At 37.1% G+C, this 1,153,433-nt stretch overlaps 1 protein-coding gene, 1 long non-coding RNA gene and 1 other non-coding gene across 3 annotated transcripts in view; 2 read left to right on the forward strand and 1 right to left on the reverse strand.

Annotated features, from left to right (window-relative positions):
- Positions 1–142,008: 142,008 nt before the first annotated feature.
- On the reverse strand, positions 142,009–144,390 carry LINC02876 (long intergenic non-protein coding RNA 2876). The gene is made up of 4 exons (XR_012088973.1): positions 144,014–144,390; positions 143,213–143,299; positions 142,952–143,100; positions 142,009–142,482 (listed from the first exon to the last, which is right to left on the reverse strand). It is a non-coding gene; the product is annotated as a long intergenic non-protein coding RNA 2876 (transcript).
- A 188,321-nt stretch (positions 144,391–332,711) lies between these two features.
- LOC140708656 (uncharacterized) lies at positions 332,712–814,946 on the forward strand. Its single transcript, XR_012088814.1, has 3 exons — positions 332,712–333,174; positions 581,887–581,981; positions 811,530–814,946. It is a non-coding gene; the product is annotated as an uncharacterized lncRNA (long non-coding RNA).
- Positions 814,947–1,021,617: 206,671 nt separating this feature from the next.
- CA10 (carbonic anhydrase 10) overlaps positions 1,021,618–1,153,433 on the forward strand; it is a 556,758-nt gene continuing 424,942 nt past the window's right edge. The window contains exons 1-2 of the mRNA XM_008011426.3: positions 1,021,618–1,022,704; positions 1,110,133–1,110,207. Of these exons, the coding sequence (XP_008009617.1) occupies positions 1,022,644–1,022,704; positions 1,110,133–1,110,207 (136 nt within the window). The 5' untranslated portion in view covers positions 1,021,618–1,022,643. The remainder of the gene's footprint in view (positions 1,022,705–1,110,132; positions 1,110,208–1,153,433) is intronic.

Raw genomic sequence — 1,153,433 nt, forward strand, 5'->3', positions numbered from 1 at the left:
TAAAAACAGTATGTAACAAAAACCTAACTTCACAATTTTTCAGTCAATGCAAAGCAAAAAGCATAAAAACAGGAATGAAAATAAGAAAAAACCTACTTAAAGAGAGAATAGGTGAAAATATTCTTGTAATTTAGGAAGAAATTATTCTTCAGAGAATAACACCTTTGGCATACTGAGAAATTTTAATATAGTATCATCAAAATCTGAGAACAAAAACATTTTTAAACAAAGGGAATCATGACAATCTAAGAAGAACTAAACAAAACAAAAATAGCACCTAGTTTTCCACCATAATGGTAAAATAATAAAAAAAATTAAAACAAAATATAGAGAAGTTAATCTTATTAATTATTAATGGTAAGGAGGATACTTAGCTTACAGGATAGAAAAAAATTGAAAAATGACAGGGAGTGCATTGTGTTACAAGCTTAGACTGCACTCAGAGAAGTAACAAAAAGTAAAAATAGTGAATTCATTGAGGCTATAGGGTAAAGACTCCACTCTAAATACAAAACTAGGATTTTGTTCTTTACTGAGTAAGCAGTGAAGAATCATTAAAAGTATTAAATGGAGGTTCATGATCCATACCAGATAACAAAGTATTTTAGAATTAAATTATTTCTGGTCATAGTTAAAAGGGACAAATCAAAGCCATTTGTTTATTTATACTTTCTCATGAAGTACAACCAAAATGCCAAAAATCAAGCAAAACATTTTATCTCTACAAAAACAAGAAGAATGAGAGAAGAGGCAATAATGAGCTAAAGAGATCAATTCATTTTTTAATTAAAATTTTATTTGGTGATAACTGTAAATTTATATGCAGTTGTAAGAAATACCACAGAGAGATTCTTTATACAGCACGTCCTTTACCCAGTTTTCCCAGATATTAACATCTTGCAAGACTATGATATAATATCACAACCAAGATATTGACATAGATAGTCAGGGTACAGCACAAGTCCATCACCAGAAATATCTCTCACCTCTCCCTCTTAGTCACAACCACTACTCTCCCTCCATCCCCCACTTGTTAACACCTGACAACTAATATTCTATTCTTCATTCCTTTTTTTTTAAACTATATTTTATCATTTCACAAATGTTATTTATATGGAATCATACAGAATGTAGCATTGTGGGATTAACTTTTCTTTCACTAAGCACAATTTTCTAGAGATTCACCTAGGTTTTTGTGTTTATCAAAAGTTTGTCCATTTTTATTGATGAGTATTTTTCTATGATATGACTATTCCACTGGTGGTTTAAACATTCACCTATAGAAGGATATGCAGTTGTTTGCAGTTATTGGCTCCTATAAATAAAACAGCTGTAAGCATTTGTGTACTCATTATGAGTGTGAAACTAAACCTAATTAAATAAATTTACCTGAGACAAAAGCTGAGAATGCAGTTACCTGGCGTGTGATAGTTGCATGTTTAATTTTTTTTTTAAGAAACTGCCAAAACTATTCTCCCGAATGCCATGATCACTATGTGGTAGTTGCAGTTTCTTTACATTTTCACCAACATTTGATGTTGTCACTATTTTTTAATTTTGTAGTTCTGATAGGTGTGTAGTAATATCCCATGGTGGTTTTAATCTGCATTCCATAATAGCTAATGATATCAAATATCTTTTCATAATACATATTATATATATATTATATTATATATATAAATGTATATGTATTTACTTTCTGTATATTCTCTAGAGTGAAATGTCTGTTCATGTATTTTGTCCATATTCAGTTTGGATTGTTAGTTTTTCAACAAAGTTTTCAAATGTATAAATATAGAATTATCTGCACTATTCCCTTATTATTCACTTGTTATACTTAGGATCCATATGTAGTAATTCTTCCTCTTTTATTCCTGATATTGGTTATATGTATCTTGATTTCTTTTGTCAATCTTGCCAGTGGTTTGTCAAATATATTGCTCTTTTCAAAGAAGTAGCTTTTTTATTTCATTAGTTTTCTAATGTTTTTCCCTTTTCAATTGTATTGAATTATGACCTTATCTTTTTTATTTCTTTCTGTCTGCTTGTTCTGTGTCTCATTTGCTCTTCTTTTTCTAGATTTTCCAGGTGGGAGCTTTGATTACTGAGATTTTTCTTCTTTTCTAATATATGCAATGAATGCCATTTACTTCCCTCATAGAACTGCTTTAACTATGTCCCACAAATTTTTATAAGTTGTAGTTTTATTTACTTTGACTTTTCATTTCCCTTAAGACTTTTGATTCATGGATTATTTAGAATCGTGTTGCTTTTTTTTTCCTAATGTTGGGAAATTTTCTTGTTACCATTCTGTTATTGGTTTCCAATTAGATTAGTGGGTAGGAAGAACAGACTGACAACAAAGGGGCACAAGAAAACTATCTGAAATGATGGCAATATTCTGTCTTTTGATGAGGTACTGGTTACACAATTGAATTATTTCTCTAAACTCACTGAATGCTGCACATGCAATGTAAATTACAATGAATATAATTTATAACTTAATGAGTGTAACTTAAAAATAGTAAATCAGCTCAGGTCTATAATCCCAGCACTTTGGGAGGCCAGATTGGGAGGATTGTTTGAGTCTAGGAGTTTAAGATCAGCCTGGGCAACATAAGAAGACCTCATCTCTACTGAAAAAAAGAAAAAGAGGTTGGAAATGGAAAATCAAATCTTTAATAGAAAATTGGCAAGATAATAAAGAAATAAAAGGTGAAGACAAGTCAATGAGACAGTTGATAGAAGAAACAAAAAAATTAAGAATCAACAGAGTTCAAAACTCACTGAAAATTAATTTCAGAAAAAAATTGAAAGGGTTAAACAAAGAGAGCAAACTTAAGAAAGAAATAATATAAGCATATTTTCCAAAACTGAAAGACCCGAGTTTCTATATTGAAAGATCAACAGCAAGACATGCCATAGTGACATTTTAGAACAAAGGGAAGAAAGAGATGATCTAAAGTCTTTCATGTGAAAAAATTTAAAAGAAAAAGATAAGAAAACAAAGCTTGGAACATATAAATAAATCCCTACAAAAACTGTACTGATCCTCCTAATGGCAGTATGCAACCTCATAATAAATCAATCATGCCTTGGGATTTCTGAAAAAGAAAAAAAAAGTTTGCTGACTTAAGATTCTGTATCCAGATAAATTATCAATCAAGGTAAACATTTTCATCATGTAAAACTTGGGGCAAAAGAAAGGTTTTCTTCTGAATATAGAGGTATTTATCCTACAAGTATTCAGCAAACAAGAACTCTGGTAGGTGGGAGATGTATAGAGAATTCCAAGTATAATTATAGAGAAGAATATCATGCTGCACTGAGACTATGTATTTAGCAAGCAACCAACTGAGTTTGCAGCAGAAGAATGAAGAACTCTAGAGGGGAAATTTCAAGGTAAAATCTTTTGGAATAATTGCATTAACTGATACATTTCACCATTTAAAAAAGAATATTGGAATTTTATTAGAGAGATTGGAAAAATTTTCTGATGGCTACATAGAAAGATGGTGAATAATATATTAAAATTACTTATTTCTTAAACATACATGGTATCAATATAATATTAATTTTAAATTTTTAGTATTAGTTTTTATGCATGTGATTATATTTAATTATCTTCTTTTTCTCAAAACCAGTTTCTTACATGCCCAGAAGACTCATGAAAAACATTTTAAACTGGAAAAGTTTGAGCTGAGGTATTCAACTTTTACAACAAAGTGGAGACTTTAGTTAGTAATTAAGCAATAATAATCAAGGCAGAGTAATGCTTGTCTCAGAAAGTTCACTGTTGTGGGCCATTAATTCTAGCAGAGCAATAATTTTCAAGGAAATTGTCTATGTTTAAGAGGCCATTTCTATAGTTAGAAATTATCAGAAATCATACCAAACTGCTTATTGTCAAAAGTAATCATGCCATTTTTAATCCTGTGGTAGTTAACTTTATGTGCCAACTTGACTGGGCTATGGGGTGCCCAGATATTTGGTCAAGCATTATTCTGGGTGTGTTTTATAAAGGTGTTTTGGTGGACAAATACTTAAAATAAATAATTCTCTCTCTCTCCCTCTTCTTCCCCCACCCCCGCCCCTCTACACAAACATATACACAAACAAACCTACATATCTCCTAAAAGTTATGTTTTTCTGGAAAATCCTAATTAACAAAAGTCCCTCTCTTTGTATATGTATAAAGGAAAATATTGAAATAAAGTACTCTCAAAAAATTATCTGACAATTTCTTAAGTTCATGAATTTCACTTAAGTTTTCTTACAGCTTAAAATCCTTTTCAAATAAGGATGAAACTAATATTTATTCAGAATGAAGTATGTGACAGGTGCTTTACATATATTGTTACAGTTATTACTCAAGACACATGATAAGATATTAAATAAAGCACATCTTAAATATGTGGATAAATGAGGCTCAAAGTGTTCTATCAGTTTTCTCACATATATACATCAAGTGACACCTAAGGGGCTCTGACTCCAGGTTTCCTGGCTTCAAGACCCATGACTTTTCCATGGTACTATTTCTGGAGATTGTTTTAGATTAGCATATGACAAGGCATTCTTGTCAGAAGCTATAAAAAGATGCTTTTTGTAATGGCTAAACAGACACCATACTAACATACATGAAGAATTTAAAGAATCAAACATATTTATAGTTAAGTTAAATAGTAATTAATATGGCAAGAGTATGCATGATATCTTTTTAGAGGAAATTATTACCATCTGAAGTTTTATATATTACAAATATATCAAACTTATAATGCAAATAAATATATTAATATGCTTCTTGAGAAGTAATTTCTAGCCATGGCAATAAAATAGGAAAAAAATGTATAATTCTTTCCAGGGAAAGGAATTACGGATTAATTTTGTGTGCTTGAACATTTGTATGTATTTCTTGTTTTTGTAAAGTGTATATATTACTACAATTATACAAAAGGCAACTAGAAAATGGTTTAAAATTAGGTATATGTAAGACTCACCTTAAACAAATGTTTGCATCAGAAGTCTAAGGAGAAACCATAATATTTGTTAATAGATCAATGTATTGCATGGCTCCTCCTTAGGAAACATACTAATTAATCCAATATTAATTAATTTGCAAAGAGACAGAAATAAAAGGTTAGAAATTACCACTACAGGTCAGGGATATAGTAACATTCCTGAGGGATATGGAGACATTTAGATATGATTATGACTGGAGTGATACTGTGGATAAGTATGGGTATTGAGCTAAGAGTATTAACAAATAAGTAATCTATATATCTTTAACTTTTAAAAATATTAAAAACTGCCTGTCTTATTTGTTTTCTTTTCTTCACTTTGTCAAGCTCACTTTCCTTTCACATGAAAAGCAGTGTGTTTTTTGTAGCTGCAAACTGAATTTGCTGGAGGGATATTGGCAGAGACAGAAACCAAGGGGGAAAGGAACGCTTTTCACAGAAACTAAGTGCTTGTTAATTGATTCTCATTTTATTGCTCAGTCACGCATACGACTCATGAGGGATATTGTTTGAGAAATGAGAAATGCCTTAATACAAAAATTTATTCCATCTAATGTTTGTTTTATTTGTATATTATTTCTGTTTCATCTTACATTTTTATTTTTTAAGATATTGTGGTTTAGATGCTAAAAATCTGTGAATTATAGTTAATATATAATAAAATTAGATTATTGGAAAAGAAATGGACTTTAAAATAGATTCATCTTACATAGAAAATATGGATGATAGCATTCATCCGCTAGCCTCAAAGGAGCATCCCCTTTCCTTGCTACTGTACCTCAAAATGTTAATCCTCAGGCCACCTTTATGATTATCTACATTCAATAGCTTATAATTTTCTCACTTTTTCAAAATGTGATGCCTTCTTATCTATATCTCTACCTTAAACACAATATGACCCTTACCATGATGGTAGACTCTCCATCCAGCAACATGAAAATGTATGAGCTGATCCAGCATTCAAGTACGGACTTAAACATAATTAGTAATTATTAACTGTACTTCTATTGCTTAATTCTATGTCATATTATTACATTTTATTCTCGCAATAACTCTGCAAACACTGTTAATCCTATTTTATAGATAAGGTGTCTAAGTATCAAAGATTAAAGTGGCTTACACTTAGGTTAATGAATATGCTTTTTAGGTTAAAAACATAATACTTGTCCATGAATTAAATCACAGGCCCCAGCAATGATGACCTGAGTGTAAAAATTACCATTTAAAAAGTAATACACACAAGCTAGTTTATAATATATGAAAATGTGTAAGAATCATAGATGCCTTGCATTCTAGCTTTAGTAGTTTAGATGTTAACTTCATTCCTTTCTATCTGTTATTTTTTCTTTCCATCTTTCTTTCTTTCTATCTTTCTTTCTTTCTTTCCATCTTTCTTTCTTTCTTTCCATCTTTCTTTCTTTCTTTCTTTCTTTCTTTCTTTCTTTCTTTCTTTCCATCTTTCTTCCTGTCTCTCTTTCTTTCTTCTTTCTTTCCTTTCTTTCTTTTCTTCTTTCTTTCTTTTTCTTCTTTCTTCCTTTGTCTCCTTTTTTTATATCTTTATTTTTTTGCATATATTCCTTCTATATATGAGCCAATGTTTCCTCAATTTCATAATAATTCTACAAAATACTTCTGTTTTAGATGGAGCTAAACCGAATCCTCATCTGTGTCCCACTGTGGCAGCCTGAATACTCTGAATCTTACTTTTGTCTAAAGAGAGTAATAGTTCAGGGATGACCATAAGTTAGCATCTTCCTCAGGACTTTTATGAATATTAGTGGGAAAGCCACTCTACTTTTGCTGAGAGTTTAAGCCTTAGAAAAAAAATATAAGCAGGGATCTACTGATGGCAATCACTCCCACCACTTATCAAAAAAATACTCCCGGGAAATGAAACTAATTCTGCGAAAAAGCAAACTGCATTGATGAAATTGACAGAGCCTTGATCCTGCTATGCCTGAAGAAAATCTGTCTCAGGATCTATCAATTACAAAGCTCAAGGAAGTTCTACTTTATTTAAGCTACATTGAGTTGATTTCTATAAATTGCAATTTAAAATCTTCAGATTAATTGAACAATTAGTATCTGGAAATCTTATGTCTACAATAATAGTTCTAGAAATGAAAGTGGCTAAACTGAGAAAGGATAGTTCTGTGAGTCCTTCGTCCAGATTAAGAAGATGTTATTGTACTTGAGGAAAAGCAGATGGTTTAACTGTCACCTGCTATTTTTGTGAAATCAGATCATGTGTCCATCAAAACTGAGGAGTTAAGGTTTGGTAAAATGTTTCAGAAGGTGGGTGTCTTTCTGTAATATCTTTTTATAGAATACTACCAATAAGGGAGAGAGTTACAGTCTAAGGTAATCTGTTAGGAATCAAAAAGGTGAACACACTGTGAGTTACTATGAATATTCCTTCAATTTGCAGTTAACATTGAGTAAGTGATAAAATCTTGCAGACTCTTTGATTGTAAAACAACTAAACAAAAACAACAAACTCTGTTTCCAAGCTAAAGTAAGTTAAAAAAAATGAAATTTAGGAAACAGAAGACAAGAAAGAAACCCGGGGTTTTCTAGAAACCATCTTGCTAGTTACATCTTGCTATTTAAAGTTAACCATTATCCAAGTGTAAAGGAAACTCTATTTGAAGTAGCCCTGGTTTAAGGAGCACATGGGGACTGCTGTATTGGGCAATATATACCCAAGCCTGTTGTTTCAAAAGCAGATACCAAGATGGACCAGTTAAGTTTTAAATTCTGAGAATCCTGGGCTGAGCACTGTAGCCCATTGCAAAGCAACATAAATCGAAATAGAAAAATCTATTTTCAAATACTGTTGTCTTATATTTGAGGCAGTACTTTTTGATTTAATTATTGGCCCGTGTATTAGAGTTCTGCAGAATATCTTGATAGATAGATAGATAGATAGATAGATAGATAGATAGATAGATAGATTTATTATGGGAGTTGGTTCACACAGTTATAGAGGTCAGAAGGTCCTATAGTATGTTTTCTATGAACCATAAAACCAGTGATGTACTTCAGGCTGATTTCAAAGTCTTGAGAAACAAGAGAGCTGAGGGTCTTCATCATGAGAACAGGGTGGAGTAAGTGGGGTTTGTATTGGTATTCAACTCGCACCACCAGAAATCCCTGGTCCTCAGGTCTCAGAAGGTGACCCCTAGACCAGGGCAAGGCTTCATACACAAGCTCAAGGTTATGGCTGCTGCTTCCTCCTGACATCCTTGAAAAAGGACCCAGTAGAGGGAGATGTTGCAGCTCAAGCTTCATTAAACTTCTACCTAGGGAATCCTCCCTAAATAATTCCATAAAGCCCATGTCACCCTAATAGCAAAATCAGGGAAAGACATAACAAAAAAAGAAAACTAGAGACCAATATCCCTGATGAACATAAATACAAAAATCCTCAACAAAATACTAGCAAACCAAATCCAACAACATATCCAACAGATAATCCACCATGACCAAGTGGGTTTCATACAAGGGATGCAGAGATGGTTTAACATATATGTAAGTCAATTAATTGATACATCACATAAACAGAATTAAAACCAAAAGTCACATGATCATCTCAATAGATGCAAAAAAGCATTTGACAAAATCCAGCATCACATTATGATTATAACTCTCAGCAAAATCAGCACAGAAGGGCCATATCTTAAGGTAATAAAAGTCATCTATGACAAACTCACAGCCAACGTTAAACTGAATGGGAAAAAGTTGAAAGCATTCCTCCTAAGAACTGGAACAAGACAAAGATGCCCCACTTTCACCACTTCTATTCAACAAAGTACTGGAAGTCCTAGCCAGAGCAATCAGACAAGAGAAAGAAATAAAGGGCATCCAAATCAGGATAGAGGAAGTCAAACTGCTGGTGTTTGCTGATGATATGATTGTATACCTAGAAAACCCTAAAGAATCATCCAAAAAGCACCTAGAACCAGTAAATGAATTCAGGAAGAATTTTAGGATACAAAATTAATGTACACAAATCAGTAGCTCTACTATACACCAACAACAACAAAGCTAAGAATCAGATCAAGCACTCAACCCCTTTTCACAATAGCTGCAAAATTAAAAAAAAAAAAACTGAAATATACCTAACAAAGGATATGAAAGACCTCTACACGGAGAATTAGAAAACACTGCTGAAAGAAATCATAGACGGGGCTGGGCGTGGTGGCTCATGCCTGTGATCCCAGCACTTTGGGAGGCCAAGGCAGGTGGATCACAAGGTCAGGAGATTGAGACTATCCTGGCTAACATGGTGAAACTCCATCTCTACTAAAAATACAAAAAATTAGCCAGGCCTGGTGGCAGGCACCTGTAGGTCCCAGCTACTCAGGAGGCTAAGGCAGGAGAATGGCATGAACCCGGAAGGCGGGGCTTACAGTGAGCCGAGATTATACCACTGCACTCCAGCCTGGGTGATAGAGTGAGACTCCATCTAAAAAAAAACACAAACCAACAACAACAACAAAAGAAATCATAGACAACACAAACAAATGGAAACACATTCCATACTCATGGATCAGTAGAATCAATATTGTGAAAATGACCACATGCAATTACCATTAAAATGCCACTACTATTCTTCACAGAACCAGAAAAAATATCCTAAAATTCATATAGAACCACAAAAGAGTTCACATAGCCAAAGCAAGACTAAGCAAAAAGAACAAATCTGAAGGCATCACATTACCTGAATTTAAACTATACTATAAGGCCATAGTCACCAAAACAGCATGGTACTAGTATAAAAATAGGTACATAGACCAGTGGAACAGAATAGAGAACCCAGAAATAAATCCAAATACTTAGAGCCAACTGGTCTTCAACAAAGCAAACAAAGACAGAAAGTGGGGAAAGGACACCTTTTTCAATAAATGCCAGAATAATTGGCAAGACACATGTAGGAGAATGAAATCAGATCCTCATCTCTCATCTTATACAAAAATCATCTCAAAATGAACCAAGGACTTAAATCAAAGACCTGAAACTATAAAACTTTAGAAGATAACAGTGGAAAAACCCTTCTAGACATTGGCTTAGGCAAGGATTTCATGACCAAAAACCCAAAAGCAAATGCAATAAAAATAAAGATAAATAGCTGGGACTTAATTACACTGAAGAGCTTTTGCACAGCAAATGGAATAGTCAACAGAGTAAACAGAGAACCCAGGGAGTGGAAGAAAATCTTCATAATCTATACATTTGACAAAGGACTAATTGTCAAAAACCTACAACAAACTCAAACAAATTAGCAAGGAATAAACAAACAACCTCATCAAAAAGTGGGCTAAGGACATGAATAGACAATTCGCAAAAGAAGATATACAAATGGCCAAAAAACACGAAAAAATGCTCAACATCACTAATGAACAGGGAAATGCAAACCAAAACACAGTGAAATGCCACCCTACTTCTGCAAGAATGGCCATAATTAAAACTTAAAAAAAAAATAGATGCTGGAGTGGATGCAGTGAAAAGGGAGCATTTCTACACTGCAGGTGGGAATGTAAACTAGTACAACCACTACGGAAAACAGTGTGGAGATTCCATAAAGTACTAAAAGTATAACTAACATTAGATCCAGCAATTTCAATACTGGGTATCTACACACAGGAAAATAAGTCATTTTACAAAAATGATACTTGCTCACATATATTTGTAGTAGCACAACTCGCAATTGCAAAAATGTGGAACCAACCCAAATGCTCATCAATCAAGGAGTTGATAAAGTGAATGCAGTACCATGGAATACTATTCAGCCATAAAAAGGATGAAATAATGGTATTCACAGCAACCTGGATGGAACTGGAGACTATTATTTTAGGTAAAGTAATTTAGGAATGGATACCAAGCATCACATGTTCTCACTCATATATGGGAGCTGACCTATAATGATGCAAAGGCATAACAGTGATCCATTGAACTTTGGGGACTCAGGGGAAAGGGTGGGGAATAGTGAGGGAAAAGAGACTACACGCTGGGTACAGTGTACACTGCTCAAGTGATGGGTGCACCAAAATCTCAGAAATCACTACTAAGGAACTTCTTCATGTAACCAAACAACACCTGTTCCCCAAAATCTATTGAAATAATAATGAAAAAAAATTTTAATTAAAAATAAATAGAAATAAAAATAAAAGTTGAAAATAGGATGGTTTAATTTGTTTTGTTGCAATATTTAAAACATTTTAGCAACAGAAAAAATATGCCTTGGATTTTGACGTATATACTCAAGACACAAGCATAGATGAAAAAGTATTACATTTCTTAGACAAAGCAATTGCTTTTTACAAGGTAAAATGACTCAAATCATCACAATCAGAATTTGAGCTTTTTTTTTCTATAGCGAAAAAGGAAAGATGTCTTTTTCCTTTCAGTCTATATGCTAGAAGACCTGATCTAATATTTAAGGACTTAGGCATAGCCATGTCTAAAACTGGATCTACAACACTTCTTCTTTTAATTAACTCAATACACTCTTTTTTTCCACCAATCATTTGACTTAAATTCTGATCATTTATACCAATAAATATATATCAAATAAACACTATTAAATATATGTAATATATTTAATACAAATATATTTAAAATAGCCAAAGAAGCGGATTTCCTTGAGGCTCAGAATGAGGTCCACAAGGCTAAGATGGCATTCTAAATTAAATGTATATAAAGAATGGTTTTTTAAAAACATCATACTTTGTTCCACTTTACTGATATGAAGAGTGTAGTAAGAAAATACTTGGCAGCTTACTCTCACTCATATTTACTACTTACTACTTACTACTACAACCTGAATCACAGAGTTCGCTCTTCTGTACAAAATGAATCCAATGAAAATTTTTGTACATTTGCTAAATAGCAACTGCTTAGATATAAAATAAATATACTGCCACTGGGATTGGAGTAAAGAATAATCTACTTTAGTCTAGCAAAGTTCTGTTCACTTTCCTATATAGTGTGACCTCATACTAACATGCTTTGAGATAAAATGAATATGGAAATATGTGATGAGCTCCTGTCCTCTACAGAGGATTCACCCCAGTCATCTCATTAGCCTTTAATAATGTGAACTCACATTTTATGAAATTGATTTCTGAGCTCCTATACTGTTGTGGTGGGTATTACTAGGTTTTAATGCCCCTAATAATTACCTAAAATTAGGAAGATGAATTAAAAACATGTAATACTTGTTTTGGTAATAATGATTATACTGTACAAAGTTTAAAGAGCACAGCTTGTGCTACATTCTTTTGGTGATCCAAAGTGACAGCCAAGGAGTACTGACATGCCACAGGACTCTCACTGAAGCTGTCTTTCTGATCCCAACTTTGTAAGGTAAAGCTCTTTTCACACTAGAACAAAACCATAAGCTCCAAAGTAACATATTAGAAGGTGACCCCTTTTTCTGTTATTGTATCTACAGAGCTCATTTAACACCCATTATGATTTGGAATCTACTATGTGCACAATGATAGTGATAATGTTACCAACGAAGCTGGTTCCCCCAAAGATGGGGTCTTTCCCTTTTCAGTGTCATGAAGCCAGCACATGAAACTGAAAGTGAGTGTCAAGCAGTGCAAGCTTTACTTGATTGCCATGGAATTGAAAATGGGAGAATGGCTTACAAATCGATTTCTCAACAAATGAAAAATGAGAGGATTGAAATATAGAGTGCCTCTAAAGAAAAGGCTGAACACTGAAAGCAAGGGAAGGCATAATCATGGCTTTTCTGGAAATGGGCAGTGAACTTCCCAGAACCAGAGTGCTGCCTTCCTTTTTGTCTGGCTCCTTCCAGTCATTATTATGCCAATTGTTAACTGTCCTGGGGCGGGTAGGAGTGTAATTTAACACGGAAATTAGATTATAATGAAGCCTGAGGTCCATTTGAAGTCAACGGTTGGCTATCTTGGTTCTAACTAGTCTCAGTTGGCCTGGTTACAAAGGAAACTTTTTATCACAGAAGCCCTGTTTCTTAAAGATAAGCAGAGTTTGGACAGGGTAGAAATTCAGGTATGTCACATAGGCATTACACCTAGTAACAACAAAAGAAAAGAAAATGAACTATCCCTATCCTTAACTATCTTACAACTTATGGGGAGACAAGCTATTAAACAGACAATTACAAGACAACATGTGGAATGCTACAATGAAGATAAGCAGTGAAACAGCTGCATTCTAATTAGATACACTACTGTCCTGGTCAATTGGGTCTTTGGGGGAATTTTTAAAATATCTGATTTGTGTAGTGCTTGTTAATTTCCACACTGTAAACATATCCACCATGGCTGATTTCAAACCACCAGTAATTTGACACCTGTTCACAAGGTTCTTGAATATTTAACTTTGTGAACCAACACAAATGTGCTCTGCCCCACTATTGAGGGAAATAACACAGTCATGGTGGCCAAGTAAACTGTCCAGAAGAGTGATATCTAACTGAGGTATGAATAAAGAATAGTAGATAGTGGAGCAAAGAGAGGTAGAGAAAGATCTGCAGGCAGATGCATCAGCACAGACAAATATTTAAAGGTGAGAGAAAACATATTTGGGGAAACTGCAAGGAATTCATTCTGACTTGCTAATAGTTTTATACATAAAGCAGATAAAAACAAAACTGAAGAAGTAAATATGTTTTAGGTGGAACATGCTCTTTCTAGCCACAGTAAGCCACTTGAACACTTTCCGCTTGAAAGGCAACGGAAGATCACCACAAAATTTGGGGGTTATAACATGGATACAATCAGATGTATACTTTAGGAAGATCACTTTGGTTGTTTTATGAAATATCCTAAGAATATCCTTCTTAGGAGATTGGGGAAGGTATGTCTAAGAGCAGAGAATCCAGCTTTTAGAATATTACTAATTCAGGAAACATTGTCAGCACTTGGTGCTAAAGCTATCGCAGTGGGGATGCACAGACCTTGAGTCTGGAGATCTAAGGACACATGAAGGGTGACAGTTTGGCAAGGAGGAGGGTGTGGTGAGGACATAGAAGTGTGAAGGATGACTTTGAAGTTTCTAAGTAAATTGAGAGGATGCTGTTGCTGCTTATTAAAAAGTGGATATAGAGGCCAGGCGTAGTGACTCATGCCTGTAATCCCAGCATTTTAGGAGGCCAAGGTGGGTGGATCACTTAAGGTCAGGAGTTTGAGACTAGCCTGGCCAAAACGTTGAAGCCCCATCTCTACTAAAAATACAAAAAATTAGGCCAGGTGCAGTGGCTCACACCTGTAATTGTAGCACTTTGGGAGGCTGAGGCAGGTGGATTATCTGAGGTCAGGAGTTCAAGACCAGCCTGGCCAACATGGTGAAACCCTGTCTCTACTAAAACACAAAAATTAGCCGGGGATGATGGCAGGTACCTGTAATCCCAGCTATTCAGGAGGCTGAGACAGGAGAATCGCTTGTACCTAGGAGGCAGAGTTTGCAGTGAGCAGAGATCATACCATTGCACTCCAGCCTGGGCAACAGAATGAGTCATCTCAAAAAAAAAAAAAAAAAAAAAAAAAAAAAAAAAAAAAAAAAAAATTAAAAACAGAAAGGAAAGAAAAGAAAAAGGGATACAGAAATAGAATACTGTTTCCTTAGGAAAGGATATCTCAATTTTGTACAAGTTGTGTTAGAGGTGTCTATTGAACATACACATGTAGATGTTTATATGCAGGTGTGAAGGTCAAGATCTGGCCAAAATAAAGCTATAGTTTGATTAATTTTTGAATAATCAGGATAAAATTGTCATTGAGATATATTTCCCAATCACAGGGTTCTGTGGCCTCATGAAATATACAAGCAAATAACCCAATGATTCATTTAAGCACAGTGTGAAAAGTATTTCATTCTGTGGAATACACAAGATGCTTTTGTAACATGTAATTTAGACTTAATGGAATGAAGTGTTTTATAAAGTTAAGGGGAAGTTAAATGGTAGAAAAGGAAGTAAAGAATATTCTTCATAGAGGGAATAAAATGCATAAAGATACAATGACATAAAGCAACATATGTTTGAAATGAAGCCTGCAAGAAAAATAAGTGGAAGGGATGAAGTTAGAGATAATGGTAAGAACTTCATTATTAATGGATTTTTGTGCTAAGGTGAGGAACTTCCACCAATACTCTTGAAACAATAATAGACATAGACACATTTAAGGTCATGGCCAGATAGGCATTTCAGAATGATAACTTGAGCAGCAATACAAGTTGCTGGTGGGATTTGAGGAAATAGGAATAGAATAAGTTGGCCAACCTTTTTAGGTTTCATCATAATTATGGAAAAATTTCCAGTGCATAAATTATAAATCCATCCTGCCCAATTAGAAATTCTAGAAGATCTACAGAGAGAGAGAGAGAGAAGAGAGCGCAAGCAAAGAGGGAAGTGCCACACAATTTTAAACAACCAGATCTCCTGAGAACTCACCCACAACCACAAGAACAGCTAAGGAGAAATCCACCAGCATGATCCACTCACGTCTCATCAGGTCTCTCCTCCAACATTGGGAATTAACTTAGATATGCCATTTGTTTGCGGACAAAGCCAAACCAAAAGTTTAAAAGTTAAAACACTTTTATTTAAGATTCAAAGGTGCATGTGCGGGTTTGTTATACAAGTACTTGTGTCACGGGAGTTTGTGGTACAGATTATTTCATCACCCAGGTACTAAGCCTAGAAGGCAATAGTTTTGTTGTTTTTTCTGAACCTCTCCCTTCTGCCAGTCTTCATCATCCAGTAGGCCCCAGTATCTGTGGTTCCCCATTTTGTGTCCATGTGTTTTCATCATTTAGCTTCAACTTATAAGTGAGAACGTGTGGTATTTGTTTTTTTGTTCCTGTGTAACTTTGCTAAGGATAATGACTTCTAGTTCCATTCATATTCTTGCAAAGAATATGATCTTGTTCTTTTTTATGGCTTCACAGTATTCCATGGTGTATATGTACCACATTTTCTTTATCCAATCTGCCATTGGTGGACATATAGGTGCACTTCACATCTTTCATATTGTGAATGGTGCTTCAATGAACATATACATACATGTATCTTTATTGCAGAACAATTTATATTTCTTTGGGTATATGCCCACTAATGGGATTGCTGGGTCAAATGGCAGTTCTATTTTTAGGTCTCTGAGAAATTGCTAAACTGCTTTCCACAATGATTGAACTAATTTACACTCCCACCAAGCATTACCTTTCCCTACAACCTTGTCACCATCTGTTATTTTTTGAATGTTTAGTAATAGCCTTTCTGACTGATGTGAGATGGTATCTCATTGTGGTTTTGATTTGCATTTCTCTAATGATTGGTGATGTTGAGCTTTTTTTTAATATGTTTGTTGGCTGCATGTATGTCTTCTCTTGAGATGTGTCTGTTCATATCCTTTGCCCACTTTTTAATGGGGTTGCTTGTTTTTTTTTTCTTTTTTTCTTTTTTCTTTTTTTTTTGTAAATTTGTTTAAGTTCCTTATAGATGTTGGATATTAGACCTTTGTCAGATGTATCATTTTCAAACATTTTCTCCCATTCTATAGATTGTCTATTTATTCTGTTGGTGGTTTCTTTTGCTGTACACAAATTCCTTAGTTTAATTAGATCCAATTTGTCATTTTTTGCTTTTGTTGCAACTTCTTGTGCCATCTTCATCATTAAAATTTTGCCCGTTCCTATGTCCAGAAGGGTTGCAAAGATCCATGGAAGAAGCATGGATCCCTGGGGTTGCTCACTCACTTACCACTTCTCTGGATGAAGGAGGCTCCCTGGTTCCATGTTATTCCTGGGTGGGATGTCATCCTGCCTTGCTTTTCTCTGTTCTCTGTGAGTTGAGTTGTTTTCTTGATGAATCCCCATGCGTGTATCTGGATGTTTCACTTGAAGGTGCTATATTTACTCACCCTGTCTATTTCTCTTCATGAAAGCAGTACACACTAGCCAGTTGGCCATCTTGGTCAGCCTGAGAATTCTATTTCATACTGGTATGATTAAAGTTTTAGAAAAGCTTCAAGAGATTCCCTGGGAAGGCCTTCAGTGGCAGGTGTTCAATAATTAACTTTAATACTTGTGACTAACTTTATTGTTACTCTCTTAACTAATAAGGAAATTGATATTCAAATAGTAGTGGCTGACTACTCTAGCTACATCTGAAATGTGTTCTTTTATCAATAAATTTTACTTCCACAATTTTGAGTTAATGTATAATCTAGCAGGGAAGGGGACTCTACTATTTAGGTTGAAATTCAAAGGTAGTCCTTAAGGCATTCTTGTGTGTCAGTGATGTGATAAAAAAAAAATATCAGATCAAGTTGAGAGTAACAGAGGGAGATAAAAATACACATATGGCTTATAATAAAGACAAACAAAATAACGATTTCTTAGAGTCCCTATGTGTGAAGTTGCTTCACTATTAGCCCACCAAACCATTAGTTGAAAATAGACTGTGTTTTGGCATGATATTTATTACTACTCCAGATATCTTTTAGGTATTCCAACTGAGGCAGCATACTAATAATTCTTATTTCCAAGTAGCGTCAGTTCATCTTTTATCCTTTACCCCTCTTCTGTAATAATTTACTATATTTTTGCTTACAGTATAAAATATGGTTCGGTAACCCTCGTAAGGTATTGATAGTAGAGGTATTGTGTATCTCCTCTGAATAACCCTATTAATAGTAATAACACTTAATTTATAGAAATTACTTTGAGGCTGGGTGCGGTGGCTCATGCCTGTAATCCCAGCACTTTAGGAGGCCAAGGTGGGTGGATCACAAGGTCAGGAGAACAAGACCATCCTAGCCAACATGGTGAACCCCGTCTCTACTAAAATACAAAAAATTAGCTGGGCATGGTGGCGCACACCTGTAGTCCCAGCTACTCTGGAGGCTGAGGCAGGGGAATCGCTTGAACCCAGGAGGCGGAGATTGCCGTGAGCTGAGATTGCGCCACTGCACCCCAGCCTGGCAACAGAGCAAGACTCCGCCTAAAAACAAAAAAATTACTTTGAAAATATCTTTTGAAAAGCCAAATTATACCTGAGAAAAATAATACATCAAAGAGTGGTCCCCCATGGAGATAGACCCCATGGAGATAAAGTTCAAAGACCCCATGGAGATAAGGTCTTTGGGGATGGAAGCATTCCACCGTGGCTTCTGTCTTGTTCAGTGGTATAAAACACAATAAGAATATGACATTCGTATTATGATGCTAAAGGAGATGCCTATAAAAATAGAAATGGTGCTATGTCTATATAAAGGGTTTACTTAAACATATAGGAGCCGGAGAAGAAAATAAATTTTTTTATCTCTATTATTAGTAGATACCCTAGCTATTGAATCTCAACAATAGGTTACAAGGATTCAGCATCACGTAATGTGCAGTGTTTAAAGACTAAAACAAGCCAAGCCACCTTAGCTCAGTCTTCTCATTTTACAAATTGGAATTAAAATACCCAAAGAGATTACTTGACATCTCTATAATTATTTATATAGTTACTCTCAAAGTCTAGAAAAGTATTCAGATCTAACTTCAAATCATTGTTTACAAGTGAATACTCACACACATTAAAATGTGTGATTTTTGTCATGAGACTTAAATGTTATCCTAGAGAAAACAATGTTCACAGAATATGTGTAATCAAAGAAAGTGTTAATATATAAGTTTACAGAAGGTCTTTGATTACAGTGACTAGAATTTAGTCCTCAGCTATGGTGACTAATGGGAATCAAGTTCTTGCTTTGCTGTTTATGAGGGTGAGGGCATACACTATTGGTCTTAAAACTCAGAAATTGAATTTTCTCATTTGTAAAATAGAAAAAATAATTGCTTACTTTTATTTGTTGTATAAAAGAAACAAAATACATTTTGAGACTGTACTTTCATGTAATATCAGTATTTTACATGTGATGTTGCTTTTAACCTTCTCCTTTTACTTGTGTAATCGTTGGAATGATCAATAAATGAAATATCTGAAAATGATTAGCTTTAGGTGCTCTGCCTTTCTAAGATGTATAGACTCCTCAAAAACATGGAGACAGATTTTTTACTTAGGTCAGAAGGAGATAGAAACAAAGCACCCCTTTGTGAAAAATGTGATGTGGCATATGGCAAGTAGAGCATCCCATGGAGATAAGGTCTTTGGGGATGGAAGCATTCCACCGTGGCTTCTGTCTTGTTCAGTGGCATAAAACTAAGCTGTTCAGCTGAAATACCAACTTGAGATTTTTAATTAAAAACCTAGACTGTTGCCTGAGATATTGTTACAAAAGTAAGGGAAGTTAAAAATAAATCCCTGTTGGGTGAACATAACAAAACAAAACAAACGACAAATCCAAGTTCCTCAAGGAAGAATTTAGATTTGACCTGCAAATCTCACTAGGACTGCCTTGTACATATTCATCCCACACATTTGAGTGAGTTTGTAAAGCTCTGGCAAGGGGGCTGAGTCAGTTTTCATTTCTCTCTCTAGCTCTATGGCAGCACATTTCCAGAAAAAAAAGAAAATGTCCAAATCCATCCAATCATCCAGTTTATTTCCGTGTTTCTCTGTGTGTGTTTCTTTGTGGAGGTACACAATACTTTCCCCTAATATATTATTACCATAAAAATCCTGATTATTTCTTCAATCCCTCTCTGCTAGTTTTGATATTTTACATCAATTGCTCATTATCTTAATGAACAGCTTGGATTGTTATTTCATATATATCCAGGCTATTACGTATTTTCCTACATATCCAGATTTAACTTTACTGTGAGATGTTGAAAGGTAAGTGAGAATTAACATGTGTTAGTGTGTACTCTCAGCTATTGTGCTAGAATCTTTCATAAGCATTCGTTTAGGTAATCCTCTCAGCAGTTCAATGAGAGAATTATTATCCTTCTTATTTTGTGGGTGAGAAACCTGAATGAGTCTCAGCTCATTGTACTTTATGTATCCTAAGCTTATAGAGTAAATGTATGACAGATTTGAGGTGATGACTCAGGTGTATCTGGCTTCAAAGGTTGTGTTCTTCTTGCATTTATTGTACTATAATAAAGACCCTTATCTGGACAGTGTTCAAGGGCCTGCTTTCAGCCACAGAGTCTAAAATATGGAAAAAGTCATATCCAAGAAGAAATCAGGGAGGGCTTTCTTTATCCACAATATCCTTTCATCTCCCTGTATTTGTTCATTTTATATGACTACTGTATGAAATTACTATAAACTTAATGATTTAAAACAACATTTTATTATCTTACAGTCCTGAAAGCCAGAAGTCTGAAATAGGTCTCTCTGGGTTAGAATGAACATGTTAGCAGGGTTGCACAATCTGATTTCCCTGCCTTTTCCAGCTTCTAAAGGCTGTGCACATTCCTGGACTAGTAGCCCTCTTCCTCCACCATCAAAGCCAGCAATAGCAAATTAAGTCTTCTTCACATTGCATCCGCCAGCAATAGTATATTAAGCCTTCTTCACATCGTAACAGTCTAGCTTCCTTTTCTATAGTCAAACCTCTCTTGTCTCCCTCTTCTGCCTCCTTATTCCACATTTTAGGACCTGTGAATATATTAGAGCCACCCAGATAATTCAAAATTATGTTCTGATTTCAAAATCCTCCAGTTAATCACCTTTGCAAAGTCCTTTTGCCATGTAAGGTAACACATTCATAGTTTCTGAGAATTAGGATGAACATCTTTTGAGGAGAAGCCATTATTCTATCTATCACAAGATCTTTCTAAACCATCAGTTTTTCCAAAATATCCCCACACTCTGAAACTATCATTAACTGGAGAATATGGTCCAGACAGTACAAATAGGCATGACTCTTCTTATGTCTACCCTTTTCATTCTATTTAACGCAGTGTTTCTACCTCACCCAAAATGTCTATATTTAACATATTAATGTCTTTATATGGTCTTTCACGTATCTATGACTTGAGATGCCAGTTTCACTGCCTTAATGGCTTTTTGTTTCTTCTCTTTGTGGACAATGCCTACTTATCCTTCAATTCAGTTCAGGCGTTTTCTCCTCTGCAAAGTATTTCTAGACTCACCCAGATAGAGTCAGTTCTTTCCTCTGTAGACTCACAACACTTAGGGCAAACTTTTGTTTAAGTACTTCCCATACTGTGTGATGTTTATCATTTAAGTAGCTCTCTTTCCTACATTTACTGTAAACTCTTGGAAATCACATGTAGTCTTATTCATCTTTTTATTTCCAGTGCCAAGCACAAAAGCTAACACTTAAAAATTTGCTTTAGAGGAACAGGAAAATGAGCTAGTTATAAACGTTATTAGAATAAATTCCTTCAGACAGCAGGTTGATACAACCCACATGACATTCTTCTTGATCTTACATAAGTCTTTTGTTGAAGCCAATGCTCTGTCCCATTTCATGCTTCCTTTGCCTGAGCTGTTTTACATTTTCCTTGATCCTGGGCTTGTTAGGGCCACGACTAACACATGGCATGTATAAAATGTTCAGATACTTAGAACAGTTAAGATATTAAATGTTTTTGTCATTATTCATCTGTTTTACCATATTGAGGGCATTTCTCTGAGGACCAAATATGTTTAACAACTTTACATTTGTTTATTGACATTTGTATATGCTTTTTTGGGAAGTGTATGCTTAAATCTTTCCCCCCTTTTTAAATTGGATCTGTAATTTATTTACTTATTTATTTTTATTGCTAGGATTTCTTTCTATTAACTGAACACAAGTCTTTGCCCAGATATGTGTATTTTGGATGTTGCTTCCAAGTTTATACCTTGCCCATTCAAAATATGTATACAGATACATACACACATAAAAGAATACACATAAAATTACATAAATTAAAATTATAGGCAAAATAATTATGTGATTCAATAATGTTTTACTTTATGTAAAAGGAGAAATAGACAGGATAGGTGAGGGCATGAAATATTTTTAAAGGATTTCGGTTTCACTCTAGACGCAACTAAAACTGTTGAAATGGGCAAATGGTGGTCATGATTGGATTTATGTTATTACATAATCATTCTGGTTACTCCTTAGTAACTGTTTATAGCGGAGAAAGGGGAAAACAGAAACTGGTGTGGAGGCATTGCAGTTTTCTAGGCAAAGTATAATGATTACTTGCACTAGGTTAGTGGAGTTGGATGTGGTAGCAAGAAGGACCTATCTTGCAGAAAGAACTGACATGACTTTGTATTACCTTGATACATATTACCCTTGATAGGATGGATTGAATCATTTCCCAAACCAGTCACTACATTCACTTTGCTGAACTTTCACTTGTGGTAAACTACTGCCATGTGGACCCTGTGCACACCGCACTTTATATTCAGTGGTAGATCAACAATCTTACTCCGTTGAAGCTTTTCTCTTCCGATATGCCTGACCTTTTCAGGCCAGGCATATAGCCAGAAGAACTAGGGTAGGCTTTTTAGAAGATCTGGGCACTTCTCTTCCCAGTGTGTTGTGAAGCCAGCAGTAGCTCAGGAAGCATATGGTGGGCTCATTCAAACATATTTGTTCTCTGAAGTCTTTTAATCCCTGTCTCTGTTTTGGGTAAGGATGATCTGATCAATCAATAACACATGGAACAATCAAGCATGATGTTCATGTTTGCATTAGCAAACTTTTTAAAGGGTTACAAACACAGTATAGTTGTTAAATGTAAGACATTAAATGCAGTCATTATCTATGTTCCATCCTCCTGGTTAAGATACTTCAAAATATCTAAGCACTGATTCTAACTTCCCACCCACTCTGCTACCAGTTTTATGATATTCCTTGGTAAACTGCAAATGTAAACACTTTGATCATTATTCTGACACTGCTCATTATATTTCCAGAGAAAGCAATTTTGAAAATAATCTCTTAGCAAATGACAATGAGGAGTGAGGCATCAGTTGATTTGGTAGTTCCTTCAATAAGAGTGCTTCAAGTTAAAGTACTTTTTTTTTTTTTGAGCCTGTGTCTCTCTCTGTCACCCAGTCTGGAGTACAGCGGCGCGATCTCGGCTCACTGCAATCTCTGCCTCCTGGGTCCAAAGGAGTCTCCTGCGTCAGCCTCCCGAGTAGCTAGGATTACAGGCACATGCCACTACGCCTGGTTAATTTTTTGTATTTTTAGTAGAGACGGGGTTTTGCAATGTTGGCCAGGCTGGTCTCGAACTCCTGACCTCAGGTGATCTACCCGCCTTGGCCTCCCGAAGTGCTGGGATTACAGGCCTGAGTGACTGTGCCCAGCCTGTTAAAATACTTAAGATATATATGTGGGGAGGTAGACAGCAGGACTGCTGATACGGTCTTTGAGTGCATCTCAAAAATTCTTCATCTAATCTTCAAAAGTCTAATTCTATTTGACCAATAATACAATATATGTTTTCTAACTATGGATAGTTCATTTATTAAGCTAAAGCAATCAAATAAACTAAATGAATACATTTCTGTGTTTCGTTTTCAAGGATCATAGCCTAACTGCTAGAAAAAGCAATAGAACATTGGTTCAGCAGTCATTTTATACAATGCAATCAGGATTGGATCAACCATCCAATCCCACAAGAATGGCATTTCTCTCTCCAAGGGGATCAACGCTCTTAGAGTTTTATCCCTTGGTAATAACTGTAATGAACTCTTTCTAGGTTGTTAGCTTTCTTCCAGTTACATGGAAGATAGTCTTGTGACCTTTCACATAATCATCACCATTCTAAATAACCTACATTTCACTGAAGGTCTGTTTCTACAACATACTCTTCCATACATATTTAAAAGTCAGTTAATATTCATTTCGAGCACCTGCATTTTTTTCTAGCTTAATACAAAATAAAAGGAGGGGGGAAAACATGCATATGGATGGGGTAGGATAATTGTGATGTATTACAAGATCAGAGACAAAGCATCAGGATGGGAAGGGACTAGACCAGTTCTGGGAGACTCAGCAGCAAGACCTAATACTTCTCCCTGGAGGGTCTTCATGTAAAGTGACTCAGACAGAGAACCTCCCAAGCTTTGTGCTCTCTATTCTCAGTTCCAGTTTCTTAGAGAGAGAATCTGCCTGGCCCGGATCTAAGTCAGATAAATTAACTATACCCAGAGCAAGATCAGATGGCACTGAAGTAGCTACTCAAAGTTCTGTTCTGCGTCTTCAAAGCCGATCCCACAAAAGAGAACAGCTGTGGTGTACGGCTGTTTAAAGAGGTGTCTCACAGCTAAGTAGTGTTCTAGGAGCTTCACATACATTATACCATTTGATCTTCACTTCCAAATTATTTCACGATTGAGGAAACTGGACTACAAAAGATTCAACAACCCACCCAGAAAAAATGACAAAGCTACTACTTAAACCCCACTCCATTAGACTCCAAAAACAGTCAAAACAGATTTTTAAAATAATTCTAAGTGCACAGAAGTATTTTAAGATCAGTGAAGTAATATTGGTACTCAGGCTGACTGTATTACTGTATCTTGAACTGTGTAAGAAAGAACTTACTCAGTGCCAGATATTTTGATATGGAAAACAGATAATTTTTGTAGGAAATTTTAAAAAAACGGAAAGAGGGGACTGTCATATCAAAAAATTTGTCCAAATTTCTTTAAATGAGCTTTAAAAATTCGATTGTATTTTAGTAAAAAAAGACAAAGATTTAAAAAAGAAATTAAATCATCAAAATTAAAACAGTGGTTTATTATTGGCAATCATAAAGAACCTAATGTTGATTAAAATTATAAACTGTGTATCTCTGGCTATCTTACACACAGAAGTCACTGTGTTAGAACTGTTATTAAATATGTGTTTTACTGATTATAGAGATTATTTACTCGTTGTTGTTTACTGGCATTTTTTTTTCCCCTCTGCATTCTCGTAATTACTTCATATCTGTGAAAGGAAAAAAAAGAGAGAGAGATAGGCTGTTAAGGGTAAAAAAGTAGTAAGGAAAGAAACAGAGAGAGAAAGAGAGGAGAGAGAGAAGAAAGAAAGGAAGAAAGGGAGAAGAAAAGAAAAGAAAGAAAGAGAAAGAAAGAAAGAGAAAGAAGAAAGAAAGGGAAAGAAGAAAGAGAGAGAGAGAAAGAAGAAAGAGAAAGAAGAAAGAAAGAAAGAAAGAAAAGAAAGAAAGAAAGAAAGAAAGAAGAAAAGAAAGAAAGAAAGAAAGAAAGAAAGAAAGAAAGAAAGAAAGAAAGAAAGAAAGAAAGAAAGAGAGAAAGAAAAAGACTTTTCTGTATTTTTTAATATTAGCTCTGTTGTTTTATTTTAGAATTCATCCTGGCCACTTTTAAGAACTTAAATTTGGTTCCTCTTAGTAGTTCAGCCCAACTGTTCCCATGAGGGTAAACTGAATTTCAGTTAACTTGAATTTCTTTCTCAGGTTGGGATTACAGTGTGCTTGTAACATATCTCTGAGGTCCAGTTGGAATTCCATTTCTATGGAGATTAGACTGGAACCTGAAACCAGGAATGATAAAGTGAAATACTAATGTATTTTTTTCTTTCAAGGGCTGTTACAGGGCATTTTTTTCCTCTTGCTATGAAGTGTTATTTCAGGAACTTTTGTGTTTACTGTGTTTTGCATGACAACACTTTGAGAACAAACTATTTATTTGATTCACTGTTATCATTAGTGCCCCAATAATTAAAAACTGCTGTTTGCTTTTTCCATGAGTTTATTTTTTTCCTTCCTCCATTTTTTTATTTGTTAGTTTTTTCTATATTCATGAATTGTTTTGGCCATTACTAGTGATTTGTGCAAATCTGGGCCAAACGCCAAATGAGAATATGAGAAGTAGAACGGAACAACTGGTAACTACATTTTTTTTGATGATTGCCTCCCGGAGAGAAATTTTTTTTGCTACCTAGTCACCCTCATGCCTCCTTTGAATTTTGGTGTTAAATCAAATTTCAAATAAATGGGGAAGTGATTGAGATGGCATTGTTCTACAACTGTAATTGTATTTAGCTGTTTTACATTGATGGAGAATTTTTTAATGAAAATGCTTCTGGTTACTGTGATATATGGACCTCTATAGAAAAATTTGGTACTATTTTGCTAAGTAATTTGTCTGAATTTAAAAAAAAAAAAAAAGCTCTCTTTTGTTTTCTTCCTAGTTCTCTATCCCCAGCCCTTTAATATAAAAATTAGTTTTAAAAGCTTCTGGACATATCTATTAAATTTCTCCTAGGACTTTGTGGTGTTATCTCTATCATTCTGTTCTCTACTTCTCTGAATTCAACTCCTTCAACTTCCACATATAAATACAACAATCAGGCATTTGTCTTTCTGTGTCTGACTTATTTCACTTACCATAGGTTCACTCATGTTGTAGTGTATGACGGAATTTCCTTTTTTTAATGCTGAATAGTATTCCATTGTGTATATATACCGTATTTTCTTTGTCCATTCATTGTTGATGGACACTTAGGGGTGATAAGCTCAAGAAATCCATTCTACAACATCATGACTATAGTTAATAATATATTGTAATCTTGAAAAAGGCTAAGGCAATAGAGTTTAAACGTTTTCACCACAACAATTATAACTATGTGAAGAAATAGATATGTTAATTAGCCCAATTTAGCCATTTCATAATGTGTATATATATTTCAAAAAATGTTGTATGTGATAAATACATACAATTTTATTTGTTAATCAAAAAATAAAGTAAAACATTCAAAAAAGTCATTTGCTACTTAAACGAAACTTGGAAGAACTCTTGTTTATACAAGAATGTTCATATATACTTCTATGTTCATATGCATTTTTCTATGAAAAACAAGTCTTAGTCCTCTACCTCTGGCACAATTTCACATCCACTTTCTGCTAAAACTACTAGAGATTCATTGCTTTATCACCTGTGAACTCATATCTAAGCTAATGTTTGCACATATAATTTTATATATGCCGATCTGCATTAGCTAAAAATAGCAAATCTAGCTGAGTATTGTATTTTTTTTTCTCTGTGTTACTTATTATATAGCATGCTTCTACATCCTCTCCTGTACTTGGAAATAATAGTCTTTTAATTGTTAGCTCTTTTCATGGATGTGTAGTGCAATCTCTGTGAGATTTTAATATGAATTGTCACAGTGAATAATGTTGGTCATCACTTCCACATACTTACTGCTTATATATGATCCTTTGTATAGTTTTTGTTTAATTTTTGCCCATTTTATTATATGCCATCTTCTTACAAGTACGTTGAAAAATGTCTTATATAATCTGGTTAGAAATTCTTTGTTAGATATATGTATTGCAAATATTCCCTCCCCCACCTTGCCTAGGTGGAATTGGTGTATTAGTCTGTTTTCAAGCTGCTAATAAACACGTATCCAAGACTGAGTAATTTACAAAGGAAAGAGGTTAAATTGACTCACAGTTCAGCATGGCTGGGGAGGCCTGACAATCATGGCAGGAGGCAAAGGAAGAGCAAAGTTATGTCTTACATGGTGGCAGGCAAGAGAGTTTGTATAGGGGAATTCTCCTTTATAAAACCATCAGATCTCATGAGACTTATTCGCTATCACAAGAACAGCATGGGAAAGACCTGCCCTTATGATTTAATTACTTCCCATCAGATCCCTTTCATGACATGTGGCAATTATGGGAGCTACAATTCAAGGTGAGACTTGAGTGGGGACTCAGCCAAACTGTATCATTTAACCCCAGGCTCTTCCCAAATCTCATGTCCTCACATTTCAAAACCAATCATGCCTTCCTAACAGTCCCACAAAGTCTTAATTCATTTCAGCATTAACTCAAAAGTCCACAGTCCAAAGTCTCATCTGAGACAAGGCAAGTCTCTTCTGGCTGAGCCTGTAAGATCAAAAGCAAGTTAGTTACTTCCGGGATACAAAGGAGGTACAGGTATTGGGTAAATAAACCTGTTGCAAATAGGAGAAACTAGCCAAAATGAAGGCTCTACAGGCCCCATGCAAGTCTGAAATCTGGTGGGGCCATTAAATCTTACAGTGCCCAAATGATCTCCTTTGACTCCGTGTCTCACATCCAGGTCACACTGATGCAAGAGGTGGGCTCCTGTGACCTTGGGCAGCTCCACCTCTGTTGCTTTGCAGGGTACAGCCCTCTCCTGGCTGCTTTCACAGACTGGCATTGAGTGTCTATGGCTTTTCCAGGCACACAGTGCAAGCTGTAGGTGAATCTACCATTCTGGGATCTGGAGGATGGTGGTCCTCTTTTCTCAGCTCCACTACTCAGTATTCCAGTGGTGACTCTGTGTGTGGACTTCTACCCTACATACCTCTTCCTCACTATCCTGGAAGAGGTTCTTCATGAGGGCTCTGTTCCTGCAGCAATCTTTTGCTTGGACATCCAGGCATTTCCATCCATTCACTGAAATCTAGGTGGAGTTTCCCAAACCTCAATTCTTAACTTCTGTGCATCCATAGGCTAAATGCCACGTGGAAGCTACCAAGAATTGGGGCTTTTATACTCTAAAGCCACAGCCCAAGCTGTACCTTGGCCCCTTGTAGTCACAGCTGGAGCAGCTGGGATGCAAGGTACCAAATCTCTAGGCTGCACACAGCATGGGGTCCCTGGGCTCCACCCAGGAAACCATCTTTTCCTCCTAGGACTCTGGACCTGTGATGGGTGGGGCTGCCACAAAGGTCTTTGATATGCCTTGGAGACATTTTCCCCATTGTCTTGAAGATTAACATTCAACTCCCGGTTACTCAGGCAAATTTCTGCAACACGCTTGAATTTCTCCTTAGAAAATGGGTTTTTCTTTTCTATTGCATCACCAGGCTGCAAATTTTCCAAACTTCTAATGTCTGCTTCCCTCTTAAGTATAAGTTCCAATTCCAAATTTTATCTTTGTGAATACATGAAACTGAATGCTTTTAACAGCACCCAAAGCACCTTTTGAATGCTTTGCTGCTTAGAAATTTCTTCTGCCAGATACCCTAAATCACTTTCTCAAGTTCCAAGTTCCACAGATCTCTAGGGCAGGGCCAAAACGTCACCAGACTCTTTGCTAAGGCATAACAAGAGTCACCTTTGCTCCACTTCCCAACAAATTTCTCATGTCCCCCTGAGACCACCTCAGCCTGGACTTTATTGTCCATATCACAATCAGCATTTTGGTTAAAACCATTCAACAAGCCTCTAGGAAGTTCCAAACTTTCCCACATTTCCTGTCTTCTTTTGAGCCCTCCAAACTATTACAACCTCTGCCTACTACCCAGTTCCAAAGTCATTTCCACATTTTGAGGTATCTTTACAGCAGCATCCCACTCTTACAAGTACAAATTTACTGTATGGGTCTGTTCTCATGTGCTAATAAAGACATACCTGACACTGGATAATTTATAATGGAAAGAGGTTTAATTGACTCGCAATTCCACTGGGCTGTGGAGGTTTCACAATCATGACAGAAGGCAAAGGAATAGCAAAGTCACACTGTACATGGCAGCAGGTAAGAGAGCTTGTGTAGGGGAACTCCCTTTTATAAAACCATCAGATCTTGTGTGACCTATTTACTATCATGAGAACAACTCTGGAAAGACCTGCCCCCATGACATATGGGAGTTATGGGAGCTACAAATCAAGATGAGATTTGGGTGGGGACACAGCCAAACCATATCAGTTGGACATTTTTTTCTTCCTCTTTCTCCTCCTCCTCCTCCTACTCCTCCTCTTTTTCTTCCCTTCTTCCTTCATCTTTCTTCTTCTTCTTTCTCCTATTTACTTTATATTTTAATACCTACGCAAGTTATCAAGTTTTATTTTATGGTCTGTGGTTTGTATATCTTAGGTGTTAAATATTTGCCTAGCCAAGGTTCCAAAACTTTTTTTTCTCTTGGTGTATTATAGTGTTAGCTTTTACATTTTGACCTAATTCTTTTTACGGTGCAAGAAAGAACTCAAGTTAACTAAAGTTAATTTTTTCACATGGACATCCAGTTGTTGCTGCACTATTTGTTGAAAAGACTTTCATTTCTTTGTTGAATTTCATCAGCACTTTTGTTGAAAGTCAATTGACTATATATTTGTGGGAGTATTTCTTGATTCTAAATTATTTTTCATAATCCCTCTTTTCACTAATACCTCAAGTGATATAATTTTTTGGTAACTCATGAAATCAGTATTCTAATTTCATTCTTCTTTGTCAAAATTTGCTTTGGCCAGTCCTTGGTCATTTGATTTTTTTCTATATTTATTTTCCTTTTCTAAAAATTATTTTGGATCCATGATAGTTATATATATTTATGGGGGCACATGTGATGTTTTAATATAAGCATCCAATGCATAATGATCAAATCAGGGTAATTGAGATATCCATCACCTCATGCATTTATCATTTCTGTTTTAGAAGATTCTATTCCCACTCTTAGTTATTTTTAAATTTACTATTAGTTACCTTACTGTGTTACCAAATACTAGATCTTAATCATGCTAACTGTATTTTTGTACTCATTAATCTGGAAGAGTTTTGAATAAATTTTATAAATATCTTCTCAATTTCCTTAAAAAAGACTTCTCTGCTAAGATTTTATTTGGAAATACATCAAATCTAATCACAAAAAATAGAAATAATAGATAAATAAGCTATTAATTAAATCATTATGAATCTTACAAACATGTTGCTGAGTGGAAGAAGCCAAATTCAAGAAAAATTATGCCCTTTGTAGAAAGCTCAAAAATAAGCCAAACTCATGTATGGATGCTAGAAATCAGGAAGATAGTCCCTTTGGAGAGGAAAAGGACTTAGTAATTTGGAGAGCATTAGAGAGAGGGATTTTTACATACAAGTACAACTCTATTCCTTTATCTGGGTGTTATTTATGCATGTGTGTTCACTTTATAAAAATATATCAAACTAAACAATTTTCATTATTTCTACATTTTTGTAAATAGATTATGTTTCAAAATCATTTTTCAAAGAAATTAAGCATACACTTAATTTTGTGAGAAAGTGTAGATGTGATTACAAATAATAAATTGTATCAAATGTGTGTGGGGGGGTATGCATGTAGTCAGTTTCAGAAGTAGCTGTTAAAACTCATGTTAAAGGAGTTATTGAAAACCAATAATCCCTGAAGTCCTTCTAAAAGCTTTGCCTTTCTTTCTGTCTCCGTTTTCCCAACTGTTTTCTAATTCTTCTCTCTTTCTTGTCCCTTTTCTCATAGGCTGCAACACTAATCTCCTGCCATATCCCCAAAGATTTGGACTCTGATCTAGCTGTCATACTTCTCCAAAATACTAGTTGATAAGAACTCGTGGTGTCACGTCCCTGAGGGGTATATTCAGTTTAACATAAATCATGAAGATCAATGACCCTATAAGACAACTGAATGTGTCAGCAATGTTGAAATTTCAGACTCCATGAACAAAGAGAATGAGTAATTCTTTTGCTCAGGAACTCTAGCTGTTTCCTGAAATTACGTTTGCAAATTTTGTATATAGAATTTCCCTTTCAAGCCAGCTCTAATGAGTGGGCTCACTTTCATTAACCCATTCAAGTTTCCCTAAACTATCTTCAGTGAAGATTTTTAAAGTCTCTTGTATTTTACCTTCTGTTGTAAGCTTTACAAAACTTCATGTTAAGACATTTAACACTACTCATTATCATAGAGTCTCATGGTTGAAGGGAGAACCTAAAGTTATGTTAACACAACCAATGCATTGTTTGTAGAATCCTTCCATATTATTATGAAACATTTGTTGTCCCTTTTCTTGGACATCTGTAAGGCAGTTACCACCTCCTAGGAAACTACATTTTATTTCAGATATCTCTAATCATACATTACTCTGTTCAGTCATCTTGACGCATAAAAATATACCTCTTTTACTTCTTCAAAATGCCTGTAGACATACATGGATCTTCTCACAGCCTTCTTTATGCACCACATCTTATTTTTCTTCAAATGTATCACATATTTAGTAGTTTGGACTTTGTTCATTATACTGGTCTTTCATCATTGATAAGGTTTTACTTTATCAATATTTCCCTTTAGGTTTTATACATAGAACTTACATAAACCACAATGTACCTTGGTTTACCAGACTCTTTTTCAGGACTGAAATAAATATTAACTGGTTGACACTACTTTGTAGGTATCACTGTAGAGCGAACTGACTAAAATGCACCTGTCTCTTGAAGACCTGTGAATACTGAGGACATTAGTAAGAATTCCTTATATAAAATTTGGAATTAGAGGAATTGTATTTAAACCTTGGTTCGCCTATGCATTGTCTAGGTTACCGTTAGCAACTTCTTTCTTTCTCCAAGCCTTACTTTGTTGATCTAATAAGATTAAAATAGGGTTTGTGGAAGATATTTGTTAAGGTAACGTACGTGAAAGCCCCTGGAAGAATATTTGACACATAGTTATAGCTCAATAAATATTACCTGACTCCAAAGTACAAGAGAAACTTAACTCAATATTTTGGTCATGGTGACCTTTCAACACCTTCCAAAATTATGCCAGATGGCAGCTGCTACCTTCCAATTACAAGACTGGTCATAAATAGAGGATGTGTTATTCATGCTTTGTCTGACTTCACCACCTGCTAAAGCTTGGCATGAAATGTAAGCTTGAGAAATAGGAATTTTCCCTTTTGGGTGTAATTTATACTGATTTTCACTCTCTCACCAAGTTCTAGGTTTAAAGAGACTGTCTTCTTACCACTAGCACTATGATTCTGGAAAGGCTAACTAAACACTTAAATATTCAGTTACCATTAAAGTCTAATAAAAGTAAAATCCACATTAACAATTAAGCCATTATGATTAGTGCTGTACAAAGAACACTTCATCATTTTGCATACCTTAATACACTTTTATCTATGAGACAACTGAGCTCATTTAAAACTGCTGTTTGCTGAACAAATCATAAGAACTTTATGATGCAGAGTGACCGACATCATTAAACTCATCCTAAAGATTTTCAAACACAGAAAACTCCACCAATAGAGGGTTACTGTAGGGAAAGGCCACATTTGAAAATAATTTTTATTTGGGTCAAAATTGTGAGGACTTATATGTGAGTCAATATGATATGAAAAATGCATCCCAAAGGAGCGATTGCCAAAAGCTCAAAATTACTCAACAAACTGTTCCCAGTCTTACTGGTGATACATTGATATTGACATTTTAAAAACCAATATTTTATTATCCAGACACAGAAGAATCAATGTTACAGTTTTTGGAATCTTTAAGCAGATACGTTTCCATTTTGGAAGAATGCAAACCTCAGACCTCTGCTTCAATCCCAACTCCAGGCTCATGAGTTATGAAATTTCAGATTTGTGACTTTGACTATGTGACTTTAATGTAATTATCCATCAAAATGTGCATAATAATACATACATGTTGAACAGACCAGAGACTAGGGATGAGTTAAGAAGACAATTACTATTAAATACTCAGTAAATTATAGTATTAGTTGCTGTTTGCTTATAGAATTAGTGTTAATAGATGAAATGGTCTCTAAAGTTGTTCAGTTCTAAGAGTAAGTTTTCCATTCTATAAAATCCTTTTATATCAGTCCCCCTTACCAACCGCTATTGTACAATTTGTTCACTTGGTGTAATAGGTATTCTTTTTCCCATCCCAGAGAAAAAGGAAAGAGAGACCAGAGGAGAGTGATTGTTAGTTATCTGCACCAAAACAGTAATTAATATATTAGGTTATTTACTCCCAAGAGCTTTCTGATTGTTGAGTAATGAGACAATGGAAATTAAGACAGAGTATCATTTTAGCATCCAGACCAGTCTGTGCTCACCCTGGATATCACCTATCTTGGGTATGCCTCATATGTTTAAGCAGGGGAGGCTGTGCCAGATCTGAAATCTGCATTCACTTGAAACTTGACAAGTTAACCTTGGAGAAAACCAACTGGTTTCTATGGTTTTTCGACTTTTGATGTTGCTCCACTTCCTGACTGCCTGAACGAGCTAAATTCTCCCATATTTAGAAATATAGTATGTTTTCCCAATTCTGTACCAATTTAGTATAATGGAATATTAAAGCATTACTACTATTTTTAGATTTTAATTTTGATTGTCTTATAGTAACTTCACAGTAACATCTCCATTTATATGCTCTTCAAAATGTGACCAGAAAAGTAACTTAGAATAAAAGTATACTAGAAATTATATAATCTTGAAATCATTTTCACATTCTATATTTTTTTGTTTAAAAGCTCTCTGTGAACAGTTATTTTGATTATTTTCATTTGGCATTTTAGGTATCTGAGACTCAGAAAGATACAGCCTCTTTTTCTATCAAAAAATTAGTTTGCAACAGCACTACAATTTCTTAAGCGTACTTATTACATATTTATCTTGTTCACTCTGTCTTTGCCACTATTCCAGCGAATAAGACAGAAAAGAGACTTACTCTGATGTAGCTCAGGTACTAGGATGGAAAGACTGGTAAGCAAATGTAAATTAAAAGTTGTTTGAGCTATTTAAAAAGTAAAATAATATAGTAATTGATATAATAATGGCAAACTACTTTTGATGAAAGAGAGAGACCCATAGTATTTAGATTAGCTTTCCTGTGAAAAGGGAATGATGAGGAATATTTGAATATTTGATTCGATAAATAGGAGGTGGCCAGGCATCGTTTTGCTGACAGATTGAGCACTTTGGTAGTTTAATTTGCTTTGATTCCTGTGCAAGATGAATTGGGCATCAGAAGTTAGGCATGTAGGCTCAGCACCATAGACCAAGAGAGATTAGTTTGTGATTGTGAAAGATAAAAGAAGGGAACCATAGTGTTAGAGTTCTCAAGACAGAAGCACATTCTTATGGACAAGGCTAAGGTAGCAACAATCAGGAGAAAACTACAATGTGAAGGCAGATTCCTTTTCTGTCTCATTTGCTGGAAAAGTAAGAGACAGAGTGGGCACTCAACAAATATTTGTTGATTAAAGTGAAGAAGTCTTAGCACTGTGCTATTTGAAAAAGCAAGTCACTTTATCTTTCTGACCCTCAGGTAAGGCTAAATAGAAAATAATAAAAATACTGTGTATAGTGAAGTTATATGGAGGAAATAAAATACATGAAAGTGATCTGAAAATGATAAGTCTACAAAGGCTCATTTCAGGCACACAGATTACCAGGCCAAATGACTCCAAGACTATTTTGAGACACCCATGAATATGGGAACTGAGACTGAATATCCACTTCACATTAGAGTCAGGACCACTCTGGGCTCAAGTCTCAGCAATCAGTAGGTATCAATGACTTTTTCTAAGATGAATTAATAATAAGGGTCTGGAAGGGAACCACTGTGTACTAGAGAGGGTTATTAAATTAAATAAGAAAAAGCCTTGAAGATAATGGAGGAAATTTAACTGGAATCGTACCCTTATATATCACAAAATTAAAAAATAAAAATGAATTTATCAAATGCAAAAATATAGCAAGAAGAAAAGACTAATTGGCCTTAAGCCATCAATGAAAATTAATATTTAAAAATGAGAAAAGCCAAAGGAACCAAAGAAAATTTCTCTTTTTCTATATTTTCTTTAACCATGTATAATACCTCCAAGCAATAAAAAGTAGTAAGATGTGACTTACGACACTCTAAGCCTTTAAAATGTTAAATAAAGGTAAGAGTTGTACAGACACATGAAGAAACACTATTTTTTATTGGCATAACATTTACATTCAGTTCCATGAGTCAAGGAACTAATTGTCCATACCTATGTAATCGCCACCTCAATTAAGATGTAAAATATCACCATTACTCCAACTAATTCTCATGAGCCTCTTTCCATCAATTCCTTTACATCCCAAAGGTAACAGAGATTTTTATTTGAAGCATCAGTGTTTAATCTTGCCTGTTCTCAAATTTTATATTAATGTAATTATATAGTATATATTTTTCCTGCCTGGCTTATTCCTTTCAGCATATGTTTGAGATTCATCAGTTTGTTATGCATGTTTCACTTGATAAATCTATTTTATTGCAGTGTAGTAGCCCATTGTTTGATTATACCACAGTAGTCTATTTATTTCCTGGTTGATGGACATATTTTCATTGTGTAGTTGACCATTTTCAATGTGGAATTATATGATTAAAGCTGCAAAGTATAGTCTTGTCCTTTTATGGGCATATGCTTTAGCTTCTTTTGGGTAAACACTTGGTAGTGGAATTTCTATGCCAAGATGTGAGTGTATGTTTAACTAATTAAGAAACTGTTAAACTGTTTGGCAAAGTTGTTTTACAATTTTATGCTTTGAACAGCAATAGCTTTATCTTTTCCTCACTAACATTTGGCACCAACAGCATTTTAAAATTGTAAGCATTTCTCATGCGTATAGTGTTATCTCATCTTTTAAACTTGTATTTCTTTGATGACTAATGACAGTGAACAACTTTTCAAGAGTTTATTTGCCTTTTGCCTATCTTCTATTGTGAAGAATCTGTTCAAGTCTTTTATCCTTTTTATTGGAATACTAGTCATTGTATTTTTCTATTAAAAGAAAATTTATATATTATATAAAAATTATTTCTATATTATTACACTGTATAATGCCTATTATATAATAGATACCGATTATATATAGATACCTAGGTATCTATTATACTTATTATAGATACCTATTATAATAGATACCTGGGTATCTATTATAACTATTATATATAATCGGCATTATATTATATATATCTATTAATTATAGATATATACCTATAACAGGTATATATACATATAATAGGCATATATATACCTATAACAGGTATATATACATATAATACATATAATAGGTATATATAGATATATATGTAATACCTATTATATATTATTATAATACATTATTATTGTATTATTATAATACATAAATAATAGATATTACATATGTAATAGGTATATATAGATAATAGGTTATATATAAATATATATAATAAGTGTCTTATATATGAACATAAAATGAAATTATCTGTCAGAGATATCTATTTTAAATATTTTCTGCCTGTCTGTGACTTTATGTTTAATTTACTTAATGAGGTCTTAGTATGTACAGAAGTTTAAATTCTGATAAAGTCTTTTTGCATACTAAGAAATCTTTTCCTAAGCTGAGGTCATTTTTTTCCTAAAAGTTTTATGGTTTTATCTTTTAGGTTTGTGTCCATGATCCAAATAAAAGTAATTTTGTATATGGCATGAGGTAGGGACTGGGGGTAGTTTTTGCAAGAGAGTAGGCAATTGATCTAACACCATTTGTTGTAAAGACCTTTTTTTCTCATTGTGTTAACTTGGTGACTAAAGTGGTTACTCTGCAGTATAGATGATTATACCTGTATTTTGTTCAATTTAAAATTTTTTCTTTGTTTATATGCATGTCTGATACATTTTTTTTTTTTTTTTTTTGAGACGAAGTCTCGCTCTGTCGCCCAGGCTGGAGTGCAGTGGCCGGATCTCAGCTCACTGCAAGCTCCGCCTCCGGGGTTTATGCCATTCTCCTGCCTCAGCCTCCTGAGTAGCTGGGACTACAGGCGCCCGCCATCTCGCCTGGCTAGTTTTTTGTATTTTTAGTAGAGACGGGTTTCACCGTGTTAGCCAGGATGGTCTCTATCTCCTGACCTCGTGATCCGCCAGTCTCGGCCTCCCAAAGTGCTGGGATTACAGGCTTGAGCCACCACGTCTGGCCATGTCTGATACATTTTTGTTGATAACTGGACAGGATAACTAATACATGATAGTGGTTCTTGATTTCATGAATTATTGGTTTTGTAATAGTAGAGAGCTAACATACCTGAAAATCAAACCGCAAGCAATCTTTTCCTTGATAGGCAGCTGCTGATACATTTTTTCTCTTCCTGTGCCTTCTAGATGGTGTTTTTTTCTTGGCTCCCTAGGAGACTTCCCTATGCCAAAGATTTGAGCAGAGATGGGGCTCTGCCTCACTGTGGTTCTTTGCTTATGTGAATTTCTCCTTAAATTCTAGCTGCTCTGCCAGCTATGTACTCTATTCTCTCATGCCAAGCTGCCTAAACTGAGCATGGTTGAAGAACACGCTCAGATAAGAAAAGCATCACACTCACATATCTGGCTGCATATATCCAATGTGAGTAAGAACTATAATATAAATACAGCTAAGTATAAAACATTGGAAATTATGCAAATTGAAAGACACCTTTAAAAAAGAATAGAATAATTTAAAATATACCCAAAGAATTTCCAGAAATTAAAAAAAAAATTGGTTAGTGAAGTTAAAATGGACAAATTAGTAGTAATTCAACTTCCTTTTTCCTCAATAACATCTCAGCATTTTTAGGAAAAGTCTTTTAACATCTGTATATACGATTGTACATTCATAGTATTTTCCTTAGCACTTTAATATTATTATTCAGATATTCTATTTTCTTGTCATGAGAAGATTTACCTCTGGTCTTTACCTGCTTTTCTGCTATGCCTCTGGATTTTCCTTGTACTTATATTTTTTAAATGTATTTCATTTTATTTATTTTTTACCTGTCAGTTAGGAGTTTTAGCAGTTTATCCTAAAATTTGAGTCTCACTCCTGAGATAATTGTATTAGCAAGATTTCTCTTATCTATTCCCAGCTTTTTCTCATCTCTGAATTTCTGACTTCAAATATTTCTAGCCAAATCAGCTGCCAGTGTATCCTCTCATAATGTTTGCAGATTATTGCCATGAGGGTTATGTCAGTGAGCCACAAAGTTCTTACCTCCTTGTAATTGTAGTTTTTTGAAACTAAACTCGTCTCCAGATTCTGTCAGTAGTTGAAGCATTTCATTTTTTGAAAGAGTTTTTTTTTTAATTTTTTTACTTTTTATATTTGTTGTTTGCCAGAATTTTGTGTAAGAGAACATTTCTTCTTTCTTATGTCTCTTTTACAAATGTATATGTCTGTGTTTCCTGCCAATTACTAAATAAAATGTGCTAAAATTCATTCGTTTCTCCTTGTAATTCTCTTAGGTGTTGCTTTGAGTATTACAGTATTTTGTTAGGTATTTATAGTCTAAAAATTGGTACGTAATTTTGGTGAAATTGTATTATTTTTAGTTATGATATGAATTAGCTTGCTTTGTAGTGTACATATTGCAAATATCAAAATGCATTTTATATAGTTGTCCACACACAACAATTTTTTGTATCCAAATCAATCCATCTACACTTGGCCTGACCCATCTTCCCCATTTTATGCCAATTTTCTGAATTTTAATCTTTTTAATTAGATGGTAATCTTTTGTAGATGGCATCTGTCTTTGGCTCCCTCGCTTTCTTTACCACTGCTCTTGTCAGTGTAATCCATCTCATCTGTTTGACTTTGGTGGCTACAAAAGTCTTTCACTTCATTTTACTTTATTGACTCACTTTCATTTGTCGTTGTGATTATGAATTAAATTATGACATCAGATTTCTCAAACATCTCCCTCTGTGATCATCTTCTTCCTTTAGTATTCTCCAGTAATTCGTGAGAATAAAGGTAAAGCAGCCTCCAATCCACGGAACTGGCTACATTTTCATTATCAATCAACTACTATGTGTTCTTATTTTCATGTTTACTCTGCCAAATTTCCATTGTTCATCACTGTAATGTTTCCCATTACAATTGAGCAACCTTGTCTCTTTTTTTGGACCACTAAACAAAATTCTAAGCTTGGTTAAAATCAACTATCTGCTTCCTTTGTACTTTAAGGGATAAAGACTGCAGTGTTATTTGAGAATGCTGGGTGTTGAAGTAAGACTGTGATTCACTTACATTTCTCTATTTCTGTATGGAATTATGTGCAAAACCTGAGTTAACTAATCCTGTGAGTCTTATCTAATGCCATAATTTTACATTTTAAAAATCGTGAATAGTTTTAATATATTGATCCTCTAGGCAACCACCTAGTTGACCCATCCATTAATCGGACTCTGTTTTGGGAGCCCATAATAATATACAAATAGGACTGAGTGGAATAAATAGAAAAGTGATCTATTGAGACTTCATAAGCAAGAGTTCTTAAGCAAAATTTTGTCTGAACAAGTAAAGATTCAATTTTTTACCAATACATCCATCGTTGCTCAACTAAAGGGTTCATTTCTATCTAGCATAAGCCATGATATTAATTAGTTCCTTTAGTATATTTGAGAAAATGTTAAATCCATTTTTTACCTGGGGTTACAGTTGATTAATGATATTGAAAGTATTATGACTTTAACATAAGGCAGACTTTCAATAACTGTGGTCTGTAACAATTGGTTACTATTTACAAAATCAAATTTGTGAAATACAGAAAATTATCTTTCTCGCTCCAAAATAAATTTTGTTTGGAAAAATGTTATAAAGGTAAGAATATTTCTCAAATTATTTACAGAGAAGCATCATAGTTTTATTAATGATATAGCACATATGGAAGTATTTAAGCTTACTGTTATCTGAAGTGACCAGGGATTGCAGTGTTTCAGTTAATCAAATAATATAATTAATAGAGTTGACAAACATATCCAAAGGGATTACCAATTCTTAAAGAATGTCTCTACCATTAAACAACAGTCATTCTGAATGTATACTAAATATAATTTAACCTTCAGTAGGTGGTTTATTTATCAGTCCTCTGAAGTTTCTAAGAAGGAGAATGAATCTCAATTTGATTTTCATGTGATTCTGACCCACTGTGTCAGAATCTTTTAATTTTTCCCTATTATTGGAAAAGTAATGGAAAAAATAAAATATTTTGACAGTATAGACAGTCTTTCAAGACACTGATGCTAGAAACCATCATAAAGAAGAGAAATTTATTTGTATTCAACGGGAAATTGTACATAAGACAGATTTTTAAAGACTCGAATTCTGTTTTATCCACCATTGCATTCCCAACACCCAAATCAATGGTTCTCAAACTGAATGCAGAAAAAAAAATTAGATGGGAGTAGTTTTGTTTCAATGTGGAATCAAAGCCCCACTGCAAAACTATCAAAACAGACCTCCTGAGTGCAGGGTCTCAGAATTTGTATTCTACCAAGGTTCTGATGTACATGGCTCTCATATTCCACTTTGAGAATAAATTGAACCCTGCTTGTGCTTCTGAAGATTTAATGTGCATATTAATCACCTAAAGATCATCTTAAAATACTGGTTCTAGTTTAGAACGGCTGAGGTTGGACCTGAGATTTTGTATTTTTTAAACTATTTTAGGGATAGTCAATGCTGCAAATGTGTGGACTGCATTGTGAGTAGCCAGAACCTAGCAACTATCCCTCATTTATAATAGAGCTCAATAAGTTTGTATTGATTGAAGGAGCATTCATATCACTGTGCCTATACTAGCCTTAAGGTGTTTACGACCTTTTACGTTACACAAATCTCTTATGCATGCTAAATTTTCTTATACAACACTATCTTGCATAAAAGAAAGGATCTTATTCTATATTTTTTATTGTCCACAAACCATCTAGAATAATATCTTAGAAATGAAATATTATTAGTGAATTTCTCCCGAATGAATGTATAAATCAGAAAAGAACTAAACTATTCAACAAATCAACTAACCAGAGAGTACAAACTGAATTAGTTAGTATAGGATTTTGGGGCACATACTCCTAAATGATGACTAACAAATATAAATTATGCTCATATTGTCTGTCTCCAACTACAAAAGCACCATCACACTATTATTAATTTTCTCTGTCAGATTTTACAAAGAAGTTGGTGATCACTCTTTCTGCTTCTCATCAGTCTTTTACCCTTCAACACAATTCAACCTAGCAATTGCACACTAAAAAGTGCCCTTGCTGAGGTAACTAATGACCCTCTAAATTCTAAGACTACTAAAGAATTTTCAACTCTGACCTTAGTACATCTTTTTGCTGCATCTGATATTGTCTTGAAAATCTACTCTGTCTCCTCTTTCATGAAGAAGTGTAGGTTTTCTTCATCTTTTTGCTTCTTCTTTCATTCCATACTTTTCTAGTTTTTACTAAATTTCTTTAGCATTCTTTCTGGACAGTTCCATTGGCTGGTTTTCCTCTACTCATCTCTGAAATGCTCATAGTGTGCAGATTTCCCTTATTAATCCTCTACCTTTCTCATCCCACATACTCTACCTAAAGAATACTTTACATTTTAATGTTTTAAAGCCTCCTCAAGACACTGATGACTCTGAAATCTCCACCTTCAAATTGTACATCTTTTCCATAGTATTGATATTTTATGCCAACTTGCAAATTATTGAATTTTTGTATTCACTTACTTGCTGACCATCAACATTCAAATTTATACCACAGGTACCTCAAACTAAATATGCACATTTGGGATGCATTATTTTTTCCCTTCAAGAAACTCATTTTTTTCTTCCTCTAATTCTAATAATATCACCATTAGCAGATTTTCCCCCACTAGGACCCTGAGAACAATCCTTTATGTCTTCTTTGTCGTTCACTCTCATCTCCAATTAGTCAACTCATGTTGATTTATTCTCCTAAGTAGTTACTTAATCCAGTGCTTCTCAACATTTATTAAGTATCATAATTACATAGGAAGCTTAGAAAAGACGCCTGTACCTAATTCAGATGAATCGGTGTAGAGCTGCTGTTAATTAGCCTAAGTAATGGAATATTTTCCCATGGATCTCTTTTTATGTGTATCTGATGCAATGTTTCCTACTCTCCCATTGTTTTCTAATAATCATTTCTTATCCCTCAATTACTATACTAGCATACTCACTATACCTTGCCTCCTCTTCCATTTGCCCCAATACCTTCCTTCTCACAGCAACCAGTGAGATCTACCTAAAATATCCCTTGAAAAGATATTTAGTTTATATATTAGTCTGTAAAAGCACAGTTCTCCCTTAGTCATAAGGGATACAGTCCAAGAACCCCAGTGGATTATTGAAAGCCATGTGTAATACTGAACACTATATATACTGTGTTTTTCCTACACATAGATACTATGATTAAGCTTAATTTATAAATCAGGCACACTAAAAGTTTAGTAACACAAAGTAATAATTCATAGAACCACTAAGGACATCAAATATGTGGTCCCTGCCCTTCTCTCCTGCTTCATCATTGTTGACTGAGATTTTTCATACTCAGCAAGGTATTTCTTATTTTTATGCCTTTATTTATTTTCCTTGTTTTTTTCTTTCCTTTTTTTTAAAAAATAGTTCTCTAACACCTCCCTGTCAGCATTATTTGGTTTTATAATCTTACCAACGAGCCAAGTTTCAATCAGCCCATCCCCTCTGAAAGGCCTCTGTAGGTAACCTTTCTTCTATACTTGGTAAGGTTTCTTCCATTAGGCCTACTTCTATAATTAAACTTTCCTCAACATATTGTAAATGTTCATATACATGTTCGTTTCTTCCACCACAACTACTTGGGACCAGGGATTGAAGACATATTATTTTGTGAATCTCCAGCACCTACAATAGTGCTGTAGCCTCTATAATATGTGAAAGACAGAATGAATTCCTTAGTCGATGAATGCACTGGATTAGATGCCTATGGCTGTCAGTGGATAGATTAATATGTCCTCTAGGGTTCCCATTCCCCAGGCCCTTCACATATTACAAGTTCATTGTTTTAAATCTTATTTCGCAAAATATTTTCTTATTACTACATATATTTAATAATCTATATTATCTTTAAATTTATACATGATTTATGTAAATATTTAATTTAAATATACCATTTTAATGCTTTAACTAAAAAAAAAAATTACCATCATTATCACCATCAGTGAAATCTATTTCTGAAATTGAGAACAATCTTGTCAGACAGTTGAGTGTAATATGACTTATATTTTCATCACTTTACTGCAAAGGTCATTGTATAGTGATATAAAAAAATTTACATTTATATATAAAATGGAATTAGACTAGAGGCTTGGGTAAACATTTTCTGAAAATCCAGCAGGCCATTCAAAAGTCAGGAAAAGAATAGGCAACTCTTTGTTCCATTTGACAGCCCATATAGGAAGACACTTAGTATTCCTGTCCCGTCCATTAAATGATATTACTGATACACAATCATTGGACAATAAAATTTACGCACAGCCCCTAAATTTTCTAATTTTTCCCTTGGCAATGATATGTTTACTGTCTATATTATTACATGCCCCTTGCCAACACACTATGGTCTCCTGCCTTTACTTAGTTCCCCATCTCATTTCATTTCATCCTCATTCTTTCTACATTTGATAAACCTATGCTAAGTTGTGGCTCATTAATAATGGTCCAGGCTGGAAATGTCAAACTCTACGGAAGGCAAGAGAGGGAGGCAGTTTTATATTGGTAGTAAGAGGGCAGAAGGGGACATGTGGGTGGTTTTTTTGTTCCACACTTTACAGCATATAGCCATAATTAAGAAAGGTCTGAGCACTACGAAGTCTACTTAAAGCTTTGAGTTGTACTGATTAGGGGATGGGAATGAATTTGTAAGTTTCAACCCCCACTTTTGCCAACAATCTAATACAGGGTCATCAGCAATTAAGAGTTTTAAATGGCAAATAATTGCAAAGATAAGCATGTGCAGAGCAAACAAATATGAAAATTATAATCCCATAGTAACCATGTATGATCAAGAAATGGCATATTAAATGCTTGTTGTATTTTTTAGGTGGAGTTAATGCCAGAGCTTGATTTAGCCAAGAGTGCTTCTGAGCCCATATAAGAATAAATAAAGAATGTTGCAAATCTGTGGAATTAATTTTGACCTCTATCTAGAGCTTTGTAGTAGAGTTCTTTGGAGGGGTTAACGGTAATTAATACTATTTTCTTGCTGTGACCCATTTTCAACTGAAAACTAGTCTTTCCTAGGCTTACCTGAGAAATATAAGCCTAGAAGCTTTCCAAATCTCAGCTAAAACCCTACACATTTCTCAGTAGTGACATTTAAGAATGCCCTCCTTCCGAAAATCCAAAGTTTCATTTATCTCATGTAATAATTTAATCACTCCTCTTGTAATAAAGACCATTTTAAGCTGTTTTAAGGTATTCTACACGTTCTCTCAGAAGGTTTTTTTGTTGCTGTTGTTTCTGTTTCTTTTTGTGTGATCATGGTCAATCAGCCTTACATTCCACCAGAGCCCTTCAATATTTCGCAAAGCATTTACCCACTTCTGATTCTTCATCTAAACAAGGCTCCTGGAAAACTGCATTTCTGTAGACAAAGGGTGTAAAGGGCAGGGAATGATGGTAGAAGGTGTAATAAACAGAACAGTGAATGACAAAAAGTAGAGTGCTCAAACACCTTTATAGCTTTATTCGTGGCAAATACGATTGAAAATAATTAATCAAGGTCCCTACCATCTAAAACCCTGTGACAGTCAACAAGATGAGGATTGATTTAAAGATTTAAATGCAAACCATTATTTTTGTTGGTGCTTCAAGAAGAGCTGTTCAAACCATAACACAATCTTTGATAGTTTGATCAATACTAGTTTAAGCAAAGATAAAACTAGCTGCACAAAATGTCGATTTGGTACACAAAGAGGTCAATTCAGAGGCTTCTAAAAATTTTTTTTCTGCAACCAAAGTATTTCACTCTGCCACTTCAGGGAAGATCAATGTGCAGACACATGCCATCTGTTTTGCTGAAGCCTCAACCAAAAGAAAATATATCTACTATAGGGTTTAAACCAAGATAAAATACAATCACAAACACTGGCAAGTATTAAATATCAGTCACTTGGAAAAATACATTGATTGCATGCCTCCTGTTAACAGGTGCCTGACCAAAGCAATCTGGATATGTAAAGGAACTGAAAGACACAGAAACTGGCTTTGGGAAGTGCATAACAGAATGCAGAAGATACAGGAAAATATTGGCTGATGGGAAAATTGGGAAAGTGCACATTTAAACAGCTCAACAGATAATGAAATTGTTAGGGGTGCCATAAATGTGAAGTAAATTACAATTAAATTGAATGAGAGGCCACTAATCATGTAAACAATCTTGGGCAATATAGGGTATGAACGAGCTTTCAAAGAACATGTCACACAGAAATGATTGTACATTCAATACATGTACTTAGCATAGAATGGTTAAGAAAATACTGAACTTTTACTGGGTATGAGATGTTCTAGAGGCAATGGACATACAGAGATGAGTAAGGACTGGTCACTCTCAGAAAGCTCTAGTCTATTCTGGGAGGCAAAAAGAAATGGAGACAAGATTTCTCAAAGCTCCATTTTGCTCTTCATAAATCAGTAAATATTAGGGAATGCAGGTTGTGAAACACTGATCTACAAATCCTTCAGCCTCACAGTTCTCCAAGCTGTGCAAAAATTTCCAAAAACTATTGTTTAATTATAATATTCATTCATATCAATGTCTCTGCCTTCTAACCCCTCCTTGACTTCTCCCAGTAGAAACCAATGTGTAATTTTATTAACTGGAATACTTCAGGAAATGAAACTACATGCATTTATCTGTATGCTTTTATTTTTTTTTCCCTAAGATATACATTTGATAGTCAACTACATGGACAAATTTTTAGCTTCAAAAGTATAGTTTAAAAATTATTTTCAGTGTTCTATGATAAAAGAAATATGGAGAAGGAGCAGTACTTACACAAAAAATTCTTTTAAAAATAATAATTGGTAAAAGTAACAAATTCATTCTTAAAGGTTGTTTTAAAATGTAGATATATATGTAGAACCAATAGTGTTTATTCATGAAGAAATTTGATGCTCTTGTTCTTTTTTCAACATTCCCAATTAGGTCTACAAAAAAAATTCACCGTGGAGTTTAGGTGATAGTAGGGTTTCATGCTTTTGTTTTGTCCAGAAATATTTTTGTATTAGCATGTTTAGCTCTGTGAAAATCATTGTCACATTAATTATCCTTAGCATTGTAAGACATGCATGATTGCTTTCAACCTGATAGTGATGAAAGAGAATTGTGGGGTGTAGTTCTTAAATGGCATGTCAAAGTACCGAATTCAGATCCTCTCACTTTTTAAATTCTAAATTGATTCCACCCCCTTATGATTTCCACAGTTTTTCACAGATGTTTTTGAGAAAAAAGGCAAGTAATGAAACAAAACCGCTTTGGGTTCTCATGGAATCAATAGACTACAGAGGTATAAAATATATAATGCCAAGCTAACCGTCTTTGAAATGAATACAATCTATTTAGTTTAGGTGTCTGGTGGGAATTATGTTACCTGAACTAGTTAAGTTATTTTTATGCTTATCTTAGTCAGAACTATCAGAAATGATAACTGATTTTAATCAAATAAATTGAGCTATCAATTCTGATGATCATATATATATTGTTTTGTATATTATTTTAGTTGACATAATACAGTTACATTTTATTGAAATATTTATATTAACATGTAAATGGTTTATAGTTTAAATAGATCAAGTGTTCCATTCTTAGTTTTATTTCTAATATGGAAAATATGAACAAATAAGTACTACATACACAAACTTTAGGATCTTCAATATTTCTGAAGACAGTAAAAGGGTTCTGAGACCAAAATGTTTGAAAACTGCAACTCTAGAACTATTCTTATTGCTAAGTTTTCACAGCTAAAGTGTGAAGATGGTCTTGCACAGTTGGCAAATAGTTTGGTCTCAGGCTTAGGAAACTTGGGACCAGTTCCCCAGCACCAAGATAATTTGTCCCCCACCTTAAGCTATAAGAAGTTGAAAACATGCACTGTTTCTTCCACCCTCCACCCAAGTGAGAAAAGCGAAGACTGAGTTTGGAAGAAGGTGAGCATGGAGAAGATGAGCCATCAGTGCCACATAGTTATTTCTCTGGTGTCAAAGGAGGAACTTCCAAAGTCACTCATTGAACCATCCTGTTTCTATCTGATGGAAAGTATACTTCATTTTATATAAAAATTTTTATATAAAATTTTAATGTTTGTATTTCTTTACACAATGCTTTGTTGCTATTTATCGCTTCCCCAAGCTGAATTAATTACAATTTTCTTATGCTTTTGTATGTATGCTGAGGTACTTGCTGGTCATCCAGGAATTATATATCCTATATCTAATATTTCTTGTGGTTATAATTTATAGAGTTTTTGAAAAGGTATAGAAATGACAAACTAGAAAATCTTGAAAACATTGATAAATTCTTGGACACCTACACCCTCCCAAGACTGAGCCAGCAAGAAGTTGATTCCCTGAACAGACAAATAACAAGGTCTGAAATTTAATCAGTAATAAATAGCCAATTAACAATAAAAGCAACAACAAAAACCCAGAACCAGACGAATTCACAGCTGAATTCTACAAGATGAACAAAGAAGAACTGGAACCATTTATACAGAAGCTATTCAAAAAAACTGAGAAGGGTGTCCTCACCAATTCTTTATAAGACCAACATCAACCTGATAACAAAACCTAACAGAGATACAACAACAAAGGAAAACTTCAAGCCAATATCCTCGATGATCATTGATGCAAAAATACTTAAGAAAATACTAGCAAATCAAATCCAGCAGCACATCAAAAAAACTAATCCACCACGATGAAGCAGGCTTTATCCCAGGGATGCAAGGTTGGTTCAATAATACGAAAATCAATAAATGTGATACATCACATAAACAGAACTAAAGACAAAAACCAGATGATTTTCTCAATAGATGCTGAAAAGCCTTTTGATAAAATTCAACCTCTCTTCATGTTAAAAACTCTTGATAAACTAGGTATTAAAAGAACACTTCTCAAAATAATAAGAGCCATCTATGACAAACACACAGCCAACATCATAATGAATGGGCAAAAGCTGAAAACATTCCCCTTGAAAACTGACGGAAGACAAGAATGTCCTCTCTCACCACTTCTATTCAACATAGTATTAAACGTCCTAGCAATCAGGCAAGAGAAAGATTTAAAGGACACTGAAATAGGAAGAGAAGAAGTCAAATTATCCCTGTTTACAGAAGACATGATTTTACATCAAGAAAACCCCATAGTCTAAGCAGAAATGCTCCTTCAACTGATAAACAACTTTAGCAGTTTCAGAATAAAAAAATCAATATAAAAACTATTTCTGTACACCAACAACAGCCAAGTTGAGAGGCAAATTGGAAACACAATCTTGTTCACAATTGCCACAGAAAGAATAAAATACCTAAAAACACAGTTAACTAGGGAGATGAAATATTTTTACAATGAAAACTACAAAACACTGCTCAAAGAAATCAGATTGACATAAGCAAATGGAAAACATACCATGTTCATGGATAGGAAGAATCAACATTGTTAAAATGGCCATGCTGCCTAAAGCAATTTACACATTCAATGTTATTTCTATCATATTAGTTCTAGTTCTTCACAGAACCAGAAAAAAACTACTTTAAAATTTAAAATTCATATGGAACCAAAATAGTTGAAATAGTAGTAGGCAATCCTAACCAAAAAGAACAAAGCTGGAGGCATCACACGACCCAACTATACTACAGGGCTACAGTAACAAAAACAGCATGGTACTGGTACAAAAACAGATGCATAATCTAATGAAACAGAATAAAGAGCCCAGAAATAAAACTGCACACCTACAACCATCTGACCTTCAAAAAAATGACAAAAACAAACAATATTCAATAAATGGTGCAAATATATCTGGCTAGTCATATGCAGGAGATTGAAACTGGATTCCTTCCTTGTACTATATACAAAAGTCAACTCACAATGGATTAAAGACTTAAATGTAAAACCCAAAACTTGAAAAGCCCTGGAAGGCAACCTAGGCAATACCATTCTGGGCATAGACTTGGGCAAACATTTCATGACAAAAATATCAAAGCAATCACGACAAAAGTAAACACTGACAAAAGGAATCTGATTAAGCTATAGAGCTTGTGTACAGCAAAATAAACCATCAGCAGGGTAAACAGACAACCTATAAAATGGGAAAAAATATTTACAAACTGTGTATCTGACAAAGGTCTAATATTCAGCATCTATAAGGAACTCAGACAAATTTACAAGAAAAAAAAAACATTAAAAAGTGGGAAACGGATATTAGCAGACAAAAGAAGACATACAGGCAGCCAACAAGCCTATGAAAAAAAGCTCAACATCACTGATCATTAGAAAAATCCAAATAAAAACCACAATGAGATACTATCTCACATCAGTCAGAATGGCTGTTATTGAAAAGTCAAAAACAACAGATGTTCGCGAGGTTGAGGAGAAAAGGTAACACTTATACACTGTTGGTGGAAATGTAAATTAGTTCAGCCATTGTAGAAAGCAGTGTGGGTATTTCTCAAAGACCTGAAATCAGAACTACCATTTGACCCAGCAATCCCATTACAGGGTATATACCCAAAAGAATATAAATCATTCTGTCATAAGGACACATGCACATGTATGTTCATCATGGCACTATTTAGCAAAGTCATGGAATCATCCTAAATGCCCATAAATGGTAGGATGGATATAGAAAATGTGGTACATATATACCGTGTAATATTATAGTATTCAACCATAAAAGAGAATGAGCATTCGTCCTTTGCGGCAACATGGTTGGAGCTAGAGGCCATTATCCATAGCAAACTGAAACAGGAACAGAAAACCAAATCCTGCATGTTTTCACTTATAAGTGGGAACTAAATTATGACACGGACACATAGAGGAGAACAACAGACACTGGGGTCTTCTTGAGGATGGAGGCTGGCAGGAGGGAGATGATTAAAAAAATAACTATTGGGTATTAGGCCAAGTACCTGGATGAAACCCCCCATGACACAAGTTTACCAATATAACAAACCTTCACATGCGCCCCTGAACCTAAAATAAAAGTTAAAAAGATGAATATTAAAAAGTAGGCCCAGGCATGGTGGCTCATGCCTACAATCCCAGCACTTTGGCAGGTCGAGGCAGGCAGATTGTTTGAGTGCAAGAGTTTGAGACCAGGTTGGGCAACATGGGAAACCCCATCTCTACAAAAAATACAAAAATTAGCTGGGTGCAGTGGCAAGTGGCTATAGTCCTAGCTACTTGGGAGGCTGAGGTGGGAGGATCACTTGAGCCCAGGAAGCTGAGGTTATAGTGAGCAGATATTGTGGCATTGAAATTCAGCCTGGGCAACAGAGTGAAATCCTGTCTCAATAAAACTAAATAAAAATAAAAAATAAATCAATAAACCAATAAAAAAGAAAAAGATCTAGAAATGAAATAACATATAGTTTCAATAATTGCTTCCCAAATAGCACAAGATACTTTGAACATTTTTACTTGCTCACTTCCTCCTCCAAACTGCTATTTTGATGAGGCCTTCTTGAGTGTAATTGTCAGATTATTTTACATTTTGCCTTTTTCTTACAAATCACTTTTGACAATTACACTAATTTTCATGACTGTCTTATTGATAATTATTTCTACCTACCTATAGTTTTACTGCTTTTCTATTCGGCACACTTATCTCCATGTTAATTTTTCCAAAGTTTTAGAATTATTTTTCCCTAAAGAATATTTCTAAGTTATGCTTTCAGGCAGAGTTCATGGATGATAACATTTTGAAGAGTTTCTATATCAAAACTATATTTCTTCTGTCCTGCACACTAGAATGATAGGCCTAAAGGGAAGATAGTAGATATTTGTTTGGGATGGTGGTAGTACATTTCCATATATTCTGTCATGTTCAATATACTTTTTCCCTAGATTATAAATACACATTAACTTGAAACACTACCATCTTGTCTACACTGTTGCAACTCTAGCTCCTTCTTATGATAGCCTAGTTTTTATACAGAAAAACAAACAGACATGCAAATAAACAAAAGCAACTATACTCTTCTGTTTAGCATGAAGGCCGATATCAGAAGTAGCTGCTCTGAGTTGGAGGAGCTAGTTTTCCTGTGTTGCAAGCCCATCACTTACTGTATTTCATGGAACACAGAACTTAAGACATCAGCAGTTATGAAGTATATCAATTTCCCGTCACTACAAAGAAAAATTGCTGACAGTTAAAGTATGATATTGCATGACTTTAAGACACATCAGAGACACATGCAGGGGGGCGGAGCAAGATGGCCGAATAGGAACAGCTCCAGTCTCCAACTCCCAGCGTGAGCGACACAGAAGACCGGTGACTTCTGCATTTTCAACTGAGGTACTGGGTTCATCTCACTGGGGAGTGCCAGACGATCGGTGCTGGTCAGCTGCTGCAGCCCGACCAGCAAGAGCTGAAGCAGGGCGAGGCATTGCCTCACCTGGAAAGCGCAAGGGGGAAGGGAATCCCTTTTCCTAGCCAGGAGAACTGAGACACACAACATCTGGAAAATCGGGTAACTCCCACCCCAATACTGCGCTTTAAGCAAACAGGCACACCAGGAGATCATATCCCACACCTGGCCGGGAGGGTCCCACACCCACGAAGCCTCCCTCATTGCTAGCACAGCAGTCTGTGATCTACCAGCAAGGCAGCAGCGAGGCTGGGGGAGGGGCGCCCGCCATTGCTGAGGCTTAAGTAGGTAAACAAAGCTGCTGGGAAGCTCGAACTGGGTGGAGCTCACAGCAGCTCAAGGAAACCTGCCTGTCTCTGTAGACTCCACCTCTGGGGACAGGGCACAGTAAACAATAACAACAGAAAGCTCTGCAGACGCAAACGACTCTGTCTGACAGCTTTGAAGAGAGCAGTGGATCTCCCAACACGGAGGTTGAGATCTGAGAAGGGACAGACTCCCTGCTCAAGTGGGTCCCTGACCCCTGAGTAGCTTAACTGGGAGACATCCCCAACTAGGGGCAGTCTGACACCCCACACCTCACAGGGTGGAGTACACCCCTGAGAGGAAGCTTCCAAAGCAAGAATCAGACAGGTACACTCGCTGTTCAGAAATATTCTATCTTCTGCAGCCTCTGCTGCTGATACCCAGGCAAACAGGGTCTGGAGTGGACCTCAAGCAATCTCCAACAGACCTACAGCTGAGGGTCCTGACTGTTAAAAGGAAAACTATCAAACAGGAAGGACACCTACACCAAAACCCCATCAGTACATCACCATCATCAAAGACCAGAGGCAGATAAAACCACAAAGATGGGGAAAAAGCAGGGCAGAAAAGCTGGAAATTCAAAAAATAACAGCGCATCTCCCCCGGCAAAGGAGCGGAGCTCATCGCCAGCAACGGATCAAAGCTGGACGGAGAATGACTTCGACGAGATGAGAGAAGAAGGCTTCAGTCCATCAAATTTCTCAGAGCTAAAGGAAGAATTACGTACCCAGCACAAAGAAACTAAAAATCTTGAAAAAAAAGTGGAAGAATTGATGGCTAGAGTAATTAATGCAGAGAAGCTCATAAACGAAATGAAAGAGACGAAAACCATGACACGAGAAATACGTGGCAAATGCACAAGCTTCAGTAACCAACTCGATCAACTGGAAGAAAGAATGTCAGCGATGGAGGATCAAATGAATGAAATGAAGCGAGAAGAGAAACCAAAAGAAAAAAGAAGAAAAAGAAATGAACAAAGCCTGCAAGAAGTAGGGGATTATGTAAAAAGACCAAATCTACATCTGATTGGGGTGCCTGAAAGTGAGGGGGAAAATGGAACCAAGTTGGAAAACACTCTTCAGGATATCATCCAGGAGAACTTCCCCAACCTAGTAGGGCAGGCCAACATTCAGATCCAGGAAATACAGAGAATGCCACAAAGATACTCCTCGAGAAGAGCAACTCCAAGACACATAATTGCCAGATTCACCAAAGTTGAAATGAAGGAAAAAATCTTAAGGGCAGCCAGAGAGAAAGGGCGGGTTACCCACAAAGGGAAGCCCATCAGACTAACAGCAGATCTCTCGGCAGAAACTCTTCAAGCCAGAAGAGAGTGGGGGCCAATATTCAACATTCTTAAAGAAAAGAATTTTAAACCCAGAATTTTATATCCAGCCAAACTAAGTTTCATAAGTGAAGGAGAAATAAAATCCTTTACAGATAAGCAAATGCTTAGAGATTTTGTCACCACTAGGCCTGCCTTACAAGAGACCCTGAAGGAAGCACTAAACATGGAAAGGAACAACCGGTACCAGCCATTGCAAAAACATGCCAAAATGTAAAGACCATCAAGGCTAGGAAGAAACTGCATCAACTAACGAGCAAAATAACCAGTTAATATCATAATGGCAGGATCAAGTTCACACATAACAATCTTAACCTTAAATGTAAATGGACTAAATGCTCCAATTAAAAGACACAGACTGGCAAACTGGATAAAGAGTCAAGACCCATCAGTCTGCTGTATCCAGGAGACCCATCTCACACGCAGGGACATACATAGGCTCAAAATAAAGGGATGGAGGAAGATTTACCAAGCAAATGGAGAACAAAAAAAAGCGGGGCTTGCAATACTAGTCTCTGATAAAGCAGACTTTAAACCATCAAAGATCAAAAGAGACAAAGAAGGCCATTACATAATGGTAAAGGGATCAATTCAACAGGAAGAGCTAACTATCCTAAATATATTTGCACCCAATACAGGAGCACCCAGATTCATAAAGCAAGTCCTTAGAGACTTACAAAGAGACTTAGACCCCATACAATAATAATGGGAGACTTCAACACTCCACTGTCAATATTAGACAGATCAACGAGACAGAAAGTTAACAAGGATATCCAGGAATTGAACTCATCTCTGCAGCAAGCAGACCTAATAGACATCTATAGAACTCTCCACCCCAAATCAACAGAATATACATTCTTCTCAGCACCACATCGTACTTACTCCAAAATTGACCACGTAATTGGAAGTAAAGCACTCCTCAGCAAATGTACAAGAACAGAAATTATAACAAACTGTCTCTCAGACCACAGTGCAATCAAACTAGAACTCAGGACTAAGAAACTCAATCAAAACCGCTCAACTACATGGAAACTGAACAACCTGCTCCTGAATGACTACTGGGTACATAACGAAATGAAGGCAGAAATAAAGATGTTCTTTGAAACCAATGAGAACAAAGATACAACATACCAGAATCTCTGGGACACATTTAAAGCAGTGTGTAGAGGGAAATTTATAGCACTAAATGCCCACAAGAGAAAGCTGGGAAGATCTAAAATTGACACTCTAACATCGCAATTAAAAGAACTAGAGAAGCAAGAACAAACACATTCGAAAGCTAGCAGAAGGCAAGAAATAACTAAGATCAGAGCAGAACTGAAGGAGATAGAGACACAAAAAATCCTCCAAAAAATCAATGAATCCAGGAGTTGGTTTTTTGAAAAGATCAACAAAATTGACAGACCACTAGCGAGACTAATAAAGAAGAAAAGAGAGAAGAATCAAATCGATGCAATTAAAAATGATAAAGGGGATATCACCAACGACCCCACAGAAATACAAACTACCATCAGAGAATACTATAAACACCTCTATGTAAATAAACTGGAAAATCTAGAAGAAATGGATAATTTCCTGGACACTTACACTCTTCCAAGACTAAACCAGGAAGAAGTTGAATCCCTGACTAGACCAATAGCAGGCTCTGAAATTGAGGCAATAATTAATAGCCTACCAACCAAAAAAAATCCAGGACCAGATGGATTCACAGCTGAATTCTACCAGAGGTACAAGGAGGAGTTGGTACCATTCCTTCTGAAACTATTCCAATCAATAGAAAAAGAGGGAATCCTCCCTAACTCATTTTATGAGGCCAACATCATCCTCATACCAAAGCCTGGCAGAGACATAACAAAAAAAGAGAATTTTAGACCAATATCCCTGATGAACATCGATGCAAAAATCCTCAATAAAATACTGGCAAACCGGATTCAGCAACACATCAAAAAGCTTATCCACCATGATCAAGTGGGCTTCATCCCTGGGATGCAAGGCTGGTTCAACATTCGCAAATCAATAAACATAATCCAGCATATAAACAGAACCAAAGACAAGAACCACATCATTATCTCAATAGATGCAGAAAAGGCTTTTGACAAAATTCAACAGCCCTTCATGCTAAAAACGCTCAATAAATTCGGTATTGATGGAACGTACCTCAAAATCATAAGAGCTATTTATGACAAACCCACAGCCAATATCATACTGAATGGGCAAAAACTGGAAAAATTCCCTTTGAAAACTGGCACAAGACAGGGATGCCCTCTCTCACCACTCCTATTCAACATAGTGTTGGAAGTTCTGGCTAGGGCAATCAGGCAAGAGAAAGAAATCAAGGGTATTCAGTTAGGAAAAGAAGAAGTCAAATTGTCCCTGTTTGCAGATGACATGATTGTATATTTAGAAAACCCCATTGTCTCAGCCCAAAATCTCCTTAAGCTGATAAGCAACTTCAGCAAAGTCTCAGGATACAAAATTAATGTGCAAAAATCACAAGCATTCTTATACACCAGTAACAGTCAAACAGAGAGCCAAATCAGGAATGAACTCCCATTCACAACTGCTTCAAAGAGAATAAAATACCTAGGAATCCAACTTCCAAGGGATGTAAGGGACCTCTTCAAGGAGAACTACAAACCACTGCTCAGTGAAATCAAAGAGGACACAAACAAATGGAAGAACATACCATGCTCATGGATAGGAAGAATCAATATCGTGAAAATGGCCATACTGCCCAAGGTAATTTATAGATTCAATGCCATCCCCATCAAGCTACCAATGAGCTTCTTCACAGAATTGGAAAAAACTGCTTTAAAGTTCATATGGAACCAAAAAAGAGCCCGCATCTCCAAGACAATCCTAAGTCAAAAGAACAAAGCTGGAGGCATCACGCTACCTGACTTCAAACTATACTACAAGGCTACAGTAACCAAAACAGCATGGTACTGGTACCAAAACAGAGATATAGACCAATGGAACAGAACAGAGTCCTCAGAAATAATACCACACATCTACAGCCATCTGATCTTTGACAAACCTGAGAGAAACAAGAAATGGGGAAAGGATTCCCTATTTAATAAATGGTGCTGGGAAAATTGGCTAGCCATAAGTAGAAAGCTGAAACTGGATCCTTTCCTTACTCCTTATACGAAAATTAATTCAAGATGGATTAGAGACTTAAATGTTAGACCTAATACCATAAAAATCCTAGAGGAAAACCTAGGTAGTACCATTCAGGACATAGGCATGGGCAAAGACTTCATGTCTAAAACACCAAAAGCAACGGCAGCAAAAGCCAAAATTGACAAATGGGATCTCATTAAACTAAAGAGCTTCTGCACAGCAAAAGAAACTACCATCAGAGTGAACAGGCAACCTACAGAATGGGAGAAAATTTTTGCAATCTACTCATCTGACAAAGGGCTAATATCCAGAACCTACAAAGAACTCAAACAAATTTACAAGAAAAAAACAAACAACCCCATCAAAAAGTGGGCAAAGGATATGAACAGACATTTCTCAAAAGAAGACATTCATACAGCCAACAGACACATGAAAAAATGCTCATCATCACTGGCCATCAAAGAAATGCAAATCAAAACCACAATGAGATACCATCTCACACCAGTTAGAATGGCGATCATTCAAAAGTCAGGAAACAACAGGTGCTGGAGAGGATGTGGAGAAATAGGAACACTTTTACACTGTTGGTGGGATTGTAAACTCGTTCAACCATTATGGAAAACAGTATGGCGATTCCTCAAGGATCTAGAACTAGATGTACCATATGACCCAGCCATCCCATTACTGGGTATATACCCAAAGGATTATAAATTATTCTGCTCTAAAGACACATGCACACGTATGTTTATTGCAGCACTATTCACAATAGCAAAGACTTGGAATCAACCCAAATGTCCATCAGTGACAGATTGGATTAAGAAAATGTGGCACATATACACCATGGAATACTATGCAGCCATAAAAAAGGATGAGTTTGTGTCCTTTGTAGGGACATGGATGCAGCTGGAAACCATCATTCTTAGCAAACTATTACAAGAACAGAAAACCAAACACCGCATGTTCTCACTCATAGGTGGGAACTGAACAATGAGATCACTTGGACCCGGGAAGGGGAACAGCACACACCAGGGCCTATCATGGGGAGGGGGGAGGGGGGAGGGATTGCATTGGGAGTTATACCTGATGTAAATGACGAGTTGATGGGTACAGCACACCAACATGGCACAAGTATACATATGTAACAAACCTGCACGTTGTGCACATGTACCCTACAACTTAAAGTATAATAATAATAAATAAATTAAAAAAAAAAAGACACATCAGAATTGTTAAATAAATGTTAAAATGTGAAAGTTTGCAAAGCTAAAAACCAATGATATGTGGTAACTGTTTGACTGCTCATAGCCCTCTCCACTTTATCCTCAGATTTTGCTACAATATAGTTTGGAAGATCTATTCCTGAAAATTTCTGGGGAAAGAACCTTTTCTTTAAAGTCCTCCTTCTCTGTCTCCTTTCCTAATCCTGTTGGATTGAGCTCTCAGTCTGATTCTGTTTGCTCTGTGACTTCCAAAAATTCCTAATTGACATCCCTTTGGCAACACTTCTAATCCAGTAGTGCTGCTGTGTATTTGTTTTATACGTGCCTTGTCATTTCAATTGGCATAATTTTTATTGACTCATCTTGAACAACAAACAGGTTTTTTCAATATATTGTCTCTGAAAATCCTCATTTCAATTGTGCTCCTTTCCCCATCCACACCCTTTTTCTGTAAAGGACACTAGGCAACAAACCAACAGTAATTTTCAACTCAGGGAGATGAGGTTTTATTCCTTTAAGGCAAATTTTTCTTTTAAATTCAAGGCAGTCAATTTCCTCAGCCAGGAGCGAAGGTTTTCATAATTGACACTAAAACACAGACATTCATTAATTCAAAACTTCCATGGTATCAACAGCCAAGCAAGATAGTGTGTCCAGACTTTTGTCCTCACAAATGTTGTAGCAACAACAATACTCATATCTGTACAATCCAGGATACAAATTATATGAACAACTGAAATATGTTTTAAAATATTTTTTCTTTTTTTTAAAAATATGTTGCTTTATTGGAACTATTATTTCAGAACCCTTGGGGTGCATCATACTCAACTATGCATCTTCAAAATCTCATATGATATCTAAATCTGTCCTCATGAATGATTTACAAAGATCCTACTACTCCAAGCAGATGGTCTTTTCTTTGAAAATAGTTTCAAACACATACACCATTCCAAATATTTTAATGGTTATCTGCAGTATGTCCGCTTTTACTTATTTATTTATATTTATCATTATTTTCTAAAAAGTTACCATAGACAAATTTATACAATAAAAATAAATATTTAAGGAAAATTTGTTAATAGAAGGACAGGAATATAGATAGCAAAATTTAAAAAGGTTTTTAGTACTAAATTATTTTTTGAAGGGTTAAAAATAGATCACAAATATGGAGGCTCAACTAGTTGATAGTATTACACTTGTCTATTAATAGCTCCCTTTATATAGTAATTTTTGAAAAGATGATTTCAAATGAATGAAGTGGTGTTGGACACGCTATGTTAGAATCCCTGTTCTTCCATTTACAACCTAAAGCCTTGGACATATTAACCTGCTCAAGCCATGGTTTTCTTATTATAAATTGCTGAAAATAATAACATGTTCATAGATTTGTGATAGTTTAAATGAAATAATACATAATACATAGCTTTTGATTGTTCTGGACACATAAAGTTCCATAAATATTAGTTATTATCAATATCACTGTGTTTGAAATACAGATGTTGAGATCAGTGGCAGTTAAAATGCCAGACACATTTTGTTTAATACTTTTTTAAAGAAGGATAGGCTCATTTTAGGGCAGAGATGTTGCTTAATACTTAAGCTTTAAGTATAATCTGTTGTTATGAATTTGGCAAAGTATTCCAATACTGTAGAATATTTTAACTCAAAGTGTAAACTAATTTGAATCCACAATGTCAAAGAATGCAACACCTTTGAAATAAATCCATGGGAAGAACACAATAGAAACAAATCCACAATTTGCCTTATATTGCCTGATCTCCTTTGATAAAATTCAAAGAAAAACAATATTGAGGTTAGCCAGCTTCCACTTAAGAGGATGTTTATACATATCATTGTAATTTTGGATCTCTCTGTAAAATAGTGTTGTTTTATGAATTCTGTGAAATATATAATGAATTTTTATACATTTAACTTCAAGTTCAAGGTGAAATAAATGACTTGAATTCGTGTAGTGGAGGGACATGAAAGGGAGTGTAAAGCGAGATCTAAGAGAAATGGAAGGTTTCCATTAACAAAGTCAGTAGATTGTAGAGAATAAATAGAAAATATAGGTGCATGATGGAGGCATCACTGAAGCATCTGAAAATGGCCCTGAAGTTCTTGTCAACAGGCAGTTGCCTGATTTGGAAAGTATTTCTTATCTAGATTACAGGACTCTCCCGATACTCAATTAGAGATCTTTTCTCTTTTCTTTTCTTTCTCTTTTCTTTTTCTTTCTCTTTCTCTTTTTCTTTTCTTTCTTTCTTTCCTTCCTTCCTTCCTTCCTTCCTTCCTTCCTTCCTTCCTTCCTTCCTTCCTTCCTTCCTTTCTCTCTTTCTTTTTTTCTCTTTCCCTCTCTCCCTCCTTCCCTCCCTCCCTCCCTTCCTTCCTTCCTTCCTTTCCCTCCTCCTCCTCCTCCTCCTCCTTCTTTCTTCTTCCTTCTCCCTTCTCCCTTCTTCTTTCTTCATTAGAACTGGGAGAATTCATGTATTGATGAAAACCAGTTTGACTGGTAGCAAAATAGTTCTTAATAGAAGTCATATTAGTAAGACATACCCTCACTATGGGACCATTAAAATTTGATAAAACTTTCCTTATTATTTTGAATATATGGTTTATAAATTTGTTCTGGCTTAGGACATTAACGATATTCTCATAGGCTTTATTTTCTGCTATAATTCCATTTAATTCAGCATTCTTTATTCTTTTATTTTTTTATTTTTTTATTTTTTTTAATTTATTTATTATTATTAAACTTCAAGTTGTAGGGTACATGTGCACAACGTGCAGGTTTGCTACATATGTATACTTGTGCCATGTTGGTGTGCTGCACCCATCAACTCGTCATTTACATCAGGTATAACTCCCAATGCAATCCCTCCCCCCTCCCCCCTCCCCATGATAGGCCCTGGTGTGTGCTGTTCCCCTTCCCGAGTCCACGTTATCTCATTGTTCAGTTCCCGCCTATGAGTGAGAACATGCGGTGTTTGGTTTTCTGTTCTTGTGATAGTTTGCTGAGAATGATGGTTTCCAGCTGCATCCATGTCCCTACAAAGGACACAAACTCATCCTTTTTTATGGCTGCATAGTATTCCATGGTGTATATGTGCCACATTTTCTTAATCCAGTCTGTCACTGATGGACATTTGGGTTGATTCCAAGTCTTTGCTATTGTGAATAGTGCTGCATTTATTTAATGTTCTATATTATATAGATGCTGGTGAGCAGTATTCATTGATTCCACCTTTGGTCATATAGTTAAATGCAGGTGTACATACATGAGAAATCAGGCCACATACTAGAGATTTTAGGTTAATAAATGAATCATACTAAGTCACTGTTAGCTCAGATTTAAGAATAATCTCAATCTTAGACCAGCATTATTTTATGTGATAATACTAGCACATTCACATTTAATATTATAAACATTATCTAACTCTGACTTGCATTTAAGACTGATAGACACACTTTAACATTTAGTATTGTAGTTGCTTTACCGAATTCTGGAAAGAAACCAAAGATTAACAAGAACTGGCCCTTATTCTGGAGAAGTTCACATCTTTTACAGCCATAAGGTAAGTCCTCCATCTAAGAGCCCTGTCCCCACACCTTTGCAGTGTGCATTTGTGCTGCCTCTCAAGCCACTCCCCTTCCACACTCCCCACCCCCAAAAATGGTTCTGGTACACAGCCTAACAAAGTACTGGGAAGTATATTCACAAATAATAAACTACAATAATGCATTGCTTTTTTCATATATCAGTTTCTTTGTAAATTCGACACAATAAGATCAACTGGTGCTTGTTTGGCAAGACAGTATGTTAATGGAAATACCAATTGCATAACTGATTTTACTGTTTTCTCTCTGCCTGCTAGGTATGGGAAAAGAAATGCTTCTCATGCTTAGACTGACAGAAAAAAACAATATCTAGGGTTTATTCCGCATTCGAATAGTCCAATTTGGCCACAATTTTAATCTGGTCCAAGCAAAGAAACTGTACAAGTGTGTGTGTCAGAGACTACAGAAGGAAAATGGCATGTGACTACCAGAGCTCCATCTTCTGAGACTCCCTTCTTGGCTTGATTCTGGTGAAAAATGCAAGATTATAGTGGCTGCTCAACACTGGCAAGAAGAAGGCGAACAAGATAAAACACTGATAAATCTTCTGAAGCTTCCACTAGATAGGACCTATCATTCCTGACTAGTATGATAATACTATGGGTGGATGAGTGGATGGATGGATGGATGGATGGATGGATGGATGGATGGATAGATAGATAGATAGATAGATAGATAGAGGCTTTTTCCTGATTATAATTAATGTACATTTTTTTCTTGTTTAAGCTGGACCTGCTCCTTTTAATTTTGTAATCCTATAGGAACACAGGACCTGAAAGTTTTAGTGAACATAAAAATCACTGAGAGGATTTGTGGAAAAGGCCTATGCATGGGTCCTACACACTGAGTTTATAATTAGTAAATTTGGTCTAAGTCCATGTCTCTCATGCAGGTATACGGAGTTTGACATTTTACGGAAAACATGAATACATTTTAAATAGAAATGATATAGACTACTAGAAAGGAATAGCTTAGATACTATGATCTGAACTTACAGCTTTGCTGCTGCTTCACATGTAGTTATAATAGGTAGCTAGTGGCCGGGCACAGTGGCTCATGCCTGTAATCCTACCACTTTGGGAGGCCGAAGTGGGTGGATCACGAGCTCAGGAATTCCAGACAAGCCTGACCAACATGGTGAAACCCTGTCTCTACTAAAAATGCAAAAATGCAAAAAAAATGGATGTGGTGGCACATGCCTGTAATCCCAGCTACTCAGGAGGCTGAGACAGAAGAATTGCTTGAACCTATGTGTATCTCATTATTAAATAATTCCTACAATCTTATTTATCAGGCAGGCTTCCATAACATAAAAGGAGAGTTAAGAGTGACTCATATAATGTGGTTGTTGATAAAGATTTAAAAACAATGCTGGCAGTCATTATAGGATTAAGAATAGACTGCAGTTGGACCAGTGGATATCAAATTTAGCTCATCGTTGGAATCATCTAGAAAAAAATGATTTATAAATTATACCCCCTCACCCAGAGATTCTGATTTTATTGGTCTAGGGTGTAGGTTGGTAATCAAATTTTTTAAATTGTCTCAGGTGACTCTAACACATGACCAGATTTGGGGACCACTGCATGGAACCAATGCCTTACCCCAACCAAAACGGATTACCAACAATAGACAGTAGTCTTATTTCTTCACTGAATGCTTACAATTGTTTTATCTTTTTAACTACTTTAAAACATATTACAAAAGTATGTGTTTCTTTGTTTTGTTTGGAATCAATCCATTGTTATAAATTCAGCTAAGTTTTTTTGTTTTTGTTTTTTTCATGTTTTTGACGTCTAGTAAGAGTGAAATAAGGTTGAAAAGACCAGCCCTGATGAAGGACCAAGGACTAGAACACTGACTCTTTCAAGTAGACCAGTAATTCTCAATTTCTGGGTTTTTCAATAAGATATTTTGAATAGAGAGAAGGAAAATGACATTTTATATTTACACTTCTTGCTTCTTTCAGTTACACCGACTTCCTAAATGTGGTGATAAGGAGATAACTATCTTAGCAATTTTTGAAAACTCAGGCAAAAATTTTTTTTGCATATCATAAAATAAATTATAAAGAAGAGGGTGAATTTTTAAATTAAAAATCTCCTTTCGGGATTTTTGTGATATCTTGTTGAAAACGATACTTTTCAGGAAACAGATTTTTCTAAACCCATTTTATTTTGTCATCATGTCTATTCATATTTCAATTCTTGGTTGTACTATCAATTTTTGTTTTCTAACATTTTATGGAAATTCTTTCAAACAAATTTTACATAAAGATATGTAAAATACACAACTTAATACTTCCAAAATTTTACATGTCTTCAGTTATTGAAAATGTAATTAACTTGAGAGGTGTTTTAGAAATGAATTCCTAACACAGAGGAAGATACATGTGAAATCGACATTGGCAACTTTTAATCTGTCCAAAGTTCTGTTTCTAATTTTAAATAAATAGTTTTTCTAAATAATTACACTTGAACTTCAACATTTAGATAATTACTTTACCTCTTTGTGTCTCAGTTGTTTCAATAATTGTTTCAGGATAATGATAGATTTGTAGTGAGTGTTAATTGAGCTAATATGAAAGATACCTTGTGATTTATTATGTATAGTCTTTTTTTTATTATACTTGGGTGATACAAGTGCAGTTCTGTTACATGGATATATTGTACAGTGGTGAAGTCTAGACTTTTAGTGAAGCTATCACCTGAAAAGAATATACGTTGTATGCATTAGTTAATTTCTCACCCCTCCTCACTTCCTCTCACTCTATTGATTCTTCAGTGTTTATTATTCCACTTTCTATGTCCATGTGAACACATTATTGCACTCTCACTTACAAGTGAGAACATGCTCTTACCAATATTCTTTTAACCTGCCCACCACATTGGTCTTTAGAGGTATTAGGAAAGAAAGCTCTTGCTCTATAAATGATTCATAAGAAATCTAGGAAAAAGGGAATCCAGGCTTCATGTCTATCTGACAACAGACAAATATTGGTTGTAGATGACTAAATACCTTTATCTTGCAGAATATTTGCCCTATAGGAATCCAATTAAAATTCAAAAGAGGCTAGAAGACTTTCATTTGGAAAATTTGAAAGGTAGCATTCTTTTTTACTCCTACAGAGGGATATGTACAATGGCCAGGACCTAGCAATACTTTAAACTTTTCACTCATTTTCTGTAGATAAATGTACTATCAAAGGTGGTCAATTCATGAGTCAAGCTTGTCCCATCAACCAACGACACTGAATTTAGGGAAGGTCTCTTCACCTGACATTGCCCAGATGGTGATTTCATTTAATGTGAATTTTTTTGGAGCTAAATTCTTTTATAAATCAATTGATATATTTCTTAATATAGGTGAGAAAATGTGTCGTTAAATCTAAATGTGTTATTTAATATAAAAACACACAAATTAATAATTACTTATTTACTCAATATTTAATGTATAAAGATGTGTAAGACAATGTGAGTTTTATCCTAATACAGGAAACACAGTAACAAACATATAAAAAAACCATAATGTAATATTCTAAATACTACATTTGAGATGAGCTCAAGGTTTATTAGTAATTCAGAAGAAAAAAAATATTTAGTACTCAGTAGGTAGGAGAAGCACGAATAATTTATTTATTTGGTAATATGGGAGACTAGAAAAGACCTCTCTACCCTGAGATTGCTTTTATCTCTTAAAAAAAAAAAAAAAAAAGGCAGTGTTTGAGATCTTAAAGTCTTAGACCGTAAGTGACTATGACGAGCAGAGCTCCCTTGCTTCCAAAACATTTTTGAACCCCTAAGAATATAAGATTGTTTATTACTGCAGCATTGCTTAGCCCAAAGCGTCTCAAACTTTTGTGTATATATGAATCACCTGGGGACTTTGTAAATATACAGACCTCAACTCAGTAAATCTGAGTAAAACTTCTACATTTCCAGCCAGCTCCCAGGTGATTCTGATGCTGCAGATTCAAGAACCACATCTAGAGTAGCAATGGCTAGCCTAACTGGCTGTTACGGTGACAGTAATGGCATTGTATGTTTAGGGCTGATTTCCCAGATGTCATCACTGAATTGCATTGATGTTTGAACTACAGGTAGCAATCTCCAAGTGTGTAACAAAATCACGTCAAAATCAATAAAATCATAACCAACAGTTAAAAAGAGAAATCAGAAAAATTACAAGAATAAAATAGAATTAAGCAGAATATGAAGCTGTCAGGTTGCATACAGGCAGTAAGAGTAAATATTGTTTTGGGAAAATTCACGAGCTATATATTCTTGAGTGCTTTGTAAAATATAGGACAGTTGAAATGTTTTAAATCCAATGATTTATTAATTAATACCCAAAAATGGTTAAAAATGTTAAAATAATCCTTGGGTAATTGTTCTTGGGCACACAGCTGAACACATTCCATAACCTTCCTTGCAGTCAGGTATGGCAATGTGATAAGGTTTTAGCCACTGGGCTGGGTCATGAACTGTTATATGATATTTTTATTCTTGATTCACTGATACTTCCACAAGAGATCTTTCAGTCCTTTGCTTCTCTTCCAATTGTAGGATAAAACCTAGGTGATTTTGGAAGACACATTTTGATAATGACAGAGTCCCTGCAAACCTGAATCTCACCAACATGGAGACACTTGGAGCTTTACACTGGAGCAAAACATAAGCTATTACTGGGGGCCTACTTGGTACAGCAATTAAAGTAGCTTAAACAACTCATAAAAACATACTGAAATAAAACTCTGTAATAGTATCACTACTCTCAGCTCTATCAACATTTCTCATTGTTTTGGCATAAAAAACAAAGTACTTACCCTAGATGACAATAGACTGAGTGACGTGGCCTCTAACTAGGGCACAGACCTCATTTTATACCGCTCCAAATTCTCCTCAGCTGGATTCCAGTCACACTAACTGCCTTGCTATTCGTTAATGGACTCCCTTCCAAGGACTTTTGCACATTACCTTTTATCTGCCTGGAAAACTATTTCACCGAATATTTGCATTATACCTCTACATGTTTACAGCCCAGATGTTTCTCACATGCTATGAATGCTTCTGTAATAAATTTTTTCTTATTTTTAGAAAATATATAGCCCTTTTTGTAGATAGCGTGCCTTCATCATTGACTTTGGTGGTGTGTAGTAATACTGCAATCTGGATGTGGAAATATTTATTTATTTTGATTGATTGGTATATACGAGAATTCTTGAACCTACATATTTATGTGTATCATCAATTGTGGTAAATAATCACCAAATATCTCTTCAAGTGCTGTGCCTTTCCTTTCTCTCATCTGGAAACCCAATTTGAATTGTCATATATTTTTATTCTACCATTTAGAACTTGTTATTTCTCTTTAATATTTAAAATTGCATTTCTCTTTTCTGCATTCAGAATTAGCTTTTTTCTATATATACTGGTTTACTAATTATTTTTGACTTTGTCAGACTTCCTCTTTAATACTTCAGCTGAGTTCCTGAATTCTATTATAGTTTGTCTTCATTTCTAGAAGGTTAATTTGTTTTTTTTCTAAGTCTGTAGACTTTTTGAAATCATTTATTTCTTATACATATTTTTAAGTACTCTTTTATTTATTTGGACATATCAAACATTTAATATTTTCTTTCACAAAATTTTAATATCTACACAAGTCTCATTCTGCCGTTATATTTGATGACTCTTAGTCACATTGGCTAGTTTGCTTGTGTGTTTTGTGATTTTGGATAGCAAGCTCAAAACCTATTAAATTTATCTGTGCAAAATATTTTAGCCCAATTAAAAAGTATTCGATGGGCCGGGCGCGGTGGCTCACACCTGTAATCCCAGCAACCTGGGAGGCCGAGGCGGGTGGACCACAAGGTCAGGAGATCGAGACCATCCTGGCTAACATGGTGAAACCCCGTCTCTACTAAAAATACAAAAAATTAGCTGGGCGTGGTGGCAGGTGCCTGTAGTCCCAGCTACTCGGGAGGCTGAGGCAGGAGAATGACTTGAACCTGGGAGGCAGAGGTTGCAGTGAGCCAAGATCGCACCACTGCACTCCAGCCTGGGTGACAGAGTAAAACTCTGACACACACACACACACACACACAAATGTATATTAGATGTACATCTTTGGGGGTAAATAAAATGAATGAATGCATTAATATAATCAAATTAGGGTACTTGGGATACTCATCGCTTTAACTACTTTTCTTTATGCTAGGAACATTTGAATTATTTTCTTCTAGATATTTTGAAATGTGCAATAGATTAATGTTAACTGTAGTCACCCTAGTGATATAGAGAACAGCAGGTATTATTTATCCTAACTTTATATTTCTACCCATTGATCAAATTCTCTTCATTCTCCCCTCCCACCTCCACCTGCTGTCATCTAGTACCTACCAATCTACTCTGTGTTAATGAGATTCATGTCTTTAGCATCTACATATGAGTGAAAACATATGACTTTTTTCTTCTGTTCTTGGTTTATTTTGCTTAACGTAATGACCTCTCATTCCATCCATCCATCATCACCCCATGATTAAATGACATCATTTCAATTTTTGCAGCTGGGTAAGAATAGTGTGTGTGTGTGTGTGTGTGTGTGTGTGTGTGTGTGTGTGTATCACAAGCTTGTCCAACCCAAAGCCCACAGGCTTCATGTGGCCAAGGATGGCTTTGCATGCAGCTCAACACAAATTTGAGCTTTCTTAAAACACCATGATTTTTTTTCAAAACTTTTTAGCTCGTCATCTATTGTTAGTGTCAGTGTATATTACATGCGGCCCAAGACAATTTTTCTTCCAATGTGGCCCATGAAAGCCAAAAGATTGGACTCCCCTGGTATATCACATATATGTATCTGTGTGTGTGTGTGTGTATGTGTTTGTGTGTGTAGAAATGTGGAATATATATGTGTGTGTGTATGCATATATAAGTATTAGTTCATTCTCACACCTCTGATAAAGACATACTCAATGCTATTTATAAAGGAAAGAGGTTTAATCGACTCACAGTTCAGCATGGATGGGGAGGCTTCAGCAAACTTATAATCATAGTGGAAGGGGAAGCAAACATGCCCTTTTTCACATGGTGGCGGGAAGGAGAAGTGCCAAGCCAAAGGGGAAAAAGCCCCTTATGAAACCATCAGAACTCACGAGAACTCATTCACTATCACAAGAACAGCGTGAAGGTAATTGACCCCATGACTAAATTACTTCACAACAGGTCCCTCCACAACACATGGGGATTACATGACATATACAATTCAAGGTGGCATTTGGGTGGGGACACAGAGTCAAACCATAGCACTTCAACCAGCTCCTCCCAAATCTCATGTTCTCACATTTCAAAACACAGTAATACTCTTCCAACAGTCCCCCAAAGTCTTAACTGATTTCAGCATTAACTCAAAATTCCAAGTTAACTCAAAATTCCAAATTAACTCAAAAGTCCAAGTTTAAAGTCTCATCTGAGACAAGGCAAGTCCCTTTGCCTATCAGCCTGTAAAATCTAAAGGAAGTTAGTTACTTCCTCAGTACAATGGGGATACAGGCATTGGGGAAATACACCTGTTCCAAATGGGGGACATTGGCCAAAACAAAGGGGCTACAGGCCCCATGCAAGCCTGAAATCCAATAGGGTAGTCACCAACCCTAAAGTTACAAAACGATCTCCTTTGACTCTAAATCTCACAGCCAGGGCATGCTGATGCAAGAGGTGGGTTCCCAAAGCCTTGGGCAGCTCTGCTCCTGTGCCTTTACAGTGTACAGCCTCCAATCAGCTGCTTTCATGGGCTGGCATTGAGAGTCTGTGGCTTTTTCAGGTGCACAGTGCAAGCTGTCAATCGATCTATTGTTCTAGGGCCTGGAGGACAGTGGCTCCCTTCTCATAGCTCCACTAGGCAGTGCCCCAGTGGGGATTCTGTATGGGGGCTCCAACTGCACATTTCATTTCTGCACTGCCCTAGCAGATGTCCTCCAGGAAGGCTCTGCCCCTGCAGCAAACTTCTGCTTGGGCATCCAGGCATTTCCGTACATCCTCTGAAATCTAGTGGAGGTTCTCAAACATCAATTCTTGACTTTTGTGCACCTGCAAGCCCAACACTGCATGTAAGCCACCAAGGCTTAGGACTTGCACCCTCTGAAGCAACATTCTGAGTGATATGTTGGCCCCTTTAAGCCACCTCTGGAGCTGGAGCAGCTGGTATGAAGGGCACCATGTCCCAAGGCTGCATAAAGCAGAGGGATCCTGGGCCCGGCCCATGAAACCATTTTTTCCCTCCTATACCTCCAGACCTGTGATGGGAGGGGCTGCCATGCTGTGGTGTGAGGGACCTGTGATGAGAGGGGATGCACAGGTGATTAACATTCCACTCCACATTACCTATGCAAATTTCTGCAGCTGGTGTGAATTTCTCCTCAGAATATAAAGTTTTCTTTTTTATTACATCATCAGGCTGCAAGTTTTCCAAAATTTTATGCTCTACTGCATCTTGAACACTTTGCTGCTTAGAAATTTCTTCTGCCAGGCAGGCCACTACAGGCCTGTAATCCTAGCACTTTGGGACACCGAGGCAGGCAGATCACTTGAGGTAAAGAGTTTCGAGACCAGCCTGGCCAGAGTGGTGAAACTCTGTCTCTAGAAAAAATAGAAAAATCAGCTGGGCATGGTGGCTTGCACCTGTGGTCCCAGCTTCTTGGGAGGCTGAGGCAGAAGAATCAATTGAACCCGGGAGGTGGAGGTGCAGTGAGCCAAGATTGTACCACTGCACTCTAACCTGGGTGACAGAGTCAGACTGTCTAAAAAGAAAAAAAAAAAAGAGAATTTTTTTCTGCCAGATACCCTAAATCATCTCTCTCAAGCTCAAAGTTCCACAGATCTCTAGGGCAGGAGCAAAATACCACCACTCTCTTTGCGAAAGCATTAACAAGAGTTACCTTTGCTCCAGTTCCCAACAAGTTCCTCAACTCCATCTGAGACCACCTCAGCCTGAACTTTATTGTCCATATCACTATCAGCATTTTGGTCAAAGCTTTTTACAAGTCTCCAGGAAGTTCCAAACATTCCCACATCTTCCTATCTTCTGAGCCCTCCAAGCCTCTAGGAAGTTCCAAACTTTCCCACATTTTCCTGTCTTCTGAGCCCACCAAACTGTTCCAACCTCTGCCTGTTACTCAGTTCCAAAGTCACTTCCACATTTTTGGGTATCTTTACAGCAGCACCCCACTACCTGGTACCAATTTACTGTATTAGTCCATTCTTACACTGCTAATAAAGACATATCTGAGACTGTGTAATTTTTATAGGAAAGAGGTTTAACTGACTCACCCAGTTCATCATGGCTGCGGAGGCCTCAGGAAACTTACAATCACGGTGGAAAGGGAAGCAAACATGTCCTTCTTCACATGGTGGGAGCAAGGAAAAGTGTCAAGCAAAACAGGGAAAATAACCTATGAAACCATCAGTCAGGGATCCGTCCTGCAGACCCTGACCCAACCACAGATGAATAATGTACACTGACACAGATATTCTGCCTGTCAGTCCGGCTAAGAGTTCAGGCCCCTGACAGACACCAAGGAAGGTGCTGTAAAGAGTAGCAGTTGAGGCCCTGACTAGCTGAACCTGCAGGCATTTATTCAGCACACTTTAAATGGCAAAGGCTTTGAGTCAGCACACCTGTGGGTAACTAATTTGGTTGCCCTCCACCTGAGAGAGCCATCCTGCCCATGAATGATCAAAGGTTAGTCTTAGGGCCACATGAGTAAGCAAGCTATTTAGATAAATTCCCTTACATTCCTTTGTATCTGCCTTAAACTGTTTACTCAAGTTATAGATAAGGCTGCCTTCAGTCAGATCTATTACTGGAGCTTATGTAAACCCTCTGGCCTTCCAAGAAGGTTTGTGTCTATTTCCATAACTATCTTTAAAATGTTTCCCACCAGACTGACTGAACTCCCACACATCAGATCTCATGCGATCTCACTCACTATCACAAGAACAGCATGAGGGTAACCAACCCCATGATTAAATTACCTCCCACCAGGTCATTCCCATGACACGTGGGAATTATGGAAACTACAATTCAAGGTGAGATTTAGGTGGGGACAAAGAGCCAATTCATATCAGTATGTAATTGTGGAATATGTATATTAACGAATATAAATATTTCATAGATATGTATGAATAAATGTGATATGTATATGTACACAAACAAATACATATATCACTTTTTTATTTATTCATCTATTCATGGGCATTTAGGTTGATTTCATATTTTTGCTACTGTGAATAAAGTTGAAATACACATAGGAGGACAGATATCTCTTTAATATTGATTTTATTTTGAATAGATCCAGCAATGGGATTGCTGATCTTATGGCAGTTCTATTTTTAGTTTTTGGAAGAACTTCTGTACTGTTTTCCATAGTGGCTGTACTAATTTAGATATCTTCTAAGAGTGTATGAGAATTTCCCTTTCTCTGCATCCTTACCAGTATTCATTAATTTGTTTGTATTTTGGATAAAACCTACTCTAACTAGCATGAAATAATATCTTATTGTTATTTTGATTTGCATTTCTCAAATTATTGATGATGTTGAGTATTTCTTTCATATATCTGTTGACCACTTATATGGGAAATGTCTATTCACATTTTTTGCCCATTTTAATCAGACTATATTTTGCTATTAAGTTGTATGAGCTTCTTATATATTCCCCTTATTAATCCCTTGTCAGATAGATATGTTGAAACTATTTTCTCCAATTCTGTGAATAGCTGTTTCACTTTCTTAATTGTTTCCTTTGTTTTGCAGCAACTTTTTATTTTGATGTGACCATATTTGTCTATTTTTGCTTTTGTGTCTGTGTTTTGAGGTTCTAAAAATAATTATTTCCCAAAATCAATGTCCTGGAATGTCCCCAATGTTCTCTTCTAGTAGCTACATAGTTTCAAGTCTTATACTTCAGTATATAATCCATTTTTATTTGATTTTTGTATATCGTGAGATGTAGGGGTCTGCTGCTATAGTTATTCAGTTTTCATAGTACTATTTATTCAAGAGTGTGTCCCTTGCCCAACATATGTTCATGGCACTTTTGTCAAAAATGAGTTGACTATAAATGTGTGAATTTATATCTTGGTTCTCTATTCTGTTATATTAACTTATATGTCCATTTTTATGCCAGGGACACACTGATTTGGTTACTATAGCTTTGTAGTATATTTTGAAGTCAAGTAATGTAATGTTTCCAGTTCTATTTGTTTGGTTCCAGATTGCTTTTGCTGTTCCAGGTCTTTAGTGGTTCCATAAAAATTTTAGAATTTTTTCAATTTTTCTGAAAAATGTTATTAGTATTTTGATAGATATTGCATTAAATCTACAAATTGTTTTGGTAGTATTATCAGTTCCATGATATTAATTTTTCCAATCCACGAGCATGAATCATTTTTTTCCCCTGTCTTTTCAAGTGTGTTTTGTAATTTTATTTTTAGAGATGTTTTACATTTTGGTTAAATTTATTTTAGGGTATTTTATATTCCCTGTAGCTTTTATAAATGGGATTGCTTTCTTGATTTTTTTTTTTTTTTTTTTTTGTGGGGAGGATCACTGGCTATTGGTGTATATAAATGCTACTGATTGTTGTATGTTAGGTTTGTGTCCTGTCACTTTACTGAACTCATTTCAGTTCTCACCATTTTTTGGTGGAGTCTTTATGCGTTTCTAAATGTAAGATTATGTCATCTCTAAACAAAACTAATTTGACTTCTTTGCAATTTGCATGCCTTTTATTTATTTCTCTTTCCTCATTGCTCTGGCCACAACATCCAGTACTTTGTTGAATTAAAGTGATAAAACTGGGCATCCCGTCTCATTCCAGATTGTAGAGAAAATTATTTTTTGCCCATTCAGTATTATATTTGGTGTGAGTCTGACATAGGCAGTCTTCATTATTTTGCTGTATGTTTATTCTATATTCAGATTATAGAGGATTTTTGTCATAAAGAGATGTTAAATTTTATTAAATACTTATTTCATCATCTATTAACATGATCATATGGTTTTTGTTCCATATATTTGTTCATATATTTGGTTCTCCATTTTGTTTTGTTCTGTTAGTGTCATATATCACTTTGATTGATTTGTTTACATTGAACCATTCTTGCATCCCAGGGATAAACTCCACTTCATCATGGTAAATGATCTTTTGATCTTTTTAACATGTCTTGAGTTCAGTTTGAGGATCATTTGTTGAGGATTTTTGCATCTATGTCCATTAGGGACATTGGCTGTAGTTTTTGTGTATATGTTATATCCTTATCTGATTTTGGTACCAGGGCAATGTGGGCCTCACAGGATAGATTTGACAGTGCTCTCACCTCCTGATTTTTTTTAAGAATTAGAGAAGAATTGGTATCAGTTCTTTAAATGTTTGGTAGAATTTAGCAGTAAAACCTTCAGGTCCTAGAATTTTCTTTGACAGGAGTGTATGTGTCCAGAAATTTATCCATTCCTTCTAGGTTTTCCAATTTGTTGTCATACTGTTAATTATAGTCTCCAGTGATTCTTTGTACTTCTCAGTTGTTATGTCTCTTCTCTCATTTCTGATTTTATTTATTTGAGTTTCCCCTTTTTTTCTTAGTCTAGCTTTCATTTTCATTGTATGTGTGTCCTTAAAGCTAAAGTAGGTCTCTTTTAGTCAGCATATAGTTGGATGTTTTAAAAAAGAATTCATTCTCCTCTTGTATGTCTTTTGATTGGAGAAGTTAGTAAATAATATTTGAAGTAATTGTTAGTATACTTAAAGTAATTAAAGTAAAAGTAATTATTATTAAGACTACTGCCATTTGACTAATTCTTTTTTTTTTTGAAACGGAGTCTCGCTCTGTTGCCCAGGCTGGAGTGCAGTGGCTGGATCTCAGCTCACTGCAAGCTCTGCCTCTCGGGTTTATGCCATTCTCCTGCCTGAGCCTCCCAAGTAGCTAGGACTACAGGTGCCCGCCACCTCGCCCAGCTAGTTTTTTGTATTTTTTAGTAGAGACAGGGTTTCAGCATGTTAGCCAGGATGGTCTCGATCTCCTGACCTCGTGATCCATCCGTCTCGGCCTCCCAAAGTGCTAGGATTCCAGGCTTGAGCCACCGCACCCAGCCTTGACTAATTATTTTACATCTATTTTGTAGTCCCTTTTTTTCTTTCTCATTTACTATCTTGCTTTGTAATTGGATGGTCTTTCATAGCGATATGCTTTGGATTTTTGTTATTTGTTTGTCTTTTATTATTACTAGTTTTTTTGAGAGAGAGTCTCGTTCAGTCTCCCACACATGAGTATGCTGCAGCATCCACCTCCCAGGTTCATGAGATTCCCATGCCTCAGCCTCCAGAGTAACTGGAACTACAGGCATGTGCCATCACGCCTAGCTAATTTTTTTGTATTTTTAGTAGAGATGGGGTTTTGGCATCTTGCCCAGGCTGGTTTCAAATTCCTGAGCTCAAGCAATCCATCTGCCTTGGCCTCCCAAAGTGCTAGGATTACACATGTGAGCCACCATGCTGGGCCAGTTTTTCATAGTAAGATGCTTTGATTCATTACTCTTTATCTTTTGTTTGTCTACTGTAGGTTTTTTTCTTTGGAATTATCTTGGGGCCATATGCAATATTGTACAGATATAACAGTTTATTGTAAACTCATTGACACTTAAATTTAATTACATAAAAAATTATATTATTTAAGTTAGCCCCCTCCACAATTGGTTTTTGAAGTACTATTGAGTATTCCTATAAAGATTTTTGTAGTTATAGCTATGTTTATTTTTTTCTTTTAACCTTTTATACTAGAGTTATAAATTGTTTGTACACCATGATTACCATATTGGAGTATTCCAAATTTGATTATATACTAGCTTTTACCAGTGAGTTTCAGTTTCATATATTTTCATGTTATTAATTAGTAACCTTTAAACCATTTTTTCTGGTTACCAGTTGTTGTTATTGTTTCCTTTAGCACTAACATATTGTCCTATTCTCTCATGGTCTGCAAGGTTTCTGCTGACAAATCTCTTAATAGCCTATTTAGATTTACCCCATACGTGACAAGTTCCTTTTCTCTTGTTGCATTCGAAAATCTTCTATTTCTTCTGATTTTTGCAGTTTGATGATAGTGTGAAACAGTAAAATCCTCTTCAGTTTCAAACTTTTTGAGAACCTTTGATCCACTTCTTCCAAGATGTTGATATCTTTCCCGGGATTTAAGTAGTTTTCTACCACTATTTCTTTAAATATGCTTTCTATCTCTTTCTCTCTTCTCTTTCTGATACTTCCAAATCCTTATGTTATTTTTCATAATATAATATCCTCAATCCTGCAATCTTTCTTCACCCATTCCTTTTTCTCCTCTGAATGGATAATTTTAAGTGATCTATCTTTGAGTTCATAAATACTTTTGTTCTATTTTATCAACTCTGCTTTTGAAGTTCTCTATTGCAATTTTTGTTTCATTTATTTTATTATTCAATTTTAACATTCTGCTTCATTCTACTTTTTATGATTTATCTATGATGAACTTCTCAATTGCTTGTATACTATTTTCCTGATTTCAATGAGTTGTCTATGTTCTCAGGCAGCTCACTGAACTTTCTTAAGGCAATTATTTCAACTTTTGGTCAGGCAATTGGTAAATTTCCATTTTTGGGAGATCAGTTACTAAAAAAAATTGTGCTCCTTTGCTTTTCTCATGTTTTCTTCATCATTTGGGGAAATTTTTTCTTTTTTTCTTTTCTTTTAATTTTATTTGTATGTGTGTTGTTTGAAGTCTTACATAGGCATCTTTACATTTGAAGAAAGAGTCATCTTCTCCAGTCTTTACAGACCGACTTACTCAATGCATCAATTCTTGGATATTTTTTGCTCTAATTGTGTGCTGGAAAATTTTCACTGAATTCCCAGACTCACACATAAATACTCTTACCCATGGGTGGTTGTCAAAATTGATGCACGATGGTCAGATGATCATAGAAAATTTTATTTCTGCCATCTGAGGTCACTACGATTAAAAAATTATTATATAGTAATTATAACATTCTTACCATTTTCAGTTGAAATGCTTCTTACTCAAAACTCCTTTATTTTAGAAGTATCTTGGCATGGTAGAAGGTGCGGCAGCATGTTGTTTATTTTTCTATAAACATCTTATGGTGAAATATATAACAATAATTCATAGGAATGGTGTTTATTGTGATTAATGATATAATCATATATACTGTTTTACCATCCAACAAATCATTTGGTAATTTACATTTATCTTAAACCATTTTATTTCAATCAGCCAAGTTTACTTGCTGTATTAGTTCATTTTCAGCTGCAGATAAAGATATACCCAAGACTGGGCAATTTACAAAAGAAAGAGGTTTCGTGAACTTACAGTTTCACGTGGCTGGGGAGGCCTCACAATCATGGGGGAATGCAAGAAGAAGGAAGTCACATCTTACGTGGATGGCAGCAGGCAAAGAGAGCTTCTGCAGAGAAACTCCCCTTTTTAAAACCATCAGATCTCATGAGACTTACTCACTATCACAAGAACAGCAAGGGAAAAACTCACCCCCATGATTCAGTTACTTTCCACTTCATTGCTCCCATGACACGCAGGAATTGTGGGATTCAAGATGAGATTTAGTTGGGGACACAGCCAAACCATATCACTTGCTTTTTCAAGAAAAGAGAGAATAAAATTCTTAGATATCACTGGAGTCAAAATAATGGCATAAAACCTGTGGGTATTTATGTCTTACATTACTAGATATTTTCTATGTAGGACTTTAGAAAACAGGTTTTTGTCAGTGTTTCTTGTACAACCCTCTCTGATTATATATTTGTGCTTCTATCCATAAAATGCAATTAAAAGAAATTTTTAAAAATTTTTAAAGAAATTATCTTCAGTATATCTGTATGTTTTTCTACATGTTTTTGTTAAACTATCTATTACATGCTGAATAATACCCTTGAATAAATCAGTATTAAAGGAGTCAGGAATATGCACCTAATTTTTTCTAAACATACAAAAGCAAAGACTGTTTGTTTTTCTAGGTTTATAAGTCAAAGATTAGGCAGTTTCACTGTTTAATTTGGCAAGTTGAACATCTGGCTTTAGGACATTTCAATATATCTACTGAAGTAAATTAGTCAAGGATGCTAGGATAACTACTTCATCTAGTTACTATAATAGCATCTTGTTGCCTTCAAAAAATGCATTACTGTGTCCTCAGGAATACATATCTGGACAGATGTGGGGAGAATGTCTCATTGCAGTAGCTATAGACCTAATTGAGCTGAAGGATTTCCAACTTTCATTTACCCTTGTTCATATATGGAAAGAAGTATGTTCCACTAAATAACTGATATTTGAGGATTTTATTATCTTCATTTGCGAAGAACATAACATTATTTTCCCTCCACAATGTAGTTTAAAGTAAACAACAAAAGCCATTTGAATGAAAACATCACAGAGCTCTTCTATATTTTTGGTTTTAGTGGACAGATTCAATTTTATATTATGATCTTCCTTGCCTTTCAGAACCGCATTATTTCCAAGTCTTAGTGGTTGAAAGGAATCCAGCTTTCTGTTTCATTTTTGATAGTTTCCCAAATGTAATCTCAGAAATGTTTTCACTTTATAGATGACAAAATAGAAATCTAAATTGATTCATTGATTCTTTCGACAAATACTTATTTAGTGCTTAATGTTTGCCAGTACTGCCACTAGGTCTACAGCATTGAGAATAAAACATCCATCTGTTTACATGGAATTTTCATTCCTGGGAAGCAGAGGTTTCAGTGAGCTGAAAATGCACCATTGCACTCCAGCCTGGAAACAGAGCAAGACTCTGTCTCAACAACCACCACCACCACAACAACGAAGAAGAAGGAGGAGAAGAAATAGACAAGAAAGGCTACTTTGAACAGGGGATGTTTGAGCTCCAATCAGAAAGACCAATAGAAATCAGTAAATAGAGGAAAAGCTTGAGAATTTACAAACAGAATGGATTTGCCATTAAAGAGATAGAGGATACAACAAAAAATAAAATAAAACAAGCAATAACATAAAATAAAAAAGCAAAGATGTAAACAGGCATAAGTAGTGGTTTTTGCCTACATTTTTCTACTCTCCATCTCAATACATCCTTGTTGCAAAAGCTTAAAAAGATGAATGGAAAATGCCCTACTTTAAGCCCTCCATACCTCTACTTTTTCCCCAAATTAACTGCTACTAATAGAATTTTTTGAGCATTTGTCAAAAAATTTTCTGCGAATGTGTACACACACACAAACACATACACACATTTCTAAATGTATTCAACAAACTGGATCAAATTCTATATTCTGTTCTGGAATTTTCCTTTTTCTGCTAAAGTGCCCTTAAGGCTTAGTGACTAATGTATATCAGAAGATCTTAGCCTATACTAGTCCTCTTAATAATTACATAATATTTTACAGTCTGAGTATATTATTACACTTAAATATCCTTCTACTGATTAGCATTCAAGTGGTTTCGAATGTTAACTATTTAAAGTTATGCTGCAATTGATTTTCCTGAATGTATATCTTTATTCCCATTTGCAAGCATTCCTTAAGAATGGAGTAATCGACATAGGATTTTTGAATTAGAGTACATGTAAAATTTTGATTTGGGTATAGATATTGTCAGTTTTCTATCAGTAAAAACCCACAATTTTAATATTTAACTATCTTGGGGAAAAAATGTCAGTCTCTCCACAGCCTTTCCATGACTGTTATCAATTATATATGTTTGACCCAATTGAAAGCTAACACATAGTAAATCGTTTTTATTAGCATTTTCCCAGTACAGTTGAGCCTCTTTTTGTGCATTGATGATGTTTTATATATATATTGTCCTCTGTTAATTATGCATTTGTTTTATTTTTTATTTGTTCATTTGAAAATAAGATTTTTATTTATTTATAAAAAAATTAAAACTATATGGCACTTTATATCAGTCTACTATTAACAAGAATGTACGGTTTACATGTACAAGTATCCAAACTTAAACATTTACTAATTTTTCTTGTTCACAATTATATCTTATGGCTTTACCTTTCCTCTTTATTGTGGAATCATAATGTATCTTTTGAAAATGTACCTCAAATAATTCCTCCAGAAATGTGTCTGTGGTCATAAACCTTCTGAGTCTTTACATGTGAATATATAATTTTACTCTCCCTTTTGAATGGCATTATTGCCTAGTATAGAATTCTATGCTTAAAAGCATTTTTCTGTAGAACTTAGCAAATATTTTTTCCACTGTTTTCCAGTATTCGATGTTATTTTGTTGTTCATTCTTTTGTAGATAACTTGGGTTCTTTTTCTTTCTGGATATGTTTTGGGTGCCGTTACTGTTGGCATAATGAAATTTTATCACAATGTATATAACTAGATGTTAAGAAACTAGTTTAGAAGTAGATATTTTTATTTAAGTCTGTGGTCATTATTTGGGCTCTTATGGTATGAACACTCATGTGTTTCTTCAGCTATCTGAAGTCTTTTATTAAGTATTTGATCTTTCTTTACCCTATTTTTTATACTGTCTTCTTTAACAAATTCTATAAGATCCTGGAGGATACACTCTCTCAAAATTACCTTTGAACTTTATTCTCATATCTTACATGGTTTTGATTTTTTTGTGATCAATGCTTGGTCTTGGCTTAATTATTTAGCAGACAAATTTGTGGTTTAAAATAGTTTCTTTCATGTTATTCTTTCCCGATTTTTTAAATTTTTATTTCAAATGTAAGGGGTACATGTGCAGGCTTATTATCTAGATATATTGTGTGATGCTGAGGTTTGGAGTACAAATAATCCCATCACCAGGGTACTGAGTATAGTACCCAATAGGTAGTTTCTCAATCTTTGCACTTCCCTTTCTACTCTAGTAGTCCCCAGTTTCCATTGTTGCCATCTTTATGTCCATGAGTATCCAATATTAGCTCCCACTTACAAGTGAGAATATTCAGAATCTTGGTTTTATTTTCCTGCATTAATTCACTTAAAGTGATGGCCTCCAGGTGCATCCATGTTGCTGCAAAGGATATTACTTCATATCTTTTTTTTTTTTTTTTTTTTTTTCTGAGACGGAGTCTTGCTCGTCGCCAAAGCTGGGGTGCAGTGGCATGATCTCGGCTCACTGCAAGCTCCACCTCTGGGGTTCACGCCATTCTCCTGCCTCAGCCTCCCGAGTAGCTAGGACTACAGGCGCCCGCCACCCGGCTAATTTTTTGTATTTTTTTAGTTGAGATGGGATTTCACTGTGTTAGCCAGGATGGTCTCGATCTCCTGACCTCATGATCCGCCCGCCTCAGCCTCCCAAAGTGCTGGGATTACAGGCATGAGCCACTGCACTATGTCTATTTGGGCTCCTTTTTCGTTCCATATGAATTTTTAAACAGATTTTTTTCTGTTAATAGTTCTGTGGAAATTGATGTTGGTGTTGTGAGAGGAATAGGCTTGAATTTGTAGATTACTATCAGCTGTATGTCAATTTTAACAACATTGATTCTTCTAATCTGTGAACACACAATGTTTTTCTAATTGTTTGTATTATCTATGATTTATTTTAGCAGTGTTTTTTTGTTTTACATGTAGAAATCATTCAGTTCTTGGATTAGCTGTATTCCTAGGTGTTAAAGAGGAGGAAGGGGAGAAGGAATGGAATAGAGGATGCTCTGTGGCAACCCAGGTTTATTGAGCAAAGACCTGCAGAAGGGGACACCAGCCAGCACCAGAGCTCACCCCTTCTTACCAATGGAATAGTTATAGGCACAGGGAGGGAGTCCTGGCATTGTTACACAGCGGGCTGGGGCAGTGTGGTTAGCTGCTAAGGAAGGAATTTTCTGTGGTCAAGCGGCTAGGCCTGGGATTTCTCCGACAGGATGTTTCTTATGGCCCGAGCCCTAGTGGAATTTTTCACTCTGACCAGGGTTTGCAAAATGATGAGGATTTACAAAATAGTGCAGCTTGAGGTAACGCTAGTTATTTGTTTTGTTTGTGTGGCTATTGTGAATGGGATTGCATTTTTGATTTGGTTTTTAGCTTGGACATCGTTGGTGTATAGAAATGTTACTAATTTGTGTACAATGATTTGGTATCTTGAAACTTTACTGAAGTTTTTTTTTTTTAATTATTTTAATAAGTTCCAGGAGCCTGTTGGCAGGAAGTTTAGGGTTTTCTAGGTTTAGAATCATATCTGTGAAGAGAAATAGTTTGATGTCTTATTTTCCTATTTGGATGCCTTTCACGTCTTCCTCTTGACTGACTGTTCTCACTAGCACTTCCAGTACTATGTTGAATAGTAGTGGTGAGAGTGGGCATCCTTGTCTAGTTCCAGTGTTCAAGGGGAATGTTTCCAGTTTTTGCATGATACGGTTTGGCTGTGTCACCATTGAAATCTCATCTTGAAATGTAGTTCCCATAATCCCCACGTGTCATGGGGTGGACCTGGTGGGAGGTAATTGAATAATGGGGACTGTTACCTCCATGCTGTTCTCACTATAGTGAATGAATTCTCATGAGATCTGATGATTTGATAAAGGGCTTTTCCCCACTTCACTCTGCATTTATCCTGGCTACTGCCATGTGAAGAAGGATGTGTTTGTTTCTCTTCTGCCATGGTTATAAGTTTCCTGAGGTCTTTTGACTTTGCTTCTGTAGCCCTGTGCACTTCTGTTGGCAAGTTTTATATCAGGCTGTACTGTAAGATCTATCAGCCAGTGGATGGCAGTTATAATTAAGAGATGGCTGAAACCCACATGGCTGAGTATACACTTTATTCTTGTTTACTGAGAGAAGCTCTCTGTTGCCTCAGGCAGTGGGCTGATTTGTGGAATGCACAGTGGCTTTAGCTCCCTCCTCAGGGAAGCTGGGGTTATCCTGGCAAGAGCTAGATCAAGCAAATCTATCTACAGGTCCCCCATTGGCAGACATAAACACCAGCAGCTAAGAAGAATCCAGTGGGTAGCCATCAGGTGCCCGGATCATTGCCTGGGCATGCAGCTTAGAAACCTCCTTAGCCCCAGGTTCTCTGCACAGGGATAGGAGAGCAGCCTAAACTCCTTATCAGGAGAGTGAGCGTTCCAGATGCCTGGAGATCTACCTGCATGTGGAGCAATAAGGGTTCCCTGCTCCACACACACACACAGGAGGGGTGGAGTTACTCAGACTGCTGACCCAAGTCAGCTGGTGCTATGAATCCCTGGTGATCTGCCTGGGCATGAAGCAGAGAAGGCCTTCCTGCACCAGAATCTCTACACAAGAACTATGTGGCATATCAGGCTCCTGATTCAGGCGAGTGGATGCTCCAAATGCCTGGAAATCTGCCTGGGGGTGGAGCAGAGAGGGCCCTGCCGTAGCAGGATCTCAGCAGTAAGGCTACGGCACACTGTAGTGGTACACATAGACGGGTTATAGGTCACCGAGCTGGCCCTGGCTGCAAGTCTTCCAGCCCAGGAGAAATTGCCACTGTAGCAGCTCTTCTCCCACCCTACACTTGCAAAGAGCACAAATCCAGCATCTACTTCTGAGGTGCTTTCCACAGTTCCCATTGTGGAGGCCTCTACTCCACTCCAGAGTAGGTGCTCCAGTATTTGACCCAAGACTGAAATGCCTGAGCAGCCACAGTGCTGGGTCGCCAAAGAAGGGCTGCCTTTGTATGTGCCCAAATTAAAAATGGCATCCTACTCTTAGTCGCGGATCAGGGAAAACGTCTGCAAATTTTTCCTGGTGCCTTTCCCTCATAGCATCTTCAAGCCTCTTACCATATTAGTTCTAGGTCTTGGGAGAAACAAAGTGCTCTCCCTTGGCGTGGGTTGTTTGGATCCACAGTGGAAAGGTGAGTCACGGTGGGGGAATCTCTGCCCCTCTCAGGTACTGGGGCTTCACTCACTTTTATCAGCTAGACAATGTCACAGGGGCTGTTTGCCAGCATTCTGCTCCCTGGGGTCTGGCATATACTTCCTAATTCCAGTGGATTCCTAATTTTCTTTTTGAATTCAATTTCACAGAGTTGATTTTTATGCACTATCTTGCCATTTCCAAGTGGCTGAAGCATGCTGAAAACCTCTAACCCACCATCTCGGAGGAAAAAATGCTGGATTTGTTATTATCATTGTAGTTGTTTGTTGTCCTCAAATTTTTGATAATTATACATTTTGTAATATTTTTGTTCATAAATCCTATTTACCTCCATATTTTCTCTGTGACTTACAAAAGCTTATGACTTAAAAAGAACTTATGGTGATTTTAGAGGGAAAGGTAAATATTGTGTTGGTAGCTTTTCATCTAGATATCAAAAACTATACTCCCTTCTCAAGGTCAGTAGATAGACTTCATCTCCAATGTCAACACTATTTTAGCCTGGTGACAAACAGCACTCCTTAATACAATTGGTGGTGGCGGAAAAGGAAGGAGAATAGGCTTAGCTGTTGCATCTTAATATGTTAAAGTAGGTAATCATTTTAATGAGTTAATTAGTGAAATATAGACTTTAAACTCCTGTGAATCTTTTTTTTTTTTTTTTTTTTTTTTGAGTTGGAGTTTCTCTCTGTCGCCCAGGCTGGAGTGCAGTGGTGCGATCTCAGCTCACTGCAACCTCCGTCTCCCGGTGTCAACCATATCTTTAGTCATTCATTCACAGTTGTTATTTATTTATTTATTTTTGGCTTATTTTATTCATACATCTGATCCTGTTTGATTTCTGTTGTTCAAAGACTCCTTAATATTTCCGATCCATTGATGTAATTATTCCTACTTCTTCTAGAATTTTATAGGTTTTTTAACTGGCTTCTTACTGAAGTTCAGAAATGAGAGCATATAGACATAAAAGCTCACTTTATTATAGGATCCATTTTTCCTCAAAGGATCATTTTACTGAATAAAAGCATACACACAGAAATGTATGTCATAGGTAAACATTATAATAAATATTCATGACATGAAACTGCTTGGTCAGCAACACCTCAATTAAAAGTGGAACATTAACAGTATTTCAGAAGTCTCCCTGTGCCTTTTCTCATTGATTATCCTTCTCAATGTAAATAGTCTCCTGACTTATAATATGACAGAAAAGTTCTGATATATGTGACTTTTGTATAAATGAAATCATCTACTATAAAATGTTCTATTTTCTTGGCGTCTTTTGCTCAACACTATGCTGTGAGATTAATTTATGCTGTTTGTTGTATCAATAATTAATTCTCATTGCAAAATATACATTTATTCATAAACACATATAATCCATAAACATATTGCATGTTGAAGTCCTATACTTTATTTTTAATGGCCATTTGGATTTATCCTGTTTGGACTTATATCATTAATACAATCATGCACATCCTTGTACATGTCTTCATAGAGAATGTACATTTGTTTCTCTTAGTTATATATATAAGAGTGAATTTGCTTCTATGTAATCTTATGTTCAGCTTTAGTAAATACTCCCAGTCTTCTAAAATATCTACCACGTTAAATCACTCCATCAATATATGAAATTGCAAATATTCTATATCCTAGTATTTTCTATCTTATTTTAAAATTTATCCATTTTTTTCTGAAGAAGTAGTGGCATTGAATTGTTTTTAGCTTTTTACATGTAATGCAATTTGTCTTAAATAAATACAATGGCACCACCAGTAAGATTTATCTTACACTCAGAATGGTAACCCTATCATTGTTTCGTTTTTCTTGATAATTAATATAGGTGAACATTTTTGTGTTTGTTCTCTTTAGATATTGTCTTTTTTTTAAAGTATCACATACTTTTTTTATGCATTTGATCTTTTTATTTTAAATGATTATGAATACATAGTTGTGCATATTTATGGAGCACATGTGCTCCATAAAATAAAAAAAATAAATAAAATTAATAAATAAAAACAAAATATCATTTCATTAATGATATTTATTATACATATAAATATTATTCCATTAATTCATTTTATTAAAATTTTATTTATTGTGCCACAGTGGTTAGCAAATATTTTGCAAAAATTCAATTCAGGAAAAATATGTACTGTTGTTATAAAACACTCATCATGTAAAAAATTATACTTCTTCCATTACTGAAATAAATATTTACGAGCACATTTAAGTATTATTTTATCTGATTAAAGATGGGTTTTATTTTGTGCTACAACTGGAGAAACTACATAACTTGTGCTTACTACAGTGGCATATAATTCCAATGACAGCCCTTAGCTGAGTTTTCTGAGTAGTGTTTCTTTGAAGCTTCTTATTCAGAGACTACTATCTGTCTTTAATTGACTGATATTATGAACTAGTAAATTGTTAAATACGGTTTGTCTCATACAGCCTCAAAAATTTTATATAACGAACTTTTTTCACTTCAAATGAATTAAACTAATGGACACTATACAGAGAAATAATCCTCAGCTTATTTAAAATAAAACATAAATATTTTGTTACCTGTTTTTTTTTTAATGTAGCTTAAATTTTGCTTTGAAAATTATTACCTCAACTGATGAGAAAAATGAATCTCCAATGTGTTAATCTATGAGTCATCTTTTCAATCAAGTTTCTGGGTTACTTGGATATCCCAATGGGAAAAGAATGACTCATGAAATTCTGTAAATAAAAATCATTCTACAAACAAAAATCAATTTTGAATGGACCATAAAATTAAGTGTAAAAAGTTAAACACACACATACACATCACGTACAGAGTAATATTCTGAGAAAAAAAAAAAAAAACAAAACACTGGAAAGCATCTTCATGATCTTCTATATAAAAGTACTGCCCATCAAAAATACTTGATATATAATACTGCATGAAAATCCAGATCCCTGTCTATCAAAAATACATTAAACAGTATAAAAGCAAGTGATAAAGTGGGTAGAAAAATTGACATCATTTATGAAGTAACATATCCAGACTATAATAATAACTTCTTCAATTTAAGTTTTAAAAATATACAACTCAATACAAAAGAAGGCAAAAGTGATGAGACAGGATAAAAAGGGGATAGATAATAGGCACAAACCTACAATTTGAGAGAGAGAATAAGATGTAGTGTTCAGTAGCACAATGGGACAACTCTACTTAAAAATAATGTATTGTATATTTCAAAATAATTTAAAAAGTGGAAGCAATCCTGAGAAAAATGAACAAAGCTAGAGGCATCACATTACCTGACTTCAAATTATACTACAAGACTATAGTAACCAAAACGCATGGTGGTGGTATAAAACTAGAACATAGATCAATGGAACAGAACAGAGAACCCAGAAATAATGCCACATGGTTACAGTCAACCTATATTTGTCAAAGAGCACATGGTTACAGTCAGCCTATATTTGTCAAAGCTGATGAAACACACACTGAGGAAAGGACACTCTGTTCAATATATCGACTTGAAAAAATTGGATTGCCATATGCAGAAGAATGAAGCTGGACCTATATTTCTCACCATATACAAAAATAAACTCAAGATGGATTAAAGATTTAACTGTACAACATGAAACTATATACTAGAAGAATATCTGAGAAAAATTCCTCTGGACACTGGCCTAGGCAAAGAATTCATGACTAAGACCTCAAAAGCACAAATAACAAAAACAAAAATTGACAAACATAACTTAATTAAACTGAAAAGCTCCTGCACAAAGGAACCATCCAAAGAATGAACAGATAGTCTTTAGAATAGAAGAAAATAATTGCAAACTATGCACGCCACAAGGGACTAATATCCAGATTCTACAAGAAACTCACAGAATTCAACAACAAAAATACAATCCCATTAAAAAGTGGGCAAAGGATATGAACAGACATTTTCAAAAGAAGACATACAAATGGTCAATAAAAATGTGAAAAATATTTAACCTCACTAATCAGAAAAAATGCAAATAAAACAACGACATACCATCTTACACAGTAAGAATGGCTGTTATTATAGAGTTAAAAAAACAGATGTTGGCAAGGATAAGGAGAAAAGGGAATGCATATAGTTTGTTGGTGGAAATGTAAATTAGTGAAATATCAATAGAAAACAATATGGAGATTTCTCAAAGAACTAAAAATAAAGCTACCATTCAATCCAGCAATTCCACAACTGAATATCTACCCAAAAAGAAAAGAAATTATTTCATAAAGTGGATACCTGCATTCATATGTTTGTTTATAGCAGCACTATTCACAACAGCAAAGATATAAAATCAAACTCGTGCTCATCAATGGATGACTGCATAAAGAAAATGTGATATATATCTATAGATAGATACAGATACATATATCTATATCTAGATATTGATGTATATATATCTATATCTAGATAGACATATCTATATATATATATCTCATATATATATCTAGATTTAGATATATGTATATCTCCCATTTTCTTCATGTAGTCATCCCTAAACATACAGCTAGGATATATGTATTAATTAACATATATATGTATCTATTTATCTATCATATTATTTTTTAAGGCTGAGTAATAGTCCATTGTGGTGTATATACAGCCATTAAAAGGAATGTCATAAAAAAGAATGAAATCTGGTCTTCTGCAGTAACATGCATGGAATTTGAGGCACGCTCTTAAGTGAAGTAACACAGAAAATTATAGTCTGGAGGTCATTAACTTAAGTGAAGTAGCTCAGAAAATGAAAGTTAAACACCACATGTTCTTACTTGTAAGTTGGAACTAAATAATGTACACATAGACATAGAGTGATACAGTGTAGAATAATAGACACTGGATACTTGGAGACTTGGAGGCAGCCGGGTAAGGGAGGGTAAGGGAGGAGAAATTACTTAACAGGTACAATGTACAATGCTTGGTTAGGGTTACACTAAAACCACAAACTTCACCACTACGCAATATATCCATGAACAAAATTGCACTTATACACCTAAATTTATACAAATCATTTTTTTAAAGCATATAATTGGAACATTCATAATGCAAAGAAATGATAAATGCTTGAGGTGATAGATACTCCAATTTTACTGGTTTGATCATTATACATTGTAAGCTTGTATCAAAACATCACATGTGCTCCACAAACATGCACAACTATGTACTCACAATAACTTAAAATAAAAAGATTAAATGTAAAAAGCTGTATGTGATACTTTACAAAAGGCAATATCCAAAGGCAACAAACACAAAAATGTTCACCTATATTAATTACTAAGAAAAACAAATTAAATCCAGGAAGACACAGGGATAGACTTTAATTCTCATCTGTAATTCCCTCCTTCTAAACATTCTGTTCATGTTGTATGTACTCGATGGTATCTTCTCCCAAGTTATCCTGACATGGGATGTTACTTTCTCACAACAAGACACTTATTAATGGCTACACATGGTTTTTGGTTTTCATGTGTAGATGTCCAATTTTATTCCTCACTATGAATTTGTTTCTCTATCATGTACTTCAAATATACAACTTCCTGATTTTGTCACTATGGGACTGGTCAGGAGATGTTAGTGCCCTCTGACTCTTTGTCTAGTTGACTCTGTGTCAGTATTACTGCAGTTTTGATTAACAATCTACAATAATAGGCATAGGTAATACTTTGGAGAAAAAATTATTTCCTTCTGAGGCCCCAAATAATAACCCAGAACATTGAGGAATTCCAGCTTATGTGGCATTATTGAATATGTTTTTCAATATTGTATTGATGCTCTAGGCATCTAGTAGAATTTCACATTTTAAATTGAGTAAAAGTTTAATTGTTTCTGCTTTGGTCTATAAATTAGTACCAAGTCAATTGGTGAAATATGCCTCAATATTCTTTAATTCGACAAATATGATCGAGTACCTAGGTTTATATAGCCCTTTATAGAAAGAATTATCTCGATATCATTATTGAATAGACTTCTGCTATCAATATTTATTTCTTCTCTTATATCTGAAATGAATTATGTGGTTGAATGAATCTGAACTTTGAAATCAGACAGACATGACTGTCATTCTTAACTTCATCCAAAAACTGAGTGATTTTGACTATGTAATAACCCTAAATCTTTCTGGTCTTTATTATCCTTAAAACCATCTGACATACATACCCTTCGATTTTAAGTGAATGTTAAGGGAGATCATATATACACTAATTAGCAGAGTATATAAAATGGGAGTGAATGTACTAGATATTTTTAAAAAAAAACTTTTTTATTCTCAAGTAAACATTTTAGTGTTAGAATGTTGAAAGGATCCGGTGAGGTTTGAGGATTAAGCAAATGTTCCTGATTTCCTTTTCTCACTCTCAGTTAAGACAAATAATATGGAAGGGTCTCCCAAGGAGGTACAAGTTGTGACAAAGTGTGGATGATGTTATATCAGGTTCACTAGAAATTCATGTCATGAAGGTTTACTGATTGCCCCTTTTGCTAGATACAGAAAATCTTCATGAAGACCAGCTAGATGAGAGCTGCAGGTGTCCGTAGTCTTTATATAGGTAGTAAATTATTACTCTAAAAATAATTCAGAATTTCTCTGAGACAAAATCACAAATTGAACACATTTTAAACTATCAATACATGAGAAATAAAGAAATAATGTTAAAAGATTAATAATATAAAAGCTTAATCTAATTTTTTTCTTACATTCAAAATACTAAAGAGATAAAGGAAGAAATCACATCTAGGATGAGGTTTTGTACTTTACATTGTTAATATAATGCATTGCACTGAGAGATGTACTAATATTAACTATCTTCCTTCATCCAATTTGTTGTGTGGTATTATTTATTTCAATACACTCTTGGATTTTAATTGTGCATAATATTGTTGTGTTCATATTTATTAGCAAAATTAACCTATACTTTTCTTTTTTGGAGTTGTGTTTGTTCACTTAAGTTTTCAAAGTATTGTAATAGTATGTTTTCTGGATACAAGAGCAATATCTAAAATAAATAGCATTTATTTCAACCAGAAATCAATTATTTATTCTTAATATGTTAGGACTAAAACTAGGCAGATATATGTAAAATTTGGTAGAGCTAATTATCAAACTGCATTTATAAAAAAAGAGATATAGAAAAGGACATAATAGAGAACCATGCCAACTTCACATTTGGGATTGTTCAACATTACAGGGATGCATTACATAATTTCTCCATAAATTAATCTGCAGGTTTTAGGAATGTTCATTTAAAATGCCTAAAATTGTTGGAGAGTGCTATTAAAAATGATTATAAAAATACATGTAGAAGAGTAAAGCTAAGGCCATATTGAAAAAATAAAACAAAAAAAGGGAGGTTTTTTTAATCTTGTGATAGCCACATTTACTGTAACATTATATTAATTTAAACTATGTGATATGACTATAGAAAAAGGCAACGAAACAGAATAGAGAAACCAAAAATGTGTTTGTAAGATAGAACAAGTTTTCTTGAAGAAGAAAACATCCACACAAAGGAAAGAGGTAAATTGGACTAAATAAAAATAAAGCTTGTGTTCAACAAAAGACAATATAATTAAAAATGCAAATAAGGAAGGAGTGTTGTATATAATCTCTGAAGGATTAGCATTTCATCACATCAGCAAGAAAGTAACAAGCTTGGCCAGGCATGGAGGCTCACACTGGTAATCCCAACGCTTTGGGAGACCAAGGTGGGCGGATCACCTGAGGTCAGGAGTTTGATACCAGCCTGGCCAACATGGCAAAACCCCATCTCCTCTAAAAGTACAAAAATTAGCCGGGCATTCTGGTGCATGCTTGTAATCCCAGCTACTCGGGAGACTGAGCAAGAGAATCGCTTGAACCCGGAAGACAGAGGTTGCAGTGAGCCAAGATCCTGCCATTGCACTCTAGCCAGGGGGACAAGAGCGAGAAACTGTATTAAAAAAAAAAAAGAAAAAGAAAGTGACAAACTCTCTAATAGAAAAATAGGCTAACGATATAGACAAGTTGTAGACTTTTAAAATAAACAATGAAAATTTATTTCTGACAGTTTTGGAGGCTGAAAGTACAAGCTTAGGGGTCTAGCATGATTGGATATTCATTTGCCTGTTTCCTTCCTAACATGCTGCAGTTAGCAGTTGCTGTGTTTCTTCACCTAAAGCCCAGTGCCTACAGAGTAGTGGATTTCACATGCCTACAATTTTTCCTTTTTCAGTTGAAAGGTGGTAATTGGCAATGCTTCTCCATTATTTTTATTATTCTCTTTTCATTGAGCTTTCTTCATCCTCTGCATTGAGTGAATTCTGAGTTTCCTGTTGGCATCCTGAATGAAACAACCAATAATGATCATATTCTAGATACAGAAAATTGTGCCAGGTATATTTTTATCTCATTTAATTACTTTAGCAACAATTTGGAGCATGCAGCCATATATCTATTACAGAGGTTGCAAAACGAACAAACAAACAACTCAGATCCTACATCTAGGGATTTGAGTTTTAACCCAGTTTAAATTGTCACTAAATCTTTCCACTAAACCAAACTACTTATTAAGTAAAACTGGCATATATGGATTTGGAATAGATACGACTAACTCTTGGTAAACAGGCACCTTAATATACATTTTCCCAAAGCATCACAGTCTTTGGTCCTCTACTCCAAGCCTGCTCTGCAGATACATTTAATTTTTTCTTTACTCCCAGCAATGGGAAAGTTTTTGTCATTCCATTTTATTCTTTCAGAACTTTTAGAAATTATGATCCTACCTCTCTACTAACTATATTTTCACCAAGTGCTTTTTAATCTAACTGTTCTCTGACAATATTTTCTACCATGCATCTTCTTGGCTAATTTCTACTTCTCTTTTGTTCACTTATTCTTCCTCTCTGTCCGGTATATTGTGGTATAAATCTAATCTAACTTGTATGGGAGTGAGGCTTCTCTTGAACGGGAGATCATTCACTTATGATTGGTGATGGTGTGTCATGAAGGATATTCAGGCTGATGTGCCGTGACCTTCCTTTGATTATCCAGGGCTACTTCTATAATAATTCCATCAAGACATGTCAGAATGCACTGCAGATACAGGCATTTAATCTCCTGTACCATGTCTCTATCCTATGTTGAACAGAAATTCCCCATTTTAATTAATTGCCCGTACAGGCCATGGAGGCATTTGATCAGAACACCCATAGTCACTGTCACAGTATCGTATTGCAGATAATGTTTTTTCGTCCCTTTAAATCCTTCTGGAACCTGAAGAAAGATGAACTTGAACTTACTGGGGAAGTTGCTGAACCAAATATATTTTCTCAAATAGTTTCATATAGAAATATACCATTTTTATATGACTGCTCAGATTTTACTAGCTATGGATTATGAGGTAAGGTAGCTTTTATATAGTGAAAGAAAACCAATCTTCAAATAAAAAGACCAAGGACTCAAGTTTGGTTAAGTCATTTGTATATATTTATAAAACTCCTTGAACTGAAGTTTATTCACCTATAAAACTGTTCTGGAAATTATATTCACCCAATATTCAATGAGTATCTACTATTAACCATACCCAGCATTAACGCTGATAATAAAGCAACAAAAGATTTTCAATAAAGGGCCCTGACTTTAGAGGAAAATAGACAATAAAGAAAAAGTATTTCTAGAACATGTGGTGGAAGCAGTCCTCTGAAGAAATATTAAATGGGTTGTAGAGTGGATAGTTAGTGCTGCGTGGAGGGGGGAGGAATGTACTCATATAGAGCATTAAGAACCTCTTTGCTGCAGTCACATTTGACTGTATGTTAGTTTCCTATTGGTGCTGTAACAACTTGACACAAAATCTATAGCTTTAAAAAACACAAGTGCATTATTTTCCACTTTCTCAGGTGATCAGAAGTTCTAAAATGGGTCAGCAGGCTCTAGGAGAAAATCCGTTTCCTTATATTTTCTACCTTCTAAAGGCCACCTGCATCCCTTTGCTTGCAGACCCAACTTCATTTTCCAAAGCCAACAATGGCATCTTGCAGTCTCCCTCTCTATCTTTCTGCTTCAGTAGTCACATAGCCTTATGTGACCTTCCCGTCTCCCTCTAATAAGAACCTTGTCATTACCACTGAGCTTACCTTGGTAATCCTGAATAATCTCCCCTTCTCAAAACCCTTAATTTATTCACATCTGCAGAGCCATGTTTAGCGTATAAATTATATGCAAGTTCTGGGGATTAGTACTGGACATTTTCGTGGGGATGATGGGGGTTATTTATCCTGCCTTAAATGATAACCTAAAAAAAATAAGTTAACATACCTAGCAATATCTGAGGAAAAGCATTTCAATCAGAGTAAACAATAAAACAGACTTAAAAGTCAGCTCACACTTGGGAATCTGAGCAATAAATAGACACTAGTGCATCTGGAAAAGAACAAGTGAAGAAGAGGTGGATAAGAGACATGTTTGGGAGGGCAGGGAGGTGGATAGGATGGAAAATAATGTAGGGACTTAGAGAAATTTGCTCTGAGATATATGATATGGTTTTGAACAGAGGAAGACTGTGTTTTGACATATTTAACAATGATGTCTTATTTCGTGATGGAAAAATAGAGGGCAAGAATAGAAAAGGGGAGATTAGTTAGAAGTCTTTCTCAATAGTCCAGGGAAAATATGATGGTGGCTTGTATCATTGAGGGATTGTCACAGTGAGGGTGACATAAAATGTTCACATGCTAAAAATATTTTGAAGATAGAGACCAAAGAGGTGGTGATAGATTAAAATACACTAGAACAGAATAGAATAGAATAGAATAGAATAGAATAGAATAGAATAGAATAGAATAACTTTAGATCATTACAATGTCAAACTTAAAATTCTGAGCAATAGGAAAGTCATGTGTAATATAATAACCATTAAAGGAAAATTTACATTAATATTTTCAGGACATCTTTTAATTTATTCCTATGAAATAGGCTTGCTGAATTCTTACAATTGACAGAATAGTCTTTACAACTAAATTTTCTTTTCCATCAATGAAGCTGTATGTTTGTCAAGAGTCAGTTTGGGTTATTCTTACATCTGTATGTATGAGTTTTGTTTAATATAATGAAATATGAGTGCAAAAGAAAATTACTTTATATACATAATTAAATTCAGTGACTTATACAAAAAAGTAACTATATGAAACTTTAAAAAATGACAATATAAAATACTAAGATATGTGTATTTTAAAGCCTTAGAAATCTATACTTGATTACTTCACAATTTTCATTAAATTCCTTTCCCTCTATCAAGAACGCAAGTGTGCAAATTAAAAAGGATACATTTTGGGTGTGGTTTATGCAAGAAAGACAATAGGGAACCCCAAACAATGGACTCAGACTCAAAGCAAAGATATTAACTCCAGTACAAAAGTTTTGCAAATAAACATGCAATTATATGTTATAAATTAAAATATTTATAGACTTGGTTTTTATCACAGACTCGGTTGATATCCAATCTTGCTAATGTCTAATTTGAGCACTTCCATTCTGCTTTTTCAGTTTATTGAAAAGAAAAGTAATATTATTCCAAGAAAGATCTGACAAAATATGTCTAAAATGGCTTTAGCTACATAAAATTTATATATTTTTATTAAAAATAAATACATGCCAGGAAAATTGTTTTTCAAAAAATATCAAAAGTGCTTAGTCCTCTTTCTTTAGAAAGATTTACTGATACATAAGAAAATTCTATCACTCAGTAGTCAAATAGGTAAAGCAAACACAGAGGAAATGCCAATTTATATATATATATATATATGAAAATTTCACCTTCACTAGTAATCAACAAAATGCAAATTAAAACAATAAGATTAAATTTTAACTATGATATCAGCAAAACCTAGCCAAATTATATTATGGAAATTGATTGCAAGTAGATAAAAATAAAATTCTTGTAATGCTGGTAGGGATGCTATGTTTTCTAGCCTTTCCAAAATACTACATAAAATATTCATACCATTTCACATAATTTATCACTCTGTGACATCCATCTTAAGGGGATATTCATAAAATTACAATAATATTTATACACAATAATGTTTGTTGCATCATTTTATATAAATAAAAAATGTTGGAAACAATGTGACAGTTCAAAATTAGAATTATTGAATAAATCATATCAAATACATATGGCTTATTGTCCAGGAACTAAAAATGGAAGATGCAAATAATTTTAAGTGAAAAAAAAAATTGGAGACAGGGCAGAGCAAGACGACTGAAAAATTCTATAGTGAGTGCCCATCTCCCCGCCATAGGAACCCCAAATTGAATAACAATTCACACATAAAAGCATCTTCAGTAGAACCAAAAATCGGTTTGAGCATCAGCTCAGCCACAGTAGGGGAGAGCACCAAGCATGCTCTTGGAGTCCTCAATTCCAGGCTTTAGTTCCTGCATAAAATTTTGTGACCTGCCCTTGGCCAGAAGAGAGCCCACTACCCTTAAGGGAGAGATTCAGGAATGATGGCATGTACCACAAGCTGACTGAAGAGCCCGTGGACCTTGAGTAAACACTGGTGGTGGCCAACCAGTATTCACAGTGGGCCAGGGGCTGTAGTGGCCATGGGGAGAAACCTCATTGCTTAAATAAATGGGAGATAAGAGTGGGAAAGACTTTGTCTTGTGGCTTTTGTGCCAGTTCTGCTACAGTATAATAGAGTGCCAGGTAGATTCCTAAACTTCCCATTTCTAGGCCCTGGCTTTTGGATAGTGTCTCTAGACACACTTGGGACCACAGGAAACTTGCTATCCAAAAGGGAAAGACACTAAGCTGCCTGGATTTGCCACCTGCTGATTGTAGGCCCCTTGTGTCTTGAGTAAACATAGGTGGTGGCCGGCAGTGTTCACTGTGGGCCTTCGGGGAGACCAAATGCTGAGCTGGCTTTAGCTCTGACCCAGAACAATACCAGTGGTGGTGGCCACAGGGATGCTTGTGTCATCCCTCCCCCAGCTCCAGGCAGCTCAGCACAGAGAGAGAGACTCCATTTGTTTGAGGGAAAGAAAGGGAAGAGAACAAGACTCTCTGCCTGATAATCCAGGGAATTCTGGATCTTAACCAAGACCACTTAAGGCAATACTTCTATGAGTGGCCAAAAGCCACAACATTACTGGGCTTGGAGTGCCATCTAAAGGTGATATAGTGGCAGTGGCCAAAGACTTAGATCACAACACCTAAGTTCCTTCGAATACATGGAGTCTTCCCAAGAAGGATAAGTACAAACAAGTGCAGACATTATAACTAAAATAAATACCTAATTCTTCAATGCCCAGACACAGAAGAACATCAACAAGTATTAAGACATTCCAGGGAAAAAATGACCTCTCAAAATGAACTAAAGAATTAGGTACAAGGGACCAATCCTGGAGAAATAGACATATGTGATTTTCAGGGAGATAATTCAAAATAACTGTTTTGAGGAAGCTCAAAGAAATTCAAGGAAACACAAAGAAGAAATTCAGAATTCTATCACATAATTTTAATAGAGAGATTGAAATAAACAGAATTTAGCAGGAATTCTGGAGCTGAAAATGCTATTGACAAAATGAAGAATGTTTCAGAGTCTCTTGGCAGACATGATTGAGTGGAAGAAATAACTAGTGAGCTTGAAGACAGGCTATTTAAAGATACAAAGTGAGAGGAGACAAAAAAGAATAGAAAAAATGAAGCACAGCTATACAACTAGAACTGAGTAGTGTTGTATAGTCCTATCAACAACTAGAGTTGTATAGTGTTGTATAGTCCTCAAAAAGGCAAATCTAAGAGTTATTGGCCTTTAAGAGGACATAGAGACCGGGTTAAAAAAATTATTCAAATGCTACAACAGAGAATTTTCTAAACCTAGAAAACGATATCAATATTTAAACACAAGAAGATTACAGACCTCCAAGCAGATTTAACCCAAATAAGACCACCTCAAGGAATTTAATAATCGCGTTCCCAAAGATCAAGGACAAAGAAAGGATCCTAAAAGCAGCAATAGAAAATAAAGGTTTTGGTTGTTGTTGCTTTCTTTTGTTTTGTTTTGTTTTGTTTTTTTGAGATGGAGTTTCACTCTTGTTGCCCATGCTGCAGTGTAATGGCGCCATCTTGGCTCACTGCAACCTCTGCCTCCTGGGTTCAAGCGATTCTTCTGCCTCAACCTCCCGAGTAGCTGGGATTACAGGCACGCACCACCACGTCCAGCTAATTTTGTATTTTTAGTACGGATGGGGTTTCTCCATATTGGTCAGGCTGGTCTTGAACCCCTGATGTCAGGTGATCTGCCCACCTCAGTCTCCCAAAGTGCTGGGATTGAGATATAAGATTTTACTTGTGATATAAGCCTCATGGTAACTTCAGATAAAAAAACCTCAAGAGATACACAAAAAGTAAACACACACACACACACACACACACACAATAAATTAAAGCAGACCACCAGAAAAAAATCAACTTCACAAAAAGGAAGACAGAAAGGAAGAAAAGACTACATTATGACCAGAAAACAAATAACAAAATGGCAACAGTAATTCCTTACTTATCAATAATAAGGTTGAATGTAAATGAACTAAAATCTCCAATCAAAAGACAGAGAGTGGTTGTTGAATGGATTACAAAAAAAGACTCAATGATCTGTTACCTACAAGAAACACACTTCACCCATAAGCATATATATAGACTGAAAATAAATATATGTAAAGAGATATTCCATGCAAATGGAAACTAATAAAAGGTAGGAGTAGCTTCTACTATAATTAGTATACGTCTTATAGAAAAAATAGATTTTAACACAAAAACTATAAAAAGCAACAAAGAAGGTCATTGTATAAAGAGTCAACTCAGTAAGAGGACATGATAATTGGAAATATATATGCACCCAATACTGGACTCCCCAGATATATGAAGCAAATATTTTTAGAGCAAAAGAGAGAGTTATACTCCAATACAATAATAACTGAAGACTTCTATACTCCACTTTCTGCATTGAACAGGACATTCAGACAGAAAATCAGCAAAGAAACATCAGACTTAATCTGCACTATAGACTAAATGGACCTCATAGATATTTACAGAACACTTCATCCCAGAGCTGCAGAGCACACATTCTTCTCCTCAACACATGGATCATTCTAAAGAATAGACCATATATTAAGCCACAAAACACATCTTTAAAAAATTCAAAAAATGAAATAATATGAACTATCTTCTCTGGCCACAGTATAATAAAACTAGAAATCAATAACAAGAGGAGTTTTGGAAACTATATAAACATGGAAATTAAACAATGTGCTTCTGATTGACCAACAGATCAAAGAAAAAGTTAAGAAGAAAATTTAAAAATTTCCTGAAACAAGTAAAAATGGAAACACCAATATATCAAAAACTTATGGAATAGAACAAAGCAGTGTTAAGAAGAAAGTTTATAGCAATAAGCAATTACATCACAAAAAGTAGAAAATCTTCAAGTAAATAGTCTAACAATTCATCTTAAAGAACTGGAAGATCAAGAGTTAATCAAACCTCAGATTCTTAGAAAAAAAATATTAAAGCAGACATAAATGAAACTGAAAAAGTACAAAACATCAATAAAACAAAAAGTTTGCATTTTGAAATGATAAACAAGCTCAACAAAACTTTAGCCTGACTGAGAAAAAAACAAAGAAGACCCAAATAAATAAAATCAGAGATGAAAAGAAGACATTTCAACTAACATTGCAGAAACTCAAAGGAACATTAGAGGCTATTGTGAGCAACTATTTGCTCATAAACTGGAAAACCTAGAAGAAATGAATAAATTCCTAGGCCATACAACCTACAAAGATTGAACCATGAAGAAATCCAAATCCTGAACAGACCACTAGGAAGTAATGAGATTGAAGCTGAAAGAAAAAAAAAACAACTTCCCAGCAAATAAAACCCAAGGACCCCAATGACTTCACCACTGAACTTTACCAAACATTTAAAGAAAGAATACCAATCCTACTGAAACCATTCTGAAAAATAGAGATGGAGGATATACTGTGAAATTCATTCTACATGGCCAGGAGATACCAAAACTAGTCAAAGACACATAAAATAAAGAATACTGCAGGCCAATATCCCTGATTAACACTGTTGCAAAAATTCTCAAACCAAACAAACTTCAACAATACTTTAAGAAATCATTTATCTTGACCAAGTGAGATTTATCCCAGGAATGCAAGTATGGTTTGACATATGCAAATCAATAAATGTGATACATCATCCCAACAGAATGAAGGACAAAATCTTATGATCATTTCAATTGATGTTGAAAAAGCACTTGATAACATTCAACATAACTTTATGATAAAATCCCTCAAGAAATTGGTTATAGAAGGAACATGGCTCAACAGAGTTTTCAGGAAAAACTGAAAAGCTTTCCTCTATGACCTGGAATAAGGATAACTACTTTCAGCACTGTTATGCAACACTGAACTGAATGTCATAACTATAGCACTCAGACAAGAGAAATAACTAAAGGACATCCAGATTGAAAATGAAGAAAAATTATCCTTCTTTGTAGATGATAAGATCTTATATCTGGAAAACCCTAAAGTCTTCATGAAAAAACTATTAGAACTGATAAATTCAGTTTATTTGCAGGATACAAAATCAACCTACAAAAATTAGTAGCATTTCTATATGCAAACAGTGAACAATCTGAAAAAGAAATCAAGAAACTAATTCCATTTACAATAGCTATGAATAGAATAAAATTACTTAGAAATATACTTAACCAAATAAGTGAAAGATCTCTACAATGAAAACTACAAAATATTGATGCCAGAAATTGAAAAGGACACAACAAATTGAAAGATATTTCATGTTCATGAATTGGAAGAATCAATATTACTAAAATATTTCTAAAAATTGAAAGATATTTTAGGTTCATGAATTGGAAGAATCAGTATTGCTAAAATTTTATGCAATCTACAGATTCAATGTAATTCCTATCAAAACACCATACACATTCTTCACAGTAATGAGAAAAATAATTCTAAAGTTTATAAAGAACCACAAAAGACCCAGAATAGCAAAAGCTATCTTGAACAAAAAACACAAATTGGTAATCATGTTACCCAAACTGAAATACTACTACTATAGTAACCAAAGCAGCATGTTACTTACATAAAAACCGACACATAGACAAATGGAATGAAATAGAGCTCCCAAAAACAAATACACACAACCTACAGTGAATTAATTTTTGAAGAGAGGTGCCAAAAACATACATTGGAAAAAAGAACAGTCTCATCAATAAATTGTGTTGGGAAAACTGGATATCTGTAAGCCGAAAAATGAAACCAGATCTTTATATCTTGCCATATACAAAAATCAAATCAAAATATGTTTGATTTAAATCTAAGACCTAAAACTATGAAAATTCTAAAAGAAAATATCAGGGATACTGTCTAGCACATTTGACTGGGCAAAGATTTCTTGAGTGATACCCCATAAGCACAGGCAACCAGAGCATAAATGGACAAATGGGATCACATAACATTAAAAAGCTTCTGCACAGGAAAAAAAAAAAAAACAATCAGCTAAATGAAGAGACAACCCACAGAATGGGAGAAAATATTTGTAAACTATCTGATAAGGAATTGATAATCAAAATATATAATAAATTCAAACAACTCATAGGAAAAAAAATCTAGTAATTTGATTTTAAAACATGCAAAAGATCTGAATAGATATTTCTCAAAAGAAGACATACAGATGGCAAACAGGTATACAAAAAGATGCTCAATGTCATTGGTCATCAGAGAAATGCATATCAAAACTACAATGAGATATCATCTTACCCCAGTAAAAATAGCTGTTATCCAAATGACACGTAATAACTAATGCTGGTGAGGATGTGAAGAGAAGAGAACTTTCATACAGTGTTGGAGGGAATGGAAGTAAGTACAATCACTGTGGAGAAATTTGGCAGTTCCTCAAAAAACTAAAGAACTACCATATGACCCAGCAATCCCACTGCTGGGTATATACCCAAAAGAAAGGAAATTAGTATATCAAAGAGATTTCTGCCCTCCCATGTTTATTGCAGTCCTATTCAACAATAGCCGAGATTTGGAAGCAACCTAAGTGTCCATCAACAGATGAATGGATAGAACATGTGGCACATATATACACAATGATGTATAAGTTAGTCATGAAAAGAATGAGATCCTGTCATTTCGAACACTGGTGGAACTTAAGGTCATGATGTTAAACGAAATTTGCCAAAGACAAACTTTGGACATTCTTACTTATTTGTGGGAGCTAAGAAAATTAAAACAACTGAACTCATGGAGATAGAAAGTGGAATAATGGTCACCAAAGCTTGGGAAGCACAGTGGTAGGTAGTGGTGTGAGAAGGGGAAGTGGGAATGGTTAATGGATACAAATATATACTGAGATAGAATGAGTAAGATTTAGTATTTGATAGCACAACAGGGCGACTACAGTAAATAATATTTGTTGTACATTTAAAAACAACTAAAAGAGTATAATTGGATTGTTTGCAACACAAAAAAAGATAAGTGATTGAGGTGATGAATACCCCATTGATTCTTACGCATTGTATATATGTATCAAAATATCTCATGTAACCCATAAATATATATACCTACTATATAGCCACACAAATTAGAAATTAAAAAAAGAGAAAAAGAACATGCATATAAAAGATGGAGCCGGGCGCGGTGGCTCAAGCCTGTAATCCCAGCACTTTGGGAGGCGGAGACGGGCGGATCACGAGGTCAGGAGATCGAGACCATCCTGGCTAACACGGTGAAACCCCGTCTCTACTAAAAATACAAAAAACTAGCCGGGCGAGGTGGCTGGCGCCTGTAGTCCCAGCTACTCAGGAGGCTGAGGCAGGAGAATGGCGTAAACCCGGGAGGCGGAGCTTGCAGTGAGCTTGCAGTGAGCTGAGATCCGGCCACTGCAGTCCAGCCCGGGTTACAGAGCAAGACTCCGTCTCAAAAAAAAAAAAAAAAAAAAAAAAAAAAAAAAAAAAAAAAAGATGGAAAGACATATTCCAGCACTTTGTCTTAGATGCAAATATTTGACATTTTAATTCCTTCTTTAATATTTACTAAGCTCCAAATTTTCAAAAATGATCATATATGAGTTGATGTCAGAATAAAAGCAAAAACAATAACGCATCTAGATAATGTTTTCCCATCTGACCTCTGCACTTGTTATGAAGATTAACTGTAGAAATAAGTTGCAAACATATTGACCTATATAAAATTTTATAAAGTATTTTATAAGCATAAATTATTTACAACACTTACATAATATGATTTACTAAATACATGTTGGCATCTCATTAACCAGCTTGCCTACAGGGACATGGTTTGTCACTGTTAACCTTTTCTTCCTTTTTTTTTTTCTTTTTTTTTTAAGGAATAAAAGCACTGAAGGCCTTGGTAAAATGTGAAAATGGTATTGTAAAGGGAAGCCTGTTAATTTGGTCAGACCTTAATGTCTCACAGTGGATTATTATATATGAATAACTATAATAATTTTTTAAAGCCCTGAGTTAACTATTTGGAAAAATTAGGAAAATATTGAGACATGAATATACCAATGCATGCATTCATTCAACATATATTTATTGATATTTTGCTGCTAATTATATGTTCAAAGGTTAAAAAAAACTTTATGTGTCCAATCCATTAATTATTCTCATTCAGATAGAATATTACCTGTCCCATAATGGACACTTTAAAAATATGTGTGAAATGAATAAATTATTGTCTGTTATAAGTGAGATCCTGTGTTAAAGCATAGTATCATTGAAGTAAAACAATTATATTATTACTTTTAAATTATTTTTAATCTAAACATAAGACAAATAATTTCAAAGCCAAATTAAATATTGCCAAAGATATGTTGATTTACTAAACAAATGAAACTCATGGGGAGAAACACCTACATTTGCTTTGAGGGTGACAGAAAAGCCTTGCAAATGAAATGATACTAGTGTCTTCTGAATGAAGGATAGATATCTGCCAGTGGAAAAAATATAGAAAGAGGCAGAGAGGCCAAGGATACCTGAATAGGAAGTTTCAAGCATTCTATCCTTCTGGAACATGTAAATATCTATTTGTTCTCTAACTCCACTAAATGCTTCTTCCTAAATACTTTAAATTGGTTTAATGCGTGTTGAAATTCAACCAATGTAAAAAATATCTGTTCATTGCAAACTATGCAGTTAATAATAATGTTATCTGTTTTAGTTATCTATTGCTCTACAACAAATTACCCTGATTTTTAATGGCTTAAAACAATTTATTATCTCGTAACTTCTCTGTATTAGGAAGCTGAGTACAACTTAAATGGGTGCCTCTGTGTAAAAGTCTAACAAGCTGTAGTCAATGCTACAGTCTCATCTAAATGCTCAGTTGCTACGGGCTCCACCTCCAAGTCCACTCTTGTAGTTTTTAGTCCTTGCCATGTTAAGCTGTCCACAGGGTTTCCTTAAGGCATGGCAGACAGCTTCTCCTATGGTGAGTGATGTAGGAGAGTGAGAGAGAAGAGAGAACCCTGAGGACAGAAGCCTTAAGCTTTTGTATAAGCTACTCTTGGAAGTAAAATCCCAGCATTGCTGCTTTATGCTATTCGTTAGAAGAGAATGAATGAGTTCACCCACATTCAAGGAGAAGGGAGCTGGTACACAATTCTCACATTTCTGTTTGTTCTAGGTGATCGTTTCAAACATGTTTATATAGCAAACAGCGTTGGAAGACAGAGACAGTGTCTCTCTCTAGAGCAAAGGATAGGTGTGTTCACTGTCTAATATATTAAAAATGATGTTACCCTCAGGGTCAAAGTTTCAGCAGGCTTACTGCCAATTTTTAAAGGATCTAATTTTCTTGAGGTCGGGGTTCCTCTTTTTTAACAAAGTCTATTGTGTATGCAGGTATTGCCCTGGAAAAAAATGGATCTTAGGGAATAAGTGCAAAAATGCTCTGCCTAATACTCTTACTGTAAGTAAGAAACTGTGCTTTGTCTCTGACATTGGAGTCTCATGTCATCTCCAAGAATCCATGAGACTGTGACAAGCTAACTTGCAAGTAGGGTGAAAATCTCAGACCATTCAAATTCTTAGCACAAAGGTTACACAAAGACATGACTACCTGGAGTGTGGGATCACTTGCGAAGATCTTAAGGGTTGCCTACCACAGTAGCCATCTCTTTATTTTCTTACAATGGAAAAAGAGAAGGCCAGAAGAAAGAGAAGAAATGAGGGGAAAAATAAATCATTTATTGAGTTTATTTCATGCTCCAGAAATTTAAACACAAATTAATTTCCTTGTTGCTTAGCAGAGCAACAAGAGTACAATGAGACACAAAAAAAAAAAAAGAAAGAAAAAGAAAAAAAGAAAAGAAGGAAAGAAAGAGGAAGGAGGGAAGGAAGGAAGGAAGGAAGGAAGGAAGGAAGGAAGGAAGGAAGGAAGGAAGGAAAATTTATACACTTCCCAAAGGTCACTCAGTTGGTTGATGAAAGACTTACACTCAAAAGGAGGTGTTCTGGGTCAAGATGACAATGTTTGTGTCAGGCCTCTGAGCCCAAGCCAAGCCATCGCATGCCCTGTGACTTGCACGTATACGCCCAGATGGCCTGAAGTCACTGAAGAATCACAAAAGAAGTGCAAATGCCCTGCCTCACCTTAACTGATGACATTCCACCACAAAAGAAGTGAAAATGGCTGGTCCTTGCCTTAAGCAATGATATTATCTTATGAAATTCCTTTTCCTGGCTTATCCTGGCTCAGAAAGCTCCCCCACTGAGCACCTTGTGACCCCCATTCCTGCCTGCCGGAGAACAACTCCCCTTTGACTGTAATTTTCCTTTACCTACCCAAATCCTATAAAACGGCCCCACCCTTATCTCCCTTCGCTGACTCTCTTTTTGGACTCAGCTCGCCTGCACCCAGGTGAAATAAACAGCCATGTTGCTCACACAAAGTTTGTTTGGTGGTCTCTTCACATGGACGCACATGACTGTTTGTTTGTTTGTTTTTAATACAAGACACATAAATTTTCAAAAGTTTATATTGCTGGTATCTGATCACTACTGGTATTAGGAAATCACAACAGTGCATTTTTTTTTTTCTAGAATGTTATAGGTATGGATCATGTAATCTTATTTGAATATTCCAGTAAGAGAGTAAAGATAATCATTGAAATGACTGCTCCTGATAGATCTTTGTCTCATATAGTTAACTCTAAGAAAAAGCCCAAAAATCTTTATCAAAGTTTTACATGCCTGTCTATTACTTTGGTATTGAAATCTTCTTTCTAATGGAATATTTAAGTGAAACACAAAGCTAAATTTCAGGACTTTTATTAACTTCTAGTATAAAATAATATTATATAAAATGAACTGTACACTTCACAGATAATTTATATTTTAGAGGATTTCTCAGCCTATCAAGTTTGTTATCAAGGAAATTACATTTTTATTTTTGAAATTGTTATTCAGTGCTTTGCTGTCTCCAGTACTTGGATTTGACTACAGTCAATGAAGTTTAGACATTTTTCTGTTTTATCCTATCTTTTTAAAAGTGTTAAACACACAGTCTGATCTGTTGTGTCATCCAAGCATTACTTATTCAATTCTGTTGGGATTAAGTGGATCTTTATATTTTAAATCTATTAAGTTTAATTCAAACAAACTTTTATTGCTACAAGTTCTATCCTTCATAATGAAATGAGCTGTCACACTGTGTACAATTTTTAGAAGGTTGTTATATTTAGCTTAGTGAACCATCCTGGTTTCTACTGATTGACTTATACTTAAATTTTAAAGAACCAGTCATAATGATAGATTTTAAAACTCTGTTCCCTATTAAGTCCAGTTCCTTTTCCATACTCTAAGTTCATTTTCCATACCCATGGGCTCTGTCTTTTATCCACATTTTACGTTTGAGATCCTTATGTTTTATTTTTTAAATGTTTGAATTCTTGCCGTTGTATTCTTAAAACACCTCTTGAATTTTAGTGATCATTTCACATTCTTTGGATTCCTTGTGATTTAGTGTGCGCAGAACACTTGACAAACTCTTTTAATGTAACAAGGTGCTGTCTTATCATTTCTTCTAAGTTTCAGTTTAAGTTTCATTATTCCAAATGTTTATTTTACCCTCTTAATAAGATAATTATTCTCCTTGACAGTAAAGTCAGAAGTAAACGGGGAGCTAAATAACTGTGTATTCTCGCCTACATTTAACATCACACCATCTGTTCAAATCAGCCCAACTATGTCTTTCTTGCTTTTTGTTTTATTTTTTAGCGTAACTTTTATGAATAAAAATTCAAGTATGGCTTTGTTTATAATTGTTCCCACTCATTTGAAGCTTATATAGTTCCATTTAGCCATATTAATATTCATCAAATGTAATTTTTCTCCATCATATTTTCATTCATCTTTGAAATGACACAACTAATCTAATTATTCTAATTTCTCATAAAATTGCTAATACTGGAGAACATATACTATGAACAAAAACTACTTTCACTTGATTCATCTCCGACTTCAGTCCTTTCCTTAAGGTAACCTAGGCGACAGCTTATTACCTATTTTTTCAGACCCTTCTCTTTGTGTATTTTATATATTATACACGCACACACACATAATTGCACACATGTGTAGACATGTCTATATATTTTATGTACACATATTACATATTGTTCAGCAATCCAGCTTTATTACTTGACAATATATTACAAATTTCTTTCCATTTTAATAATAATAATTCTTATTTTGTTTTAGAGTTATTATCTCTATAATCAATGTACCATAATTTATTTAACTATTTTCTACCAATTTAGTACCAATTTTTAGTTTTTTAAGATAATAACTATTAGCTATTCTTGGGCATGAAGGAGTTGGGTCAGTGGAAATCTCAGAGTCGGGGAGAGAACTGAGAGAAACCCATGAACACCTCAGCATTCACACTGAAGACCAGACAATGGAGAGGGGATGGGCAGGAAACTTAAAGGAGACCTCCAGAGGTACAGATACTTAGGGCCTGCTGATGTCTGAGGGCAGAAAAAGAGAACTAAGAGAAATGCCACTAGTGTTTAGAACTCATATCAAGTACCAGACATCTAAAGATGGAGCGAGAAACTTGAGAGAAACACCCATGAGGCACCAGGGAATTGGGTGGGCTGATGTCTGACATCAGGGCTGATCACAGATTAAGCCTTGTTAAAGAGAAAATATTGAGCCTATCCTCAATTAATATGGAATCTGCAGTGAATATAAGAGAAGGACCAATAAATCCTAAGCCCCATTCAGTCACATACTACATTGAAACATCTCTGTACATTCACTTCTTGCCAGAAGAAGGGGTATATTCTTTTTAGGGTATAAATAATATTTACAATAGTCTCTACTGTCTTTTATAGACAATGGCTGATATTCAATCAAAGACTATGAAGTATTAATAAAAGAAAATGTGACTCACAACCACTAAACCATCAATAGAACCAAATTCAGAAATGGCCCAGATATTTAAATTATTAGTAAGAATATTTATAACAGCTAAAATAAACAGATAAAAGGATCTACCATATGATCAAGTAATTCTACTCCCTTTCACTCAAGATAAATAAAAGTACATGTGTACAAAAAGGAATTATATGTGAATGTTCACAGTAGCTCTGAAAAAAACCCAAATACTCATTTCTTTAGGTACAACCCAAATCCAGAGAAACAGATTTACAAATTGTCATAAGTATGTATTGGAATGTTTCTCTGCAGTAAAAATGAAAAAGGTATTGATAATCATTAGCCATAAGGGAAATGGAAATTAAAACTACAGGGAGATACTACTACACATTCATTGTAATAGCCACAATCAAAAAAATGTTGAGGACGCCAAATGTTGGGAAGGTTGTGGAACACCCAGAACACTGTTCTGAAAAAAGTGTAAAATGGTACAACTACTTGGGAAAACTGTTTGGTAGTTTCTTTCTTTCTTTCTTTCTTTTTTTTTTTTGAGACGGAGTCTTGCTCTGTCACCTAGGCTGGAGTGCAGTGGCACAATCTCGGCTCACTGCAGCCTCTGCCTCCCAGGTTCATGCCTCAGCCTCCTGAGTAGCTGGGACTACAGGCGCCCACCACAATGCCTGGGTAATTTTTTGTATTTTTAGTAGAGACGGGGTTTAACCGTGTTAGCCAGGGTGGTCTCGATCTCCTGACGTTGTGATTTGCCCACTTCGGCCTCCCAAAGTGTTGGGATTACAGGCATGAGCCACCATGCCTGGCCTGGTAGCTTCTTTTTTTAAAAAAAGTACATGCATCTTCTGTATGACCCAGAAATTCCATTCCTAGGTATTCAACCAGATAAAGGAAAACACGTTCACAAAAGCCTGGAAACAAATGTCCGTAGCAGCTTTATTTATAAGTGCCAAAGACTGAAAAAGTTACCATCAGTCCAGTAACAAGAGAATGGTTAAGCACACAACAGTAGTCGGTAATAAAAAGGAAAGAAAACAATTGTTTATACACATCTAGCAAGCGGGAATCTCAAAAACATCATTTTGGATTAAGTTATACACACACAAAATAATTTGCATTTACATGACTTTTAGAATAGGAAAAACAAATTTTTGGTGATAGAACTGAGATAAGTGTTTACTTCAAAAATTGGGGAAAAGGATTGTCAGAAGGCATAAATAATAGTAGAATTATTTTATTCCTGATTGTAGTAGTACAGGATAAATGTTGCATGGATTTGTGAAACTGATGAGACAGTACCCTTAATTTCTATGTAGTTCACTATATGTAAGTTCTATTTCAAATTTTAGCAATATTTTAGGCCAAATATAAGTGTTTAGGTAATTGTTTCAGGTGTTAAACTGTCTCTGAAATTTGAAAGATTAACTTGTGTTTTATACTTCATTTGTCTTAAGTGTGTATTTTTGGCTTCTGTATCATGATGTATTTTTAAGACATGATTCCTCAAATTAAACTCTCTTGTTTTACACAGTTCATAGAATCTGATTCATAAATTATCACTTAAGTTTCAATGTCATAGCCTCTTCATTTAATATGACTTGATACAGACTACTCATTATGAATTACATCCAAATACTGATAAATTATCTGATAGGTTCACATTCACCATAGCATGAACATAAATAGACACACTTGTTCTTCATTTAATAAAACAAAAATAAAAAGTAAAAATTCAGAGTTCATACTCTTAGAAAAAAAATACTAGGTGATAGAAACAAAGGTGATTTTTTTCTTATTTTTTTATCTGAATATTTTGGTTTTTTTCAATGAATATGCATAAGTTATGTAGCAAAATATTCACAATATGTTTTAATCATTTAAAATAGCTCAACAAATTATAAAATTGGTCAAGACATGGGGAAATTCTAGATGCATAGGAGAATCTACTTAGGTGAGCTCTTACTGCAGATCCAAGCAAAATAACTATGGAGAGCATAGCACATGCTCCCACCAGTACTCCCCCAACTATTCATCTTCAAACCTGCTAAGCAAGAATCTTAGAATAACCAACATGAAAACACATTGCACCAAAGAACACCTTCTGTGCAATTATATTAACTGTTGCAAAGAGCTAGAATCTCCACATCCAAGACTTAACTCTTCTTGGACCTACCCTTGAAATACTATGACAGGAAATTACACAAACAACATTACTCATATGGTTTGGCTGTGTCCGCATTCAAATCTCAACTGAATTGTATCTCCCAGAATTCTCACATGTTGTTGGAGGGACCTAGGAGAAGATAATTGAATCATAGGGACTGGTCTTTCCCATGCTATTCTCACGATAGTGAATAACTCTTGTGAGATCTGATGGGTTTATCAGGGGTTTCCACTTTTGCTTCTTCCTCATTTTCTCTTGCCGCCACCATGTAAGAAGCGCCTTTCACCTCCCACCATGATTCTGAGGCCTTCCACAGCCATGTGGAACTTTAAGTCCAATTAAGCCTTCTTCTCTTCCCAGTCTCTGGTATGTCTTTATCAGCAGCATGAAAATGGACTAATAAAAAAAATTAGTACCAGTAGAGTGGGGCATTGCTGAAAAGATACCTGAAAATGCAGAAGCAACTTTGGAACTGGCTACCACACAGAGGTTAGAACAGTTTGGAGGGCTCAGAAGAAGACAGGAAAATGTGGGAAGTTTGGAATCTACTAAAGATTTGTTGAATGGCTTTGACAACAATGCTGATAGTGATATGAACAATAAATCTGTGCTGAAGTGGTCCAGACTCTATGACCAGGTTGAAGTGGTCTCAAATGGAGATGAGGAACTCGTTGGGAACTGGAGCAAAAGTGACTCTCATTGTGTTTTAGCAAAAAGAGTGGCAGCATTTTGCCCCTGCCCTAGAGATTTGTGGAACTTTGAACTTGAGAGAGATGATTTCAGGTATCTGGTGGAAGAAACTTCTAAGCAGGAAAGTATTCAAGAGGCAACTTGGGTACTGTTGAAAGCATTCCATTTTAAAAGGGAAGCAGAGAATGAAAGTTTGGAAAAATTGCAGCCTGATGACGCAGTAGAAAAGAAACACCAATTTTTTTTAGGAGAAATTCAAGCCGGCTGCACTAATTTGCAGAAGTTGTAAGAAGCCTAATGTTAATCCCCAAGACTATGGAGAAAATGTCTCCAGGCCATGTCAGAGACCTTCATGGTAGCCCCTCCCATCACAGGCCCAAAGGCCCAGGAGGAAAACGTGGTTTCATGGGCTGGGCCCAGGGTCCCTGTGCTATGTGCAGCATAAGAACTTGTCCCAGTTATTCCAGCTGTGGTTGAAAGAGGCCAACATACAGCTCAGACTTTGGCTTTAGGGTGTAGAAGCCTCAAGCCTTGGCAGCTTCCACAAGGTGTTGAGCCTGTGGGTGCACAGAAGTCAAGAATTGAGGTTTGGGAACGTCTGCCTAGATTTCAGAAGATGTATGGAAATGCCTGGATGCCCAGACAGAAGTTTGCTTCAGGGACAGGATACCCATGGAGAACCTCTGCTAGGGCAGTGTGGAAGGGAAATGTGGGGTTGGAGCCCCCACACAGAGTCCCTACGGGGCACTGCCTAGTGCAGTTGTGAGTAGAGGGCCACCATCCTCCAGACCCAAGAATGATAGATCCACCAACAGCTTACACTGTTTACTTGGAAAAGCCCTAGACACTCAATGCCAGCCCCTGAAAGCAGCTGAGAGGGAGTTTGTACCCTTCAAAGCCACAGAGGCTGAGCTGCCCAAGACCATGGGAAAATACCTACCTCTTCCGTCAGTGTGACCTGGATGTGAGACCTGGAGTCAAAGGAGATCATTTTGGAGCTTTAAAATTTCACTGATCTGCTGGATTTTGGACTTTCATGGGTCCTATCACCCCTTTGTTTTGGCCAATTTCTCCCATTTGGAATGGCTATATTTACCCAATACCTGTACCCCCATTGTATCTAGGAAGTAACTAGTTTGGGTTTTTATTATTATTATTATTTTACAGGCTTATAGGTAGGAGGGACTTGCCTTGTCTCAGACGAGACTTTGGACTGTGGACTTTTGGATTAATTCTGAAATGAGTTAAGACTTTGGGGGACTGTTGGGAAGGCATGATTGGTTTTGAAATGTGAGGACATGAGATGTGGAGGAGCGAGGAGCAGAATGATATGGTTTGGCTGTGTGTCCATTCAAATCTCAACTGAATTGTATCCCCCAGAATTCTCACGTGTTGTGGGAAGGACGTGGTGCGGGGGGCGGTAATTGAATTATGGGAGCCAGTCTTTCCCGTGCTATTCTTGTGATAGTTAATAAGTCTCACAAGATCTGATGAGTTTATCATGGCTTTCCGCTTTTGCTTCTTCCTTATTTTCTCTTCCTGTGCCATGTAAGAAATGCCTTTCACCTCCCGCCATGATTCTGAGGCCTTCCCCAGCCATGTGAAACTGTAAGTCCAATTAACCCTCTTTTTCTTCCCAGTCTGGGGTATGTCTTTATCAGCAGCGTGAAAACAGAGTAATACAATTACCATGCAATGTCATGTTTTCTTCCTAGTATATATATGATTAATCTGATCGGGTATTAGGAAGTTATAAGAAATCATTTTCCTTACACAAGAGGAAAGTCTTCTACAGATAAATACGTTTTTTCAAAAAAAGTAGAATTAGCAGGCTCCTCAGTCTCATTCCCTCAAACTAGCAACCTAATCTTTTCTTCTTGAATTTTTCCACTTCAGTGATTAAAAGAGGTGGCTATGAAAAATGAATTCAAGAAAGAAAATTAATTTTTCCTAATGCCTATAGCAGTTTCCCATGCCTGGCCTTCCAGGGCACAGTCATTTTCCATATGGAAAAAAAAAAATCTCAGACTCATTTTCCTATACCAGAAACAAGAAAAGGTAATTGCTGTCAAAGGGAGAAAAATTCAAAATGACTAATTCCCTATAACAACTTTCACTTTGTACTTTTATATTTTTGAAAACGCCGTATTATAGCACTGTACTTTGTGACCTAATAAATGCATTGTTCTTAATTCTGACACAATCTTGGGAGAAATGCAAGGGTTAAAGGGAGGCTTTCATCTATTCTGGACCTTTTTTTGGCCTGAGGGAACCAGTGTACTGTCAGTGTAAAACATGGCTCAAAACTACTGCCACAGGCAACTAGGTCAAAATTCCGCAGCATTGGTATCATAAGCTGCTCTAACCACTTCTTCAAATGAGCAGGATACATGTTACAGTTTGAGGACTATTACGAATAGATCTTAAAATGTGTAAGAAAACAGGAGAATGGAAGAGAAACTCTTATTTATTGGATATCTTCCCTATTCTAGCGTCTATACTAAGTGACTTAGGCTCATTATATTATTTGTTACTAACTATCAGTTCTGGGGAGTGCTTGGTTTGTTTCCTCCCTCTCCATGTCAAAATATAATGACTTCTTGTCACCAGGTGAGAAAATCCTTGAGATATGTGTTGGGCTGCAGGACAAGTTTAATGACACCACCATACTAGCACTTTTAATTTGCCCGTGGTGCTAAGTCACAGGTATGTGATAGAGATGAACGACAAATTCTACATTCTCTGAGTAAACAACCCAGGACCACAAACTATAAAGAAATTATATATTAAGAATATTTATTTGTTTTGGTAATAAACATTTAGCACCAGGTAAATTTCCGGATCCAGATAACTGTCCTAGTGTCAGGAAATAAAATGTGCTTTTTTTTTTTTTTTTTTTTCTTTTTAGCAGGAATGAGGTTAGGAAGAGATGGTTATTACTTTACCAAGTACCGATGGTAGTCGTGGCACCCAACTACCTTTACTGTTTCTGAGGAAAGTGATTAGTATTGTATTAAATCCTCAAAACTCATAATATTCAAAATCGTAAACTTCAAACCAGTGTTTTTCACAGACTCTAATTCCTGTTTTGAATGCAAAGCTTGTATTACTTTATGTATTTACTTTATATATTTCTTCTTGAAATTTTTATTAAAAACATATGTTATTTTTATCATTAGAGAAAATTAACACTTTTGAGTTACTATAGTCTAATGAGGGAATAGACACATAAATACATTTAGTTTATTGCTATGTTTTATTCTGGTGAATTCCTTCTATTGACAGAGAAGTCACTAAGGTTAATGGGCTTTCTATAACACAAAGTAGAATAGCACATTAAAATTGTCAATAAGCTTTATGAAAGTATCATAGACTTTCATGAATACATATTTTATGCTTGTTATTTTGCTTAGAAAATTACAGAGAGAAAGTTGAAAACAAATATGAAGTCCCAGCCTTCTGTTTGATGATATAGCTCTAAATGCCAGGCCTTCTAGTCTCAAGATATAAATGTTTGACTTTATGAAGTGACATCTGTAGAATGTGTGATGTTAAAATTCTGATGAAAGATTCTTCTGTAATATATGCATTGTCTCCTGTCCAATAAAATCAAACATCACATTATACTATCAAATGTACTTAGCATTAAGGCACACACAGTTGCTCCTTTTTTACCATAAATTTACTTCCTTGTTTTATGCTCACATGATGTGCATGAACTGTATGGATAATTTATTCTCAATTTACTGTGAGGCACAGCATTCCTGGGCTGAATCTTTGCTTGAATATTCTACGGTGTGTAAAATGTTGATGTGAATATATTTTAAATGAGATGTGGATTTAGAGGGGAGAGGGGATATTCTTCTAAATGGAGTTGAGGTAATAAAGAAACCAGGTTACAAAGTGAATATCTTAAGTAACCCTTAGGCAAAATGACAAGATTGTAAAACCATGGAAGTTTTATGTGGGTCTGTGTCATTGCAAAGGTTACTGCAATATACACACACATCATACACACATATGCACACACATATATACCCAGGTGTGCCCATATTCACATACATGTAGGTAGATATAAATTTAATTTACAGAATCTTTTGGAAGTTTACATAACTTTTCTCACTTATTCCCTCAATTCTAGGTTCCGGTGTGTTTAGTTTTTTTTTGTTTGGTTTGGTTTGGTTTTTATTTTTGTTTTTGTTTTTAATGTACTCTAGTAAATATGGGCCTTTTGTTAGGATTTAGTAAAAGTCTACTGCTAATGATTCTGATTAATTGGTTAACTGAAAACCTATTCTTTTTTATTTTAATTTTTAAGTTTTGGGGTACATGTGCAGGATGTGCAGGTTTGTTATATAGGTAAATGTGTGCCATGGTGGTTTACTGCCCTTATCCACCCATCAAATGGGTATTAAGCCCAGCATGCATTAGCTATTTTTTATAATGCTCTCCCTTGCCCCACCCCACCCCCTAACAGGCCCCAGTGTGTGTTGTTCCCCTCCCTGTGTCCATGTGTTCTCATCGTTCAGCTCCCACCGAAAACCCATCCTTTAATTCAGCTTAGTTAATTTTTTAAAAAGTGTAAAGCAAGTTTCATGTCACTGAGCACCTTCTCTGAAACTGGGAATCGCTCTGCCCATAAAGAAGAAAGTGAACGTGTCAAACACTATGTATATGTTTCACACCCACAGTGGCGTTGACCTATGGTCAATTATTTCATAATTAATTTGCTACATTGGAGCAGCTATTGATAAATTCATAAGGGTAGTGCTTTCTGTTTGCAAAAGTATTCCTCACAACTGCTGCTTTCCTCTTAGTCTACCTTTTACCTGTAATCTCATCTAAAATAGCCTCTACCCACCATGTCTACTCTCTCTTTCTAATACTGTCTGAAAATTTACTTTGTCTTTAAAGAAAATGATTTTATTCCCTAATCTGTTTACTGAACAAAGTTTTACTTTGAATTGAAAATATTTCAATTTACAAAACATCAATCCTGAAAATAAATTTAGTGTTTTAAAAGACTTTTAAATCATTGTTTTCCAAGTTGCTTCTCTAAATCTGTTACAAAATCTTTAGTAGAAAAGACTGAACTCTTTTTGTGTAAATTTTCTTAACAAACATAGGAACCTACGAAGAGTTAAGACTCAGTAGATTTTATTAAGAAATGAAGAAAAATGAAGAAACTAAAGTGCTAAGCAATGGGATTTAAGAGAAATAACAATGAATGTTTATGAATGTTTATTACATATGAAGTACTGTTTCAAATATTTTAAAAGAATGAGTTTATTCAGTCTTCACAACAAACTTTTGAGTTAATTTCTGCTATTATCCCCATTTTAGAAATGTGGTCCAGGAGACATAAACAGGTTAAATAACTCGCTTTCAGGACTAGCAAGAGGTAGAGCTGGGATCTGAACCTAGATAGGTTGATTCTCTAGTAAATGTGTCATGAATAATGATCTTCTTCCTTTCCCATGCTAAGAATCATGGATTCATGGCAACATGCCTTTCACATGTTATGATTGATCTAGTGTTAGGAACCTGAACTATGTAGTTAGGAGAAGTGAATTCCAATTCTCTTCTCACCACACACTCACTTTCTCCCATCAATCCTCCATATCTGCCCCTGTAAAATCAGGTATTGGTATTACATGGTTTTTAAAGATCCTTCCTGTTCTAACATTTTTTTCATATAACAGAAATCATAATGAATGATACTAACCGTGAAAGCAAACACTATTACCACTTATTCATTTCTGTTGGAGCTAGGCACTATGCTAGCTAGTTTTTTGCATCTATTGTTTTTAACCTATAAATGAAACTTTCTTTTAAATATGATTTTCACCCTTTGTTTCAGAGGAGAAAACTGAAGCTCCAAAAATATAAGTAACTTGCCTAAGGTCATAGGACTTTCTAATGGCTGAACTGAAACTGAAAACCATGTCTAACTATCTGTTCTTATTCTAAAACGCCATTCTGTCTCTCAGGTGAAAACATATACTGCATTTTTTCTTCATTATCTCCATGCAGATTTACTGAGTACCGGAACTTCTATATGAGCAAATCAATCTTTATTAAAAATGTTCTTCCTTGAAATGAATATATATTACTGTTTAAAGTGAATACATGCTATGATTTTTTTCTAAGTATATATTGTCCAGAATAGCAAGCTACACTGATTATGTTAATTAACCATAGTGAATCCATTTTAAAGACCAGGAATTCTCTTTTTTGTCCTCCTCTTTTCTTTATCGTTTTAAGATTGTCCTGAGATTAAAACAGAACAAGATGACTCCTAAATTACCTAGACTTGCTTTTTGTCCCTATGTATCTCAGATCGTAAGAAAATACCTGATTCCACTAAACTGGCATACTGTGTAAGAATACAGGTTATAATTCTTAATATGTATATATAATTAAATGTAATTATATGTGTATAATTTCTAAAGGAATAAACACAAAAACAAAGAGAATTGTACAACATTGGAATACCTCTTTCTACTGTAAATGTTCACTGGTAAAATAGGCAACTGTCAAGAAATGTTGAAATCAAGTTTTAAACCTAGGTCCTTCTGCTTTCAGTAACTCATCTTAAATTAGTCTTTGGATTCTAGCTCTTATTTTCTCCCTGTTGGGAGCTTACTCCAACACTTCCCTATCCTTATCCTGGTGGCAGAGTCATGCACATTATTTACTGTATTTACATGCTGCATTTGTTATAAGGCCAAAAGTAACCCATGAAGTTTTGTGAACTGACTAGTCTGAACACTGGAATTAGTTTGGAAATAGTGACATGAGAATTAGTTTTTGGAAAAGGTGGACCCAAACTATCTTTCTGACCTCTTCAGTAGTGATTCTCTCTGGTCATTTTAGAAAGATCTAGCCTGCCTATCAAAAGTTCTCAGAAGTAGTCGTGGAGCAGAGTCAGTTCACAGTTTTTTGTCCTACCACAGGCCTGTTCCAAGCTGTGTCAGCCAGGCATCTTGCCTTCCAGTACAAAAGCCAAGTACAGTCTTTTATGGGCTGCACTTCACTAAATTCAAAAAGACTGTCTAAATCATGCTTTTATAGTTAAAAATAACACAGAGTTCAACCCCCTTTTAAAGCACACTTAAGCAAAGGGAGAATTGGATTATTTGTTATAAAAAGACCATTTGGGTGTGGAAAATATTTAGGAGTTAGAAGACTGGGAAATAGAGAACCATAGGGGTCAATATTAAATCCAATTTTTTTCCACTTTATATGTTAATGATCTGAAAGCAGGAACAGGCTGCAAAGTGGTAAGAATTGCTGAGAGGGCAAAACAGGGGTGAGAGGTGTTGAAGACAGAAAGCAAATAACAATATAGAGAGAGGTAATTCAGTATGGAATGAGCTAGACATAAAGTCCCTGCTTTAGCAGTTTAACATAAAGGACTGCGAGGTAATGAGGCCAGAGACAAAAACAAGGCAAGTTAATAAAAAGCTTAATGGAGGCATGCTACATCCATACCAGTGAGTGAAAACAAAGAGAAGGCTGATCTGGGTATACATTCAAACTCAGAATTCAGGGTTAAAATAAAATTAACAGGAATCTGAAATGGTATCTGGGGAGAGCCCTGGATGTAAAGCGGCAAGTGACATGGCTAATTCATCAAAGTGTAAATGCTGGGCTCCAAAGTTAGACAGAGGCGAGCGAAGCCAGCTGCTCCAGGATGAAATGAATTGGAAATATACTATTCACAGTAATTCCTGTGCTTGGTCTTTCTTGATAGGAAAGAAGACAAATCACCTGCCACATAAGACAGTAGATTCCAGTCCTGTTTATATTTTTTTCTAATTACTGAAGATTAGAAAATAACAGTAAAATGAGATGACTTTCTTACATTCAGAAAAGAGGGACAAGTGGCTGACAATAGGAGTTCTCAATATTTATCATGTATATAAATTCTGTATCTTAATAAACAGCATTTTCTCATCCAGTTAGGGAAGTTTCTCATCCTGGAGTTAGGGAAGATGCTAAAATTCTGTATTTCAGATATCTTGCACATGACTGTTAGTCCAAGAACCATGATTCAACTAGCACAGTATTAATTCCCTGAAAATTTTCAAGGCTCCTAAATTTTTATTTTTCCTTATCACCACATTCCCAAGAAAATCTGAATAGAAAAGTCCATATTATCTACTACTTTAAAAATACTAAAATATGCTATTTCTTTTTTTCTTTCCTATTGAGTCACATACATAAATTTAGGATTTATAGAATTGTAATATATATATGTATCTGATGGGTAATTTGTAGACTTATAATATATGTATGTAGGTAAATGGTATGGCAGGTTTTTCTACAAATTTCCTGAGTAATATATGTTTAACATTTCAACTATCTGAAAATGGTTATAATGTAAGATCATTTCTTCTATATGTCATAGCTGAATTCTTTTTGGTGCATTTTTTCTTAAGAATTCATTAGCTCTTTGGATCACTACAATACTTATTTAAATAAAATTCAGTAACAGTAGTTTAATATACGATAAATCATAATTTTATCATTCACATTTAGTTTAAAGTAATTGAGCAATTAAAAGGAAACTGACGCTTTCCAAGGGTTTCATAGAACTAAATTTAACTCTCTTTAACAGTTGCTAAGAGAATATTATATGCTGCACAGTATATATAAAATCCTCAACATTATTATCTATCAAAGAAAGGCAAATTAAAACTACAATCAATACTACTACACAGATAATAAAATGGCTAAAATTATAAAGAAAGGAAATATCAATGATTGGCAAGGATGTGGAGTAACTGAAAATCTTATACACAGATGGTAGGAATGTGAGCTGGTACATTCACTTTGGAAAATGACTTGGCAGTTTCATAAAAAGCTATACATACATCTACATATGATCTATATTTACCCAAGAAAAATAAGAACATAAGTTCATATGAAGACTTATACAAAAATGTCACAACAGTTTTATTTCTAATATCCACAAACAACAAACAATCCCAAATACCATCAACGTATCAACAAAATGTGGTATACATTCCATTCAGTGATAAAAATAATTAATTATAGAGACATATGATAGCATGAATAAACATTAGAATTATTCTGCAGAGTGAAAGAAGCCAGACACAAAAAGCACACATTGTTTGTTTCTAGTTATATAAATTTCTAGAAAGTACAAACCAATTCATAATGACAAAAGACACTAGTTGACACCAAGTGATGTGAGTAGAGTAAGGATGAATAACAAAGGAGCAAAAGGAAATATTTGTGGATGATGAAAATGTTTAGTGTCTTTTTTTTTCTCCCTGGTTCAAGCAATTCTCCTGCCTCAGCCTCCCGAGTAGCTGGGACTACAGGCGTGCACCACCACGCCCAGCTAATTTTTGTATTTTTAGTAGAGACAGGGTTTCACCATGTTGGCCAGGATGGTCTCGATCTCAACCTCACGATCTACCTGCCTCAGCCTCCCAAAATGTTGGAATTACAGGCATGAGCCACCGTGCCCACCCGAAAATGTTTTGTGCCTTGACTGTGGTGGTGACTTCATAAGTTTTACAATTGCACACTTTACATATGTACAGTTTATTGTACATAAAGTATAAACCAATAAAGTTGTATTTTTTTCTGTGTTATGATAATAACAAAACGATAAAGAATTGCATCACAGAAATAAAAAACTTGCCATTAAATGAAGGATCAGAGAGTAACTCACAGGGTAGTGTAGGCAGGGAATTAGGATGAGTTACTTTTTTCTGGTGAATTGAACCTATTGTTGTTATTAAAGCTAATAAGCATTGGCCTACTCAAAGACATCTAAAAAGTGTACCAAAGACATATACAAAGTACACATAAATCAAACTTAGAGCTACAGCACTGCATCTTTTTACTTTGGACTATAAAATTTCATCCCTCTTGACTTTTAAATGATGCTGAAATATTTTACAATGAGTTGATTTGTGAACTAAATAAGAGTAGAATTATGTTTGTGAGGTACTAAGCTCAATGTAGTATGGGTAAACTTCCCAGCATATTCAGCAATAGAATCCATTTCTTTAATGACCTATCCCTCTCCAAAATGCTTTTTGTAGTTCTTTCCTTTTTCTTTTTTTCCCCTAGATTGACTAAGGAGTAGCTGTGCTTTTATTCTTATTTAATTCTCACCATCACACAAAGGGTTTTACTGATGAAGGATTTTACTGAAGTGACTTGTCCAAGATAACATCCTTAATGATAGATAAACATGTGCTTTAAAATTAGGCTGTGTGAACCATTATATTGTAATGATAATAAAACTGAAGTCCAGAAATGACAACTTTTTCTAGCCCTTGCAACATTAAGTGGTAGAATAGAGAGAATTAACACTAGGTTTATTGAGCTCCAAAATCCATTCTTCACAAAATACTGGCCAATAAATGCATGTGAGATGATACATTTCAAAATATATTCATTTGCCAGAATCTTATAATTGAGTTTAGTAGATTGCTCACAACTGTAGGACCAAAGATATTGGTTCGATGGACAAGTATCTTTCCTCCTCATCAGTTAAATCATAAACGGGCAACAGAAACAGGAAGTTTGAGTCACAACATCAACTTTTAACTTTAAAAATAGTATGCGTTTTTGGTATAATAAACAAGAAATTATTTTTGCTACACAGCATAACATTGTAAATAGTGACATACTTTACTTTCTCAAAATACTTTACCAATTCAAGACCTTGTCCAGAAGTATCTTGCCTCTTCTAACAATGCCTGCTTATTCCTATGTGAGCAGGGGGCTATAAATTGCATTCTAAATTTCAGGTTAGTATTAAGAAATTTTAAATATGTAGATTTTGATTAAACCTGAACTTTTTCATTCCTTGATATACTGTGGCAGATACTGATACAGCTCAAGAAGTGTTGATGTAATCCGTCACAATGTGGTTCATTTGGGTTATGTGACTGGATTCTAGCCCAAGGGATGTTCCTGGCAGTAATGTAAATCTTTTCTAGGCTTAGGCATTTGAATCACTCCACAGGGTCCTCTATTCCTTTCAACTCCTGAAACAATTATATTAAATTCCAAGAGTTACAGATATTAACGATACAGATATTAAAGATGGAGGACAACCACTTTTACCCATTATATCTTGTGTGATCAGAAACAAACTTGTATGAAATTGAGCATAGTCTGAACTATACTGGGGTGTTGTGATATGGTTTGGCTATGTCCCCACCCAAATCTCATCTTGAATTGTAGTTCTCATAATCTCCACATGTCATGAGAAGGACCCAGTGGGAGGTAATTTAATGTTGGTAACTGTTACCTCCAGACTGTTCTCATGATAGTAAGTAAGTTCTCATGATATCTGATGGCTTTATAAGGGGCTTCCACCCATCCTTCACTCTGCCACCTTGTAAAGAAGGACGTGTTTGCTTCCCCCTCATAATGATTGTAAGTATCCTAAGGCCTCCCCCGCCATGCTGAACTGTGAGTCAATTAAACCTCTTTCCTTTATAAATTATGCCGTCTTGGGTGTGTCTTTATTAGCAGCATGAAAATGGACTAATATTCAGTGTGTGTGTGTGCGTGCATGCACGCACATTTGTGTATATGTATGTGTGTATTTGTCTTATAAAGCCTCTGCCATTTTTAGAGTAACTTCTGCTATTCCAACAAAGAAACATAGAAAACATTCTTTGAAGTAATGAAGTCTCTATTGCATTGTTGTTTCTTTTATTTCAAACTAGTGTAGTAGATAATTACCAAATAATGTAGTAGATAACTGCAAGAAAATAATCTTGAATAATATTGAATAATAATGTCTAATAAGAACTTATATTTATTAAGAATATCCTGCATGCAGATACCCATAGAAGCATTTTATATCTTTTGACTCAACAGTACTTTGAATGATTTAAGCATTACAACAAATTGATTTAATGCATGAATTTTCCAATGTATGAACACCTGGCCACAATGATAAAAAGGAAACATTTTAAAGTCAAACCAACATAAGTTTGCATCCCAGTTCAACCACTTACTAGTTGTGTAGATTTGCACAGTAATGACTCCCAATGACTCATGCCTATCTGCATCCTTGTCCTTTCATAGTGCCCTCTCACATTGACTCTGGGACTGGTTATGAGACTTGCTTTAATCAACTGGACTTAGTACAAGGAGACTCTAAGCCTGTGGGAAACAAATGGCCTCACCTACTGTCATCACCAACTGCTAGACATATGGATGAGGCCATCTCAGACCATCCTGCCCCATTAGATGACAATAACCACATGATCAGTCAAAGGGACACAAGGTGAAAAAACAAGACTGAACATCCAAAAACATCCTTCTCAATGTGAAGGATGTAAACCTTCCATACAATCATGAGGGAGGAAAGGAAAATAGTTGTTTTAAGTCACTAATTTTTGTGATAGCTAGCCATTCAGAGCTAGATAACTGATTATCTAGCTTAAGTAACTTAAACTTTGTTACTTTACCTACCTTTACAAAGGAGATATAATGTTTATATCATTGAGCTTTTGCAAGGATTACAAGCAATAATATAGGTAAATATATGAATCACACTGTCTGGCACATGTAATTAATTGCTGAAATTGACTTTTTGCTTTATACCTTCCCCATGCCGGTCTTCAACAGAAGAGCTTGTTTTTCACCATATAGAAAAGTAATTTTCATAAAAGTGTTGATGCAATTTGCCTAGTATGATGTGATTCCCTGTTGGCTGGAATGGGAGAAGCTGCAGCATAGGGAAGTAGTTGTAATTACCCTGGTCAACTAGGAGATCACTTGCTCCAAGATTTACAACTCTATAAAGCCTGTCATTTCTAGTACTCTAAATAAGTGAACTAAAGCAAAACTGGTAATGTTCAAGGTTGTTTAAGGAGTTGTAGTCCAAACAGTCATGAAGGAATAAAAAGAAGGAAGTTAATTAGAAAACTATTATCATCAACAACCTAAGTGTTATGCAAAAGCGTGGATTAACTCCCAATACCTTTCTTTCCTTAATGACAACTGACACTATAGCAGTACTTTTGGCAGAAGTGTGTTTCCCAACTCATTATATTCTATATTTCCCTACTTTTTGGCATATTTTGAGCTGTAGCTAGTGGTGCATTTCTTGTTGTTGTTGTTGTTGTTATTGTTTCTGCAAGACACTCAGCATTTCTGGGGGCCTCCATATAAACCTCTGCCCATTTCAGAAACTCAAATGAGAATAAAAAAAGACCACCATTTCTTTGCTCTTTCAAAATGGGTGTCCTTTATGTGTCAGACACTGTGCTATCTGGTTTGGGACACAGATGTAAATAAAACAAGAGTCTCACTCTTGATTATTTCTAGTGAGTGTAACATCCATAAGAATAATTACAATGATATGCTATCATGACAAGTTTGAAGTTTGCACATCTTGTAATGGGAATATAAAGAAGGAATACCCAGCACAGCAGGTAAATGCAGAGAGGTTCTCAGGGAGAACTGAAACAGAGGCTTACAATATAGACAAGTTAGACAACCTACCCAAAGAAAGGGAAAGATATCATTCCAGGCAGAAGGTACTAGGTGAGCCCAGAAACAGAATGGTGTTTATGGGGAAGCAGGAGAAGATAGTTACTAATACCTAAAATGCAAGTGGCCAGTTTACGTAATTATGTTAAAACAGAAAGTAAAACGATTTGAAGGCTTGTGTAATAGTTTGCAAAGTTCCATGACAATTTAAGTAGCACTGGGCGGTGGTCTACGTGACATGAGAGTGAACTGGCTGGCATGGAGAGGACAGATATAAGAGGACAGTTAGGAGTCTATTGCCTTCCGTCATAGGGTTTCAAATTTGTGGATTTCTCTGATTTCCTTTTCTCTTTTTTTGACAGAGGGAAAACTTTCAAAAAAAAAAAAAAGCTCTATCCTGCAGGTTCCAAGCCTGCCTCATTCTTAAACATTTGTTTGTTTTTGTAACTTCTTTGGAGAAGGAAGAAAATTATAGTTCTTTTTCCAAACACAGCCATACATCCATCTCCCTTCTCCCTTCCAGCTCCAGTGTTCAATCTGTTTCCATAACACTTCTTCACAACAAAATTTAATAGAGGACACCCTCTCTTAAATTGGGCTCTGCTAAATTGTTTCATTCAAGAACATCTAATGTGGATCTTTAAGTGTAACTCAAACATTGGACTATTTTAGAAATGAGTCTTTTATTCTTGAAATTTCATTCATGATCTTAGAATTATTAAATGATAATCAACAATGACTTGCATTTGGCAAACATTACTTATTGTTTAAAAACCTTTACATGTCTTCAATATTTAGTTTTTAATTTCATTTATTGGTATTTCCAAAACCAGCCTTGCTATTCCCCCTCAGACTTCTCAGTAGCAGCTGGATAGTACCCATTTCGGAGGCCCAAGTAGCATTTTCATAAGGCTACTTGTGCTTCTCAACTCTACATGGCCTCATCTCCTAGCTTCTAGGTTCTTATAATACCCAGTGCTTTTCTTTATTTTATCTAACATGGAAAAGTTAGGTAGTGGGGCAGGATGTAGTTGCCTAACATAAACAGCTGTTACTATTTATAATAGTCTTTACTTTTTACTTTTCCAATTTCTATCACTCATTTACCAATCTCTTGTATTAAATTATCTATGCTGAAATACCTAATTTTTCTGTTTTTCTTTATGAACTCTAATATACTACATTATTTAGCCTAATCCCATAGTTTTTTTCTTATTCAAGTGTCATGGAGACAACCATGCAGTCTTTCAAATTTGAAATTCAGAAAAAGAATCATAGCTGAAAATTCATAGCTTCATTGAAACTCTGTTAGGTTGCAGGACTCCTGTAAATAGCACATTAATTCTTGATCCTATCATATATATCTTACTATGTGTTGGCCACTGTTCTAATACTTCATATATATGATTAGTTTATTTAATTTTTGCAGTAAACCTATCTTTTTGATATTGTTTTTATCCTCATTTCATAGATGAAGAAACTGAGGAACAAATAAAATAAATATCTTAGGTTATCCATTAGAGCTGGGATTTGAATCCATCCAGATTGACTGTTAAACTCACCTAACACCAAAGATTGCCACAGTTTTTCTGTAAGGAACCATATCATAAGTATTTTTGGTTTTATGTGCCATACAGTCTCTGCTGTGGCTACTAGACTCTGCTTTTGTAGCAGAAAGATAGCCATAGACAAAATATAAAAGAATTGGCATAATTAGGTTCCAATGAAACTTTACTAAAACAGGTGGCAGCTAGGATTTGTTCTACAGATCATAGTTTTCTACCCTAATCTAATTACTATGTTATATTAAGCGATAGAAATTTCCAGAATATCATTTGACACAGCTGATTATTACACTAGCAGTCCAGTAAGGTAAGGTTATATTCCCTTTGATTGGTAAGTTTTTCTATCTTTTTCCTATAATTACTTTATATCTGTTAGGATTCCTTTTTCTCCGTACATATAAACATCCAGAAATATCCCAGATATATCTTGGGTGTTGCTGCCAATGTTTGCATTTTAAAAACCTATGTCTTATTAAATGTATCTAGAAATGATATTTTCAGAGATAATTTGTTTTTGTTTTTAATTTATCCTCTGAAGCATTTATCCTTTGAGTTACAAATAATCCAATTATACTCTTTATGTTATTTTAAAATGTACAATTAAGTTGTATTGACTATGGTCACCTATTGTGTTATTAAATAGTAGGTCTTATTCATTCTTTCTACTTTTTGGGACCCAGTAAGCATACTCACCTCCATGTCAGACACCCCACTACCCTTGACAACCTCTGGTAACCATCCTTCTACTCCCTGTGTTAATGAGTTCAATTGTTTTGATTTTTAGATCTCCAAAATAAGTGAGAACATGTGATGCTCATCTTTCTGTGCCTAGCTTATTTCACTTAAGATAATGATCTCCAGTTTCATCCATGTTGTTGCAAATGACTGGATCTCATTCTTTTTTATGTCTGAATAGAAATATGTATACGTACCACATTTTCTGTATTTATTCATCTGTTGGTGGACACTTAGGCTGCTTCCAAATTGTGGTTATTGTAAACAGTGCTGCAAAAAACATAGGAGTGCAAATATTTCTTTGATATATTGATTTCCTTCCTATTTGGTATATATCCAGAAGTGGGATTGCTAGATCATAAGGTACCTCAATTTTTAAGTTTTTAAGGAACCTCCAAGCTGTTTGCCATACTGGTTGTACTAATTTACATTCCCACCAATAATGTACAAGGAGTTCCCTTCTGCATACCCTCGCCAGCATTTGTGATAGCCTGTCTTTTGGATATAAGACATTTCAACTGGGATGAGATGATATCTCATTGTAGTTTATATTTACACCTCTCTGATGATCCATCGTGTTGAGCACATTTTCATATGCCTGTTTGCCATTTGTACATCTTCTTTTGAGAAATGTCTATGGAAATATTTTGCCAATTTTTGGATTGGATTATTACATTATTTTTCCTATAGATTGTTTGAACTCTTTATATATTGTGGTTATTAATCCTGTGTCAGATGGATAGCTTGCAAATATTTTCACCCATTCTGTGGGCTATCTCTTCACTTTTGATTGTATCCCAGTGTGCAGAAGTTCTTTAACTTAATGTTAAAAACAGCTATATGCCCATTCTTTTTTCACTTGATGTGATCCCATTGGTCCATGTTAGCTTTGGTTGCCTGTGCTTGTGGATTATTGCTTAAGAAATCTTTGCCCAGACCAATGTCCTGAAGATTTTGTCCAAACGATTTCCTGTAGTAGTTTCATAGTTAGACCTCTTAGATTTACGACTTTAATCCATTTTTATTTGATTTTTGTATATGATGAGCAATAGGGGTCCAGTTTCATTCTGCTACATGTACATCCAGTTTCCCCCGCACTATTTATTGAAGAGACTGTCTTTTCCCCAGGGTATGTTCTTGGCACTTTGTCAAAAACGAATTTACTGTGGGTATATGGATTTGTTTCTGAGTTCTCTATTCTGTTTCATTGATCTGTGTGTCTTTTTTTTGCTGGCATAATGCTGTTTTGGTTACAATAGCTCTGTAGTATAATTTGAAGTCAGGTAAAATGATTCCTCCAGTTTTGTTATTTTGCTTAGTATAACTTTGGCTATTCTGGGTATTTTGTAGTTCCATATCAATTTTAGAATTTTTTTTTCTATTTCTGTAAAGAATATCATTGCTATTTTGGTAGGGGTTGCTTTGTATCTGTAGATTTGTTTGGGTGGTGGGGCCATTTTACCAATATTAATGCTTCTAGTATGTGAACATGAAATACTTTTTCATTTTTGGGGTGTCCTCTTCGATTTCTTTTATCGGTGTTTTATAAGTTTTATTATAGAGACCTGTTACTTATTTGGTTAATTCCCAGATACATTTTTTTTATTTGTAGATACTTTAAATGGGGTTATTTTCTTGCTTTATTTTTCAGCTTGTTAACTGCTCGCATATATAAATGCTACTGATTTTTGTATGTTGATTTGTGTTCTGCAACTTTACTGAATTTTTAAAATCAGTTTCAAAAGTTTTATTGTGGAGACTTCAGGTTTTTCCAAATATAAGATCTTATCATCTGCAAACAAGGGTAGTTTGACTTTTCCTTTCTAATTTGAATGCCTATTATATCATTCTCTTTTCTGATTGCTCTAGCTAGAATTTCCAATACTATATTGAATAACAATGGTGTCAGTGGGCATCCCTGTTGTGTTCCAGATCTTAGGGGAAAGGCTTTTAATTTTTCCCATTCAGTATGATACCAGCTGTGGGTCTGTCATATATGGATTGTATTGTGTTGAGGTATATTCCTTCTATCCCAAGTTTTTGAGGGTTTTTATCATGAAGGGATGTTGGATTTTATCAAATGCTTGTTCAGCATCAATTGAAATTATTAAATGACTTTTATCCTTCATTCTGTTGATATGTTGTATCACATTGACTGATTTCCATGTGTTGAACCATTGTTGCATCCCAGGGATAAATCCCACTTGGTCATGATGAGTTATCTTTCTAATGTATTACTAAATTTGGTTTGTTGATATTTTGTTGAAAATTTTTACATCAATATTCATCAGAGACATTGGCATGTAGTTTTTGTTTTGTTTTGATGGGACTTTGTCTGGTTTTGGTATCAGGTTAATACTTGCCTCATAGAATGAGTTTGGAAGTGAAATATTTCCTCCATGACTATTTTTCAGAATAGTTTGAATAAGATTAATATTATTTCTGTAAATATTGGGTAGAATTCAGCAGTGAAACCATTAGGTCCTGGGCCTTTTTTACTGGGAGGCTTTTTTTTTTTAAATCACTTTGATCTCATTACTTGTTATCAGTCTGTTCAGGTTTTTGAATTTCTTCCTGGTATGATCTTAATATGTTGTATATATCTTGGAATTTGTTTATTCCAGATTTTCCAATTTATTGGCATATAGTTGTTCATAGTAGCCACTCATGATCCTTTGGTTTTCTGCAGTATCAGCTGTAATGTATCCCTTTTCATTTCTGGTTTTATTCATTTAGATCATCTCTCTTTTTTTCTGTTAGTCTGGCTAAGGGTTTGTCAGTTTTGTTTATCTTTTCAAAACAGCCAATTTTTTATTTCATTAATCTTTTGTGCTTTCTTTTCATTTCAATTTCATTTATATTTACTCTGATATTTATTTTTCCTTTCTTCTACTAATTTGAGGTTTCATTTGTTCTTGCTTTTCTAGTTCTTTAACCTGCATCATTAGATTGTTCATTTGAAGTTTTTCGTTTCTTGATGTAGGCACTTATAGCCAACACTTACAAACTTCCCTGTTAGTGCCACTTTTGCTGTATCCCACAGGTTTGGTATGCTGTGCTTCCATTTGTTCCAAGAAATTTTTCAAATTCACTATTAATTTCTTCAGGTCTTGACCCACTGGTCTTTTAGTAAGAGAGTGTTTAATTTCCATGTATTTGTATAGTTTCCAAAATTCCTCTTGTTATTAATTTCTAGTTTTAATTGTAGTCAAAGAAGATGCTTGATATTATTTCAATATTTTTGGAATGTTTAAAGACATATTTTGTGACCTAACATATGGTCTACCCTTGAGACTAATTCATGTACTGAGGATAAGAATGTGTATTTTTCAGCTCTTGGATAAAATGTCCTGTAAATACCCATTAGACTCATTTGTTCTATAGCTCAAATTAAGTCTGTTGTTTCTTTGTTAATTTTCTGTCTGGAAGATTGGTCCGTTGCTAAAAGTGGGGTGTTGAAGTCACCAGCTATTATTGTTTTGGGGCCTGTCAGCTCTAGTAATATTTATTTTAAATTTCTGGGTCCTCCAGTGTTGGGTGCATGTATATTTAGAATTGTTAGATCTTCTTGTTGAATTCATCCCTTTATCATTATACAGTGATCTTCTTTGTCTCTCCTTACAGTTTTTGTCTCGAAAACTATTTTGCTTGATATAAGTACAGCAATTCCTGCTCTTTTTTGGTTTCCGTTAGCATGGAATATCTTCTTTCATTCTTTTATTTTCAGTTTATATGTGTCTTTATAGGTGAAGTGTGTTTCTTGTATGCAACAAATCAATGGGTCTCATTTTTTCATTCATTAGGAGAGTCTATGACTTTTGGTTGGAGAGTTTAGTTCATTTACCTTCAATGTTATTACTGATAAGTAAGGAATTACTCCTGCCTTTTTGTCATTTGTTTTGTGGTTGTTTTATGGTCTTCTTTCTTTCTTGGTTTTTTTGGTTTGCATGAGGCTTGCAAACACTGTCTTATAACCCATTATTTCAACCAGATAACAACTTAACACTTAACACTTTTTGCAGAGACAAACACACAAGCAAAAAGAAAATGAATAAAAACTATATTCCTTAATATTGTCCCACCACTATTTAACTTTTTGTGGTTTCTATTTATGTTTTATTGTACTATTTATGTCTTGAAAAGTTGTTGTACTTATTATTTTTGATTGGTTCATATTTTAGTCTTTCTACTTAAGCATAGTTTAAATACCATGATATGGTTTCGCTGCATCCCCTCCCAAATCTCATCTTAAACTGTAGTTCCCATAATCTCCATGTGTCCTGGGAGGGACCCAGTGAGAGTTAATTGAATCATAGAGGCATTTACCCACATGCTGTTCTCATGATAGTGAGTGACTTCTCATGAGATTTGATGGTCTTCTCAAGGGATTTCCTTCCTTTATTTGTCACTTCTCCTTCCTGCCACACTGTAAAGAAGATGCCTTTCTTCTCCTTTGCCTTCTGCCATGATTGTAAGTTTCCTGAGGACTTTTCCAGCCATTCAGAACTGTGAGTCAATTAAACCTCCTTTCCTTATAGTCAGTCTTGAGTATTCCTTCATAGCAGCATGAGAATGGACGAATACACACCACAAATATATTGTTATAACATTCTGTGATTTTCTGTGACTTACTATTACCAGTGAGTTCTCTATAATCAGATGATTTTTTGCTGCTTATTAATGTCTTTTTCTTTCTGATGGAAGAACTCCATTTAGGATTTTTTTTATAGAATGGGTCTAGTGTTGGTGAATTCTCTCAAATTTTGCTTCTCTGAGAAAGTCTGTATTTCCTTTTTATGTTTGAAGAATATTTTTGCTGAATACATTATTCTAGAATATAAGGTTTTTGTCTCTTTTTTTCCCCTTCAGCACTTTAAGTATGTCATGTTACTCTCTCCTGGCCTGTAAGGTTTCCAGTGAAATGTCTGCTCCCAGATGTATTGGATCTCCATTGTATGTTATGTTTTTATTTTCTCTGGGTGCTTTTAGAAGCCTTTCTTTATCCTTGACCTTTGGAAGTTTGATTATTAAATGCCTTGAGGTAGTAGTCTTTGGATTAAATCTGCTTGGTGTTCTATACTTGTACTTAGTTGTTGATCTTTTCTTAAGTTTGGGAAGTTCTTGTCTACTACCTTTCTGAATAAACTTTCTACTCCTATTTCTTATTCTACAACTTCTTTAAGGACAATTGTTGGGAACAAGCCCCCCCAAATCTGGCCATAAACTGGCCCTAAAACTGGCCATAAACAAAATCTCTCCAGCACTGTAACATGTTCATGATGGCCACAATGCCCACACTGGAAGGTTGTGGGTTTACCAGAATGAGGGCAAGGAACACCTGGCCCACCCTGGGTGGAAAACTGCTTAAAGTCATTCTTAAGCCACAAACAATAGCATGAGTGATCTGTGCCTTAAGGACATGCTCCTGCTGCAGTTAACTAGCCCAACCTATTCCTTTAATTTGGCCCATCCCTTCATTTCCCATAAGGGATACTTTTAGTTAATCGAATATCTATAGAAACAATGCTAATGACTGGCTTGCTATTAATAAGTATGTGGGTAAATCTCTGTTCGGGGCTCTCAGATCTGAGGGCTGTGAGACCCCTGATTTCCCACTTCACACCTCTGTATTTCTCTGTGTGTGTCTTTAATTCCTCTAGAGCTGCTGGGTCAGGGTCTCCCCAACTGAGCTGGTCTCAGCAAGCAGCGCCCATACATGGGGGCTCAAATCCAGGTTGAAGGGTCACTGGAGTGACGGTTGGAGAACATGGAACTAGCTGGTGGACACCCAAGTACTCTTAAAGCAATCCCTGTGATAAGAAGGGGAGCTTGGAAGCATCAGGGTAACAATGGGACAAGTGTGTGCTGTGGTTCGTTCTACCTTGGAACTTTTTCACACTGATGATGGGGAGGAAGGAGAGTATAGCAAAGTAACAGAAGAGGTTACAGAGCATGTTTATTTACCAGCTAAAGCAAAAGTGACAAAGGAAGGAGAGGTTCATCCCTACCCTTCTGTACCCCATCCTTATTATTTTGAAGAAAAAGACCCTCCAGATCTTTCTTTTCTGGAGGACACTGGGTGAAAAGTAGTTGCCCCAGTGACTGCTTGAGCAGCACCTCGAGCAACCAGTCTTAGCTCTATTCAGGCAGGAATTCAGCAAGCTAGATGAGAGGGTGATTTAGAGGCTTGGCAGTTCCCTGTTAGAACATACCCCCCAGATCAACAAAGAAATATGATAGCTACATTTGAGCCTTTTCCTTTTAAATTCGAGAAAGCATATTTAGTTGATTATATCAAGGCCTGTGATGGTATCAGAGGTAATCTGTGTAAAGCTACTTTGTTGGCACAGGCAATGGCAGGACTGAGAGTGGATAAAGGAAATACTCCATTTCCTGGAGCTTGTTTTAACTGTGGGAAGCATGGTCATATTAAAAAAGAATGTAGAAAAAAATCAGCGAGTCAGGCTGCCAGATAGGGGAAAAAAGAAAACTGCTGAGCCTGAAATATGTCTAACATGTAAAAAATGAAAACACTGGGCTAATCAGTGTCACTCTAAGTTTGATAAAGAAGGGAACCCGATTTTGGGAAACGCCATGAGGGGCCCATCCCGGGCCCCGTTCTAAACTGGGGCATTTCCAGTTCAGGCCATTCCCTCACCCCCATACAATGTCTGTCCCCCGCCACAGCTGGTAGTGCCACAGATTTATGCTGCACAAAAGCTGTGAGCCTTCTGCTTGGGAAACCCCAACAAAAGGTCCCAACAGGAGTCTGTGGACCCTTGCCAGTGGGGACAATAGGATTACTTTTATGAGGGTCTAGTTTAAGTTTAAAAGGGGTGCAAATACATATAGGAGTCATTGATTCTGATTATAATGGGGAAATTCAAATTGTTACATCTACTTCTGTTCCCTGGAAAGCAGAGCCAGGAGAGCGCATAGCACAGCTCCTGATTGTGCCGTATGTGGGAATGGGAAAAAGTGAAACTAAACGAACAGGAGGCTTTGGAAACACAAATAAACAAGGCAAAGCAGCTTACTGGGTCAATCAAATTACTGATTAACATCCTGCCTGTGTGTAACTATTCAAGGAAATAAATGTAAAGGTTTGGTAGATACAGGAGCAGACATTTCAATCATTTCCCTACAACCTTCCAGCATGGGCGTTATGGCCATCATGAACGTGTCACAGTGCTGCAGAGATTTTGTTTATGGCCAGTTTTGGGGCCAGTTTATAGCCAGATTTTGGGGTGCCTGTTCCCAACAGATAATAACTCTTAGATTTGCCCTTTTGTGGCCATTTTCTGGATCCTGTAGACATGTTTCATTTTTTTTTGTTGTTATTTATTTTTTTTGTCTCCTTTGACTGTGTCTTTTCAAATAGTCTTCAAATTTGCTAATTCTTCTGTTTGACCAATTCTGCTGTTAAAGAACTCTGATGCATTCTTCAGTATGTCAATTTCATTTTTCAACTCTAGAATTTCTGCTTAATTTTTTTAACTATTTCAATGTCTTTGTTAAATATACCTGATAGAATGCTGCATTCCTTCTCTTTGTTCCCTTAAATTTCACTGAGTTTCCTCAACACAGCTATTTTGAATTCACTGTCTATGAAAGGTCAAATATCTCTGTTGCTTCAGGATTTGTCCCTAGTGCCTTACTTAGTTCTTTGGCAAGGTCATGTTTTCCTGGGTGGTATTGATGGTACTAGATGTTTTTCAGTGTCTGGGCATTGAAGTGTTAGCCATGTATTGTAGTCTTCACTATCTTGGCTTATTCATAGTCATACTCCTTGAGAAGGCTTTCTAGATATGTCAAAGGACTTGGGTTTTGTGATCTAAGCTGTTTCTGCTTTAGAGAGAACTCCAAACACAGTAGCACTGTGTTTTTTACAGACTCATAGACGTACTGCCTTGATGGTCTTGGACAAGATCAAGGATAATTCTCTGGATTACCAGGCAGAGACCCTTGTTCCCTTCCCTTACTTTCTCCCAAGCACACAGTCTCTCTCTCTGTTCTGAACCACCTAAACCTGGGTATGGAGTGATACAAGCACCCCTGTGACCACCACCACTATGACTGCATTGGTTCATACTTGAGCAAGCACAGAGCTGAGTTTCGCCCAAGGCCTGCTGTAACCTCTCCCTGGCTACTGCCTATGTTTGCTCAAGTCTCTGGAGCTCTACAATTATTAGTTGGCAAAGCCAGCCAGGCCTGTGTAACTCTCTTCAGAGCAGCAAAATTCCCCAAGCTCCAGATGGGTACAGAAGTGTCATATGGGAGTCAAGGACTAGAGTAAAAATCCATAGAATTCTATCTGGTGTTCTATTGCATTGCAGCTGAGCTGCCACTCAAACCACAAGACACAGTTATCTCCCATTTCCAAAAGCAGAGAAGCCTCACCCTGTAGCCACCACCACCCAAGGCTGCAAGGAGTACTGCCAGACTACCACTGATATTCCCTTAAGGACCAAGGTCTCTTAAGTCAGCATGTCATGCCTGGGACTCACGCTTCAGGGCAGTGAGCTTCCTTCTAGCCCAGGGTAGCTCCAGAAATGCTGGCCAAGAGTCTAGTTCTGGAATCATAGACCCCAAGAGCCTGTTTGGTGCTCTACCCCACTGTGGTTGTGCTGGCACCTAAGGTGCAAGACAAAGTCCACTTTACTTTTCCCTCTGCTTTTCTCAAGCAGAAGGAGTTGTGCCCGGCTGGTAATGTGCTGAGTCTCACCTGAAGCCAGCATTTCTCAGAGGCTCACCCAAGACTCTCCATGTAGTTCCTGGGTATTGCTGCTGGGTATTCAGAGCCCAAAGACTCTGTGGTTAGCAAGTTATGTACGCTGGCAGAACTGGGTTCCTTCTTTCAAGGCATGGGGTTCTCTTCTGGCCTAGGGTGTGTCTAGAAATGTCATCTGGGAGCTAGGGCCTGGAATGGGGGCCTCATAAATCTGACCAGTGCCTTATCCTCCTGTGGCTGAGCTTGTATCCTAAATGCAAAACAAAGTCATCCTCCCCATTCTTCCCTCTTCACTCCTCAAGTGGATAGAACAGGTCTCTTTTGAAACTGGAGCTAGGATTAGGGAGGGGTGATGCCTGAACTGCCTTGGCTTCCCCAACTAGTGTCTCAGTATGTTGCATGCCCCCCAAACCATGGTCTCTAGGCTTAGTGTCAGCACTCAAACTCACCTAAGAGCTGCAGTCCTTATAGCCTTGATTGCCTTTCAAGTTTACCTGAAGATACAGAGTGCTGTAGCCCTGGGTGACGAGGTTTGCAGACACTCAACTTCTGATCACTGGGATAGGTGATCCCCCTTTGGACAGGGCTGGTTTAAAAGATCCCTCCATGGGTGGGTGTCAGTTGAGTATTGTCCAGTTTTCCTTTCTGCTCTAATAGGATGGCACTGATCTCCCTCCCCCAGAGTCCAGAAATGCATTCCACACCAGATCTCCATTCCAGGGGATGGTGTAAGTGGGGGCTTTGGTGATTCAGAACTGTTTCTATCTCTTCACTGCCTCTTTCATCAATATGAAGTTAAAACCTGGTATTATGAGTGCTCATCTTATTTTAAGTTCTTATGAAGGTGTTTTTTTGTCTGTGTAGATAGTTGCTAACTTGGTGTCTTTGTGTGGGGCGGCGATCAGTAAAGTTTTCTATTTGGCCATCATGCTTCACCTCCTCCTCCCATAGATAACTTATCTACCTATTAGTAACATAGCTTTATATTGGCTACAGACATCTAATGGCTATCTATAAATCTATGCTTGCATGTTTGTGTAGATCCCATGCTATGTTTAATTTGTATATGCATGGCATTGTCTAAATCTCAAGCCATTTAGGTCATGAAAGGTTTTTTGTTTGAAATCCCTAACCCAAGTGTCACTTTCCACAATGACAGGAGAATTTTCCCTAGACTCTGAAGGGAGCAGATATTAGTATTCTCTCTATAAATAATGATGATTTTTTTCTTTTTTCTATTTTACCTATTTTTTTCCACTGGACTTAAGGAACCGTGCTTTTTGTTTGTTTGTTTCTGCATTTTTTAAAAAAACAAATTATGCACTAAAGTAGGAACCTATTATCTTCTTTTTCAGTAAAATACATCTACCACATATTTAATCTTCAAAAGCCTGTATTTATAATTCCAGGCAAGCTAGCTTTTCTCTGTAGTTGTTGGTTATGTGACTGAAGGGAAGTTGCAAGTGGTGCAATTTAGGATGATCTGTTTTTATTCATTACTGCATAATAGATGGCAGTTGGAGATTTCATATGGCCAACTCTGTTTTTGCATCCTAATCGTGCTAGACATTTGGTCTTCAAAGGCTAAAACAGAACCCATCACCAGAACTTTCCCTTCTGGATTACATAAGAATGTAGACATCTCTGGTAATAAATTTATGCTGACAGCTGCTAAAAAATTTACAAAGCTTGACAACATACTCTGAAAGCAAAGGAGAAAATAGAGACCTTGGTTGATTATTTACCTAAAACATGTATCTTTTGGGGAAACACACACACAGAGAGAGAGAGAGAGAGCATTTAAGTACGTGTATAAGAAGGCATTAAGATACTACTTTTTTCTCCCACTTTGTGGCCTGTCTTTTAAGGTTCGTTATAGGAGACATCTCATTTTTCATGAGGAAAAGTAAAAATGACTTAGAAAAGCATGGTCTGCCTTTGGATTGTAATGCAAAGTCAATCCCTGCTCATTTTCGTTAGGGAAAAATTTAAGTTTTTCCATAGAGACAGACAAAGCCGAAGCAACCCCTTTGGCAATGACGTTTGCAGTCAATCTGGAGAGGCAAATGCATCACTGAAAGTGAATTTCTAAGCATCTCTCTAGTGTTACAAACAGATTAGCTCTCACAGTTACCTAGGCAGATGTGAATCTGTCCCACTTGTGGTCTTAATGCTTCCCTGTTGCTAATGATGTTCCAAGGATATCAGAAAATGGAAATAAATGGCTGGCGTGGTAGCTGCCTGGAGTTGCCTTAAGTGCCAGCCCTGCTGGGTATCAATTGTTTGTTTGGTGGCTTTCAAAGTAAAGTGGAACATTGATTTGTTTAAACACTGCAATGCATTTGTATTTCTTATCCCCTCCCAAGCCATCATTTTCATCTCATTTAGAAGATGAGATCACACTGTATTTCATAGAGAACAGGTGCCATTCAGTGACTTGAAATATGACAGACTGATCTGTAACATTTTCTACCAACTTATCTCTGAGGAGCACTTTTACACTGATACTGTGGAGCCCCTGACTATAAGGGAAGGGGATACGAAGATGAGATTCAGGAAAACATGGAGTACTTAGACAGATATATTGGCTAATTTTCTGATTCTTTCAGTAATAACTTTTCCAAATTGGTAGCCCTGGGAAATTGTTATTTTTTTTCTGCTGATTTCTTCCTTTCCTTTATTCTTTCTCTTCCACCCTTTCTCCTTGTCTCCTAATCCTCTCTTTCCTCTTCTTCCTCTAATATGGTTTGGGTATTTGTCCTCTCTAATTTGTCTTGGGTATTTGAAATGTGATCTCCAGTGTTGGAGGTGGGATCTCATGGAAAGTGTTTGTGTCTTGGGGGCAGATCTTTCATGATTGGCTTGGTGCCCTCACCTCAATAATGAGTAAGTTCTAGCTCTATTAGTTTACATAGAGAACTGGTTGATTTAAAAGAATGTGTCACCTCCCCCTTGACTCTCTTGTTGCCTCTCTCACCATGTGGCATGCCTCAGTTCCCCTTGCCTTCCCCCTAAGTAAAAGCTTCCTGACGTCCTGCCAGAAATGGATGCTGGCACCATGCTTCTTGTACAGTCTGCAGAGTTGTGAGTCAAATGGACCTCTTTTCTTTATAAATTACCCAGCTTCAAGTATTCCTTTATAGTCGTGCAAAATAGACTAACACATCCTCCATTTTTCTCTTAATATTTCTCTTCAGCTAATCTAGTATCCAATTGCTCACAACATACTCATAATGAAGTACTCTAGAACAATAAACTCAGTCAGAACTTCGACTCCATACTTACGAATATACCTAACCAAGGAGTTGAAAGACCTCTGAAAGGTCCATTTACCAAAATATGATGCAAAAGAAAGATCTCTAAAGAGTTTTCTTTTTTCTTTCTGTTATGTTTTCAAATTTTCTACACAAAAAATGACCAACTCCCACAGTATCTGTTTTACTAGGCACAGCGGGCTGTCCCCAAACCCAGAGTACATATGTTCTCCTTCTGCAGGGGATTCATATGAAGCTGTTGTGGAAAAAAATCTCATAATCTTTCAAGCAAGCTACAAACTCCCAAAGACAGACTCACGTTTTGGGGCAGAAGGTAATAAATACATTTATTCAAATTAATTGCCCTGGCAGTCTAAATGTGTAGAATCTGAAATAGAGAATGTTGTTAAGGACAGGCTATCTTAGTAGTCTCTTGTACATAGAGTCCAAATTAATGGCAAACACAAGGTTACCCAGAAAGATACAGAAGAGTAATAATAAATAGATAAGGAGACTTTCTAATCCAACATTAGCTGACTCAAATTATGGGCCATTGACTAAATTGGTTTTTTTTTTTTGTTTTTTTTTTTTTTTTTTTGAGACAGAGTCTCACTCTGTTGCCCAGGCTGGAGTGTAGTGGGGCGATCTTGACTCACTGCAACCTCTGGCCTCCGAATTCAAGAAATTCTCCTGCTTCAGCCTCCCAAGTAGGTGGGACCACAGGCACGAGCCAACATGCCTCGCTGATTTTTGTATTTTTAGTAGAAACAGTGTTTCCCCATGTTGGCCAGGCTGTTCTGGAACTCCTGGTCTCAGGTGATCCGCCCACCTCAGCCTCCCAAAGGGCTGGGATTATAGGCGTCAGTCACCGCGCCTGGCCTAAAATTCTTAACTAAAGTGTGTTTCCTTAAAGCAAAAGTCCTTTCACATAGTTTAATAGATACCATTAACGTTAGACTTTGAATGAAAAAGATAATGTTTTAAATTCCCATAAGGTCACAAATGATCAAAACATTCTGGGAAAGTTTTCCTGAGCTTATTTTCCTAACTTAGTGTCTACCCTGTCACCTGGCATAGAATGTGTTTAATATTTTTTACATCCTTCTCTTTATATTACCTATTTACTACCTTAAATGCCTGGGATTGAGTGACATTTTCTGAGGAAATGCCCTTAGGAAGCTTACAAATAGATGTATGAAGTAATACTTAAATTCATAAAATAAGCAAACTTGATTTATAAGCATAATAATTGTAATTAATTAATATATAATTTTTAGTAAGTTATATTTTAAAAAATAATAATACCTAAAATAAAACTAAATGATGGTAAGCTCTGGATAAGAATCCGGGGAACTTTCAGAGGGGAGGTTAATTGAAACAAAACTTTGTGGTGAGTGTGGGCTTTGGTTCTGTGCAGTACCTATGATAGAGGAAGTTTAAAGGACTGATTGCATAAATCATATAGCAATGAGTGAGAAAATTATGAAAAAGTGAATAAACTCCATCTGGCGGAAGATACTAAGAATCATGGAGAAAAGGTTGCATAAGGCTGGCAGTGATTGTTGGAAGAGAATCTGGAGTATGAAGGTGAATAGTATAATTATGAATAGAAGTTCTAAAGGCTTTACACTAATTGGAGTGTTTGCCCAATCCAGGATCCCTTCTCTGGGGGAACTGGCCCCATCCGTCCATCAATCATTGGTATGAAACCATGGAAATTGTATTTATAAGATATGACTTTGAACACCATTTCCCAATTTCCTTCTTCCCCTTTCTTTTGGTAGAATATGGGAAATGAATACCTCATCTAAAATGGGCAGGCATAAGTTGGATGTCAGATCTCAACAATTCTAGAAAGAAAAAAAAGGAAGTTAGGAGTATTCTAAATGGTTTGTTAGGCAACTAAACTGAGACCATGGAAAGTCCATGTTTAAAGTTATAGTTTGAGTCATATGCACTTGTAAAAAGGATGAATATTATTGGGAGGGAAGGCAAACTGGAGAAAGGAGAAAACATAATCCTTTTTTTAAAAAAGAAAAGATATTATGAAGCATACACAGAGAGATAAAAGATGAAAAATCATGGTTTTCTGGAAAAAACAGGAAAATAGATTCAGTTTCTGCCATATATCTGATCCCTGATCCAAGTTTTTTCCTAAACATTTCTCCTGATTTCGTCCTTTGGTTACTTTATTATACTTTATTATAACTTTGCATTCTTATATTGCATTTTTTTTCCTTTTTGTTTATTTTACTCGAAACAAGATTTTGTTATCTGAAACCAAGAGTTTGGACTGAGGTAGAAGTAACAGGAGTATGTAGACTGTATAAAAATAAGGTTGGCCAAGGAAAAGTAAAACCAATAGGAAAACATTTGAGAGGGAAGAAATGAGGGAGTCAGGAAGATACCTGAACTAGAAAGTAAGGGATCAATTCAAAAAACACTATAAAGAAATGTTCAGCAATAATAAGTCAGTGATTATATGTGAAACTTCATAAAGACAAGTTGAAATTCACAAATGTGATTAAACAAGGACATATTCAGTCTACACTATGTACAATACCATAATATTGAATAATTAGATTAACCAATATAGGGAAGCCAGGATATTGTCTGAGTGATTTGATTTTGCAGGAATAATAAAGAATTTATTGGTGTTTTTATTAAATGTAAACTCAGTGAAGGTGGGGTTATGTTTGTTTTATTCATCACTATATAGTGGTATTATAAGACTTACTTCTTAGTTCAGCTAAAAGTTGGGTTCTTGTCACACAACCGTGAAAGATTAGGCTTGCAGACACTTTGAAGGGTGAAAAGGGCAGGGTTTATTGGGTGAAAAGGAAACAAAAGGAAACAGGGACTCTCAGTAAAGAAATAGTCCTGCTAATATGCTTCCCACCTCACAGGTTGAATCTCAGGTTACCACCCCAGATCAGGAGAGGCCAGGCTCCTCCCCACTGCAAACAGCATGAAATTCCTGAGGCTCCACTCCAGTGTACACTCCTCTAAGTGCGCAGGCTGGTCAGAGGTTCTTTGGGGACCTCTTTATGCTTGGCTGTCTCACTGGAGCTTAGAAAAATGCGTAGTGGTTTATATTTGCTCAGCAAATATTTTTAAATAATTTAAAGTGTGCGTTTTTTATATGATAGCAGAATATTCACAATGACACAATGTGCAGGAAAAAAAATAGATTATTTCATCCTCATTACTATATGAGCATTATGTTGGTGCCAGAAAAAAATAAAATCAATGAAACACGGTAAACCCTGACAGAGGACTTTGCAGTCCTGGGGGGAAAAAAAAGGCAAAACTGAATGTACAGATACAAGGCTTATTGGCTCTTAAAACTTGAGAGTGGGAGGTTTTGGCAGAGGGTAACAGTTTAACTTCATGGGAATTTTTGCTTTTAATATATACTCTGTTAGCTTGCTCTACGTCATCTAAACAGGTATCAACTGTACTTGTATTTTGTAGTTTGATATCTAATGCATAAGTCTGATATGAGCACCTTTTCCCATTTGTAGGATTCAGGCTCAGTACTCATTCCTCATCAAGGTGCATCACCACCATCTGTAGAGCTGGCAATATTAAGTATCTCTGGTAATTTCCAGGAGCTCCTCTCAAAGGTGTAGCTCACCTTGCAAAATATCTAAAACATAAACAATAAGACACTGAGAAAAAAAGGATGGTGGATCCAGTTCCAGTGAGGAGGCCATCTGTCATGGAAAGTGATAAGAGTCATAATTGAGGGGAGCCCATGTCGTCAGTGGGAGAATCATATTAAACAGCAAGAATAAAGGGAAAAGGACAAAATGAAAGAGGAGAATGAGCTGAGAGGATTCTAGTCATGATGGTATCACAGTTAGAGAAGAGTAGGTTATAAAGATGAATTCAGATAAAAAATATTCAATGGTGAAGTCATACTTGCACTCAGCATGAATGCAGTGCTGTTTGCTGTGTAGATACAGCATAATGGAGCTCTGTATGATGAAACATACGATGTTATCCATAAAAATTGACCAGGTTACTCTACAGGTATGTCTATATTCATGTATTCAATAATTATTCATCAAATGCATAATATATGCAAGACATTTTTTCTGAGAGATGTGGAGAATTATCAGTCTAACAAAACTCTGCCTTTGAAGTAGAAATTATCAAAGTTTATAAAAGAGACGCACTCACTTTAGTTTGACATTTCCAGAATAAATTTCTTTTGTACTCTGGGAAGATCTTACCTAAAACAAATTCATGTCTAAAGAATGGAGAAGCTTCTATTCTACCATTGTCAAGGAAAACTCCAGTTAGTATGAACGAAGGCTCCAATCTCATATCTGTGCACAAGAAAGAAAAAAGGAAAGAATGGAGAGGAGGTCAGAAAACAGTGGGGTGGAAATTAAAATCCTCATTTAAAAAATCTAAGAAAAACATGAGAGAAGCAATTACTCTGCATGTTTCCCAGCTGATTCACAGGAGATTCATGATTAGAGTTGGCCAGAGGAGGTGAAGGCATGGACTCTGCCGTGCCCCTTCCTGGAATTAGATGATATGGATGAGTAGTTCTCCCTTTGATGGAGTCCACATCATTTCCCCTGCTGTCCCTCTTGCTGGAAATGTCCCCCAGCTAACACAGGGCTTCCTCTGCTGTGACTACAAAGCTGAGCTGCTGGCAGGGGGCAGATTGCTTTCCACAGAGGAGACCAGATATGGTTTCTTTGCTGCTATGGTAGCTACTCGGGCAGCATCTCCTTTGGAAGAGATTCCACCCTAAACCCTTTAAGGCTGGGCAAAAGATAAATGCTGCAGCTTAAAGTCAAAGAAATTCCAAGCTCCTTGCTCCAGAGAAGATTAAGTCAGTAGGAAATCCAAATAATGAGAGCCCCGAGGAACTATTCTGAAAATCAGAGGAAACTGAAAGAAAAACTTAAAATAACATCTCTTTTAAAGGAAAAGAAAAACAACAGGAGGTTTAATAAATTTATATGGCCTCTCACTGGATTGTAAACATTTGAGAAGATAAGTAAACAGAAGAGGGAATGGTGCAAAGGAGGAAAAATATAGATGGTTCTTTCAACTCTGCAGCATCTACCAACACAAATTACAGTGCAGACCAGACTGGTGAATTTCTCTGGGGACTTCCCAGAGTGTAAAAGAAGGGAAATGAGGAAGGAATAAGACCTGAGTTTCAAGGGAAAGAAAGAAAAAAATTAAATCTTTGAAAGTTTGCTTTTCTAGTCCCTGAATTACCATCAGAAAATGCTACAACATTGCATTTAAGGGAAGTAAGTATGTATGCTAGAGATGCCATTGAAGAAGGGATGAAGCAGTGCTTGACTATCTGAAGCTAAGGAGTTCTGAAGATCTTTACCCAACCTCAAACTTGCTGGTGCTCATGTCTCTGTGGTTCTGAAGTAGAACTAGACTTCAATCTCAGTGTCATGTCTTTATTCATTTAGGCCTGGAGGGAGGACAGAGGAAGAACCTTGCCTCTGTAATTTGGACTTCTGCTATTCTGTCACAATTGCTGCCTTGTTGTTTTGTGGGTTTTTTCTTTTTTTTAATCATTTTTTTTTCTGGCAGTTGCATAAGAATGTCCAGGAACCATATGGCAGAATGAGTTTTCATTTCTGTGTTCTTTAATCCAAGTTCAAGATGCTGCTCGTGAAACCTAATCATAGATCTTAAAAACCCTCCTTGTCTCTCTCATTTCTCCCTCTTGCCTAGGGATTTGGCTCAAGGAAACCTTGGTTAACAGTCAACTGAAAGTTGACTCTCAAATGGAAAGGCTGGGAAATACCAAAGACCTGCAAATGTTAGTTTGATTCACTTCAAGGTGATCACATCAACCAACATTTTATCAGCATCTGCAATTTCTAGATGTTTTGTAAAGTGTTGTGGGAATACAAAGATGATTAAAATACAGACAGTTGCTCAACCAGGTGTAGTGGAAAGAGCAAAGACTGAAACGAGAGGAGAGTTGACCTGACTCTACTGCTATAATTGTGACTGTTTTTCCTCTAAATTCCCTTCTCTTAAAATACGGCCCCACTAGCAGTCCAGGGCTGCATGAGGGGCTCATATGAACGGGCTTTTATTCTGTGATACTGCCATATTCACTGACTCAGCAACACAGGTTCTCAGCTCAAGGATGAGGTTGGGCAACGGTGACCATATTCTATCTCTATACTGTAAATTTAGGCTTGGCTTGGCCTTTAATCCATGCACTTTGGGAGGCTGAGGCAGGAAGATTGCTTGAGCCTAGGAGTTCAAGGCTGCAGTGAGCTATGACACAATCATCCAACCTGGATGACAGAGAGAAAATCTATCTCAAAATAGTAAATAAATAAATTATAAGCTTAGAATGTTAGGCTTTAGAATGTTAGATTTAGCACCAGAATCTCCTATGCTGAAGCAAAACTAATAGAAAGCTAAGATTGAGAAGAATAAAAAATAAAACTACTGTAGAGATAGCCAGTGTACACAGAAATGAATACAGCAAATATGCAGAGAGAAGCAAAAATATGTGACAATGATTGAGAGGGAATAAAACAAAGGGTCAGAGGGGGCAGAAGGCAGGGAGAGAACAAGAGAGAAAAGTTACTAATGACTGACCAACATGAGACATTATTGTATTTCTTGTAAAGTATCTTATGACATTTCTCATATTCTTCTAATGACCCTTGTTTTTAACTTTAGCTTATGTATTTTTTGTCCTTTGAAACCAAATTAACATTAATTATAACAGATGTTGACTGGTGTGGTCTAGAACAGATCACACTATCTCTAAGTTATAATTTGGTTAACTTTTAGGATACTGATATATTGTTTCTTAATCCCAGAGTCAACGATGATACCTGAGACAATGTTGTGATGTTTGGAATTTATCTGCTCAGTACATGGTCTCTGAATGGTAATCTCCAGCCAAGGCATTAGTGATGGAGAGTATGGAGGTATCTAATCATGAAGACAGTGAAGGCTCCAGGAACTCTGCGAAAGATAAAATGGCAATGGCTATGGTGGAGAAGCAGGGTAGGGAAGAAGCTTGGTGTGGCACAGTTTAACTGGAGTGAGGGACTAAAGATGGAAAACAATAACAGACTACGGTTGGTGATTTTATGACCATGTTTAGGGATTTGAATTTCAAGTTAGTTTTGGTTTCAATATCTTTAAGGCATATCCAGTTGATAAGGTATGTGTAGGGGTGGGAAGGTAGAAGGTATGATTGAGTAACACAAAGCCCCTCAATCTTTTACATTCATGTCAACCCAGTTCAAAATCTGCAGCGTTTTACTCTCTACAATTTGCATTTTAAAAAGATTGGGATTTTTTTTCAAATATAAATTTATATTATACCTTCCAATCTATTTTTAAATATTATCTTCATCAATTAAGTTAAGTCTAGTGAATTCTCCTGCCCCATAATCCTTCTCCTTATTTAAGGACAAGCACATTTGGAATGCTAGCCTTGTAGACCATGTTTACCCTACTCACTGTCTAAAGCAAGATGATTCTGAGATTTGTTGGAGTACAGTGTATTGTATATGTGTTATGTATGGTGCCAGGCATGTAATAAGGGCTCAATAAATACTTATTGAAAAAATTAATCAATAACATTCCTTTTTAGTTTCCCATGATGATTAATAAGTTTCATTTGTTCCATCATTCCAGGCATTCTGATTCTAAACAGAAGAATGAGGAAGAGGAGTAAGGGGAAGAGAACAAAAAGCAATTTTTATGTTTTTTTTAAGAGAAAACTGGAAAACATTGCAATAATAGAAAAATACTGCCATTTGTGTATAATCAACATGCCCCTACATTTTTAATCTCCACCTTCTTATGATCTGCAGCCCTGTCCATGACCTTTTGATATAGAGGATGCTGACCCTAATGAAAGAAACATTATCATTACTTCATTGAAGCTTAGGAGAGAAAAATAGATGACAAATTAGAAGACAAGCTAAAAGCTTAAATCTAGTTATAACAATGATATATGATCAGTTTAGATAAAGCAGAAAGTCCAGATATAAAGAGATATACATTTAAATCATTAATTAATAAACAGGGAAAGCAAGGCAAGAATAAAGTATATTCTACATTGGCACTATGATGGTAACACAGTTTGTAAGAAGAAAAACAAATGAAAATATTTGCAGATAGTATGGAGGGACACTACCTAGGCCACTGATTTTGCCACCCTAGGATCCGTTATGGTTTATTGTTGTTTTTAATTAAGTAGGGGTGCTGAGAGAATGTATGTACCTTGCTCATGACTGTGGTTTAAATTAGTAAAAGTTTTGATTGGTGCTGTCATCATCAGCCTATTCCTTGGGGCTTCTCACTCACCATCCCCATCAAAAATGAAACTGATTAGAAACTCTTGTCTTTCCTGGAGTCTCCTTTAATTTTTCTTCCTCAAGATAAATGCATCAGCCAATTTCCGTTCAGTGTTTGAATCAGAAACACTGAGAAAATAAGTAAGCTGTGAAAATAAATAAGATGACCAAAATAACATTCATGGAAAAAGTTTAAGACTCACCAAGTTTATATGCTAGTGATCTGTGGGGTTTCCAGTAGATTTGACTCCTGAATACCTTCTAATATAAAGAAGATGTCTGTGTAGGCGATTGCTCTTCATTACTTTTTTTTTTCTAAAACTAGGTATAGCAGTTCCCTCCTTCGGATATTTTCTTAGTAAAGGCATTCCCTAAAGTAGGTTTCAAAGCACACTGGGTGTTTTCACACACAAAAAAGGGAAAGGAATAAATTGCTTTCTGCAATTACAACAGGCTGGTCTATTGACACACAAGTGAATGAAATGTTTATACCCTGAGAGGGAGCCCCTCCATCACTCTCAAAATTACAGGCCCTCAGATCACCATTGAATGTCTAGCCCTAGAAAATTTGCAGAGATAGACGAAGAATAAGGGAAAGAGAACATAGCAGGCAGCAGTAAATAGCTGTATTTATAGCATTGTGTCCTAATGGAAACATCAATCCTGTTTTCTGAGGAAACTACTGAAAATCCTAACCATAATATTGTCCTCTACTTGACTGTCAGACTGGCTTATAACTTATTCCTTCAAAAAGCTAGAAGCTAAATTCTCCGTGCCATACAGAGTACAACCTGAAGATGAAATTGTAAACCATTTCAAAGACTCATTTAACATAGAAACAGGTATTTTCAGACATCTAACCATCAATTTCAATGCTGGTTTCTGAGCAGTTCTCAGGTGTGATGAATAGGTGAGGTGGAGGTGTACCCCAGCATCTATCTTTGTATTGGGAACATGATAAACAATTATAATATTTATTATTCAAGCATTTAACCAGTGGGATATCACAGTTAATACAGAATATACCAATTTGTGCAACAAAAGTTTCTTGAGCAAAAACAACCTTTAGGAGAATATTTTCCTATGTAAGGTGTATGAAAAAATAATTTGGAATAAACTCTAGTGCTGTTTATGTTTAGAAATATAATCCTTTCCAACCATAAATTTTTAGTCTAATAATCAGACCAATAACTAGCTCTACCTTGTGAGGTTGACAGCTCATAAGGGGCGAAGAAGAAGAAGAAGGAGAAGGAGAAGGAGAAGGAGAAGGAGAAGAAGAAGAAGAAGAAGAAGAAGAAGAAGAAGAAGAAGAAGAAGAAGAAGAAGCAGAAGAAGAAGAAGAAGAAGAAGAGGAAGAAGAGGAGGAAGGTGGAGGAGGAGGAGGAGGAGAAGGAGGAGAGGAGGAGGAAGAGGAGGAGGAGGAGGAAGGTGGAGGAGGGGAAGGAGGAGGAGGAAGGTGGAGGAGGGGAAGGAGGAGAAGGAGGAGGAGGAAGGGGGAGGAGGAGGGGAAGAGGAGGAGGCGAGGAGGAAGAGGAGGGGAGGGGGAGGGGGAGGAAGGGGAGAAGGAGGAAGTGGGAGGAGGGGCAGGAGGGGCAGGAGGGGGAGGAGGGGAAGGAGGAGGAGGAGAGGGAGGAGGAGGGGAAGTAGGAGGGGGAGGAGAAGGGGAAGGAGGAGGGGAAGGAGGAGAAGAAGAAGAAAAGAAAGAAGAGGAAGAAGAAGAAGAAGAGGAAGAAGAAGACTGATGACTTCATCTAAGTATCCGGCTTTTAAAAATCTCTAATAGATTGCTTCTTTTTAACACAGGATCTCTGTCTCCATAATTTCAACTTCCACACAGTAGATGGCTCCAGCTCGGGCTTTTTTCCTGAATTCTAGATTGCACATACATCAGCATTATAGCTCATGATGCACATTTCAGCATTATAGCTTATCTCATCTTCCTCCTTTACGTTCACACCCAAATCTGCATTTACTTTATTCTCTATAAAAAATTCAACAAATAGGAGTTAATTTAGCACCCCACCACAAATTAGAAAGATTCAGGCACTTAAGTTAGAAGTATAAAATTCATATTTGTTTAATGTAGTCCAATTCTATTAGACCCCGTGTATTAAAAAAAAAAAAAAAATCTATCCTCTAAACACCTTTGTTTTATTATCTTCTTTCTACACCTTCTATGACTTCTTTAATTTGGTTCCAGGCTGCTTTAATATCAGTTCACCGTTTGTCATTCTTCATGGTCCATCTGTTAAAATGCCACAGTTTGTGTTCTGATATGTGCATCTGATCATGCCACTACCCAACTTAATAAAACCTCAATAGTGTATAATGTTCAGTCTAATGAATGTAAAACTTCTTACAATAGCATTCAAGTTCCTTCACAGAAAAAAAATCAGTGTAAGGCTCCTAGACTCTCTGTTCAATGAAGCTGTGTATTTTCTGTTTTGTTCACTGTTGTATTTACACTGCCTAGGAACAGTGTCCAGCACATAGCGCGGAGTCTCATGCTCAATAGCTATTTGCTACATGAATACATATATTTACCCTTATCTTTCCTCCTCTTTTCCTAGGCTCATGATGTTGAATGTTTCTGACATGTCCTACTCCTACCCACCAACCTGTGCTCCCTGAGATATCCAGCTCACGCTGAAATCCCAGATTTAAATGTTAACAATTTATGTGGAATTTCTCCACCTTTTCAATAAACATTTACAAAAACTTTTTTGCTCCCAATATATTCTGTTTAGATATCTAGTATCCCAGGTGATACATTTTACTACAAATATCTGTGTATATCTTCAGAGGCTGTTTTGCATCTCTATCCACTCCTAAATGCTAGTCAAAAGCTGAGTATACAAACATTATTCAGTAGATATTTGATAAATGAAAGAAGAAACATTCATGATTTTAGAGGTCTATGAAAAACATGTATTTTTAAAACCCCCCAATTCTTTGAACCTAAGCATAAAAAGGTAGATGTCGTTCTTTATTTAAACACAAAATATGGTTAAAAGGCATTTAAAAATAGGTACACAAATTTTCAAAGAAATATTTACATATTTTAACTACTGGGTACTCTATGATAAGTCTGGGCATAGGTAGCATGCAGTGTTGACATTTAAGATAAATGCCAGAGAAATAAGAGTAATTCTAAATAAACTTTATTACAAAAGTTACTTTGTAAATGATTTATGTAGTTTTTGAAAAGTATTTCTTAAACGAAAGAAGTAAAGAAATATGAAAGGAAGGAAGAAGTACAGAAAGAGAAATAATGCTAATATTCTCAGATCATTCTATTCAATTTAGTTCAATCTAAACTATACCAGAAATGACACATATGGTACTGATAAAAAATAAAATTTAGCAGCATGTATTCCTCTGACCAGCTGTAAATTACCTTCTAACTTGAATAATGGTTCTCTAGCACAAGTTGTACATTGTTGTAAACGACACTTAATAGATCTAGCTTTGCTCTGAAATGCAGGGTAAATGGAAGGAAAAAATACTAACAAACATAAGTGTCCAAAAAAGAATTGGGGCCCAACAGACTCTTGAATTCCCATCCACATGTGTAAACATTTACCTGCATGGGGCTCAGAATGCATCAGGCAACTCTACCATCTTTTCAGTCAATGAAAATCACTGATAGGATAAAAAGTCTTAGTGTTCCTCCTTCTTTTTAAAAAGAAAACAAATAGAGAAACATATTCCAACCCATTTCTATAATTCTCTTTCCTAATAGATTTTGCTGGATACATTAAATAGATGTCATGAGGCTTCGTTAGCTGACTTGGGATTGTTGATTAATTGTGACCAACTAACTGGGAATTGATTATGCTTGGGTACTGGTATGGTAATGAGGATCACTCATTGAAAAACTATGTATTTGTTTTATCTTTGCGTGCAGAACTGGAATATCCCATTACAAAGAGAATTTTCATGCTGTCTCCAAATAAGAATTTCTAATCAAGAGATACTTAATATCAAATTTATATTATTTCTTCATTCTGTCTTCTCTTTCCACTTCTTTCTTGTGCCTTTTCCTGTTTTATGGGCTAATGATTATTTGGACTCTTCTTGCCTCATTTAAGAGACAGCACCTGTGGTATTTATTTACTCTGTCTCTCTCTGTAAGATTCAAAATTAATTACTATACCTTTTGCAGTTGTTTTCCCCTGCTGTTTAGACCACTTTGCCAATAGAGATAAGCATGAGAAAATGGAGAGCAACAATATCTCGTAGAGCTCTGGGAAAAAAGATGATCTTAGATTGCTTAATGACTACCACACTTCTCCTTTCTTCTACCATGGAGTTTTTACCTCTTTAAATGGTTTTTTTTTTTCTTTTGTCTTTTTCCTTCTTAGGAATACCCCCTACAGATGGGTGATAAGCTGCCAGCCAATTTAAATTAATTTTGCTAAATTGAGGAGAAGTTAATGTCCCTTTTTGAGACAACAGAATTTCTCCTCCAGATCCCCCAAAATAACTTAGAAGAATGATTAGCACTGCAGTAGGTTCCCATGGTATGTGCCAGTCAGACTGTCACAGATGTTTGCTACTAATAGGATTTTGTGTTCCATGCCAAAATTTTTATGTGACTGTTATTTATTTTAATCATAAAATTATGACTAACCTATTTGGCTTGTATTTTTTAAGAAATTAATTTCCTCCCAAAGGAGAACCTTGGGGAAAATATTCTGGTAAATAAAATAATTCATTTCTTAAATGTCTCATTACATTGTTTTAAAAAATGATGCCACTATATTCAACTTGTAAATAAAATAACTCATTATCAACAAAAAGAATAATTTAAGTTAGAAAGAGGTTTAAATATTGAAAGAAAAAGTATTGGTGCCATTATTAAATGTCTTCTAATGACTTCACGAATTAGGTACTCTGACGTTATATAGTAGGTAAAAAATAGAGTGAGAAAGTCACCAGGCAAAAACCTGGATTTGAAGGTGCTAGAATGTTTTGTAAAATAATCAGCACTAGTCTATGGAATTGCTTACAATTTCAGAGCTGCATACATTTAAGGAATTAATATACACTTCAGGACAGTTGTTATTCTTCCAAATCCTTTTTAACTTAGAATAGTTAGATCATCTTCCCTTGCTCAGTAAAAATGAAATAGTCTTTTATTTTCTCCCATTTAATGCTATTGTAAAACTTTAAAGGGGAAAAAGTCATTAGGAATAATCAGTTCTAGCTTCTTTCTGTTGGAACATGTAATCAAAGACTAAACAAAAGTTTACTTTTGCCCTATAATAGTAACTTTCATTTATTAGCACTTTATAGCTTACAAAGAAATTTTATGTGGATTATCTTCTTTATTTCTTAAACAGCTTTAGAGAGTTGGTGGTCTTGATACTATTTTACAAAATGAGAAATAAAGCACTACATGAGAACATAGAGCTACAGTGTTCAGCATGATATCTAGACAATTTAAATAATGCACATGTACACACCATGAAAATTCACTCATACTGTTCAAGTCTGCTGTAATCTACTCAAGAAAGTAAGTTTTATAAAGTTGTATGCTAATTTTTATGTGAAAACCGACGCTGCTGATTTCAGGTGTTGGCCAAAACAGAGTAATTGATACTGAACTTGATTTCCTACTAAAAACAGCTATAAAATTGAACAAAATATATAAAGCAACAGTATGCAGATACTTTGAAAAAGTAACACAAGTCTGCGACCCTTGAAAGAAGAAGAGTAAGGTGAGTGTATCAATCATATTAAAATTGCCTTGGCTTTTTCTTTGAACCCTTTTTCTAAAGTCAAGCAGGAAAGTGGACTAAAAGTGGAGGAGTTTTTGTGAGCTAACGTAGCTGAGGCAAGAGTTCCCGGCTACTGAGGCAAGGCAGCTAGAATTTGTGACAGAGTATCCAAAAAGTTGGAATCTGTGTAAGAAGGCAACTCCACAAATACGTATGGGCATTCACATAGTGAGATTATAAAAGACCTAGCAGATAACACCTGCCCAAGAACTGACAGCTGAATAGTATTATCACTGACTTACTAGTAATACAATATGTTAATATTTCATCTCAGTCAAGGTGTGGAGACCTCACTGAAGACATCACAAACTCAGTTAGCAGAAAATTCACAACTGAGGAATAAAAATGATGCAGTGGAGGAAGAGCATGTCCTAGAACTCTGTTCACAAATAAAAAAGATCTCAATCGAAAATTAAACCAATTTTGATAGAAACAAAATAATGTTAATAATTTAATAACATCACAATCAACACCCTATATATCTTTTACCTGCAATGTCCAGAAAACAACTATACATAATTAGACATTTAAATAGACAGGAAATGAAAAATAGTCGGAATTCAGAGAGTTGGATTTGTACACAGATCTTTGATACAGCTATTTTAAATGTATTCAAGAACTTCAAAACACAATTAAAATGAAACCATATATGAGAATATCAGCAACAGAAATTTGATAATTGAATTAAAACACCAAAGACACTAAAAGAAAACTGCAGGCCAATAACTCTCATGAACATAAATGCAAAAATCCTCAATAAAACATTAGAAAATTAATCCAACAATGTACATAAAACAGTATATACCACTACTAAGTGAGATTTATTACAAATATGTAAGACTGACCAACATTTAAAAATCAATTAATGCATTCATCACATCAATGGGCTAAAAAGGAAAAATTACACGATCTTAACAATACATGCAGAAAAAGCATTTGACAAAATCGAACACCCATTCATGATAAAATATCTTAGTAAACTAGGAATAGAGAGGATCTTCTTCAACGTGATAAAGAATATTTACAAAAAATCCCATAGCTAACATAAAAAGTAATGGTGATAAATGTGAAGCTTTCTCACTAAGATTAGTAAAAAGGCAAGGGTGTCTCATATTATTTCTTTTCAACATCACACAACAAGCACTAGCTGATGCAATAAGACAAAAATTGGATAAAATATAAACAGATAGAAAGGAAGAAATACAGTTGTCTTTGTTCACAGTTAATTGTCTATGCAGATAATCTTAAAAATTTAAGAAAAATCTTCTGTAGCTAACAAGCAGGTATAGTAAGGTTACAGAATTGAAGATTAATAAAAGAAAGTAAATTGCTTTCCTATATATTAGCAATAAAAATGTATAACTTTATTAAAAACAAAATTCCATTTACGTTAGCACCCCGTAAAATTAAATACTTATAGTCTTAAAAAATATGAGATCTATATGAGGAAACTATAAAAATCTGATTAAAGATTTAAAAGAATAACCAAATAAATGGGGAAATACTCCAGGTTCATGGAAAAACAATCTTGATACTGTCAAGATGTCAGTTCTTCCTCATTTTATCTAGAGATTCAATGCAATGTCAATCAAAATCCCAGCAAGTTATTTTGTGGATATTTGCAAACCGAATCCAAAGTTTATGTGGAGAAATAAAAGACTCAGAATAGCCATCACAATATTGAAAGACAAGAACAAAATGGAGGAATAACACTACTGGACTACAAAACTTACTATAAAGCTACAGTAAAGAAGACAATGTTGTATTGGTGAAAGATTAGACGAACAGACCAAAAGAACAGAATAGAGTTCGGAAATAGACTCACATGAATATAATCAACTAATGCGTGATAAAGGTGCAAAGATAGTCTTGTCAATGAATACTGCTGGAACAACTGGGCATCTACATGCAAAAAGAATGAATGAAGACATAGATGTTATATCCCTTAGAAAAATTAACTGAAAATGGACCATAGATCTAAATGTAAAATGAAAAACTATAAAAGCACTGGAAGATAACATAGAAGAAAACTTAGATAACCTTAAATATGGTGATGATTTTTTAGGTACAGCTCAAAGGCATAACCCATGAAAACATTTTGTCAAACAAAATTTCATAAAAGTTAAAAACTTTGGCCGGGCGCAGTGGCTCACGCCTGTAATCCCAGCACTTTGGGAGGCCGAGGCGGGCGGATCAAGAGGTCAGGAGATCAAGACCATCCTGGCTAACACGGTGAAACCCTGTCTCTACTAAAAACACAAAAAAATTAGCCAGGTGTGGTGGTGGGCTCCTGTAGTCTCAGCTACTTTGGAGGCTGAGGCAGGAGAATGGCATGAACCTGGGCGGCGGAGCTTGCAGTGAGCCAAGATCGCGCCACTGCACTCCAGCCTGGGTGACAGAGCGAGACTCCGTCTCAAAAAAAAAAAAAAAAAAAAAAAAAAAAAAAGGTTAAAAACTTCAGCTCTGCAAAATATATTGTTAAGAGAATGAGAAGATGAACCACAGGCAGAAGAAACATATTTGCTGAAAACACACCTGAAAAAAATCTGCTACCTAAAATGGACAGATAACTCCTGAAGCTCAACAATAAGATAATACATAATCCAATTTAAAAATGGTCCAAAGATTTTAACAGGCAGCTCACTGAAAAATGCTACATAGATAACAAATAAGCATATGAAAAGATGCTCCACATGATACATCATCAGGTAACTGCAAGTTAAGACAATGAGTTACCGCTGTATACCTATTAGAATGGCCAAAACATGGTACCCTGGACTGACCACACAAGATATCAGCGAAGATGTGGAGCAGTAGGAACTCTCATTTATTGCTGATGAGAATGCAAAATGTCACGGCAACTTTGAAGGTATTTTGGTGTCTTGCAAAACTAAATATACTCTTACTATATGATCCAGCAATCACGTTCCTTTATATTTACCCAAAGGAATTGAAAATGTATGTCCACACAAGAATCTGCACAAGGATGTTCATAGTAGTTTTATTCATTCAATTACAAAATCTTACAAGCAACTGAAATGCCTTTCAATATGTGAATAGATGCAGCGTGATACATCCAGATAATGGAATATTATTTAACACTAAAAAGAAATGAGCAGAGAAGAGGTCAGGAAGATGGCAGCATAGGAAGCTCCCCACTTGACCTCCTCCCAAAGATGTGCAAGTAAAGAGCTGCACACAGGTCCATTTCCTCTTAGAAAAACTCAGGAACTAGTTCAGTGACTCCTACACACTGCAACTAAAATGGGTAGGAAAAGCTGAGACATGCTTATGCCACAAAAATCTACCCTGGTCACAGCACCCTAAAATTGGAGGGAATCCCAAACTCCAAACCTTTCACTGCAGAGAGAAGGGTTTAGACCACACATATAGCACCCTGACTTTTACAGCTCTCACTTAAGAGAAAGACTCCTAAATCACCCTAGGAGTGAATGTGGCTCAGCATCCATGAGTTTTTTCTAGAACAAGGAGAACAAAGTGGTTGCCTTAAACAGGTATGTAAGCACTCTCTACTAAATTCCTCTGGGCTCAGTGTAGAACAAGCAGGCAACAACGCCCACATCCTAGTTTCTCCCTGGAAGGAATCTGACTGTACACTTCCTCAGCTGATGTCTCAGAATATGCCTTCTTACTAGCTGGGATCTGAGAATTGATATGACAGGTAATTAGTAAGAACTCTCCTACTCTCCACTGCCTGGAGCCTGAACATGCATGAGGCACTTCCTGGGCCTTTTCCCCACTGCTCACACTAGAGATAAAACAAAATCTCCAGCCTCTTCCTTGAAAGAGTTTGTCCACACATTGAGCACTCCAACTTTTATAGTTGCCACCAAATGGACTGGTTCTTAAATCAGCTACTTTTGAGAGCCAACTAGGTTCAGAATTTACAAGTCCCCCGTGACCAAATAAAAGAAAGAGGTGGTTTCAAACAGGCACGATTTTCCCTAACTCAGTGCAGAGTAAGCAGGTCAAAATGCCCATTTTCCAGTATCTCCCAAGAAGGAGTGTGACTGCATATCTGATGGTTAATATTAAGTATCAATTAGATTGGGTTGAAGGATGGAAAGTATTGTTTCTGGCTGTATCTGCATGTTTCTGAGTGTTGCCAGAAGAGATTAACATTTGAGTCAGTGAAATTGGAGAAGACGACCCACCCTCAGGATGATCCACCCACACTGTGGGTGGGCACCATCCAATTGGTTGCCAGCATGGCTGGAAAAAGCAGGCAGAGTAAGGTAGAAGTTGACTTGCTGAATCTTTCAGCCTTCGTCTTTATCCCATACTGGATGCTTCCTGCCTTTGAACATCAGACTCCAAGTTCTTCAGCTTTTGGACTCTTGGACACAGTCAAACTCATTTTATTTGAGACAACATGGATGAAACTGGAGGGAATTATGTTAAGTAAAATAAGCCATGCTCAGAAAGGCAAGTACTGCATAATCCCACTTACATAGGGAGAGTAAAAAATTTGAACTTATGGAAGTACAGAGGAGAATGGTGGTTATCAAAGCTGGGTTAGGGAGACAGAGAGTGGGGAGATTTTGGTAAAAAAGAGAAAAACTTCATTTAGATAAGAGGAGCAAATTCAATCTATTGTACAACATAATGCCGAGAGTTAAAAACAATGCATTGTATTCTTGAAACTTGCTAAAAGAACAGATTTTAAGTATTCTCACCACAAAAATAAGTGTGTGGGATGATGTATGTGTTAATTAGCTCAATTCAGCTATTTCTCATGAAGAACTGGAATGTTCATGAATATCAAATAGAATGGGAGTTAACTGAAGTAACTGAACCAACAGAAAACAGAAGTAATTTTTTTAACTTTGTTTAAAATGCTGCTGATCCTTTGTTTTATTTTTCAGAGTCAAGGACACTTTTCTTTTGAGCTATATACAGCTTTTAGTAATTGAGTAAAGTATACTCCTGTGAACAAAATTTGGAGCATATTTGATTCTACCTGTTTTCTCCAAAATTGGAAACTGTGAGTATTCTTAATTTATGGCAATATAGTTACTTGCATAAGTGCAATAAGAACCTCTTTTCTTTCGTAACAGGATGCTATTGGAGAAATTGATGATTTTACCAAGGCTTTAACTGGAATGGTGTGCTTTCCTTTAAGGAATCAAACTTGACTTGTAAAGCCAGTAAAAGCTCCATGAAGAATTGGCCTCATACCTTGTCTGCAACAGTCCCTGTACAGGGTTTCTGACTTGGGGTAAGTAAAGAATGTCACTTTCTGACAGGTCCAGGAGCCCCAAGTAATCTTGGGACCCCAAGAGAAGAGGAATTTACTCAACTCATAGGTATTTGAGGATACAAACCCATGGCTGAGCTTGGCTTTAAAAAGTCTTATCTAAGATTCCTTCTATGGAACAGAGTTCCATCAAAGCCAATTTAAAAAGAGCCTCTGTGAAAAATAATTATTCTTGCTGCACTTTATACAAATAATCAGGCCAAGTATAATAAAGGAAATAACTCTTACCATGATTCGTCTTTAGTAAAAATGAGAAACTGGAGACAGAAATATTATTTTTCAAGAACTATAGCAAACTTGTTGTTAAATTATAGTCTCATTAGTTGTTTTTAAGCTTTTTTCTACAATTTAGGCTACCCCTGCTTATTCCTGTGAACCCACCACTGATCTCTGACTGCTGCTTATGAGAAACAAGAGGGATATCACATTTGTCAAAACTTAAGAGTTATGAGTGGACCTCACCATACTGATGCTTTCTGACTGAGCCCCTCTCTACCCTGAATGCAAGAGACTCTCATAGTTAGGCTGGAATATCATCACCCCTATTCAGCCTGAATAAGTTACAGAAGATGGATCTTTGTCCCTCTGCAACCCTTAGAATTAAGGGTGGGGGGAAATGTCAGAGGCATGTGAACCAAAGCAACTCCATCTTAAACAGGAGCTGGGTAAAATGAGGCTGAAACTTACTGGGCTGCATTCCCAGAGGGTTAAAGCATTCTAAGTCACAGGATGAGGTAGGAGGTCACCACAAATATAGGCCACAAAGACCTTGCTGATAAAACAGGTTGCAGTAAAGGAGCTGGCCAAAACCCACCAAAACCAAAATGGTGACCAGAGTGACCTCTGGTTGTCCTCACTGCTACACTCCCATCAGCGTCATGGTGGTTTACAAATGCCATGGCAACATCAGGAAGTTACCCTATATGTTCTAAAAATGGGAGGCATGAATAATCCACCCCTTGTTTAGCATATCATCAAGAAATAGCCATAAAAATGGGCAACCAGCAGCACTCAGGGCTGCTCTGTCTATGGAGTAGCCATTCTTTTATTCCTTTACTTTCTTAATAAACTCGCTTTCAGTTTACATTGCAGACTCACCCTGAATTATTCCTTGCATGAGATCCAAGAACCCTCGCTTGGGGTCTGGATGAGGCCCCCTTTCCTGTAACATGGGTATTCACTTATCCAAAACTTATGGAGTTTATGGGTATTTACTTATTTAAATTTGAAATGGATGTTCACAATGTTGAAAACGTATTTAACTGTACATTTAAAATATATGAATTGCACTGTGTATAAATTTTATCTCAAATTGAAAAACATATTTAAAAACATTGAAATTACATACTTCACTTTTCACAGTGGTGTGTGCTAGCAATTCTGTAATTAATCTCTGAGTATTGAATACAATATTCTAGACTTCAGTTTAAAAGATTGAGGCTAATGACAGCCCATTGGGAAAAAAAAAACTTAAGTGAGGAAATTAAATTATAGCCTGTGGCACAGAAATACTTTTATATTAAATTTGTAACTGATTCTAGCTTTGTTTGCTTAGCAGACCTAGAAACATTGAAACACAAGGAACAATGATTGCTCCTAACATCCAAATTTTGTTTTCTAAATACCATTCTCCATTAAAAGAAACCAAAGCTCCATTATAATTCTATCTTGGAGTGTCTTGTTGCACCATAATGTTTTTAAGTAAGTCTTAATTTATATAAGGGATAGATAGGAAAATAAAGTTTTTCTTCAGCTATTTCAGGTATATATTCAGATTTCTTTTCATTTTTAAATTGAATTAATTGGTTTATTTGTTATTATTTGAGTTAAATATTCTGCCTATTAATTTCTTGTCACTTGAATAGTTGCAAATATTTTCTTCATTCTGTGGGGCATCTCTTCAACTTGTTGATTGCTCCCTTTGCAGTACAGAAGCTTTTCAGCTGCGTGTAATCCTATTTGTCTATATGTGCTTTGGTTGCATGTGCTTTTGAGTTCTTTCACAAGAAGTCTTTGCCCAGAGCAATATCCTGAAGCATTTCCTCAAAATTTTCTTCCAATAGTTTTATAGTTTCAGACTTAGGTGTAAGTTGTTAATCCATTTTGATTCAACTTTGGATGTGGTGACGGATAGGGATCCTGTTTCATTTATCTTTGTATGGATATCCAGTTTATCCCAGCACCATTTGTTGAAGAAACTATCCTTTTCCCAAAGTATGTTCTTGGCTTCTTTGCCAAAGATGAGTTAACTCTAAATGTGGAGATTTATATCTGGGTTCTCTATTCTGTTCAACTCATCTATGTATCTATTTTTATGCCAGTACCATGCTGTTTGGTTACTATATCCTTGTAGCATAATTTAAAGCCTCCAGCTTTGTTCTTTTTGTTTATGATGGCTATAGCTATTCAGTGTATTTTTTAGTCCCATATAAATTTTAGAATAATTTTTCCATTTCTGTGAAGAATTCCATTGGTATTTTGATAGGGATTGCTTTAAATCTGTAGAACACTTTGAGTGAAATATTGAATATACATTATTTTAAAATGTCTGAACATTTAAACAATATTGATTCTTCCAATCCATGAATATGAGATATCTTTCTGTTTTTAGTGGGTCCTCCTTTATTTCTTTAGTCAATGTTCCCTAGCTTTTGTTGCAGAAATCTTTCATCTCATTAAGTTTATTCCTAGATATTTCATTTTATTTATAGTTATTGAAAATAAGATTACTTTATTTCTTTTTCAGAGTGTCTGCTGTTGGAAGATAGAAATACCACTGACTTTTTTTTATGCTGATTTTCTATCTTGAAACTTCACTGAATTCATTTATTCAATCTAATAGTTTTTTGATAGAGTCTTCAGTTTTTCTAAATATAAGATCATATTGTCTGCAAACAATGACCATTTGACTTCATATTCAATTCATATGTTCCTTATATCTTTCTCTTCCATAATTGTTCTGGCTAGGACTTTCAGTACTATGTGAAGTAACAGTATTGAAAGGCAGCTTACTCCTGATCTTGTCTTAATCTAGATCTTAGAGAATAGCCTTTCTGTTTTGCTCTGTTCAGTATAATATTAACTGTGGGTTTGTCATATGTGGTCTTTATCAGATGGTCAACAGGTATATGAAAAACTGCTCAACATCACTAATCATCAGAAAAATGTAAATCAAAACAATGAGATATTATCTCACCCTAGTTAAGATGGCTTTTATACAAAAGAAAAAATATCAAATCCTGGCAAAGATGCAGAGAAAGGGGAACTCTCATATGCTGTTAATACATATCTAAATAAGCACAGCCACTACAGAAAGCAATACGGAAGTTTCTTAAAAAACTAAATAGAACTACTGTATGATCCAGCAGTCCTACTGTTTGGTATATATCCAAAGAAAAGAAAATCTATACTGAAGAGATATCTGCTCTCCCATGTTTACTGCAACCAAAATATGAAATCAACATAAGTGTCCATCAATGGATGAATGAAAACAGAAAATGTGTTACATATGCAGAGTGAAATAGTATTTGGCCATAAAATATGGATGGAACTGGATGAAATAAATACTATTTGGCCGTAAAATACAGATGGAACCGTAACAACACTGATGGAACTGGAGGACATTATGTAAGTGAAATAAATTAGGCACAGAAAGGCAAATATCACATCTTCTTACAATTTTGTGAGAGTTAAAAATTGATCTCATGGTGGTAGAGTTTAGAATGATGATAGTCAGAAACTGGGAAGGATAGTGCAGATGAAAGGATAAAGTGGAATTTGTTAATCTCTAAAAAATACAGCTAGATAGTAGAAATAAGATCCAGTGATTTGTAGCACAATAAGGTAGTTATAGTTAGCAATAATTTATTGTATATTTTAAAATATTTAGAGAAGTACATTCAGAAATTTTCCAACACAAAAAATTATAAATGTTTGAGGTAATAGATATCCCAATTACCCCGATTTGATCACTACATATTGTATGCTTCTATCATATCATCACATTTATTCCATAGATATGCACAACTGTTATATACACACACATTTATTCCATAAATATGCACAACACAGAAATTAATTAAAAATACTAATCCCAGCAGAATAAGAAAGAAAAGTTTAAGCTGATACTGTGATATCTCCTTGCAACAAAAAGTAAGAAAGGGCTGAAAAAAATGGAAACCATATCAAAAGAATAAAATAGGCAGCTTGAAAAAACTCCAACTGGTAAACTCTAGGATAATTTGAGCTTCAAAATAAATATAGTAACAAATTTTAAGTAATTTAATAAAAGGAGAATTCACAGAAGCCCATACTTACATAAATAAATGGATTGATAAGTAATTGGAGAAGAGAAATTTCTTCTTACAGTGAAATACCAATGATAGAGAATAGATGAAGAACTTAGAAAAGTATCAATGTGTGGTAAAACTACTTAGTAAAAGCTTAATAAGGAACAGGATAGTTACCATTTCAAATTATTGTCTCATAAATTACTCATTAATTAAAAAGGAAAATGGTAACTTGACATTGAAGAAGCCTGGTAGACACTGCTTGAATCAAGTGATCAAAACTGACATCACCAATTTTGACAAACCAACATAAATTTTTTTCCCATATGGTACACTCAGAAGGATATACAATCACTTGTATCCCTGAGAAAAACAAATTACTTAAATAAGATCATGAAGAAACATCAGATAAGATCAAATTGAGAGACAATTTACAAAATATCTGGCCAGCACTCATCAAATAAATATGTCAAAGATAAGAGAAACAAAGGCTAAAGAAATGTTTCCATTTACAGACTAAAGAAACATAATACATTAATCCAAAGCATGAATCTGTATTAGATCCTGGCCCAGGAAAAACTAGTTGTAAAAAATATTATTGGGACAACTAAAAAAAATCTGAATAAGGGCTATAAATTACATAGGATTGTATAAATATAAAACTTTCACATTTTAGTAAGAGTATTGTGGTAATATAGAAAATGTGACCTAAAGTATTTTGATATAAAGGGGCACTATATCTCCAACTTGCTGTCAAATGCTCATACATAATTTAAATACATATTTATAAAAAAAAGATAAAGGAAATAGGAAAAATATAAACTAATACTGAATCTGAATAAATATTGAATATCAGAGCTCCCTGTACTATTCTTGACGTTTCAATAAATTTGAAATAAGAAAAATTGCAAGGAAAATATATATGCGGCTAATTAAAGATAATTATCTTATGTGTTAAAGGGCAAGATTTTCTACCTATTGATCTCAATATACACTACTGAGTATGCATATACAAATAATTTTAAAATGGATTTTTATAATATAGACTTTTGACTCACATGGTTATATATCTCAATAAATATGGCTAAATTACTGTGAATTAATTTATTTGGAATCTACCTATATAGTTTCTAACCAGGATGCTTTCAAGATATATTTTTTCTAACTAAATTGTGCCTTTTGTGATTAAAATCTAAAGATTCAAGGAATTTAAGAGATTGGCATTTAATTAAGCTTTCTAAATTAAAAAGAAAAATATCTTCCAACTTTACTAAATAAATAGATAATTTAAGATTTTTTCCAGAGGTAGAAGTGTGTGAATGAAAAGTCCTCACTGTATATTGAAATGGTGTATTTTAAAATGCATACTTTACATTGTGAAATAAAGTTTAACAAGTTCTCTTGGGAGTATTGTGCTTGGAAAAGGAAATGCAGCAGTTCTGACTTAATCCCCTTCAGTAAACATAACTTTAAAACACTTTTTTTTTCCCCTTGAAATGTGACAGTTATACTGGAATTTTAATTTAGTAACAGGGTGTGCTCTATCAATGATAGAATGATGCAAAATTTATTAAAAAACATGATTTAATTTCAAATGCAAACTTTGATGAGGGTTCTATTGATTATTTGAGCTCAAGCCTGAAATTCAAGTACTACATGTATATAGAAATATAATTGACACATTCTAAATTGTTCTTATTAGATTTCTTCTGACATAGTTACTTGTTTACATAAGAATTCCTATCTCGTTTTTTGGGAGTTATTGTATATTTAGCCATGTAATCATGATCAACATTAAAAGTTTCAGAAAGGAATAGAGAACAGCGAAAGCAAAAATAGGGGTTCATACAACAGACTTCTCTTCTTGAGTTGTCTAACTTATGTTTGATGGTTAAAGCAAACACTGAAAGAATCCCTGATTTGGGTCTGAATGTGTGTAGGGGAATATCAAAGACGCTTATAAATATTGTGAGTATGGAACTGTAAAAACAAGTAAAGTGTCTATAGTATACATAATGGCATTCACAGCAACCTGGATGGAGTTGGAGGCCATTATTCTAAGTGAAGTAACTCGAGGGTGGAAAACCAAACATCATATGTTCTCACTGATAAATGGGAGTGAAGTTATGATGATGCAGAGGCTTAAGAATGACATAATGGGCACCCAAATGTGATCATTCTTATTTTTAAAATTCTAACATAAGTGGCATGTTTTAGAACAAACATGCTGTGCTGGTATGATATTTGTTCAAATGCTCATATATATAGTTTGTTGAATGGCTGTAAATGTGTTTTGGTGCATTGGGTGCTGTTTATATGCTTATATTTCTGTACTTAGGAAATAAAAATATACCACATTATTTAAAAAATGGTACTAGGATAACTGGCTAACCATATGCAGAAGATTGAAACTGGATCCTTTCCTTACCCTATATACAAAAACTAACTAAGATGGATTAAAGACTTAAATATAAAACCCAAAACTGTAAAAGCCCTAGAAGACAACATAGGCAATAGGCACAGTCAAAGGTTTCATGGCAAAGACATCAAAAGCAATTGCAAAAAAACGCAACAGTTGACAAATGAGATCTAATTAAAGAAGTTCTGCACAGCAAAAGAAACTCAACAGAGTAAACAGACAACATACAGAATGGGAGAAAATTTTTACAAACTATGCATCTGACAAAGGTCTAATATCCAGCATTGATAATGAACTTAAATTTACAAGATAAAACAAGCCTATTAAAAAGTAGGAAAAGGACATGAACAGACACTTTTCAAAAGAAGGGACACATGCAGCCAACAATCATATGAAAAAAAGTTCAACATCACTGATCATTAGACAAAGGCTAATGAAAACCACAATGAGATACCATCTCACACAGGTCAGAATGGCTATTAATGGAAAGTCAAAAATAACAGATGCTGGCAGGGTTGTGGAGAAAAAGGAACATCTATCTATACACTGTTATAAGGAGTATAAATTAGTTCAACTATTGTGGAGGACAGTGTGGCAATTCCTTGAAAACCTAAAGACAAAAATATCATTCGACCAAAAATCCCATTACCAGGTATACATCCAAAGGAATATAAATTATTCTATTATAAAGACACATGCAGCACCATTCACAATAGCGGAGACATGAAATTATCCTAAATGCCCATCAGTGAAAGACTGGATAAATAAAATGTGGTACATCTATACCATGGAATACTATGCAGCCATACAAAAAGAACAAGATTATGTGCTTTGCAGGGATGTGGATGAAGCTGGAGGCCATTATCTTTAGCAAACTAACAAAGGAACAGAAAACCAAATATTGCATGTTCTCACTTGTAAGTGGGAACTAAATAATGAGAACACATGGACACACAGGGTAACAATACACACTGGGGCCTATCGGAGAGTGGAGGCTGGGAGGAGGAAGAGATTCAGAAGAAATATCTAATGGGTCCTAGGCTTAATACCTGGATAATGAAATAATCTGTACAATAAACCCTCATGATAAAAGTTTACCTATGTAACCTACACATGTACCATTGAACTTAAAATAATTTTTCTAAAAAGAAAGATAGCTGCAGACCAATATCTCAGGAATGGATATGCAAACATCCTTAAAGAATATTAATAAATAGAATTTAGCAACATATAGAAAGAATTGTATATCCTTACAAAGTAGATTTTTTCCAGGGATACAAAGCTGGTAAACATTTTACAAAATTAATGCAATCTACATAGTAAAAGCTAACAAGAAAAAAAAAAACATATGATTACATCAATCTATACAGAAATGCCATTTGAGAAAATTCAACATCCACTCATGATGAAAACTCTTAGAAATACAATACTAAGGAGGACTTCCTGAATTTGATAAAGATCATTGACAAAAAGTGAAGAAACAAAAAGACTAAAAAATTCTATAATAATATTATTCTTAATTATCTAAGACTGAATGCTTTCCCAGTAAGATTAGAGCCAAAGCAAGTTTGTCTTCTCCAAACACTGTTACCCAGTGTAGTACTAGAAGTTATAGCTAGTGTATGTAAACAAAAGAAAATAAAAATCTTATGGATCAGTTACGAAGAAATGAACCTCTCCCTGTTTGCAGATAGCATAATTATCTAGCAGAAAACTCCAAGATATTTGCAAAATACACACATTTTTAAAACCCTAGAACTAAAATGTTAGTTTAGCAAAATGGCATGATACAGGTAAATATACAAATATACTTTATATATATATATGATATTGATGAGCACATGAGCAACAAAATCAAAAATACATTGCTACTTATATTGCTCAAAAAATTAAATACTAAGATGTAAATCAAACAAAATATACGTAGTACCTGAATGCTAAAATCTATACAACCTTGATAAAAGTAAATAAAGATCTAAATAAACAGAGATGCATACAATATGTCCTCATAAATGTTGTCTATAGGTTCTTGAAAACTGTGACTTTAAATGAACGAACATATAATAAAACCAATTTTCCCATAGGCTAACTGATACAAACAAAACAAGTTCCTGTGGCACATTTCAAGTCACAAGAAACATCACCAAACTTTTAAATAAAGATCAAAACACCTCTGATATTAAACATTGAAATAAATGTGAGTTATAGAAACATTTAAGAAAGATTAACAAAAACAAGTCAAAAAATACTTATTATTCAATTGTTCCAGGTCAGGGCTACAGGTCCCTGGAGCCTATACCAGCAGCTTGGGACACAAAGTAGGAACCAACCCTGAACTGTCTGGTCACAGGATGCACACACACACACACACACACACACTCTCTCTCTCTCTCTCTGTCTCTTTCTCTCTCTCTCTCCAACCAGGACAATTTAGACATTGCATTTTAACATGCACATCGTTGAAATGTGAGAGATAACGAGAATACCCAGACATGGGGAGAATGTACAAACTCCACGCAGACAATAGCCCTGACTGAGAATTGATTTTTTTTCTCATCAACATTATAACAAAACAATGCTCAAAGACATGTTATTCAAGGACCTTCTGTATAATGTTCTTAAATTTAATGACTCAATATTCTACAGATTAATGTAATTTCTATCAAAATCAAAACAAGATATTTTGTAGCTATAGATAATAATAACACTTATATGGAAAAGACAAAGAACTAGAATAGCAAAAATAAACTTTGAAAAATGAATAATATGAGATTAATCAGTCTAACTTATTTAAGAACTCATTATGTAGCTAGAGTAACCAAGACTTTGTTGTATTGATGAAGGGATAGACACACAAATCAATAAAACAGGAGAGAGAATCAATAAAGAAGGTCACAAAAATGTGCCTAATTTTTGAAAAAAGGTAGAGAGCTAGCCATCTACAGGGAAAAAAGGAAACAGCAATGGCTTAAGTCCTCACACTTTATACAAATGTTATTTCAATATGGATCACAGGTAAATTTATCAGCTAAACTATAAAACTTTTAGAAAAAACAGAAATTATTGTGTTCTGGGGCTGGGCAAATGTATCTTAGACTTGACACCAAATGATAATCCACAAAAGGAAATTTTAATACATTGGTCTTGATCAAATTAAAAAGCAAGACAAAACTTATGCTCTGTGAAATACCCTGATACAGTTAACGAAAAGTAAAGTTACTTCCTGGGAAATAACATATCCAACATAGCATTAGTATCTAAGATATATAAAGACCACTCAAAATGTAACAATAAAAACAAAACTAAATTCAATTAGAAAATGGGGGGCCGGGCACGGTGGCTCAAGCCTGTAATCCCAGCACTTTGGGAGGCCGAGACGGGCGGATCATGAGGTCAGGAGATCGAGACCATCCTGGCTAACACAGTGAAACCCCGTCTCTACTAAAAAATACAAAAACTAGCCGGGCGAGGTGGTGGGCGCCTGTAGTCCCAGCTACTCGGGAGGCTGAGGCAGGAGAATGGCGTGAACCCGGGAGGCGGAGCTTGCAGTGAGCTGAGATCCAGCCACTGCACTCCAGCCCGGGCAACAGAGCCAGACTCCGTCTCAAAAAAAAAAAAAAAAAAAAAAAGAAAATGGGGAAAACTATTGTGAATAGTGCTGCAATAAACATATGTGTGAATGTGTCTTTATAGTACAATTACTTGTAATCCTTTGGGTATATATACCCCGTAATGGGATTGTCACGTCAAATGGTATTTCTGGTTCTAGATCCTTAAGGAATCGCCACACTGTTTTCCACAGTGGTTGAACTAATTTACATTCCCATCAACAGTGTAAAAATGATCTTCTTTCTCCACATCCTGTCCAGCATCTGTTGTTTCCTGATTTTTTAATGATGGCCATTCTAACTGGCGTGAGATGGTATCTCATTGTGGTTTTGATTTGCATTTCTCTAATGACTAGTGATAATGAGCTTTTTTTCATATGTTTGTTGACCGCCTAAATGTCTTCTTTTGAAAAGAGTCTGTCCTTCGCCCACTTTTTGAAGGGGTTGTTTCTTTTTTTCTTATAAATTTAAGTTCCTTATAGATTCTAGATATTAGCCTTTTGTCAGATGGATAGATTGCAAAAATCTTCTCCCATTCTGTAATTTGCCTGTTCATTCTGATGATAGTTTCTTTTGATGTGCAGAAGCTCTTTAGTTTAATTAGATCCCATTTGTCAATTTTGACTTTTGTTGCCATTGCTTTTGGTGTTTCAGTCATGAAGTCTTTGCCTATGCCTATGTCCTGAATGGTATTGCCTAGGTTTTCTTCTAGGGTGTTTATGGTTTGGGGTTTTATGTTTAAGTCTTTAATCCATCTTGAGTTAATTTTGTATAAGGTGTAAGGAAGGGGTCCAGTTCCAGTTTTCTGCATCTGGCTAGCCAGCTTTCCCAACAACATTTATTAGTTGAACAATGAGAACACATGGACACAGGGAGGGGAATATCACACATCGTGGCCTGTCAGGGAGTGGGGGACTAGGGGAGGGATAGCATTAGGAGAAATACCTAATGTAGATGATGGGTTGATGGGTGCAGCAAACCACCATGGCACGTGTATACCTATGTAACAAACCTGCATGTTCTGCACATGTATCTCAGAACTTAAAGTATAATTTAAAAAAAGAAAGAAAGGAAGAAAATTAGCAAAGCACAGGAAGGGACATTTCACTGAAGAAGATACACATAGGGCAAATAAGCACATGAAAAGATGTTCAGCAACAATGTCATTAGTAATGTGCAACTACCATAAAACCAAGCAAATGCACTATTGGACATTTATCAATGATTAAAGACATATTCACACAAGAATCTGAACATAAATATTTTTAGTTACTTTGTCTATAAGAGTCAAAAGCAGAAAACAATCACAATGTTCTTCAATGAATAAATGGTTGTCTTAGTCAGTTTGGGCTGCTATAACAAAGCACCTTAGACTAGGTAATTTATAATCAACAAAATATATTTCTGACAGTTCTGGAGGCTGGGAAGTCCAAGAGCAAGGCAGTAGCAGATTTGTTGTCTGATGAAGGCCTGTCCCTCATAGATGACACCTTCTGTGCCCTCACATGGCAGCAGGCCAAGGCAGCTCACTTCAACATCTTTTAAAAGGGCACTAATCCCATTCATGTGGGTCAAGGCTTCAGAATCTAATCACTTCCCAAAGGATCCACCTCTTGATACTATGAAACTGGTGATTAGATATCAACATATGAATTTTCAGGAACACAAACATTCAGACCATAGCAATGGTTAAAAAAAAAATCTGTAGTGCATCCTGTATTAATCAGAAACAGAACTATATACAGATAAAGATATAGATATAGATATATCTCTCTGTGTATATAGAGATATATACATAGATATACATAGAGAGATATATACATAGAGAGATATATCTATATATCTATACTATATCTATATATATAGTACAGAGGAAGAGACTTTCTGGGTCGCCAGATGAGTTGTTCTCCCCTGTGTGAGACACCCATGGGGAGCCATGGGCGGCCTCTGAGGAGAAAAGTCTCCTTATTGCCTTCATGTTGTTATGCCCGAGAGCATAACCACTCTGTGGCATTCCACAGGTTGCTCAGGGAGATAACACTCCCTTGAAGCAGTGGAGTATAATCAAACATCTTGGCTCCTTCTGAAACCCACTCCCACCCATTTCAATCCTGGTAAGTTAAAGATCTTAAGTAGTTTAGACACATGCCTTTGCTCAAGGAAATTCACAGAAACCGCCATGCTATACATCTTATTGAATGACTCACGAGTTCTCCTTCACTGATTAATCCTTTTCCTCATCCCTGTCTATCCCTCTCATCTGCCCTAAGAACAAAGAGCTTGTAAAACAATAAATTGGGTGGAGCCGAAGAGCTGTGGGCCGTGAGCAAGCCTCTGATGCTCCGGTCCCCTGGACCCGCCTTTTAAACACTTATTCTGTCTCTAATTCCTTTATCTCCGCTGGACTCGGGGTACTCGCAGGGTGGTGTGGGGCTGGTTTCCCCAACATATATAGTCACACACACACATACATATGTGTATATGTACATATATATGTATACATATATGTATACATATATAAACATATATCTATATATGTGTTTCTGGGAGAGAGAGAGAGAAAAGGAGATCTATTATGAGAATTGACTGACGTAATTATGGAGGTGAAGAAGTCCCGTGGTTTTCTGTCTGCAAGCTAGAGAAACAGGAGAGACGGTGGCATAATTCGGTATGAGTCTGAAGGCCCAAGAACCTGTGAGGGGCCACTAGTGTAAGTCCCAAAGTCTGAAGACCCAAAAATCTGGAGTTGCGATGTCAGAGGGCAGAATAAGATGGTTGTCTCCGTTCCAGAAAAGAAAGCAAATTCACCCTCATTCTGCCTTTTTTAAAAAAAAATTTGGCCACCAATGGATTGGTGAGGGTGATCTTTATTCAGTCTACTGATTCAAATGCTAGTGTTTATCAGAGCACCCTTACAGGCCTACACAGAAATAATGGGTTTTTGTTTGTTTGTTTGTTTTTACCAGTGATCTAAATATGCTTTAACACAGTTGATGTAAATTGACATCTAAAATATTAACCATTACACACCTATACCAAAAAATACTACTCATCAATATAAAGGAATTAAATATTAATACACACAACACCCTGGTTGAATCTCCAGAGAATTTTGCAGAGTGAAAATAATGTCATATCAAAATATAAAATACTGTATTATTTCATCTACATAATATTCTTGTGACAAAATTATAAAACTAGAAAACAGATGATTGGTTGCCAGGGGTTAAAGAGGGAGTGAGTGAGTGGGAAATGGATGTGATTATAAAAGGGCCACATGAGAGATCCTGCTGGTGATGGAAATGGTCTGCATTTTCATTGTATCAAAGTCAGTTTCCTGGTTTTGCTATTTTACTCTAGTTTTGCAAGATTTTGAAAAATGAATAAGTGATATACATGATCTTTCTGTATTATTCCTTATAATTGTAGATGATTCTGTAATTATCTCCATATAAAAAGTTTGCTTTAAAAAAACAAGACCACCAGAAAATCAAATATCTATGTTTGAATAAAAACACATTCAGTAAACTAAAAAGCAAAATTAAGTGAAAACTGAAGTTCACTTCATGAATTTGGTAATTGAGCTTTTTTGCTTGACCTTAGCTTTTGTGTTTGTTTTCAAGTCAGATGTAAGGTCATACCTTGGGCAGACACAAATGCACACATACCACGTATGTTAACTTAAAAATAAGCAGCAGTACTTTTGTATTTTTACTAAAAGACAGGGATTCTGTGAGGTATTTCTTTGTAACTGTGTTCCAAGCACAGAGCCTGACATGAAAAAGGTGATATTCTGTAAGCATCAGTCATATTGACTGATAAATCAATAACTGTCAACACATGTTTTCCTACACAAAGAAATTCTAACCCAAATATCCCGACATTGTGGCAGGAAACATGCTGATAAAGATAGGTGGGACAATGATGTTGACATTTTTTTTTTTTTCGAGACGGGGTCTTGCTCTGTCACCCAGGCTGGAGTACAGTGGTGCGGTCTCAGCTCACTGCAACCTCCGCCTCCCGGGTTCAAGTGATTCTGCTGCCTCAGCCTCCCAAGTAGCCGGGATTACAGGTGCCTGCCACCATGCCCAGCTAATTTTTGTATTTTTAGTACAGACAGAGTTTCACCATGTTGGCCAGGCTGGTCACGAACTCCTAACCTCAGGTGATCCACTACCTCGGCCTCCCAATATGCTGGGATTACAGGTGTGAGCCACCATTCCCAGCTGATGTTGACATTCTTTTATAAATCTGAAATGATGAGGAGGAATCTCAATAAAATCCCATTTGTAGAGTCTAGACTTTAAAGCAGAAGTTAGCATGTGGCAGTACTTTCTCTCTTTAGCCACCAAATCGTTTCAAGATTTGTTTATACCTCTTGACCATAAATTATAAGCAAGATGATAAGACTTTTATGTGGTAGGATAGTTTGAATTTAGAGAAAAATGCTATATTTAAATTATAATTAGCTTTAGTGATATTATTTGAAAAAAACTCACTGGATTAATTTTATTTAGTTGATATGACAATGAAAACCTGGCTGAGTCATTAATGGGAGTCATAAATGAGAAGCCTCTGATGCCTTTTTCAGTATTAACCTGAAATAATGGGATAAAAAAATCTGATACTGTTTAATCTGCCAAAATCCACTGACTGACTTACTTTCCTTGGATACATAAAGATTTAGACTTCATGTTCCTTGGAGACAAGCAGACTTTCAAGTACTTTGCCACCCAGTGCCATCGACATTGTGGGCAATGTAATCTGCTAGCAGAAATAACCTGCTTAAGTTTGAGAACTTTTTATTTTTCCCCATTGGGTCTAGGAAACAGTACGGGACAGCATTAAAACTGGGATGTGTTTTACTCATATCTAGCTTCTCTTTGCTTTGGATGTCAGATTCCACAGAGTCAAATATAAATAAATTAAAAATAGACTTACTTTTTAGGCTTTAAAAGTGAAAAAAATGTGTGCCAATTTATGTTGACCATTTACACTACTTGAATGGACTATTAAGTGTGTTTTTATAGCTCATGACTTGATAGAACAAAGCAAAAAGCAAAAGAAGAAGAAGAAGAAGAAGAAGAAGAAGAAGAAGAAGAAGAAGAAGAAGAAGAAGAAGAAGAAGAAGAAGAAGAAGAAGAAGAAGAAGAAGAAGAGGAAGAAGAAGAAAACTAAAAGATGAGTGGCATTTTATGGGGCAGTGTTTTCAGACAGGTAAAGGAAAAGGACCCTTAGACATGGTCTACATTTTCCCTGACTTCATTTACAAGCTAGATGAAGTTGAGGCCTAAATGGAGGAGCACACCATTCATTCCAGCCCTGTCTATCCCCAAGTTCTTCAGCTCTCTAGGAGCTATTCTCTAGAGAGAATTAGTACAGTTTTGCCCATTCTCGTAGGCATTAGATGCCAGGCCACTGCTGAAGTTGAGCTCAAAGATAAACCATAAAATACCTGAAATTGCAGCCAACTTCCTCTAGCTTAAATGTAACAAGAATAACATGGTAGCTAAAATATTGATGGTCGGTGATAGGGCTAAAGACAGATAAAGTTAATCTAATTAAATTGTGACTAAGCCATGGTTCAACTTAGCAACAAGAGAAATCTGAATAATTAGCCCCTGTTACAAACACCAGATAAAAGATAGGCCCTGCACACTGTTGTAAAGAGATAAAACCAAATATTATTATATTATTATAATTCTGTCTCCACTGTAATTTTATTATCAATATTTGTAATATAATAAAAAAAGTATGAGTCAAGCAAAGAAGCAGAAAAATATGAACCATAATTAAGAAAAAGGATAGTCAATAAATGATGCCCTGTAGATGACCTAGTATTTAGAATGATCAGACAAAGCCTGTAAAGTAATAATTAAAAATATGCTAAAGAATGGATGAAATAAATGTGAAGCTGAAAATTTTGGGTGAAGGGAAAACAAACATGATTTGAAATTAACACAAGAAAGAAGACAGCAAGCTCATTCCTCCTCCTAGACACAAAGGAATAGAAGAAAAAAAAATCATCTGTGGAGAATTAGAAGCAACTTATGTGGAAACAGGAGGTGGCAGATAGACTATCTGTCCAAAAAAGAACAGGACTATCAAAGAGTTCAACTTAAGTAAAACGTATCCGGCACTTAATACAAAATATTAGGCAACATATTGTGTTTTTATATATGCTCTCAATTAATCTATACCATAATGTAATCAAGCACATATAATTCAGAATTATGCAGATAAGAACACTGAAATACTGTGAAATTAAATAATTATGCTGAATGTCTGATATAGATATATCGTTTATATATATAATATATAGTAGAATATATGCAGGTGTAAAAGTCTACCATTGTTACCATAAACAACACTGCCAGTTAAATGGCTAATATTAACAGAGGAGAAAGAGGGATGTAGAATATATGTCATAGATGATAATGTCAAATGGAAATGATATTTCAATGATGAGAAAGTGTATTTTTATATTTGTTTATTTTTATTCTTAGCTATGAGCAGCACCTTAAAAAGACAAGCCATTTTCAAAACTTCTCCCAATACAAAATTATTCAAACATCTTGATTTATAAATTTTGTAAAATGTACTCCAGCTGCGATATATTTAAATATCCCTGTAGTGCAGTGGTCCCCAAGGGCAGAAATTTGTTCTGTAGGGTACATTTGATGATCTCTGAGGATATTCTTAACTGTCACAACTGTAAGGGTGCTACTGGCATCTGGAGAGTAGAGGGTTGGGGTGCTGCTAGACATCTTACAATGCATGAACAGTTCCATGCTACAAAATATCAACAGTGTAGAGGTCACCATAGTGGGAAATACTTGACTCAGGGCAAAAACTGTCCCAAATTAAATGTACTGATAAGCAGTCATCTCTGAAAAAGATGTTGCTTTGCCTTAAAGAACCCAGGTCCCTTTATTTAACATGTATACATGTTCAGTGAAAAGTTAAAAATACTTCCATCATTTGAATGAATTAACTTGTGATATCTTTTGGGTTCTCATCCTTCACCATGTTTATTATGTTTTCTTCATAAGAAAGTCCAGCATGGAGATGTCAAAACAAAGACAAGGGCAAAGAACAGGCTACAGTTGCCTGTCATTGAGAAGCATGGGCAGGAGAAATAGGTACTCCTGGAAATTCCATCTAGGTTTTACTCAATAGTTTTATGTCATTGTAGGAAGAAGGAAATGTTCACATCACTGTTTGTGTAGGCTACATAATCAATTTATCAGGATTTATAATTTGCAAGATTAGTCTTCTGTTATTAGTTTTTTTTTTTTAAAGAAGAGATACTTAGCATTAGAATTATTCTTTGTCTCAATTTCTTTCCACAAACCTAAATATGAATAAATCTGAATCTAGTTGTTCTTAGTTTTAAATTAAATTCCACTAGCTAAATAAAGTCTGAACAAATGTATTAAGCTTTCTTGCTCACTCATCTTGCTCACTCGTAAAACAGACATGATAACAAAATAATACCTTAAGACTTGCAAACGAAACAATAATTCATAAAGCATCTAACATAGTAAGTAGTCAGAGAGTAGGTACTCAGATATTTTACTTTCCTCTTCCTAACATCTCACTAATGCAAACAGAATCTTTTGGGTCCATCTCCTGATTGTTGACTAGTTTGAGAGACACTGAGTTAACAAAACACAAGTGTATAGAATATATACACTGGACCCAGTTTGTAGTCTTTTATTCTTCACCCCTTCCCACCCTTTCCCTCTGAGTCCCCAAAGTCCACTGTGTCATTCTTATGCCTTTGCATCCTGCATCCTGCTCGGGAGATGGGTGCACCAAAGTCTCACAGATCACCACTAAAGAACTTACTCATGTAACCAAATACCACCTGTTCCCTCAAAACCTATGGAAATAAACTTTTCTTTAATTTTAAAACTAAAATAAAAAAAAATCTCACTGCCAAAAATTATATAACATGGAAACAATGTATTATTAAATATAAATGAAATCAAGGATTATCCTGTCACATCTTCCCTGGTACATCTTTGTGGTAACACAATTTAAAGAGCAAGGTTGAAAGGAAATAGAATCCATTTGAATTTTTGTATCCACTTGACCTTCATATTTGTCATTTACTTGTTCAATTATAATTAATATTTTCGCAAAACTTTACTTTGAATAACTACTTGTCTTTAGTTTTAAAATACAATCTTCAAAGAAAACACAGGTTTCTTCAGAAATACATGCAAATGATTTCTGAAACTGCATTAAGGACTTAATGTGATAGCATTATGTATGCCTTCTTGTAGGATCAAGAAGGATGTGGAACTGGAATAACTTTCTATAAATTATTATGGTGGCAGTGCCAAGAAAATAATCCCAGTAAGCCTCTAACTCTTTTCTAGGTTTTCATATATGCTTTATTTGATGCGTCATATAAGTGTTTCTAAAAATAAATACATCTGGAAGCTTTGAAACTTAGCTTAGCCTTAACCATTAAGAGCAATTACAAACTGTATATCGTATTTAGAAAACTGTTACAAGGCTGCGCGGTGCTCACATCTGTAATCCCAGCACTTTGGGAGCCCGAGGAGGCTGGATCATGAGGTCAGGAATTCAAGACCAGCCTTAACAGCATGGCAAAACCCCATCTCTACTACAAATACAAAAATTAGCCGGAGGTGGTGGTGCATGCCTGTAATCCCAGCTACTCAGGAGACTGAGGCAGGAGAATCGCTTGAACCCCAGAGGCAGAGGTTGCAGTGAGCCGAGATCGTGCCACTGCATTTCAGCCTGGACAACAGAGCAAGACTCCATGTCAGAAAGAAAGAGAGAAACAGAGAAAGAGAGGAAAGAGAGGAAAGGAACGAACGAACGAAAGAAAAAGAAAGAAAGAAAGAAAGAAAGAAAGAAAGAAAGAAAGAAAGAAAGAAAGAAAGAAAGAAAGAAAAAGAAAGAAAGAAAGGAAGAAAGAAAGAAGAAAGAAAGAAAGAAAACTGCTACAGTAATTTAAAAAATATATATATATATAAAATATATCTCTGGAGATTAAAAGGATATTAGAGACTGTCTAATCCAACCCCATTCAGTACAGAGATGAGAAAACTGAAGTCTAAGTACTTTAAGATACATGTTGGACTACACAGTTCTAGTGTAGTAAAGATTAAACTGATACACTAATGTCCTGATACTAAGTTCAGAGTTATTTGCACAGCCTTTGCTATGTTCATAAAATTTTGAGGTATGATTATGAAGATAGGCTTTCATAATTTATCATTGTTTCTATTAATTTCTTCTGCATGTTAAATACACAGTGATCCAAATATACTAATGACTATTAGTTGTTGTTTTTTAAGTGAAGCTAAATCATTAATACAAAAGTAAACACTTCTGTAGAATCCATAATTGGTGAACATCTGTTTGAAGAGAGGTGTATGTTATTTGATCTTAAAAAGTAAACTTCTTTTACCACCTATAAAAATAAATCTGATTATGCATGGGGGATAAAAGAATAAAAATTGCAGAAAATAGAGAGAGCATTTTTTTAACAAAGTAGATAAAAGCAGAAGCATTTAGTATTGTTGGAAATTTCACTAGATTAATCAATAAACAAAATCAGAAAGTATTAGACCTATTGGTCTTAACATTTTTCAGCCTCAATTCAGCTGAAGGATAAGCCACATTCCATCAGGAACAAGGACTATTTTTATCTCAATGTTAGCAGGGAATTGGAGAAAGACTTGGTAAAAGTAGGTAAATGCCTTGAAATATTTTTAAATACTCTCTCTGACAGATAATTTTATACACTATATGTGATATACAACTTACTTTGTAAGCTTCTTTTGTAGTTTGAGAGACAGATTTTGAGTAATTGGTAGATGATAAACCTAACAAGTTACTAACTTCTAAACCCTGATTGTCTTCCTGTACTTCCACAATTTATTGCTTTAAGATTATGTGAAGGTGGGAAATTTGAACTGGATTGATATTCATCCATCACCACATTCACCATCTTCATCATAGACTGACATTTAAAATTTTTAAGATAAATTAAATCACAATGGGGCTAATAATGAAATAATAGTAAACATGGATTAATTCACATAACCTAGTTTTTAAATGAGTATAGACTTATTTGTGTTCATTTTAGTATATTGGTCTTTATTTCTGCAAGAATTCTTCCTGTATTGGTCAATTGGTGGTTTAAGAATACCTGTACAGAAATTAAAATTTCACTAGCAAGATATTAATTAAAATGAATTACATTTTTGCTTAAGAATCAGAAAGAATATTAAAAATATATGATTCTGAACATCATCAGTATATCTGTCCCCCACAATTAATTTACGTCACACAATTTCAGAAGAGTTTATTTGAGAAACATTCCACAATACTGTCTTTTTTGTTGCTGCTGTTTGTTTGTTTTTATTTCAATAGCTTTAGGAATACAAGTAGTTTCGGGTTACATGGATAAATTGTATAGTGGTGAAGTCTGGACTTTTAGTGCAGCAACAACACTGTTTTTGCATAACTTTCTCTTACCTCTATCTTCCTTACCTCCATTTCTTCCCCTGATCAAGTCCTTTTCTATTATGCAAACTCTATACACAGCTAATTTCCATGCACAGGAAGGTCCCAGTAAAGTATCCTTTCTTTTTGGCTCTCACTGCTTTTCTACAGTGATCTTTTGTATTCTCTACCTCCATTCTACTCTCTCTCCTCTTCATTGCTGCTGATGAATAGGCTGTGCATTATATGCCATCATAAAGTGTTCCAAGTCCCCAAACATGGGAAAACTAAATAAAAAGTTAAATAATTATAGTAATGGATTGTAATGCATTGAGTAAAAGAAGTATCAATTAGGCCATACTAATATAAACAAGAGTAGAATAAATAAATGGAGCAGATAGCTCTTTGTTACATAATCTGCCAATTAAATATAAAAGAAATTATGAGAACAGAAAAATACCCTTTGGCAAATATCACAGTAATATTTATATATCAATAGATGCTAAAAACAATGGGCAAAAGTTCAAGAAAAAGCAGGACATTTAAATAGTCCTTGGGTATTTTCCCATAAACTTACCACCAATTACAAAGAAAAAACAGTAATTTTACAGTGGAGTCACCTGGAAGATACCATTTTAAAAGACAACATTGCCCATAATGAAATAAGTTGATATTCAGGTAAGAAAGAGAGAGTTTGTTTATTTTTTTTTCTTTTTTCTAATCAGTCTCTGCTTATCCATGTTTTGGTTTACTGTAGTTTGCTTAGCCTCTTGTTTGTTGGGTGGTTTTCATTTCAAGTGTGCTCAGTTAGGAGAAAAGAAACAAATGTACATTAGTAACAAAAACGTTTATTATATGCTAGAGTCAGTAAACTCAGCCAAAGTAAAAAGGGAATTATTTTTCTTAATTTGAGATTTTACTGTCTGGCCTAGGAGAAAATAATTAATGGTTACTTTACTGGAAGAGATAATTTATTTAATAACAGACAAGAAAGATAGAATTGGAGTTGGATCATCCACAATTAGCCTCAAAAGAGTGGACTCAGCTCTATGACTTTCTCATGCTCCTGGGAATACTCTTCCATGCATATCCAAGGAACACTTAAGAACTTGCAATGCTCCAAATTTTTAGAAAAAAAGAAGTATTTTCTTAAAAAAAAAAAAAATGCAGCTACAGATTTGACAGCCTTGAAGAGAGGAATTGAAAAAGAGAAGAGGAGCCTGAACTAAGAGAGGTTGAAGTAGAAAAGAACGAGACTTTCCTCTAAGAATCAGATTTCTGCAAAAGCCTAGTCTTGTGAGCTGCAGAGAATCATGTAAAATATTATTCTGAAATGTATACCTTCACAATCTATTTGCACCCTAAAATCTCCCTGCCTTTTAGTGAGAGACATTGTGTTCCTATATTATAGTTCTATGTTTTATGTAGAATAAGCTGATAATGCATAGAAATCTGATCAAAAAGAAAGAAAATGCAAAGATGTTCAGACTGGGTAACAGCAGTAAGCTATTTACAGGCAACACAGCAGAAATGTAAGGATACGTGAAGTTTAAAAAGGCGAGGAGGAAAATTTATATACAGTCAAATTCAACTAAAAACAAAGCTGGTGCTATTATACTAATGACAGAAGTAGTATTTAAGGCAATTTAAAGCATATTACTAGGTTGGTGCAAAAGGGTAATTGCAATTTTTCCTATTACTTTTAATGGCAAAAACCACAATGACTTTTGCACCAACCTAATAGCTAGCGAAAATCCTCACGTCACATTACTCTGACTCCTTCTTCCACTTTTAAGGACCCTTTTGATTACATTGGGACTAGTCAAGATAAGTCTATTGGAAAAATATTCTCTATTGATGGAGATAAACAGTATCATTTCATGAAAATAAATATTCATGAAGACATAACAATTTTAAGCTGGTATGCACTGAATAATATAACTTCAATACATGAAGTAAAAAATGCAGATACTAAAATAAAGTAATCAAATACCCAAGTATAATAAAATGTTTTAAAAAGACATTATTTTTCATCAATTGGTAGAACAACAAAAAGATTCAGAATATTTGAACGACATGATTAAATAGCTTTCCACAATGGACATACATAAACACCATACAAAATAAGTTCAAAATATCTAGTATTTTCTAGCAACTTGAAACACTTTCCAATGATTGCATTATCATGTTTTCTTATCACCATGAACTAATAGCAATTACAAAAAGGAAACCAGCAAAATGCTCCACATTTATAAATCAAGAAATACATGTCTATGTAATCCGTGAGTTAGAGGAAAAAAAGAAAAATTCGGTCTGAATTATAACATATTCTAAATAAAAGAGGATTGAACTCATGTAGTACTTAAAGAAAGATTATAAATTTAATGGCATTTTCAGATTCTGTGAAGCACTGAAAGCTAATGAGTTAAACCTTTATCTCAAACAGATAGTAAAAGAAGAAAAAAATAACACCAAATAAGTAGGTGGCATGCAGAATTATGGCTCCCCAAAGAAATCCATCTTAATCACCAGAACCTGTGAATGCATTAATTTACATGGCAATAGAGAATGACGATTGCAGATGGAGTTAAGATGCTAAGAAGCTGATCTTAAAATAGGGAAATTATGTGGTATTGTCTGAGCAGGTTGAATGTAATCACAAGGTTCCTTTACCAGTGGAAGCGGGAGGCAGAAACTCAAATTACAAACATGCGATATAAGGATTTGACCTGCCATTGCTGATTTCGACAATAAAGTAAGGATGCCACAGATCTTCCAGAAGCTGGAAAGGAGAAGGAAAGATTTTTCCCTAGAACTTCCAAAAGGATGAAATCCCTGCTGACACCTTGCTTTTTGCCTAATGGGACCTGTATTAGTTTTCTAACCTCCAGACTGTAAGATAATAAATTTGTGTTACTTTAAGCTACTAAATTTGTAGTAACTTATTATAGTAATACTAGAAAACTACTAATATGTATAAGAAAGAGGATGATCAAGAATAGAAAATAATCAGCAAAGTAACAGCAATAAAGTTAATTGACAAATTTAGTTCTGGGAAAAGACTAATAAAAAAGATAAACGTTTTTGGAGACTGATGAAAAAAATAAAGGTGAAATGATACATATAAATAAAGAACGAAAAAGAGAACATCATAACCAATGATGCGCACATTAAAAGTAGTGAGGAGAGGGTGCAGCAAACCACCATGGCACATATCTACCTATCTAACAAACCTGCACCTTCAGCACATGTATCCCAGAATTTAAAATATAATTAAAAAATTAAAAATTTTTTTAAAGTAGTGAGGAGAGTAAAAACAACTTTGGAAAATGTAAATTAAGTGAATAAGTTCTTAGAAAAACATAACAAAATAAATTCAATACAGAGTAAAAAATTTGAATAATCCCTTAATTACTAAACAAAACCAATCAGCAGTGAAAATATCTTCCCTTAAAGAAATCCGCCAGTATAAAGCCAACCAACTTGTGTACCACATTCCAGGGCCAACATCGATGTATTTGTGGTGAGAGGCAAATAATCTAAATTAATTCAATCAACGTGTAAATCAGCAGGTCTGTTTGATGTTTGAGAAATGAGACGCTATTTTATTGAACTTGAACTCAGCTCCTGAAGCTGAAGTAGCCTTCTCTGTAACCTCAAGAAGAATTTAAGATACTGATAATTCCAGGGAAGACAGGGGAAATGAAAGAGAAAATACCATCAAATACAACGGTGACAGCCCTGAGCTACTGGTATAAAACAAACCTTAAGTATGTCCTACCTCTGAACTTTCAACGTTTTAATATAATAATATGTTTTCTTTCATAATGTAGGTGGTGTAGCTTTTCTAATTTTGAAACCTAAGAAAACTGCAGATTATGTGATTCTTGAATGAATGAGTGAATGAATGAATGGTTATACAGGTAAATTGCTCACTCTGTTAGTGAATGAAAACTAATCACAATTGGTAAAGATGGATCACAGTGTGAACACTTACAGAAACTTGGTAATAAAGTATAGTGATTAATGAATTTCAACTATGAAATTGGTTTTCCCTTATATAAGGCCAAAATAAAAACAAGATCTACATAAACAAAAACAAATGCATGCTTTACTTTCACCATTAGCAGCAACTGTCTTCGAGATGATAAAAATATTAAAATTTTAACATTTAATTATGCTGAAATATGAACAAATTCTAAAATATTTCCTGCAATGCTATTTCTTCATTAGGCATAAAAGTTTGATATTAGCAGAAACAAAAAGCTTTCATGATGACTTAAATAAATGTCTGAACTTTGAAATCAGTAAAGAGATCCCTTCTCAGAGAAAACATAGTAAAAATATGCTTCCACACAAGGTCAATAATGCTCTCTAAAAATATTATTCTTAACCCTAAACAATTTAGAGTTTTTAGGTGGGTAAGGAAATTGTGCAATGAAGTGAAATACATATCAGTTGGTTCATCATTCCCAGCCCAGCAATTTAATGATCATCAGCTACTTAAGTGTCCATTAGAAGCCTAGCATTATGGTGTAATGGGTCATATCATATTCATTAGCTATAGACTGGGCTGTAACATTTAAAAGTAAATGTTACCATATCTAACTGCAGTGAGATCACCGACTGTTGATGTTTCTTGACAGTGGTGGTGGTTTCAACAGGTAGAGCACGTAGAGCCAACGGGGTTTTCCAGTCTATTGAAGTTCTATGACAAGTGCCATTTTTCACCTATTTGCTCATTGCCTACTCACCTGGCTGAGGCTAGAGGCTTATTTGGTATTATACAACAGAGCAAACTCAGCTAGTCCCCAGGGAACAGAAATTTTCAGTGGGATTGTATTTGAACTAGCACCTGAGTCACTGAGTTCAACAAGGCACTACAGTCCCAGTTAAACCTTTCAACAACTACAGTTCCGATCAACATCTTGACTCTAATCTGATGAGATACAGCCATATCTGCTCACCTAAGCTTCTTTCAAACACTGGACTAACAAAAGCTGTGAAAAAAATAAATATTATTATCATTTTAAGCTGTAAGCTATTGTTATAAGCTAATCTGGGTATAATATTTTACCCAGTGATATATAACTATTGTGTCCATCCTAGAAGCACTCCACTAAAGGGAATTTCAATCTGTTTAATTTAGTTAAACATTAAGTGTCCTCACTTAATGTTGAGGAAACTGAGGCCTAAAGATCAGGGACATATAGTTCTCTAAAATCTCAGTGAAGTGCATATTATCTCTCTAACCGTGAAGAAAAATCAATGTGATAATGTAAAACAAGGATAAACATGAGCAAGAATGGCATTAACACACTGGCTCATGTAGACTTTTTTGTTCTCAATCTACCTAATAATGCATTTAATAGTCTTCCCTGGAAGTTCTTATCCATCAAAATGGCACTTTTAAATACAAACCATTAAGAGAAAAAAATAAAGGTATATTGTTGCTCCCTTTTCTTGGTTCAAATAAAACTTGCTAGAAAACAATGGTTCCTGTTCCTTCTGACAATTTACAGAAATATAAACTCATCTACAAAATAATAGAGTCAAGAACCTAGATTTAAAATGATAAATGGCAAGGAAAAAGAAATTCAGATATTAAAGTCAAGCTTTCAACCTGGTGTCGGAAATGCTGGGTGGGAATCAGGCATGGAGGGAGGGGTGAACATCACTTCAGTGAGGTTTCCAGAAATTGGGTCCTTCCTTGATAGAATAAAAAATGTCACATCTCTTTATTATATCAATATACTATAAAGATTATTATAGCCTTAAAAAACTGCTTTGTAATATAGGTAGCCCATAAAATTGATGTTTCTAGCATTACTCCAACAATAAAGACAGTTTTCAATGAAATTCAGAAACTGAATTTTCACAAATAGTGTTAAAATATTCTCCCATCTTTCTTGGTAATTATTTAATTTTGTCTTAAATATTGATGAAAGTATTTATACAGTTACTGTGTACTATTTTTACTTGCTATCATGGTATCTTATTACCCTATTTTTATTTCTGGATAGAAAATATTAGAGTAGAATTGTATTCACATACATCCAGAAATACAGACTCCTTTACCCTTGTCCTGTTTCGTAGATTGGTAAGACCAGCCCAACTAAACTATATCACATCCAATAAAATTTTGTTATGATGTAGCTTTGCAGCCACCAGTAGAATTAAAACATTTTTCTGTAAACTAGTTGAAATTAAAAGATTGTTCATGACTTACAGGCACTTATACTCCTAGGTATCACATGTGATATAGTTTATTTTTACACGGACACTTTTCAATAAAGATGATAAGTAGCCTTAAAGAAAGATGACAGATTTTTAATGTTTTTAATGTTCTCATTGGAGAACATTATCTTATGGAGGTTTTTGTGTGTTTTTCTGTTTTGTTTTGTTTTAAGGCATGGGAAAAGTGTGCACTTTGCCAGATTAGGATGCTGGAGTTCCTACATAACTGGAACACTGCTCTCTGTGTTGGAAAACATTAGTGTGAAAAATGAGATCAAAATGCTTTTGGTTTCAGAAAACATAAATGAGCAAACAGCTGTAAAATCTTAGGACTGCATGAGAAACCAATTTGAAATTGAACAACAGAGAGGACATCCATTATTCAAATTGTTATCACTAGACAAGTATAAAATTTATTTGATGTAAACATAATTTCTGAAAGGTAGCTAAGAATTTCTCTCTTCAAATAAAAAATGAAATTCTATCCCTAGAGCTTTTGCATACGGCAGTCTAATATTATAGCATTATCTGTGCATTCCAAGTCTTGGATATCAGTTGATATGATGGAAATGAATATAAAGATATTTTTTCCTGGCAAGACTATATTTAATAGTGATTTTATGCATAAGATTTCTACTGACAATAATGAAGGTTCTGATTCAAAGCAACAAATTCCCAACACCTGAGATATTCTGAAAGTATCTTTGTTCTTTGCTGAAAGAACCTAAATCAAATATGTAATTAATATATAATTTAACACTCTTCACCAAGTTATTGATGCAGCATTCAAAAGAATCTGAAACATTAAAAAAGGGAGGAAAAAGAGGAAAGAAATCTAGTGTCAAGCCAAATAATAAAGTTGAGATAAGGCATGGAGGTTCATGAGTATAAGGCGCAAAAGTTGATGAGGAAATTAACCCAGAAACCCATGCATTAAATGACAGACCATGTTCTCCAAAAAAAGAAATCACAATTCAACTGGTAAAACTTACTTAGAAGGAAAAAAAATCCAATAATTTAAACTCTGTGGAAATTTTTCCAAGGTCATACAATAAATGAGAAAACAATCATTCAAGAAAATCTACTAAATCTCAGTAAGAACAATGATAATTTGTGTCATTCAAGACATGAACCACTCACTTCTCCCTAAATCATGGGTAGGTGTTATGGAAACTGTAGCCTGGATGGTCTACTCTAGCAAGATACAGCCAAGAAAAGAGATTCCTTTACCCCCTCTCCTAGATTCCAGTCTAAGGCTATGGTTTCACTCTGAGAGGACATGACTGACACGAGCATTTTTCAACCCCCATCCCCATCTGCAGAAGCTCCACTCCAGGCAGGTACAGCAAAAGGATCAAGGACAACAGGCAAAGAATACTGGGATCCTGTTTGTCCCTGCCCCTGCTTGCTTGTGAAACAGGAGAGTTCCTTGATCCCCCTTCCAGGACATGGGACATGGGTGTGGCTTACCTGTTCAGTCAGTTGCCACCACTGCCCAAACCCCTGAGGGGAGGGAGAGCATGCAGAGGGACAGGTTCATGAGCCCAAGTGGGTGTGCGTTCCAGCGTGTCCTTAGCCCTGCTTTTCACAAACAGCTTAAGTGTTAACCAGCTCAGTGGACTCTTTGCCTTTCTGCAAGGGCAGAGGGCCAGTGTGACAGCTTTCTGTATCTCAAGCTCTTGTCCAGCCTCCCTGAAGAATCGAGTCACACAGGGGCTCAAAGGATTAATGCAGAGGTTTTATTGAGTAGTGGAGGTGGCTCTCGGAAGGATGGATAGGAAACCGGAATGGGAGAAGGAGTGGGAATGTTAGAGGCATGTGAACCAGAGCAACTCCATCTTAAATAGGAGCTGGGTAAAATGAGGCTGAAACCTACTGGGCTGCATTCCTGGATGGTTAAGGCATTCTAAGTCACAGGATGAGATAGGAGGAGGTCAGCACAAAACACAGGTCATAAAGTCCTTGCTGATAAAACAGTTTGCAGTAAAGGAGCAGGCCAAAATCTACCAAAACCAAGATGGCCACGAGAGTGACCTCTAGTCATCCTCACTACTACACTCCCACCAGCATCACTACAATTTACAAATACCATGGCAATGTTAGGAAATTACCTTATATGGTCTAAAGAGGGGAGGCATGAATAATCTACCCCTTATTTAGCATATCACCAAGAAATAACCATAAAAATGGGCAACCAGCAGCCCTCGGGGCTGCTCTATCTATAGAATAGCCATTCTTTTATTGATTTACTTTCTTAATAAACTTGCTTTCACCTTACACTGTGGACTTGCCCTGCATTCTTTCTTGCACAAGATCCAAGAAGGACACCTTTCCTGTAACATATTTCTGGTTACCACAGAAGGGACTGTAGTGCAAAAACCCTCACCCAACGGCTACCTTTGGATAAATGCTGGAGAAGCAGATGATCAGACAGGGAGACAACCCCCTGGGTTGGGGGTTGTCACTATCATAAGCTGCCACAACGTATGATCTAAAATGTCCAGTTTTTAACAAATATAATAAATAAATATGAGACCTGCAAAGAAACAGGAAACCATAACATATGCAGGGTCAAATTTAGGCAATAGAAACAGCCATTTAAGAGTTCTAGAGGGTAGACTTAAAGATTTCAAAGACTTAAAGATTTTTTTAAAAATAGCCATATATATAAATATCCATATATATAAATATCCATATGTATAAAGAACTAAAGAAAGCCATGATGAAAGAATTATGGGTAGGTCTAATGACAGTATCTCATTAAATATTGAGTATCAACAAAGAGATGAAAATTATACTAAAGACCAAGTGAAAATTCTGTATATTAAAAGTACAATAAGCAGAATGAGAAATTGACTGGAAAATTGTACTGGATACTTGAGCTGACAGAGGGACAAATCAGTGAACTTGAAGCTAGATCAATAGAGGTTCTGGAATCTGAAAAACAGAAAGAAAAATGAAGAATAAACATAGCCTCAGAGAAATATGAGACACCACTAAGCATTTCAACATATGTGTAATGGGTACAAGAAGGAGAGAAGAGAAAGAAAGAAACAGAAACAATATTCTAATAAGTCATGACTCGTAGCATTTTAAATTTAATGAAAAATAGTAACATACATATTCAAAAAGCACAGTGAACTCTAATTCTCATTAATAAAAAGAGGTTCACACCCAGTCGCATCAGAATCAAAACATGGAATGACATGATAAATTCAAAATATTGAAAGCAGTAAGGCAAAAATGATGTGCTACATTCAACAGAACTCCAATAAGATTGATAGCTGGCTTCAAATCAAAAACAATAGTAGCTAAAAAGTAGTGTAATTTACATATTCAAAGTGCAGTTAGCAGAAACAGACAAACAAAATATTATTAAACTATAATACTATTAAACAATAGTATTATATTGAGCAAAACATTTTTTTAAAAAGGTAAATTTTAAATCCCCAGATTTTAAACAAACAAACATGCAACAATTGAGAAGTCCTATTTCTAGCAGAAATGCCTCATAAAAAGTACAAAACATTTCTTCAGAATAAAAGTAATTCAAATTTTCATGGAAAACAAAGAGTTCCAATAAACATAAGTATCTAACTAATTACAAAACACAGTATAATTCCATATTTCCTAAAAAACAATTGCATAAAAGATGTATATAATCTTCATATATGGGTGTATACATAAGATATAGAACTACATTCTTATAAGTGTATCTCATTGTGATTATAATTTGAATTTTGCTTATAACTATTGATGATGAACACCATTCAAGTGTTTATTTTTCTACTTTGATGTCTCCTTTTGCCTTTTTACTATTTTCAAATTGGATTATTTGTCTAATTTTTACTTTTGAGGTTTAAATAGCCTTAAGTTAGTCTAGATGCTGGTCCTTTATTGAACATGTGGCTTGCAAATATCTATAAGCTTTATATGTATTGGTCTTGAGTTTCATTTTTTTTTTGGTACTGTCCTTCTCTGATTTGAATTAGGGTAAAATTAGATTCACAAAATGAATTAAGAAGTGAAAATTTTTCTATATTCTCAAAAAAATATGTAGTATTGGTCTAAATTATTTCTTAAACATTTGGTAAAATTATCCAGCAAAATATGTGGGCTTGAAGATTTTTGTGGGTAGAAAACTCTTTAATAAAATTTAATTTTCTTATAGGAAAATTCCTATTTCAGTTACATGCATTATTTGACTTCCTTGAGATGTCCTCTTTGAATCAACAATTATTTAAAAGTATGCAGTTTCATTCCTAAGTATATGGAGATTTCCCTTTTATCTTTATAAGACTGATTTCTCATGAGCAGATAAACACTGTATAATTTAATTTTTAAAACATTTGTTGAGGTTTGTTTTATGTCACAGACTATGATCTGTCTTCATAGAGGCAAGCACATACATTTCTACCCTGCTGTTGGTTGGAGTGTTTCATATATGTCAATTTGACACTGTAGGTTAATGGGTTGTTAAGATCTTCTAATCTTATGACTAGTTATTCTGTCAATGGTTAATAGAGAGGTGTTGAGGTTTCCATATTCAAGTTTGAATTTGATTATATTGAAGCAGAAGATGCAAGAAGAAAAACAAACTTTCTTTCCTTTGGTATGAGCAGCTTCCCCTTGAATATTTCCCCCTCCATATGATTGTACCTTGCTCTTCAAGTCTTTATGTGTTTATAGATCCCTATTTTCTGTAACTAGTGTCTGTAAGTCTCTGTTTTTCATCTGAGTAGCACCGCAGAGGTCATGAGACATGCTTAAGCAAGCTTAGATTGCAGCCACCTGGGCGCCATAGTGAATGACATGAGATAAGATTGTGCAGGCATATTGAGCAAGCCTAGATAACAGCCACCTGGCCCACACAGCAGGAGTCACATGTAAGCCTGAGTTATGAGCCTGTTACTGATTGATAAACTGCCTTTGTTCTGCTTCTGTAAACCTGTGCCACTGTGCCACTGTGTGTCGCACCACAGATGCCTGTATAAAAGTCAAGCCTTGTCATTGTTTGGGGCTCAGTCTTTTATATGTGAATCTGCTGAGCCGGTGCACCTAAATAAAATCCTCCTGTTCCACCTATTGGTCTCTCTGGTCTCTTGATTCCCACAACAATATAAGCTTTTGCTTTACATATTTGAATCTCTTGTTTGGTAAACATACCTTTAGAATTGTACCTCTTCTTTGTAGGTTGACCATTTTACCATTATAAAGTGTTCCTCCATTATTATTATACCAACTGTAATGTCTATCTTATCTGATATTAATATAATCATTTTTACTTTCCTTTGACTAATGTTTTCATGTTATAATTTTCTCCATAATTGTACTTCAAACTGACCAACATCATCATATTTGAAGTGAATTTCTTCTAGACAGAATATCATTGTGTCACATTTTTAAATTCACTCTGCCAGTCCTTGTCTTTTAATTGTCATGTTTATTCCCTTTACATTTAATATACTTATTGATCTCTTAGGACTTAAGTGTGCCATCTAAGTTTTTTTTTTTTTTTTTTTAATTTCCAATTTCTGTTTCTCTTCTTCATTTCTGTCTTTCTGTTGGCTACTTGAACTTTCTTTAGACATCTATTTTAATTTTTCTATAGTGTTTTTTATGCAGCTATAACCACCCAATGCATTCACCTTGCCTGGTGCCTAGACAGAGCCAATTAATAAATATATTTATTTATTTGTTTGTTTGTTTGTTTATATATTTATTTTTGAGATACAGTCTTGCTCTGTCACCCAGGCTTGAGTGCAATGGCTGGTCTCAGCTCACTGCAACCTCCACCTCTTGGATTCAAGTGATTCTCCTGCCCTAGCCTCCAGAATAGCTAGGATTAGAGGTGCCCGTCACCACGCTCACTAATTTTTGTATTTTTATTAGAGTCAGAGTTTCACCATGTTGGTCAGGCTGGTCTTGAACTCCTGAACTCAGGTAATCCACCAACCATGGCCTTCCAAAGTGCTGGGATTACAGGTTTGAGCCACCGTGCCCAGCCAACACAGCCAATTTATAAAGATAGGGGAATTGCAATGCAGAAAGAGTAATTCATGGAAAGCTGAATGTGTGGGAGACTGGAGTTTGATTATTACTCAAATTAGGCACCCTGAGCATTTGGGAATCAGAATAGTTTTTGTTGTTGTTGTTGTTGTTGTTGTTGTTTTTGAGACAGAGTCTTGCTGTGTCGCCCAGGCTGGAGTGCAGTGGTGCAATCTCAGCTCACTGCAAGTTCTGCCTCCCGGGTTCACTCCATTCTCCTGCCTCAGCCTCCCTAGTAGCTGGGACTACAGGCACCCACCACCACTCCTGGGTAATTTTTTGTATTTTTTAGTAGAGACAGGATTTCACCGTGTTAGGCAGGATGGTCTCAATCTCCTGACCTTGTGATCTGCCTGCCTCAGCCTCCCAGAGTGTTGGGATTACAGGCGTGAGCCAACGTGCCTGGCCTTGGGGATCAGGGTTTTTAAAGATAATTTGGCAGGTAGAGGCTTGGCAAGTGGGGAGTGCTGAATGGTGAGGTAGGAGATGGACTCATAGGGGGTCGAATGGAGGTTTTCTTACTGTCTTCTGTTCCTGTGGGGGATGGCAGAACTGGTTAAACCAGATTAGCAGCCTAGTGGTGTCAGCTAATCCATCAAGTGCAGGGTCTGCATAATATCTGAAGCACTGATCTTAAGTTTTACAGTATTGTTGTTATATACAGGAGCAATCTGGGGAGGTTTAGACTCTTGGAGCCAGAGGCTGCTTAACCCTTAAACCATTAATTTCTAACCTTGGTAGTCCTTCTAAGGCAGACTAGTCCCCAGGGACGAAGAGGATCTTTTTGAGAAAGGGCTATTATCAATTTTGTTTCAGAGTCAAACCATGAACTGAATTCCTTCCCAGTTAGTTCAGCCTATGTCCAGGAATGAACAAGGACAGCTTAAAGGTTAGACACAAGATGGAGTCAATTAGGCCTAATCTCTTTCACTGTCATAATTTCCTCAGTTATAATTTTTGCAAATGTGGTTTCATGTCTTTTTGCATAACTTGTTTAGTAGTTATTCTACATATTATAACATGCTTATAACTTATCACTGTTTATTAAAATATTGTCATTTCACAAGTTCTAACAAATTGTGGAAGCATTACATCCCTTTACATTCCCTTAGTCTCTCCATTTCATAATATAAATATTATAAATATATAAAATATATTAATAACTACCTTACATTATTTTTTATTCAACCACCAACAAAAATTTAGAAAGCTGAAAAGAAAAAGAAAATCTTACCTCACCTCACTTAAAAATATTTTTGTTTACCATGTTTTTTCTTCTATTTTGATATTCTGATTCCTTTTTTTCTCTTTTTAATGTTGAAAGAACTTTCAGTCATTCTTTTTGAAGAGGTCTGATGACAAAAAAAAAATTACTCATGGGGCCGGGCACGGTGGCTCACGCCTGTAATCCCAGCACTTTGGGAGGCCGAGGCGGGTGGATCACAAGGTCAGGAATTCAAGACCAGCCTGGCCAATATGGTGAAACTCCATCTCTACTAAAAATACAAAAATTAGCTGAGCATGGTGGCATGTGCCTGTAGTCCCAGCTACTTGGAGGCTGAGGCAGGAGAATCTCTTGAACCCGGGAGGCAGAGGTTGCAGTGAGCCGAGATCATGCCAGTGCACTCCAGCCTGGGTGACAGAGCAAGACTGTCTCCAAAAAACTAAATAAATAAAATAAAATACTCATGGTTTTTCTTTATCTAAGAAAGTTTTCATTTTTCCTTCATTTCTCAAAAATGGTCTTTCCAGATTTAGAATTTGGGGTTGAGTATTCTTTCTTTCAGCACTTTTTGAGCTCTGACATTTCCTTCTGGCCTGCATGGTTCCTGATGAGAACTTTGCTTTTACTCAAATTGTTTCTCCAAATTAGGTAGTGTGCTGTATCTCCCTCACTGCTTTCAGCTTTGTTTGTTTCAGTTTTCAAAAGTTTAAGTGTAATTTGTTTGTTGCACGAGCTACTTTTAGTTTACCTTGTGTGAGGTTTGTGGAGCTTCTTGAATCTGTAAATTTTTGTATTCTCCAAATTTGGAATGTTTTTAGGCAATTTTTTTGATAATTTTTTAACCCCATTTCCTTTCTCTTCCCCTTCTCAGACTCTGATGCCACGAGTGTACAATCTTTGGTTCTAGTCCCACAGGACCCTGATGCTCTGTTCTTTTTTTTCCCCCATTATTCTATTTTTTTCTATTTGCACATACCTACTGAGTAATTTCTGTTATTTTAACTTTCATTTCACTCATTCTTTGTTTCTTTCATTCTACTATTGAGTCAAACCACTCTCTCTCTGTGTGTGTGTGTGTGTGTGTGCGTGCTTTTAAATTTCAACTTTTATATTTTTATTTATAATTTTTTTTAGATTTAAAATATCTTCCATTTATTTGCTGAGGCTTTTTAATTTTGCATTTGTTTTAAGCATTTTTGGAGTTGCTTATTGAAACATTTTTTATTATGGCTGCTTTAAAATCTTTGTCAAATAACTCTAAAATCTCTGTCATTCCAGTGTTGGGATCTGTTCAGTACCTTTTTCCACTCAGTTTGAGACCTTCCTGGCTCTTCATATAACAAATGATTTTTATTGCCACCTAGACATTTTTGTAGCATAATATGAGACTAGATTTTATTTAAATCTTCTGTTTTAGCTGCTTTCTCTGACACTACTATTATAGGAGAAGGAGGGCACTGTCTTATTATGCCAGGTAGGAGTAGAAGTAGGAGTCTGTGTTCCCCCATGGGGCCACCATTGATACCCAAGAGATTTGGGCTCATCACTACTGCTAAGAAAGGGTGGGAGTTTTAGCATCTCATGTGGTCTCCACTGACGACATGGTGGGGTAGCCTTGTTACTGCTGGCTCTTACAAAACTCCTAACTACTCTGATACCACCCCAGTGAGGAAAGAGAGGAGGGAGTCCTTGTTATTTTCAGGCAAAGGTGGAAATCTTGACTTCTCATGTGGTCTTCACTGACACTCCTCATGGGTCTTATGGGTTAGGGGAGGTCTCATTACCAGCTGGCAGAGGTAATGTAGAATAATACATTTATTTAATCTTACAGGAAGTAAAATCCTAATTTTATTAAATTGTACTTTTAAAGTCATCCATCTTTTTATTTCATTATGTTTGTTTTTATGGTCAAGGTCTATATTAACATGCAGTACAGTTTTATCATAGTTGTATAATGTTTCTGTAAGAACAATGTAAATGTGCCACTCTGATCTCTTAATATGGGAAAGTATAATTAGAGGCATAATTAACTCACAAGGCTACCTGTCTCTGCTTGATCTACCACTGAGTTCAACCCAAGTCACACTTCCAGTGGGTCATTCACAACCAGTAACTAGTATGCTGAGGTATTAGTACGTGCTTATTTCTGCAAGCTGCAGAAGTCTTCCAAAACAGTGACTTGGCTCAACAACACTTGATTGACCTGGTCAAACCTCTCTTGGAACTGTGTTATACTATGACACTCTTCCTTTAACTTCTCCTTTCTTCCCCTTTCACAGGTGACAGACCTGCATCACGGTCTAAAGGCTCCCTTGGCTTTCTCTGTTTCCCTTCATTTTAACCTTGAAAAGGTTTCCACACATGTCTCTCGGACAGCTAATTCTGTTTTGGCGTCCACTTTTTAAAGGAAATAAGCTAATACAAATCCCTATTAAAATAATTGTATTCATGTAAAAATAAATCTGTTGACTATAAAACACTAAATAGTAAGAATGCAAGTAGTTAGACATTTAGAAAACCATTACGAACATTGTGAATGGTGTTTTAGCATTAAGGAATATTTCTTTAGAGGGTCCAGAAATACTGGAATAATATACCTTGCTATATTTGCTTCAGTTATATTCATATCAATGAAAAAATATTCAGATATGTGTGTGGTCTTAAGTATGTCTAAAATTATTTGAACACCTCTCATCAAAAGGTAAAGTTTAATTTTTTATTTCTCTTGAATATGGGAGGCTTCAGAGACATTTTTTAAATAAAGAGAATGAGATAGAAGTGCCAATGGGTGACTTTTGAAGTTAGGCAATGAAGAGCAATACTTTCTGGTTTCTTCCTGGTTCTTTCTCTCTTGAGAGATGGGCCTTGGAAGTCCTGAGACTACATAGAAGAAATCCAGCTATCCTGAAGCCACTATCTTGGAGAAATCATGTGGGGAGATCATGTGGGGAGATCGCATAGAGATATATAGAGAAATCCGAGATGTCATGACTCTCTTACACCCAGATGTTTGAGTTATTTCAGTCCAGGCACCAGATATTTGAGGAGTGACCTTTCAGATGATTCCAACTTCTAGCTTACAGCCACCCTAGTCAATGTGAAGTATGTGAAACAAGCAGGTTCCACCAAGACTGCCCAGATTCTTAAACAAAGTAAATGTTGTTGCCTTAAACCACTAAGATTTAGGGTCATTTGTTATGCAACAGTAGACTTCTGGATGTGTTAGATTTCTGGATCTTGTTCATTTGTAGTCTAGTGTTAAAAATCTGACTCTGTTACTGATTTGAGTATGGTTTGTCCCATCTGAAACTCATGGTGGCATTTGATTGTCGTTGTAGTGCACTTGGGAAATGAGGACTAATGGGAAATGCTGGGTCATCGGGATGGATCCCTCCTGAAATAAATTAATGTCTTCTCTTGGAAGTGATTGAGTTCTTGCTCTTGTGGGAGTGCGTTAGTTCCCAAAAGAGCATGTTGCAATAAAGGATCCCAGCTTGTACTGCATGTCTGTTTGCATACTCTCCCTTGACTTTCTGCTTCTTCTTCAAGTCTTGACACAGCGCACGGCTATCACCAGAAGCCACACAGATGCCAATGCCATGCTCTCAGACTTTCCAGCCACCAAAACTGTGAGGTAAATGAACCTCTTTTTTTTTTTTTTTTAAATAAATTAGTCAGTCTCAGTTATTCTGTTACAGCAATACCAAACAGACCAAAAAAGCTCTCCTCTCAACCAGTAGATACTTTATTTATTTTATCTTTGGAATTATTTTAGTGTAAAGTCCTGAGACTTTACACTATGGGATAACTTTATTGAAATTTTGGAAGCAAATAAATGCATATAATCAAACTCCCAGATCCTCAGAATAGAATTTTATAAATGTATTTCTTCATGTCAAATTCAAGTACTATAAATGAAAATAGTAAGAGAGATAATAAATGTAGCATGGAAAATAGACTTAACAAATTTACCAATTTGTAGAAACATATAACCCAGGACCCAGTTTCATTTCATATAATATTCAAAAGGCAGGATCCAGAACTATAGTGAGCTCTTTAAACATATGGCAATCAATAAGACTTGAATGATGGTATTATCTCAGTAGGAGACTGTAAGGCTTTAATGTAAAAAAAAAAAAAAAAAGCCACACTGTATCTTCCACACAATTATCAACCCTTTACAAACCTGTCATCAGAACACTTGTCTTTTCCAGCTTTTTGAGCAAAAAAATGATTAAAAGCAAACAAAGAAGAAAAATGTTAATAATGCCACACTCTAGGCAGTTTCAAATATATTCAATGTTCATTTCTCCCTTTGTGAAACTGGCATCTACTATGTTTAATCAGGCCAAGAACTTAACAAATGTCAGCCTAACTAATTAAGTTTTTATTCAACACATTTGAAACATTATTTTACCTCCTCAAATAAAAAATTAGTTATACATATCTTCTAATATAATTATTGATTATTGAAAATAATATAATGACACTAGAAAAGTGCAACTAAAATGTAATTTGCTGACCTGTAATATTCTCATAAAATGAGATGAATATAGGTGCAATAAACTTAAATTTTAAAAAGTGCTTCATTTTCTGAGTGCTCTTTAGGGACAGAAGCTAAATTAAATAAAAATATTAATGTTCTCAACCCAGAAAAACAGGATCATAAATTTCATTGCATAGCCTATCCAAGTATTATAAGTGATGTCTTGAAAGCCAGCCTACTTAAACAACACAGCAAGAATTAATATATGGAGTAGTATGCACATTGGAAACACGCAATAGTGAAAATGCCAAATTAATTTGGAAATTAAAACCTTAGTACATTTGAACATGCCTTAATGCACATTTAACTCAGGCTTTAAGAATCACGTAACATCATTTTCATTTTTTCTTATACATAAGTTTGAAGTGACAGACTAATAATGAGACTCAGATATTATTGTTGATAGGGATATTTTAATTTCTGGAATCTGTAAAAAGTGTCTTTTTCCTCGTACTCTTTTTTCTCTTTTCTTTTTCTTCCTTGTGTAATTGCTTAGTTTGTTTTGTGCACCTTCTTTTCTTCTCTTACGGTTGAAAAGCTATGAGATATAGCCTACTCTCAAGGAAATACCAAGGTAGAGATATAGTTGATAAGTAAATAGACATATTATAAATATAAATATAAGTATGAGAAGAAATCAGAGAAAATAAATCAAGTGAGGGTAGAATCAAAGAATATTTAATGGAGGAAGTGGACAATAGTTCAGGCTCTGTAGTCAAAATAGAATAATACAAAAGAACCAGAGGAGAAAACACATCAGTTCGATGCTGAAGCAGTGGAGAGGGAGAATTACAGAGGCATTACTTAGAAAACAATCCAGCTCCATGGAAGGAAACTTCATGGAAGACATGAGACTTGAGTGGGACCTTAAACGACAGCTATGCAATTGATTAGCAAAGAGAAACTCATATTCAAATTTTATGGAACATCCATTCAAAATAATGTTTGTTGCCGTGAAATTGGATTGCATTAGGGAAAGAAGATATTGTAAGAATGAAAATATGGGCAACATTCCCAAAGACAATGGGGTGAGAGGACCAACAAACTGAGTGAGTCAGCCTGGGAAAGAACACAAAAAACTTGACAGTCACACCAAAATATGTGCAGTTGAGGTAGCTGATAATGAGGAGACATTATTGACATGCACAGGTATCAATATGATTTCTGTGTGATGGATATTTCTTAATCTCAAAGACAGAAAATGATAGGAAAAAAAATGGTGATTATTTAAATAGAGCTTCCCCCCAGAGCAACTTCACCCGTTTGGATCATCACGTTGAGACGTGTGTGAGGTATCAGGGAGCTGGAGTCAGATCCTACAAGACATGGTACAAGTATGCTCATTAGCGATGCCATTTCTCTTATCATAAAGTACAGAGAAGGTGTCAGCTAGGAATTAAATGATGTATTCCCAAAGGGAAACGTTTTTTAAGAGCTACGTTGTTCATGGGTTAAATGGTTGTGTCCTCTGAGATCTGGCTGGTAATTAAAATGAAAGCTTTGCTACAATATGTCAACCTCTTGGCTATGCAAGAGTAGGAATCTTACAAAGAAGTTACCCAAGCTATTTTATTTGACAGTATCCCAAGTATGCCATCCTTTGAAATATCAACTGTCCTCTATTACTCAAAGTAGATGTATTTCTTAGCTTTTATATAGTAGGTAGATGCTTTCTCAGCACTGTTCTAGTTTGTAGGTGAAACATGAAGCTGTGACATACTACTTTAGCTTTGTCAGAACAACTCAGGTGGCACTTAGCTGACATCTATTGGAACAGTCATGAAACTATTCATGCCTCTATGGCCTAAGGAGCAGTTTGCTAAAAATTTGGCACCAATTCTATTCCATTTGTTTATTTGTTTTCCCTAGCAGGACTTACTTTTTTTTTTTTTTTTAAATCTTTCACAGTCCTGTGTCTCTTTAAGCTTTATGATGGGCCACGGATTTGCATTGGTTGACCTATAATCAATAGGTTAACCTATGTTTAATTACACAGAGTAGCCATGTAAGTGTTAGAAAAAAAAAAAAAATGTTTATGTAAGATATCAGCTTACTCTGGCAGGTAAATTTACTCCCTTTGCACCTGCTGAGACTTTTAGTTACACATTAAAAGTTCACCCTAAGGTATGAACATTTCAGGAGGGTTTGGTCAGCATTTCTGTGGAGATAAGCAATCAAGGCTACCAAAACAATAGAATTCACTCATTCATTCATTTAATCATTTGCTTTATAACCATGTAGATCAGAGTTCAAAAACTAGTGGCCACTGAGATACATTCAGATCCCAAACATATTATTGTATACCTATGTGAATGCTAAATATCTGAGACAGGTCACAGTCAATTTAGGAAGTTCATTTTTCCAAAGTTAAGGATGTGTACCCATGATACTGTCTGCGCAGGTCCTGATGACTTGTGCCCAAGGTGGTCGATGAACAGCTTGGTTTTATACATTTTTGTTGTTGTTGTGGAGATGGAGTCTCACTCTGTCACTTTGGCTGGAGCGCAGTGGCATGATCTTGGCTCACTGCAACCTCCACCTCCCGGGTTCAAGTGATTCTCCTGTCTCAGCCTCCCAAGTAGCTGGGACTACAGGCACCTGCCACCACACCCATCTAGTTTTTGTATTTTTAGTAGAGACGGGGTTTTGCCATCTTGGCCAGGCTGGTCTCAAACTTCTGACCTCAGGTGATCCACTCACCTTGGCCTCCCAAAGTACTGGGATTATAGGCATGAGCCACTGCACACGGCCCAGTTTTATACATTTTAGGGAGACAAGAGACATCAATCAATATATGTAAGATGACGATTGGTTTGTTTCAGAAAGGTGTCTGCAGGTTCTAGGTAGATAAGAGACAAATGGTTGCATTATTTTGAGTTTCTGATTAACGTTTCCAAAGGAGGCAATCAGATATGCATTTATCTCAGTAAGCAGAGGGATGACTTTGAATAGAATAGGAGGCAGGTTTGCCCTAAGCAGCTCCCAGCTTGACTTTCATTTTAGCTTAGTGATTTGGGGGCTCTAACATTTATTTTCATTTCACACCTAATTACTTTTAGTTGAATGATTCCCTATCATTTTTAAATAGAAAAATTCAATGTAAGGATCTGAATCCAGGAGTCTCCAGAAAAATTGGAAGATCTGGTGACACAGTTTGCATTCCTGGAGGACAATAACTGACTAGAGCTCAGGACAGGCTATCTCCTACCTGCAGGTCCCTTTGAGCTCCCATGTTTACCCCATCCTCCCTCTCCTCCTAATTGCTCATATGATTTATATCAGGCATTCTTCAGCTAGGTCCTCAACTACATTATGTGTCTGACCTTTGAGTGTGTAGGCTTTAGAGCTTTGCTGGAAAAGGATACATCTTTTAATATGGGAAAATTAATCCTCTTTGTTGTAGAAGAAGTAGTGTTTTACTCTATATGCCCAGGGTGTGGGTGATAGTTAATGAGTACACTAGGTTTCTGCCAAAGGTTCCAATTTATTTTTGATGCAGAGGAGGGAAGAGTTTGCCCAGTTTCTGTTAAACACTTTTAATGGATTTCTGATTCACAGGGCTAGCTCCTCGTAGTCAGAATTATACTTTGTCACTCAGTTCTCATTGAATACCCAAGGAAACAGATACCAACTCAAGACAGGCTAACGAGATTCTCTCTCCCAGACATTTGTACATGGATTTTATAGCTCTTCAGTGTCTGCATGTTGACATGGACAGGAGACAGGGAAATGCTGTGTAGAAGAGGGCAGTTCCTCAGAAAAGCACTACCCTCAAGCCTGAAAATCTGTGGCCTGAACTGAGAAGAGGCATTTCTGTTTTTACGTCCAAAAGTTGCATTTTGACCCACACTCCCCCTTATCCTGTACCCATATAAACCCCAGACCCCAAGCTCCAGAAGCAGATAAGGAGATTAATACAAAAGCAGAAGAATGGCAGAACAGCATGGCAGAGAAGGAGAAAAGAGAAGGAGTGGCTGAACACCAAGAGGAGTTTGGCTGGGGACGATCGGAGAGGAGATCGGCTGCTTAATGGTCAAACTCCAGGTGAAGATCATCTTTCCACTCCATCCACCTTCCAGCTCCCCATCCATCCCACTGAGAGTTACCTCCACCACTCAGTAAAACCATTACTTTCATCCTTTAAATCCATTTGTAACCCAATTCTTCTTTGACACTGGACAAGGACCCCGCTACAAAGAAGGCACTGAACTGTTTAACACTTAAGCCGTCTGAGGAAAGTAAGGCTAAAAGAGCACACTGTAACACATGCCTACATGGGCTTTGGGGGTCATGGGCTCCCACTCCTGGATACTGCCACAGGGCTGGAACCCAGGGGCACTGGGGCACTTTCCCCAGCTCCTGCACATTACCCATTTCTGAGCTCCCCCTCTTGTAAGGGGTCTGAGTGCGCATGGAGGCTGAACAGGTGAACCACATCCCTGTCACATGTTCTGCAAGGGGGGTGGTCAGGAAAACCTCTCATCTCAATATGACAAGAAGTATATGAGGAAGTCATATTTTTACAAAATAAATGCGAGAGTCAGTTTTCAGAGAACAGTGACAGCAATGACAGTGACAAATGAAACAAATTCTCAGAGGAATATATAATTGAAGAATAAAATTCTGAAGACTTTTCAGTTGCTGTTTTCTTGTCTTCCCTTCTCTTTGGAGTTAACAAGATATTATATTCATGTATATTTAAAATGAATGCTCTCCTTTGGCTTACTTAGTTTAATTCCCATTACTTGAAACCAATGCGATCTAAACCAGCAGCCCGCAGACTTTTTGGCACCAGGGACCGGTTTTGTGGATGACAATTTTTCCACAGACTGGGCGCAGTGGGGGAATGGTTTTGGGATAATTCAAGTGAATTACATTTATTATACACTTTATTTCTATTATTATTGCATTATAATATATAATGAAATAATTATACAACTCACCATAATGTAGAATTGTTGGGAGCCCTGAGCTTGTTTTTCTGCAACTGCACAGTTCCATCTGGGGATGATGGGAGACAGTGACGACAGATCACTAGGCATTAGATTCTCAAAAGGAGCATGCAACCTAGATCCCTTGCAAGTGTGGTTCACAATAGGGTTTACATTTCTATGAGAATCTAATGCAGCTGATGTGACAGAAGGTGGAGCTCAGGTGGTAATGAGAGCGATGGGGAGTGGCTGTAAATACAGATGAATCTCCCTTTAATCACCTGCCATTCATCTCCTGCTGCAGCTGAGTTCTTAACAGGTCACATATCAGTACTGGTCTGTGGCTGGGGGTTGTGGACCCCTGATCTAAACTGTTACAATGGAAAAAGGGAAAAATCTGTTAAGCTGAGGCTCTAACAGATAACAGACAATAATGATATTCTTCACCACCCATCAAACTTAAAAAGTAAGGAGAATAATACAAATTCATCATCTCAGCTTAATTCTGTTGTCTAAAATCTCCTTGGTTTTCTAAAATCAAGCCACATCCTGTACTATTCATATTTCCAATTTTAAGCATGCACAATTTTAAATCATTATGTTTTTATTATCACTGCCATTCTGTTTTATTGTTTGTTTCTCCTAATCTGAATGCTATCTCTTCTAAATTTAAATGCAGCAAGTTGGATCCATAAATTAATATTTATTTTATTAGAATTCTAACAGTAAATACAAGGACATTGAATATTTCCAAGTTGTTTTATAAAACCTCCTTCTGAGCAAGTAGCTTGAGATAGTCTCTTTTCATAATAAAGAAGAAAAATAAAACACCATCTCATTAATGAATTATTTTGCATATGAAATCCATGCAGTCCTGGTATGGGAACCATAAAGATTATTGAGATAGGAATAATGCAGTAAGCCAAAGTGATATTCAGCTCCAGTGACTATTTATTTAAACCAACCTTCAAATGCTTTAGTATAATGTAACAAGTGGGACCATGCCTTAAACTTAATGGTGTCTTTTTTTTTTTCTTATCTCAGAGATATCTTACCTTCTAGCAACTCATTGTATAAATGGAAAAGGTGACAGCAAATTCACATGTGTTTCGAAAATGCAATGTATGTACATAGCAAAAGTACTTTATTTCACAATGTTTTACTGAAAGATATTTTTATAACAGGCCAGTACTCACTATGCCTAGAGATAGGGAACCTACCTACTTTGGACAGCAGGCTGCTAGGTCATATTAAAATGAGGATAACAGTTGAGTCATTGTTCTTTTTATGCAGGAACCACTAATGTTTTTAACCTGCTTTTTTTCATAGTGAGAAAAGGTATTATCTTTATCTCTGTTCAGTCACTATCTCTAAGGATGATAACAATTGCAGCTAATAATTAGTCCTTTTTACGGCACTATATACTTTACATTTGTTGTTCCCTATTCCTCACAAGATCCCTATTAACTATATTTCACGAAAAGGGAAACTGTATCTTACGGAAGTTAAGCAATTTGTTTAAAATCACACAGCTAAGAAGTGACAGAGCAAAAAATTCAGACTACCCTCCAGAATGTGGAGGTAGATGAATCTACCTCTGCTGTGTCTGTAGATGAGTCACTGCACTACAGTTTGTACATGTTTAATGGTTTAAAATTGGTAAACTCCTTTGACCATCACAAAAACAAGATGATAAAAGACAAATGCTATTATTAAAACAACTTCATAGGTGAGTATCTCAAGGAAGTTTGTCTTATAGAAGCAATCAGTATTCCAGTCATAACCCGAATCAGACATTCCAATTCTGTGCTCATTTTGGCACTATCTAAGTGAGAATTCTTGGCAACAGAAATTCATTTCAAACTAGCTTAAGCACATAAAGGAAATTTATTTAAGTTATTCATGTGTTCTCATTGAACATAAGGGCAGATGTGTGTTCAGACTAATGAGCAAATGAGACCAAGTTCTCAATACTTTAGTAACTTTGTCTTCATACTTTGTGCACGTAAGTTTCATTCTTCTTGCTCTCTCCATAGCCAAGTTGTCCCATTTCCCTCACCTATTTTTAAAACTGGATCTTTCTGCTTTCTTTTCTCAATCTAGTCCAGAGGTTGGCAAAGTGTTTCTGGAGAGAGATAGTAATTATTTATGGTTTTGCTAGCCAAGGGGTTTCTGTAGCAGCTACTCAACTCTGCCCTGCAATGTGGAAAAAATCACAGACAATACCTAAGTAAATAAATTCAACAATGTTCCAATTAAGCTTGATTTACAAAAACAGACAGTGGGTTGGATTTTGCCCATGAGGAGAGCTGTAGTGTGCAGACCCCTAGTATAGTCCATAAAAATTGATAACAAATTCTAAAATCAGTTCAGGCACAGTGGCTCAAGCCTGTAATCCCAGCACTTTGGGATGCTGAGGCTGGTGGATCATCTGAGATAATGAGTTCAAGACCAGCCTGACTAACATGGAGAAACACCATCTCTATTAAAAATACAAAAATTAGCTTGGTGTGGTGGTGGGCATGTACTTATATATGTATTGTGTGTGATGCCTGTAAAAGAGCTCTAATTAATTAGCCTAAAGGAAGATAAGTGCTTGGATCAAATTTTTTTAAAGGGAAGATAAAAAGCTATGGTACCTTTCATATGACTTTAATCTTTGAGAAATAAAAACAGCCTAAAAAATTACTGGTAAAAAGCAGATGTTGTCAATATAGATAGGTAGACTAAATTATACAGGTCAGACGCTAGGTTTGCTAAATGTTTTAAGGTTATATATTGCTTTCTGGGTTTTGAGAACTATTTTACTTGCCTGCTCTACAACTGATAAGGCCTGGGGACATATAGTACTAACCATGCCCCAATTTTGCTGAAAGGGGTAAAATCTTGGCTGCACCTAGCACATAATTAAAATAACTTACCAGGTTTTACATTAAAGTTAAAAATTGCTAGGCGTTACCATTGTAGCATGTAATTGAAACTACTGGAAACAGATTTACATGCAAGGTGTATAAGAACAATAAAATGTGTTTTTAGTAAAATATTACAAAAAAGCATAAAAATGTAAATTGTCACCTAGGGTTAAAAAAATTTTTAAGGTATATAAGATACAGCTAAAAGATCAAACAAGAGGTGGAAGGATTATAAAGATTAGTCTTGCAAAAACTGTGTGTGAACATACTGACTACATTCAAAGGGTATTATATGGTTTTTCTATAAAGTGAATATTAAAATAAAAGCACAACAAGGGACTCTTAAGGCACTAATATGCTCAGGATTATAAAGGGTTTTTTGCATTTTAAATATCTGAGCCATCATTTTGGAAAACTAAATAACTTACGGTAATCTGGAATTCTATTTTGTAACATCAAGTGTTTTAAACCCCTAAAATATTTAATAGGCTTCCCAAAATCAAACTTCAGTTTCAAAATGATTTTTCCTTATACCTGACTGTTGGATGCTTCAGAGGGCCCTTGGAGTTTCCAAAAGGGAAGTAAACAGGATTATTAGACATGTTTAATTACATGAGATTGCCAAAATGGTGTTCAATCTTCTTTAGGTTATATTTCGGTCAATAATATTTTGGTCAACTAATATACGTTCCAAAATTGTATGGGATTTCCAAAAGTCTAATGTCTTGAGTATACATTATCAATCATAATTAAGGATGTTATGTTAAGTTATTATAAACCACAGAGTTAACCAAACTTCTTTGTCAATTGTGCTTCCAACTGTAACTACCCTGGACATTTTATTATTCACAGACAATTGTTGTCTTGTTTTAATCATTTTCTTTTTTTTTTTTTTTTTTTTTTTAATTTATTTATTATTATTAAACTTCAAGTTGTAGGGTACATGTGCACAATGTGCAGGTTTGCTACATATGTATACTTGTGTCATGTTGGTGTGCTGCACCCATCAACTCGTCATTTACATCAGGTATAACTCCCAATGCAATCCCTCCCCCCTCCCCCCTCCCCATGATAGGCCCCGGTGTGTGATGTTCCCCTTCCCGAGTCCAAGTGATCTCATTGTTCAGTTCCCACCTACGAGTGAGAACATGCGGTGTTTGGTTTTCTGTTCTTGTGATAGTTTGCTAAGAATAATGGTTTCCAGCTGCATCCATGTCCCTACAAAGGACACAAACTCATCCTTTTTTATGGCTGCATAGTATTCCATGGTGTATATGTGCCACATTTTCTTAATCCAATCTGTCACTGATGGACATTTGGGTTGATTCCAAGTCTTTGCTATTGTGAATAGTGCTGCAATAAACATACGTGTGCATGTGTCCTTATAGCAGCATAATTTATAATCCTTTGGGTATATACCCAGTAATGGGATGGCTGGGTCATATGGTACATCTAGTTCTAGATCCTTGAGGAATCGCCATACTGTTTTCCATAATGGTTGAACTAGTTTACAATCCCACCAACAGTGTAAAAGTGTTCCTATTTCTCCGCATCCTCTCCAGCACCTGTTGTTTCCTGACTTTTTAATGATCGCCATTCTAACTGGTGTGAGATGGTATCTCATTGTGGTTTTGATTTGCATTTCTCTGATGGCCAGTGATGATGAGCATTTTTTCATGTGTCTGTTGGCTGTATGAATGTCTTCTTTTGAGAAATGTCTGTTCATATCCTTTGCCCACTTTTGGATGGGGTTGTTTGTTTTTTTCTTGTAAATTTGTTTGAGTTCTTTGTAGGTTCTGGATATTAGCCCTTTGTCAGATGAGTAGATTGCAAAAATTTTCTCCCATTCTGTAGGTTGCCTGCTCACTCTGATGGTAGTTTCTTTTGCTGTGCAGAAGCTCTTTAGTTTGATGAGATCCCATTTGTCAATTTTGGCTTTTGCTGCTGTTGCTTTTGGTGTTTTAGACATGAAGTCTTTGCCCATGCCTATGTCCTGAATGGTTCTACCTAGGTTTTCCTCTAGGATTTTTATGGTATTAGGTCTAACATTTAAGTCTCTAATCCATCTTGAATTAATTTTCGTATAAGGAGTAAGGAAAGGATCCAGTTTCAGCTTTCTACTTATGGCTAGCCAGTTTTCCCAGCACCATTTATTAAATAGGGAATCCTTTCCCCATTTCTTGTTTCTCTCAGGTTTGTCAAAGATCAGATGGCTGTAGATGTGTGGTATTATTTCTGAGGACTCTGTTCTGTTCCATTGGTCTATATCTCTGTTTTGGTACCAGTACCATGCTGTTTTGGTTACTGTAGCCTTGTAGTAGAGTTTGAAGTCAGGTAGCGTGATGCCTCCAGCTTTGTTCTTTTGACTTAGGATTGTCTTGGAGATGCGGGCTCTTTTTTGGTTCCATATGAACTTTAAAGCAGTTTTTTCCAATTCTGTGAAGAAGCTCATTGGTAGCTTGATGGGGATGGCATTGAATCTATAAATTACCTTGGGCAGTATGTCCATTTTCACGATATTGATTCTTCCTATCCATGAGCATGGTATGTTCTTCCATTTGTTTGTGTCCTCTTTGATTTCACTGAGCAGTGGTTTGTAGTTCTCCTTGAAGAGGTCCTTTACATCCCTTGTAAGTTGGATTCCTAGGTATTTTATTCTCTTTGAAGCAATTGTGAATGGAAGTTCATTCCTGATTTGGCTCTCTGTTTGACTGTCACTGGTGTATAAGAATGCTTGTGATTTTTGCACATTAATTTTGTATCCTGAGACTTTGCTGAAGTTGCTTATCAGCTTAAGGAGATTTTGGGCTGAGACAATGGGGTTTTCTAAATATACAATCATGTCGTCTGCAAACAGGGACAATTTGACTTCTTCTTTTCCTAACTGAATCCCCTTGATTTCTTTCTCTTGCCTGATTGCCCTAGCCAGAACTTCCAACACTATGTTGAATAGGAGTGGTGAGAGAGGGCATCCCTGTCTTGTGCCAGTTTTCAAAGGGAATTTTTCCAGTTTTTGCCCATTCATTATGATATTGGCTGTGGGTTTGTCATAAATAGCTCTTATTATTTTGAGGTACGTTCCATCAATACCGAATTTATTGAGCGTTTTTAGCATGAAGGGCTGTTGAATTTTGTCAAAAGCCTTTTCTGCATCTATTGAGATAATGATGTGGTTCTTGTCTTTGGTTCTGTTTATATGCTGGATTATGTTTATTGATTTGCGAATGTTGAACCAGCCTTGCATCCCAGGGATGAAGCCCACTTGATCATGGTGGATAAGCTTTTTGATGTGCTGCTGAATCCGGTTTGCCAGTATTTTATTGAGGATTTTTGCATCGATGTTCATCAGGGATATTGGTCTAAAATTCTCTTTTTTTGTTGTGTCTCTGCCAGGCTTTGGTATCAGGATGATGTTGGCCTCATAAAATGAGTTAGGGAGGATTCCCTCTTTTTCTATTGATTGGAATAGTTTCAGAAGGAATGGTACCAGCTCCTCCTTGTACCTCTGGTAGAATTCAGCTGTGAATCCATCTGGTCCTGGACTTTTTTTGGTTGGTAGGCTATTAATTATTGCCTCAATTTCAGAGCCTACTATTGGTCTATTCAGGGATTCAACTTCTTCCTGGTTTAGTCTTGGAAGAGTGTAAGTGTCCAGGAAATTATCCATTTCTTCTAGATTTTCCAGTTTATTTGCATAGAGGTGTTTATAGTATTCTCTGATGGTAGTTTGTATTTCTGTGGGGTCGGTGGTGATATCCCCTTTATCATTTTTAATTGCGTCGATTTGATTCTTCTCTCTTTTCTTCTTTATTAGTCTTGCTAGTGGTCTGTCAATTTTGTTGATCTTTTCAAAAAACCAACTCCTGGATTCATTGATTTTTTGGAGGGTTTTTTGTGTCTCTATCTCCTTCAGTTCTGCTCTGATCTTAGTTATTTCTTGCCTTCTGCTAGCTTTCGAATGTGTTTGCTCTTGCTTCTCTAGTTCTTTTAATTGCGATGTTAGAGTGTCAATTTTAGATCTTTCCTGCTTTCTCTTGTGGGCATTTAGTGCTATAAATTTCCCTCTACACACTGCTTTAAATGTGTCCCAGAGATTCTGGTATGTTGTATCTTTGTTTTAATCATTTTCAAAAGATGGCTTATAATAAGCTATAGAACTTTGACATAAGACATCCTTTTCTCTCCCTTGTTGGAGGAGGACTCAATTCTACAGCTTCATCTTAGCATCTGGCTTATGATAAGGAGTCTGTGCAGCCCCGCAGACATTCTTTTTCCCAAACTCAATTCCAAGTTTGGGTCAAAGCCCTAGGAAAATAAACCATGTCTGAGTGATCCAAAGGTAGATAATAATGGAAGTTAAAAGGCACAATGCAGGTGAGTAGGACTGATTCCTTCTGATTAAGCCAAGCTTACCCCTTCCGAATGCATCCTGAACCCCTAGGACTCCGTGTAAAAACGACTTCTTTTTCTTTTTCTTCCTCTGTCCTTTCTTCACTGACAGGTAATTGTGTCTCTGTAATATGGGATGCTCTACTCACATGCATCCTCCAAACTGGGAAGAGTTAATTTACCAAACCTTAAACTGGTTGGCTTAGGACTTGGCTCAGGGGAAGGGAACCCAGAAGCCTACCATGCAGGCAAAAGGGTAAACATTTTTTTTTTACCAGTCAGTCTTTTGGCCCGCCTCTCCCTGCACAAACTGGTAAAAGTTTTCAGGATTCTTGAGCTGTCCTCCTCCCACTTTGTGTTGTTTTGATACATGTTTTCTAATAACCTGGTTTGTTTCTTCTCACCTTCAAGCCATCAAACTCTAAACAGTCACGCAACTGGAGCCTCATGATGGCCCCTTCTGCTGGGAAACCTTAAATAGACCTCTGATGGAGCTCTGACTGCCGTTTTCCCAAAAGAGCACCCCCTGTCAGCAATAAGCAATTAACATCACTCTTCATCCTATGCTTACCCTTATTCTAAAAGCAGTTAGATGTACTTCTTTAGACGGGTGAATGACAAAGACAGGAGGCAGTCAAGGGTTTCCCGGCAGAACCCCACCTTCAGTCTTAAAACAGCCTAGAGGCTGAAAAAGCAGTCTGACATTCCTGGATGAAACCCACCCTTTTCCAACTGATTCTTTCTGAATAATGTCCACCTGCGCACTGGGAGGATGGGGTGAGGCCTTGGGAAGTTTGTGCCATTTGCAGGGGGTAGGAGCCTGGCCTCTCCTGTTCCTGAGTGGTGACTTGGGATTCAATCTGTGAGATGAGGGCCTGTTAACAGGAACCTCTTTTGCTTTACAGAGATTCTTTTCCCCTTTTTTTGACAATAAATTCCATTCTCCCTCACCCTTCAATATGTCTGCGTGCCTAACTTTTCCTGGTTGTGTGACAAGAATCTGCTTTTTTCTACAACAGTATCATGTTTTAAATTGACCAATTTTATGTTTTTGGTCTGTTATTCATAGCACTCTGCTCTTGGTTACAATTTCCATTCTAGTTAGGGTGTTTTGGATCACAAGAGCCAAAAAGCTTGAGTTAAAATTATGTAGACACAGGAAGACATTGTAAAAAGAGTAGTATGTTTTGTGGAATCTAAATACACAAAAGCTTTTAGGTGAAAGGCACGACTGGAAACTGCCATTCCCATGAGGTAAGGACTACCTCTTTTTCCTTTCTTGCATCTGCTTCATAGGCCTCTTTACAAAGATGCCTTCCCCAAATTTCTAGCTCACTTAGCATCAAATTTACTCTTTAATTGTTTTGGGGCTTTATATCTGGTCATCCAAAGGGACCTAGGATTTTCTTTCTCAATTCCAGCTTTAAAATGCCTGAGGAAGAAATCTGACTGGGCTAGTCTGGAATGGAGGTTCACGCTCAAGTCATTCAGGTGTGCTCAGAGGATTGGGTTGGATCAGAAAATGACTGTGTCTGCTGTAAGGTTTGATGAGGAAGCACAGGGTAACTTCTAGACAGCCAAGCTGAGCTAAAAAAGAAATGTATGGATGTCTACAATGGGTACACTCACAATTTAAAAAATAAAACATAACAAATATCTCATATTTGACATGTCATCAATGCTAAAATGTTCTTATTCAAACATTTTTAAATGCCCATTCATATTTCTAATTTCATCTATCAAAGGAAGAGTTACTGAGCTCTTAAAAAGCACTGGGTGAACCCCAGAAATGAATCCCAGAAAACTTAGGCTAGAATATTTTATAATTTAAGGAACAAGTACATATATGAGAGCAATAGACCCTTGAACAGCACAGGTTTAAATTGCACGGACCCACTTATATGCTGATTTTCTTTTGCCTCTGCCACCCTTGTGACAGTAAAACAAACACCTCCTCTTTCTCCTCCTTCTTAGCCAACTCAATGTAAAGATGACAAGGATAAAGACCTTTATGATGATGCATTTCAATTTAAATACATTTATATATATTTTAAATATGTTGTCTCATGGTTTTCTGAATAACGCCTTTTCTCTGGTTTACTTCATTCTAAAAATACAGTACATGATACATATACAAAATGTGGGTTCACAGACTGTTTTAAGTCATTGGTAAGGCTTCCAGTCAGCAGCAGGCTATTCATAGTTAAGTTTTGTGGAAGTCAAAAGTTATATGTGGATTTTTAACTGTGCTGTGGGTTTGCACCCCTCACTCTTGCGTTGTTCAAGGGTCAATTATAAAAGTTTTCCCCCATTGTAAAAAAAAAAAGACAACCCCACAGTATCTTAAAAATATAAGAGAATTTTATTTATTTATTTATTTATTTTTATAAAAAATCCCAAAGGTAAGCTGTTAGGGAGTCCAGAACAATTCCACAATATCAACTGGGATCCAGGCTCCTCCTGTTTTACCTCTCAGTCATCCTTACTTAACATGTGCTTATCATGTCCTGGTCGCAAGTGAGATGACTCACAGGAAGCACTGAATTGGTATTTCAGGAAGACAAAGAACGAATGGCTCACACCAGCTGATGCTACACATGATCTTAGCTAAAAACCTAAGAAGCAATTGAACAGCTGAAACAATTCACTTCTTAGGGTGCATTCTTAGAAGTCCCACACAGTAATGTCTGCATAAATCTTGTATGTCAGAAATTAGTTATATGGGAAACAGAAAATATATTTTATGGAAGCATACTGTAGATGTTAATTAGGAAGAAGGAGAAGAATGTAAATTAATTAAGCAATTAGCCATCTCTGCATTCTTAGATATTCACATAAATAAATATACTTTTAGATAAATTTACAGATATTCAGAAGATACAGAGAGTAATTCTGTAGTGGATGATTATGGAACATTTTATTATATCAGATTTTAAACTGTTAAAGGTATAATAGGAACATATGTTAATAGAGTAGGGGTGAAGAGAAATTGATGCTAGTTATTAGAAATAGAGAGGAGGAGGAAAACTGTAGGGCAGGCACCAAGAAAACCAACTGTGTGGTTATGGCACAGAGACTGTGAAAGGAGGCATGGGATGCAATATTAGAAAATCTTGGCCAGGTGTGGTGGCTCATGCCTGTAATCCCAGCACTTTGGGAGACTGAAGTGGGCGGATCACCTGAGATTGGGAATTCGAGACCAGCCTGACCAATATGATGAAACCCCATCTCTACTAAAAATACAAAATTAGCCAGGTGTGGTAGCACATGCCTGTAATCCCAGCTACTTGGGAGGCTGAGGCAGGAGAATTGCTTGAACCTGGGAGGTGGAGGTCGTGGTGAGCCTAGATTGCGCCATTGCTCTCTAGCCTAGGCGACAAGAGTGAAACTCTGTCTCAAAAAAAAAAAAAAAAAAAAAAAAGAATCTTGAATCCTAGTTAGATGAAAGATTTAGAAAGGCCATTTGAAAGCTAAAGAGTTAGTTCTAACTAAATAGGAGATATTTTTCCTTGAAAGGATTTGAAGGAGGGAAATGCCTTGAATAAACCTCTGTTTCAACATTTCTTCACTATGGGGCAAAATACATATGGCCCCAGAGGCAAATTATAAAATAATTGGCCACAGGCACATTTCTCTTCAAGGTGCAGTCCACTATTTTAAAAAGTATAAAAAGATTTTACAACTACATTGACTTAAAATGAAACATATCAGCAGTATATGTGGAAATGCTTTCTCTGACTTAATCATTTTGTAAGTTCTAATTTTAAAAGAAATTAAAATATTTTCATGATTCCCTAAGAGGATCACAGGTCCTAAGCATGGTGACTATTTTGCTAAATAGATTAGCTGTCCCTGACTTGCCCATAGAGAAACCACACCATTTATAATACTGTATCCCCAACATAACAGGGAAAATGTTTCCAGGGCATGTCAGAGATCTTCAGGGTAGCCTCTCCCAAAACAGGCCTGGAGGCCAAGGAGGAAAAAAGTGGTTTCCCGGGCAGGGCCCATGGCCCCTGTGCTGTGTGCAGCCTAGGAACTTGGTGACCTGCATCCCAGCCACTCCAGCCATGGCTGAAAGGGCCATATGACAGAGGGCAGTGAGGCAAAGGGAAGAGATTTAAAAGCCAACGTTCAATAGAAATTAACATTTTAAGGGTATTAGTTGGAAATAAAAGTGGAAGAGCCAGAGATAATGTTTTGGGTTTCCTCAACTAATCCTAAGGAACACTGTTGAATAGATGAGGTTCCCTGTTCATTTTGTTGCTCTTCCCTTTCTCCTGGGAACAAACTTCCAATATCTAATGTTGTTAGGCTGATCCTTCTGCTCTTCTCCCATATCATCATCTCTACTGACCTATCATTATACTTGATATAGTTCATTATTCTTTCTGCCTTGATACATCCCTTCTTTGGTGCATCCAGAACATCTACTTGCCCAGGTTTTAGCAGTATTTCTGGTAAATTCTCTGACTTTTATGCTGATTCTCCCTCATGTCCCTGACTTTTAATATTGAACCTCTTTTCTTTTCTACATGTATATTCGTTATCTGTGGTATTTCTTTGTATACAGTTCTACGCCATGGCTTTAAATTTTATACATGACACATTTATATATCCAGGTTGGATTACTGCCTTGAAATTTACAACTATATACCCAACTTCTCACTTGACATATGGATTTGGAAATTGAATAGGTGTCTCAAGCTTACCTTGTCCAGGACTTAACTCAGCATATTTGTATTAATCCATTTTCATGCTGCTGATAAGGACATACCTGATCCTGGGAAGGAAAACAGGTTTAATGGACTTACACTTCCACATGGCTGGGGTGACCTCACAATCATAACAGAAGGCAAGGAAGAGCGTCACATCTTACATGGATGCTGGCTGGCAAAGAGAGACAGCTTGTGCAGGAAAACTCCCCCTTTTACAATCATCAGATCTCATGAGACTTATTCACTATGATGAGAACAGCTTAAGAAAGACTTGTCCCCATGAATCGATTACTTCTCACTTGGTCCCTCCCACAACATGTGGGAATTTGAGATGAGATTTAGGTGGGGACACAGCCAAACCATATCAATATTATACCACAAACTCTACCTGAAGTCTTCCTCATATCACTTATGGCCAACTCCATTCTTCATTTTATCCACTGCTCAAGCAAAAATCTTGGTGTCGTCTTTGACTGCTCTCTCACACTCATTTGTAGCTATTTAATAATCCTATTAGCTCTACCTTGAAATTACAGTCAGAAGATGACCACTTCGTTAACATCTTCTATAGCATGGATTATGTTATTAACTTGTTAAACATTTTTCTTCCTTTCCCCTTGACCCCTGCAATCTATTATTAAAACAGTAGAGTGATCATCTTAATATATAAATAAGATCATGATACTCCTATGCAGAAGACACTCCAATAGCTATCTATCGAAGTCAAAGTAAAATTACTTATTATGACAGAAAATTCTGCATGATCAGACCCTCATCACCCTCTAACTTCATCTCCTACTGCTTTATTTCTCATCTCTTATCAAGTCATTCGGGGATCTTTGTTGTTTCTTGAACATATCAGCCATACCCCTGCCTCAGTGCCTTTGCACTTGCTATTTCCTTTCCCTAGAGGGCACAACCTTCTAGGTATCTGCATAGCCGAGCACCCTGATTTTATTCAAAACATTTTCTTCTCTGGGAGTATTTCCATAATCAATCTCCAACTGGCAAAAAATTATAACCCTACTTCTTCATATCCTAATTCCTGTTTACGGTTTATTTTCAGCTCCTAGAGAACAGGGGTTGGGTCTTTCTTTTTTATTAATATAACCCTAGTGGCTAAAACACAGTGGACTGACACATAATATATGTTTATGAATTAATATATAAGTGGTTTTCCCATTCACTTTGCTTCTCTTACTGAAACTTTGATTCACCAATGAACTCTCTGGCATCACTAAATGTGTTTGCTTTTTCAATCTTATTTTCTCTCAATTCTGTCAGAAAACTAAGTCTGATAAATCAGTTTAACCAAAATCATTTAATACCTGTATCTACTATGACTTTCAAAATGTTTTATTTTAATTTTAAATGGGAGGACTTTATGAATAATCAATTTGTGAGTTTCTGAGATATGGCAACTTCAGCTAAAGAAACAATATGGTAGAGAACACATCACTTCTCAAAACATAGTGCATTGACAGTTACCTATGTAACTGAGAGAAAATGCCTCTGATGCTTTCTTCGATTTATCGAGCATAACCAACTAGAAAATAGAATTACTTCCTTGGAACTCTATATGATATGAGACAACTACAAATATCTGATTTCTCAAGTGTACTAAATTCTAACAACTACCTGTTTCTAAGTAAAAATGTATTGAATATATGACTATTCTAATATTGGATCTGTTGTGTTCTTGGGAGCTGCATTTTATTTGGAAGCCAATATTTCACTCATGTTTAACATAGTAGCAAAATAAAAGGACTTTAATAGACATTAAAAAAAAATTCTATTACAGGTGAGAAGCCCCTTTTCTGGTTTGTTTATTTATTTATTTGAAGGATGTTAAAAGGAGATTTCAATCACATTTTTTTCTGTGTAAAGCAATTGTGTAACCACCCAACATACTGTCGCCGGCTGCCCAGATAGAGCTGATTTATCAAGTCAGGGGAATTGTGACAGAGAAAGAGTTTAATTCACACAGAGCTGGCGGAACAGAAGACTGGAGTTTTATTACTCAAATCAGCCTTCCAGAAAATTAGGAGACTGGGTTTTTTGTTGTTGTTGTTGTTTTTTGTTTTTGAGACGGAGTCTCGCTCTGTCGCCCAGACTGGAGTGCAGTAGCCGGATCTCCGCTCACTGCAAGCTCCGCCTCCCGGGTTTACGCCATTCTCCTGCCTCAGCCTCCCGAGTAGCTGGGACTACAGGCGCCACCTCGCCCCGCTAGTTTTTTGTATTTTTTTAGTAGAGACGGGGTTTCACCATGTTAGCCAGGATGGTCTCGATCTCCTGACCTCGTGATCCGCCCGTCTCGGCCTCCCAAAGTGCTGGGATTACAGGCTTGAGCCACCGCGCCCGGCGGAGACTGGGGGTTTTTAAGGATAATTGGCTGGTAGCAGGCAGGGACTGGGAAGTGTTGATTGGTCAGGTCAGAGATGAAATCATATAGCATTGAAGTGGGTTCTTTTTGCTGTCTTCTGTTCCTGGGTGGGTTCATAGAACTGGTTGAATCAGATTACCAGGCTGGATAGTGCCAGCTAGTGTATCAGAATGCAGGATCTGAAAAATGTCTTGAGCACCAATCTTGGTTTCAAAATAGTGATGTTATTTCCAGGAGCAATTTGGAAGGTTAGGGATCTTGTAGTCTCTGGCTGCATGGCTCCTAAACCATACTTTTTAATCTTGTGGCTAATTTGTTAGTCTAACGAAGGTAATTTGATCTCCATGCAAAGAAGTGGTTTGTTTTAGGAAATGTCTGTTGTCATCTTTGTTTCAAATTTAAATTTTAAACTAAGTTCCTCTCAAAGTTAGTGGGGCCTATGCTCAGGAATAAAGGAGGGCAGCTTGGAGGTTAGAAACAAGATGGAATCAGTAGTTCAGATCTCTGTCATTTTCATAATTTTTTATTGTTATAATTTTTGCAAAGGCAGCTTCAACTGATTGTGCAAAATGTGTATGTGTGCATGTATATATAGCAGGGGTTGACAACAAGGTTTCATTTGCCTCAATTTACATACCAGAATAATGAAGCAAAACAAGCTCTCAATAGAATTTGATTGCATTAAATTAAATTGTATTTCTCTATATGCATTTATGTCTTAACATTTATACATATATTCACATTAATATACACAAGTTTGAAAGTAAGCAATATATAAATAAAAGATAATTGTCTCTGTAAACATATTAGGAGAGTACTTGGCCTCATCAGGCTATGGGGATAGACAAGAATAACTATTCTTAAAGAAAAACACCTCAAGAAATTTAATAATCAAACTCCCAAAGATCTAGGATAAAAAGAGAATCCTAAAAGGAGCAAGAGAAAAGAAAAAAACATGAAATAGAGCTCCAATATGTATCGCAGCAGACATTTCACTGGTAACCTTACAGACAGGGAGAGAGTGGCAAGACATGTTTAAAATGCTGAAGGAAAAAAACAAAGCTTTCATCTTAGGACAGTATATTCAATATATAGCCTTCAAACATAAAGGATAAATAAAGATTTTCCAAGACAAACAAAAGTTGAGGAATTTCATCAATACCAGGGCTGTCTTACAAGAAATGCTGAAGGAAGTACTTCAATCAGAAAGAATAGAACACTAATGAGCAATAAATAATCACCTGAAGGTACAAAATTCTCTGGTAGTAGTAGGTACACACAAAAACACAGAATATTATGACACTGTAACTGCAGTGTATAAACTACTCTTATCCTAAGTAGAGAGATAACAAAGAAACTTCCGACTTATTCTTCATTACAGATTGCATGGATCTAACTAATATTTACAGAACATTTCATCCAGAACATTTTCCCCAGTACGTGGATCATTTTAAAGAATAGAACATATATTAGGTCACAAAACAAGTCTTAACACATTCACAAAAACTGAAAAAATATCAAGAATCTTCTTCAACTACAATGGAAAAAAACTAGAAATCATTCACAAGAGAAATTTTGGAAAATGTACAAACGCACGGAAATTAAACAATATGCTCATGGATGACCAATGAGTCAATGAAGAAATTAAGAAGGACATAGAACAATTTCTTGAAACAAATGATATTAATACCAAAACCTATAGAATATAGTTAAAGCAGTACTAAGAAGACGGTTTATACCTATAAATGCCTATGTGCAAAAAGAACAAAAAACTTCAAATAAATAACCTAACAATTCATCTTAAAGTGCTAGAAAAGCAAGAGCAAACTAAACTCAAAGTTAGTTGAAGAAAGGAAATGAAAAAAATCCGAGCAGAAATATTTGAAATTAAAATGAAGAAAACAATATAAAATATCAACAAAGTGAAAAGTTGCTTTTTTTGACAAGACAAACAAAACTGATAAAACTTTTAGCCAGACTAACTTAGAAAAAAATAGAAAAAAAAAAAGTAAATGAAATCAGAGATGAAAAAGGAGACATTGGCACCGATAGTACAGAAATTCAAAGTATCTTTAGTTGCTACTATGAGCAACTGTATGCCAGTCAGTAACTATAGAACTAACGGATAAATTCCTAGACATGTACAACCCGCCATAATCAAACCATGAAGAAATCAAAAGCCTGAACAGACCATTAACGAGTAATGAAATTGAAGCCATAAGAAAAATTTTCCCAGCAAAGGAAAGCCTGGGACTTGATGGCTTCACGGCTGAATTTTACCAAACATTTAAAGAGAAACTAATACCAATCCTACTTAAACAGTTCCTAAAAATACAAGTGACTCATTCTAAAAATAGAGGAGACTCATAAACTCATTTCTGTGAAGCTAGTATTATCCTAATACCAAACCAAAGACACATTAAAAAAACCAAAAACCTGTAGGCCAATATCTCTGAGGAGTATTGATGAAAAAATTCTCGGCAAAATACTAGCAAACCAAATTCAGCAGCACATTGAAAAGAATATTAACCATGACAGAGTGGGATTTATCCTAGGGATGTAAGGATGGTTCAACATATGCAAATCAATGTGATACATCATATCAACAGAATGAAGGGAAAAATCCATATGATTATTTCAATTTGTGCTGAAAAATCATTTGATAAAATTCAACATTCATTCATGATAAAAACCCTAAAAAAATGTATATAGAAGGAACATACCACAATATAATGAAAGCCATATATGACAGACCCATAGCTAGTACCATACTGAATGAGAAAAAATTGAAAGCCTTTTCTTTAAGATCTGGAACAAGAGCAGGATATCCACTTTTACCACTGTTATTCAACATACTACTTGAAGTTTTAGATAAAGAAATCAGACAAGATAAAGATATAAAGGGCTTACAAACAAAAGGAAGAAGTCAAATTATACTTGTTTGCAGAAAATATAACTTTACATTTGGAAAAACCTAAAGACTCCACCAGAAAAACTAGTAGAACTACTAAATAAATTTAGTAAAGTAGCATAATATACCATCAATATACAAAAATCAGTAGCATTTCTATATGCCAACAGTGAGAAATCAGAAAAACAAACCAAAAAACTAATTTCATTTACAACAGCTACAAATAAAATAATATGTCTAGGAGTAAACTTAACTAAAGGAGCTATAGATCTCTATAATGAAGACTACAAAATATTGATGCAAGAAATTGAAGAGGATACAAAACAACGGAAAGATATTACACGTTCATGGATGGAAATAGAAGGAAAAATATTGTTTAAATGTTCATCCTATCCAAAGCAATCTACAGATTCAGTGCCATCCCTATCAAATTATCAATGTCATTCTTCACAGAAATAGAAAAAGCAATTTTTAAAAAGTATATAGAATAACAAAAGATCTAGACTAGCCAAAGCTATCCTGAGCAAAAAGAACAAACTGGAGAAATCACATTACCCTACTTCAAATTAAACTACAGAGTTACAGTAATCAAAATAGCAGGGTACTGGAATAAAAACAGACATGTAGGGCAATGAAACAGAACAGAGAACCCCAAACAATTCTATATATCTACAGTTAACTCATTTTGGACAAAGTTGCCACAAACGTATATTGGAGAAAAGACAGTCTTTTTTCAACAAATGGTGCTCAGAAAACTGGATATCCATATGTAGAAGAATGAAACTAGATCCCCACATCTTGCCATACACAAAAATTAATTAAAAATTGATTAAAGACTACATCTAAGAATTCAAAGTATGCAACTATTAAAAGAAAACACTGGTGTAACTCTCCAAGGCATTGGTATGAGCAAAGATTTCTTGAGTAATACTCTACGAGCACAGGCAAGCAAAGCAAAAATGGACAAATACAATCACATTAAGTTAAAAAGCTTCTGCACAAAAAAGGAAGCCATCAACCAAGTGATGTGACAATCTATACAATGGGATAAAATATTTGCAAATTACCTATCTGACAAGTGATTAGTAATCAAAATATCTAAGAAGCTTAGATTAGTCTATAGGAAAAAAATCTAATAATTTGATGAAAACATAGGTAAACTATCTCAATAGTCATTTCTCAAAAGAAGACATACAAATTTCAAACAGATATATGAAAAGGTGATCAATATCTTTTATCATTAGAAAAATACTAATCAAAACTATAGTAAAAATTTTCCCTTGCCACAGTTAAAATTTCTTTTATCCAAAGACAGGCAACAACAAATGCTGGTAAGGATATGGGAAAAAGGGAATTCTATTACTCTGATGGTGGGAATGTAAATTAGTACAACCACTATGGAAAACAAATTGGAAGTTCCTCAAAAAACTAAAAATGGAGCAAACCTGCAGTCCAGCATTCCTACTGCCAGGGGTATACCCAGAATAAGGAAATCTGTATATTGAGGTGATATTTGCATTAATATATTTACTACAGCACTATTCCCAATAGCCAAGACTTGGAAGCAACTTAAGTGTCCATCAACAGATGAATGAATAAAGGAAAAGTGGAAATGTGGTACATATACTCAATGGAGTACTGTTTAGCCATTTTAAAAAAATGTGATCCTGACATTTGCAACAACATGGATGAAATTAGTGGCGGTCATTATGTTAAGTGAAATATGCCAGGCACAGAAAAACAAACCTTACCTGTTTTCTCTTATTTGTGGGCACTAAAAATTAAAACTATTTAAGCCATGGAAATAGAGAATAGAAGGATGGTTACCAGAGGCTTGGAAGGTTAGTGGACAGGTAAGTAGAAGTGAAGATGGTTAATGGATACCAAAAAATGTTAGAAAGAATAAATAAGACCTGATATTTTACACCACAACAGGATGACTATAATCACTGTTAATTTATTGTACATATTAAAATAACCAAGAGTCTAATTGAATTGTGTGTAAAGCAAAGGATAAATATTTGGGTTGATGTATACTCCATTTACTCTGATGTGATTATTATGCATTGTATGCCTGTTTCAAAATCTCTTATGTACCCCATAAATATATGCACCTTTTATGTACCCAAATTTTTAAAAATGAAAAGGAAGGTCAATATTTGCTATGACTAAAACACTCACAAAGAGAACCCTAACAATTCTTATGAATCAATCACACAAATAAGGATGAGAAAGGAATCAAATGTAAACACAACAGAATTTCATCAAACCACAAAGAAAACAGAGAAAGGAACAAAGAACATCTAGAACAACTTGAAAACAATGATGTGACAGTAACAAAACCTCACACATCAATATTAACACTCAATGTAAATAGATTAAATGTTCCACCTAAAAGACTGAAGAATGGATAAAAAGACATTATCCAACTCTATACTACCTATAATAAATTTGCCTTTGCTGTAGACACATATAGACTGTAAATCAAGAGGTGGAAAAAATATTCCATGCAAATGGAAACCAAAAACAGGCAACAGTAGATATACTTATATCAGATAAAATAGTATTTAAATCAAATAAAGTAAAAAAGACAGGAAAAGATCATTATATAATGATAAAAGGATCAAGTCAACAGGAGGATTATAGCAATCTTAAATATGTATGCACCCAACACCAGAGCACTCAAGTTCACAAGACAAATTTTACTGGACATAAAGAAGGAGATAAACAGCAACACGATAATAGTGGGGGACAATCTTAAAATTTCAGAATTGAAAAAAAAAAATCTTAAAAACCTTATGGAGACCAAAATAGCTTGAACAGTCAAGGCAATCCTAGCAAAACAAACAAAGCGGTAGGCATCACATTACTTGACTTCAAATAATACTACATGGCTATAGTCACCAAACAGCACTGTACTGGTACAAAAATAGGCATGTAGATTAATGGAATAGAATAGAGAACCTAGAAATAAATCCACATACCAAAAACCAACTGATCTTTGACAAAGTCAACAAAAATATACACCAGAGAAGACACACCATTTTCTTTTTCTTTTTTTTTTTTTTTTTTTTTTGAGATGGAGTCTGGCTCTGTCGCCCAGACTGGAGTGCAGTGGCCGGATCTCAGCTCACTGCAAGCTCCGCCTCCCGGGTTTACGCCATTCTCCTGCCTCAGCCTCCCGAGTAGCTGGGACTACAGGCGCCCGCCACTTCGCCCGGCTAGTTTTTTTGTATTTTTTTTAGTAGAGACGGGGTTTCACCGTGTTTGCCAGCATGGTCTCGATCTCCTGACCTCGTGATCCGCCCGTCTCGGCCTCCCAAAGTGCTGGGATTACAGGCTTGAGTCACCGCGCCCCGCCGACACACCATTTTCAAAACATGGTGCTGGAAATATTGGAGAGTCATACATAGAAGAATGAAACTGGACCCATACCTCTCATCATATACAAAAATTAACTCAAGAAGGATTAAAGACCTATATGTAAGATATGGACCTATAAACATTCTACAAGAAAACCTAGGAATAATTATTATGGACATCTAGGTAAAGAATTTACAACCAAATCCTTAAAAGCTAATGCAACAAAAACAAAAACAAAAAAACACAGATGGACTTAAATTAAACTAAAAAGCTTCTGCACAGCCAAAGGAATAATCAAAAGAGGGAACAGACAACCTATACCCTGGGAGAAAATATTTACAAACTATACATCTGACAAAGAGCTAATATCCAGAATCTACAAGAAACTCAACAGGAAGAAAAACAAATAAACCCATTAAAAAGTGGGCAAAGGACATAAACAGACATTTTTCAAAAGAAGATCTACAAGCAGCCAACAAACATATAAACAAAATGCTAAATGTCATCACGGAAGTGTGAATGGAAACCACAAAGAGATACCACCTTATAGCAGTCAGACTGACTTACTAAAAATTTAAGAAACAACATATTTTGGCAAGGACGCAGAGAAAAGGGAATTCTGTTCCCTTTTCAGATTGTTTTCCAGTCCTGTTGGTGGGAATATAAATTAGTACAACCACTATGCAAAAAAAAAATAGAGGTTTCTTAAAGAACTAAAAATAGAATACCATGCAATCTGGCAATCCTACTCCTTCTAACCAAAGGGAAATACATAATTTTTATCAAAAAGATACCAGCACTCATATGTTCATTGCTTCACTAGTTATAATAACAAAGACACAGAATAAACTTACATGTCCATCATGGGGGCACTGGGTAAAAAAACAGGATACATACACACACACACACACCCCTTGGAATATTAATTAGTTATAAAAAGTGATTTAAACTATGTATTTTGCAGCAACAGGGATGGAACTGGAGGCCATTATGCTAAGTGAAACAAATTAGAAATAGAAAGTAAAATATAGCACATTCCTCATTATAAGAGGGAGCTAAACAGTGGGTACATATGGACATACAGAGTGAAATAGTAGACATTGGTGACTACAAAAGGTGGGAGGGTAGTGAGGGTTAGAAAATTACCTATTGGGTACAATGTTCACTGTTCAGGTGATGAAGCCCAAACTTCATACCTGTACAATGTATGCAGGTAAGAAATATGCACTCATACCCCCTAAATATATAAAAACTACAAAAAAATTAAGGAAGTCTTTCTTTCTGTATTTTTGTATATTTTATGTGCAGTGTAGAGTAACTACAAGATTTTTGCATGACATTATCTCAATCACTTAATAAATACTTACATTATATTTATAAAATATAATTGCCTAATATGTGCAAGGTTCTGTGCTAGACTCTGGTATTAAGATTTTAAAAGTTAAAAACTGACACTTCCCTCATTGAGATAGAATCTAATGGAGAAGGCCGACATTGAATAGGTGATCACAAGCGGAAGGGTAACTAACAATATGGAGGCTTAATGCCTTTCATTATATGGCCTAAATTCTTCATATATACACATTTCTTTCTACATCTCTTCTTAATTCATATAAGCCACAATAGATGATTTACCTTTCCCTGAAAACGCCTAATTATTTCTTTGCTTACACTTTTACCACCATCAGAAATGCTATTCCTCTATTTCACCCATTTCAGATCCCACTTATCTTTCAAGACTGAATTCAAAAGTCTTCCTTTATCCACTAAGTCAGAATTGATTGCTCCATCTTCTACACTCCTACAGCATATCGAATTTCAATTTGTATAGTGACTTACTTATCAGTCACTCCCACTACATGTATCCTATGGGAGAGCAGAAGCTGTGCCTGCCATTACCGGCACAGCATCTTGTGTCAAACATAAATTTAAATCATGTTTGTTGAGAAGATGAAAATGTAATTTAAACATATTTGGTTTTGCTTTGCAGACAAAATAGCAGTTGGTAATTTTTGTTTGTCTGTTTTGTTGTTTCTTAACCCATTGTTGTCATGGTTTACAAGCAAAAGTAAATCTTCTTCCCAAATCAAATTACAGTGAAGAAGTAAAGTCTCAAAATATATTTTTTCTACATTCTACATTAATCAAAAATAATCAGAATCACAAGGCATAGCTACTTCTGATTTTTCGGGTAATTGTAGGTATGGCACTTCTTTAGTGAATTTGAATTAAATTTAAAATTATCTATTAATAGATCATGTCTGCAACTGAGCTGGGTTTTGTTATTCTGTAATACTTCAGTCACATAGGCTCAAACTTTCAGGATCATAACTAATGACTCAATGTTCTATCATTTTACAAGAAACCCAAGAGCTTTGTCAATCAAACTTCTGTACTTAAAAATCAATGGAAGGGAATTACAAATTGTGAAGAAGAATGCTAATAGAAAAAGCCTTATGGTTTTACAATATGACAACAAATTAGCTAAATCAGCGGCTTAATCTATTCTATTAAAGGAAATAGTGCAATTAGAAAATCCATTAGTGTACAGAACATGATAATTCTAGTTCCTGCCATGACCATAGTGGTTTCTAGGTAAAATGATCTTCTTCACAACTCTTCATTAAGAAGCACTGCTGGGCATTTATGTTATGTGTTTTTAACCCCACTTAATTGCAGCTGATTGGAGCAGAAAACATATCTTATTGTGAAGCAAAATCCTCTAAACAAATAGGAAGAAACAGTTATTTACTGAATCGATCAGGAGTCTGAAGTAAGTGTCAAAAGTTAACCTGAAAGTTATCTTCAAGACAAAGAAAATAGTTGAAGCATGTTAATAGTAAAACAGAAGAACAAAAATCAAAGAACTCCTGCTGCTGGAAATTTTTTTTTTCTTTTGTATCACGGTCGACTTTGACTTAACAAAGTTAAAACACATAGTACAACAATTGTGTATCAAATAGAATTCTTCACGCCACATTTTATCACATTTTCCATTCTATCATACACTGGAAATTCTTCAAGTATCGCCTCTGTGTTTTCTCTTCCCTATCTCTCTTCTGAGCTTCCAGACTTAAAGTTTCTAGTACTGGATAAATGTGTCCACAAAGATATTTCTCCAGCATCCCCAAACCCAAAGGTCCCAAAACCAACAAATCCTTTGCCCACAAATTTCTTTTTCTTCCCATATTTAGTAGCTGCCAGATTTTTAAACGTGTTTTACTTTTTAATTAAAAACTGTCAAGTCTAATGTACATTTACTTTTCATTTTCTATTTTTAAATTTTTTTTGTCTCAACATTTTTTAACTTTTACTTTAGGTTTGGGAGTACATGAGAAAGTTTGTTACATAGGTAAACACATGTCACAGGGGTTTGTTGTACATATTATTTCATCACCCAGGTATTAAGTCCAGTACCCAATAGTTATTTTTTCTGCTCCTCTCCCTCCTCCCACCTTCCCAACTCAAGTAGACCCCAGTGCCTATTGTTTCCTTCTTTGTGTTCACATGTTCTTACCATTTAGCTCCCACTAAGAAGTTAGAACATGCAGTATTTGGTTGTTTTTAAAGACAGACCTGTTGAGGTATAACTTATATGTGGTAAAATTCATTCTTCTTATGTGTACAGCTCTATGAGTTTTGACAGATGCATATTATAGCATTTCCACCATCACAATTGGGGCATAGAATATTTCCATCACCACCAGAAATTTCCTTGTTCAATTCCTAGCTCTATTAATCTTCCTGAGAATCCTTCATTCCCATAAGGTCTGGACGAAATGAGTCAAAGCCAGAACCAAAAGAGTATTGATATGGTTTGTCTCTGTGTCCCCACCCAAATCTCCCCTTAAGTTGTAATAATTTCCATGTGTCAAGGGCGGGACAGGTGGAAATAATCGAATCAAGGGGCTGTTTCCTCCATACTGTTCTCGTAATAGTAGAGTGAGTACTCAAGAGATCTGATGGCTTCATAAGGGGTTTCCCTCTTCGCTTGGCTCTCATTCTCTCTTGCCTGCTGCCAAGTAAGACATGCCTTTCCTCCTCTTTGTCTTACATCATAATTGTGACACCTCCCCAGCCATGTGGAGCTGTGAGTTCATTAAACTTGTTTTTCTTTACAAATTACCCAGTCTCGGGTATGTCTTTATTAGTGGCATGAAAATGAACCATTACAAGTACACACTGTATGATCTAATTTATCAATATTTAATCTACCATTTATTATATTTATCTTTATTCATCAATTCATCTATGATGTTAGAAAACAGGATAATTTTTACCTCTGGGGGCATGGGATACAGCTAATGACTGGAATCAAACCTGTGTGGAGCTTATGGGATGTTGATAATATTCTGTTTCTATATGGGTATGAGTCAAACAGGAATATTTAGTATAGGAACATTGATAAATTTCTATGATTATGACTTTTGAAATTTTCTGTATGTGTTATACATTAAAAAAAAATTACCCCTTTCCCAGAATAAGTTAAAATATGTTACAATGACCATGAGTAAAAGCCAAAATCCTTAAAACAATTTAAAAGATTGTACATAATTTCCCCCTTTTCTTTCTTTCTTTATCCATTTTTTCCAGCAATATTGCTGCTCCAAGCAATATTATGCTTCTCCACAATAAATATGCTTCTCCTTCAGACCTTTGCAATAATTGTGGTATTGTTTGAAACACTTTTTTTGCTGTAAGTATAATGAAGTCCCTCATATTCTTCAAATCTTTGCTCAAATGTAATATCAATAAATTCTATCCTGACCACCCTGTTTTATACATAAAGTGCTCATCACTGCACTACTGAAAGGAAAGGAGCCACAGGTTGAGCAGAATCATGGGAAGTCATACTTTGCATTTTTAACATAATTTTATTTTTTGTTAGTCATCAAGTAGAGACCTCGAGCAATCAGTTGTGTTTGCAAATCTGGAGTTCAAGGGACAGTAATCAGAATGCACAAATTTGGGAGTTGTGGGCCTAGAGAAATATTTGAAATATTGGGTTCATAAAGTCACCAAAAAGTAGTGTATACATAGGAAAATAAATATCCAAGAACTGAACACTGAAGCCAATAAACTTCAGGAGACTAAGGAGAAAGAGGAAAATCAATAAAGGAGAATGAAAAGGATAAACTAGTGAAGTCAGATAATATATGGAGAAGGGAGTTATAAGCTATGTCAAGTCCTAATCAAAGTTAGCAGACTGTATAATTTGTTACCCAAACACTTTTGAAAGTTAAAACAATCCCCATCTTAGACAACAGTTTTAAAACAGAACTGTCTTGGGAAACCAAAACTGTCTATATGAATTAAGTTAGGTGAGGACTTAAAATTGACCATGAAATTTAGCAATGTGAAAGTTATTGTGCAAATGCAAACAAGTGCAACTAGGAGAGCTGGGGAAGTCTAGAGGGTTGGAGAGTGTCCACCTCCAAATTCATGTCTACTTCATTTAGAAATGGGTCTTTGAAAATATGATCAATCAAGAATCAAGATAAAATTATACTGGATTAGAGTGAGCTTTAAGTTCTAAGAGAGTGTCATTATAGGAAGAGAACAGGACACAGACATACTCAACAAATAAAGCCACGTGAATTAGTCTGTTCTCACACTGCTAATAAAGACATACCTGGGACTAGGTAATTTATAAATGAAGGAGATTTAATTGACTCACAGTTCCACATGGCCAGGGAGGTCTCACAATCATGGTGGAAGAAGGAGGAGGAAAGTCATGTCTTACATGGTGGTAGGCAAGAGAGAGAGCATGTGCAGGGGAACTGCACTTTATAAAACCATAAGATCTCATTAGACTTATTCACTAACATGAGAACAGCATAGGAAAATCCTGCTCCCATGATTCAATTACCTCCCACCAGGTCCCTCCCACAACACATGGGTATTATTACAATTCAAGGTGAAATGTGGGTGGAGACACAGAGCCAAACCATATCAATCTGCCCCTCTCCCCTTCCAAATATCGTGTTCTCACATTTTAAAACCAATCATGCCTTCCCAACTGTCCCCCAAAGTCTTAACTCATTTCAGCATCAACTCAAAAGTCCACAGTCCTAATTCTCATTTGAGACAACGCAAGTCTCTTTCACCTACGGACCTATAAAATCTAAAGTAAGTTAGTTACTTCCTAGATACAATAGGGATAGAGGCATTGGGTAAATACAGCCATTCCAAATGGGAGAAATTGCCCAAAACAAAGGGGCTACAGGACCCATACAAGTCCAAAATCCAGCAGGGCAGTCAAATCTTAAAGCTCCAAAATGATCTCCTTTGACTCCATGTCTCACATTCAGGTCATGCTGCAAGAGGTTGGCTTCAGTGGCTTCAGGCAGCTCTTCCCCTGTGGCTTTGCTGGGTACAGCCCTCCTCTCAGCTGCTTTTACGGTCCAGGGTTAAGTTTTTGCAGATTTTCTAGGTGCATGATGCAAGCTGTCAGTGGACCTACCATTCTGAAGTCTGGAGATGGTGGCCCTCTTCTCAGCTCCACTAGGCAGTGCTCCAGTGGGGATTCTGTGTGGGGGCTCCAATCCCACATTTCCCTTCTGTACTGCCCTCCAGAGGTTATCTACAAGGGCCTTGTGCTTATAGAAAACTTCTGCCTGGACATCCAGGAGTTTCTATACATTCTCTGAAATCTAGGTGGAGGTTCCCAAACCAGAATTTTTTACTTCTGTGCATCCACAGGCTCAACACCATGTGGAAGCCGTCAAGGCTTAGGGCTTGCACTCCCTGAAGCCATGGCCCAAGTTGTACCATGGCCCATTTTAGCCACAGCTTGGGCACAGGGCACCAAGACCTGAGACTGCACAAAGCAGTAAGACCTCAGGCCCAGTCCAGGAAACCATATTTTCCTCCTAGACTTCTGGCCCTGTGATGGGAGGGACTACCACAAAGACCTCCGACATGCCCTGGAGACATTTTCCCTTGTCTTGTTGATTAACATTTAGCTCCTCATTACTTATGCAAACTTTAGCAGCTGGCTTGAAAATGGGTTTTTATTTTCTACCACATTGTCAAGTTGCAAATTTTCTGAACTTTTATGCTCTGCTTCTCTTTTAAACATAAGTTCCAATTCCAACCCATATCTTCATGAATGAATAAAACTGAATGCTTTTAACAGTACCCAAGTTACCTCTTGAATGCTTTGCTGCTTAGAAATTTCTTCCACCAGAAATTTCTAAATCATCTTTCTCAAGTTCAAAGTTCCACAGATCTCTAGAGCAGGGGCACAATGTCATCAGTCTCTTTGCTAAAATGTAGCAGGAGTCATTTTTATTCCAGTTCCCAACAAGTTTCTTATCTACATCTGAGATGAGCAGCATTTGGTCAAAGTCACTCAGGTCTCTAGGAAGTTCCAAACTTTCCCACATTTTCTTGTCTTCTTCTGAGCCCTCCAAACTGTTCCAAACTCTGCCTGTTACCCAGTTCCAAAGTTGCTTCCACATTTTTGGGTATCCTTATAGCAGTGCCCCACTACCAGTATCAATTTACTGTATTAGTCCATTCTCACACTGTTAATAAAGACATACCCAAGAGTGGGTAATTTATACAGTATAGAAGTTTTTGTTTGTTTGTTTGTTTTGTTTTTTTGATACAGAGTCTCTCTCTGTTGCCCAGGCTGGTGTGCAGTGGTGTGATCTCAGTTCATTGCAACCTCTGCCTCCCTGGTTCAAGTGATTCTTCCGCCTCAGCCTCCTAAGTAGCTGGGATTACAGGTGTATGCCACTGCATCCAGCTAATGTTTGTATTTTTAGTAGAGACAGGGTTTCACCATGTTGGTCAGGCTGGTCTCGAACTCCTCATCTCGTGATCCACCCGCCTCAGCCTCCTAAAGTGCTGGGATTACAGACGCGAGCCACCGTGCCCAGCCTAAAGTATAGAGGTTTAATTGACTCACATCACAGTTCCACATGGTTGGCAAGGCCTCACAATCATGGTAGAAGGTGAAGAAGAAGCAAAGTCATGTCTTATATAGTGGCAAGCAACAGAAAGGGCATGTGCAGGAAAACTACACTTTATGAAACCATCAGATTTCATGAGACTTAGTCACTATTGTGAGAACAGCACAGAAAAAACCCGCCCTCATGTTTCCATTACCTCACACTGGGTCTCTCCCATGACACGTGAATATTATTACTATTAAAGGTAAGAATTGGGTGGTGACACAGAGCCAAACCATATCACCACGTAATGATGAAGGCAGACATTGGAGTTATGATAACAAAAGTCAAGTAAAAGCTGGGGTCACCAAAAACCTAGAAGAAGTAAGGAAGGATTCTCTCCTGGATCCTTCAAAGGAAGCATGGCCCTAGTAATGCTTTAATTTCAGACTTCCAGGCTCAAGAACTGTGAAAAACCATTGTTTTAAGCTACTCAGCATTTTAATACTTTGTTATGGCAGCCCTAGGAAGCTGATACAAAAAGCACACTAGAAAAAGGCTTAATAGAGAGTAAGAGCAGACAAATTACAGTTGGATAGTATAAAAGAATGCAACTCAAACTACCTTCTAAAGAAAGCTTGAGGACAAGCTTTTAATTTTCTGATCTTTTGCAGAACAATATTTCTGTAAAATACAATAAAAAATGAATTACTGGGAAACAAATGAAATAACAAATACATAGAAAATACAAGCCCCATTTTTACTTGATTCAACTGAAATATAAAATTATCCAACAAATAGTTGTTGTAATTATTTTAAATGCTTACTCTCAATTGTTGTTCACTACATAGAATGGTGCTCACAGTTCAAGAACTGGAACTGGTTCACAGGCCACACACTGAGAGTATGGCTGGTCCAGACAATGCTTTTAAGGGGATCTTAGAGAAAATCAAGTTCAATTATTCAATTTAATAGATGAGAATTACTTTACTGGAATGTTTAATTTATATGTGTTCCTAGAAATTTGGGGGATAATTATATATGACATTAATATGTATGACTAGGGTGGGAAGAGTTTGCCTTTGACAAAAATAGGGTCACCCACAGCAAATGTGCAGTGGGTAATGTCGGTCCTCTGCTCAGTTGCTCTTGGATCTTTCTTGCTATTTCTTTGAGCTTTGCCTTCAGCTTCAGTGTAAATTTGCTTCTAAAGACCTATAATACAACCCTTCTTTATGATACTGACCTTTGATTACTGGAACTATTCTTTTTTCCAAAAAGGGCTTGGAAATTTACTTTATCTTAGTTCACAGGCTCAAAAGTATGAAAGCTTAGCTAAATTGCATCCAGTAGGACTAGTCTGTGGGACAATTTACACTCCAAACTGCTCCCTAGGAAGATACTGAGACTGGGAGTTTGAAAACTGACACTGATTTGGCTTTTTTTTTGCCCTTCTTGCAGTGCTATATCTATTTACTTTGTGGTTTGTCATGGAAGTGTTTCTACAATAAGCACTTGCATATGAATCCTTATGTCTGTGTCTGCTTTTAAGGAATCTGATTTAAGGCAAAATATAAGCACTTGCAACTAAAAAAATGATTCACAAAATAGTTTTCTATTACTAATGTGTGGCAGTATTTATTTATTAGAATAAGTAAGTTACTATTACTTGATTGCAGGGCTAATAGAGAAAACAGTTCATCAAACTTTGAATTTTTTCTGTAAAATGTGAAACGCATAGATGCAAGAGAACTTTTATTTATTAATATACTTTGGGAGTGTTATATAAGGTACAATTTCTCTCAGGAGTAAAAGTTAGTTTTAGAAGTATAATATGGTATATAATGAATATATTTTCATTTTTTTTTTGCTGTGCTGTGGGTATTTTAATTGGCATTTCACTGTTTTATACTCTAGCTAGCATTCTTATATACAAATATTTACATTTCATAATATGCATATATAAATCATTTGTATACCATAAATTTAATAAAGTGTATGTATTATATAAACACAATCAAATATAGCTTAAATATATATTGGGGTGAAAGGGTAATAATAAAATACTCTTTCCCTTGGAATTTTACAAAGTAGATTCTAGTAGAGTATTGAGAAAAATTGAGTATAATTTACTTGATCTGCAACCAGTTTACTTTTTATATAATAAGCTCAAATTTCAAACTGTGAATGTCTTATTCTTTTCATGTAACGTAGCCTTAATAACATGAATTACTTCTGTCTCATTCTTAAATATGCTTATTTAGAAGCAAAAAGGTTATATACTGCTGCATTGATGGCTAATCTAAGGCTCTAGACTGTTGTAAAACATTTGGATAGGAACTAAAATTATGAGAACCTGTTATGTTGACATTGTATTTCATTATAAATTAAAGCTTTGTACAAATGTACTGGACATTAAAGATGTTCTTAGATGCATCTCTTATTTAAGAAAAAGTTGCAGTTATTGAAAGAGATTTTTAAGGTTATAATACATTATTAAATCTACCTCCACTACCTCCTAGTAAATGTCCTGTCAATCTCCCCTACTCTGGCATCTGTCACATGCCTTTTGAAGAAAGCCCTATGAACTAGGTCCAAAGGTCAGATGCAGACTGTTTCTTGCATACTGTGGTAGCTTTTCAGTGAAAATATTCGCTGAATATTTTCATCTTTATATACTGCAAAAGAAAGTTTGAATGACGTAAAGGGATGCGTACTGAAAAAAAGAGAAAAATGTCTTTGATAAAAATGTTATAATGTATGTAAAACCATTTTTTCATGGCTTTGTTGAATTTTTATGGGAAATTCTCATGATCGTGCATAGTTGACGATAGAATGCTAGGGCTGGGTGGAACCCAAAAAAAGCAATTTAAACAGATCCATTTGCTTTAGGTCATGCAGATTCTAAGAGAGATCACTGTTATATTCTTTGCAGGCTATGGAAAGTCAATTGAACAGGAGGAAAAAAAAAAAGCAATTCTGAGATAAGTCCATACAAAATGCATTGGCATAATGTTAGTAAAGATTATTTTAAAAGAATAAAAAATACTTTGTTTGAACTAAATTTGACTTTGACAGGTAGGTTATAAAATGTGCAAGCATTTCATCAACAATATTATAGCCAAGACCTGGAGAAAAACAACCCTAATTTTTATGAACTTATCATCATTTGCTTCCCAAACTTAACTTGACACAAGAGAAATGAACAGTTAATGGGAATATCAATGTTAAAATCTAGAAATCTGGCATTTGGACATTCTGAAATAATCAGGTTGATTTTCATATGCATAGAATGTGTAGAGAGTTAGAAATACTGTTAAGTAGAAATTCTACAATTTGTGTAAACATCTTAACAGGAAGGTTATAAGTGGATCTGGGCTCTTAAAATGCCAATGATTATTAGACAAATGTCACAATTACATTGAAAGACATAAGTGATAGTTCTGTTGTTACTACTGGAATTATTTGCCTCTGCCTTTGTTTTATACTGAAGTGATCAAACAAAAGACTCAAACTGTTAGGAGTCATCTTAGCTCCCTGATCTCTGCAGACCCTCATCAGTGTAAGGAACAGGAGTGGCATTGTGCCAAGCCTGAGGAGCATTTCTTTGGCCATTTGCATCGAGTTGCTATAGCCTTTTGGTTTCTCTGACTGTTCTTGATAACTCTTGAAACTTGTCTGTTTGACATCAGTTGCAGGTGTGCACCCTGAGAAATCACTACTGGGCTCGGTAAGTCAAAGCCCAGACATCCCCAGGTATTTTACCAGAATTAGCCTTGAGGCTGCTCTGGGATTCTGTGTATCCCTTTATCAATGGGAGTCTGATAATAAATTTGGTCTAAGGACCAACATTACAATTTTCTTTTTTCTTCCCCAGAACTGTAAAGTTACAACTATTTATTGAGAACCTAACTCTAGGTGAGGAAGACATAGTTCTTTCTACCCGAGCCAGGAATCACAGTTTCTGTCTGACATGTCCTAAGGTAAGTGTGGTAATTTGTCCACTTCCTGAAGGAAGGTGAAACTCTTTTAAAGTTGGGAAAACTTACCAAGCAATTGTTTAAAGACCAAGTCTTACATGTACAAATAACTCAAAATAAAAATGCCAAAACTAAGTACCACACCTACCCTGATAATAAATCTCTTTTTATTTTATTATATATATATTTTTGAGATGGAGTCTTGCTCTGTCACCCAATCTGGAGTGCAGCAGCACTATCTCAGCTCACTGCAACCTCCGCCTCCCAGGTTCAAGCAAGTCTCGTGCCTCAGCCTCCCGAGTGGCTGGGATTACAGTCATGCACCACCACACCCAGCTAATTTTTGTATTTTTGGTAGAGACGGGGTTTCACCATGTTGGCCAGGCTGGTCTCGAACTCCTGACCTCAGGTGATCCACCTGCCTCAGCCTCCCAAAGTGCTGGGATTACAGGCAAGAGCCACCTCGCCAAGCCTAAATCTCTTTTTTAAAATGGTGGTAGTGATGGAGAGGAATGATTGATTAGAGAATCTCCCACACAGCAGTGGGGCAAGTCATATGATGAAAAACATTAATCTACATTACTACAAAGATAGTAATGTACCTCAGTGCCACAGAGCAGTGAGTAACTCAGGAGTCTGCTTGTTCTTTAGAAAAATGGGACTAGCCCTGGCTACTTGTGGGGAGACAGACTTTTTCAAAGTTGTTTTAGTTTTCCAAGCAAGTGCATGCCTTTCCCTTCCAGACTTAACCTACTGCCTATGGTGTTTTTATTTTTATGTTAACACAAAAGAGGTACAGTCCATTAACAGATCCAATGTATGTTTTAAAGTGTGGGATGAAAACATTAGGTAAAAAGACCCTAATTCAGTGTCTCAGCTGCACTAGTTTGGGTTTTGAATGTAGATTTCTATATCGATTACACTGTTAATCTTTGATATGTGCTGCATTTGTTTTTCATAATTTTCATATTTGTTCTAATATGCTCATTGTATTAGGGTTCTCTAGAAGGACAGAACTAATGGATTATATATACATATATATTATATATATTTATATATATAAATGGAGTGGGTATATATCATATATATATCATATAAATTTTTATGAACTTACCATCATTTGCTTCCCAACCTTAACTTGACACAAGAGAAATGAACAGCTAATGGGAATATCAATGTTAAAATCTAGAAATCTGACATTTAGATATTCTGAAATCATCAGGCTGATTTTTATATGCATAGAACGTGTAGAGAGTTAGAAATACTGATATATATGATATATATAGGAGTTTATTAAGTATTAACTCACACGATCACTAGGTCCCACAAGAGACCACCTGCAGGCTGAGGGAAAAAGAAGAACCAGTCCGAGTTCCAAAACTGAAGAACTTGGAGTCTGATGTTCCAGGGCAGGAAGCATCCAGCATGGGAGAAAGGTGTAGGCTGGGAGGCTAGGCCTGTCTCTCTTTTCACATTTTTCTGCCTGCTTCTACTCTAGCGACACTGGCAGCTGATTTGATTGTGGCCACCCAGATTAAGGGTGGGTCTGCCTGTCCGAGCCCACCAGTTCAAATGTTAATCTCCTTTGGCAACAACCTCACAGACACACCCAGGATCAATACTTTGCATCTTTCCATCCAATCAAGTTGTCACTCAGTATTAACTATCATACTCATTTTCTCTCTTTTTCTAGGCTTTGTGGTTTCAACTTGGTGAAATATAGTATTGTAACATTAAAACTATTTTTTACATATGGACCTTATAGAAGCAAGGTGTGGGCCAGTGCTGTGGTTAGTGCAAGTCTATCTTTTTTCCTAAGAATATTTTACTGGGACTTTTACTTTACTCTACGTAACGAAAGATTTTGGTCTATGCAACATTCTGTGGTATTTCCCACAAAGCTATTTTAACATTCATACGTCTTTAAGACGAACATTTAGAAGGTCACATCAAGGTAAACCAAAAGATATGCGACACTTTTAGTGGGACTGACTAGGAAGGGAATGGGAAAGATCCAGAACTGAGGCTAGAGAAAATTAGCTATATAGGCCTTGGTGCTGAAGAAAAAAATTCAATAACACAAATTAAGATGAGATCGGGTACATCCAGGGTGGTATGGCCACAGACCAATAACATGAATTAAAATATCCAGAGGGCAAACTTAAGTTCTACTTGAACCAATATTGGTATTTAATATTATTGGCTGCATGAAGTTGTAGCTTCCAGACAGATGGAACTTGAAGTAAACACAATGGCAATATCTTGTTCACTTAGCTCCTCCTCTTCGGCTCTGGTTAGTAGCCTAGCAAACAAGTTACTATTGAGATGAAGCTTGTTACAAGTGACACGGTATTTACAAGACCTAGGCAGCTTTTAATTTCCAAATTTTATTTAAGTATTAGTTTGGTGCACAAGTAATTGTGCATTATTAATTGTAATTAAAGACAAAAACACAATTAGTTTTGTACAAATCTAATAGGTTAAGAATCAAGTCAGGGATTCTTATGTCTCTATTGCACCTACAACTCTGAAAAAACAATGAGAGAGCGGCATGTAAGTTCTTTGGCAGAGACAGCTGTGTCAGACTCAGGAGGACTATTTACATAAAGCTGTTAATAGTAATTATAAGATAACGGATAAGTTTGAGTCAAAATTGATAGACAAAGCTAAGAGAAGAAATGGGAGAAGAGTATCATGGTATAAAACCACGGTACAAACTTACAGTATAAAACCACGGTACAAACTTACGGTAAAGTGACAAATCAAGCAGTAAGAGTATTTTGAGCAGATTGAAAAATCAGGTGTAGAGGGGACTAAAACAAAATAGCTCAAGATATACAGCACCACTAAATGGGAAACATTGTTTGAGATAGAGAGTTTGGCTTAAAGGCTCATTCCTGGACTGAAGATGAACCTGGATAGCGACGGAGAAAAAATTTGACTGCTATTCTGTGAGTAAAAATGAAATCTAGTGCTACAGTCTACATAGTACTACTACTGCTATTCTATGAGTGAAAATGAAATCGAGTACTACAATCTACTGTGAGAAGTTAAGGGAAAATGATTTTTGGTGAAGAGGTAGCAGCTAGAATTTATACAAGCAGCAATGGGTGGAGTCTTTCCAAGGTTATTTCCAGCCCCATCCAGCTTGGAGGTGAGTGGAGATTGAAACAGGGCTAAAGTCAGAGGTGAGAGAGGTGTACATCATCAGCTGATAAGACTGACAACTACATAAATGACGAAATATTAGCCAGCTACTTTCCCATATAGATCTTGCAGTTTAAAATATCCACTAAGCCATCTATGTAGTTACTGAAACCATCTTTCCAGCTTCACCCACATCAAATTCACAAGCTGTTCCAATTTGTCACCTGAATTATGACAGAAAGCTGCCCACTTTCTTCAGCTATACTCCGACCATACTTGAACATTCTGTCCTTGACTTTGATAGTTGTTTCCTAAACAGTTTATTGCTTTCATTCTTGTTAAGAACCTCACCCACACTAAACCATTTCCCTCACAAGAGTCAGAAAGATTTTAATGTATTTCAATCCAGCTATATCACCTTCTTGTATAAAATCTTCCTATTGGTTTCTTGTGCACTCAGCAAAAAAACTGAGGGTCTTATTCTGGCACATGATGCCTTACCCGTTCTAGCATCTGTCCCCCTCCCCAGTCCTATTCCCACCACTCTCTTTCTGGATTAACATCCTTTAGCCAAATAACACTTCCTATTTCTACAAAAGGCCAAAGGTCCATCTATATGGAGTTCTCTTCCTCCAGCTCTTAGCATGGCTCAGCCATTTACCTTTAGGTTTCAGCTCAAATGCAAATTCCCATAGACCCCTGTTAACCTTCTTCCAGTTTAGTTATTCTCTATCATATCAACCTAGTATTTCATCCATATATCACAATCAAATGCATTTATTTATCCATTTGCTCTGTTTTCTGTCACTACACTACAATATCAATATTATCTCTCATCTTATTACCCTATATTTTCCAGAGTAAAAAAAGGAATGAATAAAATGAATGAATGAAAAGACTACCAGTCTCACTTTGTTTAAATGAGGTGATTTATCTTGATATTCATTCATTCTTAAGTTTCCACTATTTTATGCAAGCAGCTAATCTAGTTTGACATATTCATCCTGGATCCAATGTAGTATAAATTAATGCCTACCAAATGGTAATAATAGATATCATATCTATAGCAAATGCTATATGTCAGGCACTGCCTGTTCACTTTATACATACTAATTATTTAATTGTCATTGTAACCTTTTAAGGTTGGTGCCACTACTATACCAATATTGTAGATAAGATAATTGAAACACACCTGGGTTAATGTAGGTGGTGTCACCATAGGTGTTCACAGCTAGGAAATTTCGCTTCATAGTATGTATAATTTTTGGATTGAATGTCTCTTTTTCACCAGAAAATTTATAGAAATTGCATTTACTAAACCATTTACATACAAATTATTTAAGAAAATCCAGATCGTATGGAAGAAGTAACAAATAGAATCTGGGGTATATATATGCGATGCAGTGATTTTTTTCTTTTTAGTATTCATGAAAGGTACACTCAGATCTCACTTTTGTGATACCTAGAGCTACTTGACAGATTTAATAAAAATACGGTTTCATGTCAGGCAATGGGATGTAGTTTATTTTGTTCTTCTGAAATTACAATACTATAGATAGCGTAAAATAAAAATTGGTGGGAAAAGGCAAGATTCTACAGAGGACCATAAATACAAATATATGTCATGGTTGTAGAAGGCACCAGACTTCTTTTCATGTCCAGTGATATTACAATTTCTCATGGGGTCACTGATATCCAGGTCGTTTGCAGGAGTTTGAGGTCATCAGTTCAGCAATAATTCACATCATTACAATGAAAAGCTGAGAAGAACAAAGAGATAGATAGGAGCACATAGACCCATTTCTGGTCTTTATTTTACTATTTTTAGACTTTTTGTCTGTAACATTATAAAAAGGAGTTTGAGATGAAGTCTTGAATTCAACCATGAACTACAGTCATTGAAGCCTGAGGAATAAAAGAGCTAAAAAATGACACAGAATCTGTCAGTGATTTTTTTAAACCCTGAAAGTGTAGTTGACTCCTATATGCTTCATTTTCCCCTTAGGAAGAGAAAATGAGGTTGATGTAGTAGGGTACCAGTTAAATCGCCAGGATGGGTAGTGGGTTCAGAGTGGTAAGAAGTCCTAATCCAAGAGCTGACGGAAGAATCCAAGTTGATTTGTGTAGAAGAAGGATGAGGTCTGTATCAGGGAGATTATGTATGCATAAGGTTCAAGTAATATAGTAGGGGTATCTACAGTCAATACTACAGGGAGGTTTACTAGCTATCCAGCTTTACAAGCAGGAGTATAAAGTCACTGGATGTTTCTAACTGGTTCTGGTCTACAGTATACTTGTATCCCTGTTTTTTTTAGGTACCTCATAATTTCTGGTTTTTTAGCCAAGAATAGAGACATTTAATAATAAAGTACAGTGCACTTTTCTTAGAAGGCGTTCAATAATAAATATAGATAGATAGATAATAGATAATAGATAGTAGGTAGAAAGATGATAGATAGCTAATAGATAACAGATATATAGTAGGTAGGTAGGTAGATAGATAGATAGATAGATAGATAGATAGATAGATAGATAATAGTTCATTTGACTGTCTTCTATTTAGTGCATAACTGTTAATCTTTGACATTGGGTAAAGGACTATGGACCCAAGTATCACTTGTGATCCTAAGCTGCAGGGAGTCTCAGAATGGTTTTCAGTGGGCACTGACAAATGTTGAGTATTAGACCTCCTCAGGTTTCCAAAATAAGAAAATATATAGAATAATTACATTTACACTCATAACAAAATAAAAAAGAGAATGTGGGCAAAATTCACATTTCCATCTTTCATTTCTGATAATGCCACTATAAAAGACTCTGGGGTATGAGTTGTTACAGTGATGTTCATTGGCAACAGAATAAAGAAGACTTTGGGGGAATGTGCAATGAAGAAATTGTAGCTCATGTAATTCATCACTGAAACATACTCCTTCATTGCATCATTATCCTGGCTCCAGCTTCATTACACTAACCTACCGCTGACCTAGCGAGCTGGTAGCATACACCATGCTAGGAAGTGGCAGAGGTGAGAATTGCAATTTTGATAACACAATCATGAGTTTTCAGATAAACACCACTGGCTTTAAAATGAAAGAAGACAACCATCCAGATGTTGTTTAAAATTTTAACGTCAAGAAATTTGCAAATATCTGGATAAAAGAGTAGATATTTTTTAATGTCAAGAAATCATTGGTTTTGAATAGGGTTAATGGGAAGCGAGCTATGTAATAAGAAAAATGATGTCTTGGCCTCTGAAAGTTCTGCTTGGTGAACTGGAATAATGGGAATGCCCAACACTCTATGAATGTGATACAATAATTTAATTGACTTAATTTACCAGAGCTGCTCAAGTTTCTTTACTGAATTTGGTAGATTCCATTTGCAATGATTTAACAAGGGGAATAGGACCTTCATGAGCAGGCCCCGACCTATTTTCAAAAACAACATTGGTTCACTCTAACAACATGGTAAAATGAAGATGATAGCAGTGCCATGAACAATGGGGATACTAACAGTGAAAACTCCATTAGGTTGTTAGGTGGGCTAACTTTGTTACTGCATATAAAACATTTAGAACAGATCTTGGTCTATAATAAGTGCTATGTATGCATTAACTATCAATATTATTTTATTGTAGTATCTCAAATATTTACACAAAAAATAGGCCTAAAATCCTTACTAGTAACTTATTATACTTCTGCCAAGACTGTGAGTGTTTGGACAAGGGGAAAGGCAAGCGATCCAAGAAACTTCATTATTTACATAATGGCAAAACATAACACAGATAAAAGTAGGGTGATTAGAAATCTTGCATAGTATACAATCTATGGGACATGCCAAGATTTATTTATTTTCAAAAATTTCTGAAAGCCAGACAATGGATAATTATGCAAAGGCAGCATGAAAAACTCAGAACATTTTAATGTATAGCATCTTTCTCAAGGAGATTTCTCAATTTGTCCCCACTGTTGCAACTAGTCTTGATATCAGCTCAGGGAAAAATAAGTTCATAGTATTTTGAATTGATTGGTCAAAGACATACAGAAGCTAGCCAGAGACTGTAGAGTTTTATCTTCCAAATGTTTTACAACTGAAGAACAATGCTTTATCCTCCAAATGTCTCCTTCTAAGCCCAGGAGCACTGAGAAAGTAGTAATAAGATACAGACCAGTGCCACTGCCAACATTTGCTATTTTTTTTTTTTTTAACCTAGAACAAGGAAACTTTAATTCAAAGGCACCCCAAGCCACTTTAACAATACCTTGCAAATAGTTTTGAAAACAACGAAATTTGCACTAAGAAGTTATGACCTCAAATTTTACCTCTAGAACTTTAATAAAATATGTAAAGATGTGTCCTATCCATACATTGAATTACAATAAAGAGAGGCACCAGGTCCTCTAGTAATTGTTAAAATGTGATCCCTGAATTGTCACTGATCCACTAACGTTATAGAGCTGGGACTAGATAATTACATAAATTAAGACAGCACATAAAAACCTGTATAGCAATCTGACACTACCATCACATCTAAGTGTATAATCATTTTTCCTTCTCATTTCTTTTTATTTCATTTTGTCATAGTATCAGATAATAATTGATTTGAAAATTTAAAAATGTTTCAGTAGTGGAAATATAATAAAAGGAGACTGGAAATTATAAGTGAAGAGCATGGAAGGGTCTCAGCTAAGTCTCTGGGTGCTAACTAGGGTCCATAATTCATCTTTAGGAGAAGACATGGGAATGACCATGAGCAAGTGCGGGTCCTAAACATCCAAATATGGTGTACTCACAGCTGTTCCTTGCTGTAAAATTTATACGGAATTATGGAAATATTGGCAGTATTATGGACCCTTTAAATTGTCCATCCATCTTAAGCATTCATAATTTTGTATTTGACAGTGTCTGGTGCCGGAGATTTTAAGAGCACCATAGCCTCCTTTGCTAATGACCTCAGAGCCCTTGTTTTCCTAGTTTCCTGGTTAGTCTGTGAACTCAAGTGGCTGTCAGAGAACTCAGCAAAGTGACATATAGCATTGACTACTTAGATTGACCACTTTGTCAATGTCTTGCTTTTTTTTTTTTTTTTTGCTTTACTTATTTTCCCCCTCCCCTTTGGAGACCTCTAGTTCTATTTTCCACATTTTTCTAGCTTTCACCTGTTACTTTCAGTAATCTGACTTTGATTTATTTTTTCTTCTTCTTAAGTTTTTCAAAACCAGAGGCCAGTGATTTTCTTTGATTTTATTGCCACATACTCATACATGGACCCTAGTGAAGTGTAACTCCACCTCCAATCTTCAATTAGGCAACATCAAGGCTTCCACATCTCAGTCCCTACAATTCTGCAGAGATGCCCAATTTTCTGATCCAGATTGTCCTTCAAAGGAGATGTCTAATGATATTAATGTGGTTTTCATGCCTGTTAACACATCCATTCTGCATCCCATGGATCAAAAATGATTGTGACTTTCAAGTCTTATTGTTTAATAAGTATGTTTTATAAAGCTATAGCAGCCATAGACAGTTATTCCTGTGGTGGATTTGGGCAAAGTAAATAGAAAACCTTCTGGAAAAAAATTGCCATTCTAGATGCCATTAAGAACATTATTGTTTCATGGAAGGATGTCAAAAAATCAACATTAACAGAGGTTTGGAAGAAGTTGATTGCAACTATCATGGATGAAAGGTTTCCATCCATGAAGATTGGAATCAATTTTGAAAGGTTTGAAACATTTCAAGACTTCAGTGAAGGAAGTAACTGCAGATGTGGTGGAAATTGCAAGAGTAGTACCACTACTCCTAGTGAAGATGCTGTGAACACTGTTGAAATAAAAACAAGCGATTCCAAATATTTCATAACTTTAGTTGATGAAGCAGAGGCAGGGTTTGTGATGATTAACTAATTTAGCAAGAAGAAATACTGTGGGTAAAATGCAATCAAACAGTAACAGATGCTACAGAGAAATTTTTTGTGAAAGGAAGAATTATTCTGTGCATCAAACTTCACTGTTATCTTATTTTAAGAAATTGCTGGGCTGGCTCGGTGGCTCATGCCTGTACATCCCAGCACTTTGGAAGGCCGAGGTGCGCAGATAACGAGGTCTGGAGTTTGAGACCATCCTGGCCAACATGGTCAAACCCCCTCTCTACTAAAAATACAAAAAATGAGCCGGGCGTGGTGGCACGTGCCTGTAATCCCAGCTACTCAGGAGGCTGAGGCAGGAGAATCGCTTGAACCGGGAGACGGAGGTTGCAGTGAGCCCAGATTGTGCCACTGCCCTCCAGCTTGGTGACAGAGTGAGACTCCATCTAAAAAAAAATTGCCCCAGCTGCTACAACCTTCATCAACCACCACCCTTATCAGCCCACAGCTATCAACGATGAGGCAAGATCCTTCACTACAAAAGATGACAACTTGCTGAAGGTTCGGGTGATTATTAACATTTATCAGCAATAACGTATTTTTAAATTAAAGTACATACATTGTTTTAAGATGTAATGTGATTGTACATTTAGCACACTGCAGTATAGTGTCAACATGACATTTATATGAAGTAGGAAACCAAAAAGTACATGAGATTCACTTTATTGTGATATTTACTATACTGCGGTTGTCTGGAAAAGAACTCATAATATCTCTAAGGTATGCCTGTACATATTTCCTAAGATTGTCTTGAGGCCCAACTGGGATAAAGTTATGTAATAATTTGTCTTATGAATATTAGTTGTTTTTTTTCAAGACAGGGTCTACCTCTGTCAACCAGGCTGGAGTGCAGTGGTGCAGTCTGAGCTCACTGCAACCTCTGGGTTCAAACAATCCTCCTGTCTCAGCCTCCTAAATAGCTGAGACTACAGGTACGTGCCACCACTCCCGTTAATTTTTGTAATTAGTTGATATTTTTATCCACAACTAATACCCAAATCATGGAATTAATCTTTACTGAAATACACATTAGCCAGTATAAACTGAAATATAACTTACTGAATAAATATATATGGCTCCTAAATGTATGATTGAATAACGCTTCGGCAATGCATAGTAATAGTTGAGACAAAGAAAGAGAAGTCTGTTCATGAAGGCTGGAGTTCAGAGATAAATGTTTATTCTCAAGGACACATAGGAATAACATATTTACAGAGACAAAATGTCCAAAGGAAAGTAAAAGTGACAACAAAAATTTTATTTCTGGTTAATTACCAAGTGCCCTCAAGAAGAACATTGTTAATAGGATAGCTTCCTCAACAATATATTCCCTTGTTACTATTAACCTTAATTTGTAAACAGCATCATAATGATTTTACTCCAGAATTCATTTAAAAAAAAAAACTCTCTAAATCACCATCATAAAATACTGCACAAATCCCATACCTTGTCGACCTGATTAGTGAGATAGGATCACTTTAAGTGAAGTGAAACTGACAAAGTAAAATACCATTTGTAGTAAAGCCTCCTATTTCCAGTGTTTGCTAGTGTGAAACAACTAGTTAAAAAGTATCACATATTTACAAAAAAGATTAGTGGATCTATCCAAACATTTGCATTGAAAACACAGTTTCGTGCCAATTGTTTCTTGGTTAAAAATGGCTAGGTGGTGTAAAATAAGCGTATGCACTTTTTCACAGTTCCACCTATAACTTTTTTCATGAAATGCATGACTACACATTATTAACTGTCCCTTTATTTTATTGTCTTGAGCCACGATAGTAGATAATCAGTTTTCCCTGTAATGAGCAAAGGTACTAATCAATAATTAGCTACCTGCATACAAAGTTAGCAATCTTCAAAATTATTTCCATGTACTTGAACATTGAGACCCAGAGGCAAATATTGCATTATGTCTACTGTTGAAAGATGCTCATAAAAACAGAAAGGTGAGATAAATTTTCATTTTATTGTTCTTTAGTTATTATATTTAATATCTGTATACCAGTTTCCAAGTTCATTGAATTATTTTAGAGTATGTACAGTATATAAATTTGGAGATAGAAAATCTATTTTAGTAAAATCTATTTTCCTGTAAATAACTGCCCTTGGTGATGACACTCTTCATTTATGTGTTATGATAACTCAGATACAAATAGTTTTCATAAAGTCGATCAAACTTTTTCTTCCTTAGACTAAACGGGAGAACTTTTTATAATTTGAGTACATCTGTAAAATTTAAAGAAAGAGACTAGATTATTAATTTAGTAAGAGTCACATACAGCTTTTTACAAACTTTGTTCTTTTCCATCTTGTCATTTTAAGCATTTTGATGTCACTAAACACATATGTAAGTACAGAAATTGAAGAATAAATTTCAGGGAAATATTAAACAGTTATGTCATATCAGGAATATTTTCTTAAGGTAATTTCCTTGCAAATTTTAGTTTATGGATGTTCAAATCTACTGAAAAGTGTAAAGAATTGTAAAATGAAGACTTGTAACATGGGCATTTCACCTATATTCACTAATAATTAATGTTTTATTACATTCGTATTCTATCTCTCCCTCCACACACACACACACACACACAGATTTAGATATAAATATATGATTTATATATAATTTACAGTTTTGCTTTTGCTGAGTCATTTAAAAGTAAGTTTTAGATAGTATGACACTTCGTCCTCAGATAATTCAGCAATACATTTTAAAGCTAAAGTCATTCTCCTGTACAACCAGAATACCATTATCACAGTAAGAAAATGAATTTAACATATTACCATGTAACATAGAGTACATATTAAATATACTGGATTGTCCCCAAATGTTTTTTAAAATTGTTGTGTGTGTGTGTGTGTGTGTGTGTGTGTGTGTATGTGTGAATTTGTTTGCTTGCTTTGTTATGTTTTATAATTGGGATTCAATCAACATTTCCTTATTAACAGGAGAGTTCCTGGTTCTGCATTGAATATAATACAATACCCTCTGTGCTTTGATAGCCTGTGTTTTCAAACACAGTATCATATTTATGACCAAAACAAATGGCTAAGTAAAGAGTAACTAAGTTAATTCATTCATCTATTTAGCAAATATTTATTGAGGGCTTATTGTGTGCCATGTACTGTTCTAGGCTTGAGGATACAGTGGTGAACAATATAGAAAATCCCTTGTCTTCATGGACCTTGGGTTTGGGTGAAGATAGTTATGTAGAGATATAGCCACCTAAATACATAAAAATATATTTGGATAATAAGGACCATAAGTGAATAAAGCTGGATACTATAATAAAACATAGTTTTGCTCTCTGCTTCCAGTTAACAGGTTGAGAGTTACCTTGAGAAAGTGTTAATCATGCGAGACTGTCAAGTCACTTGAAGTGCTGGGAGAAGAGTCTTTTCAACAGAGAGCAGTGGGCAACAAAGCCCTAAGGCATAAATGTTCTTAACAGATGTGTTAACAAAGGTACTATGTTTATACGACATAATCTTTTGGGCAGGCCTGTTAGAGATGTTTCATTATCTGAAGTTTATATCATGATGTGGCTTCCTCCAGAGTTCCAAAAATTTTTCTGAACAATTTATTACTTCAAGGCTTAATAACCAATACACTTGAGTTTTACTTTTGTCTGTATTACTTATTAATTGTGGAATATTTGCCAAGTGGCATGACTGCATAGACTTAATTCCTTATACATAATTACGAATCTGGATAATTATTAAAAGAACTGTTAAAATAATAAAAGAGACCTCCACAGATTTCTTAAGAGAATAAAATGTGACAGCTCTTATAAAGTGCTTAGCAATGTGCCTGGCTGGGGTTGTCACGTGAGCCTCATACTTACCTGTATATTGTATTTACCCTTCTTAAACAAATGTTCAGTTCAACTCAGGCATTTTTTAAAAAATTTACTTTAAGTTCTGGGAATATATGTGCAGAATGTGCAGGTTTGTTACATAGGTGTACATGTGTCATGATGTTTTGCTCCACCTATCAACCCGTCATCTAGATATTAAGCTCTGCATGCATTAGGTGTTTGTCCTAATGCTCTCATTTTAGAGAATTGCAATGTTATGGCAATATTTGAAAGTATAATCCTCATTATTTCACTTGAAACTATCTTTTGAATAGAAAAAAGGGAATGATTTATTTTGTATAAACATATGGAATTTCTAAATTTATAGAGAAAGATGTTGACATTAAAGTCATAAATTCTTGTAATATTTTATGTGGAAATTCTAGGCTAAAACAATCAAACGTGGAAAAATTAGCAGTTATTTCTAGAATACTCCTTTACACTAATATTAGAAAGAAACATCTTTTGCCAATCCCATAGAAATACAAGCTACCATCAGAGAATACTATAAACACCTCTATGCAAATAAACTAGAAAACCTAGAAGAAATGGATAATTTCCTGAACACTTACACTCTCCCAAGACTAAACCAGGAAGAAGTTGAATCCCTGAATAGACCAATAGCAGGTTCTGAAATTGAGGCAATAATTAATAGCCTATCAACCAAAAAAAGTCCAGGACCAGACCGATTCACAGCTGAATTCTACCAGAGGTACAAGGAGGAGCTGGTACCATTCCTTTTGAAACTATTCCAATCAATAGAAAAAGAGGGAATCCTCCCTAACTCATTTTATGAGGCCAACATCATCCTCATACCAAAGCCTGGCAGAGACACAACAAAAAAAGAGAATTTTAGACCAATATCCCTGATGAACATCGAAGCAAAAATCCTCAATAAAATACTGGCAAACCGAATCCAGCAGCACATCAAAAAGCTTATCCACCATGATCAAGTGGGCTTCATCCCTGGGATGCAAGGCTGGTTCAACATATGCAAATCAATAAACATAATCCAGCATATAAACAGAACCAAAGACAAAAACCACATGATTATCTCAATAGATGCAGAAAAGGCCTTTGACAAAATTCAACAGCCCTTCACCCTAAAAACTCTTAATACATTTGGTATTGATGGAACATATCTCAAAATAATAAGAGCTATTCATGACAAACCCACAGCCAATATCATACTGAATGGGCAAAAACTGGAAACATTCCCTTTGAAAACTGGCACAAGAGAGGGATGCCCTCGCTCACCACTCCTATTCAACATAGTGTTGGAAGTTCTGGCTAGGGCAATTAGGCAAGAGAAAGAAATCAAGGGTATTTAGTCAGGAAAAGAAGAAGTCAAATTGTCCCTGTTTGCAGATGACATGACTGTATATTAGAAAACTCCATTGTCTCAACCCCAAATCTCCCTAAGCTGATAAGCAAATTCAGCAAAGTCTCGGGATACAAAATCAATATGCAAAAATCACAAGCATTCTTATACACCAGTAACAGACAGAGAGCCAAATCATGAATGAACTTCTATTCACAATAGCTTCAAAGAGAATAAAATACCTAGGAATCCAACTTTCAAGGGATGTAAAGGACCTCTTCAAGGAGAACTACAAACCACTGCTCAGTGAAATAAAAGAGGACACAAACAAATGGAAGAACATACCATGCTCATAGATAGGAAGAATCAATACCATGATAATGGCCATACTGCCCAAGGTAATTCATAGATTCAATGCCATCCCCATCAAGCTACAAATGACTTTCTTCACAGAATTGGAAAAAATTGCTTTAACGTTCATATGGAACCAAAAAGATCCTGCATTGCCAAGTCAATCCTAAGTCAAAAGAACAAAGCTGGAGGCATCACACTACCTGACTTCAAACTATACTACAAGGCTACAGTAACCAAAACAGCACGGTAGTAGTACCAAACAGAGATATACACCAATGGAACGGAACAGAGCCCTCAGAAATAATACCACACATCTACAGCCATCTGATCTTTGACAAACCTGACAAAAACAAGAAATGGGGAAAGGATTCCCTATTTAATAAATGGTGCTGGGAAAATTGGCTAGCCATAAGTAGAAAGCTGAAACTGGATTCTTTCCTTACTCCTTATACGAAAATTAATTCAAGATGGATTAGAGACTTAAATGTTAGACGTGAAACCATAAAAACCCTAGAAGAAAATCTAGATAATACCATTCAGGACATAGGCATGAGCAAGGACTTCATGTCTAAAACACCAAAAGCAACAGCAACAAAAGCCAAATTTGGCAAATGGGATCTCATTAAACTAAAGAGCTTCTGCACAGCAAAAGAAACTACCATCAGAGTGAACAGGCAACCTACAGAATAGGAGAAAAATTTTGCAACCTACTCATCAGACAAAGGGCTAATATCCAGAACCTACAAAGAACTCAAACAAATTTACAAGAGAAAAACAAACAACTCCATCAAAAAGTGGGCAAAGGATATGAACAGACATTTCTCAAAAGAAGACATTCATACAGCCAACAGACACATGAAAAAATGCTCATTATCACTGGCCATCAGAGAAATGCAAATCAAAACCACAATGAGATACCATCTCACACCAGTTAGAATGGTGATCATTAAAAAGTCAGGAAACAACAGGTGCTGGAGAGGATGTGGAGAAATAGGAACAATTTTACACTGTTGGTGGGATGGTAAACTATTTCATCCATTGTGGAAAACAGTATGGAGATTCCTCAAGGATCTAGAACTAGAAATACCATATGACCCAGCCATCCCATTACTGGGTATCCCAAAGGATTATAAATCATGCTGCTACAAAGACACATGCACACGTATGTTTATTGTGGCACTATTCACAATAGCAAAGACTTGGAATCAACCCAAATGTCCATCAGTGACAGACTGGATTAAGAAAATGTGGCACATCTACACCATGGAATACTATGCAGCCATAAAAAAAGATGAGTTTGTGTCCTTTGTAGGGACATGGATGCAGCTGGAAACCATCATTCTCAGCAAACTATCGCAAGAATAGAAAACCAAACACTGCATGTTCTCACTCATAGGTGGGAACTGAACAATGAGATCACTTGGACACGGGAAGGGGAACATCATACACCGGGGCCTATTGTGCGGAGGGGGGAGCGGGGAGGGATGGTATTAAGAGTTATACCTGATGTAAATGACGAGGTGATGGGTGCTGACGAGTTGATGGGTGCAGCACACCAACATGGCACTTGTATACATATGTAACAAACCTGCACGTTGTGCACATGTACCCTAGAACTTAAAGTATAATTTAAAAAAAAAAGAAAAGAAAGAAACATCTTCCACTTAAAGAGATTTTGGAGTGATCTGGGATGGAATCACCTGAATGAAATTGCTCAAATATAAAAGTATTAATAGTAATAGTGTGTGGGAGTAAAAAGTGGCCTGGCTTTTTTTTTTTAGTCTTAATTCCACCATATTCCTCACTGGCTGACCCTGGAGTTCAGCTGATGTCCAGTGTGACACTGACAAGTCATCTACCTCTCTTAATGTGTTTTGTCATTGGTCAAACATCAAGGTTAATCTAGCGAAGATCACAGGTGAACGGTCCAAGCGCCAAATCCAGTTGGGATATATGCTTGTTATGGCTGTGTGTTTTTGAAGTTTTAAAAGCAAGCAATTTAAAATTGGCACATTTCACATGAAAATGTGAATATCTGCCTGGTTTTGAAAAATGGAATGAACTAACAAATTCAGGTCTGCATTTCTATTCACCAACAATTTGTTCGAACTAAGTAGCTGCTCCCTTTTCTAAGATAGGGACTGTGCACTCCAGTTCCCATCACTCACAAAACATATGCAATGCACTTTCTACTCCCACCCCACTGGAGCCAATTATGTTACCTGCCTGGCCTACCAGAATCTGAAATTGGACCCTAATCTAAAGGATTTCTCAGGATTTTTTTTTTTTTCAATTATGATACACAGATTTTGTGAATGTGAATGGAAAGTGTACTAACCTTTGTGTGGCTGAAAGATCAGACTATCAAGCCATGAGAAAGAGGATTCTCATTTTGGATCTATGACTTTAATAAGAGCCAACAACATATATTGAGTATATTGTCTAGAGCTAGAAACCTTGTTAAGCATTTTACATGCAACATCTCATCTGGTTTACAAATTAACATCCTTGTGTTTTTGACTTGAAGAATGAGGCTTTGAGAGGTAAATAACTTGCCAAGGTCATACCAGATTGTAAGAGTGCAGTTAGCACTAGGATTCTGGTGTCTCTCAGTTTACTACAGAAATTGGGCTCCTCATCAATATGATGTAGTGTTGCCCATATGCTGCACGTGAAACCTTGGAAAACTTTATCTCTGCAATTCTATTTTTTCACTTTTAGTTGGGTTTAACATTATTTATCACACAGGTTGTTTGTGATGATTAAATGAAAATACATGGAAATATCTAGATATAGAAATTGGTATATAATAGGGACTCAACAAATATCTGTACCTAGGCACATACATAGTTATCATGTTATATAGAGCTTCTTTGGATGGCAAAGCAGCTAATTACTACCTAAAAATTGCTTTATGTTTCCACTGCCATTATACCAAATAATTATTTACAGACATTAGAAAGATAGCATCAGGGGATCTGTCTAGAATAGAATAAATATAGACATTGCCATCAAGTGTTCACTGTGAGGAAGCAGTTGTTTTGAATAGGGACCAGGTGGACAAACAGCATGCATAAATCTGCCATTGAACCGCAGACTTTATCAACTCAAAACTAGAGTCTGGAAAGAGGTACAATACAGTATGATTCAGCTAGTGTATGATAAGGTGTAAACGCTATGGCACCAGCCAAAGCAAACAAACAAATCTGTGAATATTGTAAATGAAATGGTTGTCACGTTATACTGAGATTTATCCTGTGTTCAGCCCATGCAAATGGTTAAAGTCACAGTTTATTCCTAACTCTTCTGCAAAGAAACATGTACAGAAATGTCTGCTGCTTAAGCAGGCTCTATAAACCAAGTGTGAGATGCAAAGGCCTAAAGGGACATTTTCTAATTTAATAAAAAGGTTATATTAAACCTTTATATTATTATTAATATAAATATATAAGCCTTGTATATTAATATATATATAATTTTTGAAAGACTTCTTCACCATTACAAAAGTCTATAATAATAATTTAATATGCTTTGTTTTTGTTTTGTCTTAAGACACAAAATAATATATTTCTACTTTAAGAAAAAATAATATTAATTACTCAATAGGCACAACTAATATAACGTACACTTTAGTTCAGGGGTTGGCAAATTATGCCCTGCTGGTCAAATCCTTCCTGTTGCCTTGTTTCGTAAATATATTGGGACACAGATAGCTCTTTTTTAAAAAAATTTTCTACAGCTTCTTTCATTCTATTATGCAGTTGAGTAGTTGCCACAGAGACCATATGCATATTTCTTCTTTAGCCTGTTACATGAAATGTTTATATAGCCCTTCATTTGGTTCAGTAACACAGTCTTTTCTTTTTAATATCACTTCTTCACCTTCTTATTGGAAAAAGAGAGAATTCTAGAAGTTACTTGAAGAGAAAACCTTCATGATCAATAGAGAAAGGAGAGATATTCATGGACAAAGAGGGAGAGAAATAAATAATCTAGACACCAGCTTCTTCTCAGAATTGTATGGCCTTTAAAAATCGTTTGCAGGAAACCTACTGTTTAAAATCAACCTGGAGATGAATTTAGTCTTAGAAACCTACTGTTTCTTAGAAACTTTAGAAACCTACTGTTTACAATCAATGTGGAGATGAAATTAGTAGAAATAATGAAAAGAGGACATCTCTGAAGAGGATATCAGGATTGGGGTCAGTCTGTTTAACTTTCAGACAAACACAGTTCAATTGGTTCAACTGACCAACAAGCAGAAGTACAGGCTGAAAAATAACAGTGTTATAATGCTAGCATAGATTAGACAAAATTAAGGCAAAGGCTTATCCAGGTTTCCAAGATCAAACATCCCTGCCTCAACTCTACTGTTATGTATGATTTTAACAAGGATAGATTAGTTGTTTGTTTGCTTTTAATGCAAGCAATACTTGGAGTTATTTTAAACCTATTCACAAAAAGATAATTTTATTGAACGTTATTAGTTCCTCTCTACCAAAATCCCATGGAGGGAATTGATAAATCTGAAGACTGAAAATAATCTAGAGACTAAGCCACTATAAGCCCCTGCCTTCAGCCAAGAGACCATCATGCATGTTCCTGCATTATGCCATGACATTTTGCTTTGTCCAGAGTATTTGGCAATGCCACCACTCCTTCTTTTTTTCTTTTCTCTCCCTCTCTCTTTTTTGGTGGAGTTTTGCTCTTGTTGCTCAGGCTGGAGTGCAATGGCGTGATCTCAGCTCACTGCAAGCTCCACCTCCTAGGTTCAAGCGATTCTACTGACTCATCCTCCCGAGTAGCTGGAATTACAGATGCCCACTACCACACCTGGCTAATTTTTTGTATTTTTAGTAGAGACGGAGTTTCGCCATGTTGGCCAGGCTTGTCTTGAACTCTTGACCTCAAGTGATCTGCCCACCTTGGCCTCCTAAAGTGCTGGGATTACAGGCGTGAGCCATTGAGCCCAGCCTCCTTCTTGTTTTCAATATTGAACATCTAAACTGGACCTAAGCTATTTTCGTCTACAAAAATTTTAAAAGTTTATATCAAGAAACTGAAGTTTAATCTTAATAGAAGGGTTCTTGAAAAAAAAAAAAAAAGAAAAAAAAGGAGAAGAAAAGCTTAAGATCGAGGGTCAGTAGATGTGGGCCCACTGGCCAAATTTAAGCACTACCTTGTTCTAAAAGTCTTACAAACCATAAACGACTTTTAAATAATTCGGAAAAAATTAAGAAACACAATATTTCATGACACACTAACATTTTATATATTCCAATTTCAGACTCCATAAATAAAATTTTATTGGAACAGAGTTATACCCATTTATTTAGGTATCTGCGGCTGTTTTGGAGCAACCATAGTGGAGTTGAGTAGATGTGGCAGAACCATATGGACCACAATTCTGAAAACATTTATTATCTGGTCTTTTATAGAAAGCAGTTGCTAACCTTTGGCATACAGCTTTATCTTATTTATGGTAAATCTTTCAGGTCTAGCATCTAAAACAACTTCAACGGTTATTTTATGTTTTTATTTTTGCTCAGTAAGTGTCGTTTACTTCTTAGGGAGCATGCACTAGAGCACATTATTTTTTCAGGAACTACATTTAAAAATCTATTTTCAATTATTTAGCAAACACGCATTCATTCATTCAGAAAACTTTTGTGGAATACTTAAACTAAACTACTTATACTAGCAATAAAATCCAGTGACCCTGAGTTACTAAAACCACACAATTGTGTATGTTTGTGTATATTTTTCTTTACCTGTGTTGCCAAATATGGTGCCTGGCAAGTGTTAAGTGCTTAATAAATGTTTATGTGACTAAATAACCATGTGGCTTCTATTCCAGAAAAACACATAGTCCAGTAAAAGAGACAAACTGGTAAAAAACACACTTGCCCTATGGACTATGAAAAAGATGTAAATGACTGCTCTACGATAACAGAGGATGGAGATTTCACAAAAGTGGCAGATGAGAGGAACCTTACAGAGCAATTTATATATATGGACCCGCTAATTCTTAGCACTATGTAGGAGATGATATAATAACTGGCTTGGCATTAGTCAAAGTGCTGGGATGTCGAAACTAGAAAGACTTAACAGGAAAGAAGACTGGAAACCATATACGGGAGCAAAGAAATTAACTGTCAGAAATAGGTGATTTGTGTTGGTGAGGAGATTGTGGCAAGCAAAGACTCATCAGGCCTACTGGACTTGGGATGTTCCAAGTAACCAAGAAATCTAGCAGCAGCAAAGCAAGTGACAGGGTATCAGCAAAGGAGCCTGAATTCCTGAAACAGGTCTCCCCCATCCAGCCAATAAACCAGAACTTGGCGTCTGGCAATGATGATGAAGTGAGAGATGGCAGTGTAAGCAGGCAGGAGATATCTGGGAAAGTCAGGGGACATAATCAGCAAGTGCAGGGAGCATGATAATGAGGACTTTTGGGGTAGATAAGCCTGGAATCAGGGAGACAGGCAGCTGGAAGGTAGAAAGACTCAGAAAAGTTCATCCACAGGAAATGAGGTTCTTGTCATCCGATTGTGACTCAGGCAGTATTTTAGCCCCTGAAAGACTCAGGAGATTAAGACACCATATCCAACTAAGAGGAATGTGTCATTTATTATAAGTAGATTACCAAGGTAAGGAATTATACTAATTATATGCTCTCTCTCTCTCTGTCTCTCTCTGTCTCCTCTCTCTGTCTCTCTCTCTCTCTCTCTCTTTCTCTCTCTCTCTCTCTCACACACACACACACACACACATACAGATACACAACTTAGATGTTGGAACTAAAGCAGTTGGCAGGTGTTTGTCCAACGAATCAAGGCAAATGCATGATTAGAGGCATATTATAAGTCATTATTATATAGCTGAGGGGCAAAAGTAGTCCGAGTGCTGCAGGAGAAAATCTGATGTGACACTAATTAATGAGTTATTGCCCAGTCTTTGAATGCGCTTGATCATGAATAGTGTAGATTCCTACCATTGGGCTTAGACCACATTTAAAATGCAAGTGCTTTGATTGAGAAGACTGGTAGAAAATTGACACAAAAAACCAAGGCAGATTTCAGAACAGACAAACCAAAAGAAGAAAACAACATTCAATAAATATTGACAAACACTGAATCACAGCAAAAGCCTGTATCAGACCACAAAGTAGAATCTGTGCAGTGTGATGCGGTGATCAACCAACACCACTATGAGCTGGTTTACCAAATGAAGCTTTGCCATAATTACTTATTTCTCTTTCAAATTATTTAGTAAATTGACAAATACTAGTAAAAGAGACATGATATCTTTGAAATTGGAAAAGAAATCCTTGTAATAAATAATGAAAGGGTGGCTAATGGTTCAGTTAGGTGCTTTTGTGCCCAGTGAAAATAATTTACTGAAAGTTAAAAGGCAAAAGAAAATGGATATTCAAAACACTGTTTCAGAAGTTTTCCCTTGATCCTCTCAAATTCCAACAAGTTTACCAATAACCTGGATAAAGAACTAGAACATATGGATATTTATGATTTTAATAAACTCAAAAGCTGAATGAGAATGTTGACATGAAAAAAGAAAGAGTTAAGATAAAAATAATAACAATATATGGTATTGAATAATGGGCTCGAATCAAGCTCAAAAGAAAATGATTCTCAACATTAGTGTATGTGGAAAAGATTCGGGACTTTTAGGCAACCATAAGTTTAATACAAGTTGATAATATGATGTGGCAGCTCAAAAATTTAATACAGTTTTAGCCTGTAGAAATAAGAATGTGGGGTCCTTATTACTGAAGGCAATAAGCTCACTGTAGTGCTAGGCATCTTAGTCTAAGAAGAAACGACTCAAAACTAGAGCTGTGTATAACAGAGCAATAAGAGGAGGGAATAGTTTTAAAACATGCATATGGAATATAAGTTGTTCATATGCCTGGTGTTCCACCCTTCATGGGAGACCTCTTTCCCAATTCCACGTGTTAATGGGACTATCAATTATACAGTCTCACACCCATGCTCACAAGTTCTTCCTTATTGATTTATTCACTTTTACTCTTGGATACTAAAAGAGATAAGACCTATTTTTTCCCCTTTGGATTTCACTAAAGGTATTGTTGGGTGAGTGTTAGACAGCAGGCTTCTCCTTTTTGGTAGTAAATGTGCTCCAGAAAGTAGACAGGAATGTTTAAGCAACACACTGCTTCCCTCCTGACATTTGTTTTATGCAGTCAGATCTACTTTGGACTTCAGATCTTTGGATTTCAGATCTACTTTGTAATCTAATTATTTGGCTAACTTATGTGAGCCAGTATGTTTTAAATTGTTTTACCATCACCTGTTTTGAAAGCTTTGCCAAAATATACCATCCTTTCATGATGAATTTTGAGAAAAGAAGGTAGGAATAAGAAGGGGTATAGAAAAGAAGCTCACTTGTCTTGAAGTAGCTTGAACCGACACAAGTTCAGCACTATCTTTTTTTTCCTTAATTGAAAGGATTTACTTGATATTGATGGTGATATCAAAGAAGAGGTATTTATCTTTGCATAATTGATACAAATCTTGATCTTTTCAGTTTTTTTCAGGGTCCACTTCATGATGTTTTACTAGGATAGAAATATCTAATTGTTTCCAATTCTGAGAAATAATGTCCTCCATTTGGTAAGGGTTGGATGATCTTTATTCTTAAGCTATTTAAAATGGGTTAATATAGCTGGCACTTTAAAATGTCCTGGCTCATATACATAATAGATCATATGAGAAGCCATGCAAGAAGTGATAAGAGGTTCACAAAGAGAAAACAATTATTTTATACATATGTGTGAAGGGTTGAGGTCTTGATGAGAGAATGGATTTGTACTGTGCAGCTACTGTGCAGCTATATCATGTGGCTAGAATTCTAAAGATATGCCAAGTCAAGCAGACAAATTGATTCTCAAGGTGGCTGGTGATAGGAATCCAGCAAGTATTTTTGAACAAATGAGTGACAATAGGGAAGTTAAGTTTAAACGAAAGGTAGGTTCAGAGAGCCCCAGTAGGAAAGTATGCCAGCAGGTTCACTGAGGTAATAAGACATTTTCCCACAGTAGTGGAAATGAATGGGAACATTTTTTAAGTTAACAGAAGGTGGTGGCTAAATATATAGATAATGATAATCAATTACCATGTTACCTAGGAGAAACGGTATTATTAACAGAAATAGTAAAGTTGGAAGGGGTGGCTACTTTTCTCCTGTTAATGTTAAGCATGGATATTAACATGTAGAATATGATATAATTAAAGAACATCCAAACAGAAACGTCCAGGAGTGAGTTAGAGCTGAAATACTAGATGCAGCACAATTTTAACAGAGAAAGCCTGGAAGTCTTGCAAATAAAAATAATAGAAATCTTTGCACTCTGTGGAAGTGAAGAATAGAGGGAAAGAAACAATCCAGGCATCTCTGTTAGATTCTTGAAATCAAATATTCTCAATATAGGGGAGAAGCAGCAAGAAAAAAATGTAGTGGGGAGAGGAGCGTTTGCTGAGCCATGTTTCCTATTTATTTCCAAACTATATACTAGTCAAATAGCTCAATCAAAAACCATTACCATGAAAGCTGTAAGATCCTAAAACATCTTGAGAAACGCTAAACTGCCTGAGGAAGGCAAGCTATGATTCTCATAGGAGAAAGTATAGTTTCAGAGGCAGAAGTAGGGAAAAGTGTCAAACTTCAAGAACATAAAGAAAAATTGAGAACGAGTTTCTTCTGTTACTTTCTGATTTAAGAAAATAATTCTGTGAAAGCTAGAATGATCCAGCCCTGCTATGTTTTAAATGCACCAAATGTACAGCACTGGTGCTGGCTTTAACTGAGAACCTCCTCTGAGATGCAAAGATTTTTCCTTTCATTCAGCTTCTTAAAAAAATAAATACGTAAATAAATAAAGTAGTCCCTCCACTACCAGCTTGAATCCTGTTCACAACATTGCTATCAAAATTCACCTAAACTGGAGACATGCAAATGAGAACACAAGGCAGGTGAAAATTTTATCTGAGACTGGGCAACATTTATGTAAGATGCTTATAATCAACACTTATCTTTCATCTTTTGGATAAAAGCCAATCTAATAAGTGTAAGGTGATATCTCATTGTGATTTTAATGTGCATTTCTCTAATTATTAGAGATGTTGAGCATTTTTCTCATATATCTATTGGTCGTTTGTATGTGTTCTTCTGAGAAATGTCTATTCAAGTACTTTGTCCATTTTTTTAAAGAGAATTATTTGTTTTCTTGTTATTGAGCAGTATGTGACTCTTGTATATTTTAGATATTAGCTCCTTTTCTGGTGTATGTTTTTGCAAATATTTTCTCCAATCTATATGTTGCCTCTTCACGCTATTACTCCCTTTACGGTACAAAAGCTTTCTAGTTTGATATAATTCATTGTCTAATTTTGCTTTTGTTGCCTGTGCTTTTGGAGTCATAACACCACCAATTTCTGAAATATAGCAAGCCCTTTTCTTGTCGGCAATTATTCAAAGCTCATTTGCTTCCAAACAAATTGCTGAATCCATAAGGGGAAACAAAGCATGGCTTTTAATTCAAATAAAGTGAAACATTTTTAGAAAATATAAAAAACTCCTAAATATTCTAAGTGTTATAAACACTTGTATTTAAACAAGTCTTATAAACTAACCTACATAATATTAGGTGGAAACTAACAGAAAGGGTGATATCAACTCATGACTGGAAACAAGCAGTGTTTCTAAATTGGAGGGAGTAACTCAACTATTAGTCGATATTCTATAGTTGATAGCTTTAGTGTTAGGAGTATTGACTTAAATTCGTTTTTTAAACCTTAAACCAAAGCATCTCCTTATAGTTCTAATGAAAATTAGTGACATCATACTAAAATGTGAAATGCATGAAGTCAGAAAATCCTATTTTTATTGACTAGACTTACTAATAGTAAATACAATTTTACTATTTTTAAATTTTTGTTTACTTTGTGTAAAAATAAAATATTTATAGAATGAATGCATGAATTAAAAACTGAATAATAAGGAAAACAAAATCCTGTGGTAGCTATAATTAGCCTCAAATTCAGGAATATCATATACTGCATTTGCTAATTAATTAGTTTGCTAAAGTAGACTATAAAAATTCTGATTATTGACTTCACACTTTATTTCAAATAATTTAAAGATAACATCAACAAATAAAGTGTCTGTAAATTTATTCTGGAGAATTAGCTGAGCAAATTTCAGTATTAGTTTTGTGAAATTCACTCACCAGAAGAATAAAAACTTGAAAATAAGACCTTTGCTTTCTTTTATCTTCGTACTATTAAGAAACTTGAATATCTCTTAGATATTTTTTTCTTCTTTTAACTAGGTAATAAAATTAAACATACAGTCAAACATATTATTTGTCAAATATATATTTTTTAAAAATTAGCACTCTCTCTGTAAAATTAAATGTTTATTCTTTCTCTTATTATTTTTTCCCCATCTCTGTAGTCTTCTCTCTTTTGCTTTTCCTTTGTTCTCTTGAATTTCCCCTATTTCTTTTTTTCTCTAACTCTCCTGTATAAAATTCTAAAATAGATTTTCTTTGCAATTTCCAGTTTTCTTTATCAAAGTTACAGGGAAGGAATATAAGCTCATGTCCAGAATTTTTCATCAGCTTCCCCAAAGAAAAGAAAATGTATTATTTGTGAGTGATTTTAGTATACAGTAGCAAAATGACTTTTCTTCAAGTTTTCTCTCTTTAGAGGCCTCTAGAAGAATCAACTTATCCATAAACATTTTAGAGAACAAGGATTAGATTTGTTACCTGTAAATTATTCCCCTTAGAGCCCAGTTGAATCTCAGCTGAATAACTGTTGATTGTTGTTTAACAGCTTCCCTGGCCAGTTGGTTCAGCTGCCTTACTATTTGTGTAGTAATAATTTTTCCCTTAGATTTATCTTCCACTTCTGTTTTACCTGAAACCCAGAATAGCCTGGTCTTCTAAGAAAGAAGGCACATATTCTGAAGTTCAAAATAAGACTCCTGAACAGTAACTTTTTCAGACTTAATTTTATGAATTTAGATGCATCAGTTGTTTCAACTTCCAACAATTAGGGTCTTCCTAGCATCAATCTCTAGACACATGAGTAAAATGACTCCAGCTCCCAGCTTTTCAGTTCTTCCAACAAATGCCAGTTGGGAAGAAAACAACTTTCCCACCATCTTTGGTCTGAATTCCTTACACACAGAATCAGTAACTAAATTAATGGTAATTTCACCATTGTAAATGTTGAGACAAGTTCTACACAGCACAGTAAATGAACCACTAAATTTTTAACAAATTTACTAATCTTTCCTATGGACAAATGTATGGGTTTTAAAAAATGTGATTGTGTGCTGCTATTTTTATATTATTGATTTCTTCTATTAGTTTTTCCTGCCCTCTAGTTAGGATTTAATTTTCTCTTTTTTTTTTTCTGTTTTTTAAAATGTAAAAATATATATATTTTTCTTTTCTAACATAGGCACTTAAAGCAATAAATTTCCCTCAAGGCACTACCTTAACTGTACTCCACAGATTCTAATATGTTGTGCTTTAACATCCATTTAGTTCAAAATATTTTCTGGTTTTAGGGTAAAATGTTTAGAAAAATGCTTAATTGATTACTTAGTTTGCCAGTGATATTCAAGTCACATGGACCTTTTTCTCTACATGCTTTAGTGATTATTGAGTGATATTTTTTAATGTTTGAACAGATTTGCCTTTTTCGCTTTTTTTTTTTCAGAGAAAAAAATGCATTAAAAGCTTTTTAGGTGCATACACACTTCAGATTATTATTTATTCTTAATAGACCATTTACCATTTGGAAAAGACCTTCTTTATCATTAGTAAAATACTCATCTTGAATACTTTTCTGATGTTAATATACTCTTTCTGACTCTATTAGGACTATATTCATTCTTCAATTATAGAACACAATCTAGTAATGTTTGCTTTATTACCTATGCTGTATTTTCTTTTTTAGTGGAGGAATTTCTATTACACACATGTTGGAAAATATTATTCCCTCCTCCATGATTGTATTCATTTTTAAATACTCTGAATGTTTAATTTCTCTATGCTAAATATTGAACAATTTCCTTTTTATGTCTTTCAAACCACCGATTTTCTTAAGTAATACCTAACTGCTTGTTTATACTCTTCTAATTTTTATTTAAATGTATTTAAGTGACTATATATATATATGTATATACTGCAACCTCTGCCTCCTGGGTTCAAGCAATTCTCCTGCCTCAGTCTCCCAAGTAGCTGGGACTATAGGCATGTGCCACCTTGCCCAGCTAATTTTTGTATTTTTAGTAGAGACGGGGTTTCACCATATTGGCCAGGATGGTCTCGATCTCTTGATCTTGTGATCTGCCCACTTCAGCCTCCCAAAGTGCTGGGATTACCAGTATATATATATACACACACATATATATATACACACATATATGTGTGTGTGTGTGTATTTATATATACTGACACATTTCTTTTTCTAAATAAGCCTATTTTTGGTCATAGTCTTGGGTGCTGATGTTTTGTAGTTTATCTGTTTACTTATTTTATTAATGATTTCTTTTATATGTGTTATCTATCTCAAATGCTTGGGAACAATAATACTCTTCATTGTGTCATCTACTGAGTCTACCTCTTGAAGTATTTCCATAGTGTATCATGATTTTTCATGTGGAATACGTTTTAGTAGAGCTTTTTCCACACTTTAAAATTCCAAATTCCAGTGCTGTTTAAGAGATTTTTTTTTTTTTCAGAACTATGGTGTATTTACTTCCAATAAGACTCCAGCTATAACACCAAACAATAAGCAATATTTACAATACTTACTTTTGGAATACTCACACTATGTAGGAGGTGTATTTTCTAGATCAACTTTATTGAGGTATAATTTGTAAACAATAAACTAAAACTATTTTAATGTATTTTAAAGGTATGGTTAAATGAGTTTTACCAATGTATTTAACCATGCAACCAACACTAGAATCAAGATATAGGGTATTCTGTAATCCAACAAGTTTTCTTATTCCATTTTGTATTCAGTTTCCCCAAATTATTCAATACCAATATATGTTTTTATAATTATAATTTAAATTCACCGTACCGAGAGTTTCAAATAAATAGAGATAGAATTTGAAATAAAAAGTGCACAATACTTTTGTGGCTAACTTATTTTGCTCAGTATAATGGTTTGAGAGTCGTCAATGCTGTTGTTATCAGTAGTTTGTAGTTTATATTCCTCACGAGTATTGCATTTAATAACTATATTTCAATTTGATTATCCGTTCACCCATTGATAGGCATTGGCATTGTTTCACTTTGGGGCTATAATAAATAAAGCTTCTATGAAGGTTGTTATTCAAGTCGTTATATATATATATATGTATATACACACACACATATGCTTTCATTTATCTTGGATAAATAGCTAGGATTGAAAATTCTAGGCTATATGGTAACTATCTTTAACTGTTTTTTGTTGCCAGGATGGAGTGCAGTAGTGCGATCTCATCTCACTGCAACCTCTGCCTCCTGGGTTCAAGCAATTCTCCTGCCTCAGCCTCCCAAGTAACTGGGACTATAGGCATGCACCACCCTGCCCAGCTAATTTTTGTATTTTTAGTAGAGACGGAGTTTCACCATGTTGGCCAGGATGGTCTCGATCTCTTGACCTCGTGATCTGCCCACTTCGGCCTCCCAAAGTGCTGGGATTACTAGCCTAAGCCACAGCCCCCAGCCTTTAACTCTTTTTATAAGAAACTGCTAAACTCTTTTTCCAATATAGTTGTGTCATTTTACTTTACCAATAGAAATGTCTATGACTTCTACTTGTTCTACATCTTCAGTAACGCTCAGCGCTGGTGGTCATTTTAATTTTAGCCATCTCAACGGCTGTACAGCAGTATTGTGTTATGAAAAATTTTTAAATGAAGGTAACATTTACATACAGAAGAGTCCACTCTTAATGTTCAGTTCTGTGAGTTTTGATAAACACATGTAGTCCTTTCACCAGTACAATCAAGATACAGAGTAGTTTTATTCCCCCCAAAATTTACCTGTGATCTTTTTAAAGATCATACTGTTGCTCCCACCTCCTACCCCTGCAACAACTGATCTATTTTCTGCCTCTATAGTTTTGTCTTTTCCAAAACATGATATAAACAGGGTCATATATTAGGTTGCATTTCTAGTTTGGCTTCTTTTTCATAGCATAATACAATTGAGATTTAGTGACAGTACTGCACTTGTGTTGCACATATGAGGTTTTGGCAATTATGAATGCATTACGCGCTTATTTATTACCCATTGAATTCTCAGGCTCACCAGCTCACTCATGTTAAAGTTACACCATTGATCAGGAAGGAGACCTTGAAACGTGAAATAGAGTCGTCTGGCTGGACGCAGGCAAAGCTGAGATTCTCAACCCATTGAGCCCCTCTTGCCAATGGAAACAGTTTTCTCCATTATGTGTGAGGAGACTTAAAAATCTGTTCCTAAGTAGCACATTACCAACGTCTTTAAATTACATTATATAGATATTGTTTTTCAAATTAACAAAATGAGAGGGTATACAAAGATTCTTCATGGTTGGCTATGGTCTCTTGTTAAACCCTAATTCTAGATTGGAAAATCCAAAATAGAAAGGTGTTAAGACCACAGTATGATTGGAAATACTCTGAAATGTGTCATATTTGAGCAGTTTAAGCATTATTCTCTATCTTGGTTTTTTTAATAGATTACTGGCATAGCATTTGGGAAAGGAATCATAGCTTTTAGGTAGTAAAAGGGTCATGACGGCTAAAATTCCTCTTATTACTGTCTCATCACATACTCCAACCACATAATTTTCTTGACTAGTTGTTCTATTTTGTGCTAAATCACTAAATCTAGGGCATCGTTGTCTCAGGTGTGCAGCTGCAGTTCATTTATCTGGGTCTGCTGCAGTAGAATACATAATATTCCTTTCTGTTTTCTTCTTGCCCCTTCTTCAATGAAGACCCTAAAGAGAATCTCTAGATTTCCAAAACAAAGTTTCTTTTTATTTAATATTCTTTAGATAACTGGAGAAAATGCAAAGAGAATAGCAATCAGGCTCAAGAGATCAATATTTAAAATTTAGCTTTACCCCCACTTTGGGCAACAAACAAAGTTTCAACAAAGTTTTTAAATAAATATTATAGTAGCTGGCATACACTGCTATTTTATATAGTAAATTGTATACCATATATACCAATATCTAGCCCAAACTCTGACACTTAGTAAATGCTGATGGATGACTTATTATTAAAACTATGCTCACTGAGAAAAAATGAGACATAAATCTGGGTTTGCCTATGTATATTTTGTTCTTTGACACAATCATTCATATTTGAAATTATCATTTATTTTTATGATAAAAAATTAACCCTTATCATTTATCAGACTGTATATGGGTTTACCATTGTGGACAAAATGCTGTGACTATCCCTGAGATGTTCATTCTAAAATAAACTAGTGGAGAATCTACAGAGCATGTATGTTCACAATACTGTAGGGCAGCTTAACATTTATTATAACAATTAACATTTATTCAGTGCACTTTCTTGCCTGACATACTTGATTTGAAGAATAGTTATGTGAATAGGGGCAGAAGTATGTTAGCAGAGGTGATTCTGACATGTGATTTCAAGCATCTTATAGTCCTTCATCTTTAGTGTGGGTGTGCCTTTTCATTTCAGGTATAGGCTTTGCCAAAGAAGGTAAAGCAACTAAATCATGTGTGATACATATTAGGATTTCAAAATATATTCTACCAAAGAATTAATGACTCTAGAGAAATAAAATATATTTTCTTTGGTTTGAAGTCAGCTCAGAAAAAAACTCAACTTTTATCAAAATGTAATAGAGGGGAGAAGGTAAAGCAATCTTTGAAATTATATAGGGGGTGGTTGTTTAGGGAGATTTAGTGCATTAGTAGGAAAATTGAGCATTCTTAAGTGAAAGACAGTAAATGCCTAACACACTGAGAAATGAGGTAAAAAGACCAACCCCAGAGTATTCAAGTTAAAATGCCCAAGATGCACTGGGAGCCTAAGAACCTTATCTGCCATAGCCTATCAGTCAAAACACACCTGTGTTACCTGTGTTTATTCTGTGCTGGAAGATATATTAGTTAAGAATGAATTAAAGGTTAGTATATGCAAGTATTTCTTTACAGAAATACTAAATGAATTTCAAATTTGAGAAAGCCTACACAGCAACAGTAGATATTAATACCAAATTCATAAATTAATACATTTTAGCAAATATAGTTAAGATATCATATTCTAAAAAAGAGTTTTTAAAAAACCATATGATATTATTATGCTAGTAAAATCTTGATGTTCCTCCAAAACAACGTTTAGGCTTATTGTTCCAAGTGGTCAGTACTCTGGGTAAACTAAGAGGAAAATTTAATTTTGAGGAATTTCATGCAGATACCTTTTCCAGTATTTTATCTTCCCTCCTTACCAGTGAATCCACGTTGGAGCAAACATTTCTTTACATCTTTCTGTAGTTACATATTTTTCTATAGTTGTATTGGGAAAATAAAATTCTTTTTCTGAATCTTGGAATCTATATGTAAGGTCACCAAACATGAGGAATTTAAGACAAGCATCATGATTATCTATGGTGGACTTCCTTGAAAATTTATACTTCTTGAAATATAAGAAAATTACTTAAAATAAAATGTATTTCTTTGAAATACATTTCTAGATTTCTTGGGAAAAGAACTGATTAATAACATATTGATAAAATGGTAGGCAAGGGACTGAGGTTAGAATGGAACAGCTCAATTTATAAACTTATTAGAGGTGGAACCATGGGGAACTTGCTTCAGCTCTCTGGGTCTCAGTTTTCTCATTTGTAGAATGAAAGTGATAATAGTACTTATACCATAGAATTGTTATCAGAAATAAATGAGTTAATAACTATAAAGCACTTAAAAGAGTGCTTCACACATAGTGAACTTTGCATTTGTGTTAAATAAAAACATAAAGATTCCAATATTAGAAAATTAAAAATAGGATGGAGATCATCTTAGTATGTTTAGAGATTATGATACCACAGAGCACTGGCTCAACAATACATGATCTACAATGAAATATCACTATGGAATCTCTCAGTATTAATAGCCAGATGAGTCTTCTAATTACCCCCAGCTAATTAAACTGATGAGAGGAAATAAGAAAAAGAAGTGACTCAACAAAGTGAGATACAAGGACTAAATTGCCCAAGACTGATCCCTGTAGCTTGAACTCCTGGGAAGCAAGTTTGTATCCTGCAGAGCACAGTATTTTAGGAAACGAGACCCACTCAATGGAAAGCAGATACATCAAAGCACATAAGGCAGTCAATCCTGGTAGGATGCTGAGGTTGTGGGGCTAGAAGCTACATTATGAAGCCACATCATGTAGCCACTTTGCATGTCCTAGAGTTTTGATGGTGCCAGGGAAAGGACTGGTGCTCCGAGTGAGGGCAAGAGGATGCAGTTTTGCTACATCCCACTGCTGTAACACAAGACTTGTGGTCAAGCTACTGAGTATGCTGAATAGGGTGGGGCTTGTGTTTTCCTAATCAAGTATATTAAATGCTTCACAATTCAAGAGCCAACGTTCCTGTCCAAAACTCTGACATTTCTTCTTGCTCAATTCCTCTGTGCTGTCTGAGAACGAAAGAGGCTGTGGAGGAATCGTGTGTCAGCTATAGCTCTAGTGACTGAATTTTCACCTCCTATGGTTGCTGTCTGATGATTTGCCCTCATGTGCTTGACAGAAGTCTTAAGCAAAACTTAAGCTTGGTCCACTGTCTTCATTCACAGTTTCAAAAGTATTGATGAAACGTGTGGGATACAATCTTTCTCACAGTGGTGAGGTAGCAGCATTTTAGGCTACAACCCATGTTCATGCTACACTAACAGCTCAGAGTGCCACTGTGCTACATACAGAGAAACAACATTCCTTAGAAGGTGGACTTAGTGAGCTGGACCACAGAATCTCAAGAGTTTTATAGTCCATAGTGAATGATTAGAATTGAAGGGAAAAAAGGATGAAAAGTACAATAGAAGGAAGAGAAGAAGGAAGGAGGAAAATAAGAAGGAAGAAAAATGAAGGAAGCCAATTGGTATCCTGAGCATAGGAGAGATGTTTGATTAAAATGAGACTGTGAGGCCAGGCGCAGTGGTCCAAGCCTGTTATCCGAGCACTTTGGAAGGCCAAAGCAGGTGGATCACTTGAGCTCAGGAGTTCAAGACCAGTGTGAGAAACATGACGAAACCCCATCTCTACAAAAAATACAAAAATTAGCCTGGCATGGTGCTGCATGCCTGTAGTCCCAGCTACTCAGGAGGCAGAGGTGAGACGATCACTTGAACCTGGGGAGGTTGAAGCTGCAGTGAGCCATGATCGTGCCATTGCACTGCAGCCTGGGTGACAGAGAGAGACCCTGTCTCACAAAGATAAATAAATAAAAAAGAACTGTTAAAGGAATTATATCCCTGGTACCCTTGCAACTTTAGTCTTTACCATAACTGGTATAAATGTAAGGCACTGCAATACAAACGACTGCAGAAATTTCTTGAGAATGAAGTTCTGATCCATCTACTCTGTAAGAGTTTATCTAATCATTTATTCATTGAAGAAATAATTTTGAAACACTTAAAATGTTCTTGATGCTCTTCTAGGTACTGGTGAATGAAACAAAATAAAAAAGTCCTCCCTTATATAATCTGCATTTTAGCGAGAATATGCAAATAATGTTTATATGTGTATGTATATGTGGTGTGCTCACTTATCAACTATGCAATATCAGATGATAATTAATAAACAGAATCAAAAGAAAGTTGGGTAAGGGATAGAGAGGGTCATGATATTTTAACTTCAGATAATGTTATCTGAGGAGTCCCCTCTGAAAAATGTGAATGTTGAGCAAAGATCTGTAAGAAGAGTGGGAATTAATTATTTGCTACTAGGGGGAGAGTGACCTAGGTAGGGAAAACAGGTACAAAGACCCTGATATGAAAGTCAAAGCTGCAATGAATGCAAAGCAAAAAAAGCAAAATGGGGGCAGGAGAATGTTAGGAGGTGGGGAATTTAGCTAGAAGCTCAGTAATGGAGGACCCTATGTGCCATGCAGAGGAATTTTCAACAGAGAATTCATGTGACTGTAATCTCTTTTTTTTTTTTTTTTAAATTTCAACTTTTATTTCAGATTCAAGGGTACATGTGCAGGTTTGTTACATAGCGTATAGCCTGATGCTGAGGTTTGGGGTACCTACCCATGATCCCATCACCGAGGTAGTGAGCCTAGTACCCAACAGGTAGTTTTTTAGTCCATGCCTTCCTTTCTTCTTTCCCTCTCTATTAATCCTCAGGGTCTAGTGTTTGCATCTTTACGTCTATGTGTACTCAATGTTTACCTCCCATTTATAGGTAGAAACATGTGGTATTTGGTTTTCTGTTCCTGACTGTGATCTTAATAAACTGCATTTTTTTTCGAGACAGAGTCTTGCTCTGTTGCTCAGGCTTGAGTGCAGTGGTGCGATCTCGGCTTACTGCAACCTCTGCCTCCCGGGTTCAAGTGATTCTCCTGCCTCAGCCTCCTGAGTAGCTGGGATTACAGACTCCCACCACCGCACCCAGATAATTTTTGTATTTTTAGTAGAAACGGGGTTTCACCATCTTGGCCAGGCTGGTCTCGAACTCCTGACCTCGTGATCCACCTGCCTCGGCCCCCCAAAGTGCTGGGATTGTAGGTGTAAGCCACTGCGCCTGGCCTGAACTGCATTTTTAAAGGAGGACTTAGTCTGTAGAAAGAACAGACAGAATGAGACTTGAAATAGTCCTGATGTTGATGGCCTCAACCACAAGGAGGAGCACTGAAGACTGTGAGCAGTAGTTGATCCTGATTATGTTTCTAAGGCACAGCTAATAGGATTTGTTGCTAGATTGACAGGTCATGCAAAAATGTTTGTAAATACTGAGAGTTTAGGATACTTTCCTGTCACATTTTCATAAATGAGATTGGCATTTAATCTTCAAAGAGAAGATACAAATTAATTATGTTTAATATGATATTACATATGAGATCATCTGTGGCAAGAGTGCTTAGTCCAAGTTTTAGAAATTCCCTAGAATGTTAACATAGTACAATACAAAAATGCACATAACTTGATAGGAGGAATAAGAAAAGGAAAAACACAACGTATTCCTTCACACCTCTCAACAGGCTAAAATCTCGTTTTTAAAAGAAATGTACAAAAGGAAATATATTTGAAATTAGTAAGTCTTAGGAAAAATTGGATTTTTAATAACATTACTGTTTTGATAAATGATAAATAGGTAAACCAATTCAAGGAGGATGGATCCTTATGACTTGGAATGAGCAACCATCTTAGAAAAACCTTTTAAGTGTGGATTTTTTACAGTGAATAACTGTGCCTCGAAAACTGAAGAAATTGGCTCTCCTATCCTTTGATGACAGACAGACCACTGCAATAGGCTGGGCTGATTTGTCAATTTTCAGCAAATGTCTTTCAGGTACATAAAAGTGAATATGTGCTGAGATCCCCCTTCTTTTGTGGAAAGACTGAACTAAATGTGGTCAGCTCTGAAAATTTACAGATTGATAACTTTACAGTCAATTGAGCAGAATGTGGCCAAAAAATGATCCAATAATGAAATGCTAATGTTCACCCACAGATACTACTTTCTGAAGGATTCATCTAGAAGTAGATGGGGACCTGTTCTCTGAGTGAGGATGTGTTCTCTTACCCGGGCAAAACATATAGTTTTGAACGTGTCTATAGAATATCAATGGCCGACATACAGAGCTGACTAAGACAAAATGTCTGCACAGGAGGAGTAAATAATTCATCACAATTCAACATGAGAAGTGTATGGACTGTAGTAGTCTTTAGGGCTGTTTACATATTTCATACAAAGCTGTTCTCACCATTTAGTCATCTCGCAGGGCTTGAATTTTTTCATTTCCTTTGAAGTTAGCAGAGGTCATTTGAGTTACTTCATTAAAAAAAAAAAGTGAATGAAAATGATTTTGGTCACTTCCGGGTAGGGGCTCTAAGAAAGAGATCATGATTCACCATCCCCCTTTCTTCCTGCCACAGTGATTGTGTAGGCACAGTTCCTGTTGTAGCCTCCATCACCTGGGATCCTGAGTGGCTAATGAGAAGCAGAGCCCCCTTGCCAACCTCCACTGGCTATATCATGTCAGCAGAGTTCACAGGTATTGTTTCAGAGCTGCCACAAAAGTAGAAATGGTGTCATGAGATATTAGAACATAATGGCCAAACTAAAGATTTCAAAAAAGAGTCCTGGAGTTTGAGAGCTCGGAGCTGAGCCTTAACAAGTTAGTAGGAGTAAGGTGAATGGAAAGTTCTTATAGTATAAAACCAGCTGTACAGAAAAGAGAGAGAATGATGCGTTAGGAAAACTGTGCACCATGGTTCATCATGACTGGAGATCAATAAAGTGTCCATAAGCAATATTGGAAAAGTATGTAACAATCAATTCAGAGTGGACTTTTTTGACAGGCTTATTTATAGTTATTTACTTTTGTAGAGATGATTTAAGTTTTTATTAAGTGCTTGAAGCATACAAAAACATCTAAAACATAATATGATAAATACTATGTAACTGACAAATAGCTTAAAAATAAATTAAAAATATACTTAAAGCTCCCGGTATGTAAAATTATTAATTCACCTTCTTTTCATCACCACAGGGAATCATTATCCCAAATATTACTCTATGAGCAATGTAATCCTAAACAATATATATTATTATTTTATTTACTTGTAGATGATATATATCATACTGTATTGTATTATTTTTGAAATTATTCTACTTTTAAAATTAGTCTGTATTCTGACATAAGCATAAGATGCTCATTTAAAATGCTGTATAAAAATGTGGTATATATCCACTCTGGAATACTATTCAGCCTTACAAAACATGGAAACCCTGTCACTTGCAACTACATGGATGAACCTTGAAGATATTATGCTAAGTGACAAATACTACATGATCTTATTTATATGTGGAATCTAAAAACATCAAGTCATTGACACAGAGTGTGGAATAGTGATTACCAGAGGATGGGGAGGTGGAAGGGATTGGGGTGAAGTTGGGCTAAGCATACAAAATTTCACTTAGCCAGGCAGAAATAAGTTCAAGAGATGTATTGTACAATGTAGTGACTATAGTTAAAAACAATGTATTGTACACTTGAAAATTGCTACCAGAGTAGATTTTAAGTGTACGCACCACAAATGTATGAGATAATGCATATTAATTAGCTTGGTACAGACATTCTGCAATGTACACATATTTTAAAACAACATGTTGTACACCATAAATATATATAATTTTCATTTGTCAACTAAGAAATAAAAATGAGATTCTAGGGGGGGCGGAGCAAGATGGCCGAATAGGAACAGCTCCAGTCTCCAACTCCCAGCGCAAGCGACACAGAAGACCGGCGATTTCTGCATTTTCAACTGAGGTACTGGGTTCATCTCACTGGGGAGTGCCAGACGATCAGTGCTGGTCAGCTGCTGCAGCCCGACCAGCGAGAGCTGAAGCAGGGCGAGGCATTGCCTCACCTGGAAAGCGCAAGGGGGAAGGGAATCCCTTTTCCTAGCCAGGGGAACTGAGACACACAACACCTGGAAAATCGGGTAACTCCCACCCCAATACTGCGCTTTAAGCAGACAGGCACACCAGGAGATCATATCCCACACCTGGCCGGGAGTGTCCCACACCCACGGAGCCTCCCTCATTGCTAGCACAGCAGTCTGTGATCTACCGGCAAGGCAGCAGCGAGGCTGGGGGAGGGGCGCCCGCCATTGCTGAGGCTTAAGTAGGTAAACAAAGCTGCTGGGAAGCTCGAACTGGGTGGAGCTCACAGCAGCTCAAGGAAACCTGCCTGTCTCTGTAGACTCCACCTCTGGGGACAGGGCACAGTAAATAATAACAAACACAGCAGCTCTGCAGATGCAAACGACTCTGTCTGACAGCTTTGAAGAGAGCAGTGGATCTCCCAACACGGAGGTTGAGATCTGAGAAGGGACAGACTCCCTGCTCAAGTGGGTCCCTGACCCCTGAGTAGCCTAACTGGGAGACATCCCCCACTAGGGGCAGTCTGACACCCCACACCTCACAGGGTGGAGTACACCCCTGAGAGGAAGCTTCCAAAGCAAGAATCAGACAGGTACACTCGCTGTTCAGAAATATTCTATCTTCTGCAGCCTCTGCTGCTGATACCCAGGCAAACAGGGTCTGGAGTGGACCTCAAGCAATCTCCTACAGCTACAACCTACAGCTGAGGATCCTGACTGTTAGAAGGAAAACTATCAAACAGGAAGGACACCTACACCAAAACCCCATCAGTACATCACCATCATCAAAGACCAGAGGCAGATAAAACCACAAAGATGGGGAAAAAGCAGGGCAGAAAAGCTGGAAATTCAAAAAATAAGAGCGCTTCTCCCCCGGCAAAGGAGCGCAGCTCATCGCCAGCAACGGATCAAAGCTGGACGGAGAATGACTTCGACGAGATGAGAGAAGAAGGCTTCAGTCCATCAAATTTCTCAGAGCTAAAGGAGGAATTACGTACCCAGCGCAAAGAAACTAAAAATCTTGAAAAAAAAGTGGAAGAATTGATGGCTAGAGTAATTAATGCAGAGAAGCTCACAAACGAAATGAAAGAGACGAAAACCATGGCACGAGAAATACGTGACAAATGCACAAGCTTCAGTAACCGTCTCGATCAACTGGAAGAAAGAATGTCAGCGATGGAGGATCAAATGAATGAAATGAAGCGAGAAGAGAAACCAAAAGAAAAAAGAAGAAAAAGAAATGAACAAAGCCTGCAAGAAGTATGGGATTATGTAAAAAGACCAAATCTACGTCTGATTGGGGTGCCTGAAAGTGAGGGGGAAAATGGAACCAAGTTGGAAAACACTCTTCAGGATATCATCCAGGAGAACTTCCCCAACCTAGTAGGGCAGGCCAACATTCAAATCCAGGAAATACAGAGAACGCCACAAAGATACTCCTCGAGAAGAGCAACTCCAAGACACATAATTGCCAGATTCACCAAAGTTGAAATGAAGGAAAAAATCTTAAGGGCAGCCAGAGAGAAAGGTCGGGTTACCCACAAAGGGAAGCCCATCAGACTAACAGCAGATCTCTCGGCAGAAACTCTTCAAGCCAGAAGAGAGTGGGGGCCAATATTCAACATTCTTAAAGAAAAGAATTTTAAACCCAGAATTTTATATCCAGCCAAACTAAGTTTCATAAGTGAAGGAGAAATAAAATCCTTTACAGATAAGCAAATGCTTAGACATTTTGTCACCACTAGGCCTGCCTTACAAGAGACCCTGAAGGAAGCACTAAACATGGAAAGGAACAACCGGTACCAGCCATTGCAAAAACATGCCAAAATGTAAAGACCATCAAGGCTAGGAAGAAACTGCATCAACTAACGAGCAAAATAACCAGTTAATATCATAATGGCAGGATCAAGTTCACACATAACAATCTTAACCTTAAATGTAAATGGACTAAATGCTCCAATTAAAAGACACAGACTGGCAAACTGGATAAAGAGTCAAGACCCATCAGTCTGCTGTATTCAGGAGACCCATCTCACACGCAGAGACATACATAGGCTCAAAATAAAGGGATGGAGGAAGATTTACCAAGCAAATGGAGAACACAAAAAAGCGGGGGTTGCAATACTAGTCTCTGATAAAACAGACTTTAAACCATCAAAGATCAAAAGAGACAAAGAAGGCCATTACATAATGGTAAAGGGATCAATTCAACAGGAAGAGCTAACTATCCTAAATATATATGCACCCAATACAGGAGCACCCAGATTCATAAAGCAAGTCCTTAGAGACTTACAAAGAGACTTAGACTCCCATACAATAATAATGGGAGACTTCAACACTCCACTGTCAACATTAGACAGATCAACGAGACAGAAAGTTAACAAGGATATCCAGGAATTGAACTCATCTCTGCAGCAAGCAGACCTAATAGACATCTATAGAACTCTCCACCCCAAATCAACAGAATATACATTCTTCTCAGCACCACATCGTACTTACTCCAAAATTGACCACGTAATCGGAAGTAAAGCACTCCTCAGCAAATGTACAAGAACAGAAATTATAACAAACTGTCTCTCAGACCACAGTGCAATCAAATTAGAACTCAGGACTAAGAAACTCAATCAAAACCGCTCAACTACATGGAAACTGAACAACCTGCTCCTGAATGACTACTGGGTACATAACGAAATGAAGGCAGAAATAAAGATGTTCTTTGAAACCAATGAGAACAAAGATACAACATACCAGAATCTCTGGGACACATTTAAAGCAGTGTGTAGAGGGAAATTTATAGCACTAAATGCCCACAAGAGAAAGCAGGAAAGATCTAAAATTGACACTCTAACATCGCAATTAAAAGAACTAGAGAAGCAAGAGCAAACACATTCGAAAGCTAGCAGAAGGCAAGAAATAACTAAGATCAGAGCAGAACTGAAGGAGATAGAGACACAAAAAACCCTCCAAAAAATCAATGAATCCAGGAGTTGGTTTTTTGAAAAGATCAACAAAATTGACAGACCACTAGCAAGACTAATAAAGAAGAAAAGAGAGAAGAATCAAATCGACGCAATTAAAAATGATAAAGGGGATATCACCACCGACCCCACAGAAATACAAACTACCATCAGAGAATACTATAAACACCTCTACGCAAATAAACTGGAAAATCTAGAAGAAATGGATAATTTCCTGGACACTTACACTCTTCCAAGACTAAACCAGGAAGAAGTTGAATCCCTGAATAGACCAATAGTAGGCTCTGAAATTGAGGCAATAATTAATAGCCTACCAACCAAAAAAAGTCCAGGACCAGATGGATTCACAGCTGAATTCTACCAGAGGTACAAGGAGGAGCTGGTACCATTCCTTCTGAAACTATTCCAATCAATAGAAAAAGAGGGAATCCTCCCTAACTCATTTTATGAGGCCAACATCATCCTGATACCAAAGCCTGGCAGAGACACAACAAAAAAAGAGAATTTTAGACCAATATCCCTGATGAACATCGATGCAAAAATCCTCAATAAAATACTGGCAAACCGGATTCAGCAGCACATCAAAAAGCTTATCCACCATGATCAAGTGGGCTTCATCCCTGGGATGCAAGGCTGGTTCAACATTCGCAAATCAATAAACATAATCCAGCATATAAACAGAACCAAAGACAAGAACCACATCATTATCTCAATAGATGCAGAAAAGGCTTTTGACAAAATTCAACAGCCCTTCATGCTAAAAACGCTCAATAAATTCGGTATTGATGGAACGTACCTCAAAATCATAAGAGCTATTTATGACAAACCCACAGCCAATATCATAATGAATGGGCAAAAACTGGAAAAATTCCCTTTGAAAACTGGCACAAGACAGGGATGCCCTCTCTCACCACTCCTATTCAACATAGTGTTGGAAGTTCTGGCTAGGGCAATCAGGCAAGAGAAAGAAATCAAGGGGATTCAGTTAGGAAAAGAAGAAGTCAAATTGTCCCTGTTTGCAGACGACATGATTGTATATTTAGAAAACCCCATTGTCTCAGCCCAAAATCTCCTTAAGCTGATCAGCAACTTCAGCAAAGTCTCAGGATACAAAATTAATGTGCAAAAATCGCAAGCATTCTTATACACCAGTGACAGTCAAACAGAGAGCCAAATCAGGAATGAACTTCCATTCACAATTGCTTCAAAGAGAATAAAATACCTAGGAATCCAACTTCCAAGGGATGTAAAGGACCTCTTCAAGGAGAACTACAAACCACTGCTCAGTGAAATCAAAGAGGACACAAACAAATGGAAGAACATACCATGCTCATGGATAGGAAGAATCAATATCGTGAAAATGGACATACTGCCCAAGGTAATTTATAGATTCAATGCCATCCCCATCAAGCTACCAATGAGCTTCTTCACAGAATTGGAAAAAACTGCTTTAAAGTTCATATGGAACCAAAAAAGAGCCCGCATCTCCAAGACAATCCTAAGTCAAAAGAACAAAGCTGGAGGCATCACGCTACCTGACTTCAAACTATACTACAAGGCTACAGTAACCAAAACAGCATGGTACTGGTACCAAAACAGAGATATAGACCAATGGAACAGAACAGAGTCCTCAGAAATAATACCACACATCTACAGCCATCTGATCTTTGACAAACCTGAGAGAAACAAGAAATGGGGAAAGGATTCCCTATTTAATAAATGGTGCTGGGAAAACTGGCTAGCCATAAGTAGAAAGCTGAAACTGGATCCTTTCCTTACTCCTTATACGAAAATTAATTCAAGATGGATTAGAGACTTAAATGTTAGACCTAATACCATAAAAATCCTAGAGGAAAACCTAGGTAGTACCATTCAGGACATAGGCATGGGCAAAGACTTCATGTCTAAAACACCAAAAGCAACGGCAGCAAAAGCCAAAATTGACAAATGGGATCTCATCAAACTAAAGAGCTTCTGCACAGCAAAAGAAACTACCATCAGAGTGAGCAGGCAACCTACAGAATGGGAGAAAATTTTTGCAATCTACTCATCTGACAAAGGGCTAATATCCAGAACCTACAAAGAACTCAAACAAATTTACAAGAAAAAAACAAACAACCCCATCCAAAAGTGGGCAAAGGATATGAACAGACATTTCTCAAAAGAAGACATTCATACAGCCAACAGACACATGAAAAAATGCTCATCATCACTGGCCATCAGAGAAATGCAAATCAAAACCACAATGAGATACCATCTCACACCAGTTAGAATGGCGATCATTCAAAAGTCAGGAAACAACAGGTGCTGGAGAGGATGTGGAGAAATAGGAACACTTTTACACTGTTGGTGGGATTGTAAACTAGTTCAACCATTATGGAAAACAGTATGGCGATTCCTCAAGGATCTAGAACTAGATGTACCATATGACCCAGCCATCCCATTACTGGGTATATACCCAAAGGATTATAAATTATGCTGCTATAAGGACACATGCACACGTATGTTTATTGCAGCACTATTCACAATAGCAAAGACTTGGAATCAACCCAAATGTCCATCAGTGACAGATTGGATTAAGAAAATGTGGCACATATACACCATGGAATACTATGCAGCCATAAAAAAGGATGAGTTTGTGTCCTTTGTAGGGACATGGATGCAGCTGGAAACCATCATTCTTAGCAAACTATCACAAGAACAGAAAACCAAACACTGCATGTTCTCACTCGTAGGTGGGAACTGAACAATGAGATCACTTGGACTCGAGAAGGGGAACATCACACACCGGGGCCTATCATGGGGAGGGGGGGAGGGGGGAGGGATTGCATTGGGAGTTATACCTGATGTAAATGACGAGTTGATGGGTGCAGCACACCAACATTGCACAAGTATACATATGTAGCAAACCTGCACGTTGTGCACATGTACCCTACAACTTGAAGTTTAATAATAATAAATAAATTAAAAAAAAAAAAAAAGAAATAAAAATGAAATACTGTATAGTACTCCATTATTTGAATACAATAATTTTTCTCTTTATTGTCCCACAATATGGCATTTAGATCATACACTATTACAAACTCTGGTACACCAAACATTTTGTAAGTATCTCCTACACATATGCAAGACATTATCTAGAATGTATACCTGCACGTGAAATCACTGATTCTAAGGGTATGCAAATCTTGAATTTAACTAGATACTACTAAATGAAGAGAAGAATTTAGACTTATCCCAGAAGCCAAAGGAAACTCTTGAAGTATATTTAAGCAAGGCCATCAACATGATCAGATTTTGTTTTAGAAATTTGTAGCAGAATATGCAGACTTAATTAGGCTTGGGCAAAAATTTATGAAGATGTGAACTAAGGCAAGGTTCAAAGCAGTAGAAAAAAATAGGAAAATCACAAGACATTAGGTAGCTAAATGAGGAAGAGAGAAATAGTACATTCGGTTTTTATTAGCAGGCCTGTACTCTGTTCCTGCTCCTGTTTCTGAGTTTCTTCATGCACTTAGGTAAATTATTATTTATCTTTCTTCATATTTTTTTTTAGTGAAAGGCAGAGAGCTATTTTGTTTGGCCAACCCACTGCACGTAAGACATCTTTTTAGGGTATTTGTGAAAGCATATTATAATGTTGGAGTTACTCTTTTAAAGTCAGATTCTTCTCCTTCTCCTTCTCCTTCTCCTTCTTCTTACTACTATTAGTGAGATAGGGTCTCATTCTGTCACCCAGGCTGTAATACAGCAGCACAATCTTGGCTCACTGCAATCTCCACATCCCCAGGCTTAAGTGATCCTCCCACCTCAGCCTCCCAAGTAGCTGGAATTACAGGTACATACCACCGCACCTGGCTATTTTTTTGTTTTCGTTTTTGGGATTTTTAGTAGAGACGGGGGTTCACCATGTTGCCCAGGCTGGTCTCCAGTTTCCAAGCTCAACAGACTTGCCTGCTCTGGGATTATAGGCATGCGCCCTAAATTTAAATCTATGTGTGACCTCTCCTTCCTCTGTTTCTTTTTCTATTTAACAGAGATAATAATAATATTCACTTCACTGGATTGTCATTAATATTAATATAATATTTAGAGAACATATAGAAGTTACTGACAAGGATTAGCTATTTTTATTATTTTAATTCCTGAATCAAACTTGAAAGTAGATGATAGCATCCCCTAGTAAGAATACTGAGATCTAGAAAATTTGATTAAACTACCCAGAAGTTCAACTAGAAATCAGGAGATTTAGGATTTGAAAATGATGTTGTTTCCACTAAGGTACATTCCCCATAGCTTCTTCCCTATTTATCAGGTCCCTATTCCATTTTTTTTCCCCCCACAGGAATCAAGTAGATTGATTACACTGGACAATTTTTCTTTAAGTTTAATGGATTGCTCTTATTTTCCTCTTTGTTCTACCATTGCTCTATAGTTTATTAATTAATTATTCCTCCAAATATAATTTATACTTTTTTCACTTTTGAAGAAGGCAATTTAGATTTTATAGCTTTTATATGAAGTTCTTAGGATAAAGTCTGACTTGCGTGGATTTTCAAACTTTAACCCTTACCTCCTGCCAGATGAGGGAAAACAATGTTATTGTTTACCATTGCGTAAATGGGAGAGTTAGAGGGCATAGAAGTTGTGCACTAATACAAACTTATACTCTGTAACAATCAATTTGAATATGAAAATATAGAATGTGCTTAGTTAGCAAAAGATTTACAAAGAAAAACATACATGTTTTTGGTTATGCTAACAAGGTAGTAAAGTTAATCGTGCCAGTGACTCAGAAGAATGGGTAGAAATAAGGATTAATTGAACACTTTTACTGATGAGCAAAAAAGCCCAAAATATACACCCATATATTTATGATTTTTTTTTTCTGTCTAATGTACGTTAGGGGATCGCCAGTAATTTTATTTGCAACTGTTTACTTTAAAAATTTAAAAATTTGTGGTAAAACACATGGTAGGTTACTTCATGTGGGTGCAGCTTTCAAGTAAAAGGATGTCTTTATATTAGCTAATATTGGTGGCAATACTGGGCAATATCTGGAGACATTTTGATTGCCACAATTATAAGAGAGTGCTACTGGCATCCAGTGAATAGAGACCAAAGATGCTGCTAAACATCATAGAATAGACATGAAACTCCTCCCAGCAAAGAATTATCCATGCCAATGTTTCAATGATGTGGAGATTAAGAAAACCTGTCCTGTATTTATGGCAGGTCGAAATTTCATATCACCCTAACTTTTGATCACAAAGCTGTTTATCGTGGAATTATCTTGAATTTTTGGCCTTTCAACGTCAGCCTGATCCCAAAGCAGAACACATTAACAGGACAATTTTAGGATGCCAGGTGTTAAAATCATACAGTTTAAAAATAACAGTAATAAACAGGGGTACCGCTACTCAGTTACAATCAGAACATTGATAAATACTCATTGCTCATAATGTCCCATTGGCATTAAAGCATGATATGATAAATGATCACATAGTTAATTACTTTGCTACAGCTTCAACGTTTAAATATACAGTTTTGGAAGCAATTAATCCAAAGTGGATTCGTGTTTAGGCAGGCTTGTGATAAATAAAATGTCAACAATGGCATAGAAATCTAGCTGCTCTCAGCATAGGTAGTTTATCCTACACATGAATATACTGTGTTCTTTACATTTCTCATTTTTGTCATTGTCACCAACATTATAAAGAACAATGAGCATTGTTTAGACAAAAAATAAATCTACCTTGTTTTCCCTAACCCACCTAACTGAAATTGATTTCTCTTGTATTTCCAAAGTAATGTTTTTATGACTCCATATCAAAGAGGCTAATAGCTGGATCATGATATGTATGTCTACATCATACGTATCATGAAGTATATCTCATTTATTCCTCACCATTTCTCACTGCATTATTGCATTTGATCTGTCCTCCCTCCAACACATTGTGCACATCATCAGTTATCATAAATACAAACGCAGAGCTCTCAGCATGTTAGTCACATATGTTAAAACTACAAATTTCATCCCCTTGTCAATAGAATGTTTAGTGAGGCACGAAAAAATTATTTTCTTTTGGGTAACAACCTAACTATCCAGCTTTATCCCGAAATAGTTTCCTTCCCTCTCCTTTACCTTTTAAATTGATTTAAGAGTTTTCATTTTTGGACAAATCAGCCTATTATTTTTTCATGTACATACTATTTTCTCTCACTCGATGGCTTCTTTTGCACTCGCTCTCTAAGTAATTTACTTTTCAAGGCCCAGCTCAAATAACATCTTCTTTGGGTATCCTGCCTCTACTTCACACTGTGGCTACATCCTGTTCCCTTTTGTTTCATAAGTTCATAGCCATTTTGTTACTTATAGTTAGTCTTCTTCATTTTTCTCTGTTTCTGTAGTCTATGGTTTTCTATGTTTGGGGATCAGTTAATAAAAACTTCTAAGTCATTTATTTCATCCTTTTCTATGATTAACTTTCATCAAAGCATCTACCATTTGGGAAAAAACAATGTCACACTATTTGTTGTTGTGACATTCCTGTGGTCATCAAAAGATAAAGGATTCAAGTAACACAGGACAGATTATACTCCTACTGGTCCCTGGCTCACCAACTGGGTACTATAGGATAGAAATAATATCCAATCACAAAGTCACAATTTTAATTTGTGGAGGAGACAGTCACAATTTTTCTTCTCAGTATATGTTGTACAATAATGTTGATGAATTAACATTGCATTTGATGAATTTTCAGCTAATTGTAAGGGGTATTATAAAAACGATTTTGAATGGAAGGTGGTTATTATTACTTCAAAAGTGTTTCAGAAAGCATTAACATTAAGTGCATATTGATAGAAAGGGAACATGCATTTTAGTCACTTAATATATTTCTAATACCAACTAGAAGTGGCATAAAATAAGCTATCAATATTGAATAAATGCTCTAGCAACATAAATTATAAATTTTAAGTGACTGGCATAAAATATGCATAAAACATGGTGCTTATTAGTAGTCTTACACAGTTTCCTTTCTAAGAAACCATTAATACTGCGATGACCTTAGGTATACAGTAATAAGCTTTAGAGAGAGCCATCCATTAAGCCATTCTAAATTTAACTAACATAGAGTAAATTCCACAATTAGAGATGTTCCTGCACACACAAACTTGGCCTGAAGAAATTTTAGGTGAAAAAATATTCTGTGAAATCGAGGGGAACCTCAACGTGATGTAAGAAAACCCTTTAGTTCCTTCTGCTCTGTCTCCTGATTTATCACTATCATTTGCTCAATATCTAAAGTTAATGAAATAATCTATACAACAAACCCCCAAGTCACAGGTTTACCTACATAACAAATCTGCACACGTAGCCCTGAACTTAAAGTTAAAATAAAAAAACTAAACTTTTCTCCTTTTTCTTTTCCTTTTTTCCTATTCTGTTCTATACAAAATGATTTTTTTCACTGACGTCACAGAGGAAATTCTCTGAGAATTACAGTTAACCAGACATAAGTTTAGAATTCCAGCTCCCCCAAATCTTGCTAGGGGTGTGATCCCAGTAAATTACAAAACCTTACTAAAACCCAGTATCCCTAGCTATAAAATGGGAATACAACAGAAACTGCACCATGGGATTGCCATAAGCATGGAATGGAATGTGCCTAGAATTCCCTTATACAGTCATGGTTCAATAAACAAATGAGTGTTATTGTCTTGTTTTCTCTTCCTTCTTGTTTTTTGTAGTTTAGACTCAAGGCAAGTAGTATTTTCAAACTAAGCACAATTTTATGGTTGATGTTTTCTCTGTTATAACAAGTTGAGATGAATTTATAATTCTAGTATTTTATTTATATGTAAGATACAGATTGTTTAAGCAATATTACTTAATAACTACTCTGTAGAGTAGTTATTAACTACTCTAGCACTGTCTAATACATTAGCTACTAGGCACAGGTGGTAACTGAGCATACAAAATGCAGGTAGTCTAAATTGAGACGTGCTGTGAGTGCACAAGATGCATCAGATCTTAAAGACTTATGAAAAATATAAAATATCTCATTTCTTAATTACATGGTAAAATAATTTGTATATATTGAGTTAAATAAAATATATTATTAAAATTAATTTAGTCAGCATCACTTACCTGTTTAAGTCATGTTTTCTAGAAAACAAAAACTGCATATGTGTCTTGCATTACATTTCTTTTGGGCTGCTTTAGGAAACTGTGATATAACAATACTCTCTGAAAGACAGATTAGAAGATATAATGCCATTATACCTTTGGTTGGAAGGGATCTAAAAGCTCATCCACTCCAACGACCCATTTTTTAGTAACAGGAAGTTAAATATAAAGACTTAATTAGATTTAGATTCATTGTTTTCCTTTGGCCTGAGTACATAGTCTGTGTATCCTCATAGTAACTTATGTCAGGAGATGTGTAATGTTTACTGTTTCATTTGGCTTAATGTAAAAATGAGCAAAGGGTTCAGGTTTGGGCTGCCTGATTTTTTCAGAGAAAATGCCCTAACATCTCTACGTTTACTAATGTTTACCTTCTGGCTCAATCAGAATCCAGCCAAAAAACTGAGCCACTCTATTGTGGTAGTAAAGGATTTATTAGGATGTGACCTGTATAAACGAGGGAGGAACCGGAAAGGCAAAATCTGGAGGGATGGTGGCAGTACTAAAACAACAGCCAGTAACTAGTCACCTGGAAATGCTATGGCAAGGATACCACAGAAGTCAAGAGTGGCTAGACGATGAGGTTAAATAAAAAGAGGGCTTAGAGAAAGGTCATAGAGAATCTGAGAACCCCATGCCTTTGTGTCCGGAATTGGTTCCTTCCGGTGGGTTTTTGGTCTCACTGACTTCAAGAATGAAGCTGCTGACCCTCGCAGTGAGTGTTACAGTTCTTACAGATGATGTGCCTGGAGTTTGTTCCTTCAGACGTTCAGATGTGTCCAGTGTTTCTTCCTTCTGGTGGGTTCGTGCTCTTGCTGACTTCAGGAGTGAAGCCACAGACCTTCCCAGTGAGTGTTACAGCTCATAAAGGTAGTACAGACCCAAAGAGTGAGGAGCAGCAAGATTTACTGTGAAGAGCGAAAGAATAAAGCTTCCACAGCATGGAAAAGGACCCAAGCAGGTTGCCACTGCTGGCTCCAGTAGCCAGCTTTTATTCCCTTAATTGGCCCCACCCACATCCTGCTGACTGGTCCATTTTTACAGAGCACTGATTGGTCCGTTTTACAGAGTGCCAATTGGTCTGTTTTTACAGAGTGCTGATTGGTGCGTTTACAAAACTTTAGCTAGACACAGAGTGCGACTGGTGCATTTACAATCCTTTACCTAGACAGAAAAGTTCTCCAAGTCCCCACCTGACCCAGGAAGTCCAGCTGGCTTCACCTCTCAATCCCCCCTCCAAACAGGACACCCCAACTGCTGTTGGGAATTGGCCGATGACCACTCCAGCTACTTCCTGCTGGGTAGGGGCGAAGAAGGGGCCCTGCAGTTGTAGTGTCCTCCAGAGGGGAACTCCTTAGGCCAGTGAAAGGGCCAGTGGGTTGGTCCAGGGGTCCTCTGTAGAAGTTGTTAGTTTAGCTCATTTGAGGTTTCATTTGTAAGACCATCTGTAGCTTGACGGCCTCATTTCTAGAGGAAACAAATTTGACAAGGAGGTTAAAAATACAGGGCCTGAAGGCCAGTAATAGCAAGATGTCTGCCACAGGACCTAGAAAGGGGAGAAGCCATGTTGCCCAACTCCAGAGGATGGTATAAGAGTTTGAAAGGCATTGTCTGATTTCAGAAGACTTTTCCTTTAAATGCTAGGTGGCATCTTGTACTATCCCTGATTGGTTAGTGTAAAAACAACACTCTTCCCCTAAGAAGCTGCAGAGTCCTCCTTTCTCAGCAGTGAGGAGGTCTAGGCCTCAGCGGTTTTGGAGAGTCACTGCTGCCAAAGAGTCTATTTGGGATTGCAGTTACTATCCTTACTGGATAGATTTTGTTATTTCTTGCAAACTGTCTGAGAAATCCTTTGAGAGTGTGTGGTAGTAGGATAATGAAGTACATAAACTGGTTATTCCAGTTCCTGTAGTGGTGGCCATTTCTAACCCTATAAGCAGGGGTATTAGTTGTATGACTCTGCGCTGATGGACTTGAGCTTTGAGGGGCACTGATAGGGTCTGATTTCCATAAGATTAGAAGTTAGGATAATATAGGTTACACTGTTAACTTTTAGCAAACTTTACTGTTGTTGAAAACCTTGTCAGTTTGGGATTTCAATTATTCTTTGCTATTAGTAAGACCTTGTTTAGTCCATATTAACTTCAAATTGGTATAGATGGCTCCTTCCTGATTCTGTAGGTACTTTAAGGTTTGGCTGAGTGCAAACAGCTTGCATGTTTGAGCAGACCAATTATTAGGCAATTTTCCTAACTCTGCTTCTATAAGAGTTTCCTTATCACTTACTGAACACCCATTGTGTCTTTTTCCTTAATCACCCAGGGGAACCATCTATCATCCTGTCCTAAAGGGAGTTCCTCCTATATCTGGTCGGTCCTTCAGATTTAGATTCCCTCTTAGGAAACCTGCTGGGTTAAGGATTTTTGATAGGAAGGCTACGGGTTGTCAGTGGCCTCAGTGCTTTTGGGCTATCCCCTTGTTTACACTGACAACAAGGTGGTATTGAAGTGTTATAGGGTTACAGAGAAGACCTTCAATTATCAATTATAGGTTTTAAATTTACCCTGGCTCTTAAAGGAATAGGGTACACTATTTATTCTTTACTACTTCTATCGCTTTCTCTCTCTTTGACTCCTTTGTCTCTTCCTCTCTTTCCTTCTCTCTTTGACTTTTTGTCTCATCCACTCAGTCTCTCTCTTTGACTTTCTGCCTCTCTCTTCCTCTCTGTCTCCTTCTCTTTGACTTCCTATCTCTCTCTCTCTCTGTCTGTCTCTTTTTGACTTTCTGTCTCTCTCTTCCTCTCTTTCCTTCTGACTTTGACTTTCTCTCTTTCTCTCTGTTGGTCTTTCCCTGCCTCTGCCAGCCACTTATGCTGCGGTTCTCCCCTCTCCTTCCCCTTTGTGATGGCTTCAGCAGTATAAGGCTTCCTCCTCCTTAAGTTTTTGCACTGAGTGCAATAACTCCATGATTTCCTTGTGGTATTTAATGGGGATTTCCCCAGAGGTTAGGAACTCCCTTTCTTTCCATGGAAATGAAGGATTAGATAAGCATACTTGCTATCTGTATACACGTTTATTCTTTTTCCCTTTCCCAGTTCTAAGGCTCGGGTAAATGCCACTAGTTCTGCTAACTGGGCGCTGGTCCCTGGGGGAAGAGGCTTACTTTTAAGTACGGTTACATCACTAACTATGGCATAACCTGCCCTTCATATCCCATTCTCCACAAATGAACTTCCATCGGTATACAGGTTAAGGTCAGGATTAGCTAAGGGGACTTCTAAGAGATCCTCTCGGGCAGTGTAAGTCTGGACTATAATTTGTTGGCCGTCATGCTCCATTGGTTCCCCATCCTCTGGGAGAAAAGTGGCAGGGTTGAGGGCCATGCATGTACGTATTTGAAGCACTGGTCCCACAAGGAGTAGTGCCTGGTATCTAAATAGATGGTTATCTGATAGCCATAAACTTCCTTTGGCACCTAGTAAGCCATTTACATCATGAGTAGTCCAGACAGTGCGATCCTTTCCTTGTATTATTTTGATAACCTCTGACACTAACACAGCCGCCGCCGCAACTACTCTTGAAGAGTGAGGCCAGCCTTTTGCTACTCCATCAATTTCCTTACTTAGGTATGCCACTGGTTGTGGGGTTATCTCACGAGTCTGAGTAAGGACTCCAAGAGCTATCCCTGCTCTCTCTGTGACGTATAAAGAGAAGTTTTGTCCTGTGCGAAGGCTTAAAGCTGGAGCTTGTACTAGGGCCTTCTTTAAGGTTTTGAAGGCTGTTTCTGCCCCTGTTTCCCATTCTACTAAATGAGTATTTGCTCTCTGGGTCTCCTTCATTAGAGTACATAGGGGCCTGGCTATCTCGCTGTATCTGGGGATCCATGGCTGGCAAATGTCGGTGATTCCAAGGAACCCCCACAACTCTTTTAATGTCTTAGGGTGAGGATAAGCCAGTATAGGCTGTATAGCCAGTATAGGCTGTATTTGTTCCTTGCTGAGGGCCCTGGTCCTTCTGGCTATTTAACCTGCTATAAGCAAATTATTAGGCAATTTTCTTTGACCTAAACACCTTGTACCCTTGATTAGCTAGAAAGTTCAAGAGATCTAGAGTAGCATGCTGGCTGAGGCTTCCAAACTGGTAGCCAAGAGTAAATCACCCACATACTGAAGGATCAGAGTGCCTGGACTTGAGAAGTGGCCTAGACCTTGGGCCAGTGCCTGACCAAACAGATGAGGGCTATCCCTAAACCCTTGAGGCAAGACGGTCCACATAAGTTGAGACATGTGGTCTGTGGGATCCTCAAAAGCAAAGAAAAACTGGGAGTCAGAGTGCAGTGAAATACAGAAGAAGGCATCCTTGAGGTGCAGAACAATGAACCATTCTGCTTCCTCTGGTATTTGAGAGAGCAGGGTATAGGGGTTGGGTACAACTGGATATAGAGGAATTACTGCCTCACTGATGAGTCTAAGATCTTGCACTAGTCTCCACTGACCATTCGCTTTTTTGTACTCCTAAAATTGGGGTGTTGCAGGGACTGCTGCATTTCCTTACTAAGCCTTGAGCTTTTAAATGTTTAATAATATCCGTAATCCTTTATGAATGTCAGGCCTTAAGGGATATTGCCTTTGATAAGGAAAAGTGGTGGGATGTTTTAGTCTGATTTGGACTGGGTGGGCATTTTTGCCCTTCCAAATTGTCCTTCCAATGCCCAGACTTCAGGGCTGATTCCCTCCTCAAGTAGGAGACAAGAAATGGGTAACTTGTTCCCCATATTCACGTAGATAATAGCTCCAGTTTTGGCTAATATATCCCTCCCTAATAAGGGTGTGGGACTTTCAGGCATGACAAGAAAGGCATGTGGAAAGAGCAAAGTCTCCAATTACAACTGAGGACGTGGGAGAAATACCTGGTTACAGGCTGTCCCAGGATGCCTCGGATGTTAATGGACCTTGAGGACAGTTGTCCAGGACAAGAGATTAACACTGAGAAGGCCATGTCAGTGTGCAGGAGGAAGTCAATCTCCTGGCCCTCAACGGTTAAACATACCCGGGACTCAGTGAGGGTGATGACATGAGCTGATGCTTGTCCCAGGCACCCTCAGTCCTGTTGTTGGATCATCTGGTTGGGGGCTTCTGGCCCAGAGAACTTTTGTCCTCTGGGGCAGCGTGCCTTCCAGATTGCCTTGTAATAGTGGACATGGGTGAGGAGGCAGCTTCTCGTTGGACAATCTTTTTTAAAGTGTCCTTGTAAGCCACACTGATAACCAGCCCTACCGGGTGATTGGCCTGCTCCATTTCTGTCCTCTGAACCACCAAGGTTTGTTTGTCTGAGAGCCCCGACTAAGGTTGCAGCCTTTCTCTGGTCTCGCTTTTCCCATTGGGCCTGTTCTTCTTTGTCCCTATTATAGAACATCGAGGTTGCTAGGTTTAAAAGTGCCTCCAGATTTTGTTCAGGGCCAAAGGCTTGCTTTTGAAGCCTTCTCCTGATATCTGTGGCTGATTGGGTAATAAACTTACCTATTAGAATCAATTGACCCTCTAGTGAGTCGGGTGACAGGGGAATGTATTTTCTTAAGGCCTCCCATAACAGCTCGAGGAAGGCAGAAGGATTTTCTTCCTTTCCCTGAGTTATGGTGGACACCACTGAATAATTCATGGGCTTTTTCCTAATTCTCCTTAGTCTGTCTAGAACACAGGTCAATAGATGTTTACAACTCCAGTCCCCATGATCTGAACTGAGGTCCCAGTGGGGATCCATACTGGGGATGGCTTGCTGGCCGGTAGGGAATTTGTTCCTTTCTTTGGCTGTCATTCTATCATTTACTTGACTAAGATACCAGCTATCTCCAAACTCTTGGGCTGCAACTAAAGCTGCATTCTTTTCATTAAAGGCCAGGGTTTGATCTACCAATAGCATGACATCTCTCCAAGTGAGATTGAAGGTTTGCCCTAGACCCTGTAGGACATCTACGTACCTATTGGGATCATCTGAAAACTTCCCCAGGTCTGCCTTGATCTGCTTTTAATCAGAGAGGGAGAAGGGGACATGTACCCGGGTTGGGCCAAATTATCATCCCCCTACAGCTTGAAGGGGACATAACCAATAGCCCAGGTTTTTTTTTTTTTTTTTTTTTTTTGGTCTTTTAGAGGTTTCTTTGCTTATTTCCTTCTGGGCAGGGGAGATTAGAGGAAGTTTATCATTAATAGGAAGGGGAGCCATAGGGAAGCTAGGATATGGGGGTAAGCTGAAAGGTCCTCCTGTGGGATGTAAATTGCAAGCTTTGCATAGTTTTGTATTCTCCTTCAATGAAAAGAAAGCTTGGACATAAGGTATTTTACTCCATTTGCCTTCCCTCTTACAGAAAAGGTCAAGGGGCAGAATAGTATTGTAATTTATACTTCCCTCAGGTGACCATTTTTCCCCATCAGAGAGAGAATATTGGGGCCAGGCCATAGTACAGAAAAAATGAGCCACCTCTTTTTCAGAGTATGCATGTCAAATTCGTCCCAGTGGCTTAGGATGCATTTCAAGGGTGAGCCTGTTGATGCCTCAGTGTTTCCCATCTGAAAGACAAAACCAACAATGGTTTTGATTTGTTTTGTTTCTCCCCCTGCCCAAGAACCTGCAATGATACCTGGATCCTGCTAATCGGAATAGCTGCACTCACTGACACAGCAGTAGAAACACTCCATGCCCAAGAACCCGCAATGGTCCCTGGACCCTATTGATCAGAATAGTTGCGCTCACTGACACAGCAGCAGAAAAACCCCCTGCCCAAGAACCCACAATGGTCCTTGGACACTGTTGATCAGAACAGTTGCGCTCACTGACACAGCAGCAGAAACACTAGTTTTCCCCCAGACCACAAGGAGGACTGAAAAAGGTCAGATTTAGTGGCCCTTACCAACACATTCTCAAAAACCTGTTAGAGTCCTAAGTGTTCTCCTGTTAGTATTGGGACTTCACCCCTGTCCTATAAAGATGTTATGCCCCAAAAATGAAGTGAAGGGCCATACCCTGAGGGAGGGAAGGGATCTCCAGGGTTGGAAGAGTGACACCTTTTGTCTTCACTTATAGGATACAATTTCTGAGGCTCCCCATATCCTAGCTTCAGGAATAGTTTTTGTTATGCCTGCTTGTCTGAGGAGGAATCCTAAAATTTCAGACAGTCCCCCCTATGACAGGGCTTTGGGCAAAAATTATGTCTTTCTGACTGGTGAGCCCAGGTCCCTAAAGAAGGTAACAAAGTCCTGAAGTTGATACTAGAAATCATTCTTATAAGAGAAACAAAAAAGTACCAGAGACAGGGAGTGGTTTTTAGAAGCAGGACTAGCCTCGGAGAAGAGAGGCAAGAGAAAGTTTGTCTGACAAGCATTAGGACCCAGGAGGCAAGGGTCAGGATAGATAGGATAGATGGGCGAGTCTCATTTGGGCGACATGACTTTGAGAGTTCCGCTCATGGCCGCAGGGTCAACCAACTTGTTGTAGGGACCCCGGAGCTGAATGGCGTTCCTGTCCGACCCTCGGCTCAGCCCAGAAGTACAGGAAAAGTGGAAGCTGGTTCCAGGCAAACTAATGCTCCCAACTCTGAAGAGTCAGGAGCTGTTAGAGAGCACTCTCCCAGAAAGCCTGACACCCATGTCTTTAGTCTAGTGGTCGCGCTAGTTACTTTTAACTGGTCGACAGGTGCCGAGTATTTAGCCCCTGAATTCTAAGGAAAAATATGACAGAATAGCAAGTGAAAGGGGTCCGATGGTACTCACCGCTTGGCGATAGTCACTTGTCCCTTTGTGGTCGCCAAAATGTGTCTGGAATTGGTTCCTTCCCATGAGTTCTTGGTCTTACTGACTTCAAGAATGAAGCTGTGGGCCATCATGGTGACTGTTACAGTTCTTAAAGATGGTGTGTCCTGGAGTTTGTCCCTTCAGATGTTCAGATGTGTCCGGAGTGTCTTCTTTCTGGTGGGTTTGTGGTCTTGCTGACTTCAAGAGTGAAGCCGCAGACCTTCACAGTGAGTGTTACAGCTCATAAAAGTAGTGCAGACCCAAAGAGTGAGCAGCAGCAAGATTTCTTGTGAAGAATGAAAGAACAAAGCTTCCACAGCATGGAAGGGGACCCGAGTGGGTTGCTGCTGCTGGCTTGGGTGGCCAGTTTTATTCCCTTATTTGGCCCTGTCCACATCCTGCTGATTGGTCCATTTTACAGAGTGCTGATTGGCCCACTTTACAGAGTGTGGATTGGTTCATTTTACAGAGTGCTGATTGTTCTGTTTTTACAGAGTGCTGATTGGTGCTTTTACAAACGTTTAGCTAGACACAGAGCACTGATTGGCGCATTTACAATCCTTTAGCTAGAAAGAAAATTTCTCCAAGTCCCCACCCGACCCAGGAAGTCCAGCTGGCTTCACCTCTCACCTTTGGTGACTTTGGGGCCACTGTTGAGTGCCAGGTTAGCAATTAGAAAGATGAGCTGAATACAAAACAGAGGAGAAGTAGGACATGCATGGTTTTCCAGCCATCATGCATCTGTCAAACTGTCTAACCACAGTACCCCTCTAAAATTAGTAGTTTTTATGTCACTTTTCCTTCTTAATTTTGCACAAATATTCAACTGTAGCGTGGTCCCATACAAAGAAGGGAATTCTAGCAAGCAAAATTTTTAACCTTAGCAATGTTGACATAACACAACCTAGTACATCATCTATTGATTGTATTCAGTTAAGGATTGTAAAATTGTGAGCTTTTAATTCTGTAATTCTGTATTTCAATTCAGTATTCCCTTGTGGATTTATTACCTAAAATACTCTGCTGTTAATAGACTAACTTTCTGCATTTGCTAGACCTATTTTGTTATCCAGAGATATCTGTCTAATTCCCATTAGCTATAAATTTTCAGGGTAATAAATGGTTGTCTTAACAACATTCAGTGGTGTCTGATGAGTGATGCTTTGTTCTTCTCTCATGTTTTTATCTCTTCTGTTGCCTCCTTTTTCTCCTTGTCTGAGAATGAAAGCTACCATTTGAGCTCCTGGCTATTTTTATATTTCCTTTTTAAATAAATTACAATCTTTTTGAAAATAATGTCTAGATTGTCCCATATTTGTCCGGTAATTCATATTCACTATTTTGTACTTCATCTGCAACTTGTGCTTTCTGCTAGTTGTTCTCAAGTTTGTCCTCTTGGATTACCACTCTGCTTGTGCTTTTTTTTTTTCCCACATAGGAGTGACTGGTTGTTGGCTTATAATGCCATCCTTTTCTTACTTCCTTTACTTTGACCCTGCTATTACATAGTTGCTGGTATTGTGCAGAGCCTGTTGCTATTTTGGCTTATCTACCTTTTTCTGAGATTCTTGGTATTTTTTTATCAGATTTTCTTGAAAATATCATTCATGTTTATTTTTAAATATTTTACTTGTTCTGTTTGTTTTATAAGGATATTTTATAAAAGTCTACACTGCCATCATATTCTTTCTGTTGGAATTTCCACTACAATTTTTGAAGAACTTTAACTATAAGGAATTTCTTTATTAAATTTACCATAAATCTATGCCTTTGAAGCTTTTACTGAAGATGGTCAGCCTTGATTCTCTACTTGTGTACCCTTAATAAAATAATGTTTAATTCCTTTTGTGGAAGGCACATCTTAAAAGTTCACCCCAAAGAATAACCATGTCCCTACTGAGTCTTTTCTTCAGTTTAGACATTCTCTCATTTCCTCTACACATCCTTTACATATCCAACAAAAGAGTTATGTCCTAATCTGCATGTCTACATTTGGAGCTCTCCAAGAACAAGGCTGGCATGGAGAATTTATTTTTTATCAAAATGTGCAATTCTCACAGGAAAAAAAAAAAATACAGATGGGCAGATGTGTTTGCTCGGAAATTTCCAGTAAACAAACTTGGGAAAAAAAGAGAGGGGTGAGACACAGATGATGCACCAATATCTAGGGCTTAAGGGAGTTTCCTGAGAAGGAACTCATCTTTATGTAAGGGTAAGATAGAGATGAGTGTTTTACCTTCATTCATTTGGTGAATGGGTAATGAGTCAGGCACTTGCCTAAACATTTTAGGCATTAATCTGAGCACCAACTAAGTTGATAAGAAAGGTATTTCATCTAGACTTGGTAAAGTTGTTCTTATGTTCTTGGGGGTTATTCTATGTTTTGTTTTTTTTTTTTTTTTATGAGTACGTATTCTACATTTTTCAAAGGAGGATAACAAAAATGTAAAGAAGGGAATAATATTTTGGAAGACTAAAGATACATAATCAATGGTTAGAAATGCTTCTACTTTGAAGATTCTTGATCAGCCAAGAAATTGACAAGAAACTTCTCAGGAGCTGGCCAAAACAGATAAAGAAAAATTTGCAACAAAGGATTTATTAGAAATGGTAAAAATAGGAAAATTAATCACCATCAACATAATAATATTGGAAAGGGAAATGTTGAGTGATTACCACAAGGATGGCAGAAAATTAGATCTGCGATCCAGCAAATTGACATGGCTATTAAGAAATACATAATATTAGGGGCCCCAATCACTTTACAGATTTGAAAAACACCTATGATTTTGTGAGTACAGTTCTGTCACCCATGACCATTTTTATTTCCAAGCTAGCATGTTGTTTCCTCTCCATTGTTCTCCCACTAGTCCCTATCTTTTCAAGTTAAGCATTAACTTATGTATATAACTGATTTCAGTACTGTAGTTGTGACCAGATGAGTGTAGATTTCTTTGGGATAAAAACATTGTTGCCAACAGCCTTACTGATGAACTGCTAAGTTTTGGAGGTAAGGTATTTTTTGTTATTTTTCGTTTCTTTGAGTCACTTTCCCTGTAACACGATACCATCTATTCTTCCAGTTATGAGAAATAAAGGCAATTGTTCTACATAGATATTCAGATATTTACTATGGAACTCTATAACTCTAATTTTATTTTATGTATGTATGTATGTATTGAGATGGAGTTTTGCTCTTGTATCCCAGGTTGGGGTACAAATGGCACGATCTCAGCTCATGGCAACCTCTGCCTCCTGGGTTCAAGCAATTCTCTTGTCTCAGCCTTCTGTGTATCTGTAATTATAGGCACGTACCACCACTCCCAGGTAATTTTTGCATTTTCAGTAGAGAGGGGGGTTTCACCATGTTGGCCAGGCTGGTCTTGAACTCCTGACCTCAGGTAATCCACCTGGCTCAGCCTCGCAAAGTGTTAGGATTATAGGCATGAGCCACTGTGCCTGGCCTATAACTCTAATTTTAAATAATGCATAGGAATCATCTTGCGAACTGACAAAATTAAGTATTTATGTATAAAAGTTACTACTACTCCTTAAATTTTTAGTAATAATTCTTAGTAATGTGTTTATTCTATCTAGCTTTATTGGATTGAAATCCTAGTTACATAAGGTTGGATGATGCTGTTGCTATTGGTTTAAACCTCAGTAATGAACAGTAATTGATTAAAAATAATTCAAAAAGATTTTAGTTAACCTCTGTTTTAAAAAGTAACCATAATTTAAACCTCTGAAGTTTAGAAAGATACATCAACAAAGTTGTGTGTGTTTGTGTGTGTGTGTGTGTGTAGTGTGTGCATTTGTGTCTGAGTGGGTAACTTGTGAATTTACAACATTGGTACTAAAGATATATAAAAAGCAATCGTTCGTTTATGTGCTTAACATCTCATTTATACTGAGAAGAATCACATTTTATGTAAATTTAAGACTTCAGTATTAGTGGTCATCGTTGACAATAATGGTAATCATCAATATCAGCACTTTTAATTAGAATTTATGAACTATGGTTAACAAAAAGTTTTGCTTTTTTGAGTGTCAATATCCTGGACATTGAAGGTGTCTATTTCCTACTGCCTACTTAGGCATACCTATTAGGTATGGCAAAATCCCAAACAAGACTAAAGGTTTGGAAAATGTAAGGAGTTCAACATAATGAGATACAATTTAAAAATTAACAATAAATATGGAAAAACTATGTTAAATACAAATGGTTTTATAGGAGATGAATAATTCAGAAAAATATCTTTTGTAGTGTACTGTTTACTTCTTTTGTTCCTTCTTTAAATATTAAATAGATATTGATTACTGTGGAGACAAATATCAAACTCTATTAAATGAGTAGGTAAATATTGACTAATATGAAGTGGAGACCAATACTTGCTAAAGGGGACAATAATGATTGATATTCATTAGGAATAAGTTTAGTGTGTGGCCATATAATCTCAGCAAAATATCGCACCAAAATAACTGCAACATTTCTCCTTTAGTGCCTTTAAATGTTATAACGTATAAATCTTATTTTATTCAAAATCATTTTGGAACAAAAAATAGTTTTGGGCTAGATGCCAGTTGAGTGTTTCCTTTTTTCTTCTAGCTATAACAAATAAACAAATATTTAGGTATTTTAGATACAAATTTTAATATGAAAGTTTTAATGATCTTAAACCAAGCAATTAGGGCATCTCATTTTCAGAAAAAAGTGATACAGGTTTATAATCTCTTACCCAAATTCCTTGGGAATAGGTGGTCTTGAGAATTCAGACTATTATAAATTTTTATAAAATATGAGTGCATATACCAAATATTAGGCAATGCCCCTACTGCAGTTAGAGTAGCACCCCATACTAAAATTATTTAGTATTTGTGCAGTAAGGAGCATTAATACTTACATTAAGCAAAATAAATTAAAAAAAATAAAGTCTCATTTTAATGTAGGCCATGTTTACTGAAAAATAAATTTTCATTAATGTATGCTACTAAACAAAAATTATACGAGGCTATAGTTTTAGAATGAGCTTCTAGGCCCAAACAGACCAGACCAAGCCAAAATGCAGTCACTCATGCTGAATGCCACGTAGTCAAACTAAAAATGTAAGGAAGCAGATAGATCCGCAAACAGAACAGTTTTCCTGAAAACAGGAGATTCCAATCTACCTGAGTCAGTGTAATAAGAAGTCCCCTCTGCTTTACTCTTAAAAAAAGTAACATGAAGTAACTTGATATTAACCAGTCAGCTTCTTTTTTCTATTGATTTGTTTCCTTATTCCTACCATAAGAAAACCCATTGTTCTGCTATTGTTCAGTGAGAACTTTCATTCTATTTTGCAGAATCGAGAGTGCCAGATTCATGAACTGGGAATAAAATCCAATTATTTCTATAACTAAATTTGTTGTAATTTTGTTTCTTGACAGAAGACGGAAAAAAAGAAGCACGTTGTTTTGGAGCGTTAAATTGTTTAGACCTGTTTTTAAGTTACTTCAGGCAGGGCACAGAGGCTCACACCTGTAATCCCAGCACTTTGGGAGGCCAAGGCAGGTGACTTCCTTGAGCCCAGGAGTCCCAGACAAGCCTGGGTAACATAGTGAAAACCTGTCTCTACAAAACATGGAGAAATTACCTGAGTGTGGTGGTGTGCACCTGTAGTCCCAGCTACTAGAAAACCTGAAGTGGGAGGATGGCTTGAGCCCAGGAGGTTGAGGCTGCAGTGAGCTGTGAGTGTGCCACTGTGTCCTGCCTGGGAAACAGAGCAAGATCCAGTCTTAGACAAACAAAAAAAAGGACAAAATGTTTGCATTATTAGCAGTCACATTTTTTTAACATAGTATTCTGGAGAAGGATTTGTTTTTCTTCTCTATCCCTTAAATGTATATTTTTATGACATCTTAATAAGAATTATCTCACCTACTTAATTATATCTAGTGATGAGTAATTCATTAGTCATTTCTAGGAAAACCTTCTAGTTATGTTGAAAGCAGAAAAGGAGGTTTGCATTGTACACACAGAGAAAGTATCCATGGGTGGTTCACATGACATCTTTTGAATATCCTTGGATTCATCAATTGCTTCCTGCTGCCCCTACCATCTAGATCCTTTCTACTCCAAGTGTGGCCTCAAGCTCAGCAACATTTGCAGCACCTGGGAACTTAACAGAAATGCAGAATCTCAGTTCCCATACCATCTCAAAAAAGCCAGAATCTGCATTTTTAAAAAAAATTCCAGGGATTTTAGGAACATTTCATATTGATTGAAAATGTTCCACCAGGTCATTGGGGAATCAGTCACATTTGCTTCCAAATAGTCTTTACAAATTCTTATCATCATTTTTGAAATAGCTATGTTAATTCACTCACTTTGCTTAACATTTGCATTTTAGGAAAACTTTCATTCAAATAATAAAATATTTCCTTAGGTATGATAAAGCCTTAAATTCTCAGCATTCACATAGACTTCTGGGTGGATTTTCTTCAATAAAGACTCATGGCTGGTAAGTGCACAGAGAGAGAGAGTGTGTCTAGATGGTCCATGACTTAGGTTTTAGGGTTATTACAGAGAATGAATACAAAGAAAGCCTTAATAAAGAAAGTCCATAGAAGGTGAAAAGATGAGTAGGTACTGTTCTTTGGTGGACAAAACTGGCTAGAGGAAATCCATCTGCACATACAGCTACTATCTCAGAAAGGCCTCTGGATGTAAGAGTTGTGATACTTTATAAGATGCTGAAGCCTGGGCGTAGTGGCTCACACCTGTAATCCCAGCACTTTGGGAGGCCAAGGCAGGCAGATCGCGTGAGGTCAGGAATTCGAGACCAGCCTGGTCAATATGGTGAAACCCCGTCTCTAATAAAAATACAAAAATTAGCCGGGCATGGTGGCAGGCGCCTGTAATCCCAGCTACTCAGGAGGCTGAGGCAGGACAACTGCTTGAACCCGGGAGGCAGAGGTTGCAGTGAGGCGAGATTGTGCCATTGCACTCCAGCCTGGGGGATGAGAGCAAGACTTCATCTCAAAAAAAAAAAAAAAAAAAAAAAGAAAAAAAAAAAGAAAAATTGTTTCTGTTATTCCTTAGATGTATTCCTCATCTTTCCTTTCATTTGCAAAGTGACATTTGGGTTTGTCTTCAGAGACGGTAAAGAAAATAGGATCTAGGGATACTGCATGTAGTTTCAGAGCCAGTTTTGAAGAAATAGAATCATAGGAGCCACAGATCAAGGGGTAAGCAATTGAGAGTCCTTGCTACCTGCAGCAAGAGAATAAAACAAACTTGATAAATAACCCTGAGTCTTAATGACACAACAGTATGTGATTCCCAGAGACATACATTTTGGCTCTAAATACAGTTTCAATTACTATTTTTGAAGAAAGTTTGCTGCACTGTCTGATACACTACATTGTGTTTGACTTGCTTAATGCCAACTGAATGAGAAAGTAGGTGATGATGTAGAAGGTTGCCTAGGGGAAAGCAGCTTAATAAGGCTAGTCTTGATCAATTGAAGAGAAAATAAATGAAAGAGATTCAGGGTCAGGTTATGATGAATTTTATCTCTCGCAATAAGAATTATCTACAAAACCCTTTGACAATTTTGGGAATCAATTCACCTGAATCCTAATACACTATAGACAATACATTCAAATTTATACAATTTTTGGACTTCACAGCTTATTTAAAATAAATAATAATTGCTTTTAATGACAAAATGCATTTCATTGATAGATAATACATTTTATATTAAAGAAGAGGAATAAGTCTAATATTTTTTTGCATCTTCTTGAACATACAAGAACCATATAATTTTCCACACTTGTTTTTGTGCAGAAAGCCCTGCAGAAGTGTTCTCTCAAAGCAACAGGAAAAATAAAATAATTTAAAAGTGTTTCTTCACAATTTTGAAGAGGGTACAACCCAGAATTGCTATTTAAAATTAACTTTATTGTTAGAGGTCTGCTAATATAACTTAAAAGAATTCAATTAAACTCAATAATCTGGTTTGCTAATAAATAGAATAATGCTGCCAAGCCCTCTTTTCATAGAATTTTCTTACTTATCCTACATAAAGTTCACAGAGTTTTTAGATCGTAGCATGTTCTACTTTATATAAATAAAATTTCATCTTCTGTATGTTTTTCTTAGCTTTATGTGTAATTTCAGTGTAAGATAACAAAGAGAAAATATGAAACAACTGAAAACTGGAATCTTCAGAAACCTTGGTTCATCATTCCCGTTTCTCAACAATTGAAATGTAATTCCCTTTAACTGAGGTTTATTTTTATTTTTATTTTTTATTTTACTGTGTTCTTTCTCTCTCATGCACTGAGTTTAGTGCTTTATTACATGGTGGATCTCAATGTTTCCAGTTTAGAGTGTGTGTAAGGGAGGGACAATAAAACTGAGCAGCCAAACAGATAATGCTAACTAGGCATGGATAAATATATGATCACATGAACTATTCATTACTGATAATGACTATACTACCCAGTGGACAACCAGTACTACTGTGGATAACAGCAGACACGTTGTGAAAGTTTACCAGTATAAACATCATGCTAGGCATTCTATATATATATATATATAGAGAGAGAGAGAGAGAGAGAGAGAGAGAGACATTTCTTTTATTTGCACAAAAAAATCACACTTAAACTAGCATACACAAAATATATTGAATCATAACTAGTAAACAAGATTAAATCTTGAGACAATCAAGGATAAAATTTCACCAGAATCTCTCCCATAGCTGTTATTATACTTCTTGTCTTTCTCTGTGACTAAGGATGGATTTTTCTCTAAGAGGATTAAGGATAAAACTGCCAGGTTTTCGAGGTTTGCACATCCCACAGCTTTGTCACTAAAGGAAAAAAAAAAATTTCCACACTCCGACTCCAAAGAAGTGGAAAAATTCTTAAGAAAAATCCCCATGTGTTTTGTCCTAGACCAATTGTGAAGACAATGTCAGAATGCTTACGTAACAGCCTAGAATGGATTGAGTAATTTAGAACAATTACCATAACCAGGGAAGTAGCACAGTTCCTTATACATTTTAAATACATTGTATATATTACACACACACACACACACACACACACACACACACCACAAAATATCGTAGGCACTGGGAACCAAAGCAATGATCTTAATTGTTTTCAATTGTATTTATATTCTCAGAAGAACTATTTAAGCTACACATAGAATTGTATTTTATAGAGAGGGGACTTTTCATTCACATAGTAGTAAATTGTAGGTCTGAGATCTGAATATAGATTTCTCTACTCTTGTCAACAGAACCATCTTTAGAACAGGGCACACATGGCTTGCCTCAGTCCACCCCTACAGGAATCCCTACATTTCCTTTGTACTCACACCTTGGAATCCAGTATTCATATTGTCTTCCCTCAAAATATCAAAGTCCCCCTTTGGGTCCGGGGATTAGCTGGTGGCTGATAGTGCCATCCTAGAGGGCTAAGTACCTCCAGCTCCTCTATAGATTTGATGCCATATGTTTGTCATTTCTTTGGGATGACCATGCCTTTCTTTTGAGGATTTTCTAGACTGTTGCTCCACAATACCAAGGGTATCTTCTGATGTTTTCTCCTACTTTAGATCAGTATGGTGACTATATGTTCTCATTCTTTCTTGAGCTGTGCTAGACCAAGAATAGGAATTCCTTGTGCAAGTAGGACCAACTCTTCTCATTCTACCCATAGGCTCATAGTCTGTCCTATCTGCTGGTACAGGTATGTGGAAGGCAAGACTGTTTTTATATTGAAAGACATATTCTAAGAATGCTGTAAATACAGCCTAAGGAGTTTAAGAAGACATATTTAGAAGATGTTCTATATTTACAGAGGGTTAAATTCACATGACAGAAATGAAATTATTGCTCACATGTTCCTGAATAGTCTGAGTAAGACGCACCTTTGTGGTCATCATGAACAAAATAGAATATCAACTATTTTTCTGAGACAGGGTCTCACTCTGTCACCCAGGCTGGAGTGCAGTGGCACAATTATGGCTCACTGCAAACTCAGGCTCCTGGGATTATGTAATCCTCCCACCTTAGCCTTCCTAGTAGCACTTAGTAGCTACTTAGCTCCTTCCCAATGCACAGGTGTGCACTGCCTCGCCTGGCTAATTTAAAAAAAAATTTTTTGAGACAGAGTCTCTCTGTGTCTCCCAGGCTGGTATCAGACTCCTGAGCCCAAGTGATCCTCCTGCTTTGGCCTCCCACAGTGCTGAGACTACAGGTATGAGCCACCACACCTGGCCAGTAACAACTTTTCAGAGTCTGGAAACCTTCACAGGACTCCCAAAGAATGATGCAATGTCATGAGTAATATTGTGATTGACTTGAAATAAGTGGTATTAGGGAGCTGCAGAGGCAAGAAGGTCAATATTCTTTCAATATTAACACTTACAAAGAGCCATGGAATTATAAGTAATAACAAAATTGCAACCTCTTTCTAGAGAGGTAGAAAACATGAAATTAGCCAAGAACAGCATATTTGGCAATAAAAATAAAACATGAAGAGTTGGTTCTTGAACTGAAATAGGAAGAGAGGGTACCTGGAGTCTAGGAAAAACCTCTACAACTCTTAATGGGACAATAAACAAATATATATCTACTTTTTCTCTGCCTATGATTCTAAATATGTACCAACAATCAGTACACTTCACATGGGTCTATTATTTTATAACATATTTTTAAATCAAATGGTTTATATAATCAAGCTCTCTGCAAAAAAATAACCTGCCTGGAGACAAGCATGCTTTACTGACCTGGTGGCAGCCCTGGTCTTTAACATACATCAAATGGATAAACGAAATAGCTATAATCCAATGTGTTATGTGATATAGCCCTCCGTAAGTATTGTAGAAAAAGTGCATAAATTGCTATGGAAAACTGAGAAATTTGGCTGTAGGGTCAGAGAGAGTGGGAAAAAAAGAGATGATGTTTGAGTGAATTTTCAAAATATTCATTGATATGATATAATTTATTAAATAATATTTATTAATGGATTCTTGAAGTTTGAAAGAATGACAAAGGTGTGATGAAAAGGTGAAACTGGTATTTTCTTTGCAGAATATTGTCAAGATATTTATTACATTGAAAATAAAAGAAATAACTGGGCTTAATATGGTTGGAATATTTTGATCCAAACTATACTGTGCATCAAAGGCAAAAATAAGTTGTGCTGGTCAAAACAAACTCAAAATAAGACAGTTCTGAATGTTTAAATGTATCTCCCTAAAGAAGATTAGTTGACCAAAAATAAATTAATTATCACTCTTTAAGAGGTGGCTTGGAATAAATAATCCATTGAGAGGGGAAAACAGTATCCTTTTGAGTTCATGACGTAAAAGGAAGATAAACCTTATTCATGGCTCTAAATGGCATAGCATCAGCTTTTTAAAGCAAAGTTCCAAAGTACCCCGTGGTAAAGAACAAAACTACTGCCTGGTAGCTAACAACTCTGAGTTTCAGTCCATATCATACAATCACATCTCAGTTTTCACACATATCAGATGTGAGACTATTGAAAATTACTTAATCACTCAATGCCTTATCTGTAAAATGGATATAGTAGTACCTATCTCAAATAATTGTTAAAAAATAAATTGATTCGTGTCTGTAAATTGTTTGGATCACTTTCTAACATATATACATGAATCATAAATGTCATTTATAATTTATCTTATTAACTCTGAAAACTCTGATCATCAAGCAAATTTGCTGGGTTGTAAAAGACCAGAAGTCATTAATACTATAGTTAATGTAAGCTGTTTAAGCCACATCCTTCATGTGGGGATGAATTCCAAGACTTCCATTATCTTCTGCAGCTGGGTCCCCTCTAGCTGGTGGTAGAGTGGAGGGACTAAGCATGCATGGGAAATTGTGTCATTACAATTTTGTCTTTTTATAGAGATTTCTCTTCTGTTAAAAATCCTCACACCATAAACAAAATCAATTTTAACTTCCAAAAATAAAATTCCACATGGATTTCAAGCTTAAATATAACAAGTTTCAAGAAGAAAATATGGTGAAATATCTAAATGAAAACATTGACACAATGAAGAAAGTGAAAATGGAAGTCACAGTGTGGGAGCACATATGTCCATACATGGACAAGTGATTGATTCATGTTCAGAATAAATAATTCCTACTGATCAAAAAGAAGAGGCAGAAAATCAATATGTATACACATACACACACATGCAATACGTATATATATGTGCACACACATACATACATGTATGTGTGTATATATATGTGGACAGGATCTTGCTCTGTCACCTAGGCTGTAGTGCTGTGCCTTGAACATGGCTTACTGCAGCCTTGACCTCCTGGGCTCCCACCTCAGCCTACTGAGTAGCTGGTACTACAGGCACATGCCACAACCCCTGACTAATGTTTTATAGAGATGGGGTTTCACCATGTCCGGGCTAAAAACAAATATTAATCAACAATATGACACTGAAAAATAATCCAGAAACAAAAGCACATGTTATGAGATTTTACTTATAAAAACTTCAAAAAGCAAAAGAAAAAATAAAAGTGGAAAGCAAAGACAATCTAAGGTCTTTTGATGTAGGATAATGGTTACTGTTGTGGAAAGTATTCATCTGGCATGAGCATACCTGGAAAAGTCTCAGGTGTTGGTAATGGTCTATTATTTGGTTGATTACACAGCTTTGTCAACTCTGAACATTCATTTGACTCTATATATTTGATTTTTGTAGTTTTTTGTAGTAGGTTATAAATCAATAAAACATTAATTTCTTCTTTTAATTTTTGGTGTTGAAAAGGGCTTTATTTGGTGGAACATCATGGATTGGATAGAGATAACAGGCAGAGACTGAAAATTACCAAATAGTATTTTGCAAGGCAGGGCAAGCACTGGACATTTCAACAGATGAAGCATCAAGAGCTAAATATGATGGTGGAAATGGTGAGCTCTGGGTGTAGCAGAGGTCCTGGAAAAAACGGAGACTCAAGAAAAGTTTTGAATGAATTAGTGAATGTCTAGAGGTGAGAAAAAGCATGATGTTTCCAAGAAGAACAAGTAGTTGTATGTACTGAACTACTGAAAAGCGAGTAATTGTTTAATTATTACTTAAAACTAACTTATTCTAGAAATAACAAACAGATACTTTTTGTTACTGAAAAGCTGAAATGTAGAAATTCAATGGTTATAAAGGAATAAGCTATGATTTATAGTGTGATAACTTAAATTTTGAGCCAAAACTCAATCTTACCTTTGGAAGAGCCTAATCCAGAAAATTATTTTATATAAGAAAATCATATGTAAAAATTCAAAATTAAATTTTTTTTTACAAACTTACTGTACCTAGGAAATCATCTCTGAAATATATTCTCAATTAACCCTAATAATAATCTGTGGTGACAGCTAATAGTTAATCTAACTTTAGAGGTCTCAATTTATTTTGGCAGTATGTTCAGGCTCACAGAACTGGTTGATAGCAGATACAGGAATGAAATTTAGATATAATATCCTCTTTATGCTCTTCCCAATAAGTTAATGGTATAAAATAAGAGGCCAAGTATTCATAAAATCAAGTTTTGTACATGAGTGGTTTTTCATAATCAAGGATTGAGGTGGCTTTAGTAACTATGACACAAAATTGAAAAGCCAAAAGAAAACAGAATACAATATATTGTTAATTACTATGGTCATTATGTTGTACTTGAAAAATGCTAAAACAGTGGATGTTAAGTGTTCCCACCAGAAAAACATTAACTATATGTATTAACTAACTATATATTGTATATACAAGTTAGCTAGATTTAGCCATTACACAATGTATATATATTTCAAAACATCATGTATGTGACAAATACATATACATTTATTTATTAATTACAAAATAACTAAAAAGAAAACAGCCATAGACATTTAATTGTATAAAAGCAAAAAAAGAAACTGCACAGCAGAAACATCAGAAGCAAGTTAAAACAGCAAACTGCTGAAAATACTTGTGTATATTACAAATAATATTTACAAAATTCTAATAGCTTTTAAAAATAGAAGGGAAAACTATCAACTACCTTAGAGAGAATGTGCTGGGAGTCTTAATAAAACCTTCACAGAAGAAATGCAAATAGAACTTAAACATATAAAATATGCAAAACCTCACTTATAATAAGATAGATGCAAATTAATGCTTCACTGAGATAGATTTCTCCCATCTCAGATTAGCAAAAACTCAAAAGTTTGATAACTGACTTAGTTTACAAAGCTTAAGAAAATGAATTCTCTGATATTGCTGCTAGGAATGTAAGATGTTACTAGTTTTATGGAGGGGAATTGGCCATATATTAAACAATTATATAGGCAAACTTATGCAAAGGCAATTTAATAAACCAATAGTTATAGTAACAAAATATTCAAAACATCCCAAATGCCCACCTATAGGGGACTCATTGAATAAACTATGAAATATCCATGAAATGCAATTACGAGAAAATGAATCTAGAAAAATTAAATGAGATATCTCTGTGTACACTAAAGTAAATGATATTTACCATGTAAGGCTAAGTGAAAAAGTGAGATTGAGGCAAGTGTATGTAATGTTTCATCATTAAAAAATATAATGTAGACATATATATGTTTGTGCTGTATGTTTGTGTGTGTATAAAGAGATGATAGAGATATTTATGTAAAACATTAAAAAATAGTAAAGTTAAATATAATACTAAAACAAACTTTTTATGTATAAGGTAAAAAAGGCAATAGGGCAACCAGAACAGCTGTAGAAACCAAACTTCTTTCAACATGTATGTTGTTATATAGATCTGATTTGAAACTAGGTACATTTTACATAATTTCAAAACAGAATTAGCTTTTCACAAAATCCTAAAAAAAAAGAAGCAAAATAAAAAAGGTGAATGAATTGTGGAATAAGTTGATGTCATAATCATTATAGAGGAACAATTCCAAATGCTCATAAAACTCCATAATTTGACTGTATATATCAAATGAGGTATTTTATAAGTGGTATATGCTGATAAGGACAAAAACAAGTGCAAGAAGTATTTTAAATTCTCAGGCATATTGCTGTGAGTGGTGTAATTTTTATTTTGAGACAATAGTGTGTAGCTTATGGCTAAAAGAAATGAGTAATTCTTCTGGCATTTTTAACAACTGTGATTTGGGGATGGAAGAAAGGAAATAAAGATGGAAGAGGTTAAGTAATAACCTTGGTAAAGAATTTGAATGAGAAGTATCAATATAAATTTACGAAGCCTTTAACTGGAAATAAAAATGCATGTAACCTATCTTTATCCACTGAAAAGTCATAGGAACGATGACTGACCCAGTGGCAATATTTAACCATATTTTTGTCTCCAACTTTTATTTAATGATAAAAGGAACCAGGAAAGCTTGCAAATATTTAACATTAGGTCTAAGGCAGAAAATGCAGGAGATGCACATGGAATATCTTTTGTCATATAGAAGGCAAGAAACCTTTCAAGTACTATTTTCTGTAAAGTTAAAAGTATACAGGAGTAAATTACAGCTCCACTTGGCCAAAGTTGAGTCATTTCAATCATTGAAATTGATAATAACTGCACTAAACTGAAATATATAAACTGTGTTTAAATTCTTGAGTAAACAATGATAGAAATAAAAGAAAAAATCTAAAAGGCACGTCTTTGGAGGATTCTAGGAAAGCGACTTATATAGATTGGATTAAGAAAATGTGGCACATATACACCATGGAATACTATGCAGCCATAAAAAAGGATGAGTTTGTGTCCTTCGTAGGGACATGGATGCAGCTGGAAACCATCATTCTTAGCAAACTATCACAAGAACAGAAAACCAAACACCGCATGTTCTCACTCATAGGTGGGAACTGAACAATGAGATCACTTGGACTCGGGAAGGGGAACATCACACACCGGGGCCTATCATGGGGAGGGGGGAGGGGGGAGGGATTGCATTGGGAGTTATACCTGATGTAAATGACGAGTTGATGGGTGCAGCACACCAACATGGCACAAGTATGCATATGTAACAAACCTGCACGTTGTGCACATGTACCCTACAACTTAAAGTATAATAATAATAAATAAATTTAAATAAATAAATAAATAAATAAATGAAAAAAAAAAAAAAGAAAATCAGTAAATAAAAGTAAAAAAATAAAACCAAAAAGAAACTGTTTACCTTGATTTTCTATAAAATCCATAAGTGAGGTACCCATGATGTTGAAGAGTGGGGGGTTTTCTCAGAGAACTATTTGACTTAATGGATCATGAAAGCATGATTGTATCAGACAAGCACAATTTTTCCTAGTGGAAAAGTAGAGCTAGGCAATGAACACCAATGGCTGCTTGTATCAAACAGAGAAGGGCCAGACATCATGTCCCTCCTAACGGAAATATTTTTGAAAGAGAGAGAGAGAAAAAAGAGTTAACCCAGAGTCAACCCAAAATCCGATCAAGCCTTAAGTCTCAGGATCTAAATACCAACTTACAGGAAATGTAGAGAACAAATAAAAACATTAATTGACATCACAGTAACGCAATCAGCACAATCCAGTTTATGGAAAACTGTGGAACAAACTCTGTTTCATCAATAAATCAATTACAAATAAGATAAAAAGTTATGGAGGATGAACTCATAAATTAGAAGACACTTGAGAAATCTCAACTAATCATTATAAATAGATCTTCCTGAATTGTGTTTAAAATAAAGGGGGTGTGTGTGTGTGTGTGTGTGTGTGTGTGACAATTTAAAAATTTTGAATACTGACTGAGTCCTTGATGATATTAAGTTATGCTTATGTTAATGACAATAAGTATGTTATCTACAGCAAGTTTTGTGATTATATTAATGAGAACCCTCACCTTTGAAAAATATCTACAAATATATTTATGAGTGAAATTGATGTCTGTAAGTTGATGTTTCTGGATAAACATGATGTCTTGGGTTTGTCTAAAATATCTGGGATCAGAAGTGAATGGGAGTAGATACGTAACAGAGCATGAGTTAAAGTTACATAAGGGTTCACTGTACTAGTGCCTATCTTTTCATAAATATTTAAAATTTTCTACAATAAAAAGTTAAAATACATATATAGTTTTATTCTGATAATATCTATAAATATTCAGTGGCATTTTCAGAGCACTGGTGTTTAAAGAGTCATATCCTATAGAATGTAAATCAATCACTCCTCCATGAGATCTCTTGCAAAGTGACAGTGTATGGTTTCCAAGTTTCTTTCCATTTTTCCAAAATCATTTGCAGAAACGAAATAAGAGCTGTCTCAACCATTCTTCAACTTAATTTTACTATCATTGTCTTCCCAACTTTATTTTTGTTGATCTGACAAATTCTGTTTTATAAGGTAGGAGAATAATCTAAGGATCAAGCAGGAGCCAATGTGAGTGTCCATGATCTCAAATTAGAATAATGTACCTGTTTTTCCATCATGAAAAAAATAATAGATCAATACCAACATGAAAAATTTGTCTAAGTCAGTCCTGGCCTAGCCATGCCTTTTCTCTGTTAAGAAGTTTCTTTATGGATGATTCTTTAGGATAAAGCTGTGAGTCTGTAATAAGGATTAAATGAGTCAGTCACACATAAAAATTCCCTCTATCAGATTATCTAGTAAACTCTAGCCTCAAATATGTCTTCTCTTACAAGAATTAAAGACTAGAGAGTTTGACATTTATTACTAGAATGATTGATTCTTTTGTGGAGATTTAAAAACACGATTCTTGCTCGGCTTTTTACTAATTTGAAAAGCTATAGAGCTTCAGATATTGGGCCTTAAATCCAACATTTCAATACATAAGAAGTTACATTTAAAGAGACAGAACCATTATGGAAAATTAATTTTTGCTGGGCTGGGTGTCTCACGTCTGTAATTCCAACACTTTGGGAGGCTGAAGCAAGTGGATGACCTGAGGTCAGTAGTTCAAGACCAGTCTGGTCAATATGGTGAAACCCCATCTCTACTAAAAATACAAAAATTAGCTGGTGTGGTGGTGCACATCTACAGTCCTAGCTACTCAGGAGGCTGAGGCAGGAGAATTGCTTGAACCCGGGAGGCTGAGGCTGCAGTGAGCTGAGATCGAGCCACTGCACTTCAGTCTGGGCAACAGAGCAAGACTCCGTCTCAAACACACACACACACACACACACACACACACACACACACACGAAAATAAGAAAGTAAATTTCTTACCAAAAGTAGCCCATTGATTTTTAACACATTTTGGCTTTAAGGGAAACAGAAAAGCATCTTATGGGCCTTCCTTATTCATGCTGAGATTATCTGGAGGAATTAAATATACAAGAAAATCTCCCTTCTTACAAAATTTGAGGGCTTTGGGGAAATCTCAAAAATCCCCCAAATTTTGAGAAGGACATATATGCAAAATAAAGAATGAAGTAACTTACCAAAGAACTATTACTTTGTTAACTGGAAACAATAAGATCAAGTTTTGAGCTGCAATGTTTTCTTCACCATTTTACCAAATTTATTTCCCTATTTAGTTAAGGATTATATATATGTCACTCTTGTTTATAATTTTCTTTAAAAATATCAAAGTTTTACTTTGACCATTCATTTAGAGCTAACTTGCTTTTCTTCTGTAAACATTTTCCAACATATTTGTACACGTATTAGGGTATATATAAAAATGAAAAAGAAATACAGTTATCCATCAGAATCTATAGGGAATTTGTTCCAGGATCACTCCCCATACCAAAATCTGAAGATTTTCAGGTCTCTTATATGAAATGGCATAGTATTTGCAGATAACCTACACATCTTCTTTAAGTCACGTTTAGATTAATTTGTAATACCTAATGCAATGCCTACACATTACTTCATTCACAAGGATTCAACAGCAAATTCAAGTTTTGTTTCTTGGAAATTGGACTTTCTTTTCCTCCCAAATAGTTTCTATCTCTGGTTGTTGAATCCAAGGATACGGAATCCACAGATATGGAGGGCAGACTGTGTATCTCCACTGACATAACATAAGAAGTAGATAGAGTGATCTACCTCTATGAATTGAGTAATGCAAACATGATTTTCAAAATGTAAGTAGAGCTTATAACACTGGTGGTTACAAAGTTTAAAATCAAAATGGAAATAGCCTATCATGACTGTAGTCTTCAAAGTAAGAGTATATATGTGCGTGTAGAATTGCTTCTGCCTAATGTGAGTAAATTTGTCCTAATGTAGATAGGTAATCATGTGAATTACCAATTGATAATTCTCCAGAATTTGGGCATTCTATAAATTAGTTAAAAGTAATAAGATCATTAATTTTGACTTTAGTAGATCAAGGGAAAAAAAGGCCATGAAATGTTATTTTCTCATGTTTCTCAGCCTTTCAAAATTATCAGACCTAGGTTCTCAAAAAAAGAATTTCACAGGCCGGGAGTGGTGGCTCATGCCTGTAATCCCAGCACTTTGGGAGTCCAAGGCGGGCAGATCAGGAGTTCGAGACCAGCCTGGCCAACACGGTGAAACTCCATCTCTACTAAAAATACAAAAATTGGCTGGGTGTGACGGCAGGTGCCTGTAATCCCAGCCACTCAGGAGGCTGAGGCAGGAGAATCGCTTGAACCCGGGAGGTGGAGGTTGTAGTGAGCCAAGATCACGCCATTGCACTCCAGCCTGGGGGACAAGAGTGGAAAAAAAAAAAACAAAAAGAATTTCACAAGTGAAACTCAGTTGTGTAGTAAGAGATATTTACATTTCAATTATTAGATATGTCACTTACAAAGTGAATGGGATTTTAGATCATTAATCCCATTCATTACCACTCTGCATCTCAGCCTTTTTTTTTGAGGTGGAATGTCAATCTCTTGCCCAGGCTGGAGTGCAATGGCGTGATCGAGGCTCACTGCAACCTTAGCCTCCCGGGTTCAAGCGATTCTCCTATATCAGCCTCCCAAGTAGCTGGGATTACAGGCGCATGCTACCATGCCCAGCTAATTTTTGTATTTTTAGTAGAGAGAGGTTTCACCATGTTGGCCAGGCTGGTCTTGAACTCCTGACCTCAGGTGATCCTCCTACCTCTGCCTCCCAAAGTGCTGGAATTACAGGCGTGAACCACTATGCCCGGCCCTGTCTCTGCCTTTTTTGATACACTTTGCAGTTCCTCTCACTAGAGGCAGAGATTACATCTCTGCTCACCAATGTTGAATCAGTTGTGAGTAGAAGTGACAGTGGGCTAGCTTGGGTCCAAATTCCATAATTCATTGCAGGTGTGTACTCACCCCCTTTCCACTTCTTCTGTGCATGTAAGAACATGCACTAAATAATCTACAGGCCCCAAAGAATGAGAGACACAAGAAGCTCCTGCAAAGCTATTCTTGGCTTGCAGCTAAACTCAGCCAACTCCAATCAGTTCAGATGCACTAAAGCCAAGTCTCAGTTGCATAAATAAAACAAAAACAAAATATAAGTATTATTTGAGATTTTTTTGTTATGCAGCATTACAGCGGCAAATGCTGACTAATCCAGGCATTGGTTACAGAATTAAGACACTGGTTTTTTGTGTGTTTTTTTTTGTTTTTTTGAGATGGAGTCTCGCTTTGTCGCCCAGGCTGGAGTGCAGTGGCCGGATCTCGGCTCACTGCAAGCTCCGTCTCCCAGGTTTACGCCATTCTCTTGCCTCAGCCTCCCAAGTAGCTGGGACTACAGGCGCCCGCCACCTCACCCAGCTAGTTTTTTTGTATTCTTTAGTAGAGACAGGGTTTCACCGTGTTAGCCAGGATGGTCTTGATCTCCTGACCTCGTGATCCGCCCGTCTCGGCCTCCCAAAGTGCTGGGATTACAGGCTTGAGCCACCGTGCCTGGCCTCTAAGACACTGTTATGAGATAAACCTGAAATATGTTACAGTGGCTGAGGACAGAGCAGGAGAGGAGAGAAACCACTATCTGATGCTGGGAAACACATTATCTATAAGTCTTGATTTCCCCTTTGGCAAAACTGGAAAAAATATAACTATTTCATAGATACAGTATAAATATTTAACTGGATAATGTATGTCAGCTGCTTAGCCAGTGTCTGGCACATACAAATTATACTCAACAAACTCTAGTTTTAGACATTTTTATAATTGCTCTATGCAACATTCACAGACCTCTTTAGTTTGCATTCCAGGAATGACTTTAAACATCCTAAAAGCCATTAAACAAAATGTAAAAAAGAAAGTAAGTAGCACTTTGCTCATCAACATATCATATCTTATCAAATTATTCAGCTCAGATCTTCTCCTAATCTATTCATTTCCTTGACAACAATGCAAAAGGTTCTCTTAAGCTAACAACTTAGAAATTTTAAACTCAAGCCAGTAAACATGCTGAAAGAGTATTAATATGAACCCACAGTAATCTTATCAAGCAGGCATGATATTTTATTTCTATTTTGATTATTCTTCCCAGTTGATGGGTGAGGAAACCAAGACACAGAAAGCAAGGTAACTTCTTCATAGTTAACGCTCCAGTAGGGGAAATGACTGCAATTTGAAGACAGGATCATCTGGTTACACAGCCCTTGCTCTTGTCCATTATGCTTTGCGGAAGCTTCCTGGAGCACAGAGGCTCTATCTGATAGCACAACTGGTTATTACGGTCAGCAATAATTTAGTGTACATTTTTAAATAACTCAAAGAGTGGAATCAGAATGTTCCTAACACAAAAAGATATGATAAATACTTGAGATGATGGATACCCCAATTCCTCCAATGTGATTTTTACACATCGTATGCCTGCATCACAACATCACATACACCCCATGAATATATACACGTTATGTACCTCTAATAATTAAAAATACTAAAAATAAATAATCTGAGGCAAGGCATGGTGGCTCACACCTGTAATCGCAGCACTTTGGGAGGCCGAAGTGGGCAAATCACGAGGCCAGGAGTTCGAGACTAACCTGGCCAACATTTCACATGGTGAAACCCTGTCTCTACTAAAAATACAAAAAATTAACTGGGCATGCCGGCAGGCGCCTGTAATCCCAGCTACTTGGGAGGCTGAGGCAGGAGAATCACTTGAACCCGGGAGGCAGAGGTTGCAGTGAGCCAAGATGATGCCACTGCAATCTAGCCCAGACAACAATGCGAGGCTCCATCACAAATAAATAAATAAATAAAAATAATAACCAAATAAGTAAATAAAATAATCTGGTTACATCTAGAAACTAACTGCAGAGCTTTGGAAATATGCCCATACCTGGCCTACCCTCCATAGATTCTGACTTCATTGATGTGAATCGGGACCAGAGATGTGTACTTTAAAAAAATAAAAGAAAAAATCCAGGTCACTCTGGAACATAGCTGTGATTGAAACATCCCACCTACAGGGATGAGACAGTGCCATATAGTGGGTAAGAGCTTGACTACAGCATTCACACTCCACAGATTTGAATCCCAGCTCTGCTACCTGGACATATTTTCTTCCTCATTTTCCACAACTGTAAAATGGAGATTATGACTGTATCTACCTCAGATAACTTAATATTTCTTAAGTGTTTGGAACAGAATCTGGATATAGTAACTGCTACATTGATGATTGTTAAATAAAAAGAGCAGGCAATGGAAACAGAAATAACTCGATTTAAACGGACATAACTCCAGTTGTTGCTCTATGCCATATACTTCTCACCTCTAAAATGACACTCATTGAGGGTCTTCTTTATCTCTCTCTTCCTCCTTTTTTATTTATTTTGTGTGGGTTTAATGTAATTTAATTTTAGCTACAGTTTTCTAACAAAAATGTGTAACACTAGTAGTGAGTCCTTTTCTAATATTTAAAATATACTGGAAAATTTGAATGCTGACCTTTGAAGACTGAAAGAGCTCCTAGAAGTTTTAACTTGTAGAGTCATTCGTAAGTGGCTCACTTCATTCTCACCATTCAAAGACTAGGAATGCAGTACAAATCAAACATTTTTTAGGGGGTTAGTTAACTCACACATGACTTTGTAAACACAAGAGACCAATATAGGGAGGATGTAGAACTTAAGATCCCTTGAATTTTAATCAACTCATTTCTAATCAACTCATTCAGAAAACAGCACAAAAACAGACTGTCACTGAAATACAATAATTCTGTTCTTCAGGGAAGGTTTGTATTGAGCTATATAGTTTTTGTTCTTAATAAAGGAAAATACAAGAACTAATATTATTCAGGTCTGGGAAACTTCCTAGCAAAAGTTGCTGAGACAGGATAATCTGTGATGGCTTTCATTTCTGTGGAGGTAGACAATTTCAGTTTTGAAAGTATCTGCAAATATAAAGGGGAGCACATTATTTCCTAATTCGATTTGGAAGACTAAAAACTTTCTGACTCCATGCTCAGTGCTTTTCCCAGACAACCTATTTGGAAGGGTCCAATACAAATAAAGGTAATCAGTTAAGTCTTGTGTTTTACTGTATTTTTTTTTTTCAGGCATTATTTCCACAAGCTTTCAACATATTGTTTTGTTGTGGCCCAATTTCCTATTCTGCATCAGGTTGTTTTTATAAATATTTATTCAGATTTTGTTTTCCCCAAGAAAGTACAACATTCTTTAGGTTTATGTCTGTGTCTTTTTTAGATATAAACGAATGCATATGTAAGCTTCTGTGCTGTGTGGTGAGATAGCATATTTTTTCTTCATAAAGATAAATTATTGTTAGGTAAAGCTTGAAGGTGGCTGAGAAGGGAATAGGCAAATGTCATGAGGAAATCAAGGGAAGAAGAATACAAACTCTTATCTGTTTTACCAGCAAGACTTTCTAAATGGACTCAGGTTTCTCTAACCAAGATCCATATGCAAAGTCAGGGTAAACAACACTTCTGAGATAAATAATACTGCATGCTTGGAAGAGTTAGGGCTGTCAGGGCAGTCCATGCACTGAGATAAGTTGTTGATACAGAAGTAAATTTGAGAGAGCTACATTGAGGAGGCAGCAGATGCTGAACCCTCTGCTGCTCAACCAACTGGGATCCCTAGGGAACTGAGTGCATATAAAGAAACATGATACCCCCCGATCCCCTCAAAACCAATCTGGAATAAACCATTCTTAATCAAGTATAACACCAAGGAAGGTGTCATCCTGTCTTTCCCTTGAAGAACTACAGGGGAAAGACAATTGTCTCCACTAATGGCAGTGAGAAGAAGAGTATGACCAAGTTTGGCCACAACATGTGATAGGAGGCTCTTATGTATTTGTGATCTGGTAAGTGCAGAAGATGTGAACAGTGACAATGCTTTGGTGTGCAGGGTTTAGCCATGACACCAGGCTTTTGCACTACAGATTAGAAAGGGAAGAATTCTGGAGCAGCCAGAATGTAGTAGTAAAAGTAGAGATCTTTTATAGTCCCATTTTCAAGGCACTGGTATTTTGGTTTTTTGTTATTTTTTATTTGTTTGTTTTTGTTTTTTGTTTTGTTTTGCTTTGAGATGGAGTCTTATTCTGTTGCTAGGCTGAAGTGCAGTGGTACGATCTGAGCTCACTGCAACCTCCGCCTCCTGGGTTCAAACGATTTTCCTGCGTTAGCCTCCAGAGTAGCTGGTATTACAGGTGCCCACCACCATGCCCGGCTAATTTTTGTCTTTCTAGTAGAGACACACGTTGGCCAGGCTGGTCTCGAACTCCTAACCTCAGGGGATCTGCCCAACTCGGCCTCTCAAACTCTTGGGATTACAAGCATGAGCCACTGCACCCGGCTGGCATTGTTATTTTGGACAAAATTAAGTATTTCAGTGTTACATTGCTGTAGATGCAAATAAAGAGGTGTTTTTTTGTTTTGTTTCTGTTGTCTCTTTTGCTTGTTTGTTTTTATTTCCAAGCTTCCCTGGTGTCCCTGGCAGTACCAGTCTTCTTATCTTGGCAAAAACAGTATTCATGGATTCTGTAGAGAGCCCACTATAAGATGTAAGCTGCTAAGTCCATAGATATCAAGGGATATATCTGAGCTCCAGATGTATTGGCAATGAGACAGAATTCCTGAGCATCACGAAAAGATTCAATAGATATACTGACTCCCTACATACTCATACTTCTGGAGATACAAGTTGAATATTTTATGTAGGAAAAACTTGGCAATACCTTGCTTACTTTAAAATACTTAGTTGCTTAATGATCCTTTTAGTTCTGTGAATCAGATATTCATGTAGAACATGGCAGGACCACTCAGGATCTTCTGCCTGACCCGGTTAGCACCTCCATGCTAATCTTAGTTCTCTCCATTTTTCTAGCTAGTCCAAATCCCTGAATTCATTGTCTTGGACGTCTTTATCTTTCCAAATAATCCACTGATATCTAAATTCATTCCTCTTCTCTTTTTTTTCCCTATTGTTTTTACTACTGTAAGACATCATTTTCAGATTAAATAACTAATTTTCCTAATATAAATAGGAAATTTGAGCTAATTATCTATCTTCAATCCAAAACGTTACATGTGTTAATTCTGTTTTTGAGTAAATCCTTCTCTGGCTCTTCCACAAAAATTCAGCACACTTTTTTGTTGTTTTATTAATGACTTTAGCTTTTAGAACAGGTTTAGGTTCACAAAAAAACTGAGAGAAAGGTACAGAGATAGCCTACATATACTTTTCCTCTCACATGCATAGCCTCTCCCTTTATCAAATCTCCCACCAGAGTGGTACATTTGTTACAATCGATGAAGCTACATTGACATACCATTATTGCCCCAAGTCCATAGCTTACATTAGCATTCACTTTTATACATTCTATGGGTCTGAAAAGTAGAAAATGACATACATCTATTATTGTAATATTACACGGAGTATTTTCACTGCCCTGGAAATTCTCAAGCATATATTTTTTTTCTTTAATATTCTCATTACTCCTTGTATATATTGTAATAATAGTACTTATGATATTATATTGTAATGCATATTTGTTTCCTATTAAACATTTCTTAAAAGTACAAACTGTGTTTTTAATTTCAGTACTGACTGCATTTAACAAAGACAATCTATAGTGAAATTTTAATGAGTAGTCATTGAATAGTTATATTATTTAGAGTTTGTGGATACACTGTCATTCATCAATAATAGCTTCCCTTTCATATCATACTGACAATGTTAGCATCCTAGAAGAGACGGCTAATGTTTTGAAGGTTAGTCAATAAAACTCTTCAAATTCCATAAACTGCCTTAGAGATTACCCAGATTATATGATATCTGATTCAAGGTACCTCCAGGTATTGGAGGATCACAAACATATATTTAATATAATCAAGGGGACCTTCCTTAAGAAAAAAAATTAATGCAAATTTGGTGCAGAGTCTTTGAAGGAGCCCACGCCTATTCTTCATAGTCAATTTATTCTTTCTGGTATGTGTATAATTATCTTTAGTGAAAAAGACTGAAATGTATTTCCACAGATTTTACTGAGTTTCAGTATAAAAAATAGTCATATATGGAATGAAGGAGTATTTTGTTTTGAAGGCAAGGAGGAGTAAAACTACTACAAATATTATCCACTAGTTTTATCTAAACTCCCTTATATGAAGACCTACTAGGAATTTTATTTTTCCTCAGAGCTCAGCCCAAGATACAGCCTGATTTTCATTTATAAACTCATCTGCCTCTTGCTAATCAAAACTGAGAACTTTATGACCCACTAAGTTTCTTCAGTTTTTAGCTATTAAGGAACTAGGACACACATAATAGATTTAACTGTCATAATTCTTAATAGCCTTGGTTTTCTGAATTTTATTTTTCTTCTCCTTCTTCCATTTTGATTACTTGGATTTTCATCTTTTATTCTTTTTTTACCAAAGTTTTTCCATCTTACTGCATCTATATTTATGTGTAAGATACCTCCGATCACCTGGTATAAATAAATAAGTAAAGCCTGAATTATTCACCTAGGAACCTAGCAGCTGAAGAAGAGAACAGGTAGAGATGAAAAAGACAGGACTCTCTAGTGATGATAAATAAGGACAGAGCTATTGAACTTTCACACTTCCATTCCCTATCTGTATTCACTCAGCAAAAATCAGAAATACTTTTTTCTCCCTCTTGTAATGGGGAGACCTAGGGTCAGTGTGAGAGGCAAGGGGTAAGGTTAGCCTACCTGGTGTGATTCTTGCAAGGTCAAGGCTAGCAGCAAAATGTATCTTAACAGGAGTTGCAAAGGAGCTGAAACTGCGTACACAGGAGGCTGAGAGTCCAAATGGGTTAGGAAGGGTTGGAGAGGTCACTTAGACAGAGAAGAATGTCCCAAGACAAAATAGAAGTCAGAAATGGGTATCTGAAACCAAAGATGTCAGAAGGAAAAAGTGAAAAGGAAAGAGTGAGGAACAGAGGAAGAGACGGTCTTGAACTGGCTGTAGTCAATGACACACACTCACTTTCTCATCTGTCTCCTGTGATACAGGGACAGCTTGACAATCTTTCCAGGACTAGTTTAAGGGCAGACTCAGGAGACAGTGTCCACATGGTTTTCAGAGTCTATAGTGGCATTGTGCCTAAGAGAAATTAATTTCAGTATTTACACAAACTCAGAAAAGCTTTGAGAATTAGTAATGGTTTAGGTCGTCAGAACATTATGTTGTTCAACTTCATCTGCTTCAGATGGCTTCTTTGATAAATTCAATTTATCTTCCTGGGCTGCATCAAGCTTACCTGGGATTCTTATGCATTAGGGAAATTATATTTCTAGTAATTTCATACTTACCTTGCTGCTGCAATCATTTGGTCAGTATCCTCACCACAGAAACCGTGCCTAATCTTTAGTATTGTGTCTAATTATTAGGTAAAATTCCTATATGCCCAACATTTTATTTGTTGTATTTTATATAGTGGTTTAAGAGACCACATTGACATTTTCATTAATGACATGCAAGAACTCTGAAATAGAACTATCATATAGTACCCCCACTCCATTTTTTAAGATGAATAGTCTGAGACAGAGAGAGATTAAGTGACTCATCTCTAGACATATAGCCTACAGATTCAGGACAAAGACTCTAGTTTTCTTATTATAAGTGAAAGTTCTTTGTTTTATGTCACAGACGTTTCAATAAAGTTGTTTTGACTGGAATACCTTAAAGTTCTGACCTTACCCACTGTGATGGTTAATAATGTCAACTTTCTTGGATTGAAGGATGCAAAGTATTGTTCCTGGGTGTGTCTGGGAGGGTGTTGCCAAAGGAGATTAACATTTGAGTCAGTGGACTGGGAGAGGCAGACTCACCATCAATCTGGGTGGGCACAATCGAATCAGTTGCCAGCACCCCTAGAATAAAAGCAGGCAGAAGAACATGGAAGGACTAGACTGGCTGCGTCTCCTGGCGTCATCTTTGTCCTGAGCTGAATGCTTCCTGCCCTCAAACACACGACTCCAAGTTCTTCAGCTTTCGGACTCTTGGACTCACACCACTGATTTTCCAGAGGTTCTTGGCCTTTCAGCTACAGACTGAAGGCTGCACTGTCGGCTTCCCTACTTCTGAAGTTTTGGGAGTCGGACTGGCTTCCCTGCTCCTCAGCTTTCAGACGGCCTATTGTGGGACTTAACCTTGTGATTATGTGAGTCAATTCTCCTAATATACTCCCCTTCACATATTCATTTATCCTATTAGATCTGTCATGTTAGAGAACCCTGACTAATACATCCACTGCGAGCAAACAAAGCCCACTTGGGGATCCAGTGACATTACCCAATCATCTGTTCATTCACTCTATCAGTCAAAATTAATTGAGCAATCTCTGTGTGCCAAGTAGAGTATTAGATGCTAAAGGCTGGACTTACCTGCTAATTAGATGTCATGTCTGAAACAAGAGTGTAACTTATTGCCTTTAGGATAATGGCAGAAAAAGTCAAGTGGAAAAATCCAACCTTTGCATTCAAAATTCTACATAAAATCAAAGCATATGATATGGTTGGTTCAGATATTAATGCCACTACATTAACCCAGGCACCAAGTGAACAACGCTTGAATGCACATGGCCAGGTCTGGAATCCCCCTGATGCCAGCAACATGGAAAAGAGAATTGGCTCAGAAGCCACAGGCATCTCCCCAACATCACTGTAGCTTCTGTGAGCCTTGGAGGTGGTGCCAATTCCAACTAGTCCCACAGCTGCCTCCGCCGGCTGTGCTTGTTTAAATGCTCACAGCTTTTGCTTTTGGAGAGGGTTTAGTAACAGGTGGAATTTAGGGATACCCAAAAGTTAAGTGGAGTATATCCAAATCCTTGACAGACTTAGTACATCTGATGCTAATCAGCAGACTGTTCATAAAACAATGATGAGAGTGGGTGACTTTGTCCTCTCTTCTCCTAGAGAGACTTCATGTTTTAGGGAAAATGGAATGGGGTGTGAAACAAGGGGGAGTCAGATCCATGATCTGACTTTGCCACTACTCTGTGGCTTTGGGCATGATTTCTGAAATCTGATCTTAATGTTCTTATTTGGGTAAATAATTATAAGCGCACATACACAAGTTTGTGTTAAATGTTAAATTCATATGCATGTGCATGATGTATAACTAAGTGGAATAAAAAAGTGAGTTGCTGATGAGTATGTATAAAATTTTTAAACTGGGGGGTATTGTGGGAATATGAGGAGATTGAGATAGAAGGTAATAGTGTGCTCTATATAACGGCATTAGGAAAAGTCTGGAAGCCTCCAGACCAAAGTAGGAGTGGTGTGGGATCAAAGGGACCATAGGCAGGGATTTTTGCTTTGTAATTTATAAGTATTTTGAATCATGATGGGATTGTAACTGGAGTTTTATTTTACTCTGTATGTATATGTATGTGTGTGTTTTACGCAAAGAGAAGTAACAAATCCTACGCAGATAGCCTTTGTGAAGAGCCCAGATCACACTACATATTCTCTATGGATAACTTTATTTTTTCCTTTTCTTAAAGTTTTTTTTTTTTAAATGATGAAATTGACATTTCTGCTTATTAATATCCTCTAAAAGAGATACCAAAAAACTATTGAGCAACATTTGGAGTAGACAATATGTAGGACCCAGGATTTTGAGGAACCAGAACACACTCCTAGGAAAGGTATTGGAGTTATTACCATTGTTTAAAATAATCCTTTCCTGGTTGTGCACTGAGGGAGCCTATTCACTTGTTCTCCCAGGACGTCTCAGAGGAAAATGGAAAGAAGAAACAATTTGGAATCAAAATAGCTATGTTCTGGCCCTGGCTCTTCAATTGAACATTTGCAAGTCATAGAACCTATGCATCCTAATATGCCTAATCAGAACAGTTGTTTGGTTTTTGTTTTTTTCTATGTTGTTATGTAAAATTAATAATGAAATTCATAAAATTTAAATATTGCAAATGTAATTTGCTCTCTAACTTTATGTGGAAAGCTTTGCATACAGCAATAATATTGTTTTGTAATATTCTCTCTTCCACATCTATTTTTTGTTAATTTATAAGTTTCATACGTATAAGGTAGATAGATATGTTTATGAGGTACATGAGATACTTTGATACAGGAATGCAATGTGTAATACTCACATCAGAGTAAATGGAGTATCCATCACCTCAAGCATTTATCATTTCTTTGTACTACAAAGATTCCAATTATATTCTTGTAGTTATTTTTAAATGTACAATAAATTATTTTGACTGTAATTACCCTGTTGTGCTATCAAATATTAGATCTTATTCAATCTAACTACATTTTTGAAACCATTAACCATTCCCACTTCCCCATGCCCAACTAACCTTCCCAGACTCTGGTAACCATCATTCTACTCTTCATGTCCATGAATTAAACTGTTTTGAATTTTAGCTTTTACAAATGAGTAAGAACATGCAAAGTTTTTCTTCTGTGCCTAGCTTATTTCAGTTAATATAATGTCCTCCTGTTCTATGTGTGCTGTTGCAAATGACAGGATCTAATTATTTTAATGGCTGAATGGTACTCCATTGTGTACATGTGCCACATCTTCTTTATTCATTCATCTGTTGATGAACACACAAGTTGATTCTAAATCCTGGCTATTGTGAATAGTGCTGAAACAAGCATTGGAGCACAGATATCTCTTCAATCACCGATTTCCTCTCTTTTGGGTGAATGACCAGCAGTGGGATTATTAGATCATGTTGTAGTTCCATTGTTAATTTTCTGAGGAACATTCATACTGTTCTCCATAGTGGCTGTATTAATTTACATTCCCACCAACAGTGTATGAGGACTTATGAGGGCTCTATTTTCTCCACATCCTTGCCAGCATTTGTTTTTGCCTGTCTTTTGTATAAAAGCCATTTTAACTCAAGTGAGGTGACACCTCACTGTAGTTTTGATTTGCATTTCTCTGATGATCCATTATCTTGAGTACCTTTTCAAATATCTGTTTTCTATTTGTATATCTGTTGAACAATGTCTTTTCAGATATTCTGTGCATTTTTAATTGGATTTTTAGATTTTTTTCATATTGAACATGAACCTCAATATATTCTTGTTACTAACACTTTGTGAGAGAGATAGTTTGCAAATATTGTTTGCAAATATTTTCTCCTTTTTGTGGGTTGTCACTTTACTCTGTTAATTGTTTTATTTGCTGAGTGGAAGCTTTTTAACTTGATGTAACACCATTTGTCTACTTTAGCTCTGATTGTCTGTGCTTGTGGGGTATTCCTATAAAAATATTTGCCCTGTCAAATGTCCTGGAGAGTATCCCCAATGTTTTTCTGTAGTAGTTTCATAATTTCTGGTCTTAGATTTAAGTTTTTAACTCATTTTGATTTGATTTTTGCATATGGTGAAAGATAGAGGTCTAGATTCATTCTTCTGCATGTGGATCTTCAGTTTTCTTAGCACCATTTATTGAAGAAACTATCCTTTCCCAGAAGTTTGTTCCTGTCACTTTTGTCAAAAATAACTTTATTGTCGATGTATGAATTTATTTCTTGGTTCTCTATTCTGTTCCATTGGTCTATGTGTCTGTTCTTATGCCATTACATGCTGTTTTGTTTACTGTAGCTCTGAAGTATAATTTGAAAGTAAAGGAATGTGATGCCTCCAGTTTTTTCTTTTTTTTTTTCTCAGAATGGCTTTTGTTCTTCTGGGTCTTTTGTGATTTTATATAAATTTTAGAATTACTTTTTAATTTCTTTAAGGAATGTCATTGATATTTTGATAGGGATTGCACTGAATCTATAGATTGCTCTGGGTAGTATGGCCATTTTAAACAATATTGATTATTCCAATCCATAAACATAAAATATTTTTCCATTATTTTGTATCATCTTCAATTTCTTGTATCAGTATTTCATAGTTTTTATTGTAGAGATCTCTCACTTTTTGTAGTACGTTTTTTCCTAGGTATATTATTTGTAGGTATTGTAAAAAGGATTATGTTCTTGATTTCTTTTTTGGATTATTCACTGTTGGTTACTGATTTTTGTATGTTAACATTTTATCCTATAATTTTACTGAATTTGTTTCTTATTTCTAATAGTTTTTGAGTGGAGTCCCTAGATTTTTCCAGATATAAGACCATATCATCCACAAACAAACATAATTTGACTTCTTCCTATACAATTTGGAGTCCCTTTATTTCTTTCTCTTGTCTGACTGATCCAGGTAGAACCGCCAGTACTGTGTTCAGTAACAATGGTGAAAGTGGGCATCCTTATCGTGTTCCAGATCTTAGAGGAAAGGCTTTCAGTTTTTGTTTTTGTTTTTTTTTTGAAAAGGAGTCTCACTCTGTCGCTGAGGCTGGAGTGCAGTGGCTTGATCTCGGCTCACTGCAAGCTCCTCCTCCCAGGTTCACGCCATTCTCCTGCCTCAGCCTCCCAAGTAGCTGGGACTACAGGCGCCCACCACCATGCCCGGCTAACTTTTTATTTTTTTTGGTAAAAGAGACGGGGTTTCACCGTGTTAGCCGGGATGGTCTGGATGTCCTGACCTCCTGATCTGCCCATCTCGGCCTCCCAAAGTGTTGGGATTACAGGTATGAGCCACCGCGCCTGGCTGGCTTTCAGTTTTTTTTTTTTTTTTTTTTTTTTTTTTGTTGTTGTTGTTGTTTTTTGAGGCGGAGTCTCGCTCTGTGGCCCAGGCTGGAGCACAGTGGCCAGATCTCAGCTCACTGCAAGCTCCGCCTCCCGGATTTACGCCATTCTCCTGCCTCAGCCTCCCGAGTAGCTGGGACTACAGGCGCCCGCCACCTCGCCCGGCTAGTTTTTTGTATTTTTTAGTAGAGACGGGGGGTTTCACTGTGTTAGCCGGGATGGTCTCGATCTCCTGACCTCGTGATCTGCCCGTCTCGGCCTCCCAAAGTGCTGGGATTACAGGCTTGAGCCACCGCGCCCGGCCGGTTTTCAGTTTTTTTAACACTTAATATAATACTAGCTGTGGGTCTGTTGTATACGGCTTTTATTATGTTGAGGTATGTTTCCTATATAACCACTATTTTTAAGGTTTTTTTTTTTTTTTTTTTTATCACAAAGGGATGTTGAATTTATCAAATGCTTTTTAGCATCAACTGAAACGATCACATAATTTTATACTTCATTCTACTGCTATGATGTATCACATTAATCAATTTGCATATGTTGACCTATACTTGCATTCGTGGGATAAATCTCACTTGGTCATGATAAGTGATCTTTTAAATGTGTGGTTGAGTTCAGTTTGCCGGCATTTTGCTAAGGATTTTTGTATCAATGTCCATCAGGTTTAGTGACCTGTTTGATGTGCCTTTTTCTGGTTTTGATACAGAATAACACTGGCCTCCTACAAAAAGTTCTAATGTATTTCCTCCTCCTCCATTTTTCAGAATAGTATGGGTAGGATTGATATTCGTTACTCTTTCAAAGTTTGGTAAAATTCAGCAGCAAAGTAATCTGGCCCCTTGCTTTTCTTGGCTGGGAGACTTTTTGTTACAACTTTGACCTCATTAGTCGCTCTTAGATTATTCAGGTTTTGTAGTTTTGTCATGGCTCAACCTTGGTAGTTTGTATGTGTCTAGAAACGTATCCATTTATTCTACATTTTCAAATTTATTTGCCTATAGTTGATCAGAGTAATTTTCAATGATCCTCTGAATTTCTGCTGTATCAGTCGTAATGTTTTCTTTTTCGTCTCTGATTTTATTAGTTAGAGTCTTCTCTCTATTTTACATAGTCTGGCTAAAGTTTTGTCAATTTTGTTTATCTTTTCAAAAAAAACAACTTTTCATTTTGTTGACTTCTTGTATTTTGTTAATTTAAAGTTTATGTATTTATGCTCTGACTTTCATTATTTATTTTCTTTTACTAATTTTCAGTTTGGTTTGCTTTTGCATTTCCAGTTCTTTAAGATGTGTCATTAGGTTATACTAATTTGAACTTTTTCTATGTTTTAGATGTAGGTGCTTTTTGTCATACACTTTCCTCTTAGTACTGTTTTTGCTGTATTCCATAGGTTTTGGTATGTTGTGTTTCCAATATCATTTGTTTCAAAGATTTTAAAATATTTCTTAATTTCCGTAGTGACCTACTGGTCATTCAGGAGCATATCGTTAAATTTGTGTGGGTTTGTATAGTTTTCAAATTCCTCTTGTTATTGATTTCTAGTTTTATCCCATTGTGGTCAGAGAAGATATTTGATATAATTTTAATGTTTTGAATTGCTTTAAGACTTGTTTTGTGGCCTAAAATAAGGATATCCTTGAGGATGGTCCATGTGCTGAGGAGAAGAATGTGCATTCTGCAGCCCTTGGTTGAAATGTTCTGTAAATATCTTCTAGGTTGATTTGGTATGTAGTGCAGACTAAGACAGATATGTCTTTTGATTTTCTCTCTGAATTATCTTTCCAGTGATGAATGTAGGGTGCTGAAGGCTCCAGCTATCATTTTATCAAGGTCAAACTCTCTCTTCATCTTTAATAATATTTGCTTTATATATCTGAGTAATCCAGTGTTGGTTGCATATATAATTGTGATTGTTGTATCCTCTAGCTGAATTGATCCCTTTGTCATTATATAATGACCTTTTTATCTCTTTTAATATTTTTTCTTAAAATCTATTTTGTCTGATAGAAGTATATCTACCTCTGCCCTTTTCTGGTTTCCATTTGCTTGGAATATCTTCTTCCATCCTTTATTTTTAGTCTATATGTGTCTTTGTGTGTTTCTTAAAGGCAATAGATTATTGGACCTTATTGTTTTATCTGTTGAGCCACTTTGTGTCTTTTAACTGGAGAGATTAATCCATTTACATTCAAACTTATTGCTCATAAAAAGGACTTACTCCCGCCATTTTTATGTGTTTTCTGGTAGTTTTGTGGTCTTCTCTTCCTTCCCTCTTTCCTTGCTTTCTTTTTTTTTTTTTTCAAAGTGATTTTCTCTGGTGGTATGTTTTAATATCTCACTTATAGATTTTTGTGTCTCTATTGTAGTTTTTTTTATTTGAGGTTACTATAAGACTTGCAAACAATATCATATAACCCATTATTTTAAACTGATGACAACACTAATTGCAGAAAAAAACTGACAAAGAAGCAGAGAAAACTCATATCTCTACACTCTAACTTCATCCTCCCACTTTTTAACTATTTGTTATTTCTATTTTTATCTTATTATAAAGTTTATGTCTTAAAAAGTTGGTGTAATTATAGTTTTTGATAGGTTCACAATTTAGTCTTTCTACTTAAGACATGAGTAGTTTATAAATTACAATTGCAGTTTTATAATATTCTGTTTTTCTGTGTACTTACTTTATCATTGAGCTTTGTTCCTTCACTTGATTTCTTATTGCTCGTTTATATATATATATATATTTTTTTTCTGATAAGAATTCCCTATAGCATTTCTTGTAGAACAGGTCTGGTGTTGATGAAATCCCTCAGCTTTTGTTTGTCTGGGAAAATGTTTATTTCTCCTTCATGTTTTAGGGGCATTTTCACAGGATACACTATCGTCAGATAAAATGTTTTTTTTCTCTTCACATTTAAATATTTTATGCCACTCTCTCCAGGCCTGTAACATTTCCACTGAGAAGTCTGCTGCCAAATGTATTAAGCTCCTTTGTATGTTGTTTCTTTTCTGTTGCCGTTTTTAGTATTTTTATTGTTGTTGTTCTTGATCCTTGGAAGTTGATCATTATGTTTTTAGTCTTATTTATGTTAAATGTGGTTGGAGTTCTACAACCTTCTTGTACTTAATCATTAATATTTTTCTCCAGATTTGGAAAGTTCTTCAATATTATCCCTTTGAATAAATTTTCTACCCAAATATCTCTCTCTACCTCCTCTGTAAGGTCAATAACTCTTACATTAGCCCTTTTGAGTCACTCTGTAGATCTTGTAGGTGTGCTTCTTTCTTTTCTATTCTTTTTGCTTTTGTCTTTTCTACCTGTTTCAGAGCTTGTCTTCAATCTAACTTTTCCACTTCAGTCATATCCTGAAGTCAGCAATCTTAGGAATCTATTTGATGCTTTATTCCACTGTGGCTGAGCTGGCATCCAAGCCACAAGACAAAGTCTCTCCCACACATTCCTCTTCTTTTTTCAAGCAGGAGGAATCTGCTTGTTTCCTCCTAATCATGGCCACCACCACCCAGGGCCCAGGGGACATATGGCCTGACTTCTGCTGATGTTCATTCAAAGCCCAGCAGCTCTAAAGTCAGCTTATGATGAATGCTGCCAGACTTGGAACATCCCCTTCAGGTAAGTTGGTTATCTTCTTTACTAACATAAGTCCAGAAATTCTTTGTAGGAGCCAAATCCTATAAAGGGGGCCAAATCCGAATCGGGGACCACAGGAGCTTGCTTGGTGCTCTACCTTACTGTGGCTGAGCTGGTACCCAAGCTGCAGCACAAAGTCCCCTTTACCTTTCTTTCTTCTTTCTTCTTTTCTCAAGCAGAAGGAGGCTCTCCCCATGGCCACCATAGCTGGGAATGTGCTCTGCCATATCCCCAGTAATGAAACAGTGGTTGCCACCTATTGTAGACACGCAGCCCAGAAAGATGTATGTATGGATGGAAAATTGTACATATCCAGGACATTTCTAGAAGGGAGATAGTCCTAAAAAAAACAGTAAGGTATTGGGCCTGGAGCTCCATATATCTATGTCTACTTTTCCTAAGTCTGGAGTCAGTGAAGGTAGAAGGACTTTATTATTTCGGCAACAGTTCCACAAATATTATACATCTGCTGTATTGTAGACATTGTCTGCCACTTTCCTACTATGCTATGGTACTTTGTCAAAAATGTTTAATCTTGGTGGTATTTATTTTAAGTACCATTATCAGATTCCCCCATGGAAGAATGTTGTTACTAATTTTGTTGTACTAACCATGGCAATAAAGAGAATGCATTTAAACATGAGAAGTTTCTTATACAATTTGATGGGAAGAACTTTGAATTGTAGAATTTAATTTAGTCTCCTTAAGGTTTCTTTTCTTCCTAACCCTTAGAATGCGCAGACATTTTCCACATGTAGGCTAGGATGAGGTCCAAAGTTTTAAAGAAGTGATTTGTGCCAGAATAGAGGAAGCTCTGACTTAAGTCATTATATAACTGATAATCAGTCCTGGTTGATGCTTGCAATTCCTCAGTCACTAACTAAAACATGTGAGTAGTCAGACTCCTGGAAAACTCTTTATAATTTAGGGCATCTATTGTAATGGTTCTTCTTGTAGCTACTGAAGGCACTAAAAGGCTTTCAACATCAGCCTGACAAATAAAATTTGTGTTTAAGTTGATATTATAAAGAATGATATCATGTATGGTTTACCAGGGACAGTTAGGAGTTGATGTAAAATATGACACTAATGCCTTAAGTGACTATGGAGCTCCTTTGCAAAATTTTGTCATCTTTCATCCATGGAAATCAACTTAGTAGCCTGTATACATGTATCAAAGCTCGCATTTCCTCAACCCTCACTTACAGGAAAGTTGAAACTCAGTGAAATGCAGCTTTTAGTCAAACTGGCTATCCAAGGAATCATACAATTTCTTTTAAATTATCTCAGAGGAAATAAAATAGAGCTAGTTTAAATCCTGGCTCTGGGTTGCACAAATGTGCAACATGGGGCATGTGACTTCCACTTGCTACCTCAGTTTCCACATTTGTCATGAGAGTTTTATTGTGAAAGAATGAAGTGTATGGGCTCTGCTATGAGAATTCTAGTGTTTGAATCCTAGCTTTTCTGCATTCTGTGTAGCTATCAATATGCAACTCCTGTTCGGTCACCTATTGTATTTGCTTGCCAGGGCTGTTGTAACGAAATACCAGAGAGTGGGTGTGTAGTGAATTATTTTACAGCCAGGTCCAACTTATGATGGTTTGACTTATAATTTCTTTACCTTACAATGGTGTAAAATGAAAACGCATTCAGTAGAGTCCTGGACTTATGATGGGGTTATTTCCCAATAAATCCATTGTATGTTGAAAATGTAATATAGCCCCATCCTAAATTGAGGAGCATCTATTATTTTATGTTACCTTGGAATCTATTTTAAACATGTTTAATGTTCTGATACCTGAAGCAGAGTTCAGTCGCCCTTTACACTGTTTCTAATTCTACACCTTCTCCCAGTTTCTTAATGTGCTGGGTCCAAATAAACCTACCGGTTTGTGCCCAAATGAACATTTTGCATAGATTTCTAATCACCCTCTCCAATTGCTTTTTGTAACTTTTACTACTGTAAAAGTTACCATTGTCTTATTATAATCATGTGATTACCTTTTAACTTCTCCCAGTAGGCTATGAGCTTCTGAAACCAAGGTTCTGTTTCTCATTTATTTTTAAATCTATTTGCTAGTCAACAAATGTTTGGTTAGTGAGTGGACGAACAACAATTGAAACCAAGACTGTGCATTAAGGCCTCTTAATCCTTGTTTTGAATTTGAGAGATGGCTACATATGGGGTGATTAACAACTATGCAGAGCCTCACCTCTGCCCAATATTTCTAGTGATTCTATTTAAACTATGATGGCAATAACAGGTTTATGTGGAGTTTGATGTGCAGCAAGAAAGAAAGTAGGAATGTTTTCCTTCGTATTCAATCATTCTTCAATGTGAATCTGCCTAAATTACTGCATACTAGATATATCGTACTTTCAGATCAATTATAGTTTACTGTCTAAACCTTTGGCCAGAAACTCAAGAGTTCATAGCAGGTTTGTCTTGTTTTTCTGAGTCTACTTTATAACAGCCATTGAGAAACAGAGAACTGGTATTATTTTCATGAATTCTGGGAAAGACAATACCATTTTGCAGTTTTCCACCTAAAATAATTTATTACAATACGAATTGGTAATATTCGTATTTGAAATATCTGTTAAGGTGTCAGTCTATCCCCACTAGTAGTGGAGAGTGAATTACAATGAAAACTTATAAGAAATGGAAAATTGTCTTTAGTAAATGTATTCTATGTAGTTATCCAGACAGTTCTGAGAAAACAGAACATCAATGGTTCAAAACAAATATATGGTACCTAAAATGTTGGAAAATCTGTAAAGTTTTGGTCAGATGCAGCTAACAGTGTGGTAGCTGCTCTACAAGGAATGACCAAATTGGTCTATAGCATACCGGTAAATAATATAGGAAGAATAAAGACTTTAGTGAACTTGAATCACTCATTTGAACAACAGATCCTAGACTGTACAGATAAAGATGATAAATACATCCTTGTAGTGGTTTTAACACTAACATCTCCTTAAGAAGATCTAAGGGCATTCCTCTCAGAAGATATTGTTAACTCAAAACCCTCAAGCTTTCATGTAATCAGAATTGAGTTATTATTGTGGTTGCCTCTCTATGTCATTGGGTTTTTTTGTTTTTGAAATTTCATAAATAGTGAAAGGGATTTCTCATCCTGCTATGGTTTGGATGTATGTGCTCCTGTAAAATTTATATGTTGAAACTTAAGCCCTAAGGTGATAGAGGGTAGACACTTTGGGAGGTGATTAGGTGATGAGGGCTCTGCTCTCATTAATGGGACTAATGCCCTTATAAAAGGGGACTTGGAGACTTGCCAAATCTTCCAACTCCTTCTCCCAAGTGAGAATATCAATATGGAACTATCTACGAGAAATGAACCTCACCAGACACCAAATTTGTCAGCACCTTAATCTGCGACTTCTGTTTCCAGAATTGTGAAAAATAATTTTTTATTGTTTATATATTACTCATTATATGGTATTTTATTATAGCAGTATCCCCCAAAAAGCTCCCAAATCACAGGTATTAATAGTTCCCTGTGGAATTTTAGACCATTCTCTCCCTTGATCAATAATAGAATGATGTGACAGGCAAAAATGAGAATATAGTGCTGTTCATTTTGTAGTAAGACCTATATTGCCACTCCATGCTGGTTTTATACGTTTTTTTTGCTATGTTTTTGGTAAGAAAAAAGTTATCTATTAGCTTTTGGAAGAAACAGTTTTAAAATCCTTATAAGCATCAATTTCTTCCTAGCTTGGAACTTTCCTTTAATTGTTAACAAAACTCATAGGTGTATTCTAATCAGGAGCTCAGCTATAAAGCTTTTATAGTATCTCATCTTTACAACCTATTTAAAAAGATTAAATCAAATGATTATTTTTATTATTAAAATACTTTTCATAGAAAAAAATAATTGACCAGAATATATATTGATGAGTACTGTGAAGAAGTTTGCTTAAAAATAGTTTCAGGTTTGAAAAGATTTAAATATTGGATCACTAAATATTGGTTACTAGGTTACTATAGGCAAGTCTTCATGTAAACAGTAGGTGATCAAAGGAGAACTAGAGGCTAGCCTTTGGGTTCGTTCCCCTCAATGCCTTCTCTCTCCCTTTTACCTCTATATCTAATATGGACAACAATCAAGACACTCCATGGGGGTTGAAATATCACCCCCATACATTTCTGTTAAAATATATACACAATACCTGTTACGGTAAGGATATTGTTTACCTCATTTATTGCTAGTAATAGGAGTTATTTTGTTTTATTACTTACGTTTATACTTGAAAGCAATGGTAAGCAGTGGTAGTAAATAATCCTGATAGATCGAAAGTAATGTGGAAAAAAATGAAGCCTGGAGCATTTTTGAGACAGCCAGAGGGAAGGTGGTCCTCAGAGAAATCCAGTCAGCCTGCTCACTGTGGTGGAGCCTCAGGAAGTTCCTGCCATTTGCAGCAGGGAGGAGCCTGGCCCCTCCTCTTCCTGTGTGGAACCTGGGATTCGATTGGCCTGGCGGGAAGCACTTTAGCTCTCTGGCTTTGGATGAGTCCCTGTTTCCCCCCTTTTTCCCCTTTCCCCCCCCTTTTTTTCCCTCTTTTCACCCATTAAAACCCTGCTTTACTCACCCCACATCTGCGAGTCTAAATTTTCGTGGCCGTGGGACGGACGAGAACCCGGTCTTTAGCTGAACTACGGAAAAGTCCTGAAACATTTTTGGCACGCAACTTGGGAGCTCCAGAAGTGGTGAGTGCGACGCGAACCAATTCTTTTTCCATCTTCCGTCTGAACCTTTCCATCCTCATGGCCTTTTACTTCCTTTTTCAGGAGGGACTGGCGAGCAGTCCCAGGCCGCTCCGGCTCCGCACAGGCGCTGGGACGCATGGCCCAAGGGTTCTAGCCACCGAGTGCTGCTGCTGGAGCCTTCCCCTTTTCCAGCCGAGAGTTTCGGTTCCGTAGGATAGCAATTAAACTTTCTCCCTGGTGGAGGAACCACTTGCATAAGAATAAGCGGTTCTTCCTCAGGCATTTTTAAACTGTAATTTTTTCCTTCCCCTTCACCCCGTCGGCAGTTAATCTTTAAAGATTTTTTCTTCTTTTTTTTGATACAGAGTCTCACTCTATCGCCCAGGCTGAAGTGCAGTGGCACTGTGTGGGTTCACTGCAACCTCCTCCTGAGTCCAAGCAATTCTCCTGCCTCAGCCTCTGGAGTAGCTGGGATTACAGGTGTGCACCACCACACCCAGCTAATTTTTTTTATATTTTTAGTAGACACGGGGTTTCACCATGTTGGCCAGGCTGATCTCGAACTCCTGACCTCAGGAGATGCACGTGCCTCGGCCTCCCAAAGTGTTGGGATTACAGGCATGAGCCACCATGCTTGGCGGTTTTTTTTTCTTCTTTCATAAGAGTTTTACTAGGTTAGCCCCCGCCTGCCCGTCCCCCCCTCCAAATATCACTGTATTCTCTGCCAAGTTTTGGTTGTGAATTCAGACTTCCATCTTGTTTTACATCCTGGGGACTTGGCCAGTAACTACTTGGCAAGGCTTTGTTTAGCAACCTCTACCTTAGGGGATGAGCCCTCTCAGGTTAGATATCTGCACGATTTCCTAACCCTGTCTCTTAAAGGGCCCCACACAGCGACTGGGTTTTCTTCTGCTTGTCTGTGTGTGTTGTGTGTAATGTCTGTAAAAAGAGCTCTAATTAATTTGGTTTAAAGAAAGGCAATTGCTTGGATCTAATATATTTCAAAGGGAAGATAAAGGCTGTGGTACCTTTCAATTCACATGACTTTAATCTTTGACAATATAAGCAGCCCTAAAGACTGTTGGTAAAATGCAGGTCAGATGCAAGGTTTGCTATGTGTTTTGAGGTTACAAAAGGCTCTTTTGGGTTTTGAGAACTATTTGAGTTGCCAGCTTCACTCTCCCTAAGGCTAGGGGACCTATGGAACTAACCATGGCCTTGACTAAGAAGGCACTCCTTGGCTGCAGTTAGGAGACAATTAAAGCAATTTACCAAGATTTACCTTAAAGTTAAAATTGCTAGGAGTTAATTGAAACTACTAGAAATAGATTTACATGCAAGGAGTGTAAGAACAGTAAAGTGTGTGTGTGTGTATTTTGTAAAAAGTTATAAGAAGGCATGGAAATGTAAACTTTGCCTAGGATTGTTTTGAGTTAAATTAGGAAAAAGATGAAATTTTAGAGAAGTGGTGGAATAATTGTGGAAATTAATTTTGCAGAAGAGGTTCTCTATGTGAACATAACTAAATTCAAAAAGGAGTGTTAGTTTTTTTTCTGTAAATTGAGCATTGAAATAAAAGCATAGCAAGGTGTTCCTAAGGTGCTAACCTGCTCTCTGGCAAAATTTGTAAACGGTTATAGAAGGTTTTTGCTTCTTTAGAATTTCTGAGTTATCATTTTGGCAAAAAAAATAACTGGTGGTAGTCTGGAATTCTATTTTGTAATACCAAGCGTTTTAAACCTTGAACATTTAAACAGCCTTCCCCAAATCAAAATTGTCTTCCCTGGCACCCGGCTTTTGGAATACTTCAGTGGGCCCCTGAAGTGTCCAGAAATAATAGGTAAACAGGATTAGTTGACATGTTTAGGTACATGGGATTGCCAAGATGATGCTCAATCTTATTTAGATTATATTTTGGTGAATAATGCTAATATATGTTCCAAAATTGTATGGGGCGTCTAAAATTCTAATGTCTGAGTATATGCTATGAATCATAATTAAGGTTTTTATGTTAAGTTATTGTAAACCACAGAGATAACCAAACTTCTTTATCAATTGCGTTTCTAACTGTAACTACCCTGGACATTTTGCTATTCACAGACAATTGTTGTCTTATTTAATCCTTTTCAAAGGATGGTTTATAATGAGCTATATAACTTTAACAGGTGCTCTCAAATACAACCTTTTAACAACTTTAGAGATTGTAACATTGGAATAAAGGAAAATGTACAGGACTCAGAGAGCTGAAATGTTCACGAATGTCAAGCAAAATGAGTTAACTAAATGGACTGAACTCAGGAAGCTGAAGCAAATCTTTTTGGCTTTTGCTTGGAATATTGCTGATCCTTGTTTTGTTGTTCAGAGTCAAGGAAACTTATTTTGAGCTATTTACGGCCTTTAATAATTGAGTAAGTTATGCCCCCTCTGATCAAAATTTGAAGCATGCTTGTTTCTCTCTGCCTCGTTCCCCTAAAATTTGGAAACTATCTGTGAGTATTCTCCTGGGAATATAGTTGTTTGCATCAGTACAATAAGAATCCGTTTTTCTTTTGCAACAGAACACAATTGGAGAAAGTGATTATTTTACCAAGGCTTTGACTAGAAGGGTATGCTTCCCTTTAAGGAGTCAATCTTGACTTGCAGAGCCTATAAATGCCCCATGGGGGAAACTGGCCTCATACACTCATCTACGCAGTCCCTGTACAGGGCTCCTGACGTGTGGTCTGTTAAAAAAAGTCACTTTTTAACAAGTCTTGGAGCTCCCAGTTTTATTTTGGGACCTTAAGAGGAGAAAATCACTCAACTCACAGGTGTCTGAGGATACAAACCCATGGTTGGGCTCAGCTTTTAAAGGTCTTATCTGGCTGGGTGAGGTGGCTCGTGTCTGTAATCGCAGCACTTTGGGAGGCCGAGGCGGGTGGTCAGGAGATACAGACGATCCTGGCCAACATGGTGAAACCTCATCTCTACTAAAAATACCAAAAAAAAATAATAATAATAATTAGCTGGGCGTGGTGGCGCCTGCCTATATAATTCCAGTGACCTGGGAGGCTGAGGCAGGGGAATAGCTTAAACCAGGGAGTCGGAGGTTGCAGTGAGCTGAGATTGTGCCACTGGACTCCAGCCTGGCAATAGAGCGAGATCCATCTCAAAAAAAAAAAGGGTCTTATCTGAGATTCCTTGTGAAACAGCCTTCCATCAAAGTCAATCCAAAAGGCCTGTGTAGAAATAGTTATTCTTGCTTCACTTTATGCAGATAATCAGGCCAAGTATAAGACTGAAGTCTATTTTGCAAACCACTCGGAACTTATCATAATTTTTTTTTAACAAAAATGGGGACTGGAGAGAGAGAAATTATGTTCCAAAACTTACCATACATTTGTCATTAAATCCTAAACTCATTAGTTGTTTTTAAATTTTTGCCTACATTTTAGACTAACCTTACTTGCTCCTTTGAACCAACCATCAATCCCTGGCTGCAACTCAGAAAGAACAAGAGGGATGGGTAATGTAGAAATCTGGATTAATATTCTAGTTCCAAGCAATCATCCTGCAAATCCTGCCAGGCGATGGAATAAATAGAGAATACATAGGGTGCCTGTTGCCCGGAGGTTTCCTTTTTGGGAAAGTAAGACCAAGGGAACCAACCAAAGCCAGCATCATGCAGCCAAATCCTAGCAACCATAACTGTTGCTACCAGTTATCTGGGTGTGTGACAATGAGAGCCAGGTGGGAGGGCCTCCCTGGAAAAACCCCAAATGGCCTGTGCACTGGGGTGGAGCCACAGAAGTTCATGCCCTTTGCAGTGGGGAAAAGTCGGGCTCCTCCTCTTCCTGTATGGAACCTAGGATTCAAGCTGTGGGTGGGACACACTCTAGCAGAGACTTTGGCCTTGGGAGAGTCCCTGGTTCCCCCTTTTCTTCCTTTTCACCCAATAAAACCCTGTTTTATCATTCACATTGTTCGTGAGCCTGAATTTTCATGGCTGTGCGACAAAGAACCCCGTCTTTAGCTGAACTAAGGAAAAGTCCTGCAACATTTTGTGTATATGTAAGATGGCAGGGGATGATATTGCTGCTTGGGAGAGGGTCGTTGTCTGAAAGTGAGAGCTCAAACTAGATGGTAGGTTGGAAATAAATGTGTTCTTTGTAAATGTATCTGCAGCTGTTTTGAAACCTCATAAGCTAGCGTATTAGGTATTTTTATAGCAGAGAACTTAAAGATAGTATAATGTGCTCCCAGCTTAATAAGATTCCAGCACTGTTGTTTGAATATATGATATCATCATGTTTAAAATGTAATATTCATTCCATTTATGCAATCTCTTTCCCCTGGTTGTTTGTGCTTTCCAAGATAATATAATAAGAAAATAAACAGCTCAAATGGTTTTTCCTTCACACTTTTATCAGTTTAGAGAAATAGGGTGACAATAAATGAAAAAAAATCTAACATTTATAAAGGGCTAAACAGGGGCTGGGTAATTCAGATATATATATATATAATCTTGTTGCAACTCACAACTCTCCTTCAAGGTCAATATAATTATCTCCATCTTATAGATAAGAAAATGGAAACTTTGAGATGTTAAGTAAGTTTCTTGAAGTCATATAGCTTATAAGGGTAATATGAGATTGCCCAATTTCATAATCATGCTCTTTACCCTACACTGCATTTGGAGAACTTTAAAAATGTAGGGTCCTAAGAAGTCATTGACCTTAAGTTATTTTCCCCAAGCAAATTTCTTAAATATCCAATGCCTGACAAATTACCCAAAGGATGTCTTTTTTACTCAGACAACAAAAGTGAAACAAAATGGTATCTCCTGCCACCACCACCTTTATTAAAAGTTTTAGCATATGCCATTCCCATAACATGACCTAGTTAATATGCTGTCTATGGTGAATTCACAAGAACGTGAAACAAACAATTGGAATCAGTTCGTTAACTGCCCCCATGAGAGTGAAAGTTTGGAAGAGGAACTGCAGTCTATGCTAGATAGAATAAAGGTCAGACCTACTTGGCAATCACCAAAACAGAATATTGGCAATAAGCCATTGCTTTTCAGAGACAGAAGCTGTCATTGTGAAAGATTTCTTTGCTTTATTGGGAAACTTGAGTCACTTCCTGTTCAAACAACTGTACTATGTTGGTCTGGCTTGGATCCTCTGCAAGGGTATTATGAAAACTTGCAACTCTTAAAATATGATCTGAGAGTGCATTGTATAAATTATCCCATTATAACAGTGCTTCTGAAAGTCTACTGCATATAGGAATCACTTGGGCATCTTGTTCAATTGATATTTTGCAGTCTTAAAAGGCTCCCAAGAGATGCCAATGATGCTAGATCCCATTTTGAGTATGATAAATCAAGACTATTCTGCATACTTACCTGTGGTGGTTGCTTTAAAGTACTTGCAGAAATCTTCAAATAAAGCCAACCGATTTAGCATCAGTTTTTAAAAACAAAAGTATTTTTCCAAAGCTATTTTAAAAGTACCCTTGCCCACTCCTGAGCCGCCTGGTTTTTGTTCCTTATGACCTAATTCAACTTACCTTAGCTTAACCCAGCGTGCTTCCAATACTTCCATTTGTAGTCAATGTGTGCCTTTATTCTTTTTTGATAAGTTGCACTCTTGAGATATCACATACATATCGCCTGGCCATTAGTCTATAATCACTACTGCCATATCTTTCTCTAGAAAGGAGCCCATTCAGAAACTTACCTCTCTTATTTTTCTGGTCCATAGAAAGGATCTTTTCCCTGATTTCTCAGAGAACACAAAAAGAGTTAACAACAAAACAACAAAAACTTTATCTTTGTCTAAACACAAATTTATCTGTGTCTAAACTTCCAAAAATTGTATAAGAAGCTATTGAAAAATATGGGCAGCTGTCATAGTAGACTTAGAATGTAAGTAGGTTGCTATGCTTTAATATAAAACATACTGGATACAAAAAGTGAATCTTGTCTACAATACCTGTCTATCTCTTCTGCTTAGACCATAAGCAGCCTGGAAGAAGAGACTGCATCATCTTCATCTTAATCTCTAACACAGAATCTGACAGATAGAAGAATGAAGGTAGTTAGTATCCTCTTTTTTTTTTTTTTTTTTTGACTGAAAGATAAATAGACAGCATCCTACTCTTAAATTTTGACTCACTGTCCTCATCTACAAAAGGAGCAATGTTAATCTGCACAAGCGCAATAGAGTTCTTACACAGTGTAGGAAAGATAATAGCTATTATAGTACTTCAAAAATTTAAAAGACTATACATATACAAGTCAGTTTTAATTAGATTTCTTACTGTCTCACTAGTTTCCTAAAAGATGAAGAGCTGAAGATAGAAAATAGATATATTGTTTTAGTTTAGGGAAGATCTCCCTTAGTGGGTAAAATCCTGTGAATTCAGCTTGTTATTTGAAATTAAAAATTTACAAATTATTGTTTTTTAAATTTAAGCCTTCACTCAATGAAACTTTCGTTTTTCTTAGAGGAAAGCTTCACATTGTGTTTTATCAGGAGAATGACCATATGCCACTTTTTCATGGATAGTGTCACTTTATGCCTTTTGTCCTGGTATCTCATTTGGTTTATGTCCCCACTTAATCTCAAAAGGGCTCTTATTTCGATGATAAATTATATAATCATGCTAATCATTAGAGATATTTGTAACTTGGTGTGCAATAACTAGTGCTATCTTTTGCCTGGGCATGCAACTTCTGAATGAAGGATTAGAAGCAAGGTAGAAAAGGATATTGCAATGGGTCCAGTGTAATGGGGTAGAAAGTGTGAGGTTTGTGTAAGCTAAAAAAAAACATGAAGGAAATATAGGAATAGAAAGAAGAAAAAATGCTTTTAGCAAGGGAAGTTTTGGATGAGTGAACAGTGTCGTGGCTTTCTTCAATTCTTAGCTAAGAGACCACTTTGTTGTTAAGTGTTTGGGGCAGAAGGTGGCTATTTACTTGAGATTGGTGAGTGGGGGTATTTATTTAGAAAGGTCGTGAAATCAATATGTCTTTGAGGTTTGCCATCAGAGTCATTCAATTACTAACATACATAATTGCAGAATTAATATGCTTCTGCAATTTGGAGAAGAGTCTAAACACAGAATGATTGATTTTAAAGAAATATAAAGTCAAAAGCATATGTCATTTATTCTTCCAGTAAATGAACCTCTAGTGTAAAAATCCAGGGCCTGTTTATCCCAGCAAAGTGTAATGAAATACCTAAATGTACCCTTATGTATTTTTTTGAAGATGCTCTGCGTTTTGGAAGGAACAGAATACAAAATACTACATCATCACAAGTCTTCTACCTTAATGGAAATCAGACTTTTGTTGGTATTGGATAGATGGTGGGATCAGATTTTATATAGAAGTTTGACAGCCTGCCTCATTTGTATTGCAGTCGGCTACAGGATATGTCACAAGAATTTATGAAAGTTTTCTGCCCTTTGAGAAAGTCTTTCTCTCTCTTTCTCTCTCTCTCTCTTTTTTTTTTTTTTTTGAGACAGAGTTTCACTATTGTCACCCAGATTGGCATGCAATGGTGCCATCTTGGCTCACTACAACCTCTGCCCCCACCGGGTTCAACTCCTGCCTTAGCCTCCCAAGTAGCTGGGAATACAGGCATGTGCCAGTAGGCCCAGCTATTTTTTGTATTTTTATTAGAGATGGGTTTTCACCATGTTGGCCAGGCTGGTCTAAAACTCCTGACCTCAGGTGATCTACCTGCCTTGGCCTCTCAAAGTGCTAGGATTACAAATGTGAGCCACCATGCTCAGCTTATTTCTCATATTTTAAATTTAATTTCAGTTTAATTTATCCAACCTAATATGCCATTGGTTGCCTAAATTCAAGTTCTGATTAAAACACTAGTCAGGTAATGAGGTTCTTCCAGTAAGTGATGACTCTTGACAATTGAGTCAACTAAGGGTCGTTCCCTTCAGGAAAAAACATCCAGAATACAACAGATTCTCTTTGGGTTCAGAATATATCACTTTTTCTCCAAGGATATGGTGTCCTAGTTCTTGAAAGCAGGTCTAGCATAGCCTAGTGAGGGTCTATTAATATGAGATTTTTGAATTAGAGAAGGAGCTTAATATTTTGTTTACAAAAACATATTTAAAATATTTTTAGGTTTAGAGGAGAGTTGTAAAGATAATTAGTAACATTCTGTTTCCCCTAATTTTTACATAATATAAAATCATGGTATATTGATACTAAAAAATTAATGTAGATAGAATACCAATATCTACATGGAATTATTTATTTGAATTTTACCAGTTTTTTCACCATGCATTTTTTTCTGTTCTATAATTTGATGTAGGATACCACACTGTATTTAGTTCCCATGGCTCCTCAGTCTCCTATAGTCTGTGACAGTTTCTTAGTCTTTCTTTTCTTGTCATGACCTTAATTCCTTTAAGAGTACTGGTCAGTTATTTTGCAAAGTGACCCTCAATTTGGATTTGTTTAATGCTTTCTTGTGTCTACACTGGGTTTATTGCTTTTGGGGAAGAATACCATGGAGGTCAAGAGCCCTTTCATCACATTATGAATCTGGTGTTAACAGGACTTTAGAGTTGCGAGTTTTCTTCTCCTACTTCATTTGTTACAAATGAGTCACCAAATCTAGCTCACACCTTCATAAGTGGTTTTTGAACAAAAGATAGAGTTATCATGTTTAGTTTGTGAGACAGTCACTGCCAAGGATGCCAAAGCTGTGGGACAGACTGGAATCTCTTTGAAAGAAAGATTAAAGATATTTTATTACTATTTTTTTTGACCCAATCCCCATCTCACAAGTGTCTTGAGTCATATAAAGGTAAGGAAAACTACAAGCAAAAATTTAACAGTGTGTTCCTTCCTATGACTGTTATAAGACACTAGAGAATAAGCAGTTCTGTCTTGGTGGTAAGATTTTTAAGTATAATACAAAATAAAACACACATACACACACACACATACACACAGACAAGAAAAAACTTTTTTTTCTATTTTACAGCAAATCTGTGCACAAACCAAAAAATCTAGCACATCAATGCAGGCAGGAGGAACTTGCTGCATGTTAAGCACACTCCATGACCAGTGAGAGAGGCAGAAGTGCACGCTGGGTACACAGCTTTCAAAGAAGGTCCACTAGGTTGACATCATGATGGGAAGGAAAGTGAAAGGAATGAAAGAAAATAAACCCGTAGGAATCATTACTTGGGAGGAAAAAGAAAGGAATGGAATAGAGGAAGTTAATTACTTAGAGGTTGGGGCTAAAACTTGCAGGCCCCTTAGGGTAACTGTTTGAAACCTTTTAGATGGTTCCAATAATACTGAGAAGAAACAAGTAAGGGAAGAGGGAGGTGGGTATGGCAGTAGCTGAAGTTCTGCATAGGGACAAGAGACTCTAAATAAATTAATTATCCAATAAATGTGAGAAAAAATCATTTTTTTATGTATTTTATTGTGTTCTTGTTAAAAACCAAGTTTATGACTTTGTCACACCTCTTTTTTTTTTTTTTTTCATTAGGAAATCGTGACCTTCAAACTAGACATGTAGTCGTAGGCTCAAGAAAGTTCAGAATTATCCTGGCAGTGAGCTTTTCTTTTTTTTTTTCTCTCTTCCTGAGGGAATTTTAAAGCTCAAAACCTATTTTAAAACAAAAGTTGAAACTCTACCAGAATAATAATGCAAAGCTATTTAATTAGAGACACATTTGGATGGGTTTTACTTTTCATTCAATAAGTCCAATAGCTCTTCAAATTTCACAATAGAAATGTAAAATGCCCTTCCTAAAAGCTTTGAATATTCATCCAAGATATTAGAATAATATCTCTGGATACCCAACACAAGAAGAGCAGAAAGAGTCTTTATATTGTATAATACATAAATAATAAGCCACTTAAAACAAGGTGTATATTTTGGTTTGCTTACCTAGAAATAGAGAGAGATAGTTTTTCATCATCTACACTTCTATACCTTATGCCCATTACTGCTTATAACTAAATTATTTCTACTTCAAACCAATGATTAGACTCAGGTGACATGGCCAACTCTGCTCACATAGTTAACTAAAAGCACACAGAAATGATGCTTGATAACATTTAAAATGCACAACTGAGGCAGATGAAAGAAAGATAAATCCCTCAGGTACTTGAAATAAATAAAATCAGAATGATAGATAGGCTGATAAATTGATGACTTATGAGATATTTAGACAAAGAAGAGATTCTAAGGATATAACTATGGATGAAATTTAGACAGGAAACTAGAACTTTTCTCCCTGCCTAAACCTGAAGCCCCACAATCTGTCTATCCTTAGGAACTAAAAATCTCATCCAATATCTCAGCAAAGGAAACAATTACAGAGCTTTTCTTTTGTGCGGACTTTGGGCAGGAAAATAAATATGAAAAGCCCAGGCATTCAATGTATGTAGGTATGGAGTCTTAATTTATACTATCTACAAGGTTTAAGAGCCCCAAACTAAAACATAAAATTTGGTAGTGCATTGAAATTCCTGAGATCGCTAATGAAAACCATTCTGTTTAAATGCTTTGGTAATTCAGGAAATATGGAACTCATGGAGAATGAAAAGCCAAGTTGAACAAGGGTACACACACACAAATGGTTATAAACAAACTTGTGAGAAGCTGTCCACATATAAACAGAAAAAGCACGGAAACTGAGGGTAACTCAAAAAACTGAAAGTGGGACTTTCTGGCAAGATGGCCAAATAGGAACAGCTCCCATCTGCAGCTCCCAGCAAGATCGACATAGAAGGCGGGTAATTTTCTGCATTTCCCACTGAGGTAACTGGTTTATCTCATTGGGACTGGTTGGACAGTGAGTTCAGCCCATGGAGGGTGAGCCAAAGCGGGATGGGGCGTTGCCTCACCCAGGAACACAAGGACTAGGGGGATTTTCCTTTCCTAGCCAAGGGTAGCTGTGAGACACTGTACCAGGAGGAACGGTACACTCCTGCCCAGATACTGTGCTTTTCCCATGGTCTTTGCAATCGGCAGTCCAGGAGATTCCCTCCGGTGCCTGGACTCGGTGGGTCCCACAACCACAGAGCCCAGCAAGCTAAGATCCATTGGCTTGAAATTCTCGCTGCTAGTGCAGCAGTCTCAGATCAACCTGGGATGCTCAAGTTTGGTTGGGGGAGGGGTGTCCGCTCTTGCTGAGGCTTGAGTAGGTGGTTCTATGCTCACAGTGTAAACAGAGCAGCTGGGAAGTTCGAACTGGGTGGAACCCACCACAGCTCAACAAGGCTGACTGCCTCTCTAGGTTCCACCTCTGTGGGCAGGGCATCTCTGAACAAAAGGCAGCAGCCCCAGTCAGGGACTTTTAGATAAAACCCCCATCTCCCTGAGACAGAGCACCTGGGGGAAGGGACAGCTGTGGAAACAGCTTCAGCAGACTTAAATGTCCCTGCCTGACAGCTCTGAAGACAGCAGTGGTTCTTCCAGCACAGTGTTTGAGCTCTGATAATGGACAGACTGCCTCCTGAAGTGGGTCCCTGACTCCCGTGTAGCCTGACTGGGAGACACCTCCCAGTAGGGGCTGACAGACACCTCATACTGGAGAGCTCTGGCTGGCATCTGGTGGGAGTCCCTCTGGGATGAAGCTTCCAGAGGAAGGATCAGGCAGCAATGTTTGCTGTTCTGCAGTGTCCGCTGGTGATACCCTGGCAAACAGGGTCTAGAGTGGACCTCCAGCAAACTCCAACAGACCTGCAGCTGAGGGTCCTGACTGTTAGAAGAAAAACTAACAAACAGAAAGGAATAGCATCAACATCTACAAAAAGGATGTCCACACCAACACCCCATCCATAGGTCTCCAACATCAAAGACCAAAGGTAGATAAACACCACAAAGATGGGGAGAAACCAGTGCAGAAAGGCTGAAAATTCCAAATACCAGAATGCCTCTTCTCAAAGGATCACAACTCTTCACCAGCAAGGAAAAAACTGGACGGAGAATGAGTTTGATGAATTGACAGAAGGAGGCTTCAGAAGGTGGGTAATAACAAACTCTTAGCTAAAGGAGCATATTCTAACCCATTGCAAGGAAGTTAAGAACCTTGAAAAAAGGTTAGACAAATTGCTAACTAGAATAACCAGTGTAGAGAAGAACATAAATGACCTGATGAATCTGAAAAACACATCATGAGAACTTCGTGAAGCATAAACAAGTTTCAGTAGCTGAATCATCAAGCGGAAGAAAGTATATCCGTGATTGGAGATCAACTTAATGAAATAAAGCAAGAAGACAAGGTTAGAGAAAAAAGAGTGAAAAGAAATGAACAAATCCTCCAAGAAACATGGGACTATGTGAAAAGACCAAATCTACATTTGATTAGTGTACCTGAACACAATGGGGAGAATGGAACCAAGTTGGAAAACACTCTTCAAGGTACTATCCAAGGGAACTTCCCCAACCTAGCAAGGCAGGCCAACATTCAAATTCCGGAAATACAGAGAACACCACAAAGATATCACTCAAGAACAGCAACCCCAAGACACATATTCATCAGATTCACACAGGTTGAAATGAATGAAAATATGTTAAGGGCAGCCAGAGAGAAAGGTTGGGTAACCCACAGGGGGAAGCACATCAGACTAATAGCGGATCTCTTGGCAGAAACCCTACAAGCCTGAAGAGAGTGGGGACCAATATTCAACATTCTTAAAGAAAAGAATTTTCAATCCATAATTTCATATCCAGCCAAACTAAGCTTCATAAGTGAAGGATAAATAAAATCCTGTACAGGCAAGCAAATGCTAGAGATTTTGTTACCACCATGCCTGCCTTACAAGAGCTCCTGAAGGAAGCACTAAACATTGAAAGGAACAACCAGTACCAATCACTGCAAAAACGCCAAACTGTAAAGACCATTGACACTATGGAGAAACCGCATCAACTAACAGGCCAAAAAAAAAACAGTTAGTATCATAATGACAGGATCAAATTCATGCATTACAATATTAATCTTAAATGTAAACGGGCTGAATGCCCCAATTAAAAGACACCAACTGGCAAATTGGATAAAGAGTCAAGACCCATCAGTGTGCTGTATTCAGGAGACCCATCTCATGTACAAAGACACACATAGCCTCAAAATAAAGGGATGGAGGAAGATTTACCAAGTAAATGGAAAGCAAAAAAAAAAAAAAAAAAAAAAACAGGATTGAAATCCTAGTCTCTGATAAAACAGACTTTAAACAAACAAAGATCAAAAGAGACAAAGGAAAGCATTACACAATAGTAAAGGGATCAATGCAACAAGAAGAGCTAACTATCCTAAATATATATGTACCCAATACAGGAGCATCCAGATTCATAAAGCAAGTTCTTAGAGACCTACAAAGAGACTCAGACTCATGCACTATAATAGTGGGAGACTTTAACACCCCACTGTCAGTATTAGACAGATCAACGAGACAGAAAATTAATAAAGCTATTCAGGACTTGAACTCAGGTCTGGACCAAGCAGACCTAATGGACATCTACAGAACTCTCCACTCCAGATCAGTAGAATATACAGTCTTCTCAGCACCACATCACACTTACTCTAAAACTGACCACATAATTGGAAGTAAAACACTCCTCGGCAAATGTAAAAGAACAGAAATCACAACAAACTGTCTCTCAGACCACAGTGCAATCAAATTAGAACTCAGGATTAAGAAACTCACTCAAAACTGCACAACTACAAAGAAAGTGAACAACCTGCTCCTGAATAACTACTGGGTAAATAACAAAGTGAAGACAGAAATGAAGATGTTCTTTGAAACCAATGAGAACAAAGACACAATGTACCAGAATCTCTGGAACACATTTAAAGCAGTGTATAGAGGATTAGAAAGCAAATCAAAAGAATGGAGGGATATCTGCACCCCCATGTTTATTGCAACATTATTCATAATTGCTAACATATGGAATCAACCTATGTCTATTGATGGATGAATGAGTAAAGAAATTGTAATGTGTATAATGGGACAGTATTAAGCCTTACAAAAGAAAATTCTGCCGTTCGAAACAATACGAATGATCCTAGGGGATATGATGTTAGGTGAAATAAGCCAAACACAGAAATACTGCATGATCACAGTTACATGTGAAAGCTTGAAAAGCTAAACTCCTCTGGGTGTGGTGGCTCATGCCTGTAATCCCAGTGCTTTGGGAAGCCTAAGCTAGAGGATCACTTGTGGCCAGGAGTCCAAGACCAGCCTGGACAACATAATGAGACCCCTGTCTCTGAAAAAAATTAACTTGGTTGGGAGTGGTGGTGCATGCCTATAGACCCTGCTTCTCAGGGGCTGATGTGGGAGGACTGCTTGAGCCCAGGGGTTCAAGGCTGCAGTGAGCAATGGTTGCGCCACTGCTCTCCAACCTGCAGCCTGGATGACAATGTGAGACCCTTACTCAAGAAAAAGAGAAGTTGAATTCAGAAGCAGAGAGTACAATGGTGGGTGCCAAGAGCTGGTAGGATGGGAGGGAGAAATGTAGAAATGTTGATGAAAGAGTACAAAATTTCAGTTAGACAGAATTTCTAACTTATATAATTTCTGGAGATCTGTGGTACTTGGTACCTAGAGTAAGTAATTATGTTTATTTGAAAACTTATGAAAGTAGATCTTGAATGTTCTCAAGACAGAAAAAATAATAATTATGTGAGGTGTGAATATGTCAATTAGTTTGAGTCATTTTACAATGTACACGTATATCAAAACATCACAGTCTACACCTTAAATATGTACAATTGTCAATTATACCATAATTAAACTGAAGAAAAAAGAATAGGATACTATGAAATAAGTGTACACAGATTTTAAACAGGAAAACACTGAATTTCTATACATAAGAACATAATCATTGAAATTTTTAAAAAATCGATAAGCAGATTAAACTGAGCTGAACACCCACTTAGTGAATAATAGATTGAAATGAGAAAATTAGGAGAATAATACAAAAGTAAATATATAATAGATACAAAAACAAAAAAAAATTAAGGAACTTGGAAGATAGTAAATAATGCAACATAATTTGAATTGAGTGTTATAAGAAAAAAATGTACATAGTTTTGGCAGGAGATGTTATTTGAAGAGAAATTGTTTATGAATTTTCATCAAATGTAGAAAGACACCAATTTCTAAGCAACATAAATTATACTAAACCCACACCTGCAAACATTATATAGCAATTGCAGTGTCCCAGACCAAAAAAAAACCCACTTAATTGATTATGAAAGCTCAAAGCAAAAATATTTTTAAACATAATATATCTTAAAATACCAGAAAAACATAAACTAGGTTCAAATATATCGTTAAAGCACATGCTTGAGATTAAGAGTATCTGCTTTAATTTTACAGCAAAATGAAATGAAATGTCCCTGTGACTCTTAGTTGATTAAAAGTTTGTCTCTGCCAGGCGCAGTGGCGCACGTCTGTAATCCCACACTTTGGGAGGCCAAGGTGGACGGATCACCTGTGGTCAGGAGTTCGAGACCAGCCTGAGCACTATGATGAAACCCCATCTCTACTGAAAATACAAAAATTAGCCAGGCATGGTGACATGTGCCTGTAATCCCAGCTACTCGGGAGACTGAGACAGGAGAACTGGTTGAACCCCGGAGACAGAGGTTGCAGGGAACTGAGATCATACCATTGCGCTGCAGCCTGGGCAACAAAAGTGAAACTCTGTCTCAAAAAAAAGAAGAAAAAACAAAAAAACAAAAAAAACGTTTATCTTCACCAAGGTAATGATTCAGAGCCTCTGTTGAAAGTATGGAAGTCCTGCCTGCCCCATAGTGTTTCCTCAAACCAACAAGGCATGGAAAGGCCTAATTAGGCAGGACTCTGACCCTCTCTCGTACCCATTTCAATTTAAGAAAGTGTTTAGTTATCAGTCTTATGTATTTTCTCTGCAGATTTTTCTTGGAAGAAAGTTTTAGGAAATTTTAAAAAAGTCTTTATAATGATGTTTTGTGCTGTTTCTCCATGTGAATGTTTTGTCCTCTCTTTCATTTAGTCAGACTGATATTTGCTTGATACGAATAGAAAATGATCAAAAATAACCATGGAAACAGCTACCAACATTTACATTTCTTTCTGTTGAATCTTTGTAATAATATAGGTAAGAATTGTGTGTGTGTAAATGGATTAGCAAAATTTGGGTCAGAGAACTTGTGAAGTTCTCATCAATAGTAAGTGGTAGAGACAGATGGTGATACACTTTTGGACATCCGGCTGCGTTAAATGGCAGTGTGTAAATCTCATAGGCCAACTGTCCAGCAATGTTTTACACTTTACAAACTGGTAAAATAGTTGAATTTCTAGACTGAGTATACACTTGGCTAGATCAAGTCTTCCTCTTCAGTAAGTGGTGCTAACTTTCTATTTACGTATCCTATTACCTACTCTAATAAGGAGCAGCTCATATATCTTTTAGCTATTTAGCTTTATTATGGATCTTTTCCTATAGATCCTCTATACACTTATGAGAAAGACCTTCTTATAAGGTAAAATGGTCTAGAGTTATGATTAATATGTCCTATTGATGAACATTATTTTCTGAAGGGCTTGGAGAACATGTTCCTTGAAATCTAATTTCAGAGAAATACATGTGCTGCTGCTGAAACATCTGGGCCTGAAGCAAACTGGGCAAAAATTTGTGGAAAAGGAGGTTTTCTGCAGGAGATGCTAGTGAAACCCTTCCAATTTACAAGAGTATCATAACTATCATATGTTGAATGCTAGCCCTAGACCAAACACTCTTCTGAGCATTTTGAATGCAGCATCACATTTAATGTTGTATCACTTTGATGTCTTATGAATTGTTAAGCCTGTTTTTCATCTCTATGTATTCTACTTACATTCTTTATCTAAGTGTTCTGGCCTTCCCTTTATCTCAAGTGCTCATTCTTCTCCTACTTCTGGATTTTAAAAGCAGCATGCATGCTTGCCTTCTGGGGCACTTGTCACATTGTAGTATATTCAGCTGGGCAGAATGTGTTGCATTTCTTCCTCCCTAGTCCGTATGTTCACTGGAGGACATCATCACATTTGGTTGATGATATTTTGGAATAATTAAAGGAGAACAAGTTGTAAGTGGCAATATGCGACATAACTTTTGTTTGTTTCATTTCTACAATATCTTTCCAGGCACTGTGTGTTCCCTCCTTTGTTTCTGAGAATATAAGTAAAAAGACCCTCATGTTACTGATTAAGATGTTGAGGCCTAGAGAAATTAAACTACTTGTCTCAGTTTACTTAAATATACTCTCTCTGAATCAAAGTCTGTCTGAATCCTAAATCTTTCTTTATTCCACATTTCATGCTACTTAAATATTTCTTAATGAATTACATTTTGATTCACAAAGTTATTAGGACTTTAATTCCAGTGTTTATTTTGTTGTATCAGGTTTCCTTGTACTTGTGTGTTGATTATTTATAGCACAAGGTGGGATATACGTATTAAGTAACCTTTGTAGACTAAAGAGGTGCACTAAAATACAAGTTATTGCTCCAGAAATCTTGTTTGGTAATTATGGCATCTATAGTAATGATCTGTTTTTTTCATATATTCCCCGATATTCTTTAGCTTCCTCTCATTACCTCTGGTCAATTGCTGTGAGTGGAAGTAAAGTATGTCCCATCTGTGTCAAACAACATTAAAGCAGTATGAGAATTCCACGTATGATCTCTCTTCCTTTGTCAATCAACAACATTCCTCTTGGTGAAGCATCCATCAGCTCAGGTCCCTAAGGGACTATGTGGAGTAAGCACTCTGCAGATTGAGTCACGTGTACAGCGTGAATCAGAAATAAAGTTCACGTATGAAGTCACTGATATTTCAGGATTAATTGGTACTGCCAAACAAACTAGATTACTTATGGCTAAGACACTAGCAATTGTCAAATGGCAATTTGAAACCTTTAAAAAGTGTAACAGTGTAAATATGTGTGAAACTATTTTATGTCTCTTTCTAAAGAGTAAGACATTTTAGGCATCTACCTTTCTGCTTGCTTTATGCAATGAGTTTGGGCCATAACAGGTAACTGTGCCTTATTTTGCTTTCTGAACAGTTTAAACTAAAAGAATTAGTCAATGCATAGTGCCTTTTGTTACTCAGATTAATGAAGAGAAGTTTTAACTATTAACGGTTTCAGGCCTCAAGCAAATTTTTCCCAGAGGAACATGGTTCAAAGATAATTTTGGCAAAGAGTTGCTGTTGATTCTGGAAGTCAGGGTCCAAGTTATGACTGCTGATGTCTATTAAGCAATAGATATATGGACCTTGGTAGTATTTGAATATTTAATGGATTTGTACTGAATTTATCCAAATATAAATTTCAATAATATTTGTAACAGCCAATGGTATTTCTTTTCCTGTGATACATTATATTTTTATTAGTTCAGTTTAACTCAATAAATAATATTAAATGAGCATCTGCTATATATTGGGAATGTCACTATGGATTACATATAGTAAATTAATAATCCTCTGTTGCCATCTAAGAGTTTATAATCCAAAAGTGCAGTGATATATATTAGAAAATAATTTCTAAACAATATGATATGCTTCACATGGAATATACATGAAAAAAACATTATTTAGACAATGTGAGGAGAGGGATAATATAAAGCTTTCTTAGAAAAATAGCACTTATGCTGTAACAGATCAATAGGAATTAGAAAATATGTCAGGAAGAAAAGGAATTTTAAATAGAACAGCACAAACAATAGCAGAGATATTCAACATAATGTCCTATTCTGAATCTAAGAAATTCAATACTGTTGCAATATGACATTGAAGGCACGGATGTCAGAAGACAGGATTATAGAGGTCCCTTGTCATCCTGTAATCATAGGAAGCCCCTAAAAGATTTTATGAAGTAGTAACATAATCAAATTTATAGATTAGGTAGATCAAACTGGTGGCATGATGGAATAAAATGTGCCTTCATTGGAGAAACTTTTTTCTTTTTCTACTTAAGAATGTTCTTAAGAATATAGTTTTGGGTGGGAAAAAAACCTTCATGAAACACTAAAAAGTTTTATTGATTTATTTATAACACCTTGAAGTTTGTTTCATGATTTACTGAAACCATGTGTTGTTCTCAGAATAGATTCACTAAGCAGATATTATAATAATAACCAACCCAACTTATCTCAATTATTTTAAATTCTAATAACCTGTAGTCTTTTTGAATACACATGCAAATATTTGATGAGCCAAAATAGATGAGGGGGTTAGACAATGTCAACATAGGAGAAGTGCAATAATAAAAGCTGTGAATCAGATCATTGTAGAAACCAAGATGAATAATTCAGTGTCTTACCATAGTGTTTCCCTAGTCTTTTCTTAAAGCTTGAATTATTAATCATCTCTGCTTTTCTAGCTGGATAACACCATATGGATATAAGTGGCTACATATAAAAATATTTTTCTGAATGAATAACTCATATAAAACAACACAGTACACAATCCAATCATTAAAATAACTTAGCTAGCGATTAGTAGGTGACTGCTCTGAAGCCAGAAACATATAACATGATATGAAAGACTTAAAAGAGATAATGCATATGTTAATTAGCTTGATTTAGCTATTACACAATCTATGCATATTTCTAAACATTATGCACAGTAAATATATACTTTTTATCAGTTAAAAATAAAAATAAAAAGAAAATAAAAAATATACAAATTTATTGAGGAACTTGCTCTCTTTCTTCTGAAGTATTTTCCTTAGTAGGAAATACTATGTCTGGAAGGGGAACATCACACACCGGGGCCTGTTGTGGGGTCAGCAGAGGGGGGAAGGATAGCATTAGGAGATATACCTAATGTAAATGACAAGTTAATGGCTGCAGCACACCAACATGACACATGTATACATATGTAACAAACCTGCACGTTGTGCACATGTACCCTAGAACATAAAGTATAATAATAAATAAATAAATAAATATACTATCATACCAAAAAAAGAAAAAAGAAAAAAGGAAATACGGTGTCTATATATAGTACCCAAATACCAGGGGATGAAAATATAGTGTATGTTAAGATTCAGAAAGAAATTATGATCTGAAAATGTATGTAGAATGGATGATTTAGCAGAGTCAAGTGTCTAGACCTCTCTCTTGTCATTGTGGCAGAGACTGTCCAGTTGTTGCCCAAAACATTCCCCTTCCCTCCTTGGTATAAACTAAATGACAATTTTCAGAATTTGTGCAGTTTTGACTAATTTAGTGTAGATGAAGTTGATATCTCTTACTTCCATTCTTGGTCTGTTAACAGATTCTCCCTTGTTCTCGTATCCGTTGTCTTCCAGACTAGTTCAGATATATATATATATATATATATATATATATATATATATAGAGAGAGAGAGAGAGAGAGAGAGAGAGAGAGAGAGAGATTATCCTGATGCTCTACAATTATTTATATTCAGTGGTTGACATTCTACAAAAATCGCCAGACATGCTGAGAAAGGATGAAAAGATGAAAACCCTTCCCAAGTGAAATAAGATAATAAGTAATCTGTAAATTGGAGATTAGAAAGGAGTTTAAAAATATTTCAGGAAATAGAGAAAATATGAATAATTTTATTGGAGAACAAGAAACTATATATACAACAAATAAAATATTTAAATTATGTATAATAACATTTGGAAAGTAGATTTTCAATAGCAGAAAAGTGAATCATTTAACTGGAAGATTTTCAATAGCAGAAAAGTGAATCAGAGAAGAGAATAGAAAAAAGAGACTTTAGGACAAGATTAAAAGGTTAATATATATGTACCTGGGGCCTCACATGAAGAGGAAAAAGTGAAACAGTTGTAATATTTGAAGAATATTGGCTGATGATTTTTCACATATGACCACAGACATCACTCCACAGATTTAAGAAGCTCCACAAATACTGTATCAGGCAAAATGCAAAGAAAATCACACCTAGGCACATCATGTATTTGCTCTCAAGAAATTAGAAAGTGCAAGAACAGGCTACACTAATGGTGTAGTGATAGAAATCAGAACAGCAGTTACCTTTATGGATAAAGGTACTAACTGGAGCATAAAGGGAGCTTCTGGCATTATGGCATCCTGATATTTCTTGATCTGGATAATTATTAAATGAAAACATTCACCAAGAACAAATGATTAAAAAGTACCTAATTAGATACTTTGTTCATATCAGTTATATATGAATATATCATATTTCAATGAAAAGTTTAAAATGAAGGCCATGAGCTTTTCAGTTTGAAAACAGGCAATATGATTTTTTTCTTCATATATTTAAAAAAATATTGTGGTAAGAACACTTAATATGAGCTTTACCCTTGTAACAATTTTAAATGTTACAATACAGCACTGTTTACTATAGATATCAAATATGTAGCAGATCTCGAGAGATTATCTTGCTTGACTGAAACTTTATGCCTATTGATTAGTATGTCCCCATTTCCCTTCCCTCCAGGCTCTGACAACTACCATTGCCCTCTGATTCTATGAATTTGATGATTTCAAAACCAGCCTAATTTTCCCATGGAACTTACATTTATGGTTTCTTTTGAATAAACTTAGAAACGGACTCTCCCAGTGTTAAAACTCGAGAAAGTTACATTTGTCTTATCTGAGTTCCTGTCTCAGAAAACCAACCATCAGGCCTCCCAGATAGTATAAAGGAACTGAAACTTGCCAGTTCATTGCCTCTGGACAATGAGATGCCATATTCCTCACCCGTGTTGACTGCCTAAGCTATCACCTGCTTCCCATTGACCAACTCCTCTTCCTTCCTCCTTACTAATTCCTGTCTTCATTCACGGAGTCACGTTTCTTCCCTGCTATATAAACCACTGATTTTAGGTGGTCAGGGAGATAGATTTGAGACTGATCTCCCATTCCATTGGCTGCAGCACCGAGTTAAAGCCTTCTTCCCTGGCAGTATTCACAGAGTTAATAATGGGCTTTCTGTGCAGTGAGTAGCAGAACCTAGACCGAACCCCTGGTGTTTTGGTAACAATTTTAAATAACTCATATAAGTGGAATAATGCACTATTTGTCTTTCTGTGTCTCGTGTGTTTCCCTTAATATACTGTCCTCAAGGTTCATCTTTTTTCTCATTGTGCAATTAGCTTTCTTTCTAAACACTTAATATTTTGTATTATGTGTATTCTACATTTTAAAAAATCTATTCATCTGTTGATGAACATTTAGGTTGTTTTTTCACACTGGCTATTGTGAATAGCGCTGCATTGAACATAAGAGTGCTAATATCTCTCTGAGGTCCTGATTTCAATGCTTTTAGATAAATACACAGAAATGGGATTGCTTTGGAAGTAATGGTAATTATTTTTTGAGGAACTTTGACAGTATTTTCCAGAGGGACTGCGCCATTTTGCATTACCACCAACAGTTTTCAAGAGCTTCAGTTTCTCTATATCCTTACCAACACAACTTAAAAAAAAAAAACAAAAAAATAGACATTCTAGCACATATGATGTTGTATGTCTTTATGATTTTCATTTGCATTTTTCTGATGATTAGTGATATTGAGCATTTTTACACTTACCAGTTAGTCATTCATATGCCTTCTTTGGAGAAATGTCTGTTGAAATCCTTCAACAGTTTTTTAAATTGGGTGGTTAGTTTTTTGGTTGTTTGTTGTTTTAACTGTTGAGTTGTATGAGTTAGTTGTATATTCTGAAGAGTAACCACTTGTCAAATATTGGTTGCAAATGTTTTCTCCCATACTAGAGATTACCTATTCACTTTTTTAATTGTTTCCTTTGCTACATAGAAGCTTTTTAGTTTCATATAGTCCTAGTTGTTATTCTTTTGTTGCCTATGCTTTTTATCCATGAAATCTTGCCAAGACTGATGTCATAAAGATTTTTCTCTATGTTTTCTTCTAGGAGTTTTACAGTTTGGAATCTTACACATTTTATGTGTAATGCCTTTAATGCATTTTAAGTTGCTTTTTATGCATGTCATTTTTCTGCGTTTGGATATACAGTTTGCCCAATACCATTTCTTGAAAACAATATCCTTTCCTCATTAAGTGTTCTTGGTGCTCTTGTAGAAGATCAGTTAATTTTATATATGATTTTTTATTTCTTTGGTATCAGTTGTGATATCTCTTCTTTTATTTTTGTATCTGCATGGGTGTATTTCTGGGCTATTTTATTCCATTCGTCTATAGGTCAATATGCCAGTATCATATTGCTTTGATGACTTTTTATAGCTTTGTAATATATTTTGAAATTAGGAAATGTGATGCCTCTAGCTATATTATTTTTTCTGAAGATTAATTTGGCTACTCGCAGTCTTTTGTGGTTTCATATAAATTAATTTTTTTTCATTTATTTAAAAAATGCCATAGGGATATTGATAGTGATTACATTGAACCTATAGATCATTTTATAGAGTATGGATTTTTAACAGTATTAAGTCTTCCAATCCATGAACATAGGTTGTCTATTTGTATGTTTTATTTAATTTCTGTCGTCAATGTTTTGTAGTTTTCACTATATACAGGTTTTACCTCTTTAGTTAAGTTTATTTAGTTATTTTATTTTATTTATCCAGTTATTGTTTTTCTGATTTTCTTTTTGGATAGTTCTTAGTGTATAAAATATTAACTAGTTTTTGTACATTCATCTTATGTCCTGCAACTTTACTGCATTTACTGAATAAGCTTTTTATAATGAAGCCTTTAGGGTTTCTATATATATGTATATCATGTAATCTGCAAACAGGCACGATTTTTCTTTCTCTTTAATATGTGAGCTTTTGATTTTTTTTCTTTTGCCTAATTGCTCTAAGACTTATAGTATAATGTTGAATAGAAATGGTAAGAGTGAACATCCTCACCTTGTTCTTGATCATAAAAAGGTTTAGGGTTTTCATCTTTGAGATTTAGCTGTAGGCTTTTCATATATAGCCTTTAAAATGCTCAGGTAATTTCTTTTTATTCCCAGTTTGTTTGGAGTTTTTATCATAAGAATATGTTAAATTTTCTCAAACACATTTTCTGCATCCACTAAGGTCATATAATTTTTATCTATTCTGTTAATGTGATGTATCACATGTTAATTTTTATTTATTGAACCATCCTTGAATCCCATTGATAAATCTCACTTGATCATGCTTTATGACTTTTTTCTTTTTATGGTGACATGGCGTTCAGTTTCTTAGCATTTTGTTGAGCATTTCTGCAGGTAAATTCATCAGGGAAGTTGATCTGTAGATTTTTCTTTTTTTCTTGTGTTGTCCTTGTCTGGCTTTGGTATCAGAATAATGCTGGCCTTGTAAAATAAATTTCGAAATGTTAATTCCTTTTAAATTTTACAATAGCAAAGACATGAAATCAACCTAAATATCCATCAATGATAGATGGTATAAAAAAAAAGTGGTACATATACACCGTGGAATATTACGCACCCATAAAAAGGAATGTGCTTATGTCTTTTGCAGAGACATGGATGGAGCTGGAGGCCATTATCCTTAGCAAACTATGCAGGAACAGAAAACCAAATGCTACATGTTCTCACTTACAAGTGGTAACTAAATGATGCGAATACATGGACACATAAATGGGAACAACACATACTGAGGCCTATTGAAGGGTTGAAGGTGGGAAGAGGGAGAGGATCAAGAAAGAAAACTAATGGGTACTAGGCTTAATACCTGGGTGATAAATTAATATGTACAACAAACCCCCATGACACAAGTTTACTTGGGTAACAAACCTGTACCTGTACCCCGAACTTAAATTTTCATTTAAAATCATATTTCAGCAAGAATTGGCATTAATTCTTTGTTTGATTTTTTTTAACTTTCCAGATCTTTATTAGTACATATAATAATATCAACACATATACAGTGAAAAATCATATAATCCTGAATTATATAATGACCTCCACAGATGGTGAACAGGAATTTGACAAAATTCAACAACTACTTATGATAAAAAAATTAATTAAATAGAAATACATTGATACTTATTTACAATTATGCTTGGTAGGATTAACCCATGAGGTACCTGGTTCTGGGTTTTTCTTTGTTGAGAGGTTTTAATTATTGACTCAGTTTTCATACTAGTTATTGATCTGTTCAAACTTTCTATTTTTTATGATTTAGTCTTGTTAGGTCATGTGTTTCTAGGAATTTACATATTTCTACTAGGTTATGCAGTTTGTTGATTTATGATTGTTCATAGTAGTCCTTTATGATCTTTCTTATTGCTGGGGTGTCAGTTGTAATATCTCTTCTCTCATTTCTGAATTTATTTGTTTGGGTCTTCTCTCTTTTTTTCTTACTCTAGCTAAGGGTTTGCCAATTTTCTTTATCTTTTCAAAACACCAACTCTTAATTTCATTGATATTTTCTGCATATTATTTTTCTGGTTTTGATTTCATTTGTATCTGCTCTGATCTTTGTGTTTTTCTTCTTCTGCTAGCTTTGGACATTATTTTCATTTTTCTAGCTACGTGAGGTATAAATGTAGGTTGCTTATTTGAGATTTGTTTTCTATCGTTGGTGTTTATCACTATCAATTCTCTGACTACTGCTTTTGCTGAATCCTTTAGGTTTTGATATATTGGGTTTTTTTGTTAGTTTGTTTTAATTTGTCTCCAGGTAACACTTCATTTCCGTTTTGATCTATTTTTTTGGTCCAGTTGTCGCTCAAGAATGTGTTGTTCAGTTTCGATATGCTTGTCAATTTTCCAGTTTTCCTTCTGGTATTGATTTCCAGTTTCACTAAATTGTGGTTAGAAAAGATTCTTCCATAATTTCAATCTTCTTAAATATGTCAAGGAGTGGGCAGAGCAAGATGGTAAATAGAAGCTTATACAGTTTGTACTCCCTGCAGGAACACCAAATTTCAACAACTATTTGCAAATGGAAAACCACCATCACAAAAAACAAAAATCAGGTGAGCGATCATAGTGCCTGGTTTTAGCTTCATATCATGGAAAGAGGCATCATGGAGGGCAGGAGAGACAGTCTTAAATTGCCAATGCCACACCTCCCCTAAACCCTTGCAGCATGGAGAGAGAAACTGTGCACTTTGCAAAGGGAGTGCACAACAACTGAAGGACTTTATGTTGAACTCAGTGCTGCCCTGCCACAGTGAAGAGAGATAGGAAGGCTATGTTGGGTTCAGTCACCACCCATGCCGGGAGAGAGCATTTAGATCAGACCTAGCCACAGGGGTACTGCCCATCCCAGTGATAGGAACTTGAATTGCTATATAAGCCTCACCACTAAAGTGCTCTGGGGTCCTAGGTAAACTCAAAAGGCAATCTAAGGACACAAGGGCTGCAATTTCTAGGCAACTCCTAATGCTCGGCTATGCTTACAACAGAGAGCTAGGGTGCACATGACAGGGAGACACCAGCTGGCACATAGCTGATAGATAGGTTTCACCATCCCTCTCCTAACCTCAGGCAGTGCAGCTTGTAGCAGTGTAAATTACTCTTTCCTTCTCCTAAGGGAGAGCAGAGCAAAAAGTAAAGAGGACTTTGTCTTGCATCTTGGATACAAGCTCAGACATAGTAGGATAGGGCAGCAGGTAGAATTCTGAGGTCCCCATTCTAGGACCTAGCTTCTGGAAGAGATTTCTAGGTACACACTGGGCCAAAAGGGAACCTGCTGCCTTGAATGGAAAAATGCGGTCTAGACAAGATTTATCACCTGTTGATTAAAGAGACCTTGGTCGCTGAATAATGACCAACAATAAGCAGGGAGTATGCTTTGGACCTTGGATTCTCAGATGTCCTGGCTTCAGGGGAGACCCTGAAAATTCCCAGCTGTGGTGGATATGGTGAAAGATTCCCTCTGTTTTTAAAAAAAAAAAAAAAGTAAAAAGGACTATGTCTTATATACCATAGGTAACACTTGACTACAATGAGACAGAGAAACAAACAGGCTTTTTGGGGTCCTCCAGTTCAGGCGTAGACTCTTAGACAGCATTTCTAGACCTGCCCTGGGCCAGTGGGGAGCCCACTGACTTGAAGGGTGAGTCCCAGGCTTGGCAGCATTCACCACAAGCTGACAAATAGCCCTTGGGCTTTAAGCAAACATTGGTGGTGGCCTGTAAGAAATCCCCATGGACTGGTGGTAGTGGTGGCCACAATGAGAGCCTCCTATGCTGTAGAAAGGGGAGGGAAAATAGGAAGAATATCGTATGGTGGGTTGAGTGCCAACTTACCTACAGTAGAGTAGAACATCAGGTAAATTGCTAAGGTTCTTGACTCCAATCTCTGGTCCTCAGACAGCAACTCTGGACATGTTTGGAGGCTGGGGGAATTTGCCACCCTGTAAGGAAGGAACTTTGGTAAAGCCCAGTTTTGTCCTGGTTTCAGGTCTGCCCCAGAACAGTCTCAGAGATGATAGCCATATAATTGCATTAACAAATCTCCAGTTTCAGGTGACTCTGCACGGAGAGAAACTTCGTGTTTGGGAGAGAGTAGGGGGAAAGAGCAAGAGTCTTTGCTTGGTTATCCAGAGAATTCTTCTAGATCTTACCCAAGACCACCAAGGTGGTATTTCTATGAGTCTGCAAAAGCCACAACATTATTGTGCTTGGGGCCTAAGTCCTTTTAAATACCTGGAATGTCTTCCCAAGAAAGACACAAATAAGCCCAGACTATGAAGACTACAATAATTCCCTAACTCTTCAATGCCCGACACTGAGGAACATCTACAAGCATCAACATCATCGAGGAAAACATGATATAACAAAATGAACTAAACAGGGCACCAGGGGCCAATACTGGTGAAACAGATTTAAGATCTTTCAGATGGAGAATTCAAAATAGGTGTTTTGAAGAAACTCAGTGAAATTCAAGATAACACAGAGAAGGAATTCAGAATTCTATCAGAGAAGTTTAACAAAGAGATTAAAATAATTAAAAAGAATCAAACAAATATTAGAGTTGATAAATGCAGTGGGCATGCTGAAGAATGCATCAGAGTCTCTTAATTGCAGAATTGATCAAACAGAAGAAAGAATTAGTGAGTCTGATGACAGGCTATTTGAAAATACACAGTCAAAGAAGACAGAAGAAAAAAGAATAGAAAACAATAAAGCACACCTAGAAAATGTAGAAAATATCTTCAAAATAAGAGCGAATTTAAGAGTCATTGGCCTTAAAGAGAAGGTAAAGGAAGAGATAAGGGTAGAATATTTACTCAAAGGGATAATAAGAGAAATTCCCAAACTTAGAGAAAGATACTAGTATTCAAGTACTAGAGGGTTACAGAACACAAAGCAGATTTAAACCAAAGAAGACTACTCCAAGACATTTAATAATCAAGCTCCTAAATGTCAAGGATAAAGAAAGGATCCTAGAAGCAACAAGAAAAAAGAAACAAATAACATACAATGAAACTGTTGCCATGTAGGAAGCTGGCATCCCCTTTGCCTTCTATCATGACTAGAAGCTTCCTGAGTCCTCCCCAGAAGCAGAAGCCACAGTACTTCCTGTACAACCTGCAAAATCATGAAACAATTAAAACTCATTTCTTTATAAATTACCTAGTTTCAGATCTGTCTTTATAGCAAAGCAAGAATGGACTAATAAACTACCCAAAGCAATTTACAGGTTCAGTGCTATTCCTATCAAACCACCAATGACATTCGTACAGAACTAGGAATAAAAAAAAAAAAAACAAAACAGAAAACAAAAAACAAACAACCAACAACAAAAAACTACATTACAATTCACATGGAATAACAACAACAAAAAGAGCTGGAATAGCCAAGGCAATCCTAAGCAAAAAGAACAAAGCTGGAGGCATATGGTAATCAATTTCAAACTATGCTACCGGGCTACAGTAACCGAAACAGCATGGTACTGGTACCAAAAAACAAAACAAATAAAACAACAACAACTGCAAAAACCACGTAGACCAAGGAAACAGAATAGAGAGCTCATAAATAAGTGCTGCATACCCACAACCATCTGATCTTCAATAAAGCTGACAAAAAAAAAAGCCAAGGAGAAAGGAATTCTATTCAATAAATGGTGCTGGGCTGTCTGACTAGCCATATGCAGAAGATCGAAACTGGACTCCTTCTTTATACCATTTACAAAAATCAACTCAAGATAGATTTAAAAGACTTAAATGTAAAACCCAAAACTAAAAATTCTGCAAGACACCCTAACCCAGGCAATACCATTCTGGCATAGGAATGGGCAAAGATTTCATGACAAAGGTGCCAAAAGCAATCACACCAAAAGTGAAAATTGACAAATGGGGCCTAATTAAACTTAAAAGCTTCTGCACAGCAAATAAACTATCAACAGAGTAAATAAACAGCCTAAAGATTGAGAGAAAATATTTGCAAACTATGCACCTGACAAAGGCCTAATATCCAGCATCTGTAAGGAACTTTAACAAATTTACAAGAATAAAACCAAATAACCTCATTAAAATGTGGGAAAAAGACATGAACAGATACTTTTCCAAAGAAGACATACTGTAGTCAAAAAACTCATGAGAAAAAAAAGCTTAACATCATTGATCATTAGAGAAATGTAAATCAAAACCACAGATACCCTCTCAAACCAGTCTGAAGGGCTATTACTAAAATGTCAGAAAATATCAGATGCTGATGATATTGCAGAGAAAGAGAATGCTTATACACTGTTTGTGGGAGTGTAAATTAGTTCAGCCATTGTAGAAAGGAGCATGGTGATTTCTCAAAGAGCTAAAAACAGAGCTACCTTTCAACCCAGCAGTCCCATTACTGGGTATATACTCAAAGGAATAGAATACATTCTACTGTGAAGACACATGCACACATATGTTCACTGCAACACTGTTCACAATAGCAAAGACAGAGAAACAACCTGAATGCCCAGCAGTAGCAGATTGGATTAAAACTGTGGTGCATATATACCATGGAATACTATGTAGCCGTAAAAATGAGTGGGATAATGCCCTTTACAGGAACATTGATGGAACTGGAGGCCATTATCCTTAGCAAACTATAACAGGAAAAGAAAACTAAATACCCCATGCTATCACTTATAAGTGGGAGATAAATGATGAGAACACATGGACACAAAGAGGGCAATGACAGACACTTGGGCCTCTTAAGAGTGGTTGGTGAGAGAAGGGAGAGAATCAGAGAAAAATAACTATTGGGTACTAGGCTTAGTACCTGGGTGACAAAATAATCTGTACCACAAACCCCTTTGACATGAGTTTACCTATAAAACAAACCTGCACATGTATCCCTGAACCTAAAATAAACGTTTTTAAAATTGGACAAAAGATTTAGATAGACATTTTTCAAAAGAAGACACACAAATGACCAACAGTCATATGAAAAAGTGCCCAACATCATTGGTCATCAGACAAATGGAGATCAAAACTACAGTGTGGTATCATCTAACCCCAGTTAAAATGGCTTTTCTCCAAAAGTCAGGCATTACAAATGCTGATGAGAATGTGGAAAAAAGGAAACTCTTGTACACTATTGATGGAAATACAAGTTAGTACAATCACTATAGAGAACAGTTTGGAGGTTGCTCAAAAAACTAAAAGTCAAGCTACCATAGGATCCAGTAATCCTACTTCTGGGTTAATACCGAAAAGAAAGGAAATCAGTATATCAAAGAGATATCTATACTCCCAAGTTTGTGGCAGCACAGTTCCCAATAGCCAAAATTTGGGAGCAACCTAAGTGTTCATCAGCAGATAAATGGGTAAAGAAAATATTGTAATGTTGTACATATACACAATGAAGTACTAGTCAGCCATAAAAAAGAATGAGATCATGTCCTTTGCAATAATATGGATGGGACTGGAGGTCATTATGTTAAATAAAATAATCCAGGCACAGAAAAAGAAACATTGCATGTTCTCACCTATCTGTGAGATCTGAAAATCACAGCAATTAAGACCATGGAAATTGAGAATAGAAGGATGGTTACTAGAAACTGGGATGAGTAGTGGGGGTGGTGGAAGTGGGGATGATTAATGGGTACAAAAAAAATAAAATGAATAAGACCTAGTATTTGAAAACACAATGGGACAATAGTCAATAATACTTTAATTGTACATTTAAAAATTATTTAGAAAGTATAATTGGATTTCTGTAGTGCAAATGATAAATGCTTGAGGGGATGGATACCCAATTTTCTAAGATGTGATACCTCACGTACCCCATAAATATAGACACTTATCTACCCACACAAATTAAAAATAAATTAAGACTCTTGTGAGCAACTACATGATCTATCTTTGAGAAAGATTTGTGTACTCTTATTAAAAATGTGTACTCTGCCACTTTTTGGTGAAATATTCTGCATGTGTTTAAGTCTACATGGTTGAAAGTGTTATTCAAGTCTTCTGTTTCCTCATTGATCTTCTGTCTTGATGTTCTGTCCATTATGAAAGTGGAGTATTAAAGTATCCTACTATTATTGTATTGCTGTCTATTTTTCCCTTCAGTTTGCCAACATCTGTTTTATGTACTTAGATGTTTTGATGTTGAGTGCTTACATGACTGTAATTGTTGTATCTTCCAGGTACGCTGAACCTTTTATCATATAATGTGCTTCTTTGTCTCCTGTAATAGTTTTTAGGGACAATTTTTTTCTTATTTAAATATGACCACTCCTGCTGTCCTTTGTTTACCATTTGTATGGCATATATCTTCCATTTATTGACTTTCAGCTTATTTTTCCTTAAATTTAACATGAATTCTTTGTACACAGTATATAATTGGGACCTGTTTGTTTGCTTTTTGTTCATTCAGCCATTCTATTGATTTGAGAGTTTCATCTATTTATATGAAGTAATCATTGATAGTGAAGTATTTACCACTGCCACTTTGATAATTGTTTTCTGTTACTCTTGTATTTCTTTTATTCTTTTTACTGCCTTCTTTTATGTTTCCTTGATATTTTCTATCACACTTTAATTCCTTTCTTTTTTATCTTTTTGTAACTACTATAGTTTTCTGGTATGTGGTTAACTTCGTACTTATATAAGGTATGTAGTAGCTATGATAGCCTGTTTTAAGCTGATAGTAGCTTAAGTTCAATTGCATATAATACTCTACATTTTAACTTCTCCCCTGCCACACATACTTTATGTTAGTGTTGTCACAATTTGTATCTATTTCATATTGTGCACCTTTAACATGTTTTTAGTTATAGTAATTTTTAAATATATTTGTCTTTTACACTAGAATGAAAATTACCCACCGCCATTTCAATAATACCATATTCTATACTTGTCTGTATATTTACTTTCATCAGTGAGTTTCATACTTTCTTATCCTATTTTGTTACTGGTTTGCATCCTTTGTTTCCACTCAAAGAATTCTCTTTAGCATTTCTTGTAAGGTGGTTCTAGGCATAATTAAATCCTTCAGCTTTTATATGAAAAAGTTGCTGTTATCTCTCTTTAATTTTTGAAGGAGAAGTGTTGCTGGGTGCTATATTGGTTTTACTGAATGTGCTACTCCTGGTTGGTAGTTTTACCAACACTTTGAATATACCATCCTACTCCTTACTGGCTTGCAATGTTTCTGCTGAAAAGTCCACTTATAGTCTAATGGGAGTCCCTTTATATGCGACAAGTTAACTTTTTCTTGGTGCTGTCAAAATTCTCTTTTTGTTTTGAATTTTTGATAATTTGATTATAATGTATCTCTGTGTATTCTTTAGGTTCATCTTATTTGTTGTTCTTTGGGCTTCTGGATTTGGGGTGGACATTTTCTGCACCAGATTTAGGAAGTTTTCAGCTATTATGGAATAAGCTTTCTGGTTCACTCCCGCTCCATTCTTTTTCAGAAACTTCCATAACCTTCATTTTGGTCTGCTTGATGGTGTTCTATACCTCCCTTAAGCTTTCTTCACTCTTTGTCATTCCTTTTATTTCCTTTTGGATCCTCAAATTGAATTATTTACAATGATTTATCTGAGTTTGCTGATCTTTTCTTCTCTTTGATCTAGCCTGCTACTAAATTCTTCTAGTGAATTTTTCAGGTCAGTTTTTTTTTTCTTTTGCTGAATGATTCTTTTTAGTTATTAAAAAATAATAATTCTCTTTCTTGAAATTCTCCCTTTCTACACACATTGTTCTCTTGACCTCAGTAAGCATCTTTATTTAAGAGTTATTTTTAATTCTCTGTCAGGTAAATCATATATCTTCACTTTATTAGTGTCAGTTTCTGGAGAGCTGTTGTTTCCTTTGTTTGCAATATGTCTGCCTGAATCTTCATTTTCCTTGACTTTCTGTTCTAGTGTTTGCACATTAGACAAAGTAGGTACTTCTCTCAGTCTTCATAGACTGGATTTGTATAGGAGGAAACTCCCACTAATTATTCTAACCAGAGATTCTGGGGCTTCTCCCAATTCTTTTCCTCCCCAGGGAGAAGCAGGTACTTGTGTTTTATGTTCATTTCCTCTGTACTAAGCAGGTGAGGGAGTGGGGTTTGGACTGTGGCATCTATCAGCCTAAGTTATGTTCTCTATTCAGGTAGCTCGATTATGTGAGACTCATCAGAGCTTTAAAACTGATAAACATAGTCTAGCTACTTTTGGGAAGCCCTGGAGAAGTTATGATGCTGGATGCATGGGTCAAATTCTTCCCCACCTCAGGGGGAAGCTGAGAACTACGATTATTTATCTGGTTACTCTATGTTGGCAGAGAAGAGGATGAGGGCATCTATCAAGCTGTTCTCCCCAGGATGTGTAGACCATACTGATTATATCAGAGCTCCAAGAAAAAAGTCAGTCCTCTGTGGAGGTCCGTTGGAAAAGTTGAATGCATTTTCCCATTCCCCTCCCCTCACCTCCAGTGAAACTGGCCCGTTGGGACATCTCTTCCTAATCATATGGCACTGATCCAGGAGCAAGTCGTGAATCTTCCTACTAGCTTTGTTGAGTTTACTTTCACATTCTCCTCAGGTGAAGCAGTGTTTTGATTGATTTCTCATTTCTGTAATGTAAATTTTTGCATGAATTGTTGCTGATGGGATGTGTCTGTAGGGAGAAGAAGGGCACAGAGCTTCCTTCTCTGCCATCTTATTCATGGCTCATTTTATGACAAGATGATTTAAAAATTTATAGAAACCAAAATAGTTAAAGGTAGTTAAAATACATCAGAATAAAGAACAAGGTGGAAAAATTGGCTCTACCAGGTATCAAGGCTATTATAAAATTGCAGCTATTAGTAGCAATAAGGCATTATTCAGAATTAAAGTACATAAATTTACCAATATTATGTTAAGTGAAAATAAGATAATAAATGACCCAAAATTAAGGCTCATGCACATATAGGCACTTGATATACAGCAAAAGTCATGGAGATAGTTGTGAAGGTCAGTCTTTAAAAAAAAAATGCTACTGAACAATAAAGTATATAAGAAAAAAATAAATTTGACCCATACCTCACACCACATCTAAAATTCAGACTATAGCAAATCAAATTGTGAAAGGATAAAAATTAAGCATCCAGAAGTTAATATAAAAGAATATCTAATACCTTAGATTGAGAGGATACTATTAAATAGGATTAGAAAATAACCATATCAAAAGTAAAATATTGGTCAACTTGATTGTATTAAAAATGTTAAGTTTTAATTTTGAAAAAAAGTTGCCACTAGAAGACATAGCTGATATTCCACAGAGTAATGGAAGCTATTTGTGCTAATATATCCACAAAAATTTGTTTCCAAGAATATGAAAGGATTCTTTGCTGATAATAAGGAAAAATACAACCTCATGGTTAAATAACTACATATTTGAAAAAGTCTTTCATAGAAGAGGGTAAATGGCCAGTGAATATAACATTTCAAATTCCTCAGGATTGAGAATATTAGAAACAAAAGGCACAATGAAATATCACCATATACTTATCAGAAAAACTAAAAGTAAGAAGAAAATAGCAGGTGTTGGTGAACATATGGAGCAATGACAACCCCCTTACGATCCTGGGAGGAAAGTATATCTATATATATATAGTTTTCTTTTTGAGACTGAGTTTCGCTCTATGGCCCAGGCTGGAGTGCAGTGGCACAATCTCCGCTCACTGCAACCTCCGCCTCCTGGGTTCAAGCAATTCTCCTGCCTCAGCCTCCCTAGTAGCTGGGATTATAGGTGCCCACCACCACACCCAGCTAACTTTTGTATTTTTAGTAGAGACAAGGTTTTGCCATGTTGTCCAGGCTAGTCTCTAACTTCTGACCTCAGATGATCTGTCCACTTCAGCCTCCCAAAGTGCTGGGATTACAGGTGTGAGCCACCGTGCTTGGCAAGAGTATATTTATACCGTTTATTTGGAAAATCATTGTATACTCTTTGCTAGTGTTGAATAAATACAAACCCACGGATCCAAAAGTCTCAATAAATTATTTAGTATCTACCTAATGAAAATGCATAACTAGGTGTACCACAAAACATGGATATAAGTATTTATGGGAGCATTGTGCATAATATCTCCAAACTGGGATAACCCACATATTTTTCCACAATAGACTGTATATAAATTGTTCTATATTCATGTAACTGAATGCATATAGCAGTGCAAATGAACACAATGCAAGAATTTCGCCAGAATTATGTAGGTAAAGAAGCCAGGCACAAAAGACTGTTGTAAAATGTAATGTACATAAAACATAAAAACAGGCATAATAATAATGTTTAGAGAACCATACTTATGTGGTAAAACCAAATAAATGCAAGGAAACAATTAACGTAAAAATCAGGCCCGGGGCTTCCTTTACAGGAAAGGTAAGGTTTAATGACAGGAGCATGAGAAAAGCTCCTGGGTCCTCGCAACATGCTGTATGATGGTAGACTTTGTGATAAATCACTGAAGTGCGTGTGTGTGTGTGTGTGTGTGTGTGTGTGTAATGAGGGGAAAAGTTTTAAAAAGACTGAGAAAATTACTGTAACTAAATATTAAATATTCTGTTCCCATGCTGTGTTATACTTTGTAAGAAAATGTTTCCAAAAGTTTTCATGTAATTTCTAATTATACTGACAAAGCTTAAAAATCAGTTATATGAGAAACCTGATTTATTTCTACCGCTTAAGTTAGAGTACAAGGGCTAATGCATCAGGAAGTAGTAACTGGTTTATATTCCAAGGTGTTGTCCCTGATTATTTTTATATCATTGAGCAAATTATCACCTTCCTGAGCCTCACTTTTCTCTTTGGTCAAATGAAGTTGTATGGCAGGATTACCACTTAAGTTCTTCTTGTCCCTAATAATCTATAAGTTGATGGGTATATATCAAGGGTCAGCAGACAGAGTTCCAAGAAAATCAGAATTTTGGGTTTTCCTGACCATATTGTCTCTGTGTCATCTACTCAACTCAGCCATTGTACAATGAAAGCTGCTACAGACAGTTCATCAACTAATGAACATGGCTGTGCTCCAATAATATTTATTACCAAAACAAGCTATGCTCTGGATTTGGCCCTTGGGCAGTAGTTGGCCAATTCCTGGAATGTACTGACATTATTATTGGTCTTCTGTGAAGATTTGGGTCAAAATTGGGTACAGACATAAACTTGAATAAAGTGAGCAATTAAAATGCATTCACAAATGATGCTAACTCTTGTGCTTATTAAGAACCTGGATTGGCCAGGTGCGGTGGCTCACACCTCTAATCCTAGTACCCTGGGAGACTGAGGCAGGCATATCACTTGAGGTCAGGCGTTCAAAATTAGCCTGGCCAACATGATGAAACCCTGTCTCTACTAAAAATAAAAAAATAAAAATTTTTAAAAATAGCTGGGCGTGGTGGTGGGTGCCTGTAATCCCAACTACTTGGGAGGCTGGGGAAGGAGACTTGTTTGAACCCAGGAAGTGGAGGTTGCAGTGAGCTGAGATCGGGTTGCTGCACTCAGCTTAGGTGACAGAGCAAGACTCCGTCTCAATTAAAAAAAAAAAAACAAAAAAAAAACAGAACGTGGATTGTCAGGCACAGCAGCTCAAGCCTGTATGTAATCCCAGCACTTTGGGAGGCCAAAGCGGGTGGATCACTTGAGCCCAGGAGTTTGAGACCAGCCTGGGCAACATGGTGAAACCCCATCTCTACAAAAAATATAAAAAGCTAGCCGGGCATGGAGGTGCATGCTTGTAGTCCCAGCTACTTTGGAGGCTGAGGTGTGAGGGTCACCTGAACCTACGAGTTTGAGGCTTTACTTACTTGTCATGCCACTGCACTTCAGCCTGGGCAACAGAGTGACACTGTTACCCCCTCAAAAAGAAAAGAAAAGAAAAGAACATGGATTTATTTTACTTGCCCATTTATGCCAAAATCTTTTGTCATTAGCCTTGCTGTTGAGGTTTTTGGGCTCTTATTTTGATTCATTTGATTGAGATTATGTTAACATATAGGGAAGTGATGGCATAGAGCATAGAGAAATTGGAAACACGGTCTTTATTTTATGCTATACATTCAGTTACATACATATAATGTGTACATTTAAGCATCCAAAGTCAAATAAAAGTTGAATAATCATCTGTAAAAATCAAATCAGTGTATGCAACCCACAGGGATGAATCAGATTTCTCAAATTAGTTTCCCTCAAAAACAAGTTTTATGTTTTGACAATTTGAAATTGATTATGGAAGGTACTTCAATTTAAGGACATTATGTCATTTTGGTTTTTATTTTCTTGCCTTTTCTACACCTATTTCTTTCTGGCTTTTGCATTACAGACTATCTAAGAAACTACCATAACTAAGTGGTTTTAGAGTAGTCTGTGAGAATTTTCCACATAAGGAAACTGAACAGAGGTACTAACATTTCTGCTTAGAGCTTATAATTTCTCAGGACTCAATATTAAATATAGAGGAAACATAAACACATACTATATAGGCATAACCGAACACCAGTCTATAGCATTACTTCCTATATTATTCATTATTTAATTATAATGTTAATCTTTATATTTCTTTGGGTATTCAAACAAGCCACTGTACATCAAGGTTGTAGGAAACAATTAGTAATCTTTATTCAGTAATTTGGATCTAAGCATTAAAAGAAAAATATAGTATAATCTCAATGGTAAAAGTCAGTATAGATATTTCAAGTAGTGAATGAGATATAAATTCTCATTGAGACATCTACAGTTTATCCAATTGTTTTACACTTTACAAATCCAATTCTGATTAAAAGTATGTTACAGATTATGTACATAAGGATATTTAGATTACAATTACTAAACAATTTTCACACACATCACCACTGGCATTTGAAAAATTTCTCCCAAAATCTAGGATGATTATTTTGAAAGACTTACTTTTTAGGTAATGCAGCCCTCCTTGTAAAGATTCAGGATGTTTAGTTTTATGGCATTCAGTAAGCAGGCCCATTAGTCTATGTGCTTCCCTGCAATACTCACTTATTCTGTCATACATAATTTATACTGTTGTTAAGTATTTATTGACTGATATTCCTTCTTGCTATTGAAGATTTATAGCACTAACACTCAGGAGTTGAGCATCCTCAGAGTAATAGTAAAGAATAAAGTTAATGCACTAGAAAATTTTACAAGAAATATACATCATTTCTGCACGATCAGTGTTTGGGGGATTCTTCTTTTATGAAGTCTCATCTTATAAGATTCTCTTTGAAGACAGTTTCACACAAAGACTCATTTTCAGAAGTTATGTTTTTGATAAAAGATGAGATACTATACATGTTACTCACCTCCCTTATCTTTGCTTTCCTTTGATTAGATTTTTATTTCCTTGTGACCATATTTATCCAGACTTTGTAAGTCCTCACTCCTCAGTCGTGGCCCAAAGGGCTTATAGTTAGCTTTGCTAAATATTTTGGTGGAGCCCTATCACAAAGGAAATTGGGAACAAGTGCAAAACAAAGTGTGTGTATCACAAGGAGACATTGTTTTGCTATACCATGTATGGACCTGGAAACTGTGACTTTAAGTTAAACAATGTGTGACAAAACCAAGTTTATAATAAGCTCATTGATATAAACAAGAACTAAGGTCCTATGGCATATATTTAAGATGGACAAAAGATTAATTAGAACAAGTAAGATAATTATTTACCCAGTTATTTAAGTTAAAGACCACGAGTATCCAGAACATATTCCAGCAGCTCAGGGTTTAAGGCGGGAACTTATCCTGTGGAGTTCCAAGTGGAGTGAGAGGGATAACACAAATGTATTGGAAGAAAAAATAGAAATACATAAATATATACATATATATACACACATGTGAATATATATGTCTATATATGTGTTTATATTTCATTCCATAATATGTACTATTTGTACATTTTATAATACACCTAGTTTGGTAGATTAATAATGTATCTATATCATTTATAAATATATGCATATATATGTTAGAGATGCCTGCTGAAAAAAAATGTAATAATATTAATGTGTCCAAAAGACTTTGCGATTGCTGCTATGGATGTTACTCTGTTCCACCCCCAAGTTGCCTCCATGGTCACAAATACACTGAACAATTTGGAATTTTGTCAGTCATTTTACGAAGGCTTATTTCATAAACATTTGTAAAACGTTTCCTTACAAAGAATATGTTTTACTGGTTCCACAGTATGGACGTCAGGATGTGTTCTCATGTGCACTCGCGTGTTTTTTCTCAAACTCCCTCTCCAATGTACTTCACGCGCCTTAGTGGTACCCATGATAGCATCACATCATGAGGCATCAGCTTACTCTGGCAGGTCACTTTACTTTGATTCTCTCAGGAATTCCAGCTTATCTCTTATTTTCTCCCACACTCAATCAACCTAGTGTTTTCTTCATTACTGACTTAGGAACAGAGTTGTAAGACCTTTCTTCTGCCCAAACTTATATCACACACATACCACCATCCCTGTTATGTTTCTTTGCTTCCTAACACTGAGCATCCTCTTATTCTAATTGTTATCACTACACTTAAAGTAATATTTATATGTGTCCACGGTTCAGGGGACACAGTTAATGTCCTATATTTTCCAGTGTTTCCCACAGAGCCTTATCACTTTCCAGCAGAGAAGACAACGGACCATGGATAGGATAATTGCAAAAATTACTGAGGAAAAAAAGGAAGCCAGGGAAGTGCAATAATAAAAATCATAGTACAGGCCCAAATAGAAAGCCCAGTGGAAAACACAGGCAGTAACGTAACTGATTTCTCAGCTTGTGCGTAATGGATGCTTCAGATAATAATTAAAAAAAAGATGTTAGAATCCCTCACTTCTACTTGACAATTGTCCTATTAACTGCTACAGGGAAGAAGGATATGGGTGGCGTAGATATACAGCAATATAAGAATGTCACGCAAGCTGTAGTCTGTTAATGTGCCTGTGACTGAGAGGTCTTCTCTATGACAGCAGTGTTGCCACCACCCTTCCAAACAAAGACTGTCCCCTGGGAACTCCCATCAACTCCTAGTGCTCTGATGCTGAGGCCCGCCAGAGGGCTGACTTGCCTCCAGTCAGCTTGGCCACTGTTGACTTGGTGACATCATGTACAGATTTCTGAGGAGAGGGGTTAAAATGGGGTTCTGTTCTGTATTATGTTGGGAATGGTAGCTGTTCCCAGCTGCTCTTCCTCTCAAAGAATAGGAAAGCAGAATCCACTTGATAAAGAGAATAGTTTTCTGCTTTGCCTCTAAACAGACCAGATACAACTCAGGGCTCTTCGTCATGGGTTCTTCATTTGCCACCATTATTCATGAACAAATTCTAATTTAGAAGTATACAACCACCTAAGGTTATATTTAAATTTTAGTTACATAATAGGTGAGTGGTTTCCCATGAAATTTCTATCAACATATATTGGGTTTATGGTGACGGAAAGTTTTCCCAGCAGTAGAAACAAAAGTCACACAAAGTTCATGAGCTGTATAAACACATGCAGGCACATACTCATTACACATACAATGTAGACAGCAGCTATTTCAAAGAATAAGTCGCTAGGAATAAATACATATGTAGAATTGGTATCACTCATACTTTACCAACAAATTCATTCATGAAAGATTTTGAAAGTATTTGAATGGAAAAGAAAAGAAAACACAGGTTAGAAACGGGGAACATCAAGGCTTTGGCCCTTCTCCCAGTGACAGAATTTGGATGAATCAGTTATCTTCATGTGACTCATTGTCTTACCAAAAAAAAAAAAAAAAAAAAAAAAAAAAAAAGGCTAACAGTGCCTGCCTGAAAGTACATTATAAGTCCATAAAAAATTAAGTCTTTTACTTGTGTTAATGAATGTAAAAGGTAACATGATGTGAAAGTGCTTTTCCTGTTATTTCAGAGTTTTCTCCGAAGCCCCGAAAGCTAAAAACAATGAATGACGAATAGTTCCCTCCCAATTATAAATAAGTGTGCTAGACACATTTAGGTGAGATTTACAGAAAAGAATAAAAGCAGCCCTGCAACCACTGGTCACATCATTTATCCAGAATATAAAATAATAAAAAACAGTATTTCAGGGATAGTTCATTCAAGCAGGAGAATTTCTAGGAAGTGAGAGTTTCTTATTTTCCCTCCAGTACCCATAGGAAGCAAGGTGTTTCCTACTACCACCTTTAGCCAGATGACAGGGTTCCCAAATAAAATTCATAGAGATGAGAGAATATTATATAGGAAACAAAGGTCATCATCTTATTCCACACCCATAGCGCTGTGTGCCCCTGTGACACTAAGGGAATGAAGCACAGCTTAGTGAGCAACATCCTAGAAGAGAGTAACATGTGTCTTCCAGGTGTGGAGCAATATGGGGTCATAGAGGTAGGTTAGGTGGCTGCTTCTCCCCAAGAGAAGCCTGAGGCCAGATGACTAACTGGAGTAGACACATGGCAGAGTAAGGCAAGGAGAGAGGACAACAGTGGAAGCAAGCAACCAAGACCTATTGTCAGGGCAGAGATGTACAATGTTTCCCACAGACCGAGGAGACACTGAGAAAGTAGATGTGTGAGATCCCTTAAAGAGTACATACAGAGAGTTGCTTGCCAGAGTAAAGGAACACTAGCAGAGAGAAGCAAGAGAGGGGAGGCCCAGTGTGTGAGAGCGGAGGGTGTTGAGTTGAGGGATAAAAGGGATCAAGTGGAGAGTGTGCCACTCATCAAGGAATGATGCAGTATGAGTGGGCATGGAATCTCTAAAGGATCTTCCAAGCCCTTACGAAGAGTCAACGATGAGACTAACAGAAGGTGTGTTGGCCAAGTAACATCTGCCAACTAAGAAGTGGGTTTGCTTCTCTTTTTTCAGTTACCTCTGCTTATCTCTCCAACTCTACTGGAACCTAAGCAGGAGGTGAGAACTAGTGGGCTAAGAGTTAAGAATAAATCTTAGCTCTTTTTCTTACTGCAGGCACCCAAGCTAAGGATGAGGCCTGAGTTTAGGGATGTAAAAATCACTATAATAGATGAAAAGTAGAGTGGTGATTTCATGTAGTTTAGATTGGAGTTTAAAATGTAAAATTGAGACTATTACTACATTCAAAAAGGACTGGAGTAATGAGATCCTCCCAAAATGTTGAGAGACAGGATAAATAAATTCAACAGTTCATATGTGAAGGAAATGGTAGGAAAAAAAAAAACCTGTATACTGATTTAAGAAGTTTAGTCCAATCACTCTGTATACAAATATATTTTGTATCATCTATTTAAACACCTATTTGTCTAGAGAAAAAGAATAATAAAGATATAGATACAGAGAGTGTGAACATATAGTGTCCTAAATACTTTTAATATTTTAGCATGCTCCTTCATTCACTAATGCTTTTTTCTAGTAGCATCTTAAGTTTCATGGGAAGCAATACTTACCTCCTCTTCGTTCATATCGTTTACATAGGTTGAATGTCTTCAAACTTCAAGGTTGGACAGTGTCCCAAATCTGTCCATTCAGTATATTCCCTAGAATCGTGTTCATAGTAATTATTTAGCAATTGGCATGTGATACAAGCAAAAACAATCAGATCCAATAAGATTGAGTTCCAAGAATTTAGAAAAATAAGCTTTGGTCCACTGGACTTGAAGCAAATTGAATGTTAACATGGAGATGCTGTGGACTAATTTGTGACCATATGAAGGTAGTATGTGTACAGATGCAGCAAAAACTTAGAAATGCAAAATTAGCAAAAGAATATGTTTTTGATTACTGATGGATTGTTGAGCTCCTGGATTCATTCAGTTGTGCCTAGAATCAAACTAATTCTGTAATTTTATCACATATAAGCTAAGCTAATAACATTCTGTGTGTGTGTGTGTGTGTGTGTGTGTGTGTGTGTGTGTTTAAGCCAGTTTCAGGGGTTTCTTCCCACTTAAAATAATTCTTAAGAATATCCTCCCTAAAAATTGAGGACTTTTAGGTGAACATGATTGATGGTTGTAAAGAAATAATATTAAGTAATGGAAATAAAAGTGAAGTAGAGGAAGTGCTTAATCAGTAAGAGTTCATTCCAGTTAAATGGACACCCTATCGAAGGTATTTGAAAGAATATCTTTTGTTTTTCACAATAAGCAGTTCCTTTGTGACTATATCTAAGTTTCACAATCTTCTGGTCTATTCATTAAAATATACATCTTGTTTTAGGATTTTTAGGCAAGATATACTTTTGGATTATAGTGCTTTTTATTACATATGTTGCTTTTAGAATTATTAAATATTCTACACATTGTGGTGTGAAAACACACTGAACCTAAGCAATTTGAACTTAATTTTCCTACTTTTTCAAGGTTGTTTTGATGTTTGTAAACCAGGAAAATCAATAATTGGCATAGCCCAATCTATAAAAGTGTGATTCCATTTTGCCTGGTAATATAGCAATTGCTGGTGGAGAAAGTAAGCACATCACCTGCGTAGAGAAAGGGAGCATTCAGCAATCTGTCAAGTTGAGCATAAAATTTGTAAATCCTCTTTCCATTGGAGCTAAATTTGGAAAATGAAATTCTGTAGCTATTCCCTCACACCCACTGATTTGAAAATAGAAAATAAATGCGAGAATTTTTGACAAGTGAGTCTCTGCTGGTTATTTATTTTTGTGATTCCATTATAAAAACATGACTAGTTAAAATATTTAAAAGTACAATGTACAAATGTAGATAATCCGTTATCCATTTTATAGCTAGTATTTAAAGAATGCTTAATTTGTTTTGGACAGTATTCTAAATGTTTTGTATGTGTTAATTCATTTATGAAAACAATAATCCTAAAATTGATATTACCCCCATTTTACAAAGTTGAGAAAGCTGAGGAAAAGTGACTTCATGTACCTTACTCAAGTATCAACACTATGAGTCAGAGATTAGATATATTGACTCATTTAGATTCCATTTCCCATTCCATAACTATATTTTGCTTCCTATCCTTCCATCCTCCTTCAAAGATATGTATTATTAATATGTTGACTTGGTAGATCTTTCTTATCAGCATTTTCTTATTATAAATTATAATTCACTATAGATAATCCTTTTAAACTTTATTTTGTAAGTGTTCTCAAAGTTACTACATGGCTTTTGTAAATATTTCAATTATTGTATTATACTCAAATGACTGGACGAGTCAATGAATTTAACTATTGTCATTTCTTGGAAGAAAGAGTTGTCTTTGAGCTTTTACAATTAAAAAAAATAATGTTGCTACAATAAGCATAATGTTTGGCATAAATATTTTTCTTCTTTTCCATTTATTTCATCAGGAAACATTCTCAGACTGAGAATTGCCAGATCAAAGTATGAATATTTGTTTCAATTACATGCTGCCAAAATGTTTATTTCAAAGTAGTTGTCCTAATTTATACTTTCACAATCTGTTGAAATTTTCTTTTATTACTGTTATTATTGTATATCAAGGAAAATATACACTGTTCCATACAATGTCTTTAATAATTATTGAGGGTAACGCTGATTATTATTCAAAAGACTAGAGATGGCTAGGCTTTCTGTGAATGTCTTTTGAAATTTTTCATACTCCTGAATGATCGACATGATGCTAAATAAAAAGTAGCTGTGCAGCTTGAATATCTCCATCCTAAACTCTTCAAATATTTTTATCGTCAAGTATCCCCCTATGACTTTACTTAATGAAGGGTTGCCTTAAAATAAAACACAAAACAAATAAATTATACATTCTACTTTTTAACGATTTGACTGTTTATTAATTATTTTTCCTAAAAGCAAGCCTTCACAATTTTTACAGAATTGTGTTCTTATTTTTTAAATTGCCCTCAGTGCAACTGGTTCCTTTTTGAGTATTACATCACATATATTATTGACCCACTGATACTTTTCCAATGTTTCCTCTTTCCAGATATTCATTAGTCCTTATGGAATTTGATATGTGACTAGATGTCTTTACCAAAGGAAAGTTTTGATCTCTAATATTAAATTACTTGAAACATGCATCACAGCAGAACATATATTAGAGAAGAAAAGGCTAAAAAGATATGTTTACCTCCAGAGGAACCCTCCTAAGTGTTCACTTGGGTACTGATCAGTGCATGCATCTGAGGAAACTTCTTAAGACATGGGAAATAACTACTTGAAAAGATTAGAGGAAACAGTGTCTAAAGCTCACATAGAGCTCAACTAGTGCCCATTTCCAATGAGCAGAGTGGAAACCTCATAATTCACTGGACACAAGTTAGAGTATTAAGAAAGGCCTTTCTCCTGTTCTGGGATAAAATTAATCCTCCACTAAATAGGGCTCTGGCCCCATTTAGCAAAGCTTAAGAAGAAAGGAAAGGATTAAACTACTTTCAAGAATATTTTTAGGAACATACAAATATGCAACAGCTGATTATGTAAAATATAGTGTCTGCCATATGATTAAAAAAATGAACAAACACATGCAATGAAGCAGTAAAACAGAACCTATAAGGAGAATTAGCCATTCACTACTGACAAATGACAGAATTAAAAGACATGAATATTTATAGTTTTTTTTAGCAATATGTAATATGCCCAAAAAGCTAGAAGAAGAAAGACTAAAAAAATTTTAGTAGAAATATAGAAGATATGAAAAAGACCCCAAGCAAAATGATAGAGACAAAATCAAGAATCTCTGAGATAAAAAAAATACTGTGTATGAAATCAATGACAGATCAGACATTGCAGAAGAAAAGATTAGTGAACTTGAAGACATACCAACAGACGCTATCCAAAATTAAACAGCAAGAGAAAAACATTTTGAAAACAGAGAACATCTTTGAATGGTAAGCCAAATTCAAAAAGCCAAATGTATATGAAATTTCCATCTGGCATTATATTTCTTCTCTTTGCGGAAGTTCCTGAATATACTTTGCAGAGAATTTCTGTTGATAACAGTTTACCTTTGTATATACAAAAGCATCACTATTTTGTCTTTTAAAATAAATATAGTTTTAAAAATGTTCTATTTTCTTTTATCATGCATTATTTCTTCTTTATTGAATTATGTGTCATCATACTTATTTTGTTACTCTGTAGGTAATGTGTTTTTTTCTTTCTGGCTACTTTTAAGATTTTCCCTTTTATCAGCTTTTAATCAATTTTAATATGATGTGAATTGCATCATTTTTATCATGTTTCTTTCTCTTGGTCTTTCTCTTGCTTCTTCAATTTGGAGTTTCATAGTTTTATAAAATTTAAGATATTTTTAGATAACTTTGTAAAATATATTACCAGATCTCCCTCTGATGCTTCTTTTTGGGAACTGCAATTAAGCACATACTTGGCTTGTGGATGTTGGTCCATATCAACAATCATAGTAAATACAAATGATTTCAATTTTCCAGCTAAAAGGGATCATCAGATAGGATTTTACAAAAAAGCAAGACCCAACTATATAATGCTTAATAAACAGTTTATATGTAAAAACATTGGTTTGTTTTAAAAAATGAAAAAAATGAGCCGGTGTGGTGGCTCACATCTGTAATCCCAGAACTTTGGGAGGCCGAGGTGGGCGGATCACAAGGTCAGGAGATTGAGACCATCCTGGTTAACATGGTGAAACCCCACCCCTACTAAAAATACAAGAAATTAGCCACATGTGGTGGCGGGGACCTGTAATCCCAGCTACTAGGGAGGCTGAGGCAGGAGAATGGCGGGAACCCGGGAGGCGGAGCTTGCAGTGAGCCGAGGTCGTGCCACTGCACTCCAGCTTGGGTGACAGAGTGAGACTCCGTCTCAAAAAAAAAAAAAAAAGAAAAACATGTATGCTAAGATTAATCAATAAAAACTGAAGTAGCTATATTGATATTAGACAAAGCATACTTCAGTACCAGAAATGTTATTAGAGATAAAAAGGTTAGTTAATAAAGAATAAAGTGCTCAATGCATCAAGAGGACACAATCATCGTAAACACTAATGCAGTTAATTATTGAACTTCAGACTATTTGAAGCAAAAAAATGAGAAAGTTGCAAGGGGAAATAAAATTAAAAATTATTATCAGATATTTTAACATTGCTTTCTCAATAATTGATAAATAAGCAAGAGAAAATAGTAAGGGTAAGAAAGAACTGAACCACACTATCAACACCAAGTTGACTTCAGAGACTTAATGGACCACTCTATCCCAAACATAAAAATACACATTTAATTGTACCTGTAATATTTACCAAGGACAGATGTTAGCAAGCTTTTTCTGCAAAAAGCAATTAGTGTTTTAAGCTTTTCAGGCCTTTGTAGTTTCTGTCACATGTTGTTTGTTTGTTTTTGCAATCCTTTAAAAATGTAAAAATCACTCTTAGCTTATCAGCCACACAAAAAGAAGCCCAAGGCCATATTTGCCCTTCAGGTCATAGTTTGCCAACCTGTGTTCTGTGACATCAAATGCATCTTAAAAAATATAAAAAACATTCAGCTTACAAAGTGTGATCTCTGACATTGTAGAATTTAATTTGAAATCACAAGCAAAAAGATATTTTGAAAACACCCAAATAATTGGAAACCAAAAAAAAAAAAAAAAAAAAAAAAGAAAAAAAACTTTCAAAAGACTTATGAGTCAAGAAACTACACAAAGGGGAAATTAGAACATATTCTGAACTGAAGAAAAACGGAGAAAAAAGCCCATATTTTCAAAATCTATGGGATGTAACTATAGCCATGTTTATTAGACAATTTATAAACATAAATGCCTCATAAAAAAAGGAGGTCTGAAATTAATGACTTCAGTTTTTTCTCCTTAACAACTAGAAAGTGAGAATAAATACAAGACCAAAAGAAACATAAGAATTTGGGGCAAAAGCTTGCCGTGGAAACAAATGAAACAGAAAAGAGAAAAAAGAAAAAAAAAAAAAAATCAATGACTCAAAGTTAATTATTTGATGATATCAACAAAATTGGCAAAATTCCAGAGCCAGACCTATCAGAAAAAAATAAGAAAGAAACTATAAGTTAGCTACTGTAGGAACTTGAAATGAGACATTATAAAGACATTAATAGGATAACAATATGAATAATGTGCTAATAAAATTGACAATTTAGGCAAAATGAGCATGCATTGCAGTGCATAAACTACCAAAGTAAATGATACTTTGCTCAAATAGAATTAGATAGCTTTAATAACCCTGTGTCTGTTAAATAAGTTACTTTTGTAGTGAAAAAAATAAAAAAAAAATCTAATAACAAAATAAAACACCAGACCAAGATGACTCCAATGGTGAATTCTACCAAACATTTCAGGAAAATACTATACGAATTTTAAACAAACTCTTCCAGAAAATGTGTGATTAAAGAATATTTGCAAACTAATGTTATCAGGATAGTTTTACACTATTAGAAAAATTGGACAAAGACATGTTATGAAAAGAAAACTATAAATGACTATCTTCATGAACACATACAGAAATTCTTAAGAAAATTTTAGCAAAGTGAATCCAACGATATATGAAAGAATAGAATACCAGGACCAAGTGGAATTTATTGAAGGAATGATGTATAACTTAGTTTATTATTTGAAAATTAATCCATAATATTGGCCATATTAACAAACTAAATGAAATAGACACATGATAATCTCAATAGATGCAGAAAATATATTTGACAAATTCTAACATCCATTCCTGACAAAAATTCTTAGAAAACTAGAAATAGAATGATATTTTACAACTTACAAAAAACATTCAAAGAAAGCCTGTAGGTAACATCATGTTTAATAATGAAAGCCACTTTTAAATGATAATTATTTTCCCCCTTAAATCAAGAACAAGGCAAAGATGTCCACTCTCACCAACTCTATTCAATAGTGTATTACAAGTGCTAGCCAGTGCAATCAGGCATGAAAACAAAATTAACTGCATCCATATTGAAAAGAAATAATTAAAAGAATAAATAATTTGGTCTCTATTCACAGGTACATGATGATTTATACAGAAAATTCAGTGGAATCTACAGAAAAGCTGGTAATGAAAGTTTAGCAGAATTTCAGAATACAAGGTCAATATGTAAAATCAATTATGCTTCTATATACTAATAGTGGGCAATCAGACATTGATATGTAATTGATATTCATTAAAAGAATTAAAATATATGAAATATTTGAGTTAAATCTGGCAAAACAAAACTTTTAGATGGAAAAACGATAAAACATTGCTGAGGGAAATTTTTACAAAATAGTAAAGACAGACATATAATTTTCATCAGTCAGATAATTCAGTATTATTCAGGTATCTTTGATATGACTCCAAAGCATGATCTACTAAATAAAGTATTGGTAAATCAGACTTCATCAAAATTAATAACTTTTGGTATTTCAAAGACACTCTTAAGAGAATGGAAATAAATGCAAGCCCTAGACTTGGAGAAAATATTTGTTAATCACATATTTGATAATGGATATGTATTATGAATATATAATACACTCTCAAAATTTACAATAATAAGAAAACCGACAACCAATACCCAGGAAGATATATGGATGGCAAATAAGCACATGAAAATATTCTTAACATTATTAATTATAAGTGACATGCAAATTAAAACTATGATGAGATATTATCACTGATCTATAAAAATAGCAATAATTTAAATATGTGACCATACCAACTATTAACGAGGATGTAGAGTAACTGGAACTCTTCATGCATTGGTGCTGAGAATGTGAAAAAATCAACAACTTTGGAAAATAATGTGGCAGTTTTCTAAAAAGTTAAATATAAACCTACCATAAGATCCAACTATTCTACTGCTTGGTGTTAGTACCAAGTAAAATGAAAGTATGTGCTTATAAACAGACTCATACACAAATGTGTTCAGAACTTTTACTTGTGATAGCAAAAATTGAAAACAAAACTTTTCATCAACAGATAAATTTGAAAACACATTATGATATATGCATACAATAAATTCCACTCTACAATAAAAAAGAATACATTTGGTACATTCTACTACACGAATGAGTCTCGAAAGAATTATTCTGAGAAAATATTTCAGATTTAAAAAATAGTATCACATTACATGAACAATTTCATGTATTTAAATTCTACAAGGAGACACAAAGCAGTAGCGTGATTGTTGGGAGAAGAGGGAGGTATCACAAAGGGACACGTGAAAACTTTTTGGAGTGGTGCATATATATAATGTATTGATTATGGTGATTATGATGAGTATATATGCACATTGAAACTTACCAAAGTATATATTTTCAGTGTGCAGTTTATTGTATGTCAATTATACCTCAACAAAACTGTTAAAGTTATTTTGTATTGTGACAACTATTAAACATTAATTATGGCATTCCCTTAACCTCTCGCTAAATTTTAATGGCTTTAGGTAATAATAGTACACACTTTTCAGTTGCATATATATCGTTAAAGAAGAAAACAAATGAGTATAAAACAAATTAATGTATCTTTTGACCCAGAAAGTTTAGAAACCTGATAGAAATCAAGGCAAGGTTTTTTTTTTTTTTTCTAACTTTTAATTTACGTTTTGGGGGTACCTGTGAAGGTTTGTTACATAGGTAAACATGTGTCATGGGGTTTTTTTGTACATGTTATTTCATCACTCAGGTGTTAAGCCCAGTACCTGATAATTATCTTTTCTGCTTTTTTTCCTCCTCCCACACTCCACCCTCAAGTACACCCCAGTGTCTGTTGTTTCCTTCTTTGTGTTAATAAGTTCTTATTATTTAACTCCCACTTATAAGTGAGAACATGTGGTATTTGGTTTTCTGTCCTGTGTTAGTTTGCTAAGGATAACAGCTTCTAGTTCCATCCATGTTCTCACAAAAGATGTGATCTTGTTCTTGTTTATGGCTGCCTGGTACTCCGTGGTGTATATGTACCACATTTTCTTTATCCAATCTGTCATTGACAGGCAACAAATGGATGTAGATTGAATTATTTTGGTGAGTAAACTAGGAAATACCATAACAACTAGTTTTCTGCACATGCCAACATCTTAACATCTCTATTTGAAAGGAAGAAGCAAAGATTAAACTGATTCCTTAACATCAATGTATAATCCTAATGAGAAAGACATGCATATTTTGTACATCACATAGAAGGAGTTGAGTGGGAGACTAAGAAATAGATTCAATAAAGATCATAGCCCAAACTACATTTAAGTCATCAGAAAATATGTTTACATATTTTTGCCAGTTTCATTTCTTCTGCACTTTTCACAAGTACAGACCAGTACATGTTCATAAACAGGAAGTGCAACTATCAGATTCATTTATGTATATCTTATTTAATGTTCGCGTCAAGAATAATCATGTCAGGAAGGACTCTTGATTTCATCAAACAGTAAATATTTCAATATTATATGTTAATAAGTAAGGCCTTGAGCTAAGTATGTGGGGGATAAATAAAAGGGTATCACCTCTGCCTTCCTGGAACTTACAATCTAATTGAGAGGATGAGAATAATTATAGTGCAGTAAATTATTAGTGTTCAAGAGTGAAGAAAAGTTCTAGAAATGGGTAAAATGACAAAAGTTAATATGCCCTCATTTAGAACTTGGGTAATCAGATAGTGGAAGAAAGCATTGTGAGTTTCATTTTTACTTTATATACTTGTTCATAATTAACACAGAGCACACTTGTATATTTATAAGTTATCTTGGAAAAACAGAATCCATTCCCTCTGATATTAGAATAAATATCAAAACCCTTAGAATTGCTTTCAGGCCCTTTGCAATCTGACCTCTGCCTTCCTTTCAGTCCTGATTTCCCTGAGGGTTCTTCCTTGTCTTATCACAGCACTCTGTTATTTCCTTTGTAGCAATTATTAAAACCTAGAGTGACTTTAAATCTATCTATCTATCAATGTATGAATATTCCCCATTATTCTTTGGTCATCATTTGTTTTGCAAGTACTTATCACGGTGCAGGGAATCGACAAATACTTGTTTAATGAATGAGTGGCTAGCCACAAAACTGTTAAATTCCTATAGATAAACTTCACAGAAATGTCTGTTAATTCTGAAAATATCTATAAAATTGTTTCAAGGGACATAAATAATATTTTCATAAATAGGCATTCTATAATATTGGATAGAAAGATGCAGTATTTTAAAGATGGCATATCTCTTCAAATAAATGGACAATTCGAATAAAATCACAATCAACATCCCAAGTGGACCTTTAAACCTCAGATTTAGTTTTTATGTAGTTGATTTGGATGAACTAACTGGTGAAAATTATTAAATCCTTTGATACAGAGAAATTATAAGGTAGGGGGAGCAGTTGCTTCCTTTTTAAGATACTTGGTCATATTACAAAAAAAAATCAAAAGTAAAATTTAGGTGTTAGAAAAATAGAGTGATGAATGTACCAGAAAAAGAAAAAAAAAAAAACTTCAAATTTTACCTAATAATAGTAACATTTCGTAGCTACCATATGTATTATGCATTTTCTCAGTTACAAATATGAAAATATGTGATATAACAATTTCCATCTCACACATGTTATTTCTGACTGAATTTCAAAATAATTATTAATTATAAAATATTTATAAATTGGGCACTAACATATTTCAGTGCATTTCTGCTTATCTGAGTATTGTTCATGTGTGTATGTGTATAATAGTAAAGAAGAGTTTTTAAAATTTGAAGCAAAGGAGAAAACGATATATTAGTACATAAAAAATTATGTCGTCAAAAGCCAAAAAAAAAAAGGAAAAAAAAAGATGGAAAAAATACTTGCAGTATAATGGTCATCAGGAAGCATTAATCCTATATGACAGAGTTCCTGAAACCAACATAAACAATTAAACATACCGATTAGAAAAAAATATAAAAATGAAAGGAAATTTTCAAAAAAGAAGTAAAAAATGGCCCACAAAATACATGAGTATACACAGAAATATATATATATATATATGAATCAAACTCAATGTCAAGTAAATATAAAGTGTTACAACATTAGGTAGTATTTCTCAGCTGTTGCCTTTTCAAAAGTGATATATTTTTAATGAAAATAACTAAGGCTGGTTAGGAAATTTCAGCTGGCCAGGAAGGCATTATGAATCTGATAACAAGAGTCGCAATTTTACACTGTCGGTCCTCCGTATCTGCCGGTTTGGCATCATTTGATTCAACCAACTGCAGATCAAAAATTTTCCTTAAAAAAACACATACACACACACACACACAATAAGGCTATAGGAACAAAAAATACAAACAAAAATACAGTATAACAATGACTTATATAGTATTTACATTGTATTAAGTATTATAAGTAATCTAGAGATAGTTTAAAGTATACGGAGGATGTAAATAAATTATATGCAAATAAACCATTTTATATAAGGGACTAAAGCATCCATGGAATTTTGTATCCCAGGGTCACTCCTGGAGCTAATACTCCACCTACGCCCAAGGATTGCACTTACACCGTTTTGAAGAATAATTTCTCTTCTAACATTCTTATAGAAAGTTATTTATCACAGTATTAATTTAATACAACATTGAAAACCACCAAGTGACTAACAATAAAGAATTGGTTAAGTTGCATTACTCATATAATATATTCATAGTCAGATGTTAGAAATAACTCTTTAGATGAATATGTAATAAAAGGAAAAATTCTCAATTGTTACCGATTTAACAAACTACAAAGTGGCATAGAATATACTCTCAGGTTTTTGAAAAATTATTTGAAGACATTATAAAAATTAAAACAATGCCTATTTCCAGCTAGTGTTTTGGGTGAACTTCATGCAATTTTGTGTTTTTTCTTTATTATGCAAATTTATACAATAAACTTTTATTAATTTTATGAACATTATAGAACCCATAAAAGCTATTTTCTCAATAAAAATATTTGCATAGCATTTTTCTTGCTTGCTTTTTGTTTGTTTACCGGGGGATTGTAGTAGATGGTGTGTTTTTAATTTTATGTAATAAAATTCACATGCCCTAGGGTATTTCATTTTATGATTTTCACCCATGGGGCCATTATTTCCTTGTTAAGTGTCTTCACATAGAAAAACAGTCAGCATATATACTGAGAAATGCCTTCCCTAAATAAACAGAATAACATTGAAAGTAGCTACTGGGCAGAAAGTCTCTCTTCGGGAATTCTGCTGTTAGGTCTCTAGGTTCCCATTCAAAGATGTGGTGTAACAATTTCACAGTTGGAATCCAAATAGTATTAATAGGCATTCTGTGTTTCCCCAAAGGGGCCAGCATAACTTCTTTTCACGGTAAGGTCTGTGTGGCATAGGAACAAAAGTATGAAAAAAAAAGAAGAATCCACGATTACTGTGCCTGGCTGCCGCTTGACTGCTGGCTATGCTAATGAGCAACCTGCCACCGCAGGCAAGCCGATGGAACTCTCTCAATCCGTTTTCTCCTCTGAAAATATATGAGCATACTGATTCTTAATTTGCATAATTTTGTGAGGATTAAAATTAAAATGTTGAAAGCACCAGGCTTCCTATTATGTTTTATCATAGTGGGGTCTTATGATATGGGGTCGTTCAGCAAGGCTGAAACTGTATAAAACTATGTATTGTTTCTAGCAATGGCACAGCAAAGTACTGTGGTCCAGCAACATACTAAATATGGGTATGTAAATTCACAAGACTGTTTTCCTCTTGTGCCATATGGATACAATCTCATGACATTAAAGCCATTTGCAGATGACATTAAAGATGAGACTATGATTTTACTTTACAGTTTAATATATCTCCTGAGATTCTTCTCAATTAGCCATCACATTAGTAGTTTAGACATTTGTAAATATGTTTACTAAACAAATTAGAGAGTGGCATAAAATAGCATTGCCCCAGGCAAAACCTCTGATTGATATTACCATCATGCTGATTTTCTCTTATTTAACTCAATAGCTTTTGGTTTGTATAGTGTTAGTCTTTGTGATGGGAAATGAAATTTTAAAAACATGGTGACAAACCTGTCAGGAAACAAATATCTGTATCTATCTATCTAGTTCTTTTGTTTCTTTTTAGATGGAGTTTCGCCCTTGTCACCTAGGCTGGAGTGCAGTGGCATGATCTCGGCTCACTGCAACCTCCGCCTCCCAGGTTTAAGCTATTCTCCTGTCTCAAGCCTCCCGAGTAGCTACAATTATAGGCGTGTGCCACCATGCCTGGCTAATTTTTTTTTATATCTTTAGTAGAGACAGGATTTCACCATGTTGGCCAGGCTGGTCTCAAACTCCTGACCTCATGATCCACCTGCTTCAGCCTCCCAAAGTGTAGGGATTACAGGCATGAGCCACCACGCCCAGCCCTATCTGTCTGTCTGCTTACCTACCTACCTACCTACCTACCTACCTACCAGTCATCTATTCGCAAATGAATAGATTGGCATAAAATTTCAACAAAATATACATTAGTTTCTGCATATTCCATCTACTGTCAATTCTGAGCTTAGCAGTCTGCATAGTCGACAAAAGTGTATTACCACTTATAGACCATAAGCTATCAAACACACAGCTCTTCTTGAAGTTAGTGAGTGTGAGTTTCTTTGATATGGCCTTATAGAAATGTTCATACTGTTCTGCTTGCAGTTAGAATATGCATAAGTATGGCAGCCAACTAGTCCATGAACATTGACAGGAAGGGCTACATATCAGTGCTCACCATCAGAAGTGGGAAACAAAATGTCCTTATATGTTTATGTATGCAAAGCAATCTATGACTCTATGACAGACGCCTGGATCCAATCATTCTTATGAACAGACACTTCTCAAAAGAAGACATTTATGCAACCAACAGACACATGAAAAAATGCTCATCATCCCTCGTCATCAGAGAAATCCAAATCAAAACCACAATGAGATACCATCTCACACTAGTTAGAATGGTGATCATTAAGAAGGCAGGAAACAAAAGATACTGGACAGGATGTGGAGACATAGGAACACTTTTACACTGTTGGTGGGACTGTAAACTAGTTCAACCATTGTAGAAGACGTGTGGCAATTCCTCAAGGATCTAGAACTAGAAATACCATTTGACCCAGTGATCCCCTTACTGGGTATATACCCAAAGGGTTATAAATCATGCTACTATAAAGACACATGCACACGTATGTTTACTGCAGCACTATTCACAATAGCAAAGACTTGGAACCAACCGAAATGTCCATCAATGATAGACTGGATTAAGAAACTGTGGCACATATATACCATGGAATACTATGCAGCCATAAAAAAGGATGAGTCCATGTCCTTTGCAAGGACATGGATGAAGCTGGAAACCATCATTCTGAGGAAACTATCACAAGGACAGAAAACCAAACACTACATGTTCTCACTCATAGGTGGGAATTGAACAATGAGAACACTGGGTCATAGGGTGGGGAACATCACACACTGCGGCCTGTCGGGCAGTGGGGGACTGGAGGAGGGATAGCATTAGGAGAAATACCTAATGTAAATGACAAGTTAATGGGTTCGGCGAACCAACATGACATATGTATACCTATGTAACAAACCTGCACGTTGTGCACATGTACCCTAGAACTTAAAGTATATATAAGAAAAAAGATCACTTTTAGTCATTCGCTTATTTCATTCACTTATTTATTCATTCCTTCACAATGATTATCTCCTATTAAATGCAAGACACTGGTGCTTTCTTTGTAACATAGCATAAGGAATTAACTACCCTTTCTAAAACACAACTGTGTCTTTGTTTACTTAAGCTTGTGCCTAATGACCCCAGCATTTTGTGAAATGGATTTTTGTTTACCCTAATCACAATTGTATTTGCTTGGATGAGAAGAAAAAGGCAAGAAAGAGCATGTTAAGAAAATATAAACAATTTCCTGTAATTCTTCTACCCAAGGGTCGTGTGCATACAGACATGCACACACACACACACACACACACACACACACACGCACATACATATTTCTAATATCAGTAAAGTTTTTAGTACTTTTTATCAGCTATTTGGTACTAAACCTGAATAAAGATGCCATGAGAACAGTTTTCATGATCTTGGCTATAGTTACTCTTTCTAAGGAATCCCCTCAAACTCTTCGTGCTCCCTCTGGTCTGAAGGACAGCTGATTCAGACCTATCACACAAGCTGCAACACTGTTAGGAGGTATTCAGAATGGCTAAGATTGAAAAAAATCTGGTGCGTGAATATGTGAACAAGGGTGACCTACACTGGCATATCTTGCAAACCTGGAACTGGTTTTCTTCCTTGTGAATTTTTCAATCCTTTTTCCTTTTCCTCAAGGTTATTTAGGGTAAAAACAAGAGACTATATTATGGATCTCAATACTGAGAAATGGAAGATAATGAAGGCAAGGAAAGAATCAATGATTATCAGGGCTGCCAGCTGACATCCTTGTCACCTGTAAATGAATCTGATCCCGTCCCTTGTGTCTGTTCAAAGCCTTGCATCATTTGAAGGATCACAGAGTCTCCGTTACACTTTTAGCTGCCATTGTGTTTTTGATATAGGTAAAACTGATTACTAAGTCACATGCTTTTCTTTTTCACCATCATTCACAATTTTAGCAGCTAACATGAAATGCCAAACCTCCACTAATTGAAAATTGATTTTGGAATCAATTAAACAGCCAGCTCAGTTAAGAAGAACACATAGAGAAGTTTTATCAGTGGCCCCTGTTCCCAGTGGAAGTCTCTGTTAAGTTTCTCTGGCTGAGGACTTAATATTAATTCACAACTCTCTTACAATCCAAAGAAGAACAATTCGCATGTTTAGCTATTGAGCATGGAGGGATAATTTTACTATGAGGACTCTAATTCTAGGGTTACCACAAAGTAAGATAAATGAGGCCTCTAATTCCAGGGTTACCACAAGGTAAGATAAATTATACCTTTGGAAAGATAATGTAAATTATATTTATTTAAGTTATGGCCAAAGAAAAATACTTACGTGTGGCTTATTTTTTCTACCCCCAACCCTACGAATTTTAATGATTCTTGGATGTCAGACTAAATGCTTCAAATAACAGTTTTTTTTAAACTTTTATTCTAGGTTCTGGGGTACATGAGAGGGTTTGTTATATATGTAAATTTCATGTTACAGGGATTTGGTATACAGAGTATTTTGTCAGCAAGGTAGTAAGTATTGTACCTAATAGGTAGGTTTGTTTGTTTGCTTGTTTGTTTGTTTTTTGAGACAGAATCTCACTCTATTGTCCAGGCTGGAGTACAATGTGATCTTGGCTCACAGCAACCTCCACCTCCCAGGTTCAAGCGATTCTCCTGCCTCAGCCTCCCAGGTTCTACAGGCGCTGGTACTACAGGCGCATGCCACGATGCTCGACTAATTCTCGTATTTTTAGTAGAGACAGGGTTTCACCATTTTGGCCAGGCTGGTCTTGAACTCCTGACCTCAAATGATCTGCCCGCCTCAGTTTTTCAAAGTGCTGGGATTATAGGCATGAGCCACTGTGCCAGGCCCAGATAAGTAGCTTTCGATCCTCATCTTCCTCCCTCCATCTACTCTCAAGTAAGCCCTAGTGTCTAGTGTTGCCTTCTTTGTATCCATATGTACTCAATGTTTAGCTCTTACTTATAAATAAGAATATGCATTATTTGGTTTTCTGTTCCTGTGTTAGTTTGCTTAGGATAATGGCCTCCAGCTCCATCCATGTTGCTGCAAATAACAAGGTCTCTATTTTTATGACTGCATAGTATTCCATGGTGTATATGTACCACATTTTCTTAATCTGGTATACTGTTGATAGGCATTTAGGTTGATTCCATGTTTTTACTACTGTGAATAGCGCTATGATGAACATATGTGTGCATGTGCCTTTATGGTAGAATGTTTTATATTCCTTGGAATATACATGCAATTATGGGATTGCTAGGTTGAATGGTAATTCTGCTTTGAGTTATTTGAGAAATTGCCACTGCTGTCCACAATGGCTGAACTAATTTAAATTCCCAACAGCAGTGTATAAGCATTCCCTTTTCTCTGAAACCTCACCAGCATCTATTATTTTTTGACTTTGTAGTGCTAGCCATTCTGACTGGTGTGAGATGGTGTTTCATTGTGGTTTTGGTTTGCATTTCTTTAACGATTAGTGATGAGCATTTTTTTCATGTGATTGTCAGCCACGTGTATGTTTTCTTTTAAAAAGTGTCTGTTCATGTCCTTTGCCCAGTTTTTAACAGGGTTTGGTTTTTGCTGCTTTTTTTTTTTTTTTTTCCTGAAATGGAGTCTTGCTCTGTCGCCCAGGCTGGAGTGCAGTGGCGCCATCTCGGCTCACTGCAAGCTCTGCCTCCCAGGTTCACACCATTCTCCTGCCTCAGCCTCCTGAGTAGCTGGGACTACAGGCGCCCGCCACCGCACCCTGCTACTTTTTTGTATTTTTAGTAAAGACGGGGTTTCAGCATGGTCTCCATCTCCTGACCTCGTGATGTGCCCGCCTCGGCCTCCCAAAGTGCTGGGATTACAGGCGTGAGCCACTGCACCTGGTCAGTTTTTGCTTCTTGATTTGTTTATGCTCCTTATAGATTCTGAGTATTAGACCTTTGTTGGATGCATAGTTTGCAAATACTTTCTCCCATTGTGTAGGTTGTCTGTTTATTCTGTTCATAGATTCTTTTGCTATATGGAAGCTCTTTAATTAGGTCTCATTTGTCAATTTGTTTGTTGTGGCAATTGCTTTCAGCATCTTTGTTATGAAATCCTTGCCAGGTCCTTTGTCCAGAATAGTATTTCTAGGTTATCTTCCAGGTTTTAATAGTTTTAGGTTTTACATTTAAGTCTTTAATCTAATTTCGGTTGCGTTTTGTGTATGGTGTAAGAAGTGGGTCCAGTTTCAATCTTGTGCATATCACCTAACAATCTTAAGATGTGGGCTTGATCATTCTAATGTAATAGATATGGAAAATGTAATAAAACATTTGACTAGGTCTCAAATCTGGAAGAGTTCATCTCCTTCTGGTACACTAGGCTGTAACTTCTAATTACACTACTTACTCTTTGTTGATAATTCACTGTTGCCATACTCTGAACTGTTTTATGTGCATTATCTCATTTAATGTTCTCATAAGCCCTATTGTGTAATTACAATTATTCCTCATTATTTTCTAGATGATAAACCTGAGCCTTAGAAAATAAAATTAATATACCTAAAGTCTCACAGCTAGTGAAAAAGAGAGCAAGATCTTTTAACCAGTCTTTGACTGCATCTTTTATTCTCATCCACTAGACTATGCCATTGTCACCATTGCCACTACTTTATCTGTACTTGCAAATAGAGTTTATATAGATTGTTATTAATAATAGAATGGGCATGTGGACACTGAGAAGCAATAAGGAGGTTAAGTGGATGATAGTGCATGAGTATTGAGATTCAGCCTTGAGAAAAGTGAATCAGATTCCCCAGAGTGCTGAGGCTCCTACCTGTCTGGTAGGGTGGAGAGACATGTGGTTAAAGGGATGAGCTGAACAAGGGCCTGAATTTTCCAGTGAGTTCTATTCTGTTTCCTCATGTTGTTTATTTGGGGGCTGTCAAAGATGTACAGCACTTTATGCAGCAGAGAGGAATTAAAGCAGACCTTGCCTGTGCACATACTTGCAAAACAAACAAACAAAATTTCTCCCTTTAGTCCAACCTTTTAAATACGTCACTGAAGTCTTAGCAGAGCTTTTCCAATGACAGTATCCTTGATACTTGGGGTCATGGCATTACCTTTACATTAGGGAGAGAGAAGCTGCAATCAAAACAAACTAAACAAGTCTGCTAGTGCTTGCCTCTTCAACTAGCCAGGTAGTAAGGTATTTGAGAGTTTAGATAGCCATGCATGTTGTATAGGCAGGAAGCAGACAAATGTCAGTAGTACTAAGGGTGGGCTGAAAATGTTAATAAATTCAGAAAATCTCCTGTGAAATTTTCTAATATCCTTAAATATGGATCATTTCTCTCCCAACCCCCAATGGCTGAATCACCATCTAACACAGAGTAGAAAAGTGATAAATAATGCCCCCAAAATATACATTTCTCTTGATATACCTGATAGTTTGTGATGAAATAATGTAAAGTAGTGAGGGAGAAGCCTCGTCTTTTTGGGGTTTCCTATATAAGGAAATTAGGTTATGGCCTACAATGTTTGCTTAAGGGCTTGCGAGGGCCAAGAGCCTATTTGGGAAGAAAAGACAATGGTGGCAGGGTTTTTGGAAATACCATATATTAAATACATGTAACTCTGACAATACTAACTTCTTTAAAATTTTGTTTATTTCAATACCTTTTGGAATACTGTTTTGTTGCATGGGTGAATTGTATAGTGGTGAAGTCTAAGATTTTAGTGCAACTATCACTGGCATAATAATGTACATTGTAGCCTAATATGCAGTTTCTTATCCCTTGTTCCTCATACTCACCCTCTCCTTTCTGGGTCTTCATAGTCTTTTTTTTTTTTTTTTTTTGAGATGGAGTTTCACTCTTGTTGCCCAGGCTGGAGTGCAATGGTGCAATCTCGGCTCACTGCAACCTCTGCCTCCAGGGTTCAAGTGATTCTCCTGCCTCAGCCTCCTGAGTAGCTGGGATTACAGGTGCCAGCCACCATGCTCAGCTAATTTTTTGTATTTTTAGTAGAGACAGTGTTTCACCATGTTGGCCAGACTGGTCTCGAACTCCTAGCCTCAAGTAATCTGCCTTCAAAAGTACTGGGAAATGGTTGGGAGATAGCTTACAGAACTAAAAGTAGATCTACCATTTGATTCAGCAATCCTGCTACTGAGTATCTACCCAGTAGTATCTACCCAGTAGTATCTACCCAGTAGATACTCAGTATCTACTGAGGGATCTCAGCCTCCAAAAGTACTGGGATTACAAGCATGAGCCACCACACTCAACCCTCCGTAGTCTTTTATATCACTCTGTATGCCTTTGTGTACCCATAGCTTAGCTACCACTTATAAGTGAGAACATATGATATTTGGTTTTCCATTCGTGAGTTACTTCACTTAGAATTATAGACTCCAGCTCTATCCAAGTAGCTGCAAAAGACATTATTTCATTGTAATTTACAGCTGAATAGTACTCCATGTTGTATATGTACCTCGTATTCTTTATCCACTCATTGGTCGATGAGCACTTAGGTTGATTCTGAATCTTCCAGTGAGTTCTGTTCTGCCATTGTGAATTGTGCTTTGCACCGCCTTAATACATGCAGGTATGGTTTGATGTAATGACTTCTTTTATTTTGGGTACTCAGTAGCGGGATTGCTGAATCAAATGGTAGATCTACTTTTAGTTCTGTAAGCTATCTCCAAACCATTTTCCAAAGAAGTTGCACTAATTTACATTCCCATCGGAAATTTGTAAGTGTCCTCTTTTCACCACATCCAGGCCACCATCTATTGTTTTTTGACTTGCTAATAATGGCCCTTCTTGCAGGAGTAAGATGGTATCTCAATGCAGTTTTAATTTGCATTTCTCAGTGATGTTGAGCATCGTTTCATATGTCTGTTTGCCATTTGGATATCTTCTTGTGAGAAATGTCTGTTCATGTCATTTGCCCACTTTTGAGTGGGATTTGTTTTCTTCTTGCTGATTTGTTTGAGTTCCTTGTGGATTCTGGATATCAGTCCTTGATTGGATGCATATTTTACAGATATTTTCTTCCACCCTGTGGGTTGTCAGTTTACTCTGATGATTATTACTTTTGCTCTACAGAAGCTTTTTTGGTGTAATTATGTCTCATTTATTTATTTTCATTTTTGTTACATTTGATTTGGGGGCCTTAGTCGTTAATTTTTGCCTAGGCTAACGTTCAGAAGAGTTTTTCTAGGTTATCCTCTAGAATTTTTATGGTTTCAGGTTTTAGAATAAGTCTTTGACCAATCTCCAGTTGATTTTTGTATAAGGTGAGAGATGGAGATCCAGTTTCATTCTTCTACATGTGGCTAGCTAGTTTTCCCAGCACCATTTATTAAATAGGGTGTTCTTTCCCCCGTTTATGTTTTTGTATGCTTTGTCAAAGGTAGGTTGGTCTTAAGTATTTGGTTTTATTTCTGTGTTCTCTGTTCTATTCCATTGTTCTTTGTGCCTACTTTTATACCAGTGCCATGCTGTTTTGAAACAATAGCCTTATAGTATAATTTAAAGTCTGGTAATCCAGATTTGTTCTTTTTGCTTAGGATTGCTTTGGGTATTTGGGCTCTTTTTTTTTTGGTTCCCTATGAATTTTAGGACTTTTTTTTTAATTCTGTAAAAAATGATGTTGGTATTTTGATAGTAATTGCATTGAATCTATAGATTGCTTTGGGCAACATGGTCATTTCATGATATTGATTCTTCCAGTCCATGAGCATGGGATGTGTTCCTGTTTATGTCACTTATGGTTTCTTTTAGCAGTGTTTCGTAGTTCTTCTTGTTGAGATATTTCACTTCCTTGGTTAAGTATAATCTGAGGGTTGTTGTTGTTGTTGTTGTTGTTTTTGTTATTGTAGCTGTTGTAAAAGGGACTGAGTTCCTAATTTGATTCTCAGCTTTGTGGTTGTTGGTGTATAGCCATGCTACTAATTTGTGTACATTGATTTTATAACCTGACACTTCATTGAATTGGTTTATCAAATCTAGGTGTCTTTTGGAGAAGTCCTTGGAATTTCCTAGGCATACGATCATATCATCTGCACACAGCAATACTTTGACCTCCTTTTTTCCAATTTGGATGTCCTTTATTTGTTTTTCTTGCCTGATTGTTCTGACTAGGACTTCCAGTACTATGCTGAATTGAACTGGTGGAATTGGGCATCATTGTCTTGTTCCTGTTCTCAGGGGGAATGCCTTCAACTTTTCCCCATTCAGTGTGATGCTGGCTGTGGCTTTATCACATATGGCTTTTATTATTTTGAGGTAAGTTCCCTCTATGCCTAGTTTTTTGAGTGTTTTTATCATAAAGGGATGCTGGATTTCATTGAATGATTTTTCTTCATCTATTGAAATGATTATACAGTTTTGTTTATAATTCTTGTTATGTGCTGCATCATTTATTGACTTGAGTGTGATAAAACATTCCTGAATTCCTGGGATGAAACCCTTTTGATTATAGTGTATTATAATCATTTTGATGTGCTATGGGATTGAGTTAGGTGGTATTTTGTTGAGGATTTTTGCATTTATGTTCATCAGGGATATTGGTCTGTTGTTTTCTTTTTTTAAAAACGTCCTTTCCTGATTTTGGTAACAGGGTGATAATGGTTTCATAGAATAAGTTAGGGAGGATTCCCTTTTTCTCAGTCTTTTGGAATAATGTCAGGATAATTGGCACCAATTCTTCTTTCAAAATCTGGAAGCATCAGCTGTGAATCCCTCTATCACTGGGCTTTTTTGTTGGCATTTTTATAATTACTAACTCAGTCTCATTGCTTGTTATTAGCGTGTTCAGGATATCTATTTCTTCCTGATTTAATCTAGGAGGGTTGTATGTTTCCAGAAATTTACCTATTTCCTCTAGATTTTCTAGTTTGTGTGTACTGAGGTGCTCAGAGTAGTATCAAATGATCTTTTTATTTCTGTAATGTCAGTTATAATGTCTCCAGTTTCATTTCTAATTGTCCTCTCTCTTCCTTTCTTGGCTGATACAACTAATGGTCTATCAATTTTGCATATCTTTTCCAATAACCAGCTATTTGTTTCATTCATGTTTTGTATTTTTTGTTTCAATTTCATTTAGCTCTGCTCTGATCTTCGTCATTTCTTGTATTCCTCTAGCTTTAGGTGTAGTTTGTTCTTGTTTCTCTAGTTCCTTGTAGTGTAACATTAGGTTATCAATTTATAATCCTTCATACTTTCTGATGTAAGCACTTAGTGCTATAAACTTTCCTCTTAGCACTGCTTTTGTTGTATCTCTGAGTTTGGATAACTTGTGTCAATGCTATCACTCATTGAAAAGGAATATTATAATTTCCAACTTGATTTCATTATTATCCCCAAAATCATTCAGGAGCAGATTGCTTAATTTCCATGTATTTGTATAGTTTTAGAAGTTCCTTTTATAGTTAATTTCTAATTTTATTGCATTGTGCTCTGAGAAGATACTTGATATAATTTCAATTTTTAAGAAATGTATATGGACTTGTTTTCTGGCTTATCATATGGTCTTTCTTGGAGAATGTTCCATTTGCTGATGAGAAGAATGTGTATTCTGCAGTTCTTGGGTGTAATGTTCTGTAGATACCCTTTAGGTTCATTTGTTCTAGATTGTAGTTTAAGTCCATGTTTTCTTTGTTGACTTTCTGTCTTGATGATCTCCTAGTGCTGTCAGTGGAGTATTGAAGCACCCCACTATTATTGTGTTGGTATCTATCTGATTTTTGGGGGTCTATTAGTAAATGTTTTATGAATCTGGGAGCTCCAGTGCTAGATGCATATACATTTATGATTGTAACATCATCTTCTTGCTGGATTGATCCTTACATTATTGTATAATGACTTTCTTTGTCTTTTTTTTTTTTTTTTTTCTGTTGTTTCAAAGTGACTAGCTATTCCTGCTCACTTTTGGTTTCCATTTGTGTGGAATATCTTTTTCCACTCCTTTACTTGAGTTTATTTGAATCCTTACACCTTAGGTAAGTATCTCAAGAGAGCAGATATTTGATTTTTATCCATTCTGACAATCTGTGTCTTTTAAGTGGAGTATTTAGGCCATTTGCAATCAATATTTAGACTTGAGGTACTGTTCCAGTCATCATGTTGTTACCTAGATACTTTGTTTTTTACACTGTGTTATGGTTTTATAGGCCCTGTAAGTTTTACTCTTTCAAGGGATTCTATTCTGGCGCAAGTCAACCTTTTGTTTCAGGATTTATAACCCTTTTTAGCATTTCTGGGAGGGCTGGTAATGTCTGGTAGCAAAAAATTCCATCAGCATTTTCTCTGAAAATGACTTTATTTCTCCTTCATTTATGAAACGTATTTTTGCTGAATACAGAATTCTTGGCTGATAGTTATTTTGTTTAAGGAAGCTAAAGATAGGACTCCAATCTCTTCTGGCTTATAATTCTGGAGAGAAGTGTGCTGTTAGTCTCACAGATTTTTATGCATAAGTTACCTTGTGCTTCTGTCTCATTGCTCTCAGAATTCTTTCTTTCATGTTGACTTTAGATGGCCTGATGACTGTATGACTTGGTGAAGTCCCTTTCATGCAAATCTCCCAGAAGTTCTTTTAGTTTCTTGTATTTGGATATCTAAATTTCTAGCAAGTCAAGGAAAAGTTTCCTCAATCATTCCCCCAAATAAGTTTTTCAAACTTTTTACTTTCTCTTCTCCCTCAGGAACAGCCAATTATTCTTAGGTCTGGCCATTTTACATGATCCCATATTTCTTGGAGACTTAGTTAATTTCTTTTTCCTTTTTTTTTTTCCTTTTAAGACAGAGTCTCACACTATCACCTGGACTGGAGTGCAATGCACAATCTCCGCTCACTGCAACTTCTGCCTCCTGGGTTCAAGTGATTCTTCTGCCTCGGCCTCCCAAGTAGCTGGGATTACGGGTACCTACCACCACACCCGGCTAAGTTTATTTGTAGTTTTAGTAGAGATAGGGTTTCACTATGTTGGCCAAGTTGGTCTTGAACTCCTGACCTCATGATCCGCCTGCCTCAGCCTCCCAAATTGCTGGGATTCCAGGCATGAGCCACCGTGTCTGGCCAGTTAATGTCTTTTATTCTTTTTTTTTTTTTTTTTTTTTTTTTGTATCATTGGGTTAATTTGAAATCCTTGTCTTCGAGTTCTGAAATTCTTTCTTCTACTTGTTCTAGTCTATTTTTAAAACTTTCCATTGCATTTTGTAATTTCCTAAGTGTGTCTTTCATTTTCAGAAGTTCTAACTGGTTTTTATTTATAATGTTGATCTCTTTCGAAAATTTTTCATTCATATTCTGATTTAAAAACAAAATTTCTTTATGTTAGTTTTCACCTTTCTCTTGTATCTCCTTGAGTAGCTTAATAACCTACCTTCTGGATTCTTCATCTTATATTTCAAAGATTAGCCCTTAGTTTGGGTCCATTGCTAAAAGCTAGTGTGATCTTTTGGGAGTGTCATAGAACCCTGCTTGGTCATATTACCAGAATTATTTTTCTGGTTCTCATTTGTGTGGATTCTTTCTTTTAATTATTCTTGAATTTATTTTTTATTTGTGTGGTTTTTAAAAAAATTTTCTTTTCTCCCTAAAGGTATGACTTTAATATTTATATGTTCTTGTAGCCTAATTTGGCTCTTGGTGCTTTCAGGGATGAAGACTGTATGATATTCTTGGTTATAGAGAGTCTATGATGGTTTTCTCAGATACTGGTTGTAGAAATGTACTTGGTGTGTGAGTAAGCTCACTGTCTACTTTTGGGTTGGAATGGCAGTAGTGTCTTGAAGCTTATTTATCTCATTCCCCTATGAAGTGCACTTTTTACTTATTTTTTTCCCTAGTATTTTATTTACTGGTTTGAATAGATTTTGGGCCAATAGGGGAGGTGTCCCTGGGAAGAAACTGGTTGTGGCTAACTGAAGTGGGTGCACAGAATACCCAATGGTGGGGAGACGGTCCCAGCCTTGACAAAGGTGGCTGGGGGAACTCGCAGTGAAACCCACTGAGTTCTTATGATGGGGAAAGGTGGGAGTCACCTCAGCTCTGCTGTCAGGCCAGCAGGAGATATGTCAGGCCAGACATACTCTTGACCCAGTGTTTGGCTATTCAGGTCATATAGGCACCTCTTTTTATCTGCAGGAATGTTGATGTTCCAAGTAGAGAGGAATTACGACTGTACCTCTTGTGTAAGCCGGAACCTGGAGAATACCCCATCTCTGGGAATGCAGTCATCCTGAAGTGTTCCAGAAAGGCTGCCTATAGGTACACACATGCTGAGCTCCTGCAGTAGAAACACCAGTTGTTCCTGCAGTGGTGGATGAGGGGGAAAAAGTGGGGGAAAAGAGTCTAAGACCCTTCATGAGTACCAGGTCTGCCTGTCTGTTGAGCTAGAGCAGCAACCTTTCCCTGCTGAGGCCAGCACTGCAACTGTGCCTCTGCTGAAGAAAACTTCTAACCAGTAGAAAGATGTGGGGCTTGAATCCTACTGTCTGGATTCTTTTGACCCTTGGATTGTACCTTTGATATGGTGCACTACCCCTTTCCTTAGGAACAGAAGTCCCTGAGAGCCAAACTACTATGAATACTGCTGCTCCTCTGGGTCTAGCTTCTCAGTGGGGCTGCTACACTCCAGTCTGGTGCTGGGGAATGTCTACAAGTGATCCAGTGATCTGTATGTGTCCTGTCTTCAAATCTTCTAGCAGCAGGTGCTAGTACCCACTCTGATTGGGGTGGCAGGAGAGTGACATAGATTCTGTGAGTTTCCTTGCTTATAGATAGCCTTAGTGTGGTGACTGTCTCAAATGCCAGTTGTGCTAGTAATGAACTGGTCACATGAACAGGCTCAGGACCTCCTAGTTAGCCTCAAGCAAAGGTGATAGCTGAGGTCATGTATCAGCTGTAGTAGTAGCAGTGGGATTAGTGCTTGCCTTATGTTACCCAGTGGAGGCACTAGTTTTTCAGGCAATGGATGGGGATGTAGAGCTCCCAGAAATTTCCATCCTTTCTGTTAAGCTACTAAGGTGGTTGGAGTGGCAAAGCCAGGTGGATGCTGAGTCAGGCAGGTCTGAACTCTGGCTCTACACTCGCAAGGCAACCAGAAGACCCTTTTGGGATCTGTGTGTGTGGGTAGTCTGTTTTCTGGCCACTGTGACAGTTTTCCTGGAAGGAGTATAACTGCTTCTGCTGCAGAGTTTGTGCAGGGGGTGTGGAGTAGCAGGTGGCAGTAAGCCTCACCCAGCTTTCAGGCACTTGGCAAGACAGGTCTCTCACCCACAGTGTTTTCTAGTAGCAGCTAGCTAAATTTTAGGCAGTCTACTCTCATCTACCCTCAGAACTCAAAAGTGCCCCAGGCCATAAGCCTTCCTCTTGGAGACAGGAACCTCAGTTTTTAGGCTATGCCCCTCCCCTTCTACCTGCAAAGCTGGGCACCTAGTTCCTGTGCCTGTGGCTGTAGCACACTTCCTGCTTGCATGCTGGTTCTGGTCAAGGAAGTTTTTTCTCACTTGAGATAATATCCTGAATTTCAGTGGGAGCTTCTTTCAACCTACCACCGCTGTCTGACTTAGTTGGCAGACATCACGAGATCTCCTGTGACATAAAATCAGGAATGAGTTCCCTTGGCTCACACTGGAGACTGCAAATGTGTGAGAGGCTCTTCTGTCTGCTGCTCCTACCTTTTTTTTTTTTTTTTTTTTGATGGAGTCTTGCTTTCTCACCTAGGCTGGAGTGCAGTGGCTCAACCTCGGCTCACTGCAACCTCTGCCTCCTGGGTTCAAGTGATTCTTCTGCCTCAGCTTCCTAAGTAGCTGAGACTACAGGCGCGTGCCACCATGCCTAGCTAATTTTTTTATTTTTAGTAGAGACTGTGTTTCACCATATTGGCCAGACTGGACTCGAACTCGTGACCTCGTGATCCTCCCACCTCAGCCTCCCAAAGTGCTGGGATTACAGGCATGAGCCACCACGCCCGGCCACTGCTTCTACTTTTTATATTCTCCATGACTCCCTATGTCAGTCCCAGTGCTGGATAGGGTTAAGGCCTTCCCGCATGGGCTGGATTACCAGGTTCCCCAGTGGGGATGTTTTAATGTATCGTGGAGGCAGTCTCTTCCACTCTCACACTCTGGAGACCTAAAGTTTTTCCCTTGGCTCACAGTATAGACTGCAGCCTGCCACGTCTTTCAAAGGGCCTGTGGTTTCTTTCTGTTTTCCCATTAAGTTCTTGCATTGCTTCCTGGAAAAAAGTTCAGTGTGACTCTCCACTCACTATTTTGTCTTTCCACGTGGGAGAGGCATGCTGGAAAAAATAAAATAAATAAAAATTAAATTAAATTTTAAGAAATGGTAATGCTAACTTATGACAGATTACATCCTCATACCACAACCACAGCCACATTGGTCTGGTCCAGATGCACCAGAGCACAAACGAATGATTAAGTTTTGACATACTTTACACTTATTCATTGAGCATTATCAAACATTGCTAATGAAATTATTCACCTGAAGGAGTGGTTGCATGAAACTCGCCTGCCTACTGCCACAGATGAGATCCTTTCAAGTTTTTGTTGGGCATTCCTTACTTGTCCAGGAGAGCGCAGATTGCCACGTGAGTGCAAAGAAATATACTTGGTAAGCTGTTTTGATTCTGTTGGTATCCTTATGTTGAATGTTGATCATAGCAAAATATGTGTTCGGGTACCTCTTTCCTCTTTTTTTGTTTCTTGTGAGATGGAGTCTTGCTCTGTCGTCAGGCTGTGTGTTCAGGTACATCTTGAACAAAAAGGCTTGACCCTTGATCAGAGCCTTAAAAAAAAAACAGAATACTCAGTGACCTCAAGGGGAGGAAATAATAAACACTTATTTCAAGGTACTAGAAATTAAAACAAGTATTTATTGTGTACTGTATTTCTGCCGGACACAATGCTAACGTTTTTAGTGCATTCATTTAATTAATCTCACAACAGTACAGTAAGCTAGGAAGTATCATTGCATTCAGGAAAAGGAGGCTTAGAAAGGTGATGTTAATTGTGTAGTCACACAGCCAGTAAGTAGCAGAGTCAAGATTAAACCCAAGTGTTCCAGCTCAAGAGTTCACAATCTTAAACAATACATTAATTTGAATCTGTTTTCATCTTAGGGGCAAAAGACTTAGAGAGAGAGAAACGTTGTGTTAATTCTAAGACACCATATCCCGACTCAATGAAAAGATGCTTGAAAATAATCTGTAATCAAAGGACTTTGATGAAACTAAGTCAGTTTTACAGTGACAGAAATTATTACTAATTAGTATTTCTGAGTCATATTCTAAGGGGTTTTATTTATAAAGTGCCAAAGAACTATGTTAACATGTTGATTGCCCTGTGAGAGGGAATAAAAGCCAGTGTATTTTTAAACTTTTAAATGTCCTTTTCAGAGTCAAATTAAAGTCATACATACAGAGCAACTGAACAAGACATCTATTTACTAGGTATATAATATCAGGGAAATTGCTTAACCTTCCTGAAACCTGTTTCCTCATCAACACACACACACACACACACACCCTCCTGTTCCACTGTTTAACAACATTATAAGGTTGGCATAAATGTCTATGAAGGGGAATTCTGCTGCTGGCAATGGTAGAATGAGTACTTTGAAGAGACCTGCCCACTGAAATCAATGAGAAAATTTGAATTTTAACAACCTGCTCAAAGACACCAGGGCACTAATAAGATGATGAGGAATGACTGGATGAAGATACTGGAGACAAGAAAATGCAGAAAAATGAGCTCAACATTTGGGGTCACTTTTCCCTAGGTAAATGCACATTTTGGAAGAGGCAGCCAAGCAACTCAGAAGTTGAAATTTTTTGAACAGACTCATGAGGACCAGAAGACAAAAACTGGGGCTAGGATCCCCTGTGACTTTGGGCTAAGGACCCTAAAGTTTACATGCCAGGGGTAAAGGCGAGTCAAAGCAAAATTAGCCTTTCTAGGAACTGAATTTTAGATTGGATGCAGGATGTCTGGGACTGCTAGTGCACCAAGGGCAGGGGTTATGATTGGAAGAAGATTCAGCAAAGTTTCTGGGGTGAGGAAACTCCATAATTCTTGGCCTGGGAGGTGTTTGAAAGAGTTATGGACTTCATGGATCATTCATTGATTCATGCACTGATGCTTCTCTCCACTGGTTTTGTATTTCAGTAAAAGCATCTTTAAAACATTTATTTTCTGGGCCAAAAAATATAACCCTCTGAAATATTTTCTAGTGTTTTGGAGGCTTATATATTCTTTCTGTGGTATCCTCGGGATCTTTGTCAGTAGTATATATCTCATACATCTCATATATCTCCAATACTAAATTTTTAAATAAACAAATAATAAATAAAATTATAAGGCTATCTCTTGAAAATCCAGTGCTGTATAATACTGCTCTGAGCATTATTGTTATTCCCCAGTGTTTTTATAATGTGCAACCAGACCACTTTCTGATGACAAAGTAAAAAGAGAAGACTAAAGATTGTATCCAGTTCTGCCAGATATGAAGTAAGGAAGGGAAGGAGGAAGGGAGGGAGGCAGGGAGGGAGGGAGGAAAATAAAATCACTGAAAAATAGATCCCTGGAGCACTGAAATCACTCTAGTTCCAGGAAAATGTCCACGTATCAGCATCTTCATTTCCAAAGACTTCTAAATGATCTGGGTCCCTTTTAAATGGCTACATCACGTGTTCCTACCCAATTGTTCAGGAATCTCGTTGAGTACATTCATTAAGATGAAAAACTCTTACCAAGGTTTCTGGAATACAATGTCATACATGTATTTTTCTTTTCAAAGTGTCTTTCTCATTGTTGTTTAAATAGCCACAGTAGAGACAGGAACAACCTAATTTCCTAGAAGAATTTAATGTGAGGTAGAAAAGAAATGCCAGCTGCCCCAACCATTCAAAAGAGCCGAATGACAATACTTCCTTCTCTTGTCCTCGCTTCTAAGATTTTATCAATTTTACTGAATTGAAACTTCAATGTCTTTAGCCCGTAACTCTGTGCTTTCTGAAAGTAACATTCTTGAATGCTTTGAACGTGGCGTTTGGAAACCAAGTAAAGTTAAGTACAAATGCCAGTTCGCCCAGTTATTCCACTTTGAGACATTAGGCAAGCCATATCATCAAGGCTCACTTTTCCATCCTGTTAAATAGATACAATAACATTGACTTCTTAGGTTAGTTTTAATGCATGAACAACACACAGTACAGGGCCTGGAACATAAAAAGTCTCAGCAAATCCTTTTCCTGTCTATTTCTTTCTAATTTTACTTACTTTTGCAAGAGACTATGTGCCTAACAGTGGCTGTTCTGCTACATCCCAAAGCAACCAGTTGATTTGGTCAATACAGGTTTTGAATTACACTAAAGTCGTTCCTTATGTAACCTTTTGGATCAAATAGAATACTTCGTGTTTTGGCGTGGTGGCTAGGTGGACTGCATAGTGACCATGTGGAATTAACATTTCCCTCAGCCTGACTAAACATTAGACAGGCTTGTTCCTGACTCTCAGCTCCTGGCCTTCCTTTCCTTAGAATGTTTGCTTTAGCAAACTTGCAATTATAAATCATTCCCTTGCCCCTTGAGATGCAGATCATTTTAGAAAGCTCCTTGCTGGCTTTACAATATAGGAATGTGTTTCTCAAGGATTTGGTAAATATCTCCTGAAAATGTAATCATCACAAAAGGTAATGCCCCTATCTTCCAGTTTCTTTGGAAAGGTAGGAGCCTACGTTGCTTCAACTTGTAAACTACCTCCTGCCATGAAGACAAAGAGTTTACTTTTCTTTGGGTAACACCAATTAGCACACATAGATTGCCTTTGATTCTCCTACAGAGTTAGGTATCCAGATATGACCTGTGTTTGCTCCCCTATTGCTGGCAATAGCATCAAAATGAAATCAACTTCTGTCTGTTCATTTTGTCCAGTATGATTTTTTTTGTTTAACACTGAGAGATATATGTGTGTGTGTGTGTGTATGTGTGTATATATATATATAGAGAGAGTATGTAATTGATATTTGTCATGAATGAATAGATCCCTATAATGATTTATTTATATCTGTATATCTGTAAACTTATCAGAGTTCCTGGGACAGAAAGACTATAAAACATAATATTCGAGGAAGAGCAAAAGGCATAAATAACCCAATAGGTCATTGATTCAATGGATCAGTTCGTTAATGGATTAATCAAGAAATTTTAAATAAATTCAGAGAATTTGCAGATAGTGTGTCTTTCCATCATGAATTAGAATCAATCTCTCTATCTCCTTTTATTCACTTCCCATGCACTTATTCTGGAGGTCATATGCAAAGGGTATTTTAAAATAAATAAACATAAATAGGACACTGAAAATCCAAGTGAAACACATATTTTAAATAGATATTAATAACAGGCTATTCAGTACATGGCTCACTAAGTATTCAGCACCTTAAGCAGGATCTGTTTTATTATTTTTGACAGCAATGTAAAATTTTTCCCTTCCTTTACTTTTTATGGACGTGCTGATCTTCATCCAAGAGAAGAATTTAGTTCTGCTTACTAAGCACAGGTATCATCAGCCACCTTTGATATATCTGTTTGGCCAATTGCTTTCAGCTGTAGCACTGTCATAAATATCTTCCACATACTTTTCTCCCTAGGAATCTATGTATTAATAGTGAGTGAGTTACATCTGTTCCATCTGTGACATCAGATTCATTATTTTCATAACAGGAATCTATCTACCAACAGACTGTGAAACAATTAGAGTCTTAATATATTTTTTAATATGAGTCTCAGTTAAATTCTTCACTAAGCAGGCAGGGCTGTCTTTATTATCTGTGGGATGTTGTTGCTTTTAAGAGAGAGATAGAAATCAATGCCTGTTTGTTCAATAACAGGGCAGAAGAGAAGAGAACATGTTTGCAAACAGCAGGTGAGGCTTTCAATTTGGAAAGCAATCAGAGTATCAGTTGTCTGCCTTCAAGAGCAGAGCTCATTGATATATACCAATACAGGGGAGGAGATCCAAACACAGCTCTTCTTTATATTGAGATTAAGGCATTTACAATGAAATTCTTGGCCCTCCTTCTTATATTCTAATTCTGAAAGCTTATGCTTTGACGGTCAACTTTGATTCTTAGCAGTCAGCCTAGTTTTCTTGCTTGCTTCTGGATATATCTTAGGAAAAAATTATGAATTTACTGTAAAGTAAATATGATTTCAAAATATATGCATATACTGGCTATCAACAACAAAAGCATAGTTAGCATTTACAGAATTCCTGTTGTTTGGCAGACATTGTAGAAGGCACTGAGGATACAGAGATGTTTTGTTCTTGAGGGAGGCCAGTTCTCAGAAATTAAACTTCAACAGAAATTATAACACTGAAAGAATATAACTCTGTATATTACATGTCAGGAATACCATACTTTCCTAATATATGAACATAAGCTTATTTGTTAAAGTTATGCATATGAAAACAAAAATAGGCTAAACTGTATTTAGCACAATATTGACTTTTTATTAGACACCCATGCATCATATATGTACCATGGGAGCCAGGAATTAACTTGATGAAGAGAACAGTTGAAGGTCTGCTGTGTTTCCTGAAGTCCTTCATAAATATAAGAAAATATCTGGTTGGGCTCGGAATAAAATGTGTGAATTAGACATTGATTTTCTTCCTGTAGCAGTTTGAGAACGTTATTTTCAACACTATTTGCCAAAGGCAGCCTCTGATTTCCTCTGCTAAAAAAGATGCAACCTTGTGATCTGAACCCAGAAACTCTGAGATTGATTCTGTTATTTCTGCATATTTAACAACATCCTAGCACAGCACACTCTATATATTCATGTCTGGCAAATATTTGTCAATGAGATTTATTCTGAAAACAACTCCCCTATTTCTGTGTACTTACAGTATTATATAGTGACCACTTTCAAATATAAATGGGTTATAAATATTCTGTTCAGTAAGTAAACATAACACAAATACACAAACCGTTTTTCCCAGTCAGGTTATGACACAAACTAAATGCAAATTAAATGCAAACAGCATTAAGTAAATGCTGTAAAATAGAGGCATTTTCATCTTGAGATAGTTTTTTATCTTGCAGGTCAACTTTGTTGGGACAAGAAAGAAGCAGATATTCTTTAAATGAGTTACAGATGTAGTGGTAATAGTGATTCACTGCTGCCTGTATATGTTGATTCCTGGACTAAGCATTTGGGGTTAGATATTACTGTGTATTGACTGCTGATTGGAGGCTTGTATCCCATCCTGGGGGATAGCACATCAACTTCGCATAGTGTTGTCTCCAAAATGGCACCCCAGTTGATCCTTTGACAGATTGTCTACTGTTTTATCAAGCTAGTATTTTCTGGATAATGAGGTACATGGGAAGACCCATTATTTCTATGAGCATGAGTTTTTTTGCTGCACTTCCATTGCCGTTGAATGAGTGGTCATCGGAACTGTAGTCAATGAATAATGCCTCTGCAATCCACAAACGTTAGTTGTATGCTATAAGCAAAGAAGACAAGTCTGTACCTGATGGTTAAGTGTCTATTCCTGTGATGTCAAATCACTGTCCTACACATGATAAAAAGGAATAGTACCAATCTAGTGCTTAACATTGGCCTTCACTTTTCTTATTTTTTAGTAATGACTTTATTTAATCAGTTACTAAGTCCAATAATGTCCACAATATTTTCTCCAAAACATATTATCTCTTTTTCTGCTTGCTCTCTTTCTTTCTCTTTATTTATTTTTCATTTTCTTCTTTTATTTCTCTCACTTCTGTATTGCTGGAATTTATGTTAAATCAGGCATATATAATTTTTTTCTTTAAAAAGTCGCAACAATTATCTGTCTTTTAAAATGTACTTTTAAACCAACCACAACAACAAATCAATATACAAGTAATGCCTTAGCTAATTCAGTAGAAGAAGGCAAAAAATAAGACATTTTAGTGGCATAGATTATACCTTTATTCTTTTATTTATTTCCAGAAAACTCCATGTTGTCATGAGTTTTCCGCTAGCACAATCAAACAGATCATAGACTTTTTACAATTTATGTTCAAAATTTTCCTCACAGGCAGTTAAATTATTTGGAGTTTACAAAAAGGATACCCCTAACATCTTAGGGATATAGCAAACACTCTTTCCAACCAGAAGGATGCTGTTTAGTATGCTAAATTATTAAATTATTTCTAATAAGAGTTATTGGATCTTCCCATAATATCTAACTCAGTCTGCAATGGAAACTTAAAATAGTAGAATAAATTGATTCACGATGTACACAAATGATGTGTTTGATATAGCTAATTTTTCCTTGAGGCAACTTGAAGGCATCTCTTATCTCTATTTTAAGCTAGGTAAACTTTGATCGAAATCTGATATATCTATTGCTAGTTATATGTAAAAATGATAGTGATTTCAACAATTATAAATATTCCTCCTTTTTTTTCTTTTTTTTTTTTTTGTTTGAGACAAAGTCTCACTCTGTCGTCCCACTGGATTGCAGGGGCGCAATCTCGGCTCACTGCAACCTCCATCTCCCAGGTTCAAGCATATAAATGCCCATTTTCTGGATATTAATTTTTTAAATAAATCACAATTATAGTAACTGACAACTAACATAGAAATTCAAATAGTATTTTATTAGTGCACAAAAGGCATCAGAAGAGATGATGTAATGAAAACAATTTTTATCAGTACACTACTCTTATGTGTTAATTATGTCCTGCCGAAATTCCTATGTTGAAGTTCTAACCCTCAGTACCTCGGAATATGACTTTATTCAGAACTGTGATCATTACAGATAAAATTAGTTAAGCTGTGGTCGTAATACCACAGCATGGGGCCCTATAGTATTGTAATACAATTAAACATATATGTTTTGGACTTTGTTGAGAGCTCCCGATTCATAGCAACTAAAGTCTATGTGATTTCCTAAATGATTATTGCAATAGAACTGTCTTTTAAAATAATATTTGGTCCTGTGTCCTCGGTTCCTGATACCTCTCTGCAGCAGCTCAAGAGAGGAAAAAGTGAAAAAAGTATCTTGCTTTATTCATAACAAGTACCTGTCAACCACACCTGACTTTATGTGACTGAAGTGGTTTTTTTGAAAGCCTCTACATAACCACAGGATGGAGGGCTTGTTGCCAGGGGAATAAGCACATAATTACAAGGTTGGAACTTTCAGCTCCATCTCTGACATTTGGGGAGGGGTGAAGAGCTGAATGCTGAGTTGATCACCAATTGCCAATGATTTAGTCAGTCATGCCCACATAATATTAAGTCTCTGTAAAAACTCAAAAGGACAAGGTTCAGAGAGGTTGGTGAACAAGAAAACAGCCGTGTGCTTCTGTTTTCTTCTGGACCTGGCCCTGGCCCTATATATCTCTTCATCTGGCTGTTCATTGTATCCTTTACATCAATCTGTGGAATATGATGCTGTCTCAAGATAGATATTATCAGAATTGGACTAAGTTGTAGGATACTCAGGTAATGTCCACAGAGAACTAGAAAATTGCTTGTTGCGGTGAAACCCCCACACTAAGAAAAACGTGGGTTTGTTTGTTTGTTTTGTTTTGTTTTGTTTTTGAGATGTAGTTTCGCCCTTGTCACCTACGCTGGAGTGCAGTGGTGCGGTCTCAGCTCACTGCAACCTCCGCCTCCTGGGTTCAAGCGACTCTCCTGCCTCAGCCTCCTGAGCAGCTGGGATTATAGGTGCCCGCCACCACACCCGGCTAATTTTTTGTATTTTTAGTAGAGATGGGGTTTCGCCAGGTTGGGCAGGCTGATTTTGAACTCCTGAACACAGATGATCCACCTTCTTCGGCCTCCCAAAGTGCTGGGATTACAGACATGAGCCTCTGTGCCCAGCCTCTTTTTTTTTTTTTTTTTTTTTTTTTTTTTTTTGCGTAGCCCCTAATCCAGTATGATGGTGTCCTTATTTAAAAAAATGAGAAACTTGGGCAGAGGTGTACACACAGGAAGAACACTATGTGAAAAAAATGGAGCTATACTACCACAAGTCAAAGAACTTTCAAAAGCTGGAAGGTAGGCCTGGAACAGGTCTTTCCCTAGTACCTTCAGAGGGAGCATGACCCTGCTTGTAACTCAGTCTCAGACTTCTGGATTCCAGAAATGTGAGACAGTAATTTCTCTTCTCTAACCCACTCAGTGTGGGGTACTTTGTTTGTGGTCCTAAAGAAACTAATATTACTACTAAAAGAAGTTGGCAGTGATATACCATTATCTTGTGATAGACATTCGGTTGTTTTATTATCACTCATGAGCAACTCACCTAAGAGGAAAGGAGAGAATAATGTGGAGGAAAAAAAAAAAAGGTGAGCAAACTAGCCATTTCCCTAAGAAGGTTCATAGGAAGAGTATTATTTCACTTTGTCAAGGTTTCCAGTAAGACCCCAGTAACTGATTTCTCTGAGAAACAGTGTCATGAAGGAGCCATCAGGTAGAAACAATTAAGGACCAAAATGTCACCTTCATCTGTAGATAAGTAGCCATCACTGTGTCAGATCTAGGACATTCCCCTAATAAATAATTTGCACATCTCACATGAATGTAAGAGATGTGAATGTTCAAATAATTGAAGTTAAAAAGTCTACCTGTGTAAGTCTCATCATTCTTACTAAGAAACCACTGGTGTCCGGGTGCAGTGGCTCATGCCTATAATCCCAGCACTTTGGGAAGCCGAGGTGGGTGGATCATTAGGTCAGGAGATTGAGACCATCCTGACTGAGATGGTGAAACCCCCTCTCTACTAAAAATACAAAAAATTAGCCAGGTGTGGTGGCGGGCGCCTGTAGTCCCAGTTACTCGGGAGGCTGAGGCAGGAGCCTTGCTTGAACCCAGGAGGCGGAGGTTGCAGTGAGCTGAGATTGCATCACTGCATTCCAACCTGGGTGACAGAGCGAGACTCTGTCTCAAAAATAAAAAAGAAATAAAAAGAAAAAGAAAAAGAAAAGGAAAGAAATCACTGGTTTCTCTTGTTGCCCCTGGTGGGACTCCAATCCTGCAGGTTTATTATGAAAATGATAATCAGACTGCAGATAACGTAAACCTACAAAGATTTTCAGTCATGCTTTATGGATTCTCACAACAAAATCAACATGAAAATATAAACGCAATCTTGGGACAATATGAAAATATACAAATAACTCCTATTTCTTTTTTTTTTTTTTTTTTTGAGATGGAGTTTCACTCTTGTTGCTCAGGCTGGAGTGCAATGGTGCAATCTTGGCTCACTGCACCCTCTGCCTCTTGGGTTTAAGTGATTCTCTTGCCTCAGCCTCCTGAGTAGCTGGGATTACAGGCGTGCACCACCACACTGGCTAATTTTGTATTTTTAGTAGAGATTGGGTTTCACCATGTTAGTCAGGCTGGTCTCAAACTCCTCACCTCAGGTGATCTGCCTGCCTCGGCCTCCCAAAGTGCTGGGATTACAGGTGTGAGCCACGGCATCCAGCCTTATAGCTTCTATTTCTATATATGTGTGACAAATATAAAAATTAAAAATTTATAGGCATTTGAGAAAAAAACAGTGCTTTGGGAAAAGATGTGTTTATCTTGTGGTTTCTGAATCTGCTGGCGTATTGCCCTGTGCACCTGAGAGTGTTTGTGTTCTATTTTTAAAAACAAGAGTTTATTCATATTTTATAGAGAATATAAATTGTATCTGTGAATTACTGCAAAGCATAACACTGTATAATTGTTTTTGGTAAATTATCCTTGGCATTATGCTTTTTGCATATATAAAAGGACAATACAAGAAGGAATTATGTAGATTAGCTGTTATTCTAGGCAGGAAAGATATGACACATTTCAAAGGGTTAAAGGACAAGAGCCTGATTGAAGAATTATTAATTGAGGGTTAGGAATCCCCATCAAAAAATGGGTGAAGGATATGAACAGACACTTCTCAAAAGAAGACATTTATGCAGCCAACAGACACATTAAAAAATGCTCAGCATCACTGGTCATCAGAGAAATCCAAATCAAAACCACAATGAGATACCATCTCACACCAGTTAGAATGGCGATCATTAAAAAGGCAGGAAACAACAGATGTTGGAGAGAATGTAGAGGAATAGGAACACTTTTACACTGTTAGTGGGACTGTAAACTAGTTCAACCATTGCAGAAGACAATGTGGCAATTCCTCAAGGATCTAGAACTAGAAATACCATTTGACCCAGCCATCCTATTACTGGATATATACCCAAAGGATAAATTATGCTGCTGTAAAGACACATGCACATGTACATTTATTGCGGCACTATTCACAATAGCAAAGACTTGGAACCAACCCAAATGTCCATCAATGATAGACTGGATTAAGAAAATGTGGCACATATACACCATGGAATAATACTATGCAGCCATAAAAAAGGATGAGTTCATGTCCTTTGTAGGAACATGGATGAAGCTGGAAACCATCATTCTGAGCAAACTATCGCAAGAACAGAAAACCAAACACCGCGTGTTCTCACTCATAGGTGGGAATTGAACAATGAGAACACTTGGACACAGGAACGGGAACATCACACACCCTGGCCAGTCGTGGGGTTGGGGGAGTGGGGAGGGATAGCATTAGGAGATATACCTAATGTAAATGATGAGTTAATGCATGCAGCACACCAACATGGCACATGTATACATATGTAACAAACCTGCACTTTGTGCACATGTACCCTAGAACTTAAAGTATAATAAAAACAAACAAACTTAACTAACAAAAACACATGAAAGCTTATATGAAAAAAAAAAAAAAAAAGGGTTAGGAGAACCAACAAAGGATAGCATTGTATAATCTGGACTGGAAGAAGCAAAAGCAAGAATAGTCTTACCACAACTGTGTAAAAGTTGTGGCTGCGGTAGAGCCTCCATTCACCAGGAGGTCTTGTCTAAAGTAGAAGAATATAGCCACTGCTGAAGCCAGGCCTGGCAGGGTGGGAGAAATGGGAATAAACATCCTACACTGTCTCTTCTGTCTTTGGTCTTCTGTTGGTTTCTCTCAGAGTGCAAGAGTCCAAAGAAGGCTACTCTCCAAAGGCACAGAGTGGGCAGAGAAGAGTGGGGAATGGATACAGTGTCACGGGATCTCTGGGGCATTGACTTTTCAGGCTGGAAACCTCTGTGGCCATGGCGCCTTTGCCCAAGTTCTTGTCTTGTGTCCAGGAAGAATGAGGTACGCAGACAAGTGAAGGGTGAAGAAGACTTGTATTCGGTGTTAGAACAGCTCAGAGGAGTGGGTAGCTCCTCTCTGCCGGCAGGTCATCTCTGCAGCTCTCAGCAGAGAGAATACTCTTCCTCTCTGCAGTTGGTTGTCCTGTCCCGTTGTCTCTCTGCCCTCTTCATCTTCTTGCCGTCCTGTACCCTGCTCCGGCCGAGCCAAGGGCTTTACGGACCTCAGAGGGGAGGAAGTGCATGCTGATTGGTCCATGAGTGGCCACGGGCTGGCAGGAAGAGGCACTAGGAGTTTCCACTCCCGTTTGTGGGACTGGCAGCCCAGCTCCCAGCCTTCAGGCCCTCCTGGCCTAAGGGTGGGGCCTTACTGGGGACCCCACCCCCTACTACCCAGGAATCAGTCTGCTCTAGCTAACATTCATGGCCTCAGGGCTCCATCCCAACCCTGGGTCTGAGATCAGAGCAGACATCAAAGCAGAGAGAGAAGAGACACCCATGAGCCTGCAGAGATTGCAGTGGGAGGAAGGTGTCCTTCCTTGGGCCCCCACAGAGATGCCCGGGTCCTGTCCCTGGGAGGGTTGCTATGGCTACTCCTGAGCTCCCACCCTGCCAACTCGGAAGGGTCAGGGCTCCCACTTGTCACCAGATCCTGCCTGCTTCCTGGAGTGAGAGGCCCAGGTCTGCAGCAACAGGTACTGTAGCTTCACCCGAGAGGGCAGATCCTGCCTATCCCTGGCTCCTCTAGGAGCACAGGGAGTCTCAGATCTACAGCTGCAGTTTGCCCACTTTGTAGAGCAGGAGGCCAGGGTCTGCAGCTGCGATTTGGGTGACTGCAGCGGCACCTGGGGCACTTCTGTCCCAAATCAAAAGAGGCAGGGCTTCCACAGGCTTCATGAAGTGTGCAGCCGCAGCCATGCTGCAGCCAACGTGATGGCAGCAGCCACTGCCACAAAAAGTGCTGTTGCAAATACTCCTTATTGCAGTGCTACAGCATCATCTTTATGAGGAATCACTGGGAGGAACTTTCCGTAAATCTCATGACCAGGCATAACTCTGCTTATCATGTATTTCTCTTTAATCGTAATTGCGAGCTAGTTAACTATTTATATTTCCTCTTTGGTTTGGCTTATAGGCAACTTAACAGAAAGTGTATGTCCTATGTCTAGCACACTTCAAAGGCATCAAATTGCTACAAGCCTTGTCCTTACTTTTGTTTCTAATTACCTTGCTTTTAATTTTCCCATCATTTGTCAGTTGATTTGATATATTATATGTATTGTGTAAGCCATCTGAAATCCTATTTTGAAATAAGGTAATTGTATTAGGGTTCTCTAGATGGACAGAACTAATAGGATAGATAGATAGATAGATAGATAGATAGATAGATAGAAAAAAGGTGAGTTTATTAAGTATTAACTCACACGATCACAAGGTCCCACAGTAGGCCGTTTACAAGCTGAGGAGCAAGGAGAGTCAGACCAAGTCTGAAGACTAAAGGACTTGGAGTCTGATATTCAAGGTCAAGAAGCATCCAGCACTGGAGAAAGATGTAGGCTTGGAGGCTAGGCCAGTATGATCTTTTCACATTTTTCTGCCTGCTTTAGATTCTAGCCATGCTAGCAGCAGATTAGATCGTGCCCACCCATATTAAGGGTGGGTCAGCCTTTATCAGCCCACTGACTTTAATGTTACACTTTTTGGTGACAACCTCACAGACACACCCAGGATCAATACTTTGCATCCTTCAATCTAATCAAGTTGACATTCAGTATTAACCATCACAGTAGTGTACTAGTCTGTCCATGCTGCCATAACAAAATACCATAGACTAAGTGGCTTAGACAACAGACATTTATTTTCTCACAATTTTGGAAGTTGGAAGTCTGCGATCATGGTTGGGTTCTGGTGAGAGCTCTCTTCCTGGCTTTCAGGTGGCTGCTTTCTGGACGTGTCCTCATGTAATAAAGAAAGGGGCAGGAGGATAGGGGGAAAGCTCTATAGTATCTTCTTAAAAGGGCACTAATCCGGTCATGAGGACCCGATACTCATGACTTCATCCAACCCTAATTATCTCCCAGAAGCCACAGCTTCAAGTACTACCACATTGAGTGTTGAGGCTGCAACATACGAATTTTGAAGGGACATAAACATTTAATCCATAATATGTAGTATATAGAAAAATAGAACCACATAATTTTGGATGTTTAGATCCTATTTGATGACTTTGAGGGTTTGATTATGGCATAGGGTGGATTCAGCCAACTGGCTTCACTTTTGAGAGATTGTAGGGGGCTGACGCTTGGCTGTCAACTCCTGGACTACGTGCATTAACTCTGGGGGACTTGTTTTGGGCTTTGAAGTTTACCTGTGTAACCTGCTCATATACTCCTGAACTTAAAATAAAAGTTAATATGTATATATTATAATATGTACAATATGTATATAATATATATTATATTACACATATTATATATATTATAATTATACACATATTATACATATTTATATTTATACATAGTATATATATTTATGCATATATATTTATATATTTAATTCATTTCTATATATTATATATAATATATATGTTTTTATATTATATATAATACATATATAAATACATATACTATGTATAATATGTATATGTTAACTTTTTTATGTTTTTCTGTCTGCTTTATATTCTAGCCATGCTAGCAGCTGATTAGATGGTGGCTACCCAGATTAAGGTGGGAACCATCATATATATACTTATATATATGTGCGTATATATATCTACATATATGATATATATATATACATATATGTATGGTATGATATACACATATATACATATATGATATATATACACACAATTAGGAAACACAGGATGCTTTGAAGCAAGGCAGTGACAGGATGAATTATAAATTATAACAACATAATCAGAGTTTTATTTGACATATTTAAAATACAATGTTTTAACTCTTACATAAATGAGAGCTATTTTTATGGAAGCTGTCAGTAGATACCAAAGACTATTTTTAAAAGATTAAAATGTTCTAAAGGAAAAAATGTCTTTTTTCCCATAATTTTTAATTTAACAAAAATAATAGTAAAAATGTACTTGAAGCAAAAGTAATTTTGATTAGAAATAAGGAACACATTCTTTACCATGAAGGAAGTTCTTATGAGAGAAACTGAAAATAGCAAAGACCAAATTAAATATTATGAAATTCCTAGAGAAACGCAAAGAGCTATATTCTTAGAATTGTTTTCGCAGCTGGATTATTTTAATTATTTTTAATAACTTTATCTGGGAAAATAATATGTGAATATAGTATTCTTGCACACTATTAATTTGTAAATCTTGCAGGATATGCTTCTGATAGAATAGACCCAATACCTTCTCTGAATTGGGAGTAACATCTTTAGAAAGGAGAAGTCTGCTAGCTCCTGCTGAAATGTAGGTGATGGTGAATTTAGGGTTTCCTATCTCACTGACTATTATTACATGTAAATATCACAATCGTCATGAAAAAGTAAGAGTTCAAAGACCAGGAGAAGATATTTCATATACAATTGTCAACTAATTTAGGATTCTGTTAACCCCAAAGATGGGTCTTATAAAGAAAAACAAAAACAAAAGCAAAAGAAAATCTGCTTTCTTGGGATGCTAGAGAACTCATTCACTCTGAAAGGCAAGTAGCCCAGTAGAAATTCCTATGAATGATTGCATCTTCATTTATAATATAATTTTAGAACTTACTCTAGTTATATTTAAATCATAAACTTCCCTGTTGCATATGTATATGTGTGTACCATGCAAGGAGATTTTTATATTTTATATGATTAGGGGATTTCTTTTAAACCTAGAAAAACCAAAAGAGATGTGATTTGGGGGATTTCTAATACTTCAAACTCTGTAACAATAAAATATCTTTCCTACGAGCTAGGCAATTTAAGATTTAGTAAAATAAATATTATAGTACACTCTAATGACAATCAGTAATCATATCTGTGTTGCTCAGTTTTCTTCAAAATGTGTTTGCTCTGAGTGAAGAAAACAAAAACAAAAGTAAGATATATATTAGGTATGACATAATCAAAGGGAAACACCCAAAACTACTCTTGCTGCAAGAGTATTTAACAGTGTTACTCTAGAAATCTCAAGATTCTCATCTTCCTGGATATGGATTGAAAATCGACTTTAAACTCTCATTCAAAGCCAAATATATTTCTTTCCACCAGAAGAAACCTAAAAATTAATACAGAGAATTGTCAAAATCAGGGAAATCTACAGAATTAGATATTACTATATCTGATTTGTAGAAAAGACTTTTGCAAGAAGTGGTGCCTAAAATGAAACTAATCTTTGTTAGGCTATTACTATTGATGCAAATTTCAGATTATTCTCTTCTTAGCATGTTTTTATTTCTCTTTTTTTAAATGAGCTTTAAATAATATATGTTAACTTTTACATTTTAGATAAACATCGCTTATTTATTCATTTACCTGTTAATTTCATAGGTATTATTTGGTAACCTGCCACGCAAAGGTAATCAAGAGGTATTAATGTAAAAATAGACGAATCAATGGAGCATATGAATCCAGAGATGCAAACACACAGAAGCAGTCAATTGACTTTTAAAAGGCACTAAAGCAATTCAACAGAGGAAGTTTTCAACATATGGTGCTGAAATAACTGAATGAACATGTAGATTATAAAACTAAACCAAAGATGAACAAAATCAACTTTGACCTCTGTCTCACACCATACACACACATACACCAAAAATAAGATGGGTTTGAAACCTAAATGTAAACAAGTTTCTGGAGGAAAGTGGAGAACAGTCTCTTCTTGACATTAGAGTAAGCAAAATTTCTTGAAGTAGAAAAAGCAGTAACCGTAAATAAAAAAAAAATATTCCTCATCAAAATTAAAAACAAGTTCTGCTCTCCCAATGATCATTTAAAAAATGAAAAGGCAAGTCACAAACTAGGGGAAAATATTTGCTATACATGTATTTGGCAAAAAAGTATGCAGAATATTCAAAGAACTCCTACAAATCGATATTAAAGACACACCGCAAGAAAAAAATAATTCAATAGATAGTTCAAAAAAGAAGATATGGGAATGACCAAAACTGCATAAAACAATGTACACTATTAGTCATCAATGAAATGAAAAGTAAAACCACCGAAAGATACTACGTTGAACCCATATAAATAGTAAAAAAAAAAATACCTGATAATATCAAACATTGCAGAACATGTGAAGCACCTAAAACTCTAGTCCATCATTGATGAGAGTGTCAAATATTGCAACCCTTTCAAAAACTGTTTGACAGTTTTTCTTTTCATAAAATAAATATATGCCTATACTATGACTCACTTTTTCTGTTTAAATACCTTTACCCAAAAAAGGTTATAATGCATATTTCTAAAAAGATTTGTATAGAAACATCCTAAGATACTTATACACAGTGAGCAAAACCTGGAAATAACTGGAATGCTCTTAAACGGGAATGAATAAACACGTAGTGGCAAAATGTGGTGTAATAGAATACTACTCAGCAATAAAAGGAACAAACCACCAAAACATACAGCAGTGTGAAAAAATTTCAAAAATATAATATTGAGTCAAAAAAGTCTTACCCCAAATAGTACATACTATCTAATTCCATTCCTGATAAGTCTTAGAAAAGGCAAAACAAATTTATGCTGCTAGAAATCAGAGCAGTGAATGCTCTGACCAGGCTGGAGGGGAGATTGAGTAGAGGAGCAATAATGAAATTTCTAAGATTATGGCAATATTGTAAATTATAATTGAGGTAGTGGTTAGAATAGAGTCTACATTTAAAATTTAGTGAACTCCACACTGAAGATATACAAATGTGTCATATATAAGTTCAGTGAAATATACTGGAAATAAAAATTGAAGGAAATGATGTGAATACATGGTAGGAACCTTGAATACACATATATAAAGCTAAATTGCTCATCTATCTGCCCAGACCCTCAGGCTCCTATATACTTTACATAACATATGATAGTAATTTTTGTCATCCATTAGCCATTATTGGAGTTCACTGTCTTTCAGTTCATTCCAACAAACACATACTAAGTAATTACTCCTTGAAAGACACTGAAGGATACTGAGTAATTTCTACAAAGATTTAAGGTTTCATATCATCAGGTAACTTATTTAATAGGTTTGGAAGACTCCAGAGGGAACTATTTCAAAGACAATTGAAAAAAAAATTAAAATATTAGCTAGAACAGGTGACAATGTCACCATCTCCTCGTACTTAGTATAGTGTCTAAGATACAGGGTAGGAGAGATAATAAATAAGATCTTACTTTAGGACATAATTAGTAAGCAAAAAATATAGCTAAAACTGAGTTTTATTTGGTTCTTTAGTCTATCAGCCTGCCCAAAATCCAAAATCCAAGAATAATGCAATAAATCTGTGCCCTTGAGGCTTTGTGTGTGTGTGTTTTGTTTGTTTGTTTTGTTGTTGTTTTTTTTTTGTTTCTTGGTCATAAGTGGATAAGTAGATTCTGGGAAAGTGGAATTGAACTTTCTAGGTGACTTTCTAGGCAAACGTTTTAGGTAAATGGGAATTTACATGTTTTCCTTTGGTGGACCTTGATCTGTTTTATGCTTTCTAGATAGTAATACAAAACAATGCATATAGAAAACAATGCGTATAGAAAAGTTTAGTGGTTAAGAGCACTTTGAATCCTGACTCTGCCACTTGACAGCTGTGATGAAGTCATTTAATTTCATCTTTGCCTTAGCTTCTCATCTAAAATTGAGAAGATAATTATAGTAACTATATCATAAGGTGTTTCTGAGGATGAAGTATGTTCTCCATATAAAACTTTTAGAAATTTTCTGGGACATTAAATTTCAATAAATGCTGATTATTTTCATTAAGATAGTTTTAAGTCCTTTATCGATTGCCTGGCACTTGGTGACAACTTACTATGTATTACATAGAGAAATATTCACTATTTTTAATTTCATTAACCTCAGCACTGTCTATCATGTCTGGCTCAACAAATATGTGTTCAATGAATGAGTAAACACACATCAAAAGAGAGATCAAAACTGCGAAGTGGACTGACTTTTTTCAAAGCAATCCAACACCTTTCAAAACAAACTCTGGAGTTATAATTAATGCTCTACAAATGACAAATAGAGCAAAGTGAAATAAAAATAGACAGCTGGGTTATAAGAAAGAGGGAAAAATTCTCATGTAAAATGGACTGAATCGATCAGACGAGATAATGGAAGAGGGAGGCCTTTTTAAAAGCAAAATCAATACTCTGATTGGAGAAAGACTATCGCTCATTTTAAAGTGAGAAAAGGACACAAGGAATGACCTAGAACATATATGACAGTGTTAGAAAACAAACTGTGACTTTTCAAGGAAAGAAAATAACAGTGATGGACTTGTAGCATAATGGCTTCCCTAAAATTTAGAACAAAACAGCATGACGATGTAACAGAATGCTGAAAAACCTTTAAAAGGCACAAATGGAAATGGCAGGGATGCAAAAGCAAGGCATGGTGAGTGGGGTTTGTTTGATGCCAGATTACCCAGGTTTTTATTGATCTTGACACCGTCAATCAATATGTTTCCTCTGTTTGCCAACCAATTCCTGCAAACCACGTGGTGCGTGTGTGTGAACACACACACACACACACACACACCCTTGAAAAGAACATGAAACACAGCTTCTCGAAGGCAGAAACCACTGTATTGACAACAGGCCCATGAGACGAGCAGCAAGCTGCTTCCATTGTGGACATCAGCTGTTTTGATGTTGATTAGGAGACTTATCCTATTTTATTTACTGAAATTGTAAGAATTTATGAAATAGGAATATTAACACTTGCCTTGACTCCCCTGCTTCAAGATTCTAAGATGATGCACAGGATCATGGATGAGATCACGGATGTTGTAAAAATACTATGTAATGCATTCTGGGAAACTAGACAATCAGGGCAAGCAAAAAAGAAAAAAAAATACAAATGATCTTTATTAGGCACTTCTCTTTCAGCCAGGAAGTGTGCTAAGTGATGGGCATGCATTGACATTTTGGCACAATGCCTGTATATTTACTCACCTACTATAAATGTTATTTTGTAACTGATTGGTGTCTTTTCTCTTTAAAGTATGTCATAAACTTTCCAAGTATTTTCAGAAACATGAAATGTTATGCAAACATAAGAAACCTTGAGTGTTACTGAATGAAAGCACAGAATTTCCTCAGAATTATGAGATTTGAGGGCAGAAAGCTCTGCCTTGAGTGCTGATTCTGGCACTTAATGGCAACATGGCTGGCATAAAAGTGCCCAGTGTATTTAACCTCAAAGATATTGTTTCTTTTTTTTGTTAAAATAGGGCTACCAATGTCACCTAAAGTAATTACTAGAAATATAAATATTATAAAATTCTGTCTCAGGACGTCACTCATAAATTTTCCATGTATGTCTACACAGATTATAGGCAAGTATTTCTCCATACTGTTTTCCTAAAGATTCCTATCACAGATTTTTTTTTTTAGAATTTCTATGTTTCTAAAATTTTTACTGTTTTGCATCATGTCCTCAAGGGAGAAGGTACCAGAAAAGGTAGAAAGAGTAGAGGAAAGTAAAGAGGATGAGTAAGAAAACAGTGAGTCCTGGCTATCCAAGGCACACATAGCTGCCTAGTCTATAGTTAAAACATGTAAGCTTTTATATCTGGGGAGCTATGAGCACTGAAATGGTTGCTAGGTATTATACTTTCCATTAATGCAATATTTACCATTAATAACATTTCTTGTGGCTAAATGATATTTCATATATATTAGCCATTTCTCCCATTCCTTCTACTTCTCCCATTCTATTCCTTTTCAAAAGATGGTCTGTTCTAATGAGAACACATGGACACAGGAAGGGGAACATTACACACCAGGGCCTGTCAGGGGCTTGGGGGGCAAGGGAAAGGAAAGCATTAAGACAAATACCTAACGGATGCAGATCTTAAAACCTAGATGATGGGTTGATAGGTGCAGCAAACCACCATGGCACATGTATACCTATGTAACAAACCTGCACGTTCTACACATGTATCCCAGAACTTAAAGTAAAAACAAACAAACAAAAACAGTTGGCCTCTTCTGTGACTACTTGCTTGGAAAAGAAGTGACAATATGAACCCCCCCCCAAAAAAATTGCCTTTCTCAAATGTATTTTGTGCCTCTACTCTCCTGTTGCGTTTTTCGAACTATTTGCTCTCTCTTTATGGGCTTAGGACTTTTATAGTTCATCATTGATCTTTTAGTATCTCAGAGAATTAAATTAGCTATGTTTAATTGGAAGTTAATGGTATTGATTTCTAGTTTCAAAGGCCTAATTAAATTTCAACTTTTCTCTTATAATTATCTTTTTTTATGACGATGATTTTTTTTTTAATTCAGCAGGCACTGAAAGTAGAACCTGACATTAAATAGTAGTTTCTTGTTTGCGAAAGAGCAGCTTTATTACAGCTTCACCTCCCCATCACCTGCCCCTTGCAACACACAGTTTTAGAACAAGAGACTCAGAAAAGTTGGAGGGAAACAAAAAGTGAGGGAAATGAGTATGTGGTGGTTCACTCTTGGGTAATTTGATTAGCAGCAGACAGTGACACAAGAGGTCAAAAGAACCATGGCTTAAGGCAAATATGTGTGGACAGTAGAGCACTCTGATATAAACACTGTCCTGGAGCTTGATTTTGTTCTGCCACGACTTGCTATTAGCTTGTATCCGCTAAATTAAGAGTATCAGTGATGGAGATTTGATAGTCACAGATGTTGTGATGATTAATTTTGCATCAACTTGACAGGGTCAAAGGATGCCCAGACAGTAATTTCTGAGTGTGTTTGTGGAGCTGCTTTTGGGAGAGATTAGTATTTGAATAGTAGACTGAGTAAAGAACTTGTTACCTTCATCCATACCAGTGGAAACCATTAATCCACTCAGGGCCCAGTCCACTCACAAAAGGCTATTGTGGATAGAACAAAAAGGGCAAATTCACTCTTTATGTTTGGGCTGGGACATCATTTTCTTCTGTCCTCAGATATCAGCACTTCTGGCTTTCAGGCCTAGGGACTCAGGTCCGGACTTCCACCATTGGCTACCCTGATTCTCTGGCCTTAGGGCTTGTCTTGAATATATACCACTGGCTTTTCTGAGTTCTCCAACTTGCAAATGGCAGTTTGTGGGACTCCATGGCCTTCACAATCACCTCAGCCAATCAATTCCTATACTAAATTATCTACTTATATATACATATATGTGCATGTGTGTATACATATATTCTGTGTATGTATATGTATATGCACATGTCTATGTATACACACATGCAACAAGATGGCAAGTCCCAGAGAGAGAGTACATTTAAAGTATTATGTTATGGTAGTAATAAATGATGAGTTAAAAAAATAACCACGGAGACCTAATGAGATCAAAGGTCTCATTCTTCTTCTTCTTCTTTTTTTTTTTTTTTTTTCTTAATGCAGGGAGCATCCTATTTATTATGCTCAGACATCCCAGGAATGGAATCCTTAGGATGGTTTGACAAGGGAAGTATTATCTTAAAAAGTAAGGTGCAGAGGTCAAGAGAAACTTATTGTGATAGTGTATTATTCTACACTAATGGGTGGGAAGTCCCCCTCCACTTGAAAGGAAAGCGGAAGAGGCAAAGATTAATGAGTCAAAGCTAATTAAAGGAGTAATTGCTTCTGGGGATGTGCCCTAGGTAGGGAGGTAGCTGTTCTGGAAGCTAAAAATATCATAGCTTGATCAAATAAAATTGCACAAATGAAAAGTAAGTAAAACAGTAAAATGCCAAACATATTAAAATACACTCTGTTTATTAGAAAAATAAATTGTATTTTGCAGTTCAATAAAAACCTAGTTAAGGTTGATTTTGTCTGAGCTTCACTGTTGTTGCAACTATTGTTACTTACTAATTATTCTCTGGGGTCCAGAAATGCCTTTACAGCTTGGGGCATCTGAGATCCTAAATTTCTTAGAGAGTAGTAATTGGATACAGAGTTTTAAAAAGTTTTGAAAATGTCCAAAATGCTAATGGAAATTTTACATTTATTCAAGATCAGGCTGTATGGACTAATTAACACGCTGGGTTTCTTTGCTTTGGAATAGAATTATAGATATTCGCTGTGGGAAAACAGTCCACTTTAGATATTTGCATTATAGGACTTCTATTAATAAAGAGTAGAAACAAATTAAATATTCCCTAAACAATGCAGTTTGGCAGTCAAGATTTTTCTAAACGTAATCCATTCATGAGTAGGAATAACAAAGGGAATATTTGCTAATGACAATAGCTCTAAAATATTTTAAAGCTTGTTCAAATTTTATGTAACTCAAATATTTCCATCTACTTGCAGTAGCTTCTATTTATTTCATGCTACAAAGACTTTGCCTTCTACTGTTTACAAGAGTAACATTTCAATAAAAGATAATTAAATAGTGAATATATTTGATTAAGCACATTTTATCAAGGTAATTATTTTGTTAATGTATAAGTGAAGTTTTATTTGTAAATTATTTGGACTGCTTTGCTTGACTCAGATAATTTTACTGTATGTAGGTTGTGCCTTACAGTTCTGTAAATAAGTTAATGAGCTCAGAAGACAGATTAACAAACTTAAAGTTACCAAGCACAGTGATATATTGTCAATTCCTAACAAATTATACAGAAATTTCCAGTGATTTTCTTTTATTTTTATGTATGTATTTGTTTTAGAGACAGAGTCTCACTCTGTCACCCAAGCTGGAGTGCAGTGGTGCAGCCATAACTCACTGCAGCCTAGAACTCCTGGGTTCAAGCGATTCTCCCACCACAGCCTCCCAAAGCACTGGGATTACAGGCCCGAGCCACCATACCCGACCCAATTTTCTTTTGGATATAACCTGATTAAAGTTCTTTGTAGTTGTTCTTCTACTCCTTCCAGAAACTGAGCACACACAGTGATCATAAAACCCTGTCTTTAGCACAAACCTCAAATTGAGGCTTTGCTATCAATGTCTTAAAAATAAAGTTAGAATAACCAGTATAAGGTACTAAGCACTAAGGAAAACAGAAAAAGCAACAATTATACCATAGACAACTAATTTTTATAAACATCATTTTAAAGTTTTTTCAGGATGCAGCGCCTCCCTGTTTGTTTCTTTGCCGTTAGTGGAAACACTTTTATTCTGATCTTGACATTCCCCCTGCTCCAGATTTGAGGTATTTACCTGCCATATTACTTCATCTGGCCTGTGACTCTTAATTAGAAGGTTCATTAACAGATGATTAATTTGATCAACATTGATTCATCCTCTGTTACTTCATTAGGTTTACCTGCCAGGCCACTGAGATTTGTTTTCTGCTATCTTGGTATTTACCTGTAAAGCTTCTAGGCTCCAGTTTCCAAAAGAGCTTTGTGAGTCTTCCCAGCACTTCATTTTCCTGTGTTCTTTTTCTCAGCTGAGAGAGCTGATGGAGTTTTCATTGCACTTTTTTTTTTTTCTTTGCAACAAAACATCACCAACTTCACACTGAGATCTTTGTTTTTAATTTGCAGTAGCTCTACCAAAGGGGAAGTGTTTTTCCCACATCATTTCTTTTCCGGGGAGGACAAGTTTCATTTTGCTTAACCATAATCTTTTGGTGCAAGTTTCTCCAGTGCCCTTATGTCGAGGAGGATAAACAATTCAGAAAGCATGCATACCTTAGAACTTACAGCTCAGTTTTGGGCTCAAAATATGGTCTTTTAGAGCAAGTGCTAAACTGATAAAATTTCAACTTTCCAATCATGAAAACAAGACTCAATATTCCCCAATGAAAAAGAATCTGGGCCAGCAAGTGAGACATTAAGAAAAATTCTGCCTACTTTTTAAAATCTTTTTGCAAAAATCTCTGCTATTGAACTATTTTGTTGAGGAGAATTGTTGATGTAGATTCCTTTATGCTTTAGTTTTCCAGTTCTGTAATTATAATTTTTCTTTTTATTTTATGTTTTATGAAGCATGACAGATTTGCTGTGACGATCAGAGAAAATAAACGTAAATACAAGATTCTAATCTTAGGAGAATTACCAACAAGGAAATCGGGGAGGGAGTATGAAATCTCATAGTTTTGTAAACAAAAGTGTTAAAAAAGAACAGGGTAAGATCCTTTCCAGATGTTGGACAGACCTTGGATTGCCAGATCCAGAAGACGATAAAAAGCATTCTACAGATGGAACAATGATGGACACTCAAAACAGTATAAAACCATGTGTGTTATAATAGGGATACAAAGAAGATGAGTAAAAAGGGATAAAAGACAGATTATGCAAAAAAGTAGAGATACAGGAGAAGGAAAGAACTATGTTTAATCCACCAAAAAAAGGAAATCTAGACCGTTTCATGTTCATTCTCTGTGAATCAACTCTAGATCAGAGCCTAAGATATTATCTTTGAAATAAATGAGACTTACACTTCCCCATGTTTTACAAGAAAAAAATCAGTTTCAGTTTATTTTATGTATTTAAAAAACATAGATTTGGGATGCTTTGCAAGTTTTAGCAATTGCTTAATAAGTTCCCTAGCCTATACAAATTCAGTATACAGTATTTCTGGAGAGTATTAAGTATGATAATTACGCTACCCATATATTCTCCTTTAATGTTTGCAATAACCAAAGGAAAATTAATGCAAGAGAAGAAATATAGATAATACTTTTCTTCATAAGACACCCGTCTTTAAGAGATTCTGCCCAATAGCTATAAATTACTGTACCCATTTAAATTGTTGTAAAAATAAAAACTAGTTGGTAGCAAATAGAGGTTGTACAACACAGACTGTATTGCAGACATAAATAGCTTCTCACAATGGGGGAAATCTTGTTTAGAAAAAATAATTGCAAACTATTTTTTCTCTTTATTTGATACAGCAATGTTGTCATGACCTTCATCCACGCTGGGAGTTTGGTAATATTTTCATTTATATCTTCTCTCTATAGGGATAAATGATTCTAACCTTGAAATCTCAGTTTCTATGTGAAAAATAACTTTAGGAATACTTCAAACACTTAACTTTGTAGCAGCAAATGTTTCAATATGAATATAAAAGAGCATTTCCTGTCAAAAACAACAACACATAACTTGAAGCCAGAATACAAAAGCCCTGGGCACATATAGTTAACTGTCCATTCATGGAAGTAGATTAAATATACCATTGCTGAAATTAAAACACACTAAGGGCCCCCCAAAGAACCTGTGTAGAGTGGTCAGTTATATTATTCAATAATGCTCTGATTATACATATTTCTTATTACATTTTAGCTAACCTGAAACAACTTGGAATTTCTACAACTGTTAACTACCAATTGCAGGCATTTGTTGATTCAACAATAACCTTTGACACACTTATCATCAATATAAGTATATCAGTGATATATCATCAATTTTAATTTAAAATAACTTAAAAACATCCAATGTATCTACTTCTACATTTATTACACCAATATTCATTGAAAAATTCTTATTTGCCAGGCATTGTCCTAGGCCTAGAAAATGTAAAAATAAATTATACCTTGTATCTTTTGCTCTTAAAAACTCACATTCAATGCTTAGACACTGTTGGTGAGAGTGTAAATTAGTTCAGCCACTGTAGAAAGTAATTTGGAGAATTCACACAGAACTTAAAATAGAATTACCCATTCACAATAGAAAAGACATAGAATCAACATAGATACCCATCAGTGATGGATTAGATAAAGAAAATGGGGTATATACACCACATTGTAATATTATTCAGTCACAAAAAACGATAAAATCATGCCCTTTGCAATGGCAGGCATACAGCTGGAGGCCACTATCTTCAGCAAATTAGTGCAGGAACAGAAACCCAATACTACATGTTCTCACTTATAAGTTGGAGCTAAACATTGAGTATTTATGCACATAAAGTTGGCAACAATAGAAACAGAGGACACTAGACGCTGGTGGGAGAAAGGAGCAAGGGCTGCAAAACTACTGGGTACTATGTTCAGTAGCTGGATGAAGGAATCAATCAAACCCCAGACCTGAGCATCACACAATATGCCCAGGAAACAAACCTGAAAGCATATCCCCTGAATCCAAAATAAAGGTTGAAATTAGTTTTTAAAAAGCCAAAAATCCCCTCACATTCATGTAAGGAAATCAAAATTGCAAAAATAAATTATAATTCAATGCAGCAAATCTTCCATGAAAGCAATATTGTTAGGACTGTACTATAGTGTGTGTGTGTGTGTGTGTGTGTAGTGATATCACATAAACACACTTTCTTAACTTGAGTCACCTCCAAGGCAGACTCTGAGCAGGGATTTGGTTTCAAGTAACTTATCAAAGAGGTGAGCATAGGGAAATCCTATGAAGGATTGACTTTGTACAGGAACTATCTTTAGTGAATTCCAGGGTAGAAATAAAGCAATGGTTCTCAAACTTTAAGCTGCCTCAGAATTTACCTGGTGGGTTTGCTATAGCAAGATGGCCAGGCTCCACATCCAGAGTTTCAGATTCAGTAGGTCCACTATCGAGTTTGCATTTTTGTAAATTCCTACCTGATGCTGATGTTGCTAGTCTAAAAACCATATTTTGAGAATCAATGACCTAGTAACTGTGAGCAGAGCACAATAGTATAAGCCACATGCATATATATTTAAGCATTTTTGAAGCCTTTATTCTTACCCAGCATTACAATTTTCTCATGTAGTCAACCATTGTTTTATCAACAGTTGTCTTATATGAATTTTGGCTCGTTATAAATCTGGACGGCCTTGCCCTATCATTAACTATTTGTAAACCAGGTGACTAAATCTAAGTGATTGATTACAAAATCCTTGAATGGTACAATGCATTTTTGTATTTTATTTTTTTCTGGGATGCGTATAGCTAAAACTAAATGTCTATCTCTTATTTGAAAGAAATAGAGTACAAAGGTTACATTTTTTTGCACTAAAAATGTTCTCTTGGATAATTCATGTGAAATAGCTTTCAGGTGCTTATCTAGATCAGAGTGTGTGAGGAGCGAAAGTGTGTGTGCCTGGGTTTTAATGATATGTGCATGTATCACAGGAATAACTACTTTCTGTTTCTAAATATTTGATAAAATTCTTCCAAGCATGAAATCAGAATTTTCTGTGCACAGAGCAGTATATTTCTGTGGGGTTCATGGAACTGGAATAACAACATAAGCCTCGTAAAACAGTTTGATAAAAAAAAAAATAAATAAATAAAATAACTGTATCTCTACCTTACTGCTTTTGAATAAAAAACATTTTGTGGATAAATCTTTTTACTCTGGTTCTTGCCTGTGTCTACACTATAGGTAAGAAAGCCATTTCTGGAGGGACGTATTTAAAACAAAATTAATGTTTGCACTTATGTGGGAAGCATAGTAACAAAGAAATGTATTTAACTGCAGGATGCTAGTTGTTTCCATAGAATACACATGCAATTTTGTATTCTGAGTACACATTTAAATCCATATTATAAGGGCACTTTATTTTCCAAAGACATTGAGTGAAATAATGTAAACTGACTGAATAGAGATGAAACTCTATTCCTGCATATACACAGGGCCTTTGTAGTCATCAGACTCAGGAAAACTAAGTAGATCATATCAGCTGCATAGTATGTTTATTCTAATATATTAGTTTTTAGAAGGTGAGAGTCTGAAATCATATGTATCCCTTTTCACTGAATATTTCATTATCTCAGTAAAATTTATTTGGGAACAACATGTAGAAAATAAAACATTTGAACAAGAATTCCCTAACTCTAAACGGTAACATATGTTATTCCTTAAAGACCACAGGCTAAGCAACTAAAGAGTAAAATAAGTCATTTTTCTTATGATTAGAGGGATTCAATCTAAGTGCCTAGCCTAACAATATAATTAAATACTTTTTTAGGGACAACATATACAGGTGAAATAAAACCTGTATTTTTCTTTTTTATGTTACCTTAAGTTCTGGGATACATGTGCTGAACGTGCAGGTTTGTTCCATAGGTATACATTTACCATAGCGGTTTGCTACACCTATCAACCGTCATCTAGGCTTTAAGCTCTGCATGCATTAGGTATTTGTCCTAATGCTCTCCCTCTGCTTTTCCCCCAACCGCTGACAGGCCTCAGCGTGTGATGTTCCCCTTCCTGTGTGCATGTGTTCTCATTGTTCAGCTCCCACTTATGAGTGAGAACATGCAGTGTTTGAAAACCTGCATTTTTCTTTCTTTTATTTTTCCTGAAGCTCCAGTTATTTTAGTACTCTTCTTTTCAATGATTTGCCATTTTCCAATTCAACCCCATGCTTCAAACCCAGTGTTCCTTAAGAGACACCTTTGTGATTTTCCATGCCATCTCTGGTTTTAATGGGATTCAACTTAAGCCAGGTTTTTCAAAAGTCTGGTATATCGATAACTTCATTGATCCTTCATTTAATGTTGAAAACTGATAGTCAAAGATGAGGGGAAAAACGTTAAAATCTTAAAAAAGAACTTAAGATTTGACACATAGGTTCATTCAACAATTACCAACCCTCTGCTCTGCCCCAATTGCTGTAGAGCTCTTCAGCATGTGTTACCTTATTTGATCCAGATAGCACCACTCCGAAGTTGTTGTTATCACCACATAGTATATTCATTAATGTGTTCATGGCTTTTCAAACTGTCCCCTCTTTCTGGAACACTCTTTTCACACACCTCTCTCCCACTGTCAGTCCTTTAGGCCTGACCAAAGGCAACTCTAATTACAAAGCCCATTGCAAACTTCCCCTTTTAAATAAAACATGCTTAACTTTTCTGCTTCCCATTATAAAGTTTCCCTACTCTCTATGCTCAGTGAACATTGTTATAGGTTCAATTATCTATTTTTGCACTTATTGCTCTGAGTACAGTTCAAAATGTACATACAAAAATCTATAAACTACTGGGAAAATGTTAAAAATTGTATCTATTTCTTATTAGCTAACAAGGTACTGAAGTTTCCATGACTGTCCTCTCCCTTGTAATTCAGTTCTGGTCAGTTCTTGCAATATATATTGAGTACCTACTGTTGTACCAGGAATTGCGATAAACTTCAAGAATTCAAATATAGATAAATATTGAGAATTTAGGGTAGATGTAACAGAAATATTTGCAGCCTATATTAATATGACAAAAATATGGTGGAGTTTTCCTGGGCAAGAAGTGTTATATATCCTGACACACAAAAAAAGAGGATGGAGTCAAGATTGAAAGAAGAAGGGCCTTTATCAATTCTCGGTGTGGGGAGTGATATGGTTTGGCTCTGTGTCCCCACCCAAATCTCATCTAGAATTGTAATCCCCAGGTGTAGAGGGAGGGACCTGGTGAGAAGTGACTGGATCATAGCGGTAGTTTCCCCCATGCTGTTCTCATGATAGTGAGTTCTCACGAGGTCTGGTTGTTTGGTAAGTGTCTGGTGTTTTCCCCTTCTCTCTCTCTCTTTCCTGCTGCCATGTAAGATGTGCCTTGCTTCCCCTTCACCTTCTGCCATGATTGTAAGTTTCCTGAGGCCTCCCAAGCCATGCAGAACTGTGAGTCAATTAAACCTCTTTTGTTTATAAATTACCCAATCTCAGGTGGCATCTTTATAGCAGTGTGAGAAGGGACTAATACAGGGAGGCACAGAGAGATAAAAGGGGTTACTCCTAGTAGAGTGTATGACTGAGCTAGGGCAACCTCATGAATCCACAAAAGGTGTGTGTGTACCTGTGCATGTATGGAAGTGCACATGTGTGTACATATGTGTGTGCCTGTGCATATGTGTGTGTGTCTGTAAAAAGAGTTGTATACTGAAGTTTCATGGAGAGTCTATAGCTGAAGATAAACATTGCCCATTGATACACTGTTGCTTTGTCACTGAAAAAACACTAGTCCTAGGCCCCTGAAATACTCTTATGCAGTGGACAGAGCAGATAGCCAGCGTGCCAGGTTTCAGGAGCAATGGCCATCTGAGGCTAGTTCAGTCCAGTGCGCAATGGTCAGGAACAAAGGCACTGGGTAGCCAGACCACCTGTGTACCATACAGTAGGGTTAAATGTCTTTTAAGAGAGTTGTGTGGTATAATTCTTCCTTGTTCCATTTTATATTGTTATTTACTCGTGGTAAGAGTAATGAAGTCCAATCATTTGGACTGAATAAGCACCTTACAGCTTAGGTGGTAGGAAGTCTTATGATAACTAAAATCAGGATAAGAGTCATTTACTTTGAACAGGGAAGAAAGTTCAAATTCATTGGTTTTAAACTGGGAAAAACCACCTCTCAATTCTGTCCAGAGGATTTTTATTGTTGCAGTATTGTGTCTTCCCATTTTTCTACAATAAGGGGGGATCAAACATTGCAAAAATAGAGAAAATGACATGAAATTATAGTAAAATAGCAGGAGAAGAGAAGCAGTAGAGGACAACAGGTGTGTGGACCAGGGCTAGGTGGGGTAATATTACTACTATTAGTTTTTAAGATTTTGAAGAAAGAAGTACCTGGGAAGCTTCACAAATGAAGCAAATAATAATTGCAAAAAGAATAAAAATGTTAAATGAGGACCGCATATCCTCTTTACTGTGCTTGAGAAACACAAATAATTTCTTTTTCAAATGTATGTTTTAATGTTGGACTATTGTTCTTCAAAGCCAGCAGTGCTTTCAACATCAACAAAACGAGTATGGTTTCAATAAAATTGTATTTTTATTTTCTTTCCTCAGATGTTCCGTATTGAATTTATAACCTTACATACCCACCTTGCCAATGTGAACAAAAATTTCACAGTAGAATCCAGAGACTTCCCAAAGAGGCCTCTATGAAGAGAATGGGGCAACTGGCAATGGTTTTGTTTGGTAATCCAAATCAGAAAACTAAATATAATTATGGAATTAATGAGAGAATATTCAGTGGTCAGGATATTTGTGGTTGCTTTGACAAAACTGTAAGAGTGTGTTTATCATGTAAACCTAAAAGAGATAAAAGAGATGGATGGAAAGAAAGATAATAGAAAGTTTATCTTGTTCTGTCTTCTTCTAAAGCTACCTTATGAACCTATAATTTAAATAGTTGAATATGAAATAAAAAGTTAATATACATTTATGTTTCATGGTATCTGGGGTTTATTATTATTATTGTTATTACTTTTTTTGAGACAGGATCTCACTGTGTCACCCAGGCTGGGGTGCAATGACGTGATCTTGGTTCACTGCAACCTCTGCCTACTGGGTTCAAGCGATTCTCCTGCCTCAGCCTCCTGAGTAGCTGGGACTACAGGTGCCTGCCACCATGCCCAGCTATTCTTTTCTTTTTGTATTTTTAGTAGAGACAGGGTTTCACCATGTTGGCCAGGCTGGTCTCGAACTCCTGACCTCAGGTGATCTGCCTGCCTCAGCCTCCCAAAGTGTTGAGATTACAGGCATGAGCCACTGTGCCTGGATGGTTTATTAATTTTTTAAACAATTCTTTAATTCATGCTCAGTTTGATTTCTAGAAATATTTATGCATGTTTGTTTCTTTAAATTTTTTTATTGCTTAAGGTCAGGAATATTATTTTATATACCTGTCTCCCTAATGCATATCACCATGCCTGACATTGCAATCATTTGGAAATATGATTGGCTTATATGTGAATGAATAAGTGAATAAACACTAGTTCAATATATTTTTTAAGGAAGTGTATGGCAGCACCTAGGTAGATTTTTAAGTGGCCCTTGTGCAGACTGCAACCTCTTGGTCTTAGAGATTCAAAACAACTGTGGGTTACCATGAAAGAAACACTTTTCTATTTAATATTATTGAAAGATTTTGTAATTTACCTTGTCCAACAATACTAGCTCATATATTACATGACTGATGCCTGAAATTATAAGTCTGTGACGCAACAAAGAGAATTCTCCAAATTGCCTTTGGTAACTCACAAGTGGTACCTGAACAATGAGATGTCGGGGACATGAAGGCTCACTCCCATCTGACTGTAGGAGCCATAACTAAACTGAGCTTCTCGTAAGACCAATGATTTGCAGGCCCAGAGGTCTTGAATTTGGAATGAATTTACTATTAATAGACCATTCTTGCAGAAACTGGCATCTAAATACAAACTGCCAATGTCCAAGTAGAGAGACTTTTTTTTTCACTGACAAAGTTGCCTTCATGCTTGTTCCAATGAGACAGAAATATAGAAGCAGAGTTTCTTCTTCCTCTGGTCTTTTACCCACAGCATAGTGTACTCTGGCCCTAGAATTTCTCTCTAGTTATGCAGGGGTATATAGGAACTCTCTGCCTTTTCTTTTTGTCAGTGCTGGCTTTATAAAGTTCCCCCAATAAATCCAATTCCCTGTGCCACATTTTGTGACACTGTGTAATATGCACCAATATTCTATGTCCTCTTGCAAGATAGATGGTAACATCAAACAGCCCACCTTGCATGACAAAGTTATTCCTTAGGTACAAGCATTGCCATTGTACTTTCCATTGGACAGGACAGGTGGAGGGGATAGGTAGAGAATTACCTTTTAAAATACAAATCCTTCTAGGAGAGGTTGCTACCTTTCTCTGAGTGAGACTTTCAATAAATTATTTTAATCCAGGAAAAGGCATATGCAGACATTCAGAAAGTGATAGCTAATCACTGTTATCTAATAAGGTCTTTACAATAATACTTCATGGTAGCTAGCTCCAACTCAGAGAAGATAAATAAATTAATCAGTGCCATAATATTAAGATTTTAACTTGAACCCATCTGGCTTTGACTTTGATTTCACTACTTGTTAATGGATAGCACTTAAACAGTCATTATACAAATAATAATAAATGGTTCCTGAAGAATCAGGGTTATTTTCCTCATGAGAGCATTGTTTGTCTATTATCTTAATTAGATGTTTATTAGTATATGTTAAAATTTATACTTGTAAAATTATGCATAAATCCTCAGGTGGATTTAAAGTATTTTTCTAAGATTTTGGCCAGGGATCTAAAATGGGATAGCAGATAGAATATACTCTTGGAAGTCAGAAAGGTGTCTTCCAGTTATTTCTCAAGCCTTTACAAGTTTGGAGACCTTGAGCAGTGCAAGTTTTTAACCATTCTGATGCACATTTTTCTGATAATGTCACCATATTCATGAACCGTATATTAGTTATGATGGGCTGGACCACCGTGAATTAATTTAAATTTGCACACACATCCTCTGGGAATATTTTTTAAAATAGAGATTATGATTAAGGAGCTCTTAGGAGGAACTTGAGATTCTCCATTTCTAACACACTTCCAATTGATGCTGATGGTAGTGGATTTTTTTAAACTACATTTTGTAACAAAGGCTAGAGTTTGTTATCCTCAGCACTATTGACATTTTGAGCCAGATAATTCTTTATGGGTGGTTGTCCTGTGCATTGTAAGGTGAGTAGCTTCCCTGGCACAGTTTTTGACACATAATAGGCATTACATGAATATCTTTTTCTTTACTTTCACTCCATATTTTACTATGACTTGGCAGTGGCCAAATAATTTAAACTGATAGTCACCTTTCACGTTCCAGATGAAAATATTATCTGGAATGGGAGTCAGCAAACTAATACCCAGAGGCCACGTCTAGTCTATCAGCTATTTTTTACATAAAGTTTTCTTAAAGCACATTCACAGCCATTCATTTACCAATTTTCTATACCTCCCTTTGCACGACAACAGCAGAGTTGAGTAGCTCCAGCAGAGACTTTTTAGACCACAAAATCTAAAATATTTACTACCTGGCCCTTAATAGAAAAAGTTTGTCAAACCCGATTCTTGAAATAAAAATCCTGGATTTTTAACTCTTCCAAGTTATAAAAACAGTTGTACCACAGTTTTCTGTGTATAATTTACTATACTAAACAATTTCCTTTGGATTATTCCCCAAAACAGTGGCTGGATCCTTTCTGTTTTTCGAATAAAGTACTGGTCTCCACAAATCAGGCATTATGCAACCTCTTTAGAAGCAGTGGAAACATGAGCAAACCCCAGATGCCAGACAGCATTGGATAAGTTTCCTTTTTAAAAATCTTTTTTCCAAGCACAGAGAATTTACATGCCTAGTTATAACTGACGAAAGTCAATCACAGGAGAAAAAAAAATGTATCCCCCATGGCCGTTAAGTTTACTTAACCTAGTGTATTTATGTTGATGCTTGGTGATTTGCACGCACCCAAGGTCTCATAAGTCTTATAGGAGCCAGATTGTTTTTAAAAGCAAACTCAGAGCTTCTTTTTTTTTTTTTTTTTTTTTGTGGAAACCATGTAGGAAGGGAGTTTTTTGAGTGGAGATGAAGAATGTTTTGTTATGTAAGGTTTTTTTATGTGAAATTATTAAGTTGCACTTGGTTGCCACTTGCAGAGCAAATATGGAATGGTTAGCTTTAAGTGCAATTTATGTGGGACCTCTGTAGATGTAATCAATGCAGATGATCTTTATTATAACTGCTGCATACACTCCTGTTTTTGTTTCTGTTTTTTTTTTTTTTTTTTTTTTTTTCTGAGACAGAATCTCGCAGTGTCGCCCAGGCTGTAGTGCAGTAGCAAGATCTCGTCTCACTACAACCTCCGCCTCCCAGGTTCAAGCGATTCTTCTGTCTCAATCTCCCCAGTAGCTGGAATTAGAGGCGTGCACCACCACATCCGGCTAATTTTTGTACATTTAGTAAAGATGAGGTTTCACTATGTTGGCCAGGCTGTTCTCAAACTCCTGACCTCAAGTGATCTGCCCACCTTGACCTTCCAAAATGCTGGGGGATTAGAGGTGTGAGCCACTGTGTCCGGCCAAACTGCTTCATACACTCTTATGCTTCCTCTGAAGCAATATCTGTATTAGGATAGACTAAAGCAGGGCTTGTAAATCTCAGCATTGTTGACATTTTGGACCAGATAATTATTTGTTGTGGAATCTGAACTGTTCATTGTAGGATGCTTGGCAACATCCCCCAGGTTTATTCATTATATATCAGTAGGAACCCCCTTCCCAATTGTGATGATCATAGCTGTCTCTAGACATTGCCAGATATCCTCTGAGAATAAAACCATCCTTACTTGAGAACCACTGGGATATATTATGCCACAAAAAGAAGTAATTTCACAATCTCAGTGGTTTAACTCCCCAAGCAATTATTCCTGGTTCACATAAATTACATTGTGCAGCTTTCCAGGGAAATTGTCTTCTGTGTGATGTTTCAGTATTCTGAGATACTTTGATTTTATGGCACTTTGTCCCATACTTCCTATTTCTTCACAGAAAGTAAAAAGAGAGTGTAGATGAATAAAGGTCTTAAATATTTATGCCCATAAATGACATAGTCCACTTCTATTCATGTGTCATTGATTGGAGCAATTCATATGGCCATGCCTACCTGGCAGGAAGTAAGATTTCCCTCCAGGAAGACTGAGAGATACATTGTTGAGCAGGGTTATGTCTAGTACACTATTATCTGTTCCTCATTCACATCTCCAATGAACTTTTGCTGCTACTGAGACCTACATCATTGTCAAAGGTAGAGACGTAGGAAAGTATCATGGTTGAAAGCATAGGTTCTGGAATCGAAGTACGTGGAGCCGACCTCTAGAGGCACAGCTGTGATCTTAGATGAATGGGGTAATCTCATTGTGCATAATTTTCCTCATCTATAAAACATCTAATAAAATCGCCTACCTTGTAGGGATGTTGCGAGAAATACATGTGTTAGCATTTGTAAAGCCCGAAGAAAATTACTTGGTATATAATAAGCACAGTGTACATATGTTTAAAGTAAATAAAAATAAATAATTGATATGAAGAGAATAATTGTATATATTTCATATAAAAAAAGCATGAATAGGCTGGAATAAGAACTCACATGATACATATTCAGAGGAAGCTCTTGGTACTCAAATATGACACTACCATGTCTGTACATTAGAAATATATTGTAGAAATTTAAAATATCCAGAAATGCATGCTTTCCAGTATAACTTGCAGTTGCTTACCTAGTTCAGGAAAATAAATCAATAAATGTTACAAAATGTTTGAAAGTATATTTTAAAAGTTCAACCTAGGCAAAATGAGATAGCAATATACTCAGCAAAATACTTGCTGTCTGCTCATCAAAGCCCAGTTAAAACTGTTTAATGTTAACTATAAATGAAAATGTATCTTCTCCTGCTTATTATTTTCAGTGGAAAGCACATAGGTAGAAATTTGTTTATAATTAGAACTTTATTGGAATATTTCCCATACAAAAGTATTCAATACCCTATAAACTATTAAAATGTCATGAAAGTACTAAGTACCTAACTGTTCAATCTTTAGTGGCATTTGTTCAGCATTTTCTTCCATGTAAATTCTTTAATGTTCTTTGACCATTCAAAGAGAGTGCCACCCCTCACTCTCACCATTTTATCGCTTGGGACTGGACACCACTTGGGACTAGGCTGCAGGGCCACTGCTATAAAAACAGCTGCATCAGACTTTTCTCTTGTGGTGATTGTATATCCTTTAGAAGACATTTGAGAAACTGTCCACTCTGAGTGTATAAAAAATAAAGAAAATATTGTTTCTTCCATATGGCCAGTAAATGTTATTAGATTTATTAAATTTCACAAACTCAACTACTTTATAACTCTTAAACCATCAACATGCTTGGATATTGGCTTTTATTTTATTCATTATGTTGTCTTTATGTCTCCCTTTCAACATAATTCTGGTCAAGTCCTGCCAATCTTCTTGATTTCTTCTTGTCCCTTGTCTCTTTGATTGTTATAGTCACAGAAACCTTCAGGTGAACAAATTCCTTGTTGTCACTCAACTTCCAAAAGTTTTGATAACATCAGTCTTCCTGAGCTGAAAAGAGAAGACACTCAAGAAAAGTAAATATTAAGTATTTTGTTATGTATCATGTTTTTCAAACTGTGTATCAAGTAACACCTGTGTTAGAATCATGTGATAAGCTTGTTAATAATGTATATTCTCAGATGCAGCACAGACGTGGTAAAATATCTGGGATGAAGCCAGAAATCTGTATTATTAGCAAACTCTTCAGCTGATTTCTGCATACACCACATCACTATAGCCAAATTATTTTAAGAAGCTGTATTTTAATAGGATTATGATATTTGTATATTTAAAATTCATTTGTAGAATAAGAAATATGAGCAAAATGAGTGGAATTATTTGTCCTTATGCATAGAAAATCATTATTACATTTCATTTCAGAATTGCATATATATGTCTTTGATAATGACTAGTCAAAGTTTGGGTCATGATTTGACTTACTCATTTTTCTTTTTACCAGGGTTAGAAATATGATCAGTAGAAAAACATCAGATGGATATGCTTAGAGAAAGGAATAGTAGTTATGCTTCTGTGATTGTGTACATGGAGTTTTTAGTATATTTCTCACTTCCCTGTGGCTTTATGTTCACAAAAATTTCAGAAACGTTTCTAAATAATAGATTATAAGCTCTTGTAGAGCAGAGACAGTGCTTCCTTCCATCTGTAAAATATCCTGGTGTGAGGAGATGTCCTGCATTCTCATTAAAAATTAATGATGATAAGCAAACTCTTCTAAACAGTCCTACTCCAGATCATTGTTTCCAGAATTTCCTCTTAAAATTATCATCTATGTTCCGTTTATATATCAGTGTAATTGGCAAAGACAAAGACAGTGATAATCTCAATTGTATATTTGGTATTGTAATGGAGACTCATGTCTCTTTTAATAGTTGAGGTCCCTGGTTTTGGCATAAATACTTTAAATATAAATAATCAGGCTGCGTGTGGTGGCTCACCCCTGTAATCCCAGCACTTTGGGAGGCCCAGGTGGGAGGACTGCTTGAGCTCAGGAGTTCGAGATCAGCCTGGGAAACATGGTGAAAACCCGTCTCTACAAAAAATACAAAAATCAGCCGGTCATTAAAGGCTCTTGCCTGTAGTTCCAGCTACTTGGGAGACTGAGGCTAGATAATAGCTTGAGACTGGGAAGCAGAGGTTGCAGTGAGCTGAGAGTACACCACTGCACTCTAGCCTGGGCAATAGAGTGCCTTTTTGAGTGTCTCAAAAAAGAAAAAAAAAAAAAAGAATCAATAGTTTCAAGATCAGCTTAACAAAGTAGATTTGAACAAAGGTATATTAGCCAGGGTTCTCCAGAGACACTGAACCAATAGCATACTGACAGATAGATAAGAAGGGATTTATTAGGGGAATTGGCTCACATTATTATGGAGCTGAGAAGTCCCACAACAGCCCTTTTGCAAGCTGGAGATACTGGAATGCCAGTAGCATGGCTCAGTTCAAGTCTGAAGACCTGAAGTTATGGTACAGGGTGAGGTAGAAAGTTGACTGGTGTAAGTCCTGAGGTCCAAAAACCTAAGAGTCTGGAGTTCTGATATTGAAGGACAGGGAAAGGAAGTGTATCCTAGCTCCAGGGGAAAGCTAAACCAACTTGCCTTTCCTCTGTTTTTGTTCTCTCGGGGCCTACAGCCAATTGGATGGTGCCTGCTCATTGAGGGCAGATCTCCCCCACTTAGCTCAGAACCATAGGCCAGTCTCCTCTGGAAACACTCTCACAGATACACCCAAAACTAATGCTTTGTCAGTTCTCTAAGCGTTCCTTAATCTGGTCAGGTTGATTCCTAATATTAACCATCACAAAAGATAGAAGGTTAGGACTTTTCCCTGTATCACAAATGTTTCCACAATCAATTTGCCTTTATGTTAACATAACAATCACAACCCATAAAAGCAGTGATGGCATTATTACAAGTAGGAGAATGAGACTCTAAATGAAATCCATCCTCACACATTGAAGGAATTTGTCCTTAGAAATCTTTTTTGGTTTCTTTCTCCTTGCAAGTTCAGTTTGTTGTAGTATACAACCTCAATCCATTAGCTTTCTGAAAATCCTCTGAGGGGTCTAGGGGTCACTAACATCTTTACACAAAGGATTTTATTTAGATCTTCCCAGGCTTTCACCGATAATCAATATGAATATATCAAATGTATCCTAAAATCACTTAATCATAGGTATCAAATATGAAGAGGTGAAGGATCAGACTGTTTCACAGAAAATTCAAAAATGTCCCAAGACAAAATAAAATGTAGGTTAGACCTATGTTGATTCTATCAATACCTGAGAAAATGTACAGTGTCAGAGATGTTTTTCCCCCCAAGAAGCTTGATCTAAGTATTATCTTAATGAGCAGACCTAGATTACCCCCAACTCCATAAAAGTTATCATTTAATATTTGGTAGCATCTACCAAAATATACAAGTATGATTTATAACAGTGACTGGCACATAATGAGAGGCTGTCAATGTTATCTTGCTAGCATTGCTGTCATTATTGTCAAAGATCTGCCTTTCAAAAACAAAAAGAACCATAGCAGTTTTAAAGCAAAATTAACATCCATCAGTCTAAACATGAAACGTAATTTACTTAATTTCCAATTGCTTATCTTCCATTTAAACACACACACACACACACAATTTGAGTCAGCTCTCAAAAAAGTAGAATAAGCGATTGTCTATGGGATACAATTGAGATATCAGTTAAGATTTTTTGTATCTAAATATGTCACTATGGCTAGCTGTAAGTTTAAAATTTTCATCTTTACTTTCATTAAGGACTCGTAACCAAATATCCTCCATTAAAATTCAAGTATACTAGGAAGAATGTAGGATGTATTCTTAGGAAATGGCCCATTGAAAGACACTAATATCTTTGGCAATCTGCTTAACTACCATGCTTCTTCTTCTTGTATATCTTTACTGTTCCTACTGTAGTTCGGTCCTTCATCTTTTCTTCCCGGGATGTCTGTAATGGTCTTTTCTTTCTCTGTGCTGCCAGTCTTTATTTTCACTACACTCATATCTATATTTCTGCTACATGATCTCCACTGCTTAAAACTTGTTGTGTTTCCCTAAAGTCTTTAGTAAGAAGTCCCAGCTTCTTGATACAATTTTGAGAACACCTTTTATAAATCTGATCCATACCCAATTCTGTAACCACACTGCTCAATCCATCCCTACCCACCAGCCACACGGACCACGTGCACACAGACACATTTTGTATCCTAGTAAGTCATTAAAACTTTATGCTAAGTGCTCTGTGTGCTTTTTCATGTCTCCATGCCATGTCTCATGCCATTTTCTATGCCTAGAAGCCTCTATTTTTTCTCATTTATTTGTTAAATGTTACTTGTCTTTTGCCACTTAACAAGCACCACTGGAAAAATTGTGCTGGCTTGAGGGTGAATTAGGTGTCTCTTATTAATAAGTCTTTAGGGGCTTTTGATGCCTCTAGTATAATATTTATCACATCACAGTAAAAGGTTTGGCAACCGTGTGTCTCTTCCACTAGATTATAGGTTTTACAAAGGTAAGAAATAAGTGTTGTTGTGTTGGTGTCTCCAGAGGTTAGCATAATGCCTCTCAAATAATAGAAACTCAGTGAATGCTTGCCAAATGAGTGAATATAAAAGTGTTTGATTCTTAGGGGATGAGAAATTGGGAAGGAGGAGGGATGTTATGATGACACAGCTGAATTTGCAAAGGCAGTGTCCTTTATTTCTCCCCAGAGCAATTTAGTTACTGTGATAAATGTTTCCTGGTGCTTCTGGGCCTCACATTTATGCTGACTATCAGATCAAGGCACTTGAATCACACATAAATTTGCAATCTACCTCTCTTTCAAACCTTTCTTTTCTGTTTAAATAGTACGATAGGTACTAAAACGTTTAGAGTTGCCATGTGCTCCTTTTGCTTAAAGATAATTATGAATATCAGAAGAATGAATATCATATGATGAATTTTCTAACTAGCATTTCTGAAGTTGTTTTCTGTGGAACAATAGCTGCAATGTTATTATTACTACAGTTAAAAAAGGAAAATGGTGAGGTATTCTATCAAGTATATTTGAATAGTATTTACTTAAACACAAACTTGTTACTTTACTGCAGTATTATATGGTTATTGCTATACTACCCTGTGACTCAACAATAAAGTATAATGATAAGCAATGATTTAAAAGTTTATTCAATCATAGAACATGTTTTGATGGTTTGTTTTTCATCTAGAAGAAATCTGGTAATCGGAGATTCTATGGACATATGTTAGATCACTATAGACGTATTCTCTCAGGCGTGGATCAATGAGTAGAGTATAAAGAATCCATTTCAACAAAACATGATCCTTTCTAATAGAATATGGCTTGAAAAAATATGGCTTGATTAAAGCAATTCTCTAAATACAGATTAAATTATATTAAATCCTGTTTCCATAAACCTGGAAGAGAAAATGCCATTGAGCAAAAGAAAAATATTTTACCATGGAAGACTCAAACTGGTGCTTTAGCTCTAATTTTTACTTTTTAATTATTCCACTTTAACTTAAATTATTCACTTTTAACTCACATTTTGAGTTTTTCTTTCTAGTCTCTGCAAAGGAAACCTTTTTTGAATGAGCGGTTTCTCATTTCTGAACTCATCCTCTTTGCCTTGCCACCTTGGTAAAGGATGAAGTCATTTAGAGAAGACGTCAGAGGACCTAGTCAAATCTCAGTTCTACCTATTTCTAAATTTGTGATACAGACCACATATGAACTCTTTCTGAGCTTCAGTTTTGCTGCTTTTGGTGGGGACAGGGGGGATTTAAATGAATTGGGATATTAGAGGACTCACTGAGTTTTGGTGGGGATAACCTGAGGCATGATATGGTAATGTGGCAATGTGTCTAGTCAGTGTCTGGAATATTTTAGGCACTTAATATCATTTAGTCCATCAGTTAGTCAATGATTCAACAACATGTGAGGACAGCTCTTCCCTGTATCTTGTCCCCACCACTTTTCCAGATTATCTGCACTGTGATGGATCCAAAAAGAGCCTGCCATCTCCACACCTCTTTTTCTCCAGTGATGATCAACAGCCGTCTCAGTTTTTTTTGCACAAGCATTATTTTCTCTCTTTTACACCCTCTTTTCTAATGAATGCCTCTTTTTTATCAAATGTATTTTATGGGCAAATTTTATAATTTAGCATTCTGCTAAACTTGACCCTTTCGAGAGACTTTGCACATTTGTATGTTTTCAGAGTAAAAATGAAGATAAATCTACATTTTAAAGGAGTAATCATTTCTCTTAAATTTCCTGTTCACCGTTTTTTGAATAGAAGAGAGCTAAACAATGTAATTTTTGCTTACATGGCTGAGTGATGTTTTCATAAGGGAAAGAAAGTTGTAAGTGGTCAGGTAATAAATATCCCTTGATCATACTCTGGCATAGTAGAGGCATTTTACATGCAATGTTTCATTTGAATCCTTCAATCACGTTTTTCAATAGGTATCATCATCCCATTTACCAATAAGGAAGCTCAATATTTGAGGTTCTGAGAGTTCACATAATTTGCTTATATCATACAGTTTGTGAATGTCAAAGCTGGCATCTAAACTCAGGTCTATCTGATTTAAAACTGCAACCAGAATTTAGCTTTTGCTGAGTCTAACTTCAACTGATAACTTTTACTGGAAGTTACAATTGTAACATTTCTAAAACAGTCCTGGACTCAAGCTGAAAGACAGAGTCGAGAGGAGAAAGAGTCAGGAAAATTGAGAGCAAAATGAGAAATTGGAGGGGGAAAAAAGAGAGAACTCTATTGAGAAGTACAACAAAAGCACAAGTGAATTATGTCCTAGAGAACAAACTCCTTTGACTGGTTGGCTTTAATAAAAATGCATCATTTCAACCCTTTCAAGCTTTGTATGTGTAGAGCTTGATTCTTTGATCATTCTACAAGCCACACTAAATCATGTGCAGATTTCAAATTTATGCCGCTTCTGTATAGTTAATCAAGTTTTTAACACTTTGGCCTTAGTATAATTATTTTAATGGGTGTATAAAAATATAGACCTATCAAATATGATAGCTTTATAGGCTGGATAATATCTTAAATTGAATATTGTGTCACATTACATTTCGAGAATTTTTGAACTTGAAAAAAAATCACTCAACTTTTTATGTTTGAATGCATATGTTGGCAACCTGAGTTTGAAAGTACTACAGCTTATTGCAGGTTATTGTCTTGGGCGTAGTCTTAGTCACAAAAGGAAATTAAGGAAGTGGTCCTTTATAAAATAAATCACAACTGTCTTGCTAAAGGAAGAGCTTACAGTACCGGCTAGAAGAATTCTAGAATGATACAGAAACCATTCAACCTTTATTGTTATAATATATTCTGCTATTTCAGTGGAAAGAAGGTGAAAAAATAACAGAGAATTTAATAGAGTTGAGAACAAGGGTGGCAAGGAAGGAAGCGTTTATGCACGTCCTGCGTTAAGCCTGAAGCAACAGCCATATGGGACCAAAAGCCCAGTCCTACAGACAGAAAATCACTGAAACCTTAGATCTACTGCTGTCCTTCCTATCAAAAACCATCAATATTACATCTACCAAATCTTATGTCCCTGTCTACCAGAATTATTGCCAAAAGTATAAGCCTCTTGATATTTATTATATTCTAAATTTTCCCAAATTCTCATGCCTGTATTATTCCTTATATCCTCTTTATTTATGAAATGGTCCCTTCCTCCCCAAACTCTTCTGCTGGAACCTTTTTTTGTCAACCAATAATCATCATTAACTCCCCTGTGTCCTCATCCTCTTTTTCAAAAGTGTCCTCCATGTCCTTGAAGTGTGCATATCATTTTCCTTCCATGAAGTGAACTTTGATTTTTTTCTCATATTTGAATTCTAACATTCCACATTTCTAGGACTTAGGAGATAAAAATAAAATCAGAGTTCTCTAAGTTTCTTACTGCTTTTTCCAGACAGTGAAGGACTCTTACCTCAGTGAAATGCCTTGTTCTTTTGAGCTCATCTTGCTATAACTCACTCCCTTAAAAGTTGCAGTCATTTACAGACCTACTTACCAGCCCTTCCTGTTCTTTCATTGAAGACTTTATCATTTAGCTCACAGAAGTCATGTCCTCTCCAACTTCTGTAATCATTCTAAGTGTCTTTGATGGGAATCCAGCACCTGGCATTTAGCTCCCTGAAGCCCTTCCACCTCACTAACTTCCAAGGTTATTCCATAGACTTTATCATCACCAGAAACTTCTTTGAAGTCCTGAAATAAAACATCTAGTCCTTAACTGTAACCGTCTGTCCTCTGACTGAGTTTGCTCATGCATTACAATGTTATAATTATTAAATCTTATATAGTCATCAAGTTTATTACCTTGCTATTCTCTTTATTCTTTAGCTCTTTCTTGTATATTCTTCCCCTTGCCCAACTTGATATCTATGACTCAACATTATAATCACTCCACTGTTAATAGCTTCAATTACCTTTCACTCCCTTATTTCCTTGAAACTGTTTTTAAATCCTTGCTTCAAATAAAACCTAGTTATCAACTTTCCCACCTGCATTTATGAACCAAGACATGATGATAAAAAATTCCAAAATGAGACATACCAGCATAATTAATAATTTAAGATTTACTTTCTCAGACTCTAAAATTCACCTGAAAATGTTTCAAAAATTACAATAAACTTACTCTCTTATATATTCAATGATTATTTGATACCTTCTACTGCTTTAATTCACATTTTATTTTGACTAAATGAGAGCATCTCCTCTTCCAAGATTCACTAACCTGTCTTTTTATAACCTTTTGCTTTTATTGTTTTTTCCTCATGTTTCACTAGGAGTAGTTTCCCTCCAGCTGTAAGAGTCTATTTCTTCTTTATACCCTCTTAAGTCAAGGAAACTAGATTTATCCCATTGGTGGGATAAAAGGAAGGAGATACATCTAGTGTGGTTTTTAAACATCAACATTAAATAATAATTTAAAATGATAGGCTATTTGTGAAGTAGAAAGTAAATCAACAGGCCGGGCGCGGTGGCTCAAGCCTGTAATCCCAGCACTTTGGGAGGCCGAGACGGGCGGATCACGAGGTCAGGAGATCGAGACCATCCTGGCTAACCTGGTGAAACCCCGTCTCTACTAAAAAAATACAAAAAACTAGCCGGGCGAGGTGGCGGGCGCCTGTAGTCCCAGCTACTTGGGAGGCTGAGGCAGGAGAATGGCGTGAACCCGGGAGGCGGAGCTTGCAGTGAGCCGAGATCCGGCCACTGCACTCCAGCCTGGGTGACAGAGCGAGACTCCGTCTCAAAAAAAAAAAAAAAAAAAAAAAAAAAAAAAAAAAGAAAGTAAATCAACAATAGATAATTCCAAGAGACTGAAGAATAATTAGAAACATTAAAGCCAACTTTAAAAAGTCTTTTAGGAAGGAAGGAGTAGGTAAGACACAATCATTGTAGTAATTAAGAGGACTAAGAAGTGTCCATCGGGTTTTCTAATAAGTAGTTATTTCATTTAACTTTTATCAAAGAGTTTATGTGTAGAGTCATAACTTGATTTGGGTAGCATGACAAATACATGAAAATACTGCTAGTAAAAGATACTTGTATATGTAAAACAAAACAAAAACCCTAATTCAGTCAGCTTAATTGTGAAGGAGAGAAGATAATTGAAAGAAATATATGTGGAAGGACTTTTTTTTCCATTCTTTATAAATGACTTGAGGATATGTGACTGCTAATGGGAAAAATTCAGTAAAGAAGGAAAGTTTGGAAATACTTGGAAGATTAGGTTATTGAAGAAATATTATCCCTAGGGGTACAACAAGGAAGTTGATACTAGTGAGAAATTATCTTAGAATAGTGGTCCCTGGAGGAGAGCTTCAGCATTACTTGGAACTGTTAGAACTATGTCGTTAGTCCCCACCGCAGACCTGCTAATTCAGAATTTCTAGGTGTGGGGTCCATTAGTCTATGTTTTAATGCCTTTAGTCATTTTGAGGCATATAAGGCTTGAGGATCATTGGCTTAAAGAAATGAATCTATTTTTTCTATTGTAATAGAAGGGAAGAAAAAGGAAACAGTAAAAATGAAGGTAAGTTTGAGATGTCATAGGAAGTTGGAGGAGTTCTTACAGGAGGCTATATTTCCTCAGTAAAATGGGTGACAAACTCATCTTCTGAGAGTGGAGGGATCTCATTGGAGTTTTGAGGAGACTGGAAGAAGTTTGAAATAGCTGTTTGTCTTAGTTCATTTTCTGCTAATAGAATACCACAGACTGGGTAACACACAAAGAAAGGAAAATTACTTCTCACAGTTCTGGATTCTGGGAACTCTAAGAGCAAGGTACTAAAATTTGTCAAAGTTTATTCCATGCTAGAAAGTGAAAGAGTGAGAAAGCCTGTGTTCATGAGAGAGGAGTGGGGGCAAACTCACTTTTATAACAACCTACTTTTGTGATAACACCGTTAATCCATTCATAAGGGCAGAACCGTCACAATCTAATCACTTCTTAAAGGTTCCACTTCCCAACACTGTTACAATGTCAAATAAATTTCAGCATGAGTTTTGGAGGACATGTGAGTGTAAGAGAAGAAATGGCAGGTTGATACTAAGTGAAAAATTGATAATGAGTTACAGATTTTTCGAGATGCCTCTGAGGGAAAGAGAGTAGGTTTAAAATCAGAGAATACTGCCAAGAGAGTAAAGTAATGGCTTTCTAATCTTTATCTGGCTAGAGAAAAAAAAAATGAATACAAAAGGACCCTAATAGATTGAGAGAAAGTAGAAGAGTCAATGTACTGACATTGCCAGTGAATGCAGGAAAAGGTATAGTGAAAACATCAGACAAAGTGTTGGAATGATTGGAGGTGGTAGGCAAAAAAAGTACATTGCAGAGAAACTAGTGTCTTCAGGTAGGAGGCAGTTTTGAATGATGTGTGCTTTCAACAGAGAAGCTGAATATGTATGGGATTATTTTTACATGAAATAGGACCTCCAAGGGGGTGCAGTGGAAATACTTGAAAGGGAAAGAACAATAATATTCAGGTGAGAAGAAAGAAGCCGACAGCAATGTGGGAACTGTGAAACAGAGATGGAAGTTCAAAGAGATTTACAGTTTGGAAAATGAACAAGAAAAGGGACCAGGTAGAATGGTGGAAAACAATTAGTCAATATGATCAATTGACTAGAATGATGGAGTGGTCAGAAATGAGTATTTCAAGGCTTTGTTTTCTAGAAGGGATTGAAGTATTTTATGTCCTTTCTCTTAATTTCTAGTACTTTCTTAGGTTTAATTATTTTGGAGGTTTTGTCTTGACTTCATTTTATCTCAGCATAATTACTGTCCTTGTTTGATATAGTTTTATTGAATTAAAAAATTTTGTCTCCTGTATTAATTGAGTTGTCTGAAATCAAATTTGTGAAAAATAAATGTTTCCAACAATCAGTATATACCTTAAAAGCCCTTGTGGACACATTGGAAGTTTACAGAGTTTTGCTGGTTTTGAAAATGAATCCGGGCCGGGCGCGGTGACTCACTCCTGTAATCCTAGCACTTTGGGAGGCCGAGGTGGGCGGATCACGAGGTCAGGAGGCTGACACCATCCTGGCTAACACGGTGAAACCCTGTCGCTAGTAAAAATACAAAAAATTAGCCGGGCATGGTGGCGGGCGCCTGTAGTCCCAGCTGCTTGGGAGGCTGAGGCAGGAGAATGGGGTGAACCCGGGAGGCGGAGCTTGCAGAAAAAAAAAAAAAAAAAGAATCCGTAAGTTTTTAAAATTGTTTCCTTTTATATTTTAAATTTATCTTATATAGTCATGACTACCTTTTAGGTATGTTGTCAACTTATTCAATTATGTATTTATATTTCAAATGTTTTGATGAAACTTCTTCATACAGAAATAGTAAATAGAGAGAAATATGTTGTTAATGGATAGGAAGATTCAGTATCATAATTTTTTTTTTTTTTTTTTTTTTTGGAGTGCAGTGGCATGATCTTGGCTCACTGCAATCTCTGCCTCCCTGGTTCAAGTCATTCTCCTGCCTCAGCCTCTGAGTAGCTGGGACAGCAGGCGCATGCCACCACACCTGGCTTATTTTTGTATTTTTTTAGTAGAGATGGGGTTTTACCATATTGGCCAGGCTGATCTGGAACTCCTGACCTTGTGATCTGCCTGCCTCAGCATCCCAAAGTGTTGGGATTACAGGCGTGAGGGATTAGAGGTGTGAGCCATCGCGCCTCGCCATAACTTTTTTTTTTTTTTTTTTTTTTAAACTTTAAATGTGTCTGTGGACTGGACACGGTGACTCTCGCCTGTAATCCCAGAACTCTGTGAGGCCAGGGTGGGTGGATTGCTTGAGTCCAGGAGTTCAAGACCAGTGTGAGCAACATGGCAAGATCCCATCTTTACAAAACAAATACAAAAAATTACCCAGGCATGGTGTCACGGGCCTGTAGTCCGAGCTACTCGGGAGGCTGAAGTGGGAGCATCACCTGAGCTCCGGAGGTTGAGGCTGCAGTGATCCGAGATTTCGCCACTGCACTCTAGCCAGGCAACCGGAAGGAGACCCTGTCTCAAAAAAAAAAAAAAAAAAATTTACCTGTGAATATAAAGCAGTTTAGATAACCATCCTAATAGATAAGTTTTAATAATACTTACACAATTCCTAAAATGTGTTTAGAATTGGAAAAAGTCAAAAATCAGCAATAGTTTTTTGAAAAAGAATAAAGAAGAGAGACTTTGATTATTAGGCACTGATAATTTTAAAAAGCTAAATTAATTTTAAAAATATGGTCTCAGGATATAAATAAAAAGCTCAATGAGAAAAAAACACACGAACTTAGAAATAGGCTTCACAGATATGGGAATGAGTGTTTGATAGTTGATAGGGTTTCGATGGATGACAAAAAATACAAAAAACATTTCATCAAGGTTTTATAAATGAGTGCATTTAAATTTAATATTTCTGATAAACAATATGTCAAAGAATACCATAAATGCAATGAAGAAAGATAACAAAACATGCAACTAGCAAACAATTTGTAAACAAAATACAAAAAGGAAAGCAAACAGAAATGATTCAGTAGAAAGAAACTGGTAATATATATGTAAATAGGCAGTTCACCTAGAAAGCATGTGGAATTTCCAAAAAGGAAACAGAAAAATACCTAACGCATTTCATAATCATGTATGTACAACTAACATAACATTTTACCAGTTCGTAACTATAAGATTGTTAAAAATTAGTATATATTTTAACAAGTGTTAACAATAAGAATTGGAAATTGGGCCTGTTATACATTTCCACTGGGGATATAACTTGCTAGTACCACTTTGGAGAACGATCAAGCAGTCCTGACAAAAGTAATATATGCATATCCTAGGACCAAACAATTCTGTTTCTTTCTGCTTTCCCTAAAGACGTTTTTGAGCACATGTCCAAGGATATTTATTGTAGCGCTGTTTGAAAGCAAGATGCTGTTGAAGATATAACTTATTCAGTAAGGAATGGATAAATATACCATGATTGATTTATAATAGAACACTTCAGCAATAAAAAGAAAAAGTTGCCTCTTTGTAAAAGCATGGAAAAATTAAGAAATATAATTCTAGTAAAAATGCAAATTGAAAAAAATGATTGTAATAGCATGATATCATTTATATACTGTTTTAAAGTACACAAGAAAGAATGTACTGTCTATGCACAAACATTTGTAATAAAAACATAAAAATATATATGAATGATGTATGCCAATATCAAAGTAGCAGCTATCTCTAGGGGAGAAAAAACTGAAAACTTGATTAGGGAAATGAGGTTTGGCTCTGTGTTAAACGTGTTTCTTATAAAAAGAGGGATTATAAACTAATAACAAAAATGATGACTATAATTGGTGGTGAGTAAATATGTGTCTATGTCTTATATATTCTATGTGTTCTTCACCCAAACTAATGCATACTTGATATATCTAAAGTAAAATAATAAGTAGTATCCCCATCCAATTATTCACAGTAACACAATTAGCACTTAAGCACTGCTCCATACCCCAAGGTTGAAGAAGTCAGAAAATAGAGCAAAATTAAGATTCTGCACATGAAATTTTATAGATGTACTTCATTCACCTCAAGCTATAGAGTTATAGAAAGATTAAGTAAATTAATACCTGAAAGAACTTAAAACAGTGCCTGACATAGTAAAGAAACCACAAATGTTGATTATTAGTACTATTATAATATCAGAAAGAGATCATAGGAGTGAGCAGTTCTCAAAATTTCTAAGAACAAGCCGATACAACATAATGAAGTTAAGAACTGAGGTTAGTTATACCACTCAGGAATAAGCAGTCTATACTTACACATCATTTAGTTTACATATCTCAGGTAAATAATTTTGGTAAACAGATTCATGCCTTTGTTATCTTATAAATTACAAAAAGGAATTTTGAAAAAAAGCATTGACATCAGCAATGATTCAGACCTAGTGGAATGGTAGATTTCCTTCTTAAAATACTATGTATGTATTCCTCCCAGTCCTGGCAAAGTACAAGTATCAACAGCCTTGAAAATTAGAAAACATAGAACTTTGGAGCTAATCAGTGCAGGATTCAAATCAGGGTCCACTTTACTAGGCAACCAATATTGAAAAGCAATGTTAAAATAATCAGAGTCTCAGAAAATTCATCTTATAAAAAATAATGCCATTACTAACTTCCCAAGGTTGTTGTGAGGTTTGTAGCAGAGAGCATAAATGTGAAACCACAAGCCCAGAACCTGGCACTGATGTAGGTATAGTTCTCTATTTTAAAATATGATTTGTCTTAACAATATTTAGTGTTCCATTGCTTAATATTTCCCATTACTGCAACTCAACCATCCTGTAAAAATAACTTATCAATCACAGTCAACTTAAAAAATATTCTTGTAAATCACTGTAGCTGCACATTTCCATGTATTATTAAACATTTATTACTATGATCACCTTTTCTAATTTAAACCATTCAATGCACACACACACACGCGCGCACACACACACACACACACTTAGAGAGAGAGAGAGAGAGAGAGAAGAGAGAGAGAGCAATTGGATTAACTGGAAGTATTAAGAAAATATAACTTCACTGATGCAATTACAACCCATGCAAACTTCTTAATGCTTGAGAGATAACATGAAGTTCATCTAAAAGTATTTTTTCATTGTCATGAATGACAGCAAAGGAAACCAGTTCCCTTCTATGCTCCTCACATGAGTTCTTCACCAGAGTTCGGCAGCTGGTAGAGGAGAGGATCCATTCCAGTGGTTGGCATCAATTTAGAGTTGAAGTTTCATTGCTTCATTGTTATGGCAAACAGATCATTAATTGAGAATATGGGGTGTTGCCTTCTAATGTAATTCTTAGAAAAAAGTAGTAAGACTGTTTTTGAAGAATGATCATATATTAATAACTTAGCAAAGTCGTACTAGTTGTCTTCTTTGTAATCCTTTCAACTCTTCTCTGGCCCCCATGTCATAGTATGGACATCAGTTGGAGGCTAATAGTTTTACAACTGTAACCTTGAATAGGAATTTTAAAAATGCAAAGAGTTATGCTTTTGAGGTTTAAAATAAGGCAATTTAAATGTGAGTTGTATTAAAAATAAAATAGAAGAATATAAGGAACCAATGAGGAACTAAGAACCTATGTAGCAGCTTAATCACACATTTGTTTTTCCTCAACTTGAAGCTTTGAACTATTGCTTAAACTTTATTTTATTACAAAGAAATGCATACTCTAGATAAATGTGTAGGCAGTGCAGTGTTTTCGGGTGAACCTATGTTCTGACAATAATGATTAATTAGTTAATGGCTGTGGCTAATTTCATTTTAGCACAGTTTTAAAATATAATTTTGTGACGAACATACCAGCCTACTTGTAACTAGGAAAATCACAAAATATTAAATGTTGAAGAAACTCTAGAGGGCATCTAATGCAAGGTCATTGCCAATGCAAAATACATCCTTTAGTAACATGACAGTGCCTAACATGGACTTGGTGCATAGTTGGTCTTCAGTAAGTATGATTTCCCTAGTATGTTTTTAACTATGTCTGTGACATTGTGTTACAGGATCTTTAGGGTGTCACTTTTCTGACCAGAAACCTCTTTGGCCACTGCCACCTTTGCCCAAGTTTTTGTCCTGCATCCAGGAAGAATGAGATGCGCAGACAAGTGGAAGGTAAACAAGATGAAGAGAAGCTTTACTGAGTGTTACAACAGCTCAGAGAAAACCCACAGTGGGTAGCTCCTCTCTGTAGGCAGGTCCTCTTGTGGAATGTTCAGCTCTCAGTAGAGAGGATGGCTTCTCTCCATAGGCAGGTTGGTCAAACTGTCTCTGCAGGTCTCTGAAGCTCTCAGCAGAGAGGGTAGCTTCTCTCTGCAGCTCATCGTTCAGTCCTCTCTTCATTCTCTGCCCTCTGCCCTGCTCTGGCTGAGCCCAGGGTTTTTATGGACCTCAGCAGGGAAGAAGTGCATGTGGATTGGTCTGTGGGTGGACATGGGCCCCTGGAGGAGGCATCACAAGACCCCACTTGCGATGGCCATCCATGGGACTGGCATCCAGGGACTAATCCACATGGTTAACCCAAATTGTTGATAGAATGAATTGGCGAATTCCACTAATTTATTCTAAATACAATTTCTTCTCCCACACTCATCTCTTTTTTCCACCATTCAGGCCATATTGTGTTCCAATTACAATTATCTATTGAGAAACAATGAGGAATAGCATATGGGAACAATTGTCTAGCCTCTTCTACTAGGGGTGGGTGGTGTTTCAATGTGATTGGTTTTTGTTGTTGTTGTTTGCTTGTTTTAATTATTTTATTATTTTTAAACATTTTTGTGGGTACACAGTAGGTATATGTATTTATGGGGTACATGAAATGTTTTGATACAGGCATGCAATGTGAAATAAGCACATCATGGAGAATGCAATATCCAACCACTCAAGCATTTGTCCTTTGATTTACAAACCATCAAATTACATTCTTTATTTTAAAATACACAATTTTGTTATTATTGACTGTAGTCACCTTGTTGTGCTCTCAAATAGTCGATCTTATTCATTCTTTTATTTTATTTTACCCATTAACCATTCCCACCTCCCCACCAACCCCACACCACCCTTGCCAACCTCTCATAACCATCCTCTACTCTCTATGAGTTCAATTGATTTGATTTTTAGATCCCACAAATAAATGAGAATATGTGCTGTTTGCCTTTATGTACCAGGCTTATTTTATTCAACATAATGATCTCCTGTTCTATCCAAGCTGCAAATGACTGGATCTCATTCTTTTTCATGGTGGACTAGTTCTCCATTATGTATATGTACTATATTTTCTTTATCCATTCATCTGCTGATGAACACCCAGGTTGCTTCCAAATCTTAGCTATTGTAAACAATGCTGCAACAAACATAGGAGTGCATATATCCTTTCCATATAATGATTTCCTTTCTTTGAGGTGTATACTCAGCAGTAGGATTGCTGGGACATTTATTGGCTCGCTTAGCTTTATTGGCCCTTCCAGATAGCCGCCTTCCAAATGTTAAGACTCTCAGTCTTTGCTGATGAATGCCGTAGAGTATACAAGCAACATAGCAGACTTGTGATGTAAAATCAAATTAAAATTTAGCATTTCACAGAAACCACTTCTTTATATTCCTCACATGGAACCAGCTAATTATGCAGTCAGTTAAATCATTTTCCTATTGGTTCTGCTGCTAATTTTCCATTTGGGAATCTGGATTGACAAGAGAAGTTGTCTTACCACTTCTGTCTCATGTCAACCCAATAACCAATTCCACATAGATACATATCCCTGAGCATCTGTTCTCAAAATTTCAAGCAACAAAAAACTAACACTGAAACATAAGCACATACACACACACAAAAGACAGCTCACAGCATCCATGAAAGTACTAAACTGTCAAACCTCAAGGAGTGATCAACATGCAGTCTGTCAGTTGCGTTTGTACAGCTGCAGGTAGATTGCCTTCTCTATGCATGCACCTGCATCCTTTTTGGTATCTTAGGTGTCTTAGACTAGTGTTTCGGTTTATTTTATTAATTGCCTGGCTGGACTTGTGATTTTATTCTGGGGGTAAACAGTGAGAGAAGGAAGGTTCATTCCGAGAATGGGGAACTTCTGCAACTACTTCCATCTCTTTAATTAATTTCTCTACTGACTACACCATAGCTGGCTTCTCCTTTGCTCCATTTCCTTACATCGTGAATTATGCTGGGATTCCTCTGCAGACAATCCACTCTTTTTCAATAGTCTCTTCTTTAATCTGAGTAGGATTTAAAGTGTTCAGTCATGATCTTTGGTCACATTTTCATCTTGTCTTGAAGAAATTCTGTACTATTTTCAGTTTCTTGATGGGGTCCATCGTGATTTTGAGGCACAGTCACGGGTTCACCTTATTTGTAGATTTATTCTGTAATTGGAATGCAATATTGTTAAAAAGGATTAATCAATGTATTGTTTAACTGTTAGCTATTTTAAATCAGATATAAATACAAAAATAATTTCTAAATCTTGCCTGGTTGCTAAGGAATTAGATCACACTTCGTATATGTGAACTCCTGGTTGGTTGTTTTTTTTCTCCTATTTTGAAGATGTCAAAAGTAAGAATATTAATCTCAAACACGTTTCACCTAAACAAGAATAAGACTTGTTAGATTGTCAGAAATGATTTAATTATGGCAGCTAGACAATTATTATCAGCCCCAGGGATCTTTGCTGAAGAAAACATCCCATAATTACTTATCACTAAGACCAGAAACCAATTACCTGGCTACAGAGGACCATGTTTAGACTAAAGGTAGTATGAGCATGTGGATGCAAGACAGCATCAAATGTAAGTGAGATGCAATGCTGAGATAATAATTGAGACATATTTATGTTAAAAATAAAACTTCATGCAGAGAGGCAGTTATATATGGATTTTTTTTAAAGATTAAAAATTGGACTTATAATTGGGGGATTTTAAAGATTATAAAGGCGAAGGAAAAAGTTAACTGTGCGTATTTCAGAGAGTGCTCCCCTTACTGGCTGTGTCAAGGATGTTCAGAGAACAAATGACTGACTTGGTCGCTGGGCTTCAGAGTCAGGCTCTCCTTCCTTCCTTCCTTCCTTCCTTCCTTCCTTCCTTCCTTCCTTCCTTCCTTCCTTCCTTCCTTCCTTCCTCCCTCCCTCCCTCCCTCCCTCCCTCTCTCTCTTTTTCTTTCTTTCTTTCTTTCTTTCTTTCTTTCTTTCTTTCTTTCTTTCTTTCTTTCTTTCTTTCTTAATATTTAAGTTCTAGGGTACATGTGCACAACGTGCAGGTTTGTTACATATGTATACATGTGTCATGTTGGTGTGTGGCACCCATTAGCTTGTCATTTACATTAGGTATATCTCCTAATGCTATCCCTCCACCCTCCCGCTACCCCATGACAGGCCCCGGTGTGTGATATTCCCTTTCCTGTGTCGGAGTGTTCTCATTGTTCAATTCCCACCTATGAATGAGAACATGTGGTGTTTGGTTTTCTGTCCTTGCGATAGTTTGCTGAGAATGATGGTTTCCAGCTGCATCCATGTCCCTACAAAGGACATGAACTCATCCTTTTTTATGGCTGCATAGTATTCCATGGTGTATTTCTGCCACATTTTCTTAATCCAGTCTATCATTGATGGACATTTGGGTTGGTTCCAAGTCTTTGCTATTGTGAATAGTGGTGCAGTAAACATGTGTACATGTGTCTTTATAGCAGCATGATTTATAATTCTTTGGGTATATACCCAGTAATGGGATGATTGAGTCAAATGGTATTTCTAGTTCTAGATCCTTGAGAAATGGCCACACTGTTTTTCACAATAATTGAACTAGTTTACACTCCCACCAACAGTGTAAAAGTGTTCCTATTTCTCCACATCCTCTCCAGCACCTGTTGTTTTCTGCCTTTTTAATGATCGCCATTCTAACTGATGTGAGATGGTATCTCATTGTGGTTGTGATTTGCATTTCTCTGATGGCCAGTGATGATGAGCATTTTTTAATGTGTCTGTTGGCTGCATAAATGTCTTCTTTTGAGAAGTATCTGTTCATATCCTTTGCCCACTTTTTAATGGGGTTGTTTGATTTTTTTTTCTTGTAAATTTGTTTAAGTTCTTTGTAGATTGTGGATATTAGCCCTTTGTCAGATGGGTAGACTGTAAAACTTTTCTCCTGTTCTGTAGGTTGCCTGTTCACTCTGATGGTAGTTTCTTTTGCTGTGCAGAAGCTCGTTAGTTTATTAGGTCCCATATTTCGATTTTGGCTTTTGTTGCCATTGCCTTAAATGTTATACATAAAACCATAAAAACCCTAGAAGAAAACCTAGGCAATACCATTCAGGACATAGGCATGGGCAAGGTCTTCTCCCTAATTTCTAGGCCTGTGTTAAAGCAAAACTTATAATCTTTCAGACCCCTATGACTATTGGCTTGGTAATGCCACTGAAAAGAAAAAAAAAAAAAAACCCACAAAATTTTGTACCATTTGAATCCTGTAAGTGGAAATGTATCAGTTGTAATGGGGGTTCAGAGGGACTTGGTTATAAATGAAGTTCTCACTTGCACTTACCTGATGATAGGCTCAGAGGGACTCCAACCAACCCTGGTGATCACTTGTCTAGTTCTTGTGTGTATAGTGACAAGAAGGAGCCTCAGCAACTGACAGAAACCTGGCTTCATGAAATTACTTAAGGGTTAAGATAGTAATGATGGCAAGTTGAAGTTGTTGGATTTCTCTCAATAGCAGTAAACAAAAAAGAAATATTTCACCCTTGATGGCATTGCAAAGATATCTTTTAAAATTTTGAGTGATACAGAGGTGGCAATTCCGACTAAATTTCCATTTACTTTCTAAATTTTTCCAGCGCATATGATTGACAGTTCTTCAGAATAAAAGGATTATGGAGAACTTATTCAGGTGGTGACTTCAATTGAAATGAGTGTTCCGTATAGAAACACCCTAATGGAGCAAATTAATAAAGACCTTAGCACTAAATATGAAACTGTTGATCCGGCAAATGAATTCCTCTTCAAATTTTAGAGTTTATTTTCACCTAGGCAGAGCAGTAGGATACTGTTAAAATCATGACTCAAGGTTATATCAATTGTCTTCCTTTTCTGTCTCAACTGAAACAACAGGGACGTTGACTAATTTCATCACTGCCAAGAAGGACTTTATTCTACTATATTAAAACTTTCATGTGAAAATCTAGAGAGTAGTAAGTAGCAGACACCCTAAATTTCTTAGTAAGATATATGTATCAGATAACTAGAATATATATCTTTGGAAAACATGCTAACTAAGGAAATTTTCTGCAAATACAGTGTTCTTTAACATATCAGGATAGGTCCTTTAAAGTGAAGGATATATGCCTTAAAACAGATATTGTGCTTTGCACCGCCTTTCACTGAGTAAAAGATGGAGTACCTACATGGAATTCTTTGGGTTTTGGAGCAGAATAGATCAGTAATTATGGGGTTAAATATATATTTATGTATAAGTGTATCAACAATCTTATATTTATGTATAACTTTATAAATATGTCTGTAAACATGCTTATTAAAAATATTTTATATCAAAAAGATTCTGCTTGTCTAACCTGATAAATTTAAATAGTTTCATCATGAGCTTGAAAAGTTGCAAAGGATACAATTCCTAGTGAATTATAAATATTGTCATTTCAAAAAAACCTCATCTAGTTCTTTTACTGTCATTTTTTATTTCTTTATAATTGACAACAGTGTATATTTAAGGGTTAAATGTGATATTTTGATCTATGTATACATTGTAGAAAGATTCAATCAAGCTAATTAACATATACATCACCTTACCAATTTATTATTTTGTTTGTGGTGAGACTATTAAAAATGTATTCGATTAGCAATTTTGAAATATGTAATACATTATTATTAACTGTGCTTACCATGCGGTGAATACATCACTACAACTTATTCCTTTAGTGTAACTGAGACTTCATACATGTTGATCAACATCTTCCCTTTACCAATCCCTCCCGCTACCCCCAGCTTCTGATAACCACCTTCCTACTGTTTCTTTCTATGATATGGACTTGTTAAAATTCCAAAAATAAAAACAGTGTGCAGTTTCCTTAGAAATCTAAAGATAGAATTACAATGTGATCAACTAAAGATAGAATTACAAAGTGATCCAGTAGTCCCAGTTGTAGGTATACTCTAAATAAATTGAAACTGGTATGTCAAAGAGATACCTGCACTCCCATGTTCATTTCAGCATTATATACAATAGCCAAGACCTGGAAGCACTCTAAGTGTCCATCAGTGAATGAATGGATAAAGAAAATGTGGCATATATATACAAGAGAGTACCATACAATGGTTCTTTAAAAAGAAGGAAATTCTGTCCTTCACAACAACATGGCTAGAACTGAAGGACATTTATGCTAAGTGAAATAAGCCAGGCACAGAAAAATGCTGTATGATTTCACATATATGTGGACTCTAAAAAGTCTGCCTGATAGAAACAGAGTATAGAATTCGTTTTTAATGCAGCCCATAGAATCTAAATACTACAGTGACTTGATATACACCATTGGCCACTTACAAAAATAATGGGCCAGGCAAGGTGGCTCACGTCTGTAATCCCAACACTTTGGAAGGCCGAGACAGGAGAATCACTTGAGGTCCAGAGTTCAAGACCAGTCTGGACAACATGATGAAACCCTGTCTCTACTAAAAATAAAATAATAATAATAATAAATACAAAATTTAGCCAGGTGTGGTGGTGCATGCTTGTAATCCCAGCTACTTGTTGGTGCATACTTGTAATCCCAGCTGAGGTGGGAGGTAAGAGGATTGCTTGAAGCTGGGCGGCAAAGGTTGCAGTGAGTCGAGATTGCACCACTGCACTCCAGCCTGGATGACAGAGAGAGACTCTGTCTAAAAAAAAAAGTCGTGAAAAACATTTCCCTTTAGCAACCATCAATTTTACATCTCCCCTTATCCTCCTTGAACTTGTTTTTGCATTCTACTTCTCCTAAGGATTGAATGCTAATATATCTTTTATCCTTGATTGATTTTACTGATTATACTCCCACAGTTCTCTGCTACAAAAATATTTTATTAATAAAAATTATTGTGATTATATATGTATATATTAATTCCCCCTACTATATATTGAGTCATTATAACAACTCTAATTAATAAACAATTGAACACAATTACACACATATGAAGAACTTCAGAAATTATTTAACATATAATGTGTAATTTTATTTGAAGTTTATCTAGATAAATTTCTTTACCGAGATAAATTTTCTTCTCAATGTGTTTAGGTATCTGTGGAAGAAGAGTGCTTATTGCAAAAATGAGACAGGGCTCAAAACTAATTTTACATGTTTTGTTTGTACAGAGAAACATTATTCATATGGGCAAGTACCTCAGAATGAACAGAATGTTCTAACTGTATGTCAATCAATTTTTTAAAGCCCCTCTGAAGTATAAATTCCCCAAAACAGAAAGATAAAACACTGCTATGTTATCAAAAAATATTCTTAATTATCTATCAGCAAGCAACTGAATTATGTCTTTCTTCAATTTTGTTAACAGCAAAAATTTAGAAACTCTATTACTTGCAAAAAGATATTTTTAGAAAACATAGTCATAGCAATAACTCATTTTCTAAATGTTGAAGAGATGTAAAAAAAGACTTTTTAAAACTTATAAAATGACTATTGATAATAACACTGTCACTGAGAGGCACTTTATTTCATTCAACCTGATATAGTCAGAAGGAATTAAAAATTTTTGAATTGTTAAATTAAAAACACTTCTTCCAAGAAAATATTTTTATTGTTTTTATATTACTAAGTGCATTAAATGTATTAGCAGCAAAACTTTACAGAGACAGAGATAGGGGTTTGAAGAAGTAAAAATAAAGAAAAGAAACATGAAGAGAAGTAGTAGAGGAACAAAAAAAAAAAGAAACAAGAGGACAGGAGAAGGCAGGGAAGCAAGAAAGAAAAGAAGATGGGTACAGAATTGCATTTGACATGAAATGTTACCTTTAATATGTCTCAACAATGCTTTATTTATTTTGATTTCACAGGGTTCACCCCAGGAAAGGATTTATTTATTTTTATCTTGGTTTGTGGAAGGGAGACTTGCGGTTATTAAAGAGAAACTGTCATTGTTCTTAATACCACATTCTGTATGCAAATTCAGAAAATAGCAAAGTATGCAAAATTGTGCCATTTATGATGCTACACTTGGATTTCAGCAGGTACATGTACAGGAGGTTTCTCGTGCCTTGATTAAAACATATTTCCAAGGTATGGATATTTTAAATTGCTTCTGTGTTTAGTGTCCCTAGGAAGAGTGAGAGGTATATCTTTGTTTTGTAATACGGAAGAAGTGCTCTCATTAATAGCATGGCCGGGAAGGTAGGAAGGGAGAACTACTTGATTTCTAAACAGAAGATGCATTTTCAGGCACATCCATTTCTTAGAAGAGTTGCATGGACTTGATGAGATAGAAATTAATTATCTTGTCCATACCCGTATGTGCCTTGGTAATACAGTATACCTCTTCCCAAGTACACCAAATATAGTATACTCTTTGGATCACATGTACCCCAGTTCACATCTGTCAGTTTTCAGGGTTCAAAGCAAGTGACATTTCTGTAGGTGTTTGCTGCTACACTCTAAATGGCTTTCTTCCTCCACATATATATCCCATCAGACCCAATGATACTTGAAATTTCTCCAGTAGCCTAGAATACAGTAGGGAGCCCATAGCATGTATGATAGAGAAAATGGAGGAGATTCTCCCTAACATTTTACATCAAGGTCATACTCTTAAGCGAGTAATTTTTCTCCTTCAATACATCCAGCATGTTGTTCATCTTTACTCTTTTTTTTTTTTTTTTTTTTTTTTTTTGAGACGGAGTCTCGCTCTGTCGCCCAGGCTGGAGTGCAGTGGCCGGATCTCGGCTCACTGCAAGCTCCGCCTCCCGGATTCACGCCATTCTCCTGCCTCAGCCTCCCAAGTAGCTGGGACTACAGGCGCCCACCACCTCGCCCGGCTAGTTTTTTGTATTTTTTAGTAGAGACGGGGTTTCACCGGGTTAGCCAGGATGGTCTCGATCTCCTGACCTCGTGATCCGCCCGTCTCGGCCTCCCAAAGTGCTGGGATTACAGGCTTGCGCCACCGCGCCCAGCCTCATCTTTACTCTTAACTTCCTAGCTCAAGCCTCTTTCACTACTCATCTGGACTTGACAAAACCTCCTAATGTGTCCTGCGTTCACTCTCTCTTCCTAAGGGCTATTCTCAGACAGTAACATATTTTTTCAAAAACTCGATCAGGTCATACCAGTTCCTTACTTATAAGGTTCTTCATTGTACTTAAAATAAGTGTAAACCTCATATTAAGGCTTCCAGCTTCCTAAGTGACCTGGTTTCTGCCAACCACTCCAGTCTAATTTCAGTTTTTCGCTCTAGACATTCTACCTACATGAGCTGCTTTCTGTTCTTCAAATACTTCAGATCCATTTCAGCTTTAGAGCACTTGCTGTATTATATGCCTAGATGATTCAATTTAAATATTTCCTTCTAATTTCCTACCTTTCATTTTCTATTTCCCAGCGCAAATTTATTTTTCTTTATATGTTAAAGGGTGATATGATACATGTGATACATGTGTGCGTATATATGTAGGTGTATGTATATTTGAGAAATTTGAGAAACTAATGAATAAATGTGTTGACTTCTGCATAGTATGTCTTCCACTATATTTAATATAAAAGATATTTGGCATAGTTTAAATCTTTATTTCCTAGTACGCAGAACGTTGCCTGCACAATTAAAGGAATCAATAAATGGGGATAATAATCATAATAGCTAAAATGTATTTAAGGCAAGGTACGATTCTAAATGAACTGTCTGATTTAATCCACACAACCTTTAAAATAGGTGCAGTTAGTATGCCCAGTAATGAGGAAATAGAGGCATAGCATGAGTAAATGTCAAAGCAGAAATTTGAACTCAGGGCTATTTTTTTTTGTTTTGTATAGCCAAGACTTCAACCATTTCTAATGTAAGAAAGATTAAATGTTGGTTGTTGCAGCAGGTGTACATTCCTCTGTTGTCCTGTTTGGATTCTAATCATTGACTACAGACTAAGGTTTGATATTATAAAAGTATAGTGTCAGTATCATTCGTGATCTAGCTAGATTTCCGATAATATTCTCCCAAGTTCGAGGCATCTGCATCTTTTTAACTTCAGATTGGAGAATGCAGCTTTTGTGTAAGCCAAAAAGAAGAATTTCTAATATGTCTTCTCATCTATATCTTAAAAGCCACCCATGGCAAAACAGGGTCTGCAAAGCAGATTTCACACATTACCAGCCAGAAATCTGGCAAGGCACGGCCTAACTGCAACCATTGCAAATAGGGCAGAAAATACAAGGGGGCAAGACGGGTTAATATTGCCATTTTTAGTGTAGTATCCACACCTCTTTCACCAATAAGATGAGGCCCTCGATCTTTCAGTAAGGGATGAATGAAGAATTTCAGAGAAGAAATAAAATACTGAATCTCACACCCTAGGTAGGATAACATGGAAAGACTATGGAAGAAAAAGGGCCTGTTACTGAAACTCTTCTAAGAATATACATGTTGGATTGGTATGAAAAAGTGAACGTAGCCACATAAGAAAACTAGAATGAGGCTTGGAAGAAAGAAGTTTATGACACTCATGACTCCCAGAGAGGGAGTCACCACATGTCATGCAGAGTCACAGGACTCCTGTTGGTGAGGAGTAAGGGAGAAGGCTAGGTCAACCTTTTATTGGAGCTTCCAGGGGAAGACAAGGCAAGAAAGAGTGAGCATTTTAAAAATGGATAGTTTGCATAATTCTGAGGACTCTGGACTATGGGAGTGGCCTCTTGTTGACTGGTTTCTTGCCCTAGGACAATTTAGGGCAGGAAAAATATTGGCTTGGTGCCTGCAAATTAGATAAAGAAGCAGTTGAGGGAGGGTAGAGACTCTGGATTGGTTGGTTTGCAAATGAAAGCTATGCTCCTGGGCAAATTGTTATTATCTTCAGGAATGAGCTAGCCCTGGGAGAGATAGTCTTTTTCTCCAGGTCTGTAAAGCCCCAAATGCCAGAGCATCAGGATATAGCAAATACAAAAATGTGGTTAATATAATTAGCCTGGTGATAAATGAATGTCAAATAGACAAATATAGACTCTAAAAAAAAAAAAAAAAAAAAAAAGGCAGAGCAAATAAGATAATTGCTCTTCCCTCACATGCAGCAAAAGCAGCAAATCTTTAGCTTCATTCAGGTTTTTACGATACTTACCCTTATAGGTAGATTATGTAGTTTATAAACTAAAAACAAAATACAAGCCATTATATTATCAAATATTATGTCCAAATTGTTACAAATAATTTTCGGAATTTATAGAAATTGTTGACTTACAAGACATGTGACAAGCTCTTTCACCCAGGTCGAAAAGCAAAAACAAAACCCGGAACTGGGAAGGTGGAAATGGAGATCAACTATTACTAATAAAAATTTTTGGCTACAATTTGTTTTCAAGTAAAATGAGAGAAACTTTATAATTAAAATTGAAGTTATTTCTTCCCCTCCCTGTTATCATAGGCAACCATATAATTAATCAGTGTATATCCAACCAGTAATATTCCACAACACTTCTAGATAGATCTGTATACATTGATGCTATAAATTGTTTTCTGAAATTTGTATAAATGCTACACACACACACACACACACGTCAGTCCTCATTATTTGAAGTTAGATTTCTATAAGCCTCTGGTCACAATCAATATATAAACTTGTTTTATAAGTGTTTTAGTTTAAAGATACATTATGTAATATACATTGTAATTTATTAATATGAAATCCTGGCCAGTAGCACTATAACTCATGCTGAATGGAACTTATTAATATATATATTTTCTCTATACATGACACATCACAGCCTGCTTGTGCTTAGAAACACTAGACAGCATTTTAGCACTACACTTGGAATCATTTTAAACTGTGACATCACCAAGAAAAAGCCCAAAAATGTGAAAGATGTGACGCTAGATATTCTGTGAAAAGGATACTTCTTTACAGGAGGAGAGCTAAAACAATAAGGCAGATAATTATTTTGTTTGACCTCAGATGCTGAAAACGTGTGAGTGAGGTCAGGGGACTCAAATGTTGCTCTGCACATTTCTACGAATAACTTTGAGTATTGATTTAAGAGTTACAAATAAATTTTATCAAGTGAATTATTGAATATAAAATCCAGAAATAAGGAGGATAGTCTCTCTCTCTCTCGATATATATAGCATATATATATATACGCACACACATACATCTCTCTATATAAAATATATGTATAACATATATATGATATATATAAAACAAAATATTTTGGGTTTTTTTCCCTTGTATCATCCACATTCTTATATGAAGCTTATTATTTCTATAAAAGTTGAAAAAGTGCTTGAAGGCAGAAGACCATGGCCCTTCCAGTGAAATTCCTAGTAGACAGTGCTTGCTGGAAACAAAAACAGAAATTAAATATATGAAAACAACATATACACATGTCATGAAGTAATTCCATTCTCCAACAATTTCTATAAATTCTGAAAATTATTTGTAACAATTTGGACATAATATTTGTATCTATGTCTCTCTCTCTAGATATACACATGTATATATCTATACATATATATGTACATATAGAAAGAGAGACATAGATACACACACACAAGCACATATACATATATATGCATGCCATGCATATGCTGGTACTGTAATTATAAAATTTCCTTCATTTAACATTTTATTTTTTTATCTATGTGCTATTCATTTTGATAGCTGTGTGGTATCTTCATTTGCGACTCAATCAGTTTAATATTTTCCATATCAATGAAATGAGAACTTTTACAGTATCTAAAACACCCTCACATACATGTATCAGCTCTCTGTAGCCTCCATTCACTAGAACATAATAGAATAAATTTTTTCTTATTAAAACATTTTTGAGAAAGTATTAACCTTGCTGGCTAGGCCTGACTATAGATGGAAAACCCAAACCCAGACCTGTACAAATGCTTCTAAACTCCCCAACTGTAGCTAAGTTAAACTGAATATGTTAATAAATATTGCCTACAACTTTTGTTAATTAAGTCATTTAAATTAGCATGGAGTATGTGTAACTTGGATAAATACTACAGACAAAAGAAAAGTATGACGTAATGCTATCTTCATGGAATTTCTGGTCTAATATGGGTAAATGGACCTACCTTAATGTAAACCAATGAGTTCAGTTAAGCAGTACAGATTCTATGATTTGGGGGTGTAATCTGGCAAAAATGTAGAGGATAAATTAAAAATAACAAGAAAAGTAATTAAGAAATAATGGTTGAAAAGTACCTAAGTGCATTCTAGATATAATAGGGTTATTTAGATTGAAACAGCTTTATAGACTAAGGCATGGAGGTGAAAAAGAGCATGGTCCCAAAAAAGAATCTAAAATAATTCAATATGGTGGGAGCATAGTTGATGAGGCACAGCATGGTGAGTGAGGAGACTGGTTGGGTAATGGAGGGCCAGATGATTGAAAGCATTTTATACCATGATAACCCATCTGGATTTTATTCTTAGATAAAGGAGAGTTTTTGAAGTGTTTTCAAGCATGGAAATGGCTTAAAATTGGGGCCTTTGGAAGATTATGCTGGTGACAGAAAAAATAGATTGGAGGGGTGGTTAGATGAGGAGCCTGAATACCAGTGAGAAGGCTATTCCGGTAGCCTAGGCAAGAGAAAATGAGGGCCTGCCTAAAATGAGGCAATATTCTTTCCTGATGGAGATACATTTAGCCTAATAGCATTCTCGAAGACTGAAGAGTGTCAAATTTAAGCTCTCACTAGATCACTCATTTCTTGGTTTTGTAAGTAGTCTGGGCAACTGTCGCTTCAAAATTCTATTTCTCTATTAAACGAACTCTTATTTATCTCCACAGGTGGAAACTTGACATCTCTAAGGGCCATGGCAAACACATTATCTCTAAGTTATCATTTCTTTATTGCATCATTTAAAGATTTATTTAGTCTTCATGCTTGACTGCCTTTGCCCTCTTTCTTTTATGAAGAGTAGGTACTATTTTTTAATGCCTAGTCCACATCATTCAATTTAGTTTAATTCTCCTCACCATCAAAAATCAAAAATAAAACTAACATCAAAATGAAAGAAAATGCATTTTCTCTTGAAATAACCACCAACCAAACTCAGATGCTAGTGCCATTGATTCTCTTTCCTTTTCTTATTATGAGATGCCTGAAACTATTATTCAGTCTTTGTGGAAAAAAACATTCATTTCCCATTAAGAGGTTTTTAGATGCACACATAATTAGTAGGACTTTCTAGATAATACCAGATTGGGCTCAGATCTCAGAGAATTTGGAATTGTAACTTGTTTGAACTATTCCCAGGTCCTTATCAGAACACTTTTTTCCTTACATCACCGATCTGGTCAAGAATTCAGTCCCTGGATTAAAATCTGAAGCATATACCAGTGGGTCTTTATTTTTATATTTAACTATCTGTAAGATCCAATAATTGCATACTGGTATTACCCGTTTGTATCTTCTGTGTCTATCTTACAGGTTTTTAGTAAGTATTCCTTATGACTGCAGCTCTAATTATTGTCCCTTGCCAACAAGAAATTCAGTTTATTTATAAACAGATCACATGCTAATCTAAATCTTCAGCATCCAAACTATGATCAGACTTTAAACCCTATAATAGCCCAATGTAAAATGCTTTAATTGAATCACAAAGGAGGAAAGCTATAATCTTATAAATCAGCCTCAGGAATTTGACATACTGAGAATGCTTTTCTGGAACTTTTTAATTGCATGACATAGCAGGCATCATAAGTCTGTAAAAAGAGATGTATTTCCTATAAGCAATCATGTTATGTAATTTAAAATGCCATGCTAGTAATACTAGTTTTTGAGCTCAGTGCATCATTCTCATTAGTCAATACAGATCTTCAGGCTTATAAAAATGTCTGTGTGAGCAAAAGGATAAATGGTTATCACACTACACTAAAGTGTCTTGGTGATAAGGTCAAACTCCCAAATTCAACAAACAAAGAAGGTGATCTTTGGAGACAAAAACCCAAGCCTACATCTGAGCTCTGCTATTTTTCTACCATGTGGCTTTGGTCATTATCTACCTTGTCCAGGCAGGAACTACCTTGTCCAGGCAGGATGTACCTCAGAAATTCCACAAGCAGTTAATAAAGGTGACAATTTGGTAGAAAAGAGAAAATAGGCGAATTGAATTGATGCTGTCTTTGCATGACAAATTTGCTGTTGAAATTTATGCTACTAGTTTGTTTTGGATGCGTTGATGGAAAATATGATGTGTTTTATAGTCAAATCATTTAGCCATCCCTCCATCATAGGCCTTAGTTATAAAATGTTACCAACCAGAGTGACATTAGTTAATGTGTTATATGCCTAACGCAGACTGTGAGCTCACCACAGCTCTATCTTTTTCTTCTTTGCCCTTCTCTTCTCTACTCATCCTCAGTCCAGGCCCCAGGTAAGGCAGCCATATTGGTTTTGTCTCCCACCCAAAGACATACTCCTTTGTCAGACACCCATGTTGGAACTTGAGATAACCAGTTGCCAACAGTTCACTATGTGACTGGATTCCTTACTCTACTGATATAACTACTTAAGATTGCCAGTCCTGGCCAGGCGTGGTGGCTCACGCCTGTAATCCCAGCACTTTGGGAGGCTGAGGCAGGTGGATCACGAGGTTAGGAGATCGAGAGGTTAGGAGATTGAGACCATCCTGGCTAACATGGTGAAACCCCGTCTGTACTAAAAATACAAAAAATTAGCTGGGCGTGGTGGTGGGCGCCTGTAGTCTCAGCTACTTGGGAGGCTGAGGCTGGAGAATGGCGTGAACCCAGGAGTCGGAGCTTGCAGTGAGCCGAGATAGCGCCACTGCATTCCAACCTGGGCAACAGAGCGAGACTCCGTCTCATTAAAAAAAAAAAAAAAAAAAAAAAAAAAAAAAGATTGCCAGTCCTAAGTGTTGGTCTCTTAAATAAAGAATAGCACATTTTGGAAAGTCATCTGAAGTTTTTTTTCCTTGCTTCATTAGTGTCTTAATCCATTTGGGTTGCTATAACAAAATACCATTGACTGGGTAGCTTATGAACAACAGAAATTTATTTCTCACATTTCTGGAAGCTGCGAAGTCTACAATCAAGGTGCTAGTGGATTAAATGCCTAGTGAAGGCCAGTTTTCTGGTTCATAGATTATGCCTTCTTTCTGTGTTTTCACTAGGTGGAAGGGGCAAGGCATTTAGTTCCCTTGCATGTCTTTTATATGAACCCTAAACCCACATCCCAGAAGGTTCTACCTAAGAATAACATCACCTTGGGAGTTAGAATTTTAACATAGGAATGTTAGGATACAAAAACAGATGTTGACTACAGCAATTAGGAATTTGGAAAATTAGACAAAGGGTAAAAATCCCTGAGGTACTCCTATTTATTTACTTTTTAAAAAGTACCAAATCACCTAAAGCTTTATTCAATGATTTAATCATTATAAAAGTGACTTTTTAAATGCTGAACAGTTATGACCCAAAGTGGATCCTAAATAGACCCCTTTTTAATATCTTGCCCCATAACTACTCATAATGAAACAGTGACCTTAAATGCATGACTCATTTGTGAATGTTAACTCCAATACAACTTTCTGTCTAATGAGATTGGTCAAAACTGATTGGCAGTCACTTGAAGGGATGCTAATCACAGTTCTGATGCCATTTAAAGACTCCACATGAATCAAGCTTTGTTTGGGTTCAGTAACGTACATTATGTATCTCTATGGATACATACACAAACACATACATGCACATTTTATATACAAAATATACAACCATAAGTTTGAAGAAACTCACTTTGCCACCTCTGAATAGAGTTAATGTGTTCCTCATTTTCTTCTAAGACACATTTTATCCCTTCTTCTCATAGAGATCTTTTTTCTGGAGACAGCATCTCACTATGTTGAGCAGGCTGGCTGACCTTGATCTCAAGTCATCCCCCTTAGCCTCCTGAGTAGCTGGGACTATAGGCAAGCACCACTACACCCAGCTATTCTCCTAGAGATGTTATTGTCCTACCTTATGCCTAGTTCCAATGTCACCACCCCTTGAATATCTACTCTGTTAATATTACCCTTTTTTCACACCAGGCAGAATTTGTCTGTCTTTTCTATATACTCCTACTGAAATCAGTAATTACAGTATAGTACTTATCACATCATTTTATAATTGGTTACAGATCCTTCTTCCCCGGGGTTATGTTCCCTTTAAAAGGATTATTCATTCACCATGAAGCCATTTAGTACATTCTAGGAGTGAAGCCTTCTGAAAGGCACTGTTCCCTGACTTCAAGGACCTGATCCTCATGGAAGAGAAATGTTAATCAAATTATCAGACAACTCATAATAAAAGTACAACTCTAATTAGTGCCACTGCCATAAAAGATAGATTTTCTATGAATGCACAGAAAAAGATAAATTGGACCTGAAGGGATGAGAAAAGGGTTCCCTGAATAACAGACAATTGAGTTGGATGTTTGAAGAATGAGTGGGCTAAGAGGGAGGAGGCTCCCTCTTAAATAGGCTAAGAGGGAAGAGAGGCATAGACCTATTCCATCTAATTTAGCTGTTTTTCAATGATAAAATGTTTTCAATGATAAAAATTTCATGCACATATACATACACACATGTGTATGTACATACATATACAGGGCTATGTGTGATCAGACTGCTTCAATTGTTTTGACATACAGAGTGTGCAGCAGACACATAATGCCGTTGACCCTTTCTGTGCTTGCCTGACTCTGTAGTAAATAGTCCCTATTCATCCTGGCTGCTTTCCATTTCAAGCACTCCTGTTTCTTTACTTTTAATCCCAAGGGTTTTCTCTAGCTCCCTGGGAGTTTGCTATACCACAGCAAAGCAGCCTAGAAAATGTTGGGCTGAATGCCGCCCCCAGAGGCAACCATCATCAAATGAGTGACAGGACTTGGCAGATAAATAGCATATGTCTTTAGCCGTTCATGAGACAATTCTGAGATGTGTTTTAACCAGTTCCTCAGAGGGTTCCCCATGGGATTGAGGCTACCATGGCAACCTGCTTATTACAGCACCACTTACTGTATTCTCTCCCTTTCTGGCCCTACTGTCCTCCCTTCTTCACTTGTGCTTCAGCAGACCATCTTGCAGATAAATGACCTGTGCACAAGTACTTGTTAGGGTGTGATATTGGGAGACAAGAAAAACTCAAACTAAGAATGTAAAGTGACTGTCAAGGCAATGGACAAATTCTAATGTCTATCACATATACTGTGAAATGGTTCTTTTAGTGCCCTGAACTTTGACATAGTCACAAGTGATAGTAATCATTGATTACCCTTTGCATGAGGGCTTATTTTCATTGTGATGATAATCTAGAAAATTGCCAGTTTCTTCACATTTCAGCCAGTGTTCTGTCTCTGTCTTCTGGTCAACTCAGAGAAGTCAGAGATCTGGTTGCTTCCTTAATATGTGTGGCCTGTGGTCTCTTTAACATGGGCCAGACAGAGTCTGAGTAGGAAGGGTGAGACTCGGTTAAGAGTAGGTTGTAGGACATGGACAGTTCTCAGAAGGGAGCTTTATTTTCTCTGAACTCTTTGTGTGTGTGTGTGTGTGTGTGTGTGTGTGTCATTTTACTATGAGATTTACTGCAGGTGACTCTGTTCCCTTGGACTGTATTCTAGCAGTGGCAAAAGGGACTACTCTAATATTCTAAGACTACTCTCTGGAATATGAGGGACAGGAAGGACAAAAGTCCTGATATAACACAATTCCTCCCTGACATGCTAAGGGTATGCTCAACCTGCTTAAGGGGTATTGTCACCCTTTCTTGTGAATCCCTCTGTTGTCCAAACAGTGCACTTTGCACTTTGTGTATCTGCACCTTGGGAAAGTTATATCTGGTAAATCTTGCTAGTAAATCTTGACTTTTTATAGAATCAAATTCAACATTTGTGGAGTACCTGTTCTGTGCTGAACACTGTGCATAGGCAGTTTGTTTACCTTATTTAATTTTTGCATCCATCATGCGACAGACACATCACCATCTCATGTTACACATGAAGAAGTGGATGTAGAACAGTTAAAGCGTCGTAGCCAGCAATAACAATCTAAAGAGTTAAATGTAAGTCCGAGGCTCTCCCTAGCACTTCATAATTCAAAAGATTTGAAGACATATGATCTGGTGAAAAATTAATAGCGAGCGTAGTTGTTATATTTTTCCCATTATGAGCTCTTAGAAAATTGTTTCTCTTCTTAATTATTCTCTTTATCTTCTGATGAATATAATAACTCTTAAAACAGCATCTTGCACAAGGATTCTGTGGTAAAACAAATGATGTAATTTATTCTCCCATATCCTTAATGTGGAACATATCAGCATTGTATTTACTAATGTTAAAACCTACAATTTTGGCTATCATACGCATAATGAAGCCCAATCACAAAACCCAGCTGAGGGTTAGTCACAGAAAATGAGTGCTATTCAACCATAAGATCTGAATAGCAATTCCCAGCGTGCCACACTGACCTTCTCCCATAAAATTGCAAACTTGATCTTCCCCCTCCTTCCCTACCTCCAAACAGATTCAGAAGGTTGAAAAGAGAGTAATTGTGTCTAAATATTCTAATATACTTAGATTTATAATTATGTGCTAAATGATAGCCCCATAAAAAATAAACATCTTGTTTATGAAGATTAGTATAATGTGCTCTGACAATAGGACTCCTAAGACAATAATATATTATCCAGAATGGCATTGTGTTCATGTTTGCTCGGATGCTCACAGAGGATTAGCTGGAGCTCAGATTTTATACTCACTTTCTCATGTTATTTAGTGTTAAATATGCAAGATCTGTGTTAAATCCAATCTTAGAGTCTCCTTTTCCTTAGTTTCATTAATGTTGGAACCTTGTGTTCAAACTTCCTAGAAATCTATTTGTAAAGCCCTCAACTATTCTTTCATTTACGGGAACAAGCAGCAGATTGCCGAACAGAGATGAAAATTAGGGTAGCTTTTCTTGCTACGAGAAGAGCAAGCAAAGTTTACTAACTTGTCATGTTAACCCTTTCTATTACAAAGAAATGGTCTGGAAATAATTAAAAGGACTGTTTAATAAGGGTAATTTGCAAATCATAAATTTATATATGAATTAAGACAAAAATCACTAATTATCAGGCACAATTCTATTTGGGAAATTGCATCTATTTATTTTAAGGTATAACATATGGAAAGTAAAATAGCTAATCCATATTATGTATTTTTGTGGAAAAGGATTTGCTACCAAAAAGAATCGGTTCCAGATGGCTAGGCAGTTTTGATATGTCCTTGAAGGCTCATACCCATTGCTTTATTAGAAGCACATGCTGGTTATTACCATCTAAATTTTAAATTAATGGCTAAAGTAGATTCACGAGTGAGAAAGTCTAGTGACAGAAGAAGCATTGCTTTAAATGTCAGTGAAATGTCTAACACTAATAGGATATTTAGTTAATTCCAAATTCACTGGACAACCCAAAACCTTACGTACTCGCAAATTTCAATCTTAATGTCAGATATTCAAAGTATCTCAGCACAGCTGAAGTTTCCATGACCCTTTAGGAATTTTAATTTTATAAACAACATGCTAATACAGCGCTGTGGATAAAATGTTCAGTTCTCCAGGAGGAATCTGGGCCTAATCTCATCTCTTCATTTACTGGTGATGAAGCCTACACTGAGTCGCTTTCTTTTTCAGTTTTTTAATCTATGAAATAGTAGTAGGTACAGTACTTATTCCATGGGGTTGCCAAAGGAATAAAATGAGATAATGGAAAAAATCACTTTATGTAATACAGCTCTCTGTTTATAATTCTATTTTTAAGAAGTGGTTATTCCTATATTACCCTGAGGCAAAGTGGGGGCAGAGATTATGAGGACTGATTCTTTCTCTAAGGCTGTCAAAATTCCATATGTTTGTCAATAACAGCGCACTTAATATAGAGAAATACTCCAAAGTCATAATGGTAAAATACTAAAACAGAAGCAACTTTTTTTGGCTGACTCAAACACGTAATGATTCGATGATGTAAGTGAAATTCCATATATTTACCTAAAATACAAGCTTTACCAATTTTACTTACAAAATTGTATTTCAGTACATTAAACATAAAGGACATATATGTCAATTTTTACATGTTTGTTCCTTTTATTCTCACATTCATCTTCAGTATCACTGCCATTTTGTACCATTAGTGTTACACTTTGAGTCATCTTGCAGGTCTCTAGAGCATGTTTTCTTCTATTTTACATATGTAATTTGAGATATCCATGTATATGTCCATTGGAAAATTTTTCCTAAGCCATAAGAATGCATTTAGATTTTATTAGAAATTTTTGGTTTTCATTTGTCCTGTAGGTTTATGTTTACAATCACCGCAATATAACCATTTGCTACATTTCTTTTAAAACAGTCTTTTTAAAGTCTATTTTAAAGTCTTGAGTGAAGTAGTTTGGAGCAACTGGTTTAGTCAAGAGAGACAAAGACTTCCCAGAGAAGGTCAGGTATAAATTGAGCCCCAAATCATGTGAGTGTTTAGTGAAAGATGGTGGCAGTAGTTTCCATGGTACATTAATGACAAGGAGAGCAGCCAAGGGCTACCGCGCTAACCCGGTAATAAATTGTAGACAGCAGGTAACTGAGTGGAATAGTCAAATCAAGCAGTCACATCAACGATGAAGCACAAAGATTTCATTGAAGGGAAAGAATATGGGTTGATTAAATATAAGAGTTGAAGTAGAGGTTATAACTGGTACTCAAAAATTGTTTGTAAAATGAATGAGGAAATGATCAAAAATAAGTGCACAGTTTCAAGTCAGAAATGGCATAGTTGGCAAAAGAAGCTTTTTCAGTGCTCAGGAAGGTGGGACTTACAGTGAGGCATTGGAAATAAGGGATTGGGTGATAGAAATAAGTGAAGAAAGCTGCTGCTCATGAAGATTTAGATATGGAAATGGAAATCATCCATAGAAGGGAACAGGTACAAAAAAATGTGGCATGGCTGAGATTAAAAGCAGTCTATGTAATGTATGGCTTGGGTGTTGCTTTTTACTCTCTTTATGCCTGAGTGGTTGTGTTACACTTATAGAAAACAACTGTAATATAGTAGAAGCGGTACTGGGCATGAAATCAAGAACTGAGTTCACATTTTTCATGTACTATCTATTAGCTATGTGATCTTTAGCAAATTACTTAACATCCAAGATGCTTTCTTTTTAAATAAATTATTTTTAAAACACCATCTCTTTCACAGAGTGTTTGTGAGAATTAATGAAATAATCTAGGGAAAATCTATAGCAGACTGCCTACTACATAGTAAATATTCAGTGACCAGTTTTAAAATTACACTTGACAATTTTAACGACAATTGTAATGGTTCTGAAATAGCAAATAACAATTTTCAATTGTGAAAAGACAATGACTTCTCCCAAGCAAAGTATTAATGTTGTAACAGAGGAACAGGTCTTGTTTATTTCTGGGTTGAAGTACGTACACAGCATCTTGTATCTTAGTAGTAAAACAAGAATGGAGAACTACCTAGCTTTCCCCTGAAAGTACCTGCTTAACTGAATAACTTAAGTTTAGCCAGTGTAAGTGACAAAAGGGAAGTATCTAAAACAGGAGAAGCATTTGATCTAATCTTCTTTGAGTCTTATCAGAAATTGCCATTGTGACATCTGAGTTTGTAATTTCCTCATAGTGATGTCTCCACTACTGTCCCCTGCCTGGTTAAAACACGACTCCTTCTTCCCAGCGGAAGGCACTTAATCCACATTTGCCCTCTTATAGACTTTTCCCATGATGTTTTAGATGAAGCTAGATGAAAAGGCTCATTTTCTATTCTGATTGCTGAACTGGAATGATGTAAGCCCCTAAATAAACAAAATGTTTTCTTATATACAAAAGATACTTTGCATTGGGATATACAAGGTGCTTTAGCCATCTTGGAGATTTGTAGAGGGAAATGGATAAAGTTTGTCAACATCTGTAGTACAGCATGGATCTATGTGGATGAAGAGGCCATTACCAGAAGCAGCCATAAAGTGTGTTGGGTCAAATATAAAGCAGAGAGGGAATAATAAACGGCCTAGGAAGAAGTGATGAGATGATTAATGATAAAGACCTGACACACATAGTCCAGAATTATATCTGTATTCTCCATACAAGGTCACTGAACAGACTTGTTTGGCAAACTAGCCAGTACACTAGTACCAAGACTTGGGTCCTGAGAGACTGTCTTGGGGATTATTGCTATTTCAAAGTCAACCTTAAGAAGCAGAGGTATTCAGTAAGATTTGCACACACCAAAGCCAGTGCTCCTGCAGGTCTACTTAGAGGGAGAATGAAGAAAAGAAAGTGGGAAAGAGCCTGAGCAGGTGGGCTACAGATGAGAACTCCCTGGGTGCCTGCTTTCAACTGAGGGAAATTAAAGTAGTAAAGTTGGTCCCCTTGGCTGCAGAGCTTAGGATTTTCCATAACAGTAAAGTGAGTTCCTGGAGTAGAGTCAGGATCTGCTTTGGTATCTGCTAAAATATATTTTACTGAGCCCCTTCCAGGCCTATGAATCGATATTTAAAGAGGCTCTGCTGGTTAATCTTAGACACACTGAAGTTTTGGAACTCTTATTCTATAGCTGCAGGTAATGAAAATGTCCTGGGAGATAACTGGCCTGATGTGTATTGAATCTCTTCTAGTTTACTGAAGAAGGAGCAGAGTTGGCATTCTCATTAGAACCCAACTGAGAGTTTGGCTCTCCAAAGCATCGTCCTGGGTACTGTGTTCTCTGGAAAGGCATAGACTAACTAGGATATCTGATTTCCTGCCTTCTTCTATAAAATAAAAGAAAAAAATATTTGTATTGTTTCTCATTCTGATCCAACAGAAAAAGAACTTTTATTTTCCCTTCGTACCATTTCTACTACATGGAAACTGAGCATCGTAACTTTCTCAGGTTAGCCTGGCCTTCGTCATTTATTCACACCTGGGAGGCATTGGTATACACTATTCAACAGCTGGCCTTGGGATATATCCACACTTACTCCCAGCGATCAAAGCCTTGTTTGTTCAGCATCTTTATAATCTCTGTTTTCATTCAGACAGGCATGAGACTCTTCTCTACCTGCCATTTAGTAATAGTAGCCAGGCTGAGTGACAAACACTCTAGTCCCTACCCCTTCTTATTTTGACAAGCTTTTCATAAGAGTTCACCTTTGCTTCACACCTTTGCAAAAAGGTGAATACGTGTTGACATACACATTCTTTTTGGACATCTCTCTAACAGCTGTCAGGATGAACTTGTATTTTTGCTTGTCTTACACAGTCTGTCACAAAGCCCAGGAGAGTCTTTGCTTTCCGGATGTAATGCAATCCCCACACTTGGAGTTTTTCTGTTTCTTTCAGGTACTGATAACCTGGTTACTAAAAATGCTTCTGCATTGATTCTAATTGAGCATTAACTTGAAAAGGTTCTAAGATTCCTTTACTGTTTAAAGGGATGTACAGTAAAATCAGAATGAACCACTCAAATATTTCATGCTGTTTCTGGTTTTGGAATATATGCTAATCAATTATTCATTATTCCATTTTGTTATGTGATCTGTACATGCTTATAAGATAGTCTATCCAGACTCCTGTTACTGAGTTCTTTTCTAGCAAGATGTAGCAGAAGAACTTGAAATAATTTATGGGATAGGTCAATATGTATTGTTCTTAGTGTCAGAAGATTCCTGAAATGACACTCTATGGCTAACAGGGATTTATAAGCCTCTAAGTATTAACCTAGAATTAACTTTGGTGAATACACACTAAGAATAAAAACTACATTGCTTATAAGAATTTGATATTCTTGGTCGGGTGCTGTGGCTCACGCCTGTAATCCTAGCACTTTGGGAGGCCAAGGAGGGCGGATCACAAGGTCAGGAAATCGAAACCATCCTGGTTAACATAGTGAAACTCTGTCTCTGCTAAAAATACAAAAAATTAGCCAGGTGTGATGGTGGGCACCTGTAGTCCCAGCTAATCGGGAGGCTGAGGCAGGAGAATGGTATGAACCTGGGAGGCAGAGGTTGCAGTGAGCTGAGATCAGGCCACTGCACTCCAGCCTGGGTGACAGAGCGAGACTCCGTCGCAAAAAAAAAAAAAAAAAGGATTTGATATTCTTATTTGAACCAAAAATTATTTACATGGAAAAGAGAAATGGTGAGAAGAGGCAAAGAGAAGAATAAGAAAATATATAAAAAGCATAGAAAGGAAAGAACTATCAGAGATGAAAGAACATTCATTATTGAAAGACATAAGGGTTTTAATCCTCACTGAACTGTCTACCACTTGTGTAACACGGAGTGAACACATAACAGCTTTGGTGAGGATGTCACTGCAAAAGTCTAACAGAACAAAAACATAGGTGATAATTCCTATTGCACCAAAGTTGTTGGTGACAAAAGCAGAAATGACTTCAGCTAAATTAAAAGTTTATTGGTAAGATATCAGGGAACTCCTAGAAGTTTTAGGAAGGTGGGAAGTAAAATGGGCAGGAACCGAAAGAAGCCGTGTGCAACCGCAGTCTGACCTCACTAAGTTTTGTGGAGCAGTGGATGGTTATTGCAGAGTCTCTGCCACAGCAACTGCAAACGGTCCCTACACCTTTGAGTAACTCCCTCAAGATTCAGTTTTGTAGGCAGATGGACAAACCTACGTACCCTGGCTGTCCCTTACTTAGTTTCTACGGGACAAAAGACAGGTCTATCTGATGCCCCATTCCCCAGACTTTGATAGAGAGAGCTGAATCCTAGCTCCCTCTTATCTTGAGTCTCCCAAACTAAGAGACATGTTCAGATGCTGGACAGACTGCTACCACACATCTCCCTCACAGCACATCACAGATTAAAGGAAGTCGTATTAAAAGAAGTGCTTTGGTAAAAGTACCTGACACTTAGCATGTATTCAATGAACATAATCTGTATGATTCTTTTTCCTTGTATTCCATTCAGATTTTTACATATAGAATGGGGATTGTTATTTGCATGTTAATTATAAGAAAATTGAGATATATGTAGAGTTTTTGACCTAGGACCTATGCCACATGGCAAATTGATGATGGACCTAGGAAAGACCTGCTGCTGAGAAGTACTTAGACCTTCTTACATCAGGGAGAGGGAGAAAAAAAATAAATGAAAACTTTCATGTGATTCTCCCATTTGAGGACAGAAGGGAAGGAATGGCCTTCCCCGCCCCCACCATTCGATTGGAATTCAGATTGAATTATTTAGTTTCAGCTTTTACTCCTCAATGCTTATTCAGTGGAGTCCCAGACTTCTTTTAATGAGTAGTATAGCAGGATAGCAGGAAGAGAGGGTTAAAATTCAGTTGTAATGCCACTGACTGGTGAGTGAGTCCCAGGGTTGGTTCATAGGTGTACTTGCAAAATCTCCAAATTCCAACTATTTCCTAGATTATCTTAGGTGTTTGGAGTTAGATGATAAATCTCACCTCAATCTACCATTGTTGAAGAATAATTTATTCTTTACTGGCATTTAAAATGTCCAATTATCTTAATGGCAAAATGTGGAAGTAAGAAAGAGAAAGGAGGAATTACTTACATAACAGCCATTTATTTCCTACTAAGGTTTTATTGTACAGACATATATAAATATCAGTTCATTTTAGTGTAATGATGCCTTAAATTAATATATTAAATTATTATGTCCATTTCAACTATCCCAGGAACTATATATTCAAATAGTAATATATGTATTAAACCATAGTCCTTCTCTGACGGAAAGTAAAATGTATCATTCTTTTTTTTCATAGTAATAAGCACTGAGAAGTGGTCAGCATTTCTTTGTATGGCATCTCTTAACTTCCACCCTGTGCTATGAGGTAACTAGATGCCACTCCTGGTCTTTGTGTTTCCTGCTAGGCTCTAGTGTGGTTGCTGATGTCCCAAAGCTATTATTACTTTATGTGACCAGTGTTCTAAGGGACACTGTATTCCCTTGCTAACAAATGCTCTTCTTCTCTATTGTCTGTCACAGACAGTTATCCAGTTTCCTCAGTGCCTAAAGCACATTGGGAAGAAATCTCTGCTTTCTTTAGTAATATACTCCAAGGATCCATCCTAGAAGTCCATTTCTTATGCCCTATTATGTTATAAATCTTGATAAGCAGGTCTTCCATTTTTTATGAGTAACTGTCTCTCCCTTAAGGAACCTGCATTTGCAGGCCTTAACTCAATAGACTTAAATTTCATCTACAACAGTGTTCCAAATTGTTCCCTCTCCTTCCATTTCTGTCACCTCCATATATACTAAACATACTCTCAGTAATGAGGCCCTCTTACTGTCCCTTTCTTAACTGGATCCTTGATTCCTTGTGCAAATAAATATGTGGAACCCCTTGGAATTCCAGTGATGCACATGGCTTACACAGAAGCCAGAACCCTGTTACGTCCCATATCCTATAGCCTGATAAACATCTGATAAGCCTGCCTCATTATAAGGATGTTTAGGGGGTTTTCTGGGTGTTTGTTTTGGTAACTCTCTATTACAGTTCTTTATGAAAAAACAGTTGCTTTCTCATTTAGAAGAGACCCTTGAGGCAATGTTGTTCAATAGACCTTTCCACAATGAAGATGTAAATGTTCTACATCTCTGCAGTTCACAACAGTAGCCACTAGCAACCTGTGACCATTGAGTACTCAATGCATTCCCAGTATTGTTGAGGTGCTCACATTTTAATTGTTTAATTCTAAGTAGCATAAGTAATTTAAATAACTACATATGGGTAGTGTATTGTCCATCTCCATTGGACAATACAGTTGAAGAAAAGATTAAGAGCAGAAAATTCTCATCCTCAGTTCCATTAGATATGGCTTCTAAATTTTAAAATCGTATACCTACTGAAGCAACAGTGAAGGATAAGGCAAACAAACTTTAATTTAGGTAGGTCCCTAACAACATTAAATCACAAATGAAAGCAGGAAACAAAATAAATAGAAGACAATCAGATTGCCAGAAAGACTGTCAACAACCCATAATTCGAACCACACACTGTCGATAAAACTAAAGAAATGACTATTTGGGTTTCATGTCACTATGCAGAACATGAGACAATTAGGAGAAACTGTTTCAAGTACTAAAATAATTTGATCTTGAAGTGTAATGGGTAGAAGTAATTGCCTTGGCTGGCAGGCATCTATCTAATGTTCTGATTTTAATGTCTTAAATACAAGGCATGCAAGCGCTAAAGCCAGTTTTAAATAAATCCACTTTTTTTTCTTCCTTTGGGTTTCAGACACATTTTGAATGGAGAGATGAAAAAGAACATGGTAGCAAAGGTATTACAGACCACCACATGACCTGAACATAAAGCCAAAGTAAAACTAAAACATACATAAACTCATAAAGGAGCAATTGCTTATCCCTATCCACAGCATTTTCAGATGTTCCTCAATAAATATTATTTGTTAGAATCATTTTAAATTTAAAGCTGAGGTCACATTACTTTGAAATGTTGAAGTGGAGAGATACAAGCAATTTAAGTATTGAAATCTGGGGCTCTGGTGTATGCCTGGGACACTAGCTTTGTTTTTGATAACTAAAGAAGAGCTATGCTAATTTTTCTTTTTATAAATTTTGTCATTGCCACCATAATAGCTCTGGGGTGCTGTGAGAATTAGGTGCTTTTGAGCTTGAAATTCATTATGTCCTTAGTAATTTTTATGTGGCAGGAAATTATAGATATGGTACATTGTAAAGTGTTACATGGAAAAGGGGTTAGCAGTGGGAATAAAGAAAGGGAAAGATCAAGCAAGCCAGGTGGCTTTGTTTGCTCTATCGTTGTCCTTATTGACTTAGTTGCATTGTTTTTGAATCCCAAGGGAAAGTGAGAGCATGTAAAGGCTGTGAGCAGGGGAAGTATTATTCACAGCTATTTGTAGTTCTTCAGAGGTTAATTGATGAGAGAGACCTCAGTTCTTAGAATCCAAAATGCAAAGAAAGCAAAATATCATAATCCTTGAAGGATAATGATAGCCAACCCTTAATTTTGGAGCTAGAAATTCTGCTTAAAATATATATTTCTAAATATTATGCTTTGATTTTCTATTTAATGAAAACAGCAGTCACATGATGTACAAAATATTAGGCAGCATGGTATAATGAACGTATTTGCTTCAGAGTTAGACGTACACGAGTTTTGACACCACTCAATAATTATTTGTTGGAAATCCTTGAGAAATTTACTTAAATTCTTTGAGTCTCAGTTTACTGTGCTGTAAAACAGGGCCAGACACCACTTTTACAGGCTTATTCTGAGTCTTAAAAGATAAAATATCAAAAGCACATTGCTGAGCCATACTAGGCACTGAACCAAGGTTAGTTTCTTCTTTTTCTTTCCTTTTTTTTTTCCCCCGCTCCCTGTTCTCTGTCCTCTAGACCCAAGCCCAGTGGAGATCAAGTTATTTGAGAGAAATGCATAATTTGTTATTCTAGTCAGGGCTGTTGCTCTAAAGTGTTGCCTTCTTGCCTAGCTTGGTGAATCAAGCTATAGCAACTAAAAAGAAAGCTGAAGGTCTCATTAATCAATTTCTTCTTAAAGCAAGAAGCTAGGAGCAGCCCTAAGCAGCCAGCCATGCTAGCTTTCCCCTTCAGCTCGTGGAACCAAGACTGAAAGGCAAAGTAAATTGTGCTGACAGCCTCCAAAAGCACTTATACCAGGCTTCCCAAACCCTAGATATTCAAAGAGCAGCTCATCAAACATTTAAAAAATTATTTTTTATTTGACAATAATTGTATATATTTATAGGTATATAGTGATGTTTGGGTACAAATAATATATAGCTATCAGATCAATTATTATCCATCGTCTCAAACATTTATCATTTCTTTGTATTGGGAACATTCAATATCCTCCTAGCTATCTAAAACTATACATTAATATATTAATATTACTGTTAATCATAGTTATCCTACAGTAGAATTGAACACTAGAATTTATTCCTCCTATCTAGCTGTAATTTTGTATCCATTAATAAGTTTCTCCCTATCCTTTCCTTCCCTATATCCTTCTCAGGTTATAGTATCCTCTGTTCTACTTTTTAAAATTTATCATATGAGTGAGAACATGCAGTATTAAACTTTCTCTTCCTAGCTTTTTAGTTTGATATAATCCCATCCATATATTTTAACTTTGTTCCCTGTGCTTTTCAGGTTTTATTCATAAAATCTTTTCCCAAACTAATGCCTGAGATGTCTGCTCTATGTTTTTCTTCAGTGATTTTTATCATTTTGGGTCTCACATTTAGGACTTTGATCCATTTTGATGTGATTTTTGTATAGAATGAAGGGTGGAAGTCTAATTTCATTCTTCTGCGTATGGATATCATATCCACCTTTCCCTGTGCCATTTATTAAAGAGACTGTCCTATCCCCAAACAGTGTTCTTGGCTGTAGATATATGGAGATTAATTTCTGAGTTCTGTATTCTGTTCCATTGTTCTGTGTCTGTTTTCAGGTCAGTCTATACTGTGTTGTTTACTACAGTTTGGTAACGTATCTCAAGGCCTAGTAGTATGCTATCTCTAGTTTTTGTTTTTGTTTTTGTTTTCTTTTTTGCTCAGCATTGCTTTGTCTATTTGCTGTCATTTATGATTCTACAATAATTTTAGATTCTTTTATGAAGATTGTTAATGGTATTTTGATAGAAATTGCATTGAATCCATATATTGCTTTAGGTAGTATTGCCACTTTAAAAATATTAATAATTCTTTTGAATCATGAGCATGAGATGTCTGTTCATTTGTTTACATTTTCTTGAACTTCTTTCATCAGCGTTTTATAGTTGTCGTGTAGAGGTCTTTCATCTCTTTGGTTAAATTTATTCCTAGGTTGTTTTTTTTTTTTTTTTTTTGTAGCTATTGTAAGAGATTGCTTTACTGATTTCTTTCTTGATTAATTACTGTTATACAGAAATGCTTCCGATTGTTGTATATTAATTTTGTATCCTGCAACTTTACTGAGTTTATCAATTCAGATAGTTTTATAGCATCTTTAAGTATGTGTGTGTGTGTGTCTGTGTGTGTGTGTGTGTGTGTGTATGTCATCTGCAAACAGGGACAGTTTGGCTTGCTTCTTTCTAATTTGGATGCCTTTTATTTCTTTCCCTTGCCTAGTTGTTCAGGCTAGGACTTTCTATACTGTGTTGAATAAAAGTAGTGAAAGTGGGCATCCTTGTCTTGTTCTAATTATTAGAGAAAAAGCTGAAAGCTTTTCCCCACTTTGCAAAATGTTACCTGTGGGTTTGTCATGAATGCCTTTGTTATGTTTAGGTGCTTTCCTTCTATACCTAATTTATTAAGAGTTTTTATCATGAAGGTGTATTGAATTTTGTCATAATATTTTCTGTGTCTGTTGAGATGATCCTATAGTTTTTGTTCTTCATTATAGCAATGTGATATATATTATTTATTAGTTTGCATAAGTTGAACCCATCCTAACATTCCTGGAATAAGTCCCACTTGATCATGGTGCATTTCCTTCTACATAAGTTGTTGCTAATATTTTGTTAAGGATTTTTGTGTCTATATTCATCAGGGATATTGGCCTGTAGTTTGTATGTGTGTTTGTTCTTGTCTGGTTTTAGTATTAAAGTTATGGTGATCTTGTAGAGTATGTTAGAAAGCATCCTCTCTGCTTCATTTTTTTGAAGCAATTTGAGAAGAATTGTTATTAATTCTTTAAAAGTTTGGTAGAATTCAGTGGTGGAACCATCAGGTCCCTAACTCTTCTTTGTTGTAAGAGTATTCATTGCTGATTCAATATTGTTACTTATGGTTCATCTGTTCTGGTTTTCTACTTCTTGGGTTCAATCTTGGTAAGTTGCAAATGACCAGAAATGTACCCATTTCCTTTAGGTTTTCAAATGTATTGCTGTGTATTTCTTTATGGTAGTCTCCAATGAGCTTTTGTATTTCTGTGTTAGCCACTGTAATGTCTCCTTTTTTGTTTCTGATTTGTTTGGTTCTTCTCTCTTTTTGTCTGTCTCATTTCCTTTCTTTATTTTATTTTTTGAGACAGGGCCTGAGTGCCCAGGCTAAAATGCAGAAGTATGATCATGACTCATTGCAGCCTCAAATTCCTGGGCTCAAGCAATTCTCCTACCTCAGCCTCCCAAGTAGCTGGGATTACAGGCACATGTCACCACACCTGGCTAAGTGTGTGTGTGTGTGTGTGTCTGTGTTTGTAGAGATTGGATTGTTTGTAGAGACTGGATTTCACCATATTACCCAGCTGGTTTTAAACTCTTGGACTCAAGCAATCAGCACTCCTCAGCCTCCCAAAGTGTTGGGATTACAGGTGTCAGCCACTACACGTGGCCATTTATTTTTTCTTAATTGTTGTTGTTAATGGTTTGACAACTTTGTTCATTGTTTCAAAAAATCAACTTTTTGTTTTGTTGATCTTTTGTAATTTTCTAGGCACAATTTTTTTTTAAATTTCTGCTCTGATTTTTATATTTTTTCCTTCTCCCAATTTTGGGGTTTGGTTTGTTCTCACTTTTCTAGTTTCTTGAGGGTACATTGTTAGGTTGTTAATTGAAATCTTTCTAGTTTTTGTTGTAGCCATTCATTGATATGAACTTGCTTCATAATATTACTTCTTTGTGTTTTACATGTTCTGGTGTGTTGTGTTTCTATTTTCATTTGTTTCATAGAATTTTTAAATTTTTATTTTTAATTTCTTCCTTTACCCATTGATTATTGAATCATGTTGTTTAATGTATTCATATACTGCTGAATGTTCATCTTGTTACTGATGTCTAATTTTATTTCATTGTGGTCAGATAAGATACTTAATAAATTTCATTTTTTAAAAAGTTTTTTGAGACTTAATTCTGTGTTCTAGCATATAGTCAATCTTGGAGAATATTCTACGTACTGATAAAAGGAATATGCATTCTGTAACTATTGGATAAAATATTCTTTCAATGTATATTAGATCCATTTGGTCTAGGTGCAATTTTAATCTGATATTTCTTTGTTGATTTTATGTTTCAGTGATCTGTCCCAATGCTGTGTGGAGTGAAGACCCCAAGTAATTTTGTATTTTGGTTTATCACTCTCTTTAGATCTAATAATATTTGCTTTATATAGTGGGGTGCTGTGGCATTGGGTGCATATATATTTACAATTGTTATATTCTTTTGCTGCATTTATTGTTATTATTATATGATGTCAGTTTTATATCTTTGTACAGCTTTTAACTGGAAGTCTGTTTTGCCTGATGTAATTATAGCTTCTGGTGCTTGCTTGTGGTTTTGTTTCCATGGAATATCTTCTCCCATCTCCTAAGTTTCAGTCTATGTATGTCTTTAAAGGTGAGGTGAGTTTCTTGTAGGCAGCATATAGTTGTGTGGTTTTTCTTTAATCCATTCAGCAAGTCTGTAGTCTTAAATGAGGAATTCATTCAATTTACATTCAAGGATATTATTAATAGGTGAAGATTTACTCCTGTCATTTTATTGTTGTTTTCTGGTTATTTTCTATATGCTTTGTTCTTTCCTTCCTTTCTTATTGCTTGGTTTATTTTTGTGGTTGGATGGTTTTCTATAGTGATAAGCTTTGATTTCTTTCTCTTTGTCCTGTTTGAGCTCTACAATTAAGTTTTATGCTTTCACATGTTTTCATTATAGTGGTTATTATCTTTTCACTTCCAGATGTAAGTTTTTTTTTTTTCTTTTTTTTTTTTTTTTTGAGATAGAGCCTTTGCTCTGTTCCCCACACTGGAGTGGTGCAATCGTGGGTTACTGCAACCTCTGCCTCCCGGGTTCAAGTGATTCTTCTGCCTTGGCCTCCTGAGTGGCTGGGACTACAGGCGTGTGCTGGCTAATTTGTGTATTTTTAGTAGAGACGGGATTTTACCATGTTGGCCAGGCTGCTCTCAAACCCCTGACCTCAGGTGATCTCCCCGCCTCAGCCTCCCAAAGTGCTGAGATTACAGGTGTGAGCCACCACACCCAGCCTATAAGACGTTCTTGAGCATTTCTTGTAAGGCTAGCCTAGTTGATAAATTCCCTCAATTTCTGCTTGCCTGTAAAAATTTTATTTCTCATTTCTTTCTGAAGGATGGCTTTCTGGGTATAATATTCTTGTTTTACAGCTTTTTTTCTTTCTTTTTTTTTTTTTTTTTAAGTTTCAGAACTTCGAATATATAATTTCATTCTCTCCTGGCCTTTAAGGTTTCTGTTGAGAAATCTACTGTTAGACTAATGAAGGTTCCATTATATGTGACTTGATGCTTTTCTCTTTCTGATTTTGAAATAATTTCTTGGTCTTCGACTTTTGACAACTTGACTATAATATACCTCAGAGAGGACTTATTTGGGTTGAGTCTATTTTTAGTACTTTCAGCTTCCTGGACATGGATGTCTCTCTCTTTCTCAAGACTTGAGAAGTTTTCTGCTATTATTTTATTCAACACATTTTACTCACCATTTCCCTTCTCTTCTCCTTCTGGAATATCCATAATATGAATATTTGTTCACTTAATGGCATCACATAAATCCTACAGGCTTTTTTCATTCTTTTAAATTCCTCTCTCTTTCTCTCTCCCTCTCTCCCCCACCTGCCCCTCTCAATATGTCTGCCTGTGTTATTTCAAAAGAACTGCCTTGAAGTTCTGAAATTCTTCCTTCTGCTTGGTCTAGTTTGTTGTTGAAGCTCTCAGTTGTATTTTTTTAAATTTCATTCATTAAAATCAGATCTAGAATTTTTGTTTTGTCCTTTTAATGATATCTATCACTGTTGAATTGCTCATTTAAATCATAAATTATTTTCCTGATTTCTTTGAATTATTTGTATCCTCTTGTATCTCACTGTGTTTTTTAAGGTTATTATTTTGAATTCTTTTCCAGACAACTTCATATATTTCCTTATTATTGGAATCTATTACCGGAGAATTATTGTTTTTCTTTGGAGGTGGTATGTCTCCTTGCTTTTTCATGGTTTATGTGTTCCTATGTTGATTTTAATGCATCTGAAGTAAAAGACACCCCTTCCAATTATATGAAGTAGGTTTCATAGGGGAATTCTTATTTGTATGAATATGTCTTGGAGTATTTCTTTGGTGGGATGTGTTGGCCTTGATTCTAGGTAAATGCAGTAGTGTAGTCTCCATGTAGTTTCTTCACCTGTAATCCACATTAGTGGCATTTATGAGTTTCTCAGTGGCCCAGGCTGAGAGAATTTATGGTGATGATGGTGCAGCTTTGCCAAAATGGGGCTCACTGGGCTGTTCTCAGGTTGGAGTATGTGTGTGCACATGGTATCTTAGTTAACTTAGAGTCTGGCTTGACAAGACTGTGACTACAGGCCTTTTACTCTGGGAGCAATGCACACACAATTGCTCAGCTGGCCTAGGAGCATGACTACCAAGAGCGGCTTCTGGGGCTATGTCTCAGTTCCAGGAGGCAGGCATTCAGCTCCTTTGTTAGCCTGAGGTCATGCCCACCAGGAGAAAGCCTGTGAAGCTGTTTCTTAGATCTGATATGTGGGCACATAGCTGCTCAGCTGGCCTGGGAAGCATGTCTGGTGAGCGTGACTCATGGGGCTATTTCATAGGTCCATGATGTGGACACAGGCTGCTTAATTGTCCTGGGTACATGTCTACCAGAAACAGCCCATGGGACTGTTTTTCAGGCTAGGACATGAATGTACAGCTGCTTGGCCGGCCTGGGGGCATGTCTGCTAGGGGTAGCCCCTAGGGTTATTTCTCAGGTTTAGTACATGTGTACAGGGTTGCTTGACTAACCTACAGGTGCTTCTACTAGAAGGAGACACAGGGCTCTTTCTCAGGCATGGGAAGGCACAGGGCTATTTCCCTGCACAACTTCTTGTCTGGCCTGGGGTCATTTCCGCAGGCATAGCCTATGGGGCTGCTTTGTAGGCCTGGGACATGGGAGTGCTGTTGCTCAACCAGCCTGGTGGCATGTCTGCTGTGAGTGGTCTGTTTCTCAGGTCTGAAACAAAAGTGCAAGGCTGCTTGACAAACTCAGGGGTGTGTCTACCAGGGGAGCTCATAGGTCTGTTTCTAGGTTTTGGATGTGGGCTCTTGGCTGGTTCCAGGATTAGGGGTATGACCACCAGTAGCTGCCTGTGGGGCTGTTTCTCAGGCCCTTATTTCTGCACAAGGCCATTGGATAGGCTAGGGGTGTATCTGCAGGGCACAGGGATACTACAGAGCTGTTCTCAAGTCCTGAAAATGGGTGACTAGATTCCCCCCTGGCTTAGGGGATATATCAGTTACTCAGAGCCTCTGGGAGCACTCGTGTTTGGGAGAGGGGATGCAGTAGTTTGGTCAGCTCAAGGGCAGGTTCACCCTGGTCAGGACTGGCAGACTGTTCCTCAGGCCAAAATTGCAGCAACAGGATTTGTTTCCTTTCTATGCAGGACCAGAGTTGCAGTGAATCCTGTGCGCAAGCTCTGTGCAGCTGGGATTGTGGATTTTTTTTTTTTTTTAAGATGGAGTCTTACTCTGTTGCCCAGGCTGGAGTGCAGTGGCACGATCTCGGCTCACTGCAAGCTCCACCTCCCGGGTTCACACCATTCTCCTGCCTCAGCCTCCCGAGTAGCTGGGACTATAGGTGCCCATCATCACGCCCAGCTAATTTTTTGTATTTTTAGTAGAGACTGGGTTTCACCGTGTTAGCCAGGATATTCTCAATCTCCTGACGTCGTGATCCACCCTCCTCGGCCTCCCAAAGTGCTGGGATTACAGGCGTGAGCCACCGCACCCAAACTGAGATTGTGGAATTTAAGCACTTGTATAGGCTTGTCATAATGAAGATGGAATCTCTGTGCTAGAGAGGTGCAGGGGCTATTGGCTTCAAAGTAGGACACATTCCAAAGGTGACTCTGCTCTCAAGGTGGCACTATCCTGCAGCAGCTTGGCTCACAGGCAGTGAGTTGGAGGTGGGGAGTGCACACTTTGTGCTCCTAATCCAGGGCAATGCAGCTGTGTTAAGCTGTGCTCAGTTTCTCTTCAAAATAGGAGACAGTGAAAGTCTCCTGTTATAAGGACTGTAGATGCTTACAGTGATAATGGAAGCTGGTGGGAATCTTCTGCTGACCTTTTCACCACAACAGGAAGTTTCTCCTGAGTCCAGGTAGACCTGATCTAGGCTGAAAAGGTGGAGTTGCAGAGGTCGGGTACTTCCACACTGCACTACTGGACTTCTAATCACCACAGGTGTATCTCCCCTTCCCCACTGCACTCTAGCACGCTCCTTTCAACACTCCAGTCAAATCTTAGCTGTTTATTTGTTGCCTTTGTTTTTACTTGTGGAGGACGTTGAATGCCGGGTATCTGTAGTCAGCCATCTTGCTGACATCACTGTCCCCTCATCAAGCTTTTATTAAACCTCTCAGTGCTTTTTATAAAGCATTCTCATTCCATTCCTGGAGTGGAGGCTCTCTGTCTTCCCAAAGAGAGGAAAATAATACATGCTTCTCTCTGCCAAACATTCTGTGGAATAGCATTCTAGCTTCCTGGTGTCTTCCCTTTATCTGCGCAGTTTCACATAGCCCTTGGTCCCTTCATAATCGTGGTGATAGTGACAAGTATACTACAACCAGCATCTATTGTAAGTGATTTCAGGATACCTGGATAGGTGGTTTATATGCTTTACTTCTCAAATATATAGGATATTAGATGGATGTCTGTTTTACGTGGGAGTAAATCTGAGCCTTACAGTTTAATTTGCACTTTTATATAGTTAGTATACTGCAGAGCTGAATCTCACATCTCAATCTGAAATCCAAGTCCATGTTCTCATTCTACTGTCATTTCTAGTCTTTTCCGCCATAATGTTGGCTTCTGAAAATCAGATCCCCTAATTGATTGGGGTTGGAGTTAACAGTTAAGATAGGATGACATCCTCAGAAAAGATAAGGATACATTATGGGACAGTGGACAGAATTAGAAAAAGTAAATAATTAAAAGTCTTGTCTCTTCAATGCAATCTTGAAAATCTCTCTCCCTCTGCTTTTTTTCTGAGCCATCCTGCTCTCATCTATAAATGTAGCTGATAACCTCTGTCCTACCTACTACAGAAGTTTGTTGGGAGAATCTAATAAGATGTTTTATAAAAAAACTATTTAAAAAAACTATACAACCATATGCAATTGGGTGTCATTATTAAAATTAGATGTTTTTACATTTTAATCCTCCCTTTCCCTGGGATGGGACATTCTGCATCCTCCACAGATTATATTGAATAGAAGTATGCCTTTTTTCTTGTTTCATTTTCAATCATAAGAAATCTGTTTTGACCATGAAGCTAGAGGCCATTATAAAAGGACTGAAAGGACTGTGGAACTTTGTATCTTGGCAAACTTAGATTTGACAACTCCATCGGTTACTTGTACGTCACTGCTGCATGTATTTATGTAATCAGTGTCTTATTCTAGTTTCTGTAATGAGACTAACACTATTCCCTCTTTCATGGAATTTTTGTTAGAATTAATGTGATAACCTTGCAAAACACCCTGCTGTGTGCTCTTAAACAATAAGGTTATTAGCTGTTGAGCCTCACTGAGGTGACCTGGGAAAACTGTGTACTAAACAGGAGGACAGCTTCCTTGATATTATAAAGGACCTTCCATTGTCTAAATGCATGATTTAAGGAACTATGTTGAAACTAATGCAAGCCCAGTTGCATCAGATAACAGGTGGGTTTTTTTTAAAAAAAAAAACGAATGCCCAGGCCCCACATGGGGATTCTGTTACTGCAAATCAGTGGTGATCCTCCGTAATATGAATTTGAAATAGGCATCTAAGGCAATTCTTAAACTAAACTTGAGAAGAACCATGTTCTTCAATAATAAGACTGATTTTTTGACATTGATGTTTGTAGTGCTGTTTAATATGTCTCATACTGATGAAACTTTAGGGAATAATAAATATGCTAATCAATGGCTTATAAATCACTGTAAGAAGATTTTGAACCTATAACGGAACTTATCAGTTTTCAGAATCAGTGGGAGTTAACATAAAACTTATTTTTACCTCATGGTTTCTTGAGGTCTTAGAAGCCGATTTTGTGAACAATTTCCCCTTCACCTCTTTGGTCTTGTTGGAAAAATGAAATTCGTCAAGACACAACAGATCCTTGTTACTTCTGCAGTCAGCCCCTCACTTTTATATGCATGATGACTTATGAGGAACAGCGAAGGTTACTATGGAAACCATGACTCTTTTTTAGTTGATTGACAGTTTCCACTTACGTAGCTCCTTTGGTAGTGTGAGTTAAAGCAATAAAAATAGTGTAAAATAGGAATAAGGTTTTCCAAGCCTTGAAATTAAATGTGTCTCAAGTTGACATACTCAGTAAATGACAGCAAGGAAAAATTCACTTCAATTTATCCTTACTCCTGCTTTATTGCTCACCTATTCTTTACTTTTTCTTTGCAAAGTAACAGTATTTAATGAAAGACATGGATTTGCATCTTTTCACTGTAGGCTCCTGACCACCCTCATATCCTTGAGAGTCTAAAAGATAATTAGCAAGGCATGAAGTTTCTCTCACTATTTTCTTGTGTTAACTAAAATCTTTTTATAACTCCTCAGAAAAACTTCCCCTTTGCCCAGGATCCCAGTAAGTTAGTAGGATGACAAGGGTGAATGTATTCATTTCCTTGGGCTCATGTAACAAATTATCATAAACTGGTGACTTAAAAAGCCATAAATTTATTCCCTCACAGTCCTGGACACCAGAACTCTGAAAGTGACATGTTAGCCAGGTTTTTTTTTTTTTTTTTTTTTTTTTTCTTTCTGGGTACTATAAGGGAGAATTCATTCCATGCCTTTCTGCTAGTTTCTTGCAACTATTGGCAATCCCTGGTGCCACTGGGCTTGTAGACACAGTCCCTGCCTCAGTTGTCACATCAACTGACACAGTGTATGTTTTCTTTCTTGCCCTACTCCTATAAAGACACTTGTCAGTGGAGCAAAGGCTCATACAAATTAAGTATGATCTCATCTAGATATTCTTAACCTAATAATATATGCAAAGACCCTTTACCCAAATAAGGCCACATTCACAGGTTACAGGTAGACATACCATTTCGAAGGTCTACCATCTGACTCAATACAGTGAGTCATCTGGAACTTCCCAGGATGCAGGGCTTAGGAGGACACTTGATATCAATGCAGGGGGTGGGGGGAAGTAAAAGAACTAGTAGAAAAAAATAAAGTAGTACTAGGACAAAGCAGGGACTGAGAAACCAAGGAAAAAGAGGCACAATGGAAAGTCTCAACAATTTCTTGACCATTAGCCAATATTCACTTAATACTCACACACATTTTTGCCATGTACTAGAATCTAACCTAGGCATCTGTAAACACACACATTAACACTTTCCTTTTGCTAACTTTTCATTGAGGAATAAAAACACCTTTTAAAAAGGGAATTATAAGTAAATAAACAATGAAACATCTCTTTCATGTGCATTTTCTCACCCACCTGTCCCTTCAACTCTATTTTGTTAGGAATTCAATGAGCTAACATAGCAAATCATCCCAAGGTGCATATGTGAGTTCTCATAAGATCAACTTGGTTTCCAATATTAAGTCTCATGTCAGATCATATTTCATATCATAAATACAATTTAACTTTGGGCTTTGAAAATAAGGTGACTGGTAGTATGCGACAGAAGAAATAGCACAGAGTTTGTCAGGGAAAACGAACACTCTTCCTGAAAGTGCTACCACTGGGGACTTGAATGTGCTATTTTTTATCTCTACCCCCTTAAATATAAAATAAAAAATATTGAATTAGATTTATTGTTTTAATATTTAAAGATCTAACCCCCTTTTAAAAGTACAGAGAAGAATGACTAAGAATACTCACTTATGGAGCTAAATTAAAAATAATAACTATCCATTTATAGTTATTTCATGATATGTCAGAAACTGTTCATGTTTTTTATTTATATTAACTAATGTAATCCTCACCAAAAGTTCATGTAATCCAGATATAGAAACTGAAATATGGGGAGGTTGAGTGCTACAGGTTATAAATATAGCCTGGGATTTAGATCTGAAAAACTTGACTCTAGAGTCTTTGGACTTCATCAGCTTACTACGGTTCCTCACATATTTTAACATATTTGCTTCAGATATTTTTGTTTTAAAAATTAAATTAGAAATTTCTGTTTCATTCTCCAGAGAAAAGTAATATCATGAATGCGGATTGTGTTTCACTGGTGGACATTTGAGCTTTTTTATTACAAATGATTTTATCAACATTTTTTACACACTCCCTTCTGTATATGTACAAGGTATTTTCCTAGAAATGGAATTGCAGGGCAAAGTATATTTACATCTTCATATTTATTAAATATTGCCAAACAATTTTCCAAATGTTGATAAACATTTATTCTACCAGAATCAAGGTATAAATGTCACTGTTTTATATCCTTAGCAATATTGAATATTACTTAATTTTTAAAATGCGTTTTATGTTTGCGCATCCCTAATTATTGGTGACACTGGATACTTTTTCATAAGTTGATTGGCTATCTCTATTTTTATTTTTATGAGTTGTCCTTTCACAATTTTCCTCTATTTTTCTTTGTAATCGTTTTCCTTTTCTTAAATATTTGTAAGTGTAATCGATAGCTTTTTGGTTTTATGTTTTGCAAACATCTCTTAACAATCTGTTTTTTGACTTTTAATTTTGTTTATTCTCATTCTTAATAGTAGTTTTACTTTCATTGTGATCAAATTTTATAAGGCTTTTCTTTATGCTTTCTGATTTTTGTGTTTTGTTTTCACATTTCTTTTATGCCTCAAGATACTAACCATATTCCTACATATCTCTAATTTTTGTTTCTCACATTTAAATGCATACATCTTCTGAGATTTATTTTTTATATAGCGTGTTACAGGGAGATTTAAGGCCAAGTGTACCAATGGTACTACTTATTGAGTAACCTTCAGTCTCTAAATTAAATTCAAATACCTCCTGTACTCTCAAAAAGTTCTCATATATGCTGTAATCTGTTTCTGAAACTCCTATTCTGTCATCCTGATCTATTTACTTATTCCTATGCCAAGACCACATTGTATTAATTAGTAAAGCTTCATATATTTTCTTTCTCTATGGTGAGACCAGCCCTCTTCCTCATTTCCTTCTTCAGAATTACTTCAGATACTGTTTTAACGTTGTTCTTCCATAAGTATTTAAAAATTAGTCTATTATATTTAATGAATAATTTTCTTCAAATTTTGCTACAACTAGAATTAAATGTATGCATTAATTGAGAGACAATATCTATATATTTGCAATTGATGTATCAATCCATTACCTAAGGTTATCTCACCTTGCAATCAGGTTTTATTTCAGTTAAATAAAACACAGTTTTATTATTCTATACATTATATCTATGCTGTTATAGTTATTTGGGGATCATAAGCCATTAAAGTATTTGCTGCTTTTAATCTTTAGCATCCAAGATTATTCTGGGCAGTGATATCTAGCTGACAGATGGAAGAAGAGACCAAGTAATGACTGAAAGGATTTTATAGGCTAGATTCAGGAGTGGTGCACGTTTGGCAGAACCCGACCACATGGCCTCACATAACTGCAATGAATGCTGGGAAATTTGATCCACCTGGGTGCCCAGAAAGAAAAACATGGGTTTGGTAGGCACAATTTATGCTTAGCCGCTTTAGAGAAGTTCCCTTCAATCCCTATTTAACTAAGAATTATGTTAGTCAATATTTCAAATGCTTTTATCTTAGCCTATTGAGATAATGTTGTTCATTTTCTCTTTTCATCTGTAAGGAGGTAAATTTCACCAACAGATTTTTCTCATTTTGAACCATTCTTAAAACACTTATATGTGAAGTATTTCATCAATACATTGTTGAATTTCATTTCCTAATACTTTAAGATTTTTTTACTTTGGTTAGTGTCAGTTTTTCTTCCTTGAATAGTACTTGTTTGGATTTGTTGTTAATGAGGCTTACCTCATAAAATACATCGAGGAACTCTCTTATTCTATTTGTTGAAACAATGTAGATACAACAATACATACTGTGAAATCAAGGTAAACCTTAACAGTTACTCACTATTTAGGTTATCTCTTATGATGGAATATTTTATTATCACTACTGATTGAATTTATTTTATTTTTAATGATTTAGTACAAGATTTTTTTTCTCATTCATGTCGATTAAATTTTTTTATTTGTTAGTTTCTGTTTTTATATTTCCTTCCTTTAGTCTCCTTTGAATTACTATTTCATAGATGTATATTTTTTGAGTTGAAAGCTTAATTCATCTTTATAAAATTCTTGATCTCTATATTTTAAAGACTATAACTTCCCTATAAGTATTGCTTTTGGTGTATGCTATACTTTTTAATGGCAAATTTTATTGTGTGTCTTAAATTGTATACTTTTAATTATGATTTTGTTTTACCCATATGTTTTGTAAACCTAGTTTTAAAAAATGGTTGTAATGTATTTTCTCTGTAATCAGAGAAAATTGGCTGTGGAATAAATTTTGGTAGTTACTTGAGGTTTTCCTTGACATCTTCATGAATGTTTTTAAATTCTATGTATGGCTGAAAAATGTATGTTTTTATTGGTGTGTGTTTAAAATTAAATTACTATTTTATGTGATATTAATATCCCAAAAGCAGCTATTATTATTGTAATATTAGTGTGACATATTTTTCTATGTGAATTTCTTCTGGATATGGTTCTTACAAGTACACATTGATGAATTTTTTTATTCTTCTATTTGAAATAATAAGTATTTGTCTCTAGAATAAATATGTTAATATATTAACAATAGTTCTAATGAAGTTAGGTTGTTTGGGTTTCTTACATCAGTTGTTTGTTGTTTCTCAAAGGTTTTCCTAGTTCATTTTATTTTTCTTCATTCTGCAGCATTCAGAAAGTTTATATACTTGCCCTATCTCCTTTTACTCCTTAGTGTTTTAGAAAATATTCATTCTTCTTTGATTTATTAATGGTTACACTTAACATTTTAATATTATTAACCATAAATATTCTTAAGTGTGAAACTAAACAATATCTCGTAATCTTCCTCCCTAAACAAAATAAAGCAAAATTAGTATTTATATTCAATATTCCTCTCTTCTTTCTTCATATGATCAAAACTTTTAATTCTAAGCTTTTGCAACTTTGAAAAAATTCGTTATTTAAAAACTATTATTAATTAAATTTATCAACATGTTTCATCAGTTTGTTTATTATCCATTTTTTCTTCCCACTCCACTTCTTGTTCCTTTGCTCATGCTTCTCCTGCTAAAATTTGATTGTGTTTTCATGAAGTTTTAGACTGACAAAATCCTCAAAAATTTTTATTTTGCTTTCTTTTTAGACATGATATTTTATTTGAGGTAGAGTTATACCGACGAGCTTTGTACTTTTATTCTCTCTCTCTGTCTGTCTCATTAAAATTGGACAGTTTTATTCCACTGTGCCCTGATATTTATTGTTGCGGATGAGAAGTCAGCGATAGTTCTTATTGTCATGTCTCTGTAGATAATTGGGCTTGTCCTCTGATAGTTCTAAAGATTTTTCTCTTTAACATTGATGGCTCATGACTCCATCATAATATTCTTGTGTTACATATGTCAATTTAATATTTTTTTCGTGTTATGCACTTATAATGTCTCTTCCATATTCATAAATACTTGGCAAAATTTTCCAAATTGTGTCAGCGTTCCTGCTAGTCCTTCTTCTAAAACTCTATTATCCAAATTTTATGATTATTTCAACCTATATTTGATTCAACATCAGAGAAATTCAAACTATTATCTGTATTTTAACTATTCTCTTGTATTTTCTACTTCCTTATATCTCCGTGTTTACTTCTAAGAAAATAAATATCATAGTCTTCATGGTGTTTTGTGTATGTAGTCCTTAAAGGTTAAGTAAGAGACTTTTGATTGGAGAATTTAATTCATTTACATTACATTATATGAAGTTATTGATAGATAAGGACATACTACTGCCCTTTGTTAATTCTTTTCTGGTTGTTTTGTAGATGTTTTCTTTCTTTCTTCTCCTTTTGCTGAATTCCTTTATGATTCGATGATTTTCTGTAGTACTCTACTCTGATTTTATACATCTTCTCTTTTGCATCTCTACTATAATTTTTAACTTCATACATCCCATGAAGCCTACATAAAATATTTTATAGTTATAACAGACTAAAATAGTTTAAACTGATATAACAATTTTAATTGCATACAAAAACTCTATTGTCATTCCCTTCAGTGTTATATTAGTTTTGATGTCATAATTTACATTTTTATATTGATGTCAAAATTTACATATTTATATTGTGTATCCTTTAACAAATTATTATAGGTATAATTATTTTAAATAGCTTTGTTTTTTAAATCTTCCTACTAAAGATATGTGATTTACTCATTAGTATTACATTGTTATTCTGCAGTTGACTATGTGCTTTATTTTACCAATGAGTTTTAAACTTTTTCATATATTTTTATAAATTTTCATGCTACTCATTAATGTTATTGTCTTTCAGCTTGAAATGCCCCCTTTAGCATTTCTTGTAAGGCAGTTCTAGTGGTTATAAACTCCCTTAGCTTTTGTTTATCTGGAAATTTCTGTACTTTTTCTTTATTTCTGCTTTGCTGGGTATGCCTTTCTTGGTTGGCAGTGTTTTTGTTGTTGTTCTTTTTGTTTTATTTTGTTTTAGTACATTTAATATATCAACTCACTGTCTCATGCTCTGCCAGGTTTCTTTTGTGAGATTCTCTAATGTCTTCTGAGAACTTCCTTGTATGTGAAAGTTAATTTTCTCTTGCCACTTTCAAAATTCTCTTTTTGTATTTGACTTTTGACAATTTAATTACAAGTTTTTGTGTAGATATTTTTGGGTTAAACCTACGTAGGATCTTTGAAACTCATAAATCTAAATGTTCATTTCCCAAATTTGAGAAACTTTCAGCAATCATTTCCTTCAATAGACTTTCTGCCCTTTTTCCCTTTTTTCTTATCTAGTATTTACAAAGTGATTATGTATTTCTTTTCATTGCATCATTTAAGTTCAGTAGGATTTCTTCATTCTTTTTATTTTTTATATCCTTCTGCCTGGGTAATTTTACTTAATGTATCTTTAAGTTTCCTGATTCTTGTTTCTGTTTGATAAATTCTTCTCTTGAAGCTCTCAGTTGAACCCATTTTCTCAGGATGGATTTAATCAGGCTGCAGAAATTTGTGTAACAAACAGCTGAATGTCAGCAGCCAAGACAATGGGGAAAATGTCTTCAGGACATGTCAGAAGCCCTTTGAGGAAACCTTCTCCCATCACAGGCCTAGAGTCCTAGGAGGGAAAAGTGGTTTCATGGGCCAGGCCCAGGGCCTGGCTCCTCTGTGCAGCTTCAGGACTTGGTACTGTGTATCCCAGCCACTGCAGCTCCAGCTGTGGCTAAAAGGTGCCAAAGTACAGCTCAAGCCATTGCGTCAGAGGGTGCAGGCCTCAAGCTTTAATGGCTCCCATATGATATTGGGTCTACAGATGCACAGAAGACAACAGTTGAGCTTTGTGAACTTCCACCTGGGTTTCAGGGATGTATGGAAATGCCTGGATGTCCAGGCAGAAGTCTGCTGCAGGGGTGGAACACTCATGGAGAACCTCAACTAGGGCAGTGTGGAAGGGATATGTGGGACTGGAGCCCCCACACAGAGTCCCCACTGGAGCACTGCCTAGTGGAATTGTGAGAAGAAGGCCACCATCCTCCAGACCCCAGAAAGGTAGATCCACCAACAACTTGCACCCTGTGCTTGGAAAAGCCACAGGCACTCAACCCCAGCCCATGAAGGCAGCTGCAGAGCTGTACCCTGCAAAGCCACAAGGGTGGAACTGTCCACGACCATAGGATCCCACCCCTTGCATCAGCATGCCCTGAATTTGAGACACGGAATCAAAGGAAATTATTTCAGAGCTTTAAGATTCTATGACTTCCCAGCTGGGTTTTGGACTTGCCTGTGGCCTGTAGCCCCTTAGTTTTGGCTAATTTCTCCTATTTAAAATAGGAACATTCACTCAATGTCCATACCACCATTGTACCTTGGATGCAACTAACTTAATTTTTGATTTGACAGGCTCATAGGCAGAAGGAACTTGTCTGATATGAGATTTTGGACTTGGACTTTTGAGTTAAAGCTGGAGTGAGTTAAGAATTTGGTAGACTGTTGGAAAGGCATAATTGTGTTTTGAAATGTGAAGACATGAGATTTGAGAGGGGCCAGCGGTGGAATGATATGGTTTGGCTCTGTGTCCCCAACCAAATCTCATCTTGAATTGTAATCCAAATTGTAATCCCTAGGTGTTGAGGGAAGGACCTAGTGAGAGGTGATTGGATCATGGGGGCAGTTTCCCCCAAGTTGTTTTCATGATAGTGAGTGAATTTTCTTCAGATCTGACGGTTTTATAAATGTCAGTTTCCCCTTCTCTCTCTCTTCCCTGCTGCCTTGTGAATAAGGTGCCCGGTACCCCATTGCCTTCCACCATAATTTTAAGTTTCCTAAGGTCTCCCCAGTCATGAGAAACTGTGAGTCAATTAAACATCTTTCTTTTATAAATTGCCCAGTCTCAAGCATTAGCAATGTGAAAATGAACTAATACAGCAACATAACAAGACCTCAGTTTTACTAAAAATAAAAAGTATATATTACCCAGGCATGGTGCTGCACACTTTTAGTCACAGCTACTTAGGAGGCTGTGGTGGGAGAATCACTTGAGCTCAGGGGTTTAAGGCTAGAGTGAGCCATGATTGCATCATTGTAGTGCAGCCTTGGCAACAACACAAGACCCTGTCTCAAACAAACAAACAAACAAAAATTTTAATTCCATTCATATGTTGTTGTTCTAATTTTCTTCATGTACTTCAGGTACATGAAGTATTGATGTATTATAGTTCATCAAGAGGATTCTTTTGCATTATTTGCCAGTACATTCAGTAGCCTTCATTTCTTTAGGGGTCATTATTGGAGCTTTGTTAGTTTTTTTTTTTTTTTAGACGGAGTCCGCTCAGTTGCCCAGACTGGAGTGCAGTGGCGAGATCTTGGCTCACTGCAAGCTCTGCCTCCCGGGTTCACACCATTCTCCTGCCTCAGCCTGCCAAGTAACTGGGACTACAGGCGCCTGCCACCATGCCCAGCTAATTTTTTGCATTTTTAGTAGAGACGGGGTTTCACTGTGTTAGCCAGGATGGTCTCGGTCTCCTGACCTCATGATCCGCCCGCCTCGGCCTCCCAAAGTGCTGGGATTACAGGCGTGAGCCACTGCACCCAGTCGCTTTGTTAGTTTTATTTGGTAGTGTCCTACAGGCTTCCTTTGACTGTTTTATATTTCTCTGATTTTTCATGATTCTGTACCCTTGCACCAGTCTGTGCCTTTGAGGAAGCAGTCACCTCTTCTTGTCTTTCCAGATTTGCTTCAGCAGGAATAGACCATCACCAGTTAGTTCATCCCAGGTTTCAGATGAGCCAGTTGATAGTGTTGGAATTTAGAAACTGTTAGCCTAAAATGTAGTGCTTTGACCTGCTGAACTGAAGAAGTCTGATGGTCTCTATGACATTTTCTCCTCCCCTATTTTCCAATTCTTTCTCCTAAAACACAGGATGAAGTTGTTCTCTAACGCCCCCTTATCTGCCTAAAGTTCACATTCACCAAAGCAAGAAACAATTGCCTCTAGTCTTTTCCATGAGTTTTCATTAACTGAACTCATTGCACAAGAAGAAAGATTGAAGTCTGTCAACACACCTGAATAGACTTCTTATCACAAACTATTGCCTACTCTGTGGACCCACCAGACTTTGTCCCAAGTCATTTTATGTTTTGTAAGCCCATTAAATTCCCTTAAAACTCATTTACTACTCCCCTTTAAAATTATCGACATTTCTCAATTTCCCTGTCCCCCAAGAAGAAAGGTATAACCCACCTGTACTCAGTTCATTGCACATTGGGATAATCATTCTGTACATTTCCCTTGTCTACACCAATAAATTTGTATGACATTTCTCCTATTAATCTACCTTCCTTCAGTTGATTTTTCAGTGAACCTTCTAAAAGTAAATGGGAAGTTTACCTTCACTGCTACAGTAGAGACCTCAGGTCGTCATGTCAGGTTCTCTAGTTGGGCAGGACTGCCACCTGTGCTATGAGTTCACGTGCAACTCTTGGTTTGCTTCTGTAGTCAGCGAGACCACTGTCTGGGCTCTGTGGTCATCCAGAGTCTCTGACCCAGGCTCCCCAATGACTTCTTGTAGGGCTGAGTCTTAGGCTGTGTTGCCTGGGCAAGTGCTGCTGCTAATTGGACGCTACAGTTGGGCAGGGCTGCCTTTAGGGTACACAACCACCTTTAGTCTTGTGGGGTCTTAGATTACACTCTCCAGTCAGATAGTATTGGTGGCTGGACTCCATGTTGAAGTGATACTCCCCAGTCAGATGGTATTGCTGACCTGTTCTTTCACTGTGAACTGTATTTAAGTGAGGTTGCAGATTAGGACCTGTGATGGGGCAGGGCCATGGGCTGTGCCCTGTGGTTGGGTGGTTAGTTTCACTCCATTATGTTTTGGACCCAGATGCTATGCCCTGAAAATATGTAGGATCACAGGTCTGCCTCTGTGCCCAGGCTGGTCTTAGGCTAGGCTCTCAGCCTGGGAAGAGGGGCTTTTTGGTCTTCTAGTCAGCAGGACCAAAGGCTATGATCTGCAGAAATGCGAGAGCACAGCATGCCTACCTGTTTGGGCAGAGTCTCAGGCTTGTCTTCAAAGGCTGGGTGGAGTGGCTAGCTAGGAACTTTAGCCAGGTAAAACAGCCAGCCATGTTTTTGGGGCTTACTAACTAGGCTCTGTGGTTGAGCTATGCCATTAGCTAGTCTCTGATTGGGCATCGCTGCTGGCACAAAGATAGTACAACTGTGAACATCTGTACACTGGTTGCCATGAGCCTTAACCCACTTGTTTCTAGATGACCACAGATGGGCTAGCCCTGCTGATTTCCTGAGTACTCCCCATGAAACAAGGCAGAACTAGGCCTCCTGGGAAGCACCTCCAATTACTGGAGAAACTGGATGTCTACCTTGGGCTCTCTTTTTTAACCACTAGTGAAACTGTAAACCCAGGGGAATTATCTCATTGGGGTGTTGTGTAAGCTTGGGGGAGTGGCAATATAGTCAGAGTATAACTGATCCCCTTACCCTTCTAATGTGTTTTTTTTTTCCTTTCTTTCTTTCTTTTTCTTTTTCTTTTTCTTTTTTTTTCTTTTGGTGTCCAGAAAGGTGTTTCAGTGTCATCTCTGGCTTCTTGGATTTTCACAAAAGTGTTATTATCTGTAAACAATTGCTAGTTTTACTTTCTGTGAGGGGGCTTAAAGCTAGAGACATCTTGCTCACATCCCATAGAAACTTTAAAAGCATGAACGTAGTATCATTCAGATCACAATGACTGCAAATTTTTTTTCTAACTTAAATATGATTTCAAAACTCAATATTGTGCATACTTGGAAGTAAAACTGCTTTGAATTGAACTAAAGGCTGGAGAAACTGAATATGCCCTAAGCAGCCCTGTCGTTGCTCCTGAAGCACCATTGAGGAATCCTAAAGCATCCTACAAGATAATGTCAAAAGCCATACACTGAGTTATAGACATTCATTAATTACTTCATTGATTCGAATAAATAGCTCTTTAGTGTTTCTTGTTTACCAGTTCATAAAATAAATTATCTAATTAAGGATTCATTAAGCTTCATCGTTTTCATTATATAATTATTTTCAACTCATCTTTTTAAAACCTAGTCTTACCCAACTACTTAGAAGTACTCTATATTGGTCATTCACACCTTACAATAAATTTAACACAATGCATTCTCCTTTCAGTGAAACTTTAATGCTAAACATTTTCTTTCTTGGTATCTTTTTTTTACAATTGAAAAAACTAATGCATTAACTATTAATAATAAGATGCATTGTGAAATGAGGGATGGAAGCAGACTTGATGTTTCTGAAATCACCCACCCTAATATATCTACGTGTATGTCCAATCCATTCAATATAAATGATTTGTTGGTCTCATTGTTTGGAGAAAGGCACAAAAACTTTTTGGAATAATATAAAAACTACAGACAGGCTATATATCAATGGCTGTTTTGCATGGATCCCAGAAGTCTACTACCATATTTCAAGAGTTTCTGTACTTTTGATACAGGTTTCATTTGATTGGCATGTTTTTAATATTTTACCTACTGTAACTAACTACTGTGATAAAAATTAGCATGTATACTTATATGGTTAACAGTTTTTAACATGTAAGAGAGTAACAAAACCTCAATTATGATGCCAAGGCACCTTGGAAAGGAGCTTTGCATAAAAGTTCTTTAACTATCTTTGTGCATGCATTAGAATTTTTTAAGTGAAACACTGAAAAGGATGGCTGTGAATCTGTATTTTTTTTTTTTTTAATTTAAGGCTTCTATATTCAGGACCAAAAAGAAAATAATACCCACTATTTATTGTTTCTTTATTTTTAACCAGTTTATATATCATCTTATATGTATTTACCCATATTGAAAAGGCAGAAAACTAATTCTTAAATTCTTCTAAAATCCACTCTCAAATTCTTGGCTTCTGACACACTCATACTCCAGCACAGGACATAATATTGTATTAAATGATTCTCTGTCTCCATTTTATCCTTTGTTGTACTACAAGAAAAGTGAGGACTATCTCAATACAATGGAAAAAACATATTGTACACACGGAGATTTCTAACTGCTGATTATATTTCAAAAGACTCATTTTAGCAGTCACTCACTGGCACGATGTACCTCACACTGCTTGTTTGAAAAGGAAAGTGGTTTATCTCATGCGTTTTTCACTTGGCTTTAGTACTTTTTGATAGCAGACAAAGATGACTCTCTAACCAATCAGTAGTCAAAAGCCAACTAGGCACCTCAGGAAAGAGTTGTTTGGAAAAAAAATGTGTAATCAAAATTTTAATATTAGTGGTTTTAAATTCTGGCAGAACTATTTTGTTTTTTGTTGATGTTTAGGAATGGTACATTAGCAGTTGGTCACTTTGCTGGCTCACTGGCTTTTCTTAGCTCCCATAATCCCATTTCCCAGGTAACTTGCTGACTCTGACTGGCACTACCCTGGGTGAGTGAAGATAAGGAAGAGAAGAGAATGTTCAGTGTGTCCTTTCTTCTCTGCTAAGATATTCTAACGCTGAAAAACCACCTGCTGAGAAATGTTCCTCTGACTCACAATTTACATGTAAATTATGATAATTGACTTAGTCTTTTATGTAAGAGAGAAACAAAAACACATTATCTAGTATTTTTTCTTGTGTAAGATAAAAATGACCAAAATGGAAAGATGAATTTGGATTGCAGCATTTAAAAAAAATTCTTACCCTTTTAAAATGTCACTCTTACAAATATGATTTGTGGGACCAGTGAATTTACTGACAATAATAAAGGAAGAATTATTTCCATGATTTATCAAATGTATCCCGAGAATATATGCAGGAAAAAAAAATCTGATAAGGCATCCTCCAGCCTCAACATCAACATTTTCCCATATATTGTCGTTTCTATGAAGTATTGATATTCTAATGTCCAATGCAAAATTAAAAATATTATTTCAAAGCAAAACCTTCTAATAACATAAAATACTTATACTTCAAATTGCAATTTTCAAAGGGATTTATGTTGAATTACAACTCCAAGCCTCAATGGCCCATTCAGTTTTGTTGCAACAGAGAACTTGTGGGCCCAGCCGTCTGTAACACGAAGTTCTTCCTTGTCAACTCTATTTTATGCAGTATATCTGCTGATATACTTGGCTTTAAAACTAAACAAATCCTGCTGTGCATTAGAAAGATATCTTCATACCATGCTGCATTGTATAATGCTAGCTCTATTGTCTGTTATCATAGGTCTCTAGAAAATGAGTCGTGTGTGTTTCTGTCTTTAACGACTCTAGAGCTTCGTGGATGCTAGGCAATTATTGCAAGGCAGAGAAATACTACGTACAGATGGAAACTCATCCCCAGTTGTGGGATAGTCAGATGGTCTTTGGAATCTAATTCAGGGAGCTGTGAGATATGCATGAGAGCTTGTTGTCTGTGTAGTAGTTTGTTAAGGATGCAAAGCTGCACATCAACACAGTGATGCTAGGATGCTTCTGATTGACTTAGGTCTTCTTTAGTTCCTTAGGATTAGAGCCTCTCTAATGTTACCTGGAAGAACACTGGGTAGAAAAATAGTTTTATCCCTATCTCTGTAGTGACCATTCTTTCTGGAATCAAACTCTTAAACAAATAAAAAGAAAGGCCATTTTGTTACTGCAAGTGTGATCTGTGGACAAGGTGCGCTGCCATTACCTAGAATCTTATAGAACTGCAGAAGTTCAAGCCCTACTCTAGACCTACTGAATTAAAAAATCACTTTTTAACAAGGTCCCAAGGTTATCTTTATTCATATAAAATTTGAGAAGCAATGCCCTAGAAATTGTCTCATTGATGCTCCTCTTTTTCAAAAGTAAAAAACCCAAGTTATTTCACATGTCTAAAGTCACATAGGTCATCGGGTAATTGGCAGCAGAATGGAGACTAGAACTCTGGGATAAGAGTATAACCACTGACATTGTAAACAAACAGGCCTTGTTCAAGTCAGAGGTGTGCCACGTATTAACCTCATCATTGTAAGCATGACATGTACTGTGACATTGACAGCATTAGCTAGCTTCCTCTTCTCTGAAGTGAGAAAAACTTTAGGTAGCATACTGTAAGCAACAGTCCAAAAAGTCACAAAGTAAAATCAAAGAAATGAGAAAATTCGAGAAAGGCAACTATTTGGGGCCACATCTTGCAAAATCCACACTTTGCAAAGTGATCACGAAGATCACATGAGGTGATACATGTGAGAGCTCACAGCACAATCCAGATGCTGTCCTGACTGTCAGTCCAATGCACTTCCTTATATGTATGTCAACAGCCAAAACCTAGATGTAATCAGTGGCTCTTCATTCAGGGCCATTATTGGCAGTGCACACTCAAGAGTGATGAGAAATAGATGGAGGACTTCCAGTATTATTCTGACCTCCTGGAGAGAAAGAACAGATGTCAGAGGTTAGATTCTGTTTTGCAGCTCCCTTTTATTTTGGGAACAAATGTTTCCAGGTATAGATCTTTGCAACCATTCCCAATATCCAAATGAGAGAAGAGCTGCAAGATTCCACAGGAATGAGAGGGAGCTCCTCTGCAATGAGGGATGCTGCCAAGCACAGTGACGTGTAGCATTTCCTAGACTTTCATTTCATTCCACACACAGTTACACAGTACCTGCTGCATGCCAGACACTGTGCTCACGCCTACAACAGCTCATGATATGGAAGCAAAGAAAGCACAACAAAACAAAATTAAATGCCATTGTGCATAATTAAAGGCATGTACAAAGTGCTCTTGGAGCAGATGAGGATTTGGGATAGGTGATTAGGGCAAGTTTCTCAACACTATTATCTTTGATCAGAGGTTTGATGAAAACCTGTTCTTAATGGACATTGGTGTCATCGTAGAAAGCAGCACAGAAACTGTCTGCTGAAATGGCTAGTTGTTCTCCGTTTTTCCTTCTCCCCTTTAACACCTACCTCTTCCTCCTCCTCCTCTTGGTTCTAACTAGTACACTTAGAAATTTAATCCTAAAGAATTTTATGAAAGATAAGTCTATTGTATTTTTTATTAATAGCTGGTGGGGCTGAAGTCAGAAATCACGAGACAAAGTAATACGGGTAGTTTATATCTGTTTTTGGAGATAAATAAATAAAAATAAATAATCACCCTACTTCAGCCAACTTTCAGATTTTAACTGAAACCATGTTCAGCTGTTTGAACCAGAGCAGTAGGTGTGCGTCTGTCTTTGCCTTCAGCTCCTATGCAACATAGAGACATTCATCCCCCACTCATGAAGTAAACTTCAAAATCCCAAATTATGTGCCAAACCTAATATTCATTTTTAAATGATGGGCCAGATGTTTCAATTCAGAGCAAAAGAGATCATTGACAAAGCTGCAAGCGTCAATTAATTAATTTTAAAAGTCTCTCTTTTGGGGGTCAGAAGTGAGACATTCTCCCATCATTACACAAGCAAAAACCCCTGGAGGGAAACTGGAAATTCCACCAAGAGAATTGCCATACAGTTTACCTTGAAACGCTCTGGTTTATATTTGTTTTAATCTGTGTGCTGTGATGCCTTCTGCTTTGTAATCAGATAGTCTATAGAAATTAACATGTTAATCATTCTTTTTAAACGTTGGCTTATAATATTTAAATATCTGTGCGCATCATTAATGATCTTATTTGATATACATTGCCAACCAAAATTGAGCCTGTTGAGGGAGAAATAATTTGATACAGCATTATTAAAAGCTAAATGTGCGGATTGATCAGAAAAGACACACAAAGTTGGGCATGTTCCAGAATCTGCTGCAAATTGGAAGGGAAAGTTTACAATAAGGGAGAAGGACTCCTCACACTGCAGTTTCCTTTTAATTGGAGGGTTCACCACAGAAGTTATAATCATTGGCTACAGATTGCAACATAACAGGCTGACATGTTCTAGGTGCAAGACTATCAGTAAAACATTGTGATCCAGAAACAAATCAGCATCATTTTCAATGTCAGTAGATGATGTATTAATTGGTAGCTCAACAGTTTGAGGAATCCACAATAAGATTAGACTCAGGATAAGATTCTTTAATTAAGGACAGGATATAAGTCATAAATTGTAAGACTTCCCCTACATGGGTTAATTTGGAAGCCTGCCAAATGTGACCTGTTATCAACATTAACTGTTTTTTCAACAGCAACCAGAATACTATAAGAATTGAGTTTTCAATACCAATATTCTAGAATCCAATGAAAATGTATCATGTTTTTGTTTATTTTACCAATGGAATATATGTTCTGGCTTTCCCTTTCTCTTATGGGAATTCACTTTATATTAATATATATACTTTATTTTCTAGATTTTGTAAGTTTTTCTGTAAATACTGATAAAATATAGATAAGCAATGCTCATGTAAGTAAAACTATTTGGGCCATGAGCCAATATTAATTGATTATTGAGGCTCAATTCTTAGTGCTGTTTTTCATATTCTCTTGGGCTATGCATCCTTAAAAGGAATCTCATGAGTAACTTAAACATATGGTTATACCTTAGATGTCTCCTTTTTTAACATAAGATGTTATATCATTAACACAGCTCTACATTTCTTACTAATACATTTTTTGTCACTTGGTAAAGATAACCTTTACATTTCTACTTATTTTATAATTTAAGAAAAATTGTGCCCAAGAGTAGCTGACAAAAAAGATGGCATATTTTAACCATATAAATTATTAATAAATATAATGTAGAGGAAACATTCTGGTGAGTTTTCCCAGCCCTTAAAATTTTAATTAAAGGGAATGGACTGAAAGGTCATAATAATTTTATAATATCATTACTAACATTTGCTTTCAGAGAAGAGAAGTTGTGCTTATACACCAAGTTGGGGAAAATCAAAGCAAAATATATAGATTGAAGTTAGTTCATCAGAAAACTAATTAGAAATAAAGAAAAAACTGATTAAATCAGAGACTGTTATGTACTCTGAGTCCATGCTAAATCAATTAATAAGCATATAATTAATACTTGCTACTCCCTTCCTTTTGACCTGTTATACATATTCATGAATAGTCAAATAACCCCATACTATGGTTAAAACCAAACCCTATTGTTATGTACAAATGCACATGCTATAAATTTGAATTGGTATAAGATTTTAAGTCAACAAGAATAAATTGGAAACATCTGAAATAGTGATAGTGATATTCTTATTTCTAGTAAATGTAGTAAATGACTGATTTCTCACCCAGAATGATTATGAATTGAAAAGCGAAATATCTGGAGTGATAGCTGAGGCATGTGTCGAAAATCAAAAGCAAAAGAAGAGCAATACTATAGGAAATTATTGGGTGGCAGCTTGGAACTTGATATTTATACACCATCAGTTCCAATTGCCTGCCAATACCCCATGTAACACTGGCCATTCTCTGCCATATCACTTCTCACTTCACTGTGCCCTTCCTGGTTTAGCCATAAGGAGTGGACAACTAGTGGTTCTCTGAAAAAACAAACCTGTTTATATACCTCCACTTTCCTGTTGGCTTTCCTTTAGACTAAAACACTCACCTCATACTTTCCGACTTCCTTATTCCTTGACTTCCTAGAAAACTCCTTCCCATTTGGTGATGGTCAGCTCAGGCATCATTTCCTGTAAAAGGTTTTCTTTTTTATCTTTCTTTATTTTTTGGCCCTCCACTGATGAGGCCTGATACAGGCAGAGAATACTGTCTTCATTTATTTAATTGTGTTCCCCCATTTCCCTTTCTGTAAGCTGAATAGAAAAATTTTCCTGTCTCCTTAGCTCTACTCATCATTTTTATCCCCATTATCTCAAAATTACTGAGTCATAGTCAGAAATCAACAAAAATTTGAACTTGAGCTTTGAATTAATCAATTCACTAAATACCAACTTGTGTACCCATGTTTTAGTTAGGATATTTTTTTCCTACAAATAATAAGTAACCCTATTTTAAACAACTTAAACGATAAGGATAATATATAAACTTACGTAACAAGGAAGAGAAGTAGGTAAACGCATGTGGTAACGCTTCCATTTTTAATGGTCAGTCTATAGGCTTTGTAAAGGAATTGCTTTTTAAAGTAAACATTCTATGAAGTATTACACTTAGTAATTGAAATTCTAAGAAATAACAATCTTCCAACTTATATTTGATTCTCTTCTTGGGAACAAACTTGGCCATCACAATATTTTACAGTTTCTCTCAGAAAAATGTGGGATCCGTTACTCTTAACTGTGAAATCTAAGCTCAACTTGTGACATATTTTGACCACTAGAATGCAGCAAAAGTGCTGTTGTTTCAGCCTAAAGCCTGGATGTCCAAGAGCTTTGCAGTTTCTACTCTTGCTCATCTTGAAATTTAGCAATCATCAAACAAAGTCACAGTCAGCCAGCTGGAAGTTGAAAGACTACAGAAAAAGGTATCAGCCATCCTAGCTATCTGGGTAATGCCATCATAAACCAACCATCTCGGTCACCAGATGATAATAGATGTACGAGCAAACTCAACCAGATCAGCCAAGCTGAGCCAGACCAAAAGAAACACCAAACAAGCCCAGGCCTGATTGTTAACGTGTAGAACCTCGTGCTACATAAATGCCTATCATTTTAAGAAACTATGCTCTGGGATTTGTTATGCAGTAAAATTGCTGAATATAAATTCTACACAGCTCATTTTCCAACTTTTAATTTTCATTGTACTTGTATAAGATAAATGTATCTTTATGATGTATTACATTTTTATTTATTTTTGTACATAGTGTCTGAATATAGAAGTTGGACACTTGAGCAGTATATTTTTATTGATCCTCATTATAAAGGGAAAAAATAGAACTTCCTCTAAAGCTAGTCACTGGATAATTTGTAATTGTGGATCAAATACTACTTCACTGTAAGATTCCTCACAAAATTCTAGGCACATGTTTCTTTTCCTCTTTTCTCTCCTTTTCCCTCCCTCCCTCCCTTCCTTCCTCCCTCCCTTCCTTCCTTCCTGCCTCCCTCTCTCACTCTCTCTCCCTCTCTCTTTCTTTCTCCTTTTCTCTCTCTCCCTCTCTCTCTTTCTGTCTCCCTCTCTCTGTCTTTTCTTTCTTCTTGTGTTTGCACTCCATTCTTTCATGTCAATTTTTCTGAACTTTGCTTAAAGCAGATGCATCTTTACAAAGCTCTTATTCTCTCCCTCAAGGATGCTAGGGGAGCTTTATCTCTATAAAGAAAGACACTCAATGCCATCTGACTCATTTTTAGATGTTTTTTTAATCCCTCCTCTGATATCTGTTACCAAAGTTTTAACCTATAACATCTGATTAGGAGTATTTGCTCAGATTGTTTCATCATATGATTTACTGCTTCTGAACTTTCTTGAAATTGAAGACATTTTTCGAAAAGAAAAAGTGAGTTTTATTTTCAGGTAAGTGCTCTCGGGTCCCTGTTTACACATATACACTGTAAAACCCTGCCTATAAGCATGCCCTAATTAGTATTTCAGTGTCACACTTGGTCTTCAAACTTTGATTTTCCTATCACCCACCTAAGGCAGCTTTTCATTACTATGCTAAACTTTAGTTCTCAGTGACCTAACTGCTTTTACAATTACTTTATTGTTTATTTCAAATTTTCTTCATCATGTTATCAAAATATTGCCTAAAGATACAGATTTTACCTTATTGTTTCTATGACTAAAATGGCCCATATTTAATCTTTTTTATATTTTATAGTCTTAATGTCTTAGCCACTCATTCCAGAAACACATATTGAGCTTCTGATTGCTTAGGATGTATTAGGCTGTAAGTAAATAAACACACAGCAGTCACTTATATTGTCATTATTAAATGACAGTATTTAATAATCTACTGTAAAGCTTTCAGTTTTTCTTTTAATTTATTTTCTTCATTTCCATGATGACATTGAGGCCCTCCTTAATTTGTAACTACTGTGCCTAACCCCTCAATCATAAACTTCTCTTTCTTCTCCCAGATCTTACATGTTAGTTTCTGGAATGCTGTTGTTTGATCATTTTCTCTTCTAATTTTGTGTGTTTGTTCTGATAGATCCCAGCTACCCATACAACTTCTACCTCTTTAATCCAATGACTCTCAGTTGTACTACTCAAGCCCAGTGTCCTCTTCTGAATTCAAGAATCTGCTGTCAGTTGAACATCTCCACTTGGAGAACTCATTGGTCTATGAAACTCAGTATGATCATATGGAACACATCACCATCCTCCATCCCACATTGCCAGTTTTCCCCTTTGCAATGAGTAGTCACCATCATCATCTCAGTGGGGACAGATACCCTTCCTCTTCTGTTGAATCCCAAAATTGAATTGTTCATTTAACGAATTAAATATACTTTGTGTAGAGCCTATGCATCTATTCATTCCTTCATATAACTACTGCCCTGAAATAAGACCTCATTATTTTCCTTCGCTTGGACTATTTTAACAACTGCCAGAATAGTCTCCTTATCACTAGTCACACTCTACTTTGAAGCTTCCTCCACAATTCCGTCAGAATGCAATTCCTAAGCTGTAAACCTTGCAATGTTACAGTTGTCTTCAAAATTTGAGGAACTCGTAAGAACTTCAGGAGAAATTCCAAAATTCTTAGCAAATGTTGGATGGTTCATCCTTTTCCATTCATGAGCTCCTGCTATATAATCTCACATGCAAGCATCTCTTGTCCCCATTCTCATGAAAGTATTTGCAATTACTAGAACATAAGGATGTAGGAGTTAAGAAGAAATCGTTTAGGCAGATAGTAAGGGTATGGGGGTCCTCAGTAAGGCTTTTCTCTTTAATGAAAAGCAGCCCCAATTCATTTTCTAACAAGCAGTAGCCTGTAAAGTCAAGCTGCAGACATAGACAAGCAAGCTGGAGCTTGCAGGGGTGAATGCCAGCAGGAACTAAGAACTAGACACGTTCAAGATGGCGGCTCTATCTTCCCTTCTCTGCCAGCCACGTGTACCATAAGGAGCTGATAAGATGGCACTGATCAGTTGGAAAGCTCATTTGCATGAGATTAGGGTGGAGTGACTAGCTTTTCCTGTGCCCTATGTAAATGCCTTACCTGATTGAACCAATCTGTGAGCCCCATGTACATCCAGACACCGCCTCCCCAAACTAGACTATGAAATCCGGTGCATTCGCCTCCAGCCGGTCTTTTCCTCTCAGAGACCCCATTCTCTATAGAAAAATCTGTTTCTCTTTCTCTTCTGCCTATTAAACCTCTGCTCCTAAACTCCTCATGTGTGCCGGTGTCCTAAATGTTCCTTGCATGAGACGATGAACCCTGGGTTTATATCCCAGACAAAAATAGCCATTTCAGTAGCATGATACTGGTGTTTCTGTGACTTATCAGGTGTTTTCTCTCTGGAAAACCATTCCCCACACGGTCTTCCTGAATAATTCATTGTGTTTGGGAAAAAAATGAATGAAATAAATGAAATAAAAAATAAAAATTTGAGTATGTTTATCCCTTTTATTTGTAGAATATACTTCTGATTGCATAATGGCACTAATGCTGATCTTCCAAATATTGTTTGTATGTTATATATTATATAAACTGAAGGTTTCTCTGTGTTCTGTAGATTATGCTACTGAATAATTATTACATGTAGTTAGTCACAGCTAAATCTTTAGAGGTTGAATGACTTTCTAGAAGCCAATTTATGTCACTTAGTAGTTTTTTGAAACTAACAAGTTATTAACAACTTAAACTTGTTTTTTCAGTTGTTAATTGTGTAATATTATGGGTCCTGTTGGGAGTGGGGTTTCTGTTCCTCACTTCTCATATTTCTATTGGGGAAGGAAATATGACCTTCACTTTCAAGAGAGGAAAATATTGTAGAAACATTTCCAGCTACTCTCTGCCTCCTCACTGATTCTTCCTCACAGAGGAGAGTCTAATCTGATTGGCAAATTTGGAGAAGGAAATAAGCTTGCCCAGCTCAGTCCTTTCTTTTCTCTTTAGAGTCACCTTGTCTCCAGGAGGCACACATTCTGCTGTGTTGTAAACATAATGGAGAAAGCATTGCCACTTTTGGGAGAGCCCTCATATTGTCCAGTTCAACCAGCTGACCACTAAACATTAAATAGTAAACCAGTAAACAGTGATGAGTCTGTTTTCATTGAAGAAACACATTAACTATACCTTCTGACAACAAATCTAAAGCTACATTATACAATAAGCTTTATCAGTGATAAAAACAATATTTGTTTTCCATGGGCCTGAATCTTGTGTACTATATCTCAATTAATTCTGAACATGGACAGAGAAACATGGTATTGTTGATTAATCCCCCCAGTAGTGCTAACTACAATATTGATTACGTAAGAAAATGTAGTTAAGGTGCCTAACATATGATATAGTAGTATATCCTAAGTGCTTAGTTAATGTTAGTTATTATTATTGAATCTAATTGGTCATTTTCACTATACATTTATTAACAGCACAAAGCACCCCTGACATGATAATGGAGACCAATGGAAACACTATGTTTATTTTAGCAATACAAAGACTCCTTCCAGTAGGCATTGACTTCATTTGTGATGGCAGCCTGTATTTGAAACTAGCCAGACCCTAGGTGCTTGGTGTCATATAGACAAAATATCAAGACAATAAGCTCAAGGGCTTATTGTCATGTGACTAAATTGGCATTGTGGAAGTGGCATAATCTATGAGAACTTACCTTTGGAATAGATTCTATTAGGTTCATTTCCACCTAAAATCAATATTCCTCAATCAGATACAGCTTTTTAGAGTTGCCTTTGCATTTTACTGGCTCTTCATCTTGTCATCCAATTTTTATTTATTTTTTCTGTTGTCCCAAACTTGGACATATTTCTATTATCCAATACTATGAACATCAAGTGCCTCTGGCAGTTATCACTTTGAAGCAGCCTTTCCTATAATCACCATCAGGAGCAGTAAACTCATAAAAGGTGTCAAGATGATGGATGACTCTCCCCAGCGACCTTTTGATGTCTCCAACATACTGGGCTGTGTAGAGACAGGAAATGAGGAATCGCAGGTAAAGCAATGCGGAACAAGAGTGATGCAAACTCATTCTAAGCAGAAACTGAAAAACACTTTTGTTATAATAAACAAGTAAATAAAAATGTTTCTAAAAAGCAAATGTGAACAATACAGGTCAATTCTAAGTGAACACTACTTGTAGAAAAAGGCCAGGGTAACACAACACAACTAAAGGAGGACTGAAATGAACATTGTTATTGGCAGCCACTATGTGAAGGGCACCAAATACTTAGCATTTACTTATCACCTAAGATGCCTGTATTATCCCTTGTATTTCCTTTTAGTATCTGCTCATGCTGAAGTAAAGAAAATATAAATAATTTTACCAAAGTCACCATCAAATAAGTGTCAAGAATAAGATTCAAAATCAAAATATCTCCTTCCCAGGCTGATTATGAGGAATGAATTAGTTGACATTTGTAAAAACCCAAAACAATACCTGGCCCATAGTCTGCGTTCACGAAGTTGTAGTTATTATCATTACTATACTTTAACCTGTAATATTTGACTGAGAATTCCTCCAATATTCGTGTACATAACCACCAGGCTTAGCAAACAATTAAGAAGTGTCTATTGGGTGCCAGAAAATTAGAGTCTCAAACAAGGCCCCTCCTCTCATGTAGTTTACAAACTATACAAAATTTGTGTGCAAATGTATACATTCTACGCCTGTACACTATAAAAGAATCATATTTGGGATCCATCTTTGGTTTATATCTTCTTTAATATTCAAATACATTAATATTAACATTGATTCCACATTCTTCCTGTCCACACAGAACTGTAAATCCCTGCCAAATTCTCTATGAAATATCTCTGAGAAGTCTCATGGGACAGTCACTAACATGTTTGAACAATATGAATTTGCTTGTTGCGGCTATTTTCCCATCAGGTTTCTGTTATTTCTCTACCATATTCACTAGCCATTTATTTAAACCACTGATAATACCATTCTCATAGATCACCCATCGCATGGGATATAGTCTCTCCAGGGGCTTCCAAAGATGCAGACCATTTTGCGACTGAAATGACACTGTGTTACTATGGTCCTAACTGAGTCTGAGGTAAATCTCTGTTCTCCTCAGATATAGTGAACATTGTCTTTTCTTCACAAAGACCTGCTATGGTACCTGCAATTGATCTGGGGACCCAAGTCATATCCTTCCTTTCTTTTCCTTCTTTGTCCATCACTTAAGAGCTCTTGGCACTGGGATGTCCAGTTCTCACATATTGCCTAAGCCTAACCTAGAATAGGCTTTGTGGTAAATACTCAGTGAATGAAAGTTCTGTGTTTAGGGAAAAAAGTAGAAGGTAAGAAATAGAGACATTTAGAATACTTAGAGCTGTGGATATAACTTCTGTCTTCAAATTCTTATAAAAGTCCAATTGCTGAGTGACACTGAGGAAAAAGTCGATGACCTATAGCTCTCTTGGAGACTTCCACAGTAAAAAGATTGGATTGAACCATAAAAATGGAAATGTGGAGCTTCTTTATGGTTTTATAACCCCTAAAGCCATAGGGATATTTGAGAGGTTGTGACCTGCAATTGTAATTACGGTTGCCATCATCTTGTGAGAAGGAGGCTAGCCAGTGTAAATACTTCATGGGCTGTAATGCTTTGGAAATGACTTTTAGAAGACCTATTCAAAGGAAAGGAAGTAGAATACTAATTTTTAAAAGTGAATATTTTTTAAAATAATAAAGAGTTTTTCCCATATTCTGATGTCTGTGTAATCTCAAACATTACACTGTAATCATCTGTTGGTTTCTAATGCTTTAAACTCAAACAGCACACCATTCCAAGGAACTCACCTTAGGTTTGAAACATGAGGGACTAAAAGAAATACTAAATTCTAAACTATAAGTCAAGTTCTTTTCCTGGGCTTCAAATATTGTAGTGTGAAGGATAAAACTGTAAAACTCTCATATTACTTTATCAGCACTCCTCTTCTGGCAGTTAACACTTTCTATTTTGTATACATTGTATGTACTTCGTCTCTTCTATTTAGCCACAGGCAACAGAGTATAGTAGAGAACACAAAATAAGGGAGGCTTTTAGGAGTTAGCTTGGTTCCATGCCTACCAAATGTGCAAACTTGTATAAGTTAGTAATTCAGTTCACTCATTTATCAAATTTTTTAAAATATAATACCTCATCGTAGTGTTGTACAAATCAAATGAGTATATATGTGAAAACACAATACATCTGCCTGGTTTGCAGTTCATACTTATAAGTATTTGTCCCCTTTCTCTCACATTTCCCTCCTGTAAGCAAATACCTGTATATAATTCATCTTGATAGCTATTGTTAATACCCAGTCCTGTGATTTGGAAGTGTCTGGTACCCAATAATATTTATAGATTGAAAATAAATGAACAATGCACTTTCGAAAATCAAAGGAAAAAAAAGGTTAAAGAGCAAGTTAAGGTCAGTATTATCTTCAGAATTCTCTGAGGTTGAAAGTGCAGCTTAGAGTTCATGAAATTTGGTAATTTTACTGCATGTAAAAGCTTTACGTGAAAGCAATAATTGCAAATGTCATAGAACTTAGTGCATAGCTCTGTTAAACAATTTAAATTAAATATTTTCCCTAGATTTCCTGAGTATTTTGTAGTGATTTATTTCCATTAGTTTAATGAAAAGAAAAAAATCAGCAAAAAGTGATAGCACGTTTTTCCTAAAACTCTGAACAAATTATAATAATATATCTCATATCAAAATGAATGTAATATATGGATAACCTAATTGGCCCAAGCTATACACCTAAACAGTTCAGAACAGCATAGTTTCTGGAAATACAATCTCTATATATACAGAGGATGCTGGTGAATTATATAGGTAAAACGATCGTTCAAGTCTACTTACAGTATACACAATTCAAATGTTACACTATCCAAAGTCTTACTATGAGTATGAATTATTCAATAGAGGTTATATGCATATTTTAACATTTCTTGTAAACATTTTAAGCAAATTGAAGACATTAACAATTTTACTACCATAAGACATCTCCTAAAATGTTAACTATTAAAATATAAATGTGTCCTTCATGTTTGTTTATATACTGAAAAGATTGTTGCATGCTAACACTATTATTTCTACTACAAATAACCATGAAGAAAAAATGAGAATCCATATCCTTTTCGAGACGATTCCATTTTTTTTCCTGCTTGTGAAACATAGACTGTGGATAATTAGGGCGTCTCAGATTTCAAATTAATCCTTGAAAGTTACCTTTTAATCAGATGATCAGGAAGGCCAACATTATGTATATGCATTTGATAATATAACCCCAGCAAGGCGATTCTGGTATTTTAATAGCATTGTATTTAAAGATACAAAAACGCAGAGGCAAATTTTGAATTCTATGCTAAATGCCGAGAACATGAAATAAGATATGAACTCTGCTCTCTGACGTCTCACAAAACTGGTAATATACAGAATACACATTACAACTAGCAAACTTGACTATTAATTTTATAGAAATGAATGAAACTACTGAAGAATTGTAGTATGATTTAGAACAATATGTTGTTTAAATCATAAAACTTCTGAAAAGAGTAATTTTTCCTTTACAAAGGTGCGCTTTGATAAAGTCAAAATAATTTATCAGGTGTCTATGTTAGTAGAGGAGAAAAGATGGGGAATTTGAAGTTGTCTCTTTCATGAGTGTATACTGTTTGAGGAAAATGGTGAATCTAGTTTTCTGTTTTGTCTGCTATGAATAGTTACAATTACCTTGCCCAGCTTGTACTGGTAGTAGTCTCCAAGCACAAATGTTGACTGTTTAACAAAAAAGATAAAAACATTGATAATGCCTTTTAAACCTTTACTAATCTGTGCTCCTTCCCTTCTGAAAGATCTTAAAATGCTTGGTACCCATAACCATATGCCTTACAGAAGCCCTTTTGGTCTATGAAAGTCAAGTACAGAAAAACTGCCAGACACCTAATTATCTCTTTTTGTTCCCTTCCTCAAGTTTATTTCATTTTAATACTTAGCTGACCTAACAAATTTGTCTCTGGGATCACCCATGTAAGAGAGACAAAAGGTACCCTGCTCCCTCCCTAAGAGCCATAAGAATCAGAGATTGGCCACTGTGAATGAGAATCATTTGAATGGTGCAAATTGGCTCACAGCACACAGGTCATTGAAAATTCCAGGAAAATGCCCCTTCCTCTTTACGCTGGCTAAAAAAGGACATGATAAAACAGAAAAAAGCATTGAAAGTCAGATTCTCATTTTGCTAGACTTTCGTTTTTGTGGTGTTTCACGGAGAATATGAAACCCTCCAGAGCAGAGAATATAGCCAAAAAGAAAGCAAAGGAAACTCCCAGTCAGTACCTATCTCCTACAATGAACCCATGTTTAAAGATTTCAAAATCCTAACGGAAAGTAGCTGCTTGCAGGTTGCAGGTGAAGCTGGTGTGAACAGGTAAAAATTTCTTTATAAACATAGCTTTCTATGAGCTTTTGTAGAAATCATCTTCAGCAAAGACTGAATCAATAAAGAGTAGCTTGTTAAATTTAAATACTTGTTTGGCGTTGTTACGGTTATATTAGTGAAAAATAATTACAGCGAGTCTATTGTATATGACAATGAAGCAGTTTTCTCAGCAATTTGTTTTAAGCATGGAAAACAGGCAGCTTTTAGCCATAATTACTATATTCTAGAATTGGTTTGCATAAATGAACAAGTATATATTCCTGAAATGTTCAACAGATATGCATACATTTATATGACTGTGTATGCTAATCACTGACATTTGTTGGATACTATGTACCAACCGCTGTTCTGAGTTTTGATGGATTAAGTCATTTCGATCTGAGATAGGGATAAATTATTATCTTCATCTAGTAAATAGTGAAACCAATAGTTTTATCCATATAGGCTTGCTCTAGAATATACACAGACTTACAGATACAGAGTCAATCACCACCCACCCCCCACCACACACACACACACACACACACACACACACACACACACAGATTAAGTTCTCCAGAAGCAAATAATGATGAAGTTTGGTGTCTTGGGATTCTGCGTGTTCATTGAGAATCAATATCTGTGAAGGGAAAGAATGAGTGGCAGGATTAAGCAAAGGAAAATTGTGACTCAGGCCCAAGAAATCCTCATCCAGTTTGGCAAAAAGCAATGGAACATGATAATGTCTTGCATCTGGCCAGAATGACTAGAATTTTATATCCATATTTCATTCAGTTCTTGGATCTGAGCTGCTTCAGGAAGGTCATAACCTTGGGTGGTTGGAGGTCTGCAGTTGAGGTAGACCCTGAAGCAGCTGACCCCGGGAGGTTATCTGCTGACTGTACTTTCCATGAGTGGGCAACAAATTCTTCCTTAAAGAGGAATCTGAGAGACACATCTATATGTCTATGCCTTGCTCACCTGACCCACATACACATACAGGGTGAGTATTCATCTAGATATGTTGTACCATATTCAATTTATAAATGCACAAAACATTTGCTAGTATTACATATATTTGGGGGTGGTCTGCCTAGCATTTTGTCCTTTGAAAAACCACTTTTCCCTAAATCCGTGTAGTTGGCTTGAAATTATAAGTTGGAAGTAGATAGTTCCTATCAAATTTGTCAGTTATCAGTAAAACAATAATTTCAGTTGACATATGTCTAGATATTGAATTAAAAGTTCCTAGTGTACATTGTGTCAAGACCTAACAAAGCTTGTATGTAAAAGCACTAACCTACTTCTCTCTCTCTCTTTCTGATTTAATGTTGTAGCTCTTTAGTATTTTGAGAACTCTCTATCCTCCATGATAACATCTACCTACCCTCTAGGATAACATACCTGCTGCCTCTCATGCTACCAGGTCTTGGTTAGTAACCTTCTGTCTAGTAGTTCCCCATAAATTCCAAATATCACGGAGAACATGTTGGTAGTATTAACATCTTCTCTCCCTGGAATCCTCATAAAATTGGACCAACCCCTTCTCATTGAGCTCCTCTGGTCCACAATCATTTATTCTATGGACTTGGCACATAGTAGACACTTACAAAAGAAAAGGGAACCAAATAACTGGTAGTTTTCCTTCATGTTAAGGCACACCACTAAACTATTTACTGGTTACTGGTGATTACTGCTTTCCCCTTCCCCACATTGTCATCTAGAAATTGGTTGATTAAATTGTAGAATGTTGTCCCTTCCTTAGTATGAGGAATGTGTTTTCTCTGCAACATTTAGTAATGTGACAGAAATCTATCAGGCAAAGCATCCATTTGAACATAGTTAAAAGTGACCATTTATTGCAGAATATCCATATCATTTCATACTGATTTATCACTAATTATTTCAATAAATAATTGTGTAACTTATGAATTGAGGAAAAGCTGGATGATTTGCTGGCATCCATTATCACCACCTTCAAATATCTCAGTATTTTGTAATTGCTTAAGGTGACAGGTGAAGGACCCCTTCCCTTAATTTTGTTACAGTAACCGGTATGGTTTCTCCATTATGGTTTTATTTATTTCCTAAATACTACACCAATACAATACCTGTAATTATTTCCAGTATATGTTTATGGAGTTGGTAAGATTTAATATATCATCAGTTTAGGATTATGTAGCACAAGGTCATGTTTTACATGGTACATGTTAGTCTTGATTGACTCTTCAAAGTATAATCCTCACTACTCCCATCATTGTGCCTGCAAGAAGAACCAGGGAGAAAACAATCTGTGATTGCCCCTTGCATAATATTCTTGTGTCTAAGGAATGGAACTAATAAAAGAGAACATGGACTCCTCAGGTCACTTCCCTTATGCTGCCAGGATTGGCTTACAGCTAGAGTGGTATCTCTATTAGGATACTTTAATCTCTACATAATTGAAATCTAAGCCAGCTCTGCTTAAAGATACAGGATTATCTCACATAGCTGCAGGTGCAGAGATGAGCGAACTTCAGGCATGTTTTGACCAAGACTACATTTCTCTGAAATTCTTACTGTTCTGCCCTTTATTTCTTTCATGATCACATAATTAATGCCAAGAGCAACTTAGTAATGCCTTCCATATTATGTTTCATAAAGCATGTGACAAAGCGCTTATCTTTCCATTTCATTGGACCAAATTATATGATATATCTATCCCTGCTCTAATAACTTTCAACAGGAGATGGTTTTGTGCTAATTGACTTAAACCTGGATTTTTTTTTTAAGACAAACAGTGTCAAGGGTAAGAGAATTAAAGGAATTAAATTAATTGGGTTAGACTAATCAATGCCCTTTCCTGGGCATAGGGTTAAGTCTTAAGACCACATTGCTGTTTACAACCAGCCTTAACAAGGCAGGGATGGAATGGATATTGGGAGACATCTTGTTAATATCTATCTCAGTATCTGAAATTCTGCCTGGGTGTTCATTCCCATGAAGCTAATCACACTTCCAAGTGGAAGTTGACTAACCTTGTATTTAGACTACTCAGGTGTCTTTATTTCTTCAATTTCTTATAAGACTGTGCTAATTCCAACCCAAGATAAGCTGATTATTAAAGGATGTATTAACAAAATATTTCTGAAAAAGATGTTGCAGTCTTGTATTCATTGATTCATAATAACTTGTGAAATTACTATTAAAAGAGACAATAAGGAGATTACCCGATAATATACAGTCTATTAAATCTCCTGGAAATTCTAGAGATTGACCAAATTATAACTAGAGGAATAACAATCCTGCCTCATCTTAATGTCTACAAAGTGTTTAAGGATGACAGATGCTCCAGAATTCCAGAGCAGGAACAAAAGGAGTGTTGGTTAAGGCTTAAGGCAGAGTCTCTGCATTCATTTTCTTGGTAACATTATGTTTTCATTAACTGCAGTTTGTGTTTCATACTTCTACATTGTACAAGACAAGCACAGTAGCATGTCTAAATGCCCCTGGATTATATTTCTTATCTATTCTCCTAATGTTTATCATCTGCACTTTTGTATTTTTTCTGAAATTATATTGCTGTGGTTTGAATATGTCCCCCAAAGTTCATGTCATGGAAACAGCTCCCAATGCAATGGTATTAAAATGTGGAGCCTAATAAGAGGTGATCAGGTCATGAGGGCTCTGCCTTATGAACAGATTAATATCATTATCTTAGGAGTGGGTTAGCTATCATGAGAATTGAGTTCCTTATAAAAGAGAATTTAGCCTCATCTTCTGCTCCCTCTCAAGTGTGCCATCTGGTCCTTCTGCTTTCCACCATGGGATGATGCAGCAAGAAGGTTTTCCAGATGTGACCCCTTGATCTTAGACTTCCCAGGCTCCAGAGCTGTAAAAACTACATCTCTGTTCTTTATAAATGACCTACTCTCAGGTAACTCTCTCTGCTATAGCAATACAAAACAGAATATGACATATATTATCTGCATTTTGTTTCTAAGTTAATTCTACAAGTTGAATATCAATTAAAACATTTTATTTTATTATGACTTCCCAATTATATTTTGCTACAGAGTTAAAGAGTATCTTGTAATGAAATTTTATTTTTTACACAGCATTTAATTTTTATATGGAAGTTTATAACCATTGTTTTAAATCTAACACTGTCTGCCTTTATCAAATTATTTAGTTATTTTAATGCCTTGGTAACATTATCTAAACTATGTGATATGTTCTCTTTCTCTTTCCTTTCTGTCTCTTCAGATACCCTATTCCCTGAATTCTCTGTTCTATTTCCAACATTTACTAATTGTTATTTTTGCTAAATTATAGCTATTAAATTAAAACTTCATTTAATTTTTCTTTTCTGGATCACTGGCTCCCATATTCAATCTTCCTTGGTTTCTGCACGCATTTTGCTAGAATACATTCTCAGGGAAACTTTTTAGTTCAAATATGTCTCAAAATAACTTTCTTTGACACTTCCACTATATCGATAATATGAGTAGGTTTAGAATTTTAAGCTGAAAATAATTTTCCTCAGAGCTTTAAAGGCATTGATCTAATGCTTTCTAGCATCAATATGGTTAAGATATATGGTGTTGACCTGATTCTTTTATCATATAAGGTATCTGTCCTAACCTAATCATCTCTCTCCCCTTTTCAATCTTCCTTTCTCATTTCCTCCACCTCCCTCATATATATAATATATATATGATTATATATAACATATATAATCTGCATTTTGTCTCTAAGTTAATTCTCCACGTTGAATATCTATCATCTATATTTTTTAATAATCTCTATATCAATATTCTGTAATTCTTATGGCAAAACATCCCACAATCAAGTACTTATATCTTATATGTATTTATATAATTTATATTTCAGAAACCGTCTTTTTTTCACAATAGCACTTTATATTCTCTCCTTATCCATTTTAATTGTATTACCTTCCTATTTTATGGATTTGCAAATCTGTCTCTGTCAATATTACATAGGTTTTTGTTCAGTTATCTTCCTTAAAATTTCTCTTTTCACCTGAGATGAGAAGTCTAGTTTGCAGTTTGCTTTTCTTGGACTTTATCTTTATAATTCAGAGTCCTGATGATCCTTGTTTGCCTTTTTCTGTTTCATGAACAATAGAATTGTGCAAATTAAAAGTTTAAGGGCAGAGCTTTTAACTTAACCAATCTTACTTTGAAAGGAGTCAAGAAGAAACTGACACTGAACTGTCAGACTCCCAAATGATAAAATGCAAAAGTCATTACTCTGAGATGTCAGTACCCCAGAATATTTGTGCTAGTTTCCCTCAAACTTATTTTTACAGAAGAATCTCATGCTGTTTATTCTGTCAGGACATGAGTACTTGGTTGTGGGATGTTTACCTTAAGAAATAGAGAGTATTGACATAGAGATTACTCAGTGTCTGTTTATCCCATCCTCTACGTTTCACTCTCTAATATTCTTGAAGTTCCTGAGTTGAGAAATGTATTGAGAAATTCTATCCTCTGCCTCCTTTCTTGTAATTCCTTCTTCATATATTCTAGGCTTTGTCTTCATGGCTCTTTCTCTTTAGTCACCTCTCATTGATCTATCTTTGTCATCATAAATGTCAAAATTCATCATCTAATGTTGTCCCTGTTCTCATTCTAATCATCATTATGAATTTATGCATTTTTAGCCCATTACTGTTACTTAGTTTGAGTCACAGAAGCAGCATGTAAACGTGTGTGCTAATCCTCCCTCTTGAATGAGAAGTAGTCTTCAAATAGTAAACAACTCAGTAAGTTGTTTTATTGTATGTTGTCTCTGTTAACAATTTTAAATCATATTTGGTACAAGATGTGTTATTCAGGAACACATAAAACTTTTGCACATATACATAAACATACATATACCCATAAATGCTGAAAAGTTGTTTTCTGATGCCAGGGTTAAAATTCAAATCTATGTCTTTAGAATATGTTTCAAAGAGGAAGAACATTGGGTTTGGGTTTTCAGGGTCAGTTACTATAACAAGAAAGGGTAGCCCTGGATAATATTCTTTGGGTTGAAGGAGGGACTGTGGAAATTCAAAGGATTCAAAATTTAGAGAAGAACCTAAGCACAATCAGTGTTGAGAAAGAGGCTTACAGGTAAGAGAGGAGAGTAATTCTAGACATTGCCAGTACTGAAAACCCAAAGATTTGAATTTTGATCCCTATAATCAAATTATGTAGGTGTGTGACCTGGAGCAGAACATGTAACTCTCTGACCCTCAATTCTTTCTTTGTTAAACGATGATACTTCAGAGTTAAGTATTAAATAAGTTAAATAAAAACACAACACAATCCTGGAGGCAAAAATAGATGCTTACTTACAAGTTAAATTTATTTCTTCTATTATTTTATTATAATTTGTTAATGTCTGGTGTGGGACATGATATGTCCCGTATTATCTTAGCCAACTTTAATTCTCTTTAATCGCCCCTAAATGTTTCTCGTCACCTGGTTGTTAACAGCTTGATGGTGTGATCATTACTAAAAGTATAGTATTTACTCCAGGTTCTACACAAAAATCAAGGACCCTCTTCTTTGCTGAGTTTAAATGATCATACAAGGTGTTTCTACAAATAAATTTAAATTATAATATTGATGTCACTTGCTAAGTAACTATCAGTAGATTATTATAGAAGCATGTTGAAGCATACACTAAATAGCACTGCAACACTATGCTTGGAGCCATTTTAAACAACAAAATCACTAATAAAGTGTACAAAAATACGAAAAAATGTGGCAGTAAATAGGCTGGAAAAAGAATAGTTTCCTTGAATTTTATATTCATTTTTATTTTTTACTTTTTGTGGGTATATAGTAAGTGTATAGATTGATGGGGTATGTTTTTTTTTTCCTTTTTTATTATACTTTAAGTTCTAGGGTACATGTGCATAATGTGCAGGTTTGTTACATATGTATACTTGTGCCATGTTGGTGTGCTGCACCCATCAACTCGTCAGCACCCATCAACTCGTCATTTACATCAGGTATAACTCTTAATACCATCTCTCCCCGCTCCCCCCTCCGCACAATAGGCCCCGGTGTATGATGTTCCCCTTCCCGTGTCCAAGTGATCTCATTGTTCAGTTCCCACCTATGAGTGAGAACATGCAGTGTTTGGTTTTCTATTCTTGCGATAGTTTGCTGAGAATGATGGTTTCCAGCTGCATCCATGTCCCTAAAAAGGACACAAACTCATCTTTTTTTATGGCTGCATAGTATTCTATGGTGTAGATGTGCCACATTTTCTTAATCCAATCTGTCACTGATGGACATTTGGGTTGATTCCAAGTCTTTGCTATTGTGAATAGTGCTGCAATAAACATACGTGTGCATGTGTCTTTATAGCAGCATGATTTATAATCCTTTGGGTATATACCCAGTAATGGGATGGCTGGGTCATATGGTACATCTAGTTCTAGATCCTTGAGGAATCGCCATACTGTTTTCCATAATGGTTGAACTAGTTTACAATCCCACCAACAGTGTAAAAGTGTTCCTATTTCTCCACATCCTCTCCAGCACCTGTTGTTTCCTGACTTTTTAATGATCACCATTCTAACTGGTGTGAGATGGTATCTTATTGTGGTTTTGATTTGCATTTCTCTGATGGCCAGCGATGATGAGCATTTTTTCATGTGTCTATTGGCTGTATGAATGTCTTCTTTTGAGAAATGTCTGTTCATATCCTTTGCCGACTTTTTCATGGGGTTGTTTGTTTTTTTCTTGTAAATTTGTTTGAGTTCTTTGTAGGTTCTGGGTATTAGCCCTTTGTCTGATGAGTAGATTGCAAAAACTTTCTCCCATTCTGTAGGTTGCCTGTTCACTCTGATGGTAGTTTCTTTTGCTGTGCAGAAGCTCTTTAGTTTAATTAGATCCCATTTGTCAATTTTGGCTTTTGCTGCCGTTGCTTTTGGTGTTTTAGACATGAAGTCTTTGCCCATGCCTATGTCCTGAATGGTACTACCTAGGTTTTCTTCTAGGGTTTTTATGGTACTAGGTCTAACATTTAAGTCTCTAATCCATCTTGAATTGATTTTCGTATAAGGAGTAAGGAAAGGATCCAGTTTCAGCTTTCTACTTATGGCTAGCCAATTTTCCCAGCACCATTTATTAAATAGGGAATCCTTTCCCCATTTCTTGTTTCTCTCGGGTTTTTCAAAGATCAGATGGTTGTAGATGTGTGGTATTATTTCTGAGGACTCTGTTCTGTTCCATTGGTCTATATCTCTGTTTTGGTACCAGTACCATGCTGTTTTGGTTACTGTAGCCTTGTAGTGTAGTTTGAAGTCAGGTAGCGTGATGCCTCCAGCTTTGTTCTTTTGACTTAGGATTGTCTTAGCAATGTGGGCTCTTTTTTGGTTCCATATGAACTTTAAAGCAGTTTTTTCCAATTCTGTGAAGAAACTCTTTGGTAGCTTGATGGGGATGGCATTGAATCTATAAATTACCTTGGGCAGTATGGCCATTTTCACGATATTGATTCTTCCTATCCATGAGCATGGTATGTTCTTCCATTTGTTTGTGTCCTCTTTGATTTCACTGAGCAGTGGTTTGTAGTTCTCCTTGAAGAGGTCCTTTACATCCCTTGTAAGTTGGATTCATAGGTATTTTATTCTCTTTGAAGCAATTATGAATGGAAGTTCATTCATGATTTGGCTCTCTGTCTGTTACTGGTGTATAAGAATGCTTGTGATTTTTGCACATTGATTTTGTATCCTGAGACTTTGCTGAAGTTGCTTATCAGCTTAAGGAGATTTTGGGCTGAGACAATGGGGTTTTCTAAATATACAATCATGTCATCTGCAAACAGGGACAATTTGACTTCTTCTTTTCCTAACTGAATACCCTTGATTTCTTTCTCTTGCCTGATTGCCCTAGCCAGAACTTCCAACACAATGTTGAATAGGAGTGGTGAGAGAGGGCATCCCTGTCTTGTGCCAGTTTTCAAAGGGAATTTTTCCCGTTTTTGCCCATTCAGTATGATATTGGCTGTGGGTTTGTCATAAATAGCTCTTATTATTTTGAGGTACGTTCCATCAATACTGAATTTATTGAGCGTTTTTAGCATGAAGGGCTGTTGAATTTTGTCAAAGGCCTTTTCTGCATCTATTGAGATAATCATGTGGTTCTTGTCTTTGGTTCTATTTATATGCTGGATTATGTTTATTGATTTGCGAATGTTGAACCAGCCTTGCGTCCCAGGGATGAAGCCCAGTTGATCATGGTGGATAAGCTTTTTGATGTGCTCCTGAATCCGGTTTGCCAGTATTTTATTGAGGATTTTTGCATCGATGTTCAGTAGGGATATTGATCTAAAATTCTCTTTTTTTGTTGTGTCTCTGCCAGGCTTTGGTATCAGGATGATGTTGGCCTCATAAAATGAGTTAGGGAGGATTCCCTCTTTTTCTGTTGATTGGAATACTTTTAGAAGGAATGGTACCAGCTCCTCCTTGTACCTCTGGTAGAATTCAGCTGTGAATCCATCTGGTCCTGGACTTTTTTTGGTTGGTAGGCTATTAATTATTGCCTCAATTTCAGAGCCTGCTATTGGTCTATTCAGGGAATCAACTTCTTCCTGGTTTAGTCTTGGAAGAGTGTAAGTGTCCAGGAAATTATCCATTTCTTCTAGATTTTCTAGTTTATTTGCATAGAGGTGTTTATAGTATTCTCTGGTGGTAGTTTGTATTTCTGTGGACTCAGTGGTGATATCCCCTTTATTATTTTTTATTGCATCTATTTGATTCTTCTCTCTTTTCTTCTTTATTAGTCTTGCTAGTGGTCTGTCAATTTTGTTGATCTTTTCAAAAAACCAACTCCTGGATTCATTGATTTTTTGGAGGATTTTTTGTGTCTCTATCTCCTTCAGTTCTGCTCTGATCTTAGTTATTTCTTGCCTTCTGCTAGCTTTTGAATGTGTTTGCTCTTGCTTCTCTAGTTCTTTTAATTGTGATGTTAGAGTGTCAATTTTAGATCTTTCCAGCTTTCTCTTGTGGGCATTTAGTGCTATAAATTTCCCTCTACACACTGCTTTAAATGTGCCCCAGAGATTCTGGTATGTTGTATCTTTGTTCTCATTGGTTTCAAAGAACATCTTTATTTCTGCCTTCATTTCGTTATGTACCCAGTAGTCATTCAGGAGCAGGTTGTTCAGTTTCCATGTGGTTGAGCGGTTTTGATTGAGTTTCTTAGTCCTGAGTTCTAGTTTGATTGCACTGTGGTCTGAGAGACAGTTTGTTATAATTTCTGTTCTTGTACATTTGCTGAGGAGTGCTTTACTTCCAATTATGTGATCAATTTTGGAATAAGTGTGATGTGGTGCTGAGAAGAATGTATATTCTGTTGATTTGGGGTGGAGAGTTCTATAGATGTCTATTAGGTCTGCTTGCTGCAGAGATGAGTTCAATTCCTGGATATCCTTGTTAACTTTCTGTCTCGTTGATCTGTCTAATATTGACAGTGGAGTGTTGAAGTCTCCCATTATTATTGTATGGGAGTCTAAATCTCTTTGTAAGTCTCTAAGGACTTGCTTTATGAATCTGGGTGCTCCTGTATTGGGTGCATATATATTTAGGATAGTTAGCTCTTCCTGTTGAATTGAGCCCTTTACCATTATGTAATGGCCTTCTTTGTCTCTTTTGATCTTTGATGGTTTAAAGTCTGTTTTATCAGAGACTAGTATTGTAACCCCTGCTTTTTTTTGTTCTCCATTTGCTTGGTAGACCTTCCTCCATCCCTTTATTTTGAGCCTATGTATGTCTCTGCATGTGAGATGGGTCTCCTGAATACAGCAGACTGATGGGTCTTGACTCTTTATCCAGTTTGCCAGTCTGTGTCTTTTAATTGGAGCATTTAGTCCATTCACATTTAAGGTTAATATTGTTATGTGTAAACTTAATCCTGCCATTATGATATTAACTGGTTATTTTGCTCGTTAGTTGATGCAATTTCTTCCTAGCCTCGATGGTCTTTACATTTTGGCATGTTTTTGCAATGGCTGGTACCGGTTGTTCCTTTCCATGTTTAGTGCTTCCTTCAGGGTCTCTTGTAAGGCAGGCCTGGTGGTGACAAAATCTCTAAGCATTTGCTTATCTGTAAAGGATTTTATTTCTCCTTCACTTATGAAACTTAGTTTAGCTGGATATGAAATTCTGGGTTTAAAATTCTTTTCTTTAAGAATGTTGAATATCGGCCCCCACTCTCTTCTGGCTTGTAGAGTTTCTGCCGAGAGATCTGCTGTTAGTCTGATGGGCTTTCCTTTGTGGGTAACCCAACCTTTCTCTCTGGCTGCCCTTAAGATTTTTTCCTTCATTTCAACTTTGGTGAATCTGGCAATTATATGTCTTGGAGTTGCTCTTCTCGAGGAGTATCTTTGTGGCGTTCTCTGTATTTCCTGGATTTGAATGTTGGCCTGCCCTACTAGGTTGGGGAAGTTCTCCTGGATGATATCCTGAAGAGAGTTTTCCAACTTGGTTCCATTTTCCCCCTCACTTTCAGGCACCCCAATCAGACGTAGATTTGGTCTTTTTACATAATCCCATACTTCTTGCAGGCTTTGTTCATTTCTTTTTCTTCTTTTTTCTTTTGGTTTCTCTTCTCGCTTCATTTCATTCATTTGATCCTCAATTGCTGACACTCTTTCTTCCAGTTGATCGAGTCAGTTACTGAAGCTTGTGCATTTGTCACGTATTTCTCGTGCCATGGTTTTCATCTCTGTCATTTTGTTTATGACCTTCTCCGCATTAATTACTCTAGCTATCAATTCTTCCACTCTTTTTTCAAGATTTTTAGTTTCTTTGCACTGAGTATGTAATTCCTCCTTTAGCTCTGAGAAATTTGATGGACTGAAGCCTTCTTCTCTCATCTCGTCAAAGTCATTCTCCGTCCAGCTTTGATCCGTTGCTGGTGATGAGCTGCGTCCTTTGCAGGGGGAGAGGCCCTCTTATTTTTTGAATTTCCAGCTTTTCTGCCCTGCTTTTTCCCCATCTTTGTGGTTTTATCTGCCTCTGGTCTTTGAAAATGGTGATATACTGATGGGGTTTTGGTGTAGGTGTCCTTCCTGTTTGATAGTTTTCCTTCTAACAGTCAGGACCCTCAGCTGTAGGTCTGTTGGAGATTGCTTGAGGTCCACTCTAGACGCTGTTTGCCTGGGTATCAGCAGCATAGGCTGCAGAAGATAGAATATTGCTGAACAGCGAGTGTACCTGTCTGATTCTTACTTTGGAGGCTTCCTCTCAGGGGTGTACTCCACCCTGTGAGGTGTGGGGTGTCAGACTGCCCCTAGTGGGGGATGTCTCCCAGTTAGGCTACTCAGGGGTCAGGGACCCACTTGAGCAGGCAGTCTGTCCCTTCTCAGATCTCAACCTCCGTGTTGGGAGATCCACTGCTCTCTTCAAAGCTGTCAGACAGAGTCGTTTGCCTCTGCAGAGGTTTCTGCTGCTTTTTTGTTGTTGTTGTTGCTGCTGTTTAGCTGTGCCCTGTCCCCAGAGGTGGAGTCTACAGAGACAGGCAGGTTTCCTTGAGCTGCTGTGAGCTCCACCCAGTTCGAGCTTCCCAGCAGCTTTGTTTACCTACTTAAGCCTCAGCAATGGCGGGCGCCCTTCCCCCAGCCTTGCTGCTGCCTTGAGGTTAGATTGCAGACTGCTGTGCTAGCAATGAGGGAGGCTCTGTGGGCGTGGGACCCTCCCGGCCAGGTGTGGGATATAATATCCTGGTGAGCCGGTTTGCTTAAAGCGCAGTATTGGGGTGGGAGTTACCGGATTTTCCAGGTGTTGTGTGTCTCAGTTCCCCTGGCTAGGAAAAGGGATTCCCTTCCCCCTTGCGCTTCCCAGGTGAGGCGATGCCTCGCCCGGCTTCAGCTCTCGCTGATTGGGCTGCAGCAGCTGACCAGCACCAATTGTCTGTCACTCCCTAGTGAGATGAACCCAGTACCTCAGTTGAAAATACAGAAATCACCGGTCTTCTGTGTCGTTCGCGCTGGGAGTTGGAGACTGGAGCTGTTCCTATTTGGCCATCTTGCTCCGCCCCATGGGGTATGGTTTGATACAGGCATACAATGTAGAATAATCACATTGGGGTAAAAGGGGTATCTGTCACTTAAATATTTTAATCTTTGCGTTAAGAACAATCAAATTATACTCTTTTAGGTATTTGAAAATGTATAATTAAATTATTATTGACTATTGTCACTCTCTTGTACTATCAAGCACTAGACCTTCTTCATTCTTTTTAAAAAATATTTACCTTTTATTTTAGGTTCAGGGGTACATGTGGAAGTTTATTATACAGATAAACTCATGACTCAGGGGTTTGGTGTACAGATTATTTCATCCCCCATGTACTAAGCATAGGACTTGATAGGTTTTTTCTGTTGTTGCTCTTGTTGTTTTTCTGAACCTCTCTCTCCTCCCACCCTCCACCCTCAAGTAGGCCCCAGGGTCTGTTGTATCGGTTTCTCCCCCACTTTCTTTCAGTATGTGCTCATTATTTAGCTTCCACTTATAAGTGAGAACTTGAAGTATTTGGTTTTCTGTTCCAGTGTTAGTTTGTTAAGGATAATGGCCTCCAGTTCCATACACATTCCTGTAAAAGACATGGTTTAGCTCTTTTATGGCTGCATAATATTCCATGGTGTATACATACCACACTTTTTTTTTTTTTTTTATCTAATTTGCCATTGATGGGCAATCAGGTTGGTTTCATGTCTTTGCTACTGTGAATAGTTCTGCAGTAATCATATGTGTGCATGTCTCTTTATGGCAGAATGATTTCTATTCCTTTGGGTATATACCCAGTAGTGGATTGCTGGGTAGAATGGTAGTTCTTTTTTTATAACATGAAAGCTGAAACAAGATCAAGTATTTTCTTCAACCTATGCTGAGATCATGCATGTTGGGCCACTCAAATTTTTTGACACTCTGCTTATGTCAGCAAATGGCTGAGAAAGTACTGCAAGTATTGATTTTGGGAATACAAATAAATTTTAGCAAGTAAGCCAGTTCACAAGTAGAGAATCTGAGAATAACGAGGATTGACTATATCCTTGTAATAAAAACAATAGTGCACATTTATCCATCAACACTGTTCTCTCTTCTAAGATAATAGATTTATCATGCATCAAATTGACTTAATAGCTATATAGTATTAAGATGGACTAAATTGTTGGTGGGGCAGCAAAAATGGAAGGTGGAAAAATATAGTGAGAGTCTATTCTTAAGGCATGGCATCCCAGTCTTGGTTCTTCTTTAACATAAGTTATCACTGGAAACACTATTACTTCTCTCTCCACAGAACAATGTCTTCCTGTACTTACCCAGAAACATCTCAGTAGATAGAGGTAATTAATTTGGATTGTAGGCTAATTCAGAAACGTACTAGACTCAAGTTTACATCTGTACCTTAGAAAACAATTGTAAAACAATCTGTATTTTTTTTGTCACAACACTAGTTAACAAATTAAGGAAAAAACAGGTTTCTAGCACTTTGAAACTTATGTACTAGCAGAAATAATTCTAGTGAACTAAAACTTAGATATCAATGCTCTATTCCAATTACAAAAAATAAGCAGTCTAAGGTTTCCATGGGGCAAACTCTTTGTTACCATAGTCTGGAGTGTTACATCTTCCTAATAGCTAGAATCTTTAAGCAACAAAATTGCATATTTTCTACCATTGCTCTTAGAACTTCTTTATGCAAACATCTGGGATCAATGTGTCCTAGATTTGCTTGCACTGCACTCCAAAATATTACACGGATCTTAGGCATTGTATCTTATAACTAATAGGTTTCCTATTTGATTAAAGAACTAGGAAGCACATTGATTGTAAGAGTATTTCACAGTTGTAAAATATATTCTGTTAAATAAATGTTTTCTAATTTTTCTCATAGTTATTTTTAAATTTCTGCCTTGAATGCTTTCTTTTTACAATTTGGATTTTGTTCATTCTGTTTTAAGTTGTATTTTTTTCTTATAATTTCAGCTTTTATTTTAGGCATAGAAGTACATGTGCAGATTTGGTACATGGGTGTATTGATCAATGCTGAGATTTGGGATATGGATCTTTTCACCCAGGTAGTAGCACAGTATTCAATAAGTAGTTTGTCAACCTATGGCCCCTCCCTCCCTCTCCTCTCTAGTAATCCACAGTGTCTATTGTTCTCATCTTTATGTCCATGTGTACTCAAGGTTGAGCTCCCACTTTTAAGTGAGAACATGTGCTGTTTGGTTTTCAGTTCCTGCATAAATTTGCTTAAGATAAGGGCCTCCAGTTGCACCCATTTCCTGCAGAGGACATGATTTCATTCTTTTATTATGACTGCATAGTATTCCCTAGTGCATATTTTCTTTATTCAGTCTACCAGTGATGAGCACCTAGGTTGAGTTAATGTCTTTGCTATTGGGAATACTGCTAAAATGAACATATGAGTGCATGTGTATTTCTGGTAAAAATGATTTCTTTTCCTTTGGGTGTAAACCCAATAATGGGATTGCTGGTAGCTCTGTTTTAAGTTATTTAAGAAATCTCCAAATATATTTCCAGTGTGGCTGAACCAGTTTGCATTCCCACCAACAGTATATAATTGTTCCCCTTTCTCCACAGCCTCAACACTTTCTATGGTTTCTTGAATTTTTAATAATCACCATTCTGATTGCTGTGAAATGTTATCTCATTCTGGATTTGATTTGCATTTCTCTGATCATTAGTGATGTTGAGCATTTTTTCATATTTTTGTTGCTTGCTTGTGTGTCTTCTTTTTTGCTCACATTTTAATGAGGTTATTCATTTTGGCTTGTTGAATTCTTTTAAGTTTCTTATAGATTTCATATATTAGACCTTTATTGGATGCATAGTTTGTGAACATTTTCTCCTATTTAGTAGGTTTTCTATTTAATTTGTTAATAGTTTCTTTTGCTGTGCAGAAACTCTTTAGTTTAATTAGGTCCCACTTGTCGATTTTCATTTTAGTTGCAATTGCTTTTGGGTTCTTAGTCATGAATTACCTCCCAAATACTGTGCACTGTGGTGTGTCCTAAGTCTTCTTATATTATATCTACAGTTTAAACTATTATATTTAAATCTTTAATCCGTTTAAAGTTTTGTATATGGTAATAGGTAGGAGTCCAGTTTTATTCTGCATATGGCAAGCTAGTTATTCCAGCAGCATTTATTGAATAGGGCGTCCTTTCTCCATTACTTGTTTCTATCTGTTTTGTCAAAGATCAGATGATTGTAGGTGTGTGACTTTATTCCTGGGTTCTCTGCTCCATTACACTGGTCTATAGGTCTGTTTTTGTACCATTTAAATGCTGTTTTGGTTACTGTAGCCTTATAGTAGAGTTTGAGGTTGGGCAGTGTGATGCCTCTAGCTTTGTTCTTTTTGCTTAGGGTTGCTTTAGCTATTCAGGATCTTTTTGGGTTCAACATGACTTTTAAAATAGTTTTTTCTAATTCTGTGAAATATGATGTTGTTAGTTTGATAGGCATACTATTGAATCTGTACATTACTTAAGAAATATGGCCATTTTAATGACATTGATTCTTCAAATTCATGAGCATGGAATGTTTTCTCATTTATGTGTGTTTTCTCTGATTTAATTCAGCAGAGTTTTGTAGTTCTCCTTGTAGAGCTCTTTTACCTCCTTGTTTAGCTGTGTTCCTAGGTTTCTGGGGTTTTTTTTGTGGCTACTGTAAATGGGATTGTGTTCTTTATTTGACTCTCAACTTGACCATTGTATTATGTTAGTGCAAAAGTAATTGTGGTTTTCTCCATTACTTGTAATTACTTTTGCACCAACTTAATATTGGTCCATTCTCATACTACTATAAAGGAATACCTGAAACTGGGTAATTTATTTTTTAAAAAAAGGTTTAATTGACTCAAATTTCTGCAAGCTGTACAGGAGGCATAGCTGGGGAGGCCTCAGGAAACTTATAATAATGGTAGAAGGAAAAGCGGAAAGAAGCAGCCATGGTTGTCACATGAACGGCAAAAGACAGAGTGAAGGGGAAAGTGCTACACACTTTTAAACAATGAGCTCTCATGAGAACTCACTCACTATAATGAGGACAGCAGTGGGGAAATCCACCCCCATAAACCAATCAACTCTCATTAGGGCCCTCCCCCGGCACTGGGGATTACAGTTCAACATGAGATTTGGGTGGGGACACAGATCCAAACCCTATCATTCTACCCCTGGCCCCTAAAAATTCTCATGCCCTTCCTACATTCCAAAATCAATCATGCCTTCCCAGCAGTCCCCCAGAGTCTTAACTAATTCCAGCATTAACTCAAAAGTCCAAGTCCAAAGTCTAATCTAAGATGAGGCAAGTCCCTTTCGCCTATCAGTCTGTAAAATCAAAAACAAGTTAGTTACTCAGTGGGGGTACTGGTGTTGGGTAAATTGCCTTTTGCAAAAGGAAGAATTTGGCCAAAACAAAGGGACTATAGGCCCCATGCAAGTCTGAAATTCAGCAGAAAGTGATGAAATCTTAAAGCTCCCAAATAATCTTTGACTCCATGTCTCACATCCAGGGCACAGTGATGCAAGGTATGGCCCCCACGGCCTTGGACAGCTCTGTCCCTGTGGCTTTGCAGTATACAGTCCCTGTGGCTGCTCTCACAGGTTGGTGTTGAGTAACTGCAGTTTTTCCAGATGCACAGTGCAAGCTGTTGGTATATCTACCATTCTAGGCTCTGGAGGATGGTGGCCGTCTTCTCACAGCTCCACTAGGCAGTGCCACAGTGGGGACTCTGTGGGGGCTCCAGCCTCACAATTTCCCCTCCGTAATACCCTAGTAGAGGTTCTCCATGAGGGTTCTCTCCACTACAGCAGTTTTCTGCCTGGAAATCCAGACATTTCCATACATCCTCTGAAATCTAGGTAGAAGCTCCCAAGCGTCAATTCTTGCCTTCTGTGCACCCACAGGCCCAACACCACATGGGAGCTACCAAGACTTGAGGGTTGCACCTTCTGAAGCAATGGCCTGAACTGTACCTTCACCCCTTTTAGCCACAGCTGGAGTGGCTGGGACACAGGACACCAAGTCCCAGGCTGCACACAGCAGAATGTCCCTGGACCTGGCCCCTGAAATCATTTTTCCCTCCTAGGCCTCGAGGTCTGATGGGAGGGGCTACCATGAAGGTCCCTGACAAGCCCTGAAGACATTTTCCCCATTGTCTTGGTGATTAACATTTGGGTCCTCATTACTTATGCAAATTTCTGCAACTGGCTTGGATTTCTCCCCAGGAAATTGTTTTTTCTTTTCTACCACATGGTCAGCCTACAAATTTTCCAAACTTTTATGCTCTGCTTTCCTTTTAATTTTAATTTCAGACTCACTCTCTCTCAAGTTCAAAGTTCCACAGATCTCTAGGGTCGGGGCAAAATGCTGCCAGTCTCTTTGCTAAAGAATAGCAAGGGTCACCTTTATTCCAGTTCCCAAGAAGTTCCTCATATCCATCTGCGACCACCTCAGCCTGGACTTGATTGTCCATATCACTATCAGCATTTTAGTCAAAGCCATTCAGCAAGTCTCTAGGAAGTTCCAAACCTTCTGACATCTTCCTGTCTTCTGAGCCCTCCAAGTCTCTAGGAAGTTCAAAACATTCCCACATTTTCCTGTCTTCTTCTGAGTCCTCCAAACTATTCGAACCTCTGCCTGTTACCCAGTTCCAAAGTTACTTCCACATTTTTTGGTATCTTTATAACAGCACCCCACACCTGGTACCAATTTACTGTATTAGTCTGTTCTCTCGCTGCTATGAAGAAATACCAGAGGCTGGGTAATTTATAAAGAAAAGAGGTTCAATTGATTCACAGTTCTGCATATATGAGGAGGACCCAGGAAACTTACAATCATGTCAGTAGGCACCTCTTCACGCAGTGGCAGGAGAGAGAATGCATGCTGAGCAAACTGGGAAACTCCTTATAAAACCATGAGACCTCTTGAGAGCTCACTCACTATCATGAGATCAGCAAGGGGGAAACTGCCCCGTGATTCAATGATCTCTGCCAGGTTCCTTCCATGACATGTGGGGATTATGGAATTACAATTCCAGATAAGATGTGGGTAAGGACACAAACCAAACCATATCAGGTGCATATATATTCTGATATATTTAAATATTTGATATATTTAAATCTTTTCATTGAATTTTTCTCTTTATCATTATATCATGCCTTTCTTTGTCCTTCTTCTTTACTGTTGATTTAAAGTTCCTTTTATCTACTATAAGAATAGTGACTCATACTCTTTTTTGTTTTCTGTTTGCATGCTAGATCTTTCTCCATTCCTTTATTTTAACCTGTGGGTGTCACTAAATATGAGATGGATCTCTTGAAGGCAGCAGACAGTTGGACATTGTTTTTATTCTAGCTTGCTACTCTGTGTCTTTTAAATGGGGCATTTAGACCATTTATATTCAAAGTTAGTATTAATATGTGAGATTTGGATCCTGTCATCATGTTGTTAGCTGGTTATTTTGTAGACTTGATTGTGTAGTTGCTTTATAGTGTCTGTGCACTGTGCTTTAGTTTTTGTGGAAGCAGGTGTCATTATTTCATTTCCATATATAGCACTCCTTTGTAAGGCTGGTCTTAGTTGTAACAGATTCCCTTAGTGTATGATTATTTAAAAAGGATTTAATTTCTCCATTGCATATGATGCTTAGTTTTGCAGGATATGAAATTTTTGGTTTGAATGTCTTTCCTTTAAGGATATTGAAAATAGGTTCCCAGTCTCTTCCGGCTTTTAAGGTTTCTTCTGAAAGGTCCACTGCCAGCCAGATGGGGTTCCTTTTGTATGCAACCTGACCCTTCTCGCTAACTTCCTTTAAGATTTTTTCTTCCACATTGACCTTGGTGAATCTAATATCTATGTGCCTCAGAGATGAACATCTTGTATAGTATGTAGCAGGATTTTCCTACATTCTTTTTTCTTTACTTTTATCTGACATGAGTTGATTTGAAGAACTGGTTATCAAGCTCTGAGATTCTTTCTTCAGCTTAGTTTATTCTGCTGTTAATACTTCTGATTGTATTATGATATTCTTGTAAATTTTTCAGTTTCAGAAATTCAGTTTAGTTCTTTCTTAAAATGGCTATTTCATTTTTCAGATCTTGAATCCTTTTACTGGATTCCTTGGATTTCTTTGATTGGACTTCAGCTTTCTCTTGCATCTTGATGTGCTTCCTTTCCATCCAGATTCTGAATTCTATATCTGTCACTTCAGTTATTTTAGTCTGCTTAAGAATCATTGCTGGGGAACCAGTGGGCTCATTTGGAGGTAAGGGGAGACTAGTGTTTTTAATTGCCAGAGTTCTTATGCTGACTCTTTTTCATCTAAGAGGGCTTGTGTTCCTTTTATTGTAATGTAAGTTGAGTATAGTCTATTGACTTCATTTTGAGTGCTTTCGAAGGGTCAAGTTTCCGAACAGGATGTTAATTTGTGTCTGGATTCATGTCTTTGGTTTCACAGGGTTGTATACTGGAAGAATATTTTTGATGGTGTTGTTTGGGCTGTGATCCAGTAGATGGCACCTAAAAATAATGGCTGGCAGATAGGCTGTTAATCAGCCACATGGCTCTTTGGTATTTCCTCATGTTTGCAGCCATGCTGTGTGGTGGGGAGGAGAGAGATGACCCTTGCACAAGGTCCAGTCCTAGCCTTGAAGAAGCCCCCTCCAATCAATAGCATTATTCCCATGTTTGCTTTGTTAGCTGTTGTAGGCTATAGGGTTCCCTCAGGCAGAGGCCATGGCAGGGAGATAGGCCACATTCTTCATAGACCAGCACTGTGGAGGAAGCCACACACTGCTTGCATGCCAATCCACAAACCCATGCATCTCATCCCTCTCAGTGTTCTGAAAATACAGGCACCCTCTCTTTCTCAAATGTTGGCCACAGAGCTTGACTTGGCACTCTCAGTTTGCACAACATAGCACTGGGGCATTGGGACCAGCCTGTGGCTTTTACTGCTGGAGCTTTAGGGTTGGGCTCCATCTGTGCTGAGGGATCTGAAGTGCTCCCAGCATGCTAGGAAGGTACTTAGGTAGAGCAAAGTGTGGAGACGGTGCAGTGTACATGTTCCTGCAGGGTGGCCAGGCTGGGGTTCTGGGAGGTGCTGATGGACAGAAGTACCTGCAGAACATAGGTGCCCCAGTCTAGTGAGGAAGCTGGCCTCAGTTTGTCCTGGACCATTGGGCAGCTGAGGCTAGAACTACTAAGAGGGAGATGGGGAACCCTTGGGGATGGGCACCTATGGCCATTCTCTGCTGCAGATGCCCTGCATACAAAAGCCCCTGGGCTCCACATCAGCTGAAGCCCTGTGTCTGTCTACTTTTCCAGTAGATTCTCCTGCCAGTTCAAATATTCCTGGGATATATGAGATCCTCTGTAGCTAGGACCCCAGAGGTCTGCAGAAAGAATGGGTTGTCCCTCAGTCCCTTCCCTCACCCCTACTCCAGGAGCTGTTCAGGGCTGGAAACTAGCTCTAGCATTCGAGTGCCCCTCACACGGCTCCCAGCTTTCTCTCTCTTCAGCATTTCTCTATAGACCCTTGGTGTTTCATCTGCAAAGATATGCTCAAAGTGTGTTGGTTTTCTTAGTATTTTCGTCTTTCTCTGTGTGAGCAGCATTTCCCGGCTGCATCTAGTCGGCCATCTTGCCCCCTCCACCTTGAAAGGATTCTAGTTTGTATTCTCTTCTGTGATAAGCATGATAAACAGTCACAGCCATTTTTCTGAAATGAAGATGGACATCTTTAATCACTTTGATAATATTAATACCAATAAAGTGGTATTTATATTAAAATGGTTAATAAATAGCATATTTTAGTAATGTGTATTTATTATTAAAATAGCTGTATTTTATTCCATATATAATTTTAGGTCACAGAACATATAAAGACCAAGCTCTAAATTAGTATGTACGAAGTTGAGTATTACCATAATTTGGCATCAAGAATTCCTAAAAATGTTGTCCAACAAAGAAAGCCTTTGTTTACCATTAGAAAACCATATTCCACGAGAAATATAGTTTTAAATCTTGGGCTCATGTTACCTAAGAAAATTGCTTCCTTCAGCAAATTTGTGTGGAAACTGAGACTTTCGGAAAAAAATATCTGATTCACTGATCCCACCTAAAGAAGATTTGTGGACATAGGTTCATTGAGTGCAATAGGAGATAGAATTAAATTTTAATTTCTCCTCTCTCTTTGAATCAGTGTAAATTATACGCGCACACGCGCACATACACACACACATACATGTTGAGTTTCTCTTATCCAAAATACTTGGGATCAGAGTATTTCAGAATTTGGATTTTTTTTTTTTCAGATTTAGGAATATTTGTATATGTATATTAAGATATCTTGGGGATAGGATCCAAGTCTAAATGCAAAATTCATTTGTATTTCATATATTCCTTACACATATAACCTGGAAGTAATTTTAAACTATATTTTAAATAATTTTGTGCATGAATAAAAGTTGTGTTAAGTACTTATATGTGGAATTTTTCACTTATGGCCTCATGGTAGGGCTCAAAATGTTTCAAATTTTGAAGCTTATCATGTTTCAAATTCTTGAATTAGAGATGTTCAACCTGATACACATGTTTAACTGAAATATACATTGCTTGAAGGGAAGGATTGTGTTGTGATTTTAATCACTGATGTCCTCCAGTAGCTAGAACAGTGCCTGTCACATAGTTTAGATTCACATTTTATTAAATGCATGGGTGCAACTCTATAGTATGTATAAAATGATGCCCACACAAAAGTGAATAAATTAATTTCCAGTCTCTTCTGCATGAAGAAAATTGACTAGCCTATTTAAAATGGGTTTTTAATGGTTTAAACATACTCAAAACCAAAGACACAAACCAGAATACGTTAACCTGACAATATTAAAAGGTGCTACTTTTCATTCAGTTGTGTCTGTTAAATATATAGTCAGATAAATCACCTAAATGAACTTATCCTCATAGAGTTAGCCTTATACTTTCAGACAAACTTATTTTAAGAAAACCTTCGTGATCTTGGGTCAAAGAGTTCTTAGACATGACACCAAAAGAATGACTCAGAAAAGTGAAAAAAAAAATGATGATAAATTGGACTGGGAAAAATTTCTGCAAATCACATGTCTGCCAAATGACTTGTATCAAGCGTGCATAAAGAACTCAGAACTCAACAGAAATAAAACCAAATTTTTAAAAGTAGGTAAAATATTTTAGCAAATATTTTAATTAAAGAAGGTACATGAATGGCAAATAAGCACTTAAAAAAATGTTCAACATTGTTAACCGTCAGGGAGAAGTACATTAAAACCACAATGAGGTACAATGACAGACTTATATGAATGGCCAAAAAAAAAAGAAGATAAAACAAAACAACACAAAGAGTTGGCAAAGATATAGAGCTACTGAAAAAGCATGTAGTGTTAGTGAGAATGTAAAATGATTCAGACATTTTGGAGAATGATTTTGTCATGTTTCTCTTAAAGTTAAAATATGCACCTACATATGACCTGGCAATCCCATTCCTAGGTATTTATTCTAGGAAAAAAAAAACAAAAACCTTATGCTCACACAGAAACGTGTACATGAATATTTTTAGCAGCTCTATTAAAAATTGTCAGAAACTGGAGACTACCCAAATGACCTCCAACGGGTGACTGTATAAACACAGTGTGGTATGTCCATGCAAAGGAATTTTACTCGGCAATAAAAATGCAGTAACTGGGATGAATGTCACTTTGTTCTATAGAAGAAACCCCCAATCTCAATGTCACATACTGTATGATTCATTTTAAATGACTTTGTTAAGAAGACAAAATATAGTAATAGAGAGCATTAGTATTTGTCAGGGGATGGGGTAAAAAAGTGATGTGACTAAGAAATGGTAGCATGAGCACATGTTTGGGAGTGACATAAATATTATGTATCTTTATTGTGGTGGTGGATACACAAATCTATACATGTGCTAAAATTTACAGAGCTATGCACACCAAAAACTCAAGTTGACTAATTTTGGGGATTTCGAAAAAACATTACACAAAGACTTAAAAAAAAAAAAAAAAAAAAGAAAGGGCATCTTTGGAGAAGTAGGACTTGTCCTGGAATTAAAACTTACAAGAAAGTTTCTCCCATGAAGGTTCTTTAAGAAAACACTGTGCTGAAGTTAACAACAGGCAAATAAATTCCTGTTCAATTTATGTGGCTGAGCATTCACCAACCCAGGCATATAGTACCATCCATTTATATTAATGAATCTTGGTAGCTCTAGGTCTCCTGCTTCTATTGGAATTTTGGGTCCTGAAAAAATGTCTTTTATCCTCAAATATTTATAATCATTCATCTTTTCATTTGGAAAGCTGTTCTAGTGGTTGCTCAGATTTGATACTAGCAAAGTCAGGCCTCGATCATGTGCTATGCCAAGATGAGCTACATGCATGAGCCTAATGGCAACTGTCTCAGTGGTATTTCAGTCAATGTCCTGCTACCAAAGTAGCTAAGATTATAGGATAGTCCGTCAACAGGTGTCACCTAAATGCCCTGGAGCACTGAGGTTCTGACTGACTCCTTTTATCTTTGTGACTCTTCAGGGGTACTGCCATCCCTCTGCAGCCTGGTTTCTGTTGCCTACCTAAACCCACACCATGATTTCACCAGATTTGGTTTCTTATTATTGAACGCCAATTATGATCAAATTTATCTCCTTTTCCTCAAGAGGCTTCTCAGGCACTGTGCAAATCATAGTGATAGTGACTATGAATCATTGTGTGAAATGAAGAATGTCAGCTAATTCGAAGGGTAAGTTTTGTACAGCTCCTTTAATAACATTCCTCAATGCAAACTGAGAATGTACATCACATTATAATACAATGCAGAGCAATCAGTTGAAAGAGGTCACTCTCTAAGATCACAAGAGCTAATTCAGTATACCAGTTTGTAGAACACTGAGAAGACTGAACGGATTTCACATCCTTTAGGTAATTCTCCTGAACTATTTGTAACTGGGCTTTAGGTGAGGGTTGGGCAGCAACAGTGGAAAATTTGAAATTATATGTTCTGCCAAGGACCAAGAGTGTACAATGACTATAGGGTCAATTACAGAAGTAGCTGTGCTTTGAGAAATAAACCAAAACAAAACTCTAACAACTCCATCTCAATAGATGTGAGTGAAGAAAGACATAACAGGCAGCTTCATGATATTTTTTAGAAATGTACTGCTGAGTCCCTCAAAAGCTATATCAGAAGTAGCAAAAAGTGTTGTGGAATATTAGGGATCGGTACAGTGTAGTGATTGAGAAATCACCCTGAGGATTCAGCCAGACTTTAGTTGGAATCAGTCCCAGATGCTCGTTGTCTAAATCAACATGTTAATAGATTACCTTGGCAACTAGTTAATTACTTTATGTTTCACATTTCCTATGTGAAAAGTGACAATAATAATACTAACATCAGTCTACATTGGTTGAGACTTATTTGAAATATGCAAATAAAGCCCTTCATATAATGGTCTGGATAAAATAAATGCTAAATAAATATTAGCAAATACTAGTAACATTTTACAAACCCATACCTCCAGAATCTTGTGATTCAATTAACTTTGGAAATATTGGGGTAGATTAATTTTAGAAGACTTTAAAAATATGTTTCAGGAACCTTTAAAATGTGAATGTGCATTATGAATCTGTGAGAAGGTGGGAGTGTGTAGAATTTCTCAAAATGAGTTGAATGCAATACTTATTTCTCAGAGCGTACCAAAAGAACTAGGGTGCCATGGAAGCTACTTTAATAAATACTATTGCTTTCTCTAGGAGTTTGCTATAAAGTTTTATCAAAGTGGCCATTTTGACTTAGCAATTTTGATATAATCATTTTAATAAAAAAAGATATGTTAATATAAGGCTTGAAATAATTGCATAAAAATGACTTTTGTTTTAACTGCAAGGTAATGTGCGCAGCCAATATTCCCCCCCATTACAATAGCCACCTTCTACTTTATTAATTTCCATGTAATTTTGAAATGTTTTAATCTGTATTAGTTTTATACCCCCAGAAAAATATGTTGTCTAGTTTTATTTAGGTTATGTTATCTCAGTTCTTTATCTTAAAACCATCATTTAAAGGTTCATTTATGGCATTGTATTTTTCTGAAACAGCTAAGAAAAACATTTAATTGAAGATTAACTATACAGTTGACAACTAAGTATAAGAAATATTTTTATGGGCTGGGCGCGGTGGCTCACAACTATAATCTCAACACTTTGGGAGGCAGAGATGGGCAGATCACTTGAGGTCAGGAGTTCAAGACTATCCTGGCCAACATGACGAAACCCCATCTCTACTAAAAATACAAAAATTAGCTGGGCATGGTGGTGTGTGGCTATAATCCCAGCTACTTGGGAGACTGAGGCAGGAGAATTGCTTGAACCCAGAAGGCGGAGGTTGCAACGAGCTGAGATCGCCCCACTGCACTTCAGCCTGGGCCACAGAGTGAAACTCCATCTGAAAAAAAAAAGAAAAAAGAAAAAGAAAAAAAGTAGTATATTTTATGGACACGAATTTTTCCTTCCCCTTTCTAGTCCAATGCCTAATATAGATTCAATCAAACAAAATTACCACAATTAGGAAGTTTATATAAGCAGATTAATTTGTCCTGTAGATTTTTAAATGGAAAGCAAAATAAATTCCATTAGTATTCTAAAATTATTATTGGAAAGTAAATAAGTATGACCATCATAATGTTTATAGAGTAATTAGTGAGTATGAGAGGGAAAATCACTCAGAATAGCAAATAATTGTTAGGAAATGAGCAAACACTGTGCTTGATATGATTGAAATTCTTTTCTGAACTAAGCTGGTGTGGTGAACATGTCTTTGGTTTATACATTATTTGACATGGATGGTGCCAAACTACTACATCCTCCTTCATCCCATCTCTGAGCACTTGTCCTCCCTGACCCATACCAATATGTCTGACACTGAATTCTAATCCTTATCTCTAACCGACACTACTCCTTCTCTCTAGCCATCTGTAGCCCAACCTTACCTTCAGGACAACTTCAGGGTCAGGAGTGAGGTTCAGCAATGGAATGAAGTTCAGGAATTGTTAAAAATATAAACTTAATATGTTTTTTTTTTTGGTTTCTGTGACATCACATTCTCCTGTTGTTTTCTTATATTTCTCTGATAGCTGCTTTTCAGATTTCCTGGCCACATTATCCTTTCTGATATAATTTCCAATTATTAAGGTTTTTTAAAAAAGTTAGTCCTATGTTCTAGCCTCAAGGACACAAGTATTCACAATGCACAAGAAAAATAGAGAGAAATTCAAACTGCCGTTGCAGCTTCCCACATCCTTTCTGCCTACATTAGGACATATGGGACATACATAAACCCATATATAATACACATAGACCTTAACCTATGTACTTGTGCATACTTACCAAAAAGGGAATCACAAACTTCTGATTTTATACTACGATAGTAATAGAGTTTATGTGATGTTCTCCATAGAGATGTGCTTATAGAGCAACAGATTCTAGGTTTATTGTAAGCCATTCTAGGAATATTAGGTATGTCTCCTAAAATAATTACACAGGTAAGGATTCTTTCATTACAAAATACTACTCATGTGCTTTCCAGCCATGCCTATTATTACCATATTTACAAGGAGATTTGATCATGTTACCTTTCTTTTTTATTCCCCTGGAATGTTCCCCAGTAAAGAGAAAGAATAAATTGCAGGCCTGCTGTTAACCTTTTTTTTTTTCTTCTTCTTCTTCCTTCTTCCTTCTTCCTTCTTCCTTCTTCCTTCTTTCTTCTTTCTTCTTCTTTTTTTTGAGACTCCATCTCGCTCTGTCGCCCAGGCTGGAGTACAGTGGCACGATCTCGGCTCACTGCAAGCTCGGCCTCCCGGGTTCATGCCATTCTCTTGCCTTAGCCTCCCATTACAGGCGCCTGCAACCACACCTGGCTAATTTTTTTGTATTTTTAGTAGAGATGGGGGTTTTCATCATGTTAGCCAGGACAGTCTCGATCTCCTGAGCTCGTGATCCGCCCGCCTCAGCCTCCCGAAGTGCTGGGATTACAGGCGTGAGCCACCGCACCGGGCCCCTTTTTCTTCTTATTCACCTACTGATGATGTGATGATATGCAAGTTACTCAAGCTCTCCATACCTCAGTCTCCTCTTCAGCAAACTAGGAGTAATAATAATAGGTTTTTATGAGGATTAATTAGTATAAGTTAAGCTTTAGAAAAATGCCCAGCACTTGGTGAGTGCTCTCTAAATAGTAGATATTAAGGCAACTCCAGTCTAAATCTTTTCTTAGTTTCAGTTTCACACACCCAAATGACTGTTTGACAACTTCAGTTAGATATTTTAAGGTAATTCCAAACTCATGCACAAAACTGAGTTCATAATCTCTTCTACCAGTCTCTCAACCCCACCACAGATTCTGCTTCTGCAACAGTATTAGTGAGTAACACAGTCCAGTCACTCATCCAGCAGCTCATGAGGGAAGCCTTGCAATCATTCAAGAATCCTTCTTTTCTTATATACACTAATACTCCATTTCTGTAGATGGTTGCCGCTCAAATATGCCTACTTTTCCCAGAATCCTTTGTCAACACTCAATCCAGACTCTCTTAGGCACTTACCATGATTACTTAGAATTTCTCCCAATTAGTTTTCCAAATTCATATGCTCTACCTTTCTCCCAAATCACAGCTTCAATCATTTTACTTCTCTACTTAAAGTGGTCACCGGTTTCCCATTGCTTTTAGAATATAGACCAAAATCCTCAGTAGAGAACTATATCCCTACATCATCTGGGTTCTGCTTCTCTAGGGAGACTCATTTGTGTTTCCTATTTTTTCCTTGCCTCAATTTTTTTTTCAATATCCTGAATGATCCTTTATTCCTAGTGCCTCAGATTCCTCACACATTATGTTCTGCATTTGGAATGATCTCACCAATCCTTGACATAGTTTACTACATTTCATTGTTTTGAGCACAGCATGGGCATCACTTTTTCAATAAGCCTTTCCTTGACTCCCAAGAGAAATCAGGTATTTCTGTTAGAAACCTGTGTTTTCCCTTCATAGCCTGCATGACAGTGAAAATTAAATCATTATGTAATTTTTAGTACAGGTGTTTTTTCCTAATAAAAGATAAGTTTCATAGAGGAAAAGTATTTGTTCACAACTATATTTCTGAGGAACGTTAGTTTTTGGCTTTCGGTAAGATAGCATTGGTTTTTTTTCTATTTGACAATAGCAAAAATGACATGATTTGCTTTTAGTATTAATAAAACTATTTGTATATAAAAATCATATCAAAGAGGCTGCATGAAAATGTCCTGGCTAGAGAAATTACATACAGGAATCATGCAATTGTTTTGCAATGTAAATACCTGGCAAAGTATCCAGGAAATGTTGGTTATATGTAACTGAATTAGTTAATATGTTATGTAGAATTTTTGGTGCTAAGTTATATAAATAGTGAAATACAACTTCCCGAGGGATGATTTCTGTTATCAAAGACTTGGTTTGAACCATAGATTCTAAGTCATATTTAGATATTCATATTAGATAAATTACCACCAGTATTTTTAAGTTAAGACGGTATAACTATCATCAGTTTGGATTATAAGTCATATCTTTCTGTCAGCATAGCAGTTGGTCCTGAATCTTGATCTGACAAATATGATTTTCTGTCACTAACATAACCAATGTTCTTAAGAAGGGGACAAGATAAGCGCAATAAACATTTTATAAACCACTGTCTCAAACCATGTAAATATTCAGTTTGCTCATCAATAGTGACTGGCTTTTATAGTTTTAGTGAAGTTTATACTCTGTGAAAGTATCTTTACCCAGGAGCACATTTTGAGGTTGTATCATTTGTTCCATCAGTGGTTGCTGTACAGAGTCAAAGACTGAGTAAAACTCAGCCGCAAGATTAATACAGTCTAGAAAAAAACCCATTATGTTTCTAACACGTTTCTCCATATGGTACTAATAATAGTACTGATCTATTTGCTTAAATTTCGCCTGTTTCTCAGTAATGTGCTGTCCTAAGAAACATAGATTAACAATTTTTTGTGAAGGAAACCAAAATACAATGTAAAGAGTATATCCAGAAAACTGCTGAATTTATACTTTAGGAAAAATAGGTGTATCTTTTAGAAAGATTAGCCTCTTACTTGAGACTATACTTAAGTTCTTTATCAATTAAGATGTAAACTGGCAATACTTAAACCCGTTAACTTGAGTAGACACTGAAACAAAAAGTCTTTGTCATTTGGTATTAATGAAAAAATTTGGGTTGACAAAGTCTCAACTGGACAATTTTTTAAAGTCGAGTTTTATAATCTAGTGTGGTATGATTGCTAGTACCACATCAAAAAGAAATGGGAACCAATACAATGCTGGCCCCTTTCTTGAGTGTAAATCTGTAATACATATACCTTTCACTGTCTACAATTTGTTGAAACTAACACATATTTTAATATTACAGTCTGTCCACTCATTATGGCAAAGAACAACCACAGATTTCAGGGACTGGGGTTATTCCAGACAGTGGTTTTCTGGTTTCCTTAGAGAATTCTGAATTTTTTCAAATGAGTCTCTGATAAGAAAACAAACAAAAAACAAAACAAAACAAAAACAAAACACAAAAGAAAACAATTGCACATACTTATTTCACATGTCCAAAGCAGATCACCTCCTCCTGGACAAACTGTAAAATGAGGACACTCAAGTTTTTGTTTCTTTTGTTGCTGTTGTTTGTTTTTTGAGACCGAGTCTCGTTCTGTTGCCCAGGCTGGAGTGCACTGGCACAATCTCAGCTCACCGCAACTTCCGCCTCCCAGGTTCAAGCAATTCTCCTGCCTCAGCCTCCCAAGTAGCTGGGATTACAGGTGCATGCCACCATGGCTAATTTTTTGTATTTTTACTAGAGATGGGATTTCACTGTGTTAGCGAGGATGGTCTCGATCTCCTGACCTTGTGATCCACCTGCCTCGGCCTCCCAAACTGCTGGGATTACAGGTGTGAGCCACCACACCCAGCCAAGTTTTTGTTTCTTAAGTGGAGCAGGCTATTTTGTAGAAGGTGGAGACAAAGTCTTCGCAGTCAATAATCTTCATGAACAAATCCAAGTGATCTCATTTTCAGAGTCCTTGAATAGCATTTTAAATGTTCTTCAACCAAGAAGTTACCCATGTTTCAAACCCTCCTATGTGATCCCAAGATTTATTTTTCTTTGCTTCTCCAAGATGTTTTCAGTTACTTCTCCTTCCAAAATGATTTCCCTAGCTGGCTACATTACAAGGGAGAAATTTACCTGCCACTCTGAATTAAATTCAAGGAAGACAGTTAAATACACAACCAATCATTTATCAGACTGATGAAGCAACAGAATCAGCTAGCTCCATTCTCAGAAGACTCCACATTTTTCATTAATACCAATGCTTGAGGGATAAAACAACAAAGTGATTGATTAAATTCTTCATTCACTTTGCGTATGTAGACATTCTTAGTTTCTTACCTTCTCAGGATCAGATTTTGTTTGGTGGTTTAAAAAAAAAAAAAAAAATCTGTAACTAAATTATGCACTCCTTTAAGAGTAATCTGTTTTTGAAAAAAAAAAAGTAAATATTTTTGGAGGTTAGGATTTCCATTTTAGGGTGTTCAATATTGCTGCTTTCTGGCAGTAAATATCCACAGAAGAAGACAAACAGGTTCACATCATGAATCTTCTTGTAGTGTCATAAGACTAGAAAAGATGCTGGCAGATAATCTGTATATAAATTTACTAGTTTTATTACTGATAATTATAGCCAAATATCTTCAGAAATCAGTAATGCTTATCACAGATGATGAGTACTATAAACTGACAGTATATTTGTGTGCCTTTATCTAAAAACAAAACAAAACAAAACAAAACTAAACAAACAGACCCCAAATTCCACAATATATTCCTCTCACATCTTTTTTTTCTATAGAATGAAGAAATACATCTCTCAAATTACTTAGGAAGAAATTTTACATGTAGACCAGGTCCTATGAATGACAGACTTCTCTGTGGATTTTCTGGGTATGATAGAATCTGTTTTAACACTTTACAGCTGAATCAGAATAAGACAATTTGCTAAACCTATGTCTTCAGGAATATATAGAAGAAACTCACTCCTAAACCATGAGGATATCAACACTATGTGGAATCACAAATGAGTCAGAACTTGTTGACCTCTTAGGTTACAAAAAGATGAATGTTCTTAATGGAATAAGGAATTTTGTTACAAAATCCACCCACATATGTTGTGATGTATGTATTGATTTTGTTGATAAAATTCACCAGAGTCCAAATTATCTCCCAGGAAGTCCAAGTAGTATGGACTTCTCAGTCTAAAGCCTTTGCTTGATTCTCTTATCTCCTATCCTAGGGCCCAACTTGAAACCAAAATCATGTAAGTGTAGACCTGAAGGAACTCAAGGGCATTATGAAATCAGAATCTTCCACCCTTATTTTCTCCATTAATGAAATTTTAGTGACTTTTTGACATAAAATTGATACTAGACCTATGTCAAGACCATGTGTTCCTTGATTGTATGGTCATTGTCTTATTTGTCTCTGAATTGCTATAATTCAGCACCACACCATACACATTGTAGACACTATGTTATTTTTGAATCAATACAGTTAATTAATAAATGACTCCTGCTTGCCAAGTGTGATGGTTAATATTGAGTGTCAACTTGATTGGATTGAAGATGCAAAGTACTATTCTTGGGTGTGTCTGTGAGGGTGTTGCCAAAAGAGATTAACATTTGAGTCAGTGGACTGGGAAAGGCAGAGCCACCCTTAATCTGGATAGGCACAATTGAATCAGCTGACAGAAAGACTAGAAAAAAAGCAGGCAGAAGAACGTGGAAGGACTAGACTGACTGAGTCTTCCAGCCTACATCTTTCTCCCGTGCTAGATGCTTCCTGCCCTTGAACATCACACACCAAGTTCTTCAGCTTTTGGACTCTTGGACCTTTGGCCACAGACTGAAGGCTGCACTATTGGCTTCCCTATTTTTGAGGTTTAGGGACTCAGACTAGCTTCCTTTCTCCTCAGCTTGCAGATGACCTATTATGGGACTGTGTCTGGAGTTGGTTCCTCCTGGTGGGTTCATGGTATCGCGCTGACTTCAAGAATGAAGCTGCGGACCTTTGCTGTGAGTGTTACAGCTCTTAAAGATGGCATGAACCCAAAGAGTGAGCAGTAGCAAGGTTTATTGTAAAGAGCAAAAGGACAAAGCTCCCACGGTGTGGAAGGGGACCTGAGCGGGTTGCCGCTGCTGGCTATGGTGGCCAGTTTTTATTCCCTTATTGTCCCCACCCATGTTCCGTTTCTGTCCTATCAGAGTGCCCTTTTTTCAATCCTCCCCACGATTGGCTACTTTTAGAATCCTGCTGATTGGTGCATTTTACAGAGCATTGATTGGTGCGTTTTACAGAATGCTGATTGGTGCGTTTTATAATCCTCCTGTGAGACAGGACAGTTCCTGATTGGTGCATTTTACAATCCTCTTGTAAGACAGGAAAGTTCCCCAAGTCCCCACTCCACCCAGAAAGTCCAGCTGGCCTCACCTCTCAGGACTTCACCTTGTGATTGCGTGAGTCAATACTCCTTAATAAGCTCCCCTTTATATATACATCTATCCTATTAGTTCTATCCCTCTAGAGAACCCTGACTAATACACCAAGACAGATATTTTTTAACCAGTCACTTTAAAGTGTGATACCTGTACCATTCACATCAGCAACACTTTGGACTTTTTGGAAATGTCAAATATTTGTCCCCAATACAGATGTAATGGACCAGAAATTCTGGGTTTTAAATAGTCCTCCAGTGATTCTGATGCACACTGACATTTGAGAATAAATGCTAAAGGAGTAGTGTTCAACCCTAGTTACTCATTAGAACTACCTACAGAAATTTAAAAACATACCAATACCTGAACCTCATCCCAGAACAATAAATTCAAAATATCTGTGGTTGAGTCTTTGTATTCATGTTTTATAAAGCTCTAAGATAACATAATTAGGTGTAGCCGAAGTGGCAAATCACCATTCTCATCCCAAATTGTGTGTGTGTGTGTGTGTGTGTGTGTGTGTGTGTGTGTGTGTATGTGAGAGAGAGAGAGAGAGAGAGATAGCTAGGCATTGAAGTCTATGAAAAAATTAAATTAACTGGTTTAAATGTAGCTATAGTGACCGTAGTATCATCAAAATTGCCCTCCCAATTTCACTTCTTTCTATTTCAATCGCTTTCTTCAAACCTTATTCTTCCTGAATTTTTTTTCTTCTTCTTTTGCAATGTTCCTCCAATAACTCTTAAATTGTAACCCAATTACTCCAACCAGATTCATAAAAAAATTACAAAGACACATTCCTAAAAGACTGAGGAAAATTTTATTTTTTTCTGTTTACTGTAATACCTAACCTCATCATAGACTTTTTTGTTGTTGTTTCAGATATAAAACTGGCTATCTCATTAAATCTTGTTTTTAGGTTTCTGCCCCAAGTAACATATACTGACAGGTTTGATATATTTTTGCAAATTATTTCATTATGAAATATTTTGTTTCATTAGCTGTAAAGGTCTATATTAAAGTAAGGTATTATTATTATTAATTGCGAAGTAAATTCCTGGAAGATAGATAACATGTTTATTTACCTTGAAAAAGCCCTGGGCACTCCAGAGTTCAACTAGGCTAGTTTTAATAGTATTTCATTGATTAAATTTTTCTGTGGACATAAAATCAACACAAGTAAGAATTTTGAAACCCATTACTTTAATAACTGAGTTATAATAAGATAGGGATAGAATCATATGTAAGGTATAATGGATATAAAAGAAAAGTAATAGAACATTTTCATAAATTGATGGCAGGATAGCAATAATGATAATTGGAAGAATAAAGGATATGTTAGAAAAAACATGAAAAATAATACTTCAAAAATATAACACTTTCATTATATGCTCTCAAGGAAATATAGATTATAATAATGATGATGAAAATAATGTTGAGGAAAAGGAGGAGGAAGGTGAGGAGGACAAGGGGTTTGATCGAGGCATTCTGTCTACAATCTATGCTAAACCCAGTTCCAAAGAGTTCCTTTACCTACTGCCAATCCCCTCACCCCGAAAAAACAAAAACAAAAACAAAAAAACAATATGAGTAACTCAACAATTGAGACATTGAGTTCAGGAATATTTGAAATAAATGCTGTTTCTGTTCTTGATTTTCCATCTGACTTTAGGTAGGTTAAATGACTTTTCTGAGACTGTTTCTCTTATGTGGGTTGCTGTGGAATTTAAATAAAATCATGTACATAAGCTGCCTTGTAGAATGCCTAGCATGTAATAATCAAATAATTTCATTATCTTCCCTCTTCTTTCTTGAAAATATCCATGCATACATTGAAGTAAAATTTTAAGTGTGGTTGTATTTAGTTTTATTTATATTAATTTGTGAGAGCAAAACTTAAAACGTAGGATCAATATTTTCCTTTTTTTTTTTTTTTTTTTTTTTTTTTATGTGTGTGACAGAGGCTTGCTGTCTCCCAGGCTGGAGGGCAGTGGCGCCATCTCGGCTCACAGAAAAGCTCCATCTCCCGGGTTCACGCCATTCTCCTGCCTCAGCCTCCCAAGTAGCTGAGTCTACAGGCGCCCACCACCACGCCTGGCTATTTTTTTTGTATTTTTCGTAGAGGTGGGGTTTCACCGTGTTAGCCAGGATGGTCTCTATCTCCTGACCTCGTGATCCACCCAACTCGGCCTCCCAAAGTGCTGGGATTACAGGTGTGAGCACCGCGCCTGGCCAGGATCAACATTTTTAATAGCATTTCTAATCATATTCCCTTGTAAGCTTTTGGCCTAAGATCTGATTCTGTTTTCTGTATTCTTTGACTGATTATTATTTCATACTTGTCTGAGAAGAAAAAAAGATATTTAAGAATTAAAAAAAAATGCTGAATTCTACCCTGCTCATTTAGTATTTCAGTAGTCAGAGCATCAACATTATCATATGTTATTTATTGGTAAAGAACTGTGAAAAGGTTTGATCCCCCTTATCCTTTCCCAGGATATTTTATTTGAATAACCACAATAATTTAGAGTAAAGCATTCTCCCTTATATTTTACCAACAACCCCTTTGACCTTCTCAAGAACGTTAGTGCTATGAAAGAAATAATTTTTCCCTACTTTGATGTGTAGTACAAGTTGTCTTAAATAATTTGTCATGAAGGCCTTTTTGCAGAAACAAAACCAACAATAGGAAAGGCTATTTCCCATTACCAAGGTGGAATGACTCAGACCGCAGATGAAAAAGTGATTTATATAAATGAAAGAACATACCTAGATCACACAGAAAAATTCTTCTGGAGTGATCATTATGAGGCTGATTATGTCTGCTTGCTATTTCAGTAGGAATCAAAAACAAAGCTATTCTCCCCTGACTCTCAGTAGTATTTGAGGAAGAACTATTAATACAAATAGCTATGTAGTATTATTTGAAACAAAATTATTTTCAACACATTTGAAATATTTCATTTGATCAGTATTATTAGTTGTGTTTAGGAATATGTTACAGTAGAAAGAAAGTCAAGACTGAGAATATGGAGACTTAGTTTTGTCACTGGCTCCACTCTCTCACTAGTTAGCTGTGTATTTCTGGGTCCCAACTGACTCATCTCTAAAAGAAGAATATGTGATCTCAAACAGCACTTTCAAACTTTAACATTTTGGAATGTATTAAGACTCTTTTCAAAGTTTACTCATTTCCTTGATTCTTGGTTGCTTTGGAAATCCTTAAATCATTGATAATTGTTTTCATATTTGAAGGCATATCAAGCGTACCCTCTAGGGTGTTTAATGCCTGCCTATGTGGTTTGAGAGTTATGAAAACACTTCAGTGATAACAAGGTATTTAATTTAAAATAAGTGTGTGGTTGGATATTACCCACAACACTGAAAAGGAAATGAAAGTAATGGTCCAATGGCTTGAATTCATTAGGTTCTGCCTGAGGCAGGATTTACATATGCATCTCTTGTAAAAGGATAAGAAGGGGAATCAACTCCCCACTTCCCCATCCCTTCTAAATGTCTACCAAATGCCATTGTTTAATGTTTAATGAATTCCTACAGGTAGATGGCAAAAGCCATAATATAATTAGCAAGGTCAACAAAGAAGAAAACTCAAGAGGCCCAGTGGAGTATGGCATATTACTTAGGAGAAATGAAAAGGCTGAAATCTATTAAACATTAAAGATGTTTGTAGCGTATTTCCCTTGAGATACTAGAGACTTTAGGGTTCCTCCTCAGCAGGTTTCTTTTTTACTTCCAGATTCTGAAAACAAGGACAAAAAAGTGCATTTGTCTGGCACAGAAATTAAAAGGAGGGAATGATGGCTGTATAGTATAAACAGTCCATAAATATTGCACAGGAATTTTTACCTTAAAAATGAAAACAGCTCATCATACCGTAGTCTTGCAGCCACATGATTTTGGGGAGAAGAGAATTGGGGGAGGACAGCAGATTGCTCACAGAATTCCAACATCCTTAACAAATCCACAGCCATGCTCCCTACTGGGTGTTGAGCATAGAGATGCCAAGAGGAATATGCTAGGGCTGAAAAATGGCTTATACTATAGACCCTATTCAGAGGACAAGAGAAAGAATGTGTGGAAGAGAGGGAGACAAAAAGAGAGAAATATATAAGAAATGGGAGTGGGAAAAGTGACAATGTACAGTAATGCAGAAACTAATTATATATGTTTGGCCTAATGGGGCTAAATAAATATAACTTGGAAATGATGTAGAATATTACCAAAAATTTAGCTAAACTACTTGAAATGTAATTAGCAGTCATTTTACTCTCTGTGACCAGGTTTCTTTCATTATCTTAAACTTACGTTTCTTAGAATAAGGTTAATATTTGTGGAAGCATTAGTACATTAAAACATAGCACTTGGGACTTCTGTGCATTATTAGTGCCTCTCATCCTTCTCCCAACTTCTAACTTGCCTTCATACCTAGCTAATGTAAAGAAAGAGCCATAAAGTTCAAAACTAATCATTTTTGTGCTTGCAACAAAGAAACCAATGTGGGTGTTAACAATAATTGAATGCTTAATGATTTATAATTAGTAATTGTTCTCTCACCATCTTCTGAATGTATCTGGAATTGTTTCTTTCCTTAAAAGAAGCCTACATGTGTTAGAAATAATCCATATCTTTATTGTGATGGTAAGGGCACATCTCTGTCAAAAATTATTGAAACATACATTTAAAAGTAGATTTTATAATGTATGCACACTACACCTCAAGAAATAACTTATTTAAAAGTCCACAACTTTTAAAAATATATAGTAAAACAAAAGAGTTAATGTGTCAGTGAAAGAGAGCATAACTTTGGGGCTGGTACTTATCTGTACACCATGACACCCTCCTGAAGGATTGTTTACAGCTGACCTCCACTCTCAGTGGTGGGTTGGTACAGTGGAGCTGTATTAATTGTTAATTATTTTGACTATGACCTCTGAATTAATCATAAGAATCCAAAATTAACCTAACTATATAAAAGAGGTAAACAAGATAATAATACATTCATTTAATAATTCATCACAAATGAAACCAAAATGAGATAGACATCAAGGGCAAAATCAGTTTGGGATATACATTACAAAGTCTTTTCAGTGCTGTTTATTGAAATTACATCTGTGTTTCATTATTTTTAAGCTCATTATGAGCACAATGAAGGAATATAGAGCTTACTTTTAGATAGAACAGAATGCATATTCTGATTTTGACATTTTTTCATCTGATTCTTCAAAAGTGATGTTATTATTATTATTTGCATCATAAACTTTTTATAAAGGTTAAATGAAATAAACCAATGTCTGACTCATAGACACTAAAGCAAATGTTCATGCTATTATCCTCCTTTTATAACACTTAAGTCACTTAAGTACATTTGGGAGAATGAAGGTCTTTAGAGGCTCATGCCCATCAACACTGACAACAGAATGCTTTTTAATTTTTTTGTATATGTGGACCATCGTCCAAAGAAACACAGCACAAATGGCAGTCAAATAAATCACCCCCTCCACCGCAACACAAGGCTATGCACTAGTTTATATGATTTTTCCTTTGGTAAATTGAACCCAGAGTCAAAAATTAAGTCAAACATGTCAGAAATAATCCCTTGTTTATTTTTACTTTTTATGTGTCATTTGAAGAATGGGAACAGGCATTTTAAACATGATCAAAGTGGTACCACATACTTGCTCACATTACTGATTTGAGAAACAAGAATTCCTGAAAGAAAATCAATTTCAAACATGGAGCAATACTATGTTTTGCTATAAAACTATAAATCTTTGGCTGAACATTTTTACAGATCATCTTCTATATCATTAATTTATGTCATACTGTGTACAGCAATTTGACACCTTCGCTTAGCACCAATTCCCCATAGCAAGAGTTCATTTAAATGGTAGTCCAAAAGCAATAGCAATTAGCTTTCAAACATATTTGAATTTAATACTTAACAATGCTTATTTCCTGGAAACATGATAGGGTCTAAGCCATACTTACTGTATTATAGATTTTGAGATTAAGTTACCTCCTACCATACTATGTCTACTACCACCTCTCAAAAGATTCTGTTATCACTTCATTCTACAACTGCCATCTTCATCCCCAGCAAGCTCAGATGCACTGCCACTCTTAACGCTATCTGCATTACCACCGCACCTTCGCTGCCTGGCTTCATCACTTTTTTTTATCTTCTTCCTTGGAGATTTCTTTACTTCTAACATGTTTTAAAAGATATAAATAACAACAATAGTATCCCTATATTATTTCTTCATGAATATCTCCCATAATTTTCGAAGCCCAAAATGGAGTTTATTCTCCATCTTGTCAGGATACTTAGCATATCTGTCCTGAAGAAGGAATTTCACAATGGAGTTATTTGTAAGGTACATGACTTACGATTTAAAAGAGATCTAGGTTTTTGTCCATTTTTACTTTCAGTTTTTTGCATGACTTAGAATTAGATTGGCAGTGGAAGCAAAAATACTTTTTGAACAATCAGGTTTTTCATGGTTAAAAATCCAGGTGTTTTAAAAATTTTGTTTATTATTTTCTAGCCAGCCAATGCCATAGGGAGAAAGTTCAGCCTACTACCAATGATCACAGAGTTATTACCCACGGCTGAAGTTTCCATCAAGTGTATGAAAGCTTTTCCCCCTGTGTATGGTGAACAAGTGAAACTATAATAGACTTTCAGAGTTCTTCCTACTCTAGTATTATATGATCCTCTTTTATAATCAAAAGGAACTATATGTTTTCAGTGATTTTGAATCTAAATATAGTTTTCACTAACTGAAAGACTTTCCTATTTTAAAACCTAGAAGATTTGCCCAACCAAGAATCTTAATTTCAGGAATTCTGTATCAGGATTTTAGCATGAAGTAGTGACTATTGACAAAAATATAGTAATTTTATTGGAGTTTGGAGTGCTTTCATGTATTCTTGGTTATAGCTTATAGGTTCTAGCTAATGAAGACAATATTCACAAAGTTAAAAAACAGAATTTAAGTAAGCTTTCTAAACTCTGTAGTAAAGCTGAGTATTAATCCATTTTTAGACTGCTAAACAGAAATGCCTGAGATTGGATAATTTATAAAAGAAACGGGTTTAATCGACTCACAGTTCTGCATGGCTTGAGAAGCCTCAGGAAACTTACAATCATGGCAGAAGGGGAAGCAGGCACCTTCTTCACAAGGCATCAGGACAGACTGTGAGCGTGTCAAGGAGGAACATTCAAACACTTATTATTATCCGAGACGGAGTGGTGCTCTGTCACCCAGGCTGAAGTGGAATGGTCCTATCTCGGTTCACTGCAACCTCCACCTCCCAGGTTGAAGCAATTCTCCTGCTTCAGCCTCCCGAGTAGCTGGGATTACAGGATTACAGGTGTGTGCCACCACACGCGGCTAATTTTGTACTGTTAGTAGAGATGGGGTTTCACCATGTTGGCCAGGCTGGTCTTGAACTCCTGACCTCAGGTAATCCACTGCCTCAGCCTCCCAAAGTGCTGGCCTTATAGGCATGAGCCACCGTGCCCGGCCTCAAACACTTATAAACCATCAAGTGTCCTGAAAACATACTCACTATCAGGAGAACACCTTGGGGGAAATGCCCCCATGATCCAATCACCTCCCATTGGGTCCTTTCCTCAACATGTGGGGATTATGGGGATTAAAATTAAAGATGAGATTGGGGTGGGGACACAGCCAAACCATTTCAAGCTGGATTGGAGAATGTAGCTTGGATCAGAAGCCTGATAGCTGGCGTCTGCCTTGCTGTGTTGAAGACAAAGTGATTCAGAACAAATGCCTATTCTAACTCACTTATTTAGTCAATCCCAAGTGGAAAAGAGTAGGGACAACCCTAGCCTCATTCCAATTTTACTATTTCCAAGAGACTTTGTTTAGGTGGACCCGATGCATGGACCTTGAAAACCAGTGCTTTTCTTACTTATCCTTGAGGAAAAATGACACTATTCAATATTACAAATATGACCCAATTAGATCAGTTCCCCTAGCAGAGAAGATAAGTAAGTAAGCTATGAGTTTGCATGGCTATTACACCATGAGTTGTTAAGAAATATATAGACTTTAAGAAAAGAAGAACAGTACCCAATACAAATCCCCGTAGGGAGGGAAGCAGATGTCTCTTTTTGTGTAGTCTCTCCTCCAAGAGTATGAAGGAATGAAAAAAGTACAACCCATAGGAATCAAGGACATACAACTTTTGTTACCTCTTCAGATTCTCCTGTGAGAAGACATTAAAAACTGAGAAAATGTTTAATATCTGAAAGTGAGACATGCTCCAAGGAAACATGATTTTAATCATTATTTTTCATCTTATCAGAATTGGATTCCCTAGTACTTAATATGATCTTGGAGATAAAATACCCCTTTCTCTTCACTCCAGTGCACCAAATGTAACAGATGTAAATATTCTAAATGAAGCTGAAAGACAATATCGCGTGTCTCATAGATAGAGTCTTGTATACTGGAGCTTACTCATGCTGTGTGGTCATGAAGCAGTCAGAAATGAGATAAATGAATGAATACATGATAATGTCTAAGAGATTATGCTGAAGGAATCAACAAACTAAAAAACAAAGGATTTCATCAAGTCTAAGGTCTGAGCACCCTGCCAAAACAGGGAAGTAAAATTAAAAGTTCATAAGCTGAATAGATTTAGTAATACAAGATGAATAAATAGTGAATAAAATATACATGCTCACTGCCCCTCCCTCTCAACAGTCCTCTAAATGACTATAAAATAGTAAAGTATAAAATCCACAAGGATGACAGAAATAGATTGGAGACCACAGGCAATGAGAAATGTATATTGTTAAAGTAATATGAGCTGTTACACTAGGTAGGTAAGTCCCAATTTCTCAGTGGCACATCACAATAGAAGCTATTTTTTTCTTATACAAAGCCCTAATGGATATTCCTGCCTGTCAGGCAGTTCTCCAAGAAATGATTCAGAGATACAAACTCTTCTATCTGTGGCCCCTTGCACTGGTCATCTCAGACTGCCATAACACAATACCACAGACTACATGTTTTCAACAACAGAAATTTATTTTCTCACAGTTATGGAGGCAGGGGTTTGAGATCAGGACGTCAGCATGGTTCTGTTAAAGGATCTTGACTTGCAAGCAACTACCTTCTCACTGTGTCCTCACATAGTGGAGAGAGAGAGCACTTTAATTTTTTTTAATAAGAAGAATAATATTATCAGATTAGGGAACCAACCTATGACCTCATTTAACCTTAATTTAATTATAAAATTCCTATATCCAAAACAGTCACACTGGGTTTTAGAGCATGATATGGTTTGGCTCTGTTTCCCCACCCACATTTCACCTTGAATTGTGATAAACCCACGTGTCAAGGGAGGGACCGCGTGGAGATCATTGAATCATCGTGGCAGTTTCCCCCATGCTGTTCTTGTGAGTGAGTTATCATGAGACCTGATAGTTTTATAAGGGGCTTCCTCCTTTGCTCAGCACTCATTTCTCTCTCCTGCACCCTGAGCAGAGGTGCCTTCTGCCATGATTGTAAGTTTCTGAGGCCAAGCAACCCAGCCATGCAGAACTCTGAGTCAATTAAACCTCTTTATTTATAAATTACCCCATCTCTGGCATTTCTTCACAGCAGCGTGAGAATGGACTAATACAGGGCATCAGCATATTTCAGTGGGGAGGAGGGACAATTCACAATTGCACAATTCACCCATAGTATACCTCTATCTTATATATGGCTTCCAAAATTATTTCAGAAGGAAGAGTGAAAGAGAATGCAGTTACATGTCAAAGGCTACACTGCGCAAGACCTGTGCATGGCATGCATTACCTCCCTTGTGTTTCATTACCATGACTCATTTGCATGGCTATAAGGCAGACTCAGAAATATAAACCAACTCTGTGTCTGGGAATGAAGAAAACATAGTTGCTTAGAGATAACTTGTCATTGTTACAAGATGTCAAGAGCAGATGGATAAGTAGTAACTGACTCAGAAGCCAGAAGAAAGCAGATATCCAAACCTGGCAGGAGGATAGGGAGAGATGAACAAAGTGGACTACTAAACTGAATTAAACTCAGAAAGCCTGAGAGATTGGGGCCGTTAAGAATCTCTGAAAGGTAAAGGTAAGGCAAGGCTGAAAAGAGGATCTTAGAAAACTTGGATACATAAATATTAGACTTCCAGATACTTCACTGCATTCCATCTAACCAAGTGACTACTTATTCTCATTTCCAAAATATAATGGAGTTTACTTAGCAAAGATGTTTGGATGCTGAGAATAGAAAAGAGATACCATGCTGATAACAAGGAAATGTTTGAAAGTCAATGTGCATAGTGCTGAGAACTACTATAGCCTCTCTCTCTTTATTAAGCTGGAAAAAAAAAAAACCCACTAGCATCCAGGATTACACTATGTCTACCTCCAGAGGTAAAGATTACTCTCAGGCTCAGGCCCAAAATTAAGTGCTTATAGATACTCAATTATGGAAAGGCCTTCCAATACAAAAAAATACCAGTTACTATCTAATCACTCTCTAGCTGACTTAGGTACACAATGAGTGCCCTCATTAGTGTGTCCTCCTTCCAAATTTCATTTCAGCTTTTATATGTTTTACTCTGAACCATGCACCATTAGCCAGGGATCAATATACATTGGAGGAAATCCTGTGTTTTGGATTATATATCCAAATTATATATCCAAATAATATAATGATAAACAAGAAGAAAAGGTAGGTGCAAAAGAAGTTGATTAGTGATTAATGCTGTATCACTTCCTCACCCTGTTTTTAACATCAAGCTTACACATCCAGCTCAGGAGCTTCTGTAGAGGGTTGTGACACACTGGAACACTTAGAAAGTCAGACTGTGTAACAGAGTGAAATCATTTATATAAAGGCTTTCATTGTTCTGTTTTTCCCCCTGCCCATTCATGTTAAGTATGTTTCTATCTCCTTCCCTATATTTTATCTTTAGCGTGGCCCTAAGTTAAAACCTGTGTAGTCCAAAGACAACAAATTTTTCAGTTACAAGGAAGAAATGTGTGTATGTATGTGTGTGTGTGTGTTTCCCTACCACTTACTAAATGGGCAATGTTGGCCGATAAATTCATTGAGCTTCAAATTGTTCATCTGAAAAGCAGGATTAATAATGCCTATTTCATATATTATTAAGAAAATTGCATGAGCTAAAGTAAGGCACCCTGTCTAGTACAGTGCTGATATGGTTTGGCTTTGTGTCCCCACCCAAATCTCATCTCTAATTGTAATCCCCACATGTTGAGGGAGGCACCTGATGGGAGATTATTGGATTATGGGGGCAGTTTCCTCCGGCTGTTCTTGTGACAGTGAGTTCTTATCAGATCTGATGGTTTTATAAGTTGTGCTTTCCCCTGCACTCCTCTCTCTCTCTCCTGCCATCTTGTGAAGAAGGTGCCTGCTTCCCCTTCCGCCATGATTGTAAGTTTCCTAAGGCCTCCCCAGCCATGTGGAACTGTTAGTCAATTAAACCTCCTTTGTTTGTAAATTACCCAGTCTCTGATGGTATCTTTATCGCAGTGTGAAAATGGACTAATACAAGTGCCTAACATAAAGAAAGATATTGAACAGTGTGAAGAAGATTGTCTTTTCTTTCTTCCTAAGAGTGTGTGAAATTTTGTGTCATATTCCATTGAAAGGGAGACCCAGTGTTAACTGTATTACAATATATGGTGTTGTTTTGACCTGTTGAAGGAAAACATTTCTGTCATTCAGCCAGTTCCTTGTCATTAAAAAAGAATAAACAACTGATTTGACAGCTTTATTAAAAACAAAACAAACAAAAACAACAAAAACCAGGAGTTGGCATTGTCCATCTGTAATCTAAATTAATTAGTTACTAAATGAAAACAGTCCCTTTCCCTTTATAAATTTTTATGGTCAAATAGTTGATAATGACACAAATAAACACTATGATGATTTAGAGAAGGTAAGTTATTATTTGATTTTCAAGGCCAAGTTCATAGTTATCTTAATGTAAGTGTGAGCTTCCTGTGCAGGGAATCTTCCCTTCATGTACAGTGAGGACAGAATGAATTATACTCCTATTTATGAATTATATTGAATTAGTAAGCATTATCTTTATGAATTCTACATTTAACAAATAAAGCTTTTCTTAGCAATCTAAGTAACAGAGATACAGTCAGAGAACAAAACTCTAATCCTGCTTTCATCTTGAATGAATAGAGTCCCATTATTCATAGCATTTCGCCCTATACATTCAGTGCCATAGAACAAATTGTTAGAATTTTGAAGAAAGCCAAATGCACTTCTCTTTTCACTTTTTAATGCTTGTTTGAGAAACTGATTAAAAAAGACTGAAAGATCATGAGTCCAAGCACATGTGTCACGTGGGAAAAATGGGTCTGATTACTCCAGAGATCACCATTTCTTCCACACTCAATAATCAGCTAACATTCAAATCATAAAGGGAATTCTTTCTCTGCAGCAGTTAAATATATAATCAGATATAATATGTGTGAAGCAGAGGCTGCAATTTTAGCCCAAACAGCCATCCCAGAAAGAATGCTGAGAGAAGTGTTGTCTACATTCTCCTCCCAATTGCCAAGTGCTGCTCTGTCAGTGACCTGGGAGTGGGAGGGGATATTGGAACTTGGTTTAAATAAAATCATAACCCCTAATTGTACAGAAGGCTGACCAGCTGAAATAACGAATTTTAATTAGATTCTTTGCAGCTATATGTCTTTGATGTGATCTATGTTCAATAAATCACAATAGCCCTGTGTTTTTGTTGTTGTTTTTCCATCTTCTGGTGTGTGGGTTAAGCTTATATAACATATTTGATTGATAGGAGCACAGATTGGGAATGGGAGAGGGAAACCAACCAAATTCTTTACTATTTCTACCAGTGATTTTAGAAAATTGATATATCCCTTCTGAGGCTGAGTTTCCTCTCTCTATTAAGCTGTTGTAAAACTAGACTTCACTGTACCTACTTTCCAGTAAAAATCTCTGAACCCTATTTTCTTATCTCATAGATCAGGGTCCCCAGGTCCCAGGCCACGGACTGGTACCAGGCTGCATAGCAGGAGGTGAATGGCAGGCCAGGGAGTAAAGCTTCATCTATATTTATAGCCACTCCCCACTGCTGGCATTACAGCCTGAGATCCTCTGGCAGGAGGAGTCCTGTCACATCAACAGTGGCATTAGATCCTCATAGAAGTGTGAACCCTATTGTGAACTGTGCATGCGAGGGATCTAGGTTGCATGCTCCTTATGAGAATCTAATGCCTGATGATGTGTCACTGTCTCCCATCACCCCCAGATGAAACTGTCTAGTTGCAAGAGAATAAGCTCAGGGCTCTCACAGATTCTACATTATGGTGAGTTGTACAACTTTTCATTATGTATTACAATGTAATAATAATAGAAGTAAAGTGCACAATAAATGTAATGCGTGTAATGTGCTTGAATCATTCTGAAACCATTTGCTGCCCAACTCCATCTCATGGAAAAAATTGTCTTTCACAAAATTGGTCCTTGGTGCCCAAAGGGACAACTGTTGTAGGGTCTTCATTGAGAAGGGTAACATTTAAATTATTTAGATTCCTGAAACTAGAATAGAATATCAATAACAAGATATATGTACTTATACATTTCAGGATGATCATGTTCTTTTTAAACAATATATTGTTTATTCATTAGTTTAGTTGATATATATGTGTTGCTCACCTAGTATATATGAGACAGTGGGCTAGGGCCTAGTATTAAGAATCAAGTTGATTTTATCTTGCCTTTATGGATCTTATGGTTCAGTTGGAGGGAGAGAATTAAACAATCAATTCAAGTTTCATGCGCGCTGTGATGTGAAAGTTTAAGATGTCATAGAAGCACCTGTTTGGGGGAGAAGGGTCAACGATACACTGAGGTCAACAGATTCAAGAAATTATTTTTAATTACATATATTTAGCCACAAATATTTATTGATCACTTTCATCAAGAACTTCAATGGAATATGGTGATTAGAACAATTTGAAAACTGCTTTGAAAGTGAGGAAATGGAAAAAAAAAGGACAGGTATTCTAAGAGGGTTAGGTCTAAATAAAGGAAAGAGAAATGGGGTGCCAGCAAAAGTGGGATGTGGAGAATAGTTTGAGTTTATGATCTTTTATAAAATATTTTGAGAAAGAAGAACAGGAATATGATTAAAAATTCTAAAGTATTATGTAAGTTAATATTACACAAGTAATTAATGTTCATGATAAAAGATACAAATCTGAAAAAAAAATTATTTGTAAAATTCACATACAATCCTACTACCTTGATATAAACACTAGTACCGTTGTGGTGACTAATCTCGTGTGTGTGTATATATGCATACATATACACATATACACATATAAATATGTGTTTCATTTTTAATATATCTTCATTTCATACATACTGTTTTATAACATTTTTAATAAAAATGTATATTGAAAATATTTTCAGTTCAATAAAAATGTACCTAATTATTCTTAATGGCATCACTTTGTATTACATAGTTGTCATTTTATCATTCTTCTATTACTGAACAATTGGGAAATTTTCTTAGTTTTTTTTCTTTTTGTTTTTTTTGAGATGAGTTCTTGCTGTTTCCCAGACTGGTCTTGAATTCCTGGGCTCTAGCAATCTTCCTGCCTCCACCTTCCAAATTGCTGGGATTACAGGCGTGAGCCACTACATCCAGTCAGGATAATTTTAAATGTTCATAAATATAAACAATGCAATTATGGGTCATACACTTGTGATTACTTAGTTTGGATAATTGCACACTTATCCCATTATTGCTTCAGGCTAAATTGCTAAAAGAATCTTAGATTTGCACTAAAATTTGCATCTGAGTATATATATTTGCCACCTTAGAGTACATATTCTCTAATACATAAGATATGCACTTGGAAAGCCAATACAAAGTAGCTAACCCAGGTCTTGCCTGATTTAGCTCCAACTGGGCTTGGGAAGGATAATGCAGTCTCAGTGAACAGTGGCTGAAAACCATTATTTCAGCACTTGGGAGGCTACAGAAATCCTCTCCAATAGAGTGTTCAGGACAGAGGAGAAATGGGCAAATAGCTAATTAAAGAAGGTTCATCAGAGAGAGAGCCATATGAAGGAAGAGATTAGAGGGCCAAGCTGGTATTGACATTTGTGAAATGAGGAACCCCACACAGAGTCTCCTGCTTGAGAAGGGGATGATTTGACCAGATTGTTGTTATTAAGTTGGTTCTGGACTGGAAGACAGACAGACTGGCAACTGTTTACCAGGTTATATTTTGGGACTGTTGGCTTGGAAAAAGCTCAGCATTTGGCCACACTGGTTAAGCCAACACCAAAGGGGAAAAATAACAACATAACAAAAGCAAAACACGTTTCTGAACTATCAGTATCACTTTCTAGTATTTCATGTTAGATAATAATTATGAATTTGCTTTCTCTTCCACAGAAAGTTATGACTGCCAAAGAATGTTGTCTAGAAGTTACCATAAAATACTTAAAGTACACTTAAAGTAAGAAGATCATTTAATCAGAACAACAGCAACAACAATAATGATGCAGGATAAAATTATTTATTTTTTATGGTATCTGTTACTTTTAATTGTTATAACCAATTAAAATATGTTAGAGATAAAGATGCAGTTATGTCTTCCAAACGAATTTCTGAAGTACATTAATTCAGAATGAATGCAGAGGTAGCAAAGTGCCAGCATATTATACAGCCAGTTTTTTAGAAGTCAGCATTTTAAAATCATATTAACATATAAAATGTTTACATGGGCTGTAAAATATTACAGAGCATAATTACTTACACATAAAATATCCCACGATATAACACCTTGTCTTTGTTTATAATTATTATGAAATTTTGCATCTATGAAAACTGCATTCATGTTGATATTTTTAAAATTGGTAGGGCAAATGTGTGGTCAATAAGTTTTGATGTTACACTCCTTCGGACTGCTTTACTCCTAAAGAAAACAAGCAGCCTCATATTTCGTGTTTGACAAAATTTTAATTGATATTCTTTAAATGAGTTAAGTTGGGGAAATACGATAAACTGTAGACCCTTCTTTGAAATTCTCAATGACACTTGCCTATTAAAAGATCTGGAAAGTTCTGCAATAACTCCCATTTACCAAATGCTTATTAGACAGTACCAGGCACTGCATTAGCTGCCTTACATGTCTGATAATCACAGCCTACAAAGTTTACATTAGCTTTGCCTTGCAGGAGAGGAAACGGATTGGTGAATTAATTTCCTAATTTTACCTGTGTGTTAATACCTACATATTAACAAGTTAGGGAGATCTAGAATTATAAGTGTCTAACATCAATGTCCATGTTCTTTCTACAATGTGTTTCCATGCATGAAAACTAAATAATTCATAATTTGGGATATATTTATGTTCAGTGAGTAATTAAGAATTTCAAAATCAAATTGTGTAATAAAACCAGCCTTTAAGTTCTTTCTAAGAATTGAGACGCATCCCCAAGCTAGGATACATGCCTGGTCTATGTGTACTGCAGGGCACCTGGTGCCTTTGAGTTTATTAACCCTTATCATTCTACTTTGTAATTAATTTGTCTGTACACACATGGAATGTGTTTCCACAACCAGGCACATGTCAAGGACCCCTTGAAGTCTTGGATGATATCTGGCTCATCAATATATTATCACAGCCAATCAATGAATGACTGGCATGGGGTATGCCTTCAATGGCATTGACTGAAGACATGAATGAATTTTAACACTGAGGGCTGATTTAGCAAACCACCTCTGTTTCTATACACATTAACACTGAAATAAAACATTTTTCACAGATAACATTAAAAATTCAATTATTCCCAAAGGGTATCTAGTGGTCTTAAGTTTACTGATGATTCCACTGGGAGGTGGCAGAGAATACTCTCATTGAAAACAAACTCAATCCCAAATCCCATTCCCTGTTTTGTTGTCTCCAAGTTGCCTCTCTCATAATGTTTCCAAAATTGTTCCCCTTTCTCTGACATTTTTACTGTCCCATTAGCTCTAGCAGCCCATTTTTCTCAGATCTGCAAAATATATCATTAACTATAAAACACACAGATACACACACAAATATGTGTATGTATATGTATACGTATGTGTAGATGTGTGTTTATGCATACATAGACATAACTAAATATAGAAGCATAGTACAACAACAGAAGTGATTTTTTACTTGTGTAGATCTCTTTCAACTCTCTAGTTTCTAATTAAGAAGAGAAAACTTCATTTTAAATTTCCACTCAAGCTATTTTTAACCTTTGAACACACCCTTCTTGTAACATATAAATTTTAACATAGAGACAGTAATCATATTCTGTTCATATTTCATTAATATGTTTTTCTTTAAACCCAAAACCGAAAAGTATTTTCTTAAAATTATTTATTTCAGTTGAAGAGAAATGAATTTGTTGTTACCTGTAACAGTAAAACAAAAAAATTGAGTTCAATTTACCTTGGTTTTTATTCTACAGAAATAAACAGCATACATTTCACATCGAGTAGTTGAGATGTACACCATTTGGACAATTTAACCCACAGCATTTATATAGCTATAAAGGGATTGCAGTGCATTTTTATATCCCATAGTAGTACTCAAAGGGATTAAAAAATGTAAACAGTAAGAAGATATGCTTATTTCAAAAGTATTCTGTGATCTGGTACCACTGATAATGGTGTGTAAAATGTGCTACAATTTTGAAGTCAGAGGACATAGAATATAGTATTCAAAATTACATTAAAGTCTGCCTATCATTTTTTTTAAAACCTTTATACTTCAGCCACCATGATAGATTCTTAGACTTTAAAAAAATTATAAGGTAAACTATGCAGCATATCAGAGTATCTTTTGTTAACTTGAATCATTGGAGAAAAAGGCTCTGTGGCTTTTGAATTCATGCACCCTAGTCATTTTAGGCTCAATGATTTTATTATCATTACCACCATTTTTCCAGTGGTTTATCTTCAACTACCAAGCACAAATGGAATCCAAAGTGTGGAACATTTCTCCATTATATTGTCTTCCAGTGTTTAAGCAATCTTCTCCTTTAAAGCTATGAGAAATGTGTCAAGATAGCTACTTTTGAGTATATATTTACAGATTTATCTATTTTGTCTAATGACGACAAATGTGCCTTTATTTTATGTGCTTTATGATTGAAATTTTACAGCAATAACTACAGCCCATTCCCTATTACAATGTGTGTTTAACTACAGCCCATTCCCTATAACAATGTGTATTTTATAGCAAGAAGTCAATTTAATTCAATAACATTTTAGTGATTCTTTTTGCCAAGTAACTTTTTAAACTCAGGGCACAGAGAGGCACATGGGACATGGGACATGGTTTCTGCCTTTAAGAATCTTACAGTTGAAAGAAAGATGGGTATATGCAATGTGATGGAAGAGCTATGTCCATAGCCCTAAGAGACCTCAAAGAATAACAATCTCTGGATAAGGAAGAGGGAAAAATTGAGTTTGGAGTTTGATATTTATGCTAAGCCTTAAAAAGTGAACAGAGCTTGGCCAGGTGAATCCATCCATGGTGAGTGTTCTAGCAAAGAACAGTAAATTGAAATAGAGAAATTATTATTGTTTATAGCATGTATCTGGTACATATGGAGAAATAATTTTCTTCAGAAAGATAAGATTACAGCACAGATTAGGAAAACAGTAAAAGATGAATGCAGAGAGATAGCAGGTTCATTTATGAATACACACAGATGTATTATATTTACATTATATATAATATAAATTTATATTTCAGAATCTACCCATGAATACCTCAGTACTCAGTTTTTACACATGTATCCAATAGAAAGGAAATCAGTATGTCAAAGGAATATATGCAACCCATGTTTTTGTTGTTGTTGTTTGTTGTTGTTGTTGTTTGCGGCAGTATTCACAATAGCAATGAGAGTGAATCAAACTAAGCATCCACAAATGGATATATGGATAATGAATATGTGGTACAATCACACAATACAATGCTATTTAATAAAAAATTGAAATCATTTGGAGCAACATGAATGGAACTAGAGGCAGTTATTTTAAGCTAACTAAGCTAAATGCAGAAAGACAGATATCATATATTCTCACTCATATGTAGCAACTAAAAAAGTTGATCTCGTGGAGTTAAAAGAGGTAAAAAGTAGAACAATGGTTACCAGAGGCTGGAAAGAATGCATGGTATTTTGTTTTGTTGTTTTTGTTTTTGAGACAGAGTCTCACTCTGTCACCAGGCTGGAGTGCAGTGGCCTGATATTGGCTCACTGCAACCTCCACCTCCCAGGTTCAAGTGATTCTCCTGCCTCAGCCTCCCGAGTCGCTGGGATTACAGGAGCATGCCACCATGCCCAGATAATTTTTGTATTTTTAGTAGAAAAGGGGTTTCACCATGTTGGCCAGGATGGTCTCGATCTCCTGACCTTGTGATTCGTCCGCCTCGGCCTCCCAAAGTGCTGGAATACAGGCGTGAGCCACCACACCCAGCTGCATGTGGTGTTTTCAGGGTTAGGGATGAAGAGGTTGGTTAATGGGTGCAAACATAGAATTAGGTAGAAGGATTAATTATAATGCTTGAAAGTAGAGTAAGGTGTCTATAGTAACCCACCTTGTAATGCACATTTCAGGATAGCTAGAAGCGAGAACTTTAAATATTCTCAACACATATAAATTATAAATGTTCATGGTGATAAATATCCTAAACACCTTGACTTGATCATTACACAGTCTATGTATGTAACAAAATATCACATATACCCCATAAAGGCATACAAACATTGTGTATCAATAAAAACAAAGAAATAATTCTTGTCTCTGATTGCTTTCCAAATTTAATACATTTCTTAATTCCATCCAGAACCAAGACCACACTAGCTATAGAGTTAACAACACTCATTATTTTAGATGAATTCTCAATGCAGAATAGGGTAAATGACCCCTACAGAGGCGTACCAGAATCTAACTGAATAAATGGAAGGGTCAGGGGAGGGAAATGTGTGTAGTTTGAAAAGGCATAGTCAATATTGCAATTTTACATTCAAAAATGAAAACAATAATCTCTTTCTTGTAATGCAAACTACTAAAAATAAAGATCAACATAACCTTGACTGAAAAAAAAATGTATAAACACCACATTGCTATAGTAACCAAAACAGCACACTACTAGCATTAAAACACACAGAGCAATAGGACAGAAGAGGGAACCCAGGAATTAATTTATGTATTTACAACCAATTGATTTTTGACAAAGGCACCAAGGACATTTATTGGAGAGAGAACAGTATCTTCAGTAAATGGTGCCAGGAACATTGAATATCCATATGCAGAAGGATGACATTAGATCTCTCTCTCTCACCACAAACAAAATTCAACTCAACCTTGATTAAAGACATACATGTAAAACCTGAAACTACTAGAGTAAAACATAGAGAATAAGCTTCAGGACATTGGTCTGGGCAAATAGCTTATGGATAAGACTTGAAAAGCAAAGGCAACAAAAGGAAAAAAAAAAAAAATAGATAAATGGGATTATACCAAACTAAAAAGCTTCTGCCCCAGCAAAGAAAAAAATCCAGAGTGAAGAGACAATTTTCTGAATAGCAAAATATTTTCAAACTAGTAATCTGACAAGGGATTGATACTCAGAATATACAAGGTACTTAAGCAATTCAACATAAAAATATCCAAATAATCTTATTTAGAAACAGACAATGGATCTGAATAGACCTACACCTCATACGAGTATAGACACATTCTCAACAATATCCTAGCATACTAAATCAAAGAAATTTTTTAAAAGATTATATGCCATGAACAGGTGAGATTTAATCTGTAATTTCAAACAGTTTAACATCTGAAAATCAATATAATACAACATATTAATAGAATGGAGATCCCAAATCAAATGATCATCTCATTCGATCATAATATTTTACAAAATTCAACACTCTTCAATGATAGAAAACATTCACAAAATACTTTTTCAGCTTACAGGCATCTACAGAAACTCATGATTCCGGATAGAGAAATTGGGCAAAAATAATAAATAGAAAGTATCCATATTGAAAACAAAGAAAGTATCCATATTGAAAACAAAGAAAATCATAGAGTGCACTAAAAAAATACACTTTAGTAGGATTGCAGATGCAAAACCAATAAACAAAAATCAATTGCATTTCTTTATATTCATGATGACAACCTAAAATGAAATTCAGAATACAATTATATTTTCAGTACATCAATAAAATAAATAACTTAGTATTAAATTTAGCAAGTGCAGTGCAAGATTTGTTTTGAAAAACCTATAAAACATCATTAAAAAACTAAAGAAGAGCTTAATAAATGGAGTAACATTCCATGTCAGCAATTATATTCTCAGTAGCACCAATAAAATAAAGAACTTGGTAATAAATGTAACAAATGCAGTGCGAGGTTTGTAAAAGAAAAACTATAAAACTTTAAAATAAACTAAAGAAGAGCTAAATAAATGGAATAACATCCCTTGTCATTGATTGGAAGACTTAATATTGTTAAGACTATCAGTTCTCTCCAAATGTATCCAAAAATTTAACACAATCCTTATCAAAATCTAAGCTCCTTTTTAAAATAAATTGGCAAACTGATTCTTATCCAAAAATCAGAAGCCAAAATAGCCAAACAATCTTGAAAAATAGGATTAAAGTTGGAGGACTTACATGTTTTTATTTCAAAACTTACTATAAAACTGCAATAATCAAAACTGCTTTATGTTACTAGCAAAAAGATAGACATACAATTCAATAATATAAAAATGAAAGTCCAGAAATAAGCCCTTACATCTCTGGTCAATTGATTTTTGACAAAAGTGCCCAAAAATCAATAAAGAAGAGTTAAAACTGTAAAACTCTTAGAGGAAAATGTAGGGGTACATCTTCATTATCTTATATTTGACAACAGTTACTTGGCTGTCATCAAAAGCATAAGCAACAAAAGAATAAATATATACATTGGATTTTATCAGAACCAGACTTTTTCCACAAACAGTATCTCAAAGAATGTGAAAAGATCACCCACAATAACATAAAATATTTGCAAATTATATCCAAGAAGAGAATATGGAAAACATTTTTATAACTCAGTGATAAAGAAGTGAAGATGAATGATATGGTTTGGTTCTATGTACCCATCCAAATCTCTTGTCCAGTTGTAATCCCCATGTGTTGGGGTAGAGGTCTGGTGGGAGGTGATTGAATCATGGGTGTGGATTTCCACCTTGCTATTCTCATGATAGAGTTCTCACACGATCTGTGTGTTTGGAACTGTGTAGCAGTTCTGCCTGCTCTGTCACTTTCTCTCTTTCCTGCCACCATGTGAAGAAGATACTTGTTTCTCCTTCACCTTCCACCATAATTGTATGTTTACCAGGCTTCCCTGGAAACAGAAACCTGTACAGCTCACAGTACCATAAGCCAATTAAACCTCTTTTCTTTAAAAATGTTTCAGTCTCAGGCAGTTCTTTACAGCAGTGTGAAAATGAACTAATACAAAAAATTGGTACTGGGAATGTGGCACTGCTATAAAGATATCTGAAAATGTGAAAGTGACCTTAGAAATGGGTAATGGGCAGAGACTGGAACAGTTTCAAGGGCTCAGAACACAACAGAAAAATTTGGGAACATTTGGAAGTTCCTAGAGACTTGTTCAATAGTTTTGACCAAAATGCTGATAGTGATATGGACAAGGAAGTTCAGGCTGGGTGATATCAGAAGGAGATAAGGAACTTATTGAAAACTGGAGTAAAAGTCATTCATGCTATGCTTTAGCAAGGAGACTGGTGGCATATTGCCCTTCTTCTAGAGATCTGTGAAACTTTGAACTTGAGAGAAATGATTTAGGGTATTTGGTGGAAGAAATTTCTAATTGGCAGAGCATTGAAGATTTGACCTAGCTGTTTCTAAAAGTGTACACTCATTTGTATTAACAAAGAGACTATCTGAAACTGGAACTTGCATTAAAAAGAGAAGCAGAGCATAAAAGTTTGAAAAATTTGAAACCCAGCCATGTAGTAGAAAAGAAAAACCCATTTTCTAGGGAGAAATTTAAGACTGCTGCAGACATTTCATAAGAAGGAGGAGCCAAATGTTAATAGCCAAGACAATGGGGAAAATATCTCCAGGGTATTTCAGATACCTTCAAGGCAGCCCCTTCCATCACAGGCCTAGAGGCATAGGAGGTAAAAATGGTTTCATGGGGCAGACCCAGGGCCCAACTGCTCTGTGCAGTCTCAGGACATGGTTCCCTGCATCCCAGCTGCTCTAGCTTCAGCTCCACCCATGACTAAAAGGAGCCAAGGTCCAGTTTGGGCTGTGGCTTCAGAAGGTGCAAGCCCCAAGCCTTGGTGGCTTCCACGTAGTGCTGGGCCTGCAGGTGCATAGAAAGCAAGAGTTGGAGGCTTGGGAGCCTCTACCTGGATTTCAGAGGATGTATGGAAATGCCTGGATGTCCGGGAAGAAGTCTGCTTTGGAGGCAGAACCCTCATGGAGAGCGTCTACTAGGGCAGACAGAAAATGTGGGGTTGAAGCTCCCAGAGTCTCCACTGGGGCACTCTCTAGTGGAGTTGTGAGAAGAGGGCCACTGTCCTCCAGAGCCTAGAATGGTAGATTCATCAACAGCTTGCCCTGTGCACCTTGAAAAGCTGTAGGCACTCAATGCCAGCCCATGAAATCAACTGGTGGGGTGGTACCCTGTAGAGCCACAGGGGTGTAGCTACCCAAGTCCTTGGCAGCCCACCCCTTGCATCAGTGTGACCTAGATGTGAGACATAGGGTCAAAGGGGATTATTTTGGAGTTTTAAGACTTAATGACTTCCCTGCTGGGTTTCAGACTTGCATGGGGCTTGTCCCCCTTTGTTTTGCCCAATTTCTCCCTTTTTAAATGTAAGCATTTATCCAATGCCTCTACCCTCATTATATCTTGAAAGTAACTAACTTGTTTTTAATTTGACAGACTCATAAGCAGAAGGGATTTGCCTTGTCTTAGATGAGACTTTGGACTTGAACTTTTGAGTTAATGCTGTAATGAGTTAACACTTTGGGGAATAATTGGGAAGGTATGATTGGTTTTGAAATGTGAGAAAGACGTGAGATTTGAGAGAGGCCAGAGCCATAATGATATGGTTTGGCTCTGTGTCTCCACCCAAATCTCATGTCCAATTGTAACCCCCACATGTTGGGGGAGGGGCCTGGTGGGAAGTAATTGAATTGTAGGGGTAGACTTCTACCTTGCTATTTTCTTGATAGAGTTCTCATGAGATCTATTTATTTGAAAGTGTGTAGCACTTCCCTCTGTGCTTTCTCTCTCTCCTACCTCCAGGTGAAGAAGACACTTGCTTCTCCTTTGCATTCCATCATGATTGTAAGTTTTCTGAGGCCTCCCCAGGAGTGGACACCTGTGCAGCCAACAGAACTGTGAGTCAATTAAACCTCTTGTTTATAAATTTTGCAGTCTCAAATAGTTATTTATAGTAGTGTGAGAACATACTAATACAACAACCCAAAATATAAGAGAAAATATTTGCAAATTGTATCAGAGAAGGGAACATGTAAAACATTTTTACAACTCAATAATAAAAAAGAGGAATAATCCAATTTTTAAATGGGCAAAAAGTATGAACAGATATCTCTATAAAGATTTACAAATGACCAATGAGCCCATAAAAATGTTCATTAATCATTAGGGAAATATAAATCGAAGTCACAATAAGATATAAATCCACAAATTCTATTATAGCTACAGTAAAAAAGACAAGACAATAACAATTGTTCATGAACATATGGAGCAATTGGAACCCACGTATTTTGCTGGTGAGGAAGTAAAATGATGCAACAACTTTGGCAGAGTTTGGCCATTCCTCAAAATGTTTTTAACTTTTTTTTTAATAAAGCATTACTATATTACCCATCAATTTCACTCTTAGTTCCATGACCAAGAGAAATGAGAACATCTGTCGATGCAAAATGTGCACATGAATATTTCAAGCAGCATTATTTCTAATAGCCACAAAATGGAAACAATCAAAATGTGTATCAACTGTGAATGAATAAAGAAAATGTGGTATATCCATACAATGGGGTATTGTTAGATAATAAAAAGGAGTAAGTACCGATACATAATATAACATGGATGAATCTTGAATGCATTATACCAAGTTAAAGAAAGCAAACCCAATAGACCAAATATAATATGACTTAATTTATATTTAATGTCCAGAATAGGAAAATAAATGTAGAAAACTAGATTAGTGATTCCCTAGGATTGCAGGTGGGAGTAAAATGTGGAGTGACTGCTAATGTTTATGGGGTTTCTTTTGGGAGTGATGAAAATGTTCTTAAATAAGATTGTGGTAATTCTAACAGAATTCTGAATATACTAAAAACCACTGAATTGTACATTTTAAATAGGTGAATTTTATGATATTCAAATATTATTCAATTAAGCTATTTTTAAAAATCAGGAGTCATTAAGTTATAGAGATATGTTCAGATATGTCTAAAATTTGAATAAAAACATGTAAGTAATATGTAATTAACTGAATAAGATTAACCACGGATTGATAATTGTTGAAGCGAGTTAAGAGTATCTGGGAGTTAATCATACTATGTTTTTTAGTTATATCTGTACTATGAATTTTCAATGAAACTAATTTAAAAAGAATTTTTCTAGCCATGGCTTGAATATCATGCCCATGTGCTTAGAAAAATAAACTACACTAAGAAAATTACGCTTATATCCTGTGAAATATCCCATTAATTATTTCAAATTAACAATTGGCAGAGATTAATAACATTTGATATATTACATAAAAGTCTCAGAGAAGTAAAATAAGAAAACGTATTCTCTTGATAGCAGAATGATTGTTAGGTGGTCTCTTTGGTAATCAGTCGCTTCAGTATTAAAATGGAGCATTGAAATACTAAATTCTTTGTCTATATTATCTCATATATATGGAATGAATGAATCATTTTGACAAGTTGTGACATTTAAAAAAGTATATTTCCTCTAGGGAAAGAAACTTGGTCCTTAGGAACTCAAGCCCTACCTCTTTATTATAATAGAGACCAAAGCAGAGAATAATTTTCCTCTCTTGTCTTATGACTTGCCAGCAATGTTTACCTTTAGGGAGTCAAGGCCAGACCAGGGCAAGGGGTATTATTAGGATAGGGACAGCAAAGCTTGGCATCCATGCGCTGTCCTTTACTTCTGTATCAGGAAAGACATTGTTCATTATCTCCAAAATCTTTCCCACTGAGTTTTAGGATCTTCCTCATCAAAGTGACCCTGAAAACACCTGACCTGTCAAAGTTCACATATGAGTTAAAACTTACTTGTTTTTCAGGTTTTTGTGTTGATGCTGGTATTAAGGGTACAGTTAGGGGTAAGGCTAGGATTCAACTTTAGCATGAAAATAAATGTTAATCTCCTAGAGTAAGAGGCTTTAAATAGATTGAGCATTAGCATGAGTACTTTGGCTAAGATTAGTGCTAGAATTAGGGTTAGCTTTTTGATGGTATAATTACAATTTCAGGCTAGAGTTTTCTTAAAATATTTTGCTTAGTATTAGAGAGGGTAAAAGTAGAATTGGTATATTTTACTGTGGTAGAGTCAGATGATATCTTGTGTATATCATACAGTAAAACCTTCCCCAGTTCACATATTTCTTCTCTGATTATTCATCCTGATCAGGTATTTTGAAAAAAAGTAATGATCTAAAGAACTCTTAGTTTATACTAATACCTAAGCTTATAAATTAGTAGAGTTTTATTTTGAAGATTATTCTATGTAAGTCACAAATTTTATGAGTTAACTTTAATATTTGACTAATTACATTTGTTAGGCTACTTAAGAAAGATACTGCAACATGTTTCAAGTATCTTTTAATCGCCATTAAAAAAATCAAAGGGATCAAAAGCCACTAATAAGATTACAAACATAAATAACTGATCAGTGTATACAGTGAAATAATAATCAGTCAAACTGAATACATCTGCATCTGCATTAAAATAGATAAATTATTTTCAACTACAATGCAAAATTTACATTATATAAACAGATTTGAAGACATGACAGCAAAATGTCACACATACATAGCTGTTCAGTTCTATCGACCTTGTCCAATTTATCATTCTTGTTTCAAAACAGAAAGCAGGAAATACTTTATAGGTATTAGGAACCATGCCAAACAGGATAAAATGTTTAAATCCCTTTAAGAAATTTCTCACTTTAAACTGAAAAAAACAAAACAGGCTGATTGACACAACGTCGTCGAGTAAATGTAGCATCCTTGCTTGCTTATTAACTAGCTCTCTGCCTGTCGTCCTTCATTTTCCAAAAGGATTTGAAAAAGTTTAAATAAATGTAATTAAGAACACAAAACTGAATGTATTTTTAAAACAGAGAATGGAAAAATAAGGATAACATATCAAAGTCAAAATCAGCAAGAAATAGTAATACAGAATGCACACCATTAGATTTTCTACAGTTATTCAAGTTGTACTGCAAATTGACCCCAGACCCCCTCAATTACAAATGTAAATAGAAAAACAAGGTGATGAATATCCCAGTTATCCAGAATTGATCATTATATATTGTATGCATATATTAAAAATCACATATAATTCATAAGTTAAAAAATAAAGTCCATTTAAAAAAAATAGAGAAATACGATATAGTGAGATTTGAATTGTTAATAATATATATTGGGCAAATATTAGACATAATATATTGTCAATATATTACCAGTTACTAAGTGAATCAATGAAAAAATTCATGTAAAATCTTTCTCCTCTTGAATTACTCTTTGCTGATATATGCTTGCCTATGATAAAAGATAAAAAGACAAAATGATATTCTTCCATCTGTATTTCTCTTTAAAAAACTCCATTCTCAAGACCAAAGTTATAGTGTATTCATGCAGATTTATTCAAGAAAGATAGAAGCTATGGAATAATAAATCTGCTTTCATTCTTACAAGCTTTCAAGAGAACATAAGAAAGTATCATTTCATCAAGGGCAAGGTTTCATGTCAAATAATGTGTAAAATCTAATAATACTCAGCAGGTAATAAAAGCAATGCGGAGGAAAAAAACATAAAGTCTACATAAAAACATTACCAGGGACATTATAGGTGTGACTGAAAGTTCTTGAAGTTCTTTTGGTTAGATTATGTAACCCTGTATAGCAAGAAAGAAGGGGAGTGAAAATCCTGAGTGCTGTTTGTGGCAAGTGAAATTTTCTCCACCTTTTTTCCTTCTCACGTTCCACTGATACTTTCATACTTAATTTTGTAGGCACTTAATGGCCCCAGTGAAGATAGTAGCTTAGAAAGAACATTGTTTAGCAAGCATGTGATGTGAGATCCAGTTTTGGCTGTCTCTAAGCCTTTTTCCTTCATATTTCATCTCATTCTCTCCATCTTTAAAATAAAAAGTCAGTGACTTCTAAGTTCACCCTGTAAACCTACCTTCCAATAATTATGTGACTTAAGGTAAATTACTCAACCTTTCCTACGCCTTAAAAGGATTCAACCTGAAATATCTTACAGAACTTTTGGTAGGATTGAATGAGCTAACATATCTGGAAAGCTTATAGGAATAGATTGTGTGCCCAACTTATTTGTTCTCTAAGTTTTGTGTTGATGCTGGTATTAAGTTAAGGTTAAGGTTAGGATTTAGCTTAGTTATTAGTATCATCTAAGAGTTCTTTTAAACACACAGATTATGTACCCAGAACATAACATTATAACATATGTGCCCAATGCATGCTATTTCCTTTCTGTTTTCTTTTGTATTCCTTTTCTCTATAAAGTCTCAAACTCTAAAATGCCTGTTTATATTAATAAACAATAGAGGAAACAAATACCTCACCAGCATAAATACAAAATGTGATACCACTCTTTTTAGTGTAAAGTTAAAATTATACCTTGGCCTCATCAGAGACTATGAATGGCCTTGTCCTTTTCTCCTCCTTTGTAAGTCCTCAGTCCCAAGAAAAGTCCATGAATCCCATGGAGATAACTTGGTCCTAGTTTCTCAAAGAAGGAAAGAAAGATACAGAAAGAAAGGAAAAGAAAACTTTATGCACCCAATTCACCAAATTCTGTGTTATTTGTTGTATAACTGCCACATGGCAACCCATACAGTGCTTGTTAGATGGGAATGCCCAAAGTATACACTACCTCCTCTGATCCAGTAAAAGAATCACTGATATATGCGTTAGCATGTATGTGTATGATAGTGAAGGAGGGTAGGAAGCAAAAAAGGAAATCTCTGTAGTACTATGATCAATATTAGCTACTACATATTGTGATATTCTATGCCTAGATTTGACTGTTACTCTCTCATGTATATATATGTATACACACACACACACACATATACACAATATATTTGTATGTGTGTATATATATATGTATATGTGTATACACATATATATATATATTTTAATGAGTCTACTTTTGTAGACTCTTTAGTGAGTCTACTTTTTATGTGTGCAATACTCATAGTCATTTTGCAAAGATATGGCAGAGAGTGCCAGAGTGGATGAGTTTGAGAGAATTCTAACAGTATAAGCACACCGTTCAAGGATCTTACCTTCCTTTTTAACAAAGAGTCACACTGCTGGGTTCTTTTTCTTTATTGTTTGCTTGATGAGTCTGAGTCCTATATTAATTGCCTCTGAGGTTGGAGCCCTACACCCAGTACTGCTACTAGCAGCAATATACGGTGGTCTAGGGATGAAGGATGAATTGAAAACTTTTTATTGCTCTTCTGCCTAATCTATAAACTACAAGAAGTTGTCTCAAACTCATCTGATCCTTGAAGCAGGCTCTGTTAGAACTGATCATAGTCTACCTTAGCATGGCCAGCAGTACAAAAATCCTCTTATCTTTACCCTTATAACTCCAAAAAGATAATCACAAAAGAAGTTTTGTCTGACTGGTGTCTATTCAGAGATGGCCTATTAATATTTTCATTTTGTTATACACATAGGAATAAATCTTTATATATTCAAGTGGCTATTTCTGTTATGATGGTCATAAAAACCTGGATCAAATGGGGGCTTCTTTCATTCCCAGTGACAGAATCTAAACCAGATCCTCCCTGCCTTTGTTTTTATTCTTATCCCTCTGAATGGCTCTAGCTTTTCTGCCTCTGTCAGATTCTACTTCAGTGTTCCCATTTCAAAAATCCCTTTGGAGAAGTGGAACTCTTTTGGCTCTAATGAGTGTACTGAAATTGTTTTTCCAAGAATGATTAAGACATTCAGACTGTATGTGGTAGAGGTAACTGCTCCCCATACTGCCTTAGCAAGGAACAGAGCGGTTGGGAACAGCAAATACTGCAGTGTTATATAAGGACTTATTACTCTCCTTTGCTCCTCTGCCTGCTGGCTCCCAAAGCACTAATGGGCTACAATATGCACCTATGAGAGAACCCTGATGCCATTTAAGGGTATTCCATAAGACAAGCTGCAGAAAATAAACTAAATTTAGCCTAGAAGTGGAGAGAAGAAAATAAAGATAAAGCGAGTGATACCATAAGATACAGGTGTGGTTCTATCCACAGCAGTTGTCTCAGTGCCAAAAATTACTCCCTCAAGACTTAGTTGAATTATAAACTGATTTATATTCCTGAATCATTTAATTTTGCTACAATATGTCTTCCACTACTCCATCACCCCGAGCTCCTGTTCAGCAGTTCTTTCTCCTTTTCAAAATAGCACAGGAGTTAAGAGAGAAAGACTTCTTTCTGAGACTTTGAAATTATGAAGTCCAGGCATCTATTCCAGGAACATGTACTCACATAATACAAAGTAAAAGCTGTATGGTACAGTTTTATAGACTCAATAACAATAGTGAGAAGTGGCTTTAAAATGTTAGAGTATTAGGAAGGCAAAACATAAGACATGCAAAACAAACAAAGAACATACTTTTTGAGGAAATAATGAGCTTAAATGGAGTTTCATTGAAATATCAAACTGTGTCAGGTTGCTGCTGCTGGCTGGGGTGGCCAGCTTTTATTCCCTTATTGTCCCCTCCCATGTTCCATTTCTGTCCTATCAGAGTGCCCTTTTTTCAATCCTCTCTGTGATGGGCTACTTTTAGAATCCTGATTGGTGCATTTTACAGAGCGCTGATTGGTGCATTTTACAGAGCACTGATTGGTGCATTTTACAATTTTCTTGTAAGACAGGAAAGTTCCCCAAGTCTCCATTCAACCCAGGAAGTCCAACTGGCCTCACCTCTCAACCTTCCCTCTTAACAGGACACCTCAACTGCTGTTGGGAACTGGGCGATGACCACTCTAGCTACTTCCTGCTGGATAGGCATGAAGAAGGGGCCCTGCAGTTGTAGTGTCCTCCAGAGAGGGACTCTCTAGGCCAGTGAAAGGGCCAATGTGTTGGTCCAGGGGTCCTCAGTAGAAGTTGTGAGTTGAGCTCATTTGGGGTTCCATTTGTAAGACCACCTATAGCTTAATGGCCTCAATCCTGGAGGAAACAAATTTGACAAAGAGGTTAAAAATACAGGGCCCAAAGGCAAGTCATAGCAAGATGGTTGTCATGGGACCCAGAAAGGGGAGAAGCCATGTTGCCCAACTCCAGAGGTTGGTATAAGAGTTTGAAAGGCATTGTCTGATTTCAGAAGCCTTTTCCTGTAAATGCTGGACAGCATCTCATACTGTCCCTGACTGGTTAGTGTAAAAACAACACTCTTCCCCTAAGAAGGTTCAAAGTCCTCCTTTCTCAGCAGTGAGGAGGTCCAGGCCTCAGTGGTTTTGGAGAGTCACTGCTGCCAAAGAGTCCATTTGGGATTGTAGAGTAAGGATTGATTTTGTTATTTCCTGCAAACCATCTGAGAAATCCTTTGAGCATGTATGGTAGTAGGATAATGAAGTAGATAAACTGGCTATTCCAGTTCCTGTAGCAGTGGTTATTCCTAACCCTATAAGTAGGGGTATTAGTCGTATGGCCCTGCACTGACAGACTTGAGCTTTGAGGGGCACTGATAGGGTCTGATTTCCTGGGGCAGTGTCAATGTTGGGACTTAGAAAGACTAGGTGCAGGTGCCTGTTCAGTTGGTGAGAAGGCAGATATATGTTGAAGTTTCACATAAGAAGAATATGCCTTGGCTGGGTAGACAGAACTGGTTGTATATATTAAAAAGGTGTGTGAGTTTGTTGTTTTCATTTTACCATACTCCTAGAGTACTTGCCAAGGTAGCTCCAGTGAGCAGCTGGAAAGGGGTGTTGGCAGCAAACTGAGAGGCTCCCCGTGTTCTATTTTCTCATTGGAGAAAAAAACCGTTTTGTATCTACTAGGAACCATTCTAGAGAGTAAGTGAAATTGGGGATGAGAAGGCATTCACTAGTGGTGAGGGTGCTGCTGCAGGGGGTTCAGGAGTGAATGGTCATGCAGGGAGTATGTTTGCCATTACAAAACCCAGACTGTTTGTTAAGCAGGGAGGAGGTGATGATTTTGGGGGGCCCTGAGAATTGGACAAGCCATCTGAATGGAGCTGTTTGGATGACTCAGAGGAGGTCATTTGCGAGAAAAGGTCGTCCATACAGCATTTCATATGGATTGAGCCCCATTTTATGAGAATTTCAGATTCTCAACAAGGCCATGGGCAAGAGAGTAGGCCATGGGAGATGAATTTCTTGTGTTAGTTTCCTTAAGTGCCTCTTGAGTGTTTCATTAGCCTTCTTGACCTTCCCTAAGGATTGTGGCTTCCAAGTGCAATGAAGGTGATATTGTATCCCTAGTGCCCTGGAAATTCCCTGAGTTACATGGCTCTAGAAACAGGACCATTGTCGCTTTGTAAGCTTTAGGGAAGACCAAATCTAGGAATTATTTCATGAATTAGGACTTTAACCACTTCCTAAGCCTTCTCTGTCTTGCAGGGGAAGGCTTCTATCCAATTTGTAAAGGTATCAACACAGAGCAAAAAGTACTGAAATCCCTTGACATAGGCATATGGATGAAGTCTAACTGCCAGTCCTCTCCAGGATAGTGCCCTATTCTTTGTTCCCCCAGAGGGGCCTTATGATGGACCAAGAGATTATCCCTTTGGCACACCTCACAGGCTTTGACTACTTGTCGGATGGTCCGGAGGAGATTTGGTCCTGTAAATACGGATTTGGCCTTTTGAAGAGGGTTCTCAATACCTGTATGAAAAGTTTGGTAGAGGGTCTTAAGTATTTTCCACTGGCTGGCTTTGGGTATGAATACCTTTCCCTCTTTTGTCCTTAACCACCCCAAGGGGAGAAAACTATGCCCCCGTGAAAGTCCCCATTCTGTTTCGGTCAGGGAATACTGGGGCTTAATCTTTTAGAAAGCGTTGTTCCATACCAAGGGTCCTTCCATAGGTATTTCTAATGGGAGGTTCTGCCTGGCAGCAATTTTGGAATTTTGGCCTCAGCATCTACCCAATGGTTTCCTTCTGCCTTTTCTCCTTCAACTTTTTGATGGTTTTTGCAGTGTAAGACTGCCACCTCCTTGGGATTTTGCAGTGTGTGCAATAACTCCATGATTTCCTTGTGGTATTTAATGGGGGTTCCCCCAGAGGTTAGGAACTCCCTTTCTTTCCATATTGCAGCATGGGCATGTAGGATTAGATAAGCATACTTGCTACCTGTGTACACATTTATTCTTTTTTCCTTTCCCAGTTCTAAGGCTTGGGTAAGTGCCACTGGTTCTGCTAACTGTGTGCTGGTCCCTGCGAGAAGCGGCTTACTTTCAAGTAGTTATATCACTAACTATGGCATAACCTGCCCTTCATATCCCATTCTCCGCAAATGAACTTCCAGTGGTATATAGGTTAAGGTCAGGATTAGGTAAGGGGACTTCTAAGAGATCCTCTCAGGCTGCATAAGTCTGGGCTACAATTTGTTAGCAGTCATGCTTGATTGGTTCCACATCCTCTGGGAGAAAAGTAGCAGGGTTGAGGGCCACACATGTGCGTATTTGAAGCACCAGTCCCTCATGGAGTAGCACCTGGTATCTAAGCAGGCGGTGGTCTGATAGCCATACATTTCCTTTGGTACTTAGTATGCCATTTACATCATGAGTAGTCCAGATGGTGAGATCATTTCCTTGTATTATTTTGATAGCCTCTGACAGTAAGATGACCACCGCCACAACTACTTGTAAACAGTGAAACCAGCCTTTTGCTACTACATCAATTTCCTTACTTAGGTATGCCACTGGTTGTGGGGTTGTCCCACGAGTCTGAATAAGGACTCCAAGAACTGTTTCCACTCTCTTTGTGACATATAAAGAGAAGTTTTGTCCTATGGGAAGGCTTAAGGCTGGAGTTTGTACCAGGGCCTGCTTTAAGGTTTTGAAGGCTGTTTCTGCCTCTGGTTCCCATTCTACTAGATGAGTATTTGCTCTCTGGGTCTCCTTGATTAGAGTACAGAGTGGCCTAGCTATCTCACTGTATCTGGGGATCCATAGTCAGCAAAAGCTGGTGATCCCAAGGAACGCTTGCAACTGTTTTAATGTCTTAGGGTGAGGACAAGTCAGTATAGGCTGTATTCATTCTTTGCTGAGGGCCCTGGTTCCTCTGGCTAAGATCAGGCCTAAATATTTGACTTGTTATAGGCAGAGCTGGGCCTTCAATTTAGATGACTTATACCCTTGATTAGCTAGAAAGTTCAAGAGATCTAGAGTAGCCTGCTGTTTAGCCAAAAGTAAATCATCCACATACTGAAGGACCAGTGTGCCTGGACTTGAGAAGTGGCCTAGATCTTGGGCCAGTGACTGATCAAACAGATGAGGGCTATCCCTAAACACTTCAGGCAAGATCGTCCATGTAATTTGGGATGTGTTGTCTGTGGGATCCTCAAAGACAAAGAGAAACTGGGAGTCAGAGTGCAGGGGAATGCAGAAGAAGGCATCCTTGAGGTCCAGAACAGTGAAGCATTCTGCTTCCTCTGGTATTTGAGAGAGGAGGGTATAGGGGTTGGGTACAGCTGGATATAGAGGAATTACTACATCATTGATGAGTCAGATCTTGCACTTGTCTCCACTGACCATTCATTTTTTGTACTCCTAGAATTGGGGTGTTGCAGGGACTGCTGCATTTTCTCACTAAGACTTGAACTTTCAGGGACTGCTGCATTTTCTCACTAAGACTTGAACTTTTAAATGTCTAACAATATCCTGTGATCCTTTATGAGCTTCAGGCCTTAAGGGATATTGCCTTTGATAAGGAAAAGTGGTGGGGTCTTTTAGCCTGATTTGAACTGGGTGGGCATTTTTTGCCCTTCCAAATTGTCCTTCCAATGCCCAGACTTCAAGATTATTCTCTCCTCAAGTAGCGGACAAGAAATGGATAACATGTTCCTCATATTCATGTAGATAATAGCTCCAGCTTTGGCTAATATGTCCCTCTCTAATAAGGGTATGGGACTTTCAGGCATAACAAGAAAGGCATGTGAAAAGAGCAAAGTTTCCAATTACAACTGAGGAGGTGCTGTCCCAGGATTCTTTGAATGGTAACGGACCTTGAGGACAGCCGTCCAGGGCAGTAGATTAACACTGAGAAAGCTGCGCCATTGTCCAGGAGGAAGTCAGTTTCCTGACTCTCAATGGTTACACTTACCCAGGATTCGGTGAGGGTGATAACATGAGCTAGCACTTGCCCCGGGCACCGTCAGTCCTGTGGTCGGATCATCTGGTTGGGGGCTTCTGACCCAGAGAACCTTTGTCCTCTGAGGGAACAGCTTGTTTCTTGTTGGACAATCTTTTATAAAGTGTCCTTGCAAACCACACTGATAACAAGTCCTACTGGGTGACTGGCCTACTCCATTTTCTGTCCTTTCTGAACCACCAAGGTTTGTTTTTCTGAGGGCCATGACTAAGACTGTGGCCTTTCTCTTATATCACTGTTCCTTTTTGGCCTGTTTCTCTTGGTCCCTATTATAGAATACTGAGGTTGCCAGGTTTAATAATGCCTCCAAATTTTGTTCAGGGCCCAGGGCTACCTTTTGGAGCTTTCTCCTGATAAATGTGGCTGATTTCGTAATAAAGTTATCTTTTAGGATCAATTGACCCTCAAGGGAGTCAGGTGACAAGGGAGTATATTTTCTTAAAGCCTCCCATAGCTGCTCGAGGAAGGCAGTAGGATTTTCTTCCTTTCCCCAAGTTATGGTGGACATCATTGAATAATTAATGGCCATTTTCCTAATTCTCCTTAGTCCTTCTAGAACACAGGTCAACAGATGTTTGCAACTCCAGTCCACGTGATCTGAGTCGAGGTCCCAGTGGGGATCCATACTGGGGATGGCTTGCTGACTGGTATGGAATTTGTCCCTTTCTTCAGCTGTCATTCTATCATTTACTTGACTAAGATACCAGCTATCTCCAAACTCTCAGGCTGCAGCTAAAGCCACATTCTTTTCATTAAAGGCCAGGGCTTGATCTAACAATAGCATGACATCTCTCCAAGTGAGGTTGAAGGTTTGCCCTAGACCCTGTAGGACATCTATGTACCTATCAGGAGCATCTGAAAACTTCCCCCAGTCTGCCTTGATCTGCTTTAAATCAGAGGGAGAAGGGGACGTGTACCCAGGTTGGGCCAAATTTGCCTCCCCCTACAGCTTGAAGGGCACATAACTGATAGCCTGGTGGGGGGGTTGTGGTCCCTTGGAGATTTATTTGCTTGTTTCCTTCTGGGTGGGGGAGATTAGAGGAAGCTCATCATTAATAGGAAGGGGAACTGTAGGGAGGCTAGGATACAGGGGTAAGCTGAGAGGTCCTCCTGTGGAATGTAGATTGCAAACTTTGCATAGTTGTGGATTCTCCCTCAATGAAAAGAAAGCTTGGACATAAGGTATTTCACCCTATTTGCCTTCCTTCTTACAGCAAAGGTCAAGCTGCAGGATAGTATTATAATTTATACTTCCCTCAGGTGGTCATTTTTCCCCATCAGAGAAAGAACATTGGGGCCAGGCCTTAGTGCAGAAAAACAATAAGCTGCTTCCTTTTCAAGGTTTGCGGGTCTAATTGGCCCGAATGGCTTAGGATGCATTTCAGGGGTGAGCTTGTTGATACCTGAATGTTTCCCATCTAAAACAGAAAGAAAAAAATGCCCACAGTTTTGGTCTGGTTTTTTTTTTCCACCCAAGACCCTGCAACAGTCCCTGGACCCTGCTGTTAGGGATAGTTGCACTCACTGAAGCAAAAACAGAAACACTTGTTTTCCTCCTAGACCACAAAGAGGACTGAGGAAGGTCAGATTTAGTGGCCCTTACTGATGCATTCTCGAAAACTTGCACCATTGCCTTTCCTCTTAAACCACAAAGAGTATAGAGAAAGGTCAGATTTAGTGGCCCTTAACCACACATTCTCGAAAACCTGTTAGTTAGAGTCATAAGCATTTTCTCCTGTTGGTATTGGGAACTTACCCTTGTCCTGTAAAGATGGTATGCCTCAAAATGGAGTGTAGGCCCACACCCTGAGGGAGGGAAGGGATCTCCAGGGTTGGAAGAGTGATGCCTTTTGTCCTCACTTTACATATGAATAGGAAGGATATCCCCCCAATTTTGGAGTTTATAATTTCCGAGGCTCCCCATAGTCTAGCTTTGGGAATAGCCTCCGTTAGGCCTGCTAGTCTGAGGAGGATTCTTAAAATTCCATATAGTGACCCCCAATGGAGCTTTGGGAAAAAAATTATGTCTTTCTGATTGGTGAGCCTGGGTGCCTAAAGAAGGGAACAGAGTCCCAAAATTTATATTAGAAATCATCCTTATAGGAGAAACTAGAAGAGCACCAGGGACAGGGAGTGATTTTTAGAAGCAGGACTAGCCTCGGAGAAGAGAGGCAGGAAGAAGTTTGTCTGATAGGTGTTAGGACCCAGGAGACAAGGTCAGGATAGATAGGATAGATGGGCGAGTCTTGCTTGAGCAAGTAACTTTGAGAGCTCCACTGATGGCTGCAGGGTCAACCAACTTTTTGTGGGGACCCTGGAGCTGAATGGCTTTCCTCTCTGTTGACCCTCAGCTCAGCCCAGAAGTGCAGGAAAAGCAGAAGCTGGACCCAGGCAAACCAGCACTCCTGACTCCAGACAGTTGGGGGTTTTTAGAGAGCCCTTTCCCAGAAAGCCTGACACCCATGTCTTTAGTCTGGCAGCCGCACTGCTCGTTGTTAACTGGCCGACAGGTGCCCGGTGTTTAGCCCCTGAATTCTAAGGAAAAATAGGACAGAATAGCAAATGAAAGGGGTCCAGTGGTACTCACTGTGTGGTGATATCCCAGACGAGCCCCCAAGATGTGTCCAGAGTTGGCTCCTGCCACTGGATCCGCAGCTCCATTCTTGAAGTCAGCAAGACCACGAACCCCCTGGCAGGAACCAACTTCAGACATAAAACCACAATGGAGGATTCAAAGTGCTTAGAAACTGGTCAAAAGGATACTTTATTCTCATTTTTATTATTTACCACACCAGTAAAATTTTGGAATCAAATTAAGTATAAGTAGAAAAAAACATATATTTGCTGAGCTCCAAGTATGTGAATGAACTATGCAATTGGTCCACCTATCATTTGAAATATTTATCACTCTCCCAATTAGAAATATGAGGAATTTGAGTCCTCAAGATTTTAGTAATTTTCTGAAGATCACTCAAGTGAGAGCAAAGGTAGAATTGAAATTCTGTGCTGACTCCATAGCTCAAGTGCCCTCTATCACACCATGCTGCTGCTACCTTATCTGGTCCAGATAGTGAGAAAAGCAGAGCTTGCTTCTACGGGTAGCATTTGATGTAAAGCACCTGTCATCTGTGTTGCTTACATGACACCTCAAAATCATAGTTGTTATCATGACTTGTTCTTGCAAAAGTCTGTCTTGTTTCTCATGCATGGCTAGCTCAAAAGTGGTTGTGTACAACAATCAGTTATAACTTTAACCTTTATAATCCTAACCTTTTGGTTTACACTCAGTTTACTCATCTTTAAAAATGATCATAGGACTGCCTACTTCAAATTGGTTTTCATGAGTTAATATCACAAAGACTTATTATGAGTACTTGGCACAGACTTAATTCTTAACAAATTTAGCTAACTTACAGCTACATCTTCTATCCCCAATAATAATGAGCAGCACCAAGTAGTATGTAGTTGCTTAAAGCTGAATATAATAATATTAATAATTATATTTAAGGCAAGAAGACATCCCCTTGGACATTAAACCTTGGAAATTCACACAACTTTTCTGGTTCCGTTTTCAAATCTAAATGAATGGTGATAAGTATAGTTCCCATCTTATATAGTTAATTATGAAGATTGTGTGTGTTAATAATGTGAAGAAACCAATGCTCAGTAGTAAGCTTGTACATGATAGCAGCTCAGAATTATTCTGTTTTTTCTCTCCTTTGACCTTTTAAGAACATTTTACACTTTATAAGGTATTCTGTTTACTCTTCTGTGCTCTCATAGCACCTTGCAATACATCTATTTTAACGTCTATAACATCTTTCATTGCAATTGTTTGATTTTTGTCTTTCTGCCTCATGAAACTCTTACTTTCTAAGGATAGGTGCTATGGCTTATTTATCTTTGACTTACTGGCATTTAGAACAGTAATGGAATGTAGTGGATATGAGAAATAAATATGTAAAAAGTGTTTGAATGTTTTCAAATTTAGAGGAAGAATGAATAAGAGAAAGTGAGACAGAGACATTGAAAAAGAAGATATGGAGGAAAATAAGTGAAAAAGGAACAAAAGAAGGATGGAAGGAAGGAAAGAAAAATGCAGAGTGGAAAAGATAGAAAACTAAGATGAACAATTTCAATAAGAAAACCTATAGTTCTAGAGTTCCTTAAGTTGAAAAACTGTATGTCATGTCATAAAATAGTTACATGCAGAATAATGAATGCTAATTGAAATTTCAAAAACGTTTTGAGAATATAGTGGCAAAACCTGACATTTTTGTGTAACTATCAGTAATCCCTATTCAGAATTTCTCCGATTTATTATTTAAAAACATTTCCACTACATTTACAGAAATTGCATCCTCCAATCTTCATTTACTTTCTTCTTATAAATGAGGAGTCTTGTTAAGAGCAAGAGCTCATGGTTGTCTTTGTCTTTCCTGGATCTCAACACAATTTTTATGTCAAGCTACTTACCTTTGAAGTGAATGAAGACTATATCAATAGATTAAAAGGAAAAGAAAGACTTTGGATTTTTTTCACTGAGCTCAAATTGTGGCACACAAAGAGTAAGGAATTTAAGTAGCAGGAGACATCAATCTGTTGAATGATGTTTGTTTTGTTTTGTTTTTTTGAGACAGAATCTCACTGTGTCACCCAAGCTGGAGTGCAGTGGCACGATCTTGGCTCACTGTAACCTCTGCCTCTCAGGTTAAAGTGATTCTCCTGCCTCAGCCTCCCAAGTAGCTGGGATTACAGGCATGCTCCACCACACCTAGCTGATTTTTGTAATTTTAGTAGAGACGGGGTTCACGATGTTGGCCAGGATGGTCTCAAACTCCTGACCTCAAGTGATCCACTTGCCTCGGCCTCCCAAAGTGCTGGGATTACCAACATGAGCCACCAAGCCCAGCCCTGAATATTGTTTTTAAGTTATTTTTCCTTACAAGAAAAGTTATGAAGGAGGAAATACAGCTAATTTCCTAAATATTTATTGAGTATCTACTATGTATATCCATATCCACACATGGATACAGACAAAAGGCTATTTCTCTCCTTACACTCAAGGGATCCACAACCTAAGATAGTTGTAGAATAAATAAATTACAACATGAAGGGACATTTATAACTCTATAACTGCATGAAGTTTAAAGTTATTAAAGGAGGGTGTGCTACATGAAGCACCATGGGAATTTTTCCAGAATGGAAGTTTCTGAAATGTGATTGGACAGTATTAGCATCAGCAATAAGAATGTAGAAAGACAAAGGGCATTTTAGATGGACAAGGGTACAGAAATACAACTAACATGAGTATAGCTGGGAATCTACCATCACTTTGATATTACTGGAATGTATATCAAAAGGAGGAACCTACCATGCAGTGAGGCTGGAGGGGAACAAGAACTTGAGCTTGAACTTCATCTTCTAAGGATTAGATAAGCCAGGGCTGTGAAGATATGTAAGTAAATGTATGATTTTGTTTTAGAAGAACACTCTTCTAACTACCATATAAGTTATTTTCAAATTTGTCTAATAATTTACCTTATACCAATATTTCTCAAACAGAATCACATATTAAAATCACCTGGATAGCTTATTAAGAATACCAGTGTGAAATATAATACCAAATCAGAATCCCTGGGCATGGAGCCCAGCCATGAATATTTTGTATTTCTCATATGTAGCCAGGTTTGAGCATCACTATCCTAACCCAATAACAGCAGAACACCATTTCAGGGAAGAAATGCAATGCACTGAGGTCCAGGTGATGGTTTGTTAGTATCAGAACTGGTCCAGTGAGGTCTTAACAAGAAATAAAAACAACCGGCGAAATAGAAACTGTCTTGGCAATGCTTTCTTGTACAGGTAAACCCAGCCAGCTGCAACTGTATTTTAAAACTTCAAAAGAACTCAATTTAACATGTGAATAATGGTTACATTAGAAAAAAATGATGAAACTAGGAACCGAATCCCCAAAAGAAGGATGCTTCAGGAAAGATAGAAAGTTTGGTGAAAATACAGATAATTTGAATATAATAGACAATGAGTTGCCTGACCTGGCAATGGAAATGTAACATCTGTGTTGAGCTTGATACTTTCTCTCTCTCTCTCTCTCTCTTCCTTTTTCTCTCACCTACCTGTGACCTTTCTTCATACAACTTTGTAACCTGCTGTCCTACAGCTGCTGCTGAAACATTGCTGCTAATAGGACTATTTTCCCACAAATGCAATGTACTCCACAAATCCTATCTGTCTTCTTCCGCAAAACTGTTAACCCAAACTTAATTCAATAAATGTCTACACAAACTTTCCCACCATGGAATGCACAATCCAAAAAAAATTAAAATTCATATTAAAAAACTTCATTTAAGCTATTCCAGACTTATTGTTTTCTGAAATCATCTGGATGACTACAACAAGAACACTACTTTTAAAAAGTAGATGTTATATTCTTTTTTTTTTCTTCTGTTGAAACGGAGTCTTGCTTTGTCGCCTAGCCTGGAATGCATTGGCACAATCTTGGCTCACTGCAACCTCTGCCTCCCAGGTTCAAGAGATTCTCCTGCCTCAGCCTCCCGAGTAGCTGGGACTACAGGCACCCGCCACCATGCCCGGCTAATTTTTGTATTTTGAGTACAGATGGGCTTTCACTATGTTTGCCAAACTGGTCTCGAACTCCTGACCTTGTAATTTGCCCACCTTGGCCTCCCAAAGTGCTGGGATTACAGATGTGAGCCACCATGCCCAGCCAATGTTATATTCTAAAAACACAGTAAAACATGCAAAATTATTAGAATTTGCAGAAATTTGAACATATCTATTCCACTGATTTATTCAACATTGTGAGATGCAGAAATATTTTGTTTGTCTAACAGTGCTTAAAAGAATGTTAATTGTTAAAACAATGGTCTACAATGATGGCAACATAAAAAAAATTAAAAGAAGCATCAGTATAATGGAACAGTAGCTAAGTGAGAAGTCAAGGAAAGGACAAGGACCCACAAGTATAAAAATATTGCATCAGAAGTCCTAAGATGGGAACCTAAAATATTGTCTAAAGAAGTTAAAACAGCTTAAAGGGAAAGATTATGTTTGTGCAATGTATTACTTTCACTTTAATGTTCAATAGAAACAAGGGTTAATAATAATTGATTTAAAAATATTTTGTAGATTAAAGAATGCAAAAATGTCTAACACAACACCCAACACATTGTAGAGCTTAATATATTTCTGTCTCTTCTCTATTCAGAAACATATGAAACAAAACTCTTTCCAAGTAATGTGTCCTTTTATCTGTGCAACACATTTTGCTATTCTTCACTAGATTTCTATTTTGCTTTTAAATGATTCTTTGGAAACATTAAATAGATTTTACAACTCACTAATTACTTGCCACCCCTATCTGAAACATGATTGTATACATGCTATGGAACACAAAGTTATTAAGGATCGATATTCTTGATACCATACATGGGAGATGTTTATTGGTTTTACACAGGTGACATTATGAAATCATAGAAAAAGGCAATGTTCCCATAACACAAATGGTTGGGAAAAAATCCTTTGACTATCTTATTGCTCCTTTTTATTCTTGAAACTATTCTCCAAAGCAGAGGAAGTGTTGGCAGGACAGATTATGCAGAAAGAATGGGTCAAGGACATGGCTAGCCTCAGGTTCTCAGGAAAGCAGGACCCAGCATTGTCCATGGCATACTGGAAAATGAATACAGGTCCCCTAATCAGGAGACTATATAATTTATTCTCCAAACTGGAGCAATACTAAAATGGAAAACCATAATTAATTACACCAGGGTAACATTCATTAACCTAGAACCATACCAGGCAAAGCTGGAAGTATAGTTACCCTTCCCAAAACTATTATAGTTGAGGAGAAGTTTTGAGAAACAGAAGATGAAGACATGAAGTATTATCTGCAAATAGTAATCAGTTCCTTTTTCAAATAAGAAAATATCTCACAATGTTCATGCGTGACAATTAAATGAAGTAATGAATGTAAAACACATGGAAACTGTCCTTTATGTAGGCAGTGCTATGTAAGTTTATGTAAACTGTACTCAGATATTTCCTTCTTAGAAAAAAAGACCCACTTACTATTTGCAGATAACAGTGCCTAGAACCAAACATAATATACTCTTGTTTAAGTCCTAGTGGAGAACAATTATTGTCAATTTCTCATAAAGATTATTTAAAAATCACCATCAGATCCCACTGTCTATATTATAGGGTCAACAGTTTTGAGTTCTCATTACAAACTAAATTACTAATTCCCAGCAAATTATTTGTTTGCCTCCTCAGAAAAATCTACATACATACATACATACATTCCTTTGGCCAAGTGGAACTCAGTGGACAGTTACACTGCAAGACTGAGAGTTTCTAGGTTGAGTCAATTCTATTAAATAATATGCCACACTAGCTTGCTTTAACATGACTGACTTACGTGTTTTCTACATGGTGAACATTCTCAGCTTTTGCTGATCCTTAATATTTCAAGAAGTCCAAATGAAAAGTGGGACTGTTTTGACAAATCATCATAATTACAGAAATAAAGTTAATGTCTGCTCAGATATATGGAAAAAGAGAGGAACTCCCTAGAGGTAGATAAATTCAGAAGTGAATATAACATTATTTATTGAGAATCATCTTTGTGACAGGTACTATATTAGGATATTCACTTATTTTAAGTCACTTACTTTTAGATCTAATCATTGCAAATACAGTGCAAGTCAGTGGGGTTTTAAAGAGGTGAAACAATTTATTTACCTTCGGTAATATTACTTTTGCAACTACCTATAAATGATAATAGTGTGATTGAAACTCTGGTCTCCTGGCTGTGACACCTGGGTTCTATTCACTACTCTAGAGCCTCAATCAAATACTTCCAACTTTGTGTATCTCCATAAAACACAGTCCCTAGGCTATTAGACAGTTCGATAAAATTTGAGTCTAACATCTTAATCCACCTGTCATGCTGGAGCAGTTGTAGAATGATGGCAAATGGTACTTGGTAGCAAGGTAGAGGGTTGAGGGCTTTCTCCTCCCTGTGATGTCAGGCTGCAAGTATTCTGTAATAAAAAAAAAAAAATCTGTGGAAGAAATTATTTCAGTCAACAGTCACCAAACCTAAAGACAGCAATACATTGAAATAAAAACTGTTGTTTTGTGGTATTTCTATATATAAGAATGCCCAAAAGGCATATGCTTCTCTCTTTACCCTCTTTCTGTACGCATCTGTAATAGAAAGGAAGGGAGCAAATACAATATCTGAAGACAGAAAAGACTGAAGTTAGTACTCGTTGCTTTCACCAGTCACCTCTGTTAGTTTTATAATGGATGCAAGTGCCAACTGGAAATGTTTCCCTTTGTTTTCTCCCCGACCCTCACATGGTACATTCTAAATACTACACTTGTAGATGCTTTTCGGTTAAGATTTTGCTCAGTTCTCTGACTCTCTTTCTCTCCACTAATATTTATCATCTGTTGGGATATTGCTTCGAGTAAACATAATAACCTCTGTAAATGCAAGTTGCTTTACTACAAAGTGGAAGGTGTTAATATCATGGGTACAACAATTCTGCAGAAGAGAAAAAAACATGTAGCTTATAATTTGAAGTCATTTGGCACCTCTGGGTCTATTCAGGAAAAGATTGTTTAAATGAGACAATAAGAGGAAACCAATTTACAACTTGAAATAAGCAGAGCTCATGTTTCCATATTGCTAAAAGGCAAGGTTAGATGAACACTTGTACAGTTATCATAAAATTTTTATCAAGAAGCTGCAGTACCTTTAATAATTTATTATTTTACCTTCTTGCAAGAACTCTTCTATATGCTTTTAAAATGTTGTTTTCATTATCCTGGAAGAATTGGTTTTAGAAAGGAATCCTTCTCTAACTACATGGTGTCAAATGTATTATCAAGGAGTCATGATTAGTATAAACTAATTTTACCCCTACTCTTTATACATCATCCAATTGATTGTATTAACAAAAGCATCCGCTTTTCTGCCTACATCAACTTAATAGCATATTGAGGGAAACACAAAATTGCATATTCAAATCACCCTGAGAGGCTTAAAGAAATTATAATGCATGAGCTGAGATTCCTTATGAAGATCTAGCATTAACAGACATGTATCTTGTTTCACTAAAAAGAGAATTCCTTCCAACACCTTAATAAATGAAATTTTGTAGATTGCTAAATATATAATCTGCCAAGAACCTAATAATCTACTTTTGATAGCATTTAGTATAAAGGATGGTAAAAGTCACATGACATTACATGATCAAGTTGAGTTAGTAGCTTAAACTTCAGCCCACAGATGAACAATCAAATGTGGACATGGTTGTCCAATCATTCTTAGATGTTGAGAAGCTACTGGTCTTTTGTTAGATATAATTTAATTGCACAACACATTCACCCGGCTGTTTTCCTAACTCCAGTTGTCTTTTCAGATGATTTTTTAAGGCCTTATCTAGTGACTGAGTTAGATGGTGTCATAAAATGAAAATATGGCTCACAGTGTGGAGGAATAAAATCCCCCAAATTTATTAAATTTTAAAAAAACAAAGTCAGAAGCTTGAATCTTTAATAAAATCTCCAGACCTGAGCCTTACATTCTTGAATTAAACAAATTTGCGATCTTAAAATGTGTTAAAGAATTTCAGCATGTTTGCCATAGTTTGATCATTTCCAAATTATGAATTTTAAAACTTAACCCGGGGAATAACAACAACAGCAAAAAAGCAAGACAAGACAAACAGGTTCTGCGGCATCCTAGTTTGGTGATTTCTTAATTAACAAGTACATGTTTATAACAAATAAATACTTTTCACTCAAACACCATATTTATCATATAAAATCTGAGTATCACATTTATAATAGAAAATTTTTTTTACATTTTTATTGAAAAACCATGGGCACTGAGTGTTTTCAACTTTCATATAAAATTTGAATCAATCTATAGAGAGATGGTTGGTAAAATACAGGCCCAATTCTTGATATCTCAACCTTACCTGCACAGCAGGCTGCACATAATTTGATCCTTTAATGAGCTAAGTCCACACAAAATGTCTGACACATCAAAGAATATTTACTCCAAAGGCCTAAAGGAGAGGTGAGAAGTCGCTTGACGCTTGACAAATGTCCAAAGAGAGCTTCTATGTTTATTTTAATAAATAGAACTTTGGCCTCAAGAGAAAAGCAAAAGCCCAGTTTTGTTCTCTCTCTTAACGTCCTCCTGTCAGCCACCCCATTCCCGCTGCTGATCTTGGAGGGGACAAAGAAGAATATGAGTAGTACGTGAAGTTCCCTTCAAACAAACTTCTTTTGGACCCTTGTTTTTACCCTAAGCCCACAGCCATAGAATCAAGAGTATCATGAATAAACCATTACACTGGAAAAACAGTGTGTGTGTGTGTGTGAAGAGGGGGAGAAGAACATTTGGTTTATCAGTCAAAATTTGGCCATCTATACATCACCTGGATTCAGATCTAGCTTTGTCACTGGGCCTCAATTTACCCATCTGTAATTATGAGGTTAATATTAGAACCTAACTTATTAGGTTGTTGTGAATATAAAATGAGATTAAAATGTTTAATCTCATAATATTTATAGTGTGTACTAAGTGCCCAATAAATGTTATATTTTATGAGCTTTCTGATCTGCTAACAGCAGCAGGTTTTATGTAGCAGTCCATGCTTTCATTCATTCACCCCTTCATTCATTATCTGGCATTTGCTATAGGCCAGGCAGTGCACTTTACATACACTGAAGACAGCTGTGGAAAAGGCAAATAAGGGGTGTGTGTGTGTGTGTGTGTGTGTGTGTGTGTTTCAAGACAGATCTTACTCTGTCACCTGGGCTGGATTACTATGGCACAATCATGGCTCACTTCAGCCTCAACCTTTCAGACTCAAATGATCTTCCCACCTCAGCCTTCCCAGTAGCTGAGACTACAGGAGTGCACTACCATGCCAGGTTAAATTATTGTTTTTATTTTTATAGAGACCGGGTCTGACTATGTTGCCTAGGCTAACAAATAAGGTCTTAATGTTCTTGAGTCTTATAGTGTATTAACAATTTTCAGCTATAGACACACAGTACTCAATACATAATTAAGCACTCAAAAGAAAGGGGCTGCCAGAGCTTACGCAAGAAGGGTTTGATCTGATCTGCGAGCATAGGGGAGAATTCTCTTGAGAAGTAAATGTTAAGCAAAGACCTGAAGGATAAGTCAGCCATTTACATCATCAGAAGATGGTTCAAGGCAGAAGGAATTTGTGTGAAATTTCTGTAATGGGAAGATGCATGGCATAGTGATGGAGCGTATTGAAGTAAAGCTCGATTCCTGTCAGGTAAGGCCTCACCACCCATGTCAGAGATTTAGGGTTTGATCCTAAGGGTCATGGGAAGCTATGAAAGTTTTAATCATGAAAATGACCAGTTTTTCTTATTCAGTAGACTTCACTGGTTGCAGCATGGAGAATGGATTGGAGAGGTGAGAGGTTAATCCCAGAGACCCATTGGGAATATAATGCAGTCATTCCAGTGAGAAAAGATGGTGGCTTACACAATATGCAAAGGTAGAAATGGAGCACAGTAGATTGACTCAAGAGAGATGGTTGGAAACCATTCAACTAATAATGTCATATTAAATACAGATAGACAAAGTGCTAGGTGATATTAAATCTGTTTAAAACAAGGTCCACGTCAGCTACTGAGGGACAGTTGGAATTCTGCAAAATCCTCTTGCCTTAGAGAATAGTGAGAAACAAGTAGAGCTTTTAAAAAAATTGTCAAGTGGCTGAGATTCAGGACACAGGACAAGACTCCAAGACTGTGAAGGTCTAAAAATCACAGTAGAACACAGATGCAAAACTTAGCTCCGCCTAGAGGTTTTCAAAGAAAATCTGAGATCTGCTGGGTAGCAAGGTGATCAAAGTCAGTCCCAGGAATGACCAGATGCACATACCTATGACTAACTGGAAGGGAAGTGCAAAGTAGTGGTTGAGAGACTTGGATGCATGGCCAGACTACCTGGGTTTAGATCCTGACTCTGGGTCAGTTACTTAACCTCTCTGTGCCTCAGTCCCCTTCTCTGTAAAATCAGGATGATGATGATAATAATATGTGCTCACAGGGTTGCTGGCAGGATCAAATGAATGAATGATTTAGAGAATTGCCTCACACATGCAAAGAGATAAGTAAATGCAAGCTCTTTTTAAGATTTTGACCCCATTGGCTGATGGGTCTGAAATTGCATTGCCTGAATCAGAACAAACTCATGAGAGCTCAGTGAGGCTGAGACTTGATTGGATGGCATCAAGACCCGTGGCTGATTAGTGAGGATTAAGCAAGACAGATGGGAGAGAGAACTAGGAACAAATAACCCAGATTTAAAACAAAAACCAACTGTGAGGTCAGAGCATTTTGCTTTCTGTGCCCAAGCACTGTCTCTTTTGCTGGGATGAACAGCAGGAGACAAGGTTATCAATCTGTGAGATAATTCAGTGGTATGGAAACTCTAGGAATGGGAAGACAGACTGATGAATGGAAGTGGTGAAGTTGTTACCTACATTCTTTGGCGTGAAAAAAACTTAATCTCTTATACAAATTGATTGTATTTCTTTGTGTTCCAAGTTCCAAAGCACTTCTACTTACCTTTAATTTTTGTAGACCATAAAGCCCAAGATCTTAAGATCAATTTTTAAAAGACAATTTTTAGCCACTTTAAGAATTATTGCAAAGGTATTGCATGTCAGAGAGCAAATTAGCAAAAGAAGAATGACGTCAGAATAAGTTACAAAGTTTTTATTTTTAAAAATGAAGAAAAAATCCCACTTTGATTTGATATTCCCAGTCTAGAAACTACAAACCAAATTTCCTTTCCATTTACTGGAAGAGTGTTTTCTTGCTTTAAAACACTCAGAAATTTAGCATTTGGTGTGTGGCTGGCTTTGCAGCACTGAATAATGATTATTATTGTTTGGAAATGTTAATTAAAATGACAGTATTTTCTACAAATCTCAGCAAGAGACTTTTATGTCTGCCTTGTAGCTGCAGTTTGTCTTTTGCTTAGGATTCAGAGATAATATCTGGGCAGCATTAAGCTGGATCCATCAAAACTCTTGTCACAATAGATGGCTTTGGGTGCTGGTAATGGGCCTCTGAGCCATCCACCTCTGGGTCACTAGTTCACATGTGGCCCAAGCTAAGAGTGAATGAGACTCATTAGTCTCCTAATGCTGTGAAGAACATTCTCTAGAATAAGCTCGCAATGCCTGGCCAGTATCTAGGGCAAAGGAGATCTAATTACAGAGTCGTATTGTATTAATTAGCTCAATTTTAAAACAGTAATAACGGCTCTTTGGAATTCAGGTAAAGGAAATGCTATATATCTATTTTTAAGTAATGGAGCCAAATCTGTTGATGTTTACTTTCCAAGTTAGCATAAGGCAAGCAATTTGAGAAAAAAGAGATATTGGCCTTATTCTCACTAAAGTGCTTGGTCTCCTCCACTACTATTGGCTATGCACTAGTAGGCCAAAAAGGACATAAACTGAAATATGAGCAAGTAGTATTGGTTGAAAATCACGATTCTCCCCCACTCCCACCGACCTGGCAAACTGATAGATTGGGATCATAGTGGGAAGGAATTAAGTTGTGTCCTATCTGATTACTGCAGGTCTTCAATATATGCCTTACTCTGTTTATCTACAGAATGAGAGTAATAACAATGGCACCAGCTTCTAGGCTTGTTATGAGTATTGAATAAGATAATGCCTGTAAAAACCTTAGCATATTGCCCTGATTCAATAGATGGTTGATGATGATTATGATGACAATGATGTCAACAACTGAGTGTATTTGGCCTATTAGTTCAGTTTGTGCATGTGTAATAGAAAAAGAGGTTAGACTAGCTACATGGTTAAAAGAGACATAGAACATTAAGGAACTAAACAATTAATTACAGGTAATTTAAAGGAAATCGTGTGAAAGCCTAACACAGCTAGACCTGTATAGTTATCCTGCAACTAGTCAACAATCTCTCTTCTCAGAAAACAAAGAAAACACATTTGATGTTTATTATATATGCACACACAAGGTTCTAGGTATAGCAAATCTCTTGGAGTCCTGAAGTCAGTGCATTATAATTCACAGAGCACTATGTTCTCAGCTAAGAGCCAGCCATGAACTGCAACTCTGCTTCTTGTTTTAAATACAGTTTTGTTGGAAATACAATTAAGTGAGTTATCTTGAAGGAAGTAAGATAAGAAAATCAGGAATAATGAAAGCATATTTTGGCATTTAACACTCAGGAATAGAAATACAAAAACTGAAATTTCTTTCAGGTGACTTCTCTTGAGTCAGGCAGCACTTTCCCAAAAACTGATCTTGAATCAAGGATTTTGGTGCAAAAGATCTGTAAAGAAAACATACACACCAGAAAACAATATGGGAGTAAAGGAGGCAGGCCACATAAAGGGAAAGTTGCTAAACAAGGTTTCAATTACAGAGGAAGTCTCAAACCTTAGTCTGTTCCTTCAGGGAGCTCCAGGGAAGTTTTGTCCAATATAACTTTGAGTGATGATGACAGTGTTCTACATCTGTACTGTTCAATATGTAACCACAAGCCATATGTGGCTAATGAGCACTTGAAATGTGGCTAATACAATTGACCATTGCAACACTTAATGTTATTTAATTTTAAATGATTTAAATTTTAGTAGCCACAAGTACTGGACTGATCAGCTCTAGAGCATATATTTCACCTTACAGTTTATTATCTTACCTCAAGCAAAGAAACTGGACTTTTGTGTTCCCATACTAGCCAGTCATTGGCTACTGCCCCACCCAGCATAAAGCACCATGTCACTTCCAGCTGTATCACTGGCAAGTGGTTTAAGTGTCCAAAGGAAGTCTTCAGATTCAAGCAATTAGCCACAAAAAAATGCAGAAACTGGAGGGTGGGCACACCACATTGGGAAATTGGATGCAATGTGGTCTGAAGGAAGAACCAGCAGAGTCTGCTATACCTCATAATCACTAAAACTCTTCCTCTCGGCCAATCTTTGACCACAGGTTGTTGATTGCTGAAGCCAAATAAGGCTCCACCAGTTCTCAACCAGTTCCACCTGGTTCTTCTCATACCCCCTGAAGCTCTCACTAAGGCAGAGAAGAGTGGTTATTCATCCCCACCACGATAGCAAATTATAAGGCATCTTAGATTTCATGCTGTTTCATTTTTGTAATAAACCCTGCTGCTCAATTACTTGCATTTGATTTTCTTTATAGTCTCTCTATATAGTCTCTTTCCTTATAGTCTCTCTCTCAGCACGCACGCGCGCGCGCACACACACACACACACACACACACACATTTGTCTCCACTTAGGAAGACTAAAAAATGCCTTTGAAATTGAATCCATTGATGTATGAGGGAGAACATTAAATGTTTAGCCCAGTTATACTCTATTCCATTGACAAGTGACCAGTATCTCAGGAAAGCACCAAAAAACACCATTGCTCTGCTGATTAAAGTCAGTCTCCTGCCTAACTAGGACTTATTTTGAAAAGTCATGGTGCCTTCTACAACACTGATCAGATAATTTTAATTCCAGAGATTTGGGACATAATTATCAGGTCCAAAGTTTAAACTGTATGCTGGAGGTGGGTATGTTGTTTGTAAACCCCACTGGGGACCACTCTAAATGATATTGTTTATTGGAACCAAAACCTAACTAGGCTGATCATTAGACTCAAAAAAATGGATCAAAATGGGTTTTTTTTCCCAATAATTTTAGAAAGAAAAAAGAGACATTTTTGTATTTTTGGCGAAATTTATAACCATACTATTTTTGGTTGACTCAAGCAGCAAGAATTTTGCTGTTTTTTCTTAAAGGCTAAAAACATTTAGAAGTTAAATTATTAAGCTAATCAAAATGTGGCTCATTGGTTTTCCAAAGTAATCATCATTTTGTTATTAATGAATGTAGCTATCTATAACGTATGACCGATGTGCCTCCCACCAGGCCCACAGATGATAGGTAAACATGTTGATCTTTTTAGAAACAGTAAATATTCTAGGTGCTTGTGCCTAAATTATCCCACTGACTGATAGTCTCCACATCTTGTCTCAAATAGTAGCATTAATGAAGAGGAAATGAAAGGAAAAAATTAAGTCCAAGTTGGAAGAAATACAAAATCTCTAAAGGCTTTGTGTTGTCGTCATTCCCAGTCTCACCAAACTCCCTAACAAAGACTGTAAAATAATGATCTTTTAAATCATCTGGTATTTAGTTTTCTCCTCTGGAAAAGTGAGAATGGCAGTGTGATTGTTCCTTCTGGTAACTTTGCATGCTGCTTTGTAATGTAGCAGAAATGACACTGGGCTGGGAGTTAGAAGATCTAAATTATAGTCCTGACTCCATCCCATACAAGGTGTGTTCCTTAAGTAAGAACTCAGGTATTTTATTATCATTCTGCTGTTCTTTCCATTTCTTCACTGTACATATGATAAAAAGGGGCAAGGGTAGAGAGGTTCTGGCAAATGAGTGTATACAGCTCTCTCATCGTCTCTGAATTTGTGATTAGGCACACCTGGCTTCCCTATTCAGCTCTTTTTTGTATTAACCATATATATTAGTTCTGCTTTGTCCAAGACAAAAATCCAAATGCAAGTAAGGGCATTTATTGGTTCATGTGATTATACAGCTTAGAAATAGTTCTGATTTTGGACATAGCTGGATTTGGGGGCTCAAATATTCTCATCAAGACTTGGTATCTTGCCCCTCCTGGAATATACCTTTCATTGTTTTGAGATTTATTCTTAGGCTCTCTATGGAAGGGCCTGGTTCTGAAAGCCTTGTAAATACATGTCTAGTAGAAAATACCAATTCTCATTCTGGTAGCTTCTATGCTGATCCTAAGAATGTTCCACTATAGGTCATATGACTGAACCTGAACTAATCACTATTCTGAGCAGAATGTGGTCCTTTGGTTGGGCATAATTATAGGCTCCATTGCTAAAAGATGTAGGACTAATCAATATAGGTCAGTAGGAAAAGACTAATACTGCAGAATACTTATGACATTAGGCAAGTTCCCTCATCTGAAAAAAGGAGTATAATCATATCCCTCTCTAGGACATTATGGGAATGAACAAAATCATAAATGTGAAGAACCAGATATTCTGCTTAGAACATTGGGAAAAATCACAATAATTATTAGTTGTCCATATATACAAATCAATCCTAGGTCTTTAGGATAGTTTCTCAAAATACTCATGACTTTCTTAGATTTGTAGGGTTCACCTAACCAAAACAAAAGTAATAGTAATTCTAAGTGTGTATAGAAAATGCAATAATACAATAAGTATTATCTACATACCTAGACAGCCAAAGCAGTTTCCCTTGACTCATATTAGTTTTCAATGGTTGCCTTATAAATTATTGTAAATGTAATGGTTTAAAATAACATACGTTTATCTCACAATTTGTGTGATTCAGGAGTCTAGGCATGGCTTAAATGTTTCCTCTGCTTAGGGACTCATAAGGAGAATCAGAGTCATTCAATCCCTGTTTTCATCTGGGTGCTTGTATTAATCCATTCTCATGCTGCTAGGTAATTCATAAAGGAAAGAGGTTTAGTTGACTCACAGTTCTGCATGACTACGGAAGCCTCAGGAAACTTATAATCATGGTGCTAGGAGAAGCAAACACATCCTTCTTCACATGATGGCAGGAAAGAGAAGAATGAAACTTGAGTGAAGGGAGAAGCTCCTTATAAAATAATCAGATCTTGTGAGAACTCACTCACTATCACGAAAACAGCATGGAGGTAACCAACCCCAAGATTCAATTACTTCCCACCTGGTCCCTCCCATGACACGTGGGGATTATGGGAACTACAATTCAAGATGAGATTTAGGTGGGGACACAGCAAACCATATCATTCCACACCTGGACCCTCCTTATGTCCTGACATTTCAAAACACAATCATGTCTTCCCAATAGTCACCCAAATTCTTAATATATTCCAACATTAACCAAAATTCCAAGTCCAAAGTCTCATCTGAGACAAGGTAAGTGCCCTCCACCTGTTAGCCTGTAAAATCAAAAGCAAGTTAGTTAATTCCTAGATACAATGGGGTTACAGGCATTAGGTGAATACAGCCATTCCACATGAGAGAAATTGGCCAAAACAAAGGGAGTACAGGCTTCTTGCAAGTTCAAAATCCAATAGGGCAGTTATTAAAACTTAAAGTTCCAAAATGATCTCATTTGACTTCATGTCTCACATCCAGGGCACGCTGATACAAGGTGGGCTCCCACAGCCTTGGGCAACTCGGCCTTTGTGGCTTTGCAGGGTACAGCCTCTCTCCTGGCTGCTATCACAGGCTGATGTTGAGTGTCTGCAGCTTTTCCAAGTGCATGGTATAAGCTGTTGGTGGATCTACCATTCTAGGGTCTTCAGGATGCTAACCCTCTTCTCGTAGCTCCACTAGGCAGTGCCCCAGTGGGGACTTTGTGTGGGGGCTCCCACCCCACATTTCTATTCTTCACTGCCCTAGCAGAGGTTCTCCATGAGGTCTTTGCCCCTGCAGCAAACTTTTGCCTGGACATCCAGGCATTTCATACTTCCTCTGAAATCTAGGTAGAAGCTTCCAAACCTTAATTCTTAACTCCTGCACACCTACAGGCCCAACACCATGTGGTAGCTGCCAAGGCTTGGGGCTTGCATCCTCTGAAGCAATGGTCCAAGCTCTACCTTGGCCCTTTTTAATGACATCTGGAGCTGAAGCAGCCAGGGTGAAGGTGAAAATAGATTTAGAAACTTAGAAACCTTTAGAAACTTAGAGACCTATAGACTTTAAAAACTTAGAAACCTTTAGACTTTTAGACTTAGAAACTTAGAAGCTTAGAAAAGCCACACCAGGTGGCTATCTAAAAGCACCCACCCAATGACCAGGTGGCCATCTAAAGCACTCGCCCGATGTCCGTGTGGCTATCTAAAACACCCACCCAAATTCCTGGAATTCAAACAGAAGAACAAGTCCGGGAAATACCCCGCGCGGGTTCAAACCAGGTTCAAACCAACCAATTAAAGTAAGACATCTCGCTCAGGCCATAACCTGCTCCAATCATCTTGCGCCTCAAGCTTTGTAAAATTTTGTGGTTTTTTGCCTTTATAAACTGTCTGTAACAAGCATTCGGGGTCCTGTGGCCAACTTCGGACATAGGACCCTAGCGCGCTAGCAATAAATCTCTCCACTGTGACTTCCGTGTCGAGTGGTCTCTCGCGACGACCCCTGCCCAGGAAGGAATCTAAAAACTAGGTTCCTACATTTGGTGCGTTGGCCGGGAATGGGGGTCGCCCGAGGACCCTCGACCCCTCCGGTGGAGACACAATTGGCCCGGGCCACCGACTGCTGACGAACGGACTCTGTCAGGTACTTTCGTTTCACTCTGTGCTCTGTTTGTCTTGCCGGCTAGCTCTGAGGAGTACTCCGTCTGAATAATCAGGTGGGGAAGGGGGACAGACGTGTCCGGCACCTTTCCCCTTGCGCCCCAGGGGACGCCCTGGCAGTTGTCGGGAGGAAAGCTGACGACTCTGTTGGCCTCCTCAAATCGGTAGGCAGGTTGCCCCCTGCCGTCTGAATCTTTTGTAAACTTGTGGCGCCACTCTCGGGCCGCGAGGCTCCTCTGTGTTTGTTTGGTCACTGTGTTTATTGTTGTCATTTTGTCCTTGTGTGTGCGTGACTTTCTGGACGAAACTATAGGACAGACACTAACAACTCCTTTAGCCTTGACTTTGACCCACTTCCCTGACGTCCGGGCGCGAGCCCGCGATCTCTCCGTGGAAGTCCGTAAAGGACGATGGCAAACTTTCTGTTCGTCTGAATGGCCAACCCTCCAGGTTGGGTGGCCCCAGGACGGAACATTTGACCTCTCCATTATCTTACAGGTTAAAGCAAAAGTGATGAATCGTGGGCCACAAGGACACCAGGACCAAGTGGCCTACATAATCACCTGGGAAGATTTGGTCCGAAACCCCCCTTCCTGGGTGAAACCCTTCTTTCATTCCCCCTCCCCGTCCCAATCTACCCTCCTTGCCGTGGAAGCCCCAAAGAATCAGACTTCGGATCCCCCTAAGCCAGTCCTCCCTGATGGAACTCAGCAAGACCTCCTCCTTTTCGATCCTCCGCCTCCTCCTCCTCCTCACAACCCCTTCCTGAGGCCTCCACCTTACGCTTCACCCTCGTCCCTTACCCTATCCCCAATCCCTCCCACTACTCCCTCAGCCCCTACTCTTTCTCCAGCCCCTTCATCGGTCCCTTCCTCGACCTCGCCTCCCTCTCCAACGCCGCCCAAATTAACCCCTAGAATGCCGCCACCGTCCCGTCCTCCCCGCTCGCTCCGTGCATCAGGGGGCCGGAAGCCCGCCCCGCGGCCAGCCCAGCCGCGCTCGCAGCCGCGTTCCCGGGGTTTGTGTGCCTCCGGCGGTAACCCGCGGGACGCCGTGGCGGCGTCCGCTGTCGCGCGGAAAGGCGAGGTCGAAAAGGTTGCGCGGGGGGGGGAGGGGAGAGAGGTCGCGCGCCCCTCCTCCCCGCCGCCGTTCCGCGCCGCCACCAACACCTCGTCTCCGCTTGCGGCGGACTGAAGACCCAGATGGCACTCCCACCTGGCAGTCTTCCCTTCTCCCCTTCGCACGGTCAACCGCGCAATCCAGTACTGGCCCTTTTCTGCCTCCGACCTCTACAATTGGAAAACTCACAACCCCCCCTTTACCCAAGACCCTCAGGCCTTAACCTCATTGATAGAATCCATTCTCCTCACCCACCAGCCTACCTGGGATGATTGTCAACAGCTTTTGCAGGTCCTTCTGACCACCGAAAAAAGGCAACAAGTCCTCCTGGAGGCCCGGAAAAATGTGCCGGGGCCAAAAGGCCTTCCAACCCAGCTCCCCAACGAAATAGACGAGGGATTTCCCCTCACCCGCCCGGACTAGGATTATGAGACAGCACCAGGTAGGGAGAGTCTCTGAATCTATCGCCAGGCTCTGTTGGCGGGTCTCAAGGGGGCAAGGAAACGCCCCACCAATTTGGCCAAGGTAAGGACCATAATTCAAGGAAAGGATGAAAACCCGGCAGCCTTTATGGAAAGACTTCTGGAAGGGTTCCGAATGTATACCCCATTTGATCCAGAGGCTCTAGAACATAAGGCTACCGTGGCCATGTCGTTCATAGACAAAGCAGCACCAGATATTAAAGGGAAACTCCAAAGATTAGATGGGATCCAGACCTATGGATTACAGAAATTAGTCAGAGAGGCAGAAAAAGTATATAATAAAAGAGAAACTCCCGAGGAAAGGGAAGCCAGACTAGCGAAAGAACAGGAGGAACGAGAGGATGGAAAAAATAAAAGAGAGATAAGTATTTAACAAAAATCCTGGCAGCAGTAGTAACGGAGAAAGGGCCAAAAAGAAAGGGAAAAAAAACGGAGGCGGCCTAAGGTAAAAAAGACCAGTGTGCCTACCAGGCATCTACTTCAGGAGCTGAGTGCCTTACAACTTGCTCAGCCCCTTAATTAAAAGATGCATTCTTTTGTTTACCCCTGGCCCCTTAAAGCCAGGAACTCTTTGCCTTTGAGTAGAAAGACCCTGAGAAAGGAATCTCAGGCCAATTGACCTGGACCCGACTTCCCCAAGGGTTCAAGAACTCTCCCACTCTCTTCGATGAGGCTCTCCACTAGGACCTAACCGACTTCCGGACCCAGCATCCAGAAGTGACCTTGCTCCAGTATGTAGATGACCTCCTCCTGGCGGCCCCCACAAAGGAAGCCTGCATGCAAGGTACTAGGCATCTACTCCAGGAACTGGGAGAAAAAAAATACCGGGCATCCGCCAAGAAGGCACAAATTTGTCAGACCAAGGTAACCTACCTGGGGTACATACTGAGTGAGGGGAAAAGGTGGCTCACCCCTGGGCACATAGAGACTGTGGCTCGCATTCCACTGCCCCGGAATCCCAGAAAGGTGCCTGAATTCCTGGGAACTGCTGGGTTCTGTCGCTTGTGGATACCCGGTTTCGCTGAACTGGCCGCCCCCCTTTATACCCTCACCAAGGGAAGCACCCCTTTTACCTGGCAGGAGGAACATCAATTGGCTTTTGAGACTCTAAAGAAAGCACTCCTCTCTGCCCCAGCCCTTAGGTTACCGGATACCTCAAAACCTTTCACCCTCTTCTTAGATGAGAGGCAAGGAATTGCAAAAGGAGTCTTAACCCAGAAATTAAGGCCCTGGAAGAGACCGGTAGCGTATCTGTCTAAAAAGCTAGATCCTGTAGCAGCCGGTTGGCCCCCGTGTCTCCGCATCATGGCAGCCACTGCCATGTTAGTCAAAGACACTGCTAAGTTAACCCTTAGGCAGCCATTGACTGTTATTACTCCACATGCTCTAGAGGCCATAGTGCGACAGCCCCCGGACCGGTGGATTACCAATGCACGCTTGACCCACTACCAGGCCCTCCTATTGGACACAAACCGCGTCCGGTTTGGCCCTCCGGTCACCCTGAACCCTGCAACGCTGCTGCCACCACCAGAAGACCAACTGAGCCCTCACGACTGTCGGCAGGTGTTGGCAGAAACCCACGGAACGCGGGAGGACCTCAAGGAGACAGAACTCCCAGACGCGGACCACACATGGTATACAGACGGCAGCAGCTATCTTGACTTAGGTACCCGGAGGGCAGGAGCGGCAGTGGTAGATAACCACACCACCATTTGGGCACAGTCACTGCCCCCTGGCACATCTGCACAAAAGGCTGAGCTAATAGCACTAACAAAGGCCCTAGAGCTGTCCAAGGGGAAAAAGGCTAATATTTATACAGATAGCCGATATGCTTTTGCAACGGCTCATACCCATGAAAGTATTTATAAAAAAAGAGGTCTCCTAACATCAGAGAGGAAAGAAATCAAGAACAAAGCTGAAATAATTGCCTTATTAAAAGCCCTCTTCCTCCCACGAGAAGTAGCCATAATCCACTGTCCCGGACATCAGAAAGGACAGGATCCAGTTGCAGTGGGAAACAGACAGGCAGACTACGTGGCCAAGCAGGCAGCCATGGCAAAAGTACTAACCTTAGCCTCAGAACCCAACAAAACCGACCAGGATAGACACACCTACACCCCAGAAGACCAGGAAGAGGCAAGAGCCATAGGAGCTATAGAAAACAAGGACACCAAGAACTGGGAAAAAGAAGGGAAGACAGTCCTCCCACAAAGAGAAGCCGTGGCTATGATCCAGCAGATGCACGCCTGGACACACTTAGGTAGCCGGAAGTTAAAAATGTTGATTGAAAAAAACTGACTTTCTAATTCCTAAGGCAAGTACTCTGATAGAACAGGTGACTTCTGCCTGCAAGGTCTGTCAGCAGGTGAACGCTGGGGCTACTCGAGTGCCAGCAGGAATACGAACCCGTGGCAGCCGCCCGGGGGCTTATTGGGAGGTAAACTTCACTGAAGTAAAACCTCACTATGCTGGGTATAAGTACTTACTACTGTTTGTAGATACCTTTTCAGGATGGGTAGAAGCCTACCCCACCCGGCAAGAAACAGCACACATAGTAGCCAAAAAGATTCTGGAAAAAATCTTTCCTAGATTTGGACTTCCCAAGGTAATTAGGTCAGACTACGGGCCGGCCTTCATTTCCCAGGTAAGTCAGGGGCTAGCCAGAATACTGGGGATTAATTGGAAATTGCATTGTGCTTATAGACCCCAGAGCTTAGGACAGGTAAAAAGAATAAATAAAACAATAAAAGAGACCCTTACTAAATTGACCTTAGAGACTGGCTTAAAAGATTGGAGACGCCTCCTATCTCTAGCTCTTTTAAGAGCCCGGAATACGCCTAACCGCTTTGGGCTCACTCCATATGAAATCCTCTACGGAGGACCTCCCCCTTTGTCGACCCTACTTGACTCCTTTTCTCCCTCCAACTCTAAGACTGACCTGCAGGCCCGGCTAAAAGGACTACAAGCAGTACAGGCCCAAATCTGGGCCACCTTGGCAGAACTGTACCGGCCAGGACATTCGCAGACCAGCCACCCCTTCCAGGTGGGGGACTCCGTCTACGTTAGACGACACCGTTCTCAAGGACTGGAGCCTCGGTGGAAAGGACCCTACATTGTTCTCCTGACCACACCCACAACCATAAAGGTTGACGGAATCGCCACTTGGATCCACGCATCCCACGCCAAGGCTGCTCCAGAGACGCCCGGACCACCTGAGACATGGAGACTCCGTCGCTCCGAGGACCCCCTCAAGATAAGACTCTCTCGTACCTAACCCTTTGCTTACTACTAGCCCTCCTTCCTCGCGTCGCTGACACCAAAAACCCCCACCAACCTTTTAACCTAACCTGGAGAGTAACTAATTTTAATACCCATGAAGTCCTATATGAGACTTCACAAATTGCCCCTGTGGGAACTTGGTTTCCTGACCTTTATCTCAACCTAGATAAAGTAGCAGGGGTAAATAACATGGAAGGGGGAGTATAGAGAAAACAGGCTAGAAAGGTGTCCATAAGCCGGAACGGGTTCTATGCCTGCCCCGGATTCCGGACAGGAAAAATGAAACAAACTTGCGGGGATATAACTTCCCTGTATTGTGCTAGCTGGACTTGTGTAACTACTAATGATGGAGAATGGAAATGGGCCACAACACCATGGTACATATCCATGTCCTTTGTTAAGCCCTGCACCAGAACCCGGTATTCGGCTGGTTGTAATCTGGTCTGCATCAAATTCAAAAAAGCAGCGAAATCTGATGGCCGCTGGATGTCAGGGTTAATATGGGGCCTATATTTACACCAAAAGCCACTGTTTGGGATCCCCATCCAAATTAGACTAGCAGTTAGCCCTGCCTCAGCTCCTGTCTCAATAGGGCAAAACCCAGTTTTACCAGAAGCAAGGCCTCCTCAGCCGGAGGCCCCTCAGGGCCCCCGGCCGGAGGACCCTCAGGGCTCCCAGGCAGAGGACCCTCAGGGCCCTCGGCCGAAGGCCCCTCAGGGCCCTCAGCCAAAGGCCCCTCAAGGCACTACCCTGCCCTTGAGTTCTCCGGGCTTAGGTGACAGGCTCCTTAATCTCATAAAGGGCTCTTACTTTGCCTTGAACCAGACCAGGCCAGAATCCACCTCCTCTTGTTGGCTGTGCCTAGCGACAGCCCCCCCTTATTATGAGGGCATTGCCTCCACTAATAATTTCACCAACTCCACTAATCCTACTGGATGTGCATGGGATCAGCATAAAAAGCTGACCCTGGCTGAAGTTTCTGGGTCAGGAATCTGTATAGGAAAGGTGCCCACTAGCCATCAGCATCTCTGTGACAAGACTCTGACAGTGCCTAGCTCCAATCACTATTTGGTCCCTTCTGGGACAGACTGGTGGGCTTGCAACACTGGACTCACTCCCTGTGTATCCACAGCAGCGTTTAACCGCAGCACAGACTACTGCGTGTTAGTACAGGTTGTTCCCCGAGTATACTATCACTCTGGAGACTCCTTTGACCTCCAGTATGAACAGAAAGCTTATAGTAGACCCAAAAGGGAACCTGTCTCACTCACCCTCGCTGTAATGCTAGGAGTGGGGGTAGCAGCTGGGGTTGGGACCGGAACAGCAGCTTTAGTACGTGGTAGCTACCATCTGCAACAACTTAGGGCAGCCATAGATGAGGACCTTAGAGCCATAGAACACTCTATTTCAAAACTTGAAGAATCTCTAACCTCTCTGTCTGAAGTTGTATTGCAAAACCGACGAGGACTAAAAATTGTCTTCTTAAAGGAAGGCGGGCTCTGTGCAGCCCTCAAAGAACAATGTTGCTTTTACGCAGACCATTCAGGAGTGGTTAAAGATTCTATGACAAAACTAAGAGAAAGATTAGACAAACGAAAAAAAAAAAAAAAAAAAAAAAAGTCTCAACAAAATTGGTTTAAAAGCTGGTACAGCCAGTCCCCTTAGTTCAGCACCTTAGTCTACACTATCTTAGGCCCCCTTATCCTACTCATGCTCATCCTGACTTTCGGGGCCGTGTATACTTAACCGCTTACTCGCCTTTATTAAAGATAAGTTAAACATTGTGCAGGCTATGGTCCTAACCCAACAGTACCAAGCCCTCAGGACAGAAGAGGAGGCTCAAGATTGAGCCTCTTGGTCACAAAAAGAGGAGGGAATGAAAATAGATTTAGAAACTTAGAAACCTTTAGAAACTTAGAGACCTATAGACTTTAAAAACTTAGAAACCTTTAGACTTTTAGACTTAGAAACTTAGAAGCTTAGAAAAGCCACACCAGGTGGCTATCTAAAAGCACCCACCCAATGACCAGGTGGCCATCTAAAGCACTCGCCCGATGTCCGTGTGGCTATCTAAAACACCCACCCAAATTCCTGGAATTCAAACAGAAGAACAAGTCCGGGAAATACCCCGCGCGGGTTCAAACCAGGTTCAAACCAACCAATTAAAGTAAGACATCTCGCTCAGGCCATAACCTGCTCCAATCATCTTGCGCCTCAAGCTTTGTAAAATTTTGTGGTTTTTTGCCTTTATAAACTGTCTGTAACAAGCATTCGGGGTCCTGTGGCCAACTTCGGACATAGGACCCTAGCGCGCTAGCAATAAATCTCTCCACTGTGACTTCCGTGTCGAGTGGTCTCTCGCGACGACCCCTGCCCAGGAAGGAATCTAAAAACTAGGTTCCTACAAAGGGCACTATGTCTCCAGACTGCACAAAGAAGGGGAACCCAGGGTCTGCCCCATTTTGTTCCCTCCTAGGCTTCAGAGCCTGTGATGGGTGGGGCTGCTGTGAGGATCTCTGACATGCCCTGGAGATATTGTTCCCATTGTCTTGTACTAACTCCTCATTATGTATGGAAACTTCTGCAGCAAGCTTGAATTTCTTCTCAGAAAATGGGTTTTTCTTTTCTATCACATTGTCAGGCTGAAAATTTTCTGAACTTTTATGCTCTGCTTCCCTTTTAAGCATAAGTTCCATTTCCAAACTGTATCTTTATGAATAAATAAAAGTGAATGATTTTAACAGCACCCTAGTTACCTCTTGAAAGTTTTGCTGTGTAGAAAATTTTTTCACCAGATACCCTAAATTATCTCTCTCAAATTCAAGATTCCACAGATGTCTAAGGCAGAGGCAAATTGCTGCCAGTCTCTTTGCTAAAACATAGCAAGAATCACCTTTTCTCCAGTTCCCAAAAAGATCCTCCTCTCCATCTGAGACCACCTCAGCCTGGACTTCATTGTCCATACCACTATCAGAATTTTGGTCAAAGCCATTCAACAAGTCTATAGGAAGTTCCAACTTTTCCCACATCTGCCCATCTTCTGAGCCCTCCAAATCTCTAGGAAGTTCCCACATTTTCTGGTCTTCTTCTGAGCCCTCTAAACTGTTCCAGCATCTGTCTGTGATCCATTTCCAAAGTTGCTTCCACATTTTCAGGTATCCTTATAGAAGCACCCCACTCTTTGTGGTACCAATTTACTGTATTAGTTTGTTCTCAGACTGTTAATAAAAATATACCTAAGAATGAGTAATTTATAAAGGAAATAGGTTTAATTGACTCACAGTTCCGCATGGCTGGGGAGGCCTCAACAAACTTACAATTATGGTGCAAGGGGAAGCAAACATGTTCTTCTTCACATGATGGCAGGAAGGAGAAGAACAAGAGCTGAGTGAAGGGAGAGGCCCCTTATAAAACCATCAGATCTTGTGATAACTCACTATTAGGAGAATAGCATGGAGGTAACCACAGCCATGATTCAATTACCACCTACTAGGTACCTCCCACAACACGTGGGATTATGAGAACTAAAATTCAAGATGATATTTGGGTGGGGACACAGCCAAATGATATCAGTGCTCAACTAGGAAAGAATCTGCTTCTAAGCTCATTGAGTTGGTGAGCAGGGTCTATTTTCATGTGACTATATTCCCTAGGGCCCTAGCCTCTTGTTGGTTGTTGGTTGGGGGTGACCCTCAGATCCTAGAAGTTCCTCTCCATTGGCAGTTGACAGCATGGCTTTTTGGCTTTTTGTTTCTTCCAGAACAATAGGAAAATCTCTTTCTCTCTTTTTCTTTCTCTGTCTCTCTCTGCCAGAACTTATGTAACCAAACCTAATATGGGGATCACTTTGTCATATTTGATTGTTTAGAAGCAAGTCATGGGTTCTGGCCACACTCAGCATAAGGGGTATTATCCAAAGCATGACTCAGTTAGGACCCTTTTAGGATGTATCCACAGTACCTCCACATTATAACACTAGATAACATTATATGTGTGTATATATAGTTTTTCATTGAATTTTCACAAAATATTGTGAGTTAGCTAAATTGTGATCAGTTATTCATATTCAGAAAAAGAAAATAAAGAAAATTGAGGTTAATTATACTGGTTAAATCACTTGCCCAAATGTACAGGCAATTATTAGCAAATCTGAGAATTCATATTTTTTTATTTTCAGCTTTTCTTTCTGCCTTACAATGTTATACTTCAGTGGTTTCCAAATGTCAGTCACTTGAGCACCTCTTTCACAAATTTTGCCTAGATGTAGGCTAACCTAACATTACATAGGTAATTATTTTTTTAAATAATAAACCATTCTTTATGTAAATACATTTGTTTTCATAACCATATTTATATTTGTACTACAAATGGAAGACCAGTATCAGTTGCATTAGAGGAAAGTAAAATCTAAATATATATCTATTTGGTTTAATATTGTTTATTTGTATCCTTCCTAAATTCTTGTTGCATGTTACTAGTGTATGTCACAGTCACACCGGGAAAGCAATCAATACAGATATGTTGAAAAAACCTCAAAGGTGTCCCATTCCTAATTATATCTGATAACAAAAAGAACTTGGGGTATATGGCGTGTAATCTTGCATTCCAAGGAATATATGGTTTATTCTGAGGTGGCGAAGAGCCCAGCACTAACTCTGGGTGCTCCTCCTGACTGCTCTGAAAGCAAAATTAGCAAATACAATTAGCTCCAGCACATTTAAGTATGTCCCCTTTCCTTACTTTCTCCAAAACTATACAAAGCTTTGTGACTTTGTGTATATTTTGCCTATAAAAAATGTTTATACCTTGTTGCTTTCTCCTCCCTTCCTGCTACCTTAAACACTCTTTTTATGATTCCTTCAAGGTACTAGCATTCAAATATTTTGGAAAAAGTCAGGGAAAACCCTTATTCTTGTTCTGTCACTTTCCACCCCCTTCCCACACATGATTTGTCCCAAACTTCCATCTCTCCAGGGTTGGCTCTATTTCTGTTCAAATTCTTTTTGAAAAGATTCCATAACACTCTTTCATGTCTTATTTTTAGTGCTGTTTTTAATGCACATTCCCACAACTGTATTTATTACTGAAATTTTATTCCATGAGGCTCACCATGGACTCCCAGGAATATGCTTCCCTAAATCACCATACAGATCTTAAGTTCATATTTTGTCACAACAAATGGGACACATGTGCTAATTCTATTCTCTTTTCTTCACTGATGGGAAGTAGGATCATAAAAAATAAATATGTATGCACAAATAGAAACAGAACAAATATGCTGCTTATGTATAATAATCACGTTTGAATAATTAATCAACCCCAGCTAGTTTCTGCATAATTCTCTTAACCACTGAAGGAGCAAGGAAAAAAAAATTGCCTTGATTTCAAGGGAAAGTAGAAATCCCACAGTATTAGTACTTTGTATAAGATCAAGATGGGTCGTTTCAATCAAGAGTTACAGGAACAACTGGCATTTGCATTGGAAAACTCCTCTACATCCATGCCATACTTGCATTTGATCCTTGGGTAACCCTGATATGTATTTGCTCAACCCATGACCCCTGAAATCAATAAAATCGTCCATGGAAACCAGCTGAGATAACATCCTCTGGATGATTATTTGCCACTACTTATACATCTCTCTGTTTGATCTCTGATAGATCTCTATCAGATCTATTGCTCTTTGCTTGCATTGTCCTCTATTGCAGATTTTCTAGTCTCCGACACTAAAGTCCAATTCTGGAGCACTGATTTATTTTGATGACCCACGTGGATTTCCTTTTCTGGCTTTGTGCCTCACCCTAATTCCATCTCTGCACATCTCTTTAAATTTGATGTGTTCTGATTCTGGCAAGAATCACATTGTGCATTAGCCTTCATTGGATAGAACTTGCAGACTAGACTAACTACCATAATTACCCTCCAGAAGGATCAGAGGTTGTACCTAGACATAAGCATGCTTGTCATCATGATTTTGGAGAAGGTGCAGTTACGCTGCATGACTAGATCAGCAGAGGTTGTTGGTTATAGTGGGGTGGCAGAAAAGATCACTAAAGTGAGGAAGTCTAGCTCCCAAAGGGTTGGCAAACCATTTGTTTGGATCTTGAAGTTATTAAGATTGGAATATAATTAGTGACAGAGAAAACAATGTATCATGTGCTAACTCATAAATGAATAAAGGTTAGTAGACAGAAGCAAGAAGGGAGGCTACCAAATGTTAAGTTGTAATGACATGGAGCTCTAAGAATCTGTAAGTTTCGATGGGGGTAGGAAAATAAACAGCCTTGAAACAGCAGTGAAAAGAACCTAGAGACCATGAGGTACGTACGATATGAAACAAAAATTAGCTTCCACTAAAGGGAAATGGGGAAGACATCTACATACCTGTTAGGATCATTCTGAGAGGTAGCTGGGAACACAGAAAAGGTTGTTGAATTTAGGCCAAAATTCTTAGGAATGTGTTAAGACGACTGAAATCTTGAGTAAGATTACAGTGACTTAGGATTAAGATGTGGTAACCAGGGGTTCTTGAGCTTCTGGGGATTATTAAAGCTCAACTGTATAAGGCATGATGAAAGTAGCCTGGGTAATCATTTAGAGCCTTGCCAGAGTGTGGTCCATGGACTACCAGCATTCATATTACCGGGGAGTGAATGGAACTGTAGAACTCCACATCAAAAGTACTGAATTAATGAGCTAACGACTCTGAGAATATAGTTTTGGTGAAAAGGAGGAGAGTGGAAAATGAACAAAAAAATGTGAAAATAAATCTATGCTCTCTGATGCCAGGCAGCATTTCTAGAGATTAAAGAGCTCTAGATATGGATTCTAGAAATGCATGTGCACGACTCCTAGTTCCCCTATCTTAGATGAATGACCTTTGACAGTTTTATCAAAATTCCTCATAAGTAAAATGAGACTGCAGTTGATACTTATCTAGAAGGTTTATTTAAGAATCAAATAGCATGATTTGAGTAAAATATTTAATAAATATTATCAGTTAATATATTTGACTTCTGCTTTTCCTTCATCATTCTGCCAAAGACAACCATGTCACAAAAGCCCGAAGGGGTCAGCCCCATTCACCTTGATATCCAAATAGGGGCTGGATTCATATTCTAAGAATAGTGTTCCTGAACTTTGTTACTCTACTCCTTTTCTGAAGGGGCACAAATGGAGAATCATGGGATCTGGAAGGTAAGGTTGAACTTCAGAAAGGTGAAGACACAAATGATATCTATTTCAAGATTGAAGACTAAGCATATTCATTTACTTCCTCCTTATCCCACAATATCACAGAAAATCTAAAAGACATAAGTAATGTGTAGTACTTGATAGTGTGGGAAATAATCAGACAAAAACTCAGAGAAAAATCAGAAAGCAAGGAGATTTGATTAATTACAAAAATCAGAGTAAAGAGAAAAAGCACAAGACAAAATAAATGCAGGAGAAAACCACACAAAAAATTAACACTCCAAGCTCAGGGGCAAGTACAGGTTCTAGAGAAGATAATTGCTTCCCCAATCAACATATAGCTTTGAAGTAATCCCAATTAGTAATCCTAATAGATTGTTTTATGGAAACTAATGTTTTATAGAACATCTAGAATTCTGTCTGCACAATTAACTGCCTTTGAAAAGCTTGTAATGTTGAAAACACGTTCTACCCTCAGGAGTGTGTCTGTGACAAACAGGATAGATCTTCCAGGGAAGCTCTAAACCAAGTGAGATTGATAAAGGCAAGGTGGGAAGGAAGCATAGGCTTTCAATTTTAAAGAGGAAAGAAAGGCACCATGACTTCAAAACTTCATAAATAAAAATAATGATTAGAAAGGGAGGATTCCAACAAGGTACCTCTGTCCAGATTTAAATGTGTGAAAGTGCTCAACCCCTGCCCTCACTGCAAATTAAAGATTTTCGAGTTTGGCATCTTTATTAGTCCCTTCTCACATTGCTGTAGACAAATACCCGAGATCTGGTAATTTATAAAGAAAATAGACTTTAATTGACTCACAGTTCCACATGGCTGGCAAGGCCTCAGGAAACTTACAATCATGGCAGAAGATGTCAATTTACAGTGCAGCAGGAGAGAGAATGGGTGCCAGCAGGGGAAATGCCAGATGCTTACTAAACCATCAGATCTCTTGGGAACTCACTGGCTATCATGAGAACAGCTTGGGGGAAACCGCTCCCATGATTCAATTACCTCCCACTGGGTCCCTCCCACAACACATGGGGATTATTCGGATTACAATTCTAGATGAGATTTGGGTGGGGATACAGCCAAACCGTATCAGCATCTAAGACATTTTCCAGACTCCTTCTTGACTTTATACCCTAAAAGGAGTTATTTTCTGCATGCCTTGATTAACTACCCAGAACTCAAAGTCAACCTCCAAATTGAGGAACAAAGCCTAATGAGACACCTTTGGCAAAAACCTCTCAGCTAATCCATCTTGGCCTTTGTTCATAAATACAAGGGATCAAGCATTCCCCGGCAGTCAAATAAAATTCAAGGCATTAAAAAATAATAATCCCTGACCACAGAGCAAACATATAGAGAAAAAAAGAATAAAATTATATGATCACATGCTATGCACAGAAGTATAAAGCGTTTATTTTATTCAGCACACAAAAATGAACTGCAATAAAAAATAGCGAGAAAGAAGAGAAGAGAGTTATCGCGAATTGAACATTTGCTGCTTCCTGTAATATATGCCTATGGAAAAACTTAAATTACCAAGAAAATAATTATTCTAATAAACATAAGACCAGCATATGGCAATTTTAAAAATCATATTTAAACATAAGTCAAAATAATGTTTGTCAAGACAGACAAATAATAAAGAAGTTTTATCTATCAGATAAAATAAAATGATGAGATCTCAGGAAAAGTTATTCTATATGTAAAGAATTAGTATATCATAATAGTGAAATTTCAAATCAGTAAAGAAAATTTGAAATACCTAAAGATATAAAATAAGTCATTGAACATTTGGCAAAATAAAGGCTCTATATCCATAAATAACATCACACACCAAAGTAAATTCATATATGTAATAAAGATCTAAACAAGATAAATTTAAATTAATAATTACATATAAAGGAGAAAGTATTAGAGAGCATGTTTATTATTTTGAAGGGGAAACAATTCTATGCCAGTCAAGAAACCAAGAATCTATAAATTTTACATTGTCAGGCTTGACAAAATAAAAACTTAATGTTTAGATTTTTATTTTGAAACTAAACCATTTTAAAAGTTAAAGGACAAGTAACAGATTGGGAGAATGTTTTAAGAAAAACACATAGTAGGAAAATTATATATATCTAGATAAACAGAAAAGACTCCTGATATAAACCATGACAACTTAGATAACAGATATAAAAATGTAATTCACAAAAAGAATACAAATGATGATACAAGTATAGATATGTTCTCAATCTCCTGTGTAAACAGAGAAGTGAATATTTACATCCCAGTGACTTAGCTTTGTTCACTTATCACTATTGTCAAAAAATGGCTGCTCCAAGCAGTTGATGAGGTGTCCTGTGGTTATTCAACTCTGTATGGGGCCACAATGACCCTCAGATGAGTGAGCACAAGAGCTATATAAAAGCAGTGTGCAGCCCACTGGTTCTCAACCTTGAGTGTGCAACACAGTCACCTGCAGGCTTAATAAGAATTCACAGTTCTGGACTTCACCCCCAGAGTTCTGATTCAGTAGATGTGGTACAAGGCCTATACATTTGCAGATTTAACCACTTCCCAGGTGATACTGGTGTTGCTCATCGTGGGATCACCCTTTGGGAACCACTAGTGCCATCAGATGAGTAAATATTATGATGGCAACTACTGTTCTACTCTCTAACAAGAAGGAGACAGACTTCCTTTTCTTCAGTGTGTTTGAAAAAGCCTGTAATGTAGAATATTTAGAAGGCTATACAGAAACCCTTCACTAAGGTTATCTCGGGAGCAGGAATGGAGGGTAGGGAAATGGAAAATAGAACACAAATCTTGTAACCTCTTTGAAGTACTTCATTTAATCCTGTAACCCCAAAGGCATCAGTACATGATGTAAGACCAGCTCTTTGAAATCCTTTTAAAGCAGGTCTTTCTTTCAAAGTTCTCTTCCTTAGCTGTACTAAGTCGGGGTCCCAGATGGACATAGAATTTATCCCAGATGTTTCAAATAAAGAGGCTTTCATGAAGGGACTATTTACAGAGGGTGGGTAGAGTTCAGAGAATGAAAAGAAATGATGAAACGCTCAGACCTAATAGATAGTGGGAAGGCTGGCAGCTGAAAGCACCAGGGTAAGAGACTGCGGCTGGGGAGCTCCACCTGAAAGTTAGACCTGGGAACTGTAATTGTTCCAGCTCCTGCTGGAGATAGAGCAGAAAAACCTAACCTCTCTCCTCTCCTGACTTTTGACTTCCTAGAGGTAATTTCTAATGGTCAAACCCAGAGTGTTCAGGTGATACAGTCTGCTGCAGTCAGCCTCCCTCCTTGCAAAGAGTAAGACAAGGAAGGGTGGTATACAGATGTGAGTTGGAAAACAGAATCACCAGGAGAGTCACCCTTTTGCTCCAACAGTACTCAGTTCAGCAGCTGCTTTCTCTCTCTCTCTTTCTCTCTTTCTCTCTCTCTCACTCTCATTCTCTCTGTCTCTGTCTCTTTCCTTCTCTCTCTCTCTTTCTCTCTTTCTCCCTCTCTCCTATTATGTAGATAAGCCAGGGATCAGGCTACCAGAAAAGTCTTGTGATATGAACAAATTGCCTGCATACTGCTATTCTGGCATTTAGCTCACTGAGTTTCAGATAAAGTTGTGTATCTCTATATCTGTTCCCAGATTCTGAAAACCTTGAAAGCATTCTTTTGTACATTCTGCAGTACCTGTCATCAATAGCAGAAACTGAGTGTGTATTACTTGCAAGAATAAACAAAAACACATAAATGAAAGCCATGCAAATATCTGTAATTTACCTGTTAGTTTCTTAATTGTTTCATTGATTGTGATTTTCATAAAATAAAGATGAATATGAGTACGTTGACCCATGATTTTTGCTTGGGTTACTTCCTGCAATTCATTTATCTAACAATAGGACTCATTGTCAAGCTTGAAAAATTATCCTTTGCAAATAGAGGAGATTAATTAATAAACAAGAACCTAAAGACGACTTTTGTTTAACACAATAGCTGTTTGTACTATATACCCTGTGGCAAAGAGGAAGCTGTAACTCTTTCTAAGCTATTAATGTAGATCACTTCTATCCAGTAGAACTTTCAGCAGTGATAAAAATGTTTCCTACCTGCAGTATCCAGTATGGTAGCCATTGTGCACATGTGATTATTCAGTGTATGAAATGTGGCTGGTGCATCTAAGAAACTGATTTTTTAACTTTATTTAATTATAATTAATTTTAATTTTAATGCTACTAGATAACAATATGGTTTCAGTGACTACCATGTTAGACTGGTTAATTATAGACAAAGTATCACCTAGAAAACAGTGAATGTCAGATTCTTATTTGCTCAGCAATTGAGAAAATGATGCTACTAATATATGACTTGGGTTTGTCTGTACTTTTCTGCTGTCATTTAAAAGCAGAGCAGCACAACTTCTTAAAACTAAGGTGTGTATTAGCTTCACTCCCATGCTAACAATATGGGATTGCCCTTAATCTGAATCAGGAGGAATTTGTTGAAGTGGAGACAGCGATAGCATAGGGCTTGCTGCACTCTTTTTTCTCATTCTGTTTGAGGGTACTGGCTTACTATTTAATAAAAACCTCTGATTATTTAGATTTCTTCCTTCAGAGTAAGATGGAAATAGATTTAAATCTCAGCTTCATTATGTAATGTCATGCTCATTTGTCAGGTTACTCCACATTTGTAAGCCTCAGTTTTCTGCCATGTAAGATCATGATGATAACTCTTACTTGCTAGCGATGTTAAACACATTGAACAGGCCGGGCGTGGTGGCTCAAGCCTGTAATCCCAGCACTTTGGGAGGCCGAGACGGGCGGATCACGAGGTCAGGAGATCGAGACCATCCTGGCTAACACGGTGAAACCCCCGTCTCTACTAAAAATATGAAAAAAAAAAAAACTAGCCGGGTGAGGTGGCGGGCGCCTGTAGTCCCAGCTACTCGGGAGGCTGAGGCAGGAGAATGGCGTAAACCCGGGAGGCGGAGCTTGCAGTGAGCTGAAATCCGGCCACTGCACTCCAGCCTGGGCGACAGAGCGAGACTCCGTCTCGGAAAAAAAAAAAAAAAAAAAAAACACACATTGAACAATATTGTGTATACGATATTTCTGTCGTCTTAGACCTCCAATAAATGTGATGTCTTTTTGTTGGAACCCATTCTTGGGAAGATCTGAGGAACTTTCAGTAAGACAATTGCCTCTCTCAGAGACATTTTCCTGTGACCCCAGGTAAGACAATTAACCTTTGGAAAGCAGGTTCTTTAAGGTTAATATTGCTACTTTTCTGGGATGATTTCTGGATTAGGAGTAGCATATGCAATGTGCCTTGGATTTAGTAAATACTCAAAAGTAACAAAAAAAGGTGTTGATGTCTTACAATAATGACATTCTTAAGAACAAATTCAGTTAATAAGGGCTAGCATTGACTCCAAACCACCAAGGCTTTCCTGCTCCTCCAGAAAAATAGAACAATTGCACTTCTGGAAAGTGGCTAAAATGAGGGAGGCAAGAATTTATTGCTGCCTGTCCTCTTAGCTCCTCCTTCTTTTCCAACTCCTTTTCTTTTGCCCTCACTAAATAAACAAGGAAACCCCTTCTTTGGCCTTGTTTTCTCCTATTCTCCTTTACTCTGAAGTTTAGATCAATAGTCTTTTATATGTAGCACTTTCTTATTGAGCTCAAAAGTATTTTTGACCCACTCTTTGACCCACGTGTGGACAAAGACTGTGTGAAAGGAAGGAGGATGGAGGGAAAAGAGACTATAAAGAGGCCTGGGAGCAGAGGGCTTGCTAATGGGAAGTTGGAGCAAAAACCAGTCAACACTATTATGAAGCCCAAAGAACACAATGTATTCTTCCCTATAAAGGGAAGTCTCAGTTTAGCACTGAGAAATGATGCCTTTCAGAGGTGATGGGAACACTCAGAAATGTTCATCACAGCTACAGAGTAAACTGCTCCTAAAATGTGAGAGAGCAGGCTCCACACATTTAAAATCAGTGCTGTCTACATTTCATTCCACAAACATCTGGGGCTCTCTAATGTGTGCTAATTTGAATACTAGGTAAAGGAGTTACACAGTTTATTTGAACAAAATATTTACCCTCCAAGGGCTCACAGTTAAGTAGGGAAGATAAATACATAGATAATGCCTGACAAAAGTGTGATCTGGACTCAATTATTCAAGAAGAAGAAGAAGAAAGCCTCATGGCTCTGAGGAAACAGTGCCTGGACCCATTGTTTAAGCTTAATGTAAAAATACTAGTAGCTACAAAGAAATGTATAAAAAAGGAAATAAAAACCATTCATAAGTCCACCTCCCAGAGGTACTATATCAGTTTGTTAGGACTGCCATATAAAAAAATTATAAAATATCACAGAGTAGCTTCACAACAGAAGTTTATTTTCTGACAATTCTGGAGGCTAGAAGCCTGAGATCAAGGTGTCAGCAGAATTAGTTTCTTCTGAGGCCTCTCCCCTTGACTTGTAGATGGCTATCTCCTCCTGTCTTCACATGGTCTTTTCCTGAGGTGTTTGTGTCTTGATCTCCTCTTCTCCAGTTTAATTAGATTAGGGCCCACCCAGATGACTTCATTTAAAATCAGTCACCTCTTTAAAGACCTTATCTCAAAATAGTCCCATTCTGAGGTACTAGGGGTTGAAACTTGAACATATGTATCTGAGGGGGACACAATACTACCTGTAACAGGTACATACCTTAACATTTCGATATATACCTTTCTTTAATATTTGCATAAATGTATATTTAAAATGTATAGGGACATAAGCAAAACTTGGATTAAAATATCTATAATACAAAACTATTTTCCTGTAATTTTATGTGGCAATATTTCCACATATTTTCAAATATTATGTAAAAACATGAATTTTGATGGCTGTATACTTTCCTGTCACGTATACACACCTTTCCTCTATTGAATATTTAAATTGTACTTGCTTTTTCAAATTATAAATAATACTATAGTAAAAATAGTGGTATAAAAAACTCTTGATAACAACTGTTAGGAAAGATTCCTAAAAACTAAGATTATTGGGTCAAAGGTACACATACTTTAAAGGGTTTTTTATAGCTATTATCAAATTATTTTCTAGAAGGGACATACAATTTCCTATACTTACTGGTTGTACATATCAGTATTGGTTTCAATGTTTGATTTAGAAATACATGAAAACACAGCTATAATGGAAATACCTGTGTAGTTTTAAGAGAAGAACTATAGTAAGTAGGTATATCACCAGGGAAGGGTACAGTAGGTTGACTACTACAGGGAGCCTCTGTCCTAACGAATTCTTCAAGGTACAACAATGATTCCCGATGTGGCTAAAACATTTGTTACATATAACATAGATTATAAATAGTCGAGCTAAGATTAGAATGTGGATCTCCATATTATAAGGTGATATTTTGTTGTACTCAGCTCTTGGTCTCAGAGAGCTAACCTGGATCCCTTACTCTGGCTTCTTTGGATTGAGTATCCAAACTTACTTTCTTCAGTTGCCTTGGATAGGAATTTGTGCTGCAGATACATCTCTCTAGAACCTGAGCTCTACTCTTAGCGCAGCTCTGGTCCTGCCCAAAGTGGGTGAGGGTATCTCAGGGGAAGGAATGATTGTACAGCATTCTTGCATATATGTTGAATTTATCATATGCTCAAAGGAAAAACTCTCAATGTATATGGGCAAGGCCAATTTTTTGAAATTTAATTTAAAGGTAAAAAATGAGAGTTCATTGTAGGTTTGCCTAACCTCCTTGTTATAATATATACAACCCAAAAGTTATTAAATCATTTGACTGTCTGTAAGATCAGAAAGATATCCAGACATCCTATACCTGCATACAGGCAAGAAACATACTATGAGAAGTAAAATTGGATCTATCCCAGCCTAAAGAAATAAAATATTATTTACTTTTATTTAAATTTTGAAAGCATTACATACATGAAGCTCAGCCTAATCTCAGAACTCATCAATAAATAGTTAAAATAAGTTTTGTATGTATATATTTTCCCCCAACAAAATTAAGGATGTAAATATATAGGGTTATTCTGAGACTAATTTTGTTTCATTCATTAATTCATTCAGCAAGTCTTAACAACATATAAATATTAATCTAGCTATATTTTAACGCAATTATTATCAGGATGATTAAGATGTTGTCACTGCCTTCAGGTAAAAGACAGCTGTTGCTATCATGGAAATCAAAGAAATCAGGGCAGAACAAGGTGAGAAGAGCAGTAATAGAAATGATAGAATCATAGAGTGATTCGTTCTTTTTGGAATTTTTGTTTTCAGCTCCATGAAGGCCAAGATAAATGTCATATCTTTTTTCAGATATATACCCAGCACCTGGCACAGTGTTCACTCGCTAGATTAAAATAAAATGATTCAATAATTAAACAAGGGAAGTACTTGATCAACAAATGAAATCCATCTTTAATTAATAAATAACATTTAGTTATAATTGGCTCATCATAGTAGCTGTCTCAGAAGAATACATTTACCCAATAACTATAGAAAGTTTTCTCAATGCCTTAGAAAGGTCAGTATTCAATTTTCAGTTTTCATGCTATCATAGTTGACCTTTGAACAACACAGGTTTGAACTAACAGGTGCACTTATACACAGATTTTTTTTCAACAAAAGTTGAAATCAAGTGTACCCACCTCTCCTAACTCCATTTCCACTCCCTCCAATTCTTCTACTTCTGCCATCCCTAAGATAACAAAACCAACTTCTCTCTTTCTTCCTTCTCCTCAGCCAACTCAACATAAAGACAGTGAGGATGAAGACCTTTATGATTATTCACTTTCACTTAATAAATGTAAATATATTTTATTGTCCTGATGATTTGTATAATAACATTTTCTCTTCTCCATCTTACTTTATTGTAAGAATGCTATATATTATAAATGTTTCATACAAAATATGTGTTAATCAACTCTTTATGTTATCAGTAGGGCTTGTGGCTAACAGTAGGCTATTAATAAAGTTTTGGGGAAGTCAAAGGTATACATAGATTTTCAACTGAATGGAAGGTCTGTGACCCCAACCCCATGTTGTTCAATGGTCAACTATAATTTGATTAACTCTTCTTATAGGAATGAAGATTGGAAGTGTACCTGTGTGTTTAGTTTGCAATATTTGATCAGAGAACTCTACCTTAGATGGCTTACAAACCTTCGTAAAGACTACCAGATTCGTATTCTGTACCTACCATTTTTATCCTTACAATCCTCCCCATCTTAAGTTACCCTTCAAATTATCCCTATCCAACATTAATAATGATGATGTTGATGATGGTGGTCATATTACTAATGAAGATTAACATTTATGGAGTACCTACCAGGCAGTACAATACCTGCTTTACAGGTATTGTTATTCCTCACATCCAACATATGAAGAAGAGCAATCATTCTCATTTCACACTCAGAAAACTAAGAACTAGAGATGTATAGAGACTTGCTTAAAATTACTGGGTGAACTGGGACTTGAATGCAGGCAGTTTTACACAAGAGACTCAGCCTTGATCTCACTTCATGGTCCATACACTGACAAATTCATGGTTTAATCTTAATCTTCTAGCCACTGATTCATTCTATTTGACCTACTTGGAGTTTTTAATTGCTTATTTTATTTTTGCTTTTTAAAAACTTTGCTGCAAAGTTAGGTACTTTTAATTTCACCAGCGTCTGGCGCCACATTTGATAGTTTGGGGCAGCTTGAAGAATTCTGTTACCTATCTAAAACATTACATACACAAAGCTCAACCCAACCTCGAAACTCAGCAATAAAAGGTTATTTTAACCATTTACTGATGAGTTCTGAGGTTGGATTGAGCTTTGTATGTACAATTAGTTGCATTTCTCTCAAATGCAGTTGAGTTTCTGCGGCAATCCCATACCTCACTTGATGACTTTTATTTTCATTTTTACCATATCCATCCAATAATGGTAGGACTGGGAAAAAAGGAGCACTAGCTGGTCTTATATTGCCATTGCATAGTTAAAGACCCCTTATATAACATTTTCTCATTAATATTTATAATAATCTATAAGGTAGGTTTTATCTCCACTTTATCTGTGAAGAAATTAAGGCTAAAAAGTTTAAATAAGACGTTCAACCCCACTGAATTAATAATGTAAAAGGGAGTAGATTCAAATAAGGTCTACCATATTATAAATTTTGGACTCTTTCCCACATCACTTTCACTAGAGATGAACTTCCTCTCTAATCACAGAAACTCACTGGTTTCACTCTCACATTTTTCCATTAATTTGAAATTATATTCCATATATTTTCTTGTATTAGGTTAAATTAGATTATGTGGCAGTAAGACATTAACTCAGAATTTTCAATTGTTTAATTCAATCAAACCTTATTTCTTTTTCATGAGGAATAGGTTATACATGGGAGCTGGGGTAGAAAACTGCTTCACATGACTCTTCAAGAGCATCAGCTGATGGGAATTTCCACCACTGAAAATGTCACTGGTCACCATAGCATAGGAAGAGAGACTTGAGAGACTTGGACCTGACATGTTCTTTATTACATAATTAGTCGCATTACCCCTTCTTATTTCATAGAGGCTCAGAATATAGAGCAGCATTTGGAATATTTTGATCATCATAATCTCAGCTACACTTCATTCTTGTGGACATAAAAGAAAATCTCTCTACTCTTTTCTTCTCACATCTATAACACACTCACAGTCTCCCACTGGGAGGACGCGAAAGTCTTACCCAGTCACTGTGTCACCTCAAAACCTAGGGTCACTGGTAATGTACAATAGCCTCTACACCAAAGGTGGTTGCAATTTTTGGTATGAAAGTCTATTCATAAAATGTAGCATAAAATTTCACTCTTCCAGTTTTGCACCCAATACAGGGTGCACAATAATCAGTGTATGATTAAAACTGGAGCCATGCATCAGTCATAGGTCCAAATCTGCAATGCCACTGGGCACCCACCATATAAAACAGCAAGCCTAAGCATAGAGGTGAATTTTATATTTGGTCTAGATTCTGCTTTCTGGGAGGAGTCCTCTTATCCATTGTTCTCCCTGGCACCAGGTTCACTGGTCTGGAAGGTTCTTGATTCCTTGCCACATACCATACAAAAGTGATCACTGGGGGTAATCTACACCTTATCCATAGAAGACTGTGACCCAGGACGTTCTTGTCCAAGTTTGTTATTTCTTTGTCACTGTCTCAAAAGTTTAGTAGACTTTAGAGTACTGCCAACCTCCCCCCATAACATACAGTTCTTTTGAAAAATTGGTCCAAGTTTGCTATTTGCCTTCTTGACACCAAAACTTGTCTGCAATCAATGGTGGGCACATAGAATTGAGATATAGAAAGAAATTTTTAATGTTACTTTTACCCTGACATATTTAAGTAATTGATATGCTTTTCTGTGCATTATATTCTTAATTTGCTGTCTGTCATGTGGTACATTAATCCACTGAAGGATTTTTATCAACTGCTTTGAAGGTCATGCCATTAATCTAATTTTTCTCTAAAGGCTGATATATTGTCATTCAAATTTATTTTTCAACATTACAAGTTCATGCATTTTTGGAATTTTTCTATTCTCTTCCATTTTTACTTGCAAATGGTCAATTCTTTCATGAGTTTATCTCCTTCTTTGTATAATCTCAAACTAAATGCAAAAAAAATAAGACCACAAATCAACACTAGTATCATCTTGTTTTCCATTCCTTTCCCCCAGAGCTATGGTTTATCAGGTGTGTTATTTCCCATCTAACTTACTGTGGAGGACATTTTGCCAAATGTTTTGCCATTGCATGACGAGAATTGTTATTGCTTGTCTTTTTTATTAGTGTCATTGACCTCCATCATTATAAATTTTTCTGTGGCCACATCATAGCATTGGTACTAATCTTATTATTAATTAGGACACGCTAGATATACTGCATTATAAAATTAACCTCTAAATGCCAGTGCCTTAATGCAACAAGTGTTCATTTTCCTATCAACATGGGCTGGCCCAAGGAATATGCTGCAGGCCCAACACAGTTTGGCATTGGACATACTCCACATAGGGTCTCAGGAAGCAGAGCTGCACCATCTGCAATTCAACGTGTTACTCACAGAGGGAAAAAGAAGCCCGGGAACTCATACTTCTGTGCTTTAGCCTAAATGTAATGCACGTCACAAGCTCGGAATAAATTCTGAGAATCTGCCTACCTGCATGAGTACTAGAAAACAGAGAGAACATGTGAAATATTTGGTGAATATTTCTATTCCTGCCATATACATCTTCTAAAAATCCAGAGTCAGGCCTATTATTTGAAACCCCTACTTCTGAAATGTTAGTGTCCACAAGGAAAACTGTATCTGCAGAGACTATTTTACACTACCACCCCTCAAACAGAACATCGTATCATGCAACCTGAAGAAAGTTTGTTTGAAATCCTATGTGTAGAATGGACTTGATTCTTCTTGCACTGAAAAATGCCTCAATAAAAATGAATGGTTTTGCCTGTACTGTAACTGTAGTTTAGGTCCATTTGACTAAAGCTTGAGTACATCTTCGGACATTTTGAAGAATTTCTTCCTTTTAAAGCTGCTATATTTACTGACATTTTCACCCCCTGGGAATCTGGTTCTCTTGTTTATTAGAGCTGCTAAAATGAAAGCTTGCCACCTGATTAATTTTAATAGTTTAGCCGGAAACCTGTGGATAATGTATATTGGCTGCCAAGCTTGAGATAAATTCTGTTGGCTCTGTTGCAAAGATGTTGGCAGAAATAAAGTCTGCCCTTTGTAAAAGAAGCACAGAGGGACTGGAGGGATGCGATTTCAAAAGCAAGTATGAAGCAAAAGACTGTTTTGTCTTTGTTTGTGACTCCTCACTGCTGTGGAGATCTGATAAATCCATTCAGCAATTCTTTTTTAGACCTCGTATGTTTTATTTTAGCGTTATAGTTAAGGAAGAAAGGTAAGCCTTTTGTGTATAGCTGGACCCAATTCAAAGTCCGAAAGACATCAGAGGCAGCTTGGTGAGGCCAGCTGCAGGTTGTTGTGATTTTTAAAGAGATCTGGGCAACTAAACAACATCTTAAGGCATCAGGAGTTTACCACATTGGGCTACCCATGGAGTGAGCCAGACCTTCACATGTGCCTAGGCCTTTACCAAATGGCACAGGCCATTGTGCACAAGCTCTACTTAACAACTGCCTGGACTATATACCATGCATTAGCCAGGGCAGCATCTGAAGAGTCCAGACAGATGACTCCTCTTCCCACGAGCCCACTTCCCCAGCCTGCTGTGCATTGGGCAATTACCAAGGATACTGCAACCTGAGCCTTGGATGCCCTTGGTCTCCACCTCTTCACTGCTGAGTTGTCAGCCCAGGGCAGGGATAGTCACCGCTATGCTCTACTCTTGCCTCTGGCTACCACGGGGCACCTGTGCCTAGCCCTAATCCCCCATCTACTATCAGGGTCCCACCTGTGGCAGAAAGTGGCAAGACCAGATTGGGAAAAGGGAAGCCAGGCAGGCTAGAGCACAAGATAAGAGGAGTAGGCAGCTGAGAATTCATCCTGGAGAGACAGATGGAGGCAATACCATGTGGGCCAAGGCAAGCTCCAGGCTCAAGTGCCATTGTCCCGTCCGATTTGGCTTACAAAACAAAATTGAAAGATAAATCTATTAAGTTTATTAAGGCAGTAACTGTAGTGCATTAAACTCCAATCACAGGAGCTTCTGAATGTGAAACCCACTAGCCATGTAACCATGAAGCTGTCCCTGTCCCTCCTTCTTCGGAAGTGGTCTTCTTGCCATCGTTTAGTAGTGCTAGAGTGGTGACCAGCCACTGAGCTTGTGTTATTGTGCATGTCAGGATTTAAAGACAAAAGTATTTGTTTAATAAATTGTCTTTTAAAAAAATCTACTATAGAAAGCAACACGTTTTACACATCTTAAGATAGTGGAAAGAATATAATTTTCCTGCTCCTTTAAAATAGTAATCTTTAAAGATTGCTTTTAAAAGATACTTTACTTCATGCTGCAATAAAAGTTATGTCTGAAATCTTAGTGGCTTAACATCAAAAGGTTGATTTCTTACTCATGATGTATACTTACTAGGTGTGAGCAGGAGACTCTGATCCCACTGCATTCAGGGATCCATGCTGTAGCGGCCATGTTTTTTGTGGCTGTGCCTTCTGGGATGGGGCCTTTGAGGTCACTGTGGCAGGGAAAGAGAGGAATGAGGGTTGCGCACCAGCATAGAGGGATTCGACCCACAGAACTTCTGTTTATAGCAAATTAGCTAGAACTATTATCTATCAGTAAAGTAGCTCCATCTAACTAAAAGAGTCCTAGAAAATACAGGGAAGCTCATAAATAGTTGGTAAACAGAAATTGTCTGTGCTACGTGTGGTTTGCAGAGCATTGAATGTCCTATGATTTCATTTTGGGAGTGATGGACTAATTGTTTATGCTGGGAGTTTGTTCTAGTTCTGTCTCTCTTTTTCCCTTTTAATCTCTCTCAATTTCTTTCCTTCACAATGTGTGACTAGTGAAAGGTCTTCTAACTATTTGAGCCAAAATTTCTTCACTGTGAAATAGAAGTAAAAATGTCTGACTCACACAGGATTATTATTAAATAATAGAATGCCCATGAAAGCACTTTGTAAATCATCAAATGACATTCAAAACTAAAACATTATTGTGTATCAGACTGAAAGGAAATCAAAGAGATCTATTTCTCTTTTTCTAAGCTTCAAAACTCTCCAAATGACATTCAATATACTATTTCTTCAATCTCGGAGGCAAATCCCATAATTTTATGTGAACACGTACTCTGAACTGGGTCTGAAAGAAGTTACTTCCTGCACAACCATTCTCATCTCTACCGTTAGATGGCCATGGAACCTAGGAAAGGTATTCAATACACCAGACCTTCATTCTTTCATTCATAATTTAAAGGTATTAAATCAGGCTAGGGAAAATCTAGTCTAATGTTTTTGAGACTAGTCACTTACCTCCAAGATGTAACATGAGATGAGCCAAAGAAGTCTCTTCCCATAAGCTCTTCCTCCCACTGGTCCAGTGACCACTAATATGAGTCTCTCCTCTGCACATGAACACAGAGGCGATTATTATAGAGTAACTTATCTGAGAGTGAAAGAAACTGTACCATTTTTAACAATTGACATCATTAATTTATTTATTCTAGCACATTTATTCAGGACTCTACATTTAGCTTTCTAATGAGAAAGTATTTTAGAAAGGGAAATCATTTTGTTATATCCATGTAACAAACAAAAAATAAGAAATGAAGTAGGTTAAGAATATTGAAACCTTAAGCAAAATCTGATGAAGAGTTAATATTTCCAGAATCTCTACAGATAACGTACTTTCATAAAGTGTTTCATGTAACCAAAGATGGTGTGTAAGAATTTTTAGAAAGGCTGTGTTAAAATTATGCCATCTACCTATAGACCTGCTGAATTACCAGAGGGGTATTAACAGGAAAATGCTGATGCATTTTTGTCATGTTCAATTTCACATTTGAAAAAATGGGCAAACATATATGGCTTTAATAACAAGGAAAACAGCTTGTTCTTGCTATATCAGTCTAACATATTGATCACCCAGAGAGTTTTTAAGGATATAAATTATTTAAGTGAATATCAAATGATATGGTCATAGACAGAGTTATAGAAAGTAACAGAAGTGTATCACACAAAAGCAATAGACTTTCTGGGTGGGGAGAGTGGAGTAAAACAAAAATAACCTTTCCAAATATATATATATAGAAAGAAAGCTCAGCACACCAAGGAAATTCTGAAAAATTCTTTTCCCTAGAAAAACCAACCTCAAATAAGAAAACTTATTATTTGTACTTAAAGTCAAGTGATGGAATTTTACTCTAATCAATATGACTATATTTTACAAAACTTGGAAGGATTATGAACCTGAAACTCTACACTACAAAGATTTGCAGGAACTAGAGTACTTTAAAAGATATTCTGCTAGTGACACCCCAAAATAGTTACACAATGGTTGCAAATGAAATAGTACAACACAACAGAGCATGGGGTATAATCAGTTTTTATGGTGGTAACAAAATGGTCAAATCATTCCTTTCAAGAAGTACCAGGTATAAAGCAAGAAATTTAATATTCCTCAATTTATGTAATTTTTAGATGTCTATATACATTAACAATGATAGAAATAAAAGGCAACAAACGTCAACATTGTGCCATTATGCCAATATTGTATAAGGTACTTTATACACACTCCTCATTTCATTCTAACAATAATCTATAATGTAATTATATCTTTAGCATATTTGTCAAGACAAGGCATTAGTGCTTGCTCAAAATCACACAGCTAATTAATTCTTGATGCAATATTCAAAGACAAGTCTTTCAAAATTTTGTCATGGTTTCCCTATTACCTCTCTAGGATTCTTCTCTACTAAAAATTAATCATTTTAACATTTCTGATATGATCTTTGTACTTTGAGCAGACATAATTTAATGCAGCGGTGTCATTTTCTATTCTGCTCCTTTCACTTCAAGACTATATAAATTATTTAATTTATTTCTATTTAGCCTTCAAAGTCAATTTTGGGTCATGTTCCCTTGAGTAGCTGCATCATATAACATACTTAATGATTCTTATACAGATGAATAACCAATAGTTTCCCATTTTCTACAATTATAGATGACTATAGTATGAGCAAATTTGTGCATATAATTTTAATTTTCTCTTGGATTAGTCTTCTGTGATTCCTTCCCAGAAGTAGAAATAATGGCCCAGATAATTTTATAATAATCAAATGGCATACATACATACTAGATTATAGGAAAGTAACAAAACAATAAAGTAGTGTTTGTGATATTTACTGTTTATTGTTGTTGCTTTGTTTTGACTTCTCCCAGTCAAGTAGCCTGATTAGATAGCCTCTGGGTATAAGAGACACTGAGGGAGAAGTGAATTAGACTGTATTAGTTATCAATTATTACATAACCAATTACCCCAAAACTTAGTAACTTAAAACAGCAGCTGTATTATCTCACAATTCTATTGGTCAGGAATCCATTTATAGCTTAGCTGTATTCCTGACTTAGGGTTCCCCACAGGCTGAATGATGGTGCCAGTTAGGACTGAAGTCTTCCCAAGGCTCAACTGGGGATGGATCTGTTTCCACACTCACTCATGTAGTTGTTGGCAGAACCCAGCTCTTCCCTGGCTGTTGGTCTGGAGGCCTCAGTTTTTACAACAGCTCGTATCACAGCAGCTTGCTTCATCAGAGTGAGTAAATGAGACAAGACAGAGCGATCAAAGCAAAAGTCAGTCTTTTATAACCTAACCTTAGTGTGACATCCCATCCCATTTGCCATCTTTAGAGCAATTCTATTCTATTTTATTCTTTTGAAACTAGTCACTAGGTTCAGCCCAAACTCGACAGGAGGGGAATATACAGGATTGTGAATACTATATGGCTGAAATCCTGGAGAGCGTTTTAGAAGCTACTTAATCACACAAACTCTAGTCTACCTTTTTCTTCTTCATAAAAGAGCTTGAAGATATGCTTCGCCCCCCACCCCCACCATTCTGTCATCATCTTTGTGTAGTCCTTGAGTCAAGCCCAGCCATTATAATTCTCTTTTAACTGGTATCTGTTGCTGTTTTCTGTCATCTCCTAACACCTTTTCCATATTTACCATGATCAAAGGAATCTTCCCCAAACCATGGATTGATTACTGTATTCTATTCAAAATTATAATATGTAAAGAGATATTCTAAGTATATTTCAAAACAGTTATTACATACTGAAGAATTTTCCAAATCAATTTTCTTAGCAATCATTTTTTTTTCTGTGTTAATGTGTAATTCAGCTAAGATCTTTATGAAATTATCTTAATTTCATTTTGAGTATAATAAGAATTAATAAGCTTTTACTAAATCTACAAAAGAGGCTCGTGCTTCTACTAAGATGTCTAGTCTGATTCTCTATTCTTTCTTTTATTTCTATCTTTTTTAAAAGAAAGAGGAAGAAAAAAATATGTATTTGGCACAAATTCTTTTCATCTTGTCTACAGTTTAGAAAATGCTGAGCTCATTCCTTTTTGCTAAATGATGTGATTGAAAGTATAAACCTTGAAACCAGTTAGAAGCTTATGTCTCACTTTAAGCAAAATCTCCTTCTCATTTCTACCACCCTGACCCTTATTCTCGGTATTCATTATCAGTCCTCTGTGGATATCTTTATTACGTTTGTCCAAATATGTATGTTTCTCTGCATTCATCTGGGAATTAATTTCAGGCAGGGATTTTCAGCAAGAATCCTCAGCATGATATTGGAATTAAAAAATATTTGTTGAGCGAATATTCAGTGAATGAGCAAATGAACAAATTTGATGTTCATTCTAAATACCTTCTACTTTGGAAACCAGGACTGTGATGCTTACAAAAAAATTATTTGGCATCTCACAAAGCCCCATTGGTTTAATATCAAAAGAAATAATGACTGCAAACACCCATTGCAAAAGAACCAGGTATTAGCATTGAGAGCCAGAAACCAGCTCACTAGAAGCCAACTCACAAGTCAAATAGATAAACTTTCATCGAAAGAAAGTGCATCCTGCAGAAATAGATCAAGTAATGCATTTTTCAAGAACTGGTTCTGAGCAGTACTTTAATTTTCCAGAGGAATAGATGCTACAAATTTTATTTATTCGGGTACCTACTGCAATCTATACCTCTGGCCCTAGAGTAAAAAGAGAGTGTCCATCTGCCTCAAAGACACAGAGCTTGCTATCTGGAGGGCTAGGAAGGGACTAGAACATTCCAACCCAGGCCTCGAGGATACAGGAAATAACTTCACAATTTCTAAAGAGGACAGACATAAGTGAAACTTTAAAAGTAGCACATTTCTGATGCTTTTAGAAGTTCCCTAAATCTTCTGACGTTAGAATTTTCTAAGAGTGCTGCGACAGTCAGATTTCCATTTCGGAAAATACCCTTTATTTTAAGTGAATTGGTGTATGGAACACATAGCTTGGATAAAAACTCATGAAGCCAAATATATTCACATTCTGAACAACATCCAAAAAGAAAATCAAGATTTTCACTGGATCTTAGTCATTCAGAAAAAGGCAGGCAGGGGGGTAAGATAATTTATTTCCCTTATGTAATCTCGTCACTCATAACATCATGTGTAGAGCACACTTTGGAGAAATTGAAAACAAAATACTGGGCTCAAAAATTGTTGGCATAATGTCACTGTGTCAAAACCAAAACAAACAAACAAAAAGACACAATTCAATTCACATTATGTTACATTCGATAAAAGGAGGGGTTTTCCAGTGTTAATCAATTTTAGTATATTGGAAAGTCAACAGTAGCATATATGTAACAATTGTGTATTTTTTCATTCAAATAAGTCTTTGATCATGCTTCTATAGTATTATGTTAATTTTAACTCCCTTAGCATCTCTGAAAGACCATGTTGGTGCTGCAATATGCATCCTCTCAATTCAGATCCACTGAGAACAAGAGTTCTAGTTTCTTCTCATTGCAACCCCTTCACTCAACATACATTTCATAGAACAGCAGATGCATAAATGTTGATTAACTTATATTAAATGTGAGTTAATTAAGATTTAAAAGATAAATTTAAGCAGAATCCTCTTTAGTAACATATTCCAAATTCTCAAAAGGTGGAATTTTTGTTGTTTGTTACATCCACAGAGAAAATGTTTTAAAAGGGTATTACCTAACAATTTTCCTTATAATTATTCTCAGTCTACTGTTACACCAACATTATTACAACTAACTTACATTATTTGCATAATTATCACTCTATAGAGTGTATTAATAGTTTAGGTATAACTTTGACATATACATCTCATTTCATCATGTTAATACTATTCATATAAAGATTAACAGAAAATAGGCTGGGAGCAGTGACTTACTCCTGGAATCCCAGCACTTTGGGAGGCCGAGGCAGATCACTTGAGATCAGAAGTTCGAGACCAGTCTGGCCAACTTGGCAAAACTCTGTCTTTACTAAAAATACAAAAATTAGCCAAGCGAGGTGGCTGACACCTGTAATCCCAGCTCCTTGAGAAGCGGAGGCAGGAGAATTGCTTGAACCCGGGAGGCAAATGTTGCAGGGAGCTGAGTGTGTGCCACTGCAGTCCAGCCTGGGCAACAGAATAAGACTCTGTCTCAGAAAAAAAAAAAAAAAAAAAAAAAAGATTAGCAGAAAATATACTTAAATACCTCCCAAAATGCTCTTTATTTGAGATATATAAATACAAACATATTTAAAACTACCACCAACCTTTCTAACCTCCTCTTAGAGATACTATTTGTGTTACATCTGAAACAGTCAAAGGAATATGAGAAATAAACCTTTCTAAAGAGATGTAGTATTTTTGTTTCTCCTAGAAATAAATTTAAAATTAAAGTAGAAAACAAACCATAATTCTAGAATTCTGAAAAATAGAAGAGTAGAGCACCTTCTCATGATAACATAAAAATTATAAACTAACAACAAATGAACAGCTAGCAGCCTGATGGGAAAGTTAATAAATATCTATTTAAAAATGTAAAAATTATCATTGGAATGTATGATGATAGTAGCATAAAGAAATCAAAGAGTGAGGAATGAAAACATACTGTTTTAACTCTTGCACTATGAATGGGGTGGTATAATGTTAATTGTAAACTGTAGAACAACAATAAAACAAAACACTCAAATAGTTATTAGTAGTAAGCCAATAGTGGATAAAAAGTGAAATCAAAAGCAGGGAAAAAGCAAAAAAGAAAAAAAGTGTTGAAAGAAAAAATACAAAGTAAACTGTATGGTGCTAGATTCAAATTCAGCCATAACAATAATTACTTTAAATGTAAACAGTCTAAGCACTCGAATTTAAAGTCAAGAGTTGTCACATTGGATTTTAAAAAATAAAGACCTCAATGGATAGAAACTCACATTAGAAAAAATATATGAAATATACATATTATATATTATATATATTTATGCATATACACTTTATACACACAATCTGTATATTTGTGTGTATAAAGTAAAAGGATCGAAAAACAGCTACTATTTTAAACACTAATTAAAAGAAAGCTTGAGGGCATACATTAACTGTAGACAAATCAGACATTAGAACAAAGAACTATAATCTAGGATAAAGAACACTTCCTAATAATAAAAGGATCGATTCATCAAGGTGATATAAAAACTCTAAATGTGTCTGGGTGCGGTGGCTCACACCTGTAATCCCAGCACCTTGGGATGCTGAGGTGGGCAGATCACTTGAGGTCAGGAGTTCAAGGCTAGCCTGGCCATATGGTGAAACTCCATCTCTACTAAAAATACAAAAAATAGCTGGTAATGATGGCACACACCTGTAGTTTCAGCTACTCGGGAGACTGGGGCAGGAGAATCGCTTGAACCTGGCAGGCAGAGGTTGCAGTGAGCCAAGATCACGCCACTGCACTGCAGCCTGGGCATTGCGGTTAGACTCTGTCTCAAAAATAAATAAATAAAGATTTAAAAACTCAGAATGTGTATGCACTCAATGGCAGAGGTACAAACTATACAAAATACATTTGTTAAGAAAATAGCAGATATAGAAAAAGTTGCAATTTTAGTTGGATATTTCAACACTCTTCTCTGAAAAATTAAAGGAGTTTTGTAGAAAAAATAATAACATTTTTAAAGAAAGTTCAGAGAAAATCAGTAAAGATACAGAATAACTGAACAATTCTGTCAACCAATTTAACCTTTTTGATATTTTAGAACGCTACATTCAACTATAGCAGAATGTGCCTTCTTTTAAAGCATACACAGAACACTTACAAAGATAACCGTTTTTGTCATGAAAAGTTTAAATAAATATAAAAGGATTCAAATCATATAAATATGTTCTTTGACTATATCAAAGTAAACTGAAACTCAATAACAGAATAATATCAGAATAATCTTCCAAATATTTGCAAATTAAACAAAATATTTTTAAACAACTTAAGGATAACATAAGAAAATTCAGTGGAAACTAAAAGGTATTTTGAACCCAATGAAAATGAAAATGAAAATGAAACATATCAAAATCTGTGGAAATTACCTGAAGCAGTGTTTAAAGAAAAATATATAGCATCAAATGTATATTAGGAAAAGTAAGTAAGATTTCAAACAAAAGACCTCAAATTCTGTCTTAAGAATCCAAGGAAAGATGATCAAATTATCCCCAAGACATGAAGAAAGAAAGGAATAATAAAGATTTAAAAATTAATGAGGCCAGGCGCGGTGGCTCACGCCAGTAATCCCAGGACTTTGGGAGGCTGAGGTGGTCGGATCACGAGGTAAAGAGATTGAGACCATCCTGGCCAATACGGTGAAACCCCATCTCTACTAAAAATACAAAAAATTAGCCAGGCGTGGTGGCGGGCGCCTGCAGTCCCAGCGACTAGGGAGGCTGAGGCAGGAGAATGGCGTGAACCCAGGAGGCGGAGCTGCAGTGAATAGAGATTGCGCCACTACACTCCAGCCTGCGTGAGAGAGCGAGACTCCGTCTCAAATAATAATAACTAAATAAAATAAAATAAAAAATAATGAAATGGGGAATCCAACAGCGATGAAAAAATCAATGAAGCTAAAAGCCACTTCTCTGGATAAAAGTCAATAAATTCATTATCTTCTAGCAAGAATGACAAAGAAAAAATGGGATACAACATTATCAGGAATAAAAAAGATATTACTACAATGGATATTAAAATGTGATAAGGAAACATCAAATAAACATCTTAATGCGAAGAAATTTGAATACAGAAAAAAGAATATATTCCTTCAAAGACACAAACTAGGAAAAAAATAATGCACTAGTTAAATAACTCTACATCTATTAAAGACTTTAAATCTAGAGTTAAAACTCGTTCACTGGTTAATTCTACTAAATGTTTAAGAAAGAAATAATGCTGATTCTTCACAATCTTTTCCAGAAAAGTGAAAAATTAACGCTTCCCAGCTTATTTTATGAAGCAAGGATTATCCTGCTTTCAAAATGAGCAAAGCTGTTACAGAAACTCATGTATCACTGTAAACCACATCCTGCATCCCACTTCACTGTGACTTAACACTGTGTTGGTTCATTATCACGCTGCTAATAAAGACATACCCTAGACTGGGTAATTTATGAAGGAGAGAGGTTTGACTCACAGTTCAGCATAACTGGGGAGGCCTCAGGAAACTTACAATCATGGCAGAAGGGGAAGAAAACATGTCCTTCTTCACATGTTGGCAACAAGGAGAAGTGAAGAACAAAGTGGGTGTAAACCCATTTTTAAAACCTTTAGATCTCCTGACAACTCACTATCACGAGAACAGCATGGAAGTAACTGGCCCCATGATTCAATTACCTCCCACTGGGCCCTCCCATGACACATGGGGATCATGGAAACTACAGTTCATGATATGTGGGTGGGAACACAGCCAAACCATATCACACAGTATCCCAGTATAACTCTACCACTGCATCTGTCAAGTGTAATTGTATGTTTATTTGCATATCTCACCCACTAAACTAAAATCAACTTTAAAATAAGCACTATTTATTTATCAGATTCCTCAGCATCTAACATATAATGCATGTTTGAATTAAGAAATAAGTGTTGGCAGGGCGCGGTGGCTCACACCTGTAATTCCAGCACTTTGGGAGGCCGAGGTGGGTGGATTATGAGATCAGGAGTTCGAGACCAGCCTGGCCAATATGGTCTCTACTAAAAATACAAAAACTACTCAGGTGTGGTGGCACACACTTGTAGTCTCAACTACTTGGGAGGCTGAGGCAGGAGAATTGCTTGAACCTGGGAGGTGGAGGTTGCAGTGAGCAGAGAGCATGCCATTGCACTCTAGCCTGGGCAACAGAGCAAGACTCTGTCTCAGGAAAAAAATAAAGTAAAAGTGGATCAAGGGTATGTTCGTTTTCTGAGGAAGGAAATTTACTTTCACTTACTCTTTATACCATGATATGTTCACCATTGACCTGCTACCTTTTTCAAAAATTCACTGAATTTCTCTCTAGTTTCCTAGTCAAGTGTTCAGATGAATTAATATTTACATTTTTCAATCAGAGCTCATTGCCTGTCGATAAATGCTTTTTTTCTATTGTTTTCCAAATCCAGCAAAATATCTCCCTCCCCTGAGAAGGAAAGATATTTGTACTTACAGTACCATGTGCAACAACTTTGTTATTTTGTTGCACAGCTTCCTTTACCTACATAAAGATCCTTTTAGAGCAAATAAAGGTCAAATTCATTTTCTCCTTGCTCTCACTATGTCCCTTTAGGTATAGATTCAAGTCTATTAAAATAGATCTTCTGTTTTGTTGCTCTTGTGCTGTGATTCAAAATGTGCCAGCGATTAATTTCAAAAGCATTGGGAAAACACAGGAGACTTCTTAACTCTCCTTTTGGTCCCGGCAGGATTCTTATAAGTGAGCTTCCTTTGCATAGTGCAGGCCAACCATCTTACTTGGAGTTGAACACTTCATTACAAAAATATTCGTGTTCCCCAAAATGACACTGGGGTGGAAAATAATTTAAATGGAAAATCCCCATAGCTATTTTAATGTAAGGGAGTGCCAAGTGTATGTCAAAAAAAAAGTGGGCTGCTGGCTAACAGATAACAAGTACAATATGTAAATATGCAGAGAATAAAGGAATAGTTACTAAGACTTGAAATATCAGATTTAAGTAGTTTTTATTGATTCTCTCTCAAAGACAAAATATCTACTCCCTATTATTGCCCTAGAAAATTAAGTAGTGTTTTGTATCTGTCCTTATTTTTCATATGTGACCTATTTTTTAATGCTTCAACATTAATTCTATAATCATGCAGCCCCTATTCTATGCTAGACACCCCGCCACACGTAGGCACACATATACAAAAATCACATTTTCTGCCAAGACCTTGATATAAGTCTTGGTTTTGATCTATAACAAGAGCATCGCTACCTCATTATGAATAAGAAAAATATCATGGTAATGCCACAACCATTTCTAAAATGGTAGAAAGAAATAGAAAAAGCACAAAAATAGGAAATAAGAAATAGGGGCTTAATAGTAATTTGCAATAAAAATAACCATGGGATTATAGGAATGCCTTATTTTCGAGTAGTAATTGTAATAGTAAAAATAATAGTATCATGAAGGTAAAAGTAATGGCAACAGCAGAGATAGCAAATTCATACACATCTTAAACAATTACAAGGTAACAGGTCTTGTGACAAGGGTTTTATGTAAATCAGCACATTTAATTTTTATAATAACACCATCAGACGTATGCTACTATTATCTCCATTTTACAGATGAGGACGCTAAGTGGAAGAGAGGTTTGAGAAGTTTCCCAGGGTTTCACAGCAAGCACCCAGTCAAACTGAGACTGAGAATCTGAGTGTGAGGTTTCCAAAGCCTATCTAAATGGTGTGTAGAGACAGGCAGAACTGGATACACTTGGTCTTTATTACTTACTACTGAATAAATGGAAGCAACTTCAGGGTTTAGAAATGTTTCTTCTAGAAAGAGCCAGATAATACATATTGTAGGCTTTATGGACCATATGGGCTTTGTCACAAGCTTTCATTTCTGCCATTGTAGAGTGAAACCAGCCATAGATAACAGAAGATTTTTATTTCCCAAAACAGCCTGACCCTTGACTTACAAGGGTTATTTATTCTGAGCTTCAGATATTTTTGTCATTAAAGTAACAATGATACTACATTTCTGGATTATTGTAATTATTTTAAACATACATGTAAAGAATGTAGTATGGCAAATATTATGTGCTCAATACATGATAACTTAAGGTTTCATTGCTATTTTATTAATTTCTCTTCTTTCTAAGCTGCAAAAAATAATCTCTGTATTTTTGCCTTTCAATAAAAAGTTTATCAAAAAACAATGAGAATACCCTCTTCATGTATAAAGCTGAATGTGTGTGTATGTGAGTATGCATGTGTGTAAAATATGCAGCTATGGGGGGATAAATTAATTCAAGTTTTTAGAAAACTTCTCATGCATATAATCTGCAGTTGCTAAAAATGCCAAAATCAGAAAGACGCAGACTCAAATCTTACCAAGCTAGACCCTGGTAGGGAAAATGACTTGTGTATAAATACCTATCCAAAATTGAAGAATTTATTTTCTTTTAATACCACTGTAACAGTTATAAATTGTATTATAAGGAGTGATTTTTTTTTGTCTGATTCTCTTATTATTAGCTTGTGATCTCCTTGATGACTGCGATGGCCTGCCTCAGAGTTCAGTATAGAAACTTACTCATAGTATTAAGTGTTTGTGTGGAAATGAATAAACAATGTTAGAGAAAGTAGTAAGTCATGTAAGTTGATAAGATAAAAAGCCTCTGATTAGAATGATGCAAGAAAATTTAAATCATCCACCAAATTTTGTTAAGCATATATTCCATGTAGGAGGTGGTTTATAACACAGGTTAAGAACAAGGGAATTTGAGTTAATTTGGCTTGCAGAGCAGCATTCTAAATATAACCTGGGCTAAACCGTTTAAACGCTTTCTTATTTTCTTCTATCATAGAGAGAACTATATGCATTTCACAGAATTGCTGGAAGGGTTGATAAAAAATTATATTTTTTTAACTTTTTAATTTTTAAAAATATTTATTTATTTATTTATTTTATTTTGAGATAGAATCTTGCTTTGTCACCCAGGCTGGAGTAAAGTGGCGCTGTCTCACCTCACTGCAACCTCTGCCTCTCGGGTTCAAGCAATTCTCCTCCCTCAGCCTCCCGAGTAGCTGGACCTACAGGTGCCCACCGCCACGCCCAGCTAATTTTTGTACTTTTAATCTTTTTGTCTTTTTAGTAGAGATTGTGTTTCACCATGTTCACCAGGCTGGTATCAAATCTCCTGACCTCATGCAATCCACTTTGCCTCGGCCTCCCAAAGTGCTGGGATTACAGGCATGAGTCACCATGCCTGGACAGAAAATTATATAATTTTTAAATTATTTTTTATTTGAATAGTTATAGTGGTCCAAGAGGTTTTTGGTTACATGAATTACATAGTGAAGTCTGGGCTTTCACCCAAATAGTGTATATTATACCCATCAAGTGATTTTTTTCACCCCTCAACTCCTCCCTTCCTCCCCTCTTTTAGTTTTCCATCTCTCAGTTATTTCATTTAGGATAATCTCCTCTAGTTCCATCCAAGTTGCTGCAAAAGACATGATTTCATTCTTTTTTATGGCTTAGTATTCCATGATGTATGTGTGTGTGTCTGTGTGTGCTTATGTACATATGCATATGTATACATATATACACACCACATTTTCTCTATACACTCATCAGTAGATGGGCATTTAGGCTGATTTCATGTCTTTGCAATTTTGAATTGTGCTGTGATAAACATAGATGTGCAGGCATCTTTTTGATACAATGACTTCTTTATAGATATTCTTTGGGTAGATATCCACTAGTGGTATTGCTGGATCGAATTGTAGATATACTTTTAGTTGGGAAATCTCCATGCTATTTTCCACAGTGGTAGTACTAGTTTATATTCCCACCAGCAGTTTATAAGCATTCCCAGTGTCTCCGGGGAAACAGGATAGCCACGTGTAGAAGAATGAAACTGAATCCCTATCTCTAACCATATACAAAAATTACCTCAAGATGGATTAATACCTTAAATCTAAGACCTTCAACCATAAAAATTCTAGAAGAAAACCTAGGAAAAACTCTTCTGGGTATTGACCTGGGCAAAAATAACTATATCTGAAGAATGCATATAAGGCTCAGCACACTGTATAATAATGACTAGCATGATAATAATGCTGAAGATTTTGATAATAATGATGATTGTTAACAGTCGTAATAATATTGGCTGAAAGAAACAATAACTGTGGGTTAAACAACTATTGGTTTATTTTTCTCACATAAAAATTTCAGAATACAGCTATTGCTGGCACTAATTCAACTGTTCTGCAATGTTGTCAGCAATGAATACATGTTTATGTTCCCCCAAAACGTGTATGTTGAAATCCTAATTCCTAATACCAATGATGGTATTTGGAAATGGGGCCTTTGGGAGGTAACTAGGTTTAGATGACATCATGCGGGTGGAGCCCCTATGATGGGACTGATGTCCTCAAAAAAAGAAGAGGCCAGGTGCAGTGGCTCACACCTGCCATCCCAGCACCTCAGGAGGTCAAGGTGAGCAGATCTCTTGAGCCCGGGAGTTCAAGACCAACCTGGGCAACAAGGCGAAAACCCATTTCCACAAATACAAAAGTTAGCCAGGCGTGGTAGCGCACACCTCTGGTCCTAGCTACTCGGGAGCTTGAGGCTGGAGAATCACTTGAGCCCAGGAAGTCAGGACTTTAGTGAGCTATGATTATGCCACTGCACTCCAACCTGTGCAACGGGAGCAAGAGACCCTTTCTCAAAAAGGGAGGAGGAGGGGGAGGGGGAAGAAGAGGGGGGGGGGAGGAGGAGGAGGAGGAGGATCACTTCAGCCCAGGAATTTGAGGTGTTTGAGGAAGAAACACATGAGATCTGTATGTGTGTGTGTACACACACCAAGGAAAGGCCCTGTGAGGAAATAATTAGGAAGAGGGCCCTCACTGAGAAACTAATTATTCTGGCACCTGGATCTCGGAATTCTGTTTTCAGAATCATGAGAAATAAATGTTTCTGGTTTAAGCAACCCAATCTACGGTAATTTGTTATAGCAACCCAATCTTACGGGGACAGAGTCATAGGCTCTTTCTATTATTCTCTTCTGCCATATTTTAGCCTAGCACTACCTAATATGTGGTCCATGGGCAAGCAGCATCAGAATCACCAGAAGTGTGTCAGAAGTGTAAATTTATGGGTAAATTCACCTTAACCGACTGAATCAGAGCCCAGATTCCTAGTTGTTTTTCTTATGCATGTTAGAAGTTGAGAGCCATAGCTTTAGCCAAGTTTTCATCTTCATATTGCTTCCGCATAGCAGCAAAATGGTGTATGAAGTTTCAAATACCCTTCTTATGTAGACAGCAAGTAGAACAAAGGAAGAATAACTATATTCAGTAGGTTTTGTTTTGCTTTGTTTTTCTGGTAATGTATGTAGGAAGGTGTCTCTGAAAAAAACAGAAAATAATTTGATGAGAAATCACCATTCAACCCAGCAATCTCATTACTGGGTATATCCTTACAGTTAAATAATTATCTACCACAAAGACACTTGTACTGATATGCTTAATGCAGCACTATTTATTAATACAATAGCAAAGACATGGAATCAACCTAGATGCCCATCAGTGGTAGAATGGATGAAGAAAATATAGCACATACATTCCATTGAATATTACACAGCTATATAAAAGAATGAAGTCATGTCCTTTGTATCAACATGGGTGCAACTGGAGGCCATTATCCTAAGCATATTAATGCAGAAACAGAAAACAAAACACTGCATGTTCTCACTTATAAGGGTGAGCTAAACATTGAGTACACAGGGACATAAAGATGGGAACAATAGACAGTGGAGACTACAAAAGTGGGGAAAGTGGAGGAGGGCAAGGGCTGAAAAGCTTTGTAGTAGGTACGAAGTTCACTATCTGGGTGACAGGGTCAATAGAAGCTTATATCTCATTACCATACAATATATTATTGAAACAGTTTCACATGTATCACCATGAATCTAAAAGAAAAAGAAAAGTAATGAGATGAAAATGGAAACTACTTTAAAGATAGTTGTTGGAGTGTAGATAGGGAAAAAGGATGGGAGACTGTGATGAAATTCAAATGTCAGTAAAAACAAACAAACAAAAATTACTCAGAGTAATAATGCCAGTGGCACAAATTATACCCTACTGCTAATAGTGGCCATGTGTTCATTGTTATATGGATATTAATAGTGCCAGCCTTGTAATACATTAATGTAATAATAGTTTGGATGCTGATCATTAGAGGGTAGGGACAGCATCAGAATTGTATTTCTGGAAAATAAGCTTAACAGCATTTAAGAAACACTACTGTAAAACTGTTTTCTCTCAGCTTGACCATAGAATGAGACTCTCCATGTGGGGTGAAACAGCTGATAGTTGCAGCTTTTTCCTGTGTCCCTAGTTTCATTTTCGCTTAGAAATATATTATTAATGACCACTGTCACCAAGAATAGGCAAACAATTTTTTAATGTCACTTAGTATAGTTGAGACAAGATTTTTACTTTATTTTATGTATTTTGAGACAGATTCTCACTCTGTAGCCCAGCTTGGAGTGCAGTGGCATAATCACAGATCACTGAAGTCTTGACCTCCCGGACTCAAGCAATCCTCCAGCCTCAGCTTCCCCAGTAGTTGGGACTATATGCATGAGCCACCATGCCTAGCTAATTAAAAAAAAAAAAAAAAAAAAAAAAAGAATTGGAGAGACAGGGCCTACGTTGCCCAGGCTGGTCTGGAACTTCTGAGCTTGAGCAATCCTCCTTCCTTAGCCTTCCAAAGTGGTGAGATTACAGGCATAAGCCACTGTGCCCAGCCAAGAGACAAGACTTTTAAATTGGTTCTTCAAATGGAGCCCCCAATACAGTCCTTGACTAAGATCGACTACAGACCCCTGGACCAGCATGCTAGCCCTTGCTCCGATGTTAATGACATCAAAGGCACCCCTCCCGAGGAAATCTCAACTGCACAACCCCTACTACACCCCAATTCAGCAGGAAGCAGTTAGAGCAGTCAGTCGTCAGCCAACCTCCCCACCAGCACTTGGGCTTTCCTGTTGAGAAGGGGGACTGAGAGACAGGACTAGCTGGATTTCCTAGGCCGACTAAGAATTCCTAAGCCTAGCTGGGAAGGTGACCACATCCACCTTTAAACGTGGGGCTTGCAACTTAGCTCACACCCAACCAATCAGGTAGTAAAGAGAGCTCACTAAAATGCTAATTAGGCTAAAACAGGGGGTAAAGAAATAGCCAATCGTCCATCACCTGAGAGCACAGAGGGAGGGACAATGATCAGGATATGAACCCAGGCATTGAGCTGCCAATGGCTACCCTCTTTGGGTCCCCTCTCTTTGTATGGGAGCTCTGTTTTCACTCTATTAAATCTTGCAACTGCAAAAAACAAAAACAAACAAACAAAAAAAACCAGCCTGACCAATATGATGAAACCCTATCTCTACTAAAATACAAAAAAAAAAAAAAAAAAATTAGCTGAGCATAGTGGTGGGCACTTCTAACTCCAGCCACTCGGGAGGCTGAGGCAGGAGAATCCAGGAGGTGGAGATGGCAGAGAGCCAAGATGGTGCCACTGCACTCCATCCTGGGTGACAGAGCGAGACTGTCTCAAAAAAAAAAAAAAAAAAAAAAAATTTAGAAGGACAAAAATAAGTAAAGAATATAAATGTAACCATATAATATGGATCAAAATATGTCACTTTCTGGCTTATTTATTGCTAGCTTAGGAAAAGGTATGCTTTAGAGTTTCCCACCCTGAATTTCCCTGAAGAAACTTAAGGACTCCTTGAAGGCCTGTTCTGTGTGGGAGAACAGAATAGAGTTTACCCTTAAAGGTATCATGCGTGTGTCTTTTCTTCTCCCCTCGTGCGTCTCCCGCACAGAACGAGGCCAAGAGATCCTTTTCCGACATGTTTTACCTTCAATTTTCACTGTCACTCCAGCTGAAGTGCAGTGGCTCCATCATAGCTCACTGCAACCTCAAACTCCTGGGCTCAAGGGATCCTCCTGCTTCAGCCTCCCGAATAACTGGGACTACAGGTATGTGCAATTGTGTCTGGCTAAAGCTCAACTTCAGAATTCAAGTTCCCTCTCCTTGGGGCCACTTCATTACTGTATGCTGGGTAATGAGAAAGTGAAAAGTAACATTAAAAATTTTACTCGGAGTAATAATGCCAGTGGCATAAATTATACCCCACTGCTAATAGCGGCCATGTTTTCTTTGTTATATGGATATTAATAGTGCCACCCTTGTCATTTGTCATAAATTAAATTCCCATACATGTGTGCATGTGTGATAAGGGATAAATTATCATGTTGTTTATAATCATGCTTTATTATAAACTATTTCAAATATATGGAAAAGTTTCATGCTTTAATGAGTTTTAACTTTTTTTTTTTAACATTTTGCCATTATTACTCCAGGTATTATTAACAATTAAAACCATACCATAGCCCCTTTTGTATACTTTATCCATCTTTCAATATCACCCTTCCTTTCAAACTAACTTCTTACATAACTCTCATTCCCATTAGATGATATCTAAATTCCCTCCCCTAGACTGGGCCCCAGGATATCATCCATGGAAGTGGTGTCTCTCTCTAAGACCTGTTCAAAAGAAGTGAAGGTATCTCTTTCTGGCCCATGTTTATATGAGTATTCAAATGTGTGTTAGTTCGTTCAAAATGGATACTACTGTTTTGCTCATATGTAAACTTTAAATAAATGGCATTATCTGCTTGTGTCATTCAGTGTATTCATTAGGGTAAAGTAGGCTGGTAAAAAAATAGACTCAGTATTTCAGTAGTTTAACAATTTGTTGATTTCAGACTTGCATAGTAGTCAAGAAAGGGTATTCATCTCAGCTAGGATGGCTCTCCTCTGTAAGTATTCACACCCAGAGTGACAGTGGTCCTGCCATCTTCTGTATTTGTTTTTTATTGCTGCAGAACAAACTAGCACACACTTAGTGGCTTAAAATAACACCCTTTTTTTTTTTTTTTTTTTTAGATTTGGGATATGTATTCAGATTCATGCTAAAGGTACATTCAGATTTTCAGTCCTACATTCTAAATTAACAAAGATGTCCTTGAACTAAATAATCTCTCAGGAATATTCTTTCTAGTATCATTCAGAGACGCCCTTTCTTTTTTTTTTTCTTTTTTTAATTATTATTATACTTTAAGTTCTAGGGTACATGTGCATAACGTGCAGGTTTGTTACATATGTATACTTGTGCCATGTTGGTGTGCTGCACCCATCAACTCGTCATTTACATCAGGTATAACTCCCAATGCAATCCCTCCCCCCTCCCCACTCCCCATGATAGGCCCCGGTGTGTGATGTTCCCTTTCCAGAGTCCAAGTGATCTCATTGTTCAGTTCCCACCTATGAGTGAGAACATGCATAACACCCATTTTTTTTACTCAGAGATCTGGAGGTTCGAAGTGGAGATACAATATGACTAAATTCTCTGCTTTTTGTTTTCCAATGAGAGAATCAAGGTGTTGGCCTGACTGTGTGTCTTTCTGGAGGCTCTAGGGATTTTACTTCCAAGCTCAATCAGGACAATGGCAGAATTCCCTTCCATGCTGAGGAACTGAGATTCCAGTATTTTGCTGGATGTCAGCCAGCTCTTTGTCAGCTCACAGAGGCCACCTTCATTTCTTGCCCCCCTCCCTCTTCAAAGCCAGCAACTGATAATATCTCTCAGGTCCAATTCCTCTCAAACTTCAAATCTCCATTAAGAACCCAGTTCTTTTTAAGGTCTCATCTGATTAGGTCAGACTGACCAAAGACAATATTTCTGTCAACTAAAAGAATTTCTGTCATTCATTCTCTCTCTTTCTTTCTTTCTCTCCCTCTCTCTCTCTCTCTCTCTCTCTGCTTAAGGTCAACTGATGTAGGGCCCTAATTACATTGGTAAAAGTTCTTCACAGCAGCACCTATACTGACATTTGATTGAATCACTGGATTAACACAAGGGGGCAGAAAATCATGTGGGGGATCATTGAATTATGCCTGTCATATTTTCAGTATATGGCTTTCAGAGTTGTCCTGGGTATTAGCCATCCTAGTCAGGAAAAAAAGTATAGAGGTATAGAGGATAATTCATAAGATGTATTTAGTAGGCCAAAATGGGAAGTAGCATATTGCATCTGTGTTTACATTCTACACACACAAAAAAATATAGTCATGTGTTTTAGCTAATGTCCAAAGCAGCTTAGATGTGCTTTCTGACACTGTATGCAAGAAGAAAATGATTTTGGTGGCTTGAGAGCAATCTCCATATTCTTCATGAATTTGAGGCTCTCTCATTCATTCATTCTCTCTCTGTCTCTCTCTCTCTCTCTCTCTCTCAGCTTACTTTCTGGGTCTAGTGATTTTGTGGTAATATCCGCAAACTCACAAGACCCTCTGTCACTACTATTTACATGTAAATTTTATATGTGACTCTGGGGGAAAAATAGTAGAAAGCAGCTTGTTTCAGAATCTGTTCAGAGGCTCTTTGTCCTCTGCCTTTATTGGCAGAGATCTTTATAAAAGCTGCAGCCACAGGCAGTGGTTGACAGGGACCCCCACTCTATCCACTGCTTTAAGCAGTTGGCCTTACTCAGAACCCCCACTTTGTGCCAGTTATTTTTGTTGTTCTTTTCTGGTAATTACTCTAGGAGTCATACTCACAGCCTAGCCCCCTTTTGCTGTTTTTGGACTTTGATGTGACCAATACTATAGTTTATCTTCTGATCGCCACTTTCTTTCCATGTACTTTTTGGTCCATGAAGATATTTATCTTAATTTTAAATGTTCTCTTTTCATGTTTTAACTATCATTGGTTTATGCTGAAGAAGAGCTGAAGACTCAACAATAAATTCACAAATGCCATCTTTACCAGACATATATGGATAATGATTTAACTTGAGTCCTGTGGGTCTGATTCCATTGTGTATTATTTCTCCGTTATTTGTTTTATGTTCCGTTTCCTTGGCATTCGTTGAACTACAGATGCACGATTTCAATCTCTACCTCTGTTGTCATGTGACATTCCCCCTGTATAAGTCTGTGTCTTTTCTCTTTTTATGAGGACACCATTCGTATTGGATTACAGTCTACACAAACTCATTCATATTGGATTACAGTCTACACAAACTAACAATGATCTAATCTTAACTTCATTACATCTGCAAAGGCTTTGTTTCCAAATAAGATCACATTCACAGGTACCAGGAGCAAGGACTTCAACACATGTCTTTTGAGAAACTGAATTCTATTCACAGAACTCTTCATGTGTCTTGTGTTCTTTTGATTGTGAATACCAGAAAATTTATTTGAAAGACTATTAAAATAATTTGAGACCTAGAATGATAGTAATTTCCTCCAGATTTAATTTGCTTAGGGAAAATGACTAAGGATATAATCAATCAAGGATCCAAATAATCCAATTTCAGTGTTTAAGACAAGTCAAAACTTGCCTTCAGTTACTGAGAGAGCTTACTTCACACTTACTTGTGGTTCACTCTTGCTCTAAAATTTAACCATTTATGGTACAAATCCAAAATGTAGGAGGTTCACTAGTCCTCCAACCCAAGCTTGGTGGATCCAGGGCTCCAATTTTTGTTTGTACATCCTGAGAAATGATAAAATGCAGGAATTACATCTTTAAGTTTCTTTCTTAGATTTTAACTTGTCACCACTTTTCCAATGTTCTCATGTCTTCAAGCTATATTTTTAACCATACATTTTGTCTAATTTATTGTTAATTTTTTAGATGAAAGAATGATTTATTTAAATTAGTCCATCAATATTCTGTGTATATTTTAATATTTTAATATTCACTATCAAATATAGATAAATATTCATGATGTTACCTTGACATACTGTTCGTGTACATTTTACATGTTGGAAGTCCATCAGTTAGGTCAAGGAAAAATATATGTTATTATACTAGCAAAATATTGTCATAATTAATTAGGATGATATACGGGTTTAATTTTATGAATAAAAATAATTAAAAACTTTCATATAACTCAAAAATGGAGATGTAATTTGCCAGTTAATACAAATACATAATTTATTAGATAATATTTAAAAACTTTATTATTTTGAAGTAGAAAATGTTCATAAGGTATAATTAATAAGAAAAAGTAATGAAAATTTGAGTATATCTTAATCCTAGTAAATAATTTCTGTGTATTAGCCTTCCTAAAATTAAATTATACATGTATATATATTTACATGACTTAATTAAGTTAAAGAGATGAGTCTGCAGTGAGCCTAGATCGCGCCACTGCACTCCAGCCTGGGTTACAGAGCAAGATTCTGTCTCAAAAAGAAAAAAAGAAAGAAAAGCCTAATTAGGGAATTTGTAACATCTGGTGAGTATAAAATAAAAGCAGAATATCACTATTTACGTCTTTTGCCCACTTTTTAATACGGTTGTTTATTTTTGTCTTGTAAATTTGTTTAAGTTTCTTATAGATGCTGGATATTAGACGTTTGTCAGGTGCATAGTTTGCAAATATTTTCTCCCATTGTGTGGGTTGTCTGTTTACTCTGTGGATAATTTCTTTTGCTGTGGAAGCTCTTTAGTTTAATTAGATCCCATTTGTCAGTTTTTGCTTTTGTTGCAATTGCTTTTGGCATCTTTATGAAATCTTTGCCTATGTCTATGTTCTGAATAGTATTGCCTAAGTTTTGTTCTACGGTTTTTATAGTTTGGGATTTGGTAGAAGAGTTGCCACCACTCCTACAAAAACTATTCCAAAAAACTAAGGAGGAGGGACTCCTCCTCACCTCATTCTATGAGGCCAGCATTATCCTGATACCAAAACCTGGCAGAGATACAAGAACAAGAAAAAAGAAAGCTTCAGACCAATGTCCTCGATGAACATTGATGCAAAAATCCTTAACAAAATACTGGCAAACCATATCCAGCAGCACATCAAAAAACTTATTCACCATGATCAACTAGGCTTCATCCCCAGGATGCAAGGCTGGTTCAACATATGCAAATCAATAAGTTTGATTCATCACCTAAGTAGAACTAAAGACAAAAATCACATGATTATCTCAATAGATGCAGAAAAGGCCTCTGATAAAATTCAACATACCTTCATGTTAAAAACTCTCAATAAACTGGGTATTGAAGGAACATACCTCAAAATAATAAGAGCCATCTATGACAAACCCACAGGCAATATCATACTGGAAGCATTCCTCTTGAATACCACTGCAAGACAAGGATGCCCTCTCTCAACACTCCTGTTCAAAATAGTATTGGCAGTTCTATCCAGGGCAATCAGGCAAGATAAATAAATAAAGGGTATTCAAATAGGAAAAGAGGAAGTCAACTATACCTTATATAAATACCTGATCTTGTACTTTTGATTCAGATATATTAAAGAATAAAAATAGTATGAAATAAATAAAACTATTGAAGTAAGTGATGTATCCTTAAAAAGAAAGCATGTTCCTTCACTTCACCATCTACATTGAAAGCCAACACCTACTTAGAATCACAAATAGGCAGTACAATGATTTTAGAAGTAATCTAGTAGCTGACAGCAGAGAAGTTATTGTTTTTGCACCATAATAATCAGACTTACCAAATTTGACCACTACAATTTCAATATGAAAAGTTTAATAATATTTATACTTGCAGTAATATTTAAGATTTGTTTCTGTATTCTAAAAGTTAATTGTAAGATGGAAATATCAAGGTTCAACTGACTATTAATTTTAACATTAAGTCATCTGGCATTTAGCTAAAATGCATATTCAGTTGCATGTCAAAATATGTAGTTGTATTTTTAAAACCGGTTTCCCTTTTCTTTCTTTTCCCTTTCACCTTCTGTTGTGCAATGTACGCATTGGTAGTCTTTTTTTTTTTTTTTTTTTTTCTGACGTGGAGTCTCTCTCTGTTGCCCAGGCTGGAGTGCAGTGGTGTGATCTCGGCTCACTGCAACCTCCAGTAGCCTTAACTTTAGATTTTAGTCTATAGCTTTTGCAATGTTGATTCAAGATTACAAAGGCCCAGAAGAGTGGAAGTCCAAAACTCTTGGACTTGATTTGGTTACACTAATTAATGGGAATCAGAATCATCTATTTTTGAATATAAGAAAATGCATGTGCATACATACACATATGTGCCTGAGTATATTTTGTACACAATAAACACTTAGGGCCATATATTTCACCTCACTGCCCATTGATAGAAGCATAGTCCACAGGCCAGGTAATCAGATTCACAAACATAGGATTATCAACCCTAAAAAAGTAAAATAAATATTCAGGCACATTTGAGAAATTATTAATGGCAGCAGCATTCACATTAAGATTGAAATCACTAAAGAGATTTTAGAAATGGTAGGTGGTGGCAGCATAGCTTTGGATGCCTTTAACTGTCAATATAAAAACAAAGAGGGCAACTAAATAGAAATACTAAAAACCTACTAAATACTAAAAACAGACAACTTATACAAAAAAAAAAAAAAAAAATTAAGTGACAAGTCAACCTCCTGAGCTCCAAAGCACTAGTGGTAAAGACAAACAACCAACAGTCATTTTATGTGCATAGTAACCGTCTCTGTCTTTAGGAGAGCAAGGGGCTGCAGTAGGACATCTAACGTACTAGAGAAGAGTGGCATCTCAAAACAGGCAATACATACTCATTATATAAAATAAGTAATAGAAAAATATCAAAGTCCAATAGTATAAAAATTGTCATAAAAGAAATAGAATAATGAACAAAATAACATTTTATACAAAACAAAAGCACACCAGAAATACCTGCTCAAAGGACAGATCAAAACAATAACCTTTTGTATTGACGAAAGCTAACAAACATTAAGAAATAGATAGGTATAAACAACATAATTCAGAATTAGAAGAAAATTCATAAAGCAGATGACAGAACTCACAAAATATGTACATATATATTACTTTAAAAAGTATTCCAGATATTAGTTTGTGATAGGCACCCTCCAAGATGGACTTCAATGACTTTTGTCTTCTAATATTTGTATTTTTCTATAGTACTCCTTTACATTGACACAGAACTGATTAATAGAGTACTGTGGAAGAGATGACATGTGACTTATGAGACTAGACCATAAAAGGTATTGCATTTTCCTTTTACCCTCTTTGATCTCCTGTTTTGGGAGAAGCTATCTTCTGCCTGTTGAGCTCATTCTGTTAGTACTGTGGAAAGGCCAAAACAGAGAGGAGCTGAGACCTCCTGCTGATCGCCTTCATCAGCTTGCCAGCCATATGCATTAGCTACCTTGAAAGCAAATCTTTCAGCCTTCAATTCTTCAAATAACTGCAACTGCCTAAGAATCTCCAAGTCAAACTGCTGAGCCACGCCATGCCAGAATTCTTGACTCAGAAAAAAATGGTGAGAAATAATGTTTATTATTAGTTTAAGTCATTAAATTTTGTGACAACTTGTTATACAGCAGCAGAGAACTAATACAAAGGCTAAATTACAAGAAACCTAAGAGGGATAAACAAAATGATATTGCCATAGAAAACATAGAAGGTGCAAAGGAAGAAAAATTGAAAATCAACAAAAAATTAAGAGAGAAAAAGCTTCCAAAAATACAAATATAAGGTATAGGCAGAAAAGATTAAGCTTACAGATGACAAGAATCTCTGAAAATCAAAGTAAGAGAACAGAACAACTATTATATTTCAAAAATAATTACCTTTAAAAAAGACTTGAGATTACATATCAAACGACACTATGTAACCGAGAATGACCAACATCAAAATATAATATTGCAAAATAATGTACCTTTTTTTTTTTTTTTTTTTGAGACGGGGTCTCGCTCTGTCGCCCAGGCTGGAGTGCAGTGGCTCTATCTCGGATCACTACAAGCTCCGCCTCTCGGGTTCACGACATTCACCTGCCTCAGCCTCCCGAGTAGATGGGACTACAGGGGCCCACCACCGCGCCTGGCTAATTTTCTGTATTTTTAGTAGAGATGGGGTTTCACTGTGTTAGCCAGGATGGTCTTGATCTCCTGACCTCGTGATCTGCTCACCTTGGCCTCCCAAAGTGCTGGGATTACAGGCGTGAGCCACCGCGCCCAGCCAATAATGTAACTTTGAAGAAAAAGAATAATATATAGTTCTTATCTTTGGTTCAAAATCATAAGAGCTATTTATGACAAACCCACAGCCAATATCATACTGAATGGGCAAAAACTGGAAAAATTCCCTTTGAAAACTGGCACAAGACAGGGATGCCCTCTCTCACCACTCCTATTCAACATAGTGTTGGAAGTTCTGGCTAGGGCAATCAGGCAAGAGAAAGAAATCAAGGGGATTCAGTTAGGAAAAGAAGAAGTCAAATTGTCCCTGTTTGCAGATGACATGATTGTATATTTAGAAAACCCCATTGTCTCAGCCCAAAATCTCCTTAAGCTGATAAGCAACTTCAGCAAAGTCTCAGGATACAAAATCAATGTGCAAAAATCACAAGCATTCTTATACACCAGTAACAGACAAACAGAGAGCCAAATCAGGAATGAACTTCCATTCACAATTGCTTCAAAGGGAATAAAATACCTAGGAATCCAACTTACAAGGGATGTAAAGGACCTCTTCAAGGAGAACTACAAACCACTGCTCAGTGAAATAAAAGAGGACACAAACAAATGGAAGAACATACCATGCTCATGGATAGGAAGAATCAATATCGTGAAAATGGCCATACTGCCCAAGGTAATTTATAGATTCAATGCCATCCCCATCAAGCTACCAATGAGCTTCTTCACAGAATTGGAAAAAACTGCTTTAAAGTTCATATGGAACCAAAAAAGAGCCCGCATCTCCAAGACAATCCTAAGTCAAAAGAACAAAGCTGGAGGCATCACGCTACCTGACTTCAAACTATACTACAAGGCTACAGTAACCAAAACAGCATGGTACTGGTACCAAAAGAGAGATATAGACCAATGGAACAGAACAGAGTCCTCAGAAATCATACCACACATCTACAGCCATCTGATCTTTGACAAACCTGAGAGAAACAAGAAATGGGGAAAGGATTCCCTATTTAGTAAATGGTGCTGGGAAAATTGGCTAGCCATAAGTAGAAAGCTGAAACTGGATCCTTTCCTTACTCCTTATACGAAAATTAATTCAAGATGGATTAGAGACTTAAATGTTAGACCTAATACCATAAAAATCCTAGAGGAAAACCTAGGTAGTACCATTCAGGACATAGGCATGGGCAAAGACTTCATGTCTAAAACACCAAAAGCAACGGCAACAAAAGCCAAAGTAGACAAATGGGATCTCATTAAACTAAAGAGCTTCTGCACAGCAAAAGAAACTACCATCAGAGTGAACAGGCAACCTACAGAATGGGAGAAAATTTTTGCAATCTACTCATCTGACAAAGGGCTAATATCCAGAACCTACAAAGAACTCAAACAAATTTACAAGAAAAAAACAAACAACCCCATCCAAAAGTGGGCAAAGGATATGAACAGACATTTCTCAAAAGAAGACATTCATACAGCCAACAGACACATGAAAAAATGCTCATCATCACTGGCCATCAGAGAAATGCAAATCAAAACCACAATGAGATACCATCTCACACCAGTTAGAATGGCGATCATTCAAAAGTCAGGAAACAACAGGTGCTGGAGAGGATGTGGAGAAATAGGAACACTTTTACACTGTTGGTGGGATTGTAAACTAGTTCAACCATTATGGAAAACAGTATGGCGATTCCTCAAGGATCTAGAACTAGATGTACCATATGACCCAGCCATCCCATTACTGGGTATATACCCAAAGGATTATAAATTATGCTGCTATAAAGACACATGCACACGTATGTTTATTGCAGCACTATTCACAATAGCAAAGACTTGGAATCAACCCAAATGTCCATCAGTGACAGATTGGATTAAGAAAATGTGGCTCATATACACCATGGAATACTATGCAGCCATAAAAAAGGATGAGTTTGTGTCCTTTGTAGGGACATGGATGCAGCTGGAAACCATCATTCTTAGCAAACTATCACAAGAACAGAAAACCAAACACCGCATGTTCTCACTCATAGGTGGGAACTGAACAATGAGATCACTTGGACTCGGGAAGGGGAACATCACACACCGGGGCCTATCATGGGGAGGGGGGAGGGGGGAGGGATTGCATTGGGAGTTATACCTGATGTAAATGATGAGTTGATGGGTGCAGCACACCAACATGGCACAAGTATACATATGTAACAAACCTGCACGTTATGCACATGTACCCTACAACTTAAAGTATAATAATAATAAATAAATTAAAAAAAAAAAAAAGAATAATATATAAAACCTCCAAAGTAGCTAAGCTAAAAAGTTACTCTTAAGGGAAATAAAATTATTTCAAAACATTGTATGCCGGAATAAAATGGAATAGCATATTTCAGATGTTACAAGTATTAAGAGATAGTAAGGAGAAAATATGAACCACAGATTTTATATCCAGCTCAACTGAGTTTCATGTGGGAAGGAATGAACTGCTACCAGTAACATGCAAGAACTCAGGGAAATTTATTCCCATGATCTTTTCTTGAGGAACTTATTAGAAAACCCACTTTACTCTGTGGTTCTCAATCCACTCCCATCTCTCAAGTAGTAATCACTACCTCAAATTTTTATTCCTTGTATTTTACAATTTTTTCATCCAGATATGCGTCTTCAAACCCTACAGTTTTTCCTCCGTTATCAAAATATGTATGTCTACTAAATGTCTTTTAATTTACAGGTTTCCTCTTCCTCCTTTTCTTGTCCTTAAAATTTATTATTTGAGGAGGTGGATCCATTTGAACTCTGTGTGTGTGTGTGTGTGTGTGTGTGTGTGTGTGTGTGTGTGAGAGAGAGAGAGAGAGAGAGAGAGACAGGCATTCATTTATGTTAAATTTTGGTTGACTCAGCAGGAAAACTGTGATCAAATTGCTTAATCATTATCAGTCTTGCTTTCCTCATCTATTTAATCAGCTAATAATGCCTACCTCAGAAGGATTTTGACAAAATAAAATTAGGTAATCAAGTTCATTATATGGTATGATTCACAAAATTCAGTTCTCAATAAGTAATTGTCAAATTTTTTTTAATTGCTGACTTGTGAAAGAAGGAACATAAAAAATGACATGCAGTTCTTCAAGTTTATATGATTGGGAAATTGATGAGGCTGTTGATTGCAAAGAGAAATCAGTTTGTAGAAGGAAAAAGATAATTCAATTTTACTCATATGAATCCACATTTTGAAAAATATTTAATTGTCAAGTATCCTAAGAAAATTCTCAGGTAGAGTGCAGACTGTAGTTCTTCTCAGATGTCATTTTGTACTAGTGCTAGGATTTTGCACATCTCCAATGCAAGTGCTCAGGTTCAGTCCTGTCTCTCTGGTTCTTGCCACAAGGGGAATTAATTAAAGTGCTTTCTGTGGGTTCATTAACCCACTCATTAACCATGAAACTTTTTTGAGCATTCGCTATCCCATAACCCATCACACAAAACAGGAGAGGAGTGGACCAGATAACAGAAATACAGCTAATGGGTACTTTTTGCCAGTGTCCATGACTATAGAAAGCCAATCAGGGCTTTCTCCCCCATCACACATTGCTACTTCACCATGGACAACTTAATCACCACATGGATATTCTGTCTGTCCATTTTTTAGGTGTGGCCATCTCTCTGTATTCTTTTTAATACCGTTAGTATTGTCATGGTTATCTCCAACTGTTGCCTTCTGGAAGGCAGGAATTGTAGATGGATTATCCATTACTAATTAACAGAAACTACTACTTACCACTTTGTATTTTGAAAACTTTGTATTACCAAGTGCTACTCAGCTTCTTCCATGGCATGCATTATCAATATAACAAATTACTGCTGAAAATCATGTAATACTTTGCATTCTAACATAGATCATGAGTAAAATAGGACTTGATAACTAGTAATTTGCCTACCTGTTCTTTGTCATTAATCACATACCTAGGCCCATTTCCATGTTTGGATCACTCTGAAATTCACCACATTTTACTTTTGTTCACCATCTTGGAGTTTAAAATATATAATCATCCTTTCTATTATCTTAATATCTCCTAAGCATTAGCTGTATATCTTATTTATCTCCACATCGCCTGATCCTTCCCTATCCCTTTCGCTCATCAAGTCAGCATATATAATGTTCAAAAGATGTTTACCCAATTGTGTTTTTCTCTCTGTGCTAATACATTTTCCCATTTTAAGCTATTATTTCCTCCCCATTTGACATAATGAAAAACAGAAGTCCATGATCAACGACTTTATTATTGGTCATAGTTAGAGTAAGGGACAAAGCCTGATCTAGAATATAAGGCTCCAACTCAGATTTCAGTGCTATTCCCATGACACCAGTCTGTATGAATTGCCCAAAGTACACAGCTAGTTTTAATGCATCTTTCATTGTTGAAAAAAGATCTGGAAAAATACAGTTTTGTGATTCTGCTCTCCCCTTGGGATACCGGGTCTTTCTCTTCTCCTTGAGATAAAATGGGGACTAGGATCAAGCAGAGAAAAGAGTTGTTGAACCTAAGAGAGGACCATATTTATGTTTACTTTACTACTCTTTAATTTTTGGAGGCTTTAAAATTGAAAGAAGAATCAATTATAAATTAATATAATTTATAGTTTCCACCTAATTTCAACCTGATTTCCTATAGGGCATATGATTAAAAAGAAAAATCACAAATAAACTAAGAAAGGGTGGTATATTTAACAACTAGGGAAATTAGTGGGTTTCAAAAAATTAAATTAGAGCATTATTTTCCACTTTTCAGAGAAACAAATCCTAGAAAACTTTAATGTGAAACTATTCATAAATTACAATACTTCTTGTAAAGACAAATGTCATGGAGATTGTTCTAAGTATAAATATATAAATATATACTTAGAAAAATAAATTGATACATTTGACTTCATAAGAATTAGAAATCACATGTGTCAAGAAAGCATTTTATGTTTGTATCACATACCTTCGAGGTTTTATCTTTGCAGATTTTGAATAGAAATCTTGATTCCCAAGTTAAAATATAGGATGTTGAAGAGCACAGCTAACAAGGTTTCTACCACTTTGTATGTTGTACATTAGTATTTTATCAAATTGAGTCTTCACACCAATTGTCCAGAGTCATTCATGGACTTGTGTTAACTATGGATATCTGAGACCCATGCCAGACCTACCAGCTCTTATTTTGATATAAGTCTGAAATTTGTATTTTTCTCCAATAGCCTAAGTGATTTTTATGAATATCAAACTATCTAGGATAATAATGAGGACAGATTGGCTATTTAATAAATTATAATTGGGTTAATTGAACTAAAACTGTGAATCAAGTAAAGCACTCTCTTCAACATTTTTAATGGCTTCTCTTGGAATACAGAAAAACTTATACATTTCTTGGCTTTACATACAAGATACTGCATCAGGCCAGACACGGTGGTTCACACCTGTAATACTATCACTTTGTGAGGTCAAGGCAGGTGGATCACTTGAAGTCAGGAGTTCAAGACCAGCTGGCCAACATGTTGAAACCCCATCTCTACCAAAAATACAAAAATTAGCCAAGTGTGGAGGTGCATATCTGTAATCCCAGCTACTTGGGAGGCTGAGGCAGGAGAATCGCTTCAACCCGGGAGGCAGAGAGCCGAGATCACACCACCGCACTGCACTCCAGCCTAGGTGATAGAGCAAGACTCCGTCTCAAAAAAATTAAAAAAATAAAATAAAATAAATAAATAAATATAAAAATAAAAAAAAAAGATACTGCATCAACAGTCATCAGCTCTTTCAAATCTTTTGACACTTGTCTCTGCCTGTGTGCTACACACAACTTCCCTATCCTTCACTTCCACTCTCAATATCCTTACCTCTCAATATCCTGACTCTTTACACAGTATGTTTGGAACATTTTTCCCTTCTGTTTCCACCTATGTTTTCCTTCTCAATGCAATGTCTGTCTTCAGCATTGACATACCCATCCTTCACCACAAGGTCTTTCCAAATCTCATCCAAAGATAAAAACTCTAAATATCAATTCATGCTCAGATCCTACTCTATAATCTCTTACACTTCTTTGTACCTTTACTAAAGCATGATCACAATTTGACTTGTAAGAATCACTCATATGTCACTCTACCGAACTTTCTTTTTCACTACAAAAATTTAGAGAATTTCTTAAGGGACACAATTTATTTTAGTTTTTATAATGAGTAAATGACTAATTTGTGTCATGAATAGCAGTTACTGTGACATAACCATTACTTCTACCATAAAATGCCAAGACCTTGGCTTTTACCCAGAATTAAATGGGGTGTCATTGAAAAGAATGACATGATTTGACATGTGTTTTAGGAGGATAAACTGGCTGTTCTGTTGAGGACAGGCTGAGGGGCAGCAAGGGCTGATGGGAGGAGACCAGTTAGGAGACTGGTTAGGTAGCCAATAGAGTAGTCCAGGCTTAAGATGATGGTGACTTGGACCACAGGTGGTGTAGTGAATCATGTACAGCTTTTGAATATATTCTGAAGCTAGAACCAACAGGATTTCCTAAGGGATTGGATATCGCATATGTGATAAACAGAGGAGTCAACGTAACATTTTTTGAACTGGGAAACTGAAAGATGCCCTTGCCACCAACTGAGAAGGGAAAGACTGCAGGTGGTGCAGGTTTGCATATGAGAGATGTTTTCCAGAGTTTAGTTTTGACATGTTAAATGCTATATATATATATACACACACACACATATATATAAAATATACACACATACATATACACATATATATACACACACTCGTATACACACACACACACACATATGTGTGTGTATATATATATATTTTTTTTTGAGACGGAGTCTCGCTCTGTCACCCAGGCTGGAGTGCAGTGGCCGGATCTCAGCTCACTGCAAGCTCGGCCTCCTGGGTTCATGCCATTCTCCTGCCTCAGCCTCCCAAGTAGCTGGGACTACAGGCGCTCGCTACCACGCCCGGCAAATTTTTTTGTATTTTTAGTAGAGACGGGATTTCATCGTGTTAGGCAGGATAGTCTCAATCTCCTGACCTCATGATCCTCCCGCCTCGGTCTCCCAAAGTGCTGGGATTACAGGCGTGAGCCACCGCGCCTGGCCTAAATGCTATATTTAACAAGGCAGTTGACTATATGGGCCTAGAGTTTTAACAGAGAGGTCTCCCCTGGATATAAATTTGGAAGTCATGGGATAAAGAGTGCAAACTAGCAAGTGAGACTAAGAAAACCAATTGTGATTGATGTAGGATGAGATCTAGGAGAGTATGGCACCTGGAAGCTGATGTAAAAGAAGTGGTCCACCATGATAATTTCTGCTTTTAGTATACACAAGATGAGTACTAGAGCTAATCAGTGGTTAGAAAATAATGTCTTAGGAAAGTCGCTGCAAACTAGTACTATAAATAAAAGCCCACTGGGAGTACCTTTAAAATAAAATAGGAGCTGAAGAATTAGAGATAGTGAGTAGGAACAACACTTTAAACATTTTTTTCTATACAGAGGAGCAAAGAAATAAGTGGTAGGTAGCTGGCAGGGAAATGAAATCAAGAGAAAGTTTGTTTGAGTTTTATTTGGAGATTTGTTTTAAGGTGGGAGAGTTAGCAGCATGTTTATAAGAGAAATGTCTTTTTCTAGCAGAAAGAGATAATGTGAGATAAATGAAGAGTTCCTAAAATCAAGGTTTTGGGATGTGGTGGGCTAGGTGCTGGTGCACAGGTGGTGAGACTGAAGTTATGTAAGGAAAGTATTACTCATCTTGGATAACAGTCAGGAAGATAGAGTTATGTGACCCCTGGAGAAAAGGTGAAATAGAATGGCAGAGAGTGACAGAGTCATGTGGAGACCTGGAAATAGTAAGGAATTTGGCTGAAGAGCCTGAGGCAGTTTTAAGAAAAATTTCCTAACTGTTACATGAACTGATATTAGGAGTTTAAATGTCAGAGTTTTCTGGAGTCTTCAATCTAAAAAACTCTAAAGCCCTTTACTCTTAACAGCTTCCAGAATGTTTCTGCTACCTTAAAATCTGAATGATCAGGCTCCATGCTCTACCTCCACTTGGGGTTTTAAAAACATCTACTCTGTACCTTCCAAGAATCCTGACACAGAATCTGGAAACTCTGGAGGATGAGATACTAGGCTCTCAGGTCTTTCCCTCAACATTAATTTGCAAGGTGGAAATGCGGATAGAACCTTCATCCCTGAAGAACCAGTTGTGATACACGTAACAAGATGCACCATGAATGTGTGAAGACACAGCCCAGCTATAAACCAAGGGAGGGCAGCAGAACTCAGTTGCACTATTTAAGATAATGAATAATCTCAGAGTTCATAGCTCTCTCTGATAAAGTATTGGACAAAGATTCAATAAAAATCAGATTTCATAACAAATGGATAAATGATAGCATGGATTCAGAAAGAGCAAGGAGTAAGCAATTTCTGCGGAGGCATGAGTTGGAATTCTGCCAGAAGGCAGGTTTTGACAAATAAGAAAGATGTTTCAGAGCTTCTAGGGGTATCATTTGAAGTTCTTTAAGTTTACCAAGCTCAGCAGCATTAATTAAACTTAATTAAAATTAGCACATTAAAATTTAAATGCTTGCAGTTTGAAGGGCAATTTGGTTTTTTATAAAATTAAATCTCCCTGTACATAATGATCTTCTACTATAACTTACTCTGAAGAACTCATTTTCTGCAGTTACTGCCATAGGAAATGCTACCGTGAAATAATGCCCATTCAGAATACCTGAATTTATATACATGGCATATTAAGAAATGCTTGACCAGTTCAATTTTTAAACAAAAAGAAATGGGAAATAAATAATACATTTAGATCTAAAGACCAGAGTTGGAGTCATAGCTCTGAGATTTATTCAGGGTAAATTTGGGATGAGTAATTAAATTTTTCTGTCCTTTAGCTTCTTTATCTGCTGTAAAGATAAAAAGGGATAATAATTCCTGCCTTTACATTGTTATTTTCCAGGATTTAATGATATAAAGTATATGAATCATCCAACCTTGTCTGGGAGGTTACAGATATTTAATAGATATTAGTTGAACCTGAATCTGAGAATGGCAGCATAGAAATACTTCAATGAAAAAGCTTAAAGTGTACTATTGTATAAGACATTGCCAAAAAAGAAGGAAAAAATTTCTCTAATTTTATGCATTTAAGTGTTTGAGCTTCTGGATAGTTGTATCCATTCCAGAACCTGACTTTTTCTCAAGATTGGGTTAAACCCAAACTTCTGAATCCTCTGTCAAAACTTCCCTTATCCAAAACCTCCAGTTATTAAAAAGTCACCATTAAGAGTTGTGTGTGCTTAAGCAGACATGGATTTGGAGTGTGGTTTGTTTAGGAATGCAAGTGAAGAAGGCGTGTAGAGGGAAGGAACAGCGGGTGTTTTATGGTTCCATGCTTGAAGTTATCAGCAGGAAAACACTTTTCCTGGGTAGCTGAAATGGTTACTAAAAAATGGGATTGGCTATTGCAGTAGAAACAGCTCAGTTTATCTTTCATGCCACAATATACAAAATTGTACCATATCTGATCAACTAACAACTCTGACTATATTATCTAAAATAAAACTTAAAGACAGAGGGAAACATATTGAGAATATTGTTATTCCCAAACGATTACAGATCCACCCAACTGTTAAACCCAAGCCAGTAGTCCATTCTCTTGCTACTCTCATTCCTAGAAATATTGGCATGGGTTTTATAGACACAGCATTTTGCAGTGGACTTTGATGGATAAGTCAGAAAGCATTTGGAAAAGTGACCCCCAGGGCTTTGTCTGGCTTTTCCCAACTATGTGTTCAAACTCTTAATGGTCAGATTTATTGTAGGGATTGAGAACTTCAAGCTGACATGGTAAAGTGTGAATACATTTCAGTTCATGCATAATGACCTTGCATATAGTTTACGAGAAGGGTGAAGGATCTACTCCCTCTCGGCCAGAGCAAAGAATAGAAAGATTTGAGGGAGATAGATTTTACTTGAACTTTGTATTCGTTCCCTAAGGCTTCTATACAAATTACCACAAACTGGGTGACTTAAAACAACACAAATGTGTTTTCTCACAGTTGTGGAGGTTAGAAGTCTGAAGTCAAGATGCTGGTGGGACTCCTCTGTGTGCACCAGGGGAGAACTCTCACTTGCCCCTTCCAGCTTCTGGTCACTGTAGCTGTTCCATGGCCTGAGGCAGTACAATTCATTTCTGCCTCTGTCTTTACAAGCTTCTTCCTTTGCCTTTCTTCTCCTCTGTGTTTTCTGCTTCTGTCTTTTATAAGGACACATTTCATTGGATTCAGGGCCCATCCACTAATTCTAGGATGATCTCATCTCTAGATCTTTAACATAATTACATCTGCAAACCATGTACTAGTCTGTTCTTACACTGCTATAACGAACTGCCTGACACTGGGTAATTTAGAAAGGAAAGAAGTTTAATTGATTCACAGTTCTGCATAGCTGAGGAGGCATCAGGAAACTTACAATCGTGGTGGAAGGCAAAGGTGAAGCAAGGCACCTTCTTCACAAGGCAGCAGGGCGGGGGATAAATTAATGCAGGAGGAAGTACCAAACACTTATAAAACCATCAGATCTCATGAGAACTCACTATCACAAGAACAACATGGGGGAAACCGCCCTCATGATTCAGTTACCTCTACCTGGTCTCTCCCTTGACACGTGGGGATCATGAAGATTATGGGGATTACAAATCAAGATGAAATTTGGGGTGGGAACACAGCCAAACCATATCACCCCATTTCCAAATAAAGTCACATTCACAGTACTGAGGATAAGGATTTGGACAGAACTCTATTGAGCCACTACTCAATCCACTATAGATATTAAAATTTTCTTTGGCTGAAATACAACAGAAGTGAATTCAGTCACTGGTAAGAAGAATGAGACAGATTTATGTGTAGGTGCCTTAGAACTAGGATGCTTCAAAACTAACCACTTCTGACTCCACCCACATGGACAGTTGTTCAGCCAAAAAGCTCTACCTTCACTCCTTTCAAATACAGCAAAAATCTCGTAGCAGCTTAGAAGCAGTTTTTGCCACCTATTTGTCCCTTTTCTTTTTTCTCTGACATCCAATACAAAATAACACATCTTTCAAATCGATACACCTTCTTGATTTCCTTGTCTTCAAATTTGCATCGGTTGTATATTCTCATCATTATATGAGTGACAGTGATATGCTTGTGGCCTAATTCAGGTGAAATAATGTTTCCCCAGATCACCACATAAATACCCATCTATTTTGAAGCAAAATGTTTTGTATAATACATCATATAATGCCTGGCTGATAAAAGTTATCACCTAAGTTGAAATCAGAAGCAACTTATAAAAAGCATGGCTTTCTGAATGAAATAAAGAGAAGCAAAGTGTTTTGAAAAGACCATAGAACTGGTGTCAGGCATTTCTGGCTCCAAATCCATTTTTTTTTTCCTACTTATTAGCTGAATAATTCTAGACAGAGTTCACCTTACTGGCCTACCTGATTTTTCATTTATAAAATGGATCCGTTAATACCTACCTCATAGTGTTCTGTGAGGGTTATAAAAATACAATGTCTGGCATATGGCAGGTATGTATAGCTGTAATTTTCCTAAATAATTCTTTTGGCAAACTCTATATAACAACTGCTATGGAAATTAGCTTTCTTACCTGAAAATCTGAATTTAAGTTGCTCTCAAAAGTCAACAGAATTACTTTGTAAAACCTCCTTCCCTTCTTGCCATTCTTACAGTTGTGACAATTTTGAGACACATGTACCAGAGAGAATGGCCACCCGTCATTTGTCCTTGCTGGCTTTGCATTCTCAGGCCACCATCAAGGATGCTCTAGATGTGAGGAGGTCTCATTACCATATGCTGAAGGTTTATTCCAACTCTCAGATTCTAAATTATTCTGATTGCCCAAGGCAAGCGATCTGACCTCCTCAATGTCTCATACATATTGCCAGTGAAACCATCTTTCCCTAATAATATCTTCCTTTGGTTTTAGTATTGATCAGCATAAACCTCATAATTGTAATTTGTTTTATCCAGATAGATGTCACTTGATCTAATTAGTTTGGAAGGCTTTGATTAGTATCATTACTGATGCCTTTAAACAAATGAAAAAATATTTTGAATGATCAAGCACTTAGTGTCAATGAAGGAATTGGGCCAAAATTTAATAATATGGTTTACTTTGGATATCATAAATTGTCAATTAGCTTATCTCTGTAGTTATAGGTTTTCCATAATATCCTAAGCAGTCCTAGGAGCTAGACCACAGTTTGCCCTGGGAAGAGCCAGGACTGGAGATAGATTCAGTAGCAAGGCAGGCAGACCCTTGACTGAACATGAAGAGTCAAAACCAATGAATCAGGATAAAAGAGAATTGCTTGCCTAGGCAATCCACAAGTGGCTTAGCTCATGATATGACTTGTCATGGAAGGCCTTCTACACTAGAAAGAACATTAGATTATTAATTTGACATGTCCATAGAATAGAACAGGTATCAAAAATTAAAAAGAGAAAAGTTTACTATTGGTAAGGGGAAGACATCTCATCTAAGAAAAATAATTTTCTATTTGGAGACCCTAGAGATGGGCAACAAGAGGCAGCTTAGCCCATGGATGCCTCTGGATACGTTATTCGGGGATACTGAGGTCATGGCAGGCAGGAACATAGATACGGGTATTTTGCACCAACATAATACACCAAGAAAAATGGAGGATGGAGATGTGTGGCAGCATTTAATACAAGTAAGAATATAGTTTTCAGGAAGTAATTCAGTAAGTTAGGAATTCAATGTAACTGTTCAAAATAATTCTGCCATTTATTGAGTTCTTACTATACATCTTAGATGGATGATGCAGAAGCCAGGTTAATCCCTTCAGGCCAGAGAGAGAGAGAGGCTGAAAGCTGCTTCCATGTGCTCAAATATAAGCAAAATGTGGAGTAAGCCTATATCTATCTTCGTTACTTTTTTAGAGGGAGAGGGGAAGGGGGATATCAGGCATCTATAAAAGCACCTCATATATTACATGCCTTTAAGAATACTTGTTGAAAAATAGCATCCTCTGAAATGTACTCGGAGATTTTCCTTAGTGATTTTTAATGTTAAACAAAAATGGATCTCAGGATGAAGGTGAGAAAAATAGTATCTAATCTCATAGAGTTAGAAACTGAACTTCAATCATTACAGACCAACAGCCTGTCTTCTAGATTTTGGTCATTTCCTACCTGTAATAACAAATAACCAATGTCAGGTAGCCATAGACAGGTTTTCTTTACTCTCCTATAGCCACTTAAAACATCTTTTTCCCGCCTTTTTTATTATAGCTAGTTCTATATTGCCTTGCCCCACTTCTTAGAACTAAAAGACTAATGTCAGGTGAAAACTGGTTCAAGGATTAGTAGAAAAATTTACCAGTAGAAATATGTACAATGATGCTTTTTTTGTGTGTGGACCAAAGTACAGGACCAAAAATAACTTCTAAGGTCTTCCAGGAAACATGTAAAGGAAAGTTACCATTCAGATTTGTTTGCCTTTCAGACTTTCTTAAAATAACTTTAGTTCAAAGATGGGAGAAAGTGAAATTTTCAATGGGATAGGCAACACCCAAGACACTATCCAAACAGAGAGGCTGGCAATGTCATCGACACCTATAGGCATGCGGTGACTTGTCTCTGAATAAGCCTGGGAACCAGAAGATTCTTGCTCCTGCAATAGCTATTTTTGCTACAGGGGCAAATTTTCCAAACTCTCTTGGCCTACGTTTCCTAATCTATAAAAGAAGAAGTCTGAACTAGGTAATCTTTATATTGTTTGCCACAATGACACTATGACACTCAATGAGTGGTTCTTATGTGTGTGGTCCTCTCTCTGTTGCACTCTTCATTTTTATTTATTCAACTCTAATCTGAACGTGTTCTATTCCCTTACTATGGGAAGTTTGTCTTTAGAAGGATAATTGTCTTATGTGAATCAATCTGAAGCTGATTTCTGCAGTGAGCATCTGTTGCCACAGGTAAGAGGCTGTGATGAATATCTACCTCTCAGACATGTGTAAGTCTGTGTGTGCCAGGCAGGGGAGAGAAGAGGAGAATCACCTGGAAAGACTGAAATGCCCTTAGGAACAGTGGCTAAGGCATGCTGGGCTTAAAACCTAGGTGATGGGTTGGTAGGTGCAGCAAACCACCATGGCACACATTTACCTATGTAACAAACCTGCACATCCTGCACATGTACCCCAGAACTTAAAATAAAAATTAAAAATTAAAAAACAAGAGAAAAAAAGACTGAAATGTTTGAAAAATTATTAAATATCTGCCAGAATCACTCATAAATAGAAAAGTGAAGACAGAGACTCAAATACTTGTCAACTGACCCAAAGGTGAAAAAGGAGAAAAAAGTCCTTATGTCCATGTTCTTTGTCTCCCTCAGAACCAGCTTGTCAGCTGGAGAAGAGAATCGAGGGGAAGTTTGCACAGGGTTCAGGCTGAGAGGGTGAAGAGACAGTGCTAGATTCTGTAGTGGGGAAGACAAAGTGATTTTCAAGGGTCAATATTAACATTTAGATGACTAATACAGCTTTGTGTAACTTAGAATAAAAAAGTACTTGAGAAAATCAAGAGTTAAGTTTGAAGTAAGCATTGTATGGGGCCTCAGAAAAACTATCAAGGCTAGAATAACATTTGACTTCTACAAAATGGAAAAAGAATCAAATAGCAGAAAACCTTCATAAGTGCACAAAGCCTTCATAAGTACAGAAAGCCTTAAATAATCTTAACAATAGTCAGTATGAATGACACTTTTTCAACCACTAAAAATATCTTTTTCGTGACTCCTTGTACCGGCCATTGCTTGGTGTTGGTAATATACAGTTTGATGAGGAAGACAGATATTGATGAAAATTTAATTTTACATTAAACTTGGATCAGTGCTAAAAATGGAAAAGACAGAGTACTGTGAGATCATATTATAGAGAAATGTAAACTAGTAAGCAATATTAGGGATTAATTTCTTAAGAACATAATGATGAATCAAGACCTGAAGAGCAAATAGTAACTTGCGAGGAGAAGAGGAGCAATCAGTGCTCCCTTCAGAAAAACAGCATAGGTTAAAGCTCTGTTAAGGAGGAATAAGGGGAATTGTTGAAATTGAAGACGAATATACCTGAAATATAATGCAGCTGAAGTGGAGGCATACGGTAGAGGATGAGGAGGAGAGAAATATTACACAATTAGATTACAGAAGTAGGTGAGGGCAAAACATGAGAGACTCCTGGGCCATGGTAAGGAACTTGGTCCTTGTCCTAAGACTCATAAAAAGTGTTTTTAATGGAAAGTGGAAGGAATAGGGAAGTTTTGTTTGTTTTTGGTTTCTGTTTTGGTGACATGATCAGGTTTACTTTTAAGATAAAATATTTTATTCATAACATGAAATAAAATATATATTTTTAAAAATCTTCAGTGTGGAGAACAAAAAGAATATGTGAGAATTATTGTAGACGTAGCAATTAGGAAGTGGAAGTGGTAGAAATAAAAAGAAATGCTGCAAAAATGATAAAGACAACTTCTGGGAGTGGGAATTGCATAACTAGATGGAATAAGGTACCACTCACTGTGATTTTTTTTTTTTTTTTTTTTTTAATAAAAGAGGAGGATACATGGGGAAAACAATTGGTTCAGCATGGGGCATGCTAATCTTGATGAACTCCTGAAACATTAAAAAGTTTGTCCAAATAGGCTATTGGGAGCTCAGAAGAAATGTCTACCCCAAATATTGTGGTAAAAAATCTGAGGATGGTAATATGGTTTGGATGTTTGTTCTCTCCAAATCTCATGTTGAAATATAATCCCCACTTTTGGAAGTGGGACCTGGTGGGAGGTGTTTGGATCATGGGAACAGATCCTTCATGAATGGTTTGGTGCTATTTTCGTGGTAATTAGTGAGTTTTCCTTCCATGAGTTCACAGGAAAGCTGGTTTTTAAACAGCCTAGCACCTCCTCCCTCTCTCTGTGACTCATGCTCTTTCCATGTGAGTCACCTGATCCCGCTTCCCCTTCTGCCATGATTGGAAGCTTCCTGAGGCCTCAGCAGAAGCAGATGTCAGCACCTTTCTTCCTGTACAGCCCGCAGAACTGTGGGTTAGCTAAATCTCTTTTCTTTATACATTACTCAGCCTCAGGTGTTTCTTTATAGCATTGCAAGACTAGACTAATGCAGGTGGAGAATATCATCTACAGAGAGATCATTGAGTAAGGGGAAAGAGGGCATAGGAGTAAAGCTTGGGGAGTTCCATTAATTACTACATAGATGAGGATGAGTCTGCGAAGAAGAATGATAATCATCCAGAGAAGCAGAATAAAAATCATAATCATGAAGCATCATGGAAATCAAAGGAATGAGTGTTTTAATAACACTGTCAGCGCCTCTGAAAGATCAAATAATGTAAGTCCTGAAAATTAATGGGGTTAAAGGAGATTAATAGTATGGAAGTCACAAGTGGCAGAATGAGAATGGTTTTTAATGGAATGATGAGGGTAGGTGTCAGGCTACACTGAATTAAGGATAAAATCATAGGTGAAGAATGGGTATAAAGTATAATTATAATAATATACTGTAATAAGAATAAGGGAAATAATATACTGTAATAAGAATAAAGGGAAAATGAGAGAGATGGGGTGGCAATTGAAGACAAATATGAATTTCAGAGAGGGATTTTTATTTTTTATTTGCTTGATTTTATAATTGTAGAGCTTCAAGGTTATTTATAAGCTGATGTAAAAATTCAGATTATAGAGAGTTGTTAAATATACAGGAACATAATTGAAGGGATTTTGTGACATTAAAAAAATTAAGATGAAAGTTGATTATAAGCATAACATGAGATACAACCAGTAAATATCGAAAACAAACGAAACAAAACAGGAGCACATCTTTTAATATAAGGGTGATAGTGGTAGGGACAGGAGGCAGGAAAATTCTGGGCAGAAGAGGGCGGGTCCCTGGCAAGGGCTCCATCCTTGAGCTGACAACCCTGAGACCATGGCCCAAAGTGAGAACTTACATCCTTGTTTTCCCACTTGAATGTTGCTTTTTCCAAAACCACCCATGGCCCCACCCCACCCCATCCTGTGCCTATAAAAACCCCAGACACATCTGGCAGAGAGGAGAAGCAGCTGCACATTGAAGACTGTGGTTGGATACCGGAGAGTAGCAGCTTTACATCAGAGGGACAGCTTGATGGCATAACTTTGGAGAATAATCCAGCCAGAGATGGTTGGACTTTAGGGGAAGATTACCTTCCCGCCCCATCCCCTCTTCAGCTCCCCTCCCCACTGAGAGCCACCTCCATCAACAATAAAATCCCACACATTTACATCCTTCAATTTGTTCATGTGACCTCATTCCTCCTGGACGCCAGACAAGAACTCAAGAACCACGAGTGTGGATGTAAATGACCCTTTCTTTGCCCTTGCTGTCAAAAGGCAGTCACCTCACATGAAAAGGAAGAGGGTCCACTGAGCTGTTAATGCTTAAAACCATCTGCAGATGGCAGAACAACAAAAGCACTGTAACACTGCTTCTGGGGCTTCAGGGTGTTGGAGGCACCTCCCACAAGATGCTGTCACAGGCCCAGCACAGAATTGGCTCTTCTGGTGCCCAAAAGCACTTGCCCCAGCTCCTGTACCTGCTCACCTGCACCCCCTCTCATGAGGGGTGGAACATAATGAGTCCAAGTGAGAAGAGTTCACTCCTGCCAGTGCTGGAACGGCCAGCTCACTGCAGCACTTGTATGCTCCAGTACTCACCTCATTTGCTCACATGCTACCTTCTGCAAGGAGTTGAGAGCTGTGGGCTAAGTAAACAGGGCAACCCCTTTACGAGTCCCATGAAGGGATCAGGGAAATACCTGCTTCAATAGCCTCACTTGCTTTAGAACTGGACAGGTCATCAGTGGCCTGTGGGGTATGGAGAAAGTGTAGTGTAATATAGTGTAGTGTAGTGTAGTGTAGTGTAGTATAGTGTAGTGTAGTGTAGTGTAGTGGTTAGGATACAATCTCTCGACACAAACTGCCTAGTTTAAATCCCAGTTCTGCCACTTACTCAGTATGTGATTCAAGCCAAACATAACCTCTTCATGCCAGAATTACCTTTCCAGAAAAAGGGAAGTTATAATAGCATGTACTGTATATGGTCATTTTGAAGCTTATATATAATATATATACACATATATATGCACATATATACATATATATACTTTTTTAAAGTATCCAGTAATATGATAGTAAGCTTAATAAATAAACATTAGAAATTACAATATGAGTAACATTATCCTGAAATTTTCAGTAGGACAATTCTGTGTGACATAAACTAATGTTTATTTTGGTCTTTTTTTGTTTTTCAACTAGGTTTCTCTTGTCCATATTTGGGAAATGGAGGTAGCTACATATATCATCCACATTCCATACATTAATGCCTCACATAAGAATTTTAAGATCTTCTGAAATCCCACCAAGCACACTACAACAATCCATTTCATTTACTCTGTGCATCTGTACAGATTGCTAGTTTATGCCAGGCATTATACTAATAAAATAAAAATGGATATGACACAGCCCCTTCCTTGAGTTGCAAAATGAGGGAGACACAGACATATTCGGAAAAAAAAAATAGCAAAATTTAAAAAAGAAAAAAGATTCTGTGGGAACATGATGAGTTGAGGACCCCAAGTGGAGAGAGAGTGGCCATCTGCAGTAGTTTCTTTGCTGGACAAGTCAGGTCTGCAGCATAGTACTGCTGATTCTGGCTTAGTTGGATGGGTAACAACTTGTCTGCATGCTGTGAAGCACAGATCCAACAGAGACCTGAAAGTGGTATGAAATTGTGAAGCCAGATAAACTAAAACCAGATCTCTCAGTCCTGACTGTGCATTAGAATTATCTGGAGAGCTTTTTAAAGTATTCATGTTTCAGTCTTCCACCAGAATAATTAAACCAGAATTCCAGGGATGTGAGGTCAGACATCAGTATTTTTCTTTTTTTCTTTCTTTTTTTTTTTTTTTCCAGACAGATTCTCACTCTGTCACCCAGGCTGAAGTGCAGTGGTGCAATTTCAGCTCACTGCAACCTCCACCTCCCAGGTTCAAGTGATTCTCCTGCCTCAGTCTCCTGAGTAGCTGAGACTACAGGCACATGCCACCACGCTTGGCTAATTTTTTGTATTTTTAGTAGAGACAAGGTTTCACCATGTTAGCTAGGATGGCCTCTATCTCCTGACTTCGTGATCCACCCACTTCGGCCTCCCAAAGTGCTGGAATTACGCCCACCTCGGCCTCCCAAAGTGCTGGAATTACAGGCATGAACCACCGTGCTCAGCCCAGTATTTTTTCAATACAGTTGGAATTAATGGGCAGCGTGAGTAAAAAACCACTGCTCTAAAGTGTCAAGTCAAAGGAGAAAGGCACAGAGGCAGAAAAAAAGCATGGGCATACCATAGATCCTAGCTACCCAAAGTGTGTTCCATGAACCAACAGTGTCAACGTCATCTTGGAGCTCATAGAAATGCATAATCTTAAGGCTCACCCTACTATGTTCTACAGTTTCACAAGTTTCTCTACAGTTCCTTTGCACATCAAAATTTGAGAAGCTCTGCCATAGATTTTTGATAATTTCAATCACCTCCTATCTGTTCGTCCTGCTTCTACCCTTACTGTCTGGAGTTTATATTGGTGAGCTTATATTGCTGAGGACTAAGTATCTGTAATATCTGAGCTTACTTGAATTGCGATAAAAAGAATTGTCTAGACTCCCATTAAAGGAACAAAACTACATACTGCTGAGAACAGATATCAGGAAGCAGACAATGTTGAACCAGAAATCATGGGTGGAGAAACTGCCCTGTAAATGCTGAACCTAAAAAGATTGCCACATTTCAACAGCCTAAGACCAGGACTTCTTTTTTAAATCACAGCAGCCATCTTGGCAATAAGCACAGTTGCAACTAAAGTTCTATTCTCCTCTTCTGTCTCCAGGCCTTCTTATCAAGATGACAAATTGTAACCCATACTAGGACAATCAAAAATACATCTAATATTCTTTTGACTTATTATTGGATTGGTACTAAAGTACAGTAATGTACTTGGGTATGAAGGAAGATCTACTGCAGAAGCATCGCTTTATTTATTAGAGGACCTGATGCTGAAATGAAAGACCTCTTCAAGAACTGGGTTCCTGTCAACGAAATGGGAAAAGAGCTTGAAAATAATTGTCTTTGGAATTGGTGTTTTACACTGATAAAATTTTTCTAACTTTAAGACCATAGCAAATCCATACTTTATTGAGTAATAAACCTGAAACCAAAAATAGCAGAAATTTCTATTGTTCTAAACCACAGAATTCAAATACTCATCTATTTCTATCAAAAATTAGAGAGTTCAGAAGATTCTAGAATGTATCAACTAAAAGCAATATTTTAAAACACAATGTTTTCTTGCTATTTAGCTCTTAATCATCTACAAAACTTTAAAACATATTTTCCCACTTAATCCCTACAATGACCCTGTAGAAAATGAATTACTTTATCAAGTTTTTTCTGGAAAAAATAATTTGAGATTCAGAACACACCTGGGGTTAAACAAAATCACAAAACAGTTTTCGTTAGATCCATATCCGTGCTAAATCTATATCAGAACCAAACCATTTGACACCAAATTTTCAAACCCACTCCATATCATTAAATGATCTCTCTAATGCTTTGATTAATCACATTCTTGAGAATTGGGAACCTTTCTGTCATTTCTATTGCTCAAGCAGTTTGAAAAAAAGCACCAGAGTTTCTGATCAACTGGCTCCTATATTTTGCCACTGGCAAAGAGTTCCCAACTTCATTCTCCCAATTCCCTTAAGAAGGGAAAAAGCAGTGTCCTCAAAGCATAATCCCAATTCCATTCAAAGGAAATAGTATTTTGTTTGTTGCTTATTGACAGAGCCCCAGTGCCTTCTCAAATCAAATTGATTTCCAAACAAATCAGAGTAGCTTTTGTTTACAGCAATGAACGCTGTGCAAAGAGAGAGTCCCTCTTGGTCCTGCGTTAGATTTCAAGCAATTAGTCAGTCACAGTCAGGATTTATGGTACTGTTTTAGTCACCAGCTATAAATATAGAAGAGGTCTATTTTTCTTGTTGTTGTGATTGTTTGTTTGTTTGTTCTTATTTGAATCGAGCACTGATTAGCATAGAAAAATCAGCTCATAAAATGAATGCCAACATTTAAACAACAATTATGGAGATGCAATTAAAACTTAATGTTGGGAGATTTTTCTACCCTACAGGAGAACATCTGCCCAACAGCCAGGTGGGCACACGTGAATGGTGTAAAAGCAAGACAGCCTGCTAACCTAATCTTCAGGGGAGAAATCTATATTATGTGAAGGTCACACTAGAGGGTTGTTTTGTCCTGAAAGGAGAGAGTGAGGCAAAGGCCAAATAATATGGACATATTTAAATTTTGAATCCATGAAAAGAATTAAAAGCCATCTCTGAGTATAAAAAGGGACAAATTAACATAATTATTCCATTTCCATCCAGTTAGAGAGCATCTGCACTGTATTTATGTGTGGATTCTTTCCCCACTTCTGGCTAAATCTTGTCAACTCATGGGAGGTATTCAGTCCCTACTCTTGACCTGAGGTTATCTTATTTTTCTTTTCTTTAATTTCTGTCCTTAATGATGTTAACTCATATTCTGTATCTTTACAAACTTCCTCACATTCTTTTTGGGATGGATAGAAAATCAGACAATCATCTTTCTTTTCGAAAAAAAAAATGTTTTCTGACAGACTGTCATCTCGTTTCTCTCTGTTACCTAAATCTAAGACTTTGCTATATATTTGTGCTGGTAATAAATCATGTGGGGACCTAAAAGATCCCAACTCAATTCTGTTGAGAGAATTACCCTAGAGAAGACACTATCCACCCAGAATACGCCTCTTGCTTGAAACATCTGGGGGCAGAAACCTCATCTTCTGTATTTACATATGCCCACCAACTAGCTCAGTGTTTAGTTCAATATAGCTCATTAGAATTTTTTTATTAAATTGAGGAATTGCAGGCAAAATGGTAAAATGTCTACTGCATGGTGTGTGCTCAAATAACCTGTCCTCAGGAAAATTTATGTGAAATAGTAACTTTCAGGTTGAGTTTCTGGGCGTCTTGAAACTCTGAAATTAGTGTGAACCGAAACTGTGAGATATGAAACTATTACTAAGGCATTGGTCTTTTTAATAAAAATTTTGGGCAGCAGCAAGGAGTAGGAAATATAATTTCTGATTGCATAGAAGTATTCCACACTGAGCTGGACAGAAATTCTGGCTTCTACACAGGAGAGTAATTAAATGCACAAGCTGACACACTCAGGTTTGAAATTAAGTTATACCATTTATTATTGTTGTTACTTTGGGCAAGTCATTGGAACCCTCCAAGATACACTTCCCTCACCTATGAATTGGAAGAAATAATAACACCTATACTATAGAGTTGTGGCTTAAGTGTTATATAGAGAAGAGCTTAGTAGGATGGTTACGCATGATAGGTATGCAGTAAATATTAGTGGTGCTGGTTTTCTCCTTGCTGAGTTTGCTCACAGGCTTAAGTCGCTTCATGGGTTTATCTTGCAGGACATTCCTTGCCCACACCCTTTGGCACATCATTTTATCTCTCTACTGCATCGTCCTCATTATCACACAAGTAGTCTGTAAAGGCCGGGCGCGGTGGCTCACGCCGGTAATCCCAACACTTTGGGAGGCTGAGGCGGGCGGATCATGAGGTCAGGAGATTGAGACCATCCTGGCTAACACAGTGAAACCCCGTCTCTACCAAAAAATAATAATAATAATAATAACTCTCATTTCTATATCTCTCCTCTAGCACCCTATGACCCCCTCTAGCTACTGTTCTACTTCACAGATGCCCTGTATAGTAAACTCCTGGACAGGATATGTGCTATCATACTGTTCACTTCCATACTTCCCTTTTTCTATTAGCCCACTTCCATTTGGCCTTCATCCCTATCACTCTGCAAAAGCCACGTTTCAAGGTAACTAATGCAACCCTCATCTTCTCAAATCCATTGGTCGATGTTCAGTCCTCATCTTATTTGACCTCTTGGAAACATTTGACACAGCTGGTTATTTCTTCTTTCTTAAACCCTTTAGTCACTTGGTTTCTGGGAAATTCCTTTCTTCTGGTGCTTCTCCTTCCTCATTAGCTGCTTCTCAGTTTTACTTGCTAGGAACTCCTCCTCTTCCCTAAATGTAAACTTCATCAGACCCCAGCCCTTTCCCTCTTGTCTCTACATATACTCATTCACAAAATAATTTTACCTGATTTCATAGCTTTAAATACATTTTGTTTGCTGATTTCTTCTGCATTTGTATGGCTATCATTGCCCTCTTCCCTGAGTTGCCACTAATACATTTAAGTGGCTCAGTATTTCTACTTAGGTTTCCAATAGGTATCTCAGCCTTATCATGTCTTGATTTTGCCCTGAAGCTTCACCCAAGTTTTTTCAGTAGAGAGCATCACTTTTCACCCATTTGCTTAGGGAAAGGGAAAAAATAACTTAAAGCACAAACTCTTTATTGTGTTCTCCTTCTTTCTCAGGCATCATCTTATTGATTCAGCACCACCCACATTGACCATCTTGCTGATCCTTAACTTATATAAAATAGTTTATCTCAGGGTCATGATCTTTGATAATCCTTCATCTTTGATGGTCCTTTTGCCTTCCTGAGATGACTTTTTTCTATATCTTCACAAGTTGTGCTCCTTCAATCATTCTAAATGTCACTTCTTCAGATAGGTCTTTCCTGAACACCTTATCAAATAAGGAATCCACCATCCTTTATTTCCCCTAACCATCTTACAATTTGTTGCATAGCTTTATTTTATCTTTTTAAAAATTTTTGGTAATTATATGATTAGTGTGGTATTCATTTGCTTCTTGAGCATCTCACTCACTGAACTGGAAATGACAAAGCAAAAGTTGCTGCCTAGACACTCAAAGGAGGACAGTACTCCCAAAAGACTCAAGCCAGTGAACAAAGACATAAGAAGTTGGAGGCGTCTCTTCAGCCTAGGACACTGAGCTCCCTCTTTTTTTTTTTTTTTTTTTTTTTTTTTTTTTTGGCTGCTTCCTTTGAACAAACGACTCAGGTATTGACTGTGAACTTAAAGCAACCCACACACTAACACACTATTCCCTTATATATATATGTATACTGCTAGTTGCCTTGTTTCCTTTCTCTCTGCCCTCCCCCACCTGCCGGCCTCCCTTCTCTCTCTCTGTCTGTCTCTCTCTGTCTGTATTTCTCTCTGCCTCTTTATTTCTGCTTCACATGACTCAGGGATGGAGGACTGCTCTTTCTACTTGACTCACTGCACCCTCCCTGCCCAAGAGCTGCAAGTAATAAACCCTTGAATGTCTTTTATATAGTGTTGGTATTAATTTTGCACCTTCCATCAGAAGAACTAGGGGCTACCTTAAACCAGGTGTCCCCTTAAATGCTGGAGTGAACACAAGGTCAGCCTCCCAGTGCCAGACTGATAGGCAAATACAAACCGGACATGGGTCAGACAAGAGCCACAAGGATGTTTGCCCAGTATAAACAAGTTTCTATGTGAGGGGCCCCTGATCACAGGTGAGACAAGTAGGCATTAATGCAAGGTAGAAGGAGTATTCCATGAAAGGCACACTGTAAACAGCCACCTTCATCTTCCTATCATTTCCCATTACAGCAGGTGTTCCAGCTGCTCTGGAACTGGAACCCCGATTTAGTTGGGGGCTCTAAAAACACTCACCTACCAGAATTTAAACTCAATTAGACTAAGACTTTTGTCCATTTCTTCACTGTGTCCCCAGCTCCCTGATTAAAATAATTCTCCAAAAGTATTTGTTAAATGAGTGAACAGATGGGACTTAAGGAAGAATCTCATTCATACTCAGGCTTTTGAAAGTCATATACAGAAAATGTATATTCTATATATTTAAAACCTTGGTATTTTCATTTGTATCCTCAAAGTTCTCAGACACTGAAACACCCCTGAAAGCAGAAGTGCAAAATTAGTAGCTCTGGCCCTGCATTTACTATTTGAGTCCTGAAGAAAAAGTCACTTAAACTAGCAACTAAATTACTCAAGTTGTAAAATGGCAATGATGACACCTGCCATCACTAACCTAGAGAATTGTCAAATGAGGAAAAATGTCATCATTGATCGTGCACCTACTATATATCAGGCATTTTATGTCTCTCGCACTTGTCTTTTCTGAATTATTACAATGACTTTGTAACTTATTTCATTGACTTCACCCAAGTAATCCATTAAAAATGGCTTTGGAATAATTATAAAAATATAAACCTTATATTATTACTCCTAATGACCAGGCCACTTTCCTGTAGCTCTCCATTGAGTAGGTAATGTAGCCAAAATTCCTTTCAGTTCCAAAGACAACCTTTATGTTCTGGCTCCTGCCTGATTCTCCTTAATTTCCTCCAGCTCAACTTCTGTCACCTGAAGTTCTCAAAATATCACCCACTTGCTGGTCCCTAAATAAAACAAGCTGTTTCTGTCTATTTAATTCTGTATTTTCTGTGTCTTCTCCTTGGATTTCCTCTCCATCCTTTGTCTACCTGTCAAACTCCCAGAAGTAGGTAATCACTTGCGTGAAGTCTACACCAGAACATCCCCAAACCTCCATAACAGTTAATCACCTTATATTATTTCTAGATCTTTTTATGCAATCATCATCCTTAATACATTGTACTGTTTTTTGATTGCCATCTATTCTACACGTTCCTTAAAGGCTATAAGCAATTCTAGTCATCTTTATATCTTCAGATAGTAAGCACACAGTAAATGCTCTATAAACGTTTGTTGGAAGAATTAATTTCCTCATATAATCTTATAACTTTATTCTATTAGGTTGGTGTTACTACTCCGATGTTCATCAAAGAACGTTATACAGATGTGCCATTAATATTGTCTAATTTTATAAATATGTAAGATTAATTTAAACTTTATGCATATCTAAGTGTGAGCCTTTGTACTTTTTTATATACAGTAGTATTCAGTGATTTCCCCTTGGGTCAAAATAGTACTCAGTAGGTTTTTCAAACCATGCATATCAGCTTTATGCAATTATAAAAGTGCTAGAAGTGCTTCCCATATACTAACGATACTAAAATATTAAAATATTCTAGTATAATATTAAAATATTCTAGTATAATATTAAAATATTCTTATTTTGCCTCCCCATTTCTTCCATAGTCTTTTCTAAAGAATGTCTGGAGTCTTTTGAAATCATTAAGTCCCACATTCATTTATTGACACTAATTAAGACAAAGAATGAAGATAATTGATTGGGAGGAGCCAGGGCTGCATTTATTTACACAAGAAAGGCAGTGTAGAAAGAGTGGTCAGAGTTTGATGAGTGATAGGAGACATGAGGAGCAATGAGAGAGATGGAGAACAGGATTTGGAATAAGTGACTCTTGAGAAGACAAGTGGGAACGGAAATGCTTGAAGAGTATTTGGGGGAAATTTCCCTGTGTTTTATGTCACAAAGTCTTTTATGCTGCTTCTCCAAAGGAAACAAAATTGCATTTTATTTCAAGGCTTTAGGAATCAACACGGTAACTTTTAAAACACTAGACCACAGAGAAACAGACCTGAAAAAGTAGGAACAGAAGGCCCAGAATTACTTACTTTATATTGGAAACACTGAGCCACATGATTTCTCCACTATCAGGCTGTGTGTGTGTGTGTGTGTGTGTGTGTGCACGCACGCGTGTGTGTCTGTACACATTTATATATAATGTTAAATGTACTTATACTTAATTATAAATAAATACAATATGCATATTATATTTATTTATTTTATTTTAACAAGAAAAGTCCAGTATAGATACATTGAACTCACAAGACTATATATACTAAAATTGACTACAAAATGCTCTGGTCCAAATATAGCACAGCCTATCATTTCTTGCTAATAACTCTATTTATTCATTTGACCTATATTTATTAAAAATTTAAATCTGCAAGAACCCATATAGGATAGTGAAAAATCGCCTCCTTCACCCCTCACCCCAAAGCTCACACCAGTATGCACACACACACACACACACACACGCATTCTCACACATTCCCACTCACACACACATCCAAACACAGGCTTAAGAAGAAAGAGGGTGATGAACAAGTTTTACAATGAAAATTAAATTCTGGAGAACTGAGTGTTGAGAATTCATATGAAAGAATATAAGATAGAACCTAATATAGAGGAGATAAAATTTTGGGGGCAAACCCAAATATCCAGAATGGGAATCAAGGTCTGATATGTGATCTGATAGAAGGCTTGACACAGGAATAACATGGGGAAGAAGAAGGAAGAAAGAAGATGAAAGAGGAAGAGGAAGAAGAAGAGGAGGAGGAGGAGATGGGGAGGAGCAGGAGGAGATAGGGAAGGAGGAAAAAGAAAGAGGAAGAAGAAGAGCCGAGATGAGCGAATCATGAGGTCAGGAGATCGAGACCATCCTGGCCAACATAGTGAAATCCCGTCTCTACTAAAATACAAAAAATTAGCCAGGTGTGGTTGTACATACCTGTAGTCCCAACTACTCAGGAGGTTGAGGCAGGGGAATCACTTGAACCCGGGAGGTGGAGGCTGCAGTGAACTGAGATCACACCCACTGCACTCCAACCTGGGTGACTGAGCAAGACTCTGTCTCACAAAAAAAAAAAAAAAAAAAAAAAAAAGAAGAAGAAGAAGAAGAAGGAGGAGGAGGAGAAAGGGAAAACATACTGGGAACAAGTAGTTGGTGGAAGAAAAGGGGGATACTGAACGACTGCCTCAATGCTCAATGACGCAACAGGAATACAACTATTAGGTGAGTTTGGCTGGTTATGAGCAGAGAGTCAACCCAAGTACATGGCTGTTTAATACTAACAAAGAGTCCTCAGTATATTATATTCCAAAGTGGAAGATAAAGCAGATTATAATAATAATAATCATTATGCTTTGTAGCTATTACATGCTTATTTATTATTGCTTCTCAGGAATTTTATCAGATACTTCAGTATGAATTGTCCCACTCAAACTTTATAACAACACTGTGAGTAGTTAATATTATTTTGCCCATTTTCACATGGGGGAACTTCAGAGATGATAAATAAGTTATTCAAGTCATTCATGTAGTAGATGAGACTCTAGAAAGAAAAAAAAACTGTAATACACAAGCCCCCATTCAAAAACAGCATGAGGTAACCACTACCAAGTACTGTAAAGAAAAAACAAAATGTGGGCAGAGATACTATTATAATCAGAGGTGTCCTGAGATCATTTAGCAGGCTGACACTGATTTGGGCTATGAAGAATGAACAGTAACAGTCATTCTCATTTCAGTTAATATAAACATTATTATTCTCATTACTAGCTCTGGACAATTAATTAGAAATTATTTTTGATAACACACTATCTTCCATACCCCACATCTATTCTGTCAACCCATATTACCCCCTTTATTTTTGAAACATACCCAGCTATATCAATTTGCTGCTATAATGGAGGATTGTGTAGCAGACTAAGGCTCTCATCAAAATAAACTAGAAAGTCAAGCTAAAAATTACAAGCAAATCAACACACACATACACACACACACACACACACACACACACAGTTGAATGTGATAAGGACATGCCAAGGTAATAAAGACTTGAGAAGTTAAGATCTTTGAAAGAGGAAAGTCACACAGAGGTGGGCTAACAGTCTGCATACTCATTTTCTTCTTGGGATATTTGCCTATTTGTGGCCATATCAATGTCCTTCATAAATAGAGAAGTCAGCAGAGTTTTTAGCTATATGATAGAGATTTGAAGATGGGAATTGGGGTCTGGATTTTCAAAGACAGCCAGAACCTGATGGGCTAGTACCCTAGACAGAAAAAAAAAAAAAAGGAATAAGGAAAAAAGGCTAACACTCAGTTCTTTTCCACTTAAGCTATTTGCCTATTTCTTAAGCTATTTAGAGATAAAAGCTAAGAAGTTAAGCAGAAAGCAGCTTAAAATAAAGCAAAATTTTAAGCAACCTCAAAGAGCTTAGCAGAGACAAATGAGGTACTAGACCTTCCAAGAAATAAGAGCCCTTAAAAATACCAGAGATCATCATTTAGGGTCCTAGAGAGACACAACCTAGGCAGGAGCAAACTATAGATAGATAGGGTTGGTTTTTTTTTTTTTTTTCAGTCAAAAATGAATAGCATACCAAAGAAGAGGAAAAAAAGAAAAAAAAACACACATTAGAAACAGACCTATGGATGGAATTATCAGAGATTTTAAAATTATGATTAATATCAACAATAAAATAGATGACAATAAGTAGTATTTCACAGAGAACTGGAATCTATAAACATAATCAAATTTAAACTCTCAAAATAAAAAAGTAAAATAACTAGAATTAATTAAGAATTGAATTGATGGATTTTTACCACAGATTGAATATAATGAAAGAGACATTTATTGAAGTAAGAGATCAGAAGGAAATATTCATGCTGAAGAAAAGGGACCAAACAGAATAGAAAATACCAAAAAGAGAGTATAATAAATTTATGAAACAGAGCGGTTCCAGAATGGGATAAGGTAGCAAATGCAGGAGATATAATATTTAAATATAATGACCAAAAATCTTCAAAAACTGATAAGAAGACATTAATATATTGAACACAAGGGCAACTATATAAGTAACAAGCAAGATAAATACAAGTAAGTAATTCCTAGTTATAACAGAGTACAAATACTAAGATATAAAGACCAAATTTAATAAAAGCAAACTACATAAAATAAAAGATATAATACTTTAAGGGATCAATAGTAAGATTTACCACTGATTTCTCACAGAAACATGTAAGCCAGGACACAACAAAATGACGGACTTTAAATATTTAAAATATGACTCTCAATTTATCTTATAATCAGTGAAAATGTCCTTCAAAAGTAATAGTGAAATAGACATTTCCAGAAAAACAAAAACTGAGATAATTTGTAGCCATTATACGCACTCTAAGAGAAGTACTAAGGGGAGCATATTCAAGTATAAGAAGAAATACTAAAGCAGTAAGAAAATTAAGTCCAGATGGAAATATGAACATGAAGGGAGGATTACATAATGATAGAAAGGGTTAGTATCTAAGTAAATCCAAATAGATATTACCGTCTTAAAGAATAATACTACAAATATTTGTAGAATTAAAATGCATGATGATAGTAACAGAAAAGCAAAAGGAAGGTACAAAGAGTTAAAGTGCTCTAAGGTCCTAGAAAATGTATTCACTTGCATTAAATTATAATAAGTCAAAAATGACTGCTGTAACGTCTCAGATAAGCACAAATTAATAGTAAATTATTTAGTATAAATAGCAATGAGATGTATAAATAACAAGGAGAAATAAAGCGATAAAATATTTAATCCAAGAAAAGGCAGGAGGTGAAATAAAATGAAACATTATACATGTAAGAACATTTTTAAAAAATAGTAAGATAGTAAATATAAAGCCAAATATATTAGCACTTATTTTGAAAGTAAATGTCTCACCAAATGGCAATGACCAAGAAAACGTGGAAAATAATAGTGGGGGTTGAGAATGTGAAAGAACTGGAATAGTCATACATGGCTGGTGAGAATGTAAAACAGTGCAGCTGTTGTAGAAAAAAATGTTTGGCAGTTCCTCAAAAAGTTAAACAGAATTACCATCATCCAGCAAGTTCACTCCTAGGTGTACACACCAAATAATTGAAAACAGGTATTCAAACAAATACTTGTATGTCAACATTCCTAGCAGCACTACTCAAAATGGCCAAAAGGCAACCCAATTCATAACAGCCAAAACAATACAAATGTCTATCAGCTAATGAGTGGATGAATGTGGTATATCTATGCAGTGGAATATTATTAAGACATAAAAAAGGAATGGAGTACTGACACCTGCCACATTATAGATGAATCTTGATAATGTGATGTGAAGCAAAAATGTCTGACACAAAAGGTCATATATTATTTCATTTATATAAAATATCCAGAATTGATAAATTCATAAGTATAGAAAGAAGATGTAGTGGTTGCCAGTGTTTCTGGGGACAGAAAAATGGGGAACAAGTGCTTAATGTTTAGGGGGTTTTCTTTGAGGGTGGTAAAAATGGAGACTAAATTGTGGTGACAGCTTTACAACTTTGTGAATGTATTAAATGCATTTAACTGTATACTTTAAAATGGTAAATTTTATGTTGTGAATCTCACTCAATAAAATATTTAAGTAAACAGACTATTTCAATTAAAAGAAAAAATTTCAGACTAGATAGTAAACCCCAACTATATGCAGCCTATAATAAACATAATTTAAAAGTCACAATATAGAATGGCTTTAAGTAAAACAATGGAAAAGTGATTCCATCAAGTCACTAACAGAAATAAATCCTCAACAGCTTTACTAATATATCAGACAATACATATTTAAGGAAAAAAAAGCATAGTGAAGGCATTTCTTAATGATAAAATAATTATTTGGAAAATAGAACAATTCTAGATTTGCTTGTACTAATAACATGCATTCAAAAAATATAAATGTTGAGTTCACTAAAAGGAGATAACAGGCAAATCCATAACCAGAAAGGGCCCCTGGATTTATTGGGCTTTATTGATGATCCACCCAGACTCTCTTTACCAGGTTGTTAAATGCATTCTCTAGCTACTATACATGCTGGCTGTTCTCTGTGCCCCTTCTATAGAGGGTCTTTAGCCCAAAGGATGGTTAGTTACCTGGGAAACTAGACTCCCAACCCCTGCAGCAGCCCACAATCAGTGGGCTGGTGTTTTGCCTCAAGGTAGTGCTTACTTTATGTTGCAATTCATGCTATTGATCTCCTCATGGGATCAGGGAGAAGGCAGTTCCTGCTGATATTACACCCTTGCTTGGCTTCTTGCACTTACCATACACTACTTCCCTCATTCTCAACAAATCACCTTCCCAAGAATCCCCATTGTAGACTTGGGATCTATGGAATCTAACTGAAGACAGAGTTTACAGGCTTTTGTCAGTAACTGATAGGAGACCTGGATAAAAGAATAACGATATTTGAAAGACATAGAAAATACAAATAACAAAATGGACTTAATTGATGTTTGTGGAAGAGTGTACCCCACAATAAGAGGATACATTATCTTCAAGCATACATGGAGTATTTATCAAAATTGACATATAATACGTCAAAAAGTAAACTTCAAAGAAATTTAAAGTATGGAAATTTAAAAAACTATATGTTCTGATCACATCAAAATTAAGCTAAAATGAAAAATAACTAGAAAGTATTCAAGTGTTGGTAACTTGAGCAGTGCATGTCTGAATAACTCCAAGCTCAAAGAAAATATCACAGTGCAATTTTGAAAGTGCTTTAAACTGAATGATAATGAAAATACACCATACAACTTTTGCAGAATGAAATGTAGAGTGCATATAGAAGAAAATGTCAAAACTTAAATGCATATCTTAGAAAAAGTGAAAATTGGTGACTTAACTATCCAGAAGTTAGGAAAAACTCTTACTGCAGAAAATAGAAAAAAAAGAGAGAAAAACAAAAGAGAAAATATAACCCAAGCAAAGTAGAGGAAAGTAAGAATAACAGAAATAACATAAGAAAAAAAAATGTTGAATAAAGAAAATTCACAAAGCTAAAAGCTGTTGCTATGAATGGACGAATAAATGTGAAAATCTTCTGTCAAAACTAATGAAAAAAAAATAAGAGGAAACAGAAATTATTAAATCAAGAATGAAAAAGATGATATCATATGGATTTTATGGACACCACTTTACACCATGAAGTTAACAATTTAGATAAACTAGAAAAACAAAATTTTGTATTACTGAAAAGTCAAGAAATAGAAAATATAAATAATCTTATATTTTTTAAAGCAATTGAGACTGTAATTAAAAACCCTCTCATCCTATAATCATTGCACCTAGAGAAACTGGTGAATTGTCTGGTGGTCTCTAATAGGCTGACCAAATAATTTATTACACAAACCAGGATACACTGGGGCATGAAAAAGAGACTATTATTATTTTTATTATTATCTTATAAGGCAGGGTCTTATTCTGTCAACCAAGCTGGAATGCAGAGGTCTGATCATTGCTCACTGTAGTAATGACCTCCTGGGCTCAAGGGATCCTTTGACCTCAGCCTCCAGAGTAGCTGGGGCTACAGGCATGTACCACTACATCAGGATAAAAATGTGCTATTAATAATTTGTTTGGAAAATAGACACAAACCAGGACTGTTGCAAATAACTGGGGCTTTGGCTACTACATCTGAAAGGCCCTACGTAACCTTGTTCTGCTCTTCCTTATGCACTGCACTTCAGCCTGTTTGGCCTCCCTAGTGACCCTGGAGCACACCAAGCATGCTTCTGCCTGGGAGCATTTGCACTGGTATTGCCTCTGCCCTTAACAGCATTTCTGTTAGATATCTTGGTGGCTTGCTCTTTGCTTCTTTCAGGTTTCCTGTTAAATGATACCTTATCAGAGTTGCCTTCCCTGACTACACACTCCAACCCATCTCATTTTCTATCACCTAAACTTTCTTCAGTATTCTTATTGCATCTAGTAGATGAAGTAACTTTGAGATCATAATCCACAGTTCGATTTACAAAGCGTGAACAGTTACCCAGGAAGAGGATGTTGGTACTGGCATAATGAGAACTTTGAAAGCTTCAAACTGGTTTGCATACAGTTTAGTCAAAACTGTGGTGCCTCTGACAGTTTTTGACGAGCAACTGAAATGATGGAAGAGTGCTTTAGGAAGATTAACAAGGTAAACGTGTGTCAGTGGAGCCCTGGGCTCTGAGTACCTAGACCAGTTCCTCAAAAATAGAGTTCTGGAATTGTACTCTAATGTGGAATTGTCACACATTTGATTTCAAATATAGTTTATGCCCTTTCAGTTCTCCTGCCTTCTGGTTAGAGAATCTGGATATTAACATTGGTCTCAATATGCCTGAGTCCACCACATCCAATAGCAGTAACTAATAAAGGGCCATAGGATCCATAGGACCCCTTCCAATGAAGCCAGCCCTCTACAGCTGGGCAGATCCTCCAATACAGTTTCTGCTGTTACACCTTCCTCCCCTCTTCCATATTCAACAATATGGTGGTCCCAGAGTGCCTTGCCACTGAACCAGCTTGAATTAAACCAGACGTAACAGAGCTTGGCAACATTTTGAAATGAAAGAACAGGGAAAGGGAGAATCATGAAGAATATCAAATTTTCAATCCTGAGTAATGGGAAGGGTAATCATTCATTTGTATGAGTGGGAGAACAAGAGAAAAACTGATTATTTCAGTTTAAAGCATGCTGATTTTGAGGACATGGCAGAACCTTCAGGAAAAATATCTAGAAGATGCCTAGGAATGTGGGGTTCAAAAATAGGAAGTAAGTCTGTGTGTGGGACTCAGATTTGGAGATCATTTGTATCAATGTGATATTTGAAGCTGAGAAAGCAATGGAGATAATTGGAAAGGAAAAGTAGGAAGGAGTAAGCCATTTTTTGTGATATGAGACTGATTTAATCAGGATGATGAGGAAACCAAGTAACGATGAAGTGTTCTAACTAAAAAAGATCTATATATTTTTAAAGGAGAAGAAGACTTCATTTCTTATAAGGCATTACTGCCTGTAAGGTGACTATCCTGCAGACTTGGAAGTGTGTCTGTGGCCAAGACCAGAGACAGGTACTTTGAACGAGGAGGGGATGGAGTAGGAACTTTATGTTAAATGGGTTGGCTAAACATACATATTCAACAGGTTATAGGAGGAGCTATAAATGTTCATTAAGGTGGTCCCAACACATGCATATAAAACAAACATGCATGTAACATATGGCCCATGTTCACTTTGGGTGGAGGCTTAACATTTAAATTTATTACAGTTAGGCCTTATATGTCCAAAGGGTTTTTCAGGACATGGAAGCACACAAGTGCGTGACCTCTGTAAACCCGCTACAACCAGACCTTGGTCTCTGGCCTTTTTTTATTTTTTTTGAGATGGAGTTTTGCTCTTGTTGCCCAGGCTAGAGTGCAACAAGAGCAATGTGATCTCAGCTCACTGCAACCTCCGCCTCCCGGGTTCAAGCAATTCTCCTTCCTCAGCCTCCCGAGTAGCTGGGATTACAGGCATGCGCCACCATGCACAGCTAATTTTACATTTTTAGGAGAGATGGGGTTTCCCCATGTTGGTCAGGCTGGTCTTGAACTCCTGACCTCAGGTGATCTGCTTGCCTTGGCCTCTCAAAGTGCTGGGATTACAGGCGTGAGCCACTGTGCCCAGCCTCTAGTCTTCTTATCTGGAAGGAAGTCACTGAAATCAGTCTCTTGTCCCATAACAGCTACAGTTATAGCTGATAAAAAGGGTTTGGTTAGCACCTGTGAGCTGGAGTTGTTGTAATTGTTTTAAGATTGCTTATTTCAAGGTCAGTGCTTGTTTAGCTGCCAGAGAAAAAGAAAAACCTTATGGAAATTAGAACACATTATTTAACTACAGGGGTACATGACTTAACCCTTGCCTGGCATGGCCTTAGAACCTGTTCATAATTTTTTTTTTTTTTTTGAGATGGAGTGTTGCTCAGTCACCCAGGCTGGAGTGCAATGGTGCGATCTCCATTCACTGCAATCTCCCCTCCCGTGTTCAAGCAATTCTCCCGCCTCAGCTTGCCAAGTAGCTGGGATTACAGGTGCCTTCCACCACACCCAGCTAACTTTTGTATTTTTAGTAGAGACGGGGTTTCTCCATGTTGACCAGGCTGGTCTCGAACTCCTGACCTCAGGTGATCCACCCACCTCGGCCTCCCAAAGTGCTGGGATTACGGGTGTGAGCCACCATGCCCAGCCCGTGTTCATAATTTTGTATTTTATTGCTGCAAAGATTCTGTTGTTTCAGTCTTATGATCTCTATTTTAACATTAGTGCTGGTCAGTTGTTGTGTCTAAACCACAAAAGGAAGGGGGTATAATGAGGCATCTCTGATCTCCCTTCCCATCATGGTCAGGAACTCAGTTTCAAGATTTTTCTGTGGTCCCTTTGGCCAAGTCAGTGAAGGACTTAGGATTTTATTTTAGTGTACAAGAGAAAAGGGCAGGTCATTTTAATAGCATGTGAGTGGTGGATACGTGTAGACATTGGAGTAGAATATCTGGAAGAGCTGCTGTAAGGAAAATGAGTAGAATCATAAGAGAATAGCATGATCATCAGCTAAGAGGACCCAGGTGAGATCAATCCATAAGGGAAAGAGATGACATGGTTTTATGATTATACTTTGTGTAACTACCTCAGATAGGAGTAGACAAAGCAAGCAGTGGGAGCTTCTTCAAATTGTCATTTACCCCACAGGCTTAGAATTGATCTGGTATCTGCGGACTGACATAGACTACATGTGCTGTCCAGATGTAAGGCATTCTAGGGGATGAAGTAGCATTGAGCTGATAGCTCCATTGAGAAGTCCTGCCTTTTGTTCAAGTCCTGAAATAATCACCAAGGTCAATAAAAAAATCTAACTATAAACTGAGAGTGAGGAAGTAACAGAATCACAGAGTTTCAAAGCTGGTAGAACGATAACTCTAATCCTTCTGTAGATTTCTTAAGCTGTTGATTGGGTGACTGAATGACTCAATAGACCTTGAGCACAGACAATGTAGCAGGCACTGTCCTCAGCCCTGGCAATGCAGATGAGAAATGTAAGGTTCAGAGAGGTGAAGTAACTTAAAGGAAGTCTCACAGGAAATTTGTGACAAAATCATGAATCTTGCACCTGTTCTTCCACTCTTTGTCCATTTTCTCACATTTCTCTCTAAGTGCTAGTTTATTTTGCTCCCAAATACAGACTAATTTCTTTGGAAATAATTGGATATTGTGGCATTTTCTAATTTGTGCTGATTTTATAGCTTGCTTCATTTACTGAAAACCCCTTTTCTCCAAAATAATAGCATAAATGCAAATTTCTCTTGCTTATACATGATAAGCATGACAGAAATAAAGTCACCTGAGGTTTTGTTTTTTTTTTAAAAAAAAAAAACAACACTATGAAGACAAAGGCAGATAGTCCACATTAGAAATAAAATCATCTTCTTTTGCTATCAGATGTTCATTTAAATAGCATAAAATAGAAAACTGATTTTTTGAAGTTCTATTTTAGAAAGACATTCATTTCTCTCTAGCTGTGTCCTAAAAGTGAGAGTGGAGAACATTATTCTTTATACCTGAAACAAATAGAGAATGGCTGGTTTCATTTCACTAAGAGTCAATTCATGTGGGTTGACTCTATGAACAGTACAGGAAGGAAACCTCCTCATACAAAAACAATAGCAATATTTTATTACATACAATAGATTCTTTGGGAAGTAAGTGTTCCTGCTCAGTACAATTTAATAAATTTTCTCCACCCTGACAATTCTGCATCGTTCTATTGACAACTTGGTTACACTGTGAACTGCATTTCCCAGAACCCTTCCCTGTAAGGTTCTGGGTTAGGGACAGACAGAGTTGAATGATTCCTGGGAGGAAGAAGTAAAGCGACAGTCATTATTATGCTCTGAAGTGTATCGTTGTTAAAGGTAATGAGAGAAAGACACAGCGTGCTGGCAGATTTCAGTTCGGCTAGGTTCTCCTCTACTACACATCCAGCTCTTGTCTCAACTGCAATTCCTACAGTGGTAGGCATAATTCTAAGACAGATTCACAGTTTTTGCTCCATGGCATACTCTTCTTGAAAAATGTACTCCTCTTGAGTGTGGGTGGAAGCTGTGAATATGATAGAATATCACTCCCACATTTAGGCTCCTAATCAGTTGACTTTGAATTAATCAAAAGGAAGCTTATCTGAAGTGAGTCTGACATAATCATGGGAGCCTTTAAAATGCTGTGTCAAGAGGTTCACTTCTTACTCACCCCGAAGACACAGTCTCCGTTAGTTCTACAGGGACAATGAAATCAATTCTGCCAAGAATCACCTGAACTTAGAAAAGACCACAAGCCTCAGAAGGCACCCCTGGGCCTGGCTGACACCTTGATCATAGCCTTTTATTACCCTAAGGAGAGGAGTGGGCTAACATGTGCCCAGACCCCTGACCCATGGAAACTGTGAGATAATACGTGCTGTTTTAAACTGCTAAATTTAAGGTAAATTGTAATGTTAAAACAGAAAATGAATATATCTGCTCACTAAAAGAAATCTCAGGCCCACTATCAGATGCCTTGTTGCAAATTCACAGAGGCAGTAGCCAGGAAGAACAAATAACATTTGCAAACTTCTTTACCAGTCTCTCTTAAAGATCTTACTCTAACAATCAGATATGCCAGCTTCAATATTCCCTTGAAAGTTCCAGCTTTCCATCTCCTTCCACAATGGTTTAATGTCTAATTACTTGAATAACCTTCTCATTTTATAATAGTCATCACGCTCCTGCTTCCATGAATGAACCTTGACTGATACAGTTATTGGTACCAGAAGTGACACTAGGACAACAGAATCTTTTATTTTTATTTTTTTAAACTTTTATTTTAACTTCAAGCGTACATGTTCAGGTTTTTTACATAGGTAAACTTGTTTCATGGGGTTTGTTGTACAGATTATTTCATCACCCAGGTATTGAGCCTAGTTCTCATGAGTTATTTTTCCTGCTCTTCTCCTCCCTCCTCCCACTCTCCACCAGCAATCCCACTACTGGGTATATAATCAAAGAAATAGAAATCATTCTATTATAAAGATCCATGCATTCATATGTTCACTGCAACACTACTCACAACAGCAAAGACATGGAGTCAACTTAAATAATCATTAATAAGAGATTGGATAAAGAAAACATGGTACATATTCATCATGAAGTAGTATCTATTCATAAAAAAAAAGCATGAAGCCATGTCCTTTTCAGGGACATGGATGGAGCTGGAGGCCATCATCCGTAGAAACTAACACTGGAACAAAAAACCATATACAACATGTTCCCACTTATAAGTGGGAGCTAAATGATGATAATATACGGACACGGAGAGGGAACAGAATCTTTAGAATGGGTATCTAGAATTGGTTTTATGTCCTTATTAGACTTAAGAATATTAGTGACCTGGTCACTACTGTTAAAGAGCATACTGCTGGTCCAAGGCATTCAGTGACAAAACTATTTATATGTCTATGCACATCTGTCTTCAAGCATCCATATAAGGCAATTTTGGGGGTGACCAAGTGGTTGCTGCCATAAAAACTTCTAGTTTAAAAAAGGCATTTTGAAGTTAGTTGGTCAATTATAAGTTTATAAGAGAACTCAGAAAAAGAAACTGATGATCTTTTGGCTTTAAATTCTCACTAGAAGGTCCAGTACAAAAAAAATCATAAAGCTTGTATGCCTATCCTAAAAAGAAATCTTATCTCCTGTAACGACAGGGACAAGATTTTTGAAAATCAAACCAAAAGTCTAATCCTGTGCATGGCTAAAGTACAATTTAGATTGAATCTATAACCTCATAGGGCTTCTTATGATAGGGGATTGAGGCATTGACTGGGAAAAAACAAGATCTTGAAACTTTGGATGAAGACCTTTAATGGGTAGATTCTAATGAAGCTGAAAACATCACACCATGAAAATTTTGCGGAGCCTTCTTTTCCAGTAGAAGCAGACTTTGCCCCCTTGTCTGAGTAGACTAGTCTCTTGATAGCTAAAGGACATGCATTGGATTCCCCTGAGATAGTCACCTACAAGGGACTGCCAATCCCCTGTAGGACCCACTCCCACCATTCATTGCTTCCAAATTTATAACTGGATTAAAATCCTGGTAGGAAGCATGGGGTAAAATGCAAAACATGACCCATGAGAATGTCTCAGACACACCTAAATAAATGCAAGATTCTCCCAGTTTATATTGAATTAAAAACTATCAAATATTATGGAAATGAATCCTAAGGATGTTGGATCAGGATAGAATAATAGTTTGAATCAAGCTAAATGCGTTGGTATAAGTGCATGTAGCAAAAACTCCAGAGTTAGTGTGCTTGCTTGAATGGCCTAGAGTAGCAGTAATAGTATGCCTGAATGGTGAACTAAAACTTAGATCCAGACACAGCCTACAATGAATATAGTTGAAGTGCTGGGACTGACTTTTTATATGTAAAGAAAGGTATCCAAGTCTTAGAAATATCAGAGTTATGCACATAAATTTATTATGGAAGTCTCACTGAACTATGCCCTAACTTTCCTAACTCTGCTGTCCAGGAGAGTCTCGGAACTCTCCCTTCACCAGGGCTTTGAGAAACACACTAGAAAGGGAGCTCACACACACACTTGAACAGCTCTTTGGTGGCTATTCTCTGCAGGGCAGAAATGATACTAGGGGCTGCTGACATTGATCTGGACTCTCCAAATTCAGAAGGAATGATGTGATTTCACAATGGCAGAAGTAAAGTAGAAGCACTTATATACTACAAATAATGTGGACATACCAGTTAAAGTTCAATCACAAAAATAGAACCACTAGGTATGACATAGTATCTGAGATTTCTTATAGGAACTTGACCTTATGTGCTTAGAGAAGCTACTCAATTAGTTTAGGTTTAGTTGTTGCTTCTGTATCTCTTGTAGGGCCTAGACCAAGAGTAGAGAAGCTAAAGGAAAAGATCAAGTAGAAGCAGAAGAAACATCACTCTGGCTGCTGCCCCAGAAGATGTACATGCAAAGCCACAAATCAGAGATGAAAAGGAGGAGCTCAAGCCTGAGCTAGAGGAACTGTCATGAACATGAATTGAAAGGTCAGGCAAGAGTGTGCATGAGCTGCTACAGCACATGGTGCCCCAGGACTGGCCTTCTAAACATACACTACTATGGTTGCTTCCTCTGGTGTGCCTTCCAAATCTCATGCAAAATATTTCTAGAGAACACAAATACAAAACTATTTAAGAAACGGAATTCTGCAGAATAGTTCCTTTTATAATGATCAGAGACAAAGCAGTGTTTTTCACAATAATTGAAACCATTGAGATCTTTGGTCTCGGCTAATTGATTATGTTATCCTTGGGACTAAAGTAGAATGGCAGCAAATCAGAATCTAGCTTTTATCAGTGAGAAAAGCTCCAGGTCAAAGATAAATCTATCTTTCCTTGTCCAAATAGATTTGCAGCCCCGACTGGTTCCCAAACTTGAGCCAGTTTGCTGATCCAGACTTAGTTGAATGAAGATGAAGCCAGTGCCCCTTAGGAAAGAATCCTACTACACTGCCAAAATTTATACTTCAAATCTTTCTCCTTGTCTTCCTCAGTATGATGATTAACCATTTGTCAGGGTGATTTGAATAGAAGAGGGAATATCCAGACCTTTCAGGAATTATTAGACATTAGCTCTGAAATGGCACTTATTTCTTTTTTTTTTTTTTTTTTTTTTTTTTTTGAGGCGGAGTTTCGCTCTGTCGCCCAGGCTGGAGTGCAGTGGCCGGATCTCAGCTCACTGCAAGCTCCGCCTCCGGGGTTCACGCCATTCTCCTGCCTCAGCCTCCCGAGTAGCTGGGACTACAGGCGCCGCCACCACGCCCGGCTAGATTTTTGTATTTTTTGGTAGAGACGGGGTTTCACCGGGTTAGCCAGGATGGTCTCGATCTCCTGACCTCGTGATCCGCCCGTCTCGGCCTCCCAAAGTGCTGGGATTACAGGCTTGAGCCACCGCGCCCGGCAATGGCACTTATTTCTGAAGACCAAAAATATCACTGTGTGTGCTCTACCAGTCAGAGTAGGGGCTTATGGAGGTCATGTGAATATGAAGTTTTGACCTATGTCTATCTCACAATCAGTACTATGGATCTCCACCCCCAACCTATGTTTATCTTCTCTATTCCATAATGCAAAGTTGGTAGCCCAGAAACTGGCAGTCTCCACACTTGTTCCCAGACACATAAGGTGAAGTCTATTGTTATAGGAAAAGTCACACAGAAGCCATTAGAATGGACTCTGTTTACCAAAATAGTAAACCAATGCAATCATATTCTTGGAGAAATTAGAAATATCATTGCCACCATAAAGGTGTTATGAAATGAAAGAGTGGTAATCCAGACTACATGTCAATTCCACTTGCCTATCTGACCTGTGTGGAAGACAGATGGATTTTTAAAAATTAGCAGAGAATTACTGTAAAACTTAACTTGATGATAGACACAATTACAGCTGTTAGAGTAGATAAACGTATTCGCAGTACCTGGTACCCAGCTATTGTTCTGGTGAATGATACTTATACTTAATAGCATGGACCACTAAAATTAATTTCCTTTCAGTTGGCAAGGTCAGCCTTGTTCACTGCACTAGCTCAGGGTTATTTCAACTCTTAATCCCTACAGCATAATCTTGTCCACAGCATCGAACATTGCCTCTCCTTTCCTTACACTGGTCCATTTTATGGATGATATCACATAACATTGCTTGTGACCAAGAAACTCATTTTTAGGAAACAAAGTGCCTTGTACTTACAAAATTTACTAGTGTTACTATGTTCCCTAGCCCTGAAACAGTTAAATTTTAGAATGGGTTTTTGAAGATTTAGTGTGCTAGTTAAGTTGCAACACCTTGCAGGGCTGAGTTGATCACCTTCAAGATGTTGTAAATACTCTTTATCTGTGACCATGATGCTATTTTCCTTTGCAACCATATGGTCCTATTTCTCCTTAGCTGGTATTTACAGATGAGGGATTCAGTAGGTGGAAATGAGAGTAGCTAAACATTAGTGCTCCTAATGATCACCTAGCAAAAATTTTCCCCAAATTCCTAACTTCATGGGTTCTGCAGGTTTTCAAGTCTTCATTCCTAATGGAAGTAGGAGACTTCCACCAGGTGGCATAGCAATTATGTCATTAAACTCGTTGAAATGGCCGCCTGGTCATTTTGGTCTCCCTGAGTCAGCAAAACATTGAGCAAAGATAGGGCTGCTGTAGTGTTGAGGTGATTTATCCCGACTATCAGAAAGAAATTACATTGCTTCTACACAGTGGAAGTGGGGGAAAATCATGTCTAGAATGCAGGAGCTCCTCTGGTGCATCTCTTAATTGTCCCATGTCCTGTGGTCAAATTTAATGGAATACTACAAGAACTCCATGTAAAAATCAAGGTTTTGGTCATCCTCATGGACAAGAAAACATGACTAGCTGAAGTGCTTGCTGAAGGTAAAGGGAATATGGTACAGGTGTTGGAAGAAAGAAGTGATAACTGCCACCTATGATCATGTGAACAGCTGTCGAAAAATGAACTGTGCTATGAAGAGTACTTCTCTCATTGTGATGTGAGTATATTTATATACAGATATTAACTGATTCTTTTTGTTTTTCATCATTTCTCATTTTTCCTTTTTACGTTCCATAAGTCAACTTTATAATTCACTATTTAAATAACAGGATACCAAGGGAGAATTTAACTCAGCTAAAAGAGAAATAAATATCACTCAAAATATGGTTAAATTGAGACTCTATGTATCTTCTTTGGGGGAGAATATAAGTGTGCTTGAAAGCTTACAAAAAAAATAGCTATATCATGTTAGACTGAAGGCTCATTTTGTTATTGTCTTTACATGAAAGTTAAATATAGGTTTAAAAAAAAGTGCATATGTATGCCTATTTGATGAAGTATGTATGTTTGCCTATCCACTGTACTGGACTGTTCTATTATCAGCGTGGTTATGCTGAGAACTAAATTTCCCCCAAATTTTCTTTTCTATATAATTCTGGATAGGAGTTTGCTAAAAATTAAGTTTTATGAGACAGAAGCAGCAGCCACCATTCTGTTAAGTCAGACATGGTGAGAGATACAAAGGTCCCAGAAGATTGTAGTTAGCCCAGGCTCTTTCTCACTCTGTATCCAGTTTTTTTCCCAACTCTGTCCTGTTGACTAATAGCACCCCAGGCCCATTACCAGATGCCTTGCTTCAAACTCACAGAATTAATAGCCTTGAAGAACCACCAGTCTTCCATTGGCATTCCCTTTCCAGACATGCCTAACATCCAGATTTCCCTGCAAGCTCCAACTCATTCATCCACCCCTGGGCTGGTTACTGATGTGTCTTTCTGATCTTAACTTTTTTTTCAGACTTTTAATTCTCCAGTTCCTCTCTCAAGTATATAAGGTCTATCTCCAATAATAAGTATCTTATACCATAATTCTCATAATGATTCTGCTTCCACTCAAACTCTGACTGATATACTGGCCTATAAATAAAGAGCAACATTCCTTTATTTTGGAAATAAGCATTATTCTCATAATTAATGGAACACAGAATATCCCTAATATCAGAGTCAGTGCTAAAAGCAGAGCAAACTATAATATCCATACCTCACTTCTATAAATGTGCTTACCTGATTGCACAGAGAATTCTCTAAAATCCTCTGCAAAAGTTCCCATTTCTTCCTGGGAGTTTTCAGCAGCAGACTGATGAGATCCTTTTCTTGGGGTAGCAGCTGTCTGGCCAACTCAGCCACTCTGATCAATAGTATTGATTCTATCCAGGAGGCCAGAATGAAGAGTATTAAAATCTATCCCAGCTTATCTGAGTGAGCCTCATTATATGTGCACCTCCTCACTTATTAGACTGGGCCAAAGAGGTCCAGAAGACAGAGGCAAAAAACGAGGAATCCAAGCATTGATATCTAGGGAAAAGCTCAAGTGGAATCTGCATGTCTATAACATATAATAGAACTAATTTAACGCATAAACTATTAAGATAGTTTACCCTGGCATAGAACCTTGAAGTAGCTGCCACTGCACTGCAAGTATTCACCAGGCTCTGAGTGAAATGTAATCAGCACACTGAACAATCATGATTCATGGAACAAAATCCGAAAGTCATTTTATTTTATCTGTCACTATCCCTACCCATTTGTTTAGTGAGGCTCATCCTTTTTCTGTTCCTATAGAAAATTCAGGCACACTCTTTTACATGCATGATAATTCTTAATTTACTTTCAATTTAAGAATTGATATGTCCCATTTTACATATGTTCAATACTCCAAACAGCCTCAAAATTAAGGCATCTGCTGCCTCTCCACTCCCCCACACCTCCCTGCCAGCTCTGAACTATTGTTAGAAGAAGGCTGTAATGAAGGAAGAAGGTACAGGTGGCTTCTTTTCTCCTTACTCACCAATGTTCTACCTTTTAGCTGCATTTTGTTAATTAGCTTCTGGCCACTCCGGGTTGAAACACGAGAAATAAAGAGGTAAAAAGGGTTAAGGAAAGTCTTTACATCAATAATGGCTTTTCTCTGGACCTGGCGAATGTTTAGAGTGATGCTTCCTTTGATGCTCCCACGGAATCTGGAGCCATGCTCAGGAGTGTTCACCTGCAGTTCCTCTGATCTCTGTTCTAGTGACTTTGGTCACTCACTGCATTCTCAGGTGCTGAAAATCGGGTTCTTTGGTTTATCTCTGCAGATATCTCTTTGTCTCTTCAGGCAACCCTCTGGCTCATACAGAGCTCTATCTTATACCTGGTCCATCACTGGTCCATGAGAAATGATCATGCTTCCTTCCCCATTAGTGAATGTTGGGTGCACAGTCCTCCTAGTGTAGCCATGTCTAGGCCTCTTTTGTCTGCAGCTACTCAGACTATGTCTTACTCTATTCTCAGGCAGAAATCAGACACTAGTATGTACATCAACTCTGAGTGGCCCCAGTGAAGTCCTTCTCATAGGCTCAAGGTAAAAAGCAGCCATAAATTCCTTTTTCCCTTGCGATGAGTAGGGGAACTCAATGTACTTCAGCGGCCTTCCCCAAAATCCCCTTTACAACTTCTGCTTTCAGTCTCATCCTTAGCCCATTTATATCTGCTTAATGTGGGTAAGAAGTGTAATTGCCTTAAACTGCCTAACGAGTGTTCAGCTACCTTTTTTTTGAATCCTCCACTAAAAATCATCATGTTCCCTTTGGTTTTTGATACATATTTACTTACATACTAGGAGAAAATTCCACTGTAAAACACCATCTCATAAACCAATTATTTTCTTGAATCACTAATCCTTGTATAATCTATGCCTCCGCTTTTAATCTGTTCCCTCAGATTGCCCAACTACTAATTTTACTTTTTAAGGCATAATTATATTATTTTCTCAACCACTTCAAATAAATGTGTATTTTCCTTCAGATAGTTAATGACATCCTGAATATGATTTCCAAGTCTTAGCTTCATTCATTCATTTGAATATTTTCTATTAGATCATACAATGTGCAAGGCACTATGCTAAATATCACAAAATCAAGAATTATTCATTATTAGACTATAACTCCTGCCTACAAAGAGATCACACAATTGTCAGATACAAATTATTAAATGCTTATGTGGAAGATATTCTGCTCACACAGAGAAGAGTCCCTAGAGAAGATGGTGAATGAGTAGAGTCTTCAAAAAGAATAGAAGTCAAAGGGGTAAAAGGCCATTTCAGAGACAACAGGTGAAACACGTGTCAGTGTAGGGAGGCATGAGAAGGGATAGAATATTGATTAGCCATATGTGTTAGTCTGTTTTCACACTGCTGATAAAGACATACCCAAGACTGGGAAGAAAAAGAGATACAATTGGACTTGCAGTTCCACATGGCTGGGGAAGGCCTCAGAATCACGGCAGGAGGGGAAAGGCACTTCTTACGTGGTGGTGGCAAGAGAAAATGAGGAAGAAGCAAAAGCAGAAACCCCTGATAAACCCATCAGATCTCATGAGACTTATTCACCATGATGAGAATAGCATGGGAAACATTGGCCCCCATGATTCAATTACCCCCACTCCGGGTCCATCCCACAACTCATGGGAATTCTGGGAGAAACAAGTCAAGTTGAGATTTTGGTGGAGACACAGCCAAACCATATCATTCCAACACTGGCCCCTCCACATCTCATGTCCTCACATTTCAAAACAAATCATGCTTTGCCAACAGTCCTCCAAAGTCTTAACTCATTTCAGCATTAACTCAAAAGTCCACAGTCCAAAGGCTCATATGAGACAAGGCAAGTCCCTTCCACCTATGAGCCTGTAAAATCAAAAGCAAGCTAGTTGCTTCCTAGATATAATAGGGGTATAGGTATTGGGTAAATATAGCAGTTCCAAATGGGAGAAATTGGCCAAAGCAAAGGGGTCACAGGGACCATGCAAGTCTGAAATCCAGTGGGACAATTAATTTTAAAGCTCCAAAATGATCTCCTTTGACTCCAGGTCTCACATCCAGGTCACACTGATGCAAGAAGTGGGTTGCCATGTTCTTGGACATCTCCACCCCTGTAGCTTTGCAGGGTACAGTCTCCCTCCTAGCTGCTTTTGTGGGCTGGCATTGAGTGTCCACAGCTTTTCAGGGTGCACAGTGCGTGCTGTCAGTGGATCTACTATTTGGGGTTCTGGAGGACGGTGGCCCTGTTCTCACAGCTCCAGTAGGCAGTGCCCCAGCAGGGACTCTGTGTGGGGGGCTCTGACCCCACATTTCCTTTCCTCACTGCCCTAGGAGAGGTTCTCCATGAGGGCACCGCCCCTGCAGCAAACTTTTGCCTTGGCATCCATCCAGGCATTTCCATACATCTTCTGAAATCTCGGCAGAGGTTCCCAAATCTCAATTCTTGACATCTGTGCACCCACAGGCTCAACACCATGTGGAAGCTGCCAAGGCTTAGGGCTTCCACGTTCTGCAGCCACAGCCCAAACTGTACATCAGCCTTTTCCAGCCACGGCTGGAGGAGTTGGGACACAGGGCACCTACTCGTTAGGCTGCACACAGCATGGGGACCCTGGGCCTGGCTCACAAAACCACTTTTTCCTCCTAGGCAACCAGGCCTGTGATGGGAGGGGCTGCCATGAAGGTATCTGACATGGTCTAGAGACATTTTCTATATGGTCTTGGTGATTAACATGAGGCTCCTTGCTACTTATGCAAATTCCTGCAGCTGGCTAGAGTTTCTCCACAGAAAATGTGTTTTTGCTTTTGTTTTTGTTTTCTATCACATTGTCGCCTGTAAATTTTCAAAACTTTTATCCTCTGTTTCCCTTTTAAAACTGAATGCTTTTAACAGCACCCAAGTTACCTCTTGAATGCTTTGCTGCTTAGAAGTTTTTTCTGCCAAATACCCTAAATCATCTCTCTGAAGTTCAAAGTTGCACATATCTCCAGAGCAGGGGCAGAATGCCACCAGTCTCTTTTCTAAAACATAACAAGAGTCACCTTTGTTCAAGTTCCCAACAAGTTCCTCATCTCCATCTGAGACCATCTCAGCCTGGACTTTGTTCATATCTCTATCAGTATTCTCATGAAAGCCATTCAACAAGTCTCTAGGAAGTTACAAACTTTTCCACATGTTCCTGTCTTCTGAGCCCTCTAAACTGTTCCAATCTCTATCTGTTACCCAGTTCCAAAGTCACTTCCACATTTTTGGGTATCTTTTCAGCAACATCCAACTCCCAGCACCAATTTACTGTATTAGTCCATTTTCATGCTGCTGATAAAGACATAGCTGAGACTGGGAAGAAAAAGAGGTTTAATTGGACTTGCAGTTCCACATGGCTGGGGAAGGCCTCAGAATCATGGCAGGAGGTGAAAGGCACTTCTTACATGGTGGCGGCAAGAGAAAATGAGGAAGAAGCAAAAACAGAAACCCCCAATAAACCCATCAGATCTCAGGAGACTTATTCACCGTCACGAGAACAACATGGGAAAGACTGGCATCCATGATTCAATTATGTCCCCCCGGGTTCCTCCCAGAACACGTGGGAATTCTGGGAGACAAAATTCAAGTTGAGATTTCAGTGGGGACACAGCCAAACCATATGACCATAGATAGTTCAGTATGCGTGGAACACATAGGTATAAGGCAGGCAATGTTAATTGATGAGCTGAACAAGTATACAGAAGATATATCCTAAAGGAGTTTGCATGCCTGTTAAAGAGTTTAAATTTTATCTTCAGGAAAATTGGAAACATCAAATTGTAAGCAGAGGTGTGTTGTATTAGATTTAAGTTTTAGAAAGATCATTCTGACTAAAGAACTACTAATAATTGGTGGGGAAAATGGTAGTGAAATATGCTATGACAAAGCATTGACATTCTCTAAAAAGATCTCATACACATAAGTAAAAAGATAAACATTGCAAGAGGAGGAAAAAAAAGAAGGAGCCAACGAAAAAGTACTCATTGTTACATAAAAATCAGGAAAAAGCAAATTAAAAATGAGATACTATTTTTCACACATAAGATAAAAAGCCTTTAATGTCAAATATGATGAGGTTTAGGGGAAGTAATTTCTTGCGGAGTTATGAGAGTGCAAATTGGTGGAGTCACTTTGGAAGGCAATTTGGCAGTATCTATTAAAACAGAAAATGTGCACACCTTATGATTCAGCAGATCCTCTTCTAGATATCTTCATCACAAGTACTTATATGTGTGTACAAGAAGGTTGGCAGAGCATATTCAGAACAGCATCGTGTGGAACAATAATAACTTAGAAACAATTGTAAAAAGATGATATAAGGTACAAAATGGGAGTTTTTCCTTTTTTCTAGAACTAACGATAATATACAGCTAGGAACAAAGGCATTAAGGGCCTCACATTCTTTAAGTACAGAAAATTGTCCCATATAAGGGGACAACCCTTTCCCCTGGAGCCTGCCCACAGGCGACATTTCAGTAGAACTAACACATGACCACCACCCTCCTCCATTCCTACCCCAGGGAGTAGAACTGGGAGGAAGATAAAAGTTTCTGGGAGAGGTTCTTCCAATTCCCACAGCCAGGAAAGGAAGGGCCAGGAGAACCCCTGTGATATGGTTTGCCTGTGTCCCCACCCAAATCTCAACTTGAACTGTAGTTCCTATAATCCCCATGTGTCATGGAAGGGACAGCTCAAAACTGGAAACAACCTGCATACATAACAATAATAGAATGTTTAAACACATGTAAAAACAACCACATGATAGAATAGAAAAATAAAAATGTCCTTTATAAAATGGTGTTTTCAAAACACATTGAATTTCCCAGGGGAAATTCTTCTGATAGAGTGTTGTGAGAAAGAGGAATGAAAGACAATTAGAGATGAATTAACAGATTGTCAATTCATCTGTCAGTACCAGTGGGAGGTAACTGAATCATAGGCGCTGTTACCTCCATGCTCTTCTTGCGATAGTGAGTGAGTGCTCATGAGATCTGATGGTTTCATAAGGGAAGTTTCACTCTCTTTCACTCTGCACTTCTCTCTTGCCTGCCATCATGTAAGACGTCACTTTGCTCCTCATTCACCTTCCACCATGATTGTGAGGACTCCCCAGCCATGTGGAACTGTGTGAGTCAATTAAACCACTTCCCTTCATAAATTACTCAGTCTTGGGTATGTCTTTATTAGCAGCATGAGAACAGACTAATACACCCTAGGAATAGTTCAGAGATATCTAATCAAGAAAAAAAGACTGACATTTTATCTCTGCCTAGATTTTTGCTGAGTCACCAGAGATACCATGCTACAGGTCCAAGGGAACAAACATAAAGGAGAGGTGGCTTAGAGGGGCAGCCACAGAGGTTTGGGACACTGACAGTGCCCTCCAGTTCCAAGTTCCCATAGGTATAAAAAATAGATCCTGCCTTGGCTCCCTGACCCAGAGTCAGGAGCCACAGAACGTGTGGATACTGGGCTCTCCTGCTGGGTACTGCCACAGTGGGAGACCAGAAGGCTGCTGTTCTGGAGGAACACCGTGAGGTGTCAGTCTATGGGACGCTGGCCACCACTCTTAGGCAGTGAAATCAGTGAGCTCGGAGAGTGCTCATCACCAACCCAGGAGAAGATCTCCAGGTTGGGCTCTTAAAGAGATGATATGTTTTTAGCCCTTTCTCTCTTCTTGGCCAACCCCAGGAGGTAGAAGAAGGGAAAGGAAAAATGGAAACAAAGTTGGGGATGAGGAGTCAGGAGCAGTCTATTCTGCTTCCCCATCTAATTCCTTACAAACCGAAGTGTATTTGGGTGCAGGGATTGGGAGAGAAAGGGAATATTGCTTTGAATCAAATATGAGATAACAGTGATAAAATAAATGTCCATTACTGAATCTTAAAGAACTAAAGTGGTACTGGTTTAATAACAGAAAGTGACTTTCCTGACTCAAATAAGCTCTCATTAAGGGATCCCACTACTCAGCAGGAGGCCATGGGAGAGAGTTTGACAGAGCACTGTTGTTTGTTATTGGGAAAAATAAAATTTTCTCATATACCCTTAGAGAACTGAAACTCCTTTTAAAATAATTATACAAACTCAATGTACTCGGTGTCCAACAATAAGAGAAAGGATAAACAAATCTGTGTGTACAGACACTATGAATCCAGTTAGGAATGAAGGGGCTCAATACTATCAATATGGAATTTCAAAACATGTTGGCTGAAGAAGTAAAGATTTGAAGAACAATGCAGACACAAGACTACATCATATACTTTTTGTAGATAAATTTGTATCCATATGTGGGTATGTATGCATAATTTTTAGAAGTTTCCTTCTCAAACTCATATTAGTTTTTAATATTTGCAGAAGAGGTATAAATAAAAATGGAAGGATCAAATTTGGGACACTCTAGCTTGATGTACAATGTTCCTTTTTATTAAAAAGGGACAATGTCTTCCTATATTACTTGTATAAAGAACCAACTTACAAACATTTAAAAGACTGAGAGCAATTTTGCCAAAATAAACACAGCGGGTAATTCTATGTGATAAGTATTTGAGTGACTGTCCTTTTCTTCTTTGTATTTTTTAATATTTTTAGACAACTGTACCCTCCAAGAAAGGAATAAAGGAAGATAAAGAAATAGTAAATTAATTCACCAAAAAACAAAAAAGTCAATGTGAAAAATGTTAATCAACCTTATTAGACTTACATAAATTCTAATTAAATAACAATGAGATATTATTTCCGAATATGTTGATTTTTTTAAATTATAATAATCAAGGTGATCATATACGGCAAGTAGGACTATATATTAGCATGTTCCTCTGGGCAGCAATTTGGCAAGAAGTATAATGAGCCATTCAAAGAACTTTATGACAATGTATGCATAAAACATTTCTAAAAGATTATATAGCAAAACATTAACTGCATTAATCTTTAAGTCTAAGAATTATGGATATTTGCTTGTCCATATTAATATGCTTTTCTATAATAAGCATTGTTATTCATGTCATATATATATGTACAGTCACATATTTAAATATTATACTCTTTTACTTAGTAATTCTACACGTAGGAATCTATTGTAAGGAAATAATAGGAGATTTGTTAAAGATTTAGTACCAAAATATCCATGGAAACACTATTCATAACGGCTCAAAACTGGAAACAACCTGCATACATAACAATAATAGAATGTTTAAATACATGTAAAAGCAACCACATGATAGAATAGAAAAATAAAAATGTCCTTTATAAAATGGTGTTTTCAAAACACATTGAATTTCATAGGGGAAATTCTTCTGATAGAGTGCTGTGAGAAAGAGGAATGAAAGACAATTAAAGATGAATTAACAGATTGTCAAGGGGTCTAACCAAGTTTAAAATCCATGCATTTGTAAAGGCACCAATCAGGCTGGCACAAGGACATTTCTCTGATAGTGTTTAATACCCCAGACACAGAAGAACAGAAAATGGGACATCCACTGGAAAGCTAAACCGGTGCCAAATGTAATGAACCCTGTCTTTTCCAGGGCTTTGAGTTGTTTTTAACTACTCTGCCAAAAGCAGCCTAATTCTCAAAAGACCAGTCACCAGTAGGTTCTGAAATCCCACTGCCTTGAAAGCACCTCCACCCACCAAACTTGCCATCCTGCTGTCACATGTAGAAATGACAAGGCTTTTGTGTCTGCAGCAGGCCAATACCTTTGTTTGTGGGTATCTGGAAGAACTTTGAGATCTCTCTGACTGAACTCCCCAGTGTCTGCGAGGCAGAGTATTTGCAGGATTATTATTATTATTGTATTTTCTCAAGCAAGATCCAAAACTAAAACTTTCACCTTCTCTGCCATGCCATTGTTCAAGCAGAAACGTTGAAGCCCCTCCCATTTTATTGTCTTTGTTGTTCTAGTTGTTGTTTTGATAGCCCTGTGTCTGGACTTACCTCCATACTAAATAGCTATGTGAGACAAATATTTTAGATTAAACTGAGGACTTTCTGGCAACATGACTGAATTCCATTCATCCAAAGGGGTATGCAAACTATAAACTTTGGACTCAAACTTCCTTCTTTCCTTTGAAGATACTGTGGGGTAGTCACAATCGCCAAACAGAATTCAAGCCAGACACAAATGAAGATCTTCAGGTGAATCTTATTTTTTTTTAATTGTACTTTAAGTTCTGGGGTACATGTGCACAATGTGCAGGTTTGTTACATATGTATACATGTGCCATATTGGTTTGCTACACCCAGTAACTTGTCATTTACATTAGGCATTTCTCCTAATGCTATCCCTTCCCCATCCCCCCAACCCCACGCCAGGCCCCAGTGTGTGACGTTCCCCACCCTGTGTCCAAGTGTTCTCGTTGTTCAATTCCCACCTAAGAGTGGGAACATGCGGTGTTTAGTTTTCTGTCCTTGTGATAGTTTGTTCAGAATGATGGTTTCCAGCTGCATCCATGTCCCTGCAAAGGACATGAGCTCATCGTTTTTTTATGGCTTCATAGTATTCCATGGTGTATGTGTCACATTTTCTTAATCCAGTCTATCACTGATGGACATTTAGGTTGGTTCCAAGTCTTTGCTGTTGTAAATAGTGCCACAGAAAACATACGTGTGCATGTGTCTTTATAGTAGCATGATATATAACCCTTTGGGTATATACCCAGTAATAGGATCACTGGATCAAATGGTGTTTCTAGTTCTAGATCCTTGAGGAATTGCCACACTGTCTTCCATAATGGTTGAACTATTTACACCAACAGTGTAAAAGCATTCCTGTTTCCCCACATCCTCTCCAGCATCTGTTGTTTCCTTACTTTTTAATGATCACCATTCTAACTGGTGTGAGATGTATCTCATTGTGGTTTTGATTTGCATTTCTCTGACCAGTGATGATGAGCATATTTTCATGTGTCTGTTGGATGCATAAATGTCTTCTTTTGAGAAGTGTCTGTTCATATCCTTTGCCCACTTTTTGATGGGGTTGTTTGATTTTTTCTTGTAAATTTGTTTAAGTTCTTTGTACATTCTGGATATTAGCCCTTTGTCAGATGGGTAGATTGCAAAAATTTTCTCCCATTCTGTAGGTTGCCTGTTCACTCTGATGGTAGTTTCTTTTGCTGTGCAGAAGCTCTTTAGTTTTATTAGATCCCATTTGTCTATTTTGGCTTTTGTTGCCATTGCTTTTGGTGTTTTAGTCATGAAGTCCTTGCCCATGCCTACGTCCTGAATGGTATTGCCTAGGTTTTCTTCTAGGGTTTTTATGGTTTTAGGTCTAAAATTTAAGTCTTTAATCCATCTTGAATTAATTTTTGTATAAAGTATAAGGAAGGGATCCAGTTTCAGCTTTCTACATATGGCTAGCTGGTTTTCCCAGCACAATTTATTAAATAGGGATTCCTTTCCCCATTTCTTGTTTTTGTCAGATTTGTCAAAGATCAGATGGCTGTAGATGTGTGGTATTCTTTCTGAGGGCTCTGTTCTGTTCCACTGGTCTATATCTCTGTTTTGGTACCAATACCATGCTGTTTTGGTTACTGTAGACTTACAGTATAGTTTGAAGTTAGGTAGCATGATGCTTCCAGCTTTGTTCTTTTTGCTTGGGATTGTCTTGGCAATGCAGGCTCTTTTTTGGCTCCATATGAACTTTAAAGTAATTTTTTCCAATTCTGTGAAGAAAGTAATCAGTAGCTTGATGGGGTTGCCATTGAATCTGTAAATTACCTTGGGCAGTATGGCCAGTTTCACGATATTGATTCTTCCTATCCATGAGCATGGAATGTTCTTCCATTTGTTTGTGTCCTCTTTTATTTCTTTGAGCAGTGGTTTGTAGTTCTCCTTGAAGAGGTCATTCACATCCCTTTTAATTGGATTCCTAGGTATTTTATTCTCTTTGAAGCAATTGTGAATGGGAGTTCACTCATGCTTTGGCTCTCTGTTGGTCTGTTACTGGTATATAAGAATGCTTGTGAGTCCATCAACAGTGTGTAAGTGTTCCCATTTTCCTACAACCTCACCAGCATTGGTTATTTCTTGATTTTTCAGTAGCTACCCTGATTGATGTAAGATGGTATCTCATAGTGGTTTTGATTTCCATTTCTCTAATAATCAGTGATATTAATTAAGCTTTTTTTCATGTTTCTTGGCCACATGAATGCCTTCTCTGGAAAAGTGTCTGTTCACGTCTTATGCCCAACTTCTAATGGAGTTGTTTGGGTTTTTTTTTTTTTTTTTCTGTAAGTTTAAGTTCTTTATAGATGTTGGATATTAGGCTTTCGTCAGGTGCATAGTTTGCAAATATTTTCTCCTATTCTATAGGTTGTCTGTTTACTCTGTTGATAGTTTCTTTTGCAGTACAGAAGTTCTTTAGTTTAATTAGATCTCACTTGTTAGTTTTTGTTTTTGTTGTGATTGCTTTCAGCTTCTTCATCATGAAGTTTTTTCCTGTTCGTATATCCAGAATGGTATTGCCTGGGTCATCTTCCAGGGTTTTTATAGTTTGGGGTTTTACATTGAAGTCTTAATCCATATTGACTTGATTTTTGTATTGGTGTAAGGAAGGGGTTCAGTTTCAATTTTTTTCATATGGCTAACCAGTTATCCCTGCACCATTTATTGAATAGGGAGTCCTTTTCCCATTGCTTGTTTTTGTCATCTTTGTCAAAGATCAGATAGTTGTAGGTATATGACCTTATTTTTGGGCTGTCTCTTCTATTCCATTGGTCTATGTATCTGTTTTTGTACCAGTACCATGCTGTTTTGGTTACTGTAGCCCCATAGTATAGTTTGAAGTCAGGTAATGTGATGGCTTCAGCTTTGTTCTTTTAGGATTGCCTTGCTTATTTGGGTTCTTTTTTGGTTCTATGTTAATTTTAAAATAGTTCTAGTTCTGTGAAGAATGTCATTGGTAGTTTGATAGGCATAGTATTGAATCTGCAAGTTGCTTTGGGCAATATGGCCATTTTAATGATATTGAATCTACCTATCCATAAGCATGGAATGTTTTTCATGTTTCTGTAATCTATTTCTGTAATTTGTTTCTGTAATCTCTTATTTCCTTGAACAGTGTTTTGCAATTCTCATTATAGTGATTTTTCACCTCCTTGATTAGCTGTATTTCTAGGTATTTTATTCTTTTTATGGCAGTTGTGAATGGGATTGTGTTCCTGATTTGGCTCTCAGGTTGGCTGTTGTTGGCGTGTAAAAGTGATGATAGTTTTAGTACATCAATTTTTTGTCCTGAAACTTTACTGAAGTTGTTTATCAGCTGAAAGAGCTTTTGGTCCAAGACTATGAGGTTTTGTAAATATTGAAGCATGTTGTCTACAAACAGGGATAGTTTGACTTCCTCTCTTCTTATTGGGATGCCTTTTCTTTCTTTCTCTTGCTTGATTGCTCTGGCCAGGACTTCCAATATTATGTTGAATAGAAGTAGTGAGAGAGGGCATACTTGTCTTGTGCCAGTTTTTAAGGGGAATGCTTCCAGCTTTTGTCCATTCAGTATGGTGTTGGCTGTAAGTTTGTCATTGATGGCTCTTACTGTTTTGAGGTGTGTTCTTTCAATACCTAGTTTATTGAGAGTTTTTAACATGAAGCAATGTTGAATTTTATCAAAAGCCTTTTCTGAATCTATTGAGGTAATCACTGTTTTCTTGTCTTTAGTTCTGTTTATGTGATGAATCACATTTCAAAGCACGTATTCTCGTATTTTTTAATAGTTTCCAGTTTTATATTTAAGTCTTTAATCCATCATGAGTTAGTACTTATATATGGTGAGTGATAGGGATCCAGTTTTATTCTTCTGCATGTGACTATCCAATTTCCCTAGCACTATTTATAGGGTGTCCGTTCCCCCAGTATATATTTTTGTCTTTGTCAACTTCATTGAAGGTCAGTTGACTTTAGGTATGTGGCTTTATTTCCAGGTTCTCTATTCTGTTCCATTCATTTGTGTGTGTATTTTTACACCAGTACTATGCTGTTTAGGTTACTATAGCCTTGTAAAATTTGAAGTCAAGTAATATAATTTAAAAAAAATTAAAACAATAAAAGCACATATTATGTTCAAGTCTTACCCTTTAGTATACTGATTCAAAATTCTGTGAGGCAAATATTTGTTTTAGTACAGTCGTGTTAATAAAGGCTAATCGAGTTACCTTGCCATATTTCTCCTTCAGAAGAAGATTTATAGCTATATTCTAGGAGATATTCTACTTTCAGAGCCGGCCCTAACACTTCGATGTTGGACTGGGGCTCCCAGCTGGGTCCTAGTTTTAGGTGAGCCAATTTAAGGTCTTCTGAGCTTTGGTTTACCTCTCCTACTTCAGAGTTTACACCACGAATTCGCAGAATCCTTCAAGTGCTGCCACCTCCTTGATGATCACTTCATATTCCATAAGCTCCTCAACATCTTCCCACTGCAGAATAACTGTGGTTTCTGCTCCTACCACGCCCCCACATAACTAAACCTAATCATCAAGAGCACCTATAGCTCTCGGGAGTTCGGGCCCATCCTGACTCTGTACTTTTGGATACCAAAATTCCAAAACCACTATGAACAGCATGCACTTGACTCTGCTTACAAAGAAGATTCGAACGCACGCCATTAATTTACACATTCAGTTTTCTGAATATCCATGACTTATTCCCCACTTCTTTATGTTGATTTCCCAAATTGCCACGCAGCCTGAACCGTCATGTCCATATGAGTCACTTTAGCCGAATACATGTTCCAGTATTACTGAACTCACATCTTTATCCTTGTTGTTGCTATTTTAAGATAATGAGTAATTTGAACACATTTATGGGATAAAGGGAAGAAGTTAGTGGAGGACAAGAGAATGAAGAATCAGAAAATACGGGAAATACTAATGAAACTGAGTTCCTCTTTGTGTGATGGAATTAAACCTGGAGCAAAAGTAGAATTGATATCATGCAGTGTTGGGAATAAAATGTGCTTAGGGAAAGACTGTTGAGCATTGAATTCTGAATCTCCCAATTATGTTCTTGGCTGTTCACTCGACACCAACTCTCTTCATTACACCTCAAGGAAAATTAATGGACAAGAAAAATAAAGGGACCTGGCTTCATTATCATTCCCTCTATTTTCTGATTTTGTATCCTCTCTTCCTCTACTAGTTCCTTCACGATAGTCTAAAATCATGTTCAAGTTATTTATTATCTAACTTGACAACTAGAATCACAGCAAGGGCAAAGATGTGACTTGGGCAAAACACAGGTAAATGCTGTCATTTGATTACTATGAGGCTTTGAGTCAAAAGCTCAGCACAGTAGCCTGTTTGGCTGGACTTGTCCTTGTGTAATATTTTTTGCTTGGCTAAAGATGAGCCTGAAACCTTGAAGCCAAACAGATTGAAACCCCTTTGTTTCTGTCTCTATAAACTCATGCCTGAATTCTGAGCCGCTCTGTCATAAAATTCTGATGAAAGAAAAAAGTGGTCCAAGCAGAACCTGTAGCCAGGGAGAAGAGACAAGCAAAAGAATATAAGAGAGTTTACAAATGCCTAGAGCAGCGATGACATAGGCTTTATGCCACACAACTTTGTAATAGAAGGGGCGGCTTGCAAAGCTTCAGGGCTCCAGGCTTTGTGGGGAAAATCCGGAGGGAACAAAGAAGAGCACAAGAGAAAGAAAGAAGGATGTCAGAATCTTTATCCAAGGATTTCTGCCAGAGAAGGAAAGACACTAGAGAAACAAAAACCTAAAGCTGAGTTTTCTTTAGAAAGCTCTTGGACAAAAAAAGATACAGACTTATTTACATTCTTCCCAAGACTCTATCCTTTGAAAAAGTATAGTCCAATGAGGTTCTTGGAAATGACAGTTTAAGGCATTTTTTTTTTTTCTCCTCCAGAGGAGTTGTTGTAAACTGCTACTTTTCTGAGAAGTAGATGTTAACCTTTTCCTCAGACATAATAGGAAAAGAAATAAGTTTAGGTGAGACTGTTGGTAAAAGTTGAAGCCAATAGTATAGTTCTTAGAATGAGTTTGGAAACATGTCTTACTCTAAAGGCCATATTACAAGAAAAGTACAAGTGTCTCCAAATTACTTTTTTTGAAAGTTAAGGGATTTATTTTTTAAAATTCCAAATAATTGCACTTGATGAAAACCAAAGCCATCAACTACAGAGACTATGCTTTAACTCTGAATTAGGTTCCTGCTATACAGAGAAGAACCTATCAGGAAATGGGATGTCAGGTGCAAGTGAAAAAGCAGCCATCATTAAAGTCCAAGGTCTAGGGCAGGATGGGAATTGGGGTTGGAGCAGACTTAGCCAGAGCTACCTCTGCAGCCACACTGAAGACCCTTGATGACCATTCCCACATGCAGCTTCAAGCCCATCAAATGAAGTGAGTTCCAGAGTTGGCATCCTGTAACTTTACTATTTGCTTATATATCATAGGCAGCACAGGTCTGCATAACCTTCTCTGTTCCATTTGGCAATCAGAATTTCATCTGCATAGCCTTCTTTTAATGTGGAATTTATATAGCTATTGACCTGTGACTTTCTGTTTTCAAAAGAGGTTGTATATGTTGCAAGTTTTCTGAAGATCAGTTTCTGAAGATGGGCCAGAGGTTTTCACGTTACTCTTTCCTTTATAAGGTTCAGTTTTAGCTTCTTTCATCTTTTAACACCTCCAGTGTCAGCTCAAGAAACTCTTAGCCATCTAGAACTTCCCAGCTTCCTTTTACTTTGAGCATTTTTTTCTCACAAGATGATTTGCTAAGACGCTGTGTCATTCAGAAGGTCATATTGTCTCTCTGGTCATTATTCTCCTCATTAGATGTCTATCACCTTCATCTACCATTTCATAATCAAAACATATAGTTTTTTAAATTAATTAAAGCACATTCAAGGTTAGCCTTATAATAATCTCCATGTCACCAATTAATAGCTTTCTGGAGTGGAAAAGCAAATAGTAAAGTTACTGTTCTGTTCATAAAAGAGGTTTCCTTCTTATAAAATTAGGAAAGCTGGGACTTTCCCGAGTCTCAAGCCCAGCCCAAGGGAGTGGTTTCTGTATAACATGATCATTATTCGTGTAGCTTGTTATAAAAAAGAATTGGGCCGGGCGCGGTGGCTCAAGCCTGTAATCCCAGCACTTTGGGAGGCCGAGATGGGTGGATCGCGAGGTCAGGAGATCGAGACCATCCTGGCTAACACGGTGAAACCCCATCTCTACTAAAAATACAAAAAAATTAGCCGGGCGTGGTGGCAGGCGCCTGTAGTCCCAGCTACTCGGGAGGCTGAGGCAGGAGAATGGCGTGAACCCAGGAGGCGGAGCTTGCAGTGAGCCGAGATAGTGCCTCTGCACTCCAGCCTGGGCGACAGAGCAAGACTCCGCCTCAAAAAAAAAAAAAAAAAAAAAAAAAAGAATTGATCTGACACAACTGTCAGAAATTTATAAATGAGAACTAGAGAAATAAAATGATTTGTCACATGTCAAGGAGTAAATTAAAGGTAGAAAGGGGATTAGATTCTCAGGAACTCCAGTTTAAGCCATTTCCATTATAAAGCTGTACTATGTAAAAAGTTAACCAAAACATGGGAATGATATAAAGTAGCAAAGTGAAGGGCAACAGTTGGCTTGTCAAAGCTTGGTTAGAATGGAGAGTTAGAACTTCAGATTTCTCCAGGTCTCCTACCCAAACCCCATAATGACAACTTGTCCCTGTAAACTAAATTGTCTAATACATTTTGGATTCTCAGAATTAGAGAACACTTAATATGTATTCTGAGTAATGAGAAAGAGCCTGTAATTTTTGCTTTGACCTGTCATTCATTTTAATTTGACTAAGCCACTCTTAACACATAATTCAGATAATGCTGAAATGTCAGTACATTTCCCTTTTCAGATAGCTCCTTAATGTGCTGTTCATTCATTCTCTACATTACCATAAGAAAAGCCATTCAATTTACCAAAGGAACAACAACGAGTGGAAGCGCCAGTCTTCCTATAAGTGAGAAAATCATTAGCTTTTCCCACCAAGTAATTATTGCCAATATCTCTAGTGAGTAGCAAATTCCCCTTCACAAAGCTATTATTAGTGTACTTCTGAGGTCAGAGGCATGAAGATTGAGGAGTAGGAATGACATATTTCAATGTAACCTTTAAAAGTCCCCTTTGAAAGATTTTGTGTAAAAGAAAAATCTCCAAAGACCTGAACTATTGCAACTCAGTAAACAGTCACCAGTCATTCCCTTTGAAGTCTCCCCTTAGGGGCAATTTAATGAGTGAGAAGAAGAGCATTTGTTAGGATTTCCTACTTGATCTTTTGATCTCCTCATAAGCAGGTTCATAGCAGATTTGTCTCCAAAACACAGGGTGAAGGGAAAGCCCTGTTACTGGTTATTGCTGTCATAAAATTAAGCAACATTAACAACTGCAGCTTATCCTATATGTTTATGAAAAAAATCAGACAAAGTGTCTCATTTGTTATTGACAACAACCCTGAGAACAAAGCTGGTGCTGTTACTACCATTTATAAATGAAGACTCAGGCAGATAGACTGGGACTGAAAGTAGGTGACATACTGATGGTGCATCAAATTCTGTTTGCAGCAATTTCTGGTACTGATGGGCATTCTCCAAACGTAGCATGATATTTCACTATGATAATTATAGCCTACAGCTGGAGGTCACTAATTTTCGCTCATTTATCTTACAAAATAATTTTGGAAACTATGTAACCTATCATACAGTTTTATATTATGACCAAAAATTTCTATCATAATATCAAATAACTATAAATTACATAATTCCTAGCATATTGTAAACATACATTTTTAAATAAGAGTTTCTTTGTGTTTTTAATATAGCCAAAGAAATTTAAATAACTGATTCTCTGGCACATGTCTTTATCCGTTTATATATTAAGTGAAATAGGTCTTCTGTAACATTTAGAAAATTGCATCATTTCATTTCCTTTTGAATACATATACTTCTTTCACTTTCTAAATGAATTTTGCCCTTTTGTAGTATATTTTTCTATACAAAATATTGTTATATTGTCTTTTGATCATACATTTTGTAATGAAAACATAGAGCTGCACACTATACTTTTTGAATTTTCTATAATCATAGAAATCATGTTAAATCCATGCCTTTGGATTAAAACATCAACATGTATTAGTAAAAAATTGATTTCCTGAACAAAAATATTATTAACATTAATAAAGAATTTTTAATATAAATAGTAAAATTTTATTTAAAATTCATTCCAGTGAGGTGGAAGGGGGTTATGGTAGACAGTATAAGAACCCATTCACAAATGTTCATGTTCTAATCCCCATAATCTGTAATTATGTTACTTTACATGGTAAAGGGACTTTTCAGATGCAATTAAATTAAAGATCTTGAGATGGAGTGATGATCCTGGATTATCTGGGAGGATCCAACATAATCACAAGAGCACTTATAAAAGGAGACAAAAGGGTCAGAGGCAGAAAGAAAAGCTGTGATGACACAGCAGGTATTGGAATGATGCACTTTGAAGAACTGAGATGAGCCAGGGAATGCAGTGACCTCTGGGAGCTGGAAAAGGCAAGGAAAGGGATTCACATCTGGGGCATTCAGAAGGAACACAGCCTTGCAGATAACTGGATTTTAGCCTTGTAAGACCCATTTAGATACCTAACCTGCAGAACTGTAAGATGTTGAGTTTCTGCTGTTTTAAGCAAAGAAGCTTGCAGTAATTTGTTACAGCAGCTATAAGAAACTAATACAGACAATTACACAGAAGTATGTCTATCTTTGGATGATTATGATTTATTACTAGAATAAGACAGGATTGAGCATTCATTCTATGCCTACTTTTCAATTTATATACATAAATTATACATATATATACTCAATTTATATGAAGTATACATACACACACATATATGGAAAGTTGGCATAAAATGGATATACATATATGCCAGAATAAGTCCATTCCTAAAGGTAGATATTTCATTAGAGCAATGATAGCCATTCCTTTGAACCTCTTCTGAGTTATACAACAAAAATTACAAACTGATATAAGATCAAAAGGTGTCTTTAATGATCTATCAGTTAACATTTTAATTGTGTCATACTGTGGTCAGGGCTAGGGGGAGACAAGCAAGGAGGCAGTCTTTGTTGGGGTCGTGCAAGAGCAGGGTGTGCACTTGCATGGCTCTGAAACCGAATGCCTTCTTAAGATTTTCTCTCAAAGCATCTCGTTTACCTGCCCCTGGTCATGAAGTTGGGTCCTACTTGAATTTTATAAGAAAGAGAGAATCACAACACAATACAACAACAATACACATCTGAGATGTGTATCAAAAAAATGTACCAAGACTAATACTATTTTTTTTTTTTCTGGCAACTTTTAATTTAAAGACATTTGGCTTAATTTCATAGACTTAGATTATTGGGAAAAAATAAAATAATGTAGTCTCCAACTCCCAGCGCGAGCGACACAGAAGACCGGTGATTTCTGCATTTTCAACTGAGGTACTGGGTTCATCTCACTGGGGAGTGCCAGACGATCGGTGCTGGTCAGCTGCTGCAGCCCGACCAGCGAGAGCTGAAGCAGGGCGAGGCATTGCCTCACCTGGAAAGCGCAAGGGGGAAGGGAATCCCTTTTCCTAGCCAGGGGAACTGAGACACACAACACCTGGAAAATTGGGTAACTCCCACCCCAATACTGCGCTTTAAGCAACCCGGCACACCAGGAGATCATATCCCACACCTGGCCGGGAGGGTCCCACACCCACGGAGCCTCCCTCATTGCTAGCACAGCAGTCTGTGATCTACCGGCAAGGCAGCAGCGAGGCTGGGGGAGGGGCGCCCGCCATTGCTGAGGCTTAAGTAGGTAAACAAAGCTGCTGGGAAGCTCGAACTGGGTGGAGCTCACAGCAGCTCAAGGAAACCTGCCTGTCTCTGTAGACTCCACCTCTGGGGACAGGGCACAGTAAATAATAACAAACGCAGCAGCTCTGCAGACGCAAACGACTCTGTCTGACAGCTTTGAAGAGAGCAGTGGATCTCCCAACACGGAGGTTGAGATCTGAGAAGGGACAGACTCCCTGCTCAAGTGGGTCCCTGACCCCTGAGTAGCCTAACTGGGAGACATCCCCCACTAGGGGCAGTCTGACACCCCACACCTCACAGGGTGGAGTACACCCCTGAGAGGAAGCTTCCAAAGCAAGAATCAGACAGGTACACTCGCTGTTCAGAAATATACTATCTTCTGCAGCCTCTGCTGCTGATACCCAGGCAAACAGGGTCTGGAGTGGACCTCAAGCAATCTCCTACAGCTACAACCTACAGCTGAGGATCCTGACTGTTAGAAGGAAAGCTATCAAACAGGAAGGACACCTACACCAAAACCCCATCAGTACATCACCATCATCAAAGACCAGAGGCAGATAAAACCACAAAGATGGGGAAAAAGCAGGGCAGAAAAGCTGGAAATTCAAAAAATAAGAGCGCATCTCCCCCGGCAAAGGAGCGCAGCTCATCGCCAGCAACGGATCAAAGCTGGACGGAGAATGACTTCGACGAGATGAGAGAAGAAGGCTTCAGTCCATCAAATTTCTCAGAGCTAAAGGAGGAATTACGTACCCAGCGCAAAGAAACTAAAAATCTTGAAAAAAAAGTGGAAGAATTGATGGCTAGAGTAATTAATGCAGAGAAGCTCACAAACGAAATGAAAGAGACGAAAACCATGGCACGAGAAATACGTGACAAATGCACAAGCTTCAGTAACCGTCTCGATCAACTGGAAGAAAGAATGTCAGCGATGGAGGATCAAATGAATGAAATGAAGCGAGAAGAGAAACCAAAAGAAAAAAGAAGAAAAAGAAATGAACAAAACCTGCAAGAAGTATGGGATTATGTAAAAAGACCAAATCTACGTCTGATTGGGGTGCCTGAAAGTGAGGGGGAAAATGGAACCAAGTTGGAAAACACTCTTCAGGATATCATCCAGGAGAACTTCCCCAACCTAGTAGGGCAGGCCAACATTCAAATCCAGGAAATACAGAGAACGCCACAAAGATACTCCTCGAGAAGAGCAACTCCAAGACACATAATTGCCAGATTCACCAAAGTTGAAATGAAGGAAAAAATCTTAAGGGCAGCCAGAGAGAAAGGTCGGGTTACCCACAAAGGGAAGCCCATCAGACTCACAGCAGATCTCTCGGCAGAAACTCTTCAAGCCAGAAGAGAGTGGGGGCCAATATTCAACATTCTTAAAGAAAAGAATTTTAAACCCAGAATTTTATATCCAGCCAAACTAAGTTTCATAAGTGAAGGAGAAATAAAATCCTTTACAGATAAGCAGATGCTTAGAGATTTTGTCACCACTAGGCCTGCCTTACAAGAGACCCTGAAGGAAGCACTAAACATGGAAAGGAACAACCGGTACCAGCCATTGCAAAAACATGCCAAAATGTAAAGACCATCAAGGCTAGGAAGAAACTGCATCAACTAACCAGCAAAATAACCAGTTAATATCATCATGGCAGGATCAAGTTCACACATAACAATCTTAACCTTAAATGTAAATGGACTAAATGCTCCAATTAAAAGACACAGACTGGCAAACTGGATAAAGAGTCAAGACCCATCAGTCTGCTGTATTCAGGAGACCCATCTCACATGCAGAGACATACATAGGCTCAAAATAAAGGGATGGAGGAAGATTTACCAAGCAAATGGAGAACAAAAAAAAGCGGGGGTTGCAATACTAGTCTCTGATAAAACAGACTTTAAACCATCAAAGATCAAAAGAGACAAAGAAGGCCATTACATAATGGTAAAGGGATCAATTCAACAGGAAGAGCTAACTATCCTAAATATATATGCACCCAATACAGGAGCACCCAGATTCATAAAGCAAGTCCTTAGAGACTTACAAAGAGACTTAGACTCCCATACAATAATAATGGGAGACTTCAACACTCCACTGTCAACATTAGACAGATCAACGAGACAGAAAGTTAACAAGGATATCCAGGAATTGAACTCATCTCTGCAGCAAGCAGACCTAATAGACATCTATAGAACTCTCCACCCCAAATCAACAGAATATACATTCTTCTCAGCACCACATCGTACTTACTCCAAAATTGACCACGTAATCGGAAGTAAAGCACTCCTCAGCAAATGTACAAGAACAGAAATTATAACAAACTGTCTCTCAGACCACAGTGCAATCAAATTAGAACTCAGGACTAAGAAACTCAATCAAAACCGCTCAACTACATGGAAACTGAACAACCTGCTCCTGAATGACTACTGGGTACATAACGAAATGAAGGCAGAAATAAAGATGTTCTTTGAAACCAATGAGAACAAAGATACAACATACCAGAATCTCTGGGACACATTTAAAGCAGTGTGTAGAGGGAAATTTATAGCACTAAATGCCCACAAGAGAAAGCAGGAAAGATCTAAAATTGACACTCTAACATCGCAATTAAAAGAACTAGAGAAGCAAGAGCAAACACATTCGAAAGCTAGCAGAAGGCAAGAAATAACTAAGATCAGAGCAGAACTGAAGGAGATAGAGACACAAAAAACCCTCCAAAAAATCAATGAATCCAGGAGTTGGTTTTTTGAAAAGATCAACAAAATTGACAGACCACTAGCAAGACTAATAAAGAAGAAAAGAGAGAAGAATCAAATCGACGCAATTAAAAATGATAAAGGGGATATCACCACCGACCCCACAGAAATACAAACTACCATCAGAGAATACTATAAACACCTCTACGCAAATAAACTGGAAAATCTAGAAGAAATGGATAATTTCCTGGACACTTACACTCTTCCAAGACTAAACCAGGAAGAAGTTGAATCCCTGAATAGACCAATAGTAGGCTCTGAAATTGAGGCAATAATTAATAGCCTACCAACCAAAAAAAGTCCAGGACCAGATGGATTCACAGCTGAATTCTACCAGAGGTACAAGGAGGAGCTGGTACCATTCCTTCTGAAACTATTCCAATCAATAGAAAAAGAGGGAATCCTCCCTAACTCATTTTATGAGGCCAACATCATCCTGATACCAAAGCCTGGCAGAGACACAACAAAAAAAGAGAATTTTAGACCAATATCCCTGATGAACATCGATGCAAAAATCCTCAATAAAATACTGGCAAACCGGATTCAGCAGCACATCAAAAAGCTTATCCACCATGATCAAGTGGGCTTCATCCCTGGGATGCAAGGCTGGTTCAACATTCGCAAATCAATAAACATAATCCAGCATATAAACAGAACCAAAGACAAGAACCACATCATTATCTCAATAGATGCAGAAAAGGCTTTTGACAAAATTCAACAGCCCTTCATGCTAAAAACGCTCAATAAATTCGGTATTGATGGAACGTACCTCAAAATCATAAGAGCTATTTATGACAAACCCACAGCCAATATCATACTGAATGGGCAAAAACGGGAAAAATTCCCTTTGAAAACTGGCACAAGACAGGGATGCCCTCTCTCACCACTCCTATTCAACATAGTGTTGGAAGTTCTGGCTAGGGCAATCAGGCAAGAGAAAGAAATCAAGGGGATTCAGTTAGGAAAAGAAGAAGTCAAATTGTCCCTGTTTGCAGACGACATGATTGTATATTTAGAAAACCCCATTGTCTCAGCCCAAAATCTCCTTAAGCTGATCAGCAACTTCAGCAAAGTCTCAGGATACAAAATTAATGTGCAAAAATCACAAGCATTCTTATACACCAGTGACAGTCAAACAGAGAGCCAAATCAGGAATGAACTTCCATTCACAATTGCTTCAAAGAGAATAAAATACCTAGGAATCCAACTTACAAGGGATGTAAAGGACCTCTTCAAGGAGAACTACAAACCACTGCTCAGTGAAATCAAAGAGGACACAAACAAATGGAAGAACATACCATGCTCATGGATAGGAAGAATCAGTATCGTGAAAATGGCCATACTGCCCAAGGTAATTTATAGATTCAATGCCATCCCCATCAAGCTACCAATGAGCTTCTTCACAGAATTGGAAAAAACTGCTTTAAAGTTCATATGGAACCAAAAAAGAGCCCGCATCTCCAAGACAATCCTAAGTCAAAAGAACAAAGCTGGAGGCATCACGCTACCTGACTTCAAACTATACTACAAGGCTACAGTAACCAAAACAGCATGATACTGGTACCAAAACAGAGATATAGACCAATGGAACAGAACAGAGTCCTCAGAAATAATACCACACATCTACAGCCATCTGATCTTTGACAAACCTGAGAGAAACAAGAAATGGGGAAAGGATTCCCTATTTAATAAATGGTGCTGGGAAAAGTGGCTAGCCATAAGTAGAAAGCTGAAACTGGATCCTTTCCTTACTCCTTATACGAAAATTAATTCAAGATGGATTAGAGACTTAAATGTTAGACCTAATACCATAAAAATCCTAGAGGAAAACCTAGGTAGTACCATTCAGGACATAGGCATGGGCAAAGACTTCATGTCTAAAACACCAAAAGCAACGGCAGCAAAAGCCAAAATTGACAAATGGGATCTCATTAAACTAAAGAGCTTCTGCACAGCAAAAGAAACTACCATCAGAGTGAACAGGCAACCTACAGAATGGGAGAAAATTTTTGCAATCTACCCATCTGACAAAGGGCTAATATCCAGAACCTACAAAGAACTCAAACAAATTTACAAGAAAAAAACAAACAACCCCATCCAAAAGTGGGCAAAGGATATGAACAGACATTTCTCAAAAGAAGACATTCATACAGCCAACAGACACATGAAAAAATGCTCATCATCACTGGCCATCAGAGAAATGCAAATCAAAACCACAATGAGATACCATCTCACACCAGTTAGAATGGCGATCATTCAAAAGTCAGGAAACAACAGGTGCTGGAGAGGATGTGGAGAAATAGGAACACTTTTACACTGTTGGTGGGATTGTAAACTAGTTCAACCATTATGGAAAACAGTATGGCGATTCCTCAAGGATCTAGAACTAGATGTACCATATGACCCAGCCATCCCATTACTGGGTATATACCCAAAGGATTATAAATTATGCTGCTATAAAGACACATGCACACGTATGTTTATTGCAGCACTATTCACAATAGCAAAGACTTGGAATCAACCCAAATGTCCATCAGTGACAGATTGGATTAAGAAAATGTGGCACATATACACCATGGAATACTATGCAGCCATAAAAAAGGATGAGTTTGTGTCCTTTGTAGGGACATGGATGCAGCTGGAAACCATCATTCTCAGCAAACTATCACAAGAACAGAAAACCAAACACCGCATGTTCTCACTCATAGGCGGCAACTGAACAATGAGATCACTTGGACTCGGGAAGGGGAACATCACACACCGGGGCCTATCATGGGGAGGGGGGAGGGGGGAGGGATTGCATTGGGAGTTATACCTGATGTAAATGACGAGTTGATGGGTGCAGCACACCAACATGGCACAAGTATACATATGTAGCAAACCTGCACGTTGTGCACATGTACCCTACAACTTGAAGTCTAATAATAATAAATAAATTAAAAAAAAATAATAAAATAAAATAAAATAAAATAATGTTAATTTTAATGCTTTTTTAAAAATGACATTTTGGATTAAGAGCTTTTATCTTTTCCTGTGCTTGAAATATGTTTTTGAAAATGTTGGAGCTGAATATTTGGTTCATGGGAAATGCCTGCATATAAATTAATTAGCAAAAACAATTAGGCAAATAAGACATATTTTATGTCAGAAAGAATGTCATGTATCTACTTTTAACTTTTTAATTACTCAATTTTTAATATAGATAAACAAATCAATATATATTCCTATGATCACTATTTTACTTCTTGATCCTAAATTAGTCTGGGACAGCAGGCATTGGGGGATCAAGTAGCTAAGATATTTAGTCAGTATAAAGGCAATGACAATTATAAGAATTTAGGAGGAAGATACTGTATTTTTACAGCACTGGAGAACAGGAGAACAGAGCTGGAGAACTTAGATTCTAGCAGTCAATTGCAATTTAAGGCATGATTTCAAAGCTGAAGTTTCTATGTCAGATTTAAAGAAGACTCATATCCTGAAACTGCAGAAAAAAAAAATACGTAATTTATGGTGCTTATAGAACCGAGATCTAGAGGCAGCTAAGGAGGGTACTAATCACTATGTATAGGGAGAGGGAGAGGGAGAGGGTGAGGGTGAGGGAGAGGGAGAGGGAGAGGGAGAGGTAGGGAGAGTGAGAGGGAGAGGGAGAGGGAGAGTGAGAGAGAGAGAGGGAGAGGGAGAGAGAGGGAGAGGGAGAGAGGGGGAGAGAGAGAGAGAAAAATAGGGAGAGAGAGAGGGAAACGGAGAGGGAGAGGGAAATGAAGCAAAAGACTTAGATCAGCTGTGACAATCAAAAAAATGTACGGTTTCTTGTTTTTAGGTTGAAGTCAGTTCACGAAGCCAGAACCCACTGATCAAGGTGGAGGATGGTTGCTTTTGAAAAAGACCACAAGTATATGCAATAAATATTCCTTTTCTCATATTCTTCAGTTTCCCAGGTGATTGTGCATTAGAGATGTTTTAAACCATGAGATACTGTGAGATATAATCTCTTAGGTTTACAGTGGGACTTACAGGTCAGGTGATTAGGACTGAGACCAGGGTAAGGTGAATGAGATGCCTAGGAAACAAATGTTAAGAAAGCACTCACTCTCGTGTTATGCATGTGCGGGCTTTGTACTTGCACAGCCCTGAGAATAATTTTCTTCTCAGATTTTGTTTCCTAAGTGATTTGCTTGCCTCACCTAATTCTTGGCCCTGCATGTAGCATGGAATTTTGAACCCAGTCTCTCATATTATGTCTAATTCCTGTGAACCCACCTTGTGATTATCTTCACATTTCTTACATGTAAAATTAGGACTGATATACATAACACCTGGCAGGAACTTATATTGCTTTCCTGACTTGTGGAGTAAGGGCCATCGTGAAAGAGTCAAGTGGAAAGCCCTCAACATGCCCTATTTCTCCTGTGCCAAGAAAATAAAGGAAACAGAGAAATTCAGAAAAAACTGAAGATGAGGATCACTAAAATTTAACAAATACAAGATACTTACTATACCCATATTCAATTCATCTCTCTAGTCTCTGCAAAAAAGCAGATGAATCGCAGCAAATGATAGTGAAATTCTATAAACATAACCAAGTGTTGGTTCTAATTTCAGACGCTGTTCAAAATGTGGTCTAGTCTTTACTGTAACAGATTAACACAATTTCTGTTGCATAATTTATAATGACTTTGTGAATGATGGTTTTTCTTGTTCTCCATCATCAGGAAGACTCAAAAATTGTTCACCATTATGCAATAAGGACAGTACACTTCTACTACCTTTTACTATCTTGGCCCAAAGCAATGTAATTTTCTTCTCTTTGTCATAAAGTAGTTCTATGGAACCTTAATCATCCTGAAGTTCTTCACAGAATGAGAATTTGACCCAATGAGTAGAGAACGAATGTGGTAAACTTTTTAAGGCTCATACATGGTCCAGAAGATACGGAGAGATTCCCTCTGAGGTCAACACAACTGTTAACACTTCACATCTCTAGCAGCACGTTATGAGCTTTTTGAAGGACAGGGGATTTTGGAAACAGCATTCATCATACATAGAAAACTGCTCCAATCCATGTATTGAATGACCTGGAATCCTTCAAGTTTCAAGGATGGTCAAGAACAAAGGAAATATTTGCAGCATGTCTAGGATACAGTACAATCTGTCCAACCTCAAGTCATAGAATGCATTAGATTCAATAGTGCTAGACCAGTTTCTCAACCTCAGTACTATTCACATTTTGAGCTTGATTATTTTTGTTGTTGTGGAGAAAGAAGTATCCAGTGTGTGGTAGGACGTTTGGCAGCATCTCTGGTTTCTACCCACTGGATGCCAGTAGCAATCCCCATTCAAGTTTTGACAACCAGAAACATCTATAAATAGCGACAATTTCCTCCTGGGAGGTAAAATAGCCCCCAGTTGAGAAATACTGTGCTAGACTGACAGATAAGGATCCTTATCTTGTCAAGCCCCAATAGAAGAGATAAAGTACAGATCTCTTGGTTTCTGGAGTAAAATTATGCCCTCCACATCACAAGATTACTTTTGGTTTGAAAAAATAACCTTTGCATGCTACTTGAATCTTACTGAGACTGAGTATTTGAATATAGAATGCCAAATGAATGCATGGCCTCAGAAGCCTATTCTGATGTTAGTGTTATCAGATCCATTTTATCAGATAATATTTGTGGGCACAGCCAAAATTCATTAAGTAAGAGAAGTCATACATTTGGGATCAGGCTTGAGTATATATTGATTATATAATTAAATTACAGAAATAGGCAGTCTATGGCATCTACCTCGGATGCACTGGTACTTCTTGCTTAAAGCAAACCGATTGTACCATAGAATGGGGATTCCCTATGGCCAACTGATGGATACTGACTTGGGCATCATTCAAAAATGTACTGAAGTAATGCTTATCAATTGCTAGGAATTGACACTTTCTACATTACAGCCCCATTTAGTGAGGATTGTAACATTGGGAAATCCTTCTTGTAGTCAGGGGTATGAGCAACACAGTTGACCACCCACTTCATTTGGAGGGAGCTTGGTCTGAGGTTAGAATGTGCAATGACTTTTGGGAAAAGGCAGCTAGTCTACTGGTGTTCCAGGAGTAATAATACTGAAAAATGAAGGATGAGAAAGCCTTTAGAAGTATGTGAGTGAGAATTTTGGAGTAGGCACACAGCATGCAAAATTTTGTGTTTCATATTAATCACCTAAACGAACTTAGGACTTTCTCAACAGCCAGGCTGACATGATGACATGCCCCGTGGGTATCAGCCAATCTTTCATCTTAACCACCTTAGGGCTGACATAATGGCCTTATGAGCAGACTTAACATGAGGATGAATGGTATGAACAGGACCAAGAGCATCACCTCTTTTTCAACAATGTCACAGCTGCTGTTCAAGCCCCAACTGCTTACAGTACAGAATGACATTGTGCCCTCGATATGGCATCATCCCTTGAAAACAATAGCCGGTTGCTTTTTTAAGTCTGTTCTCACATGGCAATAAAGAATTACCTGAGACTGGGTAATTTATGAAGAAAAGAGGTTTAATTGACTCGCGGTTCTGCAGGCTGTAGCACAGCTGCTTCTGTTTCTGGGGAGAACCTCGGGAAGCTTCCAATCATGGCAGAAGGCAAAGCAGGGAGCAAGCATCTCCCATGGCAGGAGCAGGAGCAAGAGAGTGTCAGATTTACCTAGGGTACACAAGATTGGCCTAACCAGGTATACCATTTGCATAGCATCCAAAGAAGTTGGCCACCCCGCCCTAACATTTGATTATGAAGATGGGTTCTCTACCTGGCCAGTGCCATGTTGCCTGGTTCTTTACTGTACATGTGGTGACAAATAAAAGGGAAGATGGAGCCTCCATGTTGAACATATGTGGCTTCCAGGTAGCCCTTCTCAGATTACAGATTAACTTCATTGTATACTCCCTGAGCAAATGCCATGCCCCTTTAAAAAATATGCCTCTGATGCTCTTTAAAATACCTCTACTTTTATTAATATATTGTAATATTTTAATTGTTGAATGTGCCTTATGATTCAATGTATCTTAAAAAATACACTCATATTTTCACACACCAACTTTTCTTATGAAGTCAGCCTAATCCTGATAACAAAAGATAAGGAAGTTAAATGAAAAGTATAGACTTCTTCTCTAATGAAATTATGTGCCAAACTTTTGAAAGAAGGAAGAGAAAAGGAAAGAAGACACAAAGGAGGAAGAAGAGAAAAATCAAATACAGTGATATCATAACATGGGAGAGGTAATATACTATGACTAAGTTAACTTTATTGCTTTTAAAGATTCAAAATCAAGTAAGTCACCATATGAACAACCAAAGAAGAAAAACATATAATCTTAATAGACATGAAAAAATCATTTAATAAAACCAACAATCATTCATGATGTAATCTCTAAAACTGAGAATAGAAGCATGTTATTAACAAAATATAAAAATCTAGCAAACTTCATTCTGAATGGTGAAATAAAGATCACTTTCCTTCTGAAATTGTGAGGAGATAAAATGCTTGTTTACAGTCACTTCTAGTAAATATTATTTAAAAGGACTTGATGAAATAAAACTGCCCTATTCATAGATGATATTATTATATACACAGAAAATTCAAAAGAATGTACAGAGTAAAACTGTTACAAAAAAAATACATTTAATGAGGTGCTTGGACAAAAGGGCAGTATTTTAAAAAATCAACTCTATTTTTAAATACTAGCAACAAAAAATAGAACGTGAGTATTTTAAAGATACATGTTATTATATGTATAATAGTATCAAAAATCTAGGAATAAATCTGTGAATTATGTGCAAGACTTATGTAGAACACTAAAACCGTGCATGATTAAGAGAAATTAAAGAAGACCTAAGTTAATTGTGATTTGCCAGGCTCTTCAATTATAACTCTTATAAAGACTTTAATTTTTACTTCATAGATTTATATACTAAATGCAATCCCAGACTCAGTTTTTATGTTGGAAATAAATAAGTGGACAATAAGATATATGTAAACATACAAAGGGCTAAAACTGGAGGACTTACTCTATTGGATATTGAATTTTTATAATGCTACAGTATTTCAGATAGTACAAAGGCAAACAGACAAATGTAGTGTATTAGTCCATTTTTCACACTTCTGATAAAAACATACCCGAGACTGGGCAATTTACCAAAAAAAGAGATTTAATTAGACTTACAGTTCCATGTGACTTGGAAACCTCATAATCATGGCAGAAGGCAAGGAGGAGCAAGTCATGTCTTACATGGGTGGCATCAGGCAAATAAAAGAGAGCTTGTGCAGGGAGAGTTCCATTTTTTAAACCATCAGATCTCATGAGACTTATTCACTATCATAAGAACAGCATGGGAAAGACCTGACCTCATGATTCAGTTGCTTCCCACCAGGTTCCTCTCACGACACACGGGAATTGCGGGAGTTTCAATACAAGATGAGATTTGGGTGGGGATACAGTCAAAACACATCATGTAGCAAAAGAGAGAGTCCAGAAATAGGCCTATAAGTGTACCAATATATGACAAAAATAACAATGCAGCACTGTGGCAATATGATAGTCTCTTCAACACAGAGATGGGTCAATTGGACATCCATCAAATAAATATTTACCCTCACTCCTCCAGATTGACTGGAGAGAAAAATGAGACAGTTAAAATAATACGGCTTCTAGATAAAATATGCTAGAGCATCTTCATTTCTTACACAGAATACAAAAATAAAGCTTATTTGTAGTGTTTTAAAATTAAGAATGAAGTAGTCTAACAATAGTACATGTCAGCAAGGATGTGGTTTAACTGAAACTGGAGTAGGTATGTCAATATTTAGAATGACTCTAAAAAATTGGGTATGTCAGAATGCACTAAAAGCTCAACAAAATTCTAGGTATATATTCAACAGAAATGTATGAATAAACCAAAAGACATGCATAAATATGTTTATCTCAGCACCATTAGTAAAAGCCAAATAATGGAAAGAAAGACAAATATATGTCATCAACAAAGCAAAGTAATTAATTGTATTATATTTATATAATAGAATTTATACTATACAAAAATGAGAGTGAACTTTTGCAACAAAAAACAACATAGTTGAAACTCATAAACATAACGTTGAGTTAAATAACCTATATTCTGTTTATATAAATGTCAAAAACAGGCAAAATTAATATGTGGTGTTTGAAGTCACCACTGAGCTTGGCCGTCTTCCAGGTTGCCCTAAAGATTTTCAGGGATTTTAAAGTGAACTTTCAATCAATTCTCCTACTACATCACTCTCCAAACCCAAATTTTCTATGATTGATAAATTTACTCATCTTTCCTTTATAACATGAAAACTAAAATTTCACTAGAATACATACGGTCTGGTAAAACATTTTGTAGTATTCTGGTCAGAGGTTCTAGGTTTAATACTGACCTCACCGCTTACTAGCTGAATAATTCTTGTCAATATCTTTGAAATTAAAAAGCCCCAGATCACTCACTTATATGATAGAAATATTAATCTCTGCCTTCTTGTCATTCCACAAATGTGTCAGAATCAGTTTTAGGGCCAGAATGGTCTTTAGAATCCTCTGGCTCAATAGCTTCATTCTACAAACTGGGAAGAAGGGGTACAAAGATCTGAGTTCACTTACCCAAATTCACATTACCACAATAGCATAACAAAAATTAGAAGGTAATGGGTGTAACTGGGCTCACCTCCAAGCCACAGTTTGAGTATGGTTCTGCATTACTTGTCTTGCATGCCTTTGAGTCAGCTATCTATACAGGGTCTCTTTGCCTTGTGGTGATGCTGAACTGTGAAAGTCAAGCCCAACCATTTTCATAGCCCAAAGATATCTAAGTATAGGCCTGAGATAGTGACCCAACAATAGTGCCTAAGTCTGAACAGGACAATGATACCTGTGAATATCAGTGGAATGAAAATACATATAATTAGATTACATTTCCTACTCGAGCCTATTTCTATAAGCTTCAAATTTGACATAGGAGTATAAGATGTCCTCATGAAATGCAATCAACACTCATTTCCTTTTCCTTGTTGAGAGCTCAGCCAAGTTTTGAAATGGGGAACCAGGTACTTGTGTTTCATTTATATAAATGTAGTGCTAAAGCCAGGGAATACTGGAAGTTCTGTAGCAGAGGAAATTGACCAGCCAAAACAGCTGAACACAAATTTATGTCATCAACTCAAGGGTTCAGGTCAGGGATCATGAATAGATTTTGATTCATACACCTACTCTAACTTACTTGAAATGGCTTCTTGGATTTCTGGGTTGAGAAGAATTCTGAGGCTATGTTCAGACTAAGTAAAAATGGAGCCATCATCAATTACAGATAGCAGTTGTGTAGAAGACTGATGTGGCCTAGACAGAGGGCAGGGACTAAAATGGAAACACTACATTTTAGAAAACCAGAATAAGAGACTTCGGTGAATTGGATCAGAATAGGTGAAACAGAAAATATCATCCAACATTGAAAGATGTGGAGCACTGACACATATTATAGCTCTACATGAAGATCTAGTAGTACTGAGGAGTCTTGGTTTAAAAGAGTGTGATTGTGTACCAGAACCATGCTGTTCGGGTTACTGTACTCTTGTAGTATAGTTTAAAGTCAGGTAACATATGTCTCCAGTTTTGTTCTTTTTACTTGAAATTGCCTTGGCCATCTGGACTTCTTTTTAGTTCCATATGAATTTTATGTTTTTTTCTAATTCTATGAAGAATATCATTGTTTGATAGTCATAGAATTGAACTTGTAGGTTGCTTTGGGCAGTATGGCCATTTAACGATATTGATTCTTCCTATCTATGAACATAGAATGCCTTTCAATTTGTGTCATCTCTGGTTTCTTTGAGCAGTGTTTTTTAATTCTAGTTGTAGAGATCTTTCACATCCCTGATTAGCTATATTCTTAGGCATTTTTTTTTCCTTTTGTGACCATTGTAAACGCAATTACATTCTTGATTTGGTCCTCGGCTTGGATGTCATTGGTGTATAGAAATGCTACTGAATTTTGTACATTGATTTTGTATCCTGAAACTTTGCTGAAGATGTTTATCAGATCTAAGAACTTTGGGGCAGAGACTACAGGGTTTTCTAGGTATAGAAATGTTTTCTATAAACAAAAATAGTTTGACTTCCTCTCTTCCTATTTAGACACCTTTTATTTCTTTCTCTTACCTGATTACTCTGGCTAGGACTTCCAGTACTATGTTGAATAGGAGTGGTGACAAAGGGCATCCTTGTCCTGTTCTAGTTTTCAAAGATAATACTTCCAGCTTTTGCGTATTCAGTATGATGTTGCCTATGGGTTTGTCATAGATGTCTCTTATTTTCAAGAATGTTCTTCAGTGCCTCGTTTGTTGAGGGTTTTTAGAATGAAGGGATTTTGAATTTTATCGAAAGCCTTTTCTGTATCTATCAAGATGATCATGTGGGTTTTCTTTTTAGTTCTGTTTATGTGATAAATCACATTTATTGATTTGCATATGTTGACCCAAACTTGCATCCCAGGGATAACGCCTACTTGATTTTGGTGAATTATTTTTTTTATGTGCTGCTGGATTTGGTTTGCTAGTATTTTGTTGAAGATTTTTGCAGTGATGCTCATCAACAATTGGCCTGAAGATTTTTGTTGTTGCTGTTTTGTTTCTATCAGGTTTTGCTATCAGGATGATGCTGGCTTCATTGAATGAGTTAGGAATGAATCCCTCCTCCTTAGCATTTTGGAATATTTTCAGAAGGAATAATATCAGTTCTTCTTTATATATCTGCTAGAATTCAGTTGTGATTCTATCTGGTCCTGCAATTTTTCTGTTTGGTAGGTATTGCATTGTATTGTATTGTATTGTATTGTATTGTATTGTATTGTATTTTAGTTCTAGAATACATGTGTAGGATGTGCAGGTAAGCTTTTTATTACTGATTCAATTTTGCAACTCGTAATGGTCTGCCCAGGGATTCAGTTTATTCCTGGTTCAATAATGCCACACACCTACAACCAAATGATCTTCAACAGAGTTGGAGAAAACAAGCAATGGTGTGAATGGAATTGTTATTCAATAAATTGTGCTGGAATGACTGACTAAGCATATGCAGAAGACGGAAACTGGACCCCTTCCTTATACTATATACAAAAATCAACTTCAGATGGATTAAAGACTTAAATGTAAAGCCTAAAAATATAAGAACTCTGGAAGATAACCTAGGAAATACCACTCTGAACATAGGACCTGGAAAAGATTTTATGACAAAGACATCAAAAGCAATTGCAACAAAAACAAAAATTTACAAATAAGACCTAGTTAAACTGAAGAACTTCTGCACAGCAAAATGAACTGACAACAGAGTAAACACACAACCTACAGAATGGGAGAAAATATTTGCAAACTATGCATCTGAAAAAGGTCCAATATGCAGAATGTATAAGGAGTGTAATCAAATTGACACCAAAAAAAAAAAAACCATTAAAAAGTGAACAAAGGACATAAACAGACACTTTTTAAAAGAAGACATACATGTGGCCAAGAAGCACATGAAAGAATGTTCAACATCAGTAATCATTAGAGAAATGAAATTCAAAACCACATTGAAATACCATTTCACCAATCAGAATGAGCATTATTAAAAAGTCTAAAAATAACAGATGCTGCCATGATTGCAGACAAAAGAGAATGCTTATACACTTCTGGTGGGAATGTAAATTGGTTCAGCCATTGTGGAAAGCAGTGGGGCACTGTTTTCAAAGAATCCAAAACAGAATTACCATTCAACCAAGCAATCCCATTATTGGGTATGAACCCAAAATAATGTAAATCCTTCTACCATAAGGATCCATGCATGTGTGTGTCCATGGCCACACTAATCCCAGTAGCAAAGACGTGGAATCAACCCACATGCCCATCAACAGTAGACTGGATAAAGAAAATGTGGTAAGTATATACCATGGAATACTACACAGTCATAAAAAGAATGAGAGCATGTCCTTTGTAGCAACATGCATGGAGCTAGAGGCCATTATTCTAAGCAAACTAATGCAGGAACAGAAAACCAAACACTGCATGTTCTCACTTATAAGAGGGAGCTAATCATCAAGTACAAATGAACACAAAGAAGGAACAACAGACACCAGGACCACTTGAGCATGGAATATAGGAGGAGGGAGAAGATAGAAAAACTATTGTATACTATGCTTATTACCTGGGTACACCAAACACCTGTGACACACAGTTTACTTATATACCAGTCTGCACATGTACTCCTGAACCTATAATAAAAGTTAGAAAAAATAGAAAAGAGAAGAAATTTGAGGACTGAGCCTAGAACACTCTAACATTTAAGGGTCAGTAAGATAAAGAAGTTTCAGCCCACAAAGATGAGTGGTAGTTACCAGTGAGATAGGTGGAAAACAAGGAGGGTGTTTTCCCTGAAGCCAAGTAAAGAAAGAGTTTCAAGGAGTTTGGAGTAATCAAATCTGCCAACTGCTTCCAAGAAACTGCATAAGATGAGGACAAAGAAGGAAACATTTGGTGTGGCAACATGGAATCACTGAGGACACTGGCAAAAGCAGTATCAGTGGATTTGTGGGAACAACAACTTGACATAAGGGGTTCAAGAAAGAATGGAAGGTGAGGAAGTGAAGAAAGTTGATATAGATAACTTTGAATTTTTGCTGAAAGAGATACGGGTCAGTGGGTTAACAAAATGTATTTTGTTTAGATGCAAAGCAAAGCAGCATGTTTTCAAATGAATGATATAACAGAAGGGTAAGTAGATGATGCAAGAGAGGGGACAATTACAGAGTCAAGTCATTGAATAGATAACCTCATAGAGGGTGATCTTTAGGCAGGAACCAGGACAACACACCTGCTATGACCCAAGAGAAGGCACAACGTATGGGCACCAATGAAGGTATGATGGCACATTTGGTGATAGAAGGGGAAATGATTCTCCTTTGATGACTTTGACCAACATCCAGCTGATCCAGTCATATGCAAGCAAGCCCAGCTAAAATGAGAACTGCACAGCCTAAATCATCAACCTACAGATGATTAAGATAAATACATATTTATATAATGTGTAACATGCCATTCTGGTGGACATAGATAACAGAGGCAAGGAATGTTTCATGTCTATGGGTACATGTAAAGCTGCCTCATTTTTTAATAAATGACTACAAATAGCGTTGAAAAAAAAGAGAAGAATGTGAAACTCTAGCATCCTTTGGCATGTCCAAATAGCCCTGTTTCTGAGACAAAGAAAGAAGGACTAATAAATGAGTCTGACTCCATGCTAGCTTCTGGGAATACAAAATTGAATAACATACTCCATCCCCTTGTGAAGAGTTGAAGGATTAATGGGATAGTCAGAGATGTGAATAATCTCTGACCTCACAGGCACCAGAATCAAATAGGAAAGTTTTTATAAATATAGATGTCAGATACAACTGGCCTAGGATAGAATCTAGGGACAGCGTTTCTTAAAACCACCTCCAGGGTACTATAATAATTGAGGATGAAGAAGAAGAATGGAAGCCTTGGAAACTTTGGATAAAGCAGAGGAGAGGCAGCCAAGGCAAAGGGAACAGCATGTGTGAGATTATTGAAGTATAAGATAGCTTAATACTTTCAAGAACATACTATAAGTTTTGTTTTGTGTAGCTAGGATAGAGTATGTCTGGAGGGGCAAGGGGTTTGATACCAGGGAAGTGGGGAAGAACCAGATAATGAATAGTGTCCTGTGACAGCAAAGATGTTTGAACTTTTGCCATTCACCTAAGAGAAAAACTCTGACATCTACAAAGCACTCTACAAAAAGGAAATGCTCAGTTTTTACTATTAACAGCTAGCAGTAGTCTTCTGAGAGGTGCATGTTTGTATCTGTCTCTCTCTTTTTTTTTCTCTCTCTCTCTCTGAAATCTCAAACAACACAAAAAAAGAGATCTGCCTTAAGGAATTGAAGGATAAACCACTTGAAACATACAAAGGAAACTAAACCACAGAGGGACATCTCAGATGCTATCATTTTAAATTTAATTTTACCCATTCTTCACCTCCACAAGGCACTGTTTGCTATGTTTGACTATGTGAAAGGTGACATGGTATAAGAAAGAACAGTCATCACCAGATGTCAAATGCCTTTGGCTTTAGTTTGGCCCAATCACAAAGAAGCTGTGTCAGACAGGGATGCCCTCTCTCACCACTCCTATTCAACATAGTGTTGGAAGTTCTGACTAGGGCAATCAGGCAAGAGAAAGAAATAAAGGGTTTCAGTTAGGAAAAGAAGTCAAATTGTCCCTCTTTGCAGATGACATGATTGTATATTTAGAAAACCCCATCATCTCAGCCCAAAATCTCCTTAAGCTGATAAGCAACTTCAGCAAAGTCTCAGGATACAAAATCAATGTGCAAAAATCACAAGCATTCTTATACACCAGTAACAGACAAACAGCCAAATGATGAATGAACTTCCATTCACAATTGCTTCACAGAGAATAAAATACCTAGGAATCCAACTTACAAGGGATGTAAAGGACCTCTTTAAGGAGAACTACAAACCACTGGATATGAACAGACACTTCTCAAAAGAAGACATGTATGCAGCCAACAGACACATTAAAAAATGCTCAGCATCACTGGCCATCAGAGAATTCCACAATGAGATACCATCTCACACCAGTTAGAATGGCAATCATTAAAAAGTCAGGAAACAACAAGTGCTGGAGAGGATGTGGAGAAATAGGAACACTTTTACACTGTTGGTGGGATTGTAAACTAGTTCAACCATTATGGAAAACGATTTCTCAAAGATCTAGAACTAGAAGTACCATATGACCCAGCCATCCCATTACTGGGTATATACCCAAAGGATTATAAATCATGCTGCTATAAAGACACATGCACATGTATGTTCATTGCATCACTATTCACAATAGCAAAGACTTGGAATCAACCCAAATGTCCATCAGTGACAGACTGGATTAAGAAAATGTGGCACATCTACACCATGGAATACTATGCAGCCATAAAAACAGGATGAGTTTGTGTCCTGTGTAGGGACATGGATGCAACTGGAAACCATCATTCTCAGCAAACTATCGCAAGAACAGAAAACCAAACACCGCATGTTCTCACTCATAGGTGGGAACTGAACAATGAGATCACTTGGACTCGGGAAGGGGAACATCACACACCGGGGCCTATCATGGGGAGGGGTAAGGGGGGAGGGATTGCATTGGGAGTTATACCTGATGTAAAGGACGAGTTGATGGGTGCAGCACAGCAACATGGCACAAGTATACATATGTAACAAACTTGCACGTTATGCACATGTACCCTAGAACTTAAAGTATAATAATAATAATAATAAAGAAGCTGTATGTCTCACCTTCCTCATTCATAGAATGAATTAGTGATATCTACCTAGCTTTTCTAACGTGGCTTTGAGTGATTTAAATTATGCTAACATTTACTGAGCTCATTAGACCTTCTCATGTGAGATAATAAGATAATCTATGGTAAAGTGCATTATAAACTTTAAAGTGCTATACAAATGTTAAGAGATAGTTCATCACTAAGAAATACAGAGATTTACACAAACTGCTCACAATTTAGGTCAAATTACAACACAGACAGACAACGACGAATCGTACCGTTAGATATGTGTCAATTTGTTGTTGCAAGTTTTATTTGATTACAAAACTAAACTGCTTATGTCTGTAAAGCACTTTTTTGTGTGTTTTGCCCAGATAGCATTGTTGTCTTCTCACAGCTTTAAAAATTAGGAATGTTATTTCTCTCAATCCATCTCCGTGAGTGAACAACTTGGTTTTAGCAAATTATGCAGTGAGTCAGTAGTGAAGATGGGCTGTGAGAGGGAATCTCTGAATTTTGAGACTATTACTTAGCACCATAGGTTCATGTGCCTCTGGGGATCATTGAAACTCTCTAAACTGGGGAGGTAAAGAGACCAACTGTACATTTGATGTCTTACTATTACTAAACTTGGGTAATGGGTAATTTTGAGACATGTCTCTCAACTTCTCTTTCTCCTTAAGCTGTCAGTCACATTTTTTTTTTTTTTTTTTTGATTGGGAGATTGTTTCTGGAAAACGTAGGATACTGAATTGTTCATTTTTTCAGGGAATAATGCCTAATTTTGCCTCTGAGAAGTATGTGTTTTTGGAATTCTGTGAGGAAGAGGGAGAATAAACTACTTTTGTTATTGTTTTATTTATCATTTAGGGGAAAATAGGCATGTCCTTTAGATAGTAGAGGTCAAATGACATATTGATACATGATAAATATGAAAATACCAAAAAGATCTAAATAAAACACTGTTTCTCCTATATAAGGGCAAGTGGTTTCTACCAAGCACATAGTCTATAGTTTCCTAGTTATAATCTTTGACGCTGTACTCAGTCAAACTAGATTTGAACCTTGGATTTGCCACTTCTTGGGTGTGACATCTAATTCTCCTCTAAACCTTTTTGTTTTTCACCTAGAAAATGAAAATGTTAACAGTATCCACTACCCAGAGTTGTTTAGAGAATTAAATAATATCATACATTGGAAGTGCATAGCACATAATAAGTTCTCAAGATAGTGTGCTTTTATTATTATCATTGCAGAAGTTATTTTACACTCTAAGTCCCCAAAAGCATTTTAGAGACATAAAGTAGAGTTAGGATTTTTGTTCTGACAATGGCAACCCCTCTTCGAAATAAAAGTGGAATAGAGCAGAAGTAGTATGAAAGTTGGAAGTCTAGAGACTTTGGTCTTAGTCTCACTTCTATCATTAGCTGGTTATATGATTTTAAGCATACTGACTCAATTCCTAATCTTCCCACCTTTCCCCCTACATTTTCTTAGAAGTGGTGAATGCACTAAAGAAAGCAACAAAGTCACAATGAGTGAATAACTATAAAAGGCATCTAGGCCCTCCTTCCAGTTAAAGTGATTAATGAAATACACATGTGGGTGAAACCTATCAGGTCCATAGTCAATCCTAATCCCAGGAGTGCTGTTTCAGTAATCCCTGTCTCACCAGCATGGAGGTAGTTGTGTCTCATGAAATTCTCATGATCTTCTACTGACACTTGTTATTTTCTATTGGAAGAGTCGCAACTCTGACATAGGTCATGATATTCTCTATACAAGTTTCCACATAGACCTCAGGACCAACTAGAATATAGTTAGAAGTGGATTTATTAATGACCTTAAATCACAGTGATAATATGTTATTTATACTTATGACTGCTTTGGGTGGGGATTCTTACTCTGCCCTATTGGCTGGTATGATGGCCTAAATGTTTGTGTCCATATAAAATACATATGTTGTAGCCCTATCCTCCAGTGTGGCTGTATTTGGAGATGAAACTGCTAAGGAAGTAATGAAGGTTAATTGAGGTCATAAGGGTGGGACCCCAGTTCCATAGGATTAATATTCTTTTAAGAAAGGAAACCAGAGAGACCTAGCTCTCTCCCTCCCTTGCTTTCACTCTTTCTCTCTCCTTTCCTCTCATCTCCTCTTCTCTCTCTTTCTCTCTCTCTCTGTCTCTCTCTGTCTCTGTCTCCCTTCCTCCCTCTGTCTCTTTTCCTGCTGGCAACTTGATCTTGGGCTTTCAGTCCCTAGAGCTAAGAGGAAATAAATGTATGTTGTTTAAACCACTTAGTCCATGGTATTTTGTTATGGCAGCCTATCTTAATCTGTTGGGGCTTCTATAACAAAATATCTTAGGTTGGGCAACTTATAAACAACAGAAATTTCTTGTGTATAGCTCTGGAGCCTGGAAGTCCAAGATCAAGGTGACAGCAGCTTCAGTATCTTGTGAATGCCTGCTCTCCGCTTCAAAGATGGCACTTTGTTGTTACATCTTCATGTGGTAGAAGGGGAAGAAGGCTCCCTCAAGCCTCTTCTACGAGGGTACGAATCACATCCATGGGAGTTCCACCCTCATGGACTAAACACTTCCTAAAGACTCCACCTCGTAACACTACCACAATGGGGATTAGGTTTCAACATGAATTTGGAGGAACACAAATATTCGAACTCTGGTACAGCCTGTGGAGACTAAGACAGCTGTCTCGACTCTGTTGGCACTGGGAATTATCTGAACTATGTCTGAGACTATGGTTCTGTTAGGATGGGGTAAATGTCTGAATTCCACATCCTCCTAAGGGCCAAGCTAAGGATAATCAAAATTAGTCCTCGTAGTCCCAATTTTACCCCCTTGCAAGTTTCTTCTCCATCCCAGCTGCCCAGGTGATAACATGCATTGTTCTTGACATTACCTGGAGCTGGTCAAGATCATGAAGACAATGACTTGCAAATGTGCTAGCTACAAAGATGTAGTCTCTAATTTATTATTAAGAGAATATGTAGAAAAATCAGCTAAATTATGGAATTTGAGTAACAAAGTCCTGAATTTCTTCCCCCTAAGATGTAACATTTATCTGCAAATAAGCATTTTGAAGAAGAAAGAAAACAAAGAAATGGCCAAAATTTTGTCGGTTTGCCTACTGGGCATATAAAATTTAATTATTTGTTAAATTGTGGTAAACAAATTTGGGAAGTATCTGAACTATGTCTGAGACTATGGTTCTATTAGGATGGGGTAAATGTCTGAATTTCACATTCCCCTAAGGGCCAAGTTAAGGGTAATCAAAATTAGTACTCTTAGTCCCAGTTTTACCCCCTTGCAAGTTCCTTCCTGATCCCAGCTATGTAGGTGTTAAGGTGCATTGTGGTAAACAAATTTTATTTCCAAAAGGATTCCATGAAGAGTGGTAGACTGAAGGAGATCATAAAAAATAAATAAATGAATAAAATAAAAACAGTTTTGGGGAGGGTGGAAGCTGAAGGGTATAGTCTTACACACAGGATTTGTTCTCAAGATACATAACATCAAATAACTTCTGTCCTGGTTGGGTCTTTAATTATGTCTGGAAACTCTTTTACAAAACCTCGGTTACCTCCTTTGGCCTTTCACTACATTTCTTCTAAACATTTTTATTTTATTCAGTCATCAATTCTCCTCTCACCCCTTCCCCCATCCCTTCATCAGAAGACATTGCCTACAATTTCTTTGGGAGAATAACTATAGAACATAGTTTCTGAATCATATTCCCTCTGGTCTGAAATGTGTGCATTCTCTTAACTTTTGTTTTCTTTTTCTTTTTTGCCTCTCCAAAAGAATATATTGACATTTTCTTTCTAAAATCTCAATGATACCCCCACCTATGTTTGCAGCTTTTTCACCTCTAAAGCATTGCTCCATCAATTATTCTGTCTGTTGGATATTTCAACCCTCCTCCATTGGCTTCTTCCCTTGATCCTACAAATATGCTGAAATATCTACTACCTTAAAAAATTCAAAACAAAACATTTCCTCAACCCTGTTCTCTCCAAAGTCACTGTCTCTCACTCTCCCTTCCTTCTTTTCCGGGTTTCTTGAAAAACTCAATACTTAATTCCTCCAAAGCTGAGATGTTTGGTTGAACTACAGGGGGATATGCTAATTGCTGTTGGAAGAGATAAAACTTGTTAAAATCGTAAAGCAATGACGGAGGGGATGAAAATGAAAGCAATATTTTCTTTTTAAAATGGCAAGAAAGGTTGGGTCATGTTATCAACTCTTAAGAAGAATTCTCTCAGGGAAAGAGCAATGCCTAAGGCTTGAATAAGGCTAAATGTGATCATTAGAGAAAATATATATTTTGTTATAGCCTGTATTAGGGAGGTGGCATAGAGCAACCATCTGTAAAAGACTGCTAAATCTAAAGGCTGGCTCTGCTAGAACTCCCAGTAGAGCATAAGCTCCATGGTAATATCTTGGACTTCACTGGTATTACTCACTGCTATATCCTTGGAGTCTAGAACAGTGCCTACCACATAGCACGTACTCAATGAATACACTTGGGAGTGAACAATATAACTTAGCTATTTAACTTAAATTTAAAGGTGAGTAGGTGACACACTAAGTGAATGAGTTTCTCTGCAGTTCACAATCTGATCTTGGACAACCATCTGATAATTTCTAAACTATCTCATACAAGCGACCTCAGCACTAATTTAAGTACCCATTGCGCACTAGGTACTTGAGAGCAGTAATGCAGTGAACAGGACAAAAGTCTGGTTTTCCAGAACCTCACAGTATACACAGGGGAAATAGAGAAGTCAACAAGGCTAGTGAGGTATTAGAAGAATCTATATAGCTAAATGGAAACCGACAAAATGGCCTAGACTTTCTTGCTTGTGGTGCAAGTAAACTTTTAAAAAGACTTACAGAGGAATTGAGAACTCAGATGATAAAAATTACTCTTTTACTTCTGGGTAGCATTTAGTGGTCATGGGATTGACAGAAAGAGAAACACATACAACATATAATGACATGAGGTCATGCTGCAACTTTAAGAAAATTTACTTCCATTAACCCAATTTACTTTAGCTGTAAAATAGAAAAATATATATTACCTACCTCAAAGAGTTTGAGGAAGAATTAAGTAAAAACAAATTGTGTGTATACACACACACACACACACATGCACATAGCATGGCTTATCAATATGGAACAAATATTATTTCCTCCCATACTTGCTAAGCACCTATTATATGCAAGAAATACTGCTTAAAACAGGAACACAATATTGAGGAAAACAGATATGTTCTCTTCCCTGCTTGAGCTTATGTAATAGTGTGAAAATGATCATGTTCACCTATATCAAACATGATATAGACTATGCCAGAAGAATATAGTGAACAGAGGGGAAGCAAGCTAGAGACTGACTTCTTCTGGAGGATCAGAGAGGTCTTTCCTGAGAAAGTAGAAGTGAAGCCCAGATCTGATGGAGAAGAGGCATCACCTGGATGAAGAGCGATACATGAAAGAACGTCCCAGGCAGTGCATAAAGGTCCAGAGGGAGAGGGAAACTTGAGATTTGGGAGGAATAATTGAAGGCCAGAGGGGCTGTAACACAGAGAACAAAGAGGAAGTAATGAAATGAGGCTGAAGAGGCAGACCTGGCTGGTAAGTTTCTCTGCCATTCCTGACCTGACCTTGGCCAATCTGTTTAATAATTTCTGAACTGTCTTGTACAAGGGATCTCATGTTAACTCCATTGAAACACTCTTACTCTTTGGAATGCTTTATTCCGTTTTGGACCTAGATGCTATTCTTCACTTGCAATGGCTTTCACTACCCTTCTCATACTGAAACTGCTTTTCTTTCAAAACTCAGTTAAGTGCCTCCCCTGATGTTTCAGCCTCATTTAAATGCTTGTCTTTGCCCCGCAAGACCCATTCCTATTTTACCTAAAGACTACATCACATTGCATTGAGATTAATAACTGCATTCCCTGTTAGACTCTAAGTTCCTTGAGGAAATAGAGTGCTTCCTGTAACTTGTGTTCTCACAAGACCTGGAACAAGGTAGACAGTCAGTAAAAGGAGGTTGGATAAATTTAAGAATAGATGAATGTTTTGCCATCTACTTAACTTTATCTTGTGTTAAATACAGAACAGTGTAAATAGGTTCATAAGTACTTTACAATGAGGAAGGCAGCTTCCAATATCCAGTAGGACATCAGAATGGTGCTTGTGCTGATTTTGTTCCCTGATTCCAATGCAGAGGAAACAAAAATCATTTGGGAAAATTTCCAACATTTGAATATGGTATAAATAACTACAGAAAATCAAAGAAGTTATTAAAAGGTTGCCTTTTCATTTTCATATTGAAGCCAAGGAACCATAACATAAGGAGATTTTAAAAGTCCTGTTCAACTCCAGGCCACTGACTTGGAATCCTTTATCTGAAGAATTCAAGGGTGGGGCCAGACAACAACTTGTTTACCTTAGAACCCTTTTGTTCATTGGTCATTTAGAACCAGGTGCTTCACGGTTATGATAATGGCATATTGACAGCTCCAGGCCAGTTCTGTTGCATTACCTCCCACCTTCACACCTGCACAGAAAACTTCACACAAATATTATCTTACTTACAATTATAGTATGCTGATTTTTTTTCTCCACTCTCTTAAGAAGAGAGCCTTTGGAAATCATAATTCCTACTTCATTTAAGCTGGAAATAACATGCTGGGTTTTATAACCTGGGACTATAAAAAATTAAAAAAAAATAAGAATGTGTACCTATCCTTTGTTAGTTATGACGTGAAGAAATTCCTGTGAAAAATCAAGGCCTGTTTGGAAACAGTATCAAATACAATGGGATTAATTGGGAACAATTTAAATAATAGAGGAAGATACATAAATAAGATACACAGATTGATGAACCTATTCATTGACAGCAATAGCTATAAGGAATTCCTATATCATATTAAATAAAAAGGATACACACAAAAACATGCACACACACATAAACATTGGTTCATTCATTCAATAAATCTATATTATATCCTGAGTGCCTTCTCTGTGTTTACAATAGCTGATAGGAATCAGTAGTAAGACCCACAGACATGACCCCTGCAGCATGGTGCTCATGGACCAGAAGCATCAGCCTCACCTGAGACCTTGTCAGATGTGCAAAATTTTGGACCCCATCCAAGATCTGTTAGGACAGAAATTTTGGAGGTGGGGCTGAATAATCTATGTTTTAGCCAGCCTTCCCATGATTTGAAAGCAAGCTCAATTTTGAGAATCACACTGCTCTGCTAGAGAAGACAAATATTAAACAAAGTTGTTTATGATAATTACATCAAGTGGCATAACAGAAGGTTGAGAAATAGTAAGAGAGAGTATGAGGATAGGATGTGAAGTCTTTGCCTCTTTGGGGATTCAGAGAAAGTACCCCTGAAGAACTGTTGGAATAAAAGTGGGCCATTAAATAGAAGAATGGATAATAATATAGATGTAATAAAGCAAGCATAATAAAGTGTTAATGGTAGGATCTAGGTGGTAGGTACACGTGTAAGAAGATTTTACTGATACAATCTTTCATCTTTTGGAAATTGTCATAATAATATGTCAAGGAAAATAGAGTGGGCTTTGAGGAAGATTAGAAGTGGCTGAAGGGTGAGTGAATGAGAAAGAGTGAAGGCATTCTTTGTGTGTGTGGTTTTTTGTTTGTTTTTGTTTGTTTGTGTGTTTTGAGACAAGGTTTCACTTTGTTGTGAAGGCTAGAGTACAGTGGCACAATCACAGCTCACTGTAGCCTTGACCTGCCGGGCTCAAGCGATCCTCCCACTTCAGCCTCCTAAGTAACTGGGATTACAGGTGTGTGCCACCACACCTGGCTGAATATTTATTTATTTATTTATTTTTATGGAGACAGGGTCAGGTCTTGCTTTGTTACCCAGGTTGGTCTTGAACTCCTGGGCTTGAGCATACTCCCACCTCAGCCTCCCAAAGTTCTGGGATTACAGACTTGAGCCACTGCACACAGCCAGCATTCTTGATATAGGGAAGGACATATTCCATGCTACTCAAATTCTCATTCATCTTTCAATCAAGTTTTTTCTTTTCATTTAAATACAGACTTAGGGGATACTAGTGTACTTTTGTTCCACAAATATATTGAGCAGTGGTGAAGTCCGGGCATTTAGCGTAGCCATCACCTGAATAGTGTACATTGTGCCCACTGAGTAATTTCTCATCACTCAACCCCCTCCCACCCTCCCACCCTTCTGAGGCTCCAATGTCTATTAGTCCCCTCTATGACCACCATGTGTACACCTTATTTAGCTCCCACGTATAAGTAAAAACATGCAGTATTTGACTTTATTTTTCTAAATTATTTCACTTAAAATAATGGTCTCCAGTTCCATCCATGTTGCTGGAAAACACATTATTTCATTTTTTATGGCTGAGTAGTATTTTATTGTGTGTTTATTTTATTGTGTGTGTATGTGTGTGTATATATACATCACATATTCTTTATCCATTAATTGGTTGGTGAACACTTATATTGGTTCCATGAGTTTGCTATTGTGAATAGCGCTGCAATACACATAGGAGTGCAGGTGTTTTTCTTGTTTTTTTGGTGTTTTTTTTCTTTTTTTTTTTTTTTGAGATGGAGTCTCTGTCGCCCAGGCTGGAATGCAATGGTGCAATATCAGCTCACTGCAACCTCTGCCTTCTGGGTTCAAGCGATTCTTCTGCCTCTGCCTCTCGAGTAGCTGGGATTACAGGCATGCACCACTACGCCCAGCTAATTTTGTATTTTTAGTAGAGACAGGGTTTCACCTTGTTGGCCAGGCTGGCCTCAAACTCAAACCTCAGGTGATCCGCTCGCCTTGGCCTGCCAAAGTGCTGGGATTACAGTTGTGAGCCACCACGCCCAGCTGCAGGTGTCTTTTTTAAATAGTGATTTATTTTCCTTCAGATAGGTATCCAGTAGCAGGATTGTTGGATTAAATGGTAATTCTTTGAGAAATCTGGTTCTTTGAGAAATCTCAATACTATATTCCATAGATATTGTACTAATTTACATTCCTACTAATAGTATACAAACTTCCCCTTCTCTCTGCATCCTCAACAATACCTATTATTCTTTGGCATTTTAATAATAACCATTTTGACTGGTGTAAGATGATATTTCCTTGTGATTTTAATTCACATTTCTCTGAATATCATGAGCCTTATGAGTAACCAAAAAGATGTTGATGCTGGGGCTTAGTGACTAAAGAGGAGACAGGCATAAGAATGCTAAACCCAGAGGTAAAGTTAAGCAATGTAGAATTAGGTTTTAAAAGGCCATATAAAAACATTTGTTTGTATAATGTATTAGTAGTTACTTTATTTTTATTGCTAAGTAATATGGAAATACATATATATACCAGCTTGCTTTTTTGTTTATCCTGAGTGGGGGCCACTCTATGCCTGTAATAGCTGATGGGAATCAGCAGTAGGTAAGACAGATGTGATCCCTGCAGCCTGGTACTTACAATCTATATCAGTGGTTCTCTACTGTGGTCCATATACCAACAGCATCAGTATCACCTGGAAACTTATCAGAAATGCCCAACTTTGGAAACTCATTTTTAAATTCTGAGTGAAGGCATTGTTGATGCAGGAAATGACATATTCCTGTTGATGTTTCTTACTGTTGGACATTTGCATTGCTTGCAGTCTTTGACGACTGTGAATAAAGATGCTGTGAATATGTGTGCACAAGTCTTTAGCGGACATATGATTTTGTCTTCCTTGGAATGGAATTGCTGAGTCATAGAATAAATGTTTTAAAAACAGCTAAGCAGTATAGCAGTTTTCTGAGGTAGTTGTGCCATTTTACAGCTACACCAACAATGTGGATATATAGTGAGTATATCGTGGGATATTGTTGGTTTCAGTTTACATTTTCCTGATGACTACTGGTGTTGAACACTTTTTCAGGTGCCCATTAAACACTGGAACATCTTTCTTTGGGAAGTGTTCTTGAAATCTTGCTATTTTTTTAATCAAGTTGTTTTTTATGAATGAGTTATAGTAGTTCTTTATATATAGTGGCTTGAAGTCCTTAGTCAAATATATAAGTTGTGAATATTTTCATCCAGTTGTTTCCTTGCCTATTTGTTTTCTTGATGTATGGAGGTTTTTAAATTTGAAGTTCAGTTCATCAATATTTTCGTGTTCTGTCTTTTAAAAAAAAATGAGCCTTTCAAAGTTGTAAAGATATTCTTTGATATGTTATTTGAAAAGTTTGATAGATTACGCTTTCATGAGTATGTATGCATTACACCTAAAATAAATTTTATTATATGGCATAAAGTAGGTTTTGAGTTTCATTTTATCTTTGGAGACATCCATTTGTTCCTTTGTATCTGATTACTCTGTGTTCATCTCAACCATTTGTTAACACTTTGCATTACTCATTGAATTGCTGTGGCACCTTTCTATTTTTACATATATGTGTGAGTTCATTTTTAGACCTTCTACTCTATTCTTTTGGTTTAAATATGTATGGTTTTGACAATCCAAATGGCCTTTATTACATTACTGTCATAGAGAATCTTGAAATCAGATAGTATAAAAAATACATTTTTTTATTTTCAAGTTTTTTTGTCGGCAGTGGTGGAAAAGAGGTCATTTCAGGGTCTTGCATTACCATATAAACTTTGAAAACAAATCTTTAACATTTTCTTTTTTTATTATACTTTAAGTTATGGGTTATATGTGCAGAACTTGCAGGTTTGTTACATAGGTATACACATGCCATGGTGGTTTGCGGCACCCATCAACCTGTCATCTACATCAGGTATTTCTCCTGATGCTATCCCACCCCTTGCCCCCCAACCCCCTAACAGGCTCCAGTGTATGATATTCCCCTCCCTGTGCCCATATGTTCTCATTGTTCAACTCCCACTTGTGAGTGAGAACATGCGGTGTTTAGTTTTCTGTTCCTGTGTTAGTCTTCTGAGGATGATGGCTTCCAGCTTCATCCATTTCCCTGCAAAGGACATGAACTCATTCTTTTTTATGGCTGCATAGTATTGAATGGTGTATATGTGCCACATTTTCTTTATTCGGTCTAACATTGATGGGCATTTGGGTTGGTTCCAAGTCTTTGCTATTTTGAATAGTGCTGCAACAAACATACGTGTGCAGGTGTCTTTATTATAGAATGATTTATAATCCTTTGGATATATATCCAGTAATGGGATTGCTGGGTCAAATGACATTTCTGGTTCTAGATCCTTGAGGAATTGCCACACTCTCTTCCACAATGGTTGAACTAATTTACACTCTCACCAACAGTCTTAGAGCAGTCCTGTTTCTCCATATCCTCTCCAGCATCTGTTGTTCCCTGACTTTAATGATCGCCATTCTAACTGGCATGAGATAGTATCTCATTGTAGTTTTGATTTGCATTTCTCTAATGACCAGTGATGAGCTTTTTTTCATATGTTTGTTGACCACATAAATGTCTTCTTTTGAAAAGTGTCTGTTCATATTATTTGCCCACTTTTTGATGGGGTTGTTTTTTCTTGTATATTTGTTTAAGTTTCGTGTAGATTCTGGATGTTAGCCCTTTGTCAGATGGATAGATTGCAAAAATTTTCTCCTATTCTGTAGGTTGCCTGTTCATGGTGATGATAGTCTCTTTTACTGTGCAGAAGCTCTTTAGTTTAATTAGATCCCAATTGTCAATTTTGGCTTTTGTTGCCATTGCATAGTCTTTGCCCATGCCTATGTCCTGAATGGTATTGCCAAGGTTTTCTTCTAGAGTTTTATAATTTTAGGTCTTACATTTAAATATTTAAGTTAAATTAAATTAGATCTTGAGTTAATTTTTGTATAAGGTATAAGGAAGGGGTCCAGTTTCAGTTTTCTGCATATAGCTACACAGTTTTCCCAACACCATTTATTAAATAGGGAATCCATTCCTCATTGCTTGTTTTTGTCAGGTTTGTCAAAGATGAGATGGTTGTAGATGTGTGTTGTTATTTCTGAGGCCTCTGTTCTGTTCCATTGGTCTATATATCTGTTTTGGTACCAGTACCATGCTGTTTTGGTTACTGGAGCCTTGTAGTATAGTTTGAAGTCAGGTAGCATAAGATCAGAGCAGAACTGAAGGAGATAGAGACAAGAAAAACCCTTTAAAAATCAATGAATCCAGGAGTTGTTTTTGTAAAAATTAAAAATAAAAATAAAAAATTAACAAACTAGATAGACTACTAGCCAAACTAATAAAGAAGAAAAGAGAGAAGAATCAAATAGACACAATAAAAAATAAGTGATAAAAATGATTAAAAAATAAATAAGTGAGAAATAAAAAATATAAAAAATGATCCCATAGAAATACACACTACCATCAGAAAATTCTATAAACACTTCTGTGCAAATAAACTACAAAATCTAAAAGAAACAGATAAATTCCTGGACACATACACCCTCCCAAAACTAGACCAGGAAGAAGTCAAATCCCTGAATAGACCAATAGCAAGTTCTGAAATTGAGGCAGTAGTTAATAGCCTACCAACCAGAAAAAACTCAGGACCCAATGGATTCACAGCCGAATTCTATCAGAAGTACAAAGAGGAGCTTTTACCATTCCTTCTGAAATGATTCCAAACAATAGAAAAAGAGAGACTCCTCCCTAACCCATTTTATGAGGCTAGCGTCATCCTAATACCAAACCTGGCAGAGACACAACAAAAAAAGAAAATTTCAAGCCAATATCCCTGATGAACATTGATGCAAAAATCCTCAATAAAATATTGGCAAACCAAATCCAGCAGCACATCAAAAAGCTTATCCACCATGATCGAATCAGCTTCATCCCTGGGATGCAAGGCTGGTTCAACATATGCAAATTGATAAACATAATCCATAACATAAACAGAACCAATGACAAAAACCCCATGGTTATCTCAATAGATGCAGAAAAGGCCTTTAATAAAATTCAACACCCTTCATGCTAAAAACAGTAAACTAGGTATTGATGGAACATATCTCAAAATAATTTATGACAAACCCATAGTCAATATCATACTGAATAAGCAAAAGCTGGAAGCATTCCTTTGAAAACCGGCACAATACAAGGATGCCCTCTCTCATCACTCCTATTCAACATAGTGTTGGAAGTTCTGGCCAGAGCAATCAGGCAAGAGAAAGAAATAAAGCGTATTCAAATAGGAAGAGAGGAAGTCAAATTATCTCTGTTTGCAGATGACATGATTGTATATTTAGAAAACCCCATCGTCTCAACCCCAAAACTCCTTAAACTGATAAGCAACTTCAGCAAAGTCTCAGGATACAAAATCAGTGTGCAAAAATCACAACCATTCCTACACACCATTAATAGACAGCCAGCCAAATCATGAGCAAACCTCCATTCACAATTGCTACAAAGATAATAAAATACCTAGGAATCCAACTTACAAGGGGTGTGAAGGACCTCTTCAAGGAGAGCTACAAACCACTGCTCAAGGAAATAAGAGAGGATACAAACAAATGGAAAAACATTCCATGCTTATGGATAGGAAGTATCAATATCGTGAAAATGGCCATACTGCTCAAAGTAATTTGTAAATTCCACGCTATTCCCATCAAGCTATCACAGAGTTTCTTCACAGAATTAGAAAAAGCTACTTTAAATTTTATATGGAACCAAAAAACAGCCTGTATAGCCAAGACAATCCTAAGCAAACAGAACAAATCTTTGACATTTTCTTTGTGAAAAGGTTAAAATTTTAATTGTTTCTTAAATAGATATGTTATTCAGATTTTTAAATTTTTCTTCTAATATCAGTTTTAATAAAGTTGTACTACCCAGGAATTTTTATTCATTTCATCTAAGTTGCTAAACTTATTGACACAAAATTTTTCATATAATAACCCTTCCCCTTATTATTTTTGTAATGTTTGTGGAATCTGTGATGATGTCCTGTCTTTCATTCCTGATATTGGTAGTTTTTTTTTTTTTTTTTTTCTTAATCAATCTTATTAGGTTTTATCAATCTATTAACATTTCAAAGAAAAATTTTGATTTTTTCAATTTTCCATATTTTTGTCCATTTTCTATTTTTTATTTCCACACATATTTTATTAAATACTTTTTTTCTACTTCTTTTGGGTGTAATTTAGCCTTTCTTCTACCTTTTTAAGGTGAAATCACACATCACTGATTTTTTTTCTTTACTCCAGTGCAGTCATTTAACTTTCATATTTTTCTCAGCTGCTTCCTACAGATTTTCCCATATTGTTTTCATTTTTATTTACTCAAAATATTTCATAATTTTTCTTGTTTCCTACTTAATCCATGGGTTATCCCCTGGTGAGTTGTCTAATTTTGAATTATTTGAGGATTGCTCAGATGTTGTCCAGTTATTGATTCAAATTTTAATGCCACTTTGGTAAAAGAAAAATCTCTATTTGATTTTGCTATTTTAAAACATATTAAGATTTGTTTTATAGCGCGGCACATAATATGATCTTACCAAACATTTGATGTGCACTTGAGCAACAAAGTTAAGTTCTCACTCATTTTTTTCACTGGTCAGTTAAGGCTCTGTCACGTATCGCAATCATTCTGAGACCGACTTTGGTAAGGCAGCCCCTTTCTGATGCATTGTTTGTGTCACCTCAGAGGAAAAGCGAAGTAGAGCAAAACATCCACTGGCTATTACACATTCTACCTAGACATGACATATAATACATTCATCTACTTTTTATCAGCAAAAAAAATAACATGGCTATTTCTGATGTCAATCAGAAAGGGATGTATAATCCTCCAGTAAAAATGAGGAACAAATAATTTGAACACATATATAGTCTATAACAAAGACATATTAAACTTATATGACATGTTGATATTACCTCCAAGTGTCTCTCTAATCAATCATTTGTCTACATTCCCATTGCCCACACTGTTGACCAAATCACTCCTAGTCCATCTGGATTGCTCCAAAAAAGCTCTTAATAGATCTGTCTGCATCTACTTTGGCTCCCTGAGAGCAGCTGTTCAACAAAAATCTGACCACACCACATACATTCTCTTCCCACCGTCTTCATTATTATCCACCAGCCCTTGCATTTAAAACCCCTAATGGCTTTTCCCTGCACTTAGGTAAAATGCAACTTGTTTATGTGGTCTATAAGGTCTTACATAACTTGGCCTGTCAGACCACTTCAGGCTCACCTCTAACCATTCTGGTCTTCACTCACCAGCCTCATGGTTCTCTTGGTTTCTTGAATGCATCAATCTATTTGCAACATCATGAACTTTGCAAAGGCTATTCATGCTGTCTGGAATGTCCTTTCCTATACTCTTCCTCTGACTCACTTTAACATCTATGTTAGAGCTTCCCTTACCCCTGCCTATTCCTAATCATAGCATCTTTTTTATTTGATTCATACCAGCTATTATGGTTTCTAATTATAGATTTATTTGCATAATTATTTTTCCCCTTTGTGAACCACAGAATGGAGTTAATCATATGAGTTAGTTCAGGAGTACAATTATCTAAGGTCCATGTCACACAATTTTTATGTGTTACTTTTATTTTCCATTAATTTTAGCACTCATTTCTCCCTCTTCACATTAGTTTCTAATTCTAATCCATTTATAGGGTATCTCTCCATTTTACAATACATATGTCAACTTTACACACACATACAGTGTTTTGTGTGTATTCTGATTCTTGCTTCCCTTATGTAGTATAAAATGTCTAACATCTATCTATGTTGCTGTTGAATATCAAGTTCATTATTTCTGGGTAATCTGCTGGGGTTATTATTACCACTTACATATGAAAAGAACAAAGCTCCATGAGGCTGAGTAGTGTCTTGAGTTTTGTATTAGTTCATTTTCATACTGCTGTAAAGAAATGCCTGAGACGAGGTAATTTACAAAGGAAAGAGGTTTGACTCACAGTGGCTGGGGAGACCACAGGAAACTTAAAATCATGGCAGAAGGAGAAGCAGGCACCTTCTTCACAAGGCAGCAGAGACAGCGAATGTGACTGAGTGTGGAGGAACTGTCAAACATTTACAGATCTCCTGAGAACTCACTCTCTATCACAAGAACAGCATGGGGAAACTACCCCCATGATCCATTCCCCTCCCTCCCTGGACATATGGGGATTACAATTCGAGATGAGGTTTGAGTGGGAATGCAAAGCTAAACCATATCTTATGGTTATATATCCATAAGCAGAATCCAGGTTACTGGATTCTCATGGCAGTATTCATCACCACCCTTTCTATCAAGTCATCTTTGCTGTCACTATATTTTTCTTAGAAATATAGAAATTTGATACCAGAAAGGATAGACGATTTCCCCAAATGGTAGCCTTAGACTTAAAATCCATTTTTTTCTCACTATTGTACAGCACTGCCTCATTTCTTGCATGGGTCAGTTATCTCTAAACACAGTAATTAAATTCAAGGCCTAATCTGCTGCCCTAATTTTATAATCCAGAGTTCTTTTTCTCTTCCTAAAACCAACTGCAGAAACTTACTGAAAACCCCAAGCCCCATGCCAGCTTTTAGCTTTGTGCAAAGCTTTCCTGTTTGCCCAGCCTCAAACCAGCTATTTGGAATCGGCAAAGCTGTTTACTTTCAAGCCTCCATTGTCAATAGATCAAGTGGAAACATTGATAACTCAATGAATCTCTGGGCATCCTGCCCATCAGAAGCATCAACACGATACATTTCTATGTACAGGAAGATTTATCTCTGGAAACTAAGCAAACAGGAATTCCTGATTCTGATCCAGAATGAATATTAGCGTTGCCCACTTCTACTCTTGCCAGAAAAGTGAGGAAGCTGTGCAAAATCTATCTTGGCTAAAATAGCCTTTTGGACCTTGTAGAATGCCAGTAGGCTTGGGGTTTAATAGGCATGAACAAACAGCTTACAGGGACTAGAGCTAAGATTCTCAAACGATAGGTGAAAGAGGCTACAACTTTCTCTCTCACGACAATTATTTAGTGAGTGTCTGCTATGTGGCCCAGGATGGAGTAGAGTCCCTGTACTCAATGTCATCACAGCCCAGTGAGAAATAAGCAAAGCAAGTAAAGGAAGTAGAGCAATCCTATCAATGCTGTGCAATCCCCTGCAATGATTGAGAGATCTAAGTCCTGTCTGACAAGGTAAACCTCACAGTGGTGTAGAGAAGACAACTTCCGTTCCTGATGGCTATTTATGTTTTGAGCACCTTGACAAGCCTGGTGGAGACATATCACAAAGCTGCAGCAGGCATAAGACTGAGATTTATTGGTGATGCTGTCTGTGTTAGGCATTCTGGAAATTAACTCCCAAGAGGTATCAGAAAACACATTAAAACTTTCATTTCCTAAATTTTCTTATTTAAGAAGAGGAACTTGGGTTACTCTATTTGTAACTTGCAAGCCACATGAGATGACTCACCAAGGAGAATTATATAAAACAGATTATATTTATATATTTCATTGTTATTTTGACATCTGGTTTTCCATTAGATGTTCACTGAGTAGTCTTTTTTTTTTTTTTTTGCTTCTATACTCTTCCTGAACACTCAGTGTCACTCTCCACTGCTCCGCTCTTCCTGCCCTCCTTCTTTATTACTTTTTTAATCACTTACTAAATATAGGAGGTAAAAATTTGAAACTATAAATATTATACAAGCTTTTTTTTACTGAGTGACTGCCACATGTTCACCCAATTTATTTATTTTATAATAGAACATTGTGTTTTAGAAGCATAATATACCTTTCAGATGTTGGGATTTATGCTTCTTTGATTATTGCACTTTAATCACTATTCTCAGGCATTTAAAAATACATAGCTATCTCTTCTAGGAGAAAACAAAACTGTATGTCTAAGCCAAGGTCACTACCTATGGTTACACAGATTACTTCAAGAGGTGAATTTCACATTATGGTCTAGTGAAAGGCACATTACAGTTGTACTGTGTACAACTCAGGCAGCTATACACGCCAGTCATGTCTAGACCTACATATTTAGTGAAACTCTGGTATAAAATTAAGGAATTGAACGTGATGATATCTAATGAAGGGATTCAACATGATGATAACTAACTTTTCCTCCTATTCTAATGTCTCTGATTCTAGGAATCCTACACATTTGAAAGAAATTGTGAGAAATCTCATGCTTTTGTCTTGTATACAGCATTACATCTGGAAGACAAAATTTGGACTAGGATCCCTAAAAAAGAACTGATTGCAAAACAAGGGCCAGATGTAAGACTGAGCTGTCCCCAGCGTGCCTAACAGTCTTTAATTATTTAACTAAATTCTGATGTCACCATGCAGACAAGAGGCAAATGCCAGTAAGATAATTGGTTTGGTTTTGGCATTCAGAACCATTAGAGAAGGGGTAAATGGTAAGTAGGATATTGCACTCAGCAGAAGTATTCATAAACTATTGCTATATTTGGATTACTTTTCTGTCTCTCTCATTAGATTGGCCATATTGAGAACAAAACTTTATACCCCATGCTTTGCTGTCTTTCCTATTGCCTAGATCTTCCCTTCAGAAACCTAATCATAAACATTGGCATAGTAAGCATCTCAGAAGACCTACAAATAAATAAACTAGCTTAATTCTGTTTGAGTCACTATTTCCAAACTAATATGACTACAAAATCACTTTTTTTTTACACCTCAGGTGTTAATCTCACAAAAGTCCCAAGGAATAATCTAGACACCACTACTCCAAGTACTATCTTCCTCTTGGTCTCCCAAATTACATGATATAGCTGAGTTGTCAATCCCTACAATCAGGTTACATTAATGGCCCAAGGCATTGTTAGGTATAGAAGTATAGGTGCTAGAAATTATGTTTTTTCTTAGTGCCATATACTAATACACCAGGTAGCTGTAAAAACTCCAGCCATAGTTAAAGGACTTAGGTCAAAGTTGCAGAAAGTTGTTGGGAACCTCCATGGTTGCTCACTCTTTCTTGCTACTGAATTTTGCATCAGGCTTCATGCAAAAGTCACACCACCCAGGGCTGCACTTATCCCAAATGATAGAATTTGGAGCTGTCCTTCAAGGGGTAAAAGGTAGAATTAGGGGCACTAGATAGTTACACATTTCAATGCATTTTCCTCATTTGGTAACTATTGTTGGACATTTAGCCATATTTCCATTTTCTCTACTTCCCTTTGCCTGTTCTTCTATGCCTGGTTAAACTTGAAATATAATACTAGCCTTTCTTACTCTCATTCCTAAGAGTCCTACTTCAGTCCTATTACCAAGCTACTGTTTTCTTCCTCCAGGACTAAGAGTTTTTGCAACCAGTGATATATATCATTATCTAGTCCCAGGATTTGACTGGTACTTTTTCATACTCTGGACTCTTTTTGCTACTGGACTCTTCTTGAAATCACCAATGTTTTTCATGGAGTTGTGAGAATTTTTTATCCCGAATCAAGACAGTCTGAAAAAAAAATGTTTAAGGTGGCATTTTGTGGACCTGGGCATGCCAACATGCCCAGTAGCATCTTAAAGAAATAAAATCTACTCTTGTCATTCTTTCCTTTAAAATTCTTCAAATGCTCTCTAGGGCATAAAGTATTAATAACAATAGTAATTAGCCTTTATCAGGGATTCACACTGAATGAATCTCTGTTCTAAACTCTTTAATCCTCACAGCAACCTACAAAATGTATGTAATTATTTCCCCCACTTTCTGGATGAATAAACTGAGATTTAGGCTTTTCTACAGATACAAAAATGGTAAGTGATGGAACCAGCATTCAACCTGGGCAGTCCAAATAGTGCTCAGGCTTAACCACTAAGAAATAATGTCTTATCAAGGACTTCATGTCTAAAATACCAAAAGCAATGGCAGCAAAAGCCAAAATTGACAAATGGGATCTAATTAAACTAAAGAGCTTCTGCACAGCAAAAGAAACTACCATCAGATTGACCAGGCAACCTACAGAATGGGACAAAATTTTTGCAATCTACTCATCTGACAAAGGGTTAATTTCCAGAATCTACAAAGAACTCAAACAAATTTACAAGAAAAAAACAAACAACCCCATCAAAAAGTGGGCAAAGGATATGAACAGACACTTCTCAAAAGAAGACATTCATACAGCCAACAGACACATGAAAAAATGCTCATCATCACTTGCCATCAGAGAAATGCAAATCAAAACCACAATGAGATACCATCTCACACCAGTTAGAATGGCGATCATTAAAAAGTCAGGAAACAACAGGTGCTGGAGAGGATGTGGAGAAATAGGAACACTTTTACACCATTGGTGGGACTGTAAACTAGTTCAACCATTGTGGAAAACAGTGTGGTGATTCCTCAAGGATCTAGAACTAGAAATACCATTTGACCCAGCCATCCCATTACTGGGTATATATCCAAAGGATTATAAATCATGCTGCTATAAAGACACATGCACACGTGTATTTATTGCGACACTGTTCACAATAGCAAAGACTTGGAACCAACCCAAATGTCCATCAATGACAGACTGGATTAAGAAAATGTGGCACATATACACCATGGAATACTATGCAGCCATAAAAAAGGATGAGTTTGTGTCCTTTGTAGGGACATGGATGCAGCTAGAAACCATCATTCTCAGCAAACTATCGCAAGAACAGAAAACCAAACACCGCATATTCTCACTCGTAATTGGGAACTGAACAATGAGATCACTTGGACACAGGAAGGGGAACATCACACACTGGGGCCTATTGTGGGGTGGGGGGAGGGTGGAGGGATAGCATTAGGAGATATACCTAATGTAAATGACGAGTTAATGGGTGCAGCACACCAACATGGCACATGTATACATATGTAACAAACCTGCACGTTGTGCACGTGTACCCTAGAACATAAAGTATAATAAAAAAAATTAATTAATTAAAGAAAAGATGATGGAATTAGCTCCAAAACTACTAACCTTCACATTAATCTGCCTCTTGCATGTCAATAGTTTATTTCAAATATTCAGTCACTGTCAGTCTAAGAAAGTCCTAAATCCAAAGCCCTGTGGGAATGACGTGAGTTTCCTGGTGTCCCGCACACGTTCGAAATCCTGCTGTGTTAAGAGGGTTCAGAGAGGCCAAAAGGCACCATCCATGGACTTTAGGAGAAAATATTTTATATTTTGTGCATTTAGAAAAAGCCCACAATTTGAACGTTTCAGTATTTAAAGCCAATAAACAAGGAGCTAATATTTAATTTAAAAAATCTTCTTTCAAACAAAAAAAAGAAAATTCTTACAGATTAGACAAATGTGTAAATAATAGAAGAAACCCTGAGTGTAATCTAAATATTCAAAAATAAGATTACATTATCTAAAGAATATCTATTCAACAGAATATTAGGCAGCTACTGAAAATAGGATCAGCGTTTATAATATAATATCACATAAAAAATTATTATATAGAATTACATATATGGTTTGGTTAAATTATACATAAAATAAATTTCAAATAAAAGAAAAAAGAAATAATGCCTTATTTAAGTCTGGATGAAGTACTAAGGTCTTACCTTGACAAATTAAGATCCTTCCAATGTAGGTCCCAAATGACTTTCCACCTATTTGTCCTATCAGTCTTATTCATGCAGCATATACTCATTCATTGACTGAACATTTACTGAACACCTACTGTATTCTAGGAACTGAGCTAAATATCACACAGTGGTCACACTAATCTATCTTAGTCTGTTCAGGCTGCTATAAAAAATTCCATAAACTGAGTATCTTATAAACAATAGAAATGGATTTCTCACAGTTCTGGAGTCTGGGATGTTCAAGATCAAGGATGAATCAGTATCTGGTGAGAGCCTATCATCTACTATGAAAAAAGGACAAGGTAGCTTCCTGGGACCTCTTTTTAAGAGATACTAATCCCATTCATGATGGCTTGCCCCTCATGATCTAATCACCTCTTAAAGGTCCTAATTCCTTAATACTATCACTCTAAGGGTTAGGAGTTCAATATATGGATTTGGAGGGACACAAACATTCCAACCATAGCACTGGGTATACACCATGATCATCCTGCATATACCTGTGGTTTTACATGTACCATCTCTTCTTCCTGTAATGAGAGTTCCCTCCTTCCTTTTCCTCTCTCCTTTTGGAAAAGTTTCGTATACCCTTCAAGACTCCATTCAAAAGTCACTTTCTCTATGAAGCTCATGCAGCTCATCTAGGCACAGTACCTCTTGGGCTATCACTGAAGTTTCTATGCACCTCCTTTATACCATGAATGTCTATCTGTCTATCTGCCTAGCTATTCCATCCATCTACTTCTCTCCTGGTCTTTTGCTCTTGAATGTAATAGCCTCAAGGACTCTTGAGCCATGTCTTCATAATTTTTCTACTTCCTCGCAGAACATCTGACATTTATAAATACTGTGAAACTAAATTTTCCTGCTATTCTAAAGCCATAAAGAAATACCAATTAGATGATCTAAATGGTTGTGTTTGTAAATAACGTTTAGGCTACATTTTTGTCCGGAGCTGCGTGGCCCGGCCATAGCGATTATAACTGACGACTGACGCCTGAGCTCTATACATTTCCACTTTATGCCTCCTCCGTAGATTTACTTTCTTCCTTGTTCTGCTGTCTCATACGCCAGTACAAAATGGCGCTCTTCCGGGTTCTTCATCACCCATTTTCCCGCGCCCGGGAAAATGATCAACTTACAGCGCAGGCGCCATCCCGCGCCCGGGAAAATTACCAAGCGACGGCGCAGGCGCAACATGACGTCCGACCGAAGAAACCAATACCTACCTGGCCATGCCCACTGCAGGGCCACCATCATCACCCTGGCCCAACCTCCACCCTTGCTGGTCTATATAAGGCATTACATTGCCACCAATAAACGAGACTTGATCAGGATACTGTCTTGTCTCCATTTCTCGTGTCTCTTGTCCCCCCGAGTTCCCACTCCCTCTTCTAGGGCCTACATTGACGATCCCGCGGGTCGGGACACATTTTTAAGTGATTTACTCAGTAATTACCCATCATCAAGAGTCTCCCAGTCTAGTAAGAAACAATCATAAAAATAAATGAAGAAAACAAACTTTTGTTATGAACTGAATGTTAGTGCCTCCCCTCCCTGCCAAACTGATATGTTGAAATTTTAACCTCCAATGCAATGATATCAGTAGCTGGGAATTTTCAGAGGCAATTAAGTCAACAGGGTGGAGCTATCATGAATGGGGTTGCTGCCCTTATAAAAGAGGCCCCAGAGAGCTCTCTAGCTCTTTCTCTGCCTCATGAGGACACACAGAGAAAATGACTCTCCATGAACCAGGATGTGAGACTCCAACAGACACTGAATTTCCCAGCGTCTTAAAATTGGACTTTCCAGATTCCAGAACTATTTTTAAAATGTTTGTTGTTAAAGCCACCCAGTCTATGGTATTTGGTTATAGCAGCCAGAACTAAGTAAAATAGTTATACTTGTGACAATAATGAGGCAGGAACAGTGGTAACACAGAATGGAGGAGAAAGTTATGCAGGCTACCTGAAGGAGTCTGGAAATGCTTCTTTTAGGAAACAATAATTGTGCTAGGACATAGTGAGTAGGTCTTAACTAGGTCGACAGCAGGGTAAGTATCTTTTAGGTACACAAATGTGCAGTCCATGTGAATGTGGTCTATTCAGGGGTCCAGTAAGTGCAAAAGGGTAAGTGTGTAGGTGTTTAGAGGAAAGTGAAAGGAAATAGAAATAAAGTACTATAAAAAGCCAAATTACAAAGGGTCTGACATGCCATGAAATAGAGTTTTGATTTTTTTTTTCTACCAAAGGGAGGTTATGAAAGCAGTTTACATCTAATGTGGAATGATCAGATGTTCAGTTATAAAGATAACTCTGGCGATAATGTAAAGGGTAGAATTTTTGGAGAAGATTGCATTTATCATCCAGGAGACTGTTATCACCTCTTCCAGCTTTTCACATGCAATTGATTTTAAAAGCCATAGAGCAGCCCCCTGGCTCACGAAGCTCTAAGAACCCAGTCCCCTGGCTGATACTGTTCCTGGAGCCTCTTGGCCCGAGATACTCTCCTCTTTGCTTTGTGGTCTCCTGACTTGTTTTGCTTCCCAAGGAAATTTCATTTTTTTCCTGTACATACCCTCTATTTAAGGAAAACATAATCATCTATAGCTGGGTCCCCAAAGATTTCTAAACTTTCTATTTTCAGAATGCAAAAATATAAATCCCCTATTCTAAGACATTCTTTATTCGTTAGGATGAAGATTATTTTGCTTGCAAGTTACAGAAACCCAACTTAAATTAGCTCATGTAAAAAAGTGAATTCATTTGCTTACGTAATCAGAAAGTCTCAGAGGGCTGATTCTGGTCAGGTAAAACTAGACACAGGTTTCAAATTGTCAACAGGACTCTCTTCACTTCCTGGCTGTACTATCCTCTCTGCTTGTTTTTACATACACTCTCTTCCTAGGGTGGCAGAAGTGGTGATCAGCTGCTGTTCATTTACATTGTCTGTACAGCCTTAATTCCAGAAGAAAGCGAATGGCCCTTTGCCCACAAACGTCCATGCAGATTCTTCAGAAAATTGTTAATCAGTCTTGTCTGGACTTATGTACCTGAATCTGAACCAATCACTATGTCCAGAAGGATAAAAGGTATCATGATTGGTGTGTTGGTGGTGGCTTAATGAAGCAGGCTTATATAAACTTGACACAGCCAATTTCATGCCCCTCTCCCATGTCTACATTTAGTGATGTCATGTTATTAGCTTGAAGTCAGTCATGGTGGGAGAGTGGGGGTGTATATACCACAGAGACACTAGAGATGCTAGTGCTACAAATCAGGACCTCCTTGTTTGGAGAGGCAAGTTATTAGCACGTCCTTACCTCTCAGCGTCATGTGTTCCTCATCCTCATCTTACAAACTAACGCATTTCATGAATGACATCTCCACTAGGATCACCTTCAGTAAGGAAAGTTCCAAAATGGAAAGCATAAACAACGGATCAAAAAGCAGCTAGCATCTATCACATTTAAAATGTATTTAGCTTTTGGTCACAACAAGCAAAACCTGCCTCTTTAGGAGGATGAAAATATAGTTTCCCATGTCATTTCAAATGCCCATGTCCCAGGGACCTGCCTATAGTTACTATCTTTAGAAAACAGGGGAAGGATGGAGAGAAGAACAAGACTTACTCTTCTTGCCTTTAGGGCTCTCTCCACTGAGAAGTGATGTACTGGAGAATGTGAAGATCTGTAACAATAGTCTTACCCAACAGAAGCACCACCCAACACATTGTGGAAGTTCAATAAATATTTCTTAAAAGTACCATGACCAATGGCCATCTCAGTTTTATCATATGCCTTATATTAGTATTTTTATACTTTATTAGCTGAACTGGAGCTAAATTAGCCACTATATAGACTACAGTGACACCTCCTAAGACACCTTAGAATATCTTAACTTTCAAGAAGTGAGGGAGATAGTGAAGTAGGTACCCAGAAATATCCATTGCTTTGACTGTAACCTAGGAACCAGATGAACAAAAAAGGCAAAACTTATCTGTAATTATAACTACCTCTGCTAAACTGTGTTTCCTTTCCCCTGCACAACTGGAGACACAGATGACTCAGAAAACAAACACTCGCCATTATAAACTGAAAAGACTATCAGTGTAGGGCAGATTCCCTTCCCTAACCTATATGTTACTATATAAACATGTTTACTCTCTCACCAGCCCTATTGTCCTAAGTGACTGTTTTCGCTCAGAAGAAAACAACTTTTGCATAAAAACGTAATTGCTTCTAAGACCCCACGCAGCTTTTCTGTTGACCCCTCAATTAAAAATTAGACAGAAATGGCAGAATTTGGTGATACAGAGGAGACCTGCAGTAACACAGGCTTCCTAGGGATTGCTTCGGGAATCAGAAGTCCAGGGCAAGAGCAGTAATGAGGAAAGTGGCCTGAGACAGCAGACCAACACTGGGCATATAAGCAGAGGAATCACAGAACACCAGGTACCCTATGCCCTACCAAACACCAGAAGACTCAATAGAAGAAAGCAGACTTAACTAGTCACCAAGCAGGCTAAGAATATCTAAAAAGCCTTTGGGGTTCTCTACAATATTAATACAGGAAACTTCCTAGAAAGCAAGGACCTTCCTGATAGTCAGTGCGTAAGGACTCAGAACACCTAAATGCTGTCCCTTACTGTAAAATGTGACTACAGTTTTAATTACCAGCTAGTGGAGCCTGTGATATTTAAGTTAAAATCAACTATTAACAAGGTATAAAGATGGTGAAAGTAATAGAGTGATTTCCCATATGATTCTGTTTTCCAGTCATGAAATCTGATGATACAAATTCTCCTGGCTATGCAATTACTTATTAAAAACCCTTCATTAGTTACTTGTTTCCTGTTAGAAGCTCCGTCTAGCCTGTCTTGGCATGACTCTGTCTTGGTATGACACCCTTGTGGTATGACTCCCGCAACTTTCTCTAGTCTTATCTCCTTCTTCTCTCTCCTATATATCCTGAAACATGGTCATGTCAGCCTGAATCTATGTCAAGGAACACATGGTATACATGTTCTGATGCTTTTAAATATGCTGTTCCTTCTTCCTGGGATGCTTCACATGGCTGTATCCTCTCCATTTGGCAACATCTTTCTCATTCTTTAAGAAATAACTGTTTTCAGCTTGTTCCTGACTCCACACTTTCTCCTTATTCACTCCCTTCTACCTCAACCCACCCTCAAGTGATATTAGGTCCAACCCCTCTGCTCTCCTCCTAAGTAAACTTGTGAAAGTATTTACCATGGTATTTAGAGTTTATGCACATCTTATTGACTATGTCATGAGTTCCATCAAAGCAGGGATTTCTCTATGGATCCTTTTCTGCATTTCTTAAGTCTGTCACTCCGCTGGGTACCTAGTAGGCACTTACTACACACTAGGTAAATTTAAATAGTCAAAAATGTAATGTTTGAACTTGAAAAATATTAAAACCTCAACCAAAAAATACTTTTAAACTTGTATTTTTAAAAATAATGACCCAGCCATCCCATTACTGGGTATATACCCAAAGGATTATAAATCATGCTGCTATAAAGACACATGCACACGTATGTTTATTGCGGCACTATTCACAATAGCAAAGACTTGGAATCAACCCAAATGTCCATCAGTGACAGACTGGATTAAGAAAATGTGGCACATATACACCATGGAATACTATGCAGCCATAAAAAAGGATGAATTTGTGTCCTTTGTAGGGACATGGATGCAGCTGGAAACCATCATTCTTAGCAAACTATCACAAGAACAGAAAACCAAGCACCGCATGTTCTCACTCATAGGTGGGAACTGAACAATGAGATCACTTGGACTCGGGAAGGGGAACATCACACACCAGGGCCTATCATGGGGAGGGGTAAGGGGGGAGGGATTGCATTGGGAGTTATACCTGATGTAAATGACGAATTGATGGGTGCTGACGAGTTGATGGGTGCAGCACACCAACATGGCACAAGTATACATATGTAACAAACCTGCACGCTATGCACATGTACCCTAGAACTTAAAGTATAATAATAATTTAAAAATAAATAAATAAAATAAAATAATGATGTATATTCAGATTTTTAACGTTCATATTAAAATTGCTTACAACTCCGTATGTAAGTAGAAATTATAGAAAAACATACAAGTTGTTTTATAATGTTTACACCACTATTCATCAAGCAGAAAGAATGCCCCGTAGTGGAGTAAAGCACATTACTAAATACAATAATTAATTGATTCTAGATGAAGAAGACATATTGAATTGCTAATTATTATGTTCGTGTCAACAGAGCAAGGGCCATTCAGTAGATAAATGAATGGGAAAATATTTATTTAGTTACATGAGAAAAATGTGAACAGAGAAATTCCAGCTATACCAGCAATAAATCACAATAATTTGCAAATCATTTTAAATACCAAAGGTGCAGTGATTTTTTTTTTCCAAGATTAACAACATTTTTATGTGGAAACTTCCTGTAATAAAGGTAAACATTAAAGCAGAATTAGCTTATTTTTAAAAATGTGTGTATATATATATATTCATATATAAACACATATATGTATATATGTGTTTACTCAAGAATTAAATTTATTTTTTGAAAGGTAATTATGAGTCTTGAGTCTGTATTGATTTGACTGACATTTAAAAGCCAGAGTGCTAATTTTCAAAAGTAAGCCAAACTGAAATTAGAGGCTTTAAATATTTGTTTGCTATTCTTATTATCCAATAAATTTTGTGGCTAAATATTGAATGTGGGAGGAGCATGAAATACAGTGGATAAATGGTTCACTGAGATGTTGCTTCTGGACATTTCATTAGCACTAATTCATCAGAATCAAAAACAGATGGAGGTTCAGTAGTCACATCTCATCCCCAAGTGCTAACCCTCTTCGATTTGAATATAGACTTACTTGCTAAATTGAAATTAAATGTTTACCAAGTGCCTAATATGAACAAGAAATTGTGAGGAACTTAACCATAAGATATAGTCCCTTCCCTCAAGTGGCAAGTACTCCCCCCAAAATAAAGAGATGAATACATTTACAAATATATCCTAACGATCATGCATTAAGCGCCTACTGTTTCTAAGGCATTGGTCTAGTATTCACATCAAAGAGGTAAAAATGATCCAGTTACTGACTATATTGCTCTGATCAGAAGAATACCTAAGTTCTAAAATGTACTATATGTTCCCTGGGGTAACATTGACTCCTTAATCTATAATGGTCTTATTTAAGATGCCTAGGAGAAGAATTTTACTTAGAATTGGAAGGTAGAGTCACAGAAGCCAGAACTCATTAAACACATGGAGGGACTCAGGTAAACAAAAAGAAGTAAATGTTGTAATCAATGCTCTGCATGAGACTTAGTAAGGTCTACTATAATTATCAATGACTACAAGCCTACGTTACTGGAAACGCCTCGCAGATTGGATATGTCTCATATTAATCTGTCCAAAGTTAAACAGTCAGCAAAGATAGGAAAAGACTCATTTGCATAACAAACTTACTAGAACTGCAAAGCCTAATATGGCAAACCAAGAGGTTAATATGTTACATTAACTATGTTAGTGGGTATAGACTAAGCTGAGCTGTGATAACATTGGCCCTGTAATCTCTGTGGTGTAACACAATAAAGATGTATTGCATGTTCATGCAAATTCTGATGTGAGTTGGAAGAAGAGATCTCTAGAGAAGCTGTGGTGCTCTGAGTGACTATAATTCAGGCTGTTTTGAACTTGTTAGGCGGTTCTTTATGGGGAAAGGAGATATGATGGGTTGAACACCAACTTTTAAATATTTTATTCTGAAAATGATACATTTTCCCCTTTATATTCCACTGGCCAAAGCAGTTTTATGTCATGCTTCACTGCAAAGTTGCTGAGAAATATTCAGGAGTGCATGACTGATAAGCAATAAATGTTTATGCCACATCGACAATTAATGCAAGTCAAGTAAAGAGGACAGTAGCCAGGATGAAATGACAGAGATCTGTTGAATGCATGCACTGTGTGGAACAAGTAAATACAAGAAGAAATTTGCCCTCAGATGGAGGGAATTTTGCTTCTGCAGGAAAAGAAGATAAAGTTACCAGGAATTAGTCCATGAGATCAGCACATAGAGTAATAGTTAGAATTTCAGATGAACCTCTAAGTCAAGTTAGGAAACACATTTAAAAAAAAAAAAAAAAATGGCCAGACACAGTGGCTCATACCTGTAATCCCAATAATTTGGAAGGCTGCGGCACAAGGACTGTTTGAGTCCAGGAGTTCGAGACCAATGTGGGCAACATAGGGAGACCCCATTTCTAAAATTTTTTTTAAACTTAGCCAGGCCTGGAGGAGTTGGAGGCTGCAGCAAGCCATGATTGTGCCACTGCACTCTAGCCTTGGAGATAGAGTGGGACCTCCAACTCAGAAAAAAGAAAATTGGGCACAGGGATGAGATTAGTACTACTAATAAAACAACATTTCAGAAAATTATTCTCAAACTTTCTTAAAATTTGCTTATTTTAAACCAAGAAGTCTGCAATGAAACAAACCCAGGATAAGTATTTTGTAAGCAACCCAGATGATTCCCGTTTGGTGGGTCCATGGATTCTATTTAGAGATACACTGGTTCAAGGGATAAGTGAAGCCAGGATTCATATACAAAAGAAAGCAAAATGATTAGATCAAATAATACCAGTTTTATAAAGTGTTGTTTAATTGGTAAAGTAAGTACTCTTTTGGATGAGTGCTCAAGTTAAATAGAAACTAAAGTTACCAAGGATCTAAAGTGGTGATATCACATCAGTTTGTAGAATGAATGTATTATACTTTTATAATTTATCTTTTAAAAATATTTTTATTTTAGATTCAGGGAGTATGTGTATTTGTTTGTTACATGGGTATATTGCATTGTAGTGGGACTTGGGCCTCTAGTGTACCTATTGTCCAAATATTGTACCCAATAAGTAATTTTTCAACCCTTACCTCCTTCTCATCCTCCCCGCTTTTTGGAGTCTCCAGTGTCTATTATCTCCATCTTTAGGTCCATGTGTTCCTATTGTTTAGCTCCCACTCATGAGTGACAACATGTAATATGTTTCTGCTTCTGAGTTAATTCACTGAGGACAATGTCTTTCAGCTCTATTCATATTGCTGCAAAACACATGATTTCATTCTTTTTATGGCTGCATAGTATTCTGTGGTGTGTCTGTGTGTGTGTGTGTGTGTGCGTGTGTGTGTGTGTGTGTGTGTGTATATATATATAAAATCTCACATTTTCTTTATCCAGTCAACCATTGGTGGACACCTAAGTTGGTTCCTATGGCTCTGCTTTTGTCAGTAGTGCTGCAATAAGCATATGAGTGCAGGTGTATTTTTTTTGTAATGATATCATTTCCTTTGGATAGATACCTAGTAGTGGGAATACTGAGTTGAATGGTAATTCTACTTTTAGTTATTTAAGATAGATCCATACTGTTTTCCACAGAGGTCAAACTAATTTGTATTTCTACCAATTGCCTATAAGTGTTCCCTTTTCTGCATCCATGCCATTTGTTGTTTTTGACTTTCTAATAATAGCCATTATGATTGGTTTAACATACTATCTCAGTGTAGTTTTAATTCACATTTCTCTGATAAGTGATGTTGAGCATTTTTTCATGTGTTTTTTGGCCACTTGTATTTCTTCTTTTGAGAAATGCCTGTTCATGTCCTTTGCCCAGTTTTTAATGAGATTGGTTGCTTTTTTTCTTTTTGAGTTGTTCAAGTTCCTTGTAGATTCTGGATATTAATCCTTTGTTGGAGGCATAATTTGCACATATTTTCTCCCATGCTGTAGGTTAACTTTTTATTCTATTGATTATTTCTTTTGATGTGCAGAAACTTTTTCATTTAATTAATTTAAACTATTTTTGGCTGGTTAAATTTGCTTTTGGAGTCTTTGTCATAAATTATTGAATTAGGCTCATGTCCAGAAGAGTTTTTTCTAGATTTTCTTCTAGGATTTTTATACAATAAGTGCTAGTTTCTTTTCCTTTTTCTTTTTTCCCCCAAAATGCTTGATTTTTCTAATTATTTCTAACTATATTAATATTAGATCTCTGTCTTCTTTTGAGTAGTTATGTTCCATCTTATTTAAGGACTTCATGATTTCATCTTTGAGAAATTGAAGACCTGAGAAAGTCAAAAGGAGGTATCTCAGTTGAGTGGTACATAGTAACTGTAAGGAAGTAGGGAAAGGTGGGAGCTTTCAGGATGTCAATCAAATAAGTCACCTACAAATACAAATCCAAATAAGAAGGAATCAGTAAAAAGTAAAACCTGGGTAGAAATACAATATTAAGGCTCAAAAAAAATAATAGGGTTAAGATTATGCTATAAGGTTAGAGGTACAGTGTTCTACAGCTTATCTAAATTCAGGCGGCTAGAGGAAACTAGAGGAAGAGTTCACTCCGTGGCTCTCCAAATAGATATAGCAGTTGTTATCACAAGTCCACCTAATATTAGAACTGTTTGTCAAAAATGTCAAATATGCATGCACAATATGAGATTGATATTAATTATTAGATTGATATTAGATATTAGATTATTCTGTTGCTAACTAAAAGTATGTATATATGCCTTGATATTGGGAAAACTGAATATACATATGCAAAGAAAAAAAAGAAGTTAGACCCTTACCTTATATCATATACAAAAATTAACTCAAAATTGATTAAAGAACTAAATCTATGACCTTAAACTTTAAAACTTCTAAAGAAAACATAGGGAAAAAGCTTTATGATATTAGATATGGTAACGATTTCTTAGCTATAACATGAAGAACCCAGAAAAGAAGCAAACAAACAAATGGGACAACAAAAAACTTGCAAACTTCTGTGCACAAAAGGGCACAATCAACAGAGTAAAAAAGCAACCTATGGAATGGGAAAAATATTTGCAAATCATGTATCTACAAGAAATTAACATCTGGGATAAATAAAGAACTACAACCACTCAACAACAAAAAAAGCAAACTGAGAAATTTAACCCAATTAAAAAATGGTCAAGTGGGATTTATCCCTGAGATGCAAGGATGGTTCAACATTCTAAAATCAACCAATGTAGTGCACCACATTAACAAAAAATAAATTTAAAACACATGGTTTTCTGAATAGATGCAGAAAACGCATTTGACAAAATTCAATACCCTTTGATGACAAAAACTCTCAACAAACTACTTTTCAAAATATTTACTTCAACAAAATAAAGGTCATACATGAAAAGCTCACAACTACCATCATAGTCAGTGTTCAAAGACTGAAAGCTTTTCCGCTGTGATAAGGAACAAAGCAAGGATGCCTATTCTCACCACTTCTATTCAACATAGTACTGTAATTCCTAGCAAGAGAAAGCAGGCAATAATAAGAAATAAAAGGTATTCGAATCAAAATGGAGGAAGTAAAATTAACTCTGTTAGCAGATTACATGATCTTATATGTAGAAAATAGTAAAAACTACACACACACACCCCCACACACACACAAACTTAGAACTAATAAATTAAAGTTTCAGAATACAAAATTAATATGCAAAAATCAGGTGTGTTTTATACACTAAAAACTAAACTTTAAAAATTAAATTAAGAAACCAATCCCATCATAACACCAAAAATAATAAAATACTTAGGAATAAACAGCCCAGGAGACCAAAGAGACTTGTACACTGAAAACCATACAACATTGTTGAAACAAATTTTTAAAAAATATACAAAACTAGATGAAAAGACATCCTAGGTTTATAAATTGGAAGACAATAATGTTAAGATGTTCGTACTATCCAAAGTGATCTCTAGATCCAATGCAGATTCAAAAAAAATCTAAAAGTAGAACTATCATATGCCCCAGAAATTCCACTTCTGGGTATTTATCCAAAATAATTAAAATTAGGATCTCAAAGAGATACTGGCACTCCCAGGATCATTGGACTATTATTCAAAGTACCCAAGATGTGAAAGCAACCTAAATGTTCATCAGTGGATAAATGGACAAAGAAAATGTACCATACATACATACAGTGGGTTATTAGTAAGCATTGTAAACAGAAGGAGATCTTGTCATATACAGCAACATGAGGGGAACCTTGAGGACATTTACTCTAAGTTAAATAAGCCAGTAACCAAAAGCCAAATACTGTATGATTTCACTTGTATGAGGTATCTAATATAGTCAAAATTTATAGAAACACAAAATAAAATGGTCGTTACTCATGGATGGAGAGAGGGAAGGAAGGAGGAGTTGTTTAATAGATACAGATCTTCACTTCTGCAAGAAAAAAAGCTCTGGAGATCGGTTTCACAACAATGTAAATATACTCAACATAACTGTACACTTACAAATAATTAAGATGGTAAGTGTTATAATATGTGTTTCTTACCAAAGTTTTTTTAAAAGGCCCATAATCCAAGCTTTGTGATCTTATTCTTGTATCAAATAATAAAAGTAATAGTAATTAGAAATAAATTCTGTGCCTCAGTTCCACATCTCCATAGAGAAAAGTTCTTACCTTGACTAACTCACTGATTGAGGTCAATCAGGTTATATTGTGAGTCTCAAATAAACTGATTTGTTTCAGTGTAATTTGAAAATAAATAACACATAATATTCATTATTTTTTTACAAAGCACAGAAACTAGTAATTAGTAATTACAGAGATTTTGTAATTGTTTTAAGGACTCTACGAAATAGTTGTTGGAAGTTTTGAATAGGTACAATTTAAACTATGTAGGAGGTGGGTCTCAATAGGAAATGGTGGTACCGTAAAAAACAAAATCACACCCAAAATAATTTGTAATAAAGAAACCAGGCAATGAGTTATACACAGAGTCAAGAGAATTCACCAAGGGATTATGAGATATCTAGAAATAAGTAACAAGGAAAATTGTCACACACTCACACACACACACAACACCTCCTACCCTGTCTTCACCCCAGCCTGGGGGTAAGAGGAGGGAACACAGTTACTGGAACTCAGTGAAAGCTTAGACCATAGACATGGACAGGGTGCTTGCTGTTCAACACGAACTGTAGCTGTAAAGGAATGCAACCACTGTTAGAACTGCAGCAAGACAGGAAGAAAATGAAGAAGTTAAAGACTGATCTCTCTCTCCTCCTAGCCTCTAATATCCATCATTGGCCGAACGCAAACATAAGCCAGAGTACAAGAGAATACAGGTAATGCAGTTTATAGCTGTCCTACCCCTAGAAATAAAAGCAGAAAAGACAAGACCAGGGAATGCTGGTGAGAGTGGAGGAGGCAACTAGATTATAAGCAACAACAAAAAAAAACACAGGCCGGGCTCGGTGGCTCAAGCCTGTAATCCCAGCACTTTGGGAGGCTGAGGCGGGTGGATCACAAGGTCAGGAGATCGAGACCATCCTGGCTAACACCGTGAAACCCCGTCTCTACTAAAAAAAAATACAAAAAACTAGCCAGGCGTGGTGGCAGGCGCCTGTAGTCCCGGCGACTTGGGAGGCTGAGGCAGGAGAATGGCGTGAACCCGGGGGGCGGAGCTTGCAGTGAGCTGAGATCGCACCACTGCACTCCAGCCTGGGGCACACAGCAAGACTCCGTCTCAAAAAAAAAAAAAAAAAAACACACACACACATAGAAAAGCGCAACAGAAAAGCAACTCAAGTGTCAATGTTACTTTAAAAATGCGACAAATGTGTCTGCCTTTCACAGGTCAGGTAGGTCATAGGTTATAGGCAACATATATTTATGACAGCAATGCTGTGAAACAAATGACCACAAAAGCTCAGTAGTGTTTAACAGTAACACGATAATAAGAATCTCTTTGGCTCACATGCCTGTGCACTGCCCAGGAGTCAGTGCCTAAGGCTGGGCTTAATCAGAACAGTTCTATTTCTTGTGTCTTACATCCTTCTCCAGGATGTCAGACAAGCCCACTGATGCCCTTCTCACAACAATAACTGGCAAAAAGAAAAGACCAAGACCAACTGTATAAGTGTTTTTCAATGCATTCGTCACATCACTCACATTAACATCCAACTGGCCACAGCAAGTCACAAAGCTATAGCCAAAGTCAAGAGGGCATCTACAGTCCATACTCTATCTCTTTGATGGGCAGAACTGAAAAGTCACATGGCAAAAGAAGCAGTTATGTGGAGAAGTGAAGAATTGGGGCTATGAATGTGTTCTTCTACATGTATGTATTAAAGCCTTTTGTTAAATACTACTATTATCATATCCAGGTGCAGACAGAAAGAATGGATACCTTTTATACATTCTGCATTATCCCCTGAAAAAGATGATTTAGACTTTTAAAGCTGGTTATCACAAAAAACCATGTTCAGAAAGAATTGGAAGCCATCATAAATCATGACCTGGGCCTATATGGCCTGAGCATTTTTAAGTGTCAATGGGTAACAAAATTACATCTATTAAAGCAATGCTAATTCCTCAGGCCAGCACATTGTGGGATGTTAAAAATAATAAAGCAAAAGAAAACAGCAAGCAAGAATGTATGTAGCAAGACTTCATGGTACTAAAGTCTACAATCCAAAGGTCTTGGTTGGTTGTTAAGTTATTGTGTCCCAGAATTCCTTCAGCACCAGAGACCGTTTTTATTACCATATGCCCCTTCGGTATCTTTTTTGAGCTTCCCTTCTGATCCTTTGATTTTCCTCTTTAATAGCCAATGTTCTCTGCCTGGTTTACCATTTTTGCTTCACACTATTGGCATCAAAGGGCTTCTTGCATTTGTCATCTTAATCATCTGATAACTTTGTCATTGCATTTCTGAAGAGTTTGCCCTCAAGAGAAATATAGAGACAGGTATTATGATGCAGTATTCATGAACTTGACTGTCAGAGCAGTGTGTCTAATAAAAAACGGCGTGAAGCAGGAGAAAAATCTGACCCCATGGGACGAGATTATCCTAAGGGAGTTCACCACAATAGCATCTGGCCATTCCACTGACAGATTCTGAAACTTAAATATTATTTTAGAGTTAGTCTTATTTTCATGATTGCACTATACATACTCACAAAAGAGGGAAATACATACACCAGAATTCTAAAATGGAAATTATAATTACATTGTTGTTGTTGGATGGAGACAGGGGTTTCTAAGAAAAACTATGATTTATGCTGATTGTCTTCCTTGAATGTTCAACCGATAATCAGGAAATCTGGAGTTTTGTTTTCTTTTGCCACATGGGAGATGAACAGGAGGAAGGATTCCATAGAGGTGCCAGGGTTTGGGCTCTGGAGTGGTGGTTTGGTTTTGGAGGATGGGAGATGGCCTAGGACTGAATGTATTTTTTTTTTCTTGGCTCTGTGGGACCACAGTTGAATTGTCTCTTCTCATAATCTATCTCAATGGGACATGTTCAGGGCATTTCCTTCCCACTCTCTAGAGACCTACCTAGTTGAAGGGCAAATAGAAAAAACAGGGAAACCGGTATTTTTAGGTAGTCTCTCCTATGTCACAACCTCAGTTATCTCTTCACTGTATCTAGTCTCTCTCTCTACACACACACACACACACGTGTATATACATATACTATATAGCTCATATATAGAAATGTGTATATATGATATATATGTATATATACATGCATATGCGTGTAACTATATATCACAAAATACAATGCCTTTCCTAAGATCATACAGCTGATAGGCAGTCAAATTGAAATTTGAACGGAGGTCAGCTGGAGGTTCCTGGCTCATCGTCTTTCCAGTGTGACAGACTGATTAAAAACATTTATGCTTTTTTCCCCAATGTCTTTGGCTAGATTAAGGAACTATAGCTTTTAAAACCACTAAGTCCTTTGAGAAACTCTGAAAGATAGCTTGTGAAGCCCTAAGTTTCATGGAGGACAGCCAGTAATCACTGGTCAAGAGGCTCTGCATATTGACTTTATAAAACATCTGAGTGCTTCTGAGAAAGAGCTCAGAATATCTAGAGAAGTAGATTCACAACATGTCATTTTAAAGAATTTTTCCTGAAATAAGACTTATTTTACCCCATGTACACACATGAGATATAAAACAGATGATTTATGGAAGAAAAAAATGAAGTCAATACCTTAGAGTGTTTTCTCTGTGCCAAGCACTGTACAGGTTCCTTTGCACCCATTTTTTCATTAAAGTTTGGGCCATGCTTCCTGGTGAGAACTCGAAGCTCTGGTCTCTAGTGCAATTTACACCACTTTTAAGAATTTTATTAAATTTGGCTTTCTATTGTAAATGGTGAGCAGGCTGAGGTGGAAGGCTACCCAAGCATCAGATAAAGAGAGACAGAAAGAATGCTTGGAGATATGAACAGCTGCCTTGGATCAGACTGCAGGCCGCACCTGCCCCTGCACATGCTGGTGTGCGGAATTAATGAATTAACTTCCAACAAACATATCTAGAAATATCTTTCAAGGTAAAAATAAAAAACTGAAGAGCATCAGAGAAAAAACTCATGGATTACAGTTGAGGAAGAAAATATTTTTTCCAAATAAACATGTGTAATATGTGTTAGGAAATAAACCTCCCCTTTCAAGTATTACGTGAGTACATAAATTTACTTCAACAGAGCCAGCTCAAGTTTTAAATATAAAATTTGATTCTGCTTTTATAAAATCACTTTTAGAATTCCTCATAACACATTCTCTGGCAACTTTTGGTCATTTAAAGATGGACTGAAACATGGAAAACAATCACTTTAGCCTAATGGAAATTTTATTGACTTTGGAATTAAACAATTCTGAGTGTGAATTTACACTGAGAAGCTCACTGGAATGACAACTAAAATCTAGGGATTATCGCCAGGATGACTGTTCCTGCCTTGAATGTAGCTGGAAAATGCAGAGCTCAGGGACTTAACATACTTAACAAAAGCTATTACTGTTTTCATGAAAAAATTTAAAAATAACTCACATCGTTGATAAAGTTGGACAATATAATTTGGCAACCAAACGTTAGATGCTTTTTTAATTTGTAACTTGTAACTGCCTCTGAAACCATGTGAAGAGAAAAATTCCCAATATTTTGCATAGTGGGAATTAATACAGTAAGTGCATTTACAAGGGAATAGCCTCCAGTAGCATCTGTTTTAAAGGACACCGTTATTTTGGATGCCAAGGTGCAGGAATACTTGTTTAAAGAGCCATCTCTGTGCTTCATAGTCACTCCAAGCTCCCAGATGCAGGCTCAATGACAGATAAAGTCCATGCAGACCTGCCTCTGAGGATCTTTGTAGGTAGTTACAATTTGGCTGGCAGAATGTTGCCTGAGCACAAGACTCTCTATTTGCAAGCTTGGTTCTTCCTACAGGCTAAAAGGATCTCTTTGTTTTTATTCTCCTTCCCAGGGACTCAAACATATTTCTGTCTTTTTGAGGAGATTGCAGAAACCTGCCAAAGAGAGCTGAGGCCACACTTCTGCAACCCCAGCAGAACCTCCCCTGACCCTGGTTTTCTAGTTGACTAAGACCCCTCCCATGTGACGCGAGGCTGTTTCATAGGCAGTGAGGCCATGTTTTCATGCCATTCAGATGCTGAAGGTAGAAGGATTTAAAAGGGTTGGGGTGTTAGGAAGGGGAGTGACCCACAGCTGCTCTGGGGGTTGTGTGATGTGACAATAAACTTGACAAAAAGCCTCCAAGCAGATCACCATAGCAAACAAATGGAAAGTTATAGTCAACTTGCCCCTTTGGGATTGCCCTAGCAGTGCTCAGAGATTGGCTTCAGAGGTTAAAAAAGCAGGAGCTGCAGGTACAAAGGAAGGGACTGTCCAGATTTGCAACAAATAACAAAAAATAGTTCACATGTATAACATTACAATTCAGTGTATAAAGTTTTCTCTCTGGTCCATCATCTCCCTGGGGCTTTTATTGTACTTTTTAACACTTCTGACAAAGAAACCAAAATCTAGAGAGGTTTGGAGATTTGTCTGAGTTAAATTAAACTGGAAACTATTAGGGCAAAGACAGAAACCCAAAGCTCTGGAGGCCAAGGTCTTGGTTTATTCTCCTCTGTCACCTACTTCTGCTTCCCAGGTTGTAGCCACACAACCACATTGTTTGCCAGTGGGCACTACAGGAAGCTCCCTGGTAATAATAATAATAATTTCTATTAATAATGATCATCTTCATTATTTACTATGTGCTTCCTGTGTGCCAGGCCAAGTGCTCAGCACTTTTCATAAATTATCCCATTTAATCCTTAAAAACAGTGAATGAAGTAGATATGATTATTATCTTCATTTTAGAAATGAAAATTGAATTAGGAGGTTAAGAACTAGACCAAGTCACAGAGTTAAGAATCCACCCTCGTCTATTTAATTCTAGGGCCTCAAAATGTAAATCATACATTCCCATAGCTGAGAGACACCACACCCTTCCTGCTGACCCACAAGCCCAGGGATTTTTCAACACACCAGAAAGGATCCCGTCTTCAGAGATTCCCCTTTGAGCTTCTGATTGCCCACAATCCAAATATGTGGGAACTGAAAGGAAAATTGAGGAGCAGGCATTGATCTAGAGACCCAAGGATTTCAGAGTCTCCCCACAAAAGATAATCTTTTTCTTTACTTGCTCCATTCTGTAGCAAATATTTCTTCTCCTTTTATTTCACCCTATTGCTGTATACCTGTCTGAGGGATCCATGGGCTTAATAAAATAGACCCCAAACAATATAAAAAACAAAGCCAAGCCAAAATGAAGTTGTAGGAGAGAAAGTACTGCTGGCTTAGAGGGATTCCTTGAGCTATTTTTCTTACTACCTTTAGTACTAATTCCTCTCCGTGAATCTTTAGTCCCCTATGGCCAGCCCAACCAATTATTATTTTTTTCAATGTATCACCAGTGGAGCCAGATATTTTTAGGGCTCTGATGACTTAATGAATCTAATTTGATGGCTTCTCCAGATACTTTTCTCCTATCCCCTCCCCTTTACTAAAAGGCAGCACTCACGGTAAGTCTCAGTATGAACACTAGTTTTCCCGTGTGGTCTAAACATGTGGAGTCCGGACTTTTACTCAGGCAGCATGGGTTTAAGAAGGGCCAGCTGAGAGTCAGGCAGCGGAGTCACGTGGTCTAGAAGTCAGAGGTTCTGGGTTTTAATCTTTTCCCTGTAAGTATCTCATTTGTTTCATTCAAAAAGCATCTATGGGTTTGTTTGCCCCTTGCCAGTTACTGTGCTGCTGGCTATGTAAACTGTTGACTTTCACTTTCCTTCTTTTTATCGTGTTCCTTCCAGCTCTAACATTCCTGGCTTGGAAGCTCTTGAAAATGGTAAAAGTTGATGTGAAGTTGCAGGTTTAGATGGGGGTCTTCATTTGGTGGTATAAGAAGCAAGGGAGGAAAGGTTTGAAAGAATTCCGTAGAGATAAAGAGGCAGACAAATTCAGTTTTGCACTCACACCCTATCCCTCCCTTCTCCTACTTTATTTTCTCAGGGTCCTCCATCACTGATGCATTTGTTCTGTCCTAGGGATAGGAGTCATGATAGATGTCACATGACATCTGACAATGTAGGCAAGGAGGCGTAAGGGTCCCCTTCCTTAATGGGGGACTCCACAGCAGTATGCATAGTGGGAGAGCTTAGGCCATTGAATTATCCTGTGCAATGAATCCCTCCTTTTCTCTTCATCTTTCTATACTACTAACTTAGCACAAGGTCTTGTCAATGCATTCCTTAATTACTATGACAGAGAAGAAAGTTAACTAGTCTTCCAGTCTAAGTTCCTTCTATGGTTCCACTCCTTCTAACCCACAATGTGTTTCTGCTTTTGTCTTCTAATTCTAAATAAAGCACTTCACTGGCTCCCAGTTTCCTCTCATACCTGGCCCAGCTGTTCTCCTTTAGCTCCTCACTAGACACTCCCTTCACTGTACACCTTCTGTTTAAAGCTCAAGGGTCATTCCCACCTCCTCCCCTCTGTCAACTATCATCTTATCCAGTCCTCAGAGTCTAGCCTGTGTCTCTGCTTCAACATCGGGGATTACTCAGACTATTTTATTTATCTTACTTTTTCCTACGAATTATTAAAATAAGCAAATATTAATTTACTCATCATGTGTATTAAAGAAACCCACAATATGTGTGTGAAAAGGCAAGGTTCTTAGCCCTCCTTCAGTGTGATACAGTAAACTTTAAATTCTTTTACCTTAATCTCAATAAGCTATAATCACAGCAGAAAGTGAAGTGGGAGCAAGGGGGAGAAAGATGCCGTGGTCTTTTAAAGGACCAGATCTCACACAAACTCAGAGCGAGAACTCACTCATCACTGACGGAATCATGCTAACCCATTAATAGGGATCCACCCTCATGTTCCAATCACGTCCCACCAGGCCCCACTTCCAACACTGGGAATCACATTTCAACATGAGATTTTCAGGGGACAAACATCGAAACCATATCATTCCACCCCTGCCCCCCCCAAATCTCATGTCCTTCTCATATTGCAAAATGCAATCAACCCTACTCAATAATTCTCCAAAGTCTTAATTCATTCCAGCATCAACTCAACCAAAAGTCCTAAGTCCCAAGTGCAAAGACTCATCTGCAGATGAGTTCTCTCCACCTATGAGCCTGTGAATTCAAATACATGTTATTTGCACCCAAGATACAATGATTATACATATATTGGGTAAACGTTACTATTCCAAAAGGCAAAATTGGCCAAAACCGGGCTACAGGCACCATGCAAGTCTGAAACCCAGCAAGGTAGTCATTAAATCTGAATGCTTAAACATAGGCTTGTGTGCCTCCATGTCTCATGCTGATGCTAAGGGTACACTCCCAAAGCCTTGAGCAGCTCCTCCCCTATGGCTTCCCTGGGTGCAGCTTACACAGCTGCTCTCACTGGTTGGGGTTGAGTGCCTGCAGTTTTTCCAGGTGCAGGGTGCAAGCCGCTGGTGGAGCTATCATTCTGGGGTCTGGAGGGCTGTTGCTCCTTCCCAGAGCTCCATGAGGCAGTGTCCTGGTGGAGACTCTGTGTGGGAGCTCCAGCCTCACATTTCTTGTCAGCACTGACCTAGTAGAGTATCTCTGTGGGGGCTCTGTCCCTGTGGCAGACTTCTGCCTGGGCACCCAGGCTTTTCCATACATCCTCTGAAATTTAGGTAGAAGCTGCCAAGCCTCCTTCACATTTGCATTGTGAGCATCTGCTGACTTAACACCACATGGAAGTTACCAACGCTTATGACTTCTGCCCTCCAAAGCTGTGGCCTGAGCTGTACCTTGTCCGCTTTGAGTCAAGACTGGAGCCAGAGCAGCCAGGATGCATGGAACAGTGTCCTGAGGGTGCATAGAGAAGTAGGGTCCCGGACCTGGCCCCCTAAACCATTCTTTCCCCCCAGGTTTCTGGGTCTACTTCTGATCATAGGTTGTTAGAAGCAGCCACAGCATTTCCTGAATGCTTAGCTGCTTAGACATTTCTTCTGCTACTCAGTATGTGCTCTGTGAATCAGAAGCACTAACTAATTTGGGAACTTGTTAGAAATGCGGAATCTCAGGTTCCACTCCAGACTTACCAAATCAGAGTTTGCAATGTAACGAGTTATTTTCATGTGCTCATTAAAGTGTGAAAAGCACTGGTGAAAAGAACCACATGCAAAACAAGATAAGTATTAAACGGACATATGTTTGGAGAAATGAAAGAACAAGAGGCAAAGCCAAAAGGCTAACTTTGACTGAGCCAGGCAGTATACTGGAATCTTTCACCTAACTCACACATCTATCTCTTAACCCCACGAGTGAGTATGTTATTAAAGAGATATCATTATATTCATTTTTGAGAGAAGACTGAGGCTGAAAAAGATTCAGAGTTTTGGCCCAGGTTACACAATTAATAAAAAGGAGAGCCACAGACTAGGGAAACATATTTGTAAAACACATGTCCAGTAAAGAATGTGTATCTAAAATATACAAAGAAACTTAAAACTCAACAACAAGAAAACAAACCACTTAATCAAAAAATGGAACCAGGTGCGGTGGCTCACACCTGTAATCACAACACTTTAGGAGACCAAGGTGGGTGAATCACCTGAGGTCAGAAGTTTGAGATCAGTCTGACCAACCATGGCCAACATGGTGAAACCCTGTCTTTATTAAAAATACAAAAATTAGCAGGACATGGTAGTACATGCCTGTAATCCCAGCTACTTGGGAAGCTGAGGCAGGAGAATCGCTCAGAGCTGGGAGGTGGACGTTGCAGTGAGCCTTGAGATATGGCACCACTGCACTAGAGCCTGGGTGACAGAGCGAGCGTCTTTCTAAAAAAAATAAAAAAGAAAAAGAAAAATGGACCAAAGATCAACACACAAGATAAACCCAGCACACATAACACATAAAAGGATGCTCAGCATTATATCTCATTGAGGAATCGCAAATTAAAACAAAAGTGAGCCAGCATTACACACCTAATCGAAAGGCTAAAACCCAGAATACAACAACACCAAGTACTGAAAAGGATGTGTAGCGACAGAAACTCTCATTTATTGCTGATGAGAATGAATAATGAATAACAGTATGCCATGTTAGAAAACACAGTCTCTACAAAAGTAAACATAGTCCTATGTTTAATAGGATAATCTAGCAATCATGCTCCTAGGTATTTACCCCAGTGAGTTGAATACTTATGTGCACACACACAAAAACTGACGTTCATACAGATGTTTATAAAAGCTTTATTTATAATTCCCAAAACCTATAAGCAACCAAAATATTCTATAGTAGGTAAAGGAATGAACTTTGGTTCACCCAGGCAAGGGAATATTATTCAGCAACAAAAATAAACGAGCTATCAAGCCACGGAAAGACATGAAAGAAACTTAAATATCTATTACCATATGAAAGAAGCCAGTCTGAAAGAGCCACATACCGATTCCAACTCCACGACATTATGTGAAAGGCAAAACTATAGAGACAGCAAAAAGATCAATGGTTGGCAGAGTTCGGGGGGAGAAAGGGCTGGATGAATAGATAGATCCCAGATAAGCTTAGGGCAGTAAAACTCCTAATGATACTGTAATGGTCCAGTACATGTCATTATACATTTGTTGAAACTCATTGAACTGTACAGCATGAAGAGGGAACCCTAATACCAACTATGGACAAATGGACCATATTAATGCAAAATGTTAATAATAGTAGAAACTGTAGGGGTGACAAAGGAATGTATGGGAATTCTCTGTACTTTCTGCACAATTTGCACAATTTTATCTGTACATCTAATTTTTTTTAAGTAAAGTCTATTACGGAAAAATCAGAGGCAAAGTTAGAATTTGAACCCACATCTATCTGATATGAAAGAATACTCCAGGAAGGTGCCAAAAGGGCACTCAAACTTCCGCAAGATGGAAGTAAGCTTCCTTTAGGTGGGAGATGGAGAAAAAAGTGAGTGGTTCCATCTTAATCTTAAAGTTGCTCCCTTTCATAAAACAAATTTCCTTTGCAGTAACAATGATGTAAACAGTGAGTTTGCATCCATGAATTAAATCCCAAAGAGCAATAAAGAAACTAATTTCATGCAGATCCTTCCAGAAAATAGAAAATACTTCTCAACTTGTGTTACAAGGACAGCGTTGCTCTGATTCCCAAATCAAAACCATTATGAGACCAAAAAGAAAAAAGAAAAAATCTTATAATTCAAGTGCGTGTGGCCTTTCCTACTTTTCTCTACAAATTCTCAGATACAGCTCAGAAAGACTATCTGACATAGAGTCATGTGTGAATTTCCAACAAAGTGAATTCAATTATCAACAAAGAAGCGGGGAGAAACAGCAGTGATGACAAAACTGATAATACCTGCTAACCCACAATTTATGAGAGCAATAGAATATGTGGATAACATAAACCTTTTGCACCCTCTCACCAAAAGTCAATGTCTTTAAAACGCATACCTCCCTGCTAGCTTGCTGTAAGGACATTATGAAGACATCTCTGTGGTTAAGCTCTGTGAGTCTGATCAATGACGCCAACACCTGTTTAATTTTGGAGCTGGTGCTGTTGTTTCTACACATTTTGTTCTAATTCCAATTGTTTATGAAAAAAATGAAGGTAGAAGTTAATGGCAAGTATTTACTTTTCCATAAATTTGGAATCTTCAAAACACTCTCTAACCCATAAGATATAAATCTTTATGACACCATAAGATATTAGTTATTCAATCATAGTAAGAATTTCTTTTAATTTCTCTCCTGGGTTATCTGAAAGGAATCTTTTTTGTTTTTTCACTCTACTACATTCAAAGGGAATTTTACTCCCAGTTTAAAGCTTGATGGGAGCCTATACAGACTCCAGGCTGAAAGCTGTCCCAAGCCTTTGGCATAAACCCATATCCTTAGCAAACTCCTCCCCCTGAGTTTTCTGATTTAATTAAGGTGATTTCTGCTGCTGCTCCCCCAATGAGTCTTCCAGTCTTTCTGAAAGTCTGTTGCTGATCCCTGTGATAGTATCTGCATTTTTCTTCACTGAGCACATTAATTGTCAACCAAACACCAGGCAATGTTCTCAGCCCTGCCCATCTGCCATCATGATGTAATGTCTTTCCCATCTACCTTCACTCAGATCAAGGACACCAGTTCTCTTTTGTCCCAAGCTCTACAGCCGTAGAACTTGAACCTCTCCACTATGCAAAGTAGATTAGAGCCCCCTTTGCTCAGTGTCTGACACTGAGGACCACTCTCACAATTGCCCGCATCCCTGAGGCCCACCAAGACTCATTCTAGGCCAGTAGCTAGTAGTCAATGAATACTAACCTGAAGCCCGGAGATTCCTTGAGCTCCTACTTATTTCAGTTCAGCGCTCATTGGGATATCGCAGCCCTGAGTGAATAGGCTGCTCTGTCGTAATCTAGAATGTATTTAGCCCTATGAGTGGAGATAAATGTCTGAGGCTTTTAGTGATCATTGTGCATTCTGCACAATCTAAAGGACCAGTAGCCAGCACAGGGAGGCCCAAGTCCGGGGTAAGTCATTTACATGGAAGACCATGGGAGTGTTCTCCAAGTTTCTGCACACAGCAGCAGCGGTGAGTGGTGCCAAAGACTTGGTCTAGTGTTGCTGTCAAAGGCAATGGCATAATAGTGCCCTCTAGTGGCAACTGAACTGTGTCCCATAAGCTGTGACGTGAGCTCAGCATGGTGAATCCTTTTCTCCTCTGAAAGTGAGATGGTGTAAATAATCTGATGCCTGAGTCATAGGCACCTTGTCAAGAACATGTGCTCCCCTTAATGAGACTCATGCTGGAGTCTTTCAGAGTGCATGAGTTCTCTTCTTTCTCTGCAAAGGCCCCTACTGCCCTTTATTTTTAAACAGCTCTCTTGAGACCCAATTTATATACCACAAAAATTCACCCAATTTACATGAACAACTCAGTATATTTTTTCAGTATATTTACAGGGCTCTGCAACCATTATCACAATCTCATTTTAGAACAGTTCCATCACCCCAAAAAAGAAACCCTGTGCCCACGTGCAGTCCCTCTCCGTTCCTATCCCCAGCCCTCAGCAACTGCGAATCTACTTTCCGTCTCTGAATATTTGCCTGTTCTAGACATTTCATATAAATGGAATCACACAAGCTGTGGTCTTTCGTGTCTGGCTGCTTTCACTTAGCAGAATGTTTTTGAAGTTCACACATATTGCGGCCTGCATCAGTACTTCGTTCCTTTTTGTGGTTGAACAGTGTTCCATTGTATGGATATACTACATTTTATTTTTGAGATTGAGTCTCACTCTGTCACCCAGGCTGGAGTGAAGTGGTGCAATCCTGGCTTACCGCAGCCTCCACCTCCTGGGTTCAAGCAATTCTCCTGCCTCAGCCTCCCAAGTAGCTGGGATTACAGGTGTGCACCACCATGCTTGGCTAATTTTTGTATTTTTAATAGATATGGGGTTTCACCATGTTGGCCAGGCTGGTCCCGAACTCCTGGCCTCAGGTGATCCACCCGCCTTGTCCTCCCAAAGTGTTGAGATTACAGGCATTGGCCACTGCACCCTGCTGGATATACTACATTTCATGTATTCATTTGTCCTCTCATGCTCTTTGGGAATAAAAGTGTTTATGAGCTGAGGCTTTAATGCAGTCATCACCTTGACTTTCAGGTTGATTCTGAAAAGTTCCAAAACTAGACTTTCAGAAAATTGAAAATCTTCATTTTGTCCTTTTGTAGTAACATAATAAGGGTATACGAGCTTTCCAGACTCACTGTTGTGAAAGGTGGTGATGCCATTTAGCCTCTGCAATATCCCTGTTCCACTACAGTACTTGATAGACAGTACATCCCATGTCCTGTCTCAGGTTATGTGTTACCTTGAGAAATCCTGATGCAGTAATTCTAGAATTTCCCACATATTTTAATACATACCAGAATTTATATTATTCGTTTTCATATTTTAACCCCCCTAACAGTCCTAAAACCTAATTGACCATAAGTAATGGAGAATTTCGTATAATCCCTAAAAGCTTTCATAGAACTAAGATGGTTAAGAACTTAGTTCTGTTTTCACCCCTATACCAGCACATTCTCATAAAGCCCTACCTTACATCAAGACAGGCCTCTTACCCAGCATTACAATTTTTTTTTGTATCCAAGCAAGATCCCAGTTTCCTTGAGAGAGAATACCTACGTTAATTCTTAATACTGTAGTCCCCTAACAATATTGACTACCTGGCCAGTGATGCTAAAATTTTCTGGTTATGGTGGGAATAGAAAATGCGGTGTATTCAAAAGACACAATAGAACCAACTCTCAGTCATAATTCCACCAGAACGTTTATTCTAAAACCCTCGAAGCTTACATGAAACAAATGACCATGTTTTGCAAGAAAATATTTATTGAAAGTTCAAAGACTGGATAATAGGTTTTTTGTTTGTTTTTTGTTTTTTGAGATGGAGTCAGGCTCTGTCGCCCCAGGCTGGAGAGCAGTGGCACGATCTCGGCTCACTGCAAGCTCCGCCTCCCGGGTTCCCGCCATTCTCCTGCCTCAGCCTCCCGGGCAGCTGGGACTACAGGCGCCCGCCACCACGCCCGGCTAATTTTGTTTTTGTATTTTTAGTAGAGACGGGGTTTCACCGTGTTAGCCAGGATGGTCTCGATTTCCTGACCACGTGATCCGCCTGCCTTCGCCTCCCAAAGTGCTGGGATTACAGGCATGAGCCACTGCGCCCAGCCAAATAGTTCTTTTCTACTATTGCTATAGCTGCAGCTTGGATCTGAAGCCAAAATATCAAACAGCTATACTTGACTTTTTTCAGAATTCTGAGATTCTCTAGTGTCAAACGAGTAAAGTAGGCTCTAAGAAATAATATTTGAATTGTTGATATTTCAGGGTTTTTTTTTTTTCCCCCTTCATTTTCTACGGACTATGTTAAAACAGGGAACTGCCCTTCCAAAACAAGGTTAAGAGTGGCACCGCCATTCATCATGGAGCTAGCTAATGCTCTGTTGTAGCTGTGTAATGCAGTGTAGGTGACACGCTTAAAAGTAAGTTTGGTTGCCTTAACTGGAAAGCGAGGAAGAAAATGTCTGTTTCTGTCATTTTTCCTAGAACTGATGAGAAGAAAGATTGATGAGTACAGTTTTAGGATGGCAAGAGACAGAGATTTCAGACACTGGGTTTTACTCTCAAGTCAAATAAGGCTGGGATGGATGACATTGTTTAAACCCTCACGGTATCTCAGTGAACAGCTTGGGCACTATAATGGAAAACTGCAGGGCAGCCCAGGTGGTACGGATGTTTCTTATGAGGGCAATAGCTATGACTAAAAATCTAATAGCAATCAAAAGTGAGTCCCGAGGGGCAAATTCCCTTCCTTCAATGTTGCTGAACAATAGCAGCAGCACTTTTGATGCTTGAGAGCTGATGAATGACCAAGGTTGCTGCAGTATTGTATAACTTTTCAAAGCCATTTCTGACATCAGAAAAATCGAGACATGTGGTAAGCAAGCCTAAAAACGGCAAAGGCTCTAAAATAGACTCTAAAAAAATAATGAGAAACTTGAGCAGCTGAATCATAATCTAATACTTAAAGAATAGTGAGTCTGCTGTCATCATCCAGCTTTGCCAGGCTCTGCAAAAATCTTAACCCTACCTCTTAAAGGCATACCTCTTTCTCATCTTCCCATCACCTCTACCTCCAAAACCAAAAAATAGGGTTATAAGGGTCCACCTGCATTCATAGACGGCCAGCTTGTTGCATACTGAGTTCCCTAATGTGATCTAATTAAAAATCTGATTTAATTAAATCATGAATAAACAAAATCTACAATAAAAATTATGTTAACAGGTTTTGAAGGTAACATCTCATTTAATTCTTACTTTTAAAAACTATAAATGTATGTACTATTAGTAGTGATGCAGAATATTTTCTTGATCCCATCACAGAACTCACAGCAGTGGTGCTGTTTACTTAACCCACCATGCTCAAACCCTCTTGGGAGGGAGCACATGAGCAAACAAGTGTGAGAATAGGCTGGCTGCTTTGGCACTGGCAGGAGCAAACTCCATTTACCTGGGCACACTGCACTCAACCTCTTGCAAGAGGGAGCACACAGGCAAGTGAGTGTGGGAACTGGCTGGCCGTTTTGGCACCAATAGGAGCAAACTCTGTGCAGGCCATGCATGTTGCAATGCTCTCTTAGCTCCACCATCCGCGAACAGTAGTGTTAATCAGCTCAGTGCATCATCACATGCACTTTGCCTCATCGCATGGGGCAGCTGCCCTCTGCCAGTGAGGGCAAAGGGCCAGTGTGACAGCCTTTTTGGGTACCCCCCAAAAAGGTGGGTCCTGAATTCTTGTCTGGTGCCCAAGAAGAATGAGGTCATGCAGACGAATTAAATGATGGTGCATGTGGAGAACTGTATTGAGTGATGAAAGCAACTCTCAGTGGAGAAGGGAGCTGGAAAGGGGACAGGAAAGGCAGGTCACTCTTCCCTAAAGTCAAGTCACCTCTCTGCCTCTCTCCGCCAAAGTCAAGTTGCCTCTCTCCACCAAAGTCAAGTTGCCTCTCTCCGCCAAAGTCAAGTTGCCTCTCTCTGACATCCAGCCATTGTCTCTGAAGTTGTTGCCTCTCCCTGATGTCCCCTGCAACATCCAGTTACTTCTCCAAAGTCAAGTTGCCTCTCCCTGACATCCAGCCACTTCTCCTCTCTGCCAGCTCAGTCTGAGGTCTTTATAGGCACAGGATGGGAGGCGGGCCAGGCCATAGGTAGTTTTGGAAAAGGCAACATTCTATTGGTCAAAAGCCATTATTCAAAAAGAACCAATCTGGAGAGTGCGGACAAACAGGAATAGAAGTTCTCACTTTGGGCTGTGGGTTTCAGGCTACTTTTGGCTTAAAGGTAAGTTTTCCACCAGAGTCCCACCTCTGTCGGCCTAAAGTTTCTCTGCCTCCTGCCTCTCTCGTTAGTACTGTTTCACAAAAGAAGAAATTTGGGGTTCAGAATGATTACATAACTTGCCCAGAGTTCTTCAGTTAGTAAAGGACAGAATTATAATTTCAGCCCAAATTTTTGAATCCATATTTGCTATGGTTGCTGGCAACTCATAGTTTTAAGTGAATTTTGTTAACAAAGCGTATCTGATACACCAACCTCATAGCAGGTGTTCAATAAATGTGTTTCCCATTTTGCCCCTCTTTGGGGAACTAAATCTTCCCCTCTCCGGTATATTCCTTTTTGAGTTCATAGTGCCTTGAAAGTCCCTCTGAAGGAGTTAAACCCAATGTTTGCAAAACAAACTATGGGCCACAGTCATTGGGAACAATTGTTTGCAAAACAAACTGTGGTTCACACCCACAGGGAGCAATTGCTCGCTAATTGTGCCAAAGGGTTTGCATTGTTTTATCTTAGAGAAACTCTGAGACTGAAGAATGGCACCCTTTCTCTTAAAGCCCATGACACACAGTGTTAGGTAGGAGGCTGAACATTTTTTTGAGGAATGTCTTTGTACATAAAATATCTGAACCCTAGAATCCAGCTCAGGAAGGTGGGGAAAAGCCTTTGGAATTTAAAAGATTTCAATGTCCACTGGTCACCATACAGTCTATTGTTTCTCCAACCTTTAATGATGTTTATTCTTAAAATTGATATAAATTAAATGCTTTTAAAAATCAAATTATATTTCTTTGTTGCCTTATATTTGAATTTCGGAGATGAGACTCAGAAGCAAAAGTGACCATAAGCCACAGTCCAAACTGTATCTGAGGATTTAGCAAATGCCATATTTAAAGGCAAATGGTATGCATGTCCTGATGAAATATTGATATGCTCGGTGTGCACCTTCAGCAGGACAGACCTGGGCTTAAAGGAGTAGAGCTGCAATGGAAGACTGACAGCTATCACAGGGCAGGTCTCCTGTGGGCATGAGCCCATATACTGATCTCCCAGGTACACAGCCTGAACAGCTTACTTGTAGTAATTTAGCCCCAGGAAACCGGGCTCACACCAATCAAACTCACACAGGATTGATTGGTATTAGAAAGCTACTTTAATAAGTTACAAGAAGAAATCTTGACTGCCAGGATTCCAGCTATCCACAGAAGCCAATCAGTGTACTTTCTTCCCAGCGGGGAAACCTGCTTGAGAGACCATCTGCACCATAGGGATTTGATAGAGAATTTAATCATAAATTGATGGGAAGCCAGTGTCTGCTAAAGGATTATTTAAGACAGCTGATATTGGAAGAGAATGAATCCAATGGACTATGTAAATAATCTATTCTTCTAGATTTTCCAAGTTGCCAAATTATCAGAAAGCAAAGTGCTTGAACTATATTAGCTTAACATTCCCCATCATGGAAGATGTGGTCTGCTGTCTCTTAGATTCCAGTATTCACATTCAGTGAATGAATGTTGTGATCAAATAGTCCTCACGTATAGGGTGTGCCAAGGAGAAGATAACCTTTTGACTCTGCATTTGAAAACTGCTAATGACTTCTTATGTTTCCTTTAGTTAAATTGTACAATAGATATCATTAATCTCCTACTAGGTGTTAGGTGCTCTGCAAGATTCTGAAATTATAAAGTTGAATAAGACACAGTCCCTGTCCTGGGGGAGTTAATAGTCTGTAAGGAAATTACATACTTAAGACAGCTAACATAATTAGGATTGGGCAGGGGCATGAACAAAGGGTGGAGTCACTAATTTAGCCAGAAAGCAATATGGGAAATAGTTCAGGAAGTTTCTACCGAGGAATTCAAAAATAAAATGTCACTTCCTAGATGCACAGAAACATATGGGCATTCCAGGCAAAAGAAAACATGATATGTTTACTGGACAGAATGTGTTGGAACCTAGTTTTTAGATTCCTTCCTGGGCAGGGGTCGCCGTGAGAGACCACTCGACACGGAAGTCACAGCGGAGAGATTTATTGCTAGCGCACTAGGGTCCTATGTCCTAAGTTGGCCACAGGACCCCGAATGCTTGTTACAGACAGTTTATAAAGGCAAAAACCACAAAAATTCACAAAGCTTGAGGCGCAAGATGATTGGAGCAGGTTATGGCCTGAGCAAGGTGTCTTACTCTGATTGGTTGGTTTGAACCTGGTTTGAACCCGCACGGGGTATTTCCCAGACTTGTTCTTCTGTTTGAGTTCCAGGAATTTGGGTGGGTGTTTTAGATAGCCACATGGACATCAGGCGGGTGTTTTAGATGGCCACCTGGTCATTGGGTGGGTGCTTTAGATGGCCACCTGGTCATTGGGCGGGGGCTTTTAGATGGCCACCTGGTGTGGCTTTTCTAAGCTTCTAAGTTTCTAAGTCTCTAAGTCTAAAAGTCTAAAGGTTTCTAAGTTTCTAAGTCTATAGGTCTCTAAGTCTCTAAAGGTTTCTAAGTTTCTAAATCTATAGGTCTCTAAGTCTCTAAAGGTCTCTAAGTTTCTAAATCTATAGGTCTCTAAGTCTCTAAAGGTTTCTAAGTTTCTAAATCTATTTTCAAATGCTTCTGAATGAAAGTAGAGTAGATATCCAGTACAAACCAGCTTGGAAAAAATGCATATTTTCTAATAAAACTAGAATATCTATGAGAGTATACAATGTTCACGATTCACTTCAGGCATAACTGAAACCAGGCACTCACACTTCAGGCACCAGTGGTTTCTTTCTTGTTTCCTGTACTTCTATTTATATTGTCTGCGTTTTCACGGAGGCTGTCTCCATGTGATGGGAAAGACAATTAACAATTTCGGGCTTGCATGTCCCTTTGCTGCCTGTGATTCTAGAGGATATTAAGGAACATCTTTCTCAACCAAAACCTGCAAAAGTACAGGAAAAACTCTAGGTCTGGCTTGTACAGCATACCTATACCTGAAATAATTGTGATATTCCTTGTGTTGAAATGCTCTTAACTGCTCAGTAAGGTGATGGAGACTGAAGAGGATTATTATGACAGAGTGGGGTATTTCCTACAGAAAGGAAAGCTGGAAAAATATATCCTATGTGTCCACAATGCTACCAAAGCCTAAAAACACATTGTATTTTGGAACTTATAGGTGTGACAAGTAAATACAGTTCAGAAAATAATATAACGTCAGTCAATAAAGTCAGGTTGTTCTAATGAAGATTTCAGAATATTAATTTACCTGACAACACGATCTGTAAATAGTTCACCTAAAGAGATTGGTGTTTATTCTAAATGTCACCAGGAATCAGTTGCAATTTGTAATTTAAAATGTGCCTGGTACCTTGTAAAAACTTTCTAGTATAATCATTACAGTGAATTCTTAAAAATTCCTATGAATTAAGTATCATTCTCTTTATTTAAAAGATGGAAAAAAATAAGCTCAGAGATTAAGTAATATGCCCACATCATAGGACCAGTAAGTAGCAGAATCAGTATTCAAGCTCTGACACAAGTTTAAGGCCCATACTTTTAGTCCCTATGCACACACATCTGTTGCAGATGTTTTCGCTCCTTAGTTCAGCTAAATCCAGGTTCTTGTGCCACGACCAGAAAAAGTTAAATGTGCAGACACATTGAAGGGTAAGAGGAAAGGAATTCATTGGACAAAAAGGGGGGCAGGGAGGGGCAAAACTCTCAGCAAAGAGAGAGCGGGTCCTGCCAGCCAGTTTCCGCCTCACAGATTGAACACCAAGTCACCACACAAGAACTGAAGAGGCCAGGCTCCTCCCCTCTGCAAATGTTGGGAACACCCCGTGGCTCCATCCCATCCATCCAGCCTGCAGGCCAGTCGGAGATTCTCCTGGGACTCTCCCCCTTATCATTTATCACATATATGTAGTAATTTAGGTGAGCCTGCCATGATGAAGAAGGGTGGCTTTAAAATGTCAGTTTTTAAAAAGAGGAACAGTCTTTACTGAGAAAAAGAAGAGTTGAAAACTCTTTAGCAATGATCCAGGGGTCTGTTCTATGGCTATCCGGATGGATTGACTGGATTATATTTAGTGAGGAAGTATGATTTAACAATTACCACAACTCAATTAAAAAAAAAAAAAAAGACATTCCGTAAGAGCAGCCTCTTGCTTCTGATCTACATTTAATGGGTCAGTAGTTCCCAGTACAGGTTGTGCATGTGGCATTTGGGTTTTAACAAGCTCCACAGGTGACATTGATGCTCGGACACATGTGGGGCCCATAGTACCAACAGTACTCCCATTTCAATGTGCTCCTTTCCCCCAGCCGAGGTACAGTGATTTGTATCCCCAGGACAAAATGTTGAAATGCCTAATAAAAATGTCTGGCATTTTATACAACCTTATGCTTAGGACAGAGGGTAGCTGCCCTCTCATTCACTAGGATTGATAGTCTCTTGGTTCCAGATGAGCAAAGCTAATTCCCCTCCTCAGGTATTTGCTGTTTCAAAGTTTATTTGAGAAGGTTTATTTACTCTAGTCATTCTGAATTTGGGAATTGGAGTGGATTCATCTGTTGCCACTTTAAATTTCCTTTGACTTTTGAAAAGCTGTGATTACCTCAATATTTCCTCAAGTTTTTATTTTTTCTACTATCCACTCATCTTCAAAGATGTCTCTTCGCTGTTTATCTTTCTTTTAATAAATCAGAACTATTTCATTTAAAATGCTTTATGGTTATATTTGGAACAGACATTTATTTCCTTGTTCTTAGCATTTTCTCAGATAATCATTCTTAGTTTAGTCTGTTGTGTGTTTTGAGCTTCACGGATCCAGCAAAAATGTCAGTGAAAAACAAACCATCAGGAATGAATTGTTTAGAAATTGATACTTGAGTCACAGGAGTCTATCAGAAGCTTCCCTAAAACTGGATTTAAAATAACACGAAAGGCCGGGCACGGTGACTCACGCCTGTAATCCCAGCACTTTGGGAGGCCGAGGCGAGGGGATCACGAGGAAACTCCATCTCTACTAAAAATTTAAAAAAAAAAAAAAAAAAAATAGCCAGGCATGGTGGTACACGCCTGTAGTCCCAGCTAGCTACTCAGGAGGCTGAGGCAGGAGAATGGCTTGAACCCGGGAGGCGGAGCTTGCTGTGACCTGAGATCACACCAAAAAAAAAAAAAAAAGCGGGAAGCACTATAAATACTACGCGCATCTTACCAGAATGAACACAAAAGGAAGAGGGAACGTGCACAGAAAGGGAAGATTTGAGAAAAGAAAGATAAACATTGTCTGTTTCATAGTTTCTTTTAATGTTTCCCTAATTGAGTTCCTTAATTATTCTCAGAAATCTGAACATTTTCTGGAGAGAACATGGAGCTAATGTATTAATTTTTTTTTATGTGGAACTCTTTTCCAACAGAGGGCAAGTTCAAGAATATCTATTCAGTATTTCCGAAGACCTCCATATAAAAACAAAAGTAAATTAATAGTTTAGAGATCAAAGCACTTAGAAAATGTTGTGTATCATCCCTCTATGAGTAAGTGGAGAATCATCACATACAAGAATATTTAGTAATATGCATTTCATTAAAATCAAATATTAGTGGGAGTTATGTGAGTGTGGAGAAAAAAATAAATGACTTCAATCTGTAGGAAAAGCAAGCAAATTTTTGGGATGGGAAGGAAAATTAAAGTTTAATAATCAGATATTTTCTTAAAGTTAATTTTCCTTGCCTTTGTCTCATGCAGAAGCTCTATCAGAGACATGATTTATGGGCATCTTATTTTAATTAGCAGTCTGGAGGTAAATGTTCTGTGAAAAGTTGAGTGTGTGTCCTCACTTTGCAAGGCTGCAAGGGGAACACATTGTGAAATATGTCACACAAGCTTACTAATGCCATATGTTATATATTCAGTTTCATTTTGCTTTGTTTTTAATTGCATAAATGTGACCAGGCATGTGTGAACCATAAAGCTAATAAAATGCAAGTTTCATGGCCCCTACCTTGCACAGATTCTTCCCAAGGTCCCAAGAGGGGCCTTGGCAATGGCATCTGGTCATATGTTTCTGTAAAATTGATTAAGTAAGATATATTTGCTGCAATCTTTAAGATCAGGTTTCCTCAACCCAAACTGGTATTCCCTAGTGCCATTTGATAGTAATATAGTCATGGCCATTTATGAAATCCACTTAAGGGGAAGAGGAGTTGGGAGATACATTTATTTTACATTTAGTGAAATATAGTTATGAGCTTCAGAGTCACTTCTGTGTATAGTTAGATTATTGCCAAACACCTCAGTGTTGAAATGACTTCCAGAAATATCTTCCTGCCAACTGTGAAGATTTACTATGTGATATGGTTTGGCTCTGTGTCCCCGCCCAATTCTCATGTCAAATTGTAATCCCCTATGTTGGAGGTGGGACCTGTGGGAGGTGATTGGATCATGGGGATGGATTTCCCTGTTGGTGCTGTACTCGTGATAGTGAGTTTTTGTGAGAGGTGGTTGTTTAAGTGTATAGCATCTCCCTAACCCTCTCCCACTCCTGCTCCAGCTATGCGATGTGTGTGCTCCCTCTTCACCTTCCTCCATGACTGCACATTTCCTGAGGCTTCCCCAGAAGCCGAGCAGATGCCAGCATCATGTTTCCTGTATAACCTGTGGAACAGTGAGCCAATCAAACCTTTTTCATTTATAATCCACCCAGTCTCAGGTATTTCTTTATAGCAGTGTGAGAACAGACTAATACACTATGCCACGTTGAAAAACTATGAGGCTCAAAGTGGTATTGTAGTCTGCAGGTATGCCTCAAATCTCTATAAGGGCGATATATGAAAAATTGAAGAGAAATAAGCTTTGAACTTTATGGAGCCATAAGCTAGTCTCTGGAAATTTCTTCCCAATATCACATGTGTAAAATTATAAGTAGAGGATTTGTTTCTTAATGATGCCTCTTCAAAACAGAAGTTTTCTTGTCATGAATATATGAGATAATGCAGATTATATACTTATAAATGTACCAAGCACCTTTAAGGATATCATGCAAAATAAAATTTGTCAGAATTCTGGTGTTTAGAGAGAGTAAAGCTGTAGCAGACATATGAAACAGGGATAATACATGTTTCAGAATTATCAACTGTTATGAATACCCAATATACGTAATTGTTAAAAAAACTACGTTTATTTATACTAAAGAAAAGACTGAATTTGTCCAGACTCTATATAGAAAATCTTTTTAAATTGTTGTCCCATAAAGAGGTGATTTATTAAAGAGTATGTGGTCAAAAGTTATAAAAACTAAAAGTATTATGGTGACATATGATCAAGTTGTTCATGAATAAAAAACTTATTTTTCTCAATTCTGTGGTATTTATTATATTTGTCAGCGATATAAAATTTTGTAATTTATTATGCTTTCTTTTCTATTTTAAATATATATTCAATTTTACATAGTTTGTATTCATAATTCTATGAGTTTATTTTTAGAGACAGACTCCAAACTGAATAAGCTTTAGGTTCCTATAAACCTGAATTTTCCTGTATAGGCGACTTCTTCCAGGAATGGCGTCTGAAGAAATGGAGCAGATAGCTCCTTACTTGCAGAAGGGGGTCATTCTCCTTCCTAAGGAGTATGAACAAGTAGTGTTTATTCCAGCAATGTCAGAAAGTTTAACTTTAGAAAACTCTGTTAATGTAATTTACCCCATTTATTGATTAAAGGAGAAAAATTCTGAGATCATTTCAATAAATTCAAAAATATATTAAATAAAATACCCAGGAGAGATAAAATTCATAGTAAACTAAATATGGAAGGAATCATCCTTAACCTGATAATGATTGCCTACCAAAAGGCTATAGCAATTATTGGACGTAAGGTGAAATAATAGAATCAATCACTTTAAGATCAGGAACAGAATGAAAAATCTCTACTATTACTGCCAACTAAAGCAACAAGACAATAAAAAGCAATTAGAAGTGAAAGTATTGCGAAGGAAAAATAATTTATAATCTACCAATTATATATTTGTGTTCCTCGACTATTAAATACAATCTATAGGAAAAATGCTAGAAATAATAAGCAAGGCACTTACATTGAAGATACAAAAATTAGTTATATCCCTATGCACTAGAAACAGCCATTAAGAAAATATAATTGTTTTCAAAAACATCATTCACATTAGCAATAGAACCTATCATGTAGCCAGAAATAAATCTATCAAAAAAGGTCTAAGACCTATATGGAAAAATGAATAATATCTTTATTGAAGGCATAAAAGTCCCCTAAGTAAATGAAGAGAGATACTTTTGGTCATGGATGGGAAGAATCAATTTCATAAAGGTGTCAATTCCCTCTAAATTAATCTATAAATTTAATGAATTTCTATCATAATCCCATCACAGTTTTTTATAGACTGTGACAAACTAGTCTGAAAATGCATATGGAAAAGTGCATAGCCAAGAATGGTTAATTTCAAAGAATGAGGAGGAGGAATTATCCCTATCAGACTTATACAGTTATAGTAATTGGGAGAATATTTATTCAGAGATAGATAAATTGACCTTTGAAATGTAATAGAACAACTCTGACACAAGGATGAGGACTTTATGTTTGACAAAAGTAGCAATTTACAATTCAGCAGGATGTTGGACTGCATAATAGGTAGTGCTGAGACAGGATGCAAATGGAAAAAATACAGAATTATTGATGTCATTTATACCAGTGTTTCTCAATTGGGATGATTTTGGCCCACTGCGGCAATGTTTGGGGTCATTTTTGGGAGAACAACTGGAAGGGAAGAATATTATTGGTGTCAAGTGGATACAAGTCAAGGATGCTGCTGAATGTTCTACAAAGCATAGTGCAGTTCCCCACCATACCCCTCCCAAAAGAGCATTATTCAGCCCCAAATGTCATAGTGTCATCACTGAGAAACCCAGCACTAGCAAGAACAGATTTCTTTCAGATAACCAGAAGACTGAGTTGTGGTTATCTGGGAGAAATCTGTCATCCCTTTTCAGATCTGTTCAAATGTCACCTTCTAAATACAACCTATCTGAACCCCGTTTATTTACTTATTCTTTCATTCACTTAAATTTCGTCTTTATGGCATTTTAAAAATTTTTAAATTTCAGTTTTTATTTTAGATACAGGGAGTACATGTGCAGATTTTTTTACATGGGATTATTGCATGATGCTGAGTTTGGAGCACAGATCCCGTTACCCAGGTAGTGAGCATTGTACCTGATAGGTAATTTTATTAACTCACTCATCCCCCTGCCATTCTCTCGTAGCCTACAGGGTCTATTGTTCCCCTCTATCTAAAATTAGAACCTCCATTCCTCCTTCTGTAACATTTCTGATCCCTCTCGATTCTACTCTACTTTTTCATTATTCTATAGCACTTACATTCTAACATTCAACAAAATGTACTTGTTTATTATGTCTATTGTTCATTGTCAGTCTGCTAGAATGTCTTGTTTTGTTTATTGAAATATCACAAACACCCAGAATAGTGCTTAGCCTGCAGCATTTAATCAATAAATATTTAATAAATAAATAATCCCAAGTGCTAATTACTACATACAGTGGCAGGATCGTTCATAACCTTCTGGTGGATAGTGTCATTTTGAAGAGGACTGTGGCACTGTCAATTATATTTGAAGATGCACACACCAAGAAAGTCAATGTGAAGATGGAGGTCAAAGTTCATCACAGAACTTTTCCCCCCAGCACCAACCAGATGAGCCAATAAAGTCGACTCCAAGGAAAAGAGTCACCAAGTTATTCTGAGTAATAAGTCAAATGCATAAAATTAATGACATGTAACTAATAAAAGAAGCAGAAGATTAAGAACAGAAGACAATTGTAGCATATCAGGGCTCCTAACCCTGACTACCTCCCAATCTGTATGCCATGATCTTTTAAAAACATTTTTATTTTTAGGCAATAAATAGGAACTCATATTTGCCTTTTTTCCTCATAATTTAAAACAAATTGGCATTTGAAAGTGATTATCCAACAGCACAAATGTAGAATCACATGAGACACACACACATACATGCACATGTGTGTGTGTCTGTGCATTTGTGTATGTGCATATAAATATGTATGGATATTTATATCCTGATGCTCAAACTCAGACCTTTTGAAGTGGAATCTCCTGGTATGGACCCAAAAAATGTGTGTGTGTGTGTTCTTGTTTGTTGTTGCTATTGCTCTTCGGTTGATACTGATGATCAGCCAATTTCTACAACTTTCCATCCAGCAGGTTTTCAGATGTGTTCCAAGAAGCCCTAAGTATGTGAGTATCTGTGGAGATATCTGTGGAATCATATATTTGGTACTCTGGTAAATAAGATGGTTTTATCTCTTTTATATTGTATGTATATTTACGGATTTTATGTAAGATATTTTTGGAAAAAAAAGTATTGTTTTAAAGTTAATATTCCATTGATTCAGAGAAACCTGGTAAACTGAATGATGTTTAAAGTATGTGGTAGGTGCTGTGATGGACCACACAGATCTGCAGGAATGAGGAAATTTTTCTTCCAGCTGTTGAGAGTGCCACCAGAAGATGAACCTCAGCTGCCATCCATCTTTGAAGATTGCTTCAGCTGAAGAAAACGGTCTGGTCCTAGGTCAGCTTCCTTCTAGGAAAGGCACATATCCCATATCCAAAGGTTAACTTTAGAAAAATCTGTTAATGTAATTTACCCCTTATATGGGTGTAAGAGAGTCCTGACTCTCTTGCTTCAACTCAGGACAACTTTGAACAGCGATCCCAGTCTCCAGAACACCCTCTGATGGGGAGCTGAGCCCTTTACTAGGACAGCATCACAGCTGCCTCTGCCCAATCCTGCTCCCTTTCCATCCTCACTGTTAAATTCCCAGAGCTCTCCCTAATAAGCATCCTGCTCATTAACGTGCATCTCAGAGTCTGCTCCTGAGACACCAACTTACAACACCGAGTGAACCTAGATCATGCGAATATATGATGTGCCGCACTGCATCGTTGCGCAAACGAGTGAGCTGACTAAAATACTGACAGATAAAAGAAGGAAAAATGTACCACATGCCAAAATCACACCGTTCTGCATTCATAACACATGGAAACTAACGGTCTGCCAGTTGTGAGTTAGCAAAACAGGAAGTTTGTAAGGCACACTGGCATGAAATTACATGGATACACATATATAGCATTAACTTCTGCCTTTGCCCGCTTAATTAGAGACACTATTTGGAATATCTACTTGTGACAAAAGTTGGAGAAAGATAAGAGCAGGTAATTATTAAAGTCTGAGAAATGAAACTATTGAAGAGAAGTCAAAGAATTTGTTTTAAACATAGCAGTCCTACCTCTGAGACCAGTGGAAAGAATTAAACGAACTACACCCACCTTCCAATTCGTAAAAAATAATAAATAATAATAATGTACATGCAATAATTGTTTTTTAAAAGATGACATCTTAAATAAGTTAAAATACATATACACTGATGTCAGATAAAAATGTACACCAAAGTCATGGACCAGTTGCAGGGTTCCACTGGCGGTGAAGGAGACCCAGACAACACCATTCTGGGTAAGGACATGAGACCACTGTGGGAAACACTGTCTCCCAGTTCTTCTGTATCACTTACATCTTCTGAGGCTATGTGCTCTCTGAGTTCTTGTTTTATTTTGCAGATTTATGGTTGCTGCTGTTTTACTCAAATAAATTCCCATCTAGGGAAACTTCAGTTAATGTCATAAGAAAGCATTCAGATGAAGAACCATTGAAAGAGGTGAAAAGATCACTGTTAACAGTGAAAAAGGCAGTCAAGGAGATATTTGACAGTGCTGTCAAGACGAAAGGATGTACTAAGGCTGGAACCACTGCATATGAAGAGGACTCCCTATGCAAGAATATCTGTGACAGATGATATAGGATAAAAGAACTAATACTGTGGTAAATTTATTCTGTGGCTTGCATCATTGTTTCTAACTTTTGTTCTCATAATACAGATTTGTATGCATTCATTGTTTCCAAACCAGTGTATTTATTGTTCCGATAAGTAAATGTGACAAAAACAAAATACAACTTCAATATGACGTTTTTCAACCTTTTATACTATTGATTCAGCTTATTTGTTCACTTCTCATTAGAATATGTAGTTTGATTTAAATTTTTTTAACTTATTTCCACTTTCTATAAATCCAACTAATATATCAATAAAAAGACAAACATGATATTCTAAAAAACCTAGTCAGTATTCTGGAATTCAACATGTTATCTACCCAAACTTTCTCCAATGCCTAAAATGTGTCTCAATACTCCTAGATGAACAATATTGCTTTGAATTCTTAAATATAATCAAAAAGCTTAGAGTTACTTCAAACTTGAATAACTGCTACAGATAAAATAAAAATGCTCATCTCTCTTCAATAATTCTGTATTATAATAGGCTATTTAATAAAATAGAGCATGAATTATTTAATTGCCCACCATAAGAAATGAAAAAGACCTGTGAATTGGTGATGAGATTGAGAAATACAATTAAACTGTAAAATAAAATCTCCACTTTATCTAGATGGGTAATTGAGAAATAATACACATTGTCTAAGAATTTAATTAGACCAGACTAATTTTAAGGCTTAGATTCACAAAAGGAGTCCCACACTAAGCCTATGGGAAAGGAATAGAAAAAGCTAACACTGTGTATAAAACTACCGAAATATTTGTTTTTATGTGTGCAAAGAAAGGGGCCTAGGAGGAAAGATGAGGAGAAACAGAGAGAAAAAGAGAGAGAGATAGGCTAAGCAGATGGCAAGAACTAGGATCAAGGTCTGTAGAAATGGCTACAACATTGCAAGTCTGTTTGTGTGGTGGTATAACTTTCCTTACTTTCAGTCAAATATCCTACATCCACACATGCCTTTTATAAGTGGTGTGTGAGTTGTATGTATGTGCATTCATATGTATAATAAACAAAAGGACAGAATTCTACATGTAGACCTCCATGAGAAAAGGGCATATGTGTAAGATGGTGAACAGCGGCAGAAACTCGGATCAAGGTGAACTTAAGAAAAGAATCCCACTGGGAATTTACAGACTTCATAGGGAGAGCCTTAGACTTTGCACAAATCATAGAATGGGTTTAGCTAGTCTGACTCAGGATATTATAAATTCACCCAAGCTGACATTTGTGGTTCAGATCTGAGCACATCCTGGTACATTCGATAATTTAAAATTCAACAATGCCAGTTCCTGCTAAATATAACTGGTATTCCCTAAGGGCTTGGCTTAACTTCATCATGACTTTCTTCTTAAGGTCAGAAATCTTCTGAGTTATGCTGATGCAAACATCTATTGAAAGCAGTAAAGACAATTTCTCTCTCCACCCCAACCCTCTCCACTGCATCAAGAGGCTGATGTTAACTCTCCAGTTAGATCTTAATTAATGTAGGCTTTCTACACCACTTTGGAGCCTCAAGACCTGCCGTTCCCATCATTCCATTAAGCAATTTTTGTTCCGATTTTCTACAAATCTCTCTTTCATGACAAACTCACATATTTAAAGAAAGGCACGTGTTATCACCAATACAGGGAGATTCTCTCAAGAGGCCCTCTAACCAAGAATCCCTGTTGAAGACTACTGTCTCTTGTACCCCTCCAGTCTCTTCCTTCTGCTTGGAACATTCATTACTTAATGAAATATTTAACTCCTCTTTGCAAATCTTCTTCAACTTTCAGAGATTTTTAGCATTTTACTTTCTATTAATGTGAACTGATTCTTTTCCGCCTCCCATTGAAAATATTTCCTGTTTAGAAACCTTTTTTAGAAATAAGTTTACAGTTGTTTCATCACAGGGTCAGATTGGTAAAACTGAGAAAAAGATGGTAATTCATCTTCCTCCTCCCTGAAATTCTTCTCAACAAGGAAATGACTATAAAATAGTGGAGAGAAAATACCAAAATTTGGATCATTTTCATTAGCATTGTAATTAACTGTATATCTTCTATGTCTGTCTGCTGTAAAGCACATACTGTCTGGAACATACTTTTTGGTTCTTCCACGTTGAAATAGCTGTATGATTGTTTCTTCTTTGCCCGAGTTATATACGCGCATTAAGATATAATTGAATATTGATGTAAATAATTAAGAAAGTTAAAACGATCGCACATGACTATCATGTCTGTACAATTTGTTGTCCAAACTGGGACCTTTTCAGAATAAAAGCGGTGGTAATAATTACTTTGGGAAAAATAGACTGTTCCAGAAGAATCCCAATGCGGTCACTCTAACATCAATTGATGTGTAACCTTCCAGAATTTAGTCTATGAATATACACACTATAGATTGCTTACCTATTTAGAAAAAATGAAATATGATGCATAGTTGTGTAAGCTTTTTTTATATAAAATTGACTTATTTATTTCTATATCAATAAGTACAGAGCTACACAATTATTTCAATGGCTAGAGTGACTTGCACTTGTTAAGTGCTACATAAATGTTATTCTTATTAGTTTTAGAATTCCTATGTTGTTATAGTATGCTTTTGCTTAGTAAATGAAATTAGTTTTACATCCTATTATTTAAGATCCTATTACATTTTTGCTATTTTAATCAATACTGTGATAAATATTTTTGCCCTTCCTTAAGGTAAATTTTTGCCCCACCTTAAGATAAATGTTTAGAAGATGAATTTTGGAATTTAAAGTATGTAACTTTACATTTGGTGACATGCTCATATATTGTTTTCTTAAAACCAATTTGTTTTGTATATTTTTAAGAACAAGATAAATTTAAATGTATCAACATATATACCCATTGGAAATGTATGATTGCCAATTTCTCTATAACCCTGAGAACAATAAATGCTGTCAACAATTTTGACCTTTTTCAATTTAACAAATAGAAATGGTTTCGTATTTTAATTGTACTCTTTGGATCCAGCTAATTAATATTCACCCTGGAACTGGGGATACAGTAGATAACTCAATAGAATAGAGCTTACTGTAGAAAATAGGAACAGGGACAGATAATAGAAGCCACAATGTACCTTACAAAAGCAACCAAATTTTAGAAAATTTTAAGTGGCTAAATAGAAAAAAATTGTTTTTGTCAGAAATTTATTTTTGTGAGGTTTAACACAGAAATCTAATGTTATTCAAATAATTTGAATTTTGATGATAAAAATTTGAGTATTTATGTTTATACTTTTTGTTTCCTACTTAAGATATCTTTGTCTAAACCTGATGTTTTAAAATTTTAGCTTGCATAATTTATTGAACTGTCATCCTTTCCACATTCAATTGCCTTAGTGTTTTTTCTGAAAATCAACTTGCCGTATTTGTTTGGGTCCATTAACGGATTTTCTATCCATGTCCATTCATCTATGTATTTTTGTGCCAATACTGCACATTCTTACCTCGGGTATTTTTTTTAATTGCCTTATTGCACTGTATAGGGCCTAGATGCCCTTTATTAGGTTGAATAACTTTTTCCTACTTCTAGTTTACTGAGAATTTTTGTCATGAATGTATATCAACTTTTATCAAATGTTTTTCTGTAACTATTGAGATGATCATGTATTGTTTCTTCTTTAGTCTGTTAATATTGTGAATTATATTGATTGATTTTAAGACACTAAATTAGTCTTGCATTCCCAAGATAAACTTCACATGGTCATGGTGATTCTTTTTTAATGTAATATATATTGCTAAGTTTGAACTGCTAACATTCTGTGGAGGATGTTTGCACTTACCATCAAGAGGGCTCTGTAGAGGTGATTTTTGTTGTAAATTATTTGCCTGGTCTGGACTCACAAAATGAGTTAGTTACAGTTTGTTCCTCTGTTATACTCTGGAAGATTTCATGCAAAACTGGGACTCCTTCTTCCTAAAATACTTGCTAATATTCACCAGTAAAGCCACCTGTGTCTGGGATTATCTTGGTAGAAAAGTTTTTAACTACAAAATCAATTTCTCAAATAGATGTGCCCCTTCCAGTTATCTAAATCTTCTTTAATGCATTTTGATATTTTTTGTCTTTTACAGAATTCCTACAGTTGCTCAAAGTTGCTGATTTATTGGCATAAAGTTGTTTATAATAAATCTTTATTATTTTAATGTCTGTAGAGTCTGCAGTTATGGCCATTATTTTATCTTTTATATAGTTAAATTGTACCTGTCTTCTGTTCCTCATCAATCTGCCTGAAGTTCTATCAGTTATGTTGATATTTTTCAAAGAAGCAACATTTGATTCTATTGATTTTCTTTTTCTGGTTTCTATCTTGTTGAATTATGTTATTTATTATTATTACCATTTGTTTCATTTTGCTTAATTTGACTTTCTTTTTTCTAGTTTCTTAAATTGGAAGCCTAGTTCAATCACTAATTCAAGACCATTTTTCTTGTCTAATATAAGCATTTGATGCTATATAACAGTTCTCTAAACACTATTTTAGCTGGATCCCACAAGTTTTTATATATTGTTATCATTTTTAATCAGTTCAAAATATTATCTAAATTTTCGTGTGTGTCTGTGTCTGTGTGTGTGTGTGTGTGTGTGTGTGTGTTGTCCTATGGCCTATTTAAAAGGAAGTTGTTTAAATTTTCAAATATCTGGGACTTTTTGCAGATAATTTTCTATTATTCATTTTTATTTTAATTATATTATGATCAAAGAACATAGTATACATTATTTCTGTTTTTTGTAATTATTGAGATGGGCTTTATGGCCTTGAATGTGGCCTGTCTTGGTCAGGATTTGGCTAGTAATTGAAAATAATGTATTTTATTATTTTCTCTGTTAAATAGAGCATTCTATAGATATCAAAGAGATCGAATTGGCCGATTAGTTATAACTTCTATTTTTAAAATACTTTATTTTATCAATTACTGAGAAAGATCTTGAAATCCTCAACAACAGTTGTAAATTTTTGAAATCTATGTATTTATTTGCAGAAAATTCTCAAATTCTTGCTCAGTGTCTAGAGTTTAAATAAGATGAGCATTATGATATAGTACTTAGTGACAAAGGTTCCTATAAATTAGTACTCCAAGGGGAGAATACTTATACAAAATAGTATCAAAGACAGTATTTAAGGCAAACAAGACGTTGAGCTCCTCTGATTTCTCACTTCAAATTCAAGTATTATTAGTGTAGATAGTACTATAAGAAAAGCTTTTCTCTCAGCTGACTTCTAATTGTACTTCATTCTTCTAAGTACATGCTTACATGAAAGTCTGTCTAAGCATTTATTAAATGAATAATGGGAAGATAGAAACATGATTTTAAAAGATGCTGGTGGAAATTCAGAGTCAGCTGTTTTAAATTTTATGAACGCAGTAGTAATTTAACTTGTGATGGAAAGAATTTTATTCCCATTTCCAAGAATGCTAATGTTCACATTTCAGTTATTAAAATTAATCTGAGTCAATTTTGTTCTGTACACGTGGGTTCAGCCATACTGATTGAGAATAGCAACAAACATTAAGTATGGTTTTGTGATCTGTGACACTCTATGGCTGTTAACACCAAATAGGAATGGGTTGATAGTGTCCTTTTGACCCAAAATGCAGAATTCATTAGGAATTAATGGTAAATGATATTCCAAAGATAATGTCATTCATTTATTTGACAAATATTTATTGAGTCTTTCCATAAAACCATGCCTAGGGAAGGGAAATTAACATTTACTGGAGACTCCAATATATGCCAATAACTGTTAGGCTTTTTCTAGACGTGACTTAATCCTCATGGCAACAGAATGAAAATAGGTGTTATTATTATGGTTTACAGGTGAAAAAAATATAAACGTATCAAGGTTACCTTGCTCAAATTCAAACAAAAGATAAGCAGTGGCACTGTAATTCACATCCATATATTCTGTAATCCCAAATCTCAATTATTTTTATTATGCCATGGATTTCAAGAAGCATAAGACATGAGTTGTTTCTATTGTCAAAAACTTACAGCCTAATTGGAAAGACATGATATGCAAATGTCCATTCACTCAACAAACACATTTAAGCCACAGCAATAAATAATGTTTTATACAGGTGGAGAAAAATTAGTTCCATAGTAGATGCAATTTATATCCCATGCATTGAGAAATTCCTGAATTATTTTTTCCTTTATGAGCAAATAAAATTGTTTATGTTTTTAAAAATCCACTTTGTATATCCCATGGGGTGAAGTAAAAATAAATGAATGAAAAATTTAAAAATCGACTTTAATAAAAATGCTTTCTTCTTAACTATAAGGTGAAACATGAAGTTTTCCAAGGAGTAACCACTTTCTGATGCTTGCAAAGTTAATCAGAGCATCATATTTAACTTAAAGCACAAAATTGCTCATAGACATTTCAGTGGAAACTTTAATTCATGAATTGTCTGGCACTGGCTTGGACATGTTTGTACACATATGAGACAATGAAATTTTATTGTCCTTTACTTTTGTTTAACTCACTCAAGTTCTTTTTCATATGTCACTTGGGAATCAATAGTGTATTCACTGTATCCAAAATTAAAGTCCCAGTTCATATCCCCAAATTTGTTCCAATCCCAAGTTTTCCATCTCACTGAATTACAGAACAAAAATATAAAAGTTAATCTCTAACTCTTTCCTTTTTCTATCATTCCATCACCCCATTATTCATTAATACATTTTTTCATTCTACATGTCCACGATGTATACCAAAAATATATATTTCTCTCCAGTTTTAGTCGTTCTACCATAATCTACCCCATTACCACTTGATGGTCTACGGCAATAACCACCTAACTCATCACTCTGCTTCCATTCTTGCCACACCCTATATCTTCTCTACACTATAGCCAAATTGAGCCTTTTTTATTCTTTTAAATATAACTCAAATATTATTTATTCCATATTTCAACACTTAATAAACTTAAATTCATTGATTGATTAATTTCCAAGGCTCTGAAATTCCTTTGACTTTAGAATAAAATCTACATTTCTTATTCTATAGGAACCCACAAAGCTAATGCCTCTTTGCCCTTCATCTGCAAAACATAGGTTAATACATGATAGCCATTTTCTCCAATGTTGGAGTTGGTAAACCAAATGCTTAAACCAAGATAATCGCTACTTCGATCAGCATCTTGTTATAGAACCAAAAAATTTATATGCCTGCTGCACAGTGAAATACCAATACACTGAGACAGTAGGGTTTGCAGCAGAGAAAAAAATTAATGATCTCAGGGTAGCAAGCAAAGAGACAGGAAGAGGCCTTCAAATCCTTAGCCCTGAGGAGTTCAGAGCTGACATTTTTAAGAGGATTGTGGATGAGGAGCTGGAAAATCGGGATCATTGATTGGTCAGGGCAAAAGGGATTAAATCATCAGGATGTGGAAACTTCATTCTTTAGTGAGTCAGCTCCTTATTGGATACTTCAGACCAGCTGACATCAGTAGTTTTGCTAGTATACAGGACCTGAAATAATATCTCAGATGGAAGGCATAACATTTCATAATGTTGTTGTCTACAGAGGAGTTAAGGGGAGCTATAATCTTGTGACAAGGTCTGCAAAATTGGCAGCAAATAACTATGAGAAAGTGAATCAGAGCAAGCTGACCTAATGATTATTGCTGAATGTGCTGAATCAGCAATTTATTTTCATTTCTTACCTCTCTTCTTCCCTGGTTAAGTTTATAAAGTTAATAGAAATGTTTTCAATCTCACGTGTACATCATGTTCACCAGGTTGTTTTATAGTATTTTATTTTTGTAATTGCTACTCTGGGCAAGCCAATTATATAAGATTTATATATAATCTTTTTAGGGCTAAACTAGTCCTACTCATATGCTTATTATAGATGGAAGACGTTTGGCTTCAGAATGACACTTCCAATAGAATCTGGGTTCTACCACTCCCTTTCTGAACATACTTAGTTATTTCACTTCTCTTTGTCAGTCTCTTAAATTATAAAGTGGGAATAATCAAGATATATTTTACAAAAGTGTTGTGTTTGAGTTAAAAGGAAATAAATTACAAAAGAGAAACTTGGAGTAGAAATTTAGCTAAAGTCAGTTCCTTTTATTCCCCTTACCTTATAACACACAAGCCAAAACTAAACTTTTCTATAGCTTAGTCATGGCCATTTAATTGTATAGCCTAAATTATGTTCAATTGGTTAATTTACTAACCAGCATTGCTTTCTTAAAGTAACCAATTGCTTTAACAATAATCTCAGCTTAAATTTTTTCTTTTACATTTTCAGTTCTGAGGTTTTCTCCTTTTAATACGCTAGAGACAGCTGCATGATATTCCTAGCTGTGGTACAAACACCCTATGACATTGGGCATAGTTGCTCACATCTCCCGTTACAGCTCCACTGGGAGCTGGTACAGCAGCAAGAACAGGAGAATTCTCTTTTGATTGTTTTGCAATAACTCGTAGCTGCAACTATATGTACAGCAGCTTTTGGTTTTCTTGGCTTGAATACAATCATTTTCATAGCCTTTGTCCAGAGACTAAAATATTCATCAATCCTGGGAGATGGGGTGCGGGGAGAGAGAAGATACACCATACTTTAAGGCAAAATATACTCCTTAAGAATAATTTGTAAAACCTTTTATAATAAAATGATTTATTTTTTAAATTTTTGAGACAGGGTTTTACTGTGTCACCTGGGGTGGAATACAGTGGCATGATCGTGGCTCACTGCAGCCTTGACCTCTCAGGCTTAAGTGATCCTCCCACCTCAGCCTTCCACATAGCTGGCCTACAGGCATATACCACCACTCCTGGATAACTTTTGTGTTTTTTTGTAGAGATGAGGTCTCGCCACGTTGCCCAGGCTGGTCTTGAACTCCTGGGCTCAAGTGATCTGCCATCCTTGGCCTCCCAAATTGCTGGGATTACAGGTGTGATCAACTGCATCTGGCCACAGTTATTTCTTTTGAAATTGAATTACTTCATACCAGAGATGATCAGTTGATCACTGTCAGGTCCAATTTGGAGCTCCCAGGTACTCTTTCCTTGGCAGTACTGCTCAGGGGTCTAGTGCTATGCAACCAAAGTCACATCATGATAATGCTTAGGGGGCAGAGCAGTGCATTAGGATGTTGAAGAATAAATGTATTTGAGAAGGATGAATGTTCCAAAATAATGGGATCAGAATGTGGTGTGGGTACTCTAATATTATTAAGAAGCATTAATCAGCAAGTAAGCCCCATGATTTTCTCTTCACACCTTTAGAAAGACAGAGACTGACTTGACAACATCAGTTTTACACCCATAATCCACTGGTTTTTCAAACTTCTCATTAGTGAAAAGCAAATGATGTATCAATTTTAATGGACCCTGAGTAAAGAGTTTCATGTTGCGGTGCCATTCCAAGATGGCCGAATAGGAACAGCTCCGGTCTGCAGCTCCCAGCATGACTGATGCAGAAGATGGTGATTTCTGCATTTCCAACTGAGGTACATGGTTCATCTCATTGGGACTGGCTGGACAATGGGTACAGCCCACAGAGGGAGAACCAAAGCAGGACAAGGTGTCACCTCACCCAGGAAGTGCAAGGGGTCTGGGGATTTCCCTTTCCTAGCCAAGGGAAGCCGTGACAGACTGTACCTGGAAAATCGAGACACTGCCTAAATACTGTGCTTTTCCAACTGTCTTAGCAAATGGCACACCAGGAGATTATATCCTACGCTTGGCTCAGTGGGTCCCACACCCATGGAGCCTTGCTCACTGCTAGTGCAGCAGTCTGAGATCAACCTATGAGGCAGCAGCATGGCAGGGGGATGGGCATCCACCATTGCTGAGGCTTCAGTAGGTAAACAAAGTGACCAGGGAAGCTTGAACTGGGTGGAGACCACTGAAGCTCTGCAAGGCCTGCTGCCTCTGTAGACCCCACCTCTGGGGGCAGGGCATAGCTGAACAAAAGGCAGCAGAAACTTTTGTAGACTGAAACATCCCTGTCCAACAGCTCTGAAGAGAGCAGTGGTTCTCCCAGTATGGTGTTTAGGCTCTGAGAACAGACAGACTGCCTCCTCAAGTGGCTCCCTGACCCCTGTGTAGCCTAACTAGGAGACGCCTCCCAGTAGGGGCTGACTGACACCTCATACAGGCAGGTGCCCCTCTGGGATGAAGCTTCCAGAGGAAGGATCAGGCAGCAATATTTACTATTCTGCAATATTTGCTGTTCTGCAGCCTCTGCTGGTGATACCCAGGCAAACAGGGTCTGGACTGGAACTCCAGCAAACTCCAACACACCTGCAGCTGAGGGACCTGACTCTTAAAAGGAAAACTAACAAACAGAAAGGAATAGCATCAACATCAACAAAAAGGACATCCACAACAAAACCCCATGCGTAGGTCACCAGCATCAAAGACCAAAGGTAGATAAAACCACAAAGATGGGGAGAAACCAAAGCAGAAAAGCTGAAAATTCTAAAAACCAGAGCGCTTCTTCTCCTCCAAAGGATGGCAGCTCCTCGCCAGCAATGGAACAAAGCTGAACGGAGAATGACTTTGACGTCAGCTTCAAAAGGTCGGTAATAACAAACTTCTCTGAGCTAAAGGAGGATGTTCAAACCCATTGCAAGGAAGATAAAAACCTTGAAAAAAGATTAGACAAATGGCTAACCAGAATAAACAGCATAGACAAGATCTTAAATGACACGATAGAGCTGAAAACCATGGCACGAGAACTACATGATGCATGTACAAGCTTCAATAGCTGATTCAGTCAAGTGGAAGAAAGGGTATCAGTGATTGAAGATCAAATTAATGAAATAAAGAGAAGAGAAGTTTAGAGAAAAAAGAGTAAAAGGAAATGAACAAAGCCTCCAAGAAATATGAGACTATGTGAAAAGACTAAATCTACATTTGATTGGTGTACCTGAAAGTGACAGGGAGAATGGAACCAAGCTGGAAAACACTTCAGGATATTATCCAGGAGAATTTCCCCAACCTAGCAAGGCAGGCCAACATTCAAATTCAGGAAATACAGAGAACACCACAAAGATACTCCTTGAGAAGAAAAACCCCAAGACACATAATTGTCAGATTCACCAAGGTTGAAATGAAGGAAAAAAATGTTTCCCTGTCTGATAAAAGAAAGCTTATAAAACCTTTAGAAGAAAGTTTTGCTGGCACTAAAGACTAAAATTAAATTACCTCATGGAAACATTTTTCCTTTAGCAAGGAATTATCAAGATGTGACAGTGAAGAGCATGAACTTCAGAATACACTTCTTGAGTTCAAAGGCTCCAAACTTGCTCTGAGACTTAGTTTTCACATCTGTTATATGGTGGTAACAACATCTATCACATAGAGCCTCTATAAAGATTGAATGGAAATTAGGCCGGGCGTAGTGGCTCACACCTGTAATCTCAGCACTTTGGGAGGCCAAGGTGGGTGAATCATCAGGTTAGGAACTTGAGACCAGCCTGACCAACATGGTGAAACCCCATCTGTACTAAAAATACAAAAAAAAGTTAGCTGGGTGTGGTGGCGTGCGCCTACAGTCCCAGCTACTCAGGAGGCTGAGACAGGAGAATCATTTGAACCCGGGAGGCAGAGGTTGCAGTGATCCGAGATTGCACCACTGTATTCCAGCCTGGGTGACAGAGCGAGACTCCATCTCAAAAAAAAAAAAAAAGATTAAATAGAAATTAAATGAATGTAATGCAAAATTTAAGAAAAAATGTAATACAAATATGAAGAGCTTAGAATAGTGCTTGGCACATAATAAGCACTATGAGTGTTATGATGATGATGAAAATGACGATTACTACTATTATTAAAAGAAGACTTGTAGTAAAAATCAAGTTTCCTGCCACAAACCTCTCCTGTCCTGTCTAGCTCCCAGGAAATTCCTATATGTTTTAATTACTTTTCATATTGATTGCTTCTGGTTGTTCATTTCAAAGTGCTAAATAACATTCTAATACGTATTTATCAACTTACATACTTCACCCCCACCTTCTTTTCCTCCACTTCTGTGTCACTGCTCTCACTCCTCCACTGGGCAACTCTACAACTCTAAAAGTTCTCTCTCCAAGCATCGGTTACTTATTCATTCAAGCCAGACAGCATCTCTTGACTCTTAGGTTAAGGGTAATAAGTCATGTCAAAGAAACTGTCTTTAATTGTTATACAAAAGCTGAAAAACACAGGTTACCCATAAATTTTTTTCTATTGACCTCATATAAATAATAATGGCATATCAAATCACTTTTTTTGTATAATTTCTATGATACCTAAGCTAGCAATATTAAAAATGCTTTGCTTTCTGATGATGTGACCTGACAGGAGAATTTTGTGAGAAACCAGAGAAATCAGAGAAATAGGTGAGTTCCCTCAAATGTTAGTTTAACCATGCTTTTGACAGGAAACAAACCATGTGCACTTTAAGATTATAGTGTAGATATTACATGCTTGAATACTGAAAAGAAATGTATGTGCTTACATTGCCAAGCTTTCAGATTGAAGTCTTAACATTTTGTATTAAGAAAGGAAAGTCTTTTGTTGCCTACCATGTGATTTATTGCATAGAACTCTAAAAGCACAGGCAACAGAAGCAAAAATAAACATATGGGATTGTATCAAACCAAAAATGTCTGCATAGTAAATGAAACAAATAGGGTGAAGAGACAGACCACCGGTTGGAAGAAAATATTTTCAAACCATGTATCTGATAGGGGATTAACATCACAAATATATAAGAAACTCACACAACTCAAAAGAAAGAAAACAAATAACCAAGTTTAATACTGGGAAAATGGTCTGAAAAGACATTTCTCAACAGAAGAGATATGAATGACCAAGAGATATTCAACATCTCCAATCATCAGAAAAATGCATATTAAGACCGTAATATGGTTTGGCTGTGTCCCCACCCAGCTCTCATCTTGAATTGTAGTTCCCACAATTCCCACCTTATGGGCGGGACCCAATGTGAGGTAACTGAATCATGGGGGCAGGTCGTTCCCATGCTGTTCTTGTGATAGTGAATAAGTCTCATGAGATTTGATGGCTTTATAAAGCGCAGTACCCCTGCACAAGCTCTTTCTGGCCTGTCGCCATGTAAGACATCCCTTGTTCTTCTACCATGATCGTTAGGCCTCCTCAGCCATGTGGAACTGTGAGTCAATTAAATTCTTCTCTTTATAAATTACCCAGTGTAAGGTAGGTCTTTATTAGCAGCATGAGAACAGACTAATACAGACCACAACAGAATATTATTTTACATCTGTTAGAACAGTTATCATCAAAAAGACAAATGATAAGAGGTGCTGGTCAGGACATGGAGAAGTTGTTGAGGTGATGGATATATTAATTAGCTTGACTGAATATTTCTACAATGTATACATAGATTGAAACATCACATTATGCTGCATAAATATACATAATTATTATTTGTTAATTAAAAATACATTATTTTTAAAAGAAGGTAAAGGACCTAAAGTGTACTGATATTTGTAACTTGTTTTGAGATGCTTGAAAAGTACGATGGATCAATACATGGGCAGATGGGAAGATAGAAGGATGAATATGAGACAAAGAAAATGTAACAAAATTTTAACATTTGTAACATTTACATGGTAAGTGTATGGGTGTCCACTATATAGTTATTTCAACTTTTCAATATGTTCTACAATTTTTAAGATGATATGTTGAGGAAAAATAATAGAAATTCCTGATTTTCTTCTATCAGCACTGAAAATGCATTGAAGTGGTTTGCATGAATGAAGAGCTACATTGTTTTCAGAAAAAAAAAATTGAAGATTTACCTGTTTAAAATTTAAATGCACAATCTGAGGCTCCTAAAGTCTATATTATAAAGCAAAAATGAAAAAGCTCTGTCTTACATTTACTTAAAATAGATACTAAGCATGAGCAAATTTGATGGCTAAGAAATCCCAGTGCAACTCTCCTAGGCCATATAGTTTTCAATGACATTGTCTTCTAGTAATCTCCTGGCATAATGAGTGAGCATCAAAATTTACCCCCCAAAACTACATGTGTAGACCTATGAGATTTTTTCAAGTTTACCTCTTAAAATGTTAGCTAGTGTCAGTAAATAACAAAATTTAGCTTAGTACTGAAGAATAAATATTTCTTAATCCAGATTGAAAGAAGAGCATTCCAGGAAGAAAGCTCAAAGCAAAGCACAGAAATGTAGAAATATGAGTGTTGGTTAGCAAATGGCAAACAGACAAGTATGGCCAGAGCAGGAGATGAAGGGAGAAATTGATAAATGGGTCTGGAAACGCAGAGCAAGATGGTGGAATAGAAGCCTCCACAGATAGTTCCCCCTCCTCCTGCCCAAGGACACCAATTTAAAAACTATCTACACAAGACAAGGACCTTCATAAGAAATAAAAATCAGGTTAACACTCACAGTCCTGGTATTAACTTCATATCACTGAAACAGGCACTGTAAAGGGAGAAAAATACAATCTTGAATCACCTATGCCACCCCTCATGACCCCCCAGAGTGGCAGCATGGTACAGGGAGAATTTCTGTGGCTGGCAGAGGGAGCACACAGCAATAGTGAAGCATTAAACTCAGTGCTGTCCTGTGATAGCAGAAAGGAAAACCAGACCAAACTCAGCTGACACCTCCCATCCACCTTGCACACAGATGGAGCATTTAAACCAGCCCTAGCCAGAGAGGAAACTGAGATCCCAGTGATTGGAGCTTGAGTCCATGCAAACCTCACCACTGTAGGCTAAAGTGCCCTAGGGTCCTAATAAATTTGAAAGGCAGTGTAGGACTGCAACCTTTATTTGAGTCCTGGTGCTGAACTGGAGCCAGAAACAGTAGACAGTGGGGAGAGAACATGCAACCTACCCAGACACCAGCCAGGGCAGCTAAGGGGTTATTGGCATCACCCTTTTCCTAACCCCAGACCATAGCTCACAGCTCCAAAAGAGACCCCTTCCTTCAGCGTGAGGAAGGACAAAGGACGAGCAGGGAAGACTTTGTCTTCAATCTTGGATACCAGCTTAACCACAGCAGAATAGAGCACCGGGCAGAGTTGCAAGGCCCTCTTTCCAGGTCCTAGCTGCTGATGACATTTCTAGACATGCCCTGGGGTCAAAGGGAACCTGCTGCCTTGAAGGGAAAGACCCAGTCCTGGCAGGATTTTTCACCTGCTAACTGAAGAGCCCTTGGGCCTTGACTAACCAGCAGCAATAGACAGGTACTATGTCAAGGGTCTTAGGTAAGGCTGAGATTTTCTGGCTTCAGGTACCAGCTTAGCCACAGTGGAGTAGAGCCCCTAGCGGCCTTTAGAGTCCCTGATTCCAGAAGTTGACTCTTGGACAGCGTTTCTGGATGTGTCCTCCTCAGAGGGGAGCCCACTGCCCTGAATCATGAATCCCACGTCAGGCAACATTCACCAAAAATTGATTCAGAACTCTTGGGCCTTAAGGTAAGGTTGGCAGTAGTCTGGCAGTACTCCTTGTGGACCTGTGGTGGCAGTGGCCATGGGGTGGGGCTCCTCTGCCTTTGGAAATGAGAAGCAAAAGTGGGAACCATTGCAGACTGTGGTTTGAGTGCCAGCTCAGCGGTAGTACAGTGGAACACCAGGTAAACTTTTAAAGTTCTTTACTCTAGTCTCTAGCTCTTGGAAGGCACCTCTGGACCCAGCAGGGGACAGGGGTAACTTGTTGCCCTGAAGGGAAGAATACAGACCTGGTAGGCTTCTCTGCTGGCTGAATGTAGAGCCTCAGGGCCTTGAGCAAACATAAGCAACAGCCAGGGAGTGGTTACATCAGGCCTTGGGTGAGACCCAGTACTGTGCTGGCTTCAGGTATGACCAGGTACAGTCACAGTGGTGGTGGCCACTGAGGTTACTGTGTCACTCAGCTTCAGTTTCCAGTGGCTTAGAACAGAGAGACTCCATTTGTTTGGAAGAAAGTAACGGAAGAGAACAAGAGTTTCTGTCTGATAATCCAGAAAATTCTCCTTGATCTTGTTCAGGATCATCAAAATGGTACTTTCACAAGTCTTTTTTTTTTTTTTTTTTTTTTTTTTTTTGTGACAGAGTCTTGCTCTGTTGCCAAGCTGGAGTGCAGTGTCACAATCTCAGCTCACTACAACTTCTGCCTCCCGGGTTCAAGTGATTCTCCTTTCTCAGCCTCCTAAGTAGCTGAGACTACAGAAGCATGCCACCACATCAGCTAATTTTTGTATTTTTAGTAGAGGTGGGGTTTCACCATGTTGGCCAGGATGGTCTCGATCTCTTCACCTTGTTATCCACCTGCCTTGGCCTCCCAAAGTGCTGGGATTACAGGCATGAGCCACCGCACCCAGCCCTACACAAGTCTTTAAGAACCACAGTATTATTGGGCTTGGGGTGATCCCTAAAGCAGATACAACTTAGATCTGTAAGGAACATCTCCATCCAAGTCTTTTGGAATATCTGGGAAGCCTTCCCAAGAAGGACAGGTACAAACAAGCCAACAGTGATGACTATTCAATGCCCAGACAGAAGCAAACATCTACAAGCGTCAAGATTTCCCAGAGGGAAATTCCTCAGCTTTTATCTGGGAATGTCTTTATTTCTCTTTCATGTTTGAAGGATATACAGTTCTAGGGTAAAAGATTTTTCCTTCTGCACCTTAAATATGTCATGCCTCTCTCTCGGCCTATAAGGTTTCCACTGAAAAGTCTGCTGCCAGAAGTATTGGAGTTCCATTGTATGTTATTTGTTTCTTTTCTCTTGCTGCTTTTAGGATCCTTTCTTTATTCTTGACCTGTGGTAGTTTGATTATTAAATGAGTTGAGGTAGTCTTCTTTGGATTAAATCTGCTGGCCATTCTATAACCTTCTTGTATTTGGAGATCAATATCTTTCTTTAGGTTTGAAAAATTCTTTGTTATTATCTCTTTCAATACCCCCATCTCTTTTTGTATCTCCTCTTTAAGGCCAGTAACTCTTAGATTTGCCCTTCTGAGGCTGTTTTCTAGATGTAGGCATGCTTTTCTTTTTCTTTTTTTTTTTTTTTTTTTAAACTCTTTTTTCATTTGTCTCCTCTGTGTATTTTCAAGTTGTCTTCAGGCTTACTAATTCTTTCTCGTTAGATCAATTCTGCTGTTAAAATATTTTGATACTGTATTCAGTATGTCAGTTGCACTTTTCAGCTCCAGAATTTCTGCTAATTTTTTAAACTTATTTCAATCTCTTTGGTAAATTTATGTGATAGAATTATGAATTATTTCTCTGTGTTATCTTGAATTCTTTTGAGTTTCCTGAATATTACTATTTTGGATTATCTATTTTGGATTATCTGTCTGAAAGGTCACATATTTCTGTTTCTCCAGGATTGGTTCTTGGTGCCTTATTTAGTTCATTTTACTTGACTTGTGCTACAACAAATGCTAAAGGAAAGACACTAAAGAGCAATAAGTAATCACCTGAAGGTAAAACACTCACTGGTAATAGGGAGTGGTTATATTAGGCCTTGGATGAGACCCAGCACTGTGCTGGATACACAGAAAATCCCAGAATACTATGGCCCTGTAACTGTGATATGTAAACTACTCTACTCTTCTTATAAATAGAAAAACTAAATGATGAATGGATCAAACATGATTATCTACAACAACTTTTTAAGACACAGACAGTACCATAAGATATAAATAGAAACAACAAAAAGTTAAAAAGCAGGGGAACAAAGTTAAGATAGAGCTTTTATTGGTTTTGTTTTTTTGTGTTTGTTTATACAAAAAGTGTTCATTTATTATCAACTTAAAATAATAGATTATAAGATAATACTTGCAAGGTTCATAGTAACCTCAAATCAAAAACCATACAAACCAAACAATAAAAAGCAAACTAAATTGTTTCACAAGAGAAAATTGCATTCACTAAAGGAAGACAGAAGAGAAAGAAAGAAGAGGGGACTGCAAAACAACCAGAAAACAAATAACAAAATGGCAAGAGTAAGTCCTTACTTATCAACAATAACATTGAATATAAATGGACTAATCTCTCCAATCAAAAGAAACAGACAGTGAATGGATTAAAAAAACAAGGGCCATTGATCTCTTGTCTACAAGAAACACTTCACATACAAGTACACACATAGACTGAAAACAAAGAAATGGAAAAAATATATTCCACGGCAACAGAAACCAAATAAGGAGCAGGAGTAGCTATATTTATATCAGACAAAATAGAATATAAGACAAAAACTATAGGAAGAGACAAAGAAAGTCACTGTATAATGAAAAATGAGTCAATTAATGAAGATGATATAATAATTTTAAATATATATGCACCCAAAACAGTTGTGCCCAAATAAATAAAGCAACTATTATTAGAGCTAAAGGGAGAGATAGGCCCCAATACAATAATAGTTGGAGACTTCAACATCCCACTTTCAGTAATGGACAGATCTTCCCAACAAAAAATCAACAACAAAAAAATCGGATTTAATCTGCACTGTATACCAAATGAATCTACTAGATATTTACAGAGCATTTCATCTAACAGCTGCAGAATACACATTCTTCTCCTCAGCACATGAATTATTCTTAAGGATAGGCCATGTGTTAGGTCACAAAACAAGTCTTCAAACAATGAAAAAAACTGAAGTAATATCAAGCACCTTCTCTAACCACAGTGGAATAAAACTCAAAATCAGTAATAAGAGGAATTTTGGAAACTATGTAAATACATGGAAATTAAACAATATGTTCCTGAATGACCAGTGAGTTAATGAAGAAATTAAGAAATTGACCAATTTCTTAAAACAAATGATAAAGGAAACACAACATACTAAAACCTGTGAGATAGAGCAAAAGCAGTAAAGAGCTTCTGTACAGCAAAAGAAACTATCATCAGAGTGAACAGGCAACCTACAGAATGGGAAAAAATTTTTGCAATCTATCCATCAGACAAACAGCTAATATCCAGAACTTACAAAGAACTTAAACAAATGTACAAGAGAAAAACAAACAAACCCATCAAAAAGTAGGCGAAGGATATGAACACACACCTCTCAAAAGAAGACATTTATGTGGCCAAGAAACAGGAGAAAACAAGCTCATCATCACTGGTCATTAAAGAAATGCAAATCAAAACCACAATGAGATACCATCTCACGCCAGTTAGAATGGCGATCATTAAAAAGTCAGGAAATGGCCAGGCATGGTGGCTCATGCCTGTAATCCCAGCACTTTGGGAGGCCAAGGCAGGCAGATCACAAGGTCAGGAGATCGAGGCCATCCTGGTTAACATAGTGAAACCCCATCTCTACTAAAAATACAAAAAAATAATTAGCCGGACGTGGTGGCAGGCGCCTGTAGTCCCAGCTACTTGGGTGGCTGTGGCAGGAGAATGGCATGAACCCCGGGAGGCAGAGTTTGCAGTGAGCCGAGATCGTGCCACTGCACTCCAGCCTGGGCAACAAAGCAAGACACCGTTTCAAAAACAAAAAACAAACAAACAAACGTCAGGAAACAACAGATGCTGGAGAAGATGTGGAGAAATAGGAATGCTTTTACACTATAGGTGGGAGTGTAAATTAGTTCAACCATTGCAGAAGTGTGGCAATTCCTTAAGGATCTAGAACCACAAATGCCATTTGACCCAGCAATTCCATTACTAGGTGTATACCCAAATGATTATAAATCACACTACTATAAAGACATATGCACGTGTATGTTTATTGCAGCACTATTCACAATAGCAAAGACTTAGAACCAGCCCAAATGCCCATCAGTGATAGACTGGATAAAGAAAATGTGGCACATATACACCGTGGAATACTATGCAGCCATAAAAAAGCATAAGTTCATCCTTCTGCATGTCCTTTGCAGGGACATGGATGAAGCTGGAAACCATCATCCTCAGCAAACAAACACAAGAACAGACAATCAAACACTGCATGTTCTTACTCATAAATGGGAGTTGAACAATGAGAACACATGGACACAGGGAGGGAAACATCACATACCTGGGTGTGTCACGGGGTGGGTGGCTAGGGCAGGGATAGCATTAGGAGAACTACCTAATGTAGATAACAGGTTAATGGGTGCAGCAAACCACCATGGCACAAGTATACATATGTAACAAACCTGCACGTTCTACACATGTATCCCAGAACTTAAAGTATAGTAAAATAAAATAAAATAATTAAGAAGAAAAGAAAGGAATACCTATAAGTGCCCACATCAAAAAAGAAAAAAATCTCAAGTAAACCATCTAATGATGCATCTTGAACTGACCATTAACAAGTAATGAGATTTAAGCCATAATAAAAAGTTCTCCTGTAAAGAAAAGCCTGGGATCCAATGGCTTCATTCCTGAATTCTACCAAACATTTAAATAAGAACGAATGCAAATCCTACTCAAACTATTCCAAAAAATAGAGGAGGAAGGAATACTTCCAAACTAATTCTATGAGGCCATTATTACCCTGATACCAAAATCAAAGACACATCAAAATAAAAAATAAAAAAAGAAAACTACAGGCCAATATCTCTGAAGAATACTGATACAAAAATCCTCAATACTGAATCCAACAATATATTTGCTCATTTATTGTGACAAAGTGGGATTTATCCCTGAGATGCAGATACTTCAACATATGCAGATCAATCAATGTGATACATTACATCAACAGAATGAAGGACAGAAACCATGTGATCATTTCAATCAATGAAGAAAAATCATTTGGTAAAATTCAATATTCCTTCCTAATAAAAATACTAAAAAAAACTGGTTACGGGGGAACATACCTCAATATAATAAAAGTCATACATGACAGACCTACAGCTAGTATCATACTGTATAGGGAGGAAATGAAAGCCTTTCCTATAATATCTGGAACATGCCCACTGTCACCACTCTTATTCAAAATAGTACTTAAAGTCTTAGCTAGAGCAATCAAACAAGAGAAAGAAATAAAGGGCATCCAAATTGGAATAAAAGAAGTTAAATTATCCTTGTGTGCAGATGATATGATCTTATATTTGAAAAATCCTAAAGATTATACAGACAAACTATTAGAACTCAAATTCAGTAAAGTTGCAGGATACAAAATCAACATACAAAAATCAGTAGCATTTCTGTATTAAAAACATAAACAATCTGGAAAAGTAATAAAAAAGTAATCCAATTTGTAATAGCCATGAATTAAATTAAATACCAAATAATTTTATCAAAAAAGTGAAAGATCTCTGTAATGAGAACTATAAAACACTCATGAAAGAAATTGAAAAGGGCACCAAAAAATGTGAAAATATTCCATATTCATGGATTAGAAGAATCAATGTTGTTAAAATGTTCATATTACACAAAACAATCTATAGATTCTATGCAGTTTCTATCAAAATACCAATGAAATTCTTCACAGAAATAGAAAAAGCAATCCTAAAATTTATATGGAACTACAAAAGACCCAGAATAGCCAAAGTTGTACTAAGAAAAAAGAACGAACCTGGAGGAATCATATTACTTGACTTCAAATTGTAACAAAAACAGTATGGTACTGGCATAAAAACAGACACATACACCAGTGGAACAGAATAGAGAGCCCAGAAACAAATCCACACACCTACAGTGAACTCAGTTTGGACAAAGGTAGCACGAACATACACTGGGGATAGGATGGTCTGTTCAATAAATGGTGCTGGGAAAACTGAATATCCATATGCAGATAGACTCCTTTATCTCACCACATACAAAAATCAAACAAAAATGGATTAAATAACTAAGTCTAAGACCACAGACTCTGAAACTCCTACAAGAAAACATTGGACAAAATATCCAGGACATTTTTCTGGGCAAAAATGTCCTGAGTAATACCCCACAAGCACAGGTGACCAACGTAAAAATGGACAAATTGGATCACATCCAAAACCTTCTGCACGGCAAAGGAAAAAATCAACAAAGTGAAGCGACAATCCAAAGAATGAGAGAACATATTTGAAACTACCCATCTGACAAACGATTAATAGCCAGAATATATAAGGAGCTCAAATAACTCTATAGGAAAAAATATAAAAATCTGATCGCTTATTTCTGTCTGGAAGAGAAGAAACGAGGAGTGTGGGCTGCCAGAGGGAACTTTTTCAAGGAACAGCTCCAGTCTCCAACTCCCAGTGCGAGCGACACAGAAGACCGGCGATTTCTGCATTTTCAACTGAGCCTCTGCTGCTGATACCCAGGCAAACAGGGTCTGGAGTGGACCTCAAGCAATCTCCTACAGCTACAACCTACAGCTGAGGATCCTGACTGTTAGAAGGAAAGCTATCAAACAGGAAGGACACCTACACCAAAACCCCATCAGTACATCACCATCATCAAAGACCAGAGGCAGATAAAACCACAAAGATGGGGAAAAAGCAGGGCAGAAAAGCTGGAAATTCAAAAAATAAGAGCGCATCTCCCCCGGCAAAGGAGCGCAGCTCATCGCCAGCAACAGATCAAAGCTGGACGGAGAATGACTTCGACGAGATGAGAGAAGAAGGCTTCAGTCCATCAAATTTCTCAGAGCTAAAGGAAGAATTACGTACCCAGCGCAAAGAAACTAAAAATCTTGAAAAAAAAGTGGAAGAATTGATGGCTAGAGTAATTAATGCAGAGAAGCTCACAAACGAAATGAAAGAGACGAAAACCATGGCACGAGAAATACGTGACAAATGCACAAGCTTCAGTAACTGTCTCGATCAACTGGAAGAAAGAATGTCAGCGATGGAGGATCAAATGAATGAAATGAAGCGAGAAGAGAAACCAAAAGAAAAAAGAAGAAAAAGAAATGAACAAAGCCTGCAAGAAGTATGGGATTATGTAAAAAGACCAAATCTACGTCTGATTGGGGTGCCTGAAAGTGACGGGGAAAATGGAACCAAGTTGGAAAACACTCTTCAGGATATCATCCAGGAGAACTTCCCCAACCTAGTAGGGCAGGCCAACATTCAAATCCAGGAAATACAGAGAACGCCACAAAGATACTCCTCGAGAAGAGCAACTCCAAGACACATGATTGCCAGATTCACCAAAGTTGAAATGAAGGAAAAAATCTTAAGGGCAGCCAGAGAGAAAGGTCGGGTTACCCACAAAGGGAAGCCCATCAGACTAACAGCAGATCTCTCGGCAGAAACTCTTCAAGCCAGAAGAGAGTGGGGGCCAATATTCAACATTCTTAAAGAAAAGAATTTTAAACCCAGAATTTTATATCCAGCCAAACTAAGTTTCATAAGTGAAGGAGAAATAAAATCCTTTACAGATAAGCAAATGCTTAGAGATTTTGTCACCACTAGGCCTGCCTTACAAGAGACCCTGAAGGAAGCACTAAACATGGAAAGCAACAACCGGTACCAGCCATTGCAAAAACATGCCAAAATGTAAAGACCATCAAGGCTAGGAAGAAACTGCATCAACTAACGAGCAAAATAACCAGTTAATATCATAATGGCAGGATCAAGTTCACACATAACAATCTTAACCTTAAATGTAAATGGACTAAATGCTCCAATTAAAAGACACAGACTGGCAAACTGGATAAAGAGTCAAGACCCATCAGTCTGCTGTATTCAGGAGACCCATCTCACACGCAGAGACATACATAGGCTCAAAATAAAGGGATGGAGGAAGATTTACCAAGCAAATGGAGAACACAAAAAAGCGGGGGTTGCAATACTAGTCTCTGATAAAACAGACTTTAAACCATCAAAGATCAAAAGAGACAAAGAAGGCCATTACATAATGGTAAAGGGATCAATTCAACAGGAAGAGCTAACTATCCTAAATATATATGCACCCAATACAGGAGCACCCAGATTCATAAAGCAAGTCCTTAGAGACTTACAAAGAGACTTAGACTCCCATACAATAATAATGGGAGACTTCAACACTCCACTGTCAACATTAGACAGATCAACGAGACAGAAAGTTAACAAGGATATCCAGGAATTGAACTCATCTCTGCAGCAAGCAGACCTAATAGACATCTATAGAACTCTCCACCCCAAATCAACAGAATATACATTCTTCTCAGCACCACATCGTACTTACTCCAAAATTGACCACGTAATTGGAAGTAAAGCACTCCTCAGCAAATGTACAAGAACAGAAATTATAACAAACTGTCTCTCAGACCACAGTGCAATCAAATTAGAACTCAGGACTAAGAAACTCAATCAAAACCGCTCAACTACATGGAAACTGAACAACCTGCTCCTGAATGACTACTGGGTACATAACGAAATGAAGGCAGAAATAAAGATGTTCTTTGAAACCAATGAGAACAAAGATACAACATACCAGAATCTCTGGGACACATTTAAAGCAGTGTGTAGAGGGAAATTTATAGCACTAAATGCCCACAAGAGAAAGCAGGAAAGATCTAAAATTGACACTCTAACATCGCAATTAAAAGAACTAGAGAAGCAAGAGCAAACACATTCGAAAGCTAGCAGAAGGCAAGAAATAACTAAGATCAGAGCAGAACTGAAGGAGATAGAGACACAAAAAACCCTCCAAAAAATCAATGAATCCAGGAGTTGGTTTTTTGAAAAGATCAACAAAATTGACAGACCACTAGCAAGACTAATAAAGAAGAAAAGAGAGAAGAATCAAATCGACGCAATTAAAAATGATAAAGGGGATATCACCACCGACCCCACAGAAATACAAACTACCATCAGAGAATACTATAAACACCTCTACGCAAATAAACTGGAAAATCTAGAAGAAATGGATAATTTCCTGGACACTTACACTCTTCCAAGACTAAACCAGGAAGAAGTTGAATCCCTGAATAGACCAATAGTAGGCTCTGAAATTGAGGCAATAATTAATAGCCTACCAACCAAAAAAAGTCCAGGACCAGATGGATTCACAGCTGAATTCTACCAGAGGTACAAGGAGGAGCTGGTACCATTCCTTCTGAAACTATTCCAATCAATAGAAAAAGAGGGAATCCTCCCTAACTCATTTTATGAGGCCAACATCATCCTGATACCAAAGCCTGGCAGAGACACAACAAAAAAAGAGAATTTTAGACCAACATCCCTGATGAACATCGATGCAAAAATCCTCAATAAAATACTGGCAAACCGGATTCAGCAGCACATCAAAAAGCTTATCCACCATGATCAAGTGGGCTTCATCCCTGGGATGCAAGGCTGGTTCAACATTCGCAAATCAATAAACATAATCCAGCATATAAACAGAACCAAAGACAAGAACCACATGATTATCTCAATAGATGCAGAAAAGGCTTTTGACAAAATTCAACAGCCCTTCATGCTAAAAACGCTCAATAAATTCGGTATTGATGGAACGTACCTCAAAATCATAAGAGCTATTTATGACAAACCCACAGCCAATATCATACTGAATGGGCAAAAACTGGAAAAATTCCCTTTGAAAACTGGCACAAGACAGGGATGCCCTCTCTCACCACTCCTATTCAACATAGTGTTGGAAGTCCTGGCTAGGGCAATCAGGCAAGAGAAAGAAATCAAGGGGATTCAGTTAGGAAAAGAAGAAGTCAAATTGTCCCTGTTTGCAGACGACATGATTGTATATTTAGAAAACCCCATTGTCAGTCAGGAAACAACAGGTGCTGGAGAGGATGTGGAGAAATAGGAACACTTTTACACTGTTGGTGGGAGTGTAAACTAGTTCAACCATTATGGAAAACAGTATGGCGATTCCTCAAGGATCTAGAACTAGATGTACCATATGACCCAGCCATCCCATTACTGGGTATATACCCAAAGGATTATAAATTATGCTGCTATAAGGACACATGCACACGTATGTTTATTGCAGCACTATTCACAATAGCAAAGACTTGGAATCAACCCAAATGTCCATCAGTGACAGATTGGATTAAGAAAATGTGGCACATATACACCATGGAATACTATGCAGCCATAAAAAAGGATGAGTTTGTGTCCTTTGTAGGGACATGGATGCAGCTGGAAACCATCATTCTTAGCAAATTATCACAAGAACAGAAAACCAAACACCGCATGTTCTCACTCGTAGGTAGGAACTGAACAATGAGATCACTTGGACTCGGGAAGGGGAACATCACACACCGGGGCCTATCATGGGGAGGGGGGAGGGGGGAGGGATTGCATTGGGAGTTATACCTGATGTAAATGACGAGTTGATGGGTGCAGCACACCAACATGGCACAAGTATACATATGTAGCAAACCTGCACGTTGTGCACATGTACCCTACAACTTGAAGTTTAATAATAATAAATAAATTAAAAAAAAAAAAAAAAAAAAAAAAAAAAAGAAAACCCCATTGTCTCAGCCCAAAATCTCCTTAAGCTGATCAGCAACTTCAGCAAAGTCTCAGGATACAAAATTAATGTGCAAAAATCACAAGCATTCTTATACACCAGTGACAGTCAAACAGAGAGCCAAATCAGGAATGAACTTCCATTCACAATTGCTTCAAAGAGAATAAAATACCTAGGAATCCAACTTACAAGGGATGTAAAGGACCTCTTCAAGGAGAACTACAAACCACTGCTCAGTGAAATCAAAGAGGACACAAACAAATGGAAGAACATACCATGCTCATGGATAGGAAGAATCAATATCGTGAAAATGGCCATACTGCCCAAGGTAATTTATAGATTCAATGCCATCCCCATCAAGCTACCAATGAGCTTCTTCACAGAATTGGAAAAAACTGCTTTAAAGTTCATATGGAACCAAAAAAGAGCCCGCACCTCCAAGACAATCCTAAGTCAAAAGAACAAAGCTGGAGGCATCACGCTACCTGACTTCAAACTATACTACAAGGCTACAGTAACCAAAACAGCATGGTACTGGTACCAAAACAGAGATATAGACCAATGGAACAGAACAGAGTCCTCAGAAATCATACCACACATCTACAGCCATCTGATCTTTGACAAACCTGAGAGAAACAAGAAATGGGGAAAGGATTCCCTATTTAATAAATGGTGCTGGGAAAACTGGCTAGCCATAAGTAGAAAGCTGAAACTGGATCCTTTCCTTACTCCTTATACGAAAATTAATTCAAGATGGATTAGAGACTTAAATGTTAGACCTAATACCATAAAAATCCTAGAGGAAAACCTAGGTAGTACCATTCAGGACATAGGCATGGGCAAAGACTTCATGTCTAAAACACCAAAAGCAACGGCAGCAAAAGCCAAAATTGACAAATGGGATCTCATCAAACTAAAGAGCTTCTGCACAGCAAAAGAAACTACCATCAGAGTGAGCAGGCAACCTACAGAATGGGAGAAAATTTTTGCAATCTACTCATCTGACAAAGGGCTAATATCCAGAACCTACAAAGAACTCAAACAAATTTACAAGAAAAAAACAAACAACCCCATCCAAAAGTGGGCAAAGGATATGAACAGACATTTCTCAAAAGAAGACATTCATACAGCCAACAGACACATGAAAAAATGCTCATCATCACTGGCCATCAGAGAAATGCAAATCAAAACCACAATGAGATACCATCTCACACCAGTTAGAATGGCGATCATTCAAAAGTCAGGAAACAACAGGTGCTGGAGAGGATGTGGAGAAATAGGAACACTTTTACACTGTTGGTGGGAGTGTAAACTAGTTCAACCATTATGGAAAACAGTATGGCGATTCCTCAAGGATCTAGAACTAGATGTACCATATGACCCAGTCATCCCATTACTGGGTATATACCCAAAGGATTATAAATTATGCTGCTATAAGGACACATGCACACGTATGTTTATTGCAGCACTATTCACAATAGCAAAGACTTGGAATCAACCCAAATGTCCATCAGTGACAGATTGGATTAAGAAAATGTGGCACATATACACCATGGAATACTATGCAGCCATAAAAAAGGATGAGTTTGTGTCCTTTGTAGGGACATGGATGCAGCTGGAAACCATCATTCTTAGCAAACTATCACAAGAACAGAAAACCAAACACCGCATGTTCTCACTCGTAGGTGGGAACTGAACAATGAGATCACTTGGACTCGGGAAGGGGAACATCACACACCGGGGCCTATCATGGGGAGGGGGGAGGGGGGAGGGATTGCATTGGGAGTTATACCTGATGTAAATGACGAGTTGATGGGTGCAGCACACCAACATGGCACAAGTATACATATGTAGCAAACCTGCACGTTGTGCACATGTACCCTACAACTTGAAGTTTAATAATAATAAATAAATTTAAAAAAAAAAAAATCTGATCAAAAATGGGCAAAAGATCTGAATAGACACTTCTCAAAAGAAGACATACAAATGGTAAACAGACATATTAAGAGGTGCTCAACATCATTGATCATCAGAGTGAATCAAAACTACAGTGAGATATCATCTCACCTCAGTTAAAATGGCTTACATGCAAAAGATAGGCAATAAGAAAAGTTAGCAAGGATGTGGAGTAAAGGGAAGCCTTGTACATTGTTGGTGGGAATGTAAGCTGCTAGTACAACCACTATGGAGAACAGTTTAAAGGTTCCTCAAAAAAATAAAAATAGAGCTACCATATAATCCAGCAATCCCACTTCTGGGTATATACCCCCAAGAAAGGAAATTAGTATATCAGAGACATATGTGCTCTCCTATATTTGTCCTGCCTTTGAAGTGCTGTTTACAATAGCTAAGATTTAGAGGCAACCTAAATGTCCATCACCAGATTAATGGATAAAGCAAATGTGGTACATGTACACAATGAAGTACTATTCAGCCATAAAAAAGAATGAGATCCTGTTATTTGCAACAACATGGATGAAACTGGAGATCATTATGTTAAGTTAAATACACTATGACAAATATCACATGCTCTCATTTATTTGCGGAATCTAAAAATCAAAACAATTGAACACAGAGAGCAGAAGGATGGTCACCAGAGGCTGAAAAGGGTAGTCGGGGGCTGGGGAGATGGTGGGGATGGGAATGGTTAATGGGTACTGAAAAAATAGAAAGAATAAGACCTACTATTTTATAGTACAATAGGGTGACTGTAGTCAATGATAACTTAATTGTACATTTAACTAAAAGACTATAATTGGATTATTTGTAAGACAAAGGATAAGTGCTTGAGTAGATGACTACCCCATTTTCCATTATATGATTATTGTTCATTGCATGCCTGTATCAAACATTTCATGGACCCCATAAATACATATATACCTACTATGTACCCACAAAAATTAAAAATAAAAAAATTTAAAAATGGGTCTGAGAAGGTGGGAAGTGTCCCAGTAAATAAACATGATCAGTTATTTAGACTTCCTTCCACATGTAATAAGAAACTATCGAAGATTCTGTGCAAAAGTGTGTGACTAGATTTGTAGTTAAAAAAAATATATTTATCCTGGCATAAAGGAAAATGGAATAGAGTATAAAATTAAAGTCAGAAGATCAGGTTAGTTAGATGTTATTCTTTTCTCCATTAGTCTTTCACTATCCCACTTCACCTTCCCTTCACCCCTTTCTATGTTTTCGGAAAATAAAACAGTGGCATCTATTTATTTGTGCAACTATATATGTATTAGGTTGGTGCAAAAGTAATTGTGTTTTTTGCCATTGAAAGTAATGGCAAAACAGCAATTACTTTTGCACTAATTCAATGTATATATGGATGAGTGTGTGTGTTCAATACACTGTCTCAAACATTCATGTGCAACAGAATCCTCTAAGGAGCTTTTTAAGAATGCAGATTTCACGGTTCCACTCAAGATCTAGAAACAAGTGAAACAGCTCATTAGTGAGACATTCTGAGCATTACTAAAAAGCATATTACACAAACTAATATACCTATAAATGAACTTTTAGCAAGTGTTCCACTGATCATTTCATAAGGGCAACATCTGTCCTGCCTTTGGCTCAGTGTTTCATTGAATTTTTATGAAAAGTGCAATTTGTTGTCTGTTTTGAGCTATTTCAGAAATTAGTGCTTTGAACAGATTTGCCGGAGGGATTACCACGTAAGAATTAACAATGACTTCATTATCACAGTGAGTTGGCATTTAAAGTCTTATTATAGGAAAGAAAACAAAGTCAGCTGCCATTTCTTGGGAGTCTGCATTGAGAACCTCACACAAGATTTTACATGTTTTACATCAGTAAACTATGAAAATATAAGCAGCTTGAGGACGGGGTGAGGTCCATGTTGACATAGACAAGAGACTTAGTACCTAATACTGTAAATGAATGCCATTCTTGTTAGAAGAGACAGATGTGCATCCCTTCAGCCCTGCTTACTCTCATTGATTCATTTACCCATTCATTCAGTCAGTACTCATAATACTTACATCTAGCAAGAGGATTTGATTAAAACAAAAATTATCACAATATAAAAACTCAGATGATTAAGACTGGCTGGGCTGAGGCATGTGAGCCTAATTTAGAAGAATCATTTTACTTATCACAACACATGAAAACATTTCCTGCTGACAGCCCCAACACGAAGAAGTGAGAGGATATTTTGCAGTTTTAAGAAATGACACCTGGCTATGTGATTATCAGATACTTCCTAATAAGAGGTCAAATCTCATTCACCATGAGACAAAGGATGAGGTGTGAAAATGAAGGCATTATTCTTCAAAGATAAATGTGCTTCAAAGATACCTCATTTATGATGAGTAGACATCTAAGCAAAATGGAATGTAATTTCCTAAAGGTGAGAGAATTTCAGAAACATGGTATGGCAAATTAAAGTCTGATGCAAATTTTTGGACACTCCTCCCACCTACTGATATGATCTATGTCTTCTTCTCTTCAATCTGGACAACTTATGGGACTGCTTTGACCAATAGAAAGTGATATTGCCTCAAATTTTAGGTTCACACCTTAGGAACATGTTCTACCACCTGTTCTTGGAACATATTTGGAACCCAGAGCCCTGATTACGTGGCAGCTGCTTCTGCTGTGTGAAAGCCCAATATAGCTATGTAAGAAGTCAGATAGAGATAGGGAAAAAGAGAAAGACAGAGAGAGAGTCCCAGCCGGGGCCTCCATTGTTCCAACTCCAGCCATTTGAGTCATCTCAGCAGAAGCAAGTTTTGGGGTAGTTTGTTCAACAGTAATAGATAACCTACATGGAAGTCCGTGATAGTGGCCACTGAGGAAAGGCCTCGAGAGATCAGGCAAACAGTTCCCATGACTGAACTCACGCAGGAGGGAATGGTGCACCAAGGGAGCTTCCTGCCCTCAAGATCACCAGGCCTGGGTAACTGGCAATGGCATTGGTGACCACTATGGCAAAATGTCGTGATCCTATCTCAGGAGTCCTCGTTTTATCCAAAGAAAGGGAAAGCAACCTTGAAAGATGACTGTTGCTGTACTGCCTGATAACCTTGGGGGAAGGAGAACTGAACTAGGTTTAATCTAAACTAAATAAAAAATTTCACACCTCGCATCTAAGTGTGAGCAAGTCTCACTGGTTAAAAATACATTGAGTTCTTTCTATCCCTTCTTTGAAGAATGAACTTGGGAAAGCCATTGAGACCCTCTGTTCTCCTTCTATAAAATAGAAATAACTCCTACATTACCTAATTTGAAGAGTTATTGTAAAATCAATGAAATACTAGCCATGAAATCATGTTGAGAACTATAAAAAACACACAGTACAATAAATAAGTAAAACTGTAACCACCTAACCACCATCATTCTATTATGTGTTCAAATATGTTTTGAAACAAAGGAAAAGGTAATCCCTCTGCTTCCTGTATATATGTTTATGTACATACACACACACACACATACACATGTACTCCTCCTCCTTAGATATCTCTATGCCTGAGCATAAACTTTCATAGATGAATGATGGGCCTAGTTGATAAAATAATCTCAGAACTGAAGAGGACAAGGACAGTGGAGAGGAACAGGAGTCAGTTATTTATTAGCTACCTGCCATGTGCTTTTTATGCATTTATCTTATTAAACCCTCATTAAGTCTAATAATCTAGATGTTATTATTATCATCTTTGTAAAATGCAAAAACCGAGGCACAGGTAGGTTAGTTACTTTGCCAGAGTCACAGACTAGTGAGTAGCAGAAATGGATTTAAACTCTAGTCTGTGTGACTACCTAATGTGTTTTCTTATGCCTCATTGAATAAAGTAATAATAATAGTAATACAGAATGATAAAACGTTTAGCTTTAAGCTTTGAAAGTAGTTTTTCCCTATAGTATGGTCAAGTGCAGGTATCTCAATGGCCCACAATATCACCATGACAACCAATCCAACCCAAGGCTAGCTTTCCTTTTTGTGTTCCAAATTACCTCTGTGCCTGGGGCACTCCAGGGCTTGCTGGCCTTGTGAATTAAACAGAGAGTCAGTCAAAGCAATGAGTAAACTAATTTCCACTAAACGTCTGGACTCATCAATGTATGATGTGCAGATGTGGATTTCCGGGTTCAGCCAAATGCAAGGAAAACCTGACAAGAATTCAATTGAGGAGTGTGCAAGAAATGAGAGTTGAAAATAGAACAGAAGGCTCAGCATCCTGTTAGACAAGACACGGATTTGCCATGTTCCCATCTTTTCCCCCCTCATTCTTCCTACCAACAAAGAACCCAAGCTTGGACTTTTGGCTAAGCTGCTCCATATTTGAATTTTGCAAGGTTTAACTCTTTACCTGCTGACTACCCCTTCTGTGTACATGGGCATCATGGATAATTAAGCCACGTGATTCAAAGCAAGTTCCCTGTATCAATCCTGTGGGGTCTGTAGAAGTATGAAAGAAAGAATTAAATCTGTACCCAAAAATGAACTTTCAATTACCTTAGGATGGGGGATCAATGAAACAGCCTATGTTGTTTACTGAGCAACTAGAGTTGACATTGGTTGGGTGAGTTTAATTGGGTATGTTTCAAGGTGAGTGCTGAAGAGAGATGAAAAGCTATGCTTAATAAGAATAAAATATTGTTGATAATCTTGTCAGGAGAGAGGAAATTAAAGAATTCCAACAGTGTGACTCCTTTCCCATAACCTCCATAATCTTCAGCAAATCTGCTAAACACAAAATGCTACATGTAAATGTATTTCTGATAGAAACTGATGGAATAATTGATTTTTCGTGTCTGGGATGATGTGGAGCAAAACAGAATGTACTTGTACCAACAACAGCGTGGGAAGCATCAGGGACCATGTCTCTAAAGAGATAGAGCCAATAGGATATGGATAGATATAGATGCAGCTATAGATACAGATACAAATATAGAGATATATATGACATAGATGTAGATACATGAGCAGGGATTCATTAGTAGGCTCACATAATTACGGAGGCTGTGAAGTCCTGTGATAGTCTGCAAGCTGGAGAACCAGGAAAGCCAATAGCAAGGCTCAGTCTCAGTCTACAGGCCTCAGAACCAGGGAAGGCAACTGTGTAGCTTTCAGTCTACACAGGCCTGAGGACCTGGAGTTCTGATGCCCAAGAGCAGGAGAACATCAGTGGCCTAAATCCAGGAAAGAGAGGGGAGAGGGAAGAGGGGAGAGGGGAGAGAGGGGAGAGGAGACAGAAGGGAGAGAGGGGAGAGAGGGGAGAGGCAGAGAGGGAGGAAGAGAGAGAGAGGAATAGAAAGAAAGGAAAATAAAAGAAAAGAAAAAAGAAAAAGAAAGAAAAAGAGAGAAAGAAAGAAAAAAGAGAAAGCAAGCAAGAAAGCAAGAAAAAGAAAACAAACAAACAAACAAACAAACAAACACGAACTGGCCTTTCATTCTGTTGTTTTGTTCTATCTGGACACCCTCAGCCGATTTTATTGTACCTGTCCACATTGGGAGAGGACAGATCTTCTTTACTCAGTCCACTGACTCTAGTGCCAATCTTTTCTGGAAACACGCTCACAGCCATATCCAGAAATAATGCTTTACCAGCTAAAAGAGTTCCTTAATCTAGTCGAGTTGACATGTAAAATTAATCATTACAGACTGTAAGAGCAGAGGCCCTCAAGAATTATTGTTACTACAGGCAAGGTCTTTAGACTTCTACAGAGCAGGAAATCTGTAGTTAGATCCAATTTTAACTAGGGAATTTTACAAAAGGGCAAGAAGTCCTCCACATCACATAGGGATTACAGACGAATATACTTGAGATGTCTTATCCATTCATCTTCTCTTTCATTTAACATTCATTCAAATCAGTATTGCAAGCACTGTGCTAGACAAACTGAGTAGAGAAATAAACAATATAGTTCAGTGTTGTTCAAACTTGTTTGCACTAAAATTATCTAGTGATTGTTAAAATGCAGATTCTGAGATTTTCTTCAGCCTCTCCACATAATTTCATTTATAAGTTTGGGGTGGAGCCAAAGAAATTTGATTCATGTTGTCTGTGGACTCTACTATAAAAGGATATAGATTTAATCTTTCACTCAAGAAAGGTACAGCATAGTAGGGAAGACAAATATATAAACAAAGATGATATGGTTAACAATTGTAGGGGTTGTGATTGCTCTATGTTTTGGGACCATAAGAAAACCAAAAGAGGGACTACTCATTTTCTTCTTTGGGAAGGACTTACTGGGGAAGATCACACTAACATTGAGAGTAAGAAATGACTAGAAGTTGATGAACATGGGTGGGAAATAATTTCTAAAGAGAAATAGCACAAAACAGTTGTGAAATCATGAGTTGACAGAACTGCAAGAAGCCGAGAGTGGTTGAGTTCAGGGTCAATAAAGAATCCTACCAAATATGTAAGAGATGAGCAAGAGAAGGATGTGAAAGGCTTTGACAGCCATACAAGGAGTTGGACAACAGGGGAGCCACTGGAAGAATTTGCAAAGACTGGACAGGAGGGTAAAATAGCCCAAATTTCATTTTTTGAGGCTTAATATAATTGCAAAACAAAAGGCTGGCACTGAATTATGGTTGACCTCTGGGAAACAGCCTTGGAAAGCTTCTTCTGTTAAAATCTCAAAGGTGTCAGATTCTCAGGAAGACTACAAGAACTTCTAAGTAGGCAGAAAAGAGCAATAAGAAGGCATCCTCTCCCTCTATGTCTCCAAGAATAGAAACGTATTTCTGCTGTGCTGTTGATATCATCTGGAGTAAAGAATAGTGAGTTTCATGAATGTCTTATGTGGACCACCAAGTAAAGTTATACTTATTAGTTATCCATCTCATCAATAGAAGACTCAGCCCTTCCAGGCTTCTCCAGCATTCCCTGTTCATCATCCAAAGCCTGAATTTCTACATCTGAAGGCTGAAATCCCCAAAGGAGATAGATGGTCTTTTGTTTCATTTTGTTTTGACTTCTTCTATCCTTTGTACCTTCACCATTCTGTAAATTTGTAATCAGAACTTTATCACATCCTGGCTTTCAATCTGTAGATGTACAAATCTAGTTCAGTATCTATACAATGTCTAGAAAGTCACAGGTCCTGTAGTCCAAATCCAGTGTCAAATGATGGCTAGACTTGTCTGTATGAGAGACATATAGCACTGGATAAAGTTGGGTATTGTAGTCATTTAGGTGAAAAGGGAGAATCTAAGATAAAGATGACCATTTTTCATTCATTCTTTAATTTGTACTAAATACCAATTGTTGAGTCTTTGTTCAGAATTGAATGGCAGTCCTAATAGCCTGAACAAGTCAACTAGATTTCCAAAATGCCCCACTTGTGCTTTCATACCTGGAAATACCTACCCAGGTATGTGCATACATTTATATCTAAGGGTGGATAATCTGACATCCTGTAGGTATAGATGTTGTAAAACTTTTGAGATTTCTGTCATTCTGAACAAAGTTATAAAATTATCAGTCCTTGTAAACAAATATTAATTCAGGAAATGATTGAACAAAATAATATTAAAGGCACTAAAATAAATATTAGCACCATTCTAAATAATGTAAACAAGGAGCACACCGTCATTCATTAGAAAGCAAAGCTTTGGTTAAAACACACACATATGCACACACACACACGCCTGGAAGCCATCTACTTAACTACAGTGACATCAAACAGTAAAGATTTAGGATTTAAACCAAAGTCAGAAAACCTCTCATTCTGCCTTTGTTGAATACAAATTATTTAATAATTATTATTATAGTAATAAGTGCTAACATTTATTTCTTACCAAGGGAGCTTAAGATCCTTGCCCAAGGTCCTACAACAACCCAAGGACAAAGCCAGGCTTCAAGACCCAACCTGTAATATTCTCATGTGCATACACATAGTCATTTGTCTGGTCCTTCTTTAACTTTCCATCTACAATTGATGCCCTTTTGATGTTCCTGCATGTTAATTTAATAGAATATAAATACTGAGACTAAACAATGAGGTACGTAAGATTTTATCTTATAATTTGTCTTCAGACTCTCTATGACTGCACCCTCTTCTTTTCTGTACTTGTTGGTCAGACTCTTATTGCCTTAGGATTATTATAAGGAGGTGTTGCTTGTTGCTATTTAGAACAGGCAAAAGCCTTTAAGAGCAATATTGGATAAGACAATGCTCTCATGCCCTCATGCCAAAATAAGTCTTCCCAGCACTTCAAAAAGAGGAGTGAGCAGGGAAAGATACTAGCAACTTGCTGATATACCAGCATATTTCTCAGAAAGACTCCTCTGACCTGTACAAAATTGTGTTTGAACCAGAAAAACTGGACTCTTGCCCTGTCTTAGTCACCAGTCATCTCTGGCACTTGGTAAAACAAGTTATTTCCTTTGCCTAGAACCTCATTTGCTAATCTCTAAAATGGATTCATTGAGCTAAATGATCTCATGCTTTTTTCTAACTCTTAACTTTCTAGGATCCTAAATAGAAGAAATCTTTAGTGTAACCATTTGCATGAGAATTACTTCGTCCAAGAACCAAAGAATTTTCCCAAGGCACTACAGATTTTCTTTCTTCATTTATTTCTGTACAATCACTAGTAGGGTGCTGATTCAAGACAGTGCCATGTTAGATTCTTTTATCAAGAAATGAAGTGAAAAAAAAAGTTTTGTTTTTTAAAATGTGTAACTGATTCAAGTGATTGGGGCAGCAAGAAGGAGAGTCGCAATTTCTTAGAAACACTATGAAACTTTTTCAAATTGCACTGGCCACCTATTCTTTGACTTCAAGGGTAAGGTGGAGGAGAGCTAACTCTATGTTGGGGAAATTGAAAAAGGATGATTTTAATCAACCAGCTGGGGAAACCAATGGCGTAGAGTGGTAACCCCTAGGGAAGAATTGAGCTTCTTTAAGTGAAAAAAAAAAGTCACCTGGAGAAGTTGAGGAGGCAAAAAGGAGCAAGGGGAGAAGGCAACTTTTACCGACTGTCCTGTTAAAGGTACCCCAGATTTGTATAAGCAGCTGACTTAGGGTGTCTCCTTCTGTTTTCAGTAATTCCAGATTTAAATCAGTGGCTCTAATTCATCCTCAGAACTGTTTTTTTCGTGATTCTGCTCGTGTGTGTGTGTATATTATATGTACATATTTTACTGTTTATGCTGGGGAATAGGAAGTGTCAGAGTGATGCAGGTAGTCATGAACATAATCTAGAGCTCAGCAAGAACAAATGTCTCTACTCCAGGTAGCTTTGCATAGCTCTAGATTCATAGCTTGTGGCTAAATACACTTAGGATAGGCAAATAGTTCTGACAAAAATGGGAAAGTGAGGAAGAAGGAGGGAGAGTATAAGGAGAATGACACAGAGTCAGAGAGATGGAGAGAAACAGGAAGAACAAGGACGAAAAGGAGAAGGAAGATGAGGGGAAGAGGGGAAAAATACAAATTATTTACACACAGGATTCAGAAGAATTCTGGCCAAAAATTACTGAAAACTTGGAGGTAGGGAACATTCCTAGAACAATATTTTTATCCTGTTTCAGAATTATTAAAAGAGAACTTGTTACTGGCAAAAATATACTCAAAACTGGAAGGTAGAGAACATTCCTAGAACAATATTTTTATCCTGTTTCAGAATTATTATAAGAGAATTTGTGATCTAAAGCCTAGGTTCTCTTGCATAAAATTATCTAACAATAACAGTAATAACTAGATAACAAAATATAGAAAAAATAACAGGTTAAAACCACAGGCTGAAGGATCAGACTTTCAGAGTTCAAACCCTCAATTCACTAATTATATCATCAGGTATCAGTTATACAGTCTAGGGTAAAATATTAAATATCTATGAGTCTTAGTTGCTTTATCTTTAAAAGAAGGATATAAGTTTGTAAATGAGGATAAGTTTATTTGCCTTGCTAAGTTGTTCTAATGATTAGGTAAAATGACACTTGTAAGCTGCACATTGCTTAACACGAATTGGCCATTAAATGCTAGCTCTGATTACTCATCTTGAATAGAATATCTATCATGTGCTTTGAGCTACATTACAGCTAATCCTTACAAAATTCATTCTCCCATTAGATTGAACACAGTCCTTTTCTCAGAATCATGCAGTAAAAATAGAGATCTCTGACTCCAAAACCGTCACATCTTCTATATCACTGTCCTCAGAATATGACACTACTATATGATGAAACTGATCAAATAGAATAAAAAGACACTGCTAATAAAACAATTAGTTAAAAAAAAAAAAAAAGCACAGTGAGGTAACAAAAGCTATATGCCTTAGACAAAATAAATTAGCACTAATTTAGAGTATTCAGATTTTCATGGGATGATTATTTTTCTACTACAATTAAACTTCAAAGGTAATGAAAGAGTAGTTGCTCTCCACTCAGTTTATTAAACATAGGTTATGAATGTAATATTTCTTTTTAAAAAGTTTTTATGAATCAGGAAAGAAGAGAAACAGAGACAATGTACAAAAATCAAATGTAGAGATTTTATGTTGGCTGTGAATTTGTCATAGATGGCTTTTATTATATTGAGGTATATTCCTTGTATGCTGATTTTGCTGAGAGTTTTAATCAAAAAGGAATGCTGGATTTCATTGAATGCTTTTTCTGCATCTGTTGAGATGATCAGGTGATTTATGTATTTAATTCTGTTTATGTGGTGCATCACATTTACTGACTTTCCTATGTTAAACCATTGCTGCATCCCTGGTATGAAACTCACTTGATCATTGTGGATTATCTTTTTGATACGTTGCTGGATTTGGTTAGCTAGTATTTTGTTAAAGATGGTAGCATCTATGTTCATCAGGCATAGTGGTCTGTAGTTTTTTTTTTGGTTATGTCCTTTCCTGGTTTTGGTATTAGGGTGATATTGGCTTCACACAATGATTTACAGGGCGGGTTCCCTCTTTGTCTTTCTTGTGGAATAGTGTCATTAGGAATGGTACCAATTCTTCTTTGAATGTATGGCAGAATTCTGCCATGAATCCGTCTGGTACTTGACTTTGTTAGTAATTTTTAAATTACCAATTCAATCTTGCTGCTTATTATTGGTCTGTTCAGGGCATCTAATTCTTCCTGATTTAAGCTAGGAGGGTTGTATCTTTCTAGGAATTTATCCATCTCTTCCAGGTTTTCTAGTTTACGCACATAAAGGTGTTCATACTAGCCTTGAATGATCTTTTGTATTTCTGTGATGTCAGTTCTAATATCTCCTGTTTTGTTTTGTATTAAACTTATTTGGATTTTCTCTCTTCTTTTCTTGGTTACTCTTGTTAATGGTCTATCAATTTTCTTTATCTTTTCAAAGAACCAGCTTTTTGTTTCATTTATCTTTTGTTTTTTTGTTTTTGTGTGTGTGTGTGTGTGTGTTTTTTTTTTTTTTGCTCCAATTTCATTTAGTTCTGCTCTTCATGTGGTTTGGCTGTGTCTCCACCCAAATCTCATCTTGAATTCCCATGCGTTGTGGGAGGGACCTGGTGGGAGGCACTTGAATCATGGGGGCAGGTCTTTCCTGTGCTGTTCTCATGTTAGTGAATAAGTCCCACAAGATCTGATGGTTTTAAAAACTGGAGGTTCCCTGCAAAAACTTTCTTCTTTTGTCTGCTGCCATATGATATATGTCTTTCACTTTCCACTATGATTGTGAGGCCTCCCCAGCCACGTGAAACAATGACTTTATTAAATCTTTTTCTTTTGTAAATTGCCCAGTCTTGGAGATGTCTTTATCAGCAGTGTGAAAATGGACTAATATAGTAAATTGGTAGCAGTAGAGTGGGGCGCTGCTGAAAAGATACCAGAAAATGTGGAAGTGACTTTGGAACTGGGTAACAGGCAGAGGTTGGAACAATTTGTAGGGCTCAGAAGAAGACAGGAAAATGTGGGAAAGTTTGGAACTTGCTAGAGACTTGTTGAATGGCTTTGGCCAAAATTCTGATAATGACATGAACAATGAAATCTAGGTTGATGTGGTCTCAGATGGAGATGAGGAACTTGTTGGGAACTGGAACAAAGGTGACTCTTATTATGTTTTAGCAAAGAGATGGCATTTTAGCAAATGGCAGCATTTTGCCCCTGCCCTAGAGATTTGTGGAACTTTGAACTTGAGAGAGATGATTTAGGGTATCTGGTGAAAGAGATTTCTAAGCAGCAAAGAAGACAAGAGGTAACATGGGTGCTGTTAAAGGCATTCTGTTTTAAAAAGGAAAAAGAGCATAAAAGTTTGGAAAATTTGCAGCCTGACAATGTGATAGAAAAGAAATCCCCTTTTCGGAGGAGAAATTCAATTGGCTGAGGAAATTTACATAAGTAAGGAGAAGCCAAATGGTAATCACCAAGACAATGGGGAAAATGTCTCCAGAGCATGTCAGAGACCTTTGCAGCAGCCCTTCCCATCACAGGCCTGGAGGTTCAGCAAGAAGAAATGGTTTGGTGGGCTGGGCCCAAGGTCTCTGGGCTTTGTGCAGCCTAGAGATTTGATGCCCTGTGTCCCAGCCACTCTAGCCAGGTCTGAAAGGGGCCAACATACAGCTTGGGCCATTGCTTCAGAGGATGCAAGCCCCAAGCCTTGGCAGCTTCCATGTGGTGTTGAGCCTGCAGGTGCACAGAAGTCAAGAACTGAAGTTTAGGTACTTCCACCTAGATTTCAGAGGATGGAAACACGTGGATGCCCAGGCAGATGTTTGCTACAGGGGTGGGGCCCTCATGGAGAATCTCTGATAGGGCAGTGCAGAAGGGAAATGTGTGGTTGGAGTCCTACTGGGGCACTGCCTAGTAGAGCTATGAGAAGTGGGCCATCATCCTCCAGAGCCCAGAATGGTAGATCCACTGACAGCTTGTACTGTGTGCCTGGATAAGCTGCAGATACTCAATGCCAGCCCATAAAAGCAGTCAGTATGGGGGCTATACCTTGCAAAGCCACAGGGGTGGAACTGCCCAAGGCTGTGAAAGCCCACCTCTTGCATCAGTGTGACCTGGGTGTGAGACCTGGAGTCAAAGGAGATCATTTTGGAGCTTTAAGATTTGACTGCTCTGCTGGATTTCGGACTTGCATGGCCAATTGTTTTGGCCAATTTTTCCCATTTGGAATGGCTGTATTTACCCAATGCCTATATTCCCATTGTATATAGGAAGCAACTAACCAGCTTTTAATTTTACAGGCCGATAGGTGGAAGAGACTTGCCTTATCTCTGATGAGACTTTGGACTGTGGACTTTTGAGTTAATGATTAAATGAGTTAAGACTTTTGGGGACTGTTGGGAAGGTATGATTGGTTTTGAAATGTGAGGACATGAGATTTGGGAAGGGTCAGGGCAGAATGATACTGTTTGGCTGTATCCCCACCCAAATCTCATCTTGAATTCCCACATGCCATGAAAGGGACCCAGTGAGAAGTAATTGAATCATGGGGGCAAGTCTTTCCCATGCTGTTCTCATCATAATGAATAAGTCCACAAGATCTGATGGTTTTAAAAACAGGAGTCTCTCTGCACAATCTCTCTTCTATTGTCTGCCACTATGTGAGATGTGCCTTTCACCTTCAGCCATGATTGTGAGCCCTCCCCAGCCACATGGAACTGTGAGTCCACTAAATCTCTTTCTGTTATAAATTGGCCAGTCTCAGGTATGTCTTTATCAGCAGCATGAAAACAGACTAATACAGCTCTGATCTTGGTTATTTCCTTTCTTCTGCTGGGTTTGGGTTTGGTTTGTTCTTGTTTCTCTAGTTCCTTGAGGTGTGACCTTAGATTGTCTGTGCTCTTTCAGACTTTTTGACGTAGGTGTTTAGGGCTCTGAACTTTCCTCTTAGCACTGCCTTTGCTGTGTCACAGAGGTTTTGGTAAGTTATGTCACTATTGTCATTCAGTTCAAATAATTTTTTAATTTCCATCTTGATTTTATCCTTGACCCAATGATCATTCAGGAACAGGTAATTTAATTTCCATGTATTTGCATGGTTTTGAAGGTTCCTTTTGGAGTTGATTTCCAGTTTTATTCCATTTTGGTCTGAGAGAATGCTTGATATAATTTGGAGTTTCATAAATTTATTAAGGCTCATTTTGTGGCCTCTCATATGGTCTATCTTGGAAAAAGTTCCATGAGCTGTTGAATAGAATGTATGTTCTGCAGCTGTTGGATGGAATGTTCTGTATATATCTAAGTCCATTTGTTCTAGGATATAGTTTAAATCCATTGCTTCTTTGTTGACTTTCCGTCTTGATGACCTGTCTAGTGCTATCAGTGGAGTAATGAAGTCCCCCACTATTATCGTGTTGCTGTCTATGTCATTTCTTTGGTGTATTAGTAATTGTTTTATAAATTTGAAAGTTCCAGTGTTAGGTGCATATTTGTTTAGAATTGTGATATTTTCCTTTTGGACAAGGCCTTTTATCATTATATAATGTCTCTCTTTGTCTTTTTTAATTGCTGTTGCTTTAAAGTTTGTTTGCTCTGATGTAAGAATAGCTACTCCTGCTCTCATTTGGTGTCCATTTGCATGAGGATGAAAAGGCATCCTAATGATACAATGGACTTTGCAAACTCAGGGGGAAAGGGTAGCAAGGGGGTGAGGGCGAAAATACCCAGGTGATGGGTGCACCAAAATCTCACAAATAACCACTAAAGAACTTATTGATGTAACCAAACACCACCTGTTCCCCAATAACATGTGGAAATAAAAACAAAAACAAAAATCAAATGCAGATATTTAAGAGAAGAAAATCTAGCTATGGAAAATAGACAATTTCTTAAGGTCAAACAAAATTTCAAACTCTTGAAATCTAACATCATGAAACATTTCAAACACAGGATTTCAGGAATTTTTAAATCTATAGAAAAGTCAGGTATTTATTTTGATTAATAAGTGCTGAAAACTAGATAATACAGCCACACTTCACAGTAACTATACAACAATGAATTTCAAATGGCAACGCATTTGCCATAGAGCTCTGGTATGCATTTAATGTTTACTGAAAGAGCTCGTTGTAATTAATGTCACTGCACTGAATGTCAAAGGAATTAATAATGATTAGCCTCTGATTATAAAAAGCTGCCTATCATGGTTATTATGTTAACATTCAAAAACAACTTGCTTTATTAAAGCATTTGTTTTTGAATTGTCAACAGCAATCTGTAAATTAATGAGTTGCATTTTTCAGGATCAAGGATCTCATATAGGTCGTTGGTTTTCTCACTGGAGCTGTGTTCCGTAACTATGCTTTTAGGCAGATGATCAATCTGAAAGGGGAAGAAAACTGAAACTCCCTAAATTAGATCTTGATATTGCCCATTACCCTGTATGGGGTTGTGTCTATAGTTATCTAAATAAGTTGGAAACTATTTTTACTATTTGAAATGTATAGTGTCGTAAGTTACAGTCTAATCTGGAACTAAGAACATAAAAATTTTTTTAAAACACTGGCAAATTGGCCTGCATTAAATGCTATAAGATTTGTCCAAATCTACAAAACAGATATTTGTGAAAATTAAAGTTGCTGAAGTGCTGAGTGTCATCTTTCTCTTCATCAACGTATAACTTTTAAGACGGTTGAAATTCATAAGCAAAATGCCTTACAAAATAATTGAATTTTTGAAGGATTAAAATTATTATTTATATATAAATCTGGACACCTGAATGACAATATGAAAGCTGGTTTCCAGAGGGCAATGGCATATTTAAGTCAAAAGTACCATCGATAAGAGTGAATGATGATCAAACCCCAGAGAACAAAAATGTGGTGGGTTTCAGAAAGAAAATTGCACTTAAACAATGTGTGAAAAGGAGAAAAACACTGTTTTCCAATATTTATGCAGTCAGCTGCCCACCAAAGATAGTTTACTTCTTTCTTTCAATGCAAGATGATGTATTTAAAATGCACATCAGATTGTGCCTATACAACAGACTGAACCCTTCAGTCTTCAAGAAGTTCTTAAGAGAGAAATAATGGAGAGGAGCTTTGAGGCTTCAGTGCCATATGATTTGAGATCAGGAAAGCAGGCAAAAGTTCTCAAGGCTCATTTGAACTGGCCATGAGAACTTTTAATATAATAAATAATAATACTATGTACTTATCATGAAAACCAATACTCCTTATTATTTCTTCCTTTCTCCTCTTGCCTAAAAATAAATTCTTCTTTCTACCCCAGGAGACTCTTGCTGCTTTGACTTCTACTCACATATCACCCAGGAAACTGCTGTTTTAACATCAGTAGGAATATTTTAAAAATGATAGGAAAGCTAGCCATCAAGATCTATATTTGGTAGGAAAATAAATCATAACAAATTTCCAGCCATTATTAAGCATGCCTTGCTCTTCCAGGCTGCCATTCCTTTGCTATGATAATTTCTGATTCCTAGAATGTGTGAAATTCCGGAATAAAAACCTAATTTCTGGTTTCCCCATTCTTCTCTTCCTTAAGACTCAATTTCAAATGTTTGCTGCCCTGATAAATATTTCTAACCTCTACCTCAGGGATTCCTCGGCATACAAATGTATTCAAGACTTACTATATTATATTAGAAGTGTTCATTTATGCTTCTGTATGCCTTCACTTGACACAGGGTTGGAGGCTCTGATCAATTTTCATCTCAATATCCCAGACACATATGGCTTTAGTCCCTTTTCACTGCATGAAATAATTTCTCAAATTTAGAATAGTTCAGTAATAATTCAGCTAATCTAAGGAAGAGCCTGCCCTCAAATGCCTGATTATAGATTTTTAAATTTGCTTTAATTATCATTGTTGAATATATAATAAACAAAGTAGTGGCTCTTAAACTTATTTGTGTCAAAAGCACTTTACATTCTTAAAACTATTTGAAGTCCCCAGAAGTTTTTGTTTATGTGGTTTGTGTCTATTGCCATGTAACATATTAGAAATTAAAACTGAGAAGTTGTTAAAACTCAATAAAAACAATACACGTTTCATCGTACATCAGAATGATGTTGCCATCACACACCATGTAGCCTCTGGAAAACTCTACTGTATACTCCTGAGACAATTAGAGTGAAGAGAACAAATATTATCTTTAAATTATTATGGAAATAATTTGGCTTCATCTACCTTTATAAAGAATTTGGGGGTCTCACAGGGTCCCCAGACCATGCCTTTGAAAGCCACTAGAGTAGGCTAATAAAGCTGATAAATAATAAATTTTCTATCACTTTATAGTTTCCAAGTGCTTTTACACATATTATCTTGTGTGATGCTTTTAACGACTCAGAAAAGAAGGATAGCAAACTGGGAAATCAAGGCTTGGGTTAAGCCACTTGCTAAAGACATACAATAAGTACCAGAACCAAATTTTAAATAAAGGTTTCTAACTTAAAATCTTGTATCTTTTATATAACATTAAAAGTTGCCTTTCACTGGAGTCTTGGAGAGTTGCTTAGGGGATTAATAACTAGCTTTTGTTATTTTTTAAATTTATTTTCAGTTTCACTTATTTTTTTATTTGGGTTGTAACTCTATATTGCCATTATTCTGTTACTCAAACTGTTTCAGCTTTGGACATTAGGAGATCATTCAGAATAGTTTTATGGTTTTTTATATGCATCTATATATCTATTTTACATATATATACACACACACATATATATATATAAAACCTAGTAAATTATATTTCACATCTGTGTGGATATATTTAGTATATCATTTTTAACTTTTGAGCAGTACATGATGCTCCAGGCTCATTCTGTATTTTCCATGCTTTAGCACTAGTATCAGCCATTTCTTTAAGAAGCTCTAGCTTCTTTGATGGAAAAATTGTGTTTGGAAACTAAGATCCCGGTACTAGGTATGCATGTTTCTATGTAAGTGTCACTACTTCTAGGCCCTCGCAGCAGACAGATCTACAAAATATATGTATATATGCTAACCTATGTTTACACATATATCTATCTATAATTATTTATCTACAAACACAAGTTCATATGAACATATCTGACTATAATCCAGTAACGAAGGGATTATTCTAGCCTTCTCCTCTTTCTTATTTGTAAATCCTTTGACAGTAAAAGCCAAGGTGTTTTTAATCATTATATCCTTCCAATTTATAAATGTCTTCTAAACATTAACTTTAGAATTTGGGATGCATTTTCTCATAGAAAGAAACAATTGTATGCATACTGCCCTATTTATACATGGGAGTTAGGTTCCCAGTCTAGCCTACAGAAACCTGCTAAGCCCTGGTACAGGATTTAGAATTCAATTCCAAATTCAACAGTCGAATTTACAGTACTCTCAAATCTCAGTGGGTTCTATTGCCATTAATGCTAAAATTACTACCACAGCTCACATTTTAATAAAACTGCTAAATTTACAAAGTGCTTGCACATAAATTATCTCACTCCATCCTCATAAAAACCACAAGAGATGGTGGTGATTATTTATAATTTCCGTCACTTTAGAAATTAGAAACTTGAGAATCATCTTCAAAAATTAATCATTGATTACAGAAAACATTTTATTTATGTTTAATGCATATCTAATTAAGTTAGCCAAAATTTGCTGGGTATCATTTGTGTGCAAAATTAAGACAAATAATGCAGTAATACTTTGGAGTAGTACTACTCAAAATATACTCAGCAGCAGCATCACCTGAACGCTTATGCAAAAATTATATGGCACTCCTGGCATATTGAATCAGAATGGTTGAGATTGGCAGCCAAAAGTTTGTGTTTTAACAAATCTTTCAGGAGATTTTTAAGTTCAATGAAGCTTGAGACATAGATAAACCCACTTAGAAATCAGGCTTCATAATGATGGGACTTGAGCGGGACTTTATCAGGGTCAGGAAAAGGATTTTCCTATATTCTAGTAGATACTCAGGTCATTCTTGCCATGTTTTTCATTTTATTTTCAAGACAAGTCACAAGTAAGCTAATTGTTCTCTTTCTAGGCAGGGTCTGGTAGGAAGATTGTTAGAAACATTCTTGGTGGGCTGGTAAATGTGTGACTTGTATTTGCAAGACTGGTCAATAGTGTGCTTAACATTTCTCAGAAAAAAAAGTATTTGGTTCTTATTGTTATGCATATTCACCCTGAGGAATGAACAGTAGGTGTGAAAAAGAATATTTTTGGGGCCGGGCGCGGTGGCTCACGCCTGTAATCCCAGCACTTTGGGAGGCCGAGGCGGGCGGATCACAAGGTCAGGAGATCGAGACCATGGTGAAACCCCGTCTCTACTAAAAATAGAAAAAATTAGCCGGGCGCAGTGGCGGGCGCCTGTAGTCCCAGCTACTCGGGAGGCTGAGGCAGGAGAATGGCGTGAACCCGGGAGGCGGAGCTTGCAGTGAGCCGAGATTGCGCCACTGCACTCCAGCGTGGGCGATAGAGCGAGACTCCGTCTCAAAAAAAAAAAAAAAAAAAAAAAAAAAAAAAGAATATTTTTGGATGTGGAGTTCAGGACAAGGAAGGTTTTGGTGGCCATTGAAGCTCATCCTATGAAACATCTAAATCCCCTCATTAGTATTCACTGTACCTGGTAAGCAGTACTTCTGAGCACAGACTTTAAATCAAAAGCTTTGCTCAAAATTCTCATCTCTTTGCAAATCACAATGAATATCAATGATGAAAAAAAATTACAGCATAGAAGATTGCAAATGGGCCTCAGAAATCATCTGGTCCAGCTCTGTCACTTTGCAAATGAGAAACCTGTGGTGTAGAGAGATTCATTGGCTTGCCCATGGTCACACAAGGAGTCAGTGGCAGAGTTGGGACTGGATTCTTCGTTTCCTGCCTCTTTAGATACTTGTGGATATTTAAATCAGACCCCAAAAACAGGGTTTTCCTCAAGTGCCTTTTCCACTTAATCACTCACAGGATAGCAATATTCTTACAGGAAAGGGGCTCTCTTACATGTCCCCACATCATTCTGGGGTTTCATGGATACATGCAGGATAATGCCTACAACAGAAAAGCGAGAGACCCCACTGAATTAACAGGTGTGGAACAAACTGAAAGAGCAAAGAAAGGTGGTGTTTGTAAATATCTTGAATAATTTTGCTGTGAGTCAACTCATTTTAGGTGAGCATACATATAGGCAGGGGTGATTTAAGTTTTTATAGTCAAGCATCTATTTGAGAGTGAAATGACAATTACAGATTTTTTTCAAGGAATGTACCAAAGAGGAAGCTGGCACCAAAGGGAAGAGGACCTCATGGAGAAAGTGATGGACACAGAAAGTAATTCCCCAGAGAGGATTTAAAGGAAGAGAGAAATATGGTAACTCTCTGCAAAGTAGGCTTGATCCTTGACACTCCTTTTAGGAAATCAAGAACTCATTGATGGGGGCTACAAGTTGAAGAAAAGACATGTAAGCAGCCTTTTCTCATGATATGAGTCACCAAATCCTGAAAGCCCATAATCAAACATGATCAAAGCACAAACACCCAAAAGAACAGCTGAGTATGTCCAGAGGAGACCTAAATCTTCAGGAAAACATTAATGCACAAACTTCAAATTCTGCATGTAGGTTTTGAGAAGGAAGTTGCCCAGATACCTTTTTTCTTTTGTTCTTTGTCTATTTATGTGTGTACATATACATACACATACACATATATACTGTTTCTCTCTATATATACATATATACACACACACACATATACACACATATATATTCCATATACTTCATATTCAATGAATGTTGTAGGTAGTATTTTGTATTAATTAAAGACATCAGTATAGGTTTATGTCAAGAGTACTTATACTATATTGAAGCTTTTTTGGAGTTCTATAAAAACTTTATATGCTACTCACAATAGACCAAGAAAATAACAACCTGGTAGAATTTATGAAAATATCTATGGAAAGAATGTGCTACAAAAATAAACAATTATTCTTGGTGTATTATCACTGCATTTTTCTTAACCTTGCAGCATTTTCATTTTCTTTAGAATTGACTGTATGCCTGTTACTCTCTTAGGTGTTGTATTAAGAGAAAAATAGGCCACAAAGGAGCACACAGAGTTGAGTTCTGCAGTCATGAGAAAGCTTTGAGTCCTTAATTGTTACATGCTAGCTTAGGAGAAAAATCTAACATGAAATAAGGGGCGGGGGGGAAACAATAAAGTGCTGAACTAAGAACAGTGAACAAAGGGATCAGCATTATTAGAAATAGACAAAGCTTCACAGAAGAAGTGGAATTGAAGTTGTGTCTTAAAGAATAAATAGAATTTGGATCGATGAATAAAAGAGTTTGTGTATTTTAGGCTAGGAAAAGATCCCTGATCACTAAGGCAAGAAATAGCTTGACCTATATGTATGGAAGGTAGTGGGGGATGGTGAGGAGATTATGAGAGGAATGCCCTGGAGAACACTGGAAAACAATGGGAAATGCATTAGAGAGCAATAGAGGATCAAACCTTCTGGGTGGTTTTGGTACCAGAATATGCCAGGCCATGAGATTTTTGAGTGTTTGCACTTGATGCTGAGAAAAATAGGAAGTCACTTAAGCAGGGAAGAGCCATAAAGGAAACACTGTTTTAAAAAAATAATTTCAGAATAATGATAAAGGAAAACTGAGAAGGAAGGTAATATGATGAGAGCTGTTTGAAGTAATGCAGGCTGTAGTTTATCAATGTCTAGTCTAAGGCATTAATATAGTCATGCATCACTTATCAATGGAGTACATTCTGAGAACAATATTGTTAGGTGATTTTGGCATCGTGCGAACATAGTAGAGCGTACTTACACAAATCTAGATGGTAGAGCCCTACTACACACCTAAGCTACGTGACATAGCCCATTGCTCCTTAGCTACAAACCTGTACAACATAGTTTTTTTTTTTTTGTATTTAACCTAATAGGCAATTGTAACACAATGGTAAGAAGTTGTGTATCTAAAGATATTTAAACACAGAAAAGGCACGGTTGAAACACTTTATTATAATCTTATGGGACCACCGTCGTATATGTGGTCTGTCATTGACTGAAATGTTACATGGCATATGGCTGTACTGAAAATGTGTAAGTGATATTTTAAAAGAAGAATAGGTTGTAACTGTCAAATTTATATAATGATGTGTAAATGTTTGTCTAAAATATTTCTTTTAAGCTTGAGATATTCAAGAAAAAATAATGAATGACTATTGGATATTGTTAAAGTTAGCTAACTACAGTTTGGGGAGGAAGACAATGATGTAGATTTAAGACTTAATAAGCAGCTTGAGTGGGAATATGTAGAGAAAATAGGGTTTATCAAATTCTATTTTATTTGTTCCCTCTAGTGTTCATGTGAAGGCTATGAAGGCTACATTTATGAGTCTCCCTCAAAGTTAAGTTGGGATCATGCAGCTAAGTTCTGGCCATCGGAATGTGGTTGGAAAGCATATATGCCATTTCCACGTTTAGGTCACATCTGGATCCCTGAGCCAGTTTGGAAGAGAACAAGTTGCCACACATTGAGTATAGCATGAGTAGAAATACAACTTTTTTTATCACTAATTTTTCAGGCTTATTTTTTGTGAAGTAGAACTTGTCCTGTCCTGACTCATATAGATGCACCATCTTGGCAGACATAGACAGTGTTGGAATGTAGATAACCAGATTTATACTTTGAAATTGAGAATTGGAATTTGTTTACCTGGTTGGAAGAGTTTAAAAAGCAGCAGTGTGTAAGCTTTCAGAGGGAGTGAATGAACAGAAATAAAAGCATAAAACTTGGGGCATGGATGGAAATTCACAGTTACTATGAAAAAGAAGCAGTCAAAGAAGATGACAAAACAAAAAATTTCAGAGAGGAAGTGCTTTAAAGAAGCAATGGCTAATCAACAGCATCTAGTGCTTTAAAACTATTGAGGATAGTGAAGATTACGAAAGGACACCGGGTTTTTCAAAGAATGTGTTCTCAGTGATATTAAAGACTATAGTTTCAGTTGAGCGGGGGGTCTCAAGTCACACTCATGGGAATTGGTAAGGGAAAGAAAAAAGAAGTTTGTTTAAACAAGGTAGGGAAACCTGAAAGTTTTGTGTATAGAAAAGAGAAGGGGAAGGACATTTTTGTGATGGGCACAGCATGCACTGTGTTTATATCTGCATCTCACCCTCTAAGCAAGACTGACCTACTCATGCAGGATGCTCCTTTTGCCTCATATGTATGAGATGGTTTCTGAGGTAATCCCCCTATCATTGCTTCATTTTCTTTTGCTTGATTCCATCTCCCCTGGCATTTCAGATCTGGCTTATTAACCTTGATTTTTATTTCATCTGATTTTCAAAGATTTATTCAACCCAGTATTTGAACTTCCGCTTAAATCAAATGATGTGAAACACTCAGGAAACAGCCCGAATCATAGTACACACAGATCAAATATTAGCAGTAATAATAATTACTGTTATTATTCTTTTAAACTCAGTCTTAACTTGTCCTTTTAGTTCTCGTAAACCATCATTACCTTGGGAGGAATTTCTTTTCTGCCCTAGGAATAAGCATGATTATGCAACAGAAGTCTGAGAGACTGAGAAGCTATTATTCCAACATAAAGTAGAGGGTGTATCCTGAGAGCTAAGTGTGAACATGCATTGGGTCTCTGTTGTATCCACAATAACTAGCTTGTGAAATGTTATTAAAAATGACTTGAAAAAAATGAATGCAGGCATAAGTGAAAAAAATGAATAAATTAAGTCAAGTTGGCATTATGGTGTCATCGCTGAGAAGTTTGGTTCAAGAGTCAGGCACACCTAAGGTTAATCTCAGTTCTCATTTATTTTAAGTAAATGTTAATATTACCTTAATGCATATCTCCTACAAAAAGTTTATATTATGAGGTTGATTACATTAGTGTACATAAAATGTTTTATTTGATATGCAGTACAACATAAGCACTCAATAAATGTTAGCTATCATCATTACCATTAAATAGTAGGATGACATCCAATTCTGGAAGTTTATTAAATTCTAGCTCAGTGTTCACTGAACTACAAAAAATTAATATGTCCACCCTAATCCCTCAAAAAATATCTAACTGCCCAGTTGGAATGATATGTATTTGTTACAATGGCTATATAGAAAGCAGCTTACATTTTAAAGAATTCTGTGAGACAAACATAAGCCAAGATGCTCTTTTAAAAATTTATTATATGCATTTAAGGTATAAGGTATGATATTGATATACATATACGTAGTGAAATGATTACTTCAGGCAAGCAGATTAACACATTCATCAACTCACAAAGTTAACTATTATGAGTGTGTATGTGTGTGTTGCGGGGGTGGGGGGGGGTAAGGGCACCTAAAATCTACCCTCTTGGCAAATTTTCAATTTACAATAAAATATTATTAACTATAGTCTTCATGTTATACCTTAGATCACTAGACATATTCATTCTACATAACTGCTAGTTTGTACCACTTGACCTGGCTATATCCATTTCCTCATCTTCTTTTGTAACTACCTTTCTACTCTCTGTTCTATATATTTTACTTTTTCAGACTCCATGCAGTATTTTTCTATGTCTGGCTCATTTCACTTGGCACAATGTCCTCTAGGTTCATCCATGTTGTCACAAATGACACAATTCACCTCCTTTTTAAGGCTGAATAATATTCTATCACGAACACACCCACACACGCCCCACAATTTCCTTATCTTTTCATCTATTGATGATCATTTAAGTTGTTTTTATATCTTAGTTATTGTGAATATGCAGCAATGAACATGGGAGAACAGATACCTCTACAAGATTTTAATTTTATTTCCCTTGAGTATATACTCAGCAGACAGATCTCTGGGTCATATGGTACTTCCATTTTTAGTTTGTTTAGTTTTTTTTTTTTTTTTTTTGAGAAACCTCCACACTGTTTTCCATAGTGGTTCTACTGATTTATATTCTCACCAACAGAGTACAGAAGTTCCCTTTATTCCACCCCTTACCAATACTTGTGATCTCTTGTTTCTTGATAATAGCCACCCTAACGGGTGTGAGGTGATATCTGATTGCAATTTTAATTTGCATTTTCCTGATGATTAGTGATGTTGAACACTTCTTCATATAACTGTTGGCAATTTACCTGCCTTCTTTGGGGAAATGTGTATTCAGGTCCTTTGCCTATATTTAGTCAGATTATTATTTTTCTTACTGAGTTGTGTGAGTTCCTTATGCATTACGGGTATTAACCCCCTATCAGATATATGGTTTGCAAATATTTTCTACAAATCTGTTGGCTGCCTTTTCATGTTGTTGCTGCTGCTTTACTCACCTTGATTCTTCCCAATTTAGATTGACTGACATGGTACCTTCTAACTTCCGCTGTCTTCCTGTTATATTTATTTAGCACACACTACATGAAAATGACTTTGTTGCCTTTTAGTCATTATGTTCTCTCATCTACCCAGGAACAGGTTGGCAGCTTTGTTTTTCATCTTCCAATTTTATCAGTGTGGGAAGATATCTTATGCTTGATGCAGCTAAACAAATCCATTCATTTTAATCCCAGATTTTGCCGCATCTAAGATGTCTTTGAGGGACTTGCTATAATCGTGTCTTTGTTCTTATCATTCTTGTGAAAATCACATTTCCAGGACTCTGGCCAGCTCTTCAACCTTGTCATAGTCCCTACACTGAATTCTGTCTCTCCTCTCTGCTTTGTTTTAGATAAGATTCCTATTCCACATATCTGAGGAGAGACTGAAAGCCTAGCATGTAGGTGGGGGTTTCCAATAGAACAGAAACCTGGATACTCATTTGGTATTTTACTGAATTTTATTGTTCAAGTTCAAGTGAATGTTAATGACTCCCTTGCACATGTATTAAGGATTGCCTCTTATAAATCATTGACATTAAATTTGTTTGCATAATTTTAATGCCTTATAAAATTATATTCGTCTTGGACTTAATACAATTCTCACTCTTACTCTATACATTTATTTCTAAATAGTCCTGATATGATTTAATAAACACTGATATATATATATATACACATTAAAATAGTATTTCCATATTTTAGGTAATTTAATTTTTATATTACTCTTTAAATGTTAATTTTATTTAAATTTTACTTAAGAATAAATCCCCCCGGAAAATTTTTATACAATGCTTTTGTTTAGTTTGTTTTGAGAGAATTTTGCCCTTGTCACCCATGCTGGAGTGCAGTGGCACCATCTTGGCTCACTGCAACCTCCACCTCCCACCTCAGCCTACAAAGTAGCTGGGATTACAGGTGTTCAAGCGATTCTCCCACTTCAGCCTGCAAAGTAGCTGGGATTACAGGCATCAGTCACCACACGTGGCTAATTTTTGTATTTTTAGTAGAGATGGGGTTTTCACTATGTCGGCCAGGCTGGTCTCAAACTCTTGACCTCAGATGATCCACCCACCTCGGCCTCCCAAAGTGTTGGGATTATAGGCATGAGCCACCGTGCCCCAACTGCAATGCTTTTAATAGAACAATAGAAGCAAAGTAGTTAAATGGTCAAATCTCAAACTGTTGCAGTCAAAACAAGATATTTACTGATGTTATGGGTAAATAATATGACTATCATGCTTATACTCAATGGAAAATGTTCAATTTCAGTTTAGATTCAAATTGGAAAGCAATTTTTCCCACCAAAATTACTCTGTACCACAGCAGTACAAATAGCACCAGTTTGGGACACCATATGCATTCCATTTGGAAAACAGAGATAGCAAACTGTCCATACAGAGAGAGAAGCCTTTCCAGGTTAACACACAACTGGCAGTAGCATTCAGTTCCTTACAAATAACTTCATAAGGGCTGTGCTTAAAATTAACTTTATGTAAATTCAGAAGTAAAAACTGAGGACAAAAATCTCAATTATTTTATGAATAAACATTGATTGAACATTTATTAAGCACCAGGAACTGTGTTCAGAGCTTTGTATTTATTATTCCATTTAATATTCACAACAGCCCTAAGGGGTAGTAATCTGAAGATGCAGGTAAAATATGAAGAAATTGATGCATAATTGTTTTAAAATTGGAAAAAGTCACACAACCAGTCATGTCAGAGCTGGGATTTCAGCCCAGGTCTGCCCGATTTAGAGCCACTGACTGACTCTTCACCAATATGGACTTCCTGTGTTACACAGAACAGTCTTAGATAGCATAAAAATAGAATGGGATACAGAAAAGAAAATGTAGTAGAACAGGAGAGAAGACTTCACATAACAGCAAAAAAGAACCTACGTATGATGGATTAAGGTCAGCCCCAAATTCTTTGCTTATCCTCCCTTAAGAGGTAGTCATTTTTTCCTTCTCTCCAGTCGGGGATGACATATAACTTGCTTTGACTGCAAGAATGTGGCAAAAGTAACAATCTGGAATTTCTGGGCCCCAGTCTTGAGCAGATTAGGAGCTTCCTCTTTCACTCTCTGGAAAGCCACATGCTATGCTTTAAAAGTTAAGGGTTATACCAGTGGTTCCCAGTTGGTGGTAAATTTCCCCCAGGGAACATTTGGAAATATCTGAAGATATTTTTGATTGTCACAACTTGGGGATGAGACAACCACATATCTAGTAGGTATAGCCAAGGATGCTGCTAAACATCCTACAATGCACAAGATAGCCCTCTGTTGTCCTATCCTGTAAAGAATTAATCTAGTCTAAAATGTCAATAGTTCAGAAATTGAGAAACCCTAAATGATGAGAGAAATAAAATATGGAGAGATAAAGGTCATATAAAGGACCATTAAGAAACCAGACATGTACATTGAAGACTTATTAGACCTTCTGGCCTACATCAGTTGTCAGCTTAATGAAACTGAATGAGTGAACGACCTCAACTGGCACAACTTGGAGCAGGAAAATCACCCAACATAACCCTATCCAAATTCCTATGCTACAACATTGTGAAAAGTAACAAATTTAAGCAATTAAGTTAGGAGCTAGTTTGTTGCACTGCAATATATACTTGAAACACTATACTTTTAGCCATATTTGGAAGTACTAATTCATTCATCAAAAAGGATTTACACTGAAATTCAATTGTACAGTATCTCCAAATTGTAGCTTATTAATATGCCTAAATTACTAGCATCATTAGAGTACATAGTACTCCCCTGGATTTGGGCTCATTTCTTCCCATCAAAATGTTTGTTTTCTTATAAGGTCCCAAACAAACCATGATATGCTTTGGCTGTGTCCCCACCCAAATCTCAACTGGAATTGTATCTCCCAGAATTCTCACAGGTTATGGGATGGACCTGGGGGAGGCAATTGAATCATGGGGACCAGTCTTTCCTGTGCTATTCTCATGATAGTGAACAAGTCTCATGAGATCTGATAGGTTTATCAAGGGTTTCTGCTGTTGCTTCTTCATTTTCTCTTGCTGAAAAATGAACATGCCACCATGTAAGACATGCCTTTTGCCTCCCGCCATGATTCTGAGGCCTCTCCAGTCATGTGGAACTGTAAATCAAATTAAACCTCTTTTTCTTGCCAGTCTCAGGTATGTCTTTATCAGCAGCATGAAAAAATGGACTAATACAGTAAATTGGTACGAGTAGAGTGGTACATTGATGAAAAGATACCCAAAAATGTGGAGTGACTTTGGAACCAGGTAACAGGTCAGAGGTTGGAACAGTTTGGAGGGCTCAGAAGAAGATAGGAAAATGTGGGAAAGTTTGGAACTTTCTAGAAATTTGTTGAATGGCTTTTACAAAAATGCTGAGAGTAATATGATCAATAAGATCTCAGCTGAGGTGGTCTCAGATGGAGATGAGGAACTTGAGAACTGGAACAAAGGTGACTGTTGTTATGTTTAAGCAAAAAGAATGACGACATTTTGCCCCTGCCCTAGAGATTTGTGGAACTTTGAACGTGAGAGAGAAGATTTAGGGTATCTGGCAGAAGAAATTTCTAAGAAACAGAGCATTCAAAATGTGACTTGGGTGCTGTTAAAGGCATACGATTTTAAAAGGAAAACAGAGCATAAAAACTCAGAAAGTATGCAGCCTAATGATGTAGGAGAAAAGAAAAACCCATTTTTTTTTAGAAGAAACTCAAGCCGGCTGCAGAAATTTGCATAAACAGCAAGGAGCCTAATGTTAATACCCAAGACTATGAGGAAAATGTCTCCAGACCATGGCAGAGACCTTCATGGCAGCCCCCTCCCATCGCAGGCCTGGAGGCCCAGGAGGAAAAAGTGGTTTTGTGGGCCTGGCCCAGGGTCCTCGTGCTGTGTGCAACCTAGGGACTTGGTGCCCTGTATCCCAGCCACTCCAGCTGTGGATGAAAGGGGCCAATGTAGAGCTTGGACTGTGACTTCAGAGGGTGGGAGCCCCAAGCATTGGCAGCTTCCACATGGCATTGAGACTGCGGGTGCACAGAAGTCAAGAACTGAGGTTTGGGAACCTCCACCTGGATTTCAGAAGATGTATGGAAAAGCCTGGATGCCCAGAAAATGTTTGCTGTAGGGGTGGGGCCCTCATGGAGAACCTCTGCTAGGGCAGTGCATGTCTGGTTTCTCAATGGTCCTTTATAACCTTTTTCTCTCCACATTTAATTATCTCATTCAAGCCAGGGTTTCTCAACTTCTGAACTATTGACATTTTAAGCTAGATTAATTATTTACAGGACAGGACAACAGAGGGCTATCTTGTGCATTGTAGGATATTTAGCAGCATCCTTGGCCTGTATCCACTAGATATGTGGTTGTCTCATCCCCAAGTTGTGACAATCAAAAATATCTTCAGATATTGCCAGATGTTCCTTGAGGGGAATTTACCACCAACTGGGGACCACTCTTGAAGAGATCAGAGTTATAGACAACAGCCAATATCATGGTCTTAGAAATGCTTGTTCCTGTGTTGATATTTTGGGATATGCCACATGGCCAGCACAAATGTAGTGGAAAATTAAGATGAACTGTGAATTTTTCAGGCACAGGTACAGCAATTTGTAGAGTGGGGAAGCTTTCGAAAGTTGTCCTCTTGTAAATTGATCTAAAATAAACAAATTAGCACAAAAACCTTAATGTGAGCATATTAGGATGATGTTGCATTGGTAAAACAGCAGGTTTCTGGCATGCTTTAACTAATTATGATTATTTTGGTAATAATGAAACAATTCTATTTAAGGCTGAATCACATATTCTCAATCAACTTATGTAAATTCAATTGTGCTAGCTTGGTCTATAATAAAAAAGGAGGAATCAACAAAGACAACACGTGATCTGACCTGATAATCCATTCACTAGTTTGCAGCCAAAAGCAACCTTGACGTGGGAGAGGCAGAGCCATTCTCTTAAGCCCAGGTTCCTTATGTTTCTGATGCATAGCCTTCTCTTCTCCCAGCGTGTGCTTATGATAGTATATTTTTAGAACAACTTCACCCATAAATGCAAGAAACTATTTTTTATACTTTTATACTACTTTTTAACTGAAAAAAGAAATTATCCCAAGGCAGGTGGGAAGTGCTATATTAAACCTCTTTGAAACTAACTTCCCACAACATGAGGTTTTGCAACAGGATATTCAAGGGCAATTTTAGCTACCTTTCATTATTTTCACTTTAAAATCACTTTATATTTTGACTCTTAAGGTTGCAACCCCACCATGTAGTATATTTGCTACTACTATTGGGGTTATCTTTTTTAACTTTTAAGTTCAGGGGTGCATGCGCAGGTTTGTTATGTAGGTAAGCTTGTATCAAGGGGGTTTGTTGTGTCCAGATTATTTCATAACCCAGGTATTAAACCTAGTACCCATTAGTTATTTTTCCTGATACTCTCCTTCCTCCCATCCTCTACCCTCTGGAAGGCTCCAGTGTGTGTTGGTCCCCTCTATATGTCCAGTGTTCTCATCATTTGGCTCCCACTTATAAGTGAGAACATGTGGTATTTGGGTTTTTTTCCTACTTTAGTTTGCTAATGATAATGGCCTTGATAGTAATTTATTGATTTAAGCAGTGAACCAGCATTTTTTAATATCTCCTATGTGATCATTCAGGGGAATACAGACTTGCAGAAATCATTATTTTATGTGAAATACCACATTGAATGTCAGTGTAATTGATTTGGAGCTTAAGAAGGAGGATTCAAACCCATGCCCTGGGAAGACTAATAAGTAGAGGCTGAAAAGCATTGTTGCTACACATTTTTATGCTATATTAGGCTAAAACTTCCCAAGACATGGACCACACTGCTATTCTTGTTTGACCATCAGTCATCTCCATTTCTTTCTTCTCTTTTTCTTTCCTTAAATATCCATAAAGTTCTCAATTATAAATAGGAAATATTTCAAATACATATGTAAGAATGGGAGTAATGTAAAAGACACACATATATTCACCACATAATCTAACATTTTATCATCGTATTACACTTACTTCAATAATATATTTAAAAGGAAACACTTAATGGAAATAATTGGAAGCTCTCTCCTTTAATCTCACCCCCAACCCTTTTCCTGCAGAGTTAAATATCATCTCAAAATTGGTGAGGACTATTGACGCACATAATTTTAAATTAGCACTACATATGTATAAATCCCTAAACTGTATTTTGTGAGCTGTTTTTTACTGAAAAAAAAAAAAATGCAAACATGGTATGACGCTGTTCAATACTCTATTTCATTTTTTGACCATTCAATGTTGTTTTGATGTTTATCCCTCATATATGTTTATTTTATCAATTCATTTTAAGGTTTACATGGAATTTCACTGAATACAAACAGTGTAATTCATATAGTATCCTTCTATTACAATTTCTGGGTTTTGTTAAATATTACATATTACAGTCAACTCTGGTGAACATCTTTGTACATGCTTTGAGTATATGGGAAAAGATTTATCCGGAGTTCACACTTGTGTCATAGGTATCCACAGCCTTCACTTGATGTAATGTGTATCTTCCCATATGGTTGCAACCAATTTACCATTCCTCCAACAGTAAGTGACAGTTTATCTTTTATCACATCCTCCCCTTCAGTTGATCTTAATATATTTTTAATGTGGGCCTATCTGATGAGTGTGAAGCATTGCCTCATTGTTGTTTAATTTGCATTCTCCTGATTGCTAGTGCTATTGAGCATCTTTTCACAAACTAGTTAGCAATTCAGTTCAGGTTCTCTCCTCTGAATTGCCTGTTCATTTTTTAAGTTCTTTTATCGTATTGATTTGGTGAGGATTCTTTATATAGCCTGAGTAAAAATTGTATTAGTCATTGTTCTTGCAAGCAGTGGAATATACTGCAGCCAGTTTAAGCAGACATGTTGTATATTAAAAGCATACTGGACAGATAATAGAATAGAATCTCCAGAAGGGGTAAAGAGTCAGAATCAAGGCCCTGTGGTTCTCCCAAATCACACTGCAGGATTGTCCCGGCAAAACCTCACTGCTGCACAGCTGGAGCCAAACACTTCATGTACCGCTAACAAACCTGGAGCCTGAAGTGGACACACCTCTTGCAGTCCCCCAAAACCAAGGGCTTTGTTCCAGTTCAAAGTCTTTTCTGCATGCATCATTCACTGAAACCTAGGCCTCTGCTCATGCCCTACCTGGTTTCTGCCTTGAAGAAGCAGAAATCACATAATGGGGAATTCCCTAAATATCAGGAAAAGTGTGCAAAACATGACGGGCATGGTTAATGTCTACCTCACTGTATTAGACAGAGTGCTCTAGAGGGACAGGACTAATAGAATATATGTATATATACAAAAAGAAGTTTACTAAGGAGAATCGACTCACACAATCACAAGGTGAAGTCCTACAATAGGCCGTCTTCGAGCCGAGGAATGAGGAAGCCAGTCTGAGTCCCAAAACCTCAAAAGTACTACCTAGGTTTTCTTCTAGGATTTTTATGGTATTAGGTCTAACATTTAAGTCTCTAATCCATCTTGAATTAATTTTCGTATAAGGAGGAAGGAAAGGATCCAGTTTCAGCTTTCTACTTATGGCTAGCCAATTTTCCCAGCACCATTTATTAAATAGGGAATCCTTTCCCCATTTCTTGTTTCTCTCAGGTTTGTCAAAGATCAGATGGCTGTAGATGTGTGGTATTATTTCTGAGGACTCTGTTCTGTTCCATTGGTCTATAGGCATGGGCAAAGACTTCATGTCTAAAACACCAAAAGCAATGGCAGCAAAAGCCAAAATTGACAAATGGGATCTCATTAAACTAAAGAGCTCTGCACAGCAAAAGAAACTACCATCAGAGTGAACAGGTAACCTACAGAATGGGAGAAAATTTTTGCAATCTACTCATCTGACAAAGGGCTAATATCCAGAACCTACAAAGAACTCAAACAAATTTACAAGAAAAAAACAAACAACCCCATCAAAAAGTGGGCAAAGGATATGAACAGACATTTCTCAAAAGAAGACATTCATACAGCCAACAGACACATGAAAAAATGCTCATCATCACTGGCCATCAGAGAAAAATGCAAATCAAAACCACAATGAGATACCATCTCACACCAGTTAGAATGGCAATCATTAAAAAGTCAGGAAACAACAGGTGCTGGAGAGGATGTGGAGAAATAGGAACACTTTTACACTGTTGGTGGGATTGTAAACTAGTTCAACCATTATGGAAAACAGTATGGCGATTCCTCAAAGATCTAGAACTAGATGTACCATATGACCCAGCTATCCCATTACTGGGTATATACCCAAAAGATTATAAATCATGCTGCTATAAAGACACATGCACACATATGTTTATTGCGGCACTATTCACAATAGCAAAGACTTGGAATCGACCCAAATGTCCATCAGTGACAGATTGGATTAAGAAAATGTGGCACATATACACCATGGAATACTATGCAGCCATAAAAAAGGATGAGTTTGTGTCCTTTGTAGGGACATGGATGCAGCTGGAAACCATCATTCTTAGCAAACTATCACAAGAACAGAAAACCAAACACCGCATGTTCTCACTCATAGGTGGGAACTGAACAATGAGATCACTTGGACTCGGGAAGGGGAACATCACACACCGGGGCCTATCATGGGGAGTGGGGAGGGGGGAGGGATTGCACTGGGAGTTATACCTGATGTAAATGACGAGTTGATGGGTGTAGCACACCAACATGGCACAAGTATACATATGTAACAAACCTGCACGTTATGCACATGTACCCTAGAACTTAAAGTATAATAATAATAATAAATTAATTAAAAAAAAAAAAAAAAAAAAAAAAACCTCAAAAGTAGGGAAGCCGACAGTGCAGCGTTCAGTCTGTGACTGAAGGCCCAGGAGGCCCTGGAAAAACCACTGGCGTAAGTCTAAGAGTCCAAAAGCTGAAGAACTTGGAGTCTGATGTTCAAGGGCAGGAAGCATCCAGTACAGGAGAAAGAAGAAGGCCGGAAGACTCAGCAAGTCTGCTCCTTCCAACTTCTTCTGCCTGCTTTATCCTATCCATGCTGGTGGCTAATTAGATGGTGCCCACTCAGATTGAGTGTAGGTCTGCCTCTCCCAGTCCACTGACTCAAATGTTCATTTCCTTTGGCAACACCCTCCCAGACACACCTGGAAATAATACTTCGCATCCTTCAATCTGATCAAGTTGATATTCAGTATTAACCATCACATTCACTAATCATGTGTTGCCTATAAGTGATGTAAATATGTATTTCTTGGCAGTGATTCATCTTTTAATTCTGTTTCATGATGTCTTTTGGTATATAAAATTTCTGCATTCTGATTCTGTTGGATTTTTAAATCTTTTCCTTTGTGTCTTATTTTTTGTGTGAGTTATGAAATCTTTCTCCATGCTCAAGACATAATAAAATTATCCTATAATTTTTTTAAAAAGTTAGAAGTTTTGCTGTTTATATTTGTGTTTTTACTCTATCTGAAGTTGACTTTCATGTCTTATGAGAGAAAGACATTGAGCCGATTTTCCCACATATTTACCCAATTATCCAGCACCATTTATCAGGCAGTCCCTGATACTCTCATTCATTTATGCAGCTATATATCTCATATACCAACATCTCCTATCTATGTAGGCCTCTGCTTACACTTTCTATTCTGTCCCATTAGTCTGCTTGTCTATTTTTGTACAAGTACCATGTGGTTTTAATTACTGGAGCTTTATAATATCTCATAGAGTACCACTGTCTCGTTATTTTTCTTGTTTTGGCTCTTCTCATTTCATCCACATGAATGTTTTTAGTTTGACAACCCATAATGTAATTTTGATTGCAATTATATTGAATGCATTAATTTATAACATTTTATTTCATAAATACTTTACTGTTATTAAATTTTCTAATTGATTTTTCCTTGTGCATCAGAACATCTTTGATTTTGGCATGTTAATTTTGTGTCAGGTAAATTTGCTGTATCCTTTTTATTAATTCTATTTGTCATTAGATCCTTTTGGATATTTCTATATATACAATTATATCTCTTCAAATAAAGTCCGTTTTATGTTTTATTTTTACTCTTATACTATTTGTTTATATTGTCTTACTGGGTTGGATATTATTATCTTACTGGGTTGACCATGACCTTAAGGGTGGCACAGAATAGAAGCTGCAAAAGTGGGTATCCTTTTCTTGTCCTTTCAAGCCAATACTTCTAACATTTCATAATGAAGCACAATGCTTAGTGGAGGTTATTCATAGTAACTCTTTATCAGATTATGTAAACTCCTTTCCGTTGTCAAGAATGAGTATTTAAATTTATCCAAAGCTGTTTTTTCCTCCATTTTTAGTATGATCATATATTTCTATATCTTTTTTTCTGTTATTGTGGCAAATTATATTAATAGATTCTTGCATTCCTTGTGTAAATACTAATTGGTCATGGTATGTTTATATTTGTGTACATACTTCTGTGCATATGTAAATGTAACGAGATAACCCACATTCTATAGAATCGAAAAGGTAAAATTTGGGATCCTTCTTTAAGAAAAGATTCCAAAATCCCAAATCCAAATATGGTAATATGACTTAGAAGGAATCCTGAGACTCTGTCCTTCTAACTGAAGGACCCTGAGGCTTAAATGTCACTATTTTCATGGTAAATTCGCCTCTGCAGGTGTATGAACAACAAAATTCTGATTGTTAAATATTTAAGACATTATTTATTTTATAACATGAAATTGCAAATTTATTTTACTCACATTTTCCTCTGGTTTTAGTATCAAGGTTATACTACCATCGTAAAATAAGTCGGACAGTTTTTAATTATTTTTGTTTGTTTCTAGAGCTACTTGAGTAAAATAGAAGTTACCTATGCCGTGAAATTGTCAGTTTGGAGCTGGTGCTTTCATTAATTCAATTTTCACAATAGGCCTAGACTTCAACAAGGTGCAGAGGAGGAACAGGAGAAGGAGGTGAGAGTATTTGGAAGTCCATCTTGTTCTCCACTCTGCTTTAAGAAGTAATAAAACCAAAGTATTTTCTTTTTCTTTGGTAATCTTTTGTCTATTTTAAATTGATTCAGGCCTCAGAGAGAACAGGCATAGCATTTATCATCATCTTCACTCCTTAAAACCCTCATACTTAAGTTTCTATTAGCATGATCCACACTTCGCATTCTGAACTATGGGAGCCACTCAAACAACCCACACTGAATGCAGGAGTTTCCAAACTTCCATGAGTGGCCAGCCACCCAAAAATTTACTCAGCACCTACAGAGTGTACAGAAACACTCACGGCAGCTATTGATTCATAGACACTGCCCTGGCCTTGGGAAACAAAGTCAAACCTGAGACTTGCCTCTGCCCCTGGTTTTAGAATATCATCATGATACTTATGACTCAACACCACCCTACAGTCATTGAGTAATAAATTACTCCCCATAGAAGAACAACCAGATAAACATATAATTCCAAAATCAACACCAAAATTATTCCATAAAATACTTTGATAGGATTATGTCTAGATTGTTTTCTTTACTGCTCTGTTTTCTTATTCAAAGCACTATCTGGAGCATGAATCTTTGTTTCTGGACTCTGTTTGCACATTGCAGTTCTTTGCACATTGCAATTCTTTACAAAGACTTTCTTTACCTAGGTCCTAATCAGCCAACCTTCTGAATAGACAGCAACGGATGACAGTATCTGCCTCTTAAGAGTTTGAAGTCAACCAGGAAAACGGTGATTGAGTGGACAATGCAAGGCACTGGAGTTGCAAGGTCACACAGACTTAGGGACAGAGTCAGGCTCATGACAAGCCATTGCCTATGCAAGTCACAATTATGAGAGGAAGTAATTAAAATTTCATTGAAGGGCAGAGGTTGCAGTGAGCCGACATGGTGCCACTGCACTCCACCCTGGGCAACAGACAAAACAAAAAAACAAAACAAAACAAAAAAAGGCTCACTGAGGAAACAGTTCTGAAACAAAGTCATGACATGCTCAGGAAGAGGCAAATACATATTTTTAATTCCAAAAAAGAACAAGAAAGTAAGATTGCCAGAAGACTTTTCAGTCCTATGAAATAAAAGTCTTTATTCTGCATTTGGTTCTATGGAATTTTCCTGTATTCTTAAAATATAATGTTTATATTTGGCATTGAGTGAATTTCTTATTTTTACTACCAAATCATCCCTAAATAAGGATTAGTAATATTCATCTGAAATATAAGTAGTGAGCATTATGCTGATGTAAATTAATTTGATCAGTTTATTATAAAATTAAAATTTTCATCTGTTGCCTTTCTTATAATAACTTTGGTACCCACCAGGCCCAAAGATGTACAGTAGTTTTACCAGGTTGATTCCAGAATTGAGCAAACAAGGAATAGAATGAAAAATATTCACTCATACCGTGACATTTATTGAGTGCTCATTATGTTCTGGGCATGGGAAATATAGCTAAAATATGCATGACCCCTGACATCATGGTTTGTATCATATTGAAAGAGGTAAGATGTATTTTAAACAACTACATGGAAATTATAGAGCAAGTGCTATGAAGGTAAGTTATATGGTGATATGAGAGAGGAGAAGAGGGATAGTGGATCCATATTTGGGGAGGATAAGGATTCTTTCAGAAAGTAGCACATTAGCTGAGACTGAGGTTAGAGGTTGAGCAGATAAGATATCACAGGTGAGCGACACACTCCAGGGACAGGAAATATACTATGCAAAAACCTTCATTTGGAAGACAGGAAGCCAGTCTGTGTGAGAGGAGAGAGACTATAGGCACAATGGAGAAAGAAGAAAAAGTCAGATAATTTAGAATCTTTCAGATGTCATTAAAGGAATCAAAGCGTACTCTGTTAAAGGAAACGGTAAGTCACAAATCCAGTGGCCCACATCTTTAGGCTGGATTTTTTTATGAGGTTTGATCTCTCGCAGGTTTTTAATGAACAATTTTAAATATCCATAAAGCAGGAAAATGTTGATCCTTTGTCTATGTTCTTCTCACTCCCCACAAACACTCAGGAAGTAAAATAAATGTCATCTGTAAATAAAAATTATCTAAGATACATTATCAGCCTCTAAAGCATATCTACTCCATGCAAGCCTGCCCCTGTGTGTAAAACATCTAATTCTTCCAAGCATTTATTTCTCCACTATATGCCAGATTACCTTACCACCATCGCAGCTAGAGCATGTGATACAAACAACATTGTTAAAAGTGTATGGCACTGAACAAAATGTCAAATTAAAAATCATTAGATAATACATTAACATAACAAACATTAATCTTATAATCATCCAAATAAATATATAATGGAAACAGTAATGGTATTGAGCATTTCTAACTGGTGTGGGTGACTTTGTGCGGACTGCTTTGCTTGTAATGTTCCAAAGTGTTCAAGAATAAACTGTGCTGAGTTGCAGGCTACAGAGGCTGGTGGCAGGAATAAGAACATTTAATTCAGCCTGGGAAAGAAAGTTTGATGGATTTCAAAACAAAAGCTAAGGCTGCAGAAGGAAGAAATGAAACTGACATTCAGTGACCAAGTACAGACCAAAGCAAATTTGGTGAAATATCTTTCTTCTCTGATTGACACACTTCAGTGCTGCCATTGCCACATGGGACAGGACCAGGGACAAAAGACAGTGTCCTCTAATGAACCACCGTCCGAGCAAGTACTTGAATAGAACTGACTTGAGAAAGTGTACGGCTAAATAAACCTAAGAGACATCCTCTATAACAAAACTTCTTCTCAGCTTTTGGTATATGAGAAATGTAAGGTATATATAATTTTCAACTATAAAAAGTAGAAGAACTGGAAGAGATGACCAAAATATTTGCTCAAGTATCTCATTTTATAGGTAGGGAAGTTTGCTCTCTAGTTTATTATCTCTCCACCTTCATCCCAAATCCCAGTGCCTATTCCCACCTTTCTAATATCATTCATGACACATATCACTTTCCTTTATAAATGTATTTACAGAATAGAAATATTTATATATCTCTTACACAAATTTATTTGTAAACAGAGCTAGTTTGGGGTAAAATTATGAGGTCATTTTGGGTGGAGGGGAGGGGGCCTTTAGGAAAACACTCACAATAAGTAGGAGATGATATTCTCATATGAGAGTTTCTACTAATTGATCTTGCATGACATCATAGATATTGGAACAATATGTCCCAACTCTATGTTACGTATTGAATGTGCCTTTACCTATCTCCCAGGCAGAATGATTTCTGGCAAGTCCTTCCTCTTAACTGGCTCAGGTTTACTCAAATATGAAATAAGGGGTTGAGAATAGATCACTGGTTTGCAGGTATTTGTCATGTTGATATTGGATGTGTTAGTACAGTCATCCATTTCTTTTAAACAAAGAAGAGGTTAGAGAACTCTGCCCTAGTTTACCCCCTTAATTCCTCATGCAGTATGGGGAACAATTCAGAAATCCTAGGGGTCCATGTAATATAACCTTAAATCCTGGAGGAGATGATTCCCATGGGCCTGTTCAGCTATCATACTTTATGGTTTGTGATTAATGGTCAGTCTGTAAGGGAAAACCAATACTGAGATCCAAGTTGGAAAGAAAGTTAACATTGTGGGGCACCCACTGTGTGTTCAGATACTATGTGAGTGCTTACATGGATTATCACATTTAATACTCAGAACCACCCTGTGGAGGAGGTACTGTACTCCCATTTTACCTACAAAATTACTGCAACTCAGAGGGGTCGGTCATGAGGAATTACATGACTCCTAGTGCCATGGGATTTAGAAGCAGCTGAACTAGGATTTGAACTTAGTTCTTGTTAGCACCAAAAGCTTCTGCTCTTTCTACTACTATGAGTTTCAGTCATGAGTTAAGAGTTTAGGCTTGGCATGAGACATGTCTTATTTGTTTTAGCTACCCAGAGGTGTTAGCTGCTGTTCCAGTGGGGCAGTAAGATTGAGTAGGCCCTCTGATTTCTCTCAATTTGAAATAAGTCTGAAGTGCTGTACTAAGCTCCTGAGTGATCTTAGCTCCTTATGCATATTTGATTCCACTAAATCCCCATTTCCGAATCAGCGGTTTTTCCTGTGCTCACAAAGGACACAGAGATATAACACACCCGCTGCCACAATGTTCTTTTTTTGAAGAAGAAATTAAGGCATATTTCTTGAGCACCAACTTCATGTCAGATCTTGGGCTTACATATATGTTCCTGCATTTTACCTTTAACAATGCTTCAATGTAGAAATTAATATGTAGTTTATGGACAAAATAAACAGGAATTTAGCTAAGACGACACAGCTAAGAACAGGTGACGCTAGGATTTTAAATCCAGGCCTCTTGGCTCTAAGCCTAATCCTTTTTTCATTTTTCCATACTGCCTCCCTAATGGTTCCCTGTCTGAACTAAATCACAATTCAGCTGCTCTTTCATCCTGCCCTTTTAAAGGTTTGTATGCTTAACCGGATTTCAAAATAGTTGCAATAGTTGTCTGGGTTTTCAGAGAAATGTGTATTTCATTCTGACATCTTTACTCTCTCATTACTTTTAAATGCTGTTAAATTAACTGCCAGTTTACTTTGAAATTCTCATATCATGAGATAATGATCACTGGCACAGGGTTCAAACCCAATGACAAAGCAGAAAGATTAATGTATGAATGTTAATTATCCAGCATGGAGGGTTCCGAGTCCTCTGTCATGTCACTGGAAAAGATGGCTTTATTTTAATAGACAAACCTCTTTCAGGTGAGCTCCATATTACTCACTGGCAAATCATTACTTGGTGAGATACAGATGACACAAACCTTGGCAACTGGGATGATTGCCCAGGCCGACTCCCCAAATTCCTGATAATTGGGACAGACTGTGGCTAAAATTGAGTCTATGGCTGAGAAAGTCTTTCTAAATAAGAACCAAGAGCATGAAGCTTTCCGATCTCACCTGTGTTCCTCATTCACTCACCACTCATTTATAGTTTCCATCTTTAACCAAATATTTGTGTGCTATCTCCTAAGCATTGTGCTAAACACTGGAGATGCAAAGATGCACAAGCTCTCTGCTCTCAGGAAGCACACCCTCTAGATGAGAGAACAAACATATATCTGACCATAATTCCGTATAACATAAATATCCTTAGTAAATTCAAAGGCATTAAAGGTCTCCTGATGATGCAATAGTTCAGGCAACTTGAGAAATAGAAGGGGTGGATAAGACTCCAGTGGTGAAACTGAACTGAAGTGTGAAAGAAGAGAATTATTTAGCCTTGCAGAAAAGAAGGGAAAGGATTGTAAAGCAGAGGAAATAGCCTATGCAGGAAGGAGCTCAGAAAAACATAACATGATCTGGAAATCATAATGATAATAACGTCAGATAACTAGCACATTGGTTTTGAGACAAAAATAATAATAGAAAACAAATCCGAGGTAAGTCCATACTAGATCATGAGGGTGCTTGAGTGCCCTGCTAAGGCCGTACATTTATTATACGGATGTTAGGAAGCTAGCTTTCTTACTGATCAGCTGTCCTTGTTATCACCAGTGGGAGGTAGGCAAAGGTCATAAGGACTCTGGACAGCTGTTTTCAGCTCACACCAATCACACTGTGCATGAGCCAGCATCATACATTAGAAAAAAAGACAAGATGTTCTCTCCATTTCAATTTTCATTTGCACTAAAATGGATGGCCTTTTTGCACACTATCAATAATGCCTGTGCTGGAAGAGCTTTTAATAGGACAAGCATTCATCATTTTAAGGTTACTCTTTCCCCAAAAGCATGAGAGCAATCTGTTGGTAAAATAGAAAAACCTTGTACACGAGGCTGCCCTGCTGCCTTATTTTTCCAGGTGGTGTCCACTGATAGGAAAACTGGCAGCAACTGGGAACAAAAGTAATAAGAATTTGCTGAGGATCCCTCCCTTTGATCCACAAAACAAAAAGAGCTGGGACAAGAGCAGATGACCCGGGCTCTAACTCTAGCTTTCTTACTAAATAATTGTGTCACTTCAGGCAAATGATTTTCACTCCCCAACCTTAAATCTCCTGATCTTTAAAGGAGGATTAGACTATAGATTATCAATTTTCTCCCATAATAGCAAAATCCTATGCTATCTTGATATTAGATTAGATAATATAAGAAAATAGGTTTTTAAAAAAGCATGAGTTGTTCAAAACTTCTAGTATGTTATCCATAACATCACACAGTTCTCATAATTGATTCCAACATACTAGCTGTATTAGTCTGTTTTCATACTGCTATAAAGAACTGCCTGAGACTGGGTAATGTATAAAGATAAGAGATTTAATTGACTCACAGTTCAGTATGGCTGGGGAGCCCTCAGGAAACTTACACTCACGGCGGAAAGGGAAGCAAGGCATCTTCTTTCAAGGTGGCAGGAAGGAGAAGAGCCCCTTATAAAACCATCAGATCTTGTGAGAACTCACTCACTATCACGAGAACAGCCTGGGGGAAACAACCCTCATGATTCAATTACCTCTACCTGGTCTCTCCCTTGACATATGGCCATTACAATTCACGATGAAATCTGGGTGAGGACACAACGCCTAACTATATCACCAGCTGTGTTCTGATAGTCTTATCACTCATATAGAAAACACCCTTTCGACTCTAACATACCCACCACTGGTACCATAATCAATTAGAAATCACTCATTTTAATTTAATAGAAGAACTGCAGATGAGCTGTCAGTCCAAACCAAAAGACCATATATATCTGATGCTCACATATTCTTTATTAATAAAGTTTTAAACTCCTATTGCCAGTTAGTACACTGGGTGGTGACTGTGGCGTAGAAAGGTTGCTCTCAGCAGGATCACATAATAGTACCCTCATGCAATAATGGCATTTGGATTTAAATGCAATCAATTTTCACTGCATCTGCATTTAGAGACGTCCTGTTCTATGCTAGACCCTGTGGGAAGTCTTGACAGCCACTGGAAATTAACAGAAGACAAGATCTCTCACTCTAGAGGGGCTAGAGTCTAGTTCTAGAGGACAAACACACAAGAGAAAGAGAAAAAAATCCAAAACATTCTATAAGGGTGCCCAATAGTTCAAGATAATAAAAATCATCAAGTGAAAAAGTTGTCCAGGAGCACTTCAACTGAAAGTTATCTCCTTTTTTGAAACATTCCATAGCAACAATTGCTCCTTTTCAATAGCATATCTCATTTCTACCACTGCATCACAGTGACTGGTATCTTCTCCTTATTTTAAGCACTCTGAAAACAGGAATTGGACATCCACAACCAAGGTGAACTGACTTGAGTACTGAAGGATACTGAAGTAAGAATCACAGAATACTGGTAGTGAATGGTGAGGGGCACAGAAACAAGGAACCCATTTGGGGGCATGTTGAGAGACAAGTGTATGTAGGAAAGGAAAGGCTTTCAGGTAATCGGCCAAGCTTGAGGAGTTTCCTTTCGATCCAGCAGAGCTAGTAAAAGTTATTGAGGAGAGGAGAGATATGTGATAAAAATCTGTGCTTTAGGAAGATTTATCTGACAATCTTGTACATGATGACTGAACAAAGAGAGTAGAGGCAGGAAAATCAACCAGGAGGCTATTACCACAGCCCAGAGTTAGAAATATTGGCTTTGATATGTACCTTTTAATCTTTAATTTATTAAGACTGAGTATGGGCAGAGCCTTATTTTATCTTGTCCTGGCTACTTCTCTAGCCTCATCTTCTATTATTCTTTTTGCTTTCTCCACTCCAGCCTTGCTATATCTTTAACAGATCAAGCACAACTCTCAAAACAAGACCTTTGCTCATCACTTCTGCCTAGAAGTGGAAAGCTATAGAGGAAAGCTATTCTCCTCTAAGGAATTCTCTTCTCCCAAATCACTAACTGGCTACCCCCAATTCACACAGGCATCCTATCAAATACCACTTTTTGAGAGAGTCTCCCTGACCACTTTACCTCTCCACCCTGGCATTCTCTATCTCTCTAAATTGTTTTGTTGTGGTGGGTTTTTTATATATATAGTCTTTGTTGTCTACCCAGGTAGAATGAAAGCTGTATGATAAAAGACATCAGAGACCTTTTTCTTCTTAGCTGCACTCCTGGGAATAGTGTCTGGCATATAGCTGGTGCTAAAAAATACTTGCTGAATGGATGAACAAATGAATGGGCAACTCTTAAGAAGTGACATGAGCTAAAAAGCACAGTTTCTCTTTTTCCAGGTTAAAATAGACACTTCCACCTACTTACTTCTATTGAAATGAAACCACCTTTTTAAAATTTTATTCTTATGATCACATTAATGCTAAACTGTCATCTTGCCATGCAGTGTAGAAGTCAAACACTGGACTTCAAGTCACATGTCTTGGTTGTAGATGTGGCTCTCTGCATGTTACATGTTGTGGCTCTCAGCTATTACTTTCCCCATCATCTCCTTCCTTAACTACTGAGCTATCATCATAATTATTGTCTCTGCATTCCCCTTGCCTCCACCAAACCAGTCTCCAAAACAGCCGCCAAACTAGTGTTTTAAAAGTCAGTCCCTGGGTCGGGTGTGATAGCTCATGCATATAATACCAGCACTTTGGGAGGCTGAGGTGGATCTCTTGAGGCCAGGAGTTTGAGACCAGCCTGAGCAACATAGTGAGACCCTGTCTCTAAAAAATAATTAAATTAAAAATTAGCCAGGTGTGGTGGCACAGACCTGAGGTTCCAGCTACTTGGGAGACTGAGGCTGACAAATATCTTGAGCTCAGAGATCAAAGTTCATAGTAAGCTATAATGGCACCCCTGTACTTCAGAATGAGTGACAGAATGAGACCCTATCTCTAAAATACTAGATAAATAATAAGATTAAAAATAAATAAAAGTCAGTTTCCCCTCTATCTAAAACCTGTTGACCTAAGGGTTGAGTTCACAATGCTTCATATATCCACAAGTCTCTGTATGCTTTGGTTACTGATTATTTCTTCAACTTAATTGCATGTCACTCATGTCTTAGCTGCTAAGCCACAAAGGTTTTCTTCAGTATCTTGATGCTATAGGGCTTTTTTCCTATGAAGTTTCTTATATTTGTTGGTCCTACTGCCTGGAATGCTTCCCCCATTTCTATCGCCCTTCCTTGTTTTCTCAATTTGGATTTATAAATTTCTGCTCGCTGGCTTAGTCTCATCTTGAATATTTCCTTAGGAAAACTGCCCCAGGTCCTTTAGCTCAACTACACACCACATGCTTTTCTTAAGAACATCATACTTTTTTTCTTAACATCAATTATTTTAAATTAATTTTATCCTATAAAAATAATAAGAGCAGATGGTTATTTCTAAATAATAGTCTTGTTTCTCTATTATCTATTAGCTTTCTAGTATGAGAAATGAAGAATTCACTCTTTTCCATTGCCATTTCCTCTGCAACTCTTTCATCATCTTGATACAGTTATATTATACTTTTCTGTTACAGAATATGCAGTGTTTATATTCCTATGGCTAGAGTAAGACGTTTCAAGCTGAGCATTGTTGGGTACCATCACTAGATTTTCCTTCTTTTTTATTTTTAAAATAATGGTGCCTTGTGGTTTTTACACTTTAAGATTCTTTGTACTTCTTGTAAATTTTTCCATCACTTTCAATAACCTTTCACTGTAATTTTGATGAACTCAATCCAGACAGAGGCACTATCAGCTGAGTTTTATTTTTCTTGGAGACATCCCTCAGGTAGACGTTCATTCTTCCATCTGGGCTGGTTGCTCTCCAGGACTGCTGCAGAGCTGTTATCCTAGGTTTTCCTTCTGTTGCTATTCTTGAGTTTCTTTTGTCTACCTCCTGGGTTTCATTCCCTGTCTCCTGGATTGATTTTTTTGTTGTTGATCTTTTATGATTTATTTTATTCATGGAGCACTTTTTCCAGTACATTCCTCAAGTTTAAAAAACAATGACAGAGAAGACAGTGATGAGAGCCCTCAGCTCTTGAGTCAAGTTCTCTAGACTGGAGTGATCACCCTCTCTGCCTGGTTCACAGTTTTCATCTTGAATTCTCTCTGCGCTGTCATCCTGAGATGTCTGTTGCAACTCTCCTATATCCAATATCTTTTTCGTTATTGTTTATATCCTGTGTGGAAGTCACACTCCAGTAGTTTCCAGGGAAAAGAGTATTGGAAGATTATTTACTAAAATGTTGGAATATGTCATTATTCTACCAATAAATTTAACTGCTATTTTTATTATTTTGGCTAAGTAAAATTTTAAGTGTGAAATCATCATTTTGTTTTGTTATGTAACAATTCTTGTACCTCCACATTCTGAAAGCTTGTAGAACTTTCTCTCTGTGCTCACTATTCTAAAATTTTACAGTGCTTTCCCTTCATGTCGGTACATTTTCCTACATTGTTCTGGGCACTCACTGATCCCTTTCATTCTGGAAATTCCATACTGGAGACTTATTAGAGTTACTATAGTGATCAACTCTATTCCATTTTCTCAGTTATTTCTTCTGAAATGCCTATTATTCAGATAACCTGGAATTTATTTTATATATATCTTTTTGTCCTTCATATTTCCTCCCATTTTATTTTTATTTTGCTCTACTTTCTGAGAGACATCTCCAACTTTATCTTCCAACTCTTTCAATTAGATTTTTAATATTTTAAAGCTTCTTTATTGCTCTTGAATCTTTCTATCCATCTATCTATACATGTATATATGTCATTTTATTCTTTTCTTACAGTTTATTTCTCTGAAGATATTATATATTATTTAAGTTTAATATATATTTTAAGTTTCTTATTCTCTGAATAGTTTCTAGTTCCTCTAATTTATGCCCACCCCAACCCCCCACCCTCCACCATCTCTCTTTTCTTAATTTGGTCTCTTCTGTGTTAGAGGCTTTCCTCAGTTGTTTCAGATATCAGTAGATTGTGATTTGTCTAAATATAATTCGGAGTGGGCAAATAAAAACTTGATTGGCATCTCTGAGGATGTGGCTGGGGCTTTTCCAGTTTGAGTTTCCTTAAGGATAATGTGATAGGCTTTTGGCGGTGAGCCCTCGATGTCGGCGAGCAGGGTGGAGTGTTGCATTGGTGACCTCCAATGCCTTATGCCTCTCAGCATTCATGAGTGTTTACACTGACTGTGGGCTGGGCTTCTGCTTCATTTAATCAATGAAATATGGTGGCAGTAATACTGTGCCAGTCCTGGTCCTCCCTTTTGAACTCCTGCCTCTTGAAACATCACTTGGAAGTTAGTCTCCATGATGTAAGGCAGCCCAGGCAGTCATGTAGAGAGAGCCAAAGGGAGAAGAACTGAGGCCTTTAACTAACAGCCCCAGCTGCAGCTTCACATGATTCCATCCATCCAGTACCCGAGTCCATGCCAAGAGGGGCTAAAGAACTCTTCTGTCCATATACAGAATTATGATAAATAATAAGTTGTTACGTTAAGCCCCTGAGTTTTTCAGTGGTTTATTAGACAGCACTAGATCCTTGAGTCAATATCATTAAGGCTTTTTTTTTTTTTTTTTTTTGTCTTTAGACTTGTCAGGTTTCTCAGAGAGAAGCATTTCAAACCCCTACCTGGAACTCAAAGTATGGCAGTCTGCATTCTGAGAACTAACTGGAAAAAAGTTTTGGAGGACCTCAGCTTTCAGTATGTGTATAGTCATGTAACTTCCCTGCTTTTCAGATGAGATCCATGGTCTCAAATGTGCCAGTCAATCCTGGTGAGAATAAATCTTGCCAGAAAATAAATATCCATTTTTCTGCCAGAGAGGAAGATGTATAGTCACTCAGCATCATGAAATGGGGGAGAAGATCTAGATTTCTAACTAGTGCTCAAAAATATTTCACCCAAAAAAACATAGTTTGGCTTTCTTCCTTACCTTTTCCCCCTACTTCTAGAAATTCCTGGTATTTCCAGAACCCAAGTCTTTTAGGGGCTTTGCAATATTAATTGGGTTGTTTCCTAGCTGTACTGCTGGCTCAGAATTTGGCTTTCTTTGGTATATTTGGCCCATTTTAACTGGTTTGCCTGCTTTCCAGGTTCAAAAATGCCATCAGTGTGTTGTGTCTTCTCTCTTGTTTTTGCTGTACTTTTTAAAAGTCTCAAGGGCGGATAAAAATCTTTCCAGTAGTGACTGCGTGCGGTGGCTCACACTTGTAATCCCAGCACTTTGGGAGGCCGAGGCAGGTGGATCACCTGAGGTCAAGCGTTCAAGACCAGCCTGGCCAATGTGGTGAAACCCCATCTCTATTAAAAATGCAAAAACTAGTGGGGTGTGGTGGCAGGCACCTGTAATCCCAGCTACTCGGGAGGCTGAGGTAGGAGAATTTTTTGAACCAGGAGACAGAGGTTGCACTGAGCCAAGATTGTGCCACTGCACTCCTGCCTGGGTGACAAGAACAAGATTCTGTCTCAAAAATTAAAAAAAAAAATCTTTCCAGTAGTTTTAATGGTGGCTTTTGGAAGATTAGAAATGAGAAATTAGATGTATTTGTTCAATTTGCTATTCTAACAAGAAATTCTTATCTTTAATGGTAACACCTTGCATAGCTAGTACAATATCCTGTGCTAAAGAATATTAGGAGTTTGACATGGTACAATCCACAGAATTTATATAGCCCCAGAATTGCATATTATCATTTGTATGTATGTATGTGTACATGCATGTGTATGTGTAGTTCTGTGTAATTTTATTATGTATGTAGATTCATGTAACTCTTACCACAATCAACACAAAAAATTGTTCCATCATCACAAGAATTCCTCCCTGTGCTACTCCTTTATAGCTATGCCTACCAACCCTTTACCTGTAATCCTTGGCAATAACTAATCTGTTCCCCAATTATGTATTTCCTTACTTTAAAAATGATATATACTCTGGAGGTCAAGGTGGGAGGATTTCTTGAGCCCAGGAGTTCAAGATTAACTTGGGCAACATAATGAGACCCTGTCTCTACAAAAAATAAATTTAAATTAGCCAGGAATGGTGGTGCATGCCTGTAGTCCCAGCTACTTGGGGGTCTGAGGTGGGCGGATCACTTGAACCTAGGAGATAGACTGAGACCGCAGTGAGCTATGGTTGTGCTACTGCACTCCAGCCTGGGCAACAGAGCGAGACCCTGTCTGCAAAAAGAGAAAGAGAGAGAGAGATACAGAGAGAGACATTGGCTTTTCCTTTTATTTCTTATACTTACTCTTTAACTTTTTGTTTAATCTTTTATTATACTTTAAGTTCTGGAATACATGCGCAGAACGTGCAGATTTGTTACATAGGTATACACGTGCCATGGTGGTTTGCTTCACCCATCAACCTGTCATCTACATTAGGTATTTCTCCTAATGCTATCCCTCCCCTAGCCCCGCCCCCAACAGGCCCTGGTGTGTGATATTCCCCTCCCTGTGTTCATGTGTTCTCATTGTTCAACTCCCACTTATAAGTGAGAACATGTGGTGTTTGGTTTTCTGTTCTTGTGTTAGTTGCTGAGAATGACGGTTTCCAGCTTCATCCATGTCCCTGCAAAGGATATGAACTCATCCTTTTTTATGTCTGCATAGTATTCCATGGTGTATGTGGGCCACATTTTCTTTATCCAGTCTATCATTGATGGGCACTTGGGTTGGTTCCAAGTCTTTGCTATTGTGAATAGTGCTGCAATAAACATATATGTGCATGTGTCTTTATAGTAGAACGATTTATAATCCTTTGGGTATATACCCAGTAATGAGATTGCTGGGTCAAATGGTATTTCTGGTTCTAGATCCTTAAGGAATCACCACACTGTCTTCCACAATGGTTGAACTAATTTACACTCCCAACAACATTGTAAAAGTATTCCTATTTCTCCACATCTTCTCCAGCATCTGTTGTTTCCTGACTTTTTAATGATCACCATTCCAACTGGCATGAGGTGGTATCTCATCGTGGTTTTGATTTACATTTCTCTAATGACCACTTATATATATTCATGGGACACAAGTGCAATTTTGTCATACTGATATATTGCATTGTGGTGAAGTCAGGTCCTTCATAGAATCTATCAACTGATTATTTTTTTTTAAGTCTTGAATCCTCACTAAGCCATAGGCTTTGTGAGGGAGAGACCATATCCATCTTGTGTTCCTGGCGCTATTATATTCCTAGCACCAAACATACCAGCTGATGCACAGAAGGAAATCAAAATGGTTGGCTAAGTGACTGAATAAAGCTCTGGTCCATGATTCTCTTCATTGATTAGGATTATTTTGGCTCCAAGTATCAGGAAAAAAAAATAAAACTTAAAAACATTTAAACAACACAGGAATGTTTTATCTTTCATATCAGGGAGTCTGGAGGACAGCGGTTCTAGCAGCATGTCAACATTATTATCAAGTACAGAGACTCTGGACTACTCCTCTTCATGGTCTCAGGACAGGCGCCAGAATTCTAGGCACTATGTGCAGAGGCTGCAATATCCAACAATAGATACTTCTTCCTATTTATTTCTAAGGAGTATGTCAACCTTTTCCATAAGCTCTTCAGCACACTTCATCTTGCAAGTTGTTGACCAGAATTAAGTTTCCTGCTCATATCTAAACCAGTCACTAGCTGGGGGAACAGGACCATTGTTATCAGCTTACACAAATATAGTTCAGTTGTTTCTGAGACACTGGCTAACCTGCTCTGGAAAACAAGAAAGATTGTTACCTAAACAAATTGGGTTCCTACTAGTAAAGAAAAAGAAATAAATTACTATCAGGAGAGTATCAACTATAAAATGGAGGCAATCTTGCAATAGGATAGGAAAAAAATCATTTCCACTTCTGACTTTTGTGATTATTAACTAAAAGTTTTTGTAGAAGCTGGGCGCTGTGGCTCACACCTGTAATCCTAGCACTTTGGGGGGCCAAGGTAGGTGGATCTCGAGGTCAAAAGATGGAGACCAGCCTGGCCAGCATGGTGAAACCCCATCTCTACTAAAAATACAAAAATTAGCTGGGCGTGGTGGCTGTATCCCCAGCTACTCAGGAAGCTGAGGCAGGAGAATCTCTTGAACCCAGGAGGCGGAGGTTGCAGTCAGCCGAGACAGTGCCACTGCACTATAGCCTGGGCGACAGAGCGAGACTCTGTCTCCAAAAAAAAGAGAAAGTTTTGGTAGAGTTAACTCCTACAAACCTGGGATCTGCATTTGTTCTGAAAATTAAATCAGTCTTTATAAAAACTGCTTACATTTATAATACAGAAAAATAAAGTGAGTACTTTCTTTCCTTTTTTTTTTTTTTTCTTTTTGAGATAGACTCTCCCTCTGTTGCCCAGGTTGGAGTGCAGTGGATCTTGGCTCACTGCAACCTCCACGTTCTGGGTTCAAGCAGTTCTCCTGCCTCAGTCTCCCTGAGTAGCTGGGACTACAGGCGCCAGCCACCAGGCCAGGCTAATTTTTTTTTTTTTTTTTTTTTTGTATTTTTACAAAATACAAAAGAGACGAGGTTTCACCACATTGGCCAGGCTAGTCTCGAACTCTTGACCTCATGTCATCCCACCTGCCTCGGCCTCCCAAAGTGCTGGGACTATAGGCCTGAGTCACCACACCTGGCCAAAAGTGAATACTTTCAATTTCATTAAGGATATATTTTCCTTCCACTTTTCCTTAACCTTTCAATACAAGTTCTCATTGCCCTTTCATTGATCATCATTTACTCTTCTCCTAAAATGGTGTTACTATAGCCAAAAGAACTAACGAGATATTCATGAAATGAGGGGATAGTGAATGGATGAAATACTGCTAATAGAAGCTCAACAGAGACATCCGAACCAGTGCCAGCAATCCCAGAGGCTTCTGAGACTGCAGATAGTTTTGCATTTCTACTTCTTAGAACTAATTTTCCCAATTTTGAAAAGAACAATCATTAGAGGAGTCTGTTCTTCCCATAATGTTCTTTCAGGACCCTTCATTTCAGTTCAGTTGCATTAATGTGGTGCTTAAATTTATTGCTCTGGAGTCTAATGTGCATTACTCCTGTCAGCATTAAATTTAATTTACTACGATGGGGCAAAGGGGTTGCTGAAACCAGATTTTAATTCCCAAGCCATTAAAATGTGTTGTCCTTGACAAGCAAGATCTTTATTTTATACCGGTACAATGTGTGTGCCTATATAGAGCAATAGCTCTGCAGAATGTGCCTCTTTGGATGGGCTTTTTCTTTTTCTTTTTTAAAATGAGGCTTAGTCTCTTTATTCTGCATATATGAATGTTCCAGAAAGGCTGGGCTACTGAAGCATTTTGTTCTATGATTTTTTTTCAGATGATGAAATAGGAAATCTAACCCCAGCAAGACTACAGAAATCTGCTGTATTCCTGCTGAGGTCTTCTCACCAGTGGATTATAGCCAAAGACACAATGTTGACATTTTTTGTAAGGGCAGATACTGAAGACAGCAGGGATTTCTTTGTTGCCAAAATGAAAATAGATTTTTTTTAATCTTTAAAAAATTTTAAGATCATTTTGTTGTTAAAGTAATACATGCTTGTAAAGAATTCAATCGGTATGAAATGTTACATATTTTCAGCATTTTGTCATCTCTCCTTTGAAATCTTTCCTATCTTTCTTCTTGTCTCTTACCTCCCCTCTGTATGTTTATGTGTGTGTGTACATGTCAGTTACATGTTTGCATGTGTACATTGTACATATATACTAACATTTGCTGCATATTTACTAACCTAACACATTTCCATGCATAGCACATAGTGACTATTCAGTAAATGTCTGGAGAATGATTGAATTGCCTAATGTATATATGTTATTCTTTCTCGTTTACTAATTCTACCAATCAGATGGACAATGCTATATGTAAAAACGAACAAATGAAAACAACCACTAATTGAAAAGAAGCTGTGTTAGCTCACCTGAGAGGCAGTTTGTAGGTAGGATGGACTTCAGGGTTGATTTATTGGGAACTCCGTGATGTTTTCAAGGCCCTAGGTTTGTCACGTATCTCCTCCATTCTGTGATGTCTAGCAGAGGCTTTTTGTTTGTTTTTGTTTTGAGATGGAGTCTCGGAGTCTGACTCTGTCCCCGAGGCTGGAGTGCAGTGGCGCCATCTAGTTCACTGCAAGCTCCGCCTCCCGGGTTCAGGCCATTCTCCTGCCTCAGCCTCCTGAGTTAGCTGGGGTTACAGGCGCCCGCCACCTCGCCCAGCTAAGTTTGTATTTTTTCAGTAGAGACGGGGTTTCACCGTGTTAGCCAGGACAGTCTCCATCTCCTGACCCCGTGATCCGCCCGTCTCGGCCTCCCGAAGTGCTGGGATTACAGGCGTGAGCCACCGCGCCCGGCCTAGCAGAGGCGCTATTCTAAGGGGATTCCCCTACGTCAGTAGCAATTAGAGCTCCATGTTTCCTCATTTACAACGAGTATTCTTTGGCTCGCTCAAGACGGCAGAAGAACTTGCTTAGAAATCTGTATTATGCCTCCTCCTGCCATCTTGTTAGCCCAAATTAGTTTACATAACTATTTCTCAATCAGTCACTGGCAAGAAGGTGAGAGTTTCATTGGATCCATCAGGTCAATCTTTAGCTTATTCTGAGAAACAGAACTGTGGGTCTGAGGGGTAAATACTTGAGAAAAAGTTAGTTTCTAATAAGAAGGGAGAATCCTGGGTCTGTCACTGACAAAATCCATTACGGTAGTATACGTATTTAAGGTCCTGATTTCACTCATTGACCTCAAGATGTATTGAGCAAAATACTTTTCCATTTAATTTTCAGTTAGTTACTGTTTCTCTTTTTATGTCTTTGATTTTAAATGTTTGCTTTATGATCTGTGTTTCTTTTTTGCTGTATTCTGCTTTTCCCCCCTTTTGGTAATTCCAACATTGTGAATTAAAATTAAAGGCTTTCCAATGGCCACCTTTTAATACCTTATAACTTCAAAATAACAAACCTAAATTTGATTTATGAATTTAATGACTTCAACATCTACTGATATTTTGCCCTAAAAATAAAAACATTATTATACTTCCAATGTCGTCTTCTTATAGTCTCTGTCTTTGATATTGATTAGTTGTAGTAATATGACATTGTCAAATTTTGTATCATTTGCATTATATTCTGTAAACCATTTAATATAGATTTGAATTCTAATTTATGTATTTACATGCATTCAGCGATCTCTACTACTTCTTTTATAGTTTAGTTTTGAAATTTCTGAGTTTTCATTTTGTTTCTTCTTTGACTCTCCTGCTCCTCCTCTTCTATCTCTTCCACATCTTTCTCTTTCTCCCACTTCTAATTGGCTAGATATCAATAAAATATTTATCCAATCCATTTAAGTGCACTTTTTCTCTAAGTTCTGAAGTTACAGACATTACTTTTCTATACATCTTTTAAGAAGAGTAACTTAGCTGGGTAGGAAACTTATGTATTTGCTTTCTTCTCATAATTCTGAAAATATGGTTCTAATGTACTCTGCTGTTGCAGTATTGTTGAGGAAAATTGGGAAATCAATGTTTTTTTTCTCTTTTCATGTATTTCTGTTCTGCCTAGATAACAATATTGTTAATTTTTATATGATGAAATTATAGTAATTTCATCAGGGTGATGTTACATGATACTTCTTTTTTTAAAAAAAAATTAGACTTTAAGTTCTGGGATGCATGTGAAGAACATGCAGGTTTGTTACATAGGTATACACGTGCCATGGTGGTTTCCTGCACCCATCAACTCGTCATCTACATTAGGTATTTCTAATGCTATCCTTCCCTTAGCCCCACCACTCCCTGGCAGGCCCTGGTGTGTGATGTTCCCCTCCCTGTGTCCATGTGTTCTCATTGTTCAGCTCCCACTTATGAGTGAGAACATGTGGTGGTTGGTTTTCTGTTCCTGTGTTAGTTTGCTGAGAATGATGGTTTCTAGCTTCATCCATGTCCCTGCCAAGGACATGATACTTCTTTAGCAGTGGTAGATACATTCTTTAGCTGTTTTTCCCTTGTACTCATGCAGTGTTCTTTCAATCTATGTATTTATGGCTTTTTTCATTTTAGGAAAATTTCCCTGTATTATATTTCTATTTTTTCTGTTCCACATGAAATGTATGTGTTGTGTTGTTTCCTCTGTTTAATAAGAGGATGCCAATTATGCATATATGTATTCTTCGTAGCCTCCAAATACTTCTGCTTCTCTCTAATTGCTGTTATCCTTACCTTCTTATTTGAATAATTTTAACAATCCAGTTAACCATGCCCCTGTGTTCTATTAATATCTATTCAAGTTCCTTCTGCATTATTGTGTGGTTGTCATATATATACATTTCTGTCTTTTCTGACATTTGTCATCTCACTTTTATTCTCTTTCCATAGCTATATTAACTTTTCTGTGATTGCTTATAATTTTTGAAATGTTTATATTCCTTTAATTGTTTGAGAGCATAAGAGACTGGTTATCTAAAATATTCTTTTGTAGCCAGGCATAGTGGCTCACCCCTACAATCCTAGCACTTTGGGAGGCCAAGGCAGGAGACTGGTTGAAGCCAAGAGTTCAAGCCCAGCCTGGTCAACATCTTCTCTACAAAATAAATAAATAAATAAGTACAATTAGCTGGGTGTGGTAGCATGCACCTCTAGTCTTAGCTACCTGGGAGACAGGCAGGAGGATTGCTTGAGCCTATAAATTTGAAGTTGCAGTGAGCTATGATAATGCCACCACACTTAAGCCTGGGCTGAGTGAGGCCCCATCTCTTAAAAAAAAATAAAACAAAATATCATTTTATTAATTAAATAATTGTTAAAAAAATAATTATTTTTAAATGTACTTTTTTCATTTCTCCTTTACGTTTTAGTTTTCATCTTTATGACATTATTTAGCTTTTGTTTATGTGTTTGTTTTCTCCCATCCAAGAACAATCCCAAGCTGGGATTTTTTGTTTTCTGAATGAGAGCAGTTTATTCATGACCTGCCAGTGTTTCTCGAGAGTAGGGGACACTAAGGTGTATCAGGACAGATAGCCCCTCATTTCTGATTTCTTGTCTTAAAATACTACCCTACCCAAACAAATGCTATCTGTGGTGTGAGCACACTCCCTCTCAGTGTTCAGAGTTCCTTTTTTGGGGTTATCGTGTCAATCAGGAAAAGGATATTTTAATCATTGTATCAGTCAGGGAGGAGATGAATCAGTGAATTTCTGTAGCTCATGAGAATTGTTTTTTTTTTTCCTTGAGATGGAGTCTCACTTTGTCTCCCTGGTTGGTGTTCTGTGGCGCCATCTCGGCTCACTGCAAGCTCCACCTCCCGGGTTCACGCCATTCTCCTGCCTCAGCCTCCCCAGTAGCTGGGACTACAGGTGCCCGCCACCACACCTGGGTTTTTTTTTTTTTGTTTTTTTTGTTTTTTTCTGTATTTTTAGTAGAGATGGGGTTTCACCGTGTTAGCCAGAATGGTCTCAATCTCCTGACCTCGTGATCCACCTGCCTCAGCCTCCCAAAGTGCTTGGATTACAGGCGTGAGCCACCGCGCCTGGCCGCTCATGGGAATTTTTAATGGTACAATGCCTATTTACTTCTGCTCAGTTACCACCATTCAGGAGCTACCAATAGTATGGCCATCTCTCATCTTTTGTACAACAAATCCACCTCTGATAAAACAAAGGTGCCATCCTACAAAACCCTTCCTAAAACCCTGCCTCTCCAGCAGTGTGAAATGTAGTTTTAGCCTCCCAAAAGGTATTCCCCACTTATGATGATGATCTGAGGTTCATATTACGACTATGAGGAACCAGGCTGCCTCAGTAGATTGTGGTTTCACATATGTCCCGTGGACAAGTTGTCTCACTCTGCTGTGCCTCACAGACGTTATTTCACCTGTGAAATGTGTTCACTAGTAGTATAAGCCTTACTGGGCTGGACAAGGATTAAATACACTAATATGCATAAAACACTTAGAACAGTGTCTGGCACACTCTTGAAAATCCATGGGCTGCTTGCACCCTACATTATTTCAAGAAGATACTTACCCATTTGACCTCCCAGGAAAGTTTTACTTTCAGAGCTGTATGCATCTTGTTTGAAATCTGGAGAGGTCTGAATACACTTTTGCCATCCTCCTTATTGAAGAGAAAAGTCACTGTATTGCAGGCAGTTTTCATAGCTTAGGACCTCTGGTTTTAGCTGCTTCCTGTTATCACTGCTAATAAACTTTTATTCCTTAATATATTTTCTATCATGTATTTAGTATGCTTTCATGAAGACCAGTAGATAAATGTCTTTTCTATCCTTGAAGAAAATTATATTTTATTCTTATTCTAGAAGTATGTGTATTTCCTTTTAAAAAGAAAGTCAAAATGTACTGCAGTAAATCAAAACAGATTGCTAGAAATACCACCAATCAGAATTAGCTCCCAATAATAGTTTAGTGAACATTTGTTCAAGCATTTATGTGTACATACATGTGCGTGCACACACACACACGCACACACACCTACTGATCTGAAGACTCTTCTGTGTCCCCTTTCTTCCTTCCATAATATGTTACAAAGTTCTTTCTATGTAAAGAAATGCACAATTTTAAGTTGATTCATATTATTCCATTAGATAAAAATAATATCTTGATAGACATTCATTTGCTTCCAGATTTTATGAGACTTTTTTTCTATAACGAATAATGTTTTAATGAGCATACTTGTCCAGTGATCTTTTTCATGGTACAGTTCAAATTGTGGAATGAGACAGCAGGTCTGTGCCTCTCTCCATTTAGCCTGTTCTTTGAAATCACACCTTTTGTCCAAGACACTGATAATTCTCGCTGTCTCTCTCCCTAAGAGAACAGTCATATGCTTTAAAAAAAAAATGCTATCCAGTCAAGGCAAAGATGGACTGTGACTTAAACCTGGAAGGAAATATGTTTTATCCTTTTACCCCCTTTTTTTTCAGAGGACTTCTGAAATTTTAAAGGGATGGATGTAGGGTGCTAAGAGAACAGTTATACTCTCTGTTCCCTAAACTGGTATCACCACCAGAGGAAGTTCTAAATATGAAATCGACTTGTTTGGCTAAAGCCTTACTTTGTTCTGTAAAATCCAAGCTTGAGAACTGTCAAGAATAGTGAGTCTGATCACTTGTCAAAAGCCCAGAGAAAAGACAGGACTATTGAAATCAGCTAGAAGAGAGAGAAAGGAAACTCTCAGAGGTCTGTCTGGTACAGAAATCAAAACTAAAAAAAAAAAAAGTTTAAATGTCTACGCTTTCTTTTGTATTTATATAATATTCTATTTCTAGACAGTTTGGAAAATTAATGTGCTAGCCTGCAGTGTCTGTATTAATGACTCTTAACTACATAGCAGTGAATCATCTTACATGCTCTATCACATAAATTCTTCACAAAACTCCATCTATACATTGCATATTATTTTAGGTACAAATTCAGTAATATTTTTCCTCCTTTCTTTCATTTTTCTCATGCAGAAATATTCACTTTTCCTGGTAAATATTTATCAAACAGACTGTACCATGTTGCAGAGAAAGATTACTCTGCTACCATTTCTCTGCATGTTCAACTGATAGCCCTGAAAGAGTAACTGTGAGTATAAAATGCTTAGAGACATCCTGTATCTACCAAAAAAAAAAATTAATTACCCATATGTGATGGTCTGCACCCATAGTCCCAGCCACTCAGGTTAGGAAGGCTGAAGTGACAGGATTGCATGAGCCTAGGAGTTCAAGGCTGCAGAGAGCTGTGATGGCACCACTGCACTTCAACGTGAGCAACAGATCGAGACCCTGTGTCTAAAATATAATAATGATAATAATAATGTTCAGGAAAAGTGCTAAGACAAATATGGTAGTGGACATATCAACTAATATCATGATTCTTCCCTGTTGATGGACATTATTGTACTCTTTGAAGTATTTTGGCTGATTCCAGTGACACTCCAAGATTCTCTTTTTTTCCAAATCTTTATCAAGAAAAATAGATGTTAAATTATCAAAATCAAGTAAGGCAGATTCATTCAGATTCAACTTGTAATCAGATTTGCTATAACACTTGTTGTGAAAACATGAATTTGTTCCAATGCAATTGATGTATTAGGAAATAATTTAAGCAAACTGAAAATGTTATATTTGCTTATGCATGATTTTATATGGGACAAATATTAAGTGAAGGCAGAAAACTCCACCTGGTTGAACCTAGCCAAGGAAAAATACACAAAACACATACACACAGATCTCAAATATCTACACCTGCTTCAGTTCATCTTGTGTTATGAGCCATATCCATCCACATCTGGTCTTACAACTTTCCATCTTATTTCAGATAACACTTCTTCCACCACTTCACAATAACTCATGAGCTGCAGCTCTTCTAATGTCCATTTCTATGGGCAAACTTCAGATCTTCTTTAAGGAAAGTACCCTAATTATTGTAGCATTTATGCGTTTCTTAACAATTTAACATATGAACAATGATGCTACGATTTTTATTAGTTTCTTAGCTTTAGTTTTCTTGTGTCACCTATGAAGTTTTTGGGTGTTGTGCCTCGATTCCATTTTTTCCGCAAGGCCTATGGTTTTTACTATGTGATTTTGTGTATCATGGTCATTTAAGAAATGCCTATGTCTTATGACAGCAGAACTAACTATATGTAGTCTCACTATGACTATCATTGGTGATATTGCTTGTGGTGGTGTCTGCAAGATTTCTTCACTGTAAAATTATTAATTTTCCCTTTCCATACTCTAGTCATAAGAAGAGAGCTGCCATCCTGGCTAACATGGTGAAACCCCATCTCTACCAAAAATACAAAAAATTAGCCAGGCGTGTTGGCGGGTGCCTGTAGTCCCAGCTACTTGGGAGGCTGAGGCAGGAGAATGGCGTGAATCTGGGAGACGGAGCTTGCAGTGAGCCAAGATCACACCACTGCACTCCAGCCTGGGCGACAGAGTGAGACTCCATCTCAAAAAAAAAAAAAAAAAAGAAGAAGAGAGTCGCCAGTCTAGCCCACCTTTAAAGGTAGGAAAATTACCATTCCCTATATATAAAAAAAAAAAAGACTATAAATTATCTGTCAGAATATATTAAAACCATCACAGGAATTAATATTTTGGGGTGTGTATTGGGCTGTTCCTTGCATTGCTATAAACACCTTAGACTGGGTAATTTACACGAGGTTTAATTGGCTCATAGTTCCACAGTTTATACAGGAGGCATAGCACCAGCATCTGCTTCTGGGGAGGCCTTAGGAAGTTTTTGCTTAAGAAGGCAAAGCAGGAGCTTGCATGTCACATGGCAAACGCAGGAGCAAGACAGAGAGTGGGAGGGAGTGCCACACTTTACAACAACCAGATCTTGTGAGAACTCACTAAGTGAAAATTCACTATCTAAACTCAATAAGGACAGTACCAATCCATAAGGGATCCTCCCACATGACCCAAACTCCTCCCTCCAACATTAGGGATTACAGTGCAATGTCAGATTTTGTGGGGACATAAACTCAAACTATATCAGGGAGATATTTTGAGGCTATGCAAATATCTCTCTTTTCCTTAAAGCTTTGTACACTCATTTTAGCATGCATCAATAGATCTAACATGCAGCAATTCTTACTGTAGTTCTAATGGTGATTTCTATTTCTCTCATTCCTTATACATTTATTAATTGGAATTATTCTGTACAGAAGATTTGTCACTTATTTCCCAGTAGTTTATTCATTTAATCATTTATTTATAAAAGTAAGGACTCATGGATATATATTTACAATGTAACAGGAAAGGCACATCGCCTCCGTGATTTTCTTCCCCCAAATCCAAAATCATGAGATAACATGAAAGAAACTCAAACTGAGGGACATTCAGTAAAATATCTGACCATTACTCCACAAGTGCCAAGATCATGAAAGGCAAGGAGAGGCCAAGAGACAACACAAATGTAAGACTAAACAGACATGAAAACAAAATGCAATGTGGTATCCTCAGTTGAATCCTGAGACAGAAAATAACATAAGCATAACAACTAGGAAGATCCAAATCAAGTTTGTACTTTAATTAACAGCATTGTATCAATGTTAATTTCTTAGTTGTCACAAATGCATCATTGTTATCTAAGATAGTAACATGAGGGAAACTGGGTAAATGGTATGTGAGAATTCTATGTACTATCTTTTCCACTTTTCTGTAAATGTAAAATTATTTTGAAGTAAAAGGATTTGAAGAAACATAGGAATGGGCCGGGTACGATGGCTCACGCCTGTAATCTCAACACTTTGAGAGACCATCGTGGGCAGATCACAAGGTCAGGAGATGGAGACCATCCTGGCAAACACGGTGAAACCCCGTTTCTACTAAAAATACAAAAATTAGCTGGGCGTGGTGGATCATGCCTGTAATACCAGCTACTCAGGAGGCTGAGGCAGGAGAATCGCTTGAACCAGGGAGTCGGAGGTTGCAGTGAGCTGAGATAGCGCCACTGTACTCCAGCCTGGCAACAGAGTGAGACTCTGCCTCAAAAAAAAAAAAAAAAAAAAAAAAAAGGAAAAAGAAAAAGAAATATAGGAATTTAAAATGGGAATGACAATTTTCCCTTCACAGAGTTTTTTGAAAGGCAAATAAAGCTCTTAGAAAATTGCCTTTGCCATGGTAAGCACTATGTAATAATTTATTATTATTATTTTGTTGCATACCTAATACAGGTAAAGAGCTTTATATACATCATTTTCTTTATTCTTTGAAGTAATCCTTGAGGTTTTTCTTTTCTCCTATTCTAGAACTAGAAGCTTAGAGAACTGAAGACATTGAAGGTTCCGAAGGTTGATGGCTAGTAAGAGGAGAAGCTAGGTTTTAAATGTGATCTTCTCTGAATCTAAAGAAAGCCTTCTTTCTCCACACACATGCTGTCTTCCTGGAGAATGTGTGAGGCTGTTATGTATTATGGATCAGTTTGTAAAACTTTTCACACTGCTCTAAATAGTTTTGGGAGTCTGATGGAGAAGGAATTTTTAAGCAGTGAGTAAAATTCATATAGTATTGCTTTATGTGTAGGGGATAACGGCAGATTGAGTGATTGCATATATTTGTACTTCCATAACATTCTCAGATGTGATCTCCTTAGTTGTCTTTGTATTTAATGGTAAAATAAATGCAAGAGCATTTTATATAAGACACTCAACCAAACAGAACTTGGGAACCAGTTTTGTGTTTGTTTTTGTTTTTGTTTGAGACAGGGTATTGCTCTGTCACCCAGGACAGAGTGCAGTGGCGTGATCTTGGCTCACTGCAACCTCTGACTCCTGGGTTCAAGCAATTCTTGTGCCTCAGCCTCCCAAGTAGCTGGAATTACAGGCGTGCACCAACACACCTGGCTAATTTTTGTATTTTTAGTAGAGAAGGGGTTTTTCCATGTTGGTCAGGCTGGTCTCGAACTCCTGACCTCAAGTGTTCCATCTGCCTCAGCCTCCTAAAGTGCTGGGGTTACAGGTATGAGCCACTACACCTGACTAGGAACCAGTTCTTAACAAAAGCATAGCTAAATGACCTCTAGTAATGTCTCACATCTACAGTGAATTCATTTGATCATCATTATCCTTATCCCCAATGACCTTGTGAAGTATTAAGGAAAAACCAGGAGATTTTTATTACAGCAATCACTGCATTCTAGAATTCACACTTTAATGTTCTGAAATCATGATGCTTGTTACAGTCAATATGCATATTTCAGAGTTTCCTTTTTCCCTAAAATTATCTGTTATTTTTCAAAATAATGGCAAGAATGAATATCAATGACACCACCAAGTTTGAGGAAAAGATAGTTTGTATTATCATAATTCTTCTTTCTATCATCATCCTTCGTTTCTATCAAAGCTGAATATAAACGATAGCTTCACCATCCTATCCTTCTCACATTTTGAAACTCCTAAAGTCCCCATAGCAATCTTCTTTTTCTCCTTCATCCACCAAGTGGTCAGGGTAGAAGCTTCGTCTGTAACTAAAATAGGTGATAGACTTTGATGTCACAATTTCAGTGTCAGGAGAATGGCTCTCCATCCCAAGACCTAACTCTCCCACCTACAGGCTGCTACCTGGAGTTGCATATTTAGAGATTTGAAGTAGCCTGCTGTGGTTCAAGAGCGCAAGCCCGAGTAGGGGGAACTGAGCTTTAAATGCCCGTTGCTCCTCTTACCAGCCATATGGCATCAAGCAAGTTACTTAACTACTTGGAATCTCAATATCCTCATCCACGAAATGAAGATATTTATAAACATCTCTTATAGTTGTTACTAGGACTAAATAAGATAACAAATATGGAATGATTGGTGCAGTGCCTGATATATTGTGAGCACTATGCAATTGTTAATGCCATTTAATTTAGTTGGATGCCATTGAAATGAGCATGTGTATACATACAAAAACATATTTTAAATATGTTGGAAGTTAGCTTTGGGAACAAATTTTGTAACAAAGCTCAAAATTATTTGAACTCTACAACTAAAGTGGAACAAACCAAAAAAGTTCAAATTATGAATATTGATCCTTGGTGACTTTTAGTATACCTGAATCAATGTGTGTCTTTATTATTCAATTGCATGAATTATTCAGAATATATTGACAGAACAAACTTGAAATACAGATGTCCAATGAACAATTTCTTGAGGATTTCAAAAAAACTGCTTTAATTGGAGGAAAATCCTTTCTCTTAGAATTAAAATCCCAACACAGAGAGGACTACGGACAAGGAAGGAACTTTATTATTTGAAATAAACAATAATGGTATTTACTGTTGCTGTTGGATTTAATAGTAAAAATAATATAGTTACATTTATTCAGAGCCAGGCAGTGTTCTAAGTTATTTGGAATAGTAATTCATTTCATTAATCATATTAACTCTAAGTGACAGATATTACCCCCATTTTAAAGTTGAAAAATATGAGGAATAGACAGGTTAATAACTTGCCTAAGTTAGAAAGTAGGGTAGAAACAGTCAAAACCTGGCAGTCCAATTCCAGGGTCCACATCTCAACTATTAGGCTATAAGGAGAAATTGTTAGGTCCTAAATATGTGTAAGAAATGTCCCTTGATAGTTCTGTCCATGATATAGTATATTATATTGTAATATTAAAACAGCAGAACTAAAAGATCATGTCTCAGCAACATGTGTTTTTGAGTGCAAAATTGGAAAAGATTAAGAGACTGAAAATGTCCCCTTGAGACCACAAGAAAGAAGAGAGATCAAGAAGGATTGAATGTCACTAACAGAGAATTACATTTTATGATGGGGTGGGTAATGTGTAAAAGAGATCTGTTGACTCAGTGGTCACTATAGTCATAAATGAATGTCTGAATCCCCATTGAGTCACTTTTCCTAGTGGCTGATGGAAATGCACAAACACATACACACACATCCTGGTTAGAGATGGCTAGTCTCTTCTCTTGGTCAATTTTGCAAATTCCTGAATTGCCATTAATTGTGGCATAATCAGTTGCTTCCTTGTCTACTAATAGCTGACAAGTGGTGAAACCAAATTTTGAACCCATTTGTGTCTGTCTTCAAAGATATTTTTAGGAGCCATTATGTTTTGTGAGTTAATTGATTCCCAATCCTAGATCCTCTGAGTAACCGACCCTTTCTAGAAGCTTTAAGTAGACAAAGAAGCAGCTTATGCATTTTATTAAATAAGATAATAAATGCAATAGATATGTTTAATAAGATTAATAATAAGGATGTTTTTAATAAGATAAATAAAATGCAATAGAAGTCATGTATTTTATCTCTTTCCTCTGACTTTTAGTTCCTTTTCTGTAAATTGGAATAATAATATCTATTTCTCAAGTTTATTATCAGGATTAAATATGAAAATCTTTATAAAGCACTTAGTATCTGACACGTTGTAGACAGTGTATTAAAATATGTAGTATTAGTACTGTTTTATTCCCACTACCATTAGACAGTATTGACATGTATTTGTTTGAAACATGACTTCTTTTCAACTAGCTGGTCACTGCTTTATTTCATAAATAATAGTAACCTGGAACTACCAAATTAAACATTTCTTAAACTTAATCCCCAGGAATAACTCTTGACTTCTCAAAAGAAGCCTTATATTGACTATTGTATTTACACTGATTTTTGTTTTTTTTTAAAAAAAGCTCTAAACATCCACTGAGACTGTGGCAGAATGCACACTGTCTTGAACATCATTGGAGTTTGTTTGATAGTATTTGGAAGTCATGATGTAGTTGTGGTACAAATATGAAAGGTGGGCAAACTATAATGCCTCCTACAGGAGTGAATTAAAAATGGTGACATTACGCCAGGCGCAGTGGTGGCTCATGCCTGTAATTTCAGCACTTTGGGAGGCCAAAGTGGGCAGATCACCTGAGGTCAGGAGTTCAAGACCAGCCTGGCCAACATGGTGAAACCCTGTCTCTACTAAAAATAATTTTAAAAAAATATTAGCCAGGTATGGTGGCACACACCTATAAGCTACTCAAAAATCTGAGGCATGAGAATTGCTTGAACCCAGGAGGCAGAGGTTGCAGTGAGACAACATTGCACTATTGCACTATATCCTGGGCAACAGAGTGAGACTCTGTCTTAAAAAATAAAAAAGAAAGAAAGAAAAGAAAAGAAAAGAAAAGAAAAGGCAGTGTTGGTGTTTGCCCATGATTTTAAATATACAGAGATAGAGAAATACATGTGTGTAAGTTGCTTATTTATGTATTCTTTACATCTATCCACTGACAGGGCCTGGGAAAAATGATAATTCAGTAGCAATGAGTACTCTTAATTCAAGATTGTGGTGTCTTCTCTAAATGCAACAAGAACACCTTGAACAACAGATGATTCCAGCACTGGCACAGAGTAAGTACATGATAAACACAGAATATTGTGTTATACCAGAAACTCAGGGAAGTGTTTAAGAAGTAATGGGAACATGTCAAAAGGACATGAAGGCCAGATAGAAGGTCCTCCAGCTGGCCTAAGAGAGGATGATGTGAGAATGAATAATGATAGTAATGGATTATATCCAGTTTAATAAAATATGAAATTATAAGTCCATAAATAGTTAATAAGTTGAAAGTCTGATGAAGAACAAGATATTTACATAATTTCAAAGTGTTTCCCTTAAACTGCTTAGTAATTATAAATTGGAAAAGAGTAAGTTTACATTGGAGCAGCCCAGAAGGTACTACCTTAACTAACTGATCTAATTTAACATTAACAGTAATAGGACAAACAAAAATTGAACACTACTTTAAAGGGTGCAATGAAAGGAACAAGCCTGCCAAAAATGTATGAAGTAAATCTAACTATTTGAAACACTGGAAGAACCCAAATTAAGGGATATTCTACAAAATAATCTACCTGTAATCTTCAAAAGTGTCAGGGTTACAATAATTAAGGAAAGAGTAAGAAAACCTGTTCCAGACTGGAGACTAAAGAGACATGACAATTGAATGCAGTGCCTCATTCTGAACAGGATTCCTCTACCATATAGAACATAGTGGAGATACTTGCCAAATGTGAATGAGGTCTGAGGGTTGGATATAATATAATAATACAATAATGTAATTTTCTGATTCTGACGGTTGGGTTGAGACCCTGTAGGAGAATGACCTTGTTTGCACAAAATGCCTCCCAAAGTATTTAAGAAAAATGGGACATCAAGTTGGCAGCCTATTCTATATTCATTCAGAGAGAATAAAATTCTTTGTACTGTACTTGGTTTTCTGTATATTTATAATTATTACAATACTTAAAAAACCAAAAAGAGATTTTTTAAGTCAATAACATGCTTTTTAAAATAAATAAATTAAAGGAATGGCTGTCTGTGATTGTTAATTTCAGGTATCAACCTGATTAGGTCATGATACTCATATATTCAGTCAAACATTATCCTAGATATGTCTGTGAAGGCATGTTTTAGATAAGATTAGCATTAAGTCAGTAAAGTTTAAGTTAGGCAGATTACCCTATACTGTGGTTGGGCTTTGTCCAATCTGTTAAGGGCTTTAATAGAGAAAAGACTGACCTACCCAGATGAGGCGGGGAGAATTCTGCCAGTAGACTGCCATCACACTCAAAGTGCAACTCTCTCTCTCCCCCTCCTCCATTCTCTCTTTCTCTCTCTCTCTCTATACTCTCTGTACATATATATATAATATATATACACATATGTAATATATAGAGAATATATATGAAAATATATTATATATATAAATTACATATGTTATATATAAATTATGTGTATATGTGTGTGTATATCTGTATACACACTACCTTAATAAAGTGATCTAATTTATCACTAATAGTAATAGAACAAACAAATCAATATATTTTGTTGATTCTGTTTCCCTAATGAACCTCACTAATACATCTGACTTATATACTGCAGTTCTTTTCTGAAATCGTATTATTACACGAGAATTCATACTTCATATTGAATGAACTTTAAAATATGCAAGACAAGATAGAAAGCTGAAATTTTAATATGAATTAGCTCACTGATTAAATATTGACTCCAGTTTTTGTAAAATGTTCTAAGATCCAAACCACACACATTGATGTTTTTAAGATCCAGTTTTTAGGATGCCAGTTTGTCTCCTCTGCTCTGTGGCTATCATACTGAAAGCTTTCCAAGCCTTGGGTGCACCATAGCTGGAGAGTTGGAGAAAAAAGCCTTTGGCCAGGGTTCAGGCATGACACAACTGCTTCACTCTGAGCAGTTCTGTTTTGTATGTTTTCTGTATTCATTTTCTACATAAGATTTCCTTTGACAGAAGAGGTTCAATGCTGAATTTTTAAGAGGTTAGAAAATTACAGCTCTAAAGAACCAGAATTAAACTATTTTAAAATGGCAAAACATCATCACAGAGATGCTCTAAATCATTCTCTCGCTCAGCATCCACCCTCGCAAGTACCACTTTTCATTCTGTCACCATGAAATGTGAGAGTCCCACAGCAGGGCCATCTCCTATCACATAAAGAGAACTTTGTCTTTTTTTTTTTTTTTTTTTTTTTTTTTTTTTTTTTTTTTTTTTGAGACGGAGTCTCGCTCTGTCACCCAGGCTGGAGTACAGTGGCCGGATCTCAGCTCACTGCAAGCTCCGCCTCCCGGGTTTACGCCATTCTCCTGCCTCAGCCTCCCGAGTAGCTGGGACTACAGGCGCCCGCCACCACGCCCGGCTAATTTTTTGTATTTTTTTTCAGTAGAGACGGGGTTTCACCGTGTTAGCCCGGATGGTCTCGATCTCCTGACCTCGAGAACTTTGTCAAAGCTTTCAGAACCTCTTCTCCTAGGAAGGCTAGAGTCTTGTTGTTTGTATGTGCTGAGATCAAATGAAAATCAAAAATCGTGAATAGTGACTGGGAATCTCAATTGTGCAATGGTGTCTAGGTGATCTCTCTTTTTCTCTTGATTCCTTCTCCATAATCCCAGTCATGTACCTCACCAGTTACTTCTTAGATCCTTTCCATATTCTTAACTTGTTGGAGGGGCAATAAACACGATTTTAAACTATCAGGGTCTAAGAAGTCTTCTTAGTTATAGAGGAGGCTTTGGGACATGGATCTAGGGAACGTGAGTACGGCAGTATGGCGGTCTCAGGGTCCTAAAGGAGGTCAGTATGGAGACATTACATCAAGAGGACAGTCCAAAGATCAAGGCAGCCTCACAAATTTGGGAGTCAAGTATCCTGATTAGTGTGTCTTATGAGTGATTTGCCACTTGTGTCAGGATACTGGAAAACATGCTAAGAACATGGAATGCAGAATCTAGCAGTCAGATGGGAGTTAAGGTGGGCATTAGAATGCCAATCAAGTATTTGGAGGTTTTGTTGGGAACCCCGACTCTGGAAAACTGGAAATCAACTCTAGAATATATGACAGTCTATGGACATGGAGAGGTAAAGATCCAGTCTACAGGACTAACCTGACCCAGGAGGTGGGGAACGTGACTGGGTGGGAGCCATGTGTGTATTCATGACTTATTCAACTATGCGGTCTGGTCAGGTTGTCAGTAATAGATTTTGGTAAATCATGAGGGAATGGAAAAGCATATGGAATTCAACAGGTAATGATTTTGCCATCAAATCTCTAGAAAGATCAAGGAGTTGAAAATGTGACTCTATTCAAGTCCTTACCAAACAGCTCAGTCTGAGCCATCAAGGCTGACAATCCTAATTGACTTTCCAACTCAGTGGAGAAAAAGGGTAGAAAACAAAACAGGAGCTAAGTGAGTAGCCTCTGACAACTACTTTTTCCTATAGCATTAGATGTGCAACTAGCTATTAATACTTTTTAGAGCAAGTCTCATTTCTCCAGAGGGATGGGAAACTCTTCAGCAGGGATAGACCATTGCCTTTTTCATTATTAGTGCCTATCACTGAAATCCATAACTAGGAGCCTTCCACTTAATCTTTACTCCCTCCCAAGCAGCAGCATGATCCTGTTATTGTTCTAGTTAAAGATATTTAATGGCTCTCAATCAGTGCACATCTCAGCTTCTCATCCTGGCCTCAGCTGTCCCCTCCCCTTGCATCCTACACTTGAGTCATGCAAACTACTTATAGTTTCCCACGTTCAACAGGCCAGCAATAATTATTTTACTTCACAAGCTCAGATACACAAGAAATATCCTTCTTCTTTGTGCTCTTTACATTAAAATAAATCTAACTTTGCACCCATGTTGCCAGCTTGAAGGCAAATTCAGTCAGTCATTGTGGGCTCTCGTTCCACCCAACTCCTCCTCCTACAGTTCTTTAAAATGTTATGTTAAGCAGAGCATTCAGAGAGACTCCTCTGATGTCCTCCATACTAGTCACCGCTAGTCTCTGTTGATGTGCCCATTGTCCAAGCCAAGGAGGTTTGCAGACCTCCAACTTCCCTGTAGGTTGATTGATTGCTTGATTTATTAGAATTAGAAAAAATTGTTGTGGGGGGTGTGGTACAAAAAATAAATAAGACATACATGAATTCTTCAATAAGTTATGCTTCTTTACTCTCAGTATTCTATTAGGGCAATACTCTCCTTTCTTTCTGGTAATTTTTTTCTCTCCTTCAGAGACCAGCTCAAATATCTCCTTTTCAGTGAAACCGTCCTAGTTTTTTCTCCCTACCTGAATGCATAGCTCCCTCTTCTGGTCCCTCAGCACTTGATACCAACCTTTACCGTAGCATTTACCCAGCTGTCCTGTGTTTTTAATGATCACGTCTCTATTTTGCCCTACACATTGTTCATTTCCCAAAGGTAGAAATTATGTATTTTTTTTATATCCTAGGTCTCTACTAGAATCCATGGAAAGTGATGAATGTCCAGTAATGAATAAATGGAGTTAAAATAAATTTCTCTATACTTATTGATTTTATTTATTTATTTATTTATTTATTTTTTTATTTTTTTTTTTTTGAGATGGAGTCTCATTCTGTTGCCCAGGCTGGAGTGCAGTGGCACGATCTCTGCTCACTGCAACCTCTGCCTCCTAGGTTCAAGCGATTCTCCTGCCTCAGCCTCCTGAGTAGCTGAGACTACAGGCATGCACCACCACACCCAGCTAATTTTTGTATTTTTAGTAGAGATGAGATTTCACCATGTTAGTCAGGATGGTCTCGATCTCCTGACCTCGTCATCCACCTGCCTCGGCCTCCCACAGTGCTGGGATTACAGGTGTGAGCCACCATACCCGGCCTGATTTTATTTCATTTGATCATAAGTGTGTGTGTGTGTGTGTGTGTGTGTGTGTGTGTGTCTGTGTCTGTGTCTGTGTCTGTGTGTTTGGGGCAACCACATACAACATACAATCTAAAGAAACAGTTTTGATTTGTTTTATTTCCAATCTAGGTTAGAGTAGAACCACTATCTAAGAGATAGTCATGAAATACCCTGAAGGACCAGCTCCAACCCAGAGGCAAGCAGCATCTTCCAAATGGGCAGAGCAACTTTCATATAGAAGACACAATTCCTTTCTCATGAAGAACATTTTAATTAATGCTTCCTACCAGGCAACCATCTTCAGCTGGATTGCTCAAAAGGAGACCCTGAGATAAGGATTTGTATGCAAGCAATTTATTTAATAAGTTTGAGGGAAAACTAGTAAGTGAGTAAGGAAAGCAAAAAAGCAAAAGGAAGCAAGAGTGCAATTTCAGGCAAAGCTTCCAAAGCTAAAACTCCACCTGATCTAACAGAGAGACCCCGGAAGTACAGAAGTATAAATTATACCTCAGCACTATCGCAACCTAAGCAAAGAGCTGGGCTTTTAAACCTCCTCACCCATAGGTATTTATTTGGCTAAGGATCATCCCTACAAATGAGTGGGGTGAGGTATAAATTCCCAGGCACTGCCCACTTTTTATACTTGAGGGGCAAAGTGGTTCCAGTAGCCCGAGGGTGGCCTCTGAGGTGGAGCCACTACTATAGGTCATTGACGGCAGAAGCCACCGAAGCCAAGAGAGGCGCCTGAAACAGTAGGAAAGATCTGTTTGGGGATAAACATTGAGTGTTCAATCAAGGAGTCCCACTGCCTTTGAGCCACAGTGCTGGACCTTTTTACACAGGCTCTGAGAGAGAGTTTACGCAGACGTTTATCCCATATCAGCAATCATCCTCTGCCCACAACAGATTTGTGTCAGTGTCATACAAACATAATCATCAAATATCCTAAAGTGGTTATTATTCTTAGACATCAGGTTTTGTACAAAGCCAGAATACATAGCACATTACTTAAGACATATTTGATAGTGGAGAGACAGAGATAAAAATCCAAGAGAAAAAAAAAATCTTCAACAATGTGTTTCTATTTTGCTCATACTTTAAATGAGGAATAATAACATCATTCTGAACTATCATAAGGATTAAAGATATGTAATAATGACCTATGAAAAATACTTGGTAAAACATATGTACTTATTACATGATGGCCCACTGATGGTCTGGTTTTGTTTGGTTTGGTTTGGTTTGGTTTCTGCTTCATTCGCTACAGAAGCGGCATTTAGTGCAGTGATTGTCAGTCTTTTATTAAACAAATGAGTAAATGAACAAATTAATTAAATGATTAACACTACAGACATTCGCCTAGCTTCCAAATACTTAATAAGCACAGATCAATGTACTAGAGAGGATTCAGAATTACATTAAACAGCCCACACTTTGAGGGGCTTATGGTCTAATAAGATGAAATGTTTGGTATTTAGTACAATCGCATGATGAAGGAAGAAGTGTCAGATGTGTTAAGAAATTATTATAGAACCAATGAAAGACATGAGAAGACCAGGATAGAGGCTGGAGATGAGAGATGGCTCAATGGAAAATAAAGGACATTTTAACTGGACATGAGGAAGAAGTTGCATAGCCTTCAATATTCAACAATATTTGAGCTGTTGTTCTGTGACAGCAGTACAAAAATAGACATAACTCCTGTTCTTATGGAGCTTTCATCTCAAACAGAGGGCTAGTGACAAAGATGGGATGAACAGATAAGCTAATAACAAATACATACTAATCAAGTGGCGATAACTGCTATGGAGAAAAATAAAACAGAGAAAGGAATGGAAGAGAAGGCAGCATTTCTGATACATGAACAGGCCAAGGAGAGAGCAAGTCTTGAGGATATCTAGGAGAAAAGCATTTAAACAAGAGGGAGCAATAACACTGAAGACCTGGGAAGAGGAGCAAGTTGTTAGATTTGAGGATTAACAAAGAGGCTAGGGTGGCTGGAATTGAATGGTAGAAGATGTGGTCAGAAGGATGTTGGGGAGATCATAAGGTTGAAGAAATGGAGAAAATGCATTTTAGGTAAAAAAACAAAAAACAAAAACAAAAAAAAAACAAAAAAAAAGGTCACAAAGCACCAAAGCACTGCCGCCTGCATTAAATGTAGGACATGAGCAGGAATATCAAGCCAATCTGTCATGTTATACTGCCACCAGCAAGGGCAGTAGGCCCACTTCACGCCATTTAAAATCTCTTGTAGGAGTAAGGGGTTGTATAGGAGAGTCTGACTTCTCTTCACTAACTTCACTCACTGACAGGCTGTTCTTTCCTAAATCTTTCCTGTCATCTGCATCTTCAGGAAGACTAGCATCCCTGGGCTTGTGACCCAAGTAGGTGGGCATGTTAGATAAGATGGTGACATTTCATTGGCAGTACTGCCTTTATCTTCACCACTTAATGCTGTGTAAGATCTGCATTTTCAGAGAAAAAGAGTTGGTAGGGAACATATTGGCCCATGTTATTTTTGGTGGTTCCATTATTCATCATCCCTAGCTTGCCTCTGCTGACGTGTGTGGCAGCTAAATGGTAGTTTTGAGGGGGTCTTTGTGATGCTTAGGAATGACTTAAAAGCAATGAGGGGACTATGAACTCGGCTATTGGCTAGACTTATTGCCAGCATATGGTATCCAAAGGTACCCAAGTCCCTTTATGATAGCTGGAAGAATTTTGTGTCAGGACACACTGGATTTCATTGGCACAAATGAATTATGCTAACTGTGCCAGGGGTTTCTGAGTTATGGAGATGGACCGGCTGGCCCCACAATTACTTCCTATATATCTCACTTTGGGAGATGTGAATACTTGTACCCAATAATCACTTTCAAGGGAATATGTTCTCTTGTTCATGAAAAGGACCATCTGATAGGATGATAAAGACCTTATAATCTCCCCTGTCATTTCCAACTTGATTTCTCAGGTCTAACTTTGTTTTCAAATCAGAGAGCAAGACATCAAACAAGAAAGTCAGAGTAAGAAAAAGGCTCTAGATACCTAGCCCTAGAAATCAGTAAAAGGAAAACAGCCATTAGCACTAACATGTTACATTAGTATAGGGCTTTGTCATTTACAATGTGTGTGTGTGTGTGTGTGTGTGTGTGTGTGTGTCTGTGTGTTTAACATTAGCTTTATTCCTCTGATTATCACAGTCACTCATCGGGATATGTGTCAGCCAGAAAGCACTACCATTTTAAAGATAAAAAGCAAACAAATATATAAACCATTAAACGAAAAGAAAATCTGAGGTCTAGTGGTACCATGAGTATTTCACCAAAGGTGAAAACTGGCAAAACCAAGTTCTGTCACTTTAATACTGACCACGAAATGTGCTAGAGAGATTGTCTAGTAATGGCCTGCTCTGCTTGTCTGTAAACATATTGAGACACAGAGATGCACCATCTAGTTCCCTTCAGGGAAAAATTTGTTTGCCTGCTGTGGGGAGTCCAGTCAACAGACAGCTTCCTCCTGTGAGCACCTCAAGGCTCTGCCTTACCTGCAGAAAGCCATCCTGCCAAGATGATATTCTTGCTAGGTCAACCCAGCATATCATGACTGAGTGAAGCAAAAGTGTAAATGTCAACTCTAGAACTCCCCATTGGGTTTGTTTTTGTCAAGCCTGCATTACAATTTGACTTTTCCCTCTACCAAACCCCACCTTTTCTTTCACAGGTGTTAATCCATAATAATAAGCATTTGCACCCAAAATTCTAGTGGCTGTTTCCTTTGAACCCAACTTATAGTGGTCATTACGATGAGTAAACCCCTAAAATGGTGGTAAGATGGGATTTTGGAGGCAAATTGCTCACACCTGGCAGATAATGAGCCCCCCCACCCTCCCCATTGCTGGTAGCAGATAAAGCACAGACAACCTCCAGCGCAAAGTGATGGTCCAATTTTTAAGATTTTCACCAGCGCTAAATTGAAATGGTGCATTGGTGGAAGAATATAATTAGCTGTCATTTAAAAGACATGAAGAAATTAGGAGCTCTAAAAATAACAGTATTGAATACTATTGCGAAACTATTGTGAAGCATGATTGATGTGCTCCAGAAATATAACGAACTAATTATGGCCAATAACAAGCAATTGAAAGTCAGGGGCAAATGCCAGTGGGTCTCTTTGTTTTCATGCAATTAAGCTCTAATCTTCAGTGGGAGTATGGATAAATCTAAGTTAAGACTTGATAAGGCCAGTGTCTGAATTTCAAAGAAAGTTAAACACAATTAAATCAGATCTGTTAAGCCAAGGTCAGGACCTAGATCAGAAAAACCTAAATGAAAATATCTGGGTGGAAGCCACCAAAAATTGTAATTGCCCAGACTTTTCTGAGCCTTCTGTGTTTGCAGAAGTGCTTCAGCTTTCCCCAATAAGAGTGGGCACTACATCCCTCCAAGTGGGAAGAAAATGCCAGGCATCTCTCTCACAAGAGAACAGATGCATTCCTCTGGACTTTTCCTCTACCTGTAGGCCTGTACCTAAAGGTTAAATCATAGCATAACCAAACTGGAAACATGCTGGGTCTGATATGGCAGGAAAGAGACTATATGCCTAATGAGCTGCACAACCTGGCTTGCAAGTGCTTATGGAACAGGATCCTCAGGATACTTAAACAAAGGTACTAAGAACATGCAATTTGATAAGAGAGACTTCATTGATTTTGAAGCATTCTCCTGATATAAAGAATCTGACAGCTGGCAAGGATCCCAAGAAATAGTGCAACATGCATAAACATTTTAAAAATTCTTGGACACAGGATATGTGTTGACATTGAGACTCTGAGACCTAAAACATTATCATGGCCATAAAATTAAAGTGAAGATAGATAGGACTCAGGTAATAAATGGAGTCCTAGACAATATCAAGTTTATAGTGTTCATTTCACCAGTTCATGTATGTAAAATTGAAATTAGCATCATTGAAAATTAGCATACTCCCCACAGTGGAATCATGGTCTGTGGGAAAACACTATCATGTGGAGGTCTAGTGGAAACCTTGAAACATGCCCATCCCAAGGCAAAATAGTGAACTCAAAGCAATATAGCATCCTGGCAAGCAGAGAATGGCAAAGATTGGTGCCACCATTAAAGATCTGAAGGAGGCAGAGGCAGAGGTAGTTGTCCCCATCATGTCTCCATTTGATTCTCTAGTGTGGACGCTGCAGAAACCAGATGCAATCTCAATGATGATTACAGACTACTGCAAGCGCAATCAAATAGTATCTCCAATCACCGTGACAATGCCAGCGGTGGTATCTTTATTACAGAAAACAGAGTTTTCTTGTTTGTTGGTTGCTGGACACAGGAGCTCAAAGTGTCCAGGTAGTAGCTATAGGTTATAATTAAATGGGACTCTTTTTAACAAGCATGTTCACATACCCTATGAAAGAGGCAGAGAAGATTTTATTATTTCACCCACTTGTAAACTAAGACAAGATGCTAAAATGTAAGTCTTCTAATTACACATTCATACTTTTCCCCTCAGTTCCTGAAGCACACAAATTAAACACAATAGGTACTATACCTGCCTACAAAGACACACAAACACAAAAAAGACCAATAAATATTTTAATATCATGCTAAATACCCACATTTTCATGCAAATCATAGCAGTATTTTAGATGAAATTTTATTTTTTGACAATATTTAATAATTTTGCTTAAAATAATATTGTTAGACTAATATTTGGTAATGAGATGCATTTTGAAGTTTTTCATTTTGAAGATTTTAAGTTTTTCATTTAATTAATCCTTCAGGCTGTAGTAATAAGTTATTTGCAAACTTGCAAGTAAATCATTTCTGCCAACAATTAATGGAGAATAAATAAATACAATCCATTTTTCTGTATTTACACTTTATATTTTTTCATTAAACATGAAAGTATTAGTTGCTTAGATTTTCTAGTGCTAAAAAATGTTAACATTAGATTCTACAGTTTATACTAATTTGAATTTAAAATTTCTCTTATTAAAGAGGTAGAGAGAATATAGTCTAAAAATAGACCCAAGACAAAAGGGGCATTTAGTATACCCCATCTTTTATTAACAATGACATTTCAAATTACTGGAGGAAAAGATAGATTATTTGGCATATGGTGTCAAGGCAAATAGCCACTTAGGAAAACATAAAGCTGAATAATGCTCCTTAGAGAATAACAAGATAAACCAAAAATTTAAATGTGAAACGTGTCTATTTTTATAATCGAAAGTTTTACTTTATATGTTTAGAAAATATTAACTTCATTCTATGACAAACATTGTCCTAAGTGCTGATACTGACATAATGAACAAAAGAAATTTGAGTTTACCAATTTAACATCCAGTAGGAAAGGGAGCAATTAAAAATAACTACACAGGTATTTGTGCAATGATAGATAAACCAATGAGTGAGAATACCAACTGCAGAAAAAAGACACAAGAAAATAAATAGCAAACATTGTATCAGAACTAAATGAAATAGAAACCAAAATAAAAATAAAAATAATCAACAAAACAAGAAGTTGGTTGTTTGAAAAGATAAACAAAATTGAAAACCACTAGCTAAAATAACAAGACCCAAGTTAACAAAATCAAAAATAAAAATGGAGACATTGTAACTTACACCACAGAAATACAAAATATCATCAGAGACTCTCATGAATAACTATACACTAACAAACGAGAAACCTAAAGGAAACAGATAAGTTCCTGGAGACATGCAGCCTCTCATGATTGAAGCAGGAAGAAATGGAAAACCTGAACAGAACAATAATGAGTAGCAAGACTGAATCAGTAATAAAAAATCTCACAACACACACAGACACACACATACAAAAGCCCAGGACCAGGTGGATTCACAGCTAAATTCTACAAAACATACAGAAAAGAATTGGCACCAATCCTCCTTAAACACTTTCAAAAAATGGAGGAGAGAATCCTTCCTAACTTTTCTTTAAAGCCAGTATCAGCCTAACACCAAATTATCACCCTAATAGCAGGCAAGGACAAAACAAGAAAAGAAAACTACAGACAAATATCCCTGATGAACATATATACAAAAATTCTCAAAAAAATTAGCAAACCAAATCCAACAGTACATAAAAAGATAATATAACAAAATTGAGAATACTATGCAGCCATAAAAAACGATGAGTTTGAGTCCTTTGTAGGGACATGGATGCAGCTGGAAACCATCATTCTCAGTAAACTATCCCAAGAACAGAAAACCAAACACCGCATGTTCTTACTCATAGGTGGGAACTGAACAATGAGATCACTTGGACTCAGGAAGGGGAACATCACACACCAGGGCCTATCTGGGGGGATGGGGGTTAGGGATTGCATTGGGAGTTATACCTGATGTAAATGACGAGTTGATGGGTGCTGACGAGTTGATGGGTGCAGCACACCAACATGGCACAAGTATACATGTGTAACAAACCTGCACGTTATGCACATGTACCCTAGAACTTAAAGTATAATAATAATAATTTTAAAAAAAAATTGAGTGGGTTTTATCCCAAGGGTGCAAGGATGGTTCAACCTATATAAATCAATAAATGTAATTCACCATTTAAACAGAATTAAAAATAAAAACCACATGATCATCTCAACAGAGGCAGAAACCACATGATGATCTCAATAGATACAGAAAAAGCATTTGATAAAATTCAGCATCCTTTCATGAAACCCTCAACAAAGTATGTATAGAAGCAACATACCTCAAAACAATACAAGTCATATACAATAAACCCCCAGCCAACATCATACTGAACAGGGGAAAGCTGAAAGCATTCCCTCCAAGATCTGGAACAACAGAAAGATGTCTACTCTCCCCACTCATTCAACATAGTCCTGGAAGTCCTAGTAAGAGCAATCAGGCAAGAGAGAGAAAAAAAAAAAATGGTATCCAAACTGGAAGAGAAGTCAAATCGTCCCTCATTGCTGATTATATGATCTAATACCTAGTAGAACACCCTAAAGAATTATCCAAAAATCTCCTGGATTTGATAAATAAATTCAGTAAAGTTTCAGGATACAATATTAATGTACAAAAGTTAGTAGCATTGTTATACACCAATAACCATCAAGCTGAGAACTAAATCAAGAAGTCAATCCCATTTACGATAGCTACAAAAAATACCTAGGAATAAATTTAACCAAAGAGGTGAACAATCTCTACAAGAAAAAACAAACAAGCAAACTAACAAACAAAACCACTGGTGAAAGAAATTATAGGAAACACAAACAAATGGAAAAACAACCTATGCTCGTGGATTGGAATAATTAATGTTATTTAAATGACCATACCTCCCAAAGGAATCTACAGATTCAATGCAATTTCCATCAAAATGCCAATGACCTTTTTTCACAGAATTAGAAATTACAATGCAAATATTCATATGGAACCAAAAAAAGAGCCTAAATAGCTAAAACAATCCTATGAAAAAGAGTAAATCTGAAGGCATTGCATTACCTGAATTCTAATTATACTTCAAAGCTATAGTAACCAAAATATCGTGGTATTGGTATAAAAATAGACACATAGATGCATGGAACAGAATAGAGAACCCAGAAATAAAGGCACATATTTATTGACTACATGGATCTGATCTTTGATAAAATCGACAAAAACATACACTGAGGAAAGACCTATTCAATAAACGGTGCTGGGAAAATTGGATTGTCATATGCAGAAAAGTGAAACTGAATTCCTATCTCTCACCTTATACAAAAGTAACTCAAGATAGATTAAAGATTTAAATGTAAAACTTGAAATTATAAAAATATTAGAAGAAAACCTATACAAACTGATATGATTAGGCTTTGTAACCACACCCAAATCTCATCATGGATTGAAATCCCCATAATCCCATAATCCCTACATGTGTCAAGGGAGAGACCAGGTAGAGGTAATTGAATCATGGGGGTGGTTTCCCCTATGATGTTCTCATGATAGTGAGTGAGTTCTCAGGATATGTGATGGTTTTATAAGGGATTTTTCCTCCTTTGCTCAGCACTTCTTCCTATCACCCTGTGAAGAAGGTGCCTTGCTTCCCTTTCACCTTCTGCCATAATTGTAAATTTCCTGAGGCCTCCTCACCCATGCTGAGCTGTGAATCAATTAAACCTCTTCCCTTTATAAATTACCCAATGTCAGGCAGTTCTTTGTAGCAGTATGAAAACAGAGTAATACACAAATTTTTTTTTTTTTTTTTTTTTTTTTTTTTGAGAGGGAGTCTTGCTCTATCGCCCAGGCTGGAGTGCAGTGGCGTGATCTCAGCTCACTGCAAGCTCCACCTCCTGGGTTCACGCCATTCTCCTGCCTCAGCCTCCTGAGTAGCTGGGACTACAGGGGCCCGCCACCGCGCCCAGCTACTTTTTTGTATTTTTTAATAGAGACAGGGTTTCACCGTGGTCTCGATCTCCTGACCTTGTGATCCACCCGCCTCGGCCTCCCAAAGTGCAGGCGTGAGCCACCGCGCCCGGCTCACAAAGTATTATAGATATTGACCTAGGCAAATGATTCATGACTAAGACTTCAAAAGCAAATGCAATAAAAAATAGACAAATGGGACTTAATTAAACTAAAAAGATTATGCACAGCAAAAGAAATAATCAACAGAGTGAATAGACAAAGTACAGAATGAGAGAAAATATTTGGAAACTATGCATCCTTCAAAGGACTAATATCCAGAACCTGCAAGAAAGTCAAGCAACTCAACAACAACAACAATAAACAAACAACCCTATTTAAAAGTAGGCAAAGGGCAGAAACAGATATTTCTTAAAATAATACATACAAATGGCCAACAGGCATATAAAAAATGCTCAACGTCACTAATTCAGAGAAATGAAAATTAAAATGGCAATGTACTATCACCATTTTAATTACACCAGTTAGAGTGTCTATTTTAAAAAGTCAAAAAATAAGAGTTGTTGGTGAAGATATGGAGAAAAGGGAATGCTCTTAGGCTGTGGATGGGAATTTAAATTGGTACAACATCTATGACAAACAGAATGGAGATTTCTCAAAGAACTAAACATGGAATTAACATTCAACCCAGCAATCTCACTACTGGGTATCTACACAAAGGAAAAGAAATAATTAAGAAATCATTATATCAAAAAGATAGTTGCATTTGTGTTTATCACAGCACTATTCACAATAGCAAAACTATGGAATCTTACTCCATTAATGGATGACTGGATACATGTCACAAAATGTGAATGAATAGATATACCAGGGTATGTATACCTAACACATACTTAAAAAACACTTCTAGATATTGACTTAGGCAAAGAATTAGAAGAAAACCTAAAAAAGCTCTTTTAGATACTTTTTTTTTTTACAATGGTGTGTATATACCTACAAAATGTCATTATCTAGAAGAGTTCTTTTAGGTATGTATGTATACACATACATCATATATTATTTATATTTATATATTATGAAAATGTATATTATGACATATATGCATATATTATATATCATATGCATCATATATAATATGTATTATAAATATATTATTGTATATACACATCTAGATCTTATATGGGTATATAATATATAACATACACATAAATATATACATATTTATATATTACATATACATATTATATATACATTGTTTAGTATATATTGTATATACATTATAATTATATATACACATATAAAACCTACACATGTAATATTTATGTGCATATATAATGTATATTTAATATATACACATAAATATATATCTTTATGTCTATATATTTTATCTATATTTTATATACTTGCTTACTATATAAAATACATATTATAGGTGTATGTGTATTTTATGTTATGTAATATTCCATGGTATATATATATTTTAGACATATATATCATATGATATGATATGGAGCACGTCTTCTTACTACCCTGTGAAGAGGCTGCCCTGCTTCCCTTTCACCTTCTGCCATAATTGTAAGTTTCCTGAGGCCTCCCCACCCATGCTGAACTGTGAATCAATTGAACCTCATATATCATATGATATTACATATCATATGATATGATATATATGTCTAAAATATATATACACCATGGAATACTATTCATCCATAGAAAAAAATAAAATCATGTATTTTGCAGCAACATAGATGGAACTGGAGGCCATTATCTTAAGTGAAACTATTCAGAAACAGTCAAATACCACTGGTTTTCACTTATAACTGGGAGTTAAATAATGTGTACACATGGAGATAGACAGTGGAATAATAGACACTGGAGACTTGGAAGGGTAAGATAGTGTGGTGTGGTGAGGAATGAGAAATTACTTAATGAGTACAATGTACACTATTCAGGTGTTGGTTACATTAAAAGCTCAGACTTCACCACTACACAATATAGCCATGCAACAAAACTGCACTTATAGCCACTAAATTTTTACAAATAAAATAAATAAATAAAACAATAATTAAAATTAGCAACTTTGGCTGGGCAAAAGACACAGTTCAGAGAATGAGAAGACAAGCCACAGAATAAAAGAAAATATTTGTAAATCCTATTTCTTACAAATAACTTGTATTCTAAATAAAGGACTCTCAAAACTGAAAAATAAAAAATAAAAAAGCCCAAGTTTAAAAACAGGCAAATTTTCTCAATAGAAACTTTACTCAAATATATATACAGGTAGCAAACAATATATGAAAAGATTCTCAAATAATATAGGACAAAATGCTCAATAGTGTTAGTCATTAGAGAAAATTAAGTTAAAACATCAATGACATACCACTGACACCACTTACAATGACTAAAAAAGAAAATGGCAATACCTAGGCAAGGGTACTGGAACTCTCATGCATTACTGGTAGAAATGTAAATTGGTACAGCCTTCTGTAAAAAACATTTGGCAGTTTCTTACAAAGTTAAATACACTCACTAGGTGATCCAGCTAATAAACATGTGAGTATTTGTCCAAAAGAAATGAAAACTTACATTCACACAAAACGTGCACACAAAGGTTTATATTATAGCAGCTCTATTACCAATAGCAAAGCTTGGAAACAATATCCATGTCCTTCCACTGGTAAATGCATGACCAAATTATGATACAAAGGAGTAGTACTTATTCACTGAAAAATCAAATTTTGTTGATTTTATAAAACAACATAAGTGAATCTCAAATGCATTTTGATAAGTAAAAGAAGCTAAACCAAAAATGCTACATATTGTATGATTCCATTTATATGTCAAATCAGTAAGAAAAAGATAAACATAACATTTATTTTATTTATTTTTTTCCTTAGAAAGAAACATTTACTGGGGACTTAGGAATAGAAGCTATGTCTGTGTCCTGGGCAGCAGCAAGACAAGATGGTGGATCTTCACACCATCACCCCCTCAGACCAGAGATATAGACTGTGTGGGAGGGACACAGGTGCTTCAGAGGGAATGGGTATGAATTTGCTCTAAGGGCACGATTTATGTTAAGTATGTGCTCTTACACAAGGAATAATAGATAATCTGGAAATCTTAGAGGTATTCCCAGAGCTGGGGTTCATCCAAAGCCAATCTGTTGGATTAGCATCCAAGATGGAGTCCCTTTGGCTTCCACACTCCACCTCCACCCACACTCCAATTTGGTTCTTTCAATCTCACATGCCCTCCTCTTCTGTGATGGTCCCTGAGCCTTTAAGAGGGGTGCCTGATATGGTAGAGGTTAAGCAGCAGTGCACTGGCAATGGAAAACCTATCAGGCCAGTGAAATTCCAAATGCAGTAGATTTAAAGGCTGTTGAATCATCTCTAGTCTTCAAAATATCATGACTTTGGTTTTCACAGAAGTAAGACAATGAGAGTCACATAACATGAACAATTTGAATAGCAGAAAAATAATATACACAACGATTACAATCAAAAGAAAATTTGCATGCCAGAACAACAACAAAGAACCTATTCCATTAAGGAACCAACTGAAATTATAATGAAGAAAATTAAAACCTGGTTCTTTTTAAAAGACTACCTGTAGCCAAGAAATAACTCAGGGTTAGCCCAAATTGTGGGCAAATAATCAAAACTCAAAACAATGGGCAGAGCTAGATTCTAAATTTTTCTCCCTTCAGGTTCCCCATTTCTACCAAGAATAGATCACAGTAGGACCAATTTATTTGCAAATTAAATTTTAGTCTCATTATAATTTGCCTGATTTTTGCATCAAGTATAGCAAGAATAGCAGTCAGCCATATAGGCTCCTTTTAAGGGGGCTTTATTAGAACTTTTAGAAGGAATTCAAGATTTGACTTTTTAAATGTCTTGAGGCCAGAAGCCAAGCCAAGTATCCACCATTAGACTATGCTTATAACACCCGTACAAATCCCTCTCTTCTCAACGTCCCCAAATATCTTGAAGCTCCAGGGCCTGTAGAAAGTGATAATCTTTACTTACCACACATGTCAGGAATCTTGAAGGGAACCATTGAGACGATGTACAAGGCCAGTCTTTCCAAGGGGCTTTTTATCAGCTCTGTAAAGTCAACCTCAAGTTCTCCACACAATCTGGCCATATCTGAAAATGTGTCATTTCAGTCAAAGCCTTGGTAAAATAACCAATGTCTCCAATTGCACCCTGTAACAAAGGAAAACATATTCTGACTGAGCTTGTGCGAATAACTATATTGATATAAAATAAGAAGACTCACAAATAGTTTCCAAATTTTGGAACTTAGGTAAAGAGAAAGGTAAATTTTGCTCACAAAAATATACTTAACTTAATTTTTGTAAGATATAAATAGCTCAAAATAAAAAGTTTTTTCTTGACTCATCTTCAATCAGAATAGCAGTCTTCCAGACAGAATGTAGTTTGTTCACCTTGGAACTGCCATTTACAAGCCACTCAACTCTTTGTCAGTCAGGTGAGAGCTATTTATTGGACACTACATAATCCGACAGCTCTTCACAGTTCCAGAATCAGTCCTAGGGAAAAAAGAGGCTTCCTGCCCATAAGTATCACCTCCTTGCATTCCCCAGGTAGCCAAATCCATTATAAACTATTTCCATTTTATCGTGGGACTCTTTTGGGCACCCCATTCCATTAGGGTAGCTTCAGTTAACATCACATAGCAAGGCAGTAAATACCTCTGAAGTAGAAATTCTCTTGTCCAAAGTCTCAGTATTTGTCACTGTGAGGTGCTCACAGGCTTTTGCCATAAACCCCTGTAAATGCTCCATAAAGGTCTACCAAGTGGAGAATTCCTCCTTACCAGCACTCCATCGCCCACTCTACACTATGTGGGCCAGGCAATCTTACTAGTTCCCATTTAGCATGTCCACTTAACATTGTAATATTGCTCAAAGAGTAGATTTACATGTCTTCTGTTTTATAGTACTGTTATAGGAGTTATTAATAAATTATTTTAGGCAGATAGGAAAAGGGGTTTTTGTAATTTTTTTTTTCCTTTAAAGCAGTTCTAGAAACATTTCTCATCTAGCAGAAAAGCCCTGACTCTTAGAGCCCCGCCAGCACGCTTTAATATGCAAACGCTGGCCATTAGAATCTGGGTCCACCCAAACATGGCGATTCCCCTCATCTTCTTCTTGTCCCCACATGTGCCTGGCAACATGGCCGCCACCATGTATCCCTACATGTGTAGAACATCATGGCGTCCTGCACTTGCATATTCAAAGGTTAGGGTTGTAGCAGGACAAGCCACAGACAAAACCCCTCAGACACTGAGTTAAAGAAGGAAGGGCTTTATTCGGCTGGGAGCTTCGGCAAGACTCACATCTCCAACAACCGAGCTCCCCGAGTGAGCAATTCCTGTCCCTTTTAAGGTGTTACAACTCTAAGAGGGTCCACATGAGGGTCATGATCGATTGAGCAAGGAGAGGTAAACCACTGGGAGCTGCATGCACAGGTAATCAGAACAGAACAGAACAGGACAGGGATTTTCACAATGCTTTTCCACACAGTGTCTGGAATCTATAGATAACATAACAGGTTAGGTCAGGGGTTGATCTTTAACCAGGGCCAGGGCACAGCACTGGGCTGTCTGCCTGTGGATTTCATTTCTGCCTTTTAGTTTTCTTTCTTTGGAGGCAGAAATTGGGCATAAGACAATATGAGGGATGGTCTCCTCCCTTAGGGTGGGAGGGCCAGTTTTTCTGCGGGCTACTTGAATGACATACCTAGTCAAACCAATCCCCTGGGCCCTATGCAAATCAGACACCACCTCCTCCAGTCTTCTCATATAACTGGCTGTTTTCCACCACACTGGGGGTTCCCTCTTTCGGCTTGGAGCCCCCCTCCCTCCTTCTCTGTACAGGGGGAGTCTCTTCCTTCTTTCTTGCCTGTTAAATTTGCCACTCCTTAAAACCACTCCACATGTGTCTTGTGTCATTTTATTCACACCAACACAAGACCAAGGACTCTGGTGTTCCTCCAGTCATCAGAGCCAAATCAGTAGTAGGTAGGAGAAATACCCCCAGGTCAGATACAATATTCATTTTCATAAAACATTTAGGTAAAGATGTACAAACTATCTTACATAAAGCATCATAACAATTGTTAAAAAAGAAAACTAGGTAAAGGGCATACATGTATGAGGGAATGTCAGTGCCCATAAATATATGAAAAATTGGTCAACCATATTAACTATCAGAAAATACAAACCAAAACAGAAAAAGGTTGTAATTTGTGTTTATCAGATTGGAAAGGTATTTTAAAAGACTTAAAATATCCAATGTTGATTACAAAACAGTGTGGAGAAATGGACAGTCTGTGCTGCTAAGGAGAGTGTACCACTTTTCTGGTGGGCAGCGTAGCAATATGCAGCAACATCTTAAACTGCAAACCTATAGACCTAAAAATGACACTGCCCCAGGGGAAAAAAAAAAAGTATATTAAGGAGATGATCACATAGGTTTGCAAAAACATAAACACATAGGTAATCAATGCAGTATTATCCATAATGGTGAAAATTCAACAGAAAACATAAATATGCACCAATTGGACACTGTTTAAAGATTTTATTGTATTAAATACATAGCAACAATGGACTATCAGTCATTTCCAGCACTAATATTTCCTAGTTCTGAATTCCAGTAACCTGATTTACATTTGACATTCAATTTTGAAAGCATTTCAGGACCGAGGAGGTACCCATCACTGCACCAAGTGCTCAGGTTACCAAGATGAATAAGGCACAAACCAAAACTTTCAAGATCTCATGATTTAATAGAGCCAGACTTGTAAATTAACAACTTAAAAAGCCATAAGTGCATATGATAAAGCAATTTATAAGTTTCTAAGGGAATACAAAGGAGGAACACTTAATTCAGACTCTAATTAAAAGTCATACTTGCCAGAGAGTTGATACATTTCCTATTTTCCACTAATAATTTGTTCAACATAACACAGAAGCAAGTTTATGTGCCAGCATTTGAGCATGTGTCTGCCTGAGGGTAGATCCTTCAGAGTTTTCTGTTACTTCTCCTATGGTTGAGATCAGGGCTATCCACAGAGAAGCTTAAATTCTTGGGGCTATAATAAAGAGTGAGGTCTTTGACCAGCACAATGTACTGGCACAGAGCCTTTGAAGCGTACATTGAATATAGATTCTCAATGGATGCTTGTTGGTTTGGTGAATTTCTAAAATCTTTCAAAAGAGGTTTGCGTAAGATATGCCAAAGCAAAGTGTCAAGCCTTTCTCCAGTATTGGCAAAAATAAACTTCCCTTGATGGGTATATATCAGATATAGCTATAGAACAATAAAAATTGAAGGTGAAAAGTTTTAAGCCTAATTACCTCTTTGTTATTATAAATATTGGGCCACACAGGTAACTAGTTTGCTCTCTGGAAAATCTGAACCCCCAAAGACTATCCGGAGAAAGTTTTGGTATGAATCATACTAATTTATCACTGGCTGCCATACCTAATAAGAACTTTAAATTTGTATCTCACTCTCTCTAGAAAAAAATAAAAAATAAATGAAAGTAAAAAATTAATAATGAAACTACTTATAGCAGTAAGTTTAAGGATAAATCACTAATTAGACTTTTAGGAAGGAGAGAAGGGAAGAAGCAATTAATGTATTTTTTCTTCTGTAGAACAATGCATAGGTAATAGCCTATTGTGTGCATGAATTGCAGCCTAGCTGCAAAAATGCTGTATAATTTTAACATTCAACTGGCTTTTCTTAATCAATCTCATTGATGGTCTTTCCAAGGATAAAGAATGGAAGCTTGACTTCTTTAACTTAAAGAAAATATAAGGTCTCATTCTGAGTTTCTCCGTTTCTTTGTTATGATGCTTTAATGCCACCAGTATAATTGATTCTCTCTTTCTCCTCAAGTCGAAGGCTCATTTTGATTCTAGCATGATAGCATCTGCTTCTCTGAAGCTGTGATGAATGAGGTATATGTACTTCTCTAACTCTTCACTTTTATGTCCAAAAGATGTGCTGCAAGAAGAGAATTGCTGGTTGTCAGAATTAGAGGCACATCTTTCTACACTGGTGAAATATTTCCTGACCATTTCTGGCACAAATAGAGAACAAGCAAAACAGTCATCATAAAACCCTGAGGGAGTAGGCAAAAATCCCTTGCAGGCTTGCCTAGAAAAATCTATATCAGAATCTAAGAAATGCATCAATTGCAATGGTATAGAGATAAGCATTTTTAAGCAATTTTGTTCAAGTGCCTGTTAGCCACCCCAACTTTCAAAGAATATTTGAAACTTTGAATTCTCACTATAGCTAAAAAATGTATTAGGCACATTGCATATATTATTATTAATTGCTACAATATCCTAGAAAATCACTTCATTAATTTCCTTTCCAAATGAGAACAATGGACTCCCACAGTTTAATTAGCAGTTAGTTCCAAGACCACCAAGCTTGTAGGTATTTAAACTGAGATTTGAACCGAGGTCCATCTGTCTTCAAAGTCCAAGCTCAACCAAACTATCTAATGGACAAAAATGTGGGTGAACCCAAAATATATTCTGTAACACTTGGCTGGGTCTTGAAAACAAAACTATTGTGAACCTCTCTATTCCACTGCCTCTCACACCAGTGAAAAAATGCTGTTTTCCTCCTCTCATCAAGAAAAAAGGCTGGGCACCCAGTTGCTCATGCCTGTAATCCCACCTCTTTGGGAGGCAAAGGCAGGTGGACTGCTTGAGCTTAGGAGTTCAAGACAAGCCTGGGCAACATGGTGAAACACTATCTCTACAAAAAATAAAAAATTAGTGGCACTTGCCTATAGCCCCAGCTACCTGGGGGGCTGAAGTGGGAGGATGGCTTGAGCTCAGGAGGCAGAGATTGCAGTGAGTCGAGATTGCGCCATTGCACTCCAGCCTGGGTGACTGAAGCGAAACCCTGCCTCAAAAAAAAAAGAAAAGAAAAAAGAAAGACCATAAATAATTATTTTTAGTATTTTTGCTGAACTCTAATGGGATATAAATCATGTAAATACTGTGACACTTAATTTGACCTGGTTTTAAAAGATTTTTTAATAGACTTGGCACGTTGTTAAGGTTATTTTTACCTATTTGCTAATATAATTTAGATTCATTGCTAGCAAGAAAATGGTAAGATGACCAGTGGTAAAAATGCATGGTTCCTTATTATTCAAGATAGTGGCTTTCACATCTAACTCTCCGCTAAGACAATACTTTATACTTCTGATACTTTGCGTAGATGTTGCATGTTATCAAAATTTAGTTTTCTTTATCTTTCTGTCTCTCCTTGAGTTTGTCAATTTTTTTAACTTTATCTCATTATGGGCCTACCAAGTACCAAGAAACTTTCATATTTTCTCATTTCATCTCCAATAAGAAAGAACTGTTATGTCTATTTCTACTGCATGTTTAAGATCACATAGACAATATGAGAAGAGCCTAAGATTTAACTCCAAATGTTTCTGACTTAAAAGCCAATGAATTTTCAATAGGACAATGATGAATCTCTATTATCCTTTCTTGGTCTCATTCCCTTTATTTCTCTGTATAACCCCGTTTAATTGAATATTATTATATTGTTCCTCTGGTCAAAGAAATAACTGTACCTGTATTTCTTCCATTTCTATTTCTTTTCACCTCTGTATTCTATATTCTACCTGCACTAAACAACCCTCAGGACCAACTCTCCATGTCTAGAGGTATAGTATTCATTCATTCATTTATTCATCAATTCAATCGATCAATCATTATTCCCTTCATTAACAATTCAACAAATATTTGTGAACCATCTATTATGCACCAGGCCCCTTGATGAAAATCACAAATATAAAGAATAAGGTAACATATCCCTTCTACAAAATACCTCATAGTCAACCAAGCTAAACATGCTGTGATGAAAAATGTAACCAGCTCTAAATATACAAAGCTAAGGAAACATAAAGGCAGGGAATTCCGTCTTATAGATAAAGGGAAGTTTATCTATATTTTTTTCCAAAAGTGAAAACCATAATTGTATATATTATTTGAATTCTGAAGTTTTAAAAATCTAACTTATGCATATTTTCTTATGAGAGTACATATTACTTAAAATATTATTTTAATATCTATGTAATAATTAATGTGTAAGCTTATGGTTTATTTTTTAAATTATATTATTATTGATTGTATTGTTTCCTTTTTTATTAAACTAATAATGTTGCAATAATTTATCCACACTTTTTATTATACTTGTAAGATAGATACCTAGAAGTGGTATTGAAAAAATTCAGGTACCTTCAATACATTTTGCTAAAGTGCTTTTCAGAAGCATTTCAAGCACACATGCCCAATAGAAGTCTACAGAGTGGCCACCTCACAGCACTCACCCTAGTATTAATACAAAAATTTTTAAAATTCTATTTAATACATTAAAAAGAATACTTTATTGCTACATGTACTTGCATTAATTTAATTACTAGCAAAGTTAAAAATATTCCCATATAGCTATTGGTTATTTAAATTTCTTTAGCTTACTTTTTGTTCAATGAATCATTAATGTTTCTCACACTGATTTATCAAAAATATCTTAATGAAATGTTAATTTTTATTAGGATTATTGTATTATTTGGCATTGTATATTACATATTATAGAGTATTTTTCATTAAATCAAATATTCGCACAATACTGGTTAAAAGACTACTGGCTCCAGGTGATAGACTGAGCACACAATGTTTTTCTCCCTCTCTTGTGAGTTCCCATTAAAATGATGATACAGAAGTAAAAGGGAAAATAAAATCAGAACAAAAAGAACACAAGGGGAGCATTAGCAGAGTAGAGACTTCAGCAGATTTTTGGATATTAAAAAGAGAGGGAGGCATATTGATAATTGAAACAAAATGGGGGAAACCAAAGCCGAGAAAAGCAAGAGAGAAGTTAAGCAGAAGACGAATCTCATCTTTCTAGGAGACCTTCAGGAAGGATCCTGAGGAAGAGGTGAATGATGGAAGTGAAGGGGAAGGCTAAGTCTGTTCATGGAAGACCCTTGATAGCCACCCCTAGTCCCTGCTCCATGCCTGTCTACAGTAAAAGACAGTCTGATGCTGATGTACAGGCAAACAAACAAAAACAGAAATAAACCTACTTAAAGAAATTCAGTGTGTTAATTGAGGGACCTAGAGATGCCTAGCTCTGGGTGGAGGAGTGAGCCTCGAGAAGGGGTCTTATAAGCCAGAGTAAAGTGCACATCACTGGTTGGGGATGTAGGGTCAACACCAAAACAGCCAGACCCCTAAAGTCAGCCCCAATAGACTGAGCAAGCACACGGTGGGGTTGTTTTTTTGTTTTTTTGGTTTTTTTTGACATTCAAAAGTTTTTATTTTTATGTAGTGCAACCTATTAATAATCTTTGTGTTGGAGTTGCTTCCATTGGCTTTTATTGTTAAAAAATTCATCCTCTCCATGTAATCAATTTAAATATTGCTTATCTTTTCAAAGATATTTTCAGTTTTAAACATTTTAAACCATTTAATTCCTTGAAAACATATTTTCCAAAATGTCCTACAATCTAACCTAATATTTCAAACAACCACCTTCTGAACATTATTTTTGGTGTTTTAAATGCTTATATAAGTTTTTATATAAACTATTGATTTTTTCAGTTATTTATTATTTTCCACTGAGTTGTCTCTTGGTTAATGTGTCAATTTCACTCTGGTTGAACTTTAAAATAACTCAATATTTGAAAAGGTAGATTCCCCAATATTTGACTTTTTTCAAAATTATCCTATATATTCCATAGATTAATATCATTTCACTAAAGTCTCCAAACTTCTAACATTTTAATTGATACAGTCTTAAAACTATCAGTAAATTTAAAAATAGATATTTAGTCTTTCTACTCAGGAAGATGATATATTTCTTCATTAATTTGTATATTTTTATTCTTCTCATAAAATGTTGCCATTTTCTTCACATGACAACAACATATTCTTCATGGTTATCTCTAGGTATTTTTGTTGCTGTTGTTACTATGAAGTGGTATTTCTCTTCAATAATTATTTGTCTCTGTTATTAAATTTGTATTTTTATCAAAATTTAATACACATACAGACAATAAATCATCAAATAGCTCTATAAGGCTTCTACAACAACCAAGAGAAGTCCGTTACCATCACCACCCCATCTACATTCCCTGATTTCCAGGAGCAAAACCACCTTCAACACTTTGAGCTGATCCTTTCGGTCTTTACTCCCACATTTCTAAATAATCTGCTTATATTACTATTCACTGACTTCCATTTTTAAGGATTATCTATTGATTTTTCTCCCGTAGAAAGTACAAACTAAGCTTTACTTTGCAGTCTCCCCACTCATCCTTCCAATATCTTATTTTTTATTTAATCAATATTTACATTATTTTTATGTAAATATTATTGACAGCAGAGGAGTAGTTTAACTCTCCTGATCAACTTTTTATTTTCCCTGACATTGTAATTATCTTGTTTTTATGCATTTGTTTGGGTGGAATTTTGGGAGGGGAAGGAGGCAGGGCATAGCTTTCTATGTACTACTCTCTAATTCATCTTCATATTCTTTCCCAGTGGTGCAAAATCCTCTCAAGACATTAAAAAATACTAAGTGTTCTATCACATTCATCTTGTAGGAGGAGTTTTCCATGGAGATGTGTACACTTTAGGCCTACTTTAAGTGGGGTCTTCCTCAATTCAGTTATTCCCTTGAGCTTTCTCTAATGTTGGCAATCTTTCTCTTGTGTTGGATCCATGGTTTACAAGATTCCATTTCTTCCTCTTTCACGCTTCGCTACTGTATTTTGGCAGAGCATGTCTTTCAGTAGCTCCCTTAAAAATAGTGCATCTCTCGGAGTATGTACATTTAAGCAGAGGGAGGCAATTTTTTGTGTATGTATACCTTGCATGTCTACAAATGTCTTTATTCTGCCCTCACATTTCGTTGATAATGTAACTGAGTATAGAATTTTAAGATGAAAATTATTTTCACTCAAAAGTGTAAAGGCACCTCCACAATAGCTTCCAGTTTCCAGTGTCTTTGTTGAGAAACACTTTGCCATTCAGACTCTTGGTCCTTTACATGTACCTGCTTTATTCCCTCTGGAAGGTTTTAGGATGTCCTTTTTCTCTAATGTGTTCTGAAATTTCTCAGCATGGGTGATATGGGTTGACTTTCATCCATTTTGCTGGGCACTCAGTGGGCCTTCCAAATCAGGAAACCTGAGTCCCTCATGAACCTTTTCATTCTGGAATTACTTCATATTCTGTCCCTTTATACATTTTCTCTTTCGTCTTTTTCTGAAACTCTTCTCTGCCATTGTACTTCTTAGACAATTCCTTCAACATTCTCTTTTTTCTCTTCTATTTTTCATCTCTCTGACATTTGTCAATACTTCTGTTAAATTCTGCTTTACTGAAATTGTAGTTTTCATTTCCTAAACCTCTATTTTGTCCTTTAAATATCTTATTTTTTCTCCTGTTTTGACTTTTTAAAAAGTATCTCTTGGAATTGTCTGTTTTCTCAAGGTTTCATTAATGTCTATTGTGTTGGCCTTGATCTTTCATGTTTTCTCATAATTCAGAAAGAACTAAAAAATTGATTAGAAACACTGTGTAAAGTAGCGGAACCTGTTGTACAGTAGAATGCCTCCCACCCCATCCCCTCCCCGCGCCCCATGACCCCCCTTCACCACACGCAGACAAATACAGTGTTATAGTACTTAGTCATTTTTCCTGGACTGGTCACATTCACCACAAAAGGTGTTTAAGATCTCCTGGCTAAAGGGCACAAATGGATTCTAAGCCTTCCAAGAGCCACCAAAAAAAGAAGGCTGAGGATCTCAGTAGTCAGTGAATAAACATATATTTATTTCCTTCTTTTAGTACTAGCACTCTTAACTGAACCTGGAGGTTCCTACTGTTATCTTCCCCCTAGTATCCTCCAATTTTCTGCTACCACCATAGGAAAAGGTAGTCATTCATGTGGGTGAAGTTGGGGACAGAATCTAGGAGTCTACATAGGCCTTTTTTTTTTTTTTTTTTTTTTTTTTTTTTGAGATGGAGTCTCACTCTGTCACTCAGGCTGGAGTGCAGTGGCACAATCTCGGCTTACTGCAACCTCCACCTCCTAGGTTCAAGTGATTCTCCTGCCTCAGCCTCCCGAGTAGCTAGGATTACAGGCATGTGCCACCACGTCCAGCTAATTTTTGTATTTTTTAGTAGAGATGGGGCTTCACCATGTTGGCCAGGCTGGTCTTGAACTCCTGACCTCAAGTGAGGGTGGCCGCCTCGGCCTCCCAAAGTGCTGGGATTACAGGTGTGAGCCACCGTGCCCTGCCAGGCTATCAATCACTCGCTCTCTTTTAAGCTCCGTAATCACCCACTACTTGACCATCCTCATGTACCTACTGCCACTCGTTCCTGAGCCTTTGATAAGCCCATAGTATATATTAGCTCACTTATGTTTTCCCCACTGGCAGCTTAGGATCACATTTCTCAGGTTTGGTAATAAGTGAGGTACCAGTCTCTCATCTGCTTATCTATTTCCAAAATATTTCCCATGGTCTTTTACCTTGTGAGCATGTATTAGGCCATTCTTTCACTCCTATAAAGAAATACCTGAGAGTGTGTAATTGATAAAGAAAAAGGGTTTAATTGGCTCACAGTTCCTCAGGCTGTACAGGAAACATGATGCTGGCATCAGCTCAGCTTCTGGGGAGGCCTTGGGAAACTGACAATCATGGCGAAGACAAAGGGGGAGCAGATAACTCACATGGTTGGAGAGAGAGAGAGTGCTGGGGGTGGTAACAGGCACTTTTAAAAAACAGATCTGATGAGAACCCCCTCACTATCATGAGACCAGCACTAAGAGGATTGTACTAAACCATTCATGAGCAACACTTCCATGACCCAATCACCTCCCACCAGGTCCTACTGTTGACATTGGGGATTACAAGTCAACATGAGATTTGGGTGGGGACACAGATCCAAACCATATCAGGGCATATGCCATTAGCTGGTATTCTCATTACATTTTTTAAACTCCAGTTTCATGAGGGGCCATTACTAAAATGTATAGTTATTTGTCCTCTGTAATAAAAAATGTTTATTGATTCCACACATTAATTTGTTAATGTATAGAATCTACAGACTTATTCTCATTTTCTATATATGTAGTACCTGAACTCTTTCACTAATGATGAGTTTATCAACTAGTTTTTTTCATATTTCTAGACTTAGAATTGTCAAAAAAATTTGACATGTATTTACTTCATATGTTTATATTTATATATACAATGTATATGTGTAAATATACAAGAAATATATAAATATCATTTATAAAATACATATGTATTATATATAGAATACTTCATGTATTATTGCATTTACAAGAAATTCCAGCAAAAGGTTGTATAACAATGATTTTAGTTGTTATCATTTTTTCATTGCAGTTTCTAATGTTTTACCATTAAGCATTTGCTTTTCCATTAGTTGTGGTAATACTGTATTTTTTTATTACCTTAATATAATTCATTGCATCTTAGGAAAGTATCAATGCTATATATTTATAGAAGAGCTAAGCAACTTTCATATGCATTTTTAAATGATTTACAACTAATATATATATATTTGTTCAGGACATTATTTTCAGAGCTAACCTGCTAAAATAAAAAATCTTCCATCTAAGATTTATAAGAAATATTTATTGAATTTTATTTTACTAAATGCACAACAATTCATTAACCATTCATTTCCCAACACTATTGCAATCCTACTATATGGCAGGCAGTTTGTTAAGCACTGGGCAAGATAAAGTTCTTGTACCCATGACATCAATATCCTAATCACCTTGAAATAAAGGTGTCCAGATATCCAAATTTGGTAGTCAGGAAAGATCTCTCAGAGTATGTACATTTAAGCAGAGGTTTAGGGCTTAAGTAATATGGTGAATGGTGGTGTCATTTAATACAATGGGGAATACTGGAAAGGTAAAGTTTTGGGGGCTGTGAGGGAAGAATTCCAGTGTTTTATTTGGGTATACTAAGTATGAGATATCTATTAGGCAATCTGGTGGAAATGGCAAGTAGTCAGTCTGATATAGGAACCAGGAGCTCAGAGGAGATGCCAGAACTATGGATACAATTTTATAATTTTTCAGGATCAATTATATTTAAAAGTATGAGCCTGGATGGTATCATCAAGAGAGTCAGTGTCATGAGACTAGAGGAGAGGAATTAGGACAGCACCCTAAGAAGCTTCAAGAAGCTAAAGGGTAGGAAAGCAACCTGCCAAAGGGTTGGAAAAGAAGCATCCCATGAAACACGAGGAAAAACAGAGTGAAAAATAATGAACGCAACACAAGCAGCATTTTCAGAGGAAGGAGTGATCAGCTGTGTCAGAGGCTTCTGAGATAACTGGTAAGAAGGGCCAGAAAATTGAGCATCAATTTGGCAAGGATATTATTGACCTTGAAAAGTATGATTTCAAAAGGGTGGCGGGCACACAATCAACCCCTGGTATGTATGTGTATGTGTTTGTCTAGCAAACATTAAGTTGCTACTTAGGTTCTCACACAGACTAAGTGGAAAGTTGGATTTCACCAGGTTTGGAATTTTCCCAGGCAAGTGCAACAAAAGAGAAAAAGATATAGAGAGAAAGAGAGGCGACTGTAGGAGTATGTAATGATGCACCATAAAATATATCATGAGTAAGGAAAGAAGAAAATGGTTGATATTGAGAAAATAACAGGGTCCATGGAAGAAACAGCTCCATGATATTTAAGAATGATCCTATTAGTAGCAATGAAATATATAGCTGAAAGTATACAATGTGTGATGAGAGAATTAGATGCCTGAGGTCAAGAGCTCAGAGGCAGTTCAGAAATAGTGATGAAAATTCAAGTAAGTAGTCATTGATGAAGACAGATGAGATGGGGTGAAGGAAAATATTGAGAGACAGACTGTAAAAGACCTGAGTGGACAAGGTTGATGCATCATCCTGATGGTTGATGAAATACTAATATTTTACTGTTAATCATTTGTTTCCCCACTAGTTGTTGGTAACATACTTTTAAAAATTATCTTGTTCTATACTGTGACGAAGGATGGTCACAGAGGCAGCAATTTTAAAAAGCAAAAAGTAAAAACAGTGAGTCAGATGCCCATTAACAACACATGAAGGCAAGTAATTGGCAACCCCTTTACAGCAACCAGAAAAGATAGCAGACTGTAGAAACTGACATTCATACACACTTGGGTGAGTTACAAAGTCGACAAAATATACATTTTAGAAGCAGCAATGGACATCAAAGAAGACAACTACTCCCAAGTTACAGGGTGCTCCTTGAGTGTGTGAAGTAAAGGTTAGAAGGAAGAGAGAAAGAAAATCAGTTTGATATTGCTCACATGCAGAGTTTGTGGTGAAAAGTGATGAGAGGAAATGGGAAAGGTATCCCAGATAATCGACAACATTTTATACCAGGGTAATTAACTTAAAATATGTCCTATGAGTAATGAAGAGTCACGGAAGATATCCAAGTTTGTATAATTATTTTCCTTACAGCTATAAAGCCGTTTTAATGGAAGGGTCAAACACAAAAAGACCACTGCAAAGCAGCATCCTGAGTTGTCAAATGAGACATTTCAGACACTGACTTATGAGATGATTGCTTAACATTCATTCATTCTTCACAAACCTCTTGAATGCTTGCTTCATGAAAAAAATAGTGTTGGGTACTGACACATATGAACAAATCACAAATGGGCTTGTCACAGGATTTTAACATCAAGTACAATAAAATTGAGGTGAAACATGTTTTAATTGGTTGGCATCTAACAAGAATAATTGAAAATGTGAATATATTTTATTGTATGTGAACTCAACATGATATATATGCTAGATATAAATGACCCCTATATATTCAGTATGATTTAACAGTCATCTATTCCACCTATCTCAATTTAAGGACAAGGGACTGAGACCAAGAGAAGTTAACATGAATTCTCAGAAATCACCCAGGTGTTCTTACGCCCATAACTGTTAGGCCCATCACGCTTCCATTCAGGTTTGCACAGCTGTAAAGGAAATCACTTCACAGAAACTTTCCTCAAACTTGGGTGAGTACCCTGGGCAACAGAAGCCTAGGGAATCAGGCAGATGGAGAACATATTAAGAATGTATTGACTTGTTAGAGCACAGAAGTTCACAGGTGAATTGTCAAGTAGTAATTGTCTGGAATCTGGAGCACTGTACGTAGGTCCATGGTCCCTTGGAGAGAACTCACCAGCCTTTCCACTCATTAGACAATGACTCTACATTCTGTGGGGGTTTTCTCTTAGCTATTTGCGATGTAGAAAAATTATTCAACACAGAGATGCCTTCAAAGACAGACTGTTGGGAAGCACTTGCGATGTGGAAAAACTGAAAACCATTCTTAATTTCTTGTTCACTGAAGGTGTTCTGCAAGCCATGTTAATCAGCAAAAGCACTTATTTGCCTCCTTCTATCTAAATCACTATTTCTTCTACGTTTATTAGAATTTTGAAGGCATGCTTAAAGACAGAAAAAATACAAAATCTCAAAATTTAAAAAGAATTTATTGTCAACAGTCCCTTTTTTTTATATTACAAAACTAAAGAGGGTACATGGTATAACAGAAAGAAGGGACTTTGGCATCAGCCATACCAATATTCAAATTTAGGTCTCTTACCAAAAGTTCGGAACAAGTAGCTGAACTTTTAAAGTAAATAGAAAGTTTTACTTTCCTCTTACGTAAAACAGGGAAGAATACCTCTGTCTTGGGCTTATTCTATCAACTAAAAATAATATTAATATATATTCAATGAGATGGTAGAAGCAATAATAATTAGAGAACATTGAACCTCCGTACTATACCTGAGTGAAAAAGAAACCACAGTGTATAAGTAGAAATATCACAGGAAGTGTGCAGTGACTTTTACATGGAAAATAATCAACATTAACAGTAACAGTCATATTGACATCTTCCACCTCCTAAAAGGGCACGCTGAGGAGAACACAATACCACTTTTGTGATATTCTTACCAAAAATCTACAAACTGAATATAATCATAACGAAATACTACACAAACTTCAAACAAGGACAGTCTACCAAATAACTGGCCAAATCCTCTTTACAAGTGTCAAGGATAAGAAAGATAAAGAAAGGCTACAGACAAAATATAAAGAAAGGCTAGCAACCCATCTCAGACTAACGGAGACATAAGGAGACATGACAACTAAATGCAGCATATGATCCTGTATTGATCCCGGCCAGAGAAAGGACCTTAGTGGCACAATTGCTAAAAGAGTAATAAGATATGTAGATGAGAATAGTAGTACTGCATCAATGTTAATTTCCTGATTCTCATAATTGTACTGTGGTTATGTAAAATGTTAGCCTTTGGGAAGTCTTGGTGTGGTTATGTAAAATGTTAGCCTTTGGGATGTCTTGGTGAGGAGTACAAGGGAATGTCTTGCTTGGACTATTTTTGGGATGTATAATGGAAATCAAAAATTGTTTCAAAATAAAAAGTTAAAATGTAAAAGCACTTTAAAACTTGAGTGCTAAAAAAAGTAAAACACTGTGAAAAAATAAAATCATATTTCTTAAGAGTATTCTAAAATTCAGACAAGCCTTTCAAATCAGTGCTGTTTTGCCCCTGGGCTCCAATTAAAAATCATTGTGCAGAATTTTAACAAGTTTTAAATTAAATAATTAGATGGTTAGAAAATAAGTAGTCCAGGGCTTTCCAACTCAAAATAATATTTACTGAGTATCTACTGCATGCAAATAATAGAGCTACATAATATGGGTGATACAAAATGAAGAAGATACAGTTTCTTTTCTCAGTCAGCTTTCAGTCCAGTGAACCAGGAGGACTTAAAATGACATGATAAAATATGCAACTATAAATTAAATTGTGAGCAAATAACCACAGACAAACAAGAAAAAAGAAATGTCATTATTCAGTGACACTGACAAATGCATCATTCTGATTTACTGGATTGGTTCAAAAGAAGGGGAAATTCCCTGTGGCAGATTGTAGCTCCATCTACCTGGCAACTCCAGCCCACAGCCTTGGGTCACGGGAGTGTTGTGAAAAGCAGCACAGTATAGCACCACAAGAGTTGGAAGAGCAGAAACAATTGAAGTGTAGATTCAGATGCCTAAGTTCAGATCATGACTCTGTCGTTTATCAGCTGTGTGCCTTTGGACATGTTACTTGACCTCTCCTTGCCCCAATTCTTCATTTCAAAAATGAAGATCGTTAACATATAGAATGGTTAAATCAACCCAATGAATTCCTATATGCAAAAGACTGGCATATAATAAATGCTGTGTAAATATTATTATTCTGCATTCCTTTCTTTCTCTTACCCAGCCCCCCTGAACCCACACACATAATCTTTCCAGAAGTTCTTTTGCTATTCCTCAATAAACATTCCCTTAATCAGTCTCCTTTCCTCTATTTCCACTGCTAACTTTTTCAAGTCGGTGCCATCTCTTGCTTGCAGGGCTATAATTGTGTCCCTAACCGGTCTCTCTGCCTCCACTTTTGCCACCTTCCAATCCATCCTCCACACAACAACGAGAGCATCTTCCTAACATAAAACAGATGCCACACCTCCACTTAAACAACCAGCATCTTCCTATCACACTTAGAATAAATTCTAATTTTCTTACCATGGCCTGAAGGTCCTCTGTGGTCTGGAGAGTGCCTCCTCTCTGAACTGATAATGCCTTCTTCCTCGTTCACTATACTCCAGCACAGGGGCCCCTCCCTGTTATCTGCACTCATTCCACATCACATCCACCCTCAGCCTGTGCTCTGCTTCCACGTCTTCAGATACCTGTCTCCTTATTACCATTTGTTACACATACTATTGGTTATTTCAGCATCAATATACTCCATTTCCTTCTTCTGTTAGAATTCAATTATGTTCAGGTTGGTATCCCTCCTTCACATGATCCATAGGATGACTCTAGTACAATCTTAATTTATGCCTATTACTTAAGTATAAATAACAGCATTCCCTTTCACTTTCAAAAGTGTCCTGATTGGTACCAAAAAAATATGGTCCCTCTCTCCATGGGCAAGTCCTAATTAGCAAGCGGAAGATCAGCAAACCATGGCCTGAGAGTCAAACTGAATGTGTGTTTTTATAAATACAATTTTATTGGACACAGACACACTCATTCATGAGCATATCGTCTATGGCTACTTTTGCATTACAACAACAAAATTAAGCGATTACAACAGAAGCCTTATGGGCCACAACCCTGAAAACATTTACTGTCTTGCTCTTTACAGAAAAAGTGTGCTGCTCCCTGTTCTAAGCCAATCAAGGTTATTCATTCCCCTGTCCTGCCAGTGATTGGTGCAGGAAGGGGTAGAAAACCCAGTCCTGGCCAAGAAAATCTGAAAGGACATCCCCCGGGGAAGAACGTGTGAAAAAGTTCTTAGCCAGTGAAAGAGACACAGGGGGAGAGCTGGTATTTTTTTTCATCCAGATGATCTGGATATATGGATTTACTGTCTGGAATGCTACAGTCATCTTCAGCCAACCTGAGGATGAAACCAACAAGCAGATATCAGAGCCAAGAGATTTTCAGGAAAGTGGAACTGGATCCCTGAAGTATTAAGCCTGGAAGCTATCAAGTCTAAGTTTATCTTCTCATAGGAGAAGAAAATCTGATTATTGTTTAAGCTACTTGAATGTTAGCGGTTAAAGCTAAAATCATTTCACCTGATGAAAGGTCATCAACCCATGCTGGGATTTTAGAAGTGGGCTAGTCAACAAGGGAAGCAAAGTAGGAATGGGCTTAATTGGGGTAGGAAATTGATCAAGCTGTAGGATAGAGTCTTGAAGGCATTGACCAAAAATCTAATGAGAGTGCGGAGAGAGTTTTATGTATTTGGACAATATCAATATCAAGACAGTCTTATGTAGTGTTTAAAGAAGGGTTAACGGGGACTTAGACAGCTATCTACTGACCCAGGTAGTTACAGTTTCTCATTATTTAATGCAGTCTGTCTTTCTAGAGTGGGACAGACTATGACAGCAGTTGGGAGTCCAGAGGATAGAAACCTCTCCTGGCCCAGGAGGAGAGGATCTAAAAGAGCTCAGCAAGTAGCCAGTGCTCCAGTTAAACAGGCTGAGGTTTTGCACAGGGGTCTAGAACAAATATATGGACTAAATATGAATTATAATGGCTGCTCAGGGCTGATAAGCTCATGTATTCTTCATTGCCAAGAATGAAGGCAAGGGCCTTGCTAGATCTCAGCTGTAAATCTGCATATTTTTTTTCTGAGGACCCCAAGTTTTAAATGTTGGCAATTCATTTGGATGTTCAAACAGTATTACGCTAATTAACCATGTGAGAGGCAAGAAAAATCTTTTTGGGTCTGAACAAAATAAACATGGTAGTGGTTAGGCTACAGCTGAATGAAATGTGGAAGCCCAACTAACTCTGCAGTTAGTCAAACTCTGAACTTGGGGAAGAAAGACAACAACTGGACTCTACTCACCTGTAAACAGAGATGAGGCTCCAGACACTCTCTTTATCCTGGTCAGGACTCATTCAGGAATGGGTCAGCCCTGAACCTGTAGCTCAAGTCTCAGTAAATCCACCTGCTGCAGGCAAAGGAAACTGAGTCTGGTTCAAAGAGAGGGTTTGTGTATTGGGAGAATAAGAGAGAAAGCTAAAGACTAAAGACAATGTAGATCCAATTGGTTGCAGAGGACCATTATTCAAGGAATGAGGCTCATAAGGAGAAAGAGATCTCTTTGCCATATTTGGAAGTTCGATGAATGTGCCAGGACCTGGTTTACCTCATAGAAATGTTTGCACACAAATGAGTAAATACACCTGTCTTATTAGCAGGCAGCCTGAGACCAAAATGAGCTGGAAAAAAAATTTACATTGCAAATGTTATAACAGTTCAAATTTTCATTTTTAACATAGCTGCGTTGAGCTAGCCCTAGAGCTATGAGGATCAACATTAGGAATGTTTAGAAACTGCGTCTGCAAAAATGAGAGTTGCAAGTTGATACTCATCTTCCTAAATACCTACATTTATTCTCAAAGCTGTCAAGGAATTATTCAGGAACCACTGTCTCTCCCTACTTGCCCTCCATCTGCCTCACATCAACTTGTTTCTCTAAGAAGAAACAGTGATAATATTTGAACAGAAAACTGTCTTTGAAACTTGGCCACGTATCTACTAAAGCACAAGAAGAGGAAATGTGTATTCAACCTGTTGTATGTACAGACAAGAGCCCGAAAATGCACAGCATCGGCACAATCGCCCAGCAGAGCCAGTCTCCACTCGGCCTTGGGAGGTAACATAATCTGCTAATGAGAGACCATGGAAAACACTCTGACTAACACTCTGACTACAAATCACTTAGGCCTTTGCTGATTGATTTCAAACCCACAGAAAAAGACCTAGAGCACTGATTCATTTGTAAGAATAATTATGCTATGAAAGCCGAACCTGCCGTACAAGAAATTAAAGGTCTAGCACCAGGTACATTCATATCTCAGGATTTTAAACTACAGCTGGATGCTTTAACTTAGTTGTACAAGTTCTCTCAGTCTAATTTGTTTCCAGAAAATAGTAATTTTTCTTTATCAACATCATCATCACCTACCAAATCATAATAGCAGTTAATAAATATGCAGCATTCACAACATGCTAGACATTTTGCTAAATATTTTATATAATGTATCTCAATGAATACAACAACCTTATTGGGGAGATACTATTTTTATTCCCCACTTAACAGATGGGAAGAAAAATAAGGCTCAGAATTACTAAGCACTTGAACAAGTTCCCATGGCTAATCATTGATAACACCGGGATTTAAACCTTTTTTTTCTCTGAGGCCAGAAACTGCACTCTTAGTCAATATACTGTAAATAACGTGCCTCTTCCACTTGAAGACTACGATGCAATTTCCTAAGAGGCATATTTAGATAATAGGGTTACTTAGGCCCGCAATGATGGCTCACGCCTGTAATCCCAGCACTTTGGGAGGCTGAAACAGGTGGATCACTTGAGCCCAGGAGTTCACAACCAGCCTGGGCAACATAATGAGACCCCCATCTCTACAAAAAAATACCAAAAAATTAGCCAGGTGTAATGGAGAGCGCCTATAGTCCCAGCTACTTGGGAGGCTGAGCTGCAAGGATTGCTTGAGCCCAGGAAGTCAAGGCTGCAGTGAGCCGAGATCACAGCACTGCCCTCCACTCTTGGTGACCCTGTCTAAAAAAAAAAAAAAAGATAGTAGATAATAGGGTTATTCCAATGTTTAATTTATTATTTGTAACATTCTATCTATCCTGTTATTTAAATTAATTGAGGTGTGCAAAAATATAGGCAGTTTATGAGAATTGCATGTCAAGATTCTGCCTTTGTCACCAGTTTATATATTGAGACAACCTCTACCTCATCTAGCCCATCAATTACTCTGTTCTTTTTCCTGTCTCTGCATCCCAATTTCTGTTGTTTTTTTTTTTTTAATCACCATTGGCTTTTGACACAGTTTTAGACTTCCCTCTCCAACTCAATGCTAAAGTTTACATTTTGACATGCCTAAAGGTTTTGTCCCTTTTTGTCAAATGACACTTGTACCCTCCTCCCAATTGTAGCCCCCAAATGACTCAAACTACCTGGACCTACCCTACCCAGCCTTCCCCCTAGGAAACAGGAAACTGACTATGACCGGTTATGGAATTTCAACTGATTTTACTATAATTTCATACCTTTTTTTCCTGCTTCAGTGACTGGCAATAATATATGGAGATCCCACACAGCAAATGTCAAAACCTAGAAGACTCTGCCAGCATTTCAGGTCATTTTCAGTCTACAGTTAGGGCAGGCAAAACAGGGAGCCAATTACAATAAGCCAATTATAGGACCCTGACCAAGGGCTGAGTCTAACTCAGGTTTATGACAGTGTGAAGTAAGAGGTTTAATGAGAAGTAAGAAAAACAGTTTGCTTTCTATTTCCTGGCTTTCCCTGACTGGAGACCTATTGCCTGATTCCACGTGCTCAGCCATTGTAAGGCAGGGCCTGTAATGGGCTGGTTGCCATTCCCCAGGGAAGCACAATTGAGCTGGGTCTGGCATCTGTTTGCAGCTAATAAGGTCAGATTGTGAATGCCCAATCCCAAACAGAATAACAATATATGGTCACTCAGAGTGACAGAATTAAATTCCCGTAAGTCACACCAATAAATACTACTAATAAAGCGTCAGCACCCTCTGGTCTAATAATATATCTGATTCCTTAAAGACAGCGAAAAGTAATACACAGCAATGAATGTTTTGGTTCATATTCCTAGTTATTTACCATACCCAGGGCCCTTGGAGGCTCTGTCCAAAGCTGTATACAGAAATTGGAGCCCCTGCCTGATAAAGTTAATATGTCTATTTGCTTCATTAAAGTAATCTAATTTTGCTTTTTAAAAAAATCCTGATTAACAACATTTCTAATTGATCTTCCCTGCTGTGTTAGTCCCTACTGGCATTTTTTCTTTATATAAATATATGCACAAAGCAGTCTGTGTTCACAATACTGTAGCTCTTGGTTCAATTAAGCATTCTCTTGTATGTTTCTGTTCTTGACATATGCTGATACCTCTTCCTGAGACGACTCCTTCTTTTCTGGCCCTATCAGACTCTTACTCCTACTTCAGTAACCAGTGTGAATGTCACTCATTTGGGAATTCTTCCCCAGATCCTCATGTAAACCTCATCATTTCATGTAGTGAAGACTTCTAGGCATAACCACAGTGATACTGAAAATGACTATTCCATTTTTTACTTTACGGACAAATCTATCCAAAGTCACATGAGACTATAGTTTTCTTTGACTTTCATAAGTCTTTGATTTCATACATAGAAACCAAAGAACTTAATATGTGCTGTTTATTACCGACTAGTAATGTTTATTACTGTTTCTTCAAAATCTGTACTCTAATAACTGCCAAAACTAGAAGTGATCCATCAATAGAAGATGGCATTTTTAATACTCTACAAAGACATAGTTTAAACTCTCTTCCCTATTTCAAAGTTTATATTTGTGTTAAAGTGAATTGAGCCCCATATCTTCTCACCATACTGAACTAAAAGATTAAATATTCTTCTATGTATTGAGCTAATATCCACAGGACAAATATTTCTGGTGTAATACCCATTGCTATTGATATACGGGCACACCATTACTTTAAAAAGTAAAGCATTGCCTTTGCAGAATCTCTCTAACATTTAATGAGTCTGTATTGATTAATAGAATCCTATGCTTGGTATCACCAAGGAGAATGCTGATACTAGACAGGGAGGTCCTCTTAGGCAAGTTTCAATGTGAAGGGAAACTTCACATTCGCATCACAGCCTGTCTGAGATGATCAGACAACTTCACATTAGGTTGAAAGATAGAAATTCAAAGTCCAAATGTATGTTGACAATAAGATCTTAACTTCTTGGTACATGAAATGCTCACATTGCCAGTCTGGCCAGAAGTCAGAATTTGGGGGGTGCCTCACTTAAGCTCTGGGAAAGCCCAAGTAACTGGACTGTTTTGATATTCCAGATTTCATTTTTGGACAAGGTTATATTCATATCAATAATATTAATATCTCTTAACTAAATTTTTTTAAGATTATGACCTCTGTCTCACTATCTATTGCTGCATAACAAACTCTACTAAGACTTCAAGACACAGCGTTCCCTATGTAAATCAGCCAAAACCCAACTCAGTGTAAATAGAAAAACAAAACTTAAGCTTAACCAATCAGAAACTGCCAACCAGTCTCTAACTAGGGACTTTGCCCTGGAATGATCCAAATAAAGCTACTGCTCCACTTTAACCATGCAAATATTTTCTTTGCCTTGTTTCTGAGTTCACCCTATAAAAGCTTCCCCTTATGCTCTTTGGCAGAGCCCCCAAACTCTCTTTAGTCTGCCTAATTCATAATATGCTACCTACCTAAATATACTCCTTAAAAGTCTAATGTATCTCAGTTTATCTTTTAACAGCACCGTGACTTCTATTGCATTTTATCAGCCAAAGGAAATGAAAAGTTTAGTTTATATTCAAGGACTCCTACATTGAAGAGGAGTTGTAAAGTTATACTGCAAAAGTCATGGATGCATGGATGCTTCAACAATAGTATTTTTGCAGTTGATCACAACCTCTACCTCATTTTTGACACTTATTTTTCTTTTGATGTAATATCATTGTTTAAGCTATGGTCGAGTTTCTGCCAGCCTGTTGTATTAAGAGGCATTCTGGCCCTTATTATTATTACATACTTTGAGGATACCTTGTATGTACAGTCATTCATTGCTCAGGCATATATTTTTATGGCTGACTCATTGTCATGAATTCTTTGCACCACTCAGGATTTTTGTGGTCACAGTTAATGAATGGTACAGAGTGCAGCAGAGCAAGGGAACTTTTTCCAAAAAGTTGGAAAGAGAATTGAATAAAAGTGAATTAATAGCTCATATTCAATACCTTAGCATTGTATATATGTAACTACTGAAATGACAGGTCATAGGGGTGACTGTCGTTTCCTGCTAAATTCCTTGCTAAAACTATTCTAGCCTTGGTCTATTATTTGTTTCTTTGGAATATTTTGTAGGGGATTTTGAATGACAACATGCAGTGACTTCAACCACAGTTTCAAGACAGATGCAAAACAGAATCCATGAAACTATAGTTCAGCCAAGTGCTGAAGCATATCTGAAAATTGTTTCTCATGAAAATCCTGGTTTGAGGGTAGGTCCCTCTGTGCACTGACTCATGGCTTCTCATTCAGTGAAGTACGTATTTTACTTTTCGTGCCTTTTTCTATTTTTCTGTTTTTCAAGTTAGTGAGTCTTTCATTAGTCAGCAGTTTAGGATATGTTTCACCTGGAATCTCAATAAACCATTATAAATTTGAAAAATCTGTAATCTAGTGCTTGTCAACAATCTGGGACATTTAAAATTCAGGTTACAAGAATCCACACTACAATACCACTGGTGTGTAGTTTGGGAATAAACACTTCTTGTTGCATTAGCCTACACTGAATTTCAGTACAAAGTACTGAAGAGAGAAAACTCCATGGAAAACACTTCAGAATCAAAGTACAACAATGTAGGATTTTTGGTAACTGGGCAATAGTAGGAATCAAGGCACATGTCCAAAGCTTTTTTGTGAATAGGTAATTGGGAGTCAGTATATATAAGCACAAAATCTTTGGTTCAAATAGATCAAGGTTAAGCTGACCTTGTTGGGAGGATTATAAGAATAATACACAAGTGGAAGAAAGGAGGTACAGCTCATCAAATGTTTTATCTGATTAGCTGGTTCCAATAATAGTGCAACAGAGAGCACCAGGCTGGAGGAAGTGAAGAGAGGGAATCTAAAGGCATTTCTTTTGAAAACTACAGTTTTTCTTCAGGAAAGAAAAGCACTATATATTATATCCCTATGGTGGATATATATAAATATATTGAGTACTAGGCTGTAGATTCAAGGGAGCTGCTGATGAATTTACCCTAGCCAGATGGTTCGAGCGAAAAGAGATGCTGTGCTAGCCTCAAAGATACTGGAAAACTCCAAGACCCAAGTCATGGACAGACTGTAGGGTCACTGAAGAAGTAGAGTCAGGCGTTTTGGCCATAAATGATTCAACTCAGAAGAAATGAAGGCAGTGCCCTCCATCTACATTCACACTCTGCATCACCATATTTGCATAGCACTTTAAATGACATTTTCTGCAGCGTTTTCACAACTTGCAGTTTATTTTATCCACACACCTTCCCTTGGAGACAGTTCAGAGAAAGTTTCATAAAATTCACAGTATTTTTAAAGAGAAGACATGAAAACAATAAGAGGTAAAATGATTTGCCCAATGTCACCTAAATAATCAGGGACAAATTCAGAAACAGGACAACCATAGGTCTCTGCTTCTCAAAGTCACTATTCCTTTAGGATGCCAGTACATATGACAAGCAGATTTAGTAACAGCCCCCAAGATGAATTCCAAAGTCTTCTTACATGCAGCTGCTCCTAAATTATCACTGTCCATCCTCTCCTTCTCTGCATTTGATCTGTGGTGAGCCTCCAACCACTTCCCTTCTCCCCATCCCTCCCTGAGAACAGTAAGTTAACTGACTTGGGGAGATGGGAGACGAACTTTCCTTTAGCATCTGCTTATTCTGTTTTATTAACTCAGTCTAATTCTAAAATTAGATTAGATGGATAATTGAAAAGCAAAGAGGAACAATCATTATTAGATGTGGTCATTTGCTATAATTCCTGGTTATGCAGAGCCTGCATTCATCAGTGGGTGTTGGTCACAGGCAAAGACAGCCCGGTGGGGTAAACACAAGCCTTGGAATCAGCTGGACCCCATTTCAATCTGGAAAACACTCACTTGTTTATTCCCTGATCATAGACAATTTAACCTCTCTGATCCTCAATTTCTTCAAGTACAAAATAGATATAATAAGTCTCATTTCACAAGACTTGAGGGAATATTAAATAATATATAATACCTCCAAAAAATCTATTAATCTTTTCTTTCTTCATAAAAAGGTCACTTGCCAAACAATATACAGGATTATACACACAGCTGATTCAAACAGAATAAGGGTAAAAATATTGTCTGAAATACTTAACATAGTGTCTTAGTCATTTCAGGCTGTTAAAACAAAGTACCATAAACTTTGTGGCTTATAAGCAACATAAATTTATTTCTCACAGTTAGGGAGTCTGGAAGTCTGAGATCAGGGTGCCATCATGGTCAGGTGCTGGTGAGGGGCCTTTCCAAGGTTGTATACTACCATTTTCTTATTGTACCCTCACATGGCAGAAAAGATAGAGCGAGCTCTCTGGGATACCTTATATAAGAGCATTAATTCCATTTATGACAGTTCCACCTCATGACCTAAATACCTCTCAAAAGGCCCAGCTTTTAAATACAATCACATTAGAGGTTAGAAATTCAAAATACGGATTTTGAAAAGACACAAATATTTGGTCCATAAGACAGAGCTGTATCATTTTTATTTATTTAAATATATTCATAAACATAATGGCTAAATGTTTCCCTACTAGAATCTAGAATATGGATAATTTGTTTTGTTAAACAAAATACTGTGTAATTTGAACACTGCATGTCAATATTAATGAAGTTATGATAGGATTAAGTGGAACAGACATTTCTTTTTCAGTTTATATACTAATTAAATTTCTATGATGGTTTGATGTGTCAGCTTAGCTAGACTATAGTCCTTGGTTATTTAATCAAATGCTAATCTCATGAAGGTATTTTGTAGATATGATAAAAGTCCACAATCAGTTCACTTTAAGTAAAGGAAAGGATTATCCTAGTTAACCTAGGTGTACTTGATTCAATCAGTTGTAAGACCTTAAAAGCAGATCTGAGACTAACCAAAGAAAGAAGAAATTCTGCCTCTGGACTGCAGAGTTAAGCTTGTGCCTGAGAATTCCAGCCTGTGCTTCTTGATGGCCTGTCATATGGAGTTTGGATTTTCTTAGGCAGATATACATATGTTTATATGTATATCTGGGTGGATATATGTGTATGTATAGTAGAATATGTATCTTACTAGTCACACGTCTTTGGTTGAGCCTGATATACCTCCTTTTTTCCATAACAAAGTATATGCTTTTATTAATTTTGTGTAAAAACTGTGTGTGTGTGTGTGTGTATATATATATGCATACATGCATATGTCTGTGTGTATATATATGTGACTCTGTGTGTGTCGTTCAACTACATGACTCTGCTCTTCTGTAGGTCTAAAAAGATCCTCATGAAAAATATACCAGATTTTCCTGTACTTCTATGTGCTAGAGGGTCTCAGCCTGCTTTATCTAACAAATACTGTGAAATGGAAACACTTAATGAGTCTAGTGATTAACCAGGTCCTGGACCGCAATCCCCTCACAGCATAACAAACTGGGAATCTGTAAAAATTGTATGTCTTTCTAACAGTACTAGAAACTCCCACCAGCTTTGTGGAAATGTGCAGCTTGTCTTTGTTCAATTCTCCCCACCTTGCATATTGTCAGATCTGTTTCATCCCCATTCATACCAAGCCTTCAACAGGGCTTAGAGGCAGCATTTAGGAGAAATTAAGAATTGAAGAGTCCAAATAACCATTCCTTTGTCAACGCAAAGATTCAGAAAAACAAACTCCCAACTAATACGTTGTGATTCAATTCATTCTCAGACAGACATAATCAATACCACCAGATTTGAGGATATCATCTTTCTTGCATCCCCCCAGTCTTACAGACTCCCCGCCCCACCCCCTGCCCCGGAATTATCTCCAGCCTAATACTGCAATGAAGCTGCAAGTCTGCTTTGAATTGAACCAAAATATTCCTCCTGCTCAGACAAAGCCAGGAAACTTTGCTTTGTACACTTTTCAGCTGATGTGCAGCTTCCTATTGTGTGAGTAAGCCGGCCACCATCCATCTTCCTTTGGAAGGTTGTGACGCTGCTCCACAGCTCCTAATGAACTGGCAAGGTCAATTAAGCACTGCATAGAATATCCGTAGCCAACTAACCCACTGAAGTACAGATAGAACACATTAATACTGTGTCTTTTATAAATGGAGATTACCAGGAAAAGGGGCTTTTGTGTTAATTTCTAGCCCGGAGGGAAGTGGTTACCCAAATTCACCAGACCAACATCTTTTTTTCCCTTAGGGACTTCTTGGCCAACTACATCCAGCTAACATTTACAGAATGTCTAATATACGCCGGGTGCTAAACTAGGCAGTTTCATATGTGTAATGTCATTCAGTTATCACAGTAATGACTGGACATAAGGATCACTGTGATGAAAATATTGGCACTCATAAACTTGACAAATCATGCAGCTAAAACAATGGCAAGGCTGGAAGTCACATACAGATTTCTTAACACCAAGTCTGATGTTCTTTTCACAGTTATAGTTTTCATAGAGAGAGCACTTGCATTTATGAGATGGCTAACTTCATGGGATAGATAGTTTTTAAGGTAGCTTCCCTAAAATGTCTTCTGTGGAAGCCATTCCTCTTCTTTCTTCTGAGAGCTTACTTTCTCCCACCTCCACTTGAAATCTTTCCATGAATTCTAGAAACAGAGGAGGGGGAAAATAAGCCTCACCATAGTTGGCTGAAATTGAGACAAAGTAACTTTGGAGGCTGTTAATGGCTAGGTCCTACCACAATTGTTCAATCTCCCAGAAGAAAGATGAGACAAAAGCGGGAAAAAGCATAGTAGCAGCAAGAGAAATGATCATGTTTGATTATTCTAGGAGCTCTGACCCCTCTCTTCAGTCTGTTGCTGGTGTCAGCCAACTTTTGAATACTTCCCCCAAATACCACTGAATCATCGTCTTTTATTTAAAGTAGACAGGCAGTTTTTGTTCCTTGGAATCAAAAGAGCTCTGATACAATAGAGAAGTCACACAACACAAGTTGTCACTGGAAGCTAACAGGGAACTGTGCTTGGGTTTATATCAACATCCTTCTTGAAGCACTACTTTGGGGTGATAAGGTGAACTGTACTTATAAGGCAAAGGGAGTATGGGTGGAATTGAGATCAATTTAGGTATTAGCTAAAGCCACTGGTGAAACTGTCAAGGGCTAGGTAGAGAAGAATTGAAGAATTTATACCTTCAGGGAATGCCACATTTATAATATAAGAGGAACAAGATGTGCAAACAAAAAGAAAGAAGAGTCAGGGTTAAAGAATTAGAAAAAGAAACAGGATAGTGCTGAGTCACAGAAATTAATGAGAACATTTCCAGAGGGAAACGAATGTTCAATAGCACCTAACGCAGACAACATGGTGAAGTGCCTCAGTTGATAGGAGGGGACTTAGTTATGACCCATGAGCAAACTTTTTCATAAAAGACCTACGAAGACAAGTCAGATTGCAGTGAGTTACAAAATAAGTACATGTGTGATAGGGAAGTTTGTGTACTAAGAGTATATTACTGCTTTTTAGAACTTTGGTCATAAATGAAATGAAAAGTGGGCAGTACACACTTGAGGGTGTAGCAAATTGAAAGTATTTATTTAGCACATGGGAAATGTGAATGTCCTATTAGTCAAGGAGAAAGCACACTTATTTCCCTACAATATCAGTCTACAAACCCATGGCAGAAACTGATAACTGTCCCACAATACCCATTCTCTCCTTCTTCCTTTAAATAATAAGTTCCTTCCACAGCTGGATATTACATATCCCAGCCACCATTACACAGCATCCCGTATACTAATTCTCATCAATGGAGTAGAAATCACGTGGGCTGCTTTCACACTCCTCTTACGTAAAAATCCCCTGCCCTTTCCCCATAACCTAGAAATCATATTTACTGGTGAACCAACTCAACCAGAATTCTAAGGAGTGGTAGAGAAACGAGAGAGAAGGAATTTGGGCTTCTCACGGAGTGAAGCTACCCACTCATTCCCCTTCTAACATCCCTTAGATCTCTGGGTTGTTATAAAAGAGACAGAGAAAAAAATAGTAATAAAACCCCATTGTGCTTGAGTAAACTATATGCCGGGGTCTATATTTCAGAAGTTTAGCCCATGACTCAACATATACTGTAGCAATGATAAAAGGTAATTATCCTAGACAATTTTAATGAGATGCAATTATCCTAGGTTATTTTAATAAGAGTCTGTCTTAGTGACCACTGAAAATGACTGTCTACATGGAAACAGTTAGGAAGACGTGTTTAGCAGGTTTAGATCAAGCACTAAAAAAAAAAAAAAAAGTGGCTACTTCTAGATATGAAATAAATCAGATTTGGGACATCCTCCTTCAGATAAAGACGGCTATTAACTTCAGACAAAGAAATGGAAGATTAATAAAAAAACGATAGAAGTGCTTTATAAATGCGCAATTGGAAGAATCTTTGCTAAGAATGGCAACAGATTCCGTTTTGATGCTGTTTATTGACAGTTTGGTCTTGCAAATGACAGAACTAAACTCCAGGAAGTTCAGGTAAAAGGAGATTTTTTGGTTCATACACACATAGAAAAGTCAAGGATAAGAAGGCAGCCAAGAAAAAGGGAAGGAGAATCGCTTGAACCCAGGAGGCAGAGGTTACAGTGAGCCAAGATCTTGCCACTGCACTCCAGCCTGGGCAACAGAGGGAGAGTCTGTCTCAAAAAAAAAAAAAAAAAAAAAAGGAGGGGAGCTGAATCACCTCCCTCTCTCTCTCTCTCTCTCTCTCTCTCTCTCTGTCACTCACTCGCTTTCATTGCAGGCCAGTTTCTGTATTTTACAGCAGACTTCTCCACAAGTTGGAGAACTTGAACATGGACAAATTCTTAACCTCTCATAGCTCAACTTCACCTCCCAAGAGTGGCAGGGACTTGCTCTATGCTCCCAAATTCAAAAGAAGCCCACAGACTGGCCTAGCTTGGCTGAGGTCCCCAACTTTGGGTCCACTAATTTATGACAGAGAACAGGATATCTAAGAAAGTGGTAACTCACATTTAATTATTTATTCAACAAGTTATATTTGAAACAGAGAACATCCCTTGTTCCAGAAGACTGACTAGAGCATTTTGGAAAGTTTGATGTTTATTCTGCTTCTTGGAACTCATATTATTAAGAAACATTCTTTTTATCTTCTCATAGATAAAGTTTAGGCTCCTTAAAGGAAGCGTGCTTGGCTGGGGATAACTAATAGGACAATTCTATGCCCTCCTCATCTTTTCTTTGTTTTCTTGAACAAGGACATAAAATAAATTTGTGAAAATCAGGCCTTATTTAATTCGAGTGTTTGATCATAGGTTATGAGTGTGAACTTTCTATTAGGAAATAATCAAATCCCAGCCTAATGAATACAGGACATAAATGAGTTGAAATCTCTGGAAACAATGACCAAAGGAATCACGAGGTGGCAAAGAGAAAGGCAATTGCAGGTGATTCTGAGAGGTAAAAACCTCACCCAACACTAGACTTTGTAGGGTCCTGAAAACAGAAGGATCTTATCAACCACAAAGCTCACTACTAGAGCTTTGTGCAAGATTGTGCACCAGAGCCTGAATCAGGTTATTTTATGCCATGATAAGGAGAGGATTCCCCTTCATAACCCCAGGATGAGATCAGGGTCTGGGGCCATCTGTCTCCTTCTTATTTGGTACAGTAGAAGAATTCAAATGGATCTCCCATTGCCATAACACAACCTAGGTCTGAAGCTAAATCAAGACTCCAGATCCCAGTTTCCCCCATCTCCTCTACCCCAAAGGGAGTGGATATTCTGCCAAACACTCGCCTGCAGAGTTAAATAAGATAAGAAGCTGGAATCTTTTTGAATGCAGACCGTAAAACATAATTGGAGAATCTCCACAGACAGTATAAAATATTGTATCCTGTCTCACACAGATGGGATTATTTAGCCTTCACACAACCTTCAAATAATGCGTTGTGCTCCTTTTAATCAATCCATAATTCAAAGAGGACATCTTGTAGCCTCCAGAGGTTTTTCACTATGACATTAGATGTGGGCAGGCTATGGCGAGATATGTTTTATTATGAAAGTCGAAGTCGGCTTGGGCTATAATTTTATAAATCTCATTAGTGATTATAGTTTCTTATTTCCAGGTATGATAAAATACCAGTTTTACTTTGTAAATGTATCTTAGCCAGGAGGAGGGATCCCAGGGCCTCTCTACCAGGCACCAGGAACAAAGGGTGTGGGAGACTGTGCCAGTGCTGATAATGCTGTCCTTTGCTTACAAGCAGCGCACAATGGAAGGTCAGAGAGCAGAGGAGTCTCTCTCTGAGACCCCAGGAAGAGAAAGGCAACGAGTTTTGTGAATGCCAAAATAAATGACCTTCCTCTGCTTCTTATGCTATGAGGCCTGTGTAAGGCCCAGTGACATATAAATTAGGAATACAAATTTCTTGCAATCACCAACTGCACATGTGCTTGCAGAGGCTGAACTGCAGACTCTTAGAGAGCTTAAGCTGCAGCTGGAGAAACCCCTAGTGGAAGATGGTAAATCTTCCACCATCAATCAGTCAACTAAGCATTTGTGCCCATGTGGCCATGGATCTTAGCTGTGATAAGAGGTAAGAGGCAATTAATACTCATTTGGAAACAATTTTCAAGCATCTATTTCAGGCAAGGCTACAAGCTAGATGTTGAGGAGACAGCGGTGAAAAGATATCTTTTGCGTGCTCAGATGAGAGGAAAAGTCAGCTGTGATGGGGTGGATAAGAAAAGTCTGCATAGAAGGTAAGACCTTTGATTTTGTTCTCAAGTATGAGATAAGATTCCCCAGATGGACAAGGACAGAAAAATCAGTGGGAATAGCCAATATGCCAGTGTAATAAAAGAACAGGAAATATGAAGTTGAATTGGTAGAAAGGGAGATTGAAGACTTACATAGGGATCAAATCCTAGAAAGCTATGCTAAGGACTTTAGAGTTTTCTGTTTTGTTTTGTTTTGTTTTTCCTATAGGCAACGAAGAGACATGGAGGCATTTTAAGCAAGAAAATGATAAGAACATGTCAGAGGCATTTAAACTAGAGCAACTCCATCTTGAATAGGAGCTCGGTAAAATAAGGCTGAGACCTGCTGGGCTGCATTTCCAGGAGGTTTGGCATTCTTAGTCACAGGATGAGAGAGGCAATCAATACAAGATACAAGTCACAAAGACCTTGCTGATAAAAGAGGATGTAATAAATAAACCGACCAAACCCCACCAAAAGCAAGATGGTGCTGAAAGTGACCTCTGGTCGTCCTCGCTGCTCATTATACACTAATTATAATGCATGAGCATGCTAAAAGACACTCCCACCACTGCCATGACAGTTTACAAATACCATGGTAACATCAGGAAGTTACCCTATATGGTCTAAAAAGGGGAGGAAACCTCAGTTCTGGGAATTGCCCATCCTTTTCCAGGAAAACGCATGAACAATCCACCCCTTGTTTAGCATATAATCAAGAAATAATGATACATATACTCAGTGGAGCAGCGAATGCCACTAGTCTTCCTATGGAGTAGCCATTCTCTTATTCCTTCACTTTCTTAAAAAACTTGCTTTCACTTTATGGGTTTGCTTCAAGTTCTTTCTTGTATGAGATCCAAGAACCCTCTCTTGGGGTCTAGATTGGGACCCCTTTCTGGTAACAAAACATATTTGTGCTTTTGCAGTATCATCCAGTGATAGCACAGTGGAGGATAATAAGTCTGAACAAATGGGAGAGTAATTCTGGCACACAGTAGGCTCAGTAAATATTTGCTAAATAAGTGAATGACACAGACCAGACACGATCAAACATGTACATTTTTTTAAAAGATGCCTCTTCTTTATCTTGCCTTTTCCATGTAAAAGGCATGTAACTGATTACTAACATCAGACCATGCGTAAATGAGCCAGAATTCACAAAGTTTTAGCAAAGAACTTTTGCTACATCAGTCCGTGGCAAGCAAGAAAACAGTATTGAGAGTGTGAGTGAAACCGTCGATCATGGTGGTAATAAGTTTCATCAATGACTGGAGATGGAATTTTATTAAGTTGCATGTCAATAGCAGGAACAATTTAACTTAGAATGTCAATGGTTTCACTACCTTTTTAAAATGATGTGCTGAAATAATTTAGGTACATTTCAGCAGTAATACTACAGGTTAAGAGTCAGGAGAAAGCAAAAGTATTGCATATTTATCCTCCTCCATATTTTATTGTGAAAACTATGGCATGAGAGATCTTGAAAGAAGATTTCATCTTCATCCCTTGTTGTTCTAATTTTTGTGTTTGTTTAGAATTTTGGTTGCATTGTTTAATTGCTATAACCATAAGAGACATAGTCTTATCCCTTAAGCATCACCATTCTGGCCTATTTGTCTGTATAAGATAAAACACCAGCTGCTTATATACTTTTCATGGATGTGAGTAAGAAAGCAAGATTACATTATTTTTGAACTTGGAAAACAACTGTCCCAATCAGTTTTGAGCAGGCCGATTAACCCACACAGTTATTTTGCTGTTTATGGCTACATCTTTTATTCTGATAATCAGGCAAAATTTCATAATCCAGCATTTTCCTCTAACCTGCTGCTTTAGAGGGCTGCACGGGCTATCATGCCACTAAATTAAGAAGAGGCACTAGGAAAAATATATCAGCTCTTCAACTCCAGAATCCCAACCCTATGATAATACTGAGTCTGGATTCAGTAAACACTCTCCTTACCAGGACAAATATTAAACCCTGAAATTAAACATGTCTCTCTGGGCCTCTGTTGCCTTGTTTACAGAGACACTCAGATAATCTCCAAGGGTCTTTTTACTTGTAATGTTTTCAGGTTTATAAGAGAAGATACAACTCAAATGCAACAGAGATAATTAAGGGTCAAAACCTTAAATAGTTAATGGAAATAAAAAAGACTCAAAACCCAGTGCTATTAGCTTTTAAATACCAAGTATCTCACATTCTCTTAAATCACTGGTAAGATCACAAGACTTCAGCATAAAACTCTTTAAAATATCCTAGATCATAACCGATCCACCCCACACAAACACTTGAAATACACCGCCTTTTAAAATGTGAGTTGTTAAATCTTCTTCGGCATTTTGTTTATTTTTAGTACGGTAAATTTACCATGGCTACATGTTATCTATAAGACCTGCTAGGGCTTTCTCCTCTCAAGCACATTGTACAATATATCTTTTGTTCCAGACACTACCCAGTGTGCATGTCATAATATCTTTTCAATAAAATATGTGAACTTGTGCAGAGGGAGTCTTGGGGGGCAAGAAATTGGAAACTCAAGTCACACACTGTGTAAGCCACAGGGAATCAGGCCTTATGTGTTTTAAATGAAATCCTTTCATCTTTGGAGACGCCTCTGCAGCTCTCTACTTAACTGAACAGGTCTGTTTCCAGGACGTTTTACTCATCATCAGACCTCCTCATACTCCTGCAGGGTGACAATGTCGTAAGCACAGAGCCAGAGACTTCTCATTGTTTCTAATATAATTGGTTGCTTTCACTCATTTCCTCATTCTTCTCTATTTTTTTTTCTTAATTTCACAGACACCCAGCAGAACTAATGTAAGTGCCCTCACTGCAATCTCTTTTCCAAAAAGAGAAAGGGGGTAGGGGGTGGGGGTCATACATTTATTCTGCTTGAGTGTTCCTGTTTTTCTCAGCAGAACAATTAGACTTTTTTTTTTTTTCCTGGTGTCTCTCACCAGACCATTTTAGCTTTCCTAAAATAAAAGTGAGGATTTTAAACCCCACTCATCTCTCAGCTCCTGTCTCACTCTCACTCATATGCTAAGGTTTGTAAGGGTCACACGTCTGGATTCCTCAGCACTTTCTTTCCTTTCTTTCTTCTCTAGCTCCTTGTTTCTCATTTGATTCACCAACAGGACATTACCTCTAGTCTCAACTGTTTCTCTAGACCCCAACTAATGGAAACCTAATCGCATTGTCTTTCTTCTCTCCATACTTCCTCAGATTCCTGGTTCTGAGGGCTGGAGGATCTGGAAGTGGGTTTCCGTGTACCTGTTCTGTTCTGGCGACATGGACAAAATATATCTTCTGCTTCGTACTCACCTTCCATGTAGTTTGTTCAGAAGAAAGTAGAGACAGCTGGGAAGTGATCCACATGCCAGAAGATATCTAAAAAAAAACTAGTAGGATTTTGAGAAACAATTCCAAAAGAAAAGCTTTTAGCTCAGATCCTCAATACATGAAAACCTGAATACCTAGATATCTGAATACCTGAATACTTGATACCCAGTTATCTGAATATCCGGATTCTGAAGAGTGGCAAAATATGCCACTCCCAAATATGCCACTTTGGCATGAAGATTATTTTGAGCTGAAGGTAACTGAGAAGTGGACACAAGAAGAGCTCTCTGCCCTCCCCTTATTGGCCCAAAAGCAGGACCTAAATTTACAAAGGAACCTCCCTCCTCTTTACTTGTGAAGGACCAACTTTTAGGACCTTTTCAGCACCAGCATAGCAAGCTGTACTGACTAGCCTTTATAACCATTTATTTGCTTTCCCACAATTTGCTGTCCCTAGGAACTCCAAGACCTTTTTCTTTGTCTTGTCAGCTCTCTAAAAATTTGCTCTTGTTTGTGGAAGAAGCTATATTAGCTGAAGTTATAAGCTACCTCTTTGAGATTTACTTATTCCCTAGGTATCTCCCTTGTATATAGGAGATATAAATGTTAACGAACTCCTGAACTCCTGTTTGTTTTCTCTCTTCTCAATTTGTCTTTTTTTTTTTTTTTTTTTTTTGAAACAGAGTCTCACTTAGTGGCCCAGGCAAGAGTGGTGCAGTGGTGCAATTTCAGAACCCTCCACCTCCTGGGTTCAAGCGATTCTCCTGCCTCAGCCTCCTGAGTAGTTGGAATTACAGGCACATGCCACCATGTCCGGCTAATTTTTATATTTTTAGTAGAGACAGGGTTTCCTCATGTTGGCCAGGCTGGTCTCGAACTCCTGACCTCAGACGATTTGCCTGCCTCGGCCTCCCAAAGTGCTGGGCTTACAGCCGTGAGCCACCACGCCCGGCCTTCAATCCATCTTTTATTACAGGGGGTCCCAGGTAAAAACTCAGAAGGGTAGAGGGAAATTTTTTCTCCCCTACAACTCTTCCAAGAATATCTGATAAAGTTCCCTGCCACTAGGTTTATGCCTTTCCAAACCTTCATCACGATCTGCCAGAGTCATCTCTCTGAATGTGAAATCTGATGCATCACAGGGCTATTCATATCTTCCATAAGCCCCTAAGCCTCTAGGATAAGGTCTTGGTCTTTAGCAGGGCACACAAAGCCCTCCAAGACCTCGCCCTTCTGACTCCTACAGCCCTATCACTTTCCTCTCAGCTCCTTCTCCCACCTCAACATGAATCCTATGCTCTATTCACATTCAGTAAACTGCAGATCACTGGACTGCATCCTGCTCAAACATCTCCCTCTGCTCAAACTGTCATTCTTGTCTTCATCCACACACAGAATATCTCTTGAGTTTTTAAAACTAAGCTCATACTATAAATCCTGTTCCTCACAATTACCTTCAGGGAAAATTGAAAACCGTATATATAGAGTCACAAATTTATTTTACACACACATTTCTCGGTACATGAACAACACTTCTGAGATTTTTTTTTTTAAGTTGTCTTTTCCCAGCAAGACTGTAAGTCCTTTAAGGGCAAGGGCATGCCTGTCTTATTCATTACTGACTCCCCAAGGTCTAGCACAGTGCCTGGTACATAATAGATGCTCAGTAGCTCAGTAAATGTTAAATGGATGAATGGTTGTAGTACATTGTTGCTCAGGCTGGAGTGGTGCAGTGGTGCAATCTCGGCTCACTGCAACCTTCACCTCCTGGGTTCAAGCGACTCTCATGCCTCCGTCTCCCAGGTAGCTGGGATTATAGGCATGTGCCACCACATTCAGCTAAACACACACACACACACACACAAACACACATATATGTACTTGTAGTAGTGATGGGGTTTCACCATGTTGGCCAGGCTGGTCTCGAACTCCTGGCCTCAAGTGACCAGCCCACCTCAGCCTCTCAAAGTGCTGGGATTACAGGCATGAGCCAATTCACATGACCATTTTCTTAAAATTAGTATGGTTTACAATGGTTATTCATTCTCTTTAAAAATCTACCTCTGAGCACCTGAACTAAAACTTAAACTGGAATCAGTTTATACTTTTTCCTCCACTGATTCTGACCTGTACTTTTCACCCAAATCAGGAAAGGAATCTTCTGCTAATTTTGATCATTTTATCCTAAGGACCACAGGACCCCAGGGGGAACACTAGGTCAACTGTGACATTTAGTATGGTATTGTTTAAATTATGCAAATATCCATCTGTTCAGATACCATTTGGGGGCTCGTTTAATGTGTATAATTTAGGATAAAGGGGATAAAACTAGAAAAAGTGCATCTCGCTTTGACTCCATAGAAATCTGAGTGCTACCTGATTCATTTGAAGCTATGAAGGGGCTCCGTTTTAATAGCACATCTTTTCTCTTTGGTCAGAATTCTAAATCTTTTTAATTGCAGTTTGAACACCTGTAGCCAAATTTTAAATGTCTTTCTCATTTAAATTCCAAACATTAAAATTCCAAACATCTTGATTATGTAAATGGTAAAAGGAAAGGACAGAGTTTTTCTTTAAGATTTTTTTCCCGCACTCCCTCCCACTGCTCCCAATTGTGGTTCTTCTTTAAGCCCCCAGCAAGGTGGCTAGGTTTCCTGGATTACCCTGAAGTTCATTTTTGGAATAGAACAGGAAGGCTAAATCCCAGCAATGTGTTTTTAAGAGACAAAAAAACAGTAAAAAATAGCCACCATTTGTTCAGCACCTATTATTTGCCAGCCACCACAAGGGCCCTTGAAGCAAATCTGTTATATATATTCAATCTTCATAACAGCCTACAATTTAGTATTATCAAACCCATTTCTCAAGTTAGGAAACTGAGGCTAAGGTACAGAAGCAACCTGTCCCAGGTTAGATATCTAGTGACAAGGCTAGGGTTTAGAATAGAAGAGCCTGAGTCTGCGTGATCTCTTTACCACACCACTTCCTTCCAAATGCCTGTTTCTGCCAGGACACATGGGTAGAAAATTTTTAAATAATTAAAACTGACAAAGGAGATTGATAAAATGGACAGAGACACAGAGGAGTATGCTTTAAAAAGAAGACAATATACAGAATGAATTGTAATCCATACTAATTTTAAGAAAATGGTCATGTGAATTGGCTCATGCCTATAATCCCGGCACTTTGAGAGGCTGAGGTGGGCTGGTCACTTGAGGCCAGGAGTTCAAGACCAGCCTGGCCAACATGGTGAAACCCCATCACTACACAAGTACGTGTGTGTGTGTGTGTGTGTGTGTGTGTGTAGCTGGATGTGATGGCACATGCCTATAATCCCAACTACTTGGAAGGCTGAGGCATGAGAGTCACTTGAACCCAGGACGTGAAGGTTGCAGTGAGCTGAGATTGCACCATCGCACCACTCCAGCTTGAGCAACAAGAATGAGACAAAAAAAACAAAAGGCCTGGCATACATGACAGGTTGAGGTGAGGAGGGGACACTATCACAAAGATTCATCTACTGAAGGTCTTAAGGAGCTTGCCTTTCAGTTTGAGACCCACTTCTGTGTTTCCACCTTACTCTGGCTTCCTGTGAGACCTACTTCAGCCCTGCTCCACCTGATTCCTACATGGAATGGTCTTCATCGTAGTTTCATAACATGACTCTGCTCTTGGATATTTCTGATCTTTTTTCTAGTACCTCATTTATGTCCCCTAGATTCAAATGTTTGAATCTATTCCTCCATTCCTTGCCAATCTGCCTCTAAGAACTGGCAATGTCTATACCTGAGTATTCTTTATCCTGATCTGTATCCTTTATTTTTTTAACCTTGTTATTACATTTGTGCATCAATGGTCCAAATACTTTGCCTTGCCAGCTTGAAGCATCATGGTGTGCAGGAAAGAATCTGCAACAGACCAATTTTAGGAGTCATGTCAGGATATGTAAGCTCTTTGGGTGTCATTTTTTTCATCTATGAATTGTGAAGAGTAAAAAGCTACAGTCCAGATGTACATAAGATTAATGGAAATAATACATGTGAGAATGCCGTGACACAAAGCAAGCACTCTGTGAATCTTATTCGCTCAGCACATATTGATGCTCTGTCTCTCTGAATGCTTGGAATATACTGATGAACATAACAAATTTGAGTCAGATAGCAAACAGACAAATTAACAAAGTTTACACTATGTGATAAGTGATTTGTGGCATGTTTAAAAAAAGCAGAAAAAAGTATAAACAGGAGAATCAAGAGTGCAAGAGGGGGTGATGGGAGAGGTGTAGGTCAGAGTATTAAAGAGAAGGATGAGTGAGAGGGTTAGAAAGTTAGCCAACTTATATCTGGAAAAAGAGAGTTATGGGCAGAAGAAATAGCCATTGCCAGCGGGAAATTCAGGGAACAATAAAGAGGATTGTGCTCTTGGAGTGAGTGATGGAGGAAGAGACTGGTTGGAGATGAGATCAGGGAGGTTAGAGGGATGGGATATGTAGGCCTGAGGACATTGTAAGGGCTCAGATCTTTACTTTGAGTGAGATGTTAGTTGACTTATCTTTCCTTTGGAGCCTGGTATGACAGTTGATTTTTCAGAACTTTTCTTTGTTTTCATGCACACTCTGCGTCTTGATTTTAGCACTAATTACTCAAGGGAAGAAGCATGTCATATTCATCTTAATAGTGCTAATGCCTAACATGGTGCCTAGAACATAGGCCATACTCAATGAACATCTCTTGAATTGATAATATTGTTTTAGATGCTTATCCTGGGAATTTTTTAAAGATAACATAATGCTTTTACCTGGTTAAAATGTACATGACACTTGAAGGCCACTAGAAAATAAAATCTTATAATAGGCCTTTTCTAGTTTCTCTCAAGTCCCAGCCAGAGATGGATGTGTGCCCTAGCAGCATATTACTTACCCTATATCAGACCATTTAATAAAAAGATACAAGCTTGGAACTCAGATGACCTAGGTTTGACAACCAGAAATACCACTTACTAGTTATATGATCTTAAATAAATTATGTAATTCTTCAAAACCTTTTATATCAGACTAAATGCCATCCAAATCATGGGATCCAATGAGAATCTAAAAATATAATGTGGAGGAAAACATTTTGGTAAACTGCATTGCAATATATGAATGCTAAATGTTCTTATTATAATTTAAGCATTAGCTAATATTTGACATGAAAATATAAAATTGTCCCTAAAAATTACAAACATACTATTTGGAAGAACCAGAAATTATGTTGTGTTGCTCTGGATGCTCAGTGAGGAAGGACCTGTTTCACCAAAGGAATAAATACTTCTGTTGCTCTAATAATATGCCATACTGTTGAATTTTTTCTCACTCTCCTATGACAACTTTGCTTATGTTAGGATATTCTTAAAATAGAATTTTCCCAATTAAGAGTCCATTAAAGTCCATTAAAGATATAAAAGGTATTGTGCCTGATCATAACTTCAAACCATTCAAAAACTTGGCTATGAGGTGCTAGATAAACTCAGCTCTCCATCTGTATGCTCTTCATTGATTGCACACCTCTCTGGGCACCTACCAGATCCAGGGGTGGAGGCTCCATGATTCCAAAAGGGTTTGCTGAGTTCATCCCAACTAGCCTGTTGGGAACAAGTTGGGAGCTTCCCAGTGCCATTAGCAAGGCAGTCACCCAACTGATCCAGAGGAGTTTCACCTCCCAACTTCAGCCAAATTCTTTTCAAAACTGACTCTGTTTGCAGATATACATGCTTTAAGCACTTCCCACAGAAGATTATATAAAACTACAAAGAAAATAGAGAACTGCATTCATTTCCCACGACTGGGTGGGATAACATATTCAGTTTTAATTGACTCTGGAGAATCCAAGTCAATTAGACGAAGGGTATAATAGGAACAAGAAGCTGTATTATTTCACTAGCTTGATTATTTTATAAAAATAGAAAGAAATAAATGTAAAATTTGAATAGTCCCACAGCATTGAGATGTGCCATCTATACCAGGCTGTTTTGAGCCACTTGGGGTACATCTCTTTATTTTAAAACTAGCTGAAAAGTGGATTTGAATATTCAATAGTCTGAGTCGTGCACTCTTCTCTAAAACATTAGTTCCGCTCTGGCCAAATGAGCAAGCCACTTCTGGTGGGTGGGTTAAGTACATACGTAAGAGTAGAGCCAGATATCAACATATTTTTTGAAATGGTGAATTTAAAACTAGGAATTCTGAGAGAAACAAATAATTAGGGATTATTTGACATTAATTACCTACTATGTTCTACACACTGAGCTATGTTGTTTGCATGGAGGGATACATGTATTTCCTGAAGCGATTCTCAATCAAACAGTAGAAATATATAGAAAATCAGGGCAAAACAATTTACTTGCTATGGATTTTTTTTTTCTGAGGGGGAACTGAAGAGGAAGTGGTTGATTTTGCACACAAAGAAAGGTGAATTTATGGAAGTTTTCACTAAGTCAGTGAGGTAGGTCTTGCAAGATTAATAGGATCTCAACAAAGAGAGGTGAAAGAGACAGCTATTCTAGGCAAGAACACCACCGTGTAGCTCTGAAAGTACATGGAACATATGGGCTTGAGAATAGCTCTGTGCCTAGATCATAAAGAACATATTGGGAGAGAAAGGTAAGAGAAAGTAAAGACTCGGGAAATGGAAAGAAATAAGGCTGGACATGTTGAGTAAGTTTAGATTATAAAGAGAATTGTTCTGCTATCGATTTTGAACTTTGTATTATAGGACTTGAAGAGCTACTAAAGATTTAAAAGAAAAGATATGACATATCTGGGTTGGGAAACACACACAAAAAATATGTATTAGGTTAAATATTATTAAAGAAAGAAACAGATCTTTGGAAGTACTAAGTTGTTGAAATTCTGTGTCAAACTGGTAATATTTTACCCAGACCTTGCATTAATCACTGATTTTTTTTTATAATCATCCTGTTAGTCAACAAATATTAAGTAAAATTCCTGTACCATGCTAGATTTCTGGGACATAACGTTGACTATGACAAATGTAGTTCTCGTCCTCATGGAGTTTACAATCTACTGGGGAGATAAACATTAAATATATAAAAGAGATAAATGCAGGTAATTACTGATCTTTCTACAATAACATGCTGAATAGCCTCAGGAACTCACTGGTACTCAGTTACAAAGATTTCAGATTTGGTTCATCATTATCCTTCTCACCAAATATGTGTGGGAGTTATTTTTTGTTAAGTAACAGAATTACATTTTTTTTAACTATGGTATTTGCCGGTGAATTTGAGGTTTAGTGGCCTCAACACAACCCACTGTAGTATCTGCATGATTTTTTGCTATTGCAAACATTTATAAATTACCGGGAATCATTATATTTTGCAAGAGAAAGAAATAGTCAAGCTTTTCTCAGCTGGAATCTTTGAAATGTATGGGTTCACTGGTAAAAAGGACAGATGGCTGAGCTAATGTTAGTAATTGCCAAGAAAAAAGTCCACTGTTGACCTAAAAATGCAATGAAATCTATTCCTTTATAACTTTCCACTGACTGTTTAGCTTAAGTCCTAATTATTACAAAATTGAGAAAGGATTTCTTAACATCAGAAGATTTCCCTAAGAACATAAGAATATTAGGCCACATCTCTATATGTGTCTGTTAACCGATTTACTTCACAGCTTATTTAACCAATTTTCTTTGGTCTGTGATACATCCAAGAATTTAATTAATCACATGTCATAGTGCAGGAATGAAGGTGAAAGTAACTAGTGAAAGTTAGTGAAAAAGTAACCCAACAATTTAATATAAAAATATTTTTATGAGAGTATCTTTTTATCTAAAAACTTAAATTCTCATTAAGTTGTTTTAAAATGTATAACCAATACCCTTTTGCATTTTGATCATAACAGTGCACTAGTTTCCTAAGGCTGATATAACAAAGTATCACAAAGTGGGTGTTTCAAAAAACAATTTGTAGCCTTACAGTTCTAGTTGCTAGAAATCCGAGATCAAGGTGTCTAGAAGCTTGGTTCCTTCTAAGGACTGTGAAAAAGACTCTGTTCCATGCCTCTCATTTACTATATAGTGGTTTGCTGACAATCTTGAGTGTTCCTGGCTTATAAATGCATCACTAGATCTCTGCCTTCATCTTCCCATAGCATTCCTCTGTATGCGATGTCTGTTGTCTACCTCCAAATTTCCCCTTCTAATAAGGACACCAGTCATATTGTGTCAGGGCCAATCCAAATTACTTATTTTAAATTGGTTACCTCTGTACAGAACCTGTCTCCAAATAAGGTAATAAGGTCACATCCTGAGGTACAGGAGGTTAAGACTTCAGCATATAAATTTTGGAGAGACCCAATCGAACCCGCAACCAGTATTTTCTGAGCTGAAAAATAAACTTTCTTTTCAGAAAAAAAAAAAAGAAAACCTTCAGCATCTTTGCTATAAGCATCAAATTGCTTTATTTCCTTTTTCATACTCAAGGGGTGTGTGTGTGGGGGGGGTGGCTCATTTTTATTTTTCATGCAGCCTATACTTGGGAATTTTTTAATTGTGAGAATTAATGTTGGAATACGAGGTGTATAGCAGACAATTTTGGTGGTGGCTGCCTAGCTCAAAACAAATACTCCTTCTCTGAGATGGACTTAGAGCTGACAGGATTATGCTCTGGAAGCTTTGCCCTTTCTGTGTGACGCTACCCCACTGACCAGGACAGTTTAATCCAAGGATAGATGCCAGACCGGGAAAGACCCCATGGGATTTTGAAATCTGGAGTAACAACATTTGGAAACTGGGAACAATTAAAGCTGATGTGTTGTTACTCGCCCCCCAAAAGGTCCAAAACTTCTCCTGAGGAGGTGTCTATGCTGTCCTTATTCTTTTCCCTAGTGAGGCTCAGTTACTCATTTCTTCCCTCATTTCTGTAAGATACCACATTGTGACTACAATAAAATATTTTTTAGTGTGCCTATGCTTCTCAGGGTTATTTTTGTTGCATGTGACCAAGAGAATCTTAACAAATACAAGTGGCTCTGCAGTAATCTATGTCCCATTTGTGCACTTCTGGTTCTTTAACCCATATAATTTTTTCTGGTTCATGATTGCAGATGATACTCCTGGCTCCTGTCAATCCATGTCATTAGTCATAATGGGAACTCAGGGCAATAGTAAGAGTTTTTGGGCAGAAATCCATCCCTACTCCTAGAAAAGCAATAAAAAGCATGCATTTTATCCATGTTGGGTCTATAATATAATCTTTGTATATACCTAATTGTAAAAACATGTTGAACTACCAAGTTCATTTTTTGATTTCAAAATAATAGAGAATAATCTGAAATAAGTCAAAGTCAGGAGCCCTTATTGAGGAAAAATTGCAATTATAGATCCGTGGAAGTTAATATTTACAGTCCATGATTGTCATTCAGTGACTTCCATCAGAGTTTCTGCTTTTACCTTCCACAGAGGCAAGAGCAATTGCTGTTGCCTCTAAAAGAGAATGTATTAAATATGGGCACTGGCACACAGCAACCTAAGCCCTTCTGTCCCACTCATTCTCACACAAGAGCCCCTTGATGACCAAACATTGCACCCAAGACCTCTTTAGGGTTTTGTTATCATTTGCATAAATAAAGGCCAAAATTATAACTGATTTTTTTTTTTTTTTTGAGACAGGGTCTTGCTCTGTTGCCCAGGCTGGAGTGTAGTGACACAATCTCTGTTCACTGCAACCTCCATCTCCGGGGTTCAAGTGATCCTCCCACCTCAGCCTCCCTAGTAGCTGGGACTACAGGTGTACGCCACCACGCCCAGCTAATTTTTGTGTTTTTAGTAGAGATGGGGTTTCACCATGTTGGCCAGGATGGTCTCAAACTCCTGTCCTCAGGTGATCCACCTGCCTCGGCCTCCCAAAGTGCTGGGATTGCAGGCGTGAGCCACCACTCCCAGCCTTTTTTTTTTTTTTTTTTATGTTACGTTTCCTTAAAGGAGCTTCTAAGTAGTTTATCTACTGCCACTTAAGACATTTGCAAGCCTATCTGTAAAACTCTTTGTATAGTGGAATGAGTAACAGCGGAGAAAGTTAAGGGTTCCTCAACTTTGTACAAGAAATATGCATCAACATCAGACAGAAGGGCAGATTTCCATCAGTGACTTTGCATTACTTGATGACTCCCTGCTCCATCAAATCTCCTAGGAAGGAAAGAGTTGTAGCACTGAAACTCCACAATAAGTCTCTCTGAGAACTTAGCTGTGGCTTTACACAGAGAGTTGCAAAGTGTTGTAGCTCAAAAGAAATGCAGGTTATATGGCAATACTAATGCTTTGCACAGATTAGCTTCAACTATGATATCTACATTAATCTTTTCTTTTACCTGCAAATCTCTAGAGAATTCTTAGCTCAAGACAATTTGGTATAAGCAACTATGGAAGCTCATCAGTGAGTGAAAGAAAACAGGTTGGGTTGGAATAAAATCTAGGTGGATGAATTAACTAAATAGAAGACAAGCACTTGATGGCACTAACCCACAGTACAATCACGATATTCAGAAGGATGCAGTGAGGTTGAGTTTATTGTAATCCTGTGCTCTCCTGCTACAGAAAATAGCAAATCTAGGCAGTGGAAGCCTTCTGGTTACAAATGAAACATCCACATGGAACAGGAGCGCAGTCAGCATCAAAGGCTGTAAGTAACAGTGTCTATCTCTAAAACAGATGGGTGTTAAGGACTTAGTGAGATGTCAGTGTCTCAGCAAAGTGTCCTGGGCTTCACTAGAGGAACCAGCATCTGAATCAAGACTCCAGTGTAGTAGTTCAGAACCAAAGCTGCACAAACCGATGATTTTTTTCTTTGTTTGTGTTGTTTTAGTTTTTGTTTCTTGAAGTGGTGACATGGTTTTGTTGTGTCGCCACCCAAATCTCACCTTGAATTATAATAATCCCCATATGTCATGGGAGGGGCCCGGTGGGAGGTAATTGAATAATGAGGACCAGGTCTTTCCCATGCTGTTCTCTTGGTAGTAAGTAAGTCTCATGGGATCTGATGGTTTTATAAAGAGGCATTCCCCTGCACACACTCTTTTGCCCGTCACCATGTAAGACATCCCTTTACTCTTCCTTTGTCTTCTGCCATGATTATGAGGCTTCCCCATCCATGTGGAACTGTGATTCCATTAAACATCTTTCCTTTATAATTTACCCGGTCTCGCGCATGACTGTATTAGCAGCATGAGAACAAACTAATACAAGTGGCAAAACCATACAGGTGGAGTTCCCAAGCAAGTTGACTAGTATACTGCACTACACAAAGAAGAGTTCCAGGCCCCATCAGCTGGAGTGACTGGTTCTGATACTCTGCCCCCTACCTTGATCAGGTCTGACTAAGAACCTAGACAAGGTATATATACCTTTAGTGGAAATGCCTTCAACATCTGAGCTGACTCATGTCAAGGGAGGCAGGAACTAACATTGTGATCATCTATTATTTACCTACCTAGACTCATTTTTATCAGCCTATTTTCTTTACACTGACACCAGTATAGTACACATTTTTCCAAGTATTTCTGAGTTTATGTAATCCTCACCATCACTTATATAAAAGTTGGGTTTTATGTTACCTGATAAAAGCTACTATTGTTTGAGTACCTACTGTATTCCAGGTACTGCACTAGGTATTTCAAATACAGTACTAATTTTCAAAACAGTGCAAAATAGGTATCCTTATCCTCAGAAGAGGTAGATTACTTTCTCAAGGTTGTAACACAGGGCTGAGATATAAACCCAGATACATCTGACTCCCAAGCGTATGTATCTTGCATATATCTTGCACTACATTTCCCTGAGAAATGTTTAAATTCATTTTGATGTAAGTTTTCTGTGTGAAGTTTTTAATATAACCAGTTAAACATAAGCTCTTTCCTTCAACTTGAGTTTGATTTCAATGTACGTTCCATCCTTTAAAAATACTTTTTATATTGAAAAGCAGTTTTACCAGAATAAACACTGATCAGAAATGAGATGTGAGATCTCATGCCAGTGAGTCATGTGACCTTGGGAAGTCTTTCACTTATCTAGGAAAATGTTCTAACTTAAAAAAAAAAAAATGTAGGGGAGTAAAGACTAGTAGTGGGGGAAGGATTAAACTTGAAAAATTAAACTCTGAGAGTCTCTTCTAGCTCTCCCAACTTAAGGGTCTCTCCAATCCTTTAAAATCCATTCACTTTATATATTTTAAACACTACCTTTTGCAAGGGAGTCATAAGCAAAAAGATAATTTTAAATTTACTTTAAAGAAAAAATTATCCAACTGTCTGCATATCTCAACAAGTTAGTCAACTTTCTTCACTTTTGTGCAACTTATGAGCATGGCAATTATGATATTTGAAGTTGACAACTCAAAGCGATTTGAAGCCTTGTTGACCAATGAAAATGTATGAATACAGATAGCAAATAAATCAAGTTATTGTCTTCAACTAAAAATGCATTTTCAACATAATTCAATTTAAGGAACCGGTATCTTAGTTTTAACCATGAAAATATCATTAGATGGTGTATGTGGAAAGAAAAAAAAAGGAGACTAGATATAATCACGTCCTTCACAAAACAGTTGGCAATTGCAATGTTAGTACTGCAAATAAAAGTGTTTTCAGACCTTAAAATAAAAGTCTGTGGAATGCTTCAGGTACACAGCTGTAACAAAATCACCTATCTGACTGCCTTTGTGGCCTAAGCTGAGGACTATATGAAAGGAAGGAAGGAAGGAAGGAAGGAAGGAAGGAAGGAAGGAAGGAAGGAAGGAAGGAAGGAAGGAAGGAAGGAAGGAAGAAAGGAAGGGAAGGAAAGGGAAGGAATGGGAAGACCTAGAAGGAAGCACATAATAGACTGCTTTGACTAGGTAATTTTTCACCTAATATTAAGTGCAGATGGTTAGAATAGTTCGTCGTGATTTTGCAGTCTGGTCTCAGGTTTATTGCTACAATTAATTTCTACATTTCTGTGAAGGACATTATACATTCCATTCCTATCATTTTAAATAATAAATTAACTTTAGTGCATTTTTGCTCTCGCTTGAATGGAAAAGATGAAGACCAATTGATAGGCTCTGAGTTTTTAGAACGCCTTTCAACAAGATTAAAAGCATAAGGCATCCCAAGTCGGCTCTTCTAAAAACAGAAAGTAGCCATCTGCTGGGGCTGCAGAGCTATTCTACCCTAGAGTGCTGAGTAGTCCAGCAGAACAGACAAAGCACAAGGTATACTCCTTGACCAGACTGATCCTTAGACAGATTTGTGGCTTTGTGTGCTTTCGATCAACATATTGTTTGAGGTGCCCTCTATTTCTGTGTGACATAACTAATGAAAAGAAAAAAGCTACTTGTAATCATACCAGAACTAGAAAATGAAAATAACCCCAGTGAACTTGCTAGCAATCCTAAAGAATTCCTGAGTTTCCCTACAGTTATTCGAGCTAGCAGGGGGGACTAGGGAGGGAAATTGTGTTGCTCTTTATAAATGAAATGCTATGTTGGGACTTGGGTGGAAAGGGGAATGGAATTATTTTAATTTTGTTTGTTCATTTCATTTTTTGCTTTCTTCCAGGACTTCTTTCCTGTTTGTAAATCTTCACTCATCTTTAATCCTTTCTTGCTTGCCTTTCTACAATGTATGATACTGAAAATTGTGCTGGAAAGCCGATTCTCAAGGAAGTCTCTTCTCTTAATTTACTCTCCAATTTCTAATGGGTGCATTTTTCTGAGGTCAAAGCATAAAGCTTGGGTGAATTTTTTTTCCGTTAAAGACAGAACTCCATCATCTTTATTTAAAAATGTGTTGATATCTGATGGAAAGACCAGACACCTGAAGAGACATGCTGACTCTTAATTAGTTTTAATGATTAACCCATGTCCACTGAAAGCAGCTTTGAGAACACAATACTACACTTTATTGTTCATCAATGGATTGAAAACTGAGATATTTCAAGAAGATAAGTGTGGCAAACACTGTTAGCTGGCAAAGCCAACAGCCATCCTCCAGCCAGCCCCTTGTTCCTTGCCTACCTTCATCTATAGGCAGAGAAGGCTAAACACTTGTCCAGTCTCCCATACAGCTCACAATGGCCATGTGAGTTTCAGGCAATGAGAGGGGAGCAGAAGTCTGATGGGGGCTTCTGGAAACGCATGTGCTTTCCTAATAAAAAGAACAAGTAAACTGGCATTTCTTCCTTTATCTCCTTTCTTTCTACTTTGGATGCAGATGTAATGTCTGTAACTGTTGCAGCCACCTTTGAGGCAACAAGTACAAAGACAAAAGCCAAGAAGCAAAAGATAATGGAGTAAAACTAGAAGCAGATCCTGAGACCCTGATAACACAATGAGCCAGCTGAACCAACAACTTACCTCCATATTTCTAGTCAATGAAAAAACAAACAAACAAACAAAGCCTCTATTTGTTTAAGCCACTGTTTTTCTGGTTTTGTTTCTTGCCATTGAAATCCTTCCAAATGATAGGGCACCTGTGTTTTCAACATCTAATAAGCTACTTTTATGTGGTGATCATAAAATCTGGCATTTGTTTAGCATTTCCCAACTTATAAAGTTGGGTTTTGCCATATATTATCTCATTTAATCTGTACAATAGGATGGTAAACCAGGAATTACAAATATAGCTTTAAAGATGAGCCCATTTAAGCACAGAGGGTTTAAAGTAACTTGCTCAAACTCACAGAAAGAGAATATGGCACAATTTAGGACTTGAACCCTTAGCCTCTGACTCCAGTTCCCAGCTGATCATAATTTTCTCATATTGGAAACCAAACCAAACTCTTGTCTTTGCATATTTATTATGTTCTTCATAATCCCTGAAGTACTTCTGTGAATCAGTCTTTAAAAGATAACAAACAGGAATTGGATAGAAATTACTGAACTCATAGCCTGGAATGAACAAAAGCACTTTGATAAAACCTGAAGTTTTAAAGAAGAATAGTAGGAAATATTCAATTCTAAGGATTTCACAGGCTACTAAAAAAGACAAACATATAAACAAGTTATTCTAAATATGATATAGAGTGGGGGTAATGGATGGATGTTTATTGCAGTACAGGAATCCTAATTCTTCCTTTAGGGGAGTGGAGATGAGGAATGCATGAAGGTGGAAGCCATGGAAACAAAAACAGGTCATGCCATTAAGCAGTTCTGTATGGCTGTGATATATTTGGAGTGGGGTGATTTATAGGGCTTCAAAGCCGAACATGTCTAGATCATCAAAATTCTTATAGGTACTAGGGTTTTTCTATTTATGTGGGTGATTAAGATCAATAAAAATATTTCAAACATGGTCATATTATATATAGAATTATATTTTTGAATACATCTTTGGCATCAGGCAATAAACTGGAAGTAGACAAGACTGGAGACAGGGGGCGAGTAGGATGCTGGGGCAAGCTTCCCAGCAAGATATAATGAGACCACAAACTCCAGTAATGTCTGTGGGTTGCATAGAAGGAAACAGATTGGAGACATATTCAGATATTATAATCTATGGGCTATAGTAGACAACTGGACACAGTTGGAGGGGTGGTTGGTATGTGAGAGGGAAAATATAGGATTTTACGCAGGTTTCTGGCTTGGGCTACTAAGGAGGTGGTGGTGCCATTTATAATAGAAAATACTGGAGAAGTATAGAGAGGTAGAGAGGCATAAAAAGGAAAATAAATTCCACATTGCATATGTTGAGTCCGGTAGCCTTTTAGAACCTCCAGATAGGGATGTTCACCAAATAATCGGAAATGAAAGATGTAATTCAATAAATATTTCTGGACTGGAGAAATCAATTTCTGAAGTTATGGAAGTAAATAAAATCTCACTGGGAGCATGTGTAGTCAGAGAAGAAGAAAATAGAGCTTTGTAGGAACACAGACATTTAGTGAGGAAAAGCATGGGATCCAATAAAGGGAATGAAGTAAGAGAAACCAGAAGGGGAGGAGAAAAGCAAGCAAACAGAGAGAAGTTCTTTCCAGAAAGCTTCCAAATAGGTCTTAAGAAGTTAGTGAGTGGACAATAATAATCTTAGTAATAATAGATGACATTATTGAGCACTTACATGCAATATTGCTTTTAATCTCCTTACTGTCAATTATCGTGAAGAGGTTAAGTAATATAGGGGCTGAAAATTTACAATTGGATTGTGCCACAAGTGAATCTGAAGAGGTTACGTAATTATGACGATGTTAAGTAATATAAGGGCTGAAAATTTACAACTGGATTTTGCCACAAACCAATCTGACCCTCAAAAAAAAGAAAATGGCATTTCCATCAAATGGGGAGTGTAGAAGTCACATTGCAATAGGCAGAGAAGTGAGTGGGAGGTGAGGAAGTAGAAGGCAGTAAGAGGAGTCTATCCTTTTTAAAAAGCTTTACTGAAAATAGAAAAAGAACAATAAAAATTTCAGCTATGGGTAAAGGGTAAAAAGAGGTAACTACAAGAACAAAAGAGAGGGTAGAAGTGATGGAGCAGGGCCCCTGAGAAGGTGAAACAGGATGAAATCATAGCCTGGGTGGAGGAAGAATTAGCCATAATGGAAAGAAGCACACTTCTTCCTCTGAGAACAGTGGGAAAGTAATATGTGTGACTGCAGTATTTGATGACAAATACAAACATATAAATATCAAACTGGAACTAGCATACATCCAGCAGTTAACTTACAACTGCTCCAGTCATTTTTGACCAATGGCCTGTCTTGATTAGACGCTCATCTTCTGTGCCCAGTCTGTGGGAAGTCAGCTTGTGCGGATTAGTTGCTTTCATATTTCAAGCTGATTTGATAACTGAAGAGAACTCTAACATTCTCTATTGGCCCGTGAGCAAAGCTCAGACTTTAAGAAGAAACATCTTAAATTAGTTGCCCCTGGAAGCAAGACCAGAGATTCAAATTTTAGTGCAAGTAGTTTATTTGGGAGAGGAGCAAGTATGGCAGGGAAGTAAGGAACTGAGACAGAGAACAGAAGAAAGTTAATGCAGGGACCACCATAAGCAGATTCCTGTTGTGGGCAATTGAGGTCCCATTTCCTTGAAGAACTCCAAGAGATCATGCCAAACGGACCTCAGAATTGACCCTCTTCCAGTGGAGGGATAGGAATCTGGAATATCTTATCTGCCAATAACTGTTAGTCATTAATGAGAGCTGCCCTGGGCTTGTAAACGCTCTGACACTTCCAGCCTGCCCTGCGTGTGCACTAAAGCATGTTCCCATAGCCAAAGAAAGCTCTAGGCGGAGAGGCAACGATGCTAACAGTGAGAAAGCTTAGGAAACAGGGACCAGACACTAACAGTGTCTACTCAAGCTCCTCCTCATGAATGGCACTTCTTAGGATAGCAGTGGAGTTTGAGGGAAGGACAGATACAGTCCCCTCCAGTGTTTAGCCATAAGGGAATACATTCTGAGGAGAGTACTACCAGAAAAAGTTCCTATTCTTTAGTTATGGAATTTTGATTAGAAATTAAAAATAAGTAGCTTTGAAATCATAATAGACACATAAAAACGTACCAGACTTGTAGTTACAAAAATGTAGGTTCAAGTTCCTGGTGCTGCCACTTACTGTGTAAACTTGGGCCAGTTGCTTGGTCTCTGGAACCTTCATTCCTCATCTGTAAACAAGGATTATACTTCCTTTGCTATCTAGAAAATCAAGTTATTGTGAAAATCCAATGACATCATGCACATAGGACTTCTCTAGCCATGAGATTAAGGGGAAGAAGCATTCCAATTAGACTTATGGAAACTACGAAACAGCATGACTGTGTATAGAAGTGGAGGACAACCATGAATTCCAGTAGAAGTAGTTTGGACTTGTTTCTATAGGCAACCTGGAGCCATAGAAGTTTCAAGTGGGAGAGCAGGTCTGTGGGCATATATTTTTGAAAGATCACTTTGATAACTATGTGGAGAAGAGTATATATTGCTTTTCAGCAAGAGAGACAGAAACTGGAGAGAGGAAGACCAGTTAAGATGTTATATTAAAAATCCCATCTCTGAAATTTATCTAGCAGTCTCCTTTTGGGTGAGAAGGTGAGGGCTGAGGAACAGGCAGAAAAACTGAGGAAGGAAGTGATATCCAAGAAATAGCCCAAAGGTTGATTAAGTTATTATTTGAGTACTTCCCCAACTCAGTGACCAGAACTCAATCTACACACAGTAATGAGGACTGAAAATTCAGTTTACAGCTTGAGAAGACATATGTGCAGGGGGACAAAATTACAAGCAGCCTTTGGGGTAAAATGAAGCCTGCACATATGCTTATAAATACACAAGACATCCAAATGGTCTTCCTGATTCAGCTCAAATTAAATACAGTTACTTTTGAAAGGTTAGTGAGCTTGGCTTTTGCTGAAGTGTTCCTTCTCCACACTTTGTTTTAATATTGCACTGACAAATTGCCTTCACTTTGAGGATTTATTTGCCTTCAGATACAGCTCACCAAATAGAAGCTGTACAGTCATAACACTTCAAGGGGGTGATTAGTGGTAACGAGTAAAGGGCGGGGGATGGGAGGGTGGGAAGAAGACTATGTGCAGTGCTATTTCGGGAAGAGGAAGCTCCCCCAGAGCCAGCTGAAAACATCTGCCACCCAGGTTTTCAAGGTGTCATTAGCCCTAGGGCTAATCAGCACTCTGGTATGCCACAGAGTGAAATTCTGCACTTGTGACAAAGACCAGGTAATCACACAGCCCAGCGGTCCTCTCTCAGAGCTTGCCCAAGAGCAATCCTCAGAGAGCAACAATTCAGTCAGAGCCTAGAAAGGGGAAGCTGACTTCTAATTCAGATCTGGGCTTCCAAGGATCTTGTCTTGACAGCCGCCAGGCTCTTGTCACTGAGAAATGAACAAAGCCGTTTCAGTGCAGAGCAGGCAGCCCTCTGGGTAGCCAGACTCCTAGGAAAAAATAGTCTGCCCTATTTTGGTCCCTGCTCATGAACTCCCCTGGCAGCAATGCCTCCAAGGTATTTCTGTACGCGCAGCTGGCACTGGTTTTTCCAATTCATTGAGGAGGAAGCCTGTAAGAAATCAGATGTAAAAGCACAGAGAAAGGGCTGGTTTAGCAAGCCTTAGCAAGGTGGTGGCATGTCCAAGCCTTTAATAAATCTAAGGTTTTCTTATTTTTCTTTTCCAAAGTTGTTTTTCTAATCTCACCAACTTGATGAAATGCTGACATTACAATTTGGCTTACTATTCTACCAAACATCTAACCATGTTTAACGGCCTCACTGGGTTTTAACGGATATACAAATAACTTAATCTATTTATTGTATAAAGTTTTATGACTTTGGAAATATGCAAACACCTATGGTACCATCGCCACAATCAAAGCAAAAGACATACTCAACGCCTTCCAAAGTGTCCCATTGTTTTTATTTTGTTATCCTTGTTTTGTTTTTTGTTTTTTTTTTTTTTTTTTACTTTTTGGGCTAAGTACATTTAACATGAGATCTACCCTCTTAACAAATCTTAATATATGTAATACCGTATTAACTGTAAGCACTAAATTGTATAATTAGATCTCTAGAACTTATTCATTTAGCATAATTGAAGCTGTATATCCATTAAACAACAACTTTCCATTTCCCCCACCCCCATCCCCTGGAAACACTCTTATATTCTCTGCTTCTATGAGTTGTGACTGTTACATTCAATCCACAAGTTCCATACCCGTGGATTCAACCGACAATAAATCAAAAGTATTTGGAAAAAAATACACATAGATGTTTGGGGAAAAAAACAGAAAAACAATACAATATTAATAATATAAATTTAAAAGTACACTATAACAACTACATTGTATTAGGTATTATAAATAATCTGGAGATGATTTAAAGTATACAGAGGATATATGCAAGTTATATGCAAATACTATGGTATTTCATATAAAGAAATTGAGCATCCACAGATTTTGATATACTGTGGGGTCCTGGAACCAATCTCCTAAGCAACAACTGTATAGATAACTCAAATAAGTGGAATCATGCAGTGTCTCTCCTTCTGTAACTGGCCTATTTACTTAATATAATGTGCTCCAGGTTCACCTATGTTGTAGCAAATGGCAGGATTTCCTTCTTATTTAAGGTTGAACAATATTCCATCGTATGCATATACCACATTTTCTTTATCCATTCATCTGCCCGTGTTCATTTGCATTATTTCCATACATTAGCTATCGTGAATAATTGATGCTGCAATGAGCATAGCAGTGCAGTTATCTCTTTGAGATCCTAGTTTTAATTCTTTTGGATATATACCCAGAAATGGGATTGCTGGATCATATGGTAGTTTCTTGTTTAATTACTTTAGAAACTTCTATACTGTTTACCATAGTGGCTACACCATTTTGCATTTCCACTAATATTGTACAAGGGTTCCAATTTTTCTATATCTTTACCACCACTTGTTACCTTTTGTTTTTGTTTCCCTTGTCAACAACAGCTGTCCTAACACGTGTGGGTGATATCTCCTTGTAGTTGAGATTTGCATTTCACTGATGATTAGTGATATTGAGTGCCTTTTCATACCTGTTGGCTATTTGCATGACCTCTTTGGAGAAATGTTTGTTCAAGTCCTCTGCCGATTTTTTTAACTGGGTTATTATTGTTATTATTTGCTATCAAGTTGTAGGAGTTCCTTATATATTTTGGACATTAACCCCTTATCAGATATATGGTTTTTAAATATTGTCTCCCATTTTGTAAGCTGCCTTTTCATTCTGTTGATTTGCAGAAGTTTTTTTTTTTTGGTCATATGTAGTACCACTTGTCCATTTTTGCTTTTGTTGCTTGTGCTTTGGATGTCATCATATCATCAAAACATCATTTCTGAGACCAATATCAAAAAGTGTTTTCTCTATGTATTCTTCTAGCACATTTATAGTTTCAGGTCTTACATTTAAGTTTGTAAACTATTTTGAGTTGATTTTTTGTAAAGCATGTAGATATTTAGTTTTCCCAGTACCATTTATTATATATTTTGGACATTATTAAAGACACTATTTTTATTAAAGACACTCTCCTTTCTCCATAGTGTATTTTTGACACCTTGTCGAAGATCAGTTGAACATATATGTGTAGATTTATTTCTAGGTTCTCTGTTCTGCTTCATTGGTTTATATGTCTGTCTTTGTTTTAACGGTAGTATTGTAATATATTTTGAAATCAGGAAGCATGATGCCTCTAACTTTGTTATTCTTTCTCAAAATCATCTGACTATTTGGGGACTTTGTGATACCATATGAATTTTAGGATTTTATTTTTTCCTATTTCTATAGAAAAATGCCATGGGATTTTGAAAAGGATGGCACTGAATCGGTATATAGCTTTGGGTAGTGTGGACATTTTAACAATGTTAAGTCTTGTATCTCCTTTAATTTTTTAATTTTTTTATTTGTTTGTTTTCAGTGTACAAGTCTTTTACCTCCTTGGCTAAATATATTTCAAAGTATTTTATTCTTTTTTATGCTATTGTAAATGGGATTGTTTTCTTAATTTCCTTTTTGGATGGTTCATTGTTGGTATATGGAAATGTACTATGTGTTGATGTTATATCCTAACAGTTTACTGAGTTTATTTATTAGTTCTAGTTATTTTTCTGTAAAATATTTCAGGTTTTTTTTTTTCCTATAGGATCACATCATCTGCAAACTGAGATCATTTTACTTCTTCCTTTCCATTCTGGATGCAAAAATTCTCAACAAAACATTAGCAAACTCATTTCAACAGGACACTGAAAGGATCATACGCCATGATCAAGTGGAATTTATCCGTGGGGTACAAGAATAGTTTACCATATGCAAATCAATAAATGTGATACTTTAGGAATAATCTCTAATGCTGATATAGAAGTTAAGAAGAAATTATTTAGGCAAATAATGAGGGTAAGGAAGTCCTTGGTAAGGTTTTCCTTTTAATGAAAAGCAGCCCCCAAATCATTTTGTTTTCTATCAAAGTGCAGTCTGTAAAATCGAGCTGCAGACCTAGACAAGCAAGCAGGAAGCTTGCACAGGTGAATGCCAACAGCTGTGACAATGGGAAAGGGGTTCCCTGGGGACTAGGCATGTTCAAAATGGCGGCACCATCTTCCCCTTTCCTTGTCAACCATGTGCACAGTAAGGAGCAAGCAACATGGCTGTCAGCCAAGTAGAGACCCCACCTGCATAATAAGATTAGGGTGGGGCGGCCAGCTTCCTCACCAGCTATGTAAATATCACACCTGCTCCAAACAATCTTTGGGTCTTACGTAAATCAGACACTGCTTCCTCAAGCCCGTCTATAAAACCCTGTGCTCTCGGCATGGGCTAGAAGTCCTACTCAGGCACCCCTCTCTCTCTCTCTCTCTCTCTCTCTCTCTCTCAAGAGAGATATTCTCCGTTCTCTTTCTTTTGCCTATTAAACCTCTGTTCTTAAAGTCACTCCTTGTGTGTGCCTGTGTCCTTGATTTCCTTGGCATGAGGCAACGAACCTCGGGTACTACCCCAGACAACCATTCTGCCTCAATATACTATAGTAATATAATTAAGGATGAAAATCACATAATCAGTTCAATGGATGTCAATAAAGCTAGACAAAATTCAACACTTTCAAGATAAATATGCTTAATAAACTAGCTATAGAAGAAATGTACCTCAATATAATAAATAAGCCCACAGCTAATACCATACTTAGTTGAAAATTTAAAATGTTTTCCTCTGAGATCAGGAACAAGAAGACAAGGATGTCCATTCTTGTCATTTCTATTTTAACACAGTACTAAAAGTTCTAGACAGAATAATCAGCCAAGGAAAATGTTAGTTTTTGTGAGGGTGGTGGTGACTCCTTCTTAGTCAGTAGAAGGTAGGGTAAATTCAATCCATTACCATAAATACAAAAACTACTAATAGGCAATCATGAGCTCCCAGAGGCCAGAGGTGGAACAAAGATTTCTTCACCTTTCTCATCAAATAATCTATCAGTTCACAGAACAAGATTTCTTGTCTCTTTCTTCCTCCTTTCTATCCCTTCCTCTTTTTCTACTCCTCTACTCTCTTGCAATGGTTAGAGCTCCATCTTGGAGAAAGAGAAACAGATCTTCTTTCAAACTTAACGCTCTGGATGGTGACGGTCAGTCCTTCTTTTAAAGAGGCAATCTTATTCAATACAAACAAACTCTTCTCTACACTCTGTTGACCTATTCTTATAGCATCACTTCAATGTATTGCTATACAAACAATGTCTCTACTTCACCATTTTTTTTTCTTACTGAACACCTCTAGTCATAAAAGGAATAAGAGTAGGCAGAAGAGTATAAATGGAAAAAACAATGTACTACTACAATCTTGTTTCTGCTGCTGATAGTTGTTATTACTGATGTTAATACTTTATCATTATTATATATTAGGAGCTCTCTGCACAGACCCAAAACTCCAGTAATTGAAAATTTTCAGTGTTCTTATATAATAAATGTTCAAGTATCCAAAGATTTTCTAGTGAGTAACTCAAAAACTCTTTTGTTATTGCAAAAGAAAGGGCAAGGTATAAAAAGTATACCTTAGTTCAAAAGCCACCATCAGAAAAAGAGTGGCAACAACAACAAGATAAGAATTGGTTTACAACGCATTAAATCCAGGTATTAGAGGAGATGAAAAAGCAAATTAGGAGCCAAATTATTGGGAAGCTGATTCCAAAGTTGGGTTAGAATTGGAAGCAATACACACTCAAAGCTGAGCCAAAAGGTAAATGATATGGAGCTCCTTCTAGCGCCCCTGCGTGGAGCCAGGATTGGTTCTGGAGCCCAGACATCCTGGGCTGCAGGCTGGGATTAAAGAAAGATAGCTGGCCCAGTCAGAGGCTGCAGGAAGTGAGAGCTGATGTTCCTATCATCTGTTAGTTAGAATTTGTTATTCACATTTGATTTCAAGAAGATGGGAGCATCTTTGTCTTTCAAAAACAAGAATAAACTCTTTTAAACTCTGAATATTGCAATGGTAGTGGTGGTTTTTTAACATGTTTGGATGTACATTATTGTTACTTTACTCTGAATTAAACTTTTAAACCTGCTTGTCAAGCCCCAGCTGGATCCCAGAGAGACAGAAATACGTATTATCAAACTAGAAAAGAAGTACTTGTGCAAATATATATTCTCTGTTTTCAAATAATAACATATCTGTATACAATTAGATCTAACATAATAGCAGAGAGTTTTCAATTATATTGTCTGGACCTGCTATATTATCTTTGTTTATCAAAGAACAGTTAATCATTATTGAATTATTTATCTCTGCTCAGTTTACAGTAAAGTTTCAGCCATAAGGCTAGTGAACGTTTCTTCTCTCTCCTTCCTGCCTCACGTACAGGTTTAGAGAAAACAGAGCTGGTGGGTGTATTAGTTCATTCTCATACTGCTATGAAGAAATAGCCAATACCCAAGACTGGGTAATTTATAAAGGAAAGAGGTTTAATTGCCTCACAGTTCCACATTGCTGAGGAGGCCTCAGGAAACTTACAATCATAGCAGAAGGCAAAGGAGAAGCAGGCACCTTCTTCACAAGGCAGCAGAATGGAGTGAGTGTAAGCAGGGGAATGCCAGACACTTACAAAACTATCAGATCTCATGAGAGCTCACTCACTATCACGAGAACAGCAGTGGGGAAACCACCCCCATGATCCACTTGCCTCCACCTGGTCCCACCCTTGACACATGGGGAATATGGGGATTATAATTCGAGGTGAGATTTGGGTAGAGACACAGAACTAAACCATATAAGTGGGCATGTTTGCACTATTGCTTCTCTCCGTTGTTCCCTTATATACTCTTCTCCACATAGCCAGGGTTATCCTTAAAAACAATTGTTCTCAACTGTGGGTGATTTTGCCTTTAAAAAGACATTTGGCAATGCCAGGGAACATTTTGGATTGTCATAATCGGGGATTGTGGTGGTGCTGGCATCTGAGATGTAGAAGCCATGGATGCTGCTAAACATCCTACAATGCACAGAAATCCCTTCACAACAAAGAATTATATGATCCAAAATGTCAATAGTACTGAAGTTGAGAAACCCTGCTTTAAAACTTTAGTTAGATCGCACCACTCTTCTGCTAAAATCACTTCAATGGCTTTCCATAAGACTCAGGATGAAATTCAATTCCTTTTTGAAAGTACATGATTATAAATACGTAAGTAAAAACATACACAAACAAATTACAAGATATGTTTGCCATCTTCCATTATCTTGTTAAAAAAATTAGGCTCAACCAAAAGGGTCTCTGGGATAAGTGCCATATGATTTAGACAGAGCATAAAGGTCACTGGGTGTAATAGACATATTTGAGATGGAGGAAGGACATTTCATGTAGCAACTAATATAATCAAAGGAGCAAAAGTGAAAAAATTGGAGATTCATGAAAAAGTGCACAGGCTAGCCAAAATAGAGGTATCAGGTATAGGAAGGAGTCATAAGGGTAAGGAGCCAAAATTCAAATGCTGCATTTATTGTAGAGAGTCTTGAATGTCAGAATTTGTGTTTTAGTGATATGAAGCCATTAAAGATTTTCAGGTTGGGTAACAACAAATTGAAATCTGTGTTTTAGGTAGACTTTTAGGGTATTATAGTACAATACGAATTACAGAAGAATGAATGAAAACAGGAGATAAGAAACTATAAGACCCATTTGAGTGTGATGTAATTTGTACCTAAACAAAGGTTGTGCAGGTAGTGAGAGCAAACAGGACAACAGCAAAATATTTATAATGTGTCAGGGTTTTAAAATGTATCCAGCAACCATTGGTAAATGCCATGGCCAGAAAAATATTTTGGCACTGAAAATATAAAGAATAATATTAAATTTTCCACCCCAAAAGCTACTCATAGAGGACACATCATTCATGTATTTATTATTAAATACTCAGTGACTATCTATATGTATCAGACAATGCTCTAGGGGCTTGTAATTTATCAAACAACAAAAAAGACAAATGTTTCCCTCATAAAATTTATGTTCTTGTGGAAAAGATAGACAGTAAACACATATGTAATGAAACAATAAGAGAACACAAATGTTTAATTTTATCATTTTCGCAAGTACTTAGTGAGACCCTAGCCTAACTCAGTATTTTTGGAGGTGAAAACAAAAGCATATTTAAAACTTAAGCTCAAAGTCTCACAGTCTTGCTGGCAAGACAAGACTAATGCACACGTTACAGAAAACTACATTAGACAGCATAAGATAGCACCATACAGTTTACAAAGCTTATGTCCCTTAACATATTTGACCATCACAACAATTATTTCAGGCAAAAATTATGATGTCTCTGTTATAAAAGAGGAAACAGAACCTTAGTGATTTATTTACTAATCAAAGGTTCCAGAACTAAAAACTGTTACAAGCAGTACTTCCACTCAACTTTTACCATCTAGCCATTGCCTTTTTCATATAACAAGAGGAGACTTATAGTTGTTGCCAGTTGTGAATTCCCAAGGCCAGGTGCATGCACTGATGAGTATTTCTTTGCTAATACAGTTATTATTTTAACTAGTAATTCAAGTGTGGTCTAATGATGCAGGTACATACTACATGCAGTATATAATTATGGAGTCCAGTTCTCACAGTGTCAGATTATAAACAGATGATCAATTACTGAGGCTTCTTGGGTAACTTGAGTTGAGTGGGAGGCAGGAGAGTAACCAGCACATGGAGGAGTTGAGACTTACTCATTGCCTCATTTATCATCCCACCATCAGCATCCGTTGGAGGAGCTACCAATTAGGACAAGCTTCCAGAAAGTTATTTTAAAATCACAACTTCCGTTTCAGAAGTGTCATGAATTGGCAGCAAAGTTAAAGTTGTGTGGAATTGCATATGTTGTATAATAAACAGCCTAGAATTTGGAATCAGAGGATCTTTATTCAAGCCAGATTAAATACTTTAGAGAGTGTAACTTCAGGAATCAAGTAACATTTGGTTATCAGCCTCAGAATCTTTGTAAAGTGAGGATTATGACCATTAAATACCATTAATACCATGTAAACAGCACTCAATAAAGGTGTAAAAATGTACTGTTAACTTGGGTTACTTTTGAGAGGTTTTTTTTTTCTTACACTCTCTTTTTTATATGGGAAAAATATATATAGATTTTAAAGTGACTTTTCCAGGTTCTTTTGAGCATAAAATAAGATAAATTTTATAAATTTTAAAGATGTGTATGTGTGAATTGTCATCATCATTGTTATTCTTTGAGAACCATATCCAAAACATTTTGCCCCATGAAACAATGACAAGACCTGTGAGAATCTGTCTTTCCAAATTTAATGCACTTGTCCAGCACCCAAGAAAGATATCACATGGGGCCTAAGAGTGCAGACTTCAAAGAGAACAGAAATTTTAATTCTGGTTCTGCCCCTTTCCAAGGATTTAAACTAGGGTCAGTTTCTTGAAATGTTATTAAAGTTATTTTGAGGTGTTTTTATAATTACCTTTATCAAACTCTCATCCTTCATCTCTCTATCGTCTAATTTACTCATCAATCTTCCCCTTTCAATACACTAATTCTCTCTTCAGCTGTGTTTAGTCTATTCTTTGGTTTGTTTCCTGAGGTGTTTGTTTGTGTATATGTTTGTTTATAAATTGTATTATTCATTATTTTTATTTAGTTCTTTTTAAAAACATGTCTGTTTTCATAGTTTTCTATTATTTCTCAAAAATTCTATACCTTATTTTATCTGTCTGAACATTTACATGTAGTTAATTTAACACCCATATCAGAGTGCTCTATTTTCTGAAACTCATTGTGCATGATTTCTGTAATTTGCTCAGTTGCCTATTTCTCATGTCATTGTATTTCCTTGTGTGCTTTGTAATTTTTGCCTGTAGAATGATTTTTATTGGTCCCAAGAAAATAATTCTGAGGAAGTTGCAACTGTTTCTATGTTATGGAGGGTCTCCTAGGGGTAGTTTTATGATCAGCCTTGTAAGGGCCTAATAGGACTCAGTTTCAGACCAATTTTTATACTAGTGTCTGGCTAAGGGCTTTTGCATATAAAGATAGTGTATGAATTTAAGCTTCATAGGCATATGAGGCTCAATATTTTTTATTCCATTTCCCACACTGACTCTCTGAATTCATGCCTTTGGGGAGATGACTTACTTCTCTGAAGCACACTGGAGGTGATAAACTTATCTAAAAAGACCTCCCTTCCTATCTCCCAGAGTTAACAAGGGACCATAGTTCCTATTTCAACTATGAGAGGTCTAAGGCTTTGAAGCCAGGCTCTGTGAAGGTGTTTATTCCCTAACCCTAAGGCATATATCCCATGTAATTGCCCCATCAACCATGCCATTTCACAAACCTCAGGGATTACTTTTTCCTTTCTAGTGCAATAGTTGTAAAATACTTTTTAAAACATTTACTTTGGTGCTATATTTATATTATGGTAATGATTATTGTAATCTCACCACTTTCACCAAGCATTTATATGTGTTTGAAATATGAAGCAGGAGACCTATATAATTCATTTGTACATCTTGACTGGAAGATCCCCCTTTACTGTTTTGGAAGTAGTATTTTTATTTTCTTAATTATTATTCTAGATTCAATATAATTCTCTTTCTTAAGACATCATAAAAATTTGTAAACATAGTATTATCTAAAATGCTACAATTTGAAAGGATAAAGTTCTAGTGCTATAATGAAAAGACAAAAATCAAACCGTTGAAGCTGTGAGGGGCGGCAATCTCAACGGACTTCTCCTTGTGATGCTACAAACCAGAATTGCCACCCTTGTTGAAAAGGGAGAGAAAGAATGTAAATGAGAACAGATGCTCTCCTGGGAGACACTGGATTCCTAAATACTGGTAGTGTTCAAAGAGAACAAGAACTTCAGCCTTCATAGTAACAGAAAACACAGCTCTATTAACTTTTATTCGCTTTTCTTAAAGGACCAAACAAATCATTCAGCAATTATTTTCAAACAGTTTATCATATAGTTTTAAGATATATATTGAGAAAAGAACAAAAATCAGGGTTTATGTAAGACATTGTCATTTTATAGCCTATATTCTATGGTAGGTTTTTCAGCTTGAGTTATTTGCCCTTAAGGATGGAAAACCAATAAACTTTCTTTTCATGTGAGAACAACTGGAATACATTTGGAGACAGCTAGCCAGATCCCACACTATTCTTGCAGCCAAAATTCAGCCCTCAACACACATGTTTCTGACTTCTACTTCTGCCAAAATAATAGACTGCATAATCAGGAAATGTCCCCACTAAAACACTTAGGAAGTCTACAATAATATGTTGAACAGACTTGAAACTCATAGCTAAAATTCTGAGAAAGGAAATTCTTGGGGACAAGACATAAAAAGAACACTGAAAACTACAAATGTAAATAGGTGAGCAGAAGTTGCAACTTCCCTAGGAGATACTGTCAGCCTCTATGATCTGTATTCGTATTGTTATATTCATTATCACAGGAGTTGAAACCTCAGGCCAGTGGGAAATAGGGATATGGAACTGAAACCTGCATCAAGCTGAGCAACTTTGACAGTGGGATTAGTCAAGTATTTCAAAGATACTTTGTCTGCTTTTGCTTGGTCTTTGCATAGGAAGACAAGCCTGCCTTAAAAATTCATAATTATCAATTATGTTACATATGGATTTGGTGTCAAATGTATATCATCTGCATAGAGAATGAACTTCTAAACAAAGAAGAGAATACTAAAATTGATCCCAATTTGTAATACCTGAAAGTTCTAGGCAGGAGAAAATTCCAAACTACCTTAGAGAAACATGCTTTTAAGCCAACCAGGATTTTCACAGGGAAAGCCAGTCTAAGGAAACTATCACATCCAAAATTATAAAAGAAGTGAAAAATAGCCAACCATGAGTAAGAGATCACATGCAGGGATGCGCGTGTGCGCGCACACACACACACACACACACACTGAATTAGGCTACCAAGAAAATCAGATTGTAGAATAATCTGAAATTATGAAAAATTGTATTTAAAATGAGTATGAATAAGAAGAAAGAATTAGAGTAAGAAAGCAATCTGTGAAAAAAGAACAGATGTATTTGAGAAAGAAACACATAACACTTCTGTAATTTTAATTTTTTTTTAACGTTTAAATTGAAGGATAACTAATGGGTTAAAGGGCAGATTGCACACAATGTAAGAGAGCTGAAAAATACATAGAAGAAAATTATCCATTATGAAACAAAGGAATTAAAGTAAAAAAAATATATATGAAAGGGAGGTTAACAGGGGAAAGGGAAGATTCACAATATACCTCAATATATCTGGTATAATTTCTAGAAAAAGAAAACAGAGTATAGAGAAAATATAATGTTTGAAAAAATAATAGCTGAGAATTTAGTACAACTGATAAAAGACAACAATCCTCAGATTTTCTAAACTCGGAGTCTTACGAATAATTTGAAAAGTTAATGACTAGACATGCAGTAAAATTGCAGCACACCAAAGATGATTAGAAGGTCTAGAAGGCCACTAGTGGAAGGAAGATTGCAATAAGAGTAGCCAGAAGACAGTGTTATTTCTACATGTTAGCAATGAAAAATCCAAAAAAGAAATTAATGAAGCAATTCCATTTACAATAGCATTAAAAAGAATAAAATACTGAAGAATAACTTTCTTTAAGTGTAAAACTTGCACATTGAAAACTATAAAACATCCTTGAAATAAAGAGCAAAATAAATGAAAACACATCTATGTTTATGGATTGTTAAGATTGCAACACTCTCCAAATTGATCTATAGATTCAGTGCAATCTCTGCCAAAATCTCAGCTCACTCTTCTGCTGAAATTGACAAGCCGATCCTAAAATTCACATATAATTGCGGCATTATTCATTGGGGAAATGCACATCAATACCACAGTGAGATATTACTTCTTACCTTCTAGGATAGTTATAATTTAAAAATGGAAAATAACCAGTATTGGTGAGGATTTGAAGAAATTATAACCCTCACATATTACTGGAGGGAATGTAAAACGGAGTAGCCACTTTGGAAAACTGTTTAGAAGTTGTTCAAAGCTTTAGGCATAGATTTACCATATCATATAGCAATTCCTCCTCTAGATACATACCCCAAAGAATTAAAGACATATGTCCACACAAATATGTGTACACAAATGTTTATTCATTATTCATTCCAGCCAAAAAGTAGAAGTAATTAAAATATTCATCAACTATGAATGGATAAACAAAATGTGATATATCCATACAATGAAACACTATTTATCCTTATGAACGAATGAAGTACTGGTTCATGCTGCAACATGGACAAAACCTGAAATCATCCTGCTAAGTAAAAGAAGCCAGAAAAAAAGGTCACACATATTCTATGATATCATTTATATGAAATGTCCACAATAGAGAAATCCATAAAGATGGAACATGAGTTAGTGTTTTCCAGGTGCTGGTGGAAGGGAGGATTGAGGAGTGACTGCTAGTGAACATGGGGTCTATTTTAGAGATGATGAAAATGTTCTCAAATTAGATAGTAATGAATTTAATGTGTAATGATTACACAAGTTGGTGAATACACTAAAAACCACTGAGTTGCACACTTTGAAAGGGTAAATTTTATGGCAGATAAATTATATCTCAACATCTCAATTTAAAAAAAAAAAAGAAAAAGAAAAGAAAGGTAGGAGCCCATGAAGGCAAGCCACACTGTGCAAACACATCAAGTCTCTGCTCACACAACCTTTATGAATATCCCATTGTCCAAAGCAAGTCCACGTGGTCTAGACCAGAGTGAAGTGACAAGAAAGAACATTTCACCAACGAAAATGTTGAGAAGTGAACATGTACTGAGCAATCATCCAATGGAACATAACTCATAATAATTTATAACTTTGACCATATAAAATCATGAAGGAATTAAAATACTGGACAAAATCGACATATAAAGTAAATGACTTAAAGCATTTTAATATTATTGTATTGATTAAATGGAGAATACAAATATTACAACCCAAATGTCCATCAGTGACAGACTAGATTAAGAAAATGTGGCACATATACACCATGGAATACTATGCAGCCATAAAAAAGGATGAGTTCGTTTACTTTGTAGGGACATGGATGCAGCTAGAAACCATCATTCTCAGCAAACTATTGCAAGAACAGAAAACCAAACACCACATGTTCTCACTCATAGGTGGGAACTGAACAATGAGATCACTTGGACACAGGAATGGGAACATCACACACCCGGGTCTATTGTGGGAAGCGGGGAAGGGGGAGGGATAGCATTAAGAGATATATCCAATGTAAATGATGAGTTAATGGGTACAGCACACCAACATGGCACATGTATACATATGTAACAAACCTGCACGTTGTGAACATGTACCCTAGAACTTAAATTATAATAAAAAAAAAAAACTTTTAGACTTAAGAAGTATATTTTATATTTGAGTAACACAAAAATCAAACATTTTATACACATATGTATATACATATGTATTATATATACACATCTGTATTTTCTAAAACAATTGAAAAATAAAAAGAGAATAAAAACTACTTAATTAATTCAACAAGGTAGAAAAAGAAAAGAGAAAAAGAGGTAAAGAGAAGCCTGGTGAATAGAAAGCACAAATTAAGATGGTAGCAATAATCCCAAATACATAATTAGTCATAATGAATGTAAAGTGCTCCAAAACCGTCAGGTAGAAGACAAATTTTGAGATTAGAATTTTAAAACAATAAATGCATTTATATGTTATACACAAATAAGAAGACAGGTTTTTTTTTTCATTTTTTTGCAAATACAAATACTCCCTTTCCCCTCTTAAAGTCTTAAAGGCTCTAATGAAAACATATTTAATTAGTATTTCAAAATCATATGAGCACTTCACTTCAAATTAAGGACATTTAAACTCTGTACAGGATTTTTCTACATTCACCGTCATATCTGCCCCCTATTGTTGGTGGCAAAGAGTAAAGGTCAACTTTTCCAAGTGGAAAAACAGGAAGATCGACAGAAATTTGCAAGTGATCTCCTGAATGCACACTGGGGGAGGCTGGAACATGAAGCATATTGAATCTCCATGTGATGAAGGAACTGAGATATAGTCTGTGACAAGGAGCATATTAGGGGACTCTTTCTCCCCAACCCACTATTTTTAATTGTATAGAAGCTTAGTCAAATATGGAAGCTATTAAGGTGAGGGCTAGAAAAGCGGCAAGAAAACTGTTTGAGGTCAGTTGCTGCAAACCACAATTCCTGTATTAGGTTCTGGACACAAAGACTACAGTTCAGCAACCTATTTGATTTGAAAGAAGCAAATAGACAAATAACCTACTAACCTTTAAGATAATTGTATTAAGAAATAAGGAAACAAAACATAAGCTTATCTAACTGCTATATGATTGATTAACCCAGGGGTCCCCAAACCCCAGGCCACTGACCGGCACCATGGTACCATGGCCTGTTAGGAGCTGTGCCACACAGCAGGAGGTGAGTAGCCTAAGCGAGCATTATCACCTGGGCTCTGCCTTCTGTCAGATCACTACTGAAGTATTAGATTCCCATAGGAGTACAACCCTATTGTGAACACGCATGCGAGGGATCGAGATTGCACGCTCCTTATGAGAACCTAACTAATGCCTGATGATCTGAGGTGGAACAGTTTCATCCTGAAATCATCCCTGTCCCCATCTATGGAAAAATTGTTTCATGAAACTGGTCTCTGGTGCCAACAAGGTTGGGGGCCACTAGATTCACCCTTAAGAAAATTCCCATGTCCCTGAGCTCACACTGTGTTACATAGACTGCTAAAGAGGTACAACCGCCTATACGCAGAAAATGGCCTTCTTAAATCTAGCCACAGAGAGCAATGTAAAAAGAACAATCCGTTAGAGAACACCTGGGCCACCAGATTGACTAATCAAGACTTTCTGCCTTTATCAGAGATGAAAATTCCTACTTTCTGACCTGCAGGATATGACAACTGCCATGGATATATAACCACTGTATAATATTCACCAATATCTACCTCTTCAAAGAGGAGTCTTATACCATCTGTACACCACAGTGTATTGGTTAAGTTAGATGTAGATACATTTATAATTTAGGCATATATTAAAAAATGAGGAGGAGTAACATCCCAAAACGACCAAGAAAGCTATATATCAGTTAAGGAGGAATTCCGGACTTGAACTTTTTCCCTTTGAGTGAGTTTTATCTATGAAAATGTAGGTATGTAGGTATATTTTGAATAGCAAAGAATATACTTTCTTGAACATCTGTTGTTTTCAGCTCAACATCCATTTACCCTCCTTCTGGGGACAAGACCATGAATTTCCTTTGAGAAACTAACTCACTTTCTTTCTCAGCCTGGTGGATTTGGTTGGATTAACCCCATACCTGCTCAATGGGCCCTAACTAGCTAAAACCAATAAATGAATCCTAACTCCCTCGGAACAATGAGATGAACTCCATCATGAGACAGGGGGAGAATAATGAACTCTTTTTTTTGTTTGGTTTTTAATTCTTTGTCGGCAACAGAGTATGTACCTATCTCTATGAAATTACTTGGTAGTGATCATTTTGTTTATTTGGTAGCTCTATGATTTAAACAGATTATTTTAATCAATTTCCTTCTTTTTTTTTTTTTTTTTTTTTTTGACACAGAGTTTCACTCTTGTTGCCCAAGCTGGAGTGCAATGGTGCGATCTTGGCTGCAACCTCTGCCTCCCGGGTTCAAGCAATTCTCCTGCCTCAGCCTCCCCAGTAGCTGGGAGGGGATTACAGGCACGTAACACCACACCCAGCTAAATTTTGTATTTTTTAGTAAAAACGGGGTTTCACCATGTTAACCAGGCTGGTCTCGAACTCTTGCTCTCAGGTGATCTGCCTGTCTCGGCCTCCCAAAATGCTGGGATTACAGTCATGAGCCACCACACCCGGCCTGATCAATTTCTATACAAACACTGACATTAAGCTCAATTTATGGCACTATCTGCAACACTGAAATCACCAGTGGATAATCAAAGGAAGACTATTTGTAAAATATATGTTGGGTAGAGGAACAAAATCAGGACATTGGCTAAAAAGAAAACAAAATAAAACCTTGGTTAAGAGGGCAGACTGGTCTGAATAAGTTCTCTTCTGGTTCTGAAAACTACTGAGGGTGTTGAATTAATGTCTTTCAAATAAGGATTTGTATTAGCTTTCTATTCTGGCATAACAAATAACCATAAATGTAATGGCTTAAGACAACACAAATTTATCTTTCAGTTGTGTAGGTCAACCTGACTTTTGGTCTCAGCAGGTTAAAAGCAAGGTGTTGGAAGTGTTGTGTTTCTTCTGGAAGCTCTAGGAAAGATTCCAAGTCCTTATTCATTCAAGTGGTTGGCAAAGTTCATTTCCTTGTGATTATAAAACTGAGGTCCCCATTTCTTTACTGACTCTCAACTGAGAGTCATTCCCAGCTTTTAGAGACTGCCTGCATTCCTTGGTCATGGCCCCCTTCCTCCATTATTAAAGTCAACAATGACAAGTAGAGTCCCTCTCATACTTGGAGTGTCTCCTCTTTCTTCTTCATCTTATCTCTCTGACTAACCCTTCTGCTTTTCTCTCCCTACTTAGTAGCTGTATGATGTTTTTTTTTTTTTTGGAAATGGAAGATTGGGCCCACTTTGATCATTAGGATAATCTCATCTCAAAATCTTTCCCCTTAATCACAACTGTAAAGTCCCTTTTACCATGTAAGGTAACTTATTCACAGATTCCAGAGACAAGGGTGTGGACATCTTTGGCAGGCCATTATTCTACCTCCCACCACATTGTTACTATAATTTTAGCAGGATTTCAAGGAAATGTGTTTCAGAAATGGAAAACACAGTGGTGAATGTTTATAAGAAGCAATTCAGTCCAGCTATCTTAAAATCAACTAAGCATGTTGTTTGTAACATTTGCACAAAGTGAAAATGGCCCTCACTACCCAGATTGACTGACAAGTAAAACACATTACTTATCTCTCAATGACAGCTATGGTCCACAGTGTGACATACACAGAAGAGACATCCTAGGTCCTTCCTCCCTATAAAGCAAGGGGAAGAGTTTGGGAATAATGAATTACTTTCACATTGGACCACTGAAGTACATGATCATAGATTATTCTCCTCTGCCTAACATATCATCATTTCTCCATCTCCACATTCTGTTTAGCTGGACATGGCAGGTCCAATGTAGCCTGTTAAGATAAATGTAGAAACTATCATCCTCACATTAAGGTTTGTCTTAATTTTATTGTGTCTGTATCAAAGCAAGATGCATTATTCCTTGATTTATTAAAATTCAAATCCATCTACAGAGAGAATAAGAAAAGAGAAAAGCAATAGGGACCAGAGGTGGAGGACTCTAGTCCTACTCAGTTACAGTAGTGTCCCTCTATAGATTTTCTCAGTTGCAAAACATAGAAATATATTCTTAGGCCATTTGAGTTCTGGAAGTCTACATGATTAACCATGTCAGAAACTGAATCCAAAAAGTTCTTTGAAATCTCATTTTCAATGAGAATCCCAATTTATTTAGGACCCTATGGGATAATGCTATTTTAATATTTAAAAACATATATTAATTTATGCTATTAGCTATTGGCAATTGCATTTTACTTTTTTCAACTCATCTTTGGAAAGGTTATTTTTCTGATGTCTTGAAGAACAGAAAAAGCATTTTAGCAGTAAAGTGTGGTTGTCAAATATACAGGATCTATCTACCCCAGACTATCTGGGCTCAATACCCTGACTCCTACTTAGTAGCTGTATGATTGTCAAAAGATAACTTAATCTCCTTGTATATCTGTTTCCTCATCTGTAACATAAGAATAATAATAGTTATTATGAAAGTATATGAGATGGAGTTAATGAGTTAATACTAAGTTCTTATTGCTCAGCCTGACAGACGGCAAACATCTAATAAATGTGAGCTATTATTACAAAACTCAAAGGTTCTTTTTTAAAAAAAAATAATAATAACAGAAGGGCCTCCCTTAAAATAGTCACAAGGCCCATTCTCAAATTTGAATCAATTCTCAAATGCCTGGAATCCTCCAGCCTATGGCAATATTCAGCTGAAATTAAAGCAGAAAGAATCCAGGAATGCACATACAATGAGACTCTCCTTGTAACAGTGGTGATAAAACTTAATTGAGCCAAAGTTGTTTTTTTTGTTTGCTTTTAAAGCATGTATATAATTTTAAGCAATGCTTGGATCCATCAGAACAAAATATCTCATCCAAAATTAAGGCCTGTGATTTTATACTAAAAATTAAAAAAAAAAAAAAAGAGGGGCTGGGGGAGACGGGTGTGAGAGTCACAGTTAAGCAGGCTCTGAAATGTGCCAAGAATCCTTTGACATTAGTGCTAGTGATATTCAGGCTAGAGCCAATGCTTGCAATGTAAACTCTGGAGCATAACTGCAGCTTCTGCGAAGGTATCGTTTTTCCTTCTCTCCAAACATTAGAACTTAATCCTTATTTGTAAGTCTACAACACCAGCAAACTGACAGTGTGCCTCCTGTCACCCTTTTCTTCAAAGGTGAGTCTCAGGGGCTAGGTCTTCTCTGCAGACACAGGATAGGAACACATGTGACAATCAGTTCTATTTGTCGTTTCTTCTGGGTCTTCCCAAAGTAAAGAAAGGTCTCTAAGAAGAAAAACTTGGTAGTGATAGATGAACATAAAGATGATGATGATATTGGTAAGAAGAAGAAACACCTTTGAGTTAAGTGTCAGCACTTTGTCTAACTAGCACCTCAACAAATAACAAATTCATGAGATGGGAGTATTTGGGTCACATTCTGTGGAACAGAACCAAGGCACATCCAGGATTAGTAACTGGCGCAAGGTCACTACATTATTTAAACCTCTGTTTGAATTCAGAGACCCTCACGTTGACCACTGTACTTTATTGCCCCCATAAAAACTGCAGGGAGGGTCCCCCTCCACTCCTTCTCACCTCACCCTGGCACAGTGTCTTTCCCTTGTCTCATTTTTCCTTGGCATCCAGGCTCACATTCAGTATATTTGTTTACTTACGAAGGGCTTTGCTCCAGTGATTAAGGACCTAACGCGGATAATTACCCTGTGATTTGCAAGCAGTGCAGTGGCTGGTATTTCAGGAAGTAGCATTGCCGTATAAATATTACCTGTGTGCTGTGTCAGCTTATTGCCCACCTTGAGAGCAATCTCCCTGTTAGTTTTATGGCACATTAAGTCCCCTTTTGGAATGAATTGGGTTTGTGTGAGCCGGATTGGTTACATCAGAATAAAAGAGTAAACAGCAGGGATGACTGGAAAGCTATAAAAGAGACGCATTAGAGGAAGGGAAAGATGGTGGGAGGGGGGAGGCATTTAAAGGAGACGTTTAAAATGATAAACTAATAGAAATGGAGTGAGAGTCCAAGATGGTTATACTTACTGCAGAGAGTCTGACTGTTACAGCAAAGGAGCGAGTCAGAGGATGAAAAACAGGCCGGGCGCAGTGGCTCACGCCTGTAATCCCAGCACTCTGGGAGGCCGAGGCAGGTGGATCACGAGGTCAGGAGATCGAGACCATCCTGGCTAACACGGTGAAACCCCCGTCTCTACTAAAAATACAAAAAAATTAGCCGGTAGCGGGAGCCTATAGTCCCAGCTACTCGGGAGGCTGAGGCGGGAGAATGGAGTGAACCTGGGAGGCGGAGCTTGCAGTGAGCCGAGATCGCGCGAGATTCAGTCTTAAAAAAAACAGCTCTACAGGAAGGAAATTACCTGGGAGTGGGGAGAAGACAAATACTAATAGGTATTATATGTCTACCTCTGTCTCTTCTTGGACATTTAAGTCAGCTGCGGACATGCACTTACTTACTTTTAGGGACCAAGGTGACACCACGCGCAGACTTCCATCTTGCCTCCGCCTCCACGCCCTTTGCCGTTGCCGGGAGAAAGGGACAAAGAGGGACTTCAGCACCATGTGCCAAGCACTTGTTACATGAACCGAGGTGCTGATGGGTGTTTCCTCTGCTAACATTATAACCATTGAAGCCAGAGAGCATTTTGCATATTGTGGTATGCCTGATACTGGCAGGAAGCGCTCAATAAACATTTGTTTGTTCAAAATAAATAAACGAATAAATAAGACGATGTACTGAGCAGCAAAGTCCATCTCTAGAAGTGCCAATGAAACTGGATTTCTTGGTATGAATTTCAGTACAAACCTGGAGCCTCTCAAATGCTGTTTTATTTACTAATTACAGAAGATTAGGGGCCTGGAATTTGGTCAAAGTCCCTAACTTTAAAAAATTTATTAATTTTGACATTGCTTTGTGTAGGAATTTATAACAGTACAAAAAATACAATAGTTCCTCTATGTACTCCTATGGCGGGGGAGCAGTCTCTATGATGTATAATTAAACAAAACCAAATCAAGGTGAAGAAAAATATTTGGAAAAAGGAATGCAAGGAAGTATGTGTTTGCTTTGCTTATTTCAAAGAGTCATGGAAAAATTTTAAAAATTAAAATGGTAACCTGTGGGAGGAAGAAAGAAAGAGGATACAGAGGACTGAGATTACAAGTTAGAAATGTCTAAATGTATCTTGTTTTATACCTTTGATCTTGGGATAAAATATATATTTAACATAATTAGAAAATAAAAATATAAAAGCAGTTTCTAAAACTTGAAATCAAGGAACCTGTGTATTGAGTTGGTGGCATCGCTATATATAGGAGAATTATTTCACGTGCTTTCAAAACATGTTTATTATACTGAATATCTCTAGTAAAATACATGCTAAGGACAGCAGACTATTACATATTTGGAAAACAGATATATCTTTACATTTGTGACAGTCTTGATAGTTATTGTGAGACTGTCATGAATTTTAGAATTTCAAAAATTAATGCTTATGTTGCTGACATTGGGAACAAAGATTTTTGATGAAAGAATGAAGTATAGCTCTAAGCTTAAATAAACTAATTTAAAAGTTAGTAGCCCAAGCAAGCTTATTTTGAAGTACCATAAACTTAAGTGTTTTATCTTCAAACATAAACATGCACTTATGTGTGTTTACAGACACATATGTACATACATACACACACATGCATACATGTGTGCATATATTTCCCCTTCTGGTTCTGTGTACTGTAAAGACCTAGAAATTATGGCCAACCTAGTAGCATTGAACACCCCATCATACAGAATATGGTCTCAAATATCAGGACTGTTTGAGAGTTATTGACAGGAATTGTACCAGGTGACCTTGTAGCATTTCATCAGACCAGAAAGCAAGGAAGTTATCAAAACCATGTTGCTTTTTTACTTACCTATTCTGGAGCAAGTAAAAATGATTTTTATTAGTCATTGTTTTTTATTTATACTAGTTCTTCCATTTGGTATAGTGCACACATACACACATTTCATGAATTTATGGTGGATAAATATAAACATGACTACATTTGAAGGAAGGGAAAAGGAAAACCACCAAAAGCCCATTTAGACAATTAGAACCTACTCTTTACATCTGTCATACAAGCTGCTGAGAACTACTCTCTTTAAATCATTGTTATAGGCTATTAATTAACTTGAAGTCTTGACTATTCTTTGGCTTTTCCTTTTAGCTTTTGTTTCAAATAAATATTTCAATTTGCTATTGTTTTGCTCACATTCTATGCTTTGCTTTTCAATACAAGTTAAGCACAAGTATTTTTATGTTTTTACTAAAATCAATAAAAGGTTTATGTTGCCTTTAATAGAATAAATACAGAAGAAAATGGATGAAATTGGCTGCTAGAGTATTTCAATTATGCAATTTATAAGGTGTATTAAAATCTCCCACAATTTTAATTTTTTCTATTTTCAAAAGTTATATTTTAAAAATATATGTGACATTTTATTAATTGGTGCATAAATGTTTACAATTGTTATCTTTTATTGCAGACTATGCTGTTAGTAGCATAAAATAAGCAGCTTTTGGCCGGGCGTGATGGCTCACACCTATAATCCTAGCACTCTGGGAGGCCGAGGCGGGTGGATCACGAGGTAAGGAGATCCAGACATCCTGGCTAACACAGTGAAACGCTGTCTACTGAAAATACAAAAAAAAAAAAAAATTACCAGGCATGGAGGTGGGCGCCTGTAGTCCCAGGGAGGCTGAGTTAGGAGAATGGCGTGAACCTGGGAGGAAGAGCTTGCAGTGAGCCGAGATCGTGCCACTGCACTCCAGCCTGGGCAACAGAGCGAGACTCCGTCTCAAGAAAGAAAAAAAAAAAAAAAAAAAGCAGCTTTTTTTCCACTTAGTGTTTCTTGCCTTGAATTATAATTTCACCTACGCCTTCATTGTCCTGGTACATTTGTCAGATTGTACATTGCATTCAGTCCAGTCAGCAAATTTGATGATGTAATTTCAGAGATAGTTTTCCTCTGTCTATAGAATCTCCGTGGGGATAAATGTCTCTAAACTGTAAAAAGTATCCTTTTCAGCTTAGGTACAATAACAGGGAAGACCCAGACTACATACTCTATTGCCTCTTAAAAAACAGATAATTGAATGTGGTCTGTAGACTACCTGCATCAGAATCACCTGGGATGCTTGTTAAAAAGATAAGCTGCAAGACCTCACCTAAGACACATGGAGTCCGAGTCTTTGGGGAATAAAGTCCTGGTGTCTGAAGTTTCAGCAAGCTCCTCAGGTGGTTCCTATGATCATTACAGCTTGAGAACAACTGAAACTGAAAAAAAAAAATGACAAAGCATCACTAAAATAAATTCACTTTTTATGTATTTGGATGATTTTACATGGAAAGCTTCCAAATTAACTTTTTCTCTGTGCAGGAAGAGTTAAGTAGTTATTAAGATAAATTGACAATATTTATGGAAAGATTATTTCCTATTCCCTCTCTCTTACTAACTCATAATAGCAGAAGAAAAAGAGGTAGCATAGTATTCAATTTGCCCTCTTTCCTGCCCTAGATTTTTCTCTCATTTTGCCCAAATGTTTTCCATTTTCTACCTTTACCCTATCTTTAGCTATTACTGCCTTCCTATTTATATTTCATGATCCTCACCTATAGGATCTTTTGTATAAACAAACCAAGGCTTTTTTAAATTTTTTTATTTTTTACAAAAGGAAACAAAATAACCCCACACATTTGAAATGATAACAATGTGTTAACATGCTCTGATTACATAATCAAGGTTTCCTGTTTTCGTTTTATTCCTATGCAACAGAATTTCAATTTACCAGACCAAATATCTCAGTACTTTTGCTGTCAATCAATGAAGCTGTAATATGTAATTCAATCATCATGCATTTCTTTCCCCACTGAACAAACATTTACTGACTTTTTAGATTAATCTTTTGGCTGAAGTAACTGGAAACATTGTCAAACACATAGCAGTGTATAATAACTAGATTGAGTCCCTTCCCTTTGCCCAGGCATTAGTGAGACAAATTTTTGTTTATTCACTTTGTTTTATTAGGTCAGGTCATCAAAATGGACTCTTTGTAAGCTTTAAATAACATTTCAATTTGTTGAGTACATTCCTAATTGAATTCTATACACTTTCCCCTTGGGAAATATTTGCCTTACAGGCCCCTATGAAACAAAGTCCGCTGCAATGTCACTAATGAGTTCAAAATATCTATTAGCAAACAAAGGTTTTGTTTGATCCTTAGAGACACAGTACAAATGAAATAAATGGACCTTTAGAGAAAATCTAATTTAACTCTTTCATTTTTACATATAAGGAAACTGGAGTACCTAGAGATGGAAAATTTCTTACTTAAGGCAAAATTGTAAGTGACAAAGCTCAGTGAACTATCTGAGTTCTAGTCCAGTGCCACAGTGGCTATGCCTGGCTATCAGTGGGATATGCCAGGATATTATTTTTCACATTACAATAAAACTTTTCCTTGAAACTGCTGATTCTCTGCCAGTTTGCAAAACCATTATGTCTTTGTTCCACAATAAAATCTTTAGCTCCTCTTTTTCCTCCATCCCCATGTGTTGATAGTTCAACACATCCTGTAGACACTACCCTGGAAATAAATTCCAAATCCAATCACTTTCTCTCATCTATGACCCCAACATCTCTTCCCTAGTCTGCAGCTGTAGCTTTTCTCAGATGATCTCTCTGCTTCCAGTTTCCATGTCCTCCTCTTTGTTGTTACCTGTGTCAATTCTCTGCACTGGAGATAAAGCCAGCAATTTTCTCAGAACAATAAAGCCTTTGAACCAAACACTTAAATGACTTCTACAGCCCTGTAGGAATAGAATTCAACACGTTACCATAGCCTACAAGGTTTGACAGCGTTTGATTCCAGCCTACCTCTCTGACCTCGCCCCCAACTACCCTTCCTCTTGTTCACAAATCTCTTATGGTTTTTCATACCAAGTTCATTGTCTTCTGGGTCTTTGTGCTTGCTATTAGCTCTGTCAGAAATGCTCTTTGGACTCTGCTACTTTGTCCCTTGCTTTGATCAGGTCCCAACTTAAATGTTACCTCCTTAGCAAAATCTGTTCTTATCACTTGATCTCAAAGAGCTACCTACTCTCCACCACCCCACCACTCTCTATTACCTTATTCTACTTTAATCTTCTCATTTGCTATCTGATATATAATTATATAATGATACATTTACTATTCCTCAACTACAATATAAATTTTACAAGAACAAAAAAAGTGTCTATTGTGTTCATCTCCAATGTTTTACTATCTGTAGCAGTGTCTGTCACGTAGTAAAGACCTTAATTAATATTTATTGAATAAATAAACATCACTTTCTAGAAAAAGCAAAAGCATATATATACACACTCACCCATACACCCATACACAAACACACCCCATCTGTTCTGGTTAGACCACATGAGAAATACTGCATTTAATTCTACATCCTCTTTAATAGGTTGAATAAATGAGGCTCTTTATCTTTCAAAAATGAATAAAAAATTATTTGAAAACCAAAAAAATCACCACCCGAAAAAGGAGTAAATGGAGCATGGGTAGAGCCTGAATAGATGAACATTTTAGAGTAAAAGTTGCAGGCCGAGCACGGTGGCTCACGCATGCAATGCCAGCACTTTGGGAGACCGAGGTGGGCAGATCACCTGACGTCAGGAGTTCAAGACCAGCCAGGCCAACATGGTGAAACCCTGTGTCTACTAAAAATACAAAAATTAGCCAGGCATGGTGGCAGGCACCTGTAATCCCAGCTACTCAAGAGGCTGAGGCAGGAGAATTGCCTGAACCTGGGAGGCGGAGGTTGCAGTGAGCCGAGATCATGCCATTGAACTCCAGCCTGGGGGACAAGCGCGAGACTTCGTCTCAAAAAAAAAAAAAAAAAAAAAAGAAAGAAAAGAAAAGAAACGGCTTTAATAGCCATAAATAACTAAAAATAGAATGGACATCAATATGAAATCAAGAGTCTGCAATTATTGAAGATGTCCAAGGTATAACCCGTACAACCATTAATGAGCACAGCTGTAGAAAGTAGTTTAACACAAAAATAGACAGCTGCAGGAGGTGGTCTTATTTGTCTGTTCCAATCCCAAGGTGCTCCGATACAAAGATTTTACTCGCATTAACATTATTCAGAGCATTTATGAAATAGTTTCTTAGAAACTGCTTTCAAAGTCTGTGGCTCATTCTTTAGAATATACTTATTACTGACAAATTCAAGATTGCTGAAGAAAGTGAGTGATAAGACTTGTTGAAAATACGTTTTTATACTTAAAAAAAATCGCTGTGACTGTTATATGGCTACTTCATTTTGACATGACTTTTAAAATTCATTTTTCAAATAGGAATTCCCATATTATTTTGAGAAATGATAAAATTAGAAACATCCTTTTCTGAGGTTCCTCCTTTGAAGAACAAAATTGTTTCAACTTGCAAATTTTGATTTGCGTGAATAAAAAAGAAACATGCTGAAATCATCAAATTAAATTACAGTCTCATCTCTTGCATAACATTCATGTTTCCTAATATATGCAAAGCAATTAAACGAAATATCTCATTTTAACGCTTTCATAACAGTAAACATCATTAGTGTCTCTATTTTGCTGATATGTAATTGAAGATAAGACACATTGAATTACTTGGCTCATAGTTAATTGAGTGCAGATCAGGTTTCAAACCTTGATTCTAGGTTAGTGGTCATATTATTCACCTCACCCTGATCACTTTGGTCTAGAATGAAGACCTTAACCAATGCTGCAAAATTCCAGACCCCACCAAAGGTACATGGAAAAAATAATTCTGGGAGGTCTACTTTTTATTTTTTCTCAAACTATGCTGTATAGGAAGTTTTCTATTCAACCTCCTCGTTGGAATGTTCCGGCTGTAAAGCACAATAAAAATGTCAAAAATTATTCTTTCCTGTAATGTGGGCCTTTTCTTGCCAGCGTGTAGAAAGCAATGATGGGTTTTCAATACACTTGATAAATTGTCACACCCTTGTTATTTTGTTTTCCAAAATCTATTTACATTCCATGGCTTTATGTTAAGCTTGGGTTACTAACTCGCACATTTATTCTAAACTTAATTGAATTTTTATTACTCATGATAAAATTGGTGTTTTGCATTTTGCACAATATTTCTTTGCTGTGGACTTTCATAAGGTACAATTATGCAGGAATCAGAGCCTGGAGCAATTAATTATTAATGAATGGAATAAAGATATTAATGTTTATTTGTAACAAATGAGAGGCTACATTTGCTTCCCTCAATTGTCACAGCAGACCCTGGATTTTGATAGCCCTTTCCTTGCCTTAATTAGTCAATTCCAGTCCCAGGATTATAATAGCCAGATTGTCTAATATTAAGATACTATCTGAAATAGGTCTTTTATATGTATATATGTGTATATTGATAGACATGCATATGAACATATATATACATATAAATATGAATTCACACACATATGTACAAACATACACATATACACTCATATACACATAGGCACACACATATAAAGTGTTTCCCACTGATATTTTTCATCAGATCAACCACTGAGTAGAGACTCAGTATTACTCTCTTTGTTCCAAAGATGAGGAAACCAAGACTTGGAGATTTTAAGTGACTTACCCAGTATCACACAGCCAATAAGTGGTGAAGCTAAGACTCAAGTCCTTATCTCACTGATTCCAAAGTCCACAAACACTAAATGCTCAGGAGCTGACAATAATGACCCCCATTAGGGTTTGGGGAGTTTATTCTGTACTAGGCACTTTGCATGTAATATCTCATTCATTCTGCTAAACAGCTATGGGTTAGATACTAATTCACCTGTTACAAAGTCAAAAAACAAAACAACCACAACAAAGACTGAGGCTGGAAAAAGTTAAGTAACTTTCCCAGATAACTTCTAAATTGCAGAGCCGTGACATCAACCCATGTCTTTTGATCCCTTTTACAGTTCTTGGAAACTCATCTTTCTGGTGTTTTTCCTCTCTGATAAGAACAAGAAGAAAGACTTGTTAAGTGAATGCCGAATAAATATTTGCTTAACACAGAAATGTCTGCTTGAATAATAATCTATTAGATTATGTCTAATCTAATAATCTATTAGATATACTAATGTAATAATATAATTATGCCATACTGGTGAGTGGGGAAGGGATATAGAATAAGATGCATGAGAGCCATAACTTGGTATACATTAAACATCTGGTAAATAATGTCTTTTTAAATTCCTGGTCGGTATGTTTCATAAACCACATATTACATTTTCCAATTACAATTTCATATAGAATTAGATGAATTAATGATTATCTATGATGTGTTACATGCTTTTTATTTATATTCCATTTCATTGTTTCAATCTATATAAAACATGTTTTTTTTCTGCTTTTGCAAAAGAAATTGTGACTTAAGCACTTCAGTGTGTTTTAAAACCTCATAGGTAGAGAATGGCAGACTTCAGATTCAAACGTCAGCCTTCTGATTCAGGGTGCAGTGCCTCTTTATCCACTGTATTCTCCACAGTGCCTGAGGCTGGCACATCTTTAAGTTCAAGGCAACCCATTTCTTTCATCAAAATTTGCCCAAATGTATGGTTGATATTGGGCATTCCTCTTCTGGGTTCCTATAATGGTTTCTGAAACTACAGGTTGGCAGCATTGCTTCTCTCATTCAGATGACCTCAGGGTCAAGTTTCTGAACCAGAAAACATCTTTTTTTTATTATTATTATTTTATCATTAACATTGTCTTCTGGTAGGTTCTAGGGACATGGAAATGAGGCAACAACCTTGGTGCGATCAGCTATTTGGAGGCTAGTCCCCACTGTGATTGTAAGGAGGGCTCAGCCATTGACTGTGATGGCAGCAAGCCAAAGCTGTGGGATGACAAATTTGAAGGTAGAAAAGAGACTGTGGGGTAGGCTGCTTAGTTTCATAGGGTAGCAAGAGCTTAGCTCAAAAGCAGATTTTTTTCGAAAGCCAAATACATACGAAATTGTGGGTTAGATATCAGAACTGCTATTGAATGAGGGAGAAGTGCACTGGTTCAACATCAAGCACAGTGAAAAGCTTCTGAGGAGCAGCACTTCGTCCTGAAAACCCTGCAGTATAACAACCCATGTAGCTGTACAACATTAGAGGCTAATTTTTCTTTCACTCAAGTCCTGTCATTGTTGGAATTAATGGGTGTGACCATTATTAGCTTATAATCTTTTTTGTTTTTGAGATGGAGTTTCGTTCTTGTTGCCCAGGCTGGAGTGCAGTGGCACGATCTCAGGTCACTGCAACCCCCGCCTCCCAGGTTCAAGTGATTCTCCTGCCTCAGGCCCCAGAAGTAGCTGGGATTACAGTTGCACACCACCACACCCAGCTATCTTTTTTTTTTTTTTTTTTTTTTTTTTGGTATTTTTAGTAGAGATGGAGTTTCACCATGTTGGCCAGGGTGATCTCAAACCCCTGAACCCAGGTGATCTGCCAGCCTCGGCCTCCCAAAGTGCTGGGATTACCGGTGTGAGCCACCACACCCAGCCTAACCTATAATCTTTTCACTCCCAATCCCTCCATATTCTGTGATGCTATTGCTGAGTCTCAACCAAGCACATTTCTCTTTTGTCAGCTTGCTCTCTATTAGGTTTTTGCCAACAGGGAGTGCTAGAGGGAGCCTAGAAAACAAGAGGTGCAAAGAAAGGACTTGATTCATTCAGTTTTGCATACCAGTTTTGCAATTGTCTCCCCAGCAATAGCTCTTCACTTCAGCAAGCAGCAGTTGCTTCCACTTTCCAGTTTCTTCCAGCAGTCTCTGAACCAGCCTCCACTGGGTTTCAGTGTCAGCTGAGATGGAGGCTGTACTCAGAAGTCTGAGTTACAGCTCCTCCTCTGAGCTCTAACGTGCCAGTCCAATGGAATGCACCCTCTCTTGCTAGGTACAGTTCCTGGATCATCAGGGACCCCTCCTCTAGGCTTCTAGGTTCTGATCATCCTAACCTCTTTATGTTGTCTGCCTGGTCATAATGGTGATAGCTGTTTCCTAGAGTTATTCTCTATGTGTTAACTTGGTGTTTTGTGGTGGCTTTTTAGTCCTCCAATGCCTGTTCAACCAATTCTCTAAATTCTCTCTGAAAAATAACTTGCTGTTTCTGTTCCTGGAAGGACTCTGCTTGGTTTTTTGGATCTGCATTATCTAGTTTGGGTTTCCACCAGAGTAGACCAAAATGTCTTCCCCTCAGTGTGAATGGTTAGACTGAGGTTCTTAAGTTCCCTTACCCCTAGGTACCTTTATTTTAAATTTGGCCATTGCTTCTTTACATGGATAAAGCATCTCCAGCCTGACTCAAGGTTGCACCCTGCTGGTTGAAAATAGATAGCTGGTAGACAGGAAGTGAAAAGAGGCTATCCTGATAGAGCTCAGCTGCCAAATAGTTTGAATAAAATCAGTCCCTGAACCAATAGAGACTCTACTCTTTATACCAATGACCCTTATTCAAACTTTTTATCATTTGTTTTTGTGACACTTTCATGCCTTATACCTCATTTGTAAATTTATTTTTTATTTGTATTTTATTTTTTTAGAGACAGAGTCTTGCTCTGTCACCCAGGCTGGAGTGCAGTGACACAATTAGCTTGCTGCAATCTCGAACTCCTGGGCTCAAGCAGTCCCCCCACCTCAGCTTCCTGAGTAGCTGGGAATACAGGTACATGACCCTTGGCTAATTTTTTTATTTTTGTAGAAATGGGGTCTCACTATGTTGCCCAGGCTGGTCTTGAACTCCTGGTCTCAAGTGATCCTCCTCCCTCAGCCTCTTGAAACTCTGGGATTACAGGCATCAGCCACTATGCCCAGCCCCTTTACACTTCCTTAAGAGCCATTGTAATTAGAGTATATTAAAATCAATTTTTCTTTGAAAATTTTATGAAACTTCTAATGGTAAATGAGAAGAATTTTAGAGCAGCACCCACTTTCTACTTGATAGGAAGCCCTATTATTTATCTTTGGTTATTGAGAACTATCCAACAAGCTAACTCAAGTAGTTATTGATTGAGCTGAATCCAATGACTCAAACATTATTACGGCAACATCTCCAAAATTACTACCATCTTCATCTGAAATGTACTTATAGAAGAGGAGAAAAATAGAGCTTATTCTGCTCATTTTATTTCCAACAAAAATTGACTGAAGCGAAAAGGGCAAGTTGCCAGTCTGTTTCCCATTTCATAGGAAGGAAAATGAGAAACAGCCACCAGAAATTGCTATTTTATCATAAGAAAAGTTGGGTGAACACAGATGAAAAGAATATAAGTTTTTACTTTAATAGTTGATCATTTAAAATATATTTAAGATTTCATTCACATTCATTTAAAAATCTATTTTCTTAAAGAAATAATAATTTATGAAACATGAAAATGGAATATCATCTTATATGTAATATTTATGTTCCTCCACATCCCAAGAGGAAATTCTCAGTATAAGGTATTATTAACTCATACAAGTCTTAAAAGATTCATTAAGAGAAAGCATTTGAACGAATGAGATAAGAACCATTACTTAGTCATATGTTTATGTGACATTTACAGCAACCTTGATATTTTTCAATACCTGACAATGGCATGTTTATATTTTTGTAGGAAAAACTCTACTCTTACAAGCTTCTTTGATCTCAATTGTTGTTAACTCCGTCATAAAATTATGGCTACTCACAATATTTCCTGTCCTGCTGGGCAGGAGGCTCTTTTTGCTTTCATTAGTTTTCTTCTCTATCTAGTAGCAATCAGAGAACACATTCAGAAATTTGAGGGTTTTCTGCTACGGTAACTCAACTCTGACTTTATTACATTCACACAATAGAATCAATGAGAAAAAAAAATCTGTTGTTTTGAAGCAGGATACAATTCAGGAAATCTCATTTGCAGGAGAAGAAAATTAACTAGATCTCTATAGCAGGGTCTCATCTTCTGTACTGATTTGGAAATGGAATTCCTTTCAGAGCCCTCCAGTTGCAGTATTCCTCCCTTGCTGAACTTCCTCAATGCTCTGAATAAGTGGCATGTTATTTCACACAAGGATTTGATATTTGATACTGTTAAGGTGTGTGTTCATGGTGGTTGAGTGGGACCAGGAGGATCTCTTTCCCCAAAAGTAGACTGCAGTGCTGGCGAGTGCATACCCAGGACTGAACCTGTGGTCAAAGAATGGCCCTTTAAGGAGATGTGTGTAAAAGTATGGTCTTAAGGCACTTGATCTTGAGACATCTCATACAAACATGAAAGGTCCTACATGTGTCCCCTGACCATGAAGACAGTGGCCAAGAGTGGAAAGAGAAGGGGAAAGGGCCATGGGCTTCAGGGAAGGAAGACTCTTGTCCGAGACCTCTGACTTTTCATAGTGGATCTGTCTGCCACACCCATTATTTGTTAATTTTCCTAATAAATAAATGAGACCCATAATTCTATAATCTAGCATGTAGACATTGCTGAGTAGAGAACTACAAATAGTCTTTCAAGTGCAAAATGAAGGTTAATACTTGTAATTTTAATGCTAATCATTGGAAAGGCAATGTAAAAAATAATCTCAGCAAATAGTTTTGAAACCTAACGTGTTAGTTGCTAACTCCAAAATTATGCAAGCTGCGGTGAAAGCAGACAGTTGTGTGAATTAAAGCCTTTCTTTACACCTAAGAACCATTATGAAACTAAAATATTCTATACTGATCCATAACTGCTACCTGATAGTAGGGCAGTTGACTCACAGAGAAGAGTGAAGGGTTCCCATTGGTATAAAACTTCACTGGAAAGTGCTTAATGTAAAATAAACACACACCACCCAATCACACCCACACACATACACACACACAAATGGTCAGGTAGAGTTGAAAGTGCATTGACAGAAAGAGCCAATCCAAGGAAAACATCTCCCACTCAAATGTATGGTTTTGACTAATACATTTGCCATCTATGTTTCGGCTGTTGCACTGTGTTACTTGTTCACAAAAGAAACAATGATGGGAATGGAAGGTTTATAAAAACTAATAATTAACTAGGAAGGCTGAAATTCTGACTCTGCCCCTGCTTTTGCCTCTATTTGAACTCGGACACATCACTTGACCTAATCTTAAGCCTCCATCTTTCCACATAAAAAAATAAGGGAGTTGGACTACATTAGGACTGAAAGTATATTAATGTGCACCTACAATGTATTAGGAAACATTTATCATCAAATTCATTACAAAAAAATGGAAGAAAAAGTAGATTTACTTGAATAAACAAATAAACAAACCTATTCAATTCTTCAGCAATCTTTTACAGAATGCCTGCTATGTACTCACTGCAAATTAGTCTTCCATTTTTAAGATCTTGAGTTAAGAAGGCTGGATATTTGAGAGAAATTAACTTAAATAAAAGAAGAAAAGTGTAGCATGGGTTTCACTAACTTTCAAAATGATGCCCAAAGCCTTAGCCCAAGTGCCACAATCTTAATGTGAACTATTTCATCAAATTCATTATCCATTTGCCAAAATGCAAATAGCAAATAAGGTATAGCATTTTAATTCTTTGATGTTGGACACAAATTATAGTATGGGTGAGAAGAAAGTCTATTTTTAAAATATAATGAGCACTGGTGGTAATTAAACTATTATCTATTCTGATGTCAAAGAGAGGTAAATAATCTATTTTCCTAATGGTGTATGTCATTTCAGCATCCTCACATTCTTTGTACAGAGAAATGAACTGCATCCACTCAAATACCTTAACATCTCCTCTTGATAGACTCATTTATAGAGAACAAGGTCTCATACCAATTCCTCAAATAACTCACATGAACTCACTAATGAAAAATGTAAGGTACATTACCGTATAGATTGAAAAGCGGCAGCTTTTTTTTTCAGTTACTTTATGAGAAGCTCCACTGATCTACACTTGGCATTCTTCATGTGACCCATATCAATCTGCTTGCGATAGGTAGAATAATGACCTCCTCAAGATGTTAACATCCTAATCCCTGGAGCATGGGAATGTGTTACTTTACACGGCAAAAATCATTTGACAGATGTTATTAAATTAAGGATCTTGAGATGGGGAAACTATCTTGAAATATACAGTTGGGTCCAATGTAGTCATAGAATCCTTATAAGGAAAAGAGAGACTCTGGGGAGAAGATGTGAGGACGAAAGCAGAAAGTATAGTAAAATCATTTCTGGAAGATAGCCGTGAGCCAAGGAATATAAACAGTATCTAGAAGACAGCAAAGGCAGGGAAAATGTTCTCCCCTAAAGCCACCACAAAGAATCTGCTCTGCAGATTTGTTTCAGATTTCTGACCTTCAGAAGTCAAAGATACATTTTTGTTGTATCTTCTGGTTGGCGAATGCATCCATGTGCTGAGAGGGTGGCACATCCTAACTCCATGGGAGAAACTCCTGGGCTCGGGGCCCTTCCGGACCTTGTCCTATCTACCTCTTCATTGTTATCTTTTATGATAAACCAGTAAATTTCAGTATAAATAAACAGTATAATAAATAAATATATTTTTGTTACTTTAAGTTACTAAGTATGTACTACTTTATTACAGCAGAAATAAGAAGTTAATACACAGCTTGACAGCCCCAGTCTTCACACTGGATAGCAGATTACTAGTCCCCCTTTTGAAGTTCTTTCCTCCCTATTAACTTTTTTTAAAAATATAATGGTCATACGCTTTCTTCAGTGTTTTTATTTCCACCTGACCTTAGTCTACACTGAATATCTTTTAATTTTTTTTATTTTTAGTGTTTAATGGATATGTAATGGGTCTATATATTGAAAGAGTATATGAGGTATTTTGACAAAGGCATGCAATGTGTAAAACTCACATCAGAGTAAATGGGGCATAGGGTATCCATTACCTCAAGCATTTATCATTTACAAACATTCCAATTATACTTTTTAAGTTATTTTTAAAAGTACGATAAATTATTGTTGACTGTAATCGCTCTGCTATGCTATCAAATATTAGATCTTATTTATTCTAATTATATTTTTGTGCCCACTAACCATCCCCACTTCCCTCACACCCCCACTACCCTTCGCAGCCTCTAGTAACTATCATTGTACTCTCTATCTTCATAAGTTCAATTGTCTTCAATTTTAGCTCCTACAAATTAGTGAGAATATGTAATATTTGTCTTTCTGTGCCTGGCTTATTTCATTTAAAAAAAAACCTATGGTTTTATCTATGTTATGTCAAATGACAAGATATCATATGTTTCATGGCTGAATAGTACTTACTGTATATATGTACTACACCTTCTTTATTCATTCTTATGTTAACGACCCCTTAGGTTGCTTCCAAATCTTCAGTATGGTAAATAGTGTTGCTATAAATATGGGAGTGCAGATACCTCTTCTATATACTGATTTCTTTTTTTTTAGGTATTTGGGTATTACCTTAAGAGTGGGATTGCTGGATCATAGTTAGTTCACTGCAAAAGTAATTGCAGTTTTGCCATTACTTTCAATGGCAATTATTTGCATAACTAAAAAAAATTGTTAATTTTTTGAGGAACCTCCAAACTGTTCTCCATAGTTATTACACCAATTTACATTCCAAACAACAGGATATGAAGTTCTCTTTTCTTCATATCCCCACCAGTACTCATTATTGCCTGTCTTTTGGATAAAAGCCATTTAACTGGGATGAGATGACATCTCACTGTATTTTTGATTTGCATTTCTCTGATGAACAATAATATTGAACATCTTTTCATATAGCCATTTGTCATTGGTATGTCTTCTTTAAAGAAATACCTATTCAGATCTTATGCCCATTTTAAAATCAGATTATTAAATTTTTTTCCGTTGAGTTGTTTGAACTCCTTATATATTTTGGTTATTAATTCCTTGTCAGATAGATAGTTTGGAACCCCTACTAACTCTTGGGGAGTCCCTTCGTGGTTGACTCATCTGGTCATAATCCCTGTTATTACCAGTGTCTTTACCATCCCCCACCTCCGTTCTGCCACAGGTCCGCCCTTTGTGTCTCTGTCCCTTCTACTCCGTGATTTGAGGTACCACCAAGGTTGGTTTCTGCTTCTCCTACCATCTCCACATTGGTTTCAGAACTGTGGCAATTTCCCTCATCATTTTAGTCCATGTGTTTGCGGGAAATTCTTCCAAAATAAATTACAATGTTTGTAAATAGTTATCTGAAGAGCTGGTAGAAAGGAATAACATTGAGGCTAACTTGTCACTGGTCACCAGATGTGATTACTCTCAGATCAGAGTTACATTGCCAATTTTATTAGGTCACTTCAGTGTACCTTTCTGTCTTATAAAGCCTTCCTCCCTGCCTAGCTCACAGCCCACAACCCATTGACAGTAGTCAGCTTTCCCAGCACCATTTCACATGTCCGCGAGTGTACATAGACACTTCAACCTATCATCCTTGCTTAATGAACAAAGCATTTGTTGCTCAGCCACAGTCTAAGGCTCATCTTTTGAGTCTTTATTTCTATCCCAAGAGCTGCTTCTCTCCAAGTGTGGCAAACCTGGGTATTTTCCACTGCCTCCAAAGGAAGTCTGCCCAGTTAATAACAGGGAATTTTACCCTGTGGTACCAACAGGATTATATATTACTTTATAATATAATAATCCAATACCTGTAAAGCAGATAAAGATATAGCTACAACATCAGAGCTATTGGTTTTACGCCAGAGCTTACAAATCACAGAGAAATACAACTCTTTTAATATTTCTCAAAGTTTAAATAATTAATAGTAAATAACATTTTGTACGGAAAAACAACAGTTCAGTAATGTTGAGTTTCTCTAAGCCTAGTCCAGCCACACTTTTTAAAATATCTATTTATCATTACAGTTTCTGCCTTACATTTTCAAAAAACTAATTCATTCATTTGGCTGGATTATTATCAGGTATAACTGACCTAAAACAAACTGCATGTGTTTAAAATGTATATTTTGATAATTTCTGACATATGTGTACACCCATAAGCCATCAACATAATTAAGATAATTAATATAGCCATTAACAAAAAAAGTTTCTTATGCTGTTTGCAGTCTCTCCCTCCCATTCCTCCCCATTTTCTGGCCTGCCTCCCCAGGCAACCACTATTCTGCTTTCTGTCAGTAAAGATTAGCCTACATTTTCTAAAATCTCATATAAATGGAATCATACTGTATGCACTCTATTTTATCTAAATTGTTTCACTCAGTGTAGTAATTGTGAGATTAACCCATATTGTTCCATGTTACAATAGTTCATTACTTTTGTATTGCTGCATAATTATTTCACAATTCAATTGTCTATTGATTTGTTGATGGGCATATGGGTTGTTTTTAGTTATATCTATTACAAATGAAGAACTACGAACATTTGACTAAAAGTATTGTATAAACATTAGCTTTTCTTTCTCTAGGATAAATATCTATGAGCAAAATGGCGAGGTCATATGCTTTATATATATTAATATTTAATTTTTAAGAAACTGCCAGGCCAGGTGTGGTGGCTCATGCCTGTAATCCCAGCACTTTGGGAGTCCAAGGCAGGAGGCTCACGAGGTCAGGAGATTGAGACCATCCTGGCTAACATAGTGAAACCCCGTCTCTACTGAAAATACAAAAAAAAATTAGCCAGGCACAGTGGCAGGCACCTGTCATCCCAGCTACTTGGGAGGCTGAGGCAGGAGAATGGCGTGAACCCAGGAGGCAGAGTTCACAGTGAGCCAAGATGCGCCACTGCACTCCAGCCTGGGTGACAGAGTGAGACTCTCTCTCAAAAAAAAGAGAAACTTCCAAACATTTCTCTAAAGTCGTTGCATAATTTTACCTTTTCACCAGCAATGTACGAGAGTTCCAGTTGCTCCGTGTTCTCACCAACACTTGGTATTGTTTTTTATTTTGTTTTGTTTTGTTTTTAGTTTTAGCCAAACTGATAAATGTATACTGCTATCTCATTGGAATTTTAATTTTTATTTTCCTAATGACTAATAATGTTGAGCATTTGTCTATATTTTTAATTTCCATTACTATATCTTTATAGTAAAGTATCTATTCAAATCATTTGCCCATTTTGAAATTTTTGTTTTAATAAATTGAGTTTTCAGAATTATTTACCTATTTTGCTTACAAGTCATTTGTGCCATATATAATTTTCCAATATTTTCTCTCAGACTGTGACTTTTAAAAATTATTTAAAATTGTCTTTTGAAGAAGATTAGTTCTTAATTCCAACAAAGTTTAATTAGTCATGATGTTGGTGTCATATATAGAAAATCTTTGTCTAACCCAAACTTACAAAGATTTTCTTTCTTTCTTTCTTTCTTTTTTTTTTTTTTTTTAGCAGTTTTAAAGGCTTAGTTTTATATTTAGATTTATAATCCATTTTGAGTTAATCTTTTTTTTATATAGTGTAAGGTATGGACTGTAGTTCATCTTTATTTTTTCTCAAAAATAGACACCCAAATATTGAAAATGCAATTTGTTAAAAAGACTATTCTTCCTCCAAGGAAATGAGTGTGCACCTTTGTTGAAAATCAACTTAATCAATATATGTCAGTCTATTTTTAGACTCTCTGTTGTATTGATTTGTTTATATTGATGCCAGTACTACATTGTCTTGATTACTATAGCTTTACAAGTCTTGAAGTCACATAATTTAAATATTCCAGCTTTGTTTTTCTTTTTCCAAAGTGTTTTGGCTATTTTAGTTCCTTAGTATTTTTATATGGATTTTAAAAACAGCTTGACAATTTCTATTTAAAAATTTGCTGGGATTTTTATTGGGATTATATTGACTCTATAGACCAGTTTGGGGAAAATTGGTATTTTAACAATATTGAGCTTTCTCATGCGTGAACATGGTATATCTTTCCATTTATTTTGGTAATTTTATCTTTTTGGTAGAAGTTAGGGGTAGCTTCATCACTAACTTCTCTTTCCCTGTGGCATCTAAGCAATTAAAAATAGAAACATTTTCTAAATGGGAATGGAACTGTCCTTAAATAGAGCTTGATGTGTTTCAGAATGGCATTTTCCAACTATTCACCCCAAATTCAAAACTAGAAAATCACTTGTAAGGATGGTTGGGTCTACAAAGAAGGCTCTAAATATGCTTTCCTAGCTGCATACATGATTGTGACTGGCCCCGGAAAGCTAAGTACTGCAAGAAAGCAGAGATCTTACTAGCTCTGCTCTTTAAAAGTGGCATAGAAAATAAATATGCATAGGTACACACACTAAAATTGTGAGCTCAGTGTGCCTGAGGGCAGCTTTACCAAGAGAACAGGGAAGTGGGAAAAGTGATAGTTTTCCTTTGTCTTCTAGTACAGTGTGCTTGGCCTCTGATAAATGCACCCTAATGAAAGTGAAACACTTACAAAGTTTACCGTCAGATGAGTCATCCCTTCTTCTATGGTGTTGGTACAGGAAGAACCCAAAGGAATTTAATATTATCCTCTCTTGGAAAATGGAAATATAATTTCTTGCTTTCTACAGGACAATTGGTATCTCTCACACTTGGGTGGGCTTGGCCAAGACTCTCTTAAATGTGTAAGATACTTGCACTTAATTTGTAGTGCAGAAATGTAGAGGAGTAAGAAAGGAACAAAAGATAAAGGCGGATATGATGTGGAGAGATTCTTTGTAGTTATTTAGATAAGCATATAAGCACATTAAAATACGAAAAGGGCTAAGAATATTTTCTAGCTTCATGGACATTTTTTTCCACATTTCTTTGGTTTGTTTTGTGGACTAAAAAAACAACAAAAAGGGGAGGCAAAATTTACTTAAATTTAAAGGCTTCTACTTAATGCATTTTTTTACTGAGTTGTTTTCTGTATTAAGATGGTGAATTTCTCAGAAAAACATATAGCAACCTACTCTAGAAATGTGGTAGCCTAGAAGTGACTCAAGAATGTATGGCTCTTTCTTCTAGCAATTGCTAGTGTGGAACCAATATGTTTAGGACTATTGTGTTCATTGCTGTATTCCAAGTGCCAAAACCAGAACTGACATCTAGCGGGGCCAAAATTCTGTCATTAGAAACGCTTTGGATTACTTCTGATTCCCAGTGATCTTTTCCTTCTCCCAACTAATGTAGTCGGGTTCTAAATTGCACTGTCTACCATTAAATTTTCATACCACCTTTGGTTACCTTCTAGCTGTCATGTGTGTACTTCTGCTCTCTTTAAGTGCAAAATGACCTCCCCAAGATGATATTTTTCATTTTACAGAGCATATAAAGAAGTGGTGTGACATGATTTCTGAGTTTAGACTTTCCAGCTATGATCTCTACACTACTGATTAGCAGTTGTGGAACCTTGGGCAAATAACTATCCCGGTATTGTTTTATTGTCAGTAAAATGGAAGTAATAATGACATTTATCTCATGGTCACATTATGATGATTAAATGAGATAATTTATGTAAGGGATTCATAATGCTTCACACATAATCTTCACACATAACAATCAATACATATAATGCTTCACACATAACAATCAATACATTCAAACTTGTTTTTTAACTAACAAATATTATCATATGAGTTGTCTTTTTAAAAACTGAAAGCACTTAGTGGCTTCAAAATGGAATTTTCTTTGGGAATGCTGGAGGTGAGTACGCAGACTGAAAAGGTGGAAGTAAAGTATTGTTTTACTAGCATTGGCTCTTAAAGCAGAATATAGAGGGATATATGGTCTGCAGATTTTTTGAAAGCAAGGATAATGCATTTTCAATTACAAAGCCCAAGCATCTTGCCACAGTGTTTGACACATATAAGACACTTAATAGTTGCAGAATTCATTAGTAAATGAGTGGGTAGTGACGTAAAAATTCAGGCACCATGCTTCTGCTTCCAGAGAGAGCTCTTCTGCGAGCATTGTTTCCCCACCCAAGCACAGAAGGTAGGTCGCTGTCCGCGGTTCTGAACTCTCTCCAGGATGGAATCTGCTCACCTTTGTCAGACCACTTTTTTTTTTTCTCCCGCTCTCCAAAAAAAAAAAAAAAAAAAAAAAAAAAAGGAAGGAAAGAAAAAATAATAATTAATAATAGTTCTTCATTCTTCATGCAGTCTACTTTCAAGGCACGGAGAAAAACGCCCCCATATGTTTCCCAAATGGGCTAATTCTCACTGTCCGGAATTCTTTTAATGTTCTGAAGTTTCATTCTTTTCCCTGCTGAGCCTGGAAGCTCTCTACATACAAATGCTGGATTTATTTCATCTGGGCCTAGATTTTTAATGTGTTGACCACCTAGAGTCCTTGGCCTTTGTTTCACAGAACAGATCTCACGGCCACATCTCCTTCTTTAAGAGTAGGCAGGTCTGCCGGCGGTTCCTTTTCTGAATCCCTAGAGTCGGTGGGACTGCGTAGCTCTGGCTCCCGCAGCCGCCCAGCCCAGACAGCTCAGAAAGCTGCTGATCTGCTGTGCGCTCTCTCTTGTTCCTCCGTCTTCTCCCCGCCACTCAGCAAAAAGACCCACCAGACTCCTGGGCAGTTGGAGTCCCTTCAAGAATCCTGGGAGCACTGTAATGTAACTCCTTTAGCTCCCACTCCGCACCCTCGGATGCCGCACAGCCTGGGGGCTGGGATCAACACGGGAAGATTCACTAGATTGACTCTGTGCGGATGAATGGCACCCTTTCCTTCCCCTCCTCCATCTCCACTTATCTACCCTTTGTGCAGTTCTTCGACCGAGGTTTATACTGAAATAGCTTCTAAACATCAAAAATTAGAAGTGGATAAAAAATCCCCGCGGGGTATGTGTGTGTTTATGTTTGTTATGTGTGTGTTCATCAGCGTTTGTGCAAAATCTCCTAACGTCACTAGTTCCCAATCGGGACAAGCGCGCCGAGAAATCCTGGATCTTCCCAGGGATTCCCTCCACCCTCCCTCCTCTTCGTCAGTAACCCCAAAGAGGTAGGTTTGAGCTTTCGCAAACCACCACTGCAGCGATGGAAGCAAACCAATCTGTTGAGATTTTGTCTTTCCCCTTTCGTTCCCAGCCTTCTTAGGCAAACAGTCCTGAGCACAGGGTTTTCTTCAATTCTCCCGCATCCACACTGCAACCGGGTGCAAGTCTTTCCTAGGCTATAGACAGCCCGCCTCCCCACGAGACCTTCTGCGGACCGGCTGCCCCTGGCCTCGGCCTGGGTGGGCGGGTGGTGCTCGCGCCGCCCCTACCTTCCCCTGGGGCCCTGGAGCGCCGCGCGCTGGGTGTGTGTGTGTGCGCGCGCGCGGGTTTGGTGGGGAAATCTCCTTCAGTGGAAGCTGCTGAGTGTCGTTGGCGGAAAGTATCCTGGAGCCCAGCAAAAGCCTCCAAAGCACTAGAGCTTCCCTAAAGAAAAGCAGAATAAAAGAAAGACAAGAAAGGAACCCCGTTCCTCTAAAGCTCGGGTTTCCAATAGTCCCGAATCCTCCTGGAGTTGGGCGAAGGCGCAGTTGGCAGCAGCTGCTGCTGACACCCGGACTTGGAAAGGCGGTGTTCCCCCCTTTCGGGAGGAGGGAGGCAGGGACTTGCAGGCAAGAGTTGCACCTGGTCTAGGAACCTGCAGAGAAAAGAACTCTGGGGTAAGTAGTGTTCTGGCACTGGAACGGAAAGGGGGAAGGGGTGGGGGGCATGAGAGGGACGAAATGGAGAGGGCAGGCAATGAATTATGCACAAAAAAAAAAAAAAAAAAAAAAACTCCAATATTTCGCAGCGGAGGGAGAGCACAGCACAGCACTCCCAGGATGAGTCCTGCCTGGGTCTCCCGCGCCGAACCCGCAGCGCGAAGTTCTTTTTAAGAAGAGAAACTCGAAAATCCTGGAGGGTAACAGAGGCAGCCAGGGCGGTGCGGAGTGCGGAGGCGGCTGCCAGGGACTGGGGCCGAGGCGGAGGCCAAGGTGGCCTGAAGCTGTAACACCCAGCCTCCTCCTCCTCCTCATGGCCGAGCTCAGCCGCACCTCCCCGCCCGGGCCTCCTGCCTCCGCCCCCGGATGCCGGGCTGCGGAGCTGACGCTGGGACTCCCGGCGGCGGCGGGGACGCTCACCTGGCCGAGCCTCCTTCTCCTCCTCCTCCTCCCGCCCCCACCTGCCCTCCTCCTCTCTGACTCGGGAAGCGTCGGGATCCGTAGGCGAGGAAATAACGACCCCTGCAGTTGCATTGCGGAAAATCTCGGCAGCGGCGCTAGTTGCGGGCGATGGAAGCCAGGCAACTGGGGGTTCTGGGGAGTCCAGGAAAATAGCAAAGAAGCAGGAAGCGCGCGCGCGACCTGGAGAGTCCGTGGACCCCCACCGCGCCCCAGTCCCCGGGGCCCAGCCCTTCCCCTTGGCGCCCTGGACGCACGGCCAGAACCCGGCTGAGAGGCGGCAGGCTGCGCGCGGACTTGGGGAGCAGGGAGGGTCGGCGGAGGCTGCCGGCGGCTGGCGGTTTCGGGCAATAATCCCTGCCTCTCTTTTTCTGTGTGTCTGCTGTGTCTGCTCCTTCCCCGTCTCCCGGAAGCAGGAGAAGAACGGCCCCGGAGCGCAGCAGCCACCCTCCGACCATGCCCTGGTGAGGGGGGCGGACTTCGAGGGCAACTTGCCGCGGACTGCCTGGGCTTAGCCAGCGAGCTACGCGCTCCCGGGAGCCCGGAATTGCACGGCGCGGCCCGGCGGGGGGCTATCGTCTATGTCTTCTTGGGGCGCCAGGCGAATCGGGGTCTCGTTTTTGCTGGAAGAGCCCAGTGTTGGTGGCTTCAGGTGGCTGCCGCCGCCGCCGCCGCCGCCGCTGCTGCTGGTGCGGTTTCCGCTGCTGGTGCGAAGAGAAGAGACACGCGAGCGGGGAGACCTCCGAGGCAGCGAGGCATCGGACATGTGTCAGCACATCTGGGGCGCACATCCGTCGAGCCCGAGGGGAGATTTGCCGGAACAATTCAAACTGCGATATTGATCTTGGGGGTGACTGTCCCTGGCCGGCTGTCGGGTGGGAGTGCGAGTGTGCACTCGCTCGGAAGTGTGTGCGCGTGTGTATGTGTGTGTGCCGTGTCGGGCTCCCCCCGGCCCCCCCTGTTTTCCCGTCGAGTGATGCACTTGGAATGAGAATCAGAGGATGGAAATAGTCTGGGAGGTGCTTTTTCTTCTTCAAGCCAATTTCATCGTCTGCATATCAGGTACGGGACGCGCCGAAGTCACTGGCTGATTTGGGTTATGTTGTGATGTTTGGGGTGTATGGGGTTTTATTGTATGTAGCCGCGGGGCGGAGAGGGGGGTGGCGAGACCCTTTCAGTTCTGCGGGTTTGCCGCCTTCAGAATCAAAATCCTTCTCAGCCAAAGGGTGTCTGAATGTGTGTAGGGGGGGTTGGGGGGGGACGGGGAGGGTGGTTAGGATCTGTGTGCAGTCCTGGAAGGGTGAAGGAAAAAGTGGTGGGGGATGAGAAAGAAGAGGCAGATGGGTGTTGATTTTCAACTGCTTTCCTGGCTGAGAACTCTGGCGCCGAAATCCGAGCCTTGGCAACCACCACCCCCATCCCCTGGCTTTCAAAGTTCCCAAACTCGGTGCTTCCTGGCTGGCAAAATGGACGCGGGGCCCTGCCCGGGTATCTAAACACTTTCAAGAGACTGCGGGAGGATGCAGGGCTGGAGAGTACCAGCAGGGATCAGATATGTCCTCCATGCCTTCCCCAAACATATCAGGACCGATTGCGATGCTTTGAAACCTGCTGGCACACCCTCCTCTACCCCTCAATTTTCTTTTTAAAGCACTACAGTGTCACAAATACCACTTTACATCATGGTGTTTCTTAATTCCCAGTAGCAAGGATGTGCTGGCTCAGACCTCTCAGTCTACTTGGGCCTGTCTGTGCTTTTAAGAGCAAACGGGATTTCAGGGTATTGAGGTGAAGGAGGTAGGTCTTGTGGACACCTGTGCCTGAGTGTGTTAGGACGGGTTCTGGTTTTTGAGCAGTGTCTTTGTTGGTGCGGGGAATTGGGGATGGGAGGAAGCCGGGAGGGAAAGGGGAAAGCCCCTGGACCAGCAGTATTCCCCAGTTCCGTGGCTCCTCCCATTGAAGGCACCCACCCCATTTCCCTTCACACCTGCCACTTGAGCACCCAAGGAAAAGCCCATTTGTAGTGCTCCCTTCTGCCTGCATTCCTTTTGCAGAACTGGGGACTCGGCCAACTTCCCATGAAGTCATCAGAAGAGCAGAGCAGGATATTGCCCCTTTGAGCAGCCACATTTAAGCAGCATTGGGGTGGAGAGACATGTTTCCTGCCTCTTCCTTCAACCCTGTCAATCCCCTCCCCTTAAGCCAGACCTGATTCTTGATAGGAGAAAACAACCCTAGTTCTGCCCTCACCCTGGACTCTGTTCCAAATCCCAGTCTCGCTTCCAATTTTCTCCTCATAGGGAAGGAATGGGACTCTGTTATCCGAAACCATTCTATGTGGGACTTGGTTATCCTATTAAGAAATTTGTCTCTGTGATACATCAGTGAGATGTGTTGTGTACCTGGCAGACGAGAAAATGTGCCCTGGGGTCACCCCAACTCCTCTAGTGGGACTTCTATTATTCCATTCTGCATCTAGGAGTAAAAATTCTCAAGTGACTTGTAAAGGTTTGTATCAGTCATATGTCCAGATATGAACTGGGTGGCATCTCACAAGGCCATATTTTACATCTTTCTCTTCTACATGTCTATTTCAAACTCTCTCTCTTGTTCCGAAATATTTGACTAGTTATAAAATAGCCTTTCCTTACTTCTCCCCAGTTATCATTAATAATTTTCAAATCAGACAAGCCATCTGAGTACCTTTAAGATTTATAAAGGGTTAACATTGATTAAGGCTCTGGATTTCCTCCAGCATCCTCTTTGTCCCCAGCTCTTACCCTGAGTTTGGCCAGGCAATCACCGAGGGGAACAGGCTGAGAAAGGGTCTGATCTTAGCCTCCAAAAAAAGCATTAGTGGGATACCTGTCACAGCTATATTTGATTTGGTGTATCAGCAACTAAATTATTCAAATGGAAGCATTAGGAGGGGGGTTATTTCCAACCCAGGAGGAGTGCTATGAAGTACATGGCCTTTCACATGTATTTACTAAATAATCATTATTGCTATGTAATGAGAGGATAAAAGTGTAAGCAAAATTGCTAGCTATTAGCTAAACACAGAAAACTAGGTTAGCGTTCCAAATGCCTAGTTAGGATCTGCATTAATTTGCACTCTATGAAGACATTTAGGCAGGGATGCAACATCATATACTCTTTATTTTACACATCCATAAACAACTTTAAAGGGCCATTTCTTCTCCATGGTCAGGGTGCCCTCATCCTCCTGTAAGCAGAGCCACTCATTTAATAATGCCCATGTATGTGAGAATTATTATTAGTAATATGATTATGACTCACAATTGCTATAGTTTGGGAGACTCAGACTCCATTCTTTTTCCTTCTGGCAGCCTTAGGATGTATAGGAAATGCAATGCACTAAGGTTGAATAATTTTGGCTTTGAGAGAGTTTAGTGGATCTTTCTTTTCTGTCTCCATGATTTGCAGTTTTAATTTACTCATGACTGAGCTCTACTGAAAGGAACATAACCCTGTGATCATAGAATCTGCTAAATCTTAAATTTAAAAAATTAAAAACAAAGCACCTCTTTAGCATCTTGGAATGAATTTTCCTGACCACTAAATGGGTGCTAATCCTTACAGAGTGACCAGACATTGATACTTGAAACATTGATAGAGTTGGCTCCATTACTGAGAAACACCAGGCTGGAAAAGGCTAGTAGAAGTCCGTAGTCTAAACACTTTACAGAAGGAAAATGTTGGTAGTAGCTTTGTCGTATGGAATATATATTGACTGAATTTCATTTGGTGGCATTTACTTTCAGGAACACACTACTGCTTTGTAGCTTAGTGTTTTGTTAACCAAAGGTTCCAACACTTCCTCTAACCCACCCCCAAATTTCTCCATGGGCCTATTTGGATATATTGCTTAAAGTACAGACACCTGGGCTTGGCATGTTTGATGGTTCTGTGCTAATAATTTGGTTTTGATGAAACTATTGGAAAATGGGACTGTTTGGCCAGGCTTAGCTAGATGCTGGGTCAGTAGCACATATGTCTTTTATTTGCGAGATCACATCAGCTTTGGCTACTTAATGCAACACAGCTAGGCTAAAGGGCATGATTTGGGAGTTCTTCTGGCTTTCCATTAAACTCAGATCTCACTTTGCTGAAAATGTAAGGCATCCAGGGTCTATGAAGAGATCAGAGAGTTAAAGAGAGAGAACTAGAATGATTTTTCTGTGTACTGCAAGAGCACTATTCCCCTCCTACCAAAGCAGCTCAGATCAGCAAGAATGTATGCTTAGCAGCATGAGGAGAGAATTTCCTGGTCAGACAAGAGCTGCCTAATTTAGTTTATACAACGCATCCTACTTCCTCCTTATGTAACTTTACTTCTTTGTCAGTTTATTCATAATAATAACATCAACAACCGTTTGAATTATGTGGCATTTTCACACATTTTACATATATTGCACATATTTAATTCATCTATTCTTAGAATTTGTGGGACAATCTTATAGATATAGCAACCAAAGCCCACAGAACTTCAGCCTAGAGGTTTCACATCCAGGTCTACCTGAGTCAAAATTCAGTATATCATTTACGTTTTGGTTCAAGATTCCTTTCAAATATTTTTATTTAATTTTTTTTATATTGATGTCTCTGAAAGAATAAATTGGGTTAAATGAATGTAAGTCTTAGAGAATTTGGTAGTAAAAGTTTAAGATGATTACAGTTTAGAGCTAGAATTAAGGTAGCATTTGAGTTGTACATTACCCTGTCAATCAAACAGATGAGACTATTACCCAAATGCCTCTAGCATCTTAGGATCAGCAATCTCTACAAGCAAGGAATATTTCCTACATTGTTTTCCTAATCTTAACATTAAAATGGCATAACTTCAGTTTTCTTATGTGTAGAAAAGAGATAATAGTACACATACCACATGTTTGTTCTGTCAACTAAATGAGATATTGTGTCCAATGATTTTCACACATCACAGTTTCTATCACATAGTAAGCATGCAATAATGTCATTATTTCCTACAAATCTGACATTGTATAGGCTTAGTTCATGGTGGAGTAGAGCTTTTACCTTTTTCCATATCAACTTGTTTAAAAGCAAAAAGAAAACTATCATCAGCAAGCACATCTATAACATTGAGCACAAATCTTATTTTCCAGGAAGCTTTGGCTAAACAATTTTGAAAAGTCTCTTAATTTTCCTTCCCATACAAATGAGACTGGTAGCATTAAGCTTTGGTGCATAGTCATGAGCGTAACCCACTTTATCCCTGTAAGTCCAATATGGAGTTGAGGCTTGGAAAGTTGACTAAACTACCTGGAAACCATGTAGTACTTATTACCCAGGGGATTCACAGAATTTTTCTTTCCATTGCATATTATAATGCAGTATAGACCCAACTTTAAAGTGCCTCAAAAATGGTAAACTACATATGCTTTCAATATGGCTCGAAATAGAATGTCCCCCAATAAAAAGTCCCACCCTTACAATGACTACTTATCTGATGATCTCCTTAGCAATGTGGCTTCTTTAAATCCAGTTTCCCATGTGATGTCATATAGCCCAGTTACTGACAGATAACCACCATCATAGATAAAACTCTCCAGATAGTGAGTAAAGAAAGTCTTTTGGAGTTGTATAAAATCTCAAGGGCGAAAATAAATGTCACTGTGGACTGCCAGTCCCTTGGCTGGGGAGAGGGGTTTGATTACCAGTCCAAGTCAGTAACTAACATCTCAATTTATCACCGTAATTAAGCATTATATACTTGGGCCTAAGGGTTAGGTCAAAAAGAGACCCAAGTATCATAAATGTGTATGATAGCAAGTCATTATAGAAAGAGTATGGAAATCAGAAGACTTTTCCTTCAATACAACTCCACCTTCATTACCTTTATAACTTTGGGCAGTTTTCGTGACCTCTCAGAATCTCAGTCCTCATCCATAAAATAAAAATTATATTTGCTTTGCCTATTTCAAAGCATTGCTGAGGGAAACTTCAGAGAGTTATTCTTGAATAAACATGTTTTGCATTATGCAAGTGTAAAGCATCTGTTTTACACTATATATGCTTTACACTATATATGATCCATACTTAAGATACAGTTATAGAAGTTGAGATACATACACACAGTTTAGAATGATATAATGTAATATGAGTAATGTTTATTTGTTAAGATATTATTATAAATGCAAAGTTGTAATGCTAAAATGCATTGTGATATAAACGAATAAGAATAATGTCTAATTGTTTAATAATTGGCATAAATTATATAGAAGGGAGAAGTCTAGACATGAAAGAAAAGGAGATTGATTTTGGAGATTTTGATGAAAGAGACAGAGGGGACCTCATCATCAAAAAGGAGGAATAGAAACGAGGATGTACACTAAAGAATGTCCCAGCTGAAATGAAAGATTCACTTTGGGAGATACTGGAAAGTTGGGATGAGCCCACTTAGGGAGCTATTGAATTGAGAGAATATGAAGTATCCTAATATGGTTATTCACTTTGTGACTTTTTTTTTTATTACGGATCTTTGCATCAATTCAATGGATTCTTGGTTAAAATTCATTTGAAATTCTGACATTTCTTTGGATTTTAAATTTCTGTTGCATGTCTACAACTAGCACTGTACTTTACAGAGTTTGTAGCCTGTTTGAGATTGTGGACAGTTGAGTTGGAGTTCTTCTGTAGGGGGTGAACTGGAGGGGACTGGAGGTAGGGTCTCAGCTTGCTCATCTGTAAAACAGATACTTACCTCTCAAGGTGGTTGTTCCTACAAGGTAATTATAAGGATAATAAAACACCATTTGTGAAATGGCTAATGTGGTATCTGGAATACAGCAGCCATTAGCCAATACACATCATATGAGAGCAAGCCTGGGTTTTAGAGCCCAGATAGGCAGACATGTGAATTCTAACTTTGGGATTCACTCTCTGTGTGGTCTTGGATAAGTAATTTAAGTTCTGTGTGCCTTAAGTCCTCATCTGTAAAATGTGAGATATAGAAAATGTACAAAAGAATCTGCCATACTGCCTGACGTGTTATTAATCATTCAGTAAATTGAAGTTGCTCCCATAAAATTATCATCATCATCATCATTGACATCAATAATAATACTTGTTGACACTTTGGATCAGTTTTTCTAAATGCCAATTAATTATTTAATCATTTATTCTATGTTCAACAAAAATGTATTGACAGCAAACTGTATGCCAGGCACTGGAATCACAGAAATGAACAATACTTGGTCCTTAGTATTTAACAAGAGAGTACATGCTGTAAAATAGAAGTGTGTATAAAGTATAATAGAAATATAAAGGAAGAGCAATTAACTCTGTTGTGGGTAGATACAAGTGGGGAAGGGAAAAGATTTATAGAAAACATATGAGCTAGACCTAGAAGAATACATGAGATTTCAACAGAACATGGAGAAAGAAGACATATCGTGTGGCAAGAATAGTATGTTCATAGACAAGAAGGCATTTAAAAAACAAAATATCAAAGTATGGTGGATTGGGCATATGGCGTGGATGGGTTGGAATAAATGACTGGATATAGGGGTTACAAAAATAACCTTAGGCCAGTGCGAAGGAGATTGTAAGCCATGATAAGAAGCTTAGACCTTACCTTTTACTTATGAGGAGCTAGCTAATGGGGAGCTAAGGAAAATGACATAATCGGGTTTGTGTGCAACTTAATATTTTTACTTTGATTGTAATAAGATATTACTTAGAAACTCAACTCCTTGTCTTCTTTTCCTGTCAACATTTATTCTTGATCACAAAACCCATTAAAAAAATCCTGGCCTGATAGATCAATTAGGCCATTATGGGACATTCTAAGTGATAGACTTGTTTAAAAATTCATTTTTTATAAATCTCTTGTGGCTCTCATTTATCCTGATCTTTGAGATTTGGTATTTTCAGGTTAAGCAAATACAAATGTCTTCAATTTTGTACTTGAAGAATAATAACAATGTCTTTAGCATTAGATGAAGGCTAAGAGAAATGAATCATCTGTACATGCATTGGTGTCATGAAGATTAATTGTGGGCTAAGCAATAGATACACTATTTGACATAAAACAGATGCTTGAAGCACTACAAAGCATTGTGTAGCAGTTTTATCTTATTACATTCTGTTCAACTCTTATTTCCAATAGAGTACGTATTCACTTAACAGAATATACCCCTGGTTAACTAAATGATATATCCATTTTACCCACTCCATGGTTCAGTTAGTATAGAATGAGTGTAGAGACCTAAATTGAAATGGTTTTCTTTGTCCACTTAATCATTCAACATTTATTGAGGGCACACTATACATCAGGTACTCAGAATCCAAACAGAATAAGTAAGACAGTGACCTTTTCCTCCAAAAATTCTTCAACTAGTAAGAGACTGATTTTTTAAATATTGGTAGTCACAGCAGAATGTGATAGGCATTGTAATAAAAAGAGGTATAGAAAGTGTTTGAGGAGAAGAGAGCAGGGACATCTGATTCATCCTGAAAGTGGGAGGGGTAGAGAAGGAGAGTAAGTAGTGTTAGTAGAGGATGCTTAGGGTGAGTCTCCAAGGATGTTAAAGAGTTGTCGTGGAAGATTTTGGCTAATTAACCAAGAGGGATGTGATGAGAGATTGATGAACATGTGAAACAGCACTTGCAAAGGAAGGGAGATTAGATAGGACATAAGACATAATTAATTCAGGGGACGGTCAAAAAGTCAACATGGCCACAACTAGAGTGTAGTGTGATGGATGAGGTTGAGACGGAAGAGTATATAAGGTATATAATTTCAGTAACAGTAATCCCTTGCATATAGTATTGTCAGTAAGAATCACCTAGTGCCCCTCTGTGCAAGGAAGGCATCTTTTAAAGGCCCAGTTTGCATCCTTCATTAGGAAGAGACCAGTCAGTATTAAAGCTTTGGCTCTTGTCCAGCTATGCTCCACTTGGCCCAGAACACTGATCATTTTCCAGTGTTGTCCCTGGTTCCAGATGGCTTCCCAGAAGCTTTGGAGTAACCCAGATATAGATTACAGAGTTTATATCATCTCTTTACTTAGTTTATTGCCATATATTTACACCCTAGGAAAAAAAAGCCAGGACCCTACTGACTGATCGTGAATTTTACAGTATGTCTATTATCATCTTACCCATTGATTAGTGAAGATTTTCTGTAACTTTTTTGCAGTTTTTATTTCATGTAACCTTAAACAGAACTTTAAAGGATTTCCAGCAGTGAGGGGTTGGGGTGGGAAGGTTTGGGTGATGAGAAATGATCTAGGATCACTTTTATAACAAAGCCACAATTGCTGTTTATTAGCAAGATTGGGCTGGTAACGTGATAGCCAGTGTGGGGTTTGATTACATTTGCATTAGGGGGCCATCAGCATGGCAGTGGAGAGATTATCAATGGTTATGAAGGAGACAGCATACAAATGCCTTTGCCTCCTGATCTGGGAGAGGTGGTACTTTCGTCACAGTAAATGAAGAATTAATCTTTAACTTTGTCCAATACTTCATGCCTGGTGGCTGAAGGGGCTGTCAGTAGGAAATGAGGCCTGTGACTTTCAGGTGAGTTTTCCAGAGCCAAGTCTTGCTGGCTTTGCAACACATTTGGCAGCAATGCCAGAGTTGGAATAAACACATTTACTGAAGGATGTGAGTCAACATATTCTCTTTCCGCTCCCCTCTCTCTCACTATACACACAGCTACCTTTTACCCTCAAGGAAAACAATTGTGATAGCTGCAATTATTGAGGGAGCATAGGCCTGTCCTCCAACACAAGGTTAGAATAATAATAAATACCTCAGAGGATTCTTGAAATAAACAGTAAAGTAATATATATGGAAGTTTTTTTCCCCGGGTTTAATATATTTGTTAATTTATTCCACAAATGATAACGAATGCCTCCTATGAAGTGGGCACTGGGCCAGGCATAAGATACAATGTAGCAAACAAAACAGCAATGGTCTTTGCCCTATAGAATGTGTATGTAGTGACACACGAATGTGTGTGTTTTTTTTCCATTACCCAACCCAGTGCCTGGCATTTAGAAAATGCTCAATAATGAATGACTGAATTAATACATAAATGAATAACAAGGAGCGATTGAGAGTGGCTTTTCCACATTCAGGGGAGACTGGGGGACAAGATCTGAGGCCATGAGGGAGGGGAGATGAAGATGACACCTCTTTCAGCTGTTGTCTTGCTTCTACTGCATGTAGGTTTTTGAGTGTGCAGAATCACAGAGAATGGGAACCTTCCCAATGAGCAGTGTGTTTGATCGTTTTCTAGTCCCTGCTCTGACTCATATTTCCATTTGACAAATCATCCTTATTTGGGGCACTTTATAGTTGTTTAAAATGTAGTTTGGCTCTTTCTGTATTTATGACACCATACCAAAGGTTTGAACTAGGACAATTAAAGATCGGTGACTACACTGTCATTCTTTTCTCCATGTCATCTCTGTTCCTTCTTGAGGAGATCGCTTAGAACATGTATGGTATTTCTTACCAAGTTCCTACTTGGGAGGAAACAACACTTTAGAAAGCTCACTGTTCCCTAGTTAGTGTTGAACTAGAGTGCTTGAGGGAGAATAGCCTACCCCACTTTTCAGTCTTGATGCAGAGCAATACAGGAAATTACTGTGGTCTCTATGGTGTTTTCAGTCTTGTGCCAAAAAACATTACTTCCCCTCTGGCCTTTTGTAACAGAATTGTGGTGTAGTTGACTAGTTCTTACCAGAGAAGAGCTGGCAGCCAAGGAATTGAAAGAACGGAGTGGATTTGCTGTCCTTGGCCGTGAATTCACCCTGTAATCACCTGGTTAATCTTTACAACTGTGAGGAAATGGTCAATTGGATAATGTTGTTGTTTGCTTGTAATCTTAATTACAGAAAAAAATAAAAAGGGGTTATAGAAAAAAAAGGGGCCCTATTGTTAATTTCTCAGTGGATGTTTGGGGATTTTAAAGTGAGACATTGGTGAGTATCAGGTTTCTATTGTATGACCTGGGTGTGAATAGAAATATGTCATTTGATGTCTAAGTCTTATAATGCACCATAATGATACTGGCTCTAAGTTGCAGTGACTCAAAACCCTGTAGAGTGGAATACAAAGTAGTGAAGTCATTATGTTTTATTTCTGTAACAAGTTTCATTCCTGTTTTTCCACTGTGGTGTAGTTCTTTGTGGCCTTTTAGTTTTAGTTTTGTTTTAGCACTGAGTTTTATTGGCTGAATGAAAGCCACGTGCTATTTTAACTGTATAAGTCAGTGCAAGCTTTTTTTTTTTTTTTTTTAAATCTGCTTTCAGAACTGCTGAAATGAGAGCTTGACTAAGCCAGGTAAAGGCATATAATGTGCCACATCCAAAGTAAGACAAGTTGAACAACTTAATGAATGACAGTTGTGTTTATGCCTTAGTTGTTTAGGCCAATCATGTATTTTTTTTTTTTTTTTGAGATGGAGTCTGGCTCTGTTGCCCAGGCTGGAGTGCAGTGGTGCGATCTCGGCTCACTGCAAACTCCGCCTCCCGGGTTCACGCCATTCTCCTGCCTCAGCCTCCCGAGTAGCTGGGACTACAGGTGCCTGCCACGTCGCCTGGCTAGTGTTTTGTATTTTTTTAGTAGAGACGGGGTTTCAACGTGTTAGCCAGGATGGTCTCGATCTCCTGACCTCGTGATCCGCCCATCTTGGCCTCCCAAAGTGCTGGGATTACAGGCTTGAGCCACCGCGCCCAATCATGTATTCAATTGAGATGTTCTTTCTTGACCAGTGCTCCTCGCAAGACAGGGACTGTATATGCAAAGTGTTTTAGTGTCACAGACGTGAGTGAAGCCAGGAATCAATGAGTGTATTTTATGCCAAATATGATACAATATTAGAAAAAAAATTTAGGAAAAAAATTATTCCCCATAGACCAAATTTTTGTTTACTAAATTTTGAAACAGTAACTTTTCCAATTTGTACTTTAAAAAGAAACTTTGTATCTTAAATATTTTCCCATGTTGCTTCCTAGTTGTGTCAGTTCAGGATATCCTGAACCCTGACACATACACTCTGCAATCTTAGTGACATAACACAATGGAGGCTTACTTCTTATTTGCATTAATTGTCCAATAGATGTCAATGTATGTGTGGAGGCATGTAGGTGCTTGGTGAGAGGAAAGAGATACAAGAAAAAAAATTACGTCATTAGTAGTGACTTGGAGTCTCAAGGTTGATGGGGGCTCTGCTACCTCCTGTGGTTTCCAAAGTTTTCCTGGGCATCGATATCACCAGATGGGGAAAAAAATGTGTAGAGGAAGACCACAGGAGGGGTTTTTGTGGGCCAAGAAGGAAAGCTGTGGGCATCCTTTCTGGTTAATCACATTGCCACATCTTATTTTTATTTTTGTTTTTTTACCATGGGGTTTCACCATGTTGGTCAGACTGGTCTCAAACTCCCAACCTCAAGTGATCCTCCTGCCTCCGCCTCCCAAAGTACTGGGATTACAGGCGTGAGCCAAAGTGCCCAACCAGCCACATCTTATTTATTTATTTTATTATACTTTAAGTTCTAAGGTACATGTGCACAACATGCAGGTTTGTTACATTTGTATACATATACCATGTTGATGTGCTGCACCCATTAACATCTTATTTTAAGGCACTTGGAGAGTCGTAGGCTAGCCTTGTAGCCAGGAGCAAAGGGAAAATGGTTTATGAACAATTAGCTAGTATCTGCTACTTTAATATGTATTTTTTTCTTATATTTCCAGAGTAGTTTATTCATCTAAAATAGCATTATTTACATTTAACTTTTCCCTAGTTTTTAAACATATATGTTGTTTCTAGTTTATGACATTTTTTGGCATTTGTTTTTATCCAAGTAGATATTTATTGAATTATTTTTAAAAAATAATCTCAATATTGTGATTATTGGGTCAAACAGTATGAAGTTCCTTATCGTTTTACTGTATTATATCCCAGAGTAAAGTATAACCTGTTTATGAGGCTCTAGTAATGTGCTTGAATTCCTTGAGAGAGTAAGCAAGTATATAGAATAGTGACTAATCTTTCAAAGATCCTTTCAGCAATGGTTTACCTCAAAATCTATTAAACAAACCTAAATAGCTATGGGATTCAAGATGTTATTTTGCATAACAAGTTAGATCAGAGACAGGAAACCGTGGTTAAGAATAAACAAATACCTTTTCTAGGTCTAGAATTTTAAACCTTCTTAAGTATTGTTCCTGGAGGACATTTTTATACATTATAGGAAAGCTAGAATTAGGTGATTTGCTAAAGAGATTACTAGGATGGAAGTTAAGACATGTTGTGTTTAGCGTTAGTTTTGCCACTACTACTTCTGTAGCATGGAGGAATTAATTTTACTATTCTGGGGCCAGTTTTCTCCTTTTAAACAGGTTAAGCATATTGGAGTAAGTAGTTTCTAGGTCCCTTTCCAACTTGGGAACTTTAGTATGTTAACAGACTTTTACAGAAAGTTGTTCAAATTTGTTGTTCATGCTAAACTTACCCAGTTTTTGAAATGTTGAGGCAACAAGATGAAAATATGGGAAGATCTTTCACGACTTGAGTGAACAGAAAAGTGGCAAATGACTTTCTAGATGGGCAATCATAAGATAAGACATTATGAGAAAAATAACCTAAATAATATTTGTGGAATGATTACCTTGTCACCCTCTAGTGCAACACTGCGAAAGGGTCTAGGGGTCATCATTGACTGCTACAGATTTATTGAAGAGCATTCATTGAAAACATTATACATTGTCTTACTATTTAACCTCAACTCTGCTGTTTCTTATTGTGTGACTTTAGGAAGTTATTTAACATCTCTAACTAAGTGTCAGTATCCTCGTTTGTAAATTGGACGTAATAACACCTATCTTTGGAGTTAAGGGGCTTGAAATAAAAAAAAGTGGAGCCTGGTGTTTGGCACGTAGAGTGCACTTGATAAATGGTGGCTTTTGCTTTCATTATGGCTGAAGCTAAAATAATAAAAGACACATGGAGCAAAATTAGGAAGGAATTTGGCAATATCATGTAAAACATGGCGATTAAATGAGCCAATGCATGTGAAAATGTTTAGCACAATGTCTGCACATAGCACATAATCAGTTAAGGTTGGTTGCATCTGATTCACTAGGGGAAACTAGAATGTTTGGGGAATATTTTAAAGGTAATAAAAAGGGAGATAATGATGTCTTTTCATAGCATCATCTTCAGAGACAGTTTACTGGGTCTGGCCCATATGTTCCTTTAATAATTTTTTTAAAATTAAGAAATTAATGACACCTATTTTTAGTTTACAACTGCACTTTAAATTTATCAAAACCTCTCATGTAGACGTGTGGTCTCATATAATCCAATAAATATTCGGCCTTGACACTAGTGGCATAAATAGAATCCTGGCTCAGGAATTTGCTGCTTATTTTTTCCCACTTAATACATTAGTAAATTCTAGGTCATTTGCCAGAGCAGTAAAGAAGTGAGGTATTATTATGGTCTAATCCATTTATGATAAAAGAGATACTATTTACTCTGCAATTTTTGAAACTGTCACTCATTTTTACTGAAATTTGGCTACTCTATTTCCTTTTCATTGCTCAGTTTTACCTGCTTCCCCAAGCACTAATTTGTGTTTATGATAACCTTACCCATGTTTTTTTCAACCTATTTGCAACATGAAAACATAGCTTTGATTTGTGTTTCATATTCACTTGACAGAAGGATTTTTTTAAATGATAATTAAATGCTGAGCTATTCCTGGGATTGCGGTATGGTTCCTTTTCAAATATATCTGATCTGAGCATTTCAGCAAAAGGCATGAAAGGAAAACCAACAAGAAATAGGACAGATGATAACTACTGTATTGATGTTAAGTAAAGACAAGCAAACTGTGACCTGAGTATGTCTGTCTCTAGGGAGCCTGCTTTAGAGCTTTTCCCGGTGTTTGTTTTTTTTGTGGGATTTTTTTCCTCCAATCTCATTGGTAGAGGCTGGATTACAACTGAGAATGCAGAGATTAATGGCCTGCTGTGACTAATCCACTAAACCTCTACTCCTGTTTCTCTTAAATTGATTGTACTTAGAGAAGCTGAGTATAGACCCACCCCAGCTAGCCTGATTTTAGGTCCCAGGGATTTAATGAGATCCAGTTGCTTTAGGTACATGGAACCTTCATGGAACATCATCACTTTTTGCATTTTGGCATTATTTCATTAGTTGCTGATTAGTTCCCAATGTATTATTTTTATAACCTCTCTTTTTTTAAAAAGAACATTTTTCACATGATTATATTTTAAAATTTGAACACTAACATCATCCAATTTAAAATAATTTGGAAAAAAGAGAAAAAACAGATCACTTATAATCACATAACCATAATACAACTATTATTAATATTCTGGTTTGTTTCTTTCTAAGCTTTCGTTTATATAAGCATTTTTTACTTATTTAAAATTATTATTATTTTTAAATTATTATACTTTAAGTTCTAGGGTACATGTGCACAACGTGCAGGTTTGTTACATATGTATACATGTGCCATGTTGGTGTGCTGCACCCATTAACTCGTCATTTACATTTGGTATATCTCCTAATGCTATCCCTCCCCGCTTCCCCCACCCCACAATAGGCCCTGGTGTGTGATATTCCCCTTCCTGTGTCCAAGTGATCTCATTGTTCAATTCCCACCTATGAGTGAGAACATGTGGTGTTTGGTTTTCTGTTCTTGCGATAGTTTGCTGAGAATGATGGTTTCCAGCTGCATCCATGTCCCTACAAAGGACATGAACTCATCCAAACTTATTTAAAATTTTATCACACTATTGTGTTTGGGCAAAAATTCATGTTAGATAAATATATGGTTTGTGTTCATCAAAGCAATATCCTCCTAAAATGTAACCCAAATAATGTGAAAATAATTATACACATAGATGGATAGATTTGCCATTGATGGAAATTAAGATTTAATGCTAAATCAGTGCACTGGGTTTGTATGAAACTTGAACAAAATTTAAATTTACAAATATTTTATTATTAATCTGGTGATCTTAAAAAGTAATTTATAGGAAGATAAAAAGATGACAAATGTAATTATAGTATTGGGGATTTTTGAGGAGAGAGAACACTGGAGAAACAATTTAGAAATGATGTTAAAAGTGTTTTATTTAACTATTAAAATGCAGAAATATGTTTAAATCCACTGAGATGCCATATAGCTTGAGTTGAGAATGATTAAGAGCTGCATTTAAACTCACACTCTGCCTCTTACAAGCTGGTTGGCTTTGGGTAAGTTAACTTCTTATGTATCTCAGTTTTCTAATCTGTAAAATGGAGATAAAAATAACCCCATCAGTGATTTCTTATAAGCATTATTAAATGACGTATGAAAGTAAAGCATTTAGTACAGTATTATCAGGCAGATAATAATGGCTTAATAAATGTGATCTGGTATTAGCATCAAATTCATAACATGTGAGATGCAGCCAACCATAGTCTCTTTGTAAAGGAGGAAGACTATTTGAGTTGGCTGCTTTGTAGGGAATATGGTACTACGAGCTCAGAAACCTTCAGTACCTGTCACTGACTCTTAAAAATAAAAAGTTCACACTGTTGAAAGTGATGTTTTAAAGTCTTCCATGATGTGCCATAGACTGACCTTTCCAACTTTGCTCCAACTTGCCAACTCAGGATTCTATGCAGCACCTTGCAGATACTTCCCTGTGCTTTTGGTCATGCTGTGGTTTTTACCTTGTTTTGACCCACCTGAATCCTACGTGGCTTACTCATAGGTTCTCACATGTTCAACCAGAGGCTCCTTTGTGAATACTGTTATGAGCAGTCCAGCCAGCAGCAGTATCTCCCCACAATGCCCCATTGGCTCTTCCCGTCCCCGGTGCTGCCCATCCACTGGCTGCCTTTCTACTTTCATCAGGAAAATTCACCATGGCCAGGATTCATCTAGGGTATCCCCACCCTACTCCTAATGCAACATCCTCATTGGTTGGGTTTTACTCTCCAATCCGTAATGATAGGTTTTTCCACATTCTCACCAGTAGTCTCTGCTGGTTTAGGTTTTTTTTTTTTTCTCTTCTCTAACCGACCTAGTCCCTTCTAGATATAACACAACTCAGACCAGAGCTCAGCAAACAACAGCCTGTGGACTAAATCCAGCCCACAACCTGTTTGTTTACAACTTAGAAAACTAAGTTGTATTGGGACACAGTCATGCTCATTCACTGATGTATTGTCTGGGACTTGTTTTACATCACAGCAGCAGTGTTGAGTAATTGCAACAGAGACCATACTGCCTGCAAAGCCTAAAACATTTATTATCTGGCTTTTTACAAAAAAAAAATTTGTGAGAAACAATTGAATCAAATTCTTCCAACAGTTAGGAGGATAAACTGGGTGCCTGGATAATAATTTTTTCTTCAATAAGGGATTGATTGAATTTTTAAAAGCTTTGAAGCTTTAGGAACCTCAGAACTATCTTGACTTTTGTGGATACCTTGGCCATTTTACTACCCCAAAAATGCTTCAAGCACCTTCTACTCTCAGAAACCAAAAACAAGAAACCTCAGTTTGTGCTGGTTTGCGTTTATAAAGCTCCCATTGCTCTCAGAGGAGCTTAGAGTAGTTCTGGACCCATCCAGGCAAACATTATGGGGGAAAGCCACTCTCCCCTAAGGCATGGTTTGTGCTGGGATGCCAGTTTGGCAGGGAAGGAGCAAGCTTTCTGAGTACTTTGCTTCTGCCAGCTCTTTGAAAAAATAACCCTTCTCTTTGGGGAACGAAGGTCAGACCATATTCAGAAATAAGAACATCACCTGGAGAACAAGCAATTTTAGGAATGACAACCTGAGAAATCAAACCTTTCCCCCTGATGATTGAGACAGGCCAAACTCATAACCCAGGCCATGATCAGCTTTTGCACTTGGATAGAGCATTTTCTCTCAAATAACAAGCTCAATGAGCTTTACCAGGCTCTGAAAGATGACTGTTGTCCTCTCTGCACAGATGGCAAAATTGAAGTCAAGAAGCAGCGGCTTAGGCTGGCCACAGAGGGAGTGGGTTCTGGCAAAGACCCTGCAGGACTCACAGGAGCTGGACTCCCAGCCCTCTTAGACATGGTATTTGTACTAAGTCCCTAAAACAGATTTCATAACGCTGCCTAACAAAGCCTCTTTGGAACTCTAGAGCAGGGGCTGACAAACAGTGGCTCACCGATCAAATCCAGACTACTGCCTGGCTTTGTAAGGCCCAGGGTCTAAGAATGGTTGCTAGATTTTCAGATAGTTGGGGGAAAAAATCAAAAGAGGAAATAATATATTTCATGACACATGAAAATTATATGAAAACAAATTTTGGTTCATGGATTGTGTTTGACTGAAACACAACCACACCCATTCATTTATGAACTGTCTAGTATCTATTTTCGACGGCTACCTTTACACCACAGTGGCAGAGTTGAGTAGCTGCAACAGAGCCTAAGGTCAGCAAAACTCAAATTACTTTCTATCTGGCCCTTCCCAGAAAAATGTTCACTAACCCTTGCTCTAGAATACACATAATACATTAATTAAAATAAACTTTTATTGAAGTGCAATAAACATAAAATGCACTCACTTTAAGTATATGGTTTGATGAGTTTAGGGTTAAAAATATAGTCCTATAACCACCACTGCAACTAAGATGTGGAACATTTCCATCACTCCCCAAATTTCTGTATGTTTCTTTGTAGTCAGTCCCTCTCTAATTTTTGTGCGGGCAAACACAGATCTGATCTCTGTTAGTGGTAACAACCTTTAAACAATTATTTAGAAAGGATTTCAGATCACTAGAGACCGTGTTGAGGGAAGGTGGTAGTGGTGGGGGATATTTGAAAACATGAAGTTGATTTTATTATTTCATTTGATAATTCCTTAATTCACTCCAAACACCCACTCCAAACAGCCACTTAACTGTTCATAATATTAGAACCTAACAGGCACTGTGCAAAGTGCTCTCCATTTATTATCTCATTTTATCTCTAACCCTATGAGGGAGTTCTTATCCATCTCTGATTCTACTGAGAGGAGACAGGCACCCAGGTAACACTGGGGAGCACACTGCTGTTAAGATGTAAGCTAAGATTTGAATGTGGACCTGTCTGAATCCAGAGTCTGAGCTCACCCACCATACCACATACTTATTCAATCTTCACTATGAGTCTGTTTGGGAGCATAATATCAACATTTTTAGAAGAAGGAAGCTCAGAGAGGTTAAGTAACTAGTTCAAGTCACCCAGCTACTAATTGCTACAGTTAGGATTTGAACCGAGCTCTCCAAACTGCAAGCAGAAGACACTGAACAGAGAGGGATGGAAATACATTATTTTGGAGGAAAAAAAAATCACCTTCTCTTACAGATGGATAAAGTAAGAGCCATATGTGAGCAAGTTCTAGATAATGCAGAGGCGAGTGAGGCAGTAGGCAAAAAGCAGTCTTAAGCCAGATATAATTTTGCTTTCTAAACTAATGGCTATCCAAGACTATTTAATTTAATATAAACAATTAATGACTGTAAAGTGCTTTGAAAATCACTGAGGGGTGCATCCATGCTGACCAGAATCAGTAATCAAAATCTCTCTTGCTATTCCTTCACAAACAGAATTCTATCTAAATTGGTCTGTTATATTGAGAAGAGATGAAAATCAAAGTCTCAGAACAGACCTCCACAGGATATTCTCTTTCTCCCCTCCCCCACACCAGGTGTTACAAAGAACAGCGCAGTTTACCAACTCCTAGTTTGAATGATTGCATTCCATTTCTTCAGGGTCTTTTTATGAAGTACTTGGCACCTAAATGATGCCCCAAATGATTGTCTGCTGTTTCAATTTTCTAGGAGCACTCCGTCAGCCACCCTGAAGGCCCTTCTTACAATCTAGCACAGGAGGCGATGTCCATTGGGTTCCTTAGTTATAAATAATAAAACCTTCAGGATCACTATAAGCAGAAAAAAAAATTATTAAAGCACTTAAGGTGCTCACAGGGTCTGAGGGTAGGCCAAAAAATAGGAAGTGGAAACTGTACTTACAAGGATATATTATGGCATTGCTCTGAAAAGGGTTCCTGCCCTTTTCAGAAATAGCCAGATCTCATCGCTGGTGTGGACTGAGCTCTATACACCATTGGTATCCAGAAGCTGGACACTGCTGCTACTAACCTCACCAGAAGATGGATTTGTTATCAAATCTCTTCCTCATGCTGTTCACTTTAGAACCATAATCTCAGGCATCTGAATGACTAAGTTCAGTCACATGCCTCCTGTCCAAAGTAAAGTATAGGATTCTACCTGGGTGGGACTGGATACAAAAGGCAGGAAATAACTGCAAACATAGTGAGTTGGCTGAAGAATAGCCTCCCAGAGATGTTCGTGTCCTAATTCTAATGCCAGGAACCTGTGAATATGGTTATTTTCCATGGTAAAAGGGATTTAGCATTCATGATTAAGGATCTTGAGATTGGGAGATTATCCTAGATCATCTGGGTGGGCCAAATGTGATCACAAAGGTCATTATAAAAGAGGGGCAGAATGATCAGAGTCAGAAAAAGAAGATGTGAGAACAGAAGCTGAGGTCGGATTAATGCACTTGGAAGATGAAGGAAGGGAGTTACCAGAAATGCAAAAGGTCCCCAGTAGCTGGAAAAGACAAGGAAATTAATTCTTCCCTGGAGCCTCAAGAAAGAACACATGCCTGCTGACACCTTGATTTTAGCCCCTTAAGATTCATTTCAGATTTCTGATCTCCAGAACTGTAAGATAATACATTTGTGTTGTTCTAAGCTACTAAGTATGTAGCAATTGGTTACAGCAGCAATAGGAAACTGATGCACATAGGATAGGCATTGAGAGTGTGATGACAGTCCAGGGAGCATGACAAAATGTCCACCACAGCTGCTGTGAAGGAAAAGCTAGAACAATTATTAATATTTCCCACATCCAGTGCTCTCCACCTTTTGAGAGCATTCTAATAGAGTCCTAAAGCTAAGTTGGGTGAACAAGCTAAGTAAAATTGCTTGTGACTGTTCAGATTGTTCGCCCACTTTATTCACCCCATGATTTATTCAATAAATGTTCCATTTATTCAATAAATATTTACTGGAGTTGAGTGCCAAGCACTGTGAAAGATATTATGGCTTCAAAGGAGAATAAGAGAGTAAGACTCAAAGCTAACGGTCAAGAAATTCACAGATACCAGACTTATATTGAGCTGATTTTCAGTTGTCTCTTCGTATCAAATCCTACCCCAAATTTATATTGTTTGTTTCGAACAATAGGAGTTAGGATGTCGAGATGATTCACAATTTATGCATAAAAGCATTATACTGAAATGAATATTTTCACTTGAATATCTAACAGTAGTCAATATTTATCTAACAGTAGTCAATATTTATTGAGTGCTTCCTGTGTGTTACAGATAACAGTAATATTTTATATTATTTATTTCATTTAATTGTCACATCAACCCTGGGAGAAATGGATAGTTGTTCTCCCCATTTGGCAGATGAGGAAGCTGAGGCTTAGGAAATATGACCAAATTCATATTGCTAGGTAAGAGAGCTGGGATTTGAACTTCCAGTTGTTTGACTTTTGGGTCCATACACTTTGCCACCCTTCCTCCCTGTGTGCCAAGCTCTGGCCCAGGGACTCACATGTGTGTGTGAAAAAAAAAAAATCCCCACATAAGTAAACCTCAAAATTTAATAGGTATTATAAAATGAGCTATACAAATACAGAAGAATTTATATAGATTTCCAAGTTGACTAATTTTTATAGGGAAAAATTCCTCATTTGAATATTAATTACCAGGTCATTTGGTAAAAGTTCACATTATTTTACAACTGAGGTATTTTCCAAGACAACTCTATGTTGCCTTCACTAATCTAGGTGCAAAATTTATTCTGTTAGATTATTTCCATTTCAAAATCACATCTCACAAGGAATATACATGAAATCTACTCTCCCCTGTCACCTCCTTCCCTCCACCCATAACAGCGTGAATACTTCGGCCAATGATTTTGTTTATGTTAATACCTTTTGTAGCCTCTTGCAGGAAATTATTAGGCTCAGAAAGGGACAGACGGAACTCTCCAGGACCCTATTTCTAGCTGGATGTCTCCCTTCTGCAAAGCTCATCAAGCATCCACACAAAAAAGCTGAAGCTGGCTGGACTGTGAGCAAGACACACAGATAGCACCCTTCACTCCCAGTATGAGTAGTTAGGTGCATAGGATTCCTTGACCGTGAAGCTAGGGGCCATGTGTTACACAAATAGCACCCAAGTGTTTTGCTCCTTAAATTCTGGGAACTGCTGTTGGCTGAATTACCTCTCAGCAGTCCTGTTGACAGATGGTGTAACTTGCTCATTAAATCAGGATCCTCCCCATTCCAAGGGCCCCAGGCATGTTAGGAGACAGACCTGGTGGTGTTTTCTAATGTTAATGGTCTGCAGCTCCAGAGCGAAGATAAATATTCTACTTTATTGTGCAACCACTAACTTAAGCCTTACTGGGTCTGCTCCCTTCATTTTGACAGGACACATTTAGAAAAGTGAAATGAAGTGCTTTTAGGCATCCAGTTCCTCCATCCGTCACTTTCTCTTATATTCTGCCAGTCTTGTCTTTTTCTCTGAGACTTGCCTCCACACAGTGCTTTACATCAGTGACATACAATATCCTGAACTAAAAAGAGACCTTACTAGTCCAGAGTTCAGGACTTAACTTTGGTTTTAAGGCAGTATTGTGCAAGGCTTATTTATTTGGAGAGCTTGTTGGAAGAAACAACAGCCTATGGAAAGAGGGGGCCTGATATAAAGTCAGTATGGCTCCAGCACAGATAATAAGCATGATTATTAAACAGCCATGTTTAACAAGTTGCATGTGTATGCTAAGAGCAATGGGAAGCCAGGAGAGGGCCTTAGGGTGGGGGTTTCACATGATCGTAGTCATGCTTTAAGAAGACCTCTCCAGCTACAGAGTGAATTGAGCAGGAATGAGAAGCAGAGAGGGGAGACAAGTATCAACTGAAGAATGACAAGATTCATAAATTTGGGAAAACAGCTTTATTTCTCATAAAGCATTACAGCCTGCAGGGTGCCCATTTCCACAGGCTAGGAAGCATAGCCTCTTGCCAGAAGCTAGAAACAGACACTTCAAGGGAGAGGCAAAGGGAATAGGAGCATGTGCTGAACAGGGTGGCCGAATATACATATTTAATAAGCTATAGGAGCAGTCATGAATATTCATGAAAGGAGAAACGTGGTCCTGTGCAATTGAGCTTCATGCTCATTCATGAGTCCCATGTACAAAAAAATGGTAGCATTAGCATGATCCAAGGGTGGAGTTTTAGCTCTCTGATGTCAAAAGGTGAAGCAGAGGACACAAAAGCCTTTACTGCACATTCTCTGTAGGCTGGCCAGAACCACTGCCTGGTCAGTGGTCTTATCTCAGGCAAAAAAAAGGAGAAGCAGCATCAGGTGGTTGGTTGGTATCAAAAGTGGAGTCTTTCCAAAGAGCTAGTTATGCTCATCCCTTACGGAGGAAAGCCTAACACGATTAGCAAGGGAGGGGTATACTGAGGCACGTCTGACTTCTCATCCTGTCATTGCTGAGAACTCAATTTTCAAGGTTAGTCTGGGGTCCCCTTGGCAAAATAGAGGGTCCGTTCAGTTGGGGGGGCTTAGGATTCCATTTTTATTTCTCACAGGCGACCTCACGAGGGCAGTCAGGAGGCTCTGGTGGCAGTCTGGGTTGGAGATGCAGGTAACCCATTGAAGGTGATGGCACACGTGGAGAGCAATGACCAGCATCAGGAGCTGTTCAGGATGCGGATTAACAGAGTCTGATGAACTGTGTATGGTGGAGGTGAGGAAGAATGGTGAGTCAGAAAGAAACCAGGGTTCTGGCTCATGCATGGTGTGGATGGCAGTGACATCCACGGTGCGAGGGCACAGTGGAAGAGGCAGCTGTCATGCGTAACCTGCACCCTGCTTTGAGTCACACAGAGAATTGCAAAATACTGTGAAGGGAAAAGGCAGATACGCAGTTGTAGGAGGGGAGAGAAAAAGAAATAATAACCCAAGAAAGAGAAGACAATTCTTTCTCCCATAGAGTATACCAGGGCACAAGAACAAACAAACTTACTACTGTTATTATTGTTAACTAATATTGGCAGTGCCGCTATCACTAGCTGCTGGTATTGATGGTTTAGTTCATGTTTAAACTTTACAATAGCCTTCAATTCTTACAAAAATCATGTGGATAGGCATTATTTATCATGCCTATAGAGGTGAACAGATATTAAATAATTTAGTATCTGTGATATTAAATAATTTAGTTAAAGACAGAAAGCTTGTGGGTAGATGAGCTAAGATTTGAACCCAAGTTTGACACTGGAAAGTACACTCATAACTCTTAAAGAAAACCATCACTTCCCAAGGGACAAATAAATAGGTACAAGGTTACAATAGGTTAAGAATAAAGTACTGAGGAACAAAGATGGGAGGTTATTTTAGGATTATTTCTTGGAGAAGTTGAGGTTTAGGATTATTTTCTGGAGAACTTGAAACATTTTGTTTTGAATGAGTCTATATATGTCAAACCTTTGGATGCGAGCACATTAGTTCGAAGTAGGGAAGAAATGAGATTAATAACATATAGAGTGAAGATGGCACTGGGGGAACAGCTCTTTGAAACATTCTGCTTTACAACCTTTTATTATGCTACTTTGCCAGTGGTTGAAAGCTGAAATGCTTAGCTTGGCGCACATCACCAGCATGATATGCTAAGACACCTTTATAAATCTCACTTCCTGCCTCCCCTTGCATGCACCCTGTACAGTCATAAAGCATCTTCCCTCCTTCGTTCTTTCTTCATTCTTTAATCTTCTATTCATTTAGTGATCATTAATTGAGCATTAGCTAATATGTGCCAGGAAATTTACTAAGGCCTGGGGATATAAGGATAAATATCCTCAAGAAAATGATGAGTGGCTATAATATCCAGAGTCATAATTCATTGCATAATATTTTAAACTATGCTATTACAAACATTGTATCTATTAAAACAGGCCAGAAGAGGGTATGGCTTTGTCTAAGGGAGGTGAACTTTGAGCTAGAGTTAAGAACAAGTAAAAATTTGTCAAATGCATAGAGCAGTCGGAAAAATGGAAAATAGTGTTCTCTGTAAATGTCGATTTGAGACTTGAGCAGTTTCTGATGTGCAACTGTTTTTTTTTTTCTTGTTACCACTTTTTGCTTCACTTTCCCCAAATCCTGAAGCCTCTTCTTCCAGTCTCCCATTTTCTGTTTCCTTCCACCTCTTCCCTGACTTTCCAGATTAAACTCAGAATTGCAGATCTCTGACAGTTTCTCTCCTGCTTTGCTAAATGTCTATGTAAAAAATAGACATTTAAAAGCCTTCTGTGTGTCTCCTGCTATGTTGTGGCTCTCCTGCTGTGTGAATTGAAGCTCCCTGCCCAGAGGATGGATGCCCCACTGCTGGGTGCACTGGAAGCTCCAAGGGTTACCTTAGAGGTTTGCACCATGGGCTGTGATGAATGACAGCTTGGCTTTTGCTCCCCAGGGTCAGTCACCTGTTCCATGCCTGCTTTCACCAAAGGGCATGGTACCAGATTGCTCGCTCACCAGAAAGGTGAGGCCCGGACAGGGCAGTGAAGCAGCTTCATGCAACATGGATTAGGTCCAGCCCGACTCCCAGCTTTTCCTTACCTTCGGAGTCATAAAATCCTTATCTGCATTCTCAGCCTGCCCGTGGTCCTCTGGGCTGCTCCTGAGAAGAGGAAGTACTGATTTAAGCCCTATAATTCCACCCCATATATTAGGCTCTGCTCCAAGGTACTCTTGCTGCTGTCTCACTGTGGTCCTGTGTGTCAGTTGAGCCACGAGGTGTCACCTGTGTCTGGACCAAATCCCCAGTTTGTACCCCAGTCCTGATGAGGGCCCTCTCTTCCGTACCTGGTACATGCATTTCTGTTGTGTTAACCTATACAAGGACCTTGGAATCTCTAGGCTTAGGGCCCCAAATCCTCCCTAAATTTGATTCTAGAACTGCCTAGAGGCTAACTTCACTAAAACCAAGTGTGCCCAGATGACCAGAGCCTGAGGAAAGATGCTGAATTCTGCAAGTTCACTGTGCCTTCATTCCCTGTTGCTGTGCCCCACATATAAGTCAGAAACCCAGAAGTCAGATATTGGTCTTCATTCTAATTATTCAGAATAATATAGCAGTTAACAGGTACAACACACCTGCTTTCTCCTTTACTGTGCTTAGCACTTTAGAATAATTGACTCACATATCTCACAACAGTTCCAGGAGTGGCACTCTGTGGCACTGGGATTCCAGTTTAGGCAGTCCTCTTTCAAAGTCCATTTTCTTAGCCCCCCGTGTGCTTTACTGTCTGCCTCATCTGGACCATATCCTGCTGTTGTGCTCAGTGCCTCTCCAGTCAAACCATCTCTCTTGCAGCATCTTCCTCTGAGTCCGCCTCTCCATCGCTTCCACAGCTCTTGGGGGCAAGTTGTTTTAATTTTTTTTAATTTAAAAATAAAAATAGTATATATTTATCATATGTAATATTATGTTTTGATTTATGTATACATTGTGGGATAGGTCAATCAAGCTAATTATGTATATGTATTACCTCACATTCTTATTTTTAAAAACACTTAGAATCTACTCTTTCAGCAATTTTCAAGTATACAATACATTGTTATTCACTATAGTCACCATGGTGTACAATAGATCTCTTGAACTTATTCCTGCTGTCTAATTGAAATTTATATCCTTTGGTGGCATGCGTCTGTTGTCACACCTACTCAGGAGGCTGAGGTGGAAGGATCACTTGAGCTCAAGAGTCTGAGGCTTTAGTGAAGTATAGTAGTACCACTGAACTCCAGACTGGGCAACAGAGCAAGACTCCATCTCAAAAAAAAAAAAAAAAAAAAAAAAAAAAAAAGAAAGAAAGAAAGAAAGAAGGAAAAAAGAAATGTATATCCTTTGACCACCATCTCCTTAATCCCCACCATCCAGTCTCTAGTAACCACCATTCTACTCTCTGCTTCTATGAGGTCAATTTGATTGTGTTCCACATATAAGTGAGATAATGTGATATTTGTCTTTTTCTGACTTATTTCAATTAATGTAATGTCCTCTAGGTTTATACATGGTGTTGCAAATGACAGAGTTTCCTTCTATTTTAAGGCTGGATAGTATTCTATTTGCATGTATACTACATTTCTTTATTCATTCATCCATTGATGGACATTTAGATGGATTCCATATTTTAGCTACTGTGAACAATGCTGCAGTAAACATGAGAGTGCAGATATCTCTGCAACCTCTGATTCCATATACTCTGGATATATACCCAGAAGTGGGATTTCTGGGTCATATGGTAGTACTATTTTTAATTTTTTGAGGAACCACCATACTTTTTTCTTAATGGCTTTTCTAATTTGCATTCTCACCAACAGTGCACAAGGGATCCCTTTTCTCCATACCCTCACCAACACTTGTTATCTTTCATCTTTTTGATAAGAGCCATTCTAACAGGGATAAGGTGATATCTCATTGTGGTTTAAATTTTTATTTCATTTCACTGATGATTAGTGATGTTGAGCATTTTTTCATATACCTGTTGGCTCTTTATATGCTTTCTTTTGAAAAATATCTATTCAGGTCCTTTGGCTATTTTTAAAGCGAGTTGTTTTATTGCTATTGAGTTTCTTGTATATTTTGGATATTAACCCCTTATCAAATGTATGGTTTGCATATATTTTCTCCCATTCCATTGGTGTTCTCTTTATTCTGTTGATTGTTTCCTTTTCTGTGCAGAATTGTCAACAAATCTTGTTCCAGTCTGGCCCATTCCTTGTGTCCAGGCTGATGTTAAGTAATTGAAACATATGCAGTTGAGTCTTGAGATGATGATAGAGAGGACTCAAGGACACCGAAAAGACCATGGACAGCAAACTGTAAATTAGGCATCTAATGAGTACTTACTTTGTACTCATTTATTACTATTTAGTACTATTTATGTTCTCAGCTGTCTTTGGTACTATAAAAGGATCACGTGAAAGAAAGTCTCAATGGTTAAACTCTCAGACTCCAGAACCAGGCTGCCAAGATTCAAATACCTGATTCACCACATAGTATATCCTGTGATCTTAAGCAAGTTGTTTATCCTCTCTGTGCTCAGTTTTCTCATCTGCATTATGAGGATAGCAATGGCATCTACCTCATAGTGTTCTTGTGAAGATTAAATGAATTAATTCATGTAAAGCATTCTTCACTCAATAAGTTAAAAAAAATTGCAATGGTGAAGAAGACAATAATGAGAAAGGAGAGTATGGCAATATGTTCGCTGCTATAAGAAACTTGTTGCCTAATAAGGGAGATGATGGATCACATAAAACAATATAAGACCATATATAATTAAATGCTAGTTTGGTTGATGAATATCAGAAGTTAATAAGGTTCCTAATAACTGTTGGGGACAGTAGAGGAAGGCAACATGGACTATGGCTTTCAGGATGAGTAGGCTACAAAGAGGTAGAGGAGAAACTGGTGGCTTAGTCTTCCTGACATGAGGGCCACTTCTTTCAATAGAACACTGTTAGTCCTTGTTACAGTATTTGTTATACATTATTTCAGTTACCATTCAAATAAACAAGAACTCAAGAGACTGGGTCTAACTGAAATAGTGAGGATTTGCTGTAGTCATGGGTAGGGTATGATTCATCCTTGGGAAGTAGAGCATGAATTGGAAGGTGATTCAAGAGATAATATCCAGATGTTTAGCTATCATGGAAGCCAGGCAGTCAAATCAGGATTTCCCTCAGCAACTGAGTTGGAAGGCAGAATGAAGGCATGCCCAAAAGACTAAAATCTGTAGCTAAATGCTAGAAGAAGAAGTCTGTGAAGGAAAGTTAGAAAACAGGGTTTAGAAGTGAAGGGCTGCAAGATATGACGGTCTCCATTTGATCAATTAAGGCGAATTAATTCTACTTAACATATCAGATAAATTAACTCACATGAAGGCATCAGATCCTGCATCAGTGGTGTCATATGAGAACGGGCCATAAAGCAAATGGTTCTCAGTGGTAGAGATAGGATTAGAAACCATTCCTATCTGGAGGCTCTGATGTGAGAATTACCTCCTGAAAAGATGCCACAGTGGGCAACCCATGAAGGCCATTGTCAGATTCAGCAGGGGTACAACCAGTGATCTTGGATTGTAAGGGAGAACTTTTGTGAAGCTGAGTGGTAAGTATATCTTTCTTTCAAGATATATTTATCAAGTTCCTACTGTATTTGAGGTACTGTTTTTTTTGAAATGGTCTTGGAGACAGAGGTGACTCATCCATGCATTTTTCAGTTGAGAAGCTAACAAGCTAAAAGATAAGATACATCCTATTGACGAATAACTAATAAAAGGTAGAAAGCAATGCCTGATGCAAGGGAGGCAGAGATAAACAGCCTTAGGAGAGCAGAGAAGGGAATGATTGCCTGCAGCAGAGCCCAGTGGCTCATAGCCCCAGAACTGGTGTTGAAACCACCCAGCCCAGATCCGGATTTCTGCTCTATGTCTTAATAGCCATTATGTCCCTGGGTAGACTTACATACCTCTTTGACTGTGTACTCATTTGAAAAATGTAGATCAAAGCAATACTTATCTTACAAAGTTATTTTGAGGATGTATTTTGAGGATGTATTGAGATAGTATGTTCAAAGTATATGTCAGTTCATCAATGGTAGTTGTTATTAATTCCAAAGAACAATTTTAATGGTCAGCTGAAACACAGGTTCACAGGATATCTGTTGTCAAAGATCTAGCCTTTTAAGTACTGTCTGAATTATTGTGAGCATGTGTTCACATCTTATTTCAGCTGAAAACTGAAATAAGAAAGGACAAAGAAGCATTAAAAAGGAGTTCACTCCAGTGAAATGAAAAGGGGGGAACAATTGCCAGCTGAGAACTCCTTTCACCTCGTGGGATTTACCTACTGAATGTATGTTCATAACCCTCAGAGAGCTAGAGGACACCAGCCTCTTCTGCCCAACTGATACCTCCCTAAAATAACAGAGATGCTTAACTGGAGTGGATTCTGCTGGTGAAAGTGTACATTGTTACTTTATTGGAGGGCAAGTCTGCAGTGTCTATTTAAATTTAAATGGAGGAAAGGAAGTGAATACTTCTGAAGCCACAATCATACCTCTTAGTGTACACCCTGGAAAAATATGCATGCATGTGTGTTAGGAAGCATATACAGCATAATACATCAGAAACAGCCCAGAAGCCCACCCGTCAGAAAGGGGGTAGGTAAAGTGTAGTAGTGGATCCATGTAACACGATACTATGCCACAGTGAAAAAGAATATGCTAGAACTCAATGTCCCCACATGGTAAGGTCTCCAAGACATATGTCAAAAACAAATTTGCTGGACAATTTGTAGAGCATGCTATTTATGTAAAATCCATATATATGTTTGTAATTACATACTAAAAACTCTAGAAGGATACGTACCAAATCGATAACAGTAATCACTTCATGACTGGGGTAAGGTTATGATAAGGGAGGAGAATAGGTAAGAGGAACCTGAGTCTTTTAAGTACTGTCTGAATTATTGTGAGCATGTGTTCACATCTTATTATATAATTGCAAATAAATATACAAATATATAAGTAAAGTAAAGTAAAGAGGCCAGTGCCCTCCTCCATTTGCTACATTCTCTCCTCGCTCCTAGTCAGATTTCAAAAAGGTTGACATCAAAACATTCTTTAGCAAAATGTAATATAGAAAAGGTATTGCTTAGTTTATTTTTATGTATTAATCCTTTATAAAGCTACCTAAAGTATGCTGCCATTTTTTGAAATTTTGCGAAGTTGCAAAATTAAATTTGATTCCTAAGTTTCATGGGTAATGATTTAATGTTCTCCCACACATTGCTGGAATTCACATATGCCCCAAATAAAAATGAGCCACATAGAAATATAAATAACCTTTATGTGAGATGGACAGTCCTGCTTAGCTTGTTTTTCAAAGTGGGCATGAAAATACCCATTTAAAATTTATGTTTAGACAGGAAAATTACCATTATCTCAATAGTATAAGAAAAAAATAATAATCCTGGAGATTGATGCTTTCAAGGGCACAACAGTAAATGCATGACTTTTCCAACCATGCAGATAGGTTAACCAAACATTCAGATGAAGACCGAAGCTGTCAGCCAGACATTTGCTTATTTTTAAACATCTAAATGACTGATGGATTTTTTTTTTAAATTCATGTGTTGGCTCTTGGAAAGGGCAAATAGACACTGCATTACATCAAAATTAAAATAATAGCAATAAAGGCATATACTTGATCTGTTTTCAAAAATGCATTCCTGTTCTTTCATATGTAAGCCTCACAGCCACCCTTGCTAGTTATTTAAAGCAGAAATTATTAGCACCATTTTATAATGTTATTTTATAACATTGAGTTTCAGAGAGCCTTTAGCAGGTTTGTCCAGGACAGGATGAGCAATATCATAGCCATGTTTTCCACATAACACTTACCACTAGTATATATTACATTGTATATGTGATTATCTTTTTTAAATCTGGTCTAACTCCCTTACTGGAAAACCTTATGAGGGCAGAGGCTTTGCTTATTCCCTTTATCACCTAGAATAGTACCTAGCACTTAGGTAGAAAGTGTTCCATAAATAGCTGTTGAAAGAATGAATGAATGAGTGAATGGATAGGACTTGAGCCTGAGCTAGCACCCAATCCAGCATTCTTTCCACCACATCAGTCACTCTCAAACAATAACATCAGTCACCTTCAATCAGTCACCCCCAAACATCAGTCACCCCCAAACAATGGAAGCACTCTATGAAGAATGGAAACTGAAAAGATGGAAGCGAATCTACAATAAGGAAAATCAAGGAGAAACTGATCACAGACTCTTCTGGGAAAGGCAGGAAATACATTAAAGAAGAAAAAAAAAATTTCAGGATAACTGTTATGGGAAAAACACCTTCATCCTCAAACTGGGAAGGTGTCAAGAGACCGAAGAACGATTTGGACAAGTGTAGCTTGGCAAGCAGATGAGTTAAATTTACTTATAGGGCACTTCTGGATGGTAGGCAGCAAGGCACTTCCAGAGATCCGCCCCACTTCCCATCTCTAAGCTGATTTTAAGCTAATTCTCTGGCTCTTAGGCCTATTGCGCAGTTGTGATGGGACTGTTTTTCTTGATAGGTTCTTAGATACTCTGGGATGTTTGGGTTCTCAGGGACACCTGCTCTTTGGCTGGTCACCATGAGCTCAGCTCACCCACCAGCTGGCTGTCAAGATGCAGGCAGTGGGTATACACCCTTAAGTAACCTGATGGGGGATCCTTCACACTACAGTAACATTGGAAGAGTCAGTCACTAAGTGCTTATCAATGAGACACTGGCAAGGAGGTACCACGATGGCAGAAGCACTCAGGCAGCAGGGGAGACTGACACCAACACTGACTCAGGGGCCTTTCAGAAGAATGTGACATCTCAGCTAAGACCTCACAAACACCGAGTTGAAATTTTCCTAGCAAAAGCGATGAGGGAGGCAGAGGGAGCTGTGTGTGCAAAACTGTGAGGAGAGACAGACAGTGATGTGTATGTGGAAACCATAAGTAATTCATTATGGACAGAGAATAGCATCAGAGGGCATGGTAGGTACAGGAGAAGATAAGACCAAAGATGTAAGCAGATCCAGATCATGAAGGGCCTTGACTGCCACGTAGAAAGATATAGACCTTATCCTGAGAGCTGTGGAAACTGCTGAAGTAACAGTGTTGTGGGCACAGAGGAGAGCAAGCCTCACTCAGTGAGAAAGGTTCCTAAGTCATACTTAACAGGTTCTAGAAGGATGAGTTGGAATTTGCTAGGTGAATAGGGTGGGAGAGGCATTGCAGATGAAACAGCATAGGCAAAGGCTTAGAGGCATGAAGGTGGAGGACAAGGGCCTGCCAGGCTGGCATGGTTTGAGTACTATGGGAATAATGAGGAGTCATGAAAAAAAAAGCAGGAAAGTCAAGCAAAATTATGAATATCTTATATATCATGCTACAGAATTATATTTTTATTCCACAGGCACAGGAAGATATGGCTGTCTAGTATCATCCAAACCTTCTTACATGACTTATGTCACTTCTTATGTCAGGCTTTAAGCAACTGCATGCTGTATACCATGTTGAGGTCCTTGGTAATATAACAGAATCCTGGGCAAAGGAGACCTGGTTCTGAATCCTAGATCTATCACTTACTGAAATCTGAGGTCATCACTCTTAAATTCTCTGACCTTCAGTTTCTCTGTCCATAGAATGGAACCAATAATAACTTTTGCATTGCCTGCTTCATAGAATTGTGAGGAACCACTCAAAGAGTGTGCAAGAAATTATCCATGCTGGACCCAATTGTGTAGGTGGGAAATGGGATGAAGGACAGAGGATAAATGCAGGACTAGAGAGGGTAAACTAGTGTGTTGGAGCGGCAGGAAGTACAGGATGGAGCACCATAGTGAAAATGAAGAATAAATGAGTGTGGTTAAGGTTGTGTACTATCTTGAACAAGTTACTGGAGAGTTCAAGTGGGACAAATCCAAAAGGAAGCATCTGTGGAACATATCATTGATTTGTTAGCCAATAGGCGTGAATGAATGAGGTGCTTTATAATGTCTCTTAATGATTGTTCTTGACCAGATGCTTTTTAAAAACAGGGTCCCAAGGCTCTGCTCTATTGGATGCCCATATCTATCTTAATATGGGTTTCTAATCCTGATGCCTTTTAAAGTTTATTCAGATGTTAAAACGACGGTGATAAAAGAAGGAACTCCTCATTCGTTTATTTATTCAATAAATATGCATTGAGTCTCTCTGGGGAAAACGCTGCAGGATATTAGGCCACACAGGTGTTTCCTGCAACTCAGAGAGCTTACATTCTAGTAGATAATCTTGAAAAACTTCTGGAAATGTTATTTTCTTAATGAGTTATATCAAGCTTCGGTCAATGGCTTTGGGTCCCTTGGACTGCTTTCCTTCCATATATTTATAAGCCTTGTATTCATTCATACTTGCTTAGAAACTCATTCCTCTACCAGATCTCTTTCAGTCATTTGCCATAGCTGATTTGTTTCAACAAAACAATGGTTCCTACCTAGGAGGTCCTTAGGTCCCCAAAGAACTAGAAAGCTGGTAATGGAGATCTGGATTATTTTTCAACTTTTAAATGAAAACAACACACACATACACACATACACACATACACACACACACACACACCATACATATATATACACATATATATATACATGCACATATATATATACACACACATATATATGTAATCCTGTTATTACTATACCAAAATTTTTTACTTATTGCAGTTTTATAAAGCTAGATGAAACATGGTATAACTACCATTTCTTTCATGTCACTCTTTTAAGTTAATATTTCATTATAATTATTTTTGAGAACTCAGTATTTCAAAATACCTAATGAAATTGCAGCATTCTTGATGAATCTGGGCAGGCTGAATTGTGGGTCAAGTATCTCTGCCTTTGATCACAACTGTGTTGGTTCCCTCTGGCAATCACAGGTGATCTCCCACTGATCAGAAGATATGACTGGCAAATTTAGATATCTTGGCGTATTAAATGGTGGACAGAATTTATGCATAAATTCATTCATAAGTGATGTATTTCAAAACACAAGCCCTGGTTGCAGGTGGGGAGAAAAAGATTCTTTGATGGTATAAAGCCTGGGAATTATCGATCTGAAAGGACCCTGTTTGCGAAACAAAACCCAACATACAGCAGAAATGAAAAAAGTCGATGTTAAATTTGGGACTTTCCAATTACAGTTTATCTTGAATAAAAGCCATAGCATTTGAACCCAAGAGGCATATTTAAGCTGTTTAAGAATGCTTACGTAGGATCTGCCCTCCATTCCACTTGTACTAATTCCGGGGCCTCTGATTTTTTAAAATAAGATGGGTAGCAATATTATGGAAGGCTATATCAGAAGACAATACCCTTGTTCTTTCTAGTGATACAAGAATTATCAGTAATTTGGAGCAGGGCAGGGATAAGCATGAGATAAGCAAAGAGCTTGCCTTGGGTGCAAATTTAAGAGGGTGCCACCAAGAAACTCCTAAATCAACATACGTAATATTTTAATAAAATATTTTTTAAAAATCAAACTTCATGCAAAAAAAAAATCCATGATGAATGAAATATCCACATTTTTAATGAAAACATAATCAGCATTACTGATTTTATCTTTTGTCTTAGGCTTTAAAATGGCTCATGATGGTACTGCTGAATTTTATTATTTAAAACTTTGATATTTCGTTCACAATGAATTTATCTGCATTAACTTCTATTTCACAAAATGTATTGCATTAGAATATAATTTATCTATCTCAATCACCACTGAGCTTTTTAATGCACCTTAAATTTTGCCTTACCTTCCTAACTTCCATCAACTAGCCCCCAGCATCTGCGGGTTCTTAATACAAATTTGATTTTGCAGTTCATTTGTCTGGCTTTAGAACTTTTTCTTACTCTTCTCCCTCTCCAAGCTGTGTTAATGACTGTTTGGGTAATTCCGATTGAGGTGTGCATAAAAGGATATTTGCTACACAATGAAAGGCAGTAAGAAGTGTATTCGTGGATGAGATGTTAGTTTGCTGCTGTTGGTGCTAGGATAATAAATACTACATTCTGAGAGATGCGCCAGAGGTTAGGGACGAGTGAGTAGGTCAAGGTTCCTAATGATCAGCTTCTTGCCTACAGGTTTCTGGAGGCCATTGGATGAGAAGGCAGCACAGGTGTGCAGCAGGGGCAGGATTGTTGTCTGGGAGACGAGCTTGCTTTTGTAACACAATTTTCACTGTGTTCTGAGCTGTGATTGACCTAGTGCCTTCTAGCAGTGATTAGAAGTTAATATTTTGCCCTGGTGTGTATGTGTGTGTGTGTGTGTTTAGAGATATCTAGAGATTCCCTCATTTTTTTCCAGTTTATGTGATTTCCAGAGGATGTCTACTGAGGGGCTGCAATTCTTATTTTTGAAATGAAGATCTCTTTCTAATGAAAATTATGGAATGGCTTCACAGCTTCACATACCTAAGCGTTGTAGAATGATTTATGGAAGAACTATTCACCAGCTCTGTGCTGCAGTACATACTAAGTATTAGGCTTTAGTTTGCATGCCAAGCAGAAGTCTTTTTTTTTTTTCTTTTTGAAGTAATATCCCTTCCAACCTAGGTCTTCACCCTATTTTAATGCTAATGAGACAGTTTTGCCAATAATAGGAAAATCAAGAAGTTCGGAATGTCACCCTCGTCTTCTCATTTTGTCAAATCAACTAACCAGAGATGAGGCAGAGAAGGTGAATCCTTTAAGAATGCTTGGAAGGAACTCTTAGTGTGTTTGCCATAACATTGGCAAGATAGGAGGTGATTCAACCTTTTGAGGCTATCTGCTATATGGAAAACTCTGAAAGCATTTGAGTAGATTAGACACCAAACCACAAATGGCAAAGACATGGAAACCAGTCAGATTATTGGAGGGAGAGGAAGTGATGGGTGAAGATTTCAACAGAACAGTGGAAGGTATCCAGGTTAATATGTAGTCATCTTTTGAGCAGTCCTACCATAGACAAGTTATCAGAAGGTAATGATACAGGATTTTTCCTCCTTAGTTCAGCTAAAATCCAGGTTCTTGTCTCACAACAAGGAAAACTTAGACATGCAGACACATTGCAGGGTGAGAAAGGTGGATTTATCAGGTGAAAAGAAAGCTCTCAGCAAAGAAAGAGTGGGTCCTGCCAACAGGATCCCACCTCACAGATTGAATACCAGGCTACCACACACGAGTTCAGGAGGCCAGCCTCCTCCCCTTGCATGAGGCATGAGTTCCTGGTGGCTCCGCCCCATTGTCCCAGTGCACATGGGCCACCAGTCTCTTGCAGGCATGCCCAAGCAAGACCCTGTGCAGGTTCCCCTATCTGCACAAAGACATTTGGCATAAACACTTGTGGGGCAGGTCAGAGATTCTCCAGGGACCCTTCCTTATCTGCCTCCTGCATCTATCATTCCCCCCACTAAAGAAGGACATCTAACTGCTCTAAGGATAAGGATAAGGATAAGGATAAGGATAAGGATAAGGATAAGGATAAAGACCAATATTAACTGCTTCCTGCTGACAGGGGGCGCTGTTTTGGGGAATCGGCAATCAGATCTCCCTCACAGGCCTATCTAAGGGTCCCTGGTAAAAGGGTTGATCATTGAAGGCTCCGGTGGCAGGACTATTTGGAGTATTTGGAGTTTGATGGCCTGAAGGTCAGAAGAGACAAACTGGGTTATTGGAAAACATGTATCAAAATGAAACAAAAAGAAATGGGTAAGGGCTGCTAAAAAATCCCAAGGCTGCTGGCACACACAGGTAACTGGTGACTATAGTTATGCTTGCTAAGATTTGGGTGCATGGGGCTTGACTTTGGTTAGCTCCCTTGGTCTTATTTTCTCAAAAACGATACCTCTGGGTGATGGGCACCCTATTCACTCCTATCACCTGCCAGGATTTGCAAGGTAACTGCCCAGAACTAGAATATTGATCCAGATTTTTACATTACCCATCTCTTTTGTTTCTTCTGAGCTGCAGCTGGAGATCACTGGTTGGTTCACAGGAATAAGCAGAGTCAGTTTATAATGTGGGGAAAAAATCTTAAAACAACTAATGAGTCTAGAATTTAATGACAAATGTCTAAGTTTTGGAACATAATTTCTGTCTCTCCAGTCCTCATTCTTGTTAAAAACAAATCATGATGGGACTGAGTTGTTTGAAAAATAGACTTTAGTCTTATACTTGGCCTGATTATTTGCATAAAGTACAGCACAAATAATTATTTTTATATAGGCCTTTCAGATAGGCTTTGATGGAACTCTGTTCCACAAGGAATCTGAGATAGGACTTTTTTTTTCTTTTTCTTTTTTTTTTTTTTGAAGATCAGCCTGGCCATGGGTTTGTACCCTCAAATACCTGAGTTGTATGAACTCCTCTCTTCTTGAGGTCCCAAGAACATGGGGTTCCTGGACCTGTTAGAAAGTGACATTTTTTATTTACCACAAGTCAGGAATCTTGTACAGGCTCCTGACCATACAAGGTATGAGGCCAGTCTTCCCAAGGGACTTTTACTGGCTGTGCAAGTTGAGCTTGATTCCTTAACGGGACGCATATCCTTCCAGGCAAAGCTTTGATAAAACAACCAGTTTCTCCACTTGCATTCTGTTGCAAAAGAAAATGGATTCTTATTGCATTGACACAAATAACTATATTGCCATAAGTCACAGATACTCATGACTAGTTCCCAAATTCTGGAGAAGCCAGGCAAAGAGAAACAAATATGCTCCAAATTTTGTTCACAGAATTATACTTTACTCAATTATTAAAGGCCATAAATAGCTCAAAATAAGTTTCCTTGACTCTGAAAAACAAAACAAGGATCAGCAATGTTCTAAGCAAAAATTTAAGAAGGCTACTTCAGTTTTCTATTAGTTCAGTTCATTCTGTTAACTCTTGCTCTGTTTGATATTCATGAACATTTCAGCTCTTCATGAACCCTGTGCATTTTTGTTTATTCCAATGTCACAATCTCCAAAATTACCAGAAACCTGCATTTGAGAGCACCTGTCAAGTTCTATAGCTGATTATAAACCATCTTTTGAACAGGATCAAAACAAGACAACAATTGTCTGTGAATAAAAAAAAATTCCAGGTAGTTACAGTCAAAAACACCATTAACAAAGAAATTTGGTTATCTCTGTGGTTTACAATAACTTAACACAATATCAACCTTAATCAAGATTGATAGCATATACCTAGACATTAGAATTTTAGAAATCTCATACAATTTTGGGACATATATTAATATTATTCCCAAAATTATAACCTGAAGAAGATTAAACATCATTTTAGCAATCCCATGTACCTTAACATGTCAAATAATCCTGTTTAACTCTCTTTTGGATGCTCCAGGGGCCATCTGTAGCATCCAAAATCTGGGGTCAGGAAAGACAACCTGAAGCTGAAATTTGATTCAGGGAAGCCTGTTAAATATGTTAAAAGTTTAAAACACTTGATGTTATGAAATAGAATTTCAGATTACCATAAGTTATTTATTTTGCCAAAATGATGACTTAGGAATTTTAAAACAAGGCAAAAAATCTTTACTCATTAAAAGGGAAGACTTAGTTTTCCAAAAAATTTTCCTCTTGTTTTTTCTTTCTTTTCCTTGGCAGTCTATCCCCAAGGTAAATGAAAATCTCTCATTATCCTTTACTAGTACATGAAAATCTTGTACAAGGGAGAGAAAGCCAAATTTCACCCTTATGTTAATAGTAATTTTACTCTTACTATTAATGTCAATCCCAATTTTCTAATGAAATCTTACAGACAATTCTATCTAATCTTAACCAGTTTGACCACCAGGTGAGATCCTTATAATCCTTCTATAACCCTCTACAAATTTTGCTAAAGAGCAGATTAGTGCCTTAAGAAAACCTTGTTGTGCTTTTACTTCAAAGTTCCATTTACAGAAAAACCATATAATATCCTTTTGAATAAAAACCATATAATATCCTTTTGAATTTAGTCAATGTTCAAACACAGAATTTCTTTTGCAAGATTCTTAGAAACCTTCCACAATATGTTTAAACCTTTAGCTTTATCTTATCTAATTCAAAACAATTATTTAGCCCTAGGCAAAAATTTACATTTCCATGCCTTCTTATAATCTTTTACTAAAAACACATTTTACTGTTCTTACACACCTTGCATGTAAATCCATTTTCAGTGGTCTCAATTACATATTATAGTGGTAACTCTTAGCAATTTTTAACTGTAATGTAAAATCTGGTAAGTTGTTTTAATTATGTACTAGGTACCGATACACACTTTGACTCCTTCCAGCATAGTTAAGGGAGTGGCTAATTCCATATGTCCCCAGGCCTGACCATTTGTGAAGCAGAGAAGTTGAACAGTTCTCAACAGCTAAAGAAGCAGTTTATAACCTTAAAATATTTAGCAAACCTAGTATTTGACCCATATAATTTAGACCACCTATTTACATTTTAACAACATTTGCATTTTACCAATAATCTTTACAACTCTTTTTATTTCTCAAAGACTAAAGTCATATTAACTAAAAGGCATTATGGCTTTTATCTTTCCTTCAAAAATATTTGATCTCAGTGCTTATTTTTCTTTAAGCCAATTAATTAGAGCTCTTTTTTATAGACGTCACACACAACACATATATAACTACACAGACAGAAGAAGATCCAGTAGCTATAAAAGTTTTCATTTGCCAATCTCAATTCTCAGGGTGGAGAAAAAAGAAAAAAAAAAATCCCAATCTCAACAATCCCAATTGGATTATTCACCTCAGAATGGAGCCTTTTAAGAGCATGCTGTTTCCAGGGCCCAATAAACAGGTATATCTGGAAGACAAAAACAGATTTTGAGAGGGATTCATCTGCTTCTAATTCCTGGGCTTCCATGAGGAAAACAGAGGCTTCTCCCAAAATGGAATCCGTGGTGCCTTTTCTGTCTTTCCCAGGGAGTCCCAGGCCATCAGAAATTATCTTGTGGCCTCCCATGCATGCGTTAAGAGTGGCAAGGCAAAATGGAGAAAAATAATTCAGTCAACTGAGGAAAAACCTTTTTTCAGCAAAACAAGATTCAAGAAGAGAAAAACATAAGGGCCTTTTAAATACACCTATAACTTGGTTATACACTTCTAATTAAGCTGAGCTCTCTTTAAGAAAATCCTTTAAATCCCTTATTAGCTCACTTTAGCCATGCCAAGCAGCCGATATATCTAGCTTTTGAACTTTATCAAAAGTAACCTCACCAGTGAAACCAACAAACCTCGATTAAGACACACAAAGCATACCAGATTGGCTATAGCTTAAGACCAACCTCATAAATCCTTTTTTCATTAATCAGAACTTTACAGATAATAGAAACAGTTATTCTTATCATTCCTTTTACTGGTTTGCACAGGGAGAGGGAAGCCAAAAGTCTGACTGGTAATAAAAAACTTTTACCCTTTTGCCAGCATGTCAGGCTTCTGGGTTCCTTTCCCCTGAGCTCAACCCCAAGCCAGCTAGACTGAAGGTGAATGGCTACTCATCTAGAAAGGGTAACAGGCACCCCTAGTTCCTTTCTCTTTTTAGTGAATACCCAGGGCATATGAATGAGAGAAGGAAAAAGCATCCTTTTTCATTCTTCCATCTTTTTATTCCCGAATCCCAGTGGCCATGACAGGGTGCTGCCCATGGGTGTCAATGTGGCTTTCACCCATGTTAATAGGGGGACCTGGGGGAGGGATTATCTCCTTTCCCCATGAACACCATGTCCTGCCTGCTGTCAGTAGCCTTCAAGTTCCAAAGCTTGGAATGGAGTTTGGGACAAAAATGTGTCTCATGGGGTTGCATGGACTCCTTACAAGCTGAATGTTAAGGCAAAGCTATGGAACTGAGTCCCCCTCCGAAAAGGGAGAGAAAAGAGTGTCTTGTGAATTGGGGTCCTGGCCTAGTAAAAACACCTTCTAAAAGGAAAAATCTCTCACAAAAGTTAATTCCTGATAGGGTGAAAAAAGAAGAAAATAATAATAGCTTAAGTGCAGGGCTGGAAAGATGCCTGGGGGAATAACCTCTTATTCTTATGTAAATGGGTTTCTCCAACAGGGAGAGAAAGTGTTTTGTTTGTTTGTTTGGTTTTGAGACAGAGTCTCGTTCTATTGCCAGGCTGGGGTGCAGTGGCGCAATCTCAGCTCACTGCAACATCCCCCTCCCGGGTTCAAGTGATTCTTCTGCCTCAGCCTCCCAAGCAGCGGGGACTACAGGTGTGCACCACGACACCCAGCTCATTTTTGTATTTTTAGTAGAGTCGGGGTTTCACCATTTTGGCCAGGATGGTCTTGATCTCTTGACCTTGTGATCCACCTGCCTCAGCCTCCCAAAGTGCTGGGATTACAGGCATGAGCCACTGTGCCTGGCTGAGAGAAACTTTTAATTGATATTGGACTGAGCTGGATCCCTTGACCAGGAGAGGGGAAGACTCCTGGTGCATGGCAGGGAATGCTGGCCAACTGGCCATGCAGGGCCCTTGGGCCATGTGCCCAGCCCCAACTGAGAGGGGCGGGGGGCGGGGAGCTGCTACTCACCCATGTGTCCTGTGCATTCACCTGTGACCATTGGGGTGGGGGTGGAACACCCCCAATATTGTAAAAGAAAAGATAGCTGCCATTACAGTCCTGGCAAAAAGAAGGAAATTGACATAGAAAAAACTGGGCTGGACTGAGGCCAACATTCCTGACCCCCAAGAGTGAGAAGGTGAGTCTCAGCTTTCTCTACCTTTAGAAGAAGTCAGAGGACAAGAAGGCTACAAAACGAAAGGGAAAGAGATGTTCAGGTCCTCATTTTACTCACTCTTCCTCAGGTCCCCGTATGGGTCACCAATATGATGCAGGATTTTTTGCTCCTTAGCTTGGTTAAGATCTAGGTTCTTGTCTCAAGACCAGGAAAAATTAGGCACACAGACACATTGAAGGATGAAGAAAGTGGATGTATTAGGTGAAAAGAAATCTCTCAGCAAAGAATGAAGGGGTCCTGCCAACAGGCTATCACCTCACAGACTGAATACCAGGCCACCACACAGGAGCTGAAGAGTTCAGGCTCCTGCCCTGCATAAGGTGTGAATTCCTGGTGGCTCCATCCTATTCCTTCAGTGCCTGTGGGCATGCCCAGGAAAGACCCTGTGCAGGTTCCCTTATCTGCACAAAAACATCTGGTGTAAACACTTGTGGGGTGGGTCAGAAATTCTCTAGGGACCCTTCCTTATCTGCCTCCTGCATATATCAGTGGCAGAGCATAGTATTAGGGGACCCCAGTGGATGAAGAATGGCTGGGATGCAATGACTTAGTTTTTAGAATCACTGACATCAGTCAACACTAGTAGCTCTTTCCAGAGAAACACAGGTAGTCTGAAGCCAGGACCTGATAGGTAGAAGGAGAATTTTAGAATTAATTATAATATTATAATTAGGTCCTATTAGTTGAAGGAGTGGGGTAAGATACCCACAAGGCCAGAGAGAAGACTACTAGATTGATAAACTCCAACTTGTTATATCTCCATTTGTAGGACCAGTGTTGGTCCCAGAGAAGGAGGCAGGTTGCCTCTATAGCTGACATGTTAAGTAATTAAAAGAATTACTGATTCTACCCTCTTACTTAGCAGTGACAGGGTATGCCAGCTTATATTTATAAGGTATTTACTATGGATAGTTCAAAAAACTTCACATGTATTAGCACATTTGGCCCTAATGACAACTCTATGAATTTAATACTAGTATCCTTCCCATTTACAACTGGGCAAACTGAGGCTCAGTGGATGGATAAGCAATTAGCTCCAGATCACAGCAGTGGGATTGGGATTGGAACCCGGGTAGTTTAGTCTGGGAGTCACATTCTTTACCACTATGCTTATGGAGTTTATACAAGCAGATCATCAAGCTCCAAAATAAGAACTCTAGTGGTCCAAAAGGAACAGAAATCTGAGGGTGTAGTTAAATTTGAATTTGGTGCCATATCTGGAAATAAGCCTCTTTCCCAAACATCTAGGAAACAAGGGTGGCTGCAGTGAATTGGTGAATATGATAAAGCAGCTTCATTCAGGAGACTCACTTGTAAGTGTTTTAGCTTAATCTTTCTAGAACGTTTTAGAATTCAGCCATGCCTGTTCATTCTTACTGACTCTGGGGAAACTACTCTGAATTCAATTGAATTCAAGTTGAATGTTCTGTCAACCTGTGGGCCTTTTGATGCTGTTCAGGACCCCATCCCATCCTCCTGTTTTTGCTACAGGAGCATGCCTTCTTCTCAAGACTTCGCCATTCCCGGTGTCCTGATCTCCATCTGAGTCTTTGGGTCTAACCTACACATTATAACTGAAGTTGTTAGAAAACAAGGTTCAGTGACTGATTAACGAACATTGTTAGCCTGGTATGCTAGTTAATTAATGTTTATTTTAAATGAAAACACCTTAAATGACTCACTTGAAATGTAAGTACATATTTAACTTTAGCATTTTTTATCTTCCTTCAGTAGGAGGAAGTAGGAAGGCCATTTTCTTGTGTTTTGGTTAACAAATTTATGTCATGTGGATTTTATTTTCCCCTGAAATTTCTATAATATTAACTATCTGAATTTAGCAACTAATTACTTACTGCATGGCAGTATCTTTTCTATTGTTGTCTTGTACTGTCATTGAACTCATTAATCGGTATTTAACTTTTCATGGGCTTGTCTTGTTTTCCCAAGCAGATTATTAACTCCCTAGGATGGGAATTTTACCACATTGATTTTCTCCATGGTGCCCAGGGCAATGCCTTATGTATATGGGCATCAGTATACATGTTTTTAGAACTCAGAACACTGACCTTTTTATTATGAACCTGGCCATAAGGAAAAAGTGGAAAGGAAGTGAAAGAGAGAGAGAAAGAAGTATAATCTGTTTATTGATCTGTATTTCTCAAAAAGGTGGGTTTTCCAAACTTCTACTAATTTACCCCCACTTTACATTCCTACCTTACAGAGGCTGTGGCCCTCTGTTCGTCTTGAGCATCTAATCTGGACAAACTTGTAAACTCTCTTAGGAATTCAAGGTTTATATTCTAAGCCAATCTCTGATCCTACAATCTCTTTACAACCTCTAATTGATTCTAAAGATGAGAAAACACTGCGAGTTCTGAAAACAAACCAGTTGTTTTACCAGAGTTGTTAGTCTGGCCATTAAATATTTTAGGCAGAGGAAGGAGGTTTGAAATCTGTGCTTGAGCTTTTTACTGAAGCCATCTTCCAAGAATAAAATGAAGAAAAGAAATGGCTTCCCTTCTGCACAGCTGTTACAGAATAGCTAGAACACCTAGAAAGTATCCGTCTGCATTCAGAATGTTGGAGAGACATTCCAAACTTATCCATGAGAAAAGGCAGAAGGGCCTCTGGGTGGTTCTGTTGGCATGAGAGCCAACCATATATATGGGGAGAAGTTTATTTGTTCTTACTGTTTATAATAATAATGGCTCATAGTTATTAGATCCTGAATACATGCTAGATGCTGCTCTAGGCACTTTGGATATTTAAACTTACTCAATCTTCACATCAATCCTAAGTGGTAGATAGTGTTCATTTCCTCTTGATGATGATATTGAGAAACTTTCTGAAAGTACCACAGCTAAGAAGTGATAGAGCCAGTATTTAATATCATGGAGTTTGGCTATAGAGCAAGAGTCAGCAAACATTTTCTATAAAGAGCCAAACAGTAACTATTTTTTGGCATTGTGGCCAGCATGGTCTTTTTCTTACCTATTCAGCTCTACTGTTGTTATCCTAAAAGAGGCGTAGGCAATATGTAAATGAATGGGCATGGCTGTGTTGTAATAAACTTTACTAACAGAAACAGGCAGAAGAGAGATTTGGTCCTTAGTTTATGGGCTTCTAATCTAGGGCTCAGCTACATTCCTTTCCAAAATTAAAGTCTGTTTTTGCCATTACAGTGGATGTATTAATACATGTGAGAGCTAACATTTTGTATTGCCCATACCAAATTGTGAGTTTTGTGTTTTTTTTACTTTTTCTTCTTTTCTCAAATACCTCATGATCCTAATAGAACTAAAATGAAAACTGGTGAATCAGGGTAGTAAATCCACTTGTTTCACACACATGAATCTTCTGAAATTCAACAACTAGTCTTTAGATATTCATTTCCTTGACCTCACGAGGGTGATGATGATGCAGAAAATTCCCATTTCCTTTTTATATGTTATCTGTTGGCCGCTCACAATTAAGACTCTTGAACCACTTGCCAGGTTTGTTTTCTGAATTCAATTTAGTCTCTACCAGTAGAGAGAGTATTAGATAAAAGTACAAGAAAAGAGCTGGTTCCTCAACCTGTTTAGGCTCCTTTTTATTTGTCCCCAGTCACCTGAACAGATGTGAAATCTCTGGAAGGGGCTGATTAATGCAGAAGGAGATGGAGGTAGAGCCAGGAGCACTGAACATAAAGTTGATGGTAGAATAATTACTACTAATAATTGACCTTTATAAATCACCTTGTGATTTACAAAAAGCTTTCCTCCATTCCTACTGATGACCAACCCAGCTCTTTCTTTCTATCCCTGAGTGTCTGGGATTTGTCTTAATGGTGTTTCAGAATGTAAGGCTGCTGATACAATCTAATCTGAGCAGGTACTGGGACCTGCGTACATTACTTATTCATGCATTTGCTGATGGAGATGGAAACCCAAGCATGACATCAGTAGATTCACAAGGCAGTCCTTCACATCTTCTATCTCTTTAAATCTGGGTTCTTGCTTATCAAGGAGAAGAAAAAATACATTATTTAAAAGTGCACCTGTCACTTACATGCTTGGAAACATGTCACAGTGAATGGTGAAACATTATTAATTCCTTTTGCCTTCGAAGAATAATTCATGCACTTAAAAGTGTAATCTGCATCACAATGAAATATTTGGACGTAAGCGTAGGTGTGATTAGCACCAGAAAATCTCTGAAACAAGAGAAGCAAGAAAATTTACAGTTAAGTGAGCTTCATACATAATCAGTGTGCCAAGGAATTTAGGGGTGTGCTACAACCTTGTGTATGTAGTCTTAGCAATTCTGAGGGCCGGTGAAGGGGAGGAATGTGACAACTGTCTCTAAAGATTCTGGACATGTGGATGAGAAAAAAGCTATTCATGCTGGCTGTGCGTAGTCTATGCAATTTAGATTCTTTAATTTAGTTCAACTATTTGTTGAGTCCCTGTCATGTCAAAAGCTTGTATTTGGACATAGAATGATACAAATATAATAATAGTGTAGTGGGTGCTTCTGGTGCCTTGCCCAGATCTCCCTTACATGGTTGCTGTGAGTATAGGTTGCTGTCAGCTCACAACTGCCCTATTCTTCATGGAATTGTCCTTGGCCATGGGAGCTGCTTGGACATGGAGGATATGTCCTTCTCTGCCCACACAGGAAGGCAGCCTCTATCCAGTAACCAACGGACATGAAGGGTTTGAATCGGGGGAGGATAGAAATGGCTGGACCCATCCCAAGAGGGAACCAACCTTGTGGTGCAATTTATGCTTCAGACCTCCCTGTGGGATCAGGCTGAAGCTAGAGTTCAGCTTAACTCCTCCCCCAACTCTATCTTACTTCCCTAACTCCTTTCTTTCTGAAACCTCTCCTTCAGGTAAATCGCAGACACCCAAATCCCATCTCAAATATTACCTCTAGAGAGCCCAACCTAAGATACAGTGCTATTATTCATCACATCAATTGCTAGGGGCAAGCATTTCTAAGAAATTTACATAAATGTCATTGGATACTTACAGTAACTGTTTTCCTATTGGAATTGAGGCTCAGAGAGGTTAAGTGCCCAAAACCCTACGGTTAGTAAAGTTGGCCTTCCAGGATAGGTCTGTCAGACTCCAGAGGACTCATTTTATCCTGCTGTCTGAGTTAAGTGAGGCACATGATCATACCTGCTCCCTACCCACAGGAGCTTACAGTTTAACAGGCAGAGAAAGCAAATGAAAAGCTATTATCAGAGAATGCAAGAAAGGTTATGGGGATCCAGGGGAGGGAGAGCTAGCACTCAGTTGAAAAACATGACTGTAGAGATTTTATCACATGCTTACACAGAGACCATGCTGATCTCTCAATTTTTTCAGTTGGACTCATGCCGGTGTCTAGTCTGGGGTATTTTATGCTTTGTGTTTGCAGAATAGTCATGTGGATGAGATTAGGAGGGTATGAGCGTGCACAGTTATATTATATAAGCTCCTCATACACCTGTTGCAGATAAAACTTCTGTGATCATGATACCAGAGGAGGCATGGGATGTGATGCCTCTAGGTTCCAGAGACAATAGGAAGAGGGTCTCACATTCTTTAATTTAAGTCAGAAAGGAAAATGATTCTTCTCTGATATTGCCTTCTCTGAGATTGACTGCCTGAAAGTCATGAAACACACTGTCAATGCTCCTGTTTCTATCTTTTGGACCACTGATCTAGGATAGTAATAGTGAAGATGGAGAGAATAATGGAATGTGAGACATATTTTTGAAGTAGACCTGATAGAGTTTAAAGACTTGCTCAAGGGATTGAATGTGACTTGCATTAAACTCCCTCTCTATTAATTTCCAGTCCCTAGAAACTAATAGCCACTATTTTGTCAACAGTCCTCAGAGAGAACACAATGTAATCTGCATTAATCTGCAATAGTTTATTCCCCAACCAGGAAATGAGCTGGGAAAAGATTACAACTTTCTACGATGTTTCACACACAGTGTCTTGTTCTGGAAGATACTCACACTGAATAGAACTCTTGCTTTGGAAAAGTTAGTGCAGAATCACATTCAAACATTTCTTCTCTCTGCTCTGTTGCTTTGGTTTTCCCCTGGAAATACATGGTTTATTTTGTTTTTTCTCTCTTTAGAAAAGAAAAGAAGATACACATATATGAATCCATATAGCCCTAGCATCCTTAGAAGAACTTGAATGTTTTCTCAGAAAATCTCTTAGAGCAAAATTTTAGATATCAGAAAATAGTACTTATTATCTGTGGGATTTGGTCTTTGTAGGGAAGGTACATAATCTTCTTAATTATCATTTACAACATGAGCATAATGCCCCTATGATTCCCTTCCTAGTATTGGTTTTGTTGGTGGTGTTGTAATAAACTTACAGATTAATTTGGGGAGAATTGACAGCTTTATTATGTTGAGTCCTCTAATCTGTGAACATAGTAGGAATGTCTCCATTTATTGAGGTCTCCTTTGATTTCTTTCATCAGCAATTTGTAATTGAATATATAGATCCTGTGTTTTTCACATTTTTTAAAAAAGTTTGTACTTAAGTATTTTATTTTTCCATAACTTGTTGGGGTACAGGTGGTATTTGGTTACATGAGTAAGTTCTTTAGTGGTGATTTGTGAGATGATTTTGGTGAACCCATCACTGAACAGTATACACTGCACCATATTTGTTATCTTTTCTCCCTTCCTCCCCTCCCACTCTTCCCCCCAAGTCCCCAAAGCTCATCACATCATTTTTTTTATTTTATGAGACGGAGTCTCCCTCTGTCACCCAGGCAGGAGTGCAGTGGCTCAATCTCTGCTTACTGCAACCTCTGCCTCCCAGGTTCAAGCGATTCTCCTGCCTCAGCATCCTGAGTAACTGGGATTACAGGCACGTGCCAACATGCCCGGCTAATTTTTTTGTATTTTTAGTAGAGACAGGGTTTCAGCATGTTGGTCAGGCTGGTCTCGAACTCCTGACCTCGTGATTCACCTGCCCCTGCCTTCCAAAGTGCTGGGATTACGGGCGTGAGCCACAACGCCTGGCCCATTGCATCATTCTTATTTCTTTGCATCCTCACAGCTTATCTCCCACATATCAGTGAGGACATACAATGTTTGGTTTTCGATCCCTGAGTTCCTTTGCTTAGAGTAATAGTCTCCAATCTCATCCAGGTCATTGCAAATACTATTAATTCATTCCTTTTATGGTTGAGTAGTATTCCATCACACACACACACACACACATATATATATAGTATATATATACACACACATACACATATGTGTGTGTTCTTTACATATATACACATATATGTGTGTGTATATATATACCTAATATTGATTTTTAAGAAGCAAATACAATTATTCATTTGAAAGTGCCTGATAGAATAAGTGCCTGGCTTATTCTTTTAATAGAATAAGTGTCTGGCTAATTAAATGCAAGGACGTTTTATTTTTAAAAACAAATTCTGTTCTTGAAACTTGGTAAATTTTCACTAGGCCAGATTATTGCTAAGTCAATCAATTTTACGTTGTTGTATGTGGCATTTTCTGTTTTTTCTCATGGTAGAAAAGAAGTTCTTCCAGCATTGCCTTGCTCTTTCTTAAATGCTCTTAATGTTTGTTGCAAGGATGGAGGATTATACTGTGCTCACCTTGCCTGAGCAAATGTCTTCTTTGAACTGTGACTAGGGACTGGGTAATCCACCAACACAATGGAAGCAAAAGTTTGCTGATCACATTGCAGATCTGCTTTGAGAAGGGAAGTAGTACGGCTTTTAAAAAATGTTTCTGCTTAGGGACTCAGAGCCAACTGTTCTCCCTTGGACTTGAAGGGCCTCATCATTTCATTTTTCCCCCCAAATTATAAGCATCTGCAATAAGTCTCTAGAATCTGGTGTTGGACTTTTTTCTCTCCTATGTTCTAGATAATAAAAATGTTACAGGTTTTTCAAACTGTTCATGTTGAGACAATAGTTGCAGCTACAAGTATGAGGAGCTTTGTAAGGAATAGATTCTATGTTTTCTAGAAAATTGTCATGGGAAAAAAGAAAAAAATAACCTTTTAAAAGAGCTTTAAGAGGACTTATCTTTTTGAAAATTCCTCCCTGTCATTTATATGTGCTCAAGGTTAGTATGACTTGAGTCCTAACATATTGGAATTCAAAGGAACCCTGGAGATTGCATACCCTCCTCATTCACTTTATGGCAAGAGTAAAAGGGAATCAGAACTAAATCTCAAATTAGGACTCGATCGCAGGGCACCTGGCTTCTAACATGGGGTGCGGTCCCTACCACACCAGCTTGAGAGATTAAAAAGGAGCCTTGTGCCTGTCTAGCCTCAACCTTTTCCTTTCACAGATGAGAGGGTAGGCCCATGTGAACTCAGATCTTCTGGCTCCTGGTCATGGCTCTTCTTAAATTACCAAATATATGGAATCGAAAGATCTTTCAGGAAGCAGAATATTCAAAAACAGAACAGATAATATGGGGTTTTATACACAGGAGTCTCTCCACTGTACTCATAATTGACCTTGAAAAAGTGTATTCCAGTTGAAAAAGCCAACAGTTTCTAAAAATAGGTGTACTTTTTGTAGGACATGGTCAAAACCAGGCATGTACACCAGCACGTGGCCAGTAGAGGGCGATCAAGTTAATACAATCTGAGCTGTGGGCTTTCAATTAATGCATGGAAGTGAATAAATAAAACAAAGAACCAAGTTAGTCTAAATGTTTTAAAACAAACCCGTTAATCAATATCTGCTAAATGCAGGAAACCAATTTTTCTTTATCTACTGTAGTCATTCACCAAGGAGTATTACAAAGTTATAGCATAGCCTGTTACAGTTCCTTAATTAAGCCCTAGAAATCCAGGCAGCTTGCTCTTCCATCATTGTCAGGGCTCTTGATGGCCGTCAGGTGGAAGACAGGCATAGAACTTGGCATATGTTTTTGTAGCACTTATAGCAGTATTTTCATATTAACAACAACGAAAAGCTATACTCTTCCAGAGTGAAAGGACCTCTTATCAAATGTGATGGGGAGTAGCTCTTAACTCATTCCTCACACCTCCCTTTTCCTCCCTATTCAATTTTCAAGGACTCAGCAATAAACACATCAATGGTGGAGGATTCCACCTCCCTGGCTCACTCCACCTGCAGCATAAATCAGTTCTGCTCTTGATTAGAGCCATGGGCGGGTTGCAGCATTTGGATGGTCAGGAAGACTCTCACAATCTTGAGACACAGGCAAAATAAGTGTGGCACGTGAAGGCAAGGGGAAATTCCCTAGTAATCCATTCATTTGTGCATTTAGAAAACATTCCTTAAACCCCTGATGTGGGCCAGCCCCTATAGCAAAAGCTAAGAAATAAACACAAGGAAGATCTTTGGCTTTACTTAGGAGTTAATCTGGGTATTTTCTTGGACAGGAAATGTATTAAGAATACTCCAGAATTATCAACTTTTATTGAAAATCGACCATTACGTGCAGTTATAACAGCTGGCATTTACTGAATATTTACTATGTACTAGGCCTCTGCTAAACACTTTTCATGCAATATTTCATTGAATCCTCATGACATACTTCTTTTACGCTGTTTGTAATCTCCTGATACACAAAGGTGTTAGGTAGCCCAAGGTCACAGGCCTGGAGATTAGTCACTATGTCTCATATACACACACACACATAAAATTCTCATCCACAGTAAGGGAGGACTCAATAAATGCTTTAACATGCTAATAATAATAAGGTATCATTTAGTGAGACTTGCTGTATGTCACACATTATGCTAAGTGATTTCCATCTTACTTAATCGCCATGAACACTTCCGTGGCAGGTACTGTTGTTATTGTCATTTTGTAGGTGAAGTAGGTAAGAACTTTGCTCAAAGTAATATGGTAGTGAGTGCAAGAATAAGGATTTGAGGCCAGGTGCGGTGGCTCACGCCTGTAATCCCAGCACTTTGGGAGGCCAAGGCAGGCGTATCATGAGGTCAGGAGATTGAGACCATCCTGGCTAACACGGTGAAACCCCATCTCTACTAAAAATACAAAAAACTAGCCAGGCGTGGTGGCGGGTGCCTGTAGTCCCAGCTACTCGGGAGGCTGAGGCAGGAGAATGGTGTGAACCCGGGAGGCGGAGTTTGCAGTGAGCCGAGATTGTGCCACTGCACTCCAGCCTGGGCGACAGAGCCAAGATTCCATTTCAGCAACAACAAAAAAAGAATAAGGATTTGAACCTGGGTCTGATTTCAGAGCTGGAGAGTTTAATAGGAAGCCAGTGGGTTTTTAAGCTTTAATGCATGTAGAAATCATCTGGGAGCTTGAATACAGGTTCCTTGAGCCCGGGCCAGTGATTTGAGCCTAATCATCTTACAAATCACCTGAGAAGCTTTTTAAAATACCCATGTGGCCCCATCCCAGCCTAATTGAACCAGAATCCCTGGAAGTTGGGGGTCTAGACTTCAGGTGAGTCTAACGTGCAGCTAGTTTGGTGATCTTTCAACAGTCTGCGTGGCTCTCAGGAACCCCTTATTTTTTTAATAAGTACTCCAGCAAGAAAAGTTGCCTAAGCTCTACTGTTAATTAATCTAAGCTTTATCTAACCTACTGGGGGAAGAGAAAAATGTTGTCATCCGTGCAGCAAATGATGAATCGATGGAAAGCCGTAGCAGGGCCCACAATGCAAGGAGTCAACGCTTAGGACTTGGGAGAGAGTGAGCGCCTCCTCAAGTCGGTACCCTCAGTGCTTCACTTGCTGTGCCACAGAGTCCAGCACCTGGGAAACATGCCGGTAAGGCACAAAGAGAGAAGAAGGAGGTAAGATTGGAGATTTCAAAGAGGGTTGGATCTAGGGGTGGGAGAATGGATATTTTGACAAAGTTCTCCCAGTAGTTACTGTTGTTTGTGCCCTTGTTTGAGAAAGAAAGATAAGAACAAGGCAGGGAGGGCCAGACACAGTGGCTCAAACCTATAATGCCAGCATTTTGGGAAGCTGAGGCAGGCGGGTTTCTTGAGCTCAGGAATTCAAGACCAGCCTGGGCAACATGACGAAACCCAGTCTCTAAAAAAAAAAAATTGCAAGAATTAGCTGGGCCTGGTGACGCACGCCTGTAGTCCCAGCTAGCTACTCGGGAGGCTGAGGTAGGAAGGTTGGCTTGAACCCGGGAAGCCAAGGTTGCGGTGAGCAGAGATTGTGCCACTGCACCCCAGCCTAGGTGACGGAGCCAGAACCAGACACTGTCTTAGAGAAGAAAAAAGAAAAGGCAGGAGGTGTGATGAGGGACCCCACCCTCCTTTGTAAAGGGAGCCAAAGGAGGAATGAGCAGGTGCTGATTGCCTAACGGATGTTCTAGTATCATCTTAAGTCCATTAGACTTGTGAGGCAGGTGTTATTTTATTATTATCCTCATTTTATGGATCGCAAATGGAATCTTAGTTAAGCATGGTCATTGACCTAAGGTCACAGAACTTTAGGTTCTGCAGAGCTAGGGTTTGAACCTAGATCAGTCTGGCTCCAAAGCCCAAGCTTGCTTCACTACATCAGGCTGCCCATGTGGAAACATCTAAGGTATGAGGCAGCACCCACGCAAGTGTGAAATCATGTCATCCAACTAACCACCCCAAGTGCTGGGGGGACTGCCTCGTGCAGCAAGGAGAAACTTGGGCTATGAACTTGAAACAAACGAGAGCCTTGGAAGAAGAAATGCGATGAACTGCATCCTTCATTTTGTGTATATGAATCACCAACAGTAGTTCCCAGCTTTGTGACTAAAGACAAACGTCAATGCTGAAATCACCCTAGTTCATCCTAGCTGCAGCACCAAACAGTCATGGCCACCTAATCCAGTAGGGAAGCCAGCACAGGTTGAGTTTCCCTAATTTAAGGGTAAGCAATCTCGGGCACAGGCAGAGACTACTGAGTTGCTCTGATTAGGCGGGAGCTTACCCAGACTCACTCTTGAGCAAGATTGACCAGCTCCCTGTGGGGGAGCAAAAATGAGATTCAGGTGGCAACCAATGGTATAAAAACTGAATGTGTGAACAAGCACAAACCTGCCTCTCTGGCCTTAGAAGTCACTGTGGATTGTGCTGTGGATGACTGGGAGTGTGATTGGAAGGGAGTTGGTGCTGGGGCAAATGATAGAGCTCGTGGTCATTGAAAAGCCTTAATTATCTAACCATTGGAGGTGGTGTGCTGGTGCCCAAAGAAGAAAAACAATAACGCTATCCTCCTGTGCTAAATAGTGGGGAAGTCTTACAGCTGTATACAAAAATTACCAGGGAAGATGGTTTTACAAAACACAGGTGCTGGGTATAACCCTCAGACTCTGATTCAAAAGATCTAGTGACGTTCTCAGCAGTTTCAAAATCTCTAGGTTATTCTGATGATTACCTTAGGCTGAGACAGTTCTAAAAGTGTAAACCCAAAAACAACAAAAAGGAGAAGTGCATGCACGTAGCAGGTTAAAAAAAAATCTAATAAATGAAAGCCCTTGAGGATGTCTATTCATGTCAAGAGTAAGTGACTTCCATAGAGGATGAAGGATAAATAAGAATATACCTGGGATGACATGAATTTTGGACCTTGTGTAAGGTTTACTCATTAAGAATGATGTCTCTTTCTTAGATCTGTAATGAGGTTGAGGACAATTTTATTTACAAACATTCTTGAGAATAATACTGTTAAAAGATAAACGGAGGCACAATAAAATTGTATAGAGTTTATCTGAGCAAACAGTGACTCATGAATCAGTTAGCAAGTGGTTCAGGTTTCCACTGAAGAAGCCCGAGGGGAAGGCTTTTATAGTGAACACAGAAGCAAGGCAAGGAAGATATCTGATTGGTTTTGGTTATATAGTTGCCTCATTTTGTCTATACTACTGGAAAGTCTCTAGTTGCATAACTCAGTTGGCAGCTTTTGATTGGTTCAGTTTAAGTTTCATTTTTCTTAATGTTGGCATTTTTAAGAAATAGCTCAAGCTAAGTTCCACTTATGATTGCAAATCAAACAAGTTTAAGGTCACTTTCAAGACCTAACTATCTCTGTCTGCTCTAGAATTTTTCATACCTGGTCTCCATTTTATTTTGTTTTAACAACACTGCATTTGCTTGAGATAATCGCTCAGCAAAATTGTTTACTAAGGATATGAGAAAAGATAGAGACCTCAAGGACATGTTTAAGTAAACAAAGATGTTCCACAGACAGCCTTCTAAGGAGGCCAGCCGGAATTCTCTGGAGGAGTCTGTTTTCCTGAGAATCTTGGTGTTTAGGTTGGCAAGTTACGAGCTGAGAGAGTGTTATATTGGGAGTTAGAATACATGGGAAAGTAATTTGAAATTCCACAAGAGGAGGGGACAGGATTCAGGAAAGGAGACCTGCAGGTGTCAGGGTGGCTAAGGAGGGATTTTGGAGAGCAAAATTGTCTGGATTTTAAATTTTCATGGAGACAATATGCCCTCCAAAATATCCTTTACAATGACTCAATCGCTCTTCAGTATGGATGACCAAGGAAAAAGTTAACAGAAGAGAAAGAGAAATGGAAGAAAGGAAAGAAAAAAAGGGAGGGAGAAAGAAATTTATTAACTTAGGTGTTCATTATTTACCTTTGAATGTTTGTATTTAAACCCTATGCTATATATGTTTAAGTAGATTTCATCCATACCCTAGGAACAGCTAACTTTGAAGTGCCCTTGAGAAGAATACACACCACAGAGGGTAGCACTGAAGAGACACTAGTAGTCAACTGTTCAAAGGCAGCCCAACAAGTGATCAACTCAAAATACCTAAATCTCTACCTAGAGAATTTGTTGGTTAAAATAAGAATATTATAATTTTTTATTGGTGAAATGGATGGTCTTCAAGACATGTGGATTGGTCAAAAGCATCATACAGGAACCACTGCCCTTGAATAAGCCCAATACAGCAAGCCCAAAAGCTGTATGCTCCTTTCTAGTGGTAGCCCTCACTTAGGGATCCGTTTAATAAGTCTTATGTCCTGCCACTTAATAGATAATTTGCTTGGCTGATTTTAACTAGAATACTGGCTGAATTCTGCTGCTGACATGATGTCACATTTGCCTCAAGTAATCTTTTTATACGAGGGTCCTTTTGAAGGTGTCTTAAAGAACAGAGATTGTGCTTCACCATCTCACATGAGGAAAAAAATTGTGTACATGCTCATGAATAAAAGGATGTATGTGTTGCAGAAATCAGTCAGATACATGTTTTCATTGCAATATCTCACCTAGTGGCTGGGTTGGGAGGAGGGGACTTAGCTCTCACTTGTGTCTCATTACTGGACGCCATCAACATGTACCCAAAAAATCCTGCCAGCTGGGAATGGTGGCATCAGCTTACATTATTCTCAGGGTCATCGAGACTAGAATTCTTGGGGGAATATGTTAAAGTCTGAATTTTGCAACTACATTGACTTAGAACCAGAAGAGAGTAAGCCTCATTTGGGCAAAGGATTAGCTAATATCTGGACTGTAAGTCAGAGTAGCAAAAAATATTTAGAAGGCATCATAGACAATGAAGATATCATTATTTCCTCCAAAGCACCTACCAAAGCTATAATACAGTACAAGAAAAACCTTGCTAAACATGTAATAAAACTGAGAGAGATCAAAGTAGGGCAAGATCAATGGTGGGTGATATTGATGGATATCAGGAAAGGCTTGATGAGGGTGATATATTTGAGATGTTCCTTGGAGGAGGAGTGAGAGTCTCAGCATACCAGCATAACAGACAGGGTATGGGGAGAAGGCTGCCAATGGCACCATTTTAAGTGTCAGAAATGGTGTGGGAGAATTGAGACGGGATAAGATGTAGTTCCATAATTTTAAGGCATTTTTATGCTGTTGGAGATATATTTCCTCTCCCCATTTCTGTTCAGAACTTGCTTACCTCTTGCCCACTTTCATGTAGAGTTTTGCTTTTGTTTTTGTTTTCACTTGTAGTTTGTGGGGTCCCACTAAGTGTCGGCTTGTCTGTTTTTCTTGAGAGTCCTGTTGCCCTGGAGAATGGGTTATGTTGTTTTCTCAAACATAGAAGAAAATTGAGGCAGACAGAAACCCCTATACCTTTTCACTGCCCAACTAAATGATCTGTATCTCTCTCCTGTCTCTTCTTGTCCTGTTTCTATGAAGATATCTCTGTGCCTATCAGAAATCAATCCTAATGCTTTGGTCTGGATCCCAGTCATTTTCACTTTCTCAAGGTCTTTGCTTCTGCCATTATATCTTCCTTTATTCCTGAATCATCATGTTATCCCTCTCAACTAGTCTATTTCCATTATTATACAAATACGCTCTTGGATCTCCTATTAAAAAATTGATCTCTTGTTTCCTTCCAACTACCACTATCTTCACTCCCTTCACACAAAATCTTGAGCTTATTATCTACAATCATTATTTTTATGTCCTTTCTGACATTCTCAACCCATCTGATCAGACTTTCCTCCCCACCACTCCACTAGGGCGACTATTATCTAGGTCACCAGTAATCTATGTATTGCCAAATCTGGTGGGTTTTTCCTTGTTCTTATCTACCATGATCTTACAGTAGCATCACATATAGTCAGGTCCTGCCTCCTTGAAACACTTCTTTGAGCTCATAAGACTCCATATCTTCAGTCTTCCTCTTTTCATTCTTCCTTTGCCTGAACTGACCACTTCTCAAATTCTTTTGCTGGTCTTTCCTCCTCTGATCAATCTGTTAGTATGACATTCCCTATGGATATGCCTTAAGAGCCATCTGCTGAATGTGCCAGGTCTTTTGCTCTTGCCCAACAGCTCATTGATTCTTCAGGACTCTTATTTCCAACAGTCAGCTTGGCACCAACACATGGATGACTGGCAGCCATCTGAAACTTACCATGATCAAATGAAACTCTCGTGTTCTCTCCTCAAACATCACCCATACGACAACTTTCCCCAACCAAGTAAGTGACCCCAACAGCCAACAGATTGCTGAAGCCAAAAACAAACAGAAAAAGTAGCTACCCAGTAATTCTATCTGAAGCCTTATAGAGTCTATCTCTAAAATCCCAAAACCTCAATGACCACTAAGGCTGCATATCACACTTAGAATAAAATCTATACTCCTGACCCTGACTCATGTAGGTCAGCAGGATCTAACCCCTTTCTACCTTTTCCATGTCAATGTGTTCTATCCCAACCCCCATTTGTTATGCTCCAGGCAGTTTACTGGCCTTCCCAGTCTGTGAGCATATTAAGCAATTCCCTGCTTCAAATTCTAGTACCGTCTATTTTCCTGCCTGTGATGCTTTTTTTCTTATTATCTATACACTGCTTCTTCCTGCTCGTAATTCAGGTCTGAGCTTAAATGACATCATCCTGACCACCCAATCCATAGGAGCCACCCTGCCACCCTCACCTCTTGCTGTTATTTTCAGCATAGCACCACCATATGAAATGCTTCTTCTTTATTCATGTATTTTTGGAGCATATCTGACCCCAGCAGAATACAAATTCTGTGAGAGGAAGCACTTTGTCTCAGTACCTAAAGCAATGACCACCAGGTGTGAATGCTCACGCACTATTTGTTGAAGGAATGAATGAAACCTTGTAAAGATGTGTCTTAGAGCCTTAGCTCCCTGGAGGATTTCTTTAATATAGCAGTGGGCCTTTGTACAGCTAAAGAAGCTCGGGTGCATTGTTGGATGCATGCTAGGTATACCTTCTCTATGGGCTGGCCCGGTACAGAAACAGGTAGGTATTACAAGCCCTTCCCAACATTACTAGCCTCCAAACTAGTGTAGCTGCAAAGATATGTGTATACAAAAACATATCTCCATGAATGGACGATGAAGTAGTATTGACTTTAACTTTTGCCCTTCCTAAAAAGACTTAGAGGACTTAGGTCAGTACGTGTCTATAGTGTGACACTGTTGTCAAAGAACTGATTTGACATTGGGCTGGGTCGCTAGTGTTGGGTCAGAATTATGGTGGTGTTGGTTCGTCTACATTTTAAGCTGCAAAGACCCTTGCTACTCAAAATATGGTCCTCAGACTAGCAGCATTGGCATCACCAGGCAAGTTGTCAGAAATACAGAATCTCGGGCCCCAGCCCAGGCCTTCTGCATCATATCTGCAATTTTTTAAAAATGTAGATGTTTCATGCACACACTGAGGTTTGATAAACACTGCGCTTAGACTATTTCCCCCTAAACCTACATATTGTTCTGAGCACTATAATGTATGCAGGATAAAGACAGATCTGAAAGAGAGTGATTGGGATGGTGAGAATACCTGTAACCAGGACACAAGTGAAAGTAGCTCCTTCCAAATACAACAGTCAAATATGTAACAGCAGTTCTGGGCACCAGCCCATCAGAACAGGCCAGCTTCAGCACAGGTGTAAGGTCCTGGTATGCCTCCTACACCCTGCCGCCCCCTTAGTTGATATAGAAATATTGGAGGGCCTTCCCTGGAAGAGTGGCCAGGTGATGGGGGAAAGATACACAAGAGACCTATGGCAGTGGATACTTATTGCAGGCAAGTTTCATAGAAATGTCTATTTTAATAAATGATGTGGTGAGAGGGTGAATATCTGTTAAACTCATCCTCATTCTGTCCTACCTTTGTTTCTTGTGCATACCACTATTACTGGGCTTACCATGTTGTATCATTAGTTAATTTTGATGTCTGTCTCCTCTAAACTGTATCTCCTTGACGACTTGATCCAGGTTTTATTCCTGACTTTGATGAGTGCTTACTTTGTGTTTGCTGAAATGAATAAATGAGTAAATATGTGAATGAATGAATAAATGAAAAAATGGATATGTAAGGCAGTGATATGAAAGAAAGGTCCGACTTATTCTGTGTCATCCCAGAGTGCAAAACCAGTGTATTGGATAGAAATATCAACAATGCAGATTTGGGTTCAATTTTAAAAAAGAAACTTCTGAAAATTAGAAGTGTGAGAGAAATTGGTTGAGCTTTGCTGGGAGAAGTAAAATTGAACCAGAATTATTCAAACAGTCTAATAAACCATTTGATGTACAAAATATATAAACAAGACTGTTTATAGATAAATTCCAACAGCCATAAATGTATGAAAAATTTGTTCAGCCTCACTGGGATTCAGGGGAAATTAAAATTGCAGTAGCATGCCATTACAAACCCATCTATTGACACACATTTTAAAATGTGATTATATAAACTGTGGCCAAAAGATGTGGTGTTTTAAATTGTTATAACCACTTTAGAAAGATCTAATTTATTCCAAGATAGGCATACTCTACAATTGAGCAATTCTGGTTCTCAGCATCCATTCTAGATTTTTTTTTTTAATGGGATATCCTAGTTCATAAACAATGAGACCTACACAAGGATATTCCTTGCAGCATAATTTAAAATAGCTAAAAATGGCAGAAGTGGGGTGGATCCAGCTATTTATTTGTAAGAGAATAGACAAATCCATGACCATTTATACACTGCAGTTAAAATGAGTGAATTGTATCATTGCAGTTAAAATGAATGGATTGTATCTACATTATGATAAATGAAAAAAACAAGTTACAAAGGATAGACAGGGCTAGATGCATTTTCTATAACTTTAATGATACCCCATACTATAGTATATGAAGACTGTGGATAGAAAACAAAAAGCATATATGCAAATGGCTTTCACTAACCTCAGAAATGAGGTGCCTCAAGGGAGAGGAGAGAAAGAGAAAGCATACAGAGTAGAACTTCAACCCTATCTGTATTTTTTTTTTCAAGAAAGAAATCTTAGTACATGTAGCAAAATATCAATGGCTCTTCCAGAGGGATATTGGAGACATTGGTGTCTATTATGTTATTGCCTGAGCTTCTTGGAATCTGATATGTAGTAATTCTTAAAAACTGAGGGATACCAATTATCATGGTTGTTGATAGGGGCGGGGGGGATAAAAGATTGTTCACTCTGTCCTCAGAGCCAGTTCTCATCTCTCTCTTCTGTAATCAGATGTACCAGAGTGTCCAGGAACTTTTTCTCTAAAGATGGGGAAAAGAAGGTAGACCAGTGGTTCAAGTTCCTTGGTCATTATCCAGCCAAGCCTTTTAAGACACTCTTACAGGCTTCTTGTTGAGATTCCTTCTTCCTGACAGTAGACGGTGTGTGTTCATTAGTGAGAACACCCACTAAGTTCCAGAAAGGAAATGTGGGTCAGAGAAAAAGTGACAGATGGAGAGCGATGAGATGCTCAAGCTGTAGTGGACACTCAAGTCTGCTGCTTTTCTGATGTCAGCCCATTTACCCCTACATTGGCAGCCGGGTGAACCCTGCTACCCATGCTTTCTAGCTCACAGTGCTTTCCCCACATGCATTATCCCAAGAGATATTCACAATACCTGGGAGGTAAATAGAGTTAGCCTGGTTTTTAGAGGTGAGGGGGCAAAGGTTCAACAAATTGAAACCAAGATTTCACAGGTAATAAAAGGACATCTAGACTCAAGCTAAAGTTTTCTGACACTGAATATTGCTCTCCGTTTATACTACCTTTCAATTTCTGTGCTAAGCACCTTGTTCATTTAGTACGTCATGTTATATCCTTACCTGCATCCAACACGGTTTTGAGGTACTGAACGGCATACATAAAACATTTTCATGAGAATGGAAGTGGGGCTGGAGTTTGGGGAGTGAGGAGCAGAGAGAATGAAAGTAAATATACCAAAACCTAGGCTAAAATGATTAATTTAGTATTGAATTCGTGTGTGCTTCCTGACACAGGTGAGACATGACAGGATATATGGTTTTATTATCTGATAAAGGGAATATTGCCAGAGTGCCAGGAGAGACATGTTTCCTTGGACCTTAATTATGAATATAAAATGGATAGATCATATAAATTGTTATTCAGGAAACTGGTATAATTACAAGTATATTTCCATTTTCCATGCTCTTCTCACTGACAGAGTGCTGTTTGGTTGATTATTTGCTTTTTAAATTGAGATTAACATATAAATGCACAAATTTTAATTGTACAGATTAATTTTACACATGTATATGCCACATAACTATCACACCAATCAAAATATGGAACATTTTTATCACTCCAGAGGTTCACCCCCACCCCTTCCCAGTCAATTACCAACACCCTTTACCCCCACCCAACAGAGGAAACAAATATTCTGACCTTTATAACTATGAACATGTTTTACATGTTTTTAAACTTCATATAAATAACATCATGCAGAATGTACTCTTTGGGTCTGGCTTCTTTCACTCTACAATCTGAGACTCACCTATGTTGTTCAAGGTAGGAATTGTTCATTCTTTCAATGTGGAGTATGTATGCCATTGTATGAATGTACAAAAATGTATTTCTCCATTCTTGTGTCAATAGACATGTGGGTTGTTCAGTCTTTGGCTACGATAAATAAAGCTGATGTAAATATTCTCGTACATGTGTTTTAAGTAGACGTGAACTAATATTTTTGCATATATACGTATGAGTGAAATTGTCATAGAGTAGACGAAATTTGTAGTTTTTATTAACTTTAGAAGGTAAGGACAAACACATTTCCAAAGTGGCTGTGCTAATTTATATTACCACCAGCAGTATATGAGAATGCCAGTTTCACCACATTCCTGCCAATACTTGCTATTATCCATTGTGTTAATTTTAGCCATTCTGGTGGTGGCAGTGGTATTTCATTGGGGTTTAAATTTGAGTAATGTTGAGCAAGTTTTTATATGCTTACTGGCCATTTGGATATTCTCCTTTATCAAGGGTCTATCAAGTCTCTTGTCCATAAATGAACAAAAGACTTCGTCTTTTCCCTATTAATTTTTAAAGTATTTCTGGATACTGTATGAGTATATTTTGGATACAATATATTCTAAATTCAATAATTTTGCCTGGATGTATGTATCTTCTCCCAACTCATGAATTACATTTTCACTCTTTTAATGATACCTTTAGGTGAACAGAAGTTCTTAATTTTAAAGAAGTCCAATTAATTGTTTCCCCTAGTGTCCTGCTAGTGAAGCCTTTGCTTACTCCAGTTTCCTGACGATACATTCCTATGTACTCTTCTAGAAACTTTATTGTTCACTGTGACATAATTTTAAGGACATAATATTTTTTTTTTTGCTTTATACATTTAAGTTTTTAAAATTATACTTTAAGTTCTGGGTTACATGTGCAGAACATGCAGTTTTGTTACATAGGTATACATGTGCCATGGTGGTTTGCTGCACCCATCAACTCGTCCCCTACATTAGGTATTTCTCCTAATGTTATCCCTCCCCTAGTTCCCCACCCTCTACGGGCTCCAGTGTATGATGTTCCCCCCTCCCGTGTCCATGTGTTGTTATTGTTCAACTCCCACTTATGAGTAAAAGCATGCAGTGTTTGGTTTTCTGATCTTGTGATAGTTTGCTGAGAATGATGGTTTCCAGCTTCATCCATGTCCCTGCAAAGGACATGAACTTATCTTAAGGACATAATCTTTAGAGTTGAATCTTACTTTCAGGCCCCAACTTTCCAACTTACCAGATGAATGATGCTGATCAAGTAACTTTGAACTTCAGTGTCCTCATGTGTAAATAAGGTAAAACCTACCTAATAAATTTCTAGTAAGAATGAAACAAGATATACGTGTAAAACATCTAGCACAGAGGAGACTCTCAGAAAATTTAATTATTACCCTCTTTTCCATTCTACCGCATGAAAGCTAGCAATACTTAGGAGCACTGGTCTCTTGCACTCAAAATATTAATAAATTAAACATTTATTTATACTAGCATCTTCTCTTAGGGGCACAATGAAAACACAAAAGTAAGGTTCTCTTAGTTGAAGAGACAATGACAAGAGAGGAGTGAAATGACAACACAAAAGTTAGGTAATGATTAAAAACCCCACAGGGAAGTAAAGGATAAATTGCTAAATAGGTGAACATTGTCATAAACATTTAGAGAGGAAGAGTTGTTTCAATTCACAGCAACACAGGAGATTTTCCATGGGTTGGTGATGGTTTTGGTCAGGATGTAAATAGCATTTGTACAGAGAGGGAACAACCTCAGATGAGGTCTGTGGATGTGAGCATTGCATTTATAGGGGACACTTTTCTAGTTGGCTGGAGCGAAAGATTTGCTTAGATGAAGATGGGGAGATAATTCTATTAGTTAGTTAATTCATTAAGTCAACAAATTAGTATATTAAGCAGCTAGTATGTGCCCATCTGTATGTTGCTTGGTTTTCCCAACTATGTGCCCTCATTTACTTCCTTGATACATGTATATGTATGTATGTATCTACATGTACATACATGAACAGTAAGTCCTCACTTAACATTACCGGTAGATTCTTGGAAACTGACTTTAAGTGAAAAAACATATAAACAAAACCATTTTTTTCCTCATCAACATTATAAAAATGACATTGAATGAAATGACATTATTGAAGGGCCTACTATACATTGTTTTGCTTAAAGCTCCAGTTTCCAAGAACCTATTAACAACATTAAGTGAGGACTTACATAGACAAATTATTTTACCTTTTATTTTTTACAGAGAATAAATAGAAATCAAAGGCCATATTATCTTACCGAAGCTAAGGAAAAAGCAGCTTCAGAAGATGAGCTCCATGGTGCTCAATCCTCAGAGAGCAAGCACAGTAAGGACTGGGTGAAGGACATTGGGTCTACAACATTAGAAAACCCTATCAAGGATACATTTATTTTGTCTTAGGAATGAAGATCAGGTTGCAGGAAGTTAAAGAGCTGGTAGGAAAGGAATGGAGGTGGGAAGGTTGGAGGACTGGTTGCTCTGCTGCCTTTATATACCTGTGGGTTAGGTCAGTTTACATCTTAGGCCATGGATTTCCCAGCCTATAGATTAGGAAGAATAGCCTTTATCACAGAGAAGGTACACTCTGCAAGCATGTCCACGTACCAAGAAGGGTGTTACTCCAGGGTCCAAGGGGACTCGTTACCAAACAGCCATCTTCCGTTTTCTGTGATTAGATGGCCTTTGGACAAAATTCTTCCGTGAGCCTCAGTTTCCTGATTTATAAGAAAAGTTTTTGGTTTTATCTTAAAAAGTTTTTTCCTCCTCTTAGGATTGCTGAATGGCTTGAATTAAATAGTGTATATAAAGTAACAAATACTAGTGCCAGAAAAAGTAAATGCTATATTAGTCCCCTTCCCTTCTAAGAAAAAATTCCGTGGACAAGAAAGAAGGACTGTGGTACAGGGAATAAGAGAGAGATAGACCCTGAGAAAAAGACAAACAGAGACACTCATAGAAATGCACACAAAGAGCAAGAAACAAAGGAGAGAGTCAGAAGGAGACAGGGACAGATACAGAGACAGACAGGCAGAGAAAGAGAGACAGAGAAAGAGAGGGTTTTTTTTAACTTGTCCCTCCCACAGAAAGATGTATCAGTATGTAAAAGTTTGCATAGTGATTTAGAAGCCCAGGTATGTGAAGAGCATAGGCAGCATATACCTTTCAAAGGTAATACTTATCCCATTTTACACATGACTTACAAAACCTCACTGGCTATGCAGAAAGCAGGTCTTTCCAGGGCACATTTATTTCATTGTGCAGTCCTCTTATGAAGTCCTCTTAGGAAAGCCTGCATCATGGAGCTGGTTCCCTAAAGTGTTTGCAATTTCTTGCTAAATTGAATTCTGGCATATACAGCGAGGTTCCCCCCACAGCAGTGTTCATTGTCTTGTACAACTGCAAATCGAAGTCGAGTCCAAAGTGTCACCAAGTTCCCTGAGCTTAGAGCTTGAAGTAACACTCCAGGCTGTCCTCATCATTAATCACCCTTAGGGTGGTTTCTCTGATTTAACATGTATCTTTTATGCATGAGCAAAATGAGTAACTGAGAATGAGGGGACATTATTTAGCCAGCAGCACAGTAGCCAGTGTGCGGGAGTGAGAAATTATGCTCAGAAACGGTCAATGTCCTTTGGGTTTTCTTGCTCCCATCTATAGCACTGAAAATGAAATATTAATGTTGGGAAAACTAATTATTGTTACCGCTGAAAAGATTTTGTTAGGGTCCTCAGTGAAATCGGGGTCACTGGTTCTGGGAAGCTCGGCACACACTGGGAGCTTTTGCCTTTTAAAAAATTTTTGTACCATTTTTATCCTAATCATAAAAAATACACATTACAACAAGAAGTTGGAAAATATTGGTTAGAAAATTCACTTCACTTCATCATCATAAGATTTGAAAATAACCTCACTTAACATTTGGTTGTATTTTCTTCCAGATTTATTTTTCCTTCTCAAAATTAAGATCGTATTTTATAGACATTTTTATACCCTGATTTTTTTTCAGATAGTATTTTTTGGTGAGGACTTTTCTGTCTTTACATAATTTTCAAAAAACATTATTTAATATTTCTTAGTGTGAGTGTTCCATGGTATATTTAGCTAATGCTGTATTGTTCAAAATCCCGTTATTTGTAAGTTGATTAATAAGAGTGTGTAGTCAGCAGCTATTCACATAAATCTTTATCTTCCTTGGCTCATGGCAACTCCCCTGGGGGATCCACTTATCTTTCCTTTAAAGAAGCCCAGATCATCAGATAATCTACATAGATCTGTAACCCAGTTTTACACCATGTTCCAGTTCATCTCACACAGGGGTGTGGGCAGAATTTAATTTCTCTGAATGTTCTGTGAGAGTTAGGCTGCTGGTCTTCCTAGAATGCATAAAAAACCCTTAGGTTTAGGACAAAGAGGAACCTGCATTAACTTAAAGATGCTTTATTTACAGAAAAAAAATAGTTATATTTTATTCACCTATTTTTAAATGTTCATTTTACATTTAACTTTTAAATCTATCCAGGATGTATATTGTGACAAATATAACAATTTTTGTTACAGTTAGCCAGTTTTCTTAGTAATTGTTAAACAGCCCACTTCTTTGCTGTAGATTTTGATATTTACACTGTTATATAAAAATATGCTAGGGAATATTTCAGCATCATCAATGATATTTCATTGACCTGTCAATTACTTGTCAATACCTCATCATATTAGTTATTACAACTTTATAAAGTTTTGAAATCTCCACAAGTAAGTCCCTAGAATTTTCTTTTTTAAAAATCTTGTTTGTTCTTCCATGTAATTTTGGAAACGGTTTAAGTTACTGAAGAATCCCTTAATGTTACTGAATTAGGGTTTCATTAAAACTACACCTATCTAAGAATTGATGCCTATTTGGCCTATCACTTTTGAACTATAAAGATTCTCACTGATCTCTATCTTACTGATTTATCTATCTTACTCTTCCCTTCTGAGGTTGTTTTTTTCTAGCTAATTTTTAAAAACACATGTTTAAGGTTATCTAATAATTTGTTTGTTTACAACTATACCTGTTTTTCCTTGCCTATTTTAAATCATGGCTTCTTTTAAGCATACTGAAAAAACTACTGAGACTATGTGGAATACTAATAACCCATCATTCTAAAATAATAAATATTAACATTTTGCCATATTTGCTTCTGATATTTTAAAATAAATAAAATTTGTAGTAATCTGTGTAACCTTTCCCAATTCTATTCCCCATTCTCTCCCTTCCTCTCAAGATAGAGAACCAATTTTTCAAAGTTAGTATGTATCCATGGTTTTAACTTTACCACATATGCATGCATGCATGAAATTTATAGTTTTATTTTGAGAGTTTTAAAATATGCATATTATAAATGTCATATAAAATATATATACATTTCATATTATCAGTGTTCAAGTAAACCTTATTTAATTGTTCTATTGCTTACTATCTACTGCTGTTAATCTCTTACAGTGCCTAATTTGTAAATCAAACTTTATCATAAGTATGTATGTATAGAGGGGGAAAAACCAGTGTAAATAGTCACAAACTATCTGAGACTTCAGGCATCCACTGAAGTTCTTGGAACACAATCCCCCACAGAGAAGGCAAGAATACTGTAACACTAAAGAGAGTTGTTGTGAATTTAATGAGTCAATACATATATAAAATGTTTAGAACAGTGCCTTCCCATAAAAGCTATTTAAATGTTAGCTATTATCATTTCTTCTCTTGGCTAACTTTTGGCTGCTAAGAACACCTTGGAATCCAACTCAAGTCCAAGACCTAATGCCAGCCCACCCTTGGTCTCTGTGGTGACACTTTCACACATTGTACACTCACCAAGACCAGCATCTTTTCATTGAACACCATAGTACATGTACACAGTGACACAAAAACTCAGTTAAGGTCAATACTGGTGTATTTCTTGCACAGTTCTGTAATCTTCCTATCTTTTTGACCTTGAAAATTAGAGCACAACATTTGCATCGGCAGCATGTGGAGCCTTTTCCGTGTCTGGTTTTGCCTAGCTTTTGAAATTCATGATTACATGATCCTGCGTGTTCCAAAAGAAGTGAAATTGTAGCACTGTAGAGCATTAGCCTAATGATGGAATTGCTTACTTTCTAAACAAAACATAATCCGAGAAATCTGGCTATCATGATAAAAGTATTTTATTGACAGATTTATATATGATCTATAGTGTATTTTTCACTTTTGTGCTTGGTGATTTTTTTCTTTTGAAAGTTAAGGATGCTGTGGCTCTTACTAATGGCATCTGCCTCACCCGTGATTTTAAAAAGCGTAAGGGTTTTCTTCTTTTCTTTTCTTGCTTTTGTAATCATATGCTGGCATGCAACATTTATAACAAAAAATACGGTGTTCTTGGCATTCCCAGAAATTTGAGAAAACTATTGTTTGAGAGGAAAAAATGTCTATTTTGAAGTACATTTGCCTTTGTTCCTTGAAAGATTAACTTTTAGAGTGGGATCTCAGGGAAAGCAGGTTCCTATTGGTTCTCTCTTTTCATTCGTAATAATCTCTTTGATGTATAAAGTGAGTAGACCTTGAGGGTACGTGGTAGACTGCTGGAGGTGGATAATGGAAGAACAAAAGGTGCTTACTGTAACTTGTGACCCAGGAACATGCCAAACTGTTCTTCCACTCAATTTTCCTAGACAAGGTGCCCATCCTCCTCTAGGGTCACTTTTCTATATGCCAACAAGACAGAATCTCATTGTTACACGTTTCTTTGGTAGAATGACTGCATGTGATATTAAAAAACTTTGGAGTTTACTTAACTAATTATCCTAAATAACTGAATTCAGATGTTCTGTTTAGCTGACAACTAATTCTTCCTTTTATAACTTTTTTAATTCAAGGGTACATGGGCAGGTTTGTTACATAGGTAAACTTGTGTCATGGGGGCTTGTAGTACAGATTATTTCATCACCCAGGTGTTAAGCCTAGAGCCCGTTTGTTGTTTTTCCTGATCCTTTCCCTTTTCCCCACCCTCCATCCTCCAATAGGCCCCAGTGTGTGTTGTTCCCCTCTATGTGTTCATGTGCTCTCATCATTTAGCTCCCCCTTGTGAAAACATGGTATTTGGTGTTCTGGTCCTGTGTTAGTTTACTAAGGATAATGACCTTCAGCTCCTTTTAAAATCCTTTTGTATGTAGTTGATAGAGCAGCAATTTGGTCACCAGAAGCCCTCATAGTGTTGGCTCCTACCATTAACTCTTCTGAGTTTTTATTCCTCTAGGACTCTGTTTCCCCATCTGATAAATAAGGGGGGCATAAAACACTGTCTTAAATCTCCCTTTCACATGTATAATTCTATGTTGTATTTTCATTTTTCTACTCATACTGGCTCATAATTAGGAGAAAATAAATAATTTCTGTATAAGATAATTATAACTTATTATATTCAATATTTTGTAATACAACTCATTCTGGCAGCTATTCTCACTGTATAGAACAGAATTGAAGACAGCATAGGGAGTCATGTTGAATATTTGCTGTTGAAGAAAAGTTATTCAGGGAAGAGGGAACCGTTCTCCATACCTTCTACCACTCAGCCTTTAATTCCTCTAATAAGCTTATTTTCTTGACATTTGCCTCTTTTTATCTAGCATTTAAATACAAGGAAAGGGGCCAGGTGTGGTGGCTCACATCTGTTATCCCAGCACTTTGGGAGGCCAAGGCGGGAGGATCACCTGAGGTGAGGAGTTTGAGACCAGTCTGGCCAACATGGCAAAACTCTGTCTCTACTAAAAATATGAAAAATTAGCCGGGTGTGGTGGCATATGCCTGTAATCCCAGCTACTCAGAAGTCTGAGGCATGAGAATCACTTGAATCCAGGAGGCAGAGGTTGCAGTGAGATGAGATCACGCCACTGCCCTCAAGCCTGGGCAACAAAGCAAGACTTTGTCTCAAAAATAAATAATTAATTAATTAAATACAAGGAAAGGTATCTGGGTCATCAGGTTTCTAGTAATTGTGTCTTCTGTAGCCAGTTGAGTTGTTTGTATTGACTTATTGGCTGGCAAATGGTGAGTAAGAAAGCAAGTGAAAGAGGTAGGTTGCAGGAGGATTGAGAGAAGGTGCACATTCTTGATTTCATTTAGACAGCAAACATACAAGACAAAATATGTGTCAATATGTGGATGATCTGGTAGAAACCTAAGTTCCCTACAGGCAGAGTCTTCAAAATGGCTAAAGCTGCATGTGGCAAAGACTGCTAAGTGTAGAGATGTTACATAATTTATCATCTAAACTGGAACATCTTTGAGACCCCACTTTATAATAATATTGGGACAACAAATGCAAATAGAATATTCTAGGCAAATTAGAAGTTATAACCACTCTGGCTGCATGTTCTCCAAAACATATTTACTCCTCTTCTTGGTCCATCTCAAGAGGGTGGAAAACTTTCAAATTCTCTTCAGTATCATTGTGGTGTGTGAGGGATTCTATAAGACTTCCCTCAGTTCTATCCAATCCAACACCACTGTGCAGTCCACAGCTGTACTACATTTCTCTAGCCTCCTTTTACATTTAGTTGTATTGAAGAGGCTAAGTTCTAGTCAATGAAATGTGGGCATAAGTAGTGAATATTATTTCTAGGTTTAAGCCAGGAAAACAACTTTTGAGAAATCCTCCCTGCTTTTTTCCATTCTGGCTTGACCTACACAGCATAGTGGCCTTTGAAGTCTCGTAGTGCAGATAGCAGAGCCACAGGATAGAAGAAACCTGGGTCCTGACTTGGAGAGCTATATGCAAATCAGGAAAACCAGTTTGAAAATTTATATGTATGAGAAATAAACTTGTACTACGTCATTGAAATTCTAGAGTTTGCCAATTATTTCAGGTAAACTAGCATTGTCAACACTATCATTATCTTCATTTGTATATTACATACAGTTTAACCTAGAATATATTAAAGATATCCCTTTATTTCTCATTGCACTGTAAACCACTCCAAAATAAAGACCTAGAATGAATATTCAAACATAATGAGTATGTTCTAAATACTAATATTTTCTGGATTTGATTGAATTGAATCATATCGAATTGGACTGAAATGAAATGAATTGTATACAATATGGTAAGAAACTTCAGAGATAATAAAGCTTTCTTTTATCTGGAAAAGCCATGGAAGGTTTCTAGAAGGTAGTGTTTGAGCAGACACTTGAAATGTTGGTTTGCTTTGGATATACAGTAAAGAATATGATACTCCAGTAAAAGTAAATAGTGTGAGCACATGGCAAACATCACCAAGAGCAGATAGTTCAGTCTGACTAGGATGTAGGGTCAGTCAGTGAGAAACAAATGTCTAAATTTACTTCAGCCCAAATACATTTACAGGGCACCTATTCTGATAGGAGGACAATCTCATGAAGAGGTGATTTAAGAAAAATATATATGTGATAAATAAATGTATAAAATAAATGCCATGAAAGCACAGAGAAAAGATGCCCAAAGGAGATAGGATGAGTTTTGGAAAACAGGTAAGTTAACCACACCATACAGTTTGTTGAAAGTTTCATTGGAACACTTGCACATTATTGTGTAACCAATAGGGATTCATTGAAGGGCTTTGTGGAGTGCCTTGAAAGATGATCAATCAGTTTGGACACGGCTTTGTAAATAGTTGGTAAATGAGCTTCGTAGGAAGACTCTGTGCATGTCTTTCACTGCCCCTCAAAAGTGAAAGATGACATGGACATGGTGTTGCTGTAAACAGGAAACGTAATCATGCAGGAGGTGTGAAGACCACAACGGGGAGTATGGATGGACACAGGAGTCCAGTTACTAGGCCACTATAATTGACCATTTAAGTAATTACTGAGGGCCTTTGTCTAGGATCTGTGTCTAGGTGGTAGAAATGTGAAGGAAAGAATGGATTAGAGTTATAGCAGAAGTAGAGTCAATGTTTTCACTCCATGGGTGTTGAAGGCAAGTGTGTATCAGCTAGGATTAGTTTCAGCTATAAGTGATGGATAAGTCTAAATAAGATGGGGAGATTTATTTACATCTTATAAATGTAGATCATGCAGGGATCCCAGCTCTTTCTATCTTGATGTTGAAAATAAGGCATTTGCATGATGGTTCATGATGGTTATTTGAAGTCTAGTTATCATGTCCCCATCCTAGCTTGCTGAAAGAGGTGAGGAGAGGCATAGCATTTTCTTTTAGCCCTTTCTGGAACTCTTATACATTTCCTAACATCTCATTGACCAGAACTTAGTCACATGTCCACACCTAGCTACAAAGGAGATAGGGCTACATAGTCTTTATTCTGTGATGTCTTACCAGACATCATGCAGGAAACATGTGGTCTTTGCTGGGACAAAGTCCAGGGAAAGCCCGATGCCCGGCAGGAAAGTAGGCAAAATGACCTATTAAGTCAATTTGCCATGGTGGGACATAAAGCCACATGCAAACCATAGAAAAAGGCCTGAGCAGATATATGTATATCATAGCTCTATGTATTTTTGTCCTCCATTCCGATTCTGATCCGCACAGCATTTGCTGAGCATGCACAATATGACAGGTGCTGTCACATACTTATAAGTGGTAGAGTCAGTGAATTATGACCTTATCTGGGCTTTCCACACAAGAAAACTTTAGCTTTCTAAACCAGAGTTTTCCTTGTTAAGGAAGAAGGAGAAATAAATATTGGGGGATTTAGTAGGACTATCTTTGCCACAGGCGCAGAAGACAGTTGTGATCATGAGGTCCTGGAAAATAGCAATATTCTAATTCGTAGGCTGCTGAAAAGCTTGCATGGAACTGGAATAAAAAATCCAGGTGGGGAATATAAATTTGAGAATCATTCTCATTGAAGTAGTAGCTGAGATAGGGATGGTCCTCAAATATCCTCAGATACAACTCTCCAGACAATTCAAGTTCCAAATTTTAGTTTGGTCTTGGTTATTTATATAATGAAAATTTAGTTTGGCTTGTGTGGAAAGCCCAGATATGGTCATGATTCACTGGCTCTACCACTTATAAGTTTGTGACAGCCCCTGCCGTATAGTGCATGCTCAGCAAATGCTGTGTGGATCAGAATCGAAATGAAGGACAAAAATATGTTGAGCTATGATATATCTAAAAAAATCTGCCCTGGCCTTTTTCTATGGTTTGCTTGTGGCTTTATGTCCCACCATGGCAAACTGACTTAATAGGTCATTTCACTTACTTTTCTACTGGACATTGGGCTGTCTCTGGGCTTTGTCCCAGCAAAGACCAATGTTTCCTGCATGAGTTCCCTGAATCAGTTGTTTTCCTGCTGCAGGTCTTATGTTCTGTTCCCCAAGTTTCTTCAGTGACTGTACTTTGACTCACAAATGGCGTGAATGTCCTCAGAGGCTCCTGAAGTCTTTTTTCTGTCAGGCAGGGCTATCTTTTTTCTTCCACAAGTTGGCTCATACTTTAGAGGAGTTTTCTTGGTAACTAAAAATAGACTGCCATTCAATCTAGCAATCACAGTATTGGGTATCTACTCTAAAAAAGAAATCATTACATCAAAAAGATAACTGCATTCATATGTTTATAGCAGTACTATTCACAATAGCAAAGACATGGAATCAACCTAAGTCTCTATCAATGGGTAAGTGGATAAAGAAAATGGGGTATATCCATACCATGGAATACTATTCAGCCATAAAAAAGAATGAAATCATGTCTTTTGCGGCAACATGGATGGAACTGAAAACCATTAGCTTAAGTGAAATAAATCTGAAACAGAAAGTCAAATATCACATATACTTATAAGTGAGAGCTATAAGCTATAATATATGTACACATGGAGATAGTGGAATAATGGACCTTGGAGACTTAGAAGGGTGGGAGAGTGAGGAGGATGAGGGATGGGAAATTCCTTAAGGAGTACAGTGTACCCTTTATGGTGAGGGTTACACTAAAAGCCTGGACTTCACCACTAAGCAATATATCTGTATTTAAAAAAAAAAACAAAACAAAACTGCATTTGTACTTTTTAAATTTATACAAATATTTTTTAAAAAGAGAAATAATTTGCCCAAAGTGACACAATTAGTAGTAAATTTGTGATTTAACTACAGGGTGCCATGTATTTTCCATCATTTCACACTGCCTCCCAAAACAACCATTCTGCTTGATTCCTTTCTTTTCGTTGCATTTAGCCTTGCTGAATTCAAGCTTAAGAGAGATACAAGGAGATTTTAGTCTCATTCAGAGATTTTAGCTGTGATAGAAAATTTTATGTGACATGAGATTAATCCCACAATTGGCCCATTGATTTTAGGAATTACCAATAGTTTCTTTCCAATTGTAGTTTAAAAATGGATTTATTACATCAGTATGCTCCTAGCATTCTGAATACAGCATATACACATTTTCCTTATGGCTGTGATTTATGGGAGGCTGCATGAACCTGGGCATGGACTTGAACTCTTTTGATCTGAAGTTTCATCCATCTGTTTAAAAACATAAATACACTCTACTACCAAAAGGAGCTACAATATTTACAGAGAATAAGTCTGTACCTGATTCCAAACAGATAAATAATAGTAAAAATATGGAATAGATTTCTATGAAATGTCCATCTCATGAGCTCATGACAGAACAGATTCATCCATTAGATAGAGTAGTGATGCTTCTTAAGTTGCCTGTTTGTCAGAAGTCAAAATTATATTTAAATGGTTAATGTTATTTTATTATGTATTTGTCCTGAAAGTACCCCCAGAATTTTCCTTTCAGAAATAATAATCTATACTTTTGTGGCAATGCAGATTGTTATAACATTTTTTACAAAGTAACTTGACATATATACTTCTGTCCCTTGACTCTGATTTTGGCTCACTGTGCTAAAGAAAGGTCTAAAAGAGGATAAGCAAGGGAAGCTTTGAATCTGAAAAGGTTAAGTGCAGTATTCAAACAAGTAGATAACCAATAGGGAAGGCATAATTGGTAAATTATGGCATATCTACTAAAAGAACTATTATCTGCACATTAAAAATAAGAATGAAAAAAACAAGACGTAATGTTTGTGAAAGAAGCAAAAAAAATTATAGCTATCCTCTTAAAATTACAGAGATTAGAGGTAATCTTTTTGTCCCTTTTCTTTTGTGTTCCACTATTATTGTTTGAATTATACTCTTCTTTGAATTCTAAGGACCTTTTATCATTAAACTTATTCCAAGGAAATAATAGAGGGTAGTCATCAGAGTGAATATTTCTGTAAAACTTGTCAATAACATTTATAAATGGAGGTTCACATGTCATTCTCCTTTTCCTAGATTTATTAAGCAAATATTTGTTAAACACTGTGCCAGCATACCCCTATGATATGTGTTGCATTATGGAAGACAAAGCACAACATTTTTACCCTTGAGACAGTTTTAATTTAGTCAGGGAGAGAGGAGTAATAGCAAAATATACAATAAAAATATACAAAGAAAGTGTTGGCAGCCATGAGGAGACTAAAGAGACATAGCAAGTAAATGTAACATGGGATACTGCACGAGGTCCTAGGGCAAAAAAAGGACATCATGTGAAAAATGTAAGAAATCTGAATAAAGTGTGGACTTTAGTTAATAATAATGTATCAGTATTAGTTCACTAATTGTGACAAACATACCATATTCAGCATAGAATGTTAACAATCAGGGAACCTGGGTATGAAGTATATAATGAGAACTCTGTATTATCTTTGTAGTTGTTCTATAGATACAAATTTCTATAAAATAAAGAGTGTGTGTGTGTATATATATATAGAGAGAGAGAGGAGAGAGAAAGACAAAAAGATAGAGTGGGAGAGACAGAAACGACACTGGGCTATTTTCTCTTCTTCTTAACTTTAGTGGCCTCTTCCTTTTAGTCTCATTTTGCACTTGTATCCTCTATTCAACCTTAAAATATTGAATATCCTGGAGTCTATTCAGTGTCCCTTCTGGTTCCTTTCTTCACAGTTCTCACAATCTTGGTGACCTCTCTTAGACTCACGGATTTAAATATTATGTATATGTCGAAGAGCTGTAAACATACATCTCATCTTGACTTCTTCTCAGAACTCATATCCAATGGCCTATTTGATGTCTGTCTCCCCATAAATGCTTACTAGCTATCTCTAACAGAACTGTTTACTTTATGCTCCCAAACTACTCCTCCCTTAGTCTCCCTGGTCATCTCAGTAACTGTCAACATCAAGTTACTCAGACTAAAAAAGGGAGTTTTCCTTGGTGTATGGTCTTCAACTTCCCTCATCCAGTTCATTACCAAGTCCTATCCATGCTTCACCTAAATCTTATGATGTTCTATTTTCACCAGCACTGCCCTAGTTGAAGCCACCACCATCTTTCTCCTGGGCTGCTATCTACATTGTCCGGTTTCATTTTTAGCCTCTCTCTCCCCGGTATGTACTATTGTCACACCTATTGGCCACTTTTAGTTTTCTTAAAGAAGCCAAACTTATTTCTGCCAACTTTCAGTCTCTGAATCTACCTGAAATACTACCACTGTTGATCTTCATGAAGCCAGATTGTTTTCGTTATTTAAATCTCTGATTAAGTGTCATAATTTCAGAGACCATCACTGTCACACAATCTAATATGTTCTTCCAGTCACTTTACTACCTCACCCTCTATATTACAGAGTACTTTTCTCTGATTTTTCTTATATATTTGAATTCAGTTCTTTTTTCTGTCTCCCTCCCGGAGAATGTATTAGATTTATGCAAAAGTAATTGTGGTTTTGCCATTACTTAACAGCAAAAACCACAATTACTTTTGCACCCACCTAATAACTTCATGGAAAACAGGAACTTGTACCCTCGATGCTTAGAACACTTACTGACAATCATAGGTACTCACTAAATGTTTCTTGAATTAATAAGATTGATAAGTGAGGAATAGACACTAAAGTCCTGAAATTCAGGGAAGTGAGGGATTACAGTAGAGTTGGAATGATCAGTACACCTTTCTTGAAAGGAGTGGGAATTGGAGAGGCTTTGAAAATTAAGTAAGACCAGGTCAAGAAAAAGTAGACAAAGAGGGAATTTCAGGGGGGAAAAGTGCAGAGTGAAGGTGTGAAGAGAGTAATAAATGTGGTATACTTGGGGACAGCAGGAAGAATGACTCTTGTAAATATTATGAGAAATGATACTAAATGTGTGGTAAACCCATATTGCAGAAATTCTAGAATACTAGGCTGAGACTTAGCCATAATAGGGACTTTCCTCTTGTTGATTTTAAACTGTAGTTACCTTTGAGCTTCTCTCTCTCTCTCTCTTTTTTTTTTTTGGGGGGGGGTGCAGAAATGGAGTCTCGCTCTATTGCCCAGGCTGGAGCGCAGTGGTGTGATCTCGGCTCACTGCAAGCTCTGCCTCCCGGGTTCAAGCCATCCTCCTGCCTCAGCCTCCCAAGTAGCTGGGACTACAGGCGCCCACCACCACACACCTGGCTAATGTTTTTGTATTTTTAGTAGAGACGGAGTTTCACCGTGTTAACCAGGATGGTCTCAATCACCTGACCTCATGATCCGCCCGCCTAGGCCTCCCAAAGTGCTGGGATTAGAGGTGTGAGCCACCGCACCCAGCCTTGAGTTTCTTAACAATAGTATCATACTAAGCTTTTTAGGTGAAAGTAATACAGACTACCGACCATTAATATTTTTTTCTTATCTCCCAACACAAGTGTAATTTTGTCAGCTTGCTTAGGTCTGGTCCAACCTGCAAGGTGATTCTAGGTCATACCCATCTTCTCTGCTTGGAAATAGTCACTTTGTCACCCATTAGCCAGTTCAATTCTCGATGATCTGAGTGTCCTAAAGTTTTTATGGTAAGTGGGGGTGTCACATAGGGTGGAGAGATAGAAATGAGTTTCACCCTGTCTGGAAAATTCAGGAAAAGCAAAGAATGACAGAGATGTAAATAGTTCCAGGTATGACACATTTTCCCCTTTGCTTTTAAATGAAACACATTGTGCTAAATAAAAGTGGGTTTGCTGAGAGGCTTTGATTTCCCTAGGCAAAGTGTCAGCTCCTGGTGCTCTTCCATCTGTCAAGCACGTGTGGGCCTGTCAACCAAGTTGAAACCACTTTTGTCCACATTCTCACTGACCACAAATACAGGCGTCACACCCACAAGTCTTTGGATATAGACTGAAACCTCCCAAGGATTGTGTGAGCTGGACTGCAGGTTGGTATAATATACAACTTCACTACCACATTTATCAGGCATTCACCCAATATTTTTCTGGCACTTATTATGTACTAAGCTTTTGCATAAGTAATGGATTTTTTTTTTTTTTTTTTTTTTTTTTTTGAGACGGAGTCTCGCTCTGTCACCCAGGCTGGAGTGCAGTGGCACGAACTCTGCTCACTGCAACCTCCCTCTCGTGGGTTGAAGCAATTCTCCTGCCTCAGCCTCCCATGTAACTGGGATTACAGGCATGGGCTACCACACCCTGCTAATTTTTGTTTTTGTTTTTGTTTTTGAGATGGAGTCTCACTCTGTCGCCCAAGCTGGAGTGCAGTAGCATAATCTCAGCTCACTGCAAGCCCCGCCTCCTGCGTTCACACCATTCTCCTGCCTCAGCCTTCTGCGTAGCTGGGACTACAGGTGCCTGCCACCACGCCTGGCTAATTTTTTATATCTTTAGTAGAGACGGGGTTTCACTGTGTTAGTCAGGATGGTCTCGATCCCCTGACCTCGTGATCCGCCTGCCTCAGCTTCCCAAAGTGCTGGGATTACAGGCATGAGCCACCGCGCCTTGCCAAATAATGGAATTTTAAAATAAAATATATTCTCTGACCTCAGGAAGGTTACGGGTAGGTGGAAAAGAATGATATGGAAACCGATAGTGTGGGGCACTATCTAAATGTTAGAATGTAGGACCACACATAATACAGAGAGTGCACAGAAGAAAAATACCTTCTGGGTGTTGTAAAAGTCAAGCACTTGAGGAAGGGCATTATCCCCGTTGGTCCAGTGAGTGCCATGCAGCTCAATGGGGCTGTCATTTTTGGTTCTTCTGATGATCCACACACTTCTCAATGTTCCTGCTTCCCACTTAAAACACCGAGTTGGCCATTCAAGGAAAGACAGTGATGTCATGGATATGCATCCAATGTTAGAAGTACTTTTTTACCTTCCAACTTATGGTGTTTCCTGGTTAATAGACTTGGTACCTTCCTCCTTGAATTACCTTCTCCAGTGGAGAAATGCAGTTTCTGAGGGAAACAACTATTCAGGGCTTCTACAATTACATTCAAATGAGGTAACCACAGCAGCGTATATACTCTGCCTCTCCTCTATATCTGGCTCCATCTTTGCTAGTTGTAGACCACTTGGCACAGGTATAGCTTGGAAGCTCATTTTTTGCAATGTGTGTGCTTATGGTTTGGTACGTTTTGACTGATGGTGAAGTTTTATTAAGCAATGTCCCTTCCCTGACTGCATCCCTTTGTGAGGGCTCCTCTGTTCCCTGTTGCACCATTTCCTTCCCCACCTCAACTGTGCTGTCTCAGATGTTGCTTTTAAGTCTTGTTTCCCACCAGGTCAAGGACCACTGTAATTTCCAAATGGAGGTATTTCGCAGTTACGTTATCTCTGAACCTAAGTTAGTTAAATTAGTTGACTTGGAGCAGTAAGCTCTGTTAATGATAGGGATTTACTTACAGTCCAGATTGCGTCATCTTTGGGAAGTTTTAGTCTGGATCCAAAGACTTGTTGGTGTGATGCCTGTATTTGTGGTCAGTGGGAATAGGAACATAATTTTTTCAGTTGGTTGGCAGGCCCATACTTGCTTGAGAGAGTTTATGGACTTGTGGGAATAATAAAAGGGGATTAAGATATTGTTCAGGTCTTTATTGACTGGTTTCAAAAACCCAACATGGGATCGGGCACGGTGGCTCATGCCTGTAATCCCAGCACTTTGGGAGGCCGAGGTAGGTGGATCACAAGGTCAGGAGATCGAGACCATCCTGGCTAACACCGTGAAACTCCGTCTCTACTAAAAATACAAAAAATTAGCCGGGCAAGGTGGCAGGCATCTGTGGTCCCAGCTACTTGGGAGGCTGAGACAGGAGAATGGCATGAACCAGGAGGCCGAGCTTGCAGTGAACCGAGATCGCACCACTGCACTCCAGCCTGGGCGACAGAGCAAGACTCTGTCTCAAAAAAAAAAAAAAAAAAAAAAAACCAAAATGGGTTGTGGGTCTTGTTTATATAAGGCTCCACTAACTTTGGTGGTTTAGCCCAATGGAAATCAGGTGGAGAGAGGGAAATAATTTTATGTAGATGCTGGTGACCAGTTTCAGATCTGGAAAAGATTTAGTATGACACATAGCTTCTACAGTACATATTGATTAGATACCAGGTACATGTAATCAGAAACCCATATATTTCAACATTCTGACTTTTTTGTAAAGTAGCTCACTTCTAAACATTTAAGTAAGAGAACTGGATAACAAAAATCTTTTAGATCCAAGACAGGACTGAGCAAACTATGGCCTACAGATCAAATCCAGCTCTCTGTTTTTGTAAATAAAATTGTACTGGCACACAGCTACACCCCTGCATATTGTATACGGCTGCTTTTGTGCTACAATGGCAAATTGAGTAGTTGGCACAGAAATAGTATTGGCTTCAAAGCATAAAATATGTATTATGTTGCCCTTTATAGAAAAAATTTGCTGACCTCTGTTTTAAGATCCCAGCCTCTTATAAGTGAGATCCCTTCTCTGTGCAAGAAGGGATCACCAGAAGCCTCTGTTCCTTCCAGAAACTTGAAAAACACTTTGCTGTTTCTTCATCCCCAATGATGGCTTCTTCAGCTATCCCATTCATTCTGAAGTAGAATTATGTAAGATAATTCTGCTCATTTGTATAAGAAGCCATTGGAGCAATGAACGTTGTCTCTCAAAATCCTGAGATTCAGAGTTTCCTTTTGAAACTCATCAGTTCTCAAACTGCCACAGTGAAAAATAAACCGAGGATAAAATTGAAATAGATTTTTCCTTGCTATGTATATCTTTCCTCTAGCAGTGATGACAATTTTTATTTTCAACACAATTTTTTTAATTAGACACCTGGATTTTTCCCAGGGGCTGGTTGCACATTAAAAATTCTGATCCATACCTAGGCAAAGAGGAGGAGAGAATGCTGTAAAAGCTCAGGCGGCTCTCTGTTCACCTGTTTGCTCTGAGGAATTCTCAATCAGCTCTTCACTCACTTCAAATCACATGTAAACAACAACAAGATGACTACCAAGGATCTGGTGGGAGGCGTTAAAATAGGAATCCTGTATTTCTCTAGGAGCTCTGTCTATAATAAACTCCTTGTAGTACTGTGGCAGAACTTTAAATGAGGTACCTTTTTAAATGTGCCATCCTGTCTTTCTAAATTGCCCAACAGTATGAGGCTAGACTGAGCATCCAAGGCCATTTGAAAACATTACATAAAACACCTTTATTTTCTTCAACTCTAGTCTGCAGCCATTATATTTTGTAATTGACAGACATCAAATGGGCTCTTCTGGCTGATTGATTTTTGGAGGGTGAATTTGGTTCTTCACGAGGCACATCAAAGACAGCTAACAGGAGCTCTGCAGTTCTACTGTTACAATAGGCTTTATTCAGATGGTCTGATTGTCTTATTACCTGCTAAAATCTTACATAGTTCTACTTCTGAACGGATGGGTTAGCTGAAGAAGCAATGATTGGAGATGAAGAAAGAGCAAAGTGTTTTGCAACTTTCTGGATGGAACAGAAGCTTTGGGTGATAATCTTGTCAGTTCTAATACTTTTACTTACACAGGGGCTTCTTTCTTCTTCCTTCCAAATAGATGTTTCTTAAATTGATATTTCAGTTCGACTGATAGGTTGTCCTTATAGGGGAGTGTAGAAGATGTGCACATGTAAGAAAGAGAGATAAAAAGAGGGACTAGGAATGCATCTAAATATCTGAGAACCTAGTCATCTTACTCAGGTTTTATTAGAGTTAGCTTTCCCTTTTTTGCCATCTTGACAACACGCATCTATGCTTTCTCTTTTTTTCCTTACTGCTTTATCCCTTGTAGAAATGAAAGTTTCTTAATGATATGGCCAAATGGCAGGAAAGAGTAGAAAAAATATTTGAACATATAATGCGGTGGCAAATGTATTTGGTAAGACACTGCAATTCAGATATATGGGGAAAGATGTATCTTTTGTCTACTTAGACAAAGCACTATCCTCTGATTAGTGTTCAACATGTTTCATTTTATCCTCTTTTAGCACACGTAAGTACTATAAATAGCACCTTTACGTCAGTGACTGTCAATAGGAATGTCACTGTTTCTGGGGGAATATTTTGGAAATAGGTGAGGGCACTTGAGATTGTTACAATGAAAGAGTGGCAATCAGCACCAACTAAAGGGGGACAGAGATGCAATGCTCTGCAACATATTAGATAGATAGAAACAATAATAAATTATCCCATGTCCCAACAGACATTCAAGTGAGTGGAAAAACTTTATTTGACCCTCCAGTGAAACTCCATTTTGCATATGCACACAAAGCATGTCTTACAAAGTTTTATTATACCTGGTTCTTTAGCAATGCAAAGATGTAAATCAAGAGAAGGTAGTACTTAATTGTGTTCTCATCTTTGCCAAGAGTTCACTATTTTGGAAAATCATGTACCATTGAGAGCAATGCCACTTGTGGATTCTGGAATCTCTAATAGAATACAAAGTTATTTGTGTCTGTGTCAATCAAGCATCCAACTTCTTCATTTTCTCTTCTAGTGCACCATGCCTGAGTATTTACATATTGAAATATGTAATATTTTGTTTTACATTATGTTCCTTGTATTCCCCCTTGTATTATAGTCAAAGCACTCTATTGATTATATTGATTATTTTTCTTTTTGAAATTGTGTATGTAAATTAGCACTCAACAAATTTTTTTAGTAAAGAGCCATGGAGGAAACATTTTAGGCTTTGTGGGCCAAATGGTCTCTGTCATAACTATTCCACTCTGCCATTGTAGTGAGAAAGCAACTCTAGAGAATATGTAAATAAATATGTGTGGCTATTTGGCAATAAAACATTATGGACACTGAAATTTGAATGTAATATAATTTTAACTTTTCAAAATATTTTTTTCAACTCATTTTTTTTTCTTTTTTTTTTTATTATACTTTAAGTTCTAGGGTATATGTGCATAACGTGCAGGCTTGTTACATATGTATACTTGTGCCATGTTGGTGTGCTGCACCCATCAACTCGTCAGCACCCATCAACTTGTTATTTACATCAGGTATAACTCCCAATGCAATCCTTCCCCCCTCCCTGCTCCCCGTGATAGGCCCCGGTGTGTGATGTTCCCCTTCCTGAGTCCAAGTGATCTCATTGTTCAGTTCCCACCTATGAGTGACAACATGTGGTGTTTGGTTTTCTGTTCTTGCGATAGTTTGCTGAGAATGATGGTTTCCAGCTGCATCCATGTCCCTACAAAGGACACAAACTCATCCTTTTTTATGGCTGCATAGTATTCCATGGTGTATATGTGCCACATTTCCTTAATCCAGTCTGTCACTAATGGACATTTGGGTTGATTCCAAGTCTTTGCTATTGTGAATAGTGCCACAATAAACATACGTGTGCATGTGTCTTTATAGCAGCATGATTTATAATCCTTTGGGTATATACCCAGTAATGGGATAGCTGGGTCATATGGTACTTCTAGTTCTAGATCCTTGAGGAATCGCCATACTGTTTTCCATAATGGTTGAACTAGTTTACAGTCCCACCAACAGTGTAAAATTGTTCCTATTTCTCCACATCCTCTCCAGCACCTGTTGTTTCCTGACTTTTTAATGATTTCCATTCTAACTGGTGTGAGATGGTATCTCATTGTGGTTTTGATTTGCATTTCTCTGATGGCCAGTGATGATGAGCATTTTTTTATGTGACTGTTGGCTGTATGAATGTCCTCTTTTGAGAAATGTCTGTTCATATCCTTTGCCCACTTTTTGATGGGGTTGTTTTTTTCTTGTAAATTTGTTTGAGTTCTTTGTAGGTTCTGGATATTAGCCCTTTGTCTGATGAGTAGATTGCAAAAATTTTCTCCCATTCTGTAGGTTACCTGTTCACTCCGATGGTAGTTTCTTTTGCTGTGCAGAAGCTCTTTAGTTTAATTAGATCCCATTTGTCAATTTTGGCTTTTGTTGCCGTTGCTTTTGGTGTTTTAGACATGAATTTCTTGCCCGTGCCTATGTCCTGAATGGTACTACCTAGGTTTTCTTCTAGGGTTTTTATGGTATTAGGTCTAACATTTAAGTCTCTAATCCATCTTGAATTAATTTTCGTATAAGGAGTGAGGAAAGGATCCAGTTTCAGCTTTCTACTTATGGCTAGCCAATTTTCCCAGCACCATTTATTAAATAAGGAATCTTTTCCCCATTTCTTGTTTTTCTCAGGTTTGTCAAAGATCAGATGGCTGTAGATGTGTGGTATTATTTCTGAGGATTCGGTTCTGTTCCATTGGTCTATATCTCTGTTTTGGTACCAGTACCATGCTGTTTTGGTTACTGTAGCCTTGTAGTATAGTTTGAAGTCAGGTAGCGTGATGCCTCCAGCTTTGTTCTTTTGACTTAGGATTGTCTTGGAGATGCGGGCTCTTTTTTGGTTCCATATGAACTTTAAAGCAGTTTTTTCCAATTCTGTGAAGAGACTCATTGGTAGCTTGATGGGGATGGCATTGAATCTATAAATTACCTTGGGCAGTATGGCCATTTTCACGATATTGATTCTTCCTATCCATGAGCATGGTATGTTCTTCCATTTGTTTATGTCCTCTTTTATTTCACTGAGCAGTGATTTTTAATTCTCCTTGAAGAGGTCCTTTACATCCCTTGTAAGTTGGATTCCTAGGTATTTTATTCTCTTTGAAGCAATTGTGAATGGAAGTTCATTCCTGATTTGGCTCTCTGTTTGTCTGTTACTGATGTATAAGAATGCTTGTGATTTTTGCACATTAATTTTGTATCCTGAGATTTTGCTGAAGTTGCTGATCAGCTTAAGGAGATTTTGGGCTGAGATGATAGGGTTTTCTAAATATACAATCATGTCATCTGCAAAGATGGACAATGTGACTTCTTCTTTTCCTAACTGAATACGCTTTATTTCTTTCTCTTGCTCAACTCATTTTTTTCAACCATTTAAAAATGTAAATTCATTTTTAGCTTTTGGGCAGTACAGAAATCAGGCAGTGGGCCATATTTGGCTAGTAGGCACTAGTTTTCCAATCTCTGTTCTACTATACCACACTCAAGCATTTTCACGTTGAAATATATATTATTATAAATTTCTTGTATTTTAATTTATATTATAGTTAAAACACTACATTAAATTTTTAAAGTGATGTGTAAATACTGTAAAAAAAATTTTTGTAAAACAATTAGATAAAAAGCTTAATGTAAAACAAAAATTGAGTGCTAAGTGGATATTTATTTGGGGTAATGAAACACATGCAAGAGAATGCAGCTTCCCCAATGACTGTCTCGTAGAATAAAGAGAGAAGCCTGGATTTATGGTTTAAATTGTTTGATGACAGTCAGCAATCCTGATTGGATAAAACTTGGTGTGAGTTTTTATAGAACTCTGAAGTTTTTGCCTGTGATAAGGAAAACCAGTCCTGGCTTATCTCTGATGCAAAGCTGTTACGTGATGTTTATAGTTCAAACTTTCAAGATCTTAGAAATGTGCATTTTTCCCAGGCTTGAGACATTTTACATGTCTAGCAGAGCTAGGCTGAAGTTTAGTGAATTATCAGGGTTGGGGTTTGGTTTTGTTGTTGTTGTTTTTTAGTAGGTTGTACTTTCTGTGAATTTTATTTAATTATACTCAAGGTAAGAATTACAAAGTGGTTGTTTCATAAGAGGACCATTAGATATCTGATCTCACAGGTTTCTAAGCCTTTCAGATTCTCCCCTGGCTCCTATGATGACTGTCTAATGAACTGGGGGAGGAGAAGGAGCGTGAGTCAGGCAATACCAAGACCCAGAGGAAGAATCAGAGCCCTTTCTGAACTCTAGAGAAATGTTCTTTGTCTACCCACTTGGGGAATTTTGCAGCCATAACCAAACCTTGATTTGGCTTCTTGACTTGGTCAGGTCTAAAGACCTCCTGGCTGACTTCAAATCTCCTTGTCTTTCCCTGGTGCTACAAATTCCCAGAGTCTCAATTGAATCTTCTGCCTGACTCCCTGGTTGGACAGAACATTTCCGGCTTCTGCTTTGAGGTCACTTCCTCCTTTGCTTGCTGTCCCAGAGCAGATGCACTGGCTTCCAACTCAGTTGACCTCGGGGTCTTCCTCAAGGGTTATGGAAATGTCTGAACTCTATCCACACCACAGGGGCAATAAGAATACCAGGAAATCCAGTGTACTTTGGTGTGTCCATGCCCAAGATTTGTGCTGGGCAAATTTAAAGGCATTATTTTTTCCAGAATCTTAAATAAGCTCTTTGTCTCTCTTCTATTTGTTTTTAAAGTCCCCTAAGCCCACTGTCAGTTCCAGAAGGAGTGGGCTTCAGTTTCACTTATCCTATGTCAGAAAATCTTCAACCACAAAGATACAAGCCTCAGGGCTCTTAATATCCTGGGAAGAAAAAAGTATCTTCCCTGTACTATGAGAAGAGACTTGAAGCTAAACAGTACAAACTTATCTGGAAGCTAGAGAAATCTAGTAAATCTTCTCTCTATACAAAGCTTTGCATTCAAACCCATTGTCTTAGACCCATTCTTTCTAACTCAGAATGGTGAGTCTTTCCCCTAGAACTTTGAAGAGGAAGGCGGGGGAGGGGGCGGGAGGGGGGAACCCACCAGAATTAAAGAAGGAAAGAAAAAAGCAAAGGTTTAACATTAACTCTATGGTAGCCAAATTACAAATATGATTGATTCACTTATTTTCTTCCAATGTGGCTAGGAATTGAAATATGAATGTAGTTTAATAAAGGGATAAGCAAATTTATGTAGCATGTATACTTTGGGGTTTGCATGCATGTGTAATGGCATTGTCCCAATTCACTTGTCAACTGTCATGAATTCAAGGGTTTCCCTGAGGTCATGTCAGCATGACCTTACAGATCTCAACAATATTTTCTAATATCTTGAGCCCTCTGCACTTGAGCCCTGTGATGTCAAAAACCTTCACCACAGTTATTTATATTCTTGTTTTCATTTTCCTGGGACCTAAGGAAAGCTGGCTGGGTATACCTTTCAGCCTTCTACACTGGCTCCTTCAGCAAACTTCAATCTCTCCCAAAACAAGGGTTCCAAGGACATACATGGATGGGATATGCCTCCTCTCCTCAATTTCAGCAGGGTGTGTGTGTGTGTGTATGGGGAAGATGATGAGGACAGGTAGCAGGGGACTTAAATACATAATTACTATCTCCTTAACATCATTTAAAATATTTGAGTACTTCAAATAAAATTTTGTTTTATTTACCCATCAATGATCTATTTGAAAAAAAAAAAAGGAAGGGAGAAGGAAGGTTCTGTTGTAGTATGACTTTGGGGTAGAAGAGGATTATTTTATGGTATCCACCCTTGTTGCTTGGACAGCTGGGACACAGTGCTTCTCTACTATCATCTTAGTCTCTCTTCTTTGCTTTTCCTTTAGCTCAACAGAATTCACCAAAAATCCATGAAGGCTGGTGGGCGTACAAGGAGGTGGTCCAGGGAAGCTTTGTTCCAGGTAAGTACACATTAATTCTTATTTTTTTAATTGAAAACAATTAGAATGAAAGCATTATTTCCAGGATTTTACATTGCAAAAGGTGAGGCAGTCTAATGTATGTGTGCAATGAATACTCCATCAAGACAAAGTTTGTTAAGTAACAGGCAATTAGAGTACTTTTTTTTTTTCCCATCTGAGCCTGCAGTCTCAATGTCCTTCAATCGATAGGATACCCTCAGGGGCAGGGGGATAGATGATTAAGGGCCGAAGCTCTGTCTGCTGACATTTGGTTAAGTGAGGAAGAGCCACTTCTTAACATTAATGAAACAGGAACTATGAAAAGACTGACCATGGCAATGGAGCTTGCTGGAACACATGCTGTCACTTTAGCAGCATCCATGGCCAGGACTTAGCACATCAGGCCAAGTATCAGCTAAAAATACCAGGTAAAGTGGATCCTATCAGCATGGGGGCAGAGGACAGAAAACTGAAGACAGATTAAAGCAAGGATTATATTATGACTTTAGTTCAGAAGCAAGGTGGAGAGTCCCTGTGTCTCCTCCCACTATTCTTACCCTCATTATGGTCCTCTTGCTTTTGCTGCTTTAGTAAAGAGAAAAAGCAAGCAAAAGGCAAAGATAGAAGGGAAGGCAGGTGACATATTTCAAAGTATTTTTAACTGCTCAGATGTGATAATAAGAAATAAAGCACTCAACAGGAGCCAATGTGCAATCCCTACTCAGGCACTGAAAACAGAGGGCTGGAGATGTCAGTTGAGGTCTCTGTAGTTGGTGGCAAATAGAAAGACCAGTGTCCCAGGTCACCTCATTCATTCTTGGCTCCTATGTCTTCTTTTCCTGTCCTTCTGTAGAGTCTATTACACCAGCTGTGCAGAGCTAAGCAAGTCACAAAACCCCTCTGGGCATCATTTTTCTCATTTGTATGATGGGGCAATTATTCGTACTTGTGAGGCTTTGCAGTAGGAGGAAAGCAGGCATGGTAAGGGAGAGTGGGTGACCCAGGAAAAAGCCAAATGGCTGCCAAATAGCTTCAGAAATGAACATTATTAACTTGATAAATTTACTATGGCACATCTATTCTATGGCCCAGTGAACATAGAAACTGAACTTGATTAATTCATCTAGAAGTGACCAGGTTTCTTATGATAATGTTAGAACAATTTCATTGGCACAAGCTATGTTCATGTGAAATAATATCGACAAATGGCATTCAATTCTTACAACTGAGGACAATCCTTTTAAAGAAATAGAATGTTTATGTACTTTTTGCCTAGGAAATCTGTCATATTCAAGATATCTCAGAAGTTACATTTATAATTATATTCTTGTACCTTGTGAGTATGGAATTAGAGAAATAAAGGGTATTCTCTCCAGGTAATAAGAAGTCTTGCTAAATTAGTACTACTGCTGAAGAGAACATCCTCTGTTGTGATTGACATGTCCATGGGTAGAACTGGGTGGCCACCGCAAAATGTTGTGTGTCTGCCTCATATTTTTTTGATGTTTTCTTCTCTGTTGTCACATTCTTTCTTTAATGTGTTCAGGGCCACAGGCCCTATTTTCCTGTGGCCCTAATTACAACCACAGGAAATAATTTTTATTGTCCCCTTATGTGTTGATATAAAGGAACTTTTCCTTCCTCTCAAATTTAATTGAGATACTATGTGTAAACCTTGCTACATGGGAAGCAGTGAGGTGTGCAAGTGTGATTATGGCCTCTGAAGTCAGAGTAGACGGGACTTGAGTCTGCGTTCTGTGGTTTCTTGTTGGTAGAACTGTCAGCAAGTTACCTACCCATTCTCAGCCCCCTGGGTTCTCCATCTGTAAAATGGAGATAAGAAATAAATCAGTTTTGTGAAGTTTGCTGAGGATTAAATTACAAAACGGAGGTAAAGTGCATATGGTAATGTCTGGTGCATGTTGAGTCGGTGTATGTCCATTGTTGTTGGTATCTGCTTGAGAAGAGGGAGACAGTTACAAACTGGAAAGTGTAATATGTGTAAGGGTTTCTCAAGATGCCTGAAACATGGGGGATGCTTGAATTTATAAGGTCAAGGGTTTCTACACAGTGGACAACTAAAAGATGACTTCCTCGTCCTCTGAACGTAACAGTTCTAAAGCCTTTTGTCTTTCTGGTAGAGAAGGTTGGTATCTGATGATTCCATGTTCTAAACTTTTGGGAACTCCAACTCTGTTGAAAAGGATAAGAGCCATGAGAATTTGTGAATTAAGTAACTGAATCTGGGCTCTAACATCTGACTCCAGATGACCTACTTTATCTGAGTGGGTAGTTGTGGCAAACAATGGACCCCTTACCTCTTATTACTTGACTATGAAGTTAAGAGTGTTCTTCAATTTGTTACTGAGATTTTTTTCAGGTTATAGATATGTGAAATAGGAGAGAACTTGATATGACTGAGCTAGTTTTATCGTCCCATAAGTTCCTCACTAAAGTGTCTAGAAAGAATAGTCAGTTGGTATAACAGTTGTGAATCTGTGACTTCAACAAAGCTGTGGTAGATAAAAATATATGAGCTCTATAACAATGGTGAGTACAAGGTTAATTCAGCACACAAATGCCCTACTTTAGTCAGTTCAATAGCATTTACGGAGTACCTATCTTGTGCTGAGCACCAAGTTTGGGCGGTTAATAAACAGGTAACTGACACATGATTCTTACTCAAAGGTGAGCCTACAGTCTAAAGGGGAAGATAAGCCATAAATCCATGACTCAGGATAACAAGGGCTCCAATAGGGTTTGTAAATGTAAAGGAGGCAACACAATATTGGGATTCTCCCTGCCTAAGTGTTTAACAGATGTTGTTTACCTGCTCAAACCTATGCCTTCCTCTGACCTCACCCACAACTAGAATCTGTCTTGCAGGCAGAGCCCTGACTATGCTTGCACATTCACCCTCCATACCATCATGCTCTCAGGGAAGGAGCCCCTTATCAGCTGCAGAGGGTTACTCTTGGCTGAGATTTATACCAACAATGGTAATTCTGGTCTTTTCTTATTGGTTTAGACATTGTGATGGCTAATTTGATGTGTCCATTTGGCTAGGTATGGTACCCAGATATTTGACCAAACATGCCTGGATGTTGTTGGGAAGATGCTTTTTAAGACCAGATTAACATTTGCATCAGTAGACTCTGAGTAAAGCAAATTATCTGTATAATATGTGTGGGCCTCATCCAATGAGTTGAAGGCCTTAAGAGAAAAAGACCAAGGTCCCTGAAGAAAAAGGGAAATCTACCTCCAGAAGCCTTAGGCCAGGAGCAGCAATATCAACATTTCCCTAGGCCTCCTGCCTATTGGCTTGCCCTGTACGCATCATCCTTGCCAGCCATCATGTGAGTCAATTCCTTAAAGTAAATAAATCTCTCACTGTCACCCCATTCTGTTGATTCTCTTTCTCAGGAGAACCCAGAGTAATACACTAATATAGACATGCACATGTGATACACAGTTCTATTCATACCATGTAAGGAGAAGCCTTCTGAATAAACTTGGGTACAAAAGACACACTAAGATGGCAAAATGGAGAGCTGAGAAAATTCTATATCTTCTATGGCTCACTTAAGGGTTGAATTCACCATGGAACTGCCTCACCACTTATTGTGTTAAGTGATGTAACAAACTTCTTACTGGTCAAGCCACTTTGAGTCAGACTTTCTGTTACTTAGAGCCTAAAGCAGTCTTCTAGGGCCAGGCATCTCACTACAAGGCTAAAGGAAGAAAAGAAGTTAGAACTGGGTCTTGACAAGGTTCAGGAATACTCAAATTGGAGAAGGGTGGGAATGTGAGGAATATTTGACAGTACAGGCAAAGAGGGATTGTATTAGTTCATTTTCATACTGCTTTAAAGAACTGCCTGAGATGGGGTAACTTATAAAGGAAAGAGGTTTAATTGACTCACAGTTAAGCATGACTGGGAGGCCTCAGGAAACTTACAATTATGGCAGAAGGCAAAGGGGAAGCAGGATACCTTCTTTACAAGGCTGCAGGATGGAAAAGTGTTGAGCAAAGGCGGAAGAGCACCTTACAAAACCATCAGACCTTGTGAGAACTCACTATCATGAGAACAGCATGGGGGAAACCACCCCAAGATCCAATTACCTTCACCTGGTCTCTCCTTTGAAATGTGGGAATTATGGGGATTATAATTCAAAATGAGATTTGGGTGGGGACACAAAGCCTAACTATACCATACCACTTTGGGTCCCTCCCAATCCTCATGTCTCTGACATTTCAAAACCAATCTTGCCTTCCCAACTGTCCTGCAAAGTCTTAACTCATTTCAGTATTAACTCAAAAGTCCATAGTCCAAAGTCTCATCTGAGACAAAGCCAGCCCCTTCTGCCTTTGAGCCTGTAAAATCAGAAGCAAGTTAGTTACTTCCTGGGTACAATTGGCATTGTATGGTACAGGCATTGGGTAAATATAGCGATTCCAAATGGGAGAAATTGGCCAAAATAAATGGGCTATACCGACCTCATGCAAGTCCAAAATCCAGTGGGGCAGTCAAATCTTAAAGGTCCATAATGATCTCCTTTGACTCTGTGTATCACATCCAAGTCATGCTGATGCAAGAGGTGGGTAGCTCTGCCCCTGTGGCTTTGCAAGGTACAGTCTGCCTGTCAGCTGCTTTCACAGGCTGGCATTGAGGGTCCACAGCTTTTCCGGGTGCATGGTGCAAGCTGTTGGTGGATCTACCATTCTGGGGTCAGGAGGATCTTGGTCCTCTTCTCACAGCTCCACTAGGCAGTGCCTCAGTGGGGACTCTGTGTTGGAGTTTGCACCCTGCATTTCTCTTCCACACTGCCCTAGCAGAGGTTCTCCATGAGGGCTCCCCACTGCAGCAAACTTCTGCCCAGACATTCAAGTATTTCCCTACATCGTCCAAAATCTGGGCAGAGGTTCCCAAATTTCAATTCTTGGCTTCTGTGCACCCACAGGCCCAACACAACATGTAAGCCACCAAGGCCTGGGGCTTGCACCCTTTGAAGCAACAGCGTGAGCTATATGTTGGCCCCTTTTGGTCACAGCTGGAATGCAGGGCGCCAAGTCCAGAGACTGCACAAAGCAGCAAGGCCTTGGGCCCAGCCGAGGAAACTTTTTTTTTCTCCTAGACCTCTGGGCATGTGATGGGAGGGCTGCTGTAAAGACCTTTGACATGCCCTGGAGACATTTTCCCCATTGTCTTGGCTATTAAAATTTGGCTCCTTATGCAAATTTCTGCAGCCAGCTTGAATTTATCCCCAGAAAATAGGTTTTTCTTTTCTATCACATCATCAGGCTGCAAACTTTCCAAACTTTTATACTCTGCTTCCCTTTTAAACATAAGTTCCAATTCAAAACCATCTCTTTGTGAATGCATAAAATTGATTGCTTTTAAGAGTAGCCAAGTCACATCTTGAATGGTTTGCTGCTTAGAAATTTCTTCTGCCAGATACCCTTAATCATTTCTCTTAAGTTCAAACTTCCAAAGATCTCTGGGGTGGAGCAAAATGCCACCAGTCTCTTTGTGAAAGCATAGCAAGAGTCACCTTTATACCGGTTTCCAACAAGTTTTTTTTTATCTTCTGTGTTCATCTGTTCTCATGCTGCTAATAAGGACATACCCAAGACTGGGTAATTTATACAGGAAAGAGGTTTAATTGACTTACAGTTCCACGTGGCTGGGGAGGTCTCACAATCATGCTGGAAGGTGAAGGAGAAGCAAAGTCTTGTCTTACATGGCAGCAGGCAAAAGAGCTTGTACAGGGGAACTCCCATTTATAAAACCACCAGATCTCATGAGATTCATTCACTACCACAAGAACAGCATGGGGGAACCACACTCATGATTCAATTATCTCCACTGGCCCTGCCCTTGGCATGTGGAGATTATTACATTTCAAGGTGAGATTTGGGTGGGGACCCAGTCAAACTGTATCACCATCTGAGATCTGAGCCAAATCATATCACCATCACTGAGATCTGAGCCTAACTGTATCACCACCTTAGCCTGCTGTATTTCATTGTCCATATCACTATCAGCATTTTGATCAAAGCCATTCAACAAGCCTCTAGGAAGTTCCAACATCTTCCTGTCTTCTTCAAAGCCCTCCAAACCATTCCAACCTCTGCCTGTTACCCAGTTCCAAAGTCAATTCCACATTTTTGGGTATCTTTATAGCAGCACCCCACTCTCTGTGATACCAATTTACTGTATTAGTCTGTTTTCATACTGCTATAAAGAACTGCCTGAGACTGGTTAATTTATAAAGATTAGAGGTTTAATTGACTCACAGTTCAGCATGGCTGGGGAGGCCTCATGAAACTTACAATCATGTTGGAAGAGGAAGCAAGGCACCTTCTTCACAGGGCGGCAGGAAGGAGAAGAGCTGAGCAAAGGAACCACCACATATGGTGAAAACTCATTCAGTGTCAAGAGAACAGCATGGGAGTAACTGCCCACACAATTCAACTATGTCCCACCAGGTCCCTCCTACAACATATGGGAATTATGGGAACTACAATTCAAGATGAGATTTGGGTGGGGGCACAGCCAAACCATATCAATGGGCAAAGGCCTGAAAGCTTGGAAGAGAATGTTCACTAGTGCAGGAAGAGCTCTGGTAATTAAGAGCAGCTGGGGCCTAATTATGGAGGGCCATACCAAATGGGAGTTTGGATTTTACCCAAAAGGAACTAGAAGTTTGGATTTTACCCTAAAGAATCAAAGGAGAGGTTGAAGTCTTACAGAATTCAAAGTCAGATAAGAGGGCCATATGAGCTAAGATAGGAGCAGGGAGGGGTCTGGGGAAGGTGCAGCTTCTAGGGTTAGGGACCTTGTCTCTTTCCACACCCTATCCCTCCAGGATATACCTCAGGGCTTCCATGCACCAGGGGCTCAATGTTTGCCAAACAAACTTGGGTCAGAACAGACAGCAATCTTTGTTCCTTAAAGAAAAAGACAAAGGCTTGACTCTGGAGACAGTCAAGGGCTGTTCCTCAACCCTTAAATTGAGTTATAAAATAATAATAACAAATACATCAGTACAATCTGCAGTACATGCTATAAAGTGAAAGTACTCAAGGTTTTGAAAAGCCTAGTAGAAATAGTCTGGAAATCAAGGAGAGCCTCCTTGTGTAATCTAGGAGAAGCTTAGCTAAGGAAGGACATTGCTAGTGCAGAGTGGTCTTAGACCAGCTGTTTAAGGCAGAAGCATGAGCCTCAAGCATGGGCATGACATGTATGAGAAATGGAACAAATGTCACTGTGGCCAGAGTGCAAAGTGGTTGGAGATTGGGGTGGTCAGGAGCCAGCTCATAGAGGGCCTTGTGGGCCACATAAAGTATTTGAATGGAGATCCTGGAAATAAAGGACAATATATAGTTATAAGCAATTTATTCTTCCTCTGAGATCTGGGAAGCAGGGATTTCTGAAGAATTAGATCACAACTTATTCGGCAGCTTAAAATCGTAATACAGAATTCCTCTGAATGATTAATAGAGGAACTCATTGCTGCCATTTCTGATCAGCATTGGACCCAGCAGGCTACTTTGGCTCAGGACAGCATCATCTGTTGCATTCTATAAATTGGGTACGAATGATTTACCCAGGTCAATAACCCTCCCAACATGCTATTTCCCATCCCTTTCTTTTTGGGTAGTTTTAAAATCTAAAGATTATTGGACAATGAAGGTAATTATACCCAACCATCTACAGGTTACCACTGATGTCTGTTTATCAAAATGTCCATTTTCTTTTTGTTTGTTTCTTTTGTTTAAAAAAGTCTCATGCTTAACAGAGGTAAGGAGTGTAAGCTCTTCTTTCTCCACAATACTCCCAGGAAAGAAATCTGGCTGGATGGTGAGGGTTACTTGCTGATCCAGGATGGCCAGCCTGGGGCTGTGTATGCTCTTCATTCCTTACTTCATGGAGTAAGTGGTACCTGCACTGATTTTTTGGTTGCTACATAAGAATTAGCACTTATTCAGTAGCTTAAAATCACACACATTTATTGTCTCAGTTTCCTTGCGCCAGAAATCTGGACATGGCTTAAATGGATCCTCTACTGAGTCCCATAATGCTGAAAAAGCTGTCATTCTGGCTGCATTCTCATCTGAAGTCAAGCTCATGGAGGTCCTTGGCAGAATTCAGTTCCATGCAGTTGTAGGGCTGAGACCCTTGTCTCCTACAGCCTGCCACTGCTGCATAAGCAGTTCACAACACAGTTGTTTGCATCTTCAAGGTTGGCAGGAAAGTGACTCATTTACTTTGAATCTCCGCATCCTGAGAAGGCCTGGACTCTCTTTTAAAGGTCAAGCCTACTCAGTACAACATGCCTTTTTATTAACTCAAAGTCAACTGATTAAGAACGTTATTCACATCTGCAAAATCCCTTCATCTTTGCCAAAAACGACAATCTAATCAAGGAAGTGAAATCCCATTATACTCACAAATCCCACTCATACTAGAGGGTGTGTACACTAGGAGGTAGGAATCTTGGAGGCTGTCTTATTCCATTTGTGTTGCCATAAACAAATACCTGAGGCTGGCTAATTCATAAATAATTTTGAGATAAAGAGATTAATTTGGTTCACAATTCTACAGGTTGTCGTACAAGAAGCATGGCACCAGCATCTGCATCTGGTGAGGGTCTCAGGCTGTTTCTACTCGTAGTGCAAGTGGAAGGGGGGCAGCATCTGCAAAGAGCACATGGTGAGAGAGGAAGCAAGAGATACAGAGAAACTGCCAGGTTCTTTTTAACAACAAGCTCTTACAGGAACCAATACAGCAAGAACTTACTGATTACTATAAAGATGGTACCAAGCCATTCATGAGGGATCTGCCTCTATGACCCAAACACCTCTCATTAGACCCCACCTGCAACATTGGGAATCAAATTTCAACATGAGGTTTGAAGGGTCAAATATTCAAACCGTAGCATTCCACCCTTGGTTCTCCATGCCTCACATCATTCTCACATTGCAAAATACAATCATTCTACCCCAATAGTCCCCAAAGTCTTAACTTGTTCTAGCATCTACTCAGAAGTCCCAAATCCGAAATCTCATCTGAGACTCAAGGCAAGTTCCTTCCACCTATGAGCCTGTAAAATCAAAAGCTATGCATCTACTTCCAATATGCAATGGTCGTACAGGCATTAGGTAAGCATTCCCATTCACAAAGACAAAAATTGGCCAAAAGAAAGGGGTAGCAGTCTTCATGGAAGTCTAAAACCCAGCAGGGCAGACATTAAATCTTAAAGCTCCAAAATAATCTTCTTTGACTCCATGTCCTGCATCCTGGGCACACTGATATGAGAAGGTTTATGGCTTGCACCCTCTGGAGCAGCAGCTGGAATAGTATGTGGGGCTATTTGTGTCTCACCTGGAGCTGAAGCAACTTGAATGTTGAGAAAGCATACCAAAGTGGCTTCGGGGTAACTTGGGCCTGTTCCCTGAAACCATTTTGTCTCCTAGGCCTGCAGGCCTATGATGGGAGGGGGCTACAAAGATTTCTGAAAAACCTTTATTCAATTTTCTTGATTCTTCACGCCTGACTCCCTTTTAGCCATGCTAATCTCTTTAACAAGTGGTTACCCCTCAGCACCATTGGATTTTTCTCCTGAAAACACTCTTTCCTTTCCTGTTACATTGCTAGACTGTAAATTTTTCATGTTTTTATATTATGCTTTCCTTTTAATTATAAATTCCACCTTTAGGTAATTCCTTTGCTGCCATATCTTACTGTAAGCTGTTAAAAGTAGCCACATATTAGCCAGGGATGGTGGCAGGTGCCTGTAATCCTAGCTACTTGGGAGGCTGGGGCATAAGAATCACTTGAACCTGGGAGGTGAATATTGCTGTGAGCCAAGATTGTGCCACTGCACTCTAGCCTGAGAAACAAAAAAGACTCCATCTCAAAAAAAAAAAAGAAAAAAAAAAGCTATACCATTTCTTGAAAGCTTTGCTTTGCAGCATATAGTGAATTTCTCCCTTAGAGGGAGAAAGCCTCAGAAATTCACTATGTGACCACCCCTTCCAAGAGACCCACATTCAGTCTCCCTTTGATAAGCCAGTAAGCTTATCCTTCAATACATCCACATTAAGTGACAGTTAAAGTCATTGCATTAGTTTCCTATAGCTCCTTGTACTGGTCCTTTTTCACACTGCTATAACGATACTACTGCTATAATGATACAAGACTGGGCAATTTATAAACAAAGGTGGTTTAATGGACTCACAGTTCCACATGCCTGGGGGAGCCTCAAGAAACTCACAATCATGGCAGAAGGTGAAAGGGAAGCAAAGACCCAAGGCAGGAGAGAGAAGAAGCCAGCAAGGGAGGAACCATCGAACACTTATAAAACCATCAGATCTTATGAGAACTCACTATCATGAGAACAACATGTGGGGAAACTGCCCCCATGATCCAATCACCTCCCTCTATGTCTCTCAACACCTGGGAATTACAATTTAAGATGAGATTTGGGTGGAGACACAAAGGCTAACCATATCACTCTTGTAACAATTTACCCTAAAGTTAGTAGCTAGAAACAACAGATTTATTATCTTACCATTTTAAAGTTGGACACACTAAAATCAAGGTGTCAGTAGGGCAGCCTGCCTTATGGAGGCTCTGAGGAGAAATCAATCCCTTGCCTTTTCCACCTTCTAGAAGCCACCTGCATTACTTAGTTCAGGGTCCCTTCCTTGCATGGCTCCAGCCCATGCTTCTGTTATCACACATCTTTCTCTAACTCTGACCCTTCTGCCTCCCACTTTTCAGAATGCGATTGCATTTGGCCCACCTGGATAATCTAGGATGCTCTCCCCATCACACGATTCTTGACATAATCATATCTGCAAAGTATATTTTGACATATAAAGTAACACATTCACAGGTTTGGAGGATTAGAATATGGACATTTAGGGAAGACTGTTATTCTTTTTTTCATACATTGTCTCCAAAGCTAATGGAAGCACAATAACCTATCACATGAACATTCGATTTTGTAGTTGTCAATGCTTCCTCACTCATGTTACTTCATTCAGCCCTTACAAAATTTGCACTAATACTCCCCTTTTTCCAGATGAGAAAACAAAGCAAGTTAAGTAAAGTTATTGTCTAAATTTCCAATGCAGACCAACATGGAAGCAGGTTTGTAAATAAGCGCATTTCTAATCCAGTGCTCTTTCCACTACAAATATGTATAAATCTGAGTAACAAATGATACCTCTTCTTGGATAGACAATAGTACTGTTCTGCTTATCTTCTAGAAAAAAATGAACTAGAGGCAAAAATAAAATAAAAGGCTATATATCAGATTAATCCACTGAAAACTCAACACAAATCTATCTTCTCTCTAGACATGATTTAGCATTTGGATATCATTTATTACATTTTAGAAAGCCTTTCCAGGTGTCATCTTTCAAAATAGATTTTTTATTTTGGAATGACTTTAGATTTACAGAAAAGTTATACAGGGAGCTTCCATATACTCTTTATCCAAGGTCCCTAATTTAATGTCTTACATTAGCATATACATTTGTCAAAACTAAGAAACCAACCTGGATATATTACTGTTAAACTAAACTACAGATTTTTTTAAATATCCAAGTTTTTCCACTAAGGTCCTGTTGCTGTTGCATAATCCAATTTAGGATACCACATTACATTTAGCCTTCATGTCTCTTTAGTCTCCTCTGGGCTGTGAACGTTTCTTAATCTTTTGATTTTTTATGACTGGCAGTTTTGAGAAATACTGGTGAGCTACTTTGTATAAAATTCCTGAATTTCCGTGTGTTTGATGCTTTGATTAATCTGGGATTGTGAGTTTTGGGGAAAAGTTTCCTGGAGATAGAGCTCCATTTGCATTACATCCTATCAGAGGGTACGTGATATCAACATGTGTTTGTCTCATTTGTGACAACTTATTAAAAAAAAAAAAAAGACATGTATTTCTATCACCAATCAGTAAATGTGGAAGATTCAACAAGGCTAGAGATTGATCTTTAGTTGTAGAACAAAGGAATGATGGAGTTGGACCTAGAACCAGTTCACCTATATTAACAGGTAGTACTTCTCAAATTGGACTGTACTCCAAAGCCCCTCCTACTGTTTTACTTTAGGACATCAATTGTTTTGCTACAAAAGTGTATATAAACCTTTGTGTTTGAGAGTAGAATTTTGTTTCAAGTTATCTTAAGAATAAAACTTGCATTTTAACAAGCCCTGTGGCATACTGAATAACTCTTTCCATTGAGGGTAGTCATATTTCAGCCATTGAATTTTCTTGGGCAGGAAGTGTGTGGGTGAGCACACCAGTATTTTGTCCCCCAGACTTCGTTTTTGTTATCAACTGTCTTCCTCCTTTGGATAATAGATGCAGCAACGGGTTTTGGAAAATGCTCAGTGGATTGTGTCTTCCACTGACCGAACATGAGATCTTAGGCGAGTCACTTAGTATATCAGGACCTTGTTTTCCTCATATAGAATCGGGGTATTGAGCTGTGTGGTTTTCAAATAACCATTCCAGCTCTGATATTTTTTGTGAGCTTGCTGAGATTGATTTCGAAGTTATAGTTAGCAGCCTTAAGGAATAGAATATTGATTTCATTCACAGGATAATTTTATTATGTTCTCAATATCAGTGTTTGTAAGTGGAGGCAGTGATGCACGTCTCTCTCTAGATTTCTGATTTTTCATCTTCAGGAGGAAGCAAGCAGAATTTAATGGATATATTCTCTCAGTATGAGAGGGTGATGTTACACTGACTCACCCTCAATTAGAAATACTTTGTTTTTTCCCCAGAAATTGGGATGCATAGTGTGTAAAATTTACTCAGAGCCTGATGTGCCAGACACTCTACCAGACACTAGGGATACAAATAAGAATAAATGACAACTCCTGATCTTAGGAGCTCACAGTTGAGTTTAGAGACAGACATGCAAATTAAGAGTTATGGTTTAGCCTAATAAGGCATGTGAGACATGAGTGGTGGGATCCACACATGTGGATTAGCTGCAGAAAACAGAAAACAACTAACCCCACCTGTGGGGTCAGAAAAGGCTTTGCAGATGAGGGCTTCTCTTGACATAGGGCTTAAAAGATGAATAGTCATCTGCCAGGTATGCGAGATGGAAAAGATCATTGCTGGTGGCTTAAACATAGTGAAATCTGAACTACTACTAAATAACAGATTGAAAACTTTATTTAACCAGTAAGCAGTCCTATTTATCGTTTCATCTGTGAGAGTCCCTATTATTACCACACATCCGAGCTGCATGATGGAAAGCCCACTGGCCCCAGAAGGTCATGCTTTGGATCCCACTCCATTGTGTTCCAACCATTTGATGAACAGTAATGTTTGAAAATTACCGAATGTCTCAGAGCCTCAGTTTACCCATTTGTAAAATACAATAAGACCTGTGTCTCAAACATTTTTGTAAAAATAACATTTTGTATTAAAGCTAGTCCTGCATCATAGACTATGAAAGTATTCAAAGACATTACTATTTTTATTATTATAATTTTGCTTTAGGCTATTTAAAGTTGCATAAAAGCAACCTGATCAGTTGTGCCACTACTGAGTTCCTAACACATCCTTCTGATCCAGGGAGGCACGTGTAAGGCTTTTCAGTATGTGCCAATGACAATGTATTGTACTTACAGACACCACCTCGTGTAAGTATATATAAACCTGCATATGTATTTCAGCACTGAGAGGGTTTGGGTCATGTTGCAGCCATCCAATATGAAGTACTCCTGTTGGGTAGGCTTTTGTACCAATCCTTCTCAGAGGTTCATGGCTTTCCTGGTCACACTAGGAAATTTCTGGCCAATCAACACAAGTGGTTCTAGCTAATCAACCTCTTGAGAAGTACTTTGGAAATTCAGGACCTACACAGTCAGAAGTGCACAAAGGAAGGAACATAGGGAGTCTTCCATGCTGGGTGCAGGCAGTAACAGCGTGCATTGTCTGGAGAGATATTTAATAATAATAATGAAACCCACCGAAAGTTTGACCTGCTTTTTATTATCCCCAGGTGCTGGAAATTGTAAAAATGGCAGTGATAAAATACTGTACTTCGAAAAACCTTTTGTTGGTCTAAGTTTTAAACAATTGCTGCAGTTATTGATTTTTTTTTTTTTTTTTTTTTTTTTTCCTGAGACGGTGTCTCGCTCTGTCACCCAGGCTGGAGCACAGTGGCACGATCTCGGCTCACCGCAAGCTCTGCCTCCCGGGTTCACGCCATTCTCCTGCCTCAGCCTCCCAAGTAGCTGGGACTACAGGCGCCCACCACTATGCCCGGCTAATTTTTTGTATTTTTAGTAGAGACGGGGTTTCACCGTTTTAACCAGGATGGTCTCGATCTCCTGACCTCGTGATCTGCCCGCCTCGGCCTCCCAAAGTGCTGGGATTACAGGCATGAGCCACCGTGCACGGCCAGTTACTGTTGAATTTTAACAATACAATTTACCCTTGAGCAATGTGGGGATTAGGGACGCTGACCGCCATGCTGTCAAAAATCCATGTATAACTTTGATTCCCCCAAAACTCAACTACTGAGAGCCTATGGTTGACCAGAAGCCTTACTGATAACAAATAGTTCATCAACACATATTTTATGTGTTATATGTATTATATACTGTATTCTTACAATAAAGAAAGCTAGAGAAAATAAAATGTTATTAAGAAAGTCATAAGGAAAAGAAAATACATTTACTATTCATTATGTGGAAGTGGATAATCATAAAGATCTTCATCTTTGTCTTCATGTTGAGTAGGCTGAGGGGGAGGGAAAAGAGGAAGGGTTGGTTATGCTGTTTCAGTGGTGGCAGAGGCGAAAGAGGTAGGTAGGGAAGTAGGAGAGGCAGGCACCCTCGGTGTAACTTACTGAAAATAATCTGTGTATAAGTCGACCTATGTATTTCACACCCCGTGTTGTTCAAGGGTCAATTGAACGTTTTTGTTACTGATTCTTTACTAAGCGCTGTATTTTACATAGATTTTGATTGGGGGAAACTCTCATTATTCAGTTAGCCTCCAACACAGAGGCATTCAGCTACATGACTTTTGTTCCAAGAGAACATTCCAAAGGGTTCCAGATTGGTGGAGTCACTGTAGGACAAGTCGTGTCTCCAATCCCTGTTGTACTACATACTCCTGAATTTCAGCAGTTCATATAAAATAAACAATAGCCCTGTGATTGTAAACACAAAGAACTGGAATTACATCAACTATGTCATTTTGTGTAACTATTTGGAGCTTTTATTTCTACTTAAAATCAGGTACAGCTTTACTGAAGAGCAGCTTGGTTATCTGTTGATACTTTGTAAGTGTAAGCAGTGCTCATTGTGTTGTTGTATGATAATGGGATTGTTTACAGAATACACAGCAGGATACTTTCACCTCAGGTTATTCCTTTTTGTCAGGTAGAAGAAAATCAAAGACAGCAGGACTATAACCCCCAACCAGGAATTCTACTTCTTATAACTGCAAAAGCATGACAGTGATATGCCTGTGAACACTTACAAAATGTAGTTTCTATAACAGTCTTAAAAAAGACAAACTATATAGCAAAAGCTTTTATGCAGCAAGTATCCAACATAGGATGCTCTTACTTTGAAAATTTCACAACACAAGCAAGCCAGCTCCTCTTTCCCAGCCCAGTCTCAGTTGAAGGACCCGTTTTGATGATCATGGCTGAGGTTAGGGGGCTTCTTTCTCCCCACCAACCCACTTCATGAATTCTTATGAATAGACTCCATGGTGACTGATGATTTTTGCATTCCAACTCCAAATTGCCCTGCAAGCTGCCTTCTTCCCTCACTGAACAGAACTGGGTCATCAGTTCCTGCCAAGTGCCCTTGCCTCCTTTCCAATCACCAACTACCAATGACTCTCATTTTGGACACCTCCTATTCCTTTTGGAAGAGTGCACATTTCTAGGTTTGAGGGCTCCTTTGCAGCCGGCTGTGCCTGCTCTTCCTCATGTCACCTCCTAAAAAGTAGATTTCCAGAGCCTCTTCGTCTGCCATCTCCTCTTCTCACAGCTTCCGTCAGTGGTCACCTGCTTTATGTGAACTACTACAAAATCTCCCACCCTAGTTCCAGTCACTTCCCAGTTACCTCCTCATATTCCAAGAATTTGGTCAGCTTTACCTCCCCATGTGAGCACCTGAACTTCACAGGGTGTAGCTAATATCAATTATAAACGCTATTATGCTTTATTTGAGGCTATCTGCCTTATTCTTGGAGATATGATGGCTTCCTCCTGAAGGATCTTTCTAACACTATATCAGTTGCCCAGAATTATGTCTCATTTTAAAGAGTTCTATATTCAGACCATGCCATTCTTGCATTATTTTTACTAGGAAAATATTACCTTTTTATGGGTAATCAGGAGAAAACAACCCTTCATCTCATCAGTCTGAAACTGTATCGGTAATATATTATTATAAGACTTTTTATAATATATCACACAATAATATATCAGTTTCACAATACATTTACACTCTTGATTTTTAATCATGCATTTGGTGTTATGACAACTACTTTTTCTTGAAGACATTATGGAGCCTCCAACATGTTGTTCTAATGATGGGTTTCTAACCTTGTTTCTCAGCTATCACACTAAATTTGTTTTACTGCCTAGATTATTTCTATTCTTTTTCATATATTGTGATATACATTTAAAATCACTTTATAGTTTTGGAAACTCCATATTTCAGTTTTGCTTTGCTTTGTTTTATCACAGGAAGGGTATATGAGTGATGAATTTTCTGGGTCCTCAGGTGTCCAATAAAAGGTTTTTCTTCACCCTCACACTTTACTGACAGTTTGTCTGGTAATAAAATTCTAGTGTCAAAATTACCTTCCTTCCTTAAGATATTCCTAGGTGTTACTCTATAGCCAGCTTGAAGAGTCCCAGATAAGCCTGATGCTTTTGTAGATAAATGTTCCTTACCAGACCAGGCCTTACTGGCTTTTAGGATATCATCTTTATTCTTGAAGTTCAAAAATGTCACTGTGATATATCTAAGTGTATATGTTTGATAATTATTTGTGCAAGGCAGAGATTTTTTTTCCTGTTTCGTTTCCTGATCTATAAATGCTAAGAACAATGCCTGGCAAAAAGTAAGAGCTCACTAAATCTTGCCAACTAAATGAATATTCAAGTCACTTCTTAGAAAAATTTTCTTCTATTATTTCTTTGATTATCTTCTCCCATCTGTTACCCCTACTCTCTCATTCTGGATAGGTTTTGTGACACATGGGTTTTTATGCCTTTTTTTTCTTTCCATTTATAATTTCCATATCATTTCTTTGCACTCAATTTCTATCTGCCTTTTAATATTAATTTTTAGATTTCCTTTCTTTATCTTCCGTATTTCTTCTTTGGCTTTCAGCAATTGTCCATTCTTTTGTACAGGACTTCTATTAACTTCTTAAATTTTGACAATTATATCTTAATTTCCAAAAACTTTTTATTTTTCTATTTGTTTATGAGTATTTTCTTATTTTATAGAATTATAGAATTGCTAAATTCTTGCAAGTATATTGATTGAACTTTTTAAAAGTTTTCCTTAATTTTTTATGTTACCTCTCTTTGTTAATCTTGGTTCTTCTCTCTCATGCTGTTGATTTCCGTCAGATGTCTGGTTATGTTTACCTATTTGTTCCTGCTTTAAACAAAGAGCTCAGTTGGTATTGGAAGCTGGTATGATTTCCTCTGCAGTTATACCTGTGCCTATGATAGGCCCCTACTTTTAATGAGAAAAAAGGAGACAATGCTGGTTGCACTATCTTCCTTCAAGATACAGGAGCAGAGGATAAAGAGACAAGTTGGTGAAATCTATTTCTAAAGTAAGGAAAACATTAGGAAGTGATATGTATGGTTACATTTTAGTCCTCTAAAGAATTGTCCTTATTTTTTCATTTCTGTGTCAGCTGTATGATTCTGAAGTTACCTTGGTTTGGTCTGCTTCTCTCTGGCCCCAGGCACACAGTAGGAAGCCACCACACATACATATCACTCATACTCACTCACTCTCTCTTTGTCTCTCACACACACATATACTCACACAGTATTGCTTTACTGGAAGGCCCTTTACATGGTTTCAATATGGGAGCAAATGCCATATCCAGCCTTAGCGTTAATATGCAAATGAGGAGAAAGAAAAGCAGCCAAGGCTTTCATAGGTTGTACTCTAGTTATTGCCCTATGTAAGCTGCTTCTGCTCCCAGTACTTTGTCAGCAGGTTTAACCTTTATCTAAGGAGCCAGTGAGAAGTTAGGAAGAAAAACTATTATACTGCAAGGAGTTTATTCTCAGTCCTAGTTATTTATTTATTATTTTATTAAATCTGATCCTATCCACTTAATATCTTCGAAAACTCCTCAAAATTCCTGGTCCTACAAGTACCACTTGTTCATGTTTATTGAAGTTGTTATGTATTCATTTCTTTTCTAATATCTTTTCTGTAATTACATGTGGGGAGCATGCATGGAGGAGAGAGTAAATATGTGTGCCTTGAAGGATAATGAGCCAAAACTTAGTGAGTCCTCTTTTTGTACCAAACTAGTTTATCCTTCTTAACTCCATTGTTTCAATGCCTTGCCAGATCTGAGAAGCAAGTCAATGGCTACTAGTCAGGGTTGGTGAATGCCTGTCTTTAAAAAAAAAAAGAAAAAGAAAAAGCCTTTAAGTTCAGGGGTACAAATGCAGGTTTGTTTGTTACATAGGTAAACTTGTGTCTTGGGGGGTTGTTGTTCAGATTATTTCATCATCCACGTATTAAGCCTAGTACCCATTAGTTATTTTTTCTGATACTCTCCCTTCTCCCACCCTCCACCCTCTGAAAGGCCCTAGTATGTATCGTTACCCTCTATGTGTCCCTGTGTTTTCATCATTTAGCTCCCACTTATAAGTGAGAATATGAAGTATGTGATTTTCTGATCCTGTGTTAGTTTGCTAAGGATAATGGCCAGTAGCTCCCTTTATGTCCTTGCAAAGTACATGATCTTGTTCTTTTTTCAGTAGCTCCCTTTATGTCCTTGCAAAGTACATGATCTTGTTCTTTTTTATGGCTGCATAATATTCTATGGTGTATATGTACCACATTTTCTTCATCTAGTCTATCACTGATGGGCATTTAGGTTGATTCCATGTCTTTGCTATCATGTATAGTTCTACAGTGAACATATGTATGCATGTGTCTTTATAATAGAATGATTTATATCCTTTTGGATATATACTCAGTAATGGGGCTACTGAGTTGAGTGGTATTTCTCTCTTTAGATCTTTGTGGAATTGCCACACTGTCTTCCATAATGGTAGAACTGATTTACACTCCCACCAACAGTGTATAGGTGCTCCACAACCTCATCAGCATCTGTTATATTTTGACTTTTTCATAATAGCCATTTTGACTGGTGTGAGATGGTATCACTGTGGTTTTGATTTGCATTTCTTTAATGATCAATGATGTTGAGCTATTTTTTATAGGCTTGTTGGCCATAGGTATGTCTTCTGTCGAAAATGTGTGTTCATGTCCTTTGCCCACTTCTTGATGGAGTTGTTTTTTTCTTGTGAATTTGTTTAAGTTATCTATAGATGCTGGATATTAGACCTTTGTCAGATGTATAGTTTGCAAAATTTTTCTCCCATTCTGTAGATTGTCTGGTTACTCTGTTGATAGTTTATTTTGCTGTGCAGAAGTTCTTTAATTAGAACCCATTTGTCAATTTTTGCTTTTGATACAATTGCTTTTGGTGTCTTCATCATGAAATCTTTGCCCATGTCTGTCCTGAATGGTATTGCCTAGGTTGTCTTCCAGGGTTTGTGTGCCTTTGTTTCTTTCCTTCTTTTCTTCTCGCTCTTCATCCGTCCCTCATTTCTTCCTTTCCTTTCCCTCTCTGCCTCCCTCCCTCCCTCCCTTCCTCTCTTCCTCCCTTCCTTCCCTTTTTTTTCTTTTCTTTCTTATCAAAACATACATTTCAACCCAGGCACTAAACAGGGTTTGGGTGTATAGCAGTGAACAAAACAAATATGGTCTTGTCCTCTTAGCTTATAATTTAGGAGATGAGGCAAATATCAACCAAACAAACCTATAATAAATACATATTTTAAAAGTATGCACATTTTATGAAGGAAATAAGAGTTGGGGGGCCTTGCTGGGAAGATGCCATTTGAAGGGAGCCCTGAAGGTTAAGTAGAATTTGTTCGGTGAACCAGCAAGATTAGAAAGTTGCAACAAGGTGGAGCACAAACCTCAGAAGTCCTTGAAGTGATAAAGAGCTTGGCATGTTGGTAGATGATAGAGAAAGCCAAGGAAGGAAATGAAGGACATGAAAAGATAATGAGAAGCTAGGAAGAAGAGGCCTTGTAGGCCATGTGAGAATATTGAAGCTTAAGTCTTTATTCAGTAGTGAGCGATTAAAGAGTGTCAACCAGTGTAGTGGCATGCGTGATACACATTATTGACCAATCTGTTTAGCCGTTGTGGGGAGAATCCACTAGAAGAGGGCAAGCGTGGAGCTGGAGAAACTGATTAGATGTCAATTACAGAAGTGCTCTGGAAATGTTTTGGAGATAATGTCTACAGAACATACTGATGTATTGAATGGGGGGGAAAAAAGCAATGAAGGATGAATCTTAAGTTTGGATTTTCAACACCTCCATGAATGATGGTGCCATTGTCTGAATTCAGGTTTGGGGTGGGGAGAGTCAAATAGTCATGTGTCACTTACCACTGGGGATATGTTCTGAGGAATATGCTAGACTATTTCATTGTCATGTGAACACACCATAGAGTGTACTTACACAAACCTATGCAACATTGCCTACTGTACACCTAGGCTATGTGGTATAGCCTATTGTTCCTAAGCTACAAACCTACACATTATATCGCTGTCCTGAATACTGTACGCAATTGTGGCATAATGGTGAGTATTCGTGTATCTAAACATGTAAACATAGAAAAGGTCCAGTAAAAAATATGGTATTCCAGTATAATCTTATAGGATTATGGTTGTATATGCAGTCCACCATCGACTGAAACGTCCATATGTAGTACATAACTGTATTCTGTTTTAGTCATGTTAATTTTGATGCACTTGTGAAACTTTCAAAAGAAGGCATCTTGTTGCCAAGAGAAGTCTGAGGGGACATACACATTTGTCTCCTGCCAGCATACAAAAGATATTTATATCCACTGAGTGAATGAAATTGACTAAAGAGAAAATATAGCTTTCAAACAAAAGATTAAGAATGAAGAAAAGACAACACTTTAGGAGATGGGCAGAGATGCCTAAAGTTTCACCCACTATGGCAACTCACATTAATATAGGACTGTGTGAACATAGCAAGGTTTTGTTTGTTTTAACAAACACTTGTAAAACACTTACTTTGTGCCAGGCATGATTTCAAGCACTTTGCAAATTTTAACTTATTTCTCATAACTTTCACATAAAGTAATTATTATGATTGTTGGCCGTATTTTACGAGAGGAGGCATGTGCAGGTTTAGTAACTTACTCAAGGTCACATAGCTAGTAAGTAGCAGAATCAGGGCTCAAACCCAGGCAGTCCAGCTGCAGAATTCACGTGGAGTACTCTGCCACGATACTATTCTGAGCATCCCGTGGTCACACCTGGATTCAGTGAGATTCTCGCAATCATAGGTGAATATGTGAGATGGGAATGAAAGTACATCTGCTGCTGTTAGCCTTCTGGATCTTGATTCTTCCTAACTCCCACCACTTAAAGTCAATATTGCTCAAACTTGTAGCTTTTAACTACAAAATAATTCGTCTATATGTCATTTTATTGTATGCCTTCTGCTACCATTGTGGTTTCAGGCTTTCAGAATATTGTGATAAACCCCTACCTTGTTTTTATTTTCTCCAATCATGTTTTAGTCATTACAACAAAATTAATCAAAGCACAACAGCATCCTATTATATCCTTGATCAGAAACCTTCAGTGACCTCCCATTTCTTGTAGGGTAATGTCTACACTTCTCTCCTGGTAGCCAAAGCCATCTGTAATTTGGCCTCAACTTCTAAGCTCGTCAGTCACAATTTCCCCAGCATGTAGCTACTGCTGTCAACCTGGACTAATTAACTCTTCCCTGGGTATGTCCTCAGCATTCTCAGCTCAGCAGCTTTGTCATGCCTCTCAGCATATTCAGATTATTTTCCTACTCTACCCCTCCCTGAGGGCTCCTATACCTGCCTGTTGGAATCTGACTCGTTCCACACAAGCCAGCTTTAGAGTCCCCCCTTTCATGACTCCTTGGTTTTTCAGCTGGAAGTGATCAAATTCTATTCTGAATTCTTAAACTTTCTTTGTACTCTTTACAATAGACATCACATTATAGGAATTTGTGTACAGATTGTCAAGTCCTAGAGGGCGAGTAATTTGTATCTTTCCACCCGCTATACTGCCTGCACGGTGCCTGGCTAACAGTAGGTGCTTAAAGTATTTATGTACTTGATAAACAGATGCAAGAAATCGCTCTCAGCTGCTTCTTTCTATCTGATTAGTATCTGCAGAGCACTGCCCCCTTTGTCTTGCTTTCCAGTGGAATGATTCTGCTTCCCAGAGGCATTTGTATCTTGGAGTGATTTATTACGTCTTTTCCTGAAATATGTACTAAAACCAAGAATGTTAAGTGACTGACTCCAAAGTTAAGCCTTTTGCAGACAGGGTGAACTCTAAACAAGACATTTTTTCCCCTAGTTGGGCTCTCAGCAAACTGCCTTTCTGATGCTTCAGCAAAATAAATAAAACCAAAAACAAAGGTTTGGTGTTTTTTTTTTTTTTTTGGTGTGTGGGTGTGGGAGATTGGAGGGAGCCATTGGTGTATAGATTAGAAGCAAGTCTTGAAAATTTATTTGTTTTCATCTAAATAAGACCAAATGAAACTTTTTCAGGCTTTTATTTTACTAATATTTTTTCACCATAAAACATATTTTCTAACTGGAATTTTTTAAGTTGGAAAGAGTTATTTTGCAATACTTATGGCTAGATATTCTGAGTTTTCATATCAGGAAAATAAACATATATTAAGTTTTAATTTTGTAGTTTTAGTAATAAAAGCAAGATATTAAATCACATATATAGTATGATTAAATTTTTTATATTCTCTCATAACTGTATAAGAAAAACTCTGGAAGGAAAGCTGCAAAAAATAAGTATTTATCTCTGGATGATAGTTACTGTCTTTTTTGTACATTTCTACATTTTCTATCTTTAAAAATAATTTGCATGAATTTTATGTGAAAATTTTGTTAAAATTGAACTTTCATTTAAAAAGACTTATGAAAAAGGGAGATGTTGAGAGTTTATAGTCTAAAATTTAAGACTTGCGAAAACCTTATAGTCTTTTAAAAATCTATTTTATTGAGATATGATTTACTTACAGTAAAATTCTTTAATTTCAAATTTACAATTTTATGAGTTTTCATAAGTGTATACAGTACTGTAAAAGCAGGATATGTAATATTTTTATAATCCCAAAATGTTCCCTTGTGCCCCACTGTAGTAGATGAACTCCTCTGACCCCTTCATCCCTGGAAACCAATATAATTTTACATTTCCTAGAGGTTCATATTAACAGAAACATATGCATATAATCTTTTGCAGCATTTCTTTCCCTTAGCATGGTGCTTTTAAGGTTCATCCATGTTATATTGTTGACTGTATTCGCGGTTCATTCCTTTGTATTGCTGAATAGTGATTTATTCTATACATACATCACAATCACATATTGATGAACAATTTGAGTTGTTTCTAGATTTTGTCTATCTGGAATAAAACTGGTATCAGCATTCATCTGAAAAGTCCATGTATGAACATATGTTTTCATTTCTCTTGATTAAATACCTGGGAGAGGAATTGCTGCATCTATGGAAATGGTTGTGTGGTCTTTTATTTTTAGTTTGTTAAAGTGGTGAATTAATGATTTGTTTGTGAATGTTGAACCAACCTTGTATTTCTGGGATAAACTGCACTTGACTATGATATATTATTCTTTCGTATATTGTTGTATTCCATTTGCTAATACTTTGTTAAGGATTTTTGCACTTATGTTCAAGAGGTAAATTGGTCTAAAAGTTTTTTTTCTATATAATGTGTTTGTCTGGTTTTAGTATCAAGGTGATTCTGTGTCTGGTCTCATGAAATGAACTGTGAAGTGTTCCATCATCTTCTATTTTCCAGAAGATTAAATATTTGGTAGAAGGCATCAGTGAAACCACCTAGGCCTAGACAATTTCTATAAAGATTTATAACTACTACTTCAATTTCTTGAATTGTTATATGACTATCCAGATTATTTCTTCTACAATAAGCTGTAGTAGAAAGTATTTTCAAGGAATTTGTCCTTTTCATATAAGTCGTTAAATTTATTAGCATAACATTACTCATTATATCCCTTTAGTATACTTTTAGTGTCTATAGAATCTTAGTGATAAATTCCTTCCTTCCCTTCGTACTATTGATAATTTGTACCTTTTATATACTATTTTCTTATTAAAAATTTTTTTTAACTAGAAGCTTACCAATTTTATTAATTTCTCAAAAGAACAGTTCTTGGTTGGTGTCACTGATTTTCTTTTTTCTTTGTTTTCCATTTCATTGATTTCTCCTCCAAGCTTTATTATATCTTTTTCTTTATTTTGGGTTCAGTTTTCTCTGTTCTAGTTTTTAAGCTGAAAGCTAAAAACTTTGCATGCATTATTTTTTCATATAAGAATTTAGTGCTACAAATTTCCCTGTAGGTACTACATTAGCAACATCCCACAAATCTTAGTATGTGTGATTTAATTTTTATTCAGTTCAAACTATTTTCTTCTTTCTCTGTAATTTTTGACCATGAGTTATTTAAAATACACTAGTTAAGTTCCAAATATCTTAAAATTATCCTAGGTATATTCCTATTACTGATACCTAGTTCATTTCTGTTGTGATTGTCACACATCTTAACTTTTTAAGACTTGTTTTATGTCTCAGAGTATGATCGAATTGGAAAACATGCCACGTGCACTTGAAATGAATACATATAGTGCTGTTATTTGGTGGAGTTTTAAAATAAATGTCATTTAGGTTCCATTGGTTGAAAGTGTTTTTCAAGTCTTCCATATATTAACTGATTTTTTCATTGTTAGGTAAATTATTTAATAAGGTGTGCTGAAATCTCCAACTATCCTTGTGGATTTCCGTATTTCTTCTTTCAGTTCTAGCAATTTCTCTTTATGTATTTTGAAGCTCTCTTATTAGTATATGGAAACCTTACAACAGTACACTTCCATTGCCCTCCTCTTGGCTTTGTGGTGTGAATGTCATATATTTTATTCCTACTCATGTTATAAACTGTATTACAATTGTTATTTTCACTTTAAATCAGAAGTTATCTTTTGAAGAAATTAAAAATGAGAAAAAATCTTATTTATCCAAATATTTAACTTTTATTATGTTTATTCCCTTGTGTAGATCCAAATTTCCATCTATAAAACTATCATTTTCTATATGATTTTAAATAGTTGTTTGAAATATTGCAGAGCTCTTGCCAATGAATTTTTTAATATTTTTTTTTCCTGAAATGGGCTTTATTTAACCTTTATTTATAACGTGTGTTTTTACTAGATAACAAAATCCAAGTAGGTTGGTTGGTTGGTTGGTTTTCTGTATTTGATATTGTATCAATTAGTTTTGTTTTGCATAGTTTTAAGTAAGTTTGCTAGCATTCTTTGTATCTCTGTATATAATATACTTTTTAGTTTGTCCACTTCTAAGATTTTTTCTTTGTTCTGGTTTTCATTTATTTAGTTATGATGCATCTTATTATGGTTTTATTTATGTTCAATTGTTTATGGTTCATTGAGCTTCTTGAATTTGTAGGTCTTCATAAAATTTGGAAAGATTTGGCCATGATTTCTTCACAGTTGTTACTGTCACCCACTTTCCAACCTCGATTCCTTCTGGGATTCTAGTTATACATATCCTAGATTGCTTGATAATGTTTCACAGGTTGAGATTCTGTTCAATTTTCTTCTTTATTTATCTTTGCACTTAAAGTTTAATAGTTTCTATTGCTGTTTCTTCTAGTTCAAAATCTTTTCTTCTGCAGCATGTAATCTGCTACTAATCTCATGAAGTGTATTTTTTTCATTTCATATATTTAAATTTTTTATGTCTAGAAGCTCCCTTTGTATATTTTGTAAAGCTTCCATTTCTCTAAAGAAATTCCCAGGCTGGAGGCAGTGACTCACATCTGTAATTGCAGCACTTTGGGAGACTGAGGGAGGTGGAAGGCTTGAGCTCAGGAGTTCGAGACCAGTTTGGGAAATATAACAAAACCCCATCTCTACAAAAAATGCAAAAATTAGTCAGGTATGGTGACATGCACCCATAGTCCCAGCTATTTGAGAAGCTGAGGTGGGAAGATTGCTTGAAGCCTAGGAGGTTGAAGCTACTGCAGTGAGCAATGAGCATGCCACTGTACCCCAGCATGGGCAACAGAGGGAGGCTCTGTCTTAAATAAAAATAAAAAATAAATTCCCAGAAACATACAACCTATCAAGACTAACCATGAAGAAACAGAAAATCTGAACAGACCAATAGTGAGAAAAGAGATGAAACCAGTAATCAAAAACCTCTTATCAAAGACAAACCCAGGAGCAGATGGATCATGGGGGAATTCTACCAAACATTTAAAGATGAATTAATACCGGTCCTTGTCAAACACTTTGATAAAGTTGAAGAGGACAGAATTCTTCCAAACCAATTTTACAAGGAGAGCATGACTTTCATGTCAAAGCCAGATAAGAGCACTAGGAGAACAGAACATTACAGGCCAATATCCCTGCTGAACGTAGATGCAAAAATCCTCAACAAAATACTAGCAAATTGAATTCAACAGCACATTAATAGAATCATACACCCTGATCAAGTAGGATTTATCACTGGAAAGCAAGGATGGTTGAACATACAGAAGTCAGTAAACATGATGTACCACATAACAAAATGGATTATGAAAAACATGATTATCTCAATAGATGGGGGAAAAGCATTCGACAAAATCAACATCTTTTCACAGTAGAAATTCTCTACAAATTAGGTATAAAAGAAATGTACCTCAACATAATAAAGGCCACATATGACAAGCCCACTGCTAACATTATACACAACAGTGAAAAGCTGAAAGCTCTTTCTCTAAGATCAGAAACAAGATAGGAGTGCCCACTGTCACAACTTTTATTCAACATAGTACTGGAAGTTCTAGCCAGAGCAATTAGGAAAAAGAAATAAAAGAGTCAGAAAGGAAGAAGTTAAATGGTCTCTCTCTGCAGATGACATGATCTTATTTATAGAAATGTTAAAACTCCACCAAAAAAACCTGTTAGAACCAATAAATTTAGTAAAGTTGCAGTATATAAAATCAACATGCAAAAAATTTTGTTTCTGTACATTAGCAACAAAATATGCAAAAAAGAGATTAAGAAAACAAACAAATTTACAATAGCACCAAAAAGCATAAAATACTTAGGAATAAATTTAAGGAGATAAATGATCTATACAGTGCAAACTATGAGATACTGATAAAAGAAGACACAAATAAATAGAATGATATTCTTTGTTAATGAATTGGAAGGATTAACATTGTTAAAATGCTTATGCTATGAAAAGTTATCTACAGATTCAACACAATTCCAGTGGATTTTTTTCACAGAAATAGAAAAAACATGCTAGATTTCACATGCAACCACAAACAGCTCTGAATATCCAATGCAATCTTGAGTTACAATAACAAAACTGGAAGCATCACACTTTCTGATTTCAAACTATATTACAAAGCTCTGGTAATCAAAACAGTATAGTACTAGAATAAAAACAGACAAACAGACCAATAGAACAGACTAAGAGGTCAGAAATAAACCTGTTTACATCACTCAAATCATCTTTGATAAGGATGTCAAGAATACACAACAGGGAAAGGATAGTTTCTTTAATAAATGGTGTTGGGAAAAATAGATATTCACATGCAAAATAATGAAATTAGACCCTTGTTTTACATCATACACATACAAAAACCTTGAAATGGATTAAGACTTAAATGTAACATTTGAAACTAATACTCCTAGAAGTAAACGTAGGGGGAAAGCTCCTTGATATTGGTCTTGCCAATGACTTTTTTGATATGACACCAAAAGCACAGGCAACACAAACAAAAATAAAGAAGTTGGACTACATAAAACTAAAAAGTGGCTAGGCGCAGTGGCTCACGCCTATAATCCCAGCACTTTGGGAGGCCGAGGTGGGCAGATCATGAGGTCAGGAGATCAAGACCGTCCTGGCTAACGTGGTGAAAACCCGTCTCTACTAAAAATATGAAAAATTATCCGGGCATGGTGGCAGGTGCCTGTAGTCCCAGCTACTTGGGAGGCTGAGGCAGGAGAACAGTGTGAACCCAGGAGGTGGAGCTTGCAATGAGCCAAGATTGTGCCACTGCACTCCAGCCTGGGCGACAGAGCGAGACTCCATCTCAAAAAAAGAAAAAAGAAAAAAAAAGCTTCTGAACAACAAAGAAAAACATCAAGATGAAAAGGCAAACTATAGAATGAGAGAAAATATTTGCAAATTATACATCTGATAAACAGTTAATATCTAATATATATAAGAAACTTATACAATTCAATAGCAACCAAACCAAACAAACAAACAAAAACTCTAATTTAAAATTGTGCAAATTATCTAGATAATTTTTTTTTAAAGACATACAGTTGACAGGTACATGAAAAGGCATTTAACATCATTAATCATAAAAGAAATGCAAATTAAAACCACAACAAGACATCACTTCATACCTTTTAGGATGGCTATTATGAAAAAGACAAGAGATAACAAATGTTGGTGAAGATGAAAGAAAAGTGAACCCTTATACACTGTTGATGGAAATGTAAATTGGTACAGCCAGTATGGAAACAGTATGGAGATTCCTCAAAAAACTTTAACATTGAACTACTACATGATCCTGCTGTCTCATTTCTGGGTATATACCCAAAGGAAATGACATCAGTATCTCTAAGATGCCTGCAGTGTCATGTTCATTGGAGCACTATTCACTATCACCAAGAGATGGAAACAAGCTAAGTGTCCATTGATAGTTGAATGGATAAAGAAAATGTGATTTTCTCATACACACACACACACAGGAATATTATTCAGATGTAAAAAAGAAAATCCTGTCATTTGCCATGACATGAATGAACCTGGAGGACATTACATAAGATGAAATGAGCCAGGCATAGAAAGACAAGTACTATATGATCTCACTTATATGTGAAATTTAAAAAAAAATTGGAACTCATAGAAGCAGAGGGTAATATGGTGATTGTCAGAGCCTGGAGAAGGGGAAAGAGCAGAGCACAGTGAAAATGGGGAGATGTTCTTCAAAGAGTACAGACTTTCATTATAAGATGAATAAGTACTGAGTATCTAATCTACAGCATGGTGACTATATTTAATATCATATTGTATACTTTAATTCACAAAAGGAGTAGATCTTAAGTGTTCTCACCACACATTCACACAAAGGGTAATTACGTGAGATAATGCATGTGTTTATCAATTTGATTGTGGTAATCATTTCACAATGTACACATGTATCAAATCATCATGCTGTGTGCCTTAAATGTATACAATTTTCATTTGTCAATTATACCTTAATAAAGCTGGGGAGTAAAAAGCTTCCATTTATCTTCTCATCATGCTCATACTTTTGTCTACTTCCTGAATATGTGGAAAATCATGATAATAGCCATCTCAATGTTTCTGTTTGCTAATTGTATCATTTGTGTTATTTCTGCTTTTGTTTCCATTGATTGATTTTTCTCCTGGGCATAGGTTATCTTTTCTTCTTTGTATGACTTGCCATTTTGAATTGATGGTAGATATTGTGAATTTTACCTTTTGGGTTGCTGGATTTTGTCATATTCTTTTTCTGGTATTTGATTTTCTTCCAGTATGCAGTTAAGTTACTTGGAATCTCTTGTAGCCTTGGAAGCTTTGCTTCATTAGGGTAGTTCCAGAAATCATTCTAAGGCTAATTTAGCCCCTCTACTAAGACCATGCCCTTTCATGGGTTCTACCTGATGCTATGTGTATTATTTACCTGTGTATTTCCTCTTTACCTGTTGGGAATACAAACTCTTCCCAGCCCTTTGTGACCTTCAGAAATTGTTGTGATTACATCTTTTCAGTTTTCTCCCCAGGCTTTGGGTAGTCTTCTCTCAAGCATGCTAACATTCATCCTCAGCCAAAGACTCAAAAAGACCCATCTGCACATTTCTGGCAGTCCATCTTGGTATAGTTCCTTCCTCTTCAGTAACTTGCACCATGATTTCTAGCTTCCTTGTTCTCTCCAAACTCTGAACTCTGTCCCCTCCACTCGGTGAGGCTACTGGATTTGGTGTGGGTTCTTCCTCTCTGTGCTTTGACCTGGAAACATTTTTTTCAGATGATGCTCTGGGCCATTTATAAGGATCATCTTGTTTGTTTGACTTCTTCCAGGGATAATTGTCCTTCAGAACCTGCTGTTCAATGTCTGAAAACCACTTTTTATGTATCTATACTAATTATCTAATTGTTTAAGGCATGAGGGTAATCTCATCCCTGTCATTCCATGGTGGTCTGAAATGAAAGTTTCTTTAATCATTCTCTATTTGAAGACCTACATTCAACATCTCTAGAATGCAGAGAAGCCTTTCAAGGAAAAACAGGAAGCAAATTACTATCATAGAAAAGGATATGAGGGCCCCCAGTACCTGTAATAAAAATGATACCACTAGTGGAAAACAAACATGAACACTCATAAGTAGAACAGATACCTGATATCAGAGTTCCATGTTTACCGATGAAGATGAAAGCCCATGCCTTTCTTCCAGGGGAGATGGTGGTTTTTCTGTTATTGATTTTGAAGGTGACTTGAGAATGACTCCAAAAAAAAAAAAAAAAAAAAAAAAAGAGGAAGAAAAAAGGGGATCTTAATTCTATAAAGTGAGACGGGCGGATCACAAGGTCAGGAGATCGAGACCATCCTGGCTAACCCGGTGAAACCTCGTCTCTACTAAAAAATACAAAAAACTAGCCGGGCGAGGTGGCGGGCGCCTGTAGTCCCAGCTACTCGGAAGGCTGAGGCAGGAGAATTGCGTGAACCCGGGAGGCGGAGCTTGCAGTGAGCTGAGATCTGGCCACTGCACTCCAGCCTGGGCGGCAGAGCCAGACTCCGTCTCAAAAAAAAAAAAAAAAAAAAAAAAAAAAAAAAAAAAAAAAAAAAAAAAAGAATCTTTGTTACTTCCCAGCTATATCATCTCCAACTAATAGCCATTTGACCTCTCCTTACACACGTTGTGTGTCTAGTCAGTGTCACCTTCTGAGAGGACCTGTTCTAACGCAGGATTGCTTGATCCTTTGGAATCTTCTCTGTACCATTTAATCAAATATCTCTTCCTCCTGTTTATCTGCCGTGTCCTCCTGAATAACATAGAATGTATTGTGTTCAACATGAATAATTGACGACCATTATGAGGTCTCTCTTAAATCGTCTTTTATCTGAATTACAATCCTCTGTCGTCTTATAGAGAACATGACTTTCAGACCCTCTTACTGTACTACTTGTTATTCTTTGGACAAACTCTGATGTGTTACTTTTACACTTAGCAGATGATTACAAGAAATGAATACTCTAACTTAAATATAGAGTGAATGAGTCAATTACTTCCCATGACAAGGAAATTAGATTTCTATTAATGCAGCTTAAGGTGGTATTAACTTTTTTCAAATGTGTAGAGATTTAATTTCTAGGTCTATCTGGAACTGAATGTAATTTAAAACACATTTATTTTCTACCCAATTGATATATGGGTAGCAGAGATGATCACAGGGAGCCCATTGGTTCATCCATCTGTCTGGGCTTTGGATAGAGATTCGTGCTGGTTTCAGATCACTTTAAAAAAGTCAATGTAACTTTCATTCCCTGAATTAAAGCCAAGGCCTGCTGTTTAAGATGATCACTTCTCCCCTGAAATTTTCTGTCAGCTTCCAGCTGACAAAAGGTGCTGTGTGGAATGGAAGTATGTTTTTAATCCCTGTCAACAGTGAGAACAGGAACTTAATCTAATATTTAGAGGAAAAAGTTACTCATCCTGGATTTCAGTGCTATAATAATAATACTTATAGACAGATAAATTTGTCTAGTATGTATTTACTTTCTTGGAATCATATCAAGAATAAGAAAATAAAGACACTCTCAGATTCCTAAGAACCAAATTGTCAAGATGGGGGCGAATTAATCCACATTTCCCTTATCACAGGAATTTCAGAAGAGTAAATAATTATAAAATGCATGAGTTGGGAAAATTTTAGAAATGATTTAATTCCATTCTCTCACTTTACAGGTAAAGAAAGAGAGGCCAAGAGAAATAAAATTATTTCCACGTGGTCACATAGTTGGTTTGTGACGGAACAGGCCTTCTGACCCCCAGTCAAAATTTCTATGACACTATTTGAAATATTTCTTGAAATATACCGTGTTATTAAATTAATTCAAAACAGGACTCAGAAACACCAAGTCTTACTTGCAATCGTATTTTGATGCTAAGGCAAAAAGGAAAGGATAAGCAAAAAATTGGCAAGAGAAATGTTTGAAGAGTGTAGAGCAGGGAGGAAGTCAGGACTCCTACAATTTATTGTCTCTTAGATACATAGAGTTGTTCCAGTTTTGTACACTGCCTGCAAAATATATTGTCTTACTTGCTTCTCATCACAATTGTATGAGGCAAGTAGATGGGACAGATCTGATTTCTCTCCTTTATAAATCCGTGTTTTATACACGTATCTCTTCTTGCCTCAGCAGTACAGATGCCATTTACTAGATCAGTTAATGGATGTCAAGTCTCTATTTGCATCTTGTTTTAATGTTTAATTCAGTTCAATCTTGTGTATTCTAATTCCTAAAAGCAACATGGTATCAGAATACTGAAGTATTGTAAGAATGATATTCAATTGTGTACTGACACAAGCTGCTCAATTTGAGCAACAAATTGGTACCCTCTCCAAGCTTCTGTGCACTCATTCTTGAAATGGGAATAATAACACCATTTTAAAGTTTATGTGATGATAAAATTACTTGTGACAAGTGTGCCTAGTAGGTATCTGGTTACTTTCCTCCTCTTTGTAAGCCGTCCCCACTCCCACATCCTCTCTCTAAACTTCAGTTCTCTGTATCCCACTCAGTTGTTCAGTTGATGTGAATAACTTCTTAATTACTTTTCTTTTGCTTGTCCTGAATTATTTAGAAATGCATTTTAAGCATGACACCTATTTCCTCCATCCTTTCAATACTGCTTATTGAGTGCCTTCTGTATATCAGGCACTTGGATACAATAGAACAATTGGATAGAATACAGACCAACAGAAAGGGAGTCGTTTTTCACCTTGAGGAACTGAGGAGGTAAATAAAAAGAAGCATGGGTTGTGAAAAAAAAAATGCTATAAAGAGTGTTGGGCCAGAGGATAGTAGTAGGTGGGCAAGATAACGAGGGTCTGGTATGGAACAAGAATAAAGCTTTAAGGTATGAGAGAATTATTTCCTCATTTTAGGAAAAGTTAAGGGAATTCTTCACTGAAGGAGCAGGATGACCAAAGGCACGGAGGCTGGAAAAGTCATGGTGTGTATTGGGAAAATACAGACTCTGCATGGTTAAGACAATCTTCGTAAAAATGTCTGAGGAGGTGAGGCTGGGCTAGTGTTGTCTGGGGATCGCAGAGAGCTTGGAATGTCCTTGGGGAGAGGGTGAGAGTAAAGCTTTCAAATCTTTATTCTTCTTGAGGTTTTTAGGAGGAGGGTATTTTGTTCATTATGGGGAGAAAAATTGCTCTTTGACTTAATTTCTGCTTATCCCCTTTTACCTTCTTACATGCAAATGTTTATTTCTTTATGAAATGTACACAATGCATTCCACCTAGTATAAAGCAGAGGTCTAAACTGCCTCTGCTGGTTCTAAATCTAGGTGTTACTCACTGATCTTTATCTTGCTTGATCACTGGAGTATTCTATATTGTTGGCTGCAACTCCTTCTTAAAATTACTCTCTCTTAGCTACTTGGATGATGTCTCATGATTCTTCTTTTCTACTTCTCAATGCTGACTTTTTAAGTATTGGTGTGAACTCTCTTCTCCCTACATAGTATTGCAGGGTGATATTTCACTTCCATCTATTCAACTGCCAACCCAGGGATTTTGTATTTGGGTAGCCAAGATCTTTCTTTTGAGTTCCAGACATTTCCATTTCGATATCCCACTGATTTCCAAAATTGACATCATCATCTTTTCTTCAAAATCTTTTCCCAATTCTTGGGTTACCACATCACTTGTCTTAATCATTCTCTGCTCCTTCAATTATAAGGTAGACTTTAGCATGCCAATCTTCTGCCACTCTCTGCTCATTGCCCTTCCTGAGTCAGGCAGGGTCTAGAGTCCTTCATTTTCTGGCCTTGCCCGCCTCAGTAGCTCCACCTACACCTCATACTCTAGTTCATTAGTGACTGTGAATGTATCATGCTCTGATACATCACTGGCTATGATAACAACACTAATAACAATTGCCCATATTTATTAAGGACTAATTGTGTTTCAGGCACTAGGCCAAAACACTATGCATTCATTATCTTATGTAATTCACACATCAACCCTAGGTGGTCAGTTCTTTTATTATCCCTACATTTGGAAGAAGGACACTGAGGTTTTCAGGTTAAATAACTGACCCAGGCTTGCAGCTAGTAAGTGGCAGAGCCAGAATTCCTACTGTGAAACATAATGCCATGTTGCTTCTCTTATGCCTTACACAATCTGTTCCCCCTACCTGGAATTTCCTCCCCTTACCTGCCTATTTTTCCTGTTCGATGACTATTTATTCTTCAAGATACTCCAGGTGGCCCCTCCTTCAAGAAACCAGGTAATTATCTGGGGTCCCAATGTTTCCTATGCTCCCAGGAGTCTTACATACTGTGTCATCTATTATCTCATTTCTTCCACTAGACAGCAAGCCTCTAGAAGGCAAGGGCCATGTCACATTTATCTTTATATACCCAGAGCCTAGCACAGCACCCAGGATACCGTTGTCACTTTATATGTTATTTTAAAATAAACAAGATTTTGAGTGAAGCCCAAATTCTTTTACTTGCTGTCTGACCTCACTTACAAAATTGGATCAATTCTATTCATTGATCCAATTTGGCCTCATTCTATTCATGTATAAAATGAGAAAGTTACATTATAACAGTGGACACCCCCACATGTGGTCCCTGGCCCAGCAGCATCGACATCCTCTGGGAACTTGTTGGAAATGCAAATTCTCAGGCTCTACCCCTACAGAATCAGAAAATCTGGGAGTGGGGCCTGCCAACCTGTGTTTAGCTCTCCAGGTGATTCTGATGCATGGAATATTTGAGAACCACTAGACAAGGGGTTGGTCAACTATAGCCTGAGAGTCCATGAGCCAAATCCTACCCAAGGCCTGTTTTTCTATGGAAAAGTTTTGCCAACTTCTGCATTAAATGCTAGTGAAGCAGGATATTTCCCTGACCCCTTCATGGGACTCACAACACGGGTGCCTCATTTACTTAGCCCGCTGCCCTCAACTCCTCGCAGGAGAGAGTTCATGAGCGAACCTGGAACTGACAGGCTGCATCTGCACCAGCAGGGGTGAACTCCATGTGGGCCCCGCGGCAGCATCCAGGTGGGGGTGCCTGCGACCCCTGAAGCCCCGGAGGATGTGTTACAGTGCTCTTTTAGCACTGCCCTCTGTGGATGGCTTAAATGTTAACAGCTCAGTGAATCTTTTGTCTTTTTGTGTGAGGCAGCTGCCCTCCGCCAGTGAGGGCAAAGGGCCAGTGCGACAGCTTTTTGTATCCACACTCATGGTTCTCAAGCTCTTGTACAGCATCCAAGAAAGTGAAGTCACACAAACAAATTGAAGAATGGTAAATGCAGGAGATTTGATGGCCGATGAAAGTGGCTCTCATTGGGAAGGGGAGCTGAAAAGGGGACGGATGAGAGGGTAGGTAATCTTCCCTTGAAGTCTAGCCATCTCTGGCCAGATTATTCTCTGAAGTTACTCCATCAAGCCATCCTCTGAAGTCAAGCCGCTTCTCTCTGACATGCAGCTGCTCCTCCTCTCTGCTGGCTGAATCTGGGGTCTTTATAGGCACAGGATGAAGCGTGGTGGGGCCATAGGTGCTTTACGAAAAGGAAACATTCAAGTGGAAAAACAGGGATAGAATTTCTCACTTTGGGCTGCTGTTTCAGGCTTTTCAGCTTGAAGGTGGTGCTTCACCAGAGACCCACCCTTTTCTGGCTAGAATTTCTCTGCCTCCTGTCCCTGTGGGTAGTATCACCAAGGAGCCTTCCAGGTATATAGTTCTTTTGTTATGAGCCCAGTGTGATATCTCTGTTTCTACCTTGTAATAAAAGTTAATTCTACTCCCCTAACCTTAGTCTTCTTGTCATGAAAAATGAGATTGAAATAAGGTTATCATCACCCATCCCAGCTCTCCTGTCCTCTACCTAATTGAGCTGTGCACTGCATTGTTTATTTTTATTTCACCATCACTTATATTTATTCCTGTAGTCTCTCAGAGCTTTCAAACACTAACTCATTTAGTCATTGTAGCACTGTTATTAGCCATATTTTATAGGTAAGGAGTTGAGACTTGGAGAGGTAAAATCATTCTCCCAAGGGGTCATGCACTGGTGAAATGGTTGAGCTGGACTGGATTGGACTCAGACAGCTCGGCTGCAGATCCCCACTAATCTCCCTATAAAATAGAGGGGACTGGTATGTAACCATCCCCCAGCTCTATCAGATCTAAAAAGCCTGCCAATTTGTGTTACATTTTCCTCTTCTAAGAAATAAAGATGCAACCGGGCGCGATAGCTCACGCTTGTAATCCTAGCACTTTGGAAGGCTGAGGCGGGCGGATCACGAGGTCAGGAGATCGAGACCATCCTGGCAAACACGGTGAAACCCCGTCTCTATTAAAAATACAAAAAAAAAAAATTAGCCTGGCATGGTGGTGGGCGCCTGTAGTCCCAGCTACTAGGGAAGCTGAGGCAGGAGAATGGCGTGAACCCGGGAGGCGGAGGTTGCAGTGAGCCGAGATCACGCCACTGCACTCCAGCCTGAGCAACAGGGTGAGACTCCGTCTCAAAAAAAAAAAAAAAAAAAAAAAAAAAAAGATGCAGTCACAGTTAAAGGCAACTATGTACATCCTAACTGATTCTCTGCTTTTCTACCTAGATCAAACCACTGTCCAAGACTCTATATTTGCATTCTCATGCAAGCTTTAAAAAACTTATATTGAGATATGCTTGACATAGGCTGTACATATTTAATATATGCAACTTCATGAGTTTAGAGATAAACACACACTCATGAAACCATCACCACAATCTATGCCAGAAACCTATCACCTCCATAAGTTTCTTTCTGCTCTCTTTATTGTTATTTCTAGTATTTTGTGTGTGATAAGAACATTTTACATAAGAGCTACACTCTTGACAAATATTTAAGTATACAATACAATACTGTTAACTATAGGCACTATCCTGTACAGTAGATCTCTAGGACTTGTGTATTCCAAGTGTGGATAAAGTGAAATTTGTGCCCTTTGACTAATACCTCCTCACTTACCCCTTCCTGAATTGTTATCAACCACCATTTCACTCTGCTTCTATGAGTTTGACTAGTTTAGATTTCACATATACCTGATATCACACAGTATTTGCATTTTTGTATCTGGCTTATTTCACTTAGCGTAATGTCCTCTAGGATCATTCATGTTGTGGCAAATGGCAGGATTTTCTTCTTTTTAAAAGCTGAATAATCTCATAGGAGTGCAAACCCTATTGTATATAATTGATCAAGGAGAGATAGTTTCACTCTCATGTTCATTGCAGCATTATTTACAATAGCCATGCAAGCCTTTTAATGTATATATTAAACAGTTTGTAGTACCATTTCCATGCTGTTAATCTTTATTGGTATGGTATCTTACAGTACATATCTTTCTGTAGCTTCTTGTTTTCTTTTTCCACTTAATATGTTTGTTGAGACTTATTTATTTTGATAGATCCATTGAGTTTTAGTTCATTTAACTGCTGCATAGTACCCTATTAAATGGATTTACTACAATTTATTTTTCCATTCTGCCCTTCATGAAAACTTAAGTGATTTCTAATTTTTCACTATGATAAACAATATTCAATGAACATTCTTTTGTATTCTTGGATACACATGTGGGTTTATATCAGGAATTTGATTTCTGGATTATAGGTATGTGCATCTTCAATTTTATTAGACACTTCTGCAGTGTTCTCCAAATTAGTTCTATCTATACATGGAGTATTAACCTATATCTTTATCGGTACTTGGCACTGTCAGTCTTTTGTATTTTTTCGGTGTGAAGGGGAAAAATGAAATCTTCTAATTGTTTTCTCTGGGTTCAAATTGGTATGAGCCACAGCATCCAATTGTGCTACTCCATATCTTTGTCCTTGCTGTTTCATTTTGTATGAAACATTCTTCCGATTCTCCACTTAACAACATCTATTTTTCCTTCATGATCCAATGCAAAAATTTTTCTGAAACCTGTAGTGGCCCACCTTCCTCCAAATCCATGGTTGGAGTTGGAGTCATTGCCAACCACTTAATAAGCCAAATATCTTAGTTCTCTTCACTAATGTCTTGATGTATACCTCAATTAGGGTTCTCCTATGTGTTTCAAGACATTTAGATCCTAATTAGGATAATGTTTATGTCAGTTGTCCTTGCAGAATTATTGATACTGCCCCCTTTCATTCTCAAATGTCACCCTGTTTGGATAATGAATCAATGTTCACCCTTATGCTAACTCTATTGTGGGCTTTATTGGAGTACATTGACATCCCATGTTGGCCCATTTTTCTCTCTGGCAAATCTGAGATCGCTTAGACTACTGATATTTTCAAAGTGCCTGACTTCCAATATTTGCTCAATAAATGTTTGCTTCTAGCCAGCCACTCCTTTGTCATCCAGAAGGAAGGGTTCCAGTCATACTTTATTATCTTTTCATGGGGCCTGACTTGGCCCAAACCCAACTTTTCCTTGCCAGACAGAAGTGTAAAGAACCCTTTCTCTGCAGAGGCATAGCCCATTTTCTTATGAGCAACTGGCCAAAAGGAAGGTACCATGAAGACAGTAAGTAAAGGAAAAGAAAAAGGCTGCTTTGTAATTTTACTTCAAGCTTTATTTAAGAGTTGAGTTTCATGAGATAATTAGATTAAGTCAGCGTGTTTCTGGCATGCAAAAAGAGGTACAAAGCCTTATGGATTACAATTATTCAGAAAGCTATCAAGCAGACCAATGCATAAAAAGAATTGCTCTTCAAGGAAGGTTCTTTGCAGAATGAAAATAATAATAAAGTGATATTGATATCCTTTGATTGCCTTGGAAATACTAGTTTATCGGCTCCTATAAGGTATTGTGGTTCATCCCACTATATTAGGTTTAATAGAAAATCACATAACCAGCTATATTTTTAACCATGTCTAGGATTTAAACCATTCACTGGGCTGTAGCAGTAGTGGGTAAGCACAGAATTATACATTTTAGTTTGTGCATTGATATGACCTCTCTGTTGGGTTGAGAGGGCAGAAAAGCCAGTGCTTTTAACTTACTTGATGTTTATTTGTGTGTATTAGAGATGTTTACTGTGTTCGTGGCAGCTCTTGTATTTTTTCAGAGTGCTTTCAATTTCAAATTTCTGTCCCTCTGTTAAAATTCTGTATTGCCCTAAATATGTGGTCATGGTAACTATATCTCAAACATTTCAGGGAAGCCAGACATTCTCAATTTCCAATTTTTATCAACTGTATGTTTTCTCCATCATTTGATTTATAGATTGAGCAAGTTATTGCAAAAGGGAAATTCGGGGGAATGGGAGAAGATATTAGCATTAATTAAACACATGGCATCAGCAAAGAACTGTGTAAAAACTCTTTACTTATTATTGTCTTTAATCCTTGAGATGTTAGAAACCCTTGATATTTAAAAAAAATATTTTGAGAAACTCTACTAGAAAATGATAGAGCTTTATATGAATCCTTTACATGAACAGTCACAGAATCCCATGTTATTCCTATTACACAGTGGTGAATTGGTGAACACTACCTATATTCTAAAAGTGTCAAAATTTACAAGATTGGGTACAGTTAAGTAAATGTGTTTGTGCTTCACCTGTTGGAGAGTTGGAGTCACAGCCAGGCACGGTGGCTCACACCTGTAATCCCAGCACTTTGGGAGGCCGAGGTGGGTGGATCCCTTGAGGTCAGGAGTTTAAGACCAGCCTGGCTAACAAGGCAAAATCCCATCTCTACTAAAAATACAAAAATTCACCAGGCATGATGGTGCGTGCCTGTAGTCCCAGCAACTTGGGAGGCTGAGGCATGAGAATCACTTGAACCCCGGAGGCGGAGGTTGCAGTAAGCTGAGATCATGCCACTGCACTCCAGCCTGGGCGAGAGTGAGACTCCATCTCAAAAAAAAAAAAAAAAAAAAAAAAGAGTTGAAGTCATTGCCAACCACTTAATAAGCCAAATATCTTATTTCTCTTGACTTATGCCTTGATATATACCTCTATTAGGGTTCTCCAGAGAGACAGAATCAATAAAATATGTATGGATAAATGAGAAGAGATTTATTAAAAGCATTGGCTCATGTAATTATCAAAGTTTAGAAGTCCCATGACATCCTCAAGCTGGAGACCCTGGGATGCCAGCAGTGTGGCTCAGTCCAAGTCCAAAGGCCTCAGAACTAAGGAAGCTTGTGACAATCCCCATTCCATGACCAAAGACCTGAGAGCCTCAGGTGGGGAAAGGGGTTGCTGGTATAAATTCTGGAGCTCAAAGGCTGGGAGCCTGAAGGTTTTGTCCAAGAACAAGAGAGGAAGAGTGTATCCCGGTTTGAGCAAATAGATTGACACATTCACCTTTTCTGGACTTGGAAGAATGAATGGTGCCTTCTCATATCGAAGGCAGACCTTCCCCACCTATTCTACTCAGACCCGCATGCTAATCTCCTCGGAAAACCCCCTCACAGACACCTAAAAATAATGCTTTACCAAGTTTCTAGGTATTTCTTATTCCAGTCAAGTTGAAACCTAAAATTAACCATCACAGTACCCAAAGCCTGCATATTTAGAGCAGAGATGGAAATGGAATCCCTTTTGTACCTCCTGTGCTTCCATTTATGTGGGATTCTTCAATTCCCACAGGACTAAAGCAAGTTTCCTTTGCCAGCCTGAACATCCCTGTCCCACCTCCTCCTCTCCATGGGTGCTGCTTCTGGGTACACACTCTTTCTTCCTTTCGTCCATTGATGTTATCCCACTGTTTTGCAACTCATCGTTAAGCAAGAAAGGTCAACAGGCCCTACGGCATGATCTTTAAAAGGCTGATAATGTCAAGATAAATGCATCCTCTTAAATCTGTTTTTAAAGGCCAGAACCATTCATGCATTTCTAGGAAAGGATAATGACATCAAAATTATTACCAGGAGCCAGTCCCTGTGATCATCAGGGGCAGCCAGGATTTACTGCTCAGCTGGACAGAAACCTTTGCTACTACAAGCCTGTGTTTCATTCCTGGTGGACTCAATTTTAGGGTATGAAGAGCAAAGTCATTCTCTCTGCACTCTGCAGCAAAGCAGTATGTGCTCTACACAAATGAACAGATGCCCTCACTTGACGTAAAAAGTCTTATAAAAGTCTTTCTCTCTTAAAGTATAAATACATAGTGTGTGAGATGTATACATATGTATTATAATACAATAAATTATAGAGTAGATCCACTTTTTAGTTCAGTTACATAGCTTTTTTCATACTTGGATTTGAAATGAAACATATGGCTAAGGAGTTATAAGTTTCTTAGAATATTTGTGATCAAGGTTCAGTGGCTCGTATACTTCTTAATTTCTTTACTTTTCTTGAGAGAGTCAAGCTCAAGGTGACTGTGAAAGTCACTGAATGACTGAATCAGGTACCACTATTGGCCAAACATCCTGGCAGGCACTTTATGTCTTGCTGATCTCCCACAACAGTGATGGGGATGGCAATCTTTGGTATTTTACAGATGAGAAACAGCAGAAGCCTTGAGAGGTTGAGCAACCTTCCTAAGCCTGTTGTAGGGTGGTGGGGGGCCGGGGGCGGGTGTGGTTTAACTCCAAGACCTGTGCTGTATTAATACACCCCTGTTTCAATCTCAACAGGATTATTCAAGGTTCAGAAACATGGTACTCTATCTAAATCAGTGTGTTTGCTCTAGAATCAGGAAGAGCACTCAGAAGTTGTGGGAATAAGATTGGGTTTGTTGACCGAAGCATGTTTTGATACCATCTCTTAAAAACTTAAACGTGAGATGATAACTGTTCATCTCCTATGATGGTCTACCTAAATTAGGCAAGAGGGGATCCAGGAGATCTAGGTGGGTTCCTTCTTGGGTTATAGAGAAGTTATGAGAAGGCAAGATCTAAGAGGAACTTCAGCAATGAATAAACATAAATGGGCTCAAGTAAGTTATAGAATTAACTTATAATTTAAAACTGAAGATGTTCAATGTTTACTAGTGAAAAACCTTAGACATGGACATATTTGGGCTATGATAGCACCCTCAAAGGAATTATCCAGTCATTTTAAATAATATTACTGAACAGGGTTGAGGGACAGGAATAATGTTGGAAAGGAAATGTAATGCCAGAAAAACACGTTCTCCAGGCCACAAACTGGGAAGAGTTTTAGTGTAAGCTATGTGGGAAAAGGGAAAAATTGAAATGTAAGAGTTAGTGTTAGCTTCTTCATGGCTCTGAAAGTCCTATCATCACAGCAGAAGCTTTGTGGGCACTCTAAGAGTCAATAATTTTGTGGGTTTGCATTAGAGAAGTGGACAGTACGTCTAAATCAAGATGATGGCCCCACCGCTCTTGACCAACACCGGCCCTTTGCAATACCCTGGCTCATAGCTAAGTGTGGCTCCCTACTTATTTTGTCCACCCAGGTATTATTTTTAGTTGCTTTTCCAGAGCAACGGCCTCCAATATTTGCATGTGCTGCAACTGGCTGG

This window comes from Chlorocebus sabaeus, chromosome 16 (assembly GCF_047675955.1).
Source record: "Chlorocebus sabaeus isolate Y175 chromosome 16, mChlSab1.0.hap1, whole genome shotgun sequence".
NCBI classification, from domain to species: Eukaryota; Metazoa; Chordata; class Mammalia; order Primates; family Cercopithecidae; genus Chlorocebus; species Chlorocebus sabaeus.